General features: G+C 41.1%; 13 protein-coding genes and 3 long non-coding RNA genes across 24 annotated transcripts; 6 read left to right on the top strand and 10 right to left on the bottom strand.

Annotated features, from left to right (window-relative positions):
* Positions 1-44,955: 44,955 nt before the first annotated feature.
* LOC134225489 (fatty acyl-CoA reductase wat-like) lies at positions 44,956-64,798 on the top strand. The gene is made up of 5 exons (XM_062705598.1): positions 44,956-45,406; positions 45,468-45,859; positions 62,792-63,334; positions 63,401-63,526; positions 64,496-64,798. The coding sequence occupies exons 1-5, from the start codon at positions 45,188-45,190 to the stop codon at positions 64,716-64,718; spliced, it is 1,503 nt and encodes a 500-aa protein (XP_062561582.1). The 5' UTR covers positions 44,956-45,187; the 3' UTR covers positions 64,719-64,798.
* A 12,621-nt stretch (positions 64,799-77,419) lies between these two features.
* On the bottom strand, positions 77,420-79,619 carry LOC134221053 (putative fatty acyl-CoA reductase CG5065). The gene is made up of 4 exons (XM_062700233.1): positions 79,347-79,619; positions 78,895-79,286; positions 78,297-78,839; positions 77,420-78,237 (listed from the first exon to the last, which is right to left on the bottom strand). Exons 1-4 carry the CDS (start codon positions 79,557-79,559, stop codon positions 77,871-77,873), a joined length of 1,515 nt encoding a protein of 504 aa, XP_062556217.1. The 5' UTR covers positions 79,560-79,619; the 3' UTR covers positions 77,420-77,870.
* An 18,069-nt stretch (positions 79,620-97,688) lies between these two features.
* On the bottom strand, positions 97,689-100,007 carry LOC134221050 (putative fatty acyl-CoA reductase CG5065). Its single transcript, XM_062700227.1, has 5 exons — positions 99,878-100,007; positions 99,254-99,808; positions 98,802-99,193; positions 98,204-98,746; positions 97,689-98,143 (listed from the first exon to the last, which is right to left on the bottom strand). The coding sequence occupies exons 2-5, from the start codon at positions 99,464-99,466 to the stop codon at positions 97,771-97,773; spliced, it is 1,521 nt and encodes a 506-aa protein (XP_062556211.1). The 5' UTR covers positions 99,467-99,808; positions 99,878-100,007; the 3' UTR covers positions 97,689-97,770.
* Positions 100,008-144,181: 44,174 nt separating this feature from the next.
* Positions 144,182-172,282, top strand: LOC134225487 (fatty acyl-CoA reductase wat-like). Of its 3 annotated transcripts, none has more exons than XM_062705594.1 (7): positions 144,182-144,385; positions 159,265-159,780; positions 159,841-160,146; positions 170,756-170,841; positions 170,900-171,454; positions 171,515-171,640; positions 171,977-172,282. In XM_062705594.1, the coding sequence occupies exons 2-7, from the start codon at positions 159,538-159,540 to the stop codon at positions 172,224-172,226; spliced, it is 1,566 nt and encodes a 521-aa protein (XP_062561578.1). In that variant the 5' UTR covers positions 144,182-144,385; positions 159,265-159,537; the 3' UTR covers positions 172,227-172,282. The 3 variants fall into 3 exon arrangements, with proteins under 3 accessions (XP_062561578.1, XP_062561579.1, XP_062561576.1); XM_062705595.1 differs by having other exon boundaries at positions 144,182-144,456; XM_062705592.1 differs by having other exon boundaries at positions 144,182-144,505.
* LOC134225488 (pyruvate dehydrogenase E1 component subunit alpha type II, mitochondrial-like) lies at positions 172,271-191,868 on the bottom strand. Of its 2 annotated transcripts, XM_062705596.1 has the most exons (4): positions 191,640-191,868; positions 191,197-191,505; positions 191,001-191,069; positions 172,271-173,744 (listed from the first exon to the last, which is right to left on the bottom strand). In XM_062705596.1, exons 2-4 carry the CDS (start codon positions 191,317-191,319, stop codon positions 172,665-172,667), a joined length of 1,272 nt encoding a protein of 423 aa, XP_062561580.1. In that variant the 5' UTR covers positions 191,320-191,505; positions 191,640-191,868; the 3' UTR covers positions 172,271-172,664. The 2 variants fall into 2 exon arrangements, with proteins under 2 accessions (XP_062561580.1, XP_062561581.1); XM_062705597.1 differs by lacking the exon at positions 191,197-191,505 and having other exon boundaries at positions 191,640-191,866.
* Positions 191,869-239,731: 47,863 nt separating this feature from the next.
* LOC134221045 (uncharacterized) lies at positions 239,732-241,633 on the bottom strand. Its single transcript, XR_009982180.1, has 2 exons — positions 241,346-241,633; positions 239,732-239,914 (listed from the first exon to the last, which is right to left on the bottom strand). It is a non-coding gene; the product is annotated as an uncharacterized LOC134221045 (long non-coding RNA).
* Positions 241,634-256,024: 14,391 nt separating this feature from the next.
* Positions 256,025-258,106, bottom strand: LOC134221044 (uncharacterized). The gene has a single exon (XM_062700222.1). The coding sequence runs from the start codon at positions 256,968-256,970 to the stop codon at positions 256,152-256,154; it is 819 nt and encodes a 272-aa protein (XP_062556206.1). The 5' UTR covers positions 256,971-258,106; the 3' UTR covers positions 256,025-256,151.
* A 17,534-nt stretch (positions 258,107-275,640) lies between these two features.
* On the top strand, positions 275,641-1,009,824 carry LOC134225484 (neuropeptide SIFamide receptor-like). Of its 5 annotated transcripts, XM_062705589.1 has the most exons (13): positions 275,641-276,512; positions 288,844-289,478; positions 359,622-359,682; positions 467,976-468,013; positions 611,934-612,895; positions 674,454-674,648; positions 860,957-861,104; positions 920,252-920,390; positions 945,612-945,718; positions 968,656-968,806; positions 978,129-978,241; positions 994,583-994,770; positions 1,009,000-1,009,824. In XM_062705589.1, the coding sequence occupies exons 5-13, from the start codon at positions 611,972-611,974 to the stop codon at positions 1,009,393-1,009,395; spliced, it is 2,361 nt and encodes a 786-aa protein (XP_062561573.1). In that variant the 5' UTR covers positions 275,641-276,512; positions 288,844-289,478; positions 359,622-359,682; positions 467,976-468,013; positions 611,934-611,971; the 3' UTR covers positions 1,009,396-1,009,824. The 5 variants fall into 5 exon arrangements, with proteins under 5 accessions (XP_062561573.1, XP_062561574.1, XP_062561575.1 ...); XM_062705590.1 differs by lacking the exon at positions 359,622-359,682; XM_062705591.1 differs by lacking the exon at positions 467,976-468,013.
* On the bottom strand, positions 725,290-748,454 carry LOC134219787 (uncharacterized). Its single transcript, XM_062698653.1, is given in 7 exon segments — positions 725,290-725,955; positions 725,958-726,233; positions 726,235-726,401; positions 730,260-730,325; positions 730,956-731,081; positions 745,075-745,342; positions 747,960-748,454. Coding segments are annotated over 7 exon segments (2,064 nt in total).
* On the top strand, positions 833,688-834,023 carry LOC134227786 (uncharacterized). Its single transcript, XR_009983761.1, has 3 exons — positions 833,688-833,810; positions 833,873-833,944; positions 834,001-834,023. It is a non-coding gene; the product is annotated as an uncharacterized LOC134227786 (long non-coding RNA).
* LOC134225486 (uncharacterized) lies at positions 953,514-954,253 on the bottom strand. Its single transcript, XR_009983258.1, has 3 exons — positions 954,034-954,253; positions 953,792-953,886; positions 953,514-953,717 (listed from the first exon to the last, which is right to left on the bottom strand). It is a non-coding gene; the product is annotated as an uncharacterized LOC134225486 (long non-coding RNA).
* Positions 1,009,825-1,025,495: 15,671 nt separating the features above from the next.
* LOC134225477 (tubulin-specific chaperone D) lies at positions 1,025,496-1,029,380 on the bottom strand. The gene is made up of 3 exons (XM_062705580.1): positions 1,027,590-1,029,380; positions 1,027,130-1,027,534; positions 1,025,496-1,027,072 (listed from the first exon to the last, which is right to left on the bottom strand). The coding sequence occupies exons 1-3, from the start codon at positions 1,029,253-1,029,255 to the stop codon at positions 1,025,667-1,025,669; spliced, it is 3,477 nt and encodes a 1,158-aa protein (XP_062561564.1). The 5' UTR covers positions 1,029,256-1,029,380; the 3' UTR covers positions 1,025,496-1,025,666.
* A 6,629-nt stretch (positions 1,029,381-1,036,009) lies between these two features.
* On the top strand, positions 1,036,010-1,100,961 carry LOC134225476 (beta-1,4-N-acetylgalactosaminyltransferase bre-4). Of its 2 annotated transcripts, none has more exons than XM_062705578.1 (7): positions 1,036,010-1,036,761; positions 1,097,650-1,097,924; positions 1,097,993-1,098,510; positions 1,098,629-1,099,175; positions 1,099,255-1,099,350; positions 1,099,481-1,099,607; positions 1,100,447-1,100,961. In XM_062705578.1, the coding sequence occupies exons 2-7, from the start codon at positions 1,097,803-1,097,805 to the stop codon at positions 1,100,504-1,100,506; spliced, it is 1,470 nt and encodes a 489-aa protein (XP_062561562.1). In that variant the 5' UTR covers positions 1,036,010-1,036,761; positions 1,097,650-1,097,802; the 3' UTR covers positions 1,100,507-1,100,961. The 2 variants fall into 2 exon arrangements, with proteins under 2 accessions (XP_062561562.1, XP_062561563.1); XM_062705579.1 differs by having other exon boundaries at positions 1,036,014-1,036,761; positions 1,100,442-1,100,961.
* Positions 1,100,962-1,111,938: 10,977 nt separating this feature from the next.
* Positions 1,111,939-1,127,626, bottom strand: LOC134225472 (galectin-4-like). Its single transcript, XM_062705570.1, has 3 exons — positions 1,127,475-1,127,626; positions 1,127,329-1,127,411; positions 1,111,939-1,113,501 (listed from the first exon to the last, which is right to left on the bottom strand). Exons 1-3 carry the CDS (start codon positions 1,127,499-1,127,501, stop codon positions 1,113,180-1,113,182), a joined length of 432 nt encoding a protein of 143 aa, XP_062561554.1. The 5' UTR covers positions 1,127,502-1,127,626; the 3' UTR covers positions 1,111,939-1,113,179.
* A 13,189-nt stretch (positions 1,127,627-1,140,815) lies between these two features.
* Positions 1,140,816-1,141,954, top strand: LOC134221008 (32 kDa beta-galactoside-binding lectin lec-3-like). Its single transcript, XM_062700178.1, has 3 exons — positions 1,140,816-1,140,933; positions 1,141,011-1,141,096; positions 1,141,173-1,141,954. Exons 1-3 carry the CDS (start codon positions 1,140,907-1,140,909, stop codon positions 1,141,498-1,141,500), a joined length of 441 nt encoding a protein of 146 aa, XP_062556162.1. The 5' UTR covers positions 1,140,816-1,140,906; the 3' UTR covers positions 1,141,501-1,141,954.
* LOC134221007 (NEDD8-conjugating enzyme UBE2F-like) lies at positions 1,141,496-1,142,998 on the bottom strand. Its single transcript, XM_062700177.1, has 3 exons — positions 1,142,432-1,142,998; positions 1,142,160-1,142,321; positions 1,141,496-1,142,087 (listed from the first exon to the last, which is right to left on the bottom strand). Exons 1-3 carry the CDS (start codon positions 1,142,690-1,142,692, stop codon positions 1,141,971-1,141,973), a joined length of 540 nt encoding a protein of 179 aa, XP_062556161.1. The 5' UTR covers positions 1,142,693-1,142,998; the 3' UTR covers positions 1,141,496-1,141,970.
* Positions 1,142,999-1,153,433: the final 10,435 nt, after the last annotated feature.

Raw genomic sequence — 1,153,433 nt, 5'->3', positions numbered from 1 at the left:
TGATTTTCTGGAAATAGCAAAAAATGCTTTCAAAATATCTGGATCGATACAGACATATGATACGTAGTATTTGGCTCTCACTTTTTCGGAACGAAGGATTCTTTGATAATTCTTTCAGAAAGGCCATGCATCTTTAAGACCTATGAGCACGCTAGGTTTAATTAAATATACTCGCAAAACTCTGTAAAAACTTTGAAATATTTAAAGATTAAATACTTGATGAGAAAAACAATTTTAAATCAGGATTTTTTTTAGAAATATGCCGATTAGCTAAGTATCCTGTGTCCCTTAAACAATTTGTTCAACATTTTATGCTGTGTCAATATTAAGACCACACAGACAGTTTAGTATGCCACTAGATCCAATCAAAATTTTAGAAATTGTGTTTGTTTTCTTAGTTTGTTGCTTCTATTATTTATTCAATCAGCATTGAATCAGCATGGAACCACTGTTCCTACTTCAATTTCCTAAAGTAATGATATCTGGCGCTGGAGAATCAAGGGAGCGTACTATTTTTCGTGTTTAACATTCCTATCGTAAGATATAACAATTGTTCGAAGTTCGAAAATTTGTTAAAATAGATTCAATGTTTCGTAGAGAGAGAGAGATGTGAATGAAGAGAACTCATTCCTGGCAGTTACGCCTATATATGATCAGAGAGCTAGATAAGTACAATATTCATGCAAAGTGGCAAAAATTCTAGGGGGGCTAATTTAGTTCTAGGTGGGGCTATAGCCCCCCCTAGCCCCCCTGTAGTTACGCCAATGCTCCTCCTTAATCCTTGATTCCGATGATTCGCTTTATATGAGTAATCCCAGATCGAACGAGAGGCTTTGTAAATCCATCTGCTGCTTGGTCTTTAGTGTTAACATAGCTGACCGGCACTGACCCGCTTTCAATAGCTTTGTGAATAAAATGGTAACGTATACCTACATGTTTTGTCCTGCGATTGTAGCTTCCATGTTTGGCTATGGTGATGAAAGATTGATTATCACATAGAATCTGGTTACGATTTTTTTCAAAAATTTGCTTCAGCATGTTTTGCCACCAAAGTGCTTCTTGAATGGTTCGTGATACGGCCATATATTCTGCCTCGCATGATGACAAAGCTACCGTTGGTTGCCTTTTGACGTTTCATGAAATTGTATCAACATCTCCTCCCCGATCTGCATCGGTATAACCAATTATTTCGCTGTTGCCTTGCTTATTGTATACGAGTCTACTCTTGATCGTTCCTTTCAAATACCGGAAAATTCATTTCACGGCTTCCCAATGCTTTCGGCCAGGATTACTGCTAAACTGTTAGTCAGTGTTGACTGCGTAGCATATATCTGGCCGAGTGGCTTGGGCTATGTACTGCAGACATCTGACAGCTTCTTTATAGGGTATCTGATCCTATATCAATAACAATAAGGCAATGCGCATATGAAATGCATTGATTCCTCACCCAATAATCAAGAAACATGAGAATAATTATGCTCGCCTCACGTATTTTTTAATTGAGAACAATTTGGCAACTTCAAAAATGAAATTATTATCACATTATAGAAGTATTTAGCTGAAAAACATCAACACCGCCATGTACCTATTTCAATAACATTCAAAAACAGTTAATCCTATGCTTGTACCTATATCAATAATACCGTTTCCAACATAAAATACGCACACTATTACTTGTGTGTATACGTAACGGTATGATTGCAGTGATGCCGAATTCTTCAATGTTTTGTATTTGAGTTGAAATATAATTACAAAATTGCTGTTTTTGTTGCAGTTTTCCACCTTATCAGTTCAATTTCGTGTTTGTCATAATTGATCTTTTCGATATAATTTATTCTACAAACATAAGAGTTGAATTTCACAGTGATAGTTTATTCAAGCATTTTTAAAATAAAAATCTAGGTCGGCAACCCTTGAGAGTACTGCAGGCCATGTAAACAGTTTGGAATACGGACAAGGATAATTTAGACGTTGTTCAAAATAAACCTATATCAAACTATAGGAAATCGCGTTGGTTTTTCAAGTATAATTATGTTTATAGTGAAAATGTGATGTGCTTTATGTGTTGTGAAGTGAATTTTGAAAGAATACATTTGTGTTAACTTGAAATTGAGTGGAAAACAACGGCGTGAAAACAGATGAATCTGCTAGTAGCAATCGAGCAGTGCATCAAACCATCAGCTCAGAGGTAGGAAAATGAAAAAAAAGTGCTTTATAATTTTATCTTTTAATATTTTGATTCTTGTGAATTAGAACATTACATAAACAAAATCTTGAATAATATTCCAAACATTCAAGAATGTGTTCCATCCATTATTGTGTACATACGATGTGAGAAATTGTAATTAAATTGATTTTTTATTTGGTTTATCGAGGGTTGAGATTAATATACGGGCTGTTATTAATATGGGAACAGATACCCTATTTTCGTTGGTCCAGTGATATTTCTCCGTGCTCTTGATTTCTTTCTATTTGAAGTCCTAGGCAATATCTTGCTTGGCCTAAATCTTTCATTTGAAACCGCTTGCACAAGAATTTCTTTAACTGTTTCTTCATTTTTGCGTCATTGGTAAATAAGAGAAAATCGTCCACATAAATCGTGACAAACAACATTTTACTGCCATTTATCTTGAAATACAAACAGGAATCTGTCTTTGATTGCTCTAATCCGAATTCACGCAACGTTTTGTCCAATTGTTGATTCCAGATCCTACTGGATTGCTTCAAACCGTTAAGTGACCTCTGGAGCCGGCGTACCTTCGTCGAGTCCGTGATGAAACCCTCGGGCTGCTGCAAATGTATTAATTCTTCATTGAGCTTACTTTGCAAAAAATGCTGTTACCGCCTCCATTTGATCAATTTCTAAACCGAACTTCACTGCCAATGCCATTAGGTATCGTAACGTCGAGTATCGTACAACTGGGGCGTACACTTCGTCATAATCTATACCCGGTCTCTGCGAGCATCCTTTCACTACCAATCGTGCTTTGTAACGTTCAATCTTTCCATCTAATCCGCGCTTGGTCTTAAACACCCATTTACTCTTGATAGCTTTGCCACCGTCTGGTAAATCTTCCAATACCCATGTTTCATTGAACTTCAACGCTGCGATCTCTGTCTTCATCGCTTGTATCCATTGTTCTCGATCGGGTCTACTTAAAGCTTCTTTGTAAGTGGTTGGGTCACTCAACGATACATTTTCATCCAACTTCAAGTTTGTCGCACTTCCATTGCTATTCGCTTTTAGCTGTTGAATGTTGGATACAAATTGGCCAGTAAACGTACTATAAGTTACAAAATCTGAGTACTTGCCTGGGTGGCGGCGCTCCTTAGCCGTGCGGTAAGACGCGCGGCTACAAAGCAATACCATGCTGAGGGTGGCTGGGCTCGATTCCCGGTGCCGGTCTAGGCAATTTTCGGATTGGAAATAGTCTCGACTTCCCTGGGCATATAAGCATCATCGTGTTAGCCTCATGATATACGAATGCAAAAATGGTAACCTGGCTTAGAAACCTCGCAGTTAATAACTGTGGAAGTGCTTAATGAACACTAAGCTGCGGGGCGGCTCTGTCCCAGTGTGGGGATGTAATGCCAATAAGAAGCTGAAGGCGGCGCTCCCGACCACTGCGCCTAAACTCATGCTCTGGAGAAGCTGGTCTAATTATTTGTGGTGGGAGCGCGATTTCTACGGCGTCTTCAAAATCACTTTCCGAACTGCAGTTGTAATCATCGTTTCTAACTTTATACCCGTTAGTTTTATCTCAAACAAATTAAAAGAACAAAAGTTGAACTGTTGAGCATCTTTGGAATGCTTCCTATTAAAACATTGCACCAAGATAAAACGTAACGCCTACCTGTTTCCGACGCAGCTCGGCTGCGCGAAACGTTAGCCTAATTTTTGACATTTTGTTATTAGACGAGTTCTCTCTTAATCTCTCAACTGGATGATAAGAATTAGCCAAGAATACTAATTCAGGTCTCTTGCACTTTGGCACTCGAGATAACAAGGCGTAAAATTGGAATACGAGTGGGAGAAAGTTTTAAGAAATTGTTCACTACCGGGCGAACTGTAGTGATATTAAAGACGTCGTAGTTGTGGTCCACATCGATAACCTCAATCTGCCCACCGCACACGTGTAACCGGAGTCGACACCAATGAAGCGCTGAAGCCGTGGACGCATAGGGGCCACACCAGCATTAACATCATCGCAGCTTCGAACATCTCGCCGACCCGGTCACGTTCCGTCGTCAACGGAAATTGCCAGCCCTGTTCCGGCACCCAGCGGTTGACTGTGCTCCCGCGGCCGGATTGATCGCACGTGAACAGCACAAATCCCAAACCGAATCGTCATCGTGTGCATATAAAGTGGTCGATAGGGGCTCCCACAACGCTTTGCTCGACGGAGCAGCTCACCATACGAAAGCAAGTGAAATCAAGTCCCGTTCCGGCACCCAGCGGTCGACTGTGCTCCCGCTGCCGGTTAGGAAGCTCGTCGTCAACAAAAATCAAATCTCGTTCCGGCACCCAGCGGTCGACGGTGCTCCCGCTGCCGGGTAGAAAGTTCATCACCAGAGCAATCAAGCCTCGTTCCGGCACCCAGCGGTCGACTGCGCTCCCGCTGCCGGATAGAACGTACGCATGCAGACCACTCGAGTGGCGCGCAAGCCGTCATCCGATCGCCGAGTCTTCGCAGCAGCGGTAAGCAACGACGGTTGCCAACGATACAGGTCAGACCTTTTTAGTTTTATTCATTGAATGCGCATATCAATACCTAGGTTTTAACAAAGAACATTTCTAAAATTAAATCGAAAATGTATGAATCCACACAAACTCAAAATAGCTACTTTTGCTAAACGCAACCGCACACCTAGAATGTGAGCAAATGCCAAAACTGCAATATCCACCTGAAGTCCTTTTTTTAAATAAATAGTTTGAACATGAAAATTACTTTGTTGTTCCGACGAGTTATTTTTGGAGATTGGATCGCGATCGATAGGCCCGCCCTGAAAGAGTTAGCCGGGACGGCTTCACATGCGTTTCCGCATCACGCTCTAGGGTGTGTTGGCGCTTAAGCGGAAATTGTTGGTAAATTATAAGGTATCGGTCGAAGCCGGTCCGAGACAGACAAGCAGCGCGGAACCTTGCGTGCTCCAGGGTACCAAACTTCCGTTTCAAACTTTGCTCCAGTTCCACCTGCTCTCTTTTGTTTCGGACCTCATGCTAATGGTTCATAGTTAACCCCAACCTGGTAAAATCTGTTTTGGTTCCGTATCGTTTTGTGTCGTATCGTATCGTATCGGCCAGGCTCGGAGTCGTACGCTAACTCACCATTACAACTTCTCCTCTTTCGTAGCAATTTGTTAACTCCTGAACTTCATTAACCTGTTCTACTTCCGGTGTCAGTTCTCTCGATTCGTTCACTACATCCGAAAATTCTATTTCCAAAAATTATACTGCTTTATTGCGTTCAACGATGTGTCCATCAAATTGTCCTTCATTTTTTAAACTAATTTTATTTGCTAATTATCTAATACATGCATTCATCTCTTAGACTAGGTGTTCCGTGTTTTCTTAACACTATCATCCTTATTTGCTATGTTACTTTTTAGTTATTATTAATACATTTCAATTGCCTCTGGCAGATTTTTCCTCTGGTTTAATTGAACCATGTAGGAATTACAATGTTTTTAACTTAAACTAAACCTAACCTAATTTATACTAAGGGTACAAGGAGCTAATCGTTGCAATAGAAGATTGCAACGGTTTTTGTCTAAAATTGGAAATTATTTTGTTGGACATTTGTTGCAATGTCTCAATATTAGAAATTCTATGAAGTTCATTGGTACTATACCACGGAGGCAACTTCAGAATCATTTTCAAAATTTTATTTTGAATCCTCTGGAGTGCCTTCTTTCTGGTATTGCAGCAACTAGTCCATATTGGCACAGCATACAACATGGCAGGTCTAAAAATTTGCTTGTGAATCAAAAGTTTGTTCTTAAGACAAAGTTTTGATTTTCTGTTTATAAGTGGATATAGACACTTAATATATTTGTTACATTTGGCTTGAAGGCCTTCAATGTGATTTTTAAAAGTTAATTTTTGATCTAGCAGAAGTCCTAAATATTTAGCTTCGCTAGACCAATTAATTGTAACCCCATTCATAGTGACAATATGTCTGCTAGAAGGTTTCAAATAAGAAGCTCTCGGCTTATGTGGAAAAATTATAAGCTGAGTTTTGGAAGCATTCGGGGAAATTTTCCATTTTTGCAAGTAAGTGGAGAAAATATCCAAACTTTTTTGCAATCTACTACAAATGACACGAAGGGTTCGCCCTTTGGCTGAGAGACCTGTGTCATCTGCGAACAAATATTTTTGACACCCTGGTGGTAAATCAGGTAAGTCAGAAGTAAAAATGTTATACAATATGGGCCCCAGTATGCTGCCTTGGGGGACACCAGCCCTTACAGGTAATCTATCAGATTTAGAATTCTGATAGTTTACCTGCAGTGAGCGATCTGATAAATAATTTTGGATCAGTTTAATGATGGAAAATTTAAATTCATCAATTTTACAATCAAACCTTCATGCCAAACACTGTCAAATGCTTTCTCTATATCAAGAAGAGCAACTCCAGTCGAATATCCTTCAGATTTGTTGAGTCGAATTAAATTCGTAGCTCTTAATAACTGATGAGTGGTTGAATGCCCATGGAGAAAACCAAAATAGAATTGTCATTTATATGATCCATCATTCTATTTAAAATAATCATTTCAAACAGTTTGCTTATTGGAGATATCAAACTGATTGGGCGATAACTACAAGCCTCAGCTGGATTTTCATCCAGCTTCAAAATAGGAACAACTTTGGCGTTTTCCATTTATCTGGGAAGTATGCCAATTGAAAACATTTGTTAAATAAATTAACCAAAAATTAAGCCACAGGAAGTTTTTGATAAGCATGTAGAAAATACCATCATGAACCGGTGCTTTCATATTTGTAAATTTTCTAGTAATAGATCTCACTTCATTTAAATTAATTCCCAACGAAGGGTCAAAAACATTCTTTTGATTGAAAATGTCTTCGAAGCTCCGAGTAACCTGATCCTCAATTGGACTAGTGGGCCCTAGACTAAAATTATAGGCACTCTCAAACTGCTGAGCATGTTTTTGAGCCTCTTCACCATTTGTTAATAAAATTTTATTTCCCGCTTTATGCGCTGGAATTGGCTTTTGAGGTTTTTAAGAATTTTGTTAATTTCCAAAAGGGTTTCGAACTGGGATCCAACTTCGAGACATTATTCTCAAAGTTGGTATTTCTCAGAATATGAATGTTTTTGCCTTTCTCGTACAACTAAGTTGTACCGAAAGGCTATCATTTCACTCCGAAAACAAACTTTTGATAGAAGCCCCTGAGACCCATAGTATTATATACCAATCGACTCAGCTCGACGAGCTGAGCACATGTCTGTCTGTCCGTGTGTATGTATGTGTGTATGTGTGTGTGTATGTGTGTGCGTATGTGTGTGCACAAAAGCTATGAAAAACATTAGACAACTTTTCATATAGTAATCCTTAACCGATTTTCTCGCAACAAGTTTCATTCGACAGGGGACAAAGCCTTGTTGATCACTATTGAATTTTATAACGATCGGTCATTGCGTTTGAAAGTTATGAAGAAAATGGTACATCGGACCATATATACTCCATATAAGGTTGGTGTCTCAACTAAATGCGAGAAAGGCACCACCAACGCTAGGTGGATTAATCTGGGTTTTTAATTTCATTTTGCAAATCTCGCCAAATAACTTTCATCGCGGGATCGCGAGTTCTTTGGTATTGCCTTCTTCTCACATTTTTAAGACGGATCAGTAGCTGAAGATCGTCGTCAATAATAATGGAGTTGAATTTAACTTCACATTTCGGAATTGCAATGCCTCTGGCTTCGACAATTAAATTGGTCAAAGATACGAGAGCATTATCAATATCACTTTTGGTATCGAGAGGAATATCAACATCAAAATTCCTATCGATATACGTTTTATATAAATCCCAATCAGCTCTATGATAATTAAAAGTAGAGCTGATTGTATTATAAATGGCTTCTTGTGAGATTTAAAATGTCACAGGAAGGTGATCAGAGTCAAAGTCAGCATAAGTTACCAATTGGCCACACAGCTGACTTGAATCCGTTAAAACCAAATCAATTGTAGAAGGATTTCGACTGGAAGAAAAACAAGTTGGTCCATTGGGATATTGAATAGTATAATATCCCGCAGAACAATCTTCAAATAAAATTTTACCATTGGAATTGCTTTGAGCATTATTCCATGAACGGTGTTTGGCATTGAAGTCACCAATTACGAAGAATTTTGATTTGTTGCGAGTCAGAATTTGAAGATCAGCTTTCAACAAATTCTTTTGCTGCCCATTGCATTGAAAAGGCAAGTAGGCTGCAATGAAGGAAAATTGTCCAAAGTTTGTTTCAACAGAAACTCCCAAGGTTTCAAAAACTTTGGTTTCGAACGAAAATAATGTATGTTTGATACGTCTATTGATGACAATGGCGACCCCACCACAGGCGCTGTCAAGACGATCATTTCTGTAGATAAAATAATTTGGATCTCTTTTAATGGAGAGTCCTGCACAGAAAAAAATAATGAAAAATAAACAGCGCGTAACACTTGACATGCGAATATTTACGCTATTCTACGCTGAAATGGTCCTCTTGCCAACAAGATTGCTTACAACTTGTATGCAATATAGAGGATTCACGTCGAATATTATATACATTTAGGCTATATCACGTATGGAGTTACGCTAATAATGGCGTTCCATTTATGTGCATGATTTTTAGCGTAAATTTCAGTGGATTTTTCTATCTGTGTGGTTTTAAATAAGTTTCTGTTATAATGGCAACATGCACATTATGAACTGTTAGGAAGTTGAATAATTCATCTTCCTTAGAGTAGAGTGGGGCAAGAGTACGCACTTAGTTTTCAATCGATCATGTGGCCCTTATGAAGCAAGCTTCTGCATATCAAATCAGTGTCGATGATTCATATACTCTTCCTTTATGTTACCCAGTGGAAAAAATATTGAAATTATTGAGATTCGTTTTAGTAGAACCCTTATTGCAAGACAAGTGAAAAACGCACTCTTACCCCACCGGTGGGGTAAAAGTGCGCATCGGGTGGGGTAAGAGTACGCATTTATCCAATCATGTGCTTTAAGTACACATTAACACAAATAAGAGTTAACAACATTTAATTGATGTTTAATGAGCATATACTAGGGAATGTTTAAAGATTACGTAACTCTTAAAGGGGGAGGGGTCCTAAAAATATGCACTTTTATACGAAAAACCATTGTTTTTTATATATACAAAAAACTACAGAGGTAAAAATATATATCAGGTTTCGCGTGGCGTATACAAAGGCATTTTCCTTAAAGAAAGTCCACCAATCACGTAACGTAAAATTTGGCTATTTCATCACCCCTCCCCCCCTATCTTACACTATTTGTATGAATCCTCTAAAAATTATATGGATCGTCACACATCTCACAACCCCTCCCAGCAAAACGTTGCGTAATTTATGAATGTTTCTTTTTAATTAAATGAAATTATCATTTAGATGAAATTGTGTTTTCGTACTATGTTTAGGTGTACAACAAGTCCTAATACAATTTCATTATTTCGCTTCAGTGCTTTGTTCGCTAAGTCCTTTCTAACACCAAATTACTTCAACTTATCCTAAAAACTTGTGATAATTTCAAATTCTGTCCCTTTTTTCTTAGTTGTGGATCTTTACGCTTTGGAAGAAGTCTTATTTCGGCCGGAGATACGGGTTTGACATCATAACTTGAAGATTCATATGCGTACTCTTGCCCCACCGGTCCCAAAAATTATTTAAGTAATGGTTTTGACTTCTTGGAAAACCAACCGGATTGGTGTTCTGTACCATAAAGTACTCTATACAAGAAGTTATCGAAATGGTATAATGTTCACCTGATTGAACGTATATATGGTAATGGAATTTTATTTGCGGAAAATGATTATTTTTAGCAAAATGACTAAAAAAAATTTCTAACTTCATATCTCCCTTGTTGTTTATTCAAATCGTTTACAATTACACATGACAATAGTTGGTCAGAATATCTGTGGTCAGAATGCAGTGCTGCTAGTTTATCTTTTTTATTACTTAAAAAAATCGAAAACGTACTCTTACCCCACGCGCACTCTTGCCCCACTCTACTCTACCCTTAAGAGAGCGGGCATTCCAATTTAGAACTTTCACACAATTATTTGGATCCATTGAAACGGAGTCCGATAACAATTTTTTGTGTGTACTTTATACCAACCTGAACAGCTTCAGGAATGGTATTTACTTTGAACATTGCATCAATCATGTGATGCAATTGTTCAGTTAAAAAATCAAAATCGGAAGCAGTCATGCTACCTGAATCGGCAACATGACCGTTATTTTCCGTTGGGACATGGGTATAAACCTCAATTTGAGAAGAGAAATTTTGTCTACCAGCAGCGATGTTTGCATACGTAGGTACATTGGAAAAATTGGAATTTACTGAAGTGCTTGCCACCCGTTGACGAGCGGCAAAATTTGTTTGTGAATTGTGGTGGGTATGAATTGCTCGACCGGTAACCGGTTTCGAAATTTGAGCGTTTGAAAAATTTCTACCCGTCGAATCATTCCGAAAGCCAGAAAACTCGGCAACAGATACCACAATTGGCGGAATCCTTTGTTTCTTCGCCAGAATCGAATCACCTGGGCTAAAGGTAGATTCGCTTTGCTCAATTTCATCATTAATCAAATCGAACTGCTTGCTCAGTTCGATAGGAGAAGAAACAATGTCAACATTAGATTTAGAAGGAATATCTGAAGTCTCCAGCTTCCTTCTATTTTTCCGCGCTAGGGCAGGACGGTCTTGAAACCTTGTTTCTTTGAAGGAAGTGGAGAATTTAGAGACTCCCCCTTTCCTCTTGTTTTTGTTAATACTCATTGCTGAGCGTGGAGACGTGACCTTCTAAGAGGTTTTTTCCCAGAACGGTGTCCCTGCAGGATTACCACCGCTTGTCGGAATTTTACTCCAACGTAAAACGAAGGCACGGGTCCTTGCAAAGATCGTAACGGGATCAGTGGGTACAAATAGCGCTAAGAAGCACTGTTGAAATTAAAATAGCTTCGGGTAGTATTAAAAACTTCCTTCCGCAAAGAGAGAAAGAACCGCACAGCACGAAAGCACGATGCGGTCTGAAATTGTCCTTCATTAATTATCTTTACATCTCGACTTATTACAATAGCATTACTTGCAGGGTTGTAGAGTCTATATCCTTTCACATCTGCTGCGTAACCCACAAACACACATTTTGTAGATTTAGGATCAAGCTTCAACCTTTTCTGCTTCGGGACATGCATCATGGCGGAAGAGCCAAAAATCTTCAAATGACCAATGTACGGCTTCTTACCTGTCCATGCTTCTTCTGGCGTCTTACCTTCCAAAGTGCGCGTTGGGCAACGATTTATGAGATAAACCGCTGTGTTTACTGCTTCTGCACAAAATTTCTTAGACATCATTTAGCATATTTCGTACTTTCTCTACAATTGTTCTGTTCATACGCTCCGCTGTTCCGTTTTGTTTCGACGTGTATGGGCAAGATTTTTGATGCCGTATTCCATCTCGTCGCAAGCTTGCACTGAATCGATTATTTACAAATTCTCGTCCATTATCACTTCTCAAAGTCTTCAATTTGCAACCAGTTTGTCGTTCAGCCATTACTTTAAAATTCTAAAATGCTTCAAAAACTTGATCTTTCGATTGTAATGTATAAACAAAAACCTTCCTAGTCGCATCATCAATAAAAGTCACGAAATATCGGCTGCCCGCCAAAGATGGTACTTCGAATGGTCCGCATAAATTTGTATGTACTAGCTGTGGTATTCTTGAATAACAGTGTAGCAGGCAGTGTGTAGAGAGAGAGTGAGATGTGCAAGTGGATGGTAGTTGTGTCGAATAAAGTGTTGGATCAGTGAATATGGAGTGTTAATATATTGTATGGATGGATATCACATTGGCGATCCTAGCCACGACAAAAGTGCGCTGGAAAGGAATGCGATATATACTTCGATATGTACAAAAAAACTTGTTTGTGATCGAGCGGTAAGTTGTTTATCTTTTCTTTTTGCTTCCACGGCTTCCATAATGAGTGACAGCCGACTCCGCCAACACTGAAAAAAAAAAAAAAAGGAAATGAATTGAATGAATTCGACGGTGTGCACGGAAAAAGATGAAGGGTCTAAAATGAGTAGAAACTACACAGGGCTAGTTTTTTTGGGTATTCAGATTGTTGCGCATCCTGGTTGTAATATGAAAACTGTGGCTAAATCATAAGTTTCGATAATTTTGATGCACGGAACGATTGGAAATAAGTTTGAAAAACTTAGTAATTTGATCTATGGAACATGCCTATTTTGATTTTACTATGAGCCGAGCTGTCAAGCTAAGCTTACTGTCAATGTATCGAACTTTATAAATACTTTCAAAATTAATTTTATATATGAGTGAAAAAAAAAAGAAAGGAAGAAAAAAAATAACGTCAACAACTTGATTTTTCAGCTCAAGATTGAGTGCTTTTCTCAATAATATATTGTATTAAGAACAAGGTGAACTGCATCGATCCTACAAGTGATGCTCAGTGGCCAAATTGATTTATTTACCATAGTTTCGGTTTAATATTATTTAACTTATTGTTTAATTGATTTTATTCTTTGAATGAAGTATTCATGAAGGGTTTTTGTATCCGTGACATCGTAGAAATGAAATTTTTTTAGGGCAGTACCAATTATTCATGCAGTATATCAATCTCGTATCTAAAGTTTCATTGAAAGAGTGACACTATGTGCTTAGTTTGGTATGCGAATGCGTAAGGGCGCGGTCAGACTAAATGCGAAGTGCGATGGGAAGCGAAGCGTCCATACGATTTGACAGCTCATTAATATTGATTGATATTCTTTTGCATACAGTTTTCGAGTTCAACACGTCGCGTCTACTCTGGGACCTTCTAAGAATTAATGAAGCCTGTTATGATTTGTACACTTGATCGCACTGTTATCAGGTGTTCGATTAATATCGGAATGAGATGCGTCGGGTTGAGCCCAAGGCCATCTGGTATTTGTTCCATAGCGGCGAAAGATGAGTCGGGTGAAGCCCAATGCCATCAGGTATTTGTTTCATATAGGTGAGAGATGAGTCGGGTTGAGCCCAAGGCCATCTGGTGTTTGTTTTGTAGTGAAAGGAGATGAGTCGGGTTGAGCCCAAGGCCATCTGGTATTTGTTCCATAGCGGCGAAAGATGAGTCGGGTTGAGCCCAAGGCCATCTGGTGTTTGTTCCATAGCGGTGAAAGATGAGTCGGGTGAAGCCCAAGGCCATCAGGTATTTGTTTCGTAGTGAAAAGAGATGAGTCGGGTTGAGCCCAAGACCATCTGGTGTTTGTTTCGTAGTGAAAAGAGATGAGTCGGGTTGAGCCCAAGGCCATCTGGTGTTTGTTTCGTAGTGAAAAGAGATGAGTCGGGTTGAGCCCAAGGCCATCTGGTGTTTGTTCCATAGCGGTGAAAGATTAGTCGAGTGAAGCCCAAGGCCATCAGGTATTTGTTTCGTAGTGAAAAGAGATGAGTCGGGTTGAGCCCAAGACCATCTGGTGTTTGTTTCGTAGTGAAAAGAGATGAGTCGGGTTGAGCCCAAGGCCATCTGGTGTTTGTTCCATAGCGGTGAAAGATGAGTCGGGTGAAGCCCAAGGCCATCAGGTATTTGTTTCGTAGTGAAAAGAGATGAGTCGGGTTGAGCCCAAGACCATCTGGTGTTTGTTTCGTAGTGAAAAGAGATGAGTCGGGTTGAGCCCAAGGCCATCTGGTGTTTGTTTCGTAGTGAAAAGAGATGAGTCGGGTTGAGCTCAAGGCCATCTGGTGTTTGTTCCATAGCGGTGAAAGATTAGTCGAGTGAAGCCCAAGGCCATCAGGTATTTGTTTCATATAGGTGATAGATGAGTCGGGTTAAGCCCAAGGCCATCCAAATGTTTGTTTTATAATTGAGAGAGATAAGCCGGATTAAGACCAAGGCCGTGTTCGTTTCATAGCGGTGAGAGATGAGTGTGGTTGAGCTCAAGGCCATCTGATTCTATTGGAGAATTGAGATAGATTAGTCGGGTAATGCCCAAAGTCACCTGATATCTGATTTGAGATGAGTTTGTATAAAAAAAGACGGGTAAATACCAATGGCAATTTAAGATGTAAAGACGGTAAAGACCAATGAACATTTAAGGCGTATGTAAGGATGTACCATAAAGTTAAACATTAAAATAAATAAACTAAACGAATGCTTAAAAGGTAAAATGATATAAAATTTGCATGTTGAAGAAGAATATCAACAAATTTAAATATCCTTGGAGCCAAACCATTTTAAAAATGGTTCACTTTCCACGTGGCACCATAATAAATAAATGGTTACTGAACCATAATCGTACTGTAGTCCGTTAATATTTTGACCATAGTGAGTACAGTTTTTGAAGACCGGGCTGTATGAGTAACGTGGTTCGTAGACTGTAAACAATGAAGGTTAATGTGCAGTCAAGTAGAACTACCATTTAAAATCAATCGGTGAACCAAATTTTGCTATGCTATCCCGCATAATTACGAATTGTGCACTCTGTAAAAAGTCTATGTTAAACGCGTTTTTTTTTCCTTCGATTATTTGCAGTTTATACTTGTTTATAATCCGTATCCCCCATCAGTGCAACGTTTTAATTCAAAATAGATTAGTTTTCAAAGCTATCTTAGCATAAACTTTGTGAATGTTTGTTTGTATGTTATTATAGGTTTGGTAACGTTCATTAGACAAATAACAATATGTTGAAATTCGGTGATTGTTTTCGCTTGCAAAATTTATAGAATGATAGAATGTGTACATATAATGCAGGAAATAGAAATCATTTTAAGTAGTATTTATGATTGAATCGATCGAAGTTTTTTTTTCTAGAATGGGGAGGGATCTTGAACCATCTTAAGAACCTTCTCCGGCCCGAAAAACATCTGTGTACAAAATTCCACGTCGATCGGTTCAGTAGTTTCCGAGTCTATAAGGGTCAGACAGACAGAAATTCATATATAAATTAATAAAATGTTTATAAATTAAGTTAATTGCATGCTAACAATAGTATGAAAGAATAGTGACAATATACCTTATTGTTGGTCAAAAGTGAGGTTAGCATTCACAAAATTTTCACAGTACAAATAGATTAAAAAAAGGTGAAATAATAGATGTGTTAAATAGTGTACACGTGAATAAAAACCTTATAAGTTATTGCAAAATCCATTTTAAAAATACTTTACACTTCTTTATGTCACTTGATGATAGATCCTATACCAAAAAGCTAATAATATATATAAATTATATAATTTATATATAAATGTATATAAATTAAGTTAATTGCATGCTAACAATAGTATGAAAGAATAGTGACAATATACCTTATTGTTGGTCAAAAGAGATGTTAGCATTCACAACATTTTCACAGTACAAATAGATTAAAAAAAAGGTAAAATAATAGATGTGTTAAATAGTGTACACGTGAATAAAAACCTTATAAGTTATTGCAAAAATCCATTTTAAAATACTTTACACTTCTTTATGTTACCTGATGATAGATCCTATACCAAAAAGCTAATAATATTTATAAGTTAATTAAAAGTATAAGTTTTGGAATGTATATGGCTGATGCCTTGGTTAATGCAATGTGCTTTGGCAAGCGGCACCAATTTTCATTTCTTGAATGAGTTATCTACGCATTTTAGCTGTAAGTTAGATTGTAAATATCGCATATGTAATTTTGATTGCATGGTATATCGTTTTTTCATTATGCCCGCAATATCCCGGGTTAACTTCCTATTCAGAACAATCTGCCAATTTAAAAACAGAATAGTAGCCTCACACAAACAGCAAATCTCCAGTATTTCTTCAAATGTTTTAAGTACGCACAAATTCGAGTGAAAAGAGTAGCAGTCAGATAGTCGCATGTTAGAGAAAACGTTATTGCAGTGGTACAGGGAGCAAGAGATAATCTTTTCACACTTTAGTTGATTACTTACTACTACTGTTCTCTTAAACACCTTCATATCCCATTCCCATGTTTTCCTTTACATTATTTGTCGATTTTCTGCTTATATTCTTTCATGAGCTTATGGATGATTTGGAAGCGAATAGTAGCAGGGAGAACACAACAGATTTAAACGCCAAACAGCGATGGGTTCTATAAGCTTGGTGCATGAAACATTGTTTTGCAATTTTTACGGCTGCTGGCAGCTAGAAGTGATTTTCAGCGAAGTAACATGTCAAAATATTATTGGGACCATCCTCATTGATAGATCGAAGGACGCTGGACGTAAACATGTCTTTCCATGATGATATTCAATCAGCGATTGCGAGGGTATTTTGAAAAGCCTACTGCATCTTCTACAAGTCTACAGGTCATATTCTGAAATTTGCTTTTACTGAACTTGCTTTCGATATGCGTACTACAGGGGGGCCAATGTATCAATATGGTTCCGATGAATCAAATGAGATTAAAACCAAACAGCGAAAACTATTTTTTTTAGTATCGCCGGAGGAAGATGGGTTTCAACATAAATACCAGTAAGATTATCAACGCTATTCATCGGATAATCGTACCCCATGGGCAGACCGGTCACGACACCTTAAATGAACCAACAATACGGACTAAAGAACAAAAACCCAGTTTGACAATGGAATTCAGCATTTATATTAAATATTTATTTTGTATACCCATAATTCTGTCAGGGGAGGATGTGGTATTCTTGAATAACAGTGTAGCAGGCAGTGTGTAGAGAGAGAGTGAGATGTGCAAGTGGATGGTAGTTGTGTCGAATAAAGTGTTGGATCAGTGAATATGGAGTGTTAATATATTGTATGGATGGATATCACACTAGCTCCAGTCGTTCAGTAGCTCTACTTTCATTTACCGGAAAAGCATCTCGAGAGTGTTTGCCTTGTTTGCTGCTGTACCCGAAGCAAATGCTTCTCCTTTTTTTATCAAGCACCATACAAGAAGCCTCCGTAAATGTAACAACAAATCCCTTATTACAAATCTTGCTGACTGATAATAGATTCGCAGCCAAACCTGGAACTTCCAGTACATCCTGCACCTCAACGGAACCTTCAACGCAAATCCAGACCCACGACACCTTTTACTTTCGCCGTCATATTACTCTTGTTTGCAGTTCCAACTTGACACGAGATCTCCTGCTTCTCTTGTAGATTCCATCCAGGTCTTGCCATATGTGTGGTGGCCCCAGAATCGAAGTACCATTCGTCTTGGTCCACATTGCCACCCTAGCAGCACACATGTTTCACATAGGTTACTGAAACTGATATGTGACCAGATTTAGTCACAATCAAGTTGCTGTAACCATTTATGTCTGATTTTTGCTGCTCTTTGAATTGAGCTTTTCAGGACAATTTACTGCATAATGTCCCACTTTCTGACAATTGTAACACGTGCGATCATTCTTGTTTTTCCACGAGCTAAAATTCTTCCGTCGTCGTTGTTGTTCACGTTCCGCTCCACTATAGAATGCTCCTTCATCTCTTCCGCTCCGTGGACCTTGTTTCACTTTAACATCGTGCAGTATTTTCGATTTTACGGCATCTGCCTTCAAAGCTTGACCTGATGCTTCCAACCCCATTACCATCGGAGCATAATACTTCGGCAATCCCATCAGCAAAAGTGAAGCCAACCACTCGTCAGGTACTGGAAATTTGATTTCAGCTAGCTTGTGACTTGTAGAGAATAACGCATCAACATAAGCCAAGTAACATTTCAAGTTTTATTCTACTCTAGGAGTTGTTTTCAAGAATAAATTATAAGATCGACCAATAAAACCCACTTTTACACGAAAACCTTTTGATGACCATTATAAGAGTAAGATATGGCCAAGTGGCCCTCTCAGGCTGACCGCTATAAACCTATTATTGCTTTCCTCACCGAAGAATAGACTACCGTGCAAATTTGTCGAAGTACCAAAACAAATGCTCACACGTCCAATTGTATAGAAATTAGCGAAAGCACAATCCAAAACATCATTCTTGCACCTTATCACACACCCTAAACAGCTCTTTCTTGCAGTGGAGACGTCATCCATATATGGAGAAACTGGTGGGAACATATTTTGGTGGGACAATATTTTTTGCATGGGAGTCGAACACGGTGCAAAATTTGCAATATAAGAGTATTTATAATCCATTTTTGAACCATCTGCAAAAAAGGGAATTTGCCTGCGGCAGCTGTCAAATAAGTTGCTTTGAAAAAAGAGAAATAAATCTTTGAGTAATAATAACAAAATAAATTGTTGATGAGAATAATGGTGAGAGTTGATACAAAATAATATTTTAACATAATTGTTGTTCATTGTCATTGAAATGAGGTGCGCTTTCGATTTTATGGTGAAAGTTAATGAAAAAATTAGATTGCTTACCACGCGCTCTCAAAATATTGTAGATTAGGGCAATAAATTTGAAAAAATATAACAGCAATATCGTAAATCTTCACTGATTGTATTGATTTTCCACCTCAATATATTGCAAATTTTGCACCGTGTTCGACTCCCATGCAAAAAATATTGTCCCACCAAAATATGTTCCCACCAGTTTCTCCATATATGGATGACGTCTCCACTGCAAGAAAGAGCTGTTTAGGGTGTGAGATAAGGTGCAAGAATGATGTTTTGGATTGTGCTTTCGCTAATTTCTATACAATTGGACGTGTGAGCATTTGTTTTGGTACTTCGACAAATTTGCACGGTAGTCTATTCTTCGGTGAGGAAAGCAATATTTTTAGTGCAAATCAATGACCAAAAACGTTGATTACGTGCTGAAAAAAACGTCAAGTCATGAATTCCAGTGATAAATATCACTGATATGAAAATGCCTCTACTTTTTCAACATGGCCATCATAAATTTCGATTTGAAAATTGCTGTTCTTATTACAAACCGTATTAAACTCTTTGCAATGCAAATATTCTTATTGGGGTTATTCATTTGACCACATTACGACCAAAAATTATGGCTTTATCCGAGCTTTGAAAATAGGTTAATTATTTTAGAGCGTCTTAGGGGAAATGCTACAAGGTTAAAAGACTATTATTTTTCCATTTACTTTATTTGGATTGGATTTCAATTTCGTCTGGATTAAATGTGGATCGGATTAGGATTGGTGGATTGATTTAGCATTGGATTGGATTAGATTTCGATTAGATTTGGATTGGATTTTGATTGAATTTGGATTGGATCTGGATTTGATTTGGATTAGATTTTTATTAGATTTGGATTGGATTTGGATTGAATTTAAATGGATTTTGATAATATTGGGGTTTGATTTGGATGGAATTTGATATGGATTTTGATTTTATTTTGGATTGAATCTGAATTGAGTGTGGATCGGGTTTGGATTAAATTTTGATTGGATTCGATCTGGATTTATTTAAGATTGAATTTGGATTTCGATTAGATTTTGAATGGATTTTGATTGAATTTGGATTGAATTAGGACTGGATCTGGATTAGATTTGAATTTTATTTGGACTGGATTTGGATTGGAGTTGAATTGTATTTTGTTTTGATTTGGATTGGATTTAAATTGGATTGGATTTTTTTTGTATTTGGATTGGGATTGGATTTGATTTGGATTGAATTCGAATTCAGATTGGATTTTGGATTTGATTTGGATTGGATTTGAATTTGATCTGGATTAAATGATCGGATTAGGATTGGATTTGGATTAGATTGATTTTGCATTGGATTTGGATAAGATTTCGATTAGATTTGGATTGGATTTGGAATGGTTCTGGATTGGATTTGATTAAGATTGGATTTTTATTGGATTTGGATTGGACTTGGATTTGGATTGAATTTGATATGGATTAGATTTTTATTGAATTTGGATCAAGATTGTATTTGGATTTGATTTGGATTGAATTTTAATTGGATTAAGTTGGATTTTGATAATATTTGGTTTTGATTTGGATAGAATTTGATAAGGATTTTGATTTTATTTGGATTGGATTATTTGGTTTGGATTAAATTTTGATTGGATTTGTATTGGATATGGACTGGATTTATTTTAGATTGGATTTGGATTAGATTTCGATTAGATTTTGAAAGGATTTTGATTGAATTAAGACTGGATCTGGATTAGAGTTAAATTGGATTTTGTTTTGATTTGGATTGGATTTAAATTGGATTGGAATTCTTTCGTATTTGGATTGGATTGGGATTGGATTCGGATTTAGATTGGATTTGGATTGGATTTGAATTTGATCTGGATTAAATGTGGATCGGATTAGGATTGGATTTGGATCGGATTGATTTTGAGTTGGATTTGGATTGGATTTGGAATGGTTCTGGATTGGATTTGATTAAGATTGGATTTTTATTGGATTTGGATTGGACTTGGATTTGGATTGAATTTGATATGGATTTTGATGTTAGATTTTTATTGGATTTGGATCAAGATTGGATTTGGATTTGATTTGGATCGAATTTTAATTGGATTAAATTGGATTTTGATAATATTGGGGTTCGATTTGGATTGAATTTGATATGGATTTTGATTTTATTTGGATTCTATTTGAATTGGATCTCGATTGAAAATGGATCGGATTTAGATTAAATTTTGATTGGATTTGAATTGGATTCAGACTGGATTTATTTTGGATTGAATTTGGAATAGATTTTGACTGGATTTGGATTGGATAAGAACTGAATCTGGACTGGATTTGATTTGCAATGTATTTGTATTGGATTTGAATTTTATTTGTACTGGATTTGGATTGGATTTGAATTTAATTTGGACTGGATTTGGATTGGATTTGGTTTGGATTTTGTTTTGATTTGGATTGGATTTGAATTGGATCTGAATTGAATTAGATTGCCTTCTTGATGTACGGAATAAACGTAGTGCCGATATCGCATCTGATCATCACCTCCTCATCGGTGAAATACGGCTGCGCATTGCGCGGATGCGTCGGCAGGAGGAAAGAGTTGGACGACGATTCACACTGTGAAAGACGCGAATGATCAGTTATTGACAGACCCAACTGACCAGCTGAAACGCTGGTTCGAGTAGGGACGTTCCGATACTTGCGATATATCGGAATATAGATATTTTTGTTTCGATATCCGATATTTTTGTATCGATATTTTGCTTTCAATATATCGGTCATATCGATATTTTTGCCTTCGGTATCGATATATTGAATCAGTAAGTAACAAAGTAACATAAAAATATTGTTTGCATTTTGTGAAAGAAATTAGCTACTTCAAAATGGATCTGAAATGCCGTATTTTTAATGGGTAAGATGATTTTTCTCGTTTGCGCGGATGGTGTGAGGTGTGTGCTTCCATCACAAATAGTTTTGGTATTTCGACACTTTGAATTGAAGCATTGTGCAATATCTGTCATCCCGTTGGTCCTTGCATCCTTACGCGAATTCAATTATATAGTTGACGTGGTCCTATGATAAATTAGAGAAATTAACTTTGAAATTAGGAAGATAGGTATTTGTTGAAATGAAAATTTAAAAAAAATCCGAAATTCAAAAGGATGCCCCGTGGGAGTTGAAGAAAATTTCCTATAAATAGTTCTACAGTTTTTCCGATGAAAAATTTGATTTTTTTTATTCAAATTTGGCATTAATTTTGAAGAATGCCCGTAAAACCCGAAGAGAATTCCCTGCCGAAATTACAGGGAGTTTCATGTGAAACAAAAATATCATTTCTCGTGAAAGTTCAAGAGATTTTCCATTTTTCATTTTCCATTTTTAGTTAAGAACTTCCGTGGAATTTCTGAATAGAGAATTTTTTGTTGTCAGATTCGCCTTTGGCAACCGGAAATGTTCCGGATTTTCCGAGGGCATTGTCAAAATGCATTTTTTGTACTGCTTGTAATTTTATGTGACGTTTACTTTCATCATGTTTTATTCATGTTTATTTTCTCCAAAGACTAGAATTAATATGTCGACCAATACTGCTAGAAGAGTTTCCGCGTCCGATGGTCCTGGTTTTATTAAAATCGGATTCTTCTACGCAAAGTTATGCTGATTTGAGTTTCGACAAAATTTTGCCTTTCTCAACCTTTTTGTCTAACCCTTGTACCTTCTTCTTCTTCTTCTTATTGGCATTACATCCCCGCACTGGGACAGAGCCGCCTCGCAGCTTAGTGTTCATTGAGCACTTCCACAGTTATTAACTGCGAGGTTTCTAAGCCAGGTTACCATTTTTGGATTCGTATATCATGAGGCTAGCACGATGATACTTTTATGCCCAGGGAAGTCGAGAGAATTTCCAATCCGAAAATTGCCTAGACCGGCACCGGGAATCGAACCCAGCCACCCTCAGCATGGTCTTGCTTTGTACAGTCGCGATCCGCTGATTGGGCCACGACCTCGGCCCAACTAACGAATTTGGTTTTTTAGTAAGTAACATTTTTTCATGAATTAATTTGAATACAGCAATCAATAGCTTTCATGTTGTTCTGTTGATTGCGCTATTCAAATTAATTTATGAAAAAAAATGTTACTTAGGTCCTTTTGGAAAGTTAAGCGAGATTTATTCAGACTAAGGCCGAAGTGGCCTGTGCGGTATATAAGAGTCTTCTCCATTCGGCTCGGCTACACGTCGCCAGCCACGCAGTCTACGGAGGGTCCGAAAGTCATCTTCCACCTGATCGATCCACCTTGCCCGCTGCGCACCTCGCCTTCTTGTGCCCGTCGGATCGTTGTCGAGAACCATTTTCACCGGGTTATTGTCCGACATTCTGGCTACGTGCCCGGCCCACCGCAGTCGTCCGATTTTCGCGGTGTGAACGATGGATGGTTCTCCCAACAGCTGATGCAACTCGTGGTTCATTCGCCTCTTCCACGTACCGTTCGCCATATGCACCCCACCATAGATGGTACGCAGCACTTTCCTTCCGAAAACTCCAAGTGCGCGTTGGTCCTCCACGAGCATCGTCCAGGTCTCATGTCCGTAGAGGACTACCGGTCTAATGAGCGTTTTGTAGATTGTCAGTTTGGTACGGCGGCGAACTCTATTCGATCGGAGTGTCTTGCGGAGTCCAAAGTACGTACGATTTCCAGCCACTATGCGTCTCCGAATTTCTCTGCTGGTGTCATTTTCGGCAGTCACCAGTGAGCCCAAGCACACAAATTCTTCTACCAACTCGATTTCGTCACCACCGATGCAAACTCGCGGTGGGTGGCTCACATTGTCGTCTCTTGAACCTCTTCCTATCATGTACTTCGTCTTCGAAGTGTTGATGACTAGTCCGATCCGCTTAACTTCTCTCTTCAGTCTGATGTGGGCTTCCTCCATCATCTCAAAATTACGTGCCATAATATCTATGTCATCGGTGAAGCCAAATAGCTGGACGGACTTATTGAAAATTGTACCCCTCGTGTTAAACCCTGCTCTTCGTATTACCCCTTCCAAAGCGATGTTGAATAGCAGACACGAAAGACCATCACCTTGCCGTAACCCTCTGCGCGTTTCGCAGGAAGTCGAGAATGCCCTTGAAAGTTTAGCAGTTTAGCCGAAAATCCGTGTTCGTCCATCTCTGTAGTTAACAACCTCTTTCGTTTTATCCTTGTTTCTACCTACATCAGATTAAGCAAGTGGATTGACCTGCACGTAGGCAAAATGAATTAGGATTTTCATAAGTTACAATTTATGAATGAGCATTTATTTGGTTTCATTAGATACTTTAGCGGTTTATTAAAATAGCTTGTGAAAGCCATAAGAGTAACTTATGATTGACATAAAAGTTGATATTGAGGAAAAATATTGGGTTTACGATGGAGATGATAGAGAAGTGAGCATTCGTTGATTTCTTCTCGGACCATTTTTTCCTTTTATTTCCATATTTAATAATTTTGATAATTTTAATTTATTTTTCAGACTTGTGCGTTTCATCGAAAGAAATAGACATCAATTTTACACCAATGTATCTTGGAGATCTTGGGAATGTTCAAAAGTTTTTGATACGCACATTTTTTCAAACAAAAAATGCGTTTCTGAAAATACTGAAACATGAATTTCAAATCATTTGAAAACATATGATCTTTTTTCCGTACAAACCAAACTATCTCTATATGAATGCAATCAGAATTACAATTTTCATTACAAATTCTTCCGATCTTTATATTAATTTTATTTTGAAACTCATAACATTCACTATAATTATTTTCGTATTCCCTTATAACATCAATAATTTTTCCTAATGATTTTCATAAGTAGAACTATGAAAATTGTAAGTAGCCAAAACAGATATTTCCCCTTCTGAGTCATTAATTAAACTTGTGATTTTCACAAATATTCATAGTGGTGCCAAATCATAAGTGGTTTTGATGAAGGTCCTAAGTTTTTTTGACTGAGTGTGTTTAAAATTAAACGTGATCAACTTTATTTCAATTCGAGTGATTTAGACAGACACCTACATTGTCACGTTCAATTTACGTTCACGTGAAACAGCAGTTTGCTGGATTCACTTGACCCGTCTAATCGAGGACATTGTCATGCAAGACCGTCGTAAAAACTTTATCCACGAAGGCATTCGAAGTAAATTTCGAACTATATTTTTCAAACTCAGAGAACAAACTGTGTGTGTGTCTTCTCTGTGGATTTGAATAATGGAAAGTGTGTTCCGGTCGTCCATATCGAACACCGGCATGTATGAATGCTATTGAGGTCAAACTATAGTCTAGAACTTGTCGTTGGAATGCATCTCGCAGACCGGAACCTACACGGTGCCTATTTCTTGCATTGTGTTCGGTTTTCCATTGAAACAGGGTTTGCAAGCATTTTCGGGGCTATGGAAACTAGTTGGTTCGCTATGTGTGCCACCGTTCATATACCCTGCTGTCGGCACAGGACAATAAGATAAAGTTTTGTGATTATTCAATTAGCAAACCAATTGAAGATTCATCTCGTCGTCCTGTCGAGAGCCCTTGTCGTTCTTGTTTGTTGTCTTTTGGACCATTCTCGATGATGCCATATAGACGACGACGCGTCAGTTGGTACACTGCAATCTCGGACTATGTACGATAAATAGTACAATGCCGTGAGCTGTTGCTGGAAAATTCGATCCGGAAGGGGGAGTGCTTGTCAAGGACACAAAGTACCGTTTTTCTGAAAGTACGACAGCACGACAGTTTGAAATTGAATTAGCACCGCTGTTTTGTTTGCTTTTATCAACGACGCTGCTGGAAGGTAAATGGCAGTTGATTCTTCTGTTTCAACAGCAGTATAACTGAAACTGTTTTATCTGTAGAGAAAGTTTGAAATTGGAAAATCGGATGATTAGTATTTGTTCTGGGGTGGAAAAATGGTAACAACTTCATACCAGTAATAACAGTAGCAAAATAACCATTAAATTAGATATAACTAGTACAGTCATCTCTCCATATCTCGATATTGAAGGTCCATCAAGATAAAGGATCAATGTAAAAGGTCGGTTCTATGGGAAACGATAAAAACCAAAAGTTATTTCTTGTTTTCGATGTGTTAGTTATTGCCTAAAGATGATCTAGTAGCCTGGAAATTTTAATATATCGACATTCATTTATTTATTTAGCTTACAATTAAACAGATAACACTGACTGGTTCGCCACAATGCATCGTTTCCCAGAAAGCCACTTTATTTAGAACTAGTTTATTTGTGGACGCAGTAGCGCCCGTGGCAAGTGTTTTTTTTTTTTTTTTTCAAAATAGACGGTACAAAAAATCAAAATTTTCAACGTCTGTTGTCTGTGATTTTTTTCATCAAATACTGTGTCTGGTTGTCTAAGGTTGGCACTGGTTTCGTTTTTTGCATCTGATAGTAAAAAAGAATTGAAGTGTCAAATATTATATTTTTTGTGAGAATTTCCCCGCGTGCTGCGTCTGGTTGGCTAGTCACCGGACAGACAAACAGGGCTATTATATTTATGATGATGATTGGGAATAAAATCGTTTGCCACTTTGTCGTTTGACATATATTATATATTTGCCCGGGTTATTGCATGAGCATAAATGGTTCCTTATTCTCATTTACGCATTTATAATCGCGATAAGTGTTGGGAGCGTGTCAATAATGGTCAGTGATGGACTATTGTGCCTGTAGTTCAACATTGCGCTATAAGGTGTCATGCGGAAAGCCGAGTGTAACAGCCGGGGTACGATTTTCAAAAGATCCAGTCTATTTGTTTGTTTCGCGGGTGACATGTCGGCCGAACATTTACAAAGGTGACAGAACTGTACACCCGCCTGAAACGTGAAGCAACAAAAGTTGGACTGGTGTTGAATGCATCTAAGACAAAGTGCATGCTAGTGGGTGGAACCGTGCACGACAGAGCCTGGGAAGCAGTGTTACGATAGCAGGGGTCGTAATGCTTACTCATACTTACGAGCAGAGGATGCCCACTTACGCGCAGATTTTCGCTGAGAAATAATTTTGCGGAAAAGAAAAAAAAAGGCCTGATGAGAGATAATTATTTTCCCCCACTTTTAGTGCCACCAAAAGTTGATTTGCTCGTTTTCATACTTCTTTAATCCTTTTTGTACCTTCACGAATGCAAAAAAGAGTAGCCTTTATGGAACAATTCTATCCATTGCCAGTATTTTTAAAAAATGCACATAAAAAATTTACACGAAAAAGGAGTGAGGCATAAGAATGATGAAACGAAGAATGAATTTAACCAATTAGGCACGATTTTTGTTTATCTTTCAGGCTTGTTCTAGAGAAAGTGAAAGTGAAAAACGTTTCTCATTCGGCCCGAAAATGGTTTGTTTTCGTCACAGCGAAACGAGAAGTATGAACCATGGTTAAAAGGTTTTTATTGAAATCACAAATTATTTGAAAATTTTAATATTTTAGGTCGAAGTAATTCCGTCACTCTGCAACATTCGTTCGATGTAGAGTGGACTCTGTGGGCTAAGATTTTAAGGCTAATACCCATACGAAGTTTGAACCTGCATCGTATCTTTTTACCCCACTCGAAGAGTGAAAAAACAATCAGGAGGTTATTTTTGAGAATGCAGATCAGAGTTTACAAACAATTTTGACGTAGGACTTACGTCTTTCTTTACTATACTGGGTGTCATTCAGATTTTTGGAAATCGAGAGCGTTACGCTGGAAGGGAAGATTTTGAACGTTACTAGCGCCTTTATCTTTCGATGGATTTTTAAGATTTATATATCAATCGACTCGGACACTCTCCACCATTTTGCCTATTTCATTGAAACTTAAGATTATTAACAATAAGCTATTGAAAATTTCAATTCTTGTCAAAGCTAGTAAAAATTTCATATATAACCAATCCCGTGCATTCCTAACACGGACATCAGAATGCGGTATGTCACGGGTCTTCGGGGGTACCGGAAGATTTTCTTTGTGTATAAAAGAAGCAGTGTCTGCAGTACGAGTCATTACTATTTGTGACAGCAGCGCGTACTGACGTGCTCGCTCATTTTTCGTTTCGTTCGTTCGTTCGTTTACCTACACAGTGACAGCATGCAGTCACCAGCGGTAGAACTACCGGTAGGTCTGCGAATATGCATGAAAGAAGTGGGCACATTTTTTTGTCATTCTGTGCTTGATGATGGTCGGATGCAGTGGTGTCGGTTGCGATGGATGCAATCGCCCATCGCGTCGCTCGGAGTTCACGGCTAGAGGCCGATGATGGCTAAGGCAGCGAGGGCAGCGGTGGTGGATGAAGAAGAATAAAATTAGAGAGATTTGGTCTGCACATCCATGAAAAGTGATTGGTTTCATAATCCACATGATCCCGGGATGGGTACGAGTCATGTCATATGACTGACTATATGTTAAGTTGTGCTTGGTACTAAACGACACGTATATTAAAACATGGTTATACAATCTATGGTTATATACTATAACAGTTCTGATTCCCCAGCAAAAAAAAATCAACAACACTGATCAAAATAAAAATTTAATTAAAATAATTATTTTCATTTATTTGCAGAAGGCATAAGCAATTAAAGATGCACAATCAGCAATAGTGTTAATATCCATTTTAGATTCGAAAATTTCGCTGTGTTTTAAACAAAGTACGCAAAAAATAATATTAAAATAAATTAATATTTAAATAAACTTTATCTTATTCTTTGTTTTTCATTTTCTGAGAAATTGTATTATCAAACTTGACGTAGACTCGGAGTTTGGAATCAAAACATTAAATAATTTTTCGTTGACATATTAGCAGTACCTCCTCTATTTTAGTAGGGTTACTACTCCTTGACTTGTTTCTCATTGTTGTGATTTTTTTCAGCAGTAAGCACGCATGTTAGCAAAAAGAAGCAACGAAATTGGTGCTGTATTTCTTTGTTTGGAAAACGTGACAGTTCCCCTAAAATAGCACATTTTGCCCAAGTCTGAAAATTTTGTAAATCGAATTTTTAAACTTCAAATACTATCATCAATAAGATATTTATAAATGCCCTTCATTTGCTTGAGTAAAGCAATTCTAATTATGTATTTAATTATTAGTTTTATTTTCAGTAGTTTTGAATAAACAAGTTGCTAATAATTCTACAAAGCATGGAAGTTGTCGTTTCCAATATCAATACCTATAATCAAACTCCATAGATCCAAAAGTTAAATGTAAATACGTTACGTTTATACAAGTCCTACGTCTACTCGCGGTTATGTTGAAAACATTACCCATTGCTTTTTTTGTTGTTGACTCTCGAACTTGCTCACTCAAAGTCAGATGCAAGGCTTTTAAAAATAAGGTATTTCGAAAATAAATATTGCATGGGCAAATTAGATAACCATTATGTGCAGTAACCTTTACGGAATGCGAAATCGTGTGCGAAGTTCGTCTGTGTTAATAATTTATTTAGAGTGTGTCTAAATAGGAGTAGAAGTCGCAATATCTGAGAGCCATTGTAAAATCAATCACTGTATTGCAAAACCAATTGTTAGGTGAAGCGTTCGTTGGTACAGCGCTCCAAGCAGTCGTATGCGGAAATGGTGAAGTCGCAAGACACATCCGCAACTGCCAACGCAACGGCTGCTATTTCAGCTGCCGTTCAAGTTAGTGATTTTTATGATGTCATTTCCATAGACGAATCGGACTCTGACGTAGCCGATATGGATGATTCTGCGAAGGTACACGTACCCGAAAAGAGGAAGAAACTGTCTTCCCCGGGATTGCGCCGTAAGAAAACAAAAATCATCCCTAGAAGCTTGCCGAAATCTGATGGTAATGGGGGATTATTTAAAATTCCGAAGCAGCCTGTCTATACTGCTCCTTTTGACCCACATTTCCGCCATTGCCTAAAACTGATGTTACAAAGAAACATCAGTCAAGGAATATCTCTCAGCAGAAAACTGCTACTCGCACTTTCAAGAAAAGAATCTCGTCCAAGCGAGGATTGATATCCTTTAAGGACTTTGTGGATCGTATTTTGAACTTATTCAATATTCCGAATTCATTGAGGCCAATCATTGACCTCTTTATTCCAACAGTTGAAAGTTATCTGAAGCAATTGACTGTCTCATGGCCCCTTCTTGCAGAAATCGTATCTTTCGATGGATAATACGGCCAATCTAGAAGATACGATCACTGTGCTATAGTGGAACTGCCATAGTCTAAAAAATAAACTAGACGTGTTCAAGTTTTTGATTCGCAATTCTGATTGTGATATATTTGCACTTTGTGAAACATGGCTCTCTTCTGAAGATGAAATCAACTTCCACGATTTTAACATTATTCGCCAAGATCGGGATGATCACTATGGTGGCGTTCTTTTGGGGATAAAAAAATGTTACCCTTTCTACAGAATTCCCATTCCGGTAGTTAATGGCTTAGAAATCGTCGCTTGTCAAGTAACTGTAAAGAATAAAGATCTTTGCATAGCTTCAGTATATATTCCTCCTAATGCCTCGCTTAATCGTCGGCATCATTGGAGCGCAGTCTCTCTTCTATCATCCCCAGTTTTAATACTGGGTGATATGAATGCACATGGTCAATGCTCAAATTCACTATCATTAGATTGCATGTGGAAGGTAATCCAAGATCCCCATGGTCGTGATCACATGCCTATAGTCACTACAATCAAAAGTGGCTATCAACGATCAGAGTCAGTTAATGCTCCTTTTGACCTCACGAGGAATATCGATTGGCAAAAATTTGCATCGGCGGTAAAAATCGGTATTGAATCAACTGATATACTCCCACCACTGGATGAATATCGATTCCTTACCGAATTAATTCATAAAAGCGCACTAGAAGCTCAGAAACGACGCGTTCCAAGTATATCTATCATAAGAAGACCAGCCACTCCTGGATGGGATGATGAATGTACTAAGTTGTATTCCGAGAAATCTGATGCATTCAAGGCTTTCCGTAAACACGGAAGGTCTGAGCTTTTTGAGGAGTACCTGAGACTTGAAAGAAAGCTCAAAAATCTTCTCAAGGCTAAAAAACGTAGCTACTGGCGACGTTTTGTCGAGGGACTATCACGAGAAACCTCAATGACAACACTATGGAGAACGGCCCGCAACATGCGAAACCGCATTTCCACCAACGAGAGTGAGGAATACTCCAATCGATGGATATTCAACTTCGCAAAAAAGGTCTGCCCAGATTCCGTACCAGCAGAACCGCTATTTTGAGAATCAGTCACTGATCCCGATTCTTTGGGTGGACCATTCTCAATGCTGGAACTATCTATGTCTCTTCTTTCATCGAAAAACTCTGCTCCGGGATGCGATAACATCAAATTCAATCTTCTAAAAAATCTCCCAGATATCGCAAAAAGACGATTACTTGACCTGTTCAACTGTTTCATGGAGTACAACATTGTGCCCCCAGAATGGCGACAGGTCAAAGTAATAGCTATTCAAAAGCCTGGGAAACCAGCGTCTGATCACAATTCATACCGACCGATGGCCATGCTATCATGCATGAGAAAATTACTGGAGATAATTATTCTTTCAAGAGTCGACCATTGGGTCGAGCAAAATGGATTACTATCAAATACTCAGTTTGGCTTCAGAAAAGGTAAAGGAACAAACGATTGTCTAGCGTTGCTCTCTTCAGATATTCAGCTGGCCTTTGCGCACAAGGAGCAATTGGCTTCAGTGTTCTTGGATATTAATAGAAGTACTGTAATAGAAGTACTGTCAAACAATCTGCACAGTAGTGGATTACCCGTTATTTTGAATAATTTCGTACAATTTGTTGTCAGTAAAACATATGAACTTTACTCTCGGCACTCTGACAACTTCCAGAAACAGCTACATGGGCCTTCCCCAAGGATCTTGTCTAAGTCCTTTGCTTTATAATTTCTATGTGAAAAATATTGACAATTGTTTGGAAAGACAACAATGCACGCTCAAACAACTTGCAGATGATGCCGTGGTCTCTCTAAGAGGTCCATGTGCAAATGTCTTGCAAGGACCATTGCAAAGTACCCTGGATAATCTGACTGTTTGGGCCAGACATTTAGGGATCGAGTTTTCACCGCAAAAAACTCAATTGGTTGTGTTTACAAAAAAGCGGTACCCTGCTCAATTGAAACTAAAGCTGCAGAAAGATGACATCAACCAATCTTTATCCTCCAAATACCTTGGGGTCGTGTTTGATTCTAAATGTACCTCATTTTGCTTCCCCTCAGCAGCTGATTACCACCTGATCAAACTGGAACGAATTCAATATCGTTGTTTGCGTATTGCTCTTCCCGGTTAGAGGTGAATAACAAACAAATAACATAATAATAAAAAAAATTGCTATGATATCAGATTTAGTTATTCTTATGTTATTCATAAATAACATAAAATAACATCCTAACAACAAGTTTTGTTATAATAGTAAAATTAGTTATTTATATGTTATTGTAAGAAAGAGCACAACAACAAATGAAGAACACATTTTGCAATCATAGCAAAGTTTGTTATTCATTTATCATTTGCATCTTCAACATATCAATAATAACTGATTTTGATATTTTCTTTTCTTCAAATATTTTGCTATTGGTTTGTTATTATAATAGCAAAATGAGTTATTTATGAGTTATTTGCTAGTGCAATGTCTGTTATTATTTTTGCTATTTTAGCAACTATATCAAATAAACTAATATCAGATTTTGCTATTCAGTTATTCATATATTAATAGTAAAATTTGATATTATTTAGCTGTTTTCTTCTACCCGGGTTGGTTGTATGCATTCAACGCATAACATGAGCCTGGAGGTGCTCGCTGGAGTTACTCCTTTAAAGCACCGTTTCTGGGAACTCTCACTTAGAATACTGATCAAATGTGGAACAAGTAACACACTTGTCTTAGAAAACTTCGATAATATGCTTGAGCTGGTTCGTCAGTCAAGATTTCTGAGAGTTTATCTCAACTACATATCGTCAGATCTTTGTCTTCCATGTTATAACCCACCTCGAGTTAACTTCACCAACGACAGTTCCTCAATTGAATACGATCTGTCCATGAAACATGCTATTCAAGGAATATCAGATCATCTTCGAAATATTTCTACTCCCTTGATTTTCACTGAAAAATACCATCACGTCAATTGCAACAACAGATATTTCACTGATGGTTCTCGTATCAACGGATCCACTGGTTTCGGTGTCTTCCACGAGAATTCGACCACCTTCCGAAAACTTCAAGAACCGTGTTCGGTTCATGTTGCTGAGCTGGCAGCAATTAGTTTCGCTTTGGGGAAAAATTTCCAATCAGCCCGTAGACCATTATTTCATCTTCTCGGATAGCCTTAGTTCTATCGAGGCACTCTGGTCGATGAAACCTGTTAAGCACGCATCTTACTTTCTTACAAACATTAGAGAGCAGATGCGTGATTTGGTCGAAAGATCATTCAACATTACCTTTGTGGGTCCCATCCCATTGCCTAATCTATGGCAATGAGAAGACGGACACGCTAGCAAAGGTGGGCGCACAGGAAGGTGAAGTTTATGATAGACAATACTCGAGCAACGAGTTTTTCCCATTAGTCCGTCAGAGTACTCTTCAAAATTGGCAAATGAATTGGTCACACAATGAACTTAGACGGTGGCTATTCTCCATAGTTCCCAAAGTTTCTGCGCGAGCGTGGTTCAGAGGCTTCATTCGCACGATGTCGAGGCTTATGTCCAATCACTATTCACTAAACGCACATCTCTATAGAATAAATCTGGTCGATAGCAGCCTATGTAGGTGTGGAGCCGGTTACGATGACATCGATCACGTAGTTTGGTATTGCACGAAAAATGACGCGTCAAGAGTGCAACTATTGGATACCCTTGTGGCCCGAGGTAAACAATCCTACAGGAAAGTAAGAGGTGTTTTGGGGGATCACGATGTGGTTTATTTGCAGGCCATCTATGCCTTTCTTTGCTCATCTGACATTAAAGTCTAATACCCCTATTTCTTTCTTTCTCAGTTTTTTTCTTGTCTTTGTCTTTTTGTTCCATGTACCACGAAGCTATGGCCATCTGGAAGATGCTCCCTGATGAACTGAATCATAAGAACCATAATTCGAGCACGACGCTACGCCACACCAGTAACGACGTCAATAACCCGGATGTGCAGCTGAAATAACCTAAACGTAAAGGGGCTGTCCATAAACCACGTAGACTCTTGAGGGGGGGGAGGGGTTTTGAAAAAGTCTACGATAGTCTCCGAAGGGGGACGGGGGGGGGGTTAACTAAAAGTCTACGTGGACTTTTTATTTTTTTAAACAAATTAAACAGCAGCTTTGTGCGAAGTTCACTCGTTTAATTTTGTTTAGGATTTTCCGTTTTTTTTTTCTCCATAAAAATGTAATGAATTTCACTGTAAAAGTAAAAGAAAAAGTCATGGAATTCACCAGGAAATTCTTCTATATTGATCAGGAAAATTCTCCAAAGTATTCTATAAAAACATTCGAAAAAATTTCAAAATCTTCACTTGGATTTTATTGCAGATTCTACTAGATTTTTCTTATTGTCGACAGACACTTCTTTGGAAACTATGGAAATTAAATTAAGCCGTACTTCAATGGATTTTTTTTTGAATTTACAAAAAAAAACATTTTGGAACATCCAAGAAAAAGTCTTTGGAATACCCAAAAGATATTCTTTAGAACTTGTAAAGGATGAGCAGCTGAAAAAAACCCAAAACCAAAATCCCAACCCTGTCCATCCTGAAATTACGCAATCTAACCTTGAGTCACCACGAGTATCTTGGTCAATGTCCCTTTCCCCTTACTAACTGTTAATAATAATGATCTTCTTCTTCTTATTGGCATTACATCCCCACACTGGGACAGAGCCGCCTCGCAGCTTAGTGTTCATTAAGCACTTCCACAGTTGTTAACTGCGAGGTTTCTAAGCCAGGTTACCATTTTTGCATTCGTATATCATGAGGCTAGCACGATGATACTTTTATGCCCAGGGAAGTCGATACAATTTCCAATCCGAAAATTGCCTAGACCGGCACCTGGAATCGAACCCAGCCACCCTCAGCATGGTCGTGCTTTGTAGCCGCGCGTCTTACCGCACGGTTAAGAAGGGCCGTGATATAGTTTTTAAATATCATAAAGAGTCTCGGCTCCGTTAAATGTTATACACGCCTGAGCCTGTCAAATAAATGCATTAGATAAAAAAAAACTTGTAAAGAGGATTCTCCGAAATTTCCGTAAGAAAACCTTCAACATATCCACTGGAGATTTTCTGGGAAGTCCCTGGAAAATTTTTCTTTATTTCGGAAATTCTTCGAAATTTCCATGGATAATACTTCGTAAATTTTTTCGGCAGTTCTAATGCAAATTCTTTGGAATTATCGATGGAAAATTTCCGGAATTTCTAAATAAATTGTTGAAAACTTTCACGAGAAATTATTTGAATTCCTCACCAAAATCTGTTTGAGTTTCCACAACAAAAAATTGTTTGCAGTTTTTGTAAAAAAGCTTTTGTAATTTTCATGAAAATTTATTCGATTTTTTACGAGAAATTAGCAAAAATTTTAACTAAAAATTCTCCATAATTTCCACCGAATATTATTCACAAAATTCTTTGCAAGAAAAAAAATGTGAGATGAATTTAAAAAATAGAGTAGGAAAACAATTCCTAAATTTCAACAGGAAATATATCGGAATGTCCGTTTAAACTTAAAATTACTTCGGGAAATAATTCTACATTTTGACGGAGAAATACTCGTTTTTTTAACGGTGAAACCTTTGAAATTTAGAAGAATATTCTTGGGATTTCAACAGACGATTATTCAGCGGAGTATTGCATGAAATTTTCAAGAAAAGCATCGGAATTATCACGGAGAGCTATTTGGAGTATTACCTGGAAGCTTTCAAGGTTAGCAATTGGGAATTTTTTACGAAATTTCCACGCAAAAATTATTGGAATGTAAACTTGACATTCTCGGAATTTCAACTCGAAATTTCTCGAAATTCTGAAAATTCTTCGGTTTTCACAAATTTGAACCAGCGTTCAGAATTATAGGACAGATGCGTGACAGATTTTAAGCAGTGGCGCGCCGATGCAAAAGTGTCGGCGATGGTGGCGCACACCTCTAGGAGAAATCGAATGCAACAGAAATTAAATTACTTGGCTTTGAAATTTGATTTCCGGAGCTATGGACAGAGGATTAAATTTGATTTCCTTTCAAAATGATTTTTGTTTTGTTGGATTTTGTTCAGTTTGATTTAGTTTTGTTTGAAATTCGAGTTTTATTGTAATGTTCACATGGAAATGGATCTGAATAGCTGAATTGTGGTTTATTTCCATATTTTTCCAATCACATATGATGTTTTGTAAAATTTGGAAAAGTCTACGTAGACTTCAAGGGGAGGGGGGATGGGTTTCGGAAAAATCTACGAAAGTCTACTAGGGGGGACGGGGGGGGTTTGAAAAGGTGAAATTTCGGTCTACGTGGTTTGTGGACAGCCCCAAATCCCTACCCCGTCCGTCCTGAATAAAGTAATCTCTAACCTTGAGTCACCACGAGTATTTTGGTCTTTGTCCCTTCCCAACAAACTGTTAATGGTAAGATGATATACACATAGTGTTGATATCATACTTAAGAATTGCGGCTCCGCAAAGTGTCACACACGACTGAGCCTTCCAAATAAATGAAATGGTTAAAAAAAACCAATTGTTGCAATGTTAGAAGTTCGTTAAGAAAGCCTAAATTGTTTGAGACATTTTTCAATCCTTTCCTATTTTCAAAACAAATAAACAGTGTAAAAACGGTTGCTGACATATTGCCTGCTTTTAGCATCGAAAACAGTGCAGCGTCGGAAGCAGTTACTGTCAGATTATTCTGTAGCGGCCGCCATTATGGCTAGCGCGGAAAGCTGGATAGTGGAAGTTAAGGGTATGCGATAACATACTTTTTCCTGTCGAAACGAAACGAAACGATATTTAAAATGTCAATGTTTATTCGACACGAAACGAAACGAAATATAGATTTACTTTCGAGACTTCGAAACGATACGAAACCGAGGTCCATTTGATTCGAAATTTTACGAAACGAAACCAAATTTTTTTTTTCGCTGAATTTTTATTGAATCCTATTCGGCCGAAAGCCATTTGGCTGAATGCTACTAGGCCGAACAAACCATTAGGCCGAAACCCATCTGGCCGAAAGTCATTTGGCCGAAAGGGTCATTAGGCCGAAAAAATCATTAAGCCGAAAGGGTCATTAGGGTCGTTTGGCCGAAAGGGTCATTTTGCCGAAAAAGCAATTTGGTCGAAAGGGTCATTTGGCCGTAAGGGTCCTTAGACGTCTCACTACTCACTTCGCACTTCTCACTTTTTACAGCGAGAAATGATAAATGAGGAGTGAGAAGTGAGACGTTTCAATTCTCACTCCTCATTTTTCATTTCTCACTGTAAAAAATGAGGAATGCAAAGTGAGTAATGAGACGTCTCTTCTTACTCCTAATTTCTCATTTTTCAAATGACCCTTTCGGCATAATGACCCTTTCGGCCTAATGACCCTTCCGGCAAAATGACCCTTTCGGCCAAATGATCTTTTCGGCTAAACGACCTTCTCGGCCAAATGACCCTTTCGGCTCAATGACCTTTTCGGCCTAATAACCCTTTCGGCCAAATGACTTTTGGCCAGATGGGTTTCGGCCTAATGGTTTGTTCGGCTTAGTGGCATTCGGCCAAATGGGTTTCGGCCAAATGACCTCTCCCCGTTTTTACATTATGTACGCAATTCTGATTTCATTTTTTCGAAGTCAAATAACTTCTTTGCAACCAATAGAGTTATAGTAACAGAAAAAGCAGTCTGTTTATATACCATTGGCGATAAGGTAATACCCCATTAACCATGAAGTGTGCCCTCGAATCTAATCAATTTCATATCAGCTCCGTTTCATATCAGTAAGTATAAAAAATATAGAAACAGTGGGTTTTTAATAATTATTTGCGTAATTTATGTAAGGATTCAAATTCTGTTACGAACCGTATTTCACTTAAGAATTATGTAATTATGCTAAAGCTTACTTAATATTGTCTTACTAGCGGGGTTTAATGGTATTGAGCTAACTCAAAACCAGAAAATGAATGAATAGCGCGGCTACAAAGCAAGACCATGCTGAGGGTGGCTGGGTTCGATTCCCGGTGCCGGTCTAGACAATTTTCGGCTTGAAAATTGTCTCGACTTCCCTGGGCATAAAAGTATCATCGTGTTAGCCTCATGATATACAAATGCAAAATGGTAACTTGGCTTAGAAACCTCGCAGTTAATAACTGTGGGAGTGCTTAAGTGAACACTAAGCTGCGTGGCGGATCTGTCCCAGTGTGGGGATATAATGCCAATAAGAAAAAGAAGTAGAAGATTTTGTTTTTTTATCTAGTAGGATACTCGTTTATATATCCACATATTCAGGCGTATTCGCAGATAAAGAGTTGTTAATAGCATACATTTGCTCACTAGAAAAGTCCACTGCATCTTTCTCAAATGCACAAAAATATGTATTTCAGTTTACAATGTTATGAAAACTCATATGTGAATATGTAACGTCATGTGGAAGATATTGATTTGGAAAATGTATTGGAGGTAACCACTTTCCCTTCGATGGGACTCGAACCCATGACCCTACAGTACGCTAGACTGGTGCTTTAACCAACTAAGCTACGAAGAACCTCCGTCGGCCTTCGCATCCTAGCGTCTACTGAACGAGCTCGAGATTCCCAAATTGGACGCGTATTCAAATCACTCGCAATCCATTTCTCAAGCCAACACTTCCACTTGTGTATAGTACACGTTCACATTAGAGGAGCGTGAGTATTTAGAATGTCTGGCGGCTGTACACATTCTTCATCAGCAACTGTACTGATCAAGTAAGGTTGTGTAATCTATTTGCCAGTCGGTCGTCAAGCTCAGACCCGATCGCATTGCGTAGGCAAGAGCACGCAACTCAGGTTCAGTTCAATCAAAGTTAATTGCCTATTTCCGGGGATTAAACCACCCGACTTGGACATTAATTTACAATGTTATGAAAACTATAAATGTTAATATGTACGTCATGTGGAAGATATTGATTTGGAAAATGTATTGGAGGTAACCACTTTCCGGTCAGGAATCTCTACCTCTCCAATCTTTTCTTCTGCACAGCTCTTTCTTCGTCTATATAGTCTTCTCTTCTGCAGACTGCTCCTTTTCCAGCTCTTCTATTGTCGTGACAAGACATTTTACTGATCTACCATTACTTTAAGATCCGATCTTCTTGCTCTTTTTTTGTCTTTATCGTTCGGTACCCGTAACCGCTTCTTACACCATGGACAGCTCCACGGCTTATCACGTATCTCCTCTCCGACCTCAGCACAACAAAAATACGTCCAGTTATCACAAATTAACGTATTATTATTTTATTTTACAATTAGTATTTCTTCTCCTGCAGATGAATTCTTCCTGTCTACCGGAATCTGTATGACCTGCGACTTATTCGCCTTCTACATTTGACCATAAACTGTCGATTTAAAAGTAAATAGCTACAAGATTGTTTAACACATTTTTTTACTCACGATTTTTTGACTATAAATTTCCAGCAACCTTGACTGTAACTCAATTTAGGATCTGATTAACAAATTTAATTTTTGATGCCTCACTAGTCTCATATAGCATACAATGGCAATGACATGCGCCTTTTCTATCTTTCTCAATTCCTTCTCGCTGACGTTTCTACGTCATGCATATTCGGCGCAATTTAGCGTTTCCCAAATTCTTATAAACCCTTTAAGGTACAGTGAACTCTCCCTTACTCGATATTGAAGAGACCTTCGAGTTAGGGAGGTATCGAGATAGGGACCACATTTATATTTGGCCGAATACCGTTTGGCCGAGCAGTTAACATTTGTTTCCTTATTAAGCGAAGTGAGATGTTCGACGTGAATAGTGAACAGCGAGAATTGAGAAGTGAGAAATGAGATGTTCAAAATAAGTACAGAGTAGTGAGAAGCGAGTACTGAAGAACGAAAGTAAACGAAAGTAAACGAGTAGTGAGATGTGTACAGTAACATGAATAGTGTAAAGTGAGAAATGAGAAGTGGGAAGTCATTGGTGAAAAATGAGAAGTGATAGTTGTGAAGCGAAGCAAGATCTAGAGAATTAAGAAGCGAGTGGGGAGATATAAGACAGAAAGAAGGAAGAAGAAAAAAAAGGAAAAGAGGAAGGAGAATCTCGATTTTACTTCTCACTCCTCGGTCCACACTTCTCACTCCTCGTTTCTCACTTCTCGCTTCTCATTACTTACTTTTCTCTTCGCACATCTCGCTTCGCATACTTCCTTCTTCTCACTACTCTCTTTTCACTCCATACTTCTCACTTCTCACTATTAATTTCTCACTTCATACATTTCACTTTTTACTTCTTACTTTTCATTTTTCACTTTTCGCTTCTCACTTATAACTTCTTATATCTCACTTCTGACTTCTCATTTTTCATTTCTAACTTTTAACTTTTCACCCTTTTATTACAACTTTGCTCTTCAAATTTCTCACTTTCTAATACTTACATCCCACAACTAAATTCTCACCTCTTGATTTGTGCTTCTCACTTCTTACTTTTCACTTCACACTTCGAATTTCTCACATCTTATTTTTCACTTCTCACTTTTTTTCTATTTATTTCTCACTTCTTATATTTCACTTCTGTAACCAGTGGTCCCATTTTTGTTGCTTATCGGCTCCACCGCAAGTGTATATTCCCTCCACCATCAAACCCACCGTGTACTCCGACACTGAGTAACAAGCTTACAGTGGTTTGAGCGTGGGCCAAAAAGAGTGCCCACCATACTTTTTTCATGTGCCAATAGATGGTGCACGGAAGGGTTGCCAGATCGACAAGCCTGTCAATGTTCGGCAATGTTCGTGCTTTGTCGTATCTTAAAATTAATCGAACAACTCAGCTTTCAGCCGGAGGAAGATTATTAAGTTCCATGACCGCGAAAAGAGTGGAAGTGCGCGTCGGAACATATAAATATAACGTAGTTAAAAAAGTATTATATACATATATATATATATATATATATATATATATATATATATATATATAAATACTGTGTAAGATTCTTTAATCGGATTGCCGGTGTTCGCAAGTGTGATTACCGAGAAGGGCGAGTTAGGAAACGGAGAAAAAGGTAAAAATCACATTCGTGACGTCACAGGGGGTGCTCCATGCGGTCAGGTCCAGAGCGGCCTTTTTCTTTTTTCCCCATCGCTTGGTGGCACAAGCGGTGGATTGTATTCCCCAGGATTAACGTCGGACGATTCGGACAGGGCTCTGGATACAGCAACGGTCTTTCGTGGAAGAATTCCGCCATCTTGGACATCGTTCTCGTCGAAGCTTGCGTGGCCATCTTGGCGAGAGTGCCATTCCCAAGTAACATTTTAAGTTTTATAACGCTCTTGAAGAACTTAATTTACTCTTCACGAGTGTTATAAAACCATCATAAAACCAAAATGTTACTAGGGTTCCTATCTGTGTTCCATCAGCGGCCATTCCGGCATCACGGTATCCACGTGGCCGGGGCGTCACCATCGATATCTCGGGACAGCTTTCGGCGTCACCCATCGCATCACGCCGGTCGCCAGTGAACGCGGCCATTTTGTTGGCGCATCGCCAAGCTCTCGTTCTGTGGATCGCCCAGCCAGATCGCCAAGCTTTCATCCGGCGCATCGTCTAGCCCTCGTGCTGTGCATCGCCAAGCTCTCGTTCTGTGGATCGCCAAGCCAGATCGCCAAGCTCTCATCCGGCGCATCGCCAAGCTCTCATCCGGCGCATCGTCAAGCCCTCGTGCTGTGGATCGCCAAGCCCTTGCCCATCGTCAAGCCGTCATCCGGCGCATCGTCAAGCCCTCGTGTTGTGGATCGCCAAGCCCTTACCCATCGTCAAGCCTCCATCCAGTACGTCGCCAAGCCCTCGCCCGGCGCCTCATCAAGCCTTCACCCGGTGCGTCGCCAAGCCTCCATACCGTACGCCACCCCGGCCTTCGCCCGGTTCATCCTCCAGCCTTGATCATCGTCCAGCTAGCGTACAGGCGCATCGTTCATCCTCCAGCCTTGATCATCGTCCAGCTAGCGTACAGGCGCCTCGTTCAACCTCCATCCGTTACGCTACCAAGCCTCCGTTCGGTGCAAAACCCGGCCTGCGTCAACGTCAACCTACCTGCCTCCAATAACCGCAAGTACTCCCCACCAATGTTTTGTGACGTCACTCAATCAAAAAACCCCATGCAGAGGGGAATAAATCGCATGTAAAAATGTACATCAGGTAGCACTTTTTTCCACACAAGCAATCCCTAAGGTTTTTTATACAGTTTTCTCTTTGTGCTCGTTCTCGGACTCAAAAAGGAGTCACCAGGCCTCGCTTTCCGCGGGCGGATATTTGATTATTTTCCTTGGCAGCTTTTGAGTCCCTCTTGGTGCGACACGGTCTGCCGGCTCTTTCGCATTGTAACATTTATTGGTACGTGTCGCGTAACACCAAGAAGGTGTGTTTGCTACTGCTGAGGGGAGTTTCCGGTGCGTGGTAGGTACTACGGTTATCGACCCTATAATTGTCTCCTCTCCTAGCTGCGGTGTAGCTAGTGGGCAACACTTCTGACTTCTCATTTCTCACTTATTGCTTTCCACTTCTAAATTATAACTTTTCACTTCTTACTTTTCAATTCTTACTTTTCACTTCTCACTATTCACTTCGCACTACGAATTTTTCATTTCTAACTTCTCACTACTCATTTTTCACTCCCTAATACTCACTTATCACTTCTTACTTCGCACTTACTCACATCTCAAATATCACTTCTCCTTTCTCACTTATAACTTCCTATATCTCACCTCTGACTTCTCATTTCTCAGTTATCACTTTTCACTTCTAACTTTTCACTTATTACTTATCATCATTATGCAAGGCTAGTCCTTATGCAAGGCTAGTCCTTATGAAAGGTACCGCCGCGCTTTTTGCACCCCGTTTATTTGATTCTTATGGGTGAATAGTATTGCGGTGTATCGTTTGGCGCGGCCGTACCTTTCGACAGTCATTCACCGCGTGAAGTTTTGTGCAAGTATCCATTTGGGAACATTACAATCGCCGCGCAGTGTATCATATCCAGGAAATCTGACAATACCAATTTCTGTTTATCGAGGTCGTCGCTCCTGCTCGGGCTTGCATAAGAGATAAAATACCAAAAAATAATATCAACAAATTTATATGCAAAATACTTTAGGCATAACATGCTGAGGTATTTCAATACAAAACGAATAATAATTTGTGATGCGTTTGGTTTGTAATAGCAGAGTATGCATGAAGTATTTTGCATATAAATTTTTGGTATTATTTTTTGGTATTTTACCAATTCCTGTTATCGAGGTCGTCGCTCCTGCTCGGGTAGTGGGTTGGCCACATCTAACGTAAGAATAGAAACGAAATCTGCAAACAAGCGTTAGATTGAGTTCCATTGAACGTTAGATTTGAATCCTTCAGGACTTCGCAACAGTAGCTGACCCAGACTGACCCAGACTCGATGAGCAGCAGTTGGATTGAAAGTATTCGCCCCAGCGGACTGCCCAAAATGTCCCTAATTATGAAGACGAATCTTTTTTACAGCTCTATTTTTAAAATCTACATTCATTCTCGCAGATCATATCCTTAATTGAATAAAAGCATCCATTCTATTCAAACAAAAGCCACGTCATAGTGCTTACACTTTTCCAATGTGAAATAGCCCCATTATCTCATCTGTCAACAAGCATTCCAGAAGACCACAACAATGTGATGAAAAGCACCAAATAAAAGAATCATGGGATGCATCTCAACCTTGTCCCACATTGCACTGCAGTTCGCTCAAACTGAATCGCTACAATCCCCAAACGAATACTCTATGATACAGCCAACCAGTTATGTACATGAGTCCATATATGACGACACGTGTGCTTCTCTGCAAATGGAACGGCTTCCGACAACAATAAGTTTCAGCTTCTGAGTGAACATTCCTGGAGGCTCTGATGCGATGATGAGAGGGCTGCTGTGGAGCTGCTTCTTTCAAGGTTAAGGTCGTGTGAAGGCTTATGGGATAGAAATTCCTATTATGCATGTATGAGAAATGGTAGACCGCGACTCGGTTCATTACTCTCGGCAGACAGGTCCCAAGTCAGGCCGAACAGACATGTAAATACGGAGAAAACTTAATGGATTTCGGCACTCTTTTCCATCAGAAGGAGAAAAATGGTGAGCATGCGTTTTTGGGGCGTCGAACTGTATGTCGGGTGGGTAGATTTTTTGTGAAGTCCAATCAGGATGAAATCATTTTTATTTTGTCAGAAAAACGTAGATTTGATTTTACCATTTTTACCATTATTTGAAGTACTATCATGAGAAACAAAGTTAAAACAGGTATTTCATCCCACTTAATCCACCCATCCGTCGTCCTAAAAATGTGAACAAAATCCGCCGTTGGCTTTATTCGGAGCAGAATTAGAGTAGCCGTGACATTATTCGAAAACCACATAGCTGACGACGTTTATCGAAAGTATTGTTGATAAGATCTAGCTAAACCATTGGAAATTGTCTCAATTCTCCTGGGCATCGTGATAGCCTCGATATACACATGCAAAAGTGTGGAAGTACCGAATGATGTACACTAAATTAATGATTTCGTGTGTGTTACTTCTACGTGAAGTTAAACGATTTACAATGATATGGAAATGCTAATATCATCTTCCAAACTTGGACGTACATGTTCATGATAGCATTAGAGGCGAAAGTATAGAATTGATAGTTCCGTTAGGATACGGCAGGCATGAAGAATGTTTTATAGAAGTCGATTTGAAAGCGAGCGGAGGGCAATATTTGTGATGGCATATATCGCGACCTTCCTTCTGCCAAGCTCCCGTATGAAGGGAGGAAGAATATCAATTCTATACTTTCGCCTCTAATGCTATCATGAACATGTACGTCCAAGTTTGGAAGATGATATTAGCATTTCCATATCACCGAATGATGTTTTTGATATTTTTGGTGAGATTGTCCAATTCGAATTAGCTATTCGTTAGATTTTGGCAACAAGTAAGAAAGGTGTGTAGATGTTCACAAAGTCTTCAATGGGGACGAATACGCTTAACTGTTGGACAACAGTTACAAATTAGGCACAGTCCAATGATATGGAAAATGTTTTGACTAATACACAACAGCACTGTGATGATGTCATGTATGTGTATTTTCTAGTGCCCAGTTCGGTGAACTCCGCCGTATCCAACGAACTTCGGCAAAGGCAGTTTCATCGTGGTATGATTACCTTAACATTCACATTCTTTATATTGTAGTGCTTGTACAGTTTGTCCACCTAATAAGCATAAAATCAATGAATTTTAATGAGCCATTACCAGCAGTAAAGAAAGTGTCAACACCGTACAATAATAGGAAGGCGATTGTTATCGGCCTACGATAAATTGAATCGCTAATCGATTCTTTAATCGGTACCGAAAGAACGCTACGCTTTCGCGTGAAGTTATAAAACGTTTGCTATCATTTGCTTCTTGTCGTAGTCGTTCTACGGGCATGTGTCACGTAATTAGTCGCAGTTGGAATGTTTGAAAAAGTCATGCGGTCGGAGCCGTTGAAAACCATTCCGGAAACGTTCGCCGGGGTGGATGTGTTCGTGACCGGTGGTTCCGGTTTCATGGGAAAGGTGCTTATTGAAAAGCTTTTGCGATCATGTCCGGACATTGGACAAGTGTTTGTGTTGCTGCGTGAGAAGAAAGGGAAAATCGGCAAGGAGCGTGTTGAGGATTTGGTGCAAATTCCGGTAGGACTTCGAGACGCTTTTACCGTTGTGTTGAAGTTGATAAACTGTTTTGTTTTCGCAGTTATTCGATGTCTTACGCCAGACTAGACCAGATGCCATCCAGAAGATAGTTCCGATCACCGGTGATTGTTCTCAGTTGAAGTTAGGGCTCGATGAGTATAGCCTCAAACGGATGCAAAATGTGCAGTTCGTATTTCACGCTGCAGCAAGTGTTCGTTTCGACGATCCTCTGCAGAAGGCAATACTGCTCAACACCCGTGGAACGCGAGAGGTCATTCAATGGGCCAAGACATTGAAGAACCTTCGGGCGTTGGTGCACATTTCGACGACCTACTGTAATCCGGAGATTTTTGAAGTCCAAGAGCAAATCTACCCGGCCAAGATGAATTGGCAGAAGGCGATCGAGATGGCCGAGAAAATTGATGGGGAGGTGATGGAAACACTGTCGAAGAAGTAAGTGAATCGATCATCCACACAAGGGTGTTCAATGTTTATTGCTGATTGAAACGATCCTTTTGTAATTAATAGTAATGAACTTTCACATTTACTGTCCTTACTGCTAACAACAAGTATTTATATCCACCAGTTGCCATCGTTGTTAAGGGAGGGGCTTAAGAGAGGAGGATAAGCCTACAAAGTGTTGAAGCTAATCGATGAATTATTTATATAGGTATTTGCTTACTAATTCGTGATAAAATATGTTGGGCGAAAGGAAGTATATCGCGCTTGTGGGTAGACGTTTTTTTCTGCATTCAATTTTTCGCCTTTCTCGTACAACAAAGTTGTAACGAAAGGCTATAATGTAACACCAAATACGAACTTTTTATAGAAGGCTTGAAGACAATGTTACATATACCGATCGACTCAAACACTCCGTGTTTTATTTTCTTATGTTTTATTTTACAGTGAGTAATGCTTTACCTATGCACTAACCCAGCACACGTGTTTAGTAGTTGCCAAGCTACCACTCGGCAGTGTATTAGAGTGCGGGAATCTCCCAGCCGTGACTGCTCCTACCTAAACCCTCATTGGGATCCAACCCATAATTCCCCACGGACTGCCTTTCAGTATTACTTCTGGGGGATATGCAATACTTTACGTACTCCTCCCAAAACGACACGGTTTACGATGCCTTTCTTCGATGTTCTGTTTATCTTCTGAGCTTTTTGGCTCCATAGTTGATCCACGTCTCAGTAAGCGCATTAAAACCTTTTAGATCTATTCCTTGTGCCATTCATCACCACATCTTTTTGACGTAAACTACGTCTATGGGGAAGCCTCGGATACAGGGTGCAAAATGAAAATTTCCAAATTAAGGACCGAATTAAGTCGTTGCTAACATGCTGTTAGTAATTGCAAAGGCGCACAATTTAAAAAATCGGTCCTTTGTCAGGACCATTTACTATACAAAGAGAAGGGTTTGATTTGCTGTGTTTGAATTTGATGTTTGAATTTGCGAAAAGATTGGTCTTTATACTGATGAATGGGTACAGACGATAGCGCGGCAAATATTTTTGACGTAAAGGATTTTTCAAAAGAGCAACCGCTAGTGACCGGAAAATTCTTGGAGTCCAGTAAAAGTTTCTAGCATGATTTGAGTTTGGATATGTGCTGTTAGTGATTTAAAAGGCATATTATTGATAAATTATATAATATTATCAAGGGAAAATTGACCCGAGACGAACTGCTTTCTAAGTACCAAACGTAATCGCTTGGCGTCGGTAAAGAAATCATTGCGTTAGTACTCGAGCAAACAAAAATAGCTCAATAATATCAAATCTTGATTAGACAGCAAAGCTAGATATGGATATGATTGATATAAGAGATGAAAGATCAGACCATAATATCAGTATTTTTTGCACTAAAATATCATGAAGAGATCAAGTTATGTTATTTATAAGAAATCATATTTCGCTGCAAATTTTCGATACTTGTTACTGTTGGTTTATCTCTCATATAGACCTGTGCGCCGAAGTATTTGTGAACGGCGGCGGCGTAAGGCCATTTTTACATCGGCGGCGGCGGCGTCGGCGGCGTCACGCCGTAAGCAATGTTCGGCGGCGGCGTGAATCGGCGTGAAGAATTTTGAGTTGAGAAAAAAAGTTTCACGCAGCAAACCAGATGATGCCTTTTATTATTATTTTTTGTACAATTCAAGACAACATTTTCAAAACGACTTATCTGCTTTTGTAAACAAAGATTCAAACGACGATTTGACGAATCTGATAGCACTCCCACGCAAACCAACACCATTAACAGGTAGCGGAAACCTTCACCTACCTATTGATGGTGTTAGTTTGGGTGGGAGAGGTATCAGATTCGTCAAATCGTCGTTTGAATCTTTGTTTACAAAAGCAGATAAGTCGTTTTGAAAATTTTGTCTTGAATTACTAGCTGATCAGACTGATGGGGTGAACATCCTAATAGGTGTAGCTTGTATGTCCAGAGCAAAGTTTACATCACATCCTCCACTAGGACATTGTCGCATCACAACACATAAGTTCATTGGAAAGCAATTTGGATACAAATCCATAAATTCGTTCGGAAATTCCTCAATATATTCCTCAGAAAATTCGAAAAAGGAATTTTAAGCATTAATTAAGATGTTCCCTAATGAATTCCTTCAAAACTTCTAAGAATTCCCTTGAAAATTTATTTGGGTATTTCTTCGCAAATTCGTTCCTAAATTTCTTCAAAGGTTCCTTCAGAAATTTCCTTAGAAATTACTTTAGGGATTGCTTCGGAAATTCCTTTACGGAGTCTTTTGGGAATTTCTTTAGAAATTCATTGGAAAACTTTTTTAGGAGTTCCTTTGAAAATTCCTTTAAGAATTTCTTAGGAAATTCCAATGGAAAATCTTTCAAGGACTATAGAATACCTAGGGACACTGATTTAGGAATACAATCGGAAATCCTTTTTGAAAAAAACCTTTGGAGTTAGACTTAGGATTTTTTTTCTTAGAAATTCCTTTCAGGAATTTGTTTTTGGAATTTCTAAAAAAAAAATTCTTCCAGTAATTCCTCAACAATTTCTTTTGAAACTCTAGGAAGATATTTTTAGTATTCTCTCGAAATTTCTCTCTGGAATTTATTTAGAACTTTCTCCAGGATTTTTTCCAAATTTTCTTTAAGAATGCCTTCGAACATTCCTCCCTGAAATTCCTTTAGCAACTTTTTCAGAAATTCCTATAGATCTCCGCAAATTTCTTTTAAAATTCCTCTAAGAACTCTTTCGGGAATCTCTTCTGAAATTCTTTTGGAAAATCTTCGGAAATTTTGTTTGTAAATTCATTCATTTTTTTAATATTTGTTTACGAGTTTCTTCGAAAATTCCTTTAAAAATTCCTCCTTATGATTCGTTCCGGAGATATTCCTGCAGGAATTTTCTAAGGACTTCCTGGAGGAAGTTCCAAATGAGTTTCTGAAAAATAAATAAAAAGGTTTTCTGTCGGAATCCCTGCATGAATATAAATCCATAAATCCTGAATCCATATAAATTCCTGTGGCTTTTCTAAAGGGATTTTCGAAGAAATTCCTGGAGGAATTTCCCACTCAATTCTTGAAGGAATAACCAAAAGAGAACCTGAAAAGATTTTCGAACAGATTTTTAAATGAAGGATTTTTAGTGGATGTTTCAAGCAAATAGCTTTTGAAATTTAAATATTTTCTATAAGAATTTCTTCGAAAATCTGGACAGTAGTGAAACAAACTCAGTTTTGACTCTAGAATTAAGACTACATGCCAAGAAAAACTACCAAAATATCGAGATGGCGGATATTCGGATATTCTCAAGAATTTCTTGGGAATTTACTGCAGGAGTTCCATCGAAAATTTCTACAGATTTTCTCGAAAACACCTTAAATAAGAAAATATATTCAGGAATTATTTCGGAAAGACATCAAAAAACTCATTCTAATATACCTTCAAAAATTCTGTCAGGAATTCCATCGGGAATTTTTCATGAATTCCTTCAAAAAACGTCCACAAATGAAACCAGCTTTTTCTTTGAAATTTCCTTAGGAATTGCTTCTGAACTTCTTAGAACATTAGGAAATATCTTAAGAAATTCTTCTGGATGTTCTTACAAAATTCTTCTAAATAAGATTGATCTTGACAATTCCATCAGGAATTGCTTCAAAAATCTGTTTGGAATTGGAAATAAAATTTCTACCCATGTAGATGGGTACACTCCCCACAGTTGTAAAGGATTTGACGCGTCATTCCTCAAAGAAGTTACCCTCGAAAACCTCAAAAAGGATTGCGAATCTATTTATTAGTCTGTTGGATTACACTGTTGAAAGGAGATCCCGCGGCCTTCGCGTAAGTGTCTCTGCTTACGGGTCTGCCGCCTCCGTATTTTGCCCTTCATACAGCAGTGCATTGAAAGCAGAATGGTCTTTAAATTCGACTGTAATATTGGGTGGAGCCGTATGCAGAGCAAGACTCAAGCCAGAATGATGGATAACTGTACATTAGAGTGATTCAAATTTTGACTTTTTTGCTCCCCGATGCTTAAACGATTGCATTTGCCATTTTAATAATCCTCCTAAATTTTTAGCAATTTTGGATGTAATTTGACTGTGCACACGTCATTTGAAGTTTGTATGGAAATTACTGTGAAAACTGACCCTTATGTGGAAAACCGTTCCGTGTGGTGGCCCATGAGCTATTTAAATATAATCAACACATTGCCTACACAGAATACTTCTCAAGCTGAAAGGCAGTTGTTGTTGCGAAGCGATTTCTCGTTTGGAAGCAAAGTTATGAAGAAAACAAAAATGCTCATTATTGATATTGATGTTATTCTTTTACGTGTTAAATTGAATTTCCCACGTTTCAGTATTTCCCTAATAGCTTTTCTTGTGATCATCAAATCGTATCGCAACAAAGACGGCCTGTTTCCTTGTAAAATTTCTTATGTTGCCGATGTACCCATATGTATTAAGAGCTTAAAGGGAAGCTTGGGGAACGGTCTTCATGAAAGTTAATGTTTTTATAGTAATTTTCATACAAACTTCAAACCGCGCATACTCATTTAAATTACGTCAAAACTAGCTAAAAATTTAGGAGGATCATTAAAAAGGCAAATGCAATCGTTTAAGCATGGGGGAGCAAAAACGTCAAAATTTGAATCACTCTACTGTACATACACACATACTTTTAAAAAATTCCTTCGGAAATTATTTTAACAATTCCTCTGAAACTTTTCCAGGTATTTCATAAGGCATTCCATTCCCTCGGAAATTTATCTAGTAATTCTTTTGGAATTTCCTCCGCCATTTCCTTCCAAGACGAATTTTCAGATATAAGATATAATTTCCAAATGAATTACCGACATTCTTAGATTCCTTCAAGATTTTTTTTGAACATTCCTCCAAGTATTCCTTCTAAATTTTCTCCAGGGATTCCTTCAGAAAATCCTCCAAAAATTACTACGAAGATGGATTCAGAAATTCCTCAAGACTCTAAGCAATTTCTTCAGGTTCATTCCTTCAGAATTTTCTCCAGGACTTTCTTCGAAATATTTCAAGAAATCCCAGAAATTTATATGGGTATTGTTTATCAAAATAAAGTATTGCGTATTTATTTATTAGTCTGTTGGATTACACTGTTGAAAGGAGATTCTTTCTATCTTCGCGTAAGTGTCTCTACTCTTCCTCAGATATTCGTCTAGTATTTCCTTCGGAATTTTCTCCGCCTTTTGCTTCCAAAATTCTAGGACGAAATTTCGGATATCTCCGTACGAATTTCTAGAGAACTCCTAAAGAAATTGCCGACATTCTTAAATTTCTTTAAAAATTTTGTTGGACATTCCTCCAAGAATTCCTTCAGAATTTTCTCCAGGCAATCATCCACGAGGATAAATCCAAAAATTCCTCAAAACTCTAAGAACTTTCTTCAATTATTCCTTCTGCACTTCCTCCAGGATATCCTTTAGGCATTATTTCAGGAAAACCAAGAAATGTCTTTGGGAATTTTTTTATAAAAATAAATTAAACCCGTTTTTTGGAACAATTCTGGCAATTGAAGTACAAGGAGGAGTGAAGGAAATGTTCAATTTGATGGGTCACGTGTCCCATCGTGCTCCAGCTCAAGCCAAATTACCATTTTGAATTCGCATATCACGAGGCTATCACAATGATACTCCATGCTCAGGGAAGTTTAAAAAATCCTACCTGATCCAACTGTTATAGTGTTGACTTGTAGGCGCAAATATAAGCACTAGACCAATTAAGATATGTAACATTCAAACCTTTAAAAAGATGATGAACCACCAATGCGACCAGAATGAAGTTATTCCACATGAAGTTATATATGAAATTAGGAGTTCATCGCTACGCTCGTAGATTTGGAGGTCTGTTGCCAAGAAGTTCTTGGATGACCTAGCATTTAACACGCCAATGCCGGTAAAAGTGCCAGAGATAAAAATAAATCTGCTAAAGGTATAACAGCTATTTAATCAATGCCTGATAGGTTGCCTTGGTCCGGTAGACGCAAACGCACTACATACTGTGATTTTTGTGTTGGCCAATCATCGGCGTGAAATACGAAATTCGGCGGCGTGGAGCCAATCGGCGTATGGCGCGCCGCCGACACCTTGACCGGCGTCGGCGTACGTCAACAAGTGTCGGCGGCGGCGGCGTGGCGCGGCGGCGCACAGGTCTACTCTCATATCAATCAATTCCATATCATGTTTTGCAATTCTATTCGTGGCTTCTGCCCTGGTATCGGTTCGAGTGGCGCTCATCGGCAGGTGGTAGCTGCAGAAAATTTGTTCACTTTTATGCTAAAAACCACGATAAACGTAAGGCTAACATCTCTCTCCCTCTTTTTCTCTCGATCAACCTCCTTCTCTCTTGGGAACGTTTTCGGTAGCCCTGAAAAGGGCCGTTGGATTATTGTCGGTGTGGACGGACGCGCTTCACCTCCGGAGCCGTACAGCATGCGACCCTAGCATTTCAGTGCGTAGACAACATCCATGACGGTGACCATTCTGCGCTTGGAGTGCTCCGTATAGGTGACAGCGTCCCGTACAATATTTATCAGGAACAAAATTCAGCATACCGCAAGTTTCCTAGTAGATGAGTTTGGAAATATGCTTGGCCCCTCCTTTGTCGTGTCCCTTGCTAGGACCGGTTATTGTAATGGTGGTGGATGGGTGGATGTGTTTCTGAACCGAAATAGTGCGCAAGGTTGTTATCGATCATTTAGTAATCTGCCTTCGATTATTTAGTGGTTTGTCAATAACCCATTTCAGAGGCTAAATTTCAAAATGTGTTGTATGGTGGACTTCTAGTGCAAAGGTTTATCTACAACTCTGCCTAACAGTTCGTTGTTTGAATTTCACTAATAACGGAGCTATAGCGCTAGTAGCAGTAACTTAGACTAAATGATTGCATATTTTGTTATCACTTAGTATAAGTATAGCAACTAGCACCGTAGCTCCTTTAATAGTGGAATTCGAACATCGACCTGTTAAGGAGAGTTGTAGAAAAACCTTCGCACTAAAAGTCCACCATACAACACGTTTTGAAATTATGCCTCTGGAATGAGTTATTGACAAACTACTAAATGACCGAAGGCAGATTACTAAATGATCGATAACATCCTTGAGTGCACGTGCGAGACAGCAGCTCTCTTGTAAACAATAAAGTAAAACCATTAGCCCCGCCCCTTTAGAAATAACGGTGCACATTTCATTTATTTTAAGGGCGGAGCCCACTTCTTCATTTTCTCTATGCTTAAAAAGACCCGTGTTTCGGGCGCGCGTTTCATTTCCGTTCGAGCATTCACAGAGACCGGACACGATGGTGTGACTGTGAGCCAGCATAGGAAGCAATCGTCGGGCGGATAGGCGTTTGTGGCGTCATCGATGTTGGAGCTGCGGTGATTGCTAATAGTTATTGCCTAGCCAACACCAAATCATATAAGATGTAACATAAGGTGTTAAGCAGCGATGCCAGATTGTTTCAACATCAATTCCGTAGATTTGCTTCAATATTTTGGATGGCCCAATTCCGGTGATCAACCACAAACCTTTCAGTTCCAGTTAAAAAATGAAGTGAGTTAAGAAAAATGAATTAAATTAAGTTGTTCCGATAAATTGATAAAATCTAAAGCAACCCCACTGTACTCACTTCAAATTTTATGAGATGATTCGAGGAAACAAAAAAATACACCACACTCCATAATTTTATTTTGTGAACCAGCAAACAAATTTGCTAGGAAGTACCGAATAAAATAAACATTACAGATTTTGTTAATCTGAATACAGAAAACCAGCAAACAATAAGTTTCATAATCTTTTCGGTCCCTCATCTGTCGAACAAAGTGGATATGTCTGCTGGTACTTGCATATCAGTTCCATTTAAGTGTTTAAAAGTTAATTCCATAAACAGCATTTCATTTTATGGATCTTTTTAATAACATGATGAAATATGAGATTTTGCTCAAAAAAAATGTAACGAAATAGCAAACTAACATATTTAATTTAGATATTGAATTTACCCGCATACCAGTCTCATTAGGAATTTACATAAGCTGATTGTTCAAAATTTAATTATTTTTCCATTGATCTAAATTGCTCAACAGTAATTTATTAAAGAGGAACTTGTTCAAATTTTAACAAAATCGTAGTATCAGTGGCGTAGCCAGAAAATTGGTCTGGGGGGGTTTTCTGAACATTTTTTTTTTTCGAAAAAAAAAATTTTTTCCAAAAATTTTGTCCCTGGGGGGGGTTTTATACCCAAAACCACCCCCGTGGCTACGCCACTGCGTAGTATGATTGTGATTTTTTTAAGTTTGAAAAGAAAAAATCGATTTGGAACTTCATTGGCTTTTATCTCAGTATGCGAAAAACCAGTTTCAAATTAATAAAATTTCAACTGAATATTTGACCATCTGGTATCTATATGTTCTATCCTAAAAATGTATCAAGAAACGCACGTAGAAAGTCAGAGCCAGAGAATATATTTTAGCTTAAATCACAACATGAACAAATGCTCACCGACGAATACATACAATTATATTCACTGGATTTACAGTACAGTTGATTTTGCTGGATACTAAAATGTGCGAAGAGCATTTGTAATGTTTGTGTAATATTCAAGGATTTGTTTTTGGGAAGAATTCCAGTTTTTTTCTTTTCTGCAAATAACTCAGGGAGTTTTAATGGAAACCATTCTGAGAGTTCATGCATGAATCCTTTTAGGAGATCTTCCAACAATTCCCCAATTTCTTTATTATTTGTTACGTAAGTTCTTCCCTGAGTCCCCAAGAAGTTATTATGCGAGTTCATCTAAAAACTATTTTGTGAATTCCTCCAGAAATCACGCAGATTATTTCGTATTTCAAAAACTTCTCTGGAGATGTTCCCAGAGTTCTTCCAGCAATCCTTGAGTACAGAAAACGTTTCAAGAATTCCTCCGGTAGTGCCCGTAATTCCTTAAATTTTTCAGAAATATTTCTGGGAGTTTCCATAAAACCTCCTCCCATGATTTCCAGAATAGTTCTTCCACGAGAGTTCTTCGAAGAATTTTTCCGGTTGTTCTTACAGCAATTACTCCGATGATTCCTCCAGTAGAAATTTATGTGAGAATTTCTGGAGGAAATCTATAAAACGAATTTCTGGAGAAATTCCAGCTTGAAACTCTTAGCAATTTTCTAGTAGATTCTTTAAAAAAATCCTGGTGTATCAGTATAAATGCTTGAAGAAAATCCAAGACAAACGCCAGGGATTTTGAAATGTCTATTGTCATATACTTATACGTTGAACAAGAAGGAAAACTTACTTTAAGCAACACACGATGTGAATGTCTCGTAGGGGCAAGACACCATAAAATCTTAAAAGATTGATATGAGACAAAGCCCCTATGAATCACCGATGAAAATTAAAACTGAGATAAAGAATCTGTAGATTTCCGCAGAAATTTTCAAATTTCCGTAGATTTTATCTACGGATCCGTAGATCCGTAGAAAGCATTCAATTCCGTAGATCTACGGAAATTTCCGTAAATCTGGCAACGCTGGTGTTAAGTGGAAGCGATATACATACGTCTTTTATGGGGAAGTACTTATATCGCCTCCACTTAAGCTTCTTATGTGACATCATATAAGATCTTGTGTTACCTGAGTAAATAGAGACATTGAAAATAAATTGGTTCTTTTGAGGACCATCATTGCATTGGGAAGGAAGTTGTTAGTCTAAAAGGATTCAAATTTTTGGCGTCCTGTGAAATGTCAAAATTATGAGTTTGGATATGTGCTGTTGGTGATTCAAAGTGCATATCATTGGGATCATTAACAATAGAAAATTCACCAGAGACGAACTTTTATTTAAGTACCAAACATAATCGCTTGGCGTCGGTAGTGGAATCTGATGCCATTATCGGTCTGAGCAGGTAGCTGCAGACAAATTTCTTCACTATATGTTAAAAAACATCAATAAATCGACAGCTGTCATCTGCCTCCCCCCATCTCTTTCTCCCCTTTCTTCTTTGGTACGTGGTCGGTGGCCCTAAAAAACTTTGGATTATTGTTGGGTGGTGGAACTTGCGCACTCAATCCTCGAAGCCGTACAGCATTCGCCCCATGGACATCCATGGCGGTGACCATTCTGCGCTTGGAGTGCTCCGTGTAGGTGACGTCTACGGTAGTTACTGATAATGGTGATTGGAGACATTGATGATAAATCCGATAAATCGGTTCTTTTGAGGACCATCATTACATTGGGAAGAAAATTTTTAGTCTGACCGGGAAATTTTTGGCGTCTAGTAAAATGTTCTAGCAAGATTCTGCGTTTGGATACGTGCTATTAGTGATTCGAAATGCATACGATTGTGATGATTTACAATAGAAAATTCACCCAAGACGAACTAATATTTGCACCCATACCGATTAACAAAGAGGCGCATTCTTTATTGAATAGAAGAAAACTGCAACAGTAGATTCTGTAGCGTTTAACAAACTAGTATTTACATGACGCTAAATTTATCATTGCACCAAAAGGTTATTCGTAGTTTACGTTGGGCGGTCGTGTCTTGTACACAACCCTTCTGAATTTTTGAGCCATTTAGCTCTCAGCGTATTCGCAATCTACTCAGATAGCCCCGGTGGAAGGCTATTACGATAGTCCCTACGGCGGATCTATCCTACTCCGGAGAGAAATTCCCCGACAGCGGGAGCTCTCCCGTTACCGGACCTGACACCACGTTCTGTGGCTATGCGCTCGTCGTAAGCTGACAACAGTTGCGACGTTGGTAGCTGGTGCTTGCGTTCCCGTTCATTATCGACGTCTTTGACGGCGTACTGTGATGCTCATGGTCTGCTTTCCGCTTCCGTTGTGGTACATTCTCGCGACGATATTATCGGTGGTAGTGTCCATTCCGCATGCCTCCAACATCGCACTCTTCTCTTCTCCGCTTCGGACCGGGGACATGTGAACGGAATGTGCTCAGCCGTTTCTGCCACGTCTGGACATTGGGGACAGTCGGCGGATCGATCCTTCGAACCTAAGCAGGTACCACCTGAAGCATTCGTGGCCTGTTAAAAAGGCCAAGCCAAAATTTAGCTCTCCTTGTGAGGTATGCTAATTCATGCCGACACACTTGAGACTAGGCGATGGGTCTATCATGCCCACGAGTAAACATGCCGCATCAGCTAATGAGTACACTCCAGCTTTCGGTCGTTAGAGTTTGCGTCGACACCTAGATTTGAGCTCCGTACCGCAGTATTAAAACCACCACGCTTGCCAGCAGCTTGCGCTTGCTGGAACTCACCCAAGAGCTGTTCGCTGTCATCCGATAAGGGGCGATTCAAATATGACGTCCACTACTTTTTTGGATTTCTAGACCCCCTTCCCCCTCTGTCATGCTTTTTTGTATACCTAGTACATGTACTGTCACAAAATCTTAGACCCCCTTTCCCCTAAAACTTGTGACATCATTTTTGAACGACCCCTAATCCCGCTATCACCCTCGATGAGCTTACGGGCGTAGTTGAGATGATTTTTGAAGCTCAACGTATCAACAAGCATCCCCTCCAATTGTAAAAGTTTTTTTTTCGATTTTGTATTTTTTTCCAATTTTTTTTCCGGAACGCAATGGCCGATTGGGCCAATTTTCATTAGAGAAAAATTAGGAAGGATTCCGCGTCGAATGAACACCAAGCTGCGATACTACAGTTTTCAAATGGGGGATGTAATTTTATTAAAAAAGATTAGATGAGCGTATTCCTGCAGGACATATGTAAACATCCTACAGAAATTTACAGGAACTGATAAAGGAAATTTCCAGGATTTTCCCATCCAGAAGGAAACTTCTGAGCATCTTGAAAGGATGCTTCTGTGTCTCTTGGAAGTATACTTCGAAGCCTCATTGAAAGAAGAATTCCGAGCCTCTTGAAGGGAAATTTCCGAGGCTCTTGAAAGGAACCTTCCGAGCCTCTTGGAAGGAGGCTTTCATGCGTCTTGAAAAAGACGCCTTTTTTAAGGGATGCCTCCCGAGTAGCACACTTGTCACATACTAGTCACTGTGAATCCCATGCGACCAAATCCAGTCACATTGGAGTTGCTGCAGTCAAATCGATCTGAACTGTGCCACTAGGGCTCTGAGCCTCTTGAAAGTAGTCAAGCAACTGGACGAGGTCACGAACGCGGACGACGTCGTCTCTGCCGTCAGAGACCAGTGCGGTACAGAGGTCGACAAGATCTCTGTACGCCTAAGAGGCGGTCCCTTTGGCACACAGGTAGCCTACCTTAGGTTACCGGTTGCGGAGGCCAAAGCAAAGCCCAATGAGCAAACTCCAGCCGCCTTCAATGGACAGGTGCTGTCGGTGCTTAGAGTTGGGACATAAGTCCTACAACTGTAAAGGCCCGGACCGTAGCAATCTGTGTCGTCGTTGTGGTGAGGAAGGGCACAAGGCGCATGAATGTGATAAGGCACCAAAGTGCCTTATCTGCGCCAGCAAAAAGCAAGCCTGTAACCACGTTATGGGTGGGTATTCGTGTCATCGGAGAGAAAAATAAGAATAAGCCGTGCAAGTAACACAGCTGAATCTTAACCACTGTGCAACTGCCCAGCAGCTGTTGTGGCAGTCGGTCTCGGAGTCGAGGACTGATGTCGCCCTCCTGTCCGACCCGTACAACGTCCCTGTCGATAACGGCAATTGGGTGGCGGACGGGTCTAGGATGGCGGCTATTTGCACGACGGGACGGTACCCGATCCAAGAGGTGGTACACTCCTCTGCTGAGGGTGTCGCGATAGCTAAGATCAATGGTGTGTTCTATTGTAGCTGCTATGCCCCACCAAGGTGGCCATTAGAACAGTTCAATCAGATGATAGATAGGCTATCGTCTGACCTAGTGGGTCGTAAGCCGGTCGTCATAGCAGGAGATTTTAACGCTTGGACAGTGGAGTGGGGCAGCCGCTGCACCAATCGAAGGGGTCAAGCGTTACTAGAGGTGCTAGCGAAGCTCGACGCAGTGCTAGTCAATGATGGTTCCACTAGGACGTTCAGAAGGAACGGAATCGAGTCATGGATTTATGTAACATTTGCCAGTCCTGGTCTGGCACTAGGCTTGGACTGGATGGTTACACCCATAGTGATCATCTAGCAATTCGCTTTAAGATCAACTATGGCGTGCAACATCCGAGGTCCGGGGATCCCTGTCAGGTGGAGAACCAATCACTTCGATAACGAAGTTTTCACCGCGTCCCTGGGACTGGAAGCTAACACTGAAGGTCTAAGCAGGGATGCGTTGGTAGCTGTCCTATAACGCGCGTATGGCGCCACCATGCCAAGAAATGGCAGACGCCCGGTATACTGGTGGAGTCACGAGATTGCGGCCCTTCGATCAACCTGCCTCAATGCTAAACGAAGGATGCAACGTGCCCGCACCGAGAATGAAAGAGTGGACCGCCGTGAAGTGTTTCGATCTGCTAAACTGGCCTTTAACAAGGCCATCAAGAGCAGTAAGAGAGCGTGTTTCGACAACCCTTGCGAAGGAGCCAACGCGAATCCGTGGGGTGACGCCTACAGGATAGTGATGGCCAAGACCAAAGGGAGTTCTTCACCCCCTGAACCGTCCCCGGATAGGTCCAGAACCGTGTACTATTATACGAGACCGATGCCGGTCAGAGAAGCGTACCTATTACCGCAGGAGTTTCGCAAGGTTCAATATTGAGCCCGGTACTATGGAGCCTTATGTATGACGGGATTCTGAAACTAAAGTTCCCTACTGGTGTTAAGATCGTCGATTTCGCAGATGACGTAACCTTGGAGGTCTACGGGGTGTTAATTCCCGAGGTAGAACTGACCGCAGCACACTCGATCAGCACGGTGAAGGATTGGATGAGCGCTAGAGGCCTGTGGCTCGCTCAACATAAGACGGAGGTGGTTAGCGTCAACAACCGCAAGTCGGTTCAACATGCAGTGATTCACGTGGGTGAAGTCGCGATCGCATCAAAGCGGAGTTTGAAGCTCCTTGGGGTCGTAATAGACGACAAGCTGACCTTCGCCAGCCATGTCGACTACGCGTGCAAGAGGGCTTCGACTGCTGTTGCGGCATTATCGACGATGTTGTCTAACAGTCCCAAGGTGTGTGCCAGTAGACGTAGGGTACTGGCAGGCGTTGCCGTATCTATTCTTAGGTACGGCGGCCCGTCCTGGGTGAAAGCTCTGGGGGTAACCAGTTACCTGCGGAAGCTGGAGAGCACGTACCGCTTAATGTGTCTCAGAGTGATATCTGCCTACCGCACGATATCACACGATGCAGCTTGCGTGATTGCGAGCATGATGCCAGTCGGGCTGGTCATCCGGGAAGACGAGAAGTGTTTCGAGCTACGTGGCAACAGAGGAACCCGCGAACGCATCAGGGTGACTTCGGTTGCCAGATGGCAGCCCGAGTGGGATAACTCTTCTAAAGGTAGATGGGTCCTAACATATCGAGCTGGGTGGAGAGACCCCATGGGGAAGTTCACTTCCATCTGACACAATTCCTGTCAGGCCATGGCTGCTTCCGGCAGTACCTCCACAGGTTTGGGCACGCGTCTGCCCTGACTGCCCAGGTGTTGACGAAACTGCAGAGCACATACTGTTCGTATGTCCTCGTTTCGACGTCGAAAGAAGAGCTATGCTAGACGTTTGCGGTTGGGACACAACCCCGGATACCCTTATCCAGAGGATGTGCCAAGCGGTGGAGAAGTGGAACGCAGTTTCGACTGCAAACACTCAGATTGCCTGCAGCTTGCAGAGAATCTGGTGCGCCGAGCAGCAGTTGAGCAGTCGACAAGCATGACTAACTTGTGATTGGTTAGTTAGAGCGAAAACAGGCTAAGCGCGGGGAAATGAATGAGACGTTTGCACATGTCGAGGTAAGAGTGTCCCAGCGGGTGGCAACCGCAGTAACATGGCTGGCATGGTAGAAGAGTGACCGCATAGGTGTTAGTGTGGACTGCATATGCCGAAGTAGAAGGGTCGTAGCGTAGAACTGTTGGTACCTATCCCTATCGATACCTCGAGGCATGGCAGAGGTGAGTAGAGTGAGCAGTGAGTCTCGCGTGGCATGTTAGAGGTGAGCACCCAAGTCAGACTCGCATGGCATGTCAGAAGTGAGAACCTAAGTAAGTCCCACATGGTGTTTCAGAGCGTGTGTCAGGAGGAGTGTGCTAGAGTGAGCACCATGGAATCAATTTTTCTGGAATGCGCGTGCGAAACAAGTGACAAAAGTTAACCAACGACAAAGCTTTGTTTTTGTTGGAGATAATAATGACAAAGATCCGAAAAATTATGTCAGCAATAAAAAAGAAGACGATCTTGTTGCTAACTTTTCAACCCGTTATTTTGCATTATTTCTAGAGCAAATTTCGGTTTTATGCTATCATAGTTTCTGCTTTTATGGAAATATTCGAGAATTGAACAATGATTACAAAATTAGCATCGTATTTTCGGAAATATAAGAGCATGCAAGGCAAATGATTCAGGTTCGGATAAACATAAAGGTTTGTCGCTAGGTGCGTTTGTCAGTAACAAACTCTGTTGATGACAAAGAGTATATTTTTAGGCGTTGCCCGAATATTGATTCCCTGGTGAGCACCCAAAGTCTCAGATTTGTGTGCTAGAGCGTGAATCAGGTGGTAGGGTGAGCATCCGAGTTAGTCTCACATGGTATGTCAGTGGTGAGCATCCAAGTAAGACTCATATGGTGCGTCAGAAAGAGTGTCAGGGTGTGTTAAAGAGAGCACCCAAATAAGACTCATACGGGATGAGTACCTGTGTGAGCGTGAATGAGCGAGTACATTAAGGTCACTCCTGACGGAATCCATGTTTCAAAGTGCTCGCGTTTTCGGGGGCACACCATTCGATACGGAAGCAACGCACAACTGTCATTTTTATTATTTCACGCATGCTGCGACGCAGCAAAGCTAAATCAACAAAAATGACAGTTATGCGCCGCCTCCGTATCGAGTGGTGTGCCCCCGAAAACGCGAGCACTTTGAAACTTGGATTCCGTCAGGAGTGACCTTAAGTACTGCCTATCCCCCATAAGTAATGCTGGGAGGGAGTTCCTGGGGAACCCAGGGTATTAGTAGAGAGGGTAACTCAAGTAACCATTCTGTTGCTTGGGTGGGTTTAGTGGGTCCGGCGGGCTGGCCTTCTGCTTTCCGCGCCAACCCCACTCCCTGAGTGATAATTCCATGTGTCTGTATGCAGATTTGCCTTCATCCCTCTATATAAAAAAGCCTCTTGAAATTAGAATTCTGAGCCTTTTGAAACGAAGCTTTCGATCCTCTTGAAAGAAGACTTCCGAGCCTCATTAAAGAGCCCTTTCGATCCTCTTGAAAGGAGGCTTTCGTGCATCTTGGTAGCAGGCTTTTAAGAAGCATAGAAGGATGATTCTTATTCTATTGCAACGAAGCAACTAAGCTTTTCGAAAAAAAAACCTTCATACCTCTCAAATGGAGGCTTTCGTACCTCAAGACTCTAGATTTGAGTTTGGAAGCATATTCTTAACATAGTATTTAAAAATACGGTCCACACAGAATATTCTAGCACGGAATCCGGCCTGCTGCCGCCGGAGTGTCATATCAATCTTCTCCTGAATCCGGACTAGGATAATTTTGCATACGATTTTGATAACGGTACACAAGTTGAACAAGTTGTACGAAGTGCTCGAACCAGCATTTACGCAGGTCAGTTGGGTCGATCAGTAGCTGACTAGTTGCGTCTTTCACAAGCATCGTTGCATTCATCTTCGCTCCGCTTAAGCGTGGTGAGATATCGCAGAGGTGGCGAATGTCTCTTCTTCGTCGGCAAGAGAGTCCGTTCCATAACATCAACTCATTATTTCAAGTTTGACCAAAATACTAACAATCAAACTTAATTTCAGACTGACCGGTTTCTCGCCCAACACGTACACTTTCACGAAAGGCTTGGCGGAGCAAATTTGCTACGACTACCAGCAGGAAATACCATTGGTCATTTTTCGGCCCTCAATCGTTACGAACGCGGAAAAGGAGCCGGTTCCGGGGTGGATCGACAACTTCAATGGTCCGGTCGGGTTGTTAGCCGGCATGGGCACAGGAGTTATGCGAACCGGATGCATAAATGTGGACAAACATATCAACTGCATCCCGGTAGATGTGAGCATCAAGGCCATCATAGTTGCGGCATGGAAATGCGCCAATAGTTCCCAATCGGATATGGTAATCTACAACAGTGCTGCTGAAGTGCACAAGACGGCCACCTACAAATTCCTGTTGACTGACGGCGAGGACATTTACTTTAGAGTACCTACAACGCAAATGATGTGGGTGCCGGGTGGAATGAATCTCAGTAATATGTTCCTGTTCTATATCTTTTTCTTTATCTGTCAATTATTACCATCAATCATGGCGGATGCATTTCTCAGTCTAAGTGGCCGAAAACCAATGTGAGTTGATTCATTTTTTCGAGATAATGCTTGTTATCGGTTAAGCAATGTGTTACTATTTTACAGGCTGTTACGACTGCAGCGACGAATTTTCGATGCAACAATTGCGCTCGAATACTTTATAGATAACGAGTGGGTGTTCAAGACCGACAATTTTCGAAGCCTCGATCTGGATTTGCTTGAACAGGACAAGTAAGATTTTATTTTTCCGTTTATTTATTCGACTGAAAGCTCATTAGTGGGGCATCGAAATCCACCTTAGTATATGAAAAAGCCACTAGAGAATAGAAATCAAATGCAAATGAAAAATTTGTCATTGATACAGGATCATTAAGGCTTGTACTTTTGGCACATTAAAAACTTCGAAAATAATGATAAAATATTGAATTATGTTAGCTACCCTTGAATCGAAATGCGTCCACCGTGGATGGATTTCGAATCAAGGGATCAAAGCAATTTAATAAAAAAAAATGGGGGCATAAACTCCGCGTATGGTGGGTGGCGATTTGTTTGATGTTTTTTTTTTGTTTTTTCAAAGCCTTACTTTCCATTTCAATGACCAAAGTTTACTGTCAAGTATATGAACAGTATAAGAATACCTTTAACCCCTTTTTATTTATTGATACCTCATGAGGTGGACGGATTTTGGTGCTGTGCGGGTTTCGGTCCCCCACGGTTCTAACTGTCAGACTGCAAGTTAAACGTGGCCCCAATCCTCTGAAGAACTATTAGTGGTTGAAACAAAAACTTTTCTCCAACTTCACGAATTAGGCTCGCATAAGCTATTCCATGTACGTAAGGCAATCAGATGGGGCCCTCCTTAGCCGTGCGGTAAGACGCACGGCTACAAAGCAAGACCATGCTGAGGTTCGGATTGGAAATTGTCTCGACTTCCTTGGACATAAAATTATGATCGTGTTAGCCTCATGATATGCGAATGCAAAAATGGTATTCTGGCTTCGAAACCTCGCAGTTAATAACTGTGGAAGTGCTTAATGAACACTAAGCTGTGAGGCGGCCCTGTCCCAGTGTGGGGATGTAATGCCAATAAGAAGAAGAAGAAGAAGGCAATCAGATTCTAATTCTCCACCAATAGTTTTCCTACGAATAACTATGCTTTCCTTTGTAGATTGAAGGCATTTTAATTGTTTTCTTTTTTAGGGAATCATTTAATATCAGTTACTTGAAGGACGGTTTGATGGCGTACTACACCATCTGTATTCTTGGCGGACGCCGATACCTATTCAAAGAGAAGGATGAGACGATTCCAGCAGCTAGGAAGAAACTCTTCCGTCTTTATTGGATAAACAAAACAATTCAGTGTGCGTTCGTCGGACTAGTGGGATACATGATTTATTGTAGGTATGCTGTGCCAGGTGTATAGCTTTATTTATTTGAATAAATCAATAAAACATTTTTCAATATCATTTGTACTATGAACCACTTGGGACGTGGGAATATGTCTATGTTTTCCATACTGCGGTACACTTCACGATAGCAAAAAAAATCGAAAAGCGTCACGAAAATATGGTAGACTTTGAATGTGGATATCTCAGCAGGTTCATGATGAATTTACAATTTTCTTTGTCCATTTAGTCAAGGAAGAGGTAATGCTCCATATTTGATGTATTGACATTTTGATTTATAATTATTTACTACTGAAAACGTACATGTCATAAGACGACTTAGTAATATTCCAATTAAACTCCACTACTGGATTGTATCAATATAAATACGTATTTCGACTTCAACAGTAAGGCCGTCTTCAGTGTCTCGCACTTAACTCGGTATGGCTCCAAATGGCTGGAGCGAAATGCGATGACAGCAGCTCTCCGTCAGTGCGTGTGCACGCCACGGAAATCTGACGAGAAGAGGCCGAGTCATGGCTTGCTGCTCACCGATTGACACGCTGAGGAGGTAATGTATAATCTCACGCTGATGTTAACTTACTCAAACCCCACATTCCCCTTCTACTCTCTCAAAAAAAGTAAAAAAAAGTTTAACTCAGGGCTCGAACTCGAGTCCACTGAGTGAGAGTCCGGCGTGCTACTTCTCTGCCGTTCTTGCTTCCTCGGGCATTTCCACTTCTTCTCTCACAAAAAAGCAACAAAAAACCCTCTAGCATTGGAAGCAGTTTTTTTTCAAAGTTATTTTCGCAAGACGAAGATGAACGTTGAACATGTTGCATTTGAAAGCTAAACTTAAAAAACGAGCAATGGGTAATGTTTTCAACATAATCGCGAGTAGACGTAGGACTTGTATAAACGTAACGTATTTACATTTAACTTCTAACTTTAGGATCTATGGAGTTTTATTACAGTATTGATATTGAAAACGACAACTTCCATGTTGTGTAGAATTATTAGTAATTTGTTTATTCCAAACTTCTGGAAAGAAAACTAATAATTAAATACATAATTAGAATTGCTTTGTTTTTAACTATTAAGCCCTTATTTACTCAAGCAAATGTAGGGCAGTTGTAAGTTTGTAAGTTTAAAAATTCTACACCCAGCGGATGACAGATTTTAATACAATTCTGCATCAGAACCTTTCAGAAACTGTATAATAATTTGGCATACACAATTTCGGAAGATTTTTGTATTGAAATAATACAGATTTATTTTATTTTAATACAATATTTGTATAAAAAGCTAACAGAATTGTATATGCCAAGATTTTATACAATGATTGCCAGATTTGTTTTTTGGGTGTATTTATAAAATTTTCAAACTTGGGCAAAATGTGCTAGTTTAGGGGAACTGTCCCGTTTTCCAAACAAAGAAATACAGTACCAATTTCGTTACTTCTTTTTGCTATAAACATGCGTGCTTACTGCTGAAAAAATCACAACAATAAGAAACAAGTCAAGGAGCAGTAACCCTACTAAAATAGAGGAGGTTCTGCTAATACATCAACGAAAAATTATTTAATGTTTTGATTCCAAACTCCGAGTCTACGTCAAGTTTAATAATACAATTTCTCAGAAAATGAAAAACAAAGAATAAGATAAAGTTTATTTAAATATTCTTCCGGAAATTATTTTTTGCGGACTTTTTTAAAACATTTACATGTAATACAGCAAAATTTTCTAATCTAATATGGATATTAACACTATTGCTGATTGTGCATCTTTAATTGTCAATGCCTTCTGCAAATAAATGGAAGTAATTATTATAATCAAATTTTTATTTTCATCAGTGTAGTTGATTTTTTGTTTGCTGGGGAATCCGAGCTGTTATAGTATATCCATGTTTTAATGTACGTGTCGTTTAGTAGCATAGGCACAATTTAACAAATGGTTAGTCATATGCCATGACTCGTACCCATCCCGGGATCATGTGGATTATGAAACCAAACACCTGGATGAGCAGACCAAATCTCTCTAATTTTATTCTTCTTCATCCACCACCGCTGCCCTCGCTGCCTCAGCCATCATCGGCCTCTAGCCGTGAACTCCGAGCGATGCGATGGGCGATTGCATCCATCGCAACCGACACCACTGCATCCGACCATCATCAAGCACAGAATGACAAAAAATGCGCCCACTTCTTTCATGCATATTCGCAGACCCACCGGCAGTTCTACCGCTGGTGACTGCATGCTGTCGCTGTGTAGGTAAACAGCGAACGAACGAACGAAACGAAAAATGCGCGAGCAAAAAGCACGTCAGTACGCGCTGCTGTCACAAATTGTAATGACTCGCACGCACGCAAATCTCTCGGTAGACCCGAAGGCCCGTGACATACCGCATTCTGATGTCCGTGTTAGGAATGCACGGGATTGGTTACATATGAAATTTTTGCTGGCTTTGCAAAAAACGAAATTTTCAATAGTTTATCATTAATATTCTTTCAATGAAATATGCAAATTGCTGGAGAGTGTCCAAGTCGATTGATATATGAATCTTTAAAATCCATCGAAAGATAAAGGCGCTAGTAACGTTCAAAATCTTCCCTTCCAGCGTAACGCTCTCGATTTCCAAAAATCTAAATGACACCCAGTATAGTAAAGAAAGACGTAAGTCCTACGTCAAAATAAACCTGTCTTAACATCGTGGTTTTCAATCCTAGTAGAACTCTGTAGTCAATAGAATGTATCGTTTAAATGTTAATCTATGTTGGTACCTAGTGTTATGATATTGATCTCTCAAGACACATTATGGATTGCAGCAATAATCTAAATAACTTATTCTGCTCAATTGATCCAACTATCAGCCTCATGCGTAGTAACACCACCAAGCTGACCTTCAACATGTTGATGTTAAACTTCCGAACAACCGCCCAGAAAATGATATTTATTTTTAAAAATAAAGAGATACCTCAATTTAAGACTTCTATTAGCTAGCACTATTATCAGGTATCAGGTATCAGAACGTCGGCTCCAGGGGCACGTTCACCTCAATTTGGGAGATTTGTGCCATCGCCTTCACAGCCTTTTTCATCACACACCTGACGGAAAAGGAAGTGAACAAAAAAGGAAAGGAATGTGGATGGGAGAACAAAGGGAATGTTTGGAAAAGGGCCCTTGAAGAGGGCATACAACGCATAAGCGTACAAGAGCTTATAGCTCCTTACCACAACGGGTTATGAACAACAAAATACTCTGAAGGTTCAGGTTTCTGAAGTCAATTTCACTAAGTAAGTGTTTACCAAATATTTGGAAGCGCAATTGTGCATAGACTGGGCAGTTACATATTAGATGATAAGAAGTTCCATAATCGGATTCACAACTGTCACAAACAGATGATTCAACGCGTTGAATATTTGCCATGTGATAGTTCAGTCGGCAGTGACCTGTCAAGGCCTTGACTAAGACACTGCAATTCTGTTTAGACAGATTAGCTAAATAGCTTGCTACTACCGGAGATGGATCCCGGATGTACAATTTTGTTTGATGACATGAATCCAGACTACTCCAATGCCATTTGTGCTGAGTGACAGCCCAAGAGTTGATCAAAAGCTTCACCCAACACTTGGATATTGGAATAGCTGGCTCAGGACCAATAAAGTCATGCGATGCTCCATTACGAGCTAACTCATCAGCCAATTCGTTTCCAGCTATGGAAGAATGGCCAGGTACCCATATAAGGTGTAAAGTATTTACTGAATTCAGTTCCTCAATTTGAGTTCGACAAGCGATTACTAACTTCGACCTTGAGTTGGCAGAGGCGAGAGCTTTAATAGCTGCTTGGCTATCTGAACAGAAGTATATTACTTTGTCCATAATGCGTTGCTGCAGTGCAGATTGCACTCCACACATGATGGCAAATATTTCCGCTTGAAAGACAGTGCAGTGTGTACCCAGTGAGTGTGACTGTTCCAATCTCAGCTCACGCGAATAGACGCCTGCACCTGCTCTACCTTCGAGGAGGGAGCCGTCAGTGTAACAAACAATGCTGTCCGACATACTTCTCTTCAAATAGCCAGATGTCCACTCATCCCGCGAGGGGAATTGTGTTGAAAATGTCCTATAAGGAAAACTACTAACGTGTGTGAGATCACTTGGAGCAAGGAAAATTTTGTCCCAATTATCCATAAGTGGTAACAACGAAGTGTGTGTAGAACTGCGGTTTACAGGATTCTCTTCCATAAAACCGAGTACCCATAGTCGGTAAGTACAAGAAAATGCTTCTTGTTTGAGATGTATGTGTAGTGGGGCCATGTCGAAGAGAACTTCGAGAGCAGCCGTGGGAGTTGAAGAGAACGCACCAGTCATTGCCATTAGGCACATCCTTTGAAGATGGCCTAATTTAGACTGAATTGTCCTCACTTCCCCCTTTTGCCACCACACAAGACATCCATAAGCCAAAATTGGTCGTACAACTGTTGTGTAAATCCATTTGATATATTTGGGTTTAAGACCCCAAGTTTTACCAAAGGTTCGTCGACATTGGCCGAAAGCCATACACGCCTTTTTGATTCTGAACTCAACGTTAGGAGTCCAGGAAAGCTTTGAATCCAAATTTAGACCCACATACTTTACTTGATCAGTTACATTGATTTCAGAACCAAAAGGATGTAATGGACGAATACCATTACGGTTACGTTTTTCCGTGAAAAGAACAATAGATGTTTAATTCGGATTAACCGAAAGGCCATATTGTCGACACCAACTTTCAACTACTCCATCAGGTCTAATAATGTAGTAATGCACAAACCTACTATCAATGTTAGATAGTCGTCGGCAAATCCATAGGTAGGAAAACCGCCATTATTGAGTAATCTCAATAGCGTATCTGCAACGAGATTCCACAAAAGTGGAGATAATACTCCCCCTTGAGGGCATCCGCAGACACTTAATTTCCTAATCGCTGCTTGACGTAATGTCGAGTAGAGATGTCGGTTTTTAAGCATCTGGTGAATCCATTTGGTAATAATATTAGGTAGCCCATGACAACGTGCGGCTTCCAATATTGCATCGAAAGACACGTTGTCGAAAGCACCTTCAATATCTAAGAAAGCACCCAAGCACGATTGCTTTAGAGCGAATGCTTTCTCGATATCGTACACAACCTTGTGTAGAAGAGTCACGGTGGACTTTCCAGATTGGTAAGCATGTTGATTAACATGAAGAGGCATGTTTGCCAAACAGTCATCACGAATGTGATGATCGATAATACGTTCTAAGCATTTCAGCAGAAATGAGATCAGAATGATGGGTCTAAAACTCTTTGCTTCTTCATACGAAGCACGTCCTTCTTTTGGGATAAACTTTACAGTGACATCCCGCCAGGATATGGGAATATACCCAGTAGCAAAACTGCATACTAAAAGCTTTTTCAAAACATGTTCGATATTGATAAGAAAATTATTTTGAGCTTTTTAGTGGAATGTTTTCACCTGTCATAAGACGAGTTTAAACAATCCCATTGAATTCCACCACTTAATTGTATCCTGTAAGTCGAGTCAAGTACAAGACACTGAAGACGGCCTTACTGTTGAGGTCGAAATACGTATCTGTCAGGATACAATTAAGTGGTGGAATTCAATGGGATTGTTTAAACTCGTCTTATGACAGGTGATGTTTGATATGCTCAAAACCCCTCTGAAGTAGAACGGGATAAATCCCATCCTACCCTGGAGATTTGTAGGGAGCAAAACTGTTAAGTGCCCATTGAATCGATTCAGTAGTTATGATTCTACGTGCTTGAGCCCAAGACCCATAGCTACATGAAAAGACATCAGGATCATCCGAAGATGTTATATCGACACATCCAGGGAAGTGCGTATCAAATAAGTGCTCTAACGATTCTTCATCAGAAGAAGTGTAGTCGCCATTTGGCTTGCGAATTTCGCCAACTTGGAAATCCTTGGATCTCGCAAGAATTTTATTCAATCGACTGGCTTCACTCAAATTGGAAACATTTGCACAAAGGTTTTTCCAGCCGGATCGTTCAGCAGATCGTAGAGCCTTCTTGTAAGCTTTGCGAGCCAACTTGAAAGAATCCGTTCCTGCTGAATGGCGTCTGTTCCAACTCCTTCTGCACTGCTTCCTTAGCTTAGCCAAATCGGAATTCCACCAAGGGGTTCCTCTTGAGGTTTTTACAGAACGTAAAGGGCAAGCTTCTTCGAAAGCTTCCACGATGTGCAACGTTGTAGTATCAACTGCATCATCCAAGTCGGTAGGAGTTTCTATAGAAGGTAGATATCCATGAAATTTGGTAGAGAGCAACTCTGTGTAAAGATCCCAGTTTGTTGAACGGGGATTTCTAAAACGCAAGGTCTGCGAAGTAACATTCAAATGATCAAAGTAAATGTAGCGATGGTCAGATATCGATTCCTCATCTGACACATGCCAATTCGTCAATTCGTGACTGATTCTATTGGAGCAAAGGGTTATGTCTAACACTTCTGCTCTATTAGATACCCTAAAGGTTGGGCGATTGCCTATGTTAAGTAAACTAAGTTCGGTACTACTTAAGTATTCCATCAAGCTGGAGCCTCTCAGATTGATATCCGAGCTACCCCAGATGATGTGATGAGCATTAGCATCACTGCCGACAATTAGCGGAAGGCCTTTTGAAGTGCAATATATGACAACTCGTTTGAAAGCATCCGTAGGGGATGGTTCATCATGTGGTAAATAAACCGAACAATAGACGTATTTCCTGACAGGGTTCCACCAGTTGCATCAATTGTGACAGCACATACATCTCTGGTTGTTAGTTCAGAGATAAGTGTAGCATCAATAGCATTGTTAACAAGCACACATGCACGCGGCATTGATCGAGAGTTTGCCATTTCTTTACTGAAAGCAGCAAAAACCGGGTTCACTTTCACTACACGCAAAAAAATATTGCAGTCGAAACTACCATTCCGAGGGTTATTTTAAGAATACGCACCGACGCAGTAGAAATCAACTGTGGCCCATGCGGAATGTTGTCACTTGAACTGAAACAGTTGTGAATTTCTCTGGAACCACGGTAAAATTTACTGAAATTTCATGGTTGTTTTAAAAACAGAGCGTAGTCTACAAAATAGTAGTTTTTACCACGGATTTTTTTTCAGTGTAGGTTACCTAGGTAGAAGCTGAGACGAGACCGGCAAAGACAGCTTCTTTTTCCTTGTTTTGACACTTGTTCTTCTTTTTATCACAGTTGATTATCGAGTTTCAACTGTTTCCCTGACTGTTTCACCTAAGCCCCGGGTGGACTCTTCTGAGCACAATAAAAGTGTCTACAATTCACGAATTAGTAAATTCATTTTCATAATTTTTATAACGGGAACAAAACACAAGTTTCTAACTGATTATTAATAAGCTAAACGGATGATTTGGAATACTCGTTTAAGTGAAAAAGTCTTCGTAAAACAAAATTCATGCGGAATATTTTATTTGGGATACCAATACTTTCACACAAAAAGCTGCTGGTTGCACCTGACAGTTCGTGACAGCAGTTGACTGGCAGCAGCTGAAGTTACATTTTTTCCTCTTTGCAAGTCCCATCCCAGGGTAGAAGCTACCCTTGCGAAAATAGGGTTCCTGCACCAAAGCCACTTGGGATTTGCCATTTTGCATGAGTTTACAAAGATTAATCGTTGCTGTTCTTTTATGCTGAAGATTGATTTAAGCTATCTTAACTGAAGCCCTTGCAAATTAAGATACACCTGATTCTTTTTTTACACGGATTATTTTCACACGGATTTTTTTTACACGGCTTTTTTTACACGGATTCTCGAAATAACACGGATTTTTTTTGCACGGTTTCTCGAAATAGCACGGATTATTTTTACACGGATTTATTTTTACACGGAACGCATCCCCCATATTAACAAAGAGCCAGTGACTTTTTTTACACGGATATTTTTTGCACGGCTTTTTTTACACGGTTTCTCGAAATAACACGGATTTTTTTTGCACGGTTTCTCGAAATAACACGGATTATTTTTACACGGATTTTTTTCACACGGCACGCATCCCCCGTGTAAGAAAAGAATCGGGTGTAATGCACTCCACAACTTCAGCATTAATATGAACAGCAACGATGAAACCAAATCGGTATCTTATCAAGAAAGTCAAATACGAAACACAGTGTACAATGTGTATAACGCATAAATCGAATCCACATAGGTGACAATTTGTTGAAAAACTAAATAAAAACATGCTCATAATCCCACCCTTATTTAACCTCAAGTTGAGATTGAATAAGAGTAGCCGATTATTTCGGAGAAGCAAAAAGTCAACTACGCCATAGATCCGGTTAGCGCAGTAAGGGCTAGATACTGTGAAGGGTGCCCTGGTGCTTCACAGGCTCCGTTAGCGGTTAGGTTCTTTTTAGACCCCCCTAACCATTCATTCGTAGGCACGGTAAGCATAAAGCCGCATCACACCAAGAATTTGGGGTCACTTGTATGGTGGACTTCTACCACCGGAACAGGCAATCCGTAGCGTTATTCTTAGCCAGATAACTGGCTGCCGACACCACACAGCTATCTTGGCTGTTCTGGGAGAGAAGTTGACATTGACTTTACGTCAACTCTCAATGTGGCCGAACAGCCGTCTAAAAAAAGCAACAAAAAACCCTCTAGCATTGGACGCAGTTTTTTTTCAAAGTTATTTTCGCAAGACGAAGATGAACGTTGAACATGTTGCATTTGAAAGCTAAACTTAAAAATAAACCTGTCTTAACATCGTGGTTTTCAATCCTAGTAGAACTCTGTAGCCAATAGAATGTATCGTTTAAATGTTAATCTATGTTGGTACCTAGTGTTATGATATTGATTTCTCAAGACACCAACTATCAGCCTCATGCGTAGTAACACCGCCAAGCTGACCTTCAACATGTCGATGTTAAAATAAAAATAAAGAGATACCTCAATTTAAGACTTCTATTAGCTAGCACTATTAGCCAACAACTCCAAACTAATAGCTTTGTGAAAGCTGGCAACGTTTTTTTTAACTTTTTTTTATTTCGGATATCTGATTCAACGGGCAATTCCACCATGACTACTAAGTCAGTGAATCCCAAAATAAACTTCAAGATATGTAATCTATTTCGCCTTCCAAACAACTTTGTGGCATATCATAGTTCTCCATATCTCTCAGATTTCGTTAGAATAAGCTTAACTTATGGTCTGTCAATACCACTGTCAATACACGGAGATTTTCGTTTACCCATTAATGGGTACTTTTATTTGCTATCCCTTTCTCTCTGCCCATAAATGAGTTATGCCGCTGAACTTCAAAAAATGGGTAAATTTTTCTGCAGACAGAAAGAGAAAGCAAATAGAAGTATCTATTAATGGGTAAATCGTGTTTCTCCGTGTAGTATAAATTTCAAACCAAATTCATTTTAACCAAAATCTATGCTTCCAGGACACGCCCTGGGATTTTCTAGTTTGTAAACCCATTTTTCGGCAGTCTCCCAGATGCGCTTTGTGATTTTTCAAACCACAATCCATTTTTCAGCAGTCTTCTGGACGCGATTTGTGATTTTCCAGACCACAATCCATTTTCCAGCGGTCGTCCCGACGCGCTTTGTGATTTTCCAAACCACAATCCATTTTCCAGCGGTCATCCCGACGCGCTTTGAGATTTTCCAAACCACAATCCATTTTCCAGCAGGTTTCTGGACGCGATTTGTGATTTTCTAAGCCATAATCCATATTCCAGCGGTCGTCCCGACACGCTTTGTGATTTTCCAAACCACAATCCATTTTTCAGCGGTCAACCGGACGCGATTTGTGATTTCCAAGCCATAATCCATATTCCAGCGGTCTGGAACGACACGCTTTGTGATTCTTCAAACCACAATCCATTTTTCAGCGGTCATCCCGACACGATTTGTGATTTTCCAAGCCACAATCCATTTTCAGCGGTCGTCCCGACGCGCTTTGTGATTTCCCAAACCACAATTGTTAATCCATTTTCGAGCGGTCATTCCGACGCGCTTTGTGATTTTCCAAATCACGATGTGATTTTCCAAGCCACAATACATTTTCCAGCGGTCGTCCCGACGCGCTTTGTGATTTTGCAAACCACAATCCACTTTCCAGAGGTCATTCTGACGCGCTGTAATTTTCCAAACTACAATTCATTTTCCAGAGGTCATTCTGACGCGCTGTGATTATCTAAGCCACAATCATTTTTCCAGCAGTCTTCTGGACGCGCTTTGTGATTTTCCAAACCACAATCCATTTTCAAGCGGTCGTCCCGGCGCACTTTTTTGCAATATAAACCACCTTGCTTGTTATTCATTTCAAACTATTAAATACTGTATTTTTCGCACATTAAACACTTGAAATCAACTCACCTTTTTGACGGTTCGATTGGCGGCACATGCCAATCCGCGTTTCTCTTATCAAGGCCTCTAGTGAAAACTATTCGAGATTTTTCATACTGACAGCAAAAGTTGAAATACCGAAAATACCGGTATTTTTCCGTTTCTAATACCGGTATTTTCGGTACTCAAAATTGGCCAGTAATACCGGTATTACCTGTTTCGGTACTACAGTTTTTTAATTTTTTTACAAGGAGTAATGCATTACGAACTGACCCAGCACATGCGTAGTAGTTGCCAAGCTACCACATGGCAGTGTACTGGAGTGTGGGACTCTCACCCACTAAACCCTCCTTTCAGCTTTCCAGCTTTACTTCTGGAGGATAGGATGTACTTAATGTACTCATTCACACAGGAACTCACACCATTTGAGACTTACTTGGATGCTCATTCGAACACTCCACTACCATGCCTCGAGGAGTCAATAGCGGTAACTGACAGGGTCAACAGATACTACGCTAAGCCACTCCTACCTCAGCATGTGTAGTCTATACACAAACTTCCGCCATGCCTCGGGGTGACCATAGTGGTTACCCGCTACGACACTCCTTCCTCAGCACAGGCCGATCACTCGCTCTTCTGCCGGGGCAGACCACGCACTACCTTACCGAAGTAGGGGCACCCCCCTGCACCATTTGTGCCTCATTGTGGGTGTGTGTGTTCAACCCACTACTTCCCCGCCGCCGAAGCAGCTTCTCCAAACGTCACTCGCCCCATGTGAGTCTTATTTGGATGCGAGGTGTCAATAGCGGTATGTAGGGACCAATCAACGATACTACGGTACGACACTTCTGCCTCAGCATGCGCAGTCCACACTCAAACTTCTGCAGTGCTTCGAGGTGACGATAGTGGTGACACACTATGACATTCCTGCCTGAACACAAGCATATCACTGGCTCTCTGCTGAAGCAGCACACGCACACTACCCTACCGAAGTAGGGACACCTCCATGCCAATTGGCACTCACTGGGCTCCTGAGCGCTTTGAGCGGCACACGGTCGCTTTAATAGGACCTGCTTGCGGACACATGTAGCTTTTTGTTTGGAGCTCAAGGACTATTCGGATGACCCAGTTTTGTGGCTGTAGATCGCAAGTTAGGCACGGCGTGTTTGCTCAAAGGAGCTTATTTAAAAAAAAAATCAGTATCTCTAAAACACCCAATACACGAAAGTATAGGTTTTCCTCTTCCACGTAGGTGAATTTTTAAAATGTTCTATCGGGGGTCATTTTTCCATACATTTTTGAGAGGGTCAAATCGGCTATCGTTTGAGATTTCTATGGAGTGAGTACTAAATGAAAATACCGAAAAAAATAAAAATTGTTCTAGATCCCCCGATAGAACATTTTAGTTAGTTTAGTTTTTTTATGTCTTTATTAAGGAGACTTTCAGCCCGAGGCTGGCTCGTCTCCGAACATTTTAGTTTATCCACCAAATGAATGAGAAGAACATATGCTATCGCGTAGTGGGTGTTTCAGTCATACTGATTTTTAATATTTTTAATATTCCCTCTTAGAGACACCGTGAGGAACTCAAGGACAATGTGGATGGCCTAATATATCCCAAAACCGTCTTACCATGTCTGTTGGTCTTCTGTAGTTTGTTATGGGTATGGTTGAATACATATCCAAACTTTGAATGGTAAAAAAGGTAGCATTGTGACTGTTGATCACAAGTTGTGGACTCAAAGACAGTTTGGATGACCTAGCACAGGCCAAACAATTTTTTTTTCAATTTGTTTTGTCATCTCTCCATTATTTATCACGAAAACAAGTGGAACTTACCAAATATAATGTGTAGCACCGCTAGGAAAATTTGGGCTTGAAAGGGTTAAATAGCTCTCCTGGTAGATGGTCAACCTCATGGGCTTTGTTGTTTTTTAGCCGGCCAATATTCTCCTGGATTACCAGAAAACGTACGCCCTGCGCGCAAGCTCCCAGGCTCGCCACCAAACCGCCATCGTTGAACCGCTACATTGCCGTTCAGGCACTCGTCGTAATGCTTTCGCTACCTCCGCTCTTTGGTAAGAAAGTTCCCAGTTTAAATCCCTACACATGTCAGGCTGTGCCACGTGGTCCTTAGGTGAACGGTTTAACTTCCTGCAGAACGTTCGTCAGTTATTAGCGCGGTACAGATGATCGATCTCTTCACGGTCTCGATCTTCCTGATAGCGCTTTTTCCTCCGAATAATCGAGTTTAGCCTGCTCCGCGCCATTTTGTATCGTGCCTTGTTCGCCTTCGTGCGAATATGTTGCCAGGTCTGGAGTATTGGGAAAGCTTGATCTAGACTACATGGCCCTTGTTCACAAGCACATCACCGTCATTGTTTAATTCCTTCTTCTCCCTTTCAAAAACACATGCCCGCCTTGTTCTCACCCATTTCGCTCGGTAAAAACGTGTTGCTTGTATCATTAGTTATTACAGTTTGTCTTCTGTCTGCGCTACGTCAATCATCATGAGAAGACAGTATCAACGCTACCTAAGGACGAGACATAACCCCCAGGCTCTATCCCATTTGTTGTACTCCTTAACCTCGACCAAGCCGCGAGTGTTTCGGCTACCTAGCAGTAAAATGTAAACATGAGAAGCAAATTATAAAATTTCAACAAGATTTAACAAGCTACGGAGAATAGCTAACAGCGATAACCCATTACTGCGGATCTGTTTTCAGTTACAGTCAAATTTATTTCATTAATGTCAATAATTATATCTTTGTAGGTAACATAGAACTTCCTTAGCAAAAACAAAGATCCAGATCACATTCAACCGGTTTGTTCGTATTCCATCAAGTTCGTTGGTAGATAGCTTCGTAGCCCGTAGGCAAAGCCAACAAACAAAGCCAGTTTCAGCAGCTTATCCGCCATCTTGAATCGTTTCAATTTTCTGAAAGCAAGTATGATGGAGTCGTCTGTTTCTTTAAACAGGTACCGCCGGCCACCCAAAGTGCACAGACAGCAGTACTCGAGCAAACCTTGCGTAATGTAAGATATGTCGAACTGGATTTTATCCAACTGGCAAAGATTCTTGGATAGGTTACGAAAGTTGTCCGTTTCGAATACCCAATCATGCGTGACAAAATATTTCAGCGAATTTTGGGCGTGGAACATCGATCGCATCACTTTCAGGAGACTGAAAACAATTTTACTTTAACAATGGACATGTGCAGCATAATGTTTGATAATACTTACAAAGGTTTAGTTTTGGATACTCTTAGAATAGCATCGCCAAACAATGCCGGGATGACCTGATACAGAAGAAACACTAGGTAAAAATACATATGGTTCGTCGTAGATACAATCGAGGGTGACCAAAACATCCTTAGCATGGGAATACGATGATAGAGGTAATCGGCTATTTCATGTAGGAACCTAAAGCTTATAGCCTTTGTGGGTTCGGCTGCGCTGTTATAGATGGCCAGTTCACCATTAGGACTATGAGATTTCTTCCACGCAGCTATAATAATGGCTTTTATGCTGACATCCGCCGGTATGCAATTCATGTGACAATCCATGCTGAGAAATCCGGTGCGAAGTATGCCAGTGGTTTGTGCTGACATAAGACCGGCTGGGCCATTGTAATTCTCGATCCAGCCGGGTATGGGTTCCGTTTCGGTATTTATCACTATTGATGGTCGAAAAACTATCAATGGTAGTTCTTGGCGGAGGTCATAGCAAATCTGTTCAGCCAGACCTTTGGTGAAGGTGTACGTATTTGGGGCAAAACCTGATAACCTATTTTGGGATAATTATTTTCAAATTAGTAGCACAATAAAATCACACATCTTACTTTTCAGTTAACGCATTTAGGATATCTGGATCAACTGTTTCCGCAATTTCAATAGCCTTCCGCCAATCGATCTTAGCTGGGTATATTTTTTCTTCCACATAATATATTTCTGGATTGGAGTATGTGGTAGAAATGTACACAATTGCTTTCAGATTCAACAAAGTTTTGGCCCACCGCAAGACTTCGTGCGTTCCACGTGTATTCAGCAGTAAGGCCTTGTCTAATGGGTCATCGAAACGTACACTTGCTGCTGCATGGAAAATGAACTGAACATCTGCCATTCGCTTGATATCGTTTTCTTCTAGTCCCAGTTTCAGTTGCGAGCAGTCTCCATTTATTGGCACAATTTTTTTAAACTGTTCCGGGCTCTCTTCACGTAGCTTGTCGAATAACTGAAATTATAAATACTGTACTAGGTATCCTATGCTTCTCATGAATCCTCTCCCTCTTACTGGAACTTGCACAAGATCGGTCACCCGTTCCTTGGCTAGTTTACCCTTACGAGGCCGCAACAGCACAAACACGTTTCGAACCTTCGGACACGACCGTAACAGTTTCTCGATCAAAACCTTCCCCATGAATCCCGATCCACCGGTTATGAACACATCCACCCCGGCGAAAGTCTCCGGAATGCTTTTCCACGGAGTCGAATCCATTTTGTTCATGCACTTGGCAGTTGCAGTGTCGCACCTTGCTGGAGATATGGATTCGTTCCAAACGCTGTAACTAATAGACTAACCGATCGGTAGACACTAGTTTTAATCCATAATTCTAATTTGTGATCACGTGTCTTCAAGCTTCGCTAAGGGAGGTCCCGGAAATATATTAATTCACAGTTTTTTCTACCGGTCTTCTATCGGTTATAGGGTTGCTAGTTAGAACTAGTTGAGTTTGATATTAAAAAACAATTAATGCCAAGTTTAATTATTATCTTTGTACATTAGGTTTATAGCTAACGAACGTACTGGCGGGTTTCATTTACTTTCGTTAAGGGAGGAAAATTAATATCCTGGAGAGCAGGCTTAACAGTTGCGATACTAACATGACCCAGCGTAGGCTAGATGCCCACGCCACGTGCAAGCTGCGCAAAAAAAGTTTGTGCGTGCATTGGTGTGACTCCGCAGCGTTACCATTTTTACCCGATGCGCACTTGGGTATTTTTAATGCCGCTTGCACGCAGCGTGGGCGTCAAAAGAAAGCGAGCACGTATGTTAGTAAAAAAATCAACGAAATTGCTACTTGATTCTCTTACTTTATGATGAATTGAATATCAAATATAAAATATTACATGATACGATCATCGATCAGTTGAAAATTGCAAAAATGACAAGTTCGAGCATATGTGACATTGAAGTTCTTATAAAAATTCATCAAATAGAATCATAAATTACCCACAAGTACCTGTACGCGTAAAAAAAATCTTTAGTCGGTCAATATTGTCATAATGACTCCTACATGATTTTTTCCTTCGTACTGTGTTCGTCGGTTGAGGGTTGAGTTAGAAATTACTGTATTGAAAATTAATTATTTTTTCTGGCCCATGATTTTACACCGAGGCGCTTCGAGGTCAAGCGCAATAGCGTCATACAGCAGGTATTTCATTGCTTAGAACACAGTCTAGGGCCGGCTATCGTATATTATGGAAATTGTTTTGCAGGCTGGCACGGAAGTAAGAATATGCAATATGAGTAGTCGCAGTGGACTGCATTGTTAATGTAGTCAGAGGAGACAATTGTGACAAAATCGTTGTTGCCTCTCTCGTAGAGAACGTTGTTCCAGAACATCCTGCGAGTCGAATCATGGATGATTTTTGGGAGATGAATCGGTAGGTTTCAATTCGTGCATGATTTGGACCGTCCACGAGTTTTTTTACTTTCGTTTATTTAGGAGGCTGTGATGGATCGCAGTGTGCTACCAAATGAGTTGATGTGAAAAATCTGAACTTTGAATTTCTTCACTTTTGATATGTTTGAAACCGACTTCTGTAATTCAAAGTACCGAATAAATTGTAATTTAATTTACCTCTTCCTCATTGATAATGAAAAAAACAACAAATAAAATTTTAGTTCTTTATTAGTCTTTATATATAAATATATACAAAGCTTGTGTGTCCGACTTTTTGGTGAAATATTTTTCTGCACTTTTCTTCTTCCAGTGCCATTACTTCACTCCCATCTCGGAGAGCTACCTCCAAAATAGCGGCATAGACCTCATTGCCGCCCTTCAACTTTGTTCCTAGAATTGTAGAATGTAATTTATGAAGAATAAAATCTAGGGAAACAGTAATTTTATAGAAGTTACATATCTGCATTATTAGTATTGATCCGGGTCCAGAATTTAGACAAAAATATGCTTGTAAGCAGCAGCGGCATCATGAACGGGTGATGCAATTTTTGGTTATTTTATTTGCCTAGAAATTTATGAAATTTATCAACAAATCTATTGTAAATTTGAAAGAATGAGTCTTATCGTTGCTGGTGAAAATACTGGACCTTACCTGAATATTTAATAAGGACTGGTGTTGCTAATCAAGTGCAAAAAAACTTGTGCAAAGGAATTGATCTCCAGAGATTTCGATTCGCAAAAAAGACACCATATAAGGCGGCACTTGATCCTAAACTGAGAGCTCGGTACTTGTTTCAACGGATGCTTAGTAAATCGCATTTAAATTTACTGAGTAATCGGTTTATTTTTTGAAAAGTGCAGAACATTTAAAAAAACCGAGTTGATCGGTAATGCATATTGCCGAAACTCAGTATTCTTTTTTGAACTACTGAGACAACGGTAAAAATGATTGCGTATATCAGCAAATTATTTTCAATTAACTGAGCTTTTGGTTCGAATTTTCTTTTGCCGAATAAAATCAGTAAACAATGTTCTTCTTCTTCTTCTTATTGGCATTACATCCCCACACACTGGGCCAGAGCCGCCTCGCAGCTTAGTGTTCATTAAGCACTCCCACAGTTATTAACTGCGAGGTTTCTAAGCCAGAATACCATTTTTGTATTCGCATATCATGAGGCTAACACGATCATACTTTTATGCCCAGGAAAGTCGAGACAATTTCCAATCCAAAAATTGCCTAGACCGGCACCGGGAATCTGCTGATGGTGTTGGTTTGCGTGGGAGAGCTATCAGATTTGTCAAATCGTCGTTTGAATCTTTGTTTACAAAAGCAGATAAGTCGTTTTGAAAATTTTGTCTTGATTTGATATGTACATTGTAAAAAATTATCATTCTTGAGAATTGCGGCCCCGCAAAGTGTCACACACGATTGAGCATACCAAATAAATGATATTAGCATTAGCATAAGCATTGAGCAACTTGCACAAATTCGTAGGTGGTACAAGCCTGGACCATTGTATGAGAGTAGCATCACTTTCATCCGTTACCAAATATATTGATTTGGGACTAATCACTATTTCTTTGATGGAAGCAATGCATTCTCTCTTTGAACCGGCGGCGTGTGAACCGGCCTGAAAAATTCACCCGATGTTCGTTCAAAATCGGGCCAATCGAAAAAAAACAGCACTTTTTGCCTTTCTTTTATACTAAATATACGCACGGTGCTTCATTTACCGTTATTATGAAAATAAATATACCATTCAATCGGCAGCCGCCATTCGATTCCTACTATAATTCTACGCTTCTGGACAAATTTTCAAAAAAATCCTTGGCTAGATTTTCTAGTTGCCGTTTTTAAGTTTTTCTATAAAAAACGCCTTGTAAAATAATTAAAAATCCATAGCACAACGAAAATTGGGTAATTTCATGGATTGCCACAACTTCCGGATACATTCGGAAAACTAAGTGGATCACATCGGCATGGACAAACCTATCCAACCTCAATGAACAGCAAATCATCTCTCGGCTCCAAACCGGACAAACACGGCTCTCGCATAACTTCGACAGGAGTTTTTTTCATACTACTTGTGACGTCTGTGATGATCGCAACACCGTGGAACATGATGTCTGTCGATGCCCCAAATATCAGGCTCTCAGGGATACCTACACGATATCTGCTAGCATCAGGGATTCACTATCCGACGACGCTGCCAGCACTGCCGCCTTCATCTCTTTCTTAAAAGATGGGGACTTACGATTTTCAACCCCCCGACCCTCCTCCTTTGTTACGCTTTTTGTAACAAATCCCTAAATATTTTGTATGAATCGTTAAGCTGCTCAGAACCCCCCCTCCTCCTAGAGACGTGACGTGCTTTATAAATGGCCCCTAAGATGGTCGCTCGTACTTGGACTGCCAGTCGCCTGTCTCCCTTCACGCCTGCTGCACGCGCATCTTCCTCGATTCCACACAGCCAGCGAGTGCGTGGTCTACCCTGGAGCCGACGTGCTCTTCCAGGTTCTCTGCTAAACATGACTTTTGTTGGTCTCTCTTCCGGCATACGTACATTATGTTCAGCCCACTGTAATATGCCGTATTTTATCAGCCTGCCTATAGGCAATTGGGCTATAGGCAATAGGCAATAGGCTATTGACTGATCAGTCATATATATATGACTGCATTTTTGTACACTTGGGGCCCTCCTTAGCCGTGCGGTAAGACGCGCGGCTACAAAGCAAGACCATGCTGAGGGTGGCTGGGTTCGATTCCCGGTGTCGGTCTAGTTAATTTTCGGATTGGAAATTGTCTCGACTTCCCTGGGCATAAAAGTATCATCGTGTTAGCCTCATGATATACGAATGCAAAAATGGTAACCTGGCTTAGAAACCTCGCAGTTAATAACTGTGGAAGTGCTTAATGAACACTAAGCTGCGAGGCGGCTCTGTCCCAGTGTGGGGATGTAATGCCAAAAAGAAGAAGAAGAAGATTTTTGTATACTTGGCACATTTAATTCAAGCGTCTGCGCCATTCTTAATTTTCCATCAGATAGCCAAGTATTGATCGTAGTATTTCCCATTCAAACACTCCCAGAATTCGATAGTCTGCACCTTTAACGCCCATGCTTCATGGCCGTACAAAGCTACTGGACGAATCAACGATGTGTACAGAGCTAGCTTTGTCCGTGTTTGTAGGCTGCGGACTTTAGCTGGCTACGCAAACCGTAGAAAGTCCTACTTGCAGCCGCACCTCGCGGGAAACGTCATTATCACATGCAACGAGTGTTTCAAGATATATGAAGTCGTCGACAACCTCGAATCGTATTCCACCCATTCAACCAACACCGTTTCGGTTGCCATGCTCTCTTACAGCCACCAGGTACTTAGTTTTGACAAAGTTCATGATCAGTCCTATTCTTCCAGTCTTCCGTTTAAAAGCTTCTTCCACTGCTCTGCGATCTACACTAATGATAACGATATCATACGCAAAACCAAGGAGGATGTGAGACTTGTTGATGATTGTTCCCTTCCTTTGAACACAAGATCTTCGAATTGCACCATCCAGAGCTACGTACAGTTGTTCCACTATAGGTACAGGGAAGTTAATTTTATTGAGAAAAAACATTGTTTTCAATGGGTTTTCAAGCAAAATTTTAGGATAAGTTGTATTTAACACCATATTTATACCATAATGCATCAACTGAAACTATCATAGAGTGTGAAGTTACAAAAAAATCATACTACCTCCACTAAAGGTGCGGTTATCATATTGCTTCAAGTAGGTATACAGATGTAATTGATTTTGCATAACAAACTCGTTTTCAAGTTATTACGTTGTGCTAAGGATTTTTAATTACCTATTTTACAAGGCGTTTTTGATAGAAAACTTAAAAACGGCATAAATAGAAAATATCGCCAACGACTTTTTTGAAAATTTGTCCAGTAGCGTAGAATAATAGTAGGAATTGAATGGCGGCTGCCGATTGAATGGTATGTTTTTTTTTCATAATAACGATAAATGAAGCACCGTGTATACGTAAAGGCTATATGATCGCTCCAAAAACAAACTTTTTATAGAAGGCCCGGAGACCCATAGTGTTATATACCAATCGACTCAGTTCGGCGAATTGGGGTGATGTCTGTGTGTGTGTGTGTTTTTTTTCCTAAGCAATGGAGAGGAATCTGCTCAACAGACATCTTGGGTTATCCAGGAAGTGCGGGGTTAGGGACCACCTCCAACAGCAAACGAGGGAGGCAGGCCTATATCCCCAACCCGCTAAACCGTTTCCATTACCGCCAAGCCCATAGTCGCTTCGGTACAACCAGAAAGTAATGCTTCGAAGGGGGGCCAGTGCACAACGCACCCTTGAGGTTAGCTGCGTGTCCTTGCAGCACCGAACAACGTGACTCGCTTTTTTAGAAGAACACCATGGATCGTGCCAGCGCATTGCCGGCTTTCCAGGTGGCCTTACCACGCCCTCCTCGTTTGTCGGGTGAAGATCACTGCGTCCAGATTTTAGGACTATTGTGATAGCCCCCCTCGCCCTACGTCCTCGGAAGGTGGGAAGGGTCGACGAGGGTATCAAGAATGATGATGCCGCGTGCACCCCAAATTGACCTCCCTGCAATAGGGTCTATTCGCCAACACACAGAGGGACTTGGCGACGCGAGGCCTACGCCTGCCCCAGCCTTGACGAGGACCCCTTTCCGTCCTAGGGCTCGGAACCCGCCCGGTTGACCGACGCCGCGAAAGCGACAATACCATGTTGTTCTTCACGCGGCCACTTGTTCGATAAAAGGATCGAGTTCGCCCACAGGGCACCGGTATGACCCACGAAGCCGACTCCGAACCTTTGGACCACCTCTTATTTGCGCATGAACTAACCATTCCTCGAGTCCCCGCGCCACCTTCTGTGTAGCTCCGAGACGATTTGGACGGTAGTTGATAAAGCATTTTGAAGCACTCTATGTCTTCACCGATAACGATGTCAATAGGCATCATACCGGTGATGACGCAAAGTGCATCGTGCGACACGGTACACGGAAGAAATAAACTACCCAATAGTGAGTTTAATTCACCCAACCTCGAACATCCGTACGGGAAGCCAAAATTGAGTAAGTAGGGTCGAAGTAGTTTGCCTTTACTCCCAGGTTAAAAAAAGTACCCAACGGAAAATGTATTGACCCAAATTTAAGTTTAATTCACTCAATTTCGACCTCAGGTAATAAAACTCAAAATTGGCTTCCCGTATTGAACTGGCGTCGTTGGATTGTTTGGCTCTTTTGTTTTTGACAACAAATGAAAGAGTGGATGAAAGAGGAGAGAAAAAATAACTCAAAAGTAAGTTTAAAAATACTCAATTTTGGGTACTTTTTTTCTTCCGTGTACGGTACGCACTCACAACTCACAGGCACATGAGCCTATACATACTTTCTAACTTCGTTCTGTAGCAGTTGATACGCAGGGCCGTGCCTCAAGCTGGCCCCCATATCTCAGTATGGACAGAGCAATACTAGTCAGAAGCTTGCGCTTGCTGGCATAAACCGCAGAGCTATTGGACATCACCCGGGACAATGCCACTATAGCTGTGGAGTAGACCTCTTCATGTTTTCAAAAAGTATCAAAAATTCAACCGGTCAGCCCAGAATCACAATTCTTATGCTAAAATAAGTCTTCTGTCAAATTTTCAGCTAATTCGGATAAAATTTCGAGGTGGCTCAAGTCGATTTAGTGTTTTTGGGCTATTTTCAATTTTGGAAAAAAATCTAACAAGTGATATAAACGTCGAAAACTATCGCAACAACCTCTATACGGAAGCTTTTGGTGTGCTCTACAAGTCTTGTGAACATTGCGATTCGTTTCGTTCACGTTTTGTCCATGTTAAAGTGATTTTTAAGCTTTTAAGTGCATAAAAACACTGCTTCCCCCAAAAGTCGTTGTTCTACAAAATTCCTGAGTTTATGACAAATGATTGTAAATTTATTATATTATTATTCCTCTTTTTCCTTGAAAATTTGATTAATATAATTGCCCATGTGCGAAATCTTAAAAATCAGAAGCTGAACATTTGTCATAAGTTTGCACGCTAGGATTTCTTCAAACAAGTTATCCGAACAAAACATAAATGAAATCATATGATATTTGATGCTTACAACAAATGACTTCCAAATTCTGTTAATTTCACCATATGTATGCATGCTTTTAACATTGAGTGCATCGTAGTAACAAGTGAAATCGAAGCTTCTTTGTTTGAACAACTTGTTCGAAAAAATCTCAGCGTGCAAATTTTTGACAAATGTTCAGCTTCTAATTTTTAAGAATTTAACGATAAATCACACATGGGCAATTATAGTACTCAAATTTCCAGGGAAAAAAGAGGAATAATAATATAATATATTAACAATTATTTGTCAGAAACTCAAGAATTTTGTAGAACAACGACTTTTGGGGGAAGCAGTATTTTTATGCACTTAAAAGCATAAAAATCACTTTAACATGGACAAAACGTGAACGAAACGAATCGCAATGTTCACAAGACTTGTAGAGTACACAAAAAGCTTCCGTAGCGATAGTTTTCGACGTTTATATCCCTTGTTAGATTTTTTCCAAAATTGAAAATAGCCCAAAAACACTAAATCGACTTGTGCCACCTCGAAATTTTATCCGAATTAGCTGAAAATTTGACAGGAGACTTATTTTAGCATAAGAATTGTGATTCTGGGCTGACCGGTTGAATTTTTGATACTTTTTGAAAACATGAAGAGGTCTACCGTGGAGGCACGCTTGCAGGCGTAATTGACGTTTCTACCAAAGGTGAGCTTATCGTCGATCATTACCCCCAAGAGTTTGATGGAGCGTTCAGAGGTGACCGCGCAGTTGTCTACCCTTATCACCGCTTGTTGCTCCGACCTTCGGTTGTTAACAACAACTACCTCAGTCTTGTGGTGAGCCAGATCTAACTTCCTGGAACTCATCCACTCCTTCACAATTGCGATCAAGTGGGCTGCAGTCAACTCCACCAGCTCGATCGACCTCCAGCGTAATATCGTCAGCGAAGCCGACGATTACCACGCCCACCGGGAACTTCAACCTCAAGACATCGTCGTACATGACGTTCCGTAACACCGGACCCAGTATTAAAAACCTTGCGGAACCCCTGTCAACGCACTTCCGACCCGCCTCCGTGACGTATACCAGTACTCGATTGTGGAAGTAGCTTCCGAGAATCTTGTACAGGCACTCGGGAATTCCAAGACGCAGGAGCGCATCTGGCACTATTGAATGCATTGCTGAGGTCGAGAGTCACTACTGCACAATAGCGAACTCCCCTCCTCTTACGCTGGATAGCTATCTCCGCGGATTTGGTAACCGACAGGATAGCGTCTACGGTCGACTTACCCTTTCGGAAGCCAAACTGGTTACTCGATAGACTATCCGCACCCTCTGTGCGTATCAATAACCTGTTGAGGATGATCTTCTCGAGCACCTTCCCCGCCGTATCAAGCAGGCATATTGGTCTATATGCCGACGGATCCCATGGTGGTTTTCTCGCATTTGGCAATGAGACCAAGCTCTGCCTTTTGCATGCTTCAGGGAAGAGGAATCTCTGCATGACAGATCTGAACATCTCGGGAGCCTCAGCAATGGTCGCTTTGATGGCCAGGTTCGGAATACCATCCAGTCCTGGCGCCTTACCTACACTAAGGGACTGTGCAATCACCGCAAGTTCCGCCACGATTACTCTTCCCTCGTCGGCCACCCTGGCCCCTGGCAGCTCCACAAAGTGAGGCCAGGGACTTGGGTCATGACGTCCGCGATGCCCCGCGATGATCCTCTCCAGTATCTCTGGAGACCCCTATGTAGGGGCCATCGCCACACGTGTCTTGGCCATTACAACCCTAAAGGCGTCACCCCATGGATTCGCGTTGGCACTTTGACACAGGCCCTCGAAGCAGGCTTTTTTGCTTGATCTAATCTCAGTCTTCAGAGCGGCTCTAGCAGCCACGAACGCCACCCGTCGTTCAACACGCTCCTCTTCTGTGCGTGCTCGCTGCATCCGCCTCCTTGCCCGTAGGCAGGCGCGGCGCAGGTTCGCAATCGCTTGAGTCCACCAGTAAGCCGGTGGTCTCCCATTCCTAGGGTGGACTTTCCCTGGGCATGGTGGCATCGCATGCACGCGAGAGTACTGTTACCAGCTGCTCGCCGCTCAGACCGAGAGTATTGTGCTCGCGGCGGAGCGCTTCATAAACACCTCGTCGTCGAAGTATGATGTCTTCCACATACGAGGACTAGGCCTCGCCCTTTCTTCCGTCCGCTAAAAGCTGGTCGTATAGGCGATAATGTAGCGAACCGCCAGGTGATCGCTGTGAGTGTAGCCATCATCTACCCTCCAGTTCGAACTACTCGTTTGGCCAGGGATCCAGAACGTAACGTCGATAATCGACTCGGCCCCGTTCCAGCTGTAGGTACTTTTGGTACCGACATTAGCTAAGTCCACATCCAACATGGCCAGTGATTCCAGCAGGATCTGCCCCCGTTGATTCGTGGATCGGCTTCCCCATTCCACGGCCCAAGCGTTGAAGTCCCCCGCTATCACCACCGGCCTACGCCCCATCAAGTTAGCCGTCAAACAATCTAGCATTCGACCGAACTGCTCGATCGACCATCGAGGAGGCGCATAGCAGCTGCAGAAGAAGACCCCGTTGACTTTGGTAACGAAGAGGCCCTCGTGTGTCGAAGACACCAACTCTTGGACTGGGTATTTCCCCGTTGTCCATATCGCCGCCATTTTAGACCGGTGACCCAATTATCGTTCCTGGCAGGTCCCCGGTAAGGATTCGCTATGATAGCGATATCCGTCCCCCATTCAGCAACTGGCTGACACAGCAGTTGCTGGGCTGCATCACAGTGGTTCAGGTTTAGCTGCGTTACCTGCGTTACTGTGATTTTGCAGCACGCTTAAACGCTGGGCACTTCGAACCCCCCATGGGAGATCAAACAGTTGGGAGGGTTCGCGCAGCATTGTGCTTTATGTCCCTCCAATCCGCAGCATCGACAGAGCTTGTTGCTGTCAGGGCCTTTGCAGTCCCATTGCTTGTGCCCCGGTTCCAGGCACTTGAAGCAAACTTTGGGTTGCTCATATATGCCCACAGGGCATACCGACCACCCCACCTTGACGCTCCCTAACTTGAATACCTTGGAGGCGTCCGCTGCAGATAGCCGAACCAATGCTACCTGTGTCCCTGCCGGACCTTTCCGTAGCCGAACGGCTGCGGTGGGCGCCTCCACTTCACACTGTCGCCGCAGTGCCGTGACGAGCTCTTCGACTTCGGTGATCTCGTCCACGTCTTGAACCCTTAGATTCACCTACGTCGTGAGTGCCCTCACCTTGACCGTCTCGCCTAGGACTTCCTCCGCCAATTTCTTGTAGGCCGCGCCCTTTTGCGAGACGCTCCGTTTTAGCTCGAGGAGCATCTCGCCCATCCGGGTACGTCTTATTCGACGTACGTTGGCGCCGAGTTCACCGAGCTTGACGTCACTCCTCATCGCCTTCAAGACCTCCGAGTACTTAGCCTCGTCCGTCTTGATGACTAGGGCATCGCCCCTGGAGCGATTGGCACCTACCCTAGACTTCTTGCTACCCTCATTCGCATGGGCCTTCTTTTCGGCCCTTGACGTCTTCGGTTTCCTCTTGTTCTTGACCAGGGTCCAGGAGGCGTCATCCCCCTCTATTTCCTTGGTCTGGTGCGGCTGAGAGCTCTCAGCCTGCAGTAACCCCTTACTACCGTCTTTCCTGGGTGGACGGACCTTTCCAGGTTCTTCCTCCCCCGGTTTTGGAGGTACCTGGCCGGGGTTCAGCTTCCCAGCCCCACTACCCTTGTTCGGGGTAGTAACCCTCCGCGTTTTGGAGCGGCCGCCAGGGAGCTCATCCCCTGGAGACTGTCTCCCCCGTTTTTGTGTCTGCTCCGTTGGAGCAGTCACCCCCGACGTGCCCGCGAATACTTAAGCCTCAGTCTGGGTAGACTTTGGCACCACCGTCTTCGCTGGCACGCCCTCGGTCGATTCGACCTTGCCCGAGTCCGCGAATCCTTGGGTGTCAGTCTGGTTAGACCTCGACTCCACGGATTTCACGGGTTTAGACTTGGCCGTCCCAATCGCCCTCTCCAGCTTGGCGTCCAGCATCGACTTTCGAAGTTTCAGCAAGCTCCTCTTGAGTTCCTTACTGATATTATGCTTCGATGACGCAAAGTCGATGATGGCGTCCAGTTGTTCCGTCGCCACCTCGTCGTTGCCGAAAGCCCATCGCGTTTGCGGTTCATCGCCTCCACAAGCCATGGGCCGTCAATAACCTCTACCGGCGTTGTTTTTAGCCGAGATGAAGGTTAAGTGACCCACGCTGCCCAAGCAGCACGCGCAACATCTTTCAAATGTCAAATGTCAATCACAATGTTTCATTTCCGTTTAAGTGGCGTCGCAATATTCTACCCATCTGACTTCTTGGGTGGTTTAAAATTCGATGTGTTTCATGTCAGAAACAAAACAGATAAGTTGCAGAATTAATAACACCTCGGTTCATTGTTGTTACGACAATGTTTATGATATGTTGCAAAACACTTTGAGCTCAGCTGAGATTAATTTTTGACAGTCCCCTGCATGTTCCGTATAAGGTACAATAAAGTTACAAATGACTTTGTTGTTTATGTAGTGCACTTGTAGCGGAATCTCCAAACAGAATGGTTATAGTAGAAGGTCGCAAATCTCAAGGTCCATGGTTCGATTCCCGGTTGGTTTTTGTGTTTTTATTTTCATTGTAGCCGCAAGATGTTACAAATAGGCTCCACCTCTTGCGCTTTTTGTGTCACAAAGGAGTTCCAAATACGACGCGTTGTGCATAAGTCAGACCTTTAGTAAGTCACACCACAGTTGTTGTTACTAACTGAGAAACAAGAGGTGTTGCTTGGGTGGCGCTGTGCACTGAGCTGCCGACTATTGCCTCTGGCCTCCTAGGTGCAGACCTGAACAGCCATCCTCTTGCGAAGGGGTTGTCGCCTACACTACTACCACTAATTGAAGAATTGTTTTGGTTTTCCATTTTGGTCCCACGAGTTGCTCGGGAAAAGAGGTCCACCACGCCAGAGCCCAGCATGACGCGGTAAGGGACAATTACTGTGGAGGGTGCCCAGGTACCCCACAGGCTCCGTTAGATTCCTAGCTCATTATTTCACCCCCGTGGCCATGCATCCCCTCGGCACGGGTCGCTTAACGCCTTGGGATTAGGGGTTAGGTCCCTTTGGTCGCACCCCCTCACTCTAGCTGATGTCAGAAGGACAACAGTGCCCAGGCTGCACTACCAGCTAAGTACAAAACCCTTAGCTGGCGGTCGATTGTCATCGGAAGACCCGTGGAAGCGTGAGATTGGAACTTGTGAGGACCAGAGCTGTGTAGGTCGCTCCTACCCAGATGTCAACTCACCATTTCGCAGCCCCTATCTAGCAGCTGGGCCACCCCATTCATACACCCCAGTTCAATAATTGATAATACCCTAAAAGTAGGCAATTACCAAGGATTGGAACGCGCTGTATAGGAGATGCATGATGTATGAAAGTACTTAAATTTTCAATAGTTTAGCGTTGATAATCAAAAGTTTCAATACTACTGGAAAATTGGTGGAGAGTTTGCAAATCGATTGATATATAAATCTTTAAAATCCATTGAAAGATAAAGGACCTATTAACATTACAAATCTTACATGATTTCGTGATGGTCTCCAATTTTGAAATTTTCATTTTACACCCTGTATCCGAGTCTTCCACTTAGACGTAGTTTACGTCAAAAACTTTTTATAGAAGGCTCGGAGACCCATGAAGTTATATACCAATCGACCCAGCTCGGCGAACTGAGCAAATGTCCGTTTGTCCGTGTGTGTGTGCACACGTAGACCGAAAAACATTAGCCAACTTTTGATAACGATCGGGCATTGCGTTCAAAAGTTACAAAGAAAATATTGTTCAAGTCATATGTACAAGGCTGGTACATTGCAGTACATTTAACACGTAGTCGAAACGCCATAAAATAGGCAATTATTGTTGGTATATCGCAGCAAGTCGAAATCAAATGATTGCATCTAGAACCAATACCAACCAATACTGTGATATTCTCAAGGTTAGAAGATACTTTTAGATGGCATGCAAAAACTATCAAACAACACGCAAACGTATCCATTCTGCGTGGCCATTAAGATCTTTGCCAACACACCTGAATATTATATCGAACTCGCTGTCTCCGGATTGGCAATCCTACGCCTTAGCTCGGTATCCATTTAGACCCAAATCAGATAAAATTCCAATTTAATTACTTACTCGCAGAAGTAAGGGGCTCGAGTGAATGATTCCGTAATTGTCAGAGGCGTTCTTGTGCGTTTCTCTGCCGGAACTTCCGTACTTGTTGATGGTTTGATTTCCGTGAGCTGAATTATTACTAAATATGTTAATCATAACATTGCACTGTTTTAATCAATCATATTGTAAAGTTTTGAATTTTTTATCTGTTCTTTGATCGATGTGGGAACTGCTTTCGATGCTCCAGTTTCAGTACCATTAGCCGCATCATAAGCCGTTTTATGATGCTTTCTCAGGTGAGACCCCAAATTTGTGGTATTTCCTGCTCTTTTACAACTGAACAACATGTTTTACACTGACCCCGAGGAATCACTTTTCACAAAATATTTCCATATTTTAGTTCTACCTCCCATTTGTTTTTAAATCGTAGTAAATGACAATGGGCTGCAAAATGGTGGGTTGACATCAAGGAAGGAGCGCCCAACAGAGCTCTGGTCCCCACAAGTCCCTATCTCACGCTTCCACGGGTCGTCCGATGACAAAAGACCGCCAGCTAAGGGTTTTGTACTTAGCTGGTAGTGCAGCCTGGGCACTGTTGTCCTTCTGACATCAGCTAGAGTGAGAAGGTACGCCTCGAGCGTCTGCTCACCAGGAGGTGCGGCTCAAACAGCGTCTGGCTGGTAGCCAGCGGCTGATTAACGAAATGCTGTATCGCGTCGGCTATACCTAAGGTGGCAGCCCCACCATCCCGATGTAGGTAACGCGACCCCGGTAAAGTAGCTTACTGAAGCCTCCCAAATTCCACGAAGATGGAGATAGAAAAAAAAACGTTATTTTTGGCAACCGACCCGGCAACGAAATAAGGACTATGATTGGAAACTCGGTACCTGGAATGTCAGGACCCTAAATGAACCTGGACGAGTGAGCCTTCTGGCTCGTGAACTGCAGAAGGTTGGAGTGAACGTGGCTGCTATTCAAGAAGTCCGATGGCCTAGATCCGGAGAACGTGAATTCCGAGCCGTGGATCCCACGACCAATACTGCATTCAAGTATAACATCTATCACAGCGGCGGTGAAAAAGCAGAGCATGGAGTTGGTTTCGTAGTGATGGGCAAGCAGATGAAGCGAGTGATGCGGTGGAAACCCATTAGCGAACGAATCTGTGTGTTGAGGATACGGGGCAAATTCTTCAATTACAGCCTAATCAACGTTTACGCACCGACAAACGATAAATCCGACGACGTGAAGGACACGTTTTATGAATGTCTTGATAAAGCCTATGGAGAGTGCCCAAAGCATGACGTGAAAATTGTTATCGGAGACGCTAACGCCCAGGTCGGTAGAGAGGACTTTTTCCGTCCCATAAATGGGAAGGAGAGCCTTCACTCCGCTACCAATGACAACGGCCTACGGCTAGTAAATTTTGCTGCTGCCAGAGGGATGGCCATCAGTAGCACCTACTTTGCACGAAAGAACATCCGAAAGCACACATGGAGACACCCAAATGGTGAAACTTGCAACCAGATAGACCATGTTCTGGTGGATGGGCGCCATTTCTCGGATGTTATCGATGTGCGGACATTCAGAGGTCCGAACATTGACTCTGATCACTACCTCGTTGTCAGTAAAATTCGATCACGGTTGTCAACTGTATCGAACGAAAGATCACAGCGAACGATGCGTTACAATATCCAGCGATTGTCGGCGGAAGGAGTATCGGCTGAGTACCGCCAGAAGCTCGATGAACGGATAAGTGCAATCAACGTTAGCGACAACATCAACGATCTATGGGAGTCGATCCATGGAGCGGTGAGCACAACAGCACGAGAAGTGGTAGGCACTGCACAGAGGCGACCCAGGACGGGTTGGTTCGATGTGGAGTGTCAGAGAGTGACAGACGAGAAGAACGTTGCCAGAAGCCGGATGTTGGTGTCAGGTACCCGATCGAATAGAGATCGGTACAAGGAAGCAAGAGCAGCCGAAAAATGAACCCACCGCAGGAAGAAGAAAGAGTACGAAGAACAAGTTATTAGTGAGGCGCAGGAAAAAAATGGAGCAGAACGATATGCGGAGGTTTTATGAGTCTGTCAATGGCGTGCGGAGAAAGACAGCGCCATCTCCCGTCATGTGCAACGACCAACAAGGGAATTTGCTGACAGATAAAACTGAAGTGGCTGCCAGGTGGAAGCAACACTTCGAGACTTTGTTGAATGGAGGAAGTGACGGTGCATCGGTGAACAGAATAAATATTAGCGACGATGGACAAGCTGTGGAGTCACCTACACTAGATGAGGTTAAAAAGCTGTCAAAGAGCTGAAAAACAATAAGGGTGCGGGGAAGGACCAGCTCCCGGCTGAACTTCTCAAACATGGCAGTGAGCAGCTTTATGAAGTTCTGCACCATATTATGTCGAAAATATGGGAAGACGAGGAAATGCCTGCTAGCTGGCTGGACGGCCTCATTTGCCCTCTCTTTAAGAAAGGGCACAGACTGGAGTGCGCCAATTACCGAGGAATAACCCTCCCTAATTCGGCGTACAAAATTATGTCCCGTATTCTGTTCAACAGATTGAGACCGCTTGAAGAGTCCTTCGTCGGCGAATACAAAGCAGGTTTTCGTGAGGGCAGGTCAACGACGGATCAAATGTTTACCCTGAGACAAATCCTTGATAAATTCCGGGAGTACAACTTGCAGACACATCATCTGTTTATTGATTTCAAGGCGGCGTACGATTCAGTGAAACGGAATGAATTATGGCAAATTATGCTTGAACATGGTTTTCCGGCGAAACTGATACGGCTGATTCGTATAACGTTGGACGGATCGAAATCAAGTGTAAGGGTTGCGGATGAAATATCGACGTCATTTGTTACCTTAGATGGATTAAAGCAGGGTGATGCACTCTCGAACCTACTGTTCAATATAGCGCTCGAGAGCTGGAGAGCTGGTGTGAAAAGAAGCGGTACCATTGTCACAAAATCGCATATGCTCCTGGGATTTGCGGACGATATCGACATTATCGGAATTGATCGCCGTGCCGTGGAAGAGGCTTTTGCGCCTTTTAAGAAGGAGACAACGAGGATTGGACTCACGATCAATACCAGCAAAACGAAGTACATGGTCGCTGGCAATCAATGTGGGTTCATTAGTGGTGGTGGTAGCGAAATAGTGCGGGATGATGAAAAATTTGAAGTGATAGAAGAATTTGTATATCTTGGGACTTTAGTGGCTTGCGATAATGATGTTACCCGCGAGGTGAAAGGGCGTATTGCAGTTGCAAATAGAGCTTATTACGGACTTCGTAACCAGCGTAAGTCCCGTAGTCTGCAAACGAAAACAAAACTCGCGCTGTATACTACTCTGATTCTCCCGGTGGCTTTATACGGCCATGATACATGGACGTTAAAGGAGGCTGATCGGAGAGCTCTCGGAGTGTTTGAGCGTAAGGTGCTGCGGACAATACTCGGCGGTAAACAGGAGAACGGTATCTGGCGGCGGCGCATGAATCACGAATTGTACCAGTTGTATAAAGGGCTGGATATTGTTAAGCTTATACAACACGGCAGACTACGGTGGGCTGGTCACGTTGTTCGTATGCCGGAAGAACGTCAAGCGAAGATAATATTTAGTAGAGAACCCGGAAGAGGCCGCAGGCTTCGTGGAAAACCACGCACACGATGGCTTTTTGCAGTTGAAGAGGACCTGAGGGCGCTCAATGTTCAGGGCGACTGGAGGCGATTGGCCCAGGATCGAGTCCAGTGGAGAAGGATACTCCATTCGGCGTAGGTTCATCGAAGAGCTGTAGCCCATCAAGTATCAAGTAAGTAAATGACAACGAAAAAATACCTCTTACCTTCGCATCAAGTACACAGTAACAGATGCGGATGGATAACAGAACCGAAAAACACTTATAATATTATTGTACGATAAATTCAATGGCTTATACCATGTTCGCGGTACGCACTGAACGGCGTTTTTTTTTTTTAAATTTTCGACAAAGAAATTAAACTAATATAGCCCAAAACAATTTTACACGCTCCTAGTGCAAACTTAGTATTGCAATAGTCTGTAAATATCGTTCAATTCAGGTAACATGGCCGTGCAAATAGTAATCCATTATGGGCCCATTCACAAATTATATAACGATTTAGGGGGTGGGAGGGTATCTGTCTGAGTGTTACGGCCTATATGAATTTTAGAACTTTTCCATACAAAAAGCGTTACGAAGGGGTGGGTGATGGTGACGTTATGTAACTTGCGGATGAACACTATTAAAATGAGCAGACGTGCGGGACACAGAATAAATTTATAACCTATTTGCTGTTTATTATGATAGAGGAGATCTACAAAGTACGTCACGCAAAAATCGGCAATTTTTAACCCCTCCCCCCTTCGTATCACTTTTTGTATTGAGTCTTTAGAATTTTTGTATGAATCGTCACACTGCTCGAAACCCCCCCGTCCCCTAAATGCGTAACTTACTTTGTGGATGGGCCCATACTTAAAAAGTCGTACCAAAACCTGTACTGTTTTCAAGAAACGATGAACAGCCAACAATTACAACCCATTACAGCGGGTCTATTTGAAGTAACGATCATATGAAATTTTTACCGTCGATCATTATATTTTAATAACTCACAATTATGAATAAACTTAACATAGATTTTTCCTTGGTAGGAACTAAGATCTAGATCACATTCAATCAGTTAAAATTTGTTCGTGTTGCATCAAGTTCGTTGGTAGATAGCTCCGTAGCACGTAGGCAAATCCAACAAACAAAGCCAGTTTCAGCAACTTGTCCGCCATCTTGAATCGTTTCAATCTTCTGAAAGCAAGCTTGATGGAGTCGTCCGTTTCCTTGAACAGGTACCGCCGGCCACCCAAAATGCACAGACTGCAGTACTCGAGTAAACCTTGCGTGATGTATGAAATGTCGAAGTGGATTTTGTCCAACTCGCAAAGATTCTTGGACAGATTACGAAAATTGTCCGTTTCGAACACCCAATCATGCGTGGTAAAGTATTTCAGCGAGTTTTGAGCGTGGAAGATCGATCGCAGCAGTTTCAGGAGACTGAAAACATTTTGAATGAGAACTACGGACAAGTCAAGCATATTGTTTGATAATACTTACAAAGGTTTAGTTTTGGATACTCTTAGTATAGCATCGGCAAACAATGCCGGGATGACCTGATACAGAAGAAACATTAGAGTGAATAACATACTGTTCGTCGTTGCTTGTATCGAGGGTGACCATAACATCTTCAACATGGGAATACGATGGAAGAAGTAATCGGATTCTTCATATAGGAACTCATAGCTCATGGCCTTTTTGGGCTCTGCTGCGCTGTTGTAGATGGCCAGTTCGCCCTCAGGACTATGCGATTTCTTCCAGGCAGCTATAATAATGGCTTTTATGCTGACATCCGCCGGTATGCAATTCATGTGACAATCCATGCTGACAAATGTGGTGCGAAGTATTCCAGTGGTTTGTGCTGACATAAGACCGGCTGGGCCATTGTAGTTCTCGATCCAGCCGGGCATGGGTTCCGTTTCGGTATTTATCACTATTGATGGTCGAAAAACTATCACTGGTAGCTCTTGGCGGAGGTCATAGCAAATCTGCTCAGCGAGACCTTTTGTGAAGGTGTACGTATTTGGGGCAAAACCTGATAACCTATTTTGGGATAATTATTTTTAAATTGGTAGCATAATAAAATCACAGGTCTTACTTCTCAGCTAACGTATTCAGGACATCTGGATCAACTGTTTCCGCAATTTCAATAGCCTTCCGCCAATCGATCTTAGCTGGGTATATTTTTTCTTCCACGTGACTTATTTCAGGATTGGAGTATGTGGTAGAGATGTACACAACTGCTTTCAGGTTCGACAAAGTTTTGGCCCACCGCAAGACTTCGTGCGTTCCACGTGTATTCAGCAGCAAGGCCTTATCTAATGGGTCATCGAACCGTACACTTGCCGCTGCATGGAAAATGAACTGAACATCTGCCATTCGTTTGATATTGTCTTCTTCTAGGCCCAGTTTCAGTTGCGAGCAGTCTCCATTTATCGGCACAATTTTTTGAAACTGTTCCGGGCTCTCTTCACGTAGCTTGTCGAATAACTAAAAGTACAAATGCTGTAAAAGTTATTCAACTTTGCTCATGAATATTTTTCCATTTACCGGAACTTGCACAAGATCGGTCACACGTTCCTTGGCTAATTTGCCCTTACGAGGCCTCAATAGCACAAACACGTTTCGAACCTTCGGACACGACCGTAACAGTTTCTCGATCAAAACCTTCCCCATGAATCCCGATCCACCGGTTATGAACACATCCACCCCGGCAAAGGTCTCCGGAATGCTTTTCCACGGAGTCGAATCCATTTTAATCATGTACTCAGCACTTGCACTTCTGTGTCGCACTTTTCCTCGCTCGAGATATGGAATCGTTCAAAACGCAGTCGCTACTAGAGACTATCCGACCGGCAGCCACTAGTTTTAATCGATCCGAAAATAAAGTGACTAATTCGGTGCTGACGTCCACGCAAATTCTGGCCTTCATGTATTATTTATCGGAACGGGTAATGCTTCTGAATGCTGATTAGAAACTGAACTTTTTTCTTTGGTTTTAACAGGGGAAGATTGCAAAACAGTGACTTTGCAGAAGACTATTTCCACGACAATAGAAGTGTAAGTGTTTGAAACGATTTACATGCAGACACTAGATAGCATTAGCTAATGAAAACATGTGAAGTAAATCTAACTGAAGTACGATTGAAATTTATCATTGTTTTTTGTCTTTACCTCATCGTATACACAGGAATAGGAAGAATTCCCAATTGGAAGGTCAACATTTATCATAATTCTAATTCTAACACCCTCCGCCAAGGGACGTACCGGATATATACTATTCCACAGTTTTTTTTTCGACACGGTATGGAAGAAATGAAAAAAGAATTTATTGTTGATTTAAAGTAGAACTTACATACTTACTTTTAAAATTATGTATTATTAATGTCAAGTTTTGATATTATCTTTCTTCACAATGTTTATAACTAATACGTTCGCTGAACGGAATATTGGCCGATTTCATTTACTTCACTAAAAGGATATACTTTCAGAGTCTGGAGAGTAGTCGGTAAGTTGCGGTACTAACATTATCCAGCAAATTTGTATGCTTTGTGGGTGTTTCGGTCACTGACTGTTAGCAGTTTGCTTGGAATGACAGCTGACTTGAATGCACGTCTGAAACTTGTAGCAGCAATCAGAAGAAACTATTACAACTTAATTATCAAAATGATCCAATAGAAACACAAATATTCCATAGAGTGTATTGAAAAAATAAAAAAAAATATTGTCATGATGACTCCTGGATGATTTTTTTCCTTCGTACTGTGTTCGTCAGGTGAGGGTTGGGTTGTAAATGACTGCATGGAAAATAGATTATTTTGTCTGGCAAAATCACTTCGAGGTCAAGGGCAATAGCGTCATATATGTAGAAGGTAGTTCATTGCTTAGTAAGCAGCTTAGGGCGGTTATACTTTGTGTGGACATTGTTGTGCAAACTGGTACGGAAGTAAGAATAAGCATGCGGTTAGTCGCGGTGCGCTGCATTAAGAGGTGTGCTCGGGTCCGAGAACGGCGAGAACAGTCTTCGGCGGCGCGGCGGTGCACAGCGGGATGGATTAGAAAATAGTGGGACATTGGTATTATTGGCGAAACAATTTATTCGAGACTTTTGATGTGTTATGGAGTGTGTATTTATTTTTAGAGAACATTATTTGAGGAATAAGAAAAACTGACTTAAAAGGGGGCATTCCGGTTTTTTTTCTTGCTATTTTTATTTATATTGTATGGAGACATTGTAGAAATGACTATTGCAAGACACTTTGTTGAGGACACCAAATTTCCAAAAGTCAATACCCTCTTATAATTAAAATTATCATTATAACTTTTTTATTTTAATTTCTATATTTCTCCAAAGTTGAAGGTGTTTCGGAAAAACATTTTGTCGTATAAGAAAGCAAATCGCTATCTCTTCATTTCATGGTGTTATATCTGTTTTTATAGTTTTCTAACACTACACAAAAAGAAGCGACATGGTAACGCTTACTATATCAAGGGTAATGTCAAAAACATTTTACCACTTAATTTCAGCAGAACGTTCGGTGAGAGGATGGTTATTCGGCTTTGAAATATAAATAAATAATCGATACAGTTTCACTGCGAAATAACGTGTATCTGAAATACATACCAACATCATTAATTCATGGCTGCTTCGGCCGGATCCTATCTATTATCTGAAACAGAAACCATGGGAACCCTTTGATTGTGAATGTCCGTCAATTCCCTCCTCCGTGATGAAGAATTCTTATATGGAGTCAGCATGATGTCGGGCCTATAAAGAAATGATTTACATTATTTATTTTGATAATTACTGAATGATTGTTTTTAGTTTATTAAACATAGCGTGGAGCGGCAACCTTCTTAAAAACAAAAAAATCACAACTTTCGGTGATGCCAGGGTAACTGAATGGCATGGTTTGCTTTACTATGGATGTTCTAGTACGTGTGCAGTAAACTACCCTACACGGTTAGAAAAAAGTACCTAATATTAGGTACTTTTCACTCAAATCGGAGGTTCAGTGTAGGAACCCAAAATAAAGTTTTTTTAATTGAAATTAAGTAAAATTCACTTAATATTAAGTAAAATATACTTAATTTTAAATAGAAACTAACCAAAAGTTAGGTAAATTTCACTCAACTTTTGTAAACATGAGATTACTCAACGTTGGGTTCCCACACTTTAATGCCCTTGTTGAGTGGTTTTGCTCTTCATTTTATGACAACAAAGGAAAGAGGGAGGGAGATGCAAGAGAAAAAAAAGTACCTAAAATTAGGTACTTTTTTCTAACCGTGTATGATTCAGTGGCAGAGAGGGCGTCCAAGAAGAAGAGGAGCGGCAATCGGTTCTGCGCGGTAGTGACGATTGACGTCAAAAACGCGTTCAATAGCGCCAGCTGGGAGGCCATCGCCGCAGCGCTGCATGGAATGCGAATCCCCGACTTGCTGTGTAAGATCCTTAGGAGCTACTTCCTGAACCGGATTCTGGTTTACGACACGAACTCGGGGCAGAAGTCGATCAGGGTTACGGCGGGCGTTCCACAAGGGTCCATACTAGGCCCGACGTTATGGAATGTGATGTACAACGGGGTGCTGATGCTGAAGTTGCCCAAAGGTGTAAAGATTTACGGATTCGCGGATGATGTCGTCCTAACGATAACCGGTGAGTCACTGGAGGAGGTGGAAATGCTGGTGGCGGAAGCGACCGACGCAGTAGAAACCTGGATGAATGGAGTCAAGCTGCAGCTGGCTCATCACAAAACGGAAGTGATGCTGGTCAGCAACTGCAAAGTAATCCAGCGGATGCAGATTACCATCGGAGGACACGACATTCCGTCGGTTTGGACTCTGAGACATCTAGGTGTGATGATTTATGACCGGTTGAACTTCAACACTCACGTGGACTATTCCTGTGAAAAGGCGGCTAAAATGATCAGTGCGTTAGCAAGGATCATGCCGAACGTCGGCGGTCCGAAAGGCAGAAGTAGGCGTCTTCTTGCGATAGTATCATCCTCGATATGGCCATTTGAATCGCGAGTGCGTACCGAACTATTTCGTTGGAGGCAGTTTGCGTTATCGCAGGGATGATTCCTGTCTGCATAACCCTAGCAGAGGATATCGAGTGCTACCAACGGAGGGATACCAGAAATGTGAGGAAGGCGGTGAGACTATGGACTCTATGGTGAAGTGGCAGCAGGAGTGGGACAATGCGGATAATGGAAGGTGGACCCATCGGCTCATCCCCAATGTGTCGACGTGGGTAAACAGGGAGCATGGTGAGGTGAACTTTCACCTTACTCAGTTCCTATCTGGACACGGTTGTTTCCGCCAATATCTGCACCGGTGTGGCCATGCGTCATCGCCATTCTGCCCGGCGTGTTTCAACGTGGAGGAGACTTCAGAGCACGTGATATTCGACTGCCCGAGGTTTGCGGAGGCACGTAGAAGAATGCCTGCCATAAGGGCGGACAACATCGCAGAGCGAATGTGTCGCGATGAAGGTACGTGGTATGCGGTAACCAGAGTCGTGACGCAAAGAGTGTCGATGGAGAAGGGACCAGCAAGTAAGCGTCGGTTTGGAGAGAAATACAGCACAGTCGAGTGGGGCGCCAGCGAACCGGAAGTCTTCTGCCAACCGGAATCGTCGGACCGACCTCGCCACTCGATCCTCAAAACGGCTGAAGAAAGAAGAAAGAAGAAGGAAATGCTTCGGGTATGTAGGGCACCGCCAGTGCGGACGTCATCCACCACCGGAACTGTCGGACCACCTCTGCAACCCGAAGACGAAGTCGGCGCAATGCGCGAAAGCGACCCCTGCGATAGCCGCCGGTAGTCGGGTCACCATCAGTGCGGAAGTTTCCTTCACCGGAACTGGTGGACCACCCTCGACGCCGGGGGAAGTCAGGAGGATTCGAGTGAGGAAGTTTGTGGCACAACCGCCGAGGGATCGAGACAACGTAGCAGCGGATCTCAGCAAGCCAGTCGGCGAACTAGCCTAAGCTAGGGGCCGGAATTTTAGAAGAAGTGCATAAGCACGGCACACCCCCCCCCAACCTAATTGTCGCTTGCCAACGTAGAGTGTGACGGATATCGTTCTAAATTTAACCGGACAATCTTCTTTGGCCTTTTGCAGCTGGACCGCCTCTTCCACTCAATGCAAGAGTGAATGGTGATTTCCATTACACCTATGTGCTATACATTGAATTAACGAAAAACCGCATCTATTATCATGTTTAGTCAAGCAGACTTCACAAATTTGCTGCCTCCTGACTGCCCTTAGCCGTTCAGCAACATTCATTTGTTTGAATTCTGGGCAGGTACGAATCAGGTGATCCGAACTTCTGCAAATCCAGCAAGAGCGGCTGACTTCTTCGCTACTAGACTCACCGCTTTTCTCTTGCTCAGAGCCATGCACATGCACAAACTCCTTCCTCGGTTTTTCTTTCCCATATCGCATGTATTCTTTTATCGACAGAGTGGAAAACTCTGTGACCTCGGACACATCGGAAACTATTTCATTCATGAAATTAGTAAACATCCTCAGCGGTCTATCCACTTTTCCACGCTTATACCGAACCCAATCCAACTTATAGCTAGGCGGCAATTTGTCTACCAACTCTTGGACTAGCATCGGGTTATTAAGATGATCGTTCAGATGCGCCGCTTCAAGGTGGTCGCATAACTGCTTCACCACAATCCCGAAACTGATGAACGACTCCAAGCGCTGAGCGTTTGGCACGGGAGCATTTCGAACCTTCGTCAGCAAAGTTTTTAGCAACTTCTCTGGTCTTCCGAAAAGATTCCGCAGGTCACTAATCACGTCTGGAACAGAATTCGGCAATACGAGTCGACTCCTTACTGCTTCGAGTGCGTCTTCCTGTAGACAGTCCTGCAGCCGTTTCAAATTCTCCAAGTTTGAAAACCCCGGGGGCCCTCCTTAGCCGTGCGGTAAGACGCGCGGCTACAAAGCAAGACCATGCTGAGGGTGGCTGGATTCGATTCCCGGTGCCGGTCTAGGCAATTTTCGGATTGGAAATTGTCTCGACTTCCCTGGGCATAAAAGTATCATCGTGCTAGCCTCATGATATACGAACGCAAAATGGTAACCTGGCTTAGAAACCTCGCAGTTAATAACTGTGGAAGTGCTTAATGAACACTAAGCTGCGAGGCGGCTCTATCCCAATGTGGGGATGTAATGCCAAGAAGAAGAAGAAGAAGTTTGAAAACCCACACGCGGATGTAGTGTGCTCAAAACTGCTAATAAACAGTGGCCAAACATCCGGCTCTCCCCGAAACTTTGGAAGATTTTGGGACACCGCTTTCCGAGCCGCTAGCTGCCGCTTTGAAATATGGCCGATTTCTTGCCCCGGCCCGTGAGAGCCTTGACTGCTCCGCACTTTGCTATGCCGGCTTCGGCTGTTCTTCACCTGGTCCTCCGATTCTTCGCTGGTTTCGCTTTCTATGTCCGATTCGTCTCTGCACTCGACGAGCATCGGCACTTTCTTCGCAAGCTTCGGCTTGTCACTGACTCTGCTGAGGCCTACTCTCGCCGTTAGCGGGTCTGTATCTTTCGGATACGCTTCCCAAAAGTCCTTGGTCGACTGCTGCTCCGCCACCCTCTTGATGAGACCGTCTAACCACTTCTCCACTTTCTGCTTAGGCTGTTCTTTCTTTGTCCCGCCAACAGCACAGTCTTGATCCTTCAAAGCGTTGATCCGCCTGAGCCTGACGCTTTCCTTGAATTGATTTCTGGTTGTCTCCCGCTCCTCAACGAACTCTTTCTCCGCGGCGAGTTGGGCATCTAGCATCTTCTGCTCATGCTCTAGTTGCCGTTCCTCCATCTCGCGTTGAACCTGGAGCTACAGTTCTTGCATCTCCCGTTCTTACCTCAGCCGCTCTTCCTTCCACGCTTTCTGCCTAGCGAGTAGCTTTTTCCGCGCGTCCATCTGCTTTGCAAAGGCCTTTTACTTGGCGAGTTGTTCCTCTTTCAACTGCTTCTCAGTCGGATCTGCGTCGGAACCAACTCCCTGATCGGACCCTCCATCGTCTTTTTGGCCGGTCTTCTTGCCACCTCGCGTCTTACTTCTCGTGTCCGGAACCTTCAGCAGCTGAGCACTAGCGGAAACACACTTTTGACAGCGCCAATTAGTTTCTACAACCTCCTGATGTACGCCAGCGCATCAGAAATGTGCCCATCGCTTGCATTTACCACATTGAACCCAATCCACATCCTCTGACATCGACTCCAACATTGAGCAGAACAACCATTGCTCATTTTTCGACGGAGAGGAACCCATTCCGAAGTAACCCGATGTAAAAAATTTTGATTTTGTTCGGACGGTCGGATTTGGAATAACAAACCGTTTTTGGAATCGATCTTCGCACAGGATGATCAAACTGTGAATTCAGTTTTATTATTAATATTACCCAAGAAACAATTGTTGTTTGAAGAAATGTCTCTTACAGCTACGCTATTCAGCTGTATGTTTAATTATGATTGATTTATTGCATTTGATACTACTATACCAACCTTGTTCGCCCAAAAATGGAGAATCTATTCAACAACAGTAGTTCTATAAGCATGTTGAAATAAATATTTAAGCTATCACCTTGCCTCGATTGTTCAACTGCAAAAACAACAAAAGAGCTACAACAACATTAATTCGTGTTACTACAAAGCGTATTACCCGCACTAATAAAGCGTTTGTTCAATGTTTTACAAATAAGGCTGTTTGATATACTGTTGATTGTGTAATATAGAAGATTGGAGGAAACTATTATTCAACATTAGTTTGAGAAATAAGGGTGGTTTTGTTGGCTATAATACATCTCAATTGTTGTAAGGAATATCTCAAATAAAGCTTATAACAAGTTTCCACAACAAGCATTTTTTTTATAAAAATGTTAAAAGAGGACTAATTCTCACTGATAATTTTTATATTGATATTATTTTATGGCTTTCGTGAACTATCGATTTTTCAACTAATTAATTTATAGAACTGTGACGACTAGAACTGTTACAGCTTTCGCAATCTTGAACGATGTGAGGCTCGAACCCAGGACCCTTCGATTGACATCCGCCTGCTCTTCCGCTGCTCCATGCAAGGTCATATAAATCGACCATGTTAAATGTAGTTATAAATTATTTAATACCAAATTGAACAATTTATTGCACAAACATTGAATAAACAACATTTGAACATGTTTATTAAATAGAATATACATGGCAACAATATTGTTGAAAACGTTTGCACAGCAACGTTTATACAAATTCAGATAAGCATCGAATGTAGTTGCCCCGATTGTAGTTTAAGAATCGTTGAATAATGAATTCTGAAACAACCTGCTTCCAATAGTTAATCCGTGCGCGCATCTGTTGCCCATCACTGTCTAAACATCAACAACAAACAGTGCGGTGCAGTAATCAAAAAAAAAAAAAAATGAGGAAAAGTATCAAAAGTTAATTCATTGTAGATTTCATTCTTGCTGTGTTTTTTTTTATTCTTTATTAAGGTGTTTTTTTTTAAACTACAGATTTAAGTTCAACACCGCATTCTTGTGGAGACAATCGAGGCCGGCAGTCTTTTTGAGGTAATTGCAAAATTCAATTGCACAGGGCATTCTTCTTCTTCTTCAATGGCTCTACAACTGGAACTTAGCCTGCTTTTCAACTACACCCGATTCTTTTTTTACACGGGGGATGCGTTCCGTGTAAAACAAGTTTTCAGTTCAAAATTTGAAAATCCGAGTTAAAAATGTTTTATGATTTCTCGACGAATCATGCAAAATGGAGCAACTTTGCAATAATTTTGTATGGGATTTTCGACTTCAAGTCAAGTACGAGACACTGAAGACGGCCTTACTGTGGAGGCCGAAATACCTATCTGTAAGACCCTCCCTCGTCTTATGACAAAAGGGACTTGAAAGCCGCCATTGCATGAGTACCTATGTATATTGCGTTGCAAGTACAATGGATACACTGTGCCCAGGGAGTCGAGAATGTTTCCGAAAACATCCAAGACCGGACCGAGAATCGAATTCGCGATCTCCGGATTGACAATTCTACGCATTTTCTCGCAAAGCTACTGGAGACCCATCATTGCAAAGGGCCCCAACGATTAAATTTTGAGAAGGTTTACAATTTGGTTTTTTATATTGATAAGGTATCGATGTATTGTCTCGCGTTATTCGGTCTGAAATTATGCTTTATAGTATAATTTTATAGTATTAAGCAAAAACAAGCTTAATACCATTCGTAGGATCTGGTACAGCTTTGAGTTTTGCCAATGTCGCTGCATTTTCCACTGTTGTGTTGTTGTTGTTGTTGTGTTGTATTTGTAGCGTCCTACACAACAACTCGCTTTAATTTTCGGTAATATGTACCACTCTTTTTAAACTTTTTGAAAGATTTGTCCGATTTTACAAAAATTCAATGCACAGTGACATCCGCACAGCCAGATACGACATAATTGATTTTGTCAATAATGATGAATCAACAGCAACACAGTTGAACAACATTTGAAAGAACATCACTATAAATGAATAAGTAAGTTATTTTAACAGTTATCATACAGTAAACTTATTTCACAATTAATCAACATGTTTGATTCAAAGGCTTACAATCTAATATAAGACACATTACTTCATTGAATTGTACAACTTCAGCAGCCCTGTTGAATAACAAATTCTAACAAATGTTATTAAGCATCACATGAACATGTTATTCAATATCAACTTGATTACACAAAATAGGATTTATTTTAGTGGAATAAAGAATATTTACAGTGAATAATACAACTGGACTTCACCCTGCCAGGGAAAGTTTAGGGCAACATTTGTTAAACTTTTATTCGATGCTTTATTCAAATAACAACAAAACAGGGAACTGATGCAGTGATTTCAATCAGTATAACATTTATTAAACAACTTCTTAAACATGCTTTATTGTTCAACTACCATCGCTTCTATACAACAATTGTTCAACAAGCTTGTTGATTTATGGCTCTGAATTGTTTCTTGGGTAGTTACATACTTTACTTTCTGTTACTCACAATTTTTAGTTTGATGTCCCTTCTAATACACTTCCTTCTTTCTAGTCCTTCTCAATGTTTCTGATTTTCCGACTTGTTTTATGTTGTGTATCAAACTGTCATCTAACAGATTGGTGGGCGATTCATAATAGGTTGAGCACCACTGCACTGTCATCTGTCCTTTCAATCAGCTGTTCATAGTATCGTTTCTTTTATGTGTTTCATTTCCAGTAATATTAAACATTCTGTATGTTTTTTGTGATCTTATGACCAACTTCCACGTAACTTGATCGAAATTTAATAAACTTTCCTACTACTGAAACGATTTCTAATTTCTGTTTTCCTCTATTTCACTCCCTACTGACTAATCTTGTCTTTGTTTATGTTTTTATGCTGTAGCTGTTTACGTATGTCCTTTTCACTCGCTTCCATATCTGTCAGTTATTAATTGACGTTTATCAGCATGCCTAATCGGCCAAACGTTGGTTGCGGCGTATCCGCATCCGGGCAGTGTTGCCCGAACACTTAGCTTCAGCTTAGCTTTAGCTTAGCTTTAGCTTAGCTTTGGTTTAGAAACTTTAAGCTTTAGCTTTGAAACAGCTTTGGCTTTAAGCTTAGCTTTAAACAGCTTTAAGCAAACCAAAGCAGCTTTAAACAACGAAGCAGCTTTAAACAGCAACTTAGCTTTAAGCAAGCTTTAGCTTTAGCTTTAAACAGCTTTGGCACAACAAACGCTTAGCTTTAAACAGCTTTAAACAGCTGACTTAGCTTTAAGCAACTGAGCTTAAACAGCTTTAAGCAAGGCTTTAACTTAGCTTTAAGCAAGCTTTAAACTGGCTTTAAACAACTTTAGCTTAGCTTTAAACAGCTTTAGCTTAGCTTTAAACAAGCTTTAACAACTACGGCAGGCTAAGCTTTAAGCAAGGCTTAGCAGGCTGGCGAGCTGACAAGCAGGCTAAACACAGCAGGCAGGCTGAGCAGGCTGAGCAGGCTGAGGCAGGCTTTGTTGAGCTGAGCGAGCTGAGCAGAGCTGAGCGGGCTGAGGCAGGCAGGCCAGGCTGAGGCAGGCTGAGCAGGCTGAGCCAGGCTGAGGCTGAGCAGGCTGAGCAGGCTGGTGAGCTGAGGCCAGGCAGGCAGGCTGAGGCAGGCTGGGCGGGGCTGAGCCAGGCTGAGCCCAGGCTGAGGCAGGCAGGCGGGCTGAGCGGGCTGGGGCAGGCAGGCGGAGGCTGGGCTGAGCCAGGCTGAGCTGGGCAGGCTGAGCCCGGGCTGAGGCCAGGCTGGGCGCGGAGCTGGGCTGGGCTGGGCCGGGCTGGGGGGGCCAGGCTGGGCAGCCGGACGGGCTGGTGGGCTGGGCGGAGGCTGGGGGCTGGGCGGGGCAGGGCTGGGGCTGGGGCCGGGCTGGGGCTGGGGGCTGGGGCTGGGGCCAGGGGCTGGGGCCAGGGCTGGGGGCGGGCAGCACTGGGCTGGGGCTTTAGCTTAGCTTTAACAGCTTTAGCTTTAGCAGCAGCTTAGCTTTAGCTTAGCTTTAGCTTAGCTTTAAGCAACTTTAGCTTAGCTTTAACAGCTGCTTTAGCTTAGCTGCTTAACTTTAACAGCTTTAGCTTAGCTTTAAGCAACTTTAGCTTAACTTTAAGCTTAGCTTTAGCTTAGCTTTAAGCTTAGCTTTAGCTTAAGCTTTAGCTTAGCTTTAGCAAGCTTTAGCTTAGCTTTAACAAGCTTAGCTTAGCTTTAAGCTTTAACAGCTTTAACTAACTTTAGCTTAGCTTTAACTTAACAGCTTAGCTTTAGCTTTAACTTTAGCTTTAAGCTTAGCTTTAGCTTTAACAGCTTTACAGAGGTTAGCCCTCAATTTCCATTTTGAATTCCGGTTTTCCCAGTTCAAATTTTTGAACTTTCCTGGCAAGTGTATCGAGAAAAGATATGATCGAGGAATGAGGTGTTGTATTCCTTTGACAAATCAATCTGTGGAACAACCATCCTTGTTTTACGCGACATTTTTTCGATCGTTTTATGTGACTTAAATTCACCATCAAAATCTGCGGAATTGTAGTACAATACATCTTAAATAAATCAAAGAAAACAATATGGTTATATATTAATAAAGCGCCTGTTAAGAAAATTCTGCTGTGATGCTTTTTTCAGTAACAGTATGGTATTTTTAAGGCAAACGCTCGTTCCTGCTCTATACGCCATGGGTTCAATTCCAGATCGTTTCCATCTCCATCCTATAGGTACCTACATCTTGACCATTCTAGCAGTCACTGTTAGAAGTGAATCAAAGCTATTTCTGCATTCGTTTTTTTCTTTTCTATACCATTGGCAACACGTTATTTAAAACGAATCTCTGGTAAGTGATAGAAGCATTGCTATCAATTATTTTTCATTGTAAATTCTTATTTGAAAAATAAACGAGCTCATTACATATAATTTTGATCCAAATTGGCAAAGCAAAATATTTTTCTTGAAAAAAAACTTCAAAGCGTTCTTCAGAAAAATAATAACAACTACCGAAAAAAGGAAGTTGAAGATGAGAGATGTTTTCATATCATAAAGCACTTCTATTTTTGTCAGATTTCTCTGAGAATTTCAAAGCGGATTTTAAAATGCTTGATGTTTTTAGGGAAAGCATTTTATAAGAAATGGAGTATCGCTAATGGTTTTACAGACCACCATGTGTTCGAAAAAAATTCTTAAATTCAGATATACTTCTAAGATTCCAGTTTAATATCTTAGCTTTAGAATGATTTTTGATATTTAGGAAATTCTGTAATGCTGATATAATTTTCTAAAATTATCAATCAGATTTGTAGACGGTAAGTGTGTTTTCTTGAATAGAAAAAATTTAGAAGTTTTAACTACGAAACATATAACACCAAGCAGATTTAAGAGCTAATGTATTTGTATTTCGAGAAGAAAGCTGGGATATGTGAAAGGATCTTAGAAGCAAAAGGGTTATCGATTATGATTTCTTCAATATTTGAACTGAAAAATTTATTCCTGAAATTTCTGAAATCTCTGACACTTAAGATGCGTTTTTATTTATTTACCGTTCTCTGAAAATCTCTGATGTAAATTGGAGGTTTCCTTCGATAGGACTCAAACTCATAACCCTCAATACTGAGGTAAAAATCTTCCAGAAAATCCGGAAAAAATCATTTTAAAAGATTAATAAATTTCTGTAAACATAATTCTTGAACCGTCTAAGACGAATTAAGTACTGTCCATTTAATTCCACCAGTTAATTTTCGTTATCTTTGCAGATACGTATTTCGACCACAACTGTGTGGTCGTCTTCAGTGTCTCGTACTTGACTCGACTTAGTACGAGACACTGAAGACGACCACACAGTTGTGGTCGAAATACGTATCTGCAAAGATAACGAAAATTAACTGGTGGAATTAAATGGACAGTACTTAATTCGTCTTAGACGGTTTAATACATTCCACTAAAAGAGCTTAATATATTTTTCTGATAATTCTTGAGTTAAGACGTGATTTCTAAGACCTATGATTGTCAAAGAATTTCTGTGTTGTTATGCTGGAAACGAAGAAGTTATTCAACTGTTGAGAAACCACGGAAAACTGGGATTTCTGAGCTCATAAAAATTCCTTATAAAAATGTACATCCCAATTAAAAAAACTATAACAATTTGATAACAAAACTCATTCAAACAGCATATAAGACCACTTTTTAACCCCGGAACCACAAACTCGATTTCAGAAGGAAACCGGCATCAAACCCCAGGCTGCTGGTCTTGAGCCAACGGCAGCCTCCGGGGTGGGTGCGAAAGACCTCTTTTGGTTCCGGGTCTCAGGGCGTGTGACGAGGGAGAGTTTTCGGATTTCGGGATCCTATCATAAAAGTGGGCTACTCACGCTTCAACGGTTTATTACCTTCTCGTGGGGAATGATGTTAATGGATGGTGAAGACTTCGGTGTCGATGAAATGGAGCGTTGGCGGGGCGTCTTCCGCCGAAGTTCGATTGCGGGGTCTAGGCGTTTTGGTGTCGTCTACAGTGGCGATGAAGTGGCAAAAAAGTAGCGCGCCGGCGAGGCGCTTCCGTCGTGGTACGATTACCGCGTCTAGACGTTCCGGTTTCGTCGATGGGCTTGACGATTCCAGTGCCTCTGGAGTGGGGATTACCATACGGAGATCTCGATTGGCGTTCGGTGAGGCTCGAGGAAGGGAGTTTTCTCGAGAATGTCCGCAGTAGTGAATGAGGAACGGGAGATATTTTCGAAGATGGCGTTCCGGCGTAGATAGGTGGCGGTCGAGTTGAATTCACAGCGGGGTGGTGACGGATGGTAGACCGCGGAGGCGGTAATGGTGAACTGCGGGTCGATGCTTCAGTCTCTGACTGAACCCCCGAGGGAGGGGGGGGGTGGATCGAGTTCAAACTCGCGTTTTAACAGGTCCCGATCTGACGATGGCGGCAACGTACGGACCCAGCAACTTAGCTACTAGCGGCTCAGCTAGCACGTGGACACAAACTGGGATTATCACTTCCCTAACTTTTCGTTCCGGCCAGGAGCCCTCGGACCGCGTAGACTGTGGACCGGGTAGCGGAGACTTTTCCAAAATTATCACCCTTCTGGGACGTACCCGCCCGGGAAAACTGTTTGAGCTCCGATGGCTTGGAGTGGACTCACTTTTCGCAATGGCCGCTACACTCCTCGTATCAACGAATCTTGATGTTCCCGGTTTAATGATCTCGACTGTACTGCCGTTTACTCTCCCGATCAGCTAGTCACTTCCCGCCATCCGAATCAACGCCAATTATTACCTTCTCCCATTCGCTTTGATTTCGTTTCGTGGATCTCTCGCCCACTCAGCCACCCATTTTTGCTGCTCCAATCTGGTGCGCCTAGCGCTTTCATCGACGGTCCATGCGTATCCATCCAAATTGACCGTTGGGGCAGCGGTTAACTGAACATATATTTCCCTGACTTCCCGAAATCATAATTTCTCAATTAATTCAATGTTACCCGCCGGTAACATATCCCCCACTGGTCGGTTAAGAAGGAGGCGTATAACATAATCTTATTTCGTTTCACGTTTCCAAAAGTTTAAGGTAAATTTATTGATGAAAAAAAAACAACGAAAAATAACAAAACATTCTTGGGATGAAACTAGTGGCCACTTTGAATACACATGCATATTAACACTTATAACTAATCGAGGTAATGCCTACATTGGTTACCCATCTACTATCGGATTGAATTAACACAAAGAGCTAGACGGCGATCGCCGGCATCCTCATAAACAATAGACCAGCTCGGAGCCCAAACAGCGGAGCTCTGAAACGATTTAAATACATCGACTACACCTAATTTCCACGCTGACACTCGACCGTTGCGCTGACACGTTTGCGGCGATACGCGCCGGAGTTTACCACACGACTGAGAGAGTTGTATGACGATGGTCGTGGCAACTATAAGTGGATTAATTGAAAGCACAGACTTCAGACGAATAATCCCGATCAAGAGGCAACATCACACGAAGGCAGTCTAAAGACATAGATAGTGGTACAGATCTAGCACTAGGTGATAGGACGGGCCAGATATCGGGTTTTATAGCTAATTACGATCGTGCTTTCGAGTACGTACCTTCCCGACAAGAAAACTAATGATCCGAGTGATAGAGGACATTCCTCATGTAGGTAGGTCGAAGCATCAGTTTATCGATAGCTCTCGACCGCAAATGTTTGAATACGCGCGCGCGCTTTTCAAATCGAAAGGATTGTTTTGCAATAGGGTAAACAGTGAAAGCCTGTTTCAGATGATTACCATTGTTTTGCTCCGCGGTAAGCAATACAATGGGAATGTTAACTTGGCAAAAGGTCTGTTTAGCTTCCCCTTATAATTGCTGAAGGTCATTGAAGGTTAAATTAATGATGGTAACGTAACTTTCAGCTCTGTATTTGAAGAAGAAGCGTTTGTTGGACTAGGATGGCTTCAACAAGTTGGCCGGCCATATGCCTATATTCCGTCCCCTTGCATCCGCAAGCTCGTACGATGAAGATCCGTGCTTTGCCAGGACCGTGCAAGGTACAAACTGACTGCCTAATTTTGGATTGTAGAATTCTTGCGCATTAGATTGTTTTGTGTTTTTCTTGTAAACTGTTTGGCCAACTGAGAATGGTTTGGCAGTTATACGTGTTCTTAAGTTGTAGGTGTGTGCGGCCTCGGCATGGGCTTTTGTCAGGTTCGTCTTAACTAGTGCGTAAAGCTTCGGCGTTTCCTCGCGGATCCTGGCTAGGCGAGCCTCGACCGTAGTTTCGTCTTCATTCACGAATCTTCCCTGATCAGATCCATTAAGCATCGCTTCCTCACCTTTTGCAATTCGAAACGGAGTGTACCGAGTAGATGAATGAACGGTTGAATTGATTACTACTTCCACTTCGGCCAAACGAGTGTCCCATTCTCGCTGGTTTTCTCTCGCGTATGACCGAATGGAAGTATTAATCGCTCGATTAACCCGTTCGACAGGATTAGCCTGTGAATGGTATTTCGATGTGAACCAATGTTTGATATTGAAGCGAGCTAACAGGGAATCAAACTCCTTTGACGTAAATGTCGTTGCATTATCCGACAGAATAACTGAAGGTACAGAGTTTCTAAAGAACCAGTGTCGAGTTAGCTCTGTGCATAGAGTTTTGGCACTTATTTTAGTGAAGGGGTGCAACTGCACCCATTTGCTAAATAAGTCCATGGTCACTAATACGAATTGATTACCAGTTTTAGAACGCGGTAAGGGACCGATGTAATCTAGCGCGATTACTTCCCACGGTCTCGAGGGCACGCGCATGTCGCCCATTGGAGGTGTGGTTGACGAGTTTGCTGGCTTGATTTCCTTGCAAACCGAGCACTTTCGTATGTAAGAGCGAATCTGGCTAATCATTTTTGGCCAATAGTATTGATTGCGTATTTTGGCCACCGTCTTTTCCATCCCGATGTGCATGAAATCATCATGGCACGACTTGAGGATCGAATTACGAGATTCGGGACTGGGAATCACTTTCCAATCATAACGGTGATCGGACAAATCATCGCTGAAAACATATTTCAACAGTTGTCCCTGACTAACGCGGAAGTCGGGATAGTCCTCTGGTCTGTTCTCGACCGCGATTCTCATGTTGTGATACCATGACGAAGCAGTGTTTGCCGATACAGCCATCACACTACGTGACAGCGCGTCCGGGACGACGTTTTCCCTGCCCCGCCTATGCACTATAGTCATGTCATATATTTGAAGGGAAAGGCTCCAACGGCTGAGCCGTGAAGAAGTTTTCCACTTTGTCCGCATGATATACGTTAGTGCAGAGGAATCCGTTACAAGGACAAAGTGGCTGCCCTCAACGTATCCTCGAAAATGCTCTATGGACAGCAACGCCGCAAGGCCTTCTTTTTCTGTCGCATGGTATGCCCGTTCTTGCGAGGTGAGCTTTTTCGAAAAGTATTCGATCACTCGCTCTTGACCCTCGACTTTCTGCGTAAGCATGCCGGCGATGGCATGGTCGCTCGCGTCGGTGTGGATCAGAAACTCCCGATCAAAATCTGGGCTTGACAAAATAGGAGCTGTGATCAGCTTTTCTTTAATGGCCTGAAAGGCTTCTTCCGCTTCGGCGGTCCATCTCACGGTCTTCGATTCCGATTTAAGAAGCTCCGTGAGAGGCGCGGTAGTTCTACTAAAATCGACGATAAAACGCCGATAATAGTTCGCCATACCAATGAAACGGCGAAGTTTTGTTACCGTTAATGGGCGTTCGTATTCTACTACGGGCCTTATCTTTTCAGGGTCGATACTCAGACCCTGAGAAGAAAGAATGTAGCCCAGAAAAGGAATCTCACTCAGGCAGAAATGCGATTTCTCCAATTTAATCGAGAGGTTCGCTTCTCGTAATCGTCTCGCCACTTCTATGAGAAGCCGTGCGTGTTCCTCGAATGTATCCGATACTATGACGATGTCATCTAAGTATACGAATACATTCGGTTCCAGTGCACCCTGGCCTAACACTCGGTTCATCAACCGAGATAGCGTTGCTGGACTGTTGATTAAACCGAATGGTAGGCGGGTGAACTGGAACATCCCCTTCCCTTGCACACTGAATGAACAGAATTTACGCGACTGCCGAGCCAACGGGATTTGAAGGAAAGCCTCCGTAAGGTCTATGGTGGACAGGTAATTGGCTTGCGGTAGACGTCCGAGAATTCGTCCTGGGTGCGGAAGGGGATAGGCGTCACGGACGGTCCTCTCATTCAACTTGCGGGCGTCGAGACACAATCGTATCGCCCCCGATGCTTTCTTGATAGGTACGATATTTAACGACCAATCAGAGTTCGATTCCTCGATAATTCCTCGATCGAGTAGTCGGTCAATTTCGGCAAATAAACCTTGCTGGATTTTTGGAGCAATCGGGTAGGGATACAGTCTAATAGGTTTGCTATTTCTGCACTCATCCTTGAGCACAATTTTGTGTTCACAAAGTGAAGTTGTCTCGAGGGTTTCCGCTTCAGCGACCTTGAACAACTTTTTGATATCGGACAGCTTCTTTAACTGTTTTTCTGTTAAGGTAAACTTCGTTGGGGTGGAATCGCATTTGGTCTCCCCGCTCTCTTCTGAAATAGTTGCTAGGGATAGGTTTATTCGAAAGAGTTGCCAAAAATCCATCCCGCAAATGCAATCTTTTGTCAGGTTTGGGGCAACTAAAGTTGGCAAAACTCTTGTTTTTCCGTTAAAGGTGAACGGAATCATGACCTCCCCTAGAATTTCTAAGGGCGATCCGTTTGCTGTTTGCAGTTCCACTTTATGGAACGGCTCTCGGAGACAGACGTTCCTCAGTTTTTGAAAGATATGCAAATTTATAAACGATAAATTACTCCCACAGTCGAGGAGCGCATTTACCGGAATATCAAAAATTTTGAGTTCAGCATGTGGTCGATTATCGGTACTGTGGTGCAAGGTAATCTTGTGGATTTGAGGAAATATCTCTCCTTCGTTCATGTCGTCCGACCTACACTCGTAAAAACGATATAAATCGGGTAACCACGTATTTGGGGAGACTTCCCCTGGCGCATATGGAAGTCCCTGCGGCTTCAGGGCTTCCTCTGCGAGTTTTTTGCGCAGAATGGGCAGTTCTCGGTTGTGAAGCCTTTTAAGGCGCATCTCCTACAGAATACCCGACGTGGAACTGGGCATTTTGCTAGCTCATGTTCATCCCCGCAGTTGAAACACTCGAATTCATTTGGTGGTGTATATTCGGCCACAAGACGAGCCAGAAAACTGGATTTACTACATCCCGGTTTCGGTTCTTTTTGCTGACCTTCGATATTTGTCCCCCTTCCAGGCGAATTTGGCTTAAGAAGCGATTTGCTTTCCGTTCGAAGATTATTTTGAGGTTTTTTTGGCGTATTTTGATTCTTAGGCGAATCTCTCTCGTTATTCCGATTGTAGAACGTACGAGAAGATGAAGACATAGCACCCGTGGTATTTATCGCACACGTATCTCGTTTAGGCGTCCCAAATACCTTAGAGAAGGCTGAGAAATCGGTGGCGTCGAGATCCTTCCCGATGGACATCAAACCTTGGAGTGTGGTGATTCGTTTTCCTATCAAAGCTTTTCGACCATCGTAGCGGAGGTTTGTCTTCAAGACCTCTACCTTCTCGAGGTCAGACATTGGAGTGCTCATGGCTTGGAAAAGCTTACTCATTTGAAGGTAATATTGTTGAAAGGACTCTCCTTTTTGTTGGCGAGTCTGGTATATTTTCGTTCTGAGAACCGAATCCAAATCAGGGTGACGGAATTCTCTTTTCAATTCATCGCTAAGATGATGCCAATCTACCAGAGACTCACCTGTCATAAGACGAGTTTAAACAATCCCATTGAATTCCACCACTTACCAGAGACTGTTGATTCCTTCGAGAGGTATACCAACCAAGTGCCGGTCCATCAAGAAGATGGATAGCCGAATCAAATAAGTCGGCTTCGGTTGCATGTTCCGAAATGGCCAACTGCTGGACATGGCTGAGGAACTCATTGAGTTCCAAACCATGATCCGTACCCGAATATTTCTTTATTTTCCACTGAGAGATGGGCGTCATCTTTCGTGGAGGAATCATTGGCGGAGGGGCGAGGGCATGTACGATGACAGTACCGGGGGAATTGTAGGAGGAATCACATGGGTAACTCTCGGTTGTATCGCAAACGACTCCGTTGGTGGAAAGGATGTTGGCACACACTGAGCGTGAGCATATTGTATACTTGAAGGGATGCTACGTGTATTTGAGATTTTACCTCCCATATAGAGCGGACTGAACGAAAAATCATCGATTTTCCGACAATAGGAGTCATTTGCATTAGCTGTCGATGCGTTTTGCCGAGGATACGGGATGCTACCTTGAATCGCTTCAGTCGGTACAACCGATGTGCTCGCCCCCATAGGGTTCGCCGGTGAACTCCCACTAATTGGAACTGGGTTCATTTCGTGTTGGTCCATCAACGACGGAGCTGTCGAAGTTACACCGATTTCATTAAAATCGATCAAGGAACGACCGCTAGCAGGAAAGGGAATACAATCCTGCATGGGCCTAGCCGAAGTTGTCATTTTGGGAATTATGGATGTATTCGAGGACACCACTTGTGTGGCTGGAATGTCATCGACCAAAAAAGGATTGGTCCTGTTGAGCGACAATCGGGGTGCAGGTGTAGGAGGTTTCCGAATTTCGTCTCTCAACCCATTCAGCTGTGTAGACATTGCCTTAAGGAGGCATCCAATGTCCGACATCGCTTTGCTAAAGTCATCTTTAGTTACAAAGTTCGACATACCTGGTTGCTTAGGTTTGGTTTGGTTTGGTTCTTTATTATAGACCTTTTAACCGTATTGATTATTCGGGTCCGTTAAAAAAAGAAAGGAGGAATACAGAGTTAATAATTCATTTTATCATTGTCACTGCTTTCTTTGCTTGCTGCATTGGCTGTTTCTCGATTGGCTTCGTCATGGTGATCCAGAATTGCGTCCTAACTATAATGATAATGAGTGTGGTCCGTTGGTATGCTGGTGTAAACTTCTAGCGTTTGGGTAATGGTGATAATCTGGTCTTCATTCACGGTTGTTTATTATGGTTTGTTGATGTGGATACAGCGGTTAGTATAGAGTTCTCAATAAAGCTGGTGTGGCAGGTTTGCTTAGAGCAATTTCAGCAATTTTGCATCTTTTAAGAAGCTGATGGTTTTTTTCTAACGTTCTGGCGTCGTCTCCTAGTAAAACGTGGAGTGAGGATCCAAGTTGGTGTTTTTGTCTTTCTTGTTCGTAGAGTCGGCAATCTATCAGAATGTGTTCAACTGTGATCCTGGTGCCGCAAGAAGCACACATGGGTGGATCTTCTTTCTTTGCTAAGTGACCGTGCGTGAGTTTAGTGTGCCCAATTCTTAGCCTTGTGATTACTCTACCGATGAATCTGTCGCTATTGTAGGAAGAAGGCCATTCAAAAGGTATGTTTTGATCTGCCTTAGTTTACTGGTGTTGTTGTGCCATGTATTGCACCATGCAGTTGTTATGCGTGCACTTGTTAGTCGTTTGAAATCTTCGAGTGGGGTTTTTATATCGATGGGAGTATTTCGAGATGCTCCTTGTTTGGCTAGCAGATCCGCTTTCTCATTTCCAGTTATATTTACATGAGCTGGTACCCAGCATAGCGTTGTGCTTCCATGCTTCTCTTGTAACATATTTGTGATTTTAGCTATCCATGGATGATGTGTGTTCTTATTTGCTACGGCCTCTATAACACTTCTTGAATCGCTGAATATGACGTTCAGTCCTATATTGCAGTAATCTAAAGCTGTTATAATGGCAAATGCTTCCGCGCTGAAAATTGATAGGTGTGAGGGTAGACATATGGATGTGTTTATGTTGTTGGAGTGAATTCCGCATCCGACGCCTTGTGTTGTTTTTGATCCATCTGTGTATATGTGGTTGTGGTGTTGATATTCAGTGTTACAGAGTTCCTTAAATTGAATTTGTTTAGCTTTCGGCGGGAGTTTGTCTGGAATACCTGTGTTAACTAATTTTGGCTGTTCTTTCCAGGCTAGTAGGTTTGAAGGATTTTCACTCTCAATTTCAATGTATGGTATGTAGTATTTGGTCATCATATTTCTTGTTTCTTCTACGATATGAAGCTCTGGAGTTAAAATTCCTCTGGCTAGCTGTCTTGTTGTATAGTTGATGATTTTTCAGTCGTTATGAGATGCAGTGGGAGGAGACCACTTTCTGAAAGAATACTGTCTATAGGACTGGAGTGGAAGGCGCCGGTAGCAAGGCGAATTCCTTGGTGATATAGGGGTTCCATTTTGCATACGTTGTTTTTATTAGCACGCGTTGTTATAGTAGCTCCGTATAATAATTTTGGTAAAATAACCATTTGTAGAATATGTAGAAGGCATTTTCTATCAGCCCCGAAACTGGTATTGCTGAGACATCTCATTATATTAAGTCGTTTTTTGACCTCGTCCCGTGTCGTTTTAATGTGAAGATTATAGTTGAAATTTTTGTCGATCCAAACACCTAGTAACTTTTGATGATTAGTGAGTGGAATTTCTTCGTTATTCAGAGTTGGGCTGGGTTGGTTGTTTACTTTCCTTCTTCTTCCCGTATGCATCACAGCTGATTTGGGGGCTGATATTTCAAAACCAGTAGCGTCGATCCAGTTTTGTATGGAGTCTAGGATTTTTTGGACTTTTGCGCGAGTCCATTTGGCTGATTTAGAGATAACTGCTATTGTTATGTCGTCTGCGTACATTTTTATGAATGTATCCTTTGGTAGAAAGTCTCTTACGCTGTCAACGGCGAGTAGGAAAAAGGTTACGGCCAGTACTGATCCTTGTGGAACGCCGTTCATTTGAGTTTTGATATCTGATAGTTGATCTTCATATCTCACTTGAAATTCTCTGCGTTCTAAAAAAAGTTTGCAGAATCTTGCCATATTACCGGATATCCCTGCTTTTGCTAGCTTTTGCAGGATTAGACGTCGCCAGGTTCTATCATATGCTTTGGATAAGTCCAAGAATATGATTTCTGCATGTTTTTTATTGTATATGCAATCTTTTCCGAAGTTATCGATGAGAGTGAGAACGTCTGTTGTCTGGTGTCCTTTTCGAAATCCATATTGTGAATTTCCAAATATTTTGATTGATTCTAGATGTTCCATTAGACGTTTGTTTACCATTCGCTCGAATAATTTGAGTATGCAACTCGATAGACATATTGGTCTGAGATTCTTTGCTGTGTTTGGACATTTTCCTGGCTTTGGTATTGGTATAAGAATCGATTTTCTCCATGATCCTGGAAAGATACCACAGGTCCATACGTTGTTGAATGCCGCGAGCAAAATCTTTTAATGTAAAATGGCAATTGTTTTAACATTGCGTTGTGTATTTCGTCCGGGCCTGGTGAAGTACCTGTAAGTTTACCCAGCTGCACGAGAAGCTCATTCATCGAGTATGGTATGCATAGGCTTGAATTCTGGTTGCTTTTGAAGTGAATTGGATTTTCTCTTCTTTCTGTTTTTTCTGTATGAATTTTGCGGAGTATGTTTCATCGGAAGATTCTTTGTAAAAGTGGTCAGCTATGTGGTTTGCGATGTCAAGCGGCTTCGAAAGAACTTTATTGTCCGCAGCAATAGCCCATGTTCTTAACCTTTTGTCTGTGCTCTGGGGTCAATATGACCCCAGGCCACTTTGAGTGGCTGCCATTTTTTTAGTTTTCAACCGATTCTCCTAATTTTTGGTAGTTTGGTAAAACTTGCTTGAAAAATCTTGAAAATATGCGCTACAGTGTCCTTTTTTCAAAAAACTTACGTTGTCTGTGCTCTGGGGTCAAATTGACCCCAAATTGAAATTGCTATAACTATTTTAATGTTTGGCCAATTTCGGATTTTTGGAGCTGTTTCGAAAGATAATTTAATCATCTTTCAGGTCGTTACCAAAGATTGACTATAGGTGGGCGGGTACATCGCGGGGAGGGGTTTTCGTAAAAAAGGGTACAAAAGCAGTGATTTTTTATGCTTATTTTATTATATCTGAAAATCCTACCCATTTTGAACTGCACCTTTTCAAAAAGGTTATGCAGGAAGGCGTCTGCTTTGACATGAGGCATTGATTAGTTTAGCGCTTGGTCGCTAGGTGGCGGTATATTTGATTTCATTATTTTAGACTACTCAAGTAACTCCGATATATGGAATTTTCCTCATTGTAAATATTCTTATCGCACAATTATGAAATTTATAAAGATGACGTCTGTAACAAAGTTCGTCTGGTGGGAATAGACTGTCATGTGAGGGGATAAATAATAAGGAAATTTACAAATAGGCGGCGCTAGTGTACTTGCAATATTCTTGCATATATGAAATATTGCTTTAGCTTGAGATCCCTCATACCTACACCCAAGTTGTATTCGGCAACATTGTTCAGGATGTACTACAATGCGGCGCTCAATATAATGAGCACTTCTTCCCATTTTTTAATTTGTGCGATAAGAATATTTACACTGAGGAGAATTCTATATATCGGAATATCTTGAGTAGTCTAAAATAATGAATTCAAATATACCACCACCTGGCGGCCGAGTTCTAAACTTATCAACGCCTCATGCCAAAGCACATGCCTTCCTGCATAGCCTTTTTAAAAAGTTGCAGTTCAAAATGGGTAGGATTTTCGGATATAAGTAAAATAATCATGAAAAATCACTGTTTTTGTACCCTTGTTCACTAAAACCCCTCCCCGCGATGTACCCGCCCACCTATAGTCAATCTTTGGTAACGACCTGAAAGATGATTAAATTATCTTTCGAAACAGCCCCAAAAATCAGAAATTGGCCTAACATTAAAAAAGTTATAGCAATTTCAATTTGGGGTCAATTTGACCCCAGAGCACAGACAACGTAAGTTTTTTTGAGCACAGACAGAAGGTTAATGGTGAGCCTTTCTTGGATATTGATCGGATGCGGTTCCAAATCTCTTTAGTTGGTGTGTTTTCGTTGATCGACGAGGCAAATCTTTCCCAAGTTTTCCGTTTTTCATCTTTAATGATTTTTTTGCATTCATTTCTGGCCAGTATAAATTCGTCATGAATTAATTGGTATGTTGGATCATCTGGTTTAATTTTTGCTTCTTCCTTAAGGCTTTTCTCCTCTTCTTAACCGCGTCTGCAACGGTTGAGTTCCACCAGGGTACTGACTTTGGGTGGGCCTTCGTAGAAGATTTGGGTATAGATTTAGAGGCTGCTGTTTGTATTGCTTCTGTTATTTGTTCTATAGAGTAGTTTGTGTTTGGAAGAATGAGTTTCTCAATTTCAGCTTCATAAGTGCTCCAGTCAGCATTTTCAATTTTCCATCTAGCTGTGCGATTTCTGGTTTGTTTTTCGGTACCTATGATGATTGGAAAATGATCACTACCGTGCAGGTCGTTTGCTGTTGTCCAATTTAGTTTGTCGGCTATTTCGGTGGAGCAAATGGTAAGATCAATGCACGAAGTTGGGTTCGTGTTATTGTTATAGTTTGCTGAATGTATGAAAGTAGGGGTTTCATCATTCAAGATTGTTAGATTTCGATCGTTTACTGTAGATTCGACAATTTTTCCTCTGGCATCATCTTTTCCTGATCCCCATCGATTGTGGTGGGCATTGAAGTCACCAGATAGTATGAATGGTTTAGGTAGTGTGTCCAAAATAGTTTCCAATTCCTTTTTGTTGATTTGCTGGCTAGGTGAAAGATATATGCTACATACAGTCATCTTTCGCGGTATATTGACCTCCACTGCTACCGCTTCAAGAGTTGTGTTTAGTTGCACTGTTTTGTAATTGATCCCTGACTTGACTGCAATAGCTACTCCGCCTTGACCGGACGGTCGGTGACGGTGTATTATTTCATACCCAGTGAGGTGTATGTTTCGTGTTGGGTTTGTTCGGGTTTCCTGTAGCGTAATGATGTTTGGATTATATTTGCTGATTAATAACAAAAGATCTTCAAATTGGCTTCCGATTCCGTTGCAGTTCCACTGCAGTACTTCTGTTATTAGTGATTCATCGTGTAGGTTATATTTATTTGGGGTCATTTGGCAATGATGTGGGGAAAATTACTTTATGAGGATTCACAATCGGAGTCCGGGAGCACTGTGCGTGTATTTTCATGTGAATTACCTTGGCTATCTTTATAGTTCCTTGTGTTAGGTCTCGTTGTGCTATTAGCACATATCTCTGCATCGTGTTGATCTGGTCTATTCTTTTTTCTTGTTGGGGATTGCTCGGTTGAATTTTGTTTTGGAACTTGTTCTCGAATGTGCCTATGTTTCTGAGATTCCTTTTTCTGCTTTTGTGAGCACTCTGTTTCAACTTGCTTCAACAGCGATTCGTATTCTTGCTCGGCCCGTTTCCGAGCTGCTTTCTCTTCAGTGTAAAGCTTGTAACATTTCTCAAATTTTAGTTCCAGAGCATGAAATTTTTTTTTGTTTCGTCCTCCCTTATCTTTTCTCTTTTAATGCTGACTTCCAGTGTATCTGCCAGGTTTTTGATTCGATCATCTCGCAGTTTGATGTCTTGCTGGTGTGTTTCTTCTAGGCTTTTCGTTATGGCTTCAACAAAGTTCTGTTTTTTATTGTCAATGACAATTTTCCGTGCTTCTTCGAACGAAATTTTCCGGTCTACTTTAACTTTGATTATGTTCGTTTCGTCGATCCATTGAGGGCATTTATTGCTTAAGGCAATAAACTTAAGGCAATCAAACTCATCAAATGCTTTAGCCAAGCAAGCCTTTGGCACAGCAGAGTGCGATTGAATTCGCATTCTATACCGTCCCGCCCAGTCCGTTGCTGGGGGGCATGGAGTGCGATCCTCTCGTTTAATAAACAATGTGCACTCGCTTGGCTGTGGATATACAACAGTAAAGCAAATGTGGAGATTGGGCAAATCAAAGCATCCGAAAGATATTCAATTTGCAAAAAAGAGAGCTAACCGCGGTGGAGGTTGGTACTCGGATTCTGATGGCTTTTCCGCAAACGTGACCTTTAAGTGGTCTTGTTGTGTAGGGGTTATCACGCCTATCTAGAGAGTAGGAGGTTGAGGGTTCGAGTCCCTCCAAGACACGTGGATTCTTTTTCGCAAATTTCATATCAATTTGTCCATTTCGAAACATATGCTGTGCATATGCACAGCCAAGATATTTAACAAAAAATGGTTTTCGTACGGCCGAGTTGCCGAATAATATGCAATTAATTGTAATCAAGTGTCGGTCTTTCACCGTCATTAGTCGTCTGAGTACACGCGACCGTTTACGTAAAGGCAATCAAACTCATCAAATGCTTTAGCCAAGCAAGCCTTTGGCACAGCAGAGTGCGATTGAATTCGCATTCTATACCGTCCCGCCCAGTCCGTTGCTGGGGGGCATGGAGTGCGATCCTCTCGTTTAATAAACAATGTGCACTCGCTTGGCTGTGGATATACAACAGTAAAGCAAATGTGGAGATTGGGCAAATCAAAGCATCCGAAAGATATTCAATTTGCAAAAAAGAGAGCTAACCGCGGTGGAGGTTGGTACTCGGATTCTGATGGCTTTTCCGCAAACGTGACCTTTAAGTGGTCTTGTTGTGTAGGGGTTATCACGCCTATCTAGAGAGTAGGAGGTTGAGGGTTCGAGTCCCTCCAAGACACGTGGATTCTTTTTCGCAAATTTCATATCAATTTGTCCATTTCGAAACATATGCTGTGCATATGCACAGCCAAGATATTTAACAAAAAAATGGTTTTCGTACGGCCGAGTTGCCGAATAATATGCAATTAATTGCATTTATTGCTTGTTGAGCAATGGTCGCTCGTATTGCAGTTGACACATTTTTCTGTTTTTTCGCAATTGTTGTCGTGGTATGCCTCGCCGCACCTGAAACAGATTTGTTCGGCGGTACATGAAACGGCAATGTGACCGAATTTCAAGCACTTAAAACATCTTCGCGGTCGGGGATAATACGGCCTCGTAGGAACATTCATATACGCAATTTTGATACTTTCCGGCTCATTGGGACTGTTGATTGTCAACAATAGCGCGGCAGTTTTTCTCAAATCTCCGTTAACTTTTTTCATAAGCCGACGTACACCAATTACTCCCTGTGATTTGAGTTCTTCTTCGATTACTGTTTCTTCTTCATCAATAACTTCACGGCACGAAACGATTACGCGACACTTATTCAGGGAGAGATGTTCTGTCACAGCAACGGGTGTATTGTCACCGAGCTTGGTAAGCTTCATCAAGTTTTTCGCTTGTTTCTCATTTTTGTGTGTACAATGACCTTTCCGTCGCGGGTTTTTGATTTTTCCACTTCACCACAGTAACTAGACACTGTTTTTTCAATTAAGAATGCGGAAACCTTTTCCAGGTTTTTCGATTCTGATGCACTTGCTATCACTAGAAATTTCCCATTTGTCGGAGGTTGGTGCCCCCAACGAGGGAAGCTGTTTATGCCGCCTGTCGGCGGCATTTTCTTAGTTTACACTAGTTCAAGTATAATATTTTGATAAACTTCTTCTTAGTATCGTAAATTTGACACAATTGAACGCACTTGTTTTGTGTAGATTTTTGCTGAATGGATACGGTTACGGTTTGTGTCACTGCACTTGAAACACGAAACCGATTGCAATAATTGAACAGCGATTCGCGACAACGTCTTACCTCGGCAGGTGATCGAACGGTTCTGGGTTGCTTAGGAATGGTTCCGGTGTACACCGGTCGGGAAGCGGTCGGCACAGGTGTTTTGGCTCCCCCCGCCGCTTCTTCTTCGGGATCATCTGACTCGGAACCAGACTCTGTGGTGAAAAATTGATCTTCAGTCCAGAAGTACTCTGAAAACAGATCGAGTACTCTGTTAAAATCTTCATTTCCTTGGGTTTTTAGCTCCCCTACTGCGTGATTTTTGATCACCGCTAGTCGGTGGCCCAAGTGTAGCAAGCGGGACTTACAAAAGGGCACCCGCGCTACGGGATTAGACTTCAAAACTATCTGTAGTTCCGAAAAAACTTTCTTACATGCTTGTAAATCAATTTCTGGATCCATATCATAATGGATAATGAATTCATGTCCTTCTTTTTCTTCCTTCAGGATTTGTTTCAAACGGCGGCGTCTTTTGCAACGCGACTCATCATCTCCGATTACGATATTACGTAAAAACAACTCATAGTCGAGCTCTCCCGGCTCGAGGTGGTCGACGCGCATGTTGCGGTAGAGTAACCCGAAGTCCGGTCCCGACACCGATAAACGTGGCATTCTGATGCAATCTGTGTCAATAACTGTGGAAATTATAGTGCTGAATTTTTATAACGCAACCAAAAAAAAACTACAAAAAAAAAACTCAAACGCAAACGATCTTCGAACTAATGAATGAATACGATTATTCCTGCACAATCGGAGCTGTCTTTGGTTATCCACTCACTTTATAAAAAAAACAACCAATCGACCTCACCACGTGGTTCAACCTCACCACCGCGAAACCTAAGAAAAGCCACTAATTTACAACCAAAAATGTGACCAGTGTGGATAATTTACAGAAAAGTTTCAATTTATTGAAAACTCCCCCAACGTTCAGAAGGAAAAAATATCAGGAGATATTTTTCCCCTCCTGAGAACCTTCTCAAAGTTTTTAGTTGGGCGCCAGGTATAAGACCACTTTTTAACCCCGGAACCACAAACTCGATTTCAGAAGGAAACCGGCATCAAACCCCAGGCTGCTGGTCTTGAGCCAACGGCAGCCTCCGGGGTGGGTGCGAAAGACCTCTTTTGGTTCCGGGTCTCAGGGCGTGTGACGAGGGAGAGTTTTCGGATTTCGGGATTCTATCATAAAAGTGGGCTACTCACGCTTCAACGGTTTATTACCTTCTCGTGGGGAATGATGTTAATGGATGGTGAAGGCTTGGGTGTCGATGAAATGGAACGTTGGCGGGGCGTCGTCCGCCGAAGTTCGATTGCGGGGTCTAGGCGGGTGGGTGTCGGGTACAGTGGCGATGAAGTGGCAAAAAGTAGCGCGCCGGCGAGGCGCTTCCGTCGTGGTACGATTACCGCGTCTAGACGTTCCGGTTTCGTCGATGGGCTTGACGATTCCAGTGCCTCTGGAGTGGGGATTACCATACGGAGATCTCGATTGGCGTTCGGTGAGGCTCGAGGAAGGGAGTTTTCTCGAGAATGTCCGCAGTAGTGAATGAGGAACGGGAGATATTTTCGAAGATGGCGTTCCGGCGTAGATAGGTGGCGGTCGAGTTGAATTCACAGCGGGGTGGTGACGGATGGTAGACCGCGGAGGCGGTAATGGTGAACTGCGGGGTTGGATCGAGTTCAAACTCGCGTTTTAACAGGTCCCGGTCTGACGATGGCGGCAACGTACGGACCCAGCAACTTAGCTACTAGCGGCTCAGCTAGCACGTGGACACAAACTGGGATTATCACTTCCCTAACTTTTCGTTCCGGCCAGGAGCCCTCGGACCGCGTAGACTGTGGACCGGGTAGCGGAGACTTTTCCAAAATTATCACCCTTCTGGGACGTACACGCCCGGGAAAACTGTTTGAACTCCGATGGCTTGGAGTGGAATCACTTTTCGCAATGGCCGCTACACTCTTCGTATCAACGAATCTTGATGTTCCCGGTTTAATGATCTCGACTGTACTGCCGTTTACTCTCCCGATCAGCTAGTCACTTCCCGCCATCCGAATCAACGCCAATTATTACCTTCTCCCATTCGCTTTGATTTCGTTTCGTGGATCTCTCGCCCACTCAGCCACCCATTTTTGCTGCTCCGATCTGGTGCGCCTAGCGCTTTCATCGACGGTCCATGCGTATCCATCCAAATTGACCGTTGGGGCAGCGGTTAACTGAACATATATTTCCCTGACTTCCCGAAATCATAATTTCTCAATTAATTCAATGTTACCCGCCGGTAACAAGGTTTTCATGAATCAAGAATGTAAACAATTATCAGAAAAATTGTTTTAAAAAACAAACAAGAAGTTAATTAGTGGATGATAGATTTTATTTAGTCTATCGAAACAAAACTAAAAATCAAATTCCCGGTTATTTCCCGGTTCTATTTGATTCCCGGTTTTCCCGGTTTTCCCGGTTCAGTGGCCACCCTGGCTTTAGCTTAGCCTTAGCTTAGCTTTAGCTTAGCTTTAGCTTAGCTTTAGCTTAGCTTTAGCTTAGCTTTAGCTTAGCTTTAGCTTAGCTTTAGCTTAGCTTTAGCTTAGCTTTAGCTTAGCTTTAGCTTAGCTTAGCAGCTTTAGCTAGCTTTAGCAGCTTTAGCTTAGCTTTAGCTTAGTTTTAGCTTAGCTTTAGCAGCTTTAGCTTAGCTTTAGCTTAGCTTAGCTTAGCTTTGAGCAGGCTTTGAGCAGGCTTAGCAGCTTTAGCAGCTGAGCTTAGGCACAGGCAGGCTTTAGCAGGCAGCTTAGCCCAGGCAGGCTGACAGGCTGCTGAGCCCAGCAGCACCAGGCGGGCTGAGCCCAGCTCACCTGAGCCACACCCAGGCTGAGCCCCAGGCTGAGCCCACCTGACCAGGCTGTTCCCCACCCCCACCCAGCCCAGGCTGACCCTGGGCTGGCCCACACCTGTTCCACCCACCTGGCTGAGCCCAGGCTACCCCCAGCTCAGCGGGCTGTTCCACCCCAGCTCCCACCTGTTAGCTAGCCCAGCCCACCTGTTCCAGGCCCCAGCTGTTCCCACCTTAGCCAGCTCCCAGCCAGCTCCTGTACCAGCTCCTTTAGCACTTTAGCTTAGCTTCAGCCCACAGCTTTAGCTTAGCTTTAGCTTAGCTTTTAGCTTAGCTTTAGCTTAGCTTTAGCTTAGCTTTAGCTTAGCTTTAGCTTAGCTTTAGCTTAGCTTTAGCTTAGCTTTAGCTTAGCTTTAGCTTAGCTTTAGCTTAGCTTTAGCTTAGCTTTAGCTTAGCTTTAGCTTAGCTTTAGCTTAGCTTTAGCTTAGCTAATTATATCCCAGGAACATCTTTTATCGAATTTCTGCTACAATATTTAATTTCTTATTTCCTTTTTTCACACTTTCTTTGGAATTTCGGAAAAATTTGAAAATCTCATCGAGAATTTATTTTCTTACAAAAGATTTTTTGGCCGGAATTCGGCTAAAATTCTCAGTTCCCAAAACATTTTTCAACAATTTTGATGAACTTTTTGATTTTAATCATTTTAAAGAGAACTCTCTCTCAGTGAAAAGACTATCAAATTAGGGAGTTATCGAGATAAAGAACAGATTTTTTTTCGAAATATCTTATATTTTTCTTAACATTTGGACGAATGCCGTTTGGCCCAATAGTTTAAATTTGTTTTCTCATTAAGTGAAGTGAGAAGTGAGATGAAGTGAGAAGTGAATAGCAAAAAGTGAGAATTGATAAGTGAGAAATGACATTTTCAAATGGAGAACAGAGTAGTGAGAAGTGAGTACTGAGAAATGCAAGTTAGTATTGAGTATTGTGATGTGTGTAGGACCAAGTGAATCGTTTGTTGGAATAGTTAAAATTTGTTTCCTTATTAAGTGAAGTGAGAAGTGAGATGCTCAAAGTTCAAAGTGAATAGTGAAAAATGAGAAATGATATGTTCTAATTGAGTACAGAGTAGAAGTGAGAATTGAGTACTGAGAAATATAAGTGAGTCCTGAGTATTGAGATGTGTGTATGAACAAATGTGTAGTGCGAAGTGAGTAGTGGGAAATGAGAAATAAGAAGTGAGATGTTATAGTTGTGAAATGAGAAGTTGAAGTAAGTGAGGAAAACATAAGCAAGAGGTGAAAAGTAGGAGATGATAATTGGGGAGTGGAATGCGAGATGTTGTGAAGTGACAAGTGGATGGTAAGATATAAGACAGAAGAAGGAAAAAGAAAGAAGACAAAAGAAATAAAAAAGAATAGAGAAAGAATAAGAACGAATGAAGAAGGAAGAAAGACGGAGAATGAAATAGGGAGAAGTAAGAAGTAAGAATTAGGGAAGGAAGAGAAAGAATAAAAGAAAAAAGAAGAGAAAGAATATGACTGAAGCAAAAAGGGAAGAGAGAGAATAAGGATATCACCTCTCACTTGTCACATCTCTTTTCGCACTTCTCACTCCTCTCACTCCTTAAACAGACTCATTAAGGACACATTGCAACTTTTTGCTCTCACCCGACGGTTTGGACGTGAGCTTACTGATCCACATGCAATTCTCACAATTTATGTTAGCCTCGTTAGGACTAAACTGGATTTTGCGAGTGTGGTGTGGCGGCCACAATATGAAGTTCATATTCAACGGTTGGAGGCAGTACAGAGAAAGTTTTTAAGATTTGCTGTGAGAAACCTTGGATGGAGAGAAGAGTTACCGGAGTATGAGAATCTCTGCTCGTTATTTGACCTCGACACCATCAGTAGCAGACACAAGATTGCTGACATCGTCTTTTTCTGTAGCATCTTGAGAGGGCGAATTAGTAGCCCATAGCTCTATAACCGGCTCAACTTCAATACTAGCCCGGTTACTGTTCGTCGTCGGAGGGTCTTCGATCCTCCATTTAGATCAAGGAACTACACGCAGCACGAGCCCACCAGCAGGTTCATGACTGAATTTAACAGACTACAAGATGTAATTTCTACAAACATGACAACAGATGTAATTCGTGATAGATTAAGATTATTTTTAAGAGGACAATTGTATATGTGACAACAATTATGTGTATAATGTATAAGTAGGGTAACGGGCTTACAGCCTATAGTCCAATAAATCAAATTCAAATTCAAATTCCTCAGTCCTCAATTTTTTCTTCTCATTTCTCACTTCTCATTTCTTACTTCTCACTTTGCGCTTATCACTTCTTACTTCTCATTTCTCGCTTTTCACTTTTCACTTCTCACTTTTCTCTTCTCACTTATAAGATGGGATAAACTTCTCGCTGTACACTTCATATAATTCGCACTACTCACTAGAGTAGAGTGGGGCAAGAGTACGCACTTAGTTTTCAATCGATCATGTGACCCTTATGAAGCAAGCTTCTGCATATCAAATCAATGTCGATGATTCATATACTCTTCTTATATGTTATCCAGTGGAAACAATATTGAAATTATTGAGATTCGTTTTAGTAGAACCCTTATTGCAAGACAAGTGAAAAACGCACCGGTGGGGTAAGAGTGCTTTTTGCGTGGGGTAAGAGTACACATTTATTCGATCATGTGCTTTAAGTATATATTAACACAAATAAGAGTTAATAACATTTAATTGATGTTTCATGAACATGTATTAGGGAATGTTTAAAGATTGCGTAACTTTTGAAAGGGGAGGCGAGGGAGTCCTAGAAATGTACACTTTCATACGAAAAACCATTGTTTTTTTATATACAAAAACTACAGAGGTAAAAATATATCAGGTTTCGCGTGGCGTAAATAAAGTTATATCATCACCCCTCCCCCCTATCTTACACTTTTTGTATGAATCCTCTAAAAATTATATGGATCGTCCTACATCTCGTATCCCCTCCCAGCTAAGCGTTACGTAATTCATGGATGTTTATTTTGATTAAATAAAATTATTATTTAGATGAATTGTGTTTTCGTACTGTGTTCAGGTGTACAACAAGTTGTTCGCTAAGTCCTTTCTAACACCAAATTACTTCAGCTTATCCTTTAAACTTGTGATTATTTTCGATTTCTGTCCCTTTTTTCTTAGTTGTGGATCTTTACGGTTTGGAAGTAGTCTTACTTCGGCCGGAGATACTGGTTTGACATCAAAACTTGAAGATACACATGCGTACTCTTTCCCCACCCGTTCCTTTACCCCACAGTCCCAAAATTTATTCAAGTAATGGTTTTGACTTCTTGGAAAACCAACCGGATTGGTGTTCTGCACTATAAAGTACTCTATACAGTAGGTTATAGAAATGGTATAATGTTCACCTGATTGAACGTTTATATGGTAATGAAATACTAGTTGCGAAAACACAATTATTTTTAGCAAAATTACCAAAAAATTATCTAACTGCACATCTTCCTTGATGTTCATTCAAATCGTTCACAATTACACATGATAATTGTTGGCCAGAATACCTGTCAAACTGATGCAGTGCTTCTAGTTTATCTTTTTTTATTAGTTCAAAAAATCGAAAACGTACTCTTACCCCACGCGCACTCTTGCCCCACTCTACTCTACTCATTAATTCGCTTTTCACCTGGGTGGTGCGGATAGAATCGATTTGGTTGTCAAACTAAAGCCAAAATTTTCTATTGTGCCGGAGCCAAACATTGAAGATAGTGGTTATGTTCGTTTTAGATTTTGTGTTGAGAAGTATTGTTATTATTTGGGGAAAAAATAAAAACAAACTTAGTTTGAATTTTGAATTCTTTGTAACAAATATATTCACATTATATTTCGAGTGGATAATTAGTAGGAATGCCACTAAAAAGCACTCGTTACGAGATTTCACGAGATTCAGCAGCTAATTGGAGCAGAAATGTATGTGAACCATCGTAAAGTCATGTCGAGTCTCGCGCATTTGTGCGCCGTTATGCACCATGGAAAGAGAAATTCGAAGAGCTTTAGAAGAGGATTAGAGAGGATTGATTTCAAAATATCCCGCTACTCGCTTGAGAGCAGAAAAGCGGCTCTATCCGCAGCACCCAGCTTTTCACTAATCGCAATTTAAGTTTTTTTGACGTAGGACTACGTCTGTGTTTTCTATATTGGGGTACACTTTACGATTGCGAAAATCTGGGACCGTCACGAAAATATGATAGACTTTAAACTTTAATATCTAAGCCGTTTCTCGATGGATTTTCATTTTTTTTGGACCATTCGATCAAGGATGAGTCAACGCTTATTTGTATTTATTTGAAAATACTGATTTTTAACTATTTATTATCGATAATTGATAAAAAGTTTAGAAATAAGTAAACTAACCAATCACGTACATGCATCACTAGCACAGACATCAAAAATCAATCGCTTACGGGTTTGGATCTAATCCTCAGTTTGAACAAGATTTTACGTAAGCAGACGCATCAAAGCGATCTTAGCGGAGAGAACACAGCATCACGGAGACGCTAATAACATTTTCAAAGAAAATCCATCGCATTGGTGGTGGTGCTCGATGTGTTGCTGCAGATCATTCAACCTCAACGAACCAGAATTTCATATGAAGAAAAGGTTGACCATAAAAATAGCACTGTGGCAATCCCGCACCGCCAGTGCCGATGCTGAAAATTGATTACAAATTGTGGTGTCAGTTAGTTGGAAAGGAACATTGGGAAAAGAAAATTGGTTCTTCTCAGGACCAACATTTTATAAAAAGAAAGAGTTAATTGCGAAAATGGACTGTTTCGGTGGCATCGGGTTTGGCGTGGTAGCTTGGTTGCTGTTAGTGATCCCATCCATTAAAATTTTCTACATCATCTCCCTCCGACGCGCTATCAAATTCGCTATTTACGATTGAGTTCTGAACTTTGAAGAAAGTTTATTTCGGATCAAATTTTTTGTATAAAATCCATGAAGACGCCACCTTTGTGAAAACTATCTACCTACAGCAACTACCCATTAGTGAACGTCGCTTGGACAGACAGATGTCAAGAGATAATGTTTGGTAATATGAAGAAACTTCGTCTTGAGTCAAATTTCTGTTGTCATTCCTCGCAACAATACTTACTTACTTTACTTATGGATCCTGAACACCTCTGGTGGTGCAACAATACGCATCTTAGATAAACAACATCTCATAAGCAAATTCAGAATCTTTCGAGAAAATTTCATTGGATTCTTAGCATTCATAATTCTCCGAACGGTTCGTTGTCTGTGGAAACCCGATCGAAATGGCTCGCGCGCGCGGAAAAGCGGCTTTCTTATATCTAATGAAGTAATTCCATTAGCCCCGCCCCTTCATTAATCGTTATGAGTGCACATTATATTTACACCATATCAGCTCACAAAGGGGCGGGGCTTACGGTTTTGATTTATTAAATACAAGAAAGCTGCTGTTCAACGCGCGTGCGAGCCATTCCAGTTCGAGACAGCAACACGTACGGACGTGTTTTTTTGCTCGCGCATTTTTTCGAAGTGTTTTTTCTCGTTCGTTCGCTGTTCACGTTTTTCGCTTGTCGCGTTGGCGTTATTTTCTCCCGGACCCGTCATGGGAGACTCGGTGGCCGATTCGGTCGCTGGAAAAGTGAAAAAGCAATCGCAGCTGCTGCAGGTGCAACCGGAGCGGAAGGAGAAGCGCCCGCCCGTGTTTGTGAAGGGCGATCCATTGGATTTGCGCCCAAAGATTCGCCAACTGATTGCTAAAGGGCTGAAATGTACTTTTCGGCTCTGCAGCGAGGGCGTGAAAGTGATGCCGGCAAACAAGGACCATCATCAATCCGTCGTGGAGTTCCTCGAGGTCCACAAGCATGAGTACTACACTCATGACCACCCCGGCACGAAGCCGCTAAAGGCTTTGCTGCGAGGACTCCACGACATGAAGGAAGAGGAGCTAAAAGCTGAGCTCGAAAGTTGCGGATTGAAACCTGTGGCCGTGCACAAGATCGCTCGTCACGACAAGACGAGGAGATATCGCGATCAGCTTTACCTGGTCCACCTGGAGCACGGCTCCACCACGTGGAAGGACCTGAAGCTGGTCGGCGTTATAAATTACACCGTCGTTGACTGGGAGCGATATCGGCCAGTGCACCGCGACGACACGCATGAAGCCGCGCTGCAACAAATGTGGCGAGCTCCATCCGACCGATGAGTGCGACAAGATGGAGGTTGCTGATCCAAAATGCGCCAACTGTGGCGACAAGCATCGGGCTACAACCAAGAACTGTCCAAAGCGGGCGGCGTTTTTGGAAATCAGGAAGAAGGCCTCCACCAGGTCCCTGCCGAAAAAGAACCGAGTTCCTGCTCTCAACAAGGTGAACTTTCCGGCCATCCCGGCTCCCCGGCGAGCGATACCAATTCTTCCACCTTTGCAGCCACACAAACGGCTGGCGGCTGCTGGAGCATCAGGTCAAGCTCCAACACCATCCACCAGCGATTGGCCCCCGCTTCCTCCCTCTGGATTCCGTCGTCGGGATAATGAGCCCCTTCCGGCCGAGGGCGACCCACCGCTCTACACATCGGAGCAGCTAGTTCCGATTTCCACCCAACTGGCAACGCGACTTCGCGGTTGCAAAACTAGCTTCGACCAGATCTTCACCCTGGGCATGTTCGTCATTGGAAATGGCTGCTTGGGCGGGTCTGGTCAATTGGAACGCTTGCTCACTAAAGAGCAAAATCATCGAGCTCAACGATTTCTTTCAGGAGAAGGAGATTGATGCGGCTTTCATCATCGAAACCCACCTGAAGCCCGAGGTAAGTGCAACAATTCCGGGTTTTAGGCTGGTAAGGTTCGATCGAACAAGCTCCAGAGGGGTAGGAGTGGCAATCGCCTTGCGGAGCAACATCGCCTGCTGCCTGCTGCCGGACTTCAAGCTCAAAATCATCGAAGCCGTCGGAGTGGAAGTCACCACTTCTGTCGAAGTCGTCACTCTCATCGTGGCTTACTGTCCCACACAAGCCAAAGTCGACGATGGCTCGTCGGCTGAGCTACGAAGGGGCATAGTCAAGCTCACTCGGCGGCAGGGGCAGTTCATCATCGCCGGAGACCTGAACGCAAAGCACCAATCGTGGGGAAACACCGTCTCCAACCGGATCGGAGTCGTCTGGTCCAACGACGAACTAGAGAGCCACTACACCATCCTGAGCCCTGACAGCCCTACCCGGTTGGCACGGTCCGGGGCCCATGCTACGCTCAACATCTACATCACGAACATGTACGATCACGTTTCCCAGCCGGTCGTCTTCCAAGAACTGAGCTCGGACCAATATCCGGTGGTGGCTGAGGTTGGATCTGCAGTAAATCGGCACGAGATAACAAGGCGAAACTACCATCGAGTGAACTGGCAGCGGTTCCAGCAGTGCGTCGACAACTTCGTCGATTATGAGGTGCGTCCGGAGACGCCAGACAGTATCGCCCGCCAGCTGGCCGTCATCGAAGAGGCAATCTCGGTGGCCCGGGAGCAGCATGTTCCGAAGGCTCGGCAGGTAAGCAACTCCTTAAACATCGATACACTCACCAAAGATTTTATTCGATTGCGGAATGTCACTCGCAGGCAGTTCCAGCGTACAGGACTTAAGGCACGCTGCAATCGAATCACAAAAATTATCAAGGCCAATGGTGGACCTCAAAAATAACGACTTCTCGAATAAGATCCGCACTCTCCCAGATTATGCTAAGCCGTTCTGGAAAATGACCAAAATTCTAAAATCCAAGCCTCGGCCCATTCCACCTTTGATCCCACTAGACAATAATGGCTCTAAGGATCGCTTGAGAACTCCTGCAGAGAAGGTCGCTGAAATAGGTCGTCACTTCGTCAGCTCACACAATCTTGGGCAGAACATCGTCAGTCCACACGAAGCAGCCGTCAACGAGCATGCTAACAACATCCATTTGATTCCCAACGACTTCTCGGAGGAGTTGGAGATCTCAGCTGACGAATTGACGGCCTATATCAAATCGTCGAAGAACATGAAGGCCCCAGGCTTCGACAGCATCCTGAATCTCGAGCTCAAACACATGAGTGCTCCGTTCTTTGAGCACCTCTCGCTGATCTTTAATCAGTGTCTCCGGCTCAGCTACTTCCCATCGTCCTGGAAGTCAGCGAAAGTCATCCCCATCCGGAAGCCTGGGAAGGATCCTTCCTCACCCAAAAGCTATCGTCCCATCAGCCTTCTCTCAGGATTATCCAAGCTATTCGAAAAAGCTATTCATCACCGGTTACTTGAGTCTGCCGAAAATCTCAACATCTTGTTCGAGGAACAGTTTGGTTTCATCGTCAGCGGTCGGTCAACTGTACACCAACTGACCCGAGTTACCAACGTCCTCAGACGGAACAAGTTTGTCTCAAAAACATCCGCCATGGCCTTACTCGATGTCGAGAAGGCATTTGACAATGTATGGCATGATGGCCTGGTGTACAAACTACAACGCTACAATCTTCCCAGCTACCTGGTGAAAATCATCAACAATTACCTGTCGGCAAGGACATTCCGGGTCTCAATCAGCGGAGCGAGTTCCAATGCGCACAACATCGTCGCAGGCGTTCCCCAGAGCAGTATCCTCGGGCCCCTGCTTTTCAATCTGTTTACCTCCGACATGCCAGAACCTCCAGAAGGCGGTATTCTGTCTCTGTTCGCAGATGACACATCCATCGTCTACAACGGTAGAGTGATCAGAGCGCTAGTGGCAAAACTCCAACGAGGCCTGGATGCCCTGACAGAGTACCTCACCAGCTGGAAGATCTGTATCAACGCGGCGAAGACCCAGGTCATCATTTTCCCCCACTCCAAATCCCCTAAACTTGTTCCGCCTGGGGACTGTAAAATCATCCTCAATGGCACGACTGTGGAATGGGCCAATGAGGCCGACTACCTTGGCTTGACCCTCGACAGCAAGCTTATTTTCAGGCAACAGGTTGACAAAACGGTGACAAAGTGTAACGTCTTGTTGAAACTACTGTACCCTTTGATCAACCGCCGGTCGTCATTGTCCCTGAAAAATAAGCTTGCTGTCTACAAGCAAATCATCCTCCCTGTGATCGAATACGGCATGCCGGTCTGGGAGAGCTGCGCTAAAACCCACCACCTCAAACTTCAACGGGTTCTAAACAAATTCCTGAGGATGATCCTCAACACCCCTCCCAGGACAAGAACATCCGAAGTCCACCGTCTGGCCGGAATAAAAACCTTACATGAACGCTTTGGTGAGTGTAAAGAAAAGTTTAGGGTCCGTTGCTTGCACTCGGACCAACAAGCGCTTAGGGCGCTAGTTCCAATCTAGGTTATCAAATTTTCATTGTAAATATTAGTGTACATAGTGGTTAGGCTATCAAATTTCACAAACAAATCGATGCCTCCAAAAGGCTAAACTGTAAAAATAGAAAATAAGTGTCATTATATAAAAATTACATAAAAAAAAAGAAATACTCATAACCTAAGATGAAGGGCCAGAAGGCTAAACACTTTAAATGTAAAAATCACTGTGAAAAACAAAAAGATTAAAATAAATGAATTTAAAGTTAAAAAAAAGTTAAAAAACAAAGGGGCGGATCTAACGGGTTTAATTTATTGAATACAAAAAAGCAGCTGTTCGGCGCGCGCGGGCCATTTTTATCGGGATTCCACAGAGAACGGTTCGACATTCGATGCAGTGCAGCGGCCACAGCAGCACAAGGAGTGGGTGGCAGTGTGGCAATGCTGAAAAATTATGTCAACCTTTGGAGGCTTAGCGAAAAATCATCAAGTGGTGGTCGGACAGTTGCAACGCAAGGTGTCGACAAGCGATTGGATGCAGTTAGTTATTGGAATGGGAAGTGAGAAAAGAAAATTGGTTCTTCTCAGGACCAACATTTTATGAAAAGAAAGAGTTAATTGCGAAAATGGACTGTTTCGGAGGCATCGGGTTTAGCGTGGTAGCTTGGTTGCTGTTAGTGATTCCATCAATTCAAATTTACTGCATCATCTCCCTCCGACGCGCTATCAAATTCGCTATTTACGATTGAGCTTTTCAAACTGAAAAATTTATTTCGGATCAACCTTCTTTTGTATAAAATGGTGGGTTTTGTATAAACTCAATGTAGACGCCACCTCAGTGGAAACTTTCTACAGCAGCCACCCATCGGTGAACGTCGCTCGGACAGACAGATGCCGAAATATAATGTTTTGTAGTATGGAGAAACTTCGTCTTGAGTCAAATTTCTGTTGTCATTCCTCGCAACAATACGCATCTTAGATAAACAAAATTCCATAACAAAATTCAGAATCTAGCGAGAAAATTTCACGAGATTCTTAGAATTTGTCATCCTCCGAACGGTCCGTTGTCTGCGGAATCCCGATCGAAATGGCTCGCGCGTGTCGATAACCAGCTTTCTTATATCTAATGAAGTAATTCCATTAGCCCCGCCCCTTCATTAATCGTTATGAGTGCACATTATATTTACACCTATATCAGACCACAAAGGGGCGGAGCTAGCGTGCTTAATTTATTGAATACAAGAAAGCTGCTTTCCAGCGCGCGCGAGCCATTTTGATCGGGATTTCGCAGAGAACGGTTAAATAAGTTTAACGCAGAGCCGACGCAGCGGAGCGAACACAGCAGCACGAAGGGGCTCTGATAGCATTTTCAAAGTAAAATCATCGAATTGGTGAAGGAAGTCTGCGTTGGTGGTCGTCATTCAACCTCAACAAACCAGCATTTTATGTGAAGAAAGGGTTGATTACAAAAATGACGTCTGTTTCGATCTCGTGCAATGCAGTGGCGATGCTGAAAATTTATTCCTAATGGTGGCGTCTTGGCGAAAACTTATCGAGTGATCGTCGAACAATAACAGCACGAAGTGGAATTCTAACCCTAACGTTTCGACAAGTATTGGGTTGCAGTTAGTTTTTGGAAAGATGCATTGGGGACACAAAATTGGTCCTTCTCAGGACCAGAATCTTCTGAACAGAAAGGGTTGATTGCAAAATGGACTGTTCAGGTGGAATCGGCGTTTTTCGTGATAGTTCGGTTGCTGTGAGCGATTCCATTCATTCGAACAAATTTGTTGCGTAGTCACTCACCGACGCGCGCTTATGATGCTGCTATCGAAGGGTAACTTTCTGTCAACGCCAAACTATTAATTTTGGACTTTGATGAACATTGTTGCATCCCGGATTAAACTACCCTTGTGTAAAATAATGGTACTGTAAAGAACCGATATTTTTCCAGTAATGGAGCTTTTCAATCCTCAACTACAACAAAACATAATCAAAATCTTGTGAGGAAATTCCATTTGACTGCTATTGACGCCATCCATTTGAACAAACTCATTGCATCAGCTTCCTCCGACGCGCGCTTGTGGCTGTGCTACCAAAGGGCAACTTTCTGTCGTCGCCAAACGATGGTAACCCGGAAAAAAATCGATATAGTTTCTAATGGCTAACGAAACAAAACCAAAGAATCTTGCCAGAAAATTTCACTTTTCCGTCGACGACGGCCAAATCGATGAAGACGCCACCTTAGTGAAAAATGTCGTTTAGCTGCCTTAGTTTTTCAAATGGCGCATGATTAAAAACAATAAATCTTTCCAAAATCGTCATTGTCGTTTAAACAGCCGAACAGTCTGTTTGTTTGGGTAAACAATTTTCCTAACGGTCAAAACCTCTTCTTGGATAAATAGTTTAAGTCCAGAAAAGGACTGTTTGTAATTTATTCTTGAAGTCCTGCTCACTTTGCCACCAGCGCTATAGAAAATTATGCATGTACGCTTCCATCGCGGTCGTAAGCCGAACGCTTCAAATTAATATATTTGTGTTTGGTTTCGCGCCACCTTCGATTCTGCTTATTTTTCCTTTATTCCGGACATTTTGAGCATAATGTCTTCTAGGATTTTGGTGATATCCACTGAAAGATAGACGAATGGCTTCAGTGGCGATGCGGCCGATGAGTCGTTCCTTTTCCACGGCTGGTTCATCCAACTGGGAGCTACTTTCAGTTTCTTGATTCGGTTGATCTCCGAGCAGTTTGCACAATGCTAATAAATTGACACAAATTATGATGAAAAATACCCTCCATTTCGTATAGCTACGTAGTCCTACGTCACCTTTGCGTACAACCCGATCGGGCTGCACCTTTGAGTTTTTTAACTATTCGTCCAAACGGCATTCGGCCAAATGGCCCGCCTTCGTATATCTCGTGCATGTGAACTGGGGTGGCATTGCGCACCTCGACTCGAAACGAGCAATCCATGCAAACTGTCATACGAAAGAGCTGTCGAAAGGAGAGACGCAATGAGACCCCTGATTATGACAACATCGAGTTAGCGAGGTGAAAATGCATTGAGAAATTTCTTTGACTTTGAGAATATCAAGTAATATCGACTTACGGAGGAAACGCAGTATGCTACATTCAAGGGATCGAGTTACAGAACATCGAGTAAGGGAGAGTTCACTGTAATATTTATTTATTATTTTTAACCCTCATCATTTATTTATTTATATTTTGATAATATTTTTAAGGCCCTCCTTAGTCTAGCGGTAAGATGCGCGGCTAAAAAGCAAGACCATGCTGAGCGTGCTGGTCTTTTCGGATTGGAAATTGTCTCTACTTCCCTGGGCATAAAAGTATCATCGTGTTAGCCTCATGATATACGAATGCAGTAATGGTAACTTGGCTTAGAAACCTCGCAGTTAATAACTGTGGAAGTGCTTAATGAACACTAAGCTGCGAGGCGGCAGTGTCCCAGTGGGGGATGTAATGCCAATGAAGAAGAAGAAGAATATTTTAACTGCCTTTTTGGATTATACAAATATGCAGTACCCAATTAATTACAAAAGAAGATTGTCGCTAGGATGGCCATTGCTCTTATACATAAATACCCAACCCAACGTATCTATCACATACGCTCTTAACGCCGAATCAACTGCCTAAGTTAGAAAAACGTGTTCCGTCATCGACGTCAGCGTTATATTGATACTATATTGCCTCTATTATGTATCCCAAAGCATATTTTGAGCGACCTCCCTAAGAATTGTAGACACGTGGGCTAGTATCGACAGTGATTTACTTAACGTGCTACGGGTGATGCTAAAATGTTTTGTGATCGTTTTCTTTTTTACGATGCAGATCTCTGTTCTTATAATCGGTGGAATTGGTTTTGGAAACGCTTTACGCCATGTGATTCAACACAGTACGCAAGCTGATACATTTACAGTTCTGTCTGTCTACCTTCGTGGGCCTAAAATTTGCATTTTTACAATCGTAAAGCCAATATAAGGAAGAAAAAAACACCGCGTCCCGATTCACCTTAAAGCCCATAGAACCATCATCAATATTGTGGTCGTCATCAAAATTCAAAACCGATTTATTCTTATAAAATTAAAATGTAAATATATTCTACTCGCCAAAGGGAACACAATTTAACGATATGCCGCTTGGAAATGCCTTCGAACGTTTGGTGATGGATTCTTGAACGGATGTAATCCTCTCAAAACAAGTTTACAAGCAACTTTTGCAGAACTATCAAGGTCCCTATTGACCAACGTTCACAGTCTTTTGCGTTTTCACCTCGGCATGCGTAAAAATAAGGCGATCTTTTACATTCATAACAATCAGCGCACAGAAGTTCCGTTTGACGAACATCCTCGATGTTAATTAGTTTTACCTTGCATTCGATCACATATTTTGCTCTGTAGGATCGAACACATTACGAAAAAAAATCGTCTGTTACCTCAAAGGCAGAGGAGAGAGTTAGCAATTAGTAGGAGTTAGCAGCTGGGCTAGAACAACCGATCAACCGAATCTTGAGCAGACCATGCCTTGGCCGAATTTTGAGTTAGTTTTATCTTACTCGCAAAACGGCTCGCATCGTTGTAATACCTACGTGTTGACCAACCTCGTGGTCGTCGACGTTTTTTTTTTCGTTCGATCTATGCTTAGACTTTAGAAAGATTCTAGTTTCTATTTTTTCGGTGTAATGTGATTTGATTCCCAAACGTGATCGGAAGTTCAATGCTGTTACGGTTGTTGAAACAGCATCGGACAATTACGCGTGTGTTGTACACGTGAATGAGAAGGTGTAATTCTTTAAAACTATAAGAACTTATTATTGTGCGGCAGTGTCATTACCCCGTCATGGTGCTTCCTAGTGAGTTTATTTGTACCAGCTTCAACGGCACCGAGCGGAAAAAGTGAAAGTAAAGTTGAATCTACTGCAAGCGCACTGCATGGGTTGGGCTCGCTGCATGCTGCTGATGATGCTCTGTGACGGACGAAGTGCGCATTTAAATTGGAGCCTGCTGCACTGGGTGGTTTAAGCACAGACAAACATACGTGTTGGGAACGCGATTTAATCCATTGTTTTGTTTCATAGATGTTATCCTGTGAGAAAAAGTTTCAAGAATAGACGCAAGGGTATTGAACGAAAATCAATTAGAAACAAGTAAATCGTAACAAAAACTTTTTCAAGAGGTGTCACATGATTGTTGTTATTTTTGTAACACGGGTTTCATGAACAGAAGCTTTGAAACTATGGACACTGATTCGATAGTGAATCCATTACCAATCGTATCGATTTGAGTGTTAGATATGTTTGTCTATGGTGGATGCATTGGTGGTGCACATACGAGAAGGTCTGGGCCGGGGCACATACGATCCTCGTCAAGGTCTGGGCCAGGTTAAACTGCATTTGTTTGCAAATAAAAAAGAGTAATCTGTACAACCGTCCTTGTCAGAAAGTCAGAGAAACGTTTTGCGCTGTACCGTCGATGATGAGATTGCCACACAGAAGATTATTTTTAAATATTCGAGGAAACGTTAAAAAAAGTAATATCAGTAGTTCGATTCGTGGGAAAATCGAATTTATTCGAAAGGTCACCAAGTAAACGAGACTGTTTATTACAAGTGCATAACGACTCGATTATATTGTAAATTACTTAATATTAGAAGCAAGGTGCAACCAGTCAGTTTAACTAAGAAAATACCAACGGCGTTGATTGGAATTGAACCCAGATCAACTGGCTTTGTTTAGTTCCATAAATTGTATCCTGAAAGAAAAAGTTGAATACTTTCAAGAATATTTAGACACAAAAGTTTTGAATGATTGGAGACAAATAAATCGCAACAAAACATTTCCAAGAGGTGTCACCTTATTGCTGTAACGCGGGTTCTATGAACAGAAGCTTTGAAACTGTGGACACTGATTCCAAAGCGAATTTAGTACCAACCGATTTGATTCGTATTGATGATGATGATTCGTACTATTTGAGTGTTAGATCTGTTTATCTATGGCTGATGCATTAGTGGTGCTCATCCGAGAAAGGAATCCGATCCTCGTCAAGGTCTTGGTCAGTCTTGGCTCCTTGTCAGAAAATCAGAAAAACTTTTTGCGATATGCCTACCGTCGATGGTGAGATTGCTACACAGAATATTTTTTAATATTCAAGTAAACTGTTAGGAAACGTTTGGATTGCAGAAAATCATGATTTTATTATGGACAGTAACGTCTAATCGGTTTAGTTATATTCCGTCGGTCTGACGAGTAACAATCGCCGACACCAGAGACGACTCCCACACCTGCACCTGCACCCAACATCTGAACCGAATCCTTTTTTGCTTCCGTACGGCAACATTGTAGGCTGAATGGAAACCTTTTTGGAATCCGAACAGAGCCCTTTTGGAATTATTTGGGCTTCCGAAAGAAATTCTTCTGGGCTTCTTAACAGAATTTGCTTTTGCTTCCGAACGGAATCCTTTTCGGCTTTTGCGGTATCTTTCGGAAGCTTGAAGAGATCCCATCCAGAAGCCCAAAAAAACTCTATTAGGAAGACCAAAAGGAGGATTCCGTTCGTAAACATTAAAAGATTTTGTTCGGAAACCCAAAAGATCTACGTCCGTGAGCCTGAAAGAAGTTCACCCCGTTAGTTTTGGTATCTCATTTGGGCTTATGAAGGGATTTCTTTTGGCCTTTTGAACGCAATCCTTTTAGACTTACGAATGAAATCATTTTAAATAGACTTCCGAACGGAACACTTTTGGGCTTTCTATCTATTTGAGTGTTAGATATGTTTATCTATGGCTGATGCATTAGTCGTGCTCATCCGAGAAAGGAATCCGATCCTCGTCAATTTCTACATAAGCCCAAATAAGGTTTCCGAAGAGGAAACTTTAGGGCTTCCGAATGGAATCCTTTCGTATATTCGTATGGAATCCTTTCTTCTGGGATTTCTTTTGTAAGCCTAACGAACGTTCAGAAGTCCAAAAGAAATTCATTCGGAATTCTAAAATTATTCCGTTCGAATGCTAAAAATTTCAAAAGCCCTAAAAATTCTGTTTGAAACTCCAAAAAATCTCTGTTGGAAAGCTCAAAAGCAGTATATTCCATTATTTCGGGTTCCGAATCTATTGGGACTTTTAAACGGAATTCTTTTAGACTTTTGAACCTGACACTGTTAGGCTTCCGAAAGGAATCTTCTTAGACTTCTGACCAGAATCCCGTTGGGTTTCCGAATGAGATCCCTTGGCTTTTGAACAGAGTCCTCAAAGGTGTCAAATGGAATCCTTTTGGAATTCAGAACGGATTCCTTTTGGGCGTTCGAAAGGAATCCTTTTCGACCTCTGGGATTTCTTTCGGAAGCTGTTACGAGCCCAACACAAGCGCCTTCCGAACGGAATCCTGTTGGGCTTCTGCACGGAATCCTTTAGGAACTTCAAACGGAATCCTTATTGTATTCTGAGCAGAATAAATTTGGACGTTCGTAAGGAATACTTCCCAACTTTTGGCATTCCTTTTGAAAGTCCAAAAAGTTTCCATTCAAAAGCCCAAAAAATTGCTTTCAGAAGCACAAAAGGATTCGCAACAAAAAAAAAAAATAGTTCGGAAGCCCTAAAGTGTTCCGTTCGGAAGCTCAATAGTTCTCCGTTCGAATGCCCATAAGACATCCATTCCGATCAAACGGCACACTTTCAAGCAAAATTCTTTTGGGCGAAGCTCTTCTGGGCTTCTGAACGGATTTTTGGGCTTCCGAATGAAATTATTCTGAGCTACTGTATGAAATGCTTTTGGGATTTCGAATGAATTCCTTTGAGCTTTCCGAACGAAATCCTTTTGGGGTCCTGATCGGAATAGATTTGCAATTCCTGACGAAATCCTTTTAATATTCCGAATGAAATCCTTTTGGGTTTTCGATCAGAATTCTTTAGGACGTTCGGAATCCTTTTTGACTTCGGGATGCAATCCTCTTCCGAAAAAAGCCTTTTGGACTTCCGAAAGTAAGTTTTCGACTTCAGGGATTCCTTTTGGAATCCCAAAAAGATTTTGTTCAGAAGCCCAAAAAGACTACATTCGGAAGCCTAAATATATTTAATTTAAAGTCATAAATGTTTCCATTCGGAAACTCTGAAGGGTTCACCCAACCAGCGGATGGCAGATTTTAATACAATTCTGCATAAGAACCTTACAGAAACTGTATAATTATTTGGCATATACAATTTTGGAAGATTTTAATACAATTTTTGTATTAAAATAATACAGATTTGTATTATTTTAATACAATATTTGTATAAAAGCACTTACAGAATTTTATATGCCCAGATTTTATACAATAATTGCCAGATTTGTTTTTTGGGTGTTCTGTTCAGGAGACCAAAAAATATCCGTTCGTGATCCTGAAAAAGGTACCATTTTTAAATGGCCATTTAATTCGCGTATTTTTTTCTATAGAACATTATAGAATAGAATATTAGAATACATATCTCCTTCTTAGTCATTCGTATCTAAAACCAATGGAAATTTTAGAGTTAAGGCGCTAAAACGCCGGTGTTCGAAATATGTGTAAAAACAGTATATTCCATTCTTTTGGGTTTCCGAACGGAACTATTTGAGCTTCCGAATGGAGTTCTTTTGGGGTTTTGAACAGGTTTTTTACGGCATTCAAATTCTTTTAGTCTTCCTAAAGGAATTCTTTACGGCTTCCGAGTGGAAAACTTTTAGGTTTTCGAACGGAATCCTTTTGGGCTTCTGCACGGGATCCTTTGGCTTTTGAACGGATTACTTTTAGGTTTCAGAATTAAATTCTTTTGGGATTTCGAACGGAATTCGTTCGTAAGGAATCCTTTTCGACAACTAGGATTTCCTTCGGAATCCTCAAAGAAAACCTGCTAAAGAGCCCAAAATAATTTCAATCGAATGCGAAAAGAATTCTGATCAAAAGGCACAAAAGATTTCCATTTGCAGGCTCTAAAAAATCTCCGATCTTAATCCCGAAATAAGTCAATTCTTTTGCTTTCCGAACGGAATTCTTTTGTGCTTTTGAACGGAATCTTTTTGGACTCTTTTGGAATTCTAAACGGAATCTATTTAGGCTTGCGAATGGAATCTTGGATTCCTTTCGGAAACTCAAAGAGACTCATTTTAAAAGTCCAAAACCCAACAAACAATTTAAGCTGAATAAGCAACTTTTTCAGCTGAATAAGAACTCTCTCTGATCCCAATGTTTGTTGGGAAGGGTTGCGCTCAGAAGCCCTAGAGGATCCGGTTTGAAAGGTCTTCAACCGTAACCTCAAAATAAGTCCATTGATCTTTTGTGTTTTCGAACTGTATTATTTGGACTTCCAAGCGAATAGCTTTTGGAGTTCAGAACAAATTTCTTTTGAGCTTCCGAATTAATTTTTTGGGGCTTCTCAACGGAATCCTGTTGAGTTTCCGAACGGAATTTTTTTGGACGTCCGAATTTTTATTCTGTTGGGCTGTCTAACGAAATCTTTTTAATCTTCCGAACGGATTTGTCGTGGCCTTTCATGCTTTCATTCGGTATCTTCAATTTATTTTATTCCTACAGTCTGCTAATACCACTGGATTCTTTTAAGGTTTCCGAACGTAATCATTTTAATGTTCTGGACGGAATTTATATGGATATTCGCAAGGAACCCTTTCCGACTTCCAAAGGAGAGCCCAGGAAGATTCTATTCAAAAGCCGAGAAGAAATGCAATCAAAAGCCCAAAAAGATTCCATTCGGAAGCCCAACAGAATGCCGTTCGGAAGCATTATGTGCTTCTGAATGGAATCATTTTGAGATTTAAAGCAGAAGCTTTTGAGGTTTCCGAACGAAATCCCTTTGAAATTCCGATCGGAATCGATTTGGGATTCCGAACGAAATCCTTTTGGTATTCCGAACGGAATCGTTTTGGGATTACAATCGTTTTTAAAATGTTTTTAAGGAATCCTTTTTTATTTCAGGGATTCCTTTCGGAAACTTGAAGAGATTCCGCTCAGATGCCTAAAATAACTCAATTTGGAAGCCCAAAAAGATTTTGTTCTTTGAGGCTTCCGAACGGAGTTTTTCTGAACTTCCGAACGAAATCATTTAGTCATCATTTACGCTTGGTATCCCAAAAGATTTTATTGTGAAACCTTAATGGATTCTGTTCGTAAGCCAAAATATCCTGTTCGGTACGTTCGGTAGCCTAACAAGATTTCGTCCAGAAGCTTAACGAAATTCAATTGAGCTTTTAAACGGATTCGTTAAGGACTCTCGAATGAAATTCTTTTGGGATTCTTAACTGAATCTATTTAGGCTTCCTCACGGAATCTCTTCGATTTTTCGAAAGGAATCCTTTTGTACTTATGGGTTTCGTTTCGGAAGCTCAAAAAAGTTCATTCTGACCGGAAATATTTAAACTACCGAATGGAATCCTGTTGAACTTCCGAATGCAATCCTGTTGGGCTTCCGAACAGAATCCTTCTGCGCTTTCGAGCGGAATCGTTCCGAACAAAACCCCCTTGGCACTCAGAACGAAATCCTTTAGATATTACGAATGGAATTCATTTGGACGTTCGAAAGGATTCTCGGATTAATTTCGGAAGCCCAAAAAGATTGTATTCGAAAGTCAAGAAAAAATTGCATTCGGAAGCTCAGAAATAAATCCGAAAAGTTCCCGTCTAGAAGTTTAAAAGTTCGATAGTAAAAAAGAAGCTCATTCTGTTATTTTGGGTAACCGACCAGAATTATTTGAAATCCTTCTTCTGCTGAGCTTCCGAATGAAATTCTTTTGAGATTCCAAACTGAATACCTCAAATTCCGAAAATGACTCATTGTCCGAACACTGGCTTTCAAATCGCCATTTTGGCTTTATTCGTGTAATTTTCCTCACAGGAGTTTGAATTCGATTGTAATCTTGATCCTCATACGAAAAACCGATGGAAATTTTAGTTTAAGACCGCTTTAACGTTCGGGATTTGAGCCAAAACGGTATATTTGATCTTCTAAAGTGAATTCTTTAATGTTTCGGAACGAAATCCTTTCATTAATCCGAACGGAAATCTCTTGGTATGTTAAAACGAATTCATATCTGAAACCGAAAGAGATTCCGCTCAAAAGCCCATGAGAATTGCATTTGGAAGCCCAAAACAACTCCATTTCATTCTGTTGGGTTTTCGGACGGAATTATTTGGGCTTCCTTAAAGTTATTTTGATCTTTTGAATGAAATTCTTCTGGGCTTCCGAACGAAATCCGGAATCGTTTCCTTTGCTATTTCCGGGCTTCCTTTCGAAGCGCAAAAAAAAAATCGTTCGGAAGCCCTAAAGGATTTTGTTCGGATACCTTAAATGATTTACGTTCATTATCCCGGAAAAGTTTATTCCATTTTTTTGGGTTTCTGTATAGAACTACTTGCACTTCCGAGCGGAATACTTTTGGTCCTTTGAACGGATTATTTATGGGCTATCGAATTCTTTTGAACTTCCTGAAGGAATCTTTTACGAGGATTCCGATCGGAAACCCAAAAAATCTCCAATTGTAAGCCTAAGGGAAGATCATTCCGTTCTTTTGGGTTTTCAAACGGAATCCTTTTGGGTTTCCGAACGAAATACGTTTGGGCTTCTTAGCTTTCGAATGAAATCTCTCTTTTTAGCTTCCGAATACAAGCGATTTGGGATTCCAAACGGAATATATTTGAACTTCCGAGTGGAATCCTTTTGAATTTCTAGGATTACTCTCGAAAGCCCAAAGAATTTCGGTTCAAAATCCCAAGAGAAAAGCATTCGGAAGCCCAAAAGAATACCAAAACAAAAACCCAATAGAACTCCGTTTGTTAGCCCTAAAATATTCCGTTCAGATTCTCGTTCTTTGATCATAAACTCTAAAACGTCTATTCCGTTCGGAATCATTCTGGGCTTACGAATGAAACCCTTGTGAAATTCCAAACGAAATCCTTTCGGAATATCAAACGAAATCCTTTTGGTATTCCGAACGGAATCGCTTAGGGTTTTTGAACGGGACTGTTTTGGATGCTCGGAAAGAATCCACTTTGACCTCTAGGATTCCTTTCGGAAGCCTAAAGAGATTCCGTTCAGAAGCCCGAATAAATTTCAGTTGGAAGCCCTACAGAATTCTATTTCGGAAGCCTTGAAGAATTTCGTAAACACGAGAGAAGTTTGTTCCGTTACTTTTGGTATCAGAACGGAACTTTTTGGGTTTCCGGACGGAATTCTTTTGGGCTTTTGAACAGTATTCTATAGGGCTTCTAAACGGTATTTTTGATTGAAATAACAAACAGTATCCTATTGGGCTTTCAACCGTAATCCTTCAAGGTTTTCGAACTGAAGCCTTTTGGATTTCCGAAAAGAATCTTTTCGAGCATTTGCATTTCGGGATTCCCCTCGGAAGCCGCGCTCGCATGTTCGAAGCATGTCTATTATATATTTTTTTTTTTTTTGAGCGAAAATGCTTGGGAACTATAGATCTTCTGAATGGAATTGTTTTGCATTTCTGACCGAAATTCCTTCTGGGCGAAATCCTTCAGAGAATTCGCACAGAACCCTTTTAAACGTTCGGAAGGAGTCTTTTCCGATTTGTGGGATTCCTTTCATAAGTCTCAAGAGATGCCGTTCGAAAGTCCTAAAGGATTCGGTTTGGAAGCCCAGTAGTTCTTTTGGGTTTTCGTTCTTTTGGGTTTTTTAATCGAATTCTTCTGGGTATTCTAACGAATTCCTTCTGGCTTTTGAATTAAATTCATTCGTCGAACGGAATCATGTAGGGTTTCCACACGGAATACAGTCACTCTCAAAATTGAGCGTACAGTATGGATTAGTTGATTACATTCGAAAATTTCAAAGGAAATTAAATGGTTGGCTCGGTTATTTTTAATGCATTTCAATATTCATCCCTTCCTTCAATGTATGCGTACATACAATTGTTGAATTTTTTTCTCTAAAGTTCATTTATTTGAAAATAATCTCAAAATACGCCTATTAGATGTTACAAAATTGAGCGTACAGCGAATTTTTTTCTATAAAATTTCTTATTATAAACACGATTCATGTATTTTAATATTGTTTTTTCATGATTATACTTATAATAATAAACATCCGCTACTTAAACATTCAATGTTTTGAAATTAAACCATGTTTTAATCAAAATGGCGAACAAGTAAGATGTATAAACAATGCTATTTAACAATTAAATGCTGCTGGGCAAAATAGATGCTTTAAGATATGAATTTCACCGGTATCGTGTCTTATATGTGATAGATAATCGAAATCGAGCGAGACATACGATTAATTTGGGAAAATTCAGTCGGAAAATGATGAAAACAAATGTACACATACAGAGAAAACGATAAATGTTAGGAATGACATAATTCAAATTCCATTTGAAGAGAACACGCAGATACGCCACAAAATGGTTCGGGACCTATGAATTGTCGAGATGAACCAAGTCTGGCCAGCATATCAGCTTGTTCATTGCCTTCAATGCCACAATGACCAGGAACTCAATACAGGTTCACTTTGTTACGACTACCCAAGGTTTGGAGTGACTGAACACATTCCCAAACGAGTTTAGATCTACATATTGCTGATTTCAAAGCATTCAATGCTGCTTGACTGTCAAACATTATGCAAATATTTGAATGCCTATAATTTCTGCGTAAGCATAATTTAGAGCATTCAAGAATAGCCTGAACTTCAGCTTGGAAAACAGTTGGCCATTTGCCCATGGGAATCGAAATATTTATCCCTGGGCCAGTCACGCCTGCTCCAACTTGATTGTTCAGCTTTGAACTATCGGTGTAAAACACAATTGATCCTGAGCGAAGATTTGGTCCACACCGTTTGCCCATGTATTTCGCTCAAGATTAATTACATCAAAACAACGACAAAAGTTGTATCTTCTCCTCATCCAGTCATCATTGTTTGTTTGTGATAAGTGAGTTGATATTTATTTTGTTTAGAATACTAAAATGTCTTTTTAGGTCACCTTCAAAGAGGTTTGAATCTCTTTTGATCTTCAAAGCACTGTTGGCTTCACACGCCAACGCTTAATTCTCACACAATTGCCGGAGCAGCACGCCGACCGATGTCACAGCTATGCCACACAGCTCAGAAACTCCAAACATAACTACTCAAAGGCAACAGCACGCTGAACTATCTCTGCACTTCAATCGTCTACCTTCCGAATGGCAAGTCCTAAAAAGAACTATTGCCGGAAAATTAACTCTTAGTGTTGAAGGTAGCGAGAAATCATGGCTTTCGATAGCAGCGGCAGCCAAAGGCAGAAAAAGCACACGATCGAGTTTTCTGAGCAGCGTCGGAATCGGTAACTGGCAGCTGGACCCAAGCAGGAATGGCAGAAAATTTCAATCGGCAGACCATGCAGCGACCAGACGGGCAGTGGGTTACTGCAATCCCAGGGCTCAGCTTCTTTGAGTGATAACTCCACCACGCTTACTGCTAACTCTTTTATTCTTCACTGTATAGATTACAAAAACTTAATGGCAAAAGAACAGGATGGTACATTTCTTTTATACTTTCAAACGTAGTGAAAAAACTGGGCAAAAACAAAAATCCTATGATTGGTCCGCCAATCAGCGCCTTCGTTTCATCGGCATCGTATAAAAAAAAAGTGTGTCGGTAGGTATTGGTGACCGCACATCCGCAGCCGACTCGGGGTTATTGTATGCGTGGATGATTTTTAGGATGGGATGGGAAAAGGAAAGGGAATTAAAAGAGAACTTGCTTATTCGTGCCATCACACAGGGTTGAAATGCAAAGCGTTGCAAATAGGGTGGTGTTACATTCGCTATCGCGAACAACACTCTTCTCTGCTTCTAACTGAATAAATTGATCCAATGGTAGCACGTGGAGCAAAGCGTCTAGCGCTTTATTCGGCGTGCTTCTCATTGCACCAGTTATTGAAAGAGTAGCCAATCTTTGAAGTTTTTCCAACTTTTTCTGAACCACCCTTTCTTTTGTTTTTGGCCACCATATTAATGCGGCATATGAAATTCTGGGTTTCACAATCGCCGTATAAATCCATTGAATCATTTTTGGCTTCAGTCCCCATTTTTTACCGAATGTCGCCTTACTTATCCATAAAGCATTTGTAGTCTTACTCAATGCTTCCTCAAGATGTAAGTTCCAATTCAGCTTACTGTCAAGTCTAACTCCAAGATGCTTGACTGAGTTTGAAAGTTTCAAATCTGCTCCTTTCAATTTTAAAGTAGGAAAAGAATAATTTCTTCTCCTTGTAAACGCCACCAATGTGGCCTTTGAAGGATTTATGTTTAATCCTTCTTTTTCACACCATAGTGTGGTGAAATTTAGGGCAATTTGCATTCGGTTAGAAATAACACAGTCATATTTTCCTCTCACCAATATAACTATATCATCCGCGAAGCCACGAGCCTCCAGTTGTTTGAGAAGATCATCAACGATTAAAGACCACAATAGAGGTGATAGTACGCCTCCTTGGGGACACCCTTTTACTGCTCTTACACTAATTGATGAGCTTCCAAGGTTGGCTGATATTTCTCTTTTTGATAACATCTCGCCAATCCAATCAACAATGCATACATCGAAACCTCGTTTCAACATAGCATTTTTCATTGAACTGTGAGATGTGTTATCGAATGCTCCTTCAATGTCAAGGAACGCTGCAAGTGAGATTTCTTTTGCTTCAAAAGATCTTTCCAACTTTGTAACTAGCTTGTGAAGCGCTGTTACTGAAGATTTTCCCTCCTGATACGCGAACTGATTTCCGCTTAGAGGAGTTTTCGTTAAATAGGATGATTTTATATGCTCATCTATTAGTTTTTCCATTATTTTTAATATGATGGACGATAAGCTAATTGGTCTGAAGGATTTTGGGGATGATTTATCCTTCTTATTAGCTTTTGGGATAAATGTGACACGCACTCCCCTACATGCAGTCGGTATATAGCCTAATATTAAGCTTAATCGGAACATCTTAGTCAGAAAGGGTGCTAATTTCTTTTATCTTCTGTAGTAGTACAGGAAAAATTCCGTCCCTACCTGGCGCTTTGAAGGGAGCAAAAGAATCAATCGCCCATTCTATTTTCTGTTCAGTAAATATTTCACTGGCCAGAGTACTAGCATCGCTCCTAGTGCAATTCATCCCAGTGACCTTATTCGTTTGCTGAATATCTCGCCTGGCTTCATTTACACTAGTTTGCGATACAGATACATTCTGGTCTTCATGTAAATTGATGATAGAACACGGGAAGTGTTTTTGCATCATTACTTCTAATGTTTCATAAGTTGTCTTGGTAAAAGAACCATCATCTTTTTTAATAGTCCCAAGACCATTTGTGTGATCCTTAGCAAGGACTTTCTGCAGTCTGGCAGCAACTGGAGTACTTTCAAAGTTTTCACAAGTGTGCCTCCAGTATATCCTTTTAGATCTACGAATTTCTCTATTGTAAGTAGTGAGGGATTATCTGTATTGATCCCACTGTTGTGTGCGTTTAGCCCTGTTGAAGAGTTTCCGGATTTTCTTTCCCATCTTTTGAAGATTGGTATTCCACCAAGGAACGTCTCTATTTGAAGAAAGTTGCTTAGCAGTGCAGCTGACTGAAGTGAAGGTCTAATATATCCAAAAGGTTAACGGAATATAAAATTCTTAATACACGCCATAGATACTAAAAAGAGATTATAGATAACAGGATTCTTCGAAGCTGTTTATTAATTTTGGTATGTTATTCAAAAAAGTTTGAAAAACATCTAAATAAAATATGTTTTGTTGACATTTTGGGGACTCTGAAAAAATTCCTAATTGCAATCTTTATTATTGTGGGGGTTTTCCTAATTTTATAATCCTAATATTTGCACTATTTTTTTGGGAATTTGTAGGATTTTTGTCAAGGCATCTAATATCTGTTTTGCTTCATAATTCTGGAAAGATTTCAGTAGTTATAGAAATTATGAAAAGATTTTTTAGGTATTTAACCGGCTCATTGTTAAAATGCTTACTAATAAAAAAGGGGAAGGGCCGTTTGGCCGTATATCGATCGACCGAATGCCACTAGGCCGAAAATTGTTTACCATTATACCGCTTATACCATTTGGCCTAAAGGGTTAATTGGTCGAAAGGGTCTTTTGACCGATAGGGTCATTTGGCGGAAAGGGTCATTTGGACGAAAATGTCATTTGGCCGAAAGGGTCATTTGGCCGAATAGGTCATTTGAAAAGTAAAAAATAGGGTGTGAAAAGTGAGATGTCTCACTTCTCACTACTTATTTCCTACTTCCCACTGTAAACAGTGAGTAATGAGACGTCTCACTCATTTTTCACAGTGAGAAGTGAGAAATTAGGAGTGTGAAGTGGGACGTCTCTATTCTCATTCCTCTTTTCTCACTTCTCACTGCAAAAGTGAGAATCACGTAGTGAGTAGTGAGACCTCTCACTACCCACATCTCACTACTCACTTTTTGTTCAGTCAGATGTCCTATTTGGCAGAATGCCCCTTCCGGCCAAATGACTTTCGACCACATGGGTTTCGGCCTAATGGTTTGTTCGGCCTAGTGGTATTCGGCCAAATGGCTTTCGTTCAAGTGGTTTTCGGCCAAACGACCCTTCTCCAATAAAAAAAACCGTCTTGGGATTCATTCTCATTGTTTACATATTGTTTGAAGCTTCAAAAACAACAACGATTCCTGAAACTTGGTTTAACACTCTTTTCTTCAAGAGACTGAGAAATCCGGGGTCTGGTTCAGTTGGCATAAAGTCATTTGGAATAACTTTATTTGGCATGCCGGACATTTGGCACAATGGTGAGACATGGCAGAACATTTTATTCCAGGCAAATGTCAACTTCTAAAGAAAGGATTACTTCCACAGTTGCATTATCCCTGACTTTTTCTTTTTTAAAGGTAGAGTCCTGTTTCTAAAGCGCTATAACAATCACCATTGCAATTATCCGGGCAGATGCATTACTTTTGCAGAAGGAATTACTTTCACCTTGCCTCATTCCGGTCTAATGCTTACTTCTAAAGAAGGGATCACCATTGCGTTATAACGAGTGCATTATGAATTGCATTCATGATTCGCAAACGCATCTGTCAGTCGAAAAAAGGAAGAGTAATATTAAATGTATTGTGAGAAGAACACTTTCAGGTTTTAGCTCAAAATTCTTTTTCAATGTCTATGACGCATTGCTACCGGAACGGCGACGGAAACGGCAAATTTGACAGAAAATATATGAGCCTACTGTCAAATCTTGTCGTTTCTGTAGCCGTTCCGTTGCATTGCGTGGGAGAGCTTAACTAATCTTAAACCCAAATGTTGGAAAACGTTCGTAATGCAAATGACCCTCACCGTTGAGATTGTTTTCAACTCCCCCGTAAGATTTTCGTTCAAATACCTATGTTTTACTAACAACCATGCGTTTACCTTTATTTCTCTTGCAAGTGTGTCATTTTGCTCCAAATCAAGTGCGTTTTGTCCCAGACACATTAAAAATTAAATGCTTTAGAAAGTCACCAAAATCTACACATTTTGTTCAAGAAATCATTGAAATATGAAGCTATACATTTTGAAATAATTCATTATTGAGGTTTATATTGGATAATTCTTCGTAAAAGCTTGATTTGTTACATATTGGACTGCTTTTCCCGTTTAGGGGAATGTCAATATATGACAATGATAATACTTAATCGAAGCTTAAATTACATATTCCCAGTCACACTGTAATAGCTTTAATGGTTTCAACAAAGGTTAGCGGAAAATCAAATAAAAAAGCCTGTGACGTCATGCTATATTGGATTCCACAATCTGTGACTGTAAATGGCCAAAACTCACTTCAGCCTGTCGGGCCACTGAATTATGCATGATTTGGGACGTCGTTTGTAATAATTTGCTGATTTACGGTTTTTTCCGTTGTCTTCAAATCGCAAGAATTTGGCCGTGCGTAAGGGCTCGCAACTCTGTTCGTTATGATGCCCAATGAATATTCATGTATGACGCTTTATTCGGGATGTACCGTGTTAATCTACGAAATCATGTTACACCCGCTTCTATGGTTGTAATATATGTTTATTGCTGTGTCGTCCGTATCGATTGTCCATGGTGACATTGGGATTTGATAATCGAGAGACCCCGGAAGTTAAAATCAAAAAACCGGCCCTAATAAAGCCTCATTTAAAAGCGAATCGTCATTATTGAATTGTGAGAACCAGAAGAAGGCGTGCCCTTTAGAGGCATGTAAATGTGAATTCTATGGATGGTTGAACGGGATATCTTTAGTGTGACTTGAGAAGCAGACGGAGTCTGATTGACAAACGTAAAAGTGACATTTTATATAATAGTTGTGGGGATAAACTCTTTCTATTCAAATGATAGATTATAGTATCCTTTTTCAATTAAAAAAAACAGATCTTTAGTAAATTGAAATTTAATTCATCAGAATAATTTCAAATCATTTTATAGCAACAGTATTATCATTGTAGTTCGGAAGACATCTTTTAACAAATTTAGTTAAACCAATGTAATGTTGAATAAATTGCTAAATAAGTTTAAATTTCAAGTAAAATCGCTTGGGAAGAACGAAACAACATCGAGTGTTAGGGTAACACTCGAGTGTATAAATATACGATTAATTGGTAGAAAAGTGTCATAACCAATCTGATTTCATAAGCATACGATCTATCCGTTCCAATCCTAGAATCCATCCCGACTATAGTGCAATGACGGTATCGTAGTTACAACAGCAGTCACAGCAGCAGCATCATCATCTGTAAGAACTCCGCGGCGCGTTGGCTGATATGAATCATCTTCATCGTGCTCCTTTTTGACTGGGCCCAATGCGTGCAAGGGACTGATGAAGTGAAAGGAATAAGTCTATAAATACAACATTGTTCGTGCCCTTCCGGAACTAGTCCGGAAGATTCGGTCGTTGAAAGAGCAAGCCTACGAGCTTTCGTTGTTCAAGACTGCGATGTCCGCGAATTATTGTGAATCGAACAAAACCGGTGGTGGCTATGATGGCGGTTATATTTCGGTGCCGGAGTTTTACGCCGGGGCCGATGTGTTCCTCACCGGGGGGACCGGCTTCATGGGGAAAGTGCTGATCGAGAAGCTGTTGAGGTCCTGCCCGGACGTTGGTCGTGTGTATGTTCTGATGCGGTGCAAACAAGGCAAAACGCCCGAAACCCGCGTGCGAGATTTAACCGATAATCCAGTGCGTTTTTATTCTGTTTGAAAATTATTCTAAATTAGCTAATTGAGTGAATTGTTGCAGCTGTTCGAAACGCTGAAGAAAAATAATCCAAAAGCGCTGGCCAAATTGATGCCAATATTTGGCGACTGTATGCAATTGCGGCTGGGAATGTCCGACGACGATATTGACCAGTTGCAAAATGTGTCGGTTGTGTTCCATTTGGCCGCCAGCGTGAGATTCAATGATCCCCTGAAGGATGCCATCCTGACCAACGTGCTGTCGACGAGGGAGATTTTCGAGATTTGCAAAGGATTGCCTCTGTTGAAGGCGGTGGTGCACGTGTCGACGGCCTACAGCAATCCGGAACAGATGCACGTGGAAGAAAGGGTAAGTTGAATGCAATTTAGGCGATCTCTTGTTCTTCGGGAAATGGAAATGCGAACAAAGTATCCGTCGTTGGCATTTATTTTAAAAAAGTGTTAAAATACAAATGCTTCTATTCAGATTTTTACGCAGACTATGAATTATATCAAAAGTGATAGCCACACCGTAGTATTTTAACCCTTATGTGGCTGACAGGACCGTTTTCCTTTTGCAACTTCAATCTTTTCCAAGCTCATCAAAAAATTCATAACCATTTCCGTTCCTACATTGGCGCATTTCAACCATAAAAAATGCCTACTTTTAGGGTATTATCTATTATTAAACTGAAACGTAGTGTATGAATGGGGTGGCTCCAGCTGTGGATAGGACAGTGCTGCCCATTATCCAACATATGAAGACTCACAAGGGAATTATTGTTAATATACTATACTAGCAGAACCGACGAGCTTCGTTTCACCTAAAATTGATTAATTATATATTTTTACATTATTTAAAAGATGGTTAAGTATTCGAAATTTGCAAATTTGGATTCCATTTTTTAGATTAATTCTCGATTAAAGCAGAAATTTGTACTTTATTTGTATGGAAGTCCCCCCTCCAGAAGAGGAGGGGTCTAATACCATCATATAAATCTTCATCGTTGCGTTGCGTTGCGTTGTAACGGAGTATTTCGTAGATTGCATACTGATAGTTGTCATGTATATTCTTTACCTTTCTTACCCCAATTGCTTATGGATTTCCATTTGGGATTCAATGGAAATCCAATTGGGGGTCCAAAATGATAAAACATGAAAGCTATCATTGCCGGCCACGCCCATCTTCTCCGTTACTAGGAAAGGGAAGGAAATGATGATATGACATCTACTTAACGAGAGGCCAGCGACTCACCGACGCCCCCATAGATGTCAAGGAATTGGATGGTGGGTAGGGTATGTGGTTTAGGAGTATCATTATAAGCAAATGATAGAAAATTTGTGGAAATACGTTGGGAGTGACTTTGCTAAGAAATTTATGTCACTCCATTATCCTTGCCGATGATTTTCCTCAGATGGGGCGAAGGTATTAGCCTTACCCTGGCTAATAGCCTAGGTTTAAGCGCCTTTGCTCGCTCTCTGAAACGAAAAAAGAGCAAAAAGAAATTAAATTCCCCTTCCCCCCTGATATGATAATGATTTTGATCAACAAATTAATTCTAAGTGGATGAATAAATGATCAAACGGCTGCAAACAAGCCTCTATTGTCGTAGCAGAAGCAAACCCGCCTCAATACGACAGGCAGAAGCACATGTTTGTGATTCAAACGCGATCGACTGTTGTTCAATTTCGATACACATAGTTGGGTAGAGAGAAAAGATGTGAAATATTGCTAAAGTAGGATTCGATGGATACGGGGAATTGGAGATAGTGATTCAAAAATGCACTTGTGCCTGAACTATGATTATTTTGTAATTTATCTCTTTTTTGGAAATGACTAATAAATGTGTTTGACCCATATTTATATTCGGTCATTGGCCATTAACATTTTTTTACGGTGGCACGGGGTGATCTCCGTGGATGCCATACGGCTTATGAATCGCGGCCTTTCGTCGGACACATGATTTCGTCACTTACCTGGTTCTTCAGCCTGTCCATCCGTTACTAAGTGCACCAGCCATTCAAGTACTCACTCGCTGACCGAATGCCGAATCCACCACGTCCATCGACCGTCAAGAACGGCACTCAATCTAACAAATTGGGCTCGCCTATTCCATCAGCTCACCGTTGATCGAATCCGACCCGCCGTAAAGTATGTATCGTGCAGTGCTGTACTCCTCTGATCGATCCGGCACCGCCAGATACACTGCTGTCGTTAACTTCTGCGAATGATGCTTGTGGTTCTCAGTACATAGGCTCCATGAAAAATCTTCCGGTTCGAATTGATACTAAGAAACACATTTTCAGAGGCAAAAAATCAGACGTCAAAAAAAAAAAAACCTCTGTTCACAAGCCTTGACTACTACGATCTATCGACATTGCCGCCTCGCATCTTAGTGTCCATTCTACCATCATATAAACCTTCATCGTTCCCAAAAACCTCTACATACAAATGCTCATGCCGATCGGTTCAGTAGTTTCCTAGAATAGGTATTTTCCCCTACATGCATACAATGTTGATGATCAAATTTCTTATCCACTATCGCACTTTACGCAAGTAAGTGGTTCGGCAAACGGTTCGGCACTTCATCTCATAGCTCCTATTCCCATCAAAAACAAAGCAATGAAAAGGAATTTGGTTTGCACGCGTGTTAGCAAAAAGAAGCGACGAGATTGATGCTATATTTCTTTGTTTTGCGATGAGATGAATATATGTTCAGTGAGATGGAAAACGGAAAAGTTTCTCTACGTAATTCTACGTTCAATTTGCGGTCGTATCTTTCATACAACCCTCTACTTTTTGCCTTTCTCGTACAACAAAGTTGTACCGAAAGGCTATATGATCACTCCAAAAACGAACTTTTGATAGGAGCCCCAGAGACCCATAGTATTATATACCAATCGACTCAGCTCGATCAACTGAGGTGATGTCTGTATGTGTATGTATGTATGTGTACAAATTTTAGAACACACCTTTTGTAACTTAGCATTGTTTGAATTACTTCCATCCGACGGAGAACCTTGTCCCATTGTTTGCTATAGAAAATTGGCAAGATCGGACAATGGGATCATAAGTTATGGTCAAAATACTATTTTTTATGCCCACAACACGCTAAAAACTACTTATTTATTATTTTTTGGTATTTATTTTACACGAGAAAGGCACCAACACCGCTAGGTGGATTATTAAGGTTTTTTTACACAAAGCGCTTTCTATGCGATTTTTTTCGCTCGAATTTCGAGATTTACGCGGTTTATTCAGACTTATTTCGGATTTAACGCGATTTTAATGTTGTTTTAATTTACGTGGCCCATATCCTCCGCGTAAAAACCAACTCCAGTGTGTTACAATATTTATGTATGATTATTTACTATTGAAAACTTGCTAACAGTTTAGCAATCAGTTTCGGTGAATCAGTCAATCTCGTAAGTGCATCGCAAGCTTCTTCTTCCGTAGCTCTACATTCCAACTGGTACTCTGCCTGCTTTTCAACTAAGTATGTAGCTTTGACTCCAACAGAGAATCACCCAACACAGCTCGATGTCCTTGCACTTTAGAATCCTTCTTACAACTGCCAGCAGTAATGGCTGTACCAGGGTGCGCAAGGGCTTTCATAGACTGATCCATGTCATAGACTGATTCATACCACACATCCTCCCTCTTCTCTTATAATCAGTGCATAAAACTAAAACGCTTTGGGGGGGCCACAGCGTAGTTGGCTACACGTTCGCCTTATAAGCGGATGGTCATGGGTTCGATTCCCAGCCCCCTCAACAACCCTTCGTCCAGTATCTGGAAGACGAACACAGCGGATGGTGCTATGGGGGACGCCCGTCCAACGCTTGGTCATCAACCAGTAGCTGAGACATCATGTTCTCTTCAAATGTATTCATTAATAACGTATCCCGAACAATGGCAACCGAAAAATGGCTCTAACAACGGACTACTCTCGATGGACTCTTCGAACAGACTAAGCTGGACAGTGCAAGTGCGTGCGATGATCACCTCTACGATGTCGGTAAAGAAGAGATGGATCAATATGCAAGAACAACAATTAGATTACGATAGTGTTAGTAAAAAATAGACGCTGTGCTACTATAAATTAGGGCAGTAGTCAGTATGGTAAGTCTGCTCAGTGATGCCTAACGGGTGAAAGAGCTAAAACAAATTAATCGAATTAAAAAAAATTAAACGCTTATTACTCTCAATAGAAAATATGGACACGACAATACAGTAGATTTTATCGAGGCTTGCTACCAAACTTTTTCACATCACCCAGAGAAAACTATGCATCACCGATGAGACTTGAAGGAAGATTGAGTAATGAAGAGAAGCCACGAACCGCGAACAAAAACCGGAGAAGGAATATTAGCCCATCAACGACACTCGGCTTTGAAAAATAAGTACCTAAAGCACTCAAGTCAACGGGACAAGCGATAGTGGGCGGAATCTCTTGCCAACGAAGATGAGAAAGCTACAGCAACCGGAGCGAAGATGAATGCAACGACTCCTGTGAAAGACGCGATTGATCAGCTATTGACCGACTCAATTGGCTTGCTGAAAAGGAGGTTCAAGTTATTCGAACAACTTTTCTATATGTCAGCCGGGCCACCACCACCTTGGCATGATCTGCCTATGATCCGGCGTATACCACGCGTTAGTACCGAAGCTTTATCACTGCTAGGGATCCAAACAACCATCTATTAGCGAGAGGTTTGAACGGCCGAGGTATTAGGTACTGCGCATCGATTACACTTGATGTAAAAAATTCGTTTAACAATGCTAGCTGGGCAGCGATTGCTGACTCCCTTCACCGATTTAGATTTCCGGATTACCTGTGCAGGATACTGAAAAGTTATTTTCAGAGTAGGGTGCTGATATACGACACGGATGCTGGTCAAACGTCGATCGTAGTATCTGCGGGTGTTCCACAGGGATCGATCCTCGGACCGGTTCTGTGGAATATTATGTACGACGGAGTATTACGGCCGGTGTGAAAATAGAAGACTTCGCGGATGACGTAATGCTAGAGGTAACAGGAGACACTCTCGACGAAGTCGAACTGAAGGCTTCATACGCGATTGGCAGAGTGGAAGAATGGCTCAACTCGAGGCGGTTGTCCCTTGCACATCACAAGACGGATAAGAGTAGGAACCTGCACAGTTAACTCCGTGAGGTCTCTTAAGCATCTGGGTGTGATGATCGACGATAAGCTCAATTTTACGAGCCACGTCGATTATGCATGTCAGCGGGCTTCATTGGCGATAAAATCTTTATCACGAATGATGTCCAACAGATCGGCGGTGCATAGTGCGTAGGTTGATAGCGGGTGTAGCATTGTCTATCATCCGTGCGTAGTGTCGCGAACGCATAACGCACTATATCATATGAGGCGGTGTGCGTTCTGGGATGATGCCGATAGACATACTCCTAGAGGAAGATGTGGAGTGCTACAACGAAAGGGACTCGGTGCAAGTGCGACGTGTCAAGAGAGCAGCCTCGCTGCTCAAATGGCAAAGAGCATGGGACACCGCAGTCAAAGGTCGTTGGACCCACAGACTGATTCTGGATGTGTCCAACTGGGTCGATAGAAAACATGGTCAGGTCAACTTCCACCTAACACAGGTGTTGTCTGAACATGGTTGCTTTTAAAAAAATCCTACACATGTTTGGCTTCGCAGATTCTGCAGAGTGTCCTGAATGTGTAGGTAAGGTAGAGTCGGCAGAGCATGTGATGTTGTGAGCTTGCGATCGACAGGTGGTGAGGTTACCAGCCTTGACGTCGATGTTGTGTGTATTAACGTCAAGTGCGTTAACATAGGCGTGAGCGTTTTCAATAGTACCCCCCCCCCCTTTTTGTATTGCTGAATTGCGGGCCGGGGGTACGTACTAGCGAAAGGGTTTTGGCTTTAGTGGGTCGGGTAAGAGTTACATGACATACCCATCCCCACACTACCTGAGCTAACCTCATCAGGTGTCTGGAAGCAGATATCCGGTTACCCTTGTTCAAGAAAAAAAAAAAAACAATTATCCATTGCATGAAATCGAACAAAGTTCCAAGGGCGAGACGCCGATTCCGCAATTGACTTCGAAAAATCTTTCAACCGACTTAATCACAATGAGACGCAAAACGGTTTGTTAGCATGTAGCGACCCTAAACGCCATGCATTAATCATCATTTTTCTTCTATTATTAAAGTATGTCATATAAACGAACAAAAGGAAAGATTGGACAGGTTGGAACCTGTCCATTTATGTTTATCAAATAGCAACCGCTGTTGAAAATAAACAACGGATATTTAAGTATAAGCAAAACTTGGCGAATAAGCTGGCCTAGAAACAGTAGCTGGCTCAATTGTTAAATAATTGTTTATTTAGAGAGTACGAATGCTCTCGGAGCAGAATGTCACATGAGAGTAAATGTAGGTAGCATGCAACATTCTGCAACATTATTGAAAATGAGAGAAAAATTGTAAACAATAGCCAGTAATTATAAATAACGTTTTTGTAAATAAAGAAGAGAGTCGGATTTTGGACTTGAAGTTAGCAAGTCATATCAGAATTGTTCAAGTGTTTTATTTTTCAAATTGTGATGACTGTTTTTCCCGAAAACTAACCGCTCGAGCTCGTGCAAGCAAATCATCAACCTAATCAAGGCAAAGCAAGGGGCCCTCTCATACAGAGTGATGCACAACGGGAACCTGTTCGATGCCAACCGGGTCGCAGCGGATGAGGCAAGGGTATATCCTATCATCATCATGCTGCACAGTAAACGACGGTGTTATTATTCGTGATCAAAACCACGAACCACCAGACAGCACCTGAACGACTTCAATTTGGCTGAAAACGTTACACGTCTAGCTTAACGGCTATCTGATATGCAGATTAAGATCGACGAACTGTCTTTCATTCCTAATCGACAGGCTTAGTCATCAACGTTAACAAAACCAAATCGTTGAAAGCGAACACGATGACCGCTTCCAACTTTATAGTGGCCGGAAAATTAGTGAATAATATTGAAAGCTTCTTGGAAGCCAAATGGCGTCAGACGGCGGTTTCAAGATCGATATAGTTGCACGGATAAGGAGGGCAAGGACTGCTTTGTAAGTTTAAGTAATGCGTGAAATCTGTGCTACTATATACGCTAGTGAAACATGGTGTGCATCAGGGGACAGTCAGCGGCTGCAGGTATTCATAGACGGTGCTGGTAGCCTTACAATAGGCTCTCAAACACCGAGCTCCATCGTCCTTGTTACCAGAGAGCAGTAGCCTCCATAAGGAAATAAAAGAAGTCGAACGAAATTTTCCGACACATATAAAGGCGCTAGCTGGGCATCGTCCAGGATGCAGATCTTCCAAGTCGGTGCTCTGCATCAATTGGTGAGCGCATGACCCACAAATAACTTAGTAAGTTAAATGTAATTTGAATTATCTGACCGAATTTCAAAAATTGAAATTGAAATGCTTAGTTCTCACAGCAGCACACCGCAGAAATTACTCTTCGGGACCTCGCCTATCCACACACTCTGCATTGCTCCAGCTCTAGTTAGCCCACATTGAGAGCGACCAGCCACTCCAACTACGAGGCTCTTCACGACCACATTCACAATCATTTTTATTTGTTCTCAACACTTCATTGCGTGACCATTGCAAGTTACGCCCTACATATTGACATCGCGATATACCTTATCGCGGATTTCATAGCACGGTCACCCCGATCCGTTTCTAACTTTTTTTTTTGCGCTCTCATACCAATCTGCTTTCTAAATTTAATTACGCGGTCATTCCAATCCGCTGCCTACATTACATTGCGCCTCTAGATCCACTTCCCAAATTTCATCGTGCAATCATCCCGATCCACTTCCCGCATTCCATTGCGCGGTCATCCCGATCCGCTTCCTAAATTTCATTGCACGGTCATCTCGATCCGCTTCCGTCACTTCATTGCGTGGTCATCCCGATCCGCTTCCTACATTCAAGTGCGCGGTCATCCCGATCCGCTTTTTAAATTTCAATGCGCGCTTATCCCGATCTGCTTCCTACATTCCATTAAGCCTCCACATCGATTCTTTACTAGTCATACAGTTGCATGCAGTAACTTTAACAATTCACAACCTTAACAATCCCAATCAGCAAGGTCCAGTCGCAAACTCAATTCCGCAATCCACCTGAAATCCCCATTATAAAAAAACAAACAATAACCTGTGTTTGGAAATGCCGTTAGTATAGTAACGTACACCAATACGCCAACACTCTGTGAATGACTATGTTGGCCCCAAAGGGAGCAAGAACAATTTCAAATCCATGGGGCCAGGCGTTTTATTTCCTCAATCCAGCCCGACCTCCTCAAAACTTTGCTCTATACCACTTCACCTCGATCAGTCTAAGCATCAAACCCATCGACCAACAATGATCAGAGTGTATGTAATTACATACACTCTGACAATGATGTACTTGATCAATATAACAAATTGCGCCATACAATTGCACCATATCATAGACATCAAAGTTATGCAACTTACAGGGCTTTTAGCTGGTGCAGTTCGTTTCTGCTTACTTACACGCGCGTTTTCTCTCGAAAGCTTTGGGGCGTTTGACGGCAGCTTCGGTTCGTTTTTGCTGATTCCTAGGCTGCCGTTAACTGCAAGCCAGTCCCATCTGTATATGGCATCCATATACAGATGGGACTGACTTGCGGTTAGCGGCAGTAGGTCTCTGTCAGAGTAAACGCGAATCCCGACGCAACTCACGTGAAGGCATAATAATTATTATCAATAAACTGTCAAACTTCTTTGTCACGTCTACCCGAGGAGCACACATGTTGCACAAAGATCACAGCAACTTATATGTGACCAGATTTAGTCACAAATTGGTTGCTGCTACCAATTTTACTTGACTTGTGCTGTTTGGGTACCACCTTCTACTCTGACTTCCTCCATAGGATGACCACCAAACGCCGTTGACAGCCCAGCTTCCACGATGGGCTTTTCTGTAATAAGCCACCGGGGGTTTAGACTGACTTAGTGGCGGGTGCTTAATCTCTGTTCCAGTTTGCGTCGGTGATGGTTGCAGCGATGAAACTGTTCCATTCAATTTGTTGCACAAACTATTATTTTAAATTAAAACTGCGTTTAAAAATCACACTCATTTTTCGAGCACGATCGAATAAATATCTGAGTAGACAGAATGCATTGATCGCAGCATTTTTTTTGCTGTCTCGTGACTAGGGAGATATATAAATATTAAAAATTGTGTGATGGAGCAGCTTTAATGCTCATGGAAATTCAGTGAGCCTTTTTCAATGACGTTTATTTGTCTTAGATTCGAATGATATCATTCATTGATCTTTTAGAATTATAATTCTGTCGACATTATTAATACCTTGATAAAGTAATCAAATTGATATTGATATTTAACCTATTGAATATTCTTTCCAAGTATAATCAGACGCCACAAGTTAAGAAAAACCCATAACCCGTAACCGCCACCAGAGGGGTGCGAATGGGTCAGCGCCCTCACCGACAGTATGGAAGTCGGATAACAAAATCGTTTAAAAAGGTCTTCTATAATTTAGTTTTCTTGCCCTAATATACATTAAATCTATTCTACAAGCATTCTATGTAGTTCTGTAGCTCGGATGATGGAATTTTAAAACCATTTGAGGTTCTTATTGGATGGTTGTAAGCGATTCTTAGAAACAAATTAAAGCGTGAGTGAAAAGATGACGCACGGTGTCTCTATGGGGAGATATTATTTTTCAAAAATCTGTATCTCTGAAACACCCACCACGTGAAAGCTAATGACGCATTCCACGCAGAATTACACATAAATAACGAAATTTTAACATGATCGTCTTTTATTGGGATGAAATTTTGCACATATCTGCGGCACAGCATACTGATAATTTTTCACTTATTAAAAAAAAATTGACCCTCGAGTAATTTATAAAAAGGTAGAATGTGTTTTCGAGCAATTTATTATAAAAATATTGTAACTTGGAAACCGATTATTGTACGAAAAAACTATCTGAGAACGAATTGTAGGAGGCTAGAAGGACTTTTTCCAGTTTCAGGAGCATTCTCGAGTCCCTTTGAAACGCGCAGATGGTTATGGCAAAGTGATGGTCTTTCGTGCCTACTATTACCTATTCAACATCGATTTATAGAGAGTAATACGGAGGTCAGGGTCAGATTGAAAAAGGAAGCTAAGCGCTCCGACAGGCACAAGGTGCGCAGCGAGCAAGATGGATCGATCAGGTGGAAGACGTTTGGCGAACCCTCTGCAGAATGCATGGCTCTGGCGACGTACAGCAATGGTCCAAGCTGAATGGAGACGACTTTTATGTACTGCGGCCGGAGTGTTAGACTGAATAAAAATAATAATCTTCCTACAGAAGATCATTCGAAACCTTCGGGGCAGCAATATGCACAATATCACTCGCTTTTGAATTCGCGCTGGTAACGGTAATGTATCGCCGCAGTAAGGAGGCGTATTTCGTGCTTCACCTCCTTACTGGTTTTAAGACGGGACCTCCTCTGCTGCTTGATCACTGCAAATATGTCGCAAAGGGTCAGCAGCATGGCGTAACTAAATGATCGGCCACCTCTCTGAATACTATACAAATTCTTATCAACCGTGAAATCAACAGTAGTTTTGAATTTAAATGACTGATACTTTCATAACTCTGACATAGATTCTTTCTATACAATTTCAAAGCTATCTGTCTTTTTAATTTGGAACTGTTACTGTTGCATGAGATATGTGTATGGATTTCTGTGAATTGAGTTCTTCATTTGATAACTCTGATAGGGAATCATATAATTGTTTTGAAGGCTACATTTTTACAATTTTGGTGAAACTAAGTGTTTTGGAAGTATTTATGTATTTTGTCGATAAATAAAATAAGCAACTTGCTTAATAATTCTCCGATTCATCATACTAGAAACAATCGCAATGCATAAATATTTTCTTTTTTGCAGTTATACCCCCCGAAAGCCGACTGGAGAAAGATGCTAGAATGCGCTCTACAGTTCGACCATCAGGTCCTTAATATTTTAACAGATATGTATGCCAACCTTCAACAAAAACATTACGGTGCCATTCACATTCTTCTTTGCACTTAGGATCACAAACTGCGCTCCCAACACGTACACCTTCACCAAAGGCCTCGCAGAACAGATCTGTATAGACTACCAGGACCAGCTCCCGTTGGTCATCTTCCGTCCCTCGGTGGTGATCAACACCATCGACGAGCCCCTGGTCGGTTGGATAGACAACATGAACGGACCGTCGGGCATGCTGCTCGGAGTGGGAACGGGAATCGTCCGAACCGATCTGCTGCCAGTGGACAATCGCATCAATGCCATTCCGGCGGACATCTCCATCAAGGCCCTGCTGATGGCCGCCTGGCAGCGCGGAACCAAAGAGCGAACCCTACGGCAGGACTATCTTCCGGTGTACAACAGCGCTGCCGAGTACGAACACTCGTGGCAGTACAAGAAGATGCTGGAGTGCGGAAAGGAGAACATGACTCGGTTGTCGTTCACGAAGTTGCTGTGGGTTCCAGGAGGATCTACGACAACGTGGCGATTGAAGTACTACATCATGGTGCTTTTGGTGCACATACTGCCGGCACTGCTGGTGGATGCGCTGTGTTTGCTGAACGGCAAGAAACCATTGTGAGTACCTTGGATGGGGTGGAACTTTAGCTAACAAATGTATTGATCGTTTCGTTTCAGTTTAATGAAAATTCAAAGGAAAGTGTTTCTGGCGCAGACATCTCTGCGATACTTCGTGAATAATCAATGGATTTTTGACACCAAACGGTTTCGATCACTTCGGGACGAACTGCAGGGTGACGACATGTAAGCTAATCTTTGAAATCAATATCTAATGTTTTAGATCCAAAACCTAAAAGTGCGCTTTTCACAGTATGCTCTGTGTTTGAACTTTGGTTGTTTTTCGATGGATTATATTTTTGGAGCATATTGTCTTAAATTGTAGTGATAAACTTCTAATAAATAAAATAGTTCAACTGGTCTCAAAATTTAGTCCAAGAACTTGTTTCTCATGTATTTTCGGATGGAATTCAGAAAATTCAAAAATACCGCGCACAGTTTTCCGAATTGTGACACCTAAATTTTGCGCAACTCAATGTAATGATAACTTCATTTCACAATACTTACCGATCATCTTTCTAGCGAAACCTTCAACTGGCACCTGTCCGCGGAAAAAGTCGATCAGTTCTACTTCGACTGCTGGCTGGGCGTCCGGCGGTACCTGTTGAACGATCCGGATGAAACGCTTCCCAAGGCGGCCAGGAAGATGAACCGCCTGATCCTGTTCGATCGGATACTGAAAGCCGGATTAATGTTGCTGGTGGTGTATCTAATTTGGAAGAGCTCAATTTTCCACAACTTGGAAATGAAACTGGTGAGGCACTATCGATGAAAATCGAAGGGTTGTGAGCGGGTCAATAAAATTATGCAGGAGTATACTATTTTCAATTAAGTTTATTTTTCATTCTAATTCGAACAGACCCTGTTTAAAGGAGAGGGGAGAATCAGTGGAAAGAAAAGAAAACACTAAATGCTTGAAAACCCGTTTCGTGTGATGGTGTTCAAAATACACAGAATGTTCTTCGTTGAAAATCCAAGATTGATACTTCTTCACAATGTTCGGTGCCAATAATTGTTTACATTAATGATCATTTTCGTTTTAAACTAAAAATTCATCCTAAAATGTTCATTTGCTTATGAGATTTAGAACGTATCGCTTGCATAATTTTTCCTAGTGGTACCTTCCTATTGTCCTTCTTAAACAACTGATGCTGGTGGCAGTTCGCGGAAATACATTTGGATGATACTCTTACCATTTTGATTAAGCATCCTAGATGTTGACGGCCTTACCAAGGCGTCTGTGTTGAAGTTCCGAGGCGGGCATTACATTCCTGATGATTTCGGTATTATCCGGCTGAGCATAGACATCCGTGCATAGCTCATCCACTGCAATTTCTCGATCGGCCTTGGCTGCCTTTGTTGCGGCGTCCACTTCCCCGCGGAGCTTCGATTCGATTTCCTTCAGCTCTTCGGTGGTGGCCAGTTCATTAGTCAGAATCTTTTCTCGTAGCGACGTGATTGGGTCACGAGTCTGGCGAACCTCGGCGATCTCGTCACGAGAGCGGTAGCTTGTACCAGGATCGGACATGGAATGTCCGGAGTAGCGATAGGTAGCCGTTTCGAGCAAAATTGGTCCCTTGCCACTATTACAATGCTCAATCGCGAACCGAGTAGCTTCACGGACAGCCAACACATCCATACCGTCGACCCAAATTCCAGGCACGGCGTCCCCCCGTGTGTAGTAGTTCACGTTGGCCGAGGCACGTTCAGCGCTTGTTCCCATACCGTAGCCATTGTTTTCACAAACGAAGATCACCGGAGTGTTCCACAGTTTGGCCATGTTGTAGACCTCAAACAACTGTCCCTGATTGGCGGCACCATCCCCGTAGGCAGCAATGCAAACTCCCTTCGTTTCCTTGTATTTGGCGGCAAAGGCGATTCCAACCCCCAGTGGAACCTGAGCTCCGACGATTCCGTTTCCACCGTAGAAGTTGTTTGTGTACATGTGCATGCTGCCTCCCTTGCCGCGAGCACATCCGCTCTGACGGCCAGTCAGCTCGGCCAGGACACCTTTCATCGGAACACCCATCAGGTAAGTCCAGCCGTGGCAACGGTAGGCTGTGATGCAGGAATCTTCCGGACGCATGGCGGCACGCATTCCTACAGCGCATGCTTCCTGACCGGAGTAGAGATGGCAGAATCCCCGAATGATCTTCTCCTTGTACAGATTGCCGGCGGCCGTTTCCATGCGACGGATCGCGTACATCTGGCTGTAGTACTTCAGCGCATCCTCCTTGGTGACGGAGACACTCGTTGTCGGTCCTTGATCTAGGTTGTGCAGCTTGAAGGCCTGGTGTCGAATGAAAAGAAAATCAATTTAGTTGTAAGGCATAAGTAGTGTTGATCTTAATGTAAATAATGTGCAAGTTTGCAAAAATAATTGAAAAAACAAACTAGTTATCGATAAACAAAATTACTGAAAAATCTATCGAAATCGTATGATCACTACATTAACCTACATCTGTACGAAACAGGATGATAATATCACGTCTCTATGCTAATTCTGTATAGGTATGTAACTGTTGATGCGATTTGTTATCAAATGCGATTGGTCGCTCATAATTATTTATTGGTTTTGCCAAAGCATCTACTTCAGCCAGAGACTTCGATTTCAGATTTATAGCAATTTATCATTGAAAGGGAATTTAACCGACATATAATTCGTGATGATATGGAAATGCTAATATCATCTTTCAAGCTTAGACGTACATGCTCATGATAGAATTAGAGACAAAAGTATAGATTTGATAGTTCCGTTAGGATACAGCAGGCATGAAGAATGTTTTTATAGAAGTCGATTTGAAAGCGAGCGTAGGGCAATATTTATGACGATATAAATCTCACGACCTTCCTTCTGCCAAGCTCCCGTATGAAAAGTCAGGGAATTCTCGGGGTAATCAGTGAAATCAACAAGAGAGAAACTGAACATGTTCTATTCATATCGTTTATTCTATGGTTCAAATAAGGAGTCGTAAAGACACGTTTTATTGCCATAGGGCAATGCGACGCATACAAGTTGTCAAACAACTCACCTTATAACTGAAGAAGAAGCAGATCATAAGGATTTCTGTCGTTTAACCATTCCGTTCTTTTTGTCAGTAACTTTTTTGTCTTTTGACATTTTTCTTTCGCAACTTTCACCAAAAGAATCGGAATTTATTCAAGTTTCAGGTTTTAGGACTGGCCACTTGATACCGGAGTAATTCCGGATTTAAAATGGGTGTTAGCTTTTGGCTTCGGAAATGATTATTTTAGATATTTTGAAGAGAAACGACGCATAAACTATACAAAATTTGATCAGGAATTTGATCGGTCCAAAATATGGTCTGTATTCTGGATTCCAGATTCCAGACGTTCCGCCGGAACCTGTTATGGGGTCACTTTACGGAAATAGGCGAAAACCATCATGCGGCGTATCAAACTTCACGATTTCTGCCGAAGCTATGCCATTCTATGATAGTTTTGTGCTTCCTGGACCGTATTCGAATCGATTGGAAACGGTAAACACGGATCTAGCGAGTACTGGTTTGAGGGTCAATTTTGGGAAAATGAGCTATTCCAATCATGCGGCATATACATTTTCTTGATTTCAGTTGGGGTCAGTCAGGCTGAAACGGCTTCATCCAGGCGCTAAACGCCATCTTCTCAAACTCGTCAATGACATTTGGGAGAACCGCACTTTCCCTGACGAGTGGAGGAAAAGCCACGTGACCCCCATCCCCACAAATCACACGACGGGTCGGATCCATCGTTTCGACCGATCTCCCTCACCTCCTGTGCTTGTAAGATCATGGAGTGGCTGGTCAACCGCCGGCTCCGTGAAAAATTGGAAGCAGATGGAAGATTCGGCTTCCAACAGCACACCTTTCGCCCGATGGTATGGCACGAGCACAAATAACCCCTCAAAAATATCCACAAGGCCACATGGAGATCACCTAACCAAGAAACGGAAAACCAAATCGACCACGTTCTTCTCCGACATCACGAACGTCCGCACTTACCGCAGTGCGAATATTGAATCCGACCACTACCTCGTTGCAGTATGCCTGCGCTCAAAACTCTCGACGGTGTACAACACGCGTCGAAGTCGGACGCCGCGGCTTAACATTGGGCGGCTACAAGACGGTAGACTAGCCCAAGAATACGCGCAGCAGCTGGAAGTGGCACTCCCAACGGAAGAGCAACTAGGCGCAGCGTCTCTTGAAGATGGCTGGAGAGATATTCGATCCGCCATTGGTGGCACCGCAGTCGCTGCACTAGGCACGGTGCTCCCGGATCAGAGAAACGACTGATATGACGGCGAATGTGAGCAGTTAGTAGAAGAGAAGAATGCAGCATGGGCGAGATTGCTACAACACCGCACGTGGGCGAACGAGGCACCATATAAACAGGCGCGGAACAGACAAAACTCGATTTTCCGAAGGAAAAAGCGTCAGCAGGAAGATCGAAACCGTGAAGAGACGGAGCAACTGTACCGCGCTAATAACACACGAAAGTTCGTCCAGCTATTTGGCTTCGCCGACGACATAGATATTATGGCACGAAGCTTTGAGATGATGGAGGAAGCTTACATCAGACTGAAGAGGGAAGCCAAGCGGATCGGACTAGTCATCAACACGTCGAAGACGAAGTACATGATAGGAAGAGAAGACAATGTGAGCCACCCACCGCGAGTTTGCATCGGTGGTGACGAAATCGAGGTGGTAGAAGAATTTGTGTACTTGGGCTCACTGGTGACTGCCGAAAATGATACCAGCAGAGAAATTCGGAGACGCATAGTGGCTAGAAATCGTACATACTTTGGACTCCGCAAGACGCTCCGATCGAATAGAGTTCGCCGCCGTACCAAACTGACAATCTACAAAACGCCCATTAGACCGGTAGTCCAATACGGACACGAGACCTGGACGATGCTCGTGGAGGACCAACGCGCACTTGGAGTTTTCGAAAGGAAAGTGCTGCGTACCATCTATGGTGGGGTGCAGATGGCGGCCGGTACGTGGAGGAGGCGAATGAACCACGAGTTGCATCAGCTGTTGGGAGAACCATCCATCGTTCACACCGCGAAAATCGGACGACTGCGGTGGGCCGGGCACGTAGCCAGAATGTCGGACAATAACCCGGTGAAAATGGTTCTCGACAATGATCCGACGGGCACAAGAAGAAGAGGTGCGCAGCGGGCAAGGTGGATCGATCAGGTGGAAGATGACTTGCGGACCCTCCGTAGACTGCGTGGTTGGCGACGTGTAGCCATGGACCGAACCGAATGGAGAAGACTCTTATATACCGCACAGGCCACTTCGGCCTTAGTCTGAATAAATGGCACGAGCACATACTTTGCCAACCTAGGCGCGTATAACGAAGGCAAGCATGTTGACCTGATTTCGCTGGACATTGCTAAAGCCTTCAGCAGGACTTGGACACCCCTGGTTGAGGACCAGGACCTCAACAAATTACAAGAATGGGGCATCACTGGCAACATGCTTGCCTACATCAAAAACTTCTTGACCGGTAGGACCTTCACGGTCCTCATTGGCGGCTCTGCGTCCGGAGAGTATGCCGAGGAAACTGGGGTCCCCCAAGGGTCGGTTCTTGCGGTCAACCTTTTCCTGATTGCAATGAACGGGGTCTTCGGTATACTACCGGCCAACGTCCACCTCTTTGTCTACGCCGACGACATCCTCCTGATTGTCGTAGGTGGAACTCCCGTGCGAACTAGGATTAAAGCACAGGCGGCGGTTAGCGCAATCCACCGCTGAGCCACCTCCATTGGCTTTTCTATGAATGCGGGTAAGTGCATCCGGGGCCACGATTGCCATGGCCACCATCAAGTCGGAGGCCCCCCTATTAAGCTTGGCCACGACCCAATACCTAACCGGAAAATCGTTCGCGTTCTTGGTGTCGGTATCGACCGGCGGCTTACCTTTTTACCACACTTTCGGGCGGTGAACGTGGCCTGCAAGCCGCGAATCAGCCTAATGAAAACCCTGGCTGCAAAACACCGTACCAACAACCGGCTAAGTATAGGCCAAGCAACCAGTGATAGTCGCCTGCTATATGGGTTAGAGCTGACCTTATCTGCGCGAAGGACCTTATCAGCGTGCTTTCCCCAGTATCCAACAGCTACGTCCGACTGGCTTCCGGTCTCCTTACTTCCACGCCAGCTGAAGCAGCTTGTGTCGAAGCCGGAATCTTCCCTTTCCGTCATAGAGTCCTCACGGCCATCTGCTGCAAGGCAGCTTCCTATGCTGCGGTGACATCAGGAGAGTACGGGATCCCTCTCCTCGACGAGGCTGACCGGATCCTTAGAAGCGTGGCCGGCACCGGTCTCCCCCCAGTGACGCGGAAGATATTTTTTCCCTTAGGATTTTTGCCTTTCTCGTATACTAAATATACGGTAAAGGCTATATGATCGCTCCAAAAACAAACTTTTTATAGAAGGCCCGGAGACCCATAGTGTTATATACCAATCGACTCAGTTCGACGAATTGAGGTGATGTCTGTGTGTGTGTGTGTATGTGTGTGTGTGTGTGTGCGCGAAAAATGTCACTCATTTTTCGGGCACTTATCCTCAACCGATTTGCTCGCAACAAATTGCATTCGACGCAAAATCCTTTCCCATTGTTTCCTATTGAAAATTGGCCAGGTCGGACTATGGGATCGGAAGTTATGGCCAAAATACAATTTTATACGTAAAAATGTCGCTCACTTTTCGAGTACTTATCCTTAACCGATTTGCTCGCAGCAAATTGCATTCGACGCAGAATCCTTTCCCATTGTTTCCTATTGAAAATTGGCCAGGTCGGACTATGGGATCGGAAGTTATGGCCAAAATACAAATTTATACGTAAAAATCGCGTAAAAAATGTCACTCATTTTTCGGGCACTTATTCTCAACCGATTTGCTCGCAACAAATTGCATTCGACGCAGAATCTTTTCCCATTGTTTCCCATTGAAAATTGACCAGGTCGGACTATGGGATCGGAAGTTTTGGCCAAATATCCTTTTTTTAATAGAAAAATCACAAAAAAAAAATGTCACCTATTTTTCGGATACCTAACCTTAGTCGATTTACACGCAACAAGTTGCATTCGACGCAGATTTCTGTCCCATTGTTTCCTATTGAAAATTGGCCTAAAATGCAAACTTTTACGAAAAAATCGCGTAAAGAATGTCACTCATTTTTAGGCATTTATGTTCAGATTATTTGCTCCCAACAAGTTGCATTCGACGCATAATCCTGTCCCAATGTGTCCTATTGAACATTGGCCAGATCGAAATATGGGATCGGAAGTTATTTCCGAAACACCATTTTTGCCTTTTGTCTACAAAGTATACGAAAAGGCTATATGTTCGCTCCAAAGCCAAACTTTTACAGAAGGCCTGAAGACCAATAGTGTTATATACCAATCGACTCAGCTCGACGAACTGAGATGATGTCTCTGTGTGTGTGTATGTATGTGTGTGCGCGCACCAAAAGTGCGAAAAGTTTAGCTCACTTGTTTGGTACTTATCCTCAACCTTATCCAGCTTACACTTATCTACTGGTACTTATCCAGCAACAAGTTCCATTCGACGCGGGATCCTGTCGTATTGTTTCTATTGAAACTTTGAAAGATCGGCACAAAATACTTTTTGTTATAAAAAAGCGCGTAAAAAAGTCTAACTCATTTTAATGCACTTAACCTCAATCGATTTACTCAAAACAAATTGCATTGGACGCGGAATCCTATTCTATTATTTTCTATTGAAAATTGGCCAGCTTGGACTATTACCTAAGAAATTATGGCCAAAATCTATTTTGCCTTTCTTGTGCTACAAAGTTGTACCGAAAGGCTATAATTTCTCTCCGAAAACGAACTATCGGATGCTTCCACACTGATACATCTCCCTCCCTCTTCATACGGGAGTTTGGCAGAAGGATGGTCATGAGATTTATATCATAACAAATATTGCCCTCCACTCGCTTAATGTAAATGACATTTTCGATTTCTTTTTATGTAGTCAGAGCTTCAGTTTAACAAACATCCAAATGTGATATCCTTAAAATATATAACTGGGTAAAATAAAACAGGGGTATGTACATCAAAAAGATTGGAAAAGGAAAAAAAATGTCGAAATTCTTATTAGCATATTGTAGATCAAGTTGAAAACCGAACCGAGGTCTCGCGTTTTCAACTGGATCTACAATATCTTTGCTTGAAATAATCCGATTTTCATAGAACGGACAAAGAAGTTTTTGTTTTTTACTCCTAGCTACTAGCTCATCTACTTTCAAGCAAACACATTTTACGAAGGTCGAGAAAGGCACCATCACCGCTAGGTTGACTAATCTGGTTTTTGATTTTGTAGAAACTTCCTTAGGCAGAGCAGAAACTTCTGGAGGATTCCCTATAGAAACTTCCAAAGGACATTTTAGAGGAATTCTTGGAGAAATTTCCAGGGGAATTCTGGAGGAGCTTCCAGAGGAATTCTTGGAGGAACTTCCTGTTGAAATTTCAGGAGGATTAACTATAGAAACTTCCGAAGGAAATTTTTGAGGAATTTCTAGAGGAATTCCTTGAAATACTTTTGGAAGAATTCCTGGAGGAGCTTCGAAAAATTTCTGGAGGATTTCCTATAGAAATTTCCGAAGGAAATGTTTGAGGAATTTCAGGGGGAATTCTTGGAGACACTTCCAGGGGAATTCCTGAAGAAACTTCTGGGGGAACTTTTGGAGGAATTCCTGAGGTTACTTCCAGGGGAACTTCTGGAGGATATTTCCAGTGGAATTCCTAGAGGAATTACTGAGGAGTTCAAGGAGGATCTTCCAGAGCAATTCCTGTAGGAATTATCGGAGCAATTCCTACAGGAGTTTCCGAAGGTATTCATGGAATAATTTCCAAAAAAAAATGTATGTTAACTTCCGAAAGAATTCGTCTAGAAAATTTTGAATAATGTCCCGTAGAAACTTGCGGAGGAATTTTTGGAGGAATTCTTGGGAGAATTTCCTGGGGAATTTCTGGAGAAACTTCCGGAATAATTCATGGAGTAACATCCAAAGGGAATCATGGAGAAACTTCCGGAAGAACTCCTAGAGAAACTTCCGGAGGTATTCCTGGAGAAATTTCCGAAATCACGATTTTTAATTAACCTCCAGCCTTCAATGTCCAAAGGCGCAGTTTAAATTCTCCTTAACCTTCCGGGACTCGCATGGTCCTGGATCACTTACGCAGTCTCGCCACTCTTGGGAACGACAAGCTTGCTTTTTTCGAAGGTGTAGTACTTTTTACAACGGCGCGAGTCCCGGAAGGTTAAAATATCCGGAATACTTTAAAAGTTTCTATAATACCTTGTCTAAATAAATATAAGCCCGAACTCTCGAGTGCCAGAGATCATTTCGGAATAAATTATTTAGAACCCAACAACAGAAAAATGATATGGAAATGCTAATATCATCTTCCAAACTTGGACGTACATGTTCATGATAGCATTAGAGGCGAAAGTATAGAATTGATAGTTCCGTTAGGATACGGCAGGCATGAAGAATGTTTTTATAGAAGTCGATTTGAAAGCGAGCGGAGGGCAATATTTGTGATGGCACATATCGCACGACCTTCCTTCTGCCAAGCTCCCGTATGAAGGGGAGGGAAGAATATCAGTGTGGAAGCTGATATATCTCCACTGGCAAAAGGAAGGTGGTTTGACTTGCTCATATGCCATCGCGTGCGGAAGGATTTGCTATCGACGAGTACTGTCTCCAAATTTCTAATATGACATCAGCATTTAGTCGAATAGGATTTTTATTGCACAGTTCTGTTTTCTCATTGCGTCCGTCTCGTCGCAACCAACTTGGCTGCCTCGGAGAGAACAGAAGATGATATTAGCATTTCCATATCATTGTAAATCGTTTAACTTCACGTAGAAGTAACACACACGAAATCATTAATTTAGTGTTCTACCCTTGATGGGGGCATCCATCAATTCAGCTGTTATTGGTCGACGGTACAGCAGCAGTGCCTTTCTCTGCTTTGTTCTCTCCGAGGCAGCCAAGTTGGTTGCGACGAGACGGACGCAATGAGAAAACAGAACTGTGCAATAAAAATCCTATTCGACTAAATGCTGATGTCATATTAGAAATTTGGAGACAGTACTCGTCGATAGCAAATCCTTCCGCACGCGATGGCATATGAGCAAGTCAAACCACCTTCCTTTTGCCAGTGGAGATATATCAGCTTCCACACTGATATTCTTCCTCCCCTTCATACGGGAGCTTGGCAGAAGGAAGGTCGTGCAATATGTGCCATCACAAATATTGCCCTCCGCTCGCTTTCAAATCGACTTCTATAAAAACATTCTTCATGCCTGCCGTATCCTAACGGAACTATCAATTCTATACTTTCGCCTCTAATGCTATCATGAACATGTACGTCCAAGTTTGGAAGATGATATTAGCATTTCCATATCATTGTAAATCGTTTAACTTCACGTAGAAGTAACACACACGAAATCATTAATTTAGTTAACAGAAAAATGTTAACTTCTCAACTGTCAACGCCGCGACCAAAAAACGAGCAATGGGTAATGTTTTAAACATAACCGCTAGTAGACGTAGGACTTATATAAACGTAACGTATTTACTAGGGCTGCAAAATGGTGGGAAGGAGCGCCCAACAGAGCTCTGGTCCCCACAAGTCCCTATCTCACGCTTCCACGGGTCGTCCGATGACAAAAGACCGCCAGCTAAGGGTTGTGTACTTAGCTGGTAGTGCAGCCTGGGCACTGTTGTCCTTCTGACATCAGCTAGAGTGAGAAGGTACGCCTCGAGCGTCTGTTCACCAGGAGGTGCGGCTCAAACAGCGTCTGCCTGGTACCCAGCGGCTGATTAACGAAATGCTGTATCGCGTCAGCTATACCTAAGGTGGCAGCCCCATCATCGCGATGTAGGTAACGCGACCCCGGTAAGGTGGCTTACTGAAGCCTCTCAAATACCACGAAAAATGGAGATAGAAGAAAAAGAGAACGTTATTTTTGGCAACCGACCCGGCAACGAAATAAGGACTATGATTGGAAACTCGGTACCTGGAATGTCAGGACCCTAAATGAACCTGGACGAGTGAGCCTTCTGGCTCGTGAACTGCAGAAGGTTGGAGTGAACGTGGCTGCTATTCAAGAAGGCCTAGATCCGAACATCTATCACAGCGGCGGTGAAAAAGCAGAGCATGGAGTTGGTTTCGTAGTGATGGGCAAGCAGATGAAGCGAGTGATGCGGTGGAAACCCATTAGCGAACGAATCTGTGTGTTGAGGATACGGGGCAAATTCTTCAATTACAGCCTAATCAACGTTTACGCACCGACAAACGATAAATCCGACGACGTGAAGGACACGTTTTATGAATGTCTTGATAAAGCCTATGGAGAGTGCCCAAAGCATGACGTGAAAATTGTTATCGGAGACGCTAACGCTCAGGTCGGTAGAGAGGACTTTTTCCGTCCCATAATCGGTAGGGAGAGCCTTCACTTCGCTACCAATGACAACGGCCTACGGCTAGTAAATTTTGCTGCTGCCAGAGGGATGGCCATCAGTAGCACCTACTTTGCACGAAAGAACATCCGAAAGCACACCTGGAGACACCCAAATGGTGAAACTTGCAACCAGATAGACCATGTTCTGGTGGATGGGCACCATTTCTCGGATGTTATCGATGTGCGGACATTCAGAGGGCCGAACATTGACTCTGATCACTACCTCGTTGTCAGTAAAATTCGATCACGGTTGTCAACTGTATGGAACGAAAGATCACAGCGAACGATGCGTTACAATAACCAGCGATTGTCGGCGGAAGGTGTGTCGGCTGAGTACCGCCAGAAGCTCCACGAACGGATAAGTGCAATCAACGTTAGCAACAACATCAACGATCTATGGGAGTCGATCCATGGAGCGGTGAGCACTACAGCACGAGAAGTGGTAGGCACTGCACAGAGGCGACCCAGAACGGGTTGCTTCGATGTGGAGTGTCAGAGAGTGACAGACGAGAAGAACGTTGCCAGAAGCCGGATGTAGGTGTCGAGTGCCCGATCTAATAGAGATCGGTACAAGGCAACAAAAACAGCCGAAAAATGAACCCACCGCAGGAAGTGAAAAGAGTTCAAAGAACAAGTTATTGATGAGACGTAGGAAAAAATGGAGCAGAACAATATACGGAGGTTTTATGAGTCTGTCAATGGCGTGCGGAGAAAGACAGCGCCATCTCCCGTCATGTGCAACGACCAACAAGGGAATTTGCTGACAGATAAAACCGAAGTGGCTGCAACACTTCGAGACTTTGTTGAATGGAGGAAGTGACGGTGCATCGGTGAACAGAATAAATATAAGCGACGATGGACAAGCTGTGGAGTCACCTACACTAGATGAGGTTAAAAAAGCTGTTAAAGAGCTGAAAAACAATAAGGCTGCGGGAAGGACCCGCTACCGATGAACTTCTCAAACATGGCAGTGAGCAGCTTTATGAAGTTCTGCACCATATTATGTCGAAAATATGGGAAGACGAGGAAATGCCTGCTAGCTGGTTGGACGGCCTCATTTGCCCTCTCTTTAAGAAAGGGCACAGACTGGAGTGCGCCAATTACCGAGGAATAACCCTCCTTAATTCGGCGTACAAAATTATGTCCCGTATTCTGTTCAACAGATTGAGACCGCTTGAAGAGTCCTTCGTCGGCGAATACCAAGCAGGTTTTCGTGAGGGCCGATCAACGACGGATCAAATGTTTACCCTGAGACAAATCCTTGATAAATTCCGGGAGTACAACTTGCAGACACATCATCTGTTTATTGATTTCAAGGCGGCGTACGATTCAGTGAAATGGAATGAATTATGGCAAATTATGCTTGAACATGGTTTTCCGGCGAAACTGATACGGCTGATTCGTATAACGTTGGACGGATCGAAATCAAGTGTTGCGGATGAAATATCGACGTCATTTGTTACCTTAGATGGATTAAAGCAGGGTGATGCACTCTCGAATCTACTGTTCAATATAGCGCTCGAGGGAGCGATTAGGAGAGCTGGTGTGCAAAGAAGCGGTACCATTATCACAAAATCGCATATGCTCCTGGGATTTGCGGACGATATCGATATTATCGGAATTGATCGCCGTGCCGTGGAAGAGGCTTTTGCGCCTTTTAAGAGCTCCCTCTTACAGCACAGCGAGGATTGGACTCACGATCAATACCAGCAAAACGAAGTACATGGTCGCTGGCAATCAACGTGGGTTCATTAGTGGTGGTGGTAGCGAAATAGTGCTGGATGGTGAAAAATTTGAAGTGGTAGAAGAATTTGTGTATCTTGGAACATTAGTGACGTGCGATAATGATGTTACCCGCGAGGTAAAAAGGCGTATTGCAGCTGCAAATAGGGCTTATTACGGACTTCGTAACCAGCTTACGTCCCGTAGTCTGCAAACGAAAACAAAACTCGCGCTGTATACTACTCTGATTCTTCCGGTGAGACATGGACGTTAAAGGAGGCTGATCGGAGAGCTCTCGGAGCGTAAGGTGCTGCGGACAATACTCGGCGGTAAACAGGAGAACGGTATCTGGCGGCGTCGCATGAATCACGAATTGTACCAGGTGTATAAAGGGCTGGATATTATTAAGCTTATACAACACGGCAGACTACGGTGGGCTGGTCACGTTGTTCGTATGCCGGAAGAACGTCAAGCGAAGATAATATTTAGTAGAGAACCCGGAAGAGGCCGCAGGCTTCGTGGAAGGCCGCGTACACGATGGCTTTTTGCAGTTGAAGAGGACCTGAGGGCGCTCAATGTTCAGGGCGACTGGAAGCGATTGACCCAGGATCGAGTCCAGTGGAGAAGGATACTCCATTCGGCGTAGGCTCATCGAAGAGCTGTAGCCCATCAAGTATCAAGTAAGTATTTACTGTTAACTTTTGAACGTATGGTGTTTGATTATATGTATTGATTTTGGTAACAACATGCTGTGTAGAATTATTACCAATTTGTTTATTAAAAATTTCTGGAAATAAAACTAATAATTAATTTATTCAAGCAAATGTAGGGCATTTATAGATTTCTTATTAATGATAGCATTTAAATTTAAAAATTCTAATAATCATTTTTTTTAGACTTGGGCTAAATGTGCTATTTTAAGGGAACTGTCCCGTTTTTCATTCATTAAACATTAGGGTGGTTTAAATGTTGTATCATGTTCTGAGTGTCCTCCGAAAATTTGAGCTCATTTGGATTAAAACTGATGTAGCACAAGCCGTTTCAAGTTTGCATGAAAATTAGTATAAGGAAATTCATTTTGTCATTATACTGATTATGGCGCTTCCTCGTTAAGCGCAGGTTAAAGAAAACCTCCATAGCTAAATGGAATACTCAAGAGCTTTCACTCAGCGAAATCGTTAATAATCTTAAATTTAAATGAAATTGACAAATTGCGTCCGAGTCGATTGATATATAAATCTTCAAAATCCATCGAAAGATGAAGGCGCTAGTAATGTTTGAAATCTTCCCTTTCAGCGTAACGCTCTCGATTCCAAAAATCTAAATGACGTCAAAACCTCGCTACCTCCCTACCCCATATATCCAACATCTCAGTGCTTACTCGTACTTATAATGCGAGTATCACGTCAGCACATTCTTTCTTTTACTTCTTCTTCTTCTTATTGGCATTACATCCCCACACTGGGACAGAGCCGCCTCGCAGCTTAGTGTTCATTAAGCACTTCCACAGTTATTAGCTGCGAGGTTTCTAAGCCAGGTTTCCATTTTTGCATTCGTATATCATGAGGCTAACACGATGATACTTTTATGCCCAGAGAAGTCGAGACAATTTCCAATCCGAAAAATGTCTAGACCGGCACCGGGCATCGAACCCAGCCACCCTCAGCATGGTCTTGCTTTGTAGCCGCGCGTCTTGCCGCACGGCTATGGAGGGCCCCCAGCATATCCGTTCATCACAGTCGAGCCACTCCAGCCCACTCAGGCAAGTACGATCTCAATCACGGGACTGACACTTGTATACCTCCACCGCAGTTCATTTCGTAGCCAACATAGAAAATTCCGCACTGACTGCCATAAGAAGGATCTTGGGAAAGAAAGAGATAGGTGCGTTCCACACTGACAGTTCCATAAACGACAAGCAGAAGAAACGAGACTGCATCTACACTACGAAAACACAACCAAAACATCAGACTCCCGATCTCAATACGACCAGTTCAACCCGTGTAAAAAATCCCGATTCCAGCCAAAATGTCGCAACGTTTCATCCAGCTGAAAATTGTTCCAACGTCATTGCTCGAAATGATGCGCAATTCTTGTGCGCAAACTACCTGAATGTCAGGGGCTTACGCACGAAAACGACGGATTTGAAACTACGATTGTCGGCTTGTGATTACGACATAGTAGTTTTAACCGAAACGTGGCTACGGTCTGATATATGCAATTTAGAACTCTCGTCGGACTACAAGATATTTCGTTGTGATCGTAGTGCAACCAGCAACCTTTGTAGAGGTAGGGGTGTGCTAATTGCTTTGAAACATGAAATGAATTGTTTCGAGGTGACCCTTGATAGCTGCATCGAACTCGAGCAAGTCGTATTGTGCGTGAAACTTAAAAATCGATCCGTATATATCTTCGGAATTTACCTGCGTCCAAAATCTGATCCAGCGGTCTACTCCGCCCATTTCTCCGCCGTTCAACGAGTTTCAGACATGTCTTTGGACAACGATATCATTCTACTGCTAGGGGATTACAATCTGCCTTACCTTCAGTGGTGATTTGACGACGATATCAACGGCTTGCTTCCCGTAAATGCGTTTAGCGAGCAAACAATTTTCTAACCGAATCAATCTCCGCCAGCGGTCTGGTGCAAATTAACTCCATTTCGAATCGTTATAGTGGAGTGCTTGATCTTGTGTTCACGAGCTCGTCGGTCATCTTAGCAGTTTCTCAGCCAGCCTTGCCCCTCCTACCAACAGATGATCATCACCCGCCAGTGCTAATACAAATGGATGTTTGCAGTTTCATACCCGCTCAAACTAAACGTGATGCAGATGCTATACATTTCGACTTCCGGCGATGCGATTGTCTCTCTCTTAATTCCGAGCTTTCTACGATCAACTGGACTCAATATCTCCAGGCGCCTTCTATCGATGGTAATGTTGTCTTGTTCTATGACAAACTGTATGAAGTTTTCCAATTGATGGTACCTCATCGCCGAAGTAATAATCACTGTATTAGCAGAAAGCCCTGTTGGAATGCTGAACTTCGTAACCAGCGAAACAATTTGAGAAAAGCGCGCAAAAGATTCTTAGCCAACAAAACCGACGAGAACAGGAATGCTCCGACTGGTGGAATCTTCCTACAACGAGCTTCTTGACTCCTGCTACCGTAGACACCTGGACAACTTGCAGTCGAATTTAAAGAACAACCCCTCCATGTTTTGGAAGTTTGTGAAATCTCAGAAGACAAGTAACCAAATTCCGAAGACTGTGAAGTACGGTAACGCTACTGCAACTACATCTGACGAGGCTGCGAACCTTTTTGCGGCATTCTTTCAAAACGTATTCAATGCAACATATCTGCCCCCAGCCCACGCAGGAGGATTCCAGAACGTCCCAGTCCATGAAAAACGTCATCCACGCTTTCAGTTATCCCATCGTGAAGTGCTAAAGGCTCTTTGTGACATTGACGTGTCCAAAGGTGCAGGAGTGGACGGCTTAACGCCCTATCTTCTGAAAAGTTGTGCTGAATCTTTTGCGACTCCACTGCTACTGCTTTTCAATCAATAGATGAAAGACAATACGTTCCCGGAATTATGGAATTCTAAAAAAATTATCCCTGTCCACAAATCAGGAAGTAGGGGCAATGTTGAAAACTACCGTGCTTTCGATACTATGTTGTCTTGGTAAACTATTTGAATTTATGATCCACAAAGTCATATTATCAGCAACTACACATGTCATATCGGAACACCAGCATGGTTTCGTTCCACGTCGCTCTACTATGACCAACCTGTTATGTTACTCTAACGTGCTGTTCCGTGAAATCGAACGGCGAAATCAGGTTGATTCGATTTACTTCGACTTTTCGAAAGCGTTCAACTGCATACCACATCATCATGCCGTCAATAAGTTGCGACACGTGGGCTTTCCAGACTGGGTAGCGGACTGGATTTTATCCTATTTGACTGGCAGAAATTCTTACGTTGAAACAAACTCTCCCCGATCCGAGGCCTTCAACATTCCTTCGGGTGTTCCGCAAGGCAGTGTGCTAGGGCCTTTAATTTTCTACATAAACTCTACATAAACATACATAAAAGTTCTCTACATAAACGACCTAAGCCTTCGAAGCTCATCTGCAAAACTACTGTTTGCCGACGATCTCAAAATCTTCAGAGTGATCAAATCATTACTAGACTGCGTTGCTCTGCAGACGGACATTGATGAACTTCTCTGTTGGTGCGATGAAAATGGGATGTGCGTTAACGAAGAAGTGCAAGGTGATCACTTTCTGCTGATGCCTATCTTTAACTACCTTCACCTATACCATCGATGTAATGGAACTGGACCGTGTCGCTTCAATCCGAGACTTGGGAGTCGTAATGGATTCTAGACTGCGTTTCAATGAGCATATTTGTACAATTACTGCTAAAGTTTGGGCAGTTCTCGGATTCATTCGTCGTAATGCATCGCAGTTTACAGACATATATATATTGAAGTCACTGTACTGCGCCCTCGTGCGTAGCATTTTTGAGTATGCTGCCTCTGTTTGGGATCCTTACCACACTTCGCAAGTCATTCGTTTTCAAAAATCATTCATCCGTTTTGCACTTCGTCACTTACCGTGGAATAACCCTGCAAATATACCAGACTATCCTGCTCGCTGTCAGCTGGCGGATCTTGAACTTTCGTCAAGAAGACGGTTGAAACTAAAAAGATTATTGGTCCACGACATCCTCGAAGGATACATAGATTGCTCGGATCTTCTCTCGGAGACCCAACTCATCGCTCCCAGTCGTAGATTACGGCACGCTTCACTCATCGCTGCCCCCATGCACTTGACAAATTATGGGTATAACAGCCCTTAAAGTTTCTGTTTTTGAAATTTCAACGTTGTGTGTGATATGTTTGATTTTAATATTTCTAAGCATTGTTTCAAAACTAGCATTAAGAATGTAGTTTAATTTTAATCTGTACGATACCGTCGAAGACGATTCAATAAATAAATAAATAAATATTCCTAACCATCCCTTAATTAGCATTCGAACACGGCTGGTGCCGGTATTGCTTAGTTTTGGGTCACCAGTTTTTACACATTGAAGGTGATATTAGTCCCAAATATCATCACTTGTTAAGAAAATTATTTTGAGCTTTTTAGTGGAATGTCTTCACTTGTCATAAGACGAGTTTGTACAATCCCATTTAAATCCACCACTTAATTGTACCTTGACAGATACGTATTTCGACCTTAACAGTAAGGTCTTCAGTGTCTCGTAGTCGAGTCAAGTACGAGACACTGAAGACGACCTTACTGTTGAGGTCGAAATACGTATCTGTCAAGGTACAATTAAGTGGTGGAATTAAATGGGATTGTACAAACTCGTCTTATGACAAGTGATCATCACTTGGTACTCTTTGTAATTACAGTTAGTCTGGCAATAATAGAGTAGCAACCGTGGGCAGTCAATCATACTTATGCTCAAACCTGTGAAATGCCAATGTGATTGCCTAATCTGATGAATTGCTACGATTTTTTGCACTTGCATCCTTCTGTTGGCGTTTTGGCCCACGCTTCCCTCACCATAGATGCATAAAGTGAAACAATAGAAATCATAAATATATTCAGTTTTATATCCAATCGTCTTCCAATAAGTTCCGGCCTTTCCCAGGACACCTGGTAATGCGGGGCCGACAAGCTGAATCTGGGACTGCCCTGCATAATCCGGGAAGTCTGATCACTTCAATTAATGCAAAATTAGTGTTGGATTTTATTCAAGAACTATTGATTTATTTAATTGATTGAGATTGAGTGAGCTATTCGTTCTATATATCCGTATTACCTTCAAAAGTCTTACATCTCGTGTGTACCTGAATGATTGATACATTTCGAACTGCGTAGGTGCACGGATTTCAGTACCCCACTGTAGCACACTAAAATCTCGATACGCTGTTGGCGATGATATGACGTGATTTTGTCAGTAGCGCTTTAAATGCAGCGTTAATTGCTTGTGCATGAGAAATTAGATGCTCCGGATGTAGTTGAGTTCTCATACATATGTATGAAATACACTTGTAGGTATTCCAGCAAGACTTTTGAAGATCGTTTGCTAATCTTTGCAATACCATTTTGTCATTGGCACCTGAAGATTATAATTTTACTGGTAATCAATGATTGATGGTGCTAAAAACCTAGGATCCTGTTTGGAATTCCCCGTTGTTACTGAAAGTTTTTGTTTTTGTATTAAGACTCCGTATATAGTCTACTGGCGCACAATATAAATGAATACATATACCAAACAGACTTATACGATTGACTCACCCTGGTTTCAAAGGCTGCTTCCGTAGCATATCCGCTCTGTTGCTGTGGCTGTGCCGTCGCAAGAATTTTCTGAAAACGAAAACAAACAAAACACATATTGATAAGCTTGTGCCCAGCAAGAGTTGAATGGTTGCAGAACTTTCATCATCAACAAAATATAATTTTTAGCATCTAAAAATAAAACAAATTGAAACACCTTCATCGACTCCGCACCATCCACCACTGTCTCGGGAATCGTAGCATGTGTCACCGGATTCGCTTTGGCACCAGACTGCTTTCCGAAGCGAAAAATCGCGTTGAACCACTTGGAGAGTCCCATGCTCCAAATAAGGTTCGCTAATTGATATTATTATCTACACTTTATTTGGTCTACTTCAGTTCGATTTCGTTTGAAGAGATAACAGCTGTCGGTCAATCAAGGACGATTAGTCCCTACAAATCCGCACTGTTCTTAGCATTCAATGTTGTTATGCAATCGCTCACGCAGTCCTTCGTGCTGCACTGACTTATATTAGAAGAAAATATTATCATCAAAATCATAATTATGATTCCTCGAGAGAGGGGCCAACGTCACCGGAAAAGATGCATACAGGTGTTGCATTCAGTGATCGGGGCTTTCGCCAAAGGCTTGCAACTTACCACATTTCCCAACAAAGCGCGCTGGGTCACGGATTTGGCTACGTTCGATAGCATTTCGGTCAGATATACCCTCAATGGATAAACAAGTAGATCGCACTCTGCACACGATTGGATATTTGGAACTCTCGCACGACGACGTCACACGATAGACGATTGCGGATACCACCCCTTGAGCTGTTAGTGGCGCGGGCGAGGACGGCGACGAACGATTGGTTGTTTTGGCAAAATATGCGGGAGACGAAAGCGAAACGTCAAAGTTGTTCTCTCTCTCGCGAGAAGCAAGCCGCTCTCTCTTCGTTTGCTATTTCGAATTTCGAACTTGATTGGTGCGCGGTCTGGTGGTTAGCATCGGCAATGAAACGCACGTGACACGTTGCTTGATTTTGCAGTTTTCAAGACTAAATAAAATAATAGCTAGGTACCCGCATAATTGAAAACGGTATGCATTATTGTTGATACAAATCATATTTATTAAAGAATACTGTTACTATTTATATCATTAACGATTTAAAATATAACTATATGCTGATCTAGAGCTAGTATTATACAGCATGTTCAATCTACTATATCGTATGCAATAATTTCACACTTCATTACTTCCTTATAATTTCTTATTGTTTATGATTTCAAAACAAAACTATAACTAATTCGCGAAGTCGAAGCAAAATTCTACACACAAACAATGACAGTTCTTTATGGGTTTTTACAGTAGAGCAACAGAGAGGAGGAGATGGCGGCCATGTTTCACTCAAACTCTGACAGATAGCAATGGGATTTCCCATAGGAGGGAAGAGCAGAATTAGCTACGACTTCGCGAATTGTAAACGACTGATAAATCTTATAGCAATGATACGGCAAGCTGTAATAACATAATTATGTATCTTCTTGAGCCCTTGCAGTTCCACACACACTTTGGAAAACATATCCTTGAATTATAAAACCATGATATACGTTGAAGTTCTGCGACAAGTTTGTGTTTGTCTTTTGATAGACTGTAATTTTCCGTGCTTGTTTATAGTGACAAAAATGCTGATGTGCTGGAACCAGATTTTTTTTTCAAGTTATTTTTTGCAGTTTCTCGCAACGAAACAAAAAGGTAAGAAATTGCAATTCGCCTAATAATAATAATTATTAAGAATAACAATTATTATGATGAATAACTCAATAAAATATCTATACTCTTGAATTTTTTTCTAGTCCAAAAACGGTTCCTGGTCGGATAATGGTGATGATCGGTGGTGAATCTCGCGACCTTTTGTGCATCTTAAATTATATCAAGAATTAAATATAGCCTGCATATTTATGATACAAGAATTCCCCTCCTGTGTTTCTTTCAGAGCATACCACATCGTCACCTTGGAGCAACTTTCCTGGATACCATACAACCCGTGACAAGGAAGACGCATTAAAGATGTTGCTTTATGCTATCAAGTAGTTATTGCAATAAACTATATAATAATAATTTAACATATTTAAATTTCGTGTTTTTATTTAATAAATAGAAAATGATTCTAGTTGCCCTTCCTTCCAGTATAAGATAGGGGATATGGTACATATTTTTTTTTCTTTCATATAATTCTACGGTTTACGTATTACATCCCTTATTGTTCTAATCTAAAACAATGATCTAGTAGAAAAATGTATATAGCTCTTTTAGTGGAATGTATTCAACCGTCTAAGACGAATTAAGTACTGTCCATTTAATTCCACCAGTTAATTTTCGTTATCTTTGCAGATACGTATTTCGACCACAACTGTGTGGTCGTCTTCAGTGTCTTGTACTTGACTCGACTTCAGTCAAGTACAAAAGTCAAGTACAAGACACTAAAGACGACCACACAGTTGTGGTCGAAATACGTATCTGCAAAGATAACGAAAATTAACTGGTGGAATTAAATGGACAGTACTTAATTCGTCTTAGACGGTTGAATGATCTAGTACCATATACTGTAAGCCGAAAATAATGTACTGGAAAAAGCCCTTTTTTATATTGTAATCATACTTAATAGCCTATTACCCGTATAGTCGATTGGCCAAATACAGTATACCATAGTGTGAAGACCATCCATGATCTGGTTAGTTCATCTTAAGTATGAACAAACATCAGAATAGTAGGAATAACGTTTTTTATTGTTATGGACGTTTTGAGTAATTATCCATTTATGGTACATGATTATGCGGGTAGGTACAGAAAGTTTTAAAATTTTAGACTTGAATACAAAACATTGCGATTTTGGTTCGTTTATTGTCTTGTTGTGTAAGTATCTAAACGGTTGAAAAACTGTGCTAAAATTCGTTAGCAGTCATTCTTGCTTCCAAAGAAGAATGTTTTGCAACGGTTTGTAACGTATATTTTAATCTATCACATCTTGTACAGCAGATAACGTATTACTAGCTAGATGTAAAGGGTGGGGACTGGGGGTACTGGAGCAGACATGAAATATATTAGCAAACAAACATTCATGCATTTGCAATATGTATGGGAATCCTGAGTGTAACATTCGAAGGTCATTCATACCTTAGTTGGTTAAACGCACCAGCCTAGTGTACTGAGTGTCGTGGGTTCGAGTCCCATCGAAGGGAAAGTGGTTACCTCCAATACATTTTTCAAATCAAAATCTTCCACATGATGTACATATTCACATCTGATTGTAAATTCGTCCAAACCCCCCCCCCCCCCCCCACAGAAGGACCAATCTTCAAAAAGACGGTCAAAAACCATTTTTTTAAAATGATCCAAATTGATAACTTGAGTCATGGGTTGTTAGTAGAATACTTGACGATGATGTAAACATAGTTTTGAGTCATTTTATTCGGGTGGATCTTACCTTCACAGTCAATACAAGTTGAGCATGTTGTCGATTTTTAATTCCGTTAAATCTTGTAACATTTATCTCACTGCTTCATTATGTCGGCCACGACGTATACATCACCCAAACCTATTATATTTGGCACCATCACAAAGTGTAGTCCAAAATCTAATAAAGCCACGCATATACGTTCGTAAATTATTTTTGATCGCGCAGAAAGTACTCGGTCTTTATTATGTATAAAATTATTATTGTATTATCTTCTTGCTGTATTCATTGTGAAATTCAAAAAGGTACCCATCGGTACCCATCAATGAAATTCACACTGTTGTTTAATTTTTTTGTCAGGAATCCAATCCTGCAGAAATTAGGTTCCGCCACCCTCCGCCCGGTCAGTTATTTCGGTTTTACTGACAGTGGTCGTTTCGGTCTTGCCAATCAACAACCAACAACAAACCATCAAGTCATGTAATGTTTAGTCGCAATGCAGGGAGAGTATTTTATTTGACCCCTACGTCTAATTTTCCGTACTTACTCTGTAAAAAGATCATGAGTTTTTCACATGAACCGTAATATCAAGAAACGATTTGCGCCTCTACAGCTTTACTTTGTATAGGGACGAAACAAAATACATTCATTAAATTTCTAATAATGGAATACATTTTTCCGTTAGCACTGCAGTGAGGCGGCAGAAATTGATAATTACAGGTAGCAGTTAATACCTGTGAAAGTGATCAAAGAAATAGAACTCTACACTGGCGGCGCCAGCCATTGATATTTGATGAGGCACCACTTGGTGCAAGCACGTTGTCTTTGAAAACGTTAGCGTGCTTGCGACGACTGGTGCCCCACCTTCTATTCCGGTAGTGGATCTCTTGCTTACGGGTCGGCGATGCCGAGAAGATGGACCATCCATTCAATGAAATATCATAATATGTATGCCTACAGGCTGTGTGCTAGACCATTTTATTCATTTCTAACATTTTTGACCGTCTTTTTTGGATTTGGTCCCACTGTGCCCCCCGTGACTATGCCACTGGTAAGAGTCGCATCTACGTTGCGAGTAGTGGGTAGGACAAATAGGAAATGCCAGAAAAATATATATAGCTTTTAGTGGAATGTATTAAACCGTCTAAGACGAATTAAGTACTGTCCATTTAATTCCACCAGTTAATCTAATTAACTGGTGGAATTAAATGGACAGTACTTAATTCGTCTTAGGTAGGAAATGCCAGTTTGAGCAATATTTATGCTATTGACATTGGCTTTAAGCGATTCGCAAAAATTCGTGGGAGTTACAGCCTAGACTATGGCATGAGAGTAGTATCACTTCCACCCGTGATCACCGAGATCTGCATCTCTTACTACAGAGGTGCAGAGAACTCAACGACCTCCTGCGTATAGGCAGAAGCGGTTGCCACTAGATCACCAAGCTTGTTTCCGAAATCGACGCACATTCTACCTATACTGCCACCAAAAGCGTAAAATTTACTGTCCCATGTTGAAATGAAATCCATATCAATATAAAACAGTTATGCTTGCGGCAGCAACATAATCAATTTCTGATTCTCTGAAAAATATTGCCTTTCCAAGATTGTTTAAGGATAACTAAGAATATTCCAATTTTTGATTATTGAACATTTTTACAAGCTTCCAGAAGAAGTCATGGATCACAGAAATTTGTATAAATCTTCAATGGTTTCAATCAATTATTGATTATTATTGGTTATGGATCTAGCGATTCAAAGCGAACTTTTAAGAAATCGTATGATTGTCAAAGAGAGCCTTTGAGAGCTCAGAATTTCTTACGGACCAGATTTCAAGTGGAATTTGTGATGTTTGTGGTTCCTCAGATTTCAATGAATCTTTTAAGGTTTGTAGAAAACCTTTTTCCTTGGGTTTCCAATAATTCATTTAAACGCACTTCATCTATCATCACTTTCAATATCTTTAAGAAATCCCATTTGCTGATTTCAACAACTTTTTTTTACCTCTGGAAAACTTTTAGACCAAGGATATTTCTGATCATTTAGTAATCTAGGTTCGATAATTTAGTAGATTGTCAATAAATCATTCCAGGTGCTGAATTCCAAAATGTTTAGTATGAAGGTTTTTCTTCAACTCTGCCTAATAGTTCGTTAATTGAATTCTACTTATAACGGACATAAAGCGCCAGTTGCAGTAACTAAAACCGAATGATTGATATTTTATTATCATTTAGTATAATTTACTGCAACTAGCACATTACCTTCGTTTTTAGTGAAATTCAAACAACGATTTGTTAGGCAGAGTTGTAGAAAAATCTTCAGATAAGAAGTTCACCATACTACACATTTTGAAAGTCAGCTTCTGGAATGAGGCAATATTAACCCTTATCCTCCCTTGATACTTTTTAGGCACTAAAAAAATGACTTCAGAAAATAATAACTCCGTTGATTTTCAACCGATTTTGATTCACCTACCAAACGAACCGGTTAGGTCTCTAGTTTTTAAACCTGAAAAGAGAATCGGCATTGGCCCCCTGGTTCCAGAATAATTTCGGGGACGAGTGGGGTACCTTTTTTTTTCAAATCAAATGACCTTACTAAAAATCTTAGAACTAATTTTTTTATGTGTTCTACTTCATGAAATAACGAGTGTTCAATAGTGCGTCTTGCAAGGTTTTTTGGTGGGTTTGGACAGGTTCTGCGGCATTCCGGGGACCTTGTTCCCCCGGTGAAGTGGCCACTTTTTGATATGATCTGAAACCCATCTTGCGACCTCACTGTGTGACTCAAGTAACGAATAAGCACAGGCTTACCCCTCGCAATAAGTGTGCATGGCGCTGAATCTAAGCGCATCGCTGAATGTCGACATAATCAGCACAACCAACTCTTGAGTGGCAAACAACTCATGTCGACCACAGTTTCGCGACACTCCTCGTACGACGCTTCAACAGGTAAGTCACCATACTCGTGAGAATCCACACAGTCTCCTGGTGATTCCTTTTCCCCAAGCCAAACGAGTACCCACATTTTGGCGATCCTGCCAGGAGTCAACGCTTATAACGAATAAAACAAAATGGCTCCACTCGGAATAGGTATTATTTGGGGAAGGAATCACCAGGCGATGCGAAAAAAAATCGCGTCCCGAAAACAATGTGCTTTGTCCACAATTATAAAACATGTCCACTAGCGTGACCGGATGTCCGCAACCTTGCCCACGGCGCAAGTAGTCAAGTTTTGTTTCATCCCTTGAACAATGTGCTTTGGCCACAATAATGAAACATGCCCACTAGCGTGACCGGATGTCCGCAACCTCAAAATTCTGTTTGCAAAACAAAAAAGGAAAAAAAGAAAAAAAAAATGTTAAATGTCCTCCAGCGTGACCGGATGTCCGCAACCTTGCCCACGGCGCAAGTAGTCAAGTTTTGTTTCATCCCTTGAACAATGTGCTTTGGCCACAATAATGAAACATGCCCACTAGCGTGACCGGATGTCCGCAAGCTTGAAAATTCTGTTCGTTTAAAAACAAAAAAAAAACATGGCGGCGAAAAAAAAAAAATGTCCCCCTTGCGTGACCGGATGTCCGCAGCCTTGCCCACGGCGCAAGTCGTCAAGTTTGTTTTATTCCAAGAACAATGTGCTTTAACCATAATCATAAAATATGTACACATGAAAGAGTCCACAAGCGTGACCGGATGTCCGCAACTTTGAAAATTTTGTTGTTTGAAAACAAAAAAAAAATATTTAGGGAAAATGTCTAGCAGCGTGACCGGGTGTCCGCCACATTAAAATTTGTGCCATAATTGAAAACAAAGTAAGCCATCAATGACAACCCTCGTTCCTCTACAATGTATTGTCGCAAAACAAAACAAAAAAAAAACAAGAGATTCTAATGATCTCATACATGTCGCAGTTTTCAGAACGTGCAAACAACGAGTCACAGACGATATGGAGAGCAACGGAAAATACGTTCGTGCCCCGAAGTACCTGGATACAGGGTCACCGTTGGACGTTGAAGAAGCCGACCATGAACTGTGGGAGGAATCGAGATCAGATCCAGAAATTGAAGATGACTACAGCAGCAGCGAAAGAAGTTACAACTTTAGCGTTACTGACGAGCATCCATCGCCGACAGATAAGCCGACGTGCCCGGATGCAGACAACAGTGAACCACTCTCTACATTATCCGAAGATGCCGGTAACAAGTGTCTCGTGACTAACGAAGACCGACTTCAAAGGATGGAGAATGTGCTCTCCGGAATAACAAAAACACTGGATTCTATGCAAACAGTGCGACGCATTCCTAATGATGCCGAGGAAGATTGGTGCACGTACGTTCCACCCTACGACCAATCTCAAACAGCCATGGCGAGCGTTCGTTGGGATAATATCAAGCCGTTCCCTACAGGTGTCGCTGCAAATCAAATGTGGGAAGAATGGAACCGCTACATTGAAAATTTTGAGATCGCGGCCTCCCTCAGTAACGCTATCGACCCAGTCCGGAGAACGCAACTGTTGTTTCTTTCAATGGGATACGAGCTTCAAGGAATAGTAAGAGCCGCCAAGCTGAGGCCAAGCTTGAAGGATGCGAACTGCTATCGCCGGTTTGTCGCAAACATTGGAAACTACTTTCAGTCGATGACCGACACATCGGCGGAACACGAGGCCTTTTCAAACATGAAGCAGCAGAGATCTGAAACCGCCATTTCTTTTCATGCCCGCCTTATGGCGAAAGTCAGACTATGTGGATACAGCTCGGTAGACCACGACCGGTTCGTGCGTGCGCAACTGTTAAAAGGCTTAAGGAACAAGGACTTGGTCAAAGCGGCGAGAACCTACGGACACGCCACCAATTATATTGTGCAGGCGGCAACCAGAGACGAGGCTTATGAGGCGGAAACAACCGTGGTGGAGCGCAACGAGGTACAGGCACTGAGCCGCATGCACCGAAGACAGTTGGAACAAAGCTCAATTAGGAAACGCTCGCGCACAGATGACAGAGGAGACAGACTACAGACAAAGCGCTTTCGAAGCAACCAACAAATGGATAGACGGGATACACAGGATCGAGGACGTCGAAGCCGCTGCCGACGATGCAATGGTCGAATGCATTCCAGTTTACCATGCCCAGCGCTGAACAGGAATTGCAATTCTTGCGGGGAACGAGGCCACTATGCAGCCACTTGTCGAAACAATCGAAACAATCGAATTCGTCAGCTAGACATCAAAAGAAGTGTATCCCCGAGCCGTGACATTCATTCGGATGAGGTACAGGTAATGAACCCATAATCAGATCATTCAAATAAAATCGGTTATAACATTGGCCCAATTAGTTTTCATTCCTTCATTCACATTTCCTCCTATTGCAGTACGTGAACACACTATCGTTTCAAGACGTTTTGGTGAAATGTCACATTGGTTCGTCAAGCCCCATACAATTGCTCATAGATTCGGGCGCGGACGCGAACGTCATTGGCGGAAAGGACTGGTTTCGCCTAAAGCAAGAGTATGAGTCAGGTATAGCTTGTTTCGAGATTGTTAAGCAATCTAATCCAAAGTGTCTCCATGCATATGGTACACAAGCACCAATGGCTATAGAATGCACATTTGAAGCTCAAATCGTTACTACAGAGCGCAATGCGCAACCCATAATAGCGATATTCCACGTCATACTGAACGGATCGAGATCACTTCTTGGCCGTGCAACTGCCAGTGATATGGGACTGTTGCATGTCAGTACGGACGTCAATCAACTAGAGAACCCGAAAAAGATGAAGACTTTCCCGAAAATGCCAGGAGTATACGTAAAGTTCAGTATAGACAATACAGTAGCCCCAATAAGAAACGCTTATTACAACGTCCCGGCGGCGTTTCGAGAAGCAGCGAGAAATCGTCTTGAGGATATGGAAGCGCAGGGGATTATTGAGAAAGTCACATCTGCACCAAACTGGATAAGCGGAATGTCGGCTGTACCTAAGGGAAAAGACGATTTCCGCTTAGTTGTAAATATGCGGGGTCCGAACAGAGCAATCAATCGTGAGTACTTCCGGCTCCCTTTGCTTGAGGAGATGAAGGTCAAACTCCACGGTTTCAAATATTTCACTAAACTCGACCTCAGCAACGCGTTTTACCACCTCGAACTTCATCCCGAATCTCGCGAGCTCACCACCTTCCTAACGGAGAATGGTATGTATCTGGTTGTTCTTAATCAATACTACTAAGTAAAAGCAAAAAAAAAAAACGGGACGAATCGGTCTCCTAACTTACACGCCACGAGATCACTTCCCAATCTCACTTTCTTTCAGGTATGTATAGATTCACCAGGTTGATGTTCGGGGTGAATTGTGCACCCGAAGTCTTCCAACGGGAAATGTCCCGAATCCTAAAACCTGTAAAGAATAAAATTATTTACATCGACGACGTCCTAATCTTCGCAAATTGTCTTGAAGATTTACGGAAAACCGTTTGTGAAGTGCTAACCATACTGAAGGCAAATAACCTAACGTTGAATAGCGCCAAGTGTGAATTTGATCAAACGCGCTTAAAATTCTTAGGTTATGAAATCGATGAAAACGGATTTCACGTTGATGATATCAAGATAAGGAGCATACGCAACTTCCGTGAACCAAAGACGGTTTCCGAGCTACGTAGCTTCTTGGGACTGGCTGCATTCATCAGTCCGCACGTACAGAATTTTGCGGATATCACTAATCCCTTGTGGGAAGTCATTAAAGCTAAGCTATGGATATGGGGGCCTAGACAAAGTGCGGCATTCAAAGCTGTAAAAGATCGAATTATCAACTGTTGTGTTTCTTTGGGATTTTTCTCCGAATCCGACAAGACGATCTTGTACACAGACGCATCTCCGGTTGCCCTCGGTGCCGTTCTGGTACAAGAAGACAAACAGGGAAAGCCAAGGATCATTAGCTTTGCATCCAAATCGTTAACTAGTACGGAACGAAAATATGCTCAAAACCAGCGTGAGGCCCTAGGAGCGGTATGGGCCGTCGAGCATTTTTCGTTCTACCTACTTGGAAGGCAATTTATATTGCGAACTGATGCTCAAGGAGTGTCTTTCATTTTAAACAGATCTCGCGAGGACTCTAAAAGAGCACTAACGCGAGCAGACGGGTGGGCATTGCGACTTAGCCCCTACAATTATACCGTCGAGTACGTGAGGGGTGAGGAAAACATCGCGGATCCGCCTTCACGTTTATACAGTGGAGACGACAACCCTTTTGACGATACGAACAGCCCGTGGGAGATCGCGTGTCTTGAGGCTAACATAGTCCAATTTATGACGGAAAACGAAATCGAGTTAGCTACATCCAAAGATGAGAATCTGCAGGCAGTCATAAGCGCCCTAGACTCTGGCGAGTGGCCTAACCATTTGCGAAGATACCAACTCCTTGAGAACGACCTAACAACTCGAAACGGGTTGTTAGTCAAAACAGGTTGTGTGGTTATCCCAGAATTGTTGAGAGAGCGGTGCCTAGAGGTATCGCATCAAGGCCATCCCTCGGCCGCCAAACAGAAGAGTATATTGAGACAGCGTGTTTGGTGGCCTGGAATGCCAAGTGATGTCCAAAAATGGGTGGAATCTTGTCCAGCCTGTGCGGTCAATGGTAAACCGGAAAGACCCACCCCCATGCAGCGGGTTCTTGCACCGAAAGCGGTGTGGGAGACCATCGCCTTGGACTTTAACGGGCCTTACGCGAAGTTCGGAGGTGTATCCATTCTGGTAATCGTTGATTACAGATCACGGTACCTGATGGCTCGGCCGGTAAAGACGACTAGCTTTGAGCACACAAAAAAGGTGCTTGAAGATATATTCGAACGAGAAGGGACACCGAAATTTATCAAAACTGATAATGGCCCACCTTTCAATGGTGAGGAGTATAAGCAGTACTGCGCAACTCGTGATGTAACTCCAATTTTCTCAACACCGTTGTTTCCACAACAGAATGGAATGGTCGAGAGCTACATGAAGCTGATTAATAAGGCAATGGCAACTGCTACAATGAACAAAACGAACTATATCGAAGAGCTAAGCATGGCCATTCAAGCTCATAATGCTGCTACCCACAGAGTAACACAGCTTCCTCCGGAAGAAATCATGTCCGGTCGAAAAATCAAGCGTAGTCTTCCTTTAATGGCTTACGAGAAAGTTGAAATCGACGAAGAACTACTTTCCAAAAGAGACCGAGAGGCAAAAATCTCTGGAAAGCAACGAGAGGATCGACGGCGTGGCGCTCGTCCCTGTCGAGTAGGTCCAGGTGACACCGTAATTATCGAGCGACAAAATCACGGTAAAGGAGTTTCACGGTTTTCACCTAGGAGATATACGGTAACCGAAGATAGAATCGGAAGTCTCACGCTGAACGACAACGAGGGGCATAAGCTAAAACGACATGTCTCTCAAACGAAGAAAGTATCTGAATGGCGTGAGAAAGGCTCAACAAAATATTCCGATGAATCACATCTATCTAGCACAACACCAAAAAACGTACGAGAGAAGAAAGCACCATCTTACCTGCAGGATTACATTAGAGTAGCAGAAAATCCATAATAACCATGAAAATTTGACCATTCAGCTTATTTTTTGTTCCAAATGGATTCGTTTTTTTTTTCTTCTTTATAATCTTTCATTTCACATACAGTAATGTAATTAACAATAAATAAATATGCTAATAATGTCATTCACAATACCGTGCATCGCATGGGTTTCTGGTGCGTATCCTTCTAAACCGGAAGACTTGTTGTGGCCTCGACTGTTAGCTACATTCTTCTCCTTTTTTTTTGTGCATAATCTTTCCCCTGGGTGAATGCAGGTCAGGTATGGTCCAATGCACCGAATGAACACAATGACGTTTGAGACGGGCGCTGTTTACTAAAAATGAACACTTGCATGAACTCGATGAATGAAAAAGTATTCATTCTTAGTAAACAGCGCACCGCTCAAACGTCAATGATGAACTCGGTGCATTGGACCATGCTCTTGCGGCCACTGCATGAATACATGGCAATGTTACCGTTTTCTGGAGATATACAGGTCCAATTAAATCGCACCAGCTTGGAAGACCAACTTTCGTCGAATTAATGCTGTCTATCCTACACATTTTGGCTATCTCGTACCTGTAGTGAAAACGAGAATAGAACTGCACTGCACTTGGGTAATTCAATCGTAATCCACAATAAATTCAGCATTGGATTTTAGCTCAAAAAAAAAAAAACCTTGTGTAGTCGAAAGCAAAACAGTTTCAAAAGCAAAATTAGAACCGCAAAGACGAATGCATGAATGAAAAAGAAAGAGACCCCCGCGTATAGAAATTCATTCCGTCTAAACGTATAAAAAAAATGTAAACATTGCCCTCAAATGACATCACCAAGATGAATACACTACTAGGTGCTCCAATCTTCCCAGTTTATGGAAGAGAAGACGGCGGGGGTGAAAAGTTCATTTTCAGTGCAAAACGAAAACAAACCGGCTGGCTCTCCCATACTAAAATCCAAGATGGCTGAATCGTGAATTTGGCAGATTGGAACACCTAGTGGTGTATTCATCTTGGACATCACAGTGCACAGTCTATACCAAGATGAATACACCACTAGGTGTTCCAATCTGCCAAATTCACGATTCAGCCATCTTGGATTTTAGTATGGGAGAGCCAGCCGGTTTGTTTATGTTTTGCACCGAAAATGAATTTTTCACCCCCGCCTTCTTCTCGTCCATAAATTGGGCAGACTGCAACACCTAGCTGTGTATTCATCTTGGTCTATACGATGATTTCGATGATTTCGCTAAACGGGCCCAATGTTTCATTGAGGCGGATTGGTGATGAATGTCTCGTTCATACCCCAGTGAAAATAATACATCGAAATCAAAATACACTTATGAAACAAAACTGCATAAATGAAAGTTAAGTTTTACCCAAAAAAAAAATGAATTTATGATATCATTCTGGACTGACAGACCTTTTTTGGAAGAAGGGAGATGTGTGACTCAAGTAACGAATAAGCACAGGCTTACCCCTCGCAATAAGTGTGCATGGCGCTGAATCTAAGCGCATCGCTGAATGTCGACATAATCAGCACAACCAACTCTTGAGTGGCAAACAACTCATGTCGACCACAGTTTCGCGGCACACTCCTCGTACGACGCTTCAACAGGTAAGTCACCATACTCGTGAGAATCCACACAGTCTCCTGGTGATTCCTTTTCCCCAAGCCAAACGAGTACCCACACTCACAAACTTAATGATTTCGCGAAACGAGCTCAACAAAGTCTAATTTGAGGTACCTGAGTGGTTCTGGTCAAGTTCCGTGGCATTACGGGGACCTGGTTCCCCCGGAGAAGTTGCCACTTTTTTATACGATCTGAAAACCTTCTTGCGATCTCTCAAACTTCATGATTTCGCGAAACGAGCTCAATAAAGTCTAATTTGAGGTACCAGGGTAGTGCTGGTCAGGTTCCGTGGCATTCCGGAAACCTGGTTCCCTCGGGGAAGTGGCCACTTTTCGATTTGATCCGAAACCCATCTTGCGACGTTTCAAACTTCATGATTTTGCGAAACGAGCTCAACAGAGTCTAATTTGAGGTACCTGAGTGGTGCTGGTCAGGTTCAGTGGCATTCCAGGAACCTTCTTCCCCCGGGGAAATGGCCACTTTTTGAAGTGATCTGAAATCCATCTTGCGACGTCTCAAACTTCATGATCCTGCCAAACGGACTCAGTAAAGTCTTCTAATTTTTCTGCTGGTATCGTTATCGGCGGTCACAAGTGTGCCCAAGTACATGAATTCTTCAACCACCTCGATTTCGTCACCACCTATAGAAACTTGTGATGGGTGGCTTACATTGACCGCTCTTGAGCCTTTTCCTATCATGTACTTGGTCTTCGACGTGTTGATGACTAGTCCAATCCGTTTAGCTTCGCTTTTCAGTTTGATGTAGGCTTCCTCCATCCTCTCAAAGTTACGTGCCATGATATCAATGTAGTTGGCGAAACCGAATAACTGGACGGACCTCCAAAGCGATGTTGAATAGCAGACACGAAAGACTATCATCTTGCCGTAACCCTCTGCGCGTTTCGAAGGGACTCGAAACTCGAACCTGATGCGCCTGAAGCTCGAACTTCGCACATCACTCGATCCATCGTCGCCTTGATCAACCGTATCAGTTTATCCGGAAATCCGTTTTCGTGCATTAGCTGCCATAGCTGGTTCCGATCGATTGTATCATATGCGGCTTTGAAGTCGATGAATAGATGATGTGCGGGCACGTTGTATTCGCGGCATTGCTGCAATACCTGACGTACGGCGAACACCTGGTCTGTGGTAATGCGTTCACCTATGGATCCCACCTGGTACTGCCCCACGAACTCTCTTGCAATTGGTGTTAGTCAGCAGCATAAAATTTGGGAGAGTACCTTGTAGGCGGCGTTCAGCAATGTGATTGCGTGGTAGTTGCTACAATCCAGCTTATCGCCCTTTTTTGTAGATGAGACACACGACACCTTCCATCCACTCCTGCGGCAAAACCACATCTTCCCAAACCTTGGTAATCACCCAGTGCAGCGCTCTAGCCAGTGCCTCACCACCGTGTTTAAACAGCTCTCCTGGTAGTTGGTCACCTCCAGGGGCTTTGTTGTTTTTCAGCCGGCCGATCTCCTCCTGGATTTCCTGGAGATTCGGAGCCGGAAGTCGCATGTCCTGCGCGCGTGCTCCTAGGTTCATTACCATACCGCCACCGTTGTTTGCCATATCGCCATTCGCTCTTCGTATTGCTGCCGCCACCTTTGGATCACCTCAAGCTCGTTTGTAAGAAGGTTCCCGTTTATGTCCTTACACATATCGGGATGTGGCACGTGGCCCTTACGTGAACGGTTCAACTTCTCATAGATCTTTCGTGCGTTATTAGCGCGGTACAGTTCCTCCGTCTCTTCATGGTCTCGATCTTCCTGCTGGCATTTTTTCTCCGGAAAATCGAATTTTGTCTGTTCCGCGCCCGTTTGTATCGTGCCTCGTTCGCTCTCGTGCGATGTTGCAGCAATCTCGCCCATGCTGCATTCTTCTCCTTAACTAACTGCTCTCAACAAAGCCGCTGGTAAGGATGGTATCGGAGCTGAGCTCATCAAGATGGGCCCGGAAAAGCTGGCCACTTGCCTGCACAAACTGATAGTCAGAATCTGGGAAACCGAACAACTACCGGAGGAGTGGAAGGAAGGGGTTATATGCCCCATCTACAAGAAAGGCGACAAGCTGGAGTGTGAGAACTTTCGAGCGATCACCATCCTTAATGCCGCCTACAAAGTGATATCCCAGATCATCTTCCGTCGTCTGTCACCATTAGTGAACGAGTTTGTGGGAAGTTATCAAGCCGGCTTCGTTGACGGCCGCTCGACAACGGACCAGATCTTTACTGTACGGCAAATCCTTCAAAACTGCCGTGAATACCAGGTCCCAACGCACCATCTGTTCGTTGATTTCAAGGCGGCATACGACAGTATAGACCGCGTAGAGCTATGGAAAATTATGGACGAGAACAGCTTCCCTGGGAAGCTTACCAGACTGATCAAAGCAACGGTGGATGGTGTGCAAAACTGTGTGAAGATTTCGGGCGAACACTCCAGTTCGTTCGAATCGCGCCGGGGTCTAAGACAAGGTGATGGACTTTCGTGCCTGTTGTTCAACATTGCGCTAGAAGGTGTCATGCGGAGAGCCGGGTGTAACAGCCGGGGAACGATTTTCAACAGATCCAGTCAATTTATTTGCTTCGCGGATGACATGGACATTGTCGGCCGAACATTTGCAAAGGTGGCAGAACTGTACACCCGCCTGAAACGTGAAGCAACAAAAGTTGGACTGGTGGTGAATGCGTCAAAGACAAAGTACATGCTTGTGGGCGGAACCGAGCGCGACAGGGCCCGCCTGGGAAGCAGTGCAGTGTTACGATAGACGGGGATACCTTCGAGGTGGTCGAGGAATTCGTCTACCTCGGATCCTTGCTAACGGCTGACAACAATGTTAGTCGTGAAATACGAAGGCGCATCATATGTGGAAGTCGGGCCTACTACGGGCTCCAGAAGAAACTGCGGTCGAAAAAGATTCGCCACCGCACCAAATGTGTCATGTACAAGACGTTAATAAGACCGGTTGTCCTCTACGGACATGAAACATGGACAATGCTCGAGGAGGACTTGCAAGCACTCGGAGTATTCGAGAGACGGGTGCTTAGGACCATCTTTGGCGGTGTGCAAGAAGACGGTGTGTGGCGGCGAAGAATGAACCATGAGCTCGCCCAACTCTACGGCGAACCCAGTATCCAGAAGGTAGCCAAAGCCGGAAGGGTACGATGGGCAGGACATGTTGCAAGAATGCCGGACAGCAACCCTGCAAAGATGGTGTTCGCTTCCGAACCGGCAGGTACGAGACGGCGTGGAGCGCAGCGAGCGAGATGGGCAGACCAGGTGCAGAACGACTTGGCGAGCGTGGGGCGTATCCGAGGATGGAGAGATGCGGCCTCGAACCGTGCATTGTGGCGTCAAATTGTGGATTCAGTGTTAACTGTTTAGATGTAAACTAAATAAATGAATGAACTGCTCTCATTCGCTGTCATACCAGTCGTTTCTCTGATCCGGAGTCACTGTGCCTAGTGCAGCGGTTGCGATACTACCAATGGCGGATCGAATATCACTCGAGAGATGCTGCGCCTAGCTGCTCTACCATTGGGAGTGCCACTTCTAGCTGCTACGCGTAGTCTTGCGCTAGTCTAGCTAGTCTATTTTGAGGTATTTGAATGGTGTTTAGCAGGTTTCGTGACATTCCGAGAACCTGGTTCTATTGGGAATGTGGGCTTTTTTATAGTGATTGTAAACCCATCTTGCGACAAACTTCATGGTTTCACAAGACATTTTCAATAGAGATTTTTTCAAGGTACTTGAGTGGTGTGTTATGTTCCGTGGCATTCAGGAAATCTGGTTTACCGGGCATTTTTTGATGCATTTTGAAACCCATCCTGTATCGTATCAAACTTGTGTCATATCAAAGTGGAAACTGTCCGGAAGTACAAAATTTATCAGAATACTCGAGAGCATGTACACTATTTAAGAATTTCATGTTTCGTTGGTCATGTTACAGATTACATGATTCAGGATTCAGAATACATAAAGCAGTTGTTTCATCTCCGAGGGCACCAGGTTACTGGCATAATGAGAAACGTCTGCTCGTTTCGCGAGATCATGAAGTTTGAGACGTCGCAAGAAGTCGTCACATCAAAAAGTGGCCATTTCTCGGGAAAACCAGGATCCCGGAATGCCACGGAACCTGACTAGCACCACTCAAGTTCCTTGAAATACACTCTATTGAGCTCGTTCCGTTAAATCATGAAGTTTGAGTCATCGCAAAATGGGTTTCAGATCACATCAAAAAGGGACCACTTCCTTGGTAGACCCAGGTTTCAGGGATGCCACGTAACCTGACCAGCACCACTCAGGTACCTCAAATTATACCCATACCCATGAAATCAAGAAGTTTGAGACGTCGCAAGATGGATTTCGGATCAAATAAAAAAGTGGTCACTTCCTTGGGGGAACTAGGTTCCTGGAATGCCACTGAACCTGACCAGCACCACTCAGGTACCTCAAATTAGACTCTATTGAGCTCGTTTCGCAAAATCATAAAGTTTGAGAGGTTGCAAGATAAGTTTCGGATCAAATCGAAAAGTGGCTACTTGCTCGGGAGAACCAGATCACCGGAATGCTACGGAACCTGACCAAAACCACTTGGTACCTCAAATTAGACTTTATTGAGCTCGTTTCGCAAAATCATAAACTTTGAGACATCGCAAGATGGGTTTCGGATCAAATCAAAAAAGGGCCAGTTCCCCGGGGGAACCAGGCCCCCGAAATTCCACGGAACCTGACTAGAACCACTTAGGTACCTCAAATTAGACTTTATTGAGCTTGTTTCGCAAAATCATGAAGTTTGAGACGTCGCAAGATTGGTTTGGGATCAAATCAAAAAGTGGCCACTTCCCTGAGGAAACCAGCTCCCTGAAATGCCACGGAAGCTGACCAGAACCACCCAGGTACCTCAAGGCTCTGTCCCAGTGTGGGGATGTAATGCCAATATGAAGAAGAATTAGACTCTATTGAGCTTGTTTCGCGAAATCATGAAGTTTGAGACGTCGCAAGATGGGTTTCGGATCAAATCGAAAAGTGGCCACTTCCTCGGGGGAACCAGGTCCCCGGAATGCCACGGAACCTGACCAGAACCACTCAGGTACCTCAAATTAGACTCTATTGAGCTCGTTTCGCAAAATCATGGAGTTTGAGACATCGCAAGATGGGTTTCGGATCAAATCAAAAAGTGGCCACTTCCCCGGGGGAATAAGCTCCCCGAAATGCCACGGAACCTGACCAGAACCACTCAGGTACCTCAAATTAGACTCTAATGAGCTTGTTTCACCAAATCATGAAGTTTGAGAGGTCGCAAGATGGGCTTCGGATCAAATCAAAAAGCAACCACTTCCCCGGGCGAATCGGGTCCCCGGAATGCTACGGAACCTGACCAGAACCACTCAGGTACCTCAAATTAAACTCTAATGAGCTTATTTCGCGAAATCATGAAGTTTGAGAGGTCGCAACATGGGTTTCGAATCAAAACGAAAAGTGGCCACATCCCCGGGGGAACCAGGTCCCCGGAATGCCACGGAACTTGACCAGAACCAGAAGTTTGAGAGGTCGTAAGATGGGTTTCGAATCAAATCGAAAAGTGGCCACTTCCCCTGGGGAACCAGGTCCCCGGAATGCCACGGAACCTGACCAGAACCACTCAGGTACCTCAAATTAGACTCTATTGAGCTCGTTTCGCAAAATCATGAAGTTTGAGACGTCGCAAGATGGGTTTCGGATCAAATCGAAAAGTGGCCACTTTCCGGAGGGAACCAGGTCCCCGGAATGCCGCAGAACCTGTCCAAACTCACCAAGGAACCTTGAAAGAGGCACTATTGAGTATGTCTTGTGGTTTCATGAAGTAGGACACACCAAAAAAAATAGTTTTAAGACTTTTAGCAAGGTCATTTGATTTGAGAAAAAAAAGGTACCCCACTCGACTCGGAATTATTCCGGAACCAGGTGGCCAATGCCAATTCTCTTCTCAGGTTTGAAAACTAGAGACCTAACCGGTTCGTTAGGTAGGTGAATCGTCAAAATCGGTTGAGAATCAAAGGAGTTATAATTTTTTGAAGTAATTTTTTAATGCCTAAAAAGTAGCAAGGGAGGATAAGGGGTGATAAACTACTAAATTATTGAACCTAAATTACAAGATAATCGAAAAGATCCTTGCTTTAGACATCTTGAACGGTTTCGAGATTATAAAGCTCTCAAAGTCCTAAAGAACATTCAGTAGTCTATTCCTTTAGGATCTTAGAAACCTCTGTGATTATTTTTGAGACTCTGATCAAATTTGAAATCACTTTTTAATAACACACATATTTTTGCCAGCTAATGACTTCATAGGTTCTACCAATAATCATGGGTAGGACAATGCTTTGACTGTCCCACCCAGGGAAATTCGTGCGTAGGACATGTCCTACTTGTCCCACCTACTCCCGGCGCCACTGCCACTGGTTGAAGGATTTCGACTTTAAAAAAACAAGTTGGTCCATTGAGATGTTGAATAGTATAATATCCCGCAGATCAATCTTCAAATAAAATTTTACTATTGGAATTGCTTTGAGCAACATATAAACATATTTCTATCAAAGTTAATTTTCAATCAAAGTTAATTGCCTATTTCCGGAGATTAAACCACCCGACTTGGACGTTAATTTACAATGTTATGAAACTTTTTTTTGTTTAGTCTCTGCCTTTTTGTTCCGTAGAGCTCCATAGCTCTTGCCATCCGGAAGATGCTCCCAGTCGAACCATTCCTCGAGCATGACGACACGCCACATCGTCACTGACGCCAAATGCCCGGATGAGAAGCTGAAATTTCCTTATCCCAAATCCTAAGCCCCGTCCATCCCTAAACATTGTAAACTAACCTCGAGTTACCACGAGTACGCTGGCTCCTTCCCCTCTCTTATTAACTGTATAATAAAATGATATTGATTGTATATATCACAAAGAACCATGGCTCCGTAAAGTGTTATACACGCCTGAGCCTACCAAATAAACGAACTTGGAAAAAAAATGTTATGAAAACTCATATGTGAATATGTACGTTATGTGGAAGATATTGATTTGGAAAATGTATTGGAGGTAACCACTTTCCCTTCGATCGGACTCGAACCCATGACCCTACAGTACGCTAGACTGGTGCTTTAACCAACTAAGCTACGAAGGACCTCCGTTGGCCTTCACAACCTAAGGCTATACTGAACGAGCTCGAGATTCCCAGATTGGACGCATAGTCAAATCACTCGCAATCCATTTCTCAAGCCAATACTTCCACATGTGTATTGTACACGTCCACATTAGAGGAGCGTGAGTATTTAGAATGTCTGGCGGCTATACACATTCTTCATCAGCAACGGTACTGATCAAGTGAGGTTGTGTAAGCTATTTGCCAGCCGGTCGTTTAGTGTGAACAACACTTACAGGTTCTAAAAATGTTTTATAACATTATCCTAGCATTAACTATACTATGTGTGAACAATATGTTTCTCTGGGGATCCCTAGCGACACCAAAATGACCTGTATGACTGATGAAAGATGAGAAAACTACGGAAATCCGTGCCAGTAAAAACCCGTCATATCCATGCCAGTTCGTGAAGGTCATATGTACGATATTCCGCTCAGTTTTGCCTAAGCCAGATGTTCTAGGTTCTCCAAACTGTTCTGGAGTTTGAATCAATTGGTCTACCGGGTCAATAACGCTCGAAAGCTATCTGAAATCTACCAGTCATACCCGTACAAGTCCGTAGAGCCCACGCGTATGATTTACAACTCAGATATACCCAAACCAGATGTTCTAGGTTCTCCAAACTGTTATAAAGTTTGAATACATTGGTCTGCCAGTGAATTCCAAAAAGGTCCGTAGGGACAACGATTATGATATGCGACTCAGTTATATACCAAACAGATGTTCTAGTTTCTTCAATCTGCTCTAGACTTTGAATCAATCGGTCTATCAGGTCAACTGCGCTTGGTCGGAAGCTCCTCCAGGAATACCTCCGCGAGTTCATCTAGGAATTTCTCTGGAAGTTCCTCTACGGGTTCCTCAGGAAGTTCCTCTACGAATTAGTCGGGATCAAGCGCAGTTGACCTTGTAGACTACTTGATCCAATCTTCATAACACCTTGGATCACCTAACGCTCGTTTGTAAGAAGGTTCCCGTTTATGTTCTTACACATATCGGGCTGTGACATGTGGCCCTTACGAGAACGGTTCAACTTCTCATAGAACTTTCGTGCGTTATTAGCGCGGTACAGTTGCTCCGTCTCTTCACGGTCTCCTTCGAAGAATCGAGTTTTGTCTGTTCCGCGCCCGTTTGTATCGTGCCTCGTTCACCCTCGTGCGGTGTTGCAGCAATGCTGCATTCTTCTTCTAGTACAGCGGTTGCGGTGCTATCAATGGCGGATCGAATATCTCTCCAGCCATCTTCAAGAGACGCTGCGCCTAGCTGCTCTTCCGTTGGGAGTGCCACTTCCGGCTGGTGCGCGTAGTCTTGGGCAAGTCTACCATCTTGTAGCCACCCAATGTTTATCCGCGGCGGACGACTCCGACGCGTGTTGTACACCGTCGAGAGTTTTGAGCACAGACATACTGCAACAAGGTAGTGGTCTGATTCAATATTCGCACTGCGGTAAGTGCGTACGTTCGTGTCAATTACAACGTGGTAGATTTGAATGTCCGTTTTTTGATTAGGTGATTTCCTTGTGGCCTTGTGGATATTCTTGCGGGGGAAGAAAGCGCTTCAAACTACCATTCCGCAGGAAGCTGCAAAGTTTATGCATCGTTGGCCGTTGTCGTTCGATACGGTATGCAGACTATCCAGACCGATGGCCGGTCTATACATTTCCTCTCTTCCTACCTGACCATTCATGTCACCGACGACGATTTTGACATCCCGCAGTGGGCATCCATCGTATGTCTGCTCCAGCTGTGCATAGAACGCTTCTCTCACGTCGTCGGGTCTTCTTCGTGTGGGCAGTGCACGTTGATGATGCTATATGGCTGCCACCCAATCACGCGTTGGGGCATCAATATCAAATACATACCCAAGTTTAATCTTTAAATCAGCGGTATTTATGCTTACAAAATCATATGTTGTCATTAAGAAAACGGATAGTATTCATATGATATCATCGAATCAGTGCAACAGCATTCCCAGGATAAATACATAATGGTATTATATGACTCCGATTCCGGTCACATCTTTCATTACGATGGCTGCATTATTTTATACTATGGAAACGATCGAAGGAGTTGCTTTCCTAGTTAGGTTGGTGTGCATTATTGTATGATGATATTTGCTCCCACTCGATTGATTTGCTCATTGCATTATGAAATTAATACATCACTTGAAATGACCTATTCATGATTGATGATGATACCATTTTGTAGGATTACTCAAAACAAAAGAATAACTTAATTTAAAAAAATTTCCTTCTCCGTGACGAGCCTTTACTAGCGACTAACAAATCTTGAAGATTGAATCGTAGAGATATTCCTAAGTTTTTGCTCGTGTTCGTCTCAGTGCAATTCCAATTTTGATGCTCCCAAAAGCTGACACAACTTTGATGCTACTTTTTTGATGTATACCACGTGAAATGGTGAAAATGATTTCGACAAACGATAGAATAAAAACGCATTTTTGCTGATGGTGAAAAAAAAAAAATAACTTCGTCAAGAAAATGATAGTCTTTTAAATAAAATTGATTTCATTTACACATTTTAAAGGCATCGGGCGGCATTCAACGGAAGTAAATGTTAAATCTGTCGACATGTCCGTCGCCACAAAAGCAGCACTAGCACACCATCTTCAATGAACATTCTTCGCAAAACTCCCGTCGTTTGCTGATGCACCGCATGTGTTCAAACTGGGGCTGGTTCGATCCAGCCAGCGAAAAAAGCCAGAAAAGTAGAGCGAGGATGCTATTCCTTCTTCGAATTCATAACAGAACGCAACCATTCCAATGCAACTAAGTTTGGGCACGTTTCCGAGGACGATGCAATACAATGTCATGTAGTTGTAGCCTTAGTAGGTACGGCTGAACCCCAACATTCGTTTGACCATTGCTGCGTTATAATGCGCACTTCGTTTTATGCGAGCGAGAACTACAGAAGATGAACCGGTTCCCAATACCTCGGTTGGCCCTAATTTTAGGTATTCGGGTAATAACATGTCCTGAAGATGTTTGGTTTTGTAGGTCCGGTGGCTTCAGTTAGAACATAGCTAGCAAGTGCATTTTCAGTCCGTCAGTATGCGATGAAATGAAAATTAAGGGTATGCGATAACACACTTTTTCCTAACGAAACGAAACGAAACGAAATTTAAAATGTCTATGTTGATTCGGATCGAAACGAAACGAAATATAGATTTATTTCGAGACTTCCAAACGATACGAAATCAAGGTTCATTTAATTCGAAATTTTTCGAAACGAAACGAAATTTTGATTTTTTTTTCCGCGGAATTTTTATTGAATTGGTTTTACATTATGTACGCAATCCTGATTTCACTTTTTCGAATAACTGTTTTGCGACCAAAAGAGCTATAATAACTGAAGAGGCAATCTATGATAGGTCGAGACGAGCCAGCCCAGGGCTGAAAGTATCGCTAATAAAGACAAAAAAAAATCTGATAAATCGACACATTCTCGCCGCATATACAATTGGCGATAAGGCAATATCCCAGCATTTGTGCCGCTTTCAAAGGAATTTATCGTGGAGCGTGTGCTCCCGAATCTGATCTATTTTATATCAGTAAGTATATAAAAATAAAGAAATTGTGGGATTTTTCATATACGGATTCAAATTTCGTTTAAAACCTTAGTTCACCTAAGAATTATGTAATTATGCTGAAGCTTACTTCATATTGTCTTGTCAGCGTGGTTTTACAGTATTGACTTAGTCAAAATTTGAAAAAGAAAACTTAGATTTATTTTTTATTTAGTGGGATACTTAATTATGTATCCACATCTGCCAGGCGTATACGCAGTTATAGAATTGATATTACTAAATCAACATTTGAAAAGGGCGTATCTGCCAAAATTTATTCCTTCTTATTCTTCGTCTACACTGCCGCTAACCGCAAGTCGAGCACATCTGTATATGGACGCGGTTAACGGCAGTACAAATATAGCATACATTTGCTCACTGCTCACATTTTATTCAGAAAAATCTTGAGGAAAACTTTAGAAAACATCTAGAGGAGTTTTTCCGGAAATTTTGCTTTCAAGAATTCTTTAGAAGTTCTTCGAGAATACCTTTAGAAACTCCTTTGAAAAATCCATTCGGGATTCTTTCGGCTATTCTTTCAAGAATTCCTTTAGCAAAAACCCTTCTCAAATCACTTTACACTTTTTGCCTTTCTCGCACAATAAAGTTGTACCGAAAGGCTATCATTTCACTCCATAATCTAACTTTTTATGGAAGTCTCTGAGACCCATGATGCTATATACCAATCGACTCAGCTCGTCGAACTGAACAAATGTATGTGTGTGTGCACACGAAAACCGAAAAACATTAGCCACTTTTTCATATAGTAATTCTTAACCGATTTTGTTGCCGAACCGAACAAGTTGCATTCGACAGGGGACAAAGCCTTGTTGATCACTATTGAATTTGATAACGATCGATTATTGTGTTTAAAAGTTATTAAGAAAATGGAACCGAACTATATAAGCGCCATATAAGGTTGGTGTTGGCGAAATACGAGAAAGGCAGTATCACCACTCGGTAAATTAAGTCGGTTTTTTGAAAATCCCTTCAGGTTCCCTTTCGGGAATTTCTTAAAGAAACCATACGAAAAATCTTCCGGAAATTCGTTTTGAAATTCCTCCGGGAATTCTTTTCGGTCTTCATCTTGGAAATTCCTCCAGAAATAATTAAGAAATAGCTAATCATTCTTATAGACACTCTTTCAGTGATTTCTTTGAAAAATTCCTTGGAAAACCGATCCCGAAATTCCTTCGGAAGTTCCTCCAGGAATTGCTTTGAAAAATCCTAACTAATTTAGTATTTTTTAATATATTCATTCATAAAGAATTTCTGAGGGAATACTCAAAACAAATTACAAAGTAATCCCTTATTGATGTCCCGAATAAATTCCTAGATTTCATCAAGAATAGCTTCGGAAGTTCTCCAGGAATTCTTTTGAAGATGGCAAAACGTTTTTTTGCGGAACAAAGATCCATCAACGTTCACTACATTTTCAATAGATTTGATTGGTATATTTATTCAAACATTTTTAATGATTTTTTTCATCTTTTGAAAGAATTTCACTCATGATCACCGGGTATTTAAATTTCCCTGATTATGTCAAAAATTCCCTGATAATTCCAGGTTTTCCAGGTTTTTCCAGGTAATAGACACCCTGAAAGATATGTATTTCAGATTGAATATCACAGAATCATACTGCCGCAAACCGCAAGTCGAGCATATCTGTATATGGGCGTCCATATCCGACTACCGGTTAGCGGCAGCATAGTCTTATATACAATCAGCTCGACAAACTGAGTTATTGTGTGTGTCCTGTGTATGTGCTGAAAGCAATCATAAGTAAAAAATTCTCAGCAATTTTAATGATCTTTCAACCAGCTCTGAATTTTTTTTCGCAAATTCAATGTGAAGATCTAGAAATGCCCACAAATCTAAAATGTTCCTCACATACTGTGCAAATAGTCAAAGAAGAGCTTATTAGCTTAATTAACTGTACACATCATAGTTGCTAATCATGATTGGCCGAGAAACATCAAATATGCCAATTAAATAATATTCTTGTGATACAAAAATTTATTCTTATTGTATACTTACTTCGGAGTTTCCAATTCATGACCAATAACGATGTTGGTCACGTGCTTATAGTCAATTTAGGATTAGGAGAGGAACATTAGTTTAACACTCATTGTTTTAAGAGACCGAGGAATGCTCTGCATCTCCGTGAGCGATACGGAAAAGGAATCATTGGTTGAGAAGGTAATTCATGTGAAACCCCCTGGTAAGCGACAAAATATCTATTGTAAACGAAATTATTTTGAAAACAAGAAGACGAAAACTGTGTTTAAAATCAATCCAACGCAAGATCAATGTGCTTCGTTTAATAATCTTCTACAACACGATCGATTCTGCACTAAATAATTTTGTGCTCTTCGATGCAGACATTAGTTTTATCACTTCGTGTTCTCCCACACTAGCTGGCGTGATCAGCATCAACACGGTCGATTGCACACTGGTTAAACAAATTTCTGCTACGCGAGGTAGATTTTTTTCATTTCGCGTTCTCCCGGACTAGCTGCCGTCCCATGACCAGCAGCAACACAATCGATTCCGTATTCATATTGTGCAAATAGTAAAAAAATATCACAAAATTTAACTCATGGAAACACTGAAGACGTTTTATAGAAGAAAACTACTTACGTATTTGTCGACTAAGAATGGGATTATGTAGTAAGCGTTAATATAAAAAACTCAAAGGTGCAGCCCATTCAGGTTGTACGCAAAGGTGACGTTGAACTACGTAGCTGTATGTAATGTACAGGTTTTCGACTTTTCTGTGCAATGAGACCAAAGCAAGCCTTTGTGAAACCCAGGATGAATCGCTGCTTTCGTTGTTTATCCTGTGCTCCTGAGGTTGAGTGAGCATTACGAACCCTGGTTATGTGTATAATTTTTAGACCATCATTTAAAAAGGAAGACAAAAACAAACAAAAAATTGAATTTTCAAATAATTGAGGATGAACAACAGTCTCAAGCGTTCACATATCCAAATTATCAATAATTGATAAAAACTCGCTAGAGAGTGAAAATTTATCGATAATTGTATCTTGATTCGAAATATTTGTAAATGCTACTTTTAAACTTATTTTCCTATAACAATTATATTACCTAAACACAATGCCAAACATCCGATTGAGCTTCATTGTTGACATTAAATTGGTATAAGATAGGTTTAGGTTTACATTAAAATGATAATTTCGTGTTTATTACCAATCGATTCCAAAATTTGAAAAGGACAACTCGCCTACTTTTCACACCTGAGAAGTTATCAAATAAAAATTCCAATAATTATCGTTTGAGAGTGATTCAGCACAACCCTGATTGATAAAGCGTCTCCACTAGACTGGCCAGCTTAGTATGGGGAGAAAAAAAAATGTCGAATTCCACGGGGCACCCACCAGGGTTGTGTCTTAGGTGAGAAAATCAATCTCTCAAAATTTCAGCTCAATCGCTTGTTGCATAAGCTGGCGCAATTGATTTAAAGTTTGTATGGGGATTTCAGTCAAAATGTATAAGAAAATACACCTCCGTCACTTATTCGATCTGTAAATTGGTTCTGACTGCTCGATTGAGCTCAGATTTGCAAAAAGGGCAGTTGGTATGCTACAGAACAATTTCACAGAACGTTGTACAATGACTAAATGAACTTTTACTTAGCTTTCGGCTAATTTATTAGGAGCTGAATTGTGTATTTTTGGATTTATTGATAGAGTCGTATCAGCCGATCATTTTATCATCATACAATGTTCTGTGAAATCGTTCTGTAGCATACCAACAGCCGTTTTTGCAATTCTGAGCTCAATCGAGCAATCAGAACCAATTTCCAGATCGAATGATTGACGGAGGTGTATTTTCTTATACATTTTGACTGAAATCCCCATACCAACTTCAAATCAATTGCGCCAGCTTATGCAACAAGCGATTGAGCTGAAATTTCGAGAGATTGATTTTCTCACCCCCGAGGGGGCGCCCCGTGGAATTAGACAACTTTTTGTTAATAAATTAACGTTCAAGTCGGGGGGTTTAATCCCCGGAAATAGGCAATAAACTTTGATTGAACTGAACTTTTTGTTTCCTGGGCCAGTCTACTCTCCACGTTAAATCTCGGAAATCCATCTTCCAGTACGAATTTTTCAAAATTTCAAAAACCACTGACACGATTCAATTTTATAACAGTTGATTCTCTACACTTCATGGGATGCTTTGAGCATGTTTTAGCTCTCGTCCAAATTGATAAAATGGTGACATATCACATGGACATTAACAACGTTAACTGGAACAGAGACTAAGCGCCTGCCACTAAGTCAGTCTAAAGCCCCGGTGGCTCATTACAGAAAAGCCCATCGTGGAAGCTGGGCTGTCAACGGCGTTTGGTGCTCATCCTATGGAGTAAGTCAGAGCAGACGCAGTAAAGAAGTTATAATTGCTTCACATGAGTTGCGTCCGACTATGCGTTTACTCCGGTAGACACCTAGGAATCAGCAAAAACGGGCCGAAGTTTCACAGAACGCACCCACTGCAGCAGCGAAGAAGATTCCGAGCCCCTCTATTGGCATCAATAGACGTAAGCAAGAAGTTTCCGTCAAACGCCCCAAGCTTTCGAGAGAAAACGCGTGTGTAAGTTAGCAGAAACGAACTGCACCAGCTAGAAGCCTTGGAAGTTGCATTAATTTGACGTCTATGCTGGATTGAAGTTTCCTGTTAGCCTTGCGAACAAAGGCGCAGAATCCAGAGATTGCGAGATAGATTCTTGATTTGATCTAGGATGTTTGCGAGTGGGAAACATTCTCAACACTCTGGGCGTAGTGTTTCCATTGACTTTGTCACATACTCATGCAAAGCTTTCAATTTATAACTAAAGAAATGCTAATAGATAACTAAGTTGAAAAGCAGGCCAAGTTTCAATTGGAATGTAGTGCTATGGGAGAAAAAGCCTGCGAATTGCGATACACGTACGCGATTCACTGATTCAACGAAACCGAATGCTAAGCTGTTAACAAGTTTTCAATAGTAAATATTATCATACATAAATATTGTAACACACTGAAGTCGGTTTTTACGCGGAGGATATGGACCGCGTAAATTAAAACAACGTGAAAAACCGCGAAAATCCCAAAATATGTCTGAATGAACCACGGAAATCCCAAGATTCGAGTGAAAAAAATCGTATAAAAAGCGATTCCAGTAAAAATAACCGCGTAAAAAGCGACTTCAGTGTACACTGGGTATGAAGCGTTGACTCTTCCTTAATCGAATGGTCCAAGAAAATTGAAAATCCACCGAGAAACGGCTCAGATATTAACAGTCAAAGTCTATCATATTTTCGTGACGTTTTTCGATTTTTTGCAATCGTAAAGTGTACCCCAATATAGAAAAGACAGACGTAGTTCTACGTCAAAATTGTATAACCTAAAGTTTTGAAAACAACTTAACGATTTTGTTCAGCGGCGCAGCCAAAAATTTTTATAATATAAAGTATGGATTAGTTCAAATTTGTTTCGAAATTCCGCGGAATTCCGTTAAATTTCGTTAGAAGCTAGTTTTTTCTAGCGAAATTTTTGTAATTTTACGAAACGAAACGAAATCAAAAAATCAGATTTCGCCATGCTTAAATTCCGCGAAATTCCGCGGAATTTCGTTTCGAACCACCTGAAACGAAATTTTTCGAAATACCGCATATGCTTAATGAAAATGAAAAAATAGGTACGATCGAATAAAAAGACTGTTAGGTGGATCATTTCCATTATTCATACTCATGTACATATTTTTCTTCATCTAGATATATTCTACATCATGCTCTTAAAAAAAAAATTTTTTCTTAATTGCAAAGGCAGTCCTGGTTATCAAGATGAAAATTTAGGTTTTTCCACAATAGAATAGCATATATTCTGAATTATTAAAAGGGCTCGGAAATTTCCTGCAAGCAATGCAAATTTCTACAAATGTAGAATATAGGGTAACCGTACTCTTAGTGGAGGTAGCACCAATAGTGGAGGTAGTGGGGTTTTAATGAGATTTACCATATTTATAGACTTTACGATGGTTTCAGTTGATGCGTCGTGCTTTAAATATCCTTTTAAATGCAACTTACCTTAAGATTTCGCTTGAAAAACTATTGAAAACAATGATTTTCCTTAACAAAATTGACTCCCTTGCACCTATAGCGGTGCAACTGTACCAATAGTGGCGAGTCTCATAAGAAACCAATGGATAGCACCACTATAGGAACCAAAATTAATTTTTACCGTCACTAAAGGAACAGTGTACCCATAGTGGTGCAAGCAATATTTGGTAATTGTTGATGTTAAATGACATCTATCTCATTTTTGTTAGCAAATTTGTTAGTTTATCTATTGACTAAGATAATAAAGCAGTAAGTTTCCCATAATTATCATTTTTTAAAAAATATTTTCTTTTGTGGATCTACTAATACCTCCACTATTGGTACCGTTACCCTAGTAAGCAAACCATTCAATCTTTTATCATTTTTTATGTATTTTGACTGCACACACTAAACCAACACAAATAGGTAGATCCCGTAGCTATTTTCACAATTTTCACCCGGTGTTGCTGGGACTGAAAATTTCAATTCAAAACCATTGCAGCAACATGGCATGGGATGTGCCCTCCGGGGAATGGCGATTTGCGAGCAGCCAGCGCAGCGTGCTGGAGATAGTTGAGATGAATGCTCCTTTTTTGTTGTTGTTGAAACAAAAGAAGGGCAAATATTGAATTTAAAAGTTTTGGTATCGTATAAACTACCGGGAGCTACTGCAAGGGAAAGGATATCAGGATTTGACAGCTTTTCGAGGAAAATATGCACACGTAAGGTGAGAGTAGGAGTTTGCGGATTTGTGCTTTGTTAGTTTAAGGTTTAAGGGATAGCAGATTTTGAATACCAGATTTTGAATTCCAGTGCACTAGTTGTTATATTGCAATCATTGTTAAATAAATTTCCAATGTACTACCGTTTTGGCTCAAATCCCGAACATGGCTCATATTCGAACACTGAAGTATTAGCGCCTTTAAACTGAAAATTTCATCAGTTTTCAGTTCTGAGGATCAAGATTACAAATGAATAAAGATCGTATGGAACAAATACTCGAATAAAGCTAAATGGCCGTTTAAAAGCGAGTGTTCGGAATTTGAGTCAAAACGGTATATATCTTCAATTTGGCAATCTAATAGTGGAACGATTTCTAACTCCGCCTCGAATAGTGTCATCGAATTAAAGTTTCCAAACTTTCTTCCGAGCGTAATTCAACTCAGCGCTATTAATTTCATTCCATTGGATTCGCACCCCGAAACAAAAGAGCCTAATGACTCACAGAGTTGTCCTTGCCATGAAGTGCACATCCGCAGTGTCAGTGGAAATTCTGAGAAAATATTTGCCCAGCTGACCACTGAGTGCACTGTATGCGATTCGGATGACCCCGTTTCGGTAAAGCGGATCGACGACGCGACGATACGAAACGGTGGATTTCTGCTGCGACTTCCTCGCCATATCAATGTGTGTGGTGACACAGATATGGCACGTACCTCTACAGTTTTGGGGTCTCCTTGGGTGCAATATAATCATCCCGCACTGTTTGTTTGTTTCTGACCAAACCAAAGCTTAAGAAGTGTGCCCGGTGGGTGTTTGGAAAATAGTGCACAGTGGTCGCGAAGGTGGGTTCTATTGCGGTTGGCAAAGTTTTAAACGAGATTTCCATATGTTCAGCTCATTGCATTGTTCATTTATATATCTGTCGATTTCTATCTATTTATCTATATCTATAAATCATAATTTTCGTTTAGTCACATGACAGTGTTGATTTGAAATCATTACCAACGTTTCAATCCGGAGTTCATCAGGGCTCGATTCAAATTTCCTGATCAAAACGTTGGCAATGATTTAAAATTATCCATTTTCATGTGACAGAAAGCCGAGAATCCTTATTATTAGCAACAAATCCAGTAAAAATCCTTGAATAAATCTAGAAATCTTATTGTTTGTATGCATATTTGTATGTATGTTCCATTATTCCATCATATTAAATTTTTTAGCTTCATAATGACGGGGTGAGTTCTGTTCAATTTTAACATTCAAAAAGTAGGAAACATTGGAACAGTATGCATTGATTAAAAAGAATTTAACGAGTAAATAAATAAACGTCAACCACTTCTCGTAGACGTGGAATAAAGAAAACGTATTTCATGCATACTTACTTGATACTTGATGGGCTACAGATCTTCGGTCTGAGCCAATCGCTTCCAGTCGCCCTGAACGTCGAGCGCCGTAAGGTCCTCTTCTTTGCAAAAAGGCATCGTGTACGCGGTCTTTCACGAATTCTACGGCCTCATTCGGGTTCTTCACTAAATATTATTTTTGCTTGACGTTCTTCCGGCATACGAACTACGTGTACAGTCCACCGTAGTCTGCCGTGTTGTATAAGCTTAACAATATCCAGCCCTTTATATTTACACTTAGTTGTACCGTGATTCATGCGACACCGCCAGATACCGTTTTCCTGTTTACCGCCGAGTATTGTCCGCAGCACATTATGCTCAAAAACTCCGAAAATTCTCCGATTAGCCTTCTTCAACGTCCATGTTTCATGGCCGTATTAAAAAGCCACCGGAAGAATTAGAGTAATATACAGCGCGAGTTTTGTCTTCATTTGCAGACTACGGGTCAAGTTACGAAGTCCCTGATAAGCCCTATTTGCAGCTGCAATACGCCTTCTCCCCCTCGCGGTTAACATCATTATCGCACGTCCCTAATGTTCCAAGATACACAAATTCTTCTACCACTTCAATTTTTTCACCATCCAGCGCCACCGCTGCCACCACCACTAATGAACCCACGTTGATTGCCAGCGACCATGTACTTCTTTTTGCTGGTATTGATCGTGAGTCCAATCCTCGCTGTCTCCCTCTTAAAAGGTACAAAAGCCTCTTCCACGGCATGGCGATCAATCCCGATAATATCGATATCGTCCGCAAATCCCAGGAGCATATGCGATCTTGTGATAATGGTACCGCTTCTTCGCACACCTGCTCTCCTAATCGCAACCTCGAGTGCTATATTGAACAGTAGAGAACAGAGGTAACAAATGATGTCGATATTTCATCTGCAACCCTTACACTTGATTTCGATCCGTCTAACGTTATACGAATCAGCCGTATCAGTTTCGCCGGAAAACCACATTCTAGCATAATTTGCCATAATTTATTCCGTTTCACTGAATCGTACGCTGCCTTGAAATCAATAAGCATATGAAATGTCTGCAAGTTGTACTCCCGGAATCGATCAAGGATTTGTCTCAGGGTAAACATTTGATCCGTCGTTGATCGGACCTCACAAAAACCTGCCTGTTATTTGCCGATGAAGGACTCTTGAAGCGGTCTCAATCTGTTGAACAGAATACGGGACACATATTTGTTTACGCCGAATTAAGGAGGGTTATTCATCGGTAATTGGTGCACTCCAGTCTGTGCCCTTTCTTAAAGAGAGGGCAAATGAGGTCATCCAACCAGCTAGCAGGCAATTCCTTGTCTTCTTATATTTTCGATATAATATGCACAGAAAAAAATAATGATAACTAACTATAGTGCGTAAAAAATACAGGATGCGGAAAATTACACTATTCTGAGCATACATGATTCTTTTCTATCAATTTCCCCCTAATTGTATATTCTTCTTCTTATTGGCATTACATCCCCACACTGGGACAGAGCCGCCTCGCAGCTTAGTGTTCATTAAGCACTTCCACAGTTGTTAACTGCGAGGTTTCTAAGCCAGGTTTCCATTTTTGCATTCGTATATCATGAGGCTAACACGATGATACTTTTATGCCCAGGGAAGTCGAGACAATTTCCAATCCGAAAATTGCCTAGACCGGTACCGGGAATTGAACCCAGCCACCCTCAGCATGGTCTTGCTTTGTAGCAGCGCGTATTACCGCACGGCTAAGGAGGGCCTCTAATTGTATGCAATTTGTATAGCATTATGCCACTTAATGGAATAAGTTGCATACATTCAAGCGAAAATGTCGTTAAAATTAACGCTCTTTTTGGTATTCCCTTTATGTGCATTACTTTCGTGTAAATTTCAACAACTTTTTCTATCTGTGCGGTGCAGAACTTCATAAAGCTGCTCACTGCCATGTTTGAGAAGTTCCTCCGGAAGCTGGTATTTTCCCGCAGCCTTATTGTTTTTCAGCTCTTTAATAGCTTTTCTAACCTCATCTGGTGTAGGCGAATCTACAGCTTGTCCATCGTCGCTGTCGCTAATATTATTCTGTTCACCGATGCACCCCCAAGTAACAATTCTGTGACCGTTGGGTTTTATATGAATTTTAATTAGGTTTTATTGTTGTGATAATTAAAGCCTATTGTTTTATGGTGGTCATAAACAATGCTAACGAACAAAGGTTTTAAGTTACTCTTGGGATATCCATAAAACACTTATAAACCATGTTTTAAAACTAAACTTATTATTGAGGTTATCACAAAAGCCATTGAGCTATTTATCGTCAGATTTTTTGTTTTCATAAAAAGGAATGTTGCCATGTTGAAATAATGATCAACGCCATAGCCGTGATTGAAAAAATACATCAATTACAATCAAATTGATTATTCATTAGTGGAATTAAATTAAGGTACCCCGGGGCAAGTGGGACCTAAAAAAACGCTAGTTCAGCAAAATTGTTAACGCATACTTAGAAAACAGGGTATTTAAGAACATTAACCACGGATACATCATTAAATGCTTCCGTTGTTGAAGTGTAGAGGTGTTGGAAGCCATTTATTCAATTACAAAAATATTTGTAGTGCTAGAATTAAATTTACCTTCAGGACCCACTTACCCCTTCAAACGGGGCAAGTGGGACCCATTCTGTTTTCAAATGACGAACGAAACTAATTTGAGGCATGTACATATACTGTTCATATTATTTCTGAGCCTAAGTATTTTCAGATCATGCATAGATATTGGTTGCATGTCGGACTTTATTTTTGCAAGAAGAAAGGGATTATAATGTTAGCATTTATGAAAACAAGACAACAGTCGATTTACTGTTTATTTGGCTGTTGTCTTGTTTTCCATTAGCTTACTTTTGTACCAAATGTTTTAGGTGGCAAGGATAAGCAAATCTTTATTCACTTTTCGTATAAATAAATATTTCTCTGTTTAGAACACAAATTATTATATAAATTAGTACTTTAGAAGAAACGTTTTTAATCCGGCGATGCGCAATGTTTTTAATTTGTATCAGAACAAAATTTCCAATTTATGTGTTACGCACTTTATTTATCTGAGAATCTGATGCGAAGTTTGAAAATAACAAAACACAAGACAAATCCTGTTGACCTATTGTAGAATAAATAGATTATTTGCATTGTAAACGGAAGAATATCGCATCATAGTTAGAGCCATTGCTCTTCTTCATGCGGGAGATAATTTACAGAATGCAAAATATACATTTGGTAGTTATTTAACTGTACAATACTTTTTAACATCAAAATCAAACTGTAACTGATTCAGATCCATATGACATTACGAAGTTATTTCTCACTAGACAACCATCTAAAAACAGTTAAAATAGCTTTTCGGAAATGCTGTTCAAATAGGTCCCACTTGCCCCATGCATGTTAAAACTAAAGGGCAAATGAACATTGCAGATTTTGGCTTTAAATAAAAATTTCAAATCATTTTCGACGTCACACAATTATTTAATTGCTCAAAACATTCACTTTCCACATCAATGATAAATTTTTAAACGACTATTTAGTTTGAAATCCATTGAAATAAAATAAAAGTAATAGATTTTCTCGGTAGTTTAAAGTCATGATCAAGCAATAGCATTAGTATGGCGCCTTAAATGGTTTTGATTCCAAATATTTTTGTGTCGGGTGAAATCGTTGATAGTTGTGCTTCATCTTCCTAGAACATTGTTACCATCAAAAACGTTCATCGATTCATCTGCAGTCATAGTACCCACTTACCCCGTATTTTCACTTGCCCCGGGGTACCTTATTTGAGAGGTTTTCTGATAGAAGCACAGTTGCTTTATTGAAAACTATTTGAAATTGAAATATTTTGAGCAGTTTAGAAAATTATTTAATTTCCTATTTTCATGTGATTATTCGATAATTGCGAGGCGCGTTGATTTTAAGCTTCTACAAACTCAATATTTACGATAAATTTGGTTGCGCATGTCATTCTGTTGTTTGAACTACTTAAACACTTCATTTTCAATATCAACCATTACAAGTAAAATCAGAAGCTTCATTTTCCACTCATCAGGGGACATTGTTTTCTAGTGAAAATAAAATCAAAGGCAATGGAACGACAATAAATTTAATCCATAATATGAAATTGAAACAGTTTTATTGTTACTCTTATGATGGTCACGATAACCTCTTATAGAGTATCAACAAATTCAATACAATGTTTTATTGCAGTTTTATTACTACTCTTAATACGGTTTTAATAACTTCTTCTAGATTGGTCCATTAGGCCGGAAGGCTATCTTAATGATGTTAGGAAGAGGATTTGGTGGAGTTATTAGTTTTATTAGCAACTTGTCATGAAAACCTCTTATAGAGCATGATAAATCTTAAAATGTTACTTGGGCCGTCACTTCCACTATTCAACAAAGTCTCGAAGTGTTACTTTCACTTGGCAGCCACTCCGGTTTTATCTGTCAGCAAATTCCATTCTTGATCGTTGCACATGACAGGAGATGGCGCTGTCTTTTTCCGCACGCCATTGACAGTCTCATAAAACCTCCGCATATCATTCTGCTCCAATTTTTCCTGCACTTCGTTAAATCACTTGTTCTTCATATTCTTTCTTCTTCCTGTGGTGGGTTCGTTTTTCGGCTGCTCTTGCTTCCTTGTAGCGATCTCTATTCGATCGGGTACCCGACACCAACATCCGGCTTCTGGCAACGTTCTTCTCGTTTGTCACGCTCTGACACTCCACATCGAACCAACCCGTCCTGGGTCGCCTCTGTGCAGTGCCTACCACTTCTCGTGCTGTTGTGCTCACCGCTCCATGGATCGACTCCCATAGATCGTTGATGTTGTCGCTAACGTTGATTGCACTTATCCGTTCTCAGCCAATATACCTTCCGCCGACAATCGCTGGATATTGTAACGCATCGTTCGCTGTGATATTTCGTTCGATACAGTTGACAACCGTGATCGAATTTTACTGACAAAGAGGTAGTGATCAGAGTCAATGTTCGGACCTCTGAATGTCCGCACATCGATAACATCCCGACCACCCATCCACCAGAACATGGTCTATCTGGTTGCAAGTTTCACCATTTGGGTGTCTCCAGGTGTGCTTTCGGATATTCTTTCGTGCAAAACAGGTGCTACTGATGGCCATCCCTCTGGCAGCAGCGAAATTTACTAGCCGTAGGCCGTTGTCATTGGTAGCGGAGTGAAGGCTCTCCCTACCAATTATGGGTCGGAAAAAGTCCTCTCTACCGACCTGAGCATTAGCGTCTCCGATAACAATTTTCACGTCATGCTTTGGGCACTCTCCATAGGCTTTATGACGACATTCATAAAACGTGTCCTTCACGTAAACGTTGATTAGGCTGTAATTGAAGAATTTGCCCCGTATCCTCAACACACAGGTTCATTCGCTAATGAGTTTCCACCGCATCACTCGCTTCATCTGCTTGCCCATCACTGCAAGAAATCTGCTGGACAAGACAGAAACTGTGGAGTGTGGAAAAGCGGGCATCAAGCGGCTAACTTCTACCAAAGCTGTGGCACCATCAACGAGCTGGAAACCGACTTCATAGTGCAGAGCAAAATACGCCAACGCGTGATTAGGTGGCAGCTAATCAACGCAAGGATGTGCAATAGGGTGGCTCAAATTAGTATGGGAAAAACTTTTTTCAATTTTTCTGATGGGCCGCCCTCTTATTCGGTTCTATTTGATGCCCTGATGCTCTGGACAAAATTTCAGCCAAATCAGTCAACGTTTGGGCGGTGCTAAACTCGTTGGAAGTTTATATGGAAAAATGTATGCAGAAACATCCAAAAACAGTGAATTGCAGTTGGACGGCACAACTTACGATGAAGAACTATGATACTCATTCAGATCTTGAAGAATTTAATACAGAATGTTATGCAGAAAACTGCGAGAAGATTAGAGTTTGCCCGGCTAAGTTATTAGCATTTCTCTGAAGTGGGGTTTGAGCAAATTTCGTTTCTTTTACCTTTGAAAAGAAATAAATTCATCCCTACGACACTCCAGTAAAATGCTAATATCTTTGCCTAATAAACTCTAATCTTCTCGCGGTTTTCAGCATAACATTCTGTATTTAATTCTACAAGAACTGAATGAGTATCATTGTTCTTGATCGTAAATTGTGCCGTCCAATTGCAAATCACTGTTTTTGGATGTTACTGCATACATTTTCCCATATAATCTTCCAACGAGTTTAGCACCGCCCAAACGTTAACCGATTTGGCTGAAATTTTGTCCAGAGCATCAGGGCATCAAATAGAACCGAATAAGAGGGCGGCCCATCAAAAAATTTGAAAAGTGTTTTTTGAGCCACCCTAATGTGCAAGCTGAGGATAAAGGCAGTTTCTTCAACTATAGCATCATCAACATGCATCCCACACGACAAGACGGTAGACTAGCCCAAGACTACGCGCAGCAGCTGGAAGTGGCACTCTACGCAGCTAGGCGCAGCGTCTCTTGAAGATGGCTGGAGAGATATTCGATCCGCCATTGGTAGCACCGCAACCGCTGCACTTGGCACGGTGCCCCCGGATCAGAGAAACGACTGATATGACGGCGAATGTGAGCAGTTAGTTGAGGAGAAGAATGCAGCATGGGCGAGATTGCTGCAACACCGCATGAGGGAAAACGAGGCACGATACAAACGGGCGTGGAACAGACAAAACTTGATTTTTGGAGGAAAAAGCGCCAGCAGGAAGATCGAGACCGTGAAAAGACGGAGTACCTGTACCGCGGAGTAACTGATATTATGGCACGTAACTTTGGAGGAAGCCTACATCAGACTGAAAAGTAAAGCTAAACGAATTGGACTAGTCATCAACTCGTAGAAGACGAAGTACATGATAGGAAGAGGCTCAAGAGAGGACAACGTAATAAGCCACCCACCACGAGTTCTTATTGATGGTGACGAAATCGAGATGGTTGAAGAATTTGTGTACTTGGGCTCACTGGTGACCTCCGATAACGATACTAGCAGAGAAATTCGGAGACGCATCATGACAGGAAATCGTACGTACTTTGGACTCCGCAAAACACTCCGATCGAATAGAGTTAGCCGTCATACCAAACTGACTATCTACAAAACGCTTATTAAATCGGTAGTTTTCTATGGACACGAGACCTGGTCGTTGCTCGTGGAGGACCAACGCGCACTGGGAGTTTTCGAAAGAAAAGTGAGTGATGAAAGTGAAAGTGACACCCCATCTATGGTGGGGTGGAGATGGCGGACGGTACGTGGAGGAGGCGGATGAACCACGAGTTGCATCAGCTGATGTCGTTTACACCGCGAAAATCGAACGGCCGGGAACGTAGCCAGAATGTCGGACATAACCCGGTGAAAATGGTTCTCGACAACGATTCGACGGGAACAAGTGCATAGTGCAAGTGCATAGCGGGCAAGGTGGATCCCTAAGGTGGAGGACGATTTGCGAACCCTACTCAGACTGCATGGTTGTCGACGTACAGCCATGGACCGAGCTGAATGGGAAAACAACTTTTATGTACTGCACAGGCCACTCCGGCCTTAGTCTGGTAATAAATAAATAGATCGCGAGTAGTCAATCATGCACATGCTCATGCTCAAATTCTTTTAAAATTTGTATGAATTGTCATACATCTCTCAAACCCCGTAATTTATAGATGTTTCTTTTGATCAAATGGAATAAATCATTTAGATGAAATTGTGTTTTCGGACCATGTTTGGGTGTAAAACAATACCTAATACAATTTCATTATTTTGCTTCTGTGCTTTGTTGGCTAAATTCCTTAATTCCTTTAAAGGAGGAATTTTCGATTTCTGTCCTTTTTTTTCTTGTTGTTGTTTTTTAGCATTGAAAGTAGTCTTATTTCGGCCGGAGATACGGAATTGACATCATAACTTGAAGATTTACACGCGTACTCTAGCCCCATCCATTCCTGCGTACTGTTTCGAATATGAATTTTTATTCTCCAGCTGAAGAATACAAAAAACGAAACTAATTATGGATCGACTGAACGATTGTAACGATATAAATTGTATTTATTGAACGGCTACTCTGCCCGCATGTTTGTAACAATTGCATTTTTTTTCGATTTTGAGTTAAGCTTATGAATCGTCTCTAAATTGTTGGTTCTTTTAGTTGGCCAGATGGAATCAAAAGGTTTGTTCTGAAAAACTTGAAAAAACTACCAAGTTGTTTTTTTTTTTTTTTAACTAATTTTATTTGCTAATTATCTGATACATGCATTCATCTCTTAGACTAGGTGTTCCGTGTTTTCTTAACACTATCATCCTTATTTGCTATATTATATTTGTAGTTATTATTAATACATTTCAAATGCCTCTGGCAGTTAGAATTTTTCCTCTGGTTGAATTGAACCATGTAGGAATTACAATGTTTTCAACTTAAACTAAACTTAACCTAATTTATACTAAGGGTACAAGGAGCTAATCGATGCAATAGAAGATTGCAACGATTTTTGTCTGAAATTGGAAATTATTTTGTTGGACATTTGTTGCAATGTCTCAATATTAGAAATTATATGAAGTTCATTGGTACTTTACCACGGAGGCAACTTCAGAATCATTTTCAAAATTTTATTTTGAATCCTATGAAGTGCCTTCTTTCTGGTATTGCTACAACTGCATACAACATGGCAGGTCTAAAAAATTGTTTGTAAATCAAAAGTTTGTTCTTAAGACAAAGTTTTGATTTTCTGTTTATAAGTGGATATAGACACTTAATATATTTGTTACATTTGGCTTGAAGGCCTTCAATGTGATTTTTAAAAGTTAATTTTTGATCTAGCAGAAGTCCTAAATATTTAGCTTCGCTAGACCAATCAATTGGAACCCCATTCATAGTGACAATATGTCTGCTAGAAGGTTTCAAATAAGAAGCTATCGGCTTATGTGGGAAAATTATAAGCTGAGTTTTGGAAGCATTCGGGGAAATTTTCCATTTTTGCAAGTAAGTGGAGAAAATATCCAAACTTTTTTGCAATCTACTACAAATGACACGGAGGCTACGCCCTTTGGCTGAGAGACCTGTGTCATCTGCAAACAAAGATTTTGACACCCTGGTGGTAAATCAGGTAAGTCAGAAGTAAAAATGTTATACAAAATGGGCCCCAGTATGCTGCCTTGGGGGACACCAGCCCTTACAGGTAATCTATCAGATTTAGAATTCTGATAGTTTACCTGCAGTGAGCGATCTGATAAATAATTTTGGATCAGTTTAATAATGTACAGAGGAAAATTTTAATTCATCAATTTTACAATCAAACCTTCATGCCAAACACTGTCAAATGCTTTCTCTATATCAAGAAGAGCAACTCCAGTCGAATATCCTTCAGATTTGTTGAGCCGAATTAAGTTCGTAACTCTTAATAACTGATGAGTGGTTGAATGCCCATGGCGAAAACCAAATTGCTCATCAGCAAAAATAGAATTGTCATTAATATGAACCATCATTCTATTTAAAATAATCTTTTCAAACAGTTTGCTTATTGAAGAAAGCAAACTGATTGGGCGATAACTAGAAGCCTCAGCTGGATTTTTGTCCGGCTTCAAAATTGGAACAACTTTGGCGTTTTTCCATTTATCTGGGAAGTATGCCAATTGAAAACATTTGTTAAATAAATTAACCAAAAAGGATAAAGAGCTCTCAGGAAGTTTTTTGATAAGTATGTAGAAAATACCATCATCACCCGGGGCTTTCATATTTTTAAATTTTCTAGTTATAGATCTCACTTCATCCAAATTAGTTCCCAAAAACATTATCTTGGTTGAGAATGTCTTCGAAGCTTCGTGTAACCTGATCCTCAATTGGACTAGTGAGACCTAGACTAAAATTATGGGCACTCTCGAACTGCTGAGCAAGTTTTTGAGCCTTTTCGCCTTTTGTTAATAAAATTTTATTTCCCTCTTTAAGCGATGGAATTGGCTTTTGAGGTTTTTTAAGAATTTTCGTTAATTTCCAAAAGGGTTTCGAACTAGGATCCAACTTCGAGACATTATTCTCAAAGTTGGTATTTCTCAGAATAGCGAAACGTTTTTTTAATTTCATTTGCAAATCTCACCAAATAACTTTCAACGCGGGATCGCGAGTTCTTTAGTATTGCCTACGCCTCACATTTTTAAGATGGACTAGTAGCTGAAGATCGTCGTCAATAAAAATGGAGTTGAATTTAATTTCACATTTAGGAATTGCAATGCCTCTGGCTTCGACAATTAAATTTGTCAAAGATACGAGAGCATTATCAATATCACTTCTGGTATCGAGAGGAATATCAACATCAAAATTCCTATCGATATACGTTTTATATAAATCCCAATCAGCCCTATGATAATTGAAAGTAGAGCTGATTGGATTATGAATGGCTTCTTGTGAGATATCAAATGTCACAGGAAGGTGATCAGAGTCAAAGTCAGCATGAGTTACCAATTGGCCACACAGCTGACTTGAATCCGTTAAAACCAAATCAATTGTCGAAGGATTTCGAGTGGAAGAAAAACAAGTAGGGCCATTGGGATATTGAATAGTATAATATCCCGCAGAACAATCTTCAAATAAAATGTTGCCGTTGGAATTGCTTTGAGCATTATTCCATGAACGGTGTTTGGCATTGAAGTCACCAATTACGAAGAATTTTGATTTGTTGCGAGTCAGAATTTGAAGATCAGCTTTCAACAAATTCTTTAGCTGCCCATTGCATTGAAAAGGCAAATAGGCTGCAATGAAGGAAAATTGACCAAAATTTGTTTCAACAGAAACTCCCAAGGTTTCAAAAACTTTGGTTTCAAATGAAGAAAATAATTTATGTTTGATACGTTTATTAATGACAATGGCGACCCCACCACAGGCGCTGTCAAGACGATCCTTTCTGTAGATAAAATAATTTGGATCTCTTTTAATGGAGAGTCCTGGTTTTAAATATGTTTCAGTTATAATGGCAATATGCACATTATGAACTGTTAGGAAGTTGAATAATTCATCTTCCTTACCCTTTAGAGAGCGGGCATTCCAATTCAGAACTTTCACACAATTATTTAGATCCATTAAAACGGAGTCCGATAACAATTTTTTGTGTGTACTTTATACCAACCTGAACAGCTTCTGGTATGGTATTTGCTTTGAACATTGCATCAATCATGTGATGCAATTGTTCAGTTAAAAAATCAAAATCGGAAGCAGTCATGCTACCTGAATCGGCAACATGACCATTATTTTTCGTTGGGACATGGGTATAAACCTCATTTTGAGAAGAGAAATTTTGTCTACCAGCAGCGATGTTTGCATACGTAGGTACATTCGAAAAATTGGAATTTACTGAAGTGCTTGCTACCGTTGACGAGCGGCAAAATTTGTTTGTGAATTGTGGTGGGTATGAATTGCTCGATCGGTAACTGGTTTCGAAATTTGAGCGTTTGAAAAATTTCTACCCGTCGCATCTGGGATCCGATTGGAATTTCCCATCATCAATTTTGCACGGGAATTCAAAACTTGTTTGCGTGAAGGGCATTCCCAGTGATTGGATTTATGATTGCCCCCACAATTTGCGAATCTTCTCTCACAGAACATGCGTCCTTGGCGTGAGAGGTTCCGCCACAAATCATGCATTTAGCATCCATGTGACAATGTTTGGTTCCATGACCCCACTTTTGGCACATACGGCACTGGGTGGGGTTTTGGAAATTTCCCCCAGGCCTGCGGAAATGTTCCCATGTAACACGGACATGAGACATAATACAGGCCTTTTCCAAACTTTTCATATTATTTAGTTCACTTTTGTTAAAATGAACTAAATAAAATTCTTGAGAAATGCCCCTCTGGGAAGTACGAAGTAAGTAATTGAGAAATTTCAATTTTAATCTCATCCAGTGATTTGTCATCACTGGGGAGACCTTTCAAAACGACTTTAAATAATCGCTCAGTTTTGTCGTCGTATGTGAAGAATTTATGGCGCTTCTCAGTTAAATACTGAAGAAGACGTTTGCGATCGTCAAAGGAACCCGGCAAAACGCGGCAGTCACCCTTCCTAGCAATCTGAAATGAAACCTTGATCCCCTGAAGGTTACTCAAAATCTCATTCCGGAAGCCAGAAAACTCGGCAACAGATACCACAATTGGCGGAATCCTTTGCTTTTTCGCATGAATCGAATCACCTGGGCTAGAGGTATATTCGATTTGCTCAATTTCATCATTAATCAAATCGAACTGATTGCTCAGTTCGATTGGAGAAGAATTATTTCCGATATTAGAGTTAGAAGGAATATCTGAATTCTCCAGCTTCCTTTTATTTTTTCCGCGCTTTGGCAGGACGGTCTTGAAATCTTGTTTCTTTGAAGGAAGTGGAGAACTCAGAGACTCCCACATCCTCTTGCTTTTATTAATGCTCATTGCTGAGCGTGGAGACGTGACCTTCTAAGAGGTTTTTTCCCAGAACGGTGTCCCTGCAGGATTACCACCGCTTGTCGGAATTTTACTTCCGCAAACGGGTCCAACGTAAAACGAAGGCACGGGTCCTTGCAAAGATCGTAACGGGATCAGTGGGTACAAATAGCGCTAAGAAGCACCGTTGAAATTAAAATAGCTTCGGATAGTATTAAAAACTTCCTTCCGCAAAGAGAGAAAGAACCGCACAGCACGAAAGCACGATGCGGTCTGACTACCAAGTTGTTTTGTAACATTCAGCAAAGTGACCGCAAAACAGTAACATTGGAGAGTGTTATCGCCTGTATGCCTTGTAAATCATACAAAAGTTTACAAAATTAATCTGTATTCAAATACCAAGTAATTGTAAATATTGCTACCAAAGAATTCAACTGTAAAAAGTTTTTATTTTTTTTTTTTTTTGAAAATTTTTAGAAAATTATTTAGATTTCCATACTCGACGAGCTCGGTGGTCTAGTGGCTACCGCTTCTGCCTTATAAGCAGGAGGTCGTGGGTTCAATTCCAGACTCGTCCCTTTCCTACTTTGTATTTCTATCCTAGTTCTTTCTGTGTTTCACGTTATACCAAAAACGATTCATACTGTTATAACCTTCCACACAATCTAAAAACCTCCTATGGCACCTATGAGAGGTCATAGAGTTCTCTGCATCTTTCTTAAGTAGGTGTCCAAAAAAACATCCTTCCCCTTCCTCAGCATTCGTAAGGACGTGGCCAGGACAGATCTCGACTATTGGAGAGTACATTGCTTCCATCTAAGAGCACCTCCACGGGAGTCCCCATCTGGGTCCCTATCGCTATTTCTGGGCCCTTTATAGAGACCCTCTTCTACACCGGCGGTATGTAAACGGGAATGTAAAATAAGAACGCAACTCAAAATAAGCCGTGAGTTTCCAAATTTAGCGCCCCATACTGGGTTACTAAATTTCCATACAGAGTTGCTATTTCGTGAAACGTCACTTTCATTTTTCATTCATTTCATTTATTTAGTTGACATCTAAACAGATAACACTGAATCAACAATTTGACGCCACAATGCACGGTTCGAGGCCGCATCTCTCCATCCTCGGATACGCCCCACGCTCGCCAAGTCGTTCTGCACCTGGTCTGCCCATCTCGCTCGCTGCGCTCCACGCCGTCTCGTACCTGCCGGATCGGAAGCGAACACCATCTTTGCAGGGTTGCTGTCCGGCATTCTTGCAACATGTCCTGCCCATCGTACCCTTCCGGCTTTAGCCACCTTCTGGATACTGGGTTCGCCGTAGAGTTGGGCGAGCTCATGGTTCATTCTTCGCCGCCACACACCGTCTTCTTGCACACCGCCAAAGATGGTCCTAAGCACCCGTCTCTCGAATACTCCGAGTGCTTGCAAGTCCTCCTCGAGCATTGTCCATGTTTCATGTCCGTAGAGGACTACCGGTCTTATTAACGTCTTGTACATGACACATTTGGTGCGGTGGCGAATCTTTTTCGACCGCAGTTTCTTCTGGAGCCCGTAGTAGGCCCGACTTCCACAGATGATGCGCCTTCGTATTTCACGACTAACGTTGTTGTCAGCCGTTAGCAAGGATCCGAGGTAGACGAATTCCTCGACCACCTCGAAGGTATCCCCGTCTATCGTAACGTCACTTTGGTATAGATAAAAAAATTGCAGAAAATCTCCTTTTTTTTCAATACAATTCCGGCGTAAATAAAATAGCAAGGGAAATATTCATTTTTTTTATCTAGAGCCTCAGTTCAACTCCGCGAAGAAGTAATTATACTAGTGGATCTGGTATGATGAGGAGCGATGCGCACGGACGCCCGCTAGAGCCCGAAATTTTCATGGATTTTCGCTCAAGAAAATTTTACTGTTTTTCTTTAGCAAGTTGTCCCAAGGATGAGGTCTTCCAGGTGCTTCCAGGAATCCCTCAGAAGGTTGCTTGAGTGATTGTTCAGTATGTTCTTTAAGTTGTTCCGCCAGAAAATCTCCCGCAAGTTTCTCTTTTCTGTCATTCATTTGAACATGATTTGCTTTGGAAATTTATCATAGGATCCCTGGAAGATTTCTCCGAGAGTTCCTAAGCAATCTTTGTGATTTTTTAAAGAATTTTTAGCAGTTGCCCCAGAATAGTTTTAAGATTTCTTCCAGAATCTATCGGGATTTTTTTATTGGAACTGCCCTATAATTTCTTTTGTGATTTCATTTGAAAACTTAGTAAGTTTTCCGAAGAAAATTCTTTGGATTGTTTCGGATGTTGTTACAAAATTGTTTGTCCGGGACATTCTTCAGAAAAAAAAGTGGAAGCATTCCTGCAGGATTTTGTCAAGTCAAGAGATTCCTGTAGGAAACTGGTGGGAATTGCAGGAGGAATTTCTTCGACTGCAAGTAGTATAAATCCCCGAAGGAAATTTCCAGGAGGAAGGAAGTCCAGAAGGAATAATGTTGAAAAAAAAATGAAAAAAGTTTGATGACGGGTCTCCAGCTAGCCTTACGAGCAAAGCGTAGAATTGCCCTCCGGATTCCCGATTCTGTTGTTTTCAAGTGGGCTCCTTGAGCATAGTTGTCACACAAAATACATACTCATGCAATGACGGGCACAGAAAAGCTTTCAATTGAAAACTGAGGAAATGCTTATAGAGTACTAAGTTGAGCAGCTAGCCAAGTTCCAGTTGGAATGTAGAGCCATTGTAGAAGAAAATGACTACTTTTAGCAACGCCCGGTGAGAACTCAATATGTTTACGAAGTCGCTATACCTAAAACAGAAACCACCGGTGGGAAGATGGGGCGCTATCCTAAAATAGCACTCGAGAAGGAGCGCTATAATGAGAATAGCGATGAGGACTCCCGTGGAGGTGCTCTAAGAGTTAGTGATTAGTCCCAAATCAATATCTGTGGTAACGGATGAAAGTGATGCTACTCTCATACAATAGTCTTGGCTTGTACCACCTACGAATTTGTGCGAACTGCTAAATGTTAATGTTAATGTTAATGTTAATTATTTAGATTTCCATACTCATGAGTAACACCAACATTATCCCTCCTTTTCTCCCATACCTACTTTTGTCGATTGTTACAAATATGCGATCAGATGCAGTAACTCAGTCTTACAATTTCACAACGAGTTTATTATCTACCCAACGTTTCGACACGGGAATTGTATCTTTTTCATGTGGAAAATATTTTTGATGTTTGACCCGTAATGCTGGGTAGACACCTTTACGTGGTGTGTTACGGGGCAAGATGTACCACGGTTACATTGCCAGCTACAGGCAAATCCTGACCCAACGATTACCTTCCTCATTATCCAACTCTGTGGTACTTATGAGGGTGTCGCTAAGTCGGTGGCCTCTCGTTAAGTAAGTACACAGAAAGAAAAACCATAAGTAGAATTAAAAAACCCATTGGTTAAAATAAAAAGTTGCATTGGTTCTTTTTCGTAGAGAGTTGCTTATGCTCAAAATAAAAGTACGCATACTTTTGAAATAACCATATCTTAAAAGCTGCATACCATTCTGAAATTAAAAGTTTAAACATCTCAAAACAAAATTGTACAACTGTCAAATTTAAAAGGTTTCCCTGTGGAAAATATACTGGGGTATTTTCAATAATGATTTACCCAAAAAGGAACTTCCCACACCCTACCTTTTTCAACTTTTCCTCTGAAATTAAATTAAGTCGGTATAAAGTTTATGAATTTTATTATTTTAATTATTTCTTTATTAAATAGTGCAAGCTCGGCAAGCTCTCATTCGCCAAGGCGGCTGGAAAAATCCATGCATTCGTCGGGGTTCGCAGGGTAGTTCTTTATACAATGCACGATGATGTTTTCGTCGGACACAAATGGGGACCGGAACTACATATTATCTGTAAAAAAAACCTATAAATGCTCTGATATCGAACAGCAAAAGCAGCGCCTAACTTCGGTTGCGGTCTTCGAAGCACCGGAGTTGGGGTCTGTTTTAGATGGCTAGAATTAGCACACATGGGGCAGCAGGGACAGCAGGGACAGCATGATGTCCAAGGGCTTGACGACCCCTCCCCAGCTGTCTGCGAGTCAGGGAGAACTGCCTAGGGCGTGGTGGGATTTAGCAGTGGGCTCTACTAAAATCCCTCCCAAAAAACCACAAGTGCCCGTAAGCGGACTCTATCAAAGCGACTGTGTGCCGCTTCAAAAGCACAAGCCCAGGGAGGGAGTGCCAACTGGCATGTGGAGTGTCCCTACTTCGGTAGGGTAGTGCGTGAGCTGCTTCGGCAGGAGTGAGTGATCTGTTTGTGCTGAGGCAGGAGTGTCATAGCGAGTCGCCGCCGCTATGGCAGCCTCGAAGCGCAGCAGAAGTCTGAGTATGGACTGCACATGCTAAGGTAAGAGTGTCGTAGCGTTGCTACCGCTATCGACACCTCGAGGCATGGCAGTGGAGTGTTAGAATAAGTTGTGGAGTGTACCTACTTCGGTAGGGTAGCGCGTGAGCTGCTTCGGCAGGGAGTGAGTGATCTGGTTGTGCTGAGGCAGGAGTGTCATAGCGTGTCTCCGCCGCTATTGTCACCTCAAAGCGCAGCAGAAGTCTGAGTATGGACTGCACATGCTGAGGCAGGAGTCGAGGTATCCCATCGACACCTCGAGGCATTGCAGTGGAGTGTTAGAGTGAGCACCTGAAAAAGGGTCACATGGAGCGAATGGTCTTTGGAGAAGCTGCTTCGGCGGCAGGGTAGCAGTGGGTTGTACCCACACACCTACAGTTGTGCACATGTGGTGCATGGGGAGTGTCCCTGCTTCGGCAGGGTAGCGTATGGTCTGCTTCGGCAGTGGTGTGATTGATCTGCTCGTGCTGAGGCAGAGTGTCGTAGCGCAATATCTGTAGGCCCAGGCAGTTACCGCTATTGACACCTCGAGGCATGGCAGCGGAGCGTCCGGGAGAGCATCCAAGTAAGACTCAAATGGAGTGAATGGGGTGCGAGTCAGTCTCGCGTGGGACGAGTGCCTGTGTGAGCGATAATGAGTGAGTACGCTTAGTACTGCCATCCCCCCAGAAGTAGTACTGCGAGGTAGTTCCTGGGGGAAACGATGGTGGAGCCCAAGGGAGTTTAGTCGGTATTACCGGTATGGTCGAGTCCGACACTCCAGTACACTTCCGTGTGGTAGTTTGGCAACTACAATGCACGTGTACTGGGTTAGTGTGTACATGCATTCTCCCTTGAAAAAAAAAAAAAAAAAAAAAAAAAAAAAGAATTAGCACACAGGGGTTCCAATTCCATCTATAGACACTTTTTTATTCTTGCTTTTAAAGTATGACTTACCTTCCGATTCCATGATTCCATGTCCCGCTCGGTCGCGAGCCCGGTCGTTTTTTCGGCGTACTGTATTATAGCCTCGTCCTTGCCTGATGATCAATGCAGTAAATGGGAGCGGGCATGGGAGCATCTTTGGATACTGGCGGCGTTTCAGGGATATTTCTAAGCCAAATAATATGCCTTCCTTTCAGTTCTCACTTTCGAGACAATTTACTAGAATTTACGCTTAACGAAGACGAATTAAATAAGCACAGCACCAGACCTGCAGCTGCAAAAAAAAATCTGGTTTGTTGTTGTTTTACGCGATGCGTGGGAAAAAGAGAACAACCACGGAAAACACTATGAGAATTTTTGAAAACATGATGGACAAAACATGTTGAAAAAATATATATATATTTTTAAATATACATGCAAGTAAAATAAGCTTTGTTATTATTTTCGACTTATTCTATATATGTGTTTATTCTAACGTAAGAATCATAAAAATAACTCAATAATTTGTTTGATAACCCAAATACATAAGTAGTATTTTTTTACCACTTGATAGCCCATAATGCCGTTTTTGACTTCATTATTTATTTTTCAAATCTCTCATTTTTACCAAAAGGTTTATCGTTAATAGACTTGACAGTTCAACAATTTTTAGTGGGAAAGGAAGAACTTTTAAATTTATAATGAGAACAATAGAAAATGAACTTTTAAATGAAGAAAATACTTTAACAAAAACCAATTTCATTTTTATTTTTAAAGGAACGAAGCACTTTTTAAGCGGAAAGTGCAAAACTTTCTATGGCACCATGTTTGTTTTTTGTGAGTACAACATCAAGTACTATCATCCTTCCTCTCCCTAATTACGGTGAAGATGGGCGTGGCCAGGAGTAGTAATCCTCATGCTTTTGTTATTTTTGTTTAAGACTGGAATCAAGGACCACTCCCTGCCTTGATTTCTGATAGCATTCTAGATAAGGATCTCAAAAGTAAAACATAAGTATCACTAGTGTCCAATCTACGAATTACACCGTAACAATGCTAATGCTAATGGAAAATAATTTTGATGTTTGCCGTCGTGTGTGAACCATAACATGAACCGACTAATTAGCTAGGGAAAAATGAAAAGTGATAGCAATGCTTGCGAAGTAATGTACGGACATTTAGGCGAACAGACGTTTCAAATTAGACTAAATACACGACGACAAACAACAGAAATATTCCCCCCTGAAAAAGAAAAATTCTCATAATATATAGATATTATCGTCGGGTAGATAATCAACTCGTTGTGATATTGTAACACTGAGTAGCCGTTTGATAGATATAATTCAATCGTACAGTCGATTCATAATTAGTCTAGTTTTTTTGTATTCTTCAGCTGGAAAACAAAAATGCAAAAGTAATGAAAAAAAAAACAAACAAATCAACAAAGTATACTAATTAATGATTTGAGTGTATTACTTCTACGTGAAGTTAAAAGATTTACAATGACATGGAAATGCTAATATCATCTTCCAAACTTAGACGTACATGTCCATGATAAAATTAGAGGCAAAAGTATTGGCAATTAAAAGTGAGGTTATGTTTCGAAAAATTTCAAAACTGGAATCAAAATTTACGCTTTCTTATCACTTCAATTGTAAGAATCAAAGCAGGGTATTAATTTTAAAGCATTTTCTTCCATTTTAATCACAAGAAACATTGCGTAGAACGCGTCAATAATTAATTTATCGAAGGATGATCCTTCGTTTTTAACCTCACTTTTATCTGCCAATAGAGTTGATAGTTTTGTTAGGATACGGCAGGCATGAAGAATGTTTTTATAGAAGTCGATTTGAAAGCGAGCGGGAACTTTCATGGAAATGAATAATTAATATTGAGCGTCTTAGAAGAAAATGTTACAAGGTTACAAGTAAGAATGAGAGCATGAGCATGAGCATGAGCATTATGACCGCACAATTCGTAGTTGCTACTCCGTGATTGACTAGAACTTGCGAAATTGTACAGAGAACACAATAAATGGGGCTTGGGACTAGCTACCCATTCTCAATGCACACGTTTCGGGAGCTCAAATATCTAAAGCCAATAACGGCGCCGGCCACGTCCTTACGGTCATATAGGAAGGGAAGGATTGTTAGTCCGACTCTCGTTGCTACTAGAGACCGAGAACACCTCTGCATCTCCACAATTGTCTTGGGATAGGATATCGTTTTAGTTACAAAGGATAATTTATCTGGATTCACTTCGGTAAGTGATGCGATCTATGGGATGGGATATAACACTCTCGCTGTCTGAAACTTTCACTTTCTGATTTATTCACTCACCCGCGCAAAGCAGAACAAAATTACGACGACCGGCCGATCGTTTTGCCTTCCGCACAAAGCAAAACTAAACTTCGACGACCGGCCGATCCGCTTACTGGAGAAACACGACCGGATAAGAAACAAACTTTCACTTTCTGATTTATTTACTCACCCGCACAAAGCAAAACTAAACTGCGCGATCGTTCGACCGTCCGAAACAAGAGCCAACACGCACTGAACTAATTAACTTTATTACCGGCCGCGCAATGCAAATCTCAAAATTTCGGCAAATCGCGCGATCATACGGCCGTCCGAAACAAGAGCCAACACGCACTGAACTAATTAACTTTACTACCAGCCGCGCAATGCAAAACACAAAATTTCGGCAAATCGCGCGATCGTTCGGCCGTCCGAAATAAGAGCCAACGCGCACTGAACTAATTAACTTTATTACCGGCCGCGCAATGCAAATCACAAAATTTGTTACAAGGTTACAAGTAAGAATTCCCAAAAATCGAAAAACCTTCTGGATGAATTTCCGAGAATTCCTTCTGACAGTTTCGGAAGGGATTACTTAAGGAATTACTGAAAGAAAAATAATTGCTGGAGCAATTTATTAAAAAAAGTTTCAATTAATTCCAAAACCAATTTCCAAAACAAGTCATAAAGAGATTTCCAAAGGAATTCTCCTCCTTTCGGAAGGTTTCCCTGGTACAAGAATTCCTTGATCAATTTTCGAAAGAATTCCTGAAGGACTTAAAGGAAGGCATCTTACCACACGGCTAATATGGGCCCCAAGGTATTACTATATTTATTTGCGGAACTCTTTCAGGAATAATTTACAAAACTTTCTCAGTGATTCATTTGAATATTCCTCCAAGAATTCTTCAGGAAAGCCTCCCGAAAGGCCTTTTTTAATTTCTCTAGAAACTTCTTTAGTAAATCATGGTAAAATTTATATAAATGTACCATATATAAATATATAAAAATATATAAATTTATATTATTCTGGAAATGTTGTTAAAAGGATTCTTCCAGAAATTTATGGAAGAGTGGAATACGAAATTATAGAGGAGCTTTTGAAAGAGTTTCTAATGGAAATTCAAAAGGATTTCGAAAGAATTTCCTAAAATTTACGAAAGATTCATAAGCGAATTCCTAAAGAATTTTCTAAAGAGATTCCGGAAAAAAGAAGAGTTGCTTAAAAAACTGGAGGAATGACCGAAGGAATTCCTGTAAGAATTTTTGATAGAATTCCAAGAATTTCTTTCTAGAGTTTCCGAAGGGATTTCTTGAGAAAGTACTGGCAGAATTCTTAAAATTTATTCCGGAAAGTTTCCTAAATCAATTTCCGAAGAAATCCCTAAAGGAATTTCCAAAGGTAGCAATTATTTTTTTCCAAGAGTTTCTCAAAACGAATTTCTGAAGGTATTCTGGAAACAATTTCCGTAAGTATTTCCGAAAAAACTTCCGAAGGATTTTCTAAAGAATTTATCAAGAAATCCCTAGAAAAATCGTAAAAGGATTTCCGAATGAGTTTTCGAAATGTATTTTTTATAATTTTCGGGATATTATGACGGATTTCCAAAGGAATCCTCCAATTTATTTTTGGAATTCCAATTTCTTCGGAAATTCTTTTAGATTTTTTGTTGTGAATTCCATTGGAAATTTGTTTGGAATTCCCACGGAAAACCCTTCAGAAATTCCTTTAAGAATGCCACTTTGTGTTAAGACATTGTTTTCCAGGAGAACTTCGCAAAATTCTTTTAGGAGAATTCCTTTTATGAATTCCTTTAAAAACTGCTTAAGAAATTCCTGTGAAAATTTGATCAAGAACCGCTTTATTTGTTTAGGAATTGCACTGATTTTGCAGGATTTTATCAAAAAATTCTTCCAATAATTGCTTAAGAAATTTCTGTCAACACCCTGGGAAGAAATTTATTTGGAAATTCATTCCGAAATACTTTTAGTAATCATTCGAAAATTACTTCCAAGAGTTCCTTCGGAAATTTCGTACAGTTATTTGAAGAGGTGCGACGGAAATCGTCATAACTGCGTCATAGCTGCGCGACTATCTTCGTGGTAGGCATGCGGCACGGAGAAACGAATAGGTTTTGCGTCGTACAGTAGGGTAAAATGCCCAATAATGGACCCCCTAGTAGCGGAATTTTGCTCTTCCTGTCGTTAGGAGTAGAAAATTTCAACGTATTAATTCTGTTTGACATCTAATACCAAGTTCTGCATTTCCACTTTACGATACATAGATAAAACGCTCAAATACATAACGTTATTTTATAATAAATTCCTGGAGAAACTTCAGGAATGAATTCTTGAAGAAAATTACCAAAAGGGAAAACCTGAAAGATTTCCGCATACGTTTTGCAAAGGAATTTTTGAAAGAATTCCTATAGAAATCTACGATGGAATGACAAGAAAAACCAATTGAAATTTCCAACGAAAATCCAAGATTTCTCCAGAAAAAAAATCTAAAATAACTCCAAGAATTCCTTGGGAAGTTTTCCTCTCCAATAATTGGTGGAAAGCCGTTTTTTTCTCAGGACAATTTTGGAAAATTTCAGGAAAATATCTGATTTGGTGGCTCACGTGCCTCATCGTGTCCCAGCTTAACTCCGCAGTGTGTAATACCAATAAGAATAAAACATAAGCCTTATATTTCATCAAAAGTTGTGTGCCTTCTATAGTTCAATACGACTGATGAAACTTCAGATGCATTCCGATAAGAAATATTTCGCGTCATGTATTCCATACAGCTAAGATTTTTGAGCGTTCAACATTCCGAACCACTGTGCGCAGTGGTACACTTCGGTAGTTTCCGCAAAAAAATCTACCCCAACAGAACGGTCAACCCCGAAGCAGCGGACGCTACTTGCAGGTTTTGCTACCCATCCGCACTAACCCACTTTTCGTCAAGCCGGCGATCCTCTCGCCTCCGCCCGCATGGGTAGAAATGTCCGATCACGTATATAAGATCCATGCCGGAATGTGCTTATCCTATCAGTACTTGCCGGAGGGCTTAGGCCACCGTAGTAGTCACCACCGCCGTGAGTCGATGGATGAGTTCATCGCACGTACGGGCCAGTTCAGCGCACAATACGGGCGCAGAAAAAAAGCACGGAGCTGTCGGCCGCTGACCGGCCCCAAAGTGCCTACGCTGCAACACACGAAGCAAAGTTTGTCCAAGTCCTGGGGCGATTGTCGGCTTAGTCGCTGTATTTTTTCAACTGCGCAGTTGTACGCTAGTGACTAGACCGAACACTCGTATCCCAGGGCTCTCGTACAGTTCAACGTTGTCGATAGCTCGAAAGTTTGGAAGTGAAAGTGGAAGTCCCAAATTTGCCTTTGCCGAAAGTGATCGAAGTTCGAAGGAACTCCCGGTGTGATATTCGAAGTTTCAATTGGATAGCATATCACAGCAGTAGTTACCTACCAACTTTGCACTTTGCCAGTCGTCGTAGTTGAAGTAATAGTTGGTGCCGAGTTTTGAAGTTTTAGTGAATTCTAGTTGATGGAAAAACCAAGAGAGAATTCCGAAGCGCATTCCGGATGCTTATGTTAAAGGAACTTCTGCTGTGATTTGAGTTGCAAGCATATCACAGTAGTTGTACTTTAATGTCGGTGTTGCAAATTTCGACATTAGAATGAATCCAAAATTTCGGCGCAAGCGATATCTCTTGATTTTTCATCGGACAGCTAAATTAATTCAGTAGTGGATCACGAGCAACGTCCCAAAATACCACCCAAAGTTATGCGACTAACTTCGTTCAGTATGGTGTCATATGATGGTTTCCAGTTTCATCACTGGGCAAAGTTTGTCGCATAAATAGAATCAATTCGACTGCTGGTTGTTCCTGACCATCACCAAACAGTGGAAGGCGAAGTGTTGTATTCAGTTGAATGTAAAGTGAGTGGTTGAAGCTGAATCATTCGAAGTAGATACTGTGTTGGTTACATACAGATACATTGGATGGATACCGCCCGGTTTGATGTGTCGGATTACACAGTTCGATTCAGTGCAATCAAGATTTGGTTTCGTTGAAAAGGTTTGTTGGTTGTTCCTAATTATTCCAGTATGTGCGTTGGTTGTGATTCATGTAAGAACTGTAGGTCGAATTTCATGCGTGACTATAATATATTGGGCAACTATTATGATGATAATGAAACAAAACATTATAATTATATGGAATATTAATCAGTTCGTTTTTAAAATTATTAAATGGTTTAAAAACTCCAAGGTCCAGCCAATCAGGTTATACGCAAAGGTTACGTTGAACTACGTAGCTATGTGTAATGTACAGGTTTTCGACTCTTCCGTTCGATGAGACCAAAGCAAGCATTTTTCAAGCTCTGGGTGAATCTGTTGTCGTTGTTTGATGATGTATATAATTTTTAAAACAACATTTGAAAAGGATGATAAAAATAAAATTTTCGAATAATCGAGGATGAGAAACACTCTCAAGCGATCACATATCCAAATTATCGATTGATTAAAACTTCGATTCGCAGCATTGGTATATGCTACTTTTGAACTTATTTTCCTACATAACATCAAAACGCAATGCCAATTATCCGATTCCGATTGAAATTCATTGTTCACATTAAATTGTTGTTAGTTAAGTTTACATTAAAATGAATCGATTCCAAGATTTTAAAAGCTATCGACGATAACAACTCACCTACGTTTCACACATGAGAAATTATCAAATGATAATTCCAATAATTATTGTATGAGAATGATTCTGCACAATCCTGGCTTATAGTGTACCGCTGCAACCATAACCGACGCAAACTGGAGCAGATACTTAGACTAAGCACCCGCCACTAAGTCTGTCTAAACACCCAGTGGCTCATTGTAGAAAAGCCCATCGTGAAAGCTGGACTGCCAACGGCGTTTGATGGTCATCCTTTGGAGGAAGCATAGTAGACGCGTCAAAGAAATTTGACAATTTATTCATAAGAATTATTATTCCTTCACGTGAGTTGAGTCGAGCTTTGCGTTTACTCCGGCAGACACCTAGAAATTAGCATAAACGAGCTAAAGAAAGTTCCCCAGAACACATCCACTGCAGCAGCGAAGAAGATTACGAGCCCCTCTAATGGCATCAATAGATGTAAGCCGGAAGCTGCCGTCAAACGCCTCCAAGCTTTTGAGAGAAAATTTGCGTGTAAGTTAGCAGAAACGAACTGCACCAGTTAAAAACCCTGTAAGTTGCATTATTTGACATCTATGCTGGCTTGAGGTCTCCAGTTAGCCTTGCGACCAAAGGCGCAAAATCTGGAGATGGCAAGATCAATTCTCGATCCGATCTAGGATGTTTTCGGACGAGGAAGATTTCTTTTTATGCCTTTATTTGAGAGGTTTTCAGGCCTTGGCTGGCTCACCTCTAGAGGAAGATTCTCGACACCCTTGGCATAGTGTATCCACTGTATTTGCCACACAAGATGCATACTAATGCAATGGTTGGCATAGAAAGATTTCTATTAATAACTAAAGAAATTCTAATAGATTACTAATTCAAAAAGCAGGCCAAGTTCCAGTTGGAGTGTAGTGCGCTGCACTTACAAGATTAACTAATTCACCGAAACCGATTGACTGTTAGTAAGTTTTCACTAGTGAATATTATCTTACATAAATATTGTAACACACTGGAGTCGGTTTTTACGCGGAGGATATGGGCCGCGTGAAAAAAACAACGTAAAAAAAACTGGGTGAATCCCATAATAAACTGAATAAACCGCGAAACTCCCGAAATTCGTGTGAAAAAAAATCGCATAAAAAGCGATTTGTTTAAAAAAACCCAAATTTATCCCCAAGTGGTGATTATGCCTTTCTCGATTCGATATGTTGGATTCGAATTAATGTTGTAAATGTTGTGCTAATTGCCTACATCTTGGCGGTTAAAATATTTGATGCAACTCTATCACGCTGCCTATAAATTACTCAATAATTGAGTAATTTTTAAGCAATTATTATGAGAGTAATGGATTGCGTCATGGCTAAATTGATTAATGACTTAAAGTGTGCATGTAAACTGCGTATTTGTTAGAAGAAAAATAGAAATATTATTCAAATCGAATGAGTTATTAGCAAACAAAAACAATAGTGTCCAACTAGGAAAGTTTCTCCGTCGAATGAAACTAGTTGCACTCGAATCGGTCAAGTCCTTCTATATGAAACGTGTTTAACAATAAAAATTCCTGGGCTACACACACACACACACACACACACACAGTCAGACATGTGCTCAGTTTTTCGAGCTGAGTCGATTGGTATATAACACTATGGGTCTCCGAGCCTTCTATCAAAATTTGGCTTTTGGAGTGAAATTATAGCCTTCTGGTACAACTTTGTTGTACGAGAAAGGCAAAACCGTGTAAAAAACTACTTCAGCGTGCATCCGGTATGAATCGTTGACTCTTCCTTGACTGAATGGTCAAAGAAAATTAAAAATCCATCGAGAAACGGCTGAGATATTAACGATCAAAGTCTATCATATTTTCGTGACGTTTTTCGATTTTGTGCAATCCTAAAGTGTACCCCAATATTGATTAGACAGACGTAGTACTACGTCGAAATAATTTCACACTTGTTTATGTGGTGCTTTTTTGCTCTGCTAAAAATACTGTTTACTGTTTAAGAATCTATGCTATTTCAAAATGTAATCGATTCAAAATTTTGAAGTGCGATAAATAAGTTCTAAAAATATGAAAATATGGAATTAACTGCAGGAAAAGCGGCAGTGAGTATAGTTTAATGTAATAAAGGAAAATTACACTGGAATTGCCATGCTGTTCCAAATTCATTGCCAAATTGTTAGATCACAAAAAAATACATACAAAACCTCTTTTATTTCCTTTTCAAATTGATTTGTTTGCTACAAACTGCATTCGGCCTGGAATCGGATCAGTATCCCGGAGCGGCTACCAAAACTGTTTCCACAGGTACAAATGGAATAATATACCAATACGCATAGAAAGGGCAGCAAAATTTGATTTTCATAAAGTACTAGACGTCATACTTGCTCAGTTAACTCATAGTGGATTTGTCTAGGCATTTGTCTAACTCAGTCTACGATTTCGATTTTCGAGGCGTCTCTATTATAGAATTGTCATTATTGATCATTACATTGTTCTATTAAAATGTTCGATGAAATTTTACAAAGCAGGAATGTTTTGACTTGAGATACAAGAAGTTTGGTATTTTGATTTTCCATTATAATATTGTCCAAGTTCCAAAGACTAAAAATGTTTTTACATAACTAATGAGAAATTCTAGGGTGGGATTTTTAGGTTACTTTTTTAATGTTCTCTATTTTACCGAGCATGTGACAAGCGTGGTGTTGCCGGCAATAGCGGAAAATACGAAGAATAATCATTTAATAGATTGGTGAGTAGCGCATTCTTTGCAATGTTTCGTGTGATTAAAATGGAGGAAAATGTTTTAAAATGAAAACTCTGTTTTGATTTTTGCAATGAATCGCCTGCTTTGAGCGTAATTACAGCGGCACACTAGGAGTTAACTTTCTGAAATCAGTATGGCGAAAGGCATCTAAGGTTCGATTTCTCAAAATTAAGCACCTTCATCGAAAAACCTTCCTACATAACCGGTACCAAATAGTTTTTCATGAAAAGTTCCTAATTTTGAGAAAACCAGCGTTAGATGTCTTTCGCCATACAAATTTCTGGCGGTTAACTCTTGCTGGCTATTTTGTGCATATACTATAGCGCCTGGAAGTGGAAGCGGCGAGTAGCAAATCAGCCACTGCCAATAATTAATGAATGAATTATTGGCAGTAGCTGATTTTCTACTCGCCGCTTCCACATCCAGGCGCTATCGTATATGCGCGAATAGCCAGCATGAGTTAACCGCCAGAAATTTGTATGGCGAAAGACATCTAACGCGGGTTTTCTCAAAAATAGGAACTTTTTATGAAAAACTATTTGGTACCGGTTATGAAGGATAGTGTCCGCTACTAAGCCTACCAAATATTTTTTGGATTAATGTGCTTAATTTTGAGAAATCGAACCTTAGATGCCTTTCGCCATACTGATTTCAGAAAGTTAACTCCTAGTGTGCCGCTGTAAGCACGCTCAAAGCAGGCGATTCATTATTGGCAGTGGCTGATTTGCTACTCGCCGCTTCCACTTCCAGGCGCTATCGTATATGCGAAAATAGCCAGCAAGAGTTAACCGCCAGAAATTTGTATGGCGAAAGACATCTAACGCTGGTTTTCTCAAAATTAGGAACTTTTCATGAAAAACTATTTGGTACCGGTTATGAGGGATGGTGTCCGCTACTACGCCTACCAAATATTTTTTCGATTAAAGTGCTTAATTTGGAGAAATCGAACCTTAGATGCCTTTCGCCATACTGATTTCAGAAAGTTAACTCCTAGTGTGCCGCTGTAAGCACGCTCAAAGCAGTCGATTCATTGAACTGATAGGAGAGCGCAAATATTTTCTCCAGTTTTGAAAATTTTCGATACCTAACCTCACTTTTAGTTGCCAACAGACATAGACCGTTGTCATCATAGGAATGCAGTATGAAAAAGTGAAGTGCCTTTGACACCCTGGATGCGATCAGGCGATTAGGTAAACAGTGAGGTGTCGGTAACTTTTTTTTGTCTTTATTTAGGAGACTTTCAGCCCGAGGCTGGCTCATCTCCGGTAGTGTCGGTAACATGATTTTTGCTGTCAGAATACAGAGTTGGTTTATCAGACTATTTCGTCACATCCATTGATGACATGAACACTACAAATCATGTTCATCAACGCCTAGTCCTGACAAAAAAATCTAGAAATGTCGTACACGCAAAAAAAAAGCGTTCCCGAATTCGTGAACCAGCAAAAATACACCGTGATTTAATTCATGGATTCGGGAACACCAGTCACGTTTTCCAGATCGTTCCAGAAAACGTGACTGTATTCCCGAATCCGTGACTGTTGTTCCCGAAAAAATACACTGTAAACTCGTTAGTTCACGTATTCATGAACGCTGTTTTTTGCGTGTATGATTACCAAAAAACCTTAACACATTAATCCACCTAGCGGTGATGATGCCTTTCTCCTTCGAATGTATCGAGAAAAGTTCATTTGGGAGGTCAAAACAGCACAAATAAAAAGCAATTATGGCTTAGCACTGAAAATTGTATATACGGTACATAGTGCCGGGCAAAAGTTTGTGACTGTAAAATTTACTTCCAAAAAAATTGAATAATTTTACTTTCTCTATAGACTTCCATGGGGCCCTCCTTAGCCGTGCGGTAAGACGCGTGGCTACAAAGCAAGACCATGCTGAGGGTGGCTGGTTTCGATTCCTGGTGCCGGTCTAGGCAATTTTCGGATTGGAAATTGTCTCGACTTCCTTGGGCATAAAAGTATCATCGTGTTCGCCTCGTGATATACGAATGCAAAAATCGTAACTTGGCTTAGAAACCTCGCAGTTAATAACTGTGGAAGTGCTTAATGAACACTAAGCTGTGAGGCAAATCTGTCCCAGTGTGGGGATGTAATGCCAATAAGAAGAAGACTTCTGATATTTTTCACGCAAAAGTAAAACGGAAATCAATGAATCGCCTTTTTTGAGCGTGCTTAAAGCGGCACACTAGGAGTTAACTTTCTGAAATCAGTATGGCGAAAGGCATCTAAGGTTCGATTTCTCAAAATTAAGCACCATTATCGAAAAAATATTTGGTAGGCGTAGTAGCGGACACCATCTTTCATAACCGGTACCAAATAGTTTTTTATGAAAAGTTCCTAATTTTGAGAAAACCCGCGTTAGATGTCTTTCACCATACAAATTTCTGGCGGTTAACTCTTGCCGGCTATTTGCGCATATACGATAGCGCCTAGATGTGAAAGCGGCGGGTAGAAAATCAGCCACTGCTAATAATTCATTCATGTCAATTCAAACTAGGAACGTTCCGATACTTCAAAGTATCGATATCACCGACATATTGGAATGAAAATATCGATATTTCGGGAATTCATATATTATTTCAGACATAAGAACATTTAAAAGATATTTGTTGTTGATATTGATATTCTAGCGCATTACTCCTTAAATAATTGCAAATGACTTTTTTGTATTACTGTTTTGAAACTAGAGTTTCCTGAATCGTCAACTAGCAATAGCCAGGCCAGACCAGGACACAAGAGACTCTCCGGCAATCCCAGGGTCGGCTAACTACTGGGTAATCAAGGGTTTTTCGCGGTAAACAAAAACTAACAACACAGAATTTTCACATTACTTGCACATAATTTTATTTTTTCTAATTGTGGCGTGTGCGTGTTGTTCTGTGTTATCAAATTGTGTGTTAATTTGTTAAGTGTTACCTATTTTTATGTTGGTACCGGTACATACCGCTGCTGCTTCGGTTGTTGGGGCCGGAATAGCCGGCACAGCGACTCCTGTCCAGCTGTGCGGCCAGAAATCTCGCCGGAATAGCGAGGCGAGCGGCTATGCGGACAATCGTCGTCCGACGGGACCAGCGGGCGTTGCTGGACGATGGTGGGCAGGCGTCTTCCCTCGTAGGCGCGATCGGCCGGCCGTGGCTTAGCCACCTTGGACGGCCGAGAGGGGAAATCTCCTTTGCGGTTAGAGCCTACGGCCCGAGATATAGGTCCTCCTTTGAGGATCCACGGTCTTTTACGGTTAGGCGCGGAAGCCTGAAGGCTTCGCGGGCCGAGCCGTGTGCTGGACGAATTGGCAGTTCGAAAAAGACGTAGGAAAAGAGGTCCTGAACACTTTTTCCCCGGAGTTCACACTAGCTCCTGCTAGAAAAAGGGGGGGGGGGGTTCACTTGATTTTCTGCACTTCACTTCCACTTCACAGCACACGGACGCCTGATTTACTAAGAGCCCGAATTTGGGCAATGGCTCCTCTTTTAAAAGAAATTCCCTCCATATTTTCCCGCTATTTTCATTTCTGTTTCACCCAACATGACATTTGCACATCATGATGCCATGTTGGATTTTGGTAGCTTCCTCATGTAATTACAGCGGTACAATCCCTAACGTTTCTGTGGTAGCATCTACTGTTATTGCACAAGAAACGTGAAGGTTCCGAAACAACAACATAATGACAAAACAAAAATCCACAATTTGTAACCAAACGGTTACACTATCCACCACCCCGATGAAAAAAATGCGAAAGCACGAAGAGATTTTGCATTTTTTTTTTCAATTCACTCTCTCAAGTCATCTTCGGCCGTCATCGGTTCGTGGATGTAAAACAATTAAAAACTATTACAATATTTACAAAACAACAATTTAAAATTCTAAACTACTCTACTTATATCGCGCGATATCATAATAAAGCTTTACAACAAATTAAAAATATAAATAATAAATATAATAAAATAACAATAACGTACGTGCACCAATATATACAAATTAAAATACAAAAATGAAATAAATTAAAACATGCAAAGTATACATAAAACAAATTAAAATCATTTAAATATCCCGTATTATGGGTGGACAACATTATTTACAATATTTACATGTTGCGCATCAAAAAACAATTTTACAACCCTATTTACAATATATACACCACATTCGATCACATTGGATGTGCACGGCCGAACCCCCTGGCGGGATTGATTCGCCGGCGGGCAAACTGTCAGTGAGTGACAATTCGCCGAAACGTCATAAATCTGTCAATGCAATCTGACACAGCATATCCATTGTTTATTTATGTTTACGGTATGCTGTGCAGTGGAAAACATATAGTGAAGTGAAAAGTAATAAAATTAGCCTTTTCAGTGATATTCTTTTCGGTAAGTAGTACGTACGATTTATATAAACATATCGAAGACTAATCTTCGTATGTATTTGTGTTTTCTTTTAGGTGAATGACTTCATTCAACCAGGGTTGTTGTGCTATTTGGCAACAATCTTTCCGATGAAAGATTGGCCAATAGCAAACCCATAACGGTCCGGGACACCGTGATAGTCATCTTGACTCTGCAAGATGAAATCAGGTAAGTAAAGTGTACACAATAAAATCCATCATATAGTAATGATTGGAATATTTTTATTAGATTTGGCCAATCATCCAAGTTGGGCGATCCCCTTCCAACAACTCCATAGGTGGAGAAAGATGAGGGCAATTTAATTCACCCCTCGCCTCCTTCTCCGATCCTACCAGTGCTGGTATGGATCCCCGTAATAAATCAGGTAAGTGGGATCTTTTAATTGCATGCTCGCCATTTATAACGACTGATCGGAGTCTTTCATCCGTCGGTCAAACTACTTTAGGACTAGACTAACAGCTAATTGATTCTCTTTACAACTAACACAGCCGACTAACAATTCCATTGTCCTTGAGTGTTATAAAATGATTAAAATTGGTTTCTCTTTTTCTTTCCAGATGTTTATCCTTTCGGCGGTGATTGCACCAAGTGACTGGGGGCAAATAATAATCCCACACAGCACCGGAACTGGGCAATCTGCCATAGGTAAGGAACTGGAAAATAATGAGAAATAAAATTGTTGAATTTTTAGTTGGATTTGTTTTTCTTTTTATTGAAAGAAAATACCTTTTGGTGGGTTCCAGGTGTGCGTCCGGAACAGGGAATTTTCGTTGAAGAATTAGGTTCCAAAATCGAAGTTGTTTTCATGCACAGTTCTTTGGCCGTGGGTTCCGCTCGAAGATTGTTGTTGGCCTTTTTCCGTCGGATCTTAAAAGTCCGGGTTTGCTTTCGTAGGGATTCGGGGTTCGAAGATTGGGAATTTGAAGAATGGAAAGCACTACCAGGTAAGTCTCGGGGAAAATCGGATGAAGGAAGCATCGACTTACTGGTGAAATCGGGAGAAAAATATCCAGAAGAAAAGCGTGACACTGGGCTTCTTGTCGTTCCCTTATTGACCAGAAGTTGGTCTTCCGAATTGGATTCGGACTCGCTGAAGGACATATTGTTTTCATCGGAATCGGAACTAGGAATTATTAATTCATGGTTTTCTTCTGGTTCCGACTCCGGTTCCCTGAATTCGCATGTCGCGCTAGGGGGTAAATAGCGAGAATTGGCATCGCTTGTGACGATGTCCATGTCACGCATAAATAAATAAATTATTCTTTTAATTTTTACGACATCTGCTGGCATCATTATCCCCGAAGTCCTCTGCTCCCGAATGGTGTGCAGAGTTTCTTCGAGGTCCAGCTCTAACTCCTCTAGCGGGTAGTTAGGATGCGTCGAAAGTAACGGACAAGGAATCTCCAAAGATTCATCTAAGTCCGATTCGTCCGCATCATATGTCGACGGCTGCCAATTTATTGCAATATAATTGGTTTCAGCCTTTGCTCGTCGCTTGCGTGTCATTGTTTATGAGAATCAGTGGTGGTTAAGTGGGTGATAATAAAATGATAAAAACACAGTGACGAAACAAAACAAACGGATTAAAATAAATAGTGCGCGCTCGTTGTCATAATAAATGGACATAACCAGTAAAGCATAATTATGATATATGTTATAAAAGTCAATAAACGGTTCACGAAACACAAAATTTGCCAACATCAACGAATTTTTGATCGGAAAAAACGACAATCGATCGCAAATGTGTCCGTGATGTGCTCAGGACCTCTTTTGAAGGCAAAAACCTTGTACAAACACTTTTTTCCACATCAAGGAATGAATAGTGATTAAAGGTGGATGTCATTCGTGCAAGCACGGATCCCTGCCACCTCCCGTCGGCAAAATCGTTAGATTTTTGTATACTACTACGGACCCTTGATTACCGTTCGCGGACTTTTGGCTGGGAGCCAATTGAAACTCCCCCTTTTACTAATCGACAACTAGCAATAGCCAGGCCAGACCAGGACACAAGAGACTCTCCGGCAATCCCAGGGTCGGCTAACTACTGGGTAATCAAGGGTTTTTCGCGGTAAACAAAAACTAACAACACAGAATTTTCACATTACTTGCACATAATTTTATTTTTCCTAATTGTGGCGTGTGCGTGTTGTTCTGTGTTATCAAATTGTGTGTTAATTTGTTAAGTGTTACCTATTTTTATGTTGGTACCGGTACATACCGCTGCTGCTTCGGTTGTTGGGGCCGGAATAGCCGGCACAGCGACTCCTGTCCAGCTGTGCGGCCAGAAATCTCGCCGGAATAGCGAGGCGAGCGGCTATGCGGACCATCGTCGTCCGACGGGACCAGCGGGCGTTGCTGGACGATGGTGGGCAGGCGTCTTCCCTCGTAGGCGCGATCGGCCGGCCGTGGCTTAGCCACCTTGGACGGCCGAGAGGGGAAATCTCCTTTGCGGTTAGAGCCTACGGCCCGAGATATAGGTCCTCCTTTGAGGATCCACGGTCTTTTACGGTTAGGCGCGGAAGCCTGAAGGCTTCGCGGGCCGAGCCGTGTGCTGGACGGAAAGCAGTTTGAAAAGAGACGTAGGAAAAGAGGTCCTGAACACTTTTTCCCCGGAGCTCACACTAGCTCCCACTAGAAAAGGGGGGGGGTTCACTTGATTTTCTGCACTTCACTTCCACTTCACAGCACACGGACGCCTGATATACTAAGAGGCCGAATTTGGGCAATGGCTCCTCTTTTAAAAGAAATTCCCTCCATATTTTCCCGCTATTTTCATTTCTGTTTCATCCAACATGACATTTGCACATCATGATGCCATGCTGGATTTTGGTAGCTTCCTCATGTAATTACAGCGGTACAATCCCTAACGTTTCTGTGGTAGCATCTACTGTTATTGCACAAGAAACGTGAAGGTTCCGAAACAACAACATAACGACAAAACAAAAATCCACAATTTGTAACCAAACGGTTACAGTTTTTTTGTTTTTTTATATTACTTGATTTTTTGATTTTTTTTGTATGTGTTGAAATGGCTATCGCTTCTGCTTTACACGTAGGAATTTTTCCTACTTTGTATCCTTTCTCTATGTTTCTCAAGGAATAGCATTTGCAAGAACTGGAAATGGATTCCATACCTTATTACTTCAACTTACCTATCCTATTCCGGAAACAAAACGTTTCAGCCTCAAATTAAAATATTATTTATTCTGTTTTATCCGTTAACCAAGACTGCTAAAGAGCATAACCCCCAAATTCCGCATGAACTCATGGGAATTGCAACGATGTTCTATACTGGACTGCATCATCATTCCCATACCCGAAAGATCGTATGGACGTGGCCATTGCGTTATCGACCATTTCTTCTAGAGTTCTATAGTTCTCAAACTCTACGCATTAATGTTAGAAAACAACGCCCATACTACATCCATCGGTTTCCTGAGCAACTACGATTGTTCTGGTTCGTCACTTAGTAGCAACTACGAAGTGTAGGTGAGACTGGGTAGACTTGATCCCCATTTCAGATTTCCGATGTATCACAGTCAAAAGTAAATAAACATATGCGATTTCTACACAGACTCTCTAAGAAATACATGATTTAACTTTACTGATGTATGACAGTTCTTAAATTATTATTGTTATTGATACACAATCGATTTTTTAGAGTTGGGAAACATTTTTTTGGGGAAATCGATCCCTCTCCAAGAACTTGCTTTGATAAAATTAGAAAGGTGCACTCAGATTTTTTAAATAGGTTTCCTTCAAAATACGCGGAATTTTCGAATAAAATTTGGTGAGACTTGATTCCCTTTCTATGATATCTACGCAATAAATAATTTTTCCTGTCAACCCTTCATCAAATCTGTCAAATCTACAAAAAAAATAGAAGCATAAGAACAGATTTATATTTTTTTGAATTTTTTCGCCAAATTTTTGTATGGATGACTAATGGGGGATCAAGTGTCCCCATATTGAGGTAATCAGAGGTGTGCGCCGGTCCGAAAATCGTCGGCGGCGGCGTTTGTCATATATTTGTTCGGCGGCGGTGGCGTTTTCGGCGTCACGCCGAGAGCCATTTCAGCCGGCGGCGGCGTGAATCGGCGTGGCGATTTTTTTCATTGCGTTCGTTTTTTCGTAAATATTTTTTTTGCATTTTTTCTGCATATTTGAAGGCATTATTGGGAGAATTTTTTGAATTTCTCCAAAAAAATCTCTTTTTTTTTCAAATTACTTGTTTGAGAATTTTTTTTCGGATTTTCCACTGGAAATACTTTGAAGTTTTCACGAGAATTTCTTTGGAATTTACACGAAAAAAATCTCAGAAAATTGTTCTAAATTTCTATATTAAATTGTTTAACCCTTATGCGGCCAACAAAAAAAAAAACACACGTGGATGGCCGACAGGGTACCCGTGCTCCCATAAATTGATATTCTCATAACTTCAACAATTTTCAACCAATTTGGATAATTTTGACAGTTTTGGAAACAGAAACTCATATACTTTTTGCCCATTTTCAAGGTTTATAGCTTATGCCCATGGTTATACAAGAAATCTTTGAAGTAAGGCCTCGGAGTCTACACGCGTAACCAAAGGCTATTCAACCAGTTTCATATATGCTACAAGCTCTTTGCGCTTCTTAGAATTGAAGGTGTTCACAGTATATGCTTCGGGTAATGCAAAAATCCCTGAAATGAGGTCTTAGTCATCCGATAAATCTCTGGAGTAAAGCCTAAAGATCTACTCGCGTAACCAAAGGCCTATTATGCAAATTCAAATACGGTACATGCTCTATGTGGTACTTAGCATAGAATGCGTTCACAGTATATGTTCCGAGTCATCCAAGAAATCTCTGGAGTAAAGCCTTAAGGTCTACACTCGTAATCATGGGTCTATGGACTTGTCTCAAAAGTGGTACATGCTCTTTGCGCATCTTGAAATCAAATGTGATCACTACATATGTTCTGCGCTATCGAAGAAATCTCTCGGATAAGTCCTCTGGCGCCTTCATTGCACATGTTCATGGTCATCCAAAAAAAAAACCTGGAAAAGGCCTTAAGATCTACACGCGTAACCAAAGATCTTTCAGATTTTTTCAAAAGTGTTATATGCCCTTCGTGGTACATAGAATAGATTGTGTCCATTGCATAGGTTCATAGGTCATCCAAGATAACCCTGGAATAGGCCTTAAAATCTGCATGGGTACCCAGAGATCTTTTGGCTTGTTTCAAAAATGTTACATGCCCTTTGTGGTACATAGAATAGAATATGTCCATTGCATATGTTTATGGTCTTCCAAGAAAATGCTAGAATAGGCCTCAGGATCTTCACACGTAACCAGATAACTTTCGGATTGTTTCAAAAGTGGCATATGCCCTTTGTGGTACATAGAATATACCGCTTTCATTGCATATGTTCATGGGTATCCAAGAGAAAACTTGAACAATCCTCAAGAACTTCACGCGTAACCAGAGTTCTTTCGGCCTATTTGAATAGTTATACATGCCTTTTACGGTACGTAGAATAGAATGCACCCATTTCAAATGTTCATGGTCATCCAAGAAAACCCTGAAGTAAGGCATTAGGATCTACACCAGAGATATATCAGCCTGTTTTAAATTTGGTATATGCCTTTGGGGTCCATGAATAAAATGCGTTCATGGCATATGCTAATGGTCATCCTAGAAATGTATGGAGTAAGACTTCTAGGCTTACACGAATATCTAGTGGGTCTTTAAGGTCACTCCTTACGGAATCCAAATATCAAAGTGCTCGCGTTTTCGGGGGCACACCACTCGATACGGAAGCAACGCACAACTGTCATTTTTATTATTTCACGCATGCTGCGACGCAGCAAAGCTAATTCAACAAAAATGACAGTTGTGCGCCGCCTCCGTATCGATTGGTGTGCCCCCGAAAACGCGAGCACTTTGAAACTTGGATTCCGTGAGGAGTGTCCTTAATATAATTTTAATATGGTACATGATCTCTGCGATATTATCCCGTTTTTCCCTCACGTTTTCGACGTGAAGTTGTATCGTTCCAATTTATTTACATTTTGCATTCCCAAAGAATATACAACTTCATATTAGTGATATGAATGAAGTTTGTATACTACCTGGAACCAACAACAACAAGACAACATTAACTACGTGGAATGCTAATATATCAAGATGAGGTTTCACATCTTGTTCATTCTTCAATAACTGCCCAGAGCTAATGACAACAACTTGAACTACTTGAAATGCAAACATATACCAATAGCCTTCCGTTCGTGGGTTGATCTGCAGATCATTCCTATATGGAGTTCATAGACTACCTAGTACCATGGCAAAAACAAAAACTACAGCAGACGTTCGATAACTGCAAGTCATTTAACTGCAATGCTTTTTAACTGCAATTCGATAGTTGCAATAGTTTTACAGTTATCGGACCGCTAAACTTCAAACCGATGTCAGACTCAATGACAGCTGCATTGCGCTGCACAAAAGTAAACATTTTGCAGTTATCGAACGGCTACTGTACTAGGAATGCGTACATTCACTCAGATGAGGTTGACCCGATTTTGTCTACCCCTGATTTTGCCTAACCCGATTTTATTCGAAAACTGCCTCCATTACGGAGATTGATCCGAAGACCTTGACTGTATGGAGTTCGTAGACTACCTGGAATCAATGACAGCAACAAGAACTTCTTGGAATGCAAACATGTTTTAAGAAAAGGGCATATACTGTGAAAGCATTATATGCTAAGCACCATAAAGAGCATGTACCGTTTTTGATTTTACACGATAGACCTTTGGTTACGTTAGCAGACCATAAGATCTTATTCCAGGGATTTTTTGGATGACTTAGGCCTTACTCCAGGGGTTTTTGGAGAACCAGAATATATACTGTGAACACCGACTATTCTAAGAAGCGCAATGAGCATGTAATATATTTGAAACTGGTTGATAGTCCTTCGGTTACGTGTGTAGACTCTTAAGCCTTACTTCATAGATTTCTTATATAACCATAGACAAAAGCTGTAAACCTTGACAATGGGCAAAAAGTATATGAGCTTCTGTTTCCAAAACTGTCAAAATTATCTAAATCGGTTGAAAATTGTTAAAGTTATGAAAATATCAATTTATGGGAACACGGGTACCCTGTCGGCCATCCACGTGGTAAAAAAAATCAGATGCCCCTCCCCACGTCCCTCCTCACTGTATCAACGTGATTTTCTCACAGATGCTAAATTTTATGGAGTTCTTAGATGTCACCGAGTTTCAGCTTTCAGCTATAAAAATTCATTGAAATATCACCACTTGAAAACTTGAAAAAGGAACACGGGTGCCCCGTCGGCCGCACAAGGTTTAAAATATGCACGGAAAGTTTTTCGGAATTTCTGTTGATTGTTCTTCAAAATTTACACAGAAAATTCTTCGAAGTAATTGCGAGAAAAGTTTTCATGAGAAATTCTTCGGAATTTCGACGGAAAATTCTTCAGAACTCAAAATGGGGATTTCAACAAAAAAATGTGGTAATGAGAACAAGATTCGGAAATTCAATATGAAATTCTTTGAATTTTGCTCGCATTTTTTTTTAATTCATTCGTTAAATTATTCGGAATTTCCACGAGGAACTACTAAAACTTTAGAATTTCTACGTGAAATCAACTTTTCGGTATTTGAACGTAAAATTTTACGGAGTTTTTGTTGTCTATAAGTTTTTTTTGTAATTCCACAAGAAATTATTAAATAGGAGGAAGGGTCATTTGACAAAACCTTCCAGCGGAAAGCCATTTGATCGAATTACGTGTTAAGCTGAAAGTCATCGACCCGAACTGTACTTTTGGACGAAACGGTTATTAAACCAAAAACGGTTTGGTTGAAAATTTCATTTGGCAAAAGCGTTTACCCTAACTGGTCATTCGGAAAGAAAAAGTCATACGGTCGAAAAATTTATTTGCTGAACGGGTGTTGATATCAGGCAATTAGACCGAAGACCATTTGGCCGAATGGCCATTAGGCCAAATTAGCAAAAATAAGCAAAAAGTGAAAATGAGAAGTTCTTACTTCACCTTACACCTTCTTCCATCTCCCTTCTTGCTTCTCCCTTCTTCTGTCTGTCTTCTTCCTTCTTCTTTCTTTCTTCTTCCTTCTTCCTTCTTTCTCCTTGCTTCTTCCTTCTTCTTTCTTCTTCCTTCTCTCATCCTTTCTCTTTCTTCCTACTTCCTCATTCCTTCTTCCTTCTTTCTTTCGTTTTCTTCCTTCTTTCTCCCGTCTTTCTTCTTTATGCTTGCTTCTTCCTTCTTTTTTTCCTTCCTTCTTCATCTTTCTTCCATTTTCTTCCTTCTTCCATTTTCCTCCTTCCTTCTTCCCTTTTCCTCTTTACTTCTTCCTTCTTCCTTCCTCTTTCTTCTTTCTCCCGTCTTCTTTCTTTCTACTTGCTTCTTCCTTCTACTTTTTCTTCCTTTCGTTTTCTTCCTTCTTTCTCCCGTCTTTCTCCCGAATGATTTTCCTAATATACGTGTTCAGTTAGCTTAGACTTAAACTCATAATTTATTCCCTTTTCAGTTTCCCTCTTAGCCTTACTTACTTCTGCAATATGTTCTTTGAACCTTACTTTTCTATTGTACCTAGATAAGTACCTAGATAAATTATTATACCTACGCATAGTATAAATAGTGTAAGCAGCGATCATTTTCTGGGATTGTACAAGCTCGTGAGACAAGTGAAGACATTCCACTAAAAAGCTCAAAATAATTTTCTTAACAAAATTTGATGGAGTGTTGATACTGGCGATACTGAACTCACTTTTGTATCCGACTGAATTTTCTAGAAAATTTGTTGAATTTTCGTTGATTATTATTCCGAATTGACATGGGAAATTCGAAAAAATATGTTTTTACGGGAAATTATTCTGATTTTTTTCATTTCTTTGTTCAGAATCAGAAGTTTCTGTTAATCTCATAGAAAATTCAGAATTTCCACGAGAATTTTTCTTTTGTTGAATTAGGGACGTTCCGATTTTAAGAGCCTTCCCGGCCCCAAAAACGTCTGCATTCAAATTTTCACGCCTCAGACAGACATAAATTCTTTTTTATATATTGAAACGTTATGACCCCGGGATTTCTTGCTGTCCCGGAAGGGGACTAGCCTAGACCCCAAGCTGCTGGTCTGACCAACGGCAACTTCCGGGGTGGGCTCGAAAGGCCTCCTTTTCCCGGGTCCCAGGGTATGTAAGCGAGGGGAGATTTCGAATTGTAGGGAATGTAAGTACACTGGGGGAAGTGGAAAAAGGGGGTAAGTGTAAAAATCGACTCGAAAAATTGGAATTGTACATACTTTACAGTTTTAACCACATCATAACATTATGCAAGAATATACTTTGATGCTCACACTAATACTATGTTCAAATTTGTATAATTTGTAATTTGTATAACGCTTGAACTATAATTTTAGGTTTCGCGAAAAGTTGATTTTTGCATTCATAAAATCAATTTTTATTTGCACCAATTGTCCCTTTTTCCAGTGAATTTATATCACAGGTAACCATTATAATACAATCACATACTAATCCCATTCAATTGGTAGTGGTTTGTACCAAGAAAGCAAATAATTCAAAGATTTTACGCTTACCCCAGGTATTGAACACTGCGGGGGAAGTGGATAGTGTTCTAATTACGCAATTTGTTTCTTCCCTCCAGAGTTTATTTCGATAGCTGTTAGTCTTAATATGTTCCTTCTTTGTTATCGAGTGGTGATTGGACTAATATAAATGAGAAAATGCCTGATTAATCCACCTATCGGTATTGACGCCTTTCACATGTTTTACATATGAAAGAAATGTATAAGAAAGTTAAAAATAGCACTGATAGGTAAATATATTCTATAATTCACACTAATTTTTATTCATAACAAGTTTCGCAGTTGAATGCAATTTTTTTGCGAACAAATTGGTTAAGGACAAGTGCTTAAGAATAACTGTTAATTTTGTACGTGCTTTGCGCACACACATACATACAAATACGCACATACAGACAGCATCTTAATTCGTCAACTAAGTTGATTAGTCTATAACCTTGTAAGTCCCATTTTTCCTTTAATAAGTTCATCTTTGGGGCGAACATATAGATTTTACGTACACTTAGTGTTCGAGAAGGCAAAGCCATGCAGCTCTTCCCTAGCTATTACGAGAATTCCTTGAGGATCTATTCCGTTAAGGTAATGAAATTATTCCACAAAAGATACTCAGAGCAATTATCTTATTGATTTTAGTTATATATAACTACTCATCACTATTGAAGGTCAAGGTAACATGGGTTTTCCACTTACCTCATCCCACTGGGTTAAGTGGAAAAACAACTCCTAATTGATAAGAAAATTATTTTGAGCTTTTTAGTGGAATGTTTTCACCTGTCATAAGACGAGTTTATACAATCCCATTGAATTCCACCACTTATTTGTATCTTGACAGATACGTATTTCGACCTCAACAGTAAGGCCGTCTTCAGTGTCTCGTACTTGACTCGAAGTCGAATTCTGCACTCATATTGTGCATCAAATAATATCACAGAGTTTAAATCTTGGGGGCTGTATGTACATGATTCGCCGAATATTGACTGTTTGGTGGAGTACCTTTAATCCTTTGAACTTTTCTTTTAGGTAAGATTCTAATTGTTGCTGAACGTAAAACGTTGCATTATGTTTTCCTTAGGGTCTTCCTAACTCTTAAGCAGTGCTTACTCATACACTTAAACCTGGTTTGAGGCCTACGTGGAGGTGAATAAATTGGCCTTTAATAAGAAAGAGGCGCTAAAAATTTAAAAGAGCCCTAGGAATCCACGCCACGACTTTGCCGCTTTAACAAAGTTATACTTATCTGATTTATATCCAATTAAATTTACACTCTAAGCCTGACGTCTTAAATATTGAGTCGGATCACTTTTGTAAAACATAAGATAGAATAGTTAAAGATACTTTTCGTTTTCTTTTAGATATTTCTAACAAAACACCGAAGACGTTTCATAGAAGAAAACTAAACACGTATGTGTCGACTCATAATGGGATAATATAGTAAGCGTTAATAGAAAAAGATGTGTAACATAAAAATGTAAAAACAAAAAGCTGTTTTTTCGTGATTTTGTTCAGCGGCGCAGCCAAATTTTTTGAAAATATAAAGTACGGTTCAACTTTCGAAGTTTTGTTTCAAAATTCCGCGAAATTCCGTTAAATTTCGTTAGAAGCTAGTTTTTTTCTAGCGAAATTTTTGTAATTTTACGAAACGAAACGAAATCAAGAAATCAGAAGAAATTCCGCGGAATTTCGTTTCGAACCACCTGAAACGAAATTTCTCGAAATACCGCATATGCTTATAGTCCTTACACAAAAAGTGTAGACTCGAAGTCGAGTCAAGTACGAGACACTGCAGACGGCCTTACTGTTGAGGTCGAAATACGTATCTGTCAAGATACAATTAAGTGGTGGAATTCAATGGGATTGTATAAACTCGTCTTATGACAGGTGAACTCCTAATTTTAAAATCTATTTCCATGAATTTCAAGCGACCAAAATGGTATGAATTACCACACAGTTGGTGCAAAATTGACTGTTTTTGATAGCCCATTTTGATTGAACCCATTTAGATCATTTAAACTGGTTTTACACTAATTCAAACATGCACTATCGATTCTTCCTTTTCCACTTCCCCCAGTGTACCTTATATAAAACTTTATTCTTTACACTTTACCTTTTTGGTTTATTCGGCGATGAGATACAGTGGCTTGATCAGTTAGCGTCGGCCCTATGGCAGATGACGATAGGCACTGGAGCGTCGTGCGGCCGGATGGTCGTCGAATGACCCGGAGCGGTGTGAGCGGCTGAGAAAGAAATCAATAAAGAAATAAAAGAAGTCGACCGAAATCTAACCTGGCAACAGGTTAAAGCGATAGCCGGACAACGCTCAGGATGGAGATCTTGCACCACCGGAGGTGTACAGGATCCATAAGTAAAGTAAGTAAGTAAGTATGAGCGGCGATGAGATACAGTGGCGATGGCTTGGTCGGTTAGCGGCGGACCTATGGCAGATGACGCTAGGCACTGGCGCGTTGTGCGGCCGGATGGTCGTCGAATGACCCGGCGGCGTTCGCCAGGCGTTACTTCTGGACGATCTTATGGCCGGGGAAATTCCGGAATTTCCAACCGTTGACGGAACCCGATAACACTGCGTTCGTTGGCACGATGCGTGGGAACTGGGACGAACAATAGCTGTCGTTGTCAGGACGCCGTATGACAAAATGGCGTTATTGGCGCAGTACCGCCCGTCGATTTGGGCAGGAAAGTACCTTCAGGGAAAACGTAGAAGTCCCGGCACTCGGAAGGGCTTGCCAAACTCGGGGACGATCATCTTGTACACTACGCACCGCTCACTGGGGGTTGTCTGCCGGCCGGAGAACGGAGGCCAACAGTTGTCAACCGCGGAAACCAATAATCAAACGTCGGCCAGCCCAATGGTATGACACCATACCCAATGGTATGGTACATACTGGGCACCAAGCTTGAAATCAAGGATGTTAACGATCATTCAGTAATTTGCGTTCGATCATTTAGTAGTTTGTCAATAACAAATTCCAGAAGCTGAATTTCAAAATATGTTGTATGGTGGACTTCTAGTGCGAAGGTTTTTCTACAACTCTACCTTATAGCACAGACAAACAGACGTAACAGCTAGAACAATTTGTTTTAAAATCCATCGCCCAGCTATTTTACCACCACCTAACGTACATGTTATACGAAACAAAGTTTAGTACGACAATGTCAACAGAAGGCGCTAGTGTGAGATGTCAAATACAAAGGTATACGATCTCGAGGCAGCGTTGCCGGAAGAGGGTGAGCTCGATGGGGCCCCTCTTGAGGACTGCTGGAGTACAGTTAAAGCAGCCATTAACGACGCAGCGGAGAACAACGTCGGGTATGTGGGTCGAAGTCGACGGAACGATTGGTTCGACGAAGAGTGCAGACAGATTCTGGAGGAGAAGGACGCAGCGCGGGCGGTCGCGCTGCAGCAAGGTACCCGGCAGAACGTGGAACGTTATAGACGGAAGCGGAGACAGCAGACCCGCCTTTTTTCAGGAGAAGAAACGCCGCCTGGAAGAAGCGGAGTGCGAGGAGATGGAACAGCTGTGCCGTTCTCAAGATACACGCAAGTTCTATCAGAAGCTCAACGCATCCCGCAAAGGCTTCGTGCCGCGAGCCGAAATGTGCCGGGATAAGAATGGGAGCATCTTGACGGACGAACGTGTGGTGATCGAAAGGTGGAAGCAGCACTACGAGGAACATCTGAATGGCGCTGAGAGAACAGGCAGTGAAAGTCAAGGCAGCGGAGGAGATGACAACGTCAGTTCAGCGGACGATGGAAGCCAACCAGCCCCCACCTTGAGGGAAGTTAAGGATGCCATTCAACAGCTAAAGACCAATAAAGCAGCTGGTAAGGATGGTATCGGAGCTGAGCTCATCAAGATGGGCCCGGAAAAGCTGGCCACTTGCCTGCACAAACTGATAGTCAGAATCTGGGAAACCGAACAGCTACCGGAGGAGTGGAAGGAAGGGGTTATATGCCCCATCTACAAGAAAGGCGACAAACTGGAGTGTGAGAACTTTCGAGCGATCACCATCCTTAATGCCGCCTACAAAGTGATATTTCAGATCATCTTCCGTCGTCTGTCACCATTAGTGAATGAGTTCGTGGAAAGTTATCAAGCCGGCTTCGTTGACGGCCGCTCGACAACGGACCAGATCTTTACTGTACGGCAAATCCTTCAAAAATGCCGTGAATACCAGGTCCCAACGCACCATCTGTGCGTTGATTTCAAGGCGGCATACGACAGTATAGACCGCGTAGAGCTATGGAAAATTATGGACGAGAACAGCTTCCCTGGGAAGCTTACCAGACTGATCAAAGCAACGGTGGATGGTGTGCAAAACTGTGTGAAAATTTCGGGCGAACGCTCCAGTTCGTTCGAATCGCGCCGGGGACTAAGACAAGGTGATGGACTTTCGTGCCTGTTGTTCAACATTGTGCTAGAAGGTGTCATGCGGAGAGCCGGGTGTAACAGCCGGGGTACGATTTTCAACAGATCCAGTCAATTTATTTGCTTCGCGGATGACATGGACATTGTCGGCCGAACATTTGGAAAGGTGGCAGAACTTTACACCCGCCTGAAACGTGAAGCAACAAAAGTTGGACTGGTGGTGAATGCGTCAAAGACAAAGTACATTCTTGTGGGCGGAACTGAGCGCGACAGGGCCCGCCTGGGAAGCAGTGTTACGATAGACGGGGATACCTTCGAGGTGGTCGAGGAATTCGTCTACCTCGGATCCTTGCTAATGGCTGACAACAACGTTAGTCGTGAAATACGAAGGCGCATCATCTGTGGAAGTCGGGCCTACTACGGGCTCTAGAAGAAACTGCGGTCGAAAAAGATTCGCCACCGCACCAAATGTGTCATATACAAGACGCTAATAAGACCGGTTGTCCTCTACGGACATGAAACATGGACAATGCTCGAGGAGGACTTGCAAGCACTCGGAGTATTCGAGAGACGGGTGCTTAGGACCATCTTTGGCGGTGTGCAAGAAGACGGTGTGTGGCGGCGAAGAATGAACCATGAGCTCGCCCAACTCTACGGCGAACCCAGTATCCAGAAGGTAGCTAAAGCCGGAAGGGTACGATGGGCAGGACATGTTGCAAGAATGTCGGACAGCAACCCTGCAAAGATGGTGTTCGCTTCCGATCCGGCAGGTACGAGACGGCGTGGAGCGCAGCGAGCGAGATGGGCAGACCAGGTGCAGAACGACTTGGCGAGCGTGGGGCGTATCCGAGGATGGAGAGATGCGGCCTCGAACCGTGCATTGTGGCGTCAAATTGTTGATTCAGTGTTATCTGTTTAGATGTTAACTAAATAAATGAAATGAATGAACGATGCGCGCGCACCTGGATGTGAAACTCGACCGTGAAAAACGACCGTGGAGCTCATGGTCGATGGGAAAATCTTCAGTGTTACGTCTGTTTGTCTGTGCTTATAGTTCGTTGTTTGAATTCCACTAGTTACGGAGTTATAGCTATAGTTTCAGTAACTTAGACTAAATGAAAACAAAATTCCAATCATTTAGTTTGAGTTACTGCAACTAGCGCTCTAACTCCGTTATTAGTTGAATTTTCATAACGAACCATTAGGCAAAGTTGTAGAAAAACCTTCGCACTAGAAGTCCACCATTCAACATATTTTGAAATTCAGCTTCTGGAATGTGTTATTGACAAACTACTAAATGATCGAACGTAAATTACTGAATGATCGTTAACATCCTTGCTTGTAATTATAATACTCGATTGCATTAGATAGTTTTGTATTCCTTTTATAAACCTTATCACCAACTTCGAATGGTTTAGCGGGTTTTTGGGTGCGTAGGTTTTGGCGGTTGTTTCATGTGATTTTTGTAACAGGTTCTGTACAAGTCAGTTTAGGGTTTTGTTCCCTTACGCGAATCACTCTTTCATTGATGGATGATTCTCCCTCCCTTTAAAGATAATCTTCTCTCCTTTTGCAATTCGTGAAGAGCTGAATCCGGTAGATGAATGAATGGTGGAATTTATAACGACCTCTATCTCTGACAGTCGAGAATCCCAGGTTCTCTGATTGTCTCGAGCATATGAGCGGATCGAAGTGTTGATTCCATGGTTCACTCGTTCTACCGAGTTCGTTTGCGAATGGTAACGCGAGATTAACCATTGTTGAATTTCGTTCCGCGATAACAAATTCCGAAACAAAGGTGAAGTAAATGTCGTGGCGTTATCCGTTAGTACGATGGCAGGAACTGAATTCCTGAAGAACCATTGATCGACTAAAATGGAACAAAGAGTTTTGGAAGATATTCTGGGGAACGCGTGCAGCTGGACTTATTTACTAAAAAGATCCAACGTTACCAATATTTATTGCTTTCCTGTATAGTGGTACATGGTAAGGGGTCCTATATAATCAAGGGCAACAATTTGCCACGGGCGTGAAGCTGAATGCATATCACCCATAGGAAGGGCAGTTGCTGAATTGGAATGTTTTATTTGTTTACATTCCTATCATTTTCGAATGTATTCTCGAACTTCTCGAAACATACACGGCCAGTAAAACTGTTGCCGAATTTTTACCATCACTTATATACCCCAATGTGCATACAATCGTCGTGGTTTGCCTTAATAGCCTTTCGAGATTCAGGACTAGGCACAACCTTCCAATCAAATCGATGATCGGGGAGATCATCGTTCAACACATATTTAAGAAGCCGTGTATTCTTAAGGTGTCTTTTTCACTTGCAAGATGAGCGAATTATATCCTTCACTATCGGAGTTCTTCGATATGACCATCACGCTTCTTGACAGTGCATCGGGGACAATATTGTCACTGCCCCGACGATGTCATGTCGTACATTTGGAGCGACAAGCTTCACCGACTGAGACGTGATGACGTTCTCCACTTCGACCTCATGATAAACGTCAGCGCCGAAGAATCTGTCACCAGGAAAAAATGACTACTCTCCAGATAACCTCGGAATGCTCTATAGAGAGGAAAGCCGCTAAACCCTCTTTCTCCGTAGCATATCAGGCTAGCTTTCGGGGGTGGAAAGTTTTTTGGAGTAGTACTCCACAGCTCACTCTTGTCCATACACTTTTTGTGTAAGGACACCAGCTATAGCATGATCGCTAGCGTCGGTGTGGACTACGAATTTCTGTTCAAAATTCGGACTGGTCAAAATAGGAGTTATAATAAGCTTTTCTTTTATTTGTTGGAAGACCACCTCGGCTTCGGGCGTCCATTTCAAGTTTTTAGACTTCGTTTTTAAAAGTTCTGAAAGGGCAGAGGTTGTCCGCCGATAATAATTGCACATACCTAAAAACCTATGGAGTTTCGTAATGGATGTTGGCCGTTCGTACTCGACTATCGGTTTTATCTTCTCGGGATTAACCCGTAATCCTTGAGAAGAGAGAATATAGCCAAGAAAAGGGATCTCCGCGAGACAGAAATGACATTTCTCCAACTTAATGGTCAACTTCGCCTCCCGAAGACGCCTCGCAACCTCCTCGAGCAACCGTATGTGATCTTCGTATGTCTCTGTCACTTTGATGATGTCATCTAAGTAGACAAAGACATACGGTTCCAGCGCACCCTGACCTAAAACTCGGTTTATCAACCTTGCCAGCGTTGCTGGACTGTTGACTAAACCGAATGGAAGGCGGGTGAACTGGAACATCCCCTTCCCTTGCCCACTGAACGAACAATACTTCCGTGATTGCTTTGCGAGCGGAATCTGTAAAAATATGCTTCCGAGAGATCAATTGTCGAAAGATAATGCGCTCAGGGCAATCTACTCAGTATTCGTCCAGGGTGCGGAAGGGGATAAGCGTCACGTACGGTTCGCTCGTTGAGCTTACGAGCGTCAATGCACAAACGTATTGCTCCAGATGGTTTTCGTACGGGAATGATATTTAGGGACCTGTCGGAGTTTGATTCTTCGATGATCCCTCGGTCGAGCAATCTTTCTAACTCCGAGAATAATCCCTCTTGAATTTTTGGTGAATTTGGATAGGGATACAACATGACGGGCTTAGAATTCTTGAATTCATCTTTGAATAGTTGTTTAGTTTGCTCTAAACTTCTTGTTCTGCAAAAGTTAGAGCTACTTTGGGTGTTTCGAGGCTCGTCGTTAAGTCGGGCGAGCAATAGTTTATGATAGTATAGATTCCGAAGACTCGCCAGAAGTCCATGCCGTATATGCATTCTTTGGTCAGCTCCGGAGCTACCAAAGTAGAGAGTACCCTGGTTTTTCCTTTGAAGGTGTAAGGCATGAGTACTTCGCCGAGAATTTCTAACGGAGATCCATCTGCCGTTTGTAGCTCAACTGGATTCGTTGGTTCTCGAATTTGTATCCGTCGGAATTTGTCGAACAGGCATTGACCTCGACATCGAAGATATTGATCTTGACATGGGGTCGATCGTTGTGAAAATTGTGGAGAGTGATTTTATGAATTTGAGATGAAGACGTTTCTTCTTCTGGTCTATCTGACTTAATTTCGTAGAAACTACTTAGCTCAGTTAACCAGTTCATAAATTCGTCTTCATTCTGTGTATTAGGTAGCTCCTGCGCCTTTAGAACTTCCTCAACTGGTTGTTTAAACAATATGGACAGTTCTTTCTGGTGAAGCCTTTAAAGGCAGACGCATCGCAGAACACTCTGCGCGGTAAAGGACAATCCGCAAGGTCATGTTCTTCTCCACAATTGAAGCATTCTCTCTCTTCAGGAGGAGAATAATTGGCAACCATCTTCAAAATAGCACTGGGGGCACTCGACCCTGCCAGTGTTTTTTTTTGGTGAGTTTACGGTCTTCATTCCCTTTTCAAGGAGTTTTGAATCGACTTTTGCATTTGAACCTTGAACCCTGGCGATCCCTTTGCTCCATTAGCATTGGATTTGCCTATTCTTGCGAATTGTCTGGAGGTGTTCCCCGAATCTGGGGTTTTGCTACTAAAGTAGAAAGTTCTGGTGTTGGAAGGTCCGGCTCCCCAGTGAATATTGCACATGTTTCCCGTTTGATGTTTCCAAATGCTCTCGAGAAAGCATAATACAGGCCTTTTCCAAACTTTTTATATTATTCTGTTTACTTTTGTTGAAGTGAGAGATTGAGTATTTTCTGAGAAATGCCCCTCTGTGAAGTACCAGAGCGAGATTTCTTTTCATCTTAATTGAACTGGTGAAAATCTAAGTAACTGAGAAATTTCAATTTTAATCTCATCCAGTGATTTATCATCACTGGGGAGACCTTTCAAGACGACTTTGAAAAATCGCTCAGTTTTGCCGTCGTGCGTGAATAATTTATGCCGCTTCTCAGTTAAATACTGAAGAAGACGTTTGCGATCGTCAAAGGATCCCGGCAAAACGCGGAGGTCACCCTTCCTGGCAATCTGAAATGAAACCTTGATCCCCTGAAGGTTACTCAAAATCTTATTCCGATAGCCAGAAAACTCAGCAACAGATACCATTAATCAAATCAAACTGATTGCTCAGTTACATAGAAGAAGAATTAATTTGAATGTTTGACTAAGAAGGAATATCTGAAGTCTCTAGCTTCCTTCTATTTTTTCCGCGCTTGAAACCTTGTTTCTTAGAAGGAAGTGGAGAATTCAGAGACTCACTCTTCCTCTTGTTTTTATTAATGCTCATTGCTGAGCGTGGAGACGTGACCTACTAAGAGGTTTTTTTTCCAGAACGGTGTCCCTGCAGGATTATAACCGCTTGTCGGAAATTAATTCCGGAAACGGATCCAACGTAAAACGAAGGCACGGATCCAAGCAAAGATCGTAACGGGATCAGTAGGTACAAATAGCACTGAGAAGCACTTAGAGAAAGTTTAATTTGGAATAATGTTTAACGGTACTGCTACCACATTATAGCGTATGATTGCTTGATTTGATTATGCTGGATATCGACATTATTGAAATCGAATGCAATGCATTTTAGAGTCAGACTAACAGAACTATTTGAAATGGTTTAAATCATTCTTTAAAAATAATTCCAAAAAAGCATACAACAAGGAAACTTTTTTGTATTTTACATAGCCCACGAATATATTGGCAATACAAAATGGACATATATCCAGAACGAGGCAGGTGATTGTTCACTATAATTTACTACCTTTTCATGAAATCATCTGCTCAAGAGTACTCCAACTCAATACGTTTTCATATTATGCACATTCTTGATTCAATCAAGCGTTTCCATACGAACCCATATGCAACAAGTGGTTCACATTGCTTAGTACTATGTACCTTGAGGAGAAAGCCGAGAGCAGAACTGAGAAAACAAAGAACTATCTCCCCTATCTGCACGTGCTTTCAGTGTTTTTCTCCAGCAAGTCATTCATTAATTTCACGCGAGAACCACAACAAACCACCCCTTAAAAAAGGTGAGCATGCGCTTTTCCACCCAACCGGCTAAAATCTCGCGAGATTCGTATGCCAAGTGCAAGCTCCACCGTATCCAGAATTTTTGGCGCGCGAATTGGGGCGCTACTCTCCAAAGCACAACTGCCGGACCGTCGACGAACGGTTTGTTCGCGCGAAGTCAGTCACCGTGAAACGCACCAGCGGGAAGGATGCTGGCTCGATACCACGGTACGGGTTTCATCCCCGTTCTAGCCTGAACGAAATCGAATCCGTTCGATCGGACGGACCGTACTTTGCGTTGGGACTTATCCGTGCACCGGGATTCAGTCTTCATCTTGACGCGACGCGATTCGGACGCTGGTTCGGGAAGATTGATCCGTTGAATGTTCTCCGGCACCGGGCAATCCATTGTCTGTAGTTTGCCACACTGATCTTGAGCTTTGCCCCGAGCCGTTTACCCGCTTGGATATTGATGGGTCAATCCGATACGATTATTGTGTAAAGCCATGTGGCCGCGGGTATTGTTGTTCGTTCGGGGATTTGTGATGTAAAGATGATTGCGGCCGTTCGTTCACTCGTTTTTCTCGTCGTATTCATGTCGCCGACGATTATTGTGCGCGAAAGAAACGGGTCGCAATCGTTGATGACCCTTAATCTGGAGTGATTGGGGGCACTATTGTGAGTGATTTGGCGTGTGCTCGTTGGAATGGAATAACTACGTTGAAGGGGATTTTGCAAACGGTGTTTATCGAAGGCGCAAATAGTGTTTTGCGTAGATATCACGTGCCAGATGCCCATTGAGGAGAAGCGAAGAAGGAAGGAATGTGATTACATGCAAATGCTATAATGCAATTGATGCAATGCAACTGAAGTTCCGTCTCTCTAATTGTAGCGCGTTTGATGTTGTTTGTCAAGTTCATCAAAAAATTGTGAAGGTAGCGGGATTTCCAGCTGTAACTGTGTGAATCTAAAGAGGATACTGGGAAGCATTGAAAGAAATACAATTGAAATCAAATAATTAAATGTGATAAGTGTTTAGTGTTAATTATAATCAAATTTCAAGGAAACGATTGAATGAGGTGAGGGTTATGATGCTTTAGTATAGTAGTTTCACCTAATAAGCTTTATTTTGCACAATATTATTTGAAAAACTTGAAAAACTCCTACAGGTTGAGGAAATATCGTAGTTAGTTAGTAGTCGTGAACTTATTTAAACAACTTTTGGGAACAGATCATATTTATCTACACATTATCACATATTTATGTGAATGGATGCTCATAGGGGTCATTTGGCGTACGATAACGTATGTTTTTTTTTTTTAAATAACTGACCTCGAAGACGCAAAAAAGTTAATTGTCATGATGTATAAAAAAGTGTTACGCTGAATGCTGCCAGGTCATTATAACATGAAACCATGTTTTCGGTTACACTTTGAAGTAATTTCAAGTTTTACTTTCCAATATATTGGCCAGCATTTTTGTATTGTGTTTTAGTTTCTATTTTTTTTATTCTGTCATTATTGTTTAATCGACACATCTATCTAATTTTGATTTTAGGATTTCTTAATTCCGATTGAATTATTCGATTTTGATAATATTTGGATTGGTATTTTGATAATATACTTTTTGGTAGTTGGTTGGTAAATTTAATTTGACTATTTTTTTTGTATTTCATTTTTACATTTTTGAATTTTTAGATTTCAGAACTTGTGTAACGGTCTCTACGATAGAAGAGCGAAAATGAAGCATTTTATCACATATAGACCTCACAGTTTCCACAAGCTCCTGTAGATCACCATATAACCATATTACGCCCAGTTGGCCTATGTTTGTTGCAATCACTAGCCGTTCGGGACTCGCACTGTTCTAAAAAGCCAAACACATTAAGTAAAGGTGAGATATCCTTTCAGTCGGAAAGGCTCTCCAAGCTTTTTTCAGAAAATACATCACATGTGGGCATGTGGCCCATTGATTAGCGTTAATAGGCTGAATGTTAAACTGCAGATAAAGAAAATGTCATACACAGCACCATAAAAAAAAATACCTTCATTCTACAAAACAAGTTGGGATTTGCCGAGATTCAACTGAAATTTATGAATTATTAATTTCGGAAGATGGGTTGACCAATAACTATCATGTCAACGTACTTTTTACGCTACCAAAAATGTTGACCGAATTCAATATTTTTTTCATGCTCTGATTAGCTGATATGCCCTCCTCTGATTAGTAGAATAGGCTTCAGTAAAATTCAATTCTGAAAAGTTTGCTTTCCGGACTATTTACTATATTTTGATATTTCCAATTAATTGGAAGGAGGAGGTCGACAGGAGGATTTTTTTTGGCTTTTTCCAGTCTTATGTATTCAAAACGATTAGTTTTTACGTTTCGCTCTTTTATTTTGGCCTTTTGTAAGGGTCCGTTTCGGCAGACAGTTTCACCCTTGACAGTTATTCTGTATATGAATTATAAATTATAAATTATAAATTATAAATTATAAATTATAAATTATAAATTATAAATTATAAATTATAAATTATGAATTATAAATTATAAATTATAAATTATAAATTATAAATTATAAAATTATAAATTATAAATTATAAATTATAAATTATAAATTATAAATTATAAATTATAAATTATAAATTATAAATTATAAATTATAAATTATAAATTATAAATTATAAATTATAAATTATAAATTATAAATTATAAATTATAAATTATAAATTATAAATTATAAATTATAAATTATAAATTATAAATTATAAATTATAAATTATAAATTATAAATTATAAATTATAAATTATAAATTATAAATTATAAATTATAAATTATAAATTATAAATTATAAATTATAAATTATAAATTATAAATTATAAATTATAAATTATAAATTATAAATTATAAATTATAAATTATAAATTATAAATTATAAATTATAAATTATAAATTATAAATTATAAATTATAAATTATAAATTATAAATTATAAATTATAAATTATAAATTATAAATTATAAATTATTTTGTTTCTCCTTTTCATAAGTTTGTTTGACTACTCACCACCATCGCTTAACTTTATATAAGTCGGATCATCACCGCTTTACTCGATTTAATTACCCTTTCCCGTCAAAAATTGTATCTCGTTTTATTGTCTTAGTCGATTCTTTTGCTTATTTAAGGTCCAAAGAACCCATATTTGTTGAAGCCTCTAACTATTTTAAAAATCGAAAACAAAACCCGAAAAAGTGCTGCACGTGTGAACCGGTCTGAAAAATTCACCCAATGTTTGTTCAAAGTCGGACAAATGTTTGGCCAATCTTGAAAAACAGCACTTTTTCGATTTTTTTGTTTTAAATTTTAAAAACACTTAGAGGCGTCAAAAAATATGGGCTCTTTGGGAAAGTTGACCTTAAATAGAATAAAGAAATGATTGAGATAATAAAAATTTTTGACGGGAAAGATCAATTGGGGTCTCATTACACATCGTTGGTAGTTTCGAAGCCATTCATTCACGTATCGGTATTGAAGAAATGAAACAAAACAAAATTGGTATTAGTAGATGTTATTTCATTGACTATGATGGTTTGTTGGCTTTTTTAGTTTATTGTTATTCGGGTCTTCATATGTGTGACTGACCATAGTTGTCATGTGATGCATTTTTTAAATTTATTTATTTATCCAACGATTTTTACTGATCAATTTCTATTTATATATGTTTTTTTGTAAGTGTTGTGTTTGGTTGTTATATACCCGGGTAGAAGAAAACAGCAAAATAATATCAAATTTTACTATTAATATATGATAATATTTACTATGAATATATAACTGAATGAAAAATCTTATATTAGTTTGATATAGTTGCCAAGATAGCAAAAATAATAACAGTCATTGCTCTAGCAAATAATTCCTTATAGACTTTATTAGACCTTATAGACTTATTAGACCTTATAGAACCTTATAGACTCCGAAACTACTAAACCGATTGACATGAGAATTTGTATGCAGAGGTTTTTGGGGCCGGGGAAGGTTCTTAAGATGGTTCGAGACCTCTCCCCCTTAGGAAGGCGGGGGGGCTCCCATACAAATGAAACTCAAATTCCTTCAAAACTCGAGAATTAGTCATGCAAATGGAACCATATCTGTCATGAGGAGCTTTTGGAAGGGAAGATATTTTTCTGTGGGGGGTTTCTGAAAATGGGGCTTCCATACGAATACATAACTCGAGAACTAATCAGCGAATAAATTAATTTTAGGCGAAATGAAGTTCGTCGGGTCTGCTAGTAACATATCTTCTTCTCTAGTCCCAAGCAAACATCTGTTGGTTCCCTGTGCAAGACAGCTGATCTGGTCATAATGGAGTAGCAACTACGAGCAGCCAATCAAGCTCAAGCTGCTAGTAACATATCTTCTTCTTCTTCTTCTCTTATATATAAAAATGAAATGGTCTGTGTTCGTATCCGCATAACTCGAAAACGGCTGGATGGATTTTTTTCATTTCTTCAGCAGAAACATTCGTTATAGTTTCCGACGGGTTTATATGATATTTCCTCATGCGAAAATCACAAATAAGGTTGAGGAAATCGTGAAATAAGAAAATTAAGAATCGTATAGGAGTTTCGCATGGGCAGTTCACAACGCGAATTTTCGCCTACTATGCAGGACAACGTCTGCCGGGTCGACTATTCTATAATAAAAATGAAATGAACTGTGTTCGTATCCGCATAACTCGAAAACTGCTGGATGGATTTTCTTCATTCCTTCAGCATTACATTCGTAATAGTTTCCGACGGGTTTATATGATATTTCCTTAGTCGAAAATCATTAGTAAAGTTGAGTAAGTCGTGAAAAACTAAAATAAAGATTCGTATGGGCAGTTAACAACGCCCAACATTTTCGTCTGCTATGCAGGACAACGTCTGCCGGGTCGACTAGTAAATAATAAATTTCACTATTATAACAAAACTTGTGGTTGGGATGCTATACCACAGAGAACGGACATGGATGCTAGAACAAAATTTCGTTTAAAACGTGTGTAAAGATTTAAATCGCACCTCAGCGCCGCTAACGCAGGCTGCCCGACATAAAAACTCAATTTCACTAAGCGATGGCGTTGGTATACACTACACAAACAATGTGGAGGAGCGAGCCTAGGAACAATTCGGAATGAACACTAGCGCTGAAAAGCAAAACACGGCAAATTTTATCATATTCATCAGCACACTAGCACCGCGCAACGGAGGCATAACGAAATACTTTTTTAACCAGTACAAACTTTTACACAACCACGCGAATGAAGATGAACGTCTTTTCTCTGTGGCTTTACTAGGTTTAACTAGTTTATTTGTGGACGCAGTAGCGCCCGTGGCAAGTGTTTTTTTTTAATATGAACGGTTCATTAATTCATGCATAAAAAAAATCAAAATTTTCAACGTCTGTTGTCTGTGATTTATTCATCAAATGGTGTGTCTGGTTGTCTAAGGTTGTCTTTGCTTTTGTTTTCTGCATCTGATTGTAAAAAAGAATTGAAGTGTCGAATATAGTCTACACTCAAACTGACGCGCTATAACACTCCTGCCTCAACACAAGCAGATCACTCGTTCTCTGCTGAATCAGTTGAACTGAAGTGTCAATTTTTGTTTTGTGAGAATTTCCCCGCGTGCTGCGTCTGGTTGACTAGTCACCGGACACGGAAGAAAAAAAGTACTAAAAATTGAGTATTTTTAAACTTACTTTTGAGCTATTTTTTCTCTTCTCTTTCATCCACTCTTTCTTTCCAACGACGCCAGTTCAATACGGGAAGCCAATTTTGAGTTTTATTACCTGAGGTCGAAATTGAGTGAATTAAACTTACATTTGGGTAAATAAATTTTCCGTTGGGTACTTTTTTAACATGGGAGTAAAGGCAAACTACTTCGACCCTACTTACTCAATTTTGGCTTCCCGTACGGATGTTCGAGGTTGGGTGAATTAAACTCACTATTGGGTAGTTTATTTCTTCCGTGGAGAGACAAACGGGGCTATTATATCAAGACAAAATTTTCAAAACGACTTAACTGCTTTTGTAAACAAAGATTCAAACGACGACTTGACGAATCTCATAGCTCTCCCACGCTAACTAACACCATCAATAGGTAGATGAAGGTTTCTGCTACCTGTTGATGGTGTAGGTTTGCGTACACTGAAAACAATTTACACGCTCATGCTACTGTTTTCACACGTGAATTTTCACTACTTGAAAAGCATACCAATGTAACGTGTAAATCCAGTGCCATACGTCAAAAACTGAAACGTCCAATGTTATAGAATTCAATGAAGAAACGAAATGAAAAACACGTTTAATTTCTATGGAATGCTTTTCCCCGGAATAGCAGATGCATATCGTGTACTTTTTATCGCTTATCAAAAGTAAATAACAAATCGATGATACTAATAAAACAGTTGTAAGCTGCCGATTTAAACAACATAATTATTTATTTACAAAGAAAAAATATTTGTTTCCACATCCTTATTCTCTATTTTTTCTCTGATACATAGTTCATTTGATTCCGGCAAGCTAATTCCGGTTTATTACTGGATGTTACCATATTGAGGTTTTCAAATTGCACCATTCAGGAGTTGGCAAATTATAATGTATTCATCGTCTATCAGCGCAAAAAATGTCCGATTATGAAGCTTTGATAAATCTGTAAATTGAATTATGGCATGCAATAAACTTTAGATAAAACTTCATATCAAAACTTACTTCACATGTATATTTGCAATTGAAGCTTGGTAAAATAACAACTATGAAAAATAACTATTGAAAAAAAATCGTGATTTGACGATATACTGATTCTGAACAGACACTTTTTGTCGGCGTCATATTGTTTATATTCACCACAATTCATGCTATATAAAATGATGTTCAAAACACGTTATAATGACTGGTATTTTCCAGTGATATAAATTCATGTTCATTTGTTGTGACTTTAACGTGAATAGCTATCGGAAGTCTCGGTTGATAATGCACGTTCGATTAACATGAAAATGAACATTGGACAAACGTGTAACATATTTTCAGTGTAGGAGAGCTATCAGATACGTCAAATCGTCGTTTGAATCTTTGTTTACAAAAGCAGATAAGTCGTTTTGAAAATTTTGTCAATAAACAGTCAATAAGGCATACATTTAGGCTGAGTCCTAAATCTTCAATGGAAATTGACATTTTAAGCGCCTGAACATTGACCTTTTTTATATACAACAGCAAAACACACGCGACTGAAAAAGTTCTCACTCTTTATCGATCATGTTTCTCCCGGCTTGATATACACGCAAGTGTAAGCGCTCGCAAGTGTGAATCGATACACTTCTCTTTATAGGTAAGAGCTCCACACATTTCAAGGTAAAGAGTGAGAAATGACCAACTCTGGACAAAATATCAAAGACACAAAACGTCGAATAAACAAATTTTAAAAATCTTTAATACAATCTAACTGATCGAGACAAAATGTTTCTTGAAAGCTCAGTAGCTTTGTTGCAAGAGGTTTGGAAGACTTCTTTAAGAGACTTGGAAGCCTTTTTTCAAGAGGCTTGAGAGCCTCCTTTCAGGAGACTTGGAAGCCTCCTTTCACGCTCCTTTCAAAAGGATTGGGATTTTCCTTTCAAGAGGCTCGGAAGCCTGTTTTCGAAAGGCTAGGAAGCCTATCTTCAAAGGGCTGGGAAGCCTCCATGCTTGGATGCCTACATTCAAGGCTCGGAAGGGAATGGCTCGGATGCCTACATTCAAGAGGCTTGGAAGCCTTCTTTCAAGAGGTTCGAAAGCCTTCTTTCAAGAAGCTCTGAAGTCTCCTTTCAAGAGGCTCGAAAGCCTCCTTTCAAGAGGCTCGGAGTGCTTCTTTCAACAGGCTCAGAATTCTTCTTTCAAGCGGCTCGGAAGCCTCCTTTTAAGAGGCTCGAAACCTAGAAAGCCTACTTTCAAGAGGCTCTATTTAAGAGGCTTGAAAGCCTCCCTTCAATAGACTTGGGTGCCTCCTTTAAAAATGTTCAGAAGCCTTCTTTTAAGAGGCTTAGAATTTTTCTTTCAAGAGGCTTGGATGCCACCATTCAAGAGGTTCCGAACATCATTTCAAGAGGATCGTAAACCTAGTTTCAAAAGGTTCGCAAGCCTACTTGCAATAGGCTCGGAAGTCTCGTTTCAAGATGCTTAGAATTCTCCTTTCAAGAGGCTCGCAAGCCTTTCAAGGCTCGGAGAGCTCCTTTCAAGGGGCTCGGAAACCTTCTTTCAAGGGGCTCGGAAGCCTTCTTTCAAGAGGCTTGTAAACCTGTCTTCAAGAAGCTCGTAAGCCTCTTTTCAGAAAGCTCGGAGGCCTACTTTCAAGAGGCTTGGGAGTCTCCCTGCAAGAGACTTGGAAGCCTCCTTTAAAAATGCTCAGACGCCACCTTTTAAAAGGCTTGAATGTCTTCTTTCATGAGGCTCGAAAGTCTGCTTTCAAGCTGCTCGGAGAGTTCTTTTCAAGAGGCTCGAAAACCTTCTTTAAAGAGGCTTAGAAGCCTTGTTCCAAGAAACTCAGAAGCCTCCTTTTAAGAAGTTCGGAAGCCTCTTTTAAGGAGGCTCGAAAGCCTACTTACAAACGGTTCGGAAGCCTTCTTTCAAGAGTTTCGGAATTATTCTTTCGAGTGGCTTGAAAACCTCCTTTCAAGGGGCTGAGAAGCGTCCTTTCAACATGCTCAGAAGCCTTTTTTCAAAAGGCTCGAAAAGCTCCAAAAGTCTTTAAAGTATTGTAGGAAGCTTGATGTATGAACGTTATTTGAATTGAAAAGTTTCACGAAATAACGAACATTTCAGACAACTTTTTGGAGAACCATATATCCCGTTAGTTTTCAGGTCCGTTTTGCATATATCTTGAGAGCTGATTTTTATTTACGAAAAAAATATAGGGGGTACCTAAATAAATAAAAAAGTTCAAAGGGCTACTACTAAAGAAAAAGGTTGAGAACCGCTGATGTAGAAGAAGCGATTTTTAATTGAGCGAAAGTGGGGTAAAACGGTCCTTCAAAAATTAATGTTAAAATATCACCAAAATAAAAATGCATTAATTTTGGCACTGACTAGCTTGAGCTTGAGCTTGATTGACTGCTCGTAGTTGCTACTCCATTATGACCAGATCAGCTGTTCTTGCACAGGGAACCAACAGATGTTTGCTTGGGACTAGCACACATCTTCAATGTACAAGTACTGGTGATCTCATTTGTTAGGTCATACTGGCGCCTGCCACGTCAGAATGCAAGTCAATGTAGGGAAGGGGAGGAAATGATGATGCAATCACTCGCCCACTGCAAGCCGAATATACCTCTGCACTTGCCACGAGTTCATGCGGAATTTGTTGGAATTTCTGGGTTAGGTTGGAGAGGCAGAGGTCCGTTTTGGTTAACGAGCTGCCAATGTGATAGATAGGAGAAGGTAACTGATGGAATTTCTAATTGGATGTAGGAAACGAGCTCTATAGTTCATTTCCAATTCTAGCAGATTACTGTTAGAATACTCAAGTTGAAGGTATAGGAATAAAAATGGAAACGGTATGAAAGTCCATTTCCAGTTCTAGCGATTGCTAGAGCATGAGAAATATAGAGGAAGATACAAAGTAGGAGAATGGAACGGACCTGGGATTGAACCCACGACCTCCTGCGTATGAGGCAGAAGCAGTAGCCATATGACTACCAAGCCCGCTTATAAAAAAAATGCAATAATTTTGGCGGTGACTAACCGATTTTGTTTTAATTTTGCATGTTTTTTCTACTCAATTAGTACTTTATACCAAGTTGCTAATATGGTTATAACATTGTTTACTTTAGGAGAATTTTCGATAGAAAAATAGTCGTTTTTCGAACAAATCCTAAAAATTTCATCCAAATCCAAGAACATCGTGCAACGTCATTTGGGCTTTGTAAGACTAATACATCAATGTAAGCGATTCATAGTCGACTTTCTATAAACAAATTAGTGTATAAGTTAGAAGATGACGAGTTCTTCTTTAATCAGTAAAAAATCAAAGTTAGACTTCTATCTATCATTAGCTTCTCATACGCAATTTTGTCTGTAGTTCGAATTATCGTTAAACGAATAAATTTCATCAATAATGAGCATTTGTGGTTTTGAGGGAAAGTTATCAGGTAATCTAATTTTCTACTCTTTTACTTTTATCCGATGATGGTAAAGCAGACCCAAATAGTAATTTAAATAGGATGTAGTTTGTTAAAAATGCTTTCTATATACGTTCTTGGTTTTCTAAAGGTAATGTAAGGTAATTGAGGAAGGTAATTGAACCGTTTGTTTGAGAAACTGCATGTGTACACACCATTTGAAGAGCAATTATGAATTACTGCTTACAGTTTTCTGGAAGTGGAAGTGGAAGTACCCCAGGGTGTTGAGTTTTGCCAAAAACTATTGTTCTGTATCGAAGAAATCGATAAATTCGATGCCAATTTGTTCAGAAGCAGTTTTTTGTTGTTTTCTCAAAATTGTGTAAAGTGAATATATGTAGTTTTTCGAACAAATGATTCAATTTAGGGGGTTAGAAGCAGAGGGGTTAAAGTGACATTTTAGTCAAAATTGACTTGTCTACAGCAGATTCTCGAGATTTGCGGCATAAAAGCGCATAAAAAATTCTACTCATCAGCTTTTTTTTTTTCGTTGAAACCAAAAGTAAGCGCCAGATAGTCGCCTAAGAAAAACATACCGGCAGCAAACAAGCTACTTTGATAATTTTGAAAATTTTACCGCCACGTGCTATTTGTACTGCGGCTACATTTTTCAGATCTGTGGAAGCCTTGAAAATTGATCACGAAAGTAAAAAATGTGAAAATTCATAGAAAATTAGTAATTTTTTGACCTTTCATACAATTTGTATGGAGCAAAAAATACTGAAAAACTTTGCACCCGTTTTTCTCCCCTTTGCATTTGACCCCCTCATATATAACTCAGTGTTTTTATATTTGTATGTTTCTATGTATGTTCCAGCATAACTGACCGGTTTCAATCATATTTGGAACACACATTATTTACCTTGAGGAGACGACGATAGGGGGGATACACTGTAGAGAAAAGGGATGGTGAGGGGGAGGGGTATTCATAAAAAACCGAGCAATTTAGTTTAACTGTTGAACCCCTTGACCGATTTCCTTCAAATTCGGAACAAATATTCTTTGTCTTAATGAGACGACGATCGGGGGATAAGGGAAGCTCTTTGGAAAAAGGGGAAGGTGTGGAGGGAGGCGTATTGTTTAGTTATCGATCAAGTTATCAGTGTAACTTCTCAACCCTTTGACCGATTTCAACCAATTTCAGAACACACATTCTTTGTCTTAAGGAGAAAAGGAAAGGGGAATGCTCTTTGGAGAAGGGCGAGGATATACACTTTAGACATAATTCAAATACCCTATTATTTAGTTCTCAAGTAGGGGTCTCCAGTAGCCTTACGAGCAAAGGTGTAGGATTGCCAATCCGGAGATGGCGAGTTCGATTCTCGGTCTGGTCTAGGGTGTTTTCGGGTGGGAAACATTCTTGGCGAACATAGAAAAGCTTTCAATTAATAACTGAGGAAATGCTAATAGAATATTAAGTTGCAAAGCAGGTCAAGTTCCAGATGGAATGTAGAGCCATTGAAGAAGAAGAAGATAACTTTAAATCGCCCAGTTGCAAGCACACTCGTTACGTTCGGTTTTTAAATGTTTTCAATATGGCATTCCGTTGACACACAATGCATCTCTGTTTTTTTATTTTTATTTTTTCTTTTGATTTTTTTTTCACAAGAATAATCTTACTACTCGCTTCGCACATTTCACCAATCAATTCCCATGTCCCTATTCCCATTTTACAATTCTCGGTTGATTTTAAAATTATTTTGGGTTTTTAGAAGTGGAAGTGGAAGTCTTGATTTATACTTCTTGTCGTTTATCATTTCTCACTTTCCATCACTCAAAACTTTGTCATTTTGGGAAAAATCACGGTAATAAAGATAAAAAAATCGTTACTTTTTAATTCCATTTTTTCACTTTTCAATTATTGCTTTTCTTACTTTTTAGTTTATAATAATTCATGAATAAATCATGTGCTATAAACACGCCCTTGTCAAATTATGACAGCCACAGTCGAGCAAATCTGATAGACGCGTTTTGACCTGTATGCAAACTTTTTATTAAAATGTATGTTTTTCTACGAAAAAATGTAGTAGAGTTCAGTTTTTAGTAGCTTAGCACAATCATTATTAATTTGTTCTTCTAGACATATGTTAAGGTTATCGAGAAAATGTTTTTATCTAGTGAAAAAACCTTAGCGAAACGGAAGCCTAAATTTTATCAAAGGGGGAAAAAAACATTATTATTCGTTTGTAAATAAAAAATTGTTCTTAAGACAAAGTTTTGATTTTCTGTTTATAAATGGATATAGACTCTAGATATATTTGGAATTTTTGGCTTGAATGCCTTCAATATGGCTTTTAAAATATTAATTTTTGATCTAGCAGAAGTCCTAAATATTTAGCTTCGCTAGACCTATTAATTAGAACACCATTCATAGTGACAATATGTCTTCTGGAAGGTTTCAAATAAGAAGCTATTGGCTTATGTTGGAAAATTATAAGCTGAGTTTTGGAAGCATTTGGGAAAATTTTCATTTTAGCAAGTGGAAAAAATATCCAAACTTTTTTTTTGCAATCTGCTACATATGACATGAAGGCTTTGCCCTTTGGCGGAAAGGCCTATGTCATCTGCAAACAAAGATTTCGAATTTGGATAGTTTACCTGCATTGAAATGTACAGAGGAAAATTAAAATTTATCAGTTTTACAATCAAACCTTCATGCCAAACACTGTCAAATGCTTTCTTTATATCAAGAAGAGCTGCTCCAGTCGAATATCCTTCAGATTTGTCAAGTCGAATTAAATTCGTAACTCTTAATAACTGATGAGTGGTTGAATGCCCATGACGAAAACCAAATTGCTCATCAGCAAAGCCATTTATAGATGTTTTGATAATAAGTAGACCTAACATGGTGTCACTTTAAAAGTGTATCATTTTGCAGGACCTATGTATCTTGGTTCTGTGCCAGGCGCATGCAGGACGCTTGTTTTAGATGTCTCGAATTTGGTCTCATTCCTAAAAAATAACTCAAGGACGTCAGTCACGCAACAGAGCAGTGAAAATGATATTACCCGTAGCTTTTACAATCGAGGCTGCTGGTAATTTGCATCATTTTTTCCTTTTAGCTGCTTCGGTGTACTGCCAGAAGCTTTTAATATAATTCACTCTCGTTACCGTTGAAAATTAACATAAATTGTCCGCATATAGATAGCTGCACCATAAAGCATCATGTCGGGTGATAATAATATTTTAATTTCTTATGGTTTTCCTTTCATTTTCTTTTTGCAGGTCCAATCATTGCATTTGAGCACTACCAACCATTATGACATGGAAATGCGTAATACACCAACTGGCATCATAGACAGCAACGTCGAGTGGATGTATAATTGATTGAATTAATAATTTCGCTGCTCGAAAAATGAATAACCGAGTGCGGTACGCCTAGATGTGTTAAATGAGTGAAAATTGATACTTAATAATTATTGATAACGACCAAAAAAATTGTGTGAACAACAGTATGCTTTTATTTCCAATCGCATCCGTGAAGTCTGTGGAAAATCCTGTTTAAAAAAGTGTAAAATGAGATTATGTTTGATCAGCTGCAGAAGCTATAAATACAAAAGTGATAGTGCTGGATTGGTTATCACAGTGATTAATTATGCATAATTAAATACGAGAGTGTTGTAGAATGTAGCCGATTCTCAATTTAGATTTTAAAAACGAGTACGAATATATCGAAATTGAATTTCTAGCTTCATTGTTTCTCGGCTTGAAGTCTAAGAACAAAGTGTAGGACTGTAACTAGTGGATTGGGTTCGACGCAGAATATTCAACAAATGAAAAATCATCATAGAATGAACGGATGAAGTGAGAAAGAACAGCAAGCATAGATTCAGTGTTATAAAGTACAATCATAGACATGGGTAAGTTGATTTTGATATTTGGTGAATGTCAAATGCATGCCGTTTTGATTTGAATCCCGAACGGACACATATTTCGTAAATTGTTTTATTCATATGGAGATTTTTTCTTGACTTATGTTTCATGGGAAAGAGTTGATTGGCCGAAAACCATTTGCTCGAACAAACCATTAGGCCGAAACTAATCTGGTCAAAAGTCATTTGGCAGAATGAATCATCTGGCCGAATAGGTCATTTGGCCGAATACGAATTTTGTCCGAATAGGACATTTGGCTTAATAGGACATCTGTACGAATAGGACAATTGTCCGAATAGGACATTTGTCCGAATAGGACATTTGTCCGAATAGGACATTTGTCCGAATAGGACATTTGTCCGAATAGGACATTTGTCCGAATAGGACATTTGTCCGAATAGGACATTTGTCCGAATAGGACATTTGTCCGAATAGGACATTTGTCCGAAAAGGACATTTGTCCGAATAGGACATTTGTCCGAATAGGACATTTGTCCGAATAGGACATTTGTCCGAATAGGACATTTGTCCGAATAGGACATTTGTCCGAATAGGACATTTGTCCGAATAGGACATTTGTCCGAATAGGACATTTGTCCGAATAGGACATTTGTCCGAATAGGACATTTGTCCGAAAAGGACATTTGTCCGAAAAGGAAATTTGTCCGAAAAGGACATTTGTCCGAATAGGACATTTGTCCTGATAGGACATTTGTCCGATTAGGACATTTATTCGAATAAGACAGTTATCCGAATAGGACATTTGTCCGAATAGGACATTTGTCCGAATAGGACATTTGTCCGAATAGGACATTTGTCCGAATAGGACATTTGTCCGAATAGGACATTTGTCCGAAAAGGACATTTGTCCGAATAGGACATTTGTCCGAATAGGACATTTGTCCGAATAGGACATTTGTCCGAATAGGACATTTGTCCGAATAGGACATTTGTCCGAATAGGACATTTGTCCGAATAGGACATTTGTCCGAATAGGACATTTGTCCGAATAGGACATTTGTCCGAATAGGACATTTGTCCGAATAGGACATTTGTCCGAATAGGACATTTGTCCGAATAGGACATTTGTCCGAATGGGACATTTGTCCGAATAGGACATTTGTCCGAATAGGACATTTGTCCGAATAGGACATTTGTCCGAATAGGACATTTGTCCGAATAGGACATTTGTCCGAATAGGACATTTGTCCGAATAGGACATTTGTCCGAATAGGACATTTGTCCGAATAGAACATTTGTCCGAATAGGACATTTGTCCGAATAGGACATTTGTCCGAATAGAACATTTGTCCGAATAGGACATTTGTCCGAATAGGACATTTGTCCGAATAGGACATTTGTCCGAATAGGACATTTGTCCGAATAGGACATTTGTCCGAATAGGACATTTGTCCGAATAGGACATTTGTCCGAATAGGACATTTGTCCGAATAGGACATTTGTCCGAATAGGACATTTGTCCGAATAGGACATTTGTCCGAATAGGACATTTGTCCGAATAGGACATTTGTCCGAATAGGACATTTGTCCGAATAGGACATTTGTCCGAATAGGACATTTGTCCGAATAGGACATTTGTCCGAATAGGACATTTGTCCGAATAGGACATTTGTCCGAATAGGACATTTGTCCGAATAGGACATTTGTCCGAATAGGACATTTGTCCGAATAGGACATTTGTCCGAATAGGACATTTGTCCGAATAGGACATTTGTCCGAATAGGACATTTGTCCGAATAGGACATTTGTCCGAATAGGACATTTGTTCGAATAGGACATTTGTCCGAATAGGACATTTGTATAAATAGGACATTTGTCCCAATAGGACATTTGGTGGCATAGGTCATTTGGCCGAATAGGTCATGTGAAAAGTGGAAAATAAGGTGGGAGTGAAACGCCTTATTTCTCACTATTTCCCACGTCTCCCTGTGAAAGAGGATAAGCGCGAAGTGAGAAGTGAAACATTTCACTACCCACTTCTCACTACTCATTTTTCACAGTGTGAAGTGGGAAGTGAGATGTCTCACTACTCACTTCTCCTTTCTCACTGCTCACTGTAAAAAGTGAGAATAGAGAAGTGAGAAGTACGCACTACTCACTTTTCACAGTAAGAAGTGAGGAGTGAAAAGTGAGATGCCTCACTTTTAACTTCTCTTTCATCACTTCTCACTGTGAAAAGTGAGTAGTGAGTAGAGGGTAGTGAGATGTCTCACTACTCATTTTGCGCTTCTCACTTTGCACCCAAAATCTTTCTCACGGTATTTGAGTGCAAAATTGAATTCTCCAGATGAATTAAAGTATGCCTAATTCCACAGTATTCCTACTCAAAGTAGGAAGTCTGCCTCTAGAAGTATTTATGATATTATTTATGCAACTGTATTTCTGTTCACTTTTATTTCACATATACAATGGCTTTGGAGTACGAGACACAGCGCTAGAAAAACTATATACTGGCGATGAAGTTCTTCCAAATGAAACTGTTGATTATGGATCACAAACTAGAGATCAATTGATTAAATTTGATATGGATTACAAAGTTAAAATCTAGCCTTAATTTTTCATAAGGATTCTGTGCGTCTCAGGTGGTGCCAACTGTAAAGCCAATATGACCTTAACCTGTTGTCCTTACATGAACTTCCCGCCTTCCTCATCATCTAAAAGCCAGCAGGACAAAAAAGGGAATAATATTTGTGTCGGCCTAAGAAAGATTGAGCCTTCTATGATTGTGAAACACTGCAGCTATGTAGCCACTGCGTTCCCATCGGATTCAGTCCTTTCCGCGAAGTGGAAGCCAAACTATTATTAGTCTAGAAAAGTTCTCCCTCATTTTTGCAGCGTAATCTGTGGTGGGTGTGTGCCTTGTGGGAAACCACACACAACCCACTCCAGCTAGGAGATGACGGCGATAAGCGTTTTTCTTGCGTGGTTCTATTTGCATTTTATCTTTACGTATGGAAACGCTCGACAAACAAAACTCCAAGCCGAAGCTGTTGATTGTTGATTTGGGCTCGGTTCATGCAAATAGGCAGCGATGTATATTTTGGAGACGGGAGAACCTTTGTTGGCTTTGTGCTTTGGAAACCTTTCTCATGAATGATTTTATTTTTCCATTAATCTTGCGGCGGAGCGAACATGTAGAGCTTCCAGTCTTTGCATATTTTTAATCGTCAGTTGGAAGCTTCCAAGAAAGTTCTACATTTCAAGTGATCTTTAATGGAATCGTGATGTCTGTTTTGGTTAGGTTCGATCATGTTTGTATCCGGAATCATGCATACACAAATATTTGTCCAAAACTTCATAACAGTTGAAATGAGATTAAGCGCAACATTTAATAGTTTTACTACCATGTATGGAAATATTATTACTTGATGATAAACCCGTATTTCTATTGGGATTTGTGTCGAAGAACGACATAAGATTGTTGACCTGATGTCGTACGATAATAAAAAAAAAATATTTGGATATCTGCGAAAGGAAAGCAAGACCACCAAAGTCGTTCACCACTTTGGTATATATTGGCGCCCAACGATCTTAATCTAATTAAGCGTGTTGATGATTATGCACTAACTACCGCTATTAATAACATTACTCATTTCGGTATAACAGCATCACATCTGCGGTTCAAACTAGACCCACCAATAAAGGACGGCCAAGGCTGAGATCAAATGACGGGCAAGCTCTCAGACGAATTCCTACCATGGTAAACATGTTCGCGTCAAGTGGTAAACAAGCGCCGCCGTCATAATAGCCATCACCATCGCAGTCGTCGTCTTCATAAGCGATGACGAATGAACCCGTAAGTCTGAGACTGTTTTTAGAAAATAGCACGAGCCAGCTAAATGGTTGGATTAATAATTAACTTCCTCAGCGGGGGAAATTTTCTCCAAGGCCGATGGGCACATGCCGTTAGTGTGGCGAGTGGGAGCGGAAAACTTTAGCTTGCTAAATAGGGCACAATTTGGCGTAGGAGAGTTCGTTCGAAGTATTTAACGACAGAAAAGTGGATTTCTCATGAGATTTGTCTTCTGTTAGCATAGTTTTCTGTTGTGAGAAAGTGAGTGTCGGCTTTTCATAGTAAAAAGAAACATCAACTCTTTCGACTATTCCAATTCTATGGAACACCGGTTTTCAACCTGGGGTACATGTACCCCGGGGGTTACATTCGTTGGCCCCAGGGGGTACCTCGGATTAAAATTCGTAATGGCGGATGTTTAACAGTTCCATTGAAAAGTTTCAATAAAGTTTAAATAATTGTTTTGTACAGAATATGCATGGGAATCCGTAAATCAAAGCCTAGTCAATTGTAACTACCACAACCAGCACAGTGCACAAAACGACTAAAGAATAAATTTTGAAATTCTTAAGTGTGATTGATCTCATTGAGACAAGAAAAAAAAGCTGAATGATATGTTAAGAATAAGCTTCTGAACTAGAATCTAGAATCTGAAGTCTCGTAAGCGTCCATTTGAGAGGCTCGGAAGCCTCCTTTGGGGTCGTACACTTATTACGTAAGCAATTTTTCTAGGTTTTTCAACACCGCCCTCCCCCCTGTAAGATTTTTTTCAAACAAATGATTTTTTATTTATATGGAGCGTAAGATATTGATCGACCCCTCCTCCCCCCATAAGTGCATACGTAATATGTGTACGGACCCTTTCAAGAGGGTGGGAAGCCTCCTTTCAAGAGGCTCGGATGCCTCCTTTCAAGAGGCTCGGATGCCTCCTTTCAAGAGGCTCGGATGCCTCCTTTCAAGAGGCTCGGATGCCTCCTTTCAAGAGGCTCGGATGCCTCCTTTCAAGAGGCTCGGAAGCCTCCTTTCAAGAGGCTCGGAAGCCTCCTTTCAAGAGGCTCGGAAGCCTCCTTTCAAGAGGCTCGGAAGCCTCCTTCCAAGAGGCTCGGAAGCCTCCTTTCAAGAGGCTCGGAAGCCTCCTTTCAAGAGGCCGGGAAGCCTCCTTTCAAGAGGCTGGGAAGCCTCCTTTCAAGAGGCCTGGAAGCCTCCTTTCAAGAGGCCTGGAAGCCTCCTTCAAGAGGCTCAGGAAGCCTCCTTTCAAGAGGCTCGGAAGCCTCCTTTCAAGAGGCTCGGAAGCCTCCTTTCAAGAGGCTCGGAAGCCTCCTTTCAAGAGGCTCGGAAGCCTCCTTTCAAGAGGCTCGGAAGCCTCCTTTCAAGAGGCTCGGACGCCTCCTTTCAAGAGGCTCGGAAGCCTCCTTTCAAGAATCTTAGAAGCCTTTTTTCAAGAGGCTAAACTTAATTTGAATTGGAAAGTTCCACGGAATTTTCGGATAGAAACCATGTAGATAATGGAGAGCGGGGCCGGACTTTGCCCCGGAGCCGACAGTTTTCGGGGTACATAAGGTTATGTTGGGGCCCGGATCCCCCCAACATCAGGCCCTGATGGAGAGCCATCTGTTCTGTTAGTTTTCTGGTACATTTTCATATATCTGGTTAGTTACGCTAATTTTTGTTAAAATTTCGTCTCAAAAAAAAAGTTGAGAACCGCTGCTATGGAATTTTAAGCTGAAGTTCAATTGATCATCAAGTGAAAGAATTTCCAAACCAAATTACCGGCAGAAAAAAGAACGACAGCAGACTGAAAACAGAAGTCAAAAGATAGAAGACAGAAGACAGAAAATCTATCTACATATAAAAACCAATATATATATTAGGGTGGTTCAAAAAATCGATTTTGCTCCACAGTGCTCATCTGATTCTTTACCATGTTCTGAGTGTCCTCTGAAAATTTGAGCTCATTTGGATTAAAACTGATTTAGCACAAGCCGTTTCAAGTTTGCATGCAAATTAGTATGGGGAAATTTATTCTTTCATTATACTGTTAATGACGTTTCCCCATTAAGCGCAGGTTAAAAGAAAACCTACATAGCTAAAAGGGATACTCAACAGCTTTTACCCAACGAAAACCGCATGTTGATTAATCGTCCCAATAATTAGTAATCGATTTTAAGACAGGTTGCGAATCTTTAGTCATGATCGTTAAACTTCTTTGAGGGCATTACTGAAATGTGCAGTGCAACATAGTAGCATAGATATAATAATCAAGATGTTGGGGTCAGAACAAATTAGAACTCATTTTATGGTTCCATGTACTAATATCTCGGTACCCAGTGAAACAAAGCAACGCTTCAACATAAATTTTAAATGTTCTATTTTTCTACTGTCGTCATGGTTATAATCCTGCTGTTTATTTTATATTTACATTCAAAACCAAGCGCAACTAGAAGAGCAACATTCTGACAAGACATCGATTTAGGGAAGAATAAAGTTAGCGGCTGGCTCGAGTTGAACCGAACCAAGTGACTCGTGGGATATTTTGGCCTGTAGCAATTCTAGGCAGTGTTTTCCCTTATTTATGTGTTTTTTTTTTTAATTCTAGATTAAGATCAACGCAGCAATTCTAGGAAGAGAGTATCTCCAATGAATCCAATGATAGCTGAACCTGACCTGAATAAGGACAGCTGAGCCTTATATCTCGATGCTACAGTGGTGGCAAATGTTTCAAAATGCCTGTTCGTAGATGGCCAATGCTTTTTCCTGGTTCTTATACTCTATTCCTACTAGGCTGGTGCAAACTGCAGCCAGAAGATGCCCAGTATTATCAGGAAGTAAGCATCGCCCGTTGTTGCTGGATTCTTCATAAATAATTGATTTTTCCTGTCAGAGTCTCAATTGCATTATGGCAAATTTATGTTACCCAACAGCGAACGGGTATTCGGATTTCCCATATTATCATCGCAACTCGGAAGCCACAAATATCAAAACTTTTTTCACGAGCCATGCAACTGAAATACAGATGACAATAGATGTAGTTGGGGTGCTTTTTCAGAATGCCTGCACTTTGTGCGGAATATGGCACAAATTTTACTCCCTGTTGCCTGTTGCGGATAGATAGAATAAACCCGCAAAAAGTTAGAATATTACAATAAAATTGAGAAGACTTAGTAAGACACTGATTCTGGCACCGCAGCAGTTTTTTGAGTTTGTGCTTAGTCTTGAGTTCCCTGTGGTTACAGGGTATTACAGAAATCACAAAAGAAAAACTCATATCATGCAAAAATCGGCTACTTATTTTCAAACCACTCCCTGCGTTACACTTTTTCATTTCTTAAAGATCTACACTGTCTGTAACAACCATTTTACCCATTTTACTCGGTTTCCTTTTAATATATGACATATATGCGGTTACAGTCAATACAGTTTTAATACGCTTCTCAGACTTTTTTTCCGTCATTTACGTTATAGACGACCGCAAGTAATTATCAGCATTTTATATAAACTTCCAGTCCGGCTCTTTAACGAACCTCAACTCCATACATATTTTGGAAATATGTAGTAAAAAATCATTACAAATCGGAGGAAAGACGGCTTTGGCAGGTTTTTTTTCTATTATTGGCAAGGGGGTTTTTGTCGACCAAATTTTATGAAATTTGGCCACAATATTCTTTGATATGCAAAGAGTCATAAAACACCCCCTGCCAATAATAGAACAAAACCTGCCAAAGCCTTCATTCCCCCTCTTCAAAAAAAAATCCCGGCTTGTTTTCTACAATCCGCATAGATTCCTAGGTATCAGAGGTTTATGTACACCGCTGAGTATTGTTTATCATTTGAAACCTGTTGAAACCACTAATTGCTCTCGTGAAGGGCGCTGAAAGTCTATGCAACGGCAATGCCCTAAGGTGACTTATCCGACGGCTAATACTGATACTGAGAATTTTCTGGAAGGACTTCGGACGTCGTGTTGTCCGGATAGAGCGTATGAAAACGCCAGATTGAATAGATGTGTTGAAGCGAATTCGGAAGTATCTTTTTAAAAGGCATTGTTTTTCTAATTGGTTTGCTGTTGAAAAAGAGTAAAAGCTCCCCCAGACCGAGGCGATTTCATCGCCGCGATTCTATCGTTGGGTCGTTGCAGGCATTCAATGTGCAATTTACGCTTTCATTCCGAAAGCGACAGAATCGCAGTCGCCAAGCGATAGAATCGCATTGCGATTGTCACGTCGCGTGTGGTTGAGGAAACCTTAATCCTGGTGTACAAACGATGGCCACATAGTTTTGGGCGATCAGCTGCGTGGTTGGTGTGCCTGCAGAGCTGTTTGAAATTAAAACATCTGTGTTGGAACAGATCACGAAAGCGGAAACGTCGATTACGGAGGATGATCACTTCGTTTTAGTGAATGAAGACTATTCCAACTATTATAATACCCGATTCGAAAAGGAATTAATCTAGGACCTCTATCGTATGTCATGACTCTTCAGGATGTTTTGAATAAGTATTAGGACAAAACACCAACAGTGAATCCTGTTGGCAATAACATTGTTCACGATTTATATGATGCTATATACTCACTGCTTTATTCGACATCCTTTTTTATTTTGTTCAGGTACCATGTGTAGGGTATAAGATAAGATCTCTACACCATGCAGATTTTGCATCTTATACCCAATATCAAATTTGGTAACTTAACAACAGGGTACATCTACCAGTATTTTTAGTGAATGTTATAACAGATGATTGATGAAAGAATCAAGCAACACAACTGTATTTATCGACAGATCTAAATCTATAAATCTTGTAAACTCAGTGTTAGCGCTATAATCGTTCATACGGTTTACGGTTACGGTTATCTGGGATTCGCTTAGCTGTCGAGAGTAGTTGTGCAACTAGTAGAGCAGTTCTTCGGCTGTATACAACACGTATCCATCTTCCACTTCGACGTCTTATCAGTATAAACGCATCACCACCAGTGTGTGACGTGGCACATATATGTATGGGACATCGTCAGGATTGGTGTCCATCAAATATGCCATAATACACAAAAGGACAAAAGGCCTAAAGGGACATGACCATATGCAGTGTCCGTACCACACTGTCAACACATGCAGATACGATTCAATGTACGGGTAACGATAGATCTTTTCGTAAGCTAATTTCTTACAAATGACCATCAATTTTGTTCAGATCGCTGATAGCTGTTTGCGATCACGGTATGTTCTATACGGAATGAATTGTTCGGCGTAATTTCGAGGTCCAGATAAACTGAAGCTGTCGCAAGCTGAGCCAGGACTTACTCAACTGTCGTGTTTATCGTTCGGCATACTTCATACTCCAAGGTGGCTAATCCGTATCGCCTGCGATACGTAAAAAAACGTCGATTCATCAACTTAAGCAGAATGTCTGAATCTAGAATGTCAAACTTCAAATGAACGACTTGCCGGATGGCCACCAGTCCTGTAGGTTTTAGTCTATGCCTGAGAGTCTATGCTTCCACCAGTTTTCATTTTTGTAGATTGTTTTTGTTTGAAGAAAAAACAACCTACGAAAATATTGCTATGGCAGCAGTGCTAAAATTTGTTCTAACGGGGGGATCAATAGATTACGTACTTAAGCGACGCTTCCACTGCTGGGTACCGAAGACCGTTCATAGCTTACGAAACTGGAACCACCAAAAAATCTTCAGTTTCATATTGATTGTTGATAGTAGCCTGAATTTGTGTGTGCTATCTTTCGCGCCACGAGCAGCAATGTTGCCTGTTGATGAGTTATGCAATTAGCTCCAGAAAACCACGGTATAGATTAAATTCGATTACTAATTATTGGAACGATTAATTGAGATGCGGTTTTCACTGAGTGAAAGCTGTTGAGTATTCCTTTTAGCTATGTAGGTTTTCTTTTAACATGGGGAAGCATCATTAACAGTATAATGAAAAAATAAATTTCCCCATACTAATTTGCATGCAAACTTGAAACGGCTTGTGCTAAATCAGTTTTAATCCAAATGAGCTCAAATTTTCAGAGGACTCTCAGAACATGGTAAAGAATCAGATGAGCACTGTGGAGCAAAATCGATTTTTTGAACCACCCTAATATATATATATATAGAAAAATTTGGGTAGCATGCTGTGACCGCGAATAAACGTACATTTTCACGGTCCGTCATTTTTAATAAAAATTAAACAAAGTTAAAGAAAAGTTCAGATTTTCGGTTAAGTTACCATTCAAGATTGAAATCTATATTGGTCGTTATTCCTCCTCAAGCTATACATACCCGAAAGGATTCCACGAACACATCGTTACAAAAGGATGATCAAGGCGAATCGGTTCGTATCTAATTCGTATCGATCCCTATTGTGGCATTGCTCCTCCTGGATGTGCAAGGATGAGGAACTTGAATGTCAATATAATCGAAAATGAAGGCGGATGTTCGTGTTTTTCTCTGCTGTCAACAACTCGGATTCAAAACGGTAGAACTACATTTTTCGAAGGTGTAGCGGTCGGATAAGGACCCCACGATCAACCAAGGGTATCCAGCCAAGACGAGAAGAGTCGCAAGGAAGAACGCAATCCCTGTGGAGAAGATACTCGCCGAAGTTCTCTGGTTGAGCTTATAGGATAAGTAGGGCTCCGTCCATGATAAGATGTTGAAGAGCGGTATGTAAACACAATTGATACTACAATGACGTAAGTAGAACATACAAACATCGTGCAATTTTTCAACGAAGGTGTAGAGTTTAAGCTGACACAATATTGTCTATTGATTTGAATGAGCATGAGCATTATGACTGTATAAGTCATGTAGCGGATTGCGCCGCCACCGACATTTTGGCGAGCATCGTTGATCTATGCATAATGTCTAACGCCGATTTGTTAGAGTCTACATTATAAATTCCATATTATTACAACTTCAAGAAATACCTATGTAGGGTAACAGACGGCTTTGGCAGGTTTTGTTCTATTATTGGCAGGGGTTTTTTTTCGACCGAAATTTATGAAATTTAGCCACAATATTCTTTGATATGCAAAGAATGTTTGGGCCAAATTTGAGCATAATCAGTAATAAAAAAAACCCCTGACAATAATAGAACAAAACCTGACAAAGCCGTCATTACCCCTATTACATTTTTTACAGAATATCAGAAATGATTCACATTGTGTGGCGAGATTTGAATTGAGTCATAAATATGGCCGTTCTAAATTTGTAGAATCAAATCACGAAAGAGAGTGTAATTTAAAACTCACAATTTTTGCATGATTCATGAAATGAAACTTCAGTGAAAAATCAGTTTCAGAAAATCTTTTACAGGAAATTTTTGTAAAAAAATCCAATTCGTCTATTTTTATTCGAAGTTTATAATATTTAAATAAAAAATTAAAATTAAAATTTAAATAATTTTTTCCCCCCGGGTCCGATTTCAACCAGATTTGAAACACACAGTCTTTATCCCCAAGGGATGTTTAGAGACTTTTGAGCCGCTCATTCTCTTGATTAGTAAATATTGAGCGTCTGAGGGGAAAATGTTAATTTTAAAAGTTAAAATACTTCACTATTCCATTTACTTCCATATCCATTACAGTAGACAGTCAAAGTCAATGATACACGCATAGCGTTGCACAATCCGATGCACTTTAATTGCATCAGACGTCGATTGACAACCATTTGACGTCTAAAATGCGTTGCAGTTATCGAACGGCTAGTGTATCCAGCTTTTTACGCAGGTCATGCTATAAACTTTGAATTACCCCCTTTGACGTTTCATGTGTTCACTTCTCACTTCTCAATCCTCATTTCTCACTTTTCACTGTACAAAAGAGAAGCGCGAAGTGACCAGTGAGACGTCTCACTACTCACTTTGCGCTTCTCACTTTTTACATCGAGAAGTGATAAATGAGGAGTGAGAAGAGGGACGTATCAGTTCTCATTTCACATTTCTCACTTCTCACTGTGAAAAGTGAGTAGTGCGAAGGGGGTGGTGAGTCTCACGTCTCACTTCTTACTTCTCTCTGTGACTTTTCACTTTTCACAGAGTAGTGAGACGTCTCACTACTCATTTCGTGCTTCTCACGTTTTACAGTGAGAAGAGAAAAATAAAGAGTGAGAAGTGAGACGTCTCTATTCCCATTCCTAATTTCTCACTTTTTAAATGAACTATTTGGTCAAATGTCCTATTCGGCCAAACGACCCTTTCGGCCAAATGACTTATTCAGCCAAACGACCCTTTCGGCTAAACGACCTTTTTGGTCAAACGACCCTTTCGGCAAACAACCCTGTCGGCCAAATGACCATTTCGCCCTAACGACCCATTCAGCCAACGACCCTTTCGGCCAAACGACCCTTTCGGACAAACAACCTTTCGGTCAAACGACCCTTTCGGTCAAACGACCCTTTCGGCCAAATGACCCTGTCGGCCAAAAGACCCTTTCGGCCAAACGACCCTTTCGGCCAAATGACCGAATTGGTTTTGGCCAAATGACTCTTCCCCGAAAAGCAACAGGGACACATGTTAACAAAAATGCTCCGAACTGCTTCGGCGATGGATATTAAGGACTTCGGGAAGGTGCTTAAAAATTTCCCTCGTATCAAAATCATCCGGTATAATGATGTTAACATTATACTCACCACTATACAGCAGCCTAAGATCCGCCACTTGCCCACTCCCAGAATCCGTAATGAAGGGACACTTCCTGCACCACACCTGAGATAAGATAAGACATTTCTCTGTCCTTTTTCGAAATCATTTGCCAGAAATGGCTAGTTTTTATTGGGCGCTTTGACTGATGCCGGCAAGCGAAGCGTTGCTTTATTTAGCTGGTGGGTACTTCGTTTATCATCTTTCTCTTGCACGCGTACAGACGGATAGGATTTGTTTTCAAACAGAAACGCTTCCGAAGCGTTTGTTCCACGATGTTCCATTTCTCTTTTCTCGATTCCATGTGCTAAATAACTGACGGGCTTGGTAGTCATATGGCTACTGCTTCTACCTCATAAGCAGGAGGTCGTGGGTTCAATCCCAGGTCCTTTCCATTCTCCTACTTTGCATCTTTCTCTATATTTCTCATATTCTAGCAATCGCCAGAACTGGAAATGGACTTCCATACCGTTTCCATTTCTATACTACTATACCTTTGACTAGCAGAATCTGCTAGAATTGGAAATGAACTATAGAGCTCGTTTCCTACATCCAATAAGAAATTCTATCATCTGCTTTATTCTATCTATCACATTAGCAGCTCGTTTACCAAAACCTCTGCTCCTCGAACCTTACCCAAAAATTCCAACAAATTCCGCATGAACTCGTGGCAATTGCAGAGGTATATTCGGCTTGCAGTGGGCGAGTGATTGCATCATCATTTCCTCCCCTTGCCCTACATTGACTTGCATTCTGACGTGACAGGCGCCAGTGTGACCCAATAAATTTGAATACCCGTACTTGTACATTGAAGATGAGTGCTAGTCCCAAACAAACATCTGTTGATTCTCTGTGAAAGAACAGCTGATCATGTCATAATGAAGTAGCCACTACGGGCAAGACGAATTAAGTACTGTCCATTTAATTCCACCAGTTAATTTTCGTTATCTTTGCAGATACGTATTTCGACCACAACTGTGTGGTCGTCTGTGGACACTGAAGACGACCACACAGTTGTGGTCGAAATACGTATCTGCAAAGATAACGAAAATTAACTGGTGGAATTAAATGGACAGTACTTAATTCGTCTTAGACGGTTGAATACATTCCACTAAAAGAGCTATATATATTTTTCACTACGGGCAGTCAATCAAGCTCAAGCTAAAGCTCAAGCTCTCGATTCCTAAATGCTAAATGACGTTTAACCCTTAAAGGCGCAAGGCGATTTTTTTAGAAATCGTCGAAAATATTTTTAACGTAAACAACCATTAAAATCATTAACATTAAACATATTTTCGGTTTGTTGTTTTAAAACAACATTGCGCATTTAAGGGTTAAACTATTTAAAATTTGAACGATGTTCAAACGAACGGGGTTCACATTAAAAAGCGTTTAGATTAAAAACGGTCATATTACCGGGGGGTCACGATAGATGGGAATTTTTATACTTCAGATTTCAAAAGAAATAGTATTCATGAACACATTTTTCCATTGCTAATTTGAACGCGAATCGGACTAAAATAAAACGTTTCGTCATTCTGAATATGCAGTAGTTGAGGAAAGCAGTTCAACAGCTCAGTACTACCTAATTATTGACTTTCATACGATTGTCTAATGGAATGCATTTCATACGACAATCTAATGAAATATTTTCAGTTTGTTAAAAAAAAGTGTAACCCGGACCACCGACGCTTCGAGAAACTGTATCGTTGGATACCCAATAAAAAGTTAGAACTGATAAAAAAAAAATTTCATAAGTTTGGTCGTATGAAAATCTTACGGCCAGTATCCTCAGTGTATGTGAAGGCTTCTGCTGCCGGTTGGTGGTGTTGGTTTGCGTCGGAGTGCCATCAGATTCGTCAAATCGTAGGTCGATTCTTTGTTTACAAAAGCAGATAAGTCGTTTTGAAAATTTGTTATTGAAATATGCAGAAAATAGAACTGAACACAGCGTTATACCAAATGTGACCAAACGTCCATTTTTCAACTTCGTTTTACAAATTTATTACAATTAATACACCCTTAGAAATATTTTTATAACTTTTTTTGGGCCAAAATCTATGCGAAATGTACTTTTGAAGGATCCGTTTTCAAGCCAGTGACCCAATCAAGATCAGTGGTGCGAATTCTCAATCTCAGTGACTGAAATTTGTTGGATATTGATACCATTGCCTCTTCACACTCACTTCCTAGCAGTGAAAACTGAAAATGGTTAGCAGCAACAATCAAAGATAAAGTAAACAAAAGACCTCTCTTCTCATTGCACATGCAGCCCGCAGTGACAGTCTATTCCAGGGGAACGACACCCAATTTTTTTACTATGGATTTTGACAGGTTCGCCTGTTCGTGCTTTTTTGGATGATAAATTTATCCCCCAGTGTCAAATCACCCCAATACTGATTTATTTTGCAATAGTATGTGCGCGAATTTTGAATGTTTACGTTTTTACAGGAGAATATGATGCAAAACGCCCATTTCACTCAATAATGCAACATGATACAATCATGAGAAAATAGAGAAAAAATGAACGAACTGTGGTATTCTAGAATAACAGTGTAGATAGGGAATTGAGTAGGTTTAGGTAAGCGTGCATCAGTGTCATTGGGGAGTGAAAATAAAGAAGATTGTTTCCGGTAAACATAAGTGGAATCTATTATTAATAATTATATATTGCATTTGAAGGAACATCACATTGGCGATCCTAGCCATGAAAAAGTGCGCTGGAAGAATGGTAATATACATGCGAGAAGTAAATTGTTTGTTTTGGCAAATGGTAAGTTTTATTTTATCGCGCTGCAGGCATCATGCGATGATGTGACATTGTGACAGGAGAATTGCGGCATAGTGATTTCGTCTATATGCCCTGTTAGTTCTTTTAAAAATACACGGTAAAGTAAATCGACTGAAACATAAATTAAAAAAAAAAGTTGAATTAGGTTGAAAGTAAATATAAAATTTTACAATTTAATTGTTATATTTTTAGCTTTTGCTGAATCGTTGATTCTGTTGGTGGTGTATTCTTTGAATGATTATTTAAAAAAAATATGAGTTTGCATTGCACTAACAAAAATTTCCGCTACATTTCGCATGATAAGCTTGAATTTGAACGAAACATTACAAACGTATTGAGTATTTCCGTATTTGAAGGAAGATCTTTTGGGCTCGAGAGTAACTTTTAAGAAGGGTGCATGTATTTGGGTGTTTTATCACTTGTTTCGGAAAACTAGAACTCAGAAACCGTTTTATTAGAAAAAAATGCCTGAGAAGGAATGGCGAGGGCTTTGTTGAATAAAAAAAGAAGACCTTATAGAAGCGCTGAGTGTTGTGTTGCATGATAGTTGGAAGAGATGAGTCGGGTTGAGCCCAAGGCCATCTGGTGTTCGTTACAAAGTTGGAAGAGATGAGTCGGGTTAAGCCCAAGGCCATCCAATGATTGCTTTCATATTAGAGTTAGATGAGTCGGGTTAAGCCTTAGGCCATCTGGTGTTTGTAACATGAAGAGATGAGTCGGGTTAAGCCCAAGGCCATCTGGTGTTTGTTACAAAGTTGGAAGAGATGAGTCGGGTTAAGCCCAAGGCCATCTGATGTTCGTTACATAGCTGGAAGAGATGAGTCGGGTTAAGCCCAAGGCCATCGAATGATTGCTTTCATATTAGAGTTAGATGAGTCGGGTTAAGCCCAAGGCCATCTGGTGTTTGTTACAAAGTTGGGAGAGATGAGTCGGGTTAAGCCCAAGGCCATCGAATGATTGCTTTCATATTAGAGTTAGATGAGTCGGGTTAAGCCCAAGGCCATCTGGTGTTTGTTACAAAGTTGGGAGAGATGAGTCGGGTTAAGCCCAAGGCCATCCAATGATTGCTTTCATATTATAGTTAGATGAGTCGGGTTAAGAATAAGACCATCTGGAGTTTGTGACATAGTTGGAAGAGTTTAGCCGAGTGAAGTCCAAGATTTGGTGTTTGTTACATTCGTTGTGAGAAGTAAAACTCTAGCTAACCGAAGTTTATTTCATCGATAATGAGGCCAGGGCCACCTGATGTCTGTTTTAATTATGTGTTCTAAAATGATGACGTGTGCATTCACTTTATATTGTAAAATATTATTATATTGTCAAATAGACGGAATTCTTAGTATGCATTCAAACTTCGTTTATATCTGTGTACTGCGGTTGAAATCAGCTGCAAGTTATCAAAAAGATTTTTTTTCCATCAAGAAAAGTTGTAAGCCAAGAGACTAAACTTACTATTACTAATTATTGTTAATATCAAACAAAATTCAAGTACAAGTACATTCCAAATCTATCGAGGATTTCAATATAAATGAAGGGTTTAAATTATTATTCAATTTGCACATTTATATGAGCAGGGCAATCGACGAAATATTTGAAATAATAAAGAAAAAAAAGGTGAACAAAATGATAATTTATTGTGAGCAAATAGTAAGGTGTACATTAAACATTAAGAGATAATTTGCGGTTAAAGTATCTTGAAATTTGCACGTTTGCACATTAATTTGGAAATATAAACAGTTAGTTTGAGTTAGTTTGCAATGTGTGTTTGTCATTGTCTAAATGATAAGCCGAATGAAATCCCTCATTGAAATACAAACAGGGTTTGCAGAAATCGGTCTCAATAGATAACGAACAACGATAAAAGAAAGGCAAAAACTATTCCGAATCATAACAAGCCATGATAACTAATTTATCAAACTTGTATACACGTGCGAGAAAACAGAATCGGATATGCAGTCCCCTCAGAGAAGTGATGATTTTCACTTTGTTTTCGCTCATTTTGTATTGGGGACTGCACAGCTGTGTAGAACAAGTTGAAATGCATCATCAGATTTTAAAAATTTTAACACCACTGGGATCATATTTTGGAAATAAAAGTAAGCTGTAATTTAAATCTGTTACATGAATAAATGACAGGTATATTTTTATCGACGAGAATGATTCAAATTTAAGGCCGATGGATATGGCCATATGCATCGCGAAACAGATGATTTCCACATGAACTTTCCAGCTCTCTATTCAGTATTGCGCTATGTTACCTATTAGTTAGATAAAGTTAGATTCAATCAAATCGTTGAAGAAAATTGGGAAAAAAAATAAGTTTTTGCTAGGTAATTGAACAATTAAGTTTTTGCTAGGTAATCTTGAACAGATTTATGATAATCGAGAGAGTAAAATTCATGATGTTGCCTTGTCAGTGTCTCCGCAGTAGCAGTAGAACGCAATTTACTAAGCTTTGAGAAAAATAAATTCGAACCCAATTTGTTGATATGTTGTTGCAATGTATATCAATTCAGAGAAATATCAAAGCGTCAAATAAAATGTTGGTTTCCTTCTCGATTATAAAAAAAAAGACGAAGAGCATCTATGAAAATTTAACTGTTATTTTCAAGAAGATAGATACTATTTTGTATGTGAATGATTCTTATATTATTTTTAAATATATTAGGTATTTTACCATAAATAGAAAAACATTTGTGGTATATTCTATTTGCTTTCTAACTAAAAGCGTTATTGTAGAAAACAAGTTTTTTTTGTCATAGCTCCGGAACGTAATGAAATCAGGTCTTTATTAGAATCATAATTTAAATACTATGTAACTATGAGTTTCTGACTTCCAAAACTTCCTGGCGACAAACACCACCATTTTTATATATCTACTTATACTTATAAAAATTGTATTCCATCCATATACTTTGCTCATTATATCCGAAGTAAGAGAAAGAAATCAAGAATCATGTCCTAACTCCCGTGTGCTTTTGTTTTGTTAATGTTTCTTTTACGCTGAATTCTATATCCCTCAGTAAATCTTTTCTTGGTTAGCAATCAGTTGAAATTTGTGTTGATATTCGCATAGATTCTTTATAAATTTTGCACTTACAGACTCATCATCTGTTTGTGGATTTTAAGGCAGCCTGCGACTCAGTGGAATGAAACGAACTGTGGCAGATAATACTAGAACATGACTTTCGATCATAGCTGATTAGATTGATTCGTGCGACGCTGGGTGGGTCAAAATCTAGCTTCAGAACAATCAGTGAGACAGACATCCGATTCTCTTGTGACAATGGATGGAATCAATCAAGGCGATACACCCTCCAATCTCCTATTCAACATAGCGTTCGAAGATGCAAAGAAACGGAAGTTTTACATATTAATTTTGGCTTGGGGGATCGACATCATTGCAGAGCAAACCGGAGAGATATTAGGGCTGATCACAAACTATGTCGAAACCTAGTATATGGACAGGTAACGAGACAGAACAAATGATTTATGGTTATTGAGCTATTTTGTTTGACAACGAATTTTACTGATTTCTGAGTGTTATAATTATAACAGCTGACTTGTTGCGATTGGCAGTATACAACATACGGACACGGACAAATCTAGCTCTATACACATCGTTGACTCCTTCAGCAGCCCTATACGGTCCTGTAGCATAAGAGAAGAAGACAGATAATAAAACTTCTGGAGTGTTTGAACGAAATAAAAGCTGCGCTCAATATTTGGTTGCGTAGTGCAATACGGTGAATGACACAGACGCTTGAATCATGAGCTGTATTAAGTGGACAAGAATAGAGAAATCGACATGCTTATAAAATATGGTAAATTACAGTGGGCTGGACATGAAGTTTGCTTGCCAGAAAAGGTTTGTTTTGCAGTGACCCTGCACTCCTTGGCTGTGTCGAAAAGTGTCCAAAGAACAGGGAGACTGATGATTGTCAGCCAAAGAAAAAGCAACCTGAAACGGGTTGTTCGACCATCATGGAAAAATGGGTTGTTTGACCATCATGAGGATAAGTAGGAAGCTGCTAAGAGGGCTAATGAAAACCAAATGCTGGAAGACGGGAACCAAGCAGTTTGGAAGATTGTGTTAATTTATTTTCATTATTTCGACAAATGTAACTTAATTATTTATTTTCTTTTAGTTACTTTTTTTAGTGCCACCGGAGGAAGATGGGAATAAACTACAATTAAATTGCATCTATAAACGCTTGTCAACCAATAATCGTACTGAATGAATCGACTGGCCACAACACCTACTGTGCATCAACGGTACGGACTGTAGATTGAATGAACTACGTCTGACGATTACATTTTTCTGTTACATTTGTACATTATTATTTCAGTCAGGGGAGGATGTGGTATTCTAGAATAACAGTGTAGATAGGGAATTGAGTAGGTTTAGGTAAGCGTGCATCAGTGTCATTGGGGAGTGAAAATAAAGAAGATTGTTTCCGGTAAACATAAGTGGAATCTATTATTAATAATTATATATTGCATTTGAAGGAACATCACACAAACTATAAATTAAAACTATTTTAGACTCGATTCCATGCTTTAAACTTAAGAATGTTTAACTTATTTGCTCAATTCTTTAGAATGCTACTTATAAGGCAGTGTCTATGCCTTCGTTCGTTTTATATCATTTTCACCCTGGAAGTTGTTTATGTTGCATTCGCAGTGCACTCGTATTGGTGACTCTGAAAAGATGTGACAAAGATGGCGTAGCTTGTCATCCCCGTGGTCTATTCAGTTCACTCGCTGCTGTGTGAATGCGACGGCCCTATATAAATGCATGGGTGAATACTATCACATGAAAGACAATGACAGGAAATTTGTGCCGAATGATCATCAGCTTCACAGCCCGCTGTTGGCAAACCGAGTTTGCCAAGCTACTCCTGCTTTGTCGTTCTGACTGAAAGGCACCGTCATTAGGCAAAGAGGAGCAGAGAAAAATACAAAACAAAAGAATCACACTCAGCAGGCATTGTTGAAAAATTGCACCACTGATCCAGATAGGCGTCCCGCGTTTCGCAGGACGCTTGCTGGTCACATTAGTTATACCAGTTTTAAGTTTTTGACAGTTGACTGGTATAAAAAAATAATCTACAATAGCTGCTGAGAAAATTAACGTTTCATACAGGGATGCCAGATGATTTTTTTAAATGTCTTCACAGTCGAGTAAAAATGTCTTCAAATTTCTTCAATATTAAAATTATGAGGTTAAAAGACTATTATTCTTCCATTTACTTCCACTATTAATGGAAGTGGAAGTAAATGGAAGAATAATAGTCTTTTAACATTGTAGCATTTCCCCTAAGACGCTCTAAAATAATTAATCATTAAAATTATGATTATCAGCGTGAAATTTTAAAATCCAATAAGTTTATAAATTTAATCATCTTGTTTTATAGATGTGGAAAGCTTTTTAACATTCAAATTGTTAGAATTTAAGAGAACATGCTTTCACCGAATTTTTTAACTGAATTTCCACGTGGAATACTTCCGAACTTATTTTATTTACCTTGAAATACTTGAACAAACTTCTAAAGGATTTTCTGATGAAACTTTTGGATAAATTCCTAATGGAACTTTTGGAGGAATTTCTGAAGGACCTTCTGGAAGACTCCTGGAGTATTTTTTTCGGAGGAATTCCAAAGGATTTTCTGAAGTAACATCCGGATAAATTTCTGACGGAACTTACAGAGGAACTTCAGGAAATCCTGGATAAACTTAAGAAGAAATTCCTATAGAAACATCAGGATGAGTTCCGGAGGTATTAACTGGAGAAATTCCTAAAAGATTTTCCTGGTGAAATCCTGTATGATATTCCTGAGTGATTACTGAATGAATTTCCTGTGGAATTCCTGAAAAAAAATATGAAGAAACTTCCGGAGGAAATCCTGGAGGAAGTTCTTAAGAACTGGATGAATGCTCTTAAGCATGGAACTTCCTCAGGTATTGCTGCAGAAACTTCCGAATAAAATGCAGGAGGAAATAACAGAGAAATTCCAGAGTATACTTCAAGAGTCATTCTTGGAGAAACTTTCGACAATATTCTTGGAAAATCTCCCAAAGAAATTTATTGAGGAACGTTCGGAAGAATTCCTGGAAAAACGTCTGAAGAAATTCGTTAAGGAACTACCAGAGGAATTTCTGGAGGAACTTTTGGCTGAACTTCCGAAGGAATTCTTGGATGAAGTTTCGCAGGAATCTCTGGACGAACTTACGGAGAAGAGTCTGGAGGAAATTCTTAAGGAATTCCTGGATGATTTTTCGGAGAAATCCTAGAAACTTTCAGACAAATTCCTGGAGGAACTTCAGGAGGTATTTCAAAAAGAATTCCAGAACGATTTTTTTTTGAGAAATTCATAGATGAATTATTAGGATCTGTCTTATTTGGAGAATTAAAATTAAAAGTGACAGTTCGAAAATAAAAAAAATCACCCGGTCGTAAGAATAGCTGGTGCTACCCAGCAATTCCAATAGGACATCGATGAATTTTTGTTTCGATATCTGTCAGAAGCAATCTTGCTCTGCTAGCAGGGTTATTTGATAATTATTGAAATGTTAGTTTAAGTTTAATATCAGTTTAATTCTTCAAATGAGACAGCCCCTTAGAGAAAATCCTTGAAAGTTTAAAGATATTTCTAGAAGAATTACCATAGAAATCCAAGGAAGAATTCAACTACAGTGTGTAACAAGTTTCCTCTGAATTTTCTACTGAGTCTTTAATAAAAATTCCACCGGATTTTTTGTGGATTTTTTTTAATTTCTTTTAAGAGGATTGTAAAATTTTACCGTGAAAATTCTGAGAAATATTCATTCAAGAACAATTTCAATTCCGACAATTTCGACATTCTTAAGGATTTTCCTTAGAAATTAATTGGGGCAATTTTTTTTTGTGAAAATTAAAATTGTGGGAGTTCAGAAGATTTTCACGCATGAACTTAGGAAAAAAACTTGATGAAATTAGGAAGAATCCCCCGGTCAAATTTTGGAGGATTTTCTTTATTTCTCCATACAGAAATTCTTATAAATGTCCACGATTGTACTGAATTTTCAATTTCTATTCTCTTTAGTTTAGACGAGAAGTTCCTCATAATTTTCATCATAAATCATCCTTATTTTATACACTGTTCTCACTGAAAATTCTTTTAAAAATGCACAGGAAATTCAAAGAGCTTCACGAAATCTGTTCCTATTCGCTATGGGTCTTCTGCAATGGCTCTACATTCCAACTGGAACTTGGCCAGTCGAGAATGTTTCCAAGCCGAAAATATCCTAGACCAGATCGAAAAGCGAACTCGCCATCTCCGGATTGGAAATCCTACGCCTTTGCTCGCAAGGCTACTGGAGACCCCCATTCTCTATGGATATTCAGAGGAAGTTCATATGGAAATGTCGAATAGATCACATGAATTCAGAAAAAATCTAAAAAAAATTGGATCTAGCTCAACCGTTGAATAGATTAAATCAAGTGAAAGAAGAATTCAGTTTATCTTTGCCGCTTGCAATAAATTAGATCGGTCATTGCGTTCCGAAGTAATGATCGAATTACCTTTTTAACGACACGTTAAAAACGCCGCCACCGCTGAACGAATGCTGCCTTCAAGAGTTTCCTCAATAGCACACTACTCAAAGTTAAGTGCCTGTGACGTTTAAAATGCGTTGCAGTTATCAACCGGCTAGTGTAAATCTGTGTAAATGTATTTTTATGTTGTGGATTTTAATCCCGGGACAAAGACTATTATAACTTTTGTAATATTTCTATGATTTGCATAGAGAGTCGCAGAATTTATAAGTAAGCAATAAAATTGTATTTTATATTCGCTGGCTTATTGATTGTCTTCAAATATCTTCAAATAAGTAGATAAGTCTTCAAATATTATGAAAAGTCTTCAAAATGTCTTCACAGAATAAATGTCTTCACAGAGATTCAAATGTCTTCAAATTGAAGACATGTCTTCAAATCTGGCATCTCTGGTTTCATATTCCTATTCAAACTGACAGCCCTGAACAATTTGAATCATTGCTGATTTTACTCTAAGTATTTATGCAAAGTGGCTTTTTGTGCAAATTACTTCTATTCGGGATGACCAAGTCATTTCGGTAAAAATGGGACAAACGCACTTGTAAAACGGGGCATTCAACAACCTTGTAACAAAATTCAAGACCTGTGGAAATTTTAGAATTTATGGGCTTAACTTTTATTTTCTGTGTTAGAAATTAGAGTTTTTTTTAGAGTGAATCATTCAGCACCATAACCTTCTATTGTATTAAAATAGTTGTGGAAAATACAAAACTTTAAACATTTCCCTCTTAAAAGGGGCGCGGACAAAAACACAAAGGAACAAAACGCATTAAACAAAATATGGAATTTTGACATTTTATTTGAATAAACTCTTAAACATACATTAGGGACTTTGTTACTGACCAATATCAAAAACTTTTCCGATTCTGAACAATTTTTAATAAAAAAAAAAAGGTCGAAGTACCCTGCCTAAAGTCAGTCTTGGGTATAAGAGAGATTAGAAAAAATAATTTTAAGAAAAAAAAATGCCAAAAGACAAATGCGAAAAGAGCAATAGGGTGGGATAACGGATTTCCCGTGCTACAACTCAATTTCATGAATATAAATTAGTTAGGGAAAATCTGCGGAAGAATAATAAGAATCTCAACAAGGAGAGAACATAAATGAAATGTACTTTTATTTAATTCCATGAATATGGTGGGCGCTATGTCGGATATATGGGAGGAAGTCGACGGAACGATTGGTTCGACGAAGATTGCAAACAGATTCTGGAGGAGAAGGACGCAGCTCAACGCATCCCCCAAAGGCTTCGTGCCACGAGCCGAAATGTGCAGGGATAAGGATGGGAGCATCTTGACGGACGAACGTGTGGTGATCGAAAGGTGGAAACAGCATTACGAGGAATATTTGAATGGCACTGAGAGTACAGGCAGTGAAAGTCAAGGCAGCGGAGAAGATGACTACGTCAGTTCAGCGGACGATGGAAGCCAACCAGCCTCCACATTGAGGGAGATTAGGGATGCCATCCAACAGTTAAAGACCAATAACGCAGCTGGTAAAAATGGTATCGGAGCTGAGCTCATCAAGATGGGCCCGGCAAAGCTAACCACTTGTCTGCACAAACTGATTTTCAGAATCTAGGAAACTGAACAGCTACCGGAGGAGTGGAAGGAAGGGGTTATATGCTACATCTACAAGAAAGGCGACATTCAGGAGTGTAAGAACTTTCGAGCGATCACCATCCTTAATGCCGCCCACAAAGTGATGTCCCAGACCATCTTCCGTCGTCTGTCACCTAGTGAATGAGTTAGTGGGAAGTAATCAAGCCGGCATCGTTGACGGCCGCTCGACAACGGACCAGATCTTTACTGTACGGCAAATCCTTAAAATAATGCCAATGTGAATACCAGGTCATTGATTTAAAGGCGACATACGACTGTATAGAGCGAGTAGAGCTATGGGAAATTATGGACAAGAACAGTTTCCAGCAGCAAAACTGTGTGAAGATTTCACTCCATTTCGTTCGTATCGCGCCGGGGACTAAGACAAGGTAATGGACTTTCGTGCCTGTTGTTCAACATTGCGCTAGAAGGTGTCATGTCGGGTGTAACGGCTGGCCGGGTTCAACAGATCCAGTCAATTGATTTGTTTCGCGGATGACATGGACATTGTCGGCCGAACATTTGCAAAGGTAGCAGACCTGTACACCCGCCTGGAACCTGAAGCAACAAAAGTTGGACTGGTGGTGAATGAGTCAAAGACAAAGCACATGTTTGTGGGCGGAACCGAGCGCGACAGGGCCCGCATGGGAAGCAGTGTTACGATACACTTGAATTCCTTCGAGATGGTCAAGGAATTCGTCTACCTCGGATTGGCTGATAACAATGTTAGTCGTGAAATACGAAGGCGCATCATCTGTGGTAGTCGGGCATACTACGGGCTACAGAAGAAACTGCGGTCAAAAAAGATTCTCCACCGCACCAAATGTGTCATGTACAAGACGCTGATAAGACCGGTTGTCCTCTGTGGACATGAAACATGGACAATGCTCGAGGAGGACTTGCAAGCACTTGGAGTATTCGAGAGATGGGTGCTTAGGACCATCTCTGGTGGTGTGCAGGAAGACGGTGGATGGCGGCGACGTATGAACCACGAGCTCGCCCAGCTCTACGGCGAACCCAGTGTCCAGCAGAATTTAGCTAAAGCTGGAAGGGTACGAGAGGCAGGGGATGTTGCAAGAATGCCGGACAGCAACCCTGCAAAGGTGGTGTTCGCTTCCGATCCGGCAGGTACGAGACGGCGTGGAGCGCAGCGAGCGAGATGGGCAGACCAGGTGCAAAACGACTTGGCAAACGTGGGGCGCATTCGAGAATGGAGAGATGCGACCTCGAACCGTGTATTGTGGAGTCAAATTGTTGATTCAGTGTTATCTGTTTAGAAGTAAACTAAATAAATGAAAAGAATGGTGGGCACATGTGTATGAATTTCAAATCTAATCAATCCACAGTCCTTTTTGATCGAAATTGATTTAATTGACGCTAAAAGTAGCATCACACCTCGAGAATCTTGTTCATTGATTTTTTATTTAATTTCGACCAAATGGCTATTCAACCTAATGTCTAATCGACGTAATGTTTTTTTTTCGACCAAGTGTTAATCGACGGAACATCATCGTAGTTTGTTAAAGGTGTTCGCCAAAGTCCTGTCGGGAAAATTTACCGTTTTCCTATTATTTTTTATAAACCCATCATTTTTTGGTCGTTATTGGAGCAATAATTATGTAACTTTTTATACATCGCAATAAATCATTAACTTATTAATTATTATTGACTACTAGTTTATTTGTGGACGCTGTAGCGCCCGAGGCAAGTGTTTTTTTTTTCAGTCAAAATTTTCAACGTCTGTTGTCTGTGATTTTTTTAAATCATATACTGTGTCTGGTTGTCTAAGGTTGTCACTGGTTTTGTTTACTGCATCTGATAGTAAAAATGAATTGAAGTGTCAAATATTTCTTTTTTGTGAGAATTTCCCCGCGTGCTGCGTCTGGTTGGCTAGTCACCGGACAGACAAACAGGGCTATCACAGACAAACAGACATAACACATTGAACATTCACTCATCAAATTCATCGTCATTCAAACACTAACGACATCTGATGATTTCAGTTAGTTGGGCAAATCGCGAACCAGATGGCGGTAGTGAGCAAACGTCAAATTCAAGCAAATCCGATGCGCGCGCCACGAGTGATCGATTGGCCAACTAATGATTATTTGAATCGACCAGTAAATCATTGAACGATAGAAATTTGACGAGTGTTATGTCTGTTTGTCTGTGGGGCTATTATATATATTATATTTTTTTTTTTACATTTCCATTTGACGAACTGTATCAAGATTATTCATTCGAAAATCTGTTCTTTCGACCATATGCCCTACGTCTCTAGTGGACTAGAAATAATTTTCTACTAAATGTCCCTTCCACCGAATACCATTCGACGAAATGGTATAGATTCGACAAACAGACGTGACCCTTCATATAAAAATGTTCGAAAAACTATCGTCATTCGTTACGCTCTGCTTGTGACTATTGTACGATAAATAAATAGTGCTCTATTGCTCCTAATAGCACCTTTTCAAGTAAATTGATATCATTCTGCAGAAATTGGTACCCATAAAACACCAACCGGTAGATGTTTCCAGGCAATTAGGCTCGTCCTTGGATCTAACGAACGGACTCGTAAACAATGAATAGTCCGGGAAAGTAAGACAATCCTCATAGAGAGATATAGGCCTCATCGTCGCCTTGATCTGTTGGAGTGCATTGTTTATTTCAATGGCACGGCATCCCACAGCCAGTCGGTCCTTCTGAGTAGCTCCGAACATTTCCCGTACTCAAAGTTCCACAAAGTTCAGTCAGAAGCTTTAAGAGCTAACGACTGTTGAGATTCTCATCCATTCGTTCAAATTACAATATAAAATCGTGCCATGATGTAGGTAGTCATAGACACATTCGTATCGTTGGTGATGGAGGGTGAGTCGCACATACATAGGCACATATATACTTAGGTGCATGAGAATTCAAGAGCAGAACAGTCACAGAAACGGTAACAGAGCGTAGAAACGTTCCCGACCAAATGCGGATAAACGATGGGAGTCATCTTTCATCGGAAGTGTTGTGAAGCTTTTATTCTATTATTATCCCCGCATCCCATCTTTTCTTTCGCCGGACGACCGTACATATGAGCATCGCTCGGGCTCCACAGCATGGCTTCCGATAGCAAATTGTCTGCGTATGGTCTCGTTCAAAGGCTATCAGCTGTATAGAGCATCGGTAGGTTATCGTTGATAAGTCATGAGCGATACCAATCGTACCGTGTTACGTTGACAGTGAAATTCTTGTGAAATTTAAAGTTGAAAATTTGTTCGTTCGTTACATTAGGTTGTCTTTAAATAAATAAACAAGTCTAGCTTCATCCGAATACGGGGCATGAGGAATGCCTCTCGTATGAGATGTTCTTAATTTAATTTTATGCCATTGAGGTAAACCGCTGCTGGACAAATTTTAGCCATACCCATACGGCAAGTATTGAATGAGTTTTCTCTACTTTTCCTCCGGAAATATATTCTATTGCACTCACTGACTCAGACTCACTCGTTATGTGTTGAGTAAATTAAGCTCTAGCATTCAAACAATTAGGAGATGAGAATAAACTTTTCCATTATTTTATCTTTCAAAATTGCTTTGTTGGGGGCACATCCCACAAAACCCACTTCACATTGACATGAGAAGCTATTGTTTTGGACAGCATGTTGGTACTGGAAAATCTACTCAATCGCAGATCAAAGCTTCAGTCATCTATTCGTTTTTCGTATTAATATCAGAGCACAAAGTCTGTGCTAGAAGCGTATTGTAATGGGATAGTCCTTTCCAATGTGTGTTCGAAATACATTCCCGAGCAGGGGTATTTTTTTTTTCAATTTGTATTGTGTTATTGATTATAAGAAACTTTGTGAATAGGACAAAAATATGTGGCAAACATGAAATTGTAAGCAAAGATCTATGTCACTTAGTTGATAATGATTCTAATCATTTCGATACTCGTATGCGGTATAACATTTCTCATACCTGAACGAAACGTGATAGTTTTTAGCGAAGCGATATCAAATACCTGAAGACTTTCTTCCGATACTTCTAAACGATACGCCTAAGGGCGACCCACAGATTTTAATGCTCCAGATGATCGTAATTGTTTTCTTAGTCAATGATTACCAAATAGAAGGACTCCTGAAGTACGGAGAGTGACAACATGATGCACACATCCGATTTAGGATGTATTTGCACAGAACTTTGAGAGCAATGTATAATAGCAACATGATGTCCTGCTACTTATCACATGCACTCACCTTTCCTAAAACTTCAACTAAAACGAGATATTGTAGAATGGTTGATGCAACATTTGCGTGGATGTCATGAGATCAGCTTTGAGCATTTTTGCTGATATGCGATCTACCACGGGAGCTTTGTTGGATTTCATGCTTCGGATGGCTGCCTCTATTTCCTGTAGTGATGGGGCTTCTTCCTTCTCTTTTCTTGTTTATTGTTTTTATTGTTCTTTCGATCTTTGAAATGCCTTCTTTCCTTTTCATTCCTCCTTCTATGTTCCTCCTGTTTGTACCCCGTTTGGCATAACAGCCGTTAGGCATAATTATTATTTGAGCTGTATGATTAATAAGTAAGTTTTGTCGAGCCATTCAGCTAAGTTGTTTCCACTACATGGGCAATTCATGATTATTGGAAGCGAGCTTGAATGGCGCGGCTATATAAGAATAAAGAAGCTTCCTGTACAAAAGGGAACATTTCAAATGTTGATAAACCTACCAGCAAGGTAAAACAGCCCTAAATTAATTTACATTAACAAAACTTTCGTCTTTTGCCTTCTGATGGGCAAATGTATCTTTTGATAGAAGGAATTGTTTTTTCCCTATCTTTGAACTGAATAAATGCATACGTTGAGAATATGCACCATACATATTCTCTCTTGTGTTATACAGGGGAAAAGGTTTTATTGGAAAAAAAGATTCGTATCTTCTTTTGCATATGCCGGGAAATGCATCTTTTGACGAAGGAAGCGTATACTTTTTTAACTTATGCGCGACAAAGTGTGCTTTTGAAGAGATGATTATATCTCCTGCTGAATTAACTTCATTTACTTTTTTATAGCCTTTTTTGTGTGAAAAATAGTTTTTGCTCTTGAGCACTTACCCTTTACTATTCGAGTGTCCGTATTATGTAGTTCTCGGGTACTTTTTCAAAACGACGTATGTCGCAAATTATAAACAAACCCGTTTTCAACAGCATATGGCATCAAATTCATCTAAAAATGTGTATATCTTCAAACCTACATGAAAATGTGTTATTAAAAATGTAAATCGGTAAACGGTGTAACATCATTGTTGAAAATATTGCACATACACCGCTTAGCAGAAAATGTGTTTTAAAAAGTTTTTTCGATCAACTAACGTGCGTCTGCTTGTACTTTTTCACCACTGATTTCAAAATTAAGCATGTTGCTTGAATTTTCTGATTTTCGTTAAGAAAAACATTTTACGTTGTTGTTACGTCGTTACAAATGTTGTTACGTCGTGTTGTAAGTGTTGCAATTTTTTTGTCGCATGTGCGGTGAAACGTTTCAACTTGACGCAACATTTCGACGTATCAACAATGCAGCGTACGGAGCAGCGTAACATTTCGACGAAAGTAGCATGACCTCGGTCATGCTGACTTATCAAAACGACGTATGTGATTTATCTGTTGCAGAACGTTGAAACATATATTTTTATCACTGAAATGTTCACACGCAGTGCAGATTTCAGAGTCAGTGACGATGAACCTTTCCATAATGTATCGTTGAGGTGAATTCGATTGCGATAAATGTCTTTAGTTTCTAAATAGGAATAAAACTAAAATCTGAAAACTTCCAAGTCCATTTTCTCAGCTTGATCAAAATGTTACATACGCCGATTTGAAAAAGTTCCCGAGAGTTTGTCTTTGCCAATGGCGATCTTGCTACTTGCTACCACTGGGTCAAAAAGATCTGGAAAAATCAGATTTAATAAAAATTGCATGAAGTCTACCAAAGTTCGTTCGAGCAGTAATTTGATACAAAATTTAATTATTTTTTTAAACGGCATCTCTGTTATAATGTTCAAGCGACAATAATTAGTTGAACACATTATGCCAAACGACCTTTATGCCAAACGGCCTTATGCAAAACGATGTTGTGCAAAACGACTTCATGCCAAATGTCCTACCACCGTTCCTCCCTTTTTATTTTTCCTTCTTCTTCCTCTATACTTACCCTATACCTAAATTTTTCTTTTTCTGGCTTCCATATTACATTTTCCATCTACCACTTCTAGCTTCCATCTACCATCTGCCATCTGCTATCTTCCATCTTCCATTTTTATCTTTAATTTTTCATTTTTCATCTTTCATCTTTCATCTTTTATTTTCCATCTACTATTGTTCATCTTCCATTTTCCATCTCCTATCTTCCCTTCCATTTTCTAATTTTCATATTACATCTTTCATTTTCCGTTTTCTCTTCGATCCTCCATCGTAGATCTTACATCTTCCACCTTCCATCTTTTATTTTCCATTTCCCATTTTCCATTACCTATCTTTCATTTTCCTTCCCCTGAAATTAGGAGTGAGTAGTGAGAAATGAAAATTGGGAAGTGAGGACTGAGAAGTAAAAACTGAGAACTGAAAACTGAGCGCTCAGAACTGAGAAGTGAGAACTAGGATGTGAAATGAGAGAAGCGAGGAATGAGAAATGGGTATTGGAAAGTTAGAAAAGAGTCCTTGTTTCTTCTTCTCTATTCTTTCGTTTATCTTACTTCTTTTTTTCATGTACCTTCCTCCTTTCTTTTTATACATGCTTCCTTCTTCTTTTTTATTTTTTTTCATTTATTTCTTTCTTTTTCCTTTTCCCTTATTTCTTCTTATTTCTTTCTCCTTTTATCTTACTTCTTCCTCCTTTCTTCTTCCTTCTGCCTCCTGCCTTTCTCCTTCTTCATTCTTCCTTCTTCCTTCTTCTTTCTCCCTTTTTCTTTCTCCCTTCTTCCTTCTTTATTCTTCCTGCTTCCTTCCATCTTATTCCTTCTTTCTGCATCCTTCTTCCTTTTCTCGTTTTTTTTTCTCCTTCATCCTGTTTTTTGCCTTTCTCGTATACTAAGTATACGTAAAGGCTATATGTTCACTCCAAAAACAAACTTTTTATAGAAGGCTCGGAGACCCATAGTGTTATATACCAATCGACTCAGCTCGACGAATTGAGGTGATGTCTGTGTGTGTGTGCGTGTGTGTGTGTGTGTGTATGTGTGTGTGTATGTGCGCACCAAAAGAGCAAAAAGTTTAGCTCACTTTTTTTGCACTTACCCTCAACCTTCTTCTTTCTTCCCTACTTGTTCCCCTACTTGTTCCTTCTTCTTTCTTAACCTGCTTCCTTTTTTCTTTTCCTTTTTTCCTCTTTCTTTCTTTCCTCTTCCATCTCACGTGATGAATTTATACTCAAATAAATAATAACGATAATAAAGTTAAGTTAAGTTAAGTCAACTCCTTCCTCCTTCTTCCTTCCTCCTGCTTCTTTCTTCCTTCTTTCTTCTTCACTCTTTCTTCTACTTTTTTGTTCTTTCTTCATCCTTCTTCCAACTTCCTTTCTTCATTCTTTCCTCTTTTTTCTTCCTTCTTTAAACTTTCTTTTACTAACTCACTTCTTCTTCCTTCTTTCTTTCTTTTTCTTTCGTCCTTTTTCTTTATTCCTTTTTTCTTGATTATTCTTCATTCTCTCGTTTCATATTTCTTACCACTTGCTTCTTACTTATCACTTCTCACCTAACACTTCGTACTTCTCAAATATCACTTCACATTGCTTAGTTCTCCTCTCTCACTTGTCACTTCCTACGGGGAAGGGTCTTTTGGCCGAAACCCATTCGGCCGAAAACCATTTGGCCGAATGCCACTAGGCCGAAAGTTGTTTGGCCGAGTATACCTGTTACCGGCGGGTAACATTTGTATACTTTTTGTTAATTCGAGCGTGATGAAGATTTTGTCAGATTTGTTTTTTTAACGGTGGGCTTAAAATCTTGCATTGGGTGGTCGAAACGTAAGCCAAAAAATGAGCCCTGTGCGAAACAAAATTATTAGTTGGGCACTTCGTCGCCTGTCTAGAATCGTGTGCAGCATCCATATATATCCCAATTATAATATATTATCGTCCGGCACCTAGTCGGATTCCCGACTACGTTTCAACGAGCGGTCGTTTGCTACCGGCATAACAACCCACCGACATCCTCTGCGTCCAAGTTGCTGTTGGCCCTATTGTCGCCCGGCCATCTGCTGGCCAATTCTTCGTCCGGCCGTTCGTCATCCACATTACCAACGCATCGCAGCCCATCGGCAGTATTGTCGCTCAGCCACCTGCTGGCCAATTCTCCGTCCGGCCGTTTGTCGGCCACATCCCTGTCGCATCGCAGCCCGTAGGCTGTATAATCAACCGGCCAGCCATCGGCCACCCCTTCGTTCAGCCGTCATTAACCGCGGAATCGTCCAGCTTCCGACCAACTACCTACCCGCATCGTAGCACGTTTGCTTTACCACCGACCGGCAACAGAACGCTATTGGTCGTTCGGCCCACTACGATATCCTTCCGCAACAACCCGTCGTCTGTTGCACCGTGCCGCCACTCGTTTTCGACACTGAAAGCCATTCCGGCTGGCAGCCCGCTAGCCGAATCATCGTCCGACATTTCGTCGGCTGCATCATTGCCCGAATTTCCTCTGGCTGAACTTTCGATCGGCAGCCCACCGGCTACGTAACCGCCGGCCTTCGTGTCGGCTGCTTCCTCGCTTGACCACCCGACCACCGCATCATTACCAACCGCCTGTAAGTTTTTTTTTGGTATTAGAAAACTTGTAAGTAGATTATTCAATTCCATGCTTAGGTCCTTCACGCTCCCTAAAACCTCCCCACACCAGTGACCCTGAGACCCGGAACAAAAGAGGCCTTTTGAGTCCACCCTAGACGGCTGCCGTGGCTAGACCAGCAGCTAGGGGTTTAGGCCAGTACCCTTCAGGAACTGAGCGGTTCCGGGGCCGCACAAAAATAGAGTCTTATATACCATTTGGCCGAACATACCATTAGGCCGAAAGTCATTTGGCCGAATGGGTCATTTAGCCGAAAAGGTCGTTTGGCTGAAAAAGTCGTTTGGTCGAAAGGGTCATTAATCCGAAAGGGTCGTTTGGCCGAATGGGTCATTTGGCCGAAAGGGTCATCATGCCAAAAGGGTCGTTTGGCCGAAAGGGTCATCAGGCCAAAAGGGTCGTTTGGCCGAAAAGGTTATTTGGCCGAAAGGGTCATTTGGCCGAATGGGTCATTTGGCTGAAAGGGTCGTTTGACCGAAATGTTCATTTGGCCGAAAAGGTCATTAGGCCAAAAGGGTCATTTGGCCGAATAGGTTAATAAAAAGTGAGAAATTAGGAGTAAGAATGGAGACGTCTCCATTCTCATTCCTCATTTCTTACTTCTCAATGTAAAACAATGAGGAGCACGAAGTGAGTAGTAAGACGTCTCACTACTCACTTCATGCTCCTCATTGTTTTACATTGAGAAGTGAGAAGTGAGACGTCTTACTCTATCAGATTATTGTCGACAAATGTTGTATTGAATGTAATATCCTATATCAGTGCAAATGAATGTCTACCTGAATCTATACAATCGAAATCACTTCAATACACATGGCTTGCAGAAGTTTCAAGCAGTTGTAAAGATATAAATTGTATAGTTTATGTTGGACAAAAATCCGACTCACTTCAAGATGTGCAGTATGGTGCAGTGGTAGAGTATCCGCCTGCAGATCCAAAGATCGCATGTTCTTGTCTTGGTGCTAGTAAGATTTTTTTTTATTTAAATGTTATGGCTGATCGAAGACGTAAGATGAAATATGGATGATGGCAGATGGAAGATGGAAAATTCAGACGAAAAAGGAAACAGGAAGATAGAAAATAGAATACGGAAATGGAAGATTGAAGATGGAAGATGAAATAAGGAAGATGGAAGTTGGTAGTAAGAAGATCCAAGATGGAAGATTGAATACGGACGACAGAAGATGGAAGGTTTTTGCAGAATGCCGTTTGGCCGAATAATTTAAATGTTTTTCCTAATTAAGTGAGTAGTGAAAAGTGGAAATGAGAACGGATAAATGAGATTCTCCAAGTAAGTTATGAGTAGTGTGAAGTAAAAAGTATCTAGTGGGAAGTGAAAAGTAGGAAGGGGGAAGGGTCGTTTGGCCGAAACCCATTCAGACCGATAAACTAATTTGGCCGAAAGGGACATTTGGCCGAAAAGGTCAATTGGCTGAAAGGGTTTTTTGGCCGCAAGGGTCATTAGGCTGAAAGGGTCATATGGCCTAAAGGGTTATTTGGCCGAAAGGGTCATCAGGCCAAAAGGGTCGTTTGGCCGAAAGGGTCATTTGACCGAAAGGGTCATTTGGCCGAACAACGCCGATGACAACATTTGTCGACAATAATCTGATAGAGTTTGTTATGCAGTGCGATTTAGATTTTTAATGGACTCAAAAGCGACTTTATTTGCTGTTTGTTATACGATATGTGGTTTACTGGGTGAGGTGTTGTCTGTGTGTATGTGCGTGTGTATGTATGTATGTGCGTTAAAATTCGCACCCATTTTTTTTTGTACTTACCTTACCATTTTTTAGGTCAAAAATGTACAAAACAGTCTCGCTCATTTTTGAGCCACTTACCCTTAAACGATTTTTCTTGCAATAAGTTTCGGGGAATCTAATTCCATTGTTTGCTATTTAAAATTGGCTGAATCATAGTCCGATCAAAAGTTATGGCACGGTTATGGTCAAATTTCTAATTTCAAACGTGCATAATCAAATATTTTTGTTTGCACCTATATTCATCAGATTTGCTCGCAACAAGTTACGTTCGGATTACGAATAACGGGTCAACCTGCTTAACAGTGCCGTTTCAGTTTTTTTTTATATTCTTATATCTTAAAATACTCGAGAGCAATTGACCTTTCCCGTCAAAATTTGTATCTCGTTCTCAGTCGATTCTTTAGCTTATTTGAGTTCAATTTTCCTGAAGAACCCATGTTTTTTAAGCCTCTAACTATTTTAGAAATCGAAAACAAACACCAAAAAAGTGCTGCACGTATGAACCGGTCTAAAACTTCACCCAATGTTCGTTCAAAATCGGCCAAACAGTACTTTTCGATTTTTTGTTAATTGTTTTAAAAATTGTTAGACTTGTCAAAAAAATGTTTTTTTGTAAAGTTGACATTGAATGAAATAAAGAATCGGTTGGGCAGAAATATTTGACGAGGAAAGTCAATTGTTTTCTTACTAAGAACTTGCATATCAAGGAACATGTGTTTTATATTACATTATACAGTTCATTCATTCGATGGAATTGGAGAGACTTGATTACTTTATAAAATATCTATTCAATACATAATGTTCTCAACTACAATTTATATCAAAGTTTATCAAATCTTCAAAACATTGTTCAGTGTTGTAGTTTTTCTCGTCTAACTTTTGTATGGGTGATTAATGAGAATTCTAGTAGACCCATATTGAGTTAACAATTTAAAATCTAAAATATCCTTAAAATGTAAATTTGATAATTTTTGCCTTTCACAGATAAAAATATGTTGTGATTTTAAATGTATTTTCATGCACATATTTGGAGCATGCAAATAAACGTAACATTAAATCGATCTTGCTGTTCTCTTACATCGAAAAAGATTTAAACTGTGCTTGCTTGTAAAATTCAATCAAATTAAATTGAATATCGAATGTTAATTCGTTTGATAGGATTGGCTGCAATTTTACATGTCGTTGAATTTTAAAAACTATTTGCTGTGTTCCATTACTCTAAGGTGTAACGCAATGTTTTGGTGAATGTTACGAAAAATTATTAATAACTCAAACAATTTAATATAGGGGGAAAGACGGCTTTGGCAGGTTTTGTTCTATTATTGGCAGGGTGGTTTTTGTCGACCAAATTTTATGAAATTTGGCCACAATATTCTTTGATATGCAAAGAATGCTTAGGCCAAATTTGAGCTTAGTCAGTCATAAAAAAACCCCTGCCAATAATAGAACAAAACCTGCCAAAGCCGTCATTCCCCCTATATTTGCCATTCTTTTCTCTCCCCTTCATCTGTGAAAGCTGTTTCGGTTCCGAGCGCTTTCTTTAGCAGATGATAAGCTATTATAAAATAAAAACACTTGTAAGGACGTGGCCTGGTGTGTGGGGAAAATCAAGTCCGCTTAATTGTAGATTGTGGCAGATTTACAATGACCGTGGATTTGCTTATCTCTGCAACTCAATCTACGATTTGTGTAAGGGTTCCATGCTATTCTATGCTGTTACGAAAAATTATTCAAATTTTCTATGGCCACCTAAAAATCTTCAGGGGATTCAAACATTTGAACTGCCATATCAAATAAATGCGGTTGTCAATCAAGAGAGTGAATTATTTGTCTGGAACATGGACGAAACTACTATGGTTAACGACAAAGCCGGGAGGGATAAAGTCACTCAAAGGATAAGATTTATCTCCTACGGGTTTTCTTTTTAGAAAAATCGGCTGTATCACCGATATCGTTACCGATTACCGAAGTGGAACTTATTGGAAAAGTATCACAGAACGTCCCAATCCTTTTGGTGATTGTTTTCTAAAGGACAGAAGATGCAAAATAAGGAGAAGAATTGCACACTTAACAGCAGATGATGGCTATAATCCATCTCCCTGCATAATCTTCTCTTTAACCTCCTCCTGGCGAATAATGATCCCGAAGCAGTTTTCCACGATAAATGATTGATAGCGACGAACTTTATTAATAAAAGCATACTCGTAAAAGTTGGACGGTATGTATTATGCTAAAAAGAGTTTCCCCTTTGCTGATCCTTAGCAGAAGAAAAATAAATTCTCAAACCCCTAAGCCGAAAAAAGGTTTTCAGGTTTTCTCCTCATCGCCTTCAATTTCAAGTTGGGATGGTGGCGAGTGCTAGCGAATACTTACCCCAAGATATTTAGTGATTGTGATTCTTTGCATTTCACTTTCGTTTTTTTTGCATGGAAAATTGAACATCGCTTTCAACAGTCATGGGGTGGGCGATGGCGAGTAAGAACCATCATGGGTGTGTTTACAGCTGCAATCAACAGCAGCTTGGATCGGAAGTTGATTAATGCTTGCTGGGTTGGTTATGGGTTTTTCGCTTTTGGCGAACTTTTGGTTGGAACAGTCTGAGCGAACAAGTGGCTGCATTGTACTGTAAAATCTTTCATTTGAGTTGATTATGAAGCGACGCCACAATATGCACGGTCATATGCAGACCTAAGGAACACTTCAGCGATTATGAACTTTGTTCCGAACGATTTCAAAGTTGGATAAACAACACTTTATAACTCTTGCGCAGAACGTGATTGGAAATGAGGGTTGAATGCATCCCATCCTCAATTAATCTGGAAAAGTTTTCACGACCTGGTTTGCAATTCTTTCAACATCGGGGAGAAAAAGCTTTCTCATTAAATAACTTTCATTACTCTACACCTGTTTCAGATAGCTGACTCAGTCATTATCCATGACGAAGAATGCACTTTACGATGAACGAAACAGTACACTCCTGGTGGTAAAAGTTTCCAATTAGGAGCTTCAACTGAGCAGTCGTAAAATGATCATCTGCCGTTTTTTCACAGAACCTACTTGTTGAGTTTTATATTGAAAACATGAGCTGGCGATTAAGGGCCGATGCCCATGTAGCGTTTTTTCAAGCTGCGTGCACGCCGCGTCCACGCAAGGTACCCAGCATCAAATGTACTCGTGCACACGTTTACGTGTGCATTACTCCATTTGACGCTGGGTACCTTGCGTGAACGCGTCGTGCACGCAGCGTAAAAAACCGCTACGTGGACATCGGCCCTAAGCGATCATTAGAAACAAGAAAGAAAATTGGGAATATGGAAATGAAATAAATACCTACCTATGGAAAGTTAGACATAAGAAGGATCGAGGTTGAAAATTAGATAATAGTGGAAAAATGGCAGATCAAGTTGACCGTTCTACTGTGCAAAAAATAACGAGTGGTGTTGAGAGAAAAGTCCGAGAACACATCCGAAATGCCAATAAATAATTTTTCGATATAAAAACTGACTGAATTCCCTGTATAATAGAACCTGATCCACGTTTTTATGTACTGGATCAAGCTTTACTCCTCTGATTCTTTCCATTCCTCTGCCATTGATTCTTTACGCTCATCAATCCCCAGACGGATTATATCTGTAATCCATTCTATTCGCTGAGTGCGCAGCTTATCCAAATTGATCTCGCCGGTTTCGATCAGAGTATTCTTCGCCACCCACTTCTATGCTACGCTGTCACCTTCCAGAACATCCACCACCTGAGTTTCATATTCTTCAACGAACGATCTCTTCACAGCTGGATCTTCTAGTCGGTCTATGGTGAATCGACACCCGAGTGAATTCTCCCGTCGTTGAATTTTGGAAATGCGTGGTCGGATCTTGCCAATTAAAAGATGATAGTCAAACGCGAGTCGCTGCGTTTATTACGGACTCAAGAAACCACAGTCTCCATTTTCAGATGATCCATTTTCAAATACTAGTCCTGACAACTAAAAGGGTTCTAGAGAAGTAAGTCAAACACTGTTGGCTGCAGACGGGAGAAGCGGACGCGGGTGGACTCCCCGGTCAACGATGGTAGGAAAGCCGCAACAACCGACGATAATCGCCTCCTCTACGTTATTTCACGACGCCTGATTGGAGCAAGGACAAATCCGTGGGTGCCAGAGAAAGACGCTACATGTCAGTCACTCCCCGATCCAACTGATCTGCTGAAACGTCGGTTCGACCACTTAGAACAACTTCTTCGAGTTTTGACGACTTATCCTAATTCAGAAGAAGAAGAGGCTCCACCCCACTTCCCCGAAAGCTAGTACCGTCGTGCGGGGCTTCTTTTGGCAAATCAGGGGCTACTTTGCACATTTTAAAACAAAAATTAAAACGAAAATTACTATAAAATTGTCATTATCACCAATCGGTTTTCTTGTTGATAGTTGGATGACAACTTTCTGTTTCAAATTTGGTATTTTTTCCGTTTATTTTTTTCAAAAAATCAAAAATCCAAAGTAGCCCCCGGAGTCAAAAGAAGCCCCGCATGTCATAACCCCGAAGGCCACTACCCCGAATGTAACAGTACCCCGAAAACCATCACCCCGAAAACATTTAGAATCTGTAGTATTCTATTATTATGTTTAACACTAACAGATATCGATGAATCGTAACAGTTTTTTAATCAACCAGTTTGAGCAACAGTATTGATTTTTCTTCTAATAACCTTTAATTGTCATACTGGTCGTTATAACCTAGAAAAGTACGATTCTACGAAATGGAGTAAGATATCCTTTTTGCCTTTCTCGTACAACAAAGTTGTACCGAAAGGCTATCATTTCACTCCAAAATCGAACTTTTTATAGAAGTCTCGAAGACCCATGATGTTATATACCAATCGACTCAGCTCGTCGAGCTGAACAAATGTCTGTCTGTCCGTGTGTATGTGTGTGTGTGTGTGTGTGCACACGAAAACCGAAAAACATTAGCCACTTTTTCATATAGTAATTCTTAACCGATTTTCTCGCAACAAGTTGCATTCGACGGGGGACAAACTCTAGTTGATCACTATTGAATTTGATAACGATCGACCATTGCGTTTGAAAGTTATTAAGAAAATGGTATCGAACTACGTAAGCGCCATATAAGGTTGGTGTCTTGGCTAAATGCGAGAAAGACAGTGTCACAACTCGGTGAATTAAGTTGGGTTTTTTTTAATAGGACGCGTTTTCCCGGTATAAGGTGAAAAGAGAATATGATGCTTTCTTTAAATGAACGAGTTTTCCCGGTATAAGGTAGACAGAGGAAATAATGCCTTCTGTGAATGGACGCATTTGCCCGGTATAAGGTAGACAGAGGAGATGATGCCTTCTTTAAATAAACGCGTTTGTCCGGAAAAAGGCAGACAGAGGAGATGATGCCTTCTTTGAATGGACGTGTTTGCCCGGTATAAGGCACACAGAGGAAATAATGCCTTCTTTGAATGAACGCGTTTGCCTGGTGGCCTTTGGGGTAATTGCATTATGGGTAATTGCATTATGGGTAATGGAATTATGGGTAGTGTCGTAGATTCAGAAGAAGAAGAAGATGGTCATGTGAGAACCATACTTTCATGCTTTGCATCATCCTGTAGCAGGTAAATACATTTCAAGAGTCCCTTTGGTACTGATTGAGCACGGAAAAGCCTTCGATCGTCTGAATCACGAAAAACGGAGGGGCGTCCCTGGAAGCAAGGGTGGTCTAGACAAAATCCAGAGTCCAGCACAATATAATCGCTAAAGTGAGGCAAGGCTGGATGTATTATATCTCTGTTGCTGTTGCCCATAGTAATCGACGAAATCATGGGCCGCTCTAGCAGCCCACCACCATAGAGCAATCGTACTACCTCGACCCAGATGACGATACTGCAGTACTAACGCAACAGTGGAGTAAACTGAATGACCTGGTTGAACGCTCCCTTCATCAACATCAACAACACCGAATCATTGGATGTGAACAACTCCAACTCCACGGTAGCCGGGCAAACTGTGGAGAAGGTCAAAAACCAAAGCATGCCAACGTTGGGCGGCGGTCTAGGCAATGCACCAAACCCCGAATACTCAACTCTAACGTGAAATCTGTGATGACGCCAGTGATACTTGGTGCGTATTAGCAGAGATCACAAAGATTAGCAAGAATTCATCAACCGATGTTATCGATGTCATCGAAATCCGATATCAACAGCAACTCCACAGTGTGCCATACGCCTGCCATACACCACGTAAGATCGGAGACGAAATCTGCAAGCAAGCGCTGGAATCCAGCAGGACATCGCAGCAGGGGCAAACCTAGGATCTCCTGGCGACGAAACCCTAACAGAGAAATAAATAAAATCGATAGGAATCATGGCCAAATTCAAGGATGGAGATATTTTACGTTGGCCATATGTCCCACAAAAAGTGCTCTGAACACAAGAGTGAGTGTGTGACGGGTGAGAAGGAAACCAATGTGCCATATAGCCTATGTATTGTGTAACTTTGATTAGCTATTTTTACAAAGCAATAGAGATTTATTTTGAAACTGGAAGAATGTTTCATTTTTCATAAATCAATTGGAACTGTAACTCTCAAAAAGGAAGGCTATTTTTAGTGTATTGTACCTTTGTTTGGAGTAAAGGTAAACGAAAATCTGCAAACAGACGCCTGAGAAAACATGTCAAATCGTGTGGGGGTCGGGAAGCGCCCATGTAGCAAATGCCGTTCATGAGCCGAAATGACCTCCTTACGACTATACAGAAACCTCCGCAGCTCATCCGCGCATGTTTCTTGTATGCGTACACTGCATTCTCTCTACGGGTGTGTCCGAGGTCGTATCTATGCCGCTAATAAGTAGCATGGCATTCCAATAATTTTAGGATCGTGGGCATGCTGCTATGGCGTGCTTAACCGATTCCGGGAAGTCTGTAATTCCAAGCCTATGTAAGAACGTCATTAAACAGTCATGTTCAAACAACACATCTGTGATTTCAGAAGAACATCTGACCATTACTCCTATTGATTCAACCAGTTTGAGTTTCATACTTGACTTAAACAAAAACTTATAATTTTAGCAATACTATGGTGTTATGGATTATGGAAAATTTTGGTGTTATGGATTCAACAGTTTATTTAGAGTTCATCAGCAAAACCAACCCTTTTTCAAAAAGAAAAACAGAAATTTCTACAAAATAAGTTGCAGTGCTTTTTTTTCATTATATAAAGTTTGTGCTAAATTCACTGAATAAATATGTTACAAATATTCATATTCTTTGCTTTTTCTAAACATTCTTTGCTATAATTTTCCATTAAAATTTAAAATTTTCCATGGAATAATTGCATTTTGGACTTTTTTTTCGTGTTCTTGTTATTTTTTATCAACCCCCTCCCCCATTCCAAGAGCTGTCGGACATAAAATAAATTTAATTTTTGTATCGGCCTAAGTAGTTTTTTTTTCAAAAATGGTCGAATTTTTTTTACGTATTCATCGACTCGATTTAATGAAAGTACGCTAAATTTCCAATGAAAATGATGCACAGTATTTTTTCTCTAAGTGCTACCGTTTCTGAAATACAGCGGTTATAAGATAAAATATACCGATTTTTTAAATTTTCATTCGTTTTCAAATGTTTTTCGATTCTATTCAACCTAGAATAAAATTTTACGTAGTCATGGTATGAAATAGTGGAGAAAAAATTCATATCATGAAAATGGCCAACTACTGCTCCATTACTAGCATTTTTTCAATCAATATCAACGGCTCAGGAAAATATGATTCTACACCCAACCGGCGGTTGTTAGATTTTCTAACAATTCTGTATAAGAATCTACCAAAACCTACCAAGAACTGGGCATATGCGAAATTGTTAGATTTTTATACAAAAAATGTAAGAAAAGCTTACAAAATTGTTAGATTCTTATACAGTATTTGTATAAGAATCTAGCAATTTCGCATATGCCTAGTTCTTATACAGGTTTTCGTAGATTCTTATATAGAATTGTTGGAAAATCTAACAACCGCCGTTTGGGTGTAGTTTCCAAAGAATCGAAAAACATTCGAAAATGCCTGAAAATTTAAAAAATTGATATGTTTTATATTATAACCGCTGTATTTCATAAACGGTAGAGCTTAAAAAAACTGTAGTGTACTTTCATTGGAAATTTAGCGTTCTTTCATAAGTCGATAAAATCGTAAAAAATATTTCAACAATTTTTGAAAAATCAACTTATTTTAAAGCATTATTACATTTTTGTCCATCATTCCTACATTATGATTATGAATCAAAAAAGTACATATATTGTCTGCTACAACATATTTTAGAAATTTTAGTGAAGATAGATTGAAACAATTCTACAATTATTTAATGGTTATTTCAACAATTACATCACATTAGAGTTTCCATTTCCCGGCCATTTTCGTTGTCCCGGGATTCGGGATGAACTTGTTCGTATATCCCGGGAAATCCCGGGATCCCGGGATTTTCCGATGTTTCCTAAGAAAACTTATTTTTTAATTTAAAAACGATTTTATTCAATGTTCAGGGTAAAGTTCTTATTTTAGAAAGGCCAGATAATACAGAATTCAATTTGGAACTCAATTCAATTCTAATTTGAATCGATTCTTTCGAAAAAAAAAACAAATTCAAGAAGCAAATAATATTCACTCGGAAGGTAGAGTGCCCTTTTGGAATATATGATCGCCGAGTCCGAGAAGAAGGGTTCGCTGGCGGTTGAAGTCCGCTTGACTGTCTGCATTGTTTTGAATGTGCATTGGGTTTAGACAGTTGATGGGATTGCATTCAATACCCTAGTGACGAAAGATGGAAGATGCGCAGTAGAATCAATAATTATCGATAAATCAACGAGTACTCGATAACGATAACGTTAAATCAACGCTCACTTTATCGTCAACGAAACATCATCGTACAACCATTATCGTTATCGAAGTAGGCGTTAAATTAACGACGATAATTTATCGATTAACAACCCTGGAACAGATTATGGTCCAGGAAGATTTCAGATCTTAAACATAGTGTCGATGGATTATCTACAGAAACGTAATCACAATTCGGGATCCATGGATCGGGCGCATAAGTCTCGTGGCATCGCCGTACAGAATTTAGTGGAAGGTTCGAACTTTCGGTAGCTTGCTAGTTGGTCAGTAGGAGTTCAAGCGAAGCTTTGGTCAGGAGCTGGTCAGCAGCAAGAACCAAAAAAAAAATAGGTAGAGCATCGTGGTCGGACCACATGTACTTGCGCATATGCTGGAAAGCTTGTTGTACGAACGTCGATTGTAAGGACATGAATTGGATCAAGAATTGTTTAGGAGGCAAGAAGCTCAGGAAGACTGCCTCAATGTTGGGTGGCGCGAGGAGATTAGCAAGGCGAATATCAGCTAGTGTACACAACCTCGCTGTAGACGGGAGATGGGTAGAAAGAAGGCGCCAAATAGATGTAGCTGATCTTGTACTGTAGATACTAGATATTAATGGATAGCTGTAGCTGCTGGAAGAAGCATCAGTCAGTAGTCCTCTATTGAGTGGTATAGGGGAATCTAATATTTTTTGTAAAGGTGTTCTCTATCTCCGATATTTTCATGTCTGTTCCTCTCTTACTCATGATAATAAGATGATATCGATTGTGCATCACAAAAAACCTTGGCCTCGTATACATGCCTGAGCCTGCCAAATGAACAAACTTGGAAAAAAATCATGTTTGATGGGAGGTATAAAAATATGATATGAGTTTATCACCTAAGTTGGGTTTCGCGTTCAAAACAAATAACTTTTGTAAGAAGAAAAATTACACTGTTTGCGAACCGGAAGTGAAACAGTATTTTTTGTCCCGGGTATCCCGGGATTTTCGGGATTTCAAAAATAATATCCCGGGAATCGGGAAATCCCGAATTTTCCTAAATCCCGAGATTTCTTGTCCCGGGATGTCCCGGGATGGAAACTCTACATCACATAAATCCGTCCGTTTCACCCGCGGCTAAAGCAATTAATATATTCTACTTGTCACACGTGGTTTTGAAAAGCAGCCAGTTTAAATTATGCCATTTTTGTGATAATAAATCATGAAAAGATTCTTACATATATTCAACCAGTCATTAGCTATTTTAGCAGACTAAAGAAGACTAATGGTTTCCATAGTGACTAGTGTGTGGCGTATTATTGACTTAAACCTTATTATTAGCTGACATTTTTGACGTAGGACTACGTCTGTGTTTTCTATATTGGGGTACACTTTACGATTGCGAAAATCGGGGACCGTCACGAAAATATGATAGACTTTAAACTTTAATATCTAAGCCGTTTCTCGATGGATTTTCATTTTTTTTGACCATTCGATCAAGGATGAGTCAACGCTTCTTTGTATTTATTTGTAAATACTGATTTTCAACTATTTATTATCGATAATTGATGAAAAGTTTAGAAATAGGTAAACTAACCAATCACGTTCATGCATCACTAGCACAGACATCAAAATCAATCACTTGCGGATTTGGATCTAATCCTCAGTTTGAACAAGGTTTCACGCAGAGCAGACGCATCAAAGCGATCGCAGCGGAGCGAACACAGCATCACGGAGGCGCTAATAACATTTTCAAAGGAAATCAATCGCATTGGTGGTGGTCCTCGATGTGTTGCTGCAGATCATTCAACCTCAACGAACCAGAATTTCATATGAAGAAAAGGTTGACCATAAAAATAGCACTGTGGCGATCCCGCACCGCCAGTGCCGATGCTGAAAATTTATTACAAATTGTGGTGTCAGTTAGTTGGAAAGGAACATTGGGAAAAAATTGATTCTTCTCAGGACCAACATTTTATGAAAAGAAAGAGTTAATTGCGAAAAAAGACTGTTTCGGTGGCATCGGGTTTGGCGTGGTAGTTTGGTTGCTGTTAGTGATTCCATCCATTAAAATTCACTACATCATCTCCCTCCGACGCGCTATAAAATTCGCTATTTACGATTGAGTTTTACACTTTGAAGAAAGTTTATTTCGGATAGTCGGATCAACCTTCTTTTGTATAAAATCAATGAAGACGCCATCTCAGTGGAAACTATCTACAGCGGTGAACGTCGCTCGGACAGACAGATGCCGAAAGAAAATGTTTTGTAATATGAAGAAACTTCGTCTTGAGTCAAACTTCTGTTGTCATTCCTCGCAACAATCTTATGAAAAGTTTCATAGGATTCTTAGAATTTATTATTCTCCGAACGGTCTGTTGTCTGAAACCCGATCGAAAATGGCTCGCGCGCGTCGAAAATCAGCTTTCTTATATCTAATGAAGTAATTTCATTAGTCCCGCCCCTTCATTAATCGTTATGAGTGCACATTATATTTACAACCATATCAGCTCACAAAGGGGCGGGGCTAACGGGCTTAATTTATTAAATATAAGAAAGCTGCTGTTCGGCGCGCGCGAGCCATTTTGATCGGGATTCCACAGAGAGCGGTTCGACATTCGATGCAGCGGAGCGGACACAGCAGCACGAAGTGGGTGGCAGTGTTGCAATGCTGTAAATTTATTTCAACCTTTGGAGGCTTAGCGAAAAATCATCAAGTGGCTGTCGGACAGTTGCAGCGCAAGGTGTCGACAAGCGATTGGATGCAGTTAGTTATTTGAATGGGAATTGGGAAAAGAAAATTGGTTCTTCTCAGGACCAACATTTTACGAAAAGAAAGAGTTAATTGCGAAATGGACTGTTTCGGTGGCATTGGGTTTGGCGTGTAGCTTGGTTGCTGTTAGTGATTCCATCCATTAAAATTCACTACATCATCTCCCTCCGACGCGCTATCAAATTCGCTATTAACAATTGAGTTTTGCACTTTGAAAAAAGTTCATATCGGATTGTCGGATCAACCTTTTGTATAAAGGCCTTTTTGGATGACATCATCCTCAAAAATTGACGAAATAAAGGAGAAATAAGCAGTGGCGTGAAACCAAACGGAAATATATTTATTTGCAACGTTTGATTTTCGCCCGCGATGTAAGCGTACGTGGCAAAGTAAGGATTGTGATGTCCCCGACTGAAAGCCAGTCGAGTGGCTTCAGCGGCCGATGAGTAATGTTAATTCCACGGTTAAAGACTCAAAGTCCATCCAACTGGGAACAACTAATCGACTTCTTGATTGAGTTGGCCTCCGAGCAGTTTGCTCAATGTTAATAAAACGAGACAAATTATTATGGCAAATACCATAATTTTCGAATAGCTACGTAGTCCTACGTCACCTTTGCGTACAACCCGATTGGGCTGCACCTTTGAGTTTTAAAACAAAAACTGCATTAGGCACTGGTTGGTTTTAATAAAGATATGCGTTTTCATAACTCGAATATATTTACATTTTCCAGATATTGTATTTCGCTCGAAAAGTAAAAGCAAATAATATCTTTAACAAAACTATGAACCCAGTCGGTCGTTCCAACCGAAATACGAGAGCCGATTAATTTAGAACAAAGCTGAATTATTCCATAACATACATTATTAGGTAAATTACCAGCATGTAAACCAAATTTAAAATATAGTTAAAAGAATACATATACTATTGCTTTGAACGGAATTGGAAACTGTAATTCAATCTAGCGAAAATTGGATTTACTCCGCCTTTTATGATAGCACAACTAGATGAGAAGTTCGCAATATGGCGCATGTCAATGTTTCGTCTAGAACATTGCTTCCCAAAGTTGGGGGTCGCGACCCCTTCCATAAGATTTACACAGGCTGGGGGTCGCGACCCACCACTTTGGGAAACTATGGTCTAGAAAATTTAAGACAACTGGGAATGATTGAAAGCATAATTCTACACTCCAAAACTCCATGGCAACCTAGCTTAGCTTGCTTGTTACACTGCCATAATCGGTTTTGACTGGTTGAATATTATTTTCATGAATTATGTAAGCCAATCATACTTAAGAAATCTTTCAAATTGAATTCAATGCATTCATGTTACATAAAACTTCAGTCTGGACTCATATTCTATTATGTGATGCCACAAACGTCAAAATTGTTGGAATAACCACCAAAATATTGTTGAATTTTGATAAAATAGCAAATATTCATAATTTTTAAGGTTTACTAAAACTTTAATATCTCAGCCTTGTTATTATATTTTTTCGATCTGTTTTCAAAACTTTCTTTACAAAAAATACCTTTTGAATGGTGGTTGACAATGGACAATGAATTTCTGCGAAAATTATCAAAAAAAGCAGTTTTATGATATTTAAATGACTAAAATAAATACTCCCCCTAAACAATTAGAAAATTCCCATAAGAAAATAGAAAATTGCCAATAAAGAAATCAGAATTATGAGCAATAAATAAATATAAAATAAATTTCCACAAATAATAATACAAAATTTCCATAAACAATTAAACATTTTCCACAAAACAAAATAAATAAGCACTTTTAAAAGCAAAATTGCAATTATAAAGAAGAATTTTCCATAAAAAAATTAAATGTTCCACGAAAAAAATACAAAATTTCGATAAATAAATCAATATTAGCAATGAAAAATAACAAAATTTTCCACAAAATAAATATATTTTTTCCATAACAAAATAAAATTTTCCACGAAATGATCAATAAAAGCAATAAAAATAAGAAAATATCCATAAAGAAATATAAAAAAGCAATCAAACTCTGCTTTTTTTCATAGATGACCCCTTCTTTAAAAGCGTTTAAAGTTCATGTAAAATTTCATCAGCTTTATTGCTTTCTTGTATTTTTTTATGGAAATTTTCTTATTTTTTATTGCTCTTTATTGATTATTTTGTGGAAAATTTTTAATTTTTTATGAAAAAAAAATATTTAGTTTGTGGAAAGTTTTGTAATTGTTTATTGCTAATATTGATTTATTTATGGAATTTTTTTTTTCGTGGAACACTTTCTTTTCTTTATGGAAAATTCTTCTTTTATAATTGTTATTTTTGCTTTTAAAAGTGCTTATTTATTTTTGTTTTGTGGAAAATTCTTAATTGTTTATGGAAATTTTGTTTTATTTGTGGAAATTTTATAATTATTTATTGCTCATACCCTGATTTCTTTATTGGCAATTTCCTAATTGTTTATGGAAAATTTCTAATTTTAAATGGAAATTTTATTTTGCTGCCATATTTAAATGGTTCTAGTGGAACCTCTAAACTATTTTTTAGAATTTTGTGTTGTTCTACAGAAATGCTCCAGATGCGATTATCTTTCATTAAAGGTTTGAGCAGCATGACTGCTGCACACTTCGATCTCCGTTCGTGAAAATGCAGAATTTTTTTGGATGTCCAGAAGATTTTTCTTTTGTAAATTCAGGAGAATTTTATTGGAAATTTGGAACAATTAAATTCATAACAGTTTGCGGTGGAATTTCGGATCCGTTTTAAGAAAAAAATCAGAAGAATTTTTGACGTAGTATTTACGTCTTTCTTTACTATACTGGGTGTCATTTAGATTTTTGGAAATCGAGAGCGTTACGCTGGAAGGGAAGATTTTGAACGTTACTAGCGCCTTTATCTTTCGATGGATTTTTAAGATTAATATATCAATCGACTCGGACACTCTCCACCATTTTGCCTATTCCATTGAAACTTAAGATTATTAACAATAAGCTATTGGAAATTTCAATTCTTATCAAAGCCAGTACAAATTTCATTTCCAATCCCGTGCATTCCTAACACGGACATCAGAATGCGGTATGTCACGGGCCTTCGGGTCTACCGGAAGATTTTCTTTGTGTATAAAAGAAGCAGTGCCTGTCATTATAATTTGTGACAGCAGCGCGTACTGACGTGTTTTTTGCTCGCGCATTTTTCGTTTCGTTCGTTCGTTCGCTGTGTTTACCTACCCAGCGACAGCATGCAGTCACCAGCGGTAGAACTGCCAGTGGGTCTGCGAATATGCATTAGACCTCTTCATGTTTTCAAAAAGTATCAAAAGTTCAACCGGTCAGCCCAGAATCACAATTCTTATGCTAAAATAAGCCTCCTGTCAAATTTTCAGCTAATTCGGATAAAATTTCGAGGTGCCTCAAGTCGATTTAGTGTTTTTGGACTATTTTCAATTTTGAACACGGAAAATAAAAATTTGATCCAAATAATTACTTTCATTTATTTGCAGAAGGCATTAGCAATTAAAGATGCACAATCAGCAATAGTGTTAATATCCATTCTAGTTAAAAAAATGCTGTATTACATGTGAATGTTTTAAAAAAAGTCCGCAAAAAATAATTTCCAGAAGAATATTTAAATAAAACTTTATCTTATTTTTTGGTTTTTCATTTTCTGAGAAATTGTATTATTAAACTTGACGTAGACTCGGAGTTTGGAATCAAAACAAAAAATAATTTTTCGTTGACGTTTTAGCAGTACTTCCTCTATTTTAGTAGGGTTACTGCTACTTGACTTGTTTCTTATTGTTGTGTTTTTTCACCAGTAAGCGCGCTTGTTAGCAAAAAGAAGCAACGAAATGGATGCTGTATTTCTTTGTTTGAAAAACGGGACAGTTCCCCTAAAATAACACAATAGATTTTATCTACCTGAAATTGAAGTAGCTTCTGCCTTATTTTTCCTGTAGAATTCTCATTATACGTGATAATCAAGTAAGTTTTACCTGAATTTTCTGAAGCATTTGCAGTTACATGTGCAGGTAAAATGCACCTGGTTTGATTCTTGATTTGATGTGTTTTTTTTATGCAGGTTCAGATTATGTAAAAAACAAGATACCCTTGAACAACCCAACTGCACTTTCAAGGTAGAGCTCTACCAAAATCGGGTGTATCTCCTATAGTAGCGCTCTAGTTGAATATCAAACAGCTCGCTTTTAAATTGGCTTTAATATTCAACACATTGCCGTATATATAACAAGAGACAAATTTGCTCTGTCTACCATCATCCACCATATCATCACAGCTCCCAAAAGCTGAAACCTCTCAAATCTGTGTATGATCCTGCTGCAGCTTGGATTATCATCATCTCACATGAATAACACTGTTATTCTATCTCATGGCACATCGCTGTCGTCTGTAGTGGCACAGACTGAAGTTCGGATGCCACCGATGAAAGATTTCATCCATCGTCCCAGGTATCTTGCCTATTACAGATTGATACGTGTTGATGTTTCTGTTGCAGCTCTTCGTGGTCTAGATAACAGAGATATGAATACTTTTTGTCGAAGCTTATTTTTGAATAGTGCTGCCATGGGTCTTACGTATGCTATTATTCTGATTGCACTACAGTAGCACCCTCATCACCATTTCATTGCCAGTATCAGCACCCAGCAGCACAGCAGCAGCCAGTTAACTTTCGGAATCCTAATCTGCTGTGGGATCAATATTCATAGTCAGGAGGGTGGTGCCGGCAAAACTTGATACTCAAACAATCCTCGATGCCCATCGTTTGGGAACTGGAGCGGAGCATAGTTTTCGGTGCTATTTTCGACATGCAATCCAATCTACGGCGTGACATTGGATGACTGCGATGTCGTTTGTCGCCGCTGGGTGCTTGTCTTCGGGTGGCTTTCGGAGGGACATTCCCAGAGTAAACATAACGATGCTGGCGTGGGTCGAAATGGTCACATATTTTGTCAAATAAATTGCGTTTCGATTGAAGATTAGGGGAGGTGGCCTCATAACGTCCCTCGGGGGCATCTCTACGTTTTATCGTGTTAAAGTCAGAGCGCCACATCTGTATACAAAGGTGAAAAAAGTACTTTGTTTGACAGGAAGGTTAGAAAAAACATAAAATTTAAAACTGATTGAAGATGTGATGTGTGTGAAGATGTACAAAGCAAAATGTTTTCGTGACACGAACAGACGAAACATCACAATCCAAAGATAAATGAAAAAATCACAATTATCATCCCTCACTCACGATATGAAGATGTGAAGATAATGAACTGATTCGGAAAGTTATACTCCATAATAAATTCCTTTAAAATAGCTCAAATTTCGGGAGCAACCAGTGCTGATAATGATTTTAACTTGTATTATAGAGCTATTCAAGAAAAATATGATCCCTAATGACAATTGAGTGATAACAGAGTGTTTTATCGTGAGTTTATCGGTGGGACCTGCTTCTCATATTGTTTTTATTTTGCACTTGTATCTGGTTGAGTTGCACTTGATTGAGAGAGGTTTATACCTCTCGTGTATCGTTGTTCATCATCAATTGTAAGCGAATTTTGCAATACTTTACATACAGCATGAGAGTATACTGCAGTCTGATTGAATCTTACTGATGATCTGCATTTTTCCACTGCCGGCTACTGAGAGTTGGGGCACAAAACAGATAGGCATGATAGAACAAACTGCAATTTTCAAAGTAGGCTCTTTGCGTATCAACAATCGACGAACGGCACTCCCGTATATCCAATGTGAAAGAAAGAGACATCGAAGCATGCGATGCTGCTCTGTCTCATGCACGTTGTTCAGTAAAGTTTGACTTCCACCGCTAGGTTCGCTAGCGTTTCAAAATCATGGAAGGACCACATTCCATGGCGAAGTTGCCTATATGTTATGTGGTTGGGGTGTTGTACATGCAGAAGTATAAATCTATGAACACTTTTCAAATAAGTGTATTTGTATTTGACCTTGAAATTAAAAATGGCCAATACTCTTTTTATCCAGCATGTTTTGTTAAACTAACGTTACTAACAGCTAAAACGAATTCCATTCTTTCTATTGGAAACATAAACCCAAGAAAGATTGAAACAAGAGCCCAGTCGTCGTTTTGAGATGTATGGTCAAAATTAATTAAACCAACTTGAACAAAAGTCTATAGGAATAGACGGTATTATCCATCTATCAGTGTTTTTGTTGAACTTTAAAGTTCTTTTAGTCTTTTCCAATCTACGTATAAGGTATTATCACCGCTGGGTAGGGGGATTGCTTGGAATGAGAATGCATTCCCTACGTGTGGCATTAAATATCATATCGATTAATGCCTAAGGAAATGTTTTCGATCGAGTGCTTCTTGGATATCGTAAACAACTGCGTGTTAAAGTCATAGCGACCCGTTGATTGACATTAACAGACATGTTTGCTATTGGCATACATCACGCACGTGGGTATGTGGTTGTAGATGATACATTCTAAGCTCACAACTTATTGTCTTATTACACGAAGAACGTCCTTTTGTAATCAACTTTGCTTCACTTTATGCCAGAAAATATAATTATATTTAGTAGCATAGTAACGTTTTAAACATTCTCTCAAACTAGGTTTCATATGTTCAATTTCACAGGAAGCCTGGTCAATACTGATAAGGTCTATAACCCAATAAGGTCCCATCCAATTGAGAGTCTCAAGCTGAGTCTGGCAGAGGATAAGGGAAAATGCCATTGATCTGAATAAAACTCGGGAATTCGAATTTCCTAATGAATACTTGGCCTTTTCGACGGTAAACAAAACAAACTTTTCCAAACTGTTGGAAAGCTATTTAACGAATCGCTATCAATTTGTAGCTATTGGTGAACATACAAGTCCAACTCGCTACGTTTCCAGTGGCGTCCCCCAAGGAAGTAATTTGGGGCCTTTATTATTTTTGCTATTTGTCAACGATGTAGTTAGATTAAAACTGCATGGGAAACTTCGTCTCTTTGCTGATGATACCGCAGCTTTTTATCGAGGAACAGATTGTAACGTCATCCAACGTCAGATGAAAATGGATCTAGAACTTTTGCTAGATTATTTTGGGGAGAATATCTTATCCCTAAACCTTAACAAAACGAAACATATGCTGATCCATACTCCACGAAGGAAAGTTCATGTTGACGGTGTGCTTTCTATCCATGGACACACCATAGAAAAAGTGCTTGAATACGAATTTCTGGGCCTTACTATTGATTCCGTAGTGAATTGGTCGGCCCATATTAACAAATTGAAAGCAAAACTAAGTTCAATTTGTGGAATATTATGGAAGATATCCAAGTTTATGCCTCAGTCCTGTATGAAGAAGATGTACTTTGCTTTGGTACACTCCAGGTTACAATATTTGGTAGCCATCTGGGGATCAGCAAGTAAATCCCATCTACGGGAACTCCAGGTCTTGCAAAATCGTTGTCTAAAAATCGTTTTCCGGAAGCCCTATATGTACCCCACTTATCGTCTATATTCCAATGATGCTGACTCACTGCTACCAATAAAAGGTCTTTACGAATTCCAAGCTTTGGTGCAAATGCAGAAGATCGTTAAAGAAAGCTCAACACACCACAATACGGTCCTTCGTAGAATACATCCGAACCGAGCGTCGCGGCAAGCCAGTCATATCTCACTGATACGGCCTAACACGGAATATGGGAAGAAAAGATTCACCTACTTTGGAAGTAAACTTTACAACGCTTTACCAGAGTGTCACAAAAATGCACCCACGTTGCATCACTATAAATTTGTAGTCCGAAAGTCGCTGAAGCTGAAAATCCTAAACCTTTTGAACTGATCCACATGTTTAATGATATGCATATTATGCTCCTATCGTTTCACGCCGCCATCCGCCCACCACCACCAGCCAATCGCCGCCCACCCGCCTCTGCCAGCCCCGCCCCCCACTAGTCAACTACGCAACAACAGCCACTCATCGCCAATCATCACAGCCGATAAATTGTTTTTTAAGTTATATGCATTATGTATAGTTTATAGTAAACCTACCTAATGTTAATGTTATGTAATTGATTGATTCATAGAACTTCCTTCACAGAGCATAGCTCACTGGAAGTTGCAACATTGTTTTATAACGTCAATATTACAGTTGAAAAGATGAGAAGGTTTTATGCCTGTGGGAGAAGTGACCTCAAATTAGTTACACTCCCATGGGCTTTTCCCTACTCCTTGAGGAAAACAGAAATAAAACAAATAAATAAATAAATAAATAAAAAGGGACGACAATTTTTAAAGCAGCCAATTAGTTTTTGACGGCGCATAAACTGTAATTTATTTTCGATTAATAAGCTAGTTTCTTAAGCTAATTGGCATTATTGTATGTACTCGCAAGAAGTGGTGTCCTTTTGCAATTTAGCTTACTTCCGATCTGCTCTATGCCGAAACTATGGGACGGCTAGCCTACTGCTAGAAGAGTAATGCTATTTATGCTATTTATCAAACATATATAGTCGGTTATTCTATGCATATTTCATTTGAATTAATTCTAATGTTGCATAACGATCTACACAAAACGGAATTGTGGATCACTTTAATAATGCAGGTAAGTTTTACTCATTTTAGGTGCATTGTCCATGTCTCATGTCCGTAGAGGACTACCAGTCTTATCAGTTGATGCGCCTTTGTTTTTCACGAATGTCATTGTTATCAGTCATTGTCAAGGATCCAAGGTAGACAAATTCCTCGACAACCTCGAAGATATCCCTGTCTATGGTAATACTGCTACCCAGGCGGGCTCTATCGCGCTCGGTTCCGCCCCCAAGTATCTACTTTGTCGATGCATTCACCACCAGTCCAACTTTTGTTGCTTAACGTTTCAGGCGGGTGTACAGTTCTGCAGAGTTGTTACGGAGATCCTGAAATATTTTCCGCGTCAAATCCGCGCCGACTAAAATCAAATCCACGCCATTTCCGCGCGACATAAAATCCATTCAGCGCGATCCACAATTAAATTCTGAGCAAATAAACGTGAAATGTCATTTTTTTTATCACAATTTACTGATCATCTTCTCTCAAAGTTCTTTTTTATAATATTACTGATTTCCAATATAATTTAGGGTAAGGTCTAAAACCAACGAAAGCAACGTCCATTTGCCATAATTTCACTATAGCAGAACGTTTTTCCTGAGCTTACGATTTGGTACAGATGAGTTTAGCAAAAAAGTGTCTCTTCTATTGGTTTCTGAGACTATGACGAAAAGACGAAAATACCTGCCTTAACCCTACTGCTTACAGTCTTCGCACTGGAAGTGTCCCACAGTGTTGAGTTTTACCAAAAACTATTGATCTGTATCAAAGAAATCGAAAGATTTGGTGCCAATTTGTTCAAAAACAGTTTTTTGTTGTTTTCTCGAAATTTTGTAAAACGGACTTATGCAGTTTCTCAAACAAATGATTCAAATAATAAAAAATCTCCAAAAACCGTAACTTCTTCTGAAGTAATAAATAATGCAACTTTGTTGTAATTATTTATCACAAGACAAACTTGCGTATATATTAAGGGGTTAGATAATGCAGCTCTGTTTTTAAACAAAACTTCTGTAAAACAATTATTTGAATTCGTATCAAGAAACAAAAGATACAAAATCTAACTCAAGCTCCGTTGCAATTTTTTTTCGGAAAATCCAGAGGAATATTTTCAAAAATTTCAGCAGAAATTTCTTTCGGAATTTGCCATAAAAAATACGTAAACTCCAGCAAAAATTAGTCCGTTATTTGTGCGTTATTTCTCATTCAATTCTTGTTACAAGTTTCTCTAGTAGTTCATGCAGAAATTCCGACAACATTTTAGTGAAAAAATTTTTCGCAATTTTTGACCATTTTTCATGGAATTTCCGTTAATATCTCCAAGAATATCTGCTGCAGAAATTCATCATATGTGCGCAGGTTCATGAGCATGAGCATGAGCATGATTGACCGCCCACGGTTGCTACTCCGTTATTGCCAGGTCAGCTGTAATTACACAGAGAACCAACAGATGAAGTTTGGGACTAACATCATCTTCAATGTGTAAGAACTGGTGACCCAAAAATGAGCAATACCAGCGCCGGCCGTGTCCGAATGCAGGTCAATTGAGGAATAGGAAGGAAATTGTTGACGTGATACTCGCTTTGATAGAAGCCGACGAGTCATCTGCACTTCCACGAGAAATCACTGGGATGTTGGATATATGGGGTAGGGCGTGTAGCAAGGTTCGTTTTGGTAAACGGTCTGCTGTGTATAGCGTGTAGTTTGATTTAGAACAAAAACAATCGAATTTACTCCCCCGCACAATGCAGAACAAAATTTCGGTGACCAGCCGATCGTTTTGCTTTCCGCACAAAGCAAAACTAAATTTCGACGACCGGCCGATCGCTCTGCTTACTGGAGAAACACGACTGGACAAGAAACAAATTATCACTTTCTGATTAATTTACTCACTCGCACAATGCAGAACACAATTTCGGTGACCAGCCGATCGTTTTGCTTTCCGCACAAAGCAAAACTAAATTTCGACGACCGGCCGATCGATCTGCTTACTGGAGAATCTTGGTAAACGGTGTGCAAGGTGTATTGAAGCAAAAAAAAAAAACATTCGAACACGCACTAATTATTTTAGTTTTCAACCAACTGCACAAAGCAGAACAAAGCGATCCATCTTCCGCGAACATTCGGCATGCTTAGCGAAAACACATTGAACGAGCACTGATTAATTTATGTTCCGATCGACTGCAGAAAGTAGAAAAACGATCCGATTTCCGCGAACATTCTGCGTGCTATACAAAAACAAGATCAAATTCGCACTAATCAACTTAATTTCTGACCAATTGCCCGAAGCAGAACAAACCAATCAGATGCAAACAAAATTAAGCGCGCTAGGATTGTGATAAATCTGCACAATCCCATTCAATTCCACCACTTATGAAATATAATTAAACTTTTGGTAGTAATACTAGCATTGACTACAACCTATAGGCCTTGTTTTTGTTCGATTATTTCTAGTTTTGTACCTTTTTTTCTTCTTTATTTAAGTGGGCGATTTGTACCTTTCGCATTTAGCAGGGTGGCCACTGAAATTCGATTTTCAAATTCCCGGTTTTTTCCCGCTTTTCCCGGTAAATTTTGACAAATTTTCCCGGTTTTTATTCAACTTGTCATGTAGTTAGTGTCAACTAGCATTTAATCAACATAGTAATACCCCAATAACACCTAATTATAATGGTTTGATTCTTCTCTTAGCTACAAAACTTTCGTAAATATTTTTTCTTGGTTGCAAAACTTTCGAGGCAATGGACATTGCATGGCAGTCTAGTTCTGGTTCCTTCTTCTTACGGCATAATGTTCACAGAAAGCAGAAAAAACGTATTCTACGTATAGTATCTTACAGTATCGCCAACATATTTTAATGTTATGAAAACTCATATGTGAATATGTACGTTATGTGGAAGATATTGATTTGGAAAATGTATTGGAGGTAACCACTGTCCCTTCGATAGGACTCGAACCTGTTATTTTGAAGTTAGAGAACTAAGCAATGAAGTAAGTGTATAACCGCATCATAGTTATTGGTTTACTAAATATCCACAAAATTACAAAACAGCTAATATGCATTCTAACCCAGGTTTTACCCGAAATTTTTGTTTCCGATCAAGATCATTATTTTGTTTTCTAAAATAGGTTTGAGCACATTTGGATTTGGGACAATGAAAAATTTGATTCGTAATTTAGTCAATTTTACATTTTGATTTTCTAGATTTTTTTAGTCAGTTTTCTATCTATTTAAATAAAATCTTGATTTTATTATTAAAAAGTTTGAACGTTTCCATTCAATATTAGCATATTCGAATTATCGAAGTGTTGAAACTTATTCCCGTTAGAACTTATTTCTCATGTAACAAGTTAAAAACATATTTTAGAGTATATCCACCGACAAACAGACATAACACATTGAACATTAGCTCATCAATTTCATCGTCGTACAAACACAAACGACATCTGTTGTTTTCACTAAGTTAGGCAAATCACGAACCAGGTGGCGATAGTGAGCAAACGTCAAACAAATCCGATGCGCGCGCCACGAGTGATCGTTTGGCCAAGTAATGATTATTTTAATTGACCAGTAAATCAGCGGACGATGAGAATTTCACGAGTGTTATGTCTGTTTGTCTGTGGTATATCTTTCACCATCATAACCTTTTATTGTATTGGGTTGAAAAAAAAAAATACTAAAATAAAGATATTTTACTCTTCAAAATATTACAGACACAATCACGAAGTATCAATGCAAGCTTGGACATTAAAAGTATAACTTAAGTTGAATACATTCATTTGAAAGAATTAATATTTCGATATTCGATTCTATGTTTACCTCATAACACAATGTGTATAATATGTCACTCGAAATTGACATCAATTTGAGCTAGTGACAACACAAACTGGATTCAGAAAAAAAGTTCTACTTAATGTTTGTACCTCATGGACTACATGGACTAAAGATTAGAAAGCGACTGAGTAATGAACATTAAAGAGAAAATCATTTGCTAATATCAACTTCATAAAAACTTTGAAGAATTTTGAATTTGTTTGACGAATATTTGTTTTTCCCGGTAGAGGTCCTAAATTCCCGGTTTTCCCGCTTTTTTTCCCGGTGACTTCAATTTCCCGTCTTTTTCCCGCTTTTCCCGTTTTTCCCGGTTCGGTGGCCACCCTGATTTAGGGTACATCGAAAACCACTAGAAGTTGTTATAGTTCGCCGAAAATTTATTTGTGTAATACTAACTAAAATGGTGGAGGCTTCTCCAATTCAACCAGTTTATATATTGGAATAATTCTTGGTATTCTACTAATAAATCATAAAAATATGGACATTGTGTGCATCAAAGTGGATATTTTAGAAAATAATATTTTCATGATTTCCTAGATGACGTATTGGACGATGTTTTGACAGAATACTGAAACTCAACCTTAAAATTACAAAGAATATATGCAAATCGAACATTTGAAGCATTACAAAGAAACAGTCACTTATAGAATATGACATTTCTAGGCTTGTCACAAGACGAGTCTGCACAATCCCACCCAACCGTACCCTGACAGACACGTATCTCCACCCCAACAGTAATGTCGTTTTCGGTTTTAGACCTGGGTCAGGTCCGACCCCGACTCTGAATAACCGAACGAAAAACGAATCGGGATCGAGTCAGTATGTTGGTGTTAGTGAGATCTCAAGCCCTATCATCTGTTTTGTTTTCAGTTCGCACTTTTATCAGCTGGCAGAAATCTAAATATTTTATCAGATTTTATACAGATTTTATCTTTTGAATTTTGTTATTAGTGTTATTTCGTTTCTTATTATATAAATTGAATGGGGAAGTCAGATATTTCTTCTGTTAATTGTTTATTTTAAAAATGACAGTTAATCTATCAATAAATTTATGTGATTAGAAGCTTGTGATGAATGGCGACGGCAATGTGGATTGCCGTGAAGGAATTTTGGCGCTCTGGAACATTTCCGGTAATTATGCCAATTCGTGTTTCCCGATAAACTGTTATACTGCACAGATAGAAAAATCCAATGAAATTTACGCTAAAAATCATGCACATAAATGGAACACCATTATCAGCGTAATGCCACGCGGGATATAACCTAAATGTATACAATATTTGACGTAAATCGTCAGTATTGCATGCAAGTTGTAAGCAAACTTGTTAGGAAGAGAAACATTCCAGCGTAAAACAGCGTAAATTTTCGCATCTCAAGTTTTACGCGCTGTTTACTTTTCATTATTTTTTTCTGTGTGGTTCTAAGTGGCGTTCTGGATAACAGTGATTGTGTTACATTTGAATTATCAATTATGCCATTCAAATGTAATGTAAATATGGAACTTTGTAAACTTTGTAAAAAATCCAATAGAAAATTTATTGAGATTTGGGGCCTTTTATTTTAAAACAAAGAATCAAATCGCACAAGAGTTGACTAACATTTTTGTATTTTCCTCCCAAGAGGGGAATCTTTGGGATAAACCGCGATTTAACGAAAACTGCAAAAACCAAATATACAAGAAAGGCAAATAATTTTTCTCTACATAATATTCCACTACATAACAGGAGATTCAACATAATAAATATCAACGGGGTAAAATATGTCTTTGTCGGTTTTTTAACGAATTACAACTAAAAATCCTTCTTCCACTCTAAAATTATGCTCAATTCGTATAAAACTGTGCCTAAATTTACATTTGAATTTATTTTCTGGCCAAGTATCATCTGGAGTGTTACTAGGTAGCAAATATACCCTCTGCAAGGTGAATAATTAATAAAACTATTGTAAATAATCAGAAAAACGTATCATTTGTTGGTGGCAATATAGTTATCACTGCCTTATAAAGGGTTAATACATTATGTTTATATTCTTCAAATCCGTAACCTTAAACAAATTATTCACAGAGCTGCAATAACGAATAAAATAATGGTATGAACATTTTGGTATAAATAATAATCAGATACTCCGGTACGCTATTTTCCCATTGAGAGAGCAATTATACCTAAAGCATATCATCGAATACACAACGTAATTAGTGAATAAATAGCAGCTACAGCTACCTTCTCGTCACTGCGTTTATCAATCACATTTCATCAAAATTTTAACCATCATTTTGTTAATAACGGAGCTACCGTCCGAAGTAATCAGCAAAAACTATGTCGGTATCTGAATCCACTTCACCATCAGAGAAACTTGAAGACAACACACAATTAAAATAATCCATTTTTACGTGCAAGACAGCAACAAAATTGATAAATTCAAGGAATGAAACGAAAACGATTAAAAGTCAAATACCCATCCGCACCCTTCCGTGTCTTTCATGTTTTCATTTTCCTTTAGCGTAAACATAAACACGTGTTTGACAGTTTGTGTTCGAATGTATTGGTGAACCTAGGTTCGATCTCGATAAATCGGCAGAGCGAACCTCATTCGTTTTGGGTCGGATCTGGTGCGGATCGCGATCCAACCTGAATGAATAACCGAACGTTTTGACAGCTGTTAGAGCGGATCCGGGGCAGAACTAGGTTCGACCCAGCAATAACCGAAAACGACATAAGGTCGTCCCCAGCGTCCCGCACTTGACTCGACTCGACAAGTCGAGTCAAGCACGAGACGCCGAAGACGACCCCACCGCCGAGGCCGAAACACGCATCCGCCAAGGCACAATCAAGTGGCGGAACTAAATGGGACTGCACAAACTCGTCCTATGACAAGTGAAGACATTCCACTAAAAAGTTCAAAATAATTGTCTTAACATTTCTAGGATTTTTTAAAGAACTCTCCAAAAATGAAAACTAGGAATAGCTCCCGAAGAACATGTTATCCTTTCCGAATTTCCTTCCCTTCCCCTGTGAGTCCTGTGCTACTTTGGAACGGATCGAATTAGCAATGTATGAAATATTCGATCATGTGTTAAATATTTTTGTTTGCGCTTACCTTGATGTTGACCATTATGAAATTGTCCGCTGTCTAGCTCTTACATGAATAATGAAGATTGGTCCTGTGTTGCAAGGCCCACAAGGATTCTTACCGTCAGTATGCTGTTCGTGCATGTTAAGCAGCGTTCGATCCGTCGTTTAGCTCACCCGATGAATTAATCGATTACAAGCGGAAGTCGTCGCACCTCCAGCATATAGTTTCTGCTTCACAATCTGGCAGGGTTAAGATCGACTTGTGCGAGAGAGAGATTGAAAATTGACAGTGGGAAGAGGTTTTGATCGGCATTGAAAACGGCTTGAGATTTCCGTAGCTTTTGGGATTACTTTCAGCCAGTTCACCATTTCGAGAACATGTTGAGCATTGGATGAAACTTGATTACACTGGAATGTAACTTGTGTATGGAACGGGCAGGGTCTGGTCGATCTTACTTTAGGAGGCTGCATCAATGCAGGACGGGTTCCAACTGACATTTGCAGTAACGTTACTGGAGGCATTCCGGTCAACTTCTGGTTAGTTGCCAAGGAGACTCCGGCTAGCATCGAAGATGGGAAACAGATATTTTCCGTAACAAAACCTAGACTTCGCTTGGCACCGTTTTTGCTTTGCTCAGCTTATCCTTAAATCTTTTTCCAGCAACATCCCGTCAAAGTCCAGTCCAAAACCATAGGTAAAACTTGGGAAAAAATATGACGGATCGTCTTCATCATATGTGCGCAGGTTCAACCCAAAAATTCCTGTGGGAATTCTAGTGGAAATTTTCCTACAAATGTTGGCAGAAATCCAACTGCTCTTGGAACTGCTGCAGAAGTTGCTCCAAAATTGTCTGCGGAAATTCTTTCGAGAACTTTTGTGGAATCCGGATATTCTTATCAAAGTTCCCCTGGGAAATTATGCGGAAATTCATTTGGGAATTTTATCGTTAGTTCAAGTAAATTCTCCAAAAATAACCTGGGGAAAAACTTCAGCGCGTACTTACAGAAGTCCCTTTATGAATTCCTGCGAGAATCGCTTCAGAAATTGTTGTAGAAATTGATTGTTGACTTCCTGCAGAAAAACTCCCAGTGTTATTTTTGAAGACTTTTTATGGAAATTCCGGAGATCTTCTTTATAACCTTCCTGATTTTTTTTTGTATATTCAAGGCGGTATTCTTGGGTATTTTTAAGTCATTCCTGCTGTCACCCCTTCGAGAAATTCCGCGGATTTTCTTTCAAAAATTTCATTATAATTTTCCGAATTTTAAATGCTGTAATTTGGAAATTTATTTATCATGAATTAATGCAAGGATCCTGATAAGGTCTGTTGGTAATCCCATACAAATACCATCGGAGTTATCCGAAAATATCGCGAAAAATCCTACAGAAATAACTTTTGAAAGATACGAGACGAGCCAGCCTCGGGCTGAAAGTCTCGATAATAAAGACAAAAAACCCAGATTAATCCACCTAGCGGTGATGGTGCCTTTCTCCCAATTAGTTAAGACACCAACCTTATATGGGGCTTATATGGTTCGATAAACCATTTTCTTCATAACATTTAAACGCAATGACCGATCGTTATCAAATTCAATAGTGACCAACAAGGCTTTGTCCCCTGTCGAATAAAACGTGCGTGAAAATCGGTTAAGGATTACTATACGAAAAGTTGTCTAATGTTTTCTTTAGCTTTTGTGCACACACATACACACATACATACACACGGACAGACAGACATGTGCTCAGTTCATCGAGCTGAGTCGTTTGGTATATATCACTATGGGTCTCAGAGACTTCTATAAAAAGTTCGTTTTCAGAGTGAAATGATAGCCTTTCGGTACAACTTTGTTGTACGAGAAAGGCAAAAAAAAACTTTTGAGAATCATCTTCTAATTTTTGAACGACTTTCTGCAGAAGCACTTAATACAATGAGGCATCAAATCAAAGAACATTTTTGTCTTTTCAATTGTTGTATAACCCCTTACTCGTTCTAGATGAATGCTATGAAAGCAATATAAAATGTTCCAACACTATATAAGAATTCCTGACGAAAAAATAGTTCATCGTAAAAGAAATAATCAGAAAAAAGATGTTCCGTCGTCGGGGTGACAATGGGTCATATGGGGGTGAGAATGGGTCACTGTTTCAAGTACTTAGAATGCTTGTAGAATAGATTCAATGTACCTAAGGGCAAGAAGACTAAAATATAAGAAACGTATAGCCGTATAGCCACCAGACATTCTAAATACTCACGCTCCTCTAATGTGGACGTGTACTATACACATGTGGAAGTATTGGCTTGAGAAATGGATTGTGAGTGATTTGACTATGCGTCCAATTTGGGAATCTCGAGTTCGTTCAGTAGCCGCTAGGTTGCGAAGGCCGACGGAGGTCCTTCGTAGCTTAGTTGGTTAAAGCACCAGTCTAGCGTACTGTAGGGTCATGGGTTCGAGTCTCATCGAAGGGAAAGTGGTTACCTCCAATACATTTTCCAAATCAATATCTTCCACATAACGTACATATGAGTTTTCGTAACATAGTAAATTAACGTCCAAGTCGGGTGGTTTAATCCCCGGAAATAGGCAATTATCTTTGATTGAACTGGTAAGAAACGTTTTTGAACCCATTGTCACCCCCGATGGCGATTCATGTCCTTCAATAGACATGTTTTGTGTGCGTCATGTTTCAGAATACATTAAAAATGACAACAAATGGTGCCCCGCTCCTCATTATATTTGTTTAAAGAATGCTTAAGAGTGTAATGCATTTAAGAAGGGCTTGGATAATTCCTAAAAATAAGGTTAACAGCATTCAAACGTAAGTTTTGTTCTCAACAACATTTGCCAATAAAAATAAAGCCCATCTAGACAGACTTAAAAATAATTTTTAAACTTCGTTCCTAGATCTAGGGTGGGTGTATCAATTGTCGCCATACATGAGAACAACTATTTTTTAAAGAATAAGTTAAAGGCATTTGGGTGGACTTTATATATCAAGCGAAAGGTTTAACTTCCTGCTCCTTAGAACAGCTGTGAAAACCATTATAAAATTTGTGATAATCCTCAAAATTGATTAATCCATAATAGGAACGCATGGATCAGTTGTGGCACTATTTTTAATTTTGGTTCCTTATTTGGCAGATCCCATTGTTTTCTTACGGGATTGGCCAAATTGGGACCACTAGTGCGACAACTGGTGCAAAAGACGTCAAAAATCGCGAAAATCGCGAAATCCGCGCAGTCGTAACAACCCTGGTTCTACCACCTTTGCAAATGTTCGGCCGACAATGTCCATGTCATCAGCGAAACAAATAAATTGACTGAATCTGTTGAAAATCGTACCTCGGCTGTTACACCCGGCTCTCCGCATGACACCTTCTAGCGCAATGTTGAACAACAGGCACGAAAGTCCATCACCTTGGCTTAGTCCCCGGCGCGATTCGAACGAACTGGAGTGTTCGCCCGAAATCTTCACACAGTTTTGCACACCAACCACCGTTGCTTTGATCAGTCTGGTAAGCTTCCCAGACGTGTGCGTTGGGACCTGGTATTCACGACATTTTTGAAGGATTTTCCGTACAGTAATCTGGTCCGTTGTCGAGCGGCCGTCAACGAAGCCGGCTTGATAACTTCTCACGAACTCATTCACTAATGGTAACAGACGTCGGAAGGTAAATTCTGACTATCAATTTGTGAAGGCAAGTGGCTAGCTTTTCCGGTCCCATATTGATGAGCTCACCTCCGATACCATCCTTACCAGCTGCTTTATTGGTCTTCGGCTGTTGGATGGCATCCTTAACTTCCCTCAAGGTGAGGGCTGGTTGGCTTCCATCGTCCGCTGAACTGACGTTGTAACCTTCTCCGCTGCTTTGACTTTCACTGCCTGTATTCTCAGCGCCATTCAGGTGTTCCTCAAAATGCTGCTTCCACCTTCCGATCACCACACGTTCGTCCGTTAAGATGCTCCCATCCTTATCCCTGCACATTTCGACTCGCGGCACGAAGCCTTTGCGGGATGCGTTGAGCTTCAGATAGAACTTGCGTGTTTCTTGAGAACGGCACAGCTGTTCCATCTCCTCGCAATCCGCTTTTTCCAAGCGGCGTTTCTTCTCCTGAAACAGTGCCATAATATGTCCTGACGTCGATAATGGACAGAGAAGTGCCGTCGATTTGTGATTCGGTCTGCAGTGGTGATCTCCAGGTGTACCGATACGGAAGGCTGTGTTGGAAGTAGATGCTGCGAATGGCCATATTCTTGGAGGCAGTGAAATAAATTAGTCGTAGGCCGTTTTCGTTCGTCAGCCGGTGAGCGCTGAACTTTCCAATAGTCGGTCTAAACTCCTCCTCTTGGCCAACCTGAGCGTTCAAATCTCCTAAGATGATTTTGACGTCGTGGCTTGGGCAGCTGTCGTACTCACGTTCCAGCTGCGTGTAGAATGCGTCCTTATCATCATCAGTGCTTCCGGAGTGTGGGCCTTTGATCCTCAACATACACATTCTTTCATTGATCCGCCACCACCCGATCACGCGTCTTTGCATCACTATGAATGCTCTTCCCAGCCCATCACTATGAATGCTCTTCCCAGCTCGTATGTGTTGCCGCAGCTCTGGTAGATGGTATGATTACTTCTAAATGTTCGTACCATTGATCCCTTCCAACAAACCTCCTACAGCGATACGATGCCGAATCCATGGTTCTTGAGCACATCGGCGAGTATGCGTGTGCTCCCGATGAAGTTGAGAGTTTTGCAGTTCCACGAACCGAGTTTCCAATCGCTAGTCCCTTTTCGTCGCAGTGGTCTTCGCCGATGGTTCCGGTCCGTACTCTCTTGTTGATTGTTCGTTGCTTATGGTTTTTCAAAGGCTGGCTTGCAGGGCCTGACACCAAACCCCCTAAATTTCTGGAGGACATATCCTCCTTATTCCCCGTGGACCACGGTACACAGTTTCACTTAGAGTCCCTCGCTGGCACTCGGACGATGATCAGCCGCCCCTAACATGGAGAACATATGCTGTCGTGAGCCGATCCTGGAGAACAGAGAACAGACGCTCAGTAAGATTTTCACCTCCGAAGAGGAGCAAACCCCCCCTTCCCTGTCAGCATACGACCATAGTTCCCACCGGGGTTGGTTACCCGATCTTCCCTAAGGTTGCTAGTCCCGGCCAGTACCACGGGGAGGTAGGGTAGTAGGTAGGGTAGTCTATTTTATTCCATCAGGTACGCGAAGTACCAATGGTACGCTTTACCCAGCATTTGCCGTGCCATCTGCATACTGAAACTAATAATGATTCTCCATTGTGCCACTAAACTGTTGAAGGTCATTTCGTCGATGTAGAATCACTGGTCGTTTTCGTCCTTGTACACTGAGTGCACCTCAGTTGCTAGAATCTTCAGCACCCGCATCATAAACCATTGGTAACCTAGAGAACTCAGTTTTTGCTGCTTTCAGTAAAGAAATGGCAAACTCTCGATCAATGTCGCGTGCATGTGTGCTTGTTAACAACGCTATCGTTGCTACACTTATCTCCAAACTAACATCCAGATATGTATGTGCTGCTATAATTGATGAAACTGGCGGAACCCTCGTCAGGAATGAAATTTCCGATGGTCTCCGAAGGAATACCTGAAATAATCTTTGTGGAAGTTTTTGGAAAAACATTCCAACGATTTTTCAGAAACCTTTTCAATAAATTAGATGATTGTATTGCATTTTATAGGCAATAAAATGCATTAAAAAATTCGTAATATTTGAAATTGTCTGACATTTTAATAATTGATTTATCGCTTGACTGAATAACGCCCCCAATTGTAGTTCTTACTACTGACGCCAAATTATACATAAACCAATTACGCCAAAATGCTGATGCCCCATCATTACCAGAGCTCTGGCGCCGCCAGTGATATTCTCTGCTTCCATGATTATTTAATCATAATTACGTTAAATAGGGAGTGAGTGCTAATAATGGACCCCTTAACGACTGAAATTTACTTCAGTCGCTCTGCTAGAGCGAGCCTCTTGACAAATTGTAGTTCTGCTGCACCAGATGACAAGCAGCAGGTATCAGCAACGTGTTTCGCACATCAAACTCGCCAAAAAACTTTCATTTTTACTACTAAGCAAGCATTTTAAAAATATGTAGCTAGCATGGCCACCCCCGGCTCCATAATACGCAAAGTCGAGTTTGTTTATATGTGTATTATGGTTCCCCCATTTAATTTATATGTCCCATTCCCAACACGGTTTTCCGGATAAACTGACACGGTTGATCAAAGCGACGATGGATCGGGTGATGTGCGTAGTTCGAGTTTCAGGGGCATTCTCGAGTCCCTTCGAAACCCGCAGAGGGTTACGGCAAGGTGATGGTCTTTCGTGTTTGCTATTCAACATCGCTTTGGAAGGGGTAATACGAAGAGCAGGGATTAACACGAGTGGTACAATTTTCAATAAGTCCGTCCAGCTATTTGGTTTCGCCGACGACATAGATATTATGGCACGTAACTTTGAGAAGATGGAGGAAGCCTACATCAGACTGAAGAGGGAAGCTAAGCGGATCGGACTAGTCATCAACACGTCGAAGACGAAGTACATGATAGGAAGAGGTTCAAGAGAAGACAATGTGAGCCACCCACCGCGAGTTTGCATCGGTGGTGACGAAATCGAGGTGGTAGAAGAATTTGTGTACTTGGGCTCACTGGTGACTGCCGAAAATGACACCAGCAGAGAAATTCGGAGACGCATAGTGGCTGGAAATCGTACGTACTTTGGACTCCGCAAGACGCTCCGATCGAATAGAGTTCGCCGCCGTACCAAACTGACAATCTACAAAACGCTAATTAGACCGGTAGTCCTCTACGGATACGAGACCTGGACGATGCTCGTGGAGGACCAACGCGCACTTGGAGTTTTCGAAAGGAAAGTGCTGCGTACCATCTATGGTGGGGTGCAGATGGCGGACGGTACGTGGAGGAGGCGAATGAACCACGAATTGCATCAGCTGTTGGGAGAACCATCCATCGTTCACACCGCGAAAATCGGACGACTGCGATGGGCCGGGCACGTAGCCAGAATGTCGGACAGTAACCCGGTGAAAATGGTTCTCGACAACGATCCGACGGGCACAAGAAGGCGAGGTGCGCAGCGGGCAAGGTGGATCGATCAGGTGGAAGATGACTTGCGGACCCTCCGTAAACTGCGTGGTTGGCGACGTGTAGCCATGGACCGAGCCGAATGGAGAAGACTCTTATATACCGCACAGGCCACTTCGGCCTTAGTCTGATTAAATAATAAATAAATTCCCACGTGTTCCTTGTGCCTATTATGGACCCCCCCCCCTGCGTGCTAGTAATGGACCCTTCAGCATATGTACATTTAAAAATTAGTTAATATAACCCACATTAATAAAGCTTAAAAAAAAGTTAATATAACCAGGGATTGAATCATGGGGAGAAAGAACAAGTCTCTCACTTATCATCTCTGTATATATACGATATATAGCATACCGCGAGAGACTTTTTTCGCAAGCTGTCATGATAGAGAACTGATTCGGGAGGCTATACCCCATGATAAATTTCTTTTAGAAAGATCCAAATTCGGGGAGCACTGGCTCTGATTATGCATTTCAACTTGTTCTACACAGCTGTGCAGTAACCAACACGAAAGGAGCGAAAACAAAGCGAGAATCACCATTTTTCTGTAGGGGCTACCTATCCAATTCTTTTTTTTTTCGCACTTGTATACAAGTTTGATACATTTGTTATCATGGCTTGTTATGATTCGGAACAGTTTTTGCCTCTCTTTTATCGTTGTTCGTTATCTATTGAGAGCGATTTCTGTAAACCCTGAATATAATTAAATTTCTACTTCCCTGTCCATAACAAATGTATGGAACTGCTGTCCTGTTACATGAAGCAACTCCACCCGATGAAAGTTTGTAGGAAATAGTCGATTTCAGCGTTTAATTCGGGGTTTTGTTCCGGGGGTCCATTACACGCACGGGGTCCATTACTAGCACTCACTGTTAACAGTTATGTTTTTCTATTTCAGGAAAAGAGACCACTAGACTATGAGATGATAATATTCTGCAGAAGCAACATTTGAATATTGGGTAAGTAATAATGAATGTATTGCTACAATAACAGAAAGAATATTTGTTTAGGTGTTGCCATAAAGCTTATAACGGGTCGGCCAGTCGCGTTTCCGGTTTAGAATTGGGCGGCTTATGCGCCATTCCTGATAGGAGACCGCCCAACGAGTTTTTGTTGCCCGGCTTGAGACCTTCTTAGGGGAGGAGTTTCAAGTAGGCTGTGATTAATAGCGGACGCAAAAAAAATCCGTCAAAGTTTTTCTCTTGTTTCAAATTGGTTTCAAAATTGTTAAAAAAAAAGTTTAAATAATTTGGCTGTTGCTGCTGTTCTACTGTGATTTTCGAATGGCTTTTTGAAGAAATTGTGAGCTAGGACACCGGATTGTGATGAATCTGAAGTTTCCGGAATCTTCGCAAATTTCCCAACCAAACATATACATACATCATAGTTTTTCAAGCGTGGATCCACCGTTCCAGCTACTGATCTGGTGAGCCCGTTTCAGTTTATTATATTACGTCCATCTAACTACGATTGGGGAAGGGGACGTGAAATGCACGTCAAGTAGATCAGCATCAGTGACGTAGAATAAGAGTCGAAAATTGTAATTCTAGTGGTACATTGAACAGTTTACTTAAGATTTCAGACAACAAAAAATGATTTCAATTCAGTTAACCTATGTTATTCCAGCGTCCTGGGACATATAGTAGAAATAGGACAGCCCTTATAAACGCTCATCCAACCGTGTCTGCACTCCGGGCGCTAATAGGTTAGAACTATTTACAAGAAAACTGTACCTCTAATATTACCACAATAGAACTGTTCCAAGTAATCCACGACTAACTTTGAAGTTTAATACAGTCAAACCTCCATGAGTCGATGTTCTATGACTCGATATCGACTCATGGAAGCAAATTATGCCATATTAAAAAATATTTTCTGGGTTACTGTGATGGTCCCTTCAAACGGCTTTCCAAAGATTTGCTATTCCTCATCTCGATATTTCCATGAGTCGATGGTCCCTTCAATATCGACTCATGGAGGTTTGACTGTAACTCATGAGCTCTACTTCTTACCATGTGTTCAACTTCGCTTATATTTTCTCAACCATTGTAATACTTGTAGTAATACAGGAAGGTATACATGAACAGCACTATCATGAATAATTATGAAAGATGAAAATTGTAGTGGTATGGAGTCGTTTCACAGTGGTTCCCCCATAGGTCATATATCCAAAAACCTGACTTTATCGAAATTCAACAAGTTATCCCTAAACTGCTACTTCATGGTATACTATATAAGATGCAATCGTCATTTTTATAGAATTTGAGCTAATATGCTCTGTATAAGGCTTCGAATTTAAGATAATCCAGTTAAATAAACTATACGTGAAAATGTTGGCATACCTCATGGAACTTATGTTTCACCTTTGAATTCCCTCTTGAAATATCCTCTGAGTAAATATTTACATTCTAATCTGTCATCAACATGCTTTTTCAGCTGGGACCGTCCGCAACCAAGCAAATTGTCAACGAAAAACTCTACTGTGTTTGATGAAAGGATTCACAATTTTCTTCTGAATTTCATTATTATAATCCACCAATAAAATATGTTTCCCCTTCTGATCCCCTCCAAAAACATTCCCTGAGTAAATATTTACACTATTATCTATCATCTAAAGACTATTTCAGCTGCGACTATCTGCGACCAAGCAAATGGTAAACAAATAACTTTACTATGTTTCTTCGACGGAAAAACAAATTTCTTCTAAATTTTGTTATCTTTATCATCCAAGAAAGTATGTTTCCCCTTCAAATCCCCTCCAGAAACAGTCTGTGAGTAAATATTAACACTCTAATCTGTCATCTAAAGGCTATTTCAGCTGCGACCGTTTGCGACCAAGCAAATGGTAAACAAATAACTTTTCTTTGTTTCTTCGACGGAAAAACAATTTTCTTCTAAATTTTGTTATCTTCATCATCCAAGAAAGTATGTTTCCCCTTCAAGTCCCCTCTAGAAACATCCTGTGAGTAAATATTTACACTCTAATCTGTCGTCTAAAGGCTATTTCAGCTGCGACCGTCCACGAGAAACCTGAGGGTAAACAAATAACAAAATTATGTTTGTTTAACAAATATCATATTTTCTGCTCAATTTAATCGTGTATTCATATTCATAAGTGTATTCATATTTCTGGCTGCTGCCTAAATGGCATTTCAGTTACCACAGTCTGCGACTGAGCTTGGAAATAAATAATCGAGTGTAAAAAATTACCAAAATTGATGAACACGAGTATTATGTTTTCTTTATCATGGTCAACTTTATGTTACTGAAAAGCATGTTTCTCCCCGATTTCCATTCTCAGACATCTCTGAGAAGATATTTAAATTTTTAGCAGTCATTCAAGAGCTATTTGTATGCAGATTATTAAATTAAGATTATTAAACAAAGAATCAGAAGGAATAAATTTTGACTGTTACGCCCTTTTCAAATGTTGATCTAGACTTAACCAATTTGTTCGGAACAAGTTGCATTCGACAAGGAATCATATCCTTTTGTTTTCTAATAAGAATTGGCCAGATCGCACAATGGGTCTAAAAGTTATGGCAAAAATACTATTTTTTCATATGCACTAGAAAGGCATTAACACCGCTAGGTGGATTGATCAGGTTTATTTTCGTTTACTACTTTTACAATAACAAGCATCTTCCCACCCACGCATCTTCCTCAAGAATGTAAATTGAACGTTGTTTGTTAGATTTTTGCATATAATACTGAAATCGGCTCCGTAAATTATGATAATGACTGAGCCTACCAAATAATTAAAAAATAGGCTGTTTAACCCGAAAAATACTAAAAGTACACCAATTTACCGTATAATTTCCGTAATTTATATTTATGACCGCCCTTCTAAGGGAATGGAACCACTGTGCGTTTGTTGCAGTTGTTCACAGTTTTCCTATGGAGATTCAAAATATGCTGCAAAAAATATTTACCATTTACGTTGTTTATTTCACTTGTCATTTTTCATTGGAAAGTATTCAGAATGCAGAAAGACGATGTTGAAATAATGGTTTATATTTTCATGGGCCTCTTATTGAAATAAAGTCAGAAAGTTTTTACTGTGTGCAGGAACAACTCACTATGGGGATTAAGGCGGACATTAATCGGAAAATCGACTTTCACCAATAAATATTTCATTATTTTTTTTAAGAAGACTCCATTCATTTCATTTATTTAGTTAACATCTAAACAGATAACACTGAATCAACAATTTGACGCCACAATGCACGGTTCGAGGCCGCATCTCTCCATCCTCGGATACGCCCCACGCTCGCCTAGTCGTTCTGCACCTGGTCTGCCCATCTCGCTTGCTGCGCTCCACGCCGTCTCGTACCTGCCGGATCAGAAGCGAACACCATCTTTGCAGGGTTGCTGTCCGGCATTCTTGCAACATGTCCTGCCCATCGTACCCTTCCGGCTTTAGCCACCTTCTGGATACTGGGTTCGCCGTAGAGTTGGGCGAGCTCATGGTTCATTCTTCGCCGCCACACACCGTCTTCTTGCACACCGCCAAAGATGGTCCTAAGCACCCGTCTCTCGAATACTCCGAGTGCTTGCAAGTCCTCCTCGAGCATTGTCCATGTTTCATGTCCGTAGAGAACTACCGGTCTTATTAACGTCTTGTACATGACACATTTGGTGCGGTGGCGAATCTTTTTCGACCGCAGTTTCTTCTGGAGCCCGTAGTAGGCACGACTTCCACAGATGATGCGCCTTCGTATTTCACGACTAACGTTGTTGTCAGCCGTTAGCAAGGATCCGAGGTAGACGAATTCCTCGACCACCTCGAAGGAATCCCCGTCTATCGTAACACTGCTTCCCAGGCGGGCCCTGTCGCGCTCGGTTCCGCCCACAAGCATGTACTTTGTCTTTGACGCATTCACCACCAGTCCAACTTTTGTTGCTTCACGTTTCAGGCGGGTGTACAGTTCTGCCACCTTTGCAAATGTTCAGCCGACAATGTCCATGTCATCCGCGAAGCAAATAAATTGACTGGATCTGTTGAAAATCGTACCCCGGCTGTTACACCCGGCTCTCCACATGACACCTTCTAGCGCAATGTTGAACAACAGGCACGAAAGTCCATCACTTTGTCTTCGTCCCCGGCGCGATTCGAACGAACTGGAGTGTTCGCCCGAAATCTTCACACAGTTTTGCACACCATCCACCGTTGCTTTGATCAGTCTGGTAAGCTTCCCAGGGAAGCTGTTCTCGTCCATAATTTTCCATAGCTCTACGCGGTCTATACTGTCGTATGCCGCCTTGAAATCAACGAACAGATGGTGCGTTGGGACCTGGTATTCACGGCATTTTTGAAGGATTTGCCGTACAGTAAAGATCTGGTCCGTTGTCGAGCGGCCGTCAACGAAGCTTGATAACTTCCCACGAACTCGTTCACTAATGGTGACAGACGACGGAAGATGATCTGGGATATCACTTTGTAGGCGGCATTAAGGATGGTGATCGCTCGAAAGTTCTCACACTCCAGTTTGTCGCCTTTCTTGTAGATGGGCATATAACTCCTTCCTTCCACTCCTCCGGTAGCTGTTCGGTTTCCCAGATTCTGACTATCAGTTTGTGCAGGCAAGTGGCCAGCTTTTCCGGGCCCATCTTGATGAGCTCAGCTCCGATACCATTCTTACCAGCTGCTTTATTGGTCTTTAGCTGTTGAATGGCATCCTTAACTTCCCTCAAGGTGGGGGCTGGTTGGCTTCCATCGTCCGCTGAACTGACGTAGTCATCTCCTCCGCTGCCTTGACTTTCACTGCCTGTATTCTCAGCGCCATTCAAATGTTCCTCGTAATGCTGCTTCCACCTTTCGATCACCACACGTTCGTCCGTTAAGATGCTCCCATCCTTATCCCGGCACATTTCGGCTCGCGGCACGAAGCCTTTGCGGGATGCGTTGAGCTTCTGATAGAACTTGCGTTTATCTTGAGAACGGCACAGCTGTTCCATCTCCTCGCACTCCGCTTCTTCCAGGCGGCGTTTCTTCTCCTGAAAAAGGCGGGTCTGCTGTCTCCGCTTCCTTCTATAACGTTCCACGATCTGCCGGGTACCTTGCTGCAGCGCGACCGCCCGCGCTGCGTCCTTCTCCTCCAGAATCTGTCTGCACTCTTCGTCGAACCAATCGTTCCGTCGACTTCGACCCATATACCCGACGTTGTTCTCCGCTGCGTCGTTAATGGCTGCTTTAACTGTACTCCAGCAGTCCTCAAGAGGGGCCCCATCGAGCTCACCCTCTTCCGGCAACGCTGCCTCGAGATGCTGCGCGTATGCAGTGGCGACATCAGGTTGCTTCAGTCGCTCTAGGTCGTACCGCGGCGGTCGTCGGTACCGAACATTGTTGATGACGGATAGTTTTGGGCGCAGTTTAACCATCACCAGATAGTGGTCAGAGTCGATGTTAGCGCCACGATATGTCCTGACGTCGATAATGTCGGAGAAGTGCCGTCCATCAATCAGAACGTGGTCGATTTGTGATTCTGTCTGCAGTGGTGATCTCCAGGTGTACCGATACGGGAGGCTGTGTTGGAAGTAGGTGCTACGAATGGCCATATTCTTGGAGGCGGCGAAATCAATTAGTCGTAGGCCGTTTTCGTTCGTCAGCCGGTGAGCGCTGAACTTTCCAATAGTCGATCTAAACTCCTCCTCTTGGCCAACCTGAGCGTTCAAATCTCCTATGATGATTTTGACGTCGTGTCTTGGGCAGCTGTCGTACTCACGTTCCAGCTGCGCGTAGAATGCGTCCTTATCATCATCAGTGCTTCCGGAGTGTGGGCTATGGACGTTGATTATGCTGAAGTTGAAGAACCGGCCTTTGATCCTCAACCTGCACATTCTTTCATTGATCGGCCACCACCCGATCACGCGCCTTTGCATATCGCCCATCACTATGAAAGCTGTTCCCAGCTCGTGTGTGTTGCCGCAGCTCTGGTAGATGGTATGATTACCTCTAAACGTTCGCACCATTGATCCCTTCCAACAAACCTCCTGCAGCGCTACGATGCCGAATCCACGGTCCTTGAGCACATCGGCGAGTATGCGTGTGCTCCCGATGAAGTTGAGAGATTTGCAGTTCCACGAACCGAGTTTCCAATCGCTAGTCCTTTTCGTCGCAGTGGTCTTCGCCGATGGTTCCGGTCCGTACTCTCTTGTTGATTGTTCGTTGCTTCTGATTTTTTAAAGGCTGGCTTGCAGGGCCTGACACCAAACCCCCTAAATTTCCGGAGGGCCATTCCTCCTTATTTCCGGTGGACCATGGTGCACAGTTTCACTTAGAGTCGCTGGCACTCGGACGATGATCAGCCGCCCCTAACATGGAGAACAGACGCTGTTGTGAGCCGATCCTGACATGGAGAACAGACGCTCAATAAGATTTTTACCTCCGGAGAGGAGCAAACACCCCCTTCCCTGTCAGCATACGACCATAGTTCCCACCGGGGTTGGTTACCCGATCTTCCCTAAGGTTGCTCGTATCCCGGCCAGCACCGCGGGGAGGTAGGGATAGGAGTTGCTGGGTAAGAGGCTAAGGACCGCGAGATGGGGTCTATTTTATTCCTTCAGGTACGCGAAGTACCAGTGGTACGCTTTACCCAGCATTTGCCGTGCCAAGAAGACTCCAGAAAACTCCAAAATTGCAGGTCCCTACGAGTTATAAGATGGGGAAAGACCTTAGAAACATTTCTTGTTCATCCACTATCCTGACGGAGTCACGGATTGGTTCCGGTTTCATATGTTGGATACCCTGCTTTCGGATATCAGTTGCTCCAAGCTTTTATTAAACTTTGCGCTATTTCAGGATTCAATTAAGTATAATTCTTCATTTCATAGCTTACCCTTCGCTCTCCTTATTTAAAGCCTCATTCTCGATACTTCCATCTCCTCGTTCTTATACATCTCGTTTAGTTGCTTCTTAATGTTTCTCTGTTTTACGAGAACATCTCCCTGAAGCATTACTTTCTGGTTGTACCGAAGGGACGATGGGCTTGGCGGCAATGCTTCTGCCTGTCGTATTGAGGCGGGTTTGCTTCTGCTACGACAATAGAGGCTTGTTTGCAGCCGTTTGATCATTTATTCATCCACTTAGAATTCATTTGTTGATCAAAATCATTATCATTTATGGGTCCCATCCCATTGCCTAATCTATAGCAATGAGAAGGCGGACTCGCTAGCAAAGGTGGGCGCACAGGAAGGTGAAGTTTATGATAGACAAATCTCGAATAACGAGTTTTTCCCATTAGTCCGTCAGAGTACTCTTCAAAATTGGCAAATGATTTGGTCACACAATGAACTTGGACGGTGGCTATTTTCCATAGTTCCTAAAGTTTCTGCGCGAGCGTGGTTCAGAGGTGAAGACTTAAGTCGAGGCTTCATTCGCACGATGTCGAGGCTTATGTCCAATCACTATTCACTAAACACACATCTCTACAGAATAAACCTGGTCGATAGCAACCTATGTAGGTGCGGAGCCGGTTACGATGACATCGATCACGTAGTTTGGTATTGCTCGGAAAATGACGCCTCCAGAGAACAACTATTGGATACCCTTGTGGCCCGAGGTAAACAACCCTTCCGGGATATAAGAGGTGTTTTGGGAGATCGCGATGTGATATATATGCAGGCCATCTATGCCTTCCTTTGCTTGGCTGACATCAAAGTTTAATGTCTATATTCTTTTCTTTCTCAGTTTTTTTTTCTTGTTCGATTCTGTTTCTCTGTACCATGTACCCCGAAGCTCTGGCCATCCGGAAGATGCTGACGAACCAAAATTGAGCACGACGCCACGCAAAATCGTTTTCAACGTTCAACGTCAAACGCCCGGATGAGCAGCTGAAATAACCTAAACCCAAATCCCTACCCCGTCCGTCCTGTATTAAGTTTTTTAACCTTGAGTCGCCACGAGTATTATGGTCTATGTCCCCTCCCAACTAACTGTTAAGATAAGATGATATACCATGTAAAAATATCATACTTGAGAATTGCGGTTCCGCAAAGTGTCACACACGACTGAGCCTACCAAATAAATGAAGCGGTAAAAAAAAAATCATCATATCAGGGGGGAAGGGGAACTTAATTTCTTTTTGCTCTTTTTTCGTTTCAGAGAGCGAGCAAAGGCGCTTAAACCTAGGCTATTAGCCAGGGCAAGGCTAATACCTTCGCCCCATCCGAGGAAAATCATCGGCAAGGATAATGGAGTGACATAAATTTCTTAGCAAAGTCACTCCCAACGTATTTCCACAAATTTTCTATCATTTGCTTCTAATGATACTCCTAAACCACATGGAAATGGAAATCCATAAGCAATTGGGGTAAGAAAGGTAAAGAATATACATGACAACTATCAGTATGCAATCTACGAAATACTCCGTTACAACGCAACGCAACGCACGGCTTGAGACCTTCTTAGGGGAAGGGTCACTTTTCTTAAAGAGACAGCGGACTGACTAACCTGCATACGTCCGTCGTACTTCTCGTTTCACAACTAATTCCAAAAGATTTCCCTAATAAATTCTTTCGATATCCGACCTGGAACCAAAGTCATTCAGGCGGTGTTTTCCTCATCGGACCAACCCAAAAAAGTTACCCGTTTCACTCCGTCCAAGATTGGAAAGCGGTCAGAAGTCAGAATCGGGCTGACTACCCAGTAAACACACCAAATATTCACTAACAAACTACAAACGACCGCGAAGTGACATAAATTCTTCACAAGACATTAACTAAATACATTCAGAACAGTAGATTTGAACCGGTCTAACGGTTAGATTTGGATATTTATTTCGGCAATAATCCCTCCCATACATCACATGGCCTGGGTCACATGGCCATGGACGACACAAACAATTACGCATGCATTTACTTACTCAAGGTTTCGACTAGCTAGTTTGGAGCGGACCTTCTCTATCATGACAGCTTACGCATGGGCGCGGTACAAGCGCCCGTTCGTCCTCCTGGCGCGCAAAGCAAATTGTTGAGGCGCCGTCGGTAGTCGCTGACGATGATGACGACGACATCAGCGATCTGCTGCTATACGGTTGGAGGAACGATGCAAACTTGATTGATGTTGATTTGCTGCTGTTGCTTAACGGTGATTTGGCTTCGCCTGCAAAAGGTGCGAAAATGACGGTACGCAACCATCTTCGGCCAAGTGTACCCCGGGAATTTTTGTAGCCGATGCGTGAGGTCAAAAGACGGTCTTATCACGGATGTAGTGTGTCGGCTGCCTTTGCTGCCACGGACCTTTCTTAACACGGATCTGCACACAAACAATCTACACGGAATTTCTTTAATTGAGCTTTTATAGACTTTGGCTCGACTTTTTAAACACACTACGGCACGGAACAAAATTGACCGCTTTTGCCTCTTCCACGGAACGGAACATAGTGGACGATTCCGGGCTGGAAAAATCCTCAGATACCGCGAAATTTTAGACATTGTCTCCAAAGCTCGCGAAATTCAACGAAGTTCCCCCAACGAAGAAATCCCCCAAAATCGTGCATCTAATCATTCGCTTAGAATCGTGCCAAGCGTGGAATGCCGGACAAGCCAAAGGTCAACGCAACTTCAAAAGACCGGCGCAGCGTGCGGGTCGTTGGCCACAAGCCACGCGCTATATTTGGCGTCATGATGCGCTATATGCTGGCTAAACCCCATGTGTTTCTTTGGTAGCTGACTGTAGGGAACTCATAAGACTCAATTTATAGCGTAGGTAACTCAATGGCTTACTTCTTCTAGACTATTCTTGCGGTGATCCAACGCAAAGATTTATTTCAAAAGACGCAACTGGACATGCAAAGTTTTATAATTTAAATAAATAACAAAATAAATATATTTACAGATATAAACTAAACATTGAAATAAATAAATAAATAAGGCGTACTTGCTTCAAGCTGTTTGCAACGTTAGGCGCCGTTGTATACTGATGTTTAGGACAATCTACTCCAATAATGTCTCAAGTTGCCTTTGTAGACAATTGTGGTGTTGGAAAGAACCGTTAATAGCTAATAGCAACAAAACCAAAATCAGAATCTTGAGGGAGAATTTCACTTCACTGCTACTGACGCCGTCAGCCACTCGCTTGTGGTTTGCTGTCGAAGGCAACTTTGTGTGTGTTTTTTACAAGGGTTAAAGGCTATTGAAAAATCTACGCGACAGACTCCTGAGCATCCACACTATGCTCGGAGGCGAACAGGGTTGGGCTCCTTACCGACCTGCTAAAAATGAGAATACCGGATAAATTCGGGTCCTTTATCATACTTGCCTCGATCCCCCGGGACCACGGGATGCTGCGACTACTTCGGGGGAACTGTGCTCAATGCTCATGCACTTCTTCTAAAATTCTGGCTTAGGCTAGTTTGCCGACTGGCTTGCTGAGATCCACTGCTACATTGTCTCGATCCCTCGATGGTCGTGCCACCAACTTTCTAACTCGAATCCTCCTGACTCCCCCCGGCGTAGAGAGTGGTCCACCAGTTCCAGTGAAGGAAACGTCCGCAGTCTCACCATCTCCCTCACATTTTTGGTATCTCTCTATTGGTAGCACTCGATATCCTCTGCTAGGGTTATGCAGATTAGAATCATCCCTGCCATAACGCAAACTGCCTCCGACGAAATTATTCGGTACGCACTCGCGACTCGGATGGCCATTAGACAAAACACGCTGTTCAACTTCCTGCGGTTACGTTTCGTCTTGAGCGCAACTCCCCAGGCTAGAACTCCGTACCTCAGTGTCGAGGATGATACGGCTGCCAGAAGACACCTACGGCTGCCTTTCGGACCACCGAAGTTCGGCTTTGCGGCTTCTTGCGGAAATGCAGCGTTTTGTAGAAGTTGATCATTGACAAACAGTCCATTGACAAACTTCACCATATTCTAGGCAGGTTGCTTAACTCGCAGTGGCGAGGGGTTGAGCTTCTGCTGCTCTGATGATCCGATATTTATAGATAAGAAGGTTATCCATATTATTGTAGTTATGTTTATTTATTTATTATCAGACTAAGACCGGAATGGCCTGTGCAGTGCATAAAAGTCTTCTCCATTCTGCTCGGTCCATGGCTGCCCGTCGCCAACCACACAGTCTGCTAAGGGACCGCAAATCGTCCTCTCAATTGTAGTTATGTAGTTTGAGCATCTTTTGTTTAAGACATGGAAACATTAGAATCATTGAATTTGAAACAAATACATGCTTTAAACATATTTTAGTCCTAGTTTCGAGATGAGCCGGCCAAGGGCCGAATCTCTCGGTAATAAAGACAATAATAATAATTTCTAGAGCTGATTCAATCCAAAAACAGGGTCTATTTTGAGAGAGTCCATGTCGTGGCCACATAAGAGGAAGCACAAACCGTATTGCCAACAATACACATTATCTAAACCGACTAAACGTGATTTTGGTGGCAGCGAGTGAGGAAAATTGAATCGACAGCAAAACTTCAACCAACATAAGAGCAGGAATGTGGTACGTGATGAAAATGTGTTCGGATTCTTGGTCGGAGGAGCGGCTGCTTACCTCGTAGACATGGTTACGTGGATCAAGAGATTTTGCACATTCAACAGGACATCGCTGGCAATTAACCGAATAAATGTTTTCTTTAGACTGACATACGGATACAAAGCACGAACCGTTAAATATGTGCTGCAGGCAGATTCTACAAGTAACATTATTCAAACCGACAAGAAGATAATTAGACGAACAGGTATTCATGGAACACAAATACTGCTGCCATCAGCGGTTAACTTCATTGTTGTTTTCGTGTTCAATTATTTAGATTCCATTTTCTCATCAAGCCAGATTTCCATCAAAATTTTTCACCTGAAGCCGAAAGCTTTTCAATTACCTACCTACATGTTGTTACTCAACACAAAATCCGATCCACGATCTCGCGAAGAGCTTGTTGTTTCAATAAACGTCTTCCTTCATATCTTAGCAACCGTCGTAGCAATAAACGGTGTTTCGGTTGAGTCAGAACCGAGGCATCCCCACGACAGCCAATTCCAACTCGCATAGATTACGGCAACTAATTTAATTTATATCGTATCATAATTTTCATTCCCATCAGCTGCAGCTCACGTAAACATTTCATCAGCAAAATGCTTGCAGATAATCACAACCCGGAATGTGTCTCTTTTACTGAACCTCCCATATAGTCCGCAAACGTCCCTATCTATCCAATATCTTGGTCGGTTCGGTGTGTGGCTGGCTGCATAAATGGAAAGATGGGAGGCCACAATCTGCTCACTTCGGTGCACTCGTATGTGTTGTGTGTTCTGATGGTTTAATGAATACGATGTTGGGGAGCTACGTGTGAACATTCGACTTGCCAACTTGGCACACAATCCAGCTCCTGATGTATGGTGGTGCTGCTGTACGACGCCGTCTGTGACTGCTAGGCTAGAAAGGAAGGGACGATGCAAAATTTCCCTACGTACTCGAGAAGAGCAGCTTTCCCGCAATTAGATGCTGGCATTCAGCCTTACCCTTGAGCTTGCCGAGCTTTGCATGTAGGTATGTAAGCATTCATACAAATCCTTTATGCCTGTCTGATACATATGAGTAAACGAATCTTGCGAGGATGACATGAGTTGTGGAGTTGTCTCAGGGAAGCAAAGTTTACGCCCGGCCAGTTTCGCGTTCCTGAACTTGTGATGAAGGCGACAATGATGTCGACGGCGATAATTTAAAGCATTTGTGTCGTTGGGATATGACTTGGTGTGAACGCTGAGGCGGGTCTTCATAACTTATGTCGTCTGGTCGCATCGGCCATGGGAAGTCGTTCCTTGTTCAGAAGTGTATTGTGAATGAAGACTATTCTATATGGTGTCGTACAGATTAAGTTTCGAGTCAACTGTAAGAAGCATCTTTGGGTGACAGCATAATTAATTCATTCACTCGTTACGCTATTCATCATAGACCAGTGCGCTACCGCACTTAAATGTAAGTAAACCGTTGTCGCAGTCAAATAATTCATGTAGCTTTATAAGCTTTTACCACATAAATGAATAATTTGGTGGTAGTTAAAACTTGTAAAAGTTCAGATAGACGGCAATATTTATGAAATCCAACCGAGTCGAAAGCAGTACATTGGTAGTACTACACGAGAAAGAAGGGATTGCAAAATTTATTGTTTTAAGATTGTATAGATATATGCGCTGGGAGTAGTTGGAACAAATAGGGCATGTCCTCCATGCAATTACCTAGGTGGGACATTCGAAGTCTCCGGAGACGAGCCAGCCTAGGGCTGAAAGTCTCCTTAATAAAGACAAAAAAAAAGCATTCGAAGCATAAGTTAACTTGGGTGGCTATACTATTAATGGAGTTTAATTAAACTTATGAAATCCTTCACTCTGTCTCACTCTGTCTAAAGTCTGTAAAAATATATAGATTTTTTTTAGTTAAAGAAGTTTTTAATGTTAATCAGACATTAAACTGGCAACCGTAGAGGCTGGGTTTGTAAGGAAAATAATCTCTCCCAAGAATAAACTCTCCTACTGAGAGTCCGTAGGGATTCCAAGAAGTAAACCAAAAAGCACTCAAACAGAAAAATTAAAATAATAGAAGTCATTCGGTAAACATTCCTAAAGAACTCATTAAATTTTATTTTTTATTATATCGATTAATGGCATGCGTTTTTTGGATCCAAAGCAGCAATGTTTAAATTACCACTCCAATAACCAAGCCTCCCAAACAGTCGGAAAGCTATTTTAAAATCGCTGTATCTCAGCCGTTTGTGAACCGATTTGAACAATTTTGACACTCACAAATTTTCCCGTCCTCTAAGATGAGATGTTGAGACCTCCGATCGGACCAATTTTCATACGAATTGCGTGGTTGGTGCTCACCAGCTCGATGTTCATGCTGATATAAGTAAAGAGGTCAAAACGAAACTGTGGCATCTAATTTTATTTCGGAACTCATCCGCTTGGTGGCGCTTAAGTTGGATTTTGCGGAATCCGTAAGACTAAGGAAGTTGCCGTCTTCTATACATTAGTTCAAGAGGTCAAAGAAACAATTGGAAAAGTGCTGCTGCTGGTCTAACATTTTTCACATTTTGAATCAACAGCAGGCCAATAATTTTTCTTTTTGATTTAAAAATAGTTAGAGGCAAAAAAATCATTCTGCGGGAAAGTTGACATAAAATAAATCAAAGAATTGACTGAGATAATTGAACAAGATCAAATTTATGACGAGAAAGATCGAATCAATAGAGAAATTTTAGGAGTAATATTCGTGAGAATTTCAGAAGAAACGGTGAAGTTTGTGATTTTGTGGACATATTTTCAGAGGAATGTACAACGAAACTCCGGGAGTATCTTTCAGATGAATTCCTAGAGGAACTTCCGAAGGAACTCCCGTGGGAACTTTCGGAGGAATTCTCGGAGAAACTTCCCGGAGTACCTTTCCAGAAGAACTTCCGGAGGAACTTCCCGAAAGGGCTTTCGAAGGAACTTCCCAGAGGAACTTCCGAATGAACTTCCCGGAGGAATTCCCTGGAGGAACTTCCCGAAAAAACTAGCGCCGCCAAGTGGTATACGAGGTTTTTAAATCTCACGTATTCTAAAATATCTAACAACTGTTTTTACCATATACGTAAGCGTGGCACCGCCGACGACATTGATATTATGGCACGTAACTTTGGGCTGCGAAATGGTGAGTTGACATTCGGGAAGGGGCGCCTAACATAGCTCTGGTCCACACAAGTTCCAATACTCACGCTTCCACGGGTCTTCCGATGACAATTGACCGCCAGCTAAGGGTTTCGTACTTAGCTGGTAGTGCAGCCTGGGCACTGTTGTCTTTCTGACATCAGCTAGAGTGGGAGGGTGCATCATGTGGGGTCTGCCTAGGATGTGGTGGGGTTCGACAGTGGGCTCTGTTGAACTCCTATAAAAAGCTGCATGTGTCCCCAAGCAGACCCTATCAAAGCGACCGTGTGCCGCTCAAAGCGCACTAGCCTAGTCCTGGTGTTGGGTGGGACTTTAAACAAATTTGACCCGACTGACCGAGCGTCTGTTCACCAAGGAGGTGCGGCTCCAACAGCGTCTGTTCTGGCATCCAGCGGCTGAGTATGAAATGCTATTCCCCGGAAGCTATACCTAAGATGGCAGCCCCATCTCGGTGGATAGGGAATCTTGGGCCAACAACCTACTGTTCCCGAAATATCAATTTGTTCGAGAATCCGATAATGAAAGAATACGGACTGATTTTACGGCGACGACTCTTAGCGCGAAACAACGGACACGAATAGGAAGATGGAACGTTTTAACCCTAGCCTAGCAGGGTAAATTGGCACTACTTGCCAATGAGGCACGCGGCATAAAGCTAGAGATCCTGGGACAGAGTGAAGTCCGTTGGCCAAACTTTGAAGAACACAGAACACCGTCGGGACAAGTTCTGCTATACTCTGGTTTACAAGGTGAACACGCTCGCCGGCATCGCGGAGTTGGCTTCCTACTAAGCGCTCAGGCACACTCTGCGCTTATGAAGTGGGAACCTATAAGTGAAAGGATAATCGTTGCCAGATTTAGAACACGGGTCCGAAACCTTACTATAATCCAATGTTATGCGCCAACCGATGCTGCCGATCTGCAAGACAAAGAGAACTTCTACACCGTCGTAGATAGAATTCCGAAGGGTGATATCAAGATCTGTTTGGGCGACTTCAATGCGAAGATCGGATCCGACAACTCGAACCATGAGCGCTTTATGGGACGCCATGGTCTCGGAGAAATGAGCGTAAACGGAGAGCTTTTCGCAGAATTTTGTGGTAATAACGACATGGTGATCGGGGGATCGCTCTTCCCTCATCGACCGGTTCACAAGGTCACGTGGGTCTCCCGTGACGGCTTTACAGAAAATCAAATCGACCACATCTGCATCAGCCGAAAATGGAAACGGAGCCTTCTTGATGTACGGAATAAACGTAGTGCCGATATCGCGTCTGATCATCACCTCCTCATCGGCGAAATACGCCTGCGCATTGCGCGGATTCGTCGGCAGGAGGAAAGAGTTGGACGACGATTCAACACACGCCGACTGGAAGATGCCACGGTGAAACGGTCCTTCGTTGAAGAACTGGAGACGCGTGCTGCAGATATTCCGGAAGGTGGCAGCGTGGAAGACCAATGGACCGCCATCAAGAATGCCTTCATCGCCACCAGCGAGAACAATCTGGGCGAACTGCGCACCCAGAGAAAACAATGGATCACCGATGAGACCTGGAGGAAGATAGAGGAGCGAAGAGAAGCCAAAGCCGCGATAGAGCGATCGAAAACCAGAGGAGCCAAAGTCTTAGCCCGTCAACGATACGCGGCTCTTGAGAAGGAAGTAAAACGCTCATGTCGACGCGACGGGACAAACGAGCGTGGGCAGACTGTCTGGCCGACGAAGGAGAGCCGCCGCAACCGGGGACATTCGTCTCCTCTACGATATCTCACGACGCTTAAGCGGGGCGAAGATGAATGCAACGATGCCTGTGAAAGACGCGAATGATCAGTTATTGACCGACCCAACTGACCAGCTGAAACGCTGGTTCGAGCACTTCGAACAACTTTTTCAAGTGCCAGCCAGGCCATCACCACCTCGGCATGATCTGCCTAGGATCCGACGTATAACACGCGTCAATACCGAAGCTCCATCACTGCTAGAAATTTAAACAGCCATCCAAAGCATGAAATCGAATAAAGCCCCAGGGGTCGACCGCATATCAGCCGAGATGCTCAAAGCTGACCCCATGACATCCGCTCAACTACTGCATCGTTTATTTCGTAATATCTGGGACACCGCAACTTTCGCGGTCGACTGGATGCAAGGTATCTTAGTGAAGGTGCCCAAAAAGGGTGACCTGACTGTATGCGATAACTGGCGAGGCATTATGTTACTGTGTACCGTTCTCGAAGTTCTGTGCAAAATTATCCTAGCCCGGATTCAGGAGAAGATCGATGCGACTCTCCGTCGGCAGCAGGCCGGATTCCGTGCCGGAAGATCCTGTGTGGACCATATTGTCACGCTCCGCATAATTCTGAAGCAGGTCAACGAATTCCAAGAGTCCCTGTACTTGGTATTCATTGACTACGAAAAAGCTTTCGACCGTATCAATCACGAGAATATATGCAGAGTAAGCTCAACGACCTTGCCGAGCGCTCCTCCTCGGCAGGTTTAGTCATCAACGTCAACAAAACCAAATTGTTGGATGTAAACACGGTGACTCCTTCCACTTTCACAGTAGCCGGGCAACCAGTGGAGAATGTTGAAAGCTTCCAATATCTTGATAGCCAAATGGCGTCAGACGGCGGTACCAAGATCAACATAGGCGCACGGATCAATATCTGGAAAAACAGACAGATAAGTGAACGCACCAAAATACGAATTTTCAACTCTAACGTGAAATCTGTGCTGCTATACGCTAGCGAAACATGGTGTGTATCAGTGGAGAACACTCAACGGCTGCAGGTGTTCATTAACAGATGCCTGCGGTATATAATTCAGGCCTGGTGGCCTCACAATTGGATCTCAAACAACGAGCTCCATCGTCGTTGTCACCAGAGGCCGATAGCAACAGAAATTCCGGATTGGAAGTGGGACTGAGTCGGTCACACTCTACGTAGAACCCTACGTGGAACCCAGCGTAGTAGTAGTAGTAGTAGTAGTAGTAGTAGTAGTAGTAGTAGTAGTAGTAGTAGTAGTAGTAGTAGTAGTAGTAGTAGTAGTAGTAGTAGTAGTAGTAGTAGTAGTAGTAGTAGTAGTAGTAGTAGTAGTAGTAGTAGTAGTAGTAGTAGTAGTAGTAGTAGTAGTAGTAGTAGTAGTAGTAGTAGTAGTAGTAGTAGTAGTAGTAGTAGTAGTAGTAGTAGTAGTAGTAGTAGTAGTAGTAGTAGTAGTAGTAGTAGTAGTAGTAGTAGTAGTAGTAGTAGTAGTAGTAGTAGTAGTAGTAGTAGTAGTAGTAGTAGTAGTAGTAGTAGTAGTAGTAGTAGTAGTAGTAGTAGTAGTAGTAGTAGTAGTAGTAGTAGTAGTAGTAGTAGTAGTAGTAGCTATCGACGGCGAGGTTATTTTTTCCAATTTCGTTTATTTGGTAGGCTCAGGCGTGTATAACACTTTACGGAGCCATTGTTCGTTGTGATATATACAATCAATATCATTTTATTATACGGTTAGTAAGAGGGGGTAGAAGCCAGCGTACTCGTGGTGACTCGAGGTTAGTTTACAATGTTTAAGGATGGACGGCTTCTCATCCGGGCATTTGGCGTCAGTGACAATGTGGCGTGTCGTCGTGCTCGAGGAATGGTTCGACTGGGAGCATCTTCCGGATGGCAAGAGCTATGGAGCTCTACGGAACAAAAAGGCAGAGACAGACCAAAAAAAAATTTAAAGAAAGAAAAAAAAACAAAATGTTAGATTTTTATGTCAGAAGCACAAAGAAAACTATAAATGGCCTGCATATAGACAACATCACGATCTCCCAAAACACCGCGAAGGGTTGTTTACCTCGGGCCACAAGGGTATCCAATAATTGCTCTCTGGAGGCGTCATTTTCCGAGCAGGACCAAACTACGTGATCGATGTCATCATAATCGGCTCCGCACCTACATAAGTTGCTATCGACAAGGTTTATTCTGTACAGATGTGCGTTTAGTGAATAGTGATTGGACATAAGCCTCGACATCGTGCGAATGAAGCCTCGACTTAAGTCCTCACCGCTGAACCACGCTCGCCCAGAAACTTTTGGAACTATGGAAAATTGCCACCGTCCAAGTGCTTTGTGTTTCCAATTTCATTGCCAACTCTGAAGAGTACTCTGACGGACTAATGGGAAAAACTCGTTGCTCGAGTATTGTCTATCATATACTTCAGCTTCCTGTGCGCCCACCTTTGCAGGCGAGTCTGCAGGTTATTTTTTCTGGAAGTTTCTCCAGGATATCGTCCGGAACTTCCTCCAGGATATCGTCCGGAAGTTCCTCCATGATTTCGTCCGAAAGTTTCTCCAGGATTTCATCCGAAAGATGCTTCAAGATGAAGTCCGAAGGTTCCTCTCCAAAATTTCGATCGGAAGTTCCTTCCGGATTTCATCCGGGAGTTCATCCAAGAATTCCTCCGGAAGTTTCTCCAGGATTTGGTGTGGAAGTTACTCCAGGATGTAGTCCGGAAGTTCCTCTTAGATTTTTTTTTTCAGAATTCTTACAAAATTTTTATCAAAATTTCTTCACGACACTTCTTTAAGAATTTTCTCGGAAGTTTCTCCAGGAATTCCTTCAGAATTTCTTCAGGGAGTTCGTCTGGACGCCCCTTATATTCATTTTATTTATTTAGTTTACATCTAAACAGATAACACTGAAACAACAATTTGACGCCACAATACACGGTTCGAGGCCGCATCTCTCCATCCTCGAATGCGCCACACGCTCGCCAAGTCGTTTTGCATCTGGTCTGCCCACCTCGCTTGCTGCGCTCCACGCCGTCTCGTACCTGCTGGATCGATAGCGAACACCATATTTGCAGGGTTGCTGTCCGGAGTTCTTGCAACATGCCCTGCCCATCGTACCCTTCTGGCTTTGGCTAAAGCTGGGCGAGCTCGTGGTTCATTCTTCGCCGCCACACTCCGTCTTCTTGCACAGCGCCAAAGATGGCCCTAAGCACCCGTCTCTCGAATACTCCGAGTGCTTGCAAGTCCTCCTTGAGCATTGTCCATGTTTCATGTCCGTAGAGGACAACCGGTCTTATTAGCGTCTTGTACATGACACATTTGGTGCGGTGGCGAATCTTTTTCGACCGCAGTTTCTTCTGGAGCCCGTAGTAGGCCCGACTTCCACAGATGATGCGCCTTCGTATTTCACGACTGACATTGTTATCAGCTGTTAGCAAGGATCCGAGGTAGACGAATTCTTCGCCCACCTCGAAGGTATCCCCGTCTATCGTAACACTGCTTCCCAGGCGGGCCCTGTCGCGCTCGGTTCCGCCCACAAGCATGTACTTTGTCTTTGACGCATTCACCACCAGTCCAACTTTTGTTGCTTCACGTTTCAGGCGGGTGTACAATTCTGCCACCTTTGCAAATGTTCGGCCGACAATGTCCATGTCATCCGCAAAGCAAATGAATTGACTGGATCTGTTGAAAATCGTACCCCGGCTGTTACACCCGGCTCTCCGCATGACACCTTCTAGCGCAATGTTGAACAACAGGCACGAAAGTCCATCACCTTGTCTTAGTCCCCAGCGCGATTCGAACGAACTGGAGTGTTCGCCCGAAATCTTCACACAGTTTTGCACACCATCCACCGTTGCTTTGATCAGTCTGGTAAGCTTCCCAGGGTAGCTGTTCTTGTCCATAATTTTCCATAGCTCTAGCGGTCTATACTGTCATGTGCCGCCTTGAAATCAACGAACAGATGGTACGTTGGGTCCTGGTATTCACGGCATTTTTGAAGGATTTGCCGTACAGTAAAAATCTGGACCGTTGTCGAACGCCCGTCAACGAACCCGACTTGATAACTTCCCACGAACTCATTCACTAATGGTGACATACGACGAAAGATGATCTGGGATATCACTTTGTAGGCGGCATTAAGGGTGGTGATTGCTCGAAAGTTCTCACACTCCAGCTTGTCGCCTTTCTTGTAGATGGGGCATATAACCCCTTCCTTCCACTCCTCCGGTAGCTGTTCAGTTTTCCAGATTCTGACTATCAATTTGTGCAGGCAAGTGGCTTATCCGTCTATAACGTTCCACGTTCTGCCAGGGACCTTGTTGTAACGCGACCGCCAGCGCAGCGTTTTTCTCCTCCAAAATCTGTCTGCACTCTTCGTCGAACAAATCATTCCGTCGACTTCGCTTCAAATATCCGACGTTGCTCACTGCTGCGTCGTTAATGGCTGCTTTGGCTGTATACCAACAGTCCTCAAGAGGAGCCCCATCGAGCTCACCCACTTCCGGCAAAGCTGCCTCGACATGCTGCGCGTATGCAGTGGCGACATCAGGTTGCTTCAGTCGCTCTAGGTCGTACCGAACATTGTTGATGACGTATAGTTTTGGGCGCAGTTTAAGTGATAGTGGTCAGTGAATAATATAGGTTTTTCTGACCTTCAAGAATTTTTTCATCTGATATTTTTTGTTGGAATTACATTCCCGTATTGCATTTTGGTGTTCATCAAGCACTTCTACAGTTTTTAACTGCGAGGTTTCTAAGTAGATTCACTATTTTTGCATTCCTGTGTCATAACACTAACACGATGATGCTCATAGGTATAGGGAGGAACCAAAAAAAACTTACACCGTACCATGAAATGGATCCTGTCACCTTCTGCATGTCCTTCTAAACTTCGTGGAATATTATGTGTAGATTAAAGACTACGAACCTTAGACTCTTCATCGCAATGTAAACTGCAATATCTAGACATTTATTCCCACACACCTTCCACAATTTGAAGCAAAATTTCAACTTCTGTTCATTCCATCGGCGCTGCTCCCACGCCCTTTGGTTTAGGGCGCACAGGTTTTCCCATTGCATTCATTTAAGGGTGGTGGTGGAAAGTGGAGAATTTTCACGCTTGTGCATGTATCATAGACGTGTCAACCTGACAAAAACAATCTGCAGCAATGCAATAAATTAGTGTCTCTCTCTCTCGTCGACATAAGAATTGCTACCAAGCTGGTTGTGACAAGAGCTGCATATTTTGCATGTATACTTTTTTTCTGGTTTTACCATCATGCTTAGGTTAGGATGACTCTAGTTAGCGTTAACGCAATCATTCAACTCCAATTTATGCATCTCAAGCTGCAATTCAACCATTGCTGAACGATTTTTTGAAATACAGAAAAGGTTTATTGCAGTAATAACAGAACGCAATAAAACAAGTAACATATTAATCTACCAGTTGGTGATGAAGTCTTTCACATGAATTACTACAGGTATTAGGAGAAGTGTGTAGGTCAAAAACTCACTTCAGTTCAGATAGAAGAGATAGGGTCAATTATTCCCATGTTTGCATTCAAAAATACGAAAGAGATTCAACTAGTAGGCACAGATGCAATTTGGAAAATTTAGCGCATTAACTATTGCTCAGAACTATAGGTAGCTTAAATCGCAACAGGAAGGCATACCTATAGATATAACAAAATCACATCGCAAATAAGTGTCGCAAATGCTGTCGTCGTCATCGTCATCACTAAACAAGCCATAGTGGAAACAAGGTGAAAAGACAGCTGAGGTTTCAAATTGATACCCCCAATATGACTCGCGTGGTGTCAGGAAAGCTTGGCGGATCCATTCAGTGACGACTAAAATAAATACTCCCCCTAAACAATTAGAAAATTCCCATAAGAAAATAGAAAATTGCCAATAAAGAAATCAGGGTATGAGCAATAAATAAATATAAAATTTCCACAAATAAAACAAAATTTCCATAAACAATTAAAAATTTTCCACAAAACAAAAATAAATTAGCACTTTTTAAAGCAAAAATTGCAATTATAAAAGAAGAATTTTCCATAAAAAAAATTAAATGTTCCACAAAAAAAAATACAAAAATACAATACAAAAAATACAAAATCAACCCAGATCAACGCAGTGGTTATCTTTGACATTTGTTTAATCCTTCAACATGTTTTGCCTTTTCCTTACACCAAGGTGTAATGAAAGGGCTATATGTTCATTGTAAAAACAATTATTTGAAAAGAGAAAATTTGGCCATTTTTTTTATAATGCATGGTAAAGGTAACCTTATTTATCAGGAATAGTATTCCATTCGACGTAGACTCATCAAGGAGAAGTTGTAGCCCATCAAGTAACTCAAGTAACAAGCACTCACATAGCAACAATGAACAATGGTCATTTACAGTATTTTCCCATCCGACAATCATCATCATTAGAAAGTGTCACTTGCCAGACGTCTCAATTGCTGCAAAATCCGGGATAATGGTCAATTTGTGTTGTTTACGCCGCTAGCTGGCTGGTTGGCGGATTGAGATCCGATTGAAAATAGAAAACTATGAAACGCTGCTCCGGAACGCATCCAGCAAAAAACTGCATCCGAATAGAGTCACGTCCTCGCCGTTAGTCATGCACAGGAACGCATTCTAGCCAACCGCATTCGTGTGCGGTAATGTGGATCCGTATTCGCCTCGGTGTTGGGTACCATTTAACAGCCACTTAAAGTGGAAAACATCAGCAACAGAGCAGAACGGCGTTATCGACTAGGGTAGCGTTTCCTTTCGTCATAGGGCGGTGTTTAATTTTCATTTTCGGCGGTTTGACTATGTATCTAAATCGAATTATTTAATTCCATCTCAAATATGATGGCTCCAAAATGACAAGAACGTAAAAAAAACCTTCATTTGACGATTTTCCGCAGCCCAAACCCTGAGCCCCATTCGGTCTACGGGGGAGGGCAAACATTGCCATGCACTTCGCCGGAGGTACATACAACTTTTTCGCCGGGCTAGAAATAACCGGAGTTGCCATTTTTCAGCACGGAAATAATTCCACTGGAACTTTGACGTTCTGCAAACGAAACACGCAGTAATTTATACATTCATCTCGCATTCTCCCGTAGATTTGTTCGGTGTTTGTATTTGTATATATTTTTAATACCAAGCAGATACAGTGGGCGGGATGCAAAAAGTCGTAATTAAAATGATGACCATGTAGGTAGGTACATAGGTTGGTAAAAAAGTTTTGTGCTGAAAGCTCATATTTTTTACGACTCAAACCTTCACTTCGCCTTGGCAGATATTTGGCGCATAATGGTGCGTTGTTGTGTTGTGTACAAACAAAGAGCACAGCACTTGGGGGGAGCTCCCTGCTCGTTATACAGTTCGCTGAAGGCAGTCATTGCTGCTGACTGTCCTTTTCTGCTTTTTCGCATGCGATTCGGCAAGAAAACTTCGATGAACGGAGGTAAAATGAATTGTAGTATAGGAGTGCTGCATATGATTGACCTCCTCTTAATCCAGTCTCTTGAAATATAACTTAGATTCGCTCTTTTCTGTGAAATAATGCTTTCACAACATGTGTACTGATAAAGCCAGACACTGGTAGATGTTCCAACATGGAAACTATAGCAACAGATATTTCACTGAGGACCGTCGTATCGTCGCATCAACTGTATACCGCATCAACTGTATACTGTATTCCAGACTGGTGGCAGTACCGCGTGCTATAAGGCCCGCCACGGTTTTACGGGACGGATGACAGCCTGGCCATTAGCCCATTCGCCGTTTCAGCTCAGTGTCACCCGGCCTTACTGAGAGAATAGAATGACCCGACTACCAGCCCTCGCTTCACAGTATTAGAATATGCAAAGACAAAGCCAGTACACATGCAGCCAGTATGCCATAATCAGGATATCACTGGCGTTAATCCTGATGTGCCCATTGGTACTCCCTGGGCTATTGCGTGCTTTGAGCGGCACACGGTCGCTTTGATGGGGCCTGCTTACGGACTCATGCAGCTTTTTATAAAGATTTGGCAGAGCCCACTGCCAAACCCCACCACTACCTGGCAGGCCCCCTGACTCACAGATACCTAGGGGAGGCGTCGGGCCCTTGGACATAGTCCCTGTTGCCCCCTGCTGATTTAGGTCTGCGAATGGCTCTTTACGCACCTATTGGGACACCGACTTTATTTGTATTAGTTGAAATGTTCAGCATGTTGGGGCGACTTGCTTTGATCTCTAATATTGATCAGAGCAACATCAAATCAAATACAAACATACTATTTGGTACTTGGAGTATAATTGAATTTAAGAATTCATGTATATTAACGATTCTTTGACAATTTAAAAAAGCAACATGTTCATTACATGGTAGAAGGACCAGTGACGGGACGAAAGAGAAAATCACACAATATTGTTTATAATCAATGCAGAAAGCATGAGAATTGAAATTAAAATCACAATGAGAGGGCAGTTATAGTGGATGGTCTTTTTCTGAGCCTCGTTTCCAAAATTCGATTCAACATACTGACCACAGGAAACACCGTTAGATTGTGTGTATATCGTGCACACTTAAAAAATATCGTGTAAATTTAAGGCTTGGAACATGCACATAAATGGAGCGGCAAATATATCGCGAATCTACGTCAGCCTTTAAATTTACATGACATTACAATCCAAAAAAAAATACACGTCATGACGTAAAAGCAAGCACAGCTCACTTTCACTTCATGACGTGTATTTAAAATTTTAATATGTTCATGTAATTGATCCTCGAGGGTATATTACAAAAGTTCAATGAAATGGACGTGGTTCATCCCGAATAAACAAAATTTAATTGAACATACATACCTTATGCTGAGGTTGAAGAGTAACTTACATTATCCAACAACACACATATTTGTCCCAAATATGCAGTCATAATTTTGTTAAATTGTGTTCAACACCTTCGTCAAATCACCAAAAACATCATTCTTCAATTTGCAGCTATTTTTTCACATACATTTCCATGGAACTAATCTTAGTACTGCAAGTAATTACAAATTAATAAAGTTGCAGAAAATTCACTCATTAAAGAAAAGCCAGCCACAATAGCATACATGCATATACGCACTATTTACTTCTCGAGTCACACGGGTAACGAAATGATCTCAATGACACCAGCTAAAGTATTATTATGCGTACAAAATTTATTGCCTACGATATTAGAAACGAAAACATGTACTTCAAATCCGGTAATAATATATTACATTTTGCTTGATTGTTAGCGCTCAAGATACTGGAACCCAAGGAAAAAATTTTCTTCAACAGACTTGGCGAGAATACTGAGTCAATGTTTAACCCGACTTTTATCGCGAAATTTACACCAATTAAATTGATAAACAGTATTAAATCTGTCGCAGCAACCTAATTATTATAACAGCAAAAGTACAGCAAAAGATCCGAACTTTTTTTTTAACATCGCCAAAATACAACCGCACCGCACTGCATTGGGAAATGACTGAAGCAGCGGTATTCAAGGTTACTACTGAAGCAGAAAAATAATCAGAAATCTTGAAAACTTACGTCTTTTGGGGTTATGCAGTTAAGTTGACTGTAGTTCAATGTGAGTTGAGAATCGTATTCCACATATACAAAAGAAGGTGCATAAAATGACTGCAATTTCTCGATTAAGTCACAGAACATTTACGTCAAATAAAGATTAGGTCACAAGTGAATTTGATATTTTTTCAGTGTCGTTCAAAAGCTCTAAGGTAAAAGAGTAAAATAAAAACGATCGGTATCTTCTAGGAAGAAATCTATGACTGGGTATACATAAATATAATAGGGTAGAGAACCATTTGGGCAGTACCCCCTATTCCCGTCAACAACGTTCATTACTCGAGCGCATTACAACCGGATTACTTGTTTTTTAGTACATGATTAGTTCCTGTCGATATCTAATGATGTACAAACAATCAAGCCATTTGGTTGGAACGCGGTCAGAGTTGTAGCAAAAGTTCTCCTGAAAAACTTTATCGAAGACACCTAATTCATGATTCCGTTACTTTTGGAGATTTTTTGCGTTTTATGCTGACAACCCCTTAAAAATAGTTTTTTCATCATATCTTTTTTATTTTCATTTTTTGCATGTTCTAGAAAGTTTTAGATAATAATAAAATACGCGGTTTGGCTATTGTGACTTAAACTCTTGGAAAATGAAAAAGTTACAACAGTTTTATTGGAATTTTTAGTCATATTTGATTTAATTGTTACTTGACAACGGGCAAATTGTGGCAGTCAATTTCATACGCATAACAAAGTACAAGTATTGAACTTTAAATTAATACCTGAACTGTAGAGTTGTAAGCGGATGTAAGAGATGCTTCATCAAAAACCATTTCCTAGTATAGGTCATTTGAAAAGGGGGAGGGTGTGAGAGAGGGGTATTGTTTAGTTAACGATCAATTCAGCATAACTTTTAAACCCATTTACCGATGTCCACCAAATTTGGAACCTGTTGCCTAATACTCCGAAGGGTGAATCGATGAATTTATTAATTTATTTCCAAGGATCAGTTTGGTGAATTAAATTATAAATTCCTATAAAGGATGAAAAATTATTTTTAGAGAATTGGCGAATAGTTTAATGGAACTAGTCATAGCTTGGGTGGCTGGGTTCGATTCCCGATGCCGGTCTAGGCAATTTTCGGATTGGAAATTGTCTCGACTTCCCTGGGCATAAAAGTATCATCGTGTTAGCCTCATGATATACGAATGCAAAAATGGCAACCTGGCTTAGAAACCTCGCAGTTAATAACTGTGGAAGTGCTTAATGAACACTAAGCTGCGAGGCGGCTCTGTCCCAGTGTGGGGACGTAATGCCAATAAGAAGAAGAAGAAGTCATAGCTTACTTTCGGTGAATCACCGCTGCGTTTAGCCTGAAGGCCAGTATTTTGGCATGAAATATTGATGCGCCATCTGTGTAGCAGTAAACAATTAATAGTACTAGTCACACTTGGGGGAGGTGTGGGCAGTAGGGACTATGTCCAAGGGCTTGACGATCCCTCCCCAGGCCATCTGCGAGTTGTGGCGCCTGCCTAGGATATGGTGGGGCTTGACAGATGGACCTGTTAAATCTCTATAAAAAGCTGCATGTATCCGCATGTAGGCTCCGCCAAAGCGACCGTGTGCCGCTCAAAGCGCACAAGCCCAAGTCCTGGTGTTAGGTGGGACGCTAAACAGCCCTGACACGACGGCCCTCCGGCGAGACAGGAGGTTTGCGCAGGCCCAATAAGCCGCCTGGAAAACCAATCATTACGAACAATATAAGAAATAATGCGACTCGATATAATCGGCAACGACCTAGGCGACGAATAAAGGATCACGATTGGAAGCTTGGAACATGGAACTGCAAGTCGCTAGGCTTCGCAGGTTGCGGCAGGATAATATACGATGTATTACATCCCCGAAACATCGACGTCGTAGCGCTGCAGAAATTCTGCTGGACAGGACAGAAAGTGTGGAAAAAGTGGAAAGTGCGGGCATCGAGCGGCTACCTTCTACCAGACCACCAACGAGCTGGGAACCGGGTTCATAGTGCTGGGCGCCAACGCATGATTGGGTGGCAGCCAATCGACGCAAGGATGTGCAAGCTGACGATAAAAGGCCGATTCTTCAACTATAGCATCATCAACGTGCACAGCCAAACGAAGGGAGTCCCGACGACGAGAAAGAAGCGTTCTATGTACAGCTGGAGTAGACATATGATGAATGCCCAATGCGGGATGTCAAAATCGTCATCGGTGACATGAACGCTCAGGTAGGAAGGGAGGAAATGTAGGTATAGACCGGTCATCGGACCGGATAGTCTGCATACCGTTTCGAACGACAATGGCCAACGATGCATTAATTTTGCATCCTCCCGCGGAATGGTAATCCGAAGCATTTTCTTCCCCCGCAAGAATATCCACAAGGCCACATGGAAATCACCTAATCAAGTAACGGAAAACCAAATCGACCACGTTCTAATCGACGGTAAATTCTTCTCCGACATCACGAACGTACACACTTACACTACCTCGTTGCAGTATGTCTGCGGTCAAAACTCTCGACGGTGTACATCACGCGTCGAAGTCGTCCGCCGCGGCTAAACATTGGGCGGCTACAAGGCGGTAGACTAGCCCAAGAATACGCGCAGCAGCTGGAAGTGGCACTCCCAATGGAAGAGCAGCTAGGCGCAGCATCTTTTGAAGATGGCTGGAGAGATATTCGATCCGCCATTGGAAGCACCGCAACCGCTGCACTTGGCACGGTGGCCCCGGATCATAGAAACGACTGATATGACGGCGAATGCGATCAGTTAGTTGAGGAGAAGAATGCAGCATGGACGATATTGCTGCAACACCACACGACCACACGAGGGCGATCGAAGCACGATACAAATGGGGGCGGAACAGACAAAACTCGATTTTTCGGAGGAAAAAGCGCCAGCAGGAAGATCAAGACCGGGAAGATACGGATGAGCTGTACCGCGATAATAACGCACGAAAGTTCTATGAGAAGTAAAACCGTTCACGTAAGGGCCACGTGCCACAGCCCGATATGTGTAAGGACATAAGCGGGAACCTTCTTACGAACGAGCGTGAGGTGATCCAAAGGTGGCGGCAGCACTACGAAGAACACCTGAATGGCGATGTGGCAGACGAAGATGGCGGTATGGTGATGGACCTGGAGGAACGCGCGCAGGACATAATTCTACCCGCTCCGAATCTCCAGGAAATCCAGGAGGAGATTGGCCGGCTGAAGAACAACAAAGCCCCTGGAGTTGACCAACTACCAGGAGAGCTATTTAAACACGGTGGTGAGGCACTGGCTAGAGCGCACTGCACTGGGTCATTACCAAGATTTGGGAGGAGGAAGTTTTTCCGCAGGAGTGGATGGAAGGTGTCGTGTGTCCCATCTACAAAAAGGGCGATAAGCTGGATTGTAGCAACTACCGCGCAATCACATTGCTGAACGCCGCCTACAAGGTACTCTCCCAAATTTTATGCCGTCGACTAGCACCAACTGCAAGGGAGTTCGTGGGGCAGTACCAGGCGGGTTTTATGGGCGAACGCTCCACCACGGACCAGGTGTTTGCCATTCGCCAAGTACTGCAGAAATGCCGCGAATACAACGTGCCCACACATCATCTATTCATCGACTTCAAAGCCGCATATGATACAATCGATCGGGACCAGCTATGGCAGCTAATGCACGAACACGGTTTTCCGGATAAACTGACACGGTTGATCAAAGCGACGATGGATCGGGTGATGTGCGTAGTTCGAGTTTCAGGGGCATTCTCGAGTCCCTTCGAAACCCGCAAAGGGTTACGGCAAGGTGATGGTCTCTCATGTCTGCTATTGAACATCGCTTTAGAAGGAGTAATACGAAGAGCAGGGATTAACAAGAGTGGTAAAATTTTCAATAAGTCCGTCCAGCTATTTGGCTTCGCCGACGACATAGATATTATGACACGTAACTTTGAGAAGATGGAGGAAGCGGATCGGACTAGTCATCAACACGTCGAAGACGAAGTACATGATAGGAAGATGTTCAAGAGAAGACAATTTGAGCCACCCACCGCGAGTTTGCATCGGTGGTGACGAAATCGAGGTGGTAGAAGAATTTGTGTACTTGGGATCACTGGTGACTGCCGAAAATGACACCAGCAGAGAAATTCGGAGACGCATAGTGGCTGGAAATCGTACGTTCTTTGGACTCCGCAAGACGCTCCGATCGAATAGAGTTCGCCGCCGTACCAAACTGACAATCTACAAAACGCTCATTAGACCGGTAGTCCTCTACGGACACGAGACCTGGACGATGCTCGTGGAGGACCCAACCAACGAAAGGAAAGTGCTGCATACCATCTATGTTGGGGTGCAGAAGGCGGACGGTACGTGGAGGAGGCGAATGAACCACGAATTGCATCAGCTGTTGGGAGAACCATTCATCGTTCACACCGCGAATTCGGACGACTGCGATGGGCCGGGCACGTAGCCAGAATGTCGGACAGTAACCCGGTGAAAATGGTTCTCGACAACGATCCGACGGGCACAAGAAGGCGAGGTGCGCAGCGGGCAAGGTGGATCGATCAGGTGGAAGATGACTTGCGGACCCTCCGTAGACTGCGTGGTTGGCGACGTGTAGCCATTAGGCTTTCAGCGATCGTGTACGTACACGCACGTTTCACTCACACTTTTACTCGGTTTGTTTGCAACCACGAGCAGCTGTCACGGCAAAATCAAATGGGATTGTTTGCAACCACGAACCTGCGTTCGCGTTGGTGAGAAATGTCGGCGAGACCCTAATGGACCGAGCCGCATAGAGAAAACTCTTATATACCGCACAGGCCACTGCGGCCTTAGTCTGAATAAATAAATAAATAAATAGGAAGCAAAGCATGTCACTGACATACCGTGGGGCATCGAAATCCGTACACTTAAGCACCTTAGTGTGGAGCATATAGCGGGTTGATTCTAAACAAAACAGGTTTTGAAAAAAAATGGTTTTGATCTACAGAATGTTTTTAAAAGAATGTAACTTTCTCTTTTATACAGATTCAGAGTTATCCAACAAAACTGGTGAGCTTATACTTGCAAATACTTGTTTTTTTTGTATTTGTAATAAAATGGCTTACCTTATTTTTTGCCATTTTGTTATATATTCTATTTCATGGCTTATCTTAATTTTTTGCCATACTGTCTTCGTGTCTAAGGCTTATCATTCTCTTTTGCCTGCCAAATGATAAAGGCTTACCTTTTTTTTTTTTGCCAATTTGTCATCCAACTTCTTTCATTTTACATTATGGCTTACCATATTTTTTTGCCATACTCTCAGTGTGTCTGTGGCTTATCATTATTTTTTGCCAACGTATTCAATGGCTTACCTTCTTTTTTTTGCCTTCTTCCAAGTATCAGATTCATGCTAAATTTTCTTGGTTGACGTATTATCTTACCTATAGGGATCAACGACCACGCCAATTGTCGTAACCAAGCAATCGTCCGAATCACTCATTTTTTTTTACTTCTATGAAAAACCGGAATCAGAAGCCGGTTTTCAAGAAGCGTGCTTACGCCTCAAGAAACGAACACTGAATGCCCGATCGTTCTCATCGTTCCACTCAAGTACATTTGTCAAATGCATGCTATCTCTTTCATGCACATTGCAAATCATGTCGTATGACGCTTTTGCTCCTGAAACGATTTCTGAGGATTTTCCGAGATCAAAGACATACGTGTCAGAAGATTGCTTTCGGAAAATTCCCTACCTTTTTCATAATCTTGTGTATCTTACACTGTTATTAAGAAATAACAAATGTGTGCTAAATCACAAACCAAAGTGTGATTATGTAACCCAAAGTTCAATTGATTTTCTCATTCTCGCTATATGCTCCACACTTAGTACATGAAAAAGTCATTAGAAAATAGAAATCGACCGTAAATAAAACGTTTGTCATTGGCACAGGAGCATGAAGGCTTCTACTTTTGAAGTGATTCACATTTACTCATTAAAAATTACGAAAAACATGATAAAATAATGAACAAAATCAACTAGTCCTGACTCGAAATCCGTCCACCGTGGACGGATTTCGAATCAAAGGATCAAAATCCGTACAGCTATTTTTTAACTAAATATTTAAATTGAAGCATTCTGATTAGCTAAACTACTACTGTAAATAGTTCGATACGCACCTTCAGAAGCGATCCCTTCGATTTGTATTCCGCTTATCTTATGTAATGATTCGTAATTAGCAATTAAAACACAGTTACTTTTGGTGCAATTATGCTCTACCCGAAAACAAAATGGCGGCAAAAACTCCGCGTTTGGTGGGTGGCGATTTGTTTTTGATTTTTGTTGTTTTAATTTCAAAGCCTTCTTTCCATTTCTATGCCCTAAAAGCTTACTGCCAAGTATCTGAACAGGATAAGATAAATTATTTCTACATTAATTACCTTCAACGCCCTTTAATTTATAGACATCTCATAAGGTGGACGGATTTCGAAGCTGTACGGATTTCGGTCCCGCACGGTATTTGGATCAAAATCAATTGGAACGAAAATCACAAATTGTTATTTCCGGCTCGTCGATTTTAATTCTAACACCCTGTAAACAAGCTCTGTGAACTGTCAAATAAGAGAGGTTAAGGACATAGTTGGAAGAGTACCACGATGGCAGCCAGTATGGCACCCGTCCGCTAACGGGTCTCCATCACCTCTCCTCCACATCTCTTACCCCACTTGGGAGAGCTCAAACTTTGGGATAAATCAACAGTTACGTGCCAATTTAATACCCACCTGCGATTATCACTGTACTTCACTTTTTCAAGACCACCGCGGAATGTTGATGGGATTTTTATCAAACTTCAAATTATTTGATTAGTCACTAGTTTTAAGTAAAAACTTAATATTATTCGCAATACTTGCCCGGAGAAATACTGAAAAAATGATCGCGGAGCGAATATAAACACCGGCACCGGTAGCAGCATACTAAAAATTAGGGTGGTTAGAAAACATAAGTTGTGCTACGCCACGCTCAGTCGATTCTGTTCCACATTCTGGGTGTGCTCCGATTGTTGGGGCTGGTTTGCTTGTGGGCTGATTGGCCTTTTTAAGTTGGTATGGTAACATATCATGATGTACATAGTACATTACATATACCAAAGCCAGTATACCATATATTAGGAACATATTTCAACGATTTTCATATGTTGTATTCACTATCCCGAAATGTATCCAATTCAACACTAATTAGTCCGCAGACAAATCATTAATGTTTCATTCCTGTACAAAGTATAGCAACAGCTCGTGCTGAAAGCAAATCATAGCAAACGATCTGCAATCTTCCACCAACATCAACACCCCGTTTAGTACCTCTTTAGTACCAGCACCGATTCATTTACGTGATAAGGGCGAATGTTTTTCCTCACGAGCGCCATGCCGGAAGGTGCCCAAGCCCATGACCAAAGCACGAACACGAGCCTCTCCAACTCGAGAACTCCAAGAACAGTTCATAAATCAGAAGACAAGTGTAACGAGAAAAGTAGGCTTCATTAATTGCGCTTAGCAACCGAAGACGGTAGAAGTGCCGGCATTTTGTTCGCCATTCGTAAAGTAGTTAGGAACCCAGCAGGTGCCTAGTCTTGCGGAACGGTCTTTGGGATTGCGGCGAGGGAGAGAGTTTGCAGAATGCCAGTGTTGCCAGCGGCACGCGGAGTAGAAAGCACTAAAATATTAGCGGCGCATTGTTGATACAGCGAACATTTTTCCGCGTTCTTTACGGAGGTCATCCTCCGTTGTTCGCCGTTGAACTTGGGATGTTACTCGGTTTGCTAGGATGGGATGATGGTACAAAATGAATCATGAAACATATATATATATATATCATATATCATATATATATTGTTTTGCCGAATGCTCCACTGCAATTAATCTACTTCTAATTGACTTACACACCTTTTGTTCCATGTCCCTCCCTACCTGAGCGATGTGCTCCTTAACATCTTCTAACAGCTTCCGGAAAAGAATGATTATTTCGGTGACTTGTTCCCCAGCAAGGAAACCAATGTTCTGCGAGGGCTTTTACGAGTACGAGTACCGGTTCACAAAAAAAAACAAATCCTTGTTGAGTTTTATCGCTCAGTTGAGTAAACCAGCGGAATGGAATGGCAGATAAAGCAGTTAATAAAACTGTTTGCCGTGAAAAATGAGGAAGATTTCCCGATGGCTTATTATGTTTCATTGTTGTGGAGCGAAAAAAATCAGTTGGTCGAATAGCCGGCGGCATTACGGACGGATGATTGATTGTTTTCGTCTTCTGAACGACACCACTCCGGCCGGTACAAATTTGCTCCGTTGGACGATGAAATTATGGTTTAATGTTTCATTCTTCTGATTCGTGGGAATCGAAGTTATTTCCTGGTATAAATCATATTTCATCAATAATTGTTCGAAGAGAAGAGAGATCCTTTCACGGGAAATTCGGAAGCTTGTTAAAAACCCGATAAAATGTCTGTTGTTAGAATTATTATAATGAGTTAAATCTCCAATTTTGGGAAGCCTTACCATATGTGTTATTGTTTTGAGTTGGTCTGCAATCAGATTGGAGAAAATAAAATCACTATAGCACAGACAAACAGACATAACACTCGTCAATTTTGCATCGTTAACTGGTTTACTGGTCAATTTGAATAAGCATTAGTTGACTAATCGGTCACTAGTGGCGCGCGCATCGGATTTGCTTTAGTTTGACATTTTCTCACTACCGCCATCTGTTTCGTGATTTGTCCAACTAACTGAAATCAACAGATGTCGTTAGTGTTAAAATGACGATGAATTTGATGAGTAAATGTTCAATGTGTTATGTCTGTTTGTCTGTGACTATAGTGTTGTATACAAAGAAGCTGTAAGCTCTAATTCCTCACACAGAATAATTGTAGAAGAACTTGTTTCATTTTCTTCTCACAGCTCCCAAATTTATCTTATCTGGAAAGATCTTTCCCAAGCAGAAACGACTTGATGTGTATAAGAGGTTCAATTCCAACAAATAATAACGAAAATAATATGCAACATATTGTAGAGTGTAGACATAACATGCTCAGGCATTTTAATGCTAAAGGAAAAGAAATTTATTTTGCGTTTGGTATTTTAACAGCAAAGTATGTTATGCATGCAATATTTTGCATATTAATTTTTGTATTTTTTTTTTGTATTTTACCTCCCATGCACACCAAGTTCAAAACAGTGCAGTGTAGGGGCCCTCCTTAGCCGTGCGGTAAGACGCGCGGCTACAAAGCAAGACCCTGCTGAGGGTGGCTGGGTTCGATTCCCGGTGCCGGTCTAGGCAATTTTCGGATTGGAAATATTCTCGACTTCCCTGAGCATAAAAGTATCATCGTGCTTGCCTCATGATATACGAATGCGAAAATGGTAACCTGGCTTAGAAACCTCGCAGTTAATAACTGTGGAAGTGCTTAATGAACACTAAGCTGCGAGGCGGCTCTGTCCCAGTGTGGGGATGTAATGCCAAAAAGAAGAAGAAGAAGAAGTAGGGTGTCAATAACAGAATTTGGTATTATTCAGATTAGCGATTCTCAACCTTTTTCATGATAGATACCCCTTCGATCTTTTGCAATAATTGCATTTTTTTTTGCTGTAAATAAAAATAAGCATAAGATATATGAAAAATGGACGAGAAAGTTAACAGGATATTTGGCTCTCCATCACTATTGGAGGCTTCTGAACTCCAAATCACTTTAAAGGAGGCTTCTGTGCTTCTTGAAGGGGGATTTCTGAGCCTCTTGAAAGGACGCTTCCGAGTCTCTTGAAATGAGGCTTCCGAACCACTTGAAAGGAGGTTTCTGAGCTTCTGGAAAGGACGCTTCCGAGCATCCTGGAAGGAGGTTTCCGAGCCTTTTGAAAGGAGCCGTACGAGCTTTTTGAAAGAAGGCTTTCGATTCTCTTAAATGGAGGCTTCCGCGCTTCTTGAAAGGAGGCTCCCGAGCATCTTGAAGAAAGCTTTCCGAGCCTCTTGAAGGGAGCTTTCCGAGCCTCTTAATAGGAGGCTTCCAAGCCTTTTGAAAGGAGGCGTCTGGGCCTCTTAAAACAAGTCTTCCGGACCATTTGATAGGAGGTTTTCAGGACTCTTGAAAGGAGGCTTCCGGGCCTCTTGAAAGGGAGCTTCCGGGCCTCTTGAAAGGAGGCTTCCAGGCCTCTTGAAAGGAGGCTTCCGGGCCTCTTGAAAGGAGGCTTCCGAGCCTTTTGGAAGGAAGCTTCCGGGCCTCTTGAAAGGAGGCTTTCGGGCCTCTTGAAAGGAGGCTTCCGGGCCTCTTGAAAGGAGGCTTCCGGGCCTCTTGAAAGGAGGCTTCCGGGCCGCTTGAAAGGAGGCTTCCGGGCCTCTTGAAAGGGGGCTTGCGGGCCTCTTGAAAGGAGGCTTCCGGGCCTCTTGAAAGGGGGCTTCCGGGCCTCTTGAAAGGAGGCTTCCGGGCCTCTTGAAAGGAGGCTTCCGGGCCTCTTGAAAGGAGGCTTCCGGGCCTCTTGAAAGGAGGCTTCCGGGCATCTTGAAAGGAGGCTTCAGGGACTCTTGAAAGGAGGCTTCCGAGCCTCTTGAAAGGAGGCTTCTGGGCCTCTTGAAAGGAGGCTTCCGGGCCTCTTGAAAGGAGGCTCCGGGTCTCTTGAAAGGAGGCTTCCGGGCCTCTTGAAAGGAGGCTTCCGGGCCTCTTGAAAGGAGGCTTCCGGGCCTCTTGAAAGGAGGCTTCCGGGCCTCTTGAAAGGAAGCTTCCGGGCCTCTTGAAAGGAGGCTTCTGAGCTTTTTCAAGGTACGCTTCCGAGTCTCTTAAAACGAGGCTTCCGGACCTCTTGATAGGAGGTTTTCAGGACGGGTCTCTTGAAAAAAGGATTCCGGGTCTTTTGAAAGGAGGCTTCCGGGCCTCTTGAAAGGAGGCTTCCGGGCCTCTTGAAAGGAGGCTTCCGGGTTTCTTGAAAGGAGGCTTCCGGGCTTGGAAGGAGGCTTCCGGGCCTCTTGGAAGGAGGCTTCCAGGCTTCTTGAAAGGAGGCTTCCGGGCCTCTTGAAAGGAGGCTTCCGGGCCTCTCGAAAGGAGGATTCCGGGCCTTTTGAATGGAGGTTTCGCCCCCCTTGAAAGGAGGCTGCCGGCCGTCTTGAAAGGAGGCTTCCGGGCTTCTTGAAAGGAGACTTCCGGGCCTCTTGGAAGGAGGCTTCCGGGCCTCTTGAAAGGAGGCTTCCGGGCCTCTTGAAAGGAGGCGTCCGGGCCTCTTGGAAAAAGGCTTCCGGGTCTTTTGAAAGGAGGCTTCCGGGCCTCTTGAAAGGAGGCTTCCGGGCCTCTTGAAAGGAGGCTTCCGGGCCTCTTGAAAGGAGGCTTCCGGGCCTCTGGAAAGGAGGATTCCGGACCTTTTGAAAGGAGGCTTCCAGGCTTCTTGAAAGGAGGCTTCCGGGCCTCTCGAAAGGAGGATTCCGGGCCTTTTGAATGGAGGTTTCGGGCCTCTTGAAAGGAGGCTTCTGGGCGTTTTGAAAGGAGGCTTCCGGGCTTCTTGAAAGGAGACTTCCGGGCCTCTTGAAAGGAGGCTTCCGGGCCTCTTGAAAGGAGGCTTCCGGGCCTCTTGAAAGGAGGCCTCCGGCCTCCTGAAAAAAGGCTGCCGGTCCTTTTTGAAAGGAGGCTTCCGGGCCTTTTGAAAGGAGGTTTCCGGGCTTCTTGAAAGGAGGTTTCCGAGCCTCTTGAAAGGAGGCTTCCGGGCTTCTTGAAAGGAGGATTCCGGGCCTTTTGAAAGGAGGCTTCCCGGCCTTTTGAAAGTAGGCTTCCGGGCCTTTTGAAAGGAGGCTTCCAGGCTTCTTGAAAGGAGGATTCCGAGCGTTTTGAATGGAGGCTTCCGGGCCTCTTGAAAGGAGGCTTCCGGGCCTCTTGAAAGGAGGATTCCGGGCCATTTGAAAGGAGGATTCCGGCCTCTTAAAAGGAGGCTTCCGAGCGTTTTGAAAGGAGATTTCCGGGCCTCTTGAAAGGAGGCTTCCGGGTCTCTTGAAAGGAGGCTTCCGGGCCTCTTGAAAGGAGGCTTCCGGGCTTCTTGGAAGGAGGCTTCCAGGCATCCTGAAAGGAGGCGTCCGGGCCTCTTGAAAGGAGGCTTCCGGGATTCTTTAAAGGAGGCTTCCGGGCTCTTGAAAGGAGGCTTCTGAGCTTTTTCAAGGTACGCTTCCGAGTCTCTTAAAACGAGGCTTCCGGACCTCTGGATAGGAGGTTTTCAGGCCAGGCCTCTTGAAAGGAGGCTTCCGAGCCTCTTGAAAAGGGGCTACCGGGCCTCTTGAAAGGAGGCTTCTGGGTTTCTTGAAAGGAGGCTTCCGGGCTTCTTGAAAGGAGTCTTCGGGGCTTCTTGAAAGGAGGCTTCTGGGCTTCTTGAAAGGAGGCTTCCGGACCTCTTGAAAGGAGGCTTCCAGGCCTTTTTAAAGGAGGATTCCGGGCCTCTTAAAAGGAGGCTTCCGGGCCTCTTGAAAGGAGGCTTCCGGGCCTCTTGAAAGGAGGCTTCCGGGCCTCTTGAAAGGAGGCTTCCGTGCCTCTCGGCCTTCGAGCTGCTTGGAAGTAGGCTTCCGAGAAGCATAGAAGGATGCTTCTAATCTTCTTGCAGCGAAACAACAGAGTTTTTAAGAAAAAAGTTCCGGATCATATTTTTGACATATTCTTTAAAAGTTTTATTTTATTTTTATTATCAATATGTTTTGAAATTGTACTACGTCCACCATTACGCATTATTGTTCGAGGTTTCCCATGGGGCCGGCGAAAGTTCCCCTAGGGGTACATGTACCCCAGGATAAGAACCACTAATTTAGATATTCTCTTCTGCTCGGGACATCAGGTATCAATTTCATCTTTTCTTTTTTCTAATATGCGTGCTCACTGCTATAAAAATCACAAAAATAAGAAAAATAATCAAAGTGCTTTTCATTTCTTTGTTTTTGATATGATGGATATCGGAGTGATTTGTTAATTTGAGTGATTTCATCAACTAATTTGGCCCTAATCATTTATGTAATTATAACATAGAAGGCGGAATTGCTGCTGTTGTGGGCACCGTTCTCTTATGGCGTATCTTTCGACAGAAAGCAGATGCTGTCAGACAACAGTCATTTGTTTGGAATAACAACTTGATGTTTTGTGCTCAATACCAAACCAGACTGACACCTCTACTTTATACTATGAACAATTCTTGTTTTACCTTTCTCGTACACTAAGTGCGTTACATGTAAAACTATTAAAACTTCCACTAGGCCACCAGACCGAAAGTTGTTTGACCGAAAGAGTCGTTCGGCCGAATATGTCATTTGGCCAAATAGGTAATTTGACGTCTCACTGATCACGTCTCTTTTCTTACTTCGCTTTTCCCACTTTTCACAGTGAGGAAGTAAGAAGTGGGACGTGATCAGTGAGACGTCAAATGACCTATTTCACTTCTCGCTTCTCACTCCTCATTATTCACTTCTCAGTGTAAAAAGTAAGTAGTGCAAAATGAGAAGCAGGACATCTCACTACTCACTTTTCACAGTAAGAAATGAAGACACCTCAATTTTCACTACTCACCAATCATTTAACACTCCTCATTTCTCACCTATCACTTCACACTGTGAAAAATGAAGAGTGTGAAGTAAGAAGGGAGACGCCTCTCTTCACACTCATATTTTCTATCTTCTAATTTCTCAGCGTTGTAGTGAGAAGTGAGAAACTATGATTAAGAAGTGAGAAGTGAGACGTCAAATGACCTGTCCGGTCAATTGACTTGTTCGGTCAAATTACCTACAGTGGGTCCAAAAAGTATTCGTCTAGCTGCATATTTTTTAGTAAGATGTAAAACTTAGGCGTGATAGAAGTGAAATCAAAACATTTCTTCTAAATTTGGTAGAAAACTTATCAACACATGATTATTATTCAAAAACAAATAGAAATTTCAATTACTTTTTCTGGTATGTAGAGAATATCTAAATTTCGTCAATTTCGCTTGCTCAAAAAGTATTCGTCTATTCAGAAAATAATCGAGCGAAACACGAATATAATAGTTTTATTCGCATGTAATTACACTAGCACACTCTAGTGATGTCTAGCAACATTTTGTCAATACTCAATGACAGATCAAATAATGTTTTTGTTTGTTTGTTTGAACTTGGCGCGGAAAACAGAAGCACCATGGGTGGGAAAAGTAAAAAGATGAGTTCCAATGAAAAAAAAACTTATTCTACGCCTGCATAATTAGTGCAAGTTGACTTATGACTTTGCATGAAATGTGGGTAGACCAAAGGTAGCAAGAATCCAACCATTTAATTGGAGATTGGTCGCATCAGCGCCACAAAAATATATCAAAACAAATAACAGAGTGCTCATCAGCAATGGTAAACTGATAACGATGAGCGATTTATTGTGCAGAAAATAAAATAAATCCTTAAAAACGAGTTCACCCATATAGGCATGTGAGTTGGAGAGAAGAAGTGCTCAGATATGAACCAATACGAACAGAAATACTTGTGAAAAGTATGGGTATAATGGGCGAGTATCACGGAAGAAAATTCAAGTGAGCCATCAAATTATCAAAAACAGCTCGATTTCAGCTAAAAATATCGCTGGAAGAAGGGTGACTTTCGGAATCAAGTCATGTTATCTGACGAAATCAAGTACAGCATATTTGGATCAAATGGCCGATGTATGATATGGCGGAAAAGGAATATTGAGATACAGCCGTAGAATCTCTTTTGAGCAGTAAAGCATGGTGGGGGCTCCGTCATGGTCTCTGAGGTGCTTGAGCGCAACCGGTGGGGGAAAATTTCACATTATTGAAGGAATTATGTATCACAAAATGTTCATCCGCATTTTGAAAGAAAATTGGAACTCCATTGCTGAGAAATTAGGCTTACAGGGAACATACATCTTACGGGGTGATAATTACCTCGAGCACACAGCCCAAAGTACTGAGCTGTAGCTACATTATAATACCCCAATCAACTCAAAACGCCTCTTCAGAGCCAAGATATGAATCCAATTTAACTCCATTTGAAGGTTCTGGACGACAAACTTTTCGTGAAATTCGTGAAAGTCATATTTCCAACAACAACGAATTGAAATTAGTGTTGAAAGAAGAATGGAAGAATATTCCGTCCCCGTTACGGCTAATTTGGTCAGTTCCATGCCACAAGAACTAGAGCCCGTCATAGATACACAGGGGAATCCAACGAAATATTGAATTCCATTCTACAACTCCTGTTTTCGTTTCAAAAGCGCGCTAAACCTGAATAGACGAATACTTTTTGAGCCCGTATTTAATGAATTGTTATGTTTTGTTACCTTTGTTTTTGTTATTGTTTTATTTTTCTGTTTGATTTTTAACAATAAAGATGAATTGATTATTTTGCTACACAATGTAATCGATAGTTTTATTTTTTTGAGCTTACTAGATTCTATTTTTGACATTTTCTAGAAAATGCACAGCTAGACGAATACTTTTTGGACTCACTGTATTTGGCCAATTGGCCTGGCTTTGTAAATGACCTGTTCGGCCAACTGACTTTCGGCCAGATGGGTTTCGGCAGTCAACAATATTATCCGTTCAAGTAATGTTACTGCTAGGTAGAAAATCCGAGTTTTTCGATTATAATCATGGAAGTGTATTTCGTGGAAGAAAGAGAAAGATAGTCATAAATGACGCTATTTTCGTTTCAAATATTGACTTCGTAGACTTCTTTACGTAGTAAATTCAACATTCATACAAATAACCTAGTGTGTTTTGATCAACTTCACCCCAAACCAGATTTCTGAAAAAATGTGTGATAATTTCATTTATTTTAATAATTGCGAACGCAGTTCAGAAAACTAAAGTTGTTGATTATTGCAACGTATAGCAGTACATGTTTTAAAAATATTTGTTTCGATTTAAAATGTAAACACACATTGTTATTGCACGTTTTGTCTTAAAAATGATCATCTTCCCCCAGATGACGGTATTCGTTATTCTTTTGTACACTATTGCATTTAGGGGAAGAGGCCCCAAAACGCCCCCCGGGGCAAAACGACTTTCGGGTATTCACTTATATTTACCATGTTTGAGATAGCCTTAATCAAACTAGACGTGAAACTATGTAGGTAAGGCAAAAAAAGTGTCAAAATAATAGATGGCAATGTAGGAAAGACTGAAATTTTCCACATTTTGATGAAACATCTAACATTTCGGCGAGGCAAAATGCCCTAGTGGAACTATCCTACAATGTACTCGCGTCTCCACGCACTTTCCATACACTCTAACTTTCACCTACTCAGTGACTGAGTAAAATTGTATTGCCATCTCTTTTTTTCCCACGGAAATTTTACTCAGTTTCCGTCAAAAGCAGGATTACTCATAGTTTTGAGTTGTCCTGCTTTTGACGGAAATTGAGTAAAATTTCCGTGGGATAGAAAGAGAGAGCAATACAATTTTACTCAGTCACTAAGTAGGTGAAAGTTAGCGTGTACCAGAATGCTGATGTGCCGACGCATGGTACGTTGTTCCCTAAGAGCTGCCTGCTAAAAGGCGTTTTGCCTCATGAGTTTTCCGGCAACGAAATATCACCACTTTTTTGAAATGTTAATATTATCAATATGATTGAGATTTTTTCCAAGTTTTAATATGGCATCAGCTACCTATATTGTTTAACTGTTGCGTGAGGTAGAAACACCTATGAAAATCATTATAGCTTCAAATGATTCAGACATATAATGAAGGCAAACAAAGAATTTGCAATAAAACGATTCGATTATTTTTGTCGCATAAAAAACGCTTTCAACAGTGAAAAGAAATCAAACATGAACGCATTATGCATCATCTTCGGTAATTTCTTCTACAAAGTATCCGCAAAGCGATTCGATTACCCCCAGAGCCAGACATCATAGAGAGACACGAGGTCCGGTGTGGTGCCTTTTCCGTGTCCTTGTCTGCACTTTTATGCTGCCGTCATGTTTATCTTGTTGATTAGCCGCTCTTCAGCGGGTCGGTCTCCGCAGTGCTGTTTACTTTCACAGACTTGAGAGGATACTTTTTTTTTCTTCGAACAACCCCCCATATCATACTTGCGGATGTTCGGAACAAACTTTTCCTTGTTTACATTGTTGAGTACACATCCGATAGACTGACATAAAAGTTGTAGAAAATTGTGCCTGCCATCGAAAGAACTTTTAGGCCGCTCTGGTACTGATTTCCATAATTCAATTATTATGAAATTTTGTATTTATGCATGATAACTCTGAAATTGCAATCCAAACAATTTATAACAAAAGAAATAACAATTTTGGCAGCATTTGCTTACCCGTGAACAGACCCGTATTCCTAAGACTTATTCATTTTATATGGATATTAGTTTGAAACATTTTGTCGACATGTTCCATATTTGTATTCTTGTAAAAGATAATAATGGAACCCTGCAGTTTCAAATGCTATCTGTGCCGTTTCAGTTTCAATACTATCCTGTGCCGTAAAACAAATTAGTTCACTTCCACCTCTCCTTCGTAAGATTACAGAAACGTATTCTGACCTTTAACAGTAAAGTAGTCTTCAGTGCTTCGCACCGCTGTCGGATCAAGTACAAGACACTAAAGACGAGCTTACTGGTGCTGTGCAAATACTTACAGTGACTATAATAACAGTGCCGTCAAGTGTCAAAATTGGAACAGAATCAGCTGTCAGTTCCATACAAATGCGCATTCCAAACGAGCAGGAGACCTGTCAAACGTGGAATATGGCGATACTCTTCTTATAGGACTCTACAAATACTGATTCTTAAAGTTAATAAAGCCTGTCCACGTTAAATTTCGGACACTTAGACAATGTTCAATTGATTTTTAGCCATTTTATCAATTTGAACGAGAATGAAAACATGCTGAAAGCATCACGTAAATCGGAGAGATTCATCTGTCATGTAAATTGATCTTCTCGGTGGTTCGTGAAAATTTAAAAATCGCATTGTATGATGGGTGTCTGAAATTTAACGAGGACAGGCTTTAAATAAATGGGTTAGAATAAGTTAGTATTAATGGGTTAGAATAAATAGAGTTAGTACTAACTTGTAAACAGGAGAAAAACTTGTGTTATAACTTATAACATTGTTCTATTAATAACGGTTTATTTAGCGCTAATCAAAATTCGACATCATCCAACCCAATATAGAATCCGTTCGAAACCAATCTAAACAGAGTGGAACAGCCTGTCGAGACAGTGAAGAGAATGAGCCTGGAAACTAATTTATCAGCATAGATCGATCCGACAGTATCGGAAAAAAATGATAGTATACTGTGAAGGAGAAAAAAGTTTCTGAAAGTAAAACAAGTGCCCTGCAAACAAAAAAAGTTGCCTATCATTCTGAGGTAGAAATGGGTGATTGAACCTTTTTCGTTGTCTCCTTGGTTTGTGAACAATGTAGCTTGGCAGGATATGATACCGAACAAATCTTGAAAATAATGAAAAGGTTTCTCCGTTGGTATCTTGTCACCAGATTCTACCAATTGATAATTCAACCTATGTCCACGTTGTGAAGGTCGTACCCAAAGAGCATATGAAACTGGACCCAATACTGAGAAAGAGGAAATAAATCGCGGATTATGGTCCAGCTTCTGCAAAACCGCACCAAACGCCTTTTACTGACTTTAACTTTTTATTGACTTGTAGTAGTTAGTTCGCGAAAGAAAAACTGAATATTTTGTAAATGTCCAGCCAGGACTGAAAATAGAAATTAATTGATATCAACTTATGTGCACTTTTGTTGTAGGATATTCTCAGCTACGTGGCTGAGGAATATTCAATACGTGGTCTATTCGAAATGCTATGAAAACTTATGCAAAAAATTACGTAATGATATGAAACGATATTGCAATTTTTTTCTAATTCTAGAGAAAAGATTGATGGGTGAAAGATGATCCTCAACATAAACAACGGAAGAAATATTTCCCTTAGGCCCACAAAACGCTTGCTTTGGTCTCAATGAAACGAAAAGTCGAAACCCTGCTCCTTATTCTTATTGAGATTGTAATAGTGTAGGCCATACCCGCGCTAGACTCCGCTCGAAATCACTCCGGTTTTGAAATACCTATTTATATTTGTTTTTTTCACTCATTTATTTGTATTGCCAAAATATTATATATTATTTTAAAGATTTCAACAACTAAAGAAAAAATAACGGAAGCAGAACAATAATAATAACAATAATCGCGTCAACTTGCGAACGCGGCACACTTCGATCCAGCGATGCCAGATCTACGGAAATTTCCGTAGATTTACGGAATTTAATGCTTTCTACGGATCTACGGATCCGTAGATAAAAACTACAGAAATTTGAAAATTTCTGCGGAAATCTGTGGATTTTTTAAAAGTGCACTTTTAATTTCAATTGGAGTATCTGTGATTTTAAATTTATTAATGATTTTTCCTTAATTTAATTCTAACTACATATAAACCTATAAATCATTCCATGTCGAGCTACCGTGCGAGACAGTCTTGTGCCTCCGGGTCCTTGTTCGGTTTTTTCATCGTCTTTCTTTCGAGTTTTTTCGTTTGTGTCAAGTGAAGGATCTCTCTTAGCTGTGACAAGGAAGCGGAGCTTATTTCTCCCTGTGATAAGTGTTCTTTAAATAAGTGTGTGTGTGCCTCGATGCAGCGTTCTGGTGTTCCATCCCAGAGTAGAATGAAAATAAGCAACACTACCACCATAAGTCCAGTGAATAATGGTACTTCTCCCCTCACGACCCTCCGCCTCAAATCATACCCTCCCGACTCTATTGGGCCACATGTTGTTTTTTTTCCGACCCAAAGGCAAACGCTTGAATATTAGTCAGATCAGCAGAGACCTGGAAAAGCGATTTTCGTCTGTCATGACCATTGACATGGTCGGGTCCAGTAAGCTCCGTGTCACGGTCAGTGATCGCAAACAGGCCAACGAGATTGCCACCTGTGAGCTTTTCACTCTCGAATATAGAGTTTACTTACCGTCAGCAGCGTGCGAGATCGCGGGGGTGGTGACGGAGGGGAGTATGACATGCGACTTTTTGAAACAAGGTTTCGGTCGTTTCAAGAACGCTTCTTTGCCTCCTGTTGCGATACTGGATTGCAAGCAAATGTATTCGGTGTCGCAGGAGGGAGAGAAGCGAGTTTATTCTCCGTCTGATTCTTTCTGCGTTACCTTCTCCGGGTCCGCGCTGCCTGACTACGTAGTGATTGGCAAACTTCGACTACCTGTTCGGTTGTATGTACCGAAGGTGATGAATTGTGTTAATTGCAAGCAGCTGGGCCACACTGCTCAGTACTGCTGTACTAACCTCGCTGTGCATCATGTGCAGAGAAGCATGTGTGTGGCGCGTGCAAGACGGCACCGAAATGTGTATATTGCAACGAAGGACCTCCACATGTTCTTGAAGCTTGTCCGACGTACATACAGCAGCGAATTCACCAGAAACGGTCTCTTCAACAGCGGTCTCGTCGAAGCTACGCCGAGATGCTGCGGAAGGCCGCTTCGCCGGTTGTTTCTGACACCATCTACTCGTCTCTTCCTTTGGACGATCAAGGTATCTCTGACTCTGAAATTGGAAATGGGGCCTTTGTTTTCAAAGGCTCAACGAGGAAACGAGTAAAACAAAGCCAGCGTCCCTCGAAAAAGCCTAGAATACAGCCTCAAAGTGAGCCCCATTCCAACATGGCGAAATCAAACGCAGGTTGAACTCAAAAACGTTCAACTTTTGTGGTTTCACATCAGGATGAACGAGAGTTTCCACCGCTCCCGGGGTCATCTAAAATCTCAGATGCCCCAATTTTGCGATTTCTCAGCCAGAAACAACCTCCGAGCGCTCTAATTTCTTCGATACTTCCTACCCCGTGACGAACATGGTCAAAACTGTTCTTCCTATTCTGACTCCTCTCCTGAAGCAGCTGGCTTCAAAAATGCCCCTCCTCGAGTCATTCGTATCCTTTGAAGACTAATTTTATCGATAAGGCTCATATGATTTCGATTCTACAGTGGAACTGTCGAAGTATTCTTCCAAAATTAGATATTTTTAAATGGCTGACACCAGATATAAACCTTCATTTTCCTGATTTTAACATCATTTTCCGCGATCGGGCAAATCTATATGGATGGGCGCTTTAAGGGATAAAAAAACAGCACTCATTCTATAAAGTCGATTTTGCTTCGATGTCAGGCACCGAAGGTGTCGCATGTCAGGTGACTATTCGAGGAAAAGACCTCAGTATTGCCTCGATATATCTTCCTCCAAACACCGCGATATCTCGTAGAGATCTTTTGCAAATCTGCTCGGTTATGCCCGAGCCACGGTTGCTCTTGGGAGATTTTAACTCCCACGGAACAGGCTAGGGGGAACTGTACGACGACAACCGTTCATCAATGATATACGACCTCTGCGACGACTTCAATATGTCAATTTTGAATACAGGAGAAGTTACACGAGTGGCTCCTCCAGCAAGAGATAGCCGTCTAGATCTTTCCATTTGTTCGAGCTCATTATCGTTGGACTGTACTTGGAAGGTGGTCCAAGATCCCCATGGTAGTGATCATTTGCCGATCGAAGTTTTAATTTCCAATGGACATAATCAATCCGCTTCTATCGACCTCTCATATGACCTCACAAAGCACATCGATTGGGGGAAATATGGGGAGGCCATCATTGATGTTATACAGTCGATAGAAACACTTCCACCGCGGGAAGAGTACCAGTTTCTATCTCAGTTGGTTATTGACAGCACTCTCCATGCACAACGCCGGCCGGTGCCAGGAGCTTCGGTTCGTAGGAAACCACATAGTCCGTGGTGGGACACCGAGTGCACACAGCTCTATCGTGAGAAATCTAACGCGTTTAAGGAATTTCGGAAACACGGATCGATCGTTCTTCACAAACGGTACATCGCGCTCGAGATCCAGTTCAAGAAGCTGGTCAAAGTGAAGAAACGTGGATATTGGCGCACTTTTGTTGAAGGTTTATCGCGCGAGACCTCAATGAAAACTCTGTGGACCGTCGGGAGAAGAATGCGCAACGCGTCGTCCGTAAACGAAGATCGTGAAAGCTCGTCGCGGTGGATACTCGATTTTGCAAAGAAAGTTTGTCCGGATTCGGTGCCGGTGAAGCAAGTGTCACGTGATGCTTTTGCTGACAGGGATAATATGGATCGGCCCTTTTCGATGATTGAATTCTCGCTTGCTCTCCTTTCATGTAACAATTCTGCTCCAGGGATGGATAGAACAAGGTTCAATTTGCTCAAAAACCTCCCAGACGTCGCGAAGAGGCGCCTATTGAGCTTGTTCAACCAGTTACTGGAGTGCAACATTGTTCCGGATGATTGGAGGCAAGTGAGGGTGATAGCCATCCAAAAGCCTGGAAAACCCGCGTCGGATTGTAATTCGTATCGCCCCATCGCGATGTTGTCCTGTCTTCGGAAGTTGTTGGAGAAGATTATTCTCTTCCGGCTAGACGAATGGATAGAATCGAATGGTTTGTGGTCAGATACACAATTTGGCTTCCACTTGGGTAAGGGAACGAACGACTGTCTTGTGTTGCTTTCTTCAGAAATTCAGCTTACCTTCGCTAAAAAAGAGCAAATGGGCTCAGTGTTTTTGGACATTAAGGGGGCTTTTGATTCAGTTTGCGTCGATGTCTTATCCGACAAACTCCACGAGTGTGGACTTTCACCAATTTTGAACAACTATTTGTACAATTTGTTGTCAGAGAAGCGTATGAGTTTTTCTCATGGTGACTCGGCAACTTCACGAATTAGCTACATGGGCCTCCCTCAGGGCTCATGTTTAAGTCCTCTTCTTTACAATTTTTACGTCAGAGACATTGATGAATGTCTCATGCCAAATTGCTCGTTAAGACAGCTTGCAGATGATTGTGTTGTATCCGTTTCGGGGCCAACCGCAGTTGATCTGCAAGGACCGTTGCCAGATACTCTAGACAATTTGTCTACTTGGGCTTTAGAGCTGGGTATCGCATTCTCTCCGGAGAAAACTGAGATGGTTGTCTTTTCAAAAAAACATAAACCGGCAAAGTTTCCGCTCCTACTGATGGGTAAGGCAATCACTCATAGCATGTCTTCTAAATACCTCGGGGTCTGGTTCGACTCTAAATGTACCTTTGGGAGGCACATTGTGTATCTGACACAAAAATGCCAGAAAAGATTCAACTTCATGCGAACGATAACGGGAACTTGGTGGGGAGCGCATCCCGAAGATCTTATCACGTTGTACCGAACAACCATTCTGTCGGTCCTCGAATACGGTAGTTTCTGCTTCCAGTCCGCGGCTAAAACACACATGCTGAAGCTTCAACGGATTCAGTACCGCTGTCTCCGTATCGCGTTGGGTTGTATGAACTCGACTCATACGATGAGTCTGGAAGTACTTGCGGGAGTACTGCCTCTGACAGATCGTTTCGCGGAATTATCGCTCCGGTTCCTCATCCGCTGTGAGGTTCTCAATCCATTGGTCATTGACAACTTCGAGAAGCTGCTCGAACAAAACCCTCAATCTCGGTTCATGAGTATTTACCACTGGTATATGACGCTGGAGGTAAGCCCATCTTCGGTTGACACCAATCGTGCTAACTTCTTAGACTCTTACAGTTCCTCTGTTACTTTTGATCTGTCCATGAAGCAGGAGGTTCATGGAATACCAGACTTTCTTCGTGCGGAGGTCATACCTCCATTATTTGCAAGCAAATACGGGCACGCTAGCGAGGAGAGAAGCTTTTTCACTGACGGGTCAAAAATGGATGACTCCACTGGTTTCGGTGTTTTCAACGTTTTTCATAGCGCCTACTTTAAGCTCAAAGAGCCTAGTTCCGTGTATACTGCTGAGCTAGCAGCTATACACTATTCACTCGAACAAATCGCATCCCTACCTCCTGACCACTTTTCCATCTTCACCGACAGTCTAAGTTCATTGGAGGCTGTTCGGTCAATGAAACCGGTGAAGCACTCAGCGTATCTCCTAAAGGGGATAAGGAAAGCTTTGAGTGCTCTATCGAAACGGTCATTCACAATCACCATGGCTTGGGTCCCTTCTCATTGCTCGATCCCGGGAAATGAGAAAGCGGACTCTTTGGCTAAGGTGGGCGCTATGGAAGGTGATATTTACGATCGGCAAATCACCTTCGATGAATTTTTCACATTTGTTCGTCAGGAAACCTTGATCAGCTGGCAGCAGAAATGGACAAATGGGGAGCTGGGTAGATGGCTGTATTCAATTCGCCCGCAGGTGTCGAAGCGTCCATGGTTCAAAAAATTGAATATAGGACGAGACTTCATTCGAACCATGTGTCGTCTAATGTCCAATCACAACACTTTAAAAGCACATCTTTTCAGAGTAAGGCTCTCGGAAGGAAATCTCTGTGTTTGCGGCGAAAACTATCAGGACATTGATCATGTCGTGTGGGCCTGCGAGGAGAATCGCGGCCCCATATCTGCATTAACTGAACATCTCCGGGTCCGTGGAAAACAACCAAAGCCTATTAGAGAAGTGTTGGCGAGCCTTGATCTCGAATACATGTCCCTCGTCCACCAATTTGTGAAAGTTGCTGATGTAAGATTGTGATCTCATTCTGCACACCCCCTTCTCTGTCGTACCCCATATCGAATGTCTTCCTCTCTTTGTCCATTTCAATGTCTGTCGTTAACCCCTTTCGTATGTCTTCCTCTCATTGTTGTCTCCCAAAAAAATGTTTGTCCCGTTACAGATGTGAAACATCGCCAAGAATGTCAACTATGTGAACATCCGCATCGTAATTACTTAAGCACCCTAAATTCCCTTCCTTTCCTACTGTATTATTGTATTCCCTAACCTCGACCAAACCGCGAGTCTTTCGGTTCCCCAAAACTAACATTATGTATAAGATTTGAGAAATGAATTGTTAAACTAGATTTCGGCTCCGTAACGCTTCACGGCAATTGAGCCTCCAAAATAAACGAAAGATTAAAAAAAAAAAAGTTCGAATTTTTCTGAAATTTAAATATATTGAGGAGTAAAACGACTGAAATGTAGGTATCAAAATCCTGAATTGGGAATAACTTTTGAATCTAATTCTCAACACTACTCAGGGATCACGAAAAGTGAAGCAGAATTTATTGAATTTAATTCATAAAAATCAGGGAATAAGAAAATAGTTATACTTCAAATAACATTTTGTAAACAGGTACTAATTAGTGTCATCAGCACTATTGAATGTGCTGTTTGATGATCGGAAAGCGTATAAAATTGCAATTTTAACTGAAGTCGATTTTGTATACGGGTGATTCGTACCGTGTGAATAAAAAAATCTGCGTTGGAATCGATTTTGTCAGCCATTCATGTTTTTATCCACGCCGGTTCACGCCGCCGCCGCCGCCGATAAAAGCTAACGGCGCGCTGCCGTAACGCCGCCGCCGCCGCCGGGGCAAAAGTGACCACCACGTTCGTAATGCTTACTCAATCTCAGGAGCACATGATACTCTCTCACGAAAATTTTCGGGGACAAATCGCTTTTCGGGAAAGAAAAAGAGCTTGGAGAGTGAAAACCATTTTTAAGGCTCTATAAACCGTAATCAATCCGATGATGACGATGATTTTATTCGAATCCGCACTAATACTAATAAAGTTTTGAACTAAATTCAATATTTTGGGGCTATTTGCCGACTTACCTCAATCATTGCATATTCATTACATTTTCATATTAATTTTTCACTTATCCAAACTAACAATAACTGAGATATTGCTGGAAAAACGCTGAAAACTGCTTTTTTCCTAGACCGACATTCGCATTTATATCGAACGCATACTAACTCCGAACGTTCGGAGCAGACACATACACACGCACTTGATTTTTCACTTGATCTTTTCCCACTGTTTCCTTGATTTAATCACTCCTAAAACATATTTACTAACTGAGTTTCACCCTTTTCTTCAATCTTGACTACCGATTAACTCACTTCACGTCCAAAAACTGTCGAAAACTGCTTTCCAAAAATTGAAGTGAGAGACAAATTTGACGACCGTATTGTAAATGCAATAAAATACGGAAGACTCAAATTCACTAGCGCAATAAGTGAAATGGTGAGAACAAAATCTACGCGATGCAACTTCATTCAATCCGAACAATACAACGTAACACGTAAACAAAAGGTGTGCATACACAAGAAAATAATCATCTCTTCATCGTTGCCAGATTTATTTATTGGAAAAAATCATTGCTGTTTGTCGGATAGAACAAAATTTGTTATTTGTTATTTAATAAACCAGAAATAAATATTTAAACATATTATGTAAGCTTCTGTTACATTACCAATTTTGACCGGTACATATCCATATATTTGATACACCGTGAACATGTGTTATGATATAAAATAAACATTTCGTCAAGTCTGGCAACATTATGCATCAGCTGGCATATTTTTAACATCCCATTTCCACCCATCCCAGTTGTAAACAAAATTTATTTATCGCTCCTGCACTTTTCCGTACCAATTGCCTTACTATTACAAACAAGCGATACAGTCATTAATTTTCAAAACATTGTGATGGAGTCTTGAGCCTTAACGCACTTCGTTTGCCGCCAAACGTTGGTTTGTTCTTTTTCTTTCATATTCGAGTCTTTTCGTGGCATTATAGATAGTAGAATCTATAGATGAGCGAAAGCATGGCTGAGTCGATTTTTTTGCCCGTGCACACGCGCATATGACGTCACAGCCCTTAACGTATCCATTGAAATCGTTACGTCATGCTCGTTTGGAGACACGTTTGACAGTTCGTTTGGAGACAGAGGATTTATCTTCGCTCATCTATATATTCCATACGTGGCATCATTCGAATCCCGGCGCGGCCATACAATTTTGTAATTGTTTTGCGATAATTCTCGCCGAAATGTGAGTGAGAGGTAAAGGTGATGAAACTTAAAAGTATTTTCATCCAATAGGAAAGATTTTCGTTTATCTTCCAAGGCTAATTCTAGAGAAAAGATTGATGGGTGAAAGATGATCCTCAACATAAACAACGAAACAAGATTTTCCCAAGGCCCGCAAAACGCTTGCTTTGGTCTCAATGAAACTAAAAGTCGAAACCCTGCTCCCAGAGTCGTAGTGTGGACTCCCAGCGCCCTTGGCGAATCCGTTATTGAGCGCCCCTTACTTTTATGCATGGGATATTTTTGAAATTTTTGAACTTTTTTGCGTGGTGCATTTGCTAAATGTTTGCATTATAAATTCCTTAAGACGCATATATTCCAATAAAAAGGAAGTAAGGATTATTAAAAATTCTTTTTCTAAAAATTTTGACGATTTTGTGAAAGATTAAATAAACCTACGCAAATAAAAAAATAGATCCAATAGTGCACGCAAAAAAAGCGTTCATGAATTCGTGAACTAACGAGTTCACGGTGTATTTTTTCGTGAACAACAGTCACGGATTCGGGAATACAGTCACGTTTTCTGGAACGTTCCTGAAAACGTGACTGGTGTTCCCGAATTCATGAATTAAATCACGGTGTATTTTTGCTGGTTCACGAATTCGGGAACGCTTTTTTTTGCGTGTGCGTGTGTCGCCGACAAAAAAATCTAGACTTATACTTTTTGTGAATTCATGCATTAGTGGATCAAGCTAGACCAATTAACCTCCATCGCTTAAGTTGCTGGTCAGGGGATGGGTCACATCAAGGTTCGCATCAAGAAGAACCCTACTTTGAAGTGCATTAAATAACCTTCGGAATCACCATTAGACCATGAATCGTCATTATTAATGAAGAAAAAACAAATCTATAGTGAATTGGTCGGTGGTGGTTTGAAAGGCCTTTGAATGAAATTCAACTTTGGTAGAAGGTACAATTGGTAGAAGGTAGGAATAGTGATTGGACCAAGTCGTATCAAGAAAACGCCGGACATATTCGGATCAAGATATATTAATTCCTTGGCTATCGGTAACTTGGTGCATTGGTTGACGTGGTAAGGTCAATAAATTTCAACTTTGAAGTTGATCAGTTGCTATCATTACTGAAATACCTTGATGCAGATTCTCGTATACAGTTTGTATTTAGATAAGTGCCTCGTTTGAAGCATTACCAGATTTTATAGACCTCAAAAATGAATTCAAAATTTCATAGAATTTTCAACGGCTTTTCTTGTTTGTTCACCATCATATAAGTGTATAGTTTGAAGGTATCGAATATGTCGCTGGATCACATGCCATCGTTAAGGTCCGTGTTGAACCTCAAATAGTTTGCCTGCATACAATGAGATAATGTATCTCAAATTCATACAAACTCCCTATCACTACTTCGTAGTATCTAGTATTGAAAACGGCTTAGATTTCTTAGTCAAGAACAAAAAATATACGCGTTTTTTACAGTCTGCTCTGTGTTTCGCCTTTGGCGTATTGAAGTCCTCATCTAGGGCTTCTTCCCCAGAAGCTTGTTCCATTCTTCTTTTCTCTATTTCCTGTTCCTTTTTTTTCGCTTCCTTTTCCATCAGTGAGGATGCTTCCTGATCCAACGTTCTGATATCTATATCAGTTAATAACGGAAAATCTGAAAATCTTTGAACCGGTGAATTTGAGAATAGTTTTGAGTAAATAGTTTTTTTGCATAATTTAATGTTAGCCGGGTGAGATCTTCAGCATTAATAAACAAAGAGTAATCACCCCAAAAAATCAAATAAAATTCAAGTGGTATCCAACCGCGTAAAAAATGTTGATGCGATTTGTCATCATTTTCCATAGTACAATTCTGGTTTGACGCCCCCCTGAAGCATGGCGCCCTTGGCGGGGCCAACCTGGCCAACCACACGCTACAGCGCTGCCTGCTCCTTATTCTTATTGAGATTGTTATAGTATAGGCCTTACCCGCGCTAGACTCCACTCGAATTCGCTCCGGTTTCGAAATACCTATTTATATTTGGTTTTTTTCACTCAATTATTTGTATTGCCATAATATTAAATATTATTTTAAAGTTTTCAACAACTAAAGAAAAAATGACGGAAGCAATACGGTAGAACAATAATCGCATCAACTTGCGAACGCGGCACACTTCGATATATTCTTTTATTAAAATGAGCGGAAAAGGCATCAAAATCTCAAAATCCGCTATAGATAGATGAATGGTTATTGTTTATGTTATTCTTTAGCTAATTGATTGAATGGCCATTATTCCCCTTTCAAATGAATTTCTTGACCTAATTACATTTTCAAGTGGAAAATGACCAATGCATTGTCCGTTCTTTTGTACTTAACCATTGATGTCACATGGTGTCATCAATCACCCTTTAACCATTTTATTTGCTTTTGATATTAACCACTACATCATGTGCGATTGATTTATGCCTGCCGATAGATTACAACGTAATGCTTACACCTTCACGGGATAAACGTATGTACAACATGAGACGGATGGTTGGAAAACCCGTCGATTATTAAACCCACTCGTTTATTAATTCATGTGTAGGTAGACCATTGATTGAGTCAAGTATGGGGCATGATGAGTTCGCATAAAATTTTCACACTCTCACCAATTCCATCCGGACCCCTTTTCCCTTCACTGGGGAAGATTAATTATTCAGAAACCAATTTCACAGCGGATTGCTCCTGCTCCCAGTAACTGGGTAACACTTTCGACATGTACTTCTGGAGGGATGTTTTTTTTATCCGGCAACGGTATGATGGATTGCGATAAGTGAGTGGTTTTAAAGTGGATTCCAATCAATCAATCAATCACAAAGCGTATGCGAATCAATTCATGGAATTAAATGCAAAGGATATGGAGAATGAATGGCCGCACTCCGGTAATGATAGTTGTAAGCGATAAGCTATGGATTTCCGGTCGATAGCAATACCGTTTCAATACCATTTCAAGGATATTGATCAGAAATGCTTCATGGGTAAACATTTTATCGCCTAAGATAGAGTTTAGATTTGGAGTCTCATGGAACATCATCATAAAGTGATAAGAAAATTATTTTGAGCTTTTAGTGGAATGTCTTCAGTTAGTACTATTTCATTGAATTCCACCGCTTGATTGTAAATACAGATACTTATTTCGACCTCAATAGTAAGACCGTCTTCAATGTGTCGTACTTGACTCGACTTGACTGACTGTCAAGTACGAGACATTGACGACCACTGGCGGCGCTAGAGTTCTGGTAATGGTGGTGCATCAGCATTTTTGGCGTAATTGATTCATTTGAAATTAGGCGTCAGCAGACCTATAATTGGAGGCGTTAATCGGTCAAGCGATAAATCAATTAAAAAAAATGTCAGGCAGTTTCTAGTATATGTGCCTTTTATCGTCTGTAATTGAAAAGATCACTAGGATTTTTTTGGATAATTTTTCCAAAAAAATCCAATTCCTGTGTGATAATGGATAGACTGGGAGGTTTTCTAGCAAGCAATTCCAGAGTCAAAACCGGGTTTTACTACTGACCAGAATTCTTCGGATGTTCTCAAAGCATTCCTTAGAAATTAACTTCTGACAATCTGACATTTTTCACTGAATATCATAAACGTTTTTTAAGGAAATACATCCAGAGTTTTTCCAAAATATTTCAAGAATACTGCCAGAACTTTTTCCGAAAGTTATTTCAAGATTTCCTTCGGATTTTTTTCAATAACTCCTCCGGAATTTACAGCAAGAATTCTCAACAGAATTTCCAAAGAAACTCCTTAAGGCGCTTCCGATATTCTATAAATCCTCCAAGAATTTCTTTATACATTTCTCCAAGAACTCTTTCGGAATTTCATCTATGGATGTCCCTAAATCACTATATACAAAGACGCGAAATCTGATCCCTGAAAAAACAAATCAACCGGCAACCCCGAATGCGCAACACTGCTGATGCTGCATAAACTTTTCAAATTGGTCTAAGATTTTCATTATTCAACAATACTGAATTTGTAACGCGTTTACCAAACCAAATCGGGTTGTGAATTCACGGTAAACAAGTGAACTTCATTTTCAATCATTTGTTGCGGTTGATTTGTTCCAAATGATCAAAATAATAATTAAAGCATGTGTATTTGTGATGATTGAAATAGCCCTTCCCAAATGTTACGCGCGATTTTTTGGACTGCCAGGTCTCTCGCTCGATTGGAATGACACTGACAGTAAATTTGGAATTCCAATTGGAACATTTCCTGTTTTTGTTTATACACCCAGGTTTTTTTTTACACGGTTTGGTTTTAGTCGTTTAAGACCTTCAGCGTCAATGAAACAATGAGTTAACCCCACGAAAAAATTCACAAAAAATCAAAGAAAATTTAGGGGGTATTTCAAAAGCTGCAAAAGTTTAGGTTAACCGAGAAATTAATGAATTCCTGGGTGTAGTGTCTTTAGATGTCCCCACAAAATCCTCCGAAAATAACTTCCGAGATATATTCAGAAATTCCTTCGAAAATTGAAAGAAGGACTTCCAAGGACAAATTTCGAAAATTTCTTCGGACAAGAGCCAACCAAGGGCCGAATGTCTCCTTAATGATGATAATAAGAAAAATTTCCTTTTAGGAAATTCTTTAAGACTATTTTTTGGAAATTCTTTTATGAATTCCTTTGAAAATTTCTTCGGAAATACCTTAGAAAAATCCTTCGAATCTACAGAAATTGTTTTAGGAATACCTTCGAAAATTTAGGAGAAATCGTTCGGAAATTACTTTAGGAATTTGTTCACAAATTGATTTATGAATTTCTTCGAGATATGTTTTAGGAAATCCTTTAGAAATTCTTTTGACAACTCCTTTAGGAATAATTAAGAAAATTACGCCAACAATTCCTTCTGACATCCCTCCAGGAATTCCGTCGGACTTCCTTTTAGGAAAGCCACATGGAATTTCTTCCGAAATTCCTGCCGTATTTATTCTAGACATTTCGTTGGAAATAATTTTCATGAAATTTATTACAGAATAAAATAAGAAATACTAGAGGAACTTTCGGGAGAGTTTCTAACGGAAGTTTCAAAAAAATTTCCAGATGAAATTTTCATTCAAACTTTTATAGTAATTTCTTAGAATAATTTCTGAAGTGATTTCCGAAATTTTCAAAGGAATATCCGAAGGTTTAAGACTAATTAAATTTCTAAAGAAATTTCGAAGGGATTTTTAAAGGAATTACTGGAAGAATTTTTTTGAGAAATTCCTGAAATATTTGCTGAAGGCACTTCTTAAAAAGTTCGAAGGAATTCCTAAACCAATTTCAGCAGGTGTTTTTAAAGCAATTTTCAACTGAAGGAATGCTTCTAAGGGAATTCTAGAAAGTTTCCCGAAGGGATTCCAACCAGGAAAATCTCTAATTAATTCGTTAAGAATTTCGCAAGAATTCCTTAAGGACTTTCTCAGGCTTTTCCTAAAGGGATTTTCGAAGAAATATCCTGAAGCATTTCAAAAAAAAAATCTGCTTTCTCCTAAAAAATTTCCTGAAAATTTGGCACACGAGTCCTTGAAGGAAACTCCAAAGACATTCTTGGAGGAATGTACAGAGAAATTCAAGAATTTCGGAAATTCCTTGAGAAATTCGAACGAAATTTCCTGGAAGGAATTGCGGCGGAACGACTGCCGAGTGAATGGAAACCTGGTAGATCTTCTGGATTTCTGAAAATTTGCTAGAGAGATTCCTGAAGGAAATTTCGGAGGAGTTTCTAAAAGAATTTTTACAATATTTCTTAAAAAAATTCTGTAGGCTTTTCTAGATTTACCTATTCGGCCAAATGTTCTATTTGGCTAAATGCCTTATTCGACCAAATGACCTATTCGACTAAATGACCTATTTGACAAAATGACCTATTCGGCCAAATGTCCTTTTTGGCCAAATTTCCTATTCGGCCAAATGTTCTATTCAGCCAAATAACCTGTTTGACCAAATGATCTATTAGGTAAAATGTCCAATTAGGCCAAATGTAGAGGAGTGCACCGGTCTGATATTCAGCGGTTGCAGCGTTTGATAGAATTTTGGTCGGCGGCGGCGGCGTGAATCGGCGTGGCGATTTTTTTTATTACATTTCCTTAAAAAAAATTCTGCTCTCTTTCAGAATATTTTTATGGCATTAACGGAAGAATTTTTCGAATTTCGCCTAAAAAATCTTTTGAACTTCTCCAGAAAATTGTTTAAGTTTTTCCAAAATATTCATTTAGAAATTATTTTTGATGATTAACTATTTTAGATTTTAGATTATTTTTGGATTTTCAAGCGAACTACTTTGAAGTTTCGAGAATTCTTTGAAACTACCAACAGAAGCTCTTAGGAATCTTCAAAGAAAATTTTAGGGAATCTCAGCAGGAATATCGTCGGAATTTCCACGACAGATTGTTCCAAATTTTTACAGGAAAATGTTCGGATCCATGGGAAGTATTTTTTTTTAAATACATAGGTACAAAAAATTCTTCTTAATTGTAGAAGAATACGGCTGGTAGAATAAGTATTTTAACGATAGCTTTCTCAGTCTAGAATATAAAGACTAGTTTTTCATGACAAACGTTGAAACAGGAAATTCTTCAGAATATCTGGGGGAGACTCTGAGAAGGTTTCTAGGGAAAAATAAGAGAAATTCTCTGGAATTTCAACGTAAGGTTCTTAAGAATTTCTGCGGAAGATTGTTCAAAATGTAGATTTCAATAAAAAAAAATCTTTAGATTGCAACAAAAAATTGCTCGACAAAGAATTTCTTTGGATTTCTACGAGAAATTATTTGCACAGTAGACGTTCGATAACTGCAAGTCATAAAACAGGAAAAAATGCAATGCTTTTTAACTGCAATTCGATAGTTGCAACAGTTTTGCTGAACTTGAAAACGATTGTCAAAGTCTGCATTACGCTGCACAATCTGATGGTACACTTCTGTTGCATTGTCGACAGACAACCATTTGCCATCGAGAATGAATTGCAGTTATCGAAAGACATTCGCTTACTGAAACGTAAACATTTTGCAGTTATCTAACGACTAATATTTATATTGTCCATAAAACATTCTTTGGAAATTCCATTGGCTGATACCAAAATACGGCTGAATTAGTAATTTGGCCGAAAAATCGTTTTTCTAACAGGTCGTTTGACCGAAATGGTCGTTTGGCCGAATAGATCATCAGTCCAAAAATGTCGTTTTAAAGAAATGGCCACTTGCTCGAAAATCGTCGAAGCTTTGGTCAAAAATGTCCATCCGTTTGGCCAAATGACATTTACGGTGAATGGCTTTTTCGTCAAACGACTGTTGAACGAAAGTTCGTAGCCTCTCTACTTTTTAAGTCGATACGATGGTTTGACTGGAAATGTAGTTTGGCCGACATATAACCGAAAGAGACATTCGGCCAAAAAATCGTCAGACCGAATAGATCATTTGACCGAAAATGCCGTTTGCTTTTGGCCATATGGCATTTTCTACCAAAAGACCTATTCTGCCAAATAACCTATTCGACTAAACGACTTTCTGGAAAAATGATCGATTCAGCCGAACGACTCTTTTCGCAGAAAATTTGGCCGAAATGGTTACGCAATTTTGTTCAATGGCCATTTGACAAAAAGGTCATTTCACCAAACGGATGGCCAGTTTTGACCATATTATCCGGACTAAAATTAGAGCTTTCTTTGAAATTTTTTAAATTTTCCAAAAAAATAAGAAAATTATGGAAATGAAAAATTATGCGTGGAAAATTATAGATCAGTGGCGTGACAAATTTTAAAAAAAGGCGGTGCAAAATTTCGGCGGCGGCGGCGTAGCGCGGTGGCGCACACCTCTAGTTAAATGTCCTTTTCGGCCAAATGTCCTATTCGGCCAAATGACTTCCAGCCTGAAGGGTTTCGGCCAAACGATTCTACCCCCTTTCGTAAAACCTCTCAAGAAACCATTCCAAATTTCTTCAGAAATTCCTTTAATAAATCAATGCAATTGTTGGTAATATTCCTTTCAAAATTCCTGCAGGTATTATTCCGGATATTTTGTTGAAAGAATTCTTACGAAAATTTATTGAAGGATGAAATTGGAAGTCCTAAAATAATTTACAGACGAGTTTCCAATGGTAATTTAAAATAATTTCCCGGATGAATTTCGTAAGAAATTTCTAAAGATTTATCGAAGGAATTCTCAAAAGGATTTCTAAATGAATTTTCCGAAGAATTCCTGAGAGCGTTTCTGAAGATTTTTCTGAAGGGATTCCCGAAAGAGTACTTAAAGGGAATTCCGGAGAAACTTCAAAAGGAATCTGCGAAGGTCTAAAGGTATTCCTAAAAGAGTTGCTAAAACAATTCCTACAAGAATTAAAAACAAATCCTGGAGATCTTAAGAATTTCCTGACGGAAATTTCGAAGGAACACCAAGAAATTCATACTAGAGTTTCCGAAAGGATTTCTTGAGAAAGTACTGGCAGAATTCTTGAAACTTATTCCGAAGGAATTCCTGGAAGAAGTCGAACAGAATGACTGTCGAAATACCTTTAGAAATATTATATATTCATTTATAAATTCTTTGAGGAATTATTTTGGCAATTATTTTGTAAATTGCATTGCAAAATTGTTTAGAATTTCAACGGAATACCTTTCAGGAGTATTCCTTTTCCTACGGAAATTGAACTAGGAACTTTTTCAAATATTTTTAAGAAATTGCTTCAGCAATTATTACAGGTTTCTGTCAAACAAATTCTTCCAGTAATTCCACAAGAAATCCCTCCCGAGACTCTAGGATGAAATTCTTGGAATTCCTTCAAAATTTCACTTAGGTATTTATTCAGAACTTCAGCCAGGAATGCTTTCAAAATTTCATTTAGGAATACCTCCGAAAATTTAATTAGAAACTCCTTCAACACCTTCGGATATTTATTTAGAAATTTCCTCAATAATCTCTCTAGAAACTCATTCATAAATTTTATTTCGAATTATTCAGAAATTACTTCATAAGTTCCTCGAAAAACTAATGCCTTTAATATTTCTGATAGAAGTCTTTTCGAAAATTCCAATAGAATTGCCTATTTCATTCTTTAATAAATTTCAGGCAAAAATCTACTAAAAAAATTTCCGACAAAATTCCCTTATGAATGTTGTATGGTTTGGTTTTACTAAAAAACTCAAAGGTGCAGCCCAATCGGGTTGTACGCAACGTAGGACTACGAAGCTTACGTTGTCCTGCATAGTAAGCGAGCGTGCCATCATTTCATACAAAAGAAGGTCGATCCGAGATAAATTTTCTTCAAAGTGCAAAACTTAAAGCGACGGCAGAAAGCTACTCTTCAGTAGCAGAATCACAATCGCTCGATGGAAGGGATGATGCAATATTTTTTTTTGAATGGATGGAACCACTCACAGCAACCAAGCCAAACGCCGATGCCACCAAAACCCACCCTGAGAAGAACCAATTTTCTTTTCCCAATGCACCTTTCCAATAACTAACTGTATCCAAATGCTTTTGAGAATCTTGAGATGAAATTGTCCGACAGCCACTTGGTGATTTTTCGCTAAGCCTCCACCATTTGAAATAAATTTTCGGCATTGCCACTGGTGCTACACACGCATTCATGCTGCTGTGTCCGCACCGCTGCATAAAATCTTGATCAACCGCTCTTTGTGGAATCCCGATCAAAATGGCTCGCGCGCGCCGGACAGCAACTTTCTTGTATTTAATAAATTACGCTCGTTAGCCCCGCCCCTTTGTGATCTGATATGGATGTAAATATAATATGGACTCAACGAGTAATTAAGGGGCTCATAGAATTACTTCATAAGATATAAGAAAGTTGCTTTCCGGCACGCGCGGGCCATTTTGATCGGGATTCCGCAGACAACGGACCGTTCGGAGAATGTTATTTGCCACTGCCTTGCAAGTGGACAACAAAACAAACTTGTTTTTGCACTTTTTTTCCCAAGCAATTTCGTCAACAACCCAAAAACCAAATAGGGGGAATGACGGCTTTGGCAGGTTTTGTTCTGTTATTGTCAGGGGTTTTTTTATGACTGATTATGCTCAAATTTGGCCAAAACATTATTTGGAAATCAAAGAATATTGTGGCCAAAATTCATAAAATTTGGTCGACAAAAACCCCCTGACAATAATAGAACAAAACCTACCAAAGCCGTCTTTCCCCCTACAAGAAAGGCAAAGCATTTCCCAAGCAACACACTTGATCGTATATTGGTTTACCTGTTACATTTATAACCAAATTGAGTGCCTGATTTTTGGACTAGACACTTCTTTATAACTCATTTAAAACGAAAAAAGCGCAAGAGGTGGAGTCAATATAAAACAAAATAAAGTTACATTTGATATATTTCTGGAACATTTTTATAACCAATATAAAACAATCATCGGAATGTAAACAAATTTGGAAACTTGGAAGACGAGTAATGCAAATGCGTTACAGATTCCACTCCAGTGTCTCTTTTGGATTATTCATCATAATAACTACAATTTGATATGCATCATCATACTCCCATTTTGGGCTGAAATAACAGAATTTTGGCATGCGCTTTTGAATTTATTGTGAACTTAAACATTCTGGCCCTGTATTTTACAAGCGCCAAATGCCAACTATAATTTCGATGCATTGAATTTGAATATTTTGTTCCTTAATTCATAGCCATTTTGGTTCAACGGGCTCAATGTCTAGGGCTACCAAATGTATTTTGAGGAGACATAATTCATTTTCATCTAAAGCTGGTTATATGGTAAGGCCTTGATTTACAAAATAACATTAGACTAGAATAGTGAAATATGCTAAAACATATACGATTTTTTTCATCTTGATCTGAGATGCCAATCCCACAACCGGATTTGAAACCAATAACATTCAGCATGATTATTCTAGTCGCGTATCTTTTCGTTGAGATACGAAAGGTCCCAATGTAAATTATCAGTCTAAGTTTGTAAAATAAGTCATAGCCAAAAAGTCATATTTAAAAATATGTTTAAAAAATACTTAATAAGAGACAAAGCATTTGTGAAATAAAATAAGCTAGTTAATAAATCTCTTCTACAGTAATATTGAAAAGTTTTCCGACTACTACGTTTTATATTATAAAAATTTCTATTTTTTCATAACATACCAAATTAACATGTTCGTTTATTCTTCTTCTTATTGTCATTACATCCCCACACTTGGACAGAGCCGCCTCGCAGCTTAGTGTTCAGTGTTCATTCAGCACTTCCACCGTTATTAACTGCCAAGTTACCATTTTTGCATTCGTATATCATGATGCTAACACGATGATACTTTCATACCCAGGGAAGTCGAGATAATTTCCAATCCGAAAATTGTCTACACCGGCACTGGGAATCGCATGGTCTTACTTTGTAGCCGCGCGTCTTACCGCACGACTAAGGAGGGCCTCGTTTATTAAAAGCCATAAAAAAAGAATATTTTTGCAGATATTAATCCTCAACAATCAAAGTTCTCATATTTGTTTCTCAGACATAAAACCATGTTTTTGAATTCTGGTATTATGAGACACATCGAACAACAAGTGGGTATGCTTGTTGGAATCATTTCTGACGTTTTTCAGTTCATTTTTTTTGTTTTATGTGTAGACAGATGACTGGTGCCATGTAATGCTCTTTTAATATATTGAAATTATAATTGAATTGATCAATTTTTCACATCGGATTTTACTAAAAATATTTTAATAAACATTTTGAACAAATCATTAATTTATTGAATCATTATAATTGATTTATGTATGACTAGCAGACCCGACGAACTTCGTTTCGCCTAAAATTGATTTCTTCTCTGATTAGTTCTCGCGTTATGCAGAAATTTCTATTTCATTTGTATGGGAGCCCCCCTTTCCAAAAAAGGAGGGGTCTCGAACCATCTTAAGAACCTTCCCCGCCCCCAAAAACCTCTGCATACAAATTTTCACGCCGATCGGTTCAGTAGTTTCGGAGTCTATACGGTTCAGACAGACAGAAATTCATTTTTATGTATATAGATTTTTTGATAACTGTGGCAGTATGGAAACCCTACGCATGCGTCCTGATATTTATTTCTTATGTTGTGCATAAGTATATCGAGCAACAGATATATAACATTCAATTAATGACAGTTCTAAGTGATAGTCATACATAAGCTATATTAGAGTTTTACGAAAACAATAACAAATAATCAGTCGGAAAAATGTTAAATTTAATTTCAATTCATTTCTTCACAGTTTAGCACTAGAAGTGATCATTTTGAAATTTTTTTCGAATAGTTTTCGATCGAACAATCCAAGGGTGGCAGGTAATATATAATACTATTGTTTTGATTATAAATATCCGACTATTGGCTATTTTTTAGGTGACCAATGCAAGGATTACACATGAATGATTCGACGGATAATCTCATGCCCATGATTATTGGAAAAGTGCTACCCTCTAGGGTCTCGAAATATAATACAATGGAAAAATTGGACTGTATAGTGTTACATTTGTTAATGGTTATGTACATGAAAAGTTCTTTGCTTATCTATACTTATTACATACACTGATAAATGTGTGCTAATTCTCAAGAGAAATCAGAGTTAGCTCGGTCGGAATTCGAATGCTATGGTGGAATTGAACTTTTAGCAAGATTGCAAAACAAATGCAAACCAGTGAAATGAAAATACAACATTTTTTACATTTCCATCCCGTGTGTTTTAATTGTGTTTCAAAGTTACCTTTACATTTCTTTATTTTGTTTTTATGATTTAAATGGGTTATATGTCAGTTATATTTATGGAGATTTGAAACTTAATGTTTTTATTCAGTATAATTGAAACACTGGGCATGGCGTTTGAAAGAAAAACATTGGAGACAGATCTATCACTGTTTAAAAACGTACAGTTATCATCGATCTCAGATACAACTCATTAATAACCATTTTTATTATTTTTCTGATATAAGGATGTTGCATGTGTTACTTGGGTTTTCACGCTAATCACGCCATAATCTAACACATGAGATCAAAAATAATTATTATCCATGGGAAAAAGTATATCTTTGCCGTATCTTTTTCAACGAATTATAACTAAAAATCAATCTTCCACTCGAAACTTACGATCTGTTCGTAAAAAAACCGTTCTCTAATTGACATTTAAATTTTTTGGCTCAAATTAATCTGAGGGATAACTAGGTAGTAAATATAGTCACTACATGGGAAATAATAAGTAGAGCTCTTGTTAATAAACAAAAAAACATATAATTTGTTGGTGGCGATAAAGTTGCAACTGCCTTATAAATGGTTAAACCGCTCTTTGCGGAATCTCGATCAAAATGGGTCCCCGTGCCGGAAAGCAGCTTTCTTGTATTCAATAAATTAAGCCCGTAAATTTGAATGGATGGAATCACTAACAGAAACCAAGCTTCCATGCCAAACGCCGATGCCACCGAAATAGTCTATTTTCGCAATTAAACCTTTCTGTTCAGAAAATACTGGTCCTGAGAACCAATTTTCTTTCTCCAATGCGGCTTTCCAACAACTAACTTACACCACAATTTGTAATAAATTTTCAGCATCGCCATTGGCGGCTATTTTTGTTTTTAACCCTTTTTTTATACAAAATGCTGGTTCGTTGAGGTTGAATGATCTGCAGCAACACACCGAGGACCACCGTCAATGCGATGGATTTCCGTTGAAAATGTTACCAGCGCCTTCGTGATGCTGTTTCCGCTCCGCTGCAATCGCTTTTATGCGTCCGCTCTGCGTGTTCAAACAGAAGATTGGATCCAAACCCGCAAGTGATTGATTTTGATGTCTGTGCTAGTGATGCGTGTACGTGATTGGTTGGTTCACCTATTTCTAAACTTTTTATTAATTATTGATAATAAATAGGGGAATGACGGCTTTGGCAGGTTTTATTCTATTACTAGCTTTATGTACCCGGCCTTGCTCGGAATTGCCAGTTTGGTTTGCAGTTTTCTTTTACAATCGGAAAATGATAAAACCAATTGATCAACAGGGTAATTGTGTTTACTTATTCATACTTTATCATTTGATTAAAAGAAGGCTTTTGGAAACATTGACTGATTTTGAAGAAGGGATTTTGGGTTTGAAAGGTCTTATTCCGGGAAAACGTCTATTTCTAAAGAAGGAAAAACATTCATCGATGCCATATTCGGGCAACGCATATTTTTAAAGAAGGGATCACACCCACCATTGCCTTATTCCGGGCAAATGCCTACTTTTGAAGAAGCAATCACATCCACCATTCAGAAGGAAACACATTAATCATTGCTTTTCACTGGGCATACAATTATTCCGATGAACAACAATACCCAATCCCAATACTTCCCACATCCCATTCCAAAAGTCCCTTCCAACCTCTCTATAATAGTTTCCTTTGGGTAGGGATTACGTGCTAATGTGTTTGGTTTGAATTGACCTATGCGATAAAAAGGTATACTAAACTGTTCCTTTAATGAATATACCCTCTCTCTCATTTAGCTATGGCACTCATACCCAGTCTGATATAGTCTTCCTTAGACAGATAATATGGGTTCCAAATTTGGTGGACATCGATAAATGGGTTCAGAAGTCATGCTGAATTGATCGATAACTAAACAATACCCCTTGTCCCACACCCTCCCCTTTTTTTAAAATTACTTAACCACATCCACTAAAATCGCTTCCTTAGGACAGACAATATTTGATACAAATTTGGTTCAAATCGGTCATGAGGCTCAGGATTTACATTGAGCTGATCGATTGCTAAACAATACCCTTTCCCCCTTACCCTCCCTCTTTTGTAAAGAGCACGCCTCCTCCCCCGCCCTCCCTCTTTTCCGGAAAGCGTGCCTATCCCCCTGGCCGCCGCTTCTTAAGATAAAGAATTTGTGTTCCAAATTTGATCGAAATTGGCCAAGGGGTTCAGAGTTTACACTGCGTTGATCGATAATTAAGAAATACCCCTCCCCCCATACCCTCCTCCTTTTACAAAGAGCACGCTTAACCCCCCATCGTTCCCTCTGTAAGATAAAGAATTTGTGTTTCAAATTCGGTTGAAATCAGCCAAGGGGTTAAGAATTTACACTGAGTTGATCGATAACTAAGCAATACACCTCCCCCCACACCCCCTTCCCCTTTTCCAAAGAGCATGCTTAGCCCCCTATCGTCTCCTTCTTAAGATAAGGTAATTGTGTTCCGAATTTGGTCGAAATCGGCCAAGGGGTTCAGAATTTAAACTGCGTTGATCGATAACTTAGCAATACCCCTCCTCCCATACCCTCCCCCTTTTCCAAAGAGCATGCTCAACCCCCCTATCGTCCCATCCTTAAGATAAAGAATTTGTGTTCAAAATTTGGTTGAAATCGGCCAAGGGTTCAGAATTTACACTGAGTTGATCGATAACTAAGCAATACCCTTCCCCACACCCTCCCCTTTTCCAAAGAGCATGCTTAACCCCTATCGTCCCCTTTTAAGATAAGGAATTTGTGTTCCAAATTTGGTCGAATTCGGCCAAGGGGTTCAGAATTTGAACTGCGTAGATCGATAATTAAGCAATACCCCTCCTCCCATACCCTCCCCCTTTTCCAAAATGCATGCTCGACCCGTCCCCTCCTTAAGATAAAGAATTTGTGTTCTAAATTTGGTTGAAATCGGCCAAGGGGTTCAGAATTTACACTCAGTTGACCGATAACTAAACAATACCCCTCCCCCCACACCCTCCCCCTTTTCCAAAGAGCATGCCTAATAAAGAATGTGTGTTCCAAATTTGGTTAAAATCGGTAAATGGGTTCAGAAGTTATGCTGGAACATACATACAAACATACATACAAACATACAAACATTGAGTTTTATATATATAGATAGATTGGCAGGTGGGTTTTTCATGACTGACTAGGCTCAAATTTGGCCTTAACATTCTTTGCATATCAAAGAATATTGTGGCCAAATTTCATAAAATTTGGTCGACAAAAACCCCCCTGCCAATAATAGAACAAAACCTGCCAAAGCCGTCTTTGCCACTAGTTAAAAATCAGTATTTTCATATAAATAAAAAGAAGCGTTGACTTATCCTTGATCGAATGGTCCAAACAAATTGAAAATCCATCGAGAAACGGCTGAGTTATAAAAGTTTAGAGTCTATCATATTTTCGTGACGGTCCCTGATTTTCGCAATCGTAAAGTGTACCCCAATATAGAAAAGACAGACGTAGTCCTACGTCAAAAGGAAGTTCCGAAGGAGTTTCTGAATGAGTCCTTGGAGGAAATTCAAAAGGAATTAATGGAGAAATTTTCTAAATTATTCCTGGGGTGGAAAACAATTCTTAAGGACATCAGAAGAAATTTTCGAATAAACTTCTGGTGAAATTTCAGAATGAATTCTCAAAGAAAATTGCACAGGATTTTCTGATAGATTTGGCCAAGGAATTCTTACAGGAATTTACGATGGAATTTTCAATAGAATTTCTTTTAATATTCTTTCGAAAATAACTTCAAGAATTCGTTTGCCAGTTTCTCTAGGAATAATCAAAATCCAGATCCTCCAAATTTTAAGAAATTCGGTTAATTTTCGCAAGATAATGCTGTCGTATATAATTAAATTTCACGTGCTTCACGTGCCCCATCGTGCCCCAGCTCAACTCCGCTAGTGTTGAAGACGGCCTGACTGCTGAAGTCGAGATAAGTATCTGTATTTACAATCAAGTTGTGTAATTAAATGGGATAGTACCAACTCGTCTTATGACAAGTGATCATAAAGTGTTTTATTACTCACTTCCAACACTATTTATCATAATTCTTTCGCAGAATCTTATGTAATACTAATAGCAGCAGCTGGTTGGCTGGAGCCATCAAACCACATAGTTTTTGGAATTTTTCCCCCCAAAGTTTCAGCGTACTTTTAATGAGCATGAAAATTCGCAGCGGTAAAAATGCTTTTTTTCCGGTCGCACCATGATGGTCTGTGAGTTGGATTCCCATTCACCCGTTAAATAATATCAACAACATAAACAACTTAGTTTATCGTTGAAGATAACTTCAGACCACCTAACAGAAGGAAAGTTTAAATCGAGTCCTGAAAAAGTTTCGATCTTGTGCAGCGTTTGCTTCCACTTTTGCATGGTAATGAGTCATCATTGGTTCCGGTGTCTAATGTACGTCGGCTGAAAGCTGGCGAAGCGTTAGCATTCGAAGCAATAATTTCCGATTGATTAATTTATTTCATCAGATCTAAACTTTCGAGGGCAGAACGTGTTCAGTGCATGATGGCTAAATAATTTAGCGCAGGAGTTCGTTTTAGTTGTTTGTAGGGTTTCACTGGAGCTTATGACCGTTGCTAAATGGGGAGCAAAATGCTGTTGTTTTGAAAGCTCCTCTCACGATGCCGTGTAGCGAATTCAATGTGCACGAAGTCGAATGTCGATGTTGAATCGAATCCGTGTAATGCACAATAGGAAGAAACTAGGTGAAATTTAATCAAAACCAATTCTTTTTATATATCTTATATTTCATAACTAAAATGCCTAATTTTATATTGGGTTTGCCTTCATATTGGCCTTGTCAATCGAGCTAAGATACCTGTCAAACTGCTAAAATTTCGGCTCAACAGCCGAATTCAACTCGATTATATGATATTTTAGAAGAAAACATCGTTTCTAACAAATGATGCATTATATAGAAAAAAAATTGATCGTTGGACTCTGTTGTTATTTGTTGTTAAAGGATGAAACCCCATTTCAAGTCTGTAAGAAAGATTGTATGTACCTGTATACGAGCGACATGGATCGACTAGGTCCGAGCTCATTGACAAAAATAGAAAAAAAAATAACTGCTTTGTCTGCAGGGTTACATTATCTTTTCGCGTTTCTCGAATCTAGGAACTTGTCTTCATCTATGAATTTTGACAAACGTTAGAAGTTTTTATTTCGTTTATGAGCTCTTTTGGATTTTATGAACATTGATCAAAAAGCGTTACCGCCATGTTCATTTCAAAATACTCTTCAATATACCTTAAAAAAAAACAAAAAATTAACAGCTTTTACCACTTTTCAAACGAATCAATCCTGTTGTGAAATGGAAGAATAGCCCCAGAATGGCCAAATCATCCATAATCGAATTATTTCATAGGTTTCGTTGATTCATTGACACTCGACTGGAAATGGCATCGCTCATGGCCTACAGCGCGCGCCATCAGCATCGTATTTTCGTTTCACCGTTTTCCAGTTTTCAGCCAGCCCTGCAGAGATGCCCGGACCAATGCAATTTGAAGCCAATGTACCGAATTGCAACTGTTGTATGCAGCTCTGCTTTGGACTGTCGAGGACCGTCATCGAATTGCTCATCGAAGTTTACTTGGGGCGATCCGATGGCGTCCAGAATATGTGCAATGGCCGTTGAATTGAGTTTGCTGGACCCAGCCGCCGGAATAATTTGATTTATGGCGGTAGCGGAAACTTGCACCGCTCTGAGCAATTTATCCACACAAATCGAAAGGATACTGTGACTATGAACGAAAGTGTTAGTCTTTTTTGGTTAGTGATTTGTGAGTTGTGCCACACTTCGACTCAAGGTCAATTTTATGATTGGCGAAACGAGATCAACGCCATATAATCGAGTGGTTGGTAAATAGTGAAATTTAGCACTTGCAAAATGTAGCGTTCGATTCATTCACTCGATTTTGACGATATGTTGGCTATTGATATGGTTAGAAAGGGTACGTATTTTTATGCGATTAATAAGTTAAAGGATTAACTGCCCACAAATAATATCATTCCATATTTGCCTTTCCAACACCGCGCTGCTGCCATCTGTGTTGTTAATCTAAAGGTAAATTAAATTTCTGAGATTTTAATTATTTTCAATTACTTGTTTACGTGTTAAACCCTTCCGTTAGTAACCCCTCTTTTGAAAATAAAAATTTAAATCATTTTGGCTGTAATTTTTTTGTCCTTCAACATTTTTTTCGCAAATTACATCAAAAGAAGCATAATTCATTCAAATTTGAGAAGCTTCCAGGATTTCCAGGATTGGCCACACGGAGTTATTCCGGATTTAAAATAGGTGATAGCTTTTGACCATTTTCCAGAACGCAAGTAAGTATGCACGATTTTCGCTTATCTCCCAGGTTCGCTCCAGAGAAGAGAGGGGTGGGAGAAAGATGTTTTCACCACAAACTTCGAAAAAAGATTCTCCTCCGACCCGAAACGCTTGATTTCGTCTCGTCAAATCGAAAAGTACGAACCCTGGAAGACTATATGCTCACGACAAAGCTCTTAAGCCTCAAGGTGAAACAATTGCATGTAACTAGTTCAGTAACTTGAGACTCATGAACTGTGTCTCAGGGACGCAAACTACTGAGTGTAGAAACTATGGAATTATTTGAAAATTGTGCTTGCGCTATAGAATTGTAAATTTTGGTATAACTTTGAACGCTTTATGGTAGAAACTGATTAGTTTATTTGGGGATATTGTGTTGTTGATTCTTATTGGGGTGGTTCTCTGCTCGATTCGTACCGGTGGTTCTTCTGGACAACAAGTTGATGGCTGACGGCGGTTTGGCAGGAACGCTGCTGAAAATGTCATTAGAAGAACAGGATCCATTGAGAACGTTGACTTGGTAGATCGTGTTACGTGAGGTCCCTAATCAACCGAATTGCATAAAACAAATAAAGGCCTTGATGACCGAAATTGTTTTAAACTTATACTTAAGGGCATTTCTGGTATTCCAAGCTACCTGAACGAACGATTTAGCCCCTAATCGGTATCACTTTCACTGAGACACAGTAGAGGAACTCTCCCTCACGACTCAATTGAACGGACGGCAACTTGATAAGTAATGAACTTTTGCTCAGGAATATGAAGATCTTATCTTTTGCATCGAATTTTCCTGCCCAATCGTTTGTGCCTTAATTAACCTTATAAATTACTTCTATGTCGAGCAACACAAATCTTTCTCCAGATTTGTACCATAGAGGATTAGAATCGCCCATTCAATCTTTCTCGCCCATCACTTTGTTTTAAAAATTATCACATTTTTTTTATCTTTCTAGGTAAGTACACAGTATTAATTTTCCTGTAAATTTACGTTTATTTTCATGCACATATTTGGAGCATGAAAATAAAAGCAAAAATTAGTCAGATATTAAATTTACACTGATTGAAGATGTAGTCATGTAAAATTACATGACATGTAGTTTCAATTGAATCTTTCCAATCGTTTAATTTTACACGATCGTGTTGCTGTAACAAAAAAATATCGCACTACGTCACTGAGTGAGGAAAACTGAAGTGCACTCGCGGTATCCGCCATTAATTTTTTCTAATGTTGCTGTCATTTTACACGATGATTGAAAATTAAATCAATATTTATTGGAAATTCAACGGATATCCAATTATTTTTAAACAAGCTGTTGAAAATTACATCGTACTATAAAATCATGTGGAATAAAATTTAAATTTATGCGTTTTTCGATATTCTTATTATGTGCATTAAATTACATTCAATTTTCAATCGGATTCAATTTCAATCAATTTATTATTACAGCAATTATAAAAATCTACAATCAAATTATTAATTCAATCAATTTATTATTACATAATTTCTCATTTACAGGCCATGTAAATTTAATTATTTTTTGCTGTTTATGTACCTGAGATGAGGAAAAATAGCAACCCTGAAGAAACAATATAACTGAGGTCCGAGCGCAAATTCCTAAGCTAAAACTTATTCTTGGTGACTGTTACGGTTTATGTCCGATCTGGGGTACGCAGTAATAATTTTTCTGTAAAATTATGTTTGTTTATTTTTAGGCACATATTGGGAACATGAAAATAAACGAAAAATAAGTCAGATATTAAAATTACACGGATTGAAAATATAGTCATGCGAAATTACATGACATTTGGTTTCAATTGAATCTTTCCAATCATTTAATTTTAAACGATCGTGTAATTTAAATGATGATATAATTTTACATTTCGTTCAGTGTTTTTTTTTGTACACAGTATAAAATTCTTACAGCATATATAATATAACCTAGTGATGGGCGAAATGGTTCAATTAAGTGAGCGTCTCTGAGCCAAGCATTCACTTTAATGAGCCGACTAATTTGAACGGCTCGTTGACTCATTACAAAGTAGTTTTTTTTTGTAACTAAAACATAAAAACAAACTGTTTTATGATATCTTGTATATTCAATTGTGTTTTTATTGATGTTTAAGTGCTTGTTTACAATACAAATTCGTCCAGCCAAAAGTTCGTCTAAATCCTTGTACATTTAGAATCAGAAAACTGTGAGACGGTAGGTGCTCTTTGCTCTCCGATTTCACGCAAGTAATTTTTTTTTCTTAACATCATAACATTGAAACGCTCGTCCTCGACAAGGGAGTTTCGGCGAAATTCTTGTCAACTTCGATATTTGTATTAATCGATGAATCATTTGAATCTAGAATCTTGCTGAGCTACTCATCAATCATTCGCAGTGATCAAAGCACGTCAATTCTATGACTGTCGCTATTTTTAGTTTTTTTATTTATCAATCTCCATATCGCCTAATCAAGCCTGCAAGCAGTTAGGGAGTGAGTGCTAGTAATGGACCCCTTAACGACGGAAACTTACTTCAATCGCTTCGCTAGAGTAAGACTCATGACAAATTGCCATTCTTCAGCACTAGATGACAAGCAACAGGTATCAGCATCGCGTTTCGTACATGGTAAAACATTCATTTTTCTACTAAAATATGTATTTTAAAATTATGTAGCCAGGTTGCCTATTATGGCCACCCCGGGTCCATAACACGCAACATCGAGTTTGTTTACATACGTATTATGGTCCCCCCCCATTTGATTTACATGTGCCATTTCCGCATGTTCCTGTTGCCTATTATGGACCCCCTCTTCTGTGCTAGTAATGGACCCTCTAGCGCGTTTACATTCATAAATTAGTTAATATAACTAAATTTCAGTCTCCCAGTGCAAAACAATTGTATGGAACTACTACCCTGATAAGTGAAGCAACTTTATCCTATGGAAGTTGGCAGGAAATTGTAGATTCAAGCGTAAACTCTCGGTTTTTGTTATTATATATTATACGCACGGGGTCCATTACTAGCACTCACTCCCTAATAAAAAAGTTTCTTGATGATTTCCGGCGTAAAATGGTTTTTACATGGGAGCTAAAACTGTTCCGAAAAATGGAATTGAGATGTAATGCTTCCTTAACGTACAAAAAAGCATTAGGGAGTGAGTGCTAGTAATGGACCCCTTAACGACTGAAATTTACTTCAGTCGCTTCGCTAGAGCGAGCCTCTTGACAAATTGTAGTTCTGCTGCACCAGATGACAAGCAACAGGTACCAGCATCGTGTTTCGTACAAAAAACTAGCCAAAACATTCATTTTTACCAATGAAAAAGGCATTTTAAAATTATGTAGCTAGCATGCCTATTATGGCCACCCCCGGGTCCATAATACGCAACGTCGAGTTTGTTTATATACGTATTATGGTCCCCCATTTGATTTACATGTTCCATTCCCACACGTTCCTTTTGCCTATAATGGACCCCCCCTTGTGTGCTAGTAATGGACCCTTTAGCATATTTACATTCACAAATTAGTTAATATAACTAAATTTCTGTTTCCTTGTCCAAAACAATTGTATGGAACTGCTGTCCTGTTACATGAAACAACTTCACCCAACGGAAGCTTGCAGAAAATTGTCGATTCCAGCGTTTAATTTGTGATTTTGTTCAGCGGGTCCATTATGCGCACGGGGTCCACTATTAGCACTCACACCCTATCTCTATACTTTAGCGCATGAAAAAAATACCAATCTTACTTGATCGTTAATATTTTCGAGCTACAGTTACTGATGTCAAACAACCAGATCATTGATCCCAAATGTGAGTGAATAGATGCTCTTAAATAAAGGGACAGTTAAATTAGCTAGCATGTATTCAAAAAGGGCAGAATTTCCGACTGAAAAAATACCGTAAACAAGAGTCTCGTGGTGTGAGGCTTCCTTGAGCACCAAAATTGAACGACTGAACGAAGGAACCATCGATCGTTATTTTTGAGCTATTGATTCGTTTTAACCGAGCCGTTGACAAGCGCGGTGTCATCATCAATAGACATAGACCGCTGTCATCATTTAAACGCAGTATAAAAAATATATAGCCCGGGACATCCTGGCTACGTTCTGGCGATGAGCTTAACAATAGGATGTCAATAGCCTGGTTTTAACAGCGACCGTGAGAGCCGCGACTCAAAATTAAAGAGTCGTGGCTCGTTCGCTCTTTCTCACAAACCGGTTCAAATGAACGGCTCGTGAGCGTTCGCCCATCTCTAATATAACCGCTCCGTTTGATTCGACTCATTTTTCCATCACTTTTTAAAATTACAGGTCGTCATTACTATGGAGCTTGTATTCAATATTGTGTACAAGAAAAAGTTGGATGTAAAATTAAAGGCTTTTGAACACTTTCCATCGAGATTCGCATTCCTCTCTGCTGGTTCACAACGCAAGTCAACAAGCTTCCATTGGATCTCCAGGACGCCCCATGAAAAGCATTTTGGGAGAATTTCCCGGTTGCCCGGTTGTTCAGTCGCGCCTGTTGCAGCCAACGTTCTTCGAAGTCGTCCTGGCCCTGAACTTAGATGTAGATCGGGGAGCTCCCAACCTGCTATTGCAGGCAAGTACTCTTACATCCCTGAACCTTCACCGCCTGGTGCCGTTCAAACTTCTAGAGCCCCGTTTGTGGATTCCAACCTCGTTTGCGTTGACGAAGTGCTGATATATTATCAGAACGCCGGTGGGATGAACTGTGATGTCGAACAATATCTTCTTGCCACGTCCGATGATTGCTACGATGTGATTGTGTTGGCTGAAACCTGGCTCGACTCCCGTACCCTATCTAGTCAGGTCCAAGGTGAATACAAACAGGTGTAGCAGTATGCCAATTTCATGAATCAGCCATCTTGGATTTTTATATAAGGCAGCCACCGAGTTTGTTTATGTTTTGCACTGAAAATGAATTTTTCACCCCCGCGCTAGTCTCTCCCTGGACAGGTCTTTGGGCCTGAATACGAGGTTTTTCGCTGCGACCGTGGCCCTAGAAACAGTTGCAAATCAACTGGAGGAGGCGTCCTAATCGCAGTGAAGAAAAAACGAAAAGCAAGAGTTATTTACAACGACTTATGGGGATGTGTCGAGCAAGTATGGATGCGCCTCCAGCTTTCCCATCGTTCGGTGTTCCTGTGTGCACTATACATACCTCCTGATCGTGTTCGCGATGATACACTCATCGAAGCCCACACACAATCAGTCTTGTCAGTGATCGAAATGACGAATGCTTCGGACGAAATCATCATTATCGGCGATTTCAATCTGCCAGGAATTTCGTGGAGTTCCTCCTGCAACGGGTTCCTTCACATAGATATGGAACGATCTTCATTACATAGTCACGCCTCCAAACTCCTCGATTACTACAGCACAGCCACGTTACGTCAAATCAATCACGTTACCAACGAAAATAATCGCAGCCTGGATCTGTGTTTTGTTAGCGCTCAGGACGCTGCTCCGCTAATTTTGCATGCTCCATCACCGTTAGTTAAAGTAGTTAACCATCATCCTTCGTTGATACTCAAGCTGAATAACACGCGAGCTAATGTTGTTGCATCGATCGAGCCCATAATCTTCAATTTCCATAACGCCGATCATCATAGCATTGCTGAGTTCTTTGCTACATTGGACTGGGTTGACATTCCTGTGATGCAGAGAATGCGGCATTGACTTTATCGCATATTATTGGACACGTCATTGAAAGACATGTTCCTAATAAAATCGTCGCTCCTAATAGTTGTCCTTGGCAGACCCGTCAGCTTCGTAGGATGAAAACTGCTAAAAAAGCTGCTCTCAAGCGCTATTCCAAACACGGTTCCTTATCGTTGCGTGAGCACTACAAAAAATTAAACTCTGCGTACAAGATTGTTAGCCGCCTCTGTTTTTCTCAATATCAGCAAAATATACAGTAAAACTTGAGGACCAGGCCTAAAACGTTCTGGAAGTACATAAATGAACAAAGGAAACAAGCTGGGCTCCCTACAACAATGACTCTGGACGAGGAAGTGGCCTCTACACCCCAATCCATCTGTCAGCTATTTGCCGACAAGTTTGTCAGCACCTATTGTAACGAAGTCATCTCTGATGTCACAATCGCTGAGGCTGCCAACAACGTTCCTGCAGTCGGGATCACTTGGGCCACGTTTTTCGTAGATGCTGAAACGATCCGTAGAGCTAACTCGCAGTTAAAATCATCCATGAGTCCAGGTCCGGATGGCATTCCGTCTGCGTTCTTGAAAAGGCACATCGAACTTCTGCTCGCTCCCTTTCAATTGATTTTCAACAAATCGCTATCCAGTGGACTTTTTCCGTCCGTGTGGAAAACCGCTACAATGTTTCCCGTGTACAAGAAGAACGATCGAAAAGATGTCAACAATTATCGCGGCATCACATCCTTATGCGCTGCATCCAAATTATTCGAGCTAGTTATAACAGAACCACTCATATCTCACTGTAAGCAACATCTGAGTGCCGATCAACATGGGTTCATCTCAGGCAGATCTACGACCACTAATCTTTTGTGCCTAACTTCGAGCATTACCGACAGCTTTGTGCAGAAAGCACAAACGGACGTTGTATATACGACTACTGCAGCTTTCTGCAGCTTTCGATAAAATTAACCACGCTATCACGGTTGCGAAATTGGAAAGACTTGGCATTGCTGGTTATCTTTTGCGCTGGTTCCATTCTTATCTCACCGGACGGAGACTGTCTGTCACGGTAGGCAATTCTCAGTCCACTGAATTTTTGGCAACCTCAGGCATTCCTCAGGGAAGCCATCTTGGCCCCTTGATATTCCTCTTGTATTTCAACGATGTAAACAATGTGCTTCGAGGACCGCGACTGTCGTATGCGGATGATATGAAGCTCTATGCACTAATTCGGTCTATCTCTGACGCAACCTACAACAAGATATTAATTCATTTGCGGCTTGGTGCACATTGAACCGGATGGTTGTCAATCCTAGCAAATGTTCCGTGATCTCTTCCACTCGTGTACACCAGCCAATAATTTACAACAACGAGCTCAATGGAATTGTGATGCAACGTGTGAACTGTATAAAGGATCTTGGTGTTATTCTAGATACGCAGCTAACATTCAAGCATCATGTCTCTTACGTGATTGAGAAGGCTTCTAGAACATTAGGATTCATCTTTCGCGTCGCCAAGGGTTTCACCGATGTTTATTGCTTGAAATCACTGTACTGTTCGCTGGTTCGATCTACGCTGGAATATTGTTCCGCTGTATGGCATCCTAATTGCCAGAACGGATCAGTAAGAATTGAATCTGTTCAACGCCGCTTCATTCGTTTTGCTCTTCGGTTGCTTCCATGGCGAAACCCATTCCGGTTACCAAGTTATAGCAGCCGTTGTCAATTTATTAATCTTGAAAGCCTTCAGTTGCGGAGGCACATTGCACGGGCCATGGTCGTTGCTGATACGCTCCAAGGCAGAATCGACTGCCCTGAAATTCTGGAATCAGTAAACTTGAACGTTCGACCTAGGGCACTGGGAAATAATGGAATGCTGAGGATACCTTTTCGAAGAACGAATTACGGACAACGTGGAGCGATGGTGGGTCTAAAGCGGGCATTTAACGAGGTTGCCCCATATTTTGATTTTAATCTATCCCGACAGACGATTCGTCGTAATTTTACAAGGGCTTATTCTGCCATGTTTCGTAATTAACGTTGATTTTATTATAATTACTTTTATTAGTATTAATTAGGATAAGCATCATTAGGACCTAAGTTGTCTGTTGATGAATCAAACAATAAAGAATAAAGAACACAAAAATATGGGTTCAAATATTTCCATAGCGTGTAATTTTCAGAATTTTGAAATTCACCAAGGGGGTGATAAAATCGGGATATGACTGTACCAGAAAAGGGTCACACAATGTGTTTAATGGAATACAAACATATACTAAGAAGGGGTCACACAACTTGTTTATTCTTCAATAACTGAATCCATTGCGGAGGTTGGTCCACAGACCTTGACTGTATGAAGTTCGTAGACTACCTACATCCGCAGTACTTAAATCATCTAAAAACAACCTCCGAAACTAATCAAAATTTGCCTCATATAAATGCTTAAGACTTTTTTTACGCTTCTATAGGGCGTAAAAAAAAAGAAGCGTTATTTCGAATTTGGAGCGTAAAAGAAGAGGGAGCGTTATTTGGAATTTTGAGCGTAAAAAGAGGGAGCGTAAAAAGAGGTTTTACAGTATAGCGGTCTTGCAATTAGAGCAAAGTCTTTAAGAAACTTACAAAACTTACTTGATACTTGATGGGCTACAGCTCTTCGATGAACCTACGCCGAGTGGAGTATCCTTCTCCACTGGACTCTTCCGACCTCTTCCGGGTTCTCTACTAAGTATTATCTTCGCTTGACGTTCTTCCGACATACGAAGAACGTGGCCAGCCCACTGTAGTCTGCCGTGTTGTATAAGCCTAGTAATATCCAGCCCATTATACACCTTGTACAACTCTTGATTCATGCGACGTCGCCAGATACCGTTCTCCTGTTTACCGTCGAGTATTGTCCGCAGCACTTTACGCTTAAACACTCCGAAAGCTCTCCGATCAGCCTCCTTTAACGTCTATGTTTTATGGCCCTATAAAGCCACCGGATGAATCAGAGTAGTATACAGCACGAGTTTTGTAATCTTTTGCAGACTACGGGACTTAAGCTGGTTACGAAGTCCGTAAGAGTCCCTATTTGCAGCTGCAATACGCCTTTTCATCTCGCGGGTAACATCATTATCGCACGTCACTAATGTTCCAAGATACACAAATTCTTCCACCACTTCAAATTTTTCACCATCCAGCACCATTTCGCTACCACCACCACTAATGAATCCACGTTGATTGTCAGCGACCATGTACTTCGTATTGATCGTGAGTCAAATCCTCGCTGTCTCCCTCTTAAAAGGCGCAAAAGCCTCTTCCACGGCACGGCGATCAATTCCGATAATATCGATACCGTCCGCAAATCCCAGGAGCATATGCGATCTTGTGATAATGGTACCGCTTCTTTGCACACCAGCTCTCCTAATTGCTCCCTCGAGCGCTATATTGAACAGTAGATTCGAGAGTGCATCACCCTGCTTTAATCCATCTAAGGTAACAAATGACGTCGATATTTCATCCGCAATCCTTACACTTGATTTCGATCCGTCCAACGTTCTACGAAACAGCCGTATCAGTTTCGCCGGAAAACCATGTTCAAGCATAATTTGCCATAATTCATTCCGTTTCACTGAATCGTACGCCGCCTTGAAATCAATAAACAGATGATGTGTCTGCAAGTTGTACTCCCGGAATTTATCAAGGATTTGTCTCAGGGTAAACATTTGATCCGTCGTTGATCGGCCTGCTTGGTATTCGCCGACGAAGAACTCTTCGAGCGGTCTCAATCTGTTGAACAGATTATGGGACATAATTGTGTACGCCGAATTAAGGAGGGTTATTCCTCGGTAGTTGGCGTACTCCAGTCTGTGCCCTTTCTTAAAGAGAGGGCAAATGAGGCCGTCCAACCAGCTAGCAGGCATTTCCTCGTCTACCCATATTTTCGACATAATATGGTGCAGAACTTCATAAAGCTGCTCACTGCCATGTTTGAGAAGTTTAGCCGGGAGCTGGTCCTTCTCCGTAGCCTTATTATTTTTCAGCTCTTTCACAGCTTTTTCAACCTCATCTAGTGTTGGCGACTCCACATCTTGTCCATCGTCGCTAATATTTATTTTTTCACCGATGCACCGTCACTTCCACTTCCACCTGGCAGCCACTTCGGTTTTATCTGTCAGCAAATTCCCTTGTTGGTCGTTGCACATGACGGGAGATGGCGCTGTCTTTCTCCGCACGCCATTGACAGACTCATAAATCCTCCGCATATCGTTCTGCTCCATTTTTTTCCTGCGCCTCACTAATAACTTGTTCTTCGTACTGTTTCTTCTTTCTGCGGTGGGTCGTCTGTCACTCTCTGACACTCCACATCGAACCAACCCGTCCTGGGTCGCCTCTGTGCAGTGCCTACCACTTCTCGTGCTGTTGTGCTCACCGTTTCGTGGATCGACTCCCATAGATTGTTAATGTTGTCGCTAACGTTGATTGCACTTATCGTCGAGCGTCTGGTGGTACTCAGCCGATACTCCTTCCGCCGATAATCGCTGACAATCGTTGACAACCGTGATCGAATTTTACTGACAACGAGGTAGTGATCAGAGTCAATGTTTGGACCTCTGAATGTCCGCACATCTATAACATCCGGGAAATGGCGCCCATCCACCAGAACATGGTCTATCTGGTTGCAAGTTTCACCATTTTGGTGTCTCCAGGTGTGCTTTCGGATATTCTTTCGTGCAAAGTAGGTGCTACTGATAGCCATCCCTCTGGCAGCAGTGCAGTTTACTAGCCGTAGACCGTTGTCATTGGTAGCGGAGTGAAGAACTCAATCGCTTCATCTGCTTGCCCATCACTACGAAACCAACTCCATGCTCTGCTTTTCCGCAGCCGCTGTGATAGATGATATACTTGAATGCAGTGTTGGTCGTGGGTTCCACGGCTCGGAATTCACGTTCTCCGGATTTAGGCCATCGGACTTCTTGAATAGCGGCTACGTTCACTCCAATTTTCTGCAGTTCACGAGCCAGAAGGCTCACTTGTCCAGGTTCATTTAGGGTCCTGACATTCCAGGTACTGAGTTTCCAATCATAGTCCTTATTTCGTTGCCGGGTCGGTTGCCAAAAATAACGTTCTCTTTTTCTTCTATCTCCATTTTTCGTGGTATTTGAGAGGCTTCAGTAAGCACCGGGGTCGCGTTACCTACATCGCGCTGGTGGGGCTGCCACCTTATGTATAGCTGACGCGATACAGTATTTAGTTAATCAGCCGCTGGGTACCAGGCAGACGCTGTTTGAGCCGCATCTCCTGGTGAACAGACGCTCGAGGCGTACCTTCTCATTCTAGCTGATGTCAGAAGGATACCGTTACCGTTACCGTTTCCATTGATTGTGTAACCCTACACACTTCGAAAAAGCCATGTAATATTAGATGCTCCGTGACCAACACCCACGAGCAAAATTATTGATGCGAAATTGTGTCGTGGCAAAGGTGAAACTTCTTCTTCTTCTTCTTCTTCTTCTTATTGGCATTACATCCCCACACTGGGACAGAGCCGCCTCGCAGCTTAGTGTTCATTAAGCACTTCCACAGTTATTAACTGCGAGGTTTCTTAGCCAGGTTACCATTTTTGCATTCGTATATCATGAGGCTAACATGATGATACTTTTTATGCCCAGGGAAGTCGAGACAATTTCCAATCCGAAAATTGCCTAGACCGGCACCGGGAATCGAACCCAGCCACCCTCAGCATGGTCTTGCTTTGTAGCCGCGCGTCTTGCCGCAAGGCTAAGGAGGGCCCCTATGAAAACCCCTAGGTGAAACTATGTTCACTATTGATTTTACACGACTGCAATCAACCTATGGACGTATGCTGACAGGGAAGGGGGATTTGCTCTCCTATGGAGATACAAGACCGATCAAGCGTCTGTCTTATATGTTAAGAGCGGCTCACAACAGTATATGTCCACCATGTCAGCTGCGGTTAAAAAAAAAAGTAGCAATCACTAAATGTTCAATTACGAGTTCAATATTATCTTAGGAGTCGGGTCAGGAAAGAAATTGAAAAAAATTGAGAGAGAGTTTGTACAAACGTAAAACAAAAAAAGTGTTCTTCGATCACTAAAGAACTCCAACAAGTCTGTCTGGCCTGTCCATCAAAGTCGTTAGTTTGCCAAAGTCGTTAGTCCGTAAAAGTCGTCTAGTCCATCAAGCTCTGATGTTCTGGTGTTCGAAGTCCGGATCCGTCACAACAAGTTCTTCCAGTCCGTCCATTCCGTCCAGTCCGTCCAGTCCGTCCAGTCCGTCCAGTCCGTCCAGTCCGTCCAGTCCGTCCAGTCCGTCCAGTCCGTCCAGTCCGTCCAGTCCGTCCAGTCCGTCCAGTCCGTCCAGTCCGTCCAGTCCGTCCAGTCCGTCCAGTCCGTCCAGTCCGTCCAGTCCGTCCAGTCCGTCCAGTCCGTCCAGTCCGTCCAGTCCGTCCAGTCCGTCCAGTCCGTCCAGTCCGTCCAGTCCGTCCAGTCCGCTAGTTCATCAAACTCGTTATTCAAGCATTCATTCTGTGTGAAAATTCGGATCGTCAGTCTGAGTCGTCCAGTTAGTCCCACCAAGTCCACCCAATTGCCACGTCATGGAAGACAGCGGTCACCACATTGGCGCAAGTGCTCCCAAAAAGTGAGTAACATACATTTTAGTTCTGAAAATATGAAAAATATGTACCTAGAAAGAGTGGTACGTCGTTTATGATTTGAAAAATTTCAATTTTTGAAAATTTATAAAATTTGTTTGGCGTTACCATGGAAAATTTTCTCTTGTATGCGGAAATGAAAAGTTTTCTCCTTTGTGTGGGTTGGCGTGCCTTTACGTGGACCTAAGATCAAATCAATATTTTTTTGTGAGCTGATTCTTCTATGGTTGAATTGGAAGGATAGAAACAGTCCGTCCATTCCGTCCAGTCCGTCCAGTCCGCTAGTTCATCAAACTCGTTATTCAAGCATTCATTCTGTATGAAAATCCGGATCGTCAGTCTGAGTCGTCCAGTTAGTCCCACCAAGTCCTCCCAATTTCATCACTACCACTCAGTGGTACGTGATCGCCCAGCAGATAACGAGGTGGAAATTGCTGCGGTGATCGAAATGCGTCTGAAGATGGTCGAGACAAAGTAGTAGACCGAAACGTCACGCAGAAAAACAAATGGCGTATAGTTATTGTTCACTGAAAAATATCAATAAATCAACCCCATATTGAGTAACGGTGATTAAACCAATCAAATAAAGAACTTGGAGTATTTGAGAAGCGAGTGCTTCGGACTATCAACCACGGCTCTACGGTGAACCCAATATCCAGAAGGTAGCTAAAGCTGGAAGGGTACGATGCCCATGACATGTTTCAAGAATGCCGGACATGTAAGCTAAGTAAATGAAGCCTTGTGTCTTATTTTTAGTTTTAAACCAGTGTACAAGGACGTTAAAACCGATTTTTTTAAATTCCGAGATTGTGACCATGATATGAATAATCGAAAAGTACCCCAATGCCAACACATTGGGTGGGGGATAAATCTTATTGGAAGTAATGCATTTTTTCTACCATTCTACAAAACCTGTTAATCTTCACAACAGTGAGTGTTTATTGGATCGTAAAACTTTATTGGTAAAGCTTAGCTCGTACTCGACGTGATGATAGTCATGATTTCCACCTGTTTCCATTCTGTTTAGTCAAAGTTCAATGAACAAGGAACAAGATTGAGCAATTCGAAAAAGAATGTTTTGTTGTACTGGCTCGGCTACTGTGATCCGAACAAATTTTGTGACTTTGACTCCGTCTAAATTCTGCATAATGTAAAATCGTTAGCAAGTCAACTCCGTCAGCCATTGAATCCGGTTTGGTTGGAAAATGTTTTCCTGCTGGCAAATGAATCTCCCATCAGAACACCTACTGAGGGAAAACGTTTGACATAGATGGCAAACATGCGGCCGATCCGCTATTTACCCATCCGGTCAACGTTCGACCGGCCCACCACTCATTCCGAGCCACATCAGCCGGCAGAGGCAGGGCAACCCCTGACCGGGAGAATAGCCATAGTACTACTACGGGACGGGTAAACACCAGCTTACAAGTGAGTGGATGGATGGATTGCATCATTGAACACGACACCCGCGGTAGCGGCGGCACCGACTATGTGTGTCACTTCCTGAAACATTTGAAGCAAACTGCATGTTTCAGTAGGAAATATTGCTACAAAAACGCGCAAACGTTTGCTAAAAGCACATAGTGTTCGCGTTTTCACCAGGCAGCGCTCGCTACCTCAAACGGGTGATGATTTTTTCATGGCCTCGTGCTCGAGTACAGTAAGCGGCCTATAGGGCTAAAAATCCACTGTCGTGCTTGGGAAAAAATAGTTTCAGCGTAGAGGGGATTAACTGAAGTGGAGGTATTGAAGTATTTTCTCATTTGGTGATGGGTATCAATACGGGAAGGGTAATTACTCCGAAGCTACCTTTTAAACAAAGGCTTGTGTGGTATAAGTCATGTCATTCAACCAAATCAAACTGAAAACTAACAAAAGTTTAGAGTTTTTGAAATCGAAATACATAAACGCAATAATGCATCACGTGGTAAATCGCAATCTTATCCGGAAACAATTTCAACATTTCATAGAAATCCCAAAATTTTAAAAATTTTGTCCGCAATCAATATTTGAAATGAATAACAAATATTGAAATCGAGAAAGATTCAAACGTCGATTTGACGAATCTTTTTAAAGATGATGTTGGTTTGCGTTGGAGTGCTATTAAATTCGTCAAATCGACGTTCAAATCTTTGTATACGGAAGCATGTAAGTAGAGGTGTGCGCCCGACGGTCCGAAAATTGTCGACGGTGGCGTTTGTCAGAATTTTGGCCAGCGGCGGCGGCGTTTTCGTTGCATTAAATTTTTTTTCAAGCTTTTTTTTTGCATTTTTTTTTTATATTTTTAAGGCATTAACGAAAAAACTTAAGAATTTCATGTGAAAAGTCTGAGGAATTTCCCCACAAAATTCACTCACAGTTCATTTGGAAATTGTTTTGGATTTTTTCACGTGAACTACTTCGAAATTTCGAGAATTCTTTGGAATATTCAAGGAAAGCTCCTTAGAACTCGCAAGAAAAATTATTAAGGAAAAAATCTCCTTATTTTACCAGAAATTTATTCAAATTTCTACAAGATGCTCCGGAGTTTTCACGGAAAATTCTCCAGAGTTTCCGCGGAAAACTGTTCTGATGTTCCATCGGAAATTTAATGGAAATTGCATGTTTTTTTCCAGATTCTACACGGAGAAAAATGTGTAAGAATTAACCGGATTCTGCAACATTAAGGTCACTCCTAACGGAATCCAAGTTTCAAAGTGCTCGCGTTTTCGGGGGCACACCACTCGATACGGAGGCGGCGCACAACTGTCATTTTTGTTGATTTAGCTTGCGTGAAATAATAAAAATGACAGTTGTGCGTTGCTTCCGTATCGAGTGGCGTGCCAACGAAAACGCGAACACTTTGAAACTTGTATTCCGTGAGGAGTGTCCTTAAGAACATTTATTGTTGACTAGTCGAACCTGCCCCAAACAATTGTCATTTATTTGAAGGCTTAGGCGCCAGGAGGCATAACGGAGCCATAACTTGGTTGAAATGTTTGCATTATATATTTTTCTGTGAAATGTTTGTACAATTTCATGATTTGCTTCTTAATTTATATGTTAGCATTGGGGAGCCGAAAAACTCGCGGCTTGGTCGAGGTTAAGGATTACTAAAAAAAAATAGGAAGGGAAGGGGCCTATGATCTTTTACGTTGTTCTTGAGCAGCGTTGCTGTGCTGTTCTCACTGTTGACAGAGGACGAAGGTTGTATACTATTTCGCCGAAAACCATTTCGCGGTACGACATTTCGCGGAATGTATCAACTCTCCGAAACACATTTCGCTGAATGCACCTTTTTTCCGAAAGACATTCCGCGGAATGTCATTTGGCGGTATTCAGTTAGCATAACTATCACCCGACCCGTACACGAGATTTTTTGTATTTATAAACTCGTACTTAACCCGAACACGACGTAATTTAATTATTTAAGTCCGCACTAAAGTTTTGCCCGGAAAATTAAAACTAGATATTTTCTGGTTCTTTTTAAATCGAAAAAAACTCAAAGGTGCAGCCCAATCGGGTTGTACGCAAAGGTGACGTAGGACTACGTAGCTATTCAAAATTGATGGTATTTGCCATAATAATTTGTGTCGTTTTATTAACATTGAGCAAACTGCTCGGAGGCTAACTGAATCAAGAAGTTGAATAGTTGTTCCCAGTTGGATGGACTTTGAGTCTCTAACCGTGGAATTAACATGACTCATCGGCCGCTGAAGCCACTCGACTGGCTTTCAGTCGGGGACATCACAATCCTTACTTTGCCACGTACGCTTACATCGCGGGCGAAAACCAAACGTTGCAAATAAATATATCTGCGTTTGGTTTCACGCCACTTCTGATTCTGCTTATTTCTCCTTTATGTCAGCCATTTTTGAGGATGGTGAAGACCAAAAAGGTCTTTATGCATACAAAAGAAGGTTGATCCGACAATCCGATATGAACTTTCTTTAAAGTGCAAAACTCAATCGTAACTAGCAAATTTGATAGCGCGACGGAGGGAGATGATGCAATTTCAAATTAATTGCATGGAATCACTAACATCAACCAAGCTACCACGCTAAACCTGATGCCGCCCAAAACAATCCATTTTCGCAATTAACTCTTTCTTTCCATAAAATGCGGGTCCTGAGAAGAACCAATTTTCTTTTCCCAATGACTAACTGCATCTAATCGCTTGTTGAACCCTTGCGTTGCAACTGTCCGACCGCCACTTGATGATTTTTCGCTCAGCCTCTAAAATTTGAAATAAATTTTCAGCATTGCCACACTGCCACCCACTCCTTGGTGCTGCTGTGTCCGTTCCGCTACTCGAATGTCAAACCGCTCGAATCAAAATGGCTCGCGCGCGCCGGACAGCAGCTTTCTTGTATTCAATAGATTAAGCCCGTTAGCCCCTCCCCCTTGTGTGCTGATATGGGTGTAAATAAAATGTGCACTCATAACGATTAATGAAGGGACGGGGCTAATGGAATTACTTCATTAGATATAAGAAAGCTGGTTTTCAGCGCGCGCGAGCCATTTTGATGGAAATTTCGCAGACAATGTCGGAGAATGTTATTTGCCACTGCCTTGCAAGCGGGAAAAAATGCAAAAAATAATGAGATTTTAAAAAATTAGGTTTTACGTAAAACAAATCAAAACAAGATGTTTAAATAAAATGTTTAAATAAAGAAGGATTTTACTACTACTACGCGTGCGAGTCATTTTGATCGGGATTCCGCAGACAACATACCGTTTGGAGAATGGCAAGCTCTAAGAATCCTATGAAATTTTCTCGCAAGATTCTGAATTGGGTATGAGATGTTGTTTATCTAAGATGCGTTTTGTTGCGAGGAATAACAACAGAAATTTTACTCAAGACGAAGCTTCTTCATATTACAAAACATTATCTCTTAGCATCTGTCTGTCCGAGCGACGTTCACCGATTGGTGGTTGCTGTAGATAGTTTCCACTGAGGTGGCGTCTTCATTGATTTTATACAAAAGCCAACATTTTATACAAAAGAAGGTTGATCCGACTATCCGAAATAATCTTTCTTCAAAGTACAAAACTCAATCGTAAATAGCAAATTTGATAGCGTCTCGAAGGGAGAAGATGCAGTAAATTTGAATGGATGGAATCACTAACAGCAACCAAGCTACCACGCCAAACCCGATGCCACCGAAGCAATCCATTTTCCCAATTAACTCTTTCTTCCATAAACTGTTGGTCCTGAGAAGAACCATTTTTCATTTCCCAATGCGACTTTCCAATAACTAATTGCATCCAAAACGCTTGTCGACACCTTGCGGTGAAACTGTCCGACTGCCACTTTATGATTTTTCGCTAAGCCTCCAAAATTTGGAATAAATTTTCCGCATAGCCACTGACACCCACGCCTCCATGCTGCTGTGTCCGCTCCGCTGCATCGAATGTCAAACCGCTCTTTGTGGAATCCCGATCAAAACGGCTCGCGCGCGCAGAACAGCAGCTTTCTTGTATTTAATAAATTATGCCCGTTAGCCCCGCCCCTTTGTGAATGATATGGGTACAAATAAAATGTGCACTCATAACAATTAATGAAGGGGCGGGGCTAATGGAATGACTTCATTAGATATAAGAAAGCTGGTTTTCGGCGCACGCGAGCCATTTTGATGGAAATTCTGCAGACAATGTCGGAGAATGTTATTTGCAGGTATCTGGCAACCCCAATCCTACCCCCTACGTTTGACAATAGCCAACATCTTTGAGTTTCCCATTGTTCTATTGTAATTGGGTTTCCCACTGACAATTCTATTTTGTAAACAAACCACTATTCCAAAGTGATTTTTTCCAAATAGACGAAATTATTTTTCATCATTTTTCAAGAATTTGTGCAAAAGTATGAATGCGAGGTGTATTTCAACAAGAATATTGATGTCTTTAAAAAATTTTCATATTTCAATCAGCTCCAAGCGCTCTACTTCGCCAAAATATTGTGATATTTAAAATATATTTTCAATGGCAGTTTCCAACGATTATGATTACGCCTTCGTATTAAATTAATCGATGATTTTAATGCTGGCATCAGAAACATGGCCGCTTGGCAGATCCCTGGTTATTTGCCACTGCCTTGCAAGCGGGGAAAAATGCAAAAATAATGAGATTTAAAAAAAAATAGATTTTACGTAAAACAAATCAAAACAAGGCACGTTACATTTTTAGCGAAGAGTCCTAGTTGGAAAATGTATCACAAATGAAAAACATTTTGTTTTGCACTTTTTTCCCAAGCAATTTTGTCAAAAACCCAAAACCCAAATATATAAGAAAGGCGAAGTATTTTTCACGCTAATCACGCTATAATCTAGCACATGAGATTCAAAATAATTATTACCAATGGGAAAAAGTATATCTTTGCCTTCATTTTTCAACGAATTATAACTGAAATCCATCTTCCACTCGAAACTTACGATCTGTTCGTAAAAAGCCGTTCTCAAATTGACTTTTCAATTTTTATGGCTCGAATTCATCTGGGGGATTACTAGGTAGTAAATATAGTCACTACATGGGAAATAATAAGTAGAGCTCTTGTTAATACACAGAAAAACATATAATTTGTTGGTGGGAATATAATGTATAGCCTTATAAATGGTTAAACCGCCTTTTGCGGAATCCAGATCAAAATGGGTCGAGCGCTGGAAAGCAGCTTTCTTGTATTCAATAAACCGTAAATTTGAATGGATGCAATCACTAACAGAAACCAAGCTTCCACGCCAAACGCCGATGCCACCGAAACAGTCCATTTTCGCAATTACCTCTTTCTTTTCATAAAATGTTGGTCCTGAGAAGAACCAATTTTCTTTTCCCAATTCCCACTCCAATAATTAACTGCATCCAATCGCTTGTCGACACCTTGCGTTGCAACTGTCCGACCGCCACTTGATGTTTTTTTGCTAAGCCTCCAAAGGGTGAAATAATTTTTCAGCATTGCCACACTGCCACCCATTCCTTCGTGCTGATGTGTCCGCTCCGCTGCATCGAACGTCGTACCGCTCTTCAGAAATCCAGATCAAAATGGCTCGCGCGCCGAACAGCAGCTTTCTTGTATTTAATAAATTAAGCCCGTTAGCCCCGCCCCTTTGTGAACTGATATGGGTGTGAATATAATGTGCACTCATAACGATTAATGAAGGGGCGGGGCTAATGGAATTACTTAATTAGATATAAGAGAGCTGCTTTTCGGCGCGCGAGAGCCATTTCGGTCAGGATTCCGCAGACAACGGACCGTTCGGAGAATGACAAATTCTAAGAATCCTATTAAATTTTCTCGCAAGATTCTGAATTTGGTTATGAGATCAATCGTAAATAGCGAATTTGATAGCGCGTCGGAGGGACATGATGTAGTGAATTTTAATGAATGGGATCACTAACAGCAACCAAGCTACCACGCCAAACCCAATGCCACCGAAACAGTCCATTTTCGCAATTAACTCTTCCTTTTCGTAAAATGTTGGTCCTGAGAAGAACCAATTTTCTTGTTCCAATTCCCATTCCAATAACTAACTGCATCCAATCGCTTGTGCAAATTTGCAGCATTGCCACACTGCCACCCACTTCGTGCTGCTGTGTCCGCTTCGTTGCATCGAATGTCGAACCGCCTTCTGTGGAATCTCGATCAAAATGGCTCGCGCGCGCTAAACAGCAGCTTTCTTGTATTTAATAAATTAAACCCGTAAGCCCCGCCACTTTGTGAGCTGATATGGTGTAAATATAATGTGCACTCATAACGAATCATAAAGGGGCGGGGCTAATGGGATTACTTCATTAGATATAAGAAAGCCGCTTTTCCGCGCGCGCGAGCCATTTCGATCGGGTTTCCACAGACAACGGACCGTTCGGAGAATTATGAATTCTAATAATCCAATAAAACTTTCTCGAAAGATGAAGATGAGATGTTGTTTATCTAAGATGCGTATTGTTGCGAGGAATGACAACAGAAATTTGACTCAAGACGAAGTTTCTTCATATTACCAAACATTATCTAATGGGTAGTTGCTGTAGGTCGATAGTTTTCACAAAAGTGGCGTCTTCATGGATTTTATACAAAAGAAAGTTGATCCGAAATAAACTTTCTTCAAAGTTCAAAACTCAATCGTAAATAGCGAATTTGATAGCGCGTCGGAGGGAGATGATGTAGAAAATTTTAATGGATGGGATCACTAACAGCAACCAAGCTACCACGCCAAACCCGATGCCACCGAAACAGTCTATTCTACTCTTTCTTTTTATAAAATGTTGGTCCTGAGAAGAACCAATTTTCTTTTCCAAATGTTCCTTTCCAACTAACTGACACCACAATTTGTAATAAATTTTCAGCATCGGCACTGGCGGTGCGGGATCGCCACAGTGCTATTTTTATGGTCAACCTTTTATTCATATGAAATTCTGGTTCGTTGAGGTTGAATGATCTGCAGCAACACATCGAGCACCACCACCAATGCGATGGATTTTCTTTGAAAATGTTAATAGCGTCTCCGTGATGCTGTGTTCTCTCCGCTAAGATCGCTTTGATGCGTCTGCTATGCGTAAAATCTTGTTCAAACTGAGGATTAGATCCAAACCTGCAAGTGATTGATTTTGATGTCTGTGCTAGTGATGCATGTACGTGATTGGTTAGTTTACCTATTTCTAAACTTTTTATCAATTATCGATAATAAATAGTTAAAAATCAGTATTTTCAAATAAATACAAAGAAGCGTTGACTCATCCTTGATCGAATGGTCCAAAAAAATTGAAAATCCATCGAGAAACGGCTTAGATATTAAAGTTTAAAGTCTATCATATTTTCGTGACGGTCCCAGATTTTCGCAATCGTAAAGTGTACCCCAATATAGAAAACACAGACGTAGTCCTACGTCAAAAATGTAAGCCCAAACAACGAACAAGCAGAGTCTCTTAATTCTCGTGTATACATGGATGAGACAGTGTGCCATGAGCTACAAAAGCTCACGTAGCACCGATTCTGTGCGACGAGAGAAGCTAGCGCGCGCATAAAATAACTGAGTGAGCGTGTCTCAATGTACGTCTCATGAGACTCATCTCATGCGCTAGGAATGCATAGTTGGCGTTACTTAGGCGACGATATTATTGAATGAAAATTTCCCGCCCAAGCTGTGTTACGCACCTCCGCTGTTGTTTACAAAGGTTTGCCATGGCAAACAGCGCATGAGCTGATCGCATTAAAATGTCTCAATCCGACTCACCAATGTTAATGTGAGGTACACAAGCTTCGTGAGACTCGCGTGCGCTAAATTTTATGTGCGCGTAGCAGTCGTTGCTCAATCTTATCCTTTTTTGTACGCGTGCATTATGTCTGCGGACAAGTCTAACAATTAACAAAAATGAATAAAATAATAATCAGTATTTAATTTCTTAAACCAGTACCCGACCAGGACCTGATTTTTTTATCTCACAAACTCGTACCCGAACCCGATATTGTACAAATTTTTCAAACCCGAATCCAACTCAAACTCGTCGGGTTCCGGTTCGTTTTTAGTTTCAAAACCCGAAACCCGAACATCTCTAGCCTGCCCCGTGTAAGGCGAAAGGAGTTGATAATGTCTTCTTTAAAAGAACGCGTCTGCCCGGTATAAGGCGAAGGGAAGAGTAACGTCTACTTCAAATGAATGCATCTGCTTGGTATAAGACGAAAGGAGTTGATAATGCCTTCTTTAAAAGAACGCGTCTGTCCCGTGTAAGGCGAAAGGAGTTGATAATGCCTTCTTTGAATGGATGCGTATGTCCGGTATAAGGTGACAGGAGGGCTAATGCTTTCTTCAAGTGGATGCATCTGCCCGGTATAAGGCGAAGAGATGGGTAATGCCTTCTTTAAATGGATGCATCTGCCCGGTATAAGGCAAAAGGGGTTGATAATGCCTTCTTCAAAAAATGCATCTGCCCGGTATAAGGCGAAGAGATGGGTAATGCCTTCTTTAAATGGATGCATCTGCTCAGTATAAGGTGAAAGGAGTTGATAATACCTTCTTTGAATGGATGCGTCTGCCCGGTATAAGGCGAAAGGAGTTGATAAAACCTTCTTTAAAAGAACAAATCTACCCGGTTCAAGGGGAGGTAATGCCTTCTTTAAATGGTAGCGTCTGCCCGCTTTGTACCCGGTACAAAGCGGGCAGACGCTACCATTTCTCGATATTAGGCAAAAGCATTGGCGTAACTAATGAAAAATTCTAGGGGGGGCTAACTTTTTTTACACTTTTCTATTTTAACACTCATAAGACAGAAAGTTTACCATTTTCGCACGATTTAACTGATGTATATTGTTTGTATACCAGATATCAATGGACGACTCAAATATTTCAAATGATGTTCATCGACGCTCAGCCCTGTTTCAAACATCTAGAAATCTCGTAGGATTCCCAAAATCCTTGATAGGTTAAGAAAACCATAGGTGTTGTGCTCGGCGTAAATAGAATGTGAAGAACGATCCTGATTTTTGAAGGATTATTTAATTTGCTTCTATCCTAGAATACATTATAAATTAAATATTAGTTCCTACGATGTTATACACAGTCCTATTATGCATCATAACATGCAATTTCCTCAAGCATTGAACATTTACGGAACTAGACAGGCAAACAATTTACAACGTGTAAAAGCTTCAACTAATTTTGCTCAAAGAAGAATTAGATTTATTGGTCCATTGAAATATAATCAGCTACCAGTTGAATTAAAACAGGTCCCTAATCGTGAAACATTTAAATCAAAATTGAAACTATACATGAAAAGTAAACTCAGCGACTATCTAATATGATCACAAAATCATCTGTTAAACCAATTTTCCTCTTTTGTATTTATAATATTTAATTTAAAATTTTTCGTTCCTCTTGTTAATAATAGAATAATTTTATATTTTATTTGTAAATCCCTTAAAAGGAACATGTTCCACTGGGATTTATATCCGTTGTTATTGAATTTCTATCCTGTCTATTAGATTCGTTTTTCTTTCTTGTTCTAAGCACACAAATAAAATTATTTTGTATTTTGTATTTTTATGCTGTCCAGTGTGTGCTTAAATCAAATTAGATGCGTCCATTTCCAGGGGGCTCCCAGTGAGCTTCTTGGTGTGGGGGATAGTGGAGGGCAAAAAAAAAAAAAAGAGCATTTGTGTTAATTTGTGTAATAGGAACATTTAACACATCTTTTCTCTCAGTAGGTCTGTTTCACGCCTACTGAGTCATTTTCACTGATTTCATTGCTGCAGCGACAATAGGAGTTCAGAGAATTAAATAGTATGCGGAGTTTCTAAAACCCATCCGAAAGAATACAAAGCTCTTTCTTATTCAACTTTTAGTTACCTCTACTTGAAATCTAAGAGTTTTACCGAATCTTTCTCAAGAAGCCTACAGTGAATTAAAATGCGCTGCAGCTTTTAGGATTGGTATTAGTTAGGAAGGTTAAGATCATACGCTCGATTAAGATAACAATTACTCACAAAACCCTGGAAAAACTTGAAAATCTCAAGGAATTGTCCATTATCCATTAAGTACTTGTAATACTAATAAATAATATATTTTTTATTTCACTTGTTGATGAGGTATTTCTTTTGGTATTTCATAAGTTATAACGTGTTTTGATGGGTCCAGATTTTGTCGTGAGCAAGCCTTATAACAATTGCTCGAAGTTCAAAAACTTGAGCGAATAGATTCAACTTGCTGTAGTGTTTCGAAGAGAGGGATTGGATAATGAAGACAATCCTTTCTCTGCATTTACCCCTGTATATAATCAGTGGACTACGTATGTGCAATACTTATATAAAGTAACAATTTTTCAAGGGGGGCTAGCCAGATCCTAGGTGGGGCTATAGCCCCTCCTAGCCCCCCTGTAGTTACGCCAATGGGCAAAAGGAAGAAAAACGTCTATCCGTCTATTCATAAAAACGTCTATCCATAAAAACGTCTAACAAAGTAAAAATAGGAGATAATCCCTTCATTATATCTGGCCCGTCTGCCAGATATAATAAAGGATTTGTAAGAGACAATTGAAATTTTGAAAACTTCTTCTACATATTCTGGGAGGCATTTCTTATGCATGTAACTTGGCTTAGTAGGTAAGCATGTAATAATTGTGGAAGTGCTGAATAAACACTAAGCTATTATTATCAATATTCCGCGAAACGATGCATTCCGCGAAATGGTACATTCCGCCAAAAGTCATTCGGCGAAAAGGTACAAACCGCCAAATGTCGTACCGCGAAAAGTTACAAACCGCCAAATGTTATTCCGCGAAATGTTCAACCGCGAAATAGTTTTCGGTGAAATGTTATACAATCGAGGACGAACTGTAAAGATACAAACAAAGCGTTTTTGCCGAGCGTAGTGGGTGTGGACTTGCCCCATCTTGTTCGGGTTGTTTTTTCTTCGTCCCAAATGTCAATCGTTTGGTCGTCGCCCTCTAGATCGATTACAGTTCGAGCTTGATGGTTTTCTTCAGAATCCATGAAAACGTAGCATTTTCACATTTGTTCAACTTGCCTAGTAAAATGTTCTATTTTTTCATATACATAAACACAGAAGAGCCAAAAACGATTCGATCGATGAGAAATTCTTGAAAACCAGGCCATGTTTTTGTGAGTTATATTACCTCAAAGGAAATGCAAACTCATTTCTGTATAAATACACGGTTAGAAAAAAAATACCTAATATTAGGTACTTTCCACTCAAATCTAGGGTTTAGCGTGGGAATCCAAAATTAAGTACTTTTTTCTTGAAATTAAGTAAAATTCACTTAATATTAAGTAAAATATAATTAATTTTAAATAGAAACTAACCAAAAGTTAGGCAAATTTCACTCAATTGTTGTAAGCATGAGATTACTTAACGTTGGGTTACCACACTTTACTGCCCTTGTTGAGATACATTCTAGTTGATTCAACTCTCGTATATAATTGCTTTAACCATACTTTCAAGCTAGCACTGTCAAATAATCAGGGATCGTAATGCTCACTCATTCTCACGAGCAGAGGATACTCACTCACGCAGATTTTCACCGTGAAATCATTTTGCGGGACAAAAGAGTAAATTTAAAAAAAAATAACTGCAGTTCTAGTTTATACAAACATCCTTTGGTCACAACTTCGTCAAGATTAAAAGTTTGTCAATTATAAAAACTTGTCGAGCAACCGTTCAAAAAGCAGCTTTGACGTGTGAAATACATTGTCTCTTAAACTGTGTTAGTGTTGCTGCTCGTTTGATCTGTGTAGGCATCGAATTGAATACATTTATACCCTTGAAAAACAATGTATTTTGCGAAGCACCATGTAAAAAAAGGGTCGTTTGGCTGAAACTCATTCGACTTAAAATCGGCCGGAAAAACCGTTGTCTCTAACAGGCTGTTGGCCGAAATGGTCGTTTGACCGAATGAGTCAACAGGCCGAAAATGCTGTTTGGTCGTAATGATCGTTTGATAGAAAGGGCCATTTGGCCGAATGGATCATACGACTAAATGACCATTCCGCCAAAGGACCTTTTCGACAAACAGTATTTTCGGTCAAATGACCTATTGGCTAAACGACTTTTTTGGCCAAATGACTAAATTATATTTTCGGTCATATATCCATTTCGTTAAATGACATTTTTCGGCCAGATGGGTCTAATGATTTATTTGGCCAAGCACCTTTCGACCAAATGACCCTTCCTGTCGTTTGGTCGAAATTAATTCGGCGAAAAGCCATTTGTTCGAATGTCACTTGGCCACGGTAAGCCGAATTTAATTTGACAAAACGATTGTAAACGATTGTCCGAAATGGTTGTTCGATAGAAAATATTTAGACCGAAAATGTAGTTTGTCCAACAAAGTTGTTGGCCCTAGCAACCCTGTAAGCTGAAACTGCCGTCTGGTCGAAATTGTCGATTGGTCGAAAATGTCGTTTTGCCGAAAATAACCTTTCTGCAAAACACTTCGACACTTTAGGCAAGATGTCCATTTTGGCCAAATAGCCCTTTCTGTTAAAAGATCAATTCGGTTAATTAAGCTATTCGGCCTGCGGATTTTTTCAGTCAGAGGAGTTTCTCAGCCAAAGGAACTGTTCGGCCGAACGAAATTTTCAACAGTATGTACCTCTCGACCAAACGACATTTTCGGCGAAATAATTTTAGGCTAGATAGGCTTCGGCTAAATGGTTTGTTCGGCCAAATGTTTTTCTGCCGAACGACCTTTTTTAGTTCTAAAATTCTATTTCAACAAAAAAATCGTTGGATTTCAACGGAAATCCTAGAACACGGTAATGAAACTGTTTGTATGACGACCGTTTCTTTTGTATTTTAGTAAAAAACGGTTTCCTCAGAATTTTCCCCTTGAAGAAGACATAATTCCCATTGTCGGAACATTGGGTAAATAACATACTCGTTTAACTTAATTAAGACTGAGTAGCCGTTTAAAAAAAGGGTAATTATTCAGAAATTGCACTCGAAGTTCTTTTTATTTTTTTTTTTCAAGGAAATTGTTTTCACGAAAATTTCAGTGGAGTTTCAACGTGATGAGTTGGAGATATTTATCGGAAAATACTGCGGACTTCTTCGAATTTGAATCGGCGTAGAAAATCATAGTTCAGCGGCGTGACTTATTTTAAACGGCGGCGCTCCGATGCAAAATTGTCGTCGGCGGCGGCGCGCTAAAAACTGTAGGCGGCGGCGCACACCTCTACATGTAAGTCGTGAAAATTTGGTATTGAAATAAGTAATAGTAGTAAACAAGGATAATTTCTATCGTTTAGTATAGTTCGTTAACGCATTTGCTAATACTTAGCTCAGATGCATAGTTAAAGTACAGTACTTTACAGTTCAATTAGTATAAGGTTCATTAGGGTTCATTTGTCGTCACGCCTCCGAATTCACTGACGTATACGCACTGAAATCGCTATATGTCTATAAACCGCTATAAACCTTGTCTCACACATGCTTTCCATCGAACGCGTTCAGAAGAAGTTTGTTAGATTTGCTCTGCGACTGCTACCCTGGAATGATCGAAACAATCTTCCTGCCTATTCAGAACGGTGCCAATTGATAGGATTAGAACCTCTATCAACCCGACGAATAAAATTGCAACGCTTATTCATCTTCGACGTCATCGAAGGAAACATCGACTGCTCTGATATCCTCGGGCAGATACCGTTTAACGTCCCTCCCAGACGGTTCCGGAGTTCCAACTTACTGGCCGTTCCGTATCACCGTACGCATTATGGTTTCAACAATCCGCTTGACTCCTGCATTCGATCATTCAACGCTGTTTGTGAAGTGTACGATTTTGATATTTCCAAAAATGTTTTCAAAAGCCGGATAAACAGAATTGTTTAATTATAAAATAGATTATTTTAGTAGTTAAGTACAGTCTGTACGATGTACTGTCGAAGACGGTGATAAATAAATAAATAAATAAAAAAAAAGATTTATACGATATTCATTATCATTTATTTAGAATATGAAATGGGAGTAATTCTCGCTGAAACCGGGCCACTATTTGCACGAGGTTCTTAAAAATGCCTAAATTTATATTCTTTCGAAAGCTTTCGGCGAGTATATGAGTATATGATCTCTATGGTCGGTTGATAAATGTTGGAGTTATGACAGTTTTGATGAGTCAAGAATTGACAAAAATAGAGGGGTCCATTAAAATGATTTCGTGTATAACTAGGGGTTCATCTTTCTGACGAATTTAACTCGGATCCTTCATATACTCGCCGAAAGCTTTCGAAAGAATATAAATTTAGGCATTTTTAAGAACCTCGTGCAAATAGTGGCCCGGTTTCAGCGAGAATTACTCATGGATATCACGTTGTAAATATAAATCCTCGTTTTTTTGACAAACGTGTTACACTACAACTTTTGATTATTATCAAAACTCTTCTTGGTAGAAAGCTCTTTGAGATTTTTATTTGCCAAAAAATCGGTTTTAATTAATTAACAAACAAACAGATTAACAATCTATTGAATTGAACAACACAAATCTAAATGTTAAATGAAATCTGTAAGTGTTGGAAGAATGCTTCTCGAGTTTTGAGTGGAATTAATTCTTTTCAAAACTTCAATATTACTGTTGGATTGATGAAGATGCCATTTTGTAATCAACTTCACTGTGGAAAGTGAAATATTTGTATTCAAAAACGTTTTATTTGGAGGTGACATCTATCTATTCTATTTTTAAATTTACTAGATTGTCATTTCGACAGATTTTCACTTCACTAGATTGTGCCTTCAGTGTTGCTTCTTTCCAGCACCCTTTGGGTATTCGAACCGAAAAACAGCCGAATGACAACGTGTTGTGATATAAACGATGAACACCTATCAAACAAAGTTCAACGGTAAGCCGTGTCAGATCGGAAAATCGTCTATATGTTTATCTTCGCCGGACAGAGTTTGATGTTTGCAGATTCTCAAACAGTTTCGAACGTGGCAGGATGATGTCGGTGCGTTTGATTTTTTTTTTCGATCGGCTTTTGAAATATGTACAAAGCTGTGTACCGGTCATCAATGTCGGGTTGGTGATCCCGGTGCCGAAATTATTTGCCATATGGCATCAGCATGGCCATTGATCAAGATTGGCGGATAACTAATTTAGTGATTCAACGAATATTTACTAACGCGATGGGTGGTGATGAACGTGCGTTGGTCAGGCAATGGGTTGAAACATTGCTCGCCTGGATGGTGATGAGGTTATGTGCTAATAAAAATGACATAAATGACAAAGGATATGTTGGTAGAATATGTCTCACATTTTTATAACACATAGTAAATGATGTGGTGATAGCATATATTGGAAACATTGGTTTTATATTAGGCCGATACAAATATTAAATTTATTTTATGTCCGACAGCTCTTGGAAGGTACGAGGGGGGGATAAAAAAAATAACAAGGAAACGAAAAAAAATCCAAAATGCAATTATTCCGTGGAAAATTTGAAATATTAATGCAAAATTATAGCAAAGAACGTTTAGAGAAAACAAAGAATATGAATATTTGTATCATATTTTTATCCAGTAGTGAATTTAACATAAAATTTTATATGAATAAAAAATAATGAAACTTATTTCTGAAGAAATTTTGGTTTTGGAAAAGTGCTAAAGTTTTTGCATAGGTTTGGAATTGCAGACTTCCCGGGCTATATGTACGGAAAATATAGGTGAAGTCTGAAGTAGAATCGGTGGAACACGTCATATCAGCATGCTCACGTTCCTAAAATGATTGGAATGCCCATAGACAGAATGCAGGACGCTAAATTCACCCATGCAAGAAACATGCACGGGTGTGCTGCGGGGTCATTGTGGCTCATGCACGGCGGTTACCGCCTGCACGCTTCGCAAGCCCCGATCTGAGATGTCTTCTCGCGTGTCTGGTTGCAAATTTTCCTTAAATACCTTACTCCAAGCAATAAAAAAGCAAACAAAAAATAAAACATTCTTCCAAACAAGTCCAAAAATAAACTCTATTACTTTGTAAAAATAGCGATGGGTATTGTTACATTGTTAAATAGGCTTACGGCACTGGGATTGGGTTGCTTCTCACTCCATCCTTGATTTGGGCTCAAGTCTGATTCCCTCGACTTCGTTTATTTCTCTATTAGGTTTTCGTCGTCAGGATATCTCAGGTCTGCTTCTACTGCGATGTCCTGCCAGATTCCTGTCCAGCGCTTACTTGCAGATTTCGTCTCTACTCTTACGTTGTGTGAGGCCGGCCTACGTCCATTCACACTATGGAGTTGCTGTCAGTGACGGGAAATGTCATTTCGATGTCATGAGACTAATTTGCTAATAACTTTTTTCACAAGTCATTTATAATTTTCTTTTACATGTAAACATGTAGCCCTCAAAGGACCCGAAAACTTTTTCTAACAGGTAATATAATTAGTGTTAAATGACATTCCGTGACATTTTTTTAATCTCGCTCTCATGGCTCACACTTTGTATTTAGAACAATGATCTGTTCGACAAAGTTCTAGGACTCTTTAAATACTCCATGTCAATCAAAAAATCCGAACTGTAAATGACTTTTGGAGAAAAGTTATTGGAAAATTAGTGATAGCATTGCCATGAAATTTTTTTGACATTTCCCATCACTGGTTGCTGTTGATATTGGATTTCGATGGCATTGTAGATGGAGCCATCACTCGGGATCCAGTTGTGATGCTACCATGCCCAAGCCCAAGCTATAAAACGTAAACATCTGCTGATGCATACTTGCAAATCTTTGTGAACATCACAGATTTCACGTTAGAGTTAAGTATTCGAGGTTTGGTGCATTTCCTGGGCCGATTGGATCTCCATGTTCTATGTTGATCTTGGTCCGCCACCCGACGTTGGCTGGCTTTGGGTTTCGACCTTCTCAACTGTTTGCCCGGCTACCGTCGAGTTGGAGTTGTTCATATACAGCGATTTGGTTTGGCTGACGTTGTTGAGTGGGAGTGTACAACCAGGTCATTCAGTGCACTCTACGTGATAGAGCGCTGTTGCGTTGGTAGAACAGTATCACATTCTGAGTCGAGGTCGTTCGATTGCTCTATGGTGGTGGGCTGCTAGAGCGGCCCTTGATTTCGTCGATTACGATGAGCAACAACAACAGAGATACAATACATCTATCCTTGCCTCACTCTAGCGACTCCATTGCACAGGACTCTCGATTTTGTCTAGACCTTCCTGGGAAGCCCAAAGTTTTTTTTGTGATTCAGACCATCGAAGGCTTCTCCATGGCTAATCAGCAACAAATGGAGGGACTCTTGAAATTCAATGACCTGCTCCATGATGATGCAAAGCATGACAGTATGGTTCTCATATAATCATCCGGGCCGAAATTCTGCCGGCTGCCGTCAGAGAATTGTCAACCTTTCCCTATATACGAATTAGGATAAGTCGTCAAAACTTGAAGTTGTTCTAAGTGGTCGAGCCAACGTTTAAGCTGATCAGTTGGATCGGTGAGTGACTGACATGTCGCGTGACGCGACTCGCGTCTTTCTCTGGCATGCACCAATTTGACCTCGCCCCTCCAATCAGACTTCGTGAAATATCGTAGAGGAGGCGATTATCGCCGGTTGTTGCGGCTATCCCCTTGCATTGTCGGCTGGGGAGTCCACCCGCACCCGTTTCTCCCGTCTGCTGGCAGCAGCATTTGACTTACTTTTCAGAAGCCGCTTTTAGCTGGGAGGATCAAGATTAATACACCACTAGGTGCTCCTATCTGCCAAATTCGTGGAAGAAAAAAAGGCGGGGACGGAAAATTCATTTTCAGTGCAAAAAACTCGCTGGCTCTGCCATACTAAAATCCAAGATGGCTGAATCGTGAATCTGGCAGATTGGAGTACCTAGTAGTGGGCAGGACTAGTATTTAGCGTCTCTGGAAATGGATCAGCTGAAAACGGAGACAATGCCTTCTTGAGTCCTTAGTAAACGCATGGCTAGCATCGCGTTTGACTATCACTATCATTGACTATCATCACGAGATCCGACAACGCATTGCTCGGATTCAGCGGCTGGAGGAGAGGCTCGGATAACGAATCAACATAAACCGACTAGAAGATCCAACTGTAAAGAGATCGTTCGTTGAAGAACTTGGAACTAGGGTAGTGCATGTTCTGGAAGGTATTGTACCGCCCATAAAAAATCTACTCGTCCGCTTATTTTTCGTCGCAACCAAAAATAAGCGCCAGATAGCTTAAGAAAACCATTCCTGCAGCAAACAAAAAACTACTTTGGTGGTGGTTCATAGCAGTGAATGCTTCGATTGCACGTGCTATTTGTACTGCGGATACATTTTTCAGATCTGTGGAAGCCTTGAAAAATGGTAACGAAAGTTGTCACAATAGCAGTTTAGAAGAGAAGTGGGCGGCGAAGAATGCTTTTATCGAAACCGGCGAGAACAACTTGTGTGAGCTGCGCATTAAACGAAAAGAATGGATTACAGATGTTACCCGGCGGAAGATTTAGGAGCGTAGAGTAACAAAAGCTAAAAAACGGGAAGAACATGAGGAGTAAATTACGAGTCCCGTCAACGGTATGTTTAACTGTAAGTGGGAGTTGGGCGCTGCTGCAGACAGGACAGTCGGGCATAGGTGGACTTCCTGACCGATGAAGAAAGGATGGCTGCAGCACCCGGTGATTATTGCCTCGATTACTCACTGACTAGGACAGCTGAAATGTTGGTTCTTCAAGTCTCAGCCAGTGTTCTTCAAAAAGCAGCCATCCGACGCATGAAATCTAAAGAGGCCCCCAAGGTCGATCGGCTTTCGGCGGAAGTGTTCAGGGCTGACCCTATGCTGTCTGTGCGAATGTTGAAGCAACTATTATGCAATATCCGCTCCGCATCATTCTGGAGCAGGTCAAAAAGGTGGAAGTGTCCCTTTATTTGCTAAATATTCATTGACTTCGGAAGGGATTTCTATTGTCTGAATCACGAAAATCTGTGTGGCGCCCATGATGTAAGCGATTTTCAGATAGGGTCGTAGCTCGTAGCTCGTCTGACCCCGTTCAGATAGTTGCTGAGGCAAGGACGCATTTCATCTCCAATGTTCGTAATCGACGTAATCGATAAGATCTTGGTGGATCAGATTGACCGTGTACCATACCTTGATCTGTTTGACAGTTTATTTTTGTGGAACACCTGGACGACTCCGATTTGGCTAATGATCACGAAACGCTATATCAGTACTGCAACGCTCTTTTCTGCGGGCTGAGCGTATGCTTCTTTGGGACGTCTCACCATCGACGTCCATGTGGTTGAGTGTCAACGAGAACAGCCCCTCAAACTTTGAAGTAACCGGACGATCGAAAGATTTCAATATCTTGACAGTCTGATGTCATCAGATTGCAAAATTGGATTCGACATGGAAGCAGTAGTCAGAAAGGCTACCTTCACGAGTTTTTGAAATATTTGGAAACCCAACCGGATTGGATTCATACACGCACCAAAATTCGAATGTACTACTCTATCCTTAAACGCAGATGTTTATAATTCGGGCGATAACAGTTGGATATCGTGTGCCGAGCATAAATGGGTCGGCCACTTATTGCAAGGGATCTTAGACGAAATCTTCGTGACCTGATAGGATATGGTATATGTATGTCGATAGAGATATATGCTCGTATTTTCACTTTAAATACTCTTGGTGACAAATGTGTAGTCTATAAATGACATATTTCGTGCCAAAATAAAAACAGTGATACATAAAGCTCAAAATAAAAAAAAAAAAAAATTAAAAAAAAATTTTTTCGCCCCCTCAATATTTTTGGAAAATTGGATACAAATTTAATATTTGTATCGGCCTTATTGAGCTACTACAAAACCGGAGTTCAGTAGTGGTGTAAGGGAGATTTTTATTTGGAATCCTATATTTTAGTGATTTTTTACATTACAATAAATACATCGATGTCACTAGGCCGTTGCCGATGATTTTTGGACCGTGAACACTAGGCTTAGTAGCGGATGTAGGGTAAAATGTCCAATAGTAGAACCCCTAGGAGCGGAATTTTGCTCTTCCTGTCATAAGGAGTAAAAATTTTCAACATATTAATTCTGCTTAATCTATATATATATAAAACTCAATGTTTGTATGTTTGAATGTATGTTCCAGCATAACTTCTGAACCCATTGACCGATTTCTACCAAATTTGGAACACACATTCTTCATCTTAAGGAGACGACGATAGGGGGGTTAGGGTTGCTTTTTGGAAAAAGAAGGGATGGTGAACCCCTGGGCCGATTTCAACCATATTTGGAACAAACATTCTTTATCTTTAGGAGATGACGATAGGAGGGTTAGGGATGCTCTTTGGAAAAGCGTGAGGGTGTGGGGGGAGGTGTATTGCTAAGTTATTGATCAACTCAGTGTACCTTTTGAACCCCTTGGCCGATTTCAACCAAATTTGGAACACACATTCTTTATCTTTAGGAGATGACGATAGGGGGGTTAGGAATGCTCTTTGGAAAGGAGGGGGGGTGTGGGGGGGGGGGTATTGCTAAGCTATTGATCAACTCAGTGTACCTTTTGAACCCCTTGGCCGATTTCTACCAAATTTGGAACACACATTTTTTATCTTTAGGAGATGACGATAGGGGGTTAGGGATGCTTTTTCGAAAAAAGGGGGAGGGTGTGGGGGGAGGGGTATCGCTAATTTGTTGATCAACTCAGTGTATCGTTTGAACCCCTTGGCCGATTTCTACCAAATTTGGAACACACATTTTTTATCTTTAGGAGATAACGATAGGAGGGTTAGGGATGCTCTTTGGAAAAGGGGGAGGGTCTGGGGGGAGGGGTATTGCTAAGTTATTGATCAACTCAGTGTACCTTTTGAACCCCTTGGCCGATTTCTACTAAATTTGGAACACACATTCTTTATCTTTAGGAGATGACGATAGGGGGGTTGGGGATGCTTTATGGAAAAAGGGGGAGGGTGTGGGGGGAGGTGTATCGCTAAGTTATTGATCAACTCAGTGTACCTTTTGAACCCCTTGGCCGATTTCTACCAAATTTGTATCAAATATTGTATGTCCTAAGGAAACAACTTTAGTGCATGAGGGTAGGTCATTTTAAAAGGGGGATGGTGTGAGAAAGGGGTATTGTTTAGTTATCGATCAATTCAGCATAACTTTTGAACCCATTTACCGATGTCCACCAAATTTGGAACCCATATTTTCTGTTTAAGGAAGACTATATCAGACTGGATAGGAGTGTCATAGCTGAATGAGAGAGAGGGTATATTTATTAAACGAACAGTTTAGTATACCTTTTTACCGCATGGGTCAATTCAAACCAAATTTGTAAACATGTATTCTCTGCCCAAAACTATTATAGAGAGGCTGAGTTCATTCGAGGTTCTTTCACATTGTACAATGGTCCAAAAACAAATTTCCCGAATTCCTCAAAAATAGCAAATCCTCGAACATAACATTTTCCCGGTAATAACATTTCCCCAAAAATGACTTCAACGAAAATGATATTTCCCAAAAATGATTCTTACCGATACACATATTCCAGAATATGGCATTTCCCTGAAAATGACATATCCCTGAATGAAGCAGGCCATTAACATAACACTATTTGGTTTAAGGTCATTCGACATGAAGGGCATTTGGAATAATTATGAACAGCATCAGAAAAATCTTTCATGTGTTTCCTTCTGAATGGTGGATGTGATTGCTTCTTTAAAAGTAGGCATTTGCCCGGAATAAGGCAATGGTGAGTGTGATCCCTTCTTTAAAAATGGGCGTTTGCCCGGGATAAAGCATCGCTGAATGTTTTTCCTTCTTTAGCAATTGATGTTTGCCCGGAATAAGCCTATTCAAGCTAACGATCCCTTTTTCAAGATCAGTCAATGTTTCCAAAAGCCTTCTTTTAATCAAATGATGAAGTATCAATAAGTTAACACAATTACTCTGTTGACCAATTGATTTTATCTTTTTCTGATTGTGAAAAAACTGAAAACCAAACTGGCAATTCCGAGCAAGGCCGGGTACATAAAGCTAGTATATAATAAAAAGTTCTGCATCTCCTCACTACGATACATACATAAAACCCTCAAATACACGACGTTATTTGTTGAAATTAACAATTTGAAGTCTGAATGAATTTTCCCTATAGTAGACACCCTGGGGGTCCTTAATAGATAATTGCTTCCCTATAGTCGACACTTCATTTGGTTGTTATGTTCCGTTTCCGGACGTTCTTCTTTCCTATTATGGACCCCCCTAATATTCCTATATTGGACACTCTCGTGTTTATTTTTATTTTTAGAATTGTAAAAAAACATCTAATTTAACTTTCCATAGCATACCTATCCAATGCATGTAATCAAGGTTCTCAAGGTAAGGTAGGTTCTCCCGATGGTATTTCATAGCAAAATGTTTACATTGTGCTGTAATAATGCAAAAATAGCTGAAGGGTTCACTATTGGTTGGGGGTTCACTATTGGGTTGGTCAGCTGATATTTTATGCAGCAGGAGAAAAGGCATGTCTTATTCCACAACGCTCTCAGCGTAACTAATCAAAAATAATATTTTCTTTTTTATTCCAGACTGACGTCATGAGCCCTTTACATTAACCGTTCTGAGAGTGAGTATCATTTAGTTATTTTCACATTTCACCCCTAGTGGAACGAATGAATTCACGACTGATTTTTTGTGGGAATATCCAAAGGTGTTCATAAAATATTTTGATGATAAATCCATAAAGTATTTCTGGAAAAAAAATTGCAAAGAAATTCCTGATTTGAAACTCAGAATAAAATTTTATATGAAAAAGTTTTGAGAATTCTTGCAGGTTCTTTCGGGATAATTTCTTAAATATTTTCCAAAGGAATTTCAAGGGGATTTTTTTGAGGTAATTCCGAAATAGTTTTGACGAAAATTCGGAAGAATATCTGGAGAAATAGCCAAATGCATTTGCAGACGAATTTCTCAAGGAAATTTTGGGTGAATTCCCGAAGATAAAAATTCCAGAATAAACTTTCGAGAGAGTTCTTGGAGGAATTTTTGGAAGAATTCCCTTCCATGTGTGTTTCTGAGAAAATTCAAAGGGAATTTCTGGAAAGACCCAAAAATGATTAATGAAGAGATTTTGGTGGAATTTCTGGTGTAATCCCAAAGAGAATGTCAGAAGGAGTTTACATGGGAATTTTGAAATGATTTTCGGGTGAAAATTCTGGGAAATATTTGGCAATAATTTATGATTGATATGCGGAGTAATTTTTGAAAGAATTCAATTTTGGAGTACCTCCTTTGAGTTCTAGTCGAATTTTTGGAGGAACTTCCGAAGGAGTCCCTAGAGGAATTTCCGGACGAATTCCTGGAGGAACTTCCAGAGGAATTCCTTGAGAAACTCGTGCTTACGGAGGAATTTTTGGATGAATTCCTGGATGAACTTCCGGAAGAATTCCTGGAGGAACTTAGGGAGGCATGCTTGGAGGAACTAAAATTTCAATCGGCGCATTGGTCTAGATTGAATATCAAGTGAAATCCTGTATGGAAGTTTCGAACAAACTTCTAAGGTTGTTCGTCGTTGTCGTCAGAGGCCGATGGCAACTGATCGGAAGTCAGGCTGGATACGGTTTAGCAAGGACTACACCCAAAAAATAAGAACAAAAGAAATAGATAAAATCGACCATATTGCATGTCTGTTACAGTTTTCATATGAACTAGTTGAATGTGTAAATGTATATGTGAATAAATTTTGGTTTAATTATTTACTTGCTGCATACGTGGTATTGATGGTTGAATTAATTCAAACGAGTTCAAACGTTAATCATACCTCAACTGGTTATTCAGAGATTCCGAACAAGGCCGAATATAAATTTGTTTAATTTTCGTAAATTCCATGAATAGCATTGGGGATGAATTTTAATTTATCGTTTTGACATTTTTGCCTTTCTCGTACACAAGTGTACGTAAAGGCTATAATATTGCTTCAAAAACAAAATTTTGATAGGAGGCCCGGAGGGCCGATTTTTATATACCGATCGACTCAGTTGCATTCGACGGGGAATGCGGTCCCATTTTTTGCTATTAAAAATCACTGCTAGGTGGATTAATCTGGGTTTTTTATATATATTTTCCTATTGTGCGATGATTATGACTGGCTGAGCAATAGGCGAATACGAAGGTAATGCCTCTACTCATTCTTATAGGTTGGTATCGTGTTCAAAAGAAATTTCTTTTTCTATCTCAATCACATGTTAAATTCCGTTCACTGAATCGGAAAAGTAAAGAATCGAAACAAAATTCTTACAACAGTATCCACATGAAAAGAACAAAAAACAAAATTGGCATTTGTAGGGTTCCCACGCAAAGTAATGGAAGCTGTCACTTTACTTTCGGAAAAATATTCTGCTAGATTATTCCGTAAGTAAAAGTGACAATTTGCTCCATGCAGATCAGTTGTCAAAATTCCTCTTGGTAATATCGAACAAAATTCCGTAACCTCTCTACTTTTTAAGTCGATACTGGCCTTATGGCAAAAACTCATTGCTATCTGTCAGACTGCGCGTGAAACATGGCCGCCAATCACCCCTTTTTGTTCCTCCACAATAAAATCCCATAAGGAACTGTCAGACTGTGCGTGAAGAAATTACCTTCGTAGTCGCGAATGGTTGAACTAGGGTGACCATATGGAATTTTCACAAAGGAGGACATTTTACCAAAATCATGACAAAAAAGAGGTCAAATTTATAGCAAATTTAAAAAATCTCTTATGTTTGACACAGTTTTTTGAATAATTTGATCATATAGAGAAAAGACTAGATTAGGTCATGAAATACAAAATAAATTTTCAGAAATGGAAACAGTCGAGTCAAGAACAAAACAGAGGTCGAAAAATGCATATCTTCAAAATAAAAATAAGACAATGAGTTATATAGAAAAGAACGAATTTCGTTATCTTCTATTCTAAAAATATTCTGCATTATTTAAATTCAAACAAAATATTGCTAGTCGTTCGCGACAAAAACTCAGTATGCTGGAAGACTAACTCTTCATTGAATAGTTGAGTATTGAATAGTTGAGTCAATACTCAACTATTCAATACCAATGTCATTCGTCGAAAGTTTGTGGATAGGCATTACCATCTTTAAATAAAATATGGAGATCAACTAGTCATTTACAGGACAGGAATCGCCTAAACTATACACCAGTCCAAAAAATGCTAATCTTTATACTTTTTGTATTGTCGCAAAAACTGAATAAGTATCTTTTGCTTATTATGAACGCTGTGTGGTAGTGAAACCATCGAAGTAGGCCTGATACCAATAATTGAATAAACAATAATCGAAGCAGTCGTTGCACTTGGATGTCAGTCACTGAGAGAGAGAAGCCAGCTCACTGACAGATCGTTTATTTACTATGTCTTCTTCTTTATTTGTTTCGAAAACGTGGAAACTCAACAAATCAAAGTAACATTTCATAACGTCGGAAGCAACATTTTTCACTCCAATAAAAACTTGTTCGAATTAGCTAATTTTAATGGTTATGAACTTCCCAACGTGGAACAAACCCGATTTCTCATAATACGGGATATTTCACTTGGATAATTACGGGTTCAATTCACTGTAGCAGATGTAAGAAAAGTTGCGAACATAAATTGCCAAATAAATAATTCTGGTTACGACCATTTGAAGTTGCATCGCAGTGTTTACTTTTGCGGTTCGCAGTGACTGGATCGCGGTGACATTAGGATGAACGTAAATAAAGCGAGCTGTCTTCTCTCTCTCAGGTCAGTCACATGTGCTGCACCGGGCATTTCTGGAGACTTCCGCTTGACAAATTCCACACTCCACAGAAGCGTAATATGTATCGTTTGCTGGAGAAGAGTAGAGCTCCTTTTTATGAAAATAGATGAAATTTCCACAGTGGATTCAATTACACACTGTTCTCAAAATCAATGTTTGGAAATGTACATTAAAACACTTTGTTTATCTTTTTTTCAGTCAAATTTCTTGCGCCAAACAAGCCGAAACAGTTTGCCAAAAAAATGTACGCGACATCGTGACATTTATTTTTCCGATGAAGCAAACTGTTTGCTTGCTGCTACGTTAGAGTCGTGCCGGCGCGCGGTCAACATTTGCGTGAGATTTTTTTGTTTCGGCTCGTGCGCAGCGCAAACAGCACAGAATCGAGTTTAATTACCTGTGGCGCAAAGCCTAGAAGGAGTGCTATCCGTAGGTACTGATTTATTCGTTCTTGTCTCTAAATCAAGCAAGTAGTAATGAAATGAATATTTCCCACCAAAAACGGTTATACGTTGTGAAATTATTGTACGAAAACATTAATTGTGGGGAGAGAAAATGGTAAACGCATGTGCTGTTTGTCGTCTGCTTGGCGTGGCTGCTGTGGCTGCCGTGGTTTTGTTTTTATTTTTTTGCATAGAAGAAGGAATGGTAAAAAGAAATGTCAACCATTCCCGTCTCTAACATGCTTATTAAAGGTTTTATCGAATCAGATATTGAAGTTGTTTTTCAAAATCAGTAGCTGGAGTTGCGATAAGAAATAGTACAGAAATAATGCAGCACAGCGCTGAATAAAATCATCACAATGATGTTAAATAGTTAAACTAGTAATTGTTTGTGGACAGTATTGGTAGAATCATACTCTATTCTAAATGAAGAACATGTAAGAATCATGCAAATCGCGATTTAATTAATGAGCGATTCTTTTGGCCATGATTCTGATGGGATTTGACTCACGCACGATTTGAATCGTCGATCAGATTTGAGAATTTGATATTTTGCCGACACTGAAGAGGGGAGGGCCAGGGCCCCCTCAGCCGCTCCTTTTTTTGCGCCAATGCCTACTGAGAAAATTCCGCCACGCAGCTTAGCTATTCAGTACTTCCACAGTTAATAACTGCGAGGTTTCTGAGCCAAATAACCAATTTTGCATTTGTTTGTCATTACACCTAAAAAAAATCTGCACGTTGTTTCCACCTGAAACACACGTAGATTTTTTCCACAACCAATTGCGGTAATCATTACCTGAAAATCACGTAGAGTCTACCTGATCCTCTCACAGATTCACATTCTAAGTGAAAATCACGTAGCCTTACGTGAGTCACGTAAGTTTTCACCTGAAGTTTCTGAAGAAGTTGTAACTACGAGTTCACGTAAAATGTACATGAATTTCCTGGTGGAAACAACATGCAGATTTTTTCACATGGAGGCTAACCCGATGGAGTTCCAGCGAGTCTTGCGAGGAAAGGCATAGGATAGCCCAATACGGAGATGGCGTGTTCAATATTCGCTCCGGCCTTGGATGTTTTCGGTTTGGAAACTTTGTCAACACCCTGGGCAAAGTTATCCATTGTACTTGCCAATTGTCAGGCATAGAACAACTTTCTAATAATAATCAGAATTTTCGGCTTTCAGTCAAACGGATGCCGGATGCGGATGCCACACGTTGCCAATGGTTATAAATTATTAACATTTCCATGTGACTGTAAGCCAAAAAGTCTGATTATAGGAAACAAATCCAGTCGAAATCCCTGAATACAGTCAACTTTCAACATTTCGATGTTCTATATCTCGATATCTCTCCCTATGTCGATGATTTATTCAGTCCCTTCAATCTACATACATTTGGGCTTTCTACATTTCGATAATCTCCGTATCTCGATATCTCTCTATCTCGATGTATTCTGATTATATGTTGTCAGGATCAGGTCAGGATACGCTCTCCTCATGTCGATATGTTCAAATTTGTAGGCTACTAGACCATCGACATTTGGTTTGTTGTCGTTTTTCATAGCAACAGGCATTATAAATTTTCCTTCCATTTCACGATGTATCCTTATCTCGATGGTCACTTCAATATTTAGATGTGGATTTATTTAGATGTACTTTCTATTAATGACCGTGGAAATGCCAGTAGAACAGCTGAAAACCAGGCCAAGTTCTAGTTAGAATGTAGAGCCATTTAAGAAGGAGAAGAAAAAAAAGAAGACGGAAAAGAAGTAAAAGAAGAAGAAGAAGAAGTAGAAGAAGAAGAAGAAGGAGGAGAAGACAAACATGATAATACTTTTATGCCAAAGGAAAACGAGAAAATTTTCAAACCTACACCGGACAGGGAATAAAATCAAACCCACTTTCAGCATGGTCTTGCTTTGTAGTCCAGCCACACATCTTTCCGCATATTTCAACGCACGGCTAAAAAAGGTCCTATTGACAAGGATAGCCCTAACAAGAAACTTTTACATGTTTCCAGATTTTTTCCAATAATCCAATTGAATTTCGCAAAAAAAAATCCTTTGCTTTATACCTTCTGAAAATTCGATCCTTATCATGAAAGCGAACCAAATTGTGATGGTCATTATCGCTTGCAAAATCAATATTCACACACGCGTGCCGAACCAATCATGTAATGTTCAATTTCTGTACCCGTCTCCACCTTTTTGCACAACAAGAAGCAACCTCAGCGAAACGGTAGCTACAATCATAAATCACATCTAACCGTAATAACGATAACAAAGCCGAAAGCGACACATAACCTCGGGAACCGCAAACCAAACCAAAGCAACAACGCGCCGGTGAGGCCTAACCTCGCTGTTCCTCGTTCACGGCCTTCGGCTAACCTCCGAACGGTCATAAATTGTGCCCCGGTTCTGGATGAAAGACACGTCGTTGTCGTTGTCGGCGAGATCCCCCCCAAACCCAGCTCAGCAAACATCAATCCGACCCGAACTCGGGCAAACCTGTTGATAGGTGATAAATGAAACATCAATTGACGACAAACTGGCAAGCAAATTGCTGCTCCATTCGGGTGTAATTTTATAAATTCAGTTCACGGCACCGGGAGCGCAGCGGCGGTGGTGGTCGGTGTCACTTGTAGTTAGTTATGTCAGAAGGTTACCGCCGCCGACGCGACGATCGACGTCTATGTGCTGACGTTTTGGGGGAAACCTTATTTTCGCGATATCGTCACGACCATCGTCCGTGTGGTTGGTCGTCGTCGGTGGCTTCTGCATCATATGGGACATGTGTTGGCTATTGCTTGAATGTGATGACGATGCTTCGATTCTATGGTTTCATGTGCGATTACACTATGGGGGCGTTTCTCATTTGCAGTTTATATGATCTACGAATCAATAGACAAGATAAGGTCGTGATGCTATCTAATGCACGTAAGCATGTTGGCATAAATGGAGTTATGAAAAAAGTTTTAGGATTTTACCTGGAACCGGAGATCCAAGTGGAAATGGAGACGTAAATCAAATGAGGTACAAACATAAAAATCTCGAGACTGCATATACTAGTTGCATAATCTTAAATGCATATTTCATTTGTAAAATTGCATGTTATTGTGTGTTGATTGCATAAAAGTCAAAGTACAAAAATCGCTGGCTGATACTGATACTGACTGATACAATGCTATTTTAACCTGAAAATATTTTTACGCAGCTAATGCTATAAATTTTGAATCATCCTTTTTTAACATTCGCCTCGTCCAGTGGCGCCGGGAGTGGGTAGGACAAGTAGGACATTTCCTATGCACGAATTTTCCTGGGTGGGACAGCCAAAGCATTGTCCTACCCATGTTTCTGGTAAGAACATATCATTTAGATAATTATTTTTGTTGCAATACTGTCTGCAATACTGAAATCTGGTCCGCAAGGGGTTCTAGTTCTGTTTCTCAAATGATTAATTGACGATATTTGATTTTATATACGCAACAATAATTTTAGAAAAAAAATTGTAAAGAAATATGTAGCTTCGATAGAGTTTCTGATGTTTCATTTCATGGGCACTGGGCAGCCTTAACCGCGCGAGTTGGTTATTTTTTCCTTAGTCACGAGACAGTGAAGTTGATAACTTCTAGAACGCGTCGTTTCTTTCGAAACTAAAGTTGCCTTGATTTTTACGGTTTTCACGTGTTCCCGGATCCTTTTGATAGATCGCGTCTAGGCTAAAAATCCGCATAAATGCCGAAATCCGATTAGAACAAAAAAAAACAACCCGTGTAAAAACTCAAAGGTGCAGCCCAATCGGGTTGTACGCAAAGATGACGTAGGACTACGTAGCTATTCGAAATTGATGGTATTTGCCATAATAATTTGTGTCGTTTAATAACCATTGAGCAAACTGCTCGGAGGCCAACTGAATCAAGAAGTTGAATAGTCTTTGAGTCTCTAACCGTGGAATTAACATGACTCATCGGCCGCTGAAGCCACTCGACTGGCTTTCAGTCGGGGACATCACAATCCTTACTTTGCCACGTACGCTTACATTGCGGGCGAAAACCAAACGTTGCAAATAAATATATTTGCGTTTGATTTCAAGCCATAGGAAAAGAAGGTTGATCCGACAATCCGATATGAACTTTTTTCAAAGTGCAAAACTCAATCGTAACTAGCAAATTTGATAGCGTGGCGGAGGGAGATGATGCAATTAATTTGAACGGATGGAATTCCTAACAGCAACCAAGCTACCACGCTAAGCCCGATGCCGCCGAAACAATCCATTTTCGCAATTAATTCTTTCTTTCCATAAAATGCTGGTCCTGAGAAGAACCAATTTTCTTTTCCCAATGCGTCTTTCCAATAACTAACTGCATCTAATCGCTTGTCGAACCCTTGCGTTGCAACTGTCCGACCACCACTTGATGATTTTTCGCTCAGCCTCTAAATTTTGAAACTAATTTTCAGCATTGCCATACTGCCACCCACTCCTTCGTGCTGCTGTGTCCGTTCCGCTACTCGAATGTCATACCGCTCGAATCAAAATGGCTCGCGCGCGCCGGACACCAGCTTTCTTGTATTCAATAGATTAAGCCCGTTAGCCCCGCCCCTTTGTGAGCATATATGGGTGTAAATAAAATGTGCACTCATAACGATTAATGAAGGAGCGGGGCAAATGGAATTACTTCATTAGATGAAAGAAAGCTGCTTTCCGGCGCGCGCGATCCATTTTGATCGGGATTCCGCAGACAACATACCGTTTGGAGAATGACAAGTTCTAAGAATCCTATGAAATTTTCTCGCAAGATTCTGAATTGGGTATGAGATGTTGTTTATCTATGATGCGTTTTGTTGCGAGGAATAACAACAGAAATTTTACTCAAGACGAAGTTTCTTCATATTACAAAACATTATCTCTTGGCATCTGTTTGCCCGAGCGACGTTCACCGATGGGTGGTTGCTGTAGATAGTTTCCACTGAGGGGGCGTCTTCATTGATTTTATACAAAAGCCAACATTTTATACAAAAGAAGGTTGACCCGACTATCCGAAATAATTTTTCTTCAAAGCACAAAACTCAATCGTAAATAGCGAATTTGATAGCGCCTCGAAGGGAGGAGATGCAGTAAATTTGAATGGATGGAACCACTAACAGCCATCAAGCTACCACGCCAAACTCGATGCCACCGAAGCAATCCATTTCCGCAATTAACTCTTTCTTTCCATAAACTGTTGGTCCTGAGAAGAACCATATTTCATTTCCCAATGCGACTTTCCAATAACTTATTGCATCCAAAACGCTTGAAGGCACCTTGCGATGAAACTGTCCAACCGCCACTTTATGATTTTTCGCTAAACCTCCAAAATTTGGAATAAATTTTCCGCATAGCCACTGCCACCCACGCCTTCATTCTGCTGTGTCCGCTCCGCTGCATCGAATGTCGAACCGCTCTTTGTGGAATCCCGATCAAAACGGCTCGCGCGCGCAGAACAGCAGCTTTCTTGTATTTAATAAATTAAGCCCGTTAGCCCCGCCCCTTTGTGAATGATATGGGTGCAAATAAAATGTGCACTCATAACGATTAATGAAGGGGCGGGGCTAATGGAATGACTTCATTAGATATAAGAAAGCTGGTTTTCGGCGCGCGCGAGCCATTTTGATGGAAATTCCGCAGACAATGTCGGAGAATGTTATTTGCCACTGCCTTGCAAGCGGGAAAAAATGCAAAAATTAATAAGAGATTTTAAAAAATTAGGTTTTACGTAAAACAAATCAAAACAAGGCACGTTACATTTTTAGCGAAGAGTCCTAGTTGGAAAATGTATCACAAATGAAAAAAAAATTGTTTTGCTCTTTTTTTCCCAAGTTTTTTTTTTCATAAATCCAAAAACCAAATCTTTAAGAAAAGGAAAGTATTTTTCATGCTAATCACGCTATAATCTAACACATGAGATTCAAAATAATTATTACCAATGGGAAAAAGTATATCTTTGCCGTCATTTTTCAACGAATTATAACTGAAAATCCATCTTCCACTCGAAACTTACAATCTGTTCGTAAAAAGCCGTTCTCAAATTGACATTTCAATTTTTATGGCTCAAATTCATCTGGGGGATTACTAGGTAGTAAATATAGTCACTACATGGGAAATAATAAGTAGAGCTCTTGTTTATAAACAGAAAAACATAATTTGTTGGTGGCAATATAATTTCCACAGCTTTATAAATGGTTAAACCGCTCTTTGCAGATCAAAATGGGTCGAGCGTTGGAAAGCAGCTTTCTTGTATTCAATAAATTGAGCCCGTAAATTTGAATGAATGCAATCACTAACAGCAACCAAGCTACCACGCCAAACCCGATGCCACCGAAACAGTCCATTTTCGAAATTAACTCTTTCTTTTCATAAAAGAACCAATTTTCTTTTCCCGATTCCCATTCCAATAACTAAATGCATCCAATCGCTTGTCGACACCTTGCGTTGCAACTGTCCGACCGCCACTTGATGATTTTTCGCTTAGCCTGCCAAGGTTGAAATAAATTTGCAGCATTGCCACACTGCCACCCACTTCGTGCTTCTGTGTCCGCTCCGCTGCATCGAATGTCGAACCGCCTTCTGTGAAATCCCGATCAAAATGGCTCGCGCGAGCCGAACAGCAGCTTTCTTGTATTTAATAAATTAAACCCGTAAGCTCCGCCCCTTTGTGAGCTGATATGGGTGTAAATATAATGTGCACTCATAACGATTACACAGCTGAACAAGATTTTGTCCCTAACACCAAATAATGTGTCCCTAGTAGATTTTTGCTCGCTGAATCCGAATCTGACTTCAGATTTTCTCTAACACGTCGAGATTTTGAGATATACCCCAATAAATGTCGTAAAATCAATGATTTTGAGCATTTGTGAAAAGGCATCGTTAACCCTATAGAAAGAATTCCTAGTCAATCAAGGTCCAAAATGGATCACAAACATCTAATCTTTCGAAATGTGGTGCATTTTGAACAAGTTAATCATATTAAGTGTGATTTATCTACAATTTTAGTAAGTGAAAGTTATTTAAAAATATGTTTTATGCAAGCCTTTTTCGAAGACTTGTGTACAAGCCTGGTAATTATCTGTGAACGGTTTTGAGAGGAAAGTAAGAAGAATTCAATACAATAGTTCGCTCAAGCAAAAAAATTATATGTTTTCATTGAAGTAAGTTCTATTGAATGTAAATATGATATTGTATTTCCTCTGGCGCGATAAATTTTCAATAATTGCTCAAATGATGGGTGTATTTACTGTTAATTGAAACTTCTTTATTATGTTCATTCGAATAAAGCAAGTACGAGAACAAGTAAAAAACACTTGGGCTCCGCTCCACTTGTGTGTTGTTCAACGTGTTACAGTTACCCGAGCATATGGTTAAATGATGCGCCAATTCTGCACTCTGATATTTCTCTAATTTAACAAAACAACGGCATGAATGAGAAAATTTACGATGTAGTTACAAAATGTTTAAGTTTCAACTTATTTTCCGAGTGCTGGAATGTATTTTATTAGTAAATGTGGGATGTGGCATGAATGTTCTTGTAGGGATTCTAGTAGAGGATTTGAAATTGTTCAAATTACAATCCGATCTGTTTCCTTGTTGATTAAAAGAAAGGAATCATCATGTTCGCACTATATTCTAGCACAACACAATTGCAACATGATAACGGATTACTTGTGGTTATTGGAAGTTGATCGATCGAAAAAAAACAACCATAAATCGAGCAGAATAACATTTTAGGAGGAGGAGAAATGTTGAGCATAAAACGAAAAAAAGTATATTTTATTAAAAGTCGAATGAAACATATATTTACAAACTGACTAGTATCTCTATACTTCATTCAATATTTTCATATCCCAGTTCCTCTGGCCGCATGTTGTTGAATTTTTGGTGTTTTTGTTTTTGAGTTGAGTTTTTGAAACGGACTTGCATGGAATGTTTTTAAATCAAATTCACTGAACCTAAATTCAAGGAAAACCGAACAGAAAACAACTGTAACGAGCAAATCTGATGGAAATTCATTAGATCAGATGTGTTTATACCGTTTCAGGTATTGATTGAACTAAAATTATGTTCATATGCTTCATGAAAGTCCTTCAAAAAATGCCAATTTCTTCAAATTAGCGGTATTAATCTAGCTATATCTCAAAATTTGGAGGTGTTAGAGCATATCTGAGGACAGATTCGGATTCAGCGAGCAAAAATTTACTGAAGACACATCAATTGGTCAAATAAATATGTCAATAAATTCATGTTTATTTCCAGATATTTAAAAAAAAAATGTAACATGGTAAGTGTTTGGCTAGTTGGCCCTTCAGCTTTAGTTCTATGTTTTCAAAGTTTTACTCTAGTTTACGAATTTAAATAGTTTTCTAGTTTGGCAATTTAGCCTTTAGGAGGCATTGATTTGTTTGTAAAATTTGATAACCTAACTACTATGTACACTAATATTTACAATAAAAATTTGATAACCTAAATTGGAACTAGCGCCCTAATTGGAGCCTGATCCGAATGCAAGCAACGGACTCTAAACCTTTCTTTACACTCACCAAAGCGTTCATGTAAGGTTTTATTCCGGCCAGACGGTGGACCTCGGATGTTATTGTCCTGGGAGGGTGTTGAGGATCATCCTCAGGAATTTGTTTTGGACCCGTTGAAGTTTGAGGTGGTGGGTTTTAGCGCAGCTCTCCCAGACCGGCATGCCGTATTCGATCACAGGGAGGATGATTTGCTTGTAGACAGCAAGCTTATTTTTCAGCGACAATGACGACCGGCGGTTGATCAAAGGGTACAGTAGTTTCAACAAAACGTTACACTTTGTCACCGTTTTGTCAACCTGTTGCCTGAAAATAAGCTTGCTGTCGAGGGTCAAGCCAAGGTAGTCTGCCTCATTGGCCCATTCCACAGTCGTGCCATTGAGGATGGTTTTACAGTCCCCAGGCGGAACAAGTTTAGGGGATTTGGAGTGGGGGAAAATGATGACCTGGGTCTTCGCCGCGTTGATACAGATCTTCCAGCTGGTGAGGTACTCTGTCAGGGCATCCAGGCCTCGTTGGAGTTTTGCCACTAGCGCTCTGATCACTCTACCGTTGTAGACGATGGATGTGTCATCTGCGAACAGAGACAGAATGCCGCCTTCTGGAGGTTCTGGCATGTCGGAGGTGAACAGATTGAAAAGCAGGGGCCCGAGGATACTGCCCTGGGGGACGCCTGCGACGATGTTGTGCGCATTGGAACTCGCTCCGCTGATTGAGACCCGAAATGTCCTTGCCGACAGGTAATTGTTGATGATTTTCACCAGGTAGCTGGGAAGATTGTAGCGTTGTAGTTTGTACACCAGGCCATCATGCCATACATTGTCAAATGCCTTCTGGACATCGAGTAAGGCCATGGCGGATGTTTTCGAGACAAATTTGTTCCGTCTGAGGACGTTGGTAACTCGGGTCAGTTGGTGTACAGTTGACCGACCGCGTCGGAAACCAAACTGTTCCTCGAGCAAGATGTTGAGATTTTCGGCAGACTCAAGTAACCGGTGATGAATAGCTTTTTCGAATAGCTTGGATAACCCTGAGAGAAGGCTGATGGGTCGATAACTTTTGGGAGAGGAAGGATCCTTCCCAGGCTTCCGGATGGGGATGACTTTCGCTGACTTCCAGGACGATGGGAAGTAGCTGAGCCGGAGACACTGATTAAAGATCAGTGAGAGGTGCTCAAAGAACGGAGCACTCATGTGTTTGAGCTCGAGATTCAGGATGCTGTCGAAGCCTGGGGCCTTCATGTTCTTCGACGATTTGATATAGGCCGTCAATTCGCCAGTTGAGATCTCCAACTCCTCCGAGAAGTCGTTGGGAATCAAATGGATGTTGTTTGCATGCTCGTTGACGGCTGCTTCGTGAGGACTGGCGATGTTCTGCCCAAGATTGTGTGAGCTGACGAAGTGACGACCTATTTCAGCGACCTTCTCTGCAGGAGTTATCAAGCGATCCTTCGAGCCATTATTGTCTAGTGGGATCAAAGGTGGAATGGGCCGAGGCTTGGATTTTAGAATTTTGGTCATTTTCCAGAAAGGCTTAGCATAATCTGGGAGAGTGCGGATCTTGTTCGAGAAGTCGTTATTTTTGAGGTCCACCATTCTGGCCTTGATAATTTTTGTGATTCGATTGCAGCGTGCCTTAAGCTCAGACAGTCCTGTACGCTGGAACTGCCTGCGAGTGACATTCCGCAATCGAATCAAATCTTTGGTGAGTGTATCGATGTTTAAGGAGTTGCTTACCTGTCGAGCCTTCGGGACATGCTGCTCCCGGGCCACCGAGATTGCCTCTTCGATGGCGCACAGCTGGCGGTCGATACTTTCTGGCGTCTCCGGACGCACCTCGTAATCGACGAAGTTGTCGACGCACTGCTGGAACCGCTGCCAGTTCACTCGATGGTAGTTTCGCCTTGTTATCTCGTGTCGATTTACTGAAGATCCAACCTCAGCCACCACCGGATAGTGGTCCGAGCTCAGTTCTTGGAAGACGACCGGCTGGGAAACGGGATCGTACATGTTCGTGATGTAGATATCGAGTGTAGCATGGGCCCCGGACCGTGTCAACCGGGTAAGGCTGTCAGGGCTCAGGATGGTGTAGTGGCCCTCTAGTTCGTCGTTGGACCAGACGACTCCGTTCCGGTTGGAGACGGTGTTTCCCCACGATTGGTGCTTTGCGTTCAGGTCTCCGGCGATGATGAACTGCCCCTGCCGCCGAGTGAGCTTGACTATGTCCCTTCGTAGCTCAGCTGACGAGCCATCGTCGACTTTGGCTTGTGTGGGACAGTAAGCCACGATGAGAGTGACGACTCCGACAGAAGTGGTGACTTCCACTCCAACGGCTTCGATGAGTTTAAGCTTGAAGTCCGGCAGCAGGCGGCAGGCGATGGTGCTTCGCAAGGCGATTGCCACTCCTCCCCCTCTGGAGCTTGTTCGATCGAACCTCACCAACCTAAAACCCGGAATTGTTGCACTTACCTCGGGCTTCAGGTGGGTTTCGGTGATGAAAGCGGCGTCAATCTCCTTCTCCTGAAGGAAATCGCTGAGCTCGATGATTTTGCTCTTTAGTGAGCAAGCGTTCCAATTGACCAGACCCACCCTAGCAGCCATTTTCAATGACGAACATGCCCAGGGTGAAGATCTGGTCGAAGCGAGTTTTGCAACCGCGTAGTCGCGTTGCCAGTTGGGTGAAAATCGGAACTAGTTGCTCCGATGTGTAGAGCGGTGGGTCGCCCTCGGCCGGAAGGGGCTCATTATCCTGACGACGGAATCCAGGGGGAGGAAGCGGGGGCCAATCGCTGGTGGATGGTGTTGGAGCTTGAACTAATGCTGCAGCAGCCGCCAGCCGTTTGTGTGGCTGCAAAGGTGGAAGAATTGGTATCGCTCGCCGGGGAGCCGGATAGTTCACCTCGTTGAGAGCAGGAACTCGGTTCTTTTTCGGCAGGGACCTGGTGGAGGCCTTCTTCCTGATTTCCAAAAACGCCGCCCGCTTTGGACAGTCCTTGGTTGTAGCCCGATGCTTGTCGCCACAGTTGGCGCATTTGGGATCAGCAACCTCCATCTTGTCGCACTCATCGGTCGGATGGAGCTCGCCACATTTGTTGCAGCGCGGCTTCATGCGGCAGTTCCTGGTGCCGTGCCCGAAATTGAAGCAGTTGGTGCACTGCGTGACGTCGCGGTGCACTGGCCGATATCGATCCCAGTCAACGACGGTGTAATTTATAACGCCGACCAGCTTCAGGTCCTTCCACGTGGTGGAGCCGTGCTCCAGGTGGATCAGGTAAAGCTGGTCGCGATATCTCCTCGTCTTGTCGTGACGAGCGATCTTGTGCACGGCCACCGGTTTCAATCCGCAACTTTCGAGCTCAGCTTTTAGCTCCTCTTCCTTCATGTCGTGGAGTCCTCGCAGCAAAGCCTTGAGCGGCTTCGTGCCGGGGTGGTCATGAGTGTAGTACTCATACTTGTGGACCTCGAGGAACTCCACAACGGATTGATGATGTTCCTTGTTTGCCGGCATCACTTTCACACCCTCGCTGCAGAGCCGAAAAGTACATTTCAGCCCCTTAGCGATCAGCTGGCGAATTTTTGGGCGCAAATCCGGTGGATCACCCTTCACAAATACGGGCGGGCACTTCTCCTTCCGCTCCGGTTGCACCTGCGGCAGCTGCGATTGCTGCTTCTTCCTCTTTTCGGCGGATTGCCGGCGTCATCAAGCGGCAACGGCGAGAACACGTTGCTCTGCAAAAGCTTCTTGGAGGGTTACCCGCGCCTCCAAGAGCAGTGCGCTTAGGCACTTTTCCAGCGACCGAAGCGGCCACCGAGTCTTCCATGACGGGTCCGGGAGAGAATAACGCCAACGCGACAAGCGAAAACGTAAACAGCGAAAGAACGAGAAAAACACTTCGAAAAAATGCGCGAGCAAAAAACACGTCCGTACGTGTTGCTGTCTCGAACTGGGACATGAAGCTAGCCATCATGCCATAGCGACACATCAATTAGTTCTGAGGACCAGCAAAAAGTTAAATTTTGTTCCCCTGTGTTAATGAAGGGGCGGGGCTAATGGAATTACTTCATTAGATATAAGAAAACTGCTTTTCGGCGCGCGCGAGCCATTTCGATCGGGATTCCGCAGACAACGGACCCGACAACGCAGAATGACAAATTCTAAGAATCCTATGAAATTTTCTCGATTCTGAATTGGGTTATAAGATGTTGTTTATCTTAGATGCGTATTGTTACGAGGAATATCAGCAGAAATTTCATTCAAGACGAAGTTTCTCCATATTACCAATTATTATCTCTTGGCATCTGTCTGTCCGAGCGACGTTCACCGATGGGTGGTTGCTGTAGAAAGCTTCCACTGAGGTGGCGTCTTCATTGATTTTATATAAAAGAAAGTTGATTCGACTATCCGAAATAAACTTTCTTCAAAGTGCAAAACTCAATCGTAAATAGCGAATTTGATAGCGCGTCGGAGGGAGATGATGTAGTGAATTTTAATGGATGGAATCACTAACAGCAACCAAGCTACCATGCCAAACCCGATGCCACCGAAACAGTCCATTTTCGCAATTAACTCTTTCTTTTCATAAAATTCATCATAGAATTAATTTTCTTTTCCCAATGTTCCTTTCCAACTAACTGACATCACAATTTGTAATTAATTTTCAGCATCGGCACTGGCGGTGCGGGATCGCCACAGTGCTATTTTTATGGTCAACCTTTTCTTCATATGAAATTCTGGTTCGTTGAAGTTGAATGATCTGCAGCAACACATCGAGCATCACCACCAATGCGATGGATTTTCTTTGAAAATGTTATTACCGCCTCCATGATACTGTGTCCGCTCCACTACGATCGCTTTGATGCGTCTGCTATGCACAAAATCTTGTTCAAACTGAGGATTAGATCCAAATCCGCAAGTGATTGATTTTTGATGTCTGTGCTCGTGACTCATGTACGTTATTGGTTAGTTTACCGATTTCTAAACTTTTTATCAATTATCAATAATAAATAGTTGAAAATCAGTATTTTCAAATAAATGCAAAGAAGCGTTGACTCATCCTTGATCGAATGGTCCAAAAAAATTGAAAATCCATCGAGAAACGGCTTAGATATTAAAGTTTAAAGTCTATCATATTTTCGTGACGGTCCCCTATTTTCGCAATCGTAAAGTGTACCCCAATATAGAAAACACAGACGTAGTCCTACGTCAATAGTGACCCCAGTGTACGTGATGGAATGAGGTCCGCGACGTTAGGCGTAAATACGTTATGGATGAGTACGTTTGACATAATAGACGTTAGTAATGATTATGCCTTCTTTTTATAAAGAGCCGTTCTTTGAGGCATTATAATATCCATTATGCCTAACGTTAGGCATTACAACCTAACGTCACCATGCCTAACGTACTTATGCTGTACGTAACAAAGCCAGAAATCAGCCATCTTGGAAAATACGTGCTTTTTCCAGTACTTTGTCAAGTGCATGAGCTGAGAGAACCATAACGCACGTGATTCTGAAACCATTTGTAGATAATTTGCTTAATTATGTTGAACAATAGACTTAAATTTCTGCATTGTACGAAATTATCAAGTCAGATTTAGGCTTTTAGTGATGGGAGTAGAGAAACGAGTGGATAATATCAATTTAGGACTTCTGGTAGATCAAAAATTAACTTTTAAAAATCACATTGAAGGCCTTAAAGCCAAATGTAACAAATATATTAAGTGTCAGACACTTATAAACAGAAAATCAAAACTTTGTCTTAAGAACAAACTTTTGATGTACAAACACATTTTTAGACCTTCCTGTTGCAATCTTCTATTGCAACGTTTAACTCCTTGTACCCTTAGTATAAAATAGGTTAACTTTAGTTTAAGTAGAAAACATTGTAATTCCTACATGGTTCAATACCACCAGAGGAAAAATCAAATATACTCTAATTACTATTACTATTAATATACTATATTTGGAAAAATTCTAACTGCCAGAGTCAATTGAAATGTGTTGATAATAACTAAAACTGTAACATAGCAAATAAGGATGATAGTGTTAAGAAAACACGGAACACCTAGTCTAAGAGATGAAAGCATGTATTAGATAATTAGCAAATAAAATTAGTTAAAAAAAGTGGAGAACATGAAATTCACCACGGGATTTATTGTATAATCACCTTAGAGCGCGTTTGAGTAAAATTGTTTTCGTCTTTATGTCTTGAAGTAGCATCGTAAAATGAAATATTTAGCCGCATTCCAAGACCTGTACATTACCATCCCTCTTATAGCAAAGAATGACGAATTAATTTTCCTCTCCATATCCTTCTTATCTCTGCTCGGAGGATCGATTGAAGTCTTTTCTCAGGCGTTTTGGATCTAATGTTAGACATCACAAATAAGTTGCGTATGTGGATGCGTACTGGTATCTGTTCGCATGATAAGGTTTTCGATTTGTTATTTTATTTTTATTCATGATCACAACAATTTTACAAATTGTAGGTACCTATTCAAGATGGTTTAAAATAAGATGCCCTTTTATTGGTGTTTTACTTGTTCTAGGTTTGACTGGAAGTCTGGCTCAATTTTTACCTGAAGGATGGTAACATATACAGTGTATGTCAAAATCGATTCACCCCTCGTTATTTTATAGCTAGCGTAAAATGCTGGACAGGGAGAGATCCCCCAGTACCGGACACATAAGCCATTTAACGAAAAACTCTCTAATAATCCGAGTTATGTTCAAATGTACACCATATACACAAAATATGATCATTAATGACTCATACAAACTATATTTGATCATTTGAACACGTTTTTGGACTGATGATGAATTTTGGTGAAAATTTTCACGGTTCAGAAAAGTGTCCCCGAGTACCGGGTTCCTATTACAAGACATCATTTAGAATAGTAATATTTGTCACTTGCTTCAAGTTGTTGATAAAGTGTTAAAAAGCTTATTTAACTCTCCAGCTCAATTTCTTACATCCTACTCAAAATTTCCTACAATTCAATTTTTATTATTATTATTTATTCAGACTAAGGCCGAAGTGGCCTGTGCGGTATATAAGAGTCTTCTCCATTCAGCTCGGTCCATGGCTACACGTCGCCAGCCACGCAGTCTGGAGGGTCCGCAAGTCATCTTCCACCTGATCGATCCACCTTGCCCGCTGCGCACCTCGCCTTCTTGTGCCCGTCGGATCGTTGTCGAGAACCATTTTCACCGGGTTATTGTCCGACATTCTGGCTACGTACCCGGCCCACCGCAGTCGTCCGATTTTCGCGGTGTGAACGATGGATGGTTCTCCCAGCAGCTGATGCAACTCTGGTTCATTCGCCTCCTCCACGTACCGTCCGCCATCTGCACCCCACCATAGATGGTACGCAGCACTTTCCTTTCGAAAACTCCAAGTGCGCGTTGGTTCTCCACGAGCATCGTCCAGGTCTCGTGTCCGTAGAGGACTACCGGTCTAATGAGCGTTTTGTAGATAGTCAGTTTGGTAAGGTGGCGAACTCTATTCGATCGGAGCTTCTTGCGGAGTATGTACGGTTTCCAGCCACGATGCGTCTCCGAATCTCTGCTGGTATCATTTTCGGCAGTCACCAGTGTACCCAAATACACAAATTCTTCTACCACCTCGATTTCGTCACCACCGATGCCAACTCAATTCAATTTTTGTTTCTGCTTATTTCCGTGGATTTCTGATACATCAGCAGGAAAAAACAATTGAATTGAAGTAAGTTTAGCACAACAGGTGCAAAGAGTGGCTATTTGATCACATGAAAAAACTCACTGTTCAATTGTTTTTAAATACGAAATGTATCAAAAATACGTAGATTTTGGTTCATTGTTGGTATTAGTATCTTTACTGGAGGTTTTGATACTTGTTTTGAAAATTTGTTCCAAAAAGTGTACATCGATTCTTATTGTGGCGAACAGTTTTAAATTAAATATATACAGAAATTATTATCACAGACAAACAGACATAACGGGTAAAATATTTATCTTAAAAATCCATCAAACAATTACTCTACTACCCTTTCGTGTTCATATGCTACTCATTATAAAGTTTAATACAACAATGTCAAAAGAAAGCGCTAATGCAAAATGTTATTAAAATAATGGAATGAATTTAAAATGAGAAATTCATTACAGCTGCTTTTGTTATTGTCATTCGCTTTATCACGAAATGTTACGCGGAATGGACACTAGTCATAAGTTAAATGTAATCTATGATTTCAAACTAAGACAAAAATGGTCTGAAAAAGATAATAAATAAAGACCGAACCACCCATATATTCGGTCATGTCCGTACTCACCTTACCCTCATGTGAGAAGGAAATGTGAAATAATGTTAATAAATGTGCACATAAAACACTTTTTGGTAGGCTTTTGAATAACCCATACGATGTGCCACAATTTTCGAATATCTACTATTGATTATTTAGAATGAATTGATCACTGTTAGCGTTTGCTAACAAAAGTAACAGCGTTGCTAAATCGTCTGGAAAAGTATTTGCATATTTCTCATTATAGGATCCCCAATGACTATCCCTAGTGACTATAATGAAAAATCAGTTTAGTAAATGAGTATGAGTATTCGCGTAGCCCATACTTCGAAAGACAAGAAGTTGAATGATCGAAATTCATACCACTTTTTTAGATCGGACAAGACATCAACGTCTGCTATTCGTTCAACCAATAGAATCCCTCTATAACTTGCTAATGAAATGGTCGAACTTAATCAAGTTCAATAGTAGTCAACCGCGTACTTTTTCTCGTATAAAGCAACTTCTCATTAAAAAAAATCTAGTGTTTCAAATGCAAATATCCTAAGAATTTTTAACTTCAGGGAACAAAACGTATCACCTATTCCCCGTGCAATCACACCTACTCACTTCCTTAAGCCGCGTCGCCAAAAACTATTTTTGAAGTGAAGCATTTCTTTGTTACGGGAGAAGAAAAAGGCAAAATGTATACTATTAAGAGAATAATTATAAATTATGCCACGCTATTACAGATAAAAACTAGAGGTCCAATACAATTCACATGTCTTCAGAACATTATAGGTATCAAATTAAAGCACCAATATGGAGTAAAACAAACTAAATTAGTATATAAAAAATACTTCCGCGAATAAGGACATTCTTTTATTCTCCATGATCACGCTTCCACAAACACCACACTTCCAATGAAATACTAATAAATTTATAATAAATCTTCTTCTGGTTTGCTTTAGCTACCATATATCAGCCAAAAGTATGCAAACGGCTGATTGGTTGCAATGAGAAAAAAATAGCTTAGAAAAAGTCGTCTGTCACTACGATTTCTCACATTTTTGACCATTTTTCAAAATTTGTACCAAGTTTGCAACGTGAGGTGATGGAGGGATTCCTGCAAGTGCCTGCAATTTGCCATTGTCCGGTATTGGGATATGTCCGGCGCTGGGGGATCTCCCGCTACACGATCTTTCAGATTTTTACAATATTTAAATCATTCCTTTCCAAAAACAAATAGACTTTTTTCTGTTGTAATTCTTCAATACCAATTTTGACCTCGGGTGATAAAAAATCAACATTTTCGGTAATTCATTTGCCCAATAAATTCTAGCCAATTTTGATGCAGGATCGACGGTAACTTTTATAATTAATTTAACGGCAATCTTTATTGATCGAAACGAATTTATTCGTTGCCCAACGTTTCGACACGGGAATTGTGTCTTCCTCAGGGGATAATTATTTGTGTCGTTTCACGTCTATCGTTTCGTCTAACTATAACTGTTTGAACAGTTTTATGTTGTTACATTATTACGGAACACTACAAATCGTGGTATCACAGTACTGGCGAATGGCACTCTTCTCTTGATAGGGATTTCAATAATTGCACTAAATCCTCCTTAACTCATATGATGACCATGACACGACAACACGTCTCATTTTCTACCGTATCGAAATATATTGAGGAATAAAAAGAATCAGAAACAGAGGGAAGATTTTCCGGAGATATTTCTATAAGAATTTCTGGCTCAAAAGAATTACACATGAGTTTGCAAAGGGAATTTGAATGGAATTCCTGGAGACTTATCTTAGTAATTTATGGAGAGGTCTTGGGGAACTTTCAGAAGAGATTATGGGTTGTACACTGTACACTAATTACATAAGCACTTATGGGGTGATGGGGGGGGGGGGGCTCTTCCCTTTTTCTACGCTGCATATAAATAAAAAAATATTTGTTTGGGAAAAAACTTACATGGGGAGGGGCGGGGGGATCGAAAAACCCAGAAAAATTGCTAACGTAATTAGTGTACGTGGAATTTTTTTTTATTAATTACGGGTGCAATTTCTAGTGGAGGATCTCCCGTAAGAATTCCTGTAAGAGCTTCAGGAGTTATTCCTGGAGGAACATCCGGAGGAACTTCCGAAGAAATTCCTGGAAGATTTAAAGTCGTGATTAGTGAATAATAAGAAGTGAGAGATCTTTATACATTTATATGTTTGCAATGTTTGCTTTTCCTTTGAGGAAATATAACCCACAAACGCATGAACCGATTTGCAAGATTTTTTCACTAATCGGTTTGTCTTGAGGTCAGCTGTGTTGTCATGTTCAAAAAATTGGTAAATTTGAAGGAAAAATTGAGAAATACAATATTAGATAGAGTTAGGAAAAAACCCAATCCGATCGCACAAAAATTATTTAGAGTGCGGCGCTGCAATAAATTTGACAGTTAGAATGCAAAATAAAACAGCCCCATGCAAGGTCGGATATAACTACAGTAATATCCCGATTTTATCACCCCCCTGGTGAATTTTGGGGTGATAAAACAGGGTATGTGACAAAATTGGAAAAAAAATATTTTCATTTTTTTTAATTCATTCCACAAATATGAATCATTTTATGCCTTGGAAAGGCCAAATGCGTGAACGGTACCCGTTATTTGTTGTCGAAATTGCTTACAGAATATTTCCCAGGTACTCAGAAGTCGTTCGTAATAAACTACAGGCGGTGAAAGTTATTTCATGAAAATCAATGTTATATTTGGTATTATTTACGAAAATAAAAAGAATGACAAAATTTTTTGGGGTGACAAAATCGGGTCGTAAACGTGACAAAATCGGGACGTGATAAAATCGGGTCGAAAACGTGATAAAATCGGGGGTAGACAAAAACGGGGGTAGACAAAATCGGGGAGTGACAAAATCGGGTCAACACTGTAGTTAGAAATAATGAAATAGAAAGTGATAAAGTGATGAAGTGTGCAGTAAGAAATGAAAACTGAGGTTACACCATAATCAGGAGTGAGAAGTGAGGAGCAAGAAATACGAAGTAAGTATTGCGAAATGAAACGTGAGAAATTATTCCTTATTCATTCCCTCTTCTTTTTCAATATTCTTTATTTTTTCTTTTCCTCCATTTGCTTATTTTTATTTTTTTCTTCTACATTCTTCCTTCATCCTTCTTCCTTAATATTCTTTTTTCCTTCGTCATTTTTCCTTGTTCCTCTATCTTTAATCGTTTTTCCTTCTTCCCACTTCCCCTTACCTTCTTCATTCTTATTTCTTCCTTCACCCTTGTTCATTCTTCCTTGTTGCTTCTTCATTCTTTTTTCTTCTTATTTCGTCCTTTTTAATTTTTCCTCCTCTTTCTTCATTGTTCCTTCTTCTTCGTTCCTTCTTCCTAATTGCATCTTTCTTATCCCTTCATCATTCATTCTTCATCCTTCTTCCTTTTTCCTGAGTGGTCGTCTTCAGTGTCCCATACCTACTTGACTCGACTTGAAAAAAATCGTATCTGCAAAGATAACAAAACGTAGTGGAATTAAATGGAGAGTACTAAACTCGTCTTAGACTGTTGAATACATGCATGTTTGTTTTCCGCCAATTTTCAGAATTTTTCAAAATCATTTTTCAATACATCTGCATTTGGATGGGATGCATTATTTTATAGTAGGGCATGACGGTATAATCCCGAGCAGGAGCGACGACCTCGAAATCAGATATTGGTATGAACTAGCCTTGCATAAGAGGTGAAATACCAAAAAATAATACCAAATACCTATATATAGAATACTTGAGGCATAACTTGTTTAGGTATTTCAATACCAAACGAATAATAATTGGTTATGCATTTGGTATTAAAATATAATTTAATAACAGAGTATGTTAAGGGTCAAGTATTTTGCATATTAATGTTTGGTATTATTCCTTTGGCATTTTACCTCTTATACAGGGCTAGTTCATAACAGAGTGTGGTATCAATAACAGAATTAGGTAAAGGAATTAGGAATTAGCCAATTTCTCCTGCTCGGGATGCGCCCCACCTGGGTTTTGGCCCCCTTTGATTTATAGAAAACTATAAGTAACTGAGGGTGAAAATCAGTTAGTACATTTAAATATTTGTAAAACCATCATACTATGTGAATGTGGAAGTATTTTTGTATTACATAAAGAAAATAATAGCAAAATACAAAAAGTTACAGTTTTGATGTAAAAAAAAAGAAAAAAAATGTAACTTTCTATGTTTGTTTGCTCAGTTGGGCAACAAAATAGCTTAACGTGGTTAAGATGATATAAAATTGCTTCCATCCTCAAAAATGTAACGATTTTCGAAAACATGTTTCACTGGTCCAATTTTTAGCGGCGGCGTGGCGATTTTTTTAATACGGTTTTTTGTTTTTTTTGGCTTTTTTTAAGGATATTTTCAAGACATTAACGGAAGAATCTTTCGAATTTCGCTTGGAAAATCTGATGAACTTCTTCGAACATTTTTTTTAAGTTTTTCCAAAATATTCATTTGGAAATAATTTTCGGATTGTTCACGGAAACTTCTTCGAAGTTTCGAGAATTTTTCGGAATTACCAAGAGGAGCTCTTTGGTAATTCAGAACATAATTGTTTTGAATTTCAGTAGGAGATTCTTTGGACACAAGAAATTGTTCCAAATTACTAAAGGAAAATGTTCGGAATATTCGCGGAAAGTTCCTGTTGAGTTTCTATTGAATGTTTTCCGAAATTTACTCAGAAAATTCTTCATAATTGTTGAAGAGTGCCGCTAGTAGAATGAGTGTTTTAACGTTAGCTTGCTCAGTCTAGAAAAACTAAGAGGCTAAAACTAACATTCGAAAGCCAAACTAAAACTAAGCCAAAACTAAAACTAACATTCGAAAGCCAAACTTAGTCCTAGAACTGACTACGTAAGCCGAAGGTAGCCTCATTCGTAGTAAAAATGCTTCACAGGAAACGTCATAAACGACCTCTCCAAGCATTTGGACATTTTTTTCAACATCTTTTCAACACAACAACAAAACTTTTCAAGCTTTTCAAACTACATCAGCACAAACTATACAAAACTTATCTCTGTCTCTACACGCAACCTTGTACATCATCTTAGCAGAACTAACGCATATACTCCTGGGTTTTGCAGACGAAACTGAGCTCTGAGGTCTTACTGAAGATTGAAACGGTAGGAATAGACATAACCATTTACTTTACCAATACCAAGATTTTTACGAATAGAAATTAAATAAGAGGATATGTAGGAGATGTGATTGGAGGTGTTGAGGAAATTGTTTACCTTGGAATGCTTGTGAAGTAGGACAATGATCCCTGGTTACATCGTTGTACTTATAGTTGTTTTACAGCAAACTTGAAGAATAAATCGCTATCTTCAAGAACATTATGAAGCCATAATTATTACTTGGGATGTTTCCCGTACGGTTGAAAGAGGTAATGCTGTTGTAAAATAGTCTTCTAAGACGTAAGTAGCCAATTTACTGCCCATAAAAGCATGAATAACCACCGCAGATATGGAACGCATCAAATATGAGACTGTCGAGTGTTCAGCAGCACCATAGCTTCCATAACACACATACTGTATCAAAATTCTCTCTATATAAAACTTTAGGTCATCCGGTAGCCATTTTCAGACACGGTACATGGAAATTATGACTCATAGTTTATGAGAAGCTTTTGTGGTTTTCAAGCAAAATGTGACAGTGTATCAAGAGGAAAATATAAAATATGGCAGACTGACAATGGGCTGGCTATCTAGTACAAACGTTGGATGAAAAATGCAAATACAACATTTAGCAAAGAACTGGATAAAGGCTGGAAATAGATGATAATTGCTATTAAAAATTTTGACTCATGCAAAAAATATAAAAAATACCCAAAAAATACATCTAAAACGCCTAAAATACAGAAATAAATGTTTTTTCAACATTATTGATCCGTTTAAAATTTGGTTTTCTGTAAAGAAATATTACAAATGTGTATATTTTCAATTTTGAGGGTTAATTACTATGATTTATCCCTTGCTGAGTTATCAATTGACTATTTATATGGTATATTGGAGAAGAAAACAATAAAAATACCTTTTTTTTAAATCGCCTATGAAATATTTTGAAACACCCCGAGGCTCATTTCTAATGACATTGCCTAACTTTCTGTGAAAAAAAATCGGAGGTTCATAAAACTTCGATAATAATCCATTTTTTCACACCGTGCGTACAGCAGAATAGATTATCAGCCCGAAATGCCGTTTCGTCGAAATGGTCGTTTGACAGAATGGGTAATTTAGCCAAAAATGTCGTTTGGCGCAACGAGTCACATGGCCAAACTGAACGGATAATATGGTCAAAAATGTCCACCCATTTGGCCTAATGACATTTACGGCGAAATAGCCTTATTGTCAATAGATCATGTAACGAAATTTCGCAACCTCTCTACTTTGTAAGCCGATTCAAGCCAAAAATATCTAACCAAATCCTACTAAGCCGAATTGAACGTATATCCGAAACTGCTATTAGGTCGAAAATGGTTTGTCCGCAAATTCGGGAGATTCGACCGAACTGGTAGTTTGGCCGAAAAAAATCGTTAAACCGAATAGTTGATTTTTGACCGAAAATTCTTCAAACACTAATTCCGCAGCAACACCACTTGGTCCCGCCTGTCTCTACCTACAACCATGTACTTTGTCTTGGTAATGGTAATGATTGGCCCTATCCTCGCAGTTTCCTTTTTCATCTGGTTACGGAGTTCTGTTTTTATCCGAGAGATATGCGTTTTCAATGATGATAAAGTTCTGTACCCTGACGTGCAGCATCTCATAATAATATTTAAAACATAATTTACTAAGATATGTGTTAGGTGTGTTATTGAAAATCTGCGACAATTTACATTCTTGCACTCGCTTTTATGATGTAGGTACGTACATCATTTAGTAGCTGTCTGATTCGGTGCAAATTTATGTAAAGTTGCGTAATGGAATGTGTACGCTAATTGATCAGTGCTACCCAAATGGTAGGATCGGTGAAAAACATTATCCAAATTCCATAGATAGTAATTTTCAGTTCACTATTCTGTTTAATTTTCCGCCTCCATTGCCTGCTCATCCATAATTGAGAAGCGCAACAATCATTCAGCACATGGATACCAATTAATTGCGACTCGATTTTCACAGCCGGATGGCGGTGGAATGTCGAATGTGCCTTCCATATGGTTGGATGGTTGGTTGGTCGAATGATTCGGTGCATCGTATATGTAAATGGGAAATGTGATTGAGGTCATCCGAATTGAATTCGGAACCTTGATTGCCAGTAATTCGGAATATTTACAAAAATGGGTTGTTTGTGCAAAAACGAGATGCTGTGAGATTCAATAACAAGAATTTAGTTATGGTGAAATTGGAAGAAAGTTCCAGATTTGTAACTAGTTAAGGCTGTGCAGAACCGCACAGTGGCACACCCAAACAGGAATTAAAAATAGCAGTACCCCAAACACGTTGTCCTATTTTTCCATGTTTACTGACTGATAGCAACGCTTCCCGAAATACCTCATTCTCTTAAAGACGTTACCGTATTTGAGGTTTCATAACATAAATGGCCAGTCGGTCACGTTTTCAGTGAACATTTATCTCAAAAGTTTTCGTTAAACTGCCAAAAATAATCTACATTTTGAAGCTTAAATTTTGCTACTAGCGAATAATTAAAATGGAATTTCCTCAACACTTCGCGCAATTTGTCATGTCAATACAGTTGTTGCAATTTTTTTATTAATTAATATTTAACGAAACCTTGATTGGTGGCTTCTGATTGCAATCAACGACTGCAATGGGCCGTGACTGTGAAAACCAGGGAAACGTTACTTTTTTTCCTTCCCGAAATCCAAACTGAAACGACCGACGACAGACACGCGATCGTCACGGTAAACAAGAAGCTTGCACACGCAACGCTATCGGGAGTTCAACAAATTTAAATATTTGTTGATAAACAGGCTCTGATTGCCGAAATTCTCGCACTTCCATTTATTTCGGCCTGACCAAATGAACGCCAACCTCCACAGTCAGTAGCGACCAATTTGCTTCTGCTCCACAGCTCCAGCACCTGTGGGGGAGATTGCTACTTGGTACTGAGATGGCGCTAATAAACCAATGTATTTGCATGTAATCTCAATTCGAATGTTAATAGTTGTTTGTCGGTGTTTTCAACTGGATTGCAGCAACGACATTATATTTCCGTTCGACTTACAACGAGTAGGAAAAATATACGAATCCTTGGGTGACGCATTGCACTTTCGGTACGCAGGAAGTTCAGAACTATCAACTGCAGCAATTCTAATAGGAACATGTTTGAGAGGGTGCTGTTCAGAACGGCGGTTACCGGCCGACCACCTACCATGGCGAGTCGGACCGGGTGTGAAATGAAATCGAGCCGAGCAAGGCCAGTAAAAAATGAGCTAGTTGAAAATGTACTGTTGAATGAAGTTGAAAGGTAAACATTTTTCTTCCTCATTCCGGCCGGTCATTTACGAGCAGCTCACCGATAGAACGATAACATTGCTGATGTTGCATGAAAGTTAAAATACCGGCCCCACCACCACCGTAGCAAAGTCTTTATACTTTCGGTTGCTTTTATCGGTACGCTTTGTGAGTTCGGTTGTGCGGGTCTGCTATTTTTAAAATTGCAAACAAATAAACTAGTTGTGAATTGTTTGTATATCATCAAATGAGCAACACGAAACTAGAACTGTCGGCAATTTTGGGTTTTATGGCACATCATCTAAACCAAATAATATTGGAATTGGTTTCATAAGTAATGGAGAGTGTATGTTAGTAATGGATACTATACTACTTTGGTGCAAAATCAACAACCTAAGTGGAGAAAGTCAAATTCTAAATATCAATGCCCAGAGATCAATACCCATCGAATGTTCGACGGATTTGCTTCACCACGTGAATTAGAGCACAAGGGTGTAGGAAATCCAGCTGCAGGAATCCAGCTTGCCTTTCGACCTCATTATTTATTACTCACACTCTAATAAATTGCCAATTAAATTGAATATTTACCTTTAATGGATAAAATGGGAATATTGTGCTTTCAAGCCACAAATATTTTACTACAATATTATCTAATTATTTCCTACAAAGGGTTCTTTGAAAAGATAGGAATGTAGCTAATCCTGATCGGTTGATCACGCATGTAGTCCCCGTTTGAGAGGGGGATAAAAAGTCGTGATTTTCAAATGGCCTAACGAATATGAATTTCCTTTTATTTTCGATGCAACGAGTCACTTTTTAGTCGATTCCGGAAGTACCTGTGGGATCCGGGATAGCTTCCAAGAGTGTTACACATTCGGTTCAGCAGAGGTGCGGACACGTTCTAATACGTAGTTGGAACAAGAAAATATTTTTCACAATGGAAATGAAAAATTTGGCAAGAACAACTTTCTTTCTTTTTATTTTCTTTTCTTATTTTATGTGCTAATTATCTAATACATGCATTCATCTCTTAGACTCTTAGACTAGGTGTTCCGTGTTTTCTTAACACTATCATCCTTATTTGCTATGTTATATTTTTAGTTATTATTAATACATTTCAATTGCCTCTGGCAGTTAGAATTTTTCCTCTGGTTGAATTAAACCATGTAGGAATTACAATGTTTTCAGCTTAAACTAATCTTAACCTATTTTATACTAAGGGTACAAAGAGTTAATCGTTGCAATAGAAGATTGCAACGATTTTGTCTAAAATTGGAAATTATTTTGTTTGACATTTGTTGCAATGTCTCAATATTAGAAATTCTATGAAGTTCATTGGTACTATACCACGGAGGCAACTTCAGAATCATTTTCAAAATTTTATTTTGAATCCTCTGAAGAGCCTTCTTTCTGGTATTGCAGCAACTAATCCATATTGGTACAGCATACAACATGGCAGGTCTAAAAATTTGTTTGTAAATCAAAAGTTTGTTCTTAAGACAAAGTTTTGATTTTCTGTTTATAAGTGGATATAGACACTTAATATATTTGTTACATTTGGCTTGAAGGCCTTCAATGTGATTTTTAAAAGTTAATTTTTGATCTAGCAGAAGTCCTAAATATTTAGCTTCGCTAGACCAATTAATTGGAACCCCATTCATAGTGACAATATGTCTGCTAGAAGGTTTCAAATAAGAAGCTCTCGGCTTATGTGGGAAAATTATAAGCTGAGTTTTGGAAGCATTCGGGGAAATTTTCCATTTTTGCAAGTAAGTGGAGAAAATATCCAAACTTTTTTGCAATCTACTACAAATGACACGAAGGCTACGCCCTTTGGCTGAGAGACCTGTGTCATCTGCAAACAAAGATTTTTGACACCCTGGTGGTAAATCAGGTAAGTCAAAAGTAAAAATGTTATACCAGTATGCTGCCTTGGGGGACACCAGCCCTTACAGGTAATCTATCAGATTTAGAATTCTGATAGTTTACCTGCAGTGAGCGATCTGATATATAATTTTGGATCAGTTTAATAATGTACAGCGGAAAATTAAAATTCATCAATTTTACAATCAAACCTTCATGCCAAACACTGTCAAATGCTTTCTCTATATCAAGAAGAGCAACTCCAGTCGAATATCCTTCAGATTTGTTGAGCCGAATTAAGTTCGTAACTCTTAATAACTGATGAGTGGTTGAATGCCCATGGCGAAAACCAAATTGCTCATCAGCAAAAATAGAATTGTCATTATTGTTATATGAACCATCATTCTGTTTAAAATAATCTTTTCAAACAGTTTGCTTATTGAAGAAAGCAAACTGATTAAGCGATAACTAGAAGCCTCAGCTGGATTTTGTCCGGCTTCAAAATTGGAACAACTTTGGCGTTTTTCCATTTATCTGGGAAGTATGCCAATTGAAAACATTTGTTAAATAAATTAACCAAAAAGGATAAAGAGCTCTCAGGAAGTTTTTTGATAAGTATGTAGAAAATACCATCATCACCCGGGGCTTTCATATTTTTAAATTTTCTAGTAATAGATCTCACTTCATCCAAATTAGTTCCCAACGAAGGTTCAAAGACATTATCTTGGTTGAGAATGTCTTCGAAGCTTCGTGTAACCTGATCCTCAATTGGACTAGTGAGACCTAGACTACTCTCGAACTGCTGAGCAAGTTTTTGAGCCTTTTCGCCATTTGTTAATAAAATTTTATTTCCCTCTTTAAGCGCTGGAATTGGCTTTTGAGGTTTTTTAAGAATTTTCGTTAATTTCCAAAAGGGTTTCGAACTGGGATCCAACTTCGAGACATTATTCTCAAAGTTGGTATTTCTCAGAATAGCGAAACGTTTTTTAATTTCATTTTGCAAATCTCGCCAAATAACTTTCAACGCGGGATCGCGAGTTCTTTGGTATTGCCTTCGCCTCACATTTTTAAGACGGATCAGTAGCTGAAGATCGTCGTCAATAATAATGGAGTTGAATTTAACTTCACATTTCGGAATTGCAATGCCTCTGGCTTCGACAATTAAATTTGTCAAAGATACGAGAGCATTATCAATATCATTTTTGGTATCGAGAGGAATATCAACATCAAAATTCCTATCGATATACGTTTTATATAAATCCCAATCAGCCCTATGATAATTGAAAGTTGAGCTGATTGGATTATGAATGGCTTCTTGTGAGACATCAAATGTCGCAGGAAGGTGATCAGAGTCAAAGTCAGCATGAGTTACCAATTGGCCACACAGCTGACTTGAATCCGTTAAAACCAAATCAATTGTCGAAGGATTTCGAGTGGATGAAAAACAAGTTGGGCCATTGGGATATTGAATAGTATAATATCCCGCAGAACAATCTTCAAATAAGATGTTGCCGTTGGAATTGCTTTGAGCATTATTCCATGAACGGTGTTTGGCATTGAAGTCACCAATTACGAAGAATTTTGATTTGTTGCGAGTCAGAATTTGAAGATCAGCTTTCAACAAATTCTTTTGCTGCCCATTGCATTGAAAAGGCAAATAGGCTGCAATGAAGGAAAATTGACCAAAATTTGTTTCAACAGAAACTCCCAAGGTTTCAAAAACTTTGGTTTCAAACGAAGAAAATAATTCATGTTTGATACGTCTATTAATGACGATGGCGACCCCACCACAGGCGCTGTCAAGACGATCATTTCTGTAGATAAAATAATTTGGATCTCTTTTAATGGAGAGTCCTGGCTTTAAATAAGTTTCTGTTATAATGGCAATATTTCATCTTCCTTACCCTTTAGAGAGCGGGCATTCCAATTTAGAACTTTCACACAATTATTTAGATCCATTAAAACGGAGTCCGATAACAATTTTTGGGTGTACTTTATACCAACCAAAACAGCTTCTGGTATGGTATTTGCTTTGAACATTGAATCAATCATGTGATGCAATTGTTCATTTAAAAATCAAAATCGGAAGCAGACATGCTACCTGAATCGGCAACATGGCCATTATTTCCCGTTGGGGCATGGGTATAAACCTCATTTTGAGAAGAGAAATTTTGTCTACCAGCAGCGATGTTTGCATACGTAGGTACATTCGAAAAATTGGAATTTACTGAAGTGCTTGCTACCCGTTGACGAGCGGCAAAATTTGTTTGTGAATTGTGGTGGGTATGAATTGCTCGACCGGTAACTGGTTTCGAAATTTGAGCGTTGGAAAAATCTCTACCCGTCGAATCTGGGATCCGATTGGAATTTCCCGTCATTAATTTTGCACGGGAATTCAAAACTTTTTTGCGTGAAGGGCATTCCCAGAAATTGGATTTATGACCCCACAATTTGCACATTTAAATTTATTGGAATCTTCTCTCACAGGACATGTGTCCTTGGCGTGAGAGGTTCCACCACAAATCATGCATTTAGCATCCATGTGACAATGTTTGGTTCCATGACCCCACTTTTGGCACTTACGGCACTGGGTGGGGTTTTGGAAATTTCCCCCAGGCCTGCGGAAATGTTCCCATGTAACACGGACATGAGACATAATGCAGGCCTTTTCCAAACTTTTCAAATTATTTAGTTCACTTTTGTTAAAATGAACTAAATAAAAATTTTGAGAAATGCCCCTCTGGGAAGTACCAGAGTGGGATTTCTTTTTCATCTTAATTACTTGGACTGGTGAAAATCCAAGTAATTGAGAAATTTCAATTTTAATCTCATCCAGTGATTTATCATCACTGGGGAGACCTTTCAAGACGACTTTGAACAATCGCTCAGTTTTGTCGTCGTATGTGAAGAATTTATGGCGCTTCTCAGTTAAATACTGAAGAAGACGTTTGCGATCGTCAAAGGATCCCGGCAAAACGCGGCAGTCACCCTTCCTAGCAATCTGAAATGAAACCTTGATCCCCTGAAGGTTACTCAAAATCTCAGAAAACTCGGCAACAGATACCACAATTGGCGGAATCCTTTGCTTTTTCGCATGGATCGAATCACCTGGGCTAGAGGTATATTCAATTTGCTCAATTTCATCATTAATCAAATCGAACTGATTGCTCAGTTCGATTGGAGAAGAATTATTTCTGATATTAGAGTTAGAAGGAATATATGAAGTCTCCAGCTTCCTTTTATTTTTTCCGCGCTTTGGCAGGACGGTCTTGAAATCTTGTTTCTTTGAAGGAAGTGGAGAATTCAGAGACTCCCCCTTCCTCTTGTTTTTATTAATGCTCATTGCTGAGCGTGGAGACGTGACCTTCTAAGAGGTTTTTTCCCAGAACGGTGTCCCTGCAGGATTACCACCGCTTGTCGGAATTTTACTTCCGCAAACGGGTCCAACGTAAAACGAAGGCACGGGTCCTTGCAAAGATCGTAACGGGATCAGTGGGTACAAATAGCGCTAAGAAGCACCGTTGAAATTAAAATAGCTTCGGGTAGTATTAAAAACTTCCTTCCGCAAAGAGAGAAAGAACCGCACAGCACGAAAGCACGATGCGGTCTGGCAAGAACAACTCATTACCATCTACATATGAATGGAGTATTTTCTAGAGAAAATTACTTCTAGGCAGTTTCATGGATTTTTCAGAGATCCTCTTGGATTTCTAGAGAACTTTTCGGATTGAATCCTGACATGCTTTAAGAAATTCTCTGCGTTGTCCAAATAAACTAACTTACCGCACGGCCAAGGTAGGCCCCATGACATATATGTCCTGGAATTATTATGATCTTTTGAAACCTTAATACAAATGTCCAAAAATATTAAAAATCTTCTCTACCTCAAAAAATTATCACTAACTTCTAGAAATTCTTCTAGCTTCGAGAAATATATGTTCGTCCATGAATCTATCCGTGTTTGCAATATTTCTGACATATTTTCAGAAAGCTGCATGAATCTCATAGATTGTGTAACTGAATATAGCAAATAAAAAAAAGAGCAATTGGATTTAATTTTTTATTGCACATAATTAAATCTGAAATATCTTTCGGACGGCAGAACGATCGCGCGATTTGCCGAAATTTTGTGTTTTGTTTTGTTTTTCCCTTAGGACGGTTCGTAAGTAAATTGATGAATATATTTTATTATTTTCACAGCATATACTGTTATCGACAAACGCTCTATATTGTCGAATAGAGCTCCCTATTATTCACCTTTCCCACTAACACAAATTTTCCTTCCCGAGACATCTATGAAGGTAGTATGGGTTCCCTGCATCTTCACTAGTAGATGTTGAACTAACATTCCTTCCCTTCCTTCCGTGATTGTAAGGACGTGGCCAGGTGTACAACTGCTACTGTATAGGAAAAGGTACTAATCCCAAGTACCAATTTGCGACAATATACAGTAGATTGCTCAATTCAAGCTCTGTCTGGTAAGGGGGCGGGTGTCGCGGGAGAGGGTTCTCTTCGTCGACTTCCCCTCATTTGAATGGAGGTGACAGGCAGGGAATTTCTTTGCAGTTTATCACCTCAGATTGCAAGTTCGCATTGTTTTCTTTCGTTCTGAGGTGATAAACCACAGAGAGATCTGCTTCTTGTCACTTTTGTTTAGGGGAGGGGAGGTCGACGGGGAGAGTCCTCTCTTGCGACATTCGCCCTTATTCCGGATGGAGCTTGAATTGAGCATTGTATAGCCACCCACGATTTGTACAATCACATATGCTATGCTATGCTATGCTATAATTAAATCTGAAATATCTTGTAATCATGCTCTTCTAAGTACGACTTCCAGTTTTTCATTTTGGCGTAAACATTCCTAGGGGATATTGAGAATGTAAGTGGTTGATGATCGGTTACGTTTTTGAGCTTTTTCTCGGCTTTATTCAAAGTTCTAGATGCAAAGTGGAGAAGCTTATCTTTGCCTATTTTACCTTGACTCAGCAAAGCGCAAAGAGCAAAATATGACGCATATGTAGAGATTAGAAAGGGTTTGTAGAAATCAGGGTATGCGAGTACGTCACTACTAGAGAGAATTGTTTTCAAATTTTCTAAACATTCCTTTTCCTTTAGATTAAGATTTATTTCCTCTGTGTGTTAGGGTTCCTTCCCCTGTCAGCAGATTTGTAAGAGGTTTGGCCATTTTAGCGAAATCTTAAACAAATCTTCTGTAATAACCAACCATTCCTAAGAATCCTCTCAACTGTTTCAAATCTATCGGTTCTGTAAAATTTCTAATTGCTTTAATCTTTTTCTCGGTAGGCTTGATACCTTCGTCCGAAATAGTATAACCCAAAAATTCGATTCATTCCAAGTCGAGCATCCGAGCGAGCCGGTTGTAAGTCCGCGTACGGTCTGCTTCTCTTTTGGTTTTTTTTTTCCCTGAAGTACAGGTAGAGGTTTTTTTCCGAAAGTGTTTTGAAGCATAGCGCTTGAGTGGAAGTGGTGCTTAGCAAAGATCTGGAAAAGCGATTCTCGTCTGTCACGACCATTGACATGGTTGGGTCCAGTAAACTTCGCGTCACGGTCAGTGATCGCAAACAGGCGAACGAGATTGCCACCTGCGAGTCTTTCACTCTCGAATATAAGGTATATTTACCGTCAGCAGTGTATGTGATCGCGGGGGTGGTCACAGAGGGAAGTATGACGTGCGACGATTTGAAACAAGGTTTCGGTCGTTTCAAGAACGTTTCTTCGCCTCCTGTTGCGATACTGGATTGCAAACAAATGTATTCGATGTCACAGGAGGGAGAGAAGCGGATTTATTCCCCGCCTGACTCTTTCTACGCCACCTTTTCGGGGTCCGCACTGCCTGACTACGTAGTGATTGGCAAACTTCGTCTGCCTCTTCGACTGTATGTACCGAAGGTGATGAACTGTGTTAATTGCAAGCAACTGGGCTGTGTCTATTGTAATGAAAGCGCTCCACATGCTCTTGAAGCTTGCCTAACGTACATACAGCAGCGAATCCACCGAGAACGAGCAGGGATGAATCGAAATTCTATCGCGTCTTCTTCAGCCCCGTCGACTACAGACTGTTGGAATTGCTGGTCACAGAAAAGTTTGAGTAATTCATCGAGTTTGTGTCTTGCTCCCACGAAATTGAGAGCGTTGTCACACATCACCAGGGCTGGTTTCCCTCTTCGTGCGATGAAACGTTTGAAGGCCGCCAAGAAGGCTTCACTAGTAAGATCCCCTACCATTTCTAGGTGGACCGCTTTTGTTACCAAGCAGACGAAGATGGCAATGAAATGTTTTCGAGGAGTAGTACGACGATTCGGACAGGCTACCAAGAAGGGTCCACAGAAGTCTACTCCTACTTTCAAGAATGGCGAAGCAGGTGTTACTCGTTCAGACGGCAGATCCGCCATCAGTTGCTCTATTACCTTCGGTCTGGTACGTAAGCAAGGAACACATTCGTTAATAACGGTTTTGGCTGATCTTCGGATTTGCGTTGGCCAGTATTTTTCTCGAACTCTACTAATGAGTAACTGTTGACCTGCATGAAAAAGCTTTTTGTGGTACTCTGCGACTACAAGCTTGCTTAGAGGATGATGGTGACTTATGATCTCAGGATGTTTGCGACCCGCAGAAATAGGAACTTTGGAAAGCCGTCCACCAACGCATATGATGTCACCAATGAGAACTGGTGTGAGCTTGTTGATTGGTGATGATGGCTTGATTTGTTTTCCACGCTGTAGCGCAGATATCTCCTCCGGATACGATTCCCTTTGTAACAAACGAACTAACGAAAGCATTGCCTCTTGGTGCTCCATGAGATTGAGCGGACCACTGAGGACGGTTACGACGGACGGTTGGACGGTTACGGCAGTTGTAGATGGAACGACGAAGCCAGGCAACCTTTCGAATCAAGGTGCACAAAAAAGAATGCAGTGAAATTATCTCTTCGGAATTTCCACGACGGTTTTTAAAGTTTAAATTATTTTTCAAAAATCAGTTTTTAACGACAAAATCCATTGAAATATTCTTAACTAAAAATGAAATTCTCTTAAGAGCCAGTTCGCGAGCAGCGCGACCCCGTTTCCAAGGGAGGTTGCAACGATGTTCTCCGATTTGGATGAAATTTTCAGGGTTTGTTCATATATGTAAGAGAAGGCATTTTGCAAATTTTCAGATTTTTTCATTGAGGGGAAGTGGGGTAAAACGGCCCTTCAAAAATTATTGTTCAAAAATCGCCAAAACCAAAAAAATGCAATAACTTTGGCAATAACTGACCGATTTTGTTCAAATTTTGCACGCTTTTTCTACTCAATTAGTACTTTATACCAAGTGGTTAATATGGTTATAAAGTTGTTTACTTTAGGAGAAAATGGACTTTTTCGATAAAAAATGGTCGTTTTTCCAAAGGAAATATTTTCCACCAACAGATCTAGGATAAAAAAATTTTCCGCATCATTGTTTATTCTTAAGAAAGTTAGCACAAATTTCGACCCTACTTATGTTAATATTTGATATAAAAAACCTCTACCAGGGCAGCAGGGACTATGTCCAAGGGCTTGACGATCCCTCCCCAGGCCATCTGCGAGTTGTGGGGCTTGCCTAGGATGTGGTGGGGTTTGACAGTGGGCCCTGTTAAACCTCTATAAAAAGCTGCATGTATCCGCAAGTAGGCCCCACCAAAGCGACCGTGTGCCGCTCAAAGCGCACAAGCCCAAGTCCTGGTGTTAGGTGGGACGCTAAACAGCCCTGACACGACGGCCCTCCGACGAGACAGGAGGTTTGCGCAGGCCCAATAAGCCGCCTAGAAAACCAATCATTACGAACAATATAAGAGATAATGCGACTCGATATAATCGGCAAACACCCAGGCGACGAATACAGGATCACGATTGGAAGCTTGGAACATGGAATTGCAAGTCGCTAGGTTTCGCAGGTTGCGACAGGATGATCTACGATGAATTACATCCCCGCAACTTCGACGTCGTGGCGCTGCAGGAGATTTGCTGGACAGGACAGAAAGTGTGGAAAAGCGGGCATCGAGCGGCTACCTTCTACCAAAGCTGTGGTACCACCAACGAGCTGGGAACCGGCTTCATAGTGCTGGCTAAGATGCGCCAACTTGTGATTGGGTGGCAGTCAATCAACACAAGGATGTGCAAGCTGAGAATAGAAGGCCGTTTCTTCAACTTAGCATCATCAACGTGCACTGGCCACACGAAGGGAGACCCGACGACGAGAAAGAAGCGTTCTACGCACAGCTGGAGCAGACATACGATGGATGCCCACTGCGGGACGTTAAAATCGTCATCGGTGACATGAACGCACAGGTAGGAGGGGAGGAAATGTATAGACCGGTCATCGGACCGGATAGTCTGCACACCGTATCGAATGACAACGGCCAACGATGCATAAACTTCGCAGCCTCCCGCGGAATGGTAGTCCGAAGCACCTTCTTTCCCCGCAAAAATATCCACAAGGCCACATGGAGATCACCTAACCAAGAAACGGAAAACCAAATCGACCACGTTCTAATCGACGGTAAATTCTTCTCCGACATCACGAATGTCCGCACTTACCGCAGTGCGAATATTGAATCCGACCACTACCACGTTGCAGTATGCCTGCGCTCAAAACTCTCGACGGTGTACAACACGCGTCGAAGTCGGACGCCGCGGCTTAACATTGGGCGGCTACAAGACGGTAGACTAGCCCAAGAATACGCGCAGCAGCTGGAAGTGGCACTTCCAACGGAAGAGCAGCTAGGCGCAGCGTCTCTTGAAGATGGCTGGAGAGATATTCGATCCGCCATAGGTAGAACCGCAACGGCTGCACTAGGCACGGTAGCCCCGGGTCAGAGAAACGACTGGTATGACGGCGAATGTGAGCAGTTAGTGGAAGAGAAGAATGCAGCATGGGCGAGATTGCTGCAACACCGCACGAGGGCGAACGAGGCACGATATAAACAGGCGCGGAACAGACAAAACTCGATTTTCCGGAGGAAAAAGCGCCAGCAGGAAGATCGAGACCGTGAAGGAACGGAGCAACTGTACCGCGCTAATAACACACGAAAGTTCTATGAGAAGTTAAACCGTTCACGTAAGGGCCACGTGCCACAGCCTGATATGTGTAAGGACATAAACGGGAACCTTCTTACGAACGAGCGTGAGGTGATCCAAAGGTGGCGGCAGCACTACGAAGAACACCTGAATGGCGATGTGGCAGACGAAGATGGCGGTATGGTGATGGACCAGGAAAAACGCGCGCAGGACATAATTCTACCGGCTCCGGATCTCCAGGAAATCCAGGAGGAGATTGGCCGGCTGAAGAACAACAAAGCCCTTGGGGTTGACCAACTACCAGGATAGCTAATTAAACACGGTGGTGACGCACTGGCTAGAGCGCTGCACTGGGTCATTACCAAGATTTGGGAGGAGGAAGTTTTGCCGCAGGAGTGGATGGAAGGTGTCGTGTGTCCCTGGTTGGATTGTAGCAACTACCGCGCAATCACATTGCTGAACGCCGCCTACAAGGTACTCTCCCAAATTTTATGCCGTCGACTAGCACCAACTGCAAGGGAGTTCGTGGGGCAGTACCAGGCGGGTTTTATGGGCGAACGCTCCACCACGGACCAGGTGTTCGCCATTCGCCAAGTACTGCAGAAATGCCGCGAATACAACGTGCCCACACATCATCTATTCATCGACTTCAAAGCCGCATATGATACAATCGATCAGGACCAGCTATGGCAGCTAATGCACGAACACGGTTTTCCGGATAAACTGACACGGTTGATCAAAGTGACGATGGATCGGGTGATGTGCGTAGTTCGAGTTTCAGGGCATTCTCGAGTCCCTTCGAAACCCGCAGAGGGTTACGGCAAGGTGATGGTCTTTCGTGTTTGCTATTCAACATCGCTTTGGAAGGGTAATACGAAGAGCAGGGATTAACACGAGTGGTACAATTTTCAATAAGTCCGTCCAGCTATTTGGTTTCGCCGACGACATAGATATTATGGCACGTAACTTTGAGAAGATGGAGGAAGCCTACATCAGACTGAAGAGGAAGCTAAGCGGATCGGACTAGTCATCAACACGTCGAAGACGAAGTACATGATAGGCAGAGGTTCAAGAGAAGACAATGTGAGCCACCCACCGCGAGTTTGCATCGGTGGTGACGAAATCGAGGTGGTAGAAGAATTTGTGTACTTGGGCTCACTGGTGACTGCCGAAAATGACACCAGCAGAGAAATTCGGAGACGCATAGTGGCTGGAAATCGTACGTACTTTGGACTCCGCAAGACGCTCCGATCGAATAGAGTTCGCCGCCGTACCAAACTGACAATCTACAAAACGCTAATTAGACCGGTAGTCCTCTACGGACACGAGACCTGGACGATGCTCGTGGAGGACCAACGCGCACTTGGAGTTTTCGAAAGGAAAGTGCTGCGTACCATCTATGGTGGGGTGCAGATGGCGGACGGTACGTGGAGGAGGCGAATGAACCACGAATTGCATCAGCTGTTGGGAGAACCATCCATCGTTCACACCGCGAAAATCGGATGACTGCGATGGGCCGGGCACGTAGCCAGAATGTCGGACAGTAACCCGGTGAAAATGGTTCTCGACAACGATCCGACGGGCACAAGAAGGCGAGGTGCGCAGCGGGCAAGGTGGATCGATCAGGTGGAAGATGACTTGCGGACCCTCCGTAGACTGCGTGGTTGGCGACGTGTAGCCATGGACCGAGCCGAATGGAGAAGACTCTTATATACCGCACAGGCCACTTCGGCCTTAGTCTGAATAAATAATAAATAATAATTATGTTGATGTTTTCCGATCTAGGGAAAACTATCCAAACTTTTTTGTCTAAGTTGAAATTGAAAATCAGAATTTTCCATTAGGGGAGTGTAGGGTAAAAAAGTCCTTTGAAAATAAATGTCAAAATATACATCAATTTTTTATGTGAGTTCTAGCAGAAAATACATAAGTTTAAAAACACTATTTCTTCTTCCTTTCAATTCATGTATATTTTTCGTCTCAATAGATATGTATATCCTTCGCTGATCTATATTAGATAGCAAACTATTTTCAGAACAATTTTCAACAGAAGTAAAATAGGACCAAAATAAGTGCCTTAAACATTAGCACGTCTTTCGTAAACTGAAACAAAAATGAACGAATTCGGCGAACGTGCTTGTTGATATTTTTGTTGAATAAGCTACAATTAATGTGGGTACCGGTAGTGACGTTGCTTTTACAGCTATGCGAAAAAAAAATTATTCTTCAAGACAAATGAGCAATTTCGGTAAATTGGGTAATATAGCTTTGTAAAAATAAAATGTCAAAAACTCATAGATTTTTATATGTGAGCTCAAGCAGAATATACATCAAACTTATTGAAACTTATTTCAGTGCGCCGACTTAAGAACAATCAATCAAATTATGAGTTTCTGCACTTTGCACTGTTTGTTTGCAAGCCAGTTTGTGAGAAACGCAACTCCATTTTATCGATGTTTCAGCATCTGGCTGAAACTTACAAGGTTTATTTCTATGTGTAGATGAAACTATTTGGCAAAATATTGGGATGGGGAGAGAGGGGTAAAATAGATCTCCAAATATAAATAATGTTACGAAACAAGATAATCGTAACCACACTTCTTAGATTTGATTATTCCCACCCAACTGGCAACTAATCTCGTGATTTTGCTAGTTTGCTTCGAAATTCTTCCAAACTTAGTATTTTTAAGGTTTTTTATCTGTCAACAATTAAATCCTTCACAATCTCTCAATTTCAAAAATAACGTGAACTGGTCAACTAGTCATGTCATTTCTATAATATTCCGGCGGAGGTATTGTAAACTTAGCGCCGTCTTAAACTCCCGTTCAAAAATATTGTTCCACCAAAATATATTCCCACCAGTTCCTCCATGGTAACGTCTTAATTGCAAGAATGATGCATGGATCAAGAACGTAAAGCAAAATCCAATGCTTTAGCTAGTTTCCATCCATTCGGAAGTGAGAACATTTGTTTTGGTACTTCAACACGGTAGTCTATTCCTCGGTGAAAAAGGCAATAGATAGATTTCTCAAAAAGAATTGCAAGCTGTTACTACTTCTTAGCAAACCACAACTTATGGTTGGTTGGAAATATATTCATATAAGGTTAGTAAAGATTTCAAGAGAAAAAGGCTGATATTTAAGGCATCCTTTTTACAATCAACTACACAGTCTTGTTGAGGTACTCAAGCACTTTCAGGTGGTGTAAATTAAGCCGAGAATAAAACAGTTTTGCTTGGTAATCTTTTAATTAATTGATTAAGCGATCTACAATTTATATACTTTATCTATGAGTGTAGAAACGTGTATCCTAAAATTTGAAGTATTTTCATGAGGGGTGTTTTCAAATCGTCAGACAATTGATACTAATTCTATTCAATAATATACACATTACATTGTTACGCTCTCCGTGTAAAAAATCAGCTCGTTGTAGAAAAAAAAGGTTTTTCCCGTATTGTGCAAAATGAATGCAACTTTGTTAAACTTCGGAGTGTTTTTCACACAGTTTTCTAAACATAGAATCGGAGGGTATTCCATTACCTATGAGATAAAATTGTCCAACCCTTGAAAATATATACACCCGATTAGAACTGGTATAGTCCATTCAGTCAAACATTTTGTTTAGATTTATCTCTGTAATATTAGCTGACAGTTTGAAGGTTAGTAATTCAAAATGTATGAATGGTACACGGTTTGACGTTTTTGCACAATAAACTTGCAGAATTTGGTTTAAATTGATTAATGATGGAGGATGAAAGAGAGTTATGAATACCGCACAATCGTTACAAGCTACAAAAACAAGCCTATGGTAACCTGATGCAAGTAGGTACAAAAGAAAAATATAATCTGAGAAGTAGCTCCACCAACAAGCTCTGTTTAAAGGCTACGAAATTGCTCATTTGCCGTAAAGAATTTTTCGCATAGCTGTAAAAGCAACATCAATACCGGTACCCACAGTAATTGTAGCTGATTAAAAAAAAATATCAACAAGCACTTTCTTCGAATCCGTTCATTTTTGTTTCAGTTTGCGAAAGACGTGCTAATGTTTAAGGCACTTATTTTGGTCCTATTTTACTTCTGTTGAAAATTGTTCTGCAAATAGTTTGCTATCTAATATAGATCAGCGAAGGATATACGTATAGGACTATTTTACCCTACACTCCCCTAATGGAAAATTCTGATTTTTAATTTCAACTTACACAAAAAAGTTTGAACAGTTTTCCCCAGATCGGGGAAAAGTAGGGTCGTTAAGGTTAAGTAGGACTTAAGTAGGGTCGAAATTTGTGCGAACTTTCTTTTGAATAAACAGTGTTGCAGAAAATTGCGATTTTCTTAGAAATTCTTGAGATGGCGCTTCTGATTTGTATATGAGATGAAAGCTCTTTAGTTCCTTAATTGCCTCACGGGTTTAGTTTTTTTATCCTAGATCTGTTGGTGAAAAATATTCCCTTTGGAAAAACGCCCATTTTTTATCGAAAAAGTCAATTTTCTCCTAAAGTAAACAACTTTATAACCATATTAACCACTTGGTATAAAGAATTAATTGAGTAGAAAAAGCGTGCAAAATATAAACAAAATCGGTCACTCATTGCCAAAGTTATTGCATTTTTTTGGTTTTGGCTATTTTTGAACAATAATTTTTGAAGGGCCGTTTTACCCCACTTCCTCTCAATGAAAAAATCTGAAAATTTGCAAAATGTCTTCTCTTACATATATGAACAAACCCTGAAAATTTCATCCAAATCGGAGAATATCGATACAAGAGGGGGTCGCGCTTCTCGCGAACTGGCTCTTAAACTTTCACGAGAAATTATCGGATAGGAAATTTTCTTGATTTTCACGGACATTCTTCAAAATTTACGCAAGAAGTTCCATCAAATTTTCATATCTTTTGCAATACAATAATTTCTAAAGTTGATTTATTTAATTTATCATACGAACACGTCAAATATATAATTGAATTCGCATAAGAATTCAAGGATCAGCGGCATGAGAGATATTGCACAACGGCGCGTCAATGCAAAGTATCGAGTTGCCAAAACTATTTGTGATGGCAGCGCACACCTCGCATCATCCGCGCTACCGAGAAAAAATCGCTAAGCCATTAAAAATACGGCATTTCAGATCCAAGTATTTTCTTTCACAAAATACAATGCAGTTGTTATTTTTGTATATCGATATCGAAAGCAAAAATATCGATATAACCGATATATTGAAAGCAAAGTATCGATATAAAAATATCGAATATCGAAACAAAAATATCGATATTCCGATATATCGGAAGTATCGGAACGTCCCTACCTGATCGAAATGCTCTTCAGGCCTTCCCACTGGTCAGGTGCTGCAGTCCTGACATAGCCAAACCATACCTTACTTACTTACTTATGGATCCTGTACACCTCCGGTGGTGCAAAGGGCCGGCTTGAAAGATCTCCATCCTGAGCGTTGCCCGGCTATCGCTTTAACCTGTTACCAGGTTAGATTTCGGTTGACTTTTTTTTATTTCTTTATTGAGGCTTCGCCGCCATGAGCATCTGTGTCTGCCTCTGCTGCGATGTCCCGCTGGGTTCCAGTCTAATGTTTGTTTACAGATTTCGTTTCCGCCCCTACGTAGATATCGGCCTCTGGTGACAATGACGATGGATTTCGTTGTTTGAGATCCAGTTGCGAGGCCACCAGGCCCGAATTATATACCGCAGGCATCTGCTGCGCCGGAAAAATACCATTCCTAAATGGAAAATCCACGACAAATAGAATGGTGCTATTTTCATTCGCCGGAAATTATGGGAACTGGCCGTTTTGCCCCATTTACCACCAAAAATCATATTTTTTCTATGACAGCTACAATTTAAAATCGATTTCGACCAACTGTTTCTATGTTTTCTGATGCGAATTTAGTAGACAAATAGTGTAAACTATTCCGACCTTATGCCATGACTGGAAATGGCCGTTTTGCCCTATTTACCCCTGAAATTGTATTTTTCTTTGACAGCTACCATTTAAAATTAAATGCGGCTGATTATTTCTATGTTTTTATGATAGTTTGGTGGAAAATACGAATGAAATTTCGCCATTGAAAAACGACTGGAAGTGGCCATTTTGCCCCATTTACCTTCGATTTTTTTTTCTGGAAGCTACAATTTAAAATTGATTGTGGCTAAATATTTCTATGTTTTCTGATGCTAATTTCGGTTTTGATTCATGACTGAAGTGACCGAGTAGAATCTATTCCGACTTTATACCACGACTGGAAGTGGTCATTTTGTCCCATTTACCCACTGGAATCGTATTTTTCTATGACAACTACAATTTGAAATTGTTAAACTTGATTTCGGCTCCGTAACGCTTCATAGCAAATGAGCCTTCCAAATAAACGAAAAATAAAAAAATAAAATACAATTTGAAATTGATTTCAGCTAACGATTTCTTTGTTTTCTGATGCTAATTTAGTAGAAAATACAAATGGTATAAATTCCGGCCTTGGATCATGACTGGAAGTGGCTATTTTGCCCCATTAAACTTCGATATTTTTTTATGACTGCTACAATTTTAAGTCGATTGTGGCTAATTATTTCTATGTTTTCTTATGCTAATTTGAAAGAAAATACAATTGCCATTTATGTATTTCGGCCTTAAATCATGACTGGAATTGGCCGTTTTGCCCCATTTACTTCTTAAAATCTATTGCGTTGCGGCTAGCTAATTCTATGTTTTCTGATGCTTAAAGTAGCCTCACACCTCAGGAAACTTTTCCGCTCTTCTCAATAATTAAAATGGAAACAGCAAGGCGCAATCGGTTTCAAATTGTAGCTGTGGTAGAAAAAATGATTTTTAGTGGCAAATGGGGCAAAACGGCCACTTGCAGTCATGATCTGGAATATGTAACAACCGTATTTTCTTACAAATTAGTATTAGAAAACATAGAAATACCTAGCCGCAATTGATTTTTAATCGTGGCGGTCATACGTAAAATGATTTTTTTTGAAAATGAGGCATATTGGCCATATAATTAGCCAAAATCGATTTTAAGTCTTAGCGATCATATGATAAATTGATTTTTAGAGGTAAAGGGGGCAAAAAAGGCATTGGTAATGACAGTCCCAGGCCGGATCATATACTATTTAGACCATTCATATTTTTTACTAAATACGCATCAGATAGACCTGTGCGCCGAAGTATTTTTGAACGGCGGCGGCGTTAGGCCATTTTTACACCGGCGGCGGCGGCGTCGGCGGCGTCACGCCGTAAGCAATGTTCGGCGGCGGCGGCGGCGGCGTGGATCGGCGTGAATAATTTTATGCTGAGAAAAAAAAATCACGCATCAAGGCCGATCATGCTTTTATTGAATTTTAGGGTTTTTGTACAATTGCTAGCTACAGACAGACTGATAGGGTGAACATGCTAATAGCTAAAGCTTGTATCTCCAAAATTTACATTACATCTTTCACTAGGATATTGCCGCATCACAGCACATAAGTTCACTGGAAAGTACTTCAGATATAAATCCAGAAATTCGTTTGGAAATTCCTCAATAAATTCGAAAAAGGAATTCGGAAAACTAATTTAGAATTCATTCCTAATAATTTAGAATTTCCCTATGAATTCTTTCAGAACTTTCTCCAAGAATTCCCTTGAAAATTTATTTGGGTATTGCTTCGGAAATTATTTCCAAAAGTTCCTTCAGGAATTTCCTTGTAAATTACTTAAGGGATTGCTTCGGAAATTCCTTTACGGAGTCTTCTAAGAATTTCTTCGGAAATTCATCCGAAAATTTTTTGTAGCAATTCCTTTGGAAATTCCTTTAAGAATTCTTTAGAAAAAAACCATGGGAAATCCGTAACGAATTTCCATCGGAATACCTACGGACACTGTTTTAGGAATACATCCGGAAATCTCTTTAGGAGAAATCCTTCGGAATTTGATTTAGTTTTTTTAATTCCTTCAAGAATTTCTTTTAGGAATTTCTAATAGAAACTCTTCCAGTAATTCCTTAAAGAATTTCTTCGGAAGCTCTAAGAAGATATATTTGGTATTCTTTCGAAACTTCCATCTGGAATTTATTTAGAACTTTCTCCAGGAATTCTTTCTGAATTTCCTATGGGACTTCCTTCGGACATTCCTCCGTAAATTTTTTTAGCAACTCTTCCAGAAATCCATGTAGAACTTTGAAAATTTCTTTTAAAATTAAGAATTATTTCGGGAATATCTTAAGAAATTCTTTTGGGAAATCTTCGGAAATTTTGTTTGTAAATTCCTTTAATTTTTTGAACCGTTGTTTAAGTGTTTTTTTAAATTGTAAATAAGTTTAACACTCAAATACCTTTGGAAATTTCTTCGAAAATTCCTCCAAATGGAAATTCTTTCTGGAATTATTCCTGTATGAATTTTGTATGGTTTATTGAAGGAATTTCCTAAGGACCTCCTCGAGAATTTCTGAAAAAAAATTACCTCCTGGAGGAATTTCCGACTCAATTCTTGAAGAAATAACCGAAAGAGAACCTGAACAGATTTTCTAACAGAATTTTTAAATGAATTTCAAAGAGATGAACCAGTCAAGGGCTGAAAACCTCTATAATAAATTTTGGTTGACTATTATCGGCTCTTTCAGTCTTATAAAGCAGCTAAAACGTTGTTGCGTCTATCTTCCGACATTTTGGTGTATATTTGTGTGTCCTGTATGACAATAGAGCTAATAAACTATAGAGATAAACTGTCGCTGTCGTCACTGGTGAAATATCTTTTGCTGGCGGGGATAGGGTGATCAGCACGTTTTGACAGATATGTACCCAACATGTTTGGGAACGAGAAAGGGAACCTCAGCGACAACCGTCCTCTATAGTTTACTACCCCTATTTGTATGACATAACGTTGTCAATTATCAATGGCGTTCCACTAGGGTTCACACGTCTCATTTTATTTGCACTTCACTGTGGCTTCTGAAATGTTTATTGATGTTGGTCAAGCTATTTATATCCCACCTCCCACCTACACTTTCGATAAAAGCTTCTACGAATTTATCGCCCGCGCACTAGTGATGTCGTATCTTTCTGTTTAATTGACAACGTTATGTCATACTGGACACACACATATACAACAAAAAGTTGCCTTTAAATCCCTGAAGAAGGTGAAATATACACCGAAACGTCGGAATATAGACGCAACAACGTTTTAACTGCTTTATAAGACTGAAGGAGCCGATAATAGTCAAACAAAATTGAGCAGTCGAAAGTATCACATCAACTCAATAATAAAGAATAAAAAAATTAAATGAATTTTTGAAGGAATATCTGAGAGAGTTTTGAAAGTAATTTACGAAGAAATGTTTAATGGATTTTCCGAACAAATAGCTATTGGTATTTACACAGAAATTCCTATATTTCTCCAGCAATTTCTTCGAAAGTCCGGACAGTAGTAAAACAAACTCAGTTTTGGTTCTAGAATCAAGACTACATGCCAAGAAAAACTCCTCAAGAATTCTTTGGGAATTTACTGCACGAGTGCCTTCAAAAATTTCTACAGATTTTTTTCTTCATAAATACCTTAAATAATTCCCTAGGAAAAATATTCAGGAATTAATTCGGTAAGTCATCGAGAAACTCATTCTAAGATACCTTAAAAAAGTCCGTAAGGAATTCGATCGAGAATTCCTTCAGGAAGTCCTTTGAAAAATCTCCACAAATGAAACCAGGCTTTTTTTTTTAATTCCCCTCAGGAATTGCTTCGGAACTTCTGAGGACCTGGAGAATTTTTTAAGGAATTCTTCTGGAAATTCCTTCAAAAATTCTTACTTATAAGATTCATTCTGACCATTCCATCAGGAATTGCCAGAAATTCTTTTTTGTAATACTTTTAATAATTTCTACTCATGTAGATGGATACACTTCCCCACAGTTGTAATGGATTCGACGTGCCCCTCAAAGAAGCCATCCCTAGGAAAGCTAAAAAAGGATTGCGAATCTATTTATTAGTCTGTTTGATTACATTGCTGAAAGGAGATTCTCTCTATCCCGCGGGCTTCGCATAAGTGTCTCTGCTTACGGGTCCGCCACCTCCGTTTTTGGCCCTTCACACAGAAGTGCATTGAAAGCAGAATGGTAATTAAATTCGATTATATTATTGGGTGGAGCAACAACATACAAAAATGTCTACAAAATTCCTTCAAACATTATTTCAACAATTCCACTGGAAATTTTCCAGGTATTCCATAAGACATCTAGTAATTTCTTCAGAATTTCCTAAGCCATTTCCTTCCAAAACTCTAGGACGAATTTTTAGATATCTCCGTATTAATTCCTAGAACAATTTCCAAAGGACCTCTTAAAGGAATTACCGACATTCTTAAATTTCTTGAAGAATTGCTTTGGACATTCCTCCAAGAATTCCTTCAGAATTTTCTCTAGAGATTCCTTCAGAAAATAATCCAGAAATTACAACGGAGATAAATCCAGAAATTCCTCAAGGCGCTAAGAATTTTCTTCAGATATTCCTTCAGAACCTTCTCCAGGACTTCCTGGAACTTATTTCAAGAAAACCAAGAAATTTCTTTGGGAATTGTTTATCGAAATAAATCGAAACATTTTTTTTTTTTTCAAAACAGTTCTAGCAATTACAAGAAAGAGTGAAGGAAATGTTTAATTTGGTGGGTACGTGTCTCATCGTGCTCCAGCTCCAGAAGCCAAAAGATCAGTTTTGCATTCGCATATCATGAGGCTAACACAATGATGGGAATTCAAATCCAACATTTATTATGGTGTTGATTTGTAGCCGCGTTTGTAAGCACTGGGCCAATTAGGATATGTAACATCCAAACCTTTAAAAACATGATGAACCACCCAATGCGACCAGAATGAGGTTATTCCACATGACGTTACATATGGGATTAGCAGTTCATCGTCACGCTCATTGATTGTAGATCTGTAGCCAAGAAGTTTCTAGATGACCTAACATTTAACACGCCAAAGCGGGTTAAACTGACAGGGATAAATCTTCTAAAGGTATAATAGCTATTTAATTAATGCTTGATAGGTTGTCTTGGCTCGGCAGATGCGAACACACTGCATAATGTGATTTTTGTGTTGGCCATCGGCGTGAAATACGAAATTCGGCGGCGTGTAGCCAACCGGCGTATGGCGCGCCGCCGACACCTTGACCGGCGTCGGCGTACGTCAATAAGTGTCGGCGGTGGCGGCGTGGCGCGGCGGCGCACAGGTCTAATCAGAAAACACATAAATCGTTAGCCGAAATTGATTTTAAATTGAAGCTGTCATAGAAAAACTACGATTTTCGTGGGTGAATGGGGCAAAAAGACCACTTCCTATTATGATCCAAGGCCGGAATTTATACCATTCGTACTTTCTACTAAATTAGCATCAGAAAACATGGAAATAGCCAGCCACAATTCATTTTAAATTGTAGCTTTCAAAGAAAAATACGATTTTAGGGGTAACTGGGGCAAAACGGCCACTTCCAGTCATGGTATAAGGTTGGAATCAGGGTTGTAAATTTTCGGCAACACTGGATGAAGGTGATGTTTTTTTATATCATGTTTTTATTTTCTTCCTGCTTTGAAATCAACCTCACATTCCCGGAGAGGCAGAAAAGTAAACAACAGAACTCACATCACCCACTGCGCCGCGAAGATGAAATCTACCACAGCAAAATGTACACATTCACCCAGCAAATTGAAAAAATTCACCACGCGTTTAAATGGGCCACTCACAGTCATATGGTAAGGAGCGAACTGAGCAGCATGTCAGAGTGACTTGTGAGTGGCTGAATGCGAAATTGAAAGGTCGGTGTTGGAAATGATTTTTCGGCTGCACCCAGTCGCACTCACCACGGCGGCGAAGAAGGCGACTGCAGATTATACTGAGATCCATGTTTTTCACTGCATTGACTGTGAAATATTTCTACCCTGGTTGGAATAGATACCCTTCGTATTTTCTTTAACATAGAAATAGACAGCCGCAATTGATTTTAAATCGGAGCTGTCATAGAAAAATACGATTCCGGGGGTAAATGGGGCAAAACCGCCACTTCCAGTCATGTTTTAAGGTCGGAATTGATGCCACTCGTATTTTCTACCTAATTAACATCAGAAAACATAGAAATAGTTAGCCGCAATCGACTTTAAATTGTAGCTGTCATAGAAAAAATATGATTTCTAGTAGTAAATGGGGCAAAACGGCCAGTTCCCATAATTTCCGGCGCATGAAAATAGCACCATTCGATTTGTCGTAGATTTTCCGGCGTAGCAAGTAGCCGCAATAAATAGGTACCTTTTTGGGTCGCATTTTCCCCACTGTGCACTGGTTGCCCGGCGACTGTGAAACTGGAAGGAGTCACCGTGTTTACATCCAACGATTTGGTTTTGTTGACGTTGATGACTAAACCTGCCGAAGACGAGCGCTCGGCAAGGTCGTTGAGCTTACTCTGCACATCAGAGCGCCGTTACGCGAGGAGTGCAACGTCATCAGCCAATTCGAAGTCGTTTAGGTGCTCCATGGTTATAGGCTGCCATAACAGCCCGCGGTTTGATTCACGGTCAATCGCATCTACCAGAATCTCGTCGATTACGATGAGGAACAGTAACGGTGATAGAATACATCCTTGCCTCACACCAGCTACGACCCGGATAGGGTCGGACAGGACCCCATTGTGCAGCACTCTACACGAAAAGGCCTCGTACTGTGCCTCGATGAGGCCGATGATTTTCTCATTATCGTGATTGAGACGGTCGAAAGCTTTTTCGTAGTCAATGAATACCACCAAGTAAAGTGACTCTTGGAATTCGTTGACCAAGAATGATGCGGAGCGTGACAATATGGTCCACACAGGATCTTCCGGCACGGAATCCGCCGCCGCCGGAGAGTCGCATCGATCTTCTCCTGAATCCGGGCTAGGATAATTTTGCACAGAACTTTGAGAACGGTACACAGCAACATAATGCCTCGCCATTTATCGCATACAGTCAGGTCACCCTTTTTGGGCACCTTCACTAAGATACCTAAGATACCTTGAAAGTTGCGGTGTCCCAGATATTACGAAAAAAAAAAACGATGCAGTAGTTGAGCGGATGTCATGGGGTCAGCTTTGAGCATCTCGGCTGATATGCGGTCGACCCCTGGGGCTTTATTCGATTTCATGCTTTGGATGGCTGTTTGAATCTCTAGCAGTGATGGAGCTTCGGTATTGACGCGTGTTATACGTCGGATCCTAGGCAGATCATACCGAGGTGGTGATTGCCTAGCTTGCACTTGAAAAAGTTGTTCGAAGTGCTCGAACCAGCGTTTCAGCTGATTAGTTGGGTCGGTCAATAACTGATCGTTCGCGTCTTTCACAGGCATCGTTGCATTCATCTTCGCCCCGCTTAAGCGTCGTGAGATATCGTAGAGGAGGCGAATGTCCCGGCTGCGGCAGCTCTCCCTCCTTCGTCGGCCAGAGAGTCTGCCCACGCTCGCTTGTCCCGTCGACATGAGCATTTTGATTACTTTTCAAGAGCCGAGTATCGTTGACGGGCTAAGACTTTGGCTCCTCTGGTTTTCGATCGCTCTATCGCGGCTTTGGCTTCTCTTCGCTCCTCTATCTTCCTCCAGGTCTCATCGGTGATCCATTGTTTTCTCTGGGTGCGCAGTTCGCCCAGATTGTTCTCGCTGGTGGCGATGAAGGCATTCTTGATGGCGGTCCATTGGTCTTCCACGCTGCCACCTTCCGGAATATCTGCAGCACGCGTCTCCAGTTCTTCAACGAAAGACCGTTTCATCGTGGCATCTTCCAGTCGGCGTGTGTTGAATCGTCGTCCAACTCTTTCCTCCTGCTTTAGATTTAGCCATGGATTGAATCCTAAAGAGAAAGAACAAGTCTCTCACTTATCATCTCTGTATACATATATGATATGTAGCATACCGCGAGAGACTTTTTTCGCCAGCTGTCATGATAGAGAACTGATTCGGGAGGCAATACCCATACCCCATGATAAATTTCTTTTAGAAAGCTCCAAATGCGGGGAGCACTGGCTCTGATGATGCATTTTAACTTGTTTTACACAGCTGTGCAGTAACCAACACGAAGGAAGCAAAAACAAAGCGAGAATCACCATCCGATTCCTATCCGATTCTGTTTTTTTGCCCTTGTATACAAGTTTGATAAATTTGTTATCATGGCTTGTTATGGCTCGGAACAGTTCTTGCCTCTCTTTTATCGTTGTTCGTTATCTATTGAGAGCCATTTCTGCAAATCCTGGCTTTAGCTTTAGGAAAACTTCTTTGAATGCTGACTGCTTTTCTTCAACTCTTTCCATGTATTTTTGCCCAATGGCAATCTGCCCTAGCTGTCACCACATGACAGACGATTATTGCGAAGGGCGTACACGAAGCTCACTTCATCGAGTGCGAAACTGCCCAATGGCTTCGTCAACACTTTTGATCTTTCGACCTTTTAACCTTAGACCTTTTGTCTTACAACTGTTTCTAATGCAAATTAGGAAAAATGGGACTTGATAAGTAAGATCAAGCCGAGAACGTGTTAAAAATCAAGATGTAGACTTAATCGGGGAGTGACAAAATTGGGCCAATATCTTAGAGGGCAGTAAACACATTTGAACTAGGCTAATAAGACAAATTTCCCGTATTCCAAACCGTTTATGTTTGATGGCAGTCAATTAAATTATTTTGAAAGTCATGCTTCAGTATCTCGTCCGATATTAAGTTTCATAAACTGATTTCCGAACGAACAACAACACGCGCTTCTTCTGTCCGTTTTCGTTTCCCGAAAGTCTGACCAATGATTACACCATTCCAACCGACTAGAGAGCAACTCTTGATCCTCCTGCAGCACGGAAAATTGGCATCGATTATAATTACCTGTCAATCCCATCCAGTTCTGCAACTAAATAGTTGTGGGATTATGACGTTTTCGCTTCACTTTTCGTACAGCGATTCAGACAGGGTAAAATTAGAAATGGTTCCTGGAAGGTAAAGACGTTTCGTTCGTAAAACCATTGTTTGAGTTTTCAAGAAAACATCATCTTACCTTCGAGAGAGTCTTCCCTAAAACAGTCCAAAGGGTAAGAAAAATCCCCACCAACGGACGCAATATAAGAACCTGAACCATAAAAGTATATTTGTTATCTATCAGCTTCCCGCCCTGTGGCTTCGGGGGGCTCTTGTCGGACCAACGATGATGCGAAGAACGATTCAACCGTTTTGGTTCGCCTCCTACAAGCACCAGTGGAATATGAATTATTTATAAAATATTGCTGCTCAACCAGTCTGCTGTCGAGATGGAGTTGCCAGCTCTGGATCCACGCTTCTCTCAGTGACACCGGAAATGGGTGAACCCGACGACGAAGGTACTGTCCGGTAGATGTACCTATGTTCAGAATTTGTTCTGGCGCGCTACGAAATGGTATTATCAAACAGACGTTTAACAACCAGTCGTCGTCCCGACGACTTTTCCGGTTATTCAGTCCATTTGCCATGCGGCTAGCTTAGCAGTATTTAGTTTTCTGGGAGGGACGTCTGATTTATGGCTCGTTGGCAGATTGGTTTTGTCAGGGCTCGGTTTCTGGATTTGTGACGGTCAAGATGCATTTATGTCCATCGCATAATGTGGCATGTAAATGTTGTGGAATTATTCATCGGGATTGCGTTTGGGTGGTTTACTTTCTCGGAACGAGAGGGTTAGCTTTATGCAATTCATTAGTTTGAATCGTAATCCTCATGCAATTAAAATCGTGAATTCTGAAGGGTTTGGTGATTTGTTTTAAGCAGATCCGTTCAATTTAACTTTAAGGGCCGATTCCATCCATCCCGCCTTACTATAAGTGGTGCTTACTAAGACCAGCTTTATAATCACAGTTATAAATGAAATCAATTGCGTGAAACATCTGTTGGAATGGAATAAATTGGTTTAAGGCTCAAGGCTCCATCACAATGTTTTGAAAATCAATGACTGTATCACTTGTTTGTAATAGTGATGCAATTGGTACGGAAAAGTGCGGCAGCGATAAATAAATGTTGTTTACAACTGGAGTGGGTGGAAATGGGGTGGTAAATATATGCCAGCTGATGCGTAATGTTGCCAGACTTGACGAAATGTTTATTTTATATCATAACTCATGTTCACGGTATATCAAATATATGGGTAGATATCGGTTTAAATTTTTTTATTCACCACTTGGAATGTAACAGAAGCTTACATAGCATGTTTAAATATTTATTTGTGGTTTTATTATTCAATCCGACAAACATCAATGTTTTTTTCCAATAAATAAATCTGGCAACGATGAAGAGATGATTATTTTCTTGTGTATGCACATCTTTGTTTTCGTGTTGGCTGGCGTATACGTTGTATTGTTCGGAATGAATGAAGTTGCATCGCGTAGATTTTGTACTCACCATTCCACTTATTGCGCTAGTGAATTTGAGTATTCCGCATTTTATTGCATTCACAATACGATCGTCAAATTTGTCTCTCACTTCGATTTTTGGAAAGCAGTTTTCGACAGTTTTTGGGCGTGAAGTGAATTCATTGGTAGTCCAGGTTGAAGAAAAATGTGAACCTCAGGTAGTGAATATGTTTTAGGAGTAATAAAATCAAGGAAAGAATGGGAAAACAATCAAGTGAAAAATCAAGTGAGTGTGTATGTGTTTGATTCGAACGTTCGAACGTTAGTATGCGTTCGATGAACATAAGAATATCGGCTTAGGAAAAACGCAGTTTTCAGCGTTTTTCCAGCAGTTCCTCAGTAATTGCTAGTTTTGGTAAGTGGAAAATTAATGTGGAAATGCCATGAATATATTATGATGGAGGGTAAGTCCGTGAAAAGCCCCAGAATGTTGAATTTAGTTCAAAACTTTATTAGTATTAGTGCGGATTCGAATGAAATCATCGTCATTACCGGATTGATTACGGTTTATAGAGCCTTAATCTATTTCGCTCAGGCACTGAATCTAGCTTCAAAATGGAATGACTTCATTATTATTTCTCCAAAGACCTACTCCATATCCATTCGATTTCATTACGAATTAGATTTAAATCACCGAAAAAGACTATCGCACTCCGACGGAAGTTCTATGTATGCCAATTGCTCACTGTTCGAACTAAAACAAATTCAATTTGTCAACATCTTTCCGGATTTGTTAGCTTCGTTCGGAGCACGTTCGTTCAGGCTGGATAAGACTAAAATCTCGATTCTTATCGAACCGTAGCGGGTGGTGGAGAAACAATGGAAGCCATTGCTCTTTCCTCGATGCACTTGATAATGCAGCTGAAAATTCCATCTGTTGAAGTTTTATTTGCTTGGAAGGATTCAACCAACGCAACTACGGTTCCATTCCACCGCGAGGAGCTTGTCTTCATTGCGTCTTATTTGTGGAGCAGAACAGGCAGCCCACAATTGCACAAGTATCTGAACTGTAGCTGAAGCTTCCCGTTCCGGAGCTCACTGGAAGGGAGCAGCTCAACGAGGCCGGAAGTGGGCGATGCCTGCGAGACACGTGACCGTGATAAAGCACTATCTCCCGGAGAGATGAAGTCAGCGAATAAATCCCTCCTAAGGAAGTTGTATTCCGTCGTTTGGTACTTATTTAACAATAGTTTTTTTTTTCATCTCATCTGTGCAAGTTCATTCGATGAATCGGAATTACATCATGAATGAAATATCGCTACATCATCTAGTGATAAACATAGCCATAATTCAATCAATCGCATTGGAAATCTGCATACTTGGGAAAAGAATTCCTCGTGATGGTAATAAATTTTCCCGTGTCACACATTCCTTAATTTTTAATTAAATTCCAGCTAGCACAGTGGAGACTGGCTCTTTATGATTTTCATATCAATTAATATCCTGATAATGATATCAATTTTAAGGGACGTGTGTTGTTTCAAAAGAGCCTCCTCTCGTAGGTATTCATTATGTGAACCGTTGATTCGTTATGTGACTTCCTTGCCGTTGTGTATCGAGAATTCGAGAATCGTGCTGGATTGGCGATTCGTATCACAGCGTTCATGGTGAAAGCTTCCAATAAAAAGTTAGCAGATGCAATGGTGTGAGTTTTCTTTTTCTAGTGGCAGAATAATGAAAGTATTTGGATCGTATATTGCATTGCGCATTACTTCGATTGAAAGAAGTCCAATTTTCCGCAGTTCGCAAAATCTATCGGAAAACTTGCGTGGCATTACTTACCAGAGTGAAACAAACCCAACGATGCCTAACAACCAGGGCCGGAATTTTAGGGGGGTGATGTAGCGAGTGGGCCGTGGCCCCGGGCCCTCCAAATCTTAAGTACTAAAACCAACCTCTGAACATTTTGGGTCCCCTATCCGGATAAATCCTGCCCTGCTTCTTCTTCTTCTTCATTGGCATTACATCCCCCACTGGGACATTGCCGCCTCGCAGCTTAGTGTTCAATTAGCACTTCCACAGTTATTAACTGCGAGGTTTCTAAGCCAAGTTACCATTTCTGCATTCGTATATCATGAGGCTAACACGATGATACTTTTATGCCCAAGGAAGTCGAGACAATTTCCAATCCGAAAATTGTCTAGACCGGCACCGGGAATCGAACCCAGCCACCCTCAGCATGGTCTTGCTTTGTAGCCGCGCGTCTTACCGCACGGCTAAGGAGGGCCCCTGCTATAGCAACTAACTGTTGTGTGGCTGTGAAACAGTATATGCCGTTTACTACATAAATCATATATTCAATTGCCACCATCGAAGTAGGCCCAATGTGAACCACAACTTAGAGAAACATCATCAGCAATCAAAGCAATCGGGGAATGTGTCGTCCATCACAGCCAGTGAACAAACAGTAGGGTAAGTGATCCGATGGTTGCGAGTGTACCTATAGTTGCGGTAGTGTATTTTATGCAGAATCTACGCATTTAACGCAGCAACCTACATTGTAGTTTGATTGTTTGACATTCAAAAACAAGATTGAAATGAAAATACATGCAGAATATCTTTTCAATTGGTTAGTAAACGTAAAATTATTTTCTCGCCTTTGTACCAATAGTTGCGGTAGTGTTCCCATTGTGGCGAGTCCCATATGAAAACAATGCGATTCGCAACTATAGGAACACAAATAAAAAAATACCGCAACTACTGAAAAAGTGTGCCAATAATTGGTGTAGTGATTAGAGAGTGAAATCATTGATAAATCAACGTGGTTCAACAATGGGAGCTTGTTGATTACAAAATACAGCAGATAAACCTTTATATGCACACTCAAGGTAAGTGAAAGCCAATGTATATCCATTGTAGGCGTTGAAACTGTGTTGGAAGGTGCTTAGTTCCTCCACTATTGGGTCTTTTGCCCTACGATAAGGTATTCCAAGTCCCAAGTAACAATTTCAAGGCTTAATGGATTTATTTAAGTTTTTCGACGGTTTTAACTCTGGTTTGTTCAATGCTGTAAGATTAGCTTTGTTTGAAGACTTATAGCTATCTCCAAAACCATAATAAAACGTCCAATAAAACCACAAATGTCAAAAGCTTCATAAACTTATGAATGGGCTAATGATTATCTTGAGGACTCCAATAAAACCAATTCTGAAAACTGTAATAAAAACGGATATTTTGGTTATAGACTTGTCTTACGCATAACCTCCATAAAACTTAGTGGTTTTTTATAGGTTTATAATAGGATTATACAAGAACATAATGTTTATGTTGAACTTCATGCACTATGGCCAACCGAATGGCCAAAAACAAATGTTTCTATTATAATGTTTCTGCTTCAAGTTTCTCGAAAACTTAAACAAAGAAAACAATAAATAGGGGAAATGTCCCGATCTCCATCTCACTGAACATATTTTCATCTCATCGCAAAACAATGAAAAACGGCACTAATTTCGTCGCTTCTTTTTGTCAACATGCGTGCTCACTGCTGAAGAAAATCACAAAAATAAGAAGCAAATCAAATACCTATTTGATGAGATGAACATCGGAGCCATGAGATGAAATCCAGGAGCTGTTCCCCCACAATGAATACGTAAACTTTGAAAATTGGGCATTCACATATTTGAAATTTTGTTGTTTATTGACAATAAAATCCATATGTCAAATGCCACGCCTGAGAATGAAATAGATAATGAAGATCGAATAAACTAACCGAATATGTCATTTTATTTCCGTTAAATTAAGATAGTATAAATACAAACACGCAACAAATGGTGCGATTACCAATATTTGAGTTGTTCTACTGCCGCTGTTGGAAGCTTAACTTCAATTGCAATTATTGTGGACCCCGGACCCACATATAACCTGAACACTTATGAATTTGTAGCTTGATGGCTTGAAGATCGTTCACATTAAAAATAGTTCAGACGCCATTCAGCACGAGGAATGGCGAAAATGAAAATTGAACATCGTGAAAGAGAACGCATAATCAAAACAAACAGCAGAAAGGTCAGACAGAAACTGTTTTATCTGATGCTTATTAGGCCGATACAAATATTTAAAAGCTATTTTGTCTCCCTCCCCTCGGATTTTTTTTACAAAAAAATTATGTTTTGAGAGGGCAACAAAATAAAATTCGGATAATTTTGAGGATTTTCAAAACATTCTTTAACAAATCCGAGGAGTTAATTTTTTATTTTTATTCATTTCATTATTAATTTTTTATTATCCTTCCCCCTTGACCTTTCGGAGACTTACTTACTTACTTATGGGTCCTGTACACCTCCGGTGGTGCAAAGGGCCGACTTGAAAGATCTCCATCCTGAGCGTTGCCCGGCTATCGCTTTAACCTGTTGCCAGGTTAGATTTCGGTCGACTTCTTTTATTTCTTTATTGAGGCTTCGCCACCATGAGCCTCTGGGTCTGCCTCTGCTGCGATGTCCTGCTGGGTTCCAGTCTAATGCTTGTTTACAGATTTCGTTTCCGCCCCTACGTAGAGTATGGCCGACCCAGCCCCACTTCCGATTCCGAATTTCTGTTGCTATCGGCCTCTGGTGACAACGACGATGGAGCTCGTTGTTTGAGATCCAGTTGTGAGTCCACCAGGCCCGAATTATATACCGCAGGCATCTGTTAATGAACACCTGCAGCCATTGAGTGTTCTCCACTGATACACACCATGTTTCGCTAGCGTATAACAGCACAGATTTCACGTTAGAGTTGAAAATTCGTATTTTGGTGCGTTCACTTATCTGCCTGTTTTTCCAGATATTTCTTAAACTCGCAAAGGCAGCCCTTGCTTTCTTTATCCGTGCGCCTATGTCGATCTTGGTACCGCCGTCTGACGCCATTTGGCTACCAAGATATTGGAAGCTTTCAACATTCTCCACTGGTTGCCCGGCTACTGTGAAACTGGAAGGAGTCACCGTGTTTACATCCAACGATTTGGTTTTGTTGACGTTGATGAGTAAACCTGCCGAGGAGGAGCGATCGGCAAGGTTGTTGAGCTTACTCTGCATATCAGAGCGCCGTTGCGCGAGTAGTGCAACGTCATCCGCCAATTCGAAGTCGTTTAGGTGCTCCATGGTTATAGGCTGCCATAACAGCCCGCGGTTTGGTTCACGGTCAATCGCATCTACCAGAATCTCGTCGATTACGATGAGGAACAGTAACGGTGATAGAATACATCCTTGCCTCACACCAGATACGACCCGGATAGGGTCGGACAAGACCCCATTGTGCAGCACTCTACACGAGAAGGCCTCGTACTGTGCCTCGATGAGGCCGATGATTTTCTCAGGAACTCCCTTGCGTCTCAGGGCGCTCCACATATTCTCGTGATTTAGACGTTCGAATGCTTTTTCGTAGTCAATGAATACCAAGTAAAGGGACTCTTGGAATTCGTTGACCTGCTCCAGAATTATGCGGAGCGTGACAATATGGTCCACACAGGATCTTCCGGCACGGAATCCGGCTTGCTGCCGCCGGAGAGTCGCATCGATCTTCTCCTGAATCCGGGCTAGGATAATTTTGCACAGAACTTTGAGAACGGTACACAGCAACATAATGCCTCGCCAGTTATCGCATACAGTCAGGTCACCCTTTTTGGGCACCTTCACTAAGATACCTTGCATCAAGTCGACCGGGAAAGTTGCGGTGTCCTAGATATTACGAAATAAACGATCCTGAGCGGATGTCATGGGGTCAGCTTTGAGCATCTCGGCTGATATGCGGTCGACCCCTGGGGCTTTATTCGATTTCATGCTTTGGATGGCTGTTTGAATCTCTAGCAGTGATGGAGCTTCGGTATTGACGCGTGTTATACGTCGGATCCTAGGCAGGTCATGCCGAGGTGGTGATGGCCTGGCTGGCTCTTGAAAAAGTTGTTCGCAGTGCTCGAACCAGCGTTTCAGCTGGTTAGTTGGGTCGGTCAATAACTGATCATTCGCGTCTTTCACAGGCATCGTTGCATTCATCTTCGGCCCACTTAAGCGTCGTGAGATATCACAGAGGAGGCAAATGTCCCCGGTTGCGGCGGCTCTCTCTCCTTCGTCGGCCAGAGAGTCTGCCCACGCTCGCTTGTCCCGTCGACATAAGCGTTTTACTTCCTTCTCAAGAGCAGCGTATCGTTGACGGGCTAAGACTTTGGCTCCTCTGGTTTTCGATCGCTCTATCGCGGCTTTGGCTTCTCTTCGCTCCTCTATCTTTCTCCAGGTCTCATCGGTGATCCACTGTTTTCTCTGGGTGCGTAGTTCGCCCAGATTGTTCTCGCTGGTGGTGATGAATCATGATGAAGGCATTCTTGATGGCGGTCCATTGGTCTTCCACGCTGCCACCTTCCGGAATATCTGCAGCACGCGTCTCCAGTTCTTCAACGAAGGACCGTTTCACCGTGGCATCTTCCAGTCGGCGTGTGTTGAATCGTCGTCCAACTTTTTCCTCTTGCCGACGAATCCGCGCAATGCGCAGGCGTATTTCGCCGATGAGGAGGTGATGATCAGACGCGATATACACTACGTTTATTCCGTACATCAAGAAGGCTCCGTTTCCATTTTCGGCTGATGCAGATGTGGTCGATTTGATTTTCTGTAAAGCCGTCACGGGAGACCCACGTGACCTTGTGAACCGGTCGATGAGGGAAGAGCGATCCCCCGATCACCATGTCGTTGTTACCACAAAATTCTGCGAACAGCTCTCCGTTTTCGCTCATTTCTCCGAGACCATGGCGTCCCATAATGCGCTCATGGTTCGAGTTGTCGGATCCGATCTTCGCATTGAAGTCGCCCAAACAGATCTTGATATCACCCTTCGGAATTCTATCTACGACGGCATTGAGTTGACTGTAGAAGTTCTCTTTGTCTTGCAGATCGGCAGCATCGGTTGGCGCATAACATTGGATTATAGTAAGGTTTCGGACCCGTGTTCTAAATCTGGCAACGATTATCCTTTCACTTATAGGTTCCCACTTCATAAGCGCAGAGTGTGCCTGAGCGCTTAGTAGGAAGCCAACTCCGCGATGCCGGGGAGCGTGTTCACCTCGTAAACCAGAGTATAGCAGAACTTGTCCCGACGGCGTTCTGTGTTCTCCAAAGTTTGGCCAACGGACTTCACTCAGTCCCAGGATCTCAAGCTTCATGCGGCGTGCCTCATTGGCAAGTTGTGCCAATTTACCCTGCTGGGCTAGGGTTAAGGTGATAATACAATCAAGCCATGTGGTGAATTTCAAATTCACCACACGGTTTTCTACTCCTATTATCAAAAGTTCAAACCTAGCGTAATAATTTTCGTACAATGCTGAAATTAAAGTCGATTGTTAAGCATGAGTAAGCAAACGATTTACGGATGTTTCATCCCCATGGGCATTGTGGTTCTCTCAATTCGTGCTCTGGAAAAATCACTAGAAAAAGCACGTGGTTTCCAAGATGGCCGATTTGTGGCTTTGTTGTATAACCACCTTAAAGTCTCACCTAACACCAGGACTAGGCTAGTGCGCTTTGAGCGGCACACGGTCGCTTTGATAGGGCCTGCTTGGGGACACATGCAGCTTTTTATAGGAGTTCAACAGAGCCCACTGTCGAACCCCACCACATCCTAGGCAGACCCCACAGGACGCACCCTCTCACTCTAGCTGATGTCAGAAGGACAACAGTGCCCAGGCTGCACTACCAGCTAAGTACGCAACCCTTAGCTGGCGGCAGAGGCGCCGTCACGTTCCGAGACGTGGGTAGGACAAAAACTGTATTATCAAATCTATAGAATACTTTTAGAGAGTTTCAGGGACTTTCCGGAGATCCTCTCGGATTTCAAGAGATTTTTTCGGACATCCTCAGATAAGTTATGAAACTCCAATCATTGCATTTTCAGAGTTTATAGCACATTTCCAAGAAGTATGTCTTCAAACGTCTTTACGAATTTCCAAAATTGATTAAGTATAGTTTTCTGTAAAGTCAATAAAATATACAATGGTTCCAAGCAATTAACTAAACTAAGAAGCTTTCAGAGTTCTTTTTCTAATTGGCTTGCTACCACACATCCGGATGTGCTACAATCATCATAAACTACTTTATTTTTGCATATTTCTGCAATTGTTCTCTCATATCCTTGTTTAGTTTCTCAATTTTTGGAGACGACCTCGGCAGTCTAGTGACTGCAGCTTCTGCCTTATAGACAGGAGGTCTAACAGGACTATATCACATTAGTGCTACATCACTTTTTTAAGTGGATCCTCGATGGAAGTGTAGATTCAGATAAATATACCCTACAGAGTTGACGAAATTTATTTTCGGTTGTATTGCAAGGATGCAGACATTTTCTCGGTCTCTAGTAAGAACAGTAACTGCATACTAACATTCCTCTCCTTTTCCGACTGACTGGCGTCGTCCTTGTTTTATATTTGAGTGGCACTTAAACGTGTACATCAAAAATATGTGGTAAATCCCAATTATTCAGTTGGATAACACCAATTGACCTTTCCCGTCAAAAATTTGTATTCTCTCGATCGATTCTTCTTCGGTTTTTGTTATCGATTTTTAAAATAGTTAGAGGCTTCAACCAACATGGGTTCCTTAGGAAAGTTTACCTTAAATAAGTCAATGAATCGACTGAGAAAATAGAACAAGTCAACCATTGACAAGTACAGTCAGGCTAAGCTAAACTATACCCTTGTTAAAATATGCAACGTTTGTTCAATTCGTTTGTCTCTGAGCCTCTCTGAACTAGCAAAAATAATTACGTACTTTCAGCAAATTTTCTACAGTTGTATGGAAGAGCAAAAACTATTAGAAACTTCAAGACTTCTTGGAAAATCTCAATACATCATTGACCACTTTTTGGAATAGGAAAAAAATCCTCACAGACTCTGAAGAGCCTCTCAGAATAGATTTATCTTCGCAATCCCGAAAACCTCCACGATTGTCAGTTTAACCTCTGAATTACATTGAAACGTTGAAACAATTTTTTTTCGATATAGAAATTGAAACAGTATTAGATCTTTAAGTTATCCATATTGTATGTTCTTACCATAATCATGGGTAGGACAATGCTTCGACTGTCCTACCTAGGTATTTTCATGCGTAGGACATGCCCTACTTGTCCCACCCACTCCCGGCGCCACTGGCTGGCGGTCAGTTGTCATCGGAAGACCCGTGGAAGCGTGAGTATTGGAACTTGTGAGGACCAGAGCTATGTTAGGCGCCCCTTCCCGGATGTCAACTCACCATTTCGCAGCCCAACCTTTCGGAGACCAGTAGGACAAAATGTTAGTTAAATATTTGTAACGGCCTTAAATAGTTATTAAAAGTTTGAATTAAAGCTATGTCCATTTAGAATCCGGAATAATAAAATCATCTGTATCTCGGTAACGGATATACGCACAAATAAGGTTAATACATCAAAACAAGGGTAATTCATTGTACTTTAAGGAAAAATTATTGATACAAATAATTTCTTCTTGTTTCTAGTGAAAATTCGCATCTTCTTCTTTATTCCTCTCATCAAAAGTTGCACACCTCCGGAGTCAACTTCCTTGGCACATTTGTTCCACATTTTGGTCATCTGAGTCGCGTCCCGAGCTGTTTTTCCACTTTTCTCAAGCTTCCGCTTCATTACTGCCCAAAATGTCTCGATGGGCCGGAGCTGTGGGCAGTTGCGTGGATTTATGTTTTATCGATGAAATCTTCGTTATTATCGCGGTACCACTGGATGACTTCCCGGCTGTAGTGGCAACTCGCCAAATCTGGCCAAAACTTCACGGGACCTTTATGGGCTTTCAAGTGATGAACTTTGTACCATCTTAAAAATCACTTTAATAAAGAAAAAAAAAAAAAAAAAATTTATGGGCTTTATGGAAGGTCGACCGCGGTTTTTGAGACATCCCTTCTTGTACAGCTTCGAGTCCATCGTCTTATTCGCCACAAACACTTAGGTCTTTGCCCCACAGTTGCATATCCCTTGCCAAAATCATCCGTTTTTTTTTCAAGTTTGTCCAAAAAGCAAACTTAAACTTCGCAGGAACTACTCCTCGTGCCGTCACCATGTAGAATTTTTGGCTAGGAAGCTGTCCGTAATCCATTTTGACAGGATGATGACAGGATTATCAACGTGGGTGTGCAGACTTTTTTCTCTCCTTTCGGCTTCCATCTGGAATAATTTTTGACACGCTGCACGAAACTTCGTGAAATTTATACCACAGCAAGTGGGTGCCTAGGTAGACAAACCGCTGTAAAAAAGTTCTTGCAGCGGCCACTTTCCGTGCCGCTGCAAAACAATAAATGATTCCGGATTCTAAATGGCCATAGCTTTAGAAATGAACGCCGTTGATTTGATTGAAGTACCATTTAAGTTACTTGGAGTCCACGTATCGAACTTGATTCCTCTCTCCATCTTCTCACAGTACGTTTATTGTATTCATTTTTCTTGAACAATGAATTAAATAGCAAATTCTAGCAAGTACTCATCATACTTGAAAAATACGCAAAACTGTATTTTGACCATCACAACGACCCACGGTGTAGTAGCAGCCATGATGGTAGTATAGAATTGATTTTATATCGGCAAAAATCTTTTGCGATATTCACTACCTTATGTAGCAACCGCTGCATTTCAAAATGATTTACAAATCTCGGAGCACGAGAAATTTTTCGGTGCGAATCGAAATGCCACAAGTAAAACAAAAACAATATATTGATTTATGATTTGTTCAAATTTAATTCCCGTAAATCACGATATTGCGACGGCGCATTTAAATAAACTGCTTTTCTTACCTGGTTTCACCAGAAATTCGAAGGCGCACCAAAATTGTATGCACGCGAGCGAGTTCTGGGGCATCCAATTTCCGATGATTCCATATTATTTTACATCCATATTCATGAATGTTGTTTTCTATCCTTCCATTGAATGTTGTTTTTTGTCATTCTTCCATTCCTACGATTTTCACTTTTCTCCAGTTTAATAACAAAAGAGAAATTCTCTTTTTTGACAGCGGTTTTATGGCAGCTTTAATAACATCCTCGAGCTTGCTTTGAAGACGTTCTCAAGAGTGGTCCACTTGGTCATAACATAATCTTGTAGTGGTCTTCAAGAGGTTGTCATGTAGATCTTAGTTTTATTGCTAGTCTTCAAAATTTGCTCTCCAAAACTGCTAATGGAGTATGATAAAACTCAAAATGTTACTTGGGGTGGCTCCCGCTTGCCAACAGTCAGGATGAACTCCACATTTGGCGATCCTGCTGGATTTTAACCCTTGAAAAAAATGTATTGAGCAAGCGGGAGCACCCATAAAGAAATTGAATTGTTTGTGCAACTGGAAGTGATGTGGTTGAATACTTGGACATTGGGTGAGTAAATTTTAGAAAATGAATTAAAACTGCACCTGTTATTTTCTGCGAGATTCAATTATTTTTCAATTGTTTTGGTGTATGAATGCGTCATTTTATGTACAGCCTTACCAGCAGCATAGTAGTTTCATTGAATGGAAAACAAATTTCAAACATGAATAAAACACTGCTGGAGAAGCCAGTGAGTTTGTTCTATTTTACCTCAGATTCAAACTAAAATGGTGTTCGAGGGTTTGCAACGAGACTGAATCACTACTGATTTCACTCTAAAAGTGATTTGAAATCGTTGGTCCATTTGAGAGCTGTAAAAAAATGTTAAAACGATGAAAGAATGAGATGTTAACTATTTTATTCAATTGTTAAACTTTTTTTCATTGGCGTGCGGAACATCTTTATTTTCGCATAGAAAACTATGAAATTTGCATTAAAAAAAGATGTATTTTTGTTACAGATGCTACAATTGCCCAATGCAGTGGCGTAGCCACGGGGAAGGGTTATGGACATAAACCCCCCCCCCTAGTGATAAAATTTTTAGAATTTTTTTTAAACCCTCTGAAATTAAAAAAATGTTCAGAAACCGCCCCCTCCCCCACCAAACCAATTTTCTGATTACGCCACTGGTCCAATGGATGAACATTTTTTAAGGTTGGACCTTATTTTAAAACCAACTCAAGCAAATAAATGGACGGAATTAATTTTTCGATCAAACCCACAAACTTGCGCTTCCAGAAAATAAAGAAAATGTAGGCCCAAGCACACGTATGGGGCTACCAAACGAAACTCGTTCTGGTAGCAGCCCTGTCGTCGTAAAATATGAGTTACTTAGTCGCCTATTTTTTAAGGGGGCGCAGATACAATGAGGCGGTAGGGCGCATATTCGAAAACTACGGATGTCCGTGGGATTGGGGATTGAAAGTTCGATTCGTGGAACTGCAATGTGCTCGCCGATGAGCTGAAAGACTGCACTGGCCAAATAGGAACCACTAGTGCGACAACTGGTAAAGGACAACGACAACTGGCAAAGGACGTCAAAAATTAAGCAAAATGGAGGAGATCAAAGGTTTTATCGTATTATATGAATGTGCTTTATCGATATGAACTTGGTTTGCGGTGATTTGATTGGCCATTTGGTATATAAAGCACTAGTGCGGCAACTGGTGCTATAGCCACAACTGGTACATCTAGCCTAGAAAAAGCATGCTAAACTTTTGCAAGCGATTATCTCGTTTTCACTTTTTCACAGATGGTTAATACCCGGAAATTAGGCAATAAACTTTATTTGAATAAGACACGGCCGAAAACAGTGAATACACAGATTGGATGCCGCACGCAGTGGATTGTTTATCTGACCACGCAAAACGTGATCCCAACAATAGTTCTTGTTTTTGTAATTCTGCGTTCTCTACCTTTTCTTAGAATATCATCTGGCCGTTGTAAATTAAGTTCATTGATAGCAGCAATGTGATGTCATGTCTCGTACTATCTGACGTTCGTAGTTGCGTCTTGCTAGATTTTGTAAGAATAGCTTTTTAAGTTCCATATAACATCGCTGGAGCCACCACGGTTTCATATACTGCGCAGTCAAGTTCCTAGCTGGAATTCTTTTTTCGCAGAAAGTCCATTACTGTTCGACACGAAAACAATGTTTCTACAGCGGTCTCTTTTACAGTAAATGGAGTATGTCGGCGATATTTATTTGGTGTTATATCGGTATCGGCGATATATCGGGTTCAAAATATCGGATCGTATCCGATAAATTAAAAAAAAAAAATAATATGACCAAAAAACAACAAGTTTCCGCTTTATTACATCGCTTTCTTAAAATCATCCACACAATTACATTATGAAGAAATGTAATACGGGTTACTTATTCGAGATCCAAACTACTTCGAGAATAGTGTACGGGTCTGATTTTGAAAACAATCTCTCAGATGGAACCGACTTTGATAACAGTGGGAGTTTCAATGAAGCTTTGTGGATAGAATAATGCTTCTTGTCTTCCCAGTATTGGAATATATGACAATCCACTTCCCCAATTCTACTTTCGAAGTACAAAGTTATTTCCTTTCTTATCGCGTCCGGCTGGAGGGACGAAATATTTTGGTGTTAGTATTGTTGTACCATTCCTTAAAGAAAGCTCCAAATACCAGTCTGCTTTACGAATTTAGTTTGAGGCTCATTAAAACCTTCGTAGTCTTCATAGGAATCATTGTTGTATACGCCAGAGAGTATCATGTTCACAAGTGCATCTTTAGCCCGTTCAGATGTAAATTTTTGAACATCGGGTCAATTAAATACAGCCATCTACCCAGCTCCCCATTTGTCCATTTCTGTTGTCAGCTGTTCAAGGTTTCCTGACGAACTAATGTGAAAAATTCATCAAAGGTGATTTGCCGATCGTATATTTTACCTTCCGTAGCGCCCACCTTAGCCAAAGAGTCCACTTTCTCATTTCCCGGGTTCGAGCAATGAGAAGGGACCCAAGCCATGGTGATTGTGTAAGACCGTTGTGATAAGGCACTCAAAGCTTTCCGTATCCCATACAGAAGATACGCTGAGTGCTTAACCGGTTTCACTGACCGAACAACCTCCAAGGTACTTAGACTGTCGGTGAAGATAAAAAAGTGGTAAGGAGGTAGGAATCCGATTTGCTCGAGTGAATAGTGTATAGCTGCTAGCTCAGCAGTATACACGGAACTAGGCTCTTTGAGCTTGAAGTAGGCGCTATGAAAAACGTTAAAAACATAGAAACTAGTGGAGTCATTCATTTTTGACCCGTCTGTAAAAATGCTTCTCTCTTCGCTGGCATGCCCGTATTTGCTTGCAATAAATGGAGGTATGACCTCCGCACGAAGGAAGTCTGGGTATTCCATGAACCTCCTGCTTAATGAACAGATCAAAAGTAACAGAGGAATTGTAGGAGTCTTTGAAGTTAGCACGATTGGTGTCAACCGAAGATGGGCTTACCTCCAGCGTCATATAACAGTGGTAAATACTCATGAATCGAGATTGAGGGTTTTGTTCGAGCAGCTTCTCGAAGTTGTCAATGACCAATGGATTGAGAACCTCACAACGAAGCGATAATTCCGCGAAACAATCTGCCAGCGGCAGTACTCCCGCAAGTTCTTCCAGGCTCATCGTTAAGTCGAATCCATACAACCTAACGCGATACGGTTTCAGCGGTACTGAATCTGTTGAAGCTTCAGCATGTGTGTTTTAGCCGCGGACTGGAAGCAGAAACTACCATATTCGAGGACCGACAGAATGGTACATAATAAAAAGTTTACAAATCCTTATGTGCTTGACTTTAAAAAACCAACATAAGTCTATTTAAGCAGGTTTGAATTACATTTCAATAGTTTCCATATAATTTGGTAGCAACTGCTGTAAGCTCGCCGCGCTTGTGTCCAGTTGGTAAGGGCATATCGTCCTGCCTACACTGGGGCGTTTTGACCAGTGAAACATATTTTTGAAAAACGTTACATTTTTGAAGATGGAAGCAATTTCATATCATATTAACCATTGAGAAAAGTTATTGGTTGCCCAACTGAGTTTTCCAGTGCAAGTTTTGCAGATCGTGACAAGCGTCGCTCCAGAATGTTGAGCAAACAAACATTGAAGGTTATATCAAAACTTTTTGTATTTTTCTATTATTTTTATTACGTAATACAAAAATACTCCCATATTCACATAGGATGACGGTTTTACAAATATTTCTAGGTATCAACTGATTTTGACCCTTAGTTGGTTATAGTATTCTAGCAATCAAAGTGGGGCGTTTTGGCCAGGTGGGTCGCATTATACCGTCTTATCCTACTAATAAAAGGCTATGAAACGTCTTTGGTTAAGGTGGGGCGTATTGCCCTGGCACTTTTTTAAATCAATTTTTTCACGACTTTAGGAAAAAGCTTTTTTACGTGTTATGTGTAATATTTTTATATAACTACTCACGGGCAATGCATTTGCAAATTCCTGGACTACCAAATAACACAAAGTTTGCATAAATTGCGTGGAAAAGTAAAAAGTTATCAAGGAGTTGCCTTAGGGGGGCATATTATACCGTCTTACCCTACTTGCGTTTACACTGCTGTGTCGCCGGCTAACGGTTCTGGCAGCACACACTGGACGGATGGTCACTCGCCGTGGCGCGATCGAAGCCAAGCACGTTGTTGTTGGTGTTCGTGTCGCACTCAACCCTGCAACTGGGCGAAGGATGGTGGCACGGCAGCGTCTGCGTTGGTGGAGGCGCACGATGGATGATGATGGTGATGGGACTGTCGGCGTGGACGATGATGCCTGCGCCTGATGACGATGGACGCCGATGAAGTTGCAAAATTATGCGTTTTTTTTGCAAAAATCGACCACCACTTCCACTCAAGGACTTGGAGTCACCAAATGTTCGGTAAAAACCTGAACTTGCGGAAAAAAACGAAAAAGAAACCGACCGTACGCGGACTTACAACTGTCTCGCACGGATGCTCGGCGTGGAATGATGTATTGAAATTGTATTAAGGTATTAATCAATACAAATCCTCAGTTAAAATTACAAAAATCTAAGTATTCTCATCACATGAGTATACAATTACCGTTTTAACGTTGCTTTCTTCTTTCTACTAGATTTCAAAATTTATTCGTTTTTTATGCGGCTGATCATTTATGTAGATTTTAACGCGGTACGTATCCTTGCGTAGAATCCAACTTGGTGCACAATTCGGAGTTGTGTTGGCCTGTTAAAGCAATGTTCATTTTGTTTGTCGACATTGTTCACCCTGCTACTCCGTAAAATAACTTCCCTAGAGACGGTGACCATAAAAAAAATTTACATCACATTGTCCATGTTCCAGCTCATGCAGCAATAAATTGCTGCGGCGAATAATTAGCATCCATTCAAATTACATGCATCTGAGCACGAGCCCTAATTTATGGGCAATAAACTGCCTCTTATGGGCCCATCAATTTGCCTATGAATAGGTGGAATCGGTTTAAAATGTGTCGAAGCCATCTCTATTACTTAGATTATACCCCGAGTTATGTAGCAAATCAAAGGAAACTGACGCCCAAAAATGATTCAATACCACCATAGTTAGATCTTTACTTAAAATTAAATAATAAAATTTTGTTTCCCATTTTGTTGTTTCTCATAGGATAGATCCATTAATTACGTAGCACATTAATTAATCATTTTGAACCCCCCCCCCTCCTCAAACTTTTTGTATGAAATATCTTAAAATTTTGTTTGGATTGCCACATTTCAGGAAACCCTCCAAGTGTTTCGTAATTTATTGATGTTCTCGTATTATCCAGCATCGTTACTTTTAGATGAATATGTTAATTGCAAATATGCAAATATTGTGAGTCTTGTGGCCCACTGACAGTTTAGTTATCACAGAGTTGGTACAGTTATTGCTTTACTATAAAACGATAAACATTTCAAGATGAAACTATCTTTGAATTTATAGGTTTCGCGGGCAAATATATAGACCTATTTTTCTTATACGTTTGACGTCGTGCACATTTGAAATAAGTGCAATTACGCTGAACGAAACTGTCCCCAGTAACATGATGATTCTCTTACTTTGGTCACAGTATAACAAGCCAAGTCTGCAAATCACCTGTTTTGTGTCAGTTTGTTTCTCCCTCTTCGTTTCCAAGTCAAATATGATAATCCTGACAGTGACGTGACTTACACTGCCAAGTTAATTCAGTCAACCCACTTTCCCTTGGTTCCTCCAGTCCGGGCGGACCTCATCAAAAAACTTCATCACATCAAACCAGAACCGCAAACCACATCAGCACAGAACACACAATCTCATCACAACTCATCATCGCATCTGCCATCTGCAGACAGATGTAGCCTTTCCCAACCATGTAAAGATAGGAAAAGTTGTCCTGCGAGTGCCACGCCCGGCAGCTACAGACAGAGCCAGATGACAATTCAAAGCTTTTCCCAGCAATAAAAATAAAAGTGTCCTCGCTTTCAGCTGCCATCCTACTTGCTATTGCCATCATGTTGCGAATCCTACCCCAGATTACCGGGTCGGTTCCCATCATACACGAGAGGATTGCCTCTCAATGAGGGAACCATTTTAACTTGACTAGCTTTGTAGTTTCGCTTTGTCGATTACAAGTCGCTTTGCTGGCGCTTTCCCCGGAAGTAGTTTACACGGATTCATGGTTGGCCCATTAGGCAGGAGAAGTTAATTTGGCCTCCGGGATCAGTGTGATAACACAGGGGAACAAAATTTAACCTTTTGCGGGTCCTCAGAACCAATTGATGTGTCTTCAGTAGATTTTGGCTCGCTGAATCCGAATCTGCCCTCAGATATGCTCTAACACGTCCAAATTTTGAGATATAGCTAAATTAATACCGCTAATTTGAAGAAATTGGCATTTTTCGAAGGACTTTCATGAAGTATATTAACATAATTTTAGGTCAATCAATACCCGAAACGATAAAAGCATATCTGATCTAATGAATTTCCATCAGATTTGCACGTTACAATTGTTTTCTATTCGGTTTTACTTGAATTTAAGTTCAGTGAATTTAATTTAAAAATATTCCATGCAAGTTTGTTTCAAAAACTTGCAAGCAAACGCCATCACCACCAGTTCGAAGCCACCAAAAATTCCACAACATGAGGCCAGAGGAACTGGGATAAGAAAATGTTAAATGAAGTATAGAGATACTAGTCAGTTTGTAAATATATGTTTCATTGGACTTTTAATAAATTATCCATGTTTTTTTCATTTTATGCTCAACATTTCTCCGGCTCCTAAAATGTTATTCTGCTCGATTTCTGGTTGTTTTTTTTTTGACCGATCAACTTCCAATAACCACACGTAATCTGTTAACATGTTGCAATTGTATTGTGCTCAAGGAATGTAAAAAAACAACATTGCCAATGACAACAACATTGTCCTCTCTTGTAAATGTTGAGACAAACTCAACTCGCAATAAGCGTTTGTCCCAAACTGAAACAGAATAGGACAATGATCTCCTGCCGTGCATTTTGAGAAGCAGTCGGTTTCCGATGATGTTTTTGGTTAAATAAGTATCAGTTATCATAGTTTAGACATTAATTTAACCATATGTTGACATGATTTGTGTTTTACTTCTGAAATATACAAGTTATCGCAGTTTGAAAAGTTCACAACAATTACCTCTCCATGTTTGTTACAAATAAAACGGAACACAACAATGTCTTTATCCTCTGCAGATGAGGCCAAAGAATTATCGCTATTCTCTTTTGTCGCTTGTTTTTTTTTGCATTTTTCAGCGACAATTACATTCCTTGGTTGTGCTAGAATATAGTGAGAACATGATGATCCATAAAGTTCCTTTATTTTAATCAACAAGGAAGAAGGTCGGAGTGTAATTTTAACGTATTCAAATCCTCTACTAGATCCCCTACCAGAGCATTCAAGCCACATTGACTAATAAAATACATTTCAGCACTCGGAAAATAAGTTGAAACTTAACCATTTTGTAACTTCATCGTAAATTCTCTCATTCATGCCGTTGTTTTGTTAAATTAGAAAAATATCAGAGTGCTAAATTGGCGGATCATCCAACCATATGCTAACATGTTGAACAGCACACAAGTGGAGCGGAGCCCAAGTTTTTTTGGCGCATAACTTTGCGTCTTAGCACATAACAAAGCTTGATAAAACTTGTGAACTTTTTCTTTTTTCATTGTTATAAGCTGATCATAGTTTAAAGAAATTGCATTGGGATTATTGCAACATCCACGCAGCATTTTCAACGCGAATCAAATACAAAGTCCCCCACGCACGAGTAGGTTGTTGACGTTTTCCGGTTTCTGTTGCGTAGCCGTCAACATCGCTTCAGCTTGTATGCAATCATACACAAGAACGATCGAAAACCAACTTATCGATTCGTTGATTGATTTTGCTAATTCCGCCCAAATTTCTATCATAGGAATATTGGAATGATCATAAATAACAGGAATAATCAAAATATATAGAACTACGTACAGTTCTCGTACTTGCTTTATTCGAATGAACATAATAAAGGAGCATAAATTAACATAAATTGAATAATTAAATCTCGGGTACTTATTCAAAAGGACGTATGTGATTTTGTAAACAAAGATTCAAACGTCGATTTGTCCAATCTGATGGCCCTCCCACGTAAACCAACACCACCAACAGGTAGCCGAAGGCTTCCCCTACCTGTCTGTGGTGATGGTTTGCGTGGGAGTGCTATCAGATTGGACAAATCGACGTTCGAATCTTTGTTTACAAAATCACATACGTCCTTTTGAATAAGTACCCGAGAAATAAACCATATCACTTGTGCAATAATTGAAAATTTATTGCGCCAGAGAAAATATAATATCATATTTATATTCAATAGAAGTTACTTCAATGAAAACATATTATTTTTTTCCTTGGACAAACTATTATATTGAATTCTTGTTACTTTCCTCTCAAAACCGTTCACAGAAAATAACCAGGCTTGTATACAAGGTGGCTTGCATAAAACATATTTTTAAATAACTTTCACTAACTAAAATTGCAGATAAATCACTTATTATGTTTAACTTGTTCAAAATGCCTCACATTTCGAAAGATTATATGTTTGTGATCTATTTTGGATCTTGATTGACTAGTAATTCTTTCTATAGGGTTAACGATGGCTGTTCCAAAATGCCCAAAATCATTGATTTTACGACATTTGTTGAGGTATATCTTAAAATCTCGACGTGTTAGAGCAAATCTGAAGTCAGATTCGGATTCAGCGAGCAAAAATCTACTAGGGACACATTATTTGGTGTTAGGGACAAAATCTTGTTGAGCTGTGTAATCTTCGAGGAATAGATGGCATTGAAGAAATGGCGACCACGTTTCGGGAACATCATGATCCGGTGGCGTTTCACTGATTCGTGGATGAAGCAGCCGTTTAGATTAACGTGAAACTTGCGTAATGCTGGAGTTAACATTTTGAGGATGTAAAAAACAGAGCAGAAAGTGTATTCAAGGGCAGGTCTATAAGAAAGGATAAAGACTGAAGTGCGCCAGTTACAGAGGAATTACTTTTTTTTTTAAATCGGTGTGCTCACTACCTGCTCGTTGATTGCAAAGCATTACCAGCGATGAAGTGAACTGTGGCGGATAATGTCTGACAATTGTTTTCCGGTGAAACTAATAAGCTTTCGCGAATAATGAATCGAAATCAAGCATTCTGATAACAAATGAGGTGTTAACCTCGACGATGTACAAGTTTTCGTACCGCCAAGTAGGTAAATATTTTTGATTAAGCGGTTGATATAAGTTCGCCCAAATTTCACCAATAATGATTCTGCATACACACACAAAAACACATGCACAAACACACACACGCACGCACACACACATACACATCTGGGCTGCGGGCTGTGAAATGGTGAGTTGACATCTAGGGAAGAGCGACCCACATGGTCTGGTCTTCACTGGTCTTCACAAGTGTCAATCTCACGCTTCCACAGGTCTTCCGAAGACAATCGACCGCCAGCTAAGGGTTTTGTACTTAGCTGGTAGTGCAGCCTGGGCACTGTTGTCCCTCTGACCAAGGGGGGCCAAGAATCATCGTCCCTAACCCCTAATCCCAAGGCGTTAAGCGATCCGTGCCGAGGGGATGCATGGCCAGGAGGGTGAAATAATAAGCTAGGCCTTCAACGGAGCCTGTGGGGTACCTGGGCACCCTCCACAGTAATTGTCCCTTACCGCGTCATGCTGGGCTCTGGCGTGGTGGACCTCTTTTTCCCCGAGCACCTCGTGGGATCAAAATGGAAAACCAAGTCAACTCTTCAATTAGTGGTAGTAGTGTAGGCGACAACCCCTTCGCAAGAGGTGGATTGTCCAGGTTTTCGCCTAGGAGGCTAGAGGCAATAATCGGCAGCTCGGTGCCCAGCACCAGTGTGGACCACTTAACCTTCTCCCCGGCTACGCCGGTAGAGGTTATAGACGGCCCATGGCTTGTGAGGGTGATGAACCGCAAACGCGATGGGCTTTTGGCCTTCGAGGTGGCGACGGAACAGCCGGACGCCATCATCGACTTTGCGTCATCAAAGCATAACATTAGTAAGGACCTCAAGGAGAGCTAGTTGAAACTTCGAAAGTCGATGTTGGAAGCCAAGCTGGAGAAGGTGGTCGGGACGGCCAAGTGCGAACTCGTGAAATCCGTGGAGTCGAGGTCTACCCAGACTGAGGCTCAAGTATTCGCGGGCACGTCGGGGGTGTCTGCTCCAACGGAGCAGACTCAAAAACGGGGGAGACAGTCTTCAGAGGATGAGCTCCCTGGGGGCCACTCCAAAACGCGGAGGGTCACTACCCCGAACAAGGGTAGTGGGGCAGGGAAGCTGAACCCCGGACATGTATCTCCAAAACCAGGGGAGGAAGGATCTGGAAAGGTCCGTCCACCCAGAAAAGACGGTCGAAAGGGGTTACGGCAGGCTGAGAGCTCTCAGCCGCCCCAGACTAGGGAAATAGAGGGGGATGACGCCTCCTGGACCCTGGTCAAGAACAAGAGGAAACCGAAGACGTCAAGGGCCGAAAAGAAGGCCCAGGCGAATGAGGGTAGCAAGAAGTCTAGGGTAGGCGCCAATCGCTCCAGAGGCGATGCCCTAATCATCAAGACGGACGAGGCTAAGTACTCGGACAATAAGGAAGAACTCGGCGCCGACGAACGTCGAATAAGACGTAACCGGATGGGCGAGATGATCCTCGAGCTGAAACGGGGCGTCTTGCAAGAGGGCGCCGTCTCCAAAAAGTTGACGGAGGAAGTCCTAGGCAAGTCGGTCAAGGTGAGGGCACTCACGACGGAGGTGAATCTAAGGGTTAAAGACCTGAACGAGATCACCGAAGTCGAAGAGCTCGTCACGGCACTGCGGCGACAGTGTGAGGTGGAGACGCCCACCGCAGCCGTTCGGCTACAGAAAGGTCCGGTATAGGGTCGTAATAGCAAAGATACGTGGGGCGATGGCACCCACAGAGCGGTCTCCAGAGATGCTGGAGAGGATCATCGAGGGGCTCTTCCCACGTCCCCGAGATGATCAAATCTATCATGCAAAGATGCCTGGACGAGGAAGTCCTCCCTGAAGCATGGAAAGGGCAGAGCTTGGTCCTATTGCCAAAGGCGGAAAAGCAACCAGGGAGATCCGTCGGCATATAAACCAATATGTCTGCTTCATACGGCGGGGAAGGTGCTCGAGAAGATCATCCTCAACAGATTGTTGATTCGCACGGAGGGTGCGGATGGTCTTGGCAGTTTGGCTTGTGAAAGGGTAAGTCGACCGTAGACGCTATCTTGACGGTTACCGAATCCGCGGAGATAGCTATCCCGGAGCCGGCTTCGTGGGACCCTTTTATCGAACAAGTGGCCGCGCGAAGAACAACATGGTATCGTCGCTTTCGCGGCGTCGGTCAACCGGCGGGTTTCGAGCCCGAGGACGGAAAGGGGTCCTCGTCAAGGCTGGGGCAGGCGTAGGCACCGCGTCGGCAAGTCCCTTTGTGTGTTGGCGAATAGGCCCTGTCGCAGAGAGGTCAATTTGGGGTGCACGCGGCATCATCATTCTTGATACCACTCGTGCAGAGGGAAGCAGGCGCGAAGTTGACCCTTCCCACCTCCCGAGGGCATAGGGCTTGGTAAGGTCACCTTGAAAGCCGGCAATGCGCTGCCATGATACCATGGTGTTCTTCTAAAAAAGCGAGTCGTACCGAAGGGACGATGGGCTTGGCGGCAATGGAAACGGTTTAGCGGGTCGGGGATGTAGTCCTGTCTCCCGCGTTTGCTGTTAGAGGTGGTCCCTAACCCCGCACTTCCTGGTCAACCCAGGATGTCTGTTGAGCAGATCCCCCCTCCATTGCTTAGGAAAAAAAAGTCGATCGGTATATAACACTATGGGTCTCCGCGCCTCCTATAAAAAGTTCGTTTTTCGAGGGAACATATAGCCTTTACGTATACTTTTTATACAAGAAAGGCAAAACTGATCTGCATGGAGCGAAATGTCACTTTCACTTTCGGAATATTCAAGCGGTACATTATTATGATTTATTGGTTTATGGCATGATCGGTGATGAACGAACGCTAATGAAATCTCGAAGGAGGATAGTACAAAAGGGAGGGCAGGACAGTTATCAGCGTGATTAGTCAGCTTTTTTTGTCAGGCTCGGTAATAATGTCGTCACAACATTATCCGAGCCGTTCAAAGGATTTCAATCCAGGATGCGAAAAAAAGCTAACTCATCAATCAACTCTTTATTATATAGCCCTAGTTGAATTTTCAAAAGTAGGTTCATTCTATCACTCCCTTGCTCCCTCCCTATTCTCCTCTTTTGATCTTTCATTAGCGTTCGTTCATCACAAATCATGCCATAAGCAAAAAAAAACATCATACCAACGGTCACCAAAAAATCCATACGTTACATTAAAATAGTATTATGAAAGTAAAGTGACAGGTCCTTTTATTTTTTGGGTCTCTTACAAATGCCAGACATTTTGGTCTTTTGCGTTTGCCGAAATGGTCCCTTGACTGAAAAGATCATTTAGATGAAAGGCTATTTGGACAAAAATGTAATTTGACATTTTTTATCATATTACCCGTTCAGTAATTGACATTTGGCCGCATGACCCGTTGAGCCAAATGACATTTTCAGCCAAATGGCCCATTCTGCCAAACGACCATTTCGGCCAAACGGCCTGTTACGGCTAATAGGTTTTTCGGTCAAACTACCAGTTCAGCCGTATGTCGCTTTCGGCTATATAACATTTTCGACAAATCCGTTTTTGCTCTAAGCACCGTTTTTGTCAAATGTTCTTCTCGGTTAAATGCAATTCGGATAGATGACTCTCGGCCTAACGTGTTGTTATGCCAAATTGAATAAAGAATGCTTTTCGTACAAACGACCCACCACCTTTTTGTCTTTCTCGTACAACAAAGTTGTACCGAAAGCACGTGATGAACTTATAATACTAAAATAAAAAATCACGAAAATAAAATATAGAAAAAATGTACCGCAAAGCTGTAGGATTACTCCAAAACAAGAGCTTTTGAAAGAAGGGCCAGTGTTATATACCGATCGACTCAGGTCATCGAACTGAGGTGATGTCTCTTTTTTTTTTTTTTTTTTTTACAAGGGAGAATGCATTTACACACTAACCCAGTACACGTGCATTGTAGTTGCCAAACTACCACACGGAAGTGTACTGGAGTGTCGGACTCGACCATACCGGTAATACCGACTAAACTCCCTTGGGCTCCACCATCGTTTCCCCCAGGAACTACCTCGCAGTACTACTTCTGGGGGACGGCAGTACTAAGCGTACTCGCTCATTATCGCTCACACAGGCACTCGTCCCACGCGAGACTGACTTGGGTGCTCGCACACCATTCACTCCATTTGAGTCTTACTTGGATGCTCTCCCGGACGCTCCGCTGCCATGCCTCGAGGTGTCAATAGCGGTAACTGCCTGGACCTACAGATATTGCGCTACGACACTCCTGCCTCAGCACGAGCAGATCAATCACACCACTGCCGAAGCAGACCACGCTACCCTGCCGAAGCAGGGACACTCCCCATGCACCACATGTGCACAACTGTAGGTGTGTGGGTACAACCCACTGCTACCCTGCCGCCGAAGCAGCTTCTCCAAAGACCATTCGCTCCATGTGACCCTTTTTCGGGTGCTCACTCTAACACTCCACTGCCATGCCTCGAGGTGTCGAGAAGGTACCTCGACTCCTACCTCAGCATGTGCAGTCCATACTCAGACTTCTGCTGCGCTTCGAGGTGTCAATAGCGGTAACTGCCTGGGCCTACAGATATTACGCTACGACACTCCTGCCTCAGCACGAGCAGATCAATCACACCACTGCCGAAGCAGACCACGCGCTACCCTGCCGAAGCAGGGACACTCCCCATGCACCACATGTGCACAACTGTAGGTGTGTGGGTACAACCCACTGCTACCCTGCCGCCGAAGCAGCTTCTCCAAAGACCATTCACTCCATGTGACCCTTATTCGGGTGCTCACTGTAACACTACACTGCCATGCCTCGAGGTGTCGATAGCGGTATGTAGGGACGAATCAACGATACTACGCTACGACACTCCTACCTCAGCATGTGCAGTCCATACTCAGACTTCTGCTGCGCTTCGAGGTGACAATAGCGGCGGCGACACGCTATGACACTCCTGCCTCAGCACAACCAGATCACTCACTCCCTGCCGAAGCAGCTCACGCGCTACCCTACCGAAGTAGGTACACTCCACAACTCACTCTACCACTCCACTGCCATGCCTCGAGGTGTCGATAGCGGTATGTAGGGACCAATCAACGATACTACGCTACGACACTCTTACCTTAGCATGTGCAGTCCATACTCTGACTTCTGCTGCGCTTCGAGGTGACAATAGCGGTGACGCGCTATGACACTCCTGCCTCTGCACAAACAGATCACTCACTCCCTGCCGAAGCAGCTCACGCACTACCCTACCGAAGTAGGGACACTCCACATGCCAATTGGCACTCCCTGGGCTTGTGCTTTTGAAGCGGCACACAGTCGCTTTGATAGAGTCCGCTTACGGGCACTTGTGGTTTTTTGGGAGGGATTTTAGCAGAGCCCACTGCTAAATCCCACCACGCCCTAGGCAGTTCTCCCTGACTCGCAGACAGCTGGGGAGGGGTCGTCAAGCCCTTGGACATCATGCTGTCCCTGCTGTCCCTGCTGCCCCCATCACTGAGGTGATGTCTGTATGAGTGTATGCGTAAATGTTTGTGGACACACTTTTTAGAATTTAGCATTACCCAATTTACTCACAACAAATTGCTTTCAACGGGAAATGCAGTTCCATTGCTTTTGGAAATTAGCCCCATCGGTTAATGCATTTCGGAATTATTGGTTAGTGGTATGGAAACCATGTGCTGTTCTGAACAGAACAGAACAGCCGATATAGCGTCTATAGCCATTCAACGGTAGAAAATTAATGTTATTCGCTAGATTCGAATCTAGCTGATGTCAATTGTAAAAACGCATTATTGAAAATAAATGAAAACATTTTCTTATGATTTTTTGAATGAGTGTTTGTGATATTGCCCGGTGTTGCACTAACACAATCGCAATTTTCCGAAGGACGGAAATAGACAGACAGACAGACAGACGCTTGTGTTTCTGATACCAACGTCAATAACAGGGATTATGGTTTACGAATAAATATTCTGCATCAGCCACCATCCCACATCATCATATTTACTGCAGTCTTCATGACATTATGCGGAGAAAATTATTGCTTTTTGCATTGAAACTTTTCGTTTCGTCACTGAAACCATTGACACTTGTCTTCAGCGACTGCTTCCGCGATAGAGCATTTGCACATTTCATTCACTCATACATCTATATTGCTGTCAAAATGTGCATTTGGCAACTAAATTTTCAGCTAAAAGCTCTATTTTTTGACACCGGTGCACTCACACAACCAATCGACATCAGTTGTCAAAAAAACAGGAGTACCAACTTGACCACTATCTCCTTGTCGCCGAGTCTGGCGCTGAGTGCTCGGCGCGGAAACCCAAAGGTGGGAATAAAATTTTGGGGCTTATGCGCAATACTCACTTTGTATACACCGACCGAATAATTTCCAATAATATTTCTGTCCAGTCACTAACAGAAAAGTTGTAAATTTGTTAGAATTTTGAGAGAAAGTTTCCCTTAAGTATCAAATTCAAATACGGGAAATAAAACCTTCTTCTTTTCATATTAATGGTTCAGACAAAGGACCAATTTTTACAATTGTGCGACCGTCCTAGAAAAACACATAAATGAAGAAAAAAAACCCTGATTAATCCACCTAGCGGTGATGATGCCTTTCTCGCTCGTTCAAAAGGGTTGACAAACATATTAGAAAGGTCTAATATAACACTAAATAGGGCTTATTTTTCACATTTGTTTATGTCAGCCCTTACTTTGTACCGTTAAATGCACAACAACGATCCATAAATAACATCTGAATGTTCCATAAAACGCTACCTTAAATCCATAAAATAGTTCAGGCTTATCCATAAAGAATAATTTTAAGATCCATAACTAAGCATAACTAAGCTAAAAAAAATAAATCAAATAATTGGAAAATAAGTATGTACCTTTAAACATGATCAAGAAAAACAATATCATTCCTGCTATTTTCCCATGAGCGTATGACAAATGATCCATAAATGTTTTAAAAATTATCCATAGAAAACTACATTTAATAAAAAATGCAATTTTGCGCAATTTTTATCGTGATTATGATCCATAACTTCGGTAATATGATCCATAATTTTGGTCAAATGACAAATTTTCAGGTGTCAGAATCCAGCTTAGGCTTCTGGCACCTTCTGGAATAGTATGATTCTTCATCATATAGATAAGAATTCATTTTTTGCTGATGAGCAGTTCCGTTTTTGTCATTGATATTTAACCACTTTTCAACTAAAATTTACGAATTTGATCCGACTTAATAAAATCTTCTCTTCAGATTTTATTTCTCGGATCAAATTCGATACTAGGGTTGCTTTTCTTCATATGGAAAAAATTTCGAAGTGATTAACCGAAGGTTTGATTAAAGTTGATTAATTTTAATTTGCTTTTGTATATATTATACTGAACTGATCTAAACTTATTTATCAGATCACTCAGATCTACAGGTAAACTCCTGTACAAAATTTTATAGATTACTCGTGACAGAGCTGGTGTTACCTAAATCAGCATACTTGTGCCAATAATGTGTAATACTTTATATCATACTGATTGCATACCTGATATTATTCTATCAGGGAATCAAAAATCGTTGTTGGATTATAGCAAGGATGTTTTCGATCATTTAGTAATATAGGTTCGATAATTTAGTAGTTTGTCAATAACTCATTCCAGAGGTTAAATGTCGAAAAATATTCACACCAGAAGTTCACCATAAAATACGTTTTAAAATTTAACTTCTGGTATGAGTCATCGACAAACTAAATGATCAAACTTAGATTACTACATGATCCAAAACATGCTTGGATTGTAGAAAAGTTTGGATACATTTTCCATTGACTTGGCAAAAAGAAAAATTTTCTCCGAATCCTTCCAAAACTCAGCTTCTCCCACATAATCCGAGTGCTATTTGAAATCTTCAAACAGATATGTTGTCACTTTGGATGGGGTTCCAATTAATTGGTCTAGCGAAGTTCAAGATTTAGGACTTATGTATAGCATGAATTAATTAACTATCAAAAACCACACAGAGGTATGCAAGCGAAAAGGTACGAATATAGTAAGTTAATATTTATAGAAAATCAAAACCATTTACTAAAATAAATTGTTTGATTTACAAACTAATTGTTAGGCCAGCCATGTTTTACATATACTGTGCCAATATGAATTATTTGCTGCAACGCCAGGAAGAATGCATTACAGTGGATTCAAATCAAATGTTGAAATTGAGTCTGAAGTTGCTTCCCTGCACACCAAAACATTATGAATATTAGGTGACATATCTGAATGAATTGACACAAAAGCACATGACGTAAACTCAATCGTATATGTTTTTCAACGACAGATGATTTAGATATGCCACGGAACCTAAACACAGCACCAGGTGCGTTGCCGCACAGCCAATGATCAGTGCAAATTGCGTATAACCTGTTATACTTCGATCACCACTCTTCCAAGAAGCAAAGATAGCTAAGAGGTAACGTTCTAGGCTCTCACACAGCGGGTCTATGTTCGACGCTCATTCTGACCCTCTTTTTTTAAACATAATTTTTTTGTATAATACAAATAAATTTTATACAATTTTTATTTTACTAAATACCATATTTTTAAAACGACTTATCTGCGTTTGTAAACAAAGATTAAAACATCGATTTGTCAAATCTGAGAGGCGAGAGCACTCCCACGCAATCCAACACCACCAAAAGGTAGCCGAAGAATTTACCTATATGTTAGACTACATATCTACACTACACAAGTCTTTTAATCGAAATAATTAGACTTTCATGTTGCCAATCTAAAAGAAAATTAAATTTCGAACCCGAAAAATCAAATCACTTTCGGCTAAAATGTGTTTTAACGCTTTAACAATCATCTTGAAATTGACGCCCTATATCCCTTGCCGGGTGAAATAAAAAAGCTTCATCCGGCCCCCACTTTGTTTACTTATACTGACTAATAATAACTAATAAAAAATAATGTTGTTATCATTTAGTATAAGTTATTACAAACTAGTGCTTTAACTCTGTTATTAGTTTCATTAAAAAAAAAACAAACTGTAGGGCAGAGCTGTCGAAAAATATTCACACCAGAAGTTCACCATAAAATACGTTTTAAAATTTAACTTCTGGTATGAGTCATCGACAAACTAAATGATCGAACTTAGATTACTACATGATCCAAAACATGCGTGGATTGTAGAAAAGTTTGGATACATTTCCATTGATTTGCAAGAATGCAAAATTTTCTCCGAATCCTTCCGAAACTCAGCTTCTTCCACATAATCCGAGTGCTATTTGAAATCTTCAAACAGATATGTTGTCACTATGAATGTTCCAACTAATTGGTCTAGCGAAGTCCAAGATTTAGGACTTATGTATAGCATGAATTGATTAACTATCAACAACCAGAAAGAGGGTATGCAAGCGAAAAGGTACGAATATAATAAATTAATATTTATAGAAAAATCAAAACCATTTACTAAAATAAATTGTTTTATTAACGAATTAATTATTAGGCCAGCCATGTTTTGCCAATATGGATTATTTGCTGCAACGCCAGGAAGAATGCATTACAGAGGATTCAAATTAAAGGTTAATTAAAGGTCAAATTAAGGTTGAAATTGATTCTGAAGTTGCTTCCCTGCACTCCAAAACATTATGAGTATTAGGTGACATATTTAAATGAATTGACCGAATTGACACAAAAGCACATGATGTAAACTCAATCGTAATGTTTTTCAACGTCAGATGATTTAAATATGCCACGGAACCTAAACACAGCACCCGCGCGTTGCCGCACGAATGCACAAGCAGCCGATGATCAGTGCAAATTGCGTATAACCTGTTATACTTCGATCACCACTCTTCTAAGAAGTAAAGATAGCTGAGAGGTAACATTCTAGGCTCTCACTCAGAGAGTATATGTTCGACGCTCGTTCGGCTCTAGATTTTTTTCAAAAACATATTTTCTAGTATAATACTAATGAACTTTATACAATTTTTATTTTCTATAACTCAATACCAAATTTTTAAAACGACTTCTCTGCGTTTGTAAACAAAGATTAAAACATCGATTCGTCAAATCTGAGAGGCGAGAGCACTCCCACGCAATCCAACACCACCAACAGATAGCCGAAGTCTTCAAGCTATATGTTAGGCTACATATCTAGACCAACATTTGAAAAAGGCGTAACAGCCAAAATTTGTTCCTTCTGATTCTTCGTCTACATATAGAGCTTTATATGTAGACGAAGAACCAGAAGGAATAAATTTTGGCTGTTACGACCTTTTCAAATGTTGGTCAAGATATATACACATGTAATTCAATCGAAATAATTAGATTTTCGTGTTGCCAACAAGGAATGTAATATAACAACATTGCCAATGACAACGACATTATCCTCTCTTGTAAATGTTGGAACAAACTCAACTCGCAATAAGCGTTTGTCCCAAACTGCAACAGAATAGGACAATTATCGCCTGCCACGCATTTTGTGAAGTAGTCGGTTTCCGATGATGTTTTTGGTTAAATTAGTATCAGTTATCATAGATTAGACATAAACTTAACCATCTGTTGACATGATTTGCGTTTTACTTCTGAAATAAACAAGTTATCGCAGTTTGAAAAGTTTACAACAATTACCTCTCCATGTTTGTTGCAAATAAAATGGAACGCAACAATGTCTTTATCCTCTGCAGATGGGGACAAAGAGTTATCGCTATTCTCTTTTGTCGCTTGTTTTTCAGCTTGTAGTTTCATTTTTCAGCGACAATTACATTCCTTGGTTGCCAATCTAAAAGTAAATTAAATTTCAAACCCGAAAAATCAAACCATTTTCGGCTAAAATGTGTTTTAACTTTTTAACAATCATTTTAAAATTGACGCCCTATATCCCTTGCCGGGTGAAATAAAAAAGCAGCCTTTTGTTTACTCGCTTTCGTCAGGGCCAATGCGGTGTGTTGGTGATGCTTCCTTCCGCGATATTCATCCGACGGCAAGCGACTGAAGCGAATGCAGTGCCGTTCGCTCCCGCCGAAATGTGCTTGCATAGCGTCCTCACGCAAACCAACTGTGCTCCCATACGCTTATTGCACGCCACAAAAATATACCACGTGAGAAGTTCACTCGTATATAGGGTATGCGAGCGCACGATAACAAAATAATAGAAAAAATGGGCCTGATTAATGTTATTAATTAATTAATGTTATTAATTATTGAACAGATTTCTCTTCGTTAAAGGTTACCCAAATAAACACTTATAGGGCGATCATGCCCTCAGTAGAGACAACGGGTTCTTAATAATATTGTCCATCATTGCATTACTGAACGTTTGCTTTACTTGAAACGACACGTTGTAATTATGCCATTATAAATACTAATTGAAAACAATAATTTCCCCAACAAATTGGCTTTCCTACCTATATACTGCCGCCGTAAGCGTAACTGTTCCATATTTTCTTCCAAGCAAAATCAATATTGGACGATTATGCTTACGACGGCAGTATGGTGGAGCTCCAAGAAATTTAGATTAATTATCAAGACGAAATTAATCCAATTTCATTTCTAGCAAATTCAAAGTTTGTCTATTAGTTAATGCATTAAAACTACCAATTTCGAATTATCAAATATATATTTTCTTTCATTGATTCAATAATACTTCCAATATTGGTACCGTCACCCTAGCAGAGTGAACTCTGTGGCTTTGAAAAGAAATGAACATATACCAATTTGATGAATACTGTACGACTTATATTTACACACACCAAGTGTGATCCGATGGTTATGTGATACAGCAAGCGCTTTTACCCCAGAGGTCAGCAGTTCGAATCTAGATGTGATCAATATAGAACATTTTGCTATTTTTTTATACACAAAAAAAGTTTTTTGGCCATAACTCCAGATTGCGATGAGCTATTGATCTAATTTTCAATAGCAAACAATGGGACTGAATTCCGCGTCGACTGCAACTTGTTGCGAGCCAATCGGACAATGGGAAGTTCAAAAAAGTGTGTCTACAAAATTTGTACACATACACACATACACACACACATACAGACATCACCTCAGTTCGTCGAGCTGAGTCGATCGGTATATAAAAATCGGCCCTCCGGGCCTCCTATCAAAATTTTGTTTTTGAAGCAATATTATAGCCTTTACGTACACTTAGTGTACGAGAAAGGCAAAAATGTGAGACTTTACAATTATTAACAACATGCGAGCAAATTTCAATCGATTTTACTTGAGTGCTGTTCTTACTGACGACGAGTTTTCTGCAGCAACTACCGCCAACGGCTGCCATTGTTGGAGGAATTCTCAATTTCACTTTGTTGTACATTTTCGGTAAAACAAATTCTCTTCTGTGTGGTGGTCCTGAAAAAGTACCGATTAGTTTTAATTGTACCACTCGACCTCCTATGATTTGTTGTTACGGACGCCGCCGGCTGGTACACACTCAGTGAAAGCTCGACCGTAGATGACGCGCTCCTGCTGCTGCCACCATCGCCATAGACGCCACCAAAGCGTAAAATCTAGACCAACATTTGAAATGGGCGTAACAGCCAAAATGTATTCTTTCTGATTCTTCGTCCACATATATAGCTATATATGTAGACAAAGAATCAGAAGGAATAAATTTTGGCTGTTACGCCCTTTTCAAATGTTGGTCTAGAAATGTTCTTCCGCTAACGCTACCGAGCCGTGGTTACTGCGACCTCTTCCAGCTCGCCGTGAAACATATGACGAAAAACAACAGAAATATTTAATTACTATGTCTGAAACTTGATTATGCATATGTACAACATGTGATAGATTTAGTTCGGAAAAGGTATTGGAGGGTAACCGCCCCTTCGGTGGGGTTTGATCCCACGACCCCAGTTCGCATGACAGGTGCTTTCCCTACTAAGCTACGAAGGACCTCAGTCGTCCACCGCAGCTTAGCGGGTACTGATGAAACCAAATTCCCAGCACCAGGTACCAGCCGATCTCTCGCAATACATTTTCAGAACTAACTCTCTCAAATGTATTTTTGTACGACATGTCAACCAAGTAGGATGAGTATTTAGTATTGTCCGGCTCCTACACACTTGCTTCATCAGCAACGGCGCTCAATGAAGCAGGGTTGTGTGAGGTTGTGCCAGTTTGGTCGTCAGATCCCAACACGACCACACAAGTGAAGAGAGATCGCCACTCGAGATCAGTACATTCAAAGTTAATTGCCTATATGCCGGGTATTAAGCCACCCGGAGTGGAAATTAATTACTATGTCTGAAACTTGATTATGCATATGTACAACATGTGATAGATTTAGTTCGGAAAAGGTATTGGAGGGTAAGAGAGAAAGAGAAATATTTACCCCTTGAAAAAGACACAATCCACGAGTCGAAACGTCGGGTAAATAATAAACTCGTTCCAATATTGTAAGGTGCAAAAATGGTAATGTGGCTTAGAAACCTCGCAGTTAATAACTGTGGAAGTGCTTAATGAACACTAAGCTGCGAGGCGGCTCTGTCCCAGTGTGCGGATGTAATGCCAATAAGAAGAAGAATATTGTAAGATTTAGTAGCCGTTCAATAAATGTATTTTTTTCTTAATCTAATAAAGATAAATGCTCTATATTTGGTTGAATACATGTCTAATTATGATTCATTGAAACGCAAATTCGTAGGCACCGTCGCCTGCCCAATTTTTTTTCCCTCTTCCCTCTATATCCGGCAAGCGTTAATCTACCAACTTACGACCCACTCACATATTCCTTCATCTATCCGCCTGGCTGTGGCATAACTTTTGCACCTCTCAAGTGGTTTTGGTAATTCATATTCATCTGAAATCCCAACTCATTTCGCCTCGTAAGCAATCAATTTAGCGTGAAAAAAAAACCCAAACCGAGAAAAACTTTTCCCGTTTAGACCTTTCCCTTATGACCTTCCTACCTGCTCGGGTTACCGCCGCGGCCATCTGCCACGGGTTGCGATAAAAGTAAAAGAGAAGACGAGCGAGGAAAAAAAACTCGGCAAGTCCAACAAACATTCAACCGAACGACCCACGTCCCGCCATCGTCGTTGTCCGACATCCGCAGTGTGTCAGCTTGTCAGCTTTATCCAGTGACAAGGACGACGAAGCTCATCTCTCGCGATGCGATGACGGTAAAAGGATTCATCGCATCACAATCCGCTTGTCGCGCGCCCGACACCCCGCCGATGCACGGGCGGCGTCGTGCGCTCAACGGATGGAGACGTTAGTCAATTTAGAAACCATCATCATCATCATCGTCACGGCCACGTCCGTCATGGCACTCGACTCGTCAACTGGTCATCCGCCGCCGTGCTCTGTGTCTGCTTGTTTATGGGTTCGTTTGCTTACCAGTTACCAAACCCGACGACTGACCGCAGTTAGGTTGAATACCTACAGAAAGCCAAGTCCCACAGCATGGAAGGGGTGTCATCTCGTAAATTGAAGAACAAATTGAGGAGGCAAACCGGAAATGCGGAAATCTTAATTCATTTGACGTCATCACTAATGAACGAGGTCTGTCGTCGTCGATGATAATTATTCTGGGTTAATTCTGGTCGGTGATCCCGGCTCACCCCCCATGAGGCTTTTATTCTTCGTCCCTTGCAACACGTCCGACCCAGAGGGGACGAGATTCTTTTTTTTACTTTTGATTAGCCTCTGGTTAACCAACGGTCATAGGACATTGTGGTTGGTGTTCAACAATTTCCCCTTTGTTCCCGAAAACTCATTGAAATTCGTCCCCATGGGCGGATGTGGGTCACGTACCAGCAAGTTCAGTTCGGTGCTTGGTTACGATGTACGGGGGAGCATTCGGGAGGTGAAACTGACCAAAAGTGGAACCGCGTGGAACAAAAAGTTCCCATTACTCGGATTCCTTAAATTTTAATATCTGTCGGTCCGGAAACGGACTGAGAGCACAACGTAATTATCTGGTATTAAATTGTAGTTACAAATTGTTGAGGACAATAAATAAAATTAAAATATCTGGGTCGTATCATGTCATGTTATAACGCATACTCAATGCAGATTTACGCAATATCAACTAGGACGTGTATCTCATCATGTAGCAGAATGAAGCATATTTTTATATAGCAAACATACACTCGATATTGGTTGCATTACAGAGTTGACTCGTATGATTTGTTGATACTGGCATGACGGTATTTTCACTGTCAGAGATAAACTGCGATCGTGACCCGCCGAATCAAATATTGTCCCGGTATATCAAATGTATGCTTCAAAATATTATTACATATCAGGATAAAAAATTGATTATCGGGATTATATATTGATTTTCTACGCAATCAAATATTGGACTGCACAGTTTATTTAATTATATTAGAAAGTGAGGAGACTTGATTCTCCCCAGTTTAACCGAGAACCAAAGTAGCTTTGTTCGTGCGTTTTTGTTTAGATTTTCTAGACTTTATAACCATCATGTAGTGACTATGTTTTCTAGTTGACAGCCGTCATAATTTTACGAGACAGTTTGTGTATTGTAATTCCTAGAGATCTTTCAAGTGGTTTGGATGGCTTTCCTAATATTTAACAAATATTGACATTTTTTCACAGCACAATATAGGGGAACGGCTCCTGGACTTCGCAACATAGCTCCGATATTCATCCCATCAAAAACAAAGCAATGGAAAAGTATTTAATTTGTTTCTTATTTTTGTGATTTTTTTCAGCAATGCTCACTGTTTACAAAAAGAAGCGACGAAATTGGTGCCGTATTCCTTTGTTTCGCGATAAGATGAATATATGTTCAGTTAGATGGAGATCGGAACAGTTTCCCTAGTATTTGGTGGTTCGTGTGTTAGTGCTGCGCGTCGTTTCGGTCGTCCAAAGCGCGATTATCCACAGTTTGCATAAGCCACCGGGCATGCATGGTGTGTGCTCTACCCTTTCAGGCCCAAATTTTTCTAAGCAATATTACACAGTAAATTTGATATGTTCCATTTGTTTTCGTGATTTATAATGGAGAATGACAAAACATGAGTAATTCTCGCTGAAACCGGGCCACTATTTGCACGATGTTCTTAAAAATGTTTAAATTTATATTCTTTCGAAAGCTTTCGGCGAGTATATTAAGGATCCGAGTTAAATTCTCCAGAAAGATGAACCCCTCGTTAGTTATACACGAAATCATTTTAATGGACCCCTCGATTTTTGTCAATTCTTGACTCACCAAAACTGTCATAACTCCAACATTTCTCAACCGATCATAGATTTCAGCATATCTTTGGAAAGAGGAAGATTGTATCCTCAATTTGCAATAATAAAAATATAAGCAGCCATATTGAATTTGGCCGCCATCTTGGATTTATTTTTGAAAACTATTTTTCCGCCAGACTTTGGACTATGCCTCCGACTTGCAGCACCTCATTTAGTGACTTATCCGCTGGAGTAGACTTTGCTGATGCATCAAAGACTACCCTCAGCTTCGTTGTCGAGCTGGTAGGCCTAATCACCGCATGATGGGGCAAATAGTAACATCCGTGCGAACTCCTATCATTGGATTCATCGATCTCCTTGCAATGACCCAATGCCTCGTACTCAGTAATGAACTCAGAATATAGTTGTTTCAAATTTGCGTCTTTTTTCAATCGTCTCTCGAGCATCAGGAACCTACGAAGAGCAGCAGAACGATTATCCGCCAGCAGTGTTGTATCCATGTACCGTCCGGTTGACGTCCGCTGATGTGTGGAACGAAAATGCTTCTCGCATGCATCTGGTTCTGTTTTTTCTTCCGTAGACTGCGAAAGGTCCTCAACTTCCCAGAATTGGCGCATAATTTCGCTTATAGCAATAGGATGAGCAAGAACCGGTTGAGCGGCATTGTCGTTAACTTCTCCGGAGAAACCCCAACCCAGATGGGTGTCGTGTAGTTCGGGAAATCCATCGCCTAGGTGAATCTGACCAGATTTCAATAGGTTGAAAAACTTTGAGGCACCGATTAGCATGTCGACTTTATCAGTCACGTGGAAGGTAGGGTCTGCCAATTAAACGCCAGCAGGAATAGGCCAAGAAGAAACGTCAATTTCAATGGATGGATGATACCGATTACCTTCGGAACCACAAGGCATTCCAAGTCGATAGTAAAATCGGAACATCTGGTCTGAATCGTAACACGAAGTTTTTCCTTCGCATATACTCTTGCTCCACCTATCCCGGTGATCGGCACGTTTGTCGGCTCGCGGGAAATCATCAAACGATTGGCGATAAGCTCTGACACGAAACAAACTTTTGAGCCACTATCTAGCATTGCTCGGCATGGAATCAACTGACCATCAGCACTTTCAAGGTTCGCAATAGCAGTCAACAGCACACCAGTATTCTCGGTTTGCGAATGATTACAGAAACAAGATGAATTGGAACTCGTTGACGGAAGAATGTTGGGCACTGGACAAGATTCGGCTACGACATTAGAAGAATTCTTCGCAAGGGGTGTTTCGGTCTCAGGGGTTTTCGTAGGTAGCTCTTCATGGAGGAGGGAATGGTGGCGTTTATGACATTTCGAACAATTCCGCTTGGAGGAACAATCCTTGGTACAGTGGCCAGGTCGGAGACAGTTGAAGCAAATTCGCAACTGTTTCACTTTGGTTATGCGTTCGGGAACAGACATTTTGACAAAAGAGGGACACTCAAAATGACGGTGGCTCTCATCACAAACCTTGCAATGAATATCGGAATTGGAGGACGTGACAGTATGAACTTTTTGATTCACAGGTTTGAAATGTTTGGACTGAGTCGTTCAAGCGTTCAAGAATTTGGCACTCACCTTTTAGAAACAGCATCGTATCCTCGTATTTAGGTAACTCACCATGTTTCTGCTTCCGCTCCCACAGCTGCAACGTGTGATCGTCCAAACGAGAGGTCAGCAACTTCGTGATAATGATCCCGGAAAGCTTGTCCACTATCAGGCCTTGGTACTCGAGTGCTGCTACATGTCGCTCGCAAGATTTCGTCAGCTCCAACAGGTTCTTGTAATTGCCTTTCGTCATCGGTTTAAGCTGGATTAGTCCAACGATGTGATTGTCGACTATAACTCGCTGGTTTTCGAACTGGTCCTCAATTGATTCCAGACTTGAGTAAAGTTGTTGTCTTGAATCATCTTGGCATTGATAAGACCAGCTGCGTCACTAACCAAAGTTTTGTCAAGGTAATGAAGCTTGACGGCATCGGAATCTCCGCTTTTCACTACCAAGTCCTCGAACACGGCCTTGAACTTGAGCCAGTTCTCCATACGGCCATCGAAGGAAGGTATTGGCACTTTGAGAGACTGATGTTGCATAATAACTTGAGCACCTCCATTTGCGCTAACCGTCGGTGTTGGTTTGGCAAAATACTCTTTCAAGCGCTCCAGCCTGTTTAGCGCTTCCGTATGCAAAACATCAAACTCGTCAAGCTTGTAGTCTTGCTCCTCAATTTGTGCCATCGGAATCACGGCAATCACTTCGCGGTGGGCTTCGACATACTCGGTGTAATGACGCTCCAACTTTTGACCGTACATTTTCAGGAGCGTTGCACTGATAAGCGATAGATCATCTTCAGCCTTTTCAAGGCCATTGCCTATCTTTGTCACTTTCCCTTTAATTTGTCCACGTTGACGGATCAGCAACTGTAGCTGCTCTGGATCCATGGCGGACTTTTTCGGTGTGCAATCAACCGGCATCACTATTTTTCACTATCACATAACTTTGAATGTTTCTAACTTCGTACACTTGCACTAATTGGCACTTGCTAGTTTCCCTTTAGCCTCCTCTCCAAGCTCGCGTCGGTGTTCAATCCGGTTCGATTGGACCAATGTCGGGGCCGATCCGGTCGCCAAACGATGAACGGAATTGCTTCCCTGCTCTCTCGCGACAAAACAAACACGTCCTGACACGTCAGGAAAGAAAATGGTGTCGCTCAAGCAGGAAGCTGTCGGGGTGGGTGAATGTACTTCTCGGGAACTTGTGGAAGGCGAATTAACTCTCTTGCCCTGAAAAGGGCGGTTTGGGTTCCACAAGTCCGTTGAAGCAACAACTCGATGGCCGGCGGACTGTAAAAACCGGCTTGACTGGATCGCTCCTCCTCGGGTGGACTGCTGTTTATACACTGCCAAAAATATCTATATACGATATATGTGTCGGCGTTATAAATTTTTGCAATAGCTCCACCCTAATATAATCGATATAGAACCACACATAAATTAAATAATTGCTAATTCGAGACCACACATAAAGTTTATTTGGATATATATTTTATTAGTAGTTCGCGTGGAGAATGGTTATGTGTGCGCTGATATACATCATAAGTTAAACTTTTCATAACTTTTGATAGAAAAAACATACACCTGAGATTTTCGGACACAATGTACAATATAAGCTAAGCTTTCCATCGATGTATTAATATTCAAAATCGGTGGTTGCGAACCTAGCAAAAAATAGTTTTCAAAAATAAATCCAAGATGGCGGCCAAATTCAATATGGCTGCTTATATTTTTATTATTGGAAATTGAGGATACAATCTTCCTCTTTCCAAAGATATGCTGAAATCTATGATCGGTTGAGAAATGTTGGAGTTATGACAGTTTTGGTGAGTCAAGAATTGACAAAAATCGAGGGGTCCATTAAAATGATTTCGTGTATAACTAACGAGGGGTTCATCTTTCTGAAAAATTTAACTCGGATCCTTAATATACTCGCCGAAAGCTTTCGAAAGAATATAAATTTAGGCATTTTTAAGAACCTCGTGCAAATAGTGGCCCGGTTTCAGCGAGAATTACTCATGATTCTCAGAGGGAAGAGCCGTTTGACCGAATACCGTTCAGCCGAATGCCACTAGGCCGAAAGTTGATTGGCCGAATATACCATTTGGCCGAAAGGGTTATTTGGCCGAAAAGGTCATTTGGTCGAACGGGTCGTTTGGCAGAAAGGGTCATTTGGCCGAATAGGGCATTTAAAAAGTGAGATACTAGGAGTGAGAAGAGAGACGTCTTAATTCTTATTCCTCATTTCTCACTTCTTACTGTAGAAAGTGCGAAGCACGAAGTGAGTAGTGAAACGTCTCACTACCCACTTCACACTACTCACTTTTAACAGTTTATTCATTTATTACCAGACTAAGGCCGGGTGGCCTGTGCAATACATAAAAGTTGTCCGTAGAGAACTATCGGTCTAATAAGCGTTCTGTCGATAGTCAGTTTGGTACGGCGGCGAACCCTATTCGATCGGAGCGTTTTGCAGAGTCCAAAGTATGTACGATTTTCTGCCATGATGCGTCTCCGAATTTCTCTGTGAGCCCAAGTACACGAATTCTTCAACCACCTCGATTTCGTCACCATCGATAGAAACTCGTAGTGGGCGGCTTACATTGACCTCTCTTGAGCTTCTTGCTATCATGTACTTCGTCTTCGACGTGTTAATGACTAGTCTAATCCGTTTAACTTCGCTTTTCAGTCTGATGTAGGCTTCCGCCATCCTCTCAAAGTTACGTGCCATGATATCAATGTCGTCGGCGGAACCAAATAACTGGACAGACTTCGTGAAAATCGTACCACTCGTGTCAATCCCTCCCCTTCGTAGTACTCCCTCCAAAGCGATGTTGAATAGCAGACCATAACCTTGCCGTAACCCTCTGCGCGTTTCTAAGGGACTCGAGAATGCCCCTGAAACTCAAACTACGCACATCACCCGATTCGTCGTCGCCTTGATAAACCGCATTAGTTTATCCGGAAATCCGTTTTCGTGCATTAGCTGCCATAGCTGGTCCCGATCGATTGTATCATAAGCGGCTTTGAAGAACGTCCAACCATAAGTCCCGCCTGGTACTGCCCCACGAACTCTCTTGCAATTGGTGATAGTCGGCGGCATAAAATTTGGGAGAGTACCTTGTAGGAGACGTTCAGTAATGTGATTGCGCGGTAGTTGCTACAATCCAGCTTATCGCTTTTTTTTTGTATTTGGGACACACGACACCTTGCATCCACTCCTGCGGCAGAACCTCGTCCTCCCAAACCCTGGTAATTACCAAGTGCAGCACTCTAGCCAGTGCCCTAGAACCTTGTTTAAACAGCTCTCCTGGTAATTGGTCAACCTCAGGGGCTTTGTTGTTTTTCACCCGGCCGATCTGCTCCTGGATTTCCTGGAGATTCGGAGTCGGAAGTCGTGCTCTTCGTAGTGCTGCCGCCACCTTTGGATAACCTTACGCGCGTTCGTAAGAAGGTTCCCGTTTAAGTCTTTACACATATCAGGCTGTGGCACGTGGCCCTTACGTGAACGGTTTAATTTCTCATAGAGCTTTCGTGCGTTATTAGCGCGGGACAGTTGCTCCGTCTCTTCACGGTCTCAATCTTCCTGCTGGTGCTTTTTCCTCCAAAAAATCGAGTTTTGTCTGTTCCGCGCCCGTTTGTATCGTGCCTCGTTCGCCCTCGTGCGCCTAGCTGCTCTTCCGTTGGGAGTGCCACTTCCAGCTGCTGCGCGTAGTCTTGGGCTAGTCTACCGTCTTGTAGCCGCCCAATGTTCCGCCGCGGCAGACGACTCCGACGTGTGTTGTACACCGTCGAGAATTTTGAGCGCAGACATACTGCAAGGAGGTAGTGGTCGGATTCAATATTCGCACTGCGGTAAGTGCGTACGTTCGTGATGTCGGAGAAGAATTTACCGTCGATTATACAGAACGTGGTCGATTTGGTTTTCCATTACTTGATTAGGTGATTTCCATGTGGCATTGTGGATATTCTTGCGGGGGAAGAAAGTGCTTCGGGCTACCATTCCGCGGGAGGCTGCAAAGCTTATGCATCGTTGGCCGTTGTCGTTCGATACGGTATGCAGACTATCCAATCCGATGACCGGTCTATACATTTCCTCCCTTCCTACTTGAGCGTTCATGTCACAGATGACGATTTTGACGTCCCGTAGTGGGCATCCATCCTATGTCTGCTCCAGCTGTGCATAGAACGCTGGCTGCCAGCCAATCACGCGTTGGCGCATCTTGCCCAGCACCATGAAGCCGGATCCCAGCTCGTTGGTGGTGTCACAGATTTGGTAGAAGGTAGCCACTCGATGCCCACTTTTCCACACTGTCAATCCTATCCAGCAAATTTCCTGCAACGCTACGACGTCGAAGTTGCGGGGATATAATTCATCGTAGATTATTCTGTCGCCTAGCGACTTGCAGTTCCATATTACAAGCTTCCAATCGTGATCCTTTATTCGTCGCCTAGGTCGTTGCCGATCGTATCGAGCCGTATTATCTTCTATGTCGTTCGTAATGGTTGTTTTTAAAGGTGGCTTATTGGGCCTGCGCAAACCTCCTGTCTCGTCGGAAGGCCGTCGTGTCTAGTCTGTTTAGCGTCCCATCTAACACCAGAACTTATGCTTGTGCGCTTTAAGCGGCACACGGTCGCTTTGGTAGAGCCTACTTGCAGGTGCATGCAGCTTTTATAGAGGTTTAACAAAGCCCAGGGTCAAATCCCACCACATCCTAGGCAGGCACCACAACTCGCGAATGGCCTGGGGAGGGGTCGTCAAGCTCTTGGATATAGTCCCTGCTGCCCGAAAATAGCAATGAGATGTGCGAAGTGAGAAATTAATAGTTAAAAGTAAGAAGTGAAAAGGATGAGCTGAGAAGAGAGTAATGGGAAAAGGGACGTCAGAAGCTAGATGTGCGAAAAGAGAAGTAAGCAGTAAGAAATTAGGAGTGAGAAATGAGTTATGAGAAGGAAGTAGTAAGATGTAAGGAACGAGGAGTGAGAAACGAGATTCTTTCTCCTTTCTTTCTTTTCATTCCTTCTTCAGTCTTCCTTCTCACTACTCAACAGCTTGCCTCTTCCTTTCCCAATTATCATCTCGCACTTCTTACCCCATGCTTCTGTTTTTCTCACTTCTCACATCCTACTTTTCACTTCGCAGATATCACATCTTCTTTCTCACCACTATCTTCACACTTCTCATTCCTCCCTTTGCACTACTCACATGTAACTGTACACATCTCACTACTCAATACTCACTTGCGTTTCTCAGTACTCACTTCTCACTACTTTATACTCCTTTCAAACATCTTATTTGTCACTTCTCAGTTCTCGCTGTTCACTATTTGCTTCGAACATCTCACTTCTCACTTCGCTCAATGTTCTGCTAAACGACATACCACCAAATATAAATGTGTTCCCTGCCCTAGCAGCTCAATTCGGGTTGATTTGGTTGCAGCCACTCATATGTGACTTGATTTGGTCTTAAATGAGTAACCGAAACTGGTCTACAACATACATGTTACTCGGGTATCTCGATACCACCCTAATTCGATGATCCCTTCAATATCGAATAAGGAGAGTTCACTTTAAAAAGTAAATGTTTACATCATTGTCGAGGATTCTTCGACCCGTAATGCTGGGTAGACACCTTTACGTGGTGTGTTACGGGTTAAGATCTACCACGGTTACATTGCCAGCTACAGGCAAATCCTGACCCAACGATTACCTTCCTCATTATCCAACTCCGTGGTACTTATGAGGGTGTCACTAAGTCGGTGGCCTCTCGTTAAGTAAGTACTACATCATCAGTTCCTTCCTCTCCCTAGTTACGGTGAAGATGGGCGTGGTCAGGAGTAGTAATCCTCATGCTTTTGTTATGTTTGTTTAAGACTGGAATCAAGGACCACTCACCTTCTTGATTTCTAATAGCATTCTAGATAAGGATCTCAAAAGTAAAACATGAGTATCACTAGTGTCCAATCTACGAATTACACCGTAACAATGCTAGTGCTAATGCTAATGCTAATCATTGTCGAGTATTCTTCTAACAATCCGTGACCTAAGTATGCAACTTGAATCAATTTGAAAAAGTGGTTTTTACCGTCTTTTTAAAGATTGGTCCTACTGTGCAGTAAATCTGAAAGCCCAGTTTTCTTGATTAAAATCCACACTTATGATAAATTGTCCAAGCAAAGCACTCCTGTGTGCTATGGATATAAAGAAGAGCGAAAAAATAAAAGACCTGTCTGGATTTTGCCCTCGTCATCATTCAGATAGAAATCAAGATAGGATTCTAGTTATCTTTGATTGCTCTTCCTCCCCAAGGCTGCGCTTGGCCAAACTTTTACCCAGAAACTGGTGTCGGCTAGACTGTTTGAAAGAACGACAGTCGCGCACTATTATGGAATATCGGATAGCATGCAATCACACTTAGCCGGAAGGAAGTTAGTGAAGCTTCCGGGAAAAGGCGAAATAAAACTGTCAGCGTGCCATCGTTGTATTTTATGACAATGTAAGCGTCGACATCGCAATCTTATGGAGGACCGACATAAACCAAAAACGAATTATGGATATCGAATTACAAGTCTTGAAGTAGGTGTGTAAGACGCATCTTTCGATGCAAAATACCTGTGACAAGATTTTTCCTTTAACATTGCATAAATCATCGAAATGTCTCAAGAAGTTTTTCACGCCCCATAAATCCACTCGTCTGATAAAAACATCCACTGCTTCTACCGTTTTCATGTAAAGTTACTCACCATCTCATCCGGTCTTGGCCGACGTCCGTTGTCATTCTTGCTGGGCTTCCGTCCATGCTGACCTATGTATCTCGGTCGAGGTGCGATAGAAGAGATCATTTTTCATTTCCAGAACGGACGACGACCACCGACCGACCGGACGGACGATGACAACGGAAAGTGGTGTTAAAATATTCCAAGCGGAAAAGCCTTGTCCAGGCGGGAGAGAATGGGAAGAGATGATCCAATCTCATGGATCTTTAGACCACGCCGATGCCATCTGGTCTATTAAAAAGTGTCGTTGCGTGGGTCGGGGGACGCGGCGTTGGTCCGCTGCCATGTTGAACAGTCTGCGGGACCGCCTTATTGGATTAGTGCAGTGACGGGGAAAAGCTCACCGGATAACGGTCTGCGAAGAAAAGTGAATCAAGAGCGCTAATATAGATTATGGAAGACGATATGCATTACATTAAGGCTTCATTGAGCCGATTCTGCGGAAGAATGCTGTCTTATGATCTACTATAACCTAATTAATTATGCAACGGTCTAGAACCAAAACTTCAAAAGCGATCAGTAGTTTCTTGTAATCTCTTGCAGGGTACATGTTAACCCCTTAACACTTATTTTTGATGATGATTGACAAAAATGTAAACCATGGAAATTGTTACTAATAGAAATCAAAGTAAATGTGAATACTAAATACAAAATTTTCCAAAAGATATTGAAAATTCCCAATAATTTCGTTATCCTCATCATCTCAAATTTGAAGAATCAAAATATGGTAACACCTGGTTAAAAGATGAGATATTACAATCCCATGAATAATAATTTAAATATTATCCAGCTCCAATCAAATTTTTGGTAATTTTTTGGTTTTTCGCAGTTTAAAAAAACAAAAATTTTCTTCTTCCTTCCGTTTCAGTATGTTGCTTAAGTTCACTTCCAGGAAAACTAAATATAGGTTAAATATTACAATGTTTAATGCTCGCGAGGTAGCCATACAAATAAGACTTGCTCTGTTATTTAGTTTATTTTTGTTTTTCTATTGTCTCATAGTCAGGGATAGTCGTTCTCACAATTATCGCATTTACCAGGCTAATCTTTCGCTCCATTCGAGTAGTTTTAAGTAAGCGTCTTCCCATCTTGATTAAGTGGTTACTATTATTATAGCTCGAGCTGCCGGCACAAAGCTTCTCTGCGTAATAGACACATAATTGCCACTCGGGTGTTCTTCTGCATACAGAACCAGGGGTCTATCTGATGGGGATGTAAATTAATTGTATTACAAGCCAACCGCTGAAGCGATTTATATCGAAATGCAAAGTGTAGTGAAGGTAGAATCCCAAAAAGACCGGCTACACAGTTGGATGGGACACCGGATTCTACTCACAAGGTTAATCCGAAGCCCTTGCGTAGGATTAGTTTGAACTGCAAAGTACTTCATGGATCCAAAGATGAACAAGCTACCGAAAAGCATAGAGTATAACATTACTTTTTGTTTTACTCATCAACGTTGCAGACGGTAAATTTGTTGATATTTTAACAAACCAAATCCCTTCCTGTCCACAGATTAAATTATGATTACCACGTAGACGATGCTACATCCGAGTGCTCTAAGCGAAAATGTATACCGCTTTTCCACTGCCTAGAAGGGATGTTATCAAAATAATTCAATTACAGAAACGGAAGCAATCATCCAGCAGAAAAGTTGTGGCGAAGTGGTGTTTCGCAATAGCCGGCGAGATAGGTATTTGTTCTGGGACAACAGAGAGCATCATGTGGTTGGTTACTTTACTGACTGCTGCAGAATACTGTTGTTGTTGACTTTGCGGGTGAGGAAGACAAATAGGACAGCTCTGAAAGGGATACTCCACTTCATCAACGATACTTTTTCCGACAAACATTCAACCGAAAGGATAATTGGGTGCTGTTTTGAGCTGGTGCTTCGGCAGTGTCTGTTTTATCGCAAGGCAGATGATGCCATTATTGTACTGCTAGCTGTTGACAAGGGTTGTTTACTGTTTTGGTCAAACTTAATTACTCTTTCAAAACTCATGCGATCTGAGATGTAACATTCCGCAAAAGTTATTCGTATACTGAACGTTGATATTCAGCATATGAAGAGCTTTTTCGTTGCGTATGATTTATCGTTATTTGTCTAGGATAATTTTTAATAAATGAATTTCTGGTAAACGAGAATTAATCTAATACTCAGAACAGATTGCTTAATTACCACCAGTTATTCGACAATAGCAAACAATTGCCTATTATCTGAAAGAAGTATCTTACAATTCACAAACTCCCATAAAATCACAATTTTGACTCGTCTTTCATTCTTAATCCGAATTTATTTTATGTCAAGTCAAATTCAACAGAATTCGGGTCATCCTGCATCAGTGCTGTCACCAAGAACATAACTCTAAAACCCAGATTAATCCACCTAGCGGTGATATTGCCTTTCTCGTTCATTATAAATTGTGTCAAGAAAAGTTAGTTTGGAAGGTCAAAGGCCCAAAGCAGCATAAATAAAAAGCAATTAATGATAAGAAAATAATCATAATATAATCATAATACGAGTTTGTTCAATTCCTTTTAATTCCACTTGATTGTACCTTTCACAGATACGTATTTCGATCTCAAAAGCAAGGCCATCTTCAGTGTCTCGTACTTGACTCGAAGTCGACGGCTCGAAGACGGTACATTGTGCCGGGCACAAGTTTGTAATATAGACTTCCAAAAAATTGGAATAATTCTTCCGCTAAACTGTCGTTATACATATAACTGTCCCATAAACATACCCCACCCAACTAGCACAACTTTCTTCCCGTAGTAATGCAGATGATGCAGAGGTATGATGTGCACGCTTAAAATCAATAACACAGAGATGTGTTTGCTTCACACAAAACGGACCTAATGCAGAACAACACCTAGATGAGCGACAGTTGCACAAAAATACCTCGTACGGTCGTGATAACAGTCCTTTTTAACATGTAAACGTTTGTACCGATTCCTTGTTTCATGAGAAACCAAATACTGTTGAAAATATTGAAATCCAAGCTTCAATAAAACCACACGAGCTATTTTTGTGGCTGTGTAACTGTCGCTCATCTAGGTGCTGTTCTGCATTAGGTCCGTTTTGTGTGAAGCAAACATATCTCTGTGTTATTGATTTTAAGCGTGTGGTAGTGCTGAAGAGTGCGCGCTCAGAAATCAAAAGTGAAATATGTAAGAGAGGAAAAGAGAACAAAAAGGGATATTTTATGGTATGCTTATCAGAGCTACAAATAAATGGTCAGTTTCTGGTTATTCGTTGGCTTATACGCGTCCAGAGAGATTAGTCCATCTGTGATTAAGTTTTACAGTCCATTCTATGCCGCTCCGCCTTGCTTTTAAATAAGTCTAGATTTTTACAAGGTATTCTCGGTATCTAGTAGCAACAATAACCACACACTAAGACATTTGATTAAAGTTGATTATTATGTCGAGTTATAAAGCTTGTAACGGTCGTAACGGACGTAACGGACGGTCTTACAGCTAATTTTCGTGTGCCAAGCAACATAAAACATCAAATCCCGATAACAATAGATATTAGATGTTCCAGGCTCTAGTAGCCTTGCGAGCAAAGCCGTAGGATTGCCAATCCGGAGATGGCGAGTTCAACTCTCGGTCCGGTCAAGCAGGGATGTCAATCTGTAACGGTCGGCTAGCTACGCCGTCCGAATCGTCCACTTCGCTTAAGCGCCAAGCAGGCAAAAAGTTTCACCTGCATGCGAAGAGGCAAGATTTGTATCCCGGCAAGACTCCTCAAGGCGAGTCCTTCAAAAAAACAACCGAACCGGTGAATCGTACCACCTCACACTCTCCAAACTCTATTGTCAGACGGGATGGTCAACGGGGAATCCAAATAACGCATGCAAAACTAAAAAAAACTCGATTATCGCTGTTCGGATATCGAGAAACTACGTTTTTGCAGCAGCTTTTGGTATTGCAGCTCAAAACTGAAAAGGTTTTTTATTTAATTACTATAAACAATTTTGTGTTTCTTTTCAACTTACATGAGTAGTTTTTCTTTCACTCGCCAGAACTGATTGAATCCTCCTACTGTCTTCAAATTTCTGCAAACTAAATACATATCGGTCACATAAATTTCTTTTTCTCTGCATTCTATAATTTACCTGTCTGCCTCATTTTTCTATGTGCTGTGTTAACTAATTTGGTCACTTTCTCAAGATTCTAACAAAACTAATTCACTATTTTAGGTTTTCCAACAGTAGTCCGTAGTATCAACAAACAATATGTATAAGCATTACCCACAATTCATCATCCACTCATCTGTGTTTGTTTTGATTTTGTTATTTCGCTTTTTTCACCTACCATAATTTGTCCACCCGATATTTCACCGTAAGCGCCGTGTTCCCAGGTGCCGTAACAGCCCCACCCGTAACTCTGGCGCAGGATCTTCTAAACGCAGCCGGATGTTCCGTCTTCTATAACAGGCACCGTGGTTTCAAGCAACACTCGCGTGCACAACTGCCGCCATCTCGAATTTCGAAATTCTAACGCCAGCTCCATTGATGACCTCGGATATCATGCTTTGTATCAACTTTCTCCTAAACACATTTCCTTGCCACTTACAACTTACCTTTAAAAACCTTTCTCGGGAATTTTTAGGTGATCGATTGGAACAAATCTCTTTAACTTTTTCAACTTTCTTTCTAGCCTCGTTTGCCATGGCAAATTTATACAAATGCCTTGTATCTCCTCCCTCTTCTGCTATGCGTTCCGTCGTATTTTCCAACGTATCGTTGGTTCTATTATTACCGTCTGACTCCGATACTGATAAACACTTCACTACCTTATGGTTATCGAATATTGAACCATTTACCGGCTTCTCTTGTGTACCGTACACTGACCACCCAAGCCTCGACCTTACTGCTATTGGTTCACCGGGATCTCCAATACGCGACTCTAATGGTGCAAACAAATGCAGATGCTTCAATCCAATGGGCATTCGTGGCGCCTCTAATGAATAGTCCGCTACTTCCAGCCCTTGTAGATGTTTATAATTGTTTGCGAACTCAACAAATTGCATCGACTGCTTCGGTAAACCCAAATCTCTTACCGTATGCACACTTTTTACCTCGATTTTCTTGGTGGACTGCGGACTTGATATTGACAGGCTAATATTCTTCGAATCTTGCTCTTTTCGTGTCATCCCGGAAGTCCACGAAAGCAATAGAGGTTGCATATCTCTATCGCATTTTAGTTTCTCTGCCACCGAAGATTCGATAAGCGTATAGCCTTCCGATAAGCCTTCGTCCAGAAATGCCAAAATCTTCAGTGCCCTGGAGCCATTGTATTCCACGACGGGAACGACGCGGAATACTGCCGACCTAGGATCTGCCGACGACTGTGATAAGCTACTATGTACGTTACATAGGGAGTGTGCGTTTAGTTGATGCAGCAGCGTGTTATGAGACCCGTTACAATTTGCCACTTTGCAGCTGATGTTCATCTTACACTTGAAGTCTCCGTGATCATTGAGACAGCTTCTGCAGAAATCCCAACTTTCCACCGCATTCAAGCGCTGTGCCGGATCAAGCTTTAAAAACTCCTCACAGTTGCATCGCACAAGGACTTCTTCCTTGATACTCAACGGTGCGCACTGCTGTTTCGTCCTGGTTGCGAACGTTCACAAACACTCCTGAACGTATTTGCTTGCCCCGCCCCGAACTAAATGTTCGACAACTGGTTTCCTGCTTGTCATCTAAACTAACTGCCTCTATCGCAACTGAAACAAGCTCCGCAAGAAAATCTGCCATCGTACGTAGCGTTATTTTGCTTCCTCCTCCTACCTCGTTTCGTTTGAAGCGGATCCAATCCATTTTTGTGCTAGGTGGAAGCTTTTTCGCCAGCTCACTGATCAATAAAGGATTCATAAGATGTTCCTCCAGACGTGTTGCTTCCATGTGGTCACAGAGCTGTTGAACCAACCGGCCGAACGTGATGAATGACGCCGATTTTTCTGCTTTCGAGACGTCTGCAGATCTCACCTTCACCAACAATGTCTCTAAAATTTGCTCGGGTTGACCAAACTGTTCACGAAGCTCTTGAATTACCTTTGGAACAAACTGATGAAGCAGAAGTCGCGATCCTACTGCTTCCAGTGCAGCTCCCTTTAACCTTAGTAAGATGTTGGGGTCAATATGACCCAAAACGAAACTTCAAAGTAGAATAACTTTTTACCTGATAATCCGATCGTTCTGAAATTTCTTGACTTTTAATATTTTGTGGAAATGAAGCATCTGACATGAAAAAAGTATTTTAAGGTGCAACAGGAACGACCCCACAAAAAAAGTTACGAATAAGATGTTGGGGTCATATTGACCCAGAAATGTAAATGCTTATAAAACAGTCAAATTATAACCGAATTACAAAGTTTATATACCGTTCTAAAGATAAACTCATCAATTTTGTGGCTATGTGGGGATATGCTGGTTCTGGAGACAATGGCCACCGGGAAACGACTTCCACGGGGACCTTGTCGGTCATATAAGGGGAGCATAAAAATCGCTCCATATATGCCATTCGATCGCTAATTCTTCATATATTCTCTTAAAACGGTAATGTGTGGTCCATGAAAGGGCTTCCGACGAAAGTGGCCACTCCTGGTACATGCAAGGTACCCCCGGGGAACCCGCAGGAGGGGACATTTCCGTTGTAGCACCAAAATATGCCGTGCGGCGGCTCTTCTGTCATGATTTTCCACCAATCAGATGGTTATGCGCTTGAAATCGATAAGTGACCACATTGGCCACTCCTGGTACATGCAAGGTGCCCCAGGGGAATCCGCAGGAGGGGACATTTCTGTTTTAGCACCAAAATATACCGTGCGGCGGCTCTTTTGTCATGATTCTCCACCAAATAGATGATAATGCGCTTGAAATCGATAAAAGACCACATTGGCCACTCCTGGTACATGCAAGGTGCCCCCGGGGAACCCGCAGGAGGGGACATTTCTGTTTTAGCACCAAAATATGCCATGCGGCGGCTCTTTTGTCATGATTTTCCACCAAACAGATGGTTATGCGCTTGAAATCGATAAATGACCACATTAGCCACTCCTGGTGCATGCAAGGCGCCCCGGGGAACCCGCAGGAGGGAACATTTCCGTTTTAGCACCAAAATATGCCGTGCGGCGGCTTTGTCGTCATGATTTTCAACAAAATAGATGATAATGCGCTTGAAATCGATGAAAGACCACATTGGCCACTCCTGGTACATGCAAGGTGCCCCCGGGGAACCCGCAGGAGGGGACATTTCCGTTTTAGCACCAAAATATGCCGTGCGGCGGCTCTTTTGTCATAATTTTCCACCAATCAGATGGTCATGCGCTTGAAATCGATAAATGACCACATTGGCCACTCCTGGTACATGCAAGGTGCCCCCGGGGAATCCGCAGGAGGGGACATTTCCGTTTTAGCACCAAAATATACCGTGCGGCGGCTCTTTTGTCATGATTCTCCACCAAATAGATGATAATGCGCTTGAAATCGATAAAAGACCACATTGGCCACTCCTGGTACATGAAAGGTGCCGCCGGGGAACCCGCAAGAGGGGACATTTCCGTTTTAGCACCAAAATATGCCGTGCGGCGGCTCTTTTGTCATGATTTTCCACCAAACAGATGGTTATGCGCTTGAAATCGATAAATGACCACATTCGCCACTCCTGGTGCATGCAAGGCGCCCCGGGGAAGCCGCAGGAGGGGATATTTCCGTTTTAGCACTAAAATATGCCGTGCGGCGGCTCTTTTGTCATGATTTTCCACCAATCAGATGGTTATGCGCTTGAAATCGATAAATGACCACATTGGCCACTCCTGGTACATGAAAGGTGCCGCCGGGGAACCCGCAAGAGGGGACATTTCCGTTTTAGCACCAAAATATGCCGTGCGGCAGCTCTTTTGTCATGATTCTCCACCAAACAGATGGTTTGGTTATGCGCTTGAAATCGATAAATGACCACATTGGCCACTCCTGGTACATGCAAGGCGCCCCGGGGAACCCGCAGGAGGGGACATTTCCGTTTTAGCATCAAATTATGCCGTGCGGCGACTCTTTTGTCTTGATTTTCCACCAAACAGATGGTTATGCGCTTGAAATCGATAAATGACCACATTGGCCACTACTGGCACAAGCAAGGTGCCCCCGGTATTCCGTATGAGAGGACATTTCCGTTTTAGCACCAAAATATGCCGTGCGGCCTCTCTTTCGTCATGATTTTCCACAAAATAGATGATTATGCGCTTGAAATCGATAAGTGACCACATTGGCAACGCCTGGAACCTATGAGGGGGCCCCAGGGAACCCGTAGAAGGGGACATTTCCATTTTTACACCAATATAAGCCGTGCGGCGGCTCTTTTGGTGTTTTCACATCGAACAGGTGGACGTGCGCTCGAAATCGATAAGTGACCACATTGGCTACATTTGAAACCTATGAGGCTCCCTCGGAGAACACGTAGAAGATGGCATTTCCATTTTTACACCAACATATGTCATGCGGCGGCTCTTTCGTCGTGATTTTCCTCCAAATAGGTGCCCTCGAAATAGATTATTGACATATTGTCCACCCTTAGAACCTATGGGGTGCCCCCGGGAGCCTGTAGAAGAGTACATTTTCATTTTAACACCAAAACATACCGTGCGGTGGCTCTTTCTTTGTTATTTTCTACCAAACAGATGGTCATGTGCTTGGAGTTGATTAGTGATATTGTCTACTCTCGGAACCTTTGAGATGCCCTGCGAACCCGTAGGAGAGGACATTTTCATGGTTATATCAAATGTACTGTGCCGCTTGCGGCAGCTCTAACTTCGTCTATCATTGTCTACCCTGGCCACAAGTCTTCAAAAAGTTGGTTATGCGCTTGAAATTGTTCTTCATTTGAAATTGAGTATACTGAGTCAAATTAAAAAATAGTTTCTGGGCTACTGTGATGATTCCTTCGAACAGCTCTCCAAGGATTTTCTATTCCGCATCTCGATATTACCATTAGTCGATGGTTCCTTCAATATCGACTCATAGAAGTTTGAGATTTTCACCGATCGCCGTGGACAATGATATGAAAACGCAACATTTTGATATAAAAAAAATCTCTCTTTCTGTGAGACTCCTGTGGGTACCTTGTAGGTTGTAGATATTAAGTTCAGAATGAATGACCTATTTGATAGAAAAAAAACAAGATTAATCTACCTAGTGGTGATGGTGTCTTTATCGTTCGTTCAAAAGGGTTGAGAAATATATAAGAAAAGTCTAATATAACACTAATAGGTAGATAGCTCTTATTTTCCATATTTGTTTATTTGCATTCTAAAACTTTCTGCTGAACGCAACTTATTGCAAGCCAATCGGATGAGCATAAGTGCCAGAAAAGTGACTTTCCCATGTAGCTGCTGAAATTAGTATTTTGGCCATAACTTCGGAGCCCATAGTCCGATCTGGCCAATTTTCAATAGGAAACAATAGGGCAGGATTTTCGTCGAATGCTATTTACTTCGAGCAATTCGGTTGAGGAAAAGTTCCTCAAAAGTGAGTGTTTGTGTGCACAGACACTTTCAATGAATTCTTCAAGGCACTCCACAATCACCGAAATTGGGCCTGGGGACGGGTTGATGTTAGATTTCAAGAGCATTACCAACTATTTGATGGAAAATTATAGTGAAAGAGCCGCTGCACGGCATGTCTTTAAGGGATGTCCACGTAAAGTTTTTTTTCACGCTGCTTGCACGCCGCGTTCACGCAAGGTACCCAGCATCAAACGTGTGCACGACTACATAAACGTGTGCACGACTACATTTGATGCCGGATACCTTGCGTGGACGCAGCGTGCACGCAGCTTGAAAACACGCTACGTGGGCATCGGCCCTAAGTAAGAGTAAGAGTAAGAACGGAAATGTCCTCTCCTATGAGCTCCACGGCGGTACTTCATAGGTTCCAAAATGGAAAATGTGGTCACTTATTCATTTCGGTATAAAAACGGAAATGTCACCATCTACAGGTTCCCCGTGGGCATCTCATTGGTTCCAAGAGTGGCCAATGTGGTAACTTATCGATTTCAAGCGCATAATCACCTATTTTGTGGAAAATCATGACGAAAGAGCCGCCGCACGACATATTTCGGTGTTAAACGGAAATGTCATCTTCTACGTGTTCTCCGAGGGAGCCTCATAGGTTTCAAATGTAGCCAATGTGGTTCAAGAGTGGCCAATGTGATCACTTATTGATTTCTAGCGAATAACCATCTCTTTGGTGGGAAAACATACCGAAAGAGTCGCCGCTCGGCATATTTCGGTGTTAAAACGGAAATGTCCCATTCTACGGGTTCCCTGGGGGCCCCTGGTAGACTCCAAGAGCGGCCAATGTGGTCAATTATCGATTTCAAGCGCATAATCATCTATTTTGTGGAAAATCATGACGAAAAAGCTGCCGCACGGCATATTTTGGTGTTAAAACGGAAATGTCCTCTTTTACGGATTCCCCGAGGGCACCTCATAGGCTCCAAGAGTGGCCAATGTGGTCACTTATCGATTTCGAGCGCATTATCATCTATTTTGTGGAAAATCATGACGACAGATCCGCAGCACCGCACATTTTGGTGCCAGAACGGAAATGTCCTCTCCTACGGGTTCCTCGGGGGCACCTTGCATATACTAGGAGTGGCCAATGTGATCATTTATCGATTTTAAGCGCATGACCATCTGTTTGGTGGAAAATCATGATAAAAGAGCCGCCACACGACATATTTTGGTGTTAAAACAGAAATGTCCCCTTTTACGGGTTTCCCGAGGGCACCTCATAGGCTCCAAGAGTGGCCAATGTGGCCAATTATCGATTTCCAGCGCATAACCATCTATTTTGTAGAAAATCATGACGAATGAGCCACCGCATGGCATATTTTGGAGTTTAAACGGAAATATTCCTTTCTACGGGTTCCCCAAGGGCACCTCATAGGTTCCAAGAGTGGCCAATGTGGTCACTTAGCGATTTCAAGCGCATTATCATATATTTTGTGGAAAATCATGACGACAGAGCCGCCGCACGGTATATTTTGGTGCTAAAACGGAAATGTCCCTTCCTGCGGGTTCCCCGGGGGCACCTTGCATGTACCAGGAGTGGCCACTTTCATCGGAAGCCCTCTCATGGACCATACATTACCGTTTTAAGAGAATCTATGAAGAATTAGCGATCGAATGGCATATATGGAGCGATTTTTATGTTCCCCTTATATGACCGACAAGGTCCCCGTGGAAGTCGTTTCCCGGTGGCCATTGTCTCCAGAACCAGCATATCACCACATAGCCACAAAATTGATGAGTTTATCTTTCGAACGGTATATAAACTTTGCAACTCGGTTAAAATTTGACTGTTTTATAAGCATTTACATTTCTGGGTCAATATGACCCCAACATCTTATTCGTAAGTTTTTTCTAATATCCGAAGAAGGTTAAACATTCCTGCAATCGTACTAGGTTCTCTAGATTGGAAAAGCCACACGCCTTCGTCGTCGTTTCATAATTGGTGATAAAAACTGACCACTCTTCTGCTTTTCCGGTAAATGTTGGTAACGGTCGTGCTAAAAACTGTCGCGCAGACAGTTGAGCTTTAGTTGGCACCAGGGAATCAATATTCGAGCAACGCCCAACAATATACCCTTTGTCGTCAACAGAGTTTGTTACTGACAAACGCACCTAGCGACAAACCTTTATCAGAACCCGAACACAATATGACAAGAATCATTTGCCATGCATGCTCTGATATTTCCGAGAATACGATGCTAATATTGTAATCATTGTTGGATTCTCGAATATTTCCATAAAAGCAGAAACTATGATAGCATAAAACCGAAATTTGCTCTAGAAATAATGCAAAATAACGGTATGAAAAGTTAGCAACAAGATTGTCTTCTTTTTTGTTGCTGACAAAATTGTTGGGATCTTTGTCAATATTATCTCCGACAAAAACAAATCGTTGGTTCTCTTTTGTCGCTTGTTTCGCAAGGGCATTTCAGAAAAATTGATTCCCTGGTTGGCACCATAATCATCATCACTATCACTTTCATTATCTGACATCGAAGCGTTAACATTCACATCTCCTGCATGACTTGCAATCACATTGACTCCTGATGGTTTCGCATTTTGTACCGCTTTTCTTATACGTACTGTTGGAGTAGACGTTTTTCGGCAGACCGCATCGTTCTTTGTTTTTTTTTTCTAACTGAACCCGTGCCGATAGAGCCTTATCTAACCTGCGCTGAATCTTTTCCTGCTCTGCTTTCTTCTTCTTGTTAAATTCTTCCTCTGCTACCACCTTCGCCTCTAACTCCTGCTTTTCTAATTGCCACATAGCTTCCCTCTTTTCCTTTTCTAACTCTAGTTTCATACTTGCCACCCGCTTTTTCCTTTCTATCAGGGCAGCAAGACGCTCTCACTCACGAGCTATTTCCTTTTCCGCTTCCAGCAACTCCTTTTCCTCGTCTCCGATGGCAGTCGCTCCTTTTGCGTCACCAGCGCAGTCGTTGCAAATCCAATCATGCTCTTCCAGTACCTCTGGCGTCACTCCTTGGCAGCCAAAATGGAACCATACCTGGCAATTGTCACAAAACACCATCTGGCTCTCATCATCATCGGGTCGATGGCATTTCCCGCAGTTGTATGCCATCTCAATCGGGTTCGACAAACGAGAATTTAATCCTTTACTCATTTTTGAGATTGTTCGGATATCGAGAAACTACGTTTTTGCAGCAGCTTTTGGTATTGCAGCTCAAAACTGAAAAGGTTTTTTATTTAATTACTATAAACAATTTTGTGTTTCTTTTCAACTTACATGAGTAGTTTTTCTTTCACTCGCCAGAACTGATTGAATCCTCCTACTGTCTTCAAATTTCTGCAAACTAAATACATATCGTTCACATATTTTCCTTTTCTCTGCATTCTATAATTTACCTGTCTGCCTCTTTTTTCTATGTGCTGTGTTAACTAATTTGGTCACTTTCTCAAGATTCTAACGAAACTAATTCACTATTTTAGGTTTTCCAACAGTAGTCCGTAGTATCAACAAACAATATGTATAAGCATTACCCACAATTCATCATCCACTCATCTGTGTTTCTTTTGATTTTGTTATTTCGCTTTTTTCACCTACCATAATTTGTCCACCCGATATTTCACCCACCGTAAGCGCCGTGTTCCAGGGTTGCCAAAAATACAGAATAATCTGTATTTATACAGATTTTTTACTAGTTTTCGAACACAGAATCTGTAATACAGATATACAGATTTTTTCAATCACGATCTGTGTGTACAGATATTTTAAATTTACCGTATAATATCCAATATAATTTTTAAATGTTTCACAAACGCGATTACATATTTTTTTTATTTCTTGCACAGTCTGACAGTTCCTTAATTTTAATGTGGTGAACTCAAAAAAGTGCGGCCTCGTTTCGTACACATTATGACATATAGCAATAGCAAAGACAAACAGACATAATACTTTTCATCGTTCACTGATTTACTGGTCAATTTAAATAATCATTAGTTGGCCAATCGATCACTCGTGGTGCCCGCATCAGATTTGCTCGAGGTTGACATTTGCTCGCTACCGCCACTGATTGAAATCAACAGATGTCGTTAGTGTTCGTACGACGATAAATTTTATAAGTAAATGTTAAAAGTGTTATGTCTGTTGTCTGTGGCAATAGGTTTTCGCCATAAAAGTAAAGTGATGCATCATCTGCGAATGAGAAACAAAACGGTATGTCAGATGACTTATATCATATTTTTGCGACTCGAGCTGATAATGGTTTCGTAATTTACTAAACTAACAAAATAAACACCGGTTGTTATTTTATTTTACACGCAAGATTTGAAATGTTGCAAGTAAAAATCACTTTGCTATTAGAAATATTCTCAAAATACATAAAGCTGAACGGGGAGTGTGTGATGGTTATGATTTTTTTCCCAGAAAAATCACATAGTTAAATTTTCCAGGTGAATGTTATGTTGAGAAAAGCGCCGTAATACAACATTCTATGATTTTTTCAATTGATTGATAGACGTTAAAGAATGGCGGTAGTAACAATTCGATACAGATTTCGATACAGATTTTTGGAGTACGAAATACAGATGAAAAGATTTTTTGGTTAAAAAATACAGATTTTTATTTGGCAACCCTGCCGTGTTCCCAGGTGCCGTAACAATCACTTTCTCTCCTCGTTCAACAGTTCGAGCGGGCGGAATTAAAATGTATTTTTGGTTTCAATAGATCGCTTAATCTACAGGGTTCGGCTCTTCTTTACCAACCCTTCAAAGTAATGGAGTTCAACTCTCGATGGTGGCAAGTCCCTTTTTTATTTATTTAGCCTATGGGGAGCGACCCCAGTATTCTAATCCCCCTTGGGGCGGTACCGGTGGTCAAGGTTTTTAAATATTTTGCAATACAAAAAAAATGAGATCTCTGACCTGTTTGTAGCTTTGATGCTTCGCTGAAGGATACCTGCTGCTCGATGCGATGCTGTCAGTAGTGGTGGGACTGGTGGGTGTCTCGACTTACGACCCATGCACACCAGGGTATTTCGTTAATGGGCCCGCTTCTTCCACTCGCGAGTGCTGCTTCGAGGCCAACAATGGAATGTGGCCGGCTATTGACGACCGGCTGACACCCCGGAAGCAGTGGTCACTTCCGATGGCCCGTAGATGCGCTGGGGCCTTATCACTAACCCGCCGCGAGACCAGCTACAAGCGGACGAGTCTTCGGACCTTCCCAGAGGCCACGCGACGTGCGTAACCTACTACACCTACACGGACGAAACACCTTCGCTTGAAGGATATTTTGTCCTTCAAGCGATAATACACAACATTAAAATTTCGGTCCCATGGACTAGAATATTTGTGTCGAACATTTACCTTGACCTCGAGCAATTTCAATAACCGAATTCCGATTCGTAGGCAAATACACTTGACCTTTCGTTAATCTACAGACATTGAACATTAAAATAGGAAACACTAACTATCTTATAAAAACTCACATTTCCAGTAAAAATAACTAGGCGCACTTGGCTTGGTATCACGTCCTCAACCACTTGGAAAATTTTCGACCACTATGGGATACAATATAAATTAACATTTATAATATTGGAAGCTTTTTGCTTTTTATACTACTAACAATATAACTTGCGATTGGCTAGCAACTAGTAATATTTTGCTTCCACTATCTTCGGGACCTACGTCCGTTCACTATGCCGATCGACTCGAGAAAGAACGATACTCGGACTAAAAATAGATGACCTTTACGTTGGCCATTGCGTAACCGCGAGATTCCCACACATACATCTACTCCCAAATTTAGCAAATCATCTTTTTTTTCCTAGACCATTGGCCATACTGTCCAATTCTGGAGCGGAGAGATGTGATCTGCTTCGCGATCCGTTAAAAATGGATGCTTCAAATTCTCGCCACCCATAGCGCTGCGGTCGATAAAAATTCTAAAATTCAAATCTTACCCCTATTTGCAAGTGTTGGACTTTCGGCTCTCTTTTAGCCCGAGGAGTGGAAAGTCCAACCAATTTTTTTTTTAATTTTAAACAATCCCTTCTTGTAACCTTGTTACAAATCTCCCCGGAGAATTCACCGCGGTGCACATGTGCGCCTGCACCGCGATGAATTCTCCGAATATCACCGCGGTGTTTCATGCTACACTCACCGCGCCGCACCGACACCGCGGTTTGGAGCATAATAGCAGCAAATTACAGTATGATTCCCGAGTATGCGTATTGCGACCAAATATTTGCTAAATATGAAATTTTATCGAATATGCTTGATGAGTAGAACTCGAAAATCGATGTTCGACGCCATTTTTAAAATCCAAGATTGCGGACCGAAATTAAAAATAGCGGCCATATGGACCAACTATTTGGCGTGAAATCAAGCAATATGGGTGTCTATCGATCGGATTTGATGAGTCGATCTCTAAAATCGATGTCCGACGCCATTTTGAAATCCAAGATGGCGGTCAAATGGACCAATTGTTTGACGAGAAACCATGAAATATGGGTGTCTATCGATAAGGTTTGATGAGTAGAACTCGTAAATCGATGTCCGATGCCATTTTTAGATCCAAGATGGCGGACCAAAATTCAAGATGGCGGCTATATGGACTAATTATTCGACGAGAAACCATGAAATATGGGTGTCTATCGATAAGGTTTGATGAGTAGAACTCGTAAATCGATGATTTCGAAATGGCGTTGGACATCGATTTTCGAGTTCTACTCTTAAAGCCCGATCGAAACCACCCATATTGCAAGGTTTCAGGTCAAACAATTGATCTATAATGTCGCCATCTAGATTTTCGGTCCTCCATATAGGAAAACTATTGGCTTTCTATCTCAGAAGACAGCATAAATCAAAAAATTAGTTGTAGAAGGGAACTCACTCTTCCAGGACATTAAGACTAGGGTGGTCTAACCGGTAATACCGGTATTACCGGCCAAATTATGGTACCGAAAATACCGGAAAGCCGGAAAATACCTGTATTTTCGGTATTTCAAATTTTGCTCTCAGTATCAAAAATCTCGAATAAATTTAATCTACTTATATCAGCTCAACTGCCTGTAATCGCATATCAGTCTCATATAAACAGGATTCCAGCATAGATGGGGCAAATATTCGGTTACAAGCAGTAAAGACTCATCGAGCAAAAAATACAACAATTAAATGTGCGCATGAGTAACTTTGCCCAAGTAAGCATCATTGACGACGTTTACACTACAACAAAAATCGATCAACATCGTCATTAATCATACCTGTTGCTCCATTCTCTTAGCCATCTGTCAAACTGCGAATGACTTTTTCTTCAATGAACATTGTTGATATCGTCGAGAATTTTTCCGCAATGTAAGAAATTGTGAAAATGGTACGAGCCGTAGTAGTGCTTTTCCGGAGATCACCTGTGAAAAACGGTTTTCTGCAAAAATATGTCCGTTCTGAATTCGGAAAAGAATTCGACGGTCTTGGAACCATGCTACTTCGGTTGAACCAGAGAGGGCATTCTCAGTGATTGGCAACATTGCCAACAAAATCCAAGGCGGATTGGGAGATGAATCGCTCAGTATGTAATGTCTACTTAAGTTTCGCTTGGCCCAGCTCAACAAGCAATGATTTTAACATTTGAAGTTTGTCAACAAATATCCCAAGTAGCACACGCAACATCTTCTTAAAAGCACCTTGTTTCCATTCAGTTTCATTAAAGGCATTGGAAAAACATCAAAGCACGAAAAAGTTGCATCAAGATGTCAAAATTGTTCGAATTGTGATCAATGTTTCATTGAAATTACAATGCAGTACGTGTTTGAAATTTAGAAACAAACAAACAAAGAATACTGCACTTCGTGTTGCAAACACGAAACAAAATCATTAAGTTGCATATTTTTTACCATGTAACTTCAATGCGGCTTTCAAAGTTTAATTGTTTGTTCAAATTAAGTTGCAAATAAGTTGAGTGTGTCTTCATGTTTAATTTAGCATCGTTTAACGTTTTGACAACTTACAAGTTTTTCCTGTGATGGTGCAATCAAGTAACAGAAAACCCGAGTACAAAACTTCATAACCGTATGGTTTTTATGGAGAGTCAACATGCAGTCCCTTTCCGCTGTAGTATTTTGCAATAATATTGCAATTTTCCTGAAATCGAAGGATGTTTCCGTAGGCTCTACCTCTTGCGCTTTTTAGATTGCAAGAGAGTTATATTTGATGGCATATACGCAAAGATTGTTTTTTTCCGAATAGTTGCAACACAGTGAAATGTTCAGTAGTGAAACAATTTGTGCTGCTTGGGATTGTTTTTCATCCAAAACTCCAAATCCAAAGTTTTTCTTTTACAACTCGACATTTTCACAAAAACCGGTATTCTACCGGTATTACCGGTATTGACTCCACCAAATACCGAATACCGATATTTGACAAAAATGGCCAATACCGACCACCCTAATTAAGACGAATTAAAACTTGGTGAGAGAATTCCATTGTATATCTTTATCAATTTATATTGAAACTACAGCAACAGTTCGCTAACTGGGCGCCTTTTAACTGGACTGTTTTTTAACTGGGCGTTCGCTAACTGGGCCAAAGCCCAGTTAAAAAGCAGTTATCCGTCAAAAAACAACAACAAAGACTCGGTGACGAGGGGATTCTGAATGGTATATTCTTTAAGCTTCATGTAAAACACGATCACAACAATGCATCGCGAATTCCCTCGTCAGCCCAGTTAAAAAGCGGCGTTCGGTAACTGGGCTGGTGTTTTAGCCCAGTTAGCGAACGGTTGCTGTATATGATTATAAACCATAAAGAAAAACAATTAAAAAAAAACCATCAGGGCACCCGATTGAAGCGATTTGGATAGGAAGAGTGGAATCGCCAACTTCCTATTGTTAACATCTCGTGGTTCAATTGCTTCAATCTGGGAAACGAGGGCTTAATATTGTATTATTGATTGTACGAACTTTATTCTGGAAGGCGATTCTCTACTCATCCCGAGGATTTTGCATAAGTGTTTCTGCTTATGGAACCACCCTACCCATTTTTGGCCCTTCATACAGGAGGTCTATCGACCTGTTTCAAATATGGTGCATGCTCCTTGTACTTACTTACTTATGGATCCTGTACACCTCCGGTGGTGCAAAGGGCCGACTTGAAACATCTCCATCCTGAGCGATGCCCGGCTATCGCTTTAACCTGTTGCCAGGTTAGATTTCGGTCGACTTCTTTTATTTCTTTATTGAGGCTTCTCCGCCATGAGCCTCTGGGTCTGCCTCTGCTGCGATGTCCCGCTGGGTTCCAGTCTAATGCTTGCTTACAGATTTCGTTTCCGCCCCTACGTAGAGTGTGGCCGACCCAGCCCCACTTCCGATCCCGAATTTCTGTTGTTATCGGCCTCTGGTGACAACGACGATGGAGCTCGTTGTTTGAGATCCAGTTGTGAGGCCACCAGGCCCGAATTATATACCGCAGGCATCTGTTAATGAACACCTGCAGCCGTTGAGTGTTCTCCACTGATACACACCATGTTTCGCTAGCGTATAACAGCACAGATTTCACGTTAGAGTTGAAAATTCGTATTTTGGTGCGTTCACTTATCTGCCTGTTTTTCCAGATATTTCTCGCAAAGGCAGCCCTTGCTTTCTTGATCCGTGCGCCTATGTCGATCTTGGTACCGCCGTCTGACGCCATTTGGCTACCAAGATATTGGAAGCTTTCAACATTCTCCACTGGTTGCCCGGCTACTGTGAAACTGGAAGGAGTCACCGTGTTTACATCCAACGATTTGGTTTTGTTGACGTTGATGACTAAACCTGCCGAGGAGGAGCGATCGGTAAGGTCGTTGAGCTTACTCTGCATATCAGAGCGCCGTTGCGCGAGTAGTGCAACGTCATCCGCCAATTCGAAGTCGTTTAGGTGCTCCATGGTTATAGGCTGCCATAACAGCCCGCGGTTTGGTTCACGGTCAATCGCATCTACCAGAATCTCATCGATTACGATGAGGAACAGTAACGGTGATAGAATACATCCTTGCCTCACACCAGCTACGACCCGGATAGGGTCGGACAGGACCCCATTGTGCAGCACTCTACACGAAAAGGCCTCGTACTGTGCTTCGATGAGGCCGATGATTTTCTCAGGAACCACATAGGGTCTGAGGGCGCCCCTCATATTCACGTGATTGGGACGGTAGTGGGCTTTGTCGTAGTCAATGAATACCAAGTAAAGGGACTCTTGGAATTCGTTGACCTGCTCCAAAATTATGCGGAGCGTGACAATGCTCCTTGTGCTACATAGAATAGAATGCTTACAAAGCATATCTTCTCGGCCATCCAAGAAATTCCTGAAGTAAGGCCTTTTGATCTACTTTCTACGATCTCTTTCAAATATGCTCCTTGTGGAACGTTGATTAGAATATATGCAAAGCATGACTTCATGGCTATAAAAGATAAAAATCTAGCTAGCATGCGCTCTACGTTTCAGCACCAAGATCATTTCACCAGTCTTGGTGCGTCTGACGCTTCAAGCGTCCTGTTCCAGCGCCGAAAGCTTTTCGGTCACCTGCATCGACGTCGGCGTACTTATGGTTACCAGTTTTCACCAACAAGGCCTCTACTCTGTCCTTAACTTTCTTTGCGGGTCGAGATGCGCTGAGCTACTGACCAGTTGCCAGGGATTTTCGGTCGCTTGTGCCGATGGCGCAGGCTGGCTGGTACCCTCTTCCGGCCCGGAAACTTGCGTCTGGTTGGTTCCTTTCACTTTTTTGGGGTCAACGCCCTTCGAGCTCCACTACACCCCGATCTGCTCCGTCAAGACAACGTTTGGCCTACTGTCGCCTACTGTTTGGCTTTGCTCTGAGCAGTCTTCTCCTCGTTGGCCGTCAGGGCGAAATCAATCGCCTCTTCAGCCATATTCGATCTTTCAACGAAGCATCGTAGGCTTTGTCGGCCTTCTCGCTTCTCTTGGGCGGTTGACAAAAGCGTCCTGTTGTTGTCTTACGACTCGAACAGCATGGCGGTGCACCAGCAGGTTGTGTTTCAGTTCCTTACTGATGTTCCGGCTTCGTTTTAGTGGTCTTAATATTACACCCAAATTGGAAAGTAGAAATCTAGATTATAGACACTGTAAGTTCTAAAGACGAGCTGAGACGAAGACGAGTGTAGCCAAACGAACTCTCAATTAGTGTAGCCAAACGAGCATGACGTCACGATTGCAATCCAAACAATGGAACGTGTGACGTCAAATTCGCGTGGTACACTTCTCACATCTAATTTTTTCACTTTTTACATCTCACTTCTCACTATTCACTTCTCGCCTCTCACTTCTCACTTCTCGATTCTCACTTCTCACTTCTCAATTATTTGCTTCTCACTTTTCACATCACACACCTCACTTCTCCCTTCTAACTTCTCTCTTTTTGCTTCTCACTTTTCACATGTCACATATTGCTTTTTTTCTCACTCTTCACTTCTTATATCTCACTCCTAACAACTCACTTCTCTCCATTCACTTATCATTTCTCGTTTCTCACTTCTCACTTCATACATCTTGCATTTCATGGGGGGTCTGGGTCTGGGGGGTCTCGTAGCGTAGTTGGCTACACGTTCTCCTTGCAAGCGAATGGTCATGGGTTCGATTCCCAGCCTCTCCACCAAACCCTCGTCAGTCGCCAGATCCGCAGCCCATACGGTGGCGTTTGGGGTACGCGCCTTACCGTCACGGCTGCCTGATGACGACTGACAACTTGTTCTTCTCGGAGGCATTCCTCCAACGTTACCCGGATTAATGGCAACCGAACAATGCAACGATCAACAATGGACTCACGATGAGATGGACTGGCAACGACAACAATAATGGTGATGGAAATCTAAAAATAGATTCTGTGTGGATACTGTAGAGCAGAATACCACAGTAGATCTCGGCACAGTAGCGGTTAAGTAACACAGAGTGCCTAACAAATAAATAAAGGAATAAAAAAAAAACTTGCATTTCACATCTCGTATCAGATTTCTCACTTCTCACTTATAGCTTCTCATTTTTTGGCTCTCATTTATCACTTCTCGTTTCTAAGTTTTTACTTAACATATTTACATCTTTATCTCATTTCTTATTTCTTACTTCCCACTTCTCGCTTCTCACTACTCTCTTCACACTTCCCACTTCCATCTTCTAACTTCACCCTTGTTTCCTTCACTTCTCTCATCTTACTACTTTTCATTTCTCGCTCCTCACTTCTCACATCTCACTTCTCACAACTCAGTTCTCTCCATTCTGGCTTCTTACTTTTCATTTCTCACTTCTCACTTCTCACATCTTACATCTCACTTCTCGTATTGAATTTCTCACGTCTCAATTGTCGCTTCCAACCCACTTCTCGGCTCTCAATTATCACTTCTTGTTTCTCACTTCTCACATATTATATCTCACTTCTCGTACTGAATTTCTTACTTCGAATTTGTCACTTCCAATCCACTTCTCGGCACTCACTTATCACTTCTCGTTTCACACTTCTCGCTTCTCACATCTTACATCTCACTTCTCGTATCGTATTTCTCACTTCTCACTTTAAGCTTCTCATTTCTCGGCTCTCACTTATCACTTCTCGTTTCTCACTTCTCATTTTTCAAATCTCACATACACCCGATTCTTTTTTTTACACGGGGGATGCGTGTAAAAAAAGTTTTATGATTTCTCGACGAATCATGCAAAATGGAGCAACTTTGCAAGAAATTTGTATGGGATTTTTTACACGGCCGTGTAAAAAATCCGTGTAAAAACAGAATCGGGTGTATTTATCTCATTTCTCACTTCTTGCCACTTTTCGACTTTCAGCTTCTCACTTTTCACTTTTCACTTCCCACTTCTTACTTCTCACTTTTCGCTTTTTACTTCTCACTTCTAATTTTTCATTTCTACCTTCTCACTTCTCCCTTCTTGTTTATCACTTCTTACATATTACTTCTCACTTCTCATTTCTCACTTCTGATATCTCACATCTCATTTCTCACTATTTACTTCTTACTTTTCAATTTTCAAAAATCACTTTCCACTGCTCATCTTTTACTTCTCACTACTCGCATATCATTCCTTACTTCACACTTCCCAAATCTCACAATTCACTTCTCGCTACCGTTTTCTTACTTCCCATTTCTCTTTTACTATTTCTCACTTCTCACTTTCCACTTTTCACTTCGCACATCGTACTGCTCATTCACTTTTTATTTCTTCCTTCTCGCTTCTCATTTTTCGCTTCTCGTTTCACACTTCTCAGTTCTTACTTCTCACTATTCACTTCTTACTCCTCACTTCTCACTTTACACTACTTACTTCGCAATTCTCAGTTTTCACTTCATACTTCCTATTTCCCTCTTCTCGAAGAAGTGAGAATCTTTCATCTTGAATCTCACTTATTGTATCTAATTTCTTATTTGTCACTTCTCACTTATCGCTTCTCACTACTTACTTTTCACTTTCCACTTATGACTTCTCGCTTCTCACTTCTCCTTTCTCACATCTCAATAGTCTTTTCTCGGCTCTCACATGTCACTTCTCATTTCTCACTTCTCGCTTCCCATTTCACACCTCACTTCTTACTTCTCACATATCACTTCCCAAAGCCGCATATGATATAATCGATCGGGGCCAGCTATGGCAGCTAATGCACGAAAACGGATTTCCGGGCAAACTGATACGGTTTATCAAGGCGTCGACGGATCGGGTGATGTGCGTAGTTCGAGTTTCAGGGGCATTCTCGAGTCTCTTCGAAACCCGCAGAGGATTACGGCAAGGTGATGGTCTATCGTGTCTGCTATTCAACATCGCTTTGGAGGGAGTAATACGAAGGGCAGGGATCGACACGAGTAGTACGATTTTTCCGAAGTCCGTCCAGTTATTTGATTTCGCCGACGACAATGATATCATGGCACGTAACTTTGAGAGGATGGCGGAAGCCTACATCAGACTGAAAAGCGAAGCTAAACGGAAGGAAGGCTAAACATGATAGGAAGAGGCTCAAGAGAGGTCAATGTAAGCCACCCACCACGAGTTTCTGTCGGTGGTGACGAAATCGAGATGGTTGAAAAATTCGTGTACTTGGGCTCACTGGTGACCACCGATAACGATACCAGCAGAGAAATTCGGAGACGCATCATGGCAGGAAATCGTACGTACTTTGGACTCCGCAAGACGCTCCGATCGAATAGAGTTCGCCGCCGTACCAAACCGACTATCTACAAAACGCATATTAGACCGGTAGTTCTCTACGAACACGAGACCTGGACGATGCTCGTGGAGAACCAACACGCACTGGGAGTTTTAGAAAGGAAAGTGCTGCGTACCATCTGTGCAGATTGTGGACGGTACGTGGAGGAGGCGAATGAACCACGAGTTGTATCAGCTGTTGGGAGAACTATCCATCGTTCACACCGCGAAAATCGGAAGACTGCGATGGGCCTGGCACGTAGCCAGAATGTCGCACAGTAATCCGGTGAAAATGGTTCTTGATAACGATCCAACGGGAACAAGAAGGCGAGGTGCACAGCGGGCAAGGTGGATCGATCAGGTGGAGGACGATTTGCGGACTCTGCGCAGACGGCGTAGTTGACGAAGTGCAGCCATGGACCGAGCTGAATGGAGAAGACTTTTATGTATTGCACAGGCCACTCCGGCCTTAGACTGGTAATAAATAAATAAAATTAGCAGGAATTCCGTTTCATTTCATGCTCAAATTCCGCGGAATTCCGCTTCGAGTCAGCTGAAACATTTTTTTTTCGAAATACCGCATATCCTGAGCTCCGAATCGTTGAATCAAACACCAACAGTGGTACGGCATTTTGATCCTTTATTCCAACAGTCAAAATTTGTCATTCATGGCGATGAATAAGAAACACCAGCGGCATTTCCGCTTCATTGCTATAGCGACATCGTTTTCGGTCGCATTCAGACACCGAGCAAACGATACTTTCCGGTTCCGGACCTGATTGAGGCAGTTTAAATTTCGAAACTGTAACAGAACAGAGCCTGTGATGTTACGGACGGGAGATGAATAATGTTTGCATTATTTAGCATTACGTTGTGGCGAAGTCTTCAAGACGAAGCATATAACAAAAGCCTTTTGTGCGGTTTCCCAGGGATAGAAATGAAAACGTTCCCTTTGTGAGCGCTCAACTTCGTGTGTAATTGCATTCCGCATTGGTGGAGGGATCTTTGAAGCCGGTATCTCCATTGTTGCATATTTGAGGAGCAATTTCTGGTATTTCTGACGAGTGATGTTACTACCTTCTACCTGTTACAATGTTAATGCCAATCAAGACAATCCAAATAGCTTTCCACATAAATCAACCTTACAAGCTTATAATTCTATAGGATTGGACTGGACACACAATTTGCTTTCCAGTAGGCACTTAGTAACAAAGGATGAACTTCATCACACACCATCTTCATATACTTGTATCCAACATCATCATCATCATCATCTTTTGACAGCTAATGCCATCCTGTCGATCCTACTGGAGCATTACCTCCGGTTCCGTGACGGCTTCCTATCGGGGAACGCCGTATCGTTAGCATCATTTTATTCTCATTCGCTGAATGGTGTGTTTGGTTATATATTTGCTCTGTTATCGGATCTGCCAACTCGCATCCTACATATTATTAACCGGCATGGAGTCATGGAGGCTTCCGTTCCGGGGGAAATTTACAATAAGTGTACGACTGGTAGATGATGTGGTAGGAGGAGAAAATGTTCTGAAAAAAAAGAACAACAATGGACTTCCTTATCTTTCTATAGGTATAGAGTTCAGTAGTTGTGAGCAATAATTGTCAGCTCAACAAATTTGTGATCCCAAATAGAATAATAAAATCACTTTCAGCATTCCAGGATTCAATCTTTCAAATATTGCTCAACAAGTCCCTTAGCCTGAAAAGTCAATTTAGGCCGACCTTTTCTTTTAAATTCCAAATACCCTGAAACTGTTCCGTAAGTTCGTTTGAAAGCTCAGAACTATCTACAAAATCTCGGGTTTTGATTAATAGTTGTAAATCAAGAATCACGTCAAAAAACACAAATATACCTATCTACGAATGCTTGGTGGAATCCTGCTGCCGATTTAGTTAGGTACTAGTTGTACAGAAAGGCACATAATTGCAACGTGGACTAACTCGTGATTCGTGATTCAATCCGATGTACCATAAACAGAGCTAACCAAAGACAAATTTGTTATTAACTTGATAAAAAAAAGAACGATCTGCTGCACATAAAATTAATCTTCCATGCAATATGTCCCTAATACATTAGTGCTGTCCAATGAGAGCTTGAAGTAGCTCGAAGTTTCTCCCTGTCCTGCTCATGCCCATTTGTTGACAAAAAAGAACGAGCAGGACGGGAACAACTTCGAGCTACTTCGAGCTGCTCATTGGACAGCACTATTATCCCTAATAATAATTTTCAAGCTTACTGCAAATTCAGTAACTGATCGATTCTAGTTTTATTTTAATTAATTTTTTGAAGATTGCAAGTAAGTTTGCTCACGCACTGGCTCAATGGTTGATATTCGAGTAGGATATTACCATCAATAATTCCATTAACACTACCGAGCCAAGATTTGTAACGAAATTGGTACTTTACGTACGCTCGCAAAAAACGTGGAACGGAAACTTTGAGCATCCAGATCTTAGCCGTTTTTCAACAAAATCTCTAGTTTTTTTCAACAACACAATCTGTGGGATGTCGGCTACTGAAGACAGATTACATTTTCAAGTAACGGTCACTGAGAACCAGCCGGATAGTTCCGTTCCACGCTTTTTGCAGCCTGTTTGTGGCCAACCAGAGTGTTGCTTGCAAGTCGTACCACAATGTTTGTATATGGAGCAGGAGAAACGTTTGGATGAATCATAGTTCAGCCATGAAAATCTAAGGATTATTTTGTGATTTCAAAGAATATGCGGAAACTAAAATTCCGAAAAATTCAATCCAGGATCCTTCCAAAACAAAACCTAACGCGTTTCTAAAAGTATGACGATTTCAGATGTTCAATGCAAAGATCGTGACGAAGGGAGGCGGCGGTTTGAATATTGCCAATATTCGCGTGATATACGTTATGGATCCTTCTTTATTGCATTAGCATTAGCATTAGCATTGAGCAATTCGCACAAATTCGTAGGTGGTACAAGCCAAGACTATTGTATGAGAGTAGCATCACTTTCATCCGTTACCACAGATATTGATTTGGGATTAATCACTATCTCTTAGATGGAAGCAATGTACCCTCCAATAGTCGAGATCTGTCCTGGCCACGTCCTTGCGAATGCTGAGGAAGGGGAAGGATGGTTAGTTGGACATCTACTTAAGAAAGATGCAGAGAACTCTACGACCTCTCATAGATGCCACGGGAGGTTTTGGGATTGTGTGGAAGGTTATGACAGTAGGAATCGTTTTGGTAGAACGTGAAACACAGAAAGAACTACGATAGAAATTCAAAGTAGGAAAGGGACGAGCCTGGAATTGAACCCACGACCTCTTGCTTATAAGGAAGAAGCGGTAGCCACTAGACCACCGAGCTCGTCGTTATGGATCCTTCTTTATTATAAAAAAAAACAATTTTTGAATGAGTACAATATGATAGCAAACAACCGACAAAAAAGGAAATAAAAACTTTTATTATAATTGAAATTCTGGGAAGAAGGTACACAATTAGTTGATCATCCTATTCAATGTTTCATTGCTTACAGAATCAAAAATCTAATGAAAATTGAATAAAATAATTGTTTCTTCCGGTACCAACATTACGTTGCAAGGTCTTCTTAGCCGTGCTGTGAGATGCGCAGCTACAAAGCAAGATAAAGCTGAGGGTGGCTGGGTTCGATTCCCGATGCCGGTCTAGGCAATTTTCCGATTTGGAGATTGTCTCGACTTCCCTGGGCATAAAAGTATCATTGTGTTAGCCTTATGATATATGAATGCGAAAATGATAACTTGGCTTAGAGACCTCGCAGTTAATAACTGGCAATCCAACATATCCAAACATGTTCTTAGAGCATCTGAAGAAAATTTTAGAAAAGTTGGTACCGTGACCTGCCTTTATTCCGCGCATCGCCTATTACCGTGGTTTTCAAAAAAAAAACAGAACCTGGCTATCATGGATATCACATTATTTGGTGAAATGTTCAAACATAATATGTTTAACCATTTCATCAAATAAAACCATGTCCATGATAGCCAGGTTCTGATTTTTGATGAAAACCACGGTATTAGGCGATGCGCGGAATTAGGGCAGGTCACGGTATAAGCAAAAATGTATAATCTCCTTCTCTTCTATCTTCGTCTTTCTTTCTCCTTCTTCTTGCCTTCTCTTCTTCTTTCTTATTCTACTTCTTCTTCTTCTCTATATATAAAAATGAGTTTGAGGCAATATAAATCCCGAATGGATGAACCGATTAGTATGATTTATGCACGGTTCCATTCGTTTTAAAATGGGCTATGTTTATATGTAGAAAAGTACATGAACTTTCACGGGGATAGTTCAAAACTATGCTAAAAGTTGTTGAGTTGTGAACAAATTCTAGGCGATTTTACATAAATCGATCTAGAGTGCGTTGCTGCAATATTTGACATTTACAAAGCAAAAGTGTCGATCCCGGGCTACGCAGGGTACGATCTACCTAGGATAGGATGTGACAACTCAATTGAGACTGCCTTGTTGTTTTTTAGTCGGTTGCTCTGACGAGTTGATCGCCAGTGCAGCCAAAGTAATTTGGTACAAAATCTTCTGAATATCATGTATCAAAATTTGATGTTTTTCTTCCCGTTCCATCCACTATTTATGTAAGAGAAGTGAAAGACTAACAGAGAGAAGCTTTCGCTACTGAAAAATGACTTTGAGATCGAAAATGACAAAAAAGTTAATGATAATGCTTAAAATCAACAGTTTTAAACCTGTACAACCCTTGAGAATAATTTATATGGCGTTTGCAGTTCAATATAAATTTATTTCTTACCAAAAAACTGGAACTCAAAAATTTACGTATTTTGCTTAATATCAACTTTAAAAACCTGCAACACGGCCAAACTAACAACATGCTGCCCTACGGAAAACGCGCCGCCACCAATCGAAGTAATCGATTATCATTTTCAACCAATCAGCAACCGGTACGATTGTGACAGCAAATCGGTACGATTTTTACTGACTACTTGTCACATCCTATCCTAGCGATCTACTAGTAAAGTATATAAATGAAAAGTATAAATAGGTTGCATATAGACCACATCATCTCACATTTTCCCCCCGCGGGCCACAATAGTATCCAATAGTTCCTTTCAGGAGGCATAGTTTTATGAGCAGAACAAATCTTTGTAATTAATGTCATCGTAACCTTACGTTTAGTAACATCGCGCGAATGAAGCCAAGTGTAATATGTCGTGCCTATTCCTGCAGTGCTGTTAGCATAGCATAGCATAGCATATGTGATTGTACAAATCGTGGGTGGCTATACAATGCTCAATTCAAGCTCCATCCGGAATAAGGGCGAATGTCGCAAGAGAAGACTCTCCCCGTCGACCCCCCCTCCCTTAAACAAAAGTGACAAGCAGCACCCAAGTAACAATTTCCATGCTTGTTGGATTTATTTAATTCTTATAACGGATTTATGACAGCAAACACCATGGCTAGTTGCTCAGTTTTATTGGCAGTCTTATTACTATTAATAAACCTCTCATAAATCTCACGTCAAATTCCAATTGATTTTATGAGCTGCTCTACGGTTGTGATGAAGAGCGCAATAAGCCATATTTTCAAAGCTCGATAAAAGCCAAAAATTTTGGTCGTAATGTAGTCAAATTAATAACTGCAATAAGAATATTTGCATTGCAAAAAGTTTATAAGGGTGTGAAATAAGAGCAACATTTTTCTGATCGAAATTTATGATGGCCATATTGGAAAAGAAGAGACATTTTCAAAACAGTCAAATATATCGCTGAAATCCATAATAAGATAATATTTTCGTCGCGTAGAACACTTCTCCTGGTAAATGATTAGAATTGGAAACATATCAGGGTGGAAATCTACAGATTAAGTGGATATTTGTGATGTTGATATTTTAATTGATTTCAATTTATTGCGCTGAACTACATTATTTTGCCGGCGCGTAGTATAGAATCTTATTATTTACCTCGCTTTCACCATAAAATCGAAAGCGCAACTTATTTCAATGATAGAATGTTGCAAAACAAACCTGAATAAATATTATTGTGTTGACATCCTTATCATAATTTTCATCATCAGTCCATTTTGTTATTATTTCTCCGTAATTTTGTTTCCCTTTTTTTCAAACCAACATTTTTGACAGCTGCCGCAGCCAAATTCCCTTTTTTGCGGGTGGTTTAAAAAGGGTTTTCAAATACGCTTATAAGAGGTTTATAGTGGTCATCTAGAGAGGGCCACTTAGCCATATCTTACTCTTATAGTGGTCATCAGATGGTTGTCGTATAATAATGAGTTTTATTGTGAGTTCTTATAATTTGATCGTGAAAACCATTCCAAGAGTGGAATAAAACTTGAAATGTTACTTGGGGCAGATCTCTCTGTGGTTTATCACTTCAGAACGAAAAAAAAACAATGCGAACTTGCATTCTGAGGTGATAAACTGCAAAGAAACTCCCTGCCTGTCACTTTCATTCAAATGAGGGGAAGTCGACGAAGAGAACCCTCTCCCGCGACACCCGCCCCCTTACCAGACAGAGCTTGAATTGAGCAATCTACTGTATATTGTCGCAAATTGGTACTTGGGATTAGTACCTTTTCCTATACAGCAGCAGTTGTATACCTGGCCACGTCCTTACAATCACGGAAGGAAGGGAAGGAATGTTAGTTCAACATCTACTAGTGAAGATGCAGGGAACCCATACTACCTTCATAGATGTCTCGGGAAGGAAAATTTGTGTTAGTGGGAAAGGTGAATAATAGGGAGCTCTATTCGACAATATAGAGCGTTTGTCAATAATAGTATATGCTGTAAAAGTAATAAAATATATTCATCAATTTACTTACGAACCGTCCTAAGGGAAAAACAAAACAAAACACAAAATCTCGGCAAATCGCGCGGTCGTTCTGCCGTCCGAAACAAGAGCTAACACGCACTGAACTAATTAACTTTATTACCGGCCGCGCAATGCAAAACACAAAATTTCGGCAAATCGCGCGGTCGTTCTGCCGTCCGAAACAAGAGCCAACACGCACTGAACTCGCCTATTCCTGCAGTGCTGTTACGCACATAATTTGTTGAAAGCTACCAGATACCACAATTTGCACATACATTATCAGTCTGGGATAAATTTGAATGGTTCTTGTTGTGTTTCCGCCAAAAACTCACTGGATTTTCATTAAATTTTTCTTCTATCTCAAAACTCCTCAAAAAACTGAAAACACTGGAAATTTCGGAAAAAGCCAAATTCAAAAAGCTTCTACAAGAATTCTCGAAAATCCTGAAGTAGTTTTAGAAAATCTTCTAAGTAAATTCCAAGGACCGAGGTGTTCCTTCTAAAATTCTGGGGAATTAATTGTTTGTTCTGATGTTTGTTCTTTTGAAATGATGGGGAATTTATACTATTGAGACAGGATGAACTTCCAGTAAAGATCCTAAAGAGTTTTCAGTTGAATTTTTAGAAGGATTCCCATTGAAGATGCTGGAGGGTTTTTCAGTGATGCTCCTGAAACCTAGTAGAATTCTAGAAGGAAATCCTGGGAGATATTGCTAAAGCAATTACCGCAGGAACTCGTTGATGAATACTTGAAGGAATTCCAGGAAAAATATAATTCCTGCAGCAATTTCAAAAGAAATTCCAGGAAGATTTCCATGAGAAGTTTCCTCAGGAATTCTAGTAGGAATGTTTGGAGAAAGTCCAAGAATAACTCCTATAGCAGTTCCAGGAGAAACTCTCAGAGAAATTTGTAGAAAAACAGCTGAAGGATTTTCAGGAAGAAGTTCAGCATGAATTTCCTAAAATTCTACTTGGTGCTTCTCCAGAAATTACTTTTAGAGATCTCATCCAGGAATTCGCACTGATTGCCTCCAGAAGTTCATTCTGAGTTCCCCCAGAAATTCATTTAGTATTCCCCCAGGAATTCATCTGAATCTCCTCATGAATTCGTCCTGAATTCCTTTAGGAATTAACTCTGTATTCCAACAGACTTGAGTTATCCCTGCCGTAGCTCCAACATAAGTTTCTGGAGAGAGCAGGGATGCACTTTTGAAGAAATTCCATGAGGAGCTTCAGGAGGAATTACTGGATCAAATCCAAAATGAACTGTTGGAAAGGAACTTTAAGAAGAATTCCTGAAAGACCTGAAAATTGAATGACAATTTTTTGGAAGATATTCCAGAAGAAAATCCTGCCCCCAGGAAGTAATTTCTGGAGGAACTTCATGAATAATTTCTGGAGGAGCTAAAAAAAATTCCCCCATGAATTCATCCTGAGTTCTCCCATGAATTCCCTCAGGAATTCATCTTGAATTCTCTCATGAATTCATTCGGAATTCCCCCAGGAATTCATTCGGAATTTCCTCAGAAATTCATTCGGAATTCCCCCAGGAATTCATTCGGAATTCCCTCAGGAATTCAGACGGAATTCCCCCAAGAATTCATTCAGAATACCCCCAGGAATTCATTCTGAATTCCCCCAAGAATTCATTCGGAATTCCCCCAGGAATTCATTCGGAATTCCCCCAGGAATTCATTCGGAATTCCCCCAGGAATTCATTCGGAATTCCCCCAGGAATTCATTCGGAATTCCCCCAGGAATTCATTCGGAATTCCCCCAGGAATTCATTCGGAATTCCCCCAAGAATTCATTCGGAATTCCCCCAGGAATTCATTTGGAATTCCCCCAGGAATTCATTTGGAATTCCCCCAGGAATTCATTTGGAATTCCCCCAGGAATTCATTTGGAATTCCCCCAGGAATTCATTTGGAATTCCCCCAGGAATTCATTTGGAATTCCCCCAGGAATTCATTCGGAATTCCCCCAGGAATTCATTTGGAATTCCCCCAGGAATTCATTTGGAATTCCCCCAAGAATGCAGTTGGAATTCCCCCAGGAATTCATTCGGAATTCCCCCAGGAATTCATTCTGAATTTCCCCAGGAATTCATTCTGAATTCCCTCAGGAATTCATTCTGAATTCCCTCAGGAATTCATTCTGAACACCAGGAATTCATTCGGAATTCCCCCAAGAATTCATTCTGAATTCCCCCAGGAATTCATTCGGAATTCTCCCAGGAATTCATTCGGAATTCTCCCAGGAATTCATTCTGAATTCCCCCAGGAATTCATTCTGAATTCCCCCAGGAATTCATTCGGAATTCTCCCAGGAATTCATTCGGAATTCTCCCAGGAATTCATTCTGAATTCCCCCAGGAATTCATTCTGAATTCCCCCAGGAATTCATTCTGAATTCCCCCAGGAATTCATTCGGAATTCTCCCAGGACTTCATTCGGAATTCCCCCAGGAATTCATTCGGAATTCCCTCAGAAAATTAATTCGGAATTCCCCCAAGAATTTATTCGGAATACCCCCAGGAATTCATTCTGATTTCCTCCAGGAATTCATTCTGAATTCCCCCAGGAATTCATTTGGAATTCCCCCAGAAATTCATTTGAAATTCCCCCAGTAATTCAGTTGGAATTCCCCCAGGAATTCATTCGGAATTCCCCCAGGAATTCATTCGGAATTCCCCCAGGAATTCATTTTGAATTCCCCCAGGAATTCATTCTGAATTCCCTCCAAGGAATTCATTCAGAATTCCCCCAGGAATTCATTCTGAATTCCCCCAAGAACTAATTCTGAATTCCCTCAAGAATTCATTCGGAATTCCCCCAGGAATTCATTCTGAATTCCCCCAGTAATTTATTCTGAATTCCCTCAGTAATTCATTTTGAATTCTTCCAGGAATTCATTCTGAATTCCCTCAGGAATTCGTTTTGAATTCCCACAGGAATTCATCCAGAATTTCCACAGGAATTCATTCAGAATTCCCGCAGGAATTCATTCAGAATTCCCACAGGAATTCATTCAGAATTCCCACAGGAATTCATTCAGAATTCCCTCAGGAATTCATCCTGAATTCTCCCATGAATTCATCCTGAACTACCCCAAGAACTCATCCTGAATTCCTCCAAGAATTCATCCTGAATTCCCAAAGGAATTCATTCTGAACTTCCCCAGGAATTCAATCTGACTTCCCCCAGGAATTCATCCTGAATTCCCCCAGTAATTCATCCTAAATTCCCCCAGGAATTCATCCTAAATTCCCCCAGGAATTCATCCTGAATTCTCCCAGGAATTCATCCTAATTTCCCCCAGGAATTCATCCTGAATTCCTCCAAGAATTCATCCAGAATTCCCAAAGGAATTCATTCTGAACTTCCCCAGGAATTCATCCTGACTTCCTCCAGGAATTCATCCTGAATGCCCCCAAGAATTCATCCTGACTTCCCCCAGGAATTCATCCTGAATTCCCCCAGGAATTCATCCTGAATTCCCCCAGGAATTCATCCTGAATTCCCCCAGGAATTCATTCTGAATTCCCAGAATTCATTCTGAATTCCAGGAATTCATTCTGAATTCCCCAGAATTCATTCTGAATTCCCCAGGAATTCATTCTGAATTCCCCAGGAATTCATCCTGAATCCCCAGGAATTCATTCTGAATACCCTCAGAATTTATTCTGAATTCCCCCAGGTATTCAATCTGAATTCCCCCAGGAATTTATTTTGAATTCCCCCAGGAATTTATCCTGAATTCACCCATGAATTCATTCTGAATTCCCCAAGGAGTTCATTCGGAATTCCTTCAGGAATTCATACAGAATTTCCCCAGGAATTTATTGTGAATCTCCTCAGGAATTCATCCTGAATTCCTTTAGGAATTAATTCTGTATTCCAACAGACGTGAGTTATCCCTGCCGTAGGTCCAAGATAAGTTTCTGGAGAGAGCAGGGATATACTTTTGAAGAAACTTCATGAGGAGCTTCAGGAGGAATTACTGGAGAATTCCTGAAAAACCTGAAAATTAAATGAGAATTTTTTGGAAGAATTCCAGAAGGAAATCCTGCACCAGAAAGTAATTTCTGGAGGAACTCCATGAATAATTTCTGGAGGAGCTCAAAAAAAATTCCCCCAGGAATACATTTTGAATTCCCCCAGAAATTCATTCTGAACTCCCCCAGGAATTCATTCAGAAATCCCACAGGAATTCATTCAGAATTCCCCCAGGAATTCTTTCAGAAATCCTCCATGAATTCATCCTGAATTCTCCCATGAATTCCCCAAGAATTCATCCTGAATTCTCCATGAATTCCTCCAGGAAATCATCCTGAATTCTCCCAGGAATTCATTCTGAAGTCTCCCAGGAATTCATCCTGAATTCTCCCAGAAATTCATCCTGAATTCTCCCAGGAATTCATCCTGAATTCCCTCAGGAATTCATCCTGAATTCCCTCAGGAATTCATCCTGAATTCCCCCAGGAATTCATCCTGAATTCCCTCAGTAATTCATCCTGAATTCCCCCAGGAATAAATTCTGAATTCCCCCAGGAATTCATCCTGAATCCCCCAGGAATTCGTTCTGAATACCCTCAGGAATTTATTCTGAATTCCCTCAGGAATTCATTCAGAATTCCCCCAGGAATTTATTCTGAAATCCCCCAGGAATTCACTCCCCCAGGAATTCATTCGGAATTCCTCCAGGAATTCATACAGAATTCCCCCAGGAATTCATACAGAATTTCCCCAGGAATTCATACAGAATTTCCCCAGGAATTCATTCGGAATTCCCCCAGAAATTCATTCGGAATTCCCCCAGGAATCCATCTTGAATTCCCCCAGGAATGAATTCTGAATTCCCTCAGGAATTCATTCTGAATTCCCCCAGGAATTCAGTCGGAATTCCACCAGGAATTCATTCGGAATTCCCCCAGGAATTCATCCAGAATTTCCACAGGAATTCATTCAGAATTCCCACAGGAATTCATTCAGAAATCCCCCATGAATTCATTCTGAATTCTCTCATGAATTCCCCAGAATTCATACAGAATTCCCCAGGAATTCATTCGGAATTTCCCGTGAAACTCATTCGGAATTCTTCCAGAATTCATTCGGAATTCCCCCAGAAATTCATTCGGAATTCCCCCAGGAATTCATCTTGAATTCCCCCAGGAATTAATTCTGAATTCCCTCAGGAATTCATCCAGAATTCTCCCAGGAATTCATTCAGACTTCCACCAGGAATTCATTCAGAACTCCCTCAGGAATTCATGCAGAATTTCCACAGGAATTCATTCAGAATTCCCACAGGAATTCATTCAGAAATCCCCCATGAATTCATTCTGAATTCTCTCATGAATTCCCCCAGGAATTCATACAGAATTCCCCAGGAATTCATTCGGAATTTCCCGTGAAACTCATTCGGAATTCTTCCAGAATTCATTCGGAATTCCCCCAGGAATTCATTCGGAATTCCTCCAGGAATTCATTTGGAATTCCCCCAAAAATTCAGTTGGAATTCCCCCAGCAATTCATTTGGAATTCCCCCAGGAATTCATTCGGAATTCCCAAAGGAATTCATTTGGAATTCCCGCAGGAATTCATTCGAAATTCCCGCAGGAATTCATTCGGAATTCCCCCAAGGAATTCATTTGGAATTCCCCCAGAAATTCATTCGGAATTTCCCCAGGAATTCATTTGGAATTCCCCCAGGAATTCATTTTAAATTCCCCCAGGAATTTATTCTGAATTCCCCCAAGGAATTCATGCAGAATTCCCCCAGGAATTCATTCTGAATTCCCCCAAGAATAAATTCTGAATTCCCCCAGGAATTCATTTCGAATTCCCCCAGGAATTCATTCTGAATTCCCCCAGTAATTTATTCTGAATTCCCTCAGTAATTCATTTTGAATTCTTCCAGGAATTCATTCTGAATTCCCTCAGGAATTCATTTTGAATTCCCACAGGAATTCATCCAGAATTTCCACAGGAATTCATTCAGAATTTCCACAGGAATTCATTCAGAATTCCCACAGGAATTCATTCAGAATTCCCTCAGGAATTCATCCTGAATTCTCCCAGGAATTCATCCTGAACTACCCCAGGAACTCATCCTGAATTCCTCCAAGAATTCATCCTGAATTCCCAAAGGAATTCATTCTGAACTTCCCCAGGAATTCAATCTGAATTCCCCCAGGAATTCATCCTGAATTCCCCCAGTAATTCATCCTAAATTCCCCCAGGAATTCATCCTGAATTCCCCCAGGAATTCATCCTGAATTCCCCCAGGAATTCATCCTGACTTCCCCCAGGAATTCATCCTGAATTCCCCCAGGAATTCATCCTGAATTCCCCCAGGAATTCATCCTGAATTCCCCCAGGAATTCATTCTGAATTCCTCCAAGAATTCTTCCTGAATTCCCAAAGGAATTCATTCTGAACTTCCCCAGGAATTCATCCTGACTTCCTCCAGGAATTCATCCTGAATGCCCCCAAGAATTCATCCTGACTTCCCCCAGGAATTCATCCTGAATTCCCCCAGGAATTCATCTTGAATTCCCCCAGGAATTCGTTCTGAATTCCCCCAGGAATTCATCCTGAATCCCCCAGGAATTCATTCTGAATACCCTTAGAAATTTATTCTGAATTCCCTCAGGAATTCATTCTGAATTCCCCCAGGAATTTTCAGGAATTCATTTTGAATTCCCCCAGTAATTTATTCTGAATTCCCCCAGGAATTCATTCTGAATTCCCCCAGGAATTCATTCGGAATTCCCCAAGAAAGTCATTCTGAATTCCCCCAGGAATTCATCCTGAATTCCCCCAGGAATTATTTCTGAATTCCCTCAGGAATTCATCCTGAATTCCCCCAGGAATGCAGTCGGAATTCCACCAGGAATTCATTCGGAATACCCCCAGGAATTCATCCAGAATTTCCACAGGAATTCATTCAGAATTCCCACAGGAATTCATTCAGAAATCCCCCCTGAATTCATTCTGAATTCTCTCATGAATTCCCCCAGGAATTATTTCTGAATTCCCTCAGGAATTCATCCTGAATTCCCCCAGGAATTCAGTCGGAATTCCACCTGGAATTCATTCGGAATACCCCCAGGAATTCATCCAGAATTTCCACAGGAATTCATTTAGAATTCCTACAGGAATTCATTCAGAAATCCCCCCTGAATTCATTCTGAATTCTCTCATGAATTCCCCCAGGAATTCATACAGAATTCCCCAGGAATTCATTCGGAATTTCCCCCGAAACTCATTCGGAATTCTTCCAGAATTCATTCGGAATTCCTCCAGGAATTCATTCGGAATTCCCCCAGGAATTCATTTGGAATTCCCCCAAAAATTCATTTGTAACTCTCCCAGGAATTCATTTGGAATTCCCCCAGGAATTCATTCGGAATTACCCAAGGAATTCATTCGGAATTCCCGCAGGAATTCATTCGAAATTCCCGCAGGAATTCATTCGGAATTCCTCCAGGAGTTCATTCGGGATTTCTCCAGAAATTTATTCGGAATTTCCCCTGGAATTTATTTCACATTCCCCCAGGAATTCATTTTGAATTTCCCCAGGAATGCATTCTGAATTCTCCCAAGGAATTCATTCAGAATTCCCCCAGGAATTCATTCTGAATTCCCCCAAGAATTAATTCTGAATTCCCTCAAGAATTCATTCGGAATTCCCCCAGGAATTCATTCTGAATTCCTTCAGTAATTCATTCTGAATTCCCTCAGTAATTTATTTTGAATTCTTCCAGGAATTCATTCTGAATTCCCTCAGGAATTCATTTTGAATTCCCACAGGAATTCATCCAGAATTTCCACAGGAATTCATTCAGAATTCCCGCAGGAATTCATTCAGAATTCCCGCAGGAATTCATTCAGAATTCCACAGGAATTCATTCAGAATTCCCCATGAATTCATCCTGAATTCCCCCACGAATTCATTCAGAATTCCCCCATGAATTAATTCAGAATTCCCTCAGGAATTCATCCTGAATTCTCCCAGGAATTCATCCTGAACCACCCCAGGAACTCATCCTGAATTCCTTCAAGAATTCATCCTGAATTCCCAAAGGAATTCATTCTGAACTTCCCCAGGAATTCAATCTGAGTTCCCCCAGGAATTCATCCTAAATTCCCCCAGGAATTCATCCTGAATTCCCAAAGGAATTCATTCTGAACTTCCCCAGGAATTCATCCTGACTTCCTCCAGGAATTCATCCTGAATTCCCCCAGTAATTCATCCTGAATTCCCCCAGTAATTCATCCTGAATTCTTCCAGGAATTCATCCTGAATTCACTCAGGAATTTATTCTGAACTCCCTCAGGAATTCATTCTGAATTCCCCCAGGAATTTATTCTGAATTTCCCCAGGAATTGATTCTGAATTCCCCCAGGAATTCATTCGAAATTCTCCCAGGAATTCATTCGGAATTCCCCCAGGAATTCATTCGGAATTACCCCAGGAATTCATTCGGAATTACCCCAGGAATTCATTCGGAATTACCTCAGGAATTCATTTGGAATTCCCCCAGGAATTCATTCTGAATTCCCTCAGGAATTCATTCTGATTTCCCTCAGGAATTCATTCTGAATTCCCCCAGGAATTCATTCTGAATTCCCCCAGGCATGCATTCTGGATTCCCCCAGGAATTCATTCGGAATTCCCCCAGAAATTCATTCGGAATTCTACCAGGAATTCACTCGGAATTCTCCCAGGAATTCACTCGGAATTTCCCCAGGAATTCATTCTGAATTCCCTCAGGAATTCATTCTGAATTCTCCCAGGAATTCATTCGGAATTCCCCCAGGAATTCAGTCGGAATTCTCCCAGGAATTCATTCGGAATTCCCCCAGGAATTCATTCGGAATTCCCCCAGGAATTCATTCGGAATTCCTCCAGGAATTCATTCCGAATTCCCCCAGAAATTCATTCTGATTTCCTCCAGGAATTCAATCGGAATTCCCCCAGGAATTCATTTGGCATTCCCCCAGAAATTCATTCGGAATTCCCCCAAAATTCATTCAGAATTCCCCCAGGAATTCATCCTGATTTCCCCCAGGAATTAATTCTGAATTCCCTCAGGAATTCATTCTGAATTCTCCCAGGAATTCAGTCGAAATTCCACCAGGAATGCATTCGGAATTCCCCCAGGAATTCATTCGGAATTCCCCCAGGAATTCATCCGGAATTCCCCCAGGAATTCATTCGGAATTCCTCCAGGAATTCATTCGGAATTCCTCCAGGAATTCATTCGGAATTCCTCCAGGAATTCATTCTGAATTCCCCCAGGAATTCATTCTGAATTCCCCCAGGAATTCATTCTGAATTCCCCCAGGAATTCATTCTGAATTCCCCCAGGAATTCATTCTGAATTCCCCCAGGAATTCATTCGGAATTCCCCCAGGAATTCATTCGGAATTCCCCCAGGAATTCATTCGGAATTCCCCCAGGAATTCATTCGGAATTCCCCCAGGAATTCATTCGGAATTCCCCCAGGAATTCATTCTGAATTCCCCCAGGAATTCATTCTGAATTCCCCCAGGAATTCATTCTGAATTCCCCCAGGAATTCATTCTGAATTCCCCCAGGAATTCATTCTGAATTCCCCCAGGAATTCATTCTTAATTCACTAGAAATTCGTTCTGAATTTCCCCAGGAATTTATTCTGAATTCTCCAGGATTTCGTTCTGAATTTCTCCAGGAATTCATTCAGAACTCCTCCAGGAATTCATTCGGAATTCCTCCAGGAATTCATTCGGAATTCCTCCAGGAATTCATTTTGAATTCCGCAACGAATTCATTTTGAATTCCGCCACGAATTCATTCTGAATTCCTCCAGGAATTCATTCTGAAGTCTCCCAGAAATCCATCTGTAATCCCCCAGGAATTCATTCTGAACTCTCCAAGGAATTCATTCTGTATTTCCCCAAGAATTAATTCTGAATTCCCTCAGGAATTATTTCTGAATTCCCCCAGAAATTCATACGGAATTCCCCCAGAAATTCATACGGAATTCCCCCAGGAATTCAATCGGAATTCCCCCAGGAATTCATCCTGAATTCCCCCAGGAATTATTTCTAAATTCCCCCAGGAATTCATTCGGAATTCCCCCCGGAATTCATTCGGAATTCCCCCAGGAATTCATTCGGAATTCCCGCAGGAATTCATTCGGAATTCCCACAGGAATTCATTCGGAATTCCCACAGGAATTCATTCTGAATTCCCCCAGGAATTCATTCGGAATTCCCCCAGGAATTCATTCGGAATTCCTCCAGGAATTCATTCGGAATTCCCCCAGTAATTCAATCCGAATCCCTCCAGGAATTCATTCTGAATTCCCCTTGGAACTCCTAAACAACTTAACAAATTCCTAAACTCCTAAACTCACAAATTCCTAAATTCCCAAATTCCTTAATTCCTAAATTCATAAATTCCTGAATTCCTAATTTCATAAATTGCTAAATTCCCAAATTTCTAAAATCGTGAATTCCCAAGTTTCTAGATTCATGAATTCCTAAATTCTTAAATCTCTAAGTTCCTTAGTTCCTAAATTCGTCGCCGCCCACAACCAGGATGTCAGGCAAAATAGATTCACGCTTCGATTGTGTGCTCTACAATAAATGGTATCTATGCCTCCCATTCATATTCTCTCGCTTCATACTTGTTCGTACCCTAGCGAACGGCTTTCAATCTGTTGATTTTCAAATAATAACTTTTGTTTATCGATTATCCCTCATACTAAATAAATCAATACAAATTCTTTAAAAAAATCCTAAATTTTTAATTCCTAAATTCCAAAATTTTATATATCGTCATTACTCTGCCAGTTCAGATTGCAGTTTTCAGCCTGGCCATCGCACTTGCGCCGCGATCCAATTGCGTTTCCCCCAGTGACCATAATCTTATCAACTGCATCAATCATCCAAATTCCAATACCGTTTTCTCGGTATAAGAAAATTATTTATTTTCCTTGCTCATTTTCCACAAACTGGATTTTCAGAAACACAGATAAAACTAACTAAACATAATGTTAATTTCCATTTGGCATAAAATGTTTGATGGTTTCAATTCAAACGGCTTTCATACAAGCAGTGCGGTACGACTTGCAAGCAACATATTGCGACTTGTAACTTACCAGTTGTAAGTGTTGCAAAAAACGTGGAACGGAATATTCCGGCTGGTTCTCAGCGGCCAATGTACGGATTTACAATCTGTAGTCACTTACGAAATCCTGATACCCTAAAGATTGTAACTGGAAAGAAACGATTCAATTGGATTAAAAACACCTGAGATATATCGGGGCAAAGTTGCAGTTCCACGTTTTTTGCAGGGGTTGGTACTTGCAGTGTTTAACGGGTGGCAACTAAAAAATTGGAAAGAAAAGAATGGCTCGGGAAAAAAATACAAAAAAGTACAGTTCAATCTGATATATGTTATACAAAGAGTTGTCCTTAGTCTTCAAACTTTGACTAATGAATATTAGCATATGGTCCGTGATTCGCCGTGCGGCGCAGCTTAGTCTTGCTGGTATGACATGACCTCGTGCCTTTGGCCTTACAATCAGTTTTGTATACAATGGAGCTGAGTAGACCTAATAATGCTATGACAGTTTTCTAACATTTTTCGACCGTGTGCTTTTCTGATGATCTTTGTTTGCTTAAAAAATTACAATGCGCGCCGCAGTACTTCTGGTTTTGACGGCATGTTGTAAGCAATGTTAGAGTGAAATTGTGTGTGCGACAATTCTAAGGATTCATTCACATAAAGTACGGATTCATCAAATCATATTTCTGTGAAAGCATTATTATTCTGATAGAAAAGTATTGAAGTCATTCCAATTTTTTAGTTGCCACCCGTTAGTAGAATCGTTGATGGAAAATGGCCCAAAATACTAAATAGGAGACTCGTGACCAAAAACCAATTTGCAAAGATATTCAACACTAACATTATTACTTCTCCATCTTTCCTACTTCGTTTCAGATTTTTTACTCCCATCGCATCCCACTATAGCCATCATCATGGCTAGAATGACGCCGCCAGCAATAACATTGTCACAGACCCTTTTCGCACTGTTCACCATTCTGGGCGTGGGCGACACCCAGGAGGTCAACAAAGTCCCAACCCCACTGCAGCACACTCCCAGCTCTCTCCGACCCTGGTGGGCGTCGAGGCCACGGCACCATTTCAACGCCATCGACGACGATGTCATCCGATGGGAGAATCGATCCATAGTTTATCCTAAAACAACAAACTCGTTAAGTCGAACAGCAACAGCATCGTCATCCCTCCGGGTGTGGGATTCCATCGGAATCGGTGCGCTGGTGAACATATCACCGACCACGGCCAGCTCCAGCTTCGCTGCACCAAGATTGACTCCGCTTGTGAAGCGCGATGTAATTAAAGTGCAAGAATCTCCATTATCATCATCATCATCATCGTCGTCGTCGTTGGAGGATTCAACGACGGGTGTGAGAATCGACCGGTCGTTATCGGTCCCTTCAGAACCCAGTTCCGAGAGAAGACGACCGCCGATGGCGCGGTCGGATTTTAATGGCGCAGTTTGTCGTGACGGAAGCGAATCGGCGAACGCCGCTGGGTTTGGGGATGAGCAAGGCGAGCCCGGAAGCTGTGCCAACGGCAGCAACCTTACTAAATCACCCGCACTCGGCGGTGAGCTGGACGGCAATCAGACCTTCGTCACGCCGTACTACACCATCGTCAACCTGGACAACCATAATGACGTCCTGTGCGATGAGGAGTACGATACCGAGGAGTACAACGAGAACTGCTTCATCGATCATAACGTGACCTGCGTGGGCGACCCGCTGTACTGCAATCTGACCTACGAGGAGTACCACCAGCTACTGTTGGACTACATCTACCCATCGACGGCCGAGTGGATCCTAATTGCGTCGCACACGGTCGTATTCATAATGGGGCTGGTGAGTACAATGCGGACGGCAGTCCATGCCAGCAGAGTCATGTTTAATGTGGGAATTATTTGCAGCATAGAAGTGACTTGGGAGAGGTTAATTAGTTTAATGGGCTCAGGCAGGAGGCTGGCTCTGGAGTTTGTCACAGTCAATGATGCAACAGGCACACGTGTGCGTATAGATTGAATGTGTTGTGAATGGGTAATTTGTTTATCTCGATAGGTAATCGTCGGTGGTGGATGATAAATTAATTAAACCGGTGAATGGGCCAATAAATCAAATCAGGGCCATCGGAAGCGCATGATAGCAGTATTGGGAAACGTCATTATAGATAAGAATGCATGGTGTAGTATTTTAGCTACCCTACACTCAGCAGACTGGTAATAGGATTACATTAATTTTGTCAAAAGATAATTCATTGGAATGATACTACATTGTTCGTAATTAATTGCTAGCAGCGACTGGTTTGCTACCTGCCACTGTCAGGTAGGCACTAACGTAATCGCGCATTTACAGCACATAAAGTTAACCACCAGAAATGTGAATGGCGAAAGATTTCTATCGCATGTATTTTGTGAAATAGGAACTTTTCATAGAAATTTATTTTATACCAGTTATGCAGAAAGGTGTCCACAACCACGCCTACCAAATAATTTTATTATAAAGGAGTTAAGTTTCGAAAAATTCAACCATAGATACCACCAAATGGGGTTACTTGCAACACTTTTCACTTTCAATATCATTACATTTCAAATAAAGCAATCGAAAGCAACGTAGAATGCGTCATGTATCTAATGGCCCATCGAGAATGATGAGCCCAGCGGCATAGAATACGGCGCTTTGCTCTGGTCGAAACAAGCGCGATATTCAATAGTTTGCAGTAGCCATCGAGCAAGTGAGTACAGAGTGCTGCGCTTCCGTTCGGTCGTCCAAAACGCGATTCTCCTCAGTTTTCATATGCCACCGGGTGTGCATGTTTTTACTTTTTACTCGTCGCGAGACAGCGTATTAGTGTTATTTCCCATCCCATAGATCGCATCACTTACCGAATTGAATCCAGAAAAATTATCCTTTGTATCTAAAACAATATCCTAACCCAAGACAATCGTGGAGATGCAGAGTTATACTCGGTCCCTAGTAGCAACGAGAGTCGGACTAACAATCCTTCCCTTCCTATATGACCGTAAGGACGCAGCTGGCGCCGCTATTGACTTTACATATTTGAATGTACATTGAGAATGGGTAGCTATCCCGATCAGCAATGCATAACAAAATTATAACTCAATTCTATCAATGGTTGTTATTTAAAACAACGTGTGTTATAATTAGATAATTCGAAAAAATGTCTCTTCGGCCAGTTTGATTTCATATCAAAATTATAACAACATTGTGGGCTTCGTGGCCGTGCGGATAGCGACGTCAATCGTCTAGACGCATGGACTATGTAGCGTGGGTACGATTCCCGACACGGTAAGGAGGCAACTTTTCGTGATCGAAAAATTCACCACTGGGTGTTCTGTGTCCTGTCCATTGTCTAGGTGTTAAGTGTTCAGTTTGTACGGCCTCTGGTCGAAGACGGTGTTCCTGTCTTTTTAACATTAGTTATGTAAATTTACACAAGATAATTACCTACATTTTTTGAAGATATTGGAAAAAAGCGGAGGTAAACACCTCCAGTATAACTTGAATCTATGTTAGATATTGGGGTCTTAGGGAAGGGTTTTCCGTTGGTAGCACTCTCTGAGAGAGAAAATTACCCAACTCAGCCCGCCAGAATGACGCTGTCAGTGTCGCCAAAATTATTTCAACATTATGCAGTTTGCTTTAGAATATGCTGTGAACGGAGAACAAAAGGAATGGGGAAGAAATTTATTACTCATGCAGTGGTTCGGCGAAAGAACAGCAGCATCGCCGACCAATCACGCAATGAGGAGATCAAAATAAACAAACTCCAGCTGGTTTTGGAAAATGAAAACATGAACCGTTTCTAGAACAACATTAGAAAATATCGTTAGAGGATTTCTGTACAAGGTTTCCAGACAAGCTTTGAAAAGGATTTGGGTAATAACAGTAGTACATATAAGACAAATAAGATAGATAAGACACAGAAGACAAATAAAGTAAGTTCCTCCAGGAATTCCTCTGGAAGTTCCATCAGGAATTCCTCTGAAAGTTCCTCCAGGAATTCCTTCGAAAGTTCCTCCAGGAATTCCTTCGGAAGTTTCTCCAGGAATTCCTTCAGAAGTTCCTCCAGGAATTCCTGGTGGAGCTTCCGACGGAATTCCTGAAGGAAGTTCCTCCAGGAATTCGTTCGGAAGTTCTTCCATGAATTCCGTCGGAAATTCCTCAAGGAATTCCTTAGAAAGTTCCTGCAGAAATTTTTTTGGAAGTTCCTCTAGCAATTGCTTCGGAAGTTCCTCCAGCAATTCCTTCGGAAGTTCCTCCAGCAATTCCTTCAGAAGTTCCTCCAGGAATTCCTGCGGAAGTTCCTCCAGGAATTCCAGCGGAAGTTCCTTCAGGAATTCCGTCGGAAGCTTCTCCAGGAATTTCTTCGGAAGTTCCTCCAGGAATTCTTTGGGAAGTTCCTCCAGGAATTCTTTCGGAAAGTCCTCCAGGAATTCCTTCGGAAAATCCTAAAGGAATTCCTTCGGAAGTTCCTCCAGGAATTCCTTCGGAAGTTCCTCCAGCAAATCCTTCGGAAGTTTCTCCAGCAATTCCTTCGGGAACAACTTCAACAACTTCAACTTCCGGAGGAATTCCCGGAGGAACTTCCGGAGGAATTCCCGGAGGAACTTCCCGGAGGAACTTCCGGAGAAACTTCCGGAGGAATTCCCGGAGAAACTTACGGAGGAATTCCCGGAGGAACTTCCGTCTTTGCAGGGTTGCTGTCCGGCATTCTTGCACCATGCCCTGCCCATCGTACCCTTCCGGCTTTAGCTACCTTCTGAATACTGGGTTCGCCGTAGAGCTGGGCGAGCTTCATGGTTCATTCTTCGCCGCCACACACGGTCTTCTTGCACACCGCCAAAGATGGTCCTAAGCACCCGTCTCTCTCAGCCCTGGGTATTTTTTATTTATTTGTGAACAGATGTTTGTGTCTCTTACTGATGTCACTTACTGATGATATTTTTCGGTGAACAATAACTATACGCCATTTGTTTGTCGTCTGTTTTTCTCTCCTCGTCGTTATTCGTCAAATTTCGTAGCTTAACCACTAAGGGCAACTTCACCAGTGGTCTACTCTTGGTCCAAATTTATACATAAGCAGTGGTCTATCTCGTTTGATGTAAATTTCTAGCGGAACATAACAGATCGGCTGATAATTTAAACGGAAATTGAAAATATAACTTGGAAATATGGTTCAGAATATTTGGAAATGCGTAAATTTTTTTGGAGAATAAATTTAGTTTAGATAGAGGCAAGGATAGATTGGGTAGTCAACTGGAGCAACTGTAAAAACATACCCCTTGCACAAAGGACTGTATCAAACATCTATGTTTTTAGGCGCTCGTCTTTTATTTTGTTCGGTAGTTTTACTCTCGCACCCGCTGCCTTGACTAGAGAGTAAATATCAAGACAGCCGCCTACAGCCGATTTTAAGTTCATCATGTAAAAATATAAATGTTTTGCGCTCAAAACTAAATCACCTGCTTTTTCTCATGACAGTGCATACGGTGGGTACGATTTCTATTAACTGTGCTGTGTTTTGTGACTGTTGCAATTACCTGAGGAGTAATATGTCCAGATTCTTTTCAACATACATAATCGAATTGAAATACAATGGTCAAAGTCTTATGCGACGTACACACCAGTCAAGCAGTTTGACGAACATTGACTCCGCCCCCAAGAAAACGCTTCGGTTGCTGCTTTGTTTGAACGTGTGTGAAGTTATTCGAACGACCATTTGACAGTTGGCGGCTCGGTTGGAAAAAATTAGAACGGTTTGATTTTGGTTTGAGTTGTCGGGGGTGGAGTCAAGGTTCGCCGAACATGTTTGAGCATTTGTAGTGAAGTTGCACAAACCCCCGTATATTTTTTGATGGTTGGTGCTCAAGTTGGCGCTTCGGTCGTTCGTGTGTGAAATTGTTTGTCGAATAAATTGATTGTTCGTGCCGCTGTTGGTAAAACTTGATGGATGTTTGAATAAACAAGAGGTGGAGTCTCATTTATTCAAACATCCATCAAGTTTTACCAACAGCGGCACGAACAATCAATTTATTCGACCAACAATATCACACACGAACGACCGAAGCGCCAACTTGAGCACCAACCATCAAAAAAATAAATTGGGTTTTTTGCAACTTCACTACAAATGCTCAAACATGTTCGGCGAACCTTGACTCCACCCCCGACAACTCAAACTAAAATCAAACCGTTTTATCACACACGCTCAAACAAAGCAGCAACCGAAGCGTTTTCTTGGGGGCGGAGTCAATGTTCGTCAAACTGCTTGACTGGTGTGTACGTTGCATTATAAAAAAGCTGTCGAGTCTAAATGCGCACACAGAGAAAATAAAGAACCTAAAACAAAAGTTTAAAGAACTCAACTTTGAGTACGAAGTTCAAATTTTTAACTCAAAAGTAAAATAGTAAAAAAAGTAAGTTTTCTCACTCCCTCTCATGAATGTTATTATATACAAAGAGAGCTGCATCGACCCAACACTGCCAAAAATATCTATATAAGATATATGTGTCGCCGTTATGAATTTTTGCTATAGCTCCACCCTAATATAATCGATATGGAACCCCACATAAATTAAATAATTGCTAATTCGAGACCACATATAAAGTTGATTTGGATATATATTTTATTAGTAGTTCGCGTGGAGAATGGTCATTTGTGCGCTGATATACATCATAAGTTAAATCTATGGATTTTTGCCAATAAATATGTGTGGATTTTTAGTAGTGAACGTGTGCTGTTCCGTGGAAGAAGCCAATTTTGTGTTGTTTTCACCATAGTCTCGGGTGAGTGAAAATAACATAAATTTGAGTTGATGAAACTTCATAGTGGGTGAAAATTCAACACGGGAGTAAAGGCGAAGTGCTCACCAGATTTTTTCGTATTTTACTTATTTTTGGCTTCTTCCACGCAAGGGTGGATTTGAGTGAAAGGAACCATAAAGTGAGTTGTTTCGCGGTTCCGTGCAATGAGACAGTTTTCAATTCAGCTGAGTAATCAGCTCTGCCTTATCTAGACAAAGAAATATTTTTCGGGAGCGAATAAAATTCTACACAGGATGCCTTTATTAAGGGGTGATCTGACTTGCTAATGTACCCAAGACAGCCATCTTGGATTTTTGTATGGAATTTATGCTCGTTTGTTTACATTTTGCACTGGAAATGACCTTTTTTCCCCGCGTTAACTATTCCCATCCACTGGCGAAGTCGTTTAACCTATACAAATGAAAGGGCCTTGGTTCTACCTCTCTGCTTTCCTTTTAAACTATCTCATTTTATCAGATGTAGAAATACATAATGTTTTTGATAGGAACAAACGAAACCAATTAATCGGATCAAAATAAATGTAATTCAATGTGTTTAAGGCTTTGGTCCGATTCGCGAATTAAAATCAAATTAAACTTAAATTGACAGTTCAATAATTTTCAAATAACCCTGCTCGCAGAGCAAGATTACTTTTGACAGATATTAAATCATTTTTGATAGATGTTTTGTTGGTCTTGCTGGATAGCACCAGCCATTCTTATGATCGGGGGATTTTCTAATTTTCGAACCGTCACTTTTATGTTTAATTCTCCAAATGAGACAGACCCCAATTAAAAATACTTTCTTCTTGTAGTATTATCAAGTTCCATGAATGTCTAAAAGATAGGCTACTACAATTAATGAGTATGAAATTTAAAAAAATAACACGACATGATAATTAAAAAAAATAGCCTTAAAAACTTAAGTCGGCAGAGCATTACAGTATTTGTAAAACTGCGTAAAGATTTGCCTGTTCCTGTCAATCCCGATAATTCGGGACCAATTTGCGATTTGGGCGTAACTTATTTTGTAAACAAACATTGGAAGGCGAATTCCTGCTAAAACAAGCATTTCATGAGGAAACCACGGTATGGATCCGGCAGATTAAGCTTTCCTCTACCAGAAAAGGGAATTAGTTTGGGATGAAAACGCTTGCATTCTCCGGAATCCATGAAGCAATGTTTGTTTACAAAATACGCCCAAATCGCAAAGCAGTCCCGAATTATAAACATCGTATTTTTCGACAAGACACAAGCGATTTATTATTAATTATTTATATGGTCGTTCTGCTCAATGCATATGTTAGAATTTTGTAAACATTCATTCTTGCTAACATTGTTCAATAAAACAACATATTAGCAGCTGTATGCGTACATTTCGTCACAATCTGTTCGTAAGTATTAAATATTAAATATTAAATACAGGCCGGACTCGATTATCCGGAGGCTCGATTAACCGAAGGCTCGATTATCCGGGGCTCGATTAACCGGAGAAAATGGCTCGATTATCCGGAGTAATATTTTTACCCATCTTACAAAAATAGGAATATTATCTGTGTGTATCCGTAACGTATCCAATATGTGCAAGGCATGATAGTGACTTTCTCGCTTTCCTAAGGGAACAACCATAAATTACGTAATGCTCAGAGAGGGGGGGGGAGTTTGCCCGAAGTGTGACAATCCATACAAAAATTGACAATAATTCATACAAAAAGTGTGACATAGGGGAAGAGGGGTTGAAAATGGCCAATTTTTGCGTTAAGTAATTAATGGATCTTCCCTAGAAGACTGTTCACAACGTAACGTAACGTATAGCTTTAGGGGAAATTACGTTACGCTTTAGGGGAAATAAGGAAGTCAGACCAAGCGTCACGATCCGTACAAAAAAAAACCTTCCGAAAGTTATGTATAAAAATTATTAACTTCAACGTGACGCATTTTGTGAAAGAACCCTAAGGAAACGGAAATCAAGAACATTCATAATTGGTCATTTTATGGATTTCAATTAAAGCACCGATATTTTTTTAAGCATTCGTATGTATATTCTGAGTACAGTATTGACATTGTGATTCATGCCACCAAATGGTCCTTCGAAATATCCGGAATGGATTCATTTACAAATAACGTAACGCTGAGGGGGTTTCCTGAAGTGTGACAATTTATACAATTTTTTTAGATACCTCATACAAAAAGTTTGACATAGGGGGGAGAGGTGATTGAAAATTGCCATTTTTGCATTACGTAATCAATGGATCATACCTAATGATAAATGAATATTTTCATTTTCAAAAGAATTACCAAGTGGTGATCCATACACTATGTAATGCTCAGAATGTCGAGCAATAACCCGCTGAAAATGGTTCCTGATAGGTATCCGCAAGGGACGAGAAGGCGAGGTGCGCAGAGAGCCAGGTGGATCGATTTGAGTTCCCTCCGTGGAATACAAAGTTGGCGACGCACTAAGGAGTATTTCACCCCAAATCCTGGCCAAAAGTCAAAAACAATATTTTTAGATATCTCCATATTATTTTTCGTTTTTGTACTCTCAAATAGTAATACTAACTTGCCCTGGGATTTTTGGATCAATATTGATTACTTGTGAGCAATGCTGGCTGCCAAAACTTCACCATAATTAACATGCTAGTTTTATCGCAATTGTCCATGAAAAAATGTTCATGTTTTATCGTGTTTTTCTGGGTTTTTATTGATTTTCAAGATGAAAATCCATATAGGTATCAATAATGAGGGTATGTAAAATCGTTTCCAAGAATGATTTGATCTGAAATTAGGTGATCCATAATGATGATTTTAATTGCTTGCTTTTTTACAATAATATGTTTTACAAAATTAAACTTTTGATTAGGTTCCAAAGCCGATCAAGCAACAAAATTGTCAGCGTTGGAAAGATTGAAGTTTCCTCAATAAGCTCCACGAAAAACATTTCACGCATCCTCACGCAATCGTGAGTTGTTTTTAATTGAATATAGTGAAGTTTTCTAAGAAAAGCTAGGCGAAAAAAATAAATATTTATGATTTTAAGCGACAAAGCTCATAAAATGGTTCGCTTTCAAAGAAGAGCTAGACTTTGATGAAAATCATACGAATTTTTCGGATGTAAAAGGTTGTTAAGAAATAAAGCGGTTGAAGTGAAACGAATTTATCTGATCTGCTCCATTTATTGTAATATCAATACATTATTCAGGGACTTTAACATTATCCGATGACAAATTGATATAGTTGAAGTGAACAAACGAAGCACATTTTCAGCAATCCTAGTAAGAAATAATTAAAGAATGAAAATTAACATAAAAACCATACTCATTGACAGAGTCAGAGGAGGACACCACTCGTCGCAAGCACGCTGTAGTTCCCAAAGGCAGCGTTCTTACGCCAAGTGGTGCTCTACCTAATAATAACAACTGACGCCGCCGGTGGTCATACTTCACTACTAGTGTAATACAAAGAGCACAAAAACAATAAAATACGCTTTACTGTAAATTGGATGCATTTACAGCCGACAAAATGAGTGGCATAGTTTTGGCCACGCTTTTATACTGCGTACTCCTATGTGCGACGTGCAACTACAGACCGAGCTGAATAGATGATGAATTTTATGTATTGCAGAGGCCTTAGTTTGAATAAATCGAATGAAATAAATTCCGATGTTAGAATGTCAACACTTCCCACCTAAATCCCCACCGATCGTAAGGACCTGGCCAGGTGTTGAACAAAGGGATCGTTGCATGGAAAACATGCCAAGACCCAGGCTGTTTTTCTGGCGCATCTAACGTCCCTATCGACAACCAACCCAGGATAGTGTGCAGTTAGATATGCTATGCTATGCTATGTTATGCTATGAAATTGCGATGAATTCTATGAAAATCTATGAATTCCGATGTTAGAATGTCAAATGGTGCTAGGCGATGAAATTCATTATTTTTTGGTTTATTTCATGGAAGTTCCGAAATTTTCGGAAGGCCACGACATGTATAAGCCACAACATCAAGTGCATCTGAAAAATAACGATAACATTTAGAAATTTTCTTTTTATTTTTGATCCTCCACACGGTGGTTAGAGGTGTGCGCCGTCACCGCCGACAGTTTATGCAATCCCGTTGAAACTCCCGAGGATTTCTCGTAAAAAAAGCTATTATTCTTGAAAATTCCATACAATTTTTCAATTTTCTTAGAACTTTCATTGAAAATTCCTACGATATCTCGAAAATAATACCGTTGAAATTCTGAGAAATTTTTTAATTAAAAATTTGGAAGATCTTTTTGTAGAATTTAAAAGAAAGGAAGACAGGATCACTTTATTTAACCAGAGGTCGCACAGACTGAAAACTTAACACTTAGCATTAGACAACGGACAACCCGAGCAGGAGCGACGACCTCGATAACAGAAATTGGTATGATTTAGCCTTGCATAAGAGGTAAAATACCAAAAAATAATACCAAAAAATTATATGCAGAATACTTGAGGCATACCATGTCTAGGTATTTCAATACCAAACGAATAATAATTGGTTATGCATTTGGTATTAAAATTCAATTTAATAACTGAGTTTGTTATGGCTTAAGTATTGTGCATATTAGTTTTTGGTATTATTCCTCTGGTATTTTACCTCTTATCCAGGGCTAGTTCATAACAGAGTATGGTATCAATAACAGCATTAGGTATCATTGAGCCAATTTCTCCTGCTCGGGAAGAGATTCGCACAGCACCCAGTGAACCAGCGGAGCGTTTTCCGCTTCACGAAATGTTTTCTCCTTACTAGGGCGGGAATCAAACTCACACTTTATGGCTTGCAAATACCCTTAGGATCTGTCTCATTTGGAGAATCAAACTTAAAAGTGACAGTTCGAAAATTAACAAATAACCCGGCCATAAGAATGGCTGGTGCTACCCATCAATTCCAATAAGACATCGATGAAAAATGATTCGATATCTGTCAAAAGTAATCTTGCTCTGCCAGCAGGGTTATTCGATAATTATTGAAATGTCACATTTAAGTTTAATTTCAGAATAATTCTCCAAATGAGACAGACCCTTAGACGCCTGACGCCACTAACACAACGGCCACGAAGCCCACCAGGTGCAAATTCCAGAAATTTCCCGGGTAAATTATAAAAAATTTCCATTCCAAAGAATTTCACGTTGAAATAAATGAGTTGCACTCGACTCGCATTTGGCAGAAATAGACATATGACCGATAATGTCGTTCGGCCGAACAGGTCATTTGGTTGAAAAGTTGTCATTTAGCCAAAAGAGCCTGAGTTGCAAAAAAAAAAATCGTTTGACCGGAAATGCTGCTTGCTCGAACGAGGTGACATAAGGTCAAAAACGGTTTGGCCAAAAATGTCATTTGGCTTAAAGCGACGTACAGATGAAGATCATACGACCGAACTGATAATTTGGCCGAAAAGACGTTTACTCCGACAGCTCATTTGGTCAAAAATGGTGTTTGGCCTAACGGGTCGACGTTTTTCGCCATATAATCCGATCAGCCGAATAACATTTTCGGCCAAATTGCCCTTCCTGCTAAACTACCGTTTCGGTCAAATGGAATTTTCGACGATAAGGCCTATTCGACAAAACGACCTGTTAGAGCATATGGCTTTTCCAGGCAAATGACTAGTTTGGTCGTACCGTCAAACCGTTTTCCACATGATAACCGTATCGAACAAATGGAATTCGACTAGATAGCTTTCGGCTTAACGTAGTATTCGGTCAAATGACTTTCGACCGAGTGATTTTCAACCAAACGACCCTTCGTCTTTTGAAAATTTTCTCGTAGAATTTCCGGAGAATTACTAATGGACAACATAAAAAACTTCACCTAGAAATCCAAAGAAATTCCGAAAAAAAATCCGTTGGAAACAGTTTATGTGAAACTTAAAAGATTCTGGAAAGGAAATTCTGTTTGGTGGAAACTCCGGAAAATGCTCGACGAGAAAACCACCAAAGTGTGCATGCCCGGTGACATTAGCAAACTTCTGAACAATTTCCAGTGAAAATTTCAAAAAAATTCCTGTAAAAACTTTAGAGCATTTCTTGCTGAAAACTCGAAAAACTTGGTAAAATCTCCTGGGACAGTTCATTATATTTTTCCGGAGAAATAAAAAGATTCTCCCATTAATGTCTTAAAAATAAATTTACGTTGAAAGCGTAATGAATAAATTGCCAAGCCTTCGCCGACCAAAATTATAACAAACGCCGCCGCCGACGATTTTTGGATCGGCGCTGACCTCTAACGGTAGTCAGAACCCATGAACGGACCAACGGGATATTTTATTAGATTTTATATAACTAGAATAAAGACTATTTGAGCAAAAGTTAAATTTCCAGCGACAACAAAAAATGGCTCGATTATCCGAAGGGTTCGATTATCCGGAGTGAATTTTTTTTCAACACTCCGGATAATCGAGTCCGGCCTGTGTTAAATATTAAATATAAAAATTAAATATTAAATATTAAATATTAAATATTAAATATTAAATATGAAATATTAAATATTAAATATTAAATATTAAATATTAAATATTAAATATTAAATATTAAATATTAAATATTAAATATTAAATATTAAATATTAAATATTAAATATTAAATATTAAATATTAAATATTAAATATTAAATATTAAATATTAAATATTAAATATTAAATATGAAATATTAAATATTGAATATTAAATATTAAATAACAAGTATTAAGTATTAAATACTGAATATTTGAATATTAAAATTAAAGTACCTAATATTTTATACATAAATGTTGTTCTGCGAGTAAATTATAGTGTTACCATACTTGACACAAAATCAATTATACGGTGTAAAATTACTGTACGGAAAGCCATCGTGGGCAAAGAAATTGATCACATGTGTTTTGTGTTTGTCTACCATTCTCAATCTGTTTCTGCAATCCTTCTTTCATCGCCAATGTTACAGATATTGGATGCAGAATCTTTTATCTTTTTCCATTTCATGCTCCGTTGCAAACAACATGGATTTTGGTCCAAAAATAAGCAAAAATGGACCAACATCAAGATCCAAAATAATAGAGCAGAAAAGTAGCAAAAACATAAAATTGGAACTGAAATTTAGACCACTGGTGCAAGGCATTTTTTTGTTCGTTGATCTTAAGGTTGGTTCAAAACGTGTTGATATTCAATGCGTCTGTTCGCGCTTTGTCATAACATTTTAAACTTTTTTCGTGCATGTATGCTTTCTTAACAACATCAGCAAGCCATTTATTATTACAACAGTGTAGAAAACCATGATTTTTGAGTGAAAAATTCATTTTACGAATGTGGTTTTTCATCTGTCAAAAACGATTTTGGACCTGGTTCAAAATTAGTCTAGTTCCAAAAAAATAGACCAGGAAACTGGTATAGAGCAAAATTTGGAACACTGATGCGAGCTCAATTATTTTACATTGGTCCAAAGTTTATTCTAAATCGACGATTCGTATCACTGGTGAAGTTGCTCTAATACATTGCAGTCAGAATTGAACAATCCACAATCTCGCTGGATGTTGACTGTGTTGTGTTCTCCCGCCAATTTGATATGGAATGTCTCCACCGTCATCCTGCTTTCCTGGTCGTCGATGCGTTCAATATATCCTGCAACTCGTTATAGTGCTTATGCGCTCGTTGTTTTAAAAGACATTCTGAATGAACCATGTTGGATAGGGTTTCTTACCCCATTCCCGGCCTAACATGCATACGACTGCATTATTTAATTGATATTTATAACAGGAAGCAACTTTTCCTGAATTTTGTAGGCTGTATAATACTGCATTGGGGTTCATTTCTGCTTAAAAAATAACTATTCGTGCTAAATATCGTTCAAAAAAGCTTTTGTTTGATTTACATTAACGAGGTGCTGCACTCATTTCAGTCATAGCGATTCGCATTCTCTCATACATAAAACCAGTTCCCGGCCTAAGCAAAATTTTACTCAATCTCCCAACATTTTACTCTCATTCTCTCTCGGGACGGTAGAAAATGCGACGTAAACAAAAATATGCACGTTCTACGACAACAGGATGCCAGATGGTATTATGGAACGTACACACAGTCAAGCAGTTTGACCAACAATGACTCCACCTCTCGTTTATTCAAACATCCATCAAGTTTTACCAACAGCGGAACGAACAATCAATTTATTCGACTAACAATATCACACACGAACGACCGAAGCGACAACCAGAGCACCAACCATCAAAAAATATATGGGGGTTTGTGCAACTTCACTACAAATGCTCAAACATGTTCGGCGAACCTTGACTCCACCCCCGACAACTCAAACCAAAATCAAACCGTTTTAATTTTTTCCAACCGAGCCGCCAACTGTCAAATGGTTGTTCGAACAACTTCACATACGTGCAAACTAAGCAGCAACCGAAGCGTTTTCTTGGGGGCGGAGTCAATGTTCGTCAAACTGCTTGACTGGTGTGTACGTTGCATTATTGATAATCATTTTTATTTGGTTGAGTAGATTTATTTACTCATCTAAATTTCTTCCAAATACTGGAAAACAATATTTTTTTCACCTTTTGAAATCGAGAGAATTATAAATAACATTATAGCGTCAACGTATTAGACAGTTTTCCTATTAACGATGAAGGATCATTTTCATAATCCTGGCCTTTTGGCAGCACGGTGCGGCTAGAAGTTCTTGGGCCGAGGTGTATTTTTGTTCGGTTTGAGAATACATTTTTAAATGTATTCTAATATGTTTATATTAGTTCTAGTGAAACGAACAAATAGAAGAGATTAAAGTGCGTGAGATTAGAATAATTGTTTGGTGATTAAAAGCTTGAAGCAATGATTGTATCGAGCACTGTGACGATTTTCAGGTAGGTGATTATTTGATGATACCGTTTTGTAAAAGTGGAAAGAATCACTCCGGCTCAGTGGTGTGGCATCGGAGAGCAAAATTCTTATGGAACGTACACACGGTCAAGCAGTTTGACCAACAATGACTCCACCTCTCGTTTATTCAAACATCCATCAAGTTTCACCAACAGCGGCACGAACAATCAAATGATTCGACCAACAACATCACACACGAACGACCGAAGCGTCAACTTGAGCCCCAACCATCAAAAAATATATGGGGGTTTGTGCAACTTCACTACAAATGCTCAAACATGTTCGGCGAACATTGACTCCACCCCCGACAACTCAAACCAAAATCAAACCGTTTTAATTTTTTCCAACCAAGTCGCCAACTGTCAAATGGTTGTTCGAACAACTTCACACACGTTCAAACAAAGCAGCAACCGAAGCGTTTTCTTGGGGGCGGAGTCAATGTTCGTCAAACTGCTTGACTGGTGTGTACGTTGCATTAAATCTACATTTTTATTTTCTACAATTGGATGGGGGTAGGACGCCCACGTTAAGGAAAATGCCATTTTTATCAATGAAAACCACCATTTCAGCCAGTTTTCATCAGCGCATACTGAAGAACAGCATATCTGCGACTGACTACCGATAACAGATATCTAATTGTCCATTTTATTGCACAGAAATTTGATTTTTAAAAAGCACCCGAAAAAAACCCAGATTAATCCACCTAGCGGTGATGGCGCCTTTCTCGCGTAAAAAGGTAATAAATGTAGCCTTTACGCTTACACCTCGATGATGTACAAGAAAGGCAAAACAGTTACACCGTCTAATGTTATGATAGAAAATTTACACTAGTAGACGACAGATGGCGCTGCCAAAAGTTTCTCGAATTTTGACTTTCGGACAATTTCATAGTACTATGAAACTGAACGAAGAGCATACTTACGCCTAAATGCGTGCAACACGAGCATCTTTATAGTACGATGAAACTCTTAATGGGAAGCCACGGATAAAATATTCATAGATGCAAGGCATTTTTCATAACACATTATTGTTCTATGTGACTATGTCTCATCACTATTTTAATATTATCTAATTTTTGCAATTTGCAATTATTATGAAATTCAATAGTGATCAACAGCGTTTTAGTCTCTGTCGGATGCAACTTGTTGCAAGAAAATCGATTAAGAGTTTCTATGTGAAAATTTGGCTAATGTTTTTTATGGCATTTTGTGCACACACACACGCACACACATACACACACACACACGCACACGGACAGACAGACATTTGTTCAGCTCATCGAGCTGAGTCGAATGGTATATAACACTATGGGTCTCCGGGACTTCTATCAAAAGTTCGATTTTGGAGTGAAATGATAGCCTTTCGGTACAACTTAGTTGTACGAGAAAGGCAAAAATGATTTTGAAACCATGCGGGGTGAGATGCGCCAGTGGATGGGTTAAAACGCGCATGTGCTTATCGTACTGATTTTCATTTAAATTGCCTACATTAAGGCAATTAACCGAATGTTTCAGCTGTTTCGGTCATACGAAATGAGCATGGGCGTAATGCCCCACACCGACCTCAGAAGTTTGAAGGCCCATAAAATCGTTTTAAAACCATTTTTGACGACGATTTCGTGTGGAACATAAAGAACACGAGTAAGCAGCATGGCTCATGGCTCAATTATTAATTTATCAATGTATAACAGCGACAGAAAGACTAAATTCCACCGAGCTAGAATTGCATCAAAACACGCAAAAATCGTTTTTTCGAGTTAACTAGAGAAAAATCATGAAATATATGTATCCAATGTGGCAAGGTGAAAAGACTATTATTCTTCCATTTACTTCCACTATTAACTTTTTTATGTATCAACAAGCAGATACGCATTTCGTTTCCTACTTGGAAACTTCTTCAGTGTTTGTTATCGACTAACAAACACTGAAGAAGTTTCCAAGTAGGAAACGAAATGCGTATCTGCTTGTTGATACATAAAAAAGTTAATAGTGGAAGTAAATGGAAGAATAATAGTCTTTTAACCTTGTAGCATTTCCCCTAAGACGCTCTAAAATAATTAATCATGTATCCAATGGCAATATTTTTCATTGCTTTATCGTATAGACTATTGAAAATAATCAAAATGGGGATATTTAACCTTATTCAGGGGTGGCGCGTTTTAACCCCTATGGGCGTGCTACCCCCACTTCCCCTATTGTGAAAAATAAATGGGAGACTTTTTAAAAATTATCAATATAAACCTACGGCTTCAAAATAGTATAAATCATTAGTTTTCTGTGCACCGGGAACCGGGTCCATAGGCCCGGGTCCATAGTGATTTACCCTAATTGTTACATTTTAGAATGTCTTTTACGGTGTTGATAGCCTCTGGTTGGTTGACGGGCAACGAGACAACGAAAGCAATGGCTGTGTTCCGTTTATGCTAGAACGGGCTCTCTTGTTTCGGTAACCAGGTTTTCTCCAGTATCCCATTTCCTCTTGAGAGCATCATATCCATACACTTTATTTTGTGATTCTCTTCCTTTTCTACTGTAAACTGTGACCTTTCGTGGAATTCATTGAAAACTAGGAGTATTTGGTCTACGTCTACGTCACGCGCTATACGCTTGCCTTTCCTCATGGCAAAACAATTCTGTATTCCCTTATATTCAATACATTTGCAAAGTTTCACCAAAATCCAAGATATTAAAGCTGTGCCATTCCCGATTTTATATGGAACTGCTCAATAAGCTACAGTACAAGAAGCACATTGACCAAATCCGCCCCAGTAGTGGGGTCTATTTGAAACCTATGCGAAAATGTTGCTAAATCATGATCAGTCATTTGTCAGCCGATCACGATGAGTGCTACTTGAAGCTAACTATAGTAATTGCACAGCCGATTATACGTATTATGATGCAGGGCTAATTTCAATTGGCATGTCAATATTGACTCTCCCGTTGGATTCGATTAAATAATTCAAACCACGCAACACGTTCATGAACGGGCCTCATGAAGCGCTGTGAACTATCACGCTTTTGTAAACATCTATTACCCATTTCAGTTAACTGATAGCTTCTATCACAGACGCCCGAATGCCACAGGCCCGAATTCCATTCGCCCGAACATCACGACTAGAGTAAAGTAATAAATTTATAACAGGTCGTGTTATTTAGTTAGAAGCGTCCCATAAGTAGTAAGAATAACAGAAAATTGTAACAAATAAAAAAACATATCCTGTTATAAATTTTATAAAATATTCATTCGAAACGAATGGCAACTATTAAATTATATCAACAGTTCTTATTAATACCTGACGTTGTTGGGAGCTTGATATAATTTTATATTGTTGTCCTGGTCGGGATACGTTTGAAGAAAACATTTACACAAATGAACCTTTCGCCCGAATAGATCAAACGCCTGAAACAATTAGACAAGTTAGGCTATTCTTCGGATGGCCTAATTTCATTTGAAACAACAAAAAATAAATAAAACTTTCACAAAATTATTTGCTTCCCATTGGCATCACTTATCATATTTTTCGCAATAATTTGGAAAAGGAATCATTTGTAAGCAAATATAAAAGAGAGAAGCTATCAGTGTTTGATTGTTGTAAAAAAACGGTATGCCTTATTTAGCTTCAAAGGGAAATTACTCTTCTTGGTTCGAGTGTTCAGTCTTTTCGGGCGAATGGAATTCGAAAATCTGTTACATTCGGACGTTTGTCATTCGGGTGAGAGCCACTCGTGCGTTTGCCATCGAATCATATATAATATCATATGTATTATAATACACATAATCCCCTCAAGGGCTCGCTGTTTGCACTATAATTGAAGCTGTTAAAACATCTTCACCGCAAACCATTGCTAAAAGCTAGATGGCATGAACGTGTTTCAACATCGATTATAATGCTGGATGCATAACAGCTCCAAATGATGCAACGATGCATTGCACATGCATCAGGCGTGAAATGGAACAGATTATCATACGGAAACATAAACACAACACACCAAACAACGTCCTCCCTAAGTGTCCTCCGGAAAGCGCATAGGTGCCGTGTTGTGTGTCTTTCCAATGAATCGAATAATGCACGTGCATGCGTCTGGCTTCCGGCGTCCTCTTCGACAGGTCCAATATTGATTAGGCGTTAGTGGTGGTGGGGAGCAACACAAATTTGTACTTGTAGCAGATTTACCTTTCGAGCTCTACCCTTCCAGACTGCTTAAATATATATGATCCTGGGGGGAGGGGTGCATTGTGCATATCGCTCATTGTTCATGTCGGCCATCGAGATGCTGTCAATCAGGCACTGCACTGTCACGTCGCCGTGTCTTCGCCCATCATGGCAGGTTGAACTTTTGCACCGAGCGGACACACCGGTGGACATATGTGCCATTAATCAAAACTTGCACAATTATCGATGCGACAGGTAAACATAATCGTCCAAGCGCTCTTCTGATCAAAACGAGTGTGGAATTCCAATTTATGGAAGTGGTTCGACAGCCGAGAAAAGCTGCAACAATCATTCCGAAAGGGGCACTGCTTTCTGCTATCAGACTGTCTATTGCTAAGCTGTAATTGAATTTGGCCTTTTGGAAGATAAAAGAGCCATTCGAATTTTGAATGAAGAGACCCATCCGAAGAACCAGCTTATGCTGATGCTCATTATATAGGTGGAGAATTCAATTAGGCGCTGAATGATTTATAACGCTGTATACTGGAAGTGTCGGTAATGGATTAAGATAAATTGAAAGCGGATCCAAGGTATACGTTTTTATCCATCTTCAAATAATTTGTCCCCCGCTTTTGTGCCCGGTATCTCCAAATCCACAATAGGACAGCCCCACATAAATCAGTGGCCAAAGCTACTTCCGTTGATGTTACAATATGCTGCTTTTTGAATTTGTTATACCGACCTTTGGCAGTTCAAGAAGATCTACTCAGTGACTTCTTAACTCCAGATGCTAATTATGCTTTTATCATTTAATAAAATCGGCGTTGCGTCCATTTGTCTGTGACTTGGATATACTATTGAAACTTTCATATGACCATTAGGATTTTATGCACCAAAAACAGGCTTGTTGCAAGTGACCAAATAACCGTTAGTTATGTGAATATGACAAAAATTGATATTATGCCGAAAATTGACACCAATCCCCATTAACGTCATAGAATACATATTTTTCATATCTATCTATGTTTTTATGACAAATACTACCATTTGTAGTACGATTCCTAATTATGGCCAAAAATACCTTCTTTTTTCCTCCTGTGAAATCGCAAGAAAGAAAGCTTTTCACCTCACTGGGTCTACTCTTAATTGATCTTTATGGGATTGGTGTACTATCTTTCGTATTTCAAGACAAAACAAAAATTATCGAAAATAACAATAAAGAAAATAATTATTTATTTATTTCGTCGACCGACATATATAATACACATGTTTTTCTTCCTAATGCTATAAATACGTTAATATTATAGATAGTAGAATCTATAGATGAGCGAAAGCATGGCTGAGTCGATTTTTTTGCCCGTGCATACGCGCATATGACGTCACAGCCCTTAACGTTTTCATTGAAATCGTGACGTCATGCTCCTTTGGAGACACGTTTTACAGTTCGTTTGGAGACAGAGGATTTATCTTCGCTCATCTATATATTCCACTATATATAGTTAATTTAATGTATAAAAATAAGAATAGAGTGGTTAGGAAGTGTATAGTTTTGCAATGTAATGTTATCAGGGTTTGCAGGAATCGCTCTCAATAATTAATGAACAACTAGGTTCCTAAACAATTAAACATGTATGGACTTGATTGATATAAGAGATAAAAGAACGGACAACAATATCAAAAATTTGCTCCGAAAAATCATTTCAATATCAAGATATGTTATGGATAAGAACAAGCCAATAGCACATGATATTGATCACTTCTTACAAATAAAATAACATGATCTCCTCGTGATATTTTAGTGCAAAATATTAATATGGTCGTCTAATCTTTTATCTCTTATATCAATCATATCCATATCTTATTTTGTTAGATTTTGCAAGATTTGATATTATTGAGCTATTTTCGTCTTCTCGGGAACAAGAGAAACCATCGGAATTTCATGAAGGTCATTCTAAGTTTTAATGTTTATAAGCTTGCAGGCTTCTTCTTCTTTTCCGCCTTTGATGGCCAGCCCACTTTGTCGGACTATACTGCCAAGTAATTAAGCATATGCGGTATTTCGATAAAAATCCTTTCAGTTGGTTCGAAACGAAATTCCGCGGAATTTCGCGGAATTTGAGCAAGGCAAAATCTGATTTCTTGATTTCGTTTCGTTTCGTTAAATTGCAAAAATTTCGCTACATAAAACTAGCTTCTAACGAAATTTAACGGAATTCCGCGGAAATTCGAAACAAATTCAAACTTGAACAAGACTTTATATTATCAAAAATTTTGGCTGCGCCGCTGAACAAAATCGTAAAGTTGTTTTCAAAACTTTAGGTTATAATTTTTTTTCTATTTACGCTTACCACATAATCCCATTCTTAGTCGACCAATACGTATGTAGTGTTCTTCCAAGATTCAAATTTAAAATTGACAATATTTTTTGACTATTTGAACAATATGAATGCGGAATCGATCGTGGGATCGCAGCTAGTCCGGGAGAAGGTGAAGTGAAAAAAATCTACCTCGCGTAGCAGAAATTTGTTTAACCAGCGTGCAATCGATCGTGTTGAGTTGATCACGCCAGCTAGTGTTGGAGAACGTGAAGTGACAAAACTAATGTCTGCATCGAAGAGCACAAAATTATTTAGTGCTAGGGCTTCCACTTTTCCCGGGAATCACATTCCCGGGAAACGGGAAATGAAATAATAATTTCCCGGGATTTCCCGGGATCCCGGGAAATAAAAGAAAACTCTCGGAACTAATTCGAAATCGTAGATTAAATTTGTCGTAAAATATGATTTTGAAAATATACATTCGACATCAGGGATGCTTGCTATTTTGTCCTCAAATGATGAAAGAGTCATTGAAAGCTGAGAAAGTTTTTGTTCATTTCTACAAGCGTTAACTCCTTCTACAAAACGTTCGCCAGTATCACCATCTGCTCTGGCTCTAGAGTAAGATATGCAGTGTCCTGATGAGCTCCGCTATGTGCTACTTTTCCATATTTTTTTCAACACTTCTTCAGGTTGTATCCTTTTTATCCTAAAATCTGTTTTTCCATCAAGATCTGTTAGCCCACCAATGTTATAAAACAATCAAATAAAACATTTCAGAAATATTTTAAAAATGCAAACGAGGTCTTAAAAAACATTTGACAATAATTGCACAAACCTGCCAAAGCGGTCACTGCTATTGCCTGAATATCTGCGAACATTGGTAGCTCTGCTGTTTCACCACAGACACTAAACTTTTAATTCGACTTCACAACGCTTACCGACGTTTGGACCTACTGAGTAAACAAACGATAGATTCAAACTCGCCTGTCTCGCCTCTCTCCAACACGTGTTGGAATGCACCGTATGATTATGTAGCATTTTCAGTTCTTAAACATTAAAAGTGAAATACATAGTGAGATGATGCTAGTAAAAAATGTAATTGATACTCCAAAATCCGTTATCATCAAATTAAAAAAAAAAGACAATTATTACAGAATATTTTAGTATGTTCATTTCCCGGGAAATTCGGGAAACTGATACATAAATCCCGGGAATCGGGAATCCCGGGAAACATGATTTCCCGGGAAATCGTTTCCGGGAATGGAAGCCCTATTTAGTGCGGAATCGATAGTGTTGTAAAGGTTTATTAATCGAAGCACATTGATTTTGCGTTAGATTGATTTGAAACACAGTTTTCGTCTGCTTGTTTTTAAAATAACTTCGCTTACAATAAATATTTAGTCGCTTACCAAGGGCTTCACATGAATTATCTTTTCAACTAACCAACCATTCCTTTCCCGTAGCGCTCACGGAGTTTCAGAGCATTCCTCGGTCTCTTATAACAATGAGTGTTCAAATAATTTTCCGCTACTAATCCTAAATTGACAGTAAAGAGCATCGTTAGGTATTGGTCATGAATTGGAAACTCTGTAGCAAGTATACATTAGGAATAATTTTTTTGATTGATAACTAATAAATTAATAATTTAATTTCATTTTTCAAGAATATTATTTAATTGGTGAGCTGTGCATAATTGCTGTTTCTCGGCCAATCATGATTAGCAACTACGATGTGTACAGTTAATCAAGCTAAGCTCTGCTTTGACTATTTGCACAAAATGTAAGGAACATTGCTGATTTCTGGGCATTTCTAGATCTTTGCATGGAATTTGCAACAAAACGAAATCCAGAACGGGTTGAAAGATCATTAAAATTGCTGAAAGCTAAAAGCTTACAGCTCATACTGACAATAACAGCTGTTCTCATATGCCAAGGACACACAGACAATAGCTCAACTCGTCGAGCTGATTATAGATAAGTCTATGAGTCTGTGAAATTCAATCTGAAATACATATCTTTATGCATTTTACAAATGCTTCTAATCTAATCTAATCTAATCTCATACTTGCGTAGCCAATACTTGAAAGCATCCTGGAAAATGACGGTTTCTAAATTCCGTCATTTTTCTTTTCATATGGCCAGGCCAACTACGCAGTATGTACCGCAGAGATGACTCCTAGATATTGAGCGACTTCAGGAATACCTTAAGTCACTTAATAGCTTGGAATCGAGGGGAAAGGAAGAAAGCGTGGACCTCCCGTACCAAACGCTTCCAATAATATATAATACATAATAAATATATAATATATAATAAAATATAATATATGATAAATATAGTAAAATATATAATAAAAATCGTGTGCGTATTTATGTATGATGTATATAAGTTTGTTTATGTGTGTATATGAGTGTGTATGTGGGTTTATATGTGTAGTGAATGTGTGCTTTTGTGAGGGTGCTGCTCAATAATTCTGACGCTGAACCAAGAGCCAACACGCACTGAACTGATTAACTTTATAACCGGCCGCGTAATGCAAAACACAAAATTTCCTTATGCATTTTATAAATGCTTCTAATGATCAAAAGTATGTTATATATATGTGGACGAATAAGAAGGAATAAGTTTTGGCTGTTACGCCCTTTTCAAATGTTGGTCTAGTAACATCAGTTCTCTATCTGCGAATACGCCTGGCAGATGTGGATACATAATTGAGTATAATTCTTTTGAAAGCGGCACAAATGCTGGGGTATTGCCTTGTCGCCGATTTATCACAGACTGCCTCTTCTGTTATTATAACTCTATTGGTCGCAAAACTGTTATTTGACTTCGAAAAAGTGAAATCAGAACTGCGTACATAATGTAAAACCAATTTAATAAAAAATCTGCGGAAAAAAAATTTCAATTTCGTTTCGTTTCGAAAAGTTTCGAAATTAATGAAACTTGATTTCGTATCGTTTCGAAGTCTCGAAAGTAAATCTATATTTCGTTTCGTTTCGATCCGAATCAACATAGACATTTTAAATTTCGTTTCGTTTCGTTTCGTTAGGAAAAAGTTTGTTATCGCAAACCCTTACAAGTAATGTCAAATCGTGAAGCTTTTTGGGCTGCACATATGCCCTTTTATTTATTTTTCAATACTTTAATAATATATATCGTTTTTATAGCGTTTTTGTCGGAATTGACAAGTGAGCAGACCGAAACCTGAGTCGGTTATTGTTTACAAACTGTTTAGATTGAGTAAGACTATGTTCGCGATTTTAAATTAGTATTCGATTTGATTTTTTTTCCAATTTCGTTTATTTGGTAGGCTCAGGCGTGTATAACACTTTACGGAGCCATTGTTCTTTGTGATATATACAATCAATATCATTTTATTATACGGTTAGTGGAGGAGATGTAGAAGCCAACGTACTCGTGGTGACTCTATGTTAGGTTTACAATGTTTAAGGATGGACGGGACTTGGGATTCGGGATCAAGAAATTTCAGCTTCTCATCCGGGCATTTGGCGTCAGTGACGATGTGGCGTGTCGTCGTGCTCGAGGAATGGTTCGACTGGGAGCATTTTCCGGATGGCAAGAGCTATGGAGCTCTATGGAACAAAAAGGCAGAGACAGAACAAAAAAAAACTTTAAAGAAAGAAAAAAAAACAAAATGTTAGATTTTTATGTCAGAAGCACAAAGAAAACTATAAATGGCCTGCATATAGACAAGATCACGATCTCCCAAAACACCGCGAACTTCCCTGAAGGGTTGTTCACATCGGGCCACAAGGGTATTCAATAATTGCTCTCTGGAGGCGTCATTTTCCGAGCAGGACCAAACTACGTGATCGATGTCATCATAATCGGCTCCGCACCTACATAAGTTGCTATCGACAAGGTTTATTCTGTACAGATGTGCGTTTAGTGAATAGTGATTGGACATAAGCCTCGACATCGTGCGAATGAAGCCTCGACTTAAGTCCTCACCTCTGAACCACGCTCGCCCAGAAACTTTTGGAACTATGGAAAATAGCCACCGTCCAAGTTCGTTGTGTGTCCAATTTCTTTGCCAACTTTGAAGAGTACTCTGACGGACTAATGGGAAAAACTCGTTGCTCGAGTATTGTCTATCATAAACCTCACCTTCCTGTGCGCTCACCTTTGCCAGCGAGTCTGCCTTCTCATTGCCGTAGATTGAGCAGTGAGATGGGACCCAAACAAAGGTAATCTTGAATGATCTTTCGACCAAAACACGCATCTGCTCTCTTATGTTTGTAAGAAAGTAAGATGCGTGTAACAGGTTTCATCGACCGGAGTGCCTCGATAGAACTAAGACTATCCGAGAAGATGAAATAATGGTCTACGGGCTGATTGGAAATTATCCCCAAAGCGAAGTTAATTGCTGCCAGCTCAGCAACATAAACCGAACACGGTTCCTGAAGTTTTCGGAAGGTGGTTGAAGTTACATTGAAAACACCGAAGCCAGTGGATCCGTTAATGCGAGAACCATCAGTGAAATATCTGTTGTTGCAATTGACATGTTCATATTTTTCTGAAAAAAGGGAGGGAATAGATATTTGTCGAAGATGATCTGGTATTCCTTGAATAGCATGTTTCATGGACAGATCGTATTCAATTGAGGAACTGTCGTTGGTGAAGTGAACTCGAGGTGGATTATAACACGGAAGACAAAGATCTGAAGAAATGTAGTTGAGATAAACTCTCAGGAATCTTGAACGACAAGTTAGTTCAAGCATATTATCGAAGTTATCTAGAACAAGTGTGTTATTTGTTCCACATTTGACGAGTATTCTAAGTGAGAGCTCCCAGTAACGGTGCTTTAAAGGAGTGACTCCAGCAAGCACCTCCAGGCTCATGTTATGCGTTGAATGCATGCAGCCAAGGGCAATACGCAAACAACGATACTGAATTCGTTCCAATTTGATCAGGTGGCAATCAGCTGCTGAGAGGAAGCAGAAGGAGCCATACTCTAAAACAGAGAGTATCGTCGTTCTATAGAGTTTGATGAGGTCTTCCGGGTGAGCACCCCACCATGTTCCGGAGATAGAACGTAGAAAATTGATCCTTTTCCGGCATTTTTGTATCAAATACTCAATGTGGAGTTTCCAGGTACATTTGGAATCAAACACGACCCCAAGGTATTTAGAAGATAAAGATTGGTTGATGTCATCATTCAACAGCTTGAGTTTCAGTTGAGCAGGATACCGCTTCTTAGTAAACACAACCAACTGAGTTTTTGCGGTGAAAACTCGATCCCTAGATGTCTGCCCAAACAGTCAGATTATCCAGGGTACTTTTGCAATGGTCCTTGCAAGACAGCTGCACATGGACCCCTTAGAAAGACCACGGCATCATCTGCAAGTTGTCTGAGCGTGCATTGTCCTTCCAAACAATTGTCAATATCTTTAACATAGAAATTATAAAGCAAGGAACTTAAACATGATCCTTGGGGAAGGCCCATGTAGCTATTTCTGGAAGTTGTCAGAGTGCCGAGTGTGAAGTTCATTTGTTTTTCTGACAACAAATTATACAAAAAATTGTTCAAAATAACGGGTAATCCACTACTGTGCAGATTGTCTGACAGTACTTCTATGGAAACTGAATCAAAAGCGCCCTTAATATCCAAGAATACTGAAGCCAATTGCTCCTTGTGGGCAAAGGCCAGCTGAATATCTGAAGAGAGCAACGCTAGACAATCGTTTGTTCCTTTACCTTTTCGAAAACCAAACTGAGTATTTGAGAGTAATGCATTTTGTTCGACTCAATGGTCGACTCTTGAAAGGATCATTTTCTCTAATAACTTTCTCATGCATGATAGCATGGCAATTGGTCGGTATGAATTGTGATTAGACGCTGGTTTCCCAGGCTTTTGAATAGCTATTACTTTGACCTGTCTCCATTCAGGTGGCACAATGTTGTACTCCATGAAACAGTTGTACAGGTCAAGTAATCGTCTTTTTGCGATATCTGGGAGGTTTTTAAGAAGATTGAATTTGATGTTATCGCATCCCGGAGCAGAGTTATTCGATGAAAGTAGAGACATAGAAAGTTCCAGCATTGTGAATGGTCCACCCAAAGAATCGGGATCAGTGACTGATTCTCGAAATAGCGGTTCTGCTGGTACGGAATCTGGGCAGACCTTTTTTGCGAAGTTGAATATCCATCGATTGGAGTATTCTTCACTCTCATTGGTGGAAATGCGGTTCCGCATGTTGCGAGCCGTTTTCCAAAGTGTTGTCATTTAGGTTTCTCGTGATAGTCCCTCGACAAATCGTCGCCAGTAGCTACGTTTTTTGCCTTGAGAAGATTTTTGAGTTTTCTTTCGAGCCTCAAATACTCTTCAAAAGCTCGGACCTTCCGTGTTTACGGAAGGCCTTGAAAACATCATTTCTCAGAATACAACTTAGTACATTCATCATCCCATCCAGGAGTGGCTGGTCTTCTGATGACAGATGTACTTGGAACGCGTCGTTTCTGAGCTTCTAGTGCGCTTTTTGAATCAACTCAGTAAGGAATCGATATTCATCCAAAGGTGGAAGAGTATCAGTTGATTCAATACCAATTTTTACCGCCGATGCAAATTTTTGCCAGTCAATGTTCTTCGTGAGATCGAAAGGAACATTAACTGGCTCAGATTGTTGATAGCCACTCTTAATTGTGGTGACTATCGGCATATGGTCACTACCATGGGGATCTTGAATTACCTTCCACGTGCAATCTAATGTTAGTGAATTTGAACATAAAGACAGATCAATACGGCTTTGTTGACCATTTGGTCCTATTCGAGTTACTTCACCAGTGTTCAAAATATTCAAATTGAAATCGTCACACAAATCATAGAAAATAGGCGCTCTATAATCGTCATACGTTTCGCTCCATCCAATACCATGTGCGTTCATATCACCCAATATCAATACTGGAGATGATAGGAGGGAGACTGCGCTCCAAAAATGTCGACGATTAATAGAGGCATTTGGAGGAATGTACACTGAAGCTATGCAAAGATCTTTATTCTTCACATTTACTTGGCATGCGACGATTTCTAAGCCGGGAACAGTCGGAATGGAATTCTGTAGAAGGAGTAGCATTTTTGATCCCCAAAAGAACGCCACCATAATGATCATTCCGATCTTGGCGAATAATATTAAAATCGTGGAAGTTGATTTCATCTTCAGAAGAAAGCCATGTTTCACAGAGTGCAAATACATCGCAATCGGAATTGCGAATCAAAAACTTGAACACGTCTAATTTATTTTTCAGACTTTGACAGTTCCACTGTAGCACAGTGATTGTATCTTGGGTATTGGCCGTATTATCCATCGAAAGATACAATTCCTGCAAGAAGGGCCATGAAACAGTCAATTGCTTCAGATAACTTTCCACTGTTGGTATAAAAAGGTCAATGATAGGCCTCAATGAATTCGGAATATTAAATAAATTCACAAAACGGTCCACAAGGCCCTTAACGGAGATCAATCCTCGCTTGGACGGAATACTTTTACTAGAAGTGCGAATTACTTTTTTTCTTTCGATGATTCTCCTAGCCGGATGTTTCTTCGAAACATCGGATTTTAACAATGGCAGGAATGTCTTACTGCAACTAGGATCAAAAGAAGCAGTAGGAACAGGTTGCTTCGGAATTTTAAATAAACCCCATTACCTTCAGATTTCACCGAGCTTTTATGGATGATTTTTGTTCTCTTGCGGCGCGATCCCGGGGAAGACGGTTGCTTCCTCTTTTCGGGCACGTGTACCTCCGCAGGATCATCCATATCGGCTGCGTCAGAGTCCAATTCATCAATGGAGATGGAATCATAATAATCACTTACACGAACGGTGGTTGAAATAGCAGTCGATGCAGTGGCTGTGGCGGATGTGTCTTGCGACTTAACCATTTCCGCATACGACTGCTTGGAGCGCTGTACCAACGAGCGCTTCACTTTTTGGGTGCGCTTTTTGTACACCGGGCATTCCTGCAAACCGTGGGGAGGATTCAAACCACAATAAGCACATTTTGTTGCCTGTTGCTGGCAGGACTCCTCCTGATGCCTTTCAGAACATTTGCCACAACGTGGTTTGTTGTCACAAAACTCGGCAGTGTGACCAAGTTGTTTGCAATTGGTACAATTAAATACCCTTGGCACAAAAAGACGCACCGGAAATAGCATGTTTTCAATATCAACATATTTTGGGAGCATCGAACCGGCGAACGTCACCCGAAGCGAACCTGACTTGGAATATACCTTCTTTCCATCTATCGTGGCTGCTGAATGCAATTCCTTGCAGTCCAGAATATCCACGGTAGACTCCATTGCATTCTTTAGGCGGCCTTTTCCCGCAAGTACATCCTTGCAAGTCAGGCTCGCTGCGTTGATCACACCTTCAATTTCGACCTCCCGCGAGGGGACATAAAACCTTATATTCAACATTGTACGCCCTGTCGCCAGCAATTTCATTCGCCACCTGGTATGTAGGTGCGGTGATGCGTAGTTTGTTCCTGTTGATCTGGCTAAAATCAAGCTTCGGAAAACGACGCGTCAAATCTCGTTTAATGCCGAGAAAATCTAGGCTTTTTACTTTCTGCCGAAAGTAAACAACCCAAGGCCCAGGCGAAGCCGCATGGTACAATCGAGTGCGCCCTCCATCTTTAGCAGGCACACTGCCTTCTCCAGTCTCCGCCTCCATTCTCACCCCGCAAGGTGGAAGGATAATTTTGCTTATACTAACTTAAAACTAATAGCAAATTAGAAAAAAAAAAACTTAAAAAAAAACTAATTTGATTAATTCTAAGCAGTCCCACTCTGTATCAAACAGAAGGGAGAACAATAAAAAGTTTTGCCACTTATCCTGCTGCTGTAGGTAGCAGCAGTAACAATAGCCTGCTTCACTGGCGTCGCCAGAAGCAGCTACTTCACTCGCCGACAGCGATCGCCTTGGATCCGTAGGTAGGAGCACAACACAATAGCCTTTTCACTACCGAACACAATCCGCGATGAGACACAGCACACACGTCTGGCTCGTTCGAACTATCGGCACGGAATGACGATTTGATTTTATGAACTTAGCTACTTCTCGGTATGTTTTTGTGTTAGCTTTTTTAAGTAGTTCGACGATGATATTACAGGCTAATAAGCTTTGATATTTCTACCTGTCTCCCAAGTACTTCCTGCATGTGAAGAGGACGTGGTTGACATCCTCCCTTACCCCACACTCTTTACAATTTTCGTCGTTAATCAGCTTCCATTGATAAAGTTTTTCTTTAGAGCAATTCTCTGTGAAATCGAAGGTCGATTTATATTTGTATTTTTTTTTTGTTTCCCTGAAATTTTAAATATACATCCTTTATGGCCAAAAAACATTATCTGCATCATTGGTTTGCCATTTTAACTCTGGTGTAACTTTTGACAAGGGCCTAAGCAAAAACACCTTGAACACTTTCAAAAAAATATAACTTAAAAACGGCTTGTCCGATCATTCTGGTGTCTTTGGCAAAGTTTTAGGTAATCAATGGGGCTATGTGAAAAAATATACACTGTGAAAAAAGTATTCAAACATTGAAAATGAAACTTAAAAATCGATTTTCTCACAAATATAATCTTCCGCAATAACATATATTGAAGTATGGTTGACTCATTCTTTCATAAAAAATATGACTATAAGTGTGTGTTTCAAAAAACAAAATATTTTGTTTTTACAAAGTACTTTTATCACATACAATGCCACCATGAAAATGACCAACCACTGCTACAATACTTACATTTTTATCAATAAATTTCGACGATAGCAGTAAATTTTAATTCTATGTTAAATATATGTATTCGAAAAACATTCGAAAAAGACTGGAAATAAAAAAAATGGTGTTTTTTATCTTCAAACCGTTGTATCTCAGAAACGGCTGCACTTAGAAAAAAAAAATGACGTGTACCTTTTCCATTGGAAATTCAACGTGCTTTCATAAAATCGAATTGATAAAACCGTAAAGAAAAATATTTCCACCATTTTTGAAAAACCAACTTATTTAACCCTTATGTGAGTGACGATTTTTCCCACCGTAAACGGGTTACGGGGTACCCGGGTATCCAACCGCCTTACAATGGGCATTTATGTGTCGGTGGGTGTTTGTATGAGTGTATATTGGTGTGTATCGCCGTGTCTTTTTTTTTTCTTCCTGAGCAATGGAGGGGGAATCTGGTCAACAGACATCCTGGGTTGTCCAGGAAGTGCGGGGTTAGGGACCACCTCCAACAGCAAACGAGGGAGGCAGGACTACATCTCCGACTCGCTAAACCCTTTTCATTGCCGCCAAGCCCATAGTCCCTCCGGTACAACCCGAAAGTAATGCTTCAAAGGGGGGCCAGTGCACAACGCACCCTCGAGGTTAGCTGCGTGTCCTTGCAGCACCGAACATCGTGACTCGCTCTTTAAGAAGAACACCATGGTATCGTGTCAGCGCATTGCCGGCTTTCCAGGTGGCCTTACCACGTCCTATGTCCTCGGAAGGTGGGAAGGGTCGACTTCGCGCCTGCTTCCCTCTGCACGACTGGTATCAAGAATGATGATGCCGCGTGCACCCTAAATTGACCTCTCTGCGACAGGGTCTATTCGACAACACACAGAGGGACTTGCCGACGCGGTGCCTACGCCTGCCCCAGCCTTGACGAGGACCCCTTTCCGTCCTCGGGCTCGGAACCCGGCCACTTGTTCGATAAAAGGATCGAGTTCGACCACAGAGCATGACCACCGGTATGACCCATGAAGCAGACTCCGATCCCTTGGGCCACCACTTATATGCGCCTGAACTAGCCATCCTTGAGTCCCCGCGCAAACTTCTGTGTAGCTCCGAGACGATTTGGACGATAGCCGATAAAACGGCGTTCCAGCCAACTTCATCTTTACACATCCTCCGAACTAGGTTGTCCGGGGTAGTGTCCAGACCACATGTGGCAAGCATGTGGTCACGCATTGCGCGAAAACGTGGGCACACGAACAACACGTGTTCCGCCGTTTCCTCTAAACCTGCGCACACCAAACACTCGGGCGAGGCCGAGCAAGCCAGCTGCGTTACCTGCACTGTGAATTTGCAGCACGCTTAAACGCCGGGCACTTCGAACCCCCCATGGGGTGCTTGCTGTTCACAGCTTTGCTGGAACAAATCAAACAATTGGGAGGGTTCGTGCAGCATTGTGCCTTATGTCCCTCCAATCCGCAGCGTCGGCAGAGATTGCTTCTGTCAGGGCCTTTGCAGTCCCATTGCTTGTACCCCGGTTCCAGGCACTTGAAGTAAACTTCGGATTGCTCGTATATGCTCCCTAACTTGACTACCTTGGAGGCGTCCGCTGCAGATAGCCGAACCAATGCTACCTGCAACCCTGCCGGACCTTTCCATAGCCGAACGGCTGCGGTGGGCGTCTCCACTTCGCACTGTCGCCGCAGTGCCGTGACGAGCTTTTCGACTTCGGTGATCCCGTCCAGGTCTTTAACCCTCAGATTCACCTCCGTCGTGAGTGCCCTCACCTTAACCGTTTCGCCTAGGACTTCCTCCGCTAACTTCTTGTAGGCGGTGCCCTTTGACGAGACGCACCGCTTCAGCTCGAGGATCATCTCGCCCGTCCGGGTACGTCTTATTCGACGTACGTTGGCGCCGAGTTCACCGAGCTTGACGTCACTCCTCATCGCCTTCAAGACGTCCGAGTACTTAGCCTCGTCCGTCTTGATGACTAGGGCATCGCCCCTGGAGCGATTGGCGCCTACCCTAGACTTCTTGCTACGTCTTGGCGTCCTCTGTTTCCTCTTGTTCTTGATCAAGGTTCAGGAGGCGTCATCCCCCTCTATTTCTCTGGTCTGGTGCGGCTGAGAGCTCTCAGCCTGCCGTAACCCCTTACCGGTTCTGGGTGACGGACCTTTCCAGGTCCTTCCTCCCCCGGTTTTGGAGGTACCTGGCCGGGGTTGAGCTTCCCAGCCCCACTACCCTTGTTCGGGGTAGTAACCCTCCGCGTTTTGGAGCGGCCCCCAGGGAGCTCATCCCCTGGAGACGTTCTTAGCTGGCGGTCGATTGTCATCGGAAGACCCATGGACGCGTGAGATTGGAACTTATGAGGACCAGAGCTGTGTAGGTCGCTCCTTCCCAGATGTCATCTCACCATTTCGCAGCCCGTATGTATGTGTGTAGGTGTACAAATTTTGTAGACACACTTTATTGAACTTCCCATTGTCCGATTTTCACGCAACCAGTTGCAGTCGACGCGGAATTCAGTCACATTTTATGACCAAAAAACTGTTTTTGCGTATAAATAAAAAAGTTCCATACTGGATTCACCTAGATTCTAACTACTGACCTCTGGGATCGGAACACACATGGTATGAGTAAATATAAGTCGTACAGTATTCATCAAATTGGTATATGTTGATTTCATTTCAAAGTCACAGAGTTCACTCTGGTAGGGTAACGGTACCAATATTGGAAGTATTACTGAATCGATGAAATAAAATATATATTTGATTAAATCAATAGTAATTCAAAATTTAATGCATTAACTAATAGACCAACTTTGAATTAGCTAGAAATGAAATTGGATTCATTTCGCCTTGATAATTAATTTAAATTTCTTGCTCTGCTATGTACACAGTGTTCCTTTAGTGGAGGTAAAATGAGCTCAAATGACTTACGACGCGTATCCGTCAATTTTGATTACAATATATTGTACGTGGATTTTCCTATTGGACTCGATCGTTCGAAATAGTCGCTCCTTGAACGGTCGTTGGAATCGCCGTTTTCACCTTCACACCGGTTTTCATAGTAAAATCTGTCAAAACTGACAAGTCTGCCACGTGCTTTTTGTTGTTTCCCTCGGACTTCTCTTTCTTTTTCCGATGTTTTGACATCTGTTTTGATAGACAAGGAGCAAAAAACAAGGTAATCTACCAAACATTTATTGAGTTTGGAAAATCTTGCTGCAAAAGGGAACGTTTGAAATAGGCAAGTGAACCGACCTTCGAATCCATTGGTCAAGTAAATCCACAATAACTAGACCATTACGCTCTAAGCTATGAAAATTTGGTATCGAATTAGTATTCAGTAGCAGGAACAATCAACTTGAACCATTACTTGGAAGCACAAAAGACCCCGTTGACCCCTTGGGTGACAAAATCTACATAGGACAGACAAAACGAACACTAGACACGAGGTGCAAAGAACATTTGGCAGAAGTATCTAAAGCAAACAAAGACACGGAAAAAGGTATTCACTATAACTTCAAATCTAAAGTAGCCGAACATATATTTAATGAAGATCGCCAATTAAACAAGGACAACATATCACTTCTTAGACAAATACAAAATCCTTGGAAACTTGACGTAGCAGAAAGCTTAGAAATTTACAAACAAAAACAATTAAATTTACTTAACAAAGATCAAGGAAACGGATATACAAGGCTGTTTAGATTACTGAGTGTGCTCACTATGTGCAGAAAAAACATAATTAGCATTGTTTATGTTGATGTTTATGATGATGTTGAAAGTTCGATTATTATACAGGGTATTTTTCTTCAGTCGATAAACAACACACTGAAGATGTCCACAAGTAGTGGACGAAATACGTATTTGTGTAGACACGAAACAAACTAGTGGAAGTAAAAGGAAGATAATTTTTTAAAACCGTGTAACATTTTCCCCTAAGACGCTCGAAATTATCGAACCTATATTACTAAATGATCGAAAACATTCTTTACTCCATAACAAATTACACTAAGGCAAACAACGATTTTAGATTTCCTGATACTATAATATCAGATATGATATAAAGTATTACACATTATTGGCCCAAGTATGCTGATTTAGGGAACACCAGCTCTGTCAGGATTAATCTATCAGATTTTGAACATGGATAGTTTACCTGTAAAGAGCGGTCTGATAAATAATTTTGGATCAGTTTATTATAATATATACAAAAGCAAACCAAAATAATCAATTTTAATCAAACCTTCATACCAAACACTGTGGAATGCTCTCCATATTAAGAAAAGCAACCCTACACAGAAAAAAAATATGAAAAATAAACAGCGAGTAAAACCTGGCATGCGGAAATTTACGCTATTCCACGCTGAAATTGTCCTCTTGCTAACAAGATTGCTAACAACTTGTATGCAATATTGACGATTCACGTAAATATTGTATACATTTAGGCTATATCCCGTGTGGAATTACGCTAATAATGACGTTCCTTTTTTGTGCATGATTTTTAGCGTAAATTTCAGTGGATTTTTCTATCTGTGTAGTAGAATTCTCTTCAGATAAGTCGGATCAAATTCGTAAATCTTAGTTGAAAAGTGGTTGAATGTCAATGACAAAAACGGAACTGCTCATCAGCAAAAAATGAATTCTTATCTGTATGAAGAATCATATTATTCAAAACAATAATTTAAAAAAGCTAACTTATTGATTGGGTGACAGAAGCCTAAGCTGGATTCTGACTTCAATATAGTTTTCTATGGATCATTTTCCAAACATTTATGAATCATTTGTCATACGTTCATGGGAAAATAGCAGGAATGATAATGTTTTTCTTGATCATGTTTAAAGGTACACATTTTCCAAATATTTGCTAAAATTTTGCTTAGTTATGGATACGCCTGAACTATTTTTTTTGGATTCATGTTAGCGTTTTATGGAACATTCAGATGTTATTTATGGAACGTTCATTTTTTTAAATATCGTTTTTGTGCATTTAACGGTACAAAGTTATGGCTGCCATAAACAAATGTGAAAAATAAGCCCTATTAGACTTTTCTAATGTTTGTCAACCATTTTGAATGAGCGAGAAAGGCATCATCACAGCTAGGTAGATAAATCAGGGTTTTTTGCCTTTCTCGTATACTAAGTATACGGTAAAGGCTATATGATCGCTCCAAAAACAAACTTTTTATAGAAGGCCCGGAGACCCATAGTGTTATATACCAATCGACTCAGTTCGACGAATTGAGGTGATGTCTGTGTGTGTGTGTGTGTGTGTGTATGTGTGTGTGTATGTGTGTGTGTGTGTGCATAACTACTCAACAAAATGTCACTCATTTTTCGGGCACTTATCCTCAACCGATTTGCTCGCAACAAGTTGCATTCGACGCAGAATTCTGTCCCATTGTTTCCTATTTGGAATTGGCCAGGTAGATGTAAGGGATGGAAAGTTCTGGCCACAATACAAAATCATACAGAAAAATCGCGTAAAAAATGTCCCTCATTTTTCGGGCACTTATTCTCAACCGATTTGCTCGCAACAAGTTATATTCGACGCAGAATTCTGTCTCATTGTTTCCTGTTTGAAATTGGCCAGATTGAACTATGGGATCGAAAGTTATGGCCAAAATACAAATTCATATGGAAAAATCGCGTAAAAATGTCACTCATTTTTCGGGCACTTATCCTCAACCGATTTGCTCACAACAAAATGCATTCGACGCAGAATCCTGTCCCACTCTCTCCTTTTCTAAATTGGCCAGATCGAACTATGGGATCAATAGTTATGGCCAAAATACAAACTCTTACGAAAAAATCGCGTGAAAAATGTCACTCATTTTTCGGGCACTTATCCTCAACCGATTTGCTCGCAACAAATTGCATTCGACGCAGAATCCTGTCCCATTGTTTCCTATTTGAAACTGGCCAGATCGGACTATGGGATCGAAAGTTATGGCCAAAATACAAAATCCTACGAAAAAATCGCGTAAAAAATGTCACTCATTTTTCGGGCACTTATCCTCAACCGATTTGCTCACAACAAGTTGCATTCGACGTAGAATCCTGTCCCGTTGTTTCCTATTGAAAATTGGCCATATCGGACTATGGGATCGAAAATTATACCATTTTTTTATGGAAAAATCGCTAAAAAATTGTCACTCATTTTTCGGGCACTTATTCTCAACCGATTTACTCGCATTAAATTGCATTCGACGCAGAATGTCTCATATTTTCTTATTGAAAATTGGCCAGATCGGACTATGGGCTTAGATATTATGGTCAAATTACTATTTCAAGAGTTCAAAAAAGTCTAGCTCATTTTTTTAGCACTTAGACTTCATCTATTCCCCCCCAAGCAACACAAGTTCAACAAATCTGGTTGCAGTAACCATATAGTGACTGAATCCGGTCATATATATGTTACTGTGATTGATGTGCAAGATGTGTGCTTCTCAGGTCGCTCGCAACAGATTGCATTCGACGCAGAATCTTGTCCCATTGTTTCCTATAGAAACTTGGCCGGATCGTACCATTGGGTCAAAAGTTATGGCAAAAATAAAATGCCATTTTTTGCTCTTATGCTCATCCGATTTGTTTGCAACAAATTGCGTTTGGCGAGAATTTTTTTTATGCATATAAAAAATATGAAAAATAAGACCAATCCACATATTGGTGTTTTTGAGATTTTTCCAAACCTTTTGAACGAACGAGAAAGGCATCATCACCGCTAGGTGGATTAATCTGGGTTTTTTTAAATAACTCCGGAACGCAATGACCGATTGCGTTAGGAAGGATTCCGCGTCGGATGCAACCTGTTGCAAGCAAATCGGTTAAGGCTAAGTACAAAAAAGTGTGTCTCATATTTGTTTTGTACACACACATATACATACATACCTACATACACACATACACCCAGGTTTTTTACACGGTTTGGTTTTAGTCGTTTAAGACCTTAAACGTCAATGAAACAATGAGTTAACCCCACGAAAAAAAATCACAAAAAATCAAAGAATTCAGGGGGTATTTGAAAAGCTGTGAAAGTTCGAGTTAACTGAGAAATTAATGAATTCTAACCGTGTAAAAAAAACCTGGGTGTACAGACATCACCTCCATTCGTCGAGCTCCGAGGAATTTCGTTTCGAACCACCTGAAACGATTTTTTTTTTAAATACCGCATTTGCTTACAAACAAGTGAGTTTCTTCTTGATACTTTATTGGGGGTGTACTGAAGTGTTTTTGGTGATCTTAAAACAACTCTACTACATTTTAGCTGTTGCTTTTAATTCATCGCAATAATCATCCACAAACCACGTAGACCGAAATTTCACATTTTCAAAATTTCACCTAAACTTATCCTAATCGAGTTAGCTCGCACATGAAGCCTTGATGATTGAGAATTGAGTATGACTTCATCATCTCTGATACTTGATAGAATTTATTCGATATAAATCCTCAATTTTAAAAGATTATTACGAAAAAAACAAATGTTTCTATTTAGGCTTATTAGAATTAATAGATTTTGAATGGGGTACTCAATTGATTCAACTACTTCAATTCGATACTTATTTGGACTTTTAATACCCCCACACTCTTGAACTTTAACCTTCCGTATGACCAGTTTCGTTTTTGTTATTTGATTTTCCATATTGACCGTTAAAATTGATCGTAGATTGGAAATTATTTGATTGTATTACTCCACTCGATTATGCTATTCGTCCTATATTATTCCAATTAGAATTTTTGAAAAATAAATTTTTGAGTATGAGCAAATCATGTATTCTACAGGTTCTACGCAAATATAGTTGAACTATCATGTTTTGATAATATAATGCTCACTTCATCCTCTTTAAAACTATGTAAGTATTAAACTTAGAGTTCTTTGGTCAACTTTCAGTGCCAATATATAGAAATCAATTACAAATATAATATCTTGAATTAAGTTTTCCGTATGCATGAGCCTACAATTTAATCGTATTGAAAATAAGAAGAATGAATCAATTGCCAATTGACAATTGTATACAGTAAACAATGCACCGTTCTCCAAAAATGAAACAATGTTTCAGCTATCAGCCATAGCCGTCAGCCGGAATGGGAATTAATTATTCACGTTTCCAAAGGGATTGACATTTTAATTTGAACAATAACTACGTTCCCGAAAATCATCCCTTCGTTCAGGTGTTATGCAGAGGAATAAATGGAGCTCTTAATCCATTGATCACATTAGCAAATGCGACGCATACGCCATTTACTTTGATAATGGGATCGCCGGAAGAATCAAAGCATGACCACGTTACTTTTTACGTTCAGCTTCAAAAATATACCGTAAACAGTTTCCAATGTTGAGACGAAAAATGACAGTTATTCGATCACTGGGTATACAGGGTAACTGTTCCTTTTCTTCTTATTTTAAAAGTTCCTATTTTCAAATGAAAAACAGTTCAATTTGTTTCTTATTTTTGTGATTTGCTTGTCAGCAGTGGGCACACATGCTAGCAACAAAAAGCGATGGTATTTATGCTTTATTTTCTTCCTTCGAGATGAGATTCGTTGCAGTAAGTGGGATGGAAATGAGAACAGTTCCCCTACAATGCCAGCCAAATTAGTGCGCTTATTTTGTTTCCCATTTCCAACCAGTGCAAGTGAAAATTAACAGCCTGACCGACCTCCCATCAATCCAACACCACACAGGCCGCCATCAACGCCTAATGGTATAGGAGCGCGCACAAATGTCACTACTGGAACCGTTTGAACTCGAGGAAGCGGAAAAGCTTTTAGTTTCGCATCACCGGAAACTAATTGAAATTTTGTGCAAATGATTGCGTCCACTATTCGATGTGTTTTGCATCATTGACGGCTTCGGTGCTGCTGGCTTTGATGGCGGTCCACTTTCGCCACTACTCGCTCCAACTGATACTGTCCCTTCTGTGAACAATCGTTTTGGGAGCTTCATGTGATGAGTTTATTTGTGGGCGGAGGGATCTATCCCTTTCAACTCAGCATCTGTCCGATTTAGTCTATAATTTTATTTAGGCTGTCTATTTTCATGTAATAACGAACAGATGTCAAATCATGGGCACGTGGAGCCTTCGAGCTTAAACATATGAAGAAAGCCTTTTTTTTCAACACTGAGAGAAGGGTCCAATTCGAGCAGTGTCCTTCGCTGTGTTTCGGATATTATATTCCTCGGAAAAGTAGATCACCTTTCAGAAAAGAGATTCTCCGCTTCAAATCACAACACGTGAACCATGTTTGTTTTTTCTCTCTTTTATTTTTCCAATGTCTTGAACGAGTTTATCAGCAAACCGAACTGGAAATAGGAAAAACGCTGATAGTGTGCAGCGGTGAAATTTATTGCGATAGAAAGGAAATTAGAGCTGAGAATTATTATCCAGTAGGAGAATAGTTCCATTGCTGACAGCTGTGCTAAATTATTCTGCTGTGCCGGTTCGTAAATAGAAGATAAATCTATCATTGACAAGAGAAATGCTTTTTGTATCGCATAATGTCCTGTGCGACATAAGAATATGAATAGAAATAGAAACGGGAATAAGATTAAGGAAAAAGAAAATAGGTGTGAGTAATAAAGAGCAGTGGTTTTCAACCTTTTTCTTGAAAAGTACCCCTTCGAACTTTTGCATTAATTGTTTTTTTTGCTGTAAATGCAAATAAGCGTAACTCATAGGATATATGGAAAATGGACATGAAAACCAACGGAATATATGGCTCTCCATAAACTTTCCTGAAATTTGCATTTTCCGTGAAACTTTCCAATTCAAATTAAGTTCATACATCGAGCTACCTACAGAACTTTTTTTGACTATTGGAAGCTTCCGAGCCTCGTGAAAGTAGGATTCCACGCCTCTTGAAACGAACCTTTTGTGCCTCTTTAAATAAAGCTACTACGCCTCTTGAAAGGCGGTTTTCGAGCCACTTTTCCTTGCCTCTTTGAAGAAGAGCTTCCTAACCTCTTGAGAAGAGCCTTCCGAGCATGTTGAAAAGAGCTGCTCGAGCCTTATGAAAATAGAGAAAAGAAAAAAAAAGGTTAAAGAAAAAAGCTTAAAAGAAGGCTTCCGGGCCTCTTGAAAGGAGGCTTCCGAGCCTCTTGAAAGGAGGCTTCCGGGCCTCTTGAAAGGAGGCTTCCGGGCCTCTTGAAAGGAGGCTTTCGAGCCTCTTGGAAGGAGGCTTCCGAGCCTCATGAAAGGAGGCTTCCGGGCCTCTTGAAAGGAGGCTTCCGGGCCTCTTGAAAGGAGGCTTCCGGGCCTCTTGAAAGGAGGCTTCCGGGCCTCTTGAAAGGAGGCTTCCGGGCCTCTTGAAAGGAGGCTTCCGGGCCTCTTGAAAGGAGGCTTCCAGGCCTCTTGAAAGGAGGCTTCCGGGCCTCTTGAAAGGAGGCTTCCGGGCCTCTTGAAAGGAGGCTTCCGGGCCTCTTGAAAGGAGGCTTCCGGGCCTCTTGAAAGGAGGCTTCCGGGGCTCTTGGAAGGAGGCTTGGCCTCTTGAAAGGAGGCTTCGGGCCTCTTGAAAGGAGGCTTCCGGGCCTCTTGAAAGGAGGCTTCCGGGCCTCTTGAAAGGAGGCTGGGGCCTTTTGAAAGGAGGCTTCCGGGCCTCTTGAAAGGAGGCTTCTGGGCCTCTTGAAAGGAGGCTTCCGGGCCTCTTGAAATGAGGCTTCCGGGCCTTTTGTAAGGAGGATTCCGGGCCTCTTGAAAGGAGGCTTCCAAGTCTCTTGAAAGGAGGCTTCCGGGCCTCTTGAAAGGAGGCTTCCGGGCCTCTTGAAAGGAGGCTTCCGGGCCTCTTGAAAGGAGGCTTCCGGGCCTCTTGAAAAAAAAGCTTCCGGGCCTCTTGGAAGGAAGCTTGCGGGCTTCTTGAAAGGAGGCTCCCGGTCTCTTGAAAGGAGGCTTCCGGGCCTCTTGAAAGGAGGCTTCCGGGCCTCTTGAAAGGAGGCTTCCGGGCCTCTTGAAAGGAGGCTTCCGGGCCTCTTGAAAGGAGGCTTCCGGGCCTCTTGAAAGGAGGCTTCCAGGCCTCTTGAAAGGAGGCTTCCGGGCCTCTTGAAAGGAGGCTGCGGGGCCTCTTGAAAGGAGGCTTCCGGGCCTCTTGAAAGGAGGCTTCCGGGCCTCTTGAAAGGAGGCTTCCGGGCCTCCGGGCCTCTTGAAAGGAGGCTTCCGGGCCTCCGGGCCTCTTGAAAGGAGGCTTCCGGGCCTCTTGAAAGGAGGCTTCCGGGCCTCTTGAAAGGAGGCTTCCGGGCCTCTTGAAAGGAGGCTTCCGGGCCTTTGAAAGGAGGCCTGGGCCTTTTGAAAGGAGGCTTGGGCCTCTTGAAAGGAGGCTTCCGGGCCTCTTGAAAGAAGGCTTCTGGGCCTCTTGAAAAGAGGATGCTTCGGGCCTCTTGAAAGGAGGCTTCCGGGCCTCTTGAAAGGAGGCTTGGGCCTCTTGAAAGGAGGCTTCCGGGCCTCTTGAAAGGAGGCTTCCGGGCCTCTTGAAAGGAGACTTCCGGGACTCTTGAAAGGAGGCTTCTGGACCGGCCTCTTGAAAGGAAGCTCTCGGGCTGGCCTCTTGAAAGGAGGCTTCCGGGCCTCTTGAAAGGAGGCTTCCGGGCCTCTTGGAAGGAGGCTTCCGGGCCTCTTGAAAGGAGGCTTCCGGGCCTCTTGAAAGGAGGCTTCCGGGCCTCTTGAAAGGAGGCTTCCGGGCCTCTTGAAAGGAGGCTTCCAGGCCTCTTGAAAGGAGGCTTCCGGGCCTCTTGAAAGGAGGCTTCAGTGCCTCTTGAAAGGAGGCTTCCGGGCCTCTTGAAAGGAGGCTTCCGGGCCTCTTGAAAGGAGGCTTCCGGGCCTCTTGAAAGGAGGCTTCCGGGCCTCTTGAAAGGAGGCTTCCGGGCCTCTTGAAAGGAGGCTTCCGGGCCTCTTGAAAGGAGGCTTCCGGGCCTCTTGAAAGGAGGCTTCCGGGCCTCTTGAACGGAGGCCTGGGCCTCTTGAAAGGAGGCTTCGGGCCTCTTGAAAGGAGGCTTGGGCCTCTTGAAAGGAGGCTTCCGGGCCTCTTGAAAGGAGGCTTCCGGGCCTCTTGAAAGGAGGCCTGGGCCTCTTGAAAGGAGGCCTGGGCCTCTTGAAAGGAGGCCTGGGCCTCTTGAAAGGAGGCTTCCGGGCTTTTGAAAGGGGGCTTTCGGGCCTCTTGAAAGGGGGCTTCCGGGCCTTTGGAAAGGGGGCTTCGGGGCTTTTTGAAAGGAGACGCCGGGCCTCTTGAAAGGAGGCTTCCGGGCCTCTTGAAAGGAGGCTTCCGGGCCTCTTGAAAGGAGGCTTCCGGGCCTCTTGAAAGGAGGCTTCCGGGCCTCTTGAAAGGAGGCTTCCGGGCCTCTTGAAAGCAGGCTTCCGGGCCTTGAAAGGAGGCTTCCGGGCCTCCGGGCCTCTTGAAAGGAGGCTTCTGATCCTCTTGAAAGGAGGCTTCCGGGCCTCTTGAAAGGAGGCTTCCGGGCCTCTTGAAAGGAGGCTTCCGGGCCTCTTGAAAGGAGGCTTCCGGGCCTCTTGAAAGGAGGCTTCCGGGCCTCTTGAAAGGAGGCTTCCGGGCCTCTTGAAAGGAGGCTTCCGGGCCTCTTGAAAGGAGGCTTCCGGGCCTCTTGAAAGGAGGCTTCCGGGCCTCTTGAAAGGAGGCTTCCGGGCCTCTTGAAAGGAGGCTTCCGGACCTCTTGAAAGGAGGCTTCCGGGCCTCTTGAAAGGAGGCTTCCAAGCCTCTTGAAAGGAGGCTTCCGGGCCTCTTCTTCTATATACAAAAATTAGTTCACTTTTCCTTTGAGGAATATAATTCATGAAATGGTTTACCGATTTGCAAGACTTTCTCATTAATCGATTCGTCGTGGGATTTTCTTCGTTTACATATACCAAGAGTTGGAAAATTGGCATAATGCAACGTTTTAATGAGTTCTTCAGGGCAAGCATCACAGAATCCAAAACTTAATTCTCTCACATTTTCAAGGGCACACCACTCAATGAGAAGGCAGCGGACAACTTTTGATTTTTTTGAAATTTTGTTAAAATATCGCTTAGTATCACCCTTTAAAATTTAGCTTTCCAAACTGATTTCAATTCAAGTCGATTCCTGAGTAGTGAGTAGGCATGTAAAAAAATGTACTCAAATTCTTTTCATTTTGCGACAAATCAACTAGTTTGAATGGCCTACCAACAAATCCAAGGACAATGGCTTCATTTTTTCCACATTTTGTCACAGTCGTATACATTAATACCAAAGTTTTCTTAATGTCAGTGCCTAATTTATTTATGGATTCTCATAAACAGCGTTCCTTTTGTCTTGAGCCGCTTGTAATCCTCGTCTAATTCTATTTCATTGTGGTAGCTCCCAACCATCATCAGGGGCTATTACAATGCAAATTATCTGAACCGAGAAAAAACTGTAAATCGAGCAGGGAATAATTTACCAGGATTAAACTCACTTGATTCGAAATCTTCTCTCAACCCACATTGAACGGTCGTTCAAGGATGAGAAAACGACCCAAACAAAAACAGCTCAATTCGATTGGGACAAAAAAAAAGCTAATCTACTGCTGCCCGACAGAGGAATTCAACACCATTAATTCTCATGATGAGCTTGATTTTATGCGACCGGCAACAAAAACAACGATCAGAGCGGGTCACGGAATAACCGACCACCACCACCAAAGGGACCGGAGGACATTCACCGCTGCTTGATTGCAGAGAAAATGGAAAATTTTGCGCCCCACTTTCGATGGACAGCAGCGGAACAATGTTCTTCCTGAGAGAGAGCATAAATTCCAATACCATTCTGAGCAATCAGTGGTGAAGTTTCATTGTGCTCTTTATTATGGTTTCTGGGCCGGTCATTGTTGGCCTTTTTGGGTTGAAATTACATTGTCAGTAGATGTTGTAGCTCGGCTCAAAATTTCAGAATTTAAAAATGAATATTGACCACAGGCCAACAGAATTATCTGATTTCCCACTTTTTAAAGAAATAGTTTTAGGGAGGTGGTGTGGGGGCAAACAGCACTCCTGCTGTTCAATTTTTTTATTCATTTCAGACCAATTCCAGATTAGTTCGGTTTTAATCGGCCGGTTTTAATCGAATTCCAGTAATGTTCCAATCCAAACCGAGCTCAGTTCAATCAGATCCAATATAATTCAGATCCAGTCCCAGTCCAGTTTAGTTCAAGTACAAATCCAAACCAATTCCAGTCTAATTTCAACCTAGTCTCAGTCCAATTCCAATCCAATTTCTATACAGTTCCAGTGCAGTTTCAGTCCCAATCCGGTGGAGTTCCAATCCAATTCCATTTCAGTGCAAGTCTTGAGCCAGACCAGTACTAGTCCAGTTCCAATCTAATGTCCAGTTCAGTTTCTGTTCAGATTCAGTTCAGTTCCAGCTCCAGTTAATTTCTAGTGCTGATCCAGACCCGTTGAAGTCTTCCAATGCAGTTTCAACTCTATTCAAATTCAGTTTTAGTCATATTCTCCCCAGACCTCTTCTAACCTAGTTCCTCGGCTGTTCCAGTTCAGATTCAGACCGGTGCCAGTTTAGCTCAAGTCCTGTTTCAGCCCAGTTCCAGCTGTAGTAAAATCGCATTGCAGTCCTATTCCAGTCTACATTGAGAATACTCCAATGTCAATCCGTTTTTCAATTCAGCTCATGTCCTATCCCACGCCACTTCTAATCTAGTTACAGCTTAGTTTCCGTTCAATTCAAGTGAAGTTCCAGTCTAGTTTCAGTTGGAAGAGTACCACGATGGCAGTCAGCAAGGCCCTTTCGTACCATTGACTTCGTCAATAGATGGGAATAACCAGCGCGGGTGGGGAAACATTTATTTTCAGTGCAAAACGTAAACAAACGAGCATGAATTCCATACAAAAATCCAAGATGGCTGAGTTGGGGATATTGACAAGTCAGAACACCCCCCAATAAATGCATCCTGGGCAGTCAGTATGGTACCCGTCCGCTAATGAGTTTCGCCCACAAGTTTCCCCTTCCCCTTCTCCCACCAACATTCGAATGCTACGAATTGCGTCGTTCAATATTCAAATTAGTATCCTGTTCACGACTTATAAGAATTAACTTTCCTTCATAATGAACATATTTCTTCATTGGTTCCTATGTACGTCGACTCAAACTTTGGCATAGATCAGCAGTTTCGTGCCCATTTGATGTCCCTCCGCGATTATCACTGTACTTCTTTTCCTCTCACGGCGTAATTGAAAACAAGTTTTAATACACTTTTCCGTACAGAGATGCTCACAGATTTCACTTTTTTAATTAGTCACTTGATTGGAGTTAAAACTTAATATGAAACGTATTCAGAAGCCTTCAAGCCTGTTGATTGGTCGATCCAATAATTATTACTCGCATGTAATTGCATATTATTCGGCAACTCGGCCATATGAAAATCCATTTTTCCAATCCATGAGATTTGTGCAAATAATGTAACAAAAACTTTTTTAAGGCCATGATGGGTTGTTTTCGAATTAGAACCAGTCCTGATTGAGCGGGTAGACCAGATGATCTAAACTGCAGAATCTGTAATTGACCTATTTGAATAGTCAATCAGTCGTTACGTTTATAGGGATTTATATGGACGTGCTTGGTTGCTTTTGGTTTTGTACCAGACATAGTCGAACTGGCAGACCAATTGATCTCAACTCCGGAACAATCTGTAGAACCAAGGATTTCTATTATGAAGTTATTTGAATAGTGAAGCATTCACAAGAGTTTAGGAATTCATCCGTGCATGTATTACAGTCAAACTTCCATGAGCCGATGTTCTATGACTCGATATCGACTCATGGAAGCAAATTATGCCACATTAAAAAATACTATCCGGGCAGGTAGTAGGGTTGTCATTGTATACCTTGTATCCCCGTACATAGGTGAGTGGCGGGAGGTTACCGCTGACAATTTGTTTACATCAGTGCAGCTCGCTGAAGACTTGTGGAATTGTCAGACCATCTACACTGGGACAATGCGCGCAAATAAACCCGAAATTCCACCGGAATTCATTCAAAGTAAAGAAAGTAAACAACTTACACAGCTTTTCATGGGCAAAAAATCTATGCTCCTTTTTTGAACGCAAAGGAAAAAACCGGTGAACATTCTCACTAGAAAACAGTTCCGCCAACAGAAAACTCTGGAATCAGCACAAAAACCGGAAATTGTAACCTACTATATTAAAACTAAAGATGGTTTCGAAGTAAGCGACCAACGAACCAGATCAACCACAGTGTCCCGAAGATCGAGAGTCTGGTCGAAAAAAAAAAATTTAAGGAAGCAATTGACGTATCTGCATGGCATGGCTACATGGTTTTCGTATCAAAATTTCCCGAATGAAACGGAAAAAAACAGCCTGAATTTTACGAGTTCTTGCTGAACAGCTGAACAGTATATCGCATGATAGATCGTATAGCATCTGGTCATCTTCCGAAGGATCTATCCACAGGAATCCAAACATTTTTGAAAAACTTCTATGATAAAAAAAAACTGCACCAGATGCGCAGAAAGTACTAACATTGATTGTATGGTTTGCAGAAAATGTTATTGCACAGTTTCTCGCAAACATTTATCATTTGGAAGTAACGTGATAAGCTTAAAGCTCCTAATCTAATCTAATCTAATCTAATCTAATCGAACACAAACGCAGCCAGTACAAAGAAAGCATCCTGGAAAATCATTGAGTTAGATGACGCCCAATAATTTTTCTTGTCAATATTGAGGCTCACAGCATACCAGTGGTATGACATAAACTTCAAAGCGGCCAGGCCCACTGCGTTGTGTTTGCCGCAGAGATGATTCTTCGAGATGTATTGTGTTCAAGTAGTCACTTCAACACGATACATATCACGAATCTACAGGGGTTGAAGGATGCGTGGACATACCGTACCATACGCACCGCGTTCTTTTTAAGTTTTTATTTTGGTAGTTGTATATAAATATGTAGTGGAATGAATAACATTATAATAAGAAATTATATCAAATTTTATATATATTTGTAGAATATAACATCAACTAGGAGCCAAAGTTAACTCGGGATGTACATCTCTTGTAGAAGAAGCTGGAAATTGTAAAGAATTTAATTATTATTTAGAATGTTATGAGTATCAGATAGCAGGTCATGTGCCAGGACGTCGTCTGCATAAAGGTTACATGGCAGGTTGTGAAGCTTTCATTCCTGGGATGTTTTGTAGTGTACTATGAAAATGTTAAATCATGAAAATATGAAGGTACATAATACAATAATATAAATATATAAAAGCATGAAAATATGAAAATTTTATAATATGAAAATAAGAAACATAAAAATATAATGTAATAAGAGGATAAAAATTGCTATATGAAAATATAAAAATATGAAAACGTGAAATTGAAAAATGAAGATACAAAAATATGAGTACAAAAAACATAAAAACATGAGAATATGAAAATATTGAAAATTTTAAATATAAAAAGTGATAATAAAGAATAAAATTTTGAAAATATGGCAATATGAAGATCTGAAAATAAGATAATATAAAAATATTAAAACACAAAAATATATAACCTTTAAATATGAAAGTATAAAAACATATGAAACGAAAACATATAAATATAGAAATATGTAAATATGCAAATTATATATCAATATACAAAATATATGACAAAAAGATATGAAATATATGAAAATACAAAAGATTAAAACACGGAATTTGAAATTTAAAAATACAAAAGTATAAAAATATCATCATATACAAGAATAACAAATTTGAAGCATGAAAATATAAAAATAAAAAAGCATCATAATGTGAGCAAATAAAAGTATAAAAATAGGAAAAATATAAGAATATGGAAAACATAAAAATATTAAAATATGAATGTTTAATAACATAAAATTATAAAAATATGACAATACAAAAATACAAAATATAAAAGTTTAAAAATATTATAACATTAAATATCAAATAAGAAGGTGTAATGTTAAATTTGAAGAAATATAATAAATAAGTCTGTACGATGTAAATATGTCGAAGACTGTAAATAAATAAATAAATAAATAAATAAAATGAAAATATGATACTATAAAAACATAATAAAATAAAAATTCTAATACAGAAAAATAATATACATAAAAGTGTAAGATTTGGAAGGTATAAAATACGTAACTAAGAAAATATACAATGTAAAAATATAAAATTATAAAAATATGGAAACTTAAAAAATTAAAATGTAAAAATATGAAAAATAAATAAAGTGAAATATGAAAAATAAGTATAATGAATTATGGAAAATAAATAAATTACTATAAATTATTTCGTGGACTGGAAACTAGTGATACTCATGTTTCCTTTGAAATCTCTGTCGAGATTGCTATCAGAAATCAAGGTGGGTGTAGTCCTTAATTTCAATCTATGACAAAAATGACAAAAGCATTAGAATAACTATTCCTGGCCACGCTTATCTGTACCGTCACTAGGGAGAGAAGGAATAAGTACTACGGAGTTGGATATTGGGAAGGTATTCGTTGGATCAGGATGTGCCTGTAGCTGGCAATGTGACCATGGTAGAACTTACCCCGTAACACACCACGAAGAGGTATCTACCCAGCGTTACGGGTATGATAAGCTTAAAGCTCCTAATGTTCAAAAACTTAAATCTCAAACCCGTATCGAAGATGTGATAGATGGTCGAAGCGCAAAGTGTCGAAAACAAACACTTGATGCGCTAGTTGCAACTGCTTTGTATGTCTGGAATGCTCCACGGAGGAACAATTCCATGTTTGTGAATCATGTCAATGAACACACATTATAAATTTACCTCCAATACATTTTCCAAATCAATCAATCAATCAATTTCCAAATCACGTAACGTACATATTCACATATGATTTTTGACAACATTGTAAATTAATGTCCAAGTCGGGTGGTTTCATCCCCGGAAATAGGCAATTAACTTTGATTGAACTGATTATAAATTTGTTATGATGGAATAAAAAATAAAGCAATAAAGTTCTGAATAACTTATGTGTGTTTTGTAAAAATCTTGAAAATCCTCCTTGTAAGCCTGATCTTCGGCATATTACACTGCCTTACGTATATGTTGGACTTATTTGACTAATAAAGCTTTCAAAAAGGCTCTAGGGACTTACATAGACATGCTGGATTCCTATAAGTTTGGCACCAGACCTAGTTGACCTGGTGGATCAAATGATCTGAACTTTAGGACAACTTGAAGAACTAATAACATCTACTTGGTCCCGATTTGAATTTGAATAGATTAATTGACCTTAATTCCAGAACAATTTGTAGGCTCAATAACATCAACTTTGGACTTATTTGAATATCGAAACATTCGCTAGGGCTCAATAGACTTAAATTGGCAAGTTGGATTGCTTTTTGTTTTTACCAGGTGTTGTTAACCTGGTAGATCAATTGACCTCAACTCCAGAATAGTTTGGAGAACCTAGAACATCTGAATTGAACTTCTTTGAATGATGAAGCATTTGCATCGACTCATAGGACTTATATGGACATGCTGGTTTGTTGTCGGTTTGATATCAGGCGCAGTTGACTTGGTAGACCAACTGAACTCAACTCCCGGACAATTTGGAGAATCTAGAACATCTGCGATGTACTTATTTGAATGATGAAGCATTCGCATGTGCTCTTAGGGCTTATAAGGCTGGGTTGCTGCGGTTTAATATCAGGCTTAGTTGACATGGTAGACAAATTGATCTCAACTCCCGGATAATTTGGAGAACCTAGAACATCTGATTTGGACATATTTTAATGGTAAAGCATTCGCACAGGCTCTAGGGACTTATATGGACTTTGGTGACTAACGGATCGAGTTACCACCGGATCGGGTAGCGGATTGGCTTCACGGGAACTTCGGGGTCGGGCACGGTACAATTCGGAGGACACAAACTCCTCCAAACCGTAAAAAAAACGCAAACAAACGATCGGACGACTGGCAGTAAAAAACACTGTGCGATCACTTTCGCTTTCAGTTGGCTTTCAGTTGGGAGATAACACACCTTTGAAATGTTTTCCCCATCATCCTGCACAGGAGCCATGTGACCAAGCGCCACGTATTCTCGCAGAAAATCGTGGTACTGCGTTCTCATGTTATCGTCTTTAGCCAATTTTTGTTCCAGCCACTTGAACCTGCGGATGGCGGACGATTTGGATGCACCGATCATCTGATCGTGCTCGGGATGTTTTGGCAAACGAACGACGTATCGACCGGTCGGGTCGCGACAAACAGTCCGGTAGCTCGAACTATGCAATTCTTCGATTCGCCAAAATCGTTCCAACTGTTCACTCACGGTAGTAACTGTCGCCACATGACAAGTTACTGTAGGATGCCAGGGTTTTCCTCGAATTTTCCGGCAACAATCCAGCCGAATACCGTCTCGACCAGCGTGGGGCCTTGCTCAGGCAAGCGGAATCGTCCGCTTTGGAGGAACGAATAGAAACTCGCAGCCCCTAGGATCATATCCACCTTCCTAGACGTATTGAAATCGGGATCGGCGAGAGCAATTCCTTCGGGAATTTTCCATCGACTGATCGAGAACGACGCAGACGGGGTATCACAAGTCACCCTCTGTAGAACCAAAAACTCCATGGATTCGGCGTAGTCGGTGACACGGGAACGGATTTCTGCGCGGATTCCTGCTTGGCGTTCGTGACGATGCTGTCCACTCCAGCTATAGGCACGTCGACGACCTTGCGTGGAAGATGGAGCAGTTGACACAGTCGTTCACTTATAGCACAGAGAAACAGACGTCTCCCTTAGAACAAAATGCAATCAAAATTATCGTCATGGAATCATTATCGCTCAATTCAAAATTCACTGTGTTTGGACAAGCGGCAACCAGATGGCGGTAGTACGTAAACGTCAAACACAAGTTAAATCGATGGAAGCGCCATCAGTGGCCGATTGATCACCTACAAAAATATGAATCCACCGTTGAAAAGGTAAACGATGGAACATGTGTTGAGTAAGACGTCTGTTTCTCTGTGCTTATAGCATTGGGCTGGGATACAGTATCCAGCAGGGCGTGGGCGATATGTTCCTGACCGTAGACGTCGATTACTATCAGGACTACCGTGGTTAACATTACGCTGGACGATTCAACCGTTGATACAATCTCGTGCGTCGGGGTCGGGATGGCTGTGACAGCTGTTGTTACGGGGGGCAAGCTGACCGAGCAATTTTCTGCGCATGCTTCGGGAACTTGTTTTTCCAACTCAAACGGTGCAATGATGTCGCTTCGAGCAGTGCTTGCAGTTGAATTTCGACCTACAGTTACGGACGAAGTGGTCACTACGGAAACAATTGCTGCACAGCCTTTTGTCCGTTACCACCTTCAGCCTGCCTTTCGTGTCCTTGCCGTTGAACACAGCACAGTCGAAAATCGAATGTTTTTGCTTCTCGCACGCAGGACAGGTGGGAAACGATTTGGATGGAACTTTTTTGAAAATTGCGAGTAAAAACCTCTTAAAACCCCAGAGATATATGGTTTTCAAAATTAAAAGTTCATCCTGGGCATTTACGGGTTAATCAAATGTTTTTAAAATCCAGCTCAAGTCGAATTCCAGTCCACTTCTAATCTGGTTTTTGTCCAGTTTTAATCCAGTTCCAATCCATTTCTGGGATTTTAAACCAATTCCAATGAGGTTTTAGATCAGTTTCAATTTAATTCCAGAGAAGTTCCAGATTCTGATCAATTTCCAGTCCAGCACTAATCCAGTTCAAGATCAGATCCAATAAAGTATAATATTGTTTCCAGTCAATTGAAAATTTAATTATTATCATGAACATCAATCAAAACTAAAAAATATCTTAATATCACAATCGAAACACATGAAACAAATATTTCAGAATTACCCAAGATTTTATGGGAAGGAAGGGTTGATTGTAATAATGGCGTTTGCTGCTGTATTACAACATCAATAGCGGTGCTGAAAGTTCGTTCTAAATGCTAGCGTCTTAGCGGAAAATCATTGAGTGGCTATCGACTATCTGCAGCAGCAGCCAAGAGAATTTTAAACGCAAGGTTCAGACTATTGTTGAATGGAAACCGCCCCTTTGCTAGATCAAGATTTTATGAAAAGAAAGAGTTTGATAATTTTATTTGAGACGTTGTATTTGAAATTCCTTGGGAAGTTCATCCTTAATTTCGCCTGAAATTCTGCGAAAGTTCCTCAAGGAATTTCTCAAGAAGATTTTCCAGGAATTCCTCAGGAAGTTCTTCCAGTAATTCTTCCGGACGTTCCTGCATGAAAGTTCCGCCAAAAATTTCTCAGAAAGTCGCGCCAGGCATTACTGCGGAAGCCCCGCCAGGAATTTCTACAGAAGATAAGAAATCCTCTAGAAATTTCTCCAGGAATATCTTCGGAGGTTCGGCCAAGAACTCCTTCGGATGTTCTTCCAGCATTTCGTCTGGAAGCTCCCCTAAGAATGTTTCCGGTAGTTCTGCCAGGAATTCTTTTAAAAGGTCCCAAACTAGCTCTCCAAGCTTGAGATTCTCAGGGTTCGCCATCTACCTGCTTGTGGGACATTACGACAAGAAAGCTGGAGAAAGGTGGACTGAACCTATTTACCTATTCGGCCGGATGACCCGTTCGGCCAAAAGACTTTTGGCCAAATGGATTTCGGCCTAATGGTTTGTTCGGCCAAACGACCCTTTCCCGAATTAGATTTTCGTTCAATTTGGAATGGTTTTGGATTGACTTTGGATCGTGGACACGTGGGTAGTGAATCAAACTGACGTAGGTTTTCACGAACGAAGGAAAAAGGGATGTTGGCCGCTTAGATGTTTCTTCTGACGAGACCGGCTTTTTCTCGGCTTCGTGGGTCGAGGATAGTTGGCTAGACTGCCGGTGTTGTACACGAGGAAGGTGGTCTAATACGTCGTCGCTTCTTCCCAGATATACGAACTGAAAGCCGGTGAGGCTGCAACATTAGACAATTGACCGACAACTGGGTATTCATCGGGGCTTCTTCTCGGCGGTGGCAGTGGTGGTGGCAGTCAGCCAGGCTGTAGAGTTCTGGTCACGAGATGGCGAGCAAGACTGATGATTTTCCGGTGAACTTCCGCACCGCTTGGTGGGCACTTTTCTTGGGTCGCTCGGAAAATGGGAAACTCTTGAAAAGAGTACTGCTACCATGGAAGAACGGCCACGGAAAACTGTCCACTTGTCGACTTTAAAATGTTTTCGGTCGTTATTAACCTTCCGCGTGTGTTTCTCTTCGCTAATCCGATTACGATCCTACGTACACGGCTGTCTCTAAACGACTCTCCTCTCAATCGACCATCTCCTTTGCGCCTCCCCATCTTCGTTCATTCGGCTGCGGATATTACGTTGCCTTTTCGTTCGTTTCGCTCCATGAGCGAAAATCAGGGAAAGGGATAGGACGCTGGGTACACTTTTATGAAAAAAAACCGGCAAAATTATCAATATTGTTTTCTATGAACTATATTCAAGTGTGTCGATTCCTACGTTGTTACCACATACGGTAACAGAAGTTCTTCCAGGAAATACTCCGAGAGCTTCGCAAGGATTCCTCCGGAAATGTCGCCAAGAAGTCCCCCGGAAATTCAGCCAGGAACTCCTCTGGAAGTTATGCCAAGAATTCCTCCAGCATATCCGCCAAGTATTCCTCCGAAACTTTTGACTAAAATTCCTCAGAGAGATCCGTCAGGAATTTCTCTGGAAGTTTCGCCAAGAATTCCTCCGGGAGTACCGGGAGTTCCTCCAGTAGTTCTGCTTTGAATTCCTCTGACAGTTCCGCCAGGAATAGTTTCGGAAGTTTCTCCGTGAATTTCTGCGGAAGTTCCTCAAGGAGTTCATCAAGAAGTTTTACTAGGGATTCCTCCGGGAGTAACACCGGGATTTTTCGGAAATTACGCAATACTTCGGATGTTTCGCCAGCAATTCCTTCGGAAGTTCCACAAAGAATTCCTTCGGCAGCTCCGCCAGGTTCCTCCAGCAGTGTCAGCAGTCACCAGGAATTCTTTCGGATGTTCCGCCAGGAATTCCTCCGAAAGCTCCGACATGAATTCTTCCGAAAGTTTCACAGGAATTCGTGCGGAAGTTCCACCAAGGAATTCCCTCGGTTGTTGCACCAGGAATACCTTCGGATGTTCCGCCTGGAATTCCTTCGGAAGTTCCGCCAAGATGTCCTTCGGCATTTCCGCCAGGAATTTCTCCAGCAGTGCCATCTGAAATTCCTCCGTTGTTTAGAAACCCAGCAAGGAATTTTTTCGGATATTTCGCCAGAAATTCCTCCAAAAGTTCTGACATGCATTCTTCCGGGAGTTTCACCAGGAGTTCCTCCGAAGTTCCGTTAGGTATTTCTCCGGAAGTTCGTCCAGGATTTTTTCCCGAAGTTCTGCCGAACTCTTCAGGAAAGTTCTTTAGGAATTCCTCAGAAAGTACCAGACTTACTCCAGAAGTTCTGACAGCATATCCTTTGAATTTCTCCTGTAGTTTCTCCTGAAGTTTCTTCTGATATTCTTCCGTAAGTTCCACCAGGATTTTCTCTGAAATTACATCAGGAAAATTCAAAGTTTATCTAGGAGCTCCGCCATAAATTCCTCCCGTAATTCCTCCTGAATCTGCAAAGGAAATCGACTAGAAGGGGGAAGGGCCGTTTGGCTGAAAATCATAGGCTGAAAGTTGTTTGGTTGAAAATACCATTTGGCCGAACAGACCATTAGGCCAAGTAATGAGGAGTGAGAAGTAAGAAGTGAGACGTCTCACTTCTCATTCCTCATTTCTGACTACTCACTTCTTACGCAAAAGGAAAATTAGACGTGCGAAATGATGAGTGAAAAGTAAGATGTTAGACTCACTCACAGTCTCACTTCTCACTTCGCACTAATAATTTCTCACTTCTCACTGTGAGAAGTGAGTAGTGCGAAGTGAGAAGTGAGACTTCTTACTACTCACTTCGCCTTCTCACTTTTCACAGTGAAAAGTGTGAAATGCGTAAAGCGAAGTTGAAAGTGAGACCGCTATTCTTCCTATTCGGCCAAATGGCCTATTTGGCAAAATGATCCATTCGGCCAAATGACTTATTCGACCAAATGATCTATTCGGTCAAATGACCTTTTCGGTGAAATGGCATATTCGGCCAAATGACCCACTCGGGCGAATGACCCGTTCGGCCAATTTTGTTACAAATTTTTAATATGAAAGCTTTTTTTTTTTGCTAATTGTCTAATACATGCATTCATCTCTTAGACTAGGTGTTCCGTGTTTTCTTAACACTATCATCCTTATTTGCTATGTTACAGTTTTAGTTATTATTAATACATTTCAATTGCCTTTGGCAGTTAGAATTTTTCCTCTGGTTGAAATAAACCATGTAGGAATTACAATGTTTTCAACTTAAACTAAACTTAACCTAATTAATACTAAGAGTTAATCGTTGCAATAGAAGATTGCAACGATTTTTGTCTAAAATTGGAAATTATTTTGTTGGACATTTGTTGCAATGTCTCAATATTAGAAATTCTATGAAGTTCATTGGTACTATACCACGGAGGCAACTTCAGAATCATTTTCAAAATTTTATTTTGAATCCTCTGAAGTGCCTTGTCATTAATATGAACCATCATTCTATTCAAAATAATCTTTTCAAACAGTTTGCTTATTGAAGAAAGCAAACTGATTGGGCGATAACTAGAAGCCTCAGCTGGATTTTTGTCCGGCTTCAAAATTGGAACAACTTTGGCGTTTTTCCATTTATCTGGAAAGTATGCCAATTGAAAACATTTGTTAAATAAATTAACCAAAAAGGATAAAGAGCTCTCAGGAAGTTTTTTGATAAGTATGTAGAAAATACCATCATCACCCGGGGCTTTCATATTTTTAAATTTTCTAGTGATAGATCTCACTTCATCCAAATTAGTTCCCAACGAAGGGTCAAAAACATTCTCTTGATTGAGAATGTCTTCGAAGCTCCGTGTAACCTGATCCTCAATTGGACTAGTGAGACCTAGACTAAAATTATGGGCACTCACGAACTGCTGAGCAAGTTTTTGAGCCTTTTCGCCATTTGTTAATAAAATTTTATTTCCCTCTTTAAGCGCTGGAATTGGCTTTTGAGGTTTTTTAAGAATTTTCGTTAATTTCCGAAAGGGTTTCGAACTGGGATCCAACTTCGAGACATTATTCTCAAAGTTGGTATTTCTCAGAATAGCGAAACGTTTTTTAATTTCATTTTGCAAATCTCGCCAAATAACTTTCAACGCGGGATCGCGAGTTCTTTGGTCGGAGGTGAACTAGCCTTGGGCTAAAAACCTCTTTAATAAAGATTTTAATAATAATAATAAGTTCTTTGGTATTGCCTTCTTCTCACATTTTTAAGACGGATCAGTAGCTGAAGATCGTCGTCAATAATAATGGAGTTGAATTTAACTTCACATTTCGGAATTGCAATGCCTCTGGCTTCGACAATTAAATTTGTCAAAGATACGAGAGCATTATCAATATCACTTTTGGTATCGAGAGAAATATCAACATCAAAATTCCTATCGATATACGTTTTATATAAATCCCAATCAGCTCTATGATAATTAAAAGTAGAGCTGATTGGATTATAAATGGCTTCTTGTGAAATTTCAAACGTCACAGGAAGGTGATCAGAGTCAAAGTCAGCATGAGTTACCAATTGGCCACACAGCTGACTTGAATCCGTTAAAACCAAATCAATTGTCGAAGGATTTCGAGTGGATGAAAAACAAGTTGGGCCATTGGGATATTGAATAGTATAATATCCCGCAGAACAATCTTCAAATAAAATGTTGCCGTTGGAATTGCTTTGAGCATTATTCCATGAACGGTGTTTGGCATTGAAGTCACCAATTACAAAGAATTTTGATTTGTTGCGAGTCAGAATTTGAAGATCAGCTTTCAACAAATTCTTTTGCTGCCCATTGCATTGAAAAGGCAAATAGGCTACAATGAAGGAAAATTGACCAAAATTTGTTTCAACAGAAACTCCCAAGGTTTCAAAAACTTTGGTTTCAAACGAAGAAAATAATTTATGTTTGATACGTCTATTGATGACAATGGCGACCCCACCACAGGCGCTGTCAAGACGATCATTTCTGTAGATAAAATAATTTGGATCTCTTTTAATGGAGAGTCCTGGTTTCAAATAAGTTTCTGTTATAATGGCAATATGCACATTATGAACTGTTAGGAAGTTGAATAATTCATCTTCCTTACCCTTTAGAGAGCGGGCATTCCAATTTAGAACTTTCACACAATTATTTGGATCCATTGAAACGGAGTCCGATAACATTTTTGTGTGTACTTTATACCAACCTTGGCAGCTTCAGGAATGGTATTTGCTTTGAACATTGCATCAATCATGTGACGCAATTGTTCAATTAAAAAATCAAAATCGGAAGCAGTCATGCTACCTGAATCGGCAACATGACCATTATTTTCCGTTGGGACATGGGTATAAACCTTATTTTGAGAAGAGAAATTTTGTCTACCAGCAGCGATGTTTGCATACGTAGGTATATTGGAAAAATTTGAATTTACTGAAGTGCTTGCTACCCGTTGACAAGCGGTAAAATTTGTTTGTGAATTGTGGTGGGTATGAATTGCTCGACCAGTAACCGGTTTCGAAATTTGAGCATTTGAAAAATTTCTACCCGTCGAATCTGGGATCCGATTGGAATTTCCCGTCATCAATTTTTGCATCATTGCACGGGAATTCAAAACTTTTTTGCGTGAAGGGCATTCCCAGAAATTGGATTTATGATTGCCCCCACAATTTGCGCACTTAAATTTATTGGAATCTTCTCTCACAGGACATTCGTCCTTGGCGTGAGAGGTTCCACCACAAATCATGCATTTAGCATCCATGTGACAATGTTTGGTTCCATGACCCCACTTTTGGCACTTACGGCACTGGGTGGGGTTTTGGAAATTTCCCCCAGGCCTGCGGAAATGGTCCCATGTAACACGGACATGAGACATAATACAGGCCTTTTCCAAACTTTTCATATTATTTAGTTCACTTTTGTTAAAATGAACTAAATAAAATTCTTGAGAAATGCCCCTCTGGGAAGTTCCAGAGTGGGATTTCTTTTTCATTTTAATTACTTGGACTGGTGAAAATCCAAGTAATTGAGAAATTTCAATTTTAATCTCATCCAGTGATTTGTCGTCACTGGGGAGACCTTTCAAGACGACTTTGAACAATCGCTCAGTTTTGTCGTCGTATGTGAAGAATTTATGGCGCTTCTCAGTTAAATACTGAAGAAGACGTTTGCGATCGTCAAAGGATCCCGGCAAAACGCGGCAGTCACACTTCCTAGCAATCTGAAATGAAACCTTGATCCCCTGAAGGTTACTCAAGATTTCATTCCGAAAGCCAGAAAACTCGGCAACAGATACCACAATTGGCGGAATCCTTTGTTTCTTCGCATGAATCGAATCACATGGGCTAAAGGTAGATTCGATTTGCTCAATATCATCATTAATCATCATTAATCGAACTGATTGCTCAGTTCGATAGGAGAAGAAACAATGTCAACATTAGATTTAGAAGGAATATCTGAAGTCTCCAGCTTCCTTCTATTTTTTCCGCGCTTAGGCAGGACGGTCTTGAAACCTTGTTTCTTTGAAGGAAGTGGAGAATTCAGAGACTCCCCCTTCCTCTTGTTTTTATTAATGCTCATTGCTAAGCGTGGAGACGTGACCTTCTAAGAGGTTTTTTTCCCAGAACGGTGTCCCTGCAGGATTACCACCGCTTGTCGGAATTTTACTTCCGCAAACGGGTCCAACGTAAAACGAAGGCACGGGTCCTTGCAAAGATCGTAACGGGATCAGTGGGTACACTTCGGGTAGTATTAAAAACTTCCTTCCGCAAAGAGAGAAAGAACCGCACAGCACGAAAGCACGATGCGGTCTGATATGAAAGCCTATTTTCCGTCATTGCATAAAATAGCATGCCTCCTTGGATAAACATACTACAGTCGCCTCTCCATATCTCGATATTGAAGGGACCATAGAGATACGGAGAAATCGAGAAATGGAAGGAAAATTGAAGTGGATAAAAGATCGTTGCTATGAAAACGACAACAAAACAAATGTCTTTTGCTGTTGTCGATATGTTTGTTATTGTTCTAAAATGCTCTAGTAGCCTAAAAATTTTAACATATCGACATAAGGAGAATGAATCCTGAACATAATATGATCAGAACACATCGAGATAGAGAGATATAAATTTTCGAGTTGTAGAAACCCCAAATGTGTGAAGATTGAAGGGGAAGGGACTGAGGAAATCATCGACGTAGGAAGAGATATCGAGATAAAGAACATCGAGATGTAGAGAGCAGGCTGTATTTGTGCTGATGAAATAATCTCTCTGCAACTAGTTGCAAAAACTACTATGTATGTATGTGTATTGTGAGATTTCTGCGGGTTTAGACTTTGCTTTTAGTCCGATTATAAAATTTTGGCGATTTCTTTTACAATATAACTTTACTTGACAGATAAATCATCCCTAAATTTTGAACTTCAGCGCCCTACCATTTGAATACTTGATGTCAGCACTTAAAGTATTTCTGTTATCTCTAAAGCCATTTGAAAAATTTCATATTTCTCGGTTTTGTATTGGAACTTTTGTTTTTTTTTCTAACCTCATTTTTTTTGTTGTGTTATCTCTGTCGTTCTGTTCCGTAGAGCTCCGTAACTTGGCCATCGGGAAGATGCTTCCAGTCGAACCATACCTCGAGCAAAACGACACACCACACTGTCCCTGACGCCAAATGCCCGGATGAGCTGCTGTAATTCCCAAATCCCGAATCCTACGCCCCATCCACCAAAACAAATGTTAATCCAACCTCGAGTCACCACGAGTACGTTGGCTTCTATCCCTCTTTTACTAAATTAATAATAAGATGATATTGATTGACATATCACAAAGAAACGTGGCTCCGTAAAGTGTTATACACACCTGAGCCTACCAAATAACTGAACTTGAAAAAAGAACCCCTTTCTTGTAAAATCCAAGCATTTTGACCCATAAATTATTTTTCAATCTTTTGGATTCTGGTACAACTTATGAATGAGTTCAACAGAAGTTTATATTTCGCAAAAAACGAAAACGAACCTTCGGGAATAAATTTAGTACCACTGCAATAATTCATTCTGAAATTCAAAGGGGCGTTTTATCTGATTATGTGAAAATTGGAAGAGGATTCGCAGCATATCCGGAAAAAATGCAGTGGTTCTTAATATCCAGAGTATTTAAATATGTTGAAAACACTTAAACGTCGCTCTAAAAACATCTACAGGAACTTCGTTAAGACATTATAAGGAACAGCCGTTGAAAATCTTAAATAATGTCTTAGTGAAAATCTTCTATATACATAAAAATGAATTTCTGTCTGTCTGAACCTTATAGACTCTGAAACTACTGAACCGATCGGCGTGAAAATGTGTATGCAGAGGTTTTTGAGGCCGGGGAAGATTCTTAAGTTGGTTCGTGACCCCTTCCCACTTTGGAAAGGGAGGCTCCCATACAAATGAAACAGAAACTTCTGCATAACTCGAGAATTAATAATCAATTTTAGGCGAAATGAAGTTCGACGGATCTGCTAGTATAAAATAAAATCCAAAGAAGCTATAAAAAAACACAATGTAAATAATAAGCTTAATATAGTTCGTTAGACTCTCGTACCATCAAGATCTCCTTAGTGCCAAACGATTTTTATGATTTCTGCATCAGATTTAGAAGTTTAGTCACTTAGCAGAAAATATGAGATTCGAGATATCGAAACGACGTTTTGAATAAAAAATTGTTGCAATAAAAAAATAAAATATTGTTTAAATCTATTTTAATACTGCAACATTTTGTTTCTAACCGATAATCAACATTTAAATTCCTTTGGGGGATGCTCAAATCCCCTAGTCCGTCATACAATATCACGCTTAGGGCTATATTCCTGTCATTCAAAACCATCCAGATTTAACCGCATGAAACAAACCAACAAGCTGAAGTGGATGCTTATGTTCGTGACAAATAAACATCTGTTGATAGTGTTTTTCCATTTAAATCATGCGGTCCCTTGTTGGAGGGCGTCACGCAATCCTCATCGGGACTTTGCTGTGGCACATTGGTCGACAGAAGGTCTACACTCGGTGTCAGTCATTCAAAGGCCTTTCGAGCTGAGGAGGTGGAAGGGCAAACCATCCAAAGCACGTTCCTGTGAATGGAGATGCTATCTAATGATGTGTTTCCCGGGGGATAGGCATCATACCACGTAAACATGCAACAGCTTGATTGGAAATAGTTTTGCACTCAATAACTCAATCGTGTTTGCGGCTGGCGGAGCTGATGCGCCACACACTTGTTATGAACTTACAAACCGCACAAAAAAAATAATTTTGGAATGAGTCACTTCTGATCGACTGCCCTCGGTATTTAATCCAGCGTGCTTCAAACTAATTTATAAACAAGCAGAATTTAACAACCATCTCCATCCATCTTCTTCCAGGTTGGCAACGCGCTGGTCTGCATCGCCGTTTATACGAACCACTCGATGCGAACCGTGACCAACATCTTCATCGTCAATCTGGCGGTGGCGGACTTCTTCGTGATCCTGTTCTGTCTGCCTCCGACGGTCGTCTGGGATGTGACCGAGACGTGGTTCATGGGCAAAGCCATGTGCAAGGTCGTCATCTATTTTCAGGTTAGTGCAACGGATGGATAACGATACACATATGTACACGCAGGCTAGTAAAATTGATGACAAATGATTCTACTTACGATAAATAAAACTTCGCTTTTCAATTCGGAGCGGGTTAATATTGGTTGAATAAATGGAATTCCGTAGAAGTTGTTTGAAGCGGTATTGAAAATATATCCACACTATTTCAACAAGCACATTATTGCAACGTTCGAAGCAAAATGAATTGCCTGTGAAAGAACGGTCATATAATTTGCTCCTCGTAATTTGTGCCGTTCTATCTACAAAGTGTAAACAATGTTGATTTACACCTTTTCTATCTATGTTCAATTAAATTTTCTACCATCAATTTATAGAGCTTGATGTTGGTTTTCGTAAGTTTTTCAAATAGAAATCTGTAATTACCTACAGTCTTTTATCATCTCATCAGAGTTTAGTTTTGCTAATATTAAAGCAGTTGTGAATTGAGAAAAAATAATCGAACAGTTGACTATGGTAAAGGGGTCGGATGACACAGTCGTGGTTTCTTGAAGCTAAAGCTATTGTTTTGGATTATACTTAATTCACGTGGTAGTTGTCTGATTGACTCTGAAGTCAATCTCGCGTTGGATGCAACGCCACACAAAATAAATCACGGCGATGAGCGCCATCACTACAAAGAACCCCGCGATTAAGTCAATTGCCCATCCACCAGTGTAGTGGTACACTGTCGAGGCAGCAGCTTGTTGCTGCTAAGTGTTAATCACTATTTCTTCTTTGGATTTTTTGTCGAACATGGTTCGGATGAAAGAACTGGTCACGATGAGAGTTAAACTAAGACTATATTTTTCCGATATGAATTTGAAATATGGAGCCGCGCAAAAGGCACAGGAAATGCCAACGCAGCAGTAAGCGCACACTCGTATGAAATAGTCAAGTTTCGTTGACTCAGCAATTCGTGGTTAGAAGAATTATAAACGTTCCCTATAACGTTCCCTATTTATTCTTAACAGCTATTTTTGATGAGAAAATACTCATTTTTCGGGTGATCATATACTATAGCAAGTAAAACAAATCCCGAATTGTTAATTACATTTGAATTGAGTTTCTCTATCATTTTGATGATTTCTTAGCTGAATTATTTGTTCATTTTTACAATTTTCTACTTAGGCCTGATATATGTTGCTTCAGACTTTGTGATAATGGATAGACTGTAATAGGCGAATTTGAATGACTTTTGCAACCCCTACGACATCTAGTGCCAAATAATTCAACTAAGAAATAAGTGTCTCAAGTGTTTTCTGCTGCTATAGGTGAAGCCAATAAAAAATAACCTTTGTTGAGGTTATTTTTCCCTGTTCACAGAGACCAAGCAACCTGACTCCCAGACGATTTGCCTTACTTTGGGAGATATTCTGGACTACATAGGAAATTCAATCAGACCACTTCGGGAAGGGCAGTCGGTCTTCGAATGAGGACATATTGTATTCATTTGCTACATAAATTCGAAGAATGTGTATTTGGACATTGTCGGCATTGTTCTTCAAAGCTCTCACCCGGGGGATGTTCCTCATGAGGTAAAACTACAGATCTGTCCCAATTAAGTCTTCAAGCATGGGGAATTAGTAAACCGGAAAAAAACTAGACTATGGAAAGCGAAGCGCGTTAAGGAACTTTGTTGCGTTCGAAAACATGCTGCTTTCCCAAAGGTCGATGTCATTAAAAAAGCTGAACTTCTTAAAGACGGTTTTAATCGTATATTGGAAGGTAATAACCATACTTTTATTGTAAAATAAATAAGATAAAAATGAGGATTAAATAAACAGCATCACCACATTCGGCAATTCAAAAACACATCACAGGAAGGGAACAGAGTTGCCGTAGACCCATTTCCGGTTTACTGCAGAATATCGATTTTGATTTGTATATCGCCGATTATGAGCTGCGTCAGTTGATAACTGACAATACTCTCGTGTTCAACTGGGATGTAATCGCGCAGAATATTACTGATATGGCCAATCCTTTCTACGAACAGAATGTGCCTAGGAATATGTACAGAAGAAATTATTGAAATATGTGAGCAGACGAAAAATCAGGGTAATAGTGCTTGGAGAATGCACATATCTATCAGAATCACTGAAGGTCGTACTACGAACTGTTCACGAATTTTAAGAACAACAATCCCGATTGGAACAAACAAATTGAGTCCTATCTGAATCCTAAACCTCTACACACAAAGGCTATTAAATATGGAAAAGATCTGGAACATACCCAAGCAGCACGCGCAACATCTTTCAAATAGGCGTTTGTTCTTAATAAATTGCATTGAAGACACTGGAAATACATCGAGTCACATTGAAGCCACTTTCCAGTTTCAGAAAATCACAATGTTTCATTTCCGTTTAAGTGGCGTCGCAATATTCTACCCATCTGACTTCTTGGGTGGTTTAAAATTCGATGTGTTTCATATCAGAAACAAAACAGATAAGTTGCAGAATTAATAACACTTCGGTTCATTGCTGTTACGACAATGTTTCTGATATGTTGCAAAACACTTTGAGCTCAGCTGAGCAGTATTTTATTTTTGACAGTTCTCTGCATGTTCCGTATAAGGTACAATGAAGTTACAAATGACTTTGTTGTTTATGTAGTGCACTTGTAGCAAAATCTCCAAATAGAATTGTTGGTGTGATGGTTATAGTAGAAGGTTGCAAATCTCAAGGTCCATGGTTCGATTCCCGATTGGTTTTTGTGTTTTTATTTTCATTGTAGCCGCAAGATGTTGCAAATAGGCTCCACCTCTTGCGCTTTTTGTATCACAAAGGAGTTCCAAATACGACGCGTTGTGCATAAGTCAGACCTTTAGTAAGTCACACCACAGTTGTTGTTACTCACTGAGAAACAAGAGGTGTTGCTCCCTCCCACTACTGACCAGAATTCTTCAAATGATCTCAAGAATTCTTAGGAATTAATTTCCGACATTTTTATCGTAAATATTATGAATAATTCCTCAGGAAATACCTCCAGGATTATTAAAAAAATCAAGAATACTGCCAGAACTCTTTCGAAAATTATTTCAGGAATTCCTTCGGATACCATCGGAAATTCCAATCCCTCGGAAATTTCTCCAATAATTCCTCTGGAATTTCCAGCAAGAATTCCTAACGGAATTTCCAAAGGAACTCCTTAAGGCATTTCCGACATTCTTAAATTTCTCCAAGAATTTCTTTGTACATTCCTCCAAGAACTCTTTCGGAATTTCATCTATGGATTTCTCCAGAAAATATTTCGGAGATATATCCAGAAATTCATTTGGAAATTCAAACGAGAAATTCCAAGAAAATTTCTTCGGAAAATACTTTACGAAATCTTTTAGGAATTTCTTCAGGAATTCTTTTGGACATTAGTTTGAAAATTTCTTTAAGAATTCCTTTAAAATCTCTTTGGAAATACCTAAGGAAAGTATTTTTTCTGATTAGGTAATTTTGCCGAATAGGACATTTGGCTGAATACGAAATTTGGACGTCTCACCTCACTTATTTTTTGTTTGATTACTTAAGTTATTTATTATTTATGCTTAGTCTTTCGTAGTTCCGTTTTGTCGATTGAAGTAAATCCGTTTTTTTCTCAATTTTGTCCCTTCCTCATTCGTAATAGTACAGTACAGTCCTCGTCAAAATCCTTATAAAATTGTTTATCCCGCGTTTGTTCACATTTGGGTCCTTTAGTCCTTAGATAGTGCCGTCTCTGGTAGTTTGTACTTCCGTCCGACGCAGTAAGTAAATATTCCCGTCCCATTTATCCATCATTCCTTCGTCCATCAGGATTTCGTTTTTGTTCTCGTCCATTCAACCACACAGGCTTCTATTAGAGGTTGCCTCTCCTTTCTATTACCTTTCTTCGCGTATCGTCACCAATAACAATATTTGTTGATCCCGCCACGTCCAGTAATCCGACGAGCCCCATCGTGCCCACTCCTGTGAACGCGATCGTCTAAACGTATCCACACCCAAACCGCAGAAAGAGGATTGTCTGCCACACGAAAGGTCAGAAGACGAGTCTGCGGTCAGCGCATTGTATTTCATCGTAAACAAGATAGCCTTTGTTGACAAACTGAACTACGTCCAAGGAATTATTTTCTAAACTTAAGCCAAAATATCTCACAAAAATTGTTAAAGATCTAGTTATTTGCTATCCCAAAATTAGGTAAAAGCTAATTGAACTAGCAAATTATCATTGTAGTTAGTAAAATTAAAGCTGGGATTTTACAGTGAATTCTAACGCTTATTCGGGATTAGAAAACACAGCTAACTTGCATTCCCAGGCTGTTCTTAACATAAGGTGAGGACATTCAATTTCCTATCATCCAGTATACTAAAACGACCATAATTAATTAGCTGGTGAATAGCTAAGCCCGTGGGACAAAATTTGAATCCATCCATCTATCAGAGTTGAAAGACCAGCGGTGAGATCCTTTTATGATTTACATCTTAAGTTCGATAAAAGAAAACCCCTTCAATATCAGTAGGTAACTAATAACGAGAAATCTTTCGACACGAATTGTTAAAACGATTGCGAATTCGAATCACCAAAAGTGAGTTGTAGTATATTTGTGCTAAATTGAATCACCATTAACCTTATTTATAATTCCGCAGGAATTTTGTAACTCCCTTTTATTGGAATAAAGTTAACGAAATCTACTGGTTCGTTTATCGCTCAACAATATTGTTTGTTAAATTCAACCCATAATGTTGTTTTGTCATAACCAAATTTTTTTTATGTACAGGTTATCCGACTTGTCAATATCCCCAACTCAGCCATATTTTTGTACGGAATTTATGCTTGTTTGTTTACGTTTTGCACTGAAAACGTATGTAAATTAATTTTTCTGCGTGTATGCTAAGCCGCATCAGATCCGGTTTTGTTGGTTTCCCTGTAAATAAAACAAACAAACAACTTACACCGATTAGGCTTGGAACAACCAGATATTGAAATTGTTCTATGTCGGCCGCTCCAATGCAGATTTCCACTTACTTTTTTGGGAAAAGCATGGCTTTCCCGTCCGCGAACTGTTTTGTTGCACTTTTTTTTTACCAGTTTCTGCTTTCGCGGTTCTTTTTTGATGTTGACATTGGATGTTTGGTAGACCGGTCTTACGAGAGAATGGCCTTATATGTTATGGCAAAAAACCATTCGAAAATACTTATACTCTTCATTATGCCACCTAATGAATGATCCCATATCAAAAAGCTAATAACATTCATAAGTTAATGAAAAGTATAAGTTTCCGAATGTATGTGACTAATGCGATGTATAAGTTTTTGCCTTTCTCGTATACTAAGTATACGTAAAGGCTATATGTTTTTCTTATACATGTCATTAAGCGTCTGCTTTGGCAAAAAAGTATTAGAAATATTAATAATAAACAACATTAAATTTTTTAACGTGAACTGGAGTTGGATTCTGATGCGTAAGTGAGTGCGTGAGATGAGTGAATGATTGGTAAATTGCGTCTTGTGTGTTTTTCTTTATAGCTGGATTAGGCGTTGAAAGTACTCTAAAGAAGCAATTTGAGTTTCTATGTTTGTGTCTATGTTCTATGTCTAGTCTGTTGAAATATTTCTAGTCCGTTGAAATAAAGACTAACCTTAAATTGGAAAAATGAAAACTTTATCACTGAAACTCTAGCCGATGTGATTTATGTCGTTTTCGTTTATTCCGAACGGTGTACACCGGCGGTGCAACATTTGCCACCGCAAATACGAACGGTTTGGGTGCAACTTTTTGTCTGCCAACATATGTTTTCGGTGGTGTTAGTGATGTCGTCAATCAAATTTATCAAGTATCAAAGCAAGTAAATATTAACAAGATTTATACAAGGATTATATTGTTGTCTAGTTTTTAATGTTTTTTTTAATATCTTACTTCATATTGCACAAATTATTACACAAATTTTGTAATTTAATTTGGCAAATTGAAAACGTAAAAAGTAGTTTCTTTTGCGTTTTGACCATCGTTAAAAACATATTTGAATGTAGAAAAATCTTCAAAAAAACCTGATTAATCCACCTAGCGGTGATGGTGCCTTTCTCGTGCATTAAAAAATAGTATTTTGGCCATTACTCTTGAGCCCATAGTCCGATCTGGCCAGTTTTCAATAGGAAACAATTGGACACGATTCTACGTCGAATTCAGCTTGTTGCGAGGAAATCGGTTGAGGATAAGTGCCCGAAAAATGAGTGACACTTTTTTACGCGATTGACACTTTTTTACGCGATTATTCCGTAAAAAAAGTGTTTTGGCCATAACTTCCGATCCCATAGTCCGATCTGGTCAATTTTTAATAGGAAACAATAAGACACAATTCTACATCGAATGCAACTTGTTGCGAGGAAATTGGTTGAGTCTAAGTGCCCAAAAAATGAATGATACTTTTTTACGCGATTGACACTTTTTTACGCGATTATTCCGTAAAAAACGTATTTTGGCCATAACTTCCGATCCCATAGTCCGATCTGGTCAATTTTCAATAGGAAACAATGAGACACAATTCTACGTCGAATGCAACTTGTTGCGAGGAAATCGGTTGAGGATAAGTGCCCGAAAAATGAGTGACATTTTTCACGCGATTATTCCGTAAAAAAGTATTTTGGTCATAACTTCCGATCCCATAGTACGATCTAGCCAATTTTCAATAGGAAACAATGGGATAGAGGTCTGCGAAGTCAAATGCAACTTGTTGCGAGCAAATCGGTTGAGGATAAGTGCCCGAAAAATGAGATTATTTATTTTTACGCGATTATTTCGTAAAACAAGTATTTTGGCCATAATTTCCGATCCCATTTCCCATCCCATTCCGACACAATTCTGCGTTGAATGCAACTTGTTGCGAGGGTTGAGGATAAGTGCCCGAAAAATGAGTGACACAGCGCACAGACGCACACACATACACACACACATACATACACACAGACATCACCTCAATTCGTCGAACTGAGTCGATCGGTATATAACACTATGGGTCTCCGAGTCTCCTATAAAAAGTTTGTTTTTGGAGTGATCATATAGCCTTTACCGTATACTTAGTATACGAGAAAGGCAAAAAACAAAGGGCCCTTGTAGGATTTGATAAATTGTGAATGGTAGAAATTTATAAAATCTAACCGTGAGAAAGTTACTGAATTCCAATCATATTATTTGTTTATATTTATTTGAAAACTAGTAAAATCGAAGATTGATTGAAATACCGCCATCGGGGGTGACGATGGGTTAGGAATGAGTCATTGCTGTTATTGACAACCAAGAGGTCGATAAACGAAATCGTTCAAAAAGGACTCCTATAATTAATTAGTTTCCTTGCTACTAAAATCATTCTAAGCAGTGACCTATTGTCAACCCCATTTGTCACTCAGATGACGGTATTAGAATGATCTTAGAATTTGAGTTTTATCCAAAAATAATAAGTTTATGGACTTCAACATAAATTATTTCATCTCTACGTAGTTAAATAAAAAAAAATGGCACGATGTGCTTTACTTCAAAGCCGGTCTTCGGAAACTTATAACTATATAAAATTGCCAGGTAAAATTTAATATAGAAAGATTTTTCTACGAAAATTTAACATGTTCTGTGAAATTTGATCTCCTTTTTTAATGTCTACATACTTTTGATGATTTTGATATATTTAATCGTTTATTTTAATCAGTGATACGTGGAATAATTCATAAACATTATAACAAATTGTACATTTATGGAAAGTTCTTGGATGAAGATTCTTTGCAGCTCTTTATTCTACTTAAACAACATTGATACAAATTAATAAATATAATTTCAATGAGGCATAGATATCGGCAGATATAATAAAATAAGAACAAAGCTACAAGCTAAAGAAAGGCCTAATAGGAAACTTATGACAGCTCTACATCGCACAAGTATTGGTGCCACGCGGTGCCTACCCGGTACACTCGCTTCGGGCAGGGTGTAAATTTTTCAGCAACGGTGGCTTAAAGGTGCAAGAATGGAACTGCACCGTTTTTAAAAACGAACGATTCCAGTGCAAGTTTGCCTACACCGGTGCTAGCGGTGCGAATAACCGAAAACGACATTAGAAATGGCCGAGGCATTCAGAAATACTATTGAACTTAAAAGTATCTACTTTGAGAAATGACTAATACTATCAAATGATTTTTAGACAAGTAAACTAGCAACCTTATAACCAGAGACCGGCGAAGTGAAAAACTGTTGAATTGGCAACGTATGAAAATGCATAAAATCGCGGAAATAATACTGGCAGCACTTGAACTTTTTGCTTGCTTCTTATGGATGCAAAAAGTAAACAAGTCGAATTGGAACCGCTTTTGGCGGTTCGATTGGAAACAAGAAGGCGTTTTCGCCGATCTCTTATTCTAGTATTTCTAAAGTAAACCACAGTTTATTTCATTACAATATTTGGAAGCCATCTACGTTTAATCCACAAAGTTCTCATTAATTCGATATGAATATGAAGCTTTTATCCACACCAATAAAGCTAACAGGCATTTTATGCTTTTTAATTGCGCTGTATTGTAAATAACTCCTAAAATGAATAATTATTTTTGTTTCAAATCTAATTCAAGCTCGTTTTTTAATTATTAAAAAATCGTTTTGTATTGAAAAGATGCAAAACGTTACAACTTCTCACTGTAAAAGTGAAAAGTGTGAAGTGAGTTGTGAGCTATTCGACCAAATGTCCTATTCTCCCAAATATCCTTTCCGTCAAATGTCCCATTCTGCCAAATGTCATATTCTGCCAAATGATCTATTCGGCCAAATAACCTATTCCGCCGGATGACCCGTTCGACCAAATGACTTTCGGCCAGATGAGTTTCGGCCTAGTGGCATTCAGCCAAATGGCTTTCGGCCAAACGATCCTTCCCCGAAACTTCCTTCGAGAAATTCTTCGGAAATCCTTTTATTGAAGTCACACGGAATTTCTTTCGAAATTCCTGCAGTAATTATTCCGGAAATTTTGTTGGAAGAATTCTCGCTTAACTTTTCAAAAGGACCCAAGTAACGATTTTTTTCATAAATTAATTTAAAAAGCGCCATAAACATTATTGAAGAATGAAAGGAAGTTCTAGGGAAGATTAGGAAGTAGTAAAGGAAATTTCGGAAGAGTCTCTAACGGAAATTTCAAAGGAATATCCGAAGGTTTGAGACTAATTAAATTGCCTGTGGAATGTCCGAAGGAATTCCTAAAAAAAATCTAACAAAATTACGAAGAGATTTCTCAAGGAATTACAGGAAGAATTTTTTTGAGAAGTTCCTGAAGTAATTGCTAAGGCATTTCTTAAAAAAAATCGTGCGGATTCCTAAACCAATTTCCACAGAAATTCCTAGAGCACTTTCAAAAAGAAATTTCTGAAGGACTTCTACTAAGGGAATTTCAGAAGTTTTCCCAAGTTACAATTGCCGTCGGTATTACCGAAGAATTTCCCGTAGGAATTCCAACCAAGAAATTCTTTAAATAACTCGTTAAAGATATTTCGAAGAAGTTCTCAAGACGCAAATATCCCTTAAGGACTTTTTAAAGGTTTCCCTATAGGATTTGAAGGAATATCTTGATGCATTTCCGAAAGAATTTCTGGATCTATCTTCTAAGTAACGTCCTGATACTTCTCCGAAAGAATCTCTGCAGGACACTCCGAAGGAATTCTCGCTTAACTTTTCAAAAGGACCTAAGTAACATTTTTCCATGATTTAATTTGAGTACTGCAATCAAAAGAATTATTCTTGGAGGAATGTACAGAGGAATTCAAGAATTTCGGAAATCCCATCAGAAGTTCGTTTGGAAATTCCTGAAAGGAATTCCGGCGGGAAGGAATGGAACACGTGGAAAAATATATGATTTTCTGAAAAATTGCTAAGAGAGGAGTTTCCAAAAGAATTTACATATTATTTTTTAATTTGATAGAATTCCTAAGGAATTTCTGGAGATATTTTCAGATTTTTTGTGGAAGATTTATGAAGAAATTCCGTGAGGAATATAGTAATGAATCACTGGAGGAATTTCCGATGTGTTACTTAGAGAAATTTACGATGGAATTCCTGGAGGATCTTTTGAAGGTATGTCTGAAAGATCTTCTGGATGACTAACCGAATTATTTTCTGGTAGTATTTTTTCCGAAAAAATGTGTGATAGAATTTCAGAACGAAATTTCGGATAAATTCATGAAATATCACCTGAATGAATTCTGGAGAAATTTTCAAAGCAAATTCGTAAGGATTTTTTGAGAATATCCGAAGTATGGTGAAGGATCGACTGTAAACCCAATATTTTAGGGTTTTTCTTTTTGACATGAGGTCCTAATTCCAGGTTTAAAACAGCGTAATTTCCGAATGAACTCCTGTAGAAATCTAAAAACTTATATGAAAATTCCAATAAGTATTCGCTTGAAAATTATATTTGATTTTTTTTTCGTAGATTCCCATAATAATTATTCAGGAAATTTATTAAACAATTCCTTCAGAAATTCGTTGAGAAATTCTTTTCGAAAATCTATTCAAGTTGTTCTTTGGAAGTTCCTTCCAGAATTACGAGAAATACATTTTGAAACTACTCCAACAATTCCTTCTAGAATATCTCCAAAAAATCGTCTAGATATTCTTTCGAGAACTCCTCCAGGAATAACTTATAAAACTTCCCCATGAACTCATTACTCCTCCAGAGACTCTTTTGTAAAACCTCGCAAAAGTTCTTCAGAAATTCCTTTAGTAAAATAGGATTCCTGAAAGAGTTTTAAAGGATTTTCTGAAGGGATTCCCGAAAGAATACTCAAAGGGAATTCTTGAGAAATTTAAAAAGGAATCTCCGAAGGTCTAAAGGTATTCCTAAAAGAATTACTAAAACAATCCGGATGAATAAGCGAAGGAGTTCCTACAAAAATTTAAAAAAAATCCTGGATATCTGAAGAAATTCCTGATGGAAACTTCGAACACCAAGCAATTCTTACTAGGGTTTCCAAAGGAATTTCTTGAGAAAGTACTGGCAGAATTCTTGCAACATTTTCCGAAAAGAATTTGTAAAGGAGTTTCGGAATGACTCTCGAAATTTTCTTATAATTCCAATCTTTGAATTTTCGAAGGAATATTATAAGGAATATCCAATGGAATCCTCCAATTTATTTTCGGAATTCTATTTAATTCCAGTTTGTCTTCGAAAATACCTTCCGAAATATCCTCGAAAATTTCTCCAGAAATTTCTTTAGAATTTTTTCTAGAAAATTCGTATTTTTTTTCCTTCGAGAATTCATTTACAAATTCTTCGGCAATTCTTTTGTAAATTCCATTGCAAATTTGTTTGGAATTCTAAAGGAAAACCTTTCAGGAGAATTCCTTTTATGAATTCCTTTGAAAATTGCCTTAGGAATTCCTGCGGAAATTGAATTAAGAACCCTTTCAAAACTTTTCAAGGAATTGCAGCAGCAAATATTTCAGGGTTTTGCCTAAATTCTCTTACTAACTCCTCAAGAAAACCCTTCCATAGGAAAAAAATCTTGGAATTCCTTTGAAATTTCACTTAGAAATTTATTCAGAACTTCATCCAGGAATTCTTTAAAAACCTCATTTAGGAATACCGTTTTGACTCAAATTCATGACGAACATGACTCATATTCCGAATACTCGCTTTTAAATGGCCATTTAGGCTTTATTCGTGTAATTCTCTCCATGAATCCATTTGTAATCTTGATCCTCAGAACTGAAAACCGATGGAATTTTTAGTTTTACGGTGCAAAAACGCCAGTGCTCGGAATATGAGTCATGTTCGGGATTTGAGCCAAAACGGTACCTTCGGTCATTCCTCTGAAAATTTAATTAGAAACTCCTCAACACCTTCGGATATTTTTATTTATTATTTCACTCGGGAATCTCTTCAAAAATTCACGAAAAAAATCTATTACGAATCATTTTGCAATAACTTCAAGAGTTCCTTGAAAATAATCATCTGAAAATACCTTCAATATTTTCGTTAAACATCCTTCCGGAAATTCCTTCGTTCTTTAATAAATTTCAGGAAAAAATCTACTAACAAATATTCCGGTATAATCATTTTAGTAGAACCATACAAAATGAATTCTACTGAAAAAGAAAGTTCCGAAGGAATTTCTGGATGAATCAACGAAGGATTTTCCATAGTATTCTCTGAAGGAGTCCCTGGAGGAAACTCAACAGGAATCAATGGAGAAATTTTCTATTCATGGAGGGAATTCCTGAAGTGGAAAACAATTCTGAAGGTTTTTTAGAAGAAATATTCGAATAAATTCCTGGAGAAATTTTAGAATGAATTCTCGAAAAAATTTCCAAAGAAAAGCTGAAAGATTTTCGGATAGATTTGGCAAAGGAATTCTAACAGGAATTTGAATTGGATTCTGCAAAAAAAAAATCTAGAATTTATTCTTAAATTCTTTCAAAAATAACTTCAAAAATTACTTCTGAAGTTTCTCCAGGATTAATAAAAATCTAAGAAAATCAGTTGTATTCTTAGGACAATTATGGTGTACATAAGTGAGGTGAGTCACGTGCCCCACGTGCCCCAGCTTAACTCTGCCAGTGATTATCAAAATTTTCGTATATAATTAAATTTCAGAGAAATAATCGCCATCGTGCCCCAACTTAACGCCAGTGCCCATTATACAAGTAATATTAGAATTTATTCTTTATCGAACCGGTGAGAATACGGTGTAGAACCCTTGCTGACATGAAACGTCGCCCCAGCGGAACTAAATTTAAGTTTTACTGTTAAGGCGGTAAAATTTAAATCCAGTGAAGTCAAAAGTCGGATGGTGATCAACTGTTCCGTCTGTGAGCAAAGACACATCATCACGAAGCTCAAAAGCATCTCAGTAAAATTGTCGGAAAGAAGCGAAAAAATGTTCCCTTAAGAATGTGCCCTACTCCCTCCCAGCTCCCAGCTATGGCTCGATCTCGGCTGTAACCATCCGTGGCTTCATGCCTGAACTAATCTTGGCTTGGGAGTTGGTACCATGGCACCGCACCACACACTGGCCTGTCTGTGCGGAAACGAGCATCAAGGATTACCCAACGTGACGAAAGGGAGCGCTTTTCACGCCACCAACTCATTTCTGCAAGTAAAGCCCGTTTCGTTCGCTCGTTCGGTGCATGACGTAAAAGTTATGCCAAAGATTCTCTGATGTACTCGACAAAACGAGCGCAAAATGTTTTCAACGACAAAGTCTCCCCGGCTGCATTCATTGTTACTGCAAGTGGATTCTTCTCTGAGGTGTGCAGAATTGGTGGGTGACTGGTTTTATGGAGTGAACTTGTGGAGATGAGGAAATTACGTTGACTTAGTTTAAATTTTCAAACCATTCAATTACGATGAACGGCTCAAAGATTTTATTATTCATAAAAGTAAATCAAATTGAATCTTTTGCTCGGTTGAAACAGAAATGGTTTTCCCGCGTGTCTTGCTTTCAGAACTCATTTTGAAATAACATGGAAAAAATATAACAACAATATTGGCTGAAATTTTGTTGAATAATTCTTCTTTTTTCATAAATATCCGACACTTCTTATCAGTGGTGTCACCATGTTTAAATGGCCCAAACATGATTAATTTACCATCTTTTACTAACAATTTCCTCTGCGGACTTGAATAACTAAAACTTCTCTTCAGAATCCCAGGAAAATTATATTAGTGTTCTAATGGTTCTATTGGGGCATCAATAAAATGGTTCGGATCTCTTGAATATATTTTGAGCATTTTTAATGTTTCAATGGATTCACAGAATTCATTCCGATTTTCTAGAAATTATTTGAAGACTTATAAGTTTGTTCTACACATCAAAAAATTTTCTGAATTTTAATTTTATGGCTTTTACGAGATATTTACTTTGGTTTCAGTAAGTCTGCAGTAAACTTGAGTTCCAAATAAAATATTATTGGCGGTGGAGCTATAAATCACTTTCAGTCCGCGGCGCACTTAGGGATGAATGCCTAAAAAAGGGTCAAAATCACACTTTTTCATTAAATTAAATATTAAATTTTTAAATATTTTTCTCGCAATGGTTGAGTCAATTTAACGAGATTGTGTCCAATGGGGTTCCATTGAAGTTCGTTTAAAAACTGCTTTTTAATCAATTGATAATTGTCAGTGTTTGAAAACTTTATGCTTTTTTGATGTTCTCAAGATATGTTTTGGTTTAACAAAAATAATGGTAATTCAATCAAAATTGTAAATAAATGCAATCAAAATTTTAGACTTTTTCCAAGTTTCATTTTTTTTTAATTTTTAATGCAATTAAATAATTACGTTACTGTCAAGAAAGGTGCCGTAATTGTAAAACGGATTGATCCGTAGATACAACGACATACAACAACATACAACAAAACAGTTGAAAAATATTTGAATCTCGTGATTCATTCGTGGTTCAAATCTGCAGGAAATTGAACTGATTGTTATACTGCCGGTGGACGCATAATTGTCCCATGTTTGCTGGGATATATATATATATATATATATATATATATATATATATATATATATATATATATATATATATATATGGGACAGTTATGCGTCCACCGGCAATATACCAGTTTTAAATTTATAGAACAGCTGCTGGGAAAATGTATTTTTCAGACTTATATCCAAAATGACATCCCCGAACATTTTTAATCATTTCTGGCTCTTATGTATAATCTTTGATTAAAATCGAAGCTCGATAAATTTGAAGTTTTCGTTTCAATTTTATGTACATTTACTTTACTGACAAGCAACCCTTTATCCCCCTGTGCACTAGACAACAGAATCAGGAAAAAAAATGTATTCGCGATGCTCGTGACTTTTAAAATCCACTGGTTACTGGTGTATCTGTTTGATTGCGAAAATTCCGAGATTGTTTTGTCACAAAGTAGGGAAGGTACTCGCTATAACGACGTTGAAGTCCCTTGTATGTTCGCATGTTAAAATACTAAGTAATTAAGATAATTTAAAATATTACGATATCTGAATGTCCCCATGAGTGTTATTCAGGCAAAAATGGCCCTCTCAGGGGAAACGGTAGCTCGGGGTCTTACACATATTACGTAAGCATTTTCTATGATTTTTTTATATGGTGCATAAGAAAATGACGGACCACACCCCTCCCGCCCTTAGGGGGCCGTACACATTACATGTTATGTGTACGGCCCCCTAGGAGTTTCGAAAACTGTTCAGCAGCTTATAAGCATGATAAGCACACGGCGTGTGTATGGGGAACCTTTATGACAAAAAAAATGAGCATCGCCAAAACTTTCACTACCGTCAACTGGGGGGAAGATGATCATTTTTAAGACAATAAACAAACAATAACAATGTGTGTTTACATTTTAAATCGAAACAAATATTTTCAAAACATGTACTGCTATACGTTGCAATAATCAACAACTTTAGTTGCCTGAAATGCATTCGCATTTATTAAAATAAATTAAATTATCACACATTTTTTGAGTAATCTGGTTTGGGGTGAAGTTGATCAAGACAGCTCTACTAAAATCATTATGACCTAGTAGTCAAAATACACTAGGTTATTCGTATGAATGTTGAATTTACTACGTAAAGAAGTCTACGAAGTCAATATTTGAAACGAAAATTGCGTCATTTATGACTATCTCTCTCTTTCTTCCACAAAATACATTTTCATGATTATAATCGAAAAACTAGCGGTAACATTACTTGAACGGAGAATATTGTTGACTACCGTTTCAAAAAAAAAATTGACGCTTTTGACTGACACGTCAAATGATCATCTTCACCACAATGATCATCTTCCCCCTAGTTGACGGTACGTGAAAATATAGCTCTTAAGCTTTCATTTCGTGACTATTTGAAAAAAATCTACCGAGGGGTCTCGAACAACTTTTTTTTTCTCCCTGAAACGGATCTTTGTAGTTGGAAGACCAACGATTATTATTTATCGCGTCCCATTTAAAATGAGATTCGTGGATTTTTTTATTCCAATTATCGTATATAAACTCAGGGGTACCGAAATTACCAAGTTATAGTCTAAATTAATAGTTTGTTGAAGCTCAAGCGTCAAAGTGCATGACGAAGTCGAACTCGATATATTTATGATATCCCCTGCAAACAGCTAAGAAAGGCTTGGATGGATATTATGCTCTGCATCGTCATCTTATGCACATATATACCCAATTCTTTCCCAAATATATACCAAAATTGAAACTTTGGTGGTAAATTTGATGTTAAAAAAATGGTAACTTGGCTTAGAAATCTCGCTGTTAATAACTGTGGAAATGATGATTGAACACTCAACTGTGAGGCGGCAATGTCTTAGTGGGGAATGTAATGCCAAAACGAAGAAGGAGAAGTAATGTAGATACACATAATTCACTTTTTACACTTTTTTTCTGTCGTATTTTTGATTATGTAACTACAATTTATCACTAAAAACTATCCAACATGCTCATAGAAATCCTTAATACCTCATTCAAATAGAAATCAGATTTCAATTGATATACGGTAAACAGATGAGCGCAAAAATGAGTCATGCTAAGTGCACAATAAAGGCAAAAATGGAAGTAAATATCTAGCTTTTAGTTTAATATAAAATCTCTTCTGATTTCAACAAAAAGTGATATGGGTATAAAAAAAACTTAAAAATATGTGCTGTATTTTGTACTAGAGATCATATCGCTGCGATGCATAGTTGATGAGAACGAGTGATTCATCCAGACAAGCAAATTCATTTTACTACAAATGTTGTGGCAAACATGCAACTTTCTATGATATTGCACTGCGTGAACTTGGAGAAATACTCCGAATACCACCAACATAAAACGCAAACACAAAACCTGGACGATCAGAACCAGGGTAGTTTTAGAAGTTTCTGGAGAAGAGTTTGAATTTTTAGACACAAAAATCGTGCTGAAGGGATGATTCTAATAAAATCTAAATTGCCTAAGAGTTCAGAAAAGCTAACCAGTAAACGAAAATCAATCTCCTGCCCTATGCATCAAATGCATCTTCTTCTAAAAAGACGCTTATTTTCATGACTCTTGGTACAACCACCAGACTTTGGAGTAATCGATGAGCTTTACTTTTATTCATCTATCTAGTGGAAAAAATCTAGCTCAACAATGATCAGAAGCGTAATTTAGAAAAGCTTTACTAATTATTAAGCCTCGTTAATATTTATAAAAACTCCATAGAATAAAATGTATTCCTTACTTTCAAAACCAAAAATATCTTTATAAAACCATCCCACATAGAAATGCCGAGGAAATGACCAACCTAAACATTTCCTAGACCGAACCGGGAATACAACTCAGCCACCTGCTGCATGGTCTTGGCATGCTTATCTCGGTAGGTTAAAATAGTTTTATATTATCTTGGAAATGTTATAAAAAATCATTAGGTTTTCAGAAATCGTTATGTCTTGAATGTCGGAATCCTGTCGTTTTTGAGCTCAAACAATCAATTTGAAATTTCTCAATTATCTGGAATAATTTCTACGAATTTCGCTAATTTTCATTTAAATCCAAAAAGTATAAAATTGAAACTAAACAAACACTGTTAAAAATATTAGTGGGTTCAACCCTTGCGAAGCAGTATGTTTGCTAGCCAAATGTTGAACTTAATAATTTTGGCTCCGTCATGCTTTTCCATATTTGAGCCTTTTAAATGAGGTTCAAAATAAAAGAACATGAAGAATATTCACATTAATTCATGAAAAATAGTTTAAAAAATAAATGACGAGTCAACTCGTGAGGGACTCGTGACTGGCAGCTGGTATTAGATTAGAATGCAGGTTCCATTTGGAAAGGAAAAAAAAAGTTGTTCGGGACCCCCCGGTAGATTTTTTTTAAATACCTAGGAATTGAAAGATAAGAAGCTTTATTTTTACGTAGTTTATATTTCAGCGATTCTCATTTTTTTGTGATAATATTGTTCTACTGAACACGCCGTGAGCATATGGGGACGCATGGTACATTTGTGCGATAATTGATCTTGCATGTTAGTTTTTGTGGATTCTGACTTTTTACCATTACCATTTACCATTACCATTTTTTTGGTGCATACTTTTAGACAACTCTAACAGATTTCGAACTGTGTTCGGGAAAATGTTGAAAACAACATCAAGTCTATTTGTCCAGGACAAATAGTAGCAAATTGGTATTTAATCGCAAATTTAAGGGAACTAAAGGTTGAACTACAGGTAAAAATAATGACATACACACTGCTCCGTTATAAGCAGTGTTGGTAAAATCTCAAATTCGGAGTGCGGAGTGCGTACCGTATAAATCGACGTTGAACGGATTCGATGCGTTCGACACCATTATTATAGTTTGGACTCCAGACCGCAGAGCAGTATTCTAACGTAGATCGCACGAGAGAGCAATACAGTGTTTTCAAACAGTAGATGTCTGTGAAAGTCTTTGTCACTTTGATCACAAATCCAAGAGACCTGGATGCTTTATCAACAACATATGAAATGTGATCCGAGTATGTCAGTTTGGAGTCCAATAGAACACCGAGATCTTTCACACTCTTTCAGCAGAGCACTCTTTCAGTAGTCGTTCCGAACAGGCAGTAGTTGAAGGTAATCGGTTGTTTCTTTCGAGAAAAAGTTATGATCGAGCATTTTTTCGGGTTAACTACAAGTCGATTTAGATCGCACCAATGAGCGAAAGCATCGATCTGGTCTTGTAGTAGATGACAATCGGCTATTGAGCAGATGCGCAAAAACATTTTAAGATCATCTGCAAATGATAATCGCGGTCCTTTTAGAACTAGATGTACGTCGTTGAAGTAGAGAAGGAATATCAACGGTCCCAGATGGCTACCCTGCGGTATGCCAGACATCGCGAAAAAGCTTTCCGAGCGACAATCGCCTAGAGCAACTGTCAACTGGCGCTCAGTAAGGTACGAACCAAACCATGCAAACAGGCTGCCTCCAATTCCCAATCTATCAAGCTTGGCGATCGCAATGCTGTGGTTCAACTTATCAAATGCTGAGATTAGATCCGTATAAATTACATCTGTTTGATCACAAGCAAGCATACTGTCTGTAACGTATGATGTGAGACATAGTAGATTCGTACATGTGGAACGTTTTTCCATAAATCCATGTTGGTCGGTACTGATATAATATTTACAGTGGTCATTTAGAGAATCCATGACGACCAGCTCGAACAACTTCGATACAGCGCATAGCGACGTGATTCCTCGATAATTGTTTATATCGCGCTTGCGTCCCTTTTTGTACACAGGAAACATTTCAGCTGTCTTCCAGCAGGACGGAAATACACCATTAGAAAGGGAGAGCTGGAAGATTCGATGAAGTGGATCCAGAAGGCAGGAAATGTTCGCTTTTAGGAAAACCGACGGAACACCGTCAGGTCCCGATTTGTACGACGTTTTTAGCCGCGTGGCTGCTCTCGCTATGGCATCTGTACTTACATCGACAGCGTTTAGCGTTTGATTCGTTAAGGGTACATTACCCGCTGCGCTGGTTATGGAGTCATTGGAGAGGCGCTCATTGACAAACACGCTAGCAAACTTGGCCGAGAATAGGTTACAAATTTCTTGTTGAGTTGATGCCATGACTCCGTTGTAGACCATGGACGATGGAAGACCTACTTCCTTACGCTGCTCGTTTACGTAGTTCCAAAAAGATTTCGGATGAGATTTAAGCCGTTGCTGTATCCTCCGCTGGTAACGTTTAAAATAAAAACGACTTAACCGTTTGTATTCGTGGTTCAGCCTAGCATAATGGTGTTTCAAGGGAAGAGTGCGGAACCTTGTGAACCTTTTCAGGACGGCCTTTTTTGTCCTTTTCAACGAACGAAGGTCATTTGTCATCCACGGAACCCTAGAGTCGGTATGGGCAACCTTCTTTGGAACATGTCTGTCAATGACATATGCCAAGACATGAGAAAAAGTTTGTGCAGCGATATTTGCATCGGCCGGGTCGAGGATACTCTGCCAATCCAAGTTGGACAGCACTTCGGCAATACTGCAATAATTCGCCTTGCGAAAAACATATGACACAGCCGTTGAAGTACCAACATAGTCGCGGACGTCGTCATTCTCAACTCCAATTACTAGAGATGGATGGTGAGGGGCAGTCTTGACCAAAGGAACAGGTGCAGTGGAAATAAATGGAGCGGTGTAACGACCGCCGACGAAGCACAGATCCAGCAAGCGATTATTCTCATTCACGATGCAATTAACTTGAGATAAAGTTGCAGTACTGTAATTATCCAGCAACCTGAGAGCTCCCGGGTGAAACGAGGAATGCTCCTGATCAGGGCGTAGGAAACCGTTGTGAGTTGGAACCCACGCGACTCCTGCAAGGTTGAAGTCGCCCAGAACGATGATTTCATCGTTGGGAGACGCTATTTCCGACGCAAAGAAGACTGATCGGCAGTGCGTGTCGATGAGTCTCGAGTTCGGTCTGGAGGAATATACACCGCACAAATAAATAGTTTACGGCCTCCGAACTGAATAGATACCCAAACCTGCTCCACGGTGTTGAACGAATCGTCTTCGATTACTGATGCCTTCAGCCTAGAACTTACAGCGATTATGATGCCACCTCCTGTCGATTTTCTGCTGTTATTCGAGTTTCGATCACATCGAAAAACCTCGTACCCAGTTCCAAAAATATAGCTCAAAATTGTGCGAGAGTCTAGCCAAGTCTCGGTCAGAACTATGATATCGTAACAATGATCCATGACCGCTAGTCGATAATCTTCCACTAGACCATTCATTCCGCCAACGTTCTGATAGTACATAGTAACGTGCGATTTCGAACGGGGGGCTGTTGCTCTGGAAATCGGGATAATATCAGGAAGAGAGGCGGTGGTTGATTGATCGTACTTGCCGGTAATAGGAATTCGGAAGACCCCGTCTCCCTTCCCATGCGCAGGACCGGGACGGCTGCTGGACGCTGGCAGGAGGGGCTCGACTGCGATGGGAGGAATAGGGGCTTCCTTAGGACTTGTGACACAGAAGCGTCCCGGTGTTCCGTTAGCAGCAGACTGTGTTTGGCTTGACGAAGTTCCACTAGAAACGATAATCGATTCAGGCAAAGAATTGTTCGTAATAACAACGTACTTGCCTGCAGGAGGAGTTCGGAAGACCCCGTCTCTCAACTCAAACGCAGGACCGGGATGGCTGATGGTCGCTGGCGGGAGGGGCTCGACTGCGATGAGAGAGATAGGGGCTTCCTCATAACTAGGGGCAAGAGTGCATCCCGATGTACAGCAGAATAACGGTTGTTGATTGCTCAGTTGTCCAAGACAACTTATTTTGTCAGATGACTCCATGGATTCGCACACAGCAGTAGGTTCGGGCGTAGAGATTTCGCAGTTCAGGTGATTGCATACAGTGTTCAAAGGATACAGTTGTTCCATAGAACTTGCAGTACATTTGCGTGCAGTTGTCGAAACGGTTAGAACTGAAGGCGGTTGTTCAGTTGATAGGCGACTGGAAACAAGGAATTTTTCAGGAAGCGAAATGCTGTGAATAGGAGCGTACTTGCCTGAAGGACGATTTTGGAGGACCCCTCTCCGGTCTCAAACACAGGACCGGGACGGCTGCAGGTCGCTGGCATGAGGGGCTCGACTGTGTTGAGGGGATTGGGGTCTTCCATGAAACTAGCGGCAAAAATGCGTCCCGGTGAAATGTTAAAGGAAGTTGCTAGAACCACTCGATTACCACCATTTGTTTCCGCCGGAATGCCTAGCGGATCGTTGGTCGCAGATTTGGTGGCCAAAAATTTTCTCTGGAGTTGTCGTCGCAAAATTCTCCGTAAAGAATTCCTTTAGGCCATGTCGAACTCAAAAGCGCTCTCGATTTCAATTCGGCATTTATTCCAATTTTAAATTAGACAAAAGATAGCGACGTCGTTTCTTATGGAGCAACTCCCATTGAAATGGTATTTTGTGTTTAGATTTTTTTAAATAATTTTATTTGCTAATTATCTAATACATGCATTCATCTCTTAGACTCGGTGTTCCGTGTTTTCTTAACACTATCATCCTTATTTGCTATTATTTTTTAGCTATTATTAATACATTTAAATTGCCTCTGGCAGTTACGATTTTTCGTCTGGTTGAATTGAACCATTTAGGAATTACAAAGTTTTCAACTTAAACTAAACTTAACCTAATTTATACTAAGGGTACAAGGAGCTAATCGTTGCAATAGAAGATTGCAACGATTTTTGTCTGAAATTGGAAATTATTTTGTTGGACATTTGTTGCAATGTCTCAATATTAGAAATTCTATGAAGTTCATTGGTACTATACCACGGAGGCAACTTCAGAATCATTTTCAGAATTTTACTTTGAATCCTCTGAAGTGCCTTCTTTCTGGTATTGCAGCAACTAGTCCATATTGGCACAGCATACAACATGGCAGGTCTAAAAATTTTGTTTTTAAATCAAAAGTTTGTTATTAAGACAAAGTTTTGATTTTCTGGTTATAAATGGATAAAAACAAATAATATATTTGTTACATAGGTATTCAATACCTTCAATGTGACTTTAAAAAGTTAATTTTTGATCTAGAAGAAGTCCTAAATTTTTAGTTTCGTTAGACTAATTAATTGGAACCCCATTCATAGTTACAATATGTCTGCTAGAAGGTTTCAAATAAGAAGCTCTCGGCTTATGTGGGAAAATAATAAGCTGAGTTTTGGAAGCATGCGGGGAAATTTTTAATTTTTGCAAGTAACCCAAGCTACCATAAGTTCAGATTAGACTTAAGGATTGAACTAAGAAGTTCACATTTAGTACGAATATAGCTCCATTGTTCATAAACCGAATTTAACGCTCAAGAAGTTGCTTATTTCTCTTCATCTGAACTTTCAAGTTCACGTCATGCTATTTAAATTATTGTTCCGAACTTCTAATCTGCTTGAAAAATCAACATTATTCCGAACTAGAAAGTTCACACCATGCTACTTTGGAACTTGTTCCGAACTTCTAATATCAAGTTCCACGATAGCACAAACTTAACTCGTTGTCAGCACAAAAGTTCACAAAATATTTTTTCACTTCAAAAGTACTAAAAAATCTGAATAATACCTTGTACGAACTTGAGCATAGGCACACTGCTACAAAAACAAAACAAAGTGAAACGTCAAACTGTTCAAAGCCGCCAATCAGGCCCACATGAACTTTTTATAAACTTCAAATTTCAGAATCAAGCTCCATACGATTATTATTATTTATTCAGACTAAGGCCGAAGTGGCCTGTACGGTATATAAGAGTCTTCTCCATTCGGCTCGGTCCATGGCTACACGTCGCCAACCACGCAGTCTACGGAGGGTCCGCAAGTCATCTTCCACCTGATCGATCCACCTTGCCCGCTGCGCACCTCGCCTTCTTGTACCCGTCGGATCGTTGTCGAGAACCATTTTCACCGGGTTATTGTCCGACATTCTGGCTACGTGCCCGGCCCACCGCAGTCGTCCGATTTTCGCGGTGTGAACGATGGATGGTTCTCCCAACAGCTGATGCAATTTCTCCGGAGACGAGCCAGCCTCGGGCTGAAAGTCTCCTTAATAAAGTCAATTAAAAAAAAAAAAAAAAAAAGCTGATGCAACTCATGGTTCATTCGCCTCCTCCACGTACCGTCCGTCATCTGCACCCCACCATAGATGGTACGCAGCACTTTCCTTTCGAAAACTCCGAGTGCGCGTTGGTTCTCCACGAGCATCGTCCAGGTCTCGTGTCCGTAGAGGACTACCGGTCTAATGAGCGTTTTGTAGATTGTCAGTTTGGTACGGCGGCGAACTCTATTCGATCGGAGCGTCTTGCGGAGTCCAAAGTACGTACGATTTCCAGCCACTATGCGTCTCCGAATTTCTCTGCTGGTGTCATTTTCGGCAGTCACCAGTGAGCCCAAGTACACAAATTCTTCTACCACCTCGATTTCGTCACCACCGATGCAAACTCGCGGTAGGTGGCTCACATTGTCGTCTCTTGAACCTCTTCCTATCATGTACTTTGTCTTCGACGTGTTGATGACTAGTCCGATCCGCTTAGCTTCCCTCTTCAGTCTGATGTAGGCTTCCTCCATCTTCTCAAAGTTACGTGCCATAATATCTATGTCGTCGGCGAAGCCAAATAGCTGGACGGACTTATTGAAAATTGTACCACTCGTGTTAATCCCTGCTCTTCGTATTACCCCTTCCAAAGCGATGTTGAATAGCAGACACGAAAGACCATCACTTTGCCGTAACCCTCTGCGGGTTTCGAAGGGACTCGAGAATGCCCCTGAAACTCGAACTACGCACATCACCCGATCCATCGTCGCTTTGATCAACCGTGTCAGTTTATCCGGAAATCCGTGTTCGTGCATTAGCTGCCATAGCTGGTCCCGATCGATTGTATCATATGCGGCTTTGAAGTCGATGAATAGATGATGTGTGGGCACGTTGTATTCGCGGCACTTCTGCAGTACTTGGCGAATGGCGAACACCTGGTCCGTGGTGGAGCGTTCGCCCATAAAACCCGCCTGGTACTATCCCACGAACTCCCTTACAATTGATGCTAGTCGACGGCAGAAAATTTGGGAGAGTACCTTGTAGGCGGCGTTCAGCAATGTGATTGCACGGTAGTTGCTACAATCCAGATTATCGCCCTTTTTGTGGATGGGACACACGACACCTTCCATCCACTCCTGCGGCAAAACTTCCTCCTCCCAAATCTTGGTAATGACCCAGTGCAGCGCTCTAGCCAGTGCCTCACCACCGTGTTTAAATAGCTCTCCTGGTAGTTGGTCAACCCCAGGGGCTTTGTGGTTCTTCAGCCGGCCAATCTCCTCCTGGATTTCCTGGAGATCCGGAGCCGGTAAAATTATGTCGTTCTCCCAGGTCCATCACCATACCGCCATCTTCGTCATCCACAACGCCATTCAGGTGTTCTTCGTAGTGCTGCCGCCACCTTTGGATCACCTCACTCTCGTTCGTAAGAAGGTTCCTGTTTATGTCCTTACACATATCAGGCTGTGGCACATGGCCCTTACGTGAATGGTTTAACTTCTCATAGAACTTTCGTGTGTTATTAGCGCGGTACAGTTCCTCCGTCTCTTCACGGTCTCGATCTTCCTGCTAGCGCTTTTTCCTCCGGAAAATCGAGTTTTGTCTGTTCCGTGCCCGTTTATATCGTGCCTCGTTCGCTCTCGTGCGGTGTTGCAGCAATCTCGCCCATGCTGCATTCTTCTCTTCCACTAACTGCTCACAGTCGCCGTCATACCAGTCGTTTCTCTGATCCGGGGGCACCGTGCCAAGTGCAGCGGTTGCTGTGCTACCAATGGCCAATCCAGCCATCTTCAAGAGACGCTGCGCCTAGCTGCTGTTTCGTTGGGAGTGCCACTTCCAGCTGCTGAGCGTATTCTTGGGCTAGTCTACCGTCTTGTAGCCGCCCAATGTTAAGCCGACTTCGACGCGTTTTGTACATCGTCGAGAGTTTTGAGCGCAGGTATACTGCAACGAGGTAGTGGTCGGATTCAATATTCGCACTGCGGTAAGTGCGGACGTTCTTGATGTCGGAGAAGAATTTACCGTCGATTAGAACGTGGTCGATTTGGTTTTCCGTTTCTTGGTTAGGTGATCTCCATGTGGCTTTGTGGATATTTTTGCGCGGAAAGAAGGTGCTTCGGACTACCATTCCGCGGGAGGCTGCGAAGTTTATGCATCGTTGGCCGTTGTCATTCGATACGGTGTGTAGACTATCCGGTCCGATGACCGGTCTATACATTTCCTCCCTTCCTACCTGTGTCACCTATGTCACCGATGACGATTTTGACGTCCTGCAGTGGGCATCCATCGTATGTCTGCTCCAGCTGTGCGTAGAACGCTCCTTTCTCGTTGTCGGGTCTTCCTTCGTATGGGCAGTGCACGTTGATGATGACATAGTTGAAGAAACGGCCTTTAATCCTCAGTTTGCACATCCTTGCGTTGATTATCTGCCACCCAATCACGCGTTGACGCATCTTACCCAGCACTATGAAGCCGGTTCCCAGCTCGTTGGTGGTGCCACAGCTTTGGTAGAAGGTAGCCGCTCGATGCCCGTTTTTCCACACTTTGTCTTGTCCAGCAAATCTCCTGCAGCGCCACAACGTCGAATGCTAGATACAAGAGACTTTCAATTTCATCGAGTAAAGGGAAATATCGAGTTACAGAACATCGAGTTAGGGAGAGTTCACTGAAGTCTCGAAATTTTCCCAATCAAACAAAAATCACCAGTAACTAGTCAATTTTAGAGGTCGAAAACTACAAATGCAACACATGATCATCGCGAATACAAATTTACTGTCGATCAGTGTTTTCATTACAGCTAGTAATTCAATAAAAGAAATGGGGGCAATCCGAAGTGATGTTCTATAAATATGATTCTTCAATGGAATTCATGGTGATACCTAATCTGATAATTGCATATAGTTGTATAGATATTCAAAATAATTGTACTCAAATGCATTCTAACATCCCCTAACAATACAATGAATCTGCACTTTAAACTTTAAAAAAAATCCGACAATACTGTCGTCTGCTTAAACGTGTCGTTAATCGAAGGACGAGAAGACAACCCGGCACCGGCGTCGATAATTGAATTTTTCAACCCCGCTCCCACCCGGCTTGGAAAACCGACGATGGAATGAAGGTGCTGTTGATAGTAGGAAAATTAGTTTTGCTCAGGGGTGCAATATTGAGCAACGCGAAGATACACCTGTGATGCGAGATTGCAAGTTAATCATTTTTCCCATTATGTAATAAAGCTCGTTACACATGCCTTTTATACCTCAGGTGCAACAAAGGCACGCCACGTACCTGAAGAATACTGTTACTCTATTATGTGGCATTATGAGCCAGTCATGTTGGTTTATAAGTAGGAGGGAAGGAATGGGGTGAAAGGAATGAAATATGTGCAATTTTGGTTGGTACACAAATAGACCATAATGGCGGTTTTTACATTGTTTACAGGTACTTGGTCCAACCTCCATTTGTCGTTACCAAATTTGTATGAAAAAAATCAAAATAAAATAAGACATTATTGGTGATCGGTACTGAAGGTTATTTAATGAACTTATCCTTAGCCACATTATCATTTCCTTCGTAATTATAAAAAATCACTAAATACCAATAAAAAATACCGAGTTGGGAAAGTCAAGCTATACCTCCGTAGTCTTAAAACCTAAATAATTCATTGGAACACCATTGGATTTGGAACACCAAATCCAAGAAGCTTATGTATACTATTATCACGCGCTTCAATCATCATAGTTTGGTCTTTGGTACTCTAGATTTATTCCGCATGAATCAAACTTTTAACCCCATATTACTCTAAAGATTGCATGATGCTGCAGAAAGTTTTTTCATTACTGCAACCATCTGCGTCCTACGCTTCCGGCGAATGTCACATTTGTGGCATGGCGTGGCACAGGAAGTCCAGCCAAGTTCAAAGCTGACGGTTCCTGGTACCGGAAGCCAATCGCGTGGATATCGGAAAGCGGTTTGAAATCGAACTTTGTGTGCCATGCATCCATATCGTTCGTACCGGTGAGGCTGCGTTGGCAATCCTTTTGTAAAATAGTCACGTACGTAGCTGCGCGATGACATGAGTGAACTGCGCTATTTTCAATCAATTTATACAGCGGAAATTCTCTTTTAACTTTACAATGTTGACTGATGCGTGAACTTCGCGCTCCTGCGGTAGTTGATGGTGTGATTTTTGTTTCAGAGGACTGTGTCGGAGGTCTGGCAGGTGCATACTTCCGCAATGGTAGAGCGGTACTGATTGATAGATTTATGGTTGCCACTATTAATATAATAATTCATTTGATTGACATTGTCGTGAAATGTAACTTATTGGAAAGCCGTGCCATAAAAAGTATATGAACAAATAAATTCGACAGCACGTTGCATGTTTTTCATGTCGGCCAGCAAGTGCGTCAGGAGACAGACTCCATTTAGTTCAGCAGCAGCCACCATTTGTCAGGCCCCAGCTTTAAAGCGAAGGTCGTAAAAGTCTTTCATTCCCCACTTTATTCTCTTACAGTAAGTGGTCGGACGATGGAAAACCTAATCCAGACCCTCCCGGCCCACAGAGCCAATAATCGATGGCACCGACTTCGCACGTTTTCACTGGGACATTGCTGCCTCGCAGTTTTGTGTTGATTAGGTCCTTCCACAGTTATTAACTGGGAGGTTACTAACCCACGCATCATTTTTACATATGTAAATAATGCTCTGTAGGGTCAGAACGTCTCCAGTAGCCTTGCGAGCAAAGGCATTGGATTACCGATCCGAAGATGACAGGTTCGATTCTCGGTCCGGTATAGGATGTTATCGGGTTGGAAACCTTCTCGACTTCCTTGACATAGTATATGTATTGTACTTGCCACACAAGTTACATACTCATGCAATGTCGGGCATGAGCTTTCAAGGCTCAAGACACATTAGGCGATGAAAAGAGTTATCTGAATCAAGATTTTTTATGTACAGGTTATCCGACTTGTCAATATCCCCAACTCAGCCATCTTGGATTTTTGTATGGAATTTATGCTCGTTTGTTTACGTTTTGCACTGAAAATTTATGTTTCCCCCCCGCGCTGGTTATTCCCATCTACTGACGAAGTCGGATAACCTGTATACATAAAAAAATCTTGATCTGAATGGTTTACCACCGGCGATGTCTTGCCTGTCTCTTTCCGTCATTCAAAAAAATTGTGCAATACAGGTCGGACTCGATTACCCGGAGACTCGATTATCCGGGGACTCGTTTATCCGGGGTTCGAATATCCGGAATTTTAGACTCGATTATCCGGAGTATTGGAGTATTGTTATATCTATCCATTGTGGTTGAAAAACTGACAAAACAGTCACTCATTCGACAGATTAAAACGTAACCTTGCCACAATATAACGATGTGTTTGGGTGCATAACAATCATCACGAATTTCGCTCTCAATTGATAATTAACTACGATAGACGAGAAGCAAAAGGTTTTTTGATCATCTGGCAACTCTGCTGCGTGTGATTGATATACTGGTTATTCCGTCGTCGTTTTTACGTGTTTTTAAATCTAGACCAACATTTGAAAAGGGCGTAACAGCCAAAATTTATTCCATCTGATTCTTCGTCTACATATAAAGCTATATATGTGGACAAAGAATCAGAAGGAATAATTTTTGGCTGTTACGCCCTTTTCAAATGTTGGTCTAGAAATATTGACTTTGAATTGTAAAATCGTATTTGTATGCTCGTTTGTTGTGTTATAGTACCGTTTTGCGTTTCATCCATATAAACTTCAATCGATCGCTCTAAAAATACGTTTTTCGGCTAATCCACTTCACGTTAGTGATCAATCTGTGTTGTTGATATACATATCTGGCTCGCAAATAGTTGCTGTCAAGCAGTCATCTATTGGTGAATAGCAGAACGTCGCATCACGCTTAGCATCGTATTTCGCACCACCACTCAGTCGTTCTCAGTTGTTTATCAACCAGGCGAAAAGGCAATGGCAAAGATTTGCGCCGAGTGCAGTGATGCTATCACAGGCATTGATTTTGTTGTATGTCGTGGCTACTGTGGGGCTACATTCCACATGAATACGTGTTCTGGTGGAGTTACTCGCGCGATGCTGAACTATTTCTCTACGCACAAAAAAAACTTGTTCTGGATGTGCAACAATTGCGCCGAACTTTTCGAGAATGCTCATTTTAGGGCTATTTCATCCAGAAATGATGAGCAAACGCCTCTAGCTACTTTTACTAATGCCATTACTGAGCTACACACCGAGATAAAACAGCTGAATTCGAAACCATCGATTCAAACGATGACACCATCTGGCAGTCGATGGCCTCTCATTGATTCTCGCAGATCAAGTAAACGTCCACGCGATATCGATATAGCTATCTCCGAGAAAAGCCGTATTGGATGCAAACAACCTTTGGACGATGTTGTTTCTGTTCCCATTTTTAATGATACAAAGGATAGTAAATTTTGGTTGTATCTATCAAGAATCAGACCCGATGTTTCTAATGATGCAGTCTGTGCTATGGTGAAGGCTAATTTATCTTTGGACGCCGATCCTGATGTGATAAAACTCGTCGCTAAGGATAAGGACTTGAGGATGCTGAACTTTGTTTCCTTCAAAATTGGTTTGGACCCCTCGCAAAAAAGCAGTGCTCTAAACCCAGGCACATGGCCCGAAGGATTGCTGTTTCGCGAGTTCGAGGATTACGGTTCCCAAAAATTTCGAATACCGATTCGAAGATACTTCTCCTGCAATTACTCCCATCATGGATCTCAGCTAAATTATATCCACCCGGGACGCACCGAAATTTGCATTTTGGAAGACCCATATCCCCCCGTCACAGTCGAGCCATTACCGCCAGCGTTCAACAGTCGTCCTGGTCCTGTGTATGGGTGCGGAGAAAGGGTCTTCCAGCCCGCATTTCCAGGCAAGTATGCTTTTTTCTGTGATCATTCACTACCTGATGAAGCTGTCATTTCCAGTCTATTGGCTTTGAACCAGTCTCTCTATCATCGAGTATCTCCGGGATGCAAGCCTGCCAGCCGTAAGGAAACCCCTGGACCCCCCATCACAGTCGTGCATTCCCAGCCAGCGAGCAACAGTCATCCCGGCCCTGTGTATGGGTGTGGCGAAGGAGTCTTCCGAAAACCGAATGCAGGCAAGTCCACACATGCTTTTATCAATGATCATTCTCTACCTGATGAAGTTATACTAACCAGTCAATTATCAACGGACCAATCACCAACGGGATGCATGCCTGCTAGTCATATGGAAGCCCCAAAGTCCCCCATCACAGTCGTGCATTCTCAGCCAGCGGCCTACAGTCATCCCGGCCCTGTGTATGGGTGTGGCGAAGGGGTCTTCCAAAATCCGAACGCAGGCAAGTACACATCAACAATGAACAATTCGCCCCCTCACTCTCCCTCCGTTCTCAGAACATTGTCACCGAATTCATCACGAGGATTGCGTGTTTTTTATCAAAACGCCCGAGGACTTTTGACCAAACTGGACGACGTTTATCTCGCCGTACTCGATGGCGAATATGATGTATACGTGCTCACTGAGACCTGGTTGGACGACAGGATTAATTCAGTTCAGTTATTCGGTGATTCCTTTGGCGTTTACCGAGTCGACCGAAGCCATTATAACAGTAATCGTTCACGTGGCGGCGGCGTCTTAGTTGCTGTGTCTAATGCGCTTACTTCCAGTCAGATTGCTGTTAGACGTTTCCTTTTAATCGAAGCTCTTTGGGTTAAGGTGGTTATACAACAAAGCCACAAATCGGCCATCTTGGAAACCACGTGCTTTTTCTAGTGATTTTTCAAGAGCACGAATTGAGAGAACTACAATGCCCATGGAGATGAAACATCCGTAGATCGTTTGCTTACTCATGCTGAACAATCGACTTTAATTTCAGCATTGCACGAACATTATTACGCTAGATTTGAACTTTTCATAATAGGAGTACAGGGCTGGTAGCGAGTCACTTTTTAGTGACTTGGTCACTATTTTGAGCCAAGTCACTAAAAAGTCACTATTTGCATCCAAAAGTCACTATTTTTTCGGAAAATGGTCACTAAAGTCACTATTTTCGCACCGCCGTTTGTAAAAAAAAATAAAAATAAAAATCATTTGTACCTACCGTTATCATCAACGAAATCAAATTTAAATCTGTTAGCAAAATATATAAATTAAAGAAATTGCACCAAAAAAGCTCCAAGTATAAATTTCCGTTTGAACTACTGGAGAATGATTTCATAAAAATTGAAGTGTTTTCCGCACAATTTCTGTAAAAAATAATCCTTGACATTTCCACAAGGCTTTCCACAGAAATTTAACTTCTGTTGAAACTTCTGAAAAAAATCTTCAGAGTTTTCCAAAGCTATGTCTGCATCAAATTCTAGATTTTGGATCACATTTTACGAAACTTGAGCAACTTTGTTAGGTTCTGAATTATTTCTTTCTGGATATAAATCCAAATAATTATCATATTTTTATATGAATTCAAATGATTTGTATACAGAACATTTTTTTGTGACTCTACATTATTTTATTGTAATTATCAACAATTACAACAAAGCTGCAACCATCATTTTCTCTATAAATCGGAGACAAGCCAGCCTAGGATTGAAAGTCTCCTCAATAAAGATTTTGAAAAATGTAAAAAATCAGTTTTATTATATGAAACGTACTGGAAAAGAAAACGTTCAGTAAATTGTAATAACAAAGATTGATATTTTTCGCGAATTGGATTTCAGTCGGCGCAGATTTGACACCGGTCGAAACTTAGGTAAGGTAAAATCCATGTTATAACTGAGCCCTGGTAATTTTTTTAGTAACATCGGTTCACGGGCAACCGAGATCAGGGGCTCGAATGGCAAATGGTAAATGGGCACTGTATGTATTTAAATTTGATATTATTAAAAATGTTATTATTAATTATTAAAAATCACTCTCCCTAGTTACGGTGAAGATGGGCACGGCCAGCAGTAGTAGTCCTCATGTTTTTGTAATTTTTGTCTTTTCTTGATTTCTGATATCATTCTAGATAAGGATTTGAAAAAAAATGATACATGTCACTAGTGAGCTGAGTTGCATTTGCATTGTCACTGTGTAACTCGTAGTAAATTGGAAACTAATTTTCCAATCTACTACGAGCAGTCTTCCCACGAACATGTGTGATGTTCAACACAAGTACATTTTCATCAACTCGTGTTGAACACTGAACATGGATTATTGACGTACTCGAGTACAAAGGGATACCCAGTAACTACCTAAACGAACTTGTACTTAAGTACAAAACACATGTACAAACTTGCTTTCAGGTCCGAGAGTCGACCGGCAAGAGACAAAGAGAATGAACAAAATGGAATTCGAAAACTGTGCACGCTGAAATGGAGATGCACAGTGATGGGTGGATCTGGAAGACTTTTTTTTTCGAATAATTTTCTAATGTTGCAAAACTTTTTCACGATGTTGGTAACCAACTGACATGGGCTTCCAACAACACGTAAACAATAATTAAGTTTACAGAAGATGTTGATAAATTTGACTTCGATTCACATACCGCTATATAACTTTTGTTGAGCGGGTACATTCAACAGGGAAGGAATAGAAAGCGCATAATTATAAATACTATGTATACTCATAGATCAGCGGAACAATTTCTCGACTCTCTGTTAATGTATTCCTAATAAAACTAAATTGTGTATTGTCACGCTTTTAGAAATGCTCCATCGGGAGAGAGCATTTCGTGTTGCACTATGGGACCGCTCACAAATTACGTAACAGAAAATTGGGCGAATCCAGTCCTCTTCTTTGTAGCACATTATGTATTGACAATTTAATTCTTTTGTCTGAATCGTAACCCTTGAGGCTATCCCCTTCCTCCCTATATAGCATCACGTAATTCATCCACAGCCCCCATGGATGCACAGCATTTTTTTTGTCAAAAACTGGCTTCGTGTTGGAAAATACCATACATAACATATTACGCAATAGCCTCTACAGACTACCAGCTCTTTGACTTAATGATATCAAAGATCACACACCTCATTTTATTTTAAAACTAGCTGTATGTACCCGGCCTTGCTCGGAGTTGCCAGTTTAATTCGCAGTTTTTTTCACCATCGGAATTGGAATAGGTCAAAAGGATAATTGTGTTTTCTTATTGATATTTCATCATTTGATTAAAAGAAGGTAGATTACATTTGAAAACATTGACTGATTTTGAAAATGGGATCAAACCCAAAATCGCTTTTATTCCGGGCAAACGTCTATTTCTAAAGAAGGAAAAACATACACCGATGCCTTATTCCGGAAAAACGTCTATTTTAAAGAAATGATCACATTTACCGTCCAGAAGGAAACACTTTAATCATTGCTTTTCTCTGGGCAAACCATGATTTCGATGAAGTGTTGAGTTGATCGATCCCTGTCATCTTCGCCTTCTTAAGAAAAAGAATGTTTGTTCCAAATTTGGTTGAAATCGGGCAAGGGGTACAGAAGTTATGCTGGAACATTGGATCATTGCATACCTTGCTTTTATTTATTAATCTTGAATCATTATCATATAATTATCATACCTTTTAAAATTTGGAATAAAGGTTACTCGATTATGGATCACTATGCAATTTGATCATTCATAATCATCAATCATTAATCATATCGATCGTTAATCATTAACCATACACATAGTGTGTCAACATTTAATCACGATCGGTAATCGTTAATCATAATCCAACGGTTTTTCATTATTCATAATCGTTAATTATTGTCAAAAATGAATTTAATCATTAATCATTATCAGTCATCATTTTCAAAAATTATAATTCATTAATCATAATCTTTAATCATAGAGTTGAATGATTTAATCATTTAATCTGCTTAGAATTGGTCCTGGGGTCAGGAGTTACACTGAATTGCCCGTTTTCTAAAGACAACCGCTTTCCCTTTACCCTTCCTCTTTTCTCAACGGCCATTTCACCCCTTTGTTATCTTCTCCTAGGGATAGAAAATGTGTGTACCAAATTTGGTTGAAATCGGTACAGGGGTTCAGAAGTTACACTAAATTGCCCGTTTTCTGAACAATACCTCCCTTCAGACCCCTACCCCCTTATCCAAATTTCCCTCCCGTACGATCGGCTCCTCATAGTGAATATGTGTACAAAATTTGATTGAAATCGGTCCTGGGGTTGGGAGTTACACTGAGTTGCTCGTTTTCCAAAGACAACACCTTCCCCTATACCCTCCCCTTTTTTCCAACGACCATCCCATCCCCCTTGTGATCTTTCCCTTATGATGTAGAATGTGTTTACCAAATTTAGATGAAAACGGTACAAGGGTTCATGATTTACTTTGAATTGCCCGTTTTCTAAACAAAACCCTCCTCCAGACCCTCCCCTTTCCCAAATACCATCACATATGCTTCCCTCCTCGTAGAGAATATGTGTACAAAATTTGGTTGAAATCGGTCCTGGGAGTTGAAAGTTACACAGAATTGTTCGTTCTCTGAACAAAACCCTCCCACCACCCCTCCCCCTTTTCTACATGACCATCCCACCCCTTTGTTAACTTCCCCTGAGGATAGAGAATGTCTGTACCAAATTTGGTTGAAATCGGTACAGGGGTTCATGATTTACTTTGAATTGCCCGTTTTCTAAACAAAACCCCTCCCCCCAGACCCCTCCCCCTTTCCCAAATCCCCTCCCATATGATTACCTCCTCGTAGTGAATATGTATACAAAATTTGGTTGAAATTGGTCCTGGGAGTTGAAAGTTACACAGAATTGCTCGTTTTCTAAATAAAACACCTCCCACCACCCCTCCCTTTTTTTCAAATGACCATTCCACCCCTTTGTTAACTTCCCCTGAGGATAGAGAATGTGTGTACCAAATTTGGTTGAAATCGGCCAAGTGGTTCAGAAGTAGTTAGCGAACATACATACATAGATTGGTTTTTATATATAAGAAAGAAGAAGAAAGAAGAAGATATCAAATGACTATACTCGTAATCTGTCCAGACTATAACCTAGGAATGTAGAACTGAACCATTCCGAATCACAACAACATTGTCCTCTCAGAATTGTCCTCAGAATTAACTAAACACGCAACAAGCGATTGACTTTGACTTTGCAACAAAATAGGGGCATAACGCTTGAAAGATATAAACTTATTTTTTGCGTGAACACTTTTTTGTGAACACTTGGTAGCCATTTTACTGAGCCTTCTAAAGTACAAAACCTCATGAAAATATTGATATATAATAAATTTACTTATATCCGCACATCTATGAATTTGTTCACTGTCTACATTTGCTTTGTTTGAGAAGCTTCTGGAACGCTATTCAACAGCAAATTTTACAGCCAGAGTGTACATGTGTACTGTACAGATGTACAGTACATCGGTACAAAATGAAACTCGAACGCAAGTTCGGGTACAAGTATACATTTCGTGCGTATACGTATAAACACGAAGCAAGGGTACAGATGGAGTATACGGACAGCTGTACTCAGCGTGTTTGATGTTCGTTTGGGAAGACTGACTACGAGTTACTAATGTTTCCAATCTACTACGAGTTACACAGTGACAATGCAAATGCAACTCAGCTCACTACCTGTTTAATACTTCATACAAAAGTCACTATTTGGTCACTTTTTCTGCATCTGAAAGTCACTATTTGGTCACTTTTTTCGTCATCGTTGGTCACTAAGTCACTATTTTGAATGGCATTTATCGCTACCAGCCCTGGGAGTAGAAACAGTGTGGTGAATTTGAAATTCACCACTTGGCTTGATCGAATAATCACCTTAAAGTGAGCCTCACCACACGTAGCGTGGTCATTGGGGTAATGTACATTCCTCGGGACAGACGTCACGATTGCAACATAATGCAAGAACACCTAGATGCAACTGAATATGCATCCTCCTTGACCGACTTGATGGATGTACTTCTCCTGTTAGGTGATTTCAATCAACCCGGTCTTATTTAATCACCTTCTGGCCACAGGTATGCGTTCCCTGATCCGCTGAATTCGACAACTACACCGGCCAGCCGCCTACTCCTAGATGGCACTGCTTTTCTCGGACTAAGCCAGATCAATATGATATCCAATTTCTAATCGCGCTTCCTCGATTTGGTTTTGGTAAGCGAAAATTCGCTTCCTGACTGTGCGGTCCATGAAGCACCTGATAATATCGTTCCTCTTGATATTTATCATCCCGCATTAGAGATATCTGTCGCCAATAACCATCTAGTTAGCTTTGACAACAACTCTGAAGTCGATTGCTTGAATTTTCGTAAGACTGACTTCCAATTGCTTCGTCTCAGCTTGTCGAGATTCGACTGGAACGTTTTGAATGACTTGGACATCGATTCAGCAGCTAGCCGTTTTAATTGCTTTTTAAGCGATTGTGTGTCTGCATGTGTACCGAAGCGAATACCCCTCCAAGAAAGCCACGATGGACTACTGCTGCTCTACGTAATCTCAAAACGGGCACGCGCTAGAGCACAAGGTCCTCTTACTAATCGTCGTTGTGCTATAACCAAAAGAAACTTCACTTTCGCTAGCAATTGTTATCGCCGCTATAACATGCAACTTTACAAGCAGTATGTGTGTCGCACGCAGCAGAGTCTTCGACGTCACCCTAAGAGGTTTTGGGCGTTCGTAAATAGCAAGAGGAAGGAATTCGGTCTGCCGTCAAGATTATTCCTGGACAACGATGTTGCATTGAATGCTGAGGACAAATGCAACCTTTTTGCTGAGCACTTCTCGTCCGTGTTCTCCGTTACCTCACCGTCTCAAGCCGAAATTGCAAGCGCAATTAGAGATGCACCAGAAAACGTCATTGGCATGGATGTTTTTAGCATCGAGCCTCAAATGGTTGTATCGGCCATTAATAGAATCAAATCGTCCTTCTCTGCTGGCCCAAGCATCATTCCTTCGGCAGTATTAAAAAATGTTCTGATATCTTGGCTATCCCTCTGAGCATACTATTCAACCTATCACTCCGACAGCAAAAATTCCCCACTCATTGGAAATGCTCTACAATGTTTCCTGTTTTCAAAAAAAGTGACAAATGTGACGTAAGAAATTATCGGGAAATTACTGCATCGAATCGAAAGTGTTTGAATCAATTATTTACGAGAGGTTATTTGCCTGCTGTAAGAATTATATCAGTCCGTGTCAATATGGTTTCTTTCCTGGTCGGTCTGTGGAAACGAATCTCGTAAGCTTTACATCGTTCTGTATGGACAACATGAGCAAAAAGCTTCAAGTCGATGCCGTGTATACAGATCTGAAAGCAGCGTTTGATAAAGTTAATCATGATATACTGCTCGCTAAATTGGAAAAAATTGGATGCTCTTTACCTTGTGCAACGTCAAGTTACCGTCATCATAGGAAACCACTCATCTCACTGTTTCTCGAACGGCTCGGGTGTCCCCCAAGGAAGTACGCTGGGCCCATTGCTGTTTTCGCTCTTCGTGAATGATGTTACCTTCATCTTACAACTGCTGTTATTTGCGGACGATCTCAAAATGTATCTCATTGTTCGAAAATTGGCGGACTGCCGAGAACTGCAGAAGCCTTTGGACATCTTCAAGGGTCGGTGTGATCGGAATATGATGGTTCTTGCTGTCTCCAAGTGCTACGTCATTAGCTTTCACCGGACAGTCGATACTTTGGTTTTCGATTACAATATTGCAGGAACTACTCTTCAACGCGTTGACCATGTTAAAGATCTTGGTGTCCTATTGGATGACAGGCTAACTTACAGTCATCATCTAACAACTACCATTGATAAAGCAAATCGTCAGCTCGGGTTCATTTTCAAAATTTCCAGTGAACTCCGTGATCCTATGTGCTTTAAATCACTTTACTGCTCGTTAGTACACTCTCAACTGGAATTTGCTTCTGCCGTTTGGAATCCTTATCAAGCAGTATGGATCGCTCGGTTGGAAGCTGTTCAACACAAGTTCGTCAGATATGCACTGCACCATCTACCCTGGAGTGACCCGCTAAATTTGCCACCATACGCTGATCGCTGTCGCTTGATGGGACTGGATAGCCTTGCCAAACGGAGGAATGTGGGGCAAGCAGCTTTCATTGCCAAACTACTGCTATCGGAGTATGACGTGCCCGATTTGCTAGGTAAGATTCAACTTTATGCGCCTTCTAGAACACTTCGACCTAGAGCTTTGCTGTTTGAATCAGCACAAAACACCAACTATGCAGCTAACAGCTGCTTCTTCGCCATGATTCGCCGTTTTAACGAAGGTTACACTGTATTTGATTTTGACATCAGCTCATTCGAATTTCGGCAACGTCTGTAAAGGTTTTATAACAACTGATACTGTTTAGCTTTAAGTTTTCATGTAGACAACACAGTCAGATGAAATATGATACAAATAAAATAAAATAAAATAAAATAACAAGACAAGAAAAAATACTCGCCACCTGATACAAATGCAAAAAAGGGGACAAATAAATAAACGTTGTGATAAAACGCTTCGTTCTAGTACAATTGCCATTATGGACCATGTGTAAAACAAGTCTAAATTCGTCATCAGCACCGATGTTCTTCCAATTGGATGTTTTCTTGCAGAATATCCTCCTTAAGTTATAATCCATTAACTTCGTAACACAAAAATCGACTATTTTCAACCCTGATTCGTTGCTCAATTTTTTGATTCTCAAACTCCTTTTTATATTTCTCGGACATGTACTTTATGGAACCATAGTATTATATACCGACCGTCTATGGTCGGCGAATTAAAGTGATGTCTGTGTGTTGGAGTGCGCAAAATCTAACCAATTTGTTTGCACTTGTCTTTATCCGATTTGACTGATTGCATTTAATGGGAAACCCTATTAAGATTCCCCCGAACACAAGTGACGCGACAATCGCGACGCGATTCTACCGCTTGACGAATGCGATTCTGTCGCCGTTGGTGTTTAAGCGTAAATGGAACATTGCCTGCAGTGATCCAACGATAGAATCCCGGCGACTAGTATTCGGCGTTGCGGCGATAAAATCGCTTAGGTCTGTGAGTGCCTTTACATTGTTGCCTATTGAAAGCTTTATGGATCGGACAATGGACTCAAATGTTTCATTGCTTTCTGTTGAAAATTGACTAGATCAAACTTTGGGTTCAGAAATAATGGCCACAATACTATTTTTTGTACAAAAAGCGCGTAAATAGTCCAGAGTGCGTGTTGGCTCTTGTTTCGGACGGCAGAACGATCGCGCGATTTGCCGAAATTTTGTGTTTTGCATTGCGCGGCCGGGAATGGAGTTATTAGTTCAGTGCGTGTTGGCTCTTGTTTCGGACGGCAGAACGATCGCGCGATTTGCCGAAATTTTGTGTTTTTTTTCCCTTAGGACGGTTCGTAAGTAAATTGATGAATATATTTTATTATTTTTACAGCATATACTGTTATTGACAAACGCTCTATATTATCGAATAGAGCTCCCTATTATTCACCTTTCCCACTAACACAAATTTTCCTTCACGAGACATCTATGAAGGTAGTATGGGTTCCCTGCATCTTCACTAGTAGATGTTGAACTAACATTCCTTCCCTTCCTTCCGTGATTGTAAGGACGTGGCCAGGTATACAACTGCTACTGTATAGGGAAAGGTACTAATCCCAAGTACCAATTTGCGACAATATACAGTAGATTGCTCAATTCAGGCTCTGTCTGGTGGGGGGGCGGGTGTCGCGGGAGAGGGTTCCCCTCATTCGAATGGAGGTGACAGGCAGGGAATTTCTTTGCGGTTTATCACCCCAGAATGCAAGTTCGCATTGTTTTCTTTCGTTCTGAAGTGATGAACCGCAGAGAGATCTGCTTCTTGTCACTTTTGTTTAGGGGAGGTCGACGGGGAAAGTCCTCTCTTGCGACATTCGCCCTTATTCCGGATGAAGCTTGAATTGAGCATTGTATAGCCACCCACGATTTGTACAATCACATATGCTATGCTATGCTAAAAAGCGCGTAAATAGTCCAATCATTTTTTTGACACGTATTCTCAACTAACAAGTTGCATTCAAATTGGGATCCGGTCTTATCATTTCATATCAAAAATTATCTGGATCGTTATGGCAAAATACTATTTTTCCATAACACACCCGAAAGTCACCGATGCCGCTAGGTGGATTATTCAGGGTTTTTCCTAAATAATTTCTGACTACACCACTGCAAGTAAAATAAAACATAAGTTTTTCGTTATTTAATTGCAGATTTGATTTTTTTTATGGTGATTCGATTATCCGGAGGATTCGATTATCCGGAGTGAAAATAAAATCGATACTCCGGATAATCGAGTCCGACCTGTACCGAGAAAACCACAAATACTCATTCAAAAATACGGATTTATGTAGTGGTTTGTTGCCAATTATTGTTCCCTCTCAACCACTAAGGAAATGCTAATAGAATACTAAGTTAAAAAGCAGGCCAAGTTCCAATTGGAATACAGATTCTTTGAAGAAGCAGTTGAAAAGTTAAAGTGTTAGGTACATAAAAACATTTATATCCCAAATAATAAATAAAAACTTTTTTTCCAGAAATTCGAACGCACTTTGTTAGACCCCCAACCGTAGTTTTCGGATATCACGCGCACAGCGACAAAGATAGCATTCGGCGGAAGAATGCTGCACAATGATCCTTCTCTGTTTCCGACAGTAAAATGAGTTCACTCCAACAAAGTGATTTGCATTCAAACTGTAAAGTCTTGTAAATTAAGATAAACGCACGTGACATCAAGTGGCATTCAAGCGGAATGCTACGAAGATTGAAAGCATAGGGTAGCTGTACATACAGCGGAAATAGTGAACAAAACGGGTTTCTTAAATATTCACTCCCTTTGTTTTTAAGTAGGAGAATAGATTGATAGAACCAAAGTAGTGAGTTTACAAATTCCTCTTCAAATTCGCTCGAAAACTTTTGAATGCATGATTACATTTTGTGAAGCCGCGAGGACACTGAGCACGTGTATTCTGTTAGAGTCAAAATATGTGTAAATACCCTAATGATCGTTTAGTACCAAGTTAACTTTAACACATGAACGAATTCTTGGTTAGTACAAAGACAGATGTGGAAGCAGCACATAGTTCAGTGTAGTACGACAATAAAGCCCTATCAATTAAACGACACTGCATTCGCAGTAACAATGAGAAAGTTTAGAGCACTGCTTTGTCTTGCTGTTAAACTATGCTCATCGACAGCATGTCGTAAGCCATCCAAGCATCCATCCAACCCAACCAGCGTTGGAAGGTCGGTCTTTATCCGAAACTTTACAAAATCCCCTTTCGATGGAATTCACGTTCCATTCCCAGACGAAGTTGGTGAACTTTCAATTGGATTTTGCCCCGAGAGTGTTTGCGGTTTGCGCCGCAAAGTGTTTTCCATAAAGGGCAGAGTTTGGTGTTTGATTTTTTTTGGCGGCGAGCAAAACTTGAACAACGCGAGAAAAGCCAAAATGCAAATATTATCTCTGAAGCGTGAGGCCACACTCTGTGACAGAAACGGAGCGTGCCGTCAAAAACCCGTCATCAGATGAGCACGTTAGTCACTGTTGTTTTTTTTACACGATGAATGTGGATTCTCCCAATGAAGGCATTCACATGCATAGCATGTGGTTTTATTTTCAGATGCTGTTTGATATGGTCTCCAATTCATTCGTAGCCAAATGCATGTCTCACCAAAGTGCATAAAGCAGTTATACTCTGGTGGATTTAAATAAAATACGCGATTCGAAATTCCATTATGTACTTCAAAGATTAAACAGTGGAAGAACTTCCTTGCTGCATAAAGGGAAATATTGATGTTTAGTGGAATGCGAACTTATGATTAGTATTTGCAAAACTCGAGGTTAAATGATATTTTCGCGTAGTAGCTATTTGTTTTTGATTAAACTTTCTTAGAATCTAGCACTGGCACTGGTATGTCTATGTCTTAATGCAAATATTTACTCCCAGGATCGCTACAATGTAACCATAATTTGATTTCCATCGCAGTGGTATTCAAGCTGTTTTTCCTGCATATACCAGTCTTTATGAACTGTTGAACCTAATCACGGAGTAATCTTTCATTGTTCGCAGGAATCAATACGTAATAAGGATCTTTCTATTTCCACTATAAGCAATTTTAGAGATATTTATGACACAAAAACACCCGAATTTATGCCTTTATATCAGTTTCCTCAGTAATGACAGGTCATCAATTATTACGGAATTCTGAAAATGAAAAAAAGATGCTCAAGGTGGGTTATGGCCGGAAATGAAATATTTCCTAAAAATATATGCTTTCCAAAGGAAAAAACTGCGTTTAATCGATGCGTGGATTTTTTTCCTGGTCAGACCACTAAAAAGTTCTCAATATGCCCCAATTCCCCTAACAAGAGTAATATTTCAGCTATGGGACGAATTACTGAAAGTGACCAACTCACCAGGTTTGTCGGAATTCTCGGAGGTCCAGTAGGTGGCCACCAGTGGTCAATAAGTAGTTAGCATTGATTTTGTTCTGATCTGACATTGCTACCATAAACTAAGTAAACTAAGAAAAACTTCGAGTGTAAAATTTCACAGGAATTCCCGTTCAAATAAAAAAAAACTTAGATTAATCCACCTAGCGGTGATAGAGCCTTTCTCGTGTGTTATAAAAATAGTATTTTGGCCATAACTTTTGAGCCCATAGTCCGATTGGGCCAATTTTCAATACGAAACAATGGGATAGGATTCCGCGTCGAATGCAGAATGCAGCAAATCGGTTAAGGATAAGTGCCTGAAAAATGAGTGAGATTAGATACACACATACACACACACAGACATCACTTCAATTCATCGAGCTGAGTCGATCGGATTATAACACTATGGGTCTACGGGCATTCTATAAAAAGTTCGTTTTTGGAGTGATCATATAGCCTTTACGTATATACTTTGTATACGAGAAAGGCAAAAAATAAAAATAATAAAACCGGAGAGAGTCGTTTGGCAGAAAGCCATTTTACCGAATGCCACAACGCCCAACAAACATTGGAGGAGAATAAAGCGCTTATATGACCAAACTGAGTCCTCTATAGCTTATACATTCCTTATAACATATTCGCCTCTACGACCATTTCAGGCAAACTACGTGTTAGAGAAGAGTGCTTTTTTTGGCCAAATTACCAATTCGGCCGTATGTCGTTTTCGTTAAATGTAATTTTTGGCCAAACTATTTCCCTGACTTGGGTTTAATCACCGTGGAAACTTATTGTTGCTTTGATTGGCTTTTTTCGGTGAGAAATAAATCAACACAGCAATTTAGCGTTACGCGTTTCGGCTTACTACGCTTCAGCCATCATCATTTTCATTTCGGTCAAATACAATTCAGTTTGATTATTTTCGACTTAATGTATTATTAGCCAAATGGCTTTCGCCTCAAACGACCCTTTCTCTTTTTGAATAATTATCGGTTGAAATTCCGATGAATTACTAATAGACAACACAAATAATTCCTTCAAAAATTCGTTGAAATACCGAAAGTTTCCCATTTTTTTGTTGGTGTCCACATTTTGAACAATCTCCCGCGGAAAATCTGAAGATTTTTCTGTGTGAAACAATTTTCCTTGGAAATTCCAAAGTATTTCCTTGGAAATGCCAAAGAATTCTTAAAACACCAAAGTAAAATAATGTTCAAATTAATGTTTTGGAAAAGCTCAAAGAATTCTCGGGAGAAGATCATCAGATTTTTCCGATGAAGATCAAAAGATTCTCCCGTTGAAGTCTTGACAACATTCTGATCTTCTCAGCGATTCACGCCGTCACCGGATAAAATAGCTTTCGGCGTGAAGCCGAAAACGCCGCCACCAACCAAAATTCTGACAAACGCCGCTGCCATCGATTTTCGAACCTGCGCACACCTCTACACCAGGGGTCATCGAATGTTGCTTGTATTGATTTTGCTCTGACATTGCTATCACAAACGGTTCAGAAAAAGTTGCAGCTTTCTGGGACGAATTACTGAAAGTGACAACCTCACCGGATGTTCCGGAGCTCCATAAGGACCAGTGGGTGGTCACCAGGGGTCAAGCAAGCGTCATTCAGCATTGATTTTTCTGTAATACCTATTGCGATTACTAAGGAAAATTTTGCTTCTCGCTGGAATGAATGGATTTACGAAGTGGTGATTTTGCACGTTTTCCTAAATCCGGATCATCCGGATGTCCACCCGGTGGTCAATGCAAACATTGTCGTGAACAAGTTTGTTGAAGGTTCCATCATTTGAAATGGAAAAAACCCAATGATACATCATTACAAATATAGAAGTTCTGAAGTGATGCTAAACTTTTTGGGGTGTTGCAATCTTCAAAGCAGGTGTTGCAATATTTAATTTTGCAAATAATCCTTCTGTTTTGGCCTTTCTAATAATTTATAATAATTTACAAAAGCGGAGTAATTATACTGCATCCGACATTTCGACCCTTGGTTTGATCCTTCTTCAGGAAGGTACTAGGGGTACCGCTATGTGTCTATCGCCTATTGCTGGGCGTTTAATTGTCGAGGGAATGGTTTTAGAGCTATAACTGTAATGTGTCTGTTATTTGGTGTGTTGGAAACATTTTCCATTCAGGTGCTCTTTACAATGCTGCCGCCATCTTTGGATGGATCACCTCATGCTCGTTCGTAAGGACGGTATGCAGACTATCCGGTTCGATGACCGGTCTATACATCTTCTCCTTTCCTTGTCACCGATGACGATTTTGGCGTCCTGCAGTGGGCATCCATCGTATGTCTACTCCAGCTTTGCGTAGAACACTTCTTTCTTGTCGTCAGGTCTCCCTTCGTGTGGGCTGAGACGTCAACTTGCACATCCTTGCGTTAATTGGCTGCCACCCAATAACGCGTTGGCGCATCTTCCCTAGCATTATGAAGCTCGTTCCCAGCTCGTTGGTGGTATCACAGCTTTGGTAGAAGGTAGCCCGGATAAAATATATAATTAAAATATCATAAATTTTACTGCAACAACACCATCTAAAACAAAGGATTTACTATTAAATAGAATGGAATTTTAACAATTAAATCACATAGGAAATAATGGTTTTCCACGATTAGATGAATGGTAAATGGGACTTTTACAATAAAAAAGGGGGGTTGTTATGTATCCTAACAATAAAAAAAATCGAAAATTTTCCATACATTTTTCAGAGCAAAACAATTGATTCAACGGTTTTCCAATGGGAAGATTTAGAGAGACAAAACAATAGAAAATAATGTATGTTAAATGTTTTCTCTCACTTTTTTTTATTGTTTTACAATAGAAATATAATGAATTTTAGAATACATTTTACTCTAATATTACAATAGAAATACAATACAATTTATTTTATCGATACGATTTCAATTTAATTTTATTTTCGTATAGGCTTAATGTTCAATCAGTTTGAACTTAAATTTACTTTAATTTCAATTCAATGTGATTCAACAATACTTTTAATTTGAATTTAATTCCAATTTATTTTAATTATGTTTCAATTTCATTTTAATTCAATTTAAATTTTGTTTTAATTGGGTCCTAAAGCCCTACCTTGTTTGTGATTGCAAACGATAGTGCATCGGTCAAGAATAGTTAAACCGATGTTATAAAAATTCTGGTAAAATTCTAAATCAGTAAAAATAATATTTTTGTGTTTAAAACATTTTAAGACAAATTTTGGGCTGTGTAACATTTCAGAACGAATGAACCATCAGCCCAAAACGTCAGGCCTAGGGATCCTACATTCAGAGATATGCGAAAGCGGCCATCTTGAGCCAATCGAGCATTGAGAGCTGTCACAATCTGAGCCAAATGAACATTGTTATTGTTGCGGGTTGAAAGGTATTGCGATTGTAATGAAAAGTATTTTACGAAAAGTTTTGTCGAATAAACAATTTGTTTTACATTGGCAAGTTGAAGTAGTCTAGTTTATGCATGGTACTTTGTTCATTTGTATTGCACTTTTATTTTAGTCATAATGCACTGTTAGACGTTAGATAACGAAATTTGAAAATGCCATTATGCGCAAGTCATGTTCGAGCTCCAACATTTTGCGCCACGGCAAGTGCTGGCAGCGTTTGTTTACGAAAGTAACAGCGTTGCTAAATCGTCTCGAAAAGTATTCGCACATCTCTTAATATAGGATCCCTAGTCAGGCCCATATATTAACTGTCAAAGGTTGAGTCAAGTGCCCTGCGGTGTTTTGCAAGTGCGTTTGAATCATATTATTCCGTACGTCAAACAAGACCGAAAATGTCGAGGAAGCATTTTTCATCGATTTTTAAATTTCAAATCAAACAATGTTCTTTTCGATTTTTGGGTCGGAAGAAAAACTGACGCGTTCAGGATGATTAGCTTCGTCGTTCCCTGAAAGAAAATCGAATATCTATTCTTCATTTTAGGACCCAATTCCGTTTTTGTTCGATTTCAAATTAGTTTTCATTCAATCCAAAATTTAATGTGTTAGTATTGTTGTTTGGCGCTTTGCTGTTACTTAGTCACTGATGCATTGACGTTAAAATCAAATGCGCCGATGATGCACCTCGCTATACTCGCTGAGCACGCTGTAATTTCAGCCACCAGGAAAGGGAGCTTGATATGTCTCCTATAGGACTTATATACGACTTGTTTTTTCTTGAGTGGGTGAATCGAAGTTAGTCGTTTTCTCTAACTCATCAGGTTATGTATGAACCTGTAAAAAATGTGAATTATAAAAGCATGTAAGTTTTCTTATAAAAAGTACTTCGAGAAAATAAGAAAAAGTTACCTGTATCAGTTATTATTGTATCTAATTTGTAATATAGGCCAATAATAGCTGCCGAACGATATTCAGTCTTACGTGGTCTTACCATAAACTTCCTTCTGAAAAGGAACAAGGATACATGTTAACAAAAATTAAGAACACCTTCCTAAAGGTACTTTAAAAAGTTCTCTCGCATCAAAATCATCCGGTATTATGATGTTAACATTATAGATACTCACCACGATACAGCAGCCTATAGGCCTATAGATCATATATGATCCGCCGCTTGCCCAATCCGTAATGAAGGAACACTTCCTGCACCACAACATCATTCTCATTTTTTCATTCCACTAATCATAAACAAAACGTACACTCTCAAATAAATCCAGCAAATCTCCGAGTAAAACGATATGCAAAAGTTTTTGTTCCTTTTTATATTTTTAATTCAACCTGGTCATAACATGAATATTTCAAGACCTGCTATAAAAAGTATTTATTTTAAAATAGATAAAACATTTTTTTTTTTTAATTTAATAATCAAACCTATTGTTACTGTGTTGTATTCAATTGTTATTTCATTAATACAATAAACAAATTAAATGTTTAAAAATTATATAATGTTTTCTATAAGGTGGATTTTCTGATCACCCAGTTAGAATACTTGTATAATATATTTAGTTTTGGGATGAGCAATACAAAACATAAGCGAACAATAAAAACAAGATAGAATGTATTAATAACAGTTAAATTTATTGTGCATTTAAAGTAAGCACAATAAAAGATTTTTATGACCGTGAAAAAACTACAATAAACGTACAATAGATTATTTTGTTTACCATACAATCTATTGTACTCCAATGGATTATGCCATACGACGTACTGTAAATTTTTATCCGGGAGCCTCTCGATACCCGCTTTTCCATAAATTAAAACTAATTGTGAACTGAATTAGATATTTATTCGGAGGTGAGCCTTGGGCTAAAAACCTCTTTAATAAAAATTATAATAATAATAATAGATATTTATTGTTCTCAAGGCGTTTAGAAAATAACTAAATGATAACTAATCCATTTCGTAGGTCTTGATATCGCATATAATATGGGATTTGGGCAGAAGGTCGAAAGACAAAAGATCGAAGGACAAAAGATCGAAGGACAAAAGGTCGAAAGAAAAAAGATCCAAGGGACGAATGGTCGTAGACGAAGGTACAAAAGGTCGAATAACATTTCCCAAAGATTTCTCCTTCTTTATTTCATGGGCAGTTTATCAATGTACAGTGAGCATCCGCCACTGGGCGATCATTGTATGATTTTTATCAGTTCTCGGGATGCTGAAGCTGAATAATTAGTACTTTTTTTAGATCGTGCACTTGTAACACGTGACGCTTCTATCAAAAAGTACCAAAGAAATCCGACGCATCAAGGCAAAAGAAATTTCGCTCAGTAATCGATTACCGAAAACTAAACGATACAACTATCAATGACAAATACCCCATCCCAGAAATCACTGATGTTCTTGATAAACTGGGAAGGGCTAATTTTTTTTTGACCATCAACTTAGTCTCTAGATTCCACCAAATTCAATTGGCGGAGGAGGACATGGAGAAAATGGCGTTTTCATTGAACGGTGGCAACCCGAGCAACACACATGATGTGAATCAGTTGCAAATGACTGAATTTGGTCATATATAAGTTACCGCAACTGAATCAATGTGAATTGTGCTGATAAGGAAATACGAGTTCACGCGTACGCCATTCGGTCTGAAAAATGCTCCGGCTACTTTCCAAAGAGTCATGGATTGTATTTTAAGAGATTTGATTAGAGTATGCTGCTTCGTCTACATGGACGACATAATCATTTACTCAAGCTCTCTTCAGGAACATACGTATAATTTAGCTCAAGTTCTAAAAAAAAATACAAGTTGCTAGATTAAAAATGCAGCTCGATAAATGCGAGTTTTTTGGAAAAGAAACTCATTTTCTAGGGCACACGGTTTCGGAAGAAGTTATTCGACCAAACGAGAACAAACTAAAAGTTATTGAAGAGTGGCCAATCCTACAATTCGAAAAAGGAGCTCGTCAATTTCTAGGAATCTTGGGATATTACAGACGCTTTATCAAAGATTTCGCCAAAATAGTAAAACCGCTGACGAATCTCTTGCGTAAAGATAGCGAATTCGCAATCAATTGGTGCAGTACTGTTACAAGGCACTACGGAAAGAGACAGACCAATTGCTTACGTACTTGAACAAAACAGAGGAACGATACTCAACAACAGAAAAAGAATTTCTGGCAATCGTTGGGGTTGTTGGTCATTTTAGACCGTACCTTTAGGTAGATGTTCACAGACCATCAGCCTTTAACCTTCTCTTTCACCAATGCCAATCATAGAATCATCAGAGCAAAGCTCAAATTAGAGGAATTTGACTACGAACTCGAACTCATCTATAAACCGGGAAAGCAAAACGTAGTCGCCGATGCCTTATATCTCGAATAAATTTGAATCAAGATTTCGAGGCAAACTCTCATTCGTCTCTAGACGTGGAACCATCAGAACAGGAGAACAACGCATCAGACAACGAAAGCTACGATATGACGGTTCATTCAGCGAATACAAGTGATGATTACTTCATCCCCTGTACCGAAAGACCCATAAACATTTTCTAGACTCAGATTTTTTTTTCAAATAGGAAACATTTAAATAACGGCTTTTGAACAAATTTTCCCAAAATTCTTCAGACACAACAGTGAAAAACAATATTCGCATGAAGATATCGTCGAAATATTAAAACTATTCATAATCCAAGATGTGTAAAACTGCCTTAAAGTTCCCACATTCCTGATCCAAGTGGTACAAGAGACATACCAAAAACACTTGTCATCTAATCGATCTTACAAAGTTTTCATTTCAGAAACACTTTTAAACGACATACGCTTGGAGGAAGAGGAATCAAAAAGAACAAAAACCAATCATGATAAAACATTTTTTTCCACAACTCAAACGAAAAATCAAAATTTTCATCGACTCCTGTGATAATTGCAAAAAAAACAAATTCGACTGGAAGCCACCAAATCTAACTTATGGGAATCGTGATACGGATTCACTTTTTAAAAAAAGACTTAGTAACTCTAAAACACTTTTATTAATAATACTAACACAATACAGCACCACCGGTGATTGCCCAAAGCTGCCAAAGGAAAGAGAGCGCGCCACGCGTTCGCGGGTTATTTATAATGTACAAACTGCTGATCTAGCAGTTTGGGTCGTCCACGTTGTCTGACACCTGAGTGGCACGATGTTCCGATGTTTCCATAACGGCTCCCCTTTTAGTTTGAAAGCCGTCCTCGGCTTTCTTCTATTGCTGTGGGATAAGTGGTATATCTCTTGACTCGGGACATCCATCAGTTGCTAGGCTGAAATTGATATGAATATCTTCTTTTGTGTTAAGTGTGAGATGTTTTCTCCAACTAAATATTTTAAAGATGATGGCTATGTACAGACCCAGGATACATATGATTATAACTGTTGTTGATAATGAGGTTAACCATCCAAACATATGTAGTTTCCAATGCAGATTGTTCGTAGTTAAGTTGAGATGATCTATCTGGTTTCTGTGTTCTAAATGCATCTCTTGCAGATACTGTAACGGGATATTGTTTATCAGTATAGTTGGACTGACCTTAATTCCTGTGGTAGGGATGAATGGTTGAATTTCCATGTCGGAGTTAGCATACTCCTCGTCGTCCAGCTTCACAGTACAATTGGAGTATTGTATGAGGAATGACCCATTGAGTAATCGTTCGGATGAACAATTTGATGAAAGTGTAATGTTGGATCCTGTAACCATGATGTTGCCTTCTGTGATTTTACGAATAGTTTTAGCTTCGTAAATTCGTTCCATAGGACATTTGGCTGTGTGTTGTCCTGAAACTAATTGTTGAATGCACTCCGTAGGCGGTTCCAAGTTGCTGGAGGAACATATAGAGAGATCTTTCATCTTTGGACACGGGTTTTTTTTTTTAACATAAATACGTTCTTCCCTTCAATATAAAATTGTGCCGTGAGATGAATTCGTAAATTATTGGCAATTACGGGTTCAATCAAACCAATTTTGTATTGCACATCCTTGATTTTTGGTATTTTGAGTATATACATGAACATCTCGTTGTTATATACTGCGTACGCGCTAGCAATGTTCAACATATCGTCGACCGAGTTCAATCGAAAACCGTTATCGTTGAGGGTATGGCGAATAACCGAAAGTTCTTCAGGGTGGATGATGCGGCTGCTTGGGATGCTTCTGTCCGGCTAGTGTTATAGATTCTTCAATTATCTCTAAATAGTATAATAATTCATCAATCTTAAATATAAAATTCAAAGAGTCTAAACTATCGAATGTTACTTTTTCCAAATTCAGCTCGTTATCTAATAGTGAATTGAAAGTTTTGTCAAGTTTCTCATACGTTTCTCAAACAAGTGATTTATCTGAATTTGTTTATTATTTTCATCTACCAAGGAGTTTAGAGAAGAGTTTATGACTTTAAGATCGTCGGCGTCTGGACTTCCAGAAATGTATTTCCACGCTCTACCTAATGATTCCCATCGTTTGATTCGCTGTGGCCTAATTCTATTGAACAACAGATTAATTCTGCCTATTTTTCTCCTGATAGATAACTCGAAAAAGGTCTGATTAAGCTTTCCGGTTTGGGCTACATTATTGTACACATCTATTGTCGATTCAATGGTGGTAAGGTTTATCGGATGCATTATTCTGAAAAGCTGTTACTGATCCTAGCTTCTCCTAAGGGAATCATTATGATTGGATTTTGTTTTACATCGTGTAGTCTTAAATCCGTTAGAGTCGTCTGCGTCAGTATACCGAGCCATAATCTGTAAGGAAGTCGGAAAGCAAGTTTTAGTCAGTTTGTTACTTCTTTGTATCTTTTTTATGAATTTCGATTCCTGTTGCGTCCGTATTTTTTTTCGTTTTGTTCTTTGATATTTACCAGTCCATATCGGTTGCTAAAAAGAGACGCTTTTCCTTCGTCTTAACTAAAACCGTATCGTCTTCAATATCCTCATAGACTTTGTCCTGTATTTTAATTTTGAAATTATGTTTGTTAGCCACAAATACAATATTGTCTCTTGCTGCCATAATAGTGCGTTGCTTTGTTGGTTAATGTCCTGTAAGTCTAATGATGTCGAGTTTCCAAATACTATCTGTCTCGGTGCTAAATTCGTCGTTGCATGTTTTGTGTCGTTGTAAAGGGCAGTCGTCATGGACAGTCCTTGGTAAAGTGAAAGTTGGTCGAATTTCCTGCGGTTGGCCATATACATTTCTAAAAGTGTATTATGGAACCTCTCGATGGTGCCATTACTGTTGCTACTACTAGCGTAGTGAACGGCAACACCATGGGTTTCTAGAAATTCCTTAAAATTTTGACTGTGGAAATAAGTGGCTTGATCGCAAGTTAATTGTTTCGGTAGGCCAAAAATTTTTAATTGCTTGATGAGCGTTTCGATGATTTCTTCTGAAGTTTCGTGAAGGATTTTGTAAATTTGCGCAAATTTGGAAAAGGAGTCTATAATTGTTAGATACTTTTCGTTTTCTTTCACGTAGACGTCCATGAATAGACTTTCTAAAGGTCTTGCATAGATTCTACGTGTGATTGGAATTTTAAAAGGATGACGCTCATATTTAGCGTATTTACAATCACAGCAATTTTTTACAAAGGTCCTAACAATTGAAGACATGTTTGGGAAATAGACTGATTGACGAATCTCTTCATATGTGAGTTTCCAACTTCTATGATTAAAGTTGTGACTCTTACGAACAAATTCGTCTTGGTCTTTTTTAGAGATTAGATCTGGTAGCTTAAGATTGCAGAATTGAACTCGCATTCCCTTGAAATGTTTATCTAGAATTTTAGAGCACAATTTTGCAATATTAGGTGGGGCAAAGATTCCATTTGTTATTTTTGGAGATAAATGAGCTTTAAGAATATTCAATAGTTGTTCTTCGGTATATTCCTCCTGGTGGAATACGTGTCTACTATAACCTGAAAAGATAAAATAATAAATGTGAGGGGACTTTCTTCTATTATTGGTAATATGAATGATGAGCTGATTTCTAAATTTATTTATGATTTCCGGCCCGTATATAGGATCGTTTTCATGTACTTCGTTTTCTAAAATGGTTTGTAAATTTATTTCAGATTCATCCACGCGAGGTATTCGAGATAATCCATCGGCTACCACGTTTTGTTTTCCTTTCTTGTAACCCAATTGAAATCGACTTGCTCCAGATATAACCGTTGACGAGTTACTCGTCCTGTTGCATCTGTTAATTTAATTTCCTTCGTCAATGGCTCATGGTCCGTGTAAATAGTAAAACTTCTACCATACAAATATAATCGAAATTTCTTTGCAGCGAAATAGATAGCTAAAAGTTTTTTTTCGCGGTTGCGGAATACTTTTCCTCTGCTTTTGTCAGTGTTCGCGAAAGGTACGCAATTGGTCTTTCGTGTCCATCTACCATTTGCGTCAGTACTGCGCCGATAGCATAGTTTGATGCGTCGGTAGTTAGTATGAACGGTTCATTAAAGTCTGGATAACTCAAGAGTAGTGTTGTACTCATGATATCCTTTAACTTAGCGAAGGCAGATTCATATTCAGGATTGGTAGTAATTGATTTATTCTTGCCACGAAGTTGGCTAGTCATTGGTTTTGCAATTTTTGCAAATCCTGGTACAAATCTTCTGTAGTAGGAGATTGTTCCGAGAAACGACTTTAGTTCTTTTGATGTTTTCGGTAAAGACCAATTTTTAATTGCCTCAACTTTCTTTGGGTTCGGTTTCACCCCGTCTGTAGAGACGACGTGTCCAAGGAATTCTACTTCCTTACGAAGAAATTCAGACTTATCGCATTGTACCTTAAGGTTAGCATCTTTAAGGGTTTGTAAGATTTTCTGAATGTCCTTTATATGCTGATCTAAAGAAGTTGAAAAGATAATGATGTCGTCCATATAGACGAAACATCTTATCCCCAGATGTTTTCGTAGAACAGCATCCATTAAACGTTGGAATGTCGCGGGCGCATTCTTCAACCCGAACGGCATTCTCAAAAACTCGTATTTTCCATTATCGACATTGAATGCCGTCTTTGGAATATCGTTCGGCTCCACCTCTACCTGGTGAAAACCACTGGCTAAATCGAGTAAAGAAAAGTATTGTGCTTTTCCGAGGCGATCCAAAATCTCGCTGATCTCGGGTATAGGATATCTATCTGCTGGCGTTAATTTATTCAGTTTCCTATAATCTACAACTACGCGATATTTCTTTATACCTGAATTATCCGTTTTCTTTGGGACCACCCAGATCGGGGAAGTCCATGGAGAAGAGGATTCTCTTATGATTCCAGTCTCCAACATTTTCTGAATTTGCTCACTTACTTTTTCCCGTAAATGGTATGGGTACTTGTAAGTTCGTTGGTGAATGCGGTTACTTTCACCGGTTTCTATTTTGTGCTTTACTTAATGGGTGAAATCCAATTTCTGTCCATCATGGAAGAAAACACTCTTGAAGGGCCGAAGAGTTTTGGCTAATAATTTAACCTCTTCTTTATTCAAATGTTCTGCAGGGAAGTTAAGCTGCGGAACAGTTTCATGCTGGTTGAGAAAGAAACGTTCATTCTCAAAAGGTTTTAATCTCTCCAGTTTGGCTTGCCTAGTAGTAAACAAGTGTAATGTGGCACGATTATTTCTAGCCGCATAAAGGCCAGGTCGTAATGTGACACCTGTCGTCAATTAATTTCTTCCTCAATGAGAAATGCCCCGTCTGCAGTAGTCGGTATCTCTATGAGGGTTTCGTTTGTTCCTGAAAGTTCATGGAACTTGGGTAGTATTTATCTAAAGGATATTTTATATTTCCAATCGAAAGTTCATGGCTACCGGTATCGATTTTGGCATTCATAGTAGCCAAATTTTCATATCCGATAAGACCGTCGAAAAAGTTGTGGAATTTGAATACGTGGTACGGTAACGTTTTATCGAATCCTAGGAAAGATTGGCATGCAATACTTTATCAATATCAAATGTACCATTTTTATTAGTCACTATTGCGGGTCGGTTGGTTTTATGGCACTTTAGCACATGTTTCAGATTAATGTACGATTTATTCGCTCCAGAAAATCTCCAGAAAGTCTATCAAGAAATTCAATATCCCTTTATTAGATGTGTAGCGAATATACGATATGAAATTATTTACGTTGTTTGGAGATCGTCTTCCTCTAAGTGAAAATTTGACACGTTGGGTTGCATCGTTCTACCTTGCACATTGTCATCCTCATCGTCGTCGTCATCGTTATCTACGTCTACTTCGTTCGCGTGGAACTCTGATTTAAATTGTTGTTTTTGCCTCGGATTCCTATATGAGGGTTTCTAATTTGTATGCTGCTTAGGGGAGCTACTCGAGGGGCCGTTGCTTTTGTTGGGAAATTTGTTGAATTGAGATTTCGCGGGTCTAGATCTAATTTCCGCGTTCTGGTTTATACACACTGACTCGTATGCATCTTCTAAGGTTTTAGGCTTGGATAATCTAATGATAGCGGATAAAGGTTCTCCGATATTGTCAAGATATCGAGTAACGGTTAGTATATCTATGATTTCCTTTCCTGTGATGGGATTGGAATTCAAGTTAGATTTAAGTCTTGTGTTAATCTCCTTGCATTCGTTAAAGAATTTCAGGTGACTTTTATCACTTTTCTTAATGTTAAACAGTGTCGACACATTTGTCGCAAAGTCAAATCGATCACCGTATTGTTCTAACAGGATCTGTTTGATACCAACAATGGTATCAGGATCGCCATTTGCGCATACAATCGCGCGAGCGTCTCCTCTTATTTTATTTTGATCGCTCTAATATACATAGAGCTTAGTGAATCGGCTGGCCGTTGGCCCCTTTATCTTGAACATTTCATATAGCTCGTCTACTTCCTGTAGCCAGCTTGAAAGTTCTTTCTTACTACCGGAAAACTCCGATAGGTTCTTGATGGGATCGGGGATAGTAAATTTACTACTGTTCCCGATGTCATCAATGCCTTGCTGCTCAATTTCAGCCTTCAGCGCCTCAATCTCTGACTGCCTGGTCTCTGGCATTGTTTTAGTGAATTATTTTATAAAAGATAATAAAAATGAGTTACTCACGTAAATGATATCCACATCCGAGGGGTTTGATGATCACGTTGTTGCAGGTTCGCGTGCGACGAGATTTTTACCACTTTTTAAACACCTCACGATCCCACTTCTGACACCACTTATGGGAATCGTGATACGGATTCACTTTTTAAAAAAATACTTAATAACTCTAAAACACTTTTATTAATAATACTAACACAATACAGCACCACCGGTGATTGTCCAAAGCTGCCAAAGGAAAGAGAGCGCCACACGCGTTCGCGGGTTATTTATAATGTACAAACTGCTGATCTAGCAGTTTGGGTCGTCCACGTTGTCTGACTGCAATTGGTGCACCTGAGTGGCACGATGTTCCGATGTTTCCATAACGCTAATTAGAAAAAAAAAAAAAAACATATTTAGAGAAAAACCTTTCGATCGAGTTCAAATTGATATTTTCTTTTTGAAAGGACAAAAGTGGCTCACCATAGTTGACTTTTTTTTTCAAAATTCGCGAACGCATTTTTGTTTTGGAAACTAGAACAACAGTCGACGTTAAAAAAGCGATAACTTAACACATAAGACAGTTCAGAAGACCGCACACTATTGTGAACGACCAAGAGCCTTCTTTCAGATCCATACATTTCACTGGATTTCTCAACGACTTGGTAATAGAAACACATTTCGCGAGTAATTCAAATTCTAATGGTATTGTGGAACGGTTCCACTCAAATAAATTGAAATGTTTCAAACATATAAAACCAAATTCAACAACTCATCAATCTCTTATCAAGTTAATATCGTCGTAGATATTTACAATAATAGCTTTCACTCCGTTATCAAAAATCAACCGCGAAATTTGGTTTTCAATATTTCAGGTGCGACTGGGTGCAACGAACATGTGAGAAATCTCCGAAAAACTAAACCGCTTCAATCCGCAGTAAAAGTCGAATTAAATAAAAGGAAAATTAACTACGAAAAGCTCAACGAAAAAAAAACGAAAAGCCTAAACAATTTCAACCAGGGGAAAATAAATACACTAAAATCTCTCAACGAATAACAAAAGATAAAAACCCATACAAAATTGCAACCGTTAAACAAAACAACTAGCTGACGTTTAAATACAGCAAAGACGTCAAAATACAGAAAAACAGAATAAAGCATTAATACTTTAAATCAATAATTTGACTCTCTTTGCAGATAACCATGTCCGATCCTAATCGATGCGTCAAAATTTGAAGAAATATCCCATAACAATGGCATAATCGACATAAAGCTAAAATCAGTCAGAATCAGGATAGGATTCGAGAGAATAATAAACAAGATATACGTAAAATATATATGTTACGACAGTAACAAATTAGACTATTTCCGCTTTTTTAATCGACGTATATTTCTGGTGTTGAAGTAGTGTTGAAGTGTTGAAGTAGGCGACGTTAAAAAACTCCTATCGAAAACATTGAATAATGGTTTAAGTACATGTATAGGTACATAGTTGAGGCAAAGCTTTCTTTTGTTAAAGGGTGCAAAGTGCAATAATAAACTCACGTTTAGTGTCCCTTTCTTGTTCCTCGTTAGCGATCGGTAGAGAGGTTGTCGAATAAAATACTAAAATTAGATTCTAGGTTAGGTTTAGTTTCGCAACAGTCAACAACAGATTCGAAGCATGATTTTACCTATTAGCGCTTTTCTATTATGTTTGTCCGATCTGATCTCGTATGACAACTAATAATGTGCAATAAACAAACCTAACAACTGTAGTAACTGTGCTAGATCTTAGGTATTTAGTGTATCATAATATTAAAGTAGGAAAATTAATTTGTCTAAACACCCGAATTCACGTTTACAAACTTCAGTGTCGTTGCCTGATTTGCACCGAATCAACGACAGTATTGGATGACAACTAATATTGACGTGAACAAGATAGATGACTATCGAGAAGGTACATACCGCCGTTGGATGTATAGTGCGTGGCAACGGAACGTTGTAACAATATAGAAAACAATATTGACTACATCGAAAAATTCGCAGAACAACTCAGAGTTGTAGACCACCTGAGAAAAACATTAGTTTCCAAAATTTCAAATTGCAAGAGGGAAATTAATAAGTTTTCAGCCATATAGAAATAGAAGAGCGGTAAGTAATGCTCTAGGATCAGTCATTAAACTAATAACAGGAAACCCAGAAATTATAAATCTTAGCATTGGAACTTTAAAAAAAAACAGGAAAATTTACTCTCTAAATCCTCTGCCAAACTAATAGTTATAAATGATAAAATACAGGACAAAATAAACAATATTACAGACGTTAGGAAAAAGATTATTAAACAAATTATAGCTCAAAATAATAACTCGCTGACAGTTAGTACAGACTTGGAATACATCAACTTAATTATAAATCTTAATTCACTTATTGAAATACTCATTTATATAGAAGAATAGATTGAATTTTCCAAACTAAACATTTTAAACAGAAACTTATTCTATTTCAAGGAACAATCTTACAGTACCGTCGTTCGGGGTGACATTGGGCCTAGGGGGTAAGATTGGGCCAAAAACGAAAAATGTTTCAACTCCTTATATCTCAGAAACTGTTACGAATTTTGATGAAAACTTCAAACGGTTCGAAATTATATTTAATATTCCCGTCTAGGAAATCACAATACAAATTCCAAGAACTAATTGTGCTCGTACCATAATGCTTGAAATTTGAATGTGAAACTATTGATCGAATGAACCCGTATTAAAATAGTGTCAGTAATGCCCCACAAATCTATTACATAACTAGTTTTTAGATCGAACCAAACCAGGTGCATGACCGCATTCCGATAAATCGATGATGCACAGCTTATCGATCAGACCACGCGAACCAGATTGCATGAGAATCGAACCACCCAGCGAAGAACGGTCAATCGGCAGAATTAGTATATAAAAGTGTTTTCAATTCGACGAACGGTCTGCAGGTCGCTCAAATCTTATACTACAATTTCCTTGTGCTCAGATACATTAGTTCTATTATAAAGACATTCTAAGCTTAGTGGTGAACTTATTGTTTAAATAAAAAATCACTCAAATAAAAGAATTAAAAAAAAAACATTTTAAGTTGTTCAAACCATGACCCAATATCTTCCCTATTTGGCCAATTGGCACCCCCGCTGACGGTACTTAAGGTGATTATACAATCAAGCCATGTGGTGAATTTTAAATTCACCACACGGTTTTATAATCCTATTATATACAATTCAAATCTAGCGTAATAATTTTCGTACAATGCTGAACTTAAAGTCGATTGTTTAGCATAAGCAAGCAAACAATCTACGAATATTTCATCCCCATGAGCGTAGTGGTTCTCTCAATTCGTGCTCTTGAAAAATCACTAGAAAAAACACGTGGTTTCCTAGATGGCCGATTTCTGGCTTTGTTGTATAACCACCTTAAATCGTAGTTTTGTATTGTTCCTAAGACTATGGCATTTCAATTTTAACTAACTTTGTAAATTCGACCTTTTGCCCCTTCGACTTTTTGTTCCTTTCGACCTTTTTTCCATTCGACCTTTTGTCTTTCGATATTTTGTCCTTCGACCTTTTGTCATAGATGCTATAAAATGAGTTCGATCAAACGAGTTAGCGAACAAGATATCAGTATTTTGATCCAAATGATCCAAATATCGAAATAATATCAAATTAAGATATGTTTCTTTGTTTTTGTTCCATATAACTATTATCGTAATGAAAACTCTTGATGTGAATCAAACTAAAAATGCACGATATCATAATAAGTTTCTTATTGTTTTCAGTGGCATCAGCGTTATCATTTTGTTGTGTTTCATACAACATTCAGTTCTCATTTTTTATGTGATTACTATTAAATTGACTACAGGTTCACCAAAACTTTATATTAGAAATGAAAGTATCAAAACATCAAAACGAGTTTTCAGATTGATTTAATTCTATGCTCGGGTATACATACGTAGATGTTAGCATACGAGTAAATGGAGACGCATGGTACATTTGTGCATCGGTTCATCAACTTCTTATAACTAAACTTGAAGGCATCGACATCATCGACATCTTCTTCTTCTTCTTCTTATTGGCATTACATCCCCACACTGGGACAGAGCCGCCTCGCAGCTTGGTGTTCATTAAGCACTTCCATAGTTATTAACTGCGAGGTTTCTAAGCCAGGTTACCATTTTTGCATTCGTAATCATGAGGCTAACACGATGATACTTTTATGCCCAGGAAAGTCGAGACAATTTCCAATCCGAAAATTGCCTAGACCAGCACCGGGAATCAAACCCGGTCACCCTCAGCATGGTCTTGCTTTGTAGCCGCGCGTCTTACCACACATAAGATTAAACATTAAAATATAAAAAATAAAAAATTAATCTTACCAGCACCAATTGCAATCGAATTTGCAGGAGGATGCTAGGATTTGAATAGGATTTTCGTCCAACATAAACTACACAATTTATATCTTTACAACTGCTTAAAACTTCTAGAAGCCATTTGGACTGAAGTGGTTTCGATTGTATTTCGATTCACATAGACATTAATTCGTACTGATATAGGATATTGCAAGGAAGGAGAAGCTTCAAAGCTTAAAACGGTTGTTTTCTATTTGTTGCAAATTTGAGCCAAAACGAGATTCAAATGTTTTTCAATTGTTTGCATCTATGAATCCACTTTTCAATAAAACATATCTCAATAGCAACAAGATTATTTCACCCGTTTAGCAAAAAACAAGCGTAGATAAATTCTAACGACATAAATTAAACACCTTTGAAACCAGCTACTTTTGACGAAATCACTAATGATTTTACTTATAACAAAATAAAGCCCGGACAAGGCCTGCTTGGAGAGGATTTTAAATTTCCTCACTCTTTAAAAGGGCCTGTTTTGACGCCCTCGGCAACTTGAATACTCGCATAACCGCTTTGGTCCTCAACCGCAACATCTCCATGAGTGATTAGGTGCCATTTTTCTCATTTCCCCTCTAGCCGCTGAGCACTTCAGCATTTCATCTCATCCGGCGTACTTTTTATACGCCAAGCAAACAGAGCGTTGCGTGCGTGCCACCGATATGGCATCGGATAATCGCTCAATGGCTCTAGTGTACGACTTTGAAGCGAGGCTCCGATTTCCGCCCATCCGAGCCCGACACATCCCGACTGACTGAGTGACTGACTGACTGGCTGGCACAATCTGCCAGAGTGCCAAGCCCACATAAAGTGGAACAATTTTTCATCGCGGTTCAGATTTCGTTTTACGGCAGACTGCGGAAGGAAGTTAGGATAGAAGGTGCGAAATGCAAGAGAACGAAAATTAGAGATGGGTTTGAAATTTCCGCGTCCACTGTGAAGTTGTTAATGCAAAATAAATTTTGCTCTATCCATATGCATTTTCAATACGTAAAATCTTTATTACTGTAGTTGGATTATAAGTTTGAACGACTTTGGAGATTTTATCTGTTACATCATTTTGCTACAAGAGTGCATTTTGGGACATTCTCCCGTAACCATAAATGGACTCAGTATCGAGCTTTAGTGGTATGATGATTCATATTTAATGCAATAATTGTCTTGCTTTCTGTGCTTTTGCTGAAGTGAATGAAATGAAAAACTCATAATTCTCAAATGTCCAAAATGGGTTAAATAAGTTTACATTCAAAAGAGGATTGGTACATGATCGTGGAAGAGAATGATTTATTTAGATTTTGTAAATCTTGATTGGTCTTCAGCAGAATGATTGAGTGTGTTTTAAATTGCTCTTTGCTATAATACTTCCGCATAGAAGATTTTTAATGAAATGAGTAATGAGCTGAAAACGTATAAAACAGATTCAATCACTTGAACCGGATCAATACAATTTGATGTTCTCACATGTACTACAACGGATGCAGAGAATCATAAATATTTTACAGCAGTGAAAATCCTGAACTGATAAAGACCTGAACAGAAACTCTCGAGTATAGCAATTTAATGGCTTTCCTCACACATCTTACTTTAAAATTGAATTTGAAAAGGAAAGCCAAGTCTCTTCAAATGCAATTTCAATATGTCTTACTTACTCATGGAACTGATTTATGAAGCACGGAGCGGAATATTTCCCACTCTTGTTGCCTTTATTGGACGTGAGTCGCGACGCTATAAATAAGGTTTATGTATCAGAACACAAGGAAATGTCTTCTTCTCAGTTCATGCTTCAATTTTTTTTTCTCTCAAGCGGTCTCCTTGTTTTTACATCATTTTTGCTTATACGAACAACGACAGACGCTTCGCTACCACTTTTAAACTGTTTTTAATCCTAAGGGCCTAAACAATGATGGTTCCCATATGTGCAGTGTTCTTTCATACATGTCTACGGATTTTGAACATAGGGTGACATGCCACTTCGACAGACCTGATTTTGGAAGTTAAGCTACTAGTCAAACAAAATTCAAATATTTACAATATTTCTGATTGTTTGAAAAAGTCAATTAAAAAAAAGATTTATTGTCTTGTCCTTTAAGAGTTATGGCTCTAGATACTGTCTGAACGTATTTTTTTATTTGCGGAATAGGGCAGCAGCCCTTCCGTTCTATAACGTTATCATATCGAGTGAAGTGGTCTCGATGGGGAAGGAAAATTTCTCGGAAGAAACTCGTCCTTTCGAAGATAATGATGCTGGGACTGGGAAAAAAGGATTTTCCACAAGTGCCGGTCGATGTGAGAAGTGATTGCACTGTTTGTGCGGGGTGGCGGCGGGTGGCGATGAGTACGCGTCAACTCCGCCAAGATGGAAAGCAATTATTTGGCTCTCATGAAGAGTGGCTGGAAGCGTAGGTAAATGGCATTATTATAGATACAGAATGGATGGATGGAACCGAGAAACTGTATGACCGAAATGGCATTTTTTTTGTGATTGATGTCCATAGGTATATTGTAGCATAAACATTTAAATGATTTGACTCGTTTTTTAAATCTTAAAATCAAGTTTTAAAGCGTTTTGAGCTCGCCTTTTTTTATTGTATTACAGTTATTGCTCGTTAAAGATGTATCTGAGCTCAGACACATAAACATAAATATGTTTACTGATAAAACCGTTTTGATTAACTATTGTCATAGAAGCTTACTTGCCAGAAACACTCAATAAATGACATATTTTCCAACGAGTAAAAAGCTGTGCAGCATTTCACTGATATAAATTCCATCGTCGAACACAGCTTACAAACCCACAGCATGTTTCAGCTATAAAATTCCGCAAACAACACTGGGGAGATAATGGCAACATTTTCTTTTTTGCTTGGTTTGGTATGTAGGGTAAAATGCCCAATAGTGGACCCCCTAGTAGCGGAATTTTACTCTTCCTGTCATAAGGCTTAGAAATGTTCAACATATTAACTCTGCTTGATATCTAACAACAAGCTTTGCATCCCCTCTTCACGATACATACATAAAACACCCAAATACACAACGTTATTCGTTGAAATTAACATTTTAAAGTCTAACTGAATTCGCCCTATAGTAGACCCCCTGGGGGTCCATAATAGGAAATTGCTTCCCTATAGTCGACACTTCATTTGATTTTCATGTCCCGTTTCGGGACGTTCTTCTTCCCTATTATGGACCCCCCAAAATATTCCTATAATGGACACTCTCGTGTTTATTTTTTATAGAATTGTAAAAAATCATCTAATTTGAGTTTCCATAGCATTTCCAATGCATGTAATCAAATCATAGGACTGTAAGGTAGGTTTTCCCGATAGAATTTCATAGCAAAATGTTGACATTGTGCAATAATAATGCAAAAATGGCTGGAGTGTCCACTATTGGTTGGGGGTCCACTATAGGTCACTTTACCCTACACCAGGTGGAAGATGAGATCAGTCAAAAATGTGCCGTTGAAGCAAATTGCAGAATACATATGCATTAGACGTCTTCATGTTTTCAAAAAGCATAAAAAATTCAACTGGTCAGCCCAGAATAACAATTCTTATGCTAAAATAAGATTCCGTCAAATTTTCAGCTAATTCGAATAAAATGTCGAGGTGGCTCAAGTCGATTTAGTGTTTTCGTGCTATTTTAAAATTTTGAAAAAAAACTAACAAGAGATATAAAAGCCGGAGATCATCGCAACAACCTCTTTAAGGCAGCTTTTGGTGTGCTCAACATCTTTTGTGAACATTGCGATTCGTTCTGTTTACTTTTTCATCATGTTAAATTGATTTACAAACTTTTAAGTGAATAAACTCATTGTTTCTCCTAAACATTGTTGATCTACACAATTCTTAAATTTATTACAAATCATTGATAATTTATTACATTATTATTCATCTTTTTTCCTGAACATTTGAGTGATGTAATTGCAAATGTGCGATTTTCGGTTAAATTCTAAAAATTCAGACGCTGAATATATATCATTCATTAACACGTTAGGATTTCTTTAAACAAGTTGTTCAAACAAAGAAGCTATGATTTTACATGTTACTAGGATGCACTCGACAGTAAAGGCTATATGTTCGCTTCAAAAACAAACTTTTTATAGGAGGCTCGGAGACCCATAGTGTTATATACCGATCGACTCAGCTCGACGAACCGAGGTGATGTCTGTATGTGTGTGTGTGTTTTTTTTTTTTTACAAGGGTTAAAGACCATCAAAAATCTGCGCGACAGACACCTCGAGCATCCAGACTATGCTCGAAGGCGAACAGGATGGGCTCCTCCCGACTTGCTAAAAATGTGCCTCCCGGATAAACCGGGTCCCTTATCCTCCTTGCCTCGATCCCTCTGGGACCACGGTATACTGCGACTACTTCGGGGGGGGGGGCTGTTCTCATGCACTTCTTCTATAATTTCGGCCCCTAGCTTAGGCTAGTTCGCCGACTGGCTCGCTGAGATCCACTGCTACGTTGTATCGATCCCTCGGTGGTCGTGCCGCAAACTTCCTCACTGAATCCTCCTGACTTCCCCGGCGTCAAGGGTGGTCCGCTAGTTCCGGTGAAGTAAACTTCCGCACTAATGGTGCCTTTACTACCGGCGGCTATCGCAGGGGACGCTTTCGCGCATTGCGCCGTCTTCGTCTTCGGGTTGCAGAGGTGGTCCGACAGTTCCGGTGGTGGATAACGTCCGCACTGGCGGTGCCCTACATACCCGAAGCACTTCCTTCTTCTTTCTTCTTTCTTCAGCAGGTTGGCAATTCAAGTGCCGAGGTCGGTCCAACGATTCCGGTTGGCAGAAGACTTCCGGTTCGCTGAATGTTTTTCATTCTTTGAATTTTTTTGTTCCTTCTCACATTGTCAAAACGTTGTTGCCTGAATCAACTTAAAACAGTCCTGTTTCGTACGTTTTTCAGTACAACTGTTACGCAAACTAATTGAAAAATTGGCTAACATGATTAGTTATTTATTGCATGGTTACAATCTCGACAAATGACAGCCATTCGTCTTAAATGTGGCTGTTTCGTCTTGATGGAGATTGTTACTATGCAATAAATAACCAATCATGTTAGCCACTTTTTAATTGTTTACATAACAGTTGTACTGAAAAACGTACATTAAGGACTATTTTAAGTTGATTCAAAACAATAGCGGAACACGACGGAACAAAACAAAACATTGTGCATTCGGTAGCTTAAAACCGAATCTTTCAGATGGTGACTGTTTGGCTTGCCGCCTCTTGCCGCTTTTCATGGTGTGTTAATGTGAAAATTGACTATTTTTTCTAAAGATTCCTTAATAACTTTGACAGGTTTCAAGATAGGTCAAAGTAGTCTTCTAGACAAACATGTTTTTTGTCATTATGCACAATTTTCTAGAATAAACCATAGTGCTAAAATCATTTCCAAAAAAGTTATGCTCAAAATATGATTTTTGGGGTTCATTCATACAAAACGTGCTCTAATTCCTTACAAAACCGTTTGTCCAATATTGTGTCTTCAGAAAAGATGTTCCAATTCACATTCTTTATAACATTGCAGAGAACAACCACTGCTTTTGTACATCTGCGTAAATTTTTTATTCCATACCGCCCTTCAAGGTAGATAGATCATTGATATTTTCTTATCAAAAGAAAGCTCAAGAAATATCCTTCAACTCTTCTGAAGACATCATGATTCTAAAATGTAGTTTTCAGGTCGAAAACTAAAAAACGCACGTTTTGGGGGCTTCTGAACCAGTGTGCGACGACCCGAAGCCAAACACTGCTCACTGTGCTGGATTTCGCTCCAAACCGACGCTTATTTGCTGGTCCCTTCTCCATTGACGCTGCAGCTCTGACAGTATTCGCGTCACGACTCTGCTTACTGCATTCCACGTACCCTCATCGCGACACATTCGCTCTGCGATGTTGTCCGCCCGTAGGGCAGGCATTCCTCTACGTACTTCCGCAAACCTTGGGCAATCGAATACCACGTGTTCTGGAGTCTCCTCTATGTTGATACACGCCGGGCAGAATGGCGATGACGCATGGCCACACCGATGCAGATAGTGACGGAAACAGCCATGTCCGGAAAGGAACTGTGTGAGGTATAAGTTCACCTCTCCATGCTCCCTATACACCCACGTCGACACATTGGGGATGAGCCGGTGGGTCCACCTTCCATTATCCGCATTGTCCCACTCCTGCTGCCACTTCACCATAGAGTCCAGTCTCACCGTCTTCCTCACATTTCTGGTATCTCTCCGTTGGTAACACTCGATATCCTCTGCTAGGGTTATGCAGATTGGAATCATCCCTGCGATAACGCAAACTGCCTCCGAGGAAATGGTTCGGCACGCACTCGCGACTCGAACGGCCATTAGGCGAAACACGCTGTTCAACTTTCTGCGGTTACGTTTCGTCTTGAGCGCAGCTCCCCAGGCTGGAGCTCCGTACCTCAGTATCGAGGATGCTACTGCTGCCAGAAGACGTCTACTGCTGCTTTTAGGACCACCCACGTTCGGCATGATCCTTGCAAACGCACTGACCATTTTAGATGCCTTTTCGCAGGAATAGTCCACATGGGTGTTGAAATTCAACCGGTCGTCGATCATCACTCCTAGATGCCTCAAAGCCCGCACGGACGGTATGTTGTGCCCTCCTATGGTAAGCTGGATCCGCTGGATCTCGCGGCAGTTGCTAACCAGCATCACTTCTGTTTTGTGGTGAGCAAGCTGCAGTTTGACTCCATTCATCCAGTTTTCAACTGCGTCGGTCGTCTCCGCCACCAGCATTTCTACCTCTTCCAGCGACTCTCCGGTTATCGTTAGAACGACATCATCCGCGAATCCGAAAATCTTCACGCCTTTGGGCAACTTCAGTTTTAGAACTCCGTTATACATAATGTTCCACAGCGTCGGGCCTAGAATGGAACCTTGCGGAACACCTGCGGTAACCCTAATCGACTTCTGCCCCGAATTCGTTTCGTAAACCAGGATCCGGTTCTGGAAGTAACTTTCAATGATTCTACACAAGTAGTCAGGAACCCGCATACCGTGCAGCGCTGCGGCGATAGCCTCCCAGCTGGCACTGTTAAAAGCGTTTTTGACGTCAATCGTTACTACAGCGCAGAATCGATTGCCGCACCTCTTCTTCTTGGCCGCTCTCTCTGAAACTTCAATGACCGTCCTGATTGCGTCCACCGTCGATCTGCCTTTTCGGAATCCGAACTGCATTTCCGATAAGCCGGTCTCGCCCTCAGTGAACTGCGTCAGCCGATTAAGGATAATCCTTTCCAGAAGCTTCCACAGGGTATCCAGCAGGCATACGGGCCTATACGATGCTGGTTTCCCCGGCGGTTTCCCTGGTTTCAGCAGCAGCACTATTTCCTGGATCTTCCACCTATCCGGAAAGTTACCATCTGCTAGGCATTTCTGCAGCACCATCCTGAACAAATCTGGAAACGCCAGTATCGCAGTTTTTAGAGCCACGTTTGGAATTCCATCCGGACCCGGAGCTTTCTTCATCTTTCGCCACTGATGACAGCTCGTCGTTGGAGACTTGCATACCTGCAATGGTTACTCCGTCTTCATCTACGTACGGTGTAGGTGGCCACATCGTAGAATCATGCTGCGGGAAGAGACCATCAACGATGATCTTCAGCTTGTCCGGACACATTTCCGCTGGCGTCGCTGGACCCCTGATCCTCGCTGTTACGACCCGATAAGCGTTGCCCCAAGGATCAACGTCAGCTTCCCGGCACAACTCCTTGAAGCACTTGGATTGGCTGACTTTAATCTCCCGTTTGAAGGCCGATCTAGCTTCACGGAAGATTATCTTACGCTCCTCTCTGACTGTTTCAGACCTTGCTCTCTGAAAGTGTCTTCTGGCTCTGAGACACGCAGCACGAAGGCTAGCAAGAGTATCGTTCCACCAGTAATTTAGCTGCCGGCTTTTCCTTGGCTCCAGTCTCCTTGGCATCGTCGCATCGCATGCCCTCGCAAGAGTTTCTGTCAGCTCGTCTGCATCGAGATTTGTAGCGCCGCTGTCCGCTCGGAGTGCTTCGATAAAAAGATCTTTGTCGAAGTCCTTCGCCTTCCATTTTCGCCCGCTATTCCTAATCTCTCGCCGTACCGTCAGCATTCGTGTTCCAACACAATACCGGATCGCCTGATGATCACTATGTGTATAGTCCTCACTAACTCTCCAGTTCATGTTCCTCACCAGCGACGGACTGCAGAACGTGACGTCGATGATAAACTTCTACCGTTTCTGCGAAATGTACTAATGGTACCTTCGTTGCACAGCCTGACGTCCAGCTTTGCCAACGACTCCAGCAAACTGTAACCTCTGGGGTTAGTCAGCCTGCTTCCCCACTCCACTGCCCAAGCGTTGAAGTCGCCTCCTATGATTACCGGTTTTCGGCCGATCAGCTTCTCCGTGAGTGAGTTCAGCATCCGGTTATACTGCTCCAAGGTCCATCTTGGGGGTGCGTAGCAGCTACACACGAAGATCCCGTTGATTTTGGAGATAACGAAACCTTCGCTTGAGCTGTCTACCACTTCTTGAATAGGGAATTTGCCCATCACTTGGATAGCTGCAATCCCCGATGAATCCGCCACCCAGTTGCCGTTATCAGGAGGGATCCGATACGGTTCAGCAATAATTGCCACGTCACACATTGCTTCTGTTGTCGACTGCCACAACAGTTGCTGTGCGGTGTCGCAATGATTGAGATTCAACTGGATGATCTTCATTAATTCCGGTCCGCCATCGTCTTCTTGTATGCAGGGCATTGGAATCCACCCATCGTATGGTCGTTTCCGTCCTCCGTTTTGCAGAGCAGGCATATCGGTTGCTTCGTGCAGTCCCTAGCAACGTATCCTGCTTCACCACATTTCCTGCATGGAGCGGATCTGCCCAGGCCTTTGCACCTTCGCGCCTGGTGTCCAAATGCCATGCATTTGAAGCATCGCTCCATCGGTTTGGTGACTCGAGGGACGAGTTTCAAGGGACACACCGACCATCCGACTTTCACCTTAGCCCGCCTCCACCATTTGGTTGGCAGCCTCTGCTGGTAGTCTTGTGTGCCACCGTACGCTCTCCTCAGTCGAACCGTCATTTGCACTTCCCCCAGCTTGCATTGTGAGACCAGTGCATCCCTCAGTTCGTCTTCCGTCGTGATCTCGTCCAGGTCTCTGCACTCGACCACTGCTTCCTGCGTTAGAGCTCTTACGTTACCGTCACTGCCCAATGAATTGGCAATGAGCTCCCGGAAGGCCGAGCTCTTGATCGTGGGATCCTTCTTCAGCTCGAACAGCAACTCCCCCTTCTGGGTACGCCTAGTTCTCACCACTTTCTCACCCAAGTCTTTTAACTCCGGGTCCTCTCTCACTTTCTTCAGGATCGCTGCGTACGACGTTTTATCGCTCGCTTCTACGATCAGGGCATCACCTTTAACTCTCTCCCGAGGAGAACGACGTTTTTCTTGTTTCTTCTGTTCCTTCCTCTTTTCCACATTCTCCTTCTGCTGCTTCCTCTTCTCCCGCTGGTTTTCCACGGTCTGCCACTCACCATCCTTGACACGTTCCTTCCGCACGCTGGCAAAGTCTTGCACGTTCCGTTGCTTTTTCGTGCCTTCCTGCTCTCCAGGCGAATCCCTTCCTCGCTTTTCCGTGCGAGTGATTCGGGGACTTTTAGGTGCCTGCTGTGTCTCAACTGCTGTATGCTCCGCCGCATCTTTCAGCACCTTTTCAGCTGCTTCGGCTTTCTTTTTCAGCGCGATCTGTTCGTGTTCGGCTGCTTTTACGGCGGACTTAATGCTTGTCACTAGAAGCTTGATCTTCGTGTGAACATTGTGCTTGTCCTTCACGAAGTCATAAAGCTCGTTGACTCGCTTCCGCACCTCCATCAAGTTGGACCTCCCGAATTGTAGCTCCTCCTGAGTAGCACTACTTTCCGATTTTTGGGTGGACACCCTATTCCCGGACCCTAGCTCCTGTTGGCCTGCCTGGTACTCAGCCGTCTTGGCCATACTTATGGTACTTGCTACTGCTGCCAGCAACATCACTGGAGATCGCTACAGCTTCCTAGTCTTTGCGAAAATATTAGCCCCACCTACTCCTTCGTTTTTTGTAAAAATTGTTTTCATATTAAAAGGGTTCGCCCTCCGGGCCGTTATCTCTACCTGTTGTAGATAGTCGCCTCTTATGATCCCATGGGTGCCTTTGTAAACAGTGAGGTCCATGCAAGGGTTGACTCCGGTGCCTTATAACACCGTGTTCAGAGCCGGATCGGCGTAAATCAGGAATGGTGCATCTGAATCTACTACCCACCGGTATAGGTGACAGGTTTTGAGCGTTACCGGAGGCCTGCCAGGTTGTTTATCGGGACGGAGGCAGACGAACCATTAGCCTGCTTGCCATTTCAAGAAGATTTTTTACTCAGGAAACAGAATAGCTCGACTGTCAGCCCATATACGTCTAGTCCTATCCATAAACCGAGAATCGTCCAATGTCGTTTGCCGTGACCAGTATACCATAATCAGGATCTTACTGGTATGAATCCTGATGTGCCGGTTGGCACTCCTGTTGGGCTTGTGTACTTTGAGCGGCGCACGGTCGCTGTGATAGGGCCTGCTTGCAGACACATGCAGCTTTGTATAGAGAATCAACAGAGCCCACTGTCAAACCCCACCACATCCTAGACAGGCCCCCTAACTCGCAGTGGCCATGGGGAGGGGTCGTCAAGCCCTTGGACAAAGTCCCTGCTGCCCCAGTGTGTGTGTGTGTGTGTGTGTGTGTGTTTTTTTTTTATAGAGGGATGAAGGCAAATCTGCTTACAGACACCTGAAATTATCACTCAGGGAGTGGGGTTGGCGCGGTCGGCAGAAGGCCGGCCCGCCGAACCCACTAAACCCACCCAAGTAACAGAAGGTTACTTGAGTTACCCTCTCTTCACATGCCCTGTTCCCCCCGGGACTTACTGGATGTCAATACTTCGGAGGGGCTGTGCTCATGCACTTCACGTGTTCAGCCTCTAGCTAGCACAGCTAGTTCGCTACATTTTCTCATCGAAGCATTTTTATTCGGTTTGCGCGTCTCTTAATCTTTGACGCTCACTGTCTCTCTTCCTCATGCCATTCAGCACCACTGTATCTTTTGAGCCATTTAGCTCTCGACGTGTTCGCAGTCTACTCAGATAGTCCTCGGCGGCGAATCTATCATACTTCGACGAGAAGTCCTCCGGCGGCGTGAGCTTCCCCGACAACCGACAACCCGTGGAAGTTTATTGCGTGTCCAACACTAATGTCTCACCTAGATAGTCCGAGGCACTTTCTCACTTCAACGGGAAACCGGTTGGGTGCCAAAGTCGGTCCAGAGATTCCGGGTGGAGCATAACGTCCGGTTCACTGGCGCTTCGACTACCCAAAACCGATTATTCGACGCGTCACGAACTACTCAGCATAGTCCCCGGCGGTGGATCTAGCCTACTCCGACTAGAAGCTTCCCGGTAGCGGAAACTCTCCCGAACGGAACTTTTGTTAACATTGAGCCGTTCGGCTCCCAGCATAGTTTCCTCGACTTTTTCTGCACTTTTCGTTGAGCCATTTAGCTCCCAGCTAAATCGCGGGCTACTCGGATGATCCCCGGCGGCAGATCTATCCTACTCCGACAGGGAGTTCCCCGACGTTGGAATTTCCCTCGGAACCGACGACTCGCTTCTGTGTAAGACTTGTTTTTACTACTTTTAACATTTCTGGTGTTTTCCAGATCAGCGCAGGACGGGAGGCCTTTCTTACTTCAGCGAGTGACCGGTCCGAGTGCCGAAGTCGATCCAGAGATTCCGGGTGGAGCATAGCGTCCGGTTCAATGGTGCTCCGACGACCCGAAACCAGTTCTACCAACGCGTCACGTTCTACTCGGCCTAGTCCCCGACGATGGATCTAGCCTACTCCGACTAGAGGCTCCCCGGCGGCGGAAACTCTTCGATATTAATCTTCTGTATTCTTGAGCCATTAAGCTCCCAACTGGATCGCGATTTACTCAGATAGTCCCCGGCGGCGGATCTATCCTACACCGACAGGAAGTTCCCCGACGACGGAAGCTTCCCCGTGACCGACCGACCGATTATGATCGCTTCCAGACACCCTCTGGTCTTCACGCCATTTTCGCTGCAGCGATTTCATGATCTGCGTTACCACTCTTCCTATTTCGTTCCACGTATTCTCATTTTTGCACATTTCTTGCACGATGTTCTCGGGTTTATATTACTAGCGCTGCCTACTGAGAGCACACTTCGTTCTGTCCTGAATCGTGGACAGTCGAAAATTACGTGTTTCAGTGTCTTCTCGCAGTTCGGACAGATCGGGCGAAGGGAGACTCTGCGTGGCCGAATCTGTGCAGATACTTCCGAAAACATCCATGGCCCGACAAGAATTGTGTCAGGAAGAAGTTCACTTCCCCGTGTTTTCTGTCCACCCACAGCGACAGGTTCGGAATGAGCCGATATGTCCACCTTCCTTTCGAACTACTGTCCCAAGCCAGCTGCCACTTCCTCATCGAATCGGCTCTCGCAATCATGCGAGCACCAACCGTTCCTCGCAGTCTGTAGCACTCACAGTCCTCCTCCAATAAGATGTTTATGGGGGTCATTCCTACTATGGCACAGACCGCATCCATCGATATGGTACGGTATGCACTTGCCACTCTCATGGCCATCAGCCTATAGGTGCTATTGAGCCGAGTAAGGTTCCTTCTCGTGATTTCACCAGCCGCCCAGACAGGAGCTCCGTATCTGAGGATTGACGTAGATACGCTGGCCAGGAGTCTTCTCTTACTGCTACTAATCGCGGAACTGTTTGACATGATTCTGGTCAAAGCTGTGATCGCTTTAGTTGCCTTCTCGCAAGCATAATCAACGTGGCTATTGAAATTGAGCCGGTCGTCGATCATTACCCGAGGTGCTTTACCTCTCGTTTTGAGGCGATGGTGGCTTCTCCGGCCGTAATCGTACTATGCTGTACTGCTTTTCGGTTGCTGATCATCATCACTTCGGTTTTGTGGATGGGCCAATGCCAGCTTTTTCCCGCACATCCAGTTTTCGATTATTTCTATCGCCTGCCCTGCTCGTACTTCTACCTCTTCTATTGTTTCACCGAATACCATGAGAGCCACGTCGTCCGCAAACCCAACGATCTTCACACCTCTTGGTAGTATTAGCTGCAACAGCCCATCGTACATCGCGTTCCACAACGTCGGCCCCAGAATGGAGCCTTGGGGAACACCCGCTGTTATGCCTATTCTCTTCAGGCCTTCGTGTGTTTCGTAGACCAACGTCCTATTCTCGAAGTAACTCTTCAGAATTCTGCACAGGTACCCTGGAACCCCCATTCTGTGTAGGGAGCTGGCTATTGCTTCCCAGCTGGCACTGTTGAACGCATTTTCACGACTAAGGTTACCACAGCGCAGTAACGGTTTGCTCTTCTCTTTTGTTTCTTGGCTGCTTCAGCTGCTTTGACGACTATCCGGATGGCGTCAACTGTGGACCTGCTCTTTCGAAACCCTAACTAAAACATGATATGATAATCCGTTTGCACCTTCTGTGTGGATCGCCAGCCTGTTAAGGATGACCCTGTCAAGGAGTTTCCCATCCGTGTCTAACAGGCAAATAGGCCTGTAGGCCGATGAATCCCCGAGTAGCTTATCCGGCTTCGGCAACAGTACTAACTTTTGCCACTTCCAGCACTCGGGGAAGTTCGCTGGATCGCTGTTTTCAAGACCAGATTAGGGATACCATCTAGTCCCGGAGCCTTATTAGTTTTTATGCTTTTTGCTGCCGTAACCAGTTCGAGGTTAGTGACACGGGCTTCATCTCTGCTGGTGTTGGCCTCACCATAAGGTGTGGGAGGCCAGACTGGGGCTTCGTGATACGGAAACAGTCCCTCAATAATTGCTTTGAGTTTTTCTGGGCTCCTCTCTAGCGGTATCGCTGGGCCTTTAATCTTAGCCATAGCGACCCTGTATGCATCCCCCCATGGGTTTGCATTCGCGTTGTGGCAGAGCTCTTTCATGCAAGCTGCCTTACTGAGCCTAATTTCCTTTTAAGAGCGGCTTTGGCCGCCCTAAACACTGGTCTGCGGTCTTCTCTTTCTACATCGCTGCGGGCTCTCTGCATCCTCCTCCTTGCTCGAAAACAGCTACGACGGAGTTCTGCGATCGTTTCATTCCACCAATAGATTTGCCTACGTGCATACCGTGGCTGTACCTTTCTCGGCATGGTTGCATCGCAGGCTCGGGTCAATGCTGCAACAAGCTCGTCTGGACTCAGATTTTGAAGATTGCGCTCGAATCGCATTGCTTCCGCAAACACATCCTTGTCAAAGGATTCTGTCTTCCACTTTCGCTCCTTGATACTGCTCTCGCGTGGTTCCGAGTGTACCCTCCCTCCGACACAATACAGGACCGCTTGATGGTCGCTATGCGTATAGTCCTCGTAGACTCTCCAGTTCGTGTTCCTTGCTAAGGCAGGACTGCAGAAGGTAACATCAATGATGGACTCTCTGCCATCCCTTCGATATCTTATCCAGCATCCGGTTGAACTGATCAATCGTCCAACGTGGCGGTGCGTAGCAGCTACATATATAGATTCCGTTAACTTTGGCGATCACGAAGCCTTCAGCTGCGCGATACACAATTTCTTGGTATGGGTATCTTCCTACCGTACATATAGCGGCGGTTCCTGCTTCATCCGCTACCCAATTACCGTTTCCTGGTGGGATCCGGTATGGATCAGAGATGATTGCAACGTCGCATTTCGAATCCCTCGCAGATTGCCACAGCAGGTGCTGCGCAGTATCACAGTGGTTGAGGTTAATTTGTATTACCTCCACTGTAATTTACTTGACATCGCCTGTTTGAACGCTGGACATTTTTGACCACCAGTAACATGGTCTCTGCGCTCATCGCTTCTACAGATCTTGCATTTCGGTGGCTTTTTGCAGCTTTGTGCCTTATGACCTTCTTCTCCGCATCTTCTACAAAGTTTTGACCTATCAGGGCCCTTGCAGTTCCGTGCCAGGTGGCCAAACTCTTGGCACCTGAAGCACGCCTCTGGTTGCTGAGAGAGGCTCAACGAACACACCGACCAACCGACTTTTATTCTGCCGATTCGCAGTGCTTTGTCAGCATCATCTGCCGGAAGTTTTATAGCAGCGATCTGCGTGCCTGATGGACCCCTTCTTAGTCGGATTGTTATGTCAACATCGCCCAACTCGAGTTGCTCCTTCATTGCGGTAGTTACCTCGTCCGCCGTGGTAATTTCATCCAGGTCCACACATTGGAGGCACGCTTCAGGCGTCATCGCTCTCACCTGTGCCTTATCGCCAACCACCTTCTCCGTTAGCTCCTTATATGATGAGCTCTTATTCTTGGAGTCCTTTTCAGCTCAAAGATCATGTCACCCGCCCGTGTGCGCCTGAGTCTCTGTACATCAGCGCCAAAGTCCTTCAATTCCGGAGCTGTCCTTATTGTTCGCAGGACCTCCAAATACCCTTCCTCGCTAGTCTTCACCACCAGTGCTTCGCCCTTCTTCTTCACGCTTCTCTTGGTGATTTTTTGCCGCTCATCTATTTTGCTGCGGCTCTTTTTCGTCTTCTTTTGGACCACCTGCCAGGGGGTCCCTAAGTTGCCGTCACCGGCTTGGTCCGGCTGTGCGGCAACCATTTGTTTGCGTAGAGCCTCCCTTTGTTTTTTGGAGCCTCCTGGTCGCTCGTCTCCTGGCGAGGATCTGTTCCTCTTAGGCACAGAGACCGGTGTGTCTTCCGGCCGCCCCAGCTTCCTTTCTCCGTTATTGCCAAGTCCCCCAGGGACCAATCCAGGTGTTTCCTGTAATGGCACCGCTGATAAAAGGGCGTTTTTGGCTGTAGCCAGTTCGCTCTCGGCATTTTCTGCTCTCTGCGTCAGATTATTCCAATCTGTCATTGCTGACCTGAGGGCTTTTCGGATTCTTAACACCAGCTCTTTGATGTCCTTGTGCACGTTGTGTTTCTTATCAACGAACTCGTGGAGCTCTTCTGCTCATTTCTTTGCGATAAGAACCTTCGGCTGTTGTTGGGCTATGTTCCACCCATGGCTCGTGGGCAACTGCTGTTGCGATTTGTCGCGTTGTTGCTTCTGCTCCTTTATCTGCTGATGCTCGCTTTTATGATCTTGGCTGCTCACTCTAGTGGTTTTCGCTGTAGTACCTCTCGATGCTGTTCTTCTTCTTCTTCTTCTTCTTGGGTTTGCTGAGGCGGAGACCTCGTCAGCCCGCTTTTGGCGAACGGGTTCGCCCCACTTGCTCCTTCGTTGCTTTCTGGAATTTTATTCATGATAAAAGGGTCCCCCCTCCGGGCCGTTATCTCCACCTGCTGTAGGTAGTCGCCTGTTGTGATCCCATGGGTCCCTATGTAAACAGTGAGGTCCATGCAAGGGTTGACTCCGGTGCCTTATAGCACCGTGTTCAGAGCCGGATCGGCGTAAATCAGGAATGCTACATCTGAACCTACTATCCACCGGTGTTGGTGGCAGATTTTGAGCGTTACCGGAGGCCTGGCAGGTTGTTTATCGGGACGAAGGCAGTCGAACTATTAGCCTGCTTGCCATTGCAAAAAGATTTCCTCGTTTTTTCTCAGGAAACAGAACAGCTCGCCCGTCAGCTCATAGAGACCTAATCCTATCAATAAATCAAGATTCATCCGATGACGTTTGCCATTGACCAGTATACCATAATCAGGATCTTACTGGTATCAATCCTGATGTGCCGGTTGGCAATCCTGCTGGGCTTGTGTGCTTTAAGTGGCACACGGTTGCTTTGTTAAAGCCTGCTTACGGACATATAGGTTTTTATAGAGGTTTAACAGAGCCCACTGTCAAACCCCACCACGTCCTAGGCAGGCTCCCTAACTCGCAGAGGCCGTGGGGAGGGGTCGTCAAGCCCTTGGACATAGTCCCTGCTGCCCGGTGGTGTGTGTGCCCCAGTGTATGTGTGTGTGTGTGTGTGTGTGTGTGTGTGTGTGTGTGTGTGTGTGTGTGTGTGTGTGTGTTTTCTTCCTAAGCAATGGAGGGGGAATCTGCTCAACAGACATCCTGGGTTGTCCAGGAAGTGCGGGGTTAGGGACCACCTCCAACAGCAAACGAGGGAGGCAGAACTACATCCCCGACCCGCTAAACCGTTTCCATTGCCGCCAAGCCCATAGTCCCTTCGGTACAACCAGAAAATAATTCTTCAAAAGGGGGGCCAGTGCACAACGCACCCTCGAGGTTAGCTGCGTGTCCTTGCAGCACCGAACATCGTAACTCGCTTTTTTAGAAGAACACCATGGTATCGTGCCAGCGCGTTGCCGGCTTTCCAGGTGGCCTTACCACGCCCCATGTCCTCGGAAGGTGGGAAGGGTCGACTTCGCGCCTGCTTCCCTCTGTACGACTGGTATCAAGAATGATGATGCCGCGTACACCCCAAATTGACCTTTCTGCGATAGGGTCTATTCGCCAACACACAGAGGGACTTGCCGACGCGGTGCCTACGCCTGCCCCAGCCTTGACGAGGACCTCTTTCCGTCCTCGGGCTCGGAACCCGCCCGGTTGACCAGCGCCGCGAAAGCGACGCTACCATGTTGTTTTTTCGCGCGGTCACTTGTTTGGTAAAAGGATCGAGTTCGACCACAGAGCATAACCACCGACATGACCCATGAAGCCGACTCCGATCCCTTGGACCACCTCTTATTTGCACCTGAACTAGCCATCCTTGAGTCCACGCGTCACCTTCTGTGTAGCTCCGAGACGATTTGGACGATAGCCGATAAAACGGCGTTCCAGCCAACTTCATCTTTACACATCCTCCGAACTAGGTTATCCGGGATAGTGTCCAGACCACATGTGGCAAGCATGTGGTCACGCATTGCGCGAAAACGTGGGCACACGAAAAACACGTGTTCCGCCGTTTCCTCTAAACCTGCGCACACCGAACACTCGGGCGAGGTCGAGCAAGCCAGCTGCGTTACCTGCACTGTGATTTTGCAGCACGCTTAAACGCCGGGCACTTCGAACCCCCATGGGGTGCTTGCTGTTCACAGCTTTGCTAGAACAAATCAAACAATTGGGAGGGTTCGTGCAGCATTGTGCATTATGTCCCTCCAATCCGCAGCGTCGACAGAGCTTGCTTCTGTTAGGGTCTTTGCAGTCCCATTGCTTGTGCCCCGGTTCCAGGCACTTGAAGCAAACTTCGGGTTGCTCGTATATGCCCACAGGGCACACCGACCATCCCACCTTGACGCTCCCTAACTTGACTACCTTGGAGCCGTCCGCTGCAGATAGCCGAACCAATGCTACCTGCGTCCCTGCCGGACCTTTTCGTAGCCGAACGGCTGCGGTGGGCGTCTCTACTACACATCCCAGCCCCACTACCCTTGTTCGGGGTAGTAACCCTCCGCGTTTTGGAGCGGCCCCCAGGGAGCTCATCCCCTGGAGACTGTCTCCCCCGTTTTTGTGTCTGCTCCGTTGGAGCAGTGCCGTCCATAACCTCTACCGGCGTAGCCTGGGAGATGGTTAAGTGACCCACGCTGCGCACCGAGCTGCCGACTATTGCCTCTGGCCTCCTAGGCGGAGACCTGAACAACCCACCTCTTGCGAAGGGGTTGTCGCCTACACTACTACCACTAATTGAAGAATGACTTGTTTTTTCCATTTTGGTCCCACGAGTTGCTCGGGAAAAGAGGTCCACCACGCCAGAGACCAGCATGACGCGGTAAGGGACAATTACTGTGGAGGGTGCCCAGGTACCCCACAGGCTCCGTTAGAGGCCTAGCTCATTATTTCACCCCCCTGGCCATGCATCCCCTTGGCATGGGTCGCTTAACGCCTTGGGATTAGGGGTTAGGGACGATGGTCCCTTCGGTCGCACCCACTCACTCTAGCTGATGTCAGAAGGACAACAGTGCCCAGGCTGCACTACCAGCTAAGTACAAAACCCTTAGCTGGCGGTCGATTGTCATCGGAAGACCCGTGGAAGCGTGAGAGCTGTGTAGGTCGCTCCTTCCCAGGTGTCATCTCACCATTTCGCAGCCCAGTATGTGTGTGCGTGTGTATTGGTGTGTGTGTGTGTGTATGTGTGTGTATGTGCGCAAAAATTCTAGCCCACTTTTCAGGTACCTACTTATCCTTAACCCTTTGCTCGCAACAAATTGCATTCGACGTAGAATCCTATCCCATTGTTTCCTATTGAAAATTGGCCGGATCGGACTACGGGTTCAGAAGTTATGGTCAAACTACTTTTTTTTGACAACAACGAGTGGAAAAGTCTAGCCCATTTTTCAGGCACTTATCCTTTACCGATTGTTTCGCAAAAGTAGCGTTCGACAGGGAATCCCGTCCCATTGCTTTCAAATCTCAAAATTATTATTAACGTATGTAATTTGTTTGAAGGCACAACATGAGGGCTAGAACATGTAGCCTTTTTGCAATTGCAGTTTTTAATACAGTTTTCATTTTTCTAAACTTCTACAATTGCAAATATGGTAAATATTTGGGAAATAAATGATACATATAATAGTATTGTCGTTAGCATGTCCTTGGTAATCGTGCTATTGGGGGAATCTAAAACACACTCTCACAATCAGTGTGGTAGTATTTTACATGCAACCAATTAGAATTCACGCTCAATAATTGTTTGCACGCTGCCTTCATTCAACGCAAGCAAAATGACTGGTACTATAAACAGCAACCCATCTTTATCTTTCGTATGTTCGAAATCAACAATCACTCGTCTTAAGTGGGCTGAAAAATTATCCACATGATAGGGACAAAGATGCCGATATTTTTTGATTTTATTTTGTTACCCCTATGTTATTATGTTTTAAATTTCTTCAACAAAATTTGTTACAAATTTGATGCAGGATGTTGTTAAAATATCTAAATTTATATAAACAATAACATTACTTTAAACAAAAAGTTTTCAAATTATGCTACAGTTTTGTCACAAAGATAACATATTCTGTTAGAAATTTATAGCAGAATAAGATACATAATATATTGTTTACTGTGTAGTTGAAAATTTTTACAGATCGTAATAGGTCTCAGGATTGTGATCATCATCAGATTTTTTTGTATTTGTCTGAACATGATTATTTTTCAAGAACATGAAACTAAGCCTTTGCCAATTTGGCAATCTTTTTAAATTATATCAACGTATGATGATCTATTTGGCTTGGAGACTTCAGTATGCTTAGGTGACCGAAGCATTTCAAACAAATCCTGATTTTATCAATGAAATTTCCCAGCTAATGAGCAATATTTTAAAATTTTCAAGTTTTCTTGAAGTTTTGTGGCAAACAATTATGATCTCACGCTTTCTAAAATAGACCTATAAGGCGCAGGATCAAAAATGTGATACAACCTTTCATATGCATGTATCCAATTCAGGCATTTCCGATTTGTCTGGTAAAGTGTTTTGGGGATTTCGTAATGCTGCTATTTCTTGAAAATTTTAAATTTTCAGTGAACAATTTAGGCTTCTTTATTTTCGACAAAGTTTTGGCCAAACTCTCCGATTTTAAAAAGAGGTAATTTAAATTTAAATGAGAAAGAACTTGGAATGCTGTTGGATGGATTATAAAAATCCACAGACTCATTATACTTTTTTAAGGCTCCTATGATTTTCCCACGACATTTCTATTTTTTACTAGTCGACTCGGCAGACGTTGTTCTGCATAGTAGGCGAAAATACGGGTTGTGGACCGTTCATGCGAAATTTCCATACGGTTCTTAGTATTAATTTTACGATTTACTCAACCTTATTCATGATTTTTGCATAAGGAAATATCATATAAACCCGTCGGAAACGATTACGGACATATTTGCTGAAGGAATGAAGAAAATCCATACAGCCGTTTTCGAGTTATGCGGATACGAACACAGACCATTTCATTTTATTATATAGAAGATAGATAGGCTGAGTGTCGTGGATCATATTTTATAATGTTCAAGTCGTCAATGGATGTGTTGTATGTTAATAGGTCAATGTTTGTTTGGTTGGCTAACTTGCGAACAATATATATTAGTTGTTTTGAGCATTGAGTGAAAACGACAACTTAATTGTTTTGAGTGAAAAGTTGAAAAAACTTTAAAAAAAAGTTAGCCCCCTCTTAGAATTTTCCATTAGTTCCGCCAATGGTTTTGAGCGTTCGGAAAGTAAATCAATTAGTTCACGATTGAACGTGTTTCGAAATGTGCTTTGTGTTGGAGAGTAAACTGAATAGAAATTAATGCATGTTTGCTCGTGTTTTCTTTCGGACGCAGAACGATTGCGCGATCATCAAAATGCTTAGTTCTTCTTTGTGCGGGTGAGTCAATTACTTTGACATAACTTCGAACAAAACAATTATTAAATCGCGTATCAAGCCGATTTTTTATAGATTACCTTCTCATCCAAGTTAGGAACTCGTCTTATGACAAGCTTCTCATCTAACCAACTATACCTTTCCCGTGGCTCTCACGGAGAAACAGAGGATTCCTTGGTCTTTTGCAGCAATGAGTGTCAATCTAACTTTTCTCTCATAATCCTAAATATACTGTGAGGATGTGGCCGGCATAGTTATTGGTCTTGAATTCATGAAACTTCAAAGCATGTACATACTGTGCGAATAGCTTTCTAGTCCCAAGAAAACTAATCATTTGGTGACCTGTGTATATTTGTTGTTTCTCGGTCAATCACGACTAGCGACTACGAAATGTACAGTCCATCAAAGCTAGGCTAAGCTGAAAATTACTATACGAAAGTTCAGACCGCATCGTGCTTTCGTGCTGTGCGGTTCTTTCTCTCTTTGCGGAAGGAAGTTTTTAATACTACTCGAAGCTATTTTAATTTCAACGGTGCTTCTTAGCGCTATTTGTACCCACTGATCCCGTTACGATCTTTGCAAGGACCCGTGCCTTCGTTTTACGTTGGACCCGTTTGCGGAAGTAAAATTCCGACAAGCGGTGGTAATCCTGCAGGGACACCGTTCTGGGAAAAAACCTCTTAGAAGGTCACGTCTCCACGCTCAGCAATGAGTATTAACAAAAACAAGAGGAAGGGGGAGTCTCAGAATTCTCCACTTCAAAGAAACAAGGTTTCAAGACCGTCCTGCCCAAGCGCGGAAAAAATAGAAGGAAGCTGGAGACTTCAGATATTCCTTCTAAATCTAATGTTGACATTGTTTCTTCTCCTATCGAACTGAGCAATCAGTTCGATTTGATTAATGATGAAATTGAGCAAATCGAATCTACCTTTAGCCCAGGTGATTCGATTCATGCGAAGAAACAAAGGATTCCGCCAATTGTGGTATCTGTTGCCGAGTTTTCTGGCTTTCGGAATGAAATCTTGAGTAACCTTCAGGGGATCAAGGTTTCATTTCAGATTGCTAGGAAGGGTGACTGCCGCGTTTTGCCGGGATCCTTTGACGATCGCAAACGTCTTCTTCACTATTTAACTGAGAAGCGCCATAAATTCTTCACATACGACGACAAAACTGAGCGATTGTTCAAAGTCGTCTTGAAAGGTCTCCCCAGTGATGACAAATCACTGGATGAGATTAAAATTGAAATTTCTCAATTACTTGGATTTTCACCAGTCCAAGTAATTAAGATGAAAAAGAAATCCCATTCTGGTACTTCCCAGAGGGCATTTCTCAAGAATTTTATTTAGTTCATTTTAACAAAAGTGAACTAAATAATATGAAAAGTTTGGAAAAGGCCTGTATTATGTCTCATGTCCGTGTTACATGGGAACATTTCCGCAGGCCTGCGGGAAATTTCCAAAACCCTACCCAGTGCCGTAAGTGCCAAAAGTGGGGTCATGGAACCAAACATTGTCACATGGATGCTAAATGCATGATTTGTGGTGGAACCTCTCACGCCAAGGACGCATGTCCTGTGAGAGAAGATTCCAATAAATTTAAGTGCGCAAACTGTGGGGGCAATCATAAATCCAATTTCTGGGAATGCCCTTCACGCAAAAAAGTTTTGAATTCCCGTGCAAAATTGATGACGGGAAATTCCAATCGGATCCCAGATTCGACGGGTAGAAATTTTTCAAACGCTCAATTTTCGAAACCGGTTACCGGTCGAGCAATTCATACCCACCACAATTCACAAACAAATTTTGCCGCTCGTCAACGGGTAGCAAGCACTTCAGTAAATTCCAATTTTTCCAATGTACCTACGTATGCAAACATCGCTGCTGGTAGACCAAATTTCTCTTCTCAAAATGAGGTTTATACCCATGTCCCAACGGAAAATAACGGTCATGTTGCCGATTCAGGTAGCATGACTGCTTCCGATTTTGATTTTTAACTGAACAATTGCATCACATGATTGATGCAATGTTCAAAGCAAATACCATTCCTGAAGCTGTTCAGGTTGGTATAAAGTACACACAAAAATTGTTATCGGACTCCGTTTCAATGGATCCAAATAATTGTGTGAAAGTTCTAAATTGGAATGCCCGCTCTCTAAAGGGTAAGGAAGATGAATTATTCAACTTCCTTTCAGTTCATAATGTGCATATTGCCATTATAACTGAAACGTATTTAAAACCAGGACTCTCCATTAAAAGAAATCCAAACTATTTTATCTACAGAAATGATCGTCTTGACAGCGCCTGTGGTGGGGTCGCCTTTGTCATTAATAGACGTATCAAACATAAATTATTTTCTTCGTTTGAAACCAAAGTTTTTGAAACCTTGGGAGTTTCTGTTGAAACAAATTTTGGACAATTTTCCTCCATTGCAGCCTACTTGCCTTTTCAATGCAATGGGCAGCAAAAGAATTTGCTGAAAGCTGATCTTCAAATTCTGACTCGCAACAAATCAAAATTCTTCGTAATTGGTGACTTCAATGCCAAACACCGTTCATGGAATAATGCTCAAAGCAATTCCAATGGTAAAATTTTATTTGAAGATTGTTCTGCGGGATATTATACTATTCAATATCCCAATGGACCAACTTGTTTTTCTTCCAGTCGAAATCCTTCTACAATTGATTTAGTTTTAACGGATTCAAGTCAGCTGTGTGGCCAATTGGTAACTCATGCTGACTTTGACTCTGATCACCTTCCTGTGACATTTGAAATCTCACAAGAAGCCATTTATAATCCAATCAGCTCTACTTTTAATTATCATAGAGCTGATTGGGATTCTATAAAACGTATATCGATAGGAATTTTGATGTTGATATTCCTCTCGATACCAAAAGTGATATTGATAATGCTCTCGTATCTTTGACAAATTTAATTGTCGAAGCCAGAGGCATTGCGATTCCGAAATGTGAAGTTAAATTCAACTCCATTATTATTGACGACGATCTTCAGCTACTGATCCGTCTTAAAAATGTGAGAAGAAGGCAATACCAAAGAACTCGCGATCCCGCGTTGAAAGTTATTTGGCGAGATTTGCAAAATGAAATTAAAAAACGTTTCGCTGTTCTGAGAAATACCAACTTTGAGAATAATGTCTCGAAGTTGGATCCCAGTTCGAAACCCTTTTGGAAATTAACGAAAATTCTTAAAAAACCTCAAAAGCCAATTCCAGCGCTTAAAGAGGGAAATAAAACTTTATTAACAAATGGCGAAAAGGCTCAAAAACTTGCTCAGCAGCTCGAGAGTGCCCATAATTTTAGTCTAGGTCTCACTAGTCCAATTGAGGATCAGGTTACACGAAGCTTCGAAGACATTCTCAACCAAGATAATGTCTTTGACCCTTCGTTGGGAACCAATTTGGATGAAGTGAGATCTATTACTAGAAAATTTAAAAATATGAAAGCTCCGGGTGATGATGGTATTTTCTACATACTTATCAAAAAACTTCCTGAGAGCTCTTCATCCTTTTTGGTTAATTTATTTAACAAATGTTTTCAATTGGCATACTTTCCAGATAAATGGAAAAACGCCAAAGTTGTTCCAATTTTGAAGCCGGACAAAAATCCAGCTGAGGCTTCTAGTTATCGTCCAATCAGTTTGCTTTCTTCAATAAGCAAACTGTTTGAAAAGATTATTTTAAATAGAATGATGGTTCATATTAATGACAATTCTATATTTGCTGATGAGCAATTTGGTTTCGCCATGGGCATTCAACCACTCATCAGTTATTAAGAGTTACGAATTTAATTCGGCTCAACAAATCTGAAGGATATTCGACTGGAGTTGCTCTTCTTGATATAGAGAAAGCATTTGACAGTGTTTGGCATGAAGGTTTGATTGTAAAATTGATGAATTTTAATTTTCCTCTGTACATCATTAAACTGATCCAAAATTATTTATCAGATCGCTCACTGCAGGTAAACTATCAGAATTCTAAATCTGATAGATTACCTGTAAGAGCTGGTGTCCCTCAAGGCAGCATACTGGGGCCCATTTTGTATAACATTTTTACTTCTGACTTACCTGATTTACCACCAGGGTGTCAAAAATCTTTGTTTGCAGATGACACGGGCCTTTCAGCCAAAGGGCGAAGCCTTCGTGTCATTTGTAGTAGATTGCAAAAAAGTTTGGATATTTTCTCCACTTACTTGCAAAAATGGAAAATTGCGAATGCTTCCAAAACTCAGCTTATAATTTTCCCACATAAGCCGAGAGCTTCTTATTTGAAACCTTCTAGCAGACATATTGTCACTATGAATGGGGTTCCAATTAATTGGTCTAGTGAAGCTAAATATTTAGGACTTCTGCTAGATCAAAAATTAACTTTTAAAAATCACATTGAAGGCCTTCAAGCCAAATGTAACAAATATATTAAGTGTCTATATCCACTTATAAACAGAAAATCAAAACTTTGTCTTAAGAACAAACTTTTGATTTACAAACAAATTTTCAGACCTGCCATGTTGTATGCTGTGCCAATATGGGCTAGTTGCTGCAATACCAGAAAGAAGGCACTCCAGAGGATTCAAAATAAAATTTTGAAAATGATTCTGAAGTTGCCTCCGTGGTATAGTACCAATGAACTTCATAGAATTTCTAATATTGAGACATTGCAACAAATGTCCAACAAAATAATTTCCAATTTTAGACAAAAATCGTTGCAATCTTCTATTGCAACGATTAACTCCTTGTACCCTTAGTATAAAATAGGTTAAGTTTAGTTTAAGTTGAAAACATTGTAATTCCTACATGGTTCAATTCAACCAGAGGAAAGAATTCTAACTGCCAGAGGCAATTGAAATGTATTAATAATAACTAAAAGCGTAACATAGCAAATAAGGATGATAGTGTTATGGAAACACGGAACACCTAGTCTAAGAGATGAATGCATGTATTAGATAATTAGCAAATAAAATTAGTTAAAAAAAAAAAAAAAAAAAAAACTATACGAAAATTCATCTTAAGTTTTTATCGCTTTTGTGCAGACATACACACAAACTGCAAGGCATTTGTATTAAGTAAACTAATAGCCTTTTCACGAGAATGACAAAAAATATCTTACTTGTTCTCTGGGTATTGTTAGGGTTCCTAACTAAAACTGCTCAACAAACATATTTTCGCCGCAGGTAAATGGCAAATACATGTTAACCATTTTACATACCATTCTGTGTAAATGATGGATTGAATCGATTTGTAAATAAGTATTGCCCAAAATGTTTTTTATTATCAATTGCGATGAAAAAACTAAAAATTTCTCAATAAACTCCGTCTAGTTGAATAATTTGATTGACATATAGATTTTCTATGGAAAACAGTACTGGTCGATAGCACAAAGTGTTCCACCCATAAAACATAAAGTAACACTTGTATCGATGTCAAGGCCCACTGACGGAGTACCTTGAGACGACGCGACACGGCATCTTGATCTTCCGCAGTGCTCTCGTTTTCGTGACGAGCGATTGTTGAAGCACTTACCCACTCCCAGTCATAATTCAGGTGTGTGTACATACATACACGAACACACTAAGACGTTCACTTTGGCTAGGATTACATGATTTTCCGTGGGTTTTACTTTGTTTGCAAATCTCTGTTCGGAAATGGTTTTCCTTTTTGAAACACTCGGTGAAAGCGTGACTTAAAGGGCAAACATAAGATTTAGTGAAAAAGTCGTCTACCTTCGCGAAAACCAAATTTGTCTTCGTACATTGTTAAAAAGGATATAATCCATGTTATTAGATAGGTATTAACAATCAATATTAAAAGAAAAGAAAGTGCAGTTAATTTAGTTGACTCTTATCCAAGTATGGTTTTGTTTTTACTGCAACAATCCTGTTCACATATTCAAAAAACAGAATTATTTTTATATATCGTATATCGCATTAGTTTTATTTAAGTATATTGCGTACTGACTCCTTTTGAATATGAATAATTATAAGCAGTATGAGACTCAAACAGCGGAAATCAAAAATTCTCGAATAGTATGTAACAAAATGGCAGTTCTATTGTGAATAAAATTTTCAAAGTCAACACTTTAAGAAAGGAAAATCCGCCCTCAAGAGGTATTGATTGCTTTGCTTTGCTTCATATCCAAATATTGCGCAAAACGAACCATCTGGCGGGAACGACCCAGCATACAAAGCATCATCCACCATGCTCGAACAGGTGTTTCTGTCATGCACGACTCGGCTGGCCAACCTTTGATTTGTTCATGAAAAGAAAGTGGAAAGGTTTTCCAGCGATTCGGCCACGTGCTACTGAGCAGTCGTTTGATGTTCCATGTTGAAGAAATGGCATTGGTGATTGAAGTAAAATGTACGTTGGGAAACCTTTTGTGAAACATAGGAACCGTGTCGGATAACATGAATGCACTACATCCGTTTGATCCAAATCAGAGACGAGTTGTGAACGGTTTGAATATGCCATGCGACAAAGGCCACATGATATTCACACACATGGTGTCACATCATTTCATTAGTTCAAAAATGAAGAAATTAATTACATTTGAAAGGTGTAAGGAATCAAATTGATCTTTCCCGTCAAAAATTGTTTTTCTTTGGCTTATTCAAGGTCAACTTTCCCAAAGAACCCATATTTTTTAAGCCTCTAACTATTTTGAAAATCGAAAACAAAAACCGGAAAAGTGATGTACGTGTAATCCGGCCTGAAAAATTCACCCGATGTTCGTTCAAAATCGGGCAAATCTTAATAAACAACACTTTTTCGATTTTAAAAATAGTTAGAGGTTTCAAAAAATATGGGTTCTTTGAGAAAGTTCACCTTAAATAAGCCAAAGAATAGACTGAGACTGTTGCGGACAGCACGGAAGTCACCGATCTTTCAGCACGGCAATTAAGACACATTTTATTGCGTCATGCTATGAAGCTACATTTATTTTATATTAATATTAAAGTACTTTAAACATAATAAATAAATACTTACATCTTCGGTGTTTCACTTTTTAAGCAACGGAAACTTCAATTCCGTCACTTCCGTGCTGCTGCTTTATTGTTTCTGTTTATTTGATTAGCGGGCAAAAGAACGCCGAAGAGTAATTCACACACAAATCAAACACATTTCTAATGAGTACATGATCAGAGGCTCACAATTCCATTCTTACGTAACAGAGACCATAAAACTAGATACAGTTTTTGACGGGAAAGGTCAATTGCATCACTTTCAAAAGTCGATAACATTCGCTTCCTGGGTCGATTATATCGAAATTTTCTCTTAGACGGTTTCAGCATGTATTCTTTACACTGCGTGATTTTCATTGTGAAATGTCCAGCAGTTTAAAACATACAGTAAAAAAAACAGAATAATCCACCCAGTGGTGATGGTACCTTCCTCGTGTATAATAAAACAAGAAAAGCACATAAGAGAGGTCAAAATTGCACTTTAGGGAGATAGATTCAGTTATTGCCATCAATTCACAATTATTTGCGTTCATTTGAATGCATTGCTGCATGGATCGTAGTGTGCGCCGTAAAGAAACGGATGTGAAAATATTGCCGTCCCGTCAAATCCAGCGGTTTCCTCTAAGTTACAAATACAAATCCATTCATAAACATTGCCTTAGGAAAATTATTTATTAAATCATGGAACGGATATCACTAATATATATAAGAAAAATTTAAACTGCTTTAGAAAATCAAACCGGCAAGAACAAAAAAATTCCCCAATATTGCGATAGAGCGAACTCGTTAATGTGCCCTTATTAGAGTATATATGAATGAAGGGCAGTATGGAAGAAATAAGGACAAATTGGATGGCAAATAATAGCATCGGTAGCATTATTTGATTTTTGGTCGGTACGTCTCATCAACTGAAAAAAAAAGCGAGTCTCAAAAATTGCTGGCCGGAGGATAAAAACTGTTGTATCGGGGACCAATAAAACATCATGTAATTCCTTTGCTCATTAACTAAACGGTATGTATTTAGCTGGTGGTTTAGCCGAACGAGAATTGGTAAGTTTTAGGCACACACAAAAACATCTAAATTATTTGATGCTTGGATTTGTACTGTATTTCTCTAGCCCTCATTACATCAGCTGTAAGGCCAGTAATATTAGTTCAAAAAGCTGTCACTCAATGGATAAAGTAAAAACAATATTTTCTACAACTATTTATAAAATTAAAAAAACATGATTCAAGCGGAACCTAACTATTGAAGGACATAAGCATCAATTTTTGACCTCGGTACATTCTGTGCTGCGAAGCCGATTCTCACCAGATGGTCTAGTGTTGTTTCATTAGTTCCATCAACAGGTCCACCACTTAACTGTGACTTTGCGAATTTGTGTTCCGAAGCCAGCTAAGGGGACTTCATACAGTCACAGATAACAGATATTGAGGCTGGCATCCGATACGTGTGTAAACATTCGCAACCGTTAATTCAAATGTATTTTAAATTGGGACCGCGTTTGGCAATCGATTGGAGATGGCGCAAGGATCATTGCTATTGAAAACGCATCCCGAATGCGGCTGTCAAATTCATTGGCTGCGTTCGACGGTTGTTAATCAGCTGCATCCTTATGTACTGCCGCAATTAGTTGAGTAGATGGCAGTAGTGGGCCATATCAATTCAAAAGTTTACACAGGATTTTCAATAAAATTTGTTCTAGCTTCAATATCTGTTATCTGTGATACAGTGTCTTATACTCGAATCAAGTCAAATATGAAACGCTGAAGATGAACGTACTGTTTAAAAATGAGCCAGCCCAGGGCTGCAGATCTTTTAATAAAAGACAATAATGATAAACTTACTGTTAGAGTCATGATGCATGTCTATAGGGTGTTACGGTCGGATTGAGCATTTGCAGAATTATGCTATTTCGTTTTGTTAATACTCAAGGATTTTCTTGATAAATTGAGTGTTGGATTGGTTACCGTAGTCGAGGGGAAACTTGTACTTTACCATCCTTGAGATGAGTAAGCTCCTTCGTGATTGTTGCGGATTTAACACGCTCTTTTTTGGAAAAAAAAACCGTTGGTCTGTCGAATTACATCATCATCTTCATTTTTAGCTATATTTGAAGCAGTGTATTGAAGGTATAATAGTAATTAAGTTCAACTGTGCTGTTGGGTGGATACGTATGCAAATCTTCTAACATTTATTACCTTGAATATATCAAGTTAGGCATCCTGGACCGGAACGGAAATTAAATATTTTCATGAATCAATAACTCCTTCATATTTGTTTCAGGGATGATCGATCGAATCCCTGTTTCTATCATATATTTTTAATGTCCATATATTCATGTTTATATTACGATTTGTTAATAAATAAACAGCATGCGAGCTTCTATGAAATAATATGCGTTGAATAAAAAATCATGTCTTTGTTGTACAAGTTAGTGCTGTTCTGTTTAGTATCGCAACTTTATTTTAGCTTTCCTGCTTTCAGGCGCATTCAGTTTTTATTCGTCAGCCAAGAATGATATACCGTTGATCATGCTTTTCATTCATTATTTCAATGTGATTATATTTACAATATGTAAAAATATGAAAAATATTTACATAACTATTACTTTTTTTACAATGTTGTGAAAACTCATATGTGAATATGTACGTTATGTGGAAGATATTGATTTGGAAAATGTATTGGAGGTAACCATTTTCCCTTTCCCTTGACCCTACAGTACGCTAGACTGGTGCTTTAACCAACTAAGCTACAAAGGACCTCCGTCGGCCTTCGCATTACTTTTTGTTACAAATTCTTTGGTTTTTATTTTAAATATGGAGATAATGCTTCATCGTTAATATACATATTCAATTTAATCAAAACGCTCATGTTATTATCTATGATACTGCCATCCGTCTTTTTATTTAATCTTTTCAGAAATCAAGAAGTCTATTTTTCAATTATTGAAAGAATGAATAATATTGCAAACTATTGGTTTTCCATCTCTGAAGGCAGCATAAATCTAAAACGAGCTGGTGTTGAAGAAAGGTCCTCCCGCATCCAGGACATGCGAGTTGAAACTTGGTGAGAGAATTCCATTATATATACATACATTATATTGAAACCATATGATTATTAACAAAAAAAAAACAAAACCATCAGGGCACCCGATTGAAGCGATTTGGATAGGAAGAGTGGAATCGCCAACTTCCTATTGTTAACATCTCGTGGATAAAGGGCGGGCTCTTCTCCCCATCTATTGGGTCAATCTGGGAAACGAGGGCTAGGTTATATTATTGTATGTACTAACTTTCTTCTGGAAGGAGATTCTTTATTCATCCCGTGGATTCGCATAAGTGTCTCTGCTTATGGAGCCACCACACCCATTTTTGGCCTTTCATACAAGTGTTTGATGAAATACAAACAATAATATAATCATGATCAAATCGTTTATCAGATATGGCCAGTGCTATCGGCAGGTGCCTTGCTACAATAGATGGTAGTATCATCATCATCATCATCATCATTTGAATGCATTGCTGCAGTCCTTCAAAAAAATTTGGCTTCTCGCGGCAACATTTTTTTTATTGGAGCCGGCATTCCACGGAGGCATGCCAGTCGATCCTGAGCGACCATTTCGAAAATATCTGAAACTTTGCACAGTTTTTCAATTTCATCTAAATCGTCATTTTTCGATATCAAATCTTCATATTGAGTCACGGCTAACTTTTCAAAAGGGTGTATGTGAAAATGGTTCAAAAATATTTAAAAAGCTGCACAGATAATGTCATAATTTTCATTGTACGAGACTGGCGAAAAATTTCTTTTAATAGTTTTGAAACCTGTTGATAATAATAAACATATCAGAAATGTTATATTTAAGACAAAAGCTGCAAAATCAAAGTTTTATATACACGTATACGTCTATAGTTTACCTGCAAAAAATATACCTCTTAGAGAATAGACTTTATGATCGGGAGGAAACGGGTATCTTCAACAACAACAAATGCATGATAGGTACATACCATTACAATGCTCACGAAAAAGCAAAAAAATTACTACCACTAAGGTTGTTAAAGATCTTATGGTAATTTTTTTGTTCAGTCAAGCAAATGACACCAAACTAGTCATTAAAACTTAAAAGTGATTTTGTTTATTGGAATATAACGAACAACATGAGTAGCCGCTTTCTCAACTGTTGTAGGCCGTTTGATGGAAAAAAGTGTTCAAAAGAGTTACGAAATCTCACCGAAAGCACCATAGATAAACTGAAAGCGACTGGTTATGCTCCAATGTCCACATTGAATACATATTTACGCATTTGCACGTCCTGTCGTCTAAACGTTGACAAAAGAGCAATCTGTATATCATCGGTTGAGCAGAGCGCAGGAAGTTCGAAAACGACAACAACTGAGGAATTGCCAGATGTATCAAGTGCTGAGAGCCTTGCCACCGTACCATCAGCGAAATCTGTTTCAACAAATCAATCGGAAGATGAGTGTATCCAAAAGGTCAACATCGAACGCTTTAACGAGGGCATAGCTGGGATAAAAGTGACTCCGATTAAATGGAGTAAGATGGACTACGTTTGTTACCCGGAGAAAAAATACCGTGAAATAAACGAAGCTGTACGAAGAAACCTCTTCAAATTAGGACCTGATGATGTGGAAAATACAGACTACGATGAGGTAATTATAAATATGAAGGAAAGGTTCTCGAATGCAGCCACGACAAGAAAAGAAAAATTATTGATTTTGTCGATGCTGCCAAGTTCGTGGTCTATTCAGGATGCCATTGATGAGTTCAAAATCAATAGAAATACACCCAGGTTTTTTTACGAGGGGGAGACGTACCTCGCAAAAAAAAACCGTGTAAAAAAAAACCGCGTTAATTCGAAAATCCGTGTAAAAAAAACCGTGCTAATCCGAAAATCCGTGTAAAAAAAAAACGTGTTAATTCGAAAATCCGTGTAAAAAAATACCATCGAAAAATTTTCTAAGTCCTTTTCATTGAAAAAGACTTAGAAAATTTATTGATAAGTGAAAAGTTTATCAGTCTATTTGATTGACAAAACCTAAGAAACTGGGTATTGCCGGAACGGGCTCGATGAGCGAAAGCCGGAAATTGGTGTTTGGCGTTATTTTGAAATTTAAGATGGCCGACTTCCAGTTAGACCTGTGATTTTCTTATACCGTCGCCGCGTCGGCGTGCCGCTGTATGTGAATTTACCACGCCACCGAATATTTTCTACCATATCGATGGATATTGGAGAACTGTTAAAAAAGTAGGTTGAAGGGTGTTGTACAATTTTGAAGAGGATTTTTACTGTTAAGTTCAGTTTTATCTAGCAGCATGAAGATTATTTAATTACTTACTTATGAATCCTGTACGCCTCCGGTGGAGCAAAGGGCCGACTTGAAAGATCTCCATCCTGAGCGACGACCAGCTATCGCTTTTACTTGTAGCCAGGTTAGATTAAGGTCGACTTCTTCTATGAGCCGTCATGAGCCTCTGGGTTTGCCTCTGCTGCGATGTCCCGCTGCGTTCCAGTCTAATGCTAGTTTGCATATTTCGTTTCCGCTCCTTCGAAAATTGAGTTGAAAATTCGGTTTTTGATGCGTTATATCTGCCTGTTCTTCCAGATATTACTAAAACTCGCAAAGGCAGCCCTTGCTTTCTTGATCCATGCGCCTATGTTGATCTTGGTACCGCCGTCTGACGCCACATGGCTTCCAAAATATTCGAACTTTTCAACATTCTCCACTGATTGTCCAACTACTGTAAAACTGGAAGAGGTTGCCGTGTTTACGTCCTACGATTTGGTTTTGTTGACGTTGATGACTAAACCTGCGGAAGACGAGTCGTTGAGCTTACTCTGCATATCAGAGCACCGTTGAGCGAGAAGTTCACGTCATCAGCCTATTGGCACCTACCAGATTAACGTCGATTACAATAAGGAACAGTAACGGTGATGGAATACATCCTTGTCTCACACCAGCTACGACCCGGATAGAGCCACACACGACCCCATTGTGCAGTACTCTGCACAAGAAGACCTCGTACTATGCCTCGATGAGGCCGATAATTTTCTCAGGAACCCCCTTGCGTCTCAGGGTCCCCACATATTCTCAAGAATACCAAGTAAAGGGACTCTTGGAATTCGTTGACCTGCTCCAGAATGATACGGAAAGTCGCATCGATCTTTTCCTGAATTCGGGCTAGGATAACTTTGCATAGAACTTTGAACACAGGTACACAGATGTTTGAATCTCTAGCAGTGATGGCGCTTCGGTGTTGACGCGCGTTACACGTCGCATCCTGGACAGATCATGCTGAGGTGGTGGTGGCCTGGTTGGCACTTGAAAAAGGGTCGACCAATAACTGACCATTCGCGTCTTTTACAGGCATCGTTGCATTCATCTTCGCCCCGCTTAAGCGTTGTGATATATCGTAGAGGAGGCGAATGTCCCTGGTTGCTGTGGCTCTCTCTTCCCTACGTCGGCAAGCGAGTCCGCCCACGCCCGTCGACAAGCATAATTAAGTAAATATTTATTTTTATTAGAAGCTTGCATTCTTGGCGCTTTTTTTAATTTCAAGTTTTTTGTAGTAAGTTTGTAAAATCTTTGAGGAACTTCCGCATGAATTCTCGGAGGAATTTCAGAAAAAAACGCCGGAGAAATTCCTTTGAGGAGCTGCTGGAGGATTTTTTTTATTCATATATTTATTTAGTAGGCACTCCGTGTTCTTAAGCGCTACTGAACCGTGATCTACTGTGGTATTCTACTGTACAGAATCTATGGATACCCGTAGTTCGATATTGTTGTCGTTGCCGATATCATCGTGAGTCCTTGTGTCCATTTGTCCATATGGTGAATCCAATGATCGTTGCTTTGTTCGGTTACCATTTTTCGAAGGAAGGAGGAATGCCTTCGAGATCAGTTGTTGTCTGGCAGACGTGTCCGTGAGGCGTTACCTCAAACGCCACCGTTGGGACTGCGCTGCCGGTGACTGACGAGGGTTTGGTGAAGGGGATGGGAATCTAGCCCATGTTCATTCGCTTATACGGCGAACGTATAGCCAACTACGCTACGGGACCACATGCCGGAAGAATTCCTTTGAGGATCTTCCGGAGGAACTCCTTTGAGGAACTTCCGGCGGAATGCTTTTGAGGAACTTCCAGGGGAATTCCTCTAAGGAACTTCTGGAGGAGTTCCTGAAGGAACTTCCAGAAAAATTCCTTTGTAGAACTTCAGGAGGAATCCTTTCCAGCAACTTCCGAAGAAATTTCTGGAGGAATTTCTCGCTTAACTTTCCAACAGGACCTAAACAACATTTTTTCAAATTAATTAATTTGAGTACTGCAATCAAAAGCTTTCATATTGGTCTGTGGATTGCAATATTCAAATTATTTCATTAAAACAAATGTTACTTAGGTCCTTTTGAAAAGTCAAGCTAGATTTCTCTGAGGAACACTCGGAGCAACTCTTGGAGGAAATTCTGGAGGAACTCTCGGTAGAGTTTCAGGAGGAATTCCCGGATAAAATTTCAAGATGAATTTCCAGGGGAGTTCTTGGAGGAACTTATGAAGAAATTTCAAGAAATATTTCTGGATGATTTCCTGAAGGAACTTTTGGAGGAATTTCTGGTAGAACTGGTGAAGGAATTTGTGGTGGAACTTTCGAAGGGATTGCTGGACGAACTTCCGAAGGAATTCCCGGAGGAACTTCCGGAGGAATTCCCGGAGGAACTTCCGGAGGAATTCCCGGAGGAACTTCCGGAGGAATTCCCGGAGGAACTTCCGGAGGAATTCCCAGAGGAACTTCCGGAGGAAATTCTAGAGAAAATTCCCAGAGGAACTTCCGGAGGAACTTCCAGAGGAATTCCCGGAGGAACTTCCGGAGGAATTCCCGGAGGAACTTCCGGAGGAATTCCCGGAGGAATTCCCGGAGGAACTTCTGTAGGAATTCCCGGGGGAACTTCCGGAGGAATTCCCGGAGGAAGTCCCGGAGGAACTTCCATAGGAATTCCCGGAGGAACTTCCATAGGAATTCCCGGAGGAACTTCCATAGGAATACCCGGAGGAAATTCTAGAGAAAATTCCCGGAGGAACTTCCAGAGAAATTCCCGGAGGAACTTCCAGAGGAATTCTCGGAGGAACTCCCGGAGGAACTTCCGGAAGAACTTTCGGAGGAATTCCCTGAGGAACTTCCGGGAGAATTCCCGGAAGAATTTCTGAAGTGACTTCCGGAGGAATGGGGGAACTCTCCGATGAATTCCTGGAGGAACTTCCTGAGGGATTCCAGAAGGAACTTCCAGAGAATTTCTTTAAGGAACTCCCGAGGGAATTCCTTTGAGGAACTTCGGGAGAAATTTTTCTGAGGAACTTTCGAGGAATTCTTCTGTGGAACTTTTAGAGGAATTTTTGTGAGGATTTCCCGAAGAAATTTTTGTGAGGATCTTGCGGAGAATTTTTTTCTAGAAGAAATGCCGGAGGAACTCTTATAATGGTTTCTGGCCATTGGTATTGAAAGGGTTTCCAGTCGTGTTATCGAACCGGAAAACGGCCATCTTGATTTCAAAAATGGCGGCAAATAGATTTCTGGCTTCTACTCGTCGAGCTCATTCCGTTAATACCCATATTCCAGGGGTTTCCAGTCGTTTTAACGAACTCAAATTCTGCCATCTTCAAATCCAAAATGGCGCCAAACATTGATTTTCGGATTCTACTCGTAGAGCTCATTCCGGCAATACCCATATTGCATGGGTTTCCGGTCCTTTGATCAACCCGGAAGTCGGTCATCTTGAATTTAAAAATGGCCCCAAACATCGGTTTCCGGCTTCTACTCTTCGAGCTCATTCCGACAATACCCATATTGCATGGGCTTCCGGTGCTTTTATCAAACCGGAAATCTGCCATCTTGAATTTCCAAATGGCGTCAAACATCGATTTCCGGCTTCTACTCGCCGAGCTCATTCCGGCAATACCCATATTGCATAGGTTTCCGGTCCTTTTATCAAACCGGAAGTCTGCCATCATGAATTTTAAAATGGCGCCAAACATCGGTTTTCGGCTTCAACTCGTCGAGCTCATTCCGGCAATACCCATATTGCATGGGTTTCCGGGCCTTTTATCAAACCGGAAGTCGGCCATCTTGAATTTCAAAATGGCGCCAAACATCGATTTCCGGGTTCTACTCGTCGAGCTCATTCCGGCAATACCCATATTGCATGGGTTTCCGGGCCTTTTATCAAACCGGAAGTCGGCCATCTTGAATTTCAAAATGGAGCCAAACATCGATTTCCGGGTTCTACTCGTCGAGCTCATTCCGGCAATACCCATATTGCATGGGTTTCCGGTGCTTTTATCAAACCGGAAATCTGCCATCTTGAATTTCCAAATGGCGTCAAACATCGATTTCCGGCTTCTACTCGCCGAGCTCATTCCGGCAATACCCATATTGCATAGGTTTCCGGTCCTTTTATCAAACCGGAAGTCTGCCATCATGAATTTTAAAATGGCGCCAAACATCGGTTTTTGGCTTCAACTCGTCGAGCTCATTCCGAATATACCCATATTGCATGGGTTTCCGGTCCTTTTATCAAACCGGAAGTCGGCCATCTTGAATTTCAAAATAGCGCCAAACATCGATTTCCGGCTTCTACTCGTCGAGCTCATTCCGGCAATACCCATATTGCATGGGTTTCCGGGCCTTTTATCAAACCGGAAGTCGGCCATCTTGAATTTCAAAATGGCGCCAAACATCGATTTCCGGGTTCTACTCGTCGAGCTCATTCCGGCAATACCCATATTCTATGCAGTTTTATACTCTGCAAAACAATCGTTCCCATATCCATAAAATTATTCTAAGTGTTTTCCATTCAAAAAGACTTAGAAAATTTTGATCTGGGTACCGCGTTAATTCGAAAATCCGTGTAAAAAAAAACCGCGTTAATTCGAAAATCCGTGTAAAAAAAACCTCGCAAAAAAAACGTGTAAAAAAACCGTGTAAAAAAAGACCTGGGTGTACAGTAAAAGAGGCAAAACAATTGAAGAATAACTGTCTTTCAACCAAAAATACTAGGTCTAGTACTGCATTAACAGATGAGACAAAAGAAATAGTAGTTCAATATTTTGAAGATGATGAAGTAAGTCGAGCTATGCCTGGTCAAAAAGATTATGTATCAGTAAAAAAAGATGGAAAGCGTCAAGCAATTCAAAAACGATTAATGATGACGACTTTGAAAGAAGCGTACACATGTTTCAAGGAAATTCACGATAATATTAAAGTAGGTTTTTCCTCATTTGCAAGCCTTTGGCCAAAGCAATGCAAGCTTCTTTCCAATTCAGGAACACATAATGTGTGTGTGCACAACCCATGAGAATATTAATCTTATTTTACATAGTTGATCTTATTTTACATACGTTGACGGTAAGGAGAACCGGGGCTAACTAGTAGCCTTACCAGTCGCGATTATAAACGAATTCGCAAACTGTAATAGTCTAAGAACTAAACCACTTTGCCAAAGGCAATAACGTTTGGAAAAAAGTAAACTTTCACTGCCGAAATAAAATACCGTTTGGCACACTATCCAGGATCTAATAGAGACCTTCCATGTGGATCGATGGGCCTTATACAGGATCAGAGGATCCAATCGCATGGTCTATCGAATGATACCAGCTCGTGGGCATATTGCTAGATGGTATTAGTTTGGCGCCGTCCGATGATAGTTGCGAGCAGTGAACATGTCCCCAAGCGTGCTTCCTAGCCTCTATATTCGAATTTCGAACTTTCCCTACCTCCTATTGGTTCACCGCAGAGTCTATTATATAGAGTTGCGCAAAGAGGATCTTCTTACTCTTATTCTGAATGATGCTCTTGTTATTATGTTGAAAACTTTCATTTTTGTTCAACCCTTCAAGTGACTTCACGGAAGTGATCACTTCTAAAGCTTTTTAATTCGATAACCAAAGTCACCTACAGAGTGCAAACACATGAGCAACAAGAAGCAACTTTATTGGGGGGTGTATTGAAGGTTTTTGAAGCTGTTTCTAGAACAAATCTAATACATTTCAATTCATGAGTTTTACTTCGCCATAATAATCATCAGGCGATAACAATACTTCCGCCTTACCAACAAGTATTTTGTTAAATATCTTGGCTGTGCATATGCACAGCATATGTTTCGAAATGGACAAATTGATATGAAATTTGCGAAAAAGAATCCACGTGTCTTGGAGGGACTCGAACCCTCAACCTCCTACTCTCTAGATAGGCGTGATAACCCCTACACAACAAGACCACTTAAAGGTCACGTTTGCGGAAAAGCCATCAGAATCCAGTACCAACCTCCACCGCAGTTAGCTCTCTTTTTGCAAATTGAATATCTTTCGGATGCTTGATTTGTCCAATCTCCACATGTGCTTTACTATTGTATACCCACAGCCAAGCGAGTGCACATTGTTTATTAAACGAGAGGATCGCACTCCATGCCCCCAGGAACTGTCTGGGCAGGACGGTATAGAATGCGAATTCAATCGCACTCTGCTGTGCCAAAGGCTTGCTTGGCTAAAGCATTTGATGAGTTTGATTGCCTTAACGTAAGCGGTCGCGTGTACTCAGACGACTAATGACGGTGAAAGACTCATCAAATGCTTTAGCCAGCAAGCAGTAACAATTTGCAAAAAGAAGCTAACTTCACATGAACAAAATAAGTATAAAAAAATGGTTTTCGTACGGCCGAGTTGCCGAATAATATGCAATTAATTGTTAACAAGTATTTGTTTACTTTGCTCGATAGGTAGACGGTTTGACAGTTCAATAGGTAGATTTGGCTTCACTCTTTGCGTAACTCTATATATAATAGACTCTGGTTCACCGTATTGAGAGAGCTCTCACTTGACGGCACATGAACTCTTTTTGCCGTGCTGCTAGAATTTCATTTTTTTTTTGAAATTCAGCGTGATGATCAATCCCAATCCGGTTACCGCAATTATAAAAATTGTAATTCAATTTAGCGAAATTCGATGGGGGTGGTATTTATGTTTATATAAGAAAAATGTTCTTGTGTGAATATTTACATTTACTGTTAACAATAATCCAATAATGGTGTGGCAAAACAATCACCTGAAATGGCATTTCAGCCTTGTAAACTTCAAGAAAGGTTACAATCTGTAGATGAGTTTATGTCATATTTTTGTTTGATATTAGAAAGTTTAATCCCTCACGATTTCATTAAAAGAGAACAATCCAGCTTTTTAAAAAATACGAAAAATACATTACAAAATGGTGAATTTTTAGTCATTTGTGATTTTTCTGAAAATTACAGCTTTGCATTGAAAGATGAAGTGCAGTCCCATCACTGGAACGTACAGCAAGCTACAATTCATCCATTCGTTATTTATTTCAATGAAAGTGCGCAAATTGAACACTTAAGTTTTATTATAATTTACGGATCAATCAAGGTAACTCATTTTGCACTCACCGCATCAAAACAACGGCAGCACTGTATACGCATATTACTATTCATGTGTGTTTGACAGAACATGTCTACGGTGGCGCGATCTGCTCATTTCATAGCGGCAGTTTTTGCTTATTGATTGGTCCATTCATTCGTACATTTGTTATTAACTCTTATCCACCCTTGATACTTTTTAGGCACTAGACTTCAAAAAATAATAACTCCGTTGATTCTTAACCGATTTTGACGATTCACCTACCAAACGAAACGGTAAGGTCTCTAATTTTCAAACCTTGAAAGAGAATAAGGTACCAGTCAAAACCAGTACTGGAATTTCTCATTTTCAATGAGAGATGTCACGCGATGTTTACATATCTGCCCCTTTCAATATCTATAGAAACGCGAAGGATGAATGGCATGCTACAAAAATCTCAAAAAATATTTGTCCCGTGACAGGGCATGAAAGTGTGCAATATCTGCTTTACTTTTGTGTTTATTACCATTTTCAACTCGGTGAATTAAAGGAACATGATTAATTAATCGACTAGCCACTATTCTTCGCATGTACCTATGGAAATAATTTAGAAATATTAATTTTAAAATAAAGCACTACATTCTTTCATGGCTGCCTTTCATGTGAAATTGATCAAAGAACCCACGATTCTTTCATTTGGTCGCTTGAATTAGAAAAAGGGGCTTTGCTCTCTTTCTTATGACGATCACGACCTTTTCCAGTACTGGTCAAAACGATTATTACAAAAGATGGCGTTTTTTCAATGGTAGTGAAATCGAAATTTCATCACTATTAGACTACTAATCAGTGCAAACTAAGTGCAGGAGATAATCTTTTCACCTCATACTTCATTCCTTATCACTACTTTCTTCTAAAACACCACCATTTTCCATAAATTTGCAAAATACTTGATTTTCCCATACATTTTATCGATTTCCAACTACCATTCTTCCATGAGCTCATGGTGAAAATTGCGAAAATCTCAGAACATAGAGTAGCAGGCTTAACAACACAGATAGAAACGCCGGTAGCGCCACTCAGTGACGAGTACCGTAAACATGGTGTACGGAAGGTTGTTGTATACACTTTTTACGGCTGCTGCACCCTGGAATTAAATGTCATCGAAGTAAACAGCCGGTCCCTCATTGGCATTGGCCACCTGGTTCCGGAATAATTTCGGGGTCGAGTGGGGTACCGTTTTTTCTCAAATCAAATGACCTTGCTAAAAAATATTTTTTTTTAAATAAATTTTTGGTGTGTGAAATCAAGACACATGTTCAATGGTGCCTCTTCAAGTACCTAAGTGGTTCTGGTCAGCTTCCGTGGCATTCCGGGGACCTGGTTCCCCCCTGGTAAGTGGCCACTTTTTGATATGATCTGAAACCCATTCTTATCCGCATATTTTTTCCACTTATATTCTCGAAAAAAGGATTTGGCACGGGAAATCAATAATCCCACCCTATTGCCACAGACATGACACTCTCGTAAAATTCTCATCGTTTACTGATTTACTGATCAATTTAAATAATTATTAGTTCGCCAATCGACCACTTGTGACGCACGCATAGGATTTGCTCAAGTTTGACGTTAACTCGCCACCGCCATCTGGTTCGTGATTTGCCCAATTTAGTGAAAACAACGTCTGGATTTTTGGGCAGGATTCTCCTTCCAATCCGAAATCCCCAATGATATCTTGGTCTTCGTATTTTACATGATTTTCCAACTTAATAATAATATTTCATTGAAGTGTTGACAGTAGGTAGGTGCGGCGTATCACTCTGATTTTTTTTTTTGCGGCATCTATACCGATTGTAAGGGATAGATGCCACATCACTATAATTTTTACTCAAAACATAAATTGCTTCCAAACATAACCTACAAGGTTTTAAGAGAATTCAAATAATGAAATAAACATATGTATTCGTAATCATTTTCCCAAAACCGTACAAAAAATCTTTATTAAAAATAGTGTAGAAATTTTACGGCCTCTGTGACGTAAATAAAAGTATTTAACCGTCATATTATCTTTTTGGCTGATAAGAATGAGCAGTTACATCTTACGTTTTTGTTTTCGCTACAAATGACACCCTCTTACATACATTTGCGCCAATAAATCAAGTCTGTTCTACCAGATCTCTGAAGTGCGGCATCTATACCGACGAGTGAATGTTCAATTTGTTATGTCTGTGTGTCTGTGGTATTGCCCTTTTCGCATTTTTTTTTTACTTTTTTTCTTAAAACTTTTTTTTCTTGGCCCTCTAATTCCCAAAACCAGTCTTAGACAGGGTACTTTGACTATTGTTTGTAATTTACAATTGTTCGGAATTGGAAGAGTTTTTGATGTCTAAGAGTAAACTTGAATAAAATTTCAAATTTCCACAATTTTTTTTTAATTTTGAGAGATGCGTAGTTTTTTGTTCCTTCCTGTTTTTGTCCGCGTCTCTTTTGTAGTGGTAAATTATTGTTTACCACGCTGACTGGAAAGCTACCCCGGAGACGAACTTCGACAACTGGGATTTGTGCATACTGTATATGCACTACATGCGAAAAATGAACTTTCACACATTATACAACATATGGACAAATCGAGTTCCTAAACAAAGTAATTAATTTCCGGTGAGGCCATGACGTCCAGTCTACCAGTCGCCCCGACTACACACGGTACCGTGCATGCTTTATTCGTCCAATACCGCCATGCGAAAAGACGACACGACACAAACTACAAAATAATCAAACTCTGAATGAAATCTATTTAAAAAGTTTACACACGCAGGAGTATCCATTGTGCTATGTGTTGAACGTTAATTTACTGTTAATTTACGAAGGAGAACAAAAGAAAACCTACACGCTAAAAATGAACTACTCAAAATTGAGTCGAATCCGACTCATTTTCATTAAAACCGGGACAACTCAAAATTTGAGTAAAAGATACTACTTCAATAAAATGATGATTGCACTTAAACTAGGAGTCTGTTTGTCGTAAAATGCACTTAGATAGATAGATAAACTTGATTCGCATCTGTCGTATTAAAAATTGATGGAAGGCCAAGCTTAACTTTCGCGAAATCATCATTTTATTGAAGTAGTACCTTTTACTCAAATTTTGAGTTGTCCCGTTTTTAATGAAAATGAGTCGGATTCGACTCAATTTTGAGTAGTTCATTTTTAGCGTGTACGATGATTCAAATAAATTATTCTACTCATCCATGATTTTTTAGGTGTTGAGTTGGGTGCGTTTCAACAATAGAGGTAATAAACTATAGAGGACGATTGTCGCTGCGGTTCCCTTTGTTATCGTCCTCAAACATGTTGGGTACCTATCTGTCAAAACGTTCTGATTTTTCCTTCGTTGACATTTAGTGCCATATCCTCGCCAGCAAAAGATGTTTCGCCAGTGACGACAGCGACAATCTCCCTCTATAGTTTATTACCTCTATTGTTTCAACTAACGATTGATTTGAAAGAAGTAATTTATACAAGAAAGACTGCATAAACAACATAACTGTGGAAAAATATTTTCGTGGTCACAATTATTGTCAAATAATATTTCTTCAAATAAATCTAGTTTGAAGCAATTTAAGCATTTAAATCAGTTAAAACTCTGATAGGTTGTAAGTAATACACTCAGCTCATTATTCTACATGCGGCTAAACTGCTTTTGTTTTCAAAATGCTTACAGATACAAGTTTACAAAGCTTCTCTATGTATACTCAAGAATTAAACTTCTCGTTTTTCATTAAAAAAAAATTATAAGACCCACATCGTGCCCATCGCGTTATTCTCATTCGACTTCTACGAACTCGGAAATGGGCAACGCATTCCTGGAATATTTCACTGTTTACATCGAGCTACCTACCAGCACTGAATAGAGCATTGTTTGGATTGTCAGTTTGGATAGCACCGAGAATAGGAAAAGATTTTTTTTCCTCCTTTTCCCGGCGAACGAAAACTGTAGCCGTGTCACAGCACCGATCGAGATGCCGATGATGGTTGAAAGCTGCGGAAATTCCTTCAAATCTTTTCCTCCACCTTAATCCCCGGCCACGGTTGTCGACGAAAAAAATGCTACGATTCAATGGCGACGATGTCGGCCCCGAAACGTGTTGACATTTGCAATTGGATATTCGTCTCGTGTGTGTGGTCTTGTGCACAAGGCGCTCGCATCAGCAGCCCGCAGAGATTATTCTTCGATCACTATCGAAGGCATTCGAAGGCTGAAGCTGACCTGAGTGTTGCATATAGATGTCGTTTTTTTTGTGGATAAAAAAACGGCTATGCAACTACCAAAGCTCAATCCAAACAGCACAGTGTCCTGAATCTGGATTGGTTGGGAACCTGCTTGAATGTGACATTGATATTCGATTTGCAAACAGAGCTCATGCTTTTACAAGACAAGCCCTTTCTGTTCAGGGTCGTCGTCGGTCGTTCGTTTCTGGTATTTAGGCCTGCTGACGAATGCGGAAGGATTTTGCCACGGAATCCTATTCGGTAGCATTCCTACTTTCACGAAAGAATCTAATCAAGTCTGAGTGCCGGTCGTGTCTTTTGATTCGAGTTTTGCTCGCTTGTTATTTACTCCGCCTGGTTGGGCATGAAGTCGACATGGTGGAATGACAGAACGAAAATTGAAAGAATTATTTTTAGTGTTGATTACCGTGTCAGTAGGCTTACCTAAACGAGAACAAAGGAAACAAAGGCAGGCCGATTTGTAATAAAATAATCGAAATTTCACTAGGAATTTTTAATAACAAATAGAGTCATATTTAAATAAAATTGTATAGATATTATGCGGAGAAAAGCTGAACCGTTTTGTGAATTCATACCCAACAATAATCTAACAATAATCCAATGTACTTTTGGTTTATAAAATAATGAAAAATGCACAGTAGTGGAAAATCATCAGAAAGTAGTAGAAAATACATCAAAAATTGTTCTACTTGAAAGCCTCAAACTAGTCAGCACCGTTTCGCATGGCACTGAATTATGGTTTTCGATTCGGTTGGTGTTATTCTTAGAAACGAATAATAAAGCAAAATAAAGCCAATCCCATGGATGTTTATGTCTGTGATAATGGTCCTTCGGTGGCTCGAATTTGATTTAATTGTTGGAATCTTCGGCAATAACCCTTCGCTACGATGTGGGAACCACACCGTGTGTGAAGATGGGAAAATATATAAAAGTTAATAATTGATATTTAACGAATTACTGGGTTATGCATTATGCGTCTCCATATCTGTTTGTGTGTACGATGATGCACTATTTTAATATCCGCTCCACCTCTGCCCCAGAAACTCATGCTTCTCTAAAAAAAAACACTCATAAACATAGCAGATTGGCGAAATCAATTGGTATTCCATCTCATATGAAGCAACATGAACTTCAACAACATGACTTCAATATTGTCACGCAAAATTTACAAGCGACGACCCTCCTGGTCGGAAAACTCCTATTCTGTGACCAAATAATTTCATAATTAGTCAGGCAACAGTCGCTGATTGAGTCTTCCAGTGCAATAAATTATATTATCACTTCCAACAAATGCCAGTCATCGGGCTTCTGCAGAGCTATTCGTTTTCACCACAGGAAACCCTCCCACAACACCAAAGAAAATTACCATTTAAGCCAAAGTTTACTTTCAATTTGTAAACGCTAACATCCTGTTCAAACATGATGGATAAACTCAAAGTTAGAAAATGGCTTGCGGAAAATTTATTCTTAACCACTTCTCACCTGGCACTTGAATCAATGATCTACGCTCCCTTCCATGCTCCTACCCATCCTGACAAAAGGCAAGGCCGTTTTCCCACGTGTTCCAGCGAATCAATTGTACACAAGCAAGCTCATTTTCCCCTACCACAAGGAGATCATTTCCAGCCACTGGCAGCCAACGCCTGTCATCGGCAACGCAAGGCGGAAAATTCATCACGTTTTTACGTTAGATCGAACCGTTTCGATAACGGGTGACGAGGCAAAAGATGATGATGATGATGCGATGGTGAAGGTGGTGGGGATACTTGTTGGAAGGTGAAGAAAAGCCTTGTCGCGATTTAACCTATTCCGCTGATGAGATGCCCTTCGACGATGGCCCTCACAGGGAAGTAACATCCCGGAGCGCACGCTTTTCATGGTGGGGATTAAATTGGCTCTGCGATGGAAACGGCGCTGGCAAATGAAATTCTTCGTCTATACTCGCCAAGGGAGGTAACGGCGCAAAAACAGAAAGCAAATTTGATCGGTTGTTTTTCTTCATCCTTTAGCGTCGTGCCACACACGTGATGGAGACTGGAGAGATCTGTTTGAATTACCCTGCGGAATTTATTATGCATAACGAGATAAGAAACTCGTGAGAATCATGTTTCGTCATCGTCAATCCAGCGTAGGGTGAAAGCATTGTCATCGTTTTTTCTTCTTTCGTTTGTGATGGAATTTTCCGGCACGTTTCGTGTTCCTCGGAGGAAAACGCTTGATGGATTTTCGTTCGTTTCTCACGACCGATGTGAGTTTGCAAATTGAGACATAATTACAATTTAATGTATAACAAGCGAATAATTGCTTCCATTCTCATTGATAAAAAAATAGGAAAACAAAACACTGTAAAGATGACCGATTCTTCTTCTTCTTCTCCGCCTTCTTCTTATTGGCATTACATTCCCATACTGGTACCGAGCCGCCTCGCAGCGTTGTCTTCATTAAGCACTTCCACAGTTATTAACTGCGAGGTTTCTAAGCCAAGTTACCATTTTTACATTCGTATATCATGAGGCTAGCACGATGATACTTTTATGCCCAGGGAAGTCGAGACAATTTCCAAACCGAAAATGGTCTAGACCAGCACCGGGAATCGAACCCTGCCAACTTTCCTTCCGAGCCTCTTGAAAGGAGGCTTCCGAGCCTCTTGAAAGGAGGCTTCCGAGCCTCTTGAAAGGAGGCTTCCGAGCCTCTTGAAAGGAGGCTTCCGAGCCTCTTGAAAGGAGGCTTCCGAGCCTCTTGAAAGGAGGCTTCCGAGCCTCTTGAAAGGAGGCTTCCGAGCCTCTTGAAAGGAGGCTTCTGAGCCTCTTGAAAGGAGGCTCTGAGCCTCTTGAAAGGAGGCCTGAGCCTCTTGAAAGGAGGCTTCTGAGCCTCTTGAAAGGAGGCTTCTGAGCCTCTTGAAAGGAGGCTTCTGAGCCTCTTGAAAGGAGGCTTGAGCCTCTTGAAAGGAGGCTTCTGAGCCTCTTGAAGGAGGCTTCTGAGCCTCTTGAAAGGAGGCTCTGAGGCCTATTGAAAGGAGGCCTGAGCCTCTTGAAGGAGGCTTCTGAGCCTCTTGAAAGGAGGCTTCTGAGCCTCTTGAAAGGAGGCCTGAGGCCTCTTGAAAGGAGGCCTGAGCCCCTTGAAAGGAGGCTCTGAGCCTCTTGAAAGGAGGCCTGAGCCTCTTGAAAGGAGGCTTCCTGAGCATCTTGAAAGGAGGCTTCTGAGCCTCTTGAAAGGAGGCTTCTGAGCCTCTTGAAAGGAGGCTTCCTGAGCCTCTTGAAAGGAGGCTTCTGAGCCTCTTGAAAGGAGGCTCTGAGCCTCTTGAAAGGAGGCTTCTGAGCCTCTTGAAAGGAGGCCTGAGCCTCTTGAAGGAGGCTCTGAGCCTCTTGAAAGGAGGCTTCTGAGCCTCTTGAAAGGAGGCTGGAGCCTCTTGAAAGGAAGCCTGAGCCTCTTGAAAGGAAGCTTCCGGAGCCTCTTGAAAGGAGGCCTGAGGCCTCTTGAAAGGAGGCTTCTGAGTCTCTTGAAAGGAGGCTTCCAGGCCTCTTGAAAGGAGGCCTGAGCCTCTTGAAAGGAGGCTTGAGCCTCTTGAAAGGAGGCTTCTGAGCCTCTTGAAAGGAGGCTTCTGAGCCTCTTGAAAGGAGGCTTCTGAGCCTCTTGAAATGAGGCTCTGAGCCTCTTGAAAGGAGGCTTGAGCCTCTTGAAAGGAGGCTTCTGAGCCTCTTGAAAGGAGGCTTCTGAGCCTCTTGAAAGGAGGCTTCTGAGCCTCTTGAAAGGAGGCCTGAGCCTCTTGAAAGGAGGCTTCGGGCCTCTTGAAAGGAGGCTTCTGAGCCTCTTGAAAGGAGGCTTCTGAGCCTCTTGAAAGGAGGCTCTGAGCCTCTTGAAAGGAGGCCTGAGCCTTGAAAGGAGGCTCTGAGCCTCTTGAAAGGAGGCTCTGAGCCTCTTGAAAGGAAGCCTGAGCCTCTTGAAGGAGGCTTGAGGCCTCTTGAAAGGAGGCTTCTGAGCCTCTTGAAAGGAGGCTTGAGCCTCTTGAAAGGAGGCTTGAGCCTCTTGAAAGGAGGCTTCTGAGCCTCTTGAAAGGAGGCTTCCTGAGCCTCTTGAAAGGAGGCTTCTGAGCCTCTTGAAAGGAGGCTTCTGAGCCTCTTGAAAGGAGGCCTGAGGCCTCTTGAAAGGGAGGCTTCTGAGCCTCTTGAAAGGAGGCTTCTGAGCCTCTTGAAAGGAGGCTTCTGAGCCTCTTGAAAGGAGGCCTGAGCCTCTTGAAAGAAGGCTTCCAGGCATCTTGAAAGGAGGCTCTGAGCCTCTTGAAAGGAGGCTCTGAGCCTCTTGAAAGGAGGCTTCTGAGCCTCTTGAAAGGAGGCCTGAGCTCTTGAAAGGAGGCTTCCAGGCCTCTTGAAAGGCTTCAGGCCTCTTGAAGGAGGCTTGAGCCTCTTGAAAGGAGGCTTCTGAGGCCTCTTGAAGGAGGCTTCCGAGCCTCTTGAAGGAGGCTTCCAGGCCTCTTGAAAGGAGGCTTCCAGGCCTCTTGAAGGAGGCTTCCGGGCCTCTTGAAAGGAGGCTTCCAGGCCTCTTGAAAGGAGGCCTGAGCCTCTTGAAGGAGGCTTGAGGCCTCTTGAAAGGAGGCTTCTGAGGCCTCTTGAAGGAGGCTTCTGAGCCTCTTGAAAGGAGGCTTCCTGAGCCTCTTGAAAGGAGGCCTGAGCCTCTTGAAAGGAGGCTTCCGAGCCTCTTGAAGGAGGCTTCCAGGCCTCTTGAAAGGAGGCTTCTGAGCCTCTTGAAAGGAGGCTTCCGGGCCCTCTTGAAAGGAGGCCTGGGCCTCTTGAAGGAGGCTTCCAGGCCTCTTGAAAGGAGGCTCTGAGCCTCTTGAAAGGAGGCTTCTGAGCCTCTTGAAAGGAGGCTTCTGAGCCTCTTGAAAGGAGGCTTGAGCCTCTTGAAAGGAGGCTTCGAGCCTCTTGAAAGGAGGCTTCTGGAGCCTCTTGAAAGGAGGCTTCCGGGCCTCTTGAAAGGAGGCTTCCAGGCCTCTTGAAAGGAGGCTCTGAGCCTCTTGAAAGGAGGCCTGAGCCTCTTGAAAGGAGGCCTGAGGCCTCTTGAAAGGAGGCTGAGGCCTCTTGAAGGAGGCTGGGCCTCTTGAAAGGAGGCTTCCAGGCCTCTTGAAGGAGGCTTCCAGGCCTCTTGAAGGAGGCCTGAGCCTCTTGAAGGAGGCTTCCAGGCCTCTTGAAGGAGGCTTCCAGGCCTCTTGAAAGGTGGCTTCCGAGCCTCTTGAAAGGAGGCTTCCGGGCCGCTTGAAAGGAGGCTTCCGAGCCTCTTGAAAGGAGGCTTGAGCCTCTTGAAGGAGGCTTCCGAGCCTCTTGAAGGAGGCTCTGAGCCTCTTGAAAGGAGGCTTCCAGGCCTCTTGAAGGAGGCTTGAGGCCTCTTGAAAGGAGGCTGGGGCCTCTTGAAAGGAGGCTTCGGGCCTCTTGAAAGGAGGCCTGAGCCTCTTGAAGGAGGCTGGGCCTCTTGAAAGGAGGCTTCCAGGCCTCTTGAAAGGAGGCTTCTGAGCCTCTTGAAAGGAGGCTTCCTGAGGCCTCTTGAAAGGAGGCTTGAGCCTCTTGAAAGGAGGCTTGAGCCTCTTGAAAGGAGGCCTGAGGCCTCTTGAAGGAGGCTTGGGCCTCTTGAAAGGAGGCTTCCGAGGCCTCTTGAAGGAGGCTTCCAGAGCCTCTTGAAAGGGAGGCTTCGGGCCTCTTGAAGGAGGCTGAGGCCTCTTGAAAGGAGGCTTCCGGGCCTCTTGAAAGGAGGCTGGGCCTCTTGAAAGGAGGCTGGGCCTCTTGAAAGGAGGCTTCCGGGCCTCTTGAAAGGAGGCTTGAGGCCTCTTGAAAGGAGGCTTCCAGGCCTATTGAAGGAGGCTGAGCCTATTGAAAGGAGGCTTGAGCCTATTGAAAGGAGGCTTGAGGCCTATTGAAAGGAGGCTTCTGAGCCTATTGAAAGGAGGCTTGAGGCCTCTTGAAAGGAGGCTTCTGAGCCTCTTGAAAGGAGGCCTGACCCTCTTGAAAGGAGGCTTCCGACCCTCTTGAAAGGAGGCTTCCGGAGCCTCTTGAAAGGAGGCTCTGAGCCTCTTGAAAGGAGGCTTCCAGGCCTCTTGAAAGGAGGCTTCCAGGCCTCTTGAAAGGAGGCTTGAGGCCTCTTGAAAGGAGGCTTCCAGGCCTCTTGAAAGGAGGCTTCTGAGCCTCTTGAAGGAGACTTCAGGCCTCTTGAAAGGAGGCCTGAGCCTCTTGAAAGGAGTCTTCCGGGCCTCTTGAAGGAGGCTTCCAGGCCTCTTGAAGGAGGCTGGAGCCTCTTGAAAGGAGGCTTCCAGGCCTCTTGAAGGAGGCTGGGCCTCTTGAAGGAGGCTCTGAGCCTCTTGAAAGGAGGCTTCCAGGCCTCTTGAAGGAGGCTTCCGGGCCTCTTGAAGGAGGCTGGAGCCTCTTGAAAGGAGGCTTCCAGGCCTCTTGAAGGAGGCTTCTGAGCCTCTTGAAAGGAGGCTTCCAGGCCTCTTGAAGGAGGCTTCCGGGCCTCTTGAAAGGAGGCTGAGCCTCTTGAAGGAGGCTTGAGCCTATTGAAAGGAGGCTTCCAGGCCTATTGAAAGGAGGCTTGAGGCCTATTGAAAGGAGGCTTCCAGGCCTATTGAAAGGAGGCTTCAGGCCTATTGAAAGGAGGCTTGAGCCTCTTGAAAGGAGGCTTCTGAGCCTCTTGAAAGGAGGCTTCTGACCCTCTTGAAAGGAGGCTTCTGACCCTCTTGAAAGGAGGCTTCGAGCCTCTTGAAAGGAGGCTTCCAGGCCTCTTGAAAGGAGGCTTCCAGGCCTCTTGAAAGGAGGCTTGAGCCTCTTGAAAGGAGGCCTGAGCCTCTTGAAAGGAGGCTGAGCCTCTTGAAGGAGGCTTCCAGGCCTCTTGAAAGGAGACTTCTGAGCCTCTTGAAGGAGGCTTCCAGGCCTCTTGAAGGAGTATTCTGAGCCTCTTGAAAGGAGGCTTCCGGGCCTCTTGAAAGGAGGCTTCCGAGCCTCTTGAAAGGAGGCTTCCGAGCCTCTTGAAAGGAGGCTTCCGAGCCTCTTGAAAGGAGGCTTCCGAGCCTCTTGAAAGGAGGCTTCCGAGCCTCTTGAAAAGAGGCTTCCGAGCTTCCGAGAAATAAAATAAATTTTAAAAAAATGCTAAAATAGTGTGATTCTTATCCGTTCATCTAATGTACGGAAATATGTAAGTCCATTCATAAAACTGCATTGTTGGGCAAAACAAAAACTCTTGCACAGCCTGCTCAAGTGGCTGCTAAATAATCGAGTCAAAGTGATTTTATACGCAAGTTTTTGCATTTGTTAGTTGAAGAAGTGCATGAATCTAGCCGTAATGTAAATATAATATAGTTGTTACACTTTGTTTAAATAAGCAGTGATAAATATTTCTTTACAAAATGTTTTCCCACTTACATATTTTATTTCATAGACTGTGATTTTCTATTTTATGAATGTATTTCATTTCATGTCACATGATTAGATTAGGTCAAGATTATTTGAACTCTATATATCCTGTTGATGTGTTCATAAGTAAAGAATAAAGAATAAAGAATTATAGCTATTTCGTACCAGCATATGCATGCATGCATTCAAAAGATATTTTAGTTACTAGATAAAGATTGTCGCTTCGGTTCCCTTTGTTCTGCTGTCCGAAACATGTGTGGTACATACCTGTCAAATCGTATGGATTTTCCTTCTTTGACATTTAGCTCCCCTATCCTCGCCAGCAAAAGATGTTCCGGACAGCGACGACAGCGACAATCTTTATCTAGTAACTAAAATATCTTTTATGCATTCCATTAGGAATAAATTATTGTAAAGAGATATGTTCCGATGGCATCTAATCTGTATATCATTCAGAATGCTACCATCTTCATCATATGTAAGATTAATGCCTAACGTAGATAGAACAAGTTCCGGCATTCTACACAAACTCATCTATTCCATAAACGTTCCACCCAACATCGACGCAAGGATGCAGAACCAACTCACGGCGCAAATGCATTTCCGCAATAATGCAACCAACGCCACGAAATTCAGCAACTGCGGAAGAGGCAATTTACGAGCAATCATAGTAAAAAGCCACTTCGCCGTAATCATCGTCTTCGTGCTGAGTTTCAATTCTCTACCGACCGACGACGCGTCGTTCGTCAGTACTACACGGTCTACCAACTTCGCACGCGGAATTTAATTAAATTACTTTCAACGCTGGCTGTAGACATAAACCCGGGTTGGCTTGGTACTTGGTGGAAACTGAGTTTTTCTATGTGACGTTGCACCCCTTTTGGAATCGTGCTTGTTTTCAACTTCACAATACACTTTATTCATTTGTGACTAATGAATTAACGAATTAGTTTGTTATGTGAATACGACGATATTCTATACCACCATCTATTATTCCGCTAGATCTAAAGAGGCTCACCAATGTGGTAACCGACGGCATCCTTCGGCAAGGAAGCAACGCATCAAACCCATCAATCCAGAATAACAACAAATATTTCCGCTTCAACCCATTCGCGTTGCCCTGGTATCTATCGCATAGTGTTCACGGTGCAGTAACTAGTCAAAAGCAGCATTAATTTCCGCCCGCTTCCAGCTATGACTTTCCTGAGGGGGTAACCAATGAGCACCGCACTGCACTTCCGGTTCCGCCTTTCCAGAGCAGGGAATAAAAACACGAAACGATTTCCTGAGGCGACGACGGCGATGCGATGGTACAGACGACGATGACTACCAAGACCGAAAAGACCAAAAGCTCGTACAGGTGTGAACGCTGATGATAAATCGGTTGAGCAAACTTTGAGAAGACGGCGTGCATGTTGCACTGTCGTCGCTGTGAAGGGGATTGTCCCTTCAGAATCCTGTTAGAATTATTAAATATGTTCATAGTAAAAGTGTCAAGTGATTCGTGGACACAATATTATGAAAGTGATATTATTTACTATTTACTCTTCTTTGACCAGTTCAATATTGTGAGCTAGAAACATTGTACCGGACACAACGAATAAATGCTTATCGATGTACCCCTTTGAGTTAAAAGTCTAGCTCCACCAACGATTTTTCTTGAAATATGCATGCATACATTTACAGGGACGATGCGATGGGAACGTGCGGCAGGAGTGGCACTAGTGCATATTTGCTTGCTCACCTTTCCAACTCTATGCAACAACGTCTTTCTCGGTCACGATTTTCTTACGGAGGGGAGGGCTGATCCCGGTGGGAGTTTGAGGCGCGGGTAAATCACTTATTCAAGAGATAATCGAATGAGATTTTTCCTACTGTACAAGAAATGGTGAATCCATTTCATTGGATTCATTTATGTATATCAGAGGTGTATTTTAAAATAAAAACGTCTATCAAAATGCACTTCGAAAAACAAGGATGCATCTCCACATCAGTTTCTTGGAGTGCACCACTCAAAGACTCCAAAACCCGGAAAATTTAGTGAAGCATAATCCAGAGAGTGTTTCCTTCCTCCGGCTGCAAAGTTTTGTAAACAGGAATTCTCAGCGGAAAGCTTCCGGCTGTGATCAGTCTTCGTGCCTGGCGTGCACGCGAACATTCCGTGGATGATTTCGTTCGTTTATGATGGCAATATGTGCGAAAGCTAGGCGAGGCGTAATGCACTTCCAGGTGCAACCGGTTGGTGATGATGCATCTTTCATGTTGAGTGAGAGTGATTGGATGAAATGTGGAGGTTATCCACTCGGGATTATTGCATTTCCTCGAAGTACTGATTCAAACTAAGTGCTTTAATGCAGTCTTGGAAGGTAAATGTGATTTGCGATGATGATGATTGACAATGTGAAATTTTTGGATAATAGTTGAGTTGGATGAAGCAAACCTGCTCACAGTGCCTGTTTTTTGTTAAAGCCAATTTATTTGTATTGCTATTTAATGGCTCGAGGACTACTAATTTTACTATTTTTTACTAATTACTAATTTTTATTGATAAAGTTCACGTAGAGTCCGAAAATCAATCCTGATTCCTAGTAGTGGTGGTCTAAAACCCAGAATTTCAGATTGGCTGTGAAAAATTACACGTGAGCAAGGTCCCCACTTTCTTCAATTTATTTAGCGAAATTATTCATCAGGATGTAAGCTTTTCAGGTTGGGTTCGACATTAACCTTTTAACAAAAAAATCTTATATATAAAAATGAAATGGTCTGTGTTCGTATCCGCATAACTCGAAAACGGCTGGATGGATTTTTTTCATTTCTTCAGCAGAAACATTCGTTATAGTTTCCGACGGGTTTATATGATATTTCCTAATGCGAAAATTACAAGTAAAGTTGAGCAAATCGTAAAAAACTAAAATTGTGATTCCTATGCGAACTTTGCATGGGCAGTTCGGAACGCACATTCTCGCCTACTATGCAGGACAACGTCTGCCGGGTCGACTAGTATTGTATGATTCTCAATTCAAGTTTAACTTCTGATTTTTCAATTCAAATTTTTAGCAGCCTGTATGATTCATCAATCATAAATTCTATTTGTACGAGATGTTTTTTCAAAACGTTTTTGACTTCTGAATGAAGAATCCATTCGATTGTTTTGAGAAGTTCAAGGACCTCCAAAACGTCATTGGGTTCAAACCACAGTATCTACCAGTTCAAACACGACTTTTGCATAACATCAACCCAAGCTGATTCGATAAGTACATCACGAGAAACCCATTCTCTCGTGCACAATATGTCATTCATTCAAATATCGATTGATTACATGGATCAAATTATCTAATCAACGTTTAGGGGTACCTGAATTGTCTAAAGTAGCTTGAAAAAGTAATTTATGAAATCATTTGGACTCAATGAACGTAGGGGAAGTATGGTCAATATGCGCTCCCCAGCAACTCATAAGATTAGTGTCAGTCTTATACTTTAAGGTGGTTTATGTTTTAGACTGATAAGGAAAACCCTAATTGATCCACCTAGCGCTGTTTGTGCCTTTCTCGTACATTAGATATGCAAAAAAATGAGTGAGAATTTCTTAGCTTTTATTTGTATATAAATCGAATTTTGGCCATAACTTTTGATCCCATAAGGACTGTTCAGTTTATTGAGAGGACACTTTCACATGACGATATAAAACAGAGAAATTGGTCAATTTTGATAGAGTTTGCTTTATCGTTTATTATAATACACTGTAAATCAACTGTAATTTTTGAAAAGAGGTAAAACAGTTTAAATCCATCAAAGCTTCTCGAATTTCGCGTAAACATAAGTTTTCCAACACATTTTTTTATAAGCTAAATTGACAGTTGTAATAAAAAATGTAAATCGGGATATCAACAAAATCATCAAGAAGATCAGTAAGAACCACACTGTTATTGATTTGTCAATATCCAGAAACAATAGAGCCTATGGCAGCCCAAAAACGGAATATAAACGGTTTTAGCTGTTGAAAATCCAACAAATTGAGATTTTTATAAATATCTCAAATTTCTTAGTTAGAATTGTTTCGTTGATAATTGGATTTCATGTCTAGAAGGTCAGAAGGTCAATTCAACGAAACAAAACAGATTTCTTAAAAAAATGTTGGTTTAAAAAATATCGACAATATAACGTGTCCTCTTTATAAACTGAACAGTCCTTAGTCGGATCTGGCCAATTTTTCATAGGAAACAATGGGGCAGGTTCCCCGTTGAAACAATTATTATTATTTATTCAGACTAAGGCCGAAGTGGCCTGTGCGGTATATAAGAGCCGTCATCATTCGGCTCGGTCCATGGCTACACGTAGCCAACCACGCAGTCTACGGAGGGTCCGCAAGTCATCTTCCACCTGATCGATCCACCTTGCCCGCTGCGCACCTCGCCTTCTTGTGCCCGTCGGATCGTTGTCGAGAACCATTTTCACCGGGTTACTGTCCGACATTCTGGCTACGTGCCCGGCCCACCGCAGTCGCCCGATTTTCGCGGTGTGAACGATGGATGGTTCCCCAACAGCTGATGCAATTCGTGGTTCATTCGCCTCCTCCACGTACCGTCCGCCATCTGCACCCCACCATAGATGGTACGCAGCACTTTCCTTTCGAAAACTCCAAGTGCGCGTTGGTCCTCCACGAGCATCGTCCAGGTCTCGTGTCCGTAGAGGACTACCGGTCTAATTAGCGTTTTGTAGATTGTCAGTTTGGTACGGCGGCGAACTCTATTCGATCGGATCGTCTTGCGGAGTCCAAAGTACGTACGATTTCCAGCCACTATGCGTCTCCGAATTTCTCTGCTGGTGTCATTTTCGGCGGTCACCAGTGAGCCCAAGTACACAAATTCTTCTACCACCTCGATTTCGTCACTACTTATACAAACTCGTGGTGGGTGGCTTAAGTTGTCTTTTCTTGACCTCTTCCTATCATGTACATCGTCTTCGACGTGTGGATGACTAGTTCGATCCGCTTAGCTGCCTTCTTCGGTCTGATGTAACCTTCCTCCATCTTCTCAAAGTTACGTGCCATAATATCTATGTTGTCGGCGAAACCAAATAGCTGGACGGACTTATTGAAAATTGTACCACTCGTGTTAATCCCTGCTCTTCGTATTACCCCTTCCAAAGCGATGTTGAATAGCAAACACGAAAGACCATCACCTTGCCGTAACCCTCTGCGGGTTTCGAAGGAACTCGAGAATGCCCCTGAAACTCGAACTACGCACATCACCCGATCCATCGTCGCTTTAATCAACCGTCTCAGTTTATCCGGAAAACCGTGTCCGTGCATTAGCTGCCATAGCTGGTCCCGATCGATTGTATCATATGCGGCTTTGAAGTCGATGAATAGATGATGTGTGGGCACGTTGTATTCGCGGCATTTCTGCAGTACTTGGCGAATGGCGAACACCTGGTCCGTGGTGGAGCGTTCGCCCATAAAACCCGCCTGGTACTGCCCCACGAACTCCCTTGCAATTGGTGCTAGTCGACGGCATAACATTTGGGAGAGTACCTTGTAGGCGGCGCTCAGCAATGTGATTGCGCGGTAGTTGCTACAATCCAGCTTATCGCCCTTTTTGTAGATGGGACACACGACACCTTCCATCCACTCCTGCGGCAAAACTTCCTCCTCCCAAATCTTGGTAATGACCCAGTGCAGCGCTCTAGCCAGTGCCTCACCACCGTGTTTAAATAGCTCTCCTGGTAGTTGGTCAACCCCAGGGGCTTTGTTGTTCTTCAGCCGGCCAATCTCCTCCTGGATTTCTTGGAGATCCGGAGCCGGTAGAATTATGTCCTGCGCGCGTTCTCCCAGGTCCATCACCATACCGCCATCTTCATCTGCCACATCGCCATTCAGGTGTTCTTCGTAGTGCTGCCGCCACCTTTGGATCACCTCACGCTCGTTCGTAAGAAGGTTCCCGTTTATGTCCTTACACATATCAGGCTTTGGCACATGGCCCTTACGTGAACGGTTTAACTTCTCATAGAACTTTCGTGTGTTACTAGCGCGGTACAGTTGCTCCGTTTCTTCACGGTCTCGATCTTCCTGCTGGCGCTTTTTCCTCCGGAAAATCGAGTTTTGTCTGTTCCGCGCCCGTTTATATCGTGCCTCGTTCGCCCTCGTGCGATGTTGCAGCAATCTCGCCCATGCTGCATTCTTCCCTTCCACTAACTGTTCACATTCGCCGTCATACCAGTCGTTTCTCTGATTCGGGGGCACCGTGCCACGTGCAGCGGCCGCAATGCTACAAATGGCGGCTCGACTATCTCTCCAGCCATCTTCAAGAGACGCTGCGCCTAGCTGCTCTTCCGTTGGAAGTGCCACTTCCAGCTGCTGCGCGTATTCTTGGGCTAGTCTACCGTCTTGTAGCCGCCCAATGTTAAGCCGCGGCGTCCGACTTCGACGCGTGTTGTACACCGTCGAGAGTTTTGAGCGCAGGCATACTGCAACGAGGTAGTGGTCGGATTCAATATTCGCACTGCGGTAAGTGCGTACGTTCGTGATGTCGGAGAAGAATTTACCGTCGATTAGAACGTGGTCGATTTGGTTTTCCGTTTCTTGGTTAGGTGATCTCCATGTGGCCTTGTGGATATTCTTGCGGGGGAAGAAAGTGCTTCGGACTACCATTCCGCGGGAGGCTGCAAAGTTTATGCATCGTTGGCCGTTGTCGTTCGATACGGTATGCAGACTATCCGGTCCGATGACCGGTCTATACATTTCCTCCCTTCCTACTTGTGCGTTCATGTCACCGATGATGATTTTAACGTCCCGCAGTGGGCATCCATCGTATGTCTGCTCCAGCTGTGCGTAGAACGCTTCTTTCTCGTCGTCGGGTCTCCCTTCGTGTGGGCAGTGCACGTTGATGATGCTATAGTTGAAGAAACGGCCTTTAATCCTCAGCTTGCACATCCTTGCGTTGATTGGCTGCCACCCAATCACGCGTTGGCGCATCTTACCCAGCACTATGAAGCCGGTTCCCAGCTCGTTGGTGGTGCCACAGCTTTGGTAGAAGGTAGCCGCTCGATCCCCGCTTTTCCACACTTTCTGTCCTGTCCAGCAAATCTCCTGCAGCGCCACGACGTCGAAGTTGCGGGGATGTAATTCATCGTAGATCATCCTGTCGCAACCTGCGAAACCTAGCGACTTGCAATTCCATGTACCAAGCTTCCAATCGTGATCCTGTATTCGTCGCCTAGGTCTTTGCCGATTATATCGAGTCGCATTATCTCTTATATTGTTCGTAATGATTGGTTTTCTAGGCGGCTTATTGGGCCTGCGCAAACCTCCTGCCTCGTCGGAGGGCCGTCGTGTCAGGGCTGTTTAGCGTCCCACCTAACACCAGGACTTGGGCTTGTGCGCTTTGAGCGGCACACGGTCGCTTTGGTGGGGCCTACTTGCGGATACATGCAGCTTTTTATAGAGGTTTAACAGGGCCCACTGTCAAACCCCACCACATCCTAGGCAAGCCCCACAACTCGCAGATGGCCTGGGGAGGGATCGTCAAGCCCTTGGACATAGTCCCTGCTGCCCACAACCTGCTGCCCGCCGAAACAAACAAATCGGATTAAGATAAGTGCCTAAAAGATGAATGAGTTTTATTTTGCACACATACTTACACACACGCACACACATACACACAGTCAGACATCATCTCAATTCGTCGAGCTGAGTCGTTTGATATATAACACTCTGGTTCTCCGGACCTTCTATCACAAAATCGTCTTGGAAGTGAGTATCGTTACACCTTAGTGTACGAGAAAGGCAAAAATGTTTTTTGTATCTAAAGAAAAAAGCATTGTTGACGTTAACGCCGAAATTGCATCGGAAAGAGCCAAAAAAAAAACATTTTACTTCAAAAAATTTAAATGATGTGCAATGGGGGAAAATGGGATAAACGGGTAAGTGTAAAACTCCACCCAAAAAATTTATTCACACATTTTTTTTACACACCATAACATTGTGCAATAATATTCTGTAATGTGTTTTCGTATTTTATTTACGATTACGTATTTTATACGATTCACAATATGTTCTTCTTTGTTTACTTGATACAGCTCATGATTCATGCGTCTGCGCCACACACCATTTTCTATTTCCCTTCCGAGTATTGTATGCAGCACTTTTCGCTCGAAAACCCCGAAAGCTCTCTGGTTGGCCTCTTTTAGCGTCCATGGTTCATGTCCATAAAGGGCCACTGGTAGAATCAGAGTTTTGTATAGAGCAAATTTCGTTTCCGTCTGCATGCTGCGGGACCTAAGCTGGTTACGTTATCCGTAAAAGGCCCTATTCGCAGCAGCAATACGTATTTTCACTTCACGGGAAACGTCATTGTCACATGTCACAAGCGATCCAAGGTAAACAAATTCTTCAACAACTTCAAACACATCCCCATCAAGCACTACCTTTGCACCAACAACACTAGGTCTTCCTCTATCACTACCTGCCACCATGTACTTTGTCTTGGTAGAGTTAAAGATTAAGCCTATCCTCGCCTTCTCCCTCTTCAGTGGGACAAAAGCCTCCACTACTGCTCTGCGATCGATTCCAATAAGGTCGATGTCGTCCGCAAAGCCCAGAAGCATATGCGACCGTGTGCAATGTTGAGCAATAAATTCAAAAGTGCATCACCCTGCTTCAATTCGTCTAAGGTTACAAACGAGGCTGACACTTCGTCTGCAATCCGAATACTTGAGCAATCCAGCGTTGCACGTATCAGTCTAATCAGTTTCGTCGGAAAACCATGTTCGGAAATTATCTGCCACAGCTCATTTCTTTTCACTGAATCGCTTTGAAATCAATGAACAGATGGTGAGTCTGCAAGTTGTAGTCCAGGAATTTATCAAGGATCATCCGCAGGCTGAACATCTGATCCGTCGTTGATCGGCCCTCACGAAAACCTGCCTGGTATTCGCCGGTCTCAGTCTGTTAAACAGGATACGCGACAGAATTTTGTACGCCGAGTTCAGAAGGGTGAGTCATCTGTAATTGGCACACTCTAGTCTGTGCCCTTTCTTATAGATTGGGCATGTGAGGCCATCCAACCAGCCGGCAGGCATTTCTTCATCCCATATTTTCAGGATAATGTGATGGATTGATTGATGCAGCTGCTTACTTCCGTGTTCGAGAAGCTCGACCGGGATCTCGTCCTTTCCAGCAACTTTACTGTTTTTTAGCTCGTTTAGTCCCTTCTTTACCTCGTCCAGCGTTGGTGGTTTCACAGCTTGACCGTCGCCGACTATGTTCATCCTGCTCCTTAATGCTTCACTCCACTTCCACCGTTCAACAAATCTTCGAAGTGCTCCTTCCACCTGGCAACCACCATAGTCTTGTCTGTCAGCAAATTCCCCTCTCGGTCATTGCACATGGCGGGCACTGGCGCAGTATTATGCCCCGCGCCATTGAGAATTGCGTTATCGTTTATCGTATCCGCATATCGTTTCTATCCATGTTCTCCTGCGCTTCAGCTATCACACTCCCTTCGTGTTGCCTTTTTTACTGCGGTGGATTCGTTTCTCTTCTGCCATTGCTACACTGTACCGCTCTCTGTTGGAACGGGTACGAGCCACTAGCATTCGACTCCTGGCAGCATTTTTCTTGTACGTCACTCTCTGGCACTCCTCAGCAAACCAACAATTTCGTTGACGTTGCTGTGCAGTGCCTAACACTTCTTGCTTTGTTGTAGTCACGGCTTCGTGGATATTTCCCCACAATCTGTTAACGTCGCCAGATCCGGTGGCATCTTCTATCCGTTCGTCCAGCTTCTGGTGGTACTGTTCAGCAACTCCTTCAACTGACAAGCGTTGGATATTGAAACGCATCGTTCTGTTGTTTCGTGAATTCGTGAGCCTGGAGAGTCGCGCTCGAATTTTTGCAACTACAAGGTAGTGATCCGAGCCGATGTTCAGACCTCTGAAGGACCTTACATCTATAACATCCGAGAAATGTCGTCCGTCGATCAGCACGTGATCTATCTGTGAGCAAGTGTCTCCACTCGGATATTGCCAGGTGTGTTTGCGGATATTCTTACGTGCGAAGTAGGTACTGCTTATTGCCATCCCTCTAGTAGCAGCAAAGGTCGCAGACCATTATCATTGGTAGCGGAATGAAGGCATTCCGTGCCAAAGACAGGGCGAAAGAAACTTTCTTGTCCGATCTGTGCATTTTGATCCCCGATGACAATCTTTACATCGTGTGTTGGCCACTCTCCGTAGGCCTTATCAAGGCTCTCATAGAACTCATCCTTCGCTGGGGCATAGATGCTGATCAGGCTATAATTGAAGAATTTGCCCTTCATTCTCAACACGCAAATGCGGTCGCCTACTTCCAACGGAAAACACGCTTCATCTGCTTCCCGATCACCATGAAGCCAACTCCTCGTTCTACTCTGTCACCACCGTTATAGTAGATGTGGTACTTCACGTTCTCCAGTTCTGGGCCACCGTATTTCTTGGATGGCTGCCAAACTCACGCCGACGTTCTGCAGCTTACAAGCCAGGAGCCCAACACGTGTGGGTTCATTCAAAGTTCTCACGTTCCAAGATCCGACTTTATTTATTTATTCGTTGCGGAGTATGTTGCCGTTGAACATGGAGGACAAACGCTCGATCAGATTTACACCTCCGGAGAGGAGAAAATCCCCCCTTATCTGTCAGCATACGAACATAGTTCCCACCGGGGGGTTGGTTACCCGATCCTCCCTAAAGTTGCTCGTATACCGGCCAGCACCACGAAGAGTTAGTGATAGGAGTTTTTGGGTAAATAAGAGGCTAAGGACCGCGAAATGGGGTCTATTTCATTCCTTCAATTACGCGAAGTACCAATGGTACGCTTTACCCAGCATTTGCCGTGCCAGTAGTATTGTAAGATGTTCTAAAAAGTTGTTCCTTATTTAATGTTGAGGCACTTTGCTGCAGAAACCATTGTTGCACGTCGTTTTTATCATTAGTTATGATAATTTCAAATAATAATGTTTTGATTGTAACTTTTTAGTTTTAACTTTTATCGAAGGGTCTTCTACAAAGTTGTAAAGCATAGAAAAATGCGCGTTTTGGTTACATAACCATGGTGGATTGCAGAGATACCACTGTTTTTCTTGAACAAATCTGCCATTTTCAAATGCCTGTATTTATGAATGGGAGAAATAGGGGGATGAGACATAAGAAGGGCTAAGGATTGCTCTTCATATTTTGGAACTGGGGAGACAAATTTCTCATTTCTCACTTCAAACTTTTCACTTCTCATCTCTCATTTCTCACTTCTTACTTCTAACTTATCACTTTTTACTTCTAACTTCTTACTATATCGTGTTAACTATTTCTGTCAGCAACGAGTTAGCAAGGATTGGAAAATTACGTCGGCACAAGGCATTAGCATTAGCATTAGCATTGTTACGGTGTAATTCGTAGATTGGACACTAGTGATACTTATGTTTTACTTTTGAGATCCTCATCTAGAATGCTATCAGAAATCAAGAATAGGAGTGCTCCTTGATTCCAGTCTTAAACAAAAATAACAAAAGCATGAGGATTACTACTCCTGGCCACGCCCATCTTCACCGCAACTAGGGAGAGGAAGGAAGTGTTGATGTGGTACTTACTTAACGAGAGGCCACCGACTTAGCGACACCCTCATAAGTACCACGGAGTTGGATAATGAGGAAGGTATTCGTTGGGTCAGGATTTGCCTGTAGCTGGCAATGTAACCGTGGTAGATCTTACCCCGTAACACACCACGTAAAGGTGTCTACCCAGCGTTACGGGTCGGAAAATTACATCGGCACAAGGGACCGAAAATCCTTTGCAGGGCTAAGCGGAAGTCGAACGCATCTAGACCCGCAAAGAAAGCTAAGAACAGAGGCGAGGCCTTGTTGGTGAAAACTGATAAGGAAAAGTATGCTGAAGTCCTTAGATCGATGCGGGCGGCCGAAAAGCTTTCAGCGCTGGGTCAGGACGTCAGACGAACCAAGACCGGTGAAATGATCCTGGTTCTGAAACGCAGAGCGCAAGCTAGTGGGGCTGACTACAGGATGCTGGCCTAAGAGGTCTTGGGTGATGGCGCCTAAGTGAGGTCGCTGGAGCGGAAGTAACCCTCCAGTGCAAGCAACTGGACGAGGTCACGAACGCGGAAGACGTTGTCTCTGCTGTCAGAGACCAGTGTGGTACAGAGGTCGAGCAATTTCAATTTGGGGTCAATATGACCCCAGAGCACAGACAACGTAAGTTTTTTCGACAACAGACAGAAGGTAAATAAAATTCCATTTTTATTAGTCATTTCTTCTCCCTCCCAAATCATTTCAATAACTTGGTGGAATTTTTCGTTCAGCCGGTCACTTCCAACTTTAAGAAGCTCGGTCGTGATTTCGTCCTTCCCAGCGGCCTTCCCGTTCTTCAGTACTCAAAAAGCTTGTCTTACTTCGTCAAGCCGTTGGTGGCTCGACTACTTGTCCATCATCCTTAATCCTGATTCTGTTTGTGCCCGCTCTGTCCGATTGTCCATTGAGCTTGAGCTTGAGCTTGATTGACTGCTCGTAGTTGCTACTCCATTATGACCAGATCAGCTGTTCTTGCACAGGGAACCAACAGATGTTTGCTTGGGACTAGCTCACATCTTCAATGTACAAGTACTGGTGATCTCATTTTTTAGGTCATACTGGCGCCTGCCACGTCAGAATGCAAGTCAATGTAGGGAAGGGGGAGGAAATGATGATGCAATCACTCGCCCACTGCAAGCCGAATATACCTCTGCACTTGCCACGAGTTCATGCGGAATTTGTTGGAATTTTTGGGTTAGGTTCGAGAGGCAGAGGTCCGTCTTGGTTAACGAGCTGCCAATGTGATAGATAGGAGAAAGCAACTGATGGAATTTCTAATTGGATGTAGGAAACGAGCTCTATAGTTCATTTCCAATTCTAGCAACTGTTAGAATACTCAAGTTGAAGGTATAGGAATAGTAATGGAAACGGTTTGGAAGTCCATTTCCAGTTCTAGCGATTGCTAGAACATGAGAAATATAGAGAAAGATACAAAGTAGGAGAATGGAACGGACCTGGGATTGAACCCACGACCTCCTGCGTATGAGGCTGAAGCAGTAGCCATATGACTACCAAGCCCGTTATTTGTGTACACTCTGTCCGATTGTCCATTCAACAATAAGTCAAAGTGTTTCTTCCACCAAGCAACCAACCCTGCTCTGTCGGTCAACAGATTTCCGGAGCTGTCATTCATCATGACTGGCGCCGGTGCGGTTTTCTTGCGTATGTTGTTGATCGTTTTGTAGAAGACGAGCTCGGTGGTCTAGTAGCTACCGCTTCTGCCTTATAAGCAGGAGGTCGTGGGTTCAATTCCAGGCTCGTCCATTTCCATCTTTGTATTTCTATCTTAGTTCTTTCTGTGTTTCACGTTCTACCAAAACGATTCCTACTGTTATAACCTTCCACACAATCCCAGAACCTCCCGTGGCACCTATGAGAGGTCGTAGAGTTCTCTGCATCTTTCTTAAGTAGGTATCCAACAAACCATCCTTCCCCTTCCTCAGCATTCGCAAGGACGTGGCCAGGGCAGATCTCGACTATTGAAGAGTGCAATGCTTCCAGCTAAGAGATAGTGATTAGTCCCAACTCAATATCTGAGGTATCGGATGAAAGTAATGCTACTCTCATACAATAGTCTTGGCTTGTACCACCTACGAATTTGTGCGAATTGCTCAATGCTAATGCTAATGCTAATGTTGTTGATCGTATTGTAGAACTTTCGTGAGTCATTTCTGGCACAGCTTCCCAAATTACCAAACTAACGATATATGAAGCTTTCCTCTGCCACCAACAGTACTTTTTCGTTGTACTCCCGTTTCATACGCCGGTGAAGTTTTTTCTAAGCTACCGTTGTTCGGGGTGACATTGGGCCTAGGGGGTAAGATTGGGCCAAAAACGAAAAATGTTTCAACTCCTAATATCTCAGAAACTGTTACGAATTTTGATAAAAACTTCAAACGGTTCGATAATATATTAAAATTCACGTCTAGGAAATCACAAAACAAATTCCAAATAAGTCGAGTCAAGTACAAGACACTGAAGACGGCCTTACTGTTGAGGTCGAAATACGTATCTGTCAGGATACAATTAAGTGGTGGAATTCAATGGGATTGTTCAAACTCGTCTTATGACAGGTGAAAACATTCCACTAAAAAGCTCAAAATAATTTTCTTATCAAATTCCAAGAATTAATTGTGCTCGTACCATAATGCTTGGAATTTGAATGTAAAACTATTGATCGAATGAACCCGTAATAAAATAGTGTCAGTAATGCCCCACAAATCTATTACATAACTAAATTTTAGATCGATGGATATCTGGTGATCATGTTACGATAATCTGTTTGTTGTTTTATCGAATTTTATGAATATTTATTTAGCATTCTTGCTTTTTTGTAGCAACGAGCAATGCATGCTAAGAACGGGTGAGATTGGGCCAAGCCTTTCGTTGATTTGCCATACATAGTTGGTAAAAGCCGTAATGTAGGCAATTATTTTTATTGAACGATTGAATCGTTGCATCGTCACCGCTGAACTTTATTGTATGTTGCCCAATGTCACCCGCTGTGAGGGTTGAGAATGGGCCAATTTTAAACAACATATAACTTTGAAGAATTTCTCTTATTTATTATTTTTTCCCCAAACAGTGGTAAATTTATTGTTCAAGCTTGTACCTAACTTATTACAACTTTATTCCAATATTAACTATTAGAGCTTTGTAACATTTACTAGGAGCATTCCACATTTTGGCCCAATGACACCCCCGTAAACGGTACCCTTAAATCTTTATATCGTTCTCTATTTTGGCGTGTAGCCGCCACTAGCATGCAGCCCCTGGTCTGGTTTTCTTATCTGTCACTCTTTGGTACAAGGTACCAGGTTGAATTGACCACCTAGAGGACTTGTTGCTACAATGCATCAAATTTCTCTCCAGAGAAAATTAACAATAACGTAAAGCTTATTACAACAAGTCCAATAGCGATTCAATTGCAATACAATTCTCATGGAAACTCTTAGATCGTACCCGAATAATAATCTGCGCTAAATTTCCTGCTACATGAAGTATCATTACTTTTGTCCTTGTAGTCGCGATAAACACTCCATTCGTCCATTTACGATTGATTGTCCCCACGAGCCTAATAAAGTAGCACACAATGATCCCCGAAATGACCCGTCGTTTACAGCCCCTTAAAGCGCGGCATATCACAGTTTTCGCGACCGCATCACCGATTGGCGTTCGTTATCGTGGTTGAAACGTGTCCCCCAGACAGATCAGCACTTTCGATAGATTGGAGCACACGCCATCATCATCGCCGGCCATCCGCACGCCACAGGCGCTAATAAAAACCGACAATATTAATCGCAATTTCATTCTTTCCACGCGAATAACATGGTTTCTTTTTTCTTGTTGCTAGCTGGAGGGACGGAGATGGCGATGCTGATGGGAGATTCGTGTCTTTTTCATCGGATATATGGTGCGATAAGCTTCGCTTTTCGATCACAATGTTCCATTCGAAGATAATAAGCACAAAAATCGAATAACAGAGAACTCTTTTGGTTCGATATTTGTGGATCTGAAAAAGCCAATATCTAATGATATCTATTTTGTTGGATCCAATTGAGGTGTTATTACACAATAATAGTTTACAAAGCAATTTACGAAACCAGATTGATAAACGCCGTGGTGAAACAACTGCGTTTCTCTCCTTTCTTTTAGATATCAGCGAAAGAGCTATAGGATTTCAAGAATCACAACATCACAGATGTTCTAAAACTATGTAGATCGTGCAGAAGCCAGAAGCTGTGGTTTAGTAAATAAGCAATAAAAGCATAGAACATGAATGAATATGGCCAACAGAATTTGAATTACAACGAGCGATGTGCTGCTTTCCCATGGAATACATCGTTGCCATCGCGGCAAAAATGATGAATTATTAATCGCCGGCTGATGTGAGCTTTATGAGCAAAGTTATAGCCATTTATTGCCATTCATCTCGTGACAACAACGCGACGTCTCGGTCGGTGGGGTGACTATGGCTGGGTCTCTTCATTTCCGCCAGCCAGCCAGCAGGGAGTCATCATCGGTCGGGAAATTGGTAACTAAGCGGCAAATTTGAGATTGATCTCGATTCAGAGTCATTTTTTGGGATTAGGGAAAAGTAACTGCCTAATCCAAAACTATTCGATGCTCAAGAGAAGATTAACTTTCGAGCTGGAATTAATGAGACGCCTTTCATGGGATTGAGCTACCAACAAACGGCACATCAGTGAGCATAACTTTATTCGACGTGCCAAAATACTTCTGCAAGCGGAGTCGTACGTATGGTGCTTCTTGATGTTTGACTGTTTATGTTGATCATTCAATCAGATGACCCAAAGAAACACGTGTCTCGTAGTTGAATCAACTGCTCTGTGCGGATGAGTGAATTGAGCATTGTGTATTTTTTTTCTCGTTGGATAATTATTTGGGATAATTATAAAGCGACTTTCATAGATTTCCTTCTCACCTAACCAACTAGTCTTTTCCCGTGAAGCTCTCGGAGATGCAGATTTGTCGGTCTCTTGTAGCAATGAGTGTTGAACTAATTATTCTCTCGTAATCCTAAACTGACTGCGATGATGTGGCCAGCATAGTCATTGGTCTTGTATTATTAAAACTCCATGTACAGTGAGAATGATTTTCTAATCCCAAAAAGGCTGTTCAATTAGTGAGCTGTGCATATCTATTAGGGTGCCAATGTAAATGACATTTTCGAATTTCAAAAACGACATTGCTCACAAGTTTCATTACCCTAAAATATGACCCCATGCAAAATTTAAGCTCAATCGGACATGATTTAGGGATGCCCCTTCCCAAGAGGGGGCCAAAAGAAAAGTCGAAAATCGAATTTTTGTTTTTGATGCCAAATAACATAAAAAAGCATGAAACGTCGAGATCTGATGTTACTTCAATTTTTTTTTAAGAAAATGAAAAAAAGAATCGGTCGGAACATTTTTGGGACTTTTTAGAAAATTTTTTCATCGAATTTTAACACCAGACTATACACAAACGTTTTCGTAGCCAAAAATATTCCCCTATGCAAAATTTTAGCTCAATCGGACATGACTTAGGGGTGCCTAAAATTCATCAAAGTTTTGAAATTTTTACCCATGAAAATGCAAGAAGTGTAAACCGAAGAACAAGTTGGAGTCTTTTGGCATCAAAAAACAAAAAAAAAATTACCCCTTGTAAGAAAAAAATGTTTTGAATAATTTTGAGCACTCCTAAACCATGTCCGAATTTTGCAAAGGAGAATATTTTTGGCTACGAAAACGTTTGCGTATCGTCCGGTGTTAAAAATCGATGAAAAAAAAATTCCAAAAATGTTCTAAGAGAAAAAATAGATTAAAAAATCAGAAGGGTTGTGTGCAAGACACGACCGCTCGACGTAAACTACGAAAAACCTTTTGATGCAATGATAATAACCAATTATTTTCAATAGTCCAATTTGTTTTCAATAATACGCATTTCCAATCAGTCATAACAACAAATCCAAAGTCAGAATATTGCGAACTTTACTTTTCGACGCAATCATATTCAATTCTGCACAGTTTGTCGGAGAGAGACGTTGCAATAAATTTATTCGCAGACGATGGCTGAAAATTTCTTCACTATGGTGGGGTCTTCATTGGTTTGACTGGTGTCGGTGAAAAGTGAAATTTTTCTCAAGATTCTGAGATGAATTGACGAGTGCGGTTCATAAATTCTGTGCGAAATCATGCGCGCAACAGAATTCATGGTTTTACACAGATTTTGTGAACTCCACTCAAACAACATAAAATGGGATATCAGAAAATCAAGTACATATCACAACACAATCTTTCTCCTACCAAAATATTTGGTGGCCCTGAAAAAGGGCCGTTTGTTTCTGTTGGCATGAAGCCATTTGAAGTGATGTTCATCGCGTGCCGGTGAATGTAATCACCTAGATGATATCTCTGATGATGGTGGTCCTTCAAAGTGACGTCTGTCGGGTTGATCCGTTGAAAGTGATGTTGAGCACTGCTCTGACGGTGTGCTACTGACCAGTAAACATACACCAACGGTAGGAAAATAGTTGAACTGCTGAATGTCCAGGCAAGAAAAGACATCCTTCGGTGGGCGTCACATGGAGCACCAAAACTCACAGTACATGAATTGTGCTAGAATAAGTGAATATAAGAGAATATAGTAAATGAAAATAATGCTCTCGTTTCTATGAGAAAACTCACCATGAGATACAGTAAGTTCAAGCAGGTAACCGCGAGTAAGAATCATGAGAATGGAACACATCTTGTTGCTAAAGCGAAGTAAAGCTCAATCGGAAGATGACCAGGACCCTCAACCGGCAAAGACACCATGACAACAGTTGTGTTCCGAAATATCCTTCTGGCTATCCTTCTATTTAAGGAAATCACGGCAATGGAAAACCAGATTACTAGCGCCACGTCTTGTTGCTCGAACAAGGTAGATCTTCACCGGAAGTAGCCAAGAACTTCAACCGGAAAAGATACCCCGACAACAGGAACTAGTTCTGTAGCGAAATATCTTTCGGATATATGAAGATATCCGCGAGTGGGTGTCACATAAATGGAATGTAATAACTTACGGTATGTGAATGTCCAATGTGCTGAAAATAGTTAAAGTGCAAAAATTATTGTTAATGAATATGAAAATATGTTATTCGTTTCTACAAGGAACCTCACCATTGAATACTTTAGGTACTGACAGTATTGCAGCAGATACAGAATATCCTCCAGGTGACCTTGAAAGGGTATCGCTGGAATGCAACGCCAGATTAACAGCGTCGCGTTTGTAGCTTGAACAAAGTAAAGCGCTACCGGGGGAGGACGATTCTTTCAGGCACGGAAGGATATTCGTGAACGGGCGTCTCAGGGTTGGGACGCATTACAGCAGTTGAAATACACCTTTCAGGTGAACAGGAATCGTGGAAGTCCAACGCCTTAACAGCGTCGCGTTTGTGGCTCGAACAAGGTAGAGCTCCACCGGAGGAAGGCCGAAACCCTCAACCGGCAAAGATACCCCGACAGCAAGAAAGAGTTATGTTGCAGGCACGGAAAGATATCCGCTGGTGGACGGATGTACACAGTACGTGGATGTCCAGTGTGCTGAAATAAGTTTATGTACAGAAATCACAGTTAATGACAATGCTTTTCATTGTTTCTACAAGGAACCTCACCATTGGATACTTTAAGTACTAACAGTATTGCAGCAGATACAGAATATCCTCCATGTGACCTTGAAAGGGTATCGCCGGAATGCAACGCCAGATTAACAGCGTTGCGTTTGTAGCTTGAACAAGGTAAAGCGCTACCGGGGGAGGACGATTCTTTCAGGCACGGAAGGATATTCGTGAACGGGCGTCTCAGGGTTGGGACGCATTACAGCAGTTGAAGTACATCTTTCAGGTGAACAGGAATCGTGGAAGTCCAACGCCTTAACAGCGTCGCGTTTGTGGCTCGAACAAGGTAGAGCTCCACCGGAGGAAGGACGAAACCCTTAGCCGGCAAGGACACACGGACCGAAAGACAGAGTTATGTTGCAGGCACGGAAAGATATCCGCTACGTGGATGTCCAGTGTGCTGAAATAAGTTTATGTACAGAAATCACAGTTAATGACAATGCTTTTCATTGTTTCTACAAGGAACCTCACCATTGAATACTTTAAGTACTAACAGTATTGCAGCAGATACAGAATATCCTCCAGGTGACCTTGAAAGGGTATCGCTGGAATGCAACGCCAGATTAACAGCGTCGCGTTTGTAGCTTGAACAAGTTAAAGCGCTACCGGGGAAGGACGATTCTTTCAGGCACGGAAGGATATTCGTGAACGGGCGTCTCAGGGTTGGGACGCATTACAGCAGTTGAAGTACACCTTTCAGGTGAACAGGAATCGTGGAAGTCCAACGCCTTAACAGCGTCGCGTTTGTGGCTCGAACAAGGTAGAGCTCCACCGGAGGAAGGCCGAAACCCTCAACCGGCAAAGATACCCCGACAGCAAGAAAGAGTTATGTTGCAGGCACGGAAAGATATCCGCTACGTGGATGTCCAGTGTGCTGAAATAAGTTTATGTACAGAAATCACAGTTAATGACAATGCTTTTCATTGTTTCTACAAGGAACCTCACCATTGAATACTTTAAGTACTAACAGTATTGCAGCAGATACAGAATATCCTCCAGGTGACCTTGAAAGGGTATCGCTGGAATGCAACGCCAGATTAACAGCGTCGCGTTTGTAGCTTGAACAAGTTAAAGCGCTACCGGGGAAGGACGATTCTTTCAGGCACGGAAGGATATTCGTGAACGGGCGTCTCAGGGTTGGGACGCATTACAGCAGTTGAAGTACACCTTTCAGGTGAACAGGAATCGTGGAAGTCCAACGCCTTAACAGCGTCGCGTTTGTGGCTCGAACAAGGTAGAGCTCCACCGGAGGAAGGCCGAAACCCTCAACCGGCAAAGATACCCCGACAGCAAGAAAGAGTTATGTTGCAGGCACGGAAAGATATCCGCTGGTGGACGGATGTACACAGTACGTGGATGTCCAGTGTGCTGAAATAAGTTTATGTACAGAAATCACAGTTAATGACAATGCTTTTCATTGTTTCTACAAGGAACCTCACCATTGGATACTTTAAGTACTAACAGTATTGCAGCAGATACAGAATATCCTCCATGTGACCTTGAAAGGGTATCGCCGGAATGCAACGCCAGATTAACAGCGTTGCGTTTGTAGCTGAACAAGGTAAAGCGCTACCGGGGAGGACGATTCTTTCAGGCACGGAAGGATATTCGTGAACGGGCGTCTCAGGGTTGGGACGCATTACAGCAGTTGAAGTACAACTTTCAGGTGAACAGGAATCGTGGAAGTCCAACGCCTTAACAGCGTCGCGTTTGTGGCTCGAACAAGGTAGAGCTCCACCGGAGGAAGGCCGAAACCCTCAACCGGCAAAGATACCCTGACAGCAAGAAAGAGTTATGTTGCAGGCACGGAAAGATATCCGCTACGTGGATGTCCAGTGTGCTGAAATAAGTTTATGTACAGAAATCACAGTTAATGACAATGCTTTTCATTGTTTCTACAAGGAACCTCACCATTGAATACTTTAAGTACTAACAGTATTGCAGCAGATACAGAATATCCTCCAGGTGACCTTGAAAGGGTATCGCCGGAATGCAACGCCAGATTAACAGCGTTGCGTTTGTAGCTTGAACAAGGTAAAGCGCTACCGGGGGAGGACGATTCTTTCAGGCACGGAAGGATATTCGTGAACGGGCGTCTCAGGGTTGGGACGCATTACAGCAGTTGAAGTACATCTTTCAGGTGAACAGGAATCGTGGAAGTCCAACGCCTTAACAGCGTCGCGTTTGTGGCTCGAACAAGGTAGAGCTCCACCGGAGGAAGGCCGAAACCCTCAACCGGCAAAGATACCCCGACAGCAAGAAAGAGTTATGTTGCAGGCACGGAAAGATATCCGCTACGTGGATGTCCAGTGTGCTGAAATAAGTTTATGTACAGAAATCACAGTTAATGACAATGCTTTTCATTGTTTCTACAAGGAACCTCACCATTGAATACTTTAAGTACTAACAGTATTGCAGCAGATACAGAATATCCTCCAGGTGACCTTGAAAGGGTATCGCCGGAATGCAACGCCAGATTAACAGCGTTGCGTTTGTAGCTTGAACAAGGTAAAGCGCTACCGGGGGAGGACGATTCTTTCAGGCACGGAAGGATATTCGTGAACGGGCGTCTCAGGGTTGGGACGCATTACAGCAGTTGAAGTACATCTTTCAGGTGAACAGGAATCGTGGAAGTCCAACGCCTTAACAGCGTCGCGTTTGTGGCTCGAACAAGGTAGAGCTCCACCGGAGGAAGGCCGAAACCCTTAACCGGCAAAGATACCCCGACAGCAAGAAAGAGTTATGTTGCAGGCACGGAAAGATATCCGCTGGTGGACGGATGTACACAGTACGTGGATGTCCAGTGTGCTGAAATAAGTTTATATACAGAAATCACAGTTAATGACAATGCTTTTCATTGTTTCTACAAGGAACCTCACCATTGGATACTTTAAGTACTAACAGTATTGCAGCAGATACAGAATATCCTCCATGTGACCTTGAAAGGGTATCGCCGGAATGCAACGCCAGATTAACAGCGTTGCGTTTGTAGCTTGAACAAGGTAAAGCGCTACCGGGGGAGGACGATTCTTTCAGGCACGGAAGGATATTCGTGAACGGGCGTCTCAGGGTTGGGACGCATTACAGCAGTTGAAGTACACCTTTCAGGTGAACAGGAATCGTGGAAGTCCAACGCCTTAACAGCGTCGCGTTTGTGGCTCGAACAAGGTAGAGCTCCACCGGAGGAAGGCCGAAACCCTCAACCGGCAAAAGATACCCCGACAGCAAGAAAGAGTTATGTTGCAGGCACGGAAAGATATCCGCTACGTGGATGTCCAGTGTGCTGAAATAAGTTTATGTACAGAAATCACAGTTAATGACAATGCTTTTCATTGTTTCTACAAGGAACCTCACCATTGAATACTTTAAGTACTAACAGTATTGCAGCAGATACAGAATATCCTCCAGGTGACCTTGAAAGGGTATCGCTGGAATGCAACGCCAGATTAACAGCGTCGCGTTTGTAGCTTGAACAAGTTAAAGCGCTACCGGGGAAGGACGATTCTTTCAGGCACGGAAGGATATTCGTGAACGGGCGTCTCAGGGTTGGGACGCATTACAGCAGTTGAAGTACACCTTTCAGGTGAACAGGAATCGTGGAAGTCCAACGCCTTAACAGCGTCGCGTTTGTGGCTCGAACAAGGTAGAGCTCCACCGGAGGAAGGCCGAAACCCTTAACCGGCAAAGATACCCCGACAGCAAGAAAGAGTTATGTTGCAGGCACGGAAAGATATCCGCTGGTGGACGGATGTACACAGTACGTGGATGTCCAGTGTGCTGAAATAAGTTTATATACAGAAATCACAGTTAATGACAATGCTTTTCATTGTTTCTACAAGGAACCTCACCATTGGATACTTTAAGTACTAACAGTATTGCAGCAGATACAGAATATCCTCCAGGTGACCTTGAAAGGGTATCGCTGGAATGCAACGCCAGATTAACAGCGTCGCGTTTGTAGCTTGAACAAGTTAAAGCGCTACCGGGGAAGGACGATTCTTTCAGGCACGGAAGGATATTCGTGAACGGGCGTCTCAGGGTTGGGACGCATTACAGCAGTTGAAGTACACCTTTCAGGTGAACAGGAATCGTGGAAGTCCAACGCCTTAACAGCGTCGCGTTTGTGGCTCGAACAAGGTAGAGCTCCACCGGAGGAAGGCCGAAACCCTTAACCGGCAAAGATACCCCGACAGCAAGAAAGAGTTATGTTGCAGGCACGGAGAGATATCCGCTGGAGAACGGATGTACACAGTACGTGAATGTCCAGTGTACTGAAATAAGTTAATGTACAGAAATCACAGTTAATGACAATGCTTTTCATTGTTTCTACAAGGAACCTCACCATTGAATACTTTAAGTACTGACAGTATTGCGGCAGATGCAGAATATCCTCCAGGTGACCTTGAAAGGGGATCGCTGGAATGCAACGCCATGTTAACAGCGTTGCGTTCGTGGCTGGAACAAGGTAGTACTTCCCTGGAGGAAGGCCGAAACCCTCAACCAGAAAAGATACCCCGACAGCAGGAAAGAGTTGTTTTGCAAGACGTCTTTCGGGCACGGTAAGATATTCGTGAACGGGCGTCTTAGGAATGAGACACATTACAGCAGTTGAAGTGCACCTTTCAGGTGAACAGGAATCGTGAAAGTGCAACGCCTGGTTACCATCGTCGCGTTTGTGGCTTGAACAAGGTAGAGCTCCACCGGAGGAAGGTCGAAACCCTCAACCGGCAAAGATACCCCGACAGCAGGAAAAAGTTATGTTGCAGGCACGGAAAGATATCCGCGGGTGGACGGATGTACACTGTACGTGGATTTCCAGTGTGCTGAAATTAGTCGATGTACAGAAATCATGGTTAATGACAATGCTTTTCATTGTTTCTATATGGAGCCTTACCATTGAATACTTTAAGTACTGACAGTATTGCAGTAGACGCAGAATTTCCTCCAGGTGACCTTGAAAGGGTATTGCTGGAATGCAACGCAAGGTTGACAGCGTCCCGTTTGTAGCTTGAACATGGTAAAGCTCCACCGGGAGGAGGACGATTCTTTCAGGCACGGAAGGATGGAAGGATATCCGCGAGCGGTCGCCTCAGGAATGGGACGCATTACATCAGTTGAAGTACACTTTTCAGGTGAACAGGAGTCGTAGAAGTGCAACGCCAGGATAACAACGTCGCGTTTGTGACTCAAACAAGGTAGAGCTATTCGTTTCTACAAGAAACCTGACCATCAGAAATTGTAAGTACTGATAATATGGGCCGGTGATACGAGAAGTAGGAACAGTATCTTTACATTCTGCTCGTAGATTGCGTACAAATGTCAGATCGATACATGTTCCTCCGAGTGTGGTTGCTTCAGTAGGATCCGTAGCTAATTCCATGCGAAGGTATTGGCTCATGAAGTCGATAAATTCGGTGTTTTCTTCCTTCGAGACATCGATGTTGAAATCACCGGTCACGATTATGGGCATGCTAGAATTCACGTACATACACAGATTCCGCGCCACGAAGAGTTTCTTCTGTTTGGTGGTTGTACCAGGAGATATGTACAACGCAACCAGTAGTGTACGGACGCTCATAATTTCGACCTCAGCAGAACAAACATCGCCATATTCATCTGCCATAATGAGCGTTGTGTCGTTTCTTCGACTGGCCTTTTGAATCGCATGAGGGCTGGCTATGTTAAACGCTGACCTGTTCTGGTATATGGCAACACCCGCTGCTCTCGTGCTGGATCGCTTCGACTGGGAAACGCAATTATATCCTGCTATTTCAGTTATGGTGCCATCATCCTGCCAGGTTTCGCTCAGTGCCAAAAGATCTCCAGTCATCAGTACATGGTCTGTACTAATGTCCAGAGCATGAGCACCCAGACTCTGAACATTTGCGGATACCAAAACAATGCCAGGGCCCTTGGTCTCCACGAACTGCAGTAACTCATCACTGATGGTGCACAAACGGTGATTTGACAGGCGTGTCATTTCCGTTCGAAGTTCCCGTATCTTCGGTGTGTCGCTACCCTTGGCATGATGAAACTTGAAGTCGTTCTTGGCGTTGGTCAGAAATAGACCATCAAGGGAGGACACTCTCGAGAGGCCAACATACACCAGCTGTTGCTCCTGTCCCTTCTCGTAATGGTACACAATTTGCGGGAATGTTCCACCCTGCGATTTGTGTACCGTTAAAGCACAGGCACTGACTACATGGAATTGAACCCTTTTACATTTGACACTCCCGAGGGTTACGTTCACCGACCGTTTGCCTATTGGTGTCCAATCCTGCTGCAAGACACCTGGTTTTGAGTGTACGAGGGGCCTAGATTTCACTCTCAAAATTCGTCCAATAGCATCATTTTCAAATTTAAACCACAGCCGTGCGACTTGTTGTTCAGGATCATCATCGCTTCGCTCTATATACATTAGCTCGCCAATTGCACCGTTGACAATCCCGTCTTCTACTTCGACGTTTGTTGTGATCATGTAAGGCATTCCAATGGTGAGACGCAGCATGTAAGGCAATCCGCCGGCTTCCACCACACTCATTTTGTGTATCTTGTTCCTGGCGCTTACGAGCTGCTCGTTAGTCCTGTACCCATTAAAAACGTCTTCGGCCAGACAATCCAGCCCGTCCGTTTCTCTCAGTACGTCGTTGTTGTGCTGTTCCACGTCGAGGTTACGATGGAAGAGACGTATGGCATTGGGTACATTTTCCTTGCACCATTGGACTGTGCGAAAGCGGCTTTCGATGAGCTTAGTTTGTTCATCTGACAAGCGATCACCATTTCCAATACTTGTGAGCACAGCTGAAAATTCCTCATCGCTTTGCCTCATGACCCTGACAAGGGGATGAAACTGTAGTGACTGCCAGAGAACAGCTCCATGCATAGAATTTGCAGGTGGTTTGAACACAAATCTTGCATTTACTGGAGGAAGCTGGCGAAAGTCTCCAACGAAAATGATGTCCATTCCTCCAAAAGCATCGTCATATTCGCTTCGGATGTCTTGTAGCCGCGCGTGAATTGCGTCCAGTATATTGGCGCCAATCATACTTACTTCATCGACTATGACAGCTCGAACGTGAGCAAATGCATTCCGATACAGCTGGAGGGTTTCGAAATTTAATTTTGCGTTGTTCCTGCGGGACATGGTCAACCGGAAGGCAGAGTGAACTGTTGTTCCGCCAATAGCTACAGCTGCCTTTCCTGTAGAAGCACATGCAACGTATGCGTTGTTCTGGGCGTTGTGCGCTTGACTAAAACGGTTGTATGTTTCCATCAGGATACGCAACGTGAAGGTTTTTCCGCTACCAGCTGGCCCAGTAAAGAATATTTGTAGCGGTTTTCTAATGTCGTTGAAGCTGTGGATCGAGTGGATGACATGGAGAATCAATGCTCGCTGCTCAGGATTCGTGGCTCGTACCATTTGGCAGTATGCTTCTTTATCGATGACATTAGACCGCTGTTTAACGACTGCGTTCAATGTGTTCGTTGGCAGGTTCTGAATATCGTCGTCATTTGGCTCCATATTGATTGTGCGTACACAATCGTTGTGTTTTTCTGTGGCATCGTCCTGCTCTTGACCTGCGTCGGCACCACACATACGCAGGTACTCCTCAACAGTATGCTCCAGATTGAATTCGCAGTCGTATTCCTTCCGTTTCAGCAACAGAGTGTTTTCTTGATTGTCGTACAACTGCAGGAATTTGTTGCAATCAAGCAAATCGCACATTTCATTACGGAACGGTAGAAACAGCAAAACCATCTCCCGTTTGTAGTCATCGAGCTCAGACATCGGATACGCTCGCCAACGCAATACGCGTGCAGTGGCTCGACGATTGTATCCGTTTGCAGGATTCTTCACTTTCGTGTAGTATGCTACAAAATCAGCTAAACAAACATCCTCTAGACCTTCACGTGCCTCGTACTTTTGGATGATGTTGGATGTCCATATGTCGACGGAATCATCTAAGATGCCTTCTTCATCCATTTGCTTTGTGCGCTTTCTTGTCTTGGTCCTTTCGTGCGGCCACATGGTAGGAATGAACTCCACCTTTCTACTGGCCTCTGACATTGGCTGACGAAGAAGGTACCAGGCAGCTTCTTGTGCAGACATCTCAACAGAGTTCAGCATCTTGATGCCTACTTTCTTCAGTAATGACAGGTGGTCTTGATCCGGGAACTGCTCTGAAAGCTGCACAAGATCACGGTGCAAACTGCTTATGCCGCGATTTGCCTTGTTTACGTACTCGACGACGTACGCTGCACAAGAAAACTCTTCTAGGATAAACTGGAGATCCATGTTCGACTGCAAGACATTGGCGATCCACGGGTTGAAAGGATTGGTCCACAATTCCGTCATCAACCGTTTTATCAGTACCGTTGGTCGGGTTATCGATGCACGGATAACGTCAAGGTAGATTTCAAACGAACACTTGCAATCGGCGAGAAATTCGTCGAGCGTATCGAATGCTTTGGTCTCCAGTACATTGTGCATCTCTATTGACCGCTTCTTGAGTTGTGCACGGCGTCCATCATCAACCGTGAGTGGAAGCAAAACTCGCGTTTCATCCATCGGCCAGTATGGAATGTTGAATCGGCAGCTTTTCTCACCCCGCTTGTAGCAGGTAAAGGTGTGTTTATGTACCTGGTTTCCGTAGCTGTCTGGGAGATCAACAGCTTTCACGGAGCAAATGCTATCAATCAACTGGACAGTAGCAGGCATGTGTTCTGAAACCACTTCACCAGGATCCTTGCTCAGCCACAGCAGGATGTGTGCATGGGGACTTCCGCGATGTTGGAACTCAATTCGTTTGAAGAACTCCAATACACGGAACCTCCCGAACGGGCTTTTCCTCGACGACTGCAGTAGCTGCATTATTACATCAACAAGCTTGTTGAAGTATACACAACACGTCACTGGATCCTCATTCACCAGTGTTGCCCGTTGTAGTGCCGACAGTTGCTGCATAATATTGCCATCGATGTTTCCAGCTGACAACTTCTGTAGTGTTTCCAGGAGAAGAGGCCACTTTGTCTCACTGGCACTCAAAGTGAGGAACATCGTCGGTTTCCCCAGCTGCCGAATCATTGCGAATAAATCTCGTTTACGTTGTTGCCAGTATTGCACCGAATTCGGGATAGACTTCAAGAACGACAAGTTCCGATCGACACACTGTTCAAGAAATTCCTTATCCTTCAGCATCTCCCGTGTAATATTTGCGGTTCCCATACACCGAAATGTGTTTTGAAGTCCTTCAGAAACGCGTAGACGAAGAATTTTCATTGCTACGTAAAGCAAATGTTTCGGTTTCACCGCTCGTCTATCACGGCGGCGCAGCTCACTGGTGGCCATCATGAACGGCGTTAGCCGTACTTCCGGATTGAACGTTCTCGGCTGTCCTAGATAGATGTCTGGAAACAATAGCTCCTCAGCGTGCTCATCATAAATGATGGATAGTGGTACTCTGTTCTGCGCCGGGGCAATCTCCAGACACTTATCCTCATTCCATAGAAGGGTCTGCTGTTGTACAATCAGCATTTCGACATCGTTGTCGCCCTCCATGGTTTCAATGGCATCATCCACTCGAGGTTGGGTATCGATGGCCTGCAGATTATCCTCGCTTAATGTTATGCCATTTCGGCGATACAGGGGTGTGGTGACCAGATACTGCAGCCAAGCTTTGATTGTTGCCTTCTTTACCCATCCAGACAGGTAACTAGTTTTGTGGATCAAGTGTTTCTTGATTGACACATTGATCGCTCTGTCGTCGTCAAGTTGGCGTGGGAGTTCTTTTACCATCTTATCCACATCCACAGGCACGTTTATCACTTGACCAATTATGCCGTAACTACCCGCTGCAAATCGCAGTCGTCGAATCTGCATAAATGGCAATCGTGGTGCGATGAAACGTTCACTTATTGGATCCAATGGTGGCAGAGGTGGATTTGACGGATACCTGGGAACTTAAAACCGTTAGAAACGGCTAATGTTGGGACCTTTCCATGTTTAAGACTCTTTCTACATGTGACGCACGCAAACAAATCTGTGATCTCCAAATCAGTGCCGGCCAATACTTCGCATGCTGCGGGAGTCAGCAATTTAAGGTCATTTGAAAACCACAATCTGTCGCATACGCCACACGGAAAGCCAAAACGGTTGTTGACGAATCTCTTCTTGAACTCCTTTGTTGCACCTTCTAGGTTTGGCTCAAATGATTCTATAAAAATGTAATAAATGAGTGTGGGTTCATAGGAAAACTTTAAAATATTATTAGTGTTTATATAGTACTCACCCTCGCCTGAATCCTGAGGATACGAGAAGCCACCCTGTTCGTCAGACAAGCCCTGCTCCTGCATGTCATCGGCGATCAAAGATTGAATGGAAGGTGATAGGACGATAGCATTCTGAACGAGATCACCGTCAAACGGGGTTTGTGGCGGTGAAATATCACCGACCATAGGGTCATCAACGATGACATTTCCAATGAGTTCATCGATGGCACTTTCGCCGTCACGCAAGCGCACTGAGGGAAACACTATAGCACAATGTATGACAGAAAGACAGATTTGACAGAAACTTGATGTTTTATTGAATCCTCGAACTCATTTGATTCATTATTTTAAGAATCAAAATGAAATGTAAATATTTAAATGAATTGAAACAAATTGATTTAATTTGTAATATGTACTACATACTATGTAGCAAATAATAATGCTTAAGATCTTTGTTGTCACTTTTTTGACACTTTTTGCAAACTAATGGAAGAACTCAATTGTTGAAGAGTTCACAAATTGAAAATAATTGATTTCAATTGAAAATATGCAATACACAATTTTCACTGCAAGCAATACATGAATTACCGAGCTAAGAAAGATTCCTGGAATATATTGTTTAACCTGATGACAATTTAAACTGATTTATCTGAAAGACACCCTATTACGGATAATGATTATATTATAGTACTCATACTTCATTGGCATTAGTTGCATGTACCATCGCACTCTTTAATTCAACATATACATTTAGATACTATTGTGATTTGAGTATAGGTGAGTATGCTCAATAAATATTAAGTTAGAATTCCTCTAAATATGTGCTGAGCACATCATTAGCTGATTATCAGATGAGATACTTCAAATAAAGAGATGAGTTCAAATAAAATCAACTAAGGAAAACCCATCTTGTTTAATCAGATGAGTATATTACTTCTGCATGAAGTTTCCATAACATTGTAATTTCCATTAATAGTATAATTAAGTTGGTTTGCTGTTAATTATGTTAATAAGTTTAAGATTCTCTTGTATATGTTAATGATATCTTCTATATAGACATTTAACAAAAGTATTTCATATTGAGTTTTGCAACTTTAATTTAATAAAAAATAGAATTGGCAAATTTCTGGAGAGTTTCGAATCGATTGATAAGCAAATCTCGAAAATCCATCAAAAGACAAAGACGCTATTAGCGTTTGAAATCTCTCCTAATTTCATGACAATCTTGAATTTGGAAATTTCCGTTTTACACCCTGTATCAAAGTCTTCCCCTTAGACGAGGTTTACGTCATTTACGTCAATCTCATTTGTTGGTATATGTACGTGAAATTGTAATGCTCTGTCTCACGTTGTTGGTATAGTGAAAATATTCCTCGGCTAATTTTTGGAGTAATAAATGCCAAAATGTTGAAAACATTGTAACATTTTGCAAATTCTGGGCCTTAATAAAATGCGCTACATGTAATATGTATAAACATTTCATTAATGTTTGTGGATAAATGTCCGTGTGCTATGAGTTAGTTACGATTCAAAATTCAATTTTCCACTAAGGAGGTGTACAACACACCATTAGCTGATAATCGGCGATTCACTAATTCCTCAACACAAAATGTTTTATGAAAAATGCTAAAATTTCGCATTAGTTAAATTTGCCATGCTATTATACTGTCGATTTAATTCGACAAACACACCTCCACATATGAATCAATTTAAATCTCCTACCTCGAGTTGAAGGTCTTTCTTCCAGCATCCCAACCAATGGTTGGGGATGCTTTACCTTTAGCCGCTTTTGTTCTCGCCTGATAACACCGCGCTCGCTCCGCATCGGTCCTCGGTTGTTTCGATGGATTTCCGTCTGCTGATCAGCCACGCGCTTTTTATAATCGCGAATGTATTTATTTGTCAAGTGTTTTGACATGATTCACTCCGATTCTCAATAACTACTATAACTAAGTGATCAATTAGTGAAAAATTTCACACTATGGACTCTATCCTATGTTTTCGAAAAGGTATTCCTAAAACACAATTGGAATTTGTAGAGATCGTTTATTTCATCAAACACTTTGCTATACACAAATGATGTCTGTGATAGAGAATGATATTGCAATTAAACGATGAACCATAGGGTGGCCGTCATCGTTAGCAGCAGCACCCAGCACCAAAGAGAAATTATCTCGTATTGTTCAGACTAACGTTTGTTTGATGTTGTGTTTCATAATTATTCTGAAAATTCTCTTTCTGCAGCATTAACCGCTACTGAGCCGCTGGGTCCGATACTGACACACATTTTGCTATCAAATGTTCTAAAGCCATGTGCGCAAAATAAATATGGATGTCACCGCGTGTTCTGCAACAAATTGCGTCTACTAACGCCACTATTAGCGATTGCCACCATTAATTTATTTTGCAATTTAAAAAAATGCTGGCAAATTAATTCTTTTGTGTAAAATTGTGATTCTGCAAAATCATTATCTTGATAGAAAATTTCACTTGGCAACAACTGACGCCATCCATACGAATACATATTTCCAGCACCTACGACGCGCGCCCGTAATTGTGCTGCTGGAATAACAAAACCGAATAAGAATTTCACTGCCACTGAAGCCATCTCCCTTTTGATCGAAGTAAAACTTAATTGCTTGGTGATAGCAGATTGTTTTCCGTCGGTAGTAGAATCACGAGAGCACGATTCAGAGAAAGACTTATAATTTTGGTAGATAGTCATCCATGCGAAAACATGTTTGCAGCTTCTCCGTTAGACGCGCCCTCGTTCTACATACATACAGTGATTCTACTTACATACACAAAACATACGATGGTTCAACTCGTCCATGAGTTTTTAGGTGCTGAAATGTCTCGCGCGCGCGGGAGAGCAGTTTTCTTATAATTAATAGAGATGGATCATTAGTCCCGCCTCTTTGTTCTCCGGTATGGCTGCAAATATTGTGTAACCGTCACACACTCACCAAAGGGGCGTGGCTACAGGTTCAACTTTATTGATTACAAGAAAGCAGCTCTTCCGCGCGCGCGAGCCATTTCGTTCGAGATGTCGCGGAGAGCAGACCGTGATACCACCTTCGGCATCGGCGGAGCTCCTACCGGAAATTTTATTCCCGGCGATGGTATGGGTCGCGTGGTCGTCGTCATCAACATTGGCAGCGCTCAGTTAAATTTTCTTGTATGAAGTAGGAGGAATGACAGCTTTGGCAGGTTTTGTTCTATTATTGTCGGGGGCAGTTTTTGTTGACCAAATTCTATGAAATTTGGCCACAATATTCTTTGATATGAAAAGAATGTTTAGGCCAAATTTGAGCATAATTAGTTACAGAAAACCACCTGATAATAGTAGAACAAAACATGCCAAAGCCGTAATTTCCCCTACTAACGATTGGCTACCATCAATGAAACTAGCTCTAAGTCACAACTTGCGGCGAGATGAATTTTGATCAAAGTAAAACTTAATTGCTTGGTGATAGCAGATTGTTTTCCGTCGGTAGTAGAATCACGAGAGCACGATTCAGAGAAAGACTTATAATTTTGGTAGATAGTCATCCATGCGAAAACATTTTTGCAGCTTCTCCGTTAGACGCGCGCTCGTTCTACATACATACAGTGATTCTACATACATACACAAAACATACGATGATTCAACTCATCCATGAGTTTTTAGGTGCTGAAATGCCTCGCGCGCGCGGGAGAGCAGTTTTCTTATAATCAATAAAGATGGCTTATTAGTCCCGCCTCTTTGTTCTCCGGTATGGCTGCAAATATTGTGTAACCGTCACACACTCACCAAAGGGGCGTGGCTACAGGTTCAACTTTATTGATTACAAGAAAGCAGCTCTTCCGCGCGCGCGAGCCATTTCGTTCGAGATGTCGCGGAGAGCAAACCGTGATACCACCTTCGGCATCGGCGGAGCTCCTACCGGAAATTTTATTCCCGGCGATGGTGTGGGTCGCGCGGTCGTCGTCATTAACATTAGCAGCGCTCAGTTTAAATTTTCTTGTATGAAGTAGGAGGAATGACGGCTTTGGCAGGTTTTGTTCTATTATTGTCGGGGGCGGTTTTTGTTGACCAAATTTTATGAAATTTGGCCACAATATTCGTTGATATGCAAAGAATGTTTAGGCCAATTTGAGCATAATTAGTTACAGAAAACCCCCTGACAATAATAGAACAAAACCTGCCAAAGCCATAATTTCCCATACTAACGATTGGCTACCATCAATGAAAGTAGCTCTTAAGTCACAACTTGAGGCGAGATGAATTTTGATCAAAGTAAAACTTAATTGCTTGGTGATAGCAGATTGTTTTCCGTCGGTAGTAGAATCACGAGAGCACGATTCAGAGAAAGACTTATAATTTTGGTAGATAGTCATCCATGCGAAAACATTTTTGCAGCTTCTCCGTTAGACGCGCGCTCGTGATTCTACATACATACAGAAAACATACGATGATTCAACTCATCCATGAGCTTTTAGGTGCTGAAATGCCACGCGCGCGCGGGAGAGCAGTTTTCTTATAATTAATAAAGATGGCTCATTAGTCCCGCCTCTTTGTTCTCCGGTATGGCTGCAAATATTGTGTAACCGTCACACACTCATCAAAGGGGCGTGGCTACAGGTTCAACTTTATTGATTACAAGAAAGCAGCTCCTCCGCGCGCGCGAGCCAGATGTTTGCATTTTGGTCATGGTGCAAGGAACTGTGGTGTGAAACCGCGTTGCAGCGTATGCACCCAGCAGCATGAAACGAAGGAATGCCCCATTGAAGAGGTGGCGGAAGTGAAGTGTGCAAATTGCGGTGGGGGTCACCGTGCGACCGATCGTTCATGTGCTAAACGTGAGGAGTACAAGCGCATTCGATCCCAAGCAGCAAGTCGGAATCAGCCTCGTCGTCGCCCCAACGGGGCTCCTCGCTTCAACATGGAAAATTTTCCAAGTATTTCTCCAAACTCGGCTCAGTCAATCGATCGCCTCCCTGCACCAAGTGCTCCTCCTCCAGGACTCTCCTACCGGGATCAACTACGTCAGGACCCAACTGCCCAACAATCCAAAACGTGGCACCGAAATCGTTCCCAACCAACGGATGGTGATGACCCTCTTCTCACCCCAGAGCAACTACTACCTATCTTCAGGGAAATGTGGTCTCAATTACAACAGTGTCATACGCGTGCTGACCAAATACTTTGTCTTGGAGAATTCATCATTCGCCATGGCTAACGGAGTGAACTTGCTTCTCTGGAACGCCCACGCCGTCAAAGACAAGACCGTGGAACTGCTTGACCTAGTAATGCGAGAGGATATAGATGTTATTGTGCTAACTGAGACACATCTTAAGCCTGGAATCAACTTGTCTCTTCCTGGCTATTCTATCGTGAGATTGGATCGGATGCTTGCCAAAGGAGGAGGGTAGCCATCGCGATCAAACAACCAATCAAATTCTCGGCACTACCACACTTTCGAACAACAATAATAGAAGCAATTGGAATCGAACTGGAAACAACTAATGGACCTCTCCTGGTGATTGCTGCTTACTGCCCACATCAGTGCTACGAAGGTCAAGGCAAGGCACGTCAATTTAAAAACGACTTGGTGAAGCTGACTCGTCACAACAGAAAGTTCATCATGGCATGTGACCTAAATGCAAAGCATGAAGCATGGCTCAACCACCGACGCAACAAGAATGGCAATCTACTATTCGACGAGTCGCAATTAGGATATTTTACAGTCTATGCTCCGAAAGATCCAACGTACCTATCGCCGGCGGGTGTCCCGTCCTATCTGGATATCTTCTTGACGAACGTGAACGTACCATCACCGATGACAATCAACGACCTAAGCTCCGACCACTTCCCTGTTAGCATACGGGTTGGTGGCGAAACCGTGTGTGGACAGCGCCGCACCAGGAAGGATTATCACCATGTCAACTGGATGGAGTTCCAACGTAGAGTCGACAGCCGAATCCAAACAGAATGGCCTCTGGAATCCAGGGACGACATCGACCGTGCGGTGGACAACCTGCAGCAAGCAATTACGACAGCGGAAGATGAATGCATCTCTAGAGTATCGATTGTAAGTAATCAGCTTCAATTAGATCCAGAAACGAAAAGTGTCATTAGAGCTAGGAACGTGTTTAGGCGACAATTCCAACGTACAGGAGATTTGTCAAAAAGCATAAGATGAACTACATATCCAAAATAATTGCTTTCCATGTTCAGCAAATCAAAAACAAGTTCAACAAAGATATTCAGAAGATGAGCCCATTTGCAAAACCTTTCTGGAAAGTAGCTAAGATCCTAAAGACTAAAACACACCAAGTACCACCCCTTAAGTGCAACGACAATCTACTAGTTTCTTCTAGCGAAAAGTCAAATACAATCGCGTCGCATTTTATGAAATCACACTTGTTAGGCAGCAACATGGATAGTCCTATGGAGCAGCCGGTCTCAGATACACTTTCCACCTTGCGCAATACCCCATGCTATGTCCCTGAAAATAAAAAGATCCAAGTTGAAGAAGTCACCGCCGCTCTCAAAGGTGCCAAAAATATGAAAGCTCCAGGATTTGACTCAATATTCAACTTGGTTCTTAAAAACCTGAGTATAACCGCTCTGACCCAAATCACAAAAGTCTTCAACTGTTGTCTCAATCTCAACTATTTCCCATCCTGCTGGAAGGTGGCAAAGGTCGTTCCGATACTGAAACCTGGGAAAGATCCCAGCAGCCCCACCAGCTACAGACCTATCAGCCTTCTGTCGTCGCTTAGCAAGCTGTTAGAAAAGCTCATACTCAACCGTGTCCAAGACCATGTCCTAAATAATGATATATTGCTACAGGAACAATTCGGGTTTCGCAAGGGACACTCGACGTCTCATCAACTATATCGATGTAACCAACATAATCAAACGAAACAAATCAGTCGCAAAGTCCACTGTCATGGGTCTCCTTGACGTAGAGAAGGCCTTTGACAATGTGTGGCATGATGGGCTTGTATTTAAACTTTATCGTTATAATTTTCCGAACTATCTTATAAAAATAATACAAAACTACTTAAACGAAAGACAATTTCGGGTGTCCCTCTGTGGTGCGCTATCGGACAGCTTTCCGAGCCCAGCTGGTGTACCGCAGGGTAGCTTGCTTGGCCCAATCCTGTACAGCATATATACTTCTGACGTCCCCCAGCTTCCAGAGGGCTGCTACTTGACATTGTTTGCTGACGATACTGGCATAATGGTGAAGCATCGTATTACAAAATGTGCAGTACGGAAGCTCCAAGAGTGCCTAGACTCATTCCAACGTTACGCGTCACTGTGGAAAATAAAACTAAATGCAGCTAAGACCCAGGTTATAGTCTTCCCCTACAATCGTTCCCCAAGGCTACTTCCCCCTGAAAATTGTAAAATAGTCATGGATGGTTCTCCACTTGAATGGTCTGCTGAAGTTGTGTATCTGGGACTTACGCTTGATAAGAAGCTTCTCTTTAGTTCTCATGTAGAGAAAACTAAAACGAAATGTAACAAATTAGTAAGAGCGCTTTACCCCCTTATCAATCGAAGGTCGAAACTTTGTTTGAAAAATAAATTAGCCATCTACAAACAAATCATAGCCCCGGTGATAGAATATGCAATGCCGGTATGGCAAACAACCGCAATGTGTCATAGAAAATCTCTTCAAGTTATACAAAACAAAGCTTTAAGAATGATTCTCAATGTGCCATTTAATGTTAGAAATACGGTGGTACATGAGCTAGCAGGTGTTCAGACAATCGATCAAAAAATAGAAACAGTATTTCAGAAATTTAAGGAAAAGGGGTTACAATCAGAACATGTAATGATCAGAACACTATTCCAGCAAAATTAGGTTAAGTTAGTATTAAGATGTAGTTAGATAGTAGTTAGGAAAAATCCAAAAATCAATATTTGCAGTACAAGCAAAAATAATGTTTCTGGATCCTATGGAAATGAAAGCTAAACAATTTTTAGAAAAAGGTCAAAGCTGAAATGTCAAGGAACAACATCACTTAAAATGTAAATCATACAAAAATGTAAAAAGAACATGAAATAAAGTATATTGAACGTAAAAAAAAAAAAAAAAAAAAACGTAAAAACGCGCGCGAGCCATTTCGTTCGAGTTATCGCGGAGAGCAGACCGTGATACCACCTTCGGCATCGGCGGAGCTCCTACCGGAAATTTTATTCCCGGCGATGGTCGTCGTCAGCATCAACAGCACTGAGATGGAATTTTCTTGCGTGTTTCTCTACGATGCACAGTGGAACGGATTGTAAAAAAGACGGTCAAAAGATGGTAACAACTGGGTTTATTATGCTTACTGTGATGAAATTTTATCATTTTCAACTACATTTATAACGATTGTTGTGATTGTAGCATTCAGTACATATACATACATTTTCATATATTTTACGTCATTTTCAAATGCCTCGGGAATAACCTGCGGGCCCTGGCAGGCCCTAAATTTGGTTTAGTTTGAAAATATTGAATGTAAATTAGTAGCCATGTGATTTTCAGCGCTGGGTAATGATGGGTAAATTGTTTTCTGACCACATGAAAACATCACGAAATGAGTAAATTTCGAAATAGGCCCAAATTCAACTCCGTAAGTCAAGGGTGAACATTTCATGAATTTGTGATACAATGTATGCAATTGATAGTTGATTATGTTATCTTTGAAGATGTATTGAGTTTGAAATGATTCAATAACAAATTAGAAAAATATTGCAAAGATATCAAACTTCATATTTATATATTATCAATGGTGCAAAAACAGTTTTCATGCCAATTTCAAAGGTACCCCAATGGGCACAATATCGTCAAATTGACTTAACCAAAGTAATTTACAATGTTTTATTACCTGTATAAGTACTAACTCGTCTTATGACAAGTGAGCAAATTTGTATTATCGGTTATGTGAAAATCTCTGGACGACGGATTTCCATCAACGGTAACTAACTCTTCCTGGGTTAAGAATGGTAGTCCTGAAAAGGACTGATTTTGTATTTTTTGTGACCTGATTCAACGTTCCACCGATGCCATTGAAAAGATCACACGGATACTTTGTTGTCGTATGCAAACCGATCTATGCAAATAGATGTATTTGCGGTTGGTTTTATTCGCACGCCGCCTCCGATTATTCTTGCTTCTTCTTCCTTTGAGATGTTGAGCATCCCTGGCAGCTAGACGAGCGGCCTCAGCGGCTATATGGCTGATGAAATTCATCATCCTCTTGTCAACAGGGGTCCGGCTTGACACGGTGTTGTTTCTTGCCCCCCTAGGTGGCAGGGGTACACTTGCGGGCGGCTTGCGGGTGCAGCTCTTACAAAGAGGATTCCTGTCCGATGACCTCCGAGCGGTTTGCTTGGTGTGAGCCATGCTTGTACGGCAGATAAAGCTAAAATGGTATAAAAGTTGTACCTAACAGCTGGTTTTGTGCGCAATTGCTGATCCAGCAAGCCCCGCCCTGTTCGTAACTAACAAGGATATAAATAACTCTACCTCTTTCTCGACTGCTGCTACTATCGGGCAGCTACTCGATGATTTGCCAATAAAAACACAGTAGACGACATCGTTGCGTACACTTTATAATTCTTTACATGCAAAATACATCCAAAATATCTCTCTTTCAAGTAAAATTTCTGGCGCTGAAAAGGACTGATTAAGGTACTTGAAATCCCGTTACGGGCCTTTCACAAATTACGTAACGCTGTAAGGGAAGGGACTCAGGCCGAGCGTTATGATCTACCTTCCATTCAAAAAGTTTTATGAGGGAGAGGATGGAAGTCTAAAATCATCAAATTTAGCGTTACGTAATTTGTAAAAGAACTCGCGCTCCGAACACCAACGAAAGGCAAATCAGAATAGTGAAAAAACAAATCTGTAGCGACCACCAATCTGTAAAAACCACCACATAACGAAAAATTTCATCCGCATCATCATTCATGAATCTCAATCAACGAGCCCTCCCGTGCGAACGAAATCGTCTGAGATTTTAAAGGAATGCATTACGTTTGAATATTTAATGCTAAAACGCATCATTTAACTCATTTGCCAAAACATCATTTTGGTTTAAACCGCATTCGAAATTAATTTGGGGGCACTTTATTTCTCATCCATGAAAGAGTGTCTAATATTTTATGCGAGAAACATCAACTCACTGTTTTTAACAAAGGAGAACAAAAGAAAACATACGATGATTCAACGCATCCATGAGTTTTTAGGTGCTGAGTTGGGCTTGATTAGAATCGTACATGAGTTTTGAGATTTTGAGTTTTTACCACCACAGACCAAACCACAGGCGTTATCGCTGGAACCACGCTGGTCCGTTCTCCGTGATATCCAGAATGAAGCGCACGCGAAACACGGGGCTTTTTATACACAGCGAAAACGAAGTAGTGGATCAAAAGGCCCGTACCTTACTGCAATCTGATGTCCGTGTTGGGGATTTATGAACGGGATTGAATTTTTCACCCGTTTTGGAAAAAAAAAATCAGAAGGGTTGTGTACAAGACACGACCGCTCGACGTAAACTACGTAAAACCTCTTAGTGAAATGAGAATCGTAATATCATATGAACATTAGGTTGAATACATGACACAATAGCGAATTTCAACCAAAACATATTTTAAACTGTTTTCAGAACAAACATTTTTCTCAATCACCGACGACCATACAGATGTTAGTGGGACCGCTACCGGCGCAGCCATCGTCTCAAGTCAATTCAAAAAGCTGCTCTCACGCGCGCGTTTGCGGTTTTGCTTGAAATCATCGTGCGGTTGTCATCAGCATCGGCAGCGTTCAATAGAATTTGTTTTAATTTTTTAGTAGAACAGGTTTGTCGACAGCGAGTTAAAATGAGGAGAAAATTGCATTTACACAATTCTGTTGTCACCTACGACAGCCACTTAATGATTTTCCGCTTATTTGCTACATACATCATCTTTGTGAATAATTTTCTGCAACAACTACCCGTCGACGGGTAGACAAGACACGTCGACGACAGGACATGACTATGCACAGGAAAAATGAAGCGGTGAGCCAAAAGGTGCGTGCGTTACAGCAATCTGATGTCCGTGTTGGGGATGCATGAACGGAGTTGGTTAGTTCTGAATCTTTTACCAGACGTGAAAGAACTAAGATTTTCAATAATTTAACGTTGATAATCAATAGTTTTAAAACAATTAACGAATTGGTGGAAAGTTTCCGAAACTATTGATAATAAAATCTCGAAAATGTATCGAAAGATATAGTCGCTATTAACTTTTGAAATCTTACATGATTTCGTGACAGCTCCCAATTTGGAAATTTTAATTTGGCACCCTGTATCCGAGGCTTCCCCTTAGACGTAGTTTACGTCAAAATGCTGGCAAATTAATTATTTTGTGTAAAATGGTGATTCTGAAAAATCATAATCTTGAGAGAAAATTTCACTTGGCAACAACTGACGCCATCCATACGAATACATATTTGCAGCACCTACGATGCTGCTGAAATAACAAAACCGAATAAGAATCTTGATAGAATTTCACTGCCACTGAAGCCATCTCCCTCCGATGTGCGCTCGTGATTCTGCTACGGACGGCAGGCAACTTTATGGCGTCGCCAAGCGGTTAACTTTCACTTTGAATAAAATTCGCCTCGCCTCAATCTTCCTTTGTGTAGAATGGTGGCCCTGAGAAGAACCGGTTAATTCCAAATATGTTGACGATGACCACATGATCCACGACACGAGCTGGAATTCGCTCGGCAACTCTGCTGATGATGGAACCGCTCTCCACGACATTTCAAATGAAATGCCTCGCGCGCGCCGGAGAGCAGTTTTCTTATAATCAATAAAGATGGCTCATTAGTCCCGCCTCTTTGTTGTCCGGTATGAATGAAAATATTGTGTAACCGTCACAAACCCCCCAAAGGGGCGTGGCTACAGGTTCAACTTTATTGATTACAAGAAAGCAGCTCTTTCGCGCGAGCGAGCCATTTCGTTTGAGATATCGCGAAGAGCAGACCGTGGTACCACCTTTGGCATAGGCGGAGCACCTACCGGAAATTATATTCCCGGCAATGCGATGGTGTGGGTCGCGCGGTCGTCGTCATTAACATTAGCAGCGCTCAGTTTAAATTTTCTTGTATGAAGTAGGGGGAATGACGGCTTTGGCAGGTTTTGTTCTATTGTCAGGGGGTTTTTGTTGGCCAAATTTTATGAAATTTGGCCACAATATTTTTTGATACGCAAAGAATGTTTTGGCCAAATTTGAGTATAATTAGTAACAGAAAACCCACTGACAATAATAGAACAAAACCTGCCAAAGCCGTAATTTCCCCTACTAACAATTGGCTACCATCAATGAAAATAGCTTTTATGTCACAACTTGAGGCGAGATGAATTTTGATCAAAGTAAAACTTAATTGCTTGGTGATGGCAGATTGTTTTCCGTCGGTAATAGAATCACGAGAGCACGATTCAGAGAAAGACTTATAATTTTGGTAGATAGTCATCCATGCGAAAACATTTTTGCAGCTTCTCCGTTTGACGCGCGCTCGTGATTCTACATACATACAGAAAACATATGATGATTCAACTCATCCATGAGTTTTTAGGTGCTGAAATGCCACGCGCGCGCGGGAGAGCAGTTTTCTTATAATCAATAAAGATGACTCATTAGTCCCGCCTCTTTGTTGCCGGTATGGCTGCAAATATTGTGTAACCGTCACAAACCCCAAAGGGGCGTGGCTACAGGTTCAACTTAATTGATTACAAGAAAGCAGCTCTTCCGCGCGCGCGAGCCATTTCGTTCGAGATGTCGCGAAGAGCAGACCGTGGTACCACCTTCGGCATCGGCGGAGCTCCTATCGGAAATTTTATTCCCGGCGAAATTTTCTTGTATGATGTAGGAGGAATGACGGCTTTGGCAGGGTTTGTTCTATTATTGTCAGGGGGGTTTTTGTTGACCAAATTTTATGAAATTTGGCCACATTATTCTTTGATATGCTATGATATGATATGATATTTGATATGAAGTACTAACAATCGGCTACCTTCAATGAAAGTGGCTCTTAAGGTGACTCGGGGAGGCACTACACACCGTGTTATTTTTCCTTTCTTCTGTCTCTTTCTAACATTGTCACCTCGTTATTTTGGAGTGGCGTATTTCGGTTTTCAGTTGTTTGATGAAACTATAAATGTATCAGCATGTAGATTGCGAGTAAGCACGCGCTGGTGATATTTTTTCAAAATCATATTTGATGTAGAAAAAAAAAATTAAGCATTAATGATAATCAATAGTATCAATAGAATTGGCAAATTGCTGAAGGATTTCCGAATCGATTGATAAGCAAATGTCGAAAATAAGATAAAGACGCTATTAGCGTTTGAAATCTATCCTAATTTTTGTGGCAGTCTCGAATTTGGAAATTTCCGTTTTAAGCCATGTATCTGAGTCTTCCCCTTAGACGAAGTTTACGTCAAAAAATCTGTAGCAAACATCAATACTGACGCCATACAATTTTTTTCAGTCATAATGCAAATCAATTTTTGCATGGTCTCCTTCCGATACTTGCTTGGGATTCAACTACCGACGTTAGCGTTGCGCTTTGAATAAAGTTCATCTCGGAACCGATTTCTTTTTCAATCGACAGGAAAAATACAAAATTAGTTTCGCGGGAAAATTTCATGTTGTGCCGACAACATCCAAATCGTTGCAAACGCCACATTAGTGAATAAATTTCTGTAGCAATCTTCCGATGACAGCCTATGCTCGGACCGGCACTAATGCTATGATTCCGCTACCGATCCCAAACAGTTATGCTTTGTTCTATGAAGAAAGTTCGTCTAATATCAACATTCTCAATCACTAAAATCATACAACTCCGAATTACGCTAGAAAATTTCACCGTAGAATTTTCCAGTTCCTAACGGTTGCACTTTTGAAAAATTATTTCAACTTAACCTTCCTCCCAAATACAATGATGGTCCTGAAAAGAACCGATTAATTGCCACTTATGTGCCCTATCAGCAGCCACTGGGCTGCACGACCGCCATCCGATGATTCGGCTCAACGAACGCCGTCGATTACCAGATCCGCCGAAGATGGGACACGGATGAAAATGATGTGCTGCTGCTGCTGGTCCACTCGCCGTGACATCCAGAATGAAAATGACGTGCGCACGCGAAACACGGGGCTTTTTATACCCAGGGAAAACGAAGCAGTGGATCAAAAGGCCCGTACCTTACTGCAATCTGATGTCCGTGTTGGGGATTTATGAACGGAATTGAATTTTTCACCCGGTTTGGAAAGAAATAACATTTTCAATAGTTTAACGTTGATAATCGATAGTATCAATAGAATTGGCAAATTGCTGGAGAGTTTCTGAATCGATTGATAAGCAAATGTCGAAAATCCATCAAAAGATAAAGACGCTATTAGTGTTTGAAATCTATCCTAATTTCGTGACGGTCTCAAATTTGGAAATTTCGGTTTTACACCCTGTATCTGAGTCTTCCCCTTAGACGTAGTTTACGTCAAAATGACGTTGATTTAATGTTTAATGTTTAATGTTGATAATCAATAGTATCAACAGAATTGGCAAATCTCGAAAATCCATCGAAAGATAGAGACGCTAATAGCGACGCTATCCTAATTTCGTGACGGTCTTTCCGTTTTACGGACGGAAATTTCCGTTTTACACTACACCCTGTATCTGAGTCTTCCCCTTAGACGTAGTTTACGTCAAAAAAAAAAAAGCTGGTGAATTAATTCTTTTGTGTAAAATGGTGATTCCGAAAAATCATTATCTTGATATAAAATTTCACTTGGGAACAACTGACGCCATCCATACGAATACATATTTGCAGCACCTAAGACGCGCGCCCGTAATTGTGCTGCTGGAATAACAAAACCGAATAACAATTTCACTGCCACTGAAGACATCTCCTCCGATGCGCGCTCGTGATTCTGCTACGGACGGCAGGCAACTTTATGGTGTCGCCAATCGGTTTATTTTCACTTTGAATAAAATTCGCCTCACCTCAATCTTCCTCTGTGTAGAATGGTGGCCCTGAGAAGAACCGATTGTCGATGACGACCACATGATCCACGACACGAGTTGGAAATCGCTCAGCTGGAATTCAACTCTGGGAGCGATGGTGGGACCGCTCTACACGACATTTCAAATGAAATGCAACGCGCGCGCGGAGAGCAGACCGCGTGATACCACCTTCGGCATCGGCGAAGCTCCTACCGGAAATTTTATTCCCGGCGATGGTGTGGGTCGCGCGGTCGTCGTCATTAACATTAGCAGCGCTCAGATTAAATTTTCTTGTATGAAGTAGAAGGAATGACGGCTGTGGCAGGTTTTGTTCTATTGTCAGGGGGCGTTCGTCTCGCGCGCGCGGGAGAGCAGTTTTCTTATAATTAATAAAGATGGCTCATTAGTCCCGCCTCTTTATTGTCCGGTATGGCTGCAAAGGGGCGTGGCTACAGGTTCAACTTTATTGATTACAAGAAAGCAGCTCTTCCGCGCGCGCGAGGCATTTGGTTCGAGATATCGCGGAGAGCAGACCGTGATACCATCTTCGGCATCGGCGGAGTTCCTACCGGAAATTTTATTCCCGGCGATGGTGTGGGTCGCGTGGTCGTCGTCATTAACATTAGCAGCGCTCAGATTAAATTTTCTTGTATGAAGTAGGAGGAATGACGGCTTTGGCAGGTTTTGTTCTATTATTGTCAGGGGGGTTTTTGTTGACCAAATTTTATTAAATTTGGCCACAATATTCTTTGATATGCAAAGAATGTTTAGGTCAAATTTGAGCATAATTAGTTACAGAAAACCTCCTGACAATAATAGAACAAAACCTGCCAAAGCCTGTAGCATTTGCTACAATCTGCAATAGGCTAAATAGATAATAGGCAACACAATCTTTAATTTAGAACATAGCATTCTCCATAAACCAATTAAATTCACGTACGCCAAATGGTAGGCCAGTAAAAGCATAACGACACTGATCGATTACCCATAAAACGATAGGTCGCGATTTTCGCCGCGCTCGATTTCGCGAGATCAAGGTCGGGTCCAAGGAAGTTTTCGGGAAGATTGGGAAAGAGAGAGTCGTGGCTGCACCCGAAATTGCACGAAGAGCCAGCGGTCAAATTAATATCTCGCAATTGTCCAATCGGTCGAAAAGATTCGCGGAAATCCGAATTGAATTCGGCGAGGTCACGTTCCTTAATCTGAGGATCACGGTTTCGCTCACTTTCGTCCGAACCGCAGATAACAGTGGAAGGGTCTTGCTTTGTTCGTGTAATCGTAATTCATTTTGTAAGTTTAAAGCAACGTGGTTGAACTTGATATTTGTATTTTAATGATTCCTCCTCGTATAGTTTCGATAGTTGTGCAAAAATATAGTGTGCGTCGTAGGCTAGATTTGTGTGCTCTTAATCAATCTAGGCCAGGTAATGTGAATCGTGCTATCGTGAAATCTGTGCAGTGTTGTAATTGTTCTGAATAGCCGACGGCTATATATCTCTTCCCAGCGCCAGGTCAACGGAGTCCCCAGGACGAAAGACCCCGGAACCCGTCATCTTGTCCGGTGGGAAGCGATCCGTCTCTACATCGCTTCAGCGGGGAGTTGTGGTCGTCAATTGCCACCATCGACCAAACCGCCATTCGTCGACACGTGGAAGTCGCCAACCACCATTCATTGGCCCACGTGGCGATCATCAATCGCCAACCGACATCAGCGGTAACAGCAGCGCAGGTACAGCAGAAGCAGTAACCATCTGGTGAGTCCGGACCAATTATTCTTGCGTGAAGTGTGGCGTCCGCTGAGGACGCCACGGAGAAGTTTTTTGTGCCAACCGTAGGTTGAAGAGCATGACTTGCTAAAAAGTTCGAACGTTTGGATGAATTGAGGTTGGGTGTCGGCGAGATACAAATCGTGCGCACGTATCGTAATTTATGGCCGCCCACCCAACCCATTCAATGTAGACACCCGGGTGCAACAGCATTAGCCGTTTCGTTGCTGCATCGATGTCACATCGCTGGGAATGAAGAAACAAGCACAACAGCACAGATAGAGTAGTTAAAACGCACACAGATAGAATAGGATAGGTTAAAGAGGAGAGGAAGAAATCTACAAAATTATAAGCATGCCCTGTTAATAAACACTTACCGTTAAAATGTGGAATAAACCATTATTTGCTAGACCCTCAGTAATGTAATAAATGTTATTATATTATCCTATTCGTTAAATACATGTTTTGAGTGTTTCTACGTTGCTTCGGAATCGTTTTAGTTTGATTATTTTTGTCTTGAGTTTGAATTTATGTTGCGCGACCCTTCAGCTACCATCGCGACTCTGGTGGAAGGTAGTGGAAACTTCCGATGATGATGAAATGACGTCTTGTTGCGTCGTCATAAGTATGCGTGACCTCTTACCGTGAATTTTGAGGTTTATTGATGTTGCGAGAGTTATGCTGATGCGTCAATAGGGGTTTCTACCTGTCCCATTTTGGGAAAGTAGTCGCACTGGATCGATCTCTTTCTTCTTTGAAGATTATACTTGGACTCGCCTTGATTGAGTCTCATCCGGGCAAACAAACTTGGTGTGCGGTCTCCTTTATTGGAGTGGCGCTTAAGCCGCACATTTACATAAGATCGCCAGTGCCAGCTACAAAATGGCGCCCAACTAAAGGTTTTTTTTATGTAGTATGCGTTATGTATGGAGAAACATTTATGCTATGTTCGTCTTATGCAGGGTCTTATGTTTCGTAGATTGTTGATTGTTGTAGATTGATATGTGTAATTGAGGATTCGAATTATTTGGAGAACATTTTGAGGATTTGTGGTGTTACGTCTTGATGTGCTGTGATTTCGGTTTGTTATATAAATTCAGCTTCTGAGTACGGTTTGAAACTATTTATTGTAAACTCTCGAGTATTGATGAATTGGTGGGTAGAAATTATAATGGCGGATAGTTACTAAAGGCATTTGAGGAGTGGAAATGGTGGGAGGATTATGTTGCGGTGTATAAAGATTATATGAGTCTAGATTTTTGAGATGATGGATTTTTGGTGTATCTGGAGATTATTTGGTATCAATCAGTATTGAATAATGATTCCGAATAGAAATTGGATGCTTAGTCGAATAAAATGATGGAGAATAGCGAAAGGATAACTTTGTTGTCTAGGATAGAAGAATTATCACTGCAGATAGCGGTGATAGAGAAATTAAGAATACTGTTAGATAAAACACGAGAAAAATTAGAGAAGGTAACCGATGACCAGGAAAGAGAAATTCTTTTGACAGAGGAATGGGAGTTAGAATTGGAAATTATAGCTACAGGCGTAAAATTCCGAGAAGCTAAAGAGAAAGCCATTTGTGTAGATTGCGATCATGGCAGAAACGGTTATGCAGAATTGGAAGGGGACGTAGGAAATCATATCGAAGATCCAGGTAATCATAATGAGGAATTATCCTATTCAAATCCTGTCGAGCTGGATCAGGGACACAAAACAGGAAATGGTAGCATGCCGAATAAGCTAGAGATTATGAATGATACGCAAAATCAACTACAAGAAAAGAGAGCTCTGCATAGGTGGAGGGTAAGCACTGGCAATATGTCGAAGGAACTTGCTCAGAAAGAAGGCGAAAAGATTGTTATAAAACCAAAAGATAGAAGGGGTCAGCTTGCGGCGTTAGCTCAGCAATTAGCGGTGTGGAACTACCATCGGTGGAAGATTTGGTTTTTGAAAATATTACCTGGTTGATAACATTCACGACCTAGAAGATTTGAATGGGAGGAAACTTGGTATATTTAACTGCAAGTTCCTCAAAAAGCTGGTTCAGTAGTTTTTTTTGCCAATCTCAGGAACTTGCATTTTTCCTACGAAAATTTGGTTGTAATTCCACAACCAAATTTTCGTAAAACAAGCTCGGTGTTATGTAGCATTTGCTACAATCTGCAATAGGCTAAATAGATAATAGGCAACACAATCTTTAATTTAGAACATAGCATTCTCCATAAACCAATTAAATTCACGTACGCCAAATGGTAGGCCAGTAAAAGCATAACGACACTGATCGATTACCCATAAAACGATAGGTCGCGATTTTCGCCGCGCTCGATTTCGCGAGATCAAGGTCGGGTCCAAGGAAGTTTTCGGGAAGATTGGGAAAGAGAGTCGTGGCTGCACCCGAAATTGCACGAAGAGCCAGCGGTCAAATTAATATCTCGCAATTGTCCAATCGGTCGAAAAGATTCGCGGGAAATCCGAATTGAATTCGGCGAGGTCACGTTCCTTAATCTGAGGATCACGGTTTCGCTCACTTTCGTCCGAACCGCAGATAACAGTGGAAGGGTCTTGCTTTGTTCGTGTAATCGTAATTCATTTTGTAAGTTTAAAGCAACGTGGTTGAACTTGATATTTGTATTTTAATGGTTCCTCCTCGTATAGTTTCGATAGTTGTGCAAAAATATAGTGTGCGTCGTAGGCTAGATTTGTGTGCTCTTAATCAATCTAGGCCAGGTAATGTGAATCGTGCTATCGTGAAATCTGTGCAGTGTTGTAATTGTTCTGAATAGCCGACGGCTATATATCTCTTCCCAGCGCCAGGTCAACGGAGTCCCCAGGACGAAAGACCCCGGAACCCGTCATCTTGTCCGGTGGGAAGCGATCCGTCTCTACATCGCTTCAGCGGGGAGTTGTGGTCGTCAATTGCCACCATCGACCAAACCGCCATTCGTCGACACGTGGAAGTCGCCAACCACCATTCATTGGCCCACGTGGCGATCATCAATCGCCAACCGACATCAGCGGTAACAGCAGCGCAGGTACAGCAGTAGCAGTAACCATCTGGTGAGTCCGGACCAATTATTCTTGCGTGAAGTGTGGCGTCCGCTGAGGACGCCACGGAGAAGTTTTTTGTGCCAACCGTAGGTTAAAGAGCATGACTTGCTAAAAAGTTCGAACTTTGGATGAATTGAGGTTGGGTGTCGGCGAGATACAAAACGTGCGCACGTACCGTAATTTATGGCCGCCCACCCAACCCAATCTGATTAGACACCCGGGTGCAACAGCATTAGCCGTTTCGTTGCTGCATCGATGTCACATCGCTGGGAATGAAGAAACAAGCACAACAGCACAGATAGAGTAGTTAAAACGCACACAGATAGAATAGGATAGGTTAAAGAGGAGAGGAAGAAATCTACAAAATTATAAGCATGCCCTGTTAATAAACACTTACCGTTAAAATGTGGAATAAACCATTATTTGCTAGACCCTCAGTAATGTAATAAATGTTATTATATTATCCTATTCGTTAAATACATGTTTTGAGTGTTTCTACGTTGCTTCGGAATCGTTTTAGTTTGATTATTTTTGTCTTGAGTTTGAATTTATGTTGCGCGACCCTTCAGCTACCATCGCGACTCTGGTGGAAGGTAGTGGAAACTTCCAATGATGATGAAATGACGTCTTGTTGCGTCGGTCATAAGTATGCGTGACCTCTTACCGTGAATTTTGAGGTTTATTGATGTTGCGAGAGTTATGCTGATGCGTCAATAGGGGTTTCTACCTGTCCCATTTTGGGAAAGTAGTCGCACTGGATCGATCTCTTTCTTCTTTGAAGATTATACTTGGACTCGCCTTGATTGAGTCTCATCCGGGCAAACAAACTTGGTGTGCGGTCTCCTTTATTGGAGTGGCGCTTAAGCCGCACATTTACATAAGATCGCCAGTGCCAGCTACAAGCCGTAATTTCCCCTACTAACGATTGGCTACCATCAATGAGTCAAGTCACAACTTGCGGCGAGATGAATTTTGATCAAAGTAAAACTTAATTGCTTGGTGATAGCAGATTGTTTTCCGTCGTTAGTAGAATCACGAGAGCACGATTCAGAGAAATACTTATAATTTTGGTAGATAGTCATCCATGCGAAAACATTTTTGCAGCTTCTCCGTTTGACGCGCGCTCGTGATTCTACATACATACAGTGATTCTACATACATACACAAAACATACGATGATTCAACTCATCCATGAGTTTTTGGTGCTGAAATGCCTCGCGCGCGGGAGAGCAGTTTTCTTATAATCAATAAAGATGGCTCATTAGTCCCGCCTCTTTATTCTCCGGTATGGCTGCAAATATTGTGTAACCGTCACACACTCACCAAAGGGGCGTGGCTACAGGTTCAACTTTATTGATTACAAGAAAGCAGCTCTTCCGCGCGCGAGCTATTTCGTTCGAGATGTCGCGGAGAGCAGACCGTGATACCACCTTCGGCATCGGCGGAGCTCCTACCGGAAATTTTATTCCCGGCGATGGTGTGGGTCGCGCGGTCGTCGTCATCAACATTAGCAGCGCTCAGATTCAATTTTCTTGTCTGAAATAGGGAATGACGGCTTTGGCAGGTTTTGTTCTATTATTGTCAGGGGGGTTTTTGTTGACCAAATTTTATTAAATTTGGCCACAATATTCTTTGATATGCTATGATATGATATGATATTTGATATGAAGTACTAACGATCAGCTACCATCAATGAAAGTGGCTCTTGGGAGCGTCCACAAATTGCGTAACGCTTAGAGGGGGAAGGGGGGTTGGGCGAAGTGTGACGACCCATACATAATTTTTAGATGCTTCATACAAAAAGTGTGACATAGGGGGGAGGGAGGGTTGAAAATGCCTAATTTTTGCGTTCCGTAATTAAAGGATCTCCCCTTAAGGTGACTCGGGGAGGCACTACACACCGTGTTATTTTTCCTATCTTTTGTCTTTTTGTCTTTTTCTAACATTGTCACCTCGTAATTTTGGAGTGGCGTATTTCGGTTTTCAGTTGTTTGATGTAACTGTAAATGTATCAGCATGTAGATTTCGAGTAAGCACGCGCCGGTGATACTTTTTCAAAATCATATTTGTTGTAAGAAACAAATGTTTGCAGCTCCTCCGTTAGACGCGCGCTCGTGATTCTACATACATACAGAAAACATACGATCGTTCAACTCATCCATGAGTTTTTAGGTGCTGAAATGTCTCGCGCGCGCGGAGAGCAGTTTTCTTATAATCAATAAAGATGGCTCATTAGTCCCGCCTCTTTGTTGTCCGGTATGGCTGCAAATATTGTGTAACCGTCACACACTCACCAAAGGGGCGTGGCTACAGGTTCAACTTTATTGATTACAAGAAAGCAGCTCTACCGCGCGCGAGGTATTTCGTTCGTGATATCGCGGAGCGCAGACCGTGATAACACCTTCGGCATCGGCGGAGCTCCTACCGGAAATTTTATTCCCGGCGATGGTGTGGGTCGCGCGAATGTCGTCGTCAGCATCAACAACACTGAGATGGAATTTTTCTTGCGTGTTTCTCTACGATGGCGGCTATGGTGGTGTATATTTCTGTCGGTGGCGGAATCACGACCGTGCGTCAGGGACGCTACAAAATTTATTCGCATGGATAGCATCAATACCAGTGAAATTTCCCGTCAAGATTATAATTTTAGTAGATAGACTGTTACTTGTTTCAGGTTTAATTTCCATCCATGCGAATACATTTTCGCAGCTTCTCCTTCTGACGCACGCTCTTCGTTCCCACTGATGGCGTAGGTAGCGCTCGTAACAGGATCGTCGCGACAGAGAATCCAACGATGGCAATATGTTGCAGTATAGCGGTAAAATCATAGAGCCAGCATCTGCATTTAAGTGAAATACTCTTGTGATATTCTGACTATCGAATGGTTGATGTTGTGTTGGTGATTAGAAATCCGCATGATCTGAAATCTGTCCTTTTCAGGGCATTAAATTTTTCATTGGAGGAATTTGGTTTGATTGAGAGTAAATTCATGAGATGGTTGCGTTAAATCGGCAGCAGTTACGCAAAAATTCATTAGATTCAATCCATCATTTTACTTCTGCAGAGTTAGTGATTAAAAATCCATCGAAAGATAAAGACGCTAATAGTTTGGAATTCATCCTAATTTCGTGACGATCTAGAATTTGAAAATTTCCATTTTACACCCCGTATCTGAGTCTTGCCCTTATCATCCTCCTAAACATAATGGTGGTCCTGAAAAGAACCGATTCATTTCCACTTATGTGCCTCAACAACACGGCGTCGATTGCCAGAATTCAAAGATGCTGTTGGGAACACGGAAGTAAAGATGTACTGCTGTTGCCACGACCGCCACCACCACCCAACGAAAAATTTCATCCGCATCATCACTCATAAAATTTAATCAACGAGCCCTCCCGTGCGAACGAAATCATCTGTGGAATGCATCACGCTTGAATTTGTAATGCTAAAACGCATCATTCCGCTCATTTGCCAAAACATCATTTTGGTTTAAAACGCATTCGAAATTATTTTGGGGGCAGTTTATTGCTTATACATGAAAGAGTGTCTAATATTTTATGCGAGAAACGTCAATTCACTGTTTTTAACAAAGGAGAACAAAAGAAAACATACGATGATTCAACTCATCCAGGAGTTTTAAGGTGCTGAGTTGGGTGCGTTTCAACTCACGCTTGATTAGAATCGTCCATGAGTTCTGAGTTTTTACCACCACAGACCAAACCACAGGCGTTATCGCTTGAACCGCCCTGGTCCGTTCTCCGTGACATCCAGAATGAAAATGACGCGCGCACGCGAAACACGGGGCTTTATATACACAGGGAAAACGAAGCAGTGGATCAAAAGGCCCGTACCTTATTGCAATCTGATGTCCGTGTTGGGGATTTATGAACGGAATTGAATTTTTCACCCGATTTGGAAAGAAATAACATTTTCAATAGTTTAACGTTGATAATCAATAGTATCAATAGAATTGGCAAATTGCTGGAGAGTTTCCGAATCCATTGATAAGCAAATCTCGAAAATCCATCGAAAGATAAAGACGCTATTAGCGTTTGAAATCTATCCAAATTTCGTGACGGTCTCGAATTTGGAAATTTTGGATTTACACCCTGTATCTGAGTCTTCCCCTTAGACGTAGTTTACGTCAAAAAAAATACAATTTTTTTAATATTTATGGACAAAAAATGAAAAAAAATGAATAGTTTCCCCTAATAGAAAACAAATCCACTAAAATTTGTTCCTAGTAAATTGATTGAGAGGATCTTTATCATAAGATATTTCTAAAAAAAACAAGCAAATCTGTTGAGGATATGTAACTACAAGTGAGTTAGATTTTTTTTTTTCGAAGAGAGACACAGTCGATTTACATGTGACAGTCACCCCTGTGGGCATCCTTCCGCAAATTCGTTTTTGCCTTCTCGTTAAACTTTGGTGTAGGTACGAGAAAGATAAAAACATGACGATAAAGTTAAATTCTGCGAACCAGTCGTCTGGTTTTATCAAGGCGATTTTAGAAGTACTACACACAACATCAGTAAATAAATGTGGGTGGCTTACCCTACCCGAGGTAAAATTATCTCCGGTATTGAAGCAATTACGGAACATATCAACAACTCGAGGCATCGTCAGTTGAACCAGTCGAATGCGAATGAGAGTCCAATCGTTAAATTCCCACACAATCATAGCCACTACAAATGTGACCAGGATGAGCTTTGATTTCCATAGAAGCAATGGTAAATTTGTCCCCGTGAGCTTTTAACGTTAGAATTAATTTCGATAAAACAATGTATAGGAAGTCAGTCGAACTCAGTGCGGAAATGTTTAGTAATGGATGGAAGTTAACCAGATTTCGGAAATCTAGGGTATCTGTTCCTATATCAATAACAATAAGCCAATGCGCATATGAAATGCATTTATTCCTCACCCAATAATCAAGTAACATGAGAATAATTATGCTCGGCTAACGTCATTTTTAATTGATAACAATTTGGTAACTTCAAAAATGAAATTGTTATCACATTATAGAAGTATTTAGCTAAAAAACATCATCACTGCCATGCACCTATTTCAATAACATTCAAAAACAGTTAATCTTATGCATGTACCTATATCAATAATACTGTTTCCAACATAAAATACGCACACTATTACTTGTGTGTATACGTAACGATAGGATTGCAGTGATGCCGAATTCTTCAATGTTTTGTATTTGAGTTGAAATATAATTACAAAATTCCAGTTTTTGTTGTACTTTTCCAACTTATCAGTTTAATTTTATGTTTGTCATAGCTTATCTCTTCGATATACCTTGTTTTACAAACATAAGGGTTGAATTTCACAATGAAAGTTCATTCAAGCATTTTTGAAATTAAAATCTAGTTCGGCAACCCTTGCAGATGCTGCAGGTCATGTAAATAGTTTGGAATACGGACAAGAATAATTTAGACGTTGTTCGAAATAAACCTATATCAAACTATAGGAAATCGCGTTAGTTTTTCAAATATGATTATATTTATAGTGAAAATGTGATGTGCTCTATGTGTTGTGAAGTGTATTTTGAAAGGATACATTTGTTTTAGCTTGAAATTGAGTGGAAAACAACGGCTTGAAATGAGATGAATCTGCTAGTAGCAATCGAGCAGTGCATCAAATCAACAGTTCAGAGGTAGGAAAATAAAAATAAATGTGTTTTATAATTTTGTTTTTAATAATTTGAGTCTTGTGAACCAAAACATTACTCAAACAGAGTTTTAAATAATATTACCAACATTGGAAAAGGTGGTCTATTCATTATTGTGTACATACGATGTTAGAAATTGTAATAAAATTGATTTTTATTTGGTTTATCGACGGTTGAGATTAATATACGGGCTGTTATTAATATGGGAACAGATACCCTACATGGTTGACAATCGACAGGGGAACCACATTGTTTTCCACGCAGCGCTGAACAGAAATATATTTTCGCACAAACAAAATTCTGAGTGCAAATGTAGGATTAAGTTATCGAAGAACAATTCGATAGGTATAACCAACAATCAATATGAAACTGCCGATTATTTTATGGTTCCAGTTTCGTAAATTATGAACAATCCCCGGTCCCCAGAAATGTCATCGGTACCCAGACGTAATCTCGAAATGGACACTATCTAGAACATGGTTTAGTACTGCTGTCATGGCAACATGCTCTTTGCCTTTGCCAAAGACACCATATTTAAAAATCGTTTATTAAAGAAGTTACATTTTGCAGCGTCACCTGTGGCAAAAATTGGAACTACAACTTTTCGTCATTCGATGCGCCATATTTCTGTAAAATTTATTCCCGAAGACACCGATACCAAAAAATAACACCCTGAAGAGGTTAAAAAAAGTTCACGATTTGCGTTGCGTTGTAACGGAGTATTTCGTAGATTGCATACTGATTCTTTAGCTTTCTTACCCCTATTGCTTATGGATTTCCATTTGGGATTTAATAGTAATCCAATTGGAGGTCCAAAATGCTAAAGCATAAAAGCCACCATTGCTGGCCACGCCCATCTTCTCCGTTACTAGGAAAGGGAAATGATGATATGAGATATCTACTTAACGAGAGGCCAGCGACTCACCGACGCCCTCATAGATGCCAAGGAGTTGGATGGTTGGTAGGGCAAATAGTTTGGGAATATTATAAGCAAATGATATAAATTTTGCAAAACGACGTTGAGAGTAACTTTGCTAAGAAATTTATGTCACTCTGTTATCCTGGCTCCAGTGTTGCATTTTGAACTGAACGCGTGCTAAGAAAAGCCCGTTCGTTCTTTTAATCTGAACTTGATCACAGCAATCTTGGATCATCGTTCAGAATTTTCATTTGGCTCTTGAACTCTGCGTTAAGTTCTTATTTTTGAATGCGTTCAAAATATCACGTAAGTGAAATTGAACAATCTAATACCTTTATGAAGTCTTATTTTTTTTTTAATATTAACGTATATATATAACAAAGACTGAAATTAATAATAATTCAATCAAAGTAAATAGACTTAGACGACGGTTAATTCAGAATTTCAAGGGAAATTAGGAAAATATTATGTGGCTTTGTACTTTCCGTAATAACATTATGGAAATGTGACTCAGAACATGACGTAGGCCAACGTTCTCGTGGTAAGGCGAGGATACGTTTACAATAATTAAGGAGGATGCACGGTGGGGCTTAGAATTTGAGATCAGGGAATTTTAGCTGCTTATCCGAAAATTTTCTTCCCGGTCCTTAATACACGGAAAAAAATGACTCAAAAGAACTACAAACAGTGGAATTTAATTGGATAGGACTAACTCGTGTCAAAGACAGGTAAAATAGCCTCGATTTTTTAACAGCAGCCCTTCTTCCAGTACTTTGTATTGCTGTCTGAAGTACTTTATCTCTACACATGGCTGTGAATACCAAATTGTTTCGTAGAAACTTTGGCAGATTTAATCGGCCTATTCCATCGGTAATTATTGGCTGGTTGTCCTTGGATTATGGGATTTGTAAATGGCGTCGTTCTTTATTTGTATAATCGAAAATTGACAACGTGTTAGTTAAATAATATGTATACATTATAAACGTGTCTTATGAAAGCTTTTCCTCAATCTTATTTTTTGAATTATGATAATAATAGCAAGTTTTGGGAGATCGTGGAACTATTTATCTGAAAGAAAAGTATACATATTATGTTTTCGTCAATGAATAGATGCATGATTAAAACCTGTAGACAAAATGTAGACACTTGCTCGCATTAATTCTTCATAGGTATATTATTGAGTTCGATAGAATGCGGAAACGAGCCGAAAGATAATAGTGGTACCGATATCAAACTAACAAACCGCTAAAATGCGTAAGAGATTCAAAGCATGAAAACTTTACAATGGCATCTAAACAAATCATTTATTTTCTGTATTAAAACATGAAGTAGATAAAATCAGTAGAACGTAACGGGTGCTTTTTCTTCATACATTTTCTCGAATCTTGACTTGCAGGAAACATAAATTTCCATCAAGTTCTTAAACTATTTATTAAATAAAAAAGTCAAAAATAGTTTTTTTGCAAGTATATGAAGATATATGGTTCAAATGGGAAGACACATGTTTATGGACTCTACTTGAATTATTTGGTTTAATCTCAGGGTTTGATTACATAGCGGGCGAACAGAAGACCGGAAGCAGTGGTGTGAACGAACTGACAGACCTTTGAGCGAATAACAAAGTTCATACTGTGTTCAAGCAAAGCCTCCTTGGAGTTCAATTTTTTTAACGGAACGCGCGTGCTGTTCTTATGATCACGGGCTCAGTTCAATATTTTTGAACGCAAACTGAACGCGTTCAAATGCAACACTGCACAGTGGTGCGTTTGGCTAAAATCGTGAACTTTTTATTTTACCACTTCAGGGTGTTATTTTTCGACATTGGTGTCTTTGGGAATAAATTTTAGAAAAATATTGCGCATCGAATGACGAAAAGTTGTAGTTCTAATTTTTGCCACAGGTGGCGCTGCAAAATGTAACTTCTTTAATAAACGATTTTTAAATATGGTGTCTTTGGCAAAGTTGTAGTGTAATTTATTATGAATTTTATTGCTGAAGACACCGAGTTTCCATCTATCATCGTTTTATCATCTAAAAAAACAGTATTTAAAGATATTTTCGAAACTAACAGTTTCAGGTCAATACAATGTTCTACAAAAATGTATATATAATCAAAATAGACCACTTTCGGGAAGAAACCAGGGATGTTTTTTGCAAACATGACTTGGTATCGGCGATTTAGGGTCGAAAATAGTGATATTTGAAGACTTCATATGCAACAGAGGGGCAAATTGGGGAAAGAAAATCCCCACAGGATTTAAAATATCTGGTCTGTAGTTTCATATGCATATAATTATGTATGTCTCCACGTGTATCCAAACAAGTATTTCTAAATTTCATAAATCGACATTTTCAATTTTCAACTGATATTTATATAATAATTGAGATTTCACCACACTGCATACCACGCTGTTGAATGTTAATGTAAAAAGAAGTGCAGCGTGAAGCTGGTTTTCTGTTCTCTTCATCCAATCATTTCACAAAATGCAAATCTGACGTCATGCGCTCCTAGAGATGTCGTAAAATCCCGAATAATTGATTAGTAACTAATCGATTACTCTTTATTCTTGTCGATTATTGAATCGATCCATCGTTGGGTAGTAATCGATTTAAAATCAATCGATTATCACAACGATGAATCGATTAATGGATTAATTTGCGACTTCTTAGAGATGTCGTTAATTCCCGATTAATCTATTAGTAACTCATCAATTATTCTCGATTCTTGTCGATTATTGAATCGATTAACCGTTGGTAAGTAATCGATTCAAAATAATTCGATTATCTCAACGATTAATCGATTAATTGAAATGTATGTATATGATAGCACCTGAATGCTGGCAGTTGCAGTTGGTGGGTAGAAAACCAGCTACTGCTTGGGATTTATTGTTAAGTGTATAATGTTAAGGTGTCAACTCATTCATTCTCTCGCTTAGCGTTATAGAGATGTCGCAAATTATTCGATTACTTCGATTAATCGATTCATCGTTGTGATAATCGATTAATTTTAAATCGATTTTTACCCAGCGATGAATCGATTCAATAAGAATAAAGAGTAATCGATTAGTTACTAATCGATTATTCGGGATTTTACGACATCCCTAGAGCGTATGACGTCAGAATTGCATTGTGTGAAATGATTGGATGAAGAGAACAAAAAAATAGCTTCACGCTGCACTTCTTTTGACATCAACATTCAACAGCGTGGTATGCAGTGTGGTGAAATCTCAATTATTATATAAATATCAGTTGAAAATTGAAAATATCGATTTATGAAATTTAGAAATACTTGTTTGGATACACGTGGAGACAGACATAATTATATGCATATGAAACTACAGACCAGATATTATAAATCCTGTGGGGATTTTCTTGCTAATTTGCCCTCTGTTGCATATGAAGTCTTCAAATATCACTATTTTCGACCCTAAATCGCCGATAACAAGTCATGTTTGCAAAAAACATCCCTGGTTTCTTCCAGAAAGTGGTCTATTTTGATTATATATACATTTTTGTAGAACATTGTATTGACCTGAAACTGTTAGTTTCGAAAATATCTTTAAATACTGTTTTTTTAGGGTCTGTCCATGAAAAACGCCCGTATTTCAAAAACGATGATAGATGGACACTCGGTGTCTTCAGCAATAAAATTCATAATAAATTACACTACAACTTTGCCAAAGACACCATATTTAAAAATCGTTTATTAAAGAAGTTACATTTTGCAGCGCCATCTGTGGCAAAAATTGGAACTACAACTTTTCGTCATTCGATGCGCCATATTTTTCTAAAATTTATTCCCAAAGACACCGATGCCAAAAAATAACACCCTGAAGTGGTAAAATAAAAAGTTCACGATTTTAGCCAAACGCACCACTGTGCACTGTCTGGCTCCGTTATGATTTTCCTCGGATGGGGCGAAGGTATTAGCCTGGCTCTGGCTAATAAGCCTAGATTTAAGCGCCTTTGCTCGTTCTCTGAAACGAAAAAGAGTAAAATATATTTAAAATCCCTCCCCCTTTTTCTAATTTAAATTATCAAATTACTTTGATCAATAAACGATCGTATGAATATTGAAATATGAATAATAAAATGTTCATTAGGGTGTCCAAAAAAAAATCGATGTTCGAAAAGTCATGGTGCTCAACCCTGTAATGAAAGATATACCTGTCTGGATAATTTTTGTAGAACAAACCGAATTTCTAAAAAATCGTTTAAAAATCGCGCCAGATCGATTTTAGAAAAATGAGCTTTTTATAGGTCAAAAATCAAATATTGGGTCCTTTCACAATTTTTTTGAGGGTCACCCATTCGTTTTATATTTTTTTATTTTTCTTTGGATCTTTGCCCAATCTCTCCATGAATTAGTTTTTGTTATTATGCGTTTTTACAGTCTGCAGAACTTTTTAAATATCGAAAAAGCTCATTTTCTTGACTAATTTTTGAAGTTAATTCATCCTTAAACAAAAAACAAAATTTTCTCGTTCAGAAAAACTTACATACTACAAAGAGCTATTTATAAGGAGTATTTTCATAAAAAAAGATCCAAGAAATGTTGTTCTGGGCCTGAGATATTGCAGTTTTAGTAAATAGTCAAAAAGTGTACAAATTCGGTACTTTTTCTTTACATGTTATAATTTCATCAATTTGCATCAATATTTTAATCTAAATTAAAAACAATCCAAAAACAAATAAATGGGAATATTTTCTAGGAAACATAGCTTTTATTTCCGATAGAGTTGGTTACCTGAATTACAGGATTTGATCGGAGTATATGGATGGAGCCAGTTATAAGATGATATCACATCCAACAGTTAATATGTAACAATATACAAAAAATCAGGTTTACTATGATCTCTTTATTAGTTTTGACTCAATCATAGGATGCTTTTCACGGTTTACAAAAAAACAAGGCAGGCTCAGCACGTATGTATACATTCAGTTTGAATGTAAACATGTGTCGTCACTACTATCTTCGAACAAGCTGAACTGAGACGATGCTCTACGGTCTCAGCATGCTTACTTTTGTACTCTAACATAATCGCCACATGTTAAAGTACAACAGTAAATTAGTCAAAAAAATGTGCTTTTTTCGATGTTTAAAAAGTTCTGCAGACTGTAAACACGTATAATACCAAAAACTAATTCATGGAGAATATGGGCAAAGATCCACAGAAAAATAAAAAAATATAAAACGAATGGGTGACCCTGACAAAAAATTGTGAAAGGACCTCAATATTTGATTTTTGACCTAAAAAAAGCTCATTTTTCAAAAATCGATCTGGCGCGACCTCTAAAAGATTTTTTAGAAATTCGGTTTGTTCTACAAAAATTATCCAGACAGGTATAACTTTCATTTAAGGGTTGAGCACCATGACTTTTCGAATATCGATTTTTTTTTGGGACACCCTAATGTTCATTCAATGATAGCAATTTTGAGAAAATGTTTTTACTTGTGAAATAACTATTTGACAAAGCAATGCACAAAACAAAATACTCATTTGAACCTACAATTTCCGAAGCGCTAATAAGAGTTCAATAGAATCTACTGTTTCTTGATAGCTATGCTTGAATTGCACACAAATTATGTAGGGCAGAGCTTCCCAAACTTTTGGGTATGCGACCCACCTAGCAAAATTCTATATGTCTCGCGACCCACCTATGAAAAAATGCATTTTACCAAGTAGTATTAAGCATTAATTGAATCAGAATGTCATCTGTTTCGGCAAGTTTTACAAAAATATTCACGTTACCTTTATGTACAAATGCAAAAAATGACAAACATGATATTGTTTGTCAAAATGTTTTTATTTTACTTCATTAAGGGGACAGCTTTTAGGCATAAATGTTTTCTAAAATAGCGTGGTGATGAATATATTTTAAATAAAATGCGGTTTGAACTTGAAATTATGTTCCTGAAAAAAATGATCAAAAGGCCCGGCATTCGAGCTGCAATTAATATTTGTTCTACGCGACCCACCAACAATCCGCTCGCGACCCCCCTGGGGGTCGGGACCCACAGTTTGGGAAACCATGATGTAGGGTATTGGTAAGAAAGATATTTTTGACAAACGTTAGTAGTACAAAATGTCGTTCGAACAAACAAACATATAAAACGCGTTTCGGCTAATATGGTCATATATCGTTTATAAATTTGCATTTTGATAATATGAATTAGATATGGGTCATTCCATACCAAGTGACCGAACCACTTGTAATCGACTTACCCCGATTTTTATCAAATTTTGTGGATTTGTTTATCTACCGATTATATGTAAAAATCCAAATTTATTTGATGATTGGGCAACCCCTCGGCAAATGCGAGCACCCTCCGTTTTTGACGATTTGTGAAAACCATAATTTTTAAACGACTCATATCTCGAACAGTTTTAAAGCTACAGATAACTTCTTTTTATGCATTTTGAAGAGAATTCTTCAAACTTTTTGAAAAAATATCGATTTTTAGTAGAAGTGTTGCCATCTGTATTGTTTTTGCGTTTTAAGTATAAAATTGTATTTTTCTGCCAATGAGTATATTTTTATTTGGAAAATAACACCAGCATCGTGTTCTCCAGAGAATTTTGCATAAGAAACACTTGAAACCCCAAGGTACTATGAGCCGTTCTCGAGTTATAGAGTTTTGAATGTAATATGATTCATATGGAGCTTATCAATCCCATAAGATTTTGTTATGCATACCCAACCTTTACCCTTTTTGCTAGAGTGTTTTTATAAAATTGCCAAGAATTCCAAGATATTGTTTTCTTAAAAGAAATTGTAAAACATGTAACATTGAATAGAAAATAATGTACTTGGCAACGTAGTCACTTTGGAAAAATAACTTTTCTGTATTGTTATAAAGCGAACTATTAAACTATTACTCACATAGGTACTATAGTATTTCACCTGCTATGGAAAGATTTTTTTTTTATTTTATAGATCATTAATTAATTTCAAAAGCTTTCGGCGCATATGCTGTTAGGCGTTACGGAGCCGAAATCTTTGTTTTACATTTTTCTTCTTACAAAATAATGGTAGATTAAGTGCACCGAAAGACTCGTGTTTTAATCATAGAAACATTTTTTTTTTTTAAACTGCAAAAAAAAAGACATACGAAAGGCAATTATGACAGAAGAAACGATATGATCATCTAAAAAACCCTGATTAATTTACCTTGCGGGAATGGTGCACTTCTCGTGCATTTTGAAAATAGTATTTTGACCATATGTTTCGAGCCCATAGTCCGAACCAGTCAAATTTGAATAACATGTTGTGAGCAACGTAAAATGCAACATGTTGTGAGCAAATCGGTTAAGGGCAAGTGCCTAAAAAGTGGATGAAATTTTTCTGCGAACACACACACACACAAACATCACCTCAATTTGTCAAGCTGAATCGATTGGTATACAACACTATGGATCCCCGGGTCTCCTATAAAAAGTTTGTTTTCGAAGCGAACATATAGCCTTTAAGTACGCTTAGTGTACGAGAAAGGGAAAAATAAAGTAGCTCATAAGGAAGTAGACTTTCACTATGCTATTGTGGGAAAAAGGGTATGAAAAAGGCAAATCATTAAGTAAATGCTACTTGTACTTACAGAAGAGAGGGTAAGTGATTTGTGACTATTTGTGACAAGTGGGAGGTAAGAGGGTTGAAAATGGCAAAAAACGTTGGATGCAATTTTCAAACGATTTTTTTAGTTATACACAAGGCAAAAGAAAAGCTTAATGTCAATACTAGTCGACCAGAGGAGAGCTATCCACGAAAAGTTTTTCTCTTACTACCACGGGAATTAAACCCACACTTCACAGCACCCAAATGTGATTTGACGACAGCCATGAGCTCTCAGTCACTCACCAAGGAATCGAAAATTGTCAACTGTGTATGTATATTGTCAAAATATGAAAATAGTAGACCAAAAACAAACATCATAAAAATGGTCTTCTTTGAGATAATGATTTTATTTTCTGTATTTTGAAAATAAATGGATAATATTTGCTATCCAATTTTGTTGTATTTTTTGCATTTTTAACTCCTAGAGAATTTACATTTTCTTAAACCATGTGACATATTGCGTTAAAGGTTGACCCTAAGGATGCCGAAAAACTTTGCAGAAGAAGGATCACTCAGGAAAATTGACACATACTTTATGGCAAAAATCCATGTATTTTGAAATATGCATATCATGCGTCGGCACATACCTAATTGCATACAAATTCACACATGGATACTATGACCCAGATGGATAGTATGTGTGAACACTCATGCAATGCATGTGGGCCCATGGAATATATGTGTCGAAAATATGGAATCCATTTCGCTAACCCCATTGCAAAAATCCATGTGTGAACTCATGAATATAATGTGGAGTTTTTTGTGAGTGATCCTTACTGGAACGACGATCAAAATTGTTTATTCTGCCAGCACTGCCAAACTACGTGTACATACCAACCATTCAACTGAGCGTTATTCAAAAAAAATATTTGTTTAGGACTGAGGAACAAATTGTAGTATAGTGCTGGCAGAAACATTTCAACAATCAAACTTCAAAGCGTTGTAAAATTTCCAGCAATGCTTATTCTTCGGCAAACTTTTTCGGCATCTTTCAGACTATATGCTAACGTATTGAGTCAGATGATTGAATTAACGATAAAATAAAGCCGCTAGGAGCAAGAATGCAAAAAAAAACCAGGCTAATCTTTATATAAATTTCAAACGCGATGCGGAAAGTGGGGAAGCAACCAATTGAGCTGTGTGTGTATGTGTCAATGCGAATGTGTGTGTATGTTCGGAAATTGGTAAAAATATATTCAATGTTCACAGTGAAAAAAGGACTTTTCATTTTTAAAACCCTATATCTCAAGGTAGGAACATAGTACCTCGGGGTTTCAAGCGTTTCCAATGTAAAAATGGCCAAAGAACACGTTGGTGAGGTTATTTTTTAAATAAAATTATACTCATTGGGTAAAAAATGCATTTTTCGGACAAAAACTTAAAAATTGTTTATTTGGCAACACTGCACATCAAAAAAATATTTTTTTATAAATTCCTTGAAAAATCTTCTTTCGAATGGTTACCTTAGATTCATTATAGACCTCACAGTTCCAGAGATATTAACAAAACAAAATGATGGGTTTCATACATTTGTCCGAAAAGGGGGATGGTCGTATTAATCGTGGGGAGGTCCAATCACTACGAAATTTTGGATTTTGGGGTATAACCCATACATAAACAATTGGTCAAAATTTAATTTAATTCTAAGAAAGTCGATTGCACGTTTACATTTTTTCTCGGTCACTTCATATGGAATGACCCATATGTATATCGGAAAGAGCTCACCGAAATCCGTAAAATGCATCCAAATCCAATGTTCTATGCTCCGATTGAGTAGTATTTAATCAGTGACTGAGGACTCTGTTGTAGCTTCGAGTCAAACCACCAAACACTAAACGCTGTACTGGAATTTCCATCTGGAGGCTCCGTGGCCCCTTCCATGAACATCCGAAATAAGGCTCGTTTTGATTGCGGTTTCTACGTTGAAAATTTCCACTAACATCTAAGTTTTTGCTTCCACTGTGCATTTTTGCCACTATGTGCATTAGAAAAAAAACGCCGCACTAGCACCATTGTAACACCTGCCGAACTACAATGCTTTTCGGCCTACGCTTCGTGAAGCTAAATTTGGACACTGATCCACGTCCGAGACATCACCAGCGAACACAAAAGCCAAGAAAAACGGATATAAAGTCACTTGCGGAAACGGATAAATTGTGAAACGTGTTAAAAAAATTTTTATTTTCACTTTTTTGTTTGTCAAAAAAAAATGTGTCAAGTTTTCCACATGAGAGCCGTAATGATACTATAACTGACTATAAGATGATGGAAAAAGTGAAATTTCTTTAAATTACCAACTAAAACTAGTTGCCCGTGTCATATGTATCACCACCCCGAGCAAAAATGAATAACTAATTGATAACAAATTCTATTATCCGGTTATCGAACACATTGATAACTGAACTTGTTATCATTTTGGCTGAATTAACAGCCAACATAACAAAAATGATACCAGAATTTTGTTCCTGAAATAACTACCTGAAAACAAATTAGGTTATCACTGATACCAAATTGATAACACATTTTGTTATACATGTTATTCACTCAAATAACTAATTTAGTTATTATTTAGTTATCAGCCATCTCTGTTTTATCGACCAAAATAGTTAAATCTTCTTTACCGACTTCGTTACGCATTGAAAAAAATGTTGGCATTCATTGGGATTCGAACTCGAATCGAATGATTGCACGGCGTCGTCTCTAGGCACTCACCCATTTACGCTTTCTTGAGGAGCAGGAGAGAAGAGCACTACGCTTTCTACGATCATGCATTTACTGAAGACTATTTATAATCACATCATGATGCCATAACCATTTACCAACCAACAGTTGGCTGGACTCTGCAGAGTGCAAAGCAGAATAACTTATTAATAACAAACCTAATTATCCAGTTATATTGATAACTAAAATTGTTATCTTTCTGGTTGAATTACAGGTCAACATAACAAAAATGATAACCGAAATGGATTTAATTCAAAATACCGAATCGGCAAACTATTAGGATAAATACGGTTCATCGTCCTTTTATTGAATACATTTTGTTTTCAGTTGTGATCAATTAAACAATAGGCTTAGGTTAGATTTCTCTCTTATATTATCAATCATTAGATTGCTAGCAGCGCCATGCTTTAAAACGATTTTCATGTTTTCATATGCATATATAAACATAAACACTGCTGATCCCAGGAAGAATTATTCCGTGAAAAAATTTTGCTATTCGGTGGATCCAGGGCCGGACAGTTTTCGGGGGCCCTAAATCTACGGAAAAGGTTGATTTTGGTACATAAGGTTATGTGGGAGCCCGGGGCCATGGCCACGCGGAATTAGGATTGAGCACATTGCTAAATCGACTAAAGTGCGAGCATGATTGTTTTCTCCACAACACACCAGATTGTTGAAATTTCTTGATTATCCGACATATTTCAACTTTTGTGGTAATTCCTTCGTCGGCAGAGAAATGAACAAATCAGTAGATATCGTTAGTAACGAGGAAAATCACAGTCTGCTTAGACGAAAATTTCAGTTAAGTGTTTGGAAACAGCTCTTGTCACACTATTCATAGCATAGGCCGGGTACATTTAGCAGAAGTAAGTATTGTGCCACAGAGAAACAGACGTCTCACTCAACATATGTTCCATCGTACACCTTTTTAACGGTTTATTTAACTTTTTGTAGGTGGTCAATCGGCCACCGATGGCGCTTTCATCGATTTTGCTTGTGTTTGACGTTTGCACACTACCGCCATCTGGTTGCCGCTTGGCCACTCACCGGGATTTTAGCATTGGGGGACAATGTTTTCGTGACGATGATTTTGATTGCATTTTGTTCTAAGTGAGACGTCTGTTTCTCTGTGATTGTGCCTTGCAACAAAATGACATCTTACATGATATTTTTTTCAAGGCTTCTACAGATTTGGCATTCATCGCAACAAACCACCACGTGGCGGTCAAATTTTCAAAATTATCAAAGTAGCTTTTTTGCTACAGGTATGTTTTTCTTAGGCGACTATCTGGCGCTTATTTTTGGTTGCGTCCGAAAATAAGCGAATGAGTAGATTTTTTTTATGCGCTGTACAATATGTTTGAAAGAATATAATGCTTAGCCCGATATCTGAACGACGCGAATTTTAGAATAAAATACCAAATTTGTATTGATAATACATTTTGTTATTATTCAGTTATCAGTTAATCACACGATTGATAACTAAATATCAAGATGATAATAAGGATAACTAATCCTGTTATCAGTTTGATATCATTTCAGTTATCTGCCTTTGCTCGGGACGTATCACATTCAAATATACAATTTCGAAGGCAAATGAAATTATAAATGAAACAATTGGAACTTAGCTTTGAACCGTCTTTTTTCATAACCCGTAGGTCGCAACTCCATGCGCTGCGCACCCTACCGAATGTTGCACTCAACACTGCCTCGTCTCCTCACAATTTCACAGAAACCTACTGCCACTAATCGATGCACATTAAACACTATTTAGTTATTTTCCTGGTGTCGCAATCCGAGTCTCCACAACCAGCCGAAACGATTTTATGCGAGGTGAAAAAACGCGGATGAAAATTTTAAACTTCTGCACATAAGTACGGCATACTACGATCATCGTAAAAAAAACAAAAGATCACGATTTTTGCCAAACGCATCACTGTGCACGCTCTCTTACTGCTCTTGATAGCCTTGTTAAAGGCCAGTTTCTCAGCTCGAAACACGGCGGTCCACTCTTTCATCCTCGGTGCGTGCACGTTGCATCCTTCGTCTAGCCTTGAGACAGGTTGATCGAAAGGTCGCAATCTCGGGACTCCACCAGTATATCGGCCGTCTGTCATTTCTCGGCAGAGCTTTCCTCGGCATGGTGACGTCACACGCGCGTGATAGGACAGCTACCAACGAATCCCCGCTTAGACCTTCAGTGTTAGCTTCCAGTCCCAGGGCCGCGGTGAAAACTTCACTGTCGAAGTGATTGGTTCTCCACCCCCGAACCTGACAGGGATCCCCGGACCTCGGATGTTGCACGCCATAGTTGATTTTGAAGCGAATTGCTAGATGATCACTATGGGTGTAACCCTAGTCCACTCTCCAGTCCAAGTCTGGTGCCAGACCAAGGCCTTTTTGACCTCTATACCGCTCTGATCTCTGACGGCAGAGACGACGTCGTCCGCGTTCGTGACCTCGATCAGTTGCTTGCACTGAAGGGCCACTTCCGCCCCCAACGACCTCACCTCGGCGTCGTCTCCCAAGACCTCTTGGGCCAGCTTCCTGTAGTCAGCCCCACAAGCCTGCGCTCCGCGTTTCAGAACCAAGATCATTTCACCGGTCTTGGTGCGTCTGACACTTCGCACGTCCTGACCCAGCTTTACGGCCACCCGCATCGATTTAAGGGCTTCAGCATACTTTGATTTATCAGTTTTCACCAACAAGCCCTCGCCTCTGTCCTTAGCTTTCTTTGCGGGTCGAGATGCGTTCGACTTCCGTTTTGCCCTACTGACCAGCTGCCAGGGATTTTCGGTCCCTTGTGTCGATGGCACAGGCTGGCTGGTACCCTCTTGCGGCCCGGCGACTTGCTCCTGGTTGGTGCCTTTCGCATTTTTGGGCCGAGAAGTCACCTTCTCGGGTCAACGCCCTTCGGGCTCCTCTGCACCGTAAATACGACGTTTGGTCGGAGAAGGCATCGGTCTCTTCCCACCACCCGCCTGATAAACGCATCCTGTTCTTGTCTTGTCTTGTCGAACAGCCTGGCGGAGCACCCGAAGGTTCTGTTTCAGTTCCTCACTGATGTTCTGCCTTGCGTTCGCGAACTCGATGATATCATCGAGTTTCTCGGCGACCACCCGCATCCGTGCGAGCGTGCTGATAAGACTATACTTTGTCACAGCTGGGGAGACTTCGGTACTGCTAGTTGCAGCCTCCGTCACTCCGCTCTTCGCCTCCCTGGGAGGAGACCTCGCCAAACCCCCCTTGGCAAAGGGGTCTACCACCTCCATGCTTAACGCATCGTCAAAAGAATTATTTGGTTTTGCTTCACTCATTGTAAATGGGTCCCCCTTGTGGCTGCCGTCGAATCCTGCTGGAGTAGTCGCCTTTAATGATCCCATGGTTATGCAGGGAGGCCATGCAAGGATTGACACTTTCATGTTCAGAGCCAGATCAGCGCAAGTCACTCTCACCCAGCAGGCAAAGCTTGGTGGCAGGATTGGACAGCGTGCTACAAGGCCCGCCACGGTTTTAGGGGACGGAAAACAGCCTAGCCATTAGCCCACTCGCCGTTTCGAGTCAGTGTCACCCGGCTCAACTGAAAGAGTGGAATGTCAGACTGCCAGCCCTCGCTTTCACAATATTACGATATCCAAGACAAGGTCCGTTAACACGCGGCCAGAATGCCATAGTCAGGATCTCGCTGGCATTAATCCTTATGTGCCAATTGGCACTCCTTCATCTCGTGTGCGGTTTGAGCGGCACACGGTCGCTTTGATAGGGCCTGCTTGCGGACACATGCAGCTTTTTGTAGAGGTTTCACAGAGCCCGCTGCCAAGCCCCACCAGGTCCTAGGCAGGCCCCCTAACTCGCAGGGGACGTGGGGAGGGGTCATTAAGCCCTTGGACATAGTCCCTGTTGTCCGACCCGTTTCTTGACTAGGTGATTTCCATGTGGTCTTGTGGATATTCTTGCGGGGGAAGAAAGTGCTTCGGACTACCATTCCGCGGGAGGATGAAGTTTATGCATCGTTGGCCGTTGTCGTTCGATGCGGTATGCAGACTATCCGGTCCAATGACCGGTCTATACATTTTCTCCCTTCCTACCTGAGCGTTCATGTCGCCGATGACGATTTTGACGTTCCGCAGTGGGCAGCCATCGTATCTTGCCCAGCACTATGAAGCCGGTTCCCAGCTCATTGGTGGTGCCACAGCTTTGGTAGGAGGTAGCCACTCGATGCCTGCTTATCCACACTTTCTTTACATGTCCACTATGCCCTTGAGAATAGTCCCTGCTGTCCTAGAGGTAGATTACGTTCTCTAAATAGCAAAAATTCTTTTTTGATTTTTTCTTTCATCTTTCTGACTTTTCTGTAACGACGTAACTGGCGTTATTATTGATCTTTGTAATCGTTGAGTCGCTGTAGCACAATAAAAATGATTGTCCAATCCCATAGTCAGTCGTTCAATTGCTTCATTGTGCAATTTCACTGATTTTGGTCAATCACAGAATAACAACCATATAGATATGTGCAGTCAATCTAAGATAAATAAGGCCTAGAGTTGGTTTCTTTACTTCCACTTTATCTCTAAACAAGGTTTAAGCGAATGGGCAAACACCGCATTAAATTTAAACAGAGGCGAAGAAATTTTCCAAACTCAATATTATTTGAGGTGCCGTTATGTTTGTTCTGTCTCTACCACGATAAATGTGAAGGAATACCAAACAGTCATTTTGCTTCGGAGAAGCGAGCTTCTTCACCCAATCTTTCAATCCCACCGTGCCAACATTCAACAAGACATTTGAGGCGCACTACATTTATATTTACATGAGGTAATTGAAAAGATTTCCAATTACTTTTGATGGAAAACCATTATCGTATTTGCCGATGAAAATTGAAATGTCACACGTTGAATTTCCTGCACTCTGGGACACATGTGTTTACGCGACCAACAGCGGAGAACATTAATCTGCTTTTGTCAACATGAGCTGATCGGAATTATTGGATGGCACCCACGATTAATGGTTCCGAGTAATTGACCTTGTCGGGATTACAGGCTTCGCTGACGGTTGTTTATATGAGACGGAAACCATGTTGTTTTGCAAAATAAACTCGACTCGTCCTGAAGAGTCATGCGAATTGATTGAGTGGTAGCTTGTAGGGAGCCAAGCAGGGCTTTATTTTTAGATTTCAAACTATTTAATGTCGAACATTTAGGACTTGAAGATTAACCTCTAACAGTCCATATAATCTTATTCAGCTCTTGTGAGTTACGGAGGTTTTATCAAGCCTATTATTAATTATAAAAGATGAATTCTGCAAGACGAATTCTGTGGATTTGCATTGAAATAAGTAAAAAAAAATGCATCCCAAAAAGTGATTTGACTGGTCCGTGATTAGTCGCCTTCAGCAAAGTTTTGTGGCACATGTTATCACTCTGCTTACGATAATGGGAACCTAAACTGTCCAGGTTCATATTACTTTCGTTCAATATTTTCATATGGAGTCACCAGAACGAAGCTCTCATATCAAAATGAAATGAAATTGTTCGTTAGCTTCTAAAAAGGAACGCAGTAAAATTTTATTCCACCTCTTTGCATTTTAGTGTTCGTTTCAATATTCGGGAACGGCAACTCAAGGCACAATTCCCAGTCAGGCTGACATCAACCTGTTCCATCGATGCCAACAAAGCGTGTAGCACATCCCACCCACCGGAATCCTGATCGTTTATTCCATATGCCTACAAGGTACGGAGAGTTATCTACCAGATCTGATTACGCGCACTCTGGCTCCTCCACTCCGAACGTGGGCGGAATTCTGCCAGTAAGTGGAGATTTCAATCAATCAATGAAATACGTGGCTTCATTTTATCGCGCTCCGTGGACCGTGGATGACGGCCGTTGTTGGTGGAGCAGAACAAGACGAAGGGAGCTCGAACCCTTGTCAAAATTGAACGCGGATTATGGCAAGCGCTGGCGGGACAGCTTCGACGTGGGAATGGTTTGCGGGTTTCGGATATTGATTTTCGATGCAATTATCGGCTCTGTTGAACTTACTGTTTGTAATAATTTGGAGCAATATTTAATCAAAGAGAATGCATGACCTGGCGCACGACTTACAAAACAAGGCAATATCAATTGCACGTTAATATTAAATTTTGTTATATACAAATAAGACTCCCGAACCCAATATTGCATATACTTTAATGTTATTAATTAATTAACTACATAAAAACCGACTTCAGTGAGTATTCAACTTTATTAAATGTCGACATATTAGCGCCTAAATCCTTCTAACTACAATAACTTCTATCATAAATGGATTTCTGTATAGGGCAGATATTCGTATCCGTGTTACAACCATAGAATAAACCCAGGTTCTATCCCACCCCTTTCCAATATGTAATCTCGTTCAAACGGTGAATCTTTCTGATTCTCAAAGCAAGCTTATAATTGAAATGAATTAAAAATTTCGTTACGCCATCAGCGCTAGAGCTGTTACTATAAACGCTATATCGAAAGAAAAACGATGAGAATGTACATCCAATCCTTTCCCGGTACCATTGCCGTTAACACGTGCTAACCTTGGAATGTGGTTATTGGCATTTCCGCCCGAAAAAAAATACACCCAAACATACGTCCACGGTCGACCCAATTCTCATCACTTTCTTCCGCCCTTTTCTTCTCCATTCCATTACAGACGGTTTCGGTGACGGTATCGGTCCTGACGCTGACATACATCTCGATCGATCGGTGGTACGCGATTTGCTTCCCTCTGCGGTACAAACCTCGACCGGAGCGTGCCTGGCGGTTCATTGCCGTTATCTGGTTGATTGGCTTCCTATCAGGTGAGTAGGTATAGCTACCTTTATTGGGCCCATAACATGCCACCTAAGACCTGCCCCTATAACGGACCAGAGTGGAAATTGGAAAAAGAAACATTGGGATTTGTGTTATGCCAAGAATTAGGTGTAATCATTGCTGATGAACTATGAGCAGATACAACACATTTTGTTTGATAAGAAAATTATTTTGAGCTTTTTAGTGGAATGTCTTCACTTGTCATAAGACGAGTTTATACAATCCCATTGAATTCCACCACTTAATTGTATCTTGACAGATACGTATTTCGACCTCAACAGTAAGGCCGTCTTCAGTGTCTTGTACTTGACTCGACACTGAAGACGGCCTTACTGTTGAGGTCGAAATACGTATCTGTCAAGATACAATTAAGTGGTGGAATTCAATGGGATTGTATAAACTCGTCTTATGGCAAGTGACATTTTGTTTGCCTAGTCCAAAAAACTCTTCACTAGCTTTTTATATTTAAAGTTTTAGCTTGAATAACAGATATTTTGACAAAATAATGAAATATAAAAACACGAGCACTTCGCACACGCTTCATTGCATATATGATAAACTAGTCGACCCGGCAGACGTTGTCCTGCATAGTAGGCGAAAATGTGCGTTCCGAACTGCCCATGCAAAGTTCGCATAGGAATCACAATTTTAGTTTTTCACGATTTGCTCAACTTTACTCGTAATTTTCACATTAGGAAATATCATATAAACCCGTCGGAAACTATAACGAATGTTTCTGCTGAAGAAATGAAAAAAAATATCCAGTCGTTTTCGAGTTATGCGGATACGAACACAGACCATTTCATTTTTATATATAAGAAGAAGAAGAAGATAATACAGATATTATTTAATTCCGAAAAGGATGAGATAATTCGTGGAAAGACACAATGTGATTATGGTTTTGATGGGCAAGAGATGTGCATAGATGGTGGACCCGATGACAAGGCCATGGTGAGGCACAACAAAATTCCGAGAAAGAATCAAGTTGAGTTTTTGACGTAGGATTTGAGACCGTCACGAAAAGTGGCCAGGAAATATGGGATAATAACTCAGCCGTCTTCCATTCGATTTTGGAGATTTTGGTTCGATTTTTGTTAACTATTAAAAACAATGGATTAAAGGCGCTGAATTATTAAAAATTGAATTTCGGCAGTCGCTGTTTAAAATCGGTAAACTAATCAATCCTATACATGCATCGCAAGCATCGACATCAAAATCGTGCAACTTACGGGCTGAGCTGCAATCCTCAGTTGAATCAAAGCTTCACAGTGAGCGGATACGAGGGCCGCACAGCAGCAAAAGCAGCGGTCCCAGTAGAAAGAGAATCATCAGTTGGCCATAATCGACAGCAGCACTGAGCAGAAAGTAAGTCATAAAGTGGTTTCAAGTGAAATCTTCATGCATTCCTCGGACTATCGTTTGGTTTTACAATACCTGATGTGTATTGGTAGAATTTTATGGCACATTTATTGGCACACCGTGACGGGAAGGATTTATTCGTGCGATTTGTGTCAGTTTCCGAATCCGCGTCGCGTAGAAGACGGTACGACGCGCCGGGAAGGAGTCCGTTAACGATTTTACGTACTGTTCTTCCGTATTCCGTTTTCCGTTCTGTCGATCTGTGGTGGTAGTAAAGTAGTGAAGTGACTGTGACAAAATGTCGAAACCGGAGAAGAAGCTGGCCGAGGATGAAGCGGAAGCCATTCATGGTGGTTCGTGAATCCGTGGAAGGCTTTATCAAAGGGTACAGCGATGAGCAGGACGTCTACCAGATTCCGATCCGCCTTGAGTCCTTGGACCGTGTCTACATGGAGTTCCAAGAGATCCAGGCGGAAATTGAGAAGTTTGATTGTCCCGAGATGTTCGACGAGCATTTGCAAGAGCATTTGAGAGATCCAAGTCAAGCAGCGTTGAACTCATCGATGATAGCAAACCAACAGCACGTTTCGTCAGGATTTCATCTCCGGTTGCCCAAGATTCGACGGGGATTTTTCTCGATGGCTTTCCTTCCGCGACACGTTACTGAGTTACAAGCTGGATCCAACGACCCTCCGGGCCTGGCAGGAGGGGACAAGCGGCTTGGAGAATGTATCCTACCCAGAGTTGGTCGATTTCCTGTATCAACGGTTCCGAATGTTAAAGTCCGTAGTATCCGATCTGCAGATACGCTCCAATCATCCCGGCCAAGTCAATTTGGCCGGTATCCAATTCCGCCACGAGCGAATCCAAATCCTACGCTCCGAGCTGTATAGCTTGTTCAGAAAGTAACTTCCTGCTCCAATGTCCAGCATTCTCGAAGATATCCGTTCGCCAGCGCGCTGCAGCGCCGTGAGCTGGTATCCCAGCAGCGTTTATGCTGGAATTGCTCCCGCACTGGACACCAGGGCAGAAATTGTACATCCAAGTACGACTGCCGAAGCTGCTATCAAAAATACCACACTCTCCTGCACCAGAATCCAACCGCACAATTTTCGTCCACTCCTGTTGCTGTACCTGGTCAAACGTCCCAGCAACCAAATCCAGCCATGTCGAACATCGACGTAGTCCCCGGATCAGCGAATCCGAACTCCCAAGTCAGTATGTCGGTACAGTCGTAGCAATCAACCGTCCTGCTGGGAACGGTTACTCTTCTTGTTGTAGACCAGAACGGCATGGAGCATTCCGCTCGTGCACTACTCGATTCAGGATCGATGTGTAGCTTCATTACGAAAAAAATGGCCAATACACTCAACCTCCGCCGTGCGAAGGCAGACCTTGCCGTGTTTGGAATCGGCGAATCCTCCAAGCAGATCAAGCGCAAATTGACTGCTACAATCAAGTCCAAGCTGTCTTCGTACAGTACCACGCTCGAGTTCCTGATCCTGGCCTACCGTCTGTTTGCCAACCACTCCGGTCGATACGTTCACGTGGAAATTTCCCGAAGTTCCATTAGCCGATCCAAAATTCCACGTTCCCGCTGACATTGATCTGGTTGGTTGGAGGAGAAATCTATCACTAGTTGCACACCGGCAGCATAATATCCCTTGGCGAAGACGAGCCTGTCTTTGTCGAGACCGTCTTCGGATGGACTGTTTCCGGGAAAGTACCCATCCATGTACCCGGAATCCAAAAGATCTGCCATCTTATCACGGTGGACCGCAACCTGGAACAAGCCCTACAAAGGTTCTGGGATCTTCAGGCTGTTGAACAGTGTTCCAAGTTCACCGCTGAAGAAAATCTCTGTGAGAACTGTTTTCCACTACCAGCACTCGCTAATCGTCGGGTCGTTACGTCTTTCCTTACCACTCACCCGCGATACGCTCGTCACTCTCGATGAATCTCGATCAATCGCCGAATGTCGTTTCCTGAGCCTTGAAAGACGACTTGAGCGAGATCCAGCCACCAAGGAGACCTACTGTCGCTTCATGGAAGATTGCGAACGCCTAAGCCACATGGTGAGACTCGTAGATCCAGTAGACGAAGCCCAGCCGCACTGCTACCTTCCGCACCATCCGGTGTGTATCTATCGTATTGTCATATGATAATATGTCAAGTCTGCTCAATATCCAAGCCGATAACTTATTGATCTGTTATGCGTCTGAATGCACTAGGAAAATATAGGTAATTTAGACGAAGAGTGGTCTACGGGCTCCACACTATCACGCGATATACCTCGTAGTCTGTATACGGCTGAGAAATAACAAAATGCGGAACCTTCAAAAAGACCAGGGTGCATATTGAGCTTATACAACAGATAAAAAGTAAGATAACTTTCAAAAGTTTAAACTGTTCAAACTTAAAGGACCAAAGACTTCAATGTAATTTTCCAATTAATACTTACTCTATTACTAAGGCAAACTTCAACTTTGCAGTTATTGCATCCTTGGGACGTGTGTTGCGCTTCGGAACGAGATCTTTTTCGATTAAACTAAAAAGATGTTCAAAATTTTTTTTTGACATGTGGAAATTTTCTACGAAAAATTTCTCTCCTCTGGTCATGTCTTCAAACTGCAAAAAAATGGCAATTCACAGGAAAAAAAATCTATTAAAACTTCATCAAGAATGTCGTACGCCAGCCATACTCAAAACAAGTAAGTTGCAGATAGCTAGTTTTCATGGTCGGGTCAAGGGTGTTTTCGGTTGGAGGACATTCTCAACTCCCCGGGCATATTGTATCATTGTGTTTGCCACCCTCAGCATGGTCTTGCTTTGTAGCCGCGCGTCTTACCGCTCGGCTAAGGAGGGCCCTAGTTCTATTAAATCACTTACTACCTTTTCCAGACCATGTTTGATAATGATATAAACGTTCTTTGAATTATAATAAATTAAAATGCACTTAGGTCTGTCGCAAATCTACCTTTCATGTTCCTTTCAATGAAAAACGGATGTACCCGGAATTTCGCATCCCGCCTTCGCCGCTTCGCTTGCTGCAGCTTTTTTAGAAGTACAATTGTTGAGGCAGCAATTGTCACATTCGTCATGAAACTAAAAAATATATATAATATGTATTATAATAATTTCATGAAATTATTGCTTCCTTACCTTCTGGATGACATGTTGAAAAATTGGCGTGAAGAAGTGAATGAACAGTATACAGATCGCCTACTTTTTTTTATTACGTGTTAGTTGTCAAAATTACTTCGGTAGTGGTATACTATAGGACTCTCTGAGAGAGAAAATTCCTTAGGAAGTTCCTCCAGGAATTGCTGCGGAATTTCCTCCAAGAATTCCTCCGGAAGTTCCTCCAAGAATTCCTCCGGAAGTTCCTCCAGCAATTCCTCCGGAAGTTCCTCCAGCAATTCCTCCGGAAGTTCCTCCAGGAATTCCTCCGGAAGTTTCTCCAGGAATTCCTCCGGAAGTTCCTCCAGGAATTCCGCCGGGAACTCCGGAAGTTCCCCCAGAAGCTCCTCATACATTTCATTAACTTCTGAATGCCATTAGCTTTTTTGAGGTGGCATAATGAAGAGTATAAGTATTTTCGAATGGTTTTTTACCATAACATATAAGGTTATTTTTTTACGTGTGGAGGAAATTCCGAAGGAATTCCTGGAGAAACTTCCGAAGGAATTTCTGGAGGAACTTCCGAAGGAATTCCTGGAGGAACTTCCTAAGCAATTTCTGGAGGAACTTCCTAAGCAATTCCTGGAGGAACTTCGGAAGGAATTCCTGGAGAAACTTCCTGAAGAATTCCTGGACGAACTTCCAGAGGAATACCTGGACGAACTTACTTTATTTGTCTTCTTTGTCTTATCTATCTTATTTGTCTCTGCGGTCTCATTTGTCTTAATTCTCTTATTTGTCTTATTGACACCAGCACCACTGTTATTACCCAAATACTTTTCAAAGCTTGTGTGGAAACCTTGTACAGAAATCCTCTCACGATATTTTCTAATGTTGTTTTAGAAACGAAGTACATCTTTTCATTTTCCAAAACCAGGTAGAGTTTGTTTATTTTGATCTTCCCATTGTGTGATTGGTCGGCACTGCTGCTGTTCGCTCGCCGAACCACTGCATGATTGATAAAATTCCTCCCCATTGTTCCCAATTCCTTTTGTTCTCCGTTTACGGCAAATTCTAAAGCGATTGTAAACTGCATAATGATGAAATAATTTTGGCGACACTGATAGCGTTATTCTGGCGGGCTGAATGGGCAATTTTCTCTCTAAGAGAGTGCTACCAGTTGCTTTTTTAACGGAAAACCCTTCCCTCAGACCTTAATGATGCTTTGAGAAGTTCCTTCAGGAACTCTTCAAAGAAATCTACCATTTATTGTGTCGAAAGTTAACCTTCATAATGTTGCTCTAGGAATTGCTCCAGAAGTTACTCCTAGAACTCTTTCGGAAGATTTTCCAAGAACCCTTTTAAAATTTCCTCTAGGAATTTCTCGAAACCAACCAAGATTTTTTTCGGAAGAATTTCCAGGATAATTGCGTGTTCAATTTTAATTCATCGCCAACGTTTTGATTTGGGCTTATCGATGAAAACCAATCCAAAAATTAAAATTACAAATTTCACAGTCGAAACCCACTAGCCAACTTCCAGGAATTTCTCGGAAAGTTCTTTCAAGAATTCCTCCAAACGTTCTTGCAGGAATTCATCTAGAAGTTCTTCTAGGAAATCCTCCGGAATTTCTTCTAAACTCCTCGGAAAGTTCCGTTCAAGAGTTTCTTGGAAAGTTCCTTCAAAAACTCCTCCAAAAGATCAGCCAGGAATTCTTCAGGGAGCTCCAATGGGAATCGCTCGGAAAGTTCCTTCAAGAGTTGCTTCATGAATTTCTCAAATAAATTCTCAACCCACCTTCCAGGAATTCAAACGGAAATTGCTTCAGGATTTTTTTTAAAGAAATTCCTTCGGTTTTTTTTTCCAAGAATCCTCCCCCAAACGCCTTAGGAAATTGTTCGAAAAATTCCCAGGTAAGCTGCTCCAGAATTTATCCCATAATTTTTAGCTAAAAGTCTTTTGAGATTTTTCAAGCTAAATCTCCCAAAATTTCTCCATGGACTCACGTAGAAAACCATATCCGAATTTCCGAAGGAGTTCCCAAAAGATTCTATAATGCAGTTCCTGGAAAATATCTTAAAGAAATTTCTGTAAAAAATCGTGCACAAATAGCTGGAGGATTTTTTGAATAAATTCTTTAAGGAATTTCCTGTGTAATTTCCGGTGAATTCACCAATGGACTTCCTGGATGCATTCTTGAAGGAACTTCTGGAGGGATTCCTAAAAGATCTTCGGGAAGAATTTCTGAAGGAACTTCCGGACGAATTCATGAAAGAATTTCTGAACGAAATCCTGGAGGAACTTCCCTATGGATTATTAGTTGGTCTTCTGGAGTTGCTTCCGGAGAATTTCTAAGACATTAAACCCCCACGCCACCTCCGCTGGCTGAAAAAGATTCATCAACACTCCGCAGCTGATAAAATTTCAATAGGTCTAATTCTTTTCTTGAAAAAAGTAGGGTTACTGCTTCTTGATTTCATATAAATTCATTTCCGCCGACCTGAAAAACGTTTTCAGAAAAACGTGACTAACAATAAAATCAATGTTTTTATACCTCAAAATATTGCGAAGAAAGTGTTCTCGGATATAAAACCAACTGTCCCTAATTCTTCAGATTATATTCTATCATTAAAAAGAACGAAAGAATCAATCGTTGCCAGCTAGGCAGAACGGGATGCAGCAAACAGCAAGCTCGGCAAAGCGTTAAAAAGCGTTAACCAGTAAAGCTGGCCGCTCGAGGTCAGTCATGTCCACTCTCTCGGAAGTTTCCATTTACGAAGCTGGCTTTTTTATTACAAGGAAGTTCTCGCATGGGTCGGGGATATGGCTTCAACTGGACAAGAATAGGTCTACTGAACGCGTGGTTGAATTGCATCGGAAGCAGAACGAAAACTTGGCATTCTCCACATCCTGGCGTCGAACACAAAGCACACAAGAATACAACAGGCGCTGAGGGTAGTTATGAGCCCAATCGATCCAGCTTGTTACTTTTTTCCAGTATCCATATGTTAATCCAGGATCCATGGAGGGCAAGTACCATACTACCTTCCGTACCTTCCACATCATTCAGCGAAAAGCATCTTTAGCTGCACCCCTACGTTGATACGAGCGAGGAGGATACACATCCGTTCACTTTTTAGGAGCAGTGTTCCTCCAGAAGTATTTTTTTCGCCTACTCTATCTACTACTTTTATCAATTGTCAAAATTACTTTGGTAATTTGATCAAATTTTCCTTGACCTTTTTCCTTGAGAACTGCGTACTAGGCTTTAGGAGTTATGCAATTAGCTCCAGAAAACTACGGTATAGATCAGCGGCTCTCAACCTTTTTCTTGATAGGTACCCCTTCAAACTTTTACATTCATTGAGGTACCCCTATTGTTTTTCGCTGTAAATGAAAATAAGCTTAGCTCATAAGATATATGGAAAATGGACCTGAAAATTGACGCAATATATGACTCTCCAAAATGTTGTCTGATTTATTCGTTATTCTGCGAAACTTTGCAATTCAAATTAAGTTTGTACATCAAGCTTCCTATAAGACGTTGTTGACCTTTGAGGGCTACCATGCTTCTTGAAAGTAAGCTTCCGCGCTTCGTGAAAAGAGCCTTCCGAGCATCTTGTAGGGAGGCTTCAGAACCTCTTGAAAGGAAGCTTCTTCAGCTTCATCAAAAAATAATTTCGATCCTCTTGAAGGGAAGCTTCAGAGTCTCTTGAAAAGACGTATCCGAGCCTCTACAAAAAATGTATCCGAGCTTCTTAACAGGATGTTTCCGAGCCTCTTGAAAAGAGGCGTCAGAGTCTCTTAAAAGGAAGCTTCCAACCTCTAGAAAGGAGGCTTCCAAGATTCTAGAAAAGATGCTTCCAAGCCTCCAAAAAGAAGAATTCCGAGCCTCTTGAAAGGAGGCTTCCAAGCCTCTATAATGGAAACATCCAAGCCTCTAGAAAGGAGGCTTACAAGCCTCTAGAAAGGAGGTTTCCAAGCCTCTAGAAAGGAGGCCTTCAAGCCTCTACAAACGAGGCTTCCAAACATTTTGAAAAAAGGTTTTCGACCCTGTTAAGAAAAGGCCTCTTGATAGAAGGCTTCCGAGCCTCTTGAAAGGAGACTTCCGAGCCTCTTGAAAGGAGGCTTCCGAGCCTCTTTAAAGGAGGCTTCCGAGCCTCTTGAAAGGAGGCTTCCGAGCCTCTTGAAAGGAGGCCTGAGCCTCTTGAAAGCAGAATTCCAGGCCTTTTGAAAGGAGGCTTCCAGGCCTCTTGAAAGGAGGCTTGAGCCTCTTGAAAGGAGGCTTCCGAGCCTCTTGAAAGGAGGCTTCTGAGGCCTCTTGAAAGGAAGCTTCTGAGCCTCTTGAAAGGAAGCTTCCAGGCCTCTTGAAAGGAGGCTTCCAGGCCTCTTGAAAGGAGGCCTGAGCCTCTTAAAGGAGGCTTCCAGGCCTCTTGAAAGGAGGCTTGAGGCCTCTTGAAGGAGGCTTCCAGGCCTCTTGAAAGGAGGCTTCTGAGTCTCTTGAAAGGAGGCTTCTGAGCCTCTTGAAGGAGGCTTGAGGCCTCTTGAAGGAGGCTTCCAGGCCTCTTGAAGGAGGCTGAGGCCTCTTGAAGGAGGCTTCAGGCCTCTTGAAAGGGAGGCTTGAGCCTCTTGAAAGGAGGCTTCCAGGCCTCTTGAAAGGAGGCTCTGAGCCTCTTGAAAGGAGGCTTCTGAGCCTCTTGGAAAGGAGGCTTCTGAGCCTCTTGAAAGGAGGCTTCTGATCTCTTGAAAGGAGGCTTCTGAGCCTCTTGAAGGAGGCTTCTGAGGCCTCTTGAAAGGAGGCTTGAGGCCTCTTGAAAGGAGGCTTCAGGCCTCTTGAAGGAGGCTTCCAGGCCTCTTGAAAGGAGGCTTCCAGGCCTCTTGAAAGGAGGCCTGAGGCCTCTTGAAAGGAGGCTTCCAGGCCTCTTGAAGGAGGCTTCCAGGCCTCTTGAAAGGAGGCCTGAGCCTCTTGAAAGGAGGCTTCCAGGCCTCTTGAAAGGAGGCTCTGAGCCTCTTGAAAGGAGGCTCTGAGCCTCTTGAAAGGAGGCTTTGAGGCCTCTTGAAAGGAGGCCTGAGCCTCTTGAAGGAGGCTCTGAGCCTCTTGAAAGGGAGGCTTCCAGGCCTCTTGAAAGGAGGCTGGGGCCTCTTGAAGGAGGCTGGGCCTCTTGAAGGAGGCTTCCAGGCCTCTTGAAAGGAGGCTGGGCCTCTTGAAAGGAGGCTTCCAGGCCTCTTGAAAGGAGGCTTCCTGAGCCTCTTGAAAGGAGGCTTCTGAGCCTCTTGAAAGGAGGCTGAGCCTCTTGAAAGGAGGCTTCTGAGCCTCTTGAAAGGAGGCTTGGGCCTCTTGAAGGAGGCTTCCAGGCCTCTTGAAGGAGGCTTCCAGGCCTCTTGAAAGGAGGCTTCCAGGCCTCTTGAAAGGAGGCTTCTGAGCCTCTTGAAGGAGGCTTCTGAGCCTCTTGAAAGGAGGCTTGAGCCTCTTGAAAGGAGGCTTCTGAGCCTCTTGAAAGGAGGCTTTGAGCCTCTTGAAAGGAGGCTTCTGAGCTCTCTTGAAAGGAGGCTGAGGCCTCTTGAAAGGAGGCTTCCAGGCCTCTTGAGGGAGGCTCTGAGCCTCTTGAAAGGAGGCTCTGAGCCTCTTGAAGGAGGCTTCCAGGCCTCTTGAAGGAGGCTTCCGGGCCTCTTGAAAGGAGGCTTCTGAGCCTCTTGAAAGGAGGCCTGAGGCCTCTTGAAAGGAGGCTCTGAGCCTCTTGAAAGGAGGCTTCCTGAGCCTCTTGAAAGGAGGCCTGAGCCTCTTGAAAGGAGGCTTCTGGGCCTCTTGAAGGAGGCTGGGCCTCTTGAAAGGAGGCTTCCTGAGCCTCTTGAAAGGAGGCTCTGAGCCTCTTGAAAGGAGGCTTCCTGAGGCCTCTTGAAAGGAGGCTTCTGAGCCTCTTGAAGGAGGCCTGAGCCTCTTGAAGGAGGCTTCCTGAGCCTCTTGAAAGGAGGCTTCCGGGCCTCTTGAAAGGAGGCTCTGAGCCTCTTGAAAGGAGGCTTCTGAGCCTCTTGAAAGGAGGCTTCTGAGCCTCTTGAAGGAGGCTTCTGAGCCTCTTGAAGGAGGCTTCCAGGCCTCTTGAAAGGAGGCTGGCCTCTTGAAGGAGGCCTGAGCCTCTTGAAAGGAGGCTTCTGAGCCTCTTGAAAGGAGGCTTGAGCCTCTTGAAAGGAGGCTGCCTGAGCCTCTTGAAAGGAGGCTTCCTGAGCCTCTTGAAGGAGGCTTCTGAGCCTCTTGAAAGGAGGCTTCTGAGCCTCTTGAAAGGAGGCTCTGAGGCCTCTTGAAGGAGGCTTCCAGGCCTCTTGAAAGGAGGCTTGAGCCTCTTGAAGGAGCTGAGCCTCTTGAAAGGGAGGCTTCCAGGCCTCTTGAAAGGAGGCTTCTGAGCCTCTTGAAGGAGGCTTCCGGGCCTCTTGAAAGGAGGCCTGAGCCTCTTGAAAGGAGGCCTGAGCCTCTTGAAAGGAGGCTTCTGAGCCTCTTGAAAGGAGGCTTCTGAGCCTCTTGAAGGAGGCTTCTGAGCCTCTTGAAAGGAGGCTTCCAGGCCTCTTGAAAGGAGGCTGAGCCTCTTGAAGGAGGCTTCCAGGCCTCTTGAAGGAGGCTGGGGCCTCTTGAAAGGAGGCTTGAGCCTCTTGAAGGAGGCTGGAGGCCTCTTGAAAGGAGGCTTCCAGGCCTCTTGAAAGGAGGCTTGAGCCTCTTGAAAGGGAGGCTTGAGCCTCTTGAAAGGAGGCTTGAGGCCTCTTGAAAGGAGGCTCTGAGCCTCTTGAAAGGAGGCTTCTGAGCCTCTCTTGAAAGGAGGCTTCTGAGCCTCTTGAAAGGAGGCTTCCTGAGCCTCTTGAAAGGAGGCTTGAGCCTCTTGAAAGGAGGCTTGAGCCTCTTGAAGGAGGCTTGAGCCTCTTGAAGGAGGCTTCTGAGCCTCTTGAAAGGAGGCTTCCGGGCCTCTTGAAAGGAGGCTTGAGCCTCTTGAAAGGAGGCTGGGCCTCTTGAAGGAGGCTTCTGAGCCTCTTGAAAGGAGGCTTGAGGCCTCTTGAAAGGAGGCTTCTGAGCCTCTTGAAAGGAGGCTTCTGAGCCTCTTGAAAGGAGGCTTGAGCCTCTTGAAAGGAGGCTTCCTGAGCCTCTTGAAAGGAGGCTTCTGAGCCTCTTGAAAGGAGGCTTCTGAGCCTCTTGAAAGGAGGCTTCTGAGCCTCTTGAAAGGAGGCTTGAGCCCTCTTGAAAGGAGGCCTGAGCTCTTGAAAGGAGGCTCTGAGCCTCTTGAAAGGAGGCTTCCAGGCCTCTTGAAGGAGGCTTCCAGGCCTCTTGAAAGGGAGGCTTGAGCCTCTTGAAAGGAGGCTCTGAGCCTCTTGAAGGAGGCTTCTGAGCCTCTTGAAAGGAGGCTTCCAGGCCTCTTGAAAGGAGGCTTGAGCCTCTTGAAAGGAGGCTCTGAGCCTCTTGAAAGGAGGCTTCTGAGCCTCTTGAAAGGAGGCTTCCAGGCCTCTTGAAGGAGGCTTCTGAGGCCTCTTGAAAGGAGGCTGGGGCCTCTTGAAGGAGGCTTCCGAGGCCTCTTGAAAGGAGGCTTCCAGGCCTCTTGAAAGGAGGCTCTGAGCCTCTTGAAGGGAGGCTTCCAGGCCTCTTGAAGGCTTCCAGGCCTCTTGAAGGAGGCTTCCAGGCCTCTTGAAAGGAGGCTTCTGAGCTCTTGAAAGGAGGCTTCCAGGCCTCTTGAAAGGAGGCTCTGAGCCTCTTGAAGGAGGCTCTGAGCCTCTTGAAAGGAGGCTCTCCGAGCCTCTTGAAGGAGGCTTCCAGGCCTCTTGAAGGAGGCTTGAGCCTCTTGAAGGAGGCTTCTGAGCCTCTTGAAGGAGGCCTCTTGAAAGGAGGCTGGGCCTCTTGAAAGGAGGCTTCCGGGCCTCTTGAAGGAGGCGGGCCTCTTGAAAGGAGGCTCTGAGCCTCTTGAAAGGAGGCTTCCAGGCCCTCTTGAAAGGAGGCTTGAGGCCTCTTGAAAGGAGGCTTTGAGCCTCTTGAAAGGAGGCTTCTGAGCCTCTTGAAAGGAGGCTCTGAGGCCTCTTGAAAGGAGGCTGAGCCTCTTGAAAGGAGGCTCTGAGCCTCTTGAAAGGAGGCTTCTGAGCCTCTTGAAAGGAGGCTGAGCCTCTTGAAAGGAGGCTTCCAGGCCTCTTGAAGGAGGCTCTGAGCCTCTTGAAAGGAGGCTTCCAGGCCTCTTGAAGGAGGCTTGGGCCTCTTGAAAGGAGGCTTCTGAGCCTCTTGAAGGAGGCTTGAGGCCTCTTGAAAGGAGGCTGGGAGCCTCTTGAAGGAGGCTTCCAGGCCTCTTGAAAGGAGGCTTCCGAGCCTCTTGAAGGATGGCTGAGGCCTCTTGAAAGGAGGCTTCCAGGCCTCTTGAAAGGAGGCTCTGAGCCTCTTGAAGGAGGCTTCCGAGCCTCTTGAAAGGAGGCTTCTGAGCCTCTTGAAAGGAGGCTGAGGCCTCTTGAAAGGAGGCTCTGAGCCTCTTGAAAGGAGGCTTCCAGGCCTCTTGAAAGGAGGCTTCCGAGCCTCTTGAAAGGAGGCTTCCGAGCCTCTTGAAAGGAGGCTTCCGAGCCTCTTGAAAGGAGGCTTCCGAGCCTCTTGAAAGGAGGCTTCCGAGCCTCTTGAAAGGAGGCTTCCGAGGCTCTTCAAAGGAGGCTTTCAATCCTCTAGAAAGGAAGCTCCCAAACCTTAAAAAAGGTTTCCGAGCCCCTTGCAAGTAAGCTTTCGAGCCTCTTGAAAGGAGGCTTCCGAGCCTCTTGAAAGGAGGCTTCCGAGCCTCTTGAAAGGAGGCTTCCGAGCCTCTTGAAAGGAGGCTTCCGAGCCTCTTGAAAGGAGGCTTCCGAGCCTCTTGAAAGGAGGCTTCCGAGCCTCTTGAAAGGAGGCTTCCGAGCCTCTTGAAAGGAGGCTTCCGAGGCTCTTCAGAGGAGGCTTTCAATCCTCTAGAAAGGAGGCTCCCAAACCTTAAAAAAAGGTTTCCGAACCCCTTGAAAGTAAGCTTCCGAGCCTTTTGAAAGGAGGCTTTCGAGCCTGTTGAAAGAAGGCTTCCGAGTCTCCTAAAAGCAGGCCACTTGTAAGGAGACTTCCAAGCTTCCGAGCCTCTAGAGAGGAGGTTTTCTAGAGAAGGTTTCCGAGTCTTAGAAGCCTTTTGAAATAAGGTTTCGGAGCCTTTAAAAGAAAGCATACGAGTTTCTTGAAAAAGGCTTCAATCCTTTATCAACGAAGCTACTGAGCTTTTCGGAAAAGCCTTCATGCCTCTCAATTTGAGGTTTACAGACCTCTAGATTCTAGCCACTAAACTTTTTTTCTTCTAGATCTTTTGTTGCACAGCCCTTCATACACTATGCTGATTGTAGTGGGCAGAATTCAATAGATTTTGATTTACTAATCGCTATACAAATTACGTACAATACAACGTTTTGGAATCTAAAAATACATAATTATCAAAACTGTATCAACAAATTTTATTGGAAAAGCAATACATCCGCCATTATACTTTTTGGTTCAAGGTACCCCCTGAAGCTGGCAAAGGTACCCCTAGGGGTACATGTACCCCAGGTTGAGAACCGCTGGTATAGATTAAATTCGATTACTAATTATTGGAACAATTAATTAAGATGCGGTTTTCACTGAGTGAAAGCTCTTGAGTATTCCATCTAGCTATGTATTTTCTTTTAACCTGTGCTTATTGAGGAAGTGTCATTATCAGTATAATGAAAAAAATGAATTTCTCCATACTAATTTGCATGCAAACTTGAAACGGCTTGTGCTAAATCAGTTTTAATCCAAATGAGCTCAAATTTTCAGAGGACACTCAGAACGTGATACAGAATCAGATAAGCGCTGTGGAGCAAAATCGATTTTTTGAACCACCCTAGTGTACATGTACTTCACAAGTCCTCACTCGATTACCGATAAAGCCCCTATGGAACTGATGGCTGGACGACCGGTAAAAGATTTGTTGCCAAGCTTCAGAACCAACGCGCATTGGAGCCGAGATGAAAACCTTCGAGAAAAGGATGCCATCAAGAAGCTGCAAGGGAAAATTTATGCTGATGGAAGACGACATGCAAAGCAGTCAGACATCAATGTTGGTGATCACGATCCCGACAAGTAAATTGGAACCACAATTTCGACTAGAAAAATTTACAGTCATAAAGAAAAATGGAGCCGATGTTGTTGTTGGTAATGAGGATGGAGTGATGTATCGACGATTCGCTACTCATTTGCGGAAATGGCCTTCAATGCTGCAGAGTCGGGCTTATCCGCTGCGGCTAAATCACCAGGAGACGTGGAGGAAACAAGCTTGGAACTCAATGGTGGAAAGTTTTCGGACAAGGATTATGAGGAAACATCCAAGCGACCAGCCCGTACCAAAAAACTTCCAGAAAGGTTCAGATGATTGACTTGTTGCTTCAACTTGTTTTTTTAGACGCGGTAAGGGATGTAGAGTTCAACAGCATAGTTCATGAATACATCCCTGGTTTAAGTAAGAGAGTAGAATATGGGAGGGGGAGAGAGCCTAACATTGGAGACGAGGAGAGCGAAAGCATAGAGGTCAGAAGGTTGTGAGTTGTAACCGCGTGCGGATGTCGAACAAAATCGGTGTGTTATAAATCTAATAAAAGTGAGTTTTATTCTTACATAATCCGGAACGTTGTACTCGTCCCTGTGAATCCTACAATTGTGTTCTGCATTGCGCGGACGGTAATAAAAATCATTTCAGTGCGATATTTCTCTTGTTTTGGACAGCAGAACGATCGCGCGATCGGCCGAAATATTGTGTTCTGCATTGCGCGGCCGGTAATAAGAGTAGCCATCAAACAAGTAAGTGCAGTGCGTGTTTTAGTCGTCGGTAAAGAAAAAAAATATCTATTTTGTGTTCGGTTGCTCATGCGCATGTTGCGCGCGGTCGAAAAAAGCGCGTTCTTCAAAAGTTTGCTGTAGCCATCGAGCAAGTGAGTACAGAGTGCTGCGCTTCCGTGCGGTCGTCCGAAACGCGAATCTCCTCAGTTTTCATATGCTTCCGGGCGTGCATGTTTTAACATTTAACTCGAATTAATGTTGTTTCCCATCCCATAGATCGTATCGCTTACCAAAGTGAATCCAGATAAATTATCCTTTGTAACTAAAACGGGCCCTCCTTAGCCGTGCGGTAAGACGCGCGGCTACAAAGCAAGACCATGCTGAGGGTGGCTGGGTTCGATTCCCGGTGCCGGTCTAGGCAATTTTCGGATTGGAAATTGTCTCGACTTCCCTGGGCATAAAAGTATCATCGTGCTAGCCTCATGATATACGTGTGCCTCCGAAAACGCGAGCACTTTTAAACTTGGACTCCGTCAGGAGTGACCTTAATGAACACTAAGCTGCGAGGCGGCTCTGTCCCAGTGCACAATGGGGAAAATGTTGCATGTTTCGGGCAAAATTCAATAACTCAAAAGGCCGCTGAACGAAAATTGTGACCAACAACTTTTCTTAAATAAAATTTTCCCAGGAATCGAATGGGGGTAATTTCGGAGCCGGCACGCCATTCCTAATAGGACTTTTTGGACGTTTTTCCCCAACTTCCCCCAGAACTTTAGTATTATGAACGGAATGCAGCCGTTATAAGCAGTTTACGGCATATTTATGATTGAATCTGAATGATTAGAATATTGTTGGGTAAGCGCAGTGGTATTTTATCTGGAGATTATGTTAGTTTTAGGGGAATATGGGGTTAAATAGTCTTATATAATATATACAGACAAATGGATTTCTGTCTGTCTGTCTGATCATTATAGACTCGGAAACTACTGAACCATTCGGCGCGAAAACTAGTATGTAGGGGTTTTTGGAGTCGAGAAGGTGTTTATGATTCTTGGAGACCCCTCCCCCTTCTGAATAGGAGGGGGGGGGGCTTCCACACAAATAAAAAAAATCCAGCATAACTCGAGGACTAATCAAGCAAATGCAACCAAAGTTGGCCTGTCAAGGTTTTTGAAGTCAAGAAATGTTTCTGTGGTGATTCGTGATCCCTCCCCCTTCTGGAAGGGGGGGGGGCTATCATATAAATGAAACATAAATGTCAGCATAATTCCGAAACTGATCAAGCAAATGTAACCAAATTTGGCATGTGGTGGATATAATAGGCAAGAAATGTTTCCGTGGTAGTTCGTGAGCCCTCCCCTCTCTGTAAGGAAGGGGGGCTCTCATACCAATGGAATCGAAATTTCCACATAACTCAAAAACTAATCAAGCAAATGGAACCAAATTTGGTATGTGAAGGTTTTTGAAGTCAGGAAATATTTCTTTGGTGGTTCGTAACTCCTCCCTCTTCTGTAAGGGGGGGGGGGGGCTTTCATACAAATGAAACATAAATTTCTGTATAATTCGGAAACTAATCATGCAAATTGAACCAAATTTAGCATGTAAGGGTTTTTGAAGGCAAAAATATTTCTGTGGTGGTTGGTGACCCCTTCCACCTCTGGAACGGGAGAAGGGGCGTCATACAAATGAAACAGGAGTTTCCGCATAACTCGAGAACTAATCAAGCAAATGGAATCAATTTCAGCATGTAAACGTCTGTGAAAAATGAATTGGCTGTGGAAAATCACAGAAGATAGATAGGTCACCACTTTCTACAGCAAAACTGTTGGCTTTGCAGGAAAAATATCAGGGGTAAAGTTTGAATATACTCTGAAAACCCTGATATCCGAAACCTTGAGAAAATTTCGCTTCTGAGAGCATGCAAATGAATCTGTGTGTGAATCCTAAATCACATTGTTTGATTGTTCGTTTTGCCTGTGATCAATTTTCTTGAATACGAGATGCTCAAGGTACTCCAAATCGTTCTGGAGTTCAGCTCACGGTACCTATCAGATCAATCGAGGCTTTTACCAATGTCCTCATCGTCGGTATTCACCCAATCTGGTTTTATAAGCATCACGCAAATCCAATTTTCTTGAATAATGGATGCTCAAGGTAGTCCAAAACGATCTGGAGTTCAGCCCACGGTATCTTTTAGATCATTCAAGGCTTTTGCAATGTTCTCATCGTCGGTATTCAACAACTAGTTCAGTAAGCACATACGCGTCATGCATACTCTATTTTCTAGAATACGAGATGCTCATGGTACTCCTAAAAGTTCTGGAGTTCAGCTAACGATATCTACCGGATTAATCAAGGCTTTTACAATGTCCTCATCGTCGGTATACTCCTAAAATTCTCTTGAGTTTAGTTCATAGTATCTTCCAGATCAATCAAGACTTTCGCAATATCCTCATTATCGGTATTTACGCAATCCTGTGTAATAGGCATATGATCCTTATTCCCATGAACATGAGATCCAATGTCCAAGGTGCTCCAATATAATCTTGAGTCAAGATGCACAATGACAATAAGGTTAACCTGCGATTTGTTCTGCGTACGCGGTCTTGGATGATCAAGTACAGTCAAACTTCCATGAGTCAATATTTTATGACTCGATATCGACTCATTTGCTTCCATGCCATATTAAAAAATATTTTCTAGGTTATTGTGATGGTTCCTTCAAACAGCTCTCCAAGGATTTTCTCTTCCACATCTTGATATTTCCATGAGTCGATGATCTCTTCAATATCGACTCATGGAGGTTTGAGTGTAGTTCAATATTTCGTTATAGTTCAATCGTTCAAGACGTTTTGTTGAACCTAAAAGGTCTGTAGTAGCTTGTATGAATAATGATTGAAGTGGAATCAACTCAATGAACCCACTTGGATATCATATCATACACCATTCATTAGTTGGTTTATTGGATAGATCACATGATCCGAGATAAAAAGGGTCTATAATGCAGCCGATCCTCTATGAGACGCTTATGGAAGGACCATCGGCCCAAGGTTCCTTGGAAAACTGTTCAAAAGAACCATCAGAGTAACCGAGAAAATAATTTTAGTTAGTCGATATCGAGTCGAAGAACATCGAATCATGGAGGGCCTATTGTAGCTTGTGAATGAAATCGTAAAAAAATAAATATTGTAGCTTGTGAAGATACATCGTTCAGGACTTGGTTGATCGGGTAGATCGCACGTTCTGAACTCCATGCCGGTTTGAAGAACCATAAAGGCCTGTAGTAGCTAGTAAAAGTGTTGAGTGAAATCCTATCGGCTCAATGGACCTGCTGGGATGTTTAGCGCTACATGAATACATCGTTCAGGGCTTGGTTGATCAGGTAAATCGTATGTTCTGAACTAAAGACCATTTTGGAAACCCTGAAATAGGTTACGGTTATTCAAAACTCGATAATTTCATGTGTTATGATCACATAGATATTTTTGGACATATTATCAGCTTTGGACATTATGTTTCTAGAGATATTTTCTGATGCATTCGAGGATATGTACTGCAGAACAGTTTGGACGGTCTAGGACATCCGAAAAATATATAACACCTTTTTAGCTCATTCAATACTAGTTTTGGCAGGATCGAGCGGAAAAACCCAAATCTGTACGTAAAATCAATATAAAAAAGTCGTCCTGAAAGGGTTAAAAAAAGTCAACTCAGTAGCTGCTTAAAAGAAAGCTTCTACATGTGAAACACAAAGTCTCTTGAACTGTGATAATGTAGTTGCACGTTTGATATGTGTAGGCATCGAATTGGAATAATTACAAAGAATTTTGTAATCTGTTAATTACTTTGAAAATGAATACCATTGTTAATTACACAATTGCTTCACAGAGAGCCACTGCAAAGCATCCAACAAAAAAGTTAAGGAAGTGAATCTGCTACATCTCAGAATCAAACGCATAATCTTATTCTGCAAGCGCTGCAATCTCTATATCTGTATCTGATTTGCTAAAACCAGAATAGAAAAACAAAAGTCCAAGTTAGGAGAGATGATTGATTTGAACAACTGTATTTTACTTGCAATATTTAATTTGTTTTTCAGCCGACAGAGAAGTCCATACTTCTTGGCTATGTTCTTGATGACATTTTCAATTTCAATTTATCATTAATAATCATGCCAAGATATTTAATTTCTCGTACGCGGTGTCTTGTCATCACTTCTCACCGAGACATTATCAATTGAACGATTTCGCGAAGTAATCATATACTTTGAGTTATTAATAATCAATTTTAACTGATTGTGCTTCTACCATCTACTTAAATAATGCAAATCTGCATTCAAGTGTTCAATCGCATCTTCTTAGTCTTTAGCTGCAATGAATAACATTTGTATGAGAGCCTTCCCTTCCAGCAGGGGGAGGGGTCACAAACCACCAAAGAAACATTTCCTGATTTCAAAAAAACTTCACATACCAAATTTGGTTCCATTTGCTTGATTAGTTTATGAGTTATGTGTAAATTTCGATTCCATTAGTATGTGAGCCCCCCCCCCCTCCTTGCAGACAGGGGAGGGCTCACGAACTATCACGGAAACATGTCTTGCCTATTATATCCACCACATGCCAAATTTGGTTACATTTTGCTTGATCAGTTTCCGAATTATGCTGACATTTATGTTTCATTTATATGAGAGCCCTCCCTTCCAGAAGGGGGGGGGATCACGAATCACCACAGAAACATTTCTTGACTTCAAAAACCTTGACATGCCAACTTTGGTTGCATTTGCTTGATTAGTCCTCGAGTTATGCTGGATTTTTTTATTTATGTGGAAGCCCCCCCCCCATTCAGAAGGGGGAGGGGTCTCCAAGCATCATAAAAACCTTCTCGACTCCAAAAACCCCTGCATACTAGTTTTCGCGCCGAATGGTTCAGTAGTTTCCGAGTCTATAATGATCAGACAGACAGACAGAAATCCATTTGTCTGTATATATTATATAAGACTATTTTACCCCATATTCCCCTAAAACTAACATACTCTCCAGATAAAATACCACTGCGCTTACCCAACAATATTCTAATCATTCAGATTCAATCATAAATATGCCGTAAACTGCTTATAACGGCTGCATTCCGTTCATAATACTAAAGTTCTGGGGGAAGTTGGGGAAAAACGTCCAAAAAGTCCTATTAGGAATGGCGTGCCGTCTCCGAAATTACCCCCATTCGATTCCTGGGAAAATTTTATTTAAGAAAAGTTGTTGGTCACAATTTTCGTTCAGCGGCCTTTTGAGTTATTGAATTTTGCCCGAAACATGTAACATTTTCCCCATTGTGCAGTGGGGGATGTAATGCCAATGAAGAAGAAGAAGAACTAAAACGATATCCTATCCCAAGACAATCGTGGAGATGCCGAGGTATACTCGGTCTCTAGTAGCAACGAGAGTCGGACTAACAATCCTTTCATTCCTATATGACCGTAAGAACGTGATGAGTAGCTAATCCCAATAGGTCTTCTGCCAACACTGCCAACGAAGTTTGTTGTTGTTCCCGTGCGTTCGTGGAAACTTTACTGCTCAATCACATCCAGCTGCTGCCATAAATCGTGAACCACCGTTAATTCCATCCAGCATTTGCCTGCAAATCGATCATCGCAATTATTATCTGCATTCCTGGTCAGGTAGGATTATGATTTAGTAAAATCTGAGTCGGCTTGAGAGTGGATGTGCCCGCCATTGCTTGCCTCCCCACCAGTTTACCCACCTCGCCACTCTCCACCTGAACCAAGCCACAAGCTGCCACCATCGAGTTTCACAGCTCAACTCACTTTCTCATCATTGTCGATTGCTGATCACCACTCGTCTTGGCTCCTCACCATACTGTACCGGCTAGGTATCTCTCATGCAGATATTTGTATTCGCACAAGCTGAGCAATAAACATCGATTGCTGCCTCGTGTTTTCACTTATCATCCGAAAAATCCCCAGCGTGATTCGCATCCAAATCCATCAATCAACCAGATCTAGATCCATCCTAGATGTCGGCGTACAACATGCTACTGTGCTGAAGACATACAAGCTCGTTGACTCACGATCATCGTTGTACCACCGTGGCCACCTAGGAATCAGTAGCAGAAACTGTCAGCTTATCTCATCAACATCATTAACGAGAAGGCAATATTCTCATACTAATGCCTAGACGAACCCGATCCGTGAATCAGTGAAACGACGTTGGATCTACTAAAACTCTCTTAGGTACTGTATGATAGTCTATTACGAGTCTGCTCATAATTTGGCAATCAGTCCCGCTCGGTGCACGTACTCCGCTTTTTATTCGATTCGATTCAGCGCCATCTCTTAGTCAATACTAGAAATGAATTTAAAATCAGAAATAAGCATAGCAGAGTTGCCAGATATGTTCTCATCTATGCTTGAAGATTGTTCGTCCAAACTAATCGAGAAAATTATTTTGAGTCAAAATTTCCTTTCGGACAAATTTGACGATATAATTGGCCAATTGCAAAAATTGAAGCTGGAAGTGAAAACTCTGAAGGCGGAGAATGTCTACCTAAAGAATTCACTGAAAACCTTATCTGACCATACGAATTCAGTTTCCAATCTCGTTCACCGGAAGGAAGTTGAAACCGATGCTCAATTGAGAACTGAGTTATCCACAAATGCTATCATATTGGGTATACCAAAAACACCCAATGAAGACACCTTGGATCTAGTTTTTAAAACATGCAAGACAATTGGATATGAAGTAGACAAACGGATGGTCGTAGCTTGCAAACGAGTTAGTTCTACTAAAGAAGGTTGCAACCCTATTAGGATTACATTTAAAGATGCGCGAGTAAAGGAGGAAATTATGACAAACAAAAGGATGTTTGGTCCACTGACGGTCTCACAGATACCAGGAGTCCGTTGGCATACTGGTTGGACTCATAAAGTTATAATTCGGGATGATTTATCGCCCCTACCATTGGAAATATGGCATGCACTTAAAAAGCACCAAGCAGCCTTGAAAATTCGCTACATCTGGCCTGGTAGGAACGGTATTATTTTTCTTAAATACCATGAACAGTCTAAACCAATAGCAGTAAGGTCCAGAGAAGATTTGAATAATTTGATCAGATCTAAGATATTTCCTCACGAACATCGGTAAAAAGTATCCTATCATACAACTATAGAAATCAAGCGAGCAACCAACGTCCTTTTGGATTCGACGGATGATATAGCATTACCATCTTCATTTAAGGGATTGAGCCTGTTACAAATTAACGTTCGTGGCTTAAATCGTCTGGAAAAGTTCGACGAACTATGCGAATTCGTGCAAAATTTACCGGTGGTGGTCGACGTGTTGATTGTTGGAGAAACCTGGATAAAGAAAGATCGGTCTACATTTTACAATATTAGAGGATATGATAGCATACATTCATGCCGTACTTCGTCTGCTGGAGGACTTTCTGTTTTTGTCAAGAAAGAGTTGAAGTATGAAGTGACTGGAAATTCAATTGACGAGGGATGCCATCACATAGGTCTAAAGCTGATTGTCGAAGCTAATAAATTCTTTATACATGGATTTTATAGACCGCCAGATTACGAATTTTGTCGTTTAGTCACATGGTTGGAAACCATTATTGCTTCTTCAGATCCATTGACACCACAATTCGTATTGGGGGACATGAATCTACCGATAAATAATACAGCTTCAAGAGGTGTTCAAGCATATCTGCAGCTCCTTGCATCATACAATATGGTAGTGTCTAACACTGATGTGACTCGACCAATAAGTAACAACGTATTAGACCATGTAATCGTTAATTCGGAACACTGTAACCAAATTCACAATTATACCCTGGACTGCAACTTAAGTGATCATCGATATATTCTGACACTATTCCAAGCTAAAGTAAGCAAAGAAACACGGGTATTCACCAAAGTGCTTACAGATTATCATCGTCTGGATGAACAGTTTGTATTGTTCCTAAATTCAACGGATTTTGATGTGATGTCCCCCAATGATCGCCTACTAGCAATAACGGATCATTACGCTAACCTTCGTCAGATGAATTCAACAACTATATCTGTTGAAATCAAAGTTAAAAATAACTGCTGTCCGTGGTTCAATGTAGAAATAAAAGATCTGAGTAGAAAGTCAAACAAGCTTTATAAGAAATGGAAGCGGAATCGTCATGACCAACATTTGAAACTGCTACTGGACCATTCTAATAAGGAACTAGCTGATTGTAAAAGGAAGGCCAAGTCAGCGTATTATTATAAGATTCTATCAACAAATAATCCAAAAGATCTCTGGAAAAAAATTAATGAGCTGATCGGAAACAAAGTAAAGAAATGTAACAATATTCAACTGCGAATCAATGGAACAGAACATAAGGATCCTGCGAAGGTAGGCGATGCGTTTAACACATTTTTCTCGACGGTCGGGGAGCATCTAGCACGCAGCTTGAAAACTGATGGCGATATACATAAGTTCAACACAATAGGGAGCTGTAGCATTTCGATGTTCCTCAGACCAACATCTGCAGCGGAGATCGTTACTATAATAAGCAACCTGGATACAACAAAGGCAACAGGAATTGACGGATTTCCTGTTGCAGCTTTGAAGAAACATTCTCTAGTTCTTTCTGGTGTGTTAGCTCAATGCATCAACGACAGCATCTGCGGAACGAACTACCCAGATTGTCTGAAACGTTCGCTGGTTTATCCCATCTTTAAAGGAGGAGATCCCATGGATGCAACCAACTATAGACCCATCTCAGTATTACCTGCTATTAATAAGGTATTTGAAAAGGTATTATACATGCGACTCAACAACTTTCTTGATTCTACTGGCATGCTCTATCAACATCAGTTCGGATTCAGACGAGGAGCTTCAACTGAGGTTGCGGTACTAGAGCTAATTGATGAAATTTCGTGTACTATGGATCAAAAGAACTGTGCAGGAACTATTTTCCTGGACTTGTCCAAAGCGTTTGATACGATTAATCACGGGATGCTGTTAAAAAAATTATCCGCATATGGCGTTCGAGGAGTTCCCTTCCGTTTAATAAAAAGCTATTTGTCAGAAAGGAATCAACAAGTGGTAATCGAAGGAGTGAAGAGCGAGTCATGTAGTATAAGCTGCGGCGTTCCTCAAGGCAGTAACCTTGGACCATTATTTTTCCTCATATATATAAACGACATGTCCAAGCTTCCACTTATAGGCAAACCTAGATTATTTGCGGATGACACCGCTATTTCCTTGAAAGGCCCTAACGCGGAAAAAGTGGTTCAAGATATGGTACAAGACATGAAGCTTATCTCTGCTTATCTGGAAAACAACCTATTGGCCCTCAATCTGAAAAAATCTAAAATGATGATATTCAGTTTGCTCAAACGCGATAAAGCTACATGTCCAAATTTAATAGTCAATGGTTCTATAATCGAAAGAGTATCTGAGTATGAGTATCTGGGAATACACATAGATGACCGCATAAATTGGGATGTACATATCCAGAAAGTTATATCCAAATGCTCCTCACTCTGCGGAATGCTACGGAAACTTTCCAAGTTTACCCCAACTCATGCGCTGATGAAAATATATCATTCGTTCATCCACAGTCGCTACCAATACGGCATTTCCACCTGGGGTACTAGTAATAAAACGCATTTGAAACCCTTACAAATCCAACAAAACCGATGTATCAAAGCAGTCTTTAAGCTACCTTACCTTTTCCCAACAAGTGAACTTTACTCTATGCCTCATCATAAAGTGCTACCAATAGCAGGTATACATGAGCTGCATGTTTGTACTTCTATGTACAAAATTATCAATCGACTAGACATTCATCATAACTGGTCATTCACTAACGCTTCTCATCGACATAGTACACGTAACGCGCATCATCTTCAGCGACCCGGATTTAGAACTGAGAGGGGACGACGAAGATTTTCCAACTTAGGACCAAGTTTATATAACAAAATTCCCGAAAACATTAAAAATTCTCCCAGTCTTGCTATCTTTAAGCAACATCTCAAACAACACATATGTAATAACTATAGAAATACGATAATTAACTAGTAGTCTCTGAATGAAATTAAGTGATCTGTATTCTTTCCCCTAAAATTGTTTATAGTTTAGTAGCGAACAAACCTTTAGAAGAACATAGGTTCAGTAGGAAATGTTCAAATTACAAGCTGTCAATCTGCCATGTATTATTATCTTATTATTATTATGAACTATTGCGATGAAACTTAATAATAAACAAATTTCAACAAATTTCGCATTAAAAAAAAAAAAAAAAAAAAAAGCCCCATTCATTGTGTTCTCTGTACAATTTTGCAAGTTCAGTCAATCACGGAGTAGCAACTACTAATTGTGCGGTCATAATGCTCATGCTCATGCTCATTATCGAATTCATATCAAAACTTTGAGTAACAAAACAGCTTTTTACGAAGATGACCATAATATCCCAGAGATATCATACTGTGTTTTTCTATACCTTCTATGAGTTGTAACAAAACATATTTTAGTTGCAAGATAAAGATTGACGCTGTCGTCGCTGTCCGGAACATCTTTTGCTGGCGAGGATAGGGTGCTAAATGTCAATAAAGGAAAAATACATACGGGTTGACAGCTCGGTACCCAACATATTTCGGACAGCTGAACAAAGGGAACCAAAGCGACAATATTTATGTTGTAACTAAAATATCTTTTGTTGTAACGACCACGGTTGAATGCGCTTCGAATCTTTGAATACCGAAAGTAGTTTACAATGTTCTTAAAACTCAGATGTGAATATGTACATTATGTGGAAGATTTTTTATTTGAAAAATGTATTGGAGGTAACTACATCCCCTTCGATGGAACTCGAACCCACGACCCTCAGTACGCTAGACTGGTGCTTTAACCAACTAACCTACGAAGGATCTTCATCGGCCTTTTTGCAACTTAGCAGCTACTGAATGAGCCCGAGATTCCCAAATTGGGCGCATAGTCAAATCACTCACAATCCATTTGTCAAGCCAACCCTTCCACATGTGCATAGTACACGTTCACATTAGCTATCAGGTAGCTCCAACTGAAGACCCAAAAAAATTAGGATGTTTGAAATTCAAGTTGTTGTGTCGCTTATTTGTAGTTTTGACAAATTTTTTGACAGCTCGGAAAAATATTTATTGAGTAGATATCATAGAAAAGGAATCAAGACTCCCCGAATTCTAAGATTACATGCGCTGACAAATTCCAAATCTAAAATCGTTTATGAATACGCACAATAAATCGGAAAATCTGCGTACTTTGGAGCAAAAATATTCAAAATTCAAAGAGCACACACTACTATTATTAAAACAAGTTCTTGGAAAGGAAATAATTCCCCCCGAATATTTTTTAATACGATTTTTGGCAGCACCCCGAAATATGGATTGTGTATCAATGACAACAACAATTCACAAACTGTCACACATCAGTAAAGTTAAATCTTTCTTAGAGAGTCTGTGTGAAAACCGCGTAAAGGGGATCAAGTCTCCACAGTCTCTCCCTCCTCAGATTTTACCTCAAAAGAATGGAGACGCATGGTATGACAAACCTGTTCCATCGGATTGACACAGATGCAACGTTCAAATAGTCGAAAATAGCACACAGGCGGGACTGTGTGCATGACCCATAACCATTCGAGTCGCGGAAGGACCTAGATCACAGCACGTTTCTGCTCGAAATTCGTTTCATCTTGCATCACAGAATGCTTTCATGCAAATTACATACAATACTAATAAAAGCAGACGTCAGCTAACATTTGTTCATAGCTGGTTGATGTAAATAGTTTAAAACGCGCATAGAATGTACTCGCCATGCTTTCTTGGCATTCCGAATGAAGTCATCAGATTCCGAGAATGCTCTATAAGATACTCCAGAAAACTATAGAATGGCAGTGCATACATCTTCGTGAGTTATTTGACGATGAAAGCATAAGCATTTCCATTCCGCAGTTATTGATAGAATGCCGTCTATATCTTCCCTTGCACGAATTAGTATAATGATTCACGAAATCTATACAATGTTTTGAATAGGGTTAAAGAATAGAGCCATGTCCCCGGTACAGGAATCACAAGTTTAACAAACAAGACTCAAGGTACTCATCATTTCGTCCCTTCAAAGAAACCTGAAGCTATTTCCTCTTCCACGAAAATCGTTAATCACATATACGAAAGTTGCTCAAGCAGCTAACTATCCGTCCATCAATGTACCATTATTCCCTTCAATGTTCATTCATGATTTCCTCTTCTATGTTTAGACGCAATTTCCACCCATCTCAAACAGATGACGCGAAGCAGTTCGAGTCCCGCTTCAGGAAACACCCCACCATCCGAGCTTAATCGATTGAAAAAGTTTTCTCGTTCATTCGCTGCTTCCATAATATAATCCATGTTTGGCATTCCCCAGAATGAACCGCCAGAAGTACGGTACCGACCAACAATAAATTCCTACGATTTCTTACATTACATTTGAATTTCAACTTTATCGCTGACACAGGCGTGCCTCGTGATGGGAATTACATGAACAGCAGCCAACAACGCAACGAACGTGTGCTGCACAGAGCGCGACCAAAGTTGCCACCGTTTATCCTCGTGACCTATTAGAGCGTGCCATAAGATTTTCCAGCATTCACAATAGCATCAATCGTGATCAACAGTCGCCGTGCCATTGGGGCTGGCTGGGACTTCCGAAAACGGAACGTGCTTGCTGGAAATTGCACTCTCGGGTGAGGGTTCGCTATTTGTTCCTTTATCACAACAGAAACAGTACTGCAACGGGAAGGTAATATATTGCGCTCCTAGCTTGGAAGTCGATATTTACAGTTGGAATCCACTTTGGGGGTGACAATTTTTATAATCGTTATAAATAGCGATATTCCATTAGCTGAATATATAGTTAATAGCATCTTTAATCACTGATTTATGAATTCGATTACCTACTTCATTTGTTTGGTTGAAAGCAAATATGGACGAACGGGTTCACTCAAAACATTAAACAGAGCAACATTTATTATAAATGGATTCAATCCATCCCATATGAAGCAGTATGATCATTATACGCTGAATGCTGATACGCAAGTCCCAACTCGATTCATCAGCTATTATTTCATAACATTCGATGCCAACACCAATGAATAAGTGTTTGCATTACTAAGGATCTGCGATAGCACAGTTTTTCATAACAAAACGATTATTTTTTTTTTTTCAGACTAAGTCCAGGGTGGTCTTTTGCAGTACACAAAAGTTCAAGGTCCATCGCTGCACGTCGCCAGAATTATGCCAAACGTCCATTAGGCCTAACATGCATTATGCCTAACGTCCTTATGCCCTCTGCCATTCAATCAGCGTTTTGTAGATAGTCAGTTGGGCACAGCTATCCTACTCTGATTCTGCTGACTTCGCAGTCCGAAGGTCCGTTAACCATCTCCATTAGACTGGCCCACGAAACAAAAAGTCGTCGGATTCTACGAGCAAGCCCACATCTCGCAACCCTCCCCCTGTGGGATTTTGCCTTTGATTTAGAAGATCAATCTTTCAATCTCTGAACGTTAAGCTCAATCGTTTATTCCATGAGCTGGCGCATTTGATTTGAAGTTTATATGAGGTTTCCAGTCGAAATATATAGGCAAATATACCTCCGTCACTCTTTCTCTCTGGAAATTGGTTTGGAAATCCTGATTATGCCCAGATTTGCAAAAATGGCGATTGGTATGTTACAGAACAATTACACAGAACATTGTTCTTCTTCTTCTTCTTTTTCTTCTTCAACATTTATTTACTGTCCATGTCCATGTCGGGCAAATACAGTTGTATTTGTACTTGACAGTTGCGCTTCATGTTGACCATATGGCTTCCGAGTTTGCTGAAGATCTTTGAAGAATTTACAAAGGAAACTTTCCAAGAATTTCCGAAAGATATTTTGAAGAATTCCCAATGGAAATTCCTATGAATTAACCGATTAAATTCCAAAATATTTTCCGTAGCAAAATTTAGAGGGATTTTCTTAAAAAAATGAAGAATTTGCTGAGAAACTTTCGAAGAATTTCCCGAAATAACTGCGAAGTGTTTCCCGAGAAAACTTTCGAAGAATATTCCGAAAAAAATCAAATTATTTATCGGAGGAATCCCGAAGAATTTTAGGAGAGAAGTCCGAATAAACAGCCGATTAATTTCTTCAAATTTTTCGTGGAAATGTCGAAGTTAATGCTGACAGAAAATTGACAAGAGAATTTACCGTGAAAATATCGAAGAGTTAACCAAACGATACCAACGAATTTCTCGAGTAATTCATTCATTTATTTAGCTTACAACACTGAATCAACAATTTGACGCCACAATACACGGTTCGAGGCGGCATCTCTCCATCCACGAATGCGCCCCACGCTCGCCAAGTCGTTTTGCACCTGGTCTGCCCACATAGCTCGCTGTGCTCCATGCCGTCTCGTACCTGCCGGGTTGAAAGCGAACACCATCTTTGCAGGGTTGTTGTCCGGTATTCTTGAAACATGCCCTGCCCATCGTACCCTTCCGGCTTTAGCTACCTTCTGGATACTGGGTTCGCCGTAGAGCTGGGCGAGCTCGTGGTTCATTCTTCGCCGCCACAAACCGTCTTCTTACACACCGCCAAAGATGATCCTAAGCACCCGTCTCTCGAATACTCCGAGAGCTTGCAAGTCCTGCTCGAGTATTCTCCATGTTTCATGTCCGTAGAGGACAACCGGTTTTATCAGCGTATTGTACATGACACATTTGGTGCGGTGGTGAATCTTTTTTGACCGCAGTTTCTTCTGGTAGTAGGCCCGACTTCCACAGATGATGCGCCTTCGTATTTCACGATATTGTTATCAGCTGTTAGCAAGGATCCAAGGTAGACGAATTCCTCGACTACCTCGAAGGTATCCCCGTCTATCGTAACACTGCTTCCCAAGCGGACCCTGTCGCGCTCGGTTCCGCCCACAAGCATGTACTTTGTCTTCGATGCATTCACCACCAGTTCAACTTTTGTTGCTTCACGTTTCAAGCGGGTGTACAGTTCTGCCACCTTTGCAAATGTTCGGCCGAAAATGTCCATGTCATTCGCAAACCAAATAAATTGACTGGATCTGTTGTAAATCGTACCCCGGCTGTTATACCCGGCTCTCCGCATGACACCTTCTAGCGCAATGTTGAACAACAGGCACGAAAGTCCATCGCCTTGTCTTAGTCCCCGGCTCAATTCGAACGAACTGGAGTGTTCTCCCGAAAACGCCACACAGTTTTGCACACCTTTTTCTTTCTTTTTACTTTATAAATGTGTATTTTTAATTCTAGGATTAAGTTCAACACAGAGTTTTGCACACCTTCCATCGTTGCTTTGATCAGTCTGGTAAGCTTCCCAGGGAAGCTGTTCTCGTCCATAATTTTCCATAGCTCAACGCGGTCTATACTGTAGTATGCCGCCTTGAAATCAATGAACAGATGGTGCGTTGGGACCTTGACGGCATTTTTGAAGGATTTGCCGAGCGGCAGTCAACGAAGCCGGCTTGATAACTTCCCACAAACTCATTCACTAATGGTGACAGTCGTCGGAAGATGATCTGGGATATCACTTTGTAGGTGGCATTAAGGATGGTGATCGCTCGAAAGTTCTCACACTCCCTTCCTTCAACTTCTCCGGTAGCTGTTCAGTTTCCCAAATTCTGACTATCAGTTTTTGCAGGCAAGTGGCCAGCTGGCCAAGTGGCAAGGTCCATCTGGATAAACTCCGCTCCGATACCATCCTTACCAGCTGCTTTATTAATCTTTAGCTGTTGAATGGCATCCTTAACTTCCCTCAAGGTGGGGGCTGGTTGGCTTCCATCGTCCGCTGAACTGACGTAGTCATCTCCTCCGCTGCCTTGACTTTCACTGCCTGTACTCTCAGCGCCATTCAGATGTTCCTCGTAGTGCTGCTTCCACCTTTCGATCACCACACGTTCGTCCGTCAAGATGCTCCCATCCTTATCCCGGCACATTTCGGCTCGCGGCACGAAGCCTTTGCGGGATGCGTTGAGATTCTGGTAGAACTTGCGTGTTTCTTGAGAACGGCACAGCTGTTCCATCTCCTCGCACTCCGCTTCTTCCAGGCGGCGTTTCTTCTCCTGTTAAAGGCGGGTCTGCTGTCTCCGCTTCCGTCTATAACGTTCCACGTTCTGCCGGGTACCTTGCTGCAGCGCGACCGCCTGTGCTGCGTCCTTCTCCTCCAGAATCTGTCTGCACCCGACGTTGTTCTCCGCTGCGTCGTTGATGGCTGCTTTGACTGTATTCCAGCAGTCCTCAAGAGGGGCCCCATCGAGCTCACCCACTTCCGGCAACGCTGCCTCGAGATGCTGCGCGTATGCAGTGGCGACATCAGGTTGCTTCAGTCGCTCTAGGTCGTACCGCGGCGGTCGTCGGTACCGAAGATTGTTGATGACGGATAGTTTTGGGCGCGGATTAACCATCACCAGATAGTGGTCAGAGTCGATGTTTGCGCCACGATATGTCCTTATGTCGATAATGTCGGAGAAGTGTCGTCCATCAATCAGAACGTGGTCGATTTGTGATTCTATCTCCAGGTGTACCGATACGGGAGGCTGTGTTGGAAGTAGGTGCTGCGAATGGCCATATTCTTGGAGGCGGCGAAATCAATTAGTCGTAGGCCGTTCTCATTCGTCAGCTGGTGAGCGTTGAACTTCTCAATTGTCGGTCTAAACTCCTCCTCTTGGCCAACCTGAGCGTTCCTATGACGATTTTAACGTCGTGGCTTGGGCGGCTGTCATCCTCACGTTCCAGCTGCACGTAGAATGCGTCCTCATCACCATCAGTGCTTCCGGAGTGTGGGCTATGGACGTTGATTATGCTGAAGTTGAAGAACCGGCCTTTGATCCTCAACCTGCACATTCTTTCATTGGTCGGCCACCACCCGATCAAGCGCCTTTGCATATCGCCCATCACTATGAAAGCTGTTCCCAGCTCGTGTGTGTTGCCGCAGCTCTGGTAGATGGTATGATTACCTCTAAACGATCGCACCATTGATCCCTTCCAACAAACCTCCTGCAGCGCTACGATGCCGAATCCACGGTCCTTGAGAACATCGGCTAGTATGCGTGTGCTCCCGATGAAGTTGAGAGATTTGCAGTTCCACGAACCGAGTTTCCAATCGCTAGTCTTTGCCTCGTAGTGGTCTTCGTCGACAGTTCCGGTCCGTACTCTTTTGTTGATTATTCGTTGCGTAAGTTTTTTTGCTTTCGAAACCCTGGATCGATTTCAACAAAATTTGGTACACATATTCTTTATCCCGAGTAGACTATTATAGAGAGTTAGAAAGATGTGAGGTAACCTATTGAAATTGGAACCTGTCAACCGATTATAGCCAAATTTGATACACACTTAAAATAAATCGCCGAATTCGGTAAAATTTTACCGAAATCTCAACAGCAGAACTGTTCGGTAAATAATTTTACTGGTTTTCGGTGATTTTGACAGTTGAACAATGGAAAAAAAATACAAAAAAATCTGTAAAATAATTGACCGAACAGTTCTGCTGTTGAGATTTCGGTAAAATTTACCGAATACTGTGAAATGAGTTAAGGGAAGATCCATAAAGTACGTCACTCAAAAATTGGCGATTTTCAACCCCCCTCCCCCCTTCGTCACACTTTTTGTATTGAAACTCTAAAATTTTTGTATGAGTCGTCACGCTGCTCGAAACCCCCCTCCCCCCTAGGAGCGTGACGTACTTTGTGGATGGCCCCTAAGTGTGTACACATATTCTCTGTTCTAAGGAGACGTTTATATGGAGTGAGGACTGCTCATTTTATTGACAGGACCTTGGACAGGACGCTTTTACATGACGATGTAAAACAGACAGATTGGTGAATTTTGATGGAATTTTCTTTATCGTACATTATAATACACTGTCAATTAACTGTAATTTTTAAAAAAGAGTTTTATCTCTTTTAGGGTCTGTTCATAAATTACGTAACGCTTTTGGGGGGAGGGGGAGGTCCAACTTGCGTTATACTTTGTTACACCAAAAGGTGGGGGAGGGGTGGGTACTACCAAATGTTACGCATAACGCGAATGAAAATTTATTTCAAATGCTTTTATTGGTATTGTATTTCATGATTAAATCTTCCAAACCAAAGCCAAAGCTAATAGAGGCAATCCAGAGAGTTTTCATTTAAAGCAATTGTATTTTAACTCATCCACTTCAACCATGTGAACAGTTCAATTGAACTGATATGCCCAAAAACTATTTGAATGGTCATGGTCGTAAATTGGGTTTCTACTAGCTGCATTCTTTATATCCTTGGTTTTTGATCATGTGCAATTCCTATTATAACAGTGTTTAAAAAATACCAAAAACCATATGCTTCAGAAAGGGAAAAAAATCTTCCTTTGAAATTTTCATAGTTACGCGTTATACGGGGGAGGGAGGGGGTACCAAAAATGTTACTTTTTGTTACGAGGGGGAGGGAGGGGGTCAAAAACTCGGATTTTTGCGTTACGTAATTTGTGAACCGACCCTTATCTCAAATCCAGCAAAATGACACCTATTGTCAAAGCTTTCAGTAAACATACACGGAAGAAAAAAAGTACCCAAAATTGAGTATTTTTAAACTTACTTTTGAGTTATTTTTTCTCTTCTCTTTCATCCACTCTTTCTTTTGTTGTCAAAAACAAAAGAGCCAAACAATCCAACGACGCCAGTTCAATACGGGAAGCCAATGTTGAGTTTTATTACCTGAGGTCGAAAATGAGTGAATTAAACTTACATTTGGGTAAATAAATTTTCCGTTGGGTACTTTTTTAACATGGGAGTAAAGGCAAACTACTTCGACCCAGAGTCTATTATATAGAGTTGCGCAAAGAGGATCTTCTTACTCTTATTCTGAATGATGCTCTTGTTATTATGTTGAAAACTTTCATTTTTGTTCAACCGTTCAAGTGACTTCACGGGAGTGATCACTTCTAAAGCTTTTTAATTCGATAACCAAAGTCACCTACAGAGTTCAAACACGTGAGTTTCTTGTTGCAACTTTATTGGGGGGTGTATTGAAGTTTTTTGAAGCTGTTTCTAGAACAAATCTAATACATTTCAATTCATGAGTTTTAATTCGCCATAATAATCAACAGGCGATAACAATACTTCCGCCTTACCAACAATCATTTGTTTACTTTGCTCGATAGGTAGACGGTTTGACAGTTCAATAGGTACATTTGGCTTCACTCTTTGCGTAACTCTATATATAATAGACTCTGCTTCGACCCTACTTACTCAATTTTGGCTTCCCGTACGGATGTTCGAGGTTGGGTGAATTAAACTCACTATTGGGTAGTTTATTTCTTCCGTGTAGGTTTCCCAACCGATTTTTTTATAAGCAAAATTGACAGTTTGTAAAAATATGTAAATCGGCGTGTCAACAAAATCATCAAGAGGATCGGAAAGAAACACACTGTCAGTGATTTGTTAATATCCAAAAACAGTATAGCATGTGGCCCAAAAACGGAATATAAACGGTTGGAGCTGTTGAAAATCCAATAAATAGATATTGTTATTAATGTCGCAATATTCTGAGTTATAATTCTTTCGTTGATCATTGGATTTCATTTCTAGAAGGTCAGATAATATATTCAGCAAAAAAACACATTTCTAAAAAGATTGATGGTTTAAAAAACATCGACAATACAAAGTGTCCTCTTTACTAACTGAACAGTTCTTAGGTGTGTTATTGGTTAAAGTGAGGTAAGTGTTTTTCAGAAAACGATTAGTAGGAAACGAGGAAAAAAGAGGAAAGAGTGCCTCTGGAAGATGGAAAAATGAGAAGGAAAAAAAGGAAGATGGCATAAGGAATAAAGAAGAAAAAAGCAAAAAGAAGGAAGATAAAAGGCGGAAGGTAGAAGGAGGAACCCAAGCAACGCAGTTGTAATTGCAGTAACTTGAATGTGACTGAATCTGGTCACATGTAAGTTAAGTAATCTTTGTAAAATATGTGCGCGGCTAGGGAAGATATTAGGAGGAAGATAGAAGACCCGAGAGTTAAATTTTTCAACTAACTGTAGTATTGAGCCAAATGACCTAAGTCTCCGATGGATTTTCCTTCCTCTTAAAACTTTGGGATATTTTTTATCAATGTTTTAACAAACTCCAGTAAATACTGATAGAATTTTTTTTAAATTTCGCAGCAAGCAAATGCAAATTGCCACGCTGATTCATGCCGCCACCGGCTAATATGACTCCGCCGCCTATCAAATTCGCAGCAAATACCCACCGCCAGTGATTTTTGAACCAGTGCACACCTGTACTCTCGTGTACATGAGTTAGATGGAAGGGTTGAATAAGGCAACATTTTGTCGAAATTCTATTTAGCATAACTTTGCAAACCTTATTCCGATTTTGATGGAACCAGGACTATCTGACGCTGAGAAACCTCTGTCATAACGAATTTTGGCCTTATCCTAAATCTCATATTCGCTAAAGGGCTGAAATGTACTTTTTGGCTCTGCAGCGAAAGCGTGAAAGTGATGCTGGTAAATAAGGACCACCATTAATCCGTCGTAAAATTCCTCGAGGACCACAATGAGTATTACAGTCATGACCACCCCGGCACGAATTCGGAGACGAGCCAGCCTCGGGCTGCAAGTCTCTTAAATAAAGACAAAAAAAAACCCGGCACGAAATCTCTTAAGGTGATTATAGAATGAAGCCCGTGGTGAATTTCAAATTCACCACACGTTTATCTACATACATTTCCAAAACCCCAAATCTGGCGTAATAGTTTTTGTACAGTGCCGAAACTCAAATTATGATTGTTTAGCATAACTAAGCAAACGATCTACCATTATTTCAGCCCCATACGTGCTATGGTTCTTTCATCTCGTGCTCTTGAAAAAAATATTGAAAAAGCACGTGGTTTACAAAATGGCCGATTTCTGGCTTCATTCTATAATCACCTTAAAGCTTTGCTGCGAGAACTTCGCAACATGACGAAGGCCTTCTCTTAGGGTTATCCAAGCTGTTCGAAAAGGCAATTCACAGCCGGTTACTTGAGTCTGCCGAACATCACAACATCTTGCTCGAAGAGCAGTTTGGTTTCCGACACGGCCGATCCAAGGTGCGCCAACTGACCCGAGTTTCCAACGTCCTCAGACGGAACAAGTCTGTCTCTAAAACATCCGCTATGTCCTTTCTCGTTGTCGAGAAGGCGTTCGACAATTACGTTCCGGGTCCCAATCAGCGGTTCTTCCAATGTGCATGGCTCCACCCCACTACCCCGAATGCCAGTACCCCGAACGCCACTACCCCGCATGGAAAAGTACCCCGAAAACCATCACCCCGAATGGGACACTACCCAGAAATCCATCACCGCGAAAGGCAATTACCCCGAAAACGTTTCGAGCCTGTAGTATTCCATTATTTTGTTTAACACTAACAGATATCGATGAATCACAAAATGGCAATCTTTCAAAAGAATGAAAACAAATAGAGATAAATTCTAATTAACTTTAACTGTCTGAAGTATTTTTCTTCCTGTCATTATGACCTGGAAAAGTACTATTCTACGAAATGGAGTAAGAGAGCCTTTTTTCAATAGAACGCGTTTTCCCGGTATAAGGCGAACAGAGGAGATGATGCCTTCTTTAAATGAACGCATCTGCCCGGTATAAGGCACATAGAGGAAATAATGCATTCTTTAAATGAACGCGTTTGCCCGGTATAAGGCACACAAAGAAGATGATGCCTTCTTTAAATGGACGCGTTTGCCCGGTATAAGGCACACAGAGGAAATAATACATTCTCTGAATGAACGCGTTTGCCCGGTATAAGGCAGACAGAGGAGATGCTAACGTGCTAAGTAACGCGTCTGCCTGACAGAAGGCGAACAGAGATGATGCCTTCTTTAAGCCAATACAACTTCCTGAAGACAAACAAGATCTCCCTCCTTCTCTCTCTCATTCACACACCTCCATACTCACTCACTTCCTCTACCTCACTGATTATTACTCACTCACCCACTCTTATTCATTCACCCACTCTTACTCACTCAACCACTCTTACTCAGTCATCCACTTTTACTCACTCATTTACTATCAATTTCTCGCTCAATCTTACTCACTCACTCTTAATCACTCACTTACAGAGTATGGAATTGATGCATTGACCTACATACGGACCATTCTGTCCATTGGTCCCCTGGGACCATTGGTCCCCTGGAAGATCCGGAACATCCGTTAAAATGGTCAATTCGTAAATTCCATCGTACAGCGACTGAATTTTTTGTAGAATTATTTTTTGCTGAACCCTGAGTATGGAATTGATGCTTCGACCTACATACGGACCATTGTGTTCACTGGGTGGTCCCCCGGAAGATCCGGAATATCCGTAAAAATGGTTAATTCGTAAATTCCATCGTACAGCGACTGGATTTTTTTTTGACCCGCATACGGACCATTCTGTCCATTGGGTGGTCCCCTGGAAGATCCGAAACATCCGTTTAAATGGTCAATTATAAAATTTCATCGTGATGCGTCAGGATTTCATTTTAAACCATTTGTTGCCAAACTGTGAGCATGAAATTAATTGTTTGACCCGTATGTGTCTCAAAGCATCGGTTCCATGCTCAGGGTTCGGCAGAAAATGGTTCTAAAAAAATCCCGTCGCTTTACGATGGAATTTACGAATTGACCATTTTTACGGATGTTCCGAATCTTCCAGGGGACCACCCAGTGGACAGAATGGTCCGTATGTGGGTCAAAGCATCGTAATGTATTATGGGTAATGGAATTGTGGGTAGTGTCGTAGAGTCATGTGCACAACATTGTTGCAGGCACCCCCAGTTTAACCTACTAACCTCAGACATGCTAGAATCTCCAGGAGGCGGCATTCTGTCTTTGTTCGCAGATGACACATCCCTCATCAACAATGGTAGCTAGTGGCAAAACTCCAACGAGGCTTGGAGACCCTGACAGAGTACCTCACCAGCTGGAAGATCTGTATTAACGTGGCGAAGACCTAGGTCATCCTTACAGTCATCTAAGTGAAACTGTGCACCATGGTCCACCGGAAATAAGGAGGAATGGTCCTCCGGAAATTTAGGGGGTTGAGTGTCAGGCCCTGCAAGCCAGCCTTTAAAAATCATAAGCAACGAACAATCAACAAGAGAGTACGGACCGGAACCATCGGCGAAGACCACTGCGACGAAAAGGGACTAGCGATTGGAAACTCGGTTCGTGGAACTGCAAATCTCTCAACTTCATCGGGAGCACACGCATACTCGCCGATGTGCTCAAGGACCGTGGATTCGGCATCGTAGCTCTGCAGGAGGTTTGTTGGAAGGGATCAATGCACTATGGGGAATCAGGCGGCCGAAAATAAAAAAAATCGACTTTCTCTGATTCGTAATTCAAGTTGACCTACTAAATGCTAATGCTTTGGAGCATTAAACCCCAGCATATCAGCACTCTAAGCCATATGGTTATCAAGATATAGGCATTAGAGCCAGACACTTTTTAGTTCTTGAAAAATCAATGCATTAAGTTACACCGGGGCAAGATGAAACGGTTTTTTCAAAGTTGACTTTTGAACTGCTGTAAAAAAATCACCCTTTGATAAATTTTGAATCCGTTTGCGGTGTTTGCTAGTTCGGGCCAAAGATTATACATAAAAAATAAGCAACCTTACCAAACATTTTTATAAATATTTTGCATACTAAAATTATTTTTTTATATGCATCGTTTCAACTTGCCCCGCATATCGGGGTAAGTTGAAACAGTGCGCTGTATACAGACAAAAGCTAACTGTACCGTATCAAAAACAAAATATATGTACTCAGTGTGACTCAAGATGCACGAGGATGTAAAGATGACTACTATACTGCCAAGATTCGCATAAGAGTCCCATGTTGACGATTTTGATTATGTTTCAGAAATTAGCTTGAATTTGTCTCTTAAAACCCTGATAAAATAGTAGGCTTTATTCTAGAAATTTGAAAATTAAATCCCACTTGTGTTGTCTCATCTTGATATTTACTCGCATAAAAGCCACATTCCAGATTTTGATATTCTATACCCTTTCCTTGAATTGTACGCTCGATTAATTCGGCTGTGGCTTCTTCATAAATCCACATTAATTAACCAGCGTATTTCTCATAGACCCTCGATTGGAGAAAGGGGGGCTGGGGAAGATAAAGGTGGAGTTAACGAAATGTTTACATGTTCAGTGTTTTATTTTTTGAGAGCCAGTGCTCACAGCGAGGCAAAGTAGATTAAGAATCTCAAAACTAGACCTTGCAGCTTAAACATGCCCCCTTTTCATTTTATTTTTTAGTGAAGATTGTAGGAGCGTTTCATTCATGACAAGATGGGCGGAAATTTATTAAATTAATTTTCAGATTTTTGGACCTTTCTATTAATTTTTGTATTCCGAATGTATTTCCGGACCATGTTGAATTCTGGAAATTTAAATTGCGAGGGTGACGTATTGAATCGTTGTTTCAACTTGCCCCGCACCACGCATTTCTATTTGCCCCGATGGGTTGAAAATGCGGAGCAATATGAAACGAGCAAAATACAAAAATTAAAACGTATCTTTCATCAATTTTTCATAATCATCATGCTTATTCAACATTGAATGATTACCTACCGTGAAAATTTGATGAAAAAACTCTTCCAAACATCATTTTGAGACCTGTTTCATTAGCACGTCAAAAAGTTGGTTTGGATTTTGCAAAAGGCGAAAAATAAACAGTGGCAGGGTTTGCTTTTAGTAATTGTAATTGTTCGGGAATGGCAGTCAGAAGGTGCGTTTAGGGGAGTAATTGGTTGCAAAAATTATCAGGGCATTCGGTCAATGCTGATCTAAATTACAGCTTCCGTTTCAACTTACCCCGCATTTCAACTTGCCCCGGTGTACCTTATTCAACTGTCAATATCTTCGGCTACAGTAGCTCTTTTCCAACTCTTTAAAAAGTTTCTGAAAGCTTGTTTCATGGACTTGCGAAGAACGGGTTAGTTATGGGAAAATAGGTAGTAAAACATCCGAAAATGACCCGAAAAAAAAAAATTTTCATAAAAAAAGTTCCATACAAATTTCTCAAAGTTTCGCTTAGCGACTACCACTACGACTTTCTTTGGACCTCCCAGAAGGCATTAAAACAAATTCCAGCTGCTTATGGCTGCAAATCTGCGATTCCGATAACTTTTTCGAAAAAAAGTCATTAATTTTGAAACATTAAATGTAATTATTCTCATAATACACGGCAGACTGTGATGGGCTGGATACAAATCCCATGCGTATGACAAAAGAGCATCAAGAACAGTTAAAATAGAGATAGTAGATAACACGAAAAGTGTCGTAGGCTATATGATACTCCATTTGGCGTAGGCTCACCAAGAGGAGGCAACTCATTATCTATCAAGTATCAAGCAAATAAATAGGGACGAGGGACGTCAGGTAGATCGCGTTGAAAAAGCTTTGGAATATATCTGCCAAAGCTTCGCTGTGGATAAACAAAAAAAGAGTCAACTCCATACAAAATTGAAAAATCTGCATTTGAAATTTGAAAAAAAAAATGGCAGGCCGCATCCCGGTCCAAAACTTACTTTGACTCATATAATGAGGAATGGCTTGACACAGAATTTGAATTAGAAGAATTTTATCATGCTGAGCCAGAGCCAGTGGCTTCAACATTTCGCGGAAGGCCATCAAAAAATTTTGAGGATTTAAGTGAGCGTACGAAGCGCAGAAGAATTAATGACGAGCTAATGGATCCAAGAGAGGATACCATAGAAAAAGCGCTACTGGGACTTCAAAATAAATCTAATCTGGAATATCCAGAAGATGTTCAAAGTTTTTTAGTGACTGAAACTTCTTGCAATACAACAGATTCGAGTACAGAAAAATATACCATAGCAGATATTTTAATCGATCTTGAAGAAATAAATGATGATTTTGTTGAGGATGTTCATGTACATAATGAATAAATAAATGTTGTTGCAGTATACTTATATATCTTGAAGCTTTTATTGCATGGAGTTCGTTTAGCTTTAATAGAGCTTTATATTGTATTCCCTTTACTTGTTTTACGGGTTAAGAGCCTGAACCAATCTGAAAAATCCTACAAAGACAACCTGTTACGTATGTAGATGCAATGGCCTGTATTTGACGGAGTCCTTGTGCAACTTAGAACATCTGTACAACTCAATTCACATAAAAACAGTATACTATTTTCTAGTTTGAACTCTACAGGTCTGCGCTGCAATAAAATACACATCTATAGACTGCTGTGTACATGAGACATTCGTAGATAAAAGGGATATATTCCATAGAGATCAAAGGTCTGTATTCCAGGGAGTTTGGAGACCTTAGAAGTAATAACGACCTGCAAAACAAGTATTTCACATCTTTTAGACAATAATCTACGATATAAGTGTGAAATATTGCAGAAATGAAATGAAAATATTTTCGGCCACCTACTTGTATGGAGCCGCCCCATAGTGCAATGGTGCGAACGTTTAGAGGTAATCATACCATCTACCAGAGCTGCGGCAACACACACGAGCTGGGAACAGCTTTCATAGTGATGGGCGATATGCAAAGGCGCGTGATCGGGTGGTGGCCGATCAATGAAAGAATGTGCAGGTTGAGGATCAAAGGCCGGTCCTTCAACTTCAGCATAATCAACGTCCATAGCCCACACTCCGGAAGCACTGATGATGATAAGGACCAAGGAATGTAATTGTCGCTGAAAAATGCGAAAAACAAGCGACAAAAGAGAATAGCGATAACTATTTGTCCTCATCTGCAGAGGATAAAGACATTGTTGCGTTCCATTTTATTTGCAACAAACATGGAGAGGTAATTGTTGAGAACTTTTCAAACTGCGATAACTTGTATATTTCAGAAGTAAAACACAAATCATGTGTACAGATGGTTAAGTTTATGTCTAAGCTACGATAACTGATACTGATTTTACCAAAAACATCATCGGAAACCGACTATTTCTCAAAATGAGCGGCAGGCGATCATTGTCCTATTCTGTTGCAGTTTGGGACAAACGCTTATTGCGAGTTGAGTTTGTCCCAACATTTACAAGAGAGGACAATGTTGTTGTCATTGGCAATGTTTGTAACTGCTTGGGACGTCCCTACGTCTGGGCAGTGGACGTCCTTACGCCCCTAACTAGCTCACCTCTATTGCTCAGGGTCGACGATTAACCGGCTCGAAGGGACACACAACCACGAAGCGGACAGAGGAAGACCTTTAAGGACCAACGGACAGTCATGCACTTTATGAGCGAATAAGAAAAGCTTGTGGATACATTTTACTTGTCTTTTTTTATTGAAAGCTCATGTTAGTATAAGAAGGTTAGTTTTAGTTCATTTGAATAGGGTTAGTAACGGTTAGTATAGCTGATTCGGCCGATTGGTGGGCTGGGGCCCATAGTGGCATGCTTGATTTACGCCACATGACGGAGGTACGAAATCTGGTCCGTACATACCTTCGATGGCCCGAGAATAATTGGGACTTGGCGAATGCACCCAACACTGACGTCACTTTGGCCGCTGCAAGTGCTCTTCAGGTGAGCCTGGGATACGTAACCGACGAAGAGAACTGGTCGGCTTCTCGGCCCAGCGGGGCAGCGGGGCAGGCTCGGGTCGACACCGGGTCTGAGCTATTAAGGGTTCGGACGTGTAGCTTCGTGGACCCACCTTTCGGGGCTTTCGAACGAGGAGGGGACACTTGTCGCTGAAATCCACGTGGGTGTGGGTTCGGTGGTTTCGGGCACTTTGCTTCCAGGATCCACGGTTCCGGGCCTCCGAGCGAGGATGGGTTTGGCACTTGCTGCAAGACTTCCTTCGGTGGTGCTTGATAGGTTGGACACGATGATATTTCCTTCTTACGTTCGGTCGGCGGGATTGGTATCTCCGGGCCTCCTGGAGGTGGATTCGGCAGGCCTGAAGCCGGAGTGGATTCGGCAGGCCTGAAGCCGGACTGGATTCGGCAGGCCAGAAGCTGGGTTGGGTTTGGTTTTAAAATTGTGCCGGCACGTGGTTTTCCACTTCGTCAGAGATGGCCGTCCAAAAACACCGAATTTCACCGTCTTCCAGGTGCAAGAAACACTAGGGCAACCTTTCCGGGCACTTCGTCGATCTTACTATCGTATTGAACACGCACACTTCACCGAAATTGTCACGGCCAAGGAAAACGATGATCAAAATTCACCAACCGTCGTTTTTCCGTCGTTGAAGCACGTCTGACGTCGTTCACGTTCTGAATCGTTCTCCCCCTGAATCGTTCTCCTCTTGAATCTCCTCTGCCCGTATTTCTATGTTCGGCTTTTCTTCGTTCTTCGCCCCGGAACTAGTGGGGTCTAGATGGAGATTTCGCCCTTGATAGAGCCCAGAGCCGATTTGGTTTTTTTTTAGTAGGTTTAGTTTTTTGAAAATTCTGAAGGGGTTTCTATTTTGGGTTAATTTAACTTATTGTTCATAGAAGCGAGTGGCTGAATAAATGGTCCATTGTTATCGTGGACGGTAACATGTTGTTATTTTACATTCCTTGATAAGGACGCATTCTACGCGCAGCTGGAACGTGAGTACGACAGCTGCCCAAGCCACGACGTCAAAATCATCATAGGAGATTTGAACGCTCAGGTTGGCCAAGAGGATGAGTTTAGACCGACTATTGGAAAGTTCAGCGCTCACCGGCTGACGAACGACAACGGCCTACGACTAATTGATTTCGCCGCCTCCAAGAATATGGCCATTCGCAGCACCTACTTCCAACACAGCCTCCCGTATCGGTACACCTGGAGACCACCACTGCAGACAGAATCACAAATCGACCACGTTCTGATTGATGGACGGCACTTCTCCGACATTATCGACGTCAGGACATATCGTGGCGCTAACATCGACTCTGACCACTATCTGGTGATGGTTAAACTGCGCCCAAAACTATCCGTCATCAACAATGTTCGGTACCGACGACCGCCGCGGTATGACCTAGAGCGACTGAAGCAACCTGATGTCGCCACTGCATACGCGCAGCATCTTGAGGCAGCGTTGCCGGAAGAGGGTGAGCTCGATGGGGCCCCTCTTGAGGACTGCTGGAATACAGTCAAAGCAGCCATTAACGACGCAACAGAGAACAACGTCGGGTATATGGGTCGAAGTCGACGGAACGATTGGTTCGACGAAGAGTGCAGACAGATTCTGGAGGAGAAGGACGCAGCGCGGGCGGTCGCGCTGTAGCAAGGTACCCGGCAGAACGTGGAACGTTATAGACGGAAGCGGAGACAGCAGACCCGCCTTTTTCAGGAGAAGAAACGCCGCCTGGAAGAAGCGGAGTGCGAGGAGATGGAACAGCTGTGCCGTTCTCAAGAAACACGCAAGTTCTACCAGAAGCTCAACGCATCCCGCAAAGGCTTCGTGCCGCGAGCCGAAATGTGCCGGCATAAAAATGGGAGCATCTTGACGGACGAACGTGTGGTGATCGAAAGGTGGAAGCAGCACTACGAGGAACATCTGAATGGCGCTGAGAGTACAGGCAGTGAAAGTCAAGGCAGCGGAGGAGATGACTACGTCAGTTCAGCGGACGATGGAAGCCAACCAGCCCCAACCTTGAGGGAAGTTAAGGATGCCATTCAACAGCTAAAGACCAACAAAGCCGCTGGTAAGGATGGTATCGGAGCTGAGCTCATCAAGATGGGCCCGGAAAAGCTGGCCACTTGCCTGCACAAACTGATAGTCAGAATCTGGGAAACCGAACAGCTACCGGAGGAGTGGGAGGAAGGGGTTACATGCCCCATCTACAAGAAAGGGGGCAAACTGGAGTGTGAGAACTTTCGAGCGATCACCATCCTTAATGCCGCCTACAAAGTGATATCCCAGATCATCTTCCGTCGTCTGTCACCATTAGTGAACGAGTTTGTGGGAAGTTATCAAGCCGGCTTCGTTGACGGCCGCTCGACAACGGACCAGATCTTTACTGTACGGCAAATCCTTCAAAAATGCCGTGAATACCAGGTCCAACGCACCATCTGTTCGTTGATTTCAAGGCGGCATACGACAGTATAGACCGCGTAGAGCTATGGAAAATTATGGACGAGAACAGCTTCCCTGGGAAGCTTACCAGACTGATCAAAGCAAAGGTGGATGGTGTGCAAAACTGTGTGAAGATTTCGGGCGAACACTCCAGTTCGTTCGAATCGCGCCGGGGACTAAGACAAGGTGATGGACTTTCGTGCCTGTTGTTCAACATTGCGCTAGAAGGTGTTATGGGGAGAGCCGGGTGTAACAGCCGGGGTACGATTTTCAACAGATCCAGTCAATTTATTTGCTTCGCGGATGACATGGACATTGTCGGCCGAACATTTGCAAAGGTGGCAGAACTGTACATCCGCCTGAAACGTGAAGCAACAAAAGTTGGACTGGTGGTGAATGCGTCAAAGACAAAGTACATGCTTGTGGGCGGAACTGAGCGCGACAGGGCCCGCCTGGGAAGCAGTGTTACGATAGACGGGGATACCTTCGAGGTGGTCGAGGAATTCGTCTACCTCGGATCCTTGCTAACGGCTGACAACAACGTTAGTCGTGAAATACGAAGGCGCATCATCTGTGGAAGTCGGGCCTACTACGGGCTCCAAAAGAAACTGCGGTCGAAAAGATTCGCCACCGCACCAAATGTGTCATGTACAAGACGTTAATAAGACCGGTTGTCCTCTACGGACATGAAACATGGACAATGCTCGAGGAGGACTGGCAAGCACTCGGAGTATTCGAGAGACTGGTGCTTAGGACCATCTTTGACGGTGTGCAAGAAGACGGTGTGTGGCGGCGAAGAATGAACCATGAGCTCGCCCAACTCTACGGCGAACCCAGTATCCAGAAGGTAGCTAAAGCCGGAAGGGTCCGATGGGCAGGACATGTTGCAAGAATGCCGGACAGCAACCCTGCAAAGATGGTGTTCGCTTCCGATCCGGCAGGTACGAGACGGCGTGGAGCGCAGCGAGCGAGATGGGCAGACCAGGTGCAGAACGACTTGGCAAGCGTGGGGCGTATCCGAGGATGGAGAGCTGCGGCCTCGAACCGTGCATTGTGGCGTCAAATTGTTGATTCAGTGTTATCTGTTTAGATGTTAACTAAATAAATGAAAATGAATGAATATCATAAAAAGGGGATCAAGTTTCCCCATTTTTTATAATTGCATGTGCTGTCGAATTCAATAACAAAAATCGTTCACGTATACGCACAGCAATTCGAAAATTCCGCGTATTTTGAAGGAAAAATATTTTAAAAATCTGAGGGCACCTTTCTAATTTTATCAAAGCAAGTTTTTGGAGAGGGATCAATTTCCCCCGAATATTTTAAAAGTCGATTTTTGACAGCACTCCAAAAAATCGATTGTGTATCAATAACAACAATAATTTAAGGACTTTCATACATCAGTAAAGTTAAATATTATATTTCTTAGAGAGTCTGTGTGGAAATCGCGTATGTTTATTTATTTTTGGCTGTGAAACATCGGAAATAAGAAAAGGGGATCAAGTCTACCCAGTCTCCCCTACAGTACATAAATGAGAAATGTAGAAGATCGATTCTTGCAAGTATACGGAAGGGTTCCACCAGGAATTTTCCCATGATGAAACCAGTTTCGGTTCTCGACAAGGCGAACTTTGTGGTAATTGCAGCATCTCGACGGATGTTTCTCGTGCCTTCATTGTTGTAACCGCACAAATGACTGACAGCTCCAGAAAAAAAAACCTGCCCCATGAGCCAGCTAAGAGAGCAAAGAAAAAAACGTAAAGATAGAAGAAAGAAGGCAGAAAGGAGAAACCTTTTAACAAATAGTCTAGTCTAGGAAAACTATTTTTTTGACACTCTCAAAAAATAATTTTCATTTTCTCCATTCTTTAATTCGCCATAGGCTGTTAATGGTAGCTATGATAAAAAAAACCAGAACAGTTCCCTTATGTCAAATTTCGATAAAAAGGGTACCATCGTATAATTGTGAGCACTGTAGCCTAAGTTTGCACAAACCGCCTACAGTCACGATGCAATCTTCTTCTTCTTCTTCGGGTTTTTAGTTTCATTTTGCGGCCACTGGAGAGTTGATATGACGTTTCCCAGAATTTCAACAAAATGTTGAAGCAAAAGTAGTGGCTCATAAAACATGAAACAGGAAGCTATAAATAGCCGAGCGCACACAGTATTCCCATTAAAATCCACTTTGATGGTACCCGCTTGGCCGCCTACAACATATGTGGAGAGTTGGAGAGAACAGCTATTGAGCCTCATACCACATCCTTGCCACCAACCAAGCAAAGGATCGTAATATGAAATGAAGTTTTGTATGAGCACAGTACTTCAAAATGTACATAAAATACACTGAAGCTCTGTAATTCAAATTGAAAATGGAACATATGTCATTGTATTTTTTGTGAGCTACTTACTGCACAGACTTTTCTCTCGGACACTTCGACAAATTATGCAAAATATATGGCAAAAAATGCATCTAGCATTTGCCAGCTCCTCATCGTTGTATCGAAATTTGGTTTCCCTCAAGTAGGTTCGTAGTTGAATGAATTTGTCCCTTAAAGATTATTCAAACCTATGATACTGAAATCATTCGATTACTATTATTCACATATTTCTGGAGACAAATTTCACCGGTCGGACATATTTCATTACCCATCTGAAAAAGATAGGGTCAGGATGACGCTACTAATTGCAACCATCGAATTGCAGTTGTTATTTTTTGGTGCTTATCGAATGTCTACTGCACTAACAACGATCTCAATCTAGAGCTGAAATCAGGCATCACAAACGTGACGGTCCAGCTGCTGCTGGCTGGTGCAGGAATGGCTCCTAGTGTTGTATCCACCTAGAAACCTTTCCCAAACTGTCGTAGCTTTCGCCACAAGGGACAGAGAGCATCAGCGTCACTTCAACAATTTTTTCCATTCCTATTTTCCAGAAGCAAAGTGCATCATTGGGCGACAGTGGAGCATCGATCTTGGGGGTATCACTTGCCCAACAGATGTGGCAAACGGTTGCACGTAGAATGAAAATAAATTTCCTCGTGGTATTTGCTTTTGGGCAGACGCACGAACGAATCGTGGAAGAGTAAACCATCCGAACGGAGACCAGAAATTGGAAAAGTTTTGCCGCCGCCACCACACCGACCGACGCTGTGGCATCGTCGTTCGTCATCGGGACAATATTGTTTCAGATGGCGTGAAGTGGAAAACTCCAATATCGGAGGCGGCTGCCTTCTGCCGGGACGAGAACTCGTCCAGTGATTTTACCGTCCATCGTCCACAGAAGTAGCGGAGCCCTCTCTAAAACTTGGAATTATCCACCTGTTGTGCGGCCTTATCGTGCTTGGAATGTATGTTGCGCTAGTTTGATTGACGTGACATAGCTTTTGAAATACTAGTCATGCCATGGGTAGATAGATCGGCTGTTTCCGCTTTCATCAGTCGTTCTACGTTCAATCAAGTCCCGTATTAGAGCATTATTTACGCGCTGCGCCCTCCTATATTGTTGGTTTCAATAAATCCGACCCGTCGAAGCATGGTTTTGCTCCGTAACTTCGTGCATTTTGCTCTTGACTAAAAAAGGCTTAACTACAGATTTGGAATAGGAACAGAAGGTCAATATAAAAAGATCGAATTATGATAAAGGGTAACATAAATCAAAACTGGTCTTCTGGTCTTGTGTCTTTGGACCTATAGGCATTCCATCTTTTTAAAACTAAAGAACTCATGCCGAATCATCCCTATATTATGTGCTTTTCTCAATTCCAAGAACTATTCTTAGCAATTAGTCTTTTGACTTTTGGAGCTCAGCCAACAACTGTTTCGTTACTTTCTACGGTCGTACTCTAAACATGTAATCTCTATTATCTGAGGCTCAATAGAAGACAGAGCAACCTGCCTCGAGTTTTAAGCCGTTTTAACCAAAGTAATGTGGTTTTGCTGTAGGGCCTTCTTATGACCACCGAAATCGATAACTGCAGATAAATTCTGGGACACATCGTGACTAGGAAGCGTGAGATTTTGTCCACCTACAACACATCTGTCAAACCTACCGTCTTGATTTTCAGCTCGATGCATGGTTATACATGGGCTACTCTCAACTTGTTTGACACCTCCCGGGCAAATAAGTGAAATCCTGACCAATATTTGAAAAGGGCGTAACGGCCTAAATTTATTCTTTCTGTTTCTTTGTCCACATGTATAGGGGAACGGTTCAGCACTTCATCCCATAGCTCCTATTTCCATCCCACCAAAAACAAAGCAATGAAAAGGAATTTGGTTTGTTTCTTATTTTTTTGATTTTTTCACCAGTGAGCACGCGGGTTAGCAAAAAGAAGCGACAAGATTGGTGTTGTATTTCTTTGTTTTGCGATGAGATGAATATATATTCAGTGAGATGGAAACAGTTCCCCTAGTATAGCTGTATATATAGACAAATAATCAGAAGGAATAAATTTTGGCTGTTACGCCCTTTTCAAATGTTGATCTAGAAATGTCCAGCGATCAATGACGCTCAAAAAAGTGACTTTAGTCACCAGCGGTGACGATAAAAGGCTCCAAATCGTGACTTTCAATTGCAGAAAAAGAGATCAAATAGTGACTTTCAATTTCAGTTGCAGTGAACAAAAATGACTTGTGAAAAGCATTACCCGGAGAAAAATGTGGTAGCATCAACCAGATTCTGCTTTAAATCAATAATATTTTAGCATTGATTAATGAATAACAATATTTATTGTTGATTAGGCAAACGCTGCAGGTCGCACTCTAGATCGATTTTTGTTCGAGCTTAATGGTTTTCTTAAAAGCTCATGAAACTGTTGCATTTTCACAATTTTCCAACTTTCCCCGTCAAATTTATCAACTTTAAGGTCACTCCTGACAGAATCCAAGTTTCAAAGTGATCGCGTTTCCGAAGGCACACCACTTGATACGGAGGCGGCGGACAACTGTCATTTTTGCTGATTCAGCTTTGCTGCGTCGCAGCATGCGTGAAAAAATAAAAATGACAGTTGTGCGTTGCTTCGAGTGGTGTGTCCCTGAAAACGCGAGCACTTTGAAACTTGGATTCTGTCAGGAATGACCTTAAAGCTTAATATGGAGATCTCAAGGAAAAAGCTCAAGGAAAATTTGATCTAATTACCAAAGGAATGTTGACAATTGGAGAACGTGATGAAAAGTAGGCGAAAAATAAAGTATTTTCCAAGGTGAATACAAACAGGTGTAGCAGTATGCCAATTTCATGATTCAGCCATCTTGGATTTTTATATGGGGCTGTCACCGAGTTAGTTTATGTTTTGCACTGAAAATGAATTTTTCACCCCGATCTAGTCTCTCCCATGTACTGTCGAAGTGAGTGATATAAGAACCCTGGTATTTTCTGTATTCAATCGGCAGAGAGTTTGGCAAAATGTCAAGCAGGTAATTTGAAATAATAAATTGAGGGAAAAACATATTACAAACAGTTTTTAACAGGTTAATAGTGTCGTGATAGTTGCTGCCTCAACCAACAAGCATCATTAAAAGCTGTACCGAAATGGGAAAGGAAGAATGCCGATATTCCACCCCACAAGGATTCTTCAAGCCAGATTTGAACCGTGTGCATTAGCAATACGACTTCGGTTGGACTACAGAACTGTAGTTCCAGCTCCAGCTAATTGTCTAATAATACAAACCTAAACAAGCCTTTAATTATGAATTCCCATCCGTTAAGAAGTTGCTTCGGGAATGCCTCCAAAAGTTCCACAGAAATGTCTCCGAAAGTTGCTCCATGAATTCCTTCAGAGCTTCCTGCAGGAATTCCACCGAAAGTTGCTCCAGGAATTGCTACAAAACTTTTACCAGAAATTCCCCGGGAAGATCCTCCAATAATTCTCCACGATTCCCTCCGAAAGTTTCACAGATCATTCCTTCAAAATTTTCTCCAGGAAATCCTCCGAAAGTTCCAACAAGGAATTCCTCCAAAAGTCCCTCCAGAAATTCCTCGGAAAGATCCTTCAAGGAATTCCTCCGGAACTTCCTCATGGAATTATGTAATTCCACCGAAAGTTGCTCTGGAAGTTACACCGAGAATCTCTCCAAAAGTTCCACTGGAAATCCTCCGAATGTTCATCCAGAAATTTCTCTGGAAGTACCTTTGGAAGTTCCTCCAGGAGTTTGTTGGGAAGTTTCTCGGAAAAATTCTTCCGAAAGTTCCTCCAGGGATTCCTTCAAAAGTTTCCCCAGGAATTCCTGCGATAGTAGTTTCAGGAATTCCTCCGGAAGTCTGCTCCAGGAATTCCTTCAGAAATTCTTCTGTAAGTTGCTTCGTAAGTTCCATTAGGAATTTTTCTGGAAGTTTCTTCAAAAAATCCTCCGATAGCTCATCTAAAAATTTCTTCCCAATTTGCTTCTGGGACTCCTCCAAAAGTTTCCCCAGGAAGTTCTCCAAATGTTTTTAAAACTAGCTGACCCGGCGCTAAAAAAGGATCAGTTTTCTGACATTTTTTTACATACACAATTTATTTATTTTGAAAACAAATCATTCTTCAAAATTATTTTCCATTTTTTTACAGTTTTTCACTGAAAATTTATTTAAAAAAATTTGGAAATTCAATGCAAATTGTACGAAAAAGCATTTCATCGAAAATATAGAGTTTTGATTTTTTTAAGTATTTTAGTTTCATCACTACATTTTTCCTCGTAAAAAGAAAAAGAAATGAATATTAATTTGCAAAAATCGGGCTGACTATTGGCGATAAAAGGTTGTATAAAGAAGAAGAAGTTGAAGGATGATATTTAAATAAAAAATGCACGGGGAAGCCTACGATGAATTTTTTAAATCTCTTCTCAAAAATTTTAGAAGCAATTTAATTAAACCCGACTTTTCTCATACTGTAAATCAAGTGTGATATCACAAGATAAAATTTGAAATCGTAAAATTGCGTTTATTATGCAATAGAAGGAAAGTCCAATCCCGTAATGCTAACCGTTTTTAACTAAATTGTTCCTAGAATTTTTGAGAAGAGTTTTTAAAAACGTCCCGTAAGGTCCCTTGTGCATTTTTTTTCAAATATCATCCTTCGAGTTCTTCTTCTTCATGCAACCTTTATTCAGAAATTCCTGAAACAAATCCATGTGACACACTACCAGGCCTGAACTTGACGCACTGCTTTTGTTGTCTCCGCTCAAACCGGCATTCAATTTCCCGATTTCCGTTTCGTTCGTTCGTTCGCGAGTTCTGATGGGAGGCGAGTTTAGAACAATTGCAGAGTTTCTGAAGAGATCTCGAAGAAATGTATGAGAAGTTCTTTTGGGAATTTTTGGAGAAACTCCAGGGAGAATTTGTGTATAGATTTCATAAAGAATTACTGGAATTACTTTCGCAGGAATTAATGGAAGAACATGCAGAGTAGTTCCTAGAGAAAGTTCCCGAGCAATTTCAGAAAGATGGAACTTCCGGAAAAATTCCTGGAAAAGCTTCCGGTGAAATCCCTGGAGGAACTTTCAGAGCAATTATTGGGGGAACTTCCTGAAGGAGATTCCCAAAGAATTCTGGAAGGATTTCTCGTAGGAATACAGATACACTTTTGAACTAACTTTTGCAGAAATTCCTGAACGAGCTACTGGAGGAGTTTCTCAACATACTTCTAGAGGAGCTCCTGAGGACATTTCCGGAGCAAATCATGAAATAGCTGGAGTAACATTGAGGGACATTCTTGGAGTAAGCTCCTGAAGAATTCCCGTAGGATTTATCGGAGAAATCCCTTAATTAACTTCTGGATTAAACCCTGGAGGATTTTCCAGAGGAATTCCTGGAGGATCTCCCGAAGGAATACTTGGAGGAATTTCCGGAGGAATTCCTGGAAGACTCTTACTTTTACTTTTCGACCTTTTGTTCTTTTGGCTTTTTGTCTTTCCGACCATTTGTCTTTTGACCTCCTGTCCTTTCGGGCTTTTGTCTTTCGACCTGTTGTCATAGATTCCGGATTATGTTATTTTAAGTTATGCTAACGTGACAACATTTTGCCTTATTCAAACTTATTGTCTTACTCCTGTAGTATATGAGAGTGGAGCGTAGAGGTGTGCACGAGTCCAGAAATTGGCGGTGACATTTGCTGTGATTTGACTCGGCGACGGAATCATTTTAGCCGGTGGTGGCGCAAATTTTATTGCATTTGGCTGCCGGGAAATTTTATAATATTTTTCCAGGAAACATATCCCAATTTTTTTAAAGGAAGTTCGGCAAATTCCCCGAAAATCCATCGGAACCCCCTCGCAAAATTCCTCTCCGGAATTCTACAGAAGTTTCTTGGTAAAATCTTTGAAATTTACTCGGCAAATTCTACTTAAGTCCAATAAGGGAAGATCCATAAAGTACGCCACGCAAAAATTGGTAATTTTCAACCCCTCTCCCCCCTTCGTCATACTTTTTGTATGAATCCTCTATTTTTTTTTTGTTCGGATCGTCACACTGCTCGGAACCCTCCTCCCCTCTAAGGATGTGACGTACTTTGTGGATTGCCCCTAAGAGCCGGGAACGTTCCATGCCGAACTTAAAATGATTAACACAATTTTGTGTTCCATTCACACAAAACGGGCCTCTCTCAAAACAACATTCAGATGAGCGAGAGTAACACATGTGTAACACTGCAGTCACAAAAACTGCTCGTGTGATGTTATTAAAGCAAGGATCTCAATATTTTCAACAGCATTACGTTCCGCATGAAACCAGGAATCTATACATGCGTTTACATGATAAAAAGGACCTTTACACGACTGTATGAGGTATTTTTGTGGCTGTGTAATTTTCACTCATTTAAGTGTTGTTCTAAAACAGGCCCGTTTTGAACGAATGGAACACAACATTGTGTAAGTCATTTTAAGCGTTTATAAGCTGTCGGTGAGGTAGCCATCATCGCGTCGAATACTGAGCCCATTGCAGCAGTATTGACTATTGAATAATGAATACTACTTCGCCGAAAAACATTTCGCGGATTTTTTTTTCGTGGTGCGACATTCCGCGGAATGTACCAAATCTCCGAAACACATTTCACGGAATGCATCTTTTTTCCGAAAGACATACCGCGGAATGCCATTTGGCGGAATTCAGTTCGAATAATTATCATTGAAATATTAACCGATTTCTGCTTAATTACATGCAACTCAGGTTAAATTCTTTTGGATTGTGATTTAAATAATGAAAGAAGGTAATGCTTTCTTTGAATGACCGCATCTGGTCGGTATAATGCAAAGTGAGAAAACAATGCCTTCTTGAAATGGACATGTTTGCTCGGTATTAAGGAAAGAAAGCAGGTAGTTCTTTCTATGAATTAACGAATCTGCCCGGTATAAAGCAAAGAGATGGTCGGGTTTCACATTTGGCTAACCCGAACCCGATTTGTAAATTTCCTTCAAACACTGGATATTTTTTTTGTCAAACCCGACCCAAACCTGTTTATCGAACCCGAAACATACCCGTTGGGTTCGGGTTCGAATCCGGTTTCGGGTTTCAAAACCACAAACCCAACCACCTCTGCCGGTATAAGGTGAAAGGATTTGATAATGTCTTCTTTAGAAGAACGCGTCTGCCCGGTATAAGGTGGAGGAAGGATGCATCTGCCGGTATAAGGCGAAATGAGATCATTAAACCTTCTTTAAAAGAACGAATCTGCCCGATATAAGGTGAACGAAGGAGTAATGCCTTCTTTTAATGGTAGCGTCTGCAGATGAGGACAAAAAGTTATCAGTATTCTCTTTTGTCGCTTGTTTTTGCATTTTTCAGCGACAATTACATTCCTTGATTACAATTCAATATTAGCTGTTGATTGGATTGAAAAAAAGTAAGCAAAATCCCTCAATTTTTGACATAGAATTGCAAAAATTGAAAAACATCACGAAAATATGATAGACTTTGATCGTTAACAAAGGAGCCGTTTCTCAATGGATTTTCAATTTTCTTGGACCATTCGATCAAGGAAGAGTCAACGTTTCATACCCGATGTACACTGAAGTCGCTTTTTACGTGGTCTTTGGTACACGAACCGCTTTTTATACGATTTTTTCCGAATTTCGGGATTAACGCGACCCATTTGGACATATTTTAGAATTTATGCGGTTTTTACGTTTTTTTATTTACGCGGCCCGTATCCTCCGCATAAAAACCGATTCCAGTGTGTTACAATATTTATGTATGATTATTTAATATTAAAAACTTGCTAACAGTTTAGCAATCGGTTTCGGTGAATCAGTCAATCTCGTAAATGGTTCTTTTTCCATAGCACTACATTCCAACTGGAGCTAGGCCTGCTTTTTAACTTTCTGTGCCCGCCACTGTATTAATATATTTCTTATTCTTGTGTGGCAAATACAATGGATACACTATGCCCAGGGTGTTGAGAATTGTTCCCACCCGAAAACATCCTAGATTGGACAGATAATCAATCTCGCCATCTCCGGATTCTGCGCCTTTGTTCGCAAGGCTAACTGGAGACCTCAAGCCAGATACATCGAGATACAAATATCGAACGATTCTTACTCTCTAGCGAGTTTTTATCACTTGATAATTTGGATATGTGATCGCTTGAGAGTGCTGTTCATCCTCGATTATTTCAAAATTTTATTTAATATAAAAAACAAAATCAAATTTTCTGATTATATACATCAACAAGGTCCGTAATACTCACTCGATCTAAGGTGTACAGGATAAACAACAAAAACAGATTCACCCTGGGCTTGAAAAACGCAGGCTTTGATCTCATCGAACAGAAAAGTCGACAACCTGAACATTAGGGTGATTCAAAAAATCGATTTTGCTCCACAGCGCTCATCTGATACTTTATCATGTTTTGAGTGTCCTCTGAAAATTTAAGTTCATTTGGATTAAAACTAATTTAGCTCAAGCCTTTTCAAGTTTACATGCAAATTAGTATGAGGTATTTTTTTTATTGTACTGTTAAATGCGCTTCCTCATTAAGCGCATGTTAAAAAAAAACCTACATAGCTAAAAAAAATACTTTCACTCAGCGAAAACCGCATCTTAATTTATCGTTCCAAAAATTAGTAATCAAATTTAATCTATACCGTGGTTTTCTGGAGGTAATTGCATAACTCATCAACAGGCAACATTGCTGCTCGTGGCGCAAAAGATAGCACTCACAAATTCAGGCTACTATGTTGACCTGTACGTTTCAGTGATGCCCTTAAAGAAGTTTAACGATCATGACTTAAGATTCACAACCTGTCTTAAAATCGATTACTAATTATTGGGGCAATTAATCAACATGCGGTTTTCGTTGGGTGAAAGCTGTTGAGTATTCCTTCTAGCTTTGTAAGTTTTCTTTTAACCTGCGCTTAATAGGCAAGCGTCTTTAACAGTATAATGAAAAATAATTTCCTCCAAACTAATTTGCAAGCAAACTTGAAACGGACTGTGCTAAATCAGTTTTAATACAAATGAGCTTTAATTTTCAGAGGACACTCAAAACATGATAAAGAATCAGATGAGCGCTGTGGAGCAAAATCGATTTTTTGAACCACCCTACTGTACATTACATACAGCTACGTAGTTCAACGTCACCTTTGCGAACAACCCGATTGGGCTGCACCTTTGAGTTTTTCTTAAATTTTACGATTCGCGATTCTTTCACCTTACCCGTAAGAGTTTCGTTCAAACCGCCAAGACAAAACAAACAACCATGCGTTCACCTTGGCGTTCATCATCATTTCACATGCAATTGAGTCACACCATTTCACACCACCTTTCTGGGGTTTTGCCCCAAGCCCATTGTTGATTTTTGAGTACAGATGCCCGTTTTATTTAAATCGAAATTACCCGAAACTTCACGGAACTGCTAAGCCGAAGAAAAAGCTACAACATATATTGATTTTTTTGCATTTCGTTTTGGACAAAGTTAATATTGCCGTTGTAAATCTCAACACCAATAAGTTATCTTAAAGAATTGCTTCGACCTAATATATAAATATTTATAATTAATTTGTAATATCAAGAATTTGGTTTAATTAGTAGAAAATTGTTACAGAAATCGATTTTTTCAATATTTTTCGAACAATAAATAAACAATGTGAAAATGGTTGCTGAGATACGATCAGCGTCGAAAACCGTTTAGCATTGGAAGCAGTTATTGTCAGATTAATTTATAGCAGCCGCCATTATGGCTAGTATGGAAAGCTGGGAAATGTCACATATGTAGTTTCTCAAACAATCGTTTCAATTGCGATTATGGTGTGGCATTGCGCATCTCGACTCGAAACGAAGAAACCATACAAACTATCATACGAATGAGCTATCGAAAGGAGATGCACAATGAGACCCCTGTTCAAGAAATTTCTCGACTTCCCTTAGCCTCATTTTTGTGCTAGTTTGTGCTACGAATACATACGAATAACATGGTGAAATAAAACTGTAGAAGTACACTAATCAATCGGCTATTAAAATCCATCCAAAATATTGCCAAATACTGATGCAATAAATATCAAACTGAATTTTAACTACCCGCACCTAGCACTTTTCTGTGTTGCGAGAAAAAAACTGAATCAGTAATCTATTTCCCTGGCACCCTGACATTTGCATCGATATTGATTGACTCGGCCTTTTTATCTGCTTGTCAATGCTTCAACTGAGTATTGTGAAAACATAGATAAGTTTTTGCATAAATTTACATAGGAACATGTTTTTCCCATTCGAGCTCTACTAGTGTTGTCCGGTTGATGTTTATTCCTGGTAGGGACGGATCAGAAGCCTGTTTCGAGAAAAAAAAGCTACCGATCCCAACAAGCGGAAGCCAAACAATTGAAGCTTACCACTTTATACCAGGAAGCAGAGTCGATATGAGATACGTTGTATCAGAAGTTGATAAAATGGAGTGTACATTCAATTTTAGCATTTGTTTTTATTTGATGAACACTTGTTCAAATAGGAATAAAAAATAATTGTCTCCTCCTCCTGCTATTGGCAACTTTCGACAGAAATTTCAAACAATTTTATAGTTGTATGTATTTAGACTCTAGGATCAAAAGAACGATTCCATCGACACAATTAAGACGAATCGCATCAAATTTCTAAGAGCTACCTTACGCTTTCAGAAGGTAAAATCTCCAGAAACAAGCGACAGGTAAATAAATAAAAACCATTTTGCATCATTGTTCCGTTGCAGGATGTTCGAAAAAATGATCTAGCTGTGCTGATCACCTATTAATGGCCATTTATGCCGTCAAAAACGAGAAGTGTTTGCTATAACCTGCATTACAGCAGACTTTTTGGACTCTGTCGGAATCGTCCTTAAGGCTAATTGTACTTTTCACAAACATCTTTACATTTTGTTAAATAGTTCACTAGTTTTGAAAGCTTGTCATATTTGTGATATGCTGCAAATATTAATGCCGACAAGAAAACACTTGGAAATACAACCGACATTTCCTGGATGCTTTTTTATACTGTGCATGTGCTAAGATAAGGCAAGACAAAACAGTTTACTAATTTTGGTTTACTAATTAGGATTCATCTATCCTAGGATGAAATCTTCTCAAATGTGAATATGTTCTAAAGTAACTTACTTCCCCATGTATAACGGCATCACAATCGATTTGCTTCACAGTCGACTTACGTCAATCGGGGAGCCCATTTTTCGGGCATTTCCACATCAGATAACCAGCAAAAGTTTGCTCAATGATTTGCCCGTTTTTTCCATCACTTCACAGCACTCTTCCTGGCACTCTGATAGCCAACAGTTTTCATTCTACCAGCAGCTCTTAAGTATTTTCCTTTTCTTTTCTTTTCAGACGTTCCGGAGTTCCTGGTGCTGACGACGCGGCGAAAAAAACTGCGCTTCGACATCAAGCTATTCACCCAGTGTGTGTCCACTTGGGACAACGAGAAGGAGAAGACCTTCTACATCGTTAAGTTTGTGTTCCTCTACTCGTAAGTATGACGCCTTTTTTCATGGTCCTCGCATTCTCTGTTCGAAAAAAGGGTGCATATCGGAAGGGTTCCATCGAAGAATCGAAAACTTTTTCAACTTGCTCGACGTCATCGACAGAAACACTTTGCGGTGCTCTTTGCCGGATCCAATATGTTCTAACCGATAATGAACCTTTTGCCGTTTGAGCTTTTTTTTTGGATCGGTAATCTAATTTTTACAACCGTTTATAGCGGCTATGAAAAGGTGACTTTCGTTATTGATTTTTGCATTTCTCGTACAGTATCACATTTTGAAGCTACACATTTGCATATGCATAATATTATGTGTCTGTATGGGTCGCATGGGCCAGTAATGACCAAAATTCTAATGCTATGGAATAGACAATATAATAAGGCATTTATTGATAATAATCACACATTTTATGCCGTTTTATATTACCTAATATTACTATTCAACAGTAGTTTAACAGTAGTAGGGGAACTGTTCCATTTTCCATCTCACTGAACATATATGAACATATATATGCTTTGTATTTGATGGGATGGAAATGGGAGCTATGAGATAAAGTGCCGAACCGTTCCCCTATTTCGTGGCCAAGTTCTTACACTCAACGCAAAAGAATATTAAATCGGCACACTTCTACAAGAGACCGGAAAGTCTTCTGCATCTCTACAGGTGCACTGGTAATGGCAATGAGCTTAGTAGATGATTGTTGAATTAATCATATTAGTCCAGAGAAGTTAAACCGTTCACGTAAGGGCCACTTGCCACAGCCCGATATGTGTAAGGACATAAACGTGAACCTTCTTACGAACGAGCGTGAGATGTTCAAAAGATGGCGGCAGGACTACGATGAGCACCTGAACGGCAATGTGGTAGACAACATGGCGGTATGGTAATGAACCTGGGAGTACGCACGCAAAACAAACGTCTTCCGGCTCCGGATCTCCAAGAAATCCAGGAGCAGATGCGATAGGTCGGCTGAAAAACAACAAAGCCCAACCAACCAACGAACTGACCAACTACCAGGAGAGCAGTTCGAAACGATGGTGAGGCACTGGCTAGTGCGCTGCACTGGGTCATTACTCATTACCAAGATTTGGGAGGCGGAGGTTTTGCTGCAGAAGTGGATGGAAGGTGTCGTATGCTCTTTCTACAAAAAGGGAGAGAAGACTATAGCAACTACTGAGCAATCACTTTGCTGAACGCTGCCTACAAGGTACTACCATGAACCAGATGTTCGCCGTACATCAGGTATTGCTGAAATGCCGCGGATACAACGTGCCCACACATAATCTATTCATCGACTTTAAAGCTGCATATGATGCAATCGATCGGGACCAGCTATGGCAGCAATACACGAACACGGATTTCCGGATAAACTGATACGGTTGATGCGAGTGGGACGGTTTTCACGAAGTTCGTTCAGCTATTTGGTTTCACCGACGACATTACGGCACGTAGCTTTGGGAAGATGGAAGAAACCTACATCAGACTGAAGAGAGAAGAAAAGCTGATCGGATTAGTCATCAATACGTCGAAGACGAAGTACATGATATGAAGAGGCTCAAGAGGTGACAATGTTAGCCATCCACCACGAGAATGTATCGGTGGTGACGAAATTGAATAATTCGTGTACTTGGGCTTCCTAGTGACCTGAGTAGCACACTTGTTGCAAGTTATTTGCCGCAACTTATATGTGACTGAACTCAGCCACATTCAAGTTGCTGTAACCTAATTTGTTTAGGATGTGCTAGTAGGGACGTACTTTGGACTCTGCAAGATGGACTGCAATCGAAAAAAGTTCGCTGCCGTTCCAAATAGACTATCTGCAAAACGCTCATTAGACCAGTAGTTCTCTACGGACACGAGACGATCCTCGTAGAGGACCAACGCGCACTTGGAGTTTTCGGAAGGAAAGTGCTGAGTTCCATCTATGGTGGGGTGCAAAAGGCGGATGGTACGTGCAAGAGGCGAATGAAACACGAGTTGCATCAACTTTCGGGACAACCATCCATCGTTCACACCGCGCAAATCGGACGGTGGGCCGGGCACGTAGCCAGAATGTCGGACAGTAATCCGGTGAAAATGGTTTTCGACAACGATCCGACGGAAACAAGAAGGCGAGGTGCGCAGCGAGCAAGGTGGATCGGGCCACAAGCAGTGCCTACCGTCCGCCATCAGCACCCCACCATGGATGGTACGCAGAACTTTCCTTTCGAAAACTCCCTGGCCAATCCGATCTTAGTCTGAAAATAAATGAATAAAGGTCCAGAGTGGATCTTAATCTTTTATTAAGGTAACAAAGGTCGTGTGGTTCGATTCGAGTTCATACCGAACCAACGCTTTCTTCCGTCATATTTCATCATATAACAACAATAAGAATCACCCTAAATCAGAGGCAATCGTCGCCCTACGTCGATCGATCGTCCACTTCTGAGACATGGGGGTTCAAAGACTACGCCGCATTCTGGATGCCCTACGATCCCGCCCCGGCAAATGAACGATTCTGCTCGGCCAGCCAGTCGCTCACGTCGAAGCCAAATACAGCAAAAGCCTTTGCGGTTGTCGTGGTAAAGCCTGTCCACGTTTAATTTCGGACACTGAAATAATATCCAAATGTTTTTCAGTCATTTTATTAATTTGGACGAAGATGAAAACGTGCTAAATGCATCACATAAAGCGGATAGATTCAGCTATGCAAAAATTGATCATCTCTGCGGTTTGTGAAAATTTTAAAAACCCAGATTAATCCACCTAGCGGTGATGGCGCCTTTCTCGCGGAAAAAGGTAACAAATGTAGCCTTTACGCTTACACCTCGATGATGTACAAGAAAGGCAAAACAGTTACACCGTCTAATGTTATGATAGAAAATTTACACTAGTGACTAGACGACAGATGGCGCTGCCAAAAGTTTCTCGAATTTCCTTTGTTCGAATTTTGACTTTCGGACAATTTCATAGTACTATGAATCTCAACGAAGAGCATACTTACGCCTAAATGCGTGCAACACGAGCATCTTTATAGTACGATGAAACTCTTAATGGAAGCAAGCCACGGATAAATTTTAAAAATATTCATAGATGCAAGGCATTTTTCATAACACATTATTGTTCTATGTGACTATGTCTCATCACTATTTTAATATTATTTATTTTTTGCAATTTGCAATTATTATGAAATTCAATAGTGATCAACAGCGTTTTAGTCTCTGTCAGATGCAACTTGTTGCAAGAAAATCGGTTAAGAGTTTCTATGTGAAAATTTGGCTAATGTTTTTTATGGCATTTTGTGCACACACACACACACACACACACACACACACACACACACACACACACACACACACACACACACACACACACACACACACACACACACACACACACACACACACACACACACACACACACACACACAAACACACACACACAGGGGAGGCAGGGACTTTGTCCAAGGGCTTGACGATCCCTCCCCATGGCCACTGCGAGTTAGACCGGGACCATCGTCCCTAACCCCTAATCCCAAGACGTCAAGCGACCCGTGCCGAGGGGATGCATGGCCAGGGGGGTGAAATAATAAGCTAGGCCTTTAACGGAGCCTGTGGGGTACCTGGGCACCCTCCACAGTAATTGTCCCTTACCGCGTCATGCTGGGCTCTGGCGTGGTGGACCTCTTTTCCCGAGCAACTCGTGGGACCAAAATGGAAAACCAAGTCAATTCTTCAATTAGTGGTAGTAGTGTAGGCGACAACCCCTTCGCAAGAGGTGGGTTGTCCAGGTCTCCGCCTAGGAGGCCAGAGGCAATAGTCGGCAGCTCAGTGCGCAGCGCCAGCGTGGGTCACTCAACCTTCCTCTCGGCTAGAAAAACGCCGGTAGGGGTTATTGACGGCCCATGGCTTGTGGAGGCGATGAACCGCAAACGCGATGGGCTTTCGGCCTTCGAGGTGGCGACGGAACAGCTGGACGCCATCATCGACTTTGCGTCATCGAAGCATAATATCAGCAAGGACCTCAAGAGGAGCTTGCAGAAACTTCGAAAGTCGATGCTGGACGCCAAGCTGGAGAGGGCGGTCGGGACGGCCAAGTGTAAACCCGTGAAATCGGTGGAGTAGAGGTCTACCCAGACTGAGGCCCAAGGATTCGCGGACTCGGGCAAGGTCGAATCGACCGAAGGCGTGCCAGCGAAGACGGTGGTGCCAAATTCTACCCAGACTGAGGCTCAAGTATTTGCGGGTACGTCGGGGGTGACTGCTCCAACGGAGCAGACACAAAAACGGGGGAGACAGTCACCAGGGGATGAGCTCCCTGGGGTCCGCTCCAAAACGCGGAGGGTTACTACCCCGAACAAGGATAGTGGAGCTGGGAAGCTGAACCCCGGTCAGGTACCTCCAAAACCGGGGGAGGAAGGACCTGGAAAGGTCCGTCCACTCAGGAAAGACGGTGGTAAGGGGTTACGGCAGGCTGAAAGTTCTCAGCCGCACCAGACCAGGGAAATAGAGGGGGATGACGCCTCCTGGACCCTGGTCAAGAACAAGAGGAAACCGAAGACGTCAAGGGCCGAAAAGAAGGCCCAGGCGAATGAGGGTAGCAAGAAGTCTAGGGTAGGCGCCAATCGCTCCAGGGGCGATGCCCTAGTCATCAAAACGGACGAGGCTAAGTACTCGGACGTCTTGAAGGCGATGAGGAGTGACGTCAAGCTCGGTGAACTCGGCGCCGACGTACGTCGAATAAGACGTACCCGGATGGGCGAGATGATACTCGAGCTGAATCGGGGCGTCTCGCAAAAGGGCGCCGCCTACAAGAAGTTGGCGGAGGAGGTCCTAGGCGAGACGGTCAAGGTGAGGGCACTCACTACGGAGGTGAATCTAAGGGTTAAAGACTTGGACGAGATCACCGAAGTCGAAGAGCTCGTCACGGCACTGTGGCGACAGTGTGAATTGGAGACGCCCACCGCAGCCGTTCGGCTACGGAAAGGTCCGGCAGGGACGCAGGTAGCATTGGTTCGGCTATCTGCAGCGGACGCCTCCAAGGTAGTCAAGTTAGGGAGCGTCAAGGTGGGATGGTCGGTATGCCCTGTGCGCATATACGAGCAACCGGAAGTTTGCTTCAAGTGCCTGGAACCGGGGCACAAGCAATGGGACTGCAAAGGCCCTGACAGAAGCAATCTCTGCCGACGCTGCGGATTGGAGGGACATAAGGCACAATGCTGCACGAACCCTCCCAATTGTTTGATTTGTTCCAGCAAAGCTGTGAACAGCAAGCACCCCATGGGGAGTTCGATGTGCCCGGCGTTTAAGCGTGCTGCAAAATCAAAGTGCAGGTAACGCAGCTGGCTTGCTCGGCCTCGCCCGAGTGTTTGGTGTGCGCAGGTTTAGAGGAAACGGCGAAACACGTGTTGTTCGTGTGCTCACGTTTTCGCGCAATGCTTGACCACATGCTTGCCACATGTGGTCTGGACACTACCCCGGACAACCTAGTTCGGAGGATGTGTAAAGATGAAGTTGGCTGGAACGCCGTTTTATCGGCTATCGCCCAAATCGTCTCGGAGCTACACAGAAGGTGGCGCGTGGACTCAAGGATGGCTAGTTCAGGCGCAAATGAGAGGTGGTCCAAGGGATCGGAGTCGGCTTCATGGGTCATACCGGTGGTCATGCTCTGTGGTCGAACTCGATCCTTTTATCGAACAAGTGGCCGCGCGAAGAACAACATGGTATCGTCGCTTTCGCGGCGTCGGTCAACCGGGCGGGTTCCGAGCCCGAGGACGGAAAGGGGTCCTCGTCAAGGCTGGGGCAGGCGTAGGCCTCGCGTCGGCAAGTCCCTCTGTGTGCTGGCGAATAGGCCCTATCGCAGAAAGGTCAATTTGGGGTGCACTCGGCATCTTCATTCTTGATACCAGTCGTGCAGAGGGAAGCAGGCGCGAAGTCGAGCCTTCCCACCTACCGAGGACATAGGGCGTGGTAAGGCCACCTGGAAAGCCGGCAACGCGCTGGCACGATACCATGGTGTTCTTCTAAAAAAGCGAGTCACGATGTTCGATGCTGCAAGGACACGCAGCTAACCTCGAGGGTGCGTTATGCACTGGCCCCCTTTGAAGCATTACTTTCTGGTTGTACCGAAGGGACGATGGGCTTGGCGACAATGGAAACGGTTTAGCTGGTCGGGGATGCAGTCCTGCCTCCCTCATTGGAGGTGGCCCCTAACCCAGCACTTCCTGGTCAACCCAGGATGTCTGTTGAGCAGATTCCCCCTTCATTGTTTAGGAAGAAAAAAAAACACACACACACACACACACACGGACAGACAGACATTTGGTCAGCTCATCGAGCTGAGTCGAATGGTATATAACACTATGGGTCTCCGGGACTTCTATCAAAAGTTCGAATTTGGAGTGAAATGATAGCCTTTCGGTACAACTTAGTTGTACGAGAAAGGCAAAAATCGCATTGGAAGATGGGTGTCCGAAATTTAACGTGGACAGGCTTTATTATGCTCGTTGAAGTTTAGCTTGCTGTCCATTATTACGCCAAGGTCTTTGATGGATGATACTCGTTCCAGTGTTGAATCGTTTATAGCGTATTCAAATATCAGCTGCGTTCTAAAAACTTATAACCTTGCACTTCATTGCGTTCATTCCCATCCCGTTCGAAATACACCAACTAGCTATGGTATCGTTGTCTTGCTGTAGAGCAGTAAACTGGCTACACGATAGATTTTGGAGTCATCGGCGTAATAAGGTGATGACAGCACAGACGGTAACTTAGATCGTTGACAAACAGTATGAAAATCAGGGACCCAAGGTGACTTCCTTGTGGAACACCGAAAGGTGTGGCGGCCTCCGTTTGAGAGGCATGTAGGGATTTTTTAGAAAAGCTTTTTTAGAAAAGCTGCTTCGTTGCAAAAGGATTGGAAGCATCTTTCTACGCTTCTTAGAAGCCTTCTTCAGAGCAGCTTGAATGCCTCGCTCAAGATGTTCAGAAGCCTTCTTTCGAAAGTAGGAAACCTTCTCGAAAGGTTCCTTCCTTTTTTCAAAAAAAAACTCGGAAGCATCCTTTTAAGAGACTTGGAAGGCTCCATTCAAGAGCCTCTGAAGCCTAATTTCAAGAGTCTCGGAAGTCTCCTTTCAAGAGACTCGGAAGCCTCCTTTCAAGAGGCTCGGAAGCTTCCTTTCAAGAGGCTTGGAAACCTATTTTAGAGAGGCTCAAAAGCAACCTTTCAAGAGGCTCGGAAACCTCCTTTCAAGAAATTCGGAAGCCTTCTTTCAAAAGGCTCGAGAGTCTCCTGTCAAGAGGCTTGGAAGCCTTCTTTCAGGAGGGTCGGAAGCCTCATTTCAAGAGGCTCGGAAGCTTCCCCTCAAGAGGCTCGGAAGCCTCATTTGAAGAGACTCGGAAGCCTTCTTTCAAGAGGCTCGGAAGCCTCCTTTGAAGAGGCTCGGAAGCCTCCTTTCAAGAGTCTCGGAAGCCTCCTTTCAAGAGGCTCGGAAGCCTCCTACCAAGAGGCTCGGAAGCCTCCTTTCAAGAGGCTCGGAAGCCTCATTCCAAGAAATTCGGAAGCCTGCTTTCAAGAGGGTCAGAAGCCTCCTTTCCAGAGGCTCGGAAGCCTCCTTTGAAAAGGCTCGGAAGCCTCCTTTCCAGAGGCACGGAAGCCTCCTTTCAAGAGAGTCGGAAGCCTCCTTTCAAAAGGCTCGGAAGCCTCCTTGCAAGAGGCTCAAAAGCCTTCTTGCAAGAGGCTCGGAAGCCTCCTTGCTAGAGGCTCAGAAGCCTCCTTTCAAGAGCCCCGGAAGCCTCCTTTCAAGAGCTCCGGAAGCCTCCTTTCAAGAGGCCCGGAAGCCTCCTTTCAAGAGGCCCGGAAGCCTCCTTTCAAGAGACCCGGAAGCCTCCTTTCAAGAGGCCCGGAAGCCTCCTTTCAAGAGGCACGGAAGCCTCCTTTCCAGAGGCTCGGAAGCCTCCTTTCAAGAGGGTCGGAAGCCTCCTTTCAAGAGGCTCAGAAGCCCCCTTTCAAGAGGCTCGGAAGCCTCCTTTCAAGAGGCCCGGAAGCCTCCTTTCAAGAGGCTCGGAAGCCTCCTCTCAAGAGGCTCAGAAGCCTCCTTTCAAGAGGCTCGAAAGCCTCCTTTCAAAAGGCTCGGAAGCTTCCTTTTAAGATGCTCGAAAGCCTCCTCTCAAGAGGCTCAAAAGCTTTCTTTCAATAGGCCCGGTAGCTTGATTTCTAAAGGCCCGGAGGCCTTGTTTTAGGAGGCCTGGAAGCCTACTTTCAAGAACCTTGGAAGACTTCTTTTCAGAGGGCAGAAAGCCTTCTTTCAAAAACTAGGAAGGATCCTTTTAAGAGGCTTGAAAGCCTACTTACAAGTGAATCGGAAGCCTCCTTTAAAAAGCCCCGGAAGCCTTCCTTCAAAGGGCTCGGAATTATTCTTTCAAAAGGCTTGGAAGCCTTCTTTCATTAGGGGGTACCCCGAGTAGCACACATGTCGCACAAAGGTTTCTGTGACCCTTATACAACCGAATTAAGTCACATTTGAGTTGCTGCAACCAAATCGGAGTGGATTGTGCTGCTAGGGACCTCAATTAATGCAAAAGTTCGAAGGGGTACCTCTCAAGAAAAAGGTTGAGAGCCGCTGGTGTATAGGAGTAATTGCTTCCATCTTCCACACATCCATTAAATCTGATTCCACCAGCGAGAGATTGTATAACAAGCATGGCAGCATGTTTTATTGCTCCGGATGAATTTGTGGAGAGTCAGTGCTGTAGATAGTCTTGAAGAATTTTACGAAGATTTCGGCAGACCGCATCTTCAATTCGAAAAATGTATTCACGGAAAGAGGAGGACAAACAATCCTCACAATTCCTTCGGATATTCCTCCAAGAGTTCCTCCTGATGTTCTCCCAGAATTCCTTTAGATATTCCTCCAGGTATTCCTCTGAATATTTCTTCAGGAATTCCTCCTTAAATGCCTTTGGATATTCCACCAGGAATTCCTCCGAATATTCTTTAGGATATTTCTCCATGAATTAATCTTTATATTCTCCCTAGAATTCCTTTGGATATTCCTCCAGAAATTAATCCAGAAGTTCCACCTGATATTCTCCCAGGAATTGCTTTAGATTTTCCTCCAGAAATTTCTCCAGATATTCCTTTAAATATTCCTACAGATATTCTTTCGAATATGTCTCCAGGAAGTCTTCCAGATATTCCTCCAGGAATTCCTCCGGACAGTCCTCCGGAAACTCCTCTAGAACAGCGGTTCTCAACCTGGGGTACATGAACTCTGGGGGTACCTTCGTCGAGCCCAGGGGGTACCTCGGACAAAAATGCATAATAGTGGATTTTAATCAATTTCAATCAAACATTTTTGATAAAGTTTTGGCATACACCTGTGTTCAGAATAATACCAACAGAGGCCGTTTTTTTATACAAAATAGTCAACTACCCCGATGGCCGATTGAGCTGATTTTTTTTTCACTGAACTAGAAATATGTTGAAATTTTCATATACCAAGTATAAAATTTTTCGATCCACTCATAAAAAAATTACACATAGCAATGATATGGAAATGCTAATATCATCTTCCAAACTTGGACGTACATGTTCATGATAGAATTAGAGGCGAAAGTATAGAATTGATAGTTCCGTTTTTATACGGCAGGCATGAAGAATGTTTTTATAGAAGTCGATTTGAAAGCGAGCGGAGGACAATATTTGTGATGGCACATATCACACGACCTTCCTTCTGCCAAGCTCCCGTATGAAGGGGGAGGGAAGAATATCAGTGTGGAAGCTGATATATCTTCACTGGCAAAAGAAAGGTGGTTTGACTTGCTCATATGCCATCGCGTGCGGAAGGATTTGCTATCGACGAGTACTGTCTCCGAATTTCTAATATGACATCAGCATTTAGTCGAATAGGATTTTTATTGCACAGTTCTGTTTTCTCATTGCGTCCGTCTCGTCGCAACCAACTTAGCTGCCTCGGAGAGAGGAGAGGAGCAGTGCCTTTCTCTGATTTGTTCTCTCCGAGGCAGCTAAGTTGTGCCATCACAAATATTGCCCTCCGCTCGCTTTCAAATCGACTTCTATAAAAACATTCTTCATGCCTGCCGTATCCTAACGGAACTATCAATTCTATACTTTCGCCTCTAATTCTATCATGAACATGTACGTCCAAGTTTGGAAGAAGATATTAGCATTTCCATATCATTGTAAATCGTTTAACTTCACGTAGAAGTAACACACACGAAATCATTAATTTAGTACACATAGCAGTTTTTGCCGTTTCACCTCGAAATCTTCAACATAACATGCATGGAGATCAGTAACTCAAAGACTATTGAATCCTTTCATCCACAACCAGCACAGTGGATGAAGGGCTGTGGGACAAAAGATCAAAAGGACACAACGACGAAAGAAAAATTTAAAAAATCTTCTATGCAATCTACCTGATCGAAACAAAATGTTGAATGATGTGTTAAGAACATGCTTCTGAACTAAAAATTCAAAGTCTACATGTTTGGAAAGCTTTTTTTCTCGACAAGTTCAGTTACTTCGATGCTTGAGTATTGGAAGCATCCTTCTACGCTTCTCGAATGCCTCCTTTTAAGTAGCACGAAGGACTCCTTTCAAGAGTATCGGAGAACTCCTTTCAAGAAACTTGGAAGCCACCTTTAACAAGGTTCGGAAACCTACTTTTAAGCAGTTCAGAAGCCTCCTTTCATGAGGCCTGGAAGCCCCCTCCTAGAGGCCCGAAAGCCTCCTTTTAAGAAGTCCAGAAGCCTCCTTTCAAGAGGTTCGGAAACCTTCTTTCAAGGGGCTCGGTGCCTCCTTTCAAGAGCCTGGAAACCTCTTTTCAAGTAGCTCGGAAGCCTCCTTTCAAGAGGCCCGGAAGCCTCCCTTCAAGAAGCTAGGAAGCCTCTTCTGCAAAGGCGCGGTAGCCTATTTTCAAGAGGTTTAAAGGCTCCTTTCAAGAAGCTCGGGAGGCTCCTTTAAAGACTCGGAAGCTTCCCTTCAATAAGCTCGGAATTTTTCTTTCAAGAGGCTTGGAAACGTACTTTCAGGAGATGCCCACGAGTCACCTTTTAAGTGGCTCGAAAGCTGCCTTTCAAGAGGCTTTGAAGCCTCTATTCAAGATGCTCGGAAACCTCCCTTCGGGAGGCTTGGAAGCCTCCTGTCAAGATGCTCGGAAGCCTCCTTTCAATAGCCTTTGAAGCCTTTTTTCAAAATGCGCAGATGCCTACTTTCAGGGAGGGTCCTTTCAAGAGGCGCTTAAGGAGACTAAAAGGCTAGGAAGCTTCCCTTTACGAGGCTCGGAATTCTTCATTCAAAAGGCATGGAAGCATACTTTCAGAGGCTCAGAGCCCTCTTTTTGAGAGGATCGAAAGCCTCCTTTCAAGAGGCTCTGAAGCCTTCCTTCGAGATGCTTGGAAGCCTCCCTTCAAGTAGCTTGAAAGAATCCCTTCGAGAGTCACGGAAGCCTCCTTTCAAGAGGCTCGTAAGCTTCCCTTCAAAAGGAACGAAATTTTTCTGCCAAGAGGCTTAGAAGCATCCCTTCGAGAGGCTTGAAAGAATCCTTTCAAAAGGCACGAAAGCCTCCTTTCATGAGGCTCGGAAGCTTCCCTTAAAGATGCACGAAATTCTTCTTCCAAGACATTCCTTCAACATTCCTTCGGATATTTCTCCAGAAGTTGTTCCTGATATTCTCCCAGGAATTGGATTGGATTTTCATCCAGACATTCCTCCATAAATTCCTCCGGATATTGGGATATGCAAAATTCGATTATTCAAAATTAATAATTCAAGGCAAAGCAGCTGACTGAAGTGGGTCTGGGTTGGTCACGCCTTATGTAAGGACAAACCCGAAATATGCAACCCAGCATGATATTGCAACAGAGGTAGTCCCTGAGGGTCATCGGGACATAGGCTCCTCAAAGAAATAAGAGTAGCTAACCAAAATCTAACCTGGCAACAGGTTGATTCGATAGCTTGATACTTAGTGAAACTTTGTGGAAACCGGTTGAGAACCCCTGTAATGGTATCACCATAGGAGCAGTGGTCCTCAACACGGTTTCACTTCAGGGTCGTTTTCCAACTCGATTCTCCCGGATATTTCTTCTACTAATTGGTGGCAAGGCGGAAGATACAAAACAAAATGGCGGAAACAAGATTTTCTTTACAGACAAAAGTTAATGATAGACAAACAGTTAGGGTTTAGAGGCCATACAAAATTTATTTTAAAAGAAACGTTTCTAACTTTTGAATTATTGTTTATTGGATTGTTTGGACTTTCGTTGGGAGCTCACCGTTGCGGCCGTTTGTAGAGGTGGTCGACATGCAGGAAACACCGGAACTTCAGCAACATTTCATCTTCTTCTTCTTCTTCGTCGTCGTTCTTTTCTTCTTCTGTTTCTGACTTCTTCACAAAGTCCTTCACTGTTCCCACACTTGACAAGGGAATCACTAATGTCCGTGTGTCATAAAGGCCACTGTAACGAAGGCCATTGTTCCGTGCCCGGGGAGTGGTACCGAAACGCACGCGCACTATGTAGAGTGGATTAATCAAGCGAGTTGCACCACCAACGAGCCAGACAACGATATATTCTTCAGCTCAATGTCTGCTCAACCACTCAAAACTTCATTCTGCAGTTTTCTCTTACACCACTTACTCGCTTGATTTCAAAAATCCCTAGTACTATTCTGATTACTGCGATAATATAGGCGTTAGAAATTAACTTTAGATTCCGACAGTGCACTATTGTCTTGTTCTTCTTGTTTGTGGTGTTTTCACAGTAACCCGTACTAATAATTTTAACGTGTTAATTTTAAGTATATTGTATCTGTGGTTTAACACGTTTTAACGAAATTTTGGTTGGTAAGTTTTAACATAGTTTTAGCAAAACGTCCACTTTAAAAACTCTTTTAAACACCAACTTGGAACTTTCGCGGTTAGTTATATCGTTCTAACGGCGGTCTGACACACACTTCACTCCTCCGGGCGGTATAATCAATCAATCCCCCACTCTATTGGGGAATCCTCTTTTATAGCTTTTTCTCACGGTAGGTGACTCATCACTTTTGAATTATCATAACGACGACAAACAGTCTGTAGACGACGATGCAGATCCGATGATGGACGAACGATGGTATTACAGCAACAACAATCTTATACCTACACTCTCATGGGTAGGTTGATGTCTCATACTACTTTACACATTTACTCCGACATTGGCTGCATGCTAAGCCTTAACAATTAAAAAGTCCCTAACACTTGTTTCCACTCAATTGTTAATCAATTATAGAAAATAAATAAATAAGAAAATGAATAAATAAGCTATGAATGAATAAATAAGTAAATAAATAATTAAATATGCAAAACTTATAAATAAAGAAGATAAATAAATAAATAAACTATAAATAAATAAATAAATAAATAAATAAGTGAATAAATAAATAAATAAACTAAAGTCGGAGTAAAAGCAACGAACAAAATAAATAACAAATCTGGAGACATCAACCAAAAGCTACTGAACACAAAATAAATATCACTCAAACACTACAAAAGTGGAGACAGACATTTATTTAATATTCAGACATTTATGACAACACAAAACATTTATAACAATTTTTTTTCGGGCTAAACCACTAACTGGCCCACCAAATGATCCATTGTGACCCGATAATGAACGGTCACAATCTTCCCGGAGTCGGGGTAAAAAAAAACAAAGTGTTTTTTTTTTCTTCCTGGGCTATCCTCACGAGATGCGACTACTGCTCTACCAGAATCAGTTACAATTCATCGAATGATTTTTCGTGCGGAGCAGAGGAGCTCTGTTCGATGAATTGTTTGATTCTAGTACAGTGAGCCTGTCCATCGGATGCGACTACTGCTCTACCAGATTCAGATTCAATTAGTTGAATGATTTGTCATGGAATCCAGAGGAACTCTTTTCAACAAAATTGTATGAATCTAGTAGAGTGAGTCTGTCCACCGTTTTCGCGGGTAGTACCAGGAATTGTCAAAGTCAGAGAAATAGTGGATTGAGTTGCTTCGATTGAATGGAGTGATTGTTCTATTGTGCGTCAGATTAAATGCGTTTATAGGCTACCGTCCCAATTGTTGAGTTCAACTACAAACTAAAATTCTCACCTCAACCTTCTAGCTGATTTTAAATTACCGTTGAGACCAAACTTTCAGCAACGTCTCCTTCATAATTTTCCGTCGCAAGCTTCGCCTTGGACAATAAACACTTATAACACTACCGCATTCATTCAAATTCATACAGCCATCCCATTCATACTCCCCAACTCATTCACACTTTCTCATTCATTCACTCCAATTTTCATTCAAACTTGACTTATTAGCTAGAGTTACGAACTATCTTATGATGGTAGGGCGCCCTATAACTAGTTTGTCATATTGTCACTCTCCTAGGATAGAGTGACTATGACTATTCGTTTCATTGAATTGGAATTATAGTCACTCAAATCAAAATTTCCAAGTACTCGCTTGCTTACGCAAGTGAAGAAAGGTTGAAATAACGATGAATGATATAATTCCTTTAAAAGTGTATCCACTTTAATCCGACATGGACACGGTTGTGTACGTACTCAGTACACATACCTATTGCTCGTTTGTTTACGTTCGTATACTCTGAACTCAACGACTAAGACGACGACATAATAGACAAACAAACTGACGACTAATGTTTACGAAACAGTTTCTTTTTCTATCTTTTTGGTAAGTATTTATAATATTTTTCTTTAATTTGTTTTACTATTCAGGTACTATTCTTATAGGTTTACTAGGAAAGCTTGACGATGACCAACAAAATGAAATGCGCATGATTTTAGCACAGGACGAATGACGAATAACAATATTATTTTGATCCATATCCACTGTTTACCCTGGTTTGAGATGAACGGCTGGCCAAATGCCGATATTTTTCCCATTCATGTCTTCGAGTTCGTATGAAGACGAACCAATTTTATTTACAACGCGACAAGGGAGGAACTGAGAACCATATTTCGAATTATACTTTTCTGCAGCATTGGAGGTTTCATGTTCTTTCGGTAAACGAGTTGACCAGTGACGAATGCCTTGGAAAATTGATGATGGCGAAGATTATAGTGACGACGAGACGTTTCGTGAGCTTTGTGGAGATTCTTACTTACAAGATCGTAAATACGAGTGAACATTTCCTTCCTTCTTTCAGCCTGTTGATCTGGGGAAAGATTGTCGTCTCGCCTAGTCAACTTATGGTCAGATCCCGTTTCCGAAAGTTCGTGGCCATGTGTAACGAAATATGGGCTGAATCCAGTAGAAGCGTGTACACTGGTATTTAGAAGCATTTCGATTTCAGCAGTTCGAGTGTCCCAGAGCCGTTGATCCTCCTTAACGTATGTGCGGATAGCGCTATTTATTGTGCGATTGACTCTCTCCACAGGATTAGCCTGGGAGTGATAACGTGAATTGAGCCAATGCGTTATCTTAAACTGGTTCAGTAAGCCTTTGAACTCTCCGGAGGTAAAGCAACTGCCGTTATCGGTTATTATTATTTCTGGTGCCGAGTTTCGGAGGATCCACTGCTCCTTTAGTATCGAACAGAGACTCGAACTGCTGATGCTTCTTACTGGATGAATGAGGGTCCACTTAGAGAAATAGTCTACTACAACTAGTATATGTTGATTGCCCCGACGGCTACGAGGCAGCGGTCCGATGTAGTCGGCAGATATTATCTGCCATGGACGACTGGCAATCCTCATGTTGCCCATTTCAGGAGCAACTGGTCTAGATGCAGGTTTTACTTCCTTACAGGTTCCGCAATCCTGCACATACCTACGGATTTCCCCTGCCATCTTTGGCCAGTAATAACGTTGACGGATTCTGGCTAGTGTCCTCTCATAGCCAGGGTGGAGAGTGGCATCATGGCAGTCCTTGAGGATGCCAGGAATTTCACTGACTTGTGGCACAATTTTCCACTCAAATCGCGAATCGCAAGGATGATCATGAGACGATATAAATTTGAAAAGCTGGCCACCTTCAACCTTGAAATCCACATAGTTATCTGGTTGACTAGATACCTTGCTTACCATGGAAGAATACCAGGGGGAAACGGAGGATTCAATTACCGACACCAGACTTCTAGACAATGCGTCGGCGACGACATTGTCCTTACCTCTACGGTGTACAACCGTCATGTTGAATTGCTGTAAGTTCAGTGACCATCGACTGCACCTGGATCCGACCTTCCATTTGGTCTTCAAAATATGCGTCAGCGCTGAAGAATCAGTGACCAGCGTACCCCTCGATGTAGCCGCGAAAGGCATCGATTGCCATGATTGCAGCAAGCGCTTCTTTTTCTGCGGCGTGGTAATTCTTCTGCGGCGTCGTGAGTTTGTGCGAGAAGTACGAGATGACTCGCTCGCCGCCCTCATGTAGCTGCGTGAGAATTCCTGCCACAGCGACATCACTTGCGTCGGTTTGAATTACGAATTCCTTCGTGAAATCCGGGCTCTCCAAAATTGGAGAGGAAATCAGGAGTTCCTTGATCTGACAGAAGGCTTCTTCGGCGGCCTCGTTCCAGTGAATCACCTTTGACTTGGTTTTCAGTAAATCACTCAATGGAGCAGTCACTCCGCTGAAGTCCACGATGAATCTCCGGTAGTAGTTCACCATTCCTAGGAATCTCCGGAGCTTTGTAATTGTTGTTGGCCGCTCATATTCGACAATGGGGCGTATCTTGTCTGGATTGGTTCGCAGACCGTTAGTGCTCAACAGATATCCTAGGAATGGGACCTCAGAGACTACGAAGCGTGACTTCTCCAGATTAATGCTAAGGTTGGCTTGGCTTAGACGACGTGCAATTTCAGTGAGGAGCTGTACGTGATGCTCAAACGTTTCTGTGACCACGACAATATCGTCGAGGTACACAAAAACGTAAGGTTCCAGTATACCATGGCCAAGAACGCTATCCATAAGTCGAGCCAGAGTGGCGGGACTATTTATGAGACCAAATGGCATTCTGGTATACTGGAACAACCCTTTGCCCTGCACACTGAACGCCGTATATTTTCTCGATTGTGGATCGAGAGGGACTTGTAGAAAGGCCTCGGAAAGATCGATCGTCGAAAGGAATTTCGCTTTAGGGAGTTGGCCAAGAATACGTCCAGGGTGGGGCAAAGGGTATGCATCACGCACAGTTCGCTCATTGATTCTGCGCGCGTCTAAGCAAAGCCTTACCTTGTTTGGTTTGATTACTGGAACGCAATTGAGGGACCAATCCGAATTGCTCCTCTCGAGGATCCCAATGTCTAGCAGCCTTTGCAGTTCAACCGCCACCAGCTCTTGGGTTTTTGGCGACATGCAATACGGAAACTGCCGAACCGGGGGCTGATTTTTCCATTCCTCCTTCAGGACTATTGTGTGTTGAGCTAGTGGAGTGAGAGTTAGACTGCCTTCTCGAGCAGGAAGAAATTTCTTCTTTACTTCTTCGATTAACCGCCTCTCCTCTTCAGATAGAGCGGGATCATTAGAACACTGTTCAAGGGTGGCAACGATTGCATCTTGTTCGTTCGAAAGCATGGTGGGTTGGATATGGAACTTTTTCCAAAAGTCCATTCCACATACCCAAGCAGCACAAGTCAAGTAAAACTGGTTGCAGCAACCTAATAGTGACTGAATCTGGTCACATATAAGTTATTGTGAATTATGTGCAACTTGTGTGCTGCTCGAGTATGCAGTCGACGGACAGATTGGCGACCACGAGAGTAGGAACAATCCGGATCCTTCCCTGGACGAAAAATGGAAGGTGCGCTTGACCGAGGATCTGCAGTTGGTTTCCGCTGGCGGATCGAAGCGAAACACTACGTGGGGGTTTGTGGAGACGCTTGATATTCAATTTAGTGTAGACTTTCTCACTTATTATTGTGAAATTACTACCGCTATCAAGCAGTGCGTGAATGTGGAAACCATAAATTCGGACTGACACATACGTACGGCTATCGTTCTCGTATGGGTACGTAATTTGACATATATCGGAGGTATCTGCGTACAGATGGGGTGAAGCTGACTCCCAGAAAGGCGGTGGAGTACGCTGATGGTTGGAATGAGAAATATTTACGCTTGTGGACCCTGCGGACGACGATTTTGGTTCGCGGCCGGTCCGTTTTTTAGACAAAAAGGGCAGAAGTCCGTAGGGAAACCTCGAAGACCACACGTACCACAGAAAGTTCCACGGGGTTGTCTACACATAACCGTGTGATGGCCGAATCTACCGCAATTGTAGCATGTGTTGTCCGGTGGAGGAGAATGGTTATTCACTACCTCTTCCAGGGTAAGTGATGGGCGTTGCTGCGCCCTGGACGATCCTGCTACGGGGAAGCTAGAAGCGATATTCCGCATTTGAGCATTTGAAGACTCAGAGTGCTGATTGTTTGGACGTTGGGGCTTGGTGGTAGAGATATATGGAGGATTAGATGGACCGCGATTGTTCCTGTTTGGGTTAAACCGTGCCGAAGACCCGACGCTCGCTGTCTGACTGGATCCATGAGATTCAGGCTGGCCGGACACGCTCTTTTGTTTCTTTTTCCCTCCTGTTTCTTTGTTGCTTACCGCTTGAACGGTTTTCTCCGTGCCGAAGACTTTGTTGTAAGCGGAAAAGTTCAAAGCGTCGAGTTTCTGACCAGCCGCTACTAGGGTCTCCAAGTCAGCGATAAGGAGGAAGGTCATCTGTCGCTTGTAATCCATCCTCATATTTTGTTGAAGAATTTGCATCTTTTCCACGTCCGAAATTTGACCACTCATCGTGCGAAATAGCTTCTCCATCTCGAAATAGAATTCGTGGAACGACTCGTATTTCTGTTGACGTCTCTGATAGACTTTCATCTTAATCAGAGCGTCAAGATCAGGATGCATGTACGTTCTACGTAGTTCGAAAACGAGATGTTCCCAGTTCATGAGCCGACCAGTGGAACGCTGGGACATGTACCATTTCAACGCTGATCCAGTGAACAAGTGTACCGCAGACTCGAACAACTCTATTTCCGAAATACACTCCGCTTGCGATAATGCCTGAACATGCTCCAGGAACTCATTCAATTTCAGACCTTGGTCATCCCCGCTGTACTTCGCTATGTTCCACTTGGAAACTGGCAGAGTATGGCGAGTTTGGTATGGCACTGAATATTGATGCACAGGATAGGGATTAGGAAATCGTGTTTGGCTAGGAACAGTTTGTGATGTTTGTGCGAACTGGGGGTGAAGGGAACTAATTGCTGGTCTGTTGGGATCTTGATTATTGGAAATCGGGAATGTTGTGTTCATAGGAGCATGGTTAAACGTATTGGCAGAGCTAGTTACTAGCGATGCTGTCCTATGATTTTGACTGCAATGACTAACTGATGGAAAAGGAATTTGGGGGTGTGAATGAGGCCAGGAGAATGAACTAAGATGGTGGATGGGATTTGGGTTATTTCCTCTGGAATGTTCTAAAGGCATATCACTCTCAAGCGAAGTTTGAGTTCCCACATCCTTCCGTTCCTGCGCTGTAGCTCAAATTCAAGATCTGCGATTCTGGCCTGCAGGGAGTGAATCCAGTCTAGATCGTCTTGACTTAAAACAGTCATACGACGAGTCGATGTGTTCTGTGTTTCGTCTGGATCTTTTTCACCCACCTGCGTTGTATTAACACATTCCTCATTCCCTTCTAAATTCTCAGTTATTATCGTTGACTTATTGTGAAGTGATTTAGTGCACTCTGGTTGAAGAATACTCACCAACTCTACCAGCACATTTTGTAGATTGCTGTGGAGATTTGGTGAGTCTTTAGCTGAGCTCAAAATCACTACTATACGAGCTCCCACGTGGAGTAAACGAGCAAGATACAACTCCCTATCATTTTCACTGCTAATCATTCCCCATTTTGTTTTCAGTTCGGTGAATTTCTTCATGCATGTCTTGATTTCCTGTTTCACCTCACCTTTTACAACACCTACTGTACCAGTACCTGACGTTTCCTTCTCTTTCTTGAGACTGTCTCGTAGCCATTTTCTTTTCTGAGTCAAACTCAGATTGTCGTCTATTGCAATTGATCGAGATTCAAGCTCCCAATCGAGTTCATCAACTTCAAGAAAGTCTACTCGCATGGTATGATACCATCCAATTAGTAGTTCGCTAGCTTGGTCAAAAGTAGGACAAGCAAAAGCCATTTTTGCTTTCTTTATTAAATATGAAAAAAAAATTGCAATAAATAATAAGTAATAAGTGTAAATACATAAATCTGTAATAAATAAATAAATAAGTGGTAAATAAACGTATCTAATAAATAAATAAATCTATAAACAACAAAAATAAATATGCAGAAATATGTTTACACTATAATAAATAATTAAATAAAAAGCATCTGAATAAATATATCACAGGAAACACAAAAAAAACACAAATAAAGTAGACTAACACTTTTGTTTCCTTTTGATAAATACGAAAATAATAAAATTTAACACACTATTTACATTGAAAATAGAAAAAATAAGAATTTATTCCGTCTAAGACGAATTAAGTACTGTCCATTTAATTCCACTAGTTAATTTCCGTTATCTTTGCAGATACGTATTTCGACCACAACTGTGTGGTCGTCTTCAGTGTCTTGTACTCGACTCGACTCGAGTCGAGTCGAGTACAAGACACTGAAGACGACCACACAGTTGTGGTCGAAATACGTATCTGCAAAGATAACGGAAATTAACTAGTGGAATTAAATGGACAGTACTTAATTCGTCTTAGACGGTTTAATACATTCCACTAAAAGAGCTTAATATATTTTTCTAAGAATTTATTGCTAGTTGACAACTTGTAACACTTGAAATTGACGAAGTTCCACATAAAGTACTCAACAATAAAGTGGCTTGAATTTTTAATTTGCAACTCAACTCAACACTTGAAACATGCAGCATTTACGTATTTGGTTATCATCACTCGCAACAATCCTCAATTTTTCAATCTCTGAGAACAAATTTTTGTCCACTTATTCCACCTGACGACCACGCGATTATTGAAATTAATTTAATTAATTGAAATTCTCCGGGAGACCGATTAAAAAAAGGGTTTTATTTCAGGCCTTGAAAGAAAACACTTTTTTTTAACTTATAAATTTTTAACGTTGAGCGCCAATTGATACTAAGTGAAACTTTGTGGAAACCGGTTGAGAACCCCTGTAATGGTATCACCATAGGAGCAGTGGTCCTCAACACGGTTTCACTTCAGGGTCGTTTTCCAACTCGATTCTCCCGGATATTTCTTCTACTAATTGGTGGCAAGGCGGAAGATACAAAACAAAATGGCGGAAACAAGATTTTCTTTACAGACAAAATTTAATGATAGACAAACAGTTAGGGTTTAGAGGCCATACAAAATTTATTTTAAAAGAAACGTTTCTAACTTTTGAATTATTGTTTATTGGATTGTTTGGACTTTCGTTGGGAGCTCACCGTTGCGGCCGTTTGTAGAGGTGGTCGACATGCAGGAAACACCGGAACTTCAGCAACATTTCATCTTCTTCTTCTTCTTCTTCGTCGTCGTTCTTTTCTTCTTCTGTTTCTGACTTCTTCACAAAGTCCTTCACTGTTCCCACACTTGACAAGGGAATCACTAATGTCCGTGTGTCATAAAGGCCACTGTAACGAAGGCCATTGTTCCGTGCCCGGGGAGTGGTACCGAAACGCACGCGCACTATGTAGAGTGGATTAATCAAGCGAGTTGCACCACCAACGAGCCAGACAACGATATATTCTTCAGCTCAATGTCTGCTCAACCACTCAAAACTTCATTCTGCAGTTTTCTCTTACACCACTTACTCGCTTGATTTCAAAATCCCGAGTACTATTCTGATTACTGCGATAATATAGGCGTTAGAAATTAACTTTAGATTCCGACAGTGCACTATTGTCTTGTTCTTCTTGTTTGTGGTGTTTTCACAGTAACCCGTACTAATAATTTTAACGTGTTAATTTTAAGTATATTGTATCTGTGGTTTAACACGTTTTAACGAAATTTTGGTTGGTAAGTTTTAACATAGTTTTAGCAAAACGTCCACTTTAAAAACTCTTTTAAACACCAACTTGGAACTTTCGCGGTTAGTTATATCGTTCTAACGGCGGTCTGACACACACTTCACTCCTCCGGGCGGTATAATCAATCAATCCCCACTCTATTGGGAATCCTCTTTTATAGCTTTTTCTCACGGTAGGTGACTCATCACTTTTGAATTATCATAACGACGACAAACAGTCTGTAGACGACGATGCAGATCCGATGATGGACGAACGATGGTATTACAGCAACAACAATCTTATACCTACACTCTCATGGGTAGGTTGATGTCTCATACTACTTTACACATTTACTCCGACATTGGCTGCATGCTAAGCCTTAACAATTAAAAAGTCCCTAACACTTGTTTCCACTCAATTGTTAATCAATTATAAAAAATAAATAAATAAGAAAATGAATAAATAAGCTATGAATGAATAAATAAGTAAATAAATAATTAAATATGCAAAATTTATAAATAAAGAAAATAAATAAATAAATAAACTATAAATAAATAAATAAATAAATAAATAAGTGAATAAATAAATAAATAAACTAAAGTCGGAGTAAAAGCAACGAACAAAATAAATAACAAATCTGGAGACATCAACCAAAAGCTACTGAACACAAAATAAATATCACTCAAACACTACAAAAAGTGGAGACAGACATTTATTTAATATTCAGACATTTATGACAACACAAAACATTTATAACCATTTTTTTTCGGGCTAAACCACTAACTGGCCTTCCCACCAAATAATCCATTGTGACCCGATAATGAACGGTCACAAGCTGTCAGTCGCACTGGATGTAGAACTTTAAGTCGACCCCTTGCAGTAAGCCGGGTGCTCAAAGCCCCATAAGTTAAAGTTGTAAAGTACTGGAGTAGGAATAGCGCAATTACCGGCGAGTACAAACATTTTTAAGTGCAGTGGTTCCGAAGAAATGTACCAACAGACCAAATTTTCAACCGTGACAGTTAAAGTTAGACCAAACAATAGGCAAAAAACGACCATATTTTCCCCCTGAGGAAGACACAATCCCCGTGTCGAAACGTTGGGTAAATAACATACTCGTTTTACTAAATTTAGACTGAGTAGCCGTTTTTTACTAAAATACAAAAGAAACAGTCGTCACACAAACAGTACAATAAAACTTCCTGTAAGTACAACTGAATACGGTGACGTTTCGGTCGAAGAATCACTGCCTGGGTTCAGTCTGGGTTCAGCCTGTATCGGAAAATTTATCCCTGACGGCATTAATTCACTGAAAAACTGATTATAGATATATACAATAGGTATATAATATAGCATATGAAATGAAAAATAATATTAAACATATTCATGATAAAAAGCAAGTAAAGTAAGAACTTATCCACATAAAACGAGAGTAGATAATATGTATTATTTAATGACATAACCAAATGATGTACTAAAAGTATCGTATAACCGCACTCGAAATCCTTCTTACGTTTAATGATCAAACGCTTAGTTAGCATCGACAGGACCCTCTTCTTGTAAACAAATTTAATATTTTCCTACTTAAAATTATGTTCGTAAGTTGCAAACAGTCGTTGAACTTGAAATGAATATTACTCGCAAACAAGATCTGCTGAGCCCTTACTGCACTCCACCACCAATCACCATTAACAGCAACTGTGTGTCTTAATTGCTTGACCATCAATTCCAACCCAACATCTGAAGCAAAAACCACATCTGAAGAGCAAAGCAGCATCCAAGAAGTACCAGCAGCAGCAGCACCACCATTCAACGCCCGCTCGGAATAATAAATTCTATTTCCCGTTTTAATTTGATGTTTTATTGCTGGGTTGGGCGCCAGGATCAGTCAGGCAGGCGTCCATCATCTTCGCCTCGTCATCACCGGGCTGAGCAAAAGCTCGGCGGATGAATCCTTTTCCGACAAAGTACGGCACGCCACCCGTCATCGTCTTCCCTTTTCCGTTCGTTGCTGCGGAAATTGTGCACTTTCGTGGTCAAGTGCGTATAATAATTAAAAGCAGAAAGCAGCGTCCGTTATTTGCTGGTGCTTATTTATATTTGAAGTACTTCTCAGTTCGATGCTTTAAAGTGCTTTTCACTTTGTTGTACTTCCACTTGATTGCTTGGCAAGAGTTTGAACCATTTATAATCGATTCCAATATGTTTCAACAAATATAATCCGTACTTGGGATGAGCATCTGCTTATGATCAAATTCCATCCGAATCAAAAACGCCATCTGGGGGAAGCAAAATGCGACTAATTTTCTTGAAAGCGATATAATTATAACACGCTGCTCGCAGCATTTTCACAAGCACAATTTGGCAATATGTTTCCCAAATGAGAAATACCATTACCATAATCATTAAAAGTCAATTTGCAAGTACGTATCTAAAAGATAAAATCTAGAAATACAAGACGCCCTTTTTTGCTAAGATCAATGAAACGACTTCCACGTTCATGCCCGTTTCAACAAACCGTGTCATACTGTTCGCCTTACAAGTATCTAGTGTAGCATTTACTATCAAACAAGAGCAATAGACACGGAATCCCTGGAACACTCCCACTGTAATCCCACCTAGAAACAATGACCGCCCTTGTTCTGACAATAATCATAAGAGAAGTGCCAGTGTGGTGCTTCTATTTTTCCCCCGCCAGCCCACTCTACAGCAGTCATAATGGTCGGGAGCGGGATTACCACTCTCGTTTGTCCTGGAAACAAAAATGTTCCATTCAACGGTCCTCTACATTCTGTATCACAATAGATCTGGGATTTTTGAAGCTCTACTGATTGTCTTCATCGCTGTCGTAGTCATCATTCCTAGACAACAGTTCACTGTACAGGACTTCCTTCCGCGGGGCGGTATGTCGGTATTATAGATAAAGACAATAACCAGAAACTTCTCAATCTGTATCGTATACAATGAGAAACAAGTCCTGATTATGTTCGTTAACATATTTGAGAACATATTTTGTATAAACAATTATAATTTTATCAGTCGTACTAATGGAAACACATCTGTATGCAGTTTTTGTGTCTGATATCAATAACGATGGCGCTTCCCGGAAGCGGTAAAACTAGCGAAGCAACACTCAATTTCTCGTTATGAACAGACTTTTCACGGTTTATTTTTTCTATTTCTATTTCCAGGCTGCCACTTCTGTTCATGACGGTAGCGTATTTCCAAATTGTGCGGGTGCTGTGGCGGTCTGACACCATCCCAGGCCACCGGGAGTCCCGAGCGCAACCCTACGGCAGTAAGTAGTAAATATATTGCAATGATGATGGGTGTCGTGTGGGTGGGCTGCAACATGTTCTATATTGAGCTATTGTCGATTTGGATACAGAGAAAGTGATTTTTTAGAGGAAGCACTCTGCATGGTTTTGAAAAGCTTGCAGTGGAAGCTTATCGGTGTAGGGTCACTGTTCCAGTTCTTCGTTCCATAGATCCTAAAATTACCTTATCGGAATTAAATCCGAATTGGTTTGATTCTTATTTTTGATGTTTGTTTTCACGGTAGCAAAAATATTTCGAGAAATTAGTGATTTTTTCCTTTTGAGATTAAGTTAATTTGTAACCGTCTGATGGAAAATGGAATTGTTCCCTTTATTAGGTATTTAAAAACAAGTAACAGAAACGCCCATGCCTGGTTCATTGGCTGACATCTAGAGGTGTGCGCCGTCGTCGATAATCTTTGAAACCTCGCCAGCGCCGGATCGGCGTGCAGTTATTCTAAATCTGTCAATTCTCTGGTCTATCATTTTTCACACCGCACGGTGGCTAAATCGTGTGATTTAGCGTAATGGCGTCTTCGAGACATTTTATCAGTAGGGGAACTAGGTTTAAAATGTCAGCTAATACGAGCCAGTCAGTCAGCTAATACGAGCCATTGCATTTTCTGGGTTAATAGGCTAAATTAAGTTACAAAACTGATGGCAGCGCCTTAACGTGTTTTTAGATCAACAAATTAAAAATAATAGTCAAGACATCTACAATAAAATTTTTAAAAATAAATTTGTTTTTATCCGCCTTTTGATAAAATTTAAGCCTCCGTTCCCTTAAGGATTTTCCACTAACATTTTTGCACATGTCTGGAAAAACAAATTAGTAGAGTTCAGTGCGTGTTGGCTCTTGTTTCGGACGGTACAACGATCACGCGATTTGCCGAAATTTTGTGTTTTGCATTGCGCGGTCAGTTCAGTGCGAGTTGGCTCTTATTCCAGACGGCAGAACTATTGCGCGATTTGCCGAAATTTTGTAAAATCCAGAGAAACATTTGCAAAATCCAGGTTACTTTGTCCTCCTTTGGACGGTTCGTAAGTAAACTGATGAATATATTTAATTATTTTTTCAGGATATACTGTTATTGCCAAACGCTCTATATTGTTGAATAGAGCTCCCTATTATTCACCTTACCCACTAGCACAAATTTTCCTTCCCGAGACATCTATGAAGGTAGTATCCCTAGCAGCACACATGTTCCATATAGGTTACAACAACTCATATGTCACCAGATTTAGTCACAATCAGGTTGCTGCAACCATTTTTGTCTGACTAGTGCTGCTCGGGATGGGTTCCCTGCATCTTCACTAGTAGTTGTTGAACTAACATTCCTTCCCTTCCTTCCGTGATTGTAAGGACGTGGCCAGGTATACAACTGCTACTGTATAGGAAAAGGTACTAATCCCAAGTACCAATTTGCGACAATATACAGTAGATTGCTCAATTGAGCATTGTATAGCCACCCACGATTTGTACAATCACATATGCTATGCTATGCTATGCTATGTCTGGAAAAACAAAGTTACTAAAAAGTTAACTTTACTACATTTTTCATAGAAAAACACACATTTTAATAAAACCTCTGCATGCAGGATAAAACGCTCCCATCTGATGTGCTTGACTATGGATGTCATAGTTTAAGAAGGGCGTGTGCCAATAATAATTTATTTCAACTAAAAAGTTCCGGAGACGAGCCAGCCTCGGGCTGCAAGTCTCCTAAATAAAGACAAAAAAAAAATTAAAAAGTAAAAAAGTAAGAATTGAAAAGTGAGAAAATAAAAGTGAAAAGTGATGAGTGAGAAGTTATGAGTGATGAAAAGTGAGAAGTGAGAAACAACAAGTGAGAAGTAGGAATTGAGAATTCCACTAAAAAGCCCTCAATAGTTTTATAATCAATCGTGAATTGTAAGCTGAGATTTGGGATATGAGAACTGAGGAGTGAGATGGGAGAAGCGAGAAAAAAGAATGAGTATTGAGAAGTGAGAAGCGATAGGCAAGCAGTAAGAAGTGCGAAATAAGATGTGATCAGTGAAAAGCGAGAAGCAAGTAGTGAGGTGAGAAGTAATAAGCGAGATACTTTGTGTGAGAAATGAGCAGCAAAAAAGCATGAAGAGGAATATGACAATTGATAAATGGGATGTGAGTAGTGAGAAACGAGACGTGAGAGGTGCAAGGTACAAGGAGTGAAATTGCAGAATAGAGAAGAAAAAAGCGAGAAGAGAGACGAAGAGAGAGTAGTAAACAGTATGGAGACTGCTCAAAATAGAATTTTTTTTTCAGCATAGATTTTTGGGCATCCAAGAAAATCCCTGGAGTAAGAGCTAAAGATCTACAAGCGTAGTTGAAGATCAATCGGACTGTTTCAATTATGGCACATGTCCTTCTGGATGTGTAGAATATATGAGCCAACGTAAGAGATTCTGGGTCATTCAAGAAATTCCTGGAGTTGAGCCTTAAGATCTACACGCGACACTAAAGATGTATCGGACTGTTTTAAATGTAGTACATGCCCTTTTGGATGTGTACACGTAAATAAATTTAATATTATTTATTATTAAGATTTCTAATACTTTTTTGCCAAAACAGGCACTTAATGATATGTATAAGAAAAAACTTATACATCGCATTAGTCACATACATTCCAAAACTTATACTTTTCATTTACTTATGAATTCATTAGGTGGCATAATGAAGAGTATTTTCGAGTATTTTATAAGAGAAGTATTTTCGAATGGTTTTTTGCCATAACATATAAGGTTATTTTTTTACGTGTAGAATAGAATAAGTCAACGGCAGAGGTTTTCGGTCATCAAAGAAATCCCTGGAGTTAGATCCTCAGATCTACAAGCGTAACTAAAGATCAATCGGACTGTTTTAAATGTGGTACATGCCCTTTTGGATGTGTAGAATAGAATAAGTCAACGGTGGAGGTTTTCGGTCATCCAAGAAATCCCTGGAGGTAAGTCCTCAGATCTACACGCGTAACTAATGATCAATCGGACTGTTTTAAATATCGTACATGCCCTTTGGATGTGAAGAATAGAATAAGTCAGTGGCAGAGGTTCTAAGTCATCCAAGAAATCCCTGGATTTGGGTCCTCAGATCTACACGCGTAACTAAAAATCAATCGGACTGTTTCAGTTATGGCACATGTCCTTTTGAATATGTAGAATAGAATGAGCCATCGTAAGAGATTCTGGGTCATTCAAGAAACCCCTGGAGTTAGGCCTTAAGATCTACCCGCGACACTAAAGATATCTCGGACTGTTTTAAATGTGGTACATGCTTTTTTGGATGTGTAGAATAGAATAAGTCAGCGGCAGAGATTCTTGATCATCCAAGAAATCTCTTGAGATTGGCACACAGGTCTGCACGAGTAACCGAAGATAAATGCATCGATTTTAAATGTGGTACATGCCCATTTTTAATTATGGAATATAATGTATCTACGGCATAGGTTGACGGTTATCCACATACATACCTAGAGCATGGCCTTAAGATCTACTACAAAACAAAAGAGAATTGCCGTTTGTGGTGCATAGGCACAGGGCATGTATCATATTTAAAATAATCCAATTGCTCTATGGTTACTTATGTAGATCTAAACGCCTTATTCCAGGGATTTTTTAGACAACCAAGAATTCATACTTTGGACACATTCTATTCTATGGATCACAAAGGACATGCTCCATAGTTGAAACAATCCAAGTAACCTTCGGTTCGGAATGTAGATTTAAGGCCTTATTCCAGGAATTTCTTGAACGACCAAGAACCTATGCTTGGAACGCGGTCTATTCTATGCATCACAAAGTGCATGTAGCATATTTGAATTAATCCAATTGATCTATGGTTACACATGTAGATCAAAAGGCCTGATTCCAGGGATTTCTTGGATGGCCAAGTATCCATACTGTGAGCACATTATGTTCTGTGCATCACAAATGGCAGGTGCCATATTAAAAACAAACCAAGTAACCTTTGCTTACGTATGTAGCCCTAAGGGCTTATTCCAGGAATTTCTTGGATGACTAAGAACATATGCTTGGAACGCTTTCTATTCTATGCATCACAAAAGGCATGTACCATATTTGAAACAATCCAATTGCTCTATGGTTACGCATGTAACCATGTGAAATAATCCAATTGCTCTATAGTAACGCAGGTAGATTTAAGAGCTTATTCAAAGAATTTCTTGGATGACCAAGAACCTATGCTTGGAACGCGGTCTATTCTATGCATCACAAAGGGAATGTAGCATATTTGAATCAATCCAATTGATCTTTGGTTACACATGTAGATCAAAAGGCCTGATTCCACGGATTTCTTGGATGGCACATTATATTCTATGGATCACAAAGGGCAGGTGCCATATTCAAAACAATCCAAGTAACCTTTGCTTACGCATGTAGACCTAAGGGCTTATTCCACGAATTTCTTGGACTACTAAGAACCTTGGCTTGGAACGCGTTCTATTATATGCATCACAAAGGGCATGTACCATATTTGAATCAATCCAAGTAATCTTTGATTCCGTTTGTAGACTCAAAGGCCTATTCCATGGATTTCTTCTACATATAGCAAAGGGCATATATCACATTCGAAGCAGTCCGATAGATCGTTGGTTACTCATGTAGACCTATAGATCTCACTCCAGGAATTTCATGGAAGCGTGACACATGTACCGTGAACAGAAAATCGTGATTTGGCTCTGCAATGCACAAGATTACATGCGCCCATCAAATAAGTTAAAGAATAAACATATCTTGTCATAATTCTATAGTTCTGGTATTAATTTAAAGTTCATTACTTGTACTTTGTTTTGCATATGAGATTGACTGCCACAATATGCCCATTGTCAAGTTGCAGTTAAATCAAATATGACTAAAAAATCCAATAAAACTGTTATAACTTTTTTATTTCTCAAGTTTTTAAGTCACAATAGCCACCAAACATCGGAAGAAGAAGAAATTGCCAAAGATTTTTTTAAATCCCGTGGATATTCCATGGAAAAAATCCGAAAAAATATTGCACCGCGAGAATTCCAAAGGATTTCCCGACAAAAAAATCATCGAATTTCCATGAAATTTTTGAAGGAATCGCCGAAGAAATCCCGAAGAATTTGCCGAAGAAATTTCGAAGAAATATTCCCCGAGGTTATTCTGAAGAATTGACCGAGGGAATTTTTAAGAATCGGTCGAGGAAACTCTAAAGAATTTCCTGAGGAAAATTCAAGTAATTAGCAGAGGAAATTCCAATCTATTAGCTGGGGAAATTTCAAAGAATTTGCCGGAGGAATAGCGAAGAAATTGCAGAAGAGATTTCGAAGAACATCTCCAGAATGTTCCAAAGAAACTGTCGAAGATATTTAGAATAATTTCCCCACGCCCTAACTCAAAAGATTAAAAATATACACTTCCTAAAAAAATTCCACCCTAATGGCAACTTACTCCAAAAATTTATCTATTTTTGTAGATAATTTCTTCTGAAGACGTCAAAACTTAAGGACTGATGTTTTCCGAGTTGGCAAAAAAAAACCTATGCATACAAATTTTTACGTCGATCGGTTCAGAAGATTCTGTGCCTATAAGGTTCAGACAGACAGAAATTCATTTTTATGTAGAGGTAACGGCTCAAACCTTGGCCCATTATGCTACGGTTGAGCACATTTATCGTTATAAATCTTCATATATTGCATTTCCAACCAGAATTATTCCACCAGCTGGCTTGGTTACATTTGGTTTTGACGCCAAACAGCAAAATACGACGATGTATGTCCGCAATATCTCATTTAAACCAGCGAAAGTCTCGAGAGAAATGGACAAAAGGTCGGCATCCTTGTCCCTATCAGGTGGATCATTTTTCAGCCCACTTAGGACGAGTGCTTGTTGATTTCGAACATACGAAAGATAAAAATGGGTTGCTGTTTATAGTACCAGTCATTTTGCTTGCGTTGAATAAAGGCAGCATGCAAACAAATAGAGAAAATCAAATCATCTTATCAAGCGTGAATTCTAATTGGTTGCATGTAAAATACTACCACACTGATTGTGAGAGTGCGTTTTGGATTCCCCCAATAGCACGCTTACCAAGGACATGCTAACGAAAATACTATTATATGAATCATTTATTTCCCATATTTCCAAGTGAAGAAGTTTAGAAAAATGAAAACTGTATTAAAAACTGCAATTGCAAAAAGGCTACATGTTCTAGCCCTCATGTTGTGCCTTCAAACAAATTGCATACGTTAATTATTGGCTGCCGCATAATTTTGAGATTTACTGCTAGTTGAAACCATGGCAGTTGTGTTGCTCTCGCTCTCGCGATACTCTCAAAGAAACTTTTTTCCAAAACGTAAACAATGCTTTAGGTGGAAATGATGCATAACGCACTACTGAAGAAAGTCAATTGTAAAACTTATTCTAGGCAATTCCTTGCTTTGTACTGTGCATAAACAGTTATAACTGTGCCAACTACCTGACATTATTACACAATTATTCATAAATACAATTATTGGATGCTTGTTTTAAACTCTGCCTGCATTTAAGTTTCATGATTGGTACGTGCGTTTGATTCCACTCCTCTCTATATCGATCAGCTGTTGTGAATCCTCTCAAAACTCTCACGTGTTTTAACTTCCCGAGTTGAAAGAATACTTTTTCGGTATCATTGTACAGATCAGAATACTTTTTGCAAGCAATAATAGATCTAAATTATGATGAAGGTTTTTGTCAAGTAATTTGACTTGAAATTATTCTCATGAAATGTCGTTGAAAGTTTATCTAATGACACATACGATCCATTGTATCTTTCGATTATTAAATAAGAAAATGTTTGTACGATTCGTGCGAATGATGATAACTAAATATTCATACATTAATTGAATCATTTATTTGCGAAATTATGAAGAAAATGGTGTATCGAACCATGAAAGGTTGATGCTTGAATCGGGTTTGTGGAAGCCGTAAGGTAGGCAATTATTGCTGGTATCCCGGATAAAAAATATAATTAAAATATCATAAATTTTACTGTAACAACACCATCTAAAACAAAGGACTTACCATTAAATATAATGGAATTTTAACAATAAAATCACATTGGAAATAATGGTTTTCCACGATAAAATGAATGGTAAATGGGACTTTTACAATAAAAAAGGGGGTTGTTATGTATCTTTACAATAAAAAAATCGAAAATTTTCCATACATTTTTCGGAGCAAAACAATTAATTCAACGGTTCTCGAATGGGACGATTTAGAGGGACAAAACAATAGAAAATAATGTATGTTAAATGTTTTCTCTAATTTTTTTTTATTGTTTTACAGTAGAAATATAATGAAATTTAGAATACATTTTACTCTAATATTACAATAGAAAAACAATACAACTTTATGTCCTACAATTTATTTTATCGATTTAATTTTATTTCAGTATAGGCTTAATGTTCAATCAGTTAAAATTTAATTTTACCTTAATTTCATTTCAATGTGATTCAACAATAATTTTAATTCGAATTTAATTCCAATTTATTTTAATTATATTTCAATTTCATTTGAATTCAATTTAAATTTTGTTTTAATTCAGTTTTTGTTCGATTTCAAATTAGTTTTCATTCAATCCAAAATTTAATGTGTTAAGCCCCAAACGCAACATAACGGAACGGCGACGGAAACGGCAAATTTGACAGAAAATATATGATATAACTGTAAAATTTTCCATTTCCGTCGCCGTTCCGTTGTATTGCGTTTGGGGCTTTAGTATTGTTGTTTGGCGCTTTGCTGTTACTTAGTCACTGATGCATTGACGTTAAAATCAAATGCGCCGCTGATGTACCTCGCTATACTCGCTGAGCACGCTGTAATTTTAGCCACCAGGAAAGGGAGCGTCTCCTATAGGACTTATATATGATTTGTTTTTTCTTGAGTGGGTGAATCGAATTTAGTCGTTTTCTCTAACACATCAGGTTATGTATGAACCTGTAAAAAATGTAAATTATAAAAGCATGTCAGTTTTCTTATAAAAAGTACTTCGAGAAAAAAGGAAAAGTTACCTGTATCAGTTATTATTGTATCTAATTGGTAAGATAGGCCAATTATAGCTGCCGAACGATATTCAGTCTTACGTGGTCTTACCATAAGCTTCCTTCTGAAAAAGAACAAGGATACATGTTAATAAAAATGCTCCGAACTGCTTCGGCGGTGGAAATTAAGAACCCCTTCCTAAAGGTGCTTTAAAAGGTTCTCTAGCACCAAAATCATCCGGTATTATGATGTTAACATTATAGATACTCACCACGATACAGCAGCCTATGATCCGCCGCTTGCCCACTCCCAGAATCCGCAATGAAGGGACACTTCCTGCACCACAACATCAGTTTAATTTTTTATTCCACTAATCATAAACAAAACGTACACGCTCAAATAAATCCAGCCAATCTCCGAGTAAAATGATATGCAAAAGTTTTTGTTCCTTTTTATATTTTTAATTCAACCTGGTCATAACATGAATATTTCAAGACCTGAAATAAAAAGTATTTATTTATAAATCGATAAAACTTTTTTTTTTAAATTTAATAATTGAACCTTTTGTTACTATACTGTATTCAATTGTTATTTCATTAATACAACAAACAAATTAAATCTTTAAAAATTATATAATTTTTTCTTCAAGATGGATCTTCTGATCACCCAGTTAGAATACTTATATAATATATTTAGTTTTGGAATGAGCAATACAAAACATAAGCGGATAATAAAAACATGATAGAATGTATTGGTAACAGTTAAATTTATTGTGCATTTAAAGTAAGCACAATAAAAGATTTTTATGGCCGTGAAAAAACTACAATAAACGTACAATAGATTATTTTGTTTACCATACAATCTATTGTACTCCAATGGATTATGCCATACGAGGTACTGTAAATTTTTATCCGGGGTTCTGCGAATAAAAACGATTATATCGTGATTCGAGAAAAGCATCATTCACAAACTACATGACGTTTTAGGTTGTGGAAGGGTTATTATTTATTCAGACTAAGGCCGAAGTGGCCTGTGCGGTATGTAAGAGTCTTCTCCATTCGGCTCGGTCCATGGCAACACGTCGCCAGCCACGCAGTCTACGGAGGGTCCGCAAGTCATCTTCCACCTGATCGATCCACCTTGCCCGCTGCGCACCTCGCCATCTTGTGCCCGTCGGATCGTTGTCGAGAACCATTTTCACCGGGTTATTGTCCGACATTCCATCCATTGAACGATGGATGGTTCTCCCAACAGCTGATGCAACTCGTGGTTCATTCGCCTCCTCCATGTACCGTCCGCCATCTGCACCCCACCATAGATGGTACGCAGCACTTTCCTTTCGAAAACTCCGAGTGCGCGTTGGTCCTCCACGAGCATCGTCCAGGTCTCGTGTCCGTAGAGGACTACCGGTCTAATGAGCGTTTTGTAGATGGTCAGTTTGGTACGGCGGCGAACTCTATTCGATCGAAGCGTCTTGCGGAGTCCAAAGTATGCACGATTTCCAGCCACTATACGCCTCCGAATTTCTCTGCTGGTATCATTTTCGGCAGTCACCAGTGAGCCCAAGTACACAAATTCTTCTACCACCTCGATTTCATCACCACCGATGCCAACTCGCGGTGGGTGGCTCACATTGTCTTCTCTTGAACCTCTTCCTATCATATACTTCGTCTTCGACGTGTTGATGACTAGTCCGATCCGCTTGGCTTCCCTCTTCAGTCTGATGTAGGCTTCCTCCATCTTCTCAAAGTTACGTGCCATAATATCTATGTCGTCGGCGAAGCCAAATAGCTGGACGGACTTATTGAAAATTGTGCCACTCGTGTTAATCCCTGCTCTTCGTATTACCCTTCCAAAGCGATGTTGAATAGCAGACACGAAAGACCATCACCTTGCCGTAACCCTCTGCGGGTTTCGAAGGGACTCGAGAATGCCCCTGAAACTCGAACTACGCACATCACCCGATCCATCGTCGCTTTGATCAACCGTGTCAGTTTATCCGGAAATCCGTTTTCGTGCATTAGCTGCCATAGCTGGTCCCGATCGATTGTATCATATGCGGCTTTGAAGTCGATGAATAGATGATGTGTGGGCACGTTGTATTCGCGGCACTTCTGCAGTACTTGGCGAATGGCGAACACCTGGTCCGTGGTGGAGCGTTCGCCCATAAAACCCGCCTGGTACTGCCCCACGAACTCCCTTGCAGTTGGTGCTAGTCGACGGCATAAAATTTGGGAGAGTACCTTGTAGGCGGCGTTCAGCAATGTGATTGCGCGGTAGTTGCTACAATCCAGCTTATCGCCCTTTTTGTAGATGGGACACACGACACCTTCCATCAACTCCTGCGGCAAATCTTGGTAATGACCCAGTGCAGCGCTCTAGCCAGTGCCTCACCACCGTGTTTAAATAGCTCTCCTGGTAGTTGGTCAACCCCAGGGGCTTTGTTGTTCTTCAGCCGGCCAGTCTCCTCCTGGATTTCCTGAAGATCCGTCAAGAGACGCTGCCCCTAGCTGCTCTTCCGTTGGGAGTGCCACTTCCAGCTGCTGCGCGTATTCTTGGGCTAGCCTACCGTCTTGTAGCCGCCCAATATTAAGCCGCGGCGTCCGACTTCGACGCGTGTTGTACACCGTCGAGAGTTTTGAGCGCAGGCAAACTGCAACGAGGTAGTGGTCGGATTCAATATTCGCACTGCGGTAAGTGCGGACGTTCGTGATGTCGGAGAAGAATTTACCGTCGATTAGAACGTGGTCGATTTGGTTTTCCGTTTCTTGGTTAGGTGATCGCCTTATGGCCTTGTGGATATTCTTGCGTGGAAAGAAGGTGCTTCGGACTACCATTCCGCGAAGTTTATGCATCGTTGGCCGTTGTCATTCGATACGGTGTGCAGACTATCCGGTCCGATGACCGGTCTATACATTTCCTTCCTTCCTACCTGCGCGTTCATGTCACCGATGACGATTTTGACATCCCGCAGTGGGCATCCATCGTATGTCTGCTCCAGCTGTGCGTAGAACCACATAACATAAGTGGATCTTCGAACAAAATCCCTATCAAAAAGTTGACCCCCTTTCGGTGGGCCAAAACTGTTATAACGAGCGTCGGGAACTGTTGCGTTACGTAGTTTATTAACATAACCTGAATATGTGGTTTCTGAATGTACCCTTTAAACGTCAGTTTCATTCACACGCACATCTAATTCATTCTGTTTCCGAATACGTACCAGAGCGGATGTGATTAATAAAATCGATTCAATTAAACATTTTCGAAGCAGTTTATTTATTTGATGACCAAATAAAACATGGTGTCAGAAGTGATTACGAACTAGATTGTTTTTCTGGCGTCATTAAGATATCGCGGAAGTGTATTGTTGAGGAAAAGTTCGGTCCGAGCGGCGAGGAAATCATTAGTAGCGGTGATCGCGAAACAGTTGTGCGGTAAAAAGCAAACGTGTTTGATCCTGTCTACGACTATATTTTATCGATCTCGTGTTGGATTTGAGTGTTTTCCCGGAAGTGTGATTTTTTTTTTCAAGATGAATGCTGAACAGTTTGCCCAGTTTATGGAAATGCAGAAGCAGGCGATGACGGCGCTGATTAGTTCAGTGAAAAGCCAGCCTGCAGCACCTGCAGCGCCGGCAGTTGGGAATACAGCAGCATCGTCGGTTCCTCTACCGCCTCCACTCGAACTGGAAGGTGACATGGAACAAAATTTTGATTTTTTCCAGTCCAATTGGAAAACCTATGCCAGTGCGGTTGGCATGGATGCGTGGCCAGTGACACAAAACAGGCAGAAAACGAGTATTTTGCTATCGGTAGTCGGAAAACAAGCGTTGAAAAAGTATTTTAACTTCGAACTGACCAATGCTCAGCAAGATGATCCGGACCTTGCGTTAGTGGCAATTAAGCAAAAAGTTGTGCGCGAACGTAATAAGTTTGTTGATTGGTTCGATTTCTTTTCGATGATGCAAGAAGCCGAGGAAAGTATCGACAATTATTTGTGCCGAGTAAAATCTATTGCGAAGTTGTGCAAGTTTGGTGCCTTGGAAGAAGACATGATAAAGTACAAGCTAACCACATCGATCAGGTGGTTGAAGCTCCGTTCTAAGTTGATTACAACAAAAAAATTAACGGAAGCACACGCTATAGACCTGTGTCGCGCGGAAGAAATTACGGAAAGGCATCCGGTTACCGTCGGTCAGCCCAGTGCGGAAGTAAATATGGTGAAGAAGATGAAGTGTAAATTTTGTGGTGGCCGGCATGATTTTTCTAAAGGAGACTGTCCTGCACTCGGCAAACGGTGCAACCGATGCGGTGGGAAGAACCATTTCGAGAATGTATGTAAGGCAGAGCAGAAGAAAAGTTAAAGAAAAGTATCGGGTGAAGAAAGTGGAAGAAGACAGTAACTCGATTGTGAATCAACAGGGAAAGTGAAAACCCGGATTCGGACGATAGTGAAAGTGTGTCCATCGGCAAAATCGTCGATAAGTCTGGCATTGGAGGAAATGTTTCGGCGGAATTGGAGTTGTGTCTCGCTGGAAAATGGCGAACGGCACGATGTGAACTAGATACCGGTGCCAACACTAGTCTTGTTGGGCGTGAATGGTTGGAAAGTATCATCGGAAGCGACACAATTGGATTGCTACCGTCAGCTTACCGCCTTCAGGGTTTCGGTGGCAGCAACATACCCGTGCTTGGTCAGGTGAAAGTTCCATGTCGGAGGAAAGACCGTAAGTACAATCTTATTTTCCAAGTGGTCGACGTGAAGCATGGCCCACTTCTTTCGGCAAATGTTTGTCGCATCTTGGGCTTTGTAAAATTCTGCAACACGGTGAATTTCACTGCACCAAAGACTGAGCAAGGATTGCTGAATATTTATCGTTTGAAAGCTCAGGACATCGTCAAACAGCATGAGGATGTTTTCCACGGAATCGGGAAATTTGCAGGAGCCGTATCTTTGGAAGTATGCCCTGATGTTCCACCATCAATCCAACCACCTCGCAGAGTGCCGATTGCATTGCGAGGAAAGTTAAAGGAGGAGTTGGGGATCCTGGAACGCGATGGTTTGATCGTTAAAGAGACTCAGCACACCGAATGGGTCAGTAACATCGTGCTGGTTAAGCGGAAGGAGCAACAATGCGACTCCATTCGTATTTGTCTTGACCCAATTCCTTTGAACAAAGCGCTTAAACGCCCCCATCTGCAGTTCACCACTATTGACGAAATTTTGCCTGAACTGGGAAAGGCGAAAGTTTTCTCGACGGCAGATGTACGAAAAGGATTCTGGCACGTAGTATTGGATAGGAAAAGCAGCCAATTAACAACATTTTGGACTCCGTTTGGCCGTTACCGTTGGATTCGCTTGCCGTTTGGGATTGCTCCAGCCCCGGATATCTTTCAGATGAAGTTACAAGAGGTGATCCAGGGACTGGAGGGGGTGGAATGTGTTGCTGACGATTTTCTAATTTATGGTATTGGGGAGACGTTGGAGGAAGCCTTAAAAAATCACAACATCTGCTTGGAGAAGTTGTTGGTTCGCTTGGCTGAATGTAACGTTAAACTGAATCTCAGTAATCTCAAATTATGCAAGACTTCAGTAAAATTCTACGGTCATGTATTGACAAACCAAGGCATTCAACCTGACGAGAGCAAATTGACAGCAATCAAACATTTTCCGCGACCAACGAATCGAAAAGAACTTCACCGGTTTATAGGCATGGTGAATTATCTCAGCCGTTTTATACCAAATTTAAGTGCAAGTTTCACCGTTCTCCGTCGGCTGATTTCGGAAAAGGAAGAATGGATTTGGTCTGAGAAAGAGGACGACGAGTTCAATCGTGTCAAAGGGTTGGTAGCTGACACACGCACCCTGCAATATTATAACGTGAACGAGCCGATAGTTATTGAGTGTGACGCTAGCTCATACGGCTTAGGCGCGGCGATTTTCCAGAGTCACGGAGTCATCGGATACGCTTCGCGCACTCTCACTCCGACCAAGAAAAATTATGCGCAGATAGAAAAAGAGCTGCTAGCAATTCTATTTGCTTGTGTGCGGTTTGATCAGCTAATTGTAGGAAATCCTCAAACAACCATCAGAACTGATCACAAGCCGCTGGTCAACATTTTTCAAAAGCCATTACTTTCTGCACCACGCCGTCTACAGCACATGCTGTTAAATCTACAACGCTATCGATTGCAACTAGAGTTCGTTACTGGAAAAAACAACGTGGTAGCTGATGCGATTTCGAGAGCCCCTTCCAGTGAAAAGCAAGCCGACGACACCTTTGACAAACGCAATATATTCCATGTTTTTCGAGAAATCGAGGACGTAAATCTGTCTAGCTTCTTGAAGGTCAAGGATGAACAACTGAATGAGATCATTGAGGAAACGAAAGCAGATCCGTCTCTACAGCTTCTTGTGCGATTCATACAGAATGGCTGGCCAGCGTCGATAGACAAGGTTCCAGATAGTGTTAAAATCTTTTTCAAGTACCGGAATGAGCTTAGTACTCAGGATGGTATCGTCTATCGCAATGAAAGGATTGTGGTGCCATATTCGCTACGACGGAAGTTAACTAGTAAAGTTCATGTGAGCCATAATGGGATAGAGGCGACTTCAAAGCTGGCACGTGCCAATTTCTTTTGGCCTGGAATGAACGCCCAGATAAAGGAAGCTGTTTCTCAATGCAGTATCTGTGCCAAGTATAGTCCGTCTCAACCTCCGGCACCGATGCAGAGTCACCCTATTCCAGTGTACCCATTCCAGTTGGTATCAATGGATGTCTTTTTCGCAGATTACCAAGGAAAAAGTCGCAAATTCCTTGTAACCGTTGACCATTTTTCAGACTTCTTTGAAGTAGACCTACTGAAGGATGTGACACCAAAGTCTACGATTTCTGTTTGCAAGTCCAATTTTTCGCGCCATGGTAAACCGCAGCAGGTCAATTCAGACAACGGTACTAACTTTGTAAATGGAGAGTGGAAACAGTTTGCGAGAGATTGGGATTTCTATCATTCTACATCAGCACCACATCATCAACAGGCTAACGGAAAAGCGGAAGCAGCAGTGAAAATAGCAAAACGTTTGTTGAAGAAGGCGGAGGAGGCAGGGAGCGATTTTTGGTATGCACTGTTGCATTGGAGAAACGTACCAAACAAGGTTGGTTCGAGTCCAGCAGCACGTTTGTTTTCTCGAAATACTCGCTGTGGAATACCAATGTCTGCCAACAATCTGAAGCCGAAACTGGTGTCCGGAGTTCCGGAGGCGATTGAAGAAAGAAGAAGAAAAGCAAAGTATCAATATGATCGAAAGGCGAGAAATCTACCACAGCTGGAAACAGGATCTTCAGTGTACGTGCAGCTTAACTCAGAGACATCCAAGAAATGGACACCTGCAACGGTTAGCAACAAGTTGAATGATCGATCCTACGTGGTTGACGTAAACGGTACGCACTATCGACGTGATTTAGTGCATTTGAAACCGCGTAATGAACCTCAGATGCCGACAGTAACTTCCGAACAGGGCACAAGTGTAATGTCACGAAACGAATTGCCATCATCAGTGATTTCTGAAGCGGTGCTGCCTAATCAAGAACAGATCGCCAGTGCACCGGACGTCCATGCGGAGGATTCTGGAACACCAAGACCATCAGGAACTCCAAGAGTATCTAGATCGTCCATCGATAAAGCTATCAACGAAGAACAAAGTGTTAGACCTAAGAGAAGTACCAAATTACCGACTCGTTTCCGAGACTACTGTCTTGAATAATTTTTTATTATAAAGTAAGGAGGATGTTGCGTTACGTAGTTTATTAACATAACCTGAATATGTGGTTTCTGAATGTACCCTTTAAACGTCAGTTTCATTCACACGCACATCTAATTCATTCTGTTTCCGAATACGTACCAGAGCGGATGTGATTAATAAAATCGATTCAATTAAACATTTTCGAAGCAGTTTATTTATTTGATGACCAAATAAAACAGGAACTTCGTTCTGTCATTCTCAAATGTAAACAAATACCATATGATCAGAAAATTAGAACACTTTGTTTCAAAGAGTACAAAGATCAGGATAGACAACTGATGTGTGGAGAAATTCAGTTTTAGAATGCATATATTTTAAACATTATCGATAAATGGGAGATAATATCCAAACCAAATTTCTTCTGCGCTTCTCTCAGTAATGGACAAGATATAAAATCAATATCGACATTTTCTGTATCTAAAATAGCTAGTTTTAGGCGATTTTACAACAATATCTTTTTTCTACCGATGACTAGTATCGAAAATGAAATAATCCTAAAACCGGTTCAATAAGTTTGTGTATGAATTGAAGAAAATTGAAGTTTTTTCAAAAAGTGTTAATTAAGATGTCGTTTCAAACTGTTCTACATTAGAAACTAATCTTTAAATATGCAGTTTTCGGCTTTTTCAAAAGGATGACGAGGGATACACCAATGTTGGTTTACAAGTTGCAAAAATGAGTTGCGAAATGAAATGAGAAAAAAACCAAACAATTTTCAAAACTAAAGTTATATTATTGACTAGATGTCATTCTTGTTAATACTTTTATACCGTATAGACTGCAATGTTGAATATATGTAAATCCTCTAACCTTAATCATAAACCAAGTATACGAAAGCAAACTCGCGGGACGGCGTCGCGGTTTCAACACTGATTTACTTAATACGTTTTAACTGAGCATTAAGTTAGTTTGAATAACTTGACAAATTGCTTGATAATATTCTGGTAATAACGTTTCCAAATTTGTACGGATAAGGGGAAACATTGATAACATTTATTGTTCAAACAGCAAAACACTGATATTGTGAACCAATATTGTAATACTTCATTCAAAATTTTGGTGTTACTGTAGTATGATAAATCAAAGTTTTATGTTCAAAATATCTCATAGTTAATTACACAGTTTCAAAAGATTAATCGTATAATGTATAATTATGTTAATAATCAATTTTATAATAATCATATAATTTTATAATGATTGTAACTGACCTTCATGAGTCGATATTGAAAGGAACAGTCGATTCATGGAAATATCGAGATGTGGAATAGAAAATCCTTGGAAAGCTCTTTAGATGGACCATCACAGTAACCCACAAAATATTGTTTTCATATGGCATAATTTACTTCCATGATCCGAGTCATAGAACATCATGGAGGTTTGACTGTAATCATTTTTATATTCAATGGACCAATGGTCATGTAACTATTTGAGGCAACGAAGTTCGATTCTTTTGTTTGACAATTTTGCATGGTTATGCAGAAAGAAAGGTTTTGGCTCAATAATAGAGAGTTTCTTTACTATGTGCGTCGTCTTCTTCATCTTCTTCTGTGTCTAGTGGGCTTGGTTGTCTTATTGTTACCGCTTCTGCCTCATAGGCCATGTCGTTTCCTTTTCTATCCTATACCTCCATCTTGATATTCTAGCAGTAATTGCTAGAACAATAAATAAACGAAAAGATAGTTCCCTACATCAAATTAAAATTCCATCAATTGCTTTCTCCTGCCACTTTACCAACTCGTTAACTAAGACGAACCTGTGCTACTCGAACCTTATCCAAAAATGTCAATAAAGTCCGCAGAACTCGTGACAAGTGCAATGTATATTCGGCTTGCAATGGTTGACTTTTAGAGTTGCATTGCTGCTTACTTTTCTGATTCACGGTGCCTGGTAAACGGTGACATCAAGATCAACGAATACAAAACGAGCTGTCTATCCTCGAGATCGGTGAATTTTATTACCAACTAGTCGACCCGGCAGACGTTCTACTGCAAAGTAGGAAAAAGTGTGCGTTGTGAACTGCCCAAAAAATCTCATTATTTTCGCATGAGGATATATCATATAAGCCCGTCGGAAACAACAACGAATCTGCTGAAGGAATGAAGGAAATCCATCCAGCCGTTTTCGAGTTATGCGGATACGATTTGATTTTTATTATTCAGAGATATTATTTACATCAACATCAGCACTTTAAACCATCAATATGAAAGTGTTGGGTTATAAAACTGTAAAACAATAAGAAAATTATTAAGCCTTTTTTTGTGGATTGTCTTTACCTGTCATAAGACGATTTTAGTACTATTCAACTTTATTCCACCACGTTGTAATCTAAAAAAATATTTGGCTAATTATGGTGTGAATAATAATCAGATAAACAGTAAAAATCACGCGACCCCTTGCTAATTCAATATTGTTATACCATATCTTTTGACGTTTCGATGTTCCGTATAACACATACAATCTGTTATAAGGGTACAACTTTTGCTACCCGAGTTACACATATGTTATGTGGTAGAACGCTTCTTTCTCGTCGTCGGGTCTCCCTTCGTGTGGGCAGTGCACGTTGATGATGCTATAGTTGAAGAAACGGCCTTTAATCCTCAGCTTGCACATCCTTGCGTTGATTGGCTGCCACCCAATCACGCGTTGGCGCATCTTTCCCAGCACTATGAAGCCAGTTCCCAGCTCGTTGGTGGTGCCACAGCTTTGGTAGAAGGTAGCCGCCCGATGCCCGCTTTTCCACACTTTCTGTCCTGTCCAGCAAATCTCCTGCAGCGCCACGACGTCGAAGTTGCGGGGATGTAATTCATCGTAGATCATCCTGTCGCAACCTGCGAAACCTAGCGACTTGCAGTTCCATGTTCCAAGCTTCCAATCGTGATCCTTTATTCGTCGCCTAGGTCTTTGCCGATTATATCGAGTCGCATTATCTCTTATATTGTTCGTAATTATTGGTTTTCCAGGCGGCTTATTGGGCCTGCGCAAACCTCCTGTCTCGCCGGAGGGCCGTCGTGTCAGGGCTGTTTAGCGTCCCACCTAACACCAGGACTTGGGCTTGTGCGCTTTGAGCGGCACACGGTCGCTTTGGCGGATCCTACTTGCGGATACATGCAACTTTTTATAGAGGTTTAACAGGGCCCACTGTCAAACCCCACCACATCCAAGGCAGGCGCCACAACTCGCAGATGGCCTGGGGAGGGATCGTCAAGCCCTTGGACAAAGTCCCTGCTGCCCCCGAAGGAAGGGTACTTCCCGCATAAATCCAAACGACAGCTGAACCATTATTAGAACGGTCTACGTTCCACGTTGAACCATAAAGATAATGGTACTGGACCATAATCGTATTATAGTCTGGTAACGTTTTGACCATAGGGGCTACGGTTTTCGTAGACCGGACTGTATGAGCAACGGGTTGTTAAGAATGTTGGCTGTAAGAAAAATCGATTTTCTTCGATTTGGACGAAAGATTTTATCAGTATTATATTGATTATGGTTCGTAGACTGTAAACCTCATTGATTACGGTTGAGGTAATTGTTTTACCATAAATATGTACTGTTTGATGAACTTAATGTTAATGGGTAACGATATCAACTATGTCCATGTCCATGTTATATTTGTAACTGTACGAAGAATGGTAAATAATTATGCGGGTTGTCTGAGCGTTAAGGACTTTATAAATTTCAGAACCCTACCATACATGAAGCATTGCTAAAGACTTGGTGTGGGTTGACAATGGCCGAGTTTAGCGTTTTGTAATTTGCGAATGAAACTTGACCGCTGAGTGGATTAACCTGTTTTTACAAAAAATATCAACAACCTAATCGCAAGCATCGGATATTCTATCGCTATCGATCGTACGGGTACGGGTTATTGGTGAGAATGTTTTGATTTTAGAGTTTCACCTATACTAACGTAGTGCTACAAATCGAAAGCGCATGCCAACAGTTGGCTACGGGTGCCCCCAGTATTGTTCAAAAAAGTTTTGGTGAATTATGTCGATATACTAATGGAAATTGAGAAATAAAAATGATAGCTGACATAGTGTGGTTGTTATCCATTCATCTGATGTGCGAAAGTAGGTATGTTCATTCAGAAAACTCTTTTATTGGGCAAAAGAAAAAAACTCTAGCACAGCCAGCCTGCATAAGTCAACGAAACATGGCTGCTAAAAAACCGAGTCAAAGTGATTTTTCACGCAAGAGAATTGCTTTTAATAGTTTAAGAAGTGTATAAATCTAGCGTTATGAAGCAGATATATGTGCAATACACTTTTTTAAAGAAGCAGTGGTTAATATCTCCCTAAAAATCGACGTATTATCGCTGAAATATTGATTAATTTGCGTGATGAGCCAATGTTACATCCAGGGCCAACATTACCGCCGGTAACCCTATATAGATTTTCTTTAACATACGTTCATCACCTACAATTCCATACTCAGGGTTCAACAATAATAGGTTTTAAAAAACCCAGGCACTATACGATGAAACTAACCAATGAATTATTGGCAGTGGCTGATTTTCTACCCGCCGCTGTCACATCCAGGCGCTATAGTATATGCGCAAAAAAGCCAGCAAGAGTTAACCACCAGAAATTTGTATGATGAAAGTCATCTAACGTGGGTTTTCTCAAAATAAGAAACTTTTCATGAAAAACTATTTGGTACCGATTATGTAGGAAGGTGTCCGCTACCATGCCTACCAATTTTTTTTTTGATGAAAGTGCTTAATTTTGAGAAATCGAACCTTAGATGCCTTTCGCCATACTGATTTCAGAAAGTTAACTCCTAGTGTGCCGCTGTAAGCACGCTCAAAGCAGGCGATTCATTGACCATTTATACAGATATTCTTGATTTTCCAGGAATCACCCGGTGAGCACAATGGAACACAATTCCACACTCAGTGTTCGACGAGAAATGGTTTCTAAAAATAATCTCGCCGCTCCACGATGAAATCGTATTGACTATTTGTACGGATGTTCCGGATCTTCCAGTGTACTACCGGGTGATCCAAACGGTCAGTGTGAGGGTCAAAACAAGAATTCCATATTCAGGTTTCGACATCAATGGGTTTTAAAAAAGCTGCGCTTCACGATGAAATTTACGAATTGATCATGATTTTCGATGTTCCGGATCGTTCAAGAGATCACCTGGTGGCCACAATGATCCATGTGTGGTCAAAACATCCATTCCATACTCATGATTCGAAAACAATAGGTTTAAAAAAATCCCGCCGATCTACGATGAAATTTTCGAATTGACCATTTTTACGGGTGTTCCGGATCTTCCAGGGAACCACCTGGTGGCAACAATAGTCAGCGTGTGGTCAAAACATCAATTCTATACTCAGGAGTCGGTAACAATAGGTTTTAAATAAAGTCCCGCCGTCAAAACATCAATTCCATACTCAGGGTTCGATAACAATAGGTTTCAAAAAAAATCCCGCCGATCTACGATGAATTTTTCGAATTGACCATTTTTACGGATGTTCCGGATCTTCCAGGGGACCACCCGGTGGCCACAATGGTCCGTGTGTCTTCATCTTCTTCATTGGCATTACATCCCCCACTGGGACATTGCCCCCTCACAGCTCTCCACAGTTATTAACTTCGAGGTTTCTAAGCCAATTTACCATTTCTGCATTAGTATATCATGAGGCTAGCACGATGATACTTTTATAGTTTCCAATCCGAAAATTATCTAGACCGGCACCGGGAATCGAATCGTAGTCGCGCATTTTACCGCATGACTAAGAAGGGCCCCGTGGGTCCGTGTGTAGTCAAAACATTTATTCCATACTCAGGGTTCGATAACAATAGGTTTTTAAAAAATCCCGTAGCTCTTTCGTTTTTTTTCGTTTGTTTGAGAAACTACATATGTCCACGTACTTTGAAGAGCAATTGTGGAGTGCTGCTTACATGTTTTGCACTGAAAGTGCCCCAGGGGGTGGAGTTTTGCCAAAAACTATTGATTTGTATCGAAGAAATCGAAAGATTCCGTGCAAATTTGTTCAAAAACAGTTTTTTGTTGTTTTTTTAAATAGTGTAAAATGGGCTTATGCAGTTTTTACAAACAAATGATTCAATAGGTAAAAAAAAATCTGATAAACAAATGCTAAAACAAAGGAAACAAAGGAATGCTAACAAACTGAAGGAATTTAGGGATTGAGACGTGTATGGTAAAATATATAAAACGAATGAAGGGAAATACACATTAGCTATGAGTACCTACCAGATGAAAAGTGACAGAGGGACGTATATTTTATAAAATATTTCGAGAAAGCCGTATTCTAAACTGCTGCGGTTCGCACAGCAGCTGGAGATTGCTGATTCGTTTGGTCGCCATCGTCCAACATGACAGGAAATTCTTCCAGGGATTTAAAAATGTCCGAAAATGAATCCACAAAATCCTTTGGAAACTCTTCTAGGAGTTCCTTCAGAACAAAATTACGACAAACGCCGCTGCCACCAATTTTAGGAACGGCGCATACCTCTACTGAAAATAGATTGATTTTAGGGCAAATTTTTTTGTCGTGATTGAATAGCTACAGCGAACACTACCCTTTGTGATGTTTTGAATATATTGTGCACGATACGAGCCCTTTGTACACGGTTTTGCACACCGGCAAATGTGAAAGCAATTTTGCACCAGGTACGATAATCTTGTTCGAGTAAACGTGTTTTCGTTCTAAATGTTTCGGGAGTTTATTGCTGGATTGTATGCTTATCGCAAGACCAACTCATATGTTCCACCTAACAGGCCCCATCTGCTGCATAGACACCAACGCGTGGGAATACATTGCAACGTTTTCGCAACTTGTTTGCAGCCAAATCCCATTTAGGTTTGAACTTCTTCTCGCTTCTTATTTTAGGCCTATTTTCTAATCAACTCGAGGGTACCAAATATTCGTCAGTTGTGCTGGAGATTGCTAATTACACTGACGTCGCTTTTCTTTTTCATGATGCTTCAATTGCTACAACACTCAGACATGTTATGAATACCCAACATTTAATTGCTTGTGTTATTGACACTAGCAAATCCCAGCAAATCCAACTTTACTAAATGCTTTATTTTATTTCATCTTTTTTTCCTACAGTTCACAGCACCCGGACGACGCTGAACTGCGTTGGAAACACCAGTACCATGGGTCAGCTACGAGCCCGCCGAAAAGCGGCCAAAATGTTGGTTGCAGTCGTGGTCATGTTCGCCAGCTGTTACTTCCCGGTACATATGCTGAACGTGGCCAGGTAAGCCCAAATTCATCTATAAATAACTTTATAAAGGTTCATTGTGTATCCTAAGTACATTTGCTACAGAATAACGTGATTTTGGAAAATAAATAAACAAAGCTTCCAAGTCTCGGACATATAATAGCATGGAACACTCATTCATTGAAGTGCAAATTAAGATTCTTATTTTCAATTATGTTCCCAGTAAATCACTTCCTCCACACAGCTAGCCTTGTCGTTTTAAATTTAGCACATTTAGCGCCATTATCGCGAACAACCCAATTCGGCAACCCTTTTAATTTTCTTTCCCCACATTTCGGAAGTGCAACTGTTTCCGAAAGCTAAAGAAATAAAAAATAACCCTCGATAAAGTTCTTCCCCGAAACACCGGTTCCAAAGAATCCGTATTTTGTTTTTCTCACACTCCCGGTGATATTCGAGCGGGGAATAGGCTAGACGACTTCATCCACGGCGCAAAGCAGTCATAAAACCAAAGAAAAAGATGCTTTAGCTGGTGAAGAGGGTTTGTGCCCGAAGATGATATCTCGTGCCATAAAAGAGTTGCCGAACAAAAATCTAACAAATGAACATCAACATCAGAGACACCCGTTGATCTTGATTACGGGCGGACAGTTAACTGCAGCGTTTTGTGGTCCTTTTTGTTCGGATAAAATCGGTTACATAACAAGATTGTTCTATCTGATCATTTTTACTTGTAGCACCAAAGCGTGATTTTTTTTTGGGCATCGGTCCTTAATCTTCCAGTGTCTGCTTTTCGAACGTCAACAAAGCTTCAGTCCACAAAGAGGTTGCCTGCTAATTAACAATTGATTAACAATTGATTAGTTATATTTACAAATCGTATTCAAAATTGGTAGGTATCCCATGGTGGTTGACCTTTCCCTCCCATTCACAAGCTCATGATATTCAATCCCAAAGACTATGTCACCTGAAGTTCGGTCTATTTAACCAGTCACGTTCCTTCCGGAATATGGACAGCAAGCTCCGAAAGAGCAACTGTATGTAACGTTCGTGTCAGACCAAACAATTCCCTCGACCACTTGGGTCGTACGAGAATTCCCAAACACGAAACCATTCTGATGCCATAAGAACTGTACAACGTGTACATGTACTCTCTTGGTCACTGGTTTCTGTGCTCTACAACAGCTGTAGCTCTTGCTTGTGAAAGGGAAAAGTAACATCTGTATGGATGGAGATTCGAATTTATGCTTTCACTTTAAGCTGCACAACAGTTTATGGCTGTTCTTTTGCAATGCACTGTTTCAGCACTTGAAAGTTTGCTTGGAAACTCTATTTATGTAAAACCCGTTGGATGTGGAATGCACTGGATCAGAGTGCATTATACAAGTGCGACAATATCTTTGATGTGCATATTTTTATTAAGAAGACCAACATCAAAAGCATTATTGGGAAATAGACAAAAGAACAGCATGCAGAACCGAGTGATGTCAATATTTGCTGTCAAATTATTCCTGAAGTGCAACATGTTTCACTTTTAAATAAGGGTAGTATGCACTTCAAAAGTACTGTGCAATATATTAAGCTTATTGAACAATTTACAGTTGCGTGAGTGGTTGCTACTTCGAAGTAACTTCGATTGACAGGAACGAATGAAGTTGAGCAGAGAACCATGTTGAAGTCACATTACTTTATACAATCCGTTCTTGTGATTAATAGGAATTAGATAAATCAATTGAAAAAAAATTCAGGCAATTTCATATATTACGAAATTTTGATTGCATTTTATCGTCTTTAAAGTCACTCCTGACGGAATCCAAGTTTAAAAGTGCTCGCGTTTTCGGGGGCACACCACTCGATACGGAAGCAACGCACAACTGTCATTTTTATTATTTCACGCATGCTGCGACGCAGCAAAGGTAAATCAACAAAAATGACAGTTGTGCGCCGCCTCTGAATCGATTGGTGTGCCCCCGAAAACACGAGCACTTTGGAACTTGGATTCCGTCAGGAGTGTCCTTAAAATGCGATGCAATAGTCTAATTTATTGAAAACTACCGAAAGAAGCCCAGCTTTGCCCGGGTGTTGCAAATGTCACAATCACGGTATACAGAATCAAGGTAGGCTCGTAAAGAAAATGACAGTTCAAAAGTGACGTGATTGCTATCGCAGTATGAACGAGTGCAAAAGAAGAGCAAACTAAAGGCTCCCCCAGACCTTAGCGATTTCATCGCCGCGACGGCGACAACTAGTCGCCGCGATTCTATCGTTGGGTCGCTGCAGGCAATGTTCTATTTACGCTTTCATACCAACGGCGACAGAATCGCTGTCGCCAAGCGATAGAATCGCGTCGCGTGTGTTTGGGGGAACCTTAAATCGTAGAGCGTTGGCTTGCTCCGTCCCGAGCAGCGATAGCAGTGACGTCAATTGTTTACAGTGAAAATTGATGTTTACAAACGTGTCGATAGTGCCTTGTTTTTGTATGCCGTGGTCACAATGAACTATTTGCAGCCCCGCACTCTAGATCAATTTTTATGCGTTTGTTTTGTTTTCCTCAACAGCTGACCTAAAATTGCATTCAAATGATTTTTTTACATTTCCTTGTTAAGTTCACCAACTATTTATATATACAAACCTTGCGGATCCCAGAACGAATTGATTAAGGAGAAAATCTTGCAAATCGGTCAACCCATTCGCGAGTTAAATCATCAGGAAAGAAACCTCAACTCATTTTTATTATATAGGTGAACTGTTCCAATCTCCATCTCACTGAACGTATATCCATCTCATCGCTAAACAAAGAAATACGGCACCAAATTCGTCGCTTCCTTTTGTCAACATGCGTGCTCACTGCTGAATAAAATCACAAAAATAATAATCAAACCAAATTCCTTTCCATTGCTTTGTTTTTGATGGGATGGAAATAGAAGCAATGAGATGAAGTGGCAAACCGTTCCCCTAGATGTTCCAAGAAAATTTTTGGAATGTTTTCCGAAAACATTTAATCCAAAAATTATTTCAGGTTTTCCTTTAGATATCATCGGAAATTCTATTCCCTCGGAAACCTCTCCGGAATTTCCAGCAAAAATCCCTTCCTCAAATCTAGGACAAAATTTCAGACATTTCCTCAGGAGTTTACGAACGAATTGCTAACGGAAGTGACAATGGATCTCCTGAAGGCATTCTCAACATTAAATGTGTCCAAGAATATCTTTGGACATTACTCCGAGTATTTTTTTCGGAATTAAGTCTAGAGATTTTTCCAGAAAATCCTCTCGAAGTTACTGGAAATAAATCCAGCAATTCCTTTAGAGATTCTCCAAGATATTCTTTTGAAAACTCAAGGATTTTTCGGAATCGCTTCTAAAGTAAATTTCAAAGGATTCCAGATAAAATTTACGAAAGAACTCTTAGAAAATTCCAAAAGATCCAAAAAGAATTCCTGAATGAATTTCAGAAGTGACTTCCAAAAAATTTTAAATATACATACATTTTAAATATACCAATTTCCGCAGATAGAGGCTCGGAAGCCTCCTTTCAAAAGGCTCAGAGGCCTCCCTTCAAGACGCTCGGAAGCCTCCTTTCAAGTGGCTCGGAACCCTCCTTTCAAGAGAATCTGAAACATCCTTTCATGAGGCTGGAAACCCTCCTTTCAAAAAGCTTTCTTTCAAGAGGCACGGAAGCCTCCTTTCAAGAGGCTCGGAAGCCTCCTTTCAAGAGACTCGGAAGCCTCCTTTCAAGAGGCTCGGAAGCCTTCCTTCAAGAGGCTCGGAAGCCTTCCTTCAAGAGGCTCGGAAGCCTCCTTTCAAGAGGCTCGGAAGCCTCCTTTCAAGTGGCTCGGAAGCCTCCTTTCAAGTGGCTCGGAAGCCTCCTTTCAAGAGGCTCGGAAGCCTCCTTTCAAGAGGCACGGAAGCCTCCTTTCAAGAAGCTCGGAAGCCTCCTTTCAAGTGGCTCGGAAGCCTCCTTTCAAGAGGCTCGGAAGCCTCCTTTCAAGTGGCTCGGAAGCCTCCTTTCAACAGGCTCGGAAGCCTCCCTTCAAGAGGCACGAAAGCCTCCTTTCAAGAAGCTCGAAAGCCTCCTTTCAAGAAGCTCAGAAGCATCCTTGCAAATGCTTATAATTCTAGTTTTAAGAGCCTTGGAAGCCTCCTTTCAAGAGGCTCAGAAGCCTTCTTTCAAGAGGCTCAGAAGTCCCCTTTCAAGAGGCTGGAAAGTCTTTTTTCAAGAGGCTGGGAAGCCTCCTTTCAAGAGGCTCGGAAGCCTCCTTTCATGAGGTTCCGAAGCCTCCTTTCAAGAGGCTCGGAAGCCTCCTTTCAAGAGGCTCGGAAGCCTCCATTCAAGAGACTCGGAAACCTTCAAGGGACTTGGAATTTCCTTTCAAGAAGCTCAGAAACATCCTTGCAAATGCTCAGGAGTCTTCTTCTAAGAGTCTTGGAAATCTTTTTTTCAAAAGGCTTGGAAACCTCCTTTCAAGAGGCTCGGAAACCTTCTCTCAAGAAGCTCAGAAGCATCTTTACCTTTTTCAAAAGGCCTTCTTCCAAAAGGCTCTGAAACCTCCTTTAAAGAGACTCGGAAGCTTCCTTTCAAGAGGATCGTAAGCCTTTTTTCAAGACGCTGGGAAACCTACTTTCAAGAGGCTCGGAAACCTTCTTTCAAGAGGCTCGGAAGCCTCTATTGAAGAGACTCGAAAACCTTCTTTCAACAAGCTCAGAAGCATCCTTGCAAATGCTCAGAAGTCTTCTTGTAAGAGCCTTGGAAATCTTTTTTCAAAAGGCTCGGAAACCACTTTTCAAGAGGCTCGGAAGCCTCCTTTCAAGAGGCTCGGAAGCCTCTTTTCAAGAGGCTCGGAAGCCTCTTTTCAAAAGGCTCGGAAGCCTCTATTCAAGAGCCTCGGAAGCCTCCTTTCAAGAAGCTCGGAGGCCTTCTTTCAAGAGGCTCGGAAGCCTCCTTTCAAGAGGCACGGAAGCCTTCTTTCAAGCTTGGAAGCCTCCTTCTAGAGGCTCGGAAGCCTCCTTTCAAGAGGCTCGGATGCCTCCTTTCAAGAGGCTTGGAAGCCTCCTTTCAAGAGGCTCGAAACCCTCCTTTCAAGAAGCTCAGAACATCCTTACAAATGCTCAGAAGTCTCCTTCTAAGAGCCTTGGAAACCTTTTTTCAAAAGACTCTGAAGCCTCCTTTCAAGAAGGCTTCTTTCAAATGCTACTTCAAGTAACTGGGAAATCTAATTTCAAAAGAGTTAGAGAACCCTGTAAAAGCCTCGGAAACTTCCAAAAGTCCTCAAAGTATGTATAAACTTAATTTGAACTTAAGAGCTTCACGGAACTGCGAAAATTCTATACAACTTTTTGGGGTGCTACATATCCCGTTAGTTTTCAGGTCCGTTTGTCATGCTTATGTGTTATGCTTATTTGCATTAAAATACAGCTAAAAAAATTGGGGGTACCTCAATAAATGTAAAAGTTTGAAGGGGTACCTCTCATGAAAAAAAAAATGGGAACCGCTGTCCTAAGGGAATTTCGGAAGATTATCCTGAAGCAATTTCCGTAGGTATTTCTGAAGATTTTTTCGTAGGAATTCCGACAAAATTTTCATTTTCAATTTTCCGACAAAATTTTCCTGGGGGAGGATTTTCAGAATTTCGAAGCAACTCCTGCAGTAAATTCCTGTGGAATTCTGACTGAAATCCCGATGTTTTTGTTTTTTTATTTGCAAGTCTTAATTCCAGATTCAAAACAGACTTTAGTTTTACTGCTGTCCGAATTTTAGAAGGTATTCTCGGAGAAATTACTGGCAGAAACCCCGAAAACATCTTTCAAGTGTCCCAGAATAAATTCTTGTAGAAATCTAAAAGTTTATATGAACATTCCATTAGGAAATTTTTCCGAGGATTCTTTTAACAATTCTTTAGGAAATTCCTTCAGAAATTAATTTAGAAATTCTTGTCCACATCTTGTCAGGTTGTTCTTTGGAAATTCTTCCTGGAATACATTTGGAAATGCCTCCAGGAATTTCTTCTAAAATTTCTCCAGTAAATGCTCCAAAAAAAATTTCACAATCTCCTCCAGGAATAATTTATAACATTCCTCCTGTAGCTCATTTGGATATTTCTCCAGGGATTCTTCCGTAAAACCTTTCGAAAAATAGGAAAGCCTTTAAGAGTTCTTGAAAAAGTTTCTAAAGAATTTCCTGATTAAACCTCGAAAGAAATTTCTTAATAATTCTCGAAGAAATTTCGAAATGAAATTTGCGAGAATTCTTATTTTTTTCCGAAGAGATTCCCGAAAGAATGCGTATAGAAAATAACGAAAGAATTTCAAATGAAAACTCCGATGCACAGATAGAAAAATTCACTGAAATTCACACTAAAAATCATGCACATAAATGGAACATCATTATTTGCGTAGATCCACGCGTGATACAGCCTAAATCTATACAATATTTAACGTGAATCATCAATATTGCTTGCAAGTTGTACACAAACTTGTTAGAAAGAGAACCGTTTCAGCGTAGAATAGCGTAGATTTCCGCATCTCAAGTTTTACGCGCTGTTTACTTTTCATATTTTTTTTCTGTTTGGTCTAAAGGAATAACTGTAAGAATTGCTAAATAAATCCGAAGGAATAACCGAAGGAATAGCTAAAACAATTCTCGAATGAAAATCTGGAGGCAGTTCTGAAGAAATTCCTGAGGAAAATTTCGAAGGAATTTCGAAAAAAAAATTCCTGAAGTTTTCAAAGGGATTTCTTGAGAAAGTACTGACAGAGGTCTTAAAATTTATTTCGAAGTAATTCCTAACGGATTTCTCAAAGGTAATCCTAAAACAATTTCCATAGGTGTTGTAGGTACGAAAAAAAATCCTAAAAAAAGGATACATATTTCGAAATCTTTTTCTAGATATATAAAACAAAGTTGGCATTTGTACGCATCTTTCAAGAATGGACAGCCAAATTATTGCTAATTTATATTCGAAGTCTTTTTCTTTATACGATGAAACTGGAAAAAAATGAAAATGAAAAACGTTTTGATAGAACTGTAAAAAACAAAACTTATTCCAAAATAAATTGTGATAAATTGTGTACGCAAAAAAATTATCAGAAAGTTGATCAATTTTTGGCGAGACAAAGTTCGCCGGATCAGCTAGTTTTCTTATAATTCCTTCTTTGAATTTTCGAAGGAATATTTTATGAGGAATATCCAAAGAAATTTTTTGATTTATCTCCGATGCAATTTCCGGAGAATTTTCAGAAGAAATCCCAAGACAGTACGAAATATTTTCGAAAATTATTTTAGGAATACCTTCGGAAATTGTTGTAGGAGAAATCTGTCATAAAACTTTGGAAAGTCCATATTATTTTCGTAAATACATTGCAAAAATTCTTCTAAAAATTCCTTTAGAAATTCCCTCGAAAATGCTTCTAGAGATTCCTTCGAAAATTTCTTTTGCGAATTCTTTTGAGAATTTTTCCGAAATTCTTTCGGTATTTTTTCTAGAAATTTGTAAATTCCATTGGAAATTCGTTAGAAAGGTCTTCCGGAGTTCCTTTAAGAATAGATTCGGAAATTGTTTCAGGAAAACCTTCCAAAATTTCTTTAGAAGAATTTGTTTTGAATTTCGTTGAATTCCTTTGGAAATTGCTTTAGAAATTCCTGTCAAAATTGAATAAGGAATTCCTTCATTTTTTTTTTCAATTATTTCAATAAGCAATTATTGCAGAATTTTCTCAAACAAATTCTTCCGAAACTCTAGGAAGAAATTCTTGGAATTCCTTCAAAATTCTTCTCAGGAATATCTTTATAAATTCACCAAGGAGTTCTTGAATAAATAATTAAAAGCTCCTCTGGAAATTTAATTAGACATTCTTTATAGCTTTCGAATTGACATTTCCGTTAGAAACTCTTCCGAAAATTCCTTAATGTTTTTCTATTTCATTTTTTAATAAATTTCAGGAAAAAATCTTTCAACAAAATTTCTGGAATAAATCCTGCAGCAATTTTAAAAGGAAATTTATATGGTTAATTAAATTGCCAAAGCAAAACCTTAAAGATTTCGGAAAGTTTTAGCAGTAATTGCTAAAATTATTTCCGAAGGAATTCTTACCGGAATTTACGAAAGAATTTCCAATAGAATTTTCGACCTATCATATTTTCCAAAGAAATTCCAAGATATATTCTATCTAAAATAACCCTAAGAAATTCTAGGAAAATTAGTTTTTTTTTTAGATCAATTGTGGCGTATAGTTAAATTGCAGGGAAAGTAATCGATTTGTTGGGTTACGTGCCCCACCGTTCCCCAGCTTAGCTCCCTCAGTGGTTGCCATGTTTTGAAATTTATAAAGTTATGAAAATCGTTTTCCCTTTGAATAAGACATCCATTAAAAGCTATTACTTACATGTCTTACAAAGATCATCTTTGCATGCGCAATAATAGCCCGTTCATATTACGAGCTTTATGACATGATAAAGAGCATGTTGATGTCGAAGTTTACTCATGTAATTTAGATTTAATATTACATCACGTAAAAATTCGCGTAATCTGAACAGGCTATGAAGCTATAGGGTAACGGTACCAATAGTGGAGGTATTAGTAGATCCACAAAAGAAAATATTTTTTAAAAATTGATAATTATGGGAAATTTACTGCTTTATTATCTTAGTCAATAGATAAACTAATAAATTTGCTTACAAAAATGAGATAGATGTCATTTAACATCAATAATTACCAAATATTGCTTGCACCACTATGGGTACACTGTTCCTTTAGTGGCGGTAAAAAATAATTTTGGTTCCTATAGTGGTGCTATCCATTGGTTTCTTATGAGACTCGCCACTATTGGTACAGTTGCACCACTATAGGTGCAAGGGAGTCAATATTGTTAAGGAAAATCATTGTTTTCAATAGTTTTTCAAGCGAATTCTTAAGGTAAGTTGCATTAAACATGATATTTAAAGCACGACGCATCAACTGAAACCATCGTAAAGTCTATAAATATGATAAATCTCATTAAAACCCCACTACCTTCACTATTGGTGCTACCTCCACTAAGGGTACGGCTACCCTAATGCTTTTCTTTCAGATACGAGCTGCGTCACTTATCTTATAATTTTCACGTGGCAATCTTATTGAAAAACTGTACCAATAACCATTCTCAACCATAAACAAATCGGATCGCAGCTTCGTGACTAATAAACAAGCATCTGAATTTCAAATCCACAAAGGAAATAAACTGAGGAAAATAATTCCAGAACCATTTCAATCGCATCAATATGATAACGACATTTCCATTATATCAATAATGTAATAACATGACTAGTGCGCTTTCTTATACCATATTTTATGATTCTCTCTCAACCCCGTCCATTTCCGCAGATACACGTTCGACATCGGGCAGAGTGACGTGGTGGCTGTGCTGTCGCTTTTCTCGCACTGGCTCTGCTACGCCAACAGCGCCATTAATCCTGTGATTTATAATTTTATGAGTGGTAAGTATGAGCATGTATTTGGAATGTAAAATTGTTACGTGATGATTTTTTTTCACCAAAAGATGATATTTGATGGCATAATGTGCATAGGATGGTACTTCCCTTTTCAAGGGTATGCGATCATAAAAATTGTTCATGGATATCGAATACAACCAAATAAGTAAACTTACAACATTAGAGCATGAGCAGTAGACTGCCCCAGCCTAGTATGGAGAGAAACAAAGTCGAATTCTTCGAGGCATCCTCTAGGATTGTTCCTTTGGGTGAAAAATCAATCTATGGAAATTTAAGGTTAATCGGTTGGTGTTTTTCATGGCAATCAACAAATTTCATGGTCCAGCAATCAACACCTAATGAATCAGCCAAAAACTAAATAAAAACCACTCAATCATTGTACAACGTTCTGTAGAATTGTTCTTTTACATAGTAGCTACCTTTTTTTGCAATTCTGGGCTCAATCGGGCTTATCGAAACAAATTCCAGAACGCAAGAGTGCTAAAGGTTTTTTATCTTTATTTAGGAGACTTTCAGCCCAATGATGGCTCGTCTCCGAGTGATAAATGTGTATTTTCCTTTATATATTTCGGTTGAAACCCCAAATAAACTGGAAATCAAATATACACCAACCGATTAAGATGAAATTTTCAGAGATTGATTTTTTCAACCGAAGGCAAAATCCTAGGGGGTGTCCCAACGACTTTTTGTATCAAGGGCCAGTCTAAAGTCTAATGAGCAGAACACCTAAAAATTACATCCAAAACCAGTGCTCTCCAATGTATTGGTTTGGCCTATTGCCTGGTCATTAGGGCAGTTCAAATTTTAAAAATGTTCGAAAATTCCAACTCCCATATGTCTATAAGCATCATTTTGATAATATAGGAGTCCTGGCAAAATTTCAGGCAATTCGGTGGCCATTTAGGGGTGGCGCGAAGTCAATTTATGTTTGTATGGAAATTTGTATGGGAAAAACTTAAAATTTATTTAAGTCTCCCTACAACTGTCAAATCGTGATGAATTCAAATAAACATCCCCAACCTCCCTTTTTTGAATCTATATAAATGAGACCTACGGATAACACATTAGTTATGAGTGGATTGAACGGTTCTATTGACAGTGTGAATATGAGATAATTGGCTAAAATGGTGTAATTAGCCTTAACGTAGCAGTGGAAATATAAATCAAAATGAATGAGTTACCCACTGGTTGAGCTCAAATAGATTCCAAAAATGGAGGCTGGGGATGTTTATTTGAATTCATCACGATTTGACAGTTGTAGAGTTGTAGGGAATAATTTTAAAGGTTTTTCCCATACAAATTTCCATATAAACATAAATTGACTTCGCGCCACCCCTAAATGGCCACCGAATTGCCTGAAATTTTGCCAGGACTCCTATATTATCAAAATGATGCTAATAGACAAATGGGAGTTGGAATTTTCGAACATTTTTGAAATTTGAACTGCCCTACTGGTCATAGCTTTATTTATCACCGGTATCATTAACTGAAAGAATTTTCCTTCGTCACCTTCAACGGCTTGGTCTTGTGGACGTTGTGTATTACTGCTCATTGCGGTGCTGTCCTGCTCCAGTTTGTGACTTTCTTTCGACAGATTCATCCGAAGATGCACCAAATTGCTCAGTAATTGGATTTTCTTTCAACTGATTCAACAGAATCCAAAGGCCACTCAGACGCACCAAAGTGCTCTAAGATTGGATTGTTTGTCCAATCCAACTGGATGCAATATCCACTCATCCACTCAGTCGTTCAAATTGGTTAATGATTTGATTTTCTTTCAATCGATCCAACCAGATCTATCGACCTCTAAGACGCACGAAACCGCTCAAGGATCGTTCAACTGGATAAACAAGCCACTTAGAAAAAGGAGTGGGCTGCCGAGATGTTTGCATCGGCGCACCATCGTTTAAAATATGTCACGTCGCTGATCTGAAATGTTCGCAGAGGCAGACTCGGATTAGTAGAAGTCCGCCGAATTTTCCGTAGAACTTTCGAAGAACCAGCAAAATTTCCGTCTCTCGATTGATATCCCCAAACCTGAAACTCCAGAGAGTTCGCGAAAATTCTGTAGATTTCCTTGAAAATTCCAAGCCATTATTTTTTAATTTATAAAAATCAACAAGAACTTCCTGAGGAAATTACAATTTTCCGTTGAAATCCAAAGAATTTCCTTCGAAATCCCCTAAATATTCCCGTTGATATTCCGAGTATTGTTGATATCCCGGAAAGTTCGTGAAAATTGTAAGACTGAAAGTCATTTCGTCGAAATATATATTTTATAAACGACTGGTATGACGGCGAATGTGAGCAGTTAGTTGAGGAGAAGAAATGCTGCATTCTTCTCCTCAACTAACTGCTCACATTCGCCGTCATACTCGCCGTCATGAGATTGCTGCAACACCGCACGAGGGCGAACGAGGCACGATACAAACGGGCGCGGAACAGACAAAACTCGATTTTCCGGAGGAAAAAGCGCCAGCAGGAAGATCGAGACCGTGAAGAGACGGAGGAACTGTACCGCGCTAATAACGCACGAAAGTTCTATGAGAAGTTGAACCGTTCACGTAAGGGCCACGTGCCACAGCCCGATATGTGTAAGGACATAAACGGGAACCTTCTTACGAACGACCGTGAGGTGATCCAAAGGTGGCGGCAGCACTACGAAGAGCACCTGAATGGCGATATGGCAGACAACGGTGGCGGTATGGTAATGAACCTAGGAGCACGCGCGCAGGACATGCGACTTCCGGCTCCGAATCTCCAGGAAATCCAGGAGGAGATCGGCCGGCTGAAAAACAACAAAGCCCTTGGAGTTGACCAACTACCAGGAGAGCTGTTTAAACACGGTGGTGAAGCACTGGCTCGAGCGCTGCACTGGGTGATTACCAAGGTTTGGAAGGATGAGGTTCTGCCGCAGGAGTGGATGGAAGGTGTCGTGTGTCCCATCTACAAAAAGGGCGATAAGCTGGATTGTAGCAACTACCGCGCAATCACATTGCTGAACGCCGCAGACAAGGTACTCTCCCAAATTTTATGCCATCGACTAACACCAATTGCAAGAGAGTTCGTGGGGCAGTACCAGGCGGGATTTATGGGTGAACGCTCTACCACAGACCAGGTGTTCGCCATACGTCAGGTATTGCAGAAATGCCGCGAATACAACGTGCCCACACATCATCTATTTATCGACTTCAAAGCCGCATATGATACAATCGATCGGGACCAGCTATGGCAGCTAATGCACGAAAACGGATTTCCGGATAAACTGATACGGTTGATCAAGGCGACGATGGATCGGGTGATGTGCGTAGTTCGAGTTTCAGGGGCATTCTCGAGTCCCTTCGAAACCCGTAGAGGGTTACGGCAAGGCGATGGTCTTTCGTGTCTGCTATTCAACATCGCTTTGGAGGGAGTAATACGAAGGGCAGGGATTGACACGAGTGGTACGATTTTCACGAAGTTCGTCCAGTTATTTGGCTTCGCCGACGATATTGATATCATGGCACGTAACTTTGAGAGGATGGAGGAAGCCTACATCAGACTGAAAAGCGAAGCTAAACGGATTGGACTAGTCATCAACACGTCGAAGACGAAGTACATGATAGGAAGAGGCTCAAGAGAGGTCAATGTGAGCCAACCACCACGAGTTTCTATCGGTGGTGACGAAATCGAGGTGGTTGAAGAATTCGTGTACTTGGGCTCACTGGTGACCGCCGATAACGATACCAGCAGAGAAATTCGGAGACGCATAGTGGCTGGAAATCGTACGTACTTTGGACTCCGCAAGACGCTTCGATCGAATAGAGTTCGCCGCCGTACCAAACTGACTATCTACAAAACGCTTATAAGACCGGTAGTTCTCTACGGACACGAGACCTGGACGATGCTCGTGGAGGACCATCGCGCACTGGGAGTCTTCGAAAGGAAAGTGTTGCGTACCATCTATGGTGGGTTGCAGATGGCGGACGGTACGTGGAGGAGGCGAATGAACCACGAGTTGCATCAGCTGTTGGGAGAACCATCCATCGTTCACACCGCGAAAATCGGACTACTGCGGTGGGCCGGGCACGTAGCCAGAATGTCGGACAGTAATCCGGTAAAAATGGTTTTCGACAACGATCCGACGGGAACAAGAAGGCGAGGTGCACAGCGGGCAAGGTGGATCGATCAGGTGGAGGACGACTTGCGGACCCTCCGCAGACTGCGTGGTTGGCGAAGTGCAGCCATGAACCGAGCTGAATGGAGAAGTCTTTTATGTGCAGCACAGGCCACTCCGGCCTTAGTCTGATGATATATATATTTTTTAATGGACACACGGCCAAAATGAACAAACGGCCGAAAATGTCGTTCGACCGAACATCTGGCCGAGTAGGTCATTTGGCGAAAATGCAGTTTGACCGAACTGGTCTTTTGGCAGCAAGGGCCGTTTGGCCGTACTGGTTATTTTGCCGAAACAGTAGTTTGATAGAAAAGGCCATTCGGCCGAACAACAATTTCTGCCAAATGATCTGTTATGGAAAACGACTTTTTTTCGCCAAACTACCAGTTCGTACAAGTGGCATTCAAGCAAACGGCTTTCCGCCGTCTGAGCAAAAGCCACCCGGCTTATGAACAATACAAAGAATTTCCCGTTGCAATTCAAAGATTTTTTTTCAAAACACCGATTTTTTTTAAATTCCACATCGCTTTACGCAACCGCGCGTCGTAGAAATCTTTGTTTTTTTTTTTTTGGACTTTATATTTATTTTTGGCTTAGCGTATGACAGCAACCACTCCATCCACGAACGGTAGTTCCTGCTCTGCCGGGTTCAATATTGCCACTTGAATCGGCACTCGACAGCGTTTTCTTCGGTAAGAAGATACGATCGAAGAGCCCAGAAACCGACGGCAGTTTTTCGCGAAGGCAACGGCTCACGTAGATCCGATCGAGGCGAGATCGTGCGTTTCGATAGACATATGGCCGGGGTTCTGCCAAATCGCACCAAGCGCCAACAAAAATTTACCCAGGAAGAAAACCCACATCCTGCTCGGCGTCACCGTCGTGGCATCGCTGTTTCTTACCGGGCGGGCTCCTCGGCTTCAGCTACTTCTTGTCGATGTGGACTATTCGTTTGGCTTCTTGAATATGTCAATCAAGACCACTTGAGCGGTCTGTGTTTGTGTGCGCATCGACGACGATGAGCTACGCGCGTTTTGTGTTTGCAACAGGCTGGGAGGCTTTGGGCCAGAAGGCCGAAAGACAAAAGGTCGAAAGATAAAAGTTCGCAAGACAAAAGGTCGACGGTCAAAAGGTCGAAGAGACAAAAGGTCAAGAAGATTGTCGGTCTCTTGTAGCAATGTGTGTCAAATTCATTTTCCAATCCTCATCATGTATTAGGTGGGAATGATATTGGTTTTAAGTGACGTCACTGTTGGTGTTAAATAAAAAATAAACACTGAAGCATGTACACTAAGACTTACTATAAGCTGTACATAACAGCTTAAATTGCATATTATTCGGCGATTCAACCATACAAACATTTCAATTAACACTGAAAAACGCGTGATGTTGTATTTTGTACAACATTAACGAAAAAAATCTCTCTCATGGTATACAGCATGAACGAGCCTGCATGAGTGTTCCATGACCGCTCGCGTCGCGAACGGTTTATAATCATGATTGTGCATATGCATATTGCATATTGATGGTAGAGTTTTGTGTAGAAATAAGAGGTGGCAGGTTCAAGTCAAGATTTGGTCATCGTTCTCATAAACAGGTCTGCAGGTCGGCTATCTAAATCGCTCCACAAGGTACCTTATATTACAATTTCCTTGTGCCCAGATACATCAATTCCATTATTAAGACATTCTAATTTGATGAAAGCATGGCCCAATCTGACTCCTATGTGGCCAATTGTCTCCCTCAATGACGGTATCTACATCATATTTTTGCTTTGTATTGTTCTCAATACTATGGCTTTTTAATTAATAAGTAATTTCGACATTTTGTCCCTTCGACCTTTTGTCCTTTCGACATTTTGTGCATTCGACCTTTTGTCCCGTCGACCTTTTGTCCCTTCGATATTTTGTCCATTCGACCTTTTGTCCTTCGACCGTTTGTCCTTTATTGTCCTTATAGATTCGGCTGGGAGACACTGTTCGTGCAATGGGCGCAGTCGGCTTGCAGCTAGGTTTATTGAGCCAGACGGTTCAGTCTGATTCGACGGCTGTGGAAGATCGGGGAAATCCTTCAGCGAAGCTGGTGGGGGAACGACAGAACGCTGACCTACCACCGGTTTGGCGCTCAGGGATTTTGCACCGTTCGCCTTATTCGGTGGTTGTCGTGGCCCAGTTTGCTTCACTTCGTAGCTTTTTGTTCTGGACACACGACATGCCAGTATGCGCTTATTCTTTGCAGTACATATTTACAAGAGACCTTTGTACACAAACATTAGAAGGCGATTTCCTGATGAAGTAAGCATTTCCTGAGAAAACCAAACCGGTCCCGATTTATGCCTGTTGTCCATCCATCGTGACCCACGAATCGCTGTTCCGATGAGCTAGCATTCGGGCCGACCAAATGCTGAGTGGTATTCCACCGAACTAAAACCAATCTCCCCATGTTAGCTCTCGCAGCGAAAACACTGCACCGAACACACTCAAAAATTGAACATTTTTTCCCTCGGGGCCGTTTTCTAGCAGGTCGTGCTCGTGCTCTTTAACTTCTACACATCCATCTTCCATGGTGATGCGAAGCTTGTAGTTCTTTCCCCCGTGCTCCACTTCATGCTACTCATCATGTTCTTGCACTATTCGTCGTGCGAGCGCCAGGTTATCAACCTTGGCGAACGCACACTGTTCACCTCTGTGGCACTGTAGTCTCAACACTTCTTCTTTCTTCAGGCCGAGTATCGTGCCGTGGACCTTTTCGAATTTCACCGGGAAACTCGTATTTTCTCGCCGCAACAAAACGGATTAATAAAACGCGCGACGCGGCACAGACGGAATCGAACTTCAACCACTGTAATCGATCACTTGACTTTCCAAGACTTCTTTTATTCTTCTCATTGGCATTACACACACATCCCCAACTGGGACATTGCCACCTCGCCGTTCATACAGCACTTCCACAGTTATTTACTGCAAGATTTTTATGCCATGTTTCCTATTTCGCATTCGTATATCATGAGGCAAACACGATGATACTTTTATGCGTTGGCGTAACTACAGGGGGGCTAGGGGAGGGGGGGAGTCTATAGCCCCACCTAGGATCCAAATAGCCCCCTAGAATTTTTGCTAGTTTGCATAAGCATTGCAAATATCTAGCTGTCTGAGCTTAACTACAGATAATGAATTTTATTCATCTTCTCTCTTTTCAAATCTGTTTTTGAATTTCGAATAATTCCGGACGACCTTACGATTTGTCAATTCCCTCTAAAACATTTTTTTTTGCGAAAACCACAGGGTTTGAATCCAAAGGAGAAAGACAAAATCTTTCACTTTCATGTCTGTATACTCTCTAGATAAAGCTAGGTCCATTTAGAATCCGGAATAATAAAACATCTGTATCTAGGTAATGGATTGACATACAAATAAGGTTGATACATCAAAACAAAGGTAATTTACTGTACTTTAAGGAAAAAATACAAATGCAAATCATTTCGAGTTTTCTTGTGACAATTCGCACTTTCTTCTTTATTCCTCTCATCAAACGCTGCACACCTCCGGAGACTACTTCCTTGGCACCTTTGGTCCATATTTTGGTCATCTGAGTCGCGTCCCGAGCAGTTTATCCACTTTTCTCAATACAGCTGCATATCCCTCGCCAAATCATCAGTTGTTTGGAAAATTTGTCCATAAAAGCAAACCTAATCTCGCTGGAACAACTCCTTGTGCCGTCGCCATGCAGAATTTTTGGCCAGGAAGCTATCCTAAATCCATTTTGACGTAGGTTCCAGAGTCGATGAGCAGGATTATCAACGGGGGTGTGCAGAATTTTTTCTCTCCTCTCGGCTTCTATCTGGAATAATATTTGACTCGCTGCACGAAACACCATGAAATTTATACCACATAAAGTGGGCGCCTAGGTGGACATACCGCTGTGAAAACAATTATTACAGCGGTCACTTTCCGTACCGCTGCAATACAATACATGATTCCTGATTCTAACTGGACAGAGCTTCAAGTAGCATACCGTTTTTCGGAATCTGTTACGATAATGAACTGGTTCAAGGGCTATCCCTCATGATAAAGGCCATATCAAAATTATATCATTATATGTTATTATATTTTAAATTTCTTCAACACAATTTGTTACAAATTTGATGCAGGATGTTAAAATATCTAAATTTATATAAAAAATAACACTACTTAAAAAAAAAGTTTTCAAATTATGCAACAGTTTAGTTACAAAGTATGTTATTTGTGTTAGAAATTTATAACAGAATCAGATACATAATATATTGTTTACTGTGCAGTTGAAATTTTTTACAGGTCGTAATAGGTCTCAGGATTGTGATCATCATCAGAATTTTTTGTATTTGTCTGAACATGATTATTTTTCAAGAACATGAAACTAAGCCTTTGCCAATTTGGCAATCTTTTTAAATTATATCAACGTATGATGATCTATTTGGCTTGGAGACTTCAGTATGCTTAGGTGACCGAAGCATTTCAAACAAATCCTGATTTTATCAATGAAATTTCTCAGCTAATGAGCAATATTTTAAAATTTTCAAGTTTTCTTGAAGTTTTGTGGAAAACAATTATGATCTCACGCTTTCTAAAATGGACCTATAAGGCGCAGGGTCAAAAATGTGATACAACGTTTCATATGCATGTGTCCAATTCAGGCATTTCCGATTTGTCTGGTAAAGTGTTTTAGGGATTTCGTAATGCTGCTATTTCTTGAAAATTTTAAATTTTCGGTAAACAATTTAGGCTTCTTTATTTTTGACAAAGTTTTGGCAAATCTCTCAGATTTTAAAGAGAGGTAATTTAAATTTAAATAAGAAAGAACTTGGAATGCTGTTTGTCTGTCCACAGACTCATTTTGCTTTGCTAAGGCTCCTATGATTTTCTCACGCATTTCTATTTTTTATAGGCTGTGTCGTGGACCATAATTTATAATGTTCAAGTCGTCCAACTTGCGAACAATATATATTAGTTGTATTGAGCATTGAGCGAAAAAGATAACTTAATTGTTTTGAGTGAAAAAGTAGAAAGATTTAAAAAAAAAGTTAGCCTCCCCCCCCCTAGAATTTTCCATGTGTTACGCCAATGCTTTTATGCCCAGTGAAGTCGAGAAAATGTTCAATCCGAAATGGTCTTGCTTTGTAGCCGCGCATCATACCGCACCGGCTAATTAAGGTGTAAAAGTGCGAGCTGCAAAATTCCTATTCTTACATCGCATACCTTTATCACTCGTTCAATACTGAAAGGCCTAAACAGTATTGCTTGGGCTCACTGCTGAACCAACCTTCAACATCAATCAACCTAATGTGCTCTCATATTAGAAAACAGACTGCCCGTTTAGGTGGCTTTATCTGTGTGGAATGCTTTTCAATACATTCGATGTTTGGCCGAATAGGAGTACAGTAAATAAGTACATGGCTGTATTTTTCATTATTGATGAAAACCACATCTAAAATCTTCTTGTGGTTGTTATATTCAGTCCCCATTTATTTGAGTTTCAGTTCGCAGGCTAGTTCCTCACCCACCAATACTTTAAAGTATAATCTGGATGTTATTATGGATCGATTTTTCAAATCTGTCTTGGGCTATAACAAATGACCAAATCACAAAAATTTCTTTATGCCTCTCAAGAGTAGCCGTTGAAATAATCTGTTTAGAAAATGACTAAATTCATCTTCGTTTTCGTTGTCGACACCTAAAAAATCTTACATCCTAAAGAGGCCGCTCAAGAAAAATTACAATCCAATAAAGTAGGAGAGATTCTGCCCAGCAAAAAGAAAATCAGCAATCATCATCAATCATAATGCGTCTCCATCAGCTATGAGCTCATATATACATGCATACATATACTGAGTTTACGCACAGTTTTCCTCCATATCATATTCCATTTATTCAGCAGCTCGACCTCCCCAAGCTTGGGGTACCTACGTATGTACCCTACCAACAGTCTGGGTAGCTTTGCCACATGCCGTAACCAATGCACTGCAATAACGGATCACATCGTCCGTCGCGTCGCCCCAGCGAATCTATACGTCGGGACAGAAACGGACGTGACCAAATTGGGTCGTAAACTCAAATCAAAACCATTTGACAAATTGATCCCATGACGGTGTGAAACACTATTGTTGTTATTATTTTCGACATATCAAATCGAATAAAATAAAATAAACAGTCTCTCAGGCGGTTTGTGGAAAAACGTGTCTCAGTGGTTTGTTTGTCCATTTACTTTAGTCGCGGTGTTATCAATGCACACGGAGGACACGGAGTGACTCTTTGATTTAGTATCTTAAAACATATAATCTATTCGATCTATCTTTCAATCATAAGATAGTCTAAGCGAAAGATAGAAAATTGTACAGAAGAATATGTAATATCTTTTATCGAAAAATCTTTTGCTCGGAGAAGACTCTAAAAATATGAAATAGAAATAGACACATACTTTCAACCAAGTGAAGCCAGACACAAGAGATATTGTCTCTTCTTGTTTCAAAATGCGTAAGATGGCAACTCGGGTAAAGAAGACAAGGCTACAAATCAGATACCAATTTCCTGGGCAAAAATTCATTAAAATTTAATAAATTTTTGCCCAGGAAATTTGTTTCTGCTTAATATTGACGTTCTGTTGCCTATATAGATGGCACTTGTGTAGACTTTCAACAAATAGTTTTCTTTATGTGCACAATTGTTGATATAAAATATTTGATCTTTTAATAAATTAGGCCTGAAACTTTGAGTTTGGGAAATATTTGACTGAAATGCTTTATGAGGTAGACTGTACGAAAAAAAGCTATCAAGATATCTGGAACTAACTTTTGTTTGATGATTACAAATGATTTTTCTATGAATGCAATCTGTCTTGCAACTTGCACAGGAGGTGGATTGTTTTCCGATCGTAGTCTTTGTCCATAGCCAGCCTCTTTCAAACACATAAATTCCTTTAGAAGTAAATCGATTCGATGTCACCAGGCTTCAATTTCACTAACGCCCCAGGAGGTAAATCGATTTGCGATACACGATATATGGATATACAAAAGGTTCAATGCCATCCGGAGTTTCAAATTGCCGCTAGGAGATGTATGTAATGCGTTATAAAACGTATTGATGTGAACGACAATGAAAGTGAAGTCTTTTGTGGCGAGTAAAGAGCCTTTTCACTTCACGTTATTTTATTGATATTTAAAATCGGTCGAGTTTGCTTAAAACTTCTAAAAAAAATATTAACGCTACGTACTAGACAACAACTGCCCATGGTTGATGAACTTCTATTGAATATTTGCTCTTTCTTAATATCCCATTAATATTGTTCGTTTTCATCTATTCTTAATACATAATTTTCCACCAAAGGAAACGCCCCCAACGCTTCGTTCCGCTTGTGAAAAGCTATCAGCTTCAAAGCGCTGTTCAGTGGCCGAGAAAATGCCAATCAGTTATTCGATAAATCTCATTCAACCCCCTGCGACTGATATGTCCGCCACCTGCCAAGGACAGGCGATGGATATTATCTCGATTCAGTGCGGGGGAATTGATGCCTCAATGAATATCCTACGGGGTTATAGACTTTGTATTTCGATAAACCATCAATTCAGATAACGTATATTCCACAAATTCAGAGATAGAAACACTTCAAGAATTATTTGGATTTTTCCACCACTGTAGATGTGCACTATCTATCTACCTACCTAGATAGATAGACAGATAGATAAATAGATAAATAGATAGATAGATAGATAGATAGATAGATAGATAGGAGGCTTCCGAGCCTCTTGGAAGGAGGCTTCCGAGCCTCTTGGAAGGAGACTTCCGAGCCTCTTGGAAGGAGACTTCCGAGCCTCTTGGAAGGAGGCTTCCGAGCCTCTTGGAAGGAGGCTTCCGAGCCTCTTGGAAGGAGGCTTCCGAGCCTCTTGGAAGGAGGCTTCCGCGCCTCTTGGAAGGAGGCTTCGGGGCCTCTTGGAGGGAGGCTCCTGAGCCTCTTGAAAGGAGGCTTCCGAGCCTCTTGGAAGGATGCTTCCTGAACCTCTTGGAGGGAGGCTTCTGAGCCTCTTGGAAGGAGGCTTGAGCCTCTTGGAAGGAGGCTTCTGAGCCTCTTGGAAGGAGGCTTCTGAGCCTCTTGGAAGGAGGCTTCTGAGCCTCTTGGAAGGAGGCCTGAGCCTCTTGGAAGGAGGCTCTGAGCCTCTTGGAAGGAGGCTTCTGAGCCTCTTGGAAGGAGGCCTGAGCCTCTTGGAAGGAGGCTCTGAGCCTCTTGGAAGGAGGCCTGAGCCTCTTGGAAGGAGGCTTCTGAGCCTCTTGGAAGGAGGCTTCTGAGCCTCTTGGAAGGAGGCTTCTGAGCCTCTTGGAAGGAGGCTGCTGAGCCTCTTGGAAGGAGGCTTCTGAGCCTCTTGGAAGGAGGCTTCTGAGCCTCTTGGAAGGAGGCTTCTGAGCCTCTTGAAAGGAGGCTTCTGAGCCTCTTGAAAGGAGGCTTCTGAGCCTCTTGAAAGGAGGCTTCTGAGCCTCTTGAAAGGAGGCTTCTGAGCCTCTTGAAAGGAGGCTTCTGAGCCTCTTGAAAGGAGGCTTCTGAGCCTCTTGAAAGGAGGCTTCCGAGCCTCTTGAAAGGAGGCTTCCGAGCCTCTTGAAAGGAGGCTTCTGAGCCTCTTGAAAGGAGGCTTCCGAGCCTCTTGAATTGTGGCCGATATGGCCAGATTGGACAAGCAGCCCAGGAAAATGGCCATTCTGTAGGTCCCCAGATTGTGGTCTGATTGAACAGTGGCTTAGGCACCAACTATTATAACAATGAAATCTTTGCAGGAACCCCAAAAATTGTCATTCCTGGCATTGCAAAACCAATATGTTTTAACTCAATTTAGAAAATGACCATTCCGTAGGTCCCGAGAATTGTGGCCGGTATCTAGTATAATTGGGCCCTCCTTAGCCGTGTGGTAAGACGCGCGGCTACAAAGCAAGACCATGCTGAGGGTGGCTGGGTTCGATTCCCGGTGCCGGTCTAGACAATTTTCGGATTGGAAATTGTCTCGACTTCCCTGGGCATAAAGTATCATCGTGCTAGCCTCATGATATACGGATGCAAAAATGGTAACCTGGCTAAGAAACCTCGCAGTTAATAACTGGAGAAGTGCTTAATGAACACTAAGCTGCGAGGCGGCTCTGTCCCAGTGTGGGATGTAGTGCCAATAATAAGAAGAAGAAGATCTAGTATAATATTGGAACCGTATTGTGGATTGACTCGAATTGGAAAAATGGGATCCATCAGGATGGAATGCAAGTTGTAGTTTTAAAGCAGTGATGAACTCTAATCCCAAAAGAAAAATCACTTTGATAACGATTTTAAAAAAAACAGTTTTTAAATTTTGACTAGAACCTTGACTTGTGCAGGGTTTGCAGAAATAGCTCTCAATGCTCTCAACAGATAACAAACAGCAATAAAAGAGAAACAAAAACCTCGTCGAATCATTACTAATAACAAAATCGGATAGGGCTGCCGAGGAGCAATGGTAAACCGCTTTGATCTCGCTCGAATCCCGTTGAGGACCATATTTTTTTCGCACAATTGTGTAAAAAAAAGTTGTAATGCATCATCAGAACAGGTGCCCCTCGTAATGGGTCCATTTTTAATGGAATTTATCGGGTATACCCCGTTAGGCATAAGCTCGGGCATAAGGGCGTTAGGCATAAGGACGTTAGGCATAAAATGACCCAAAGGACAGCCTATGACATAAAAAGGCAGAATTATGCCTAACGTCCATTATGCTTAGCGTTCTTATGCCTAACATCGTTAACCCGAATTTATCATGGAGTATAGTCCTCCGTATCAGTTTTTTATCGTAACAGCTTGCGAAAAACATCTCTCACGGTACGCTACATATCGCGAATGTATACAAAGATTATATATGAAATGTTTATCATTTCGCGTTGGATTCAATCCCTATTTTTTGTGAGACAAGTGCGATACACTATGCGCCAGGAGTTGAGAACACATCATAGATCGAGCAAATTTACCACCGTTTTACTTTCGTCAATAAAGTTTTCAGATTTCTCAGCTCTGTCGGTAGCTTCATGTACCCACCTCACTCGTGCCTGACGTAGCTGTAAAGCGGAATGAAACACAGTTGATTCTTGAGGAAAAGAAACTGATTGCTGACATACAAAATTTCCACGAAAAATATCATTCAAGAATCAGCCTAACTAATAGCCGAGGAAATTGATACTTTAATGCAGAGTTCCATCGTGCCTTGATTATAGCCACTCTTCGAAGCAGACCCATCATTCGCCCCGAGCAGGTGTAATTGATTCGTTCCGATGAAATGTGTCTTTCCACAGCTAAATACCCTTCCCGTCACAACGGGGCGGCCGGCGGGGTTACTGATTAGCCTAATTGAAACGGTGGTGGATTTCAATTAACTACACCGTTCCAAAATTCCGAACCCGGACCCTACTTAATTAATTAATGAATTTATTTTCAATGGCTTTCACTAGTCGTTACACGGCAGCCTTTCTCGAGAACCCTCCCTCAACTTAACACCGACCGCATAATCCCGATCCTCAATAGGTCATAAACAGATGAGTTCCACGAAGGTTCAGCCACGTCAAGCGGAAAAAATAACGCTACGGGAAAGGTGGGATTGATAAATTGAATCCTAATCTGGGTAAAATCTAATAATAAAAAATATTATAAAGGGATGCTGAAAGATTAATTCTAAGTATTTTTTTCCTTTGCATTAGCGTGATCGTGAACGTGAGAAGCTATAATTTATTGGATTTGATTCCACGGAAATCAGTTTGATTCGATTCAGATTTCTTACCCATGGATTTATTAAATTTTACACTTGAACAGATAAGTTCGGAATAGCGCTACGATTTGTATTCGCTATATTTACATATTGATTTGGATTTTCTTGAATGTTTTTATAATTTTTCTGATTAAAATTGTCATATGCATAGGAATCGGGATTCTTTCAAATTGCATTTGGTGAACAGCTGATTTACATTAGTAAAATTAAAAGTCTTTGCTTTCTAAAGAAACAAACGGAAGCTGATTCAGACATGGTTTGGCTTTAAACAAAAACGTTTTTCAATACGCAATAAAAATAATGGTTCTACTCTGACAAAGGTAATTTTTCCACTTCGATTAGGAATAGGATTTCGTCATTCGCACATCATAGTACATAACATAAATAGGTAGGCAATTTCATAAATACCCATTCCTTTTTTAAATAGCTTCATCCGTAACGTCCAACCTTCACAGAAGCCACGTGATTCGATCGAAAAGCTTGATTGTAAAATCTTCAAAAGCAGGCGACTCCTGCCTCCCAGACGGAGTAGCAGCTGGCCGAAATTCAATTTAATGTCACAGAGCTTCCCGAAAATGGTTGCCATGTGCTAATTATGTTACTTCGAGTCAGTTTCAACTTCCCTTGTGAGGTTATGTCCCTACGCTAATTTCTGGCAAATTGGGGCAAAGCAACGAGCTGAATATTAAACAGATTCAGCTTCGTCCTGGTCATCCACCAAAGGGCAATCGACCCAACTGACTGCTTCTGTCGTAGGTCGGAATACGGAACATATTGCTACACCGGTTTTATCGGGAATCCCAGAAGGACACATGATAAAGTAGATATTTTTTCATATTCACGGGAATGAAAACGAAACTTTTTAGGGTAAAATCGTCTAGCGCAACTTTCCATCAATAACAAATCTTAATTCATTAAACATTTGAAAACACTAAACTTGTATACCATATTTGAAATAATCATACCATTCCTCTTGCCAGTTTTGAAAAAAATCTGTTTACTTATGGGACCTATATATTTTATTAATCCAATTCAGGTTCATTCATTCACATCCAATATACCCTCACTTCTTACGACAGAAAGAGCTCGAAAAAGCAATTGTACCTGAGTCACGTGTTAAGGAACGTTCGTTAGGGAAACATTGAAAACAGAGGAGTGGAGAAACCTAATTTGCTCAATTTAAATCTGCATACAACGCGACTGCCTGGAAACTGAAAATGCAAAATTACAGAGAAGAAATCCATTATTGAATACTAATCTTAATCAATGCAATTGACATTTATTTAACCTTTGAAAACAGTAAATAGTTTCGGAATCTCAGCCCAAAAAATAGCGAAGCAATTAATTAATCATGATCCCTTCTCAATTCCAGGTAAATTCCGGCGCGAGTTCAAGAACACACTGGAAAAGTGCCACTGCCTGCGGAATCCTCGGGGATTGGGCGGCCGAGTCGGTGGCTACGATGACCGTTCGATGTATCACACGGCCACCCGGATGCATGCCAGCCCCAGCAGCCGGAGTAACTACCACCTGACCAGTGTAAGAAACATTAGCATTAAGGTAGATGAACTTTCCTCTTCTCAAATCATTGTTTGTTGTTGCTCTGCTAAAAGTTTTATCTCTAAAGTTTCACATAAATTAGCTGTTCGATGTTGTAGGGGGAATGACGGCTTTGGCAGGTTTTGTTCTATTATTGGCAGGGGTTTTTTTATGACTGATTTTGCTCAAATTTGGCCTAAACATTCTTTGCATATCAAAGAATATTGTGGCCAAATTTCATAAAATTCGGTCGACAAAAACCCCCTGCCAATAATAGAACAAAACCTGCCAAAGCCGTCTGTTCCCCTATGTAGATACTTGGTTTTGCATATCTTTCTCCTAAACACTGATATTACCCACAATATTTAATAATTTAAAGTTAACTTTAAATAATATCAAATGCTTAGCTTTAGCTTAGCTTTAGCTTAGCTTTAGCTTAGCTTTAGCTTAGCTTTAGCTTAGCTTTAGCTTAGCTTTAGCTTAGCTTTAGCTTAGCTTTAGCTTAGCTTAGCTTAGCTTTTAGCTTAAGCTTTAGCTTAGCTAGCTTAGTTTTAGCTAGTTAGTTAGTTTTAGCTTAGCTTAGCTTAGCTAGCTTAGCTTTAGCCCGAAGCTGTTAGCCCCAGCAGCCCACCCCACCCAGCCCCTGTTCCACCCCCACCAGCCCCAGTTCCCAGCTGTTCCAGCCCCACCTGTTCCAGCCCTGTTCAGCCCCTGTTCCCACCCCAGCCCTGTTCCAGCCCACCCCAGTTCCACCTGTTCCAGCCCCCACCCCCCCTGCAGTTCCTGTTCCTGTTCCCACCCCACCCTGTTCCAGCTGTTCCCACCCCACCTGTTCACCCACTGTTCCACCACCTCCTGTTCCACCCCCACCTCCCACTGTTCCCAGTCCACCCTGTTCCACCACCTCCACCTCCACCCCACTCCCACCTCAGTTCCCCAGCCCAGCCCTGTTCCACTCCCTCACCACCCCACTCCAGCCCCACCCCACCCCTGTTCCCCACCCACCAGCCCCCAGCCCCACCCCACCTGTTCCCCTGTTCCACCACCCACCAGCCCCAGCCCCACCCCACCTGTTCAGCCCTGTTCACCTGTTCCCTGTTCACCCCACCTGTTCCCACCCACCCCACCAGCTCCCCACCTGTTCCACCCTGTTCCCCACCCTGTTCACCCCAGCTCCACCTGTTCCTGTTCCTGTTCCCCACCTGTTCCCACCCCACCCCACCCCAGCCCACCCCTGTTCTCCCCACTGTTCCCTGTTCCCACCCCCACCCTGTTCCCCACCTGTTCCCACTCCCTGTTCCACCCCACCTCCCTGTTCACCCCACCCCACCCACCCCCACCCACCCCTGTTCCACCCCACCCACCTGTTCCCTGTTCCCACTCCACCCCACCTGTTCCCCCACCCACCCCTGTCTGTTCCTGTTCACCCACTGTCTCAGCCCCACCCTGTTCAGCTCCACCAGCCCTGTCTCCCACCCACCCACCCAGCCCCTGTTCCCAGCCCACCTGTTCCCAGCCCACTGCCCAGCCCCACCAGCCTGTTCCTGTTCACCCCAGCCCCACCCCTGTTCCCACCTCACTGTTCCCACCTGTTCCCCACCCCACCCACCCACCTGTCTGTTCCACCTCCCACCAGCCCCCACCTGTTCCAGCCCAGTCTCCCTGTTCCCACCCCAGCCCACCCCACTGTCTGTTCCCTGTCCAGCACCTGTTCCAGCCTCACCACCCCAGCCTGTTCCTGTTCACCAGCCCCACCTGTTCAGTCTCACCTGTTCCTGTTCCCTCAGCCCCACCCCACCCTGTTCCTCCTGTTCCTCACCCCTGTTCAGCCCTCCCAGCCCCAGCTCCCCACCAGCCCCCACCCACCCCTGTCTGTCCACTCCCACTCCTGTTCAGCCCCACCTCAGCCCCTGTCTGTTCCCTGTTCCCACCCCCACCAGCCCCCACCCCAGCTCCACCTGTTCCTGTTCCCAGCTCCCTGTCTCCACTCCCAGCTCCACCCCACTCTGTTCCCCAGCCCCACTCTGTCTGCCCCACTCACTCCCACCCACTCCCAGTTCCAGCCTGTTCCCACCCCACCCACCTGTTCCACCCCACTCAGCCCACCCCTGTTCCACCACTCCCCACCCCCCACCCCACCCACCCTGTTCCACCCCTGTTCACCTGTTCCAGCCCCACCTCAGCCCAGCACCCAGCCCTTCCCAGCCCCACCCCACTCCCTGTTCCCAGCCCACCCCAGCCCAGCCCCACTGTTCCCTGTTCCAGCCCCTGTTCCAGCCCTCACCCCTGTTCACCCTGTTCACTCCCAGCCCCACCCCACACCCCACCAGCCCCACCACCCCAGCTCCCAGCCCCTGTTCTGTTCAGCCCCACCCCAGCTCAGCCTCTGTTCAGCCCCTGTTCACTGTTCCCAGCCCCACTCAGCCTCACTGTTCCCAGCCCCTCACTCACCCCACCACCTCAGCCCCAGCCTCACCAGCTCAGCCTGCACCCAGCCTCAGCACCACTCAGCTCCCAGCCACCTTTGTTAGCTTTAGCTGTTTAGCTTAGCACTTAGCTTAGCTTAGCTTTAGCTTAGCTTTAGCTTAGCTACATTTGCTAGAGTAAATAAGGGCTGAATAGTTAGAAGCAAAGCAAGTCTGATTATGTATTTAATAATTAGTTTTATTTCCAGAAGTTTTGAATAATAAATTGCTAATAATTCTACACAGCATGGAAGTTGTCATTTCCAATATCAATACCTTTAATCAAACCCCATAGATTCAAAAGTTAAATGTAAATACGTAAAGTTTATACAAGTCCTATGTCTTCTCGCGGTTATGTTTAAAACATTACCCATTGCTCGTTTTTTCTTCAGATTATTGTACATGGTTATAGCTATGTGTGTAGATGAGGAACCGGAAAGAATAATTTTTTGCTGTTACGCCCTTTTCAAATGTTGGTCTAGATATGACTGTATGTAGAATCGTACTAAAATGTTAGTTGATGAGCGTGTAAGTTTACCCATATGCGAGAATGAGTGGATGAGTGAGCAAATGAGTGAGCAGGTGAGTGAGTGAGCAAATGAGTGAATGAATGAGTGAGCAAGTGAGTGAATGGCAAGTGAGTAAGTGGGTAAACAAACGAGCGAATGAATAAACAAGTGATTGGACGAGTTAATCAATAAATGAGGAAGTAATGGAGTGAGAGAGTGATTTAGTGAGTAATTAAGTGAATAAGTGAGTAATTTAATAAGTAAGTGAGTGAATTAGTGAGTGAACAAATAAGTACGAGAGTAAGTGAGCGGGTGAGTGAATAAGTGAGTGAGTCATTTAGTAAATGAGTAAGAAGTGAGAGTATTATTTAGTATGAGAGTGTACTGATGAACTTGCAAAGTTGAGGGCATAAGTGACTGAGTGAGCGTGCAAGATAGCAAGAAGGCAGGTAAATGGGTGATTGAGATAGATAATAAACATACAAGTTAATCACTGAGTTAGTGAGCGAGTGAGTAACTGAGAGAGCAAATGAATGATTATTAAAGTAAGAATAAAAGAGCAACGAACGAGTTGAACAATATGCGAGAAAGTAAACGTGTGACGATGTGACATAACGAGCGAATATTTGTGTAAGTTAGTGACTGGGTATATGATTAAGTGAAAAGGCGAAAGAGTTAGAGCATGTATAAGTGAGTGAGTAAGCGAATCGGTGTGTGAGTAGATAAGAAAAACCCAGATTAATCCACCTAGCGGTGATGGTGCCTTTCTCGTTCGTTCAAAAGGTTTGGAAAAATCTCAAATAACACCAATATGTGGATTGGTCTTATTTTTCATATTTGTTTATATGCATAAAACAATTCTCGCCAAACGCAATTTGTTGCAAACAAATCGGATGAGCATAAGAGCAAAAAATGGCATTTTATTTAGTAGTTTTAAAATTAGTATTTTCGCCATAACTTTTGACCCAATTGTACGATCCGGCCAAGTTTCTATAGGAAACAATGGGACAAGATTCTGCGTCGAATGCAATCTGTTGCGAGCGACCTGAGAAGCACACATATTGCACATCAATCACAGTAACTTATATATGACCGGATTCAGTCACAATATGGTTACTGCAACCAGATTTGTTGAAATTGTGTTGCTTGGGGAATAGATGAAGTATAAGTATATTACGAAAATCGGGGACCGTCACGAAAATATGATAGATTTTAAACTTAAATATCTAAGCCGTTTCTCGATGGATTTTCAATTTTTTTGGACCATTCGGTCAAGGAAGAGTCAACGCTTCTTCGTATTTATTTGAAAATAATGATTTTTAACTATTTATTATCGATAATTGATAAAAAGTTTGGAAATAGGTCAACCATCCAATCACGTACATGCATCACTAGCACAGACATCAAAAATCAATCACTTGCGGGTTTGGATCTAATCCTCAGTTTGAACAAGGTTTCACGCAGAGCAGACGCATCAAAGCGATCGCTGCGGAGCGGACACAGCATCACGGAGGCGCTAATAACATTTTCAAAGGAAATCCATCGCATTGGTGATGGTGCTCGATGTGTTGCTGCAGATCATTCAACCTCAACGAACCAGAATTTCATATGAAGAAAGGGTTGACCACAAAAATAGCACTGTGGCGATCCCGCACCGCCAGTGCAATGCTGAAAATGTGTTACAAATTGTGGTGTCAGCTAGTTGGAAAGGAGAATCGGGAAAAGAAAAATTGGTTCTTCTCAGGACCAACATTTTATGAAAAGAAAGAGTTAATTGCGAAAATGGACTGTTTCGGTGGCATCGGGTTTGGCGTGGTAGCTTGGTTGCTGTTAGTGATCCCATCCATTAAAATTTACTGCATCATCTCCCTCCGACGCGCTATCAAATTCGCTATTTACGATTGAGTTTTGCACTTTGAAGAAAGTTTTTTTTGGATAGTCGGATCAACCTTCTTTTGTATAAAATGGTGGCTTTTGTATAAAATCAATGAAGACGCCACCTCAGTGGAAACTATCTACGTCACTATGAAACTATGAACGTCACTCGGACATACAGATGCCGAAAGATAATGTTTTGTAATATGAAGAAACTTCGTCTTGAGTCAAATTTCTGTTGTCATTCCTCGCAACAATACGCATCTTAGATAAACAACATCTCATAACCAAATTCAGAATCTTGCGAGAAAATTTCATAGGATTCTTAGAATTTGTCATCCTCCGAACGGTCCGTTGTCTGCGGAATCCCGATCGAAATGGCTCGCGCGCGCCGAAAAGCAGCTTTCTTATATCTAATGAAGTAATTTCATTAGCCCCGCCCCTTCGTTAATCATTATGAGTGCACATTATATTTACACCTATATCAGATCACAAAGGGGCGGAGCTAACGGGCTTAATTTATTGAATACAAGAAAGCTGCTTTCCAGCGCGAGCGAGCCATTTTGATCGGGATTTCGCAGAGGGCGGTTGAACAAGATTTTACGCAGAGCGGTCGCAGCGGAGCGAACACAACAGCACGAAGGCGCTCTGGTAGTATTTTCAAAGGAAAATTATCGAATTGGTGGTGGAAGTCTGCGTTGGTGATCGTCATTCAACCTCAACAACAAATCAAAATCTTGTGAGGAAATTCCATTTGACTGCTACTGACGCCATCCATTTGAACAAACTCATTGCATCATCTCCCTCCGACGCGCGCTTGTGGTTGCACAGAAAAAAATTATGAAAAATAAACAGCGCGTAAAACTTGGAATGCGGAAATTTACGCTATTCTTCGCTGAAATTGTTCTCTTCCTAACAAGATTGCTTACAACTTGTATGCAATATTGATGATTCACGTCAAATATTGGTGATAGTGGTAATAGTGGAAGTAAATGGAAGAATAATAGTCTTTTAACCTTGTAGCATTTCCCCTAAGACGCTCTAAAATAATTAATAATTAATCGTCATTGTCGTTTAAACAGCCGAACAGTCTGTTTGTCTGGGTAAACAATTTTCCCAACGATCAAAACCTGTTTGTAATTTATTCTTGAAGTCCCGCTCACTTTGCCACCAGCGCTATAGAAAACGACTCATGTACGCTTCCATCGCGTGCGGAAGTCGAACGTTGCAAATTAATATATTTGTGTTTGGTTTCGCGCCACCTCCGATTCTGCTTATTTTTCCTTTTTTCCGGACATTTTTGAGCATAATGTCTTCTAGGATTCTGATGATATCCACTGAAAGATAGGCGAGTGGCTTCAGTGGCGATGCGGCCGATGAGTCGTTCCTTTTCCATGGCTGGTTCATCCAACTGGGAGCTACTTTCAGTTTCAATGCTAATAAATTTACACAAATTATGATGAAAAATACTCTCCATTTCGTATAGCTACGTAGCCCTACGTCACCTTTGCGTACAACCCGATTGGGCTGCACCTTTGAGTTTTTCACAATAAATAGTAATTTGACCATAACATCTAAGCCCATAGTCCGATCTGGCTAATTTTCAATAAGAAAATATGAGACATTCTGCGTCGAATGCAAATGCGAGCAAATCGGTTGAGGAAAAGTGCCTGAAAAATGAGTGACATTTTTTAGCGATTTTTTCATAAAAAAATGGTATAATTTTCGATCCCATAGTCCGATATGGCCAATTTTCAATAGGAAACAACGGGACAGGATTCTACGTCGAATGCAACTTGTTGTGAGCGAATCGATTGAGGATAAGTGCCCGGAAAATGAGTGACATTTTTTACGCGATTTTTTCGTATGAATTTGTATTTTGGCCATAACTTTCGATCTCATAGTTCGACCTGGCCAATTTCAAATAGGAAACAATGGGACAGGATTCTGCGTTGAATGCAACTTGTTGCGAGCAAATCGGTTGAGGATAAGTGCCCGAAAAATGAGTGACATTTTTTACGCGATTTTTTCGTATTAATTTGTATTTTGCCCATAACTTTCGATCCCATAGTCCGATCTGGCCAATTTCAAATAGAAAACAATGGGACAGGATTCTGCGTCGAATGCAACTTGTTACGAGCAAATCGGTTGAGGATAAGTGCCCGAAAAATGGGTAACATTTTCTACGCGATTTTTTCGTATGAATTTGTATTTTGGCCATAACTTTTGATCCCATAGTCCGATCTGGCCAATTTCAAATAGGAAACAATGGGACAGAATTCTACGTCGAATGCAACTTGTTGCAAGCAAATCGGTTGAGGATAAGTGCCCGAAAAATGAGTGACATTTTTCACGCGATTTTTTTGTATGAATTTGTATTTTCGCCATAACTTTCGATCCCATAGTCCGATCTGGCCAATTTCAAATAGGAAACAATGGGACAGGATTCTGCGTCGAATGCAACTTGTTGCGAGTAAATCGGTTAAGGTTAAATGCCCGAAAAATGAGTGACATTTTTGAGTCGTTTTGCGCGCACACACACACACACACACACACACACACACACACACACACACACACACACACACACACACACACACACACACACACACACACACACACACACACACACACACACACACACACACACACACACACACACACACACACACACACACACACACACACATCACCTCAATTCGTCGAACTGAGTCGATTGGTATACAACACTATGGGTCTCCGGGCCTTCTATAAAAAGTTTGTTTTTGGAGCGATCATATAGCCTTTACGTATACTCAGTATACGAGAAAGGCAAAAATGGTATAATTTTCGATCCCATAGTCCGATATGGCCAATTTTCAATAGGAAACAACGGGACAGGATTCTACGTCGAATGCAACTTGTTGTGAGCAAATCGATTGAGGATAAGTTCCCGAAAAATGAGTGACATTTTTTACGCGATTTTTTCGTATGAATTTGTATTTTGGCCATAACTTCTGATCCCATAGTCCGATCTGACCAATTTCAAATAGGAAACAATGGGACAGGATTCTGCATTGAATGCAACTTGTTGCGAGCAAATCGGTTGAGGATAAGTGCCCGAAAAATGAGTGACATTTTTTACGCGATTTTTTCGTATGAATTTGTATTTTGGCCATAACTTCTGATCCCATAGTCCGATCTGACCAATTTCAAATAGGAAACAATGGGACAGGATTCTGCATTGAATTCAACTTGTTGCGAGCAAATCGGTTGAGGATAAGTGCCCGAAAAATGAGTGACATTTTTTACGCGATTTTTTCGTATGAATTTGTTTTTTGGCCATAACTTCTGATCCCATAGTTCGATCTGGCCAATTTCAAATAGGAAACAATGGGACAGGATTCTGCATCGAATGCAACTTGTTGCGAGCAAATCGGTTGAGAATAAGTTCCCGAAAAATGAGTGACATTTTTTTACGCGATTTTTTCGTATGAATTTGTATTTCGGCCAAAACTTCTGATCCCATAGTCCGATCTGACCAATTTCAAATAGGAAACAATGGGACAGGATTCTGCATCGAATGCAACTTGTTGCGAGCAAATCGGTTGAAGATAAGTGCCCGAAAAATGAGTGACATTTTTTTACGCGATTTTTTCGTATGAATTTGTATTTCGGCCAAAACTTCTGATCCCATAGTCCGATCTGACCAATTTCAAATAGGAAACAATGGGACAGGATTCTGCATCGAATGCAACTTGTTGCGAGCAAATCGGTTGAAGATAAGTGCCCGAAAAATGAGTGACATTTTTTTAGTAGTTATGCGCACACACACACACACAAACACACACACATACATACACACACACACACACACAGACATCACCTCGATTCGTCGAACTGAGTCGATTGGTATATAACACTATCGGTCTCCGGGCCTTCTATAAAAAGTTTGTTTTTGGAGCGATCATATAGCCTTTACCGTATACTTAGTATACGAGAAAGGCAAAAAGTGAAGTAATGAATGTTTGGGATCTTAAACTGATGAATGAGTTAGGCAGTCGTCGCTCTCAGCGATGCCAGATCTACGGAAATTTCCGTAGATCTACGGAATTGAGTGCTTTCTACGGATCTACGGATCCGTAGATAAAAACTACGGAAATTTGAAAATTTCTGCTGAAATCTAGGGATTTTTTTACTAGCACACTTTTAGTTTCAATGAATCTGGTTTCAAATTTAGTTCAAGTTGAGTAAACAATATATATAAGTTCCTGATATATGGGTTTCTATTTAGAGAGAAAGACTGTTACGAATATTTATTGAAAGTTATGTCCTATTGGTCTCCGAAAGGTCAAGGAGAGATAATAATAATTATTTTTTTAATAAAAAAAATCAAAAACTCATTGGATTTATTAAAGAATGTTTTGAAAATTCTAAAAAATTGAATTTTTATTGATGCCCCCTCAATTTATTAATTTCAGACAAAAATAATCCGAGGGGGACACGGTTTTTTTTTTAAATAATTGTGACAGATTTATCAGATTTTAAATATGAATATATAACTCACAGACGGAAAAATAGGCTATACCAAGCTATACGCATAAAAATCTTAAAGTGGATTTATCCGTAGATGTCGTATTCATAAACCCAAACAATTCAAAAACATTCGAATCTCTTTGATTTATGCGATGTGTAGATTACTTCTGCATAAGGTTAACCGCATTTTCATGGTAGAATTAGAGGCGAAAACATTAGAATTAATAGTTCCATTTTTGACCCTTCCTTCGGAAGTGTCTATAATTTCACTTTGTATGCGTTACGCAGGTATGTTACGTATTAATCTATCAAGGAATCTCGTGAATTATTAAATAAAATGTATGGTATTTGAAGCAAATTCACTTTGACATTGAAAATATAATTATAACAAATGATATGACATAGATTATGCCTATTTTTCTTATTTGTTTCAAAGAAACAAATGATTTTAATTGAGGAACATATAGAAGCATGTACAAAAAAATCTTCTCAGAAAAGCAAAACGTAAAAATTGAAAGGGATTTCAAAAATTTCTTCAGTGGAAGCTAGATAGCAAATGTGAGCATGTTTTGAGACACTAATAGATCACTTGTATGCATGTATGTGTGCGTATGTGTGCAAATTCTGGAATTTATTACCATAAAAATCTCGCTCATTTTTAAGGTATTGAACAAGTTTAGTTTTACCAAATTAGGCATCCATAAGGCGAAATATATTTTATTATTGAACGCTATTGAGTTTCGCTCAGATCAATGACTGATTTAGTTAGTTCTGAATTAAATTATATCGAGGTCTCTGGAAATTACGAGTACAATATATGCAACCAGCGTTACGATAGTTACTAACCATGTCACAATAGTTATTCAATCCGACGAGCGCCTTATAGATAGGCAGCATGAAGTACAGTACGTTATCATTCGTTAAGTTATCACTCAACCCATGACATCCGCCTTTGGGTAGGCAATTATTTTGTCACTTTCAAGGTAAATCGCCGTGGGAAGCTGAGTAGTTTTATCTCGTTTTAAATATTGGAGTCTGGAAAAAATTTCCTTATAACTAAGGAAGGGTCAAAATCTCACTGTAGGTGGATTAATCTGGGTTTTTTATATAGTAGTGGATTTTAAAATTTTAAGAATTGAATGAACTTCTGTCTTGCTTCCATTTAAAGAGAAAGAGAAGAAAATCAGCATTGAAGAGAAATCAATTTCCACGCTGATACTCGCCCCTTCTTCCCTTTCTATTATGAAAGCAAACTTGAAAAAAAAAATCTGGTCGACCATTGACCGAGATTACCACTGCCTAAAGTCCAGTAAAGAATCACATTGAAAATAATTCTTGTGTATGTTCATCCAGTGAAATCGAACATCCTATTCAAATTCTTGAATAACACTCTTGCTCTTGTGTTATAATCCTGAAGCGAAGTTCGAACAGCCGTGTGTGCAATCTTTGTGGAAGTTAGGATTCACCTTCGACCAGCTGGAAGTCAGTAAAGGAAGGTCCCACTGATTGGAAGCAAAGGAGGTAAGGCGGCTACCCAACACTTGGTCCTTCGAACCGTATAGTTTTCCAATAATCCGGCTAGAAGGATCATTATATTAAATCTTCAACATAGAGAGAGATAATTAGAGTGCGCTGCCATAAATTTAATTAATTTCAAGGCTCAAACGAACCCTGGATTCTTGACTGCACAATTCATAACAATTCATTGGGCTGCGAAATGGCGAGTTGACATCCGGGAAGGGGCGCCTAACATAGCTCTGGCCCTCACAAGTTCCAATGCTCACGCTTCCACGCGTCTTCCGATGACAATTGACTGCCAGCTAAGGGTTGCGTACTTAGCTGGTAGTGCAGCCTGGGCACTGTTGTCCTTCTGACATCAGCTAGAGTGAGAGGGTGCGTCCTGTGAGGTCTGCCTAGGATGTGGTGGGGTTCGACAGTGAGCTCTGTTGAACTTCTATAAAAAGCTGCATGTGTCCCCAAGCAGGCCCTATCAAAGCGACCGTGTGCCGCTCAAAGCGCACTAGCCTAGTCCTGATGTTGGGTAGGATTTTAAACAAATTGGACCCGATTGATCGAGCGTCTGTCCACCATCCCGGTGGATAGGGAGCCTTGGGCCAACAACCTACTGTTCCCGAAACATCAATTTGTTCGAGAATCCAATAATGAAAGAATACGGACTAATTTTACGGCGACGACTCTTAGCGCGAAACAACGGACAAGAATAGGAACATGGAACGTTTTAACCCTAGCCCAGCAGGGTAAATTGGCACAACTTGCCAATGAGGCACGCCGCATGAAGCTTGAGGTCCTGGGGCTGAGTGAAGTCCGTTGGCCAAACTTTGGAGAACACAGAACGCCGTGGGGACAAGTTCTGCTATACTCTGGTTTACGAGGTGAACACGCTCCCCGGCATCGCGGAGTTGGCTTCCTACTAAGCGCTCAGGCACACTCTGCGCTTATGAAGTGGGAACCTATAAGTGAAAGGATAATCGTTGCCAGAAACCTTACTATAATCCAATGTTATGCGCCAACCGATGCTGCCGATCTGTAAGACAAAGAGAACTTCTACAGTCATCTCAATGCCGTCGTAGATAGAATTGCGAAGGGTGATATCAAGATCTGTTTGGGCGACTTCAATGCGAAGATCTGCCCAGACAACTTGAACCATGAGCGCATTATGGGACGCCATGGTCTCGGAGAAATGAGCGAAAACGGAGAGCTTTTCGCAGAATTTTGTGGTAATAACGACATGGTGATCGGGGGATCGCTCTTCCCTCATCGACCGGTTCACAAGGTCACGTGGGTCAAATCGACCACATCTGCATCAGCCGAAAATGGAAACGGAGCCTTCTTGATGTACGGAATAAACGTAGTGCCGATCATCACCTCCTCATCGGCGAAATACGCCTGCGCATTGCGCGGATTCGTCGGCAGGAGGAAAGAGTTGGACGACGATTCAACACACGCCGACTGGAAGATGCCACGGTGAAACGGTCCTTCGTTGAAGAACTGGAGACGCGTGCTCCAGATATTCCGGAAAGTGGCAGCGTGGAAGACCAATGGACCGCCATCAAGAATGCCTTCATCGCCACCAGCGAGCACAATCTGGACGAACTGCGAACAGAGGAAACAATGGATCACCGATGAGACCTGGAGGCAGATAGAGGAGCGAAGAGAAGCCAAAGCCGCGATAGAGCGGTCGAAAACCAGAAAAGCCAAAGTCTTAGCCTGTCAACGACACGCGGCTCTTGAGAAGGAAGTAAAACGCTCATGTCGACGGGACAAGCGAGCGTGGGCAGACTCTCTGGCCGACGAAGGAAAGAGAGCCGCCGCAACCGGGGACATTCGCCTCCTCTACGATATCTCACGACGCTTAAGCGGGGTGAAGATGAATGCAACGATGCCTGTGGAAGACGCGAATAATCAGTTATTGACCGACCGGTTCGAGCACTTCGAACAACTTTTTCAAGTGCCAGCCAGGTCATCACCTCGGTCATGTTCTGCATAGGATCCGACGTATAACACGCGTCAATACCGAGGCTCCATCACTGCTAGAGATTCAAACAGCCATCCAAAGCATGAAATCGAATAAAGCCCCAGGGGTCGATCGCATATCAGCCGAGATGCTCAAAGCTGACCCCATGACATCCGCTCAACTACTGCATCGTTTAGTTCGTAATATCTGGGACACCGCAAATTTCCTGGTCGACTGGATGCAAGGTATCTTAGTGAAGGTGCCCAAAAAGGGTGACCTGACTGTATGCGATAACTGGCGAGGCATTATGTTGCTGTGTACCGTTCTCAAAGTTCTGTGCAAAATTATCCTAGCCCGGATTCAGGAGAAGATCGATGCGACTCTCCGGCGGCAGCAAATCGGATTCCGTGCCGGACGATCCTGTGTGGACCATATTGTCACGCTCCGCATTATTCTGGAGCAGGTCAACGAATTCCAAGAGTCCCTTTAGTTGGTATTCATTGACTACCTTGCATTGTTCCTGAGAAAATCATCGGCCTCATCGAGGCACAGTACGAGGCCTTCTCGTGTAGAGTGCTGCACAATGGGGTCTTGTCCGATCCTATCCGGGTCGTAGCTGGTGTGAGGCAAGGATGTATTCTATCACCGTTACTGTTCCTCATCGTAATCGATGAGATTCTGGTAGATGCGATTGACCGTGAACCAAACCGCGGGCTGTTATGGCAGCCTATAACCATGGAGCACCTAAACGACTTCGAATTGGCTGATGACGTTGCACTCCTCACGCAACGGCGCTCTGCTATGCAGAATAAGCTCAACGACCTTGGCGAGCGATCCTCCTCGGCAGGTTTAGTCATCAACGTCAACAAAACCTAAGGTATCACAGGAAGATCTCTTTGGAGAAACTGCTGCTCCAAGACAAACTTCGACGGGAATTCCAGGAATCTTAGAGGGAATTCCTGATTGGACCTCTAATAGTATCCAGGAATCATTTTTTGGGGAATAGACCATGACTATTACATATCTTACCTATCACAAAAAATATAATTTGAACTACGTAAACATTTATGACATACTGCTTTTTTTTAGTTTTGCTGCTAAATACGTTATGAGCTCACAATGATGTTTAAATCAGATGTGAAATTATTACATAGCATGTTTCGAATATTGCTACTTTTGCTACTACACTATCTCATTTACATCATATAGAATAAGTTATTTTAGACTCAACAAAAATTCCCTTTTCGTAACTTATTTTGTAGTGTATACTGCTCATGATTTTGTTGTTCAAATATGCTTTCGCTCTTCTGCTTCTCGTTCACAATCTAATCCTCAACCCCTCCTAGAAATAGATTTGAAAACACCCACGCCTTATCTGACCGTTTGCACCTTTTCCGTTTTAAACCCACAGCACACGCAGCAGACATCCTTCAACAACGGAAGCCGCCATCACCATGCCCGGAACAGCATCAATCATCCGGGAAGCCTGGCCAGTGGTGGTGGTATTGGTGCAGCACCGCAGATCTCGCCCGTTTCCCTCGAGGAGCGGTTGGCCCTCACCAAGAACATGGACGGCGTTGCCGGATGCGGTAATGATCTCGGTGCTGGCAATCGAACCGATTGTAACAATGGCCATGGTGGCGCCAATAACAACAACAACAGTCATCATCTTGGTAACGGATCGGCTCTGGAGGCTAACCAGAACGGGGCTCCGGCACCCACCGGGTCCGCACCGTCCGCGAACGGCTCCGGGTCCATGCTGATGATTGTGAATAAATCGAGCAATTGTAAGATTAATGGCACTTGACGCGCGAAGCTGCACGTTTCCTGGCGAAAGAACTGTAACGCCAACGACGAGCGAATAAGGGAACCACGGATAGGGATGCAGTTGAATTAATGGGCTGGACAGCCATTTGCGGGCAGAGACTAATTAAAGGGGGAAACGGTTTTGCAACGATGGGCAGTAATAAGCGGTAATCGTCGGGCAATGGGGAAAACTGTGTGGAATTGCATCGCATTGTGGTTTGTGGTTTGTGACTTTGCGTGGGTGAGAAAACTGCAATGCTTAATGGGTTTCCGTATCGGGTTAAGATTGATTGTTGGCCGTTTCAAGAGGTGTTGAAATGATGAATGGGATAAGATTAAATAAAACAGAATAGAGTTAGTTGAGAGAATGAGTTGAGAGCGTTCGAATAATGTAGGGATTTTGGCTCATCAATACCCGCTAAACTGTGGAGGACGACGGAGGTCCTTCATGTGACCTATTGTTGCAAAATATCATAATACCTAAGTATATGGGACGACAGTCTTATACAAATGAGCCAGACACTTTGCGAATAATACAGAAGAAATCAATAAAGGACAATCTGATGCATTAGTATTGGCTTTATGGCGCCATTTAATCTACAATCGAATGAAAACGGAAGTCACAGACGAACAGACATCCAACACGCCGCGAATCGTGGAATTTCTCAATTTCAATGAGAGATGTCACTCGATGTTTACATATCTGCCCCTCGCATTCTCTATTGAAACGCAAAGGATGGAAGCCAAATCTAACCAACTTTTATTTCGTGACAGGGCATGGAAGTGTGCAATATCTGCTTTATTATTGTGTTTCTTGCCACTTACAACTCGGATTTATTTTTATCAAAATTATTTCCAAAATTTTGACATGTCTGTTTGCCCATGACCCAGTTCTTTTTCATTCCAATGGAAAGGATTTCCTTAACTGACGGGCGCTATTTTATTCTTTCTCGAACTCAATGTACAAAAGTCTGACCTACTCATTGGTTCGTATCCATATTCGGATGGTGAAATGAAGATACATTCAGTAACAGTCTGTAGCCAGAAGACCCCATGGCTGAATCGTGAGACTCCTGACGATAAGAAAACTAATATAAGCATTTAAGCATTTTGTAATATATTAATATATAGATAGCATATACGGATATAACAGAAATGATGTCTGTTAAATCGAATATTTATGTAAATAGTGTACATTTTCTCAGTTGTTAGGAAACCGAACTCTCTGTTGATAAGTAAACTGTAAGGCAAATAGTTTTAATGAGACATGTAACTTCTTCCACATTTCTCCATCCAGTTATAGCTTCATCATAAGAAGAAAACTGGCAAAAGCAGTAAAACTCTGTAACGCGTTAGGATAAAGTTTCCTCTTTCTGCTTTCCGTTTCATCTCGTGACTAAATAAAAAATATACAAAATTACATTACGGCACTCCTCAAGTATAAATAGTAGCGCGATGCAAAAGTATCGCAGCCCACCTACGTTTCCAAAAAAAACTTTTCTATATCTGATGAGGAAAATCTACATAAAAATTATTAGATTGTAAGTTCATCTCAAAAATGAAACAAACCGAGAGGTAAAATATCTACGAGCTTTAAGGACAACGCCCAGATCAGAGAGCCAACATCGTTACGACGCAATTGAAGAAAGTGATGACAAGTTTACAACTCTTACCGGAGCGGAACATTGATAAGTTACTATGTACGTTAGAAAACAAAGCTGTAAATCAACTATTTATAAACCAATTCAAAAGAACAAACAAACTATTTGAAACGTTGAAGTCTAAGCAATTTTTGAAAACGTTCTGTTGATGAGAAATTATTTCGATCAATTATACGAAAACGTCTGTCTATATTCGTAACGCAAATGTTTTCATTCCACATGGGAAGCGATGACATAGCTCCATTATCTCGAATTACCATCTATGAAAACCTATTCCAGGATCATTGGAGGATGGTAAGTATGAGTGGCACCGAGAGTGGGTGGGACAAGTAGGACATGTCCTACGCATGAATTTTCCAGGATGGGACAGTCAAAGCATTTGTCCTACCCATGATTATGGAAAGAACATATGAAGTCATTGCAATGCATTGGCTGACAAGAATCTGTGTGTGGCAAAGATGTTTTCACAGGTAATCAGAGTCTAAACAATAATCATAGAGGTTTCTTGGATCCTAAAGAAATAGGCTACTAATTGTTCTTAAGGACTTCAGGTACAGGTCGGACTCGATTATCCAAAGTATTTTTTTTCTTTGATTTTTTTAAATTTTAATTTTTTAATTTCAATGTTATAATATACAATATGATTATATTAACAATATGGAACGTATCCAACGCGTGATTGAGTGGCAGCCAATCAACGCAAGGATGTGCAAGCTGAGGATTAAGGGCCGTTTCTTCAACTATAGCATCATCAACGTGCACTGCCCACACGAAGGGAGACCCGACGACGAGAAAGAAGCGTTCTACGCACAGCTGGAGCAGACATACGATGGATGCCCACTGCGGACGTCAAAATCGTCATCGGTGACATGAACGCACAGGTAGGAAGGGAGGAAATGTATAGACCGGTCATCGGACCGGATAGTCTGCACACCGTATCGAATGACAACGGCCAACGATGCATAAACTTCGCAGCCTCCCGCGGAATGGTAGTCCGAAGCACCTTCTTTCCCCGCAAAAATATCCACAAGGCCATATGGAGATCACCTAACCAAGAAACGGAAAACCAAATCGACCACGTTCTAATCGACGGTAAATTCTTCTCCGACATCACGAACGTTCGCACTTACGGCAGTGCGAATATTGAATCCGACCACTACCTCGTTGCAGTATGCCTGCGCTCAAAACTCTCGACGGTATACAACACGCGTCGAAGTCGGACGCCGCGGCTTAACATTGGGCGGCTACAAGACGGTAGACTAGCCCAAGAATACGCGCAGCAGCTGGAAGTGGCTCTCCCAACGGAAGAGCAGCTAGGCGCAGCATCTCTTGAAGATGGCTGGAGAGATATTCGATCCGCCATTGGTAGCACCGCAACCGCTGCACTTGGCACGGTGCCTCCGGATCAGAGAAACGACTGGTATGACGGCGAATGTGAGCAGTTAGTGGAAGAGAAGAATGCAGCATGGGCGAGATTGCTGAAACACCGCACGAGGGCGAACGAGGCACGATATAAACAGGCGCGGAACAGACAAAACTCGATTTTCCGGAGGAAAAAGCGCCAGCAGGAAGATCGAGACCGTGAAGAGACGGAGCAACTGTACCGCGCTAATAACACACGAAAGTTCTATGAGAAGTTAAACCGTTCACGTAAGGGCCACGTGCCACAGCCTGATATGTGTAAGGACATAAACGGGAACCTTCTTACGAACGAGCGTGAGGTGATCCAAAGGTGGCGGCAGCACTACGAAGAACACCTGAATGGCGATGTGGCAGACGAATATGGCGGTATGGTGATGGACCTGGAAGAACGCGCGCAGGACATAATCTTACCGGCTCCGAATCTCCAGGAAATCCAGGAGGAGATTGGCCGGCTGAAGTACAACAAAGCCCCTGGGGTTAACCAACTACCAGGAGAGCTATTTAAACACGGTGGTGAGGCACTGGTTAGAGCGCTGCACTGGGTCATTACCAAGATTTGGGAGGAGGAAGTTTTGCCGCAGGAGTGGATGGAAGGTGTCGTGTGTCCCATCTACAAAAAGGGCGATAAGCTAGATTGTAGCAACTACCGCGCAATCACATTGCTGAACGCCGCCTACAAGGTACTCTCCCAAATTTTATGCCGTCGACTAGCACCAACTGCAAGGAAGTTCGTGGGGCAGTACCAGGCGGGTTTTATGGGCGAACGCTCCACCACGTGTTCGCCATTCGCCAAGTACTGCAGAAATGCCGCGAATACAACGTCCCCACACACCATATATTCATCGACTTCAAAACCGCATATGATACAATCGATCGAGACCAGCTATGACAGCTTATGCACGAACACGGTTTTCCGGATAAACTGACACGGTTGATCAAAGCGACGATGGATCGGGTGATGTGCGTAGTTCGAGTTTCAGGGGCATTCTCGAGTCCCTTCGAAACCCGCAGAGGGTTACGGCAAGGTGATGGTCTTTCGTGTCTGCTATTCAACATCGCTTTGGAAGGGGTAATACGAAGAGCAGGGATTAACACGAGTGGTACAATTTTCAATAAGTCCGTCCAGCTATTTGGCTTCGCCGACGACATAGATATTATGGAACGAAACTTTGAGAAGATGGAGGAAGCCTACATCAGACTGAAGAGGGAAGCTAAGCGGATCGGACTTGTCATCAACACGTCGAAGACGAAGTACATGATAGGAAGAGGTTCAAGAGAAGACAATGTGAGCCACCCACCGCGAGTTTGCATCGGTGGTGACGAAATCGAGGTGGTAGAAGAATTTGTGTACTTGGGCTCACTGGTGACTGCCGAAAATGACACCAGCAGAGAAATTCGGAGACGCATAGTGGCTGGAAATCGTACGTACTTTGGACTCCGCAAGACGCTCCGATCAAATAGAGTTCGCCGCCGTACCAAACTGACAATCTACAAAACGCTCATTAGACCGTTAGTCCTCTACGGACACGAGACCTGGACGATGCTCGTGGAGGACCAACACGCACTCGGAGTTTTCGAAAGGAAAGTGCTGCGTACCATCTATGGTGGGGTGCAGATGGCGGACGGTACGTGGAGGAGGCGAATGAACCACGAGTTGCATCAGCTGTTGGGAGAACCATCCATCGCTCACACCGCGAAAATCGGACGACTGCGGTGGGCCGGGCACGTAGCCAGAATGTCGGACAGCAATCAGGTGAAAATGGTTCTCGACAACGATCCGACGGGCACAAGAAGGCGAGGTGCGCAGCGGGCAAGGTGGATCGATCAGGTGGAAGATGACTTGCGAACCCTCCGTAGACTGCGTGGTTGGCGACGTGTAGCCGTACACTAATATTTACAATAGAAATTTGATAACCTAGATTGTAACTAGCGCCCTAAGCGCTTCTTGGTCCGAGTGCAAGCAACGGACCCTAAACTTTTCTTTACACTCACCAAAGCGTTCTTGTAAGGTTTTTATTCCGGCCAGACGGTGGACCTCGGATGTTCTTGTCCTGGGAGAGGTAGGATCATCCTCAGGAATTTGTTTTGGACCCGTTGAAGTTTGAGGTGGTGGGTTTTAGCGCAGCTCTCCCAGACCGGCATGCCATGTTCGATCACAGGGAGGATGATTTGCTTGTAGACAGCACGCTTATTTTTCAGGGACAATGACGACCGGCGGTTGATCAAAGGGTACAGTAGTTTCAACAAAACGTTACACTTTGTCACCGTTTTGTCAACCTGTTGCCTGAAAAAAAGCTTGCTGTGGAGGGTCAATCCAAGGTAGTTGGCCTCATTGACCCATTCCACAGTCGTGCCATTGAGGATGATTTTACAGTCCCCAGGCGGAACATGTTTAGGGGATTTGGAGTGGGGGAAAATGATGGCCTGGGTCTTCGCCGCCTTGATACAGATCTTCCAGCTGGTGAGGTACTCTGTCAGGGCATCCAGGCCTCGTTGGAGTTTTGCCACTAGCGCTCTGATCACTCTACCGTTGTAGACGATGGAGGTGTCATCTGCGAACAGAGACAGAATGCCGCCTTCTGGAGGTTCTGGCATGTCGGAGGTGAACAGATTGAAAAGCAGGGGCCCGAGGATACTGCCCTGGGGGACGCCTGCGACGATGTTGTGCGCATTGGAACTCGCTCCGCTGATTGAGACCCGGAATGTCCTTGCCGACTGGTAATTGTTGATGATTTTCACCAGGTAGCTGGGAAGATTGTAGCGTTGTAGTTTGTACACCAGGCCATCGTGCCATACATTGTCAAATGCCTTCTCGACATCAAGTAAGGCCATGGCGGATGTTTTTGAGATAAAATTGTTCCGTCTGAGGACGTTGGTAACTCGAGTCAGTTGGTGTACAGTTGACCGACCGCGTCGTTCCTCGTGCAAGATGTTGAGATTTTCGGCAGACTCAAGTAACCGGTGATGAATAGCTTTTTCGAATAGCTTGGATAATCCTGAGAGAAGGCTGATGGGACGTTAACTTCTGGGGGAGGAAGGATCCTTCCCAGGCTTCCGGATGGGGATGACTTTCGCTGACTTCCAGGACGATGGGAAGTAGCTGAGCCGGAGACACTGATTAAAGATCAAAGAATGGAGCACTCATGTGTTTGAGCTCGAGATTCAGGATGCTATCGAAGCCTGAAGAGCATGGAAGTGTCGGAGGTAATGATTGTGGATTATTTCCTAAATTAAAAATATGAAACAGCAATACGTATATTGAACCGGCAGGTTATTTTCTGGAAAAACATGGAAAACTTCCTGAAGTGCACCATACCATCCCACCTTAAATGCAGTATAGAGAGGACTGGCTTCATAAACCCGGCCTTGGAAGACCTCACCGAAAGAGAAATAACAGGAATCGAGTCCGATGTTCGTGGGTTGTCGGAACTCGCCAACCTCCCGGTGGGGGACCCACTGCCAGGAACTAATAACAGGGAACTGACACTCGCGAAGAACCGATTAAAAATTCATGCAACCCATATGAGCTCAAGAGACCAGCACCGCCAGAGGCGCTAGTGTATTTTACTCACATTTCGGTAAATTTATTTGAAAGTGTTTTGGTAAGTGTAGACTTTTTTGCTGTAAGTTTTGACAGATTTTTAACCTCATCCTTGAGGTTTTATTTATTTACGTTTTTTCTTCCAGAAAAAAATCCTTTTAGGATTTCGAATGGAATATTTCCAGAATTGCGAACGAAATTCCTTCGGGATTCCGTTATGAAGCCTTCCGGGATACCAAGGGGTATCCTTACGGGATTTCGTTATTTCGAAGAGATTCCGGGATTTCACAAGGAATAGTTCAGGCAGTGGCGTAGCCACGGGGGTGGTTTTGGACATAACCCCCCCCCCCCCCACAGAGACTAAATTTTTAGAAGAAATTTTTTTTTGGAGAAATTATCAGACGAATTTTCTGGCTACGCCATTGAGTTCAGGGATTCCGCAAGGAACCATTGCAACATTCCGAAAGAAATCCTTCCGATATTCCGCAGATATTTCTTCCAATATCGCAGCGAATCCATCCAAGTTCCCGAAGTAAATCTTTTCAGAATACAGCAGGAAATCCTTCCGGAATTCCGCGTGGAATTCATACGGGATTTCACAAGAAATCTTTCCGGGGTTTCGCAAAGAATCCTTCCAGGAATCCGAGGAAATCATTCCAGGATTTCTCACGACATCTCCGAGATTCCGCAACGAATCCGATCGGGATTCTGAAAGCATTTCTTCCGGGGAATCCTTCCAGGATATCGGAAATTTTTTTTATGATTCCGAAGAGAATGCTTCCGATTCCGAAAAAAAAATTCCGGGATTCCAAAAAGAATTCATCCGAAATTCCGGAAAAAAATACTTCCGGTATTCAGAAGAAAATCCTTTCGATATTATGAAGGGATAGCTTCCGGGATTTCGAAGAAAATCCTTCCGGAACTTCGAAGCGAATTCTTCCGGAAGGGAATCCTTCCGATATTTTCCAAAGATTCCTTCCATAGGGAATCCATCCGGGATTCCGAAGGCAACCCTGTCGGGATTCTAAAGGTATTTCTTCCGGGATACTGAGGGGTATTTTTTCGGGATTCCGAGAATAGTCCTATAATTCCGAAGAAGATTCTTGTGCGATTCCGAAAAAAAACCTTCCAGGATAATAAAGGGTTCCTCCACAGAGAATCTTTCCGGGATTCTACAAGGAATGTTTCCTATATACCGCCAAGAATCCTTCCAGGATACCGCGGGGCATTCTTTTGGGATTTCGAACTGTTCTTTATGGATTCCGCAGGGCTCCTTCCGGGATTCTGCAGAAAGTCCTAGCAGGATTTTACAGGGATTCCAGGATTTTGCTGAGAAACTTTCGGGGTTCCTAAGGAAATTCTTCCGTTGATGCCGAAGGTTGATCCTTCCGGGATGCCAAAGCAAATACAACTGAGATTACGGAAGAAGGGAACCCTTATGAAATTCTTCGAAATTCTGGAAGGATTTCTGCAGAATTTCGGGAGGATTTGCGGCAGGATCTCGGAAGGATTCCCTGCATAATCCAGGAAGAATAGGCTGCAAAATCTCGGAAGAATTCTCTGCAGAATCAAGTAAGGAATCCCTGCAGAATCCCGGAAGAATTCCCAGCAGGACAATTCCAGAAGGATTCATTTCAGAATCATGAAAGGATTTCCTACTGAATCTTGAAAGGATTCCCTGCAGAATCTCGGAAGGATAGGCTGCAAAATCACACGCTCAAATGAATTCAGCCATTCTCCGAGTAAAATGATAAGCAAAAGTTTTTGTTCCCTTTCATTTTTTGAATTAAATTTTTTATTGCTTAACATTTCTAGACCTGCAATATGAAAATATATACTTGAGAATCGGTATAACATTTTTATTCAATTAATAAGCAAAGCTATTGTAATTTTATTGTTTTCAATTGTTATTTCATCAATATAATAAATCCATGAAATAATCCAAAATTATATTAATTCAATTACATTAGACGGATTTCCTGATCACCAAACCGAATACTTTTAATATTTGTTTAGTTTTTGGATGAGCAATACTAAACATAAGCGAACAATAATATTATAATAGAATGAATCGGTAACATTTAAATATATTGTTATTTTAATGGACGTACAATAAAGATCTTTTACAACCGTGAACATTTTACAATAAGCGTACAATAGTTTGTATTGTTTGCCACACAATCTATTGTATTTCAATGGGTTATGTCATACAAGTTACTGTAAATTTTTATCCGGGGGGGCCTTCATGTTTTTCGATGATTTGATATAGGCCGTCAATTCGCCAGCTGAGATCTCTCCTCCTCCGAGAAGTTGTTGGGAATCAAATTGATGTTGATGCTCGTTGACGGCTGCTTCGTGTGGACTGACGATGTTCTGCCCAAGATTGTGTGAGCTGACGAAGTGACGACCTATTTCAGTGACTTTCTCTGCAGGAGTTATCAAGCGATCCTTAGAGCCATTATTGTCTAGTGGGATCAAAGGTGGAATGGGCCGAGGCTTGGATTTTAGTATTTTGGTCATTTTCCAGAACGGCTTAGCATAATCTGGGAGAGTGCGGATCTTATTCGAGAAGTCGTTATTTTTGAGGTCCACCATTCTGGCTTTGATAATTTTTGTGATTCGATTGCAGCGTGCCTTAAGTTCAGGCAGTCCAGTACGCTGGAACTGCCTGCGAGTGACATTCCGCAATCGAATCAAATCTTTGGTGAGTGTATCGATGTTTAAGGAGTTGCTTACCTGCCGAGCCGTCGGGACATGCTGCTCTCTGGCCACCGAGATTGCATCTTCGATGGCGCACAGCTGGCGGTCAATACTTTCCGGCGTCTCCGGACGCACCTGGAACCGCTGCCAGTTCACTCGGTGGTAGTTTCGCCGTAACTGCTGGTGCCGATTTACCGAGGAGCCCAGTTCCGCCACCACCGGATAGTGATCCGAACTGAGCTCCTGGTAGACGACCGGCTGCGAGTCGTGGTCACTCAGGTTTGTTATGTAGAGGTCGAGGGTTGCGTGGACACCGGACCGACTCAGCCGAATGGGGGAATCCGGGCTCAAGATCGTGTAGTGGCCTTCCTCCATGTCGTTACTCCAGATGGTGCCGTTTTGATTGCCGCGACTGTTGCCCCAGGCTTGATGTTTGGCATTAAGGTCTCCGGCAATGATAAACTGTCCTTGCCTCCGCGTAAGCTTGACGATGTCCCTCCGAAGGGCAGCCGATGATCCAGCGCCGGCTTTGGCTTGCGTTGGACTGTATGCCGCGATGAGCGCGATTGTGCCGACCGAAGTGGTGATTTCGACACCGATCGCCTCGATGGCACTGAGCTGGAAGCTTGGAAGCAGACGACAATTGATGTTGTAGCGAAGAGCGATGGCCACACCGCCTCCCCTGGTCGGCCGGTCGAGTCGCACGATGCGGAAGTCCGGGATGTTGACGTTCACCTCCGGTTTTAAGTGCGTTTCGGTGATGAACGCCACGTCTCTTCAAGGAAATCCTTCAGCTCAATTATTTTGCTCTTTAGCGAACAAGCGTTCCAGTTGACCAGGCCCACCCTAGCAGCCATTTTCGATGATGAACATGCCAAGAGTGAAGACCTGGTCGAAGCGGGTCTTGCAGCCGCGCAGCCGAGTGGCGAGCTGCGCGAAGATCGGCATCAGTTGCTCCGGAGTGTACAGCGGAGCAGATTCTTCCGGTGGGACGCCTTCGTTCTCCGACTGCCAACGGAACCCAGGAGGAGGGAGCGGGGGCAATTCGCTGGTGGATGGTGCCGACGATGCTGGAGCTTGGACCGATGCAGCTGCCGCTGCCAGTCGCTTGTGCGGCTGTAGCGGTGGGAGTATTGGAATCACACGACGGGGAGCCGGGATGGCTGGAAAGTTCACCTCGTTGATTACGGGAACACGGTTCTTCTTCGGAATAGTCCTGGTGGAAGCCTTCTTTCGGATTTCCAGGAACTCGGCTTGCTTTGGGCAGCCTTTTGTGATGGCCCGATGTTTGTCGCCACAGTTGGCGCACTTGGGATCGGCCACCTCCATTTTGTCGCACTCGTCAGTCGGATGGGGTTCGCCACACTTGTTGCAGCGCGGCTTCATGCGGCAGTTCATGGTGCTGTGCCCGAAATTGAAGCAGTTGGTGCATTGCGTGACATCGCGGTGCACTGACCGATATCGCTCCCAGTCAACAACGGTGTAATTTATAACGCCGACCAGCTTCAGGTCCTTCCAGGTAGTGGAGCCTGTGTGGTATAGAATCTGTCCGATATGAATACCCTTACAATAGAGATGTCAATAGTAGCATAACATTCATCCACTAAGCCACCCACCGTTAGGCAACATTCACCTCAACGGATGCATCACCCAGGGCTCAGCATGCCATGATTCCTCCTCTTTCTCAGCTCGACCATCAGCGTAAACACACGCCATTTCTTAGCCAACCTCGCGCTCCGTTACCAGTGACCAGCCGAACACGGACCAGCGGAATGGCAAACTCCACATTGGCGATCCTGCCAGGTAATTTCAGTGCTTTTTTTATCTTGTTATTTGTTCCACGATTTGAGGAATACCACGCGGTTTTGCCATAAATGAGATGGTACACAAGAAAAACGTGTATTTTCTAATCAGTAAAAAAACGGAGCATTAAATGATTTTATTCTGTTAGACATCAGATTGTGGAAATAATTGATTTTTTTTTCTCTCGGAGACATAAAGTGTGATTCATCGGTTTGTGACTTATAACGTCACAAGGTGTTTTGGATGAACACCGGAAAAGTTGTTGAAAATTTTCCTGGCATCGGTTTGTGACTTGGAACGTCACAAGGTGTTCTGGAAGAACACCGGAAAAGTTGAAAATTTTCCTGGCATCGGTTTGGGACTTGTACCGTCACAAGGTGTTCTGGATGAACACCGGAAAAGTTGTTGAAAATTTTGCTGGCATCGGTTTGTGACTTGGATTGTTACAAGGTGTTCTGGATGAACACCGGAAAAGTTGTTGAAATTTTCCTGTCATCGGTTTGTGACTTAGAGTGTCACAAAGTGTTTAGGAGAAATCCGAAAAGTTGTGAAAAATAACTCCAAAAGCTACAAAGTATTCTGCACGAACACCGGAACAAGTAAATGGTATTTTTATAATGGATGTCTTTTGGGATTTTTTTTACATTGACAACAGCAGAAAAGTTGTTTTAAAAAAAGGAGAAACATGTATTCGAGATCAAGGCCCGCAAACCCTACCGTGGTAGGCTTTGGTTATTTTCCTCAGATCTGGAGATGGAGATGTAAGCGCAGATCTCGGGCAGCGCAGCGATATGGTCAATATCCTTATAATCTGCCCCGCAAACTTAGAGATTGCCTTCTGATTGCCCACTTTGAATAGTTATGCATTTAAAGTGTAGTGATTTGACATTAGACGACTGTGTTGAAATTAATCTAGTATTATAAAAAAACACATAAATAAAGTCTAAAAAAATGACGTTAGACGACACATTTTACAAATGAAGTCTTGTCCCATATTCATTTTTTGAACCGTGGATGCTTCGACATCGATTTACCCATTCCTACTGCCAGTTGGCGAATTGATCTGAAAAATTCACCGATAATGATTTTCTGAGAGATTGAGCAGTGAGAAAGACCTGAGCCATGCTGATTGTAAATGACCATTTGGATATACCATTCCGTATCCCGGTTAAAAGATACAAAGATACGATGAGTACTTTAATTGAGCGAACAACAGCCTCCAGGGAACTTAGACTGTCGGTGAAGGTATAAAAAGTGTTAAGAAGATAGACTTGCTTAAGTGAATAGTTTATAGTTTAAAGCAGGCACTATGAAGAACAATAGTGGAGTCATTCATGCATTAATTTTCTTTAAAAAATGATGTGATTAGCGCACAATGGAAGTCTGGATATATAAAAAGTTACTGAGTAACTGTAAAGCTTGAGAAGTTAATATGATTGGTGTCAAATCAAAATTGGGGGTTTTGTTTGATCAACTTCTCGAAGATATCAATGACCAATGGATTGAGAACCTCACAACGGATGAGGAACCGGTGTGACAATTCCGCGAAACGATCTGTCTGAGGCAGTACTTCCAAACTAATCGTATGAGTGGAATTTATACAACCCAATGCAATGCGGAAACAGCGGTACTGAATCGTGTACCGAAAGAAGGGTTGTTCGGTATAACGTGATCTTCAGGGTGCGCTCCTCACCTTGTTCCCATTATTATGCGCATGAAATTGGTTTGTTTCTAAAATGCTAGAAACAGATATTAAATATGCTTCTCAAAGGAACCAGATCCCGAGACATTTATTAATGATATTTATGAGTGATTATCGTGCCCATCAGTTAAAGCGAGAACTCGCCGGCTTATGTTTTTCAAGACATTTCAGTTTTCTCCGGAGAGAATTATTTACTCGCAAAGGTCCTTACAGATAAACTGTGGCCGGTCCCGAAACAGACCCAACACAATCATCCGCAAGCTGTCTTAATCAACGTAAAAAATGAAGTTGCCGAGTCACCGTGAGAAAAACTCATGCGCTTCTCTTACAACACATTGTGCAAAAAAGTTGTTGGCAGGTAGTCGTTCGTTTTCGCATGCCCCTACGAAAGCCAAATTGCGTATCTGGCAACAAATTATTCAACCCATTTGTCTAGCCGGAAGCAAATGACTAAAACGAAATGATATTGCATGAAAAACTCAAGTATGATTTTCTTCTTTAAAATCGATCTCGTGGTTGAGTGCTCGAGTGCTGGAAAATTATGCACTTGACATGAAATGTCTATGTTTGAATAATAGAATACCTAAGACTACTTATTTTTTGTTCCTTTATATTTAACAAGTATTTTCGAAGAATGACAAAAAAAAGATAAAAAACTTTTACGCAAAAAAAAGATGACCTTGGTAAGCGTGCGTTAAAAGAGTCGAACGTCACTCATACTATATTGAAATATATCTACGAAATACAACCGCATAACAATTAAAACAAACTTTTTTTTTCAAATAATTTGATAAATGATTTGAAAACTGAGAAGGTAATGAAAAAAAAACTGTGTTATCATTTTTATAATAGTTAAAGATAATGTTAAACATTTTGTCTATAGTAGGAGGGGGATGTGTGGTATAGAATCTGTGCGATATGAATACCCTTACAATAGAGATGTCAATAGTAGCATAACATTCATCCACTAAGCCACCCACCGTTAGGCAACATTCACCTCAACGGATGCATCACCCAGGGCTCAGCATGCCATGATTCCTCCTCTTTCTCAGCTCGACCATCAGCATGAACACACGCCATTTCCTAGCCAACCTCGCGCTCCGTTACCAGTGACCAGCCGAACACGGACCAGCGGAATGGCAAACTCCGCAGAGCCGTGCTCCAGATGGATCAGGTAAAGCTGGTTGCGATATCTCCTCGCCTTGTCGTGACGAGCGATCTTGTGCACGGCTACTGGCTTCAGTCCGCAACTTTCAAGCTCTGCTTGGAGCTCTTCCTCCTTCATGTCGTGAAGTCCTCGCAGCAAAGCCTTGAGCGGCTTCGTGCCGGGGTGGTACCGGGGTGTAGTACTCATACTTGTGGACCTCAAGGAACTCCACGACGGATTGATGATGGTCCTTGTTTGCCGGCATCACTTTCACGCCCTCACTGCAGAGCCGAAAAGTACATTTCAGCCCCTTAGCGATCAGCTGGCGAATTTTTGGGCGTAAATCAGGCGGATCGCCCTTCACAAACACGGGCGGGCACTTCTCCTTCCGCTCCGGTTGCAATTGCGGCAGCTGCGATTGCTGCTTCTTCCTCTTTTTCGGCGAATTGCCGGCGTCATCAAGCGGCAACGGCGAGAACACGTTACTCTGCAAAAGCTGCTTGGAGGGGTTACCCGCGCCTCCAAAAGCAGTGCGCTTAGGCACTTTTCCAGCGACCGAATCGGCCACCGAGTCTCCCATGACGGGTCCGGGAGAAAATAACGCCAACGCGACGAAGCGAAAACGTAAACAGCGAACGAACGAGAAAAAACACTTGGAAAAAATGCGCGAGCAAAAAACACGTCCGTACGTGCTGCTGTCTCAGCCTGCCGTGTGCGTGTGTGCGTGTCTGCTAGCTCAAACTGTAATGACTCGCACTCGCTTCTTTTATACCCGATGGCCTGTGACTCAAAGTATTCTGATGTCCGTGTTAGGAATCCACGGGACTGGTGGCATATGAAATTTTTACTGGTTCTGAAAGAATTGAAATTTTCAATAGCTTATCGTTTATAATCTTACGTTTCAATGAAATTGGCAAAGATAAAGTCGCTAGTAACGTTGGAAATCTTCCCTTTCAGCGTAACGCTCTTGATTTCCAAAAAATCTAAATGACACCCAGTATACTAAAGAAAGACGTATGTTCGGAATCCTAACTGAAGAAAATAATCCGTGGAATCTGCCCTTCCAAAGCAGATCAAAGCTGCAAATTTATTAGACATTATTAATAAACCTTCGTTTTAATTGACAATAAACTTACAGTTAGTTTCTTCACGTTTTTCCTCGTGCGGATATGATACACTCTTTTGACCGTATAAGCTACGACAACTAGCTCCTAGCTCCTGCACTTTGCGAATAATATCGTTAAGTTAGATCGAGGTTTTATTAAAGGGGATTAACTTACCAATTAAGTTTGCTAGCACTTCTAATTTATAGCTTTATTTGTAGAAAATTCAATGTGCTACGTCGTTCTAAATTTAGGTAAATAGAATAACAAATTTATATATAAATTCTTTTCCAAGAACAGATTAGGCACACTGTACCTGGTATTTGAAAACAAATAGAAAGTTTCAGAGTTCTTCTAACTGTTGATTAATATCAGATTTTAAAGATAATTCGATTGCTAATAGCATTTACAAAACGTGACTTTCAATACTATTAATATGAATCAATGGTAACAAATTGTATGACGTGTTGAACTGTCATCTACACGTCCCTATTCTATTCATCGTCGTTCGGCAGTGATGCCAAAGTTGCTGTCCGCAACAACGTAAGTCCTACGTCGCACCCCCCCCCCCCCCCCCCTTTCGTTCAATGCCTCATAAGGTTTAGCGTAAGTTTTGACGATTCCAACAAATAACTCAAAATCGATAAAATCCCGAATGGGACAGTTATGCCGCACACGGCAGTTCAACCCGGCGGCATATAATGAACGTCTAACGGTAGGCGTAGCCTAGTGTTAAGACACTACGACACTTCAGACACAAAGACTTAAGACATCTTAGTGTCGCAGATTGGCCGTGGCCCGGGGATACGTTGATAATAACATAATAACAGAATACCAAGAAGCGTTGAAACTTCATTGATCGAATATTCGAATGGCTCAAAAACTTTCTATCACTACTTTCACTTTCTATCACTTTCTATCACTACGTCAAAAATATCGTTCCAGAAATAAATTTGCTAAAATAATTTAATTCGATCCAAGGGCCTTCGTATAAATCAAATAATCTTAACATATTAGTTTTGGTTAGCGTGGCTATATTTCGCTCAAATGTGCGTTATCACTAGTTGTCAAAAAGCGCCTTTAATAATGCAAAGCTTCAACATTTATTATAGACATGATATATAATTCATGCCGATCATTCGTCCGAATACCAGAATGCATTGTAGGAATGACTCCCCAGCGAGTGCTTCCACTTACTTCTTGACTCTTGCAATCGGTGGTTTGATCCCCATCAGCACGCACAGCTGATTGCGAATCTTCCTGGCTTCCTCCAGCTCACCATCCCATTTCTCCTCGCTCAGGCAGGCCAACACTTCGTCCAAGTTCTCCTCCGGAATGCACGTTTGATCCCCGTACACTAGCAAGGTTTCGTACATTTTGAGAGCCGTTTCCCGCCGAATGTTGACGCACAGCATGCCCAGGTACATGACCAGCCTGCTGAGTACGCGCTTACAGATCTTCGGAGCGAGCATGAGCGCACAGTACGCCGGAATCGAGTTCAGGTGCTTCTTGCTGTGCGCGATGAGATCGTTCATCAAGGCAAAGATTGCTTCCGCGAATTCCGATGGGGAATCCTCTGCGAGAAGAAGAGACGAGTTCGAGGAAGATGAGAGGAGCTCGGAGATGAATTGGAACGTTGATGACATGACCAGTGGATCCTTGGTGGCTTTCTCTTGCAAGATTCTCCGAACGGTATCGCCGAATTGTGGAACGAGCGATTGATGGTTTTTGAGGTATTCATTCATAACCTTGGACGCACAGCTGTGCAAGGATTCTGTTGGGGCACCCACCGAAAGAATCAGTCCTCCAGCAATGCTGACTAAATACTCGGGGAAGTTCAAAAGCTGGATAATCAGCGGGAATGTGTGATGTGGGAATAGCCACAGAATTTCTGAATTGTCTTGCGGAAAGATTTTTTTTAGTTCTTCTCTGTGAGTTATGTGCGGGATTTCCGGTTCATGGTAGATCAGTGCAACGAATAACTTCCCTGCAACGGCACGTATTTTATCAATTCGCTCCACTGACTGTTTCGCAATGGCAATCATCGCACGTTGCACTTGATCTGGTTTCAGGAGGTGCGAAGGACAAGTAGTCAAAAACTGGAACAATGCGTTGACTCCTGCTTCGCGAACCCACGAACCGATATCGCCACGGTTATCGATGGCGTATTCTTCCAAAGCTCTTAAATAGATGCTGTAGACTTTTCCCAGATCCAACAAACCACTCTCGAAACCAACCGTTTGTACAATGTTGGCAAGACCTTTGATACAATCGCGTCTCATTTCTGAGTGGTTGTACCCGACGGCGTACATCTCGGGAAGAATAGTTTTGTCATCGATGGTGGCCACAATTTCCTCCAGTTTCAGTAGAAGCATGAACTTCGGTAAGGAACCGAGAGCTGAAACGATTCCCTGTGCCTTGTGCTCCATCTGGGTGTCTCGTAGGTCTTTTATATAATTATCGATGAGAGAGACCAGTTTGGCCGGATCTTCATCGCGATAGTAAGTTGAACAGAAAGAGGAGAATGCACTAATAGCAAGTTCGCGAGTAGTTGTCTTTTCATCTATGATTGACTCGTCTAGCAAAAATTGCCAAGATTCTAGAATAAAAATGAAATATTAGCAGAGGGTATCTGATAAATCTCGATCATACCTACCAATCTGCTCCGGAGTCAACGTAAGTTTAGCATCGCTACAATTTTTGATGAAACTTGCGCAGCCATGCTTCATATAGGTACCACTCATCCCTTTAAACTGGCCCCGTTGACGGAATTTGATCACCAACTGTCCCCCACGCTCGATCACTTCGCGCGAAATGAACGATTCTCCTGTCGCTGGTTGCTCACCCTGCAGTCGTTCCAATGACAAAATAATCTCTCCTATGGCTAGTGTAGCACCATGCCGGGCGTTCAGATCGGTTGTTTCCGTTAAATCGAACAATTTGGGAAGTATAACATCACGCATGTATAGCGGATCGCGCTTAGCTAAATTACTTAGTGCTTGGGCTGATAATTCTCGGATGTTGGTATCCCAGTGGTTGATCTTTTTCTCAATTAGATGATCTAAAATTAAAATAAATGAAAAAATCTCGCATTTAAACCAACTTTATAAACCAACCTATCAATTTCCTTCTGTATTCATCGAATTGTGCAATAAAATCACTAATCTGCAAGAAAGCATTGCTCCTCACAGCGACCGAAAAGAAATCTGCCATAGTGAGAATGTCGATTCCGTGAGGAAAATTTCCCAATCGCCCAACACTTTCCTGAAACGCAGCCGATGCCGCTCTTCTACAGTTGATTTCCCTGTCAAAAACCGTCGTCACCAGCAGAGCGGACGCGATGCGTTCCACAAACGGTTGCAAAATCGCGGGATGATAAGCCCGAGCGAAAGCCCAGCTCATGTAGCATGCAGCATCCCGAATGTTCTGTCCCACATTTCGGTAGCCTTGGATTTCGTCGTACACCAACGCTTGCAGCAAAAGAGGAACGATTTCCGGAAGCCGTGCCGGAAGTAAGAGCCCCCGTTTGGCAAGTTCGGCCAATGCCAGACAAGCACCGTGCCAAGCATCATCTTGTTCCAGCGGATTTATCAACTCGATAACCGAGGACACGACTTCATCACCCAGTGCTTTCGGTAAACGATTCGTAATACGGCCAATACCTTTGGCAGAACTCCAACGCACAATTGTTGAACTTTCTTTCAATCCCAATAGCAGCCGCTCGATAATTTCCTCAATCTGCGTTGGTACCTCATCATCATCATCTTCTTCACCTTCATCTGGAGAGGAGTCGTCCGGTTTTGGTGCTTCCGATTGCAATGAAGCAGTCGTAACAGTCTTCTGAACGTTAGCCAACAATGAACGAGCCCCTCGTTGGTATCGCCATTTGGCTATTCTTGGAGGAAGCAGAACAAGTCCAATCCTCTGACCGATCTTGATGCAAATTTTATAGATTTTGAAATTTTTTGATATTGTGTCATAATCTAGATTGAGTACCCATTGGCCAAGTTTTTCCACATATGGAAGAAGATCCTCACGCTTTCCTTGCTTCAAAACGCATGCCACTCCCGCAAGTGGTCCAATTTTTGGGTCCAAAATCACGTCCGTACAGGAGGTGGCCCAATCAAGAAATTCTCCCAAATAAACTTTCTTCACGTCATTCCTTATGAGGAACTTTGAAGTCAGAAACGCTCCTACCGGAGTGCAACTGTCGTCTTTCAAGCAATTTTCTTTACAAACTTCGTAAATCCTGTCCATTGTACTTCTCTCTCCCTCGTTGGAATCCAGCCGACTCAAATCAAACGGGTTTAGGACTAGAATCGATAGCCATAACAAGCAGACAAAGCGCGTTTCCCAGTTTTTCCAATCTTCAAGTTCCTGTTGCTCCAAATATCCCAGCACAAAGCTTAAATGCCTAATTTCGTGGGGCAAATACTTCAGGAATGCCTTAAAAGTCCGCACTTTACTGATCTGGTACAGATACTTGGCGGCCCTGTGTTTCACCACCTGGCTCCGATCCACGTCCAATATGTAACCCAACGTTTTCTCCACCAACTCCTCTAGGCTCCCGTCCAACAGATGCGGCTGCTCCTGATACTTGGCCAGCAGTTCCGAATATTCCTCATACGCCTCTTCAAATCTGTCTTCGGCTGCCAGTTCTGCTGCCGGCAGCTGTTCGATCAACGTCAACACCCGCGCCTTATCCTGGCTGTCGAACGCGTCCAGCATGTTCTGCGGCCCATCGTCGGGGTTTTTGCACTCATCTGCTACGGACTCTACCATTTTTCGCGAATTGCAGATGACAATGCACCTGGAAACACCCAATTTTCACAACAGTTGCGTGCAGAAAAACTTATTTATACGCAGCGGTAGCACGAACGGGAAAGTTTTTGTTGTTGTTTTATGAATATTTCAAGAAACGTCAAAATTACGAAAACAAAAATAATAGCCACAGTTGATTTTAATTTTGAAAATCTAGCTTGTACTGAGATAAAAGCGTAAGTCACAAGTAAGCCAAGTACGCCAAGTAGGTCTCCGTCTCTTCAGGTCTCTTCATTTGCCTTTTCACGAGACGTTTAAAATCTGCTGATTTTATCATCGATTGACAATTCACAGTTCTTCTATGAAAGTGACAGCTTCGGGTTTGCGGGCCTGTCCAGTGGTTGTAAACAAGTACAGTCTCGGCAGTGTCACATGAAAAGGCCTACACGAATCCAAATGAAAATAAGAAGAAGACACACGACGGACGATGTTAACTTTGACAGATCAAACAGCACAGCATATAGGAAGATAATCTTAAAATGCTTATTTATATTTAAATAATAAATTGACCTTTTCCGTCAGAATTCTTTATTCGCTCAATCGATTCTTTGCCGGTAGGTATCGTGTTCCAAAGAAATTTCTTTTTCTATCCCATTCGCATGTTAAATTCCGTATCCACCTGGAAAGAACAAAAAAAAATTGGCATTTGTGAGGTTCTCACACAAAGTAATGAGTGCTGTCACTTTACTTCCGGAAAAATGTTCTGCTCGACTATTCCAAAGTACACAGAAAAAAATGTTGAAAAAAATGTAGTCTACGAAATAACGTTTACCATGTTTTTTTTTCTGTGTAGAAGTGACATTTTGCTCCATGCAGATCAGTTGTCAAAATTCTAGGAAGTTTTTTTTCAAATAGGCCTAACTGTATTTGACCTTGAAATTTGAAACGACTCCTACTCTCTCTATTCAACTATTCAACTATACGACTCCTACTCGTCATGCGTTCAAATGACGTTACTACCTGATAGATCGCAATCTATTCTTTCTGTTGGGTGAATTAGTTGCTCAAAATAGTTTGAATTAAGCGGAAAATCGCAATTCCAAAAATGAAGGTTAGAATCAATTATACGCCCATTTGAAAAAAGTTCCGCTTTAGAATAATGATCAAAATATTCCATAACTTCTCTACTTTTTAGGTCGATGTAGTATTCAGTAGCTGTTATCCAATTCTAAAAGATTTCATCACTCTAGATATAAATATATCAACAATAATTACACCAATCCTACATGAATTGGGGGCAGCAGGGACTATGTCCAAGGGCTTGACGATCCCTCCCCAGGCCATCTGCGAGTTGTGGGGCTTGCCTAGGATGTGGTGGGGTTTGACAGTGGGCCCTGTTAAACCTCTATAAAAAGCTGCATGTATCCGCAAGTAGGCTCCACCAAAGCGACCGTGTGCCGCTCAAAGCGCACAAGCCCAAGTCCTGGTGTTAGGTGGGACGCTAATCAGCCCTGACACGACTGCCCTCCGACGAGACAGGAGGTTTGCGCAGGCCCAATAAGCTGCCTAGAAAACCAATCATTACGAACAATATAAGAGATAATGCGACTCGATATAATCGGCAGAGACCTAGGCGACGAATACAGGATCACGATTGGAAGCTTGGAACATGGAATTGCAAGTCGCTAGGTTTCGCAGGTTGCGACAGGATGATCTACGATGAATTACATCCCCGCAACTTCGACGTCGTGGCGCTGCAGGAGATTTGCTGGACAGGACAGAAAGTGTGGAAAAGCGGGCATCGAGCGGCTACCTTCTACCAAAGCTGTGGCACCACCAACGAGCTGAGAACCGGCTTCATAGTGCTGGGTAAGATGCGCCAACGCGTGATTGGGTGGCAGCCAATCAACGCAAGGATGTGCAAGCTGAGGATTAAAGGCCGTTTCTTCAACTATAGCATCATCAACGTGCACTGCCCACACGAAGGGAGACCCGACGACGAGAAAGAAGCGTTCTACGCACAGCTGGAGCAGACATACGATGGATGCCCACTGCGGGACGTTAAAATCGTCATCGGTGACATGAACGCACAGGTAGGAAGGAGGAAATGTATAGACCGGTCATCGGACCGGATAGTCTGCACATCGTATCGAATGACAACGGCCAACGATGCATAAATTTCGCAGCCTCCCGCGGAATGGTAGTCCGAAGCACCTTCTTCGCCGCAAAAATATCCACAAGGCCACATGGAGATCACCTAACCAAGAAACGGAAAACCAAATCGACCACGTTCTAATCGACGGTAAATTCTTCTCCGACATCACGAACGTCCGCACTTACCGCAGTGCGAATATTGAATCCGACCACTACCTCGTTGCAGTATGCCTGCGCTCAAAACTCTCGACGGTGTACAACACGCGTCGAAGTCGGACGCCGCGGCTTAACATTGGGCGGCTACAAGACGGTAGACTAGCCCAAGAATACGCGCAGCAGCTGGAAGTGGCACTTCCAACGGAAGAGCAGCTAGGCGCAGCATCTCTTGAAGATGGCTGGAGAGATATTCGATCCGCCATTGGTAGCACCGCAACCGCTACACTTGGCACGGAGCCCCGGATCAGAGAAACGACTGGTATGACGGCGAATGTGAGCAGTTAGTGGAAGAGAAGAATGCAGCATGGGCGAGATTGCTGCAACACCGCACGAGGGCGAACGAGGCACGATATAAACAGGCGCGGAACAGACAAAACTCGATTTTCCGGAGGAAAAAGCGCCAGCAGGAAGATCGAGACCGTGAAGAAACGGAGCAACTGTACCGCGCTAATAACACACGAAAGTTCTATGAGAAGTTAAACCGATCACGTAAGGGCCACGTGCCACAGCCCGATATGTGTAAGGACATAAACGGGAACCTTCTTACGAACGAGCGTGAGGTGATCCAAAGGTGGCGGCAGCACTACGAAGAACACCTGAATGGCGATGTGGCTGACGAAGATGGCGGTAAGGTGATGGACCTGGGAGAACGCGCGCAGGACATAATTCTACCGGCTCCGGATCTCCAGGAAATCCAGGAGGAGATTGGCCGGCTCAAGAACAACAAAGCCCCTGGGGTTGACCAACTACCAGGAGAGCTGTTTAAACACGGTGGTGAAGCACTGGCTAGAGCGCTGCACTGGGTAATTACCAAGATTTGGGAGGAGGAAGTTTTGCCGCAGGAGTGGATGGAAGGTGTCGTGTGTCCCATCTACAAAAGAGCGATAAGCTGGATTGTAGCAACTACCGCGCAATCACATTGCTGAACGCCGCCTACAAGGTACTCTCCCAAATTTTATGCCGTCGACTAGCACCAACTGCAAGGGAGTTCGTGAGGCAGTACCAGGCGGGTTTTATGGGCGAACGCTCCACCACGGACCAGGTGTTTGCCATTCGCCAAGTACTGCAGAAATGCCGCGAATACAACGTGCCCACACATCATCTATTCATCGACTTCAAAGCCGCATATGATACAATCGATCGGGACTAGCTATGGCAGCTAATGCACGAACACGGTTTTCCGGATAAACTGACACGGTTGATCAAAGCGACGATGGATCGGGAGATGTGCGTAGTTCGAGTTTCAGGGGAATTCTCGAGTCCCTTCGAAACCCGCAGAGGGTTACGGCAAGGGGATGGTCTTTCGTGTTTTCTATTCAACATCGCTTTGGAAGGTGTAATACGAAGAGCAGGGATTAACACGAGTGGTACAATTTTCAATAAGTCCGTCCAGCTATTTGTTTTCGCCGACGACATAGATATTATGGCACGTAACTTTGAGAAGATGGAGGAAGCCTACATCAGACTGAAGAGGGAAGCCAAGCGGATCGGACTAGTCATCAACACGTCGAAGACGAAGTACATGATAGGAAAAGGTTCAAGAGAAGACAATGTGAGCCACCCACCGCGAGTTTGCATCGGTGGTGACGAAATCGAGGTGGTAGAAGAATTTGTGTACTTGGGCTTACTGGTGACTGCCGAAAATGACACCAGTAGAGAAATTCGGAGACGCATAGTGGCTGGAAATCGTACGTACTTTGGACTCCGCAAGACGCTCCGATCGAATAGAGTTCGCCGCCGTACCAAACTGACAATCTACAAAATGCTAATTAGACCGGTAGTCCTCTACGGACACGAGACCTGGACGATGCTCGTGGAGGACCAACGCGCACTTGGAGTTTTCGAAAGGAAAGTGCTGCGTACCATATATGGTGGGGTGCAGATGGCGGACGGTACGTGGAGGAGGCGAATGAACCACGAATTGCATCAGCTGTTGGGAGAACCATCCATCGTTCACACCGCGAAAATCGGACGACTGCGATGGGCCGGGCACGTAGCCAGAATGTCGGACAGTAACCCGGTGAAAATGGTTCTCGACAACGATCCGACGGGCACAAGAAGGCGAGGTGCGCAGCGGGCAAGGTGGATCGATCAGGTGGAAGATGACTTGCGGACCCTCCGTAGACTGCGTGGTTGGCGACGTGTAGCCATGGACCGAGCCGAATGGAGAAGACTCTTATATACCGCACAGGCCACTTCGGCCTTAGTCTGAATAAATAATAATAACATGAATTGCAAGTCCCCAATGTGCCCTACAATCTAGTACGGTTTGAAATTGTTATGTTACACAATCACCTTGCTGCAGTTTGGTTTGGCAACGAGGGTTGCTATGGGTGATGACGTGAGGTTTCGAGTGTTGATTTTGTTCAAGAAAACCATACTTTCAGTTTATTGACGACTTTTGCAACGCTCGCATCGGCGGACTTCTTTGGGATACGACATGACGCAGTTGGTAGGTGCACTTAAAATGGATGCTTGCCACATCCATGGAAGTGCAAATTTGGTAATCAGTAAGTATGATCTTTATTTGTTTTCCATTTTATACTTGAAAACAATATATATATATTTCGGAGCGAGCAGGACTCCGAGGTTTGCGAAAAAAAAAAAGAAAAGTTTCCGGAGCGAGCAGGACTCCGAGGGTGCAATTTTTATTAAGCTAAAAATGATTCCGGAGCGAGCAGGTCTCCGAGGCTTAAAAAAAAAGGTTTCCGGAGTGAGCAGGACTCCGAGGATTGTACAAAAAAAAAGTTTCCGGAGCGAGCAGGACTCCGAGGTGAAATACAAAAGTTTCTGTAGTAAGCAGATAACCGGGGCCGTGCGATAGCAACATTTTCTGGAGTGTGTTTGATTATGAATCCTGTTTAAAAAAAAAAAAGAGTAAATGAACCTTGAAATGAACTCATTTCGGCTCGAAGATAATAACAATGTGAAATGTAAAAAAAAATGACATAACATTGGAAATAATTTATTGGAAATGTATATTCAAATAAAGGGATTCATATAGAATGCTGGGACTGTAATAGGAAACAACAAGTGGATATTGAGTTCAGAGAATCTGGAATATAAACCTAGAAATCGCTATATTGTATATGCTATTAATCTATCGTTCAGATTATAAGTTTGAATTTGTAGATTGGAGATCATTGGGAGATTATATGAATGAGTCAATGAGTGAATTAAGTTATGAGATTTGTGAGAAACTTATTCCATATTTTTGCAAAATGATTCTATTGTTGGGAATTACAAGATCATTTTATTTATTGATTTTAAAGTTTAAGTGGGGAGTCTGGAATTTGATTTGGAAATTGGAATCGACATAAGTTAGGAATAACATATTGGAATCTAAGGCCAGATTTGGAAGTTGTGACATAAATAAGTAAACTAGAGAAAAACTAAAATGAATTGTGTTTCAAATATGACCTTATTTTGATTGTGGATGCGTATCGTAGTTTTAAAGGTCGAGCTATGCTCAGCGTTGATAAAAAAATCTTTGATAGAGTACTGATTGAATATCGGATTTGATGACGGTTTGAAAACTGATTTGGAGGTTAACGTGTTCAAATAAATCTATATATCCAATAAATCTCGGTGTTTGATGTCAATGAACCATTAGTTGATATCGCACTGATTTTTATCTATTCCAATGGAATGAAATTTGAATAAAAAAAACATATATTTCAAGATTTATGGAGTACAGAAGGAGAATGATGTAGTATTCAGTAGCTGTTATCCAATTCAAAAAGATTTCATCGCTATCAACAATAATTACACCAATCCTACATGAATTGCAAGTCCCCAATGTGCCCTACAATCTAGTACGGTTTGAAATTGTTATGTTACACAATCACCTTGCTGCAGTTTGGTATGGCAACGAGGGTTGCTATGGGTGACGACGTGAGGTTTCGAGTGTTGATTTTGTTTGAGAAAACCATACTTTGAGGCTGTGAACCATTCCATCGATTCGTTTAACTTTTAGTTAAAATTTGACACTTCGATGGTTATTTTCCCATCGTGGTTAAAATTTTACTCCGAAGCCGACCCATTTGAGTTTTGACAGATTGATAATTATTCGGAACGAAATGGATTTGGCGCCAATTTTCTCGCGAACAAATATCGAACTGTCAAATCTAACCATGCTCCGGAGCAGGGTTATTTTTAACCACGGCGAAATAACCATCGAACTGTCAAATTTTAACTAAAAGTTAAACGAATCGGTGGAATGGTTCACAACCTCAGTTTATTGACGACTTTTGCAACGCTCGCATCGGCGGACTTCTTTGGGATACGACAGTCGATACTGGCCTTAAGCGAGAATTAGAAAACGTAACGCACATAGGATCTACTGTGGAGCTACCGTCAAATCCCTCGTTGCCGTTCTCGATCTCAAAATTTGACAGTTTCCTTTTTGTCTCTTCCCTGAACTCCGACAACGTCTTGTTTATATTCAAACAGTCGATTTTCCCAATTTTTCCGCAGCATTATTTTTCCTTCACTGTTTCTCCGCTATATGTAATCGCGTCCAGATATCCTCAGCTTCTCTTCTCCGTGAATGATTTTGTGCTCTGATGCGTCTTCTCAATGGCTGGTGATACGTCGACATGAATGGATTGTGATTTCCGGAACGCGTATCGGACGTGTTTTTTTTTCGGCTGTTTAACGCAGAATCTCGGAATTCGGTTCAGAGGTGTCCGGAATTGAAGTGTCATTAGTTGATCCATCGTGTCATCAATATAATTAATGAGCTGTTTGGTTGGGCTGAAGAGGAATCTCGTGATCTGCGCTCAAAGGTGTGATGAGGGTTCAGTGAAAAATGATGCAAGAAGCAATGGGAAACCTTGAATATTTGAGGCCGTCGTGAAGAAGCTGTTCAAGAAAAATCAGATAATCGAAGTGTTAACTACAAAGCGAATCTCCTAATAAGAATCTCAATATTGTCGATATGATATGAAAAGCGTTTGATGTGTATAGTTAAGAGCAAAGTGTAAAGGCTGTAAAATATATTGGATTAAAATTTATTCTCCTATTGAAGAAGAGCCTGCTAAAAATCTTTTTTTCTGTGCTCAATCTGCAAGTTGAGCTGTTTATCATCCATTGGTTGATTACAAGATTGGAGGATGAGGACCGTGCCAGTGAATGCTGTTCATTAGTTCCCTGAAGGTAAGCTACTTTTTAATCTATAATCCAGACGTCACACTAGTGGCTACGGAAAACGTTGATGCTGGCAGCAGACGACGAAAGTCTTGGGGCTTGGGAGAAGGGGATCGAAAGTTGTAGAAAAAAAACATACAAATCGATCCAATGCAGCATTCCTCGTTCCATTTTGCGAGTTGTTCTTGATGCCATCTACCGTTTCTCCACCAGAATATCATTATCGGTTATGTCATTGCTTATTATATGCTTACCAGCTTATGAAAACGAGAACTACCTGGTTTCTCAAGGATGTATGTAGTCATTGATTTTATTTTTCAAGATAATTGGACATAGCTTTATCTTGACCATGTTGTTGAGTTGAAACATTCGTCAATTATTGTGGGTGGAAGAAATGGAAATTATCTTTTCTTTATGAAATTCTTAAATAACAAACAGCTAGCGATTATGTTTATTCTCATTTTTATAAAATGTATGTATATGGGGATGGAATAGATTTCCATTGGAGAAATGCTTCTTGATAAATATGTGTTTAAGTTTGTCTTCCTGTTTCCATTCGATTCCAACGCAATTTCTGCTACCAAACTGCCCTGCAAAATGAAAGGGCACGTAAAGGAAACACAAGTAAATCTGCAAGCGCTTCATTCTCCTACCTAAATAATCTATCGGCAAACCAATCAGAGCTACTTTAGCAGGTTTGCGTGGCAAGCAACACTCGTCGCCAGACGTGCGGCTCATTTCACTCATGCTCCTGTGCTTCCATGTCAGTAACAATTTACACTTTGTAATTTAGTTATGGACATACGCGAGCAACCTCATCGGGGTAGCCAAACATCATTAATCATTTCTTATCAGGAAGAGAGCAGAGAATCCCTGTCTCAAATAGCCTTTGTCAGCGCCTTAGTCATTCTTTTTCTTCGAGGGATCCGATTCCACGCTTAGGCAGGAGGGCTAATTAACTACGGCATCTGCGACGTACTCGTTTCTGCCATGTGTCATTAGGTGATAGCGATAGCTATGCCGGTGGGTTTAAAAACAAAGCTTTAAAACAATCCTAAGGGAAAACGATATTTGCGTGCGCTTTCAAGTATGTAACTAGTAACAGGATTAAACAAAATAAATTGTTCAAGGTCGGGGAAGAAAGGTGACTTGATTCTGAGGAGCCTTGCACTCAATCGAATTGAATATTAAGTATTGATAGGAAGTTTTTCTTGTTGTGTACACCTTCGGTGAGTTGGTCACTTCCTTTGCAGTGAAAACACTTTTGGCTAAGGTACTCAAATTTTAACACATTTCAATGGGTTCTGTAACAAATATATAACAACAAAAATATAAAACAACAAATATTAAACAACAATAAATGTCTAAAATTTGAATTCCTTCCAGGAAGTCGTGGGTTAAATTCCAGGCTCGTTTTTTTCCTACTTTGTATTTCTATCTTAGTTCTTTCTGTGTTTTACATTCTACCAAAACGATGCCAAGGACATTCAGAGCTACTTTGATTAAGCAAGCGGACGAGATCTTGAAGCGTCCAATCATTCCTGATATGATCGTTGAGGCTGTGACAACGACCACATCTGATGATCGGTACGAAGAAGATGCCTCTATGGATATTTTTTTCTGATTCATTAGTCGAAGAACAACTCGTAATGAACTTCCGCAGAGCAAAACACAGTTGCCGGTGGCAACTACATTGACGCCAAGCTCCTTGCAATCAACCCGTATATATATTAGGGTGGTTCAAAAAATCGATTTTGCTCCACAGTGCTCATCTGATTCTTTACCATGCTCTGAGTGTCCTCTGAAAATTTGAGCTCATTTGGATTAAAACTGATTTAGCACAAGCCGTTTCAAGTTTGCATGCAAATTAGTATGGGGAAATTTATTTTTTCATTATACTGTTAATGACGTTTCCCCATTAAGGGCAGGTTAAAAGAAAACCTACATAGCTAAAAGGAATACTCAACAGCTTTCACCCAACGAAAATCGCATGTTGATTAATCACCCCAATAATTAGTAATTTCGTTGGGTGAAAGCTGTTGAGAATTCCTTTTAGCTGTGTAGGTTTTCTTTTAACCTGCTCTTAATGGGGGAACGTCATTAACAGTATAATGAAAAAATAAATTTCCCCATACTAATTTGCATGCAAACTTGAAACGGCTTGTGCTAAATCAGTTTTAATCCGAATAAGCTCAAATTTTCAGAGGACACTCAGAACATAGTAAAGAATCAGATGAGCACTGTGGAGCAAAATCGATTTTTTGAACCACCCTAATATATATTCTCCTACTATGAACCTGAAGGGATTAAGGGCAAGTGCTTGATTCAGATTTTAGACGATCTGAACTATTTGTCTAAATAGAGGGGGCATTTTCAACAGCTGGTAGCATTGCCAATAAAATCCGATGCAAATTGGGAGACGAACCACTCAGTATGCTATGTCTACTACTCTACTTAAGTTTAATTTTGCTCAGATCAACTACCAATGATTTTAACATTTAAGGTTTGTCAATGTGCTTCAACCAATTTCTGAAATGCCGGTATTACCGGTATTGACTCCACCAAATACCGAATACCGGTATTTGTTAAAAATGGCCAATACCGATCACCCTAGGTTTCACGTTAGAGTTGGAAATTCTGATTTTGGTGCGTTCACTTATCTGACTGATTTTCCAGATGTTTCTTGAACTTGCAAAGATAGCCCTAGCTTTCTTAGGGCCGATGTCCACGTAGCGGTTTTTTAAGCCTACCAAGATATTGGAAGCTTACAACATTCTCCACTGATTGCCCGGCTATTGTGAAACTGAAAGTGGTCGCCGTGTTTACATCCAACGATTTAGTTTTCTTGAAGTTGATGACTAAACCCAGGGTGGCCACTGAACCGGGAAAACCGGGAATCAGATACTTCTAAGATTCTTTCACGTATCCCATCTGTCTTCTCGAAATACAAAACATTAGCTCTTAACCCATTAACGCCCGAATTAACTCAATTTCATGATAATCACATAATTTTTTCAGGAACATCTAAACATATTAAAATAATAAACTTAAAATAATTTAATTGAAAATCTACGGTCACAATTTTTTTTAGCACGGTGGGCCATATGTGCTGAAAATGATGAAAAAATAATTGAACCGATTGAGCAGTTTAATCGATAGCAATTATAATCGGCACAAGCATCATATAGTTTTTGGGAGATGCAGGGTGACCGGAGAAAGCTTCTCTAGGGGGGGGGGGTTGGTTTGCAGGGGCTTCCTCGCAAATAAACCACAATTTTAGGCCTTAGGCCTGACTCGAGAACGAATCAAGTAATTGGAAATTTTACTCTCTCTCTCTCTCTCTCTCTCTCTCTCTCTCTCTCTCTCTCTCTCTCTCTCTCTCTCTCTCTCTCTCTCTCTCTCTCTCTCTCTCTCTCTCTCTCTCTCTCTCTCTCTCTCTCTCTCTCTCTCTCTCTCTCTCTCTCTCTCTCTCTATCTCTCTATCTCTCTCTCTCTCTCTCTCTCTATCTATCTCTCTATCTCTCTCATACTGATTCTATCTCTCTCACACTCACTCTATCTCTCTCACACTGATTCTATCTCTCAACTCATTCTATCTCTCTCACACTCATTCTATCTCTCTCTCCCACTCACTCTATCTCTCTTTCACACTCACTCTATCTCTCTCTCACACTCACTCTATCTCTCTCTCACACTCACTCTATCTCTCTCTCACACTCACTCTATCTCTCTCTCACACTCACTCTATCTCTCTCTCACACTCACTCTATCTCTCTATCACACTCGCTCTATCTCTCTCTCACACTCACTCTATCTCTCTCTCACACTCACTCTATCTCTCTCTCACACTCACTCTATCTCTCTCTCACACTCACTCTATCTCTCTCTCACACTCACTCTATCTCTCTCTCACACTCACTCTATCTCTCTCTCACACTCACTCTATCTCTCTCTCACACTCACTCTATCTCTCTCTCACACTCACTCTATCTCTCTCTCTCACACTCACTCTATCTCTCTCTCACGAATTCTCTCTCTATCTCTCTCACGCATTCTCTCTCTATCTCTCTCACGCATTCTCTCTCTATCTCTCGTCCTGCCTCCCCCACACTTTTCCCTACAACATATGGTTGGTTGTTTTGACGCTTTGAAAGATTTCTTATCTACACAGCAAAAAAAGTTGTTGAATATTACATCGAAACAGCTGCAACCCACTGAATCCATCAATGGTTGAATATTACATCACACGATGTACTCGGAAACATTCTGCGTAATAAATAGGAACGATGTAATTTTGTACCGACGTACCAATATGGACGACGTAATCGAAGCGATGTAATAAAACGCTACATCACAGTAGGATGTACATGGCATATGAATGATATAAATAATGGAGATTTCTTTCTTGATTTTCTTCAATATAGTGCTTTCTACTTATATTAAATCAAAGTTTATGATTTATTTTTATAAGCATTTAAAATTTGTTCTTTAAGGGTCTTTATCGAAAGTGGTTGCTTGTGGTAACCATCCTCATCGGCGTTCCCTGGTTGTGCCGGAATGCGATGGTCTCCTTCGTTGTTACTTCACTGTCCTTCAATAGTACGACCGCGGGACCGAGAAGATATCGCCGCCGCCAAGAAATCATAGTATATAGATCCAGATCATCACACCGAAACAAAATTGTACGGTTTCTGCTTACCAACACGTGACAATTGTTTTCTCAGACTGCGGCGTGGAGAAATTACCGTAGAGGGCTTACAGGAAGGCGATACATCGACCTAGAGAAGAAAAAAAATTAGAATATCCGTTTCAACCGCAATTACCAGATAGAACAAAGAATGAATGAGTATTTGATGCCCTATACGTTGAATTGGGATAACTTATTCGATATACTGTCCTATTTATCAACAATTAAATTATCTGAAATTTTATTCACTGATTAATTCTTCCTTAAGGTAGCACACCTCGGGAATCTTGCCCGCGGATTACCAGGGATTTCAAAAGAAATCGTCCATGGATTTCAAAAGAATGAAATCCTTCAGAGATGCTGTAGATGCTGTGTTCCGAAGCGAATCATTAAGGAAGTCCGAAGGGAATCCTTCAGGGATTCCAAATGGAATTTTTCAGGGATCCCGAAGGGAATACTTCAGGGATTCCTAAAAAAATCCTTCATCGATTCCGAAGGACATCCTTCAGGGATTCCGAAGGACATCCTTCAGGGATTCCGAAATCCTTCAGAGATTATGGAGGAAATCTTTCAGGGATGCCAAATCAATCCTTCAGGGATTCCAAAGGGAATCCTTCAGGCATTCTGAAGAGAATCCTTAAGATTCCTAAAGAAATCCTTCGGATTCCGAAGAGAGTCATTCGGATTACTAAGGGAATTCTTCAGGATGTTCGATTGAAATCCTTTGAGGTTTTCTAAGGGTAGATATTGCGATCCTTTGAAGATACCGATGGGAATCCTTTGAAGATTCCGATGGAAATCCTTTGAGGCTTCCGATGAAAACCCTTCAGGGATTCCAATGTAAATTCTTCAAGAATTCCTATGGGCATCTTTTAGGGATTCCGATGGGAACCCTTCAAGGAGTCCAAAGGGTATGCTTCCGAAAGTCTGGAGGAAATTCTTCAGGGATTCCGAACAAATTCCTTCAGAGATTATGAAGGAAATCGTTCAGGGATACCAAAGGAAATCTTTCAAGGATTCCGAAGGAAATCCTTCAGGGATTCTGATGGAAATTTTATTCAGGGATTCCGAAGGGAATTAATCACAGATTCCAAAAAAATCCTTCAATGAATTCCGAAGAAAATCCTTCAAGGAAATCCAAAGAGAATCCTTGAAAGATTCCGGAGCAAATCCTTAGGATTCCGAAGGGAATCCACCAGGGATTCCAAAGCGAATCATTCAGGAAGTCCGAACGGAATCCTTCAGGGATTTCGAAGGGAGTCCTTCAGGATGAAGAGAATACTTTAGAGATTCCGCAGAAAATCCTTAAGGGATTCCGAAGGAAACTCTTCAGAGATATCTAGGGAAATCCTTCAGGGATTCAGAAGGACATCCTTCAGGGACTCCAAAGAAAATCCTTCAGAGACTATGCAGGAAATATTTCAGGGATGCCGAAAGAAATCCTTCAGGGATTTCGAAGATAATACTTAAGATTCCGAAGAGAGTCATTCGGATTACGAAGGGAATCGTTCAGGAAGTTCGAAGGGATTTCTTCAGGATGTTCTATGGGAATCCTTTGAGGATTTTGAAAAGAATCCTTTAGATATTCTGATGGGAATCCTTTGAAGGTTCCGATTGGAATCCTTTAGGAATTCCGATGGGAATCTTTTAGGGATCCAATGAAAATCCTTTAGGGATTCTTATGGGCATCTTTTAGGGATTCCGACACTCAGGAAAATGGCTCTTACAATTTTCATAAGACCAATCTTATGAGAACATTTCATAAGAATTGAATTATGAAAATCATAAGACCTTGTTTTGACAAATTCTGGATTTATATAGGCTATCCAGCGAAATGCTTTCTTGAGGCGCTGATAGGCGTGTGATGTAATCACGCGTCTCCTAATCTCGACGTCCACGGTTCGATTCCGGGTTACATTTTTTTTACATATATTCAAAATATTTCATAAGATCGTCTTATGAAATTCATTCCATAAGAAAAACTTATGAAAACCAACACATTTTCTTATGTCGCAATTTCAAAAGAGTATCTTATGATGTTCATACGACCCGTTTCCTCAGTGGATGGGATCCTTCAGGGAGTCCGAAGAGAATCCTTCCAGGATTCTGAACAGAATTCTCCAAGGATTCCGAACAGAGTCCTTCTGGATTCCCGAATTGAATCCTCCAGGGACTTCGAACGAAATACTTCAGGGGTTCCCGAAGGAAATCTCTAAAGCCTTATGGAATTTCAAAAAGAATTATACTGGGATTGCAAATAGAATGCTTCAGGGATTCCAAAGCAAACGCTTCATAGATCTCAAAGGAAATGCGAAAAAAAAATCCTTTATGGGTTCCGAAGGAAATCCTTCAGACATTCCGAAAAACATTTTCCAGGGAATTCATAGGAAATCCTTCAGAGATTCCAAAGGGAATGCCCCTCGGGATTCCGAAGGGAATTCCCCCGTGATTTCGAAGGGAATTCCCTCGGTATTTCGAATAGAATTTTCCCGGGATTTAGAAGAGAATCATTCCGGTATTCCAAAGGGGATCCTCCCGGGATTTCTAAAGTAATACTTCCGGGATTCCGAAAAGAAACCTTTCGGGATTTCGAAGCAAATCCTCCCAGGTTTCCGAAAGCAATCCTCCCGGGGTTCTGAGGGAATACTTCCATTATTTCGTGACTCCGTTCCGAATTATAGAGGATTCCTTTCATAATTCCTAAAGAATTACGTCCGGAATCCCCAAAGCCTTGCGATCGGAATCCCCAAAAAGTTCCGCTCGGTATCCCCAAAGGATTCCATTCTGGACCCTCAAAGGATTGCGCTCAACATCCCCAAATGATTTTGACCGGAATCCTCGAAGCATTCCACTTGGAATTTCCAATAGATTCCGCTCGAAATTCTCAACAGATTCTGTTTAGGATTCCCAAACAATTTTGCCCGGTCAGAATTTCATTAAGATTGTGTTCCAAATCCAAAGAGGGTTTATATCAGAATTCCCAAAGAATTTCTTCTGAATCCTCAATGGATTTCATAGCCTTCAAAGAAGGATTCCGTTTCAGAATCCCAAAAAAATAAATGCAGTGCGGAATACCTGGATTAGATGGAAATTCCATGTGGGATTCCCAAGAGACTGAAGAGAAGACTAATACGCCTACTCACCATTTATTCAATATGGCGTAAAATGTTTTCGTTTTAATTTCGTTGATTTCATGATAACAAAGTTTCAAAAGTATCGACGGGCTTCTTTTCGACATAAAAAGCCTAACTTTCTGAAATCAATAGAGTAGAGTGAGGGGGCAAGTGAGACAAGTGAAAAACGCACTCTTACCCCAACGGTGGGGTAAAGGTGCGCATCGGGTAGGGTAAGAGTACGCATTTATCCAATCATGTGCTTTGAGTATATATTAACACAAATAAGAGTTAATAACATTTAATAACTGATGTTTAATGAGCATGTATTAGGGAATGTTTAAAGATTACGTAACTCTTAAAGGGGGAGGGGGTCCTAAAAATGTGCACTTTCATACGGAAAAACCATTGTTTTTCATATATACAAAAAAATACAGAGGTAAAAATATATATCAGGTTTCGCGTGGCGTATACAAAGGCATTTTCCTTAAAGAAAGTCCACCAATCACGGAACGTAAAATTTGGCTATTTCATCACCCCTCCCCCCTATCTTACACTATTTGTATGAATCCTCAAAAAAATATATGGATCGTCACACATCTCACAACCCCTTTCAGCTAAACGTTGCGTAATTTATGAATGTTTCTTTTGATTAAATGAAATTATCATATAGATGAAATTGTGTTTTCGTACTATGTTTAGGTGTACAACAAGTCCTAATACAATTTCATTATTTCGCTTCAGTGCTTTGTTCGCAATTTCCTTTCTAACACCGAATTACTTCAACTAATCCTAAAAACTTGTGATCTTTACGCTTTGGAAGAAGTCTTATTTCGGCCAGAGATACGAGTTTGACATCATAACTTGAAGATTCATATGCGTACTCTTTCCCCACCGGTTCCTGCGTACTTTTACCCCACAGTCCCAAAAATTATTCAAGTAATGGTTTTGACTTCTTGAAAACCAACCGGATTGGTGTTCTGTACCATAAGGTACTCTATACAATTGGTTATCGAAATAGTATAATGTTCACCTGATTGAACGTATATATGGTAATGAAATACTAGTTGCGGAAATCCAATTTTTTTTAGCAAAATGACCAAAAAGTTATCTAACTCCATATCTCCCTTGTTGTTTATTCAAATCGTTTACAATTACACATGATAATAGTTGGCCAGAATACCTGTCAAACTGATGCAGTGCTTCTAGTTTATCTTTTTTTATTACTTCAAAAAAAAACGTACTCTTACGCTTACCCCATGCGCACTCTTGCCCCACTCTACTCTATGACGAAAGGCATCTAAGGCTCGATTTCTCAAAATTAAGCACCTTCATCGAAAAAATATTTGGTAGGCGTAGTAGCGGACACCTTCCCACATAACCGGTACCAAATAGTTTTTCATGAAAAGTTCCTAGTTTTGAGAAAACCAGCGTTAGATGTCTTTCGCCATACAAATTTCTGGTGGTTAACTCATGCTGGCTATTTTGCGCATATACTATAGCGCCTGGATGTGACAGCGGCGGGTAGAAAATCAGATACTGCCAATAATTCATTTCCAAAGGATTTCGCTTTGAATCTTCAAGCATTCTGCTCGAAATTCCCAAACTATTCCGCTCGGAACGCACAAAGTTTTTCGCTCCGTGGTCTACAAAAAATTCCGCTCTAAATACACAAAAAAATGTTCTGAATTTCCAAAATACTCCGGCTGAAATTCTCATAGAATACAGTTCAGAATCTCCAAAGGATGCAAAAAAGATTCCGCTTGTGATCCCCATAGTATTCCGCTCAGTATCTTCAAACAATTCCGCTCGGAACACACAAAGGATTCCGCTCGGAATCCACAGCAGATTCTGTTTGAAATCCGCAAAATATACCGGCCGGAATCGCCAAAAATCACTTTCGGAATCCTCAAAACATTCCGCTCATAATGTACTTGTCATCCCAAAAAGGATTTTGCTCGGAATCCCCAAAAGATTCCACCTGGAGACCCCAAAAAAAAATCCGCGGAAAACTATTCCACTTACACTCCCTAAAAGATTCCACTCGGAACGAACAACGAATCTCGCTCAGAATCCTGAAAGGATCCCTTTTAGAATCCCTAAAGGAATCCTTTCGCAGTCTTCAAAGATAATTGTCCGAAGGGTCCAATTTTTTCCGTTCGGAATTCCCTATGGGTACCTTTTCGGAAGCCCCGAAAGATCTCGCTCAGAATCTCTATAAAAATCCTTTCATAATCCACAAAGGATCTTGATTAGAACTCCCAAAGAATTTTTTTCAGAATCCTTGATGGATTTAATTTCCTTCAAAGAAAGATTTCATTTCGGAATCCCAAATAAAATAAAATCCTAAGAGATTCCGTTCGGATCCGATTCTGTTTAGAATCCTATAGAAGTTCTCCTTTCGGAATCGAATATATGCAGAAAATCATTTGGATATCTAACTTATCACTATATACTTACGATACGTCAAGTCTTTTTCAAATGTTCTTGGAGTTCCAAGACATCAATGCAACGGCAATCCAATCCTTTTCAAGTGGTTGCAAAATCAGCCTGGATGAGAAGTTCTCAATAGGCGTTTCAAAGTTGCCGTGAGCGTAGGTGTTGACCAAATCTGAATAGAGATTAGAAATAAAAAGTAAGTAAGTATCTCTTTTATAATAAAAACTTACCATAATAGATTATAGACTTTTCCTTCCACATTAAAAGTTGTATTCATGCAAAAATTGGCATTGATTGCGATCTAAAGGGAGATCCGCTTCGAACATAGAAGAGCCATCAATACGATGATTTACGGACCCTTGGTAGACTGTCTGGTTGGCGACATACAGTTATGGACCGAGCGAAAAGAAGACAACGCAGATGCCACTTTGTTCTTAAGCTGAAAAAGTAAAAGAAAATAAAAACGGCAATAAGGTACCAGTCAAAACGAATAATGCAAGAGATGGCGTTTTTTCAGTGGTAGTAAAATCGAAATTTCATTACTATAAAACTACTAATCAGTGCATACAAAGTGCAGGAGATAATCTTTTCACCTCATACTTCATTCCTTTCTTCTAAAACGCCTTACCTAAAAACCAACAGGTACAAACTCGTCTTATGCCAAGCACATATCACAGATGGATTAAATACTGAAAAGCAACAAATTATTGCCATAAAAGCTTATACGCTGATACCAAAATTTTAAATAACTCATCTTCTCAATGGTAATCAATGCTGTTTATCTGTTTATTTCGACTCTTACTCGTCTCCGCCAATTACAAAATTATTTGAAATACAAGAAATCGAAAATTTATTCAAAGTGTGTTGAAGTTCTGTTAGATAATCGCTTAAAATAACAGATTTGGACTGGTGTCGGTTTTACCCGCAGTATCGGCGTATCGGTTTTACCCATAATTCCCCTACTCTTTAAAAAGTGATAAAGCCAGGTTGTAAGTTGAACATGCTATTACTCACCAAAGAAATCAATTGAACGTGATGCTGCGTCCCGTCAAACACACTTTGGGCGTGTTTTTGAATCCCCTCACGGACCAAAAGAAATGAGGCGACTCCTTCCGGCCTTTAAAAGAATTTCAAATGCAGTGCTGTCGGAATTTACGAATCTACGTCCAATCGGATCAGCGTTGGATCGCTTAAGTCAGCCCTCATCGACCACCAGCTTGCGCAGAACAGGAGCATCTATTTTAATCGTCAACTACCGCATAGTCTCCGTAACTTCTCGCCGAAACCAATCAAAAAGACGATGTCCTGGTGCACTACCGCTGACAGTTTCGTACTGGCGTTGAAACGATCAGATCCGGCAGCATTTGAATGGCCGTAAACTGCGCATTAATCGCATCGTCTCGAAGTGCTAGCTAGTTTTAAAATCCGTAAACATTACCAGCTGTTTAAGATTTTGTACTTCCAAATAACAACATAAGTAACGTTCTAGGACCGAACTTATAGACTCGTCGGAATCCGGATTCACCAAGCCAGTAATGACCATTGCAACCACATCGCGGCTCATTAAATCAGTGCTCTGATCACACTGCAGTGATAGATAGTTTTGTGTTGGATGTTAGTTGGCAGTTTGTATATCCCATTTGAAGGATTGCCTTCAGGATCGGCTTGCACAGTCCCGTGACCTGAAATCCGACTTTTTTCTTCCTACCCGTCGTCGTCGAAATACGCAAAATCCTAGCCGATGTTTACGGCCAACACCAATCGCGTTTTGATGGTAAATTGCACTTATTAAAATACGTTTATTTGCCAACTGTTCCACGACACTCACGAATAAAATATTAACAAAGAAAAACTTGTAGCGAGCCGCGAGAAACAAACCGTGCAAATTACCGAGTATAAATCAGCTTCCACAACATGGCGACGAAACAGCGTCGACCGCGTCGACGTTGCTGACATCAACTCCGCAGTGCTGCGAGAAAATTATATTATCGTGAGATATAATATTGTGTCAAATTTGTGTAATTTTACACAAATCTGTTGAAACCTATTGGTTGCATAATTTTCTGTGTAATATTCGATGGTTTGACTATCGAATATTACACAAAAGCGACGTGCGGGAAATTGGTGAAACTGACTTTTGTGTAATTTCCAGGCAATGTAAAATTACATCAAAATAAATATTCATATGCATTGAGATTCTGGCATTACATAGAAATTTTGGTACATCGCTTAAATTACATCGATGCACGTTACATTATTTTTTGCTGTGTACATAACGATCCATACTGCACTGTTTGGTTTTATTACGGCCATGACTTGCTCCATATGGCTTCTTTGAAACCAATATAACATATGACTGCAATCATATTAAATTTAATCGGTGTATCCCTCCTTGAGCATGTTTACGAAATCGGTCAATAAGAGTTATTACGCATATTAGCGAACTGGTGTTTATGTGTCTCTCTCCACTTCCGGTGTTTCACATCGAGTTTGTTTGTGCAAGGATCTTTAGAACTGTGCAGTGGAGTATAATTTGATTATTTTTCTTCATCCGCCAGGTGTACTGGTAGGTTTTATATAATAATAAATATCAGCAGTATATATTCATTACTAAAATTATGATGATTCTGATAGCTTGAGATGAAATTCAAAACAATTGAAGTTGCCATCGATCATATCATTGTTGAAATGGTTCAACGGGAGATAGTTGCTTTGCCACCAGCACTAGAACAATGCAGCGACGAAAGTTCCGCCGATGAGGAACTAATATTGGATGGAGATATACTCATCGTGTGAAGACCTAAGTGGAGTATCATCGGATATTGATGCGAGCATAGTAGAAGGAAGCAACGTTGTTTCTAGGTTATCTTCGACATAACCGTCTTCATCACGACATCCTCCAAAAAAGAAATCTAAAAAAGATGGTCCCGCTGCTTGGGATAAGAAGGTATCCAAGTATGCCTTTGGAGAATTGGGAGAGGCAGCGCTTCGTAACTTTCAACAGCTTTCTCAGTCTCTGCAAGGAAAGTCTGCTATTGAAATTTTTGAGGAGTTCATTTCAGCAGATCTTCTAGAGCACATTGTTATTGAAACGAACCGATATGCTCGTGATGTGTAGGGTGCTCCAAATTTCGCAGTAACGGTGGATGAGTTAAAAACTGCCATCGGGTTTTTGATTTTTTCGTAATACCATACGTTACCTAGCGAGCGCGAATATTGGTCTGAAGATGACGATTTAATGGTGCCTCTCGTGCTTTGACTCGAAATCGCTACTTGGATATAAAAAAAATGCTCCATTTTGCTTGGAAGCTTGGATGCTATTTATTTCGATCAGTTGTTGAACCGTCAAGATCCTCTGAACAACATTGCTGAAGACTCTATGTTGCTAACTAGTCAGGGTCTGGAGATGCAGATTGATGTTTTATGCGAAACAAATTCAAACGCTAGCGCCACCTCGTACAAAAATTCAGAGTTATTTAGATCAGTTCTTGACCCGCCAAGGTGCTCTGAACAATATTGCCAAAGACTCCATGTAACTAACAAATCAGGTTCTTGAAATACAGATTGATGTTTTATGCAGAAGAAGTTTGGATGCTCACTAGCGCCACCTCATGCAAAAGTTTGGATGCTCACTAACGCCACCTCATGCAAAAATTCAGAATTATTTCGATCAGTTGTTGAGCCGCCTAGATACTCTGAACAACTTTGCTAAAGACTCCATATAGCTAATTAATCAGGTTCTTGAGATACAGATTGATGTTTTTTGCAAAAGAAGTTGGATGCTCACTAGCGCCACCTCATGCAAAAACTCAGAATTATTTGGATCAGTTGTTGAGCCGCCAAGATACTCTGAACAACTTTGCTGAAGACTCCATATAACTAACTAATCAGATTCTTGAGATGCAGATTGATGTTTTATGCAGAAGAAGTTCTGATGCTCACTAGCGCCACCTCATGCAAAAGTTTGGATGCTCACTAGCGCCACCTCATGCAAAAATTCAGAATTATTTCGATCAGTTGTTGAGCCGCCAAGATCCTCTGAACAACTTTGCTGAAAACTTCATATAGCTAACTAGTCAGGTTCTTGAGATACAGATTGATGTTTTATGCAGAAGAAGTTTGGATGCTCACTAGCGCCACCTCGTACAAAAATTCAGAATTATTTGGATCAGTTCTTGAACCGCCAAGATACTCTACAACTTTCCTGAAGACTCCATACATACAACTTTCCTGAAGACTCCATGTAGCTAACTAGTCAGGTTCTTGAGGTATAGAGTGATGCTGTTTAGACGTTCACTACTCATTATGTACTTGATTTATGTATGAAAAAGTTCAGTTTTCTATGGACGCTTACGCCATCTAGTGAGTCAGTTTCGAATTAAATTGTTCACCATATGAAAGATATTAGTTCATAGAACAATATTGACGAAGACATGTATAACTTCAGAGCTAAAACTTCCCAACAGATATAAAAAATGTAACTGATCTATAAATAGATCACTGGGCGTTAAGCGCTTCTGATCTATAAATAGATCACTGGGCGTTAACGGGTTAAATCTGCTTAGTGTTATATGTTTCTTAGTTGAAACTTCTAAATTGTTTCTATTCAAGAAAACACATTTGCCGTCTATAAATCTGATTGATAATAAAAAAAAAAAACCTGATTGATCCACCTAGCGGTGTTTGTGCCTTTCTCGTACATGAGATATACTAAAAAATATACGAGAAAGGCAAAAAGTGAGTGAGAAATTCTTAGCGTGTGTTTTTGTATATAAATCGTATTTTGGCCATAACTTCTGATCCCATAGTCTGATCTGGCCAATTTCCAATAGGAAACAATGGGACAGGATTCAGGATTCGAATGCAACTTATTGCAAACTTTGCTATAACTTTGTAGAACATAACATGTCAGTATTCCGAGAAATAAAAAAAAATCTATTTTTTTATATGATGGCCCACCCTATTTTTTAGTAGCACCATAACGATGGCCTCACTATTTCGAACAATTTTGTAGAACAACAATTTTTTTTTCTAAAAATATAGTTTTAGCGTAAAATGCATCTTTTTGCGTAAATCTGTATCCTGGACCATAGTGCAATGTCCTGTTAGACACTATAGCTCTATAGATTCGTTACCTCAAAATTTGATATCGTGCTTCTGAAAAAAGATTTGAGGAAATGGATGACATACACCCCTCTGCTTTATTATGAACTATGCAGTGATTCCATTCATCACTTCGTGGACAGCACACCGTATATTTACCAATTTTTTTAAACACTCCGCAGCCCTCATGAACACACGACCCAACGCCATTTGAATAACTTTGAAACTCGTATCGATGTTAAGAAAATTATTTTGAGCTTTTTAGTGGAATGTCTTCACTTGTCATAAGACGAATTTGTACAATCCCATTGAATTCCACCACTTAATTGTATCTTGACACATACGTATTTCGACCTCAACAGTAAGGTCGTCGAGTCGAGTACGAGACACTGAAGACGGCCTTACTGTTGAGGTCAAAATACGTATCCGTCAATGTCAGCGACTGCAACCAGGGATGTTGCGACGTTATCGGCCGTACCTGCCGGAGAGAAGGGCCAAATGTCAGCGACTGCAACCAGGGATGTTGCGACGTTATCGGCCGTACCTGCCGGAGAGAAGGGCCAAATGTCAGCGACTGCAACCAGGGATGTTGCGACGTTATCGGCCGTACCTTCTATATTCCGTTTTTGGAATCAAATAAAGTAGGCGATGATCAAGGGGAGTGATGGAAATTTTGATAAAAACAGCAGGGTAAAAACTTGGTAAATAGTATTTCTTTTATTTGCGGTTTGAAAAATAATAACAATTTGATTTGTTGCTTTTTCCGTTTCTTAGCTTCTCAGTTGGTTGATTTTTGTTTCACAGTTGGTTGTTTCTCATTGGCGATCCAATCTTGAATGAATTCTTGCTCTGGATGTCACGGCTTTTATAGCGCCGCTCCGGTTGACAGGACATAAACAAGGGCCTACTTGATCATCTCGGCTACCGGTGACTACTTTGATTGCATGTTATTTCCAACATTCTCCGGGGCGGCAACATAATTTGCTTTGAGTAGTATAATTTTACTTATTGGTCTGGTGAACACTGATCTTGAAGTTCGTACTACAACTGTTCGGACTTTTCCATCAAGTCCTCGTATCACGTTCTCAATCAAACCCTTTGGCCAGCATCCACGATTCATGTTTTCGTCTATAATCATAACAAAATCTCCTGTTCTGTATTCGTGATAGTTACGATTATCCTGCCACTTGTGCCTTTTCAACAACTCAGGTCGGTACGCGGAAACCCATTTTCGCCAAAACCTATCGGCATAAATCTGAGCGTGTTTGTAAGCTGATCTGGAATTTAATTCGCTTTCATGAAAATCATGATCGTACTGCATAAAGTTATTACGTCCAAGGAGTAGCATATTCGGTGTTATTGGTTCAGGATCTTGAGGGTTGTCGGAAGTGTTAGTCAACGGTCGATTATTCACAATGTTCATTACTTCACATAGTGTTGTCCTGAGTACCAAATCAGTAGGATGTCTTTCCTTCAACATTGCGTTTAAACCGGTCTTGACAGTTCGCACTAGTCGTTCCCAACAACCTCCAAAGTGTGGAGCACCGGGTGGTATAAACTGCCATTCAATCCCTCTAACGCTCAGTGTCTCTTCAATAGTTGGTTGATGTAATTCTTGTACCAGCTTTTTTAGTTCTTTGTTTGCGCCAGTAAAATTTGTTCCATTATCTGTTAGAATCTTCTTAGGAACACCGCGGAATGCTATAAAACACCTTATTGCCATAATACAACAGTTGGTATCCAAAGATGGCACTGTTTCTAAATGAATGGCTCGACTGGTCATACATGTGAAGAGCACGATCCAACGTTTTTCAAGACGGCGTCCTATTTTAACTATCAATGGCCCAAAATAGTCTATTCCCGTATAATTAAATGGAAACACGAACGGAGTAGTTCGAATTGGTGGCAAATTACCCATTTGCGCTGTAGTTGGTTTTGCTCTAAGTTCACGACATCGAACGCAGGATTTCGCCATTTTCTTGACTTGTGATTTTAGTTTCAAAATTCTATATTGCTGCTGTATGTTGTTCACCACTGTTTCCACACCTTGATGTCCATTAGCTATGTGGTACATCCGAATCAATAACTCCGTGAAACTATGATTGTCTGGTAATATAATAGGATTGTTCACGTCAAATTGTCTACCCTCTTCTTGGATTCGACCTTGCATTCGAATAACTCCGTCACATAAAAAAGGAGAGTAGGCACGTAGACGACTTGATACTTTCACGAATTTATTCATCTTCAAATCCTGCATTTCTTCCGTGAATACTTCTTGTTGGACTTTCTTATACCACGCTTTACGTGCTTCATCCATGTCGTGAACATCAATGCTTAATTTTTCAGGTTTTTCTTTTTTTGGTAGTGCTAATATTTTCCTCATTTTTAAATAATATGCTGTAGTTCTGATGAGTCGATGATAATCAGAAAATCTATGCATATCTGGTAACTTCACTGATACTTCTGATGATACGTGAAAACAACTTTCAGATTGAACAACTATTTCTGCCAGGAAATTTACTTGTTCCGCAGGCGACAAAGGAACATCTTCTTCAATCGGCCATGATTCACGATCTTGGTATAAGAAATCTGGACCCTTCATCCAATCGTTCATATTTTCAAATCTTGATGATTTCGTCGCATGATCTGCAGTATTGAGATGTGATGGAATCCAATGCCACATTCCTGAATGATGTCCATTATCTTTGATTGCTGTCACTCGAGATCCAATAAAGCTGTCAATTTCTCTTTCGTCTTCAACCAGCTTAAACAAATTCTTGAATCAGTCCACAAATGAATAGATGTGATTTCAACATGCAGTTCTTCTTGTACAGTTTTTAACATCTGACTAGCCAACACACAACCTTGTAGTTCTAGTCTAGGAATCGTTTGAGATTTCAATGGAGCTACTCTGGACTTGGCAAATACTTGACAAACATGTGATTTTTTGTTGAACCAATGAACCATGTAAATCACACATGCAAATGCTTTGTCACTTGCATCGCAAAAGGCATGAATTTCAATGCTACCAAAAGAGGGAAGTCCAGGAAAGTAATATCTTGGTATTCTAATCTCATTCAATCTTGTTGTTTCATTCAGCCACTCCTTCCATCTTGAAAAAATACTATCAGGAAGAAGATCGTCCCATTCAGTCTGTAAACGCCATAACTCCTGGAACATGATCTTGAGATGAATTGTTCTTGGGCTTATCACGTTCGACGGATCGAATATTCCCATCATAAATTTCAGTAATTCTCGTTTTGTAGGAATCTTATTGCTCGAGCGCAGCTCGGTATCTGAGTTGTGGAAAATTCAATGGAAATACAAATTCATCGGTGTCAAGATTCCAACATAGTCCAAGAATACGAACGGTCCTTAATTCTCCTATATCTGCTCGCAAAGAGTGATCAATTGATTCAACTACTGCTTTCGAGTTGGAAGTAAATTTGACTAGCTTGAAACCACCATAATCATGAGCCATGATCACCTTTTGAATTAATTCAATTGCTGCCTCTTCTGTATCTTCGCAATCGAAATAATCATCGACGTAGTGTTGGTCCACGATTGCCCGTTGTACACCAGGTAGACGTTCTTCTAACTCATGAGCATTGAAATTCTTGATGAATTGGGCTATTGAAGGTGAGGATACAGCTCCAAAAATCATAGCTACCATTACATAAACTTCAGGAGGGTCAGTACGATTCATTCCCCGCCAAAAAAATCGTTGGGAGTCTTGATCCTGCACACGAATAAGTACTTGATGAAACATTTCTTTGATGTCCGCAGTAAAAGCAATCTTCTTTTTACGACCTCGTATCAGAACAGCGATTAACGGGGGAACAAAATCTGGACCTTTCAACAGCAAATCATTCAAAGAAAATCCATTTGACTTAGCCTTCGCATCCATCACTAATCGAAACTTATTCGCACTTTGTACACTGAAATGCGGTAGGTACCATGTTTTTGAAGATTCTTCTAGTTCATCTGGATTCAGCCTTCTTGCATATCCTTTATCGACATAATCTTGCATTTTCTGACAGTATTGATTAGCAAACTTCGGATCCGAATCCATTTTCTTCTCCATTATTTGTAATCGACGGAGGGCTTGAGCCTTGCTGTCAGGGAATTTAAAGTTGTTGAACTTGTACAGTTGACCAATTTCGAAACGATCGCCACAACGTTTCAGAGATCTTCTCATGATTCTAAAGCTCGTTCATCCTCATCGGAGATTTTAGGATCTTGACGAGTGATTCCGAAATCTTCAATTTTGTAAATTTGTTTTATCAAAGATGTTAGTTCGTTGTCTTCATTATTTGAACATAGAAAAGCATGTAATTGTTCCTCGGGTTTGTAAACATTTGGATCAATTTCACCATGAATAGTCCATCCGAGATGACACCGGGTGAGTTGCAAACCATTGATAGAATATTGAATGGTTTTCAGTGGAACTATTAACCCAGCATTGTTTGATCCGATCAATAGAGCCGGCGAAGCATCCTTAATAGCAATCAGTTTGTCTTCATCGAGTAATGGATAGAGGCTTTTGATATAGTCCACGTTTAATTTCACAGTTGGCAAGTTGATATTCTTAATTGTCCGAATGTTATTCACATCATACCATTTCGCATCATCAGCTTGTCCAGAAATTTGTAGTTTCAGCATCATTGATTCATCATCTCTGCGGGATATTCCATTCATCCAACGGTACGAAACTGGTTGAATTTGTCCGGATAGGCCCAATTTTATAGCAAGCGATGTATCCATCATTGAGATAGAGGATCCTTCATCAAACAGAGCGAATACGTAGTGGATTTTTCCCTGACTACGAATGCGAACCTTGCAGACACGAAGCAGAGTGTTAGAGTTTTTTGAATTAACGTTACACAAATCTTCAGGAGGTACAGGTCTTCTTTCACGGTTATAAAATGAATTCTTCGGTATTTCGTCGGTGTGTACTAACTCATGATGGTTCTTTCCACAGATTGTACAAGTTTTTCTAGATTTGCAGCTTCTCCGGTTGTGGTCAGTTTCCAAGCACACATAACAAACCTTACAATTCCTTGCGATCGTACGACGTTGCTCAACAGAAGATCTGGCGAATTTGACGCATTTTGCTAAGCTTTTGTGATCAGAAGAACCGCATACAGGACATTTTTGAATAAATTCCTCATTGCCACGAGAGTTGATATTGAGAACAGGTTGCCTTGGTTTTGAGCTCAGCATTTGCCTCTTGTTGAAAGTTAGAGAGTTGATACTGGCAAGTTGATTCTCCATTTCATCCTCCAACCACAGAGAAAATGCCTCGAAATCAATTAATTTATTTTCTCTCATCAACATTGCTTTATGACGAATCCACATTTGTTTACTGAAACTAGGCAGTTTTTCAGCCAGATGAGAGATCAGATCAGGATTCATTAGGTATATTTCGGCTTTCACATTCTTCAAAGCGATCGATGTACCAACCACAGCATTATAAAAATATCGAAAAGATTCAATGTTGCTTTCTTTGACGTATTCTAGATTGCGAAGAATGTCTAATCTGTTGGCCACAATCCATTCCGTTCGTCCAAAATTTGATTTTAACATTCTCATGATTTGATCTACGTTTTGAGGTGCAGTTAACAAAGATTCCACAGCCGTGCGAGCCTTTCCTTGTAAAGCTTTGTTGAGTCTTCTCAAATTATCACCATTGCTCAATTTCAGTTCCTTTGTTGAAGTTTCAAATTCGTTAAAGAAAATTGGCCAGTCCATAACGTTTCCAGAAAAGGCAGGTAAATCTTTGATGTTGCGATGTTGTAATGCTTTGAAGGCTTGCGATAAAACATCCGCCATTCCTCGTGGACCAGCAGCACATTCAGATTCGGCTATAACATTTGTTGCTGACGCAAGTTCAGCAATCGACCCAGCATCGGAATCCAAATTGATAGGCACATTCGCATTTTGATTTACCCAATCTTGAACACGTTTCAACGAACTACAGCTTGAGATCTCCGAATTCGATCTTAGCTCGTGGATTTGAGCTTCTCGATCACGTCGTCTTTTCAGAAATTCCGCTTTCTTCTGTTCATTTTGCAACTCCAACTCCTTCTGAATTTTTAGTGCTTCCAAACGTTGTTCTGCTAGTATTCTGTCTTGTTTCAAAGATAATTGAAGTTCTTCTTCTTCGATGCGATTAGCCATTTCTAAAGCTCTTATCTGACTTTGCGTCTTGCTTACCCGAGATGTGCGGGATAATGCTGAATGGTGACTAACGGCACGGATGGATGCAGCGTTTCCAACTTGTAATTGCGGATCGCCTTGAGAAAGTTCGTTTGGATTGATATTTCTACTAGTACTGGGTGGAGGTGTTCGTTGCATATTGCTATTGCTCTTTATTCCAGGAATTTTACAAACAAAGTTTTCGTATTTCTTTGGTACAATGTGTCTTGATGGACGTGCAGATCTTTCCATATAAACGGTTCAGTGGTTTTCGAAGGACCAAATGTCAGCGACTGCAACCAGGGATGTTGCGACGTTATCGGCCGTACCTGCCCGGGAGAAGGGCCGAATGTCAGCGACTGCAACCAGGGATGTGGCGACGTTGTCGGCCGTACCTTCTATATTCCGTTTTGGAATCAAATAAAGTAGGCGATGATCAAGGGGAGTGATGGAAATTTTGATAAAAACAGCAGGGTAAAAACTTGATAAATAGTATTTCTTTTATTTGCGGTTTGAAAAATAATAACAATTTGATTTGTTGCTTTTTCCGTTTCTTAGCTTCTCAGTTGGTTGATTTTTGTTTCACAGTTGGTTGTTTCTCATTGGCGATCCAATCTTGAATGAATTCTTGCTCTGGATGTCACGGCTTTTATAGCGCCGCTCCGGTTGACAGGACATAAACAAGGGCCTACTTGATCATCTCGGCTACCGGTGACTACTTTGATTGCATGTTATTTCCAACAGTCAAGATACAATTAAGTGGTGGAATTCAATGGGATTGTACAAATTCGTCGTATCTATGTCAGTTCGAGTGTGTATAATCCAAGTTGGCGGCTTACCCCTTTGGTTCCACCAAGTTTTCGGAGTCGCCAACTGTTCTTATCACACTAGAATCAAATTCTTGCAATTACAAGCCTCGAAACCCTTTATGCCAAATGACGTTATGTCAAATGACACAGTCTCAATTTCGGCTTTAAACTGATACTTCGGCCACTGATACTTCATCAAATAGAATGTAGATACCGATTAGTAATGCAAGGATTCAGTTATTTATAAACCATGAAAATATATCTGCTTTATCATTCGAAACATTATGCGGCATAAATAATTTCATTTTTATCTATTGATCAAAGTTTCGATAGATTAAAAGCAACAGTATTGAACTTTTGCATTGAAATGTGTTTCTACGTGATAAGGCCATTATTTTTGTTTGTCGCGGTTTTGGTTTTGCAGTCGCGGATTTCGCGGATTGAAATTCGGTCAGTTTGTAACAGCCCTGCATGTAACTTTTTACGGTTGAAATCAGAAGAGAGTTTTTTTTTTTTATACCAATTAAACTAGTTATTTACTTCTATTTTTGCCTTTATTTTGCACTTAGTATACGTCTCATTTTTGCGCTCATCTGTTCACCGTATATAATTTTTTTATGGTTTAAAATTCAGTATATTTTTTAATTTATTTACAGTTAAAAGTTTTGACAGTCTTTAAAAATGTATATCCAAGTGGAAGATCAATGAGTTTACATCTATAGCATCGTTACTTAAATTAACAAAATTGATGTAATTAATTAACGTTTGTAAAATCTCCACTCGTTTTCGTTTGTTAACCCCTGCCAACGCAGGTTTCGCCAACTCTTCGAATGAGAATCTTCTCCATCCATTCATTAGCCCTGTCAGTCTCTGCTGTAGGACCGTCCAAGCCGGGCCGACACGAGCACAAGAGCAAAATTTGTGCTGGAGCGTTTGTTGTACATGGTTCCCGCAATAGGTGCAATTGTCGTCTGCTACTCGCTGCATTGTATGAAGTAGTTTCCGATGTTCGGTTTTTGCCTTTCTCGTACAACGAAGTAGCACCGAACGGCTATCATTTTACTCCGAAAACGAACTTTTTATAGAAGCATCGGGGACCCATAGTGTTATATACCAATCGACTCAGCTCGACGAACTGCGCACATGTCTGTCTGTCCGTGTGTATGTATGTATGTGTGTATGTGTGTGCACAAAAGCTAAGAAAAGCATTAGACAACTTTTCATATAGTAATCTTTAACCGATTTCCTCGCAACAAATTTTATTCGCCTTGTTGATCACTATTGAATTTCATAACGATCGACCGCTGCGTTTGAAAGTTATGAACAAAATGGTAAATCGAACCATATAAGCCACACGTAAGGTTGGTGTCTTGACTAAATGCGAGAAAGGCAGCATTACTCGGTGAATTAAAATGGTTTTTCATTCAAAAACAGGTACAGTTGAGAACGATGGACTGAAGACAGTCGTTCGCCGGACTGTTTAGTTCCACCTTAGGCCGTTCCGTTTGTTGCACGAAATACTGGTGGATTTGATCGGCGGAGGGGTTTTGTTGGATTTGGTGAGGGATTTGGGATAAGCATGAAAGGATTATTTTGATGTCGGGATGATCTATTGAGATTGTAGGGCGGGGATTATCGTGAAAGAGAAGGGATCTATAGTAGGGAAGGGAATCGATCTCTTTTAGGTGTCTGTTCAAGGCCAGACTGCGGCTTTTGAGGGCCGGGATGTGCAGGTTCAGACCGCCATGTTCTCTTTTCCGGGCCAGTTGCATAATCGGCACGCGAGCGACTATTCCCCTCCACAGGAACTTACCCAATGTCGAAGTTATCTTTGCTGTATGTATACCCAGAGGAGGCAGCACCGACGAAAGGTACCATAATTTAGATGTGCCGAAAGTGTTCAGCATGATAACCTTCTGGTGTAACGTCAGCGTGCGAAGACCTTGAAACCACATTTGTTGGGAAAACTTCCCCACCAGTGCATTCCAATTCAGCGTCGTCATCAATCGTATCGAGTTTGCGAAGGTTATGCCTAAAATTTTAACAACATTTGTTGTTTGCAGCCACTGAATATCGATGGCATTTTCTTCGTAATATCCAACATTAATTGAAACGGTTTTGCGCAAGTTTAGTCTCGCGCCGGCCGCAGCACAGAAACGGTTGAATATTTCGCGGATCATTCTTATCCGTGCCTCTGTTGTAACGATGACGCTGATGTCGTCCGCATATGCCACAAGCAAATCCTCTCCACACGCTTGCTGTAAAGGCTACCTTACACCTCGGGAAAATTTTCCGCCGGATTTTGGTCCCCGTGCATTTTAAATGGGGCCGGGATTTTGATTTTCCGTGCCCAAATCCCGAAAACATCGCATATGCAAAAATACATGGGGAAAAATCCGCGGATCAAATTCCCGAGGTGTGAGGCTACCTTAATCTGCATACCAGTGGATGTAGATACAGTACAAAGAGGTGCATTGACAACGGGTCTCCTTGCCGTACCGAACGATCGATCCCGAACGATCGTGAGAGGTGCCCATTGATAAGCAGCCGGGATGTGGACTGACTGGCTATGCGCGTGAGAAGAGCGATGAGTTCCTCGTTGAACCCGAGCGACCGCATGGTGCCGAACAAAAACGAATGTCGCACTCGATCGAAGGCGTTCTCCAGATCAAAGCTGATGAGCTTACCGGTGCGTCGATGGTGACGGAGGCTGGCGATCCGGTCTTTAATGCAACGTACACACCAGTCAAGCAGTTTGACGAACATTGACTCCGCCCCCAAGAAAACGCTTCGGTTGCTGCTTTGTTTGAACGTGTGTGAAGTTGTTCGACCAACCATTTGACAGTTGGCGGCTCGGTTGGAAAAAAATTTAAACGGTTTGATTTTGGTTTGTTGGTCAAACTGCTTGACTGGTGTGTACGTTGCATAAGAGCTAGCGTGGCTTGAAAAATATTGTGCTCTGAGTTAGAACATTTCTGTCCGTCACTCAGTACGCGGTGGACTCGCATGACACGCTCTAGACGGTTTTTGAGGATACGAGAGAGCAATTTGTAATCGCTGTTGAGCAGCGATATGGACCGGTATTAGGGTGGCTCAAAAAACACTTTTTCAAATTTTTTGATGGGCCGCCCTTTTATTCGGTTCTATTTGATGCCCTGATGCTCTGGACAAAATTTCAGCCAAATCGGCCAACGTTTGGGCGGTGCTAAACTTTTTGGAAGTTTATATGGAAAAATATATGCAGAAACATCCAAAAACGGTGATTTGCAGTTGGACGGCACAATTTACGACCAAGAGTCATGATACTCATTCAGTTCTTGTAGAATTAAATATGGAATGTTATGCTGAAAACCGCGAGAAGATTAGAGTTTATTAGGCAAAGATATTAGCATTTTACTGGAGTGTTGTAGGGGTGAATTTATTTCTTTTCAAAGGTAAAAGAAACGAAATATGCTCAAACCCCACTTCAGAGAAATGCTAATAACTTAGCCGGGCAAACTCTAATCTTCTCGCGGTTTTCTGCATAACAATCTGTATTAAATTCTTCAAGATCTGAATGAGTATCATAGTTCTTCATCGTAAGTTGTGCCGTCCAACTGCAATTCACTGTTTTTGGATGTTTCTGCATACATTTTTGCATATAAACTTCCAACGAGTTTAGCACCGCCCAAACGTTGACTGATTTGGCTGAAATTTTGTCCAGAGCATCAGGGCATCCAATAGAACCGAATAAGAGGGCGGCCCATCAAAAAAGTTGAAAAAAGTTTTTCCCATACTAATTTGAGCCACCCTAGCCGGTATGCTTTGGCCGTGTTATCACCTCCCTTTTTCTTTGCCAGCACGATGATGCCCTCCACGAAGGCATTGGGGAGATTGCCAGTGAGTGCTTCATTCAGCAGCAGGTTTAATTCGCGGTGAATTACGTCGAACATGCGGAGATAAAATTCTCTTGGGATCCCGTCGGCACCGGGGGATAGGATCTCTGCTGTTGTTATTTCCTCCATGCACGCTTCGTTCGACGGGTCGTCCGGAGGGATAACGCGTTCGCATGCAAAGTCGTTCCCGTTGTTGTTATTGCCGTCGTTTTCTGTTGCTTCTTCTGCATAAAGGCTCGAGAAGAAACCAAACAGATTCGATTCTATAGCCTGAGGCTCGACGACAATTTCATCATCTCCCGTCTGCAGCTGTGTAATTCGAGTTTTCTTTCGTCGTCTTTCCCCCAGCTGGAAGATCGACATTGGCTCCCCGGCCACGTACGTCTCGTTGATACGCATAAACATGTATGAGAAATTGCGCTGCAGTGCCAACATTTCTCCTTTCAGCCGGTTGATGGTGGTTATCATTCGTGGCTGCTGATAGTAGCCGTCGTACGCTTGCCGTAATTGCGCATAGAGATGCTGGTGCGCATCGTGAAATTCGTCGAAAACAGCTCGAGATTTCCACTTGAAAAACGATTTGATTTTAGGCTTAGCAGACTTTTCTCGACATAAGTGACCTGGATCTGCTCCTTCACTGCAACAGCTGTAGCTCTCCTCGTGTGGTCCACATTCGCGAAAACGACAAAGCCAGACAAGGAAAGCTGTTCGTTCTCGACCAGGGATGCCAGATGATATTTTCATATGTCTTCACAGTCATTTAAAAATGTCTTCAAATGTCTTCAATATTAAAATTATGATTATCAGCGAGAAATTTCAAAATCCAATAGATTTGTAAATTCAATAATCTCCTTGTTTTACTGATGTGGAATAATGTCAATTTTTTCACATACAAATTGTTAGAATTCAAGAGAATATTCTTTAAACATTTTTTGTTTTTTAACGAGTTTCCCCTGGATTTTGTACTGAGTCGGATTTTTAAACTGCATTTCACGTGGAATTCTTCCAAATTTCTTTTTATAGAATACCCTATTGGGATTCAAAATTTACTATGAAATACTTGAAGAAACATCCGGATAAATTCCTGATGGAGCTTCTTATAACTTATACTAATTTCTTCTGGATGGAGCTTCTAATTACTTCTGGAAGTCTCCTGAAGAAACTTCCCGACGAGTTCCTGATGGAACATCCAAAGGGTTCACTGAAGAAACTTCCGGAAAAAGTTCAGAATGAACTTCCGGAAGAATTCATGGAGGAATTCCTGTAGAAACTTCAGAATGAACTCCGGAGGTTTTTTCTGGGAGAATACCTGAAGGATTTTCCTGATGAATTTCTAAAGGATATTCCTGAGGAATTACTGAAGCAATTTCCGGTGGAATTCCTGAAGAAACTTCTGGAGAAATTCTTGGAGGTAGTTCTGGATGAATTCTTGGGGGAGCTTCTTTAGGTATTGCTGCAGAAATTTGCGAAAGAAATCTTGGAGGAAATACCAGATAAATTTCATAGTATACTTCCGGAGGCATTCTTGAAGAGTCATTCGGCAACTTTCTTAAAGGATCTTCCAGAGGAAGAACTTACGGAGGAATCCCGCACTTCCCGGTGGAGCTTCCGCCGCAATCCCGGGGAAAACTTTCAAAAAAATCCTGGAGGAATTACTGGAGGAATTCGTAAAGGAATTACCGAAGGAGTTCCGGAGGATCTTCCAAATGAATTCCTGGAGGATTTTTCGAAAAAATCCCTGAAATTCACGACAATTTCCTGGAGGGATCTCAGAAAGAATACCAGGATGATTTTTTGAAGAAATGCATAGAGGAATTCGCAGAGAAAACACTGGAAGAATGTCCAAAGATATTTCTAGAAGAATATTCAAAGGAATCCAAAGAAGAATTTGAAAGTGTCTAGCAAGTTTCCTCTGAATTTCTTTTAGGGAGATTTTCCTGCAGAAATTTACCTTGAAAATTATGAGAAATATCCATTTATCACCAGCACAATTTCAATTTCTTATCGACATTCGTAAGAATTTTCTATGAAAATTAATTGAGACAGTTGTGGAAATCAAGATAAATTTTCCGTTTAAATTTTGGGGGATTTGCTTAATAACTTTTTTATGGAAATTATTAAATATAAATTTTATGCTGAATTTACAATTTTAATTCTCTGGAATAAAGACATAAAAAATTCCTTATAATTTTTATCGGAAATTCTCCTTATTTTACACGAACAATTCTTTGGAAATTTCACAAAAAATCTTTAAAAAATTCACGGAAAATACAAAGAGTTTTCCGTTGGATATTTAAAGGAAAGTCACATGGAAATACCAAAACAATCAAATGAATTCAGAAGGAATTTAGAAAAAGTTCAGTTTCTTGCTCAACGGAATAGATTAAATCAAGTCATAGAAGAGTTCAATCTATTTTTGCCGTAAATTAGATCGGTCATTGCGCTCCGATGTAATGATCGAAATACCTGTTTACATACACGGCATCAGGATTTTTTTAATCAGCGCTCAACTAAAAGTTAAGTGCGTATGAGATCTAAAATGCGTTGCATTTATCAGCCAGCTAGTGTGAATATATTTTGCTGGGTGATGCGAATAGAATCGATTTGGTTGTCAAACTGAAGCCAAACTTTTCTATTGTGCCGGAGCCAAACATGAAGCTTGTGGTTATGTTCGATTCAGATCCTATATTGAGAAGTATTGTTGTTATTTGGGAAAAAAATCAACTTAGCTTGAGTTTTGTATTCTTTGTAACAAATATTTTCACATTATATTTTGAGCGAAAAATTAGTAGGAATGCAATTAAAAAGCACTCGTTACGATATTTCACGAGATTCAACAGCTGATTGAGACAGTAATGTATGCAAACCATCGTAAAGTCATGTAGAGTCTCGCGCATTTGTGCTCCCTCATGCAGCATGGAAAGAGAAATTCGAAGAGCGGGAAATGTTTGACAGGCAAGTACCTAACTGATAAGAAAATTATTTTGAGCTTTTTAGTGGAATGTCTTCACTTGTCATAAGACGAGTTTGTACAATCCCATTGAATTCCACCACTTAATTGTATCTTGAAAGATACGTATTTCGACCTCAACAGTAAGGCCGTCTTGGTCGAGTCAAGTACGAGACACTGAAGACGGCCTTACTGTTGAGGTCGAAATACGAATCTGTCAAGATACAATTAAGTGGTGGAATTCAATGGGATTGTACAAACTCGTCTTATGACAAGTGAGGCATGTAACTGCAAAATAATTTTGCTCATGGGATTGATTTCAAAATATCCCTCTACTTGCTTGAGAGCAGGAAAGCGGCTCTATCCGCACCACCCAGGTTTTGTTATGTCTGAGATTCTAAGCCCGAGACTATTATATCTTGTATTTTTTTGACGTAAACTACGTCTAAGGGGAAGACTCAGATACAGGGTGCAAAACCGAAATTTCCAAATTCGAGACCGTCACGAAATTAGGATAGATTTCAAACGCTAATAGCGTCTTTATCTTTCGATGGATTTTCGACATTTGCTTATCAGTCGATTCAGAAACTCTCCAGCAATTTGCCAATTCTATTGATACTATTGATTATCAACGTTAAACTATTGAAAATGTTATTTCTTTCCAAACCGGGTGAAAAATTCAATTCCGTTCATAAATCCCCAACACGGACATCAGATTGCAGTAAGGTACGGGCATTTTGATCCACTGCTTCGTTTTCCCTGTGTATAAAAAGCCCCGTGTTTCGCGTGCGCGCGTCATTTTCATTCTGGATGTCACGGCGAGCAGACCAGGGCGTCCAGAAGCGGTCCCAGTGACAACGGCTGTCTCAGCGGTGGTGGTGCGGATGAAATTTTTTCGGTCGGTGGTGGTGGCGGTCGTGGAAGCAGCAGCACATCATTTTCATCCGTGTCCCATCTTCGGCGGATCTGGCAATTGACGGCGTTCGTTGAGCCGAATCATCGGATGGCGGTCGCGCAGCCCAGTGGCTGCTGTTAATAAGGCACATAAGTGGCAATTAATCGGTTCTTTTCAGGACCATCATTATATTTGGGAGGAAGGTTAAGTTGAAATAATTTTCCTAAAGTGCAACCGTTAGGAACTGGAAAATTCTTCGGTGAAATTTTCTAGCGTAATTCGGAGTTATATGATTTTAGTGATTGAGAATGTTGATATTAGACGAACTTTCTTCATAGAACAAAGCATAATTGTTTGGCATCGGTAGCGGAATCATAGCATTAGTGCCGGTCCGAGCATAGGCTGTCATCGGAAGATTGCTACAGCTATTTATTCACTAATGTGGCGTATGCAACGATTTGGATGTTGTCGGCACAACATGAAATTTTCCCGCGAGACTCTAATTTTGTATTTTGACGTAAACTACGTCTAAGGGGAAGATTCTGATACAGGGTGTAAAACGGAAACTTCCAAATTCGAGACCGTCACGAAATTAGGATAGATTTCAAACGCTAATAGCTCCTTTATTTTCAATGGATTTTCGAGATTTTATTATCAATCGAATCGGTAACTCTCCAGCAATTTTTTAAGCCCATTGGAACTATTGGTTATCAACGTTAAAACATTAAAAATTCCAAATCTTTAAAAACCCAGTAAAATTTTACAGTTTCGTTACGACCGCCGTCTGCAGTTGGTTCTTGCGCTCTACTTTTGTGCGGTGATTCGCACAAAAAGTACAACAATAGAACCAGAGCAGTGACCGCGGTCGGAGCAAAAAAGTAGTGTTTATGAAAAAGTGCTACAGATGCTGGACATGCTCATGTTAGAAAGAGGTGAATATTGCAAATTTTGCGCCGTGTTCGACTCCCACGCAAAAAATATTGTCCCACCAAAATATGTTCCCACCAGTTTCTCCATATATGGATGACGTCTCCACTGCAAGAAAGAGCTGTTTGGGGTGTGAGATAAGGTGCAAGAATGATGTTTTGGATTGTGCTTTTGCTAATTTCTATACAATTGGACGTGTGAGCATTTGTTTTGGTATTTCGAAAAAATTGCACGGTAGTCTATTCTTCGGTGAGAAAAGCAATATTAAAATTGATTATCAACTTTAAACAAGGTTACACTCTAACTTTTTTGACGGGTATTGAGTAAAATTTCGGTGGGATAGAAAGAGAGAGCAATGCAATTTTACTCAGTTACTGAGTAGGTGAAAGTAAGCGTGTATCCTACTATTAAGGCAGCATCCCTTTAAAATAGCACTTCAAAAACATTTAATCGCCATTTAATAGGCAATTAACTATGAGATGCATTGATCACTCTAAGTCGAATAACAATCGGAGAAAGGCATCATCACCACTGCGGAATAATAAATTTGGGGTTTTTAAATGAAAATTTTAAATTGTCATATCCAACCATTTTCATATATGTATAGTGAGTTACGCCAATTTTGTTCGAAACATAAATGGATTGGTGTGCGATCGAACATGATTTGCGGAAAAACTACACATTACACGCGGCAAAACGTTTAACAAAACAAACCTCGCTACCTCCCGACCCCATATATCCAACATCCCAATGGTTGTAATTTGACTAAGCACGCACGCGCGGTTCGAAGTTTGTATGAGAATTAGTATGAAAACAGTAATTTTTTTCGGAAAACCATTTTGCAACGTTGGTCATTAATATCTAAAAATATATGAGTACGTCGGCAACATAGGAAACTTAGCAAGTGAATAAATCGTCTTCATTGCAAAACTATTCGCTGCTTGCAAGAAATTTTTTTAAGGAAATACTAAATCATGGGAGGTTCAATTGAGCACGTAAAAGAATAACATATCAATAATGAGCATTTTTATTTTCTTTATAACTTTGCTTACCAAAATCCGATCGATTTGCAACAACAATCATCTTACAGATTTAGAAATATTTTACGAAATCTTCAGGTTGATTATATTTAGGGGGAAATCCTCCAGTGCCGGACACATAAGCCATTTAACAAAAAAAAACTTTAACTATCCGGATTATGTTTCCTTTTATACCATACTAGCAGAACGTACCCTGCGTTGCTCGGGTTTTTACGTTTAACGTTCGAAATGTCATTTTCTGCGTTGATTGCGACCATTTAGATCATTTTTCGAGCGATCACATTAGGTTTTCTCCAAACTCGATATTGTATTTTGACAATTTTCCCAACTTTCCTTTAAAATTTACTAACCTTTTGCATATAGAAACACAGCTGATACCAATACGAGTCGATTAGTGAGGAAATCTCGCGAATCGGTCATCCTCTTCGTAAGTTATAATGCCTCAAAGGAAGCATAGATAGAAGAAAGAAACACAAAATATTACCATTGATTATTGATGATTCATACAAACTTTGAATTTGATCATTTGAACACGTTTTTCGACGATGAATTTTGGTGAAAAATTTTACGATTTAGAAAAATGTCTTCTAGTACCGGACGCTATTGCATCATGTTCAAATGTGACTAAGTTCCTGTTACATGAATAAAGACATCATTCAGAATAGTAATATTATTCACGTGCTTTAAGTTGTAAATATTAAAAATTGTTAGTGGAGCTTATTTGACTCTTCAGCTAAATTTTTTAAATCCTAATCCAAATTCCCACCTTTTTCAAAGTCCTCTTCAATTTTTGTTTCTGCTAATTTCTGTGGCTTTCTCAGCAAGAAGAAACAATTGAATTGAAGTAAATGTAACAAAACAGGTGTGAAGAATTTTTATTCAACTTCAAATTTTGTACAAAGTTTATCACATGAAGATCTGATTTTCCTTGCCGGGACCTCGGAGGACCTTGGACGGACCTTTGCAAGTAGTGTCGTTTTAAGAAGTGTCCGGTATTGGGAGGTGTCCGGCGGTGAGAGATTTTTCCCTAAATAGTTAATGATCCGCATCACGAAACAATCTCTCACATACGGGGCGATTTCTATAGTAATTTCCATACAAACTTCCAACTGCTCGTACTCAGTTAAATTATAACCAATTCAGAAAATTTAGGAAGTTCACCAAAACAGCAAATGTTATCGTTCAAGCATAAGGGTGCGCAAAAGTCAAAATTTCAATCACTCTAGGCTCTAACCAAAATAATTATCTTATGATCTGTTTTACGTAGTTTACGTCGGGCGGTCGTATCTTGTATATAACCCTTCTGATTTTTTTTGTATAATTTACATATAGAAGTCGCAGAATTATAAGTAAGAAATAAAATAATATTTTCTCTCGATGGCCTATTGATTGTCTTCAAGTATCTTCAAATAAGTAGATAAGTCTTCAAATATTTTCAAAAGTCTTCAAAATGTCTTCATGAAATAAATGGCTTCATGGAGATTCAAATGTCTTCAAATTGAAGACATGTCTTCAAATCTGGCATCTCTGTTCTCGACCTCCTGCAGACACGCGATATCGAGACATTGGCTGCTAATAAAGTTTCGGAGCGCGTTGAGTTTTGTGGGGTTGGTGATGGTTCCGATGTTTATTGACGCGAGGTTATAGGACGTGAGAGCCATTTATGAATTCTAATTTTCGTCCCGCTCGTCGTCGCCGTTGTCGTATCGCTGTTTCTTGCCGGGCGGGCGACCTCGGCTTCGGCTACTCCTCGTAGATGTTGACGAGTCATCCGTCTCATTGCCAGCTATTCGGCTTTGCGATCGAACGGGTTTTCTAAAAACATCCATCAAGACCACTTCGGCGTTCGGAGGGTTCTTCCGCATCGATGACGACGATGAGCTGCGTTCGTGTTGTGCTTGTAGCAACGGGGTGGGGGACACCGTTCGCGCGGTGTTTGCAGCTGGCTGGCTTGCTAGCTGGTTTTGAGAGCCAGACGGTTCGGTTTGACTCGCCGGTTTTGGCAACTCGGGAAATGCCTCCAGCGATGCTGCTGGTGGAGCGACGGAGCGTTGGGGGTTTCGTACCGCTCGTCTTCTTCGCCGGTTCTCGTGGCCCAGTTTGCTTCGCCACGTTCGCGTAGCTCTTTTGAACCAGCAGTTTCTTGTTCTGCACACAAGATATGCCAGTGTGGGCCTGCTCATTGCAGTGTTTGCACGAAGCAATTTGCCCCTTGTAGTGGGTGTATGCCTGTTGACCATCGATCGTGACCCACGAGTCTATGTTTCGATGGATCAGCATACGAGCCGACCAAATACCGAGCGGAACTCCACCGAACCCGAAACCATCACCCCACGTTAATTCCCGTAGCGAAATCACTTCCCCGAACGCACTGAGTTAGTTACTTCCATAGTTATACGGAGCTTGTGTTTCTTCCCCGCAATATCCACCTCATGTTTTTCGTCGTGTTCATCCACGATTTTTAACGTAAACTACGTCTAAGGGGAAGGCTCGTAATGGGTGTAAAATGAAAATTTTAAAATTGTGGACCGTCACGAAATCATGTAAGATTTGTAACATCAATAAGTCCTTTATCTTTCAATGGATTTTTAGGATTTATATATCAATCGATTCGCAAACTCTCCACCAATTTACCCTTCTGAATATCAACGCTAAACTATTGAAAATTTTAGTTCTTTTATGCATCATGCATTTCCTATGAAGCGCGTTCCAATCCTTGGTAATAGCCTACTTTTAGGGTATTATAATTGAACTGGGGTATATGAATGGGGTGGCCCAGCTGCTAGACAGTGAGGTCCCTACTCCCTCACAGAGTGGGTGATGCTGCTAAAGCAGGGTAGTTGTGTCGATGGGATAGTTTCTTCTCTTCTATATAGAGCGGAATAATTGGTTCAGTGTACCTACTATATTTGGTTTTACGCAGGCATTGCAATATCATCTGAGCACAGGATATTATCTTTGTTTCTACAAAGATATTATCCCTAATCAAAGAGCACTCTGGAAAGATATTATCATTTGAGCATTTGATCAGGATCGCCAGCGCGGTTCGGGGATTGTTCACGTTGCGAGGGCGTTGCTACAACAAAAGCAGTGAAAAAATGTTTCTCCATGGCGAACATTGCACTTTGTTTACTGAGCAGATAGATAACTAAGATCGATATCTCTTCATACCATCAGTATCTTTGCTCAGAAGATCGAATGATGAGATAACTTGCAATGCCTGGTTTTACGTAGTTTACGTCGAGCGGTCGTGTCTTGTATAAAACCCCCATTTTTTGTGCGAGCGTCAGGTCCTTCACCTTGACGAACGCACATTGTTCACCGCGGTGGCACTGAAGTCTCACTACATCTTCTTTCTGCAGTCCTAGAACTGTGCGGCAAAAGCCATGCACCTTTTCGAAAGACGGCTTTACAGGGAAGCGCGAATAGTCTATTCGAAAAGTGTTTTCCCGCCTCATCGCGAAACACAAGAAGCGCGCGACGCGGCACGGACGGATGAAAGATAAACCACCGGATTAAATCGCTTGACTTTCGGAGAGCGCAATCGAAAACACGTCTGCTCGTCTCAGAAGCTGAGCGGAAAAAAAATTCCCAACAAACAATTTAAGTTGAATGAGCTATTTTTCTAGTTAAAAAAGCAATTTTTTGGTGAAATAAGCTGCAGCTTCTAATGTTTGTTGGGTTGTTTCAATTTTGGCATGGTTTGGGAAAGAATTAGGTGTATATGTGCATAAAATGACGATGCAGAGCATAATCCCCATCCAAACCTTTCTTAGATGTTTGCAGAGGCTTCGTTATGCACTTTGACGTTTGAACTACAATGAACAAGTGTTTTAGACTGTAACTTGGTAATATTCGAACCCCCTTTATGATGTTTAGAATAAAAATTTCCAGGAATCTCATTTGGATTTTTTCACAAATTACGTAATGCTATGCAGTAATATCCCATCCCGATTGTATCACCTCCTGGTGAATTTTGGGGTGATAAAACAGATAATGTGACAAAATCGAAAAAAAAAAAAATTTACAATTTTTTAATTCATTCCTTAAATATAAATCATTGTTTGCCTTCCAATGCCAAAATGCGTGAACGGTACCCGTTATTTCTTCACTTGTCATAAGACGAGTTTGTACTATCCCATTTAATTCCACCACTAGATTGTACCTTGACAGATACGTATTTCGACCTCAACAGTAAGGCCGTCTTGACTCGACGACAAGTACGAGATACTGAAGACGTCCTTACTGTTGAGGTCGAAATACGCATCTGTCAAGGTACAATCTAGTGGTGGAATAAAATGAGATAGTACAAACTCGTCTTATGACAAGTGAAGACATTCCACTTGAGTTCAGAATCCTTCCCAGGTACTCAGAAGTCATTCATAATAAACTACAGGCGGTGAAAGTCTTTTCATGAAAATCAATGTTGTTTGCGGTATTAAGGTTCCCCCAAACACACGCGATGCGACAGTCGCGACGCGATTCTATCGCTTGGCGACAGAGATTTTGTTGACGTTGGTTTGGAAGCGTAAATGGAACATTGCCTGCAGCGACCCAACGATAGAATCGCGGCGACTAGTTGTCGCCGTAGCGGCGATGAAATCGCTTAGGTCTGGGGGAGCCTTTTTTTACGAAAATAAAAAGAATAACTAAAATTTTCAAAATTTTTTGGGGTGACAAAATCGAGTCGAAAACGTGAAAAAATCAGGAGTAGACAAAATCGGGTGTAGACAAAATCCGGGAGTGACAAAATCGGGTCAACACTGTATTTGATAATTTTGGACCCCCTCCCCCTTCCCCTCGTAATGCTTTTTGTATGGAAAGTTTTTTTTGTATGGATCGTAACGCTCGGCCTGCCCCCTCTCTCCCCCCTTCAGCGTTACGTAATTTGTGAATGGTCCCTTTTTAATGCGTCGGTTTTCCAACTAAAAAGTTCCGATTCAGAGAGAGAAAAAGTTATTCGGGACCCTTCGGTAGATTTTTTTTCAAATAGCCACGAAATGATAGCTGAAGAGCTATATTTTCACGTAGTGAGAGTTTTGGCGATGCTCATTTTTTTTGTCATAAAGGTCCTCCATACACACGCCGTGAGGCCGTTCATATCAAACCTTTTTATATTGAGCTTGAGCTTGATGATCATGCATTTCGTAGTTTCTACTCCGTGATTGACCAGAACAATCGTACCTGTACAGGGAACCAATGGAAGGAAGCATGGGATTTGCTGTCCAACCTCTGCAAACCGAAAACACCTCTGCACTCGCCCCGAGTTCATGCGGAATTTCATTGGAATCTGGGGGTTGGGGGTTCAATGGCAGAAGTTTGTCTTGGTGAACGGGTTGCCTCTGTGAGAGTAATTGAAAGGCTGGTTATATTTAGAAAACGAAACAAGCTTTTTTACTCATTTCGAATTCTAACAGTTACCTACTAGAACTAGTAGAAGTTGTATAGGATAGAGGGTGGAAATGGTATGAAAGCCCATTTCCAGATCTACCGATTGCTAGAACATGAAAAATATATGGAAAGATACAAAGAAGGAGGAATGAAACGGGCCTGGGATTGAACCCACGACCTTCTGCGTATGAGGCAGAAGTGGTAGCCATATGACCACCAAGCGCGTCGTTAATCAAAGCTTTTTATATTTTCCTTAAATATCTATTTCTTTTTAATTTTTTTCAACTTTTTGTTATTTTTTTCATTTAAAAGCTGGATTGGAAAATCAAACCTTAGCGCACAAATCACGCTGCAATGCGTTAAAAAACGATCAAAATAAAAACTCCCAACGACTAAAATTTTCCATAAAAAATCAGGAATCTTAATTGTTTATGAAAATTTTGCATTATTTGTGTACATTTAATTTTTATTTATTGCTCATTCATACCCTGATTTCTTTATTGGCAATTTCCTAATTTTTTATGTAAATTTTTTTAATCATAAAAAAAATATTTTGCCGCCTTTAAAAACATTCCTAGCAATTGACAAACAATATGCATTCAATCTGCAAATCAAGCTATATCTGGAATAAGGGCGAATGTCGCAAAAGAGAATTCTCTTCACCGACTTCCCCTCTTTTGAATAAAAGCGACAAGTAGGGGAATACCTAAGCATGTTATGCCTCAAGTATTCTGCATATAAGTTTTTGGTATTATTTTTTGGTATTTTACCTCTTATGCAAGGCTAGTTCATACCAATTTCTGTTATCGAGGTCTTCGCTCCTGCTCGGGAAACAAACCAATATCAGATTTGGCTATTCGGTTTTTCATATATTAATGGTAAAAATTGTTTTATTTTGCCGTTGTCTTCTACCCGGGATATAATTCCAGTTTAGCGCCCATTGTGCACTGACTGGTAATAGTGTGGCAGAATCAATTATTAATTTTCAATTCCATTATACCCGTTTCGCATCATCGTATAGGTCGTTCGAATTTCCATGCACAAACAACAGTGCATTTGCTGAATGTTCAGTCAACCAACGCGTCGCCGGGTATCTAATGGTCCGCTCAACTATAACCAAAACCAGCCAGCCATCGCCAGCTCTGAAAAATTTATGGATGACATTTTCGGATATTGATTCAGGCTGAGCTGGTTCCGCTGGGCACATATAATCTAATTTGCATTGAATCATTTTTGAGCTTCCTCCTTCAGCCGGTGCCGCAATGCAAGTTTAGCGACCGATGGTGTTGACGGTCATGGAAGGGGAAGATGGGGATAATGTGCTGCATTTTGGGACTGCCAATTGACCTCTTTGGGCTGCTCATTCTGTAGCTCTTACTATATTCTGAAGAAGAGGAAAAATGGCGGACAGTAGGCAATGTTTCAAAAGCACTTGAAATAAACTTTCTCAATTGCGCTCCCCGCTTCACCTGTCCAAAATCATGCTACCGGCCTTGCTTTTGCTAAAATCCTATTGTTGTGAAATTACTTCACATTAGAAATACACGCAACATTGTGTTGTTGCGTAACATTGATTGTATTGTATTGTATTATATTGTATTGTATTTATCGTAAAATCAGAAAAACAATATTAGTATAGCACAGTGGAATTAAATAGAATTGTACGAACTCGTCTTATGACAAGCTAATAATTTCAGTTGATTATTGGAAATTTTCCTAAATTCTTTTTGCATTGACATGGTACTTAATTAATCCATAAAAGTTTGTATTACTCTACAAGTGAGTCGATTTTTAGGCAGATCGATTACATAAATTTTTACAATTTTTTTAATGCCACCTGATTTTTCTTCGATTTATTGTGTTTATTTTTTTGTGAGATCAACTCCATGTTTTATTAAATCCCAAGGCCAGAAACCGCGTAAAAAGCGATCCCAGTGTAGTTCAAACTTCCTACACTGTGGATATCAGCTGTTAGTTTTTACAATTTCCTCCTTCTATCCCTGCTCTTCAATCCATTGATGGAAATTGCACTTGAGCACGCTTCTATGGGCATACAAGCCGGTTAGACTCTTGGATATACTTGAGGATGAGCAGTAAAGCAATTAGACACAAATGAACGAAATAGATCAATAGTGTGATAGTTTGCTTTAGCCCAGCTTATTTACTGTCTTTACATGAAACAATACCAGCATTTAATATGTCCATTTTGTTGCTATGTAAAAATTTCCCTCAAGACAGTAGGTAGCTAATAACCAAATAAACAGTGCCCCTCGCACCGATCGCCAATGAAAAATTTACGAGCAAAGTATAGGGTAAATCACTACTTGGGCCTATGGACCCCATTCCCGGCTCACTGCACAGAAAGCTAATGATTTATACTGTTTAGTAGCCGTAGGTTTATGATTGATCATTTTAAAAAAGTCTCCTATTTATCTCGCACAATACTCAATATTTTTCAACCATTTATTTCACTCCTAATCGATCCAATTATAGAAAATAAAAATGTAGATTTCAAACTTTTGCTCTTCGTTGCAACACCACTGAGCCGAAGTGATTCTTTCCACTTTTACAAAACGGTATCATCAAATAAACACCTACCTGAAAATTGTCACAGTGCTCGATTCAACCATTGCTTCAGACTGTTTATCACCACACAATAATGCTAAACTCACGCACTTTAATCTTTTGTAATTGTTCGTATCACTAGGTTTTATATAAACATATTGGAATACATTTAAAAATGTATCCTCAAACCGAACAAAAAATCACCTCGGCCCAAGAACTTCTAGCTGTACAGTGCTGCCAAAAGGCCATAAGTCTTATTTTAGTATGAAGATAATCCTTCATCGTTAATAGGAAAACTGTCTAATACGTTGAAGCTATCATGTTATTTATAATTCTCTCGATTTCAAAAGGTGGAAAAGATATTGTTTTTAAGTGTTTGGAAGAAATTTGGATGAGTAAATATATTTTCTCAACCAAATAAAAATGATTATGAATAATACCATCTGGCATCTTGTTGTCGTGGAACGTGCATATTTTTGTTTACATCGCATTTTCTACCGTCCCGAGAGAGAGAATGAGAGTAAGATGTTGAGAGATTGAGTAAAATATTGCGTATGCCGAGGAGATTTGGGGTATGCCGGATAAGCAATCGCCTATGACTGAAATGAGTGCTGCACCATGTTAATTTAAATCAAATAAAAGCTTTTTCAAGCGGTGTTTAGCAAGAATAACTATTTTTGAAGCAGAGGTGAACCCCATCGCAATATTACACGGCCCACAAAATTCAGAAAAGTTGCCCTAGTCATAAATATCAATTAAATAATGCAGTCGTGCGCATGTTAGGCCGGGAATGGGGTGAGAAACCCTATCAGCACAGAAAACTGTTTTCTGCAGTTTAGCAGAATTCTGACAAACTCACCCTTCTTTCGATTTGGATGTATAGAATACCATGTGTGACTGATAATTGATTCTGGCTGGATAGGAATTTGACTTCATCAATAATCGCTATCGCTAAGCTATGGAGCCCGTCGTAGATTAGTAAGGAAGTACTAGTCCAGCGTACTGGGGTCTAGTTTCAAACCCCATCGAAGGAAGTGGTTACATCGAATACATTTGCCGAATTAAATCCATCACATGCTTTTCATCTGCACTCCACATAGCAAGTTTTCAAACACAGTCATAATTTTCACTCAGGGTGGTTGAGACCCGGTTATTAGTTATGCGTTAATTAGTTTTACTTATTTATGGATCCTGTACACCTCCGGTGGTGCAAAGGGTCGACTTGAAAGATCTCCATCCTGAGCGTTGCCCGGCTATCGCTTTAATCTGCTGCCGGCTTCGCCGTCAGGAGCCTCTGGGTCTGCCTCTGCTGCGATGTCCCGCTGCGTTCCAGTCTAATGCTTGTTTACATATTTCGTTTTCGCCCCTACGTAGAGTGTGGCCGACCCAGCCCCACAGATATTTCAGATATTTCTTAAACTCGCAAAGGCAGCCCTTGCTTTGTTGATCCGTGCGCCTATGTCGACCTTGTTAGAGTTTGGTTTAAACTGATCACCGTGTATTGGGTTAATTATAACAAACATATGAATAGTCACATGAGAACGTGTAACCAATAGTAAAATAAAATAACGTCATTCGTTTTCTATATCCAAGCTGAACACACGCTCTTTTTCTTCTCTCTGCTAAATATAACCGTTTTCGGGTTATGGGACCAGCCCTAACCCCGCGAAAGTGCGCGTTTCGAACACGTTCAAACCAGTTTTGCGTCGGTTTGTGAGAATCGGAGAAGTTGCGAGTTACAATGGAGTGGGACAAGAAAATTTATCTTTTTGATGGATCAAACTACGCTAATTGGTCCTTTCGGATGGAGATTCATCTCGAGGAATTAGGCCTCTTGGAGTGCGTGCGCGGAGAAGCGGAAAATCTTCCGGAATTGCAGATTCTCGTCGGCGACGATGCCGATACACAGGAGAGCAAGGAGGAGCTTCTAGCGGATCGCCTCAAGCAGGATATAAAATGTAAATCGGTGCTTGTCCGCAACATCGCCGACTCGCAGTTAGAATATATTAAGGGCAAGCGCACCCCAGATTTGGACTACACTCGAGTCCACTTTCGCCCGAAAGGGAATCTCCGGACAGTTTTACCTGTTGAAGCGGCTTTCGGCAATGAAGTACAACGATGGAACATCAATGCAGGCGCACTTGCTTGCTTTCGACCGGATGGTTCGAGACCTGGATTCGGCCGGAATCAAGATGCACGAGCACTTGGTAGTGTTTCACCTTCTACAAACGATGCCAAGGTCATATGATCAGCTAGTCACCGTGCTGGAGACCCTGTCGACAATGTACGCTGGATTTTGTTAAGGCTCGCCTGTTGAGCGAAAGCATTAAGCGTGAAAACAACGAAGGCAGCTGTGGAAGCAATTCGTCGACGGCATTCGCAGGTAAAAGTGAGAATGCTAAGTTTAAATGCGTGCTGACTGCCCCCGGCGGCGTGATCACGACGTTGCAAAGCAGGAAAGACTGAGGAAGAAGGTGAATAAGAAGGAGAAGGCGCACGTCAGCGAGTCGTCGGAAGTGACATTCATCAGCAGCTGCATCGGCGATGAAAAGCCTGCTGCTAGTAATGGTGGTTTCGAGTGGATACTGGACTGCTGCGATGAGAATTTGCGTGACGTGCAGCTATTAGACAGTGCAGTGATGATAAAGATCGCATCGGGCCAGGTTCTCCGAAGTCACCACAGGGGAAAAGTGGACATGGTAGCCCACATCGGGCAGCGAGAGCTTAAGTGTGTAGTGGAAAATGTACTGTTTGTGCCCGGCTTGAACTATAATTTATTCTCGATCCGCCGGTGCGGCGAGCTTGGTATGGAAGTAGTGTTTACCAAAAACTCTGTCGTGATTAAAGAAAACAAAGAAGTTGTGTGCACCGGACGTCGTACCGACAGACTGTATGTGCCTAATTTGGACGTGTAGAGAGTGGTGGGTTCGGAGAGCCTGGCAACATTGCGTGAAATGGACGATGTGCAGTTATGGCACCGAAGATTTGGTCACATCGGAAAAAGTGGACTGATAAAACTAATTGATGGTGACATGGTGCGTGGCCTATCGCTGAAGAAGAATAAAGTTCTTAACATGAAAATATGCGGCCCATGTTTGGAGGGGAAGCAGACTAGGAAGCCGTTTCAAGATACGCCGCTGCCACGGAGTTCCCGCCCGCTCGAGTTGATTCACAGCGACGTATGTGGTGCGATGAAGCCAGCCGCTTGGAATGGTAAGCGATATCTAGTGACATTTACCGATGACTTCACCCACTTTTGTGTGGTCTACGTCTTGCACACAAAAGACGAAGTGCTGGAATCGTTTAAATCATATGTGGCAATGGCTGAAGCTCACTTTGACAGCAGTATCAGTCGCTTGCGTTACGACAACGGGGGCGAATATGTAGCCAAAGCGTTCACTGAATTTTGTGCTGTAAAAGGTATACGAGTTGAATACACCGTACCCTATACCCCCCAGCAGAACGGCGTCAGTGAGCATATCAACCGCACCATTCTGGACAAAACACGTTCGATTATAGCTGACTCGGGATTGAGCAAGTGTCTGTGGAACGAGGTGGTTCAGGCGGCCGCATACCTGGTCAACAGACTTCGGCAGTGACATCGAAAAAAACACCGTACGAGTTGTGGTACGGTCACAAGCCGGATGTGTCTCGGATGCGAATCTTCGGCAGCTTGGCTATTAGTCTTATTCCGCAAGAAAAGCGTAGTAAGCTGGAAGCCCGCAGCAAGGCTAGTCATTTTGTCGGATACGGGCCAAACGGATATCGGCTATGGGATGGTAAGAAGATATTCGTTGCGCGTGATGTGGTGATCAACGAAGTGCCGGCACCTCCCCTCGGAGGAAGCGTTTGCAAAGATCAGGCTGTTCCGGGAAAGGAGGGAACTTCTTCGGGTGGTTGCATTCAGCCGTTGGTAGAAGCTGATGATGATCGCCAGCTTGCTGGACCGGTGGGGCGCCAGTGTGATGAACCGTCGACTTAAGTCGAACAGCATTTCGAGGCGATGGGCACGGGCAAAGACCTTTCCGATGCTGAGATCGAAGGAGAACAAGGTGCGGAGCATGAACCGGAGCCGCTGGTAGCCAACAATCTACGCCGAAGTGAACGGAACAGAAAGCGGCCCATGAAGCTGAATGATTACATGTGCATGGCGTTTGCCCTCAATGCGGAGAACTATGTTGAGAGTATCCCCGAAACCATCGAAGAGCTACAGCAATTGGACGATTGGTCAGAGTAGAAGCGTGCCGTGGATGACGAGTTGCAGTCGTTGGCTGACAACGGTACATGGCAACTGGTAGACTTGCCTGCGGGGCGCCGGCCGATCGACTGTAAGTGGGTTTTCCGAACGATGCACAACCGGGATGGATCCTTGCAGAAGCGAAAGGCGAGATTGGTCGCCAAATGCTTCACACAGAAGCATGGAATTGTCTTTTTCGAAACCTATGCGCCGATCGTGAGGATGGCAATCGTTTGTGATTGCGTATGCCAATCAGCACGATTTGTTTGTCCATCAGATGGATGTGGCGGCCGATTTTCTCAACGGTACATTTAAGGAGGATATTTATATGCGCCAGCCCAAAGGTTTCGAGGAGGGAGAAAAGGTGTGTAAGCTGCTCAAATCCATTTACGGGTTGCGTCAAGCGTCGAAGGCATGGAACGACCGCTTCAATTAATTCATGGCCAAATGCGGGTTCGGAAGATGCGAAGAAGATAGCTGTCTCTATGTGCGCTACGGCAGCAACGGTCCAGTCTATCTTCTATTATACGTGGACGACTTATTGATTATTTCAAAGGATCTGCGCAGCATAGAGATGGTAAAGCGAATGCTTAAGAAGCAGTTCCGAATGCAAGATCTCGGAGAGGCCAAGATGTTCTTGGGCCTACAAATCGATCGGAACTGGAAGGAAGGTACCATGAAGCTGCGCCAACCGTGCTATATTAACGCCGTCCTGAAGCGATTCGGCATGGAAACATGCAAGCCATCACGTACTCCCATGGAGTCCAACTTGCGGCTCGAGAAAGCACTGGAAATTCAACACCTAGAAAAGCCGTACCGTGAACTTCTCGGCTGCCTCACGTACCTAGTTGTGACATCGAAGCCGGACTTGGGTGCGGCAGTATCTTTCTTCAGCCAGTTTCAGTGCAATCCATCGGAGCAACATTGGAGACATGCGAAAAGGATGTTGAGATACCTGAAGTGTACGTTGGATTACGGGTTGGTTTACAAGCGGAACGAAACCGACAAATCGTTGGGTTCGCGGATTCAAGCTGGGCGGCCGATGTCAACGATCGTCGCTCTACTTCTGGGTACCTATTGCAGGTTTACGGGTCAACGACAGCGTGGAGTTCCAAAAAGCAGAGAACCGTGGCGCTCTCATCTACTGAAGCCGAATGTTACGCCCTGGCCGACTGTGTTTGCGAGGTTCTGTGGACACGCAAGCTGTTTGCGGAGCTGAAACTGTTGGACTCTGGGCCGGTGAGGATTTATGAGGACAATCAATCCGCGATTGCCATCGCTGAGTTTGAAGGGCCATCGAAAAAGTTGAAACACACTGAGGTAAAGCTCTCGTTCATCAAACAGTGTGTGAAAGAAGGTAAGGTAGAGGTGAGTTACATACCCACCACTGAACAAACATCTGATATCCTTACTAAAGGGCTCACTTTCGCATCCTTTGAGAAACATCGTACTGCTCTAGGAGTAGTAATGTGATAAGTTTAAGGAGGGATGTTAGAGTTTGGTTTAAACTGATCACCGTGTATTGGGTTAATTATAACAAACATATGAGTAGTCACATGAGAACGTGTAACCAAGAGTAAAATAAAATAACGTCATTCGTTTTCTATATCCAAACTGAACACACGCTCTTTTTCTTCTCTCTGCTAAATATCACCGTTTTCAGACCTTGGTACCACCGTCTGACGCCATTTGGCTACCAAGATATTGGAAGCTTTCAACATTCTCCACTGGTTGCCCGGCTACTGTGAAATTGGAAGGGGTCACCGTGTTTACGTTTGTTGACTTGCTGCTCCAGAATGATACGGAGCGTGACAATATGGTCCACACAGGATCTTCCGGCACGGAATTCGGCTTGCTGCCGCCGGAGAGTCGCATCGATCTTCTCCTGAATCCGGGCTAGGATAATTTTTCACAGAACTTTGAGAACGGTACACAGCAACATAATGCCTCGCCAGTTATCGCATACAGTCAGGTCACCCTTTTTGGGCACCTTCACTAAGATACCTTGCATCCAGTCGACCGGGAAAGTTGCGGTGTCCCAGATATTATGAAATAAACGATGCAGTAGTTGAGCGGATGTCATGGGGTCAGCTTTGAGCACCTCGGCTAATATGCGATCGACCTCTGGGGCTTTATTCGATTTCATGCTTTGGATGGCTGTTTGAATCTCTTGCAGCGATGGCTTCGGAATTGACGCGTGTTATACGTCGGATCCTAGGCAGATCATGCCGAGGTGGTGGTGGTGGCCTGGCCGGCACTTGAAAAAGTTGTTCGAAGTGCTCGAACCAGCGTTTCAGCTGGTCAGTTGGGTCTGTCAATAACTGATCATTCGCGTTTTTCACAGGCATCGTTGCATTCATTTTCGCCCCACTTAAGCGTCGTGAGATATTGGAGAGGAGGCGACTGTACCAGGTTGCTGTGGCTCTCTCTCCTTCGTCGGCCAGAGAGTCTGCCCACGCTCGCTTGTCCCGTCGACATGAGCGTTTTACTCCCTTCTCATCAGCCGAGTATCGTTGACGGGCTAAGACTTTGGCTCCTCTGGTTTTTGATCGCTCTATCGCGGCTTCTCTTCGCTCCTCTATCTTCCTCCAGGTCTCATCGGTGATCCATTGTTTTCTCTGGGTGCGCAGTTCGCCCAGATTGTTCTCGCTGGTGGCGATGAAGGCATTCTTGATGGCGGTCCATTGGTCTTCCACGCTGCCACCTTCCGGAATATCTGCAGCACGCGTCTCCAGTTCTTCAACGAAGGACCGTTTCACCGTGGCATCTTCCAGTCTATTATTTATTTATTTATTCAGACTAAGGCCGAAGTGGCCTGTGCGGTATATAAGAGTCTTCTCCATTCGGCTCGGTCCATGGCTACACGTCGCCAACCACGCAGTCTACGGAGGGTCCGCAAGTCATCTTCCACCTGATCGATCCACCTCGCCCGCTGCGCACCTCGCCTTCTTGTGCCCGTCGGATCGTTGTCGAGAACCATTTTCACCGGGTTACTGTCCGACATTCTGGCTACGTGCCCGGCCCACCGCAGTCGTCCGATTTTCGCGGTGTGAACGATGGATGGCTCTCCCAGCAGCTCATGCAACTCGTGGTTCATTCGCCTCCTCCACGTACCGTCCGCCATCTGCACCCCACCATAGATGGTACGCAGCACTTTCCTTTCGAAAACTCCAAGTGCGCGTTGATCCTCCACGAGCATCGTGCAGGACTCGCGTCCGTAGAGGACTACCGGTCTAATGAGCGTTTTGTAGATTGTCAGTTTGGTACGGCGGCGAACTCTATTCGACCAGAGCGTCTTGCGGAGTCCAAAGTACGTACGATTTCCAGCCACTATGCGTCTCCGAATTTCTCTGCTGGTATCATTTTCGGCAGTCACCAGTGAGCCCAAGTGCACAAATTCTTCTACCATCTCGATTTCGTCACCACCGATGCAAACTCGCGGTGGGTGGCTCACATTGTCTTCTCTTGAACCTCTTCCTATCATGTACTTTGTCTTCGACAATCCCTGCTCTTCGTATTACCCCTTCTAAAGCGATGTTGAATAGCAGACACGAAAGCCCATCACCTTGCCGTATCCCTCTGCGGGTTTCGAAGGGACTCGAGAATGCCCCTGAAACTCGAACTACGCACATCACCCGATCCATCGTCGCTTTGATCAACCGTGTCAGTTTATCCGGAAAACCGTGTTCGTGCATTAGCTGCCATAGCTGGTCCCGATCGATTGTATCATATGCAGCTTTGAAGTCGATGAATAGATGATGTGTGGGCACGTTGTATTCGCGGCATTTCTGCAGTACTTGGCGAATGGCGAACACCTGGTCCGTGGTGGAGCGTTCGCCCATAAAACCCGCCTGGTACTGCCCCACGAACTCCCTTGCAGTTGGTTCAGCAATGTGATTGCGCGGTAGTTGCTACAATCCAGCTTATCGCCCTTTTTGTAGTTTGGAAACACGACACCTTCCATCCACTCCTGCGGCAAAACTTCCTCCTCCCAAATCTTGGTAATGACCCAGTGCAGCGCTCTAGCCAGTGCCTCACCACCGTGTTTAAATAGCTCTCCTGGTAGTTGGTCAACCCCAGGGGCTTTGTTGTTCTTCAGCCGGCCAATCTCCTCCTGGATTTCCTGGAGATCCAGAGCCGGTAAAATTATGTCCTGCGCGCGTTCTCCCAGGTTCATCACCATACCGCCATCTTCGTCTGCCACATCGCCATTCAGGTGTTCTTCGTAGTGCTGCCGCCACCTTTGGATCTTCCAGTCTGCGTGTGTTGAATCGTCGTCCAACTCTTTCCTCCTGCCGACGAATCCGCGCAATGCGCAGGCGTATTTCGCCGATGAGGAGGTGATGATCAGACGCGATATCGGTACTACGTTTATTCCGTACATCAAGAAGGCCCCGTTTCCATTTTCGGCTTATGCAGATGTGGTCGATTTGATTTTCTATCACCGTCACGGGAGACCCACGTGACCTTGTGAACCGGTCGATGAGGGAAGAGCGATCCCCCGATCACCATGTCGTTATTACCACAAGATTCTGCGAACAGCTCTCCGTTTTCGCTCATTTCTCCGAGACCATGGCGTCCCATAATGCGCTAATGGGTCGAGTTGTCGGATCCGATCTTCGCATTGAAGTCGCCTAAACAGATCTTGATATCACCCTTCGGAATTCTATCTACGACGGCTTTGAGTTGACTGCAGAAGTTCTCTTTGTCTTGCAGATTGGTTAGCGCATAACATTGTATTATAGTAAGTTTTTGGATCCGTGTTCTAAATCTGGCAACGATTATCCTTTCACTTATAGGTTCCCACTTCATAAGCGCAGAATGTGCCTGAGCGCGTAGTAGGAAGCCAACTCCGCGTTGCCGGGGAGCGTGTTCACCTCGTAAACGAGTGGCACACGGTCGCTTTGATAGGTCCTGCTTGGGGACACATGCAGCTTTTTATAGAAGTTCTCACTATAGCTGATGTCAGAAGGACAACAGTGGCCAGGCCACACTACCAGCTAAGTACGCAACCTTTAGCTGGCGGTCATTTGTCATCGGAAGACCCGTGGGAGCGTGAGTGTTGGAACTTGTGAGGACCAGAGCTATGTTAGGCGCTCCTTCCCGGATGCCAACTCACCATTGCGTAGCCCATGTGTTGATTATGTTGTCATTGTATTCACAACTCTTCTTCTTCTTATTGGCAATACATCCTCCACTGGGACATAGTGTTCATTCACTATACATATATACATGCTGAAAGCAGCACATAAATCGGAGTGATTTAACTGTCATGTAAATCCGCAGTTTCTAAAAATGTTTAATAATCGTGTTGGTGTCGGTGTAGATAGGTGTCGGAAATTTAACGTGAACAGACTTCAATTAGTTTTTTTATGCGGATTATGTGATTTAGGCGGATTATATGATTTACTCGGTTTATCCATTATTTTTTCGCTCGATAATATTCATTGTGGGGAGAGAAAATAATAAAATCGTGTGGTGACTGTCGTCTGCTTGGTCGTGGCTGCTGCTGCGGCTGCGGTGGTTTTGTTTTTCTTTGACTGCGTGGCAGAATAAATGATAAAAAGAAATGTCAACCGTTCCCATCCCTGATTCTATCTATGAAAAATGCAACATTCCTCCAGGCAGTGGCGTAGCCAGAAAATTAGTGTGGGGGGGGGGGGATCCCGAAGCATATCTTCAAAGGACTCAGGGATTCCGTAAATAAGTCTCCAGCGATTCCGGAGGAAATCCTCCAGGGATATGGCAGACACTCGTTGAGGGATTCCGAAGCAAATCATCGAAGGATTTTGAAGCAAACCATCGAAGGATTTCGAAGCAATTCGTCGAATAATTCTTAAGTGAATCGTCGAATGAGTCCGAACTAAATCTTCGAGGAATTTCGAAGCGCACCGTCGATTTATTCCGAAGCGAATTGTCGAATAGTTCTGAAACAACTCGTCGAAGGATTCCGAAGCAAATCATTGGGGGATTCTGCGGCAAAACGTTGAGAGATTCCGAATTAAATATTCAAGGAATCTGAAGCAAATCGTAGAAGTATTCTGAAACAAATCTTCAAGAAATTCCGAAGCAAATCTCCGATCTATTCTGAAACACATCTTTGAATGACTCCGGACTTCGTTCGTAATGTGTGGTTTTACAGGCGGTGTCCCACTTAACACCAGGGTCCAGAACTTGGGTTTGTGCGCTTTGGATACATGCAGCTTTTTATAGAAGTTCAACAGAGCCCACTGTCAAACCAAAAGATATTTTAGTTACAAGATAAAAATTGTCGCTGTCCGGAACATCCTTTGCTGGCAAGGATAGGGTGCTAAATGTCAATGAAGGAAAAATACATATGATTTGACAGTTCGGTACGGAACATGTTTCGGACAGCAGAACAAAGGGAACCGAAGCGACAATCTTTATCTTGTAACTAAAATATCTTCTGTCAAACCCCGCCACATCCTAGGCAGACACCACGTGTCCTTTTCGTGTTATCAATTCGGAATTCTAAATTGCTGTGAAAATGTCATAGTGGGCACCAGGAGTGCAACAAAAAAGGAAGCTTCTTGTTCTCTGATTAATAAAGTTTGTCGATACCGTCGATTCGGTCCACTGGAGGGATTGGCGATACCATACCAGTTGGGTGGGTGGATAGGAGCAGCTATAGACGACGTAACGCTAAGAACGAGGGAGGCGTTTGTTGAGGGCTTTTGTGATAAGTATGATGATCCATATAAAAAATGCTTCATACAAAAAGTGCGACTTACATGTGTGAAGACGACTGAGAATACGGCAAATGTTTGCGTTACGTAATCAATCTTTTATATTCATCACGGAATAAACATTTTCTTCATAGAACCATCCATGAATAACGTCTCTGAAGAAAAGGAAAATAGATTTTCGGATGTTCGATGTTCGATTCACAATTTTAGGTGTCTCATACGAAAATATGACAGGAAGATGAAAAATCCTTCAGGATATAATTCGCCACCAGTATTTCAAAAGGGCGAAACTGCTTTTGTAAACAAGAGCTTGTCACGTCGCTCGTGGGTTATTTTGAGCCAACCCACGCAATCCAACACCATTGATGGAAGCAGCGAATCCTCTTCTTTCATTTAGGGCCGATGCTCTGTAGCGGTTTTTCAAGCTGCGTGCACACCGCGTTCATGCAATGTACTTGATACTTGATGGACTACAGCTCTTCGATGAACCTACGCCGAATGGAGTATCCTTCTCCACTGGACTCGATCCTGGGCCAATCGCTTCCAGTCGCCCTGAACATTGAGCGCCCTCAGGTCCTCTTCAACTGCAAAAAGCCATCGTGTACGCGGCCTTCCACGAAGCCTGCGGCCTCTTCTGGGTTTTCTACTAAATATTATCTTCGCTTGACGTTCTTCCGGCATACGAACAACGTGACCAGCCCACCGTAGTCTGCCGTGTTGTATAAGCTTAATAATATCCAGCCCCTTATGCACCTGGTACAATTCGTGATTCATGCGACGCCGCCAGATACCGTTCTCCTGTTTACCGCCGAGTATTGTCCGCAGCACCTTACGCTCAAACACTCCGAGAGCTCTCCGATCAGCCTCCTTTAACGTCCATGTCTCATGGCCGTATAAAACCACCGGAAAAATCAGAGTAGTATACAGCGCGAGTTTTGTTTTCGTTTGCAGACTACGGGACTTAAGCTGGTTACGAAGTCCGTAATAAGCCCTATTTGCAGCTGCAATACGCCTTTTCACCTCGCGGGTAACATCGTTATCGCACGTCACTAATGTTCCAAGATACACAAATTCTTCTACCACTTCAAATATTTCACCATCCAGCACCATTTCGCTACCACCACCACTAATGAACCCACGTTGATTGCCAGCGACCATGCACACTTAACTCATTTCACTGTATTCGGTAAATTTTACCGAAATCTCAACAGCAGAACTGTTCGGTAATTATTTTACAGATTTTTTGTAATTTTTTCCATTGAACAACTGTCAAAATCACTGAAAATCAGTAAAATTATTTACCGAACAGTTCTGCTGTTGAGTTTTCGGTAAAATTTTACCGAATTCGGCGATTTATTTTAAGCAGAGGCGACTCGTCCATATGTTCTACCTGTTCATGGAACAGGTAACCATTTTTAGTTCAGAAGTAAGAAACTTAATGTTTTTACAATTAATTTCTTTGCAATTATTTATTAGGGCAAATAATTACTCAGTGAAATTTTTAAACAAAGTTTCACGTAATGTTTCCAATGATGGTTTAATATCTAACGAAACAAAATATTGCGTAGACAGATCAACTCAGACAAGATCAGCTAAATATGTGTTTCTCCGACGAATAACAGCACACCACATCACATAGAAAGCTTTTGCCAGTCGTACGATTCATAAAGAACCAACAGCAGCGCTGTCAGAAGTAAAATTTAAAGCCTGCGCCATGACGAAAGTTTTGAAATAATTTCCTCCTTGGTATGCTCACTCGTTCTCCGCGCGCGTAGAACCAGCGTGAGCGTTGCCAGCTTTCTTCGTTTCTTCACATCATCCTCTTTCGCATGCAACGCAGGCATGTTTAGATGAATGTTGTGCGTGCTATGTGCGCAGGAGTCCAACCCGTTCGACGCGCTGCGAGAACAATCAACGACGCGACGTATCTTCGGTTAGACTCGGTCGGAGTGTCGGCCTGTGCTTTGCCGAAAGGCGCACCGCGACCGCACACGCTTTCGTTCATGCTTCGATGATTGGGAACGGTTTGTTTTTTTTCTCCTGATGATTATGCATCATAAACAATTCAGCATCAAGAACAATATTAAATTAATGTTTGAGTTTTAAAAAAGAGACATCAAAATTTGATTATTATAAAATATTATAAAATTGAATTATTTAATCATGTTTTTTTTTCCAAATAATCAAAATCAATCAACATAGAAAAAAGGCATAGTTTTCACTAAATCTGGGGTCGCATCAAATGATGATACTAATAATTACGACGTTAATTACATTTCCTTCATACCAACAAAATATGTGAGAGTTTTTAAATGGCGATGGGTCCTGCGCACCCGAATGGTGGAAAGAGCCGATTTGGAAGATCTCTATTCTGAGCTATCTGTTACCAGGTTAGATTTTGGACGACTTGGGATAGTTTTAAATTTTAAGTGCATCTTAATTTGAAACATTTTTAGAACAAAAGATATTAATTTAGTAGGGAGATTAAGAAGCTGTTTATTGTTTTATAAATCCTTTCTGTTTAAATTTTTTTTCTAATGTTTGGTTACGTTGTACGAGAAAAGGTTATAGTATTAGATCAAATACACAACTTTCATTCGAAACCTCAGCTTGATGTATATTTTTTTAGCAGGCTGGTAGAACAGGTGTACCAAAAGTTCACGAGACGCCCCTGATTTTAAGTGTGTGTACTTCGTTTTGCTGGTATTTATCGTGAGTCCAATCCTCGCTGTCTCCCTCTTAAAAGGCACAAAAGCCTCTTCCACGGCATGGCGATCAATTCCGATAATATCGATATCGTCCGCAAATTCCAGGAGCATATGCTATTTTGTGATAATGGTACCGCTTCTTTGCACATCAGCTCTCCTAATCGCTCCCTCGAGTGCTATATTGAACAGTAGATTCGAGAATGCATCACCCTGCTTTAGTCCATCTAAGGTAACAAATGACGTCGATATTTCATCCGCAACCCTTATACTTGATTTCGATCCGTCCAACGTTATACGAATCAGCCGTATCAGTTTCGCCGGAAAACCATGTTCAAGCATAATTTGTCATAATTTATTCCGTTTCACTGAATCGTACGCCGCCTTGAAATCAAAAACAGATGATGTGTCTGCAAGTTGTACTCCCGGAATTTATCAAGGATTTGTCTCAGGCTAAACATTTGATCCGTCGTTGATCGGCATTCACGAAAACCTGCTTGGTATTCGCCGACGAAGGACTCTTCAAGCGGTCTCAATCTGTTGAACAGAATACGGGACATAATTTTGTACGCCAAATTAAGGAGGGTTATTCCTCGGTCTGTGGCACTCCAGTCTGTGGCCTTTCTTAGAGAGAGGGCAAATGAGGCCGTCCAGCCAGCTAGCAGGCATTTCCTCGTCTTCCCATATTTTCGACATAATATGGTGCAGAACTTCATAAAGCTGCTCACTGCCATGTTTGAGAAGTTCAGCCGGGAGCTGGTCCTTCCCGCAGCCTTATTGTTTTCAGCTCTTTAACAGCTTTTTTACCTCATCTGGTGTATTTGACTCCACAGCTTGTCCATCGTCGCTAATATTTATTCTGTTCACCGATGCACCGTCACTTCCTCCATTCAACAAAGTCTCGAATTGTTGCTTTCACCTGGCAGCCACTTCAGTCTTATCTGTCAGCAAATTTCCTTGTTGGTCGTTGCACATGACGGGAGATGGCGCTGTCTTTCTCCGTACGCCATTGACAGACTCATAGAACATCCGCATATCGTTCTGCTCCATTTTTTCCTGCACCTCACTAATAACTTGCTCTTCGTACTATTTTTTCTTCCTGCGATGGGTTCGTTTTTCGTCTGCTCTTGCTTCCTTGTACCGATCTCTATTCGATCGGGTACCCGACACCAACATCCGGCTTCTGGCAACGTTCTTCCCGTCTGTCACTCTCTGACACTCAACATCGAATCAACCCGTCCTGGGTCGCCTCTGTGCAGTGCCTACCACTTCTCGTGCTCTTGTGATCACCGCTCCATGGATCGACTCCCATAGATCGTTGATGTTGTCGCTAACGTTGATTGCACTTATCCGTTCGTCGAGCTTCTGGCGGTACTCAGCCGATACTCCTTCCGCCGACAATCGCTGGATATTGTAACGCATCGTTCGCTGTGATCTTTCGTTCGATACAGTTGACAACCGTGATCGAATTTTACTGACAACGAGGTAGTGATCAGAGTCAATGTTCGGACCTCTGAATGCCCGCACATTGATAACATCCGAGAAATGGCGTCCATCCACCAGAACATGGTCTATCTGGTTGCAAGTTTCACCATGTGGGTGTCTCCAAGTGTGCTTTCAGATGTTCTATCGTGCAAAGTAGGTGCTACTGATGGCCATCCCTCTGGCAGCAGCAAAATTTACTAGCCGTAGGCCGTTGTCATTGGTAGCGGAGTGAAGGCTCTCCCTACCGATTATGGGACGGAAAAAGTCCTCTCTACCTCTACCTGAGCGTTAGCGTCTCCGATAACAATTTTCACGTCATGCTTTGGGCATTCTCCATAGGCTTTGTCAAGACATTCATAAAACGTGTCCTTCACGTCGTCGGATTTATCGTTTGTCGGTGCGTAAACGTTGATTAGGCTGTAATTGAAGAATTTGCCCCGTATCCTCAACACACAGATTCGTTCGCTAATGGGTTTCCACCGCATCACTCGCTTCATCTGCTTGCCCATCACTACGAAACCAACTCCATGCTCTGCTTTTTCACCGCCGCTGTGATAGATGTTATACTTGAATGCAGTGTTGGTCGTGGGGTCCACGGCTCGGAATTCACGTTCTCCGGATCTGGGTCATCGGACTTCTTGAATAGCGGCCACGTTCACTCCAACCTTCTGCAGTTCATGAGCCAGAAGGCTCACTCGTCCAGGTTCATTTAGGGTCCTGACATTCCAGGTACCGAGTTTCCAATCATAGTCCTTATTTTGTTGCCGGGTCGGTTGCCAAAAATAACGTTCTCTTTTTCTTCTATCTCCATTTTTCGTGGTATTTGAGAGGGGTCGCGTTACCTACATCGCGATGATGGGGCTGCCACCTTAGGTATAGCTGACGCGATACAGCATTTCGTTAATCAGCCGCTGGGTACCAGGCAGCCGCTGTTTGAGCCGCACCTCCTGGTGAACAGACGCTCGAGGCGTACCTTCTCACTCTAGCTGATGTCAGAAGGACAACAGTGCCCAGGCTGCACTACCAGCTAAGTACACAACCCTTAGCTGGCGGTCTTTTGTCATCGGACGACCCGTGGAAGCGTGAGATAGGGACTTGTGGGGACCAGAGCTCTGTTGAGCGCTCCTTCCTTGATGTCAACCCACCATTTTGCAGCCCATGCAATGCACAGTGGTGCGTTTGGCTAAAATCGTGAACTTTTTGTTTCACCACTTTAGGGTGTTATTTTTTGGGATCGGTGTCTTCGGGAATAAATTTTAGAAAAATATGGCCCATCGAATGACGAAAAGTTGTAGTTCCAATTTTTGCCACAGGTGGCGCTGCAAAATGTAACTTCTTTAATAAACGATTTTTAAATATGGTGTCTTTGGCAAAGTTGTAGTGTAATTTATTATGAATTTTATTGCTGAAGACACCGAGTGTCCACCTATGATCGTTTTCGAAATACAGGCGTTTTTTATGGACAGACCCTAAAAAAACAATATTTAAAGATATTTTCGAAACTAACAGTTTCAGGTCAATACAATGTTTTACAAACATGTATATATAAACAAAATAGACCACTTTCTGGAAGACACCAGGGATGTCTTTAGCAAACATGACTTGTTATCGACGATTTAAGGTCGAAAATAGTGATATTTGAAGACTCCATATGCAACAGAGGGGCAAATTGGGGCAAGGAAATCCCCACAGGATTTAAAATATCAGTCCTGTAGTTTCATATGCGTATAATAATGTCTGTCTCCGCGTGTATCCAAACAAGTATTTCTAATTTTCATAAATCGACATTTTCAACTGATATTTATATAATAATTCAGATTTCACCACACTGCATACCACGCTGTTAAATGTTAATGTCAAAAGAAGTGCAGCGTGAAGCTATATTTCTGTTCATTTCATCCAATCATTTCACACAATGCAAATCTGACGTCATACGCTACTAGGGTTGTCGTAAAATCCCGAAAAATCGATTAGTAACTAATCGATTACTATTTATTCTTACTGAATCGATTCATCGTTGGGTAATAATCGATTTAAAATTAATCGATTATCACAACGATGAATCGATTAATCGAAATTCTCGATTAATTTGCGACATCACTATAACGCTAAGCGAGAGAATGAATGAGTTGACACCTTAACATTATACACTTACCAATGAATCCCAAGAATTCGGGTCCGAGGAAGGCAGCCAAAGCCTATTAGGGAAGTGTTGGCGGGTCTTGATCTCGAATACATGTCCTTTGTCCACCAATTTTTGAAAGTTGCTGATGTTTGACTGTAATCGTCGTCCACCCGCCCCTTTAGCTGTCGTAATTCCTTAAGAATGTCTTCCTCTTGTTGTGTACCGGTAAACCTCATTCGTATGCCTTCCTCTCGTTGCTGTCTCTTGAAAAACATTTGTTTCGTTACAGAAGTGAAACATCGCCAAGGATTTCAACTGTGTGAACATCAGCATTGTAATTATTTAGGCACCTAAATTCCCTTCCTTTCCTATTGTATAATTGTATTCCCTAACCTCGACCAAACCGCGAGTCTTTCGGTTCCCCAAAACTAACATTAGTGTATAATAATCATGAAAAACTGTATTCCGGATCCGTAACGCTTCACGGCAAATGAGCCTTCCAAATAAATGATAGTTTAAAAATGAATCCCAAGCAGTAGCTGGTTTTCTACCCACCACTGCCAGCATTCAGGCGCTATCATATGGTCGGGGTTCAGCTAAACCGCACCAAGCGGCTTTTTGACTGACTTGTGATATTTTGTTTTTACAAGGACAACGGAAATTGTTTCATAAAAATTCAAGCATGCATTTGCAGTATGATATCCTCAGTAATGGCGTTGAGGGATATGCGACACGACTTGCGATCAATTCAATTTGCTAAACGAAAGTTTGGGCAGAAAAATGGGTAATTTTTCGTTGGCGCTTGGTGTGATTTGGCTGAACCCCGACCATATATACTTCGATTAATCGATTAATCGTTGAGACAATCGAATTATGTTGAATCGTTTGCTTACCAACGGTTAATCGATTCAATAATCGACAAGAATCGAGAATAAGTAACTTATCAATTACTAATCGATTAATCGGAAATTAACGACATCTCTATTAAGTCGCAAATTAATCGATTACTTCGATTGATCGATTTATTGTTGTGATAATCGATTAATTTTAAATCGATTACTACCCAACGATGGATCGATTCAATGATCGACAAGAATAAAGAGTAATCGATTAGTTACTAATCGATTTTTCGGGATTTTACGACATCTCTAGGAGCGTATGACGTCAGATTTGCATTGTGTGAAATGATTGGATGAAGAGAACAGAAATATAGCTTCACGCTGCACTTCTTTTGACATTAACATTCAACAGCGTGGTATGCAGTGTGGTGAAATCTCAATTATTATATAAATATCAGTTGAAAATGTCGATTTATGAAATTTAGAAATACTTGTTTGGATACACGTGGAGACAGACATAATTATACGCATATGAAACTACAGACCAGATATTTTAAATCCTGTGGGGATTTCTTGCCTTTAATTTGCCCCTCTGTTGCATATGGAGTCTTCAAATATCATTATTGTTGGCCTTAAATCGCCGATAGCAGGTCATGTTTGCTAAAACATTCCTAGTATCTTCCACAGAGTAGTCTATTTTGCTTATATGTACATTTTTGTAGAACATTGTATTGACCTGAAACTGTTAGTTTCGAAAATATCTTTAAATACTGTTATTTTAGGGTCTGTCCATAAAAAACGCCCGTATTTCAAAAACGATGATAGATGGACACTCGGTGTCTTCAGCAATAAAATTCATAATAATTTACACTACAACTTTGCCAAAGACACCATATTAAAAAATCGTTTATTGAAGAAGTTACATTTTGCAGCGCCACCTGTGGCAAAAATTGGAACTACAACTTTTCGTCATTCGATGCGCCATATTTTTCTTAAATTTATTCCCGAAGACATCGATGCCAAAAAATAACACCCTAAAGTGGTAAAATAAAAAGTTCACGATTTTAGCCAAACGCATCACTGTGCAATGTACCCAGCATCAAATTTAGTCGTGCACACGCAGGAGTTAGACTTTACTAAGGTGGCGCAGATCAGCGTTGAGTGCCACTAGTTGTCTCTTTTATTATCCCGCTGATCTTATGCAACGCAAATAGTGACGTCACTATTTGCGTTGCATAAGATCAGCCGGAGAATAAAAGAGACAACTAGTGGAACGCATCGCTGATCTGCGCCACCTTAGTAAAGTCAAGCTCATTGGTGCACACGTATACGTGTGCATTACTCCATTTGATGCTCGGTACCACCAAGTACAAGACACTGAAGACGGCCTTACTGTTGAGGTCGAAATACGTATCTGTCAAAGGTCCACTAAAGTGGTGTAATTAAATGGAATAGTACAAACTCGTCTTATGACAAGTGAATACATTTCACTAAAAGCTTTTTTTTTTTTAACTTTATTAATGTGTTTTTTTTTTAATTCTAGGATTAAGTTCAACACTAAAAGCTTAAAAAATGTTCTAATCTTGCTTGTCAAAAATGCCAGTCAGCAGTCAGTCAACTTCGAATGCGGCACATGAGCAGCCTGAATACGATTTAAGCCAGGGTCCAGCTAAAAACCCATACAAACTTGTAGATAAATTATACCAAACAATCTTAAACCAATTTGTTGTGCCGAATTTATGAAAGCCAAGTTCCATTTCTTTGTCCAGTGAATTAACAACAGAACTTATAAACCGAACGCAATATATTAGAGGTAGAGATTGATCAGGAGTGCACATTATTCATGCTACTGGGTTCAACGATCCTACACGAAGGCTGAAAAGGTCGTTCCTTTCATCAATTTGGAGAATAGGGGCAATGAAAGACAAATTGTTGCCACCCCCACGATTTACGAAACAGTTTTGTATGCTTATGAATGGGTTGGGCGGAAAATGTCAGCATAGAATCCATACGGGACAACAGATGGGTATCCAATCTATATTTCAATTAGAATACATAAAATGGACCACCGTGCTCATGTTCTCTATAGTATGTTCAGTATGTTAACTCTGATCTATTATTTGATCATCTGAAAATAATCATAAAATAATACATACCAAAAAGGATATTGATAGGTAGTTACAGTCTGTGATTTTCAATTTATCGTAACACGAATTGTATAATGATATTATTTTTGAATTTCTTACTTTAAATTTAATCAAATTTCTAAATCTGTTTTCATGATTTTATACTAGATACCTTTATCAAGCTGATCCTGTCTTAAATCAAATCGACATCAATCATTAAAACATTCAACAGAATATTCTAACAAATAAAAATCAACCAAGTAGATAATTGCGCGCTTAATGTACAGTTTATCATACACACCTTGCGTGCGTAGCTCAAATTATCACAAAATAATAGATGGCACACTAAACCAATAGTGGGCATTGTGAGCGACACTTGAACCAATGACGGGGGATGACCAGCATTTCTATGTTGGTACCCGATACCATTTGGGAACCGGTACCGGTCCGCCAGTGGGTGTAGAATAATGCCCTGCTTTCCTACACGGGTGTCCTTCAACCAGTTTTCCACCCAATCGCATGTCGTAAAGCAGCACCCTTTGCCGAGTCATTTACACAACCAGACACTAATGAATTTTTCATTTCCTATTCTGCCTCCGACGTTTCACCGTAGCCGTCCTATTGCTCGATATTCTGCCCAGTCAACCGGTGTTAATGTTTTGTTTCGAATAACTTTTTCAGACGATGTCCAACCGCAGAACCAACCATAGCAGGAAGGAATTTTAAGTACACGCTGCCTACCTTCCTGTACAACAAAACTGGCATCCGCAGTGCAATTTTCGTAACTCACACGCCTCTATCAAGGTTAGCCCCCACCACCCCCTAAATGGCCCCATGGCTTCGTGTAGCCGTGCGCACGCCATCAATGCGGTGTTGGTGGCTGGATTCCTGCTGATACTGCTCAATTTGCTCGGCTCTCGTTGGGACTCTACACCGATAGGTCTGCCTCGGATGGGGTAAGCTAAACCGCATAATCGTTGCAATTACCATTAGGCTGATTCATTATGCTTTCCTACTTCCACAGAACCACACAATGGCCGAAACGCACAAGAATCAGTTCCGACCGGTTCGTTCAAGTTCACGCGCTAAATCAGAACCGAAGCGCCGATAGCAGCAGCAATGGCACAAACAATGCTAACCATAGTCCCCACTCCAACTACAATCAGTCCGGGTCCCTCCAGCAAATAAATCCCCACGATAATACTAACACTCCCGCTGTGCAATCGCCAAAATCTCAAAAGTTCAACGAATCTCAACCGACGGCGAGTGACAGCCTCAGCAACGATACTAATCTTAGATGGTTAAGTAGCAAAAATTCCAGTAGCATTAGCGATAACAGTGAGAATCTCCTAGATGTTGTAAGTAGTAAAGAGCCCATAACCAATAGTAGCGGTAAGAAAATTGTTCCTGGAGCACAGCGTCAGCAGCAAAACGAAACTTTACAGACTGAAGGAGGAAGCAGTGACAATGGCACTCAGCTGTTGAACAGCCTCGTGAAAATTCTCGGTGGAAAGAGTTGTCCACCTATTCCGCCAAATTTGGGTGAGTATGATTCATTTTCTCTCTATGACTTGCAGTTATACAACATCTAACTAGTTTTATAACAGACAATTTAGGTGTCCAAGTTATACACCAACCTCAATCACAATTTCATTTCCAGATGGTCCCGTCGAAGTGGACCCCACTTTCGAAACGCTCTCGTCGGTGGAACTAAAGCTGTCCACCAAGCTGCAGCCCGGTGGTCAATATACTCCTCGCGAGTGCACAGCTCACGACCGGGTGGCAGTCATCGTGCCCTACCGGGACCGTGAGCATCATTTACCTGTTTTTCTGAAGAATCTTCATCCATTCCTGATGAAACAGCAGATCGAGTATGGCATCTACATCGTGGAACAGGCGGCCGGATCACAGTTCAACCGGGCATCGCTGATGAACGTTGGTTTCGCCGAAGCCATGAAGCAGAAAACCTGGGACTGCATGGTGTTCCACGACGTCGACCTGCTTCCGATGGACGATCGGAATCTGTACACCTGTCCGGATCAACCACGGCACATGTCCGTTGCCGTAGACACGTTCGGCTTCAAGCTGCCTTATAGTACAATTTTTGGCGGTGTATCCGCAATGACCGCGAAGCAGTTCCGCGCCGTTAACGGCTTTTCCAACTCGTTCTGGGGATGGGGTGGCGAGGATGACGACATGTCCAATAGGTGCGTGTCCTGCGGCATTGAGCCACGATTTGTTTTACCTAATTGTTGGTTTTCTACGTTTGTTTTTTTTTTGGTATAGGCTGAAACACATCGGGTTCCACATCGCACGCTATCCTGTCAATATCGCACGCTATACAATGCTGAGCCACAAAAAGGAGAAGGCTAACCCGAAAAGGTAAAACCGCAGCGATGGGGGAAATAAAATAATTAGGTGTTCGCCGAAAAACGGAGGGGTTAAATTATTTCACATTATCACGTGATTTTCCAACATTTTCCTTATTGCATGTTCTATTCTGCCCATACAGGTACGAGAAGCTTGTTACCGGGGCGAAGCGATTTGACAGTGATGGATTGAACTCGCTGCACTACAAGTTGATCAATTTGATTCGCAAGCCGCTGTTCACATGGGTCCACGTGGAAATTTCGCCCGAGGTGAGCTTTTTGCAATATTTTTAATTTTCTCAATCCTCTATTTTCTGGATGTCATAATTATGTACTAGTATCGTTAATTCGTTGGCGTACCGTCGTGCGGGGCTTCTTTTGATTCCGGGGGCTACTTTGGATTTTTGATTTTTTGAAAAAAATAAACGGAAAAAATACCAAATTTGAAACAGAAAGTTGCCATCCAACTATCAACAAGACACCCGATTGGTGATAATGTCAATTTTATAGTTATTTTCGTTATAATTCTTGTTTTAAAATGTCCAAAGTAGCCCCTTATTTTTCAAAAGAAGCCCCGCACGACGGTAGCTATTTCATTAAAACTCGAAGAATGAAAAATAGCATGCATATTGCATAGTATGTACGATGAAAGTTCTTATTCTTGAAATGGAGGTGGAATAAGCCTTAAATTAAAACAACAAGGAATAGAATGAATTAAGAACAGCTTTAACAGCCAAGGCCATATTTTTGAAATATGAGACTTAAAGTAATCAAATTCTGCTAAATACACAAAAAGGCTAATGTTTTAAAAGAACTTTTGGGAAAGTTCAATAATTCAGTCGGGCCAGTTATGTATATCATTATTTCTTTACAATAGATTTGGCCATTTGGGCAGCATCCCTTATTCCCGTCCACATTAATTGTTCATTAGTCTAGTGCATTACGGCTGAGTTATTAACGTTGCGGACGGGAATCTAAGGGGGCTGCCCAAATGGTCTTCCTATATGTACATCCTGATTGTAATTACCAAAGGACAAGTAATTAAATCTAGAACTCATCATAAATGTTCATAAAAATTAAACCCCCACGATGTCTCTTCCACAGAACAGCTGATGACAGTCGTTCCTGCCAAATTGGCTGGGATGAAATCAAACGATCTCGACCGGTGAGTCTAACTGACATCGGCCGCGACCGATCATAAAACGGTAAGGAATGAATTCAGCGAGCGTCATGTCGTGCTGATCAGAGGTGAGTGCGGACAAGAATCTTATACTGAAAACGAAACCAAAATTACTCCCGACCAAAGTGATCGGAACGAACCGAATCTCCTCCGCTGCAGAGATGTGACTGTATTTCTTTGTACTTTTGAAAAGTTCTTATAATGTAGCACCCTCATTCGTTTTTTTTTTGTTTTTTTCTGATCATGTTATTTTGTTTATCTGTATATGTATGGGGTGAAATGGTAGGAGATGCCAAGATTGTGAGATGAAAGTGAGAAGATATTACTAGGAAACTGTGTTACTTAACTTAGGCAGAAAAGGAATCCCTTTGGATAATAATGAGAGCAGGAAAGAATTTTATTGATCTGGCTAGCGGAATAAATCAACCGTGTTCTAAACGCGAATCTCTGATTTTTTTTTGATACAATACAGACAGGGATTGAACTTATCATTTCATTATCATTTAGTATTCAGGCAATAACTCATTCCAGAGGCGGAATTCCGGAAAGTGTTGTATGGCGGACTTCTAGCGCTGATTCCCTTCTACAATTTTGTCTCTATGTCAAATATTAACAACGTGAAACGCTAGGAACTCTCAATATACTTAATGATAATAAGTGTTATTATCATTTAGTATATAAAATGATACTAGCGTTTCCCGCGGTGAATATTATAAAGGAATGTACCCTTAGACAAAGTTGTAGAGGCGAATCAGCGCTAGAAGTCCGCCATACAACACTTTTCGGAATTCCGCCTCTGGAATGAGTTATTGGCTGAATACTAAATGATAATGAAATGATAAGTTCAATCCCTGTACAGAAGTAATAAGATTTGTTAAGTATTACCTAAATTAGGAACCTTTATAAACAGATTGGATTTTCAAAAGCTTTTTTGGGACAGACATAAATTTATCGCAACCGTTACTAAAGGGTCGAAATATTTTTTCTACACACATCTGGCGGAGTGGCGGATACATGCATAAACATGTTGGACCAACATTGACTTCGCCTTCAAGAAAATGCTTCAGCCAGCACTGACACTGTTCCAGGAAATAAGACAAGTTGGCGCTTTGTTTGAGCGTGTCTATAGAATCGTTTGACGAATCAGGTTGTGTGCAACATCTAAGTTCAACATTGATTTAAAGGTGCTGGCGTATATTATTTTTTAAATATCACTCGTGATATCCCACTGAACTATGAACACTAAAAGGGTGATGTGGATGTACACATAAGTGATTCGTTTAAAAGTTACATATAGTTTGCTGATATGGTGACCAAAAACCAAAGAGGTAAACGCACAAAAGAAGCTAGCAAGATCTAGCGTCTATTGGTATTACAGGAGCGATGTGATTATTTGCACTTCGGCTCCTCAGGTGACGCGACCCGATGAACCTGCCACTGTACATTAAACGTTGTCGCCGTCTGCAAATAGAATCGTTTGAGGTAAATATGGCAGACATTTGCTCAGTCCGCGTTTGCAGGGAAGCTACTTACGGGACTACGGGAGATATCGACTGTTTTGCTGTGCTAACTCGGCTCCCGATCGGCCACTCCATCGACGCGATTTTATTTAACCTGAACCCACGAAGCACAAACCATACTCTGCACGAGCCCCTTCATTCAATAAGCCACCACCTAAATAAGTTTTTCAATCTGGTAGAAGTATGTACTATATTTCGCCACCCTAAACGTACGTTTATCTCTATAACTGTCGCAAAATTCAAAATATTCTAATTATTGTGGATGTTTTCGGGACTATTATATGAAGCTAATGTTTTTCTAGGAAATCTGATTTAATTATGACAATAAATTATTGCTACTTCATAAAACTTTTGATTAAATTTTCGCCACCCCCGTGATATAGTTTTTGCCACCCCTTTGGTGTCCTCTTGAAATGTATAAAAACTCAAAGGTGCAGCCCAATCGGGTTGTACGCAAAGGTGACGTTGAACTACGTAGCTGTATGTAATATACAGGTTTTCGACTTTTCTGTTCGATGAGACCAAAGCATAAGCGTGTTTCAAGCCCAGGGTGAATCTGTTTTCGCTGTTTATCCTGCTCTCCTGAGATTGAGTGAGACTAACATTTAAAAAGGATGATAAAAATATTTTTTTCAAATAAACGAGGATGAATAACACTCTCAAGCGATCACATATCCAAATTATCAATTAATAAAAACTCGCTAGAGAGTAAGAATCGTTCGATAATTGTATCTTGATTCGAATCATTATTGGTGAATGCTACTTTTGAACTTTTTTCCCTACATGCCCTACAATGCCAAACATTCGATTGAGCTTCATTGTTTACATTAAATTGGTATTAGATTAGTTTGGTTTACATTAAAATAATAATTTTGTGTTGCAAGATTTGAAAAGTTATCGCCGATAACAACTCGCCTACTTTTCACACCTGCGAAGTTATCAAATCTAGACCAACAATTGAAAAGGGCGTAACAGCCAAAATTTATTCCTCCTGAATCTTCGTCCACATATAAAGCTTTATATGTAGACGAAGAATCAGAAGGAATAAATTTTGGCTGTTACGCCCTTTTCAAATGTTGGTCTAGAAATGATAATTCCAAAAATCTGGCTGATAGTGTACCGCTGCTTGACAGTTTGAGAGTTTATTGATAATTATTATCATTCCTTCACGTGAGGAGTCGGACTTTGCATTTCCTCCAGCAGACACCAAGAGCCGAAGAAAGATTACCAGGGGCCTGTAGCATAATCGAAATTTTACTAATAATTTTAGTAGAGTAGCTTGTAATTTGTATTTTTTCGTTGCATAATGAATCTACAAGTATCAATTTACAAGTCTAATATTACAAGTAAAGAGCACTAATAATATTTAGCAGAATTTACAAGTAACTGTTGCATAAAGAAAATACAAGTACAAATTATTAGCGTTGGCTTGTAGTTTCTTTTACAAGTATGAATGGTGCTGTAAATTAATTTACACGAGCTTTTATTTCATTAGGGTAACTGTACCAGTTTTGGCCATGTTCCTAATTTGGCCAGTTTCTCTCATAACTCCAGAAGTAAAGCAATTTTCGAGGGTTTTATTAGCTCTAACAGGAGATGCATCCCTTATCTATCTTCGCTGTTGAAACTGATCGATATTTTTTTTGGAAAATATGCATTTTTTAGGGTTGGCCAAATTAGGCACTAAGGTGGCCAAAACCGGTACACTTCCCCTATTTCAGCTGTGCAAGATAAATATACATCGTTTTATTGTTTTTAACGACATAACAGAGCAAAAAAAAATTCAAAGTGCTTTAAATTACCATACAGTCAGATACTATGCACTAAGAATAAATTTCTTGTTCCAATACAAAACTGAGAATTATGAATTTTTTCAAATAACTCTGGAGAAAGCAGAAATACTTTATAGTGCTGACATCAAGTATTCAAATGGTTGGGCGCTAACAGCTCAAAAGAGGTTTGTTTTCGCTTAAAACTCTAATTTGGCCCAATAACCCAATTTTGAGGAAAATTACTCTTCTAACACTATGTAGTTTACCTCAAACCACGTGAAAACATATTACCCAAAGCAGAGTTTAGTAAATTTAGTTTACCTAAAGTTGACTTTATATTTATATTTATATTTGATGGGCTACAGCTCTTCGATGAACCTACGCCGAATGGAGTATCCTTCTCCACTGGACTCGATCCTGGGCCAATCGCTTCCAGTCGCCCTGAACATTGAGCGCCCTCAGGTCCTCTTCAACTGCAAAAATCCATCGTGTACGTGGCCTTCCACGAAGCCTGCGGCCTCTTCCGGGTTCTCTACTAAATATTATCTTCGCTTGTCGTTCTTCCGGCATAATAACAACGTGACCAGCCCACCGTAGTCTGCCGTGTTGTATAAGCTTAATAATATCCAGCCCTTTATACACCTGGTACAATTCGTGATTCATGCGACGCCGCCAGATACCGTTCTCCTGTTTACCGCCGAGTATTGTCCGCAGCACCTTACGCTCAAACACTCCGAGAGCTCTCCGATCAGCTTCCTTTAACGTCCATGTCTCATGGCCGTATAAAGCCACCGGAAGAATCAGAGTAGTATACAGCGCGAGTTTTGTTTTCGTTTGCAGACTACGGGACTTAAGCTGGTTACGAAGTCCGTAATAAGCCCTATTTGCAGCTGCAATACGCCTTTTCACCTCGCGGGTAACATCATTATCGCACGTCACTAATGTTCCAAGATACATAAATTCTTCTACCATTTCAAATTTTTCACCATCCAGCACTATTTCGCTACCACCACCACTAATGAACCCACGTTGATTGCCAGCGACCATGTACTTCGTTTTGCTGGTATTGATCGTGAGTCCAATCCTCGCTGTCTCCCTCTTAAAAGGCGCAAAAGCCTCTTCCACGGCACGACGATCAATTCCGATAATATTGATATCATCCGCAAATCCCAGGAGCATATGCGATTTTGTGATAATGGTACCGCTTCTTTGCACACCAGCTCTCCTAATCGCTCCCTCGAGCGCTATATTGAACAGTAGGTTCGAGAGTGCATCACCCTGCTTTAATCCATCTAAGGTAACAAATGACGTCGAAATTTCATCCGCAACCCTTACACTTGATTTCGATCCGTCCAACGTTATACGAATCAGCCGTATCAGTTTCGCCGGAAAACCATGTTCAAGCATAATTTGCCATAATTCATTCCGTTTCACTGAATCGTACGCCGCCTTGAAATCAATAAACAGATGATGTGTCTGCAAGTTGTACTCCCGGAATGTATCAAGGATTTGTCTCAGGGTAAACATTTGATCCGTCGTTGATCGGCCCTCACGAAAACCTGCTTGGTATTCGCCGACGAAGAACTCTTCAAGCGGTCTCAATCTGTTGAACAGAATACGGGACATAATTTTGTACGCCGAATTAAGGAGGGTTATTCCTCGGTAATTGGCACACTCCAGTATGTGTCCTTTCTTAAAGAGAGGGCAAATTAGGTTGTCTAATCAGCTAGCAGGCATTCCCTCGTCTTCCCATATTTTCGACATAATATGGTGCAGAACTTCATAAAGCTGCTCACTGCCATGTTTGAGTAGTTCAGTCGGGAGCTGGTCCTTCCCCGTAGTCTTATTGTTTTTCAGCTCTTTAATAGCTTTTTTAACCTCATCTAGTGTAGGCGACTCCACAGCTTGTCCATCATCGCTAATATCTAGTCTGTTCTCCGATGCACCGTCACTTCCTCCATTCAACAAAGTCTCGAAGTGTTGCTTCCACCTGGCAGCCACTTCGGTTTTATCTGTCAGCAAATTTCCTTGTTGGTCGTTGCACATGACGGGAGATGGCACTGTCTTTCTCCGCACGCCATTGACAGACTCATAAAACCTCCGCATATCGTTCTGCTCCATTTTTTCCTGCGCCTCGATAATCACTTGTTCTTCGTACTCTTTCTTCTTCTTGCGGTGGGTTCGTTTTTCGGCTGCTCTTGCTTCTTTGTACCGATCTCTATTCGATCGGGTACCCGACACCAGCATCCGGCTTCTGGCAACGTTCTTCTCGTCTGTCACTCTCTGACACTCCACATCGAACCAGCCCGTCCTGGGTCGCATCTGTGCAGTGCCTACCACTTCTCGTGCTGTTGTGCTCACCGCTCCATGGATCGACTCCCATAGATCGTTGATGTTGTCGCTAACGTTGATTGCACTTATCCGTTCGTCGAGCTTCTGGCGGTACTCAGCCGATACTCCTTCCGCCGACAATCGCTGGATATTGTAACGCATCGTTCGCTGTGATCTTTCGTTCGATACAGTTGACAACCGTGATCGAATTTTACTGACAACGAGGTAGTGATCAGAGTCAATGTTCGGACCTCTGAATGTCCGCACATCGATAACATCCGAGAAATGGCGCCCATCCACCAGAACATGGTCTATCTGGTTGCAAGTTTCACCATTTGGGTGTCTCCAGGTGTGCTTTCGGATGTTCTTTCGTGCAAAGTAGGTGCTACTGATGGCCATCCCTCTGGCAGCAGCAAAATTTACTAGCCGTAGGCCGTTGTCATTGGTAGCGGAGTGAAGGCTCTCCCTACCGATTATGGGACGGAAAAAGTCCTCTCTACCGACCTGAGCGTTAGCGTCTCCGATAACAATTTTCACGTCATGCTTTGGGCACTCTCCATAGGCTTTATCAAGACATTCATAAAGCGTGTCCTTCACGTCGTCGGATTTATCGTTTGTCGGTGCGTACACGTTGATTAGGCTGTAATTGAAGAATTTGCCCCGTATCCTCAACACACAGATTCGTTCGCTAATGGGTTTCCACCGCATCACTCGCTTCATCTGCTTGCCCATCACTACGAAACCAACTCCATGCTCTGCTTTTTCACCGCCGCTGTGGTAGATGTTATACTTGAATGCAGTATTGGTCGTGGGGTCCACGGCTCGGAATTCACGTTCTCCGGATCTAGGCCATCGGACTTCTTGAATAGCAGCCACGTTCACTCCAACCTTCTGCAGTTCACGAGCCAGAAGGCTCACTCGTCCAGGTTCATTTAGGGTCCTGACATTCCAGGTACCGAGTTTCCAATCATAGTCCTTATTTCGTTGCCAAAAATAACGTTCTCTTTTTCTTCTTTTTCGTGGTATTTGAGAGGCTTCAGTAAGCTACCTTACCGGGGTCGCGTTACCTACATCGCGATGATGGGGCTGCCACCTTAGGTATAGCTGACGCGATACAGCATTTCGTTAATCAGCCGCTGGGTACCAGGCAGACGCTGTTTGAGCCGCACCTCCTGGTGAACAGACGCTCGAGGCGTACCTTCTCACTCTAGCTGATGTCAAAAAGTTGACTTTATTCAACTCAAATGTGGGTTGTTGTACTGAACATCTCGGGTGGGGCCATGCATCTTGCCCTATTTTTGACAACTCATGGAAAGACAGGCAAAACAAGGTATTTTTTTTATATTTTTTAAAATAAAATCGCCTAAGTTTCATAATTGGACTAAAAACAAAATACAAACCCGCATAAGTCCCGCAATACACGTAAATTAAAACCCGCGTCAAACGAATCTAACGAGATTAGATTTTTCATGAATTAGAACTCATGTCAATCCCAAAATCCGCCGCCTATAAAAACCACTCCAGTGTGCATTACTTTCTCTTTGCAGTGGCGTAGCCACGGGGGTGGTTTTGGGCATAAACCACCCCCCCAAAGACAAAATTTTTGGAAGAAAATTTTTTTTTCGAAAAAAAAATTGTTCAGAAAACCCCCCCAGACCAATTTTCTGGCTACGCCACTGTCTCTTTGTAAAATATGTCAATACCACGAAACCGGATTGAACCGCGGAATCAATAAATTAACAGAGAGAAGGATAATAAATTCGTTTTCCGTGTATTCCTATCGCAGTATTCTATGCACAAACTTGCAGAAAAACATAAACAAATCATTTATCTCAGCAATGGCAGTGAACTGTCGGATGAATTTTGACAGGTAAATGAACCTGACAGACTTGTCATTTCAACCTTACTAATAATACAAGTACTAATATTATTAGTTGGCGAATCACTTTTATGCAACACAAATTACAAGTACCGTCAACTGGGGGGAAGATGATCATTTTTAAGACAAAACATGCAATAACAATGTGTGTTTACATTTTAAATCAAATCGAAACAAATATTTTCAAAACATGTACTGCTATACGTTGCAATAATCAACAACTTTAGTTTTCTGAAATGCGTTCGCATTTATTAAAATTAACTAAATTATCACACATTTTTTGCGTAATCTGGTTTGGGGTGAAGTTGATCAAGACAGCTCTACTAAAATCATTATGACCTAGTAGTCAAAATACACTAGGTTATTTGTATGAATGTTGAATTTACTACGTAAAGAAGTCTACGAAGTCAATATTTGAAACGAAAATAGCGTCATTTATGACTATCTCTCTCTTTCTTCCACAAAATACATTTTCATGATTGTAATCGAAAAACTCGGATTTCTACCTAGCGGTAACATTACTTGAACGGAGAATATTGTTGACTACCGTTTCATAAAAAAATTTGGCACTATTGACTGAAACATCAATTGATCATCTTCACCTCAATGATCATCTTCCCCCCAGTTGACGGTACTTGTAATTTTTCGACTTGTAACTTGTAACTTGTAGCTAATATTATTAGTCTGCTTATGCTACAGGGCCCAGAACGCATTTACTGCAGCAGCGAAAAAGATTCCGAGCCTCTCTACTGGCATCGTAAGACGTAGGCGAGCAGCTGTCGTCAAACGCCCCCATGCTTTACAGAGAAAACGCGCGTGTAAGTTAGCAGAAACGAGTTAAAAGTCCTGTAAGTTGCATTAATTTGACGTCTATGTCGGCTTGAGGTTCCCAGTTAACCTTGAGAACAAAGGCGCAGAATCCGGAGATGGCGAGATCTATTCTCGATCCGATCCAGCATGTCTCGGATGTGAAACATTCTCACACCCTGGGCATAGTGTATCCATTGTATTTACCACACAAGATACATACTAATGCAATGGCGGGCAAGGAAAGCTTTTAATCAATAACTAAAAAAATACTAATAGATTACTAAGTTGAAAAGCAGGCCAAGTTCCAGTTGGAACTATGGAAGTGCTATGTGCTATGGAAGAAGAAGCTTGCAATGCACTTATGAGATTGACTGATTCACCGAAACCAATTCCTAAACTGTTAGCAAGTTTCAGTACTAAATATTATCATACGTATATATTGTAATACACTGAAGTCATTTTTTATGCGGATGATATGGGCCACATGAATTAAAACAAAGTTAAACACAGCGTAAATTCCAAAGTATGTCTGAATAAACCGCAGAAATCCCGAAATTCGAGTGAAAAAAAAATCGCATAAAAAGCGATTCGTGTAAAAAACAACCGCGTAAAAACTTCAGTGTACATCGGGAATGAAGCGTTGACTCTTCCTTGATCGAATGGTCCAAGAAAATTGAAAATCCATCGAGAAATGGCTGAGATATTAACGATCAAAGTCTATCATATTTTCGTGACGTTTTTCGATTTTTTGCAATTTTAAGGTGTACCCCAATATAGAAAAGACAGACGTAGTTCTACGTCAAAATGAAACAGGTAAAAATATCAAAAGTTTTGTCTTGAAATTGAGGGTGCAAAATCAATTCATGCTGGATTGCTAATGGTGTATTAATGCTTCCCAGGCCTTGTGCTGATCTGAACCATTCGATACACATAGCATAGTACACTAATGTTTTTACCACATTTACTCTTAAGCACATTATACCCCATGTAAAGTTTTTCTGCTAGTTATTATAAACTTTTATCACAAATAACGGAACAAAATAGGCGAGAAATCATTAAATTGTAATGCAAAATAAATCAAGGATTTTTCACTAAATTAATTAGGAAGCACTGGAGACCTCTCCGCCAAAGCAATCGATTGAAAATATAACAAGGCAGTTACAATTGAATTGTCACATCCTATCCTAGGGTCCCAAAGGATTTCCATAAGTTAACTTGATAGTTTTTATCCTGGAGCCCCTTGGTGGATGTTTAGTAGATTGTTTTCAAAACCTCCGCTCCAAAAACTTGGTACAATCTACCAAATTACTCAAATTAAAATCGAATTGTCTTCTTGGAGGCTTTCATACTAAAAATATGCCAAGGAATCATCAAACATTTTTCCACGAGTTCTTCAAAAAATTTCATTAGATGTTTTTCATTGCTTGTTGTAGTTGTCTGACATCGAGTTTCTACTTTCTATAAATAAGATCAGATCAGCTGTTCTTACACAGGGAACCAACAGATGTTTGCTTGGGACTAGCTCACACCTTCAATGTACAAGTACTGGTGATCTCATTTGTTAGGTCTTACTGGCGCCTGCCACGTCAGAATGCAAGTCAATGTAGGGAAGGGGGAGGAAATGATGATGCAATCACTGGCCTACTGCAAGCCGAATATACCTCTGCACTTGCCACGAGTTCATGCGGAATTTGTTGGAATTTTTGGGTTTAGGGGCGTATGAGCCAGAAGCAGTAGCCATATGACTACCAAGCCCGTTAATTAGAACCAATTTTGGAAAGATGTGAGTAATGCTGATTTATGATGCTCCTAAAAGAACGTCGATTTGACGAATCTGATAGCACTCCCACGCAAACCAACACCATCAACAAGTTGGTAAAAAACTCTGTTGGTGGTGTTGGTTTGCGAGGGAATGCTATCAGATTTGTCAAATCGACGCTTGAATATCTGTTTACAAAAGCAGATAAGTCGTTTTGAAAATTTTGTATTGATATATGATGATGATGATTCTGTGGAATATCGTATCATCGTACTGTACGATAAGAATGCAACACAAAGATTGGGAAATAATGACGGGTTATGACCGTCAAAGCATGTATTCAATCGAAAAGATTTATCACACCTAACGTAGCGGAAATATGAGCTTTTTTGATGATTGATAAACACTTCGAAAATGCAATTTAATGGATGAAAACATCGTAAAATTTTGTTTGCTTGAGCGGCGCAAATTGACCATATTTCCCCTACATAATATTTAATTACTAGGAGGTTACAGTCTGGGGTCTCCAGTAGCCTTGCGAACAATGGGGTAGGATTGCCAATCCGGAGATGGCGAGTACGATTCTCGGTCCGCTAAGGATGTTTTCGGGTTGGAAACATTCTCGGCTCCCTGTCCATATTGTATCTATTGTACTTGCCACACAAGATACATACTCATGCAATGGCGAGCATAGGAAAGCCCTCAATTAATAACTGAGCAAATGCTAATAGAATACTAAATTGGACAGCAGATGGACCATTGAAGTTCGTCAGCTGGGGCTTTCTAATAGTTGATCTAAAACGTGTTCAGCCGTTTATAGAAAAAGATGGTAACACCTGTGGTCCTGTGGATGTTAATAAATTTCAGCAGCAAGAGCGTTGTTCTGCGATGCCTAGCTTGTAATTCCTCAATGCATCGCAAAATATGGAAGCATTTTCGACGAAGTTGGGAAACTTATCCAAATCATTTCGATTTTCTCTTTGTTAGTCCTCTTTTGTTGTAGCGCTCTTTGCAACGATCCGCCGGGGAACGCAATTGTGGTGTCTTAGTATCGCCCGGAAAATAATAATTCAATCGAATTTCCATCTCTGAGGAATAAAAATTAAACGAACTCGTAATGTTAGGAAAAAATTGAAGAAAATTGTTACTTAGTCTCGACTTTATGTAGAAGGTTGCGTGAAGTTTCCAAAATTTGTTATTTGTAAAAGAATGTCCCACTAAAGCTTATGAGAAGAACCGCAAACAAAAGCATCAAATATGTAATTTTTTCAACAGCTTTCGTAATAAAACTGGTAATACATTGAACAATGGATATTTTTAAATCTCTACAAACAAATTACTCAATCTCAATAAACATAGTTCTTGAGCGACTTTATTTCATATAATTAGCTTTCATAACTTTTCAAAAAAATCTCCATTTTCCAACGAAAAAAAAAACAAATAAATTCTCATCAATGTAGATTGTTATTGCATTGTTACTTATGATCTGCATTTTGAATTTCCTTTCAAACTGTTTGCCTTATAAAGGTGTTATTTATTTACATATACATTAAAAAGTGCTTTTACATGGAAATGCAGAAAACAACAATCATTTTTGATTCGCAATGCATCAATCTATTCATTAAATTTTAGAAATGGATACAAATCATAGTGCTTTCAGTTGAATTCCCGTTACAAAATAGCGAAAATATCCGAGTTATTATATAGTATTACCCAATGACAATATCGCACAAGAAATCAAACAGTGTTTCCAGTATTCAATTCCTTAACAAATCCAAATTTAAAACAATATTGAACTGACATAGTAAAAAACCTATCAATAAAATATTTTCCAAATTATGTCGTTAAAGTTGTAAAACAACTACAATTCAAACGTTTTTTAAAACGTTTTACACCCAACTATCAACAATTAAACCGTAGACAGTTGAAGATTTTTCGTTCAAAACGTCGTCCTTACTGAACAAAAAAATCAAATCGTTACCATTGTTTACCGAACTGAATTAGTCAAGTCATTTTTTCTTTCCGAGATTTAGCAAGGAACGTATTGGAAAAGTGCCATATCATGCAAGGGATAGACAATGATAATAACTAAAAAAAACGAAAGTAAGAAAGCACCTTGCAAGAACAGATAACATCAATTCAACAGCACAAAAAAATGAGAGGCACCAGAAACACATTAATTGAAATAGGAATCGAAAATTAATGCAAAGTTAAAGACAAGCAAACACACAATTACCAAGTAAAATTACGAAACTTTATTTCTGTAGCGTAACAGGTAAGACTTTGAACAACTTAAAACTGCAAAATAAAAAAATAGTATAGAAAAATAAACTAAAAACAGTTTTATAGACGAACTTTATGAAATACTTTTTACTTTCGATGACATCTCCATGGTAGTAAATCACGTTCAATATCGTTTACACATCCGGCGGTTGCATAAGTTTGTGTTGCAATGTTAAAATATTATTATCGACCAAAAATCCCCGAAACGCTTGGATTTACATTCAATCATCATACATATATCTTATCGTTATATTGCGTCGGCAATCTTATCGCTAGTAAACACAATCCATTAAACGTCGCGCACGCGTTCACTCCATCACGATGGCATCCACCTGGGCACCCTCGCCGATGTGGACGAAACGCACCGAAGCGTACGGCTGGCGGTGGTTAAACTCGCAAAAGTAGCACCCATTGACCGTTATGCTGTACGTGTCCGGTTTGACCGTGATCTGGATATCGAAGTAGGACCGTTTCTGGATCGGGCATCCGCCGTGCCGTTCCTCGATGCCCCAGCTGCGGAACTGGTAGGTGTTGCGCACGATGACCTGATCCCGCGGACGGATGCTGATATGCAACGGGGCGTCGTCACGGGGGTTCACGTTCGGGCCAGCCTGAAGGTTGATGTTGAATCTGCGGGAGGAACGGAGTATATATGTAGAATAGTTTCAGAAATAGCTTCGACGAGATAAAATTATGACCTCATTTGACATATGTTCATTCCCCATGATTCTGCACATTTGCCTAATTACTAAGGACACACCTGTGGTATTTGTACCATGGTACAAAGCAACAAGGAAATAATTCCAAGGCTATCTTTAATGAAGACAATAATAGGTATGGCACTCATTTCAAGATTCTTGTACCATGGTATGAATACCAATTGTACTTGCTTCTTAACTCTCATTATTTTTAACTTTTTGGCGTAGAACTACGTCGGTCTTACATTGGGTGGGGTGCACTTTACGATTCCAAAAAATCGAAAAACGTCGCGAAAATATGATACCGTGGAGGCACCATATTTGACGCAGTTAAAATTTTTTTAAAAAGAATCATTATTTAAAAAATAATTCCAATATGGATTCGCTTAATATTCTGCATAACGAGCTTACTACTATTATAGAATGTGTAGAAATAATGAAACTTCGAAATATAAGTTTATTTCTTAGTTTTTTAATCAGTTTTTACGTAGTACTTGAGGTGCACAACTTGACGCACTAATTTTACTATGTTCCTTATTTGACGCAAAGTTGTTCCTAATTTGACGCACTTTAAAACTATGTTAAAACTCAATCAATTAAATGCCTTTATATAAAGACAGTGCAATAGAACTTGGTACGATATAAAATAACAAGTTAATTAATTATACAAAGAGGCATTTTATTTTTTTTTTCAGTTTTTCTGCAAGTTATATGCTCTGTAGCATGTAAGTGTTTTGTTAGTTTCATGAACCCTGCACATCATTCAAAATGCTTCTCATTTAGGTGTAAGAATCATGTCAAAATATATATTTACGGGAGGATTAACTTTTACATTTCATTACATAACCAGCCTACCATGGTCTGTTGTATTTGTAATAAAAACATAACTTTCTTTGGTAATCTGCAATTTTGAATCTATAAACTGAGAAGTTCGTATAGCTTTTGTCTAAACTGAGAAGCGTATAGCTTCTGTCTAAACTGAAAACGCAACTTGTATATGAACGCTTTTAGAACCACATTGAAGCTACCAATCTGCAAGTGTTACGTGACTGAAGCTTATATGATAAAGGCAGCCATATTTTTGTTTGACTTCATATTCAGGGTTGTACGACTAGTAGCGACAGGATAGCGACAGGAAAGCGACAGAGTAACAAATTGAAAATGTGTTCATTGTTTTGGTTTGTTAGAATTTCGTGCAAAGAAAGTAAATTGAATTATATGATACTAATTTATTATAAAATATTGTTTTCTCGCAAGAATTCTAAAACTAGCATATAAAACCAGCATAATTACCAAATACCTGTAAGAAACGCGTCAAATAAATGCATCAAAATCGAAGGCAGCATAAGGCATACTATCATGGGCTGGACACTTAGTGGAATGATCCAATGTTGACTAACATTTAAAGTAGTTGAGAGTTAGTTAAAACTTAATGAATACATATTGCTTTTCCTAAGACTATTATTGAGGTTTATTAGCACTGCCTTGTCTATTCGTATGATAAGATTAATTAGGAACATCACAATGCATTGTGAGCCAAATTTGACGCAGAACATTTTGGGTTGAAAAATGCGTTCGAATGTTGCAATGTTCAACGTAAAAGGTAAAGCTTACTCATAATGCTCAGCTGTTTGTAGGTAGGGGTAAAATATTCTCACAAAATTTATTTTGCGTGAAAAAATGATCATTCGACCCTTAGCATTGTGGCTAAGAAAGAAAAAAATTGACGCATTATGAGTATGACTTCCATATATTTTATTCGGGTACGTTGATTCTTCATCAATAATATGCTGTTTATGCCATATATGCAAAGAAGAAGAGCAAATAAAGCCATCTAGCTTGATTCGTTGATATATTTTTGGCGAAAATACCATTCGACCATTCGATCAAGGAAGAGTCATCGCTTCATACCCGATGTACGCTGAAGTAGTTTTTTAAGCGTTTTTCACGATTTTTTTTTTAAATTACAATTTTTAAATGAATTTCGGGATTTACGCGGTTTATTTAGACATATTTTAGGATTTACGCGGTTTTTTACGTTGTTTTAATTTACGCGGCCAATATCCTCCGCGGAGTCTTGTTTGTGCACTGGTACGTATCACATCGATATTGTTCGCTCTGTGAAGTCAATAACATCTTTTTTTTTCTCTACCTATGCTTACAACTATTGTGCGGTAAATGCCGCAAGCAAGAAAATGTAAAATTCTCGATACCTCAACGTTTAGTGGAGTTCTTCGGTGTAGCTTACATCCAGCCCAAAATTGATACGGAGGAATTGACAACGGCTGTTTCATTCGATGAAACAAAAATGTTTCAAACAGAAAATCCACTGATAGTTGAGTGTCGTCGCAACCAAAAAAGCGAATTATGGCTCAATCAAATCGTTGTACAATTCTCGGGTACTTATTCAAAAGGACGTATGTGATTTTGTAAACAAAGATTCAAACGTCGATTTGTCCAATCTGATGGCACTCCCACGCAAACCAACACCACCAACAGGTAGCCGAAGGCTTCCCCTTCCTGCCTGTGGTGATGGTTTGCGTGGGAGTGCCGTCAGATTGGACAAATCGACGTTTGAATTTTTGTTTACAAAATCACATACGTCCTTTTGAATAAGTACCCGAGAATTGACTTCTCCAAAGCCAGAATCACCAACACTAATATTACTGTGTAGGATGTGTAAAATAAAAGTGGGTGGTAATCCAGTTGCAGCAAAACTATTACAAACACTTTGAGAGGGATATTGCGGATTCACGCACACTTCTATTAATTTGGAGAAGTCAATACTGTCATATTTACATTCGGTGGTCTAGTGCTGCCCTCCCACGTCGAGATAAACAATCACAATGGTCGGAGCACGTGATTTGATGAACTTAATTGTTTTGTGCCCAAACGGCTGATTTGATCTAAATAGTGTCTTTAGAGAAAAAAAATAACAAAAATAGTGCCCATATTTGAGTGGGTTTTATTTTTCAATAGTACCTACTATTGAAAAAGTTGAAAATTTAACTTTTTTCACAAACGTGATAAAAAAAAGTTTCTTCGGCAAAGTTGTAGAACTAGCAAAAATATGACATTTTGCTGTTAAAACTTTTTTCGTACGATGAATACTTTCGGAGATATGAGCGTTTTTCATGGAAACTCCCTTAAATTCAGTATTTTTGGTCTAACTTTTCTTCTGGATTTGTGATATTCTACAAAAATGTGAGCACTAAAAATCTACGCGTTTTGATATACATAAAACTTTGCTACGACAATTATATAAAAAGTTATGGAATTTTTAAAGTCAATTTTACACTGATTATAATCGCGTATAGGGGAGAAGGTGGCAAACCGAATCACAATGTTAAGTACTCTTCTGAAAGTTCAGACTCCATACTAGTGAAAGTTTCGTGAGTGCCAATTCATGATTGAAGAATTGGCGTAGCTCAGAAATGTGGAATTTTCTATAAAAAAAAACACTATTTTTCAATTATATGCGTATAGGGGAGAGGATGTCACACAATGTCAGGCACATTTTAGAAAGTTTTTTCTTTATGGTTTGAAAGTGTGATGGTTCAGTGAGTGCCAATTCACACACAAACAACTAGGGTCGGCTTTGACAGTACCTGAGAGGGAGCCCTCGAAACTACGCATCAAATTAAATAAATACTGTCGTCAGACAACAATTAAATTTAAAACAAGAGAATAACAATCAAAGTGTGCGCCACCTGAGAGGCCAAATTTTGTTCTGCGTTGTTATGTTGCCTTAGAGAATTGGCTTACATTGTTTTTGTCTTGCACTGTCAGCTAGATCTCGGTTCAGCTTGACACGCAAATTTTTTAAACCTGTTTCTCCCCCACAGGACATTATTATACCTACTCTTCTGCGTAATTTTATATGCATATATGGAAGAGATGGAACCATTCTTAGCCATCTTTCGGCAAGATGTTGTTGATCTAGTGGAAGTTGTGGACCTAGCAAAAATATAATAATTACCAATTTTATGAAGCCATCCAATAAGGTACGAAGTTGTTTTGCTGTAAGAAGGCATCGGCAAAAATCAATGATATTAATATTATTTTCCCAAGAAAGTTGCAGTGCCATCTGTCTTCCTATGGGCAATTTAAAAAATATTAAATGTGGCTTAAAAATTTATTAATGTTAAACATAATTATTCACTTAATTAGCACCCATGAAATAGCTTTCACTACTGCAGCACTGCAGCACAAGCTATCACATAACTACTGGACAATGTTTGCCATCTCTCTCCGTGTCTTCTTCTGTGACATCCGCCACTACACATAACTACTTATTCAATGTTTATTAAGTAATTTCATAGTTACCAATTTCCAGGATTCTATACCAAACTACTATTTATGCATTTGTATATCCAATAAACTAGCTTGATAGTACTCTTATGCCATAAGAAAATTTATTTTATCATGTTCGTGAATAAAGTTAAATTTTCAACTTTTTCAATAGTAGCTACTATTGATTTTGAAAAATAATAACCAGTCAAATATGGGCAATATTTTTGTGATTTTTTTCTGTGAAGACACTATTTAGATCAAATCAGCCGTTTGGGCACAAAACAATTAAGTTCATCAAATCACGGGTTCCAACCATTGTGCAATGTGCTCTATGCAGTTAAGCCTTACGTGTAAAACTCGTCAATGTGTAACTGTTGGCGCTTGGGACACGACAAAAAGAATTGTAAAAGTGCTAGGGGAACTGTACCGGTTTTGGCCATGTTCCTAATTTGGCCAATTTTGCGAATAACTACAAAAAAACCAATTCACAAGGGTTTTATTAGTTCCAACAAGAGATATATCCCTCACGCTTCAACGCTGCGTTGACCTGATCGATTATTTTGAAAAAATATGTATTTTTCAGGGTTGGCCAAATTAGGCACTAAGTTGGCCAAAACCGGTGCACTTCCCCTATATGCTACCCCAACTGTCTGGAAGAAAATAATGATCCAGAACATCAATGTATGCAGGAAAATCCTCAGTGCGTCAATTGTCAGCGTGCTCATAAAGCAAATGATCACAGAAGATGTCGGAAAATCATCACTAAGAAGAAGCAGGATGCTGAACGCCAACACTCTCATTCTCAAGGATATATTGAGTATTGACCGGTTCTGTTCCGTGATACCGGAAGCATCCGAAACTAATATTCATCAAGAAAACGATCAGCGTCCTCAATCTATGGAATGTGCATCAATAACCGTCTCACCACCCTCTTCGAATATTTCCGTCACGATTGCTCCTCCACCAAAAAGCCGTTTAAATGACACCGACTGGACGATGAGCTTCCCCAACTGGAGGTATGCAAATCTATTCAGTCCGGTTTGGTCTCAAATCCAAATGAGGTAGTGAATGTAATGGACGAAGTCCTGGGGGTCGCACCTGGAGATTTGGAATCAAGAATCAGAATTCGTGAACTAGTTAACTAGACAGAATTTCCGAGATGGTCAACGATCACGTCAAGCATTATCTCAATACGTTACGCTTATGATAATAATCCACACTAGTGGACACAATGGATGTTGATTCAATACGATTTTATTTATCATCAGACTAAGGCCGGAGTGGCCTGTGCTGCACATAAAAGACTTCTCCATTCAGCTCGGTCCATGGCTGCACTTCGCCAACCACGCAGTAATAAGTTGAATCAATACGATGTTGTAATAGAATTGCCGAGGTTTGCTCAGCTAACGCTCGGTGCTGATTGACCATATTAACGAAGTCCAATCTAGTATCGTCTTCTTAAGTGAGATTCATTTCGATCGAACTACGTATCTAAACATCCCGCATCATGTTATATTTCGTAAGATCATCGTAGAAACTCAATGGGTGTTGCAATTGCGGTTCGAAATGAATTAAACCCTTCGGCCTTTCAACTAAACACTCACGTTGATATCCAGTCGGCGTTATAACGATTGTATCCATCTACATACACCCTCAAGCGAACGTATCGGAGAACAATTTTATTATTTTTTCCGTTCGATACCAAAACCCTACGTCGTTGGTGGATCTCACTCGATCTCACTATAACCTCTCCAGAAGTAAGTCTGCTGTTCGGCTGGACAGCTCTCGACAATCCTGCAGGAATTAATCATTTTCCTATCGTGTTCGGGTTACTAGACACAACAATCCAACAAACTCAGACAATTTTAAATTGGAAGAAAATAAAAAGCCTATACTAGCAAAATAGCGAATGACTTGGAAGCTTTCGAACAAACGGGAGGAACGTTGGACTATGTCGGATTTTTTTCGGATGGTACGGAATGCTCTCGTACATTCCGCATCTAATCCCACATTAAAATCTGGAAATACGAAGATTCCGCAACCGTACTGGGACGAAGAACTCACTTCAGCCAAACAGGAATCCAGAGCGGCATTCAAAACATAGAAACGAATGTTAACATACGAAGCATACGAAGCCCACAGAAAATCTGAAAACCAATTTAGAGAAACGATAAAGGAGAAGAAAACATTAAGCTGGAAAGTGTTTTGTGATGGTCTCGATAGCTCTACCTCAACCAACACACTTTGGAAAATGGCACGTCGCTACAAAGCTCCAATCCCGTTCTGGAGGATCTACTGAATAAACTTGCCCCTTGCTGTTCTCGAAACATTCCCATTGAGTTTCCAGCACGCACTTGTAGAGATCATATTAAAGGCAAATACTTTTGTATATGTGATCTAAAAGCTGTTATTAAGACTGGAAAGGATACGGGGCCCTCCTTAGCCGTGCGGTAAGACGCATGCGCGCTGTCTCTCAGCAACCCTGTTTCATGGAAGATCCGTTCAATCGAAGGTAGTCATTCTGTGTAAGCTTATCAGCAACCACTCCCGGCTCATCACACACGTAACAGGATTATAGACGACGACACGTGCTCTTGTGGCAAAACGCGTGATGATCCAGATCATGTGTTACTCGAGTGTGTCAGATTTGTAAATTAGAGACATAAACTTTTGGGCAATTCTAACTAGAAAACATCTAATAAGCTTTTAGTGGAATGTATTTACTTGTCATAGTACATACTCGTGTACTATTCCATTTAAATCCACTACTTTGCTGTAACTTTGACACATACGTATTTCGACCTCAACAGTGAGGCCGTCTTCAGTGTCTCGTACTTGACTCGACTTGAAGAAAAAGATCGCAGCTTAAACTATTTACAGTATGCGTAGGTACTATCTAGGTACAATCAGTAAATCAAAGAATATTGAATCCTGCTCACCCACCACAACCAGCACAGTGTAAAAAAGGGCTGTGGGACAAGAAAAAAATCTTTAAATACGATCTACATAATCGGAACAAAATGCTGAATAATATTTTAAGAATATGCTTTTGAATTGAAATCTTGAATTTAAAGTTTCGGAAGCCTTCATTTGAGAGAAATGAAGGCTTTTTCCAAAAAACTGGACTGGAAGCTTCCTTCAACGCGTCTCAAAAGCCTTCTTTCAAAAGGTTTGCTAGCCTTCTTTCAAGAGGCTAGGAAGCCTCTTTCAAGAAGCTCGGAAACCTCTTTCCAAGAGGCTCAGAAGCCTTCTTTCAGAAGGTTCGAAAGCCTCTTTTCAAGAAGATCGGAAGACTCCTTTCAAGAAGTTCGAAAGACTCCTTTCAAGTGGTTCGGAATCGGAAGTCTCCTTTCAAAAGGGCTCGGAAGCCTACTTGCAAGAGGCTCGGAAGCCTGCTTTAAAGAGGCTCGGAAGCCTCCTTTAAAGAAGCTCGGAAGCATCCTTTCTGGAGGCTCGGAAGCCTCTTTTCAAGAGGCTCGGAAGCCTCCTTTCAAGAGCCTCGGAAGCCTCCTTTCAAGAGGCTCTGAAGCCACTTTTTGAAGCCATTCTTGAATTTAAAGATTCGGAAGCCTTCATTTGAGAGAAATTAAGGCTTTTTCCCAAAAATCTGGACTGGAAGCTTCCTTCAACGCGTCTCAAAAGCCTTTTTTCAAATGGTTTGCAAGCCTTCTTTCAAGAGGCTCGGGAACCTCCTTTCAAGAAGCTCGAAAGACTCCTTCCAAGTAGCTCAGAAGCCTTCTATCAAGAGGTTCGAAAGCCTCCTTTCAAGAAGATCGAAAGACTCATTTCAAGTGGTTCGGAATCGGAAGTCTTCTTTCAAAAGGGCTTGGAAACCTACTTGCAAGAGGCTCGGAAGCTTCCCTTCAAGAGGCTCGGAAGCCTCCTTTCAAGAAGCTCGAAAGACTCCTTCCAAGAGGCTCAGAAGCCTTCTATCAAGAGGTTCGAAAGCCTCCTTTCAAGAAGATCGAAAGACTCCTTTCAAGTGGTTCGGAATCGGAAGTCTTCTTTCAAAAGGGCTTGGAAACCTACTTGCAAGAGGCTCGGAAGCTTCCCTTCAAGAGGCTCGGAAGCCTCCTTTCAAGAAGCTCGAAAGACTCCTTCCAAGAGGCTCAGAAGCCTTCTATCAAGAGGTTCGAAAGCCTCCTTTCAAGAAGATCGAAAGACTCCTTTCAAGTGATTCGGAATCGGAAGTCTCCTTTCAAGAGGCTCGGAAGCCTCCTTTCAAGAGGCTCGGAAGCCTCCTTTCAAGAGGCTCGGAAGCCTCCTTTCAAGAGGCTCGGAAGCCTCCTTTCAAGAGGCTCGGAAGCCTCCTTTCAAGAGGCTCAGAAGTCTCCTTTCAAGAGGCTCGGAAGCCTTCTTTCAAGAAGCTCAAAAGCTTTCTTTTCTAGAGGCTCAGAAGCCTCCTTTCAAGAGGCTCGGAAGCCTCCTTTCAAGAGGTATGGAAGCGTCCTTTCAAGAAGCTCAGAAGCCTCCTTTCAAGAGGCTGGAAGCCTCCTTTCAAGAGGCTCAGGAAGCCTCCTTTCAAGAGGCTCAGAAGCCTCCTTTCAAGAGGCCTGGAAGCCTCCTTTCAAGAGGCCTGGAAGCCTCCTTTCAAGAGGCCTGGAAGCCTCCTTTCAAGCGGCTTGGAAGCCTCCTTTCAAGAGGCTCGGAAGCCTCCTTTCAAGAGGCTCGAAAGCCTCCTTTCAAGTGGCTTGGAAACCTCCTTTCAAGAGGCTCGGAAGCTTCCTTTCAAGAGGTTCGGAAGCCTCTTTTCAAGAGGCTCAAAATCCTCCTTTCAAGAAGCTCGGAAGCCTTCTTTCGAGAGGTTCGGAAGCCTTCTTTCAAGTGTCACAGAAGCCTCCTTTCAAGAGGCTCGGAAGCCGCCTTTCAAGAGGCTCGGAAGCCTCCTTTCAAGAGGCTCGGAAGCCTCCTTTCAAGAGGCTCGGAAGCCTCCTTTCAAGAGGCTGTGAAGCTACTTCTCGAAGCCAATCTTGAATTTAAAGATTCGGAAGCCTTCATTTGAGAAAAATTAAGGCTTTTTCCAAAAATCTGAACTGGAAGCTTCCTTCAACGCATCTCAAAAGCCTTTTTTCAAAAGGTTTGCAAGCCTTCTTTCAAGAGGCTCGGGACCCTAGTAACATTTTGGTTTAATATTGGTTTTATAACACTCTTGTAGAGTAAATTATGGTCTTCAAGAGCGTTATAAAACTTAAAATGTTACTTGGGGAGTCTCCTTCCAAGAAGCTCGGAAGCCTTCTTCCAAGAGGTTCGAAAGTCTCCTTTCAAGAAGATCGAAAGACTCCTTTCAAGTGGTTCGGAATCGGAAGTCTCCTTTCAAGATACTCGGAAGCCTCCTTTCAAGAGGCTCAGAAGCTTCCTTTCAAAAGGCTCGGAAGCCTCCTTTCAAGAGGCTCAAAAGCCTCATCCTAAGAAACTCAGAAGCCTCCTTTCAAGAAGCTCGGAAGCCTTCTTTCAAGAGGCTCAGAGGCTCGGAAGCCTTCTTTCAAGAGGCTCGAATACTTTCTTCTAAGATGCTAGGAAGCCTCGAATAGTCCTGAATGTCTTGTAGGCAGCGTGATGTATAAACTGAATTTGAAATATAAATTTCACGGAATAATGAAGATTCCAGATAACATTTTGAAGAGCCGAATATTCCGATAGTTTAAGGTTCCTATTTCATGTATCTTTTTCATTTTCATTCATACCGAAAAAATACGGGGTACCTACCTCAATTAATGCAAAAGTTCAAAGGGGTACCTCTCAAGAAAAAGGTTGAGAACCGCTGTCCTACATGGTTCAATTCAGAAATTGGAAAAATCTTATTTGCCAGAGACTATTCAAATGTATTAATAATTAATAACTGAAAAATGTATCATAGCCAATAAGGATGATTAGTGTTAATCAAAAACGAAAACAATTTTCCAGTTTCAAATCATATCAATATCATACGAAGCCCCATAAATCAAAAAGATATAAGGAAAACATAGACTACTAATTGTCCATGGTGTCGCCCCCCGCAATCTTATCGCAGACATGATATGAAGAATTAGATTTTAAAAATAGGGCTACTGCTCCTTGAATTTATAACATGTACCCATATCTATAACAACCAAAAACAAAGAATTGGTGTGCAAATTGTATTATTTTTCTTATTGGTGTTTTTTTCAGCAGTGAATAGCGACAAAAAAATATTTAAATCAACCTGTCATAAGACGAGTTTAGTACTATTCCATTTTATTCCACCCCGTTTTGTAATCTTTACAGATACGTATTTCGACCTCAACTGTGAGGCCGTCTTCAGTGTCTCGTACTATGACTATATATGATGATATAGGAACATGTTATTAATATGGGAACAAACACCATAGTTCTGATTTTTTTTCGTATCGTACACCAATAAGATTTCCATTCAATTTTGTCTAGAATTTATCATAAGCATTTTAAAATGTTCTTCATGTGCTGTGCCGTGGACCCTGTAAAAGTTAACACCATCGATCTTCTTCTTCTTTTCTTACTTGGATTCGTTTATAACAACTTTATTCAAGATTCAAATCAGATACTGTCATCGGGGGTAATTATGGGTCAAATGGGGGGTGAGAATGAGTCAATGTTTCAATTATTTAGAACTATTTAGATGCATCTGAAGGCAATCGAAATAAACAATAAGAGACCTTTTTGAACGATTTTGTTTTCCGAGCTCCAGACTGTCGGCGAGAGCGATGATCCATTATCACCCCCAATGGTGGTATTTAAATATTTAGGGTTACTGCAAGTTGATTTTTTTTATAGTTTCTGTATTCATTCCACGAAAACACAGCAATGAAACGGAATTTGTTTCTCATTTTTGTGCTTTTCCAGCAATAAGCACGCATGTTATAAAAAAGAACCGAAGAAATTAGTGTTATATTTTTCTCGCTTCGATTTTCACCCTATATCCATGACAAAAATACCCCCTAGTAGCGGAATTTTGCTCTTCCCGCCATTAAGGTGAAGGTGGGTTGAGTACCAAAACAAAGCTTTGAAAGTATTGGTACAATAAAAACTGTCATATACTGTAGTAGTATTGGTGTAGTATTTATAAAAAACAAAGAATATTAGTAGGGTGGTTCAAAAAACGACCCAGCTCCACCACGCTCAATCGATTCCGTCCCATGCTCCGAGTGTATTCCAAAAGCCAATTTGAACAAAAACTGATTGGGCACAAGCCGGTTCAAGTTTGTATGAAAGCTAGTATGGGAAACTAAACCTTTCATTACACTGACTACAGTGCCTCTCCTCCAAACGCTGGCGAAAAGAGAACCCACATAGCTGAATGAAAACCGCAGCTTGGAAAAGATCCATTGATTACGTAACGCAAAACATAGCATTTTATACCCCGCTCACTCCCATGTCACACTTTTGTATCTGCTCCTGGTGCGATAGATATCACAGACAAATTCTGGCTATTTTGTTGAATTACACGTTTCACTGATGCTTTCTGAGAAGCCTAATTATCATGCTAAGGATTGGCAACCTCGAATAAAATCGACTCACAACTATCGGAACGACAATTCAATATGCATTGTCTATGGGGTCAATGCTCTTGAATATTTCATCCAATCATATGGTCCCCCCCCTCGCCAGGGCCCAATGACGAAGCGCCACAATCAGAATAATGTAAAGTTCAACCTCGCCATATCAACTGTAATACAAACCTGAAACGACCTGTGCGCGGTAAGCCCCTATTCAAACCAGCCCAAATCATTGGAAGACACCCAGAATATGAAACATATTCGACTGAGCATGGCGGAGCAAAATAATTTTTGAGCCACCCTAAATATTAGTTTGCTGCTGCCGCTGCCGGTGTTTACATTGCATTCGCTCCGCGATCAGTTTTTAGTGTTTTTTTTTGTTCAAAAATAGCAGTTTATATTAAGTTTTCGCTTCAAACAAGTGGCTGATTTCAAAAAGTGATGTTTAATTGGCATTCCATCACCATTTCGGGCTGCTCATGTGCGGAGAAGTGTGTGAAAACTTGATTTTTTCAAAGCCCTTTGATAGGAAGTGAAGTACAGTGATAAGCCCACCAAATCGCGAACGGCTATTAAATTGGCACGAAGCTGCTGATTTATTCTATAATTCGAGCCGAAATGCATAGGACTCTTTGAAGAAACATGATAATTATCACGGGAAGTAAATAAATATGCTGTGAGCAGGTTAGTAATTTGAATATTAAACTTTTGTTCGATGCTGTTCGATGCATTCGAATGTTGGTGGGAAAGGAGTGCGGGAGGTGTGGTAACGACCCGTGGAAGGTCCGGTGCCATATTGACGGCCATCGTGGTACTCTTTCAACTATGTCCTTAAGAGTAGAAATTTTCAGCATATGATATCTAATAACAAGTTCTGCATCCTCTTTACATACACTCAAATACACGACGTTATTTGTTAAAATTACCATTTCATAGTCTGACTAAATTGCTCTAAAGTAGACCCTTTGGGGGTCCATAATAGTAACATTTGATTTTCATGTTCCGGGGGGCCCTCCTTAGCCGTGCGGTAAGACGCGCGGCTACAAAGCAAGACCATGCTGAGGGTGGCTGGGTTCGATTCCGGTGCCGGTCTAGACAATTTTCGGATTGGAAATTGTCTCGACTTCCCTGGGCATAAAAGTATCATCGTGTTAGCCTCATGATATACGAATGCAAAAATGGTAACTTGGCTTAGAAACCTCGCAGTTAATAACTGTGGAAGTGCTTAGTGAACACTAAGCTGCGAGGCGGCAATGTCCCAGTGGGGGATGTAATGCCAACGAAGAAGAAGAAGAAGAGTTTCGGGATGTTCTTCTTCCCTATTATAGACCCTCCAAAATATTCCTATGAAGGACAATATAATTGGAGGGTCCACTATTGGTTAAGGTTCCACTGTTGGCCTTTATACCCTATGTTTAGTAAAATGGAAAACGGAACAGTTCCGCTACTCTGCTGGAGAACTTAGGTTTAGTTTTCCAGCAGATTAGAGGAACTGTTCAGTTTTCCATTTTACAAGATCAGGACTTTTTCTATTCCATATGGTTTCCTTCCTAGCTCACTTATTGCGTATATGCGGTTACAGAAACACGCATGTGTGCATCGGCTTCAAAATGCCTTCCGAAGGATGCTTTCAGGAAAGTCAGGGCTCACAATAGAGGTAATAATAGTTTATTGGACTCACAGACATAAAAAAAGTTATAACGTGAAAACACTATCTGTCCACTTAACTAAGTCAATTGCGCAGAATGTATTGTTGGCTTTGTAACATTCAAATGTATGATATGTTCATTGTTCAACACACTTGAGAGTACAGTTTAACATTGTTTTGCTGTAATGAGGAAATATAGGAAATATCACATTTCAAAACATGTGTTACAATCCATAACTAAATCACAATGTGAATCACAATGTCATAACCAAAATCACATATCTTGAGCTAGACATCGATTCTCATAAATTGATCGAATATTACTCACTGGTCATGAGTCATCTTGCCTCGGATGACTATCTTCCGGTACAGGCCGAGACCGGCTGGCATATATCCGAGGAAGGGCGATGGCTGTAAAATTCAAAAAATCGGTCATCAGGTTGTTCACACACTTAATGCTGAATTTCCACTCACAGGATTGTACACTGGCAGTTGAGACATTTTTTTATTGGTTTACACTAGATTCACTTGGTGGAGAAAAAATCACGCTAAATGCGCTGCAACCTGACGATTGGAACTGAATTCCTTCAAGGGTCGGACGTTTACTGATATAGAAAGTCAAGTTATATTTGTTCTACCGATGATAAACAGATACGATAACGGTTATCAATCCAAAAGTGTAATCACAGGTGGATGAGTTCATTCCAGTACCGGATTTTGCTGTCAGGTTGGATTTTGTAAACTTATGAATCAATATGTGTACGTTCGATTCAATGTTCGTTAGCTCGGGAGAAAAAAAACAACAAGTTTCAAAAAAATAACTTTGTGCTAATCAGGCATTTCCTCGAAATATGTGGGAATAATCTCAAGTTATTTAGAAATAGCACGAAGCCTTCAGAATTAAACTGGTTCTTGAGCACTCCTAGGGGTGCACAAGGCCAAAGTAAAAGATCTCCATCCTGCACGGCTCGGCTGCTCGCTTTTAGCCTTGACGTTTTAGCCAGATTCCTATCTACCTACCCTATACCTGGTTGGCTACAGCGTCGATGCACCTATGCCTGGCGTATTGTAGCGTTCCATTTTTTTTAACTAATTTTATTTGCTAATTATCTAATAATCTAATACATGCATTCGTCTTTTAGACTATGTGTTCCGTATTTTCATAACACTATCATCATTATTTGCTATGTTACATTTTTAATTATTATTAATACATTTCAATTGCCTCTGGCAATTAGGATTTTTCCTCTGGTTGAATAGAACCATGTAGGAATTACAATATTTGCAACTTAAACTAAACTTAACCTAATTTATACTAAGAGCCCAAAGAGTAAAAATTGGAAATTATTTTGTTGGACATTTGTTGCAATATTATAAATTCTATGAATTTCATTGGTACCATACCACAGAGGCAACTTCAGAATTATTTTCGAAATTTTATTTTGAATCCTCTGAAGTGTCTTCTGTCTGGTATTGCAGCAACTAGACCATATTGGTATAGCATACAACATGGCTGGTCTAAAAATTTGTTTGTAAATCAAAAGTTTGTTCTTTTCTGTTTATAAGTGGATTTTTTTTATTTATTACCAGACTAAGGCCGTAGTGGCCTGTGCAATACATAAAAGTCTTCTCCATTCAGCTCGGTCCATGGCTGCCAGGGTTGTAAATATTCGGCAGCACTGGATGAAGGTGATGTTTTTTTATATCATTTTTGCCTTTCTCGTACAACAAAGTTGTAACAGAAGGCTATAATTTCACTCCAAAAGCCAAATTTTGATAGAAGGCTCGGAGACCCATAGTGTTATATACCAATCGACTCAGCTCGAAAAACTGAGCACATGTCTGACTGTGTGTGTGTGTGTGTGTGTAGCCCCGGGAATTTTTTATTGTTAAACACGTTTCATATAGAAGGACTTGACCGATTTGAGTGCAACTAGTTTCATTCGACGCAGAAACTTTCCTAGTTGGACACTATTGTTTTTGTTTGCTAATATCTCATGCAGTTTGAATAATATTTCTATTTTTCTTTTATCAAATACGCTGTGTACATGCACATTTTAAATCATTAATCAATTTAGCCGTGACGCAATCCATTACTCTCATAGTTGAGTTATTTTTAAGCAGCGTGATATAATCGCATCAAAGCTATTAACCGCCTAAATGTAGGCAATTTACGTTGCATTTACCATACTAATTCGAATTCAACACATTGAATCGAGAAAGGCATAATCACCACTGGTGGATAAATTTGGGTTTTATTTTCTTCCTGCTTTGAAATCAACCTCACATTCCCGGAGAGGCAGAAAAGTAAACAACAGAACTCACATCACCCACTGCGCCGCGAAGATGAAATTAACCACAGCAAAATGTACACATTCACCCAAATTCACCACGCGTTTAAATGGGCCACTCACAGTCATACGGTAAGGCGCGAACTGAGCAGCATGTCAGAGCGACTTGTGAGTGGCTGAATGCGAAATTGAATAGTCGGTGTTGGAAATGATTTTTCGGCTGCACCCAGTCGCACTCACCACGGCGGCGATGAAAGCGACAGCAGATTTTACTGAGATCCATGTTTTTCACTGCATTGACTGTGAAATATTTCTACCCTGATGGCTGCACTTCGCCAACCACGCAGTCTGCGGAGAGTCCGCAAATCGTCATCCACCTGCTCGATCCGCCTTGCCCGCTGTGCACCTCGCCTTCTTGATCCCGTCGGATTGTTGTTGAGAATTATTTTAATCGGATTACTGTCCGATATTCTGGCTATGTGCCCGGCCCACCGCAGTCTTCCGACTTTCGCGGTGTGAACGATGGAGGGTTCTCCCAACAGCTGATGCAACTCGTGGTTCATTCGCCTCCTCCACGTACCGTCCGTCATATGCACCCCACCATAGATGGTACGCAGCACTTTCCTTTCGAAAACTCCCAGTGCGCGTTGGTCCTCCACGAGCATCGTCCAGGTCTCGTGTCCGTAGAGAACTACCGGTCTTATAAGCGTATTGTAGATAGTCAGTTTGGTACGGCGGCGAACTCTATTCGATCGGAGCGTTTTGCGTAGTCCGAATTTTCTCCGAATTTCTCTGCTGGTATCGTTATTGGCGGTCACCAGTGAGCCCAAGTACACGAATTTTTCAACCACCTCGATTTCGTCACCACCGATAGAAACTCGTGGTGGGTGGCTTATATTGACCTCTCTTGAGCCTCTTCCTATCATGTACTTCGTCTTCGACGTGTTGATGACTAGTCCAATCCGTTTAGCTTTCGCCTGATGTAGGCTTTCTCCATCCTCTCAAAGTTACGTGTCATGATATCAATGTCGTCAACGAAACCAAATAACTGGACGGACTTCGTAAAAATCGTACCACTCGTGTCAATGCCCTTCGTATTGCTCCCTCCAAAGCGATGTTGAATAGCAGACACGAAAGACCATCACCTTGCCCCGTAACCCTCTCTGCGCGTTTCGAATGGACTCGAGAATGCCCCTGAAACTCGAACTACGCACATCACCCGATCCATCGTCTCTTTGATCAACCGTGTCAGTTTATCCGCAAATCCGTGTTCGTGCATTAGCTGCCATAGCTGGTCCCGATCGATTGTATCATATGCGGCTTTGAAGTCGATGAATAGATGATGTGTGGGCACGTTGTATTCGCGGCATTTCTGCGGTACTTGGCGAATGGCGAACACCTGGTCTGTGGTGGAGCGTTCGCCCATAAAACCCGCCTGGTACTGCCCCACGAACTCGACGGCATAAAATTTGGGAGGTACCTTTTAGGCGGCATTCAGCAATGTGGTGATTGCGCGGTAGTTGCTACAATCCAGCTTATCGCCCTTTTTGTAGATGGGACACACGACATCTTCTATCCACTCCTGCGGCAAAACTTCTTCCTCCCAAATCTTGATAATGATCCAGTGCAGCGCTCTAGCCAGTGCCTTACCACCATGTTTTAATAGCTCTCCTGGTCAACTGGTCAATCCCAGGAGCTTTTTTGTTTTTCAGCCGGCCAATCTCCTCTTGGATTTCCTGGAGATCCGGAGCCGGTAAAATTATGTCCTGCGCGCGTTCTCCCAGGTCCATCACCATACTGCCATCTTCGCCTGCCACATCGCCATTGAGGTGTTCTTCGTAGTGCTGCCACCACCTTTGGATCACCTCACGCTCGTTCGTAAGAAGGTTCCCGTTTATGTCCTTACACATATCAGGCTGTGGCACGTGGCCCTTACGTAAACGGTTTAACTTCTCATAGAACTTTCGTGTGTTATTAGTGCGGTACAGTTGCTCCGTCTCTTCACGGTCTCGATCTTCCTGCTGGCTCTTTTTTTCTCCGAAAATCGAGTTTTGTCTGTTCCGCGCTCGTTTATATCGTGCCTCGTTTGCCCTCGTGCGGTGTTGCAGAAATCTCGCCCATCCTGCATTCTTCTCTTCCACTAACTGCTCACATTCGCCGTCATACCATTCGTTTCTCTGATCCGCGGGCATCGTGCCAAGTGCAGCGGTTGCGGTGCTACCAATGGCGCCTTTCTTGTAGATGGGGCATATAACCCCTTCCTTCCGCTCCTCCGGTAGCTGTTCAGTTACCCAGATTCTGACTGTCAGTTTGTGCAGGCAAGTGGCTAGCTTTTCCGGGCCCATCTTGATAAGGTCAGCTCCGATACCATCATTATCAGCTGCTTTATTGGTCTTTAGCTGTTGGATAGAATCCTTAACTTCCCTCCCGTAGTGCTGCTTGGGGTCTCCTTAGCCGTTCGGTAAGACGCGAGGCTACAAAGCAATACCATGCTGAGAGTGACTGGGTTCGATTCCCGGTGCCGGTCTAGGCAATTTTCGGATTGGAAATTCTCTCGACTTCCCTGGGCATAAAAGTATCATCGTGTTAGCTTCATGATATACGAATGCAAAAATGGTAACCTGGCTTAGAAACTTCGCAGTTAATAACTGTGGAATGAACACTAAGCTGCGAGGCGGCTCTGTCCTAGTGTGGGGATGTAATGCCAATTAGAAGAAGAAGAAGTGCTGCTTCCACCTTTCGATCACCACACGTTCGTCCGTCAAGATGCTTCCATGCTTATCCCTGCACATTTCGGATCGCGGCACGAAGCCTTTGCGGGATGCGTTAAGCTTCAGCGTTCGTTAAGCACAGCTGTTCCATCTCCTCACACTCCGCTTCTTCAAGGCGGCGTTTCTTCTCTTGAAAAAGGCGGGTCTGCTGTCTCCGCTTCCGTCTATAACGTTCCACATTCTGCCGGGTACCTTGCTGCGTCATTCTCCTCCAGAATCTGTCTGTACTCTTCGTCGAACCAATCGTTCCGTCGACTTCGTCCCATATACCCGACGTTGTTCTCCGCTTTGAATGTATTCCAGCAGTCCTCAGGAGGAGACGAAAGGTTTGCGCAGGCCCAATGAGCCGCCTGAAAAACCAATAATTACGAGCAATATAAGAAATAATACGACTCGATATAATCTGCAAAGACCTAGGCGACGAATAAAGGGTCACGATTGGGAGCTTGGAACATGGAACTGCAAGTCGCTAGGTTTCGCAGGTTGCGACAGGATGATTTACGATGAATTACATCCCCGTAAATGGATCCCATATATAGATGTGCTCGACTTGCGGTTAGCGGCAGTGCAGTGCTGCTAGTTTATCTTTTTTATTATTTCAAAAAATCGCACTCTCGCAGAAACATCCATTACGTAACGTTTAGCGAGAAGTATGACGATCCATACAAATTTTTAGAAGATTCATACAAAAATATAAGATTGGGAGGAGTGGTGATGAAATGGCCAAATTATGCGTTACGTAATTAGTGGACTTTCCTTAAACAAAGTTCTTTTGTTTACGCCACGTGAGACCTGGTATATTTTCACCTCTGAAGTTGTTAACAATTCTAGGACCCCCTTCCCCCACTGCGTATTCTTACCCCACCCGATGCGCACTCTTATGGAACGTACACACAGTCAAGCAGTTTGACCAACATTGACTCCACCTCTCGTTTTTTCAAAGATCCATCAAGTTTTACCAACAGCGACACGAACAATCAATTTATTCGACCAACAATATCACACACGAACGACCGAAGCATCAACTCAAGCACCAACCATCAACAAATATTTGGGGGTTTGTGCAACTTCACTACAAATGCTCAAACATGTTCGGCGAACCTTGACTCCACCCCCGGTATCAGGTATCAGAACGTCGGCTCCAGGGGCACGTTCACCTCAATTCGGGAGATTTGTGCCATCGCCTTCACAGCCTTTCTCATCACGCACCTGACGGAAAAGGAAGTGAACAAAAAGGAAAGGAAATATGGATGGGAGAAAAATGGGAAGTTTGGGAAAGGTACCCTTGAAGAGGGCATACAACGTATACAACACGTACAAAAGCTCATAGCTCCTTACCACAACGGGTTATGAACAACAGAATACTTTGAAGGTTCAGGTTTCTGTAGTCAATTTCACTTAGTAAGTGTTTACCAAATATTTGGAAACGCAGTTGCGCATAAACTGGCCAGTTACATATCAGATGATAAGAAGTTCCATAATCGGATTCACAACCATCACAGACAAAAGATTCAATACGTTGAATATGTGCCATGTGATAGTTGAGTCGACAGTGACCTGTCAAGGCCTTGACTAAGACACTACAATTCTGTTTAGACAGATTAGCTAAATAGTTAGCTACTACCGGAGATGGCTCTCGGATATACAATTTTGTTTGTCGACATGAATCCAAACTACTCCAATACCGTTTGTGCTGAGTGGAAGCCCAAGAGCTAATCAAACGCTTCATCCAACACTTAGATATTGGAATAGCTGGCTCAGGCCCAAAAAAGTCTTGTGATGCTCCAGTGCGAGCTAACTCATCAGCCAATTCGTTTCCAGCTATGGAAGAATGGCCAGGTACCCATATAAGGTGCAATGTATTAACTGAATTCAGTTCCTCTATTTGAGTTCGACATGCGATTACTAACTTCGACTTTGAGTTGGCCGAAGCGAGGGCTTTGATAGCTGCTTGACTATCTGAACAGAAGTATATTACTTTGCCCATTATGTGCTTCTGCAGTGCGGATTGCACTCCACACATAATGGCAAATATTTCCGCTTGAAAGACAGTGCAGTGTCTACCCAGTGAGTGGGACTGTTCCAATCTTAGCTCACGCGAGTAGACACCTGCACCCGCTCTACCTTCGAAGAGGGAGCCGTCAGTATAACAAACAATGCTGTCCGACATACTTCTCTCCAAATAGCCAGATGTCCACTCATCCCGCGAGGGGAATTGTGTTGAAAATGTCTTATAAGAGAAACTACTAGCGAGTGTGAGATCACTTGGCGAGAGGACTGTTCTGTCCCAATCAACCATGAGTGGTAACAACGAAGTGTGTGTAGAACTGCGGTTTACAGGATTATCTTCCATAAAACCGAGTACCAATAGTCGGTAAGTACAAGAAAGTGCTTCTTGTTTGAGATGTATGTGTAGTGGGACAACGTCGAGAAGAACCTCGAGAGCAGCCGTGGGAGTCAAGGAGAACGCACCAGTCATTGCCATTAGGCACATCCTTTGAAGATGGCCTAATTTAGACTGAATTGTCCTCACTTCACCCTTTTGCCACCACACAAGACATCCATAAGCCAAAGTTGGTCGTACAACTGTTGTGTAAATCCATTTGATATATTTAGGTTTAAGACCCCAAGTTTTACCAAAAGTTCGTCGGCATTGGCCGAAAGCCAAACACGCCTTTTTGACTCTGAACTCAATGTTAGGAGTCCAGGAGAGCTTGGAATCAAGAATTAGTCCCACATACTTTACCTGATCCGTTACATTGATTTCAGAGTCAAAAAGATGTAATGGGCGAATACCATTACGGTTACATTTTTCCGTGAAAAGTACAATAGATGTTTTATTCGGATTAACCGAAAGGCCATATTGGCGACACCAACTTTCGACTGCCTGAAGAGCGTTTTGCATCAGGTCGAATAAAGTAGTAATACACAAACCGACTATCAATATTAGATAGTCGTCGGCAAATCCATAGGTAGGAAAACCGCCATTATTGAGTAATCTCAATAGCGTATCTGCAACGAGGTTCCACAAAAGTAGAGATAATACTCCCCCTTGGGGGCAGCCACAGACATTTAATTTCCTAATCGCTGCTTGACGTAATGTCGAGTAGAGATGTCGGTTTTTAAGCATCTGGTGAATCCATTTGGTAATTATATTAGGTAGCCCATGACAACGTGCGGTTTCCAATATTGCATCGAAAGACACGTTGTCAAAAGCACCCTCAATATCTAAGAACGCACCCAAGCATGATTGCTTTTGAGCAAATGCTTTTTCGATGTCGTAGACAACCTTGTGTAGAAGAGTCACGGTGGACTTTCCAGATTGGTAAGCATGTTGATTAACATGAAGAGGCATGTTTGCCAAACAGTAATCACGAATGTGATGATCGATAATACGTTCTAAGCATTTCAGAAGAAATGAGGTCAGACTGATGGGTCTAAAACTCTTTGCTTCTTCATACGAAGCACGTCCTCCTTTTGGGATAAACTTTTCAGTGACATCCCGCCAGGATATGGGAATATACCCAGTAGCGAAACTGCATACTAAAAGTTTTTTCAAAACATGTTTGATATGCTCAAAACCCTTCTGAAGAAGAACGGGATAGATCCCATCTTCCCCTGGAGATTTGTAAGGAGCAAAACTATTAAGAGCCCATTGAATCGATTCAGTAGTTATGATTCTACGAGCCTGAGCCCAAGACCCATAACTACATGAAAAGACATCAGGAACATCCGAAAATGCTATATCTACACATCCAGGGAAGTGTGTATCAAATAAGTGCTCAAACGCTTCTTCGTCAGAAGAAGTGTAGTCGCCATTTGGCTTGCGAATTTCGCCAACTTGGAAATCCTTGGATCTCGCAAGAAGCCGGATCGTTTAGCAGATCGTAGAGCCTTCTTTTAAGCTTTGCGAGCCAACTTGAAAGAATCCGTCCCTGCTGAATGGCGTCTGTTCCAACTCCTTCTACACTGCTTCCTGAGCTTAGCCAAATCCGAATTCCACCACGGGGTTCCTCTTGAGGTTTTCACAGAACGCAAGGGGCAAGCTTCTTCAAAAGCTTCCACGATATGCAACGTTGTAGTATCAACGGCATCATCCAAGTCGGTAGGAGTTTCAATGGATGGTAGATATCCATGAAATTTTGTCGAGAGCAACTCTGTATAGAGATCCCAGTTGGTTGAACGGGGATTTCTAAAACCCAAGGTCTGCGAAGTATCACTCAAATGATCAAAATAGATGTAGCGATGGTCAGATATAGATTCTTCATCTGACACATGGCAATTCGTCAATTCGTGACTGATTCTATTGGAACAGAGAGTTATGTCTAATACTTCTGCTCTATTAGATACCATAAAGGTTGGGCGATTGCCTATGTTAAGTAAACCAAGTTCGGTACTACTTAAGTATTCCATCAAGCTGGAGCCTTTCAGATTGATATCCGAGCTACCCATGATGATGTGAGGACCATTAGCACCACTGCCGACAATTAGCGGAAGGCCTTTTGAAGTGCAATATATGACAACTCGTTTGAAAGCATCCGTAGGGGATGGTTCATCATGTGGTAAATAAACCGAACAATAGACGTATTTCCTGACGGGGGTTCCGCCAGTTGCATCAATTGTGACGGCACATACATCTCTGGTTGTTAGTTCAGAGATAAGTGTAGCAACGATAGCATTGTTAACAAGTACACATGCACGCGGCATTGATCGAGAGTTTGCCATTTCATTACTGAAAGCAGCAAAAACCGGGTGGTTTAGTGGACTTTCCTCAAACAAAATTCCTTTGTTTACGCCACGTGAGACCTGGTATATTTTTACCTCTGAAGTTGTTAACAATTCTAGGACCCCCTTCCCCCACTGCGTATTCTTACCCCACCCGATGCGCACTCTTATGGAACGTACACACAGTCAAGCAGTTTGACCAACATTGACTCCACCTCTCGTTTATTCAAACATCCATCAAGTTTTACCAACAGCGACACGAACAATCAATTTATTCGATCAACAATATCACACACGAACGACCGAAGCATCAACTCAAGCACCAACCATCAAAAAATATTTGGGGGTTTGTGCAACTTCACTACAAATGCTCAAACATGTTCGGCGAACCTTGACTCCACCCCCGACAACTCAAACCAAAATCAAACCGTTTTAATTTTTTCCAACCGAGCCGCCAACTGTCGAATGGTTGTTCGAATAATTTCACACACGTTCAAACAAAGCAGCATCCGAAGCGTTTTCTTGGGGGCGGAGTCAATGTTCGTCAAACTGCTTGACTGGTGTGTACGTTGCATTACGCACCGGTGGGGTGGGGTAAAAGTGCGTTTTTTAGGTGTCTTGCAATAAGGGCTCTGCCAAAACGCATGTTCGATTGAAAACTAAGTGCATACTCTTGCCACACTGTTACAGATATCCATCTAACTTTTCAACGCTGATGCTTACTAATGGAACGTACACACGGTCAAGCAGTTTGACCAACATTGACTCCACCTCTCGTTTATTCAAACATCCATCAAGTTTTACCAACAGCGGCACGAACAATCAATTTATTCGACCAACAATATCACACACGAACGACTGAAGCGCCAACTTGAGCACCAACCATCAAAAAATATATGGGGGTTTGTGCAACTTCACTATAAATGCTCAAACATGTTCGGCGAACCTTGGCTCCACCCCCGACAACTCAAACCAAAATCAAACCGTTTTAATTTTTTCCAACCGAGTCGCCAACTGTCAAATGGTTGTTCGAACAATTTCACACACGTTCAAACAAAGCAGCATCCGAAGCGTTTTCTTGGGGGTGGAGTCAATGTTCGTCAAACTGCTTGACTGGTGTGTACGTTGCATAAGCACTACGAATCCAACTCCATGCTTTGGTTTCTCGTCACCACTGCAATGCACTGTACTAGATATGGTCGGGGTTCAGCCAAAACATACCAAGCGTCAACGAAAAATTACCGATTGTTCTGTTCAAACTTTCGTTTATCAGATTTGATTGATGGCGAATCGTATTGGATATCCCTCAACCCCATAACTAAGGATTCCCCACTGCAAATGTATGCTTAAATTGTTCTGAAACATTTTCCGTTGTCCTTGAACGAAAAGCCGCTTGGTGCGGTTTGGCTGAAGCCCGGCCATATGATACTTGAATGAGGCATCCGCAATTTTGTCCACTACGCGGAATTCCCGTACTCCTCTTCCTCGCCATCGGAGCGACGAAGCTTCAACAAAGGAATAAAGAAAATCAATAGAAATCGTTCCTGGACCCAGATAGAGGCAGAAGCGAGCAGTCGCCCATAATAGAGGTCTTTTACGTTGGTCCTATGATGTTAACACTCGAGTACGCGCGCTGTTGTATTTTGTATTACGGAGAAAAAGAAAAATTTTGATGGCTTCGCGGAAATAACGCGCAGAGGTAAATCCCCGCATAGAACAAATCGTATATAGTGTGCGATGACTTGATTTCAAATATCAACATAATTCAACTGTCATAGCTGCATAAAAATTGAATCTGCAGTGGCTTAGCGTTTATGGCAGGTACCGTGCACGCACCTAACCTTGCGCAGCTCCTAACTTTGCGCATTTTGCGGTTATTTTTGTTATATAATGCGCTTAAATTAAATTTCGAATTTTATGTACAATTTGTCAGTACAATATACATGTTATTATAAAAGTGCATGCATTTTTCCGCTGGTAAATGACACATGTTTCATTTTATCATTTGAAATTAGTACTGAAAACAGTGAAAATGACCAAAATGGCGTGTTCTTAGCACAAATGACAAGTGACGGTCTACCCGAAAAACTGTATTTTTTGTAAACTTTTACATTCGATGACAACTGATTACACATGGATTCAATAATTATAATATTGTTGAAGCCATCTCATGAGAATTTGGTTTGTTATTTACATTTTTCGTTAAAATATATTATGCGCAATGTTCGGAACTTGTTTTCAATACAGTGTACCTAATTTTGCGCACAAGTCGTATTTCTTCGATATTTTCAATATTTATGATATACCTCGTCGGAAAAGGGTTTGCGCAAAAAAGAACTTTTGTTGGCTGTGGTCAATGTACATAAATGAGGATGTACATACACCAACAGACGTGAGAACATACTAAGTACACTGGATTCTGTTTTTACACGATTTATATTTTCTCAATTTTCGACTCATCCTAAATGTTTAACGCATATCAATTATCATGTGATTTTTCTTTGATTTATCCTGGATTTTTTGAAACATGTTGCGAAGAGTTTGGTGGTAAATTGAAGTCACACGATCAAAAACACGAGCGAGAAAAAAATCGTGTAAAAACAAAATCCTGTGTATGTCGAATCGTAAGAAAATAATGGCGGGGATCCCCATATTCTCAATTATGCTTAATATATATCCCTACAAACGGAATGAACATGACTTGTAATAGTAGTTTTAGTTGAAAAAATATAATTTGGATGAAAAATTGTATGATATACGCTGGCTTCGTGTTAGAAATTTTTCAAGTTATGTGCGCAAAGTTAGGCATATAATAAGGGTTCTGCATATAATAAGGTTCAAATTTAGTTCTCAAACAATCATATGATAATAATACTACAGCATATAAACTATTTCAGGCAGATATCTACTTTCTGTAAGTTGTACAAGCTGATTCAATTTTGCATTTCCTTAACTACGCAAAGTATGGTGCGTGCACGGTAACCATTAATGAAACATTTCGATTTCATGCCAGATTTGAAGAACGTTAGCGTATAGTTTCAAACTTTCATGTATCCGTGATGATTGGTTTTACATACTGCCGTGAATCGCATATCTGTCCAAGAGGCCTGAATAATCTGTCCAGGCCTCTAATCTGTCCCATCTTTGCTGGGTTTCCTCTTCATATGGGACAAATATGCGATTGAGTCAGGTCTATCATGTCACCAATCTAACCCCCGGATTTGAGCTAGTGCGCTCTGAGCGACACACGGTCGCTTAGTAGGGTTTTCTTACCCATATATGCAGACTTTCATGGACGTTTAACAGGGGTCATTGTCAAACCCCATCACATTCTAGCCGATCCCCACAACTCGCAGTGGCCAGGGTACGGGTTGTCAATCCCTTGGACATAATCCCTGCACCCCTCTAAAAATCAAACACCTTATTTTTCATAGACTATGTGTTTTTTAATTGTTCATTCTCCACCGAATGATTAGGGACGATTTAGATATAGAAATGTCATAAATAATAATATATACACAAAACAATTTAGCGTTAGCTTCCTTTGATTACTAACCAGGAAAATATTCATTGGAAGCGCTTTGAATATTCCAGGTTGCCAAATTTTTCTTGCAATGCGTAATAATAATAATAGGGTCTATATATTCCTAGCGGTGCTTAGGATTCATGAGTGAGTAATCTTTTATCCTTTTATGCTGCATTCTTTGAATTTAGTGGCAACTCATGGAAATTGTTGTATACATATTTCATAATTTTTTAGTAGTAACAATTAAAAGATCTTCTCTTCTCGCAACAGTTTTCGAAATTATAATAGCGAAGTCATAACCTTTTCTAGCATTGGCTTCGAATTGACTTTTGCTCAAAATGACCCATTGCAAAAATAAAAACGATAACGAAATTCCATGTGCAATTTCTCAAATGTTGCATTAATCACTTTCATTACTTTTATCAATAGATAAGATATCATTAAAAATCACACCTCGTATAAATGACATGCAACAAAATCAACATGTATGTAACATACCTACCTGAACCAGAAACCGTTGGTCGTTTAGCGAGGCAGTGAACAGTTTAGAAGCAGAATATATTACTTCCATGCCGAAGCTTTAATAACTGGAGATGGCAACGCTTCCTATATTTAATCCGGTAATTTGTAGTCTGAAAATTCAAAATCTTAGTTTCAATGACAACTGTTTCTATTTTTCAATTTCACTTAAAAAAAGAGAACCCCATTTCTTGGTGAAATTCCGAATGGCTTGTCCATTGGGCAATCCATGCTGATCCAGGGTAAAATTATCGGAAATGAAATGTAAGTGAACTACCTATATTTACAATTTTGCAAGTTGTATTTCGATTGTAAAAAAACACATACTACTACGGCTCAGGTTCAACATTAATCTTCAATCGGGTGCGGCCGTAAACCCTCGCGATGACACACCGCTGCATATCAGCATTCGACTGGGTGATAAGAGAATTGTACGAAATAGCTTTGTTGATGGGGCATGGCAGAAAGAGGAGCGCGATGGAAAATGCCGCATCACAGTGGGCGAAAACTTTCAGCTGCAAATCGAAGTCAAAAAATCACACTTCAAGCTCAGGATTGATGGGAAGAAGTTTTGCAAGTTCAAACATCGACTGTCGGTTGATCAGGTGCGTTTTGTGCACATTGGCAATGGAGCTGTGATAGAATCGATTACCGTTGCAAACGTTTAATGTTTGAAATAGTTTATTACAGCTATTATTAATTTATATCAGTTTCCCAATTAAGTTAAATTGCTAATATGAGTATAAGTAATTACAATATGGAAACAAAACATGCTCAACATATTTGGAAATGACTTTACTGATCGCATTACACTTTTGGTGCACCATATGGATATGGAATAAAAATCTTAAAACGGTACATACCGAACTTTTATACCTGCTTTAAAACACAAAATTTACTAAAACTGAACTGCCTGAAACACATATTTGCATAGTATTCCAGTGTGATGATTTGCTAAATAATAAAATCGAAGACAGAGTTTGACTGTTTCTGCTGGTGGCTCTCTATTGTTTGCATTCCATATTTAACCGCCGCTGATGCTGCGCTGTCGCATGTCTTTGTGGCGGTTTGTTATCACACACACCCTCGTCTGCAATCGAACCTCGCTGGTCACACGTTTCCCGAAGAATAAGCTCGATTATCTCCTCGCATACGCCGAAACGTATTCCCGCACTTTGGCCTGAAATTTGTCCTTGTCCTTGGAGTACTGTTCTGCTGCCTCAATGTTAAGCGGGTCGTCAAAGTTTAGCAGGTCCTGTGGGATGATTAGTATGAAAAACGATTACGAATCAATTTAGGAAGCATGATGTTTTCGAATTACACTTACCGTGAATAGTGAATTTAAGCCCCAGATGACATCTTTTAACCGCCGCGTAGGGGCCCACCCAAGCCCGTCTATCGAGTTCAGTCTGAGGAGTGATAGGCATATGTCTCCCTCAACGGAAATATTAGGATGCCACAGTTTGGTGAGACATTTTACTTTTGGAGGCTGCAGTGTAGCAAAAGATGTTATCTTTTAATTATAGTTGGAACATTTCTCAGAGTTTAATTATGAAAGGAACTTGGTGTTTCGATGTCCCACCCAGCAGAGCAACTCACCGCCATATTATACTCCTCGGGCACATGAATGCTAAACTTGAATCGGCCTCCTTGCCAGAAGCCCTCGTTGGGTGAGATACTCAGAGTGAAATCACTAAGAACGTTGGGATCCTGGAAGCTGATTTTGCAGGTGCTCGGTAGATTTTGCTCCAGTTCCTGTACTTCCTTCACCAGAAGAAACTCTCTTATTGAAATGCGCTTAGTAGAGTCCGCTATCGAGTTGCTGCTGGCTTCTTTCTTCTTCCGCGTCAGGGTGATCATTATAGGGCCACTGGTAATAGTACTCTAGTTTTAGTGCTTTTAGTCACTTATGTGCGTTTTGTTTTGGTGTCCAGAATCTCAAATCCACAGATAGCCAATTGGGAAATGCAGACTGGATTTCCGAAACCCACAGGAGAACTTTTCAGTATTGTACCATTTTCAAGCAGTACCTATAAAACGATTTTTTAACTTGCAAATTTAAACTAAATGCAATTTCTGCCACTAAAATGTTCGTTTATAAAATCTAATGTTTATGTTTTCACCGTTTTGCACAGCTGTGATCTCGTCGTCAAGACAAATTGATGTGTCGGAGTAAATTATCAACACCCATCGAAAAGTAACGCCAAACTGTCAAAAACATAACGGCTTCCAGGGTGACTGTACAAGTTCTCGCAGTTGTGTTGTTCCCTAAAGGCTGGTTTACAGTTCGGAAAACGTGTCCGCGGGATTTGTTACGGGATTTTGCTCCGTGTTTTGTCAGGGAAAATTTTCCGCCGATAAGTCTCCACTGTCAACACATTTTCCGTGATTGGGTTTACACTTCAGGATTTTGCTTCGGGATTTGAGAATCTGCGTATCCTCGCCCGTGCTTGTGTTTACACTTCGGGGTTTTGGTTCGGATTTCTTTATACAAGAGTTGGAAAGATAACGAGAAGAGATATAGATAGAGGGAGATATAGCGAGAGAACGGGAGAGAATGAGTGAGAGAGAACGATTGAGTGAGAAAGAAAGAGGAAATGAGTGAGCGAGTGAGTGAAAATGAGTAAGTGAGAGTGCATGTGTAAGTCAAAGTGAGTGAGTGAGTGAACGAGTGATTGAGTGAAAGCGAGTGAGTGAGAATTCGTGAGTAAGTGAGAATGAGTGTGTGAGGTTGAGTGAGTGAGTGAGAATGAGTGTGTGAAAGTACGTGAATGAGAGAGAGTGAGTGAGTGAGAAAGAGTTAGTGAGTGATTGAGTGAGAGTGAATAAGTGAGTGAGCCAGAGTTAGTGAATGTGAGTGAGTGAGATTGAGCGAGTGAGTGAGAATGTGTGTATATGAGTGAGATTGAGTGAGTGAATGAGAGAGTGAATAAGTGAGAGAAGGTGAGTGAGAATGAGTTAGAGCGAGTGAGTGAGAATTAGAGCGAGTGAGTGAGAATGAGTCCTTCTTAGCCGTGTGGTAAGACGCGCGGCTACAAAGCAAGACCATGCTGAGGGTGGCTGGGTTCGATTCCCGGTGCCGGTCTAGACAATTTTCGGATTGGAAATTGTCTCGACTTCCCTGGGCATAAAAGTATCATCGTGCTAGCCTCATGATATACGAATGCAAAAATGGTAACCTGGCTTAGAAACCTTGCAGTTAATAACTGTGGAAGTGCTTAATGAACACTAAGCTGCGAGGCGGCTCTGTCCCAGTGTGGGGATGTAATGCCAATAAGAAGAAGAAGAAGAGTGAGAATGAGTTAGAGCGAGTGCGTGAGAATGAGTTAGAGCGAGTGAGTGAGAATGAGTGTGAGCGAGTTAGAGCGAGTGGTGAGAATGAGTTAGAGTGAGTGAGTGAGAATAAGTTAGAGCGAGTGAGTGAGAATGAGTTAGAGCGAGTGAGTGAGAATGAGTTAGAGCGGGTCTCACTATGCACTATTTCTCAATTATCTCTGCTCACTTTGCACTTCTCACTTCTTAGTACTCATTTCTCACTTTACTCTTCTCAATTCCCACTTCTCACTATTCATTTCACTTCTCACAACTCATTTTTTCACTTATCATTCTTCACTTCTCACTTCTCATTAGTCACTTTTCACTTTTCTTTTCTCACTCTTCATAAATCACTTCATACTCTTAAACTTCTCGCGCATCATTCTCACTACTCATTACACTACTCATTTCTCACTACTTAACTCTCACTTCTAATTTTACACTTCTTACTTCTTATTCTCACTACTCATTGCTCATTGCTTACTTACTCATTTTTTTCATTTCTCGCTTATCATTCGTTAGTTTTCTCTTCACACTTCTCACATTTCTCAATTTTCACTATCCACTTCACTAAATTCTTCCCATAATAAATTTCCGTCATAGATTACACATTTCCCGTGCGGAATCAATTCAAACGGAATTGTTTCCCCGCGGGATTTGCATCTCTACACATGGGATTTTTAACCGTACACTTTTCCCGCGATTGGGTTTACACTTCAGGAAAATATTTTTTCGTGTAGACTTCTGCTCCTGTCACGGGAAACGCAAATCCCGCTCCCATTTAAATTACATGGGAGACCAAATCCCGGGACACGTTTTCCGAACTGTAAACCAGCCTTAAACTGGCTGTTTCTCGCTGTATCTCGATGCCCAAGAAATCTCGCTTAACTTTTCAAAAGGACCTAAGTAATATTTTTTCATGAATTAATTTGAGTACTGTAATCAAAAGTTTTCATGTTGTTCTGTTGATTGCGCTATTCAAATTAATTCAAAAATGTTACTTAGGTCCTTTTGAAAAGTTAAGCGAGAAAATTTCTCGCTTAACTTTTCAAAAGGACCTAAGTAACATTTTTTTCATGAATTAATTTGAATAGCGCAATCAACAAAACAACATGAAAACTTTTGATTACAGTACTCAAATTAATTCATGAAAAAAATGTTACTTAGGTCCTTTTGAAAAGTTAAGCGAGAAATGCTTTATATCACCTAAAGACGTTATTTCGAAATGATTGCTCAAATTTTGAATGATATCTTCATATTCTTCTTCTGTCTCACATGCCACCACAAGATCATCGACGTATACGACCAAGTAAGTAGACTTCTTGCCATTCTTTCGGACATACAAGCATGAATCATTATTTGATTGCACGAATCCCATCTGCTTGATCACTTTATCAAAGGTCTTATTCCAAACGCGTGCGGCTTGCTTCAGACTAGGGATCCTATATTAAGAGATGTGCGAATACTTTTCCAGACGATTTAGCAACGCTGTTACTTTCGTAAACAAACGCTGCCAGCACTTGCCGCAGTGAAAAATGTTTAGGCTTGCACATGACTTTACATTCGAAGACACTTTTTGATTATTTTGCAGTGCATTTTTGCTAAAATTAAAGAGCAATACGAATGAACACGATATAAGGCATGAACTAGACTACTTTTACTTACGAAAGCAAAACAAATTGTTTATTCGATAAAACTTTTCATAAAATCTATTTTACCAAAATCGCAATACCTTTCGATCTGCAACAATAACGATGTTCATTTGGCTCAGATTTTGACAGTTCTCAATGCTCGATTGGCTCAAGATGGCCGCTTTCGCATATCTCTGAATGTAGGATCCCTACTTCAGACCGTACAAACTCCGGCGTAGATGACACACAAGATTACTGTCCGTGACGTTGGATCCCGGCGGTGGTCACATGTAAATATCTTATCCAGCATTCTGTGCAAATATGCAGTCTTGACATCAGCATGCTTGATAACCATATTTCTTTGACTTGCTACCGACAGCGTACAACGTTACCATGCTCATCTTCTTTACGTTTGAAAATCCATTTTGATCCTATTGCTTTGCGTCCAGTTGGAAGTGGCATCAAGTCCCAGGTACAATTTTTGTTAAGCGACTTCAGCTCCTCCTCAATCGCCGCTTTCCATTGAACGCTCTCTGCACCACTGATAGCTTCGTCATAGCTTCTTGGCTCAGAAACGTGCTTCTGCTTTTTCGCCATGTTGGTTGTTTCTGTAAATCTGGCTGGTTTCACTCCTAGATTACTTCGTTGAGACCTTCGTACGGGTGTCACTATCTCCTCGGATGATGAAGTTAGGGTTTCTTCACCAGATTCATACTCTGATTCGCTTTCATATTCTCTTTCATCATGGACTGGTTCATTGTCACCTTCTGAACTAACGCTGGACTCGACTTCAATCACAGTGTTATGCTTCATCTGAAGCTTGCTGATGTTTTCATTCTCTAGGAAACGCGCATCTCGACTAAAAACTAACTTATCGCTTGATGGGTTGATGAAGCGATACGCTTTATGATTTTCCGAATAGCCCACAAACGTCATCTTCGTGGATTTAGGTTCTAGTTTCGATCGCTTTTCTGCTGGAATATACACGTACGCCTGGCAACCAAACAAGTGTAAATGCGAAAGATCAGGTTTTTGTCCATACCATAATTCATGTGGTGTCAGCTCAACAGATCTGCTAGTTGTTCTGTTCTGTAAATATGTTGCTGTATTTATTGCTTCGGCCCAATAGCGGTAACTTAAACCTGCATCTAGCAACATACATCTTGCCATTTCTACTAGCGTTCTATTTTTCCGCTCAGCAACGCCGTTTTGTTGCGGCGTATAAGCAGTCGTAAACTGGGGTGTTATTCCTTTGGCTCGATAAAATCTTTCAAGCTGTTTGGATTTGTATTCTCCTCCTTGGTCTGAGCGTATAGCAGCAGGATATCTTCCAAATCTGGTATGAATTATTTCTGTATAATCTTGAATTCGTTCGATAGCTTCTGATTTTCGTTTAAAAAAATACACTGTTGCAAAACGGCTGTAGTCATCAATCACCACCATAAAATACCGCATTTTTCCTGGCGATACTGTATTCATTGGCCCACATATGTCTGTATGGACCAAATCTGCTATCTTCGTGGACTGTGAGTGAGAATGCTTCTGGAAAGGTAGTCGTGTCATTTTTCCTTCAAGACAACATTCACAAACTTCATGGATACAGCAGTCTCGTATAGAAATGCCGGTTGCAAGACTCTCGCGAACCAGTCGTTGGATTCCGTCAACGTCACGATGTCCCAGCTTACGGTGCCAGTTATGCAAGCAATCCTTCGGTTGTTGTTTCGTAACGGCCATCACATTATGTTGTGTAACTATTAAGTTGTACAGACCACCTCGTCTGATAGCCACCGCAGCAACGTGATTGTTGTGTTCAATAAAACATTCTTTCGCAGTAAACCGGGCCTCCGCACCTTTATCAGCCAGTTGACCAACTGAAATGAGATTCGCGTCAAGTTCCGGGACGAGGAGCATATCCGACAGTGAGATAACAGTTTTCTTCCCGTCTCCGTTTCTACAGCTTAACTTTCCAGTTCCTCTTCCAGTCACATCAGCAACTCGACCATCAGCAAGGGTAACAGACATGTGTGAGATGTGTTCAATGACTTGGAAAAAACTTTCGTCACTGCACATGTGACTCGAAGCCCCAGAGTCTACAAGCCATTCTTTCATTACATTTGACTCAGGAGTAGGGGTGCTCAATGGAGTAACAGCCAACGCAAATTCTGACGTATCTTCTTCCTTTACAATTCTGGCTCTTGGCTTGAACATTGCTGGTGGTTTCGGACAATCTCGTTTCATGTGTCCAGGCTTCAGGCAGTGATGGCAGACAATTACTTTGGATACTGCTTCGGTACGTAGGATTGTTTCAGTTCTTCCTGTTTTCTCATTTCGCTTTAATGATTCATCCAATAGTTTTTGCTTGACAAGGTCCATTGTTAATTCTTGTTCTGGACGGCTCTCTAAAGCGGTAGTTAGAGTTTCAAACGACGATGGTAGACTTCGCAAAACAAGTACAACAGTCAGGGTTGCACCGAGTTCTTGCATTTGCCAAACGTAGGAACATACCCTCCATTTCATGTAGATGGCTTTCCATATCATTGTCATTCTATATAAATCTTATAATTTATCCAGCTTTCCACGCTCGGTAAGAATGGCTTGACGATGTAAATATAAAAATCAATCGGTCACTTTACTTTTTGACACTATAGCTGAAGGAAAACTCACCGGCGAAAAGGCCTTTTTTCCCTTCCCCTCATCCAGGAAAACACCTCCCCTCCCCTATTGATTTTTATACACTTTTATACATTTTGTCGATGAAAATGACATTTTTTTTTTATCAGGGTGGGTACCGAACCGGGAAAAGGGGAACAATGCTGGGGAAACCAGCGAGTTTGTTCTATTTTGCATTTCACAGACTGTGGTTTTATCGTGGCTTTGAAAAATTAGATGCTTGTCGGTATTATTTTCGTTACATTGCATCAATGGCATTTGCAAAAGGTGAAAAGCTGCTACGTGTGACTGCAATGGCGAGTGCTCTCAGAAATTATTTGCTTGCACGAGTGATTTGCTTGCAACGTCTGACGGAGCCTAGGGGCCCTCCTTAGCCGTGCGGTAAGACGCGCGGCTACAAAGCAAGACCATGCTGAGGGTGGCTGGGTTCGATTCCCGGTGCCGGTCTAGGCAATTTTCGGATTGGAAATTGTCTCGACTTCCCTGGGCATAAAAGTATCATCGTGCTAGCCTCATGATATACGAATGCGCTGCGAGGCGGCTCTGTCCCAGTGTGGGGGTGTAATACCAATAAGAAGAAGAAGAAGAAGTCTGACGGAGCCTATACTCATGTTTTTCTTTTGAAATCCTTCTTATTTAGATTGCTATCAGAAATCAAGGTGGGTTTGGTCCTTGGTTTTAATATACTATATATAATAGCCCTGTTTGTCTGTCCGGTGACTAGCCAACCAGACGTAGCACGCGGGGAAATTCTCACAAAAAATGAAATATTTGCCACTTTAATTATTTTTACCATCAGATGCAGAAATCAAAACCAATGACAACCTTAGACAGCATTTGATGAAAAAAATCACAGACAACAGACGTTGAAATGTTTTATTTATTTTTTTTTAAATGCATGAATTAATGAAACGTTCATATTGAAAAAAAAAACACTTGCCACGGGCGCTATTGCGTCCACAAATAAACTAGTATAGGATAAAAATCACAAAAGCATGAGGATTACTACTCCTGGCCAAGCCTATCTTCAACCTAACTTGTGAGGGGAAGGACGTGTTGATGTAGCACTTACTTAATGAGAGGCCCCCTACTCAGTGACACCCTCATAAATATCAAATCAAAAACTTCACGCGGCGAATGACTGTCGAAAGGTACGGCCGCGGCAAACGATACACCGCAATGCTATTCACCCATAAGAATCAAGTAAACGGTGTGCAGAAAGCGCGGCGGTACCTTTCCTGAATGGTACGCCGCGCGCAATTTTGAGAAAATCAGGCAATATATGCTGTTGTCCAATAAAGGTAGCCTCACACCTCGGGAATTTGGTCGATTTGGTCCGCGGATTTTTTCCCCATGTGTTTTTACATATGCGATGTTTTCGAGATTTGGACACGGAAATTCAAAATCCCGGCCCCATTTAAAATGCACGGCGACCAAAATCCGGCGGAAAAATTTTCCCGAGGTGTAAAGGCTACCTTACACCTCGGGAAAATTTTCCGCCGGATTTTGGTCCCCATGCATTTTGATTTTCCGTGCCCGCATTCCGAAAACATCGCATATGTAAAAACACATGGAGAAAAATTCCGTGGACCAAATTGCCGAGGTGTGAGGCTACCTTAAGGTAGCCTTAAGTAAGGTCCGCGGATTTTTTCCACATGTATAAATATGTATGCGGTCTATGCGATGTTTTCGAGATTTGGGCCAAAATTCGGCGGAAAATTTTACCCGGGTGTGAGGTTACCTTTAAGGCAAATATTAATAAAAGCCAAAACGTGCATCTTGAAGGTTCTCTCAAATATAAAACCCTATTATTTATTATTATTTATTTATTCAGACTAATCCCGAAGTGGCCTGTGCGGTACATAAGAGTCTTCTCCAATCGGCTCGGTCCATGGCTACACGTCGCCAACCACGCAGTCTACGAAGGGTCCACAAGTCATCTTCCACCTGATCGATCCACCTTGCCCGCTGCTCATTTCGCCTTCTTGTGCCCGTCGGGTTACTGTCTGACATTTTGGCTACATGCCCGGCCCACCGCAGTCGTCCGATTTTCGCTTTATGAATGATGGATGGTTTTCCCAGCAGCTGATGCAACTCGTGGTTCATTCGCCTCCTCCATGTACCGTCCGCCATCTGCACCCCTCCATAGATGGTACGGAGCACTTTCCTTTCGAAAACTTCAAGTGCGCGTTGGTCCTCCGCGAGCATCGTCCAGGTCTCGTGTCCCTAGAGGACTACCGGTCTAATGAGCGTTTTGTAGATTGTCGGTTTAGTACGGCGGCGAACTCTATTCGCTCTGAGCGTCTTGCAGAGTACGTACGATTTCCAGCCACTATGCGTCTCCGCATTTCTCTGCTGGTATCATTCACTGGCAGTCACCAGTGAGCACAAGTACACAAATTCTTCTACCACCTCGATTTCGTCACCACAGATGCAAACTCGCGGTGGGTGGCTCACATTCTCTTGAACCTCTCTTCCTATCATGTACTTCGTCTTCGACGTGTTGATGACTAGTGCGATCCGCTTAGCTTCCCTCTTCAGTCTGATGTAGGCTTCCTCCATCTTCTCGAAGTTACGTGCCATAACATCTATGTCGTCAAAGAAACCAAATAGCTGGACGAATTGAAAATTGTACCACTCGTGCTAATCCCTGCTCTTCGTATTACCCCCTCCTCTGCGCATTTCTCGGAACTCGAGAATGCCCCTGAAACTCGAACTACGCACATCACCCGATCCATCGTCGCCTTGATCAACCGTGTCAGTTTATCCGGAAATCCGTTTTCGTGGATTAGCTACCATAGCTGGTCTTTGAAGTCGATGAATAGATGATTAGACTGGCCCAGGAAACAAAAGGTTGTCGAATTCTACGGGGCACCCCCCAGGATTGTGCCTTTGTGTAAGAAAATCAATCTCTGAAAATTTCAGCTCAATCGCTTGTTGTATAAGCTGGCGCATCTGATTTGGATTTTGTATGGTTTTTAAACTTCATTAATGTGTTTTTTTCAATTCTAGGATTAAGTTCAACACAGGGATGAAAGAGTTTGTATGGCAGTTTCAGCCAAAATTCATAGGAAAATACACCTCCGTCACTCTTTCGTTCAGGAAATTGGTTCGGTATGCCCGATTGAGCTCAGAATTGCAACAAAGACAGTTGATATGTTAAAGATCAATTCCACAGAACATTATACGATGATTAAATGACTTTTTATAAAGTTTCGAATGATTTATTAGGATTCGACAACTTTTTTTCTCCCCATATAAGGCTGGGCCACTCTAATAGATGATGTGCGGGCACGTTGTATTCGCGGCATTTCTATCTACAGTACTTGGTGAATGGCGAACACCTGGTCCGTGGTGGAGTGTTCGCCCATAAAACTCGCCTGCTACTGCCCCACGAACTCTCTTGCAATTGGTGCTAGTCGACGGCATAAAATTTGGGAGAGTACCTTGTAGGCGGCGTTCAGCAATCCAGCTTATCGTAAGAAACCCGGGTGGGTGCAGTGAACCTCCACAAATGTCAAATCAAAGACAATCCTGCAGGCAAGCTGGCGGCCATTACCGCTCGCGGAAAACTGAATACATCGACAAAAATGAAAACTTTCTTGTATTTTGTAAAAATAAAATAAAATGTAAGTCCCCTCAAGAATTATTCATTATTAACGCCAATGGTGATGGGTCAATTACGTCTAAGATAAGCAAATTTCTACTATTCTCACCAGAATCAACCACGTAATTCTAATAGGAGCATGTGACTATTCTTACCTCATTGAGTCTGGAATGTTACCCGCATTTTAATTTGCAAAGGAATTTCGGATTGTTTCATACAGTAAATACATGCAAAAAACTTTTTTTGTTTTAATTTTCTTCGCTTAGAAATCTGTTTAATGTTCAAAACTTTCATTTTTTCGCCACAATCACATCTTCTTGTTTTCAAATCTGCCACTTTATCCGTTCTTTTTAAATTAAACATTATACACTATTTGTTTACGACTGTAACCGATTTCCGCTTCCGCTATTTCCATTTCAGTTATTTTTGCTGTCATTATGTATCTATTGTTACAGTGTTGTTACGCATTTATTTTCCAATGGTTATTATCTGCTACAAAACAAAATAGTTATGTACCACATGTTCAAATTTGATTATACATTTTCGTTCTGTGTGTTGATTTTAATTTTCACTTTCTGGTTACTTTATTAATTCTTACAATGATAAAATGTGTTTCTTTTTTTTGTATCCTCTGCATTCTTCTTATCATAGCAAGATTATCATTATTTAACAAGAAATGAACATCATACTTTCCTAAATTTAATGGCGTCAAACCCACAAAGCTCGCTCGCGTTTACTTGTTCGTTGAATTGAACACGGACAAAAGTTGGATTAATAGAGCAAAAGATAACTGAGTGCACTCATGTTGTATACTAAAAAATACTAATATTTATTTTCCCATTTTACTTATTACTCACACAGGTTGCTTTCAGACACAAGAGTAACCATTAACGATCTTAAAAAATGGCTGTTTTTATGGAGAACCTCGGAAATTGTTGGGATCGTCTTTACCGATCAAAATGTAATTCGTAAAATGAAAAACATTAAGGCGATCGAGGAGGTTTTTTTCACATATGCTGCCCTATACACATTCAATTATTCAGTTTACTTACAGATGATAATATTTTACATATATGAACAAAGGTTGGCGTTTATTTATTGTAAAGAAAATCGCTGTTAGAGTAATTGTTCTACATTAGCAAAAAACAATTTTACACTAAAAACATAGGGAACATCGTTCATTGTTAAACATCTGATTAAGTTATTGTTTTGTTGAATATCGATAATTTCCAACAAATATATAATTAAAATACTGCTTCAAAGCAACGATACTGAAAAATAAGCGAAATTATAACTCAGTCGTTCACAGATAATCGCTCTTCAAAATCAGTGTTTTCTATATTTTTTGAAAATTATCCAACGCTCAATAATAGGAAGT

This window comes from Armigeres subalbatus, chromosome 3 (assembly GCF_024139115.2).
Source record: "Armigeres subalbatus isolate Guangzhou_Male chromosome 3, GZ_Asu_2, whole genome shotgun sequence".
Classification (NCBI taxonomy): Eukaryota; Metazoa; Arthropoda; class Insecta; order Diptera; family Culicidae; genus Armigeres; species Armigeres subalbatus.
This window is presented reverse-complemented; position numbering and strand designations above follow the sequence as displayed.

Excerpts from the sequence above, each read along its gene's own strand:
- LOC134225472 (XM_062705570.1), bottom strand. The coding sequence starts at position 1,127,501 with ATGTCTCAACTGCCAGTGTACAATCCT. Across the intron at positions 1,127,412-1,127,474 it reads AACTGCCAGTGTACAATCCT|CCATCGCCCTTCCTCGGATA; the intron begins GTGAGTGGAAAT and ends TGAATTTTACAG. Across the intron at positions 1,113,502-1,127,328 it reads GGCAAGATGACTCATGACCA|ATTCAACATCAACCTTCAGG; the intron begins GTGAGTAATATT and ends TTCCTCCCGCAG.
- LOC134221050 (XM_062700227.1), bottom strand. The coding sequence starts at position 99,466 with ATGATTAAAATGGATTCGACTCCGTGGAAAAGCATTCCGGAGACCTTT. Across the intron at positions 99,194-99,253 it reads CCGATCTTGTGCAAGTTCCG|TTATTCGACAAGCTACGTGA; the intron begins GTAAATGGAAAA and ends TTGTACTTTTAG. Across the intron at positions 98,144-98,203 it reads GTATCCAAAACTAAACCTTT|TCTCCTGAAACTGCTGCGAT; the intron begins GTAAGTATTATC and ends AAATGTTTTCAG.
- LOC134221008 (XM_062700178.1), top strand. The coding sequence starts at position 1,140,907 with ATGGCAACGCTTCCTATATTTAATCCG. Across the intron at positions 1,140,934-1,141,010 it reads CGCTTCCTATATTTAATCCG|AGAACCCCATTTCTTGGTGA; the intron begins GTAATTTGTAGT and ends ACTTAAAAAAAG. Across the intron at positions 1,141,097-1,141,172 it reads AAAATTATCGGAAATGAAAT|GTTCAACATTAATCTTCAAT; the intron begins GTAAGTGAACTA and ends ACTACGGCTCAG.
- LOC134221007 (XM_062700177.1), bottom strand. The coding sequence starts at position 1,142,692 with ATGATCACCCTGACGCGGAAGAAGAAAGAAGCCAGCAGCAACTCGATA. Across the intron at positions 1,142,322-1,142,431 it reads CCGAGGAGTATAATATGGCG|CCTCCAAAAGTAAAATGTCT; the intron begins GTGAGTTGCTCT and ends GCTACACTGCAG. Across the intron at positions 1,142,088-1,142,159 it reads GCTTAAATTCACTATTCACG|GACCTGCTAAACTTTGACGA; the intron begins GTAAGTGTAATT and ends ATCATCCCACAG.
- LOC134225489 (XM_062705598.1), top strand. The coding sequence starts at position 45,188 with ATGTTTGAAAAAGTCATGCGGTCGGAGCCGTTGAAAACCATTCCGGAA. Across the intron at positions 45,407-45,467 it reads AGGATTTGGTGCAAATTCCG|TTATTCGATGTCTTACGCCA; the intron begins GTAGGACTTCGA and ends TTGTTTTCGCAG. Across the intron at positions 63,527-64,495 it reads GATTTGCTTGAACAGGACAA|GGAATCATTTAATATCAGTT; the intron begins GTAAGATTTTAT and ends TTTCTTTTTTAG.
- LOC134225488 (XM_062705596.1), bottom strand. The coding sequence starts at position 191,319 with ATGGGACTCTCCAAGTGGTTCAACGCGATTTTTCGCTTCGGAAAGCAG. Across the intron at positions 191,070-191,196 it reads ATGGTGCGGAGTCGATGAAG|AAAATTCTTGCGACGGCACA; the intron begins GTGTTTCAATTT and ends TTTCGTTTTCAG. Across the intron at positions 173,745-191,000 it reads AAGCAGCCTTTGAAACCAGG|GCCTTCAAGCTGCACAACCT; the intron begins GTGAGTCAATCG and ends ATTCGACACCAG.
- LOC134225487 (XM_062705594.1), top strand. The coding sequence starts at position 159,538 with ATGTCCGCGAATTATTGTGAATCGAACAAAACCGGTGGTGGCTATGAT. Across the intron at positions 159,781-159,840 it reads GAGATTTAACCGATAATCCA|CTGTTCGAAACGCTGAAGAA; the intron begins GTGCGTTTTTAT and ends GAATTGTTGCAG. Across the intron at positions 171,641-171,976 it reads GAACTGCAGGGTGACGACAT|CGAAACCTTCAACTGGCACC; the intron begins GTAAGCTAATCT and ends TCATCTTTCTAG.
- LOC134225484 (XM_062705587.1), top strand. Across the intron at positions 861,105-920,251 it reads GTTGATTGGCTTCCTATCAG|ACGTTCCGGAGTTCCTGGTG; the intron begins GTGAGTAGGTAT and ends TTTTCTTTTCAG. Across the intron at positions 968,807-978,128 it reads CATATGCTGAACGTGGCCAG|ATACACGTTCGACATCGGGC; the intron begins GTAAGCCCAAAT and ends CCATTTCCGCAG.
- LOC134225476 (XM_062705578.1), top strand. The coding sequence starts at position 1,097,803 with ATGGCTTCGTGTAGCCGTGCGCACGCCATCAATGCGGTGTTGGTGGCT. Across the intron at positions 1,097,925-1,097,992 it reads ATAGGTCTGCCTCGGATGGG|AACCACACAATGGCCGAAAC; the intron begins GTAAGCTAAACC and ends CTACTTCCACAG. Across the intron at positions 1,099,351-1,099,480 it reads GAGAAGGCTAACCCGAAAAG|GTACGAGAAGCTTGTTACCG; the intron begins GTAAAACCGCAG and ends CTGCCCATACAG.
- LOC134221053 (XM_062700233.1), bottom strand. The coding sequence starts at position 79,559 with ATGAACAAAATGGATTCGACTCCGTGGAAAAGCATTCCGGAGACTTTC. Across the intron at positions 79,287-79,346 it reads CCGATCTTGTGCAAGTTCCA|TTATTCGACAAGCTACGTGA; the intron begins GTAAGAGGGAGA and ends TTATAATTTCAG. Across the intron at positions 78,840-78,894 it reads CTAAATGCGTTAACTGAAAA|GTTATCAGGTTTTGCCCCAA; the intron begins GTAAGATGTGTG and ends ATCCCAAAATAG.
- LOC134225477 (XM_062705580.1), bottom strand. The coding sequence starts at position 1,029,255 with ATGGTAGAGTCCGTAGCAGATGAGTGCAAAAACCCCGACGATGGGCCG. Across the intron at positions 1,027,535-1,027,589 it reads ATACAGAAGGAAATTGATAG|ATCATCTAATTGAGAAAAAG; the intron begins GTTGGTTTATAA and ends TTTTAATTTTAG. Across the intron at positions 1,027,073-1,027,129 it reads GTTGACTCCGGAGCAGATTG|AATCTTGGCAATTTTTGCTA; the intron begins GTAGGTATGATC and ends TTTTTATTCTAG.
- LOC134221044 (XM_062700222.1), bottom strand. The coding sequence starts at position 256,970 with ATGACACGCAAGCGACGAGCAAAGGCTGAAACCAATTATATTGCAATA.